The sequence below is a fragment of the Geotrypetes seraphini genome, chromosome 3, assembly GCF_902459505.1.
Source record: "Geotrypetes seraphini chromosome 3, aGeoSer1.1, whole genome shotgun sequence".
Lineage (NCBI taxonomy): Eukaryota > Metazoa > Chordata > Amphibia > Gymnophiona > Dermophiidae > Geotrypetes > Geotrypetes seraphini.
The window spans coordinates 243296620-244135515 of NC_047086.1; the positions used below are offsets into that span (position 1 = coordinate 243296620).

The window sequence follows — 838896 nt, forward strand, 5'->3', positions numbered from 1 at the left end:
AGTACATTATGGGGGAGTTTTGTAGGGCTCACCATAAATTAAGAACATAAGCATTGCCTCTGCCAAGTCAGACCATAGGTCCATCATGCCCAGCAGTCCGTTCCCGCGGTGGCCCCCCAGGTCAATGACCTGTAAGTGATCTATTACTCAAAGCATTTTATATTGTATAGTAACCCACTATTTGTACCCTTCAATCCCCTTTTCTTTCAGGAACTTGTCCAAGCCCATTTTGAAGCCCAAAATCGTACTCTGCTCTACCACCTCCTCTGGAAGTGCATTCCAGGTGTCCACCACCCTCTGAGTGAAGAAGAACTTCCTAGCATTTGTTCTGAATCTGTCTCCCTTCAATTTTTCCGAGTGCCCTCTAGTCTTTGTTGCCCCCACCAGTCTGAAGAATCTGTCCCTCTCTACCTTCTCTATACCCTTCATGATCTTGTAAGTTTCTATCATATCCCCTCTAAGTTTCCGCTTTTCCAGGGAAAAGAACCCCAGCTTCTCCAGTCTCTCAGCATACGAAAAGTTTTCCATGCCCTGTATCATTTTTGTTGCTCTCCTCTGGACCCTCTCAAGTATTGCATATCCTTCTTAAGGTACGGCGACCAGTATTGAACGCAGTACTCCAGATGCGGTCGCACCATCGCCCTATACAGCGGGAGGATAACTTCCTTGGTTCTGGTAGCGATACCTTTTTTGATAATGCCCAACATTCTGTTCGCCTTTTTTGAGGCCACCGCGCATTGTGCCAACTGTTTCAGGGTTTTATCCACCATAACTCCCAAGTCCTTTTCTAGGTTGCCTTCCCCCAATATCATCCCCCCAATCATGTAATTGTACATCGGGTTTCCTTTCCCTATGTGCATGACTTTACATTTCTCTACATTATAAGGCACCCTTTATGTAAAGTTCATAGCAGTGATCTCTAAGGTGTCCCACTGATCTGTTGGTGTGTCTGTGTAGCCAGTCCATTACAATGCTGGCCCCTCCCATGTCTAAATTGTCTGGATTTGAACTTTTTGAACTTGGATGTTTTTGTGGTCAAAAATGGTATCCCAAGGACATTTATCGGCCCCGACATTTGAACGTCTTGCGGAAAACGTCCAGTTGGACTTAGACATCCTATCGAAAATGCCCCGTCATCCCATCCCCTAGAGGACACCGCATAGACAAATCCAAGTCTGCTTACCTAGGCACCAAGAAATGTAAAACACTACCCCGTGTCTCATATTTTGTTTTCTGATGATGATAAAACTTCACCAGTTCACTTATATTTAGGTCTTTCTTTTATTCATTCCTATGTTTGGTTTCTTCAAACACTTTAGGACCACCATAGTAGTAACCTTAACCAGACCTCATTCATTTTCACTTAATTAAACCCCATGATTAAAATAATATGGAATTTAATGTCTTGCTTCCTAGCTCATGTGATTTTCCAACTGCCTAATTATTACATTCCGTTACTACAGATGCAAAGAATGTTTGGGTAAAAGCCATATTTTCTGCTGATGTTCATAGTATCAGGATTTATTAGCCAAAAAAAAAAACATTTTGATGCAGTCCTGGTTTGTAAAACATAATGTTTCACCAGTTATGAACCCAACATCTCTGTATAAATTAAACCATTCTTGGAAGTCACTGAGTTGTGTGAGAGATTTTTTTTTTTTTTTACATCAAAGATGTAACCTTAGTACTCTTGTAAGCACTTCTTGTGTTGGAACCAGTTGACCCTGATCCTTTTTCTTCAAGAGGGCAAATAATTCTGGAAATATGAATTGTACAATTGGAAACTGTCACAAATTACAAAAAGAAATTCAAGGCATGCAGGAGACAAAGTTACTACTACTGCTACAGTACTTATTATTTCTATAGCACTACTAGACGTACATAGCGCTGTACATTAAAACATTCAGGAGATTGTAAGCTCTACAAAGCAGGGACTATCTAATTAAACAGACAAATAGGACAAGTAGGGGGTCAAGGAGTTTTTCAGGCATGGGTGCTTTACAGGTGAGTGGAGTTAGGAGTTAAAAGCAACCTTGAAAAAGTGGGCTTTTAGTCTGGATTTGAATTCTGTCAGGGATAGAGCTTGACGTATTGTTCAGGCAGTCTGTTCCAGGCGTATCCTGCAGCAAGAGAGAAGGAACATAGTTTGGAGTTGGCAGTAGAGGAGAAGGGTACAAGTAAAAGAGACTTGCCTGATGAATGGAGTTCCCAGGAAGGAGGAGTATAGGAAGGGATAAGAGAAGAGAGGTATTGAGCAGCTGCAGAGTAAATGCACTTGTAAGTCAATAGGAGGAGTTTGAACTGTATGTGGAAATGGATAGGGAGCCAATGAAATGACTTGAGAAGAGAGATGATGTGAGTATAGTGACTCTGGTGGAATATAAGTTGTGCAGAAGAATTTTGAATGGATTGAAGGGGAGAGAGATGGTTACATGGATGACCTGTGAGTTGCAGTAGTCTAGGAAAGAAGTGATAAGGGTGTGGATAAGGGGTTTGGTAGTGTGCTCAGAGAGGAAGTGTCAGATTATGGTGATATTATAGAGAAAAAATGAGAGGTTTTGGGAGTCTGTTGGATTCTGGGCAGAGAAAGAGAGAGGAGTCAAAGATAACCCCGAGATTGTGAGCTGATGAGACAGGGAGGGTGAAAGTGTTATCCACTGAGATAGAGCATGGGGGGAGAGGAGAGGTAGGTTTTGGTGGAAGGATAAGTAGTTCAGTCTTGTCCATGTTCAGTTTTAAAGTGGCAGTGGAACATCCAGGCAGCAATGTTAGACAGGCAGGCTGAGACTCGGGCCTGAATTCCTGTAGAGATTTTCTGATGTAGAGAGGTACTGTAGATCTGGGAGTCAGCATAGAGGTGATATTGAAAAGCATGGGAGGAGATCAGAGCACCAAGGGAATGAGTATAGATTAAGAAAAGAAGAGGGCCTAGGTCAGATCCTTGGGATACCGTAAAAGATAGTGGGATAGCAGAGGAGAAAGATCCGCCACTGCACACACTAAAGTTGTGATGTGAGGGATAAGAAGAGAACCAAGAAAAAACAGAGCCCTGACATCCAAGTGAGGACAGCATATCAATGAGAAAGTGATGGTCTACAGCAATGTTCTTCAACCTTTTTACACCTATGGACCGGCGGAAATAAAATAATTATTTTGTGGACTGGCAAACTACTAAGACTGAAATTTTTATTTAAAAAAGTCTCTGCCCCATTCCCGCAAACCATCTGATCCCATCCGCACAAGCCTCAAATAGTTATGATTTAATATTGAACGTATTTTATTAAAGTATAAAAAGAAACAATATTCTGTATAATTGTCATTTTATAAATACAAATAATACAGAGCAAGGATCAATAAAACCCCTGTCTCCCCTTCACATATATCCCCTCTACTATCAAGAAAACTGAATAAGCCAAATTATTACAGAATGCTACACAGAAATATCATGCTAACAGAATACCGCAATTACACATGACAGGAATAGTGTTAGGGGAGTGCAACTAGGGCAACTGCCCTCTGGTCAGAGAGAGCCCTAAGCCAGCTGGAAGCTAAAGAACCACTGCCTGGGCTTTGCAGTCCCCAGTTATGTCTAACATCAGCTCTAGCAGGATACATATTTCAAATTTGATATATTCTAATCACAAAATAGAAATACAATAATTTTTTCTACCTTTTGTCGTCTCTGGTTTTTGCTTTCATCGTCTTTTCACTCTCTTCCTTCCAGTGTATGCCCTCTATCTGCCTTTATTTATTTATTTATTTCGATTTTTATCCCGTCCTCCCAGTATCTCAGAACGGTTTACAAGTAAACATTCACAATGGAGTGAATTGGACATACAAGATTATACAGTAGATTTAAATACTTGGACATACAAGACTGTGCAGCAGTTTAGATATAGGGACTATACAACAAATTAAGAACAGTAAGTTAAATATAAATTTAGTTTAGATACAAGTTATTTGAGTATAGGCTGAGTGGACTATACAGAAATTTAGGCAGAAGATTAGAATGGAGAAAGAAGGGTAGAGATGGGGTTTAAGGGGGTTAGGTGTAGACTGAGGGTGACCTTTAGTTGAAGAGGAGGATCTTTACCATTTTCCAGAATGTCATTAGTGAGTTCTGTAGTCTGAGTTGAGGGGGGAGTTGGTTCCAGAGTTGGGGAATGAAGTGGCTGTAGGAGCGTTTGTGGGCGGTTTCTGTGAGGAGGGACCTTTCGGAGGGAATGCATAGGCGTATCTCCGTTTCTGAGCGGAGGGTGCGGGTGGGGATGTAGATGGGTAGCTTGGATTTTATGTAGGAGGGGGTGGTGGCATAAATTATTTTGCGTGCTATTGCCAGGGCCTTGAATGCACAGCGTTGGCTAATTGGGAGCCAGTGTTCAGCACGGAGTGCTGGGGAGATGGGATCATGGTAGTTGAGGCTGTGTAGGAGGCGGATAGCTGCATTTTGGACCTGTTGGAGACGCTTGAGATCTTTTTTGGTTATTCCATTAAATAGGGAGTTGCAGTATTCCATTCTGGAGAGGACATATGCGTAGAGGAGTTGGGCTAGGTAAGGTGTGGAGATGTAGGGTTGATCCTTCTCAGTTGGCGGAGGTAGTAAAAGGAGGTAGAGACTACTTGGGATATCCAGGTGGATAGGAATAGGTGTCCGTCTAAGGTTACTCCTAGGCTGCGTACTTGATCTGTTGCCGTTAGTAGAGTGGAGTCCCATGATAGTGTTGGGCGTGTGTATTTGGTGTTTTTTTTCCTGATCCATAAGAGTTCGGTCTTAGAGGCGTTCCGTTGTAGTTTGTTGTTTGTCATCCAGGTTTTCATGTCAGAGAGGCAGTGTTGGAGGTTAGCAATTTGGGACGATCGGTTTACGCCTAGAGGGAGGAGCAGCTGGATGTCATCGGCATAGGAGTGGATTTTAAACTTCTGCGCTATATCAATGACAGGTCTGATGTAGAGGTTGAATAGGAACGGGGATAGAAGGGTGCTTTGGGGAACGCCATATTTGATAGGTTTGGGGTTAGATTTGTGCATCCCTAATAGGACAGTTTGGGTCCTTTGGTGGAGGAAGGAGGTGAACCATTGGAGGGCAGAGTCCTTGATTCCAAGGTCATAGAGTCTGGATATGAGGAGGTGGTGGTCGACCGTGTCAAAGGCAGCAATGAGATCAAGTAGGACTAGTAGGGCATCGCTGCCTTTGTCAAGTATTGACCAGCTGTCATCGATGATATCTAGGAGTACTGACTCTGTGCTGTGGCCTGTTCGGAAGCCGGATTGAGCAGGGGACAGGGCCGCTTGTTCTTCTATGAAAGGGTGTAGTCAGCGGAGCACAATTCATTCTAGGAGTTTGGAGACAAATGGGAGGTTGGAGACCGGGCGATAGTTGCCGGGTTCGTTAGGGTCAAGGGTGGGTTTTTTGAGAGTGGGTTTGATAATAGCTGATTTCCAGCTGAGGGGAACTGTCCCTGTGGAGAGGGAGGTGTTAATGATGGGGAGGATGGATTCTGCCATGGCGTCTTCTGTGGACAGCAGGACACTGGATGGGCAGGGATCGAGGATGGTGTTGGAGGGTTTGAGTTCTCTCAGGGTCTCGAGAACCTCGGCATGGGTGGCCATATCAAGTTGGGGGAGAGTGGTAGAGGATGGGGTATTTGGGTTAGGCTGAGGGTGTGCAGGACTGGGGTTGGTGTTGGTGTCAAGATTGTTGCGAATGGTTTGTACTTTGGACTGGAAGAAGTTCGAGAGAGTCTCACTATCAAGTTCTGTTTGGTTGTTGTGGCTTTTTCCTTGGGCACTGGTGAAGAGTTGGTTTGTGAGGGTGAATAGTTGTTTGGATCTAGCAGGGACTAATTGTAGGAGGCGAGAGTAGTAGGCTTCTTTCTATGCCTTCTTTCTATGCCTCTCTCCCCCTTCCATCCAGCCTGTGCCCATCCCTCCTTTTTACTTGAGTCATTCCAGCTTCACTGCTCTCTTCATTTTCTCTCCTACACCAGATCTAGCATCTCTTTGTCCCTCTCTCCTTATTTCTCTGCTGACCCCCTTCCCAGCATCAATCTCTCTCTACTTTCTAATTTCTCTGTCTCTCCCCTTTCCCTCATCTGATCTCTCCATTCCACCCTGATCCCTTTCCCTTCTCTAATTTCCCTGCCAGCTGTTTCTTTCCTTTTTTCCTCCTTCCCATCCAGCAGTACCCCTTTTCCCTTCCCTCTTCCCCCTATCCAACAGTAACTCTCTTCTCTTCCGTCCTCCCCTATCCAGCAGTACCTCTTCCCCCTTCCCTCTCCAGCAAATATTTCCTCTCTCTAGCCTAGCGGCAGCTCACTGTGTACTTTTAACTTTGCCACACAGCTACCACTAGCATTAGTTTAGCCATGGTTTCATCAGGCAGTCTCGGGGCCTTTGCTAGGCTGGCCTGCCTCGCATCATTGAAGCAATCTGGCCTAGCAAAGGCCCTGAGGCTGCCTCATGAAACTGCGTCTAAACTACTGCTAGTGGCAGCTGTGTGGCAAAATTAAAAGCACCGCTAAAGAATTGGCTAAAAGACCTGGGTCCTTGAATGGTAAGTCAGACAAAACAGGCTCTCAATGGGAGGAAACAAACTTAAGAATAATGGACATCAGTATGAGCCCTTCGTGGATAACGGAAACCTCTGGCTCAGGCAAAATCTCAGAGGTGACCAGCACCAGACATAAGTCTAAATGAGAATTGCCTCATACATCATGTAGTCCATGGTGAAATTAATCACCTGTGAAAAAAATCACACTCCCAATGAAAGTACCCGACTTAACATCAAGGACGAAGGGAAATAAAGGCATACAAAGAACATACACTCCCTAAAGACTGACCCAATACAATACTTAACAAAACAATACAAATGATGAGATATATCACAATAAAAAAGACCCCTGAAAAAAGGAAAAGGGGTCAATGAATTAATCAAATAACATATATAAATGGGTGCAATAACATAAGCATCTAGCTGAATAAATATTATTATTAGTTTTTATGGTTAAAGAGTTTTTTGAGATTCTCACTTGGACAGATTTTAACCCATTGTGCTATTATGTTTTGTTACAGACCACGATTTTGAGATTGAGCATTTCACTACAATACAGGTTTTCTGCAGCAGTAGCGAAATGTGTCAGAACCCAGAGTTAGAGTGAAATGAAATTTACTTTTCTATACTCACCCTCGTTACGCCACTGCCTGTAGTTCTCTTCTATGTACCTCTCCATCTCCCTCAGCTCCTGCTACTCTTGTCTCAAGAGATCAGACCCGTTCCCTGAGTGCTAGGAGCTCTTTTCACCGAGCACACACAAAAGACCTCTCACCAACTGGAAGATAATCAAAAAGTCTTTTCATTAAATGGTTCCATTTGCTAGCAAGGGGATATAACCCACTCATCTAGACTAGTCTGGCATGGATAATAAGGAGTTATATTAACATGAGAAATCATTATATATTTAAACATTCCCTTGTTATTATTTCCTTATTTTTAGTGTGAAGTGTATTTGCATAAGCACTAAGGGATTCTTTTATCAAGCTGCGGTAGGGGTTTAACGCGCGTAATACCGTGTGTTAAACTGCCTGCCGTGCTAGCCGCTAACGCCTGCATTGGGCAGGCGTTAGTTTTTTTAGCTGGTTGCGGGGGTTAGCGTGTTATGAAATGGCCGACACGCTAACCCCGCTTGATAAAAGGACCCCTAAATATACTCGTACATTGTATCCAGTTGAAATTATCCTAACCACAGACTGTCTCACTACTGGCTGATCATTTATATTTATATGCCAACTTTTCACTGCTTTCACATGATGTGTAAGAAATAAGCTTGAAATGTTCAGCAACTAACCTTGAAAGCATTCCCAAAATAAACATGATTCCTGGCTTTTATTTATTGAACTTTGCTAATAATGGCTCATTCACTTCTGTCTTAACAACATGCACATTCCAAAACAGCCATTGTACTTCTGCCAGTGGTAAAGCAAATTAAAATTATTAATGTTCTCTGCCTACTTTCCATTACTTTCCATGTGTACAGAGGTGGTTAAATTTGCCTCCTTCTAATATTTTGCATGTTATAGCCTGAAAGAATAACTCAACATCTGTAGGCAGCAAATATTTGTGCATCAAAGAATTTCTGGCACTTTGCACAATGAAGAACTTCAGGGATATCCCTGTTCTTGTAAGACATTGTATAGAGAGAGTGCTTAGAATATACAAAGGAAATATTGTGATTTGCTATTGAGATGAAAATACGAGTATAAAACTTCCTAGTGAGGAAGGGATAGGGGTTGCCAATTTATCTGCCACTTTGAAAAGAGGGTAATGGCTCACACATCATAGTACTTCCATTCTGTAGAGCTGGGCTGCCTGCACCAACCTGATCATGGACAAGTGAAAAACAGAACATAGTTTCCCTTTCCCCTCATCCTGAGCAGTGACCAGAGCTCGGGGCTGCGACTCCTTGGACTGTGGGTACCTAGGCCAAGCGCCTAGGGGTAGGAGAAGATGAACCAATGTGCTTGGAAGAAGTTGCTATTTAGAAAACCTGTGTGAAGAAGGTTAGAAGCAGGGTCAGAGTCCCTGGACATACAGGAGAAAGTCCTGAGGGCCAAAGAAGCCAAAAGAGAGAAGAAGAAAGGAACTTGTGTTTTGGAGAGAGAGAAAAAAATTGTTGTGCTTTTGCAGTCTGTTCCCTCCAGATCCCCAAGATGTCCAGTGGACAAATTCAGACTGTAATATGTATGCAAAATTGTTAGTGCTGCATTTAGAAACTGTAGTGCCCTCTGTTATTCATCCACACCAGGTTGGATTCCTTCAGGAGTGGCAGGGGACAGATAACGCTAGGGTTTTTTTTTTTGTTATGTAATGCAACTTGCCTGATAGAGGTAATCTCAGTTTCGCTGGATGCTGAGGAGGCTTTCGATGGAAAAGAGTAGGTGTACCTGTTCTGTGTGTTAAAGCAACTTGGTTTCCCAGTAGAGTTTATTTCCCTCTTGAGGATGCTGTACTTTTCATGTACTGCATGAATCTTTACAAATAACAGGTTCTTAGTGCCCTTTGAGATGTTCCAGGATACACAGAGGGGTGCCTCCCCTGGCGTCGATATCCCTGTTGTGTGCCATTTGGAGAAGAGCAGCTGTAAAATGGATTATAGTGAATGGTCAGGAGTTAAATTGTCTCACATGCAGATGATATTTTGTTATATCTTACTCAGCCACAGGAGTCTCTCCGTGTCATAAATCAGTGCTGTTTTTTGCAGGGTGTTGTATTAATTGAAATAAAACAGAAATTTTGTCCCTTAATGATTCACCCCCTCCCCATTCCAGTTGGAGTCATGAGCTCTTAAGTATTAAATGGGTCGTCTCTGAGTTAAAGTATTTAGGGAGGGATCTGGCAGAAATAACTCAAATTAATGTTAGATGGACCATTGTTCTGATCCAGTATGGCTATTCTTATGTTTTTATTGGGAGACTCTTGAGAAGATTAGAGTCAAGATTAGATGCAATGCTCTGTTGTGGATTAGGAATTAGTTATTGGGCAGAAAACAGAGTAGGGTTAAATGACCATTTTTTCTTCATGGAGGAGGGTGAATAGTAGAATGCCGCAGGGATCTGTAATGGGACAGGTGCTATTTAACATATTTATAAATGATCTGGAAATCAGAATGACAAGTGAGGTGATTAAATTTGCAGATGGCACTAAACTATTCATAGTTGTTAAAACCACATGCAGACTGTGAAAAATTGCAGGGAGACCTTATGAAATTGGAAGATTGGACATCCAAATACAGATGAAATTTAATGTGGACAAATGTAAAATGATGCAAATTGGGAAGAATAATCCAGTTGCTAGGGTCCACCTTAGGGGTTAGTACCCAAGAAAAAGATCTAGGTGTCATCGTAGACAGTACTTTGAAACCTTCCACTCAATGTGTGGCAGCGGTGGCCAAAAAAAGCAAATAGGATGGTAGGAATTATTAGGAAGGGGATGGTAAATAAGATGAAGAATATTATAATGCTCTATATTTCTCTGGTGCGACTTCACCTTGATTACTAAGTTCAATTTTGGTTACAATTTCTCAAAGATAAAGCAGAATTAGAAAAGGTTCAAAGAAGAATGGCCATGATATAGGCCAGTGGTCTTCCTTTTCAGCTGGGGCCATTTTGGGTCCAAAAGGACTGAAGGAGAGCCAACAAATATCTTCCTATCTTAGGACCATGACACCAAACAATGCTTTTCAACTTCCATCCCATCAAAACTCCTAACCTTGGTCACACATTCATAAAACAGATAAACCCTTTTTAAATACAATACCACAAATAAAACTTGAAGATGCCAGGCTCTGCATGTAATACAGCACCAGAGAAATACAAAGAGATGTCTTTATATGATTGGATAGGCTGGAGTGAGCTTAGATGGTAACTTTAGTTTATGGCCAAGAAATATCAAAGAAGAGACAAGTTAATTTCAGGTCCATTCAGGTCTGTATCTGCCGTCATTTACTATGTTACTATATATTATGCACTGTTCAAGAAGAAATGCAACAGATGTAAATTCTCAAATCTTCTATATTTCAAAACTAAATTGAAAATAAAATCTTGTTTCCTACCTTTGGTGTCTAGTGGTTTTATTTTTCTGATCATCTTGTTCGAAATCTCTGGTTGCACGTTCCTCTGTCTGTTTTCTTAACTCTGTTTCCAGGGCTTCCTTTTCATTTCCTGTTTCTTTTTACTTATTCATCACTTTCTGCCCTACATCTGGCACTGATTTTCACATTCACTTTCTTTCATTTTCTGCCTCCAGAGCAGATTTTCAGGGGGGGGGGGGCAAGTGGCTGAGGCAGGAGGGAGTAGGCATTCCTCCAACCAATCTTCATGGGGAGGTCCTGCTGGCTGAGGCAGAAGGGAGTGAGGATTCCTCCTGCCTATCTTCACAGGGGGTACGAGTGGTCAAGGCAGGAAGGAGTGGGCATCCCTTCTGCCTGCTGATTTTCTTTTTTAAAAGTTTTGGGGAAAGGGAGGGGGCCATCATCAGGGGATCCTGGCATGATTTTTTTTTAAATTGTTAACGGGAACAGGTATTGTAACAATTTTTTTTAATTGGTTAATTCATGTGGTAAATGTTACATCATTAAAAAACAAATAATTGTAATTGATAATTACAGTTACTCATGGATATCAATTTGGCGCTTAGCAATGCCTAAGTCCAGACACCCTCCAATGTCTAGCATCTACCTCGAGGTAATGAAGAACTCTCCTAACATCCAGAAATGCCAAGACTTTGTCCTTTTTCTTAGAACCCATGGTATGGAAAGTGGATAGCTGGATTTTCTGATTTATGTAGAAGGCTGAAACTACTTTTGGTAGAAAGGAAGATACCATGCATAGTGAGACCCCTGCCTCCGTAAACCTGAGGAAAGTCTCTCTGCATGACAAAGATACCAAGTTACATGCATGGGGCACATCACTGAGGTGATAGCTACCAGAAAAACTGTCTTAATGGTAAGATACATCAGTGATGCCTCTTGCAAAGGCTCATATGGGGCCTTGCTGAGAGAATACAAAACAATGTTAAGATTCCAAGGCGGGAATGGCATCACATAGGAGGATGCAGCTGCAATGATCCTTTCAAAAATCTTTCTATATTAGGATGTGAAGCCAAAGAAACTATTTTCATTCAAGCCTTAAAGCAAGAGAGGCCTGCCACCTGTACTTTGAGGGAACCAACAGGCAAGCCCTTTTCTAATTCATCCTGAAGAAATGTTAGGACCACTGACAGCAGAGCCTGAAAAGGCTCCACATTCTGCTTGGCACACCAGCACTGAAAAGTCTTCCAAGCCTTAGCATAGGCTGCAGCAGTCACCAGTTTCTTAGATCTTAGGAGGGTAGTCATTATCACCTCCAAGTAGCCCTTGCAAGCTAAGGCCATGCACTAAAGAGCCTTGTCATAAGCTCAAAGAATTCTGGATCCCTCAGGACAACTGGACCCTGTAATAGAAGAGTTGAATGAAGTGGCAGATTGAGACACTGGTCCTTCTGTGGATGGACCAGATCAGATCTGCATACCATGGCCAATGTGGCCAATATGAGGCAGCCAGAGTTACCAACCCCGGGTACGTCACTATTCTTTGAATGACCCAGTTTATCATAGGCCAGGGGGAAACATATACAACAGTCCCTTCTCTGGCCAAGGTTGTACTAGAGTGTCCATGCAGGTACTTCCGGGCTCAAATTTTCAGCTGAAGAAGTGAGAGATTTTATTGTTAGCTTCCAATGCCATCAGATCAAATGTCAGACATCCCCATTGATGCACAATGCTGTTGAAGGTCTTCTGGGAAAGAGACTGCGCCCAGGATCTAGGGTCTGCCAGCTGAGATAATCGGCCTGAACATTGTCCACTCCTACTATATGTGCTGCTGAGAGTGCTTGATGGTGCCCATTTGCGTGTGTTACAAAACGCAAAATATCTGCCCTGTTAAAAAAAAATTAATAAAAGACAGGCAGGCCTGTCTTAAAAATGTGCCCCCCACAAACATATGCACCTCCCCCCCAGGAGAAAAAAGCAGGAGGGATGCCAACTCCCTCCTGCCATCAGCGTTAAAAAGAAAAAGGAAAAATAAAAAAGCAGCGCAGCACAATTTTCCCCCCTCCCGACAGGCACGGCCCTCGCCCCCCTCCTGGCATGGCCCATCCCTGACATGGCTCACCCCCGACAAGGAACGGCCTGACCCGACACCAAAGTTGGGAGCAGGAGGGGTGCTTAGTCCCTCCTGTTCCTAGCCCCCCCCCCCCCCCCCCCGGCCCACCCCTGGTCGGCCCACCGACACCGGTACCTTTACAATTGTTGGGAGCAGAGGGGTGCCCGGACCCTTCTGCTCCTTGGAGGCTCATCTTCGGGAGCAGGAGGGGTGCCCAGACCCTCCTCCTGCTCCTACGCCGCTCAAAATCTTTGGGAATAGGAGGAAAGTCCTCCTGCTCCTGCTCTCCAGCCAGCCGCTGTCCCAATAGCAGCCTTAGGCCCTGCCCCAGTGCATCATCTGATGCATGGGGAGAGGCCTAAGGCATTGATTGGCTGAGGCGCCTCAGGCTCCTGACAATCGTTAACATACCCCGATCCCCGCCCATGCACACACCCTAACAATAGTGACAGGAGAAGCAGCCTCCTGCCACTGCTGTCAGGGCTCAGCCCAGCCCAGATCTTTCTTGCCTGCTGTCGGACTCTCTTGCTCTCTGCCGCCGTTCCCTGCAGTGCAAGCCCATGGAGGGACCAGGGCACCTCAGCCAATCAGGGACTTCCTTAGAGACGAGTCTAAGGAAGTCACTGATTGGCCATTGTTTTGGCCAATCAGGGACTTCCCTAGACTCCTTCCTATGGAAGTCCCTGATTGGTTGAGGTGCCCAGGCCCCTTCAAAGGGAGGTGCCTGAGGCGCCTCAGCCAATCAGTGCCAAAGATTTTGAGCGGCGTAGGAGCAGGAGGAGGGTCCGGGCACCCCTCCTGCTCCCGAAGATGAACCTCCAAGGAGCAGGAGGGACCGGGCATCCCTCTTGCTTCCAACAATTGTAAAGGTACCAGGGTGGGTGAGCCAGGCCTGACCGCCTGGGCCAACCAGGGGTGTGCTGGGAGTGGGAGGGCTAGCAGTAGGAAGGACTGAGCACCCCAACTGCTCCCAACTTTGGTGTCGGGACGGGCTGTTCCGTGTCAGGGGTGGGCCGTGCCAGGAGGGGGGGAGTGCCTTGCTGTGCTGCTGCTTCTTCTTTTTTTTTTAACGCTGATAGCAGGAGAGAGTTGGCATCCCTCCTGCTTTTTTCTCCGGGGGGGCCGCGGCAGAGCAGGGCAGGCAGGAGAGATCGGGGCCTGGGAGGGGTGTCGGGCAGATCTTTTTTGCCTGCTCCCGGACTCTCCTGTTCTCCGCAGTGTAGGCCTGCTTTAAAAAACCACGGGCTTGCACTGCAGGGAACGGCGGCAGAGAGCAAGAGAGTCCGACAGCAGGCAAGAAAGATCTGGGCTGGGCTGAGCCCTGACAGCAGTGGCAGGAGGCTGCTTCTCCTGTCACTACTGTTAGGGTGTGTGCATGGGCGGGGATCGGGGTATGTTAACGATCGTCCCCATTTGCATGTAGGCCTTTACTGAATTGGTCGGCCAGCATGCAAACGGAAACAGATCGCACACGGTTTGGTAATTTAGTGAATCCTGCCCTTAGTCAGTACTCTATAATCTTAGCACATATTGGGGAGGGTGGGTTAGGGGTGTGCTTAACACCTATTCACTAAGGGGCTTATAATCGAAATGGAAATACATCTAAAATCCCGCCTAAATTGGCACTTGGATGATCAAAAAGACAAGTCGTCCAAGTGCCGATAATTGAAACGGGTTTTAGACATATCTAAAAACAGCTTAGGCCTTTTTAGTGCTGCTGTATGCCCAGAGCTGAAAGGGGCGTTTTAGGAGGAGTAGTGAGGGTGGGTTTTGGGCGGGAGATGGGCTGACCTAGACTTAGTCATACTTCAAGTATAACTGAAAGTTTAATAAGACTGCCTAGACCAGGGGTGTCAAAGTCCCTCCTCGAGGGCCGCAATCCAGTTGGGTTTTCAGAATTTCCCCAATGAATATGCATGAGATCTATTTGCATGCACTGCTTTCATTGTATGCTAATAGATCTCATACATATTCATTGGGGAAATCTTGAAAACCCGAATGGATTGCGGCCCTCGAGGAGGGACTTTGACACCTCTAGCCTAGATGGAACTTGTATATTGTGACTTAAACAATGTAAAAACAAGTGCCCAGAAGGTATCCAAAGTGACCAGATCACCACTGCAGACACAAAGTAAAGACCCACACACACTGCCCCAGTGATCACTGACCTCACCACAACACCATAAAAATTGGAATAAAAACATACATACCTGCCTCCAGAACATCAGCACCTGGCACAGGAAAGCCTTGTAGAGCATTACAGAGGTGGCTTAAGTAGTTTGGGGGTGGGCTAGTGAACCAGAGAGAGGAGGACCCAGGCCCATAAGTCACTAACCACTGCATTCATGGTGAAACATATGCACCCCCTAAAACCTCTCAAATACTATTGTACTGCCATATAAGTGCCACCTGCACCCATAAGGGGTGGTAGACAGGTGGGTCTAATAGGTTTTTGGGGTGTTTTGGAGGGCTCACCATGACCTATAAGGAAGTTATGGTGAGATGTTTATGTGGTACCCTGTTTGTGAAGTTTGCAGCAGTGCCCTGTAAGGTGCCCCACTATTCTGTTGCTATGTTTGGGTGGCCAGTCCATGACTTTACTGGCCCCTCCTACGTCCAAAAGGTCTTATTCTAGGCATTTTTGACTTGGACAAATTTTTGGATGAGAATGGGGTATAAAGATAGACGACTTAGTGGTCTGGATGATTAAACAGCTGGATGTACAGGTAGACGTATTTTTTGAGAATGGACTTTAGACACTGCTGACTTTGGGCGACTAGTGACTTAGGCCCAAAACGGACTTAGACATATTATTTTATTATGCCCCTCCACAGTTACAGAATACTGTCAGTTATGTACCTAATTAACAATAATTAGGTACAAGCCTTATACCAGATACTGAGCTAGCATAAGTATGGACTTACACAAGTATTCTATAACGACAATTATGTGCATAATTGCCATTATAGAATTCACACCTAGTGCACTCACTTCAGGTCTCTAACTTTAAGCAATCTTTTGAGAATTACCCCCAAAATACTTTTATGGGCAAAATGAGTTTATAAAATTACTCCCACAAATTTGGACCCCCCTCCTCTCTCTTTTTTACACAGCCAGTATTTCTAGCTCAAATATTATACTACAGTACACAATATATCAACATAATGTTACGAGGGGCTGCTGAAAAGTTCTCAGCCCAACCAAGAAGAGAATGATGTGGTGCCATGAAACCTACAAGTTATTCCACACCTTTCTTGACACTTTTCATTTCAATGATACGAAATGAAATGAAAAGTGTGGAATAACTTGTAAGTTTCATGGCTCCACATCATTCTCTTCTTGGTTGGGCTGAGAACTTTTCAGCAGGCCCTCATATAAATTCTCAGTTGCTCCTTGTATTGATTTTCTGTTTTGACTAACACTAGCGAGGCCAAATGTATGTCCTTCTCACATACTATATTCTTGGCTTCTCTGCCCAAGATTTATAACTGTTAAATTTAGTAGAAGTGGCTCTGGCTGTGTATGTGCTGTCTCACTCAGAATTGTGAAGGTCTATTGCCATCTCCTGGAGAATCAGGGTAGCATTGTCTTAGTCAAAGAAAGTATTTGAGGGCTGATCTGACAATAATATACCTACCATACTTGCAGGTACAATAATTCACATACTATTTATTAATTTGGATTTCATTATCCGCTTTTTCATGAAGAGATTCACCCAAAGCGGTTTACAATATATTGAATAGTAATCAGGTACTCTTTTCTAGAGAAGGCAAAATGGTAAAACTAGAGAACCTAAATTTAGGTTGGATTCCTATAGAAATTTTGGGCATAGAGAGGTAGATTTATGAGTCATCAGCACAGAGGTGGTACTAGAAGCCATGGGAGGAGATTAGAGCATCAGCGGAGGAAGCATAGATGAAAAAAAGAAGAGGTCTCAGGACCGAGCCCTGAGGTACACCAACCGATAGAGGAATAGAAGTGGAGGATCCTCCGGAGCATACACTATAGGTGCAATGGGAAAGATAGGAAGAGAACCATGAAATAACAGCCCTAGAGTCCAAGCAAGGACAGCATATTGATGAGTAGGTGGTGATCTACAGTGTCAAACACCACAGATAAATAAAGGAGGATGAGGATGGAGTAGAAGCCTTTGGATTTGACCAGGAGCAGGTCATTGGAGACTTTAACGAGGGCAGTTTCCGTAGAATGGAGAAGACGAAAGCTCAATTGAAGGAGGTCAAGAATAGCTCGAGATAATAGAAAATCACAACACTTTTAAGGAGCTTGGATAGGAAGGGAAAGAGGGAGGGTGGGGCAGGTAGGGTCTGTCAGCCCAGCCTTAACTTGCTGGCCTTACCAATTTCAGCAAAGGCCTATAGAAGATCATATCATTCATATCTGACCTTAGGGCATGTCAGTGCAAATAGCCTTAGATTGCCCCAGAATGCCTAAATTCAGTGGCGTACCAAGGGGGGGGGGAGGGGTGAGGGGGGAGATCCGCCCCGGGTGCAGCCTTAAGGGGGTGCACAGCCAGCCCGGTCCCTATCGCACTCCCACCCTCCCAGCAAGAGCAGCAAACCTAACCTCCAGTAGCATCGGCTTCTTCACGGCTTTCTCCTCCCTCTGCCGCGTCACTGATGTCATCAGCAATGCTGCACCGGCAGAAGAAAGCCGCGAAGCAGCCGAGGCTACTGGAGGGTCGGAAAAGTTCACTTGGGGGGGGAAGAGATAGGAGGGTCAGCGGGGGTTTGGCTGGGAGGGGAGAGAAGTGGTCTGCCTCGGGTGCTCCAAGGCCTGGTGCCATTATCTTCTTCGGGCAGCAGCAGCGTTTACAATTTGTTGCTGTTGCCGGCTTCAGGCCTTCCTCTCTGCCGGGTCTTGCCTACTTCCTGTTTTCATGAAGACAGGACCCAATAGAGAGGAAGGCTTGAAGCCAGCAACAGCAGTGAATTGTGAATGCTGCTGCTGCCCGAAGAAGTTCAGGACACCAGGCCTTGGGTGACAGAAGGAGGAAAGGGAGCACAGGGGGAGAGAATTGGGGAGAGTGTTGCTCTACCCAACTGGAGGGAATGAAAGAAGATGCCAGGGCTTAAAGGTAAGAAGAGAAGCCAGGGCATGGAGGGAAGGAGGAAGGTATGCCAGATCAAGGGGAAAGGAAGGAGTAGATGTCTGAGCATGGAGGGGGAGGGATAGATGGAAGAAAAGGAAAGGAGAGAGATGCCGGGAATCAGGGAAGGGATGATGCCAGACTGTGAGGTAGGAAGGAAAGAAAGGAGAAGAGAGAGATGCCAGAGCATAGGGGAGGGGGTGGTGACAGAGAGAGAAAAACGGAGAGGTGACAGAGTTGAAATCAATCATGTACAAAGGACATAAGAGGCACGGGATAGTTTATAGAAGTAGCATAGAAAGAGCAAAGATGCCATATGGAAGAGAGAGAGAGAGGGTGCATACTGGATAGAAAGAGCACAGAGGGCAGTGAATGGAAGGGGCGAGATAAAGGGTGAACAGTAGATGGAAGGGGTAGAGAGAGGGAAACAGACACTGAATGGAAGTGTGGGGGAGAGGAAGGACAGCTGCTGAATAGAAGTGTGAGGGAAAGGGGGAGCAGATGCTGGAGGGAAGTGGGGAGGAGAAAGAAAAAAAGGGCACATACAGGATTGAGGGAAGAGGATAGAGTTAGTTACTGGAAGGAGTGAGGGAAAGAGGTGGCAAGCTATAGGTAGACACAGTGAAAGAGGGAAATTGAGGACTGAATAGTAAAAAAGAATTTAGACAAAGGCAGAAAATAAATTGAGAAGGAAGACCAGGGAAGAACAGGAGGAAGGGAGCGGAGAGAGAGATGCTAGAGCAGGGGGGAAGGAGAGGAGACAGATACCAGACCAATGGGTGAAAGGAGAGATGGAAGGGGGAGGCATACAGTTTCTGGAAGGGGCATAAAAGGAGAGAAGATGTCATATAGGGGCAGAGAGATGGCAGACAGTGGATGGAAGGAAGAGAGTAACAAGAAGATGAGGAAAGCAGAACCAGAGAAGACAAAGGTAGAACAAAAATTTTCTATTTATTTATTGCTTTAGGAGACATGTGTCACTGTTTCTGTGGTATTGCATTGTATGCAGAGTCCAGCTTCTTGCTGGTTCAATTTAACCTTTGTCTATGTATTTCTATTTTATCCCCCCTTTTACAAAACTGTGGAGCGTTTTTTAGCACCAGCCGTGGTGGTAACAGCTCTTATGCTCAGAATTCTATGAGCGTCAGAGCTGTTACCACCGTGGCTAAAATCCACACTACAGTTTTGTAAAAGGGGGAGGGGTAAGTTTGTGATTACTTATTCTATACTAGGCGAAGGTGTTTTCTGTGTTCTGTGTATTCGAAAGACATGGTTTTATGTTAGGATTGACTGCAGGATTGATCTGTATTAGTCTGGCTTGTTTAGTTTTATAATGGGTGTATTGCTGTTGTACTTCTCACTGCAGTATGTAAGATGCTGCCTTTTCCTAGGTACTCATATGTGACGTGTGGCTTGTTACTAAAAATCATGTTTTTCGTACAGATGGGGGGGGGGGTGCCAAAAAATGATGGGCTCCAGGTGTTACACATGCTAGGTATGTCAAAACAACACTTTCAAATGGGAGACTAAAGTGGTCATAAGATGTTATAATAATATAAATTTCTGCAGAAACAAATGGGAAACCAGTATTAGCTTCTAATTGCTCAAAAAGAAGGAAAAAACCTCAGAAAAAGGCCTCCCCACCACCACAATGGTGGATATACAAGTGGTTAGGCGATAACCTCATAGGTAAAACCTTCATTCAAAATTGAGCAGTTTAAGGTAAAAAACTGTGCTTCTCATATATATAATAGATAGAGGAAAAATCCACTTATCTGAGGCTGATCGGCACACCAACGAAGGCCAGCGTTTCACCGACAGGCTACATCAGGGTGTGACCCGACCGATCAGTCTTGTAAAGAGCGAATGTGAACGCTTCACAAAAAGTCCAAAAAATGGCTTTTTGAGCAATTAGAAGCTAATACTGGTTTCCCATTTGTTTCTGCAGAAATTTATATTATTATAACATCTTATGACCACTTTAGTCTCCCATTTGAAAGTGTTGTTTTGACATACATTGGTTTTCAATATATCTGAGTTGTAGTAGCTATTACACATGCTAGGTATGCCACTGCCTAAATTACATCAGTGCTTAAAGGAAACAAAGGACCTTGGTACAGCTAAGAGTTGCGAAGAGGTGTTAATGTCTGTGCTTAAGATATACAGTAAGCCCAGGTGCATGGTCTAACACAAATAGGTTAATCAGAAACCATTGTCAGTGATACTGGAAATTCTCCCTCTTTTCTTCTCCAGGTCTCTCACACCCCACTCACCTTATTCACCATTATTTCAAACAGTTTACAAATTATAAACAGAAAGATACTGGGACATACAATAGCTTCTATTTTTAGAATAAGACTCCAACCTATAAAAGCCTCCTCTCTGCAACACCCCCCTCTCTTCTCTGTCTGGAATATCACCCCCTCCCTTCTCTCTTTTTCCTCTGGACTCTGTAAGGCAGGTAAACTGTCTTTTCTCTCTCATTAATTATAATGCTTGATGTATCTTTATAAATCTTGCTTTTCTGTAATATTAAGCTTATTTCTGCACAATATATATATATTCTTTATGCAAGCACTCTTAGCTGTTTTTGTCAGTAATTTTACTGCCTACTGAATCTTCAATGAGGGTATCGAACCCGGGACCTGGCGGATTGTAAGGCCGCTTCAACATTACCCCTCCAAACCTTACATTTTGGGGGCTCGTCTCGGTTCCTCGTGAAGATTTTCATCTGGGTAATTAGATTTCAATTTTTTCTTGTATGCACTGTGCAATAGGTAGAATTATAGGCTGCATAGACAAGATGAGAGATGGTATTTTACACTCAAAAGTCCTTGTGTAGTTTTGATTGATCAAGTTTCCAGTTTCCAGTTTATTTAAAATTTCTTATACCGCCTAATCAAACCTTCTAGACAGTGTACAAAAAACACCAAAACAATGCGCCAATTAAAATACAATATGAACAAAGACAAACCAGGGGAAATGACAATTTATAAATACATTGACGAACCGGAACAAAAGGGAAGAAGGGTTGGAACTACAATTGATAGAAAAAAAGAGAACATTCAAGGGAAAGAACAAAGGGAGGGGGAACTGAAGGTAAAAACCTTTCCTGAATCTAAGTCGTCCTTAGAAGGACGGTTTAAGTTACAAAAGCATCAAGGAATAAAAATGTCTTTAACTTCGCCTTAAAATTGGCAAGAGTTTTTATTTCACGTAAGTGATTTGGGATACTGTTCCAAAGAGAGGGGGCACTAATGGAGAAAATTGTGGTCCTCATTGTACTGATATATTTCAGTGAGGGAATGGTAAGAAGGTTGTGAGCTGTAGATCTTAAAGTCCTAGTTTGATTGTATAGAATAAGTAAGTTGTTTATAAATTCTGGCTGGTTATTTGCTCTGGTTTTAAAAGTAAGTAAAATAATTTTGTAGGTGATCCTATGTTCTATTGGTAACCAATGAGCTTTCTGAATATAGACAGAGTGAGATAGGAATCGAAAGACCTTGGGAAACCCTTAGACTGGATGACACACTGGTGAAAAGTTCCAGTAATACTGTGGGTTTTATACTTGGTGAGATTTTACTTATCAATAGGCTTTATATTTTTGGTTTTATAGACAGAGTGAGATCGGAATCAAAAGACCTTGGGCAACCCTTAAATTGTGTTTTAGACTGGATGACACATTTGTGAAAAGTTCCAGTAAAACCTGTGTATTGTGGGTTTTATACTTGGTGAGATTTTACTTATCAATAGGCTTTATATTTTTGGTTTTATAGACAGAGTGAGATCGGAATCAAAAGACCTTGGGCAACCCTTAAATTGTGTTTTAGACTGGATGACACATTTGTGAAAAGTTCCAGTAAAACCTGTGTATTGTGGGTTTTATACTTGGTGAGATTTTACTATCAAAAAGCTTTATAGTTTTACCTGTACCAATTTGCATTTTATGATTTGCTATTATAGGCTTGCCAGAGTGTGTTGCATATAAGAAAATTTGGTTTAATATTTGAGCTGCTCTGAAGAATAGCATAGTCTGAAGTTAAAACAGTCACTCAATTAAGACACGCCACATCTGTACCAACTTTTAATTTTTTTTTTACTTTCTGCTTTTAATTCAATTTCTTGTCAGTCTCTGCCCTGGTGAAGGACCAGTGCAGACTGGGCTGGAACTGGCAGTTGGCATCTCTGTTCTTTTAGCAAATTTCTTATATTTTGTCCTGCTAAACTACTGCCTGTAAATTTCAGGTAGTAACCTTTGCATTTAAAGTGTGGGTATAAGTGTATTCTTTATGCTGGTGACTCTTGCCTAATACGCTTTATCTCATTTTTCTACCTATTACTAAAGTCTCCCTCCTTCATAAGTGGGACACGGACCTGTGGCTGGAGAATCAGGAGAAGAAAGAGAGGACAGGAATTGTCATGGGGGACTCCATCATCAGACAAGTCGACAGCCACATAGCGAGAGGAAGACTGGATCGGCTGGTGACCTGCCTACCAGGAGCCAAGGTAGAAGACATAGTGAGCCGCATTGACAGGATCATCAACAGTGTAGAAGAAGAAGATAAGGTGGTGGTGATCCATGTAGGGACGAACAATGTGAGCAACAGGAACTACAACAGGGAAGTACTGAAGGACCAGTTCCAGATGCTAGGAAGGAATCTAAAGACCAGCACGCAGAGGATAGCATTCTCAGAGATCCTGCCAGTACCCAGGGCTGACGAAAAGAGGCAGATGGAGCTGCAAGTGGATGCGGCTCTGGTGTGAGGAAGAAGGATTCCACTTCGTGCGCAACTGGACGATGTTCTGGGGGAAGAGCAAGCTATTCAGGAAGAACAGACTCCACCTCAGCAGAGACGGAACGAGGCTACTTGCAAGCAACATCTAGAGAGAAGTTGAGAAGTTTTTAAACTAGGAAGGGGAAAGCCGACAGTCGACCGAAAGAGAGAGTCGATGGTTCGGGAAACGGTATACCCAGAGGATACTGTGCAGGAAGACTCACCGGATCACAGGCAAGACAGATCGAAAGGGACACATGAGGGAAGGAAATGCAAGGAAGTAACAGGCCACAAACTCAAGTGTATGTACACGAGTGCAAGAAGCCTAAGGAATGAGACTGGTGAATTAGAAGCTATGGCACAAAAAGATAACATGGACATCATCAGCATCACGGAAACATGGTGGACTGAGGAAAACATCTGGGACACTGTGATACCTGGATACAAACTATACCGCAGAGACAGAGTGGCTCAAAAAGGTGGGGACATTGCTAAAGAGGGAATTGAATCTACTGGAGAGAAAACGCCACAACAGACGGATAAGTTAGAGTCTCTATGGGTCAAAATTCCAGGAACAAATGGACTGGAAATGAAGATCGGCATCTACTACCAACTCCCAAGGCAGTACGAAGAAATTGATGGAGAAATGACAGACGAGATTAAATGCAACTGCAAGGGAAGCAACGCAGTTATCATGGATGACTTCAACTATTCAGGGATAGACTGGAACCTAGGCACCTCCGGCTGTGCTAGTGAGACCATGTTCCTGGATGCTGTGGGTGATTGCTTCCTGGAACAACTTGTCAAGGATCAAATACAAGAGGAAATGCAATTCTGGACTTAATTCTAAATGGACTGTGAGGATCGGCACAAGGTGCAGAAGTAGAAGAGATGCTGGGAAAGAGCGATCACAACATGATCCGCTTCGACCTAAATGCAGGGGAGAAACATCAGTCCAGAACGATGGCCATGGCACTAAACTTCCGAAAAGGGAATTACGAAGGGATGAGACTCATGGTGGGGAAGAAGATTAAGAAGAGGATAAGCACTGTAAAAACGCTAGAGCAAGCTTGTTCCCTTTTTAAGGACACAGTCACCAAGGCACAAAATCTATATATACCGCGTATCAACAAGGGATCCAAGAGGAAAAAGAACAAGGAACTGGCGTGGCTCACTGTAGAGGTGAAGGAAGCGATCAGAGACAAGAAAACTTTGTTTAAGGAATGGAAAAGGTCAAGAATGGACAAAAACTAGAATAAGCACAAACATCATTAATGCAGGTGCCATAAGGCAGAAAAAGGGGCCAAAAGAGACTATGAGGAAAAAATAGCCAAGGAGGCGAAAAACTTCAAGCCGTTCTTTCGATATATTATGGAAAAATGACCCGCGAAAGAAGCGATGGGACCGTTGGATGACCATGGAATAAATGGAGTGCTAAAGGAGGACAAAGCAATCGCCGACAAACTGAACACATTTTTTGCATCTGTATTTACCGAAGAGGATATACACAGCATACCGGAATCCATCAGGCTATATTCTAATCACAAAATAGAAATAAAATTATTTTTTTCTACCTTTTGTTGTCTCTGTTTTCTGCTTTCATCTTTTTTTCACTTTCTTCCTTCCAGCGTCTGCCCTCTCTGTCTCTTCAATTCAGCATCTACCCCTTCCAGCCACTATTTGCCCCTCCCCCTTCCATATGATATCTGCCTTCTTTCTATGACCCTCTTCCCTTTCCATCCAGCCTGCACCCCTCTCTCCTTTTTACATGATTCATTCTGCTCTCTTCATTTTTATCGCTCCTACACCAGATCTAGCATCTTTGTCCCTCTCTCCTTATTTCTCTGCTGCTCTACTTTCTCATTCCTCTGTCTCTCCCCTTTCCCTCATCTGATCTCTCCATTCCACCCTAACCCCTTCCCCTCCTCTAATCTCCTTGCCAGCTGTTTCCTTCCTTTTTTCCTCCTCCCCTGTCCAGTAGTAACTCTATTCCCTTCCCCCCTCCCAGCAGCATCTCTTCTTCTCCCTCTCTCCCTCCAGATCAAGTAGAAGCTCTCCCTTTATTTTCCCTTGTCCAGCAGCTTCCCAGCCTCCAAGTGGCTTCCTCCCCTTCCCTCCACTCCCCTCCCGGCAGCTCTTAGTACTTGCATGCAGAAGCACAGCGATTCACTTAGGCATCCTTGGGTCCTTTGATGGGGGTGCGCCGCCTCTGAGGAAAGAGGAAGTTGCATCATCAGAGGAGGGCCGCGACTCAGTAAAAGCCCCAAGGCTTCCGAAGTGAATCGCTGTGCTGCTGCAGGCAAGTACTGAATCGGGCTCTCCTGATCTTGCTGGCTCTGCTGGAAAGGCAGGAAATTTCAGCGCGTCGATCTCACTGGCCCTGTGCGGACCGGCAGGAATTTTCTGCGGACCAGCACCAGTCCGCGGACCAGTGGTTGAAGAACACTGGTCTAGGCGGCAGAAGGTTTTGGCGTATTCATTATAGAGCTTGAAGTGTGCAATGTGGGCTTGAGTTTTGCAGTGGTTTGGGGTGGAGGGACAGATTGGTTAAGGTCAATAACAAGAAAAAAAAAAGTGTAAATGATACCTGGGGTGCAGTTGATCTAGGTGGATCAGGGATTATCTAGAGGGAGGAGTCTGCTGGTGGATTTGCTTGGTAAGGAAGGTGGATGTGATGGAGAGGTTACTTTGAATTAGCATTAATAAGGTCACCTAATGAAAGGTTGCATAGAAGGACTGAGGTTGAGATAAGCACTAAAGAATAACATGGGATGGTTTCCTGCAGTTATCCACAAGGACGGGGACGGTGACGAATTTTGTCACCATGTCATTTATGTTTGGAAGATGAGGGTTGGGAGGAGGGGCTCTGCAAGTGATGGGACAGCTCACAGATTATCATTAAAGCAGACTTAGGGCTCCTTTTACGAAGGTGCGCTAGCGGTTTTAGCGCACGCACAAAATTACTGCGCGCTAGCAAAATTATTACCGCCTGCTGAAAAGGAGGCGGTAGCAGCTAGCGCACGAGGCAATTTAGCGTGCACTAAGGCCCTAGCGCACCTTCGTAAAAGGAGCCCTTAGATTATTAGAGCGATCTTAAAACTTTCTTATTTGAAGACGCTTATAAATTATAATGTTGTAAGATAGATCCGCCATTATATATCATTGTATCTAACTGCACAAGTAGAGTTCTGCAAAACATAAAATTATCATATTGTGTTTACCTACCTTTTCTTTACTATAAAATTTTGTAGTTCAATTTATCTTAAATTTCTGTATACTGTATATGAAATTGTTTATTATTTGTATCACCGGATTTTAGATTGTAAGCTGACCAGAAGGATTAGCCATGGTGCAGGATATTAAGATTTTAATAAACTTGGAAACTTGGGGGTCCTTTATCAAGCTGCGGTAGGGATTTAACGCGTGTAATACCGCGCGTTAGACTGCTAGCTGCTAACGCCTGCATTGAGCAGGCATTAGTTTTCTAGCCGGCCGCGGGGGTTAGTGCGTGATGAAATGTCTGATGCGCTAACCCCGCTAGCGCAGCTTGATAAAAGGACCCCTTGGATCTTGTCAATATTATTCCAAACACATAGCTAATGTACGTAACTCTTCCGCCCTTTATGCTATTGTTTGCTCCCTCTCCTCACATACCAAGAAGAGGACTACTTCCTTGACCAGGCCATCAGCTCAGGACCTAGCAATTTACTTCAATGACAAAATCAAAGCTGTCCGAAGCACCTTTGAAAAAACCTCTAATTCCCTTGACCCCAGACTCCCCCAATACTGAAAATCATCTCCCTTTTAGCTCTCTGACAGAATTCCACTCACCTACACTAGACGATATCTACCAAACAGTACAGACCATGAACACATCAAACAACCCCTTTGAATCGATACATTCTCTAATTCTAAAAAACATTTTTCCATATTTAGACTATATATTCGAGATAATAACTAAAAGCCTTTCCACCAGAACCTTGCCTAGGCCTTGGAAATCAGCTAATGTATTCTTCAAACTCAAACTAGCTAACTCCTCAGAAAACCAATGCTCTTAACTATCGTCCTATAACAAACCTCCCCTTCGTATCCAAAATTACAGAAAAATTGGTATTCATCCAACTCCCTTCCTGGAAAAAACCAATGCCTACCACCCAAATCAATCCGGTTTCCGCACTCACTATTCCACAGAACTCTCCTTAATTGGTCTAACCACAGCTATCCACTATTTTAGGGATCATTGTAAGTCAGTCCTACTAATATCATTGGACCTTACTGCGACTTTTGACACTATCAATCACACTTTACTCCTCAAAAGACTTCAATCCACTGATATTTCTGGTACGGTACTAAACTGGTTCTCTTCATATTTTCAAGAACAAAATTATCAAGTAAGCTTTAATAACTCAGTATCCACTACTGTCTACTCCACCTTCTGTACCCCAAAGTTACCAAAGAAGTTCTTGAAATTAACTCCAAACTAAGCAAAATCAGCTCCTGGCTTAATCTTAATATCCTCACACTGAACAAACCAAAAACCAAAGGCATATTATTCCCAACATCAGATAAGGAAGACTTATATCTGCCAATCTGCATCGAATCCATACCCATTTAAATAGATACGAAAGTCAAACTTCTGGGGATCATCCTAGATAAAAATCTAACCTTCCACAAGCAAATTAATAATAATAATAATTTATTCTTGTATACCGCCATACTGGGAAAGTTCAAGGCAGTTCACAAAAAGTAGAGCTAAAACAGAAGTACTTTTACAAACTAAAACTTATACAATCAATAACCTCACAAGACCTGCCTTCCGTAAACATCCTTATTCATTCTTTAGTCATTTCACATATTGACTACTGTAATTCTTTGTATCAGGGCATAGCACAGAAAGAAATACATCGACTTGAAATTTAGCAAAACACAGCCATAAAACTTAGCAAAAAAATTTAACTATGATACCCCCCTTCTCTGTGATGCCCATTGGCCCGTGAATTCTCGCAGGAGCCATTCAGAAAGCCGCTTAGTGCTGACCGGGTTTGAAAATTCTCACACTTTTCTCGATTAAGATTGGGAGGGGTTCTGAGGCTTTTTCCTCTCATCTGGATTTTTACACATCTTTAGCGCTTGCACCGCTAGAGACAGTTGTAACGTTTTGCCATATGATAATGTGGTCAATACAGCTGTCGAAAGAGTGTACTATTTGATATAAGGGAGTTGTACTTTTAGAATGATAAGGAGAACAGGAGGTCAAATATTTATATAAGCAAGTACCTAATAAGGCCTCTCATACTCACAAAGGCCTGGATTCACTAACCTGTCCGATTGGGCCCGATCCGGGCAGGTCCGATGAATTCAGGAACGAAAAATATGCATATGGGGGCGATCGGAGGAACGCCCTCATCTGCCTGCATGGATCGCTTTATAGCGATCCCCGCACATGCGCAGACCATCTGTAGATGGTCTGCGCATGCCCGTCTGAGATGCGACTTTTTTTTTTTTTTTTGAGACAGTCCAGCCGGACAAGAGAACTATTAAATAAACCCCTCACCTTTCAGGCAAAACATCATGCAGCAACTCCATAAAGAGTACTCGGGGTGTGTTCACTATCCACAAGAGTGGGGCACAGTGCTAGGTACAGCTACTCCCTGGTCTTCTCCATTCAGCACACACAAAACAGTGGCATGGGGCCAGCACACAACTTTTTAATTAGTTTTTAGCCCTGCGAGCCTGTGGTTTTAACCCGCAGGTTAAAACCATGGGCTTGCTGGGCGGGGAAGGGCAGGAGAGCTTCGGGGAAGGGCAGGAGAACGGCGATGCAGCAGGAGAGATTCGGGGAAGATCGAGGCAGAGCAGGGCAGCATGAGGGCGAGCAGCAGGAGATAAGAAGGGCAGAGCAAGGCAGCATGAGGGGCAAGCAGGCAGGAGAAATTGCAGGGCAGAGAGCAGGGCTTCCAGTCAGAAAGACGTTTTCGACTGGTCCCTAGCAGTCGCTTCTTTAGGTGATCGGCCAGCCCAGTCGGATCGGAAATTTGGTGTTGTGAATCGCGTCGCTGTCCAATCTGCATGCATTTCACCTCATTTGCATGCATGGATTTGAAGCGGATCGCAGCAGAGGTAAGTGAATCAGGCCGGATGGAAATTTGATAGTAAAGGGGTCACAAACCGATCGATACACGATCGGTTTGCTTTGTGAATCTAGCCCAAAGATCTTCCAATAAAGAAGCTTCATGTAGCACAATGTTACGTATATGAGGCTGAGTAAGAAAGAGTTTAAGCTGAGTATGAGCATACACATCATGAGAATGAAGATGATAATCATCCTGCAAGGTGATAAAGGGGATAAATTTGTCATCATCAAAAAGATGGCCCCAAGTATCCAAGCCAACTGCAGACCACCAGACAAATACAGGACTATGCATCCCCAGGGGAAAAAGAGGATTAGAAGAAATAGGTGAGTGTCGTGAAAGAGTAGAAGTCGACAAAGAACAAAGAGAATCCCAGTAAGAAAAGGTATAGTATATAGGAGGAGGGAGATCAGGGGGAAAGCATTGAAATTTAGAAGGAAGCCAATGTTTAAACCGATGTTGGCCTACCAAATGTTGTTCCAAGTGAACCCACAATTTATGGACATCAGCCTTAAACCATTCAAAGGCTTCTCTAGCCTGCGCCACCTTATAATACCACAAAACATTGGGCACACAAAGCCCTCCTTTCTTTTTATCTTTATATAGAAAAGTGCCACACAAAACGAATGAAACGATCTTGCAAAGCAGACAAATAATCTTGTGATAATTTAAGAGGGAGCACCTGGAACAAGTAGAACATGACGCCAATTTTAAAAAAAGGGTTCCAGAGGTGATTCGGGAAATTATATACCAGTGAGCCTGATGTCAGTGTCAGGCAAAATGGTAGACTATTATAAAGAACAAAATGACAGAACATATACTTAAGCATGGAATAATGAGAGAAAGCCAACATGGATTTAGTTAAGGAATATCTTGCCTCATCAATCTACTGCATTTCTTTGAAGCGGTGAATGAACATGTGGATAAAGGTGAACTGGTTGATATTGTGTATTTGGATTTTCAAAAGGCATTTGACAAAGTACCACCTCATGAAAGACTTCTGAGGAAATTAGAAAGTCATGGGATAGGAGGTAATGTTCTATTATGGATTAAGAACTGGTTAAAAGACAGAAAACAGAGAGTAGGTTTAAATGGTCAATATTCTCAATGGAGAAGGGTAAATAGTGAGGTACCCCAGGGGGTCTGTGCTGGGATCGCTGCTTTTTAACATATTTATCAATGATTTAGAAATGGGAATAACTAGTGAGAAAATTAAATTTGCTGATGACACAAAGTTGTTAAATTACAAGAGGATTGTGAAAAATTGCAAAAGGACCTTATGATACTGGAAGACTGGGCGTCAAAATGGCAGGTGGACCTTTAATGTGAGCAAGTGCAAAGTGATGCATGTAGAAAAGAGGAACCCGCACTACAGCTACGTGATGCCGGGTTCTATGTTAGGAGTCACTGCCCAGGAAAAAGATCTAGGTGTCATTGTTGAGGATATATTTATATAAGCAAGTAATAAGGCCTCTCATACTCACAAAGGCCTGGATTCACTAACCTGTCCGATTGGGCCTGATCCGGGCAGGTCCGATGAATTCAGGAACGAAAAATATGCATATGGGGGCGATCGGAGGAACGCCCTCATCAGCTCAATGTGCAGTGGCGGCTAAGAAAGCAAAAAGAATGTTAGGAATTATCAGGAAAGGAACGGAAAACAAAGATAAAAATATTATAATGGCCTTGGATCGCTCTATGGTACAACCAGAACTTGAATACTGTGCGCAGTTTTGGTCGCCATATCCCAAAAAAGATATAGTGGAAATAGAAAAAGGTACAGAGAAGGGTGATGAAAATTATAAAAGGTTTGGGATGACTTCCCTATAAGGAAAGGCTAAAGCGGCTAGAAGAGATGGCTCAGGGTTGATATGAAAGAGGTTTATAAAATAATGAGTGCAATGGGTAGATATGAATTGCTTGTTCACTCTTTCCAAAAATACTAGGATTAGGGGGCATGCCATCTCTGAATTTACCTGGATATGTCTTCTTTTTAGAGGATATGTCCAGGTGTCCAGCTTTTCAAAACCCGGAAGTTTGTCTGAATTTTGAAAAGCTTCTCCTTTGGGACCGTGTCGGGAGGGCATCCGCGCATGCCTGGATGCAATGTGGTTACGTTGCACACACGACACTATTGCGTTGCATCCACGCATGTGCGGATGCCCTCCCTAGAACAGGTTGAGAGGCGGGGCTGTGGGGCATGATTAACGTGACTATTTATTTTTTTCATCAAAACGGGACATCTATTAATTGTCAGTCCCACCCCCAATCCTGCCCTCACCCTGCCCCAAATTCCGCCCACAATTTATTCTATTCATTTTTCATGTACACATAATATTTTATTAATTCATAATGGTAACCATAAAATTTTAAAAAACCACAAAGCACACTATACGCAGAGAAAATGTTAATTATCATTTATATCTGGGGGGTTTTCAAAGATGTCAAGGCACTTGACTTTAAAATATGCTATGTCATGGTCGCCCAGTGGTATAAAATATTAAGTGGATTTACTAAAAAGAAATTAAAAACTGGTTTAAGAGATATTTGGAGCATTGAGATTAAGCATGAAATTACTGCATTTTCAATGGCCACAAATTTGGTCTTGGAGGATGAAATGTACGGTGTCTGCATCTATGAGACAAACTTGGTTTTTTCTGTTACATAGAGCGTTATGGACTCCTGTTAGGTTGCAAAAATTAGATAGTTCTTTGTCTAATAGATGCTGGCATTGTCATCTAGAAGTAGGAACTTTAGATCATTTATTGTTTCATTGCCCATATATTATGAATTTTTGGAAATCAATTTGGGACCAAATTAATAATTTATTAGATAACCCAGTGGCATTATCTTATGATACTGATATTTGGTATGGAAATGAGAGCAAAAAGTCAGATTTCTGCTAACAATAAATTATTACTAATAATGACTGGGGTTGCCATTCAGCAAATTACATATAATTGGAAGGATTGGAAGAGATTAAATTATAACTTTTGGTGGAATTCTTTATGCCATATCTATAAAATGGAAAGATTTATTGCTTTACAAAGGGGATACTTTAAGAAATTTCAGGATGTGTGGAAACCATTAACAAAATATTGTAAGGATTAAGTAAAATTATTTCCCTTTTAATTATCAGTTCAGGATATAGGGAGGGGGGTATTTTTCTTATTACATATATTATATAATAATGGAAGATATGGATGGGAGGGATGGGAAAGGGGAAGGGATAAAATTTATATAATGTACCAATGATTGTTTATAAGTGATATATTTATTGTTACTGTGAATGAATATATTTTACACTTAATGTAATTTTGAAAATGAATAAAGAATATTAAAAAAAAAAAAGAAAAATAGACAAATATAGTGCAAAATATAGACAGCAGATATAAATTCTCAAAGCTGAGTCTTTGGTTGTGTTTTCTTCTAACTGCGCATCCTTTCTTTCATTTCTTTTTGCACTCAGGCCCAACAATTGTCCCTTTCTATTCCCTCCCTCTCTCTTTCCTTTGTTCTTAGTGCCCCCAGTGCCTCCTTCTCATGTCCTTAATGCCCCCAGTGCCTCTTTCCTGTCCTTAGTGCCCCTTCCCATGTCCTTAGTGCTCCCAGTGCCTCCTTCCTATGTCCTTAGTGCCCCTTCCCATGTCCTTAGTGCCCCCAATGCCTCCTTCCCATGTCCTTAGTGCCCCCAGTGCCTCCTTCCTATGTCGTTAGTGTCCCTTCCCATGTCCTTAGTGCCCCCAGTGCCTCCTTCCTATGTCGTTAGTGTCCCTTCCCATGTCCTTAGTGCCCCCAGTGCCTCCTTCCTATGTCTTTAGTGCCCCTCCCTTGCCAAAGCCAGCCTGTCTGCCTGCCTCCCCCTCACTGCCTTCCAGCCTTTGTCCCACTCCCTCCCCTGAAGCCAGCCAGCCTCCCTCTCTCCCTGCTGCACCGAATATGAGAAAGCTGAACTGCAGGACTCCTGCCTGTCTGTCTGCCTCCCTCCCTCCGAAGCCTACCCAATTCTTCTGCTCCCCTCCCCTCCCAATCCGTCGATGACGTCCGCTGCTACTTCCTGCCCTTGCTGCAACTGCAGGAAAGGCAAGTCCAGGCACCGGCCCAGAAGCCTTCTCCCTGACGTCAATTCTGATGTCGGAGAGGAAGTTCTGGGCCAGCCAGGCAGCGATTGGCTTGCTTCGGGCCTTCCTCGCTGCCGGGTCTGACTCCTGCCTACTTTCTGTTTCCGCGAAGGCAGGACCCGGCAACGAGGAAGGCCCGAAGCAAGTTGTAAGCTTCCCTCCATCGCTGACCTCTGCCGAAGGGAGAGAAGAGGAAGGGAAGGGAGAGGAGAGGAGAGGAAAGAGATGCCAAGACCATGGGAAAGAGGGAAAGGAAAGGAGCTACCAGACCATGGAGGGGGGAGAGATGTCAGGGTATATGGGGGGGAGGAGGAGGAGACAGATGCCAGACCAGGAGGAAGGAAGGAGAGAAAGGAAGAAGAGATGCCAGATAATGGAGTGGGAGGGGGAGATGGAAGGAGAGGAGAGAGATCGGAAGGAGATAGAGATGCCAGACCATGGGGTGGCGTGGGAAGGAAGGAAGGAAAGGAGAAGAGAGAGATGCCAGAGCATAGGGGAGGGGGTGGAGACAAAGACTGGAAGGCAGTGATGGGGACATAGGAAGGAGGAACCGAGGACACTAAGGATATAGGAAGGGGCACTAAGGACATAGGAAGGAGGCACTGGGGACACTAAGGACACAGGAAGGGGCACTAAGGACATAGGAAGGAGGCACTGAGGACATAGGAAGGAAGGAGGGAGGGAATAGAAAGGGACAATTGTTGGGTCTGAGTGCAGAAAGAAAGAAAGGATGCACAGTCAGAAGGAAATGCAACAAGAGACTCATGAAATCACCAGACAGCAAAGATAGGAAAAATGATTTTATTTTCAATTTAGTTATCAAAATGTGTCAGTTTTGAGAATTTATATCTGCTGTCTATATTTTGCACTATATTTATCTATTTTTCTATAGTTCCTGAGGTGACATTGCATATTTTAAAGTCATTTGCCTTGACATCTTTGAAACCCCCCAAATATAAATGATAATTAACATTTTCTCTGCGTATAGTGTGCTTTGTAGTTTTTTTTAATTTTAAGGTTACCATTATGAATTAATATGAAGATATTATGTGTACATGAAAAATGAATGGAAGAAATTGGGGGCGGGACTAGGGTGGGATGGGGCGGGGCTAGGGCGGGATTGGGGGCGGGACTGAGAATTAATAGATGTCCCCTTTTGATGAAAAAAATTAATGGTCACCTTAGGTATGGGTCCACATTTTAGAGAAAATCTGGTAACCCTAGCCATTAAGCTACTAAGTAGTAGATTTAAAATAAACCAGATAAAATATTTATTCAAAAGTGTTATTAAACTGGAATTCATTGCTAGAGAATGTGGTGAAATCAGTTAGCTTAGAGGGGTTTAAAAAAGGCTTGGATAATTTCATAAAAGAGAAGTCACATGGCCATTATTGATATGGCTTGGGGAAATCCACTGCCTATTCCTAGGATAAGCAGCATAAAATATGTTTTACATCTTGGGATCTAACTGGATTGGAACCCGGATTGGCCACTTTTGGAACAGGATACTTGGCTTGATATACTTTCGGCCTGTACCAGTATAGGCTAGCAGTTCTTATGTTAAGTTAGACATGCACAGTTCTATCAGGGATGCGTTTATATAGTATCTATCTATATACAGTACACTGCATATTTTTTTTTTCTCTAAATACAGTATTCCGAATTGAGATCTTGTTAGTAGGGGTGAGGAGGACGGAGCGTCCCCGACGCTGTTTTGGAAGGGACAACGGCACCTCGCCTTTTCATCCCCGCCCACTTCAAAGGTTCGTCCCCGCCCCGCAGACAGTGAGCTGCATCTCTAACCAACCGCTCGCGCCCGGCCTCCGCACTCCCTCCTGACGTCACTTCCTGGGAGAGCGGAGGCCGGCGTGTGCAGCAAGTTATAGGTAACATAGTAACATAGTAGATGACGGCAGATAAAGACCCGAATGGTCCATCTAGTCTGCCCAACCTAAAATGGTTTTACAAATAGTTACATATATAAAATATAGCATTTGAAGAGGTACAGGGAGGGGGAGGGGGAGGGGAAGTGCCCGTAGATCCCGCCTCCCTTCCAGGATAGTGTTTCTGCTATTTTATATAAACTCTTTCATTAGCAGATGGCGCTCTCTGCTTCTTCCCCCACGCAATGAGCGTAAACATGCCAGTAGGCTGGATCTTTTATAAGTGCGGCAGTAAGGCGACTCGGGGTTTTCTCGCGTTTTTTGGATAGACGCTGTCTGGACATCAAGAGCGGAAGACAGTACTGTAAGATGTTGTTTTTTTAAGAGATTAATTTCTTTTGCAAATGTTATTCTCCTAAATGTATCAGGCCATTCAGTAATACTGTACTGTTTTATAAATTTACCAGTGGAGTTGGCAAAAATGTACCTTATATCGGGGGGGGGGGGGGAGGAAGGGGGCGTCAAACTTAAGTATTCTGAGCTTGACATCTTGTAAGTTATGCACCCGATGTACAATATTTTAATACTGACAATATTCGGGTTTTGTATTCTTTCTCTGCGGTTCACGCCTTCGAGCGGATGCCGAGCACCGTGGATTACTTGTTCGAACCGTAGGGCAACTGTGCATGTAGTATGTTTATTTTGCGAATACTTAGTGTATGGCAATCTTTTTATTTTTATTTTTTCTGCGTCTCCCTTTGGTTTTCCCTTTTTTTTTAATGTTTATTCCGATATACTGTACACGATATTGTTTTGAGCGTGTTAGAATCTTTTATGACATACCTAACAGTATTTTTTTTTTTTTACTGTGAAGTATTTATATCCTAGTGTTGCACCTCGCGAAAGGAACAAATATCACTTGGCTGCCAAAAGCATTCAGTTGTTTCCTCTTTGTAGCATTTACATTGTTTTTAAATTAGTGTTCCCGTCTAGAGGTCTGCACAGGAATGGGGATTACGCGGAGATCCCCCCCCCCCAGGTCCACGGGACTCCCACGGGGGTGGGTGCTGGTTCTCCTTGGTTCCCACGGAAATGCCAGCCTACCTTTGTTCCAATGTTCCATCTAAGCTTCTTCAATCCCTCAGCGCACCAGCTGCTGATTGCCACTCATGGGAGCAGGGAAGGATTAATTCTTCGAGGGCCCCTAGGCACACAAGTACACTGGACCCCCTAGCTCTGCCCCACCCACATCCTGCCCCCATTTATTTACCTGTTTTATTATTTACTTCTTTATTTTCACTCATATTTATTTTTTTCTTTTATTATAAAATTCAAATAATAATAATAATTTTATTTCTTATATACCACTATACCCTAAGTTCGAAGCGGTTTACAGTGAAAGTCGTGTCTAGCGAGAGTACAGTGTTACCAGTAGGATACAGGATAATAAAAAGTGAGCAGGTACTGGGTGATTACAATAAGTAATAACAAGAAAGCAGTTACAGGATGTTTACAATAAGATACAGGGTAATGGGTGTTAACAATAAGGTACAAGATAATAACAAGAGAACAGTTGCAGGATGTTTTAAAAAAACAACAAAATGAGCAGGTACTGGATGTTTACAAAAGGTACAAGATTACAAGAGAACAGTTGAACAGTTACTAGAGATCAATGCTGTTTACAGCTGGATAAGTATAATGGGGAGCACGTGATGCAGTGAGGAGAGCGGACGCGTGCTCTGCAGCTCCTGGGCCCTCAAGCACATAATCTTTGTCTACTTATCCTTAATCGGTGATTTGCAGCTCTGCGGCTTTCCCCTCTTGTTGGTCAACTTATAGACCACTTTGTGTCCAAATCGGGGGGCAGTTGATCTAGCAGAACGGCAGCCAAACCTAAAGAAAAAGCGTGGCCGGCAAACGACACGATGGCGAGGTGGGACCGTCTTCCACGGCGGAGTTCACCGACAGTCAGTTGCGGCAGCTTACTTTGGCGGTGACATCGGCCCTGGCCCCGCAGATGGAAAAACTATCGAGCCAAAAGCTGCACTTGGAAACGGGGGACATGGTAACCCACACTACCGAGTTGGAGACGAGAGTCTCTGCAGCGGAGGACTCTACCCAGGCCCTGCATGACCATCTCGCACACCTGGAACAGCGCCTGGCGGCGAGCGAAGAGAAAACGGAGGATCTGGAAAATCGATCAAGGTGGGACAATCTTCGGTTTATAGGGATCCCAGAGATCTTGTCTGATCGCCAGTTGAGCACCATCTTTAAAGACTGGCTTGCCGCTGACTTTTCCTTGCCCGCTGGTTTGGGTTCCATCTGCTTGGAATGGATACATCGAGTGGGACGCTCAGAGGTGGATCGGCAGCGGCCCCGGGTCGTGGTGGCTAAATTGCACAATTATCTTCCTAAGGTGGAAATCGTTAACAATACCGGCTTCAGAGGGATGATCTTAAGTATGATGGTATACCAATCTGTATTTTTCAAGATTACTCCGTGGCCCTTCAGGCCCGGCGGCGGAAGTTATACAAAGATGCATACGAGTCATAGATTGGATACTTTTTCTCTCAACAATCTTAGGATCAAACAATTAAATTTAACCAGATCTGTTTATAGGTCACAATCTCTCCTAGTCACTTTTAGACCTAGTTTTATTTAAAATATTTTTTAATTACCCTCCTGATGTCGTTTCCCCTTAAATGTTTTTCTATTCCTTAAATAATTGTAGTTCACCCCCTCTTTCCTTATGTATCACTGTCTAGTATGTATATCAATTGTATGTTTATTGGTATAAATTGTTTTATCTTGTCCCCTAAAATTATTATTGTTATACGCATTGAAAATATTTGATATTGCGTTTACATCAAAATTTTAATAAACTTGAAACTTGAAGTTTCAACCTTTATGTGTGGCCAACACCTGCAGCAAACACACATACACGGAACTCCCTCTTCACGCATCCTGGAGCCGCCCCTCCCATGGTGCTCACCTGCTGCAGAGGCTCCCGCTTCCATCTCATAGACGAAGAACGCTTGTAAAGCTAGCGGGTAACAAGATCAGCACCTGCAAGCAGTGCTGAGCCCAACGCTTCCCTCTGACGCGAACTGCCCAGGCGGAAGCAGGAAGCTGCATCAGAGGGGAACTTTGGGCTGAGCACCGTTTGCAGGTGCTGGGGCTGATCTTGCTGTCGATGCCGTGGTGGGGCCCGATCTTGCTGTCATCGGGAGGGGGGCCCGATCGTCATCAGGGGGAGGGGGCCCGATCTTGCTGTCATCAGAGCAGGGGTGGGGAGGCCCGATCTTGCTGTCATCAGGGGGGGGAGGCCCGATCTTGCTGTCATCGGAGGGAGGGGAGGCCCGATCTTGCTGTCATGGCCATTAAAAAAAAAAAAATTGGAAAGGTGATGGTGAGTGGGCCCCCCCTCACAATTTTGGGCCCTAGGCACGTGCTTCTTAGGTCTATCCGTTAATCCCCTCAAGAATTTCGTTGGCTCAAGCCTGCCACCACTCACTGCAGCTGTGCAGAGGAGCATGGGAGAGGCTGGGCAGCATAACTGCAGCTCTAGAGTCAGACTACCCTACATTAAATTGCTTCAGCCCAGCAGGTACCAATGTTAAATATATAACTTTAATAAAATAAAAAACCGGGAGGGGGAGAGAATTGCTGCACTGGGCATCTTTCTGTTTATCAAATTCTGCATTAAATCTACTTCGTTAGGATAGCATTTTGTTGATATGCCAACCCCACTTGACTATTTGTCAGGAGAGGGAGGGAGAAGGGGTATTGGTTTTATGCCTATTCTGGCAGATGTCTGACTTTGTTTTGAATTTTCTGTAAAACTAAAATCAAAACTGTCAGAAGTAATTGCAGCTTTTTATAAGGGAAGGAGGGGACTCCTTGCGGGGTTGGTTGGGGATGGAAGATATTCTGGTAGGAATGGGTGGGAACGGGCAGGATTCTGGTGGGGGCAGATGGGGACGGACAGGATTCTGCGCAACTCTATTCCCATGATCAACTTGAGACTAGCCTTAAACAAGCTGTTTCAACTAGATGGAACAGCATCTATAAAATGCTAGTTTTAAAATTAAATATTAACACATCTTAGACCAGGCTTGTCCATCCTATGGCCCTGGGGCCAGAACCATGTGCTTTTCTTTTGGCCTTTGAAGCTTGGTAATTCATGTGGTGCTTATAACAAGATTCATATGAGCCAACTTTTGAAAATAATTGTGGGTGCTAAACTCATAAACTCGCAACAACTTCCCCCTCACCCAGCAAAGAAAAACAAAATACAGTACATCTGGTAGTGAATGACCAGCTGGTATCTAAACATCAAGAGTGGGCAAAGCAAAAGCCAGGGTCCTGCCACATTCTATTCCCCCTCATTCTCATTCTCTCTCTCTTTCAGCCCATCATCTACAACAGCACACTTTTTTCCTTCAATTTTTTTCACTTTTCTCTAATTTCTTTTTTTCTTCCTTGCCTGTCTTTTCCTCCCACCCTATTCCTTCCACTTTTTAAATTTGTTCTCCTTTTGTACAGGCATAATTTGGTGTTTTATATTTGGGAGCAAGAAGTTTTTAATAGCTCTCTTCCTGCTCCACTCCCTAAAACAGTGTATCTCAAACTGTGTGCTGAGGCACACTAGGTGCCTCCTGAGATTCCAAGTAGGCTCCTCAAGCATAGCTCAATATAATTTGGTGGCTCAGCGAGATTAATCTTTACAAAGGCATGTCTTGGTCTTTACTGGACTGACTCAAAGTCGCCAAACATCCCAGGCTGTCGGGTTGGGGGGCTCAGTGCCTTCAATCCTCAGCGCAAGGAGTCAGTACTCGTTCATTCTTCTGGACTGAAGCACGGTCAGGCTACCGTTTCAGGAGTTTCATACCATTCTTCCGGAATGACGATAAAGGTCTTTTAGGACAGTGTTATGACGGTGGTATTTCTCTACAGCCAAGAAAGTACATGATGTACTCAGTTGGCGAATAAAGTAATGGTTCTACTTCAGTGGGTGAAATCTCATCTTTCTCTGTCAGCGCATCATTTTACAGGACAGGAAAAGGGTTTAGATAGACTTTCTCACCACAAAATCTGAGCATGGACCATCTATTGTATGTTAAAACGTACAGCGCTGTGTACACCTTTCAGCGTTTTAGAAATAATAAATAGTTGTAGTAGTAGAATCTTCTACATCCTGGAAATTGGGAACTATTTGCTCAGGCGTTCCAGCTCTTTGTATAAAGGTGAGATCTCCTACAACTAGACCTCATGGCCTTGTCTCAAAATTCAAAGCTTCCTAGCTTCTTCAGCAGACGCAGGGAGTGGCAGTCAGAGGGGGTAGCAGCGTTGCTTCTTTCTCGCCTCTGGTTTCTCTTTTTAAGTGTTTTCCCCTGGCTGATGCTTGGATGGATTTGCCATCTCAAGCTCGCTTTCAGGGCACAGTAATTATAGAATCTCCGGCTTGGCTGCACCATCCTTGCTATGCGGATCTGATGAGTCTTTCGACGGCCAAACTGTTGAGATTCCTGGTATCTCCGGATTTACTCACCTAGGGTCCAATCAACATGGATATTCGTCCTACTTTGATATTACGACCTAGCTTTTGAAAAGTCATGGCTGACGTGTAAGAGTTATGCGAAGCAGGTTATTTCTTCTCTTCTCCAGGCGATACAGACGTCTTCACCTGTGGCTTATGCTTCCTTTTGGAGGCTTTTTCTTTCTTGGGTACTTCTCAACATTGGCACCCTTCCAGAGTAGAGAGCTGCACGGGAACGGGGACGACGGGAATCCCACGGGACCTGCGGGCATCCCGCAGGTTCCCCCTTCGGGTCGCGGGGATCCCGTGGGGACGCCCCCTAGGGTCGCGGGGATCCCGTGGGGACGCCCCCTAGGGTCGCGGGGATCCCGTGGGGACGCCTCCGAGGGTCGCGGGGTTCCTGCGGGGCTGGATGTACTCAGTCGCGCGGCTCTTCTGCTCCCTACCTGCCCTGCCTGCAGCACAGAGACGAACGGAAATCTTCCCGACGTCAGCACTGACGTCGGGAAGACTTCCGTTCGTCTCTGTGCTGCAGGCAGGGCAGGTAAGGAGAAGGAGAATAGCCTCGCGGCTCGAATGGCTACCAAGGGAGGGGTGCGGTCCGCCCCGGGTGAAGCACAGCCGGCCAGGTCCCCTTTTGTGGCACTTCCCCGACCGACCGACCGACAACAGCCCCGGTCCGACAAACCTCCCTGCCCTTAACCGCGAATCTAAATTACCTTCTTACAGCAGCTGTAAGAAGGTAATTTAGATTCGCGGTTAAGGGCAGGGAGGTTTGTCGGACCGGGGCTGTTGTCGGTCGGTCGGGGAAGCGCCACAAAAGTAAGAGGACTTGGCCAGCTGTGCTGCACCCGGGGCGGGAGAGAAGGAGGGGGGGGAAGGACACTGAAAGCACTTGTGGAAGACAGAGGGGGGAGAAGGACGCTGACAGGACATGGGGAAGACGGGGGGTGGGGGTGGAGAAGGACGCTGAAAGGCCATGGGGAAGACAGAGAGGGAGAAGGACCCTGAAAGGACATGGGGAAGACAGAGGTGGGGAGAAGGACGCTGACAGGACATGGGGAAGATGAGGGGAGAAAAGGATGCTGAAAAGAAATGGGGAAGAGAGAGTGGGAAGAAGACGCTGGCAGGGAAGAAGACAGAGATGCCAGACTATGGGGGAGCGGAGGGAAGAAGATGGGTGCCAGACCAATTTGGAAGGGGGGAGAAAGGGAGAGGCACAGTAACAGAGCAAATGGAAGACGCAGAAGGAAGAGAGACAGTGGATGGAAGGAATTGAATGAGAACATGAGGAAAGTTTCAAGTTTTAAGTTTATTAGGATTTTATATACCGCCTATCAAGGTTATCTAAGCGGTTTTTACAATCAGGTACTCAAGCATTTTCCCTATCTGTCCCGGTGGGCTCACAATCTATCTAACGTACCTGGGGCTATGGAGGATTAAGTGACTTGCCCAGGGTCACAAGGAGCAGCGCGGGGTTTGAACCCACAACCCCAGGGTGCTGAGGCTGTAGATCCAACCACTGCGCCACACACTCCTCACAGAAACCAGGCAACAAAGGTAGGAAAATAATTCTATTTCTTTTTTTTTTTTGCTTCAGGATAAAATAGTATATTAGTTGTGTTGCTAAAAATTTATAAACATTAGAGGCACTGGTAGAAACCCGTTTACAAAGTATGTATTCTTCCTAATTAATATTTCCAAATTAATAAAGTATTTTTGCTTATTTGTAAATGGGTTTCTACCAGAGCCTTTAATTCAGTAGCATAATTAAATGAAATAACTATTTCTGAAGTTTATAGGGACGGGTGGGGACGGGTGTGATTCCTCACGGGGACGGGTGGAATTTCTGTCCCCGCACAACTCTCTATTCCAGAGTTCTATGTTTTATATTCTTTCTTTTTTGGCACAAGCGTATTGCCAAGGGCTTAGCGTTCAGTTCCCTTCAGCTTCAAGTGGCAATCGTATCTCGCTCTTCGCTTACTTTTCAGCTTCATGTAGTTCAGTTCCTAAAAGGAGTACAGTATATTCGTACACCTCTTAAGAATCCTTATCCAGAGTACAGTCTTAAGGTACTTCTTTGCAGTTTACCGAAGGCTTCGTTTCAACCTTGTCTTTTGAGACTCTAAAAGGCTGTGATGTTGAAATTGGTGTTTCTTGTGGCCGTGGCTTCAGCTCGGCAGTTTTCTGAGTTGCAGGCCTTGTATGGCAGGGATTCTTATTTCTGATTTACAAATTCTGGGGTGTCAATTCGGACAGTACCAAAAAGGGATTGAGGGGTATAGATAGGTATAGACCATTGCTCAGGCAATGGGCCTGATGGGCCGCCGCGGGAGCGGACCGCTGGGCAGGATGGACCTATGGTCTGCCTCAGCGGAGGCAACTTCTTATGTTCTTATGTTCTCCTTAGGACTTATCAAGTCCTCAGAGGAGTCAAGTACCAACTCCGTAGATGAAATCGCCTCCCAGGGGGACAATGCAGCCTCTTCGGACATGCTGTCCGTCCGTGCTGAGCTGTCTCCCTGCAGCTTAGGGGGCGGAGCTCTAGTGTAGGGGCTCATCCTAGTATCCAGCCCAGAATAGGGATCAAAACCACATCTAAGAAGAACCTCAATTGGATATTACGGCTTTATTAGAAATCTCTGATAAAGAGCTGACTGAACCCGCAACCTTGTTAATAACTTGCATTTCTTCCGGACAAAAACTGGATTATAAAGTTATTCTTCAAAAATAGATTTAAAGAATTTCTTGAATTCAAAAATCAAATTTTTCTTGATATTCCTTACCTATTAGCAACAGCATCTACCAAATTCATTACTTGTCTCACGCTATGGTTGCAAACCACTCTCAAGGAAGGCCAATTCCCTCCGGAATGTATTCAAAATTAATTTTCCTATGAACTGTTTTCCTACCTTCTTCTACTCTATGTTTATAACCTAACTAATTTATTTTTCTCAAGTACTTTAGCAAGAATGTGAGCCTTTGGGACAGTCAGGGAACTCTAAGTACTCTCTCTTCATCTTAATTAATCTTACTTATTGCATTTCTTCTGTTTCTACTGTAAACCGCTTAGAACTTCACGGTACAGCGGTATATAAGAAATAAAATTATTATTATTATTATTATATTTCGAGAGAAACCCAGAAACGTAGATGCCAGCTTCTGTTTCTGAAGCTTGGAGTTACCTCAATTGGGAGGTGGGGGGGGGGGGGGGGGAGGATTCCTAAGGTTTCCATGTAAATGCATAGTCAGATATGAGTCCTATAAGTATGTGTTTTTTTTAACCCATCAACCTTACTAATTTTTTTGGCTTTAAGGCACCTTGAAAAGGAAGGAACAACAAAATTTGAAGAAGTATTTAGACCCCCTAAGCCTTCGATATTAGACACTTATTTTCTTAATTAGGCCCCCTTTTACTAAGGTGCGCTAGCTGTTTTAGTGCCATAGACTTATAATGGGTGCATTAGCGTTTAGCGTGCGCTAAAACGCGTAGCGCACCTTGTGTATTAAAAAGAGTCTTCAAAGACTTCAACTAATTCAGAACACTGCGTCCAAGTTGATCTTCGCAAAATGTAAATTTGACCATGTTTACCCAATTTTGTCCAAACTCCACTGGCTCCCAATAATCGCCAGGGTTTACTTTAAATCAGGGGTGTCCAACCTTTTGGCTTCCCTGGGCCGCATTGGCCGAAAAAAATGTTTCTGTGGCCGCACAAATGCACAAACGCTGCAGCAAGACAGAGGAGGGAGCCGGCAAGAGGGTAAACACCCAGGGGCAGCAGAGGAAAACACTGCATCACCCTCGACTGGGGCCGCACAAAATACTTCATGGGCCGCAGGTTGGACACCCCTGCTTTAAATATTCCTGTCTAGCTTTTAAAATCCTACACGGCATCCTCCCTCCCCTTATTCCTCTATCTTGGAACTCCCTGAATCCCAGCAACACCAGTCCCACCCAAAAACTTAAACTATCCTTCCCCTCACTAAAAGGCATCCTCCATGCGGGAAAATTGGGACAATCTCTCTTCTTCAGAATCTCAGGGCTTTGGAATAACCTTACTACCCCACTGCGGAATCAGGTCTCCTTCCAACTATTCCGCAAGCACCTGAAAACTAGTCTCTTCACAAAAACGTAATGCTCTCCTCCCTCCAAACTCAATGTGTTATACTTTCCTTTATTAAGCTCTTGTAAACCGTACCGAGTAGAGAATGACACGGGGAAAAAATCTGTCCCCGTCACCGGCCCACCATCCTCTGCACCGCCCCGTCACCGCCGTTCCCTTCACCGCCCCGTCACCGTCACCGCCATCCCTTTCACCGCCCCGTCACCGCCACTGCCATCCCATTCACCGCCCCGTCACCGTCCCCGCTGCATCCATATAAGCCTTAGTACTGTAATATTTAGCTTATTCCTTTCTTATAAATCAAAGTTCCTGCTGCTGAACTAGAGAAAGAGATGTTCAGCTGGCAGGGCTTTGTTTATAAATTTTTATCAACACAACTAATATACTATTTTATCCTAAAGCAAAAAATAAATAAATAAATATAATTTTTTTTTCTACCTTTGTTGTCTGGTTTCTGCTTTCCACATCTTCTCATTGAATTCCTTCCATCCACTGTGTGTCTTCTCTCTGCGTCTTCCATTTGCTGTTACTGTGCCTCTCCCTTAACCCCCCCCCCCAATTGGTCTAGCACCCATCTTCTTCCCTCCGCTCCCGCATAGTCTGGCATCTGTCTTCTTCCCACTCTGTCTTCCACATTTCCCTTGGGGGTCTGTTCCTCTCCACCCTCCTTCAATGTCTGTTCTATTCCTTTCCACCACCACCCTTCCCTCCCTCCTTTACCATCTGTTCCTTTCTACTACCCTTCAGCTCCTCTCGCGTGGCCTATCTACCTTCCTTCCTCTTATTTTCATGGCACGTTACAATGTAATTTGTGCAAGCTCGGTCCCTGTCCCATCCCCACAAACCATCTCGCTTCTGTGCTCCTATTTTCTCCATTTCTAATATCTCCCCTATGTATCTGTCATTGCCCCCCCTGTGTCCATATACCATCCCCATGGCATGTCCCCTTTATGTCTCTGTCCCTATGCCCCATGCACATAATTTCCCCTCTTTCTGTTACCTTCCTGTGTCCAGATTTCCCCTATCTTCCTCTTCCATACCAGTGTGTCTCTTCTTTTCAACCCCATCTAGCTTTTTTCCCTCTTTCTTCCCCCCCCCCCTGCTTCTAGCATCTGGCTCACCTGCCAGTCCTTCCCTTTCTTTCCTGCTGTGGGTTTTTCTTTCCGACTACATCCCCTTGGCCCAGAATCCTTTTCCCTTTCACTCCCTCCTTCCAATTTGAGCCGGGAACACTAACGATCGCACGGTCCCCGCAGCCACTACCTGCCTGCCCAATCGATCCTAGTGTTTAGCCAGCTCTCTCCCTTCTCCTCACCTTAGTTTATAGGTTTTCTTTTTCGGCGACCTGCACGCTTTCCCAAAGAGCCGCGCACGCGCGGCTGCTCAGTGTTCAATCTTCTGCTCTGCTGCAACTTCCTGTTTCCGGTTGCGTCAGAGCAGAAGATCGAAACTGAGCAGCAGTGGGTGCGCGGCTCTCTGATATCGTGTGGGTCGCCGAAAAAGAAAATCTACAAACTAAGGTGAGGAGAAGGGAGAGAGCTGGCTAAACACTAGAATCGATTGGGCAGGCGGGTGTGAGCTGCGGGGACCGCGCGATCCTTCATGCCTCACTGCGGGGGACAAGACCATTCACTGCCCCGCGGGCGGTGAATGGCCTTGTCCCCGTCGCCGCAGCGACTGCTAGTTTTCTTCCCCGTTTTCGGCGGGTGACCCGGGGCTAAAATGCGGTGGCCGCGGGTAAACCGCCACCGTGTCATTCTCTAGTACCGAGCTCTGTATTCATAGAGAGGATGCGGTATAAAAACTTAAGGTTTAGTTTAGTTTTGTAAAAGAGGGGGTTAGTTTTGGTTATTAATTATGTTTCACTCTGAATATGTCTTGGATCTAATTTTTGAGAACTTGAGTTTTGTTTAAATGATATAGTTTCTGGTTTTTGGTTTTATTATTATGTTTAAATCAAAACTTTTCTGTGCAAGATGATTAAAAGCTTAATAAAAATGTTTAAATTTATAAATAAAGAAAAAGAAAAGTCATATGAGACTGCTTATTTCTGGGATAAGCACTAGCAGCATAAAATCTGTTTTATTATTTTGGGAACTTGCCAGGTACTTGTGACCTGGATTAGCCACGGTTAGAAACAGGAAACTGGGCTTGATGGACTGTGGCGTAGTGGTTAGAGCTCCATACTCAGCACTCTGAGTTTGAGAGTTCAAACCCCGTGCTACTCCTTGTGATCCTGGGCAAGTCACTTAATCCTCCACATACATTAGATATATTGTGAACCCACCAGGACTGATGGGGAAAATTCTTGAAGTACCTGTATGTAAACCACTTTGAATGTGGTTGGAAAACTACAAAAAAGTGTTATAAAGGTCCCAATCCCTTTCTCTTCTGATATTTACTGTACAGAGCCTGGAAATGGTGTTTGGGGGCCTGAAGGACATTGTTTTGAGAGTTAACTGAGCTTAAACCATCTGGGGACATTTAAGGGGTGATTCTTTAACTGCCTGCATTTAGGCAACTGTTCTATAAAGGAATGTAGGCATCAACTTTCCTATGTAGAATGCTAGCCTAATAGGTGAAAATACATGCTTTAATTTAAGGACATAAGAACATAAGAACTGCCATCTCCGGATCAGACCTTCGGTCCATCAAGTCCGGCGATCCGCACACGCGGAGGCCCCGCCAGGTGTACACCTGGCGTAATTTATAGTCCACCATATCTTTATATGCCTCTCTTAAGGAGATATGCATCTAGTTTGCTCTTGAAGCCTAGGACGGTCAATTCCGCAATAATCTCCTCTGGGAGGGCATTCCAGGTGTCAACCACTCTCTGAGTGAAGCAGAACTTCCTGACATTAGTCCTGAACCTGTCCCCCCTTAGCTTCATTCCATGTCCTCTAGTCCGTGTCAAATTGGACAGTGTAAATAATCTTCTCTGCTCTATTTTGTCGATTCCTTTCAGTATTTTGAAGGTCTCGATCATATCCCCACGCATTCTCCTTTTCTCAAGGGAGAACAATCCTAGTGTTATAAGTCTATCCTCATATTCCAGTCTCTCCATACCCTTCACCAGTTTTGTTGCTCGTCTCTGCACCCTCTCCAGCAGTTTTATATCCTTCTTTAGGTAGGGAGACCAATGTTGGACGCAGTATTCCAAGTGTGGTCTGACCATTGCCCTATAAAGCGGCATTATAACTTTCTCCGATCTACTCGAGATTCCTTTCTTTATCATGCCCAACATTCTATTTGCCTTCTTTGCCGCTGCCGCGCATTGTGCCGACGGCTTCAGGGTCCTATCTATCAGTACACCCAGGTCCCTTTCTTGTTCACTCTTCCCCAGAGTTGCACCTGACATTGTATACTCGTATTCCTTATTTTTATTGCCTAAATGCATTACCTTGCATTTCTCCACATTGAACTTCATCTGCCATTTCTCCGCCCATGTTTCTAACCGACACAAGTCGCTCTGGAGTTTCTCTCTATCCTCCTGCGATCTGATTGCCCGGCATAGTTTTGTATCGTCTGCAAACTTGATGATCTCACTGGATGTTCCTTCCTCCAGGTCATTGATATAAATATTAAAAAGGATCGGCCCAAGTACCGAGCCCTGGGGTACACCACTAGTCACTTTCTCCCAGTCGGAGAACTTCCCATTTATGCCCACTCTCTGCTTTCGGTTTTCCAGCCATTTGCCTATCCATCTTTGTATATCTCCCTCTATGCCATGGCTTTGTAGTTTCCTGAGAAGTCTTTCGTGTGGAACTTTGTCGAACGCTTTCTGGAAGTCCAAGTATATTATGTCCACAGGCTTCCCACTATCAATTTGCTCGTTTACGGTCTCAAAAAATTGGAGTAAATTCGTCAAACATGATTTCCCTTTCCTGAATCCATGTTGACTGGGTTTCATCAAGTCGTGTGCGTCCAAGTGCCGGACTATGCTATCCTTGATCAGTGCTTCAACCATCTTGCCGGGGACCGACGTAAGACTCACAGGCCTATAGTTGCCCGGTTCCCCTCTCGATCCTTTTTTGAAAATTGGCGTGACGTTCGCTATCCTCCAGTCGTCCGGTATCTGTCCAGTTCTGATTGTCAGGTTTGCAAGTTTGTGCAATAACTCTCCGATTTCAACCTTCAATTCCTTTAAGACTCTCGGGTGAATTCCATCCGGTCCAGGGGATTTGTCACTTTTAAGTTTGTCGATCTGATAGTATATCTGGTCTAAGTCCACTTCAACTGTGGTGAGGCTGTCCTCTATTTCTCCTGGAAACACTTTCTCTGCTTCAGGTATTGTTGAGGTGTCTTCCTTCGTAAAGACAGACGCAAAGAAGGAATTTAGTTTGTCTGCGATTTGTTTATCTTCCTTGATGTACCCTTTTCTTCCCTGGTCGTCCAGGGGTCCCACTGCCTCTTTTGCAGGTTTTTTCCCTTTCACGTATCTAAAGAAGGGCTTGAAGTTTTTGGCCTCGTGGGCTATTTTTTCCTCATAATCCTGTTTGGCATCCCTCACCGCCTTGTGACATTTCTTCTGATCATCTTTATGTTTGTTCCAGGCTTCGATTGTCTTTATGCATTTCCATTTTTTGAAAGAGTCCTTCTTTTCTTTTATGGCTTCCTTCACCTGTATGGTAAGCCATGCCGGTTCTCTTTTGCTCTTTGTTCTCCGATCTTTGGAAATCCTCGGAATGTAGAGATCTTGTGCTTCTGTGATAGTATTTTTCAGTAGGGACCATGCCTGATCTACCGTTTCAAGTTTGTCCACCATCTTCTCTAGTCGTTTTTCTACCATGGCCCTCATGCGATCGTATTTACCCTTTTTAAAGTTTAAGGTGGTGGTTAAGGTTTTGGCATGTTTCCCTTTCCCGATGTCAAGTTTAAAGTTGATTACATTGTGATCACTCGTTCCCAGTGGAACCACGACTTCCACTTCTGTTATCGGTCCCGTGAGGCCATTTAGGACCAAGTCCAAGGTGGCGTTGCCTCTTGTCGGCTCTTTTACCATTTGTTCCAGGAAGCAATCCCCTAGCACCTCCAGGAACTTGGCCTCCTTGCCGCAGTTGGAGGTTGCTAGTTTCCAGTCTATCCCTGGGAAATTGAAGTCTCCCAATATAATTACATTGCCCGTCTTGCATTCTTGTTTGATTTCCTCCATCATTTCTGAGTCAGTTTCCTCCGCCTGTCCTGGGGGACGATAGTAAAGGCCAATTTTCGTATCTGCACCATATTGACCAGGAATTTTGATCCAGAGTGACTCAAGCTTCTCTTTCATTTCTGTTGTAACCATTTCAACAGAATCTATTCCCTCCTTAACATATAGAGCAATACCTCCACCTTTCTGCCCTACTCGATCTCTTCTATACAGTTTGTATCCCTGTAGTACTGTGTCCCATTTGTTTTCTTCATTCCACCATGTTTCTGTTATGCCAATGATATCCAATATGTCATGTCTCGCTATTGTCTCTAGTTCCCCCATTTTGTTACCTAGACTTCTAGCATTCGTATACATACATCTAAATTCCCTTTGTGTTACCTTTTTGGACCTTCTACTCTTGGCCGTCCCTATAGTTTCAAATACGGTATCCTTTACTGCTCCTGTGTTATCACCCTTGTTTGCTGTGTGGTCGTCCTCTCCTGTGTCTGAGTTGTCCCTTCCTGCTTTTTCTCCCTTATTGGCTGTGGGGTCGTCTTCTCTTGTGTAGGAGTAGTAGTCCTTGGCTTCTTCGTCGGGGCATCCTGCTATCCGTGCCATCGACCGGTGGTCGACTGTCGGCTTTCCCCTATCTTTCAGTTTAAAGCCTTCTCGATTGCCTTCTTCATGTTGCCTGCCAAAACTCGTGCTCCTTCCTTGTTGAGGTGTAGTCCGTCCCTTCTGTAGTACTTGCTTTTTCCCCAGAACGCCGTCCAGTTGCGCACGAAGTCGAAGCCTTCTTCTTCGCACCATCGTCTCATCCAGGCGTTGATTACTTGCAATTCCCCTTGTCTCTTTCCATCCGCTCTTGGTACTGGGAGGATCTCAGAGAAGGCCACCCTCACCTCCCTGATCTTCAGTTGTCTTCCGAGTGAGCGGAGCTGGCCCTTCAGCTCTTCCCTGTCATACTTCCGCCCGCTCACATCATTTGTTCCCACGTGGATAAGCACAGCGGTGTCCTCTCCCCCTGCGCCATCTATGATCCTGGAGATCCTGTTGGTCACATCCTTCACTCTTGCTCCAGGCAGACAGGTGACGACTCTGTCCTCTCTTCCTCCTGCGGTGTGGCTGTCCACATGTCGTATAATGGAGTCGCCTACGATGATCCCCATCTTCTTTATTCGGGAGTTCCTTGGGGGGCGTAGGTCCACGTCCTTGGAGTAGGGCCAGTCTTCTTCCTCCAATGATACTCTTGAAATTGTTTCCTGTTCTTTGGGTGGGGGGATGTCTTCCTGTGCTCTCACTATTCCTCCTGGTGTGCGGTTGTCTCCTACCTCGTCTTCGGTTTCTTCTGTGTTTGCATGGGTGTCTTCTCTCCTCACATGGGTTTCTTGAGTACAGTTTTCCAGCCCTGGGATCTCTACGTGGTGCTGATGAGCTTCCTCTATGAACATTTCTAGTTCCTTGACCTCGTCGTTTGGCCTGTACTCCACTAGAATCTTCTCCTGTGCTCGGATTCTGTCTTCGAGTTCCATCACTGTTCCTTCCAATAGTCTTACCTGACATTTCAAGCTATCCATCTCCATGCATCGATTGCAAATGTATGCCTGGATCCCCGAAGGGAGGTAGTCATACATATTGCAGCCGATACAGAAGACCGGAAAGCTCACCTTCTGACTTCCTTGGGCTTCCATTTCTTGCTTCCCTCGTGTGTGCTTGTGTTCCTTGCCTGCTGCTTCCTTATGTTGCTTGCCTTGCTGTGTCTTTTGTGTGTGCTGTCTCCGCTCTACCTCACCTTGATTGTATGTGTGGGTTTGTTCCCTTGGCGTCTGTCTCTTCCTTACCTTCTGTGTTTGTCGCTTCTTTACCGTTCAGTCCTCCTCGGTGTTCTTGATAGTAGATACTTGATAGTAGATACTCGTCCCTTGCAAGGCCCTTCGCAAAGGCGCTCTCGCTAAGGCGAGCGCCTTTACCGCTCGCCTTCGCCGCGCGCCGAACGGCTGGGCGCCGTTGGCTCCGCCCCCTTTCAAGGGGGAGTTCGGGCTCTGACCTCGCTGACGCTTGGGGGTGGGCGGAGCTAACTCTCGCCGCTGCCCCTGCTGTGGATCGCTTTTATTCCCTGCCTTTTGCCTCCTGTCTCTCTCCTAAGGTCTTCCTACCTCCTCTCTGCCTTCTGCCTGCTTTTCAGCCGGTGTTCAGGTCAGCCATCCATAGAACTGATATAAACGCTTGTGCCTGAAATGCCAGAGATGCTTATGTAAGCTACATGTGTCTTAAATCTTGCCCATACTCTGCCTACGTGTATGCCCATCTGTCAAAATGCACTATGTAAGGTATGTGTATTATTTTCAGAATAGGATCTAGGCAGAATTGCAGCATTTATGGCATAATCAGTATGTAAATGTTGGCTCCCCCTTTAAAGGGCTACCCCCTTAGTGCTTTGTGAAGCTTCTGATGCTTTCTTCAGAAGACTCAGAGGAAGATTCTCAAAACTTACCAATGGTCGCTAAACCTATTGCAGCCGGTTTAGCATGCATGTCTTTTAGTGGCCGATTATCAACACAGCGCACCGTGGTCTTTTCCAAGCTTTCTAGCAGTCTCCAACTCTGCCATGCTAATGTAGATCGAGGTCATTAATATTATAATGATAGTAAAATGGGCTCATCAATATTCAAAGGAACACACTGGGTGATTCTCTATCATCGCCGTGTGATTCCCCAAGCACGGTGCTGGCTTTTGGTGACCAAAAATCACCCTTCCTGTTGTGTTTCCATCTTAATGTTTCTCTTTCCCTTCAATTATTGTATTTCTCCTCCCTTTCCTATTATTTTGCTAGTCTGTCTTGGTTGCTGTCTATCTGCATATTGTGAACCCCTATTTACATTAATTTTGTAATTATGTATACGGCTTAGATATTTGATAAGTGGTATATCAAATTTTAAATAAACTTGAAACTTTACTACTCTATGGGTGCTGGTACTGTGGAATTTGCATCTGAGGCATGTGTTTCTGGCTGTGGCTCATGATAAAATTTGACATAAAAAATTTCAAAAGCCCATGAATTATAGGCATTTGTGAGCCACATATGTTTTGTGCTACAATAGTGGATGGCATCATGGATGGTGGTTCTTATCCTCACACTTTCCATGTTGTCCTGATGAGAAGATATGCGATGAGACCTGAAGATGATTATGGTGATTACAGCGTTGCTTTTCCCAGTATATGTGCACATTTAAGCCTCTTTTCATGGTGCATTCTGCACATGTGCCAATCGCTATCACCTTCGACTCATCACACATAAAATTAGTGACCCTTCGTAAAACTCCACAAACCTCATTTGCTTGTGCGGTTTTTTGAGAATGATTCGTCTTTTTGAAATCATTACAATAAAGGATGCGATAGTGGGCCGTCAGGTTTTCTGGCAATATTATAGAATCTTCCTCTTAGTGTGCTTCCATGACATTCCATAACTTCCAGCAGACAGAATCTAAACTGAGAAATGGCACACTGTAGCACAGATTTCTATGTCATTTTTTTTATTCTTTATTCATTTTTTAATCTTACAAGTGTACAAATAATAAAACATTTAAAATTAAATACATCACTTGAATTTCTTTCTAGTATAATATCAAATAAATAAATTTATTCCCTTCCCACCCACCCTTTCCTTTAGCATTCAATCAAAAATATACAAATACAGTCAAACCTCGGTTTGCGAGTAACACGGTTTGCGAGTGTTTTGCAAGACGAGCAAAACACTCCAGCAAACTTTGACTCGCAAACCGAGTATTGCTTCGGTAAACGAGCACTTACTCACGTGTCTATATTTCTTCTCTGTGTATGCAGCGGCGACACCAATAGAAACTGCAGGGCACAGAAGGCAAAGGCTGCTGCGGACAGGGCCTGGCACAGCTCCAGAGGCACCCAAACGGCACATGGGGGGGGGGGGGAAAGTGGAGAGCGCAGGGAAGAAGGGATGGAGGCAAGGCCGACCTGAACTGCTGCTGTCACCAGGAAATGAAGGGCTCGGTCAGAGCACGCTGCGGGTCCCCACATAGCCAGCCCCCCATCAGTGAGGGCTGTCGAGCTACCAGCTGTCTACGCGAGGCCACTATAACAATATGCGGAGACACCGGCACCACCTCAAACATTGCCTGAGTCTGAGAACGTCAGGGTGGTCGCGTGGATGCCTGTCCTCCTGTCAGCTGCGCAAGCGCCTATTCAGCCGCTTCCCACCCAACTGCGGGGCACTGGCAACCGAAAGAGAGCTCGGGGCTGCTGCCATTGCACCATAAACAGGACAATCCTGCACTTTCCTGAACTCAGGCGGGTTTTGGGTTGCTAAAAAAGCTGACAATATAGGACCCCGCTGGAGGACCTGTGGTTGTTAGAGGTGGAGACGCTGCAGCAGCTCGTTGGTGACGCTTCACGGAGGACTGCTAATTCCTGGAGTACAGGTGACAGTGATGCTGGCACTCCACCATGCCACACACAGTGGAGCTCCCGATGCTAGAGAAGCTAGAAGTGAAGGAAGTGAGTTGGGCGATGAGGGAGGTACAGTAGACGGTCTCGTTTGTTCCAGCTCCTTTTGGCTAACGAATTGGGTTTAATTTCCTCTGCAGCAACTTGTGACTCTGGGCAAAGTCACTTAACCCTCCCTCTTCTGCGTCTACTTACTATCCATACCAGTTTTTGAGATGTGGAACGAATTGTCCGAGTTTCAGTTATTTTCTATGAGGACATGTGCTTTGATATTCGAGTGCTTTGATATTCGAGTGCTTTGGATTACGAGCATACTTCTGGAACGAATTATGCTCGCAAACCAAGGTACCACTGTATAAATTTTCTTTACTATTGATTAAACCTATAGTAAAACTTTAATTCACCCTCCTCCCCCCATTTGCAAATATACTTTCAATAGAAAATGGTGTCTACTCATTACAGTAAGTCATCAATGGCTATGGCTATGTCTATGTCTATATCTATGTCTGAGTAGAGCAGAATGTGCTTTTTTCCCCCCCCAGTTCAAAATTACTAATGTGCTGCCTTTTCCCCTTTTGTCTTTCTTTTGGTACAGTACTTCTGGAAGTTCATTTTTTGACACAGAACCATGTCGTCATGACAAGATTTCGAAGAAGAGCATGCATCATATCACTGTTACTTGTTTTATTTGTTTGTTCCTTCATGATGGGTTTGAAGACCTTAAGGCCTGATGCGGCTGCATTTGGAAATCCCTTTGTGCTTGGTCTCTTACCAGAGTTTCACCAACGGAATGCTGTGCCAGAAAGCAAACATGATCCCCATAGCAGTGCTGGGGATGAAGGTGGTATAATGCAAAAGCCGTTACACAACATCCTTCGCAGTGATGCAAAGGCAACTATGGCAACTCAGGTTAAGCTGGAAGACTTGCCACCTCCTAATTACGATTTCCACGTGTTTTACTACAGTTGGTATGGTAATCCACAGTTTGATGGTAAATACATTCACTGGAACCACCCCCTGCTACAACATTGGAATGAAAAAATTGCTGACAGTTTTCCAAAGGGGAGACACACTCCTCCAGATGATATTGGATCCAGCTTTTATCCTGAACTGGGGGCTTACAGTTCCAGGGACCCTTCTACTATAGAAACCCACATGAAGCAAATGCGCTCAGCTTCCATTGGTAATGTTTCTAGATTTTTTTTTTTATGTCAGATGACCTTTTCTTATTTCTAGAACATTTGTAATATGTGGGCTGTTCTAGAAGCCTAGATAACCTCCCCAACTTGGGGTTGGTTTTATTTATCTATTTATTTTTTCCAACTTGTTCTACTTGTAATCTTCCTTCACAGTGTAATCAGAACAAATGGAGCACTGCTTTATTAGACAGTATCAATTTGCTGCAGTGTAATGAATTTTATGTACCAGAGGAATGGCCACACAACAATAAATTCCAAACATTCTAACTCTGTGTTAAGGAGACTATGCAGAAAGCTACCATGAGCCGAAGCATGTGGCTACTGCAGGATATACCACACATTTCTAGCCACATAATACAGAAAGGGGTTGAGTGCAGGAGTCATCTGAGTGCACGTAAGCACAAATTGCATTAAAATATATGCTAATGGGGCTGTTAAGTATTCCTCCTCAATGTACAGAAGGAAACGGTGGCTTTTAACATGTGCACAGTGCAAGAAATTTTTTCATCCAATTCAGGGCAGCATAGAAAGGTTAGTTCAGAAGATTTAGTGCCAGGTTTTGGAGTTTATATAGCAATTTTGTCATTATTGTAGTGGTTGTCCTGGTCTTGCCACATTTTTAGTAAGTGGAACTAACCTTTCAGTCATTGTGCTGTGGCTTCCTCAAAAAGGAAAGCTATTTCAGCAAACTGCAGACCTCAGCATACCCTAAAGAAAGCCACAACTGAAACGATGGTTCCACTTACTCAGAAATGACAAGACCTGGACAGCTACAACAATCATGGTACCAGCCATGGTAGCCTAAGAGAACGAACCAGTTTTGTCTTTTTTTCAATGACCAGAACAAATGCCTGCAACTTGAAAAGACAGGTAGGGAGGTAACTGTGCACCTATCCAAACAGAAATAAAAGTATGAGTACACAACTGCACCTATTTTTCTGAACACAAATATTAGCCTTGCATAAATTTGCTAGCACGTTTAATTCAGGCATGTACACAATGAGCCACCCTCACCGCAGAATCTTTGTGTGCCTGTGTCTAGTAGGTTTTCCCCAAGAAGGATACAAGCACTGTGAACTTGAAATCTAAAAATTAAAGACAGAAGAAAAAATATATACCGTATTTTTCGCTCCATAAGATACACTTTTTCCACCCCCAAAAGGGTGGAAAAGGAGGTGCGTCTTATGGAGCAAATACACCTCCTCCTCCGCCGCCGCCCCCCCCCCACCCAGTGTTCTGCTGCTGCTCGTCACACCACATCCCCCCCCCCCAAGCTGATGATGCTCACCGCCCTCTTAGCCACTGCAGGAAAGGAAGAGAAGAACCGGTGGCATGCAATCGGGCCCACAAATCTTGCCCCGCCAATTCCAACCCCTTCCATGCTCCCTCGGGCGCTGCTCCTTTAAAGCCGATGCTGCCACTGTAAATACTGTCGCGGTGCCTTAAGAGGCCGCAGTATCAGAAGAAAAAAAGGGGAAAGCTCCCTCTGATCTGTGACATCAGGCGCTCTGCGGCCAATGGGCAGAGAGCTGTGGCTTCCTCCAGCTCCCTTGGAAGTGCCTGCTTGTGCTCTGCTTCCTGACACTCAGATGGGCTCCTGAGCTGCAGCTCACCGGGCTGGGGAACTTTCACTGCACAAATTCAAGTTTGTAGACCCCCCCCCCCCCCCCAAGGACGGGCTCAGCCTGAAGTGAAGTCTTTGCACATGCATCGAAAAGGGCTAGAAGACCAGCTGCCAGTCCTCCGCCCCTGCCTCTTTCTCTTGCTAGGGATAGGATTTTGTAGTTGGAGGGTAGGCATTCTTGGATGATGATGTCATCATCAGAGAGTAGCCAAGTCTCTGTCAGTAGTATGAAATCGGGGTTGTTGTTGGTTAGCCAGTCATAGATTAGTAGGGATTTGTTCCTCATAGATCTTATATTCAGGTAGTAACCTCTGAGGGTGGAATAACCTGGTGGGACTTTGGTAGTGGGGGAGAAGGAGAACAGTTATTTAGCACTCGGTCTTTTTTGATGTAGGGTCTGGTAGGTCTGCGGGACGCTGTGAGAACTGGGATAACAGAAGGGTTGGGTTCTGAGTGGTCCTGGAAGACCCTCTGTTGCATTATTGGGGGTTTGGTCATGAAGTTGCGTGCTGAGGAGTAGTGGATGGGGATTGGGAGGAGGTAAGGCTGAGCAGTTGTCTTACTTTTTAAGCCGGTTAAGTAAAAAGCGAGCAGAAGAGTGATAAGGCTGTGATGCAGGAATGCCATTTTGGGATTGTGCAGTAGGAGAACAATTGTACAAGTATACAGAAGGAGGAAGGTTTACAATTATGCTGTGGAGTCGAGCAATAGGAGAACAATTATACAAGTATACAGAAGGAGGAAGGTTTACAATTATACTGTGGAGTCGAGCAATAGGAGAACAATTATACAAGTATACAGTAGGAGGAAGAAATACAATTGTGCTGAGGCCTAGTAAAGTAAGTTTACGAATAGGTATGGGCCAGCAATGCAAGTTACCTGCCTTGTATGAGGCCTTCTGGGAGTTTTGGAGTCGTTTTCTCAAGGCGTTTCATCAAGGTGGCTTCACAAAGCCGTTAGTGCTGTCGAGGTTTAAATGCTCCCCACAGGATCGGGGGAGGGGCGGAGCTGTGCTCCCACGCTCTGCAGGATCGGAGCTCCTGCAGTCTCAAGTTGCCTGCTGGTTTTGGTGCGGGGCAAAGCAGCTCCCATTGATGCTGTTGAGGTTTAAATGCTCCCCGCAGGATCGGGGGGAGGGGCGGAGCTGTGCTCCCATGCTCTGCAGGATCAGAGCTCCTGCCGTCTCAAGTTGCCCGCTGGTTTCGGTGCGGGGCTGTGACAGAAAAGATGACTTGCCGCCATGTGTTAATAATTTTAAGTGAGCGAGTAACTAGTAAATGTTTATCATTGGACCTCAATAATCTAGTTAAGGTATAGGGAATCAGTAATTTATGAATAAAAGCCGGAGATTTGAAAGTAAGCAGACTTAGTTTATACATTATACGGTGTGCGACTGGGAGCCAGTGCGCTTTGTTAAGAAGGGGTGTCACATGAACGAACTTGGATCCAATGACATAGGGGAGCAACAAAGAGCGATTGGATTTATTTTACAAAATATACACTTCTCCTTCCGTATTCGTGGTTTCAGTAATCGCGGTTTCGATTATTCACGGTTTTTAACTTGCTGGCTCCTCCCCCCAAATGACATTAGCTTGCATGGAGAAATTGCCGATTCCAAGCGTTTACAGAGAAAAATCGCTGATTCCCAGCACTTTTATCACTGTGTTTTGCCTCTCCTTCAAGAACAGGCTAGGTCTCCCACCATTTTATTCACGGTTTCACCTTATTCATGATAGTTTTTAACAGTGAATAACATATGAAAAAGTTATTTGTGGTTTATCTGTATTTGCAGCTCTGTTAATTCCCTATCACAGCGAATACGGAGGGAGAAGTGTATAATTCTTTATTTTAACTTGGTTTTCTTGTGGAAGGTTATATGAAGTTTTGTTTTGTTGTTTGATTGTTTTTGCTAGGAATGGAATTTGAATTCAGTCTTATTTTTTTCACGAAAGTGTTTTTGTGGAAGTTATGGTAGGTTTAACGAGAACCAGTGAAAAATGTGATAGTATTTGAAGGGGCAGAACTTCAATGTTTGTTTGTTTTTAACAAAATGGAGATGCCTGCTATAGCAGTGGCTGCGTGTGAAATTAGACAGGCAGCTGAGCTTTCAGTTAAAGTTGGGCAGTAATGCTACTGGTGCTGCTGGTCTCAAGAGCTGAACACAGAAGCTAATGGTTGCGAGGTAAGACTGTGAAAATTCTACCCGCTCAGTTCGGTGGCAGAAGCGCTAGCATTGGCGCTTTATCCTGGCAGCTTTTGGTTTCATCAGAGTGCAGGACTTGAGACCACCTCCATTTGACCTGACGCCACCTCCTGCTTGGCGTGTTGCCTTCAGGATTCTTTGTCCTTAAAATATGCTGTTTGTATAACTGCGGATATTAAATCTGATTTTTGGGCAGTGTCATCATTAATTAATTCTGATGATTCTTCTGCAGTTTTGTGGCAGGACGCTGGGCATTCTTTCCCATTGAGGGCTAAAGCCTTCTTCTCCCAGTAAACAAGCTATTTTACTGGCAATGGCCCATCCTCGTTCTAGTTTTAGCAACTTTTGGGATATCTTTGCCAAAACCAAACTTATTGCCATAGTAACAGAGACTAGCGTGAGTGCTGAGAATGGAGTACCCACCTTCCAAGGAGGTGACAGCTACTGGAAAAAGTGGCAAGCTCAGTTCTTGGTAACATCAGAGTCATTTGCACAGAGCCCTTTCGTGTGTGGGAGTTCTATCACTATCGCCATTGCAGAATGCAAGGCCAGGCTAAGCAAGCAGGGTCACAATGTGATGGTTATCGCTCAGAATATTGATGAACTACACAGGCGGGTGGGCTCCAAGAACTTGCTAGAGATCCATGGTAGCTTGTTCAAAACATGATGCACCAACTGTGGGAGTGTGGCTGAAAATTATAACAGTTCCATCTGTCCTGCTTTAGCAGGAAAGGGTGCTCCAGATCTTGAAGTAGAAGATGCTATAATCCCTGCTTCCTCGCTGTTGCTGTCAAAAGAACTGCATTGACCTCCTATTCTCATGTGTGGTTTGGAGAGACTCTGGATTTTAAAATCCTTACTGAAGTTGAGAAGGAACTTGATCTCTGCGACCTGTGCTTGGTGGTTGGAACCTCTTCAGTGGTTTATCCTGCTGCCATGTTTGCTCATCAAGTAGCTGCTGGAGGAGTGCCAGTGGCAGAATTCAATATAGAAACTATCCCTGCCTCCACCAGTTTAAGTTTTCACTTCCTGAGCCCCTGTGGCACAACCTTACCTCCAGTACTTGTCTGACACAAAAGGGAAATAATTTCTTGAAAGTCAGTGATTTTATTTTTATTCCATTGATTTTTATGGGGTTATGATTTGAGAGCCCTTCTTATTGGTTTATTGTTTTTTAAAGTTTCCATCTGGTTATATATTTAGTTAAATGATGCTGATAGTAAGTTGCTTATAGATGTTAAAAATTGTCTTGCTATTCAATTGAAGGACTATTATTCTCTATGAATTTACTATTGAATTTGGTTATATTCCTTGTAATATTAATAGAGAGTTGTGCTGGGAGGTTTGGGTTTTTCTTTATTAGAAGAACTAAATGTATTAATTTTTACTCTTGATTTTCTTTTGTTTTTATTTTTTCTATTGATTTTGTATTCTTATTTTTATCAAATTTTCATATTTTCTTATGATTCAAATATGGTTAAGATTTTGGGAGCCCTTATAGTGGTGTCATTGATTTGATGGGTTATTTAGTTAGGGCTCCTTTTACGAAGGTGTGCTAGAGGTTTTAGCGCGCGCTACACGTAGAGGCAGCGGTGGAGGTGTCCCTAATGGTAATTAAGTTTTTGGGGATGTGGAACGAATTGTTCAAGTTTACACTAACTCTTATGGGAAAAGTTGCTTTGATATACGAGTGTTTTGGTTTAAGAGCATGCTTCTGGAACGAATTATGCTCATAAACCAAGGTACCACTGTATTTGTCTTGTTTCTCTAGATTGAAATATTCATTGATAAGTTATAATGCATAATGTTTATCAAATACCTAGATGAATTAATAATTTATTTTTTTGAATTATGTTATATGGTAATTGTAAGTGGTTGGGGTTTCATATTTGATCTCATTAATATTTATTAGAACATGGAGGGCTAATTTGGGATGAATTATGGTGCTTGGGGGAAGACGGTAATTACCAGTATATATGCTTGCGTACAGACTTTTGTGTTATGTACAGGGAGGGGATAGGGGAGGGAATGGGGAATTTTTAGTTTAGGGTCCTGGACGTGTGTGGAAAGGAAATTAGATGTCCATTCTTTAATATCTTTTAATTAAATGAAATAGCTTTAAAATTGTATTCATTCAACCTTAATGGACTCAATCACCCCATCAAGAAGAAAAAGATTCTTAACTTTCTGAAATCCATGAAGAATAATTAACACCGTATGAAACATTTCAATCCTCTAAAGCAGTGTTCTTCAACCTTTTTATACCTATGGACCGGCGGAAATAAAATAATTATTTTATGGACTGGCAAACTGCTAGGACTGAAATTTTAAGACCCTATTTCCGCCCCGTCTCCACAAACCATCTGATCCCATCCACACAAGCTTCAGTTATGATTTTATATTGAATGTATTTTATTAAAGTATAAAAAGAAACAATATTATGTTCAATTGTCATTTTATAAATACAAATAATATAGAGCAAGGATCAACAAAACCCCTGTCTCCCCTCCCCTTCATATATATTCCCTCTACTATCAAGAAAACTGAATAAGCCAAGCAGCATCTCTCCTCCTCCCTCCAGGTTCAGTAGCAGCTATCCCTTTATTTTCCCTTGTCCAGCAGCTTCCCAGGCTCCTTTCCCTCTTCCCCTCCCAGCAGCATCTCTCCTTCTCCTTCCCTCTAGGTCCAGTAGCAGCTGTCCCTTTTTTCCCTTGCCCAGCAGCTTCCCAGCCTCCAACAATGGCTTTCTCCCCTCTCAGCAGCTCTCTGTACTTGCCAGCGCAGCGATTCACTAAGGCAGCCTTGGGTCCTTTGAAGGGTCGCGCCACCTCTGAAGAAAAAGGAAATTGCATCATCAGAATTAGTGAATTGCTGCACTGGCAAATACCAACAGCTGCTGGGAGAACAGGAAACCACTGTCAGAGGCTCCCCATGATCTTGCTGGCCCTGCATGGACTGGCAGGAAATTGCAGCTATTCTATCTCGTCGGCCCTATGCGGACCAGCAGGAATTTTCTGCAGACCGGCAGTTGAAGAACACTGCTCTACTCTGTAACTCCTCTGGACTTGTCCAGAAATCCTCTTCTGTAATTCTGGAATCCTCTTTTGTAATCCGCCTTGAACCGCAAGGTAATGGCGGAATAAAAATCACCAATGTAATGTAATGAAAAAGCAACAAGCAGACATTTACTTATACAAGAGACCCATTTATCAGCAATGGAGGCAGCCAAATTAGAAGGGGGTTGGATAAAACATTGTTTTTTTGCTCCAGCAATAGGGAAAAAGGCAGGTGTGGCAATCCTGATTAATAAAATTATTTCTGCTAAATTTGATAACTTTTGGGCTGATCCAATGGGTAGATGGCTCCATGTTAATATGACTTCAGGAAATTATACCCTGACACTTTTTAATATTTATGCACCTAATACAAATCAGATGTAATTCTTTTAAAAGCTCCAACAAACAATTTTGTCACTGGCTGTCTAATTTAATCGTAGCTGGAGACTTCAATGCTGTAATAGATCCAATAATTAAAATCATTAGGTCTCCCAACCTAAAGAAGGATATAAAACTGCTGGAGAGGGTGCAGAGACAAGCAACGAAGCTAATAAATGGTATGGAGAACTTGGAATATGAGGAACGACTTAAGAAACTGGGATTATTCTCCCTTGAAGAGGAGACTGCAAGGGGATATGATTGAGACTTTGAAAATACTGAAAGGAATCGACAAAATAGAGCAGGAAAAAAAAGTTATTTACATTGTCCAACGTGACACGGACAAGAGGACATGAAGCTAAGGCGGGACAAGTCCAGGACAAATGTCAGGAAGTTCTGCTTCACACAGCAAGTGGTGGATACCTGGAATGCTCTCCTGGAGGAGGTTATTACGGAATCCACCGTTCTAGGATTCAGAAGCAAATTAGATGCACATCTCCTTACGAGAGGCATAGAGGGATATGGGTGACTAAAACTACATCAGGTGTACACCTGACTGGGCCTCCGCAAGTGCAGATCACCGGACTTGATGGACCTTAGGTCTGATCCGGAGATGGCAGTTCTTATGTTCTTATGGATAATCTTATGCATACATGTGGATTAAAGGATATATAGCAGATTTTTCATTTTAATACTCAAGAATTTACGTTTTGTTCCCAAGTTCATAAATCATTTTCAAGAATTTATTATTTTTGTTTCAGATCATTTAATTCAACAGGTTATCATTTTGTCGGATCATGCTGGAATTTGGATAGAATATCGGTTCACTGAATAAGATTCTAATAGACCTGTTTGGAGGTTCAGAAATACACTGCAGACTCAAACTTTCTTGAGGAAATTCAAATAAAAATGAATGAGTATTTTTAATTCAATACCTCGGAGGAAATCTCTTTGGAAACTCTATGGGATGCTTTCAAGGCAACTGTAAGAAGGCAGATCATTTCATATTTGGCGCATGTTAGGAAATTACTTAGATTAGAGTTTTCCGATCTAGAACAAATTATTACTGCTTTAGAATCACAATTGACTTTAAAATGGGAACAAGATACTTTGAATGCCCTGTTGAAGGCTAAATATAAATATGAGATTTGCTCAAAATTGGCTACAAAAGATTTGTTTTGTCAGCAAGCAGTGTATTATGGAAACTCAAATAAAGTGGGAAGAGTATTGGCTAACTATCTTAAAGCTAAAAAGAGAAGAGAAAAGATTGTGGCCATTAAGGATGAAAAGGGCATGATTCATACCTACATAACAGATGCTTTAAATCAATTTCTGGAATATTCTTCTGAGCAATATTCAAATAAAGAGAATGAAGGAAGAGATTTTTTGAATTCAATTTAATGGGCCAAAAATTCCAGAGCATATAAAAGAAAAGCTTGAGGTGCCTATATCGTTTACAGAGCTCCAGTCAGCATTGAAGTCTGTCACAGCTGGTTTCCGCTCTGGGTAGTGATGGATTTACAGTGGAGTTTTTCAAATCTTTTCAAACTATATTGTTACCTAATCTTTTTAAATTATATCAATCACAACTGATGAAGAGTCAGATATCAAATACTATGACATGTGCTTACTATTGTTTTGCCAAAGCCAAACAGAGATCCCATGTTGGTTTCAAACTATAGGCCGATTTCTTTAATGTGGATGGAAAAATTCTGGCTAAACAATTGGCTCTGAGGTTGGCTAAGGCTCTCCCTTATATGATTGGAATGCAACAAACGGGTTTTGTTGCTCAAAAACATTTGGCAAATAACACTAGATTGGTACTTCATATGCTTAATTTGGCAAAAACTATAGATGATTCAGCCTTCTCGATATCCTTGGATGCAGAGAAGGCCTTTGATCGAGTAGAATGGACTTTTATGTGCCAAGCAATGGATTGGTTTGGAATAGATTGCGGATTTAGTCAAATGATTCAAACTTGTACAGTTCTCCCTCAGCTAGATTATATATTAATAATACATTCTCTGAACGTTTCGGATTAAAGAGGGGAGCTAGACAAGGATATCCCTTATCTCCTTTGCTTTTTGATGTTGTTTTGGAACCCTTGTTGGCGATTCAGCAGGCAAAGGCGATACAGGGAATTACATATGCAGATCGAGATTATAAAGTTTTGGCTTATGCAGATGATATATTGCTTCATTTGAAAAATCCTGAATTAACCATCCCGCATTTACTGGAATTGATTGATCGTTTTGGTAAATTTTCTGGTTTTAAGATAAATTAGATTAAATCAGTGGTTCTTCCATTGAATGTACATTGTGTAAAAGGTATATTTTATCCATTTCCATTCCTTTGGAAGGAAGAGGGAATAAAATACTTAAGTATAATGATTCAAAAGACATTGGAAAATACAATTACAGTAAATGAAAAATCCTTATTGTTGAAAGTCAAAGAAATGTGTGAGCATTGGAATCCATTACATCTTTCTTGGTGGGGGAGAGCCCAAACCATCAAAATGATGATTTTAACTGTAGTTTACTACCAAATGAGTATGTTACCGGTTTATTTTCAGAGTTCTTTTTATAAAAAATTATATGGGATTCTTACAAAATTTCTTTGGCTTGGTAAAACTGCTAGAATAGACTTAGTATCTTTGCAAAAATCTCAATCGGCGAGAGGGGTAAATTTTTCCAAATTTTTACAGATATCATCAAGCTTTTATTCTATGTCAGGGTATGTTTTGGATCCTTCCTGAACTCATGGATAATCTACCGGATTGGTTGATTCTGGAAAGTCATCTTATGGCCCCACTTCATCTCAGCAATATATTGAGGGCTTCTTTTACTAAGCTGCGCTAGCGGTTTTAGTGCGTGCTAGACGCTAATGCCTTTATAGAGCTGGCATTAGTTTTTCCGCCTAGCGCGGGGCTAAGCACATGCTAATCTGCAGCACATGCTAAAAACGCTACCGCAGCTTAATAAAAGGAGCCCTGAGTATCAAGCTTCCTAGAATATATAAGGACAATATTATTTTTAATTCCATTTGGACTGCATTAAGATATATAGATGCTTTAACTCCTGTTCCAATACAGCAATCTAAATGTCAATCCCTATGGTTAAACTCCAAGATACGAATCGGCGAGTCTAAAATTCTCTGGAAACAGTGGTTGCAGGCAGGCATACGTACTCTAGATGATGTCATTTTTTTGAATGGGAAAATGGTAGATTTATTACAGTTACAACAATCATTTGGTATATCAAAGTCTCAAGGTTATAAATGGTTACAGTTGAAGCAGACCGTTCAGAAAGGGTTCCCTGACTGGTGCAACTTAACAAATCAGTATAGTTTGCCGGGTCTATGTTTACAGACAGATTTTCAAGGACATCAGGCTGTCAAGTGGTATAAATTATTAATATCTGAATATTTGGATAAAATACTTAAAACAAGCTTAAAAGACATTTGGAGTAAAGCAACAAAGCAACATATTTCTGCTATGCAATGGCCATGGATTTGGACTTGGAGAATAAGATGTACAGCATTAGCATCTATGAGACAATCTTGGGGTGGGTTTTTTTTTTTTTTGTTGTTATATAGAATATTTTGGATCCCAGTTTGTTTACAAAAGTTGGATAATTCAAAGTCTAATAGACGCTGGCACTGTCAACTTGAAGTAGGGACACTGGACCATCTGCTATTTTATTGTCCATTGATACTCAATTTTTGGAAGTCAATGGGGGGCAAAGTTAATGTGGTATTAGGTGTCTCTATTCCATTGTCTTATGATGTGGTTTTATTTGGGACATTGTTGAAAATAGACTTATTATTATTATGACGGGGGTGGCCATGCAATTAATAACTAGGAATTGGAAAAATTGGGATAGGTTAAATTTTTCTTTTTGGTGGGAAACACTTTGTTTGTACTATAGATATGAAAGGATGATTGCAGAACAATCTGGAAATAGTAAGAGATTCAAAGAGATTTGGAGTCCATTAGAGACATTTGTCAAGCAGCAGAATGATTGAATCCTTAATTCCTGGATTTCCTTAGATTTCAACACACGTCCAGGTAGGGAGGGTGGGAAAGGGGGGGATGAGATGGATTAATGTGTTTGTTTGCAAGAATATAAGTGCTGTTTCTTGATATTGTTGACTATATACTTGTACTTTTTATAAGCTTTGAAAATCAATAAAGATTTTTAAAAAATTTTCTCGGCCGTTAAACAATTAACACATTAATGTGTTAATTCAACCCTAATTTTTACAAATTGTATCTATCCCTGATAGCTAACTTGTTTGTGCTCTTTTAGTAGAGTAGATATTAGGGCACCATTTCTGCCTGCCCATAAGAAAGCTGTATAATAGGAATATTTCTCTAGGATGATTCTCTTTATCTTACTAATCATCTGTCAGAAATCTGTAGACTCTTATCTCATAGTGCAGTGGTACTGACGCTAACCCAGAGTCCCCCACCTCAGCTGACATACACAATGTAAGCCAGTCTACTAACAAGTTAGAGGGGAAGATTTGAAAGAAAACTATGGTGTGGAGGGATGAAAAGTGCTGTATTGCCCTACAGTAATGGAATAAGTCAGTTCATGCTTGCTGATTTATGTGAAAATGATTTGATTTTGATGAATAAGGGAAAAACATATTTTGTTTGGTTTCTCTGTAGTGAACTTACTGCCTTATACCTCTGGAAATATTGAAGATCCTGATGGCACTGTGCAGAAGTCCAAAACACATGCTGATGGGACACACTTCCTAATTACAGATAGATACTAAACATATTTTTCAACAGAAGGGGACTTGCTTCCTTCTGATATTTCAGGGCAGTGTATCCCTCAACAGGATACTACTAAACCTCCCTTCAACAAAGAACCTCCAATACAAACTTGTTTTCCACTCCATGCTAACCTTCCTAGGAGTGAAAATCTGGAATGACCTCACTGAAACGACCAGAACGGAACCCAGGGAAAAAACTGAAAACCGTCCTCTTTGATACTTGAACTCTCAGATTTTCCTCTTCCCATATTCCTGCCTCCCTTCTTCCTTCCTCTCTCTTCTTTATGAAAGTCGCCTTGAGCCTGCATAGGTATGTGCGACTTAGAAATAGATTAGTTTAGATTAGTTGATTGTTCAGAGACTTTGCTTGCAAAGTATATTTTCTCTCAAAATTTATGAAAGTCATTTTACTGAAAGTAAAACTGCCTTTTGTTGTTGTTGTAGTTGTATACTATGTGGCTAGGATGAATGGAATCATTGTGTCTTGGTCTTTCAGGAGTTGTTGCTCTTTCTTGGTACCCACCTGGTATGGCAGATGAGAATGGAGAGCCGACTGATGACTTGGTGCCCATCATTTTGGATACAGCACACAAATACAGATTAAAGGTATTGTAACGTTCTCAGGGACATTTTAATAGAGGCTTGATGTTAGTTATTAGGTATGCATCAAAACACCCATACAAAGAATATGCCTCAGTTGGATTTCTGATAGTATCTAGCACAATGGATTGTCCACAATGATTTCACAGCCCAGCAGGGTTCACAAAGTAATGAATAATCTTCAAATGTATGGACCTTCAGACCACATCAGGGTACAAACCACTGACTGTTTTTCTCTTCGTCGGTCCAGCCTTTATTTATTAATTTTTTAATTTTTTGTTCATTTTATCCAAGTTTGTAACTTAATTTAATTAAAAAATTAATAAATAAAGGCTGTACCGACGAAGAGAAAAACAGTCAGTGGTGTGTACCCTGATGTGGTCTGAAGGTCCATACATTTGAAGATTATTCATTACTTTGTGAACCCTGCTGGGCTGTGAAATCATTATGGACAATCCATTGTGCTAGTTATTAGATATGTACATGGTATCCAGACCCCTACATAGTTTCAAAATACTTTGCAGTTGTTTAAACATTTAGTATGACCTTTGATAATGCATTTCCATATATACTTGACTATGAGTCTATTTAAATTTTAGGTAAACAAAAACCCTCTCAAAAACCTAGGGTCATTGTGATAGGGTGAAGTTCCTGTCATAAGCCAGCAGAGGGATCCTGAGCAGCAGAAGGAGAAGTTAATTTTCATAAAGACCTTGCAAAGGCACCTGGGAGTTGTCCATTCACCCTGAGTGAAGTAAGGTGCTGAAAAGGTCAGTTTCCTAGCCAGGAGCTGAGAAAAACAAGAGCTCCTTTGGGAGCCTGGGTGACCCTCAGAAGGAGGAATGGTGGCTTTGGCCTAACTCCTGGTAAGCCCTTAATACCCGTACTGACCAATGCTGACGGGGCTCGGTGCAGTAGAGGAGCTGACCAATGCTGAAAGAGGGCACAGTGCAGCAGAGAGGCCCTGTCCTGTATTAGCCTACCTGGGAGAGCTTGGAGTGACTGGAGAACACTCAGGTTTGACGACCAACAGAGGGCACAGTGAGAGAGCATTTGAGGGACTATGAGAGTCCTCAGAGAGAGAGAGAGAGATAGTGCCTGAGGGACCAGTGACCAGAGGGTCTGGTAGAGATACCAGTGGGGAAGATTGGTGGTGACCTGACAAGTAAACAGTTTTGTCCGGGAGAACCCAGAACTTGGACTTCCTTTTTACCATCAGGAACTCCAAATACTCACAAGCAGGAACACTAGGATCTTCGGAGAGGCATCAGGCTGCCATCTTACTTTCGCTCCGCCCCTGAGATTGTGTTATTTTCTTTTCTCATCTTATTTCCTTTATAGGCTTTTGGTAACTTCAAGGAGTAGAATGAATTTGAGTGGTTGTGTAGAAGGATTTTATCTTTTTGAAAATGTAAAATGTTAGGCAACATTCTACAATTCTAGAATGTTGCCCGAGTAAGACCTGGGATTCAGTGTGTCTCTCTCTTTATTTTTAAGTGTTTAGTTCTATTTAGTTTTATTTTTTGGTTTTTACTTTATTTTATGTTTTTCATCTACCTTATTCATAGTTTTACAGGGTTCTGTACTTTTTTCTTTTAATTTTTACTTGGGAGAGTCAGAAACCATCTTGGATAGGAGGAGTTTGACAGTTATAGAATCACAGCATAACGGTCTATTAACCTAAAGGCCTGGTCTTTGATCGTCTTCGTGGGATCACGCATCTGTCTGCCGGGGCCTGGTTGATGTGCTGCAGCCCACTGGCAACATCGGGTGATTGCTGCTTGATGGGGCACAGCAGCAGCATCTGCCTCTGTGCAGCCTCATGCTCCAGGTGCAGCCAGGAAAAAGGCAGCGAAGCCTGGGGGAGCGGTGGAAAAGTGCGCAAGGCATTGGGCTTTCAGAGGAGTGCAGTGGTGTGGCTCTGGTGGCAGCCGGCTACAAGGTAGAGAAGAATAGCAGCTGCCGGGGGCTAACCGTCAAGAGTCTGGTGGATGGAGGCAGCCTGCTGCAGACTAGAGACAGCGGAACTTCGGGCGCTTTCAAATTGATTGGGAAGCGGCAGGAGGATGAGGAGCCCTTCCAGGGGCAGGAAACCGGTGGCAAGGAAACCAAAAAAAGACCTTAGCAGCAGAGCTCTGGTTTCAGCTGAGCCATTGGTCATCGGATGCTGTTCCCCTGCAACTGGAGTCCATGTGGCTTGGGACCACCAGCAGTGGACTGGTAATATGTCTTGTCTTCTCTCATCCCTCCTCAGCCTCCGGTGTGCAGCAGACGGATGGGAACCTAGCTGAGAGCTGCCGGTGGAAGTTTACAAACATTGGGCAACCAATTTGGATGAGACTGAATGGGATTTGATTTGCTTTACTATACCTTTCTTTTGTGGGATGGCCTAATTTTGTTCTTTCTTTTGTTTGCTGCTTCTTAGTTGTACCTTGATGTAGTTTCTTTGTCTTTATCTACAGTACACTTCTTTTTTTTTTCTTCATCTCTCTTTATGAATCGATTTTTCTTAGATATTTAATGTAACTTGGAATATAAATAATAATAATAACAGTTTATATACCACAATACCGTGAAGTTCTATGCGGTTTATAAAAGATTAAGAGAAGGTACAAAATGATTGAACATAGGAGAAGAGAGTGAGAGAGGGTAAAAGGTCTAGAAAACCGATATTGAGGAGAGGGAAAAGTACAGGTCAGACCGCTGAGGTCTGTAATATGGTGTAGGTGGAATAACAAACGATATTAAACATAACATAAACATAGCACTATGAACAAATTCCATGCATTTGGTTCAAGAAAAAAACCCTGTATTAACAATATATCTTTATTATTTAATAATTTGTTTTCTCAGGTACTTTAGCTAGATTGTGAGCCTTCGAGACAGTTAGGGAATTTCCAAGTACCTAATTTTTATTTTTTTGTAACCCGTTCTGGGCTCTTGGGAGGACGGGCTATAAAAATGAAGAAATAAATAAACCCATAAGATCAATTAGCTTGACATCTTGAGAGTTCATTTTTCTAATTCTGCTTTCACTAGTTTCTCTTCTTTTTTGTGATAGTGGTGGGGTCTTTTCTCATACCTTCTTCCTCTACAGTCTATCTATCCAACTGTTCCAGTGACAGTCCTTTGGCCGTAAATCTTGGCTCTCTCTAAAAATCCAACTGTCATGAACAGTCTATCCACGAGGCCTTACTGTTATAAAGTGGCTGACGCTACAAGATCTGTGAATGCTGTTTGTACCTCTATCCCTGGCCCTAGGAAATAGAATCCTTGCTTGAGTGTCAAATACAGGTCCTGCATGACTCTTGTCTCTGGGCATTCTATTGCTTGGCATTTAATAGAATTTTTATTTTACAGATCACATTCCATATTGAGCCATACAAAAATCGAGATGAGCACAGTATGTACAACCATGTCAAATATATTATAGACAAGTAAGTTTTTTTTTGTGTGTATGTGATCAGTATAAGATTATTGCATACTCTACAGCTCTGTTTACAATACTTGTGGTCAGTGATGTAGCCACAGGTAGGCTCAGGCCTATACATCTACATATAGCTGGTGAGGATCCCTAAGCTCCAAGAACTAAAAACTCCCCAAAATTTCTTCTGCCATGTACCTTTTAGAGAGTCAATCCTCACCAGCAGTGTGACTGATACATGCTGCTCGCATTGGCCCCACAGCCTTCCTTCTGATGTACTTTACCTGTACAGAACAGGAAGTTGTTTCAGAAGGAATGCTGTGGGGCTGATGCAAGCAGCATGTATCAGTCACACTGCTCATCAAGATTGGCTCTCTGAAAATTACGCAGCGGCAGACTTGAGACACTGGAGTGCCAGAGAGAGGTAGATCACCTGGGCAAGAGAGGGAGAGTCTGCCCACTCAACTTGGGTCGAGGTCCACCTAGAATTGGATGTCTGGCTATGCCCCTGCTTGAAGTAGTGATACTATTGTACTGTGCATTTTGGGATGGAAGGGGAGAAAGATAATGGAGATTATAGATGTCAATGAAGATTATGGAGCCCTAATATTTCGTACCTTTAGTGAAATTTGTAAGCTGCTGTATAATAACCTGCTGAAAGGGACAACATCTTGGTTTGTGCAGTGGAAAAAAAAAGAGGAATTTTGAAAACCTACCTTTTGGGATCTTAATTGTACTCAGCTACTGTTGGAGCTTTAACATGAACAATTTTAATGACTTTTTGCAAGCTTTTGAGTAGGGATTTTCTTTGTAAGACACACATTGTGTTTAAGATTGATTTGAGATTGACTTAAAGAATTAGAAGAAATTCTGATGTATTGTCTGATTTGGCTTTGCTACATGTGGGGTTCCACAGGGTTTCCTAACCTTTTTAAAAAAAATTTTGTAGTAAAAGAGGGAGTAGCATTTAGACAAATTTGATGCTCTTGTCTCCTGCTCTTGTCTATGACTTCTTTTACCGCCATTACCGCAAGGTAATGGCGGAATAGAAATCCCTAATGTAATGTAATGTAATATTTCAGTCTGTTAAGTTGAATAGGTCTAAGACCAAAATGGTTTGGTTTGGTTTGGTACCTACAATGATCTGCCAGAAAAAGATCTTGTTTTTTGAAAATTATTCTAGGATCCTTGGTGTTCTCTTAGACTTGAAATTATCCTTTGAACTCCAAATTAATGCAATAGTTTAAAAAAAAAATTTTTGACTGAGACAATTAAGAGCAATATACTCAAGTTTTACATCCCCAAAGCTTATGAAGTATTGCCCAAACTGTTTTATTACTAAACCTAGGCTATTACAATTCACTAGTCTTTAAGCCCGTTACATTAACGGGTGCTAGAATAGATGTGTGTGTCTTTGTCTTTCTTTTTTTCTTTTTCTCTCCTTGGCTGCTTTCTGTCTTTCTGTCTCTCTCCCTCCCGCTGTCTGTCTTTCTTTCTTTCTGTCTCTCTCTTTCATCGGCTGTCCACCACCACCCCTTGTCTGCCCCCCCTGTCCAGCAGCAGCCATTCTCCTTTCGTTTTACCTTCCCCCCTGTCCAGCAGCACCCCTTCACTGCTCCCCCTGTCCAGCAGCAGCCCTTCTCCCTTCGTTTTACCTTCTCCCTGTCCAGCAGCACCTGTTCCCTGCTCCCCCTGTCCAGCAGTAGTCCTCCCTTCCTGTTACCTCCCTCCCTGACAATCAGCACCGGTTTCCTGCTCGCCCTGTTCAGCAGTAGGCCTCCCTTCCTGTTACATCCCCCCTGTCCAGCAGCACCTGTTCCCTGCTCCCCCTGTCCAGCAGTAGGCCTCCCTTCCTGTTACATCCCCCCCCTGTCCAGCAGCACCTGTTCCCTGCTCCCCCTGTCCAGCAGTAGGCCTCCCTTCTTGTTACCTCCCTCCCTGACAATCAGCACCGGTTCCCTGCTCCCCCTGTCCAGCAGTAGGCCTCCCTTCCTGTTACATCCCCCCCTGTCCAGCAGCAGCTGTTCCCTGCTCCCCCTGTCCAGCAGTAGGCCTCCTTCCTGTTACATCCCCCCCTGTCCAGCAGCACATCTTCCCTGCTCCCCCTGTCCAGCAGTAGGCCTCCCTTTCTGTTATACCCCCCCTGCCCAGCAGCACCTCTTCCCTGCTCCCCCTGTCCAGCAGTAGGGCTCCATTCCTGTTTCCTCCCTCCCTATCAAGCAGCACCTCTTCCCTGCTCCCCTTGTACTGTAGCATCCCTTACCTGATTCCTCTGTCCAACATCTGGCTGTTTAGAAGAAGAGCAGCAGAAGGCCTTACAGTACTCTCTGGCTGTGGATAGGTCTGCCGCTGCCTGGAGGAGCTGAAGAGCAGGGTGGCCCATGCTTAGAGGTTGCTCGGGTGTGTGGGAAGCTGTTTTGCCCGCTAGTGTGTGTGAGGAGCGGCAGGATCGCGAGCAATGCCGACGTTCTTTCGCCGACCATTTAGTTCTGTGCTGAAGGTATTTTTAAGTTTAAAGCTGCCACGATCCCCGCCTGCGTCAGGAAACTTCTCTGACGCAGGTGCGGTTCGTGAGAGGTGCCGCCACCGCGTCTATGAACTTAAAAATAACTTTGCTCAGAACATCCTTGGGGTTCCGCGAGTGTGGTGCCGTTTTTTCTCCCAAGCTAATAGAACCCTAAGCGCACATGCGCACTCCTGTCCGCCACGGACATACGGATCACGGAACACGCAGGTAGGAGTGCGCATGCGCGCGTAGGGTTATATTATAGTAGATTATATGGAGGGATTACCATAATGTTATCTAAGAAGCTGCAGTTTTTACAAAATACTGTGATGAAATTAATTTTCTAGTTCAAAAGATCTGATAGAGCTTCACCATTAATGGAAAAAAAACAACACCCTTCATTGGCTTCCTGTAAATTTGAGAATACAATTCAAGCCAGCTTGTTTAATTTTTAACTCCATTCATGGTTATAAATCCTTTCGTTTGGTTCATACGTTAAATTTATTACAGTTTTATTACAGTTCAGAAAGAGAAGCCTGAAATTTTAAATTATCAATCGGTAAAGCTGGTTCGTACTAAATCCATATTTTAAAATCTCTTTTTCTATATCAAGGAGTTAAAACATGGAATTCTCTTCCATTAAGAATTAGAGAAACTCAGATATACGTGTTTTGGAAGGCTTTAAAAATCTATTTGTTTGATAAGAATGAGCTATATAGAAACATAATGTCAGATAAAGGCCAAATGGCCCATCCAGTCTGTCCATATGTAGGTTCTCTTTGTTGTAATTCGCTTAGATTATGAATGGAGGTTAACAGAATATAAGAACGTAATTTTGTGGGTTTTTTTTTACTGTGTTACTTGTTTGCTTTTCTTAAAAGTACTAATAAAAATTTAAAATAGGAAATTTGACTTAACTGAAACATAGAAACATAGAAGATGACGGCAGAAAAGGGCTACAGCACATCAAGTCTGCCCACTCTGCTTACCCAATGACCCAATTTCCTTTTCTTGACCCTCATAGGGATCCCTCATGGGTATCCCATTTATTCTTAAAGTCTGGCACGCTGTCTGTCTCGATCACCTGCACTGGAAGCTTGTTCCAATGATCAACCACTCTCTCTGTGAATAAATACTTTCTGGTGTCGCCATGAAATTTTCCGCTCCTGAGTTTGAGCGGGTGCCCTCTTGTGGCCGAGGGTCCCTTGAAAAAGAAAATATCATCTTCCACTTCGACACGTCCCGTGAGGTACTTAAATATTTTGATCATGTCTCCCCTCTCCCTACGTTCCTCGAGAGTGTAGAGCTGCAATTTGTTCAGTCTCTCTTCGTATGAGAGACCCTTGAGCCCTGAGATCATCCTGGTGGCCTTCCGCTGAACCGATTCAATTCTGCGCACATCTTTACTGTAATGTGGCCTCCAGAATTGCACACAGTACTCCAGATAAGGTCTCACCATGGCCCTGTACAACGGCATTATGACTTCAGGCTTTCGGCTGACGAAACTTCTATTGATACAACCCAATATCTGCCTTGCCTTAGATGAAGCCTTCTCCACTTGATTGGCAGTTTTCATGTCTGCACTGATGATTACTCCTAAATCTCGTTCTGCTGAAGTCCTAGTTAAAGTTTCTCCGTTCAAGAAGTACGTCCTGCATGGATTTCCGCTTCCGAGGTGCATGACCTTACATTTCTTAGCATTGAAGCCTAGCTGCCAGGTTGAGGACCAACTTTCCAATGTAAGCAGGTCCTGCGCCATATAATTCTGTAAACTGCATTCACTTACTATATTACATAGTTTGGCGTCATCGGCGAATAGTGTTATTTTACCTTGAAGCCCTTGAGTCAGATCCCCTATGAATATGTTGAAAAGGAGTGGACCCAGGACCGAGCCCTGCGGCACTCCACTGGTCACCTCCGATGTTTTAGAGAGGGTACCATTAACCACCACCCTCTGAAGTCTGCCACTCAGCCAATCATTGACCCATGCAGTTAGTGTCTCTCCTAACCCCATCGATTCCATCTTGCTTAGCAGCCTGCGGTGTGGGACACTGTCAAAAGCTTTACTGAAGTCCAGGTACACGACGTCCAAAGACTCTCCCAAGTCCCAATTAACTCTTGTGGTGCATTGACAAATAGATGCATATTGAAGCAACAATATTAATCTATCATGTCATACTAGTCCTTTATAGACTTAACAGCAGCTTATATTCAGTATTCTGTCAGTCATTAGTGGTCCTGACAGCTGTGTTCTAGTCCCAGTGGATAGGAAGCTTAAGTTTGTGTTGTGTGCTTTCCAATGCACAAGTTCAAGCTCGTTGCAACTATTTCCAATTTTTCTTAGATTTTTACTTTGGTTTTAAAACCTTCCATGACTAACCTTGCATGACATATCTGGATGACCACTTTGTCTCAAGCTGGAGATGAAGTCATCTCCCTTCAGTATAACTCTTCAGTAGGGCTGACCTAGCCAGTCCTACTAGTTTTTATAGATATTTTAGATTATAAGATGTTGAGAAAAACTGGAAATGGCCTTGGTTTTGAGGCTTTTGTTTGTTGGAGCTGACTCGGATTGGGCTAGGTGACATTGTCCTTGCTCAAGGACTGCCACTTTAACAACTCGGCTGTGAATTGGGAAGTAGATTATAAGACTGGTGGTGGGTGGGTGGGGGAGAGGGAATCCTCAGATAGTTGCAGATGAAGGCTCATGTTGTTGGCCTCCCATCACCTTTTCTGATTGAACTGAAAACCCAAAGCAACGGGAGAAAACTGATAGGCACTAAACACAGTCCATTATGTGCAAACAAAGAAATCCTGTTTCTCCACTGCTGGACCTGCATTTTGGAATGCTCTGACAGGCACATTGAGATTTTGTGGAAATCTGCTACATTTTAGAAAACTGTTGAAAACTTATGTTTTTGCACAAGCATTTTCCTGCTAGCTGTGCCTTATTTTATATTGAATATTTAATCATTTATTAGAGTGAGGATGATATAATGTGTACATTTAGACCTCTGTCTCCTTTTGCTCTTGTCTGTGATGTGAATTTTAAGATTTTTCATGTGCTCAAAAGATTGTATATGTTAATTGTGAGCCAGTTTGGCTAAAAGCAGAATGCAAATGTTTTAAATAAATAAAAGTATATATATATATATATATAGCGCATCCTAGAGAATACTCTCTGAAAACATGAGTTTTCTTATAATTGCTAAGTTTGATGATGTGACAGATTTTATTTTTATGATATTGGGAATCCATGACCTATAACTAAATGCCATTTTCTTCTTTTGGCAAACAGATATGGAAGCCATCCAGCTTTCTTCAGATATAAGACAAGTACCGGTAGAACTCTTCCAATGTTCTATGTATATGACTCATACATAACAACCCCTGAAATATGGGCCAGTTTACTAACCACCTCTGGATTCCAAAGCATTCGCAATACCCCATATGATGGAATCTTCATTGGGCTGCTTGTAGAAGAAAAACATAAGCATGACATTCACAGAAGTGGATTTGATGGAATTTACACTTACTTTGCCACTAATGGATTCTCTTATGGGTCATCTCATCACAACTGGTCAGGCCTGAAGGATTTCTGCAACAGCAATAACCTCCTATTTATCCCAAGCGTGGGGCCAGGATATATCGACACCAGCATTCGACCTTGGAACAGCCAGAACACACGGAATCGAGTCAATGGGAAGTATTATGAGACTGCCCTAAGCACAGCACTTCTAGTAAGGCCTGACATTATTTCCATCACTTCATTTAACGAGTGGCATGAAGGAACCCAGATTGAAACTGCAGTTCCCAAAAGAAGTGAAGTAGTTTACCAGGATTACTTGCCTCACAAGCCAGACCTATACCTGGAGCTCACTCGGAAATGGGCTAAAAAATACAGTGAGGAAAAAAAACAGTGGCTAATGTGACTTAACCCAGTGAGAGCATGCCTACCTTTGTTTAATTTTCATAAGCCACAATTTTAAGATGCCTTGCTTTCAAAATAGTTTTCCTGTGTAATCTGAGCAGAAGAGACTTTTGAAACCGCAACCCTTAAAAAGGACTGAAATGTTGAGAAAACCACTTGTCATAGCTAAGAGTTCAGTCTTCTTTTCATGACATTTTTACCAGAGATAGATTAAGTCTTGTAAAAAAAAAAAAAATTCTATTAAGTATAGGATTGTAAGATTGTTTCTACCATTTTGGCCCCTTTTAGGGAGCAAAAGTTATAATATTTATATAAATACCACCTAACTAGTGTATAATAATGAAAGAATAGAGACATAAAACACATAACTTTAGCTAGTATACTCTTGGACCATCAGAGGTGAATTTCTCAGAAAATTTGTCAGTGAGAAATGTCCAAGAGTATATTAGTTAAAGTGCTTTTGGTTATGTGGTTTATGTCAATATGATTATCTTTGTCATATAACTTTATAACTTAGTCAAAAATTAAGTGCATTTAATAATGAAATAATATATATGGGTATCTTTGTGCTGTTGTGCACAAAGTGAAGTGGATCTTCACACTACTGCCGGCCCTGATGAAGTGTAAGGCGAAGCATCCTCTGGTCACATTTGCGTTGTGTACTGTGCTGCTCCCTTATCCCTGTGCATGCATTGTGTTATGCAATAAGCTGTGTAGGAGTTGTTTTGTTTTGTTTTTTCGAAACTTCACATTAAGTACAGCACCCATTTTCTGGATTGCCTTTAGTTTTGTGTTGCTGTCAGTTGGCAGACTGTTTCTTTTTTTTTTTTAAACTTTATTCATTTTTAAAACTCACAATAAGTGTAACAAAATTCAATCATTTTATACTTTAACATCACTTAATATATCATCAAATTCTAACTCCCTTATACCCAACAATTATTCATAAGCAAAAGAAATCATAAAATATTCCACCCCCCCACCCCACCCTGGACGTGTATGAACAAAAGGGAAAAAAATATTTATTCTATGCAGTAATTTCAATCTTTACAGCATCTTGTTAATGGCTCCCAAATAACCTGAAATTTCTTAAAATTTCCCTGCTGCATGGCAATTATCCTTTCCATTTTAAATATATGACACAGAGTTCCACCAAAAGCTATAATATAATATAATGACTTTGGTAGCAGGGGAAAAAAAACAAATGCAGAGCTGAGAGTGGGAGATAAAGGATGATCTATACCAGTGTTCTTCAACCACCGGTCCATGAACCGGTGCTGGTCCACAGAAATTTCTTGCCGGTCCACAGGGCCAGCATGTGCATCAGGCCCAAAACTGTGTTCTTCAACTGCCGGTCCGCGGTGCAATCGATGCGTTGTTAATAAGATTATATTGTGTGTATATATGAAAAATGAATGGGAAAAATAGTGTTACAATTAGGACTATGGGGGCAGGGTCTGGGGTGGAGATTGGGTAGAGATGGGCAGGGTCTGGCCCATGATTTAGCCCAGTGTTCTTCAACCACCAGTCTGCGGACCAATGCCGGTCCACAAAATAATTCTTTTATTTCTGCTGGTCCGTAGGTGTAAAAAGGTTGAAGAACACTGATCTATACTTTAGCACAGTTTATAGTCAAAACATAATAGCTCCTAATCGAACCCTGATAATACAGAGAAAAAGGATTATTTATCGTGTTTGAACACTTCATTTAGTAACTGGTGGCCTCTCCTGTTGCAGCAATAACTACAGCTCAATATTTTCTTGTACCTGTTGCTGAGTCTGTCGCATCACCCTTTGGAACTTTTGGCCTATTCTTCCATGCAGAACTGTTTCAGCATTTGAAGGCTTTCTTGCTTGAACATGTTCTTGCATGTCAGTAGAGTTTAGGTTGGGACTTTGTATATGGCCGTTTGGATGAGGAAGGGCTAGGATAGTGTAGATGGGCTGGAGTGAACTTTGACGGAGACTTCAGTAGTTGGAACCTAAGCACAGGACCGGGCAGAGCTTTGAATTCTTGCCCAGAAATAGCTAAGAAGAAGAAAAAAATTGAATCAGATTGGGCAGACTGGATGGACCATTCAGGTCTTTATCTGCCGTTATCTACTATGTTACTTTGACTTGGCCGTAGGGATGTATGTTTATTTGGGTTTCCTTTGTCATAGCGTCATAGCATGCATTATTACAAACACTGTCATTGAAAGAAAAAAAAATCCTAAATAAAATGAAAAACCCTGTAAATAAAGGAAGCTAAACAAATGAAATTTTTTTTTAGCTTGCAAACCCTACTAGCCAGTTCAAAACACCAAGGGACCTTTTTACAAAGCTGCAACAGAAAGTGGCTTTAGTCTGCCCTTACACATGTCTTTCCCACACGCTAAGGCCACTTTTTGCTGCAACAAGAAAATAGCCATTAAATTGGAAAATGAAAAATCAGCCATGTGCTAATGTTGCCAATAGCATGCTGCTATTAACAAAAATTTGCATGTGAGCCCTTACCGTCGCTTATTTTTTTTAGGCAATTAGGGAAAAATTCTATAACTTCCCATTTTACAAAGTCACGCTAGAGTTTTTAGCACCGGCCGCCATAGTACCAGCTCTGACGCTCATAGAGTTCCTATGAGCATCTGAGCTGTTACCGTGGTGGCTGATGCTAAAAACTCTAGCACGGCTTTGTAAAGGAAGGGGTTAATTAATAAATTTAACAAGCTCATAATTGGAAAAAATAAAAATTAATTGGGAGATAGATACCTATTTTGGTATTTTATATACTGCCTATCAAGGTTATCCAGGTTGGTTACAATCAGGTACACAAGCATTTTCCCAGTCAGGCCCAGGTACATTAGATAGATTGTCCCAGTGGGCGCAAAATCTTCTTAGGTGTGATTCTACAAAAGATAGGCACCTAACACCAAAGTAGATGTGTTTAGGGGTGGAGAAAGACTTAGGTGCCACTAAATGCAATTCTCTAATGCAGTGATTCCCAACCCTGTCCTGGAGGACCACCAGGCCAATCGGGTTTTCAGGCTAGCCCTAATGAATATGCATGAGAGAGATTTGCATATGATGGAAGTGATAGGCATGCAAATTTGCTTCATGCATATTCATTAGGGCTAGCCTGAAAACCCAATTGGCCTGGTGTTCCTCCAGGACAGGGTTGGGAACCACTGCTCTAATGGACATAGGTGCTTATAATGTAGGCTTTTAAAACCCTGGCCTATATGTGAGGCTACTCAGTTTTAGTTAGGAACAATTCTGTAATGGGTTCCTAAGTGTGATTGACATGGATTAGGTTTCCTAACTTTAGGTGCCTGTCTTTTTAGGCACGAGTTATAGCATCTGGACCTAACTGCTCATGCACTAATCAGTGCACAGCCGTGTCACTGCGCTGATTACTGGAGAAACACCCACTCTGCCCCCAGAGCTAAAAAAAATATTTTTAGTGTGTGGGTAGCACATGCACATTAGCAGCATACTGCTGGATGCCTCTGTGCACCCTGCAGTATGCCATTTTAAACTGCAGTAAGCACACGTAAGTACTAGATTTTCTTGAATTATTTTTAGGGTTGTTGCTTTGCTACATGATCGACATTCAGCTCTACTTCAGTTCATGAAGAGATGCTGTGACAGTATCTTCTAGAACTTTAAAGTAGAATTTATGTTTCTGTCTGGAGCCTATATTTATGAAGGCAATTCTATAAACATTTAAGCACCATATATGCTTGGCCACTGAGCCCATTCTACAAGAACACTTCATGCAAGCAAGCGTTTATATAGAATACTAGCATAAACCAGCATTGGCTTATGTCGATGTGCGTATTTAGCCTAATCTGTGTCTGGCGTAAATGAGTGTGCCTAAATTCAGCATGTGTGCATGTCGCCTAGTAAACGCTGACCCTGTCTGTGATACAACCATATCCTTCCTGTGAGCACTAAGCTATTTTAGCATGGAATTACTGAATAGTGGTTAGGGTTTGGCTGCCATTTACAAGCATTAGTGTATAATTACCCGCGTGAATGGCAGTATTCTATAAACTTAAGCATACAAATGGCCATTTAAATTCTTGGTTTTTACTTTGGAAAAGCAGTGAGAAGGTTGTTGTTGGTTTGTTGTTTTTTTTTGTCAAACTGTTGTGAGTGAAAAGTTCTGTTTTAACTATCAGTTCACTGACAATTGTTTATACCCTTTTTATTGCATACCAAAAGACCAATTTCATTTAAGAACTGGTAAAAACTTATAAATGATTGTTCATGAGGTTGACAAACATACGCAGCAATGTACTTTCAACATATAGAATATGTGTGTGTATCACCAGATTGTCAATGTTGCACTAATAAATATGCTGAAACAAAAGTAAAATGGGAAAATTTTAAAAAAACAAAAAAACCCAACAACAAAACACTTTTAAAGTCCCTCTAGTTACCAATTAATGTAGAAAGTAGACCATCAATCTTGCCAAAGCATAGTGCTCTGCAATAGAGAATGACATGGGTACGGGGATCTGTAGATAACTGTGGGACAGGGACAGAGCTTATGGATGCAAGGACAAACTTTGTCCCCATGCAATTCTCTAAAGGCTTAAGATAGCCTTGAACAGGCTGTTAAATGCAAGTATCAACATGTAAAAAAGCATAAGAATAGCCTTACTGAGTCAGACCAATGGTCCATCCAGCCCAGTATCTCATCTTCACGGAGGCCAGTCCAAGTCACAAGTACCTGGCAAAAACCCAGTTAACACATCTTTGACAAACTGATAACTGAATTTGATGATTAAAAAGAACTGCAGGAGCTGCTTTTGAATTTGAATTTACTATTTGCTAAATGTCATCATTTGTGTCTTGTCTGCTGATCAGACTCCTATCACCTGCAATGTCTTTCAGTTTACATCTTGCTGTTGCTGCAACAGATTCATCTGTTGTTGATAGCATCAAGGAGCATTTCCAACATTTAATAGATACCTAGTTTCCTGTTCAGCTACTGGCTCTCTTCTACACCCATGTCTGGAAGACAATCCAGTTATCTCCCCAGAAGATACAAAAACACAGGTAACCGAATCTTCGGAAAGGTTGTATCAAAATCTGATGAAAATGAAAGGTTCTAGTTGGGAATTAAAATAGCTGTACAAAATATTGTCCTCTTCTAAACTTTAATAACAAGATTTAAATATAAAAACATAAGTGTTTGAGGCTTGTGCGCATAAGGACAGAGCCTGTGGAAACAGGGACAAATTTTGTCCCTGTGACATTCTCTACAGTCTAATTTTCATGCCATCTGTGTTCAGTCAAAAAATGTTTCACTCATCCATTTCTATTACCCTTTGAATCTGCTTTTTTTCCCACTGGATAAAGAATGATTAAATTGATTAAACTGAGCAAAATTGAACTTTTCATGCATCCAGCAACTTGTAATCTAGGCTTCCCCAGCTTGTCCTAGGGATACCTGCAATGAGATAAATTTGTATACCATGGTGACCCTGGTGTGAGGATTTTTCATGCGTATTCATTGTGGATATACTGAAAACCTATTGGCTGCTCTAGTCCCCATAGACCCTAAGACATGGGCATCTATTTTATATACGGTACTAGCATTCATCAGTGGAAAACATTTCAGAGAAGAGAGTAATAGAACCTAAGTCCATTTCTCAATTTGAATTGTTCCAAGCATTTCACTTTGTTCTCCTAATATGCATGTTATTTTCCAAGTCTGAATATTTTAACTATGAACAGGCACTTTTCATAAAAAGTGCATTGATTTTTAAATAATGTGAGCTAAGATCAAGTGAAGAACTGGAGTTGTAAGTATACAGACAACCCCATAAAGGTACAATCCCTTGTCTATGCTGAAGAGTAGCAGGCTGCAATGGAGACAGCAGCAATGTCAAGAAACACTTTTTGACAAAAAGGGTGATGGATGCCTGGAACGCCCTCACACAGGAAGTTGTGGAAATGAAAACAGTGACAATTCAAGATTGCCTGGGATAAACACGGAGGAACACTATAGTTAATAGAAAAGGGAAGGATTGCTCACACCCATCTATTCTGAGGATTTATTTTGTGCCCAAGATCCACAAACACATGAATACTATCTGGTGCCCTGGTAAATTATTTCTGTGTAATTCTGTTTTAGAACCATTAGGTTTAATTCATTGTCTATTTTTTGCAGCCCTATGTGTGACAAGTAAAATCATTTATCCCAGGACAAGCAGGCGTATGGCGTATGACGTATGGGTGACGTCACCGACGGAGCCCCGGTACGGACACTTTTAACTAGAAAGTTCTAGTTGGCTGCACTGCGCATGCGCGAGTGCCTTCCCACCCGACGGAGGAGTGCGTGGTCCCCAGTTTCTTCGTTTCCGCGGAGCGAAGAAGACGCATGTGTTTTCAATGGCTGTTGAAAAATCTAATTTTTTGCCTTCCCGCTCGCAAAATTTTCTCCTTTTTTGTTCTTTTTCCCTTCGGATTTCTTTTCCGTTCAAAAAAAAAACAAAAAAACTTTGCTTTTCTTTTTTCTTTATTTTTCAGGCCGGCCCCAGCGGGGCCTGTTGCCACCATACAGGCCTCCGGTTTTGATTTTGCGGAGGCCGTGTTTCCCTTCATGCCCCCTCAGCCGGGCTTTAAGAAGTGCCAGCGGTGTGCACGCCCGATCTCTCTAACTGACCCGCACAATTGGTGCCTACAGTGCCTGGGTCCAGAGCATCGGGCTGACACCTGCACCCGCTGTGCTACTCTTAAAAAACGTACATTAAAAAATAGATAGATCCAACAGAATATCCTTTTCGGTACCGGATCTGCCATGGAATCGGCCGCGCCGCCGCCGGCACCGCAAAAGTCGTCACCGACTACTTCAACGATGCCTGATCCTTCCTCGGGGTCGCTAGCACCAGGTAAGCCGGCTAAGAAGCCTTCCACTTCCCTTGAGTGCCCTCCTGCCACAGCAGCGACGCCGGTCCTCCCGGCATCACGCCGACCCCGCAAACGCTCCGCCCCGATTTCGGTGAGTGCCTCGTCATCGGCCAGGGCATGGAGCGGCACCTATGGTACCAAAAAAGAAAAAAGCGGTACCGGTGCCTCCTCTGGACGACCGCATTGCGGCCATACTCCAAAGCCAATTGCAGGAGCAACTACAGCAGCAACTCCAACACCTGTTGCCAGCAATGTTGGCCCCACTCCTTCCGGTACCGGACCGGCCCGAGCCTCGCACCATACCACCGGTGTCGACCCCATCGGTACCGTTGAACACGTCCATGCCGGTGCTCGCAGCTGAACCACTTAATCCTCCTGTGCAACCACGCTCTGATACCGACCCTCCCCGACATCAAGACCGACACCGGTCTCCCCGAGACCGGGACCGGCACCGGTCTTCCTCCCCCGGTACCGTCTCGATGCGCTCTGGCAAATCTCTCTCTAAGACTCGCCACGCTGAGCCATCCACACCACCGTCCCGTCCTGCACACACCGACGTCAGGGACCCAGATTTATGGGAAGAATCCCCACCCGGTACCGATGATGAGGCTTCATCAACGGACGAGGAACCCTCGATGGTCGATACCGGTTCCAAACCTGAACAGTCCTCATTCACCAAATTTCTACGGGAGATGTCGGCGGCTCTTTCTATCCCATTGGAATCCGACTCTAAGAAGTCCCAGGCTTTTCTCGACGCCTTAGACTTCGAACAACCCCCCAAAGAATTTTTGAAGTTACCCGTCCACGACATCTTAAGGGAAACTTTTTACAAAAATTGGGAAAACCCTCTCACGGTACCGGGAGCCCCTCGCAAACTGGATAGTTTGTACAGGGTCATTCCTATCCCGGGGTTCGACAAACCTCAACTACCCCATGAATCTCTTCTAGTGGAGTTCACCTTAAAGAAAACCCAGGGCTCCAGTGTTTATGCCTCCACCCCCTCCTGGCAGAGAGGGCAAAACGATGGATAAATTTGGTAAGCGCCTTTATCAAAATTCAATGCTTGCCAACAGGGCTAATAATTACACCTTCCACTTCTTCTACATGAAGCATCTGGTGCAACAACTCTCCTCCTTACAAAAATACATTCCTGAACGTAAGGTTCCTGTTTTTCAACAACAAATTTCCAGTCTACTCCAACTCCGGAAATTCATGGTGCGCTCCATTTATGACTCATTTGAGTTGACCTCTCGAGCATCTGCCATGGCTGTTGCCATGAGGCGCCTGGCCTGGCTGAGAGTTTCTGACCTCGACATTAATCACCAAGACCGCCTGGCTAACGCATCTTGTCTTGGTGATGAACTCTTTGGGGAGTCCCTGGACTCAACCACCCAGAAACTATCGGCACACGAGACCAGGTGGGATACTCTGATAAAACCTAAGAAGAAGACTCCACCTGCTCGTCCCTACAGACAGCAGTCTTCCTACCAACTCAGGTTCTCGGCCAGACCTCTCAACCCGCCTCAACAACAGCCTCGCCGACCTCGTCACCAGCATCAAACTCAGGCTCGCTCACAGTCTCACCAACCTGCCAAGCCTCTCCCTCCGTCAAAACCATCTCAGCCCTTTTGACTCTTTTCTCCAGAGCATAGCCAGTCTCCCACCATCATTGCCTCTTCCTCAGCCGATCGGAGGACGTCTTCAACTCTTCCTCAGCCGTTGGGAGGTCATCACATCAGACCTGTGGGTCCTCAACATCATTCGCCACGGCTGCTCTCTCAACTTCCAGACTCTTCCACCAGACAATCCTCCCATAGAGTCTGTTTCTCACTCCTCCCAATCCCTTCTCCTCCTGAGGGAGGTCCAATCCCTCCTTCTTCTCAATGCCATTGAAGAGGTACCATCAGACCAAAGGGGTCGGGGATTCTACTCTCGCTACTTCCTGGTTCCCAAGAAGACAGGAGATATCCGTTCCATCCTCGATCTACGGGACCTCAACAAGTGTCTGGTCAAGGAAAGGTTCAGAATGCTCTCCCTTGCCACGCTTTACCCTCTTCTCTCTCAACACGACTGGCTATGTTCCCTAGACCTCAAAGAGGCCTACACTCACATTCCAATCCATCTGACTTCACGTCGCTACCTTCGATTTCAGGTACAGCACAGTCACTATCAGTACAAAGTGCTACCCTTTGGCCTCGCATCATCGCCCAGGGTGTTCACCAAGTGCCTTATAGTGGTAGCGGCCTTCCTCAGGTCTCACAACCTCCAGGTGTTCCCCTACTTGGACGATTGGTTGGTGAAAGCACCTACGTCTCCACTTGTGCTACAAGCCACTCATCACACCATCTCTTTCCTCCATCTCCTGGGGTTCGAGATCAACTACCCCAAGTCGCATCTGCTTCCCACACAGCGACTTCAGTTCATTGGAGCAGTTCTCGACACCACTCTGATGAAGGCGTTTCTCCCCTCCGACCGACAAAGGACCCTGCTCCACCTCTGTCGTCAGGTGCTCCTTCATCACTCCATTCCAGCCCGGCAGATGATGGTCCTCCTGGGCCACATGGCCTCGACGGTCCATGTGCTTCCTCTGGCGCGACTCCACCTCAGGACGCCTCAATGGACTCTTGCCAACCAATGGTCACAGACCACGGATCCTCTTTCTCATCCCATCTCTGTGACATCGTCTCTTCAGCAATCTCTTCAATGGTGGTTGAACTCCTTAAATCTTTCCAGGGGTCTACTCTTTCATCCACCCCCTCATTCCACGATTATAACCACAGATGCTTCCCCCTATGTGTGGGGAGCTCACCTGGGAGATCTTCGCACCCAGGGACTCTGGACCCCTCAGGAGCGTCAACATCACATCAATTTCCTGGAACTCAGAGCCATGTTCTATGCTCTCAAGGCCTTCCAGCACCTTCTCTACCCTCAGGTTCTTCTCCTGTGCACAGACAACCAAGTCGCCATGTACTACATAAACAAGCAAGGAGGCACCGGATCTCCCCTCTGTCAGGAGGCCATCCGCATCTGGACCTGGGCCATGGCCCACAGTCTCTTCCTCAAGGCTGTCTATATCCAGGGCGAACAGAACTCCCTGGCCGACAATCTCAGCCGCATCCTTCAACCTCACGAGTGGACTCTGGATCCTCCCACACTCCGCTCCATCTTTGCTCGCTGGGCACTCCTCAGGTGGACCTCTTTGCAGCTCCTCACAACCATCAGCTGCCCCAGTTCTGTTCCAGACTCTTCTCTCCTCATCATCTGGCCCCGGATGCATTCCTGCTCGACTGGACGGATCGGTTCCTCTATGCCTTTCCTCCACTGCCTCTGATGTTGCGGACGTTATTCAAACTCCGCAGGGACAGAGCCACCATGATTCTCATCGCTCCTCGGTGGCCTCGCCAACACTGGTTCTCCCTCCTGCTCCAGCTCAGCTCCAGGGAACCCATTCCTCTTCCTGTGTTTCCTACTCTACTTACCCAGCAGCATCAGTCTCTACTACATCCCAATCTGTCCTCGCTCCACCTGACAGCTTGGTTTCTCTCGGGCTGACCTCTCCAGAGAATCTGTCTCAGCCTGTCCGTCTCATTTTGGATGCCTCCAGGAAACCGGCCACCCTCCAATGTTACCATCAGAAGTGGACCAGGTTCTCCTCTTGGTGTCTACTGCATCACCACGATCCCATCTCATTGGCGGTGGAAACTGTACTGGACTATTTGCTCTCTCTATCCGATGCTGGCCTCAAGTCCACCTCAATCAGAGTCCACCTCAGTGCCATCACTGCGTTTCATGAGCCTATCCTCGGAAAACCGCTTACAGCTCATCCCCTGGTTTCCCGGTTCATGAGAGCCCTCTTCAATGTCAAACCATCTCTGAAGCCTCCTCCAGTCGTCTGGGACCTGAATGTGGTTTTATCAGCCCTCATGAAACCTCCGTTTGAGCCTCTTGCCACTACTTCACTCAAATTTCTGACATGGAAGGCGCTTTTCCTCATTGCCATCACCTCTGCCAGGAGGGTTAGTGAGCTGCATGCACTTTCACCTTTCACTGTTTTTCACCATGACAAGGTGGTTCTGCGTACCCATCCTAAATTCCTTCCCAAGGTGGTCTCGGACTTCCACCTCAACCAATCCATTGTGTTGCCTGTCTTTTTTCCTAAGCCCCATTCTCATCCTGGGGAACAGGCATTGCACACGCTGGACTGTAAGTGTGCCCTTGCATACTACCTTGACCGTACCAGGGCTCACCGCTCGTCCCCTCAGCTCTTTTTGTCCTTCGACCCTAACCGTCTAGGTTGCCTTGTCTCTAAATGGACGCTTTCCCACTGGCTTGCCGCCTGCATTGCGTTCTGTTATGCTCGGGCCGGTCTCTCACTGGAAGGTGCTGTCACGGCTCACAGGGTCAGAGCTATGGCTGCTTCTGTGGCTTTCTTCCGTTCCACGCCCATCGAGGAAATCTGCAAGGCTGCCACTTGGTCCTCAGTTCACACGTTCACTACTCACTACTGTCTGGATACCTTCTCCAGACGGGATGGACACTTCGGCCAATCTGTGTTACATAATTTATTTTCCTAATGGCCAACCATCCCTCCTCCCTCTCTGTTAGCTTAGAGGTCACCCATACGTTAAGAATATGCTGCCTGCTTGTCCTGGGATAAAGCACAGTTACTTACCGTAACAGGTGTTATTCAGGGACAGCAGGCAGATATTCTTACGTCCCACCCACCTCCCCGGGTTGGCTTCTTAGCTGGCTTATCTTAACTGGAGACCACGCACTCCTCCGTCGGGCGGGAAGGCACTCGCGCATGCGCGCTGCGGCCAACTAGAACTTTCTAGTTAAAAGTGTCTGTACCGGGGCTCCGTCGGTGACGTCACCCATATGTTAAGAATATCTGCCTGCTGTCCCTGGATAACACCTGTTACGGTAAGTAACTGTGCTATATGCAGGAAACAACACATTTTCTGTGGGAATTGGAAAATATACGATTAACACCTACAAGTGTATTTGTCTCTTTAGGTGCCATTTTATACACCCAAGGAACAGCATTAACAATGATAGTTAACACCCTAAACACCAGAGAACGTAGTGCAAAAGTAGCTTACTTCAGTCAGGCCTGTTGTCTTTTAAAAGGCTGGTACTGTTAGTAACAACTCCTGCCTTCCACTCCCTCCATTTTCTTATTTGACAGCATCACCCCTATCCCTAGTATCTCAAAACTACTGCTAAGTTGACTTTGAAGCTCTGTGCAGGGCAAGAGCAACCAGGTAACAACTCTTGCTCCCACTAGGAAGAGTGTGGCACACTGGTTAAAGCTACAGTCTCAGCACCCTGAGGTTGTGGGGTGGACAAGCCACTTAATCCCCTCATTGCCCCAGGTACATTAGATCAATTGTGAGTTTGCCGGGACAGACGGAAAAATGCTTGAGTACCTGAATAAATTCATGCAAAGCAGTCTGAGCTTCCTGGGAGAATGGTATAGAAAATTGAATGACTGAATAAAGGGCACCAGAGAAGACTCCTGATAGGTTCCAAGAGAATTGGGAGGTGGAGATTTCAAGTTAGGAGGCTGTCTGGGTCGGTGGGAGGTTCATGTGTCCTAGCACTGGTTCCTTTAATAAGTTCCCTGGGAGCATCAAGCCATAGGTGGGTGGGGTGGGTGAAGAGGCTACAAAATAAACCCTTTCGGCTGTTTTCCTCTGAGTTTCAAGAATTCTTTAGGCCACTGCCCCCTTCCTGACGACGCTTCGAGCGAAACTCGAGTCGAAGGGAGGCCTTTAGTTCTTCTGTTTGGAACACAGAGTTTATGGGTTTCACAGAACTTGAAACGGAATTATCTATCACGAAAGCAATTTGTAGCCAAACTTCTGCCCCCACACACTGCTGTTTTGACAGATAAGTCATTGTTTAAATTTCTTTTAAATTATAGTATATGATCATAGAAATAAAAATATTTGTATATCACGTATGAAGGGCAGGTAGAGGGACTCTCAGAGTGCGATGATGGTCCCTCTATACAACCATAGCTGGCATTTTATATGACACTGTATGGTTGGTGACTGAGCACTTATATTCATATTTATATAAATTATACACTTTTTACAAGTGTTTTCTATGTATTCATATAAGTTTTATATAAATTAGTCTTGTGGAGATTCGGTTTGACAGAGTACAAAATAAACCTGCCAGGACATTTGAAAAAAAAAATGCCTGATTAGGCAGGAAAATCGAATTGAATTGAAAAATCGATTCAATAGGCCAAATCGAATCAAAAAATTTTTCCCTGAATCGGGCAGCATTACTGAGAAGAAGTCAGAACAAAGTATCAGTGGCTTGCAAAGGGAGGGTGGTGCCTCGGTATAGCAGGGCTGCGCTTTTATTGGGTCTTCTGTCGTGACCCAGCTGAGGTCAAATCAGTGGTTGGGATTTGGAGAGCATGCAGCAATATATCCCTCCTGGAATTGAGGCTGTATGGGTGGCTTTCAGTTTGGCTGCTCAGGTGCAGGAAAGGTGGCCATGTTTTCTCTCTCTATCACTGTCCCTCACTTTAGAGTGAAACATACTGCAGTGGTCAGTGACATCCCATTGAATTCTTTGACTCTGCTTGCCTTTATCCTTGGGGTTCCCTTCCAGGACTGGCTCAAAGGAGCTCAACTTTGAGAAGGATGGTTCCCCTACCCAAAGAGGTGGCAGGTAAGTTCCTCTGGCTGAGGCTGAATTTATAGGGGCAGCCCTGGACTTTGCTTGATTTGTGGGCCAAAGGGGTTAAAAAAAAGTTAATTCTCCATTAATATCCCACTGTGTTCATGTCTCCCTGTTCAGGTTGCATTCCTGAAGGGGTAAGTGTATGAGAGCCCAGATGAGTTCCAGTTGTTGCTTTTGGTGCTCCATAACATTCTTATAAGAAGAAGGGGAGGGATATCCCAGCCCTGCGAGTTCTGTTCCTGTGCCTTCTGTCCCATTTCTGCTGTTTTCTATAGCCATTTTCTATATTTATGTACAGCCCGGATTTAACCTCAGGTTTTTCTCCTGTATTTTTCCTGTGAGTTTTTTTTTTCCTGTGGTTGGCTATCTGGAGCCGGCCTATGATAAATAGAAGTTGCTTACCTGTAACGGTAGTTCTCCTTGGACAGTTGGATCTTCCAGCCACACAAGTGGGGGGTGACGTCCCCTTGACGGAGCCGACCCGGCAGTCTAAAAGCTGCAAAGCTCAAGAGCTTTGCACATGTGCCAGCCCTCCCCCTACAGGGTCCCACCCCTTACCTATATAAGCCCACCCCCAACCGGCAAAATCCAGTTAGGTATAAAGCTGGCGGCAACAATAGGGGAGGCTGGGCGGGATTGTGTGGCTGTAAGATCCAACTGTCCAAGGAGAACTACCGTTACAGGTAAGCAACTTCTATTTCTCCCTGGACAGGGATCTTCCAGCCACACAAGTGGGTGCCTCCCGAGCTGAAGGTAACAGAATATAATCATGCTATTATAATAATAATAAAGATCTGTTACCTGAGATGGAGAGGAGGAGGGAGGTTGACGCCTCATATAGCCGCTTGCAGGACAGTAGAACCCAGTGATGCATCTGCGCCGGATTCCACATCAAGGCAGTAGTGTTTGGCAAAGGTATGAATCCTGGACCAGGTAGCCGCTCGACAGATCTCTTGGAGAGGAGCAAGGCGAAGGTTAGCCCAGGTGGTAGCCATAGCTCGGAGGTCATGAGCCGTGACATGCGGAGGGATCTCCAGAAGAGCAGGACTGGAGGTAGATGCGTAACAGTACGCAATGAGCTGTGTAATCCAAGAGGACAATGTCAGCTTCGTAACAGGTCTAGGAGAGGAAGATGGGCGTATGGAGAGGAACAACTGAGACGGGCGCTGCGGAGTCGCAGTTCTGTCCAAATAGATGCGGAGAGCTCTGGCACAGTCCAGCGTGTGGAGTCGTTCGGCCTCCGGCGAAGGGTGAGGTGGTGGATGAAAAGTAGGCAGCACAATGGATTGGTTCAAATGGAATGCTGATACCACTTTGGGCAGGAATTTAGGATGAGTCCTTAACAGTACTTTATCATGAAGAAATTGTGTATAAGGACTATAAAATACCAAGGCATGTAGCTCTCCAATGCGGCGAGCCGAGGTAATAGCAACGAGGAATAGAGTCTTCCAGGTAAGAAATTTGAGTGGTGTAACTGAGAGAGGTTCAAATGGTGGAGCCATGAGAGCCTGCAGCACAAGATTGAGATCCCAGACCGGTGTAGGAGGTCGTAGGGGAGGATGAAGACGAAGAAGTCCTTTGAAGAAGCGCTTGACCACTGGATGGCGTACCAGAGAGATCGCGTCTACGGGATCATGGTACACTGAGATGGCCACCAGATGTAGGCGAATGGAGTTGTAGGATAGTCCGCAGACCTGCAGAGAGGTAAGGTATCGGAGGACCTGAGCCAAGGTGGAGGTGCTGGGATGAACTCGACGGGTGGAGCACCAGCTCTGGAAACGTGTCCACTTGGCGGCGTAGGAGCGTTGAGTCGCAGGAGCTCTAGAGGCAAGAAGGATGTGTAGGACCTCCGGAGGGAAGGCCGCATCCCCAGTCAGCGTGGGAGCAGAAGCCAGGCTGTCAATCTGAGAGACTTCAGATTGGGATGTAGCAGCTGCCCCTCGTGTTGCGTGAGAAGATCCGGGAACTGCGGGAGAATCCAAGGAGCCTGAGACGCCTGGTTGAGGAGGACGGGGAACCAAGCTTGTCGTGGCCAATACGGTGTGATGAGGATCAGGGAGGCCTTCCTGGAACAAATGGTAAAAGAGCCGACAAGAGGCAACGCCACCTTGGACTTGGTCCTAAATGGCCTCACGGGACCGATAACAGAAGTGGAAGTCATGGTTCCACTGGGAACGAGTGATCACAATGTAATCAACTTTAAACTTAACATCGGAAAAGGGAAACATGCCAAAACCTTAACCACCACCTTAAACTTTAAAAAGGGTAAATACGATCGCATGAGAGCCATGGTAGAAAAACGACTCGAGAAGATGGTGGACAAACTTGAAACGGTAGATCAGGCATGGTCCCTACTGAAAAATACTATCACAGAAGCACAAGATCTCTACATTCCGAGGATTCCCAAAGATCGGAGAACAAAGAGCAAAAGAGAACCGGCATGGCTTACCATACAGGTGAAGGAAGCCATAAAAGAAAAGAAGGACTCTTTCAAAAAATGGAAATGCATAAAGACAACCGAAGCCTGGAACAAACATAAAGATGATCAGAAGAAATGTCACAAGGCGGTGAGGGATGCAAAACAGGAATATGAGGAAAAAATAGCCCAGGAGGCCAAAAACTTCAAGCCCTTCTTTAGATACGTGAAAGGGAAAAAACCTGCAAAAGAGGCAGTGGGACCCCTGGATGACCAGGGAAGAAAAGGGTACATCAAGGAAGATAAACAAATCGCAGACAAACTAAATTCCTTCTTTGCGTCCGTCTTTACGAAGGAGGACACCTCAACAATACCTGAAGCGGAGAAAGTGTTTGCAGGAGAAATAGAAGATAGCCTCACCACAGTTGAAGTGGACTTAGACCAGATATACTATCAGATCGACAAACTTAAAAGTGACAAATCCCCTGGACCGGATGGAATTCACCCGAGAGTCTTAAAGGAATTGAAGGTTGAAATCGGAGAGTTATTGCAAAAACTTGCAAACCTGACAATCAGAACTGGACAGATACCGGACGACTGGAGGATAGCGAACGTCACGCCAATTTTTAAAAAAGGATCGAGAGGGGAACCTGGCAACTATAGGCCTGTGAGTCTTACGTCTGTCCCCGGCAAGATGGTTGAAGCACTGATCAAAGATAGCACAGTCCGGCACTTGGACGCACACGACTTGATGAAACCCAGTCAACATGGATTCAGGAAAGGGAAATCATGTTTGACGAATTTACTCCAATTTTTTGAGACCGTGAACGAGCAAATTGATAGTGGGAAGCCGGTGGATATAATATACTTGGACTTCCAGAAAGCGTTCGACAAAGTTCCACACGAAAGACTTCTCAGGAAACTACAAAGCCATGGCATAGAGGGAGATATACAAAGATGGATAGGAAAATGGCTGGAAAACCGAAAGCAGAGAGTGGGCATAAATGGGAAGTTCTCCGACTGGGAGAAAGTGACTAGTGGTGTACCCCAGGGCTCGGTACTTGGGCCGATCCTTTTTAATGTTTATATCAATGACCTGGAGGAAGGAACATCCAGTGAGATCATCAAGTTTGCAGACGATACAAAATTGTGCCGGGCAATAAGATCACAGGAGGATAGAGAGGAACTCCAGAGCGACTTGTGTCGGTTAGAAACATGGGCAGAGAAATGGCAGATGAAGTTCAATGTGGAGAAATGCAAGGTAATGCATTTAGGCAATAAGAATAAGGAATACGAGTATACAATGTCAGGTGCAACTCTGGGGAAGAGTGAACAAGAAAAGGACCTGGGTGTACTGATAGATAGGACCCTGAAGCCGTCGGCACAATGCGCGGCAGCGGCAAAGAAGGCAAATAGAATGTTGGGCATGATAAAGAAAGGAATCTCGAGTAGATCGGAGAAAGTTATAATGCCGCTTTATAGGGCAATGGTCAGACCGCACTTGGAATACTGCGTTCAACATTGGTCTCCCTACCTAAAGAAGGATATAAAACTGCTGGAGAGGGTGCAGAGACGAGCAACAAAACTGGTAAAGGGTATGGAGAAACTGGAATACGAGGATAGACTTATAACACTAGGATTGTTCTCACTTGAGAAAAGGAGACTGCGTGGGGATATGATCGAGACCTTCAAAATACTGAAAGGAATCGACAAAATAGAGCAGAGAAGATTATTTACATTGTCCAATTTGACACGGACTAGAGGACATGAAATGAAGCTAAGGGGGGACAGATTCAGGACTAATGTCAGGAAGTTCTGCTTCACTCAGAGAGTGGTTGACACCTGGAATGCCCTCCCAGAGGAGATTATTGCGGAATCGACCGTCCTAGGCTTCAAGAGCAAACTAGATGCATATCTCCTTAAGAGAGGCATATAAAGATATGGTGGACTATAAATTACCAAATATATGTGGGAATTCAATCGTGTAAGTCAGACTATAAATTACGCCAGGTGTACACCTGGCAGGGCCTCCGCGTGTGCGGATCGCCGGACTTGATGGACCGAAGGTCTGATCCGGAGATGGCAGTTCTTATGTTCTTATGTTCTTATGTCTGCGATGGCCTTTTGAAGGACTTTTCCAATCAGAGGAATCGGAGGAAACGCATAGAGGAGATGCTGAGACCAGTGGAGGAGGAACGCGTCTTCTGCCAGACAGGTTGTTTCTCCGTACCTGGAGCAAAATCTGGGACATTTGGCGTTCGTCTGGGATGCAAATAGATCGACGTATGGAGTGCCCCATTTTGCAAAAATTTTTCGCGTAACTGTGTTCTGAAGTGACCATTCGTGAGGACAGAGTTGCCTGCTGAGTCTGTCTGCGAGCTGGTTGTCCGTGCCAGGAATGTAGACAGCTTGCAGGGTGGAGTGGAGCTGGAGAGCGAGGTTCCAAATGGAGACTGCTTCTCTGGACAGGTGAGCGGAGCCCATCCCCCCCTGTTTGTTCACATAGAACATGGCCACTTGGTTGTCGGTGCGGATTCGTATGACCTGACTGTGTAAGTGGCGCTGGAACACCTGTAGAGCGAGATGAATGGCATGCAGTTCCAGGAAGTTGATGCTGTATCGAGTCAATGCAGGGGACCAGGTGCCCTGCGTGGACCAAGTGAAGAGATGGGCGCCCCAGCCTTTCTTGGAGGCGTCCGTCGTGATCGTGACAGTAGGCTGCGGCGGATGAAACGGAATCCCGTGAGATTGGGGATCCACGTGAAACCACCATTGCAAGTCCTGAAGCACTTGGGACGTTAATTGTATTGGCGTGAAAAGAGGTTGAAGGAACTGGTTCCAATGTTTCTTGAGAAACCATTGGATCGGTCTCATCTTTAGGCGAGCAAACTGCAGCACTTGTACTGTGGCCGCCATGTGTCCTAGCAAGGTGAGAATGTCCCTGGCTGTGACCCAGAGCCCTGGGTACCAGGGGGACATCAGCTGCTGGATGACTTGTATTCGCAGTGACGGAAGGAAAACCATAGCTTGCTGAGTCTGAAACGTTGCCCCGATGAATTGCAGCGACTGAGATGGGAGGAGATGAGATTTTGGAAAATTGAGGAGAAATCCCAACTGTAGAAGGAGATTGATGGTTATTTTCAACGCCTGGCTTGTGAGGTAGGGCGTCATAGCTGAAATGAGCCAGTCGTCTAGGTAAGGGAAGATAGACAGGCCCTGTTTGCGTAGATGCGCTACGACTGTGATGACACATTTGGAAAATACCCTTGGGGATGACGATAGGCCAAAGGGGAGGACTGTGTATTGGTAGTGCCGGTTTTGAAACACAAACCGGAGGTACTGTCTGTGCGAGGGATGTATCGGAATATGGAGATACGCATCCTGAAGGTCTATGGACGTGAGCCAAGCATCTACTTGGAGCAGGGGAGCGATGGCGGAGATCGAGAGCATGCGGAACTTCTCCCTTAATATGAACTTGTTTAGGTTCCGTAGGTCTAGAATCGGGCGGACGCCACCCGACTTCTTCGGGATGAGGAAGTAACGGGAATAGAACCCCTGGCCCCACTGGTGTTCGGGGACTGGCTCTATTGCTCGAATGTCCAGCAACCGAGCCAACTCCTGTTGTAAAGGAAGCAGGTGAGATGGTTGAAGTGACTGGGATGAAGGGGGGCACCCAGGAGGAGTAGTCAGGAATCGCAGGCGGTATCCATGTTGAATAATGCGCAAGACCCATGTGTCCGTGGTAATAGTCTGCCAGGCTGGGAGAAAAAACTTTAACCGCCCTCCCACCGGAACAGCTGGAAGAGGAGGGTTGTCAAAAGGAGGGTTGGGGCTTCTGACCCGTCGGTTGAGCTTGTTTAGGAGAGCGACGGTCTCGTGGGGCTCTGTTGGAGTACTGGTGCCGAGAAGGCCGAAACTGCTTCTGCAGATATGGAGTAAACTGTTTGGCAGAAGAAAACGACTTCCTGGGATTGAACTGCCGTTGAGAGGGTAGTTGCTTTTTAAATGGCTGTTTTGAGTGATGCGCTGAATCTTCTTCCAGAGCATCCAGTGTGGTGCAATCTTCTTTAAGCCCTTCAATGAGATCCTTAACCTTGTCTCCGAACAAGCTGTCTCCGAGACAAGGAGCATCTGCCACCTTATCATGAATATCCACCCCCAGTTTAGAGCATTGTAACCATGCCAGTCTGCGGGTGGAAATACCTGTAGCCGCCCCCCGCATGGCGGTATCAAAGGCATCGTCCACTGCTCTGATAAGGTTCTTGGAACATTCCTCAAAGTTGGAGAGGACGGCATTGAAAGCATCCTGAGTGGGCACCGGTAAGGTCTCTACCAGTTTCCTCAAATCCTCCATGTTAGAATAAAGGTATTGAGTGTAGAAGAACTGATGTATCGCTATTCTCCCAGATAGCATGGAGTTTTGGTAAGCTCGTTTACCCATGGAGTCCATGATGCGCATCTCGCGGACCGGTGGAGTAGATGCAAAGTCTTTGGAGGATTTGGATTTCCGCAAGGCAGATCGGACCACCAGGGATTGGTGGGGGAGTTGAGTTTTGCCAAATCCCGCCACATCCTGAACCTTGTATTTATGTTCCAGACTGCGTTTCGTGATCCGGGACGAGTAGGGAGTGTTCCATATAGCTTTCTGGGAATCAGCCAGAGTAGCATGAAGGGGCAATGAGACTACTTCCTTTGGGATGTTAAGATACTTAAGTACCTGAAGTCTCTGTTCCCGGGGGTCCGGCTGGGCCGTGGTGGTCAATTGTAAAGAAGACGCCATCTTGGATAGGAAGCGTGGGTAGGAGGTGTCTTCCGGGGGTGATGCTCTGTCCCGTTCAGATGGAGTGTCGTCCTGAGTCAGAGAAGAGAGCAGGGGATCCGTCTGCAGACCAGGCGAGGGTGAGCGCGAGGAGGAAGCATAGTAAGATTCCAGCTCCGCTGCCATAGAAGAGGTAGTGGAGACAGAGTCGGAGAGTATGGCTTCCTGCTGGGTCCGAGGAGGTGAGGATGGAATCCGAGTGCCCAGTTCAAGAGGCTGTGCGGAGAGTAGTTGTTGTTGTTGAAAAAGTTGAAACTGTTGGAATAGTTGAAATAGGGCAGGTTGCATCAAAGTTTGAGACTGGTGAGAGAGCTGGGGCTGAGCCAGGACTGGAGCAGCAGCAGCAGTAGCAGGTATTGTAGTATGAGAGCCTGAAGAGGAGGAGGAGGAGGAACTGGAGGAAATAACATGTTTAGTTTTCCTCTTCATTTTCCTGGGTGGGCTGGCTGAAGCACATTGCCTATACCGGTCTGGGGAGGCAGAACGCAGGGCTGCAGGCTCATTATTAGAAGTAGCTCGGTGCCGATGTGTGGAAGCAGTCGGTGCCGAGGGCGGGACCGAGAGGGAGAATTCTGGTCGTGATTGGCCAGTGGGAGTAGGCACTGAGCCAATCGGTAGACCAGGAGCCAGAGAGCCAATCGGTAGCGTCCCTGCGTGTGACGTCATCGGCATCGACGAGACACACGCAGGAGACGCTGGTGCCTGAGCTGGTTGCCGAAGTACCAGCTTCGGCACCTTGTGAGGCAGTCCTTGCGGCTCCGATGCCCCTTGCTGACAGGCGGAGGGGAGAGCGGAGGCCGCATTCAGCAGGACAAATTCTTTAAGCTTGAGCGCTCGAATTTTCAGCGAGCGCTTGTTGAGTTGTGCGCAGAGCGCGCATGAAGAAGTCCGGTGGAGGGGACCCAAGCAGCGAATGCAGGAGACATGCGGGTCCGTTGCCGACATCTTGAGGTCGCACGTGGTGCATCTCTTAAAGCCAGGCTTGGCTTTTCCAGGCATGTTTGTAGACATAAAAGTAAATGAAATAAAAGTTGAAGCGATTGAAAACGGGATGACCCGTTAAGACTACCGAGTCGGATATCGCGGAAACTTTTAAAACTGGATTTTGCCGGTTGGGGGTGGGCTTATATAGGTAAGGGGTGGGACCCTGTAGGGGGAGGGCTGGCACATGTGCAAAGCTCTTGAGCTTTGCAGTTTTAGACTGCCGGGTCGGCTCCGTCAAGGGGACGTCACCCCCCACTTGTGTGGCTGGAAGATCCCTGTCCAGGGAGAATAAAAGTTCCCCTTATAGGAGCCGTTGCCCCTAGGGACGCGACTGTTTCTATGAACCTCAGGCCATTTGTGTACATTCAGCTTGGCTCATCCTGCTGCTTGGGATGGACAACTAAGACATTTTTTCAATTTTCTGGTATTGTTTTACTCTTGCCATGGTATTTTTGGATCAGTAATTTCTGTCAAAGAACTGTCACACAGTCTACTTTCTGCCCCCCCCCCCATGACAAATCTAAAATATATATTTTTATTTATTTAAATATAACAATTATAATACATACAGTATTCTAAAGCAATATGTGTCTACATCAAGGAAGAGAAAGAGGTCATTCTTAAACATACATAACCAACAAATAAAAGGAAAAAAAAAAAAAAGCCTGTATATCTCTATTTTAAGCTTTAGTTTGTACACCCGTTTCCTTATCAGGAATCTTTCCAACTGATCAAGTTCAAAAAAGGCATATGAAATATTTAAATAAGTGATCATACATTTAGCGGGACATTTTAATAAAAAAAGTTGCTCCCAATGATAATATTCGAGATTTGTATTGAAGAAATTGTTTCTGCCTAAACTGGGTAGCTCTACAAACGTCTGGAAACATTTGCAGTTTCTGCCCACAAAAAAGGAAATCTAATTTTTCAATCCCATACTTTTACAATTCTCTGAGGCAAAGGTAACCAAGAGGGTGGCACGATCTGAAATATCGTAACTTCTTTCAAGAAATAATGTTATAAGGTCACTAAGGCAATTCTCTCCCTTTTACCCAGCCAAATAAACTTAACATACTATTCAACTTTTTATAAAAAGACCCCTGAAAAAAAACTGGAATCATACCCATTTGATAACAAACAACAGGCAATATCATCATTTTAACAGTTTGGACTCGTCCCCACCAAGACAAATGCAACGGATTCCATTGTTCACATAACTCTGTTACTTTTTGTAATAAAGTCTTTTCATTTATTTTCATTGTCTCTTCAATTGTATTTTTTTATCCAAATTCCTAAATACTTTATTCCTTCCTTCCAAATAAAAGGAAAAGAATTGAATAAACCTTTTGTACAATGCACATTTAAAGGAAGAACTGATTTAGTCCAATTTATTTTATATCCTGAAATTTTTCCAAATTTTTCAATCAAATTAAGCAAGCATGGAACGGTTGTCTCAGGATTCCTCAAATGAAGCAATATATCATCAAAAGCCAATTATGGAGGGTGGGGTAAATTTTCCAAATTTTTATAGGTACCATCAATCCTATATTATGCGACAGGGTATGTATTGGGTCCTCCCAGAACTCATGGGAAAGCTACCGGATTGGTTATGGTTGGAATGGCAGCTCATGTTTCCCATTAGACTTCGTCATCTTCTCAGTATTAAAATGCCTAGAATAAGGAAAAATAATAGAATATTAATGGATACATGGACAACTTTATGATTTGTTAATAATTTAACACCTCTTCCAATTCAAAAATCTACTTATCAAAATATATGGCTAAACTCCAGGATCCAAATAGGCGGTTTTAAGATTGTCTGGAAGGATTGGATTAAAGCAGGTATACGAACAGGGCCGCCATCAGAAATTTCTAGGCCCCTTACTGAGCAATCCTATTGGGCCCCCCATGCACCCCTTCCCCCCCGACCACCCCCCTTCTTTCATGGGCCGAATACATACATACTTTTCTTTGTCGCCGCACTCTTTGACCAAAAGATTTGTAAGCCTGCAACCACATCAAGGTAGACTCTTTCAGCAGGGCCCTAACCTAACCTAAACTAAACTAATCTATACCTATCTATTCTAAACTAACATATGTCTAATACTGAACTAATAACAAACTAACAAACATCTGCATATTAAATAACTAATAAATAATAGTGCTAGTAGCTATAATTCACTTTTGAATGTAAAATCTCAGTTAAGGATTTCTTTTGACCTTTGTAGGCCAGAAGTAGATCACAATTGCACAATATTTTTTTGTAACAAGTATTAAATGTGTTTTTATAAATACTGTAAGCTTAATAAATATATCAGAAAAAACTACACATCTGAGCGCATATCTGAACATACACATCTGTATGATCCCATCCTCAGCTTGCCTATAGCTGCATCATGCATGTTAAAAATGTATGATATGTTGATATGTAATGTAATTTGTAATGTAATTTATTTCTTATATACCGCTACATCCGTTAGGTGCACCTTCCTTCCTTCCCATCCATCCTCCTCAGCCTGTCCTTATACATCCACAGCTGCATGTTAATGATGATGTATATGTTATGATGATAAATAAGTGCATATGAGCACATCATTAACATGCAGCTATGAATGAATATAAAAAAGAAACAATATTCTGTACAATTGTCAATTTATAAATCAGCGTCTTCTCCCCACTCTCTCTTCCCCATTTCCCTTCAGCGTCCTCAGCCCACTCTCTCTCCACTTTCTTTCAGCGCACGCACATAAAAACAAGCAAGTAATTTATATCATTTTCATTCTATTCATTCATAGAAATTAAAGTCTAAATAATGGCAGTCACATAACAAAAACATGATTTTACAAAAATAATTCCCTGCACAGTCAAGCCTGCAAGGATTACTAGATGTCTTTCAGCAGCTCCCCTCCCTCCCTCCCCCTTACCTTTTTGGCCAAGTCAAAATGATCTACCAACAATAAAATTTTAAAAACACAAAGCACGCTGTACGCAGAGAAAATGTTAATTATCATTTATATTCCGCGGGTTTTCAAAGAGGTCAAGGCAGATGACTTTATGCAATGTCACCTCAGTAACAACTATACAAAAATAGACAAATATTCCCTTTCCCTTTTTACTAAAACGCGATAGCGGTTTTTAGCGCAGGGAGCTGCGCTGAATGCCCCACGCTGCTCTCAATGCTCATAGGCTCCCTGCACTAAAAAACGCTATTGCCATAGTGCAAAATATAGACAGCATATATAAATTCTCAAAGCAGACACATTTTGATCACTAAATTGAAAATAAAATAATTTTTCCTACCTTTGGTAATTTCATCAGTCTCTGGTTGCACTTTATTCTTCTGACTGTGCATCCAATATTTCTTCCCTTCTTTCAGCCTCCTGTATGCTTTCTCTCCTCCAAACCTCATTCCCTCCCCAAACTTTTTCTTTGTTTCACCCTGCCCCTTCTTTCTTTTTCTCTCTCTCCATACCCCCTTTCTTTCTGTATGTCTGTTTTTCTCTTTCTCTCTCACCCTGCCCCCTTCTTTCTTTCTCTCTCCACATTCTCTTTCGTTCTGTATGTCTGTCTTTCTCTCTCTCTCCGTGTCCCATTTTTCTTTGTTTCACCCTGCCCCCTTTCTTTCTTTCTGGCTTCCTGTCCCCCCCTTTCTTTCTTTCTTTCTCCCTGCCCTCCCCTATGCCACCACCATTTGGAAAATGCTTCCACCACCACTGGGGAATAGGCTGCCACTGCCGCCATCGGGAACAGGCCAGCGCTGAGTTCGCCCTGCTTCTCTTCCCTGCGGGGCCGACCAACTCTTGCCACCCAACGTCAATTCTAACGGTGAGGACGTTCTAGGCCAGCTAGGCAGCGATTGGCTGGCCTAGAACGTCCTCTCCAACGTCAGAATTGACGTGAGTGGCGAGAGTTGGTCGGCCCCACAGGGAAAAGCAGGGAGAACTTGGTGCCGCCCTGTTCCCGATGGCGGCAGTGGCATTCAAGTGGCTAAAGAGCCGCAGTTTGCCGGCCTAGGGAGAACACTGGAGGGTGGCCAGCTGTGCACCCCCTTGGGACGTAAACCCGGTGCGGGCGGGGCAGACCGCCCCCCACCTTGGTATGCTACTATCTGTACCTCACTCCCTCCCTATGACCAAAAATTCTCCTTTCTTCTATTCCCCGTGTACACAACCATCTCTTTCCCTCCCTTCCTCTCTCCCAAGTCCATGCCTTCTGTGTCCAAAAACCCATTCCCTCCTCCACCTCAGCATCTCTTTCCCTCCCTTCTTCTCTCCCAAGTCCATGCCTTCTGTGTCCAAAAACTCATTCCATCCCCCACCTCAGCATCTCTTTCTCTCCCTTCCTCTCTTCCAAGTTCATGCCTTGTGTCCAAAACGCACTCCCTCCCCCCTTTTGTGTTCCGCTTTTGCCTCCCAGCCCATCTTTGCAACTTTCTCAGCAAAACGAAGCTCGAGCCGAGAGGCTTGTCTCCTGTTTCCTGCCTGCCCTGCCGCACACAAATAGCCGACCGGAAGTATTCTCCGACGTCAGCGCTGACGTCGGAGGGCAGGCTTTGCTTAAGCCCTCCCTCTGATGTCAGCGCTGACATCGGGGAACACTTGCGATCGGCTATATGTGAGCGGCAGGGCAGGTAGGAACAGAAGACGAGCCTCGCGGCTCGAGATGTATTTAATTCCGCGGGTCCCCCGTCCAGCTCTCTCCTGTGCACCTGGGGCGGACCGCCCCCCCCCCCTAGGTACGCCACTGGAACCGGCACCGGTCCGTGGACTGGCGGTTGAAGAACTGTGGCCTAGGACCCTGGGGGAGCCCGGGCCCCCTGTCAGCTCCGGGCCCTTGAATGCAGGACTGGTAGTACTGCCCTGATGGTGGCCCTGTATACGAACCTTAAATGAAGTGATATCTAATGGTAAACTGCTGGATTTTTCACAGTTGCAACTTAAATTTGGCCTTGATAGAAAACAAAGTTATAAGTGGCTATTCAGGCAGGGTTCCCTGAATGGAAATCTCTTAATAATCAATTTAGTTTAGATTTCTTATGCTTTCAGGCAGACTTCCTGGGTCACCAGGCCGCACAGTGGTATAAATTATTATCTGGCTATTTAAATAAGAAACCAAAAACTGGACTTAGAGATATTTGGAGTATTGAGATTAAGCATCAAATTAATGCATCTCAATTGACACATATTTGGTCTTGGAGGATGAGATGTACAATGTCTGTGTCTATGAGGCAAACATGGTTTTTCCTGTTGCATAGAGCACTCTGGACTCCTGTTCGTTTACAAAAATTGGATTGCTCTATGTCTAATAGATATTGGCATTGTCATCTCGAAGCTGGAACTTTAGATCATTTATTGTTTTATTGTCCATTCATTAAGGCTTTTTGGGAGTCTATTTGGGATCAAATAAATTGCCTGTTAGAGAATCATGTAGCATTGTCATATGACACAATTTTATTTGGCATGTCTATGAGAGCTAAATGTCAAATATCTGCTAATAATAACAAGCTTTTGATGATATTAACAGGAGTTGCCATCCAACAAATAACATATAATTGGAAGGACTGTAGAAGACTGAATTACTGTTTCTGGTGGAATTAAGTTTGTCATGTGTATAAAATGGAAAGAGCGTTGGCAGTTCAAAAAGGCTATTATAATAAATTTAAGGATGTGTGGGGACCATTATTAAATTATAGTAATGAATAAGTTACATTTTTCCCAATTTTAATACACATGTGGATTTGAGGTGGTGGGGGGTTTCTTGGTTTTCCATTAAGAATATATACATGAATGTCATAAGATATTATTTTCAGGTGGTATATATTAGTTATATATGAATTTGGGAGGGGGTGGGGGTTAAATCTTATTGGTGTATGATATTGAAGATTTTTCAAGTGATGTATTAGAATTGTTTGATATTTACTGTACACTTGATGTAAGTTATAAAATGAATAAAGAATTTACAAAAAAAAAGAAATAATGTTAAATTTTCCAATGGACCTTCCTCTGGTTAGATTCATCCTCCTGGTTAACCAATCCATTCATTGGGAGATAGAAACATCTGTTCAACATAATAGTTTCAGCATTGCCCAATTGTAGAACCTCTTTAAAATATTTTCTAAGTAGTATTTCAGGAGAGAGCAATGAGCATTTTGGAAAATTCAATATTCTCATATGATTTTCCATAATCTCACAATGTCTATGCAACCAAAGGCTGTCCTTGATTGCAGAGGTGCTAGTTTGTTGTAACGTACCCATCTGAGATTCTAATTTTTAACTACTTCCAACTGAATAATTTTTTCATCCGTTTTTTACAATTTAGACACTACTTGATCTGAAGAAAAAAAACACAAAGCTTTTGTACTGGACCCTGTAGTAAAGCTTCAGACTTTTTAACCACTGTCCATATATCTTTTAAAATTTTATTCTGAGGAATTTCCTCATTAGACAAGTTCCCACTAGGAAACTCAACTGGTTGAATTTTATTACACTCTTTTTTTGTTTCTTTGTTTATTGTAATTTTCAAAAAATTCTCTATACAGAATATAAGAATTAATTTTATTACACTCTAATGGGTTGTTGTACCAATAGGTCTGAAGCTGTGCTTTCTCCTAAAGGAAGATTACTATTAGGACAAGTCTCCTCTGGAGAAAAACAGGAAACGGGTGGACCCGGGGAAATTCTTTCCCCAGAACTTAATGAAGCACCCTATATATTTCCTGTGATAGGAAAGGAAGAAGTAGGCTTAGAAGCCAAAGCTAAGGGGTCCTTTTACAAAGCCGCGGTAGGGCCTTAACGCGTGGAATAGCGCACGCTAAATTGCCACACTCGCTAGCTGCTACCGCCTCCTTTTGAGCAGGCGGTAGATTTTCAGCTAGCGCACGCTATAGCACGTGCTAAGCCAGTGTGCGCGCTAAAACCGCTAGCACGGCTTTGTAAAAGGAGCCCTAAGTGTCTTTCAATAGGGCCTGGGAGGGTTGGAGTACTAGTTGATAATAATTTAGGCTTTACCTTACGCTTCCCCATACTCACAACCGGAACAAAAATTAGGCAGATTTCTCAAACCATTTTCTCTACTGCAACAGAACTCCAAGGACACGCCCTTTTGGCCAAACCCTGCAGCCGTACCACAGGAAGTGGCAAGTTCTTAACTCCGATGTAGCCCCGCCCCCTGAAATCAGCACGGGGAAGTCGGGAACAGTTGACAAGATGAAAAAAAGCTGCAAAGCCACCGGGTCTCTCCTCTCTCCTAGGCAGAAGTGCCTCCTACTCTCCAACAGCCACAGGAAGTGGCAAGTTCTTAACTCTGATGTAGCCCCGCCCCCTGAAATCAGCACAGGGAAGTCAGGAACAGCTGACAAGATGAAAAAAGCTGCAAAGCCACTGGGTCTCTCCTCTCTCCTAGGCAGAAGTGCCTCCTACTCTCCAACAGCCACAGGAAGTGGCAAGTTCTTAACTCCGATGTAGCCCCGCCCCCTGAAATCAGCACAGGGAAGTCGGGAACAGTTGACAAGATGAAAAAAAGCTGCAAAGCCACCGGGTCTCTCCTCTCTCCCAGGCAGAAGTGCCTCCTCACTCTCCCTAAATCTAAAATTTTTTTAGTGTGCATGTTTGCCACTTACTGCATAACCAAAATAAATCTCAGGGATATTACAATAAAATCAGCACTCACTGTAATATATCACAAAAATAATAGTGCCTCAAAAGGTATCAAATATAGATTTATATATATTGAAAATTTATACAAGCTCATGAAAAACATATAACTAATGATGAATGTGCTCAGTACCCCCACACACACCGGCCACTGAAAATGAAGACCAATGGAACAGAGAACCATCATAGCACCATTCAGTTCTCCGCTACCTAGATGTATAAAAATGCCTCTGCAATAGCAGGACCAGCAAACGAAGCTTAGTAACAATAGTTTATTGCAAGACCTGAGTGCATCATACAGAATGCCATGTTAAGCTGTTAGACACACATTAGTGCCAAAGGACCCCTTAGATTTTTCAATTTATACATAGAAATGGTATTGTTCCGGAATTTAAAAAAAAAAAAAAAAAGATTTATAACTGTCGAATTTAGATGTTTGAAATTCTACATTGTCTATGCAGCTGTGTATTTTTTTTCTGCCGTACTCCAAATCATGGACTGAGCCATGATGATTATATAGAGGCTATTCCATCCAAGCGTTTGGAGAGTATCCTGAAATGAAAATAGCTAGTCCAGATAGCAGGAGAAACTTACAAAGCCCTCTGGTTACAGCCACTTGAAAACTTCTGTATCACAGTAAAAAAGAAAAAAAAAAGTCTATTGCTTTTAAAATTTCCATAGGCAGGCACAGCGTCTGTAAGTGGGTGGGGACGAGGCGTTATATGGTACTTTGTTGATTTCCCCTACCATGCTTTTTAAATGTCTGGAAATCCAAATTTTGGGGTTTTTTTTTTGTTACATAGAGCAGTTTGGACCCCAGTTCGGTTACAGAAATTAGATAGTTCCAAGTCTAATAGATGCTGGCACTGTCATCTCGAACCTGGGACATTAGATAATTTATTATTTTATTGTCCCTTGATACTTCAATTTTGGAGATCCATTTGGGATCAGGTAAATAAAGTAATGGAAAATCCAGTGGCACTAACATATGACACTGTGCGATTTGGCACTATGATGAGAGATAAAAGCCAAATATCATCCCAAAATAATAAACTTCTATTTATTATGACAGGGGTTGCCATACAGCTTATTCTAAGGAATTGGAAAAACTGGGATAGGCTGAACTATTTCTTTTGGTGGGAGTCTCTGTGTCATGTTTTTAAGATGGAACGTAATATGGCCATACATCAGGGATATTATAAGAAGTTCCTGAAGATTTGGGAGCCATTGACAAAATTCTGCAAAGAGTGATTGCTGATTATGCCCTTTGGTCATACACGTCCAGGGTGGGAGGGTGGGTTGGAATGTATTTTTCAATTCTCAATTTGAGTGTAGTTCTTAGATATAATTATGGGGGGGAGGGATGATAATCTTTTTGTCATAGATTATAATTGTAATTGTATTTAAGTGCTTTTATAGAATTATATGATTGTATTTTATTTTGCACTTATGGCTTTAAAATGAATAAAGAAATTTAAAAAAAAATGTCTGGAAATCTAGTTTATTGTTTCATTGGGTTCTCGCTACAACTCGACTCTTGGCATGCTACGAAAAGGTAAAAATTCATAAAATAGACCCACAATAGCCTCAGGAAATGAAAGTATTTATTTATTTTTTTTCCATATGAACATTATAACCCACAATTATAGACACTGTTTTGCTAGATGAAATAGTATATAATTATCTTTAGACTTTTTTTTTTTAATACACAGGTCTCAGGTGAAAGCAAACTGTAAGGATGTTGTACTGATATATTACAGCTACTTACATTGTTTAAGAACAGCAAATGGCAAAAAAATAAGTTATTTAAATATTGATTTCATGTACAGAAAGTGCAACATTGTTAGTTGTTACATAATTTGCTTTCTCCCAGAATGTCAATGAAGGATCTAAGCACATCAACTATTATGGTGATGGGATGAATTGATGTTTCAATAAGTTGTTGTACCAAGGTGCAGTGGTGAGATGATGGACAATCAATTGAACATTTAGGATCAACTTTGAATTATATTTTGAAAATCTGCATCCATGCTGAAAGAGCACAGGCCCCAGCATTTGAAAATGAGCCACAGCTAGGATTGTTAAGCTATTTTCTGTGAAGAAGCAGGTGCTGGTGGTTGAAATCCACAGCATATCCACAACAGCGCAGTCCAAAGCGAGAGGATGGCATTCTCCTGATGCAGCTCTGGCCAAAACAGAGCTGCTGCTGAGAGAGATTTGCATGACTTTGGATTTTACTGTGTTGAATTTGCTATGGATTGAACGGTAAATATTGAGGATATACGCATTCTACTGTAGACTCCTGAGATTTTTGAAGGATTTCAAGGTCTTACTGGTCCCTTAAAGGTTTATTTAATAATAGAAATCTGTAAAGCACTGATTGCGACAGCTCTTTTCTGTAACACATTGTGTAAGTGGTATGATTACGAGCACTGTACCTCGCTTTTTTTTTTTTTTCCTTCGCTTTTTTACATTTCAGAACTGGAACGGCATATAGATAGGTGTTTTGGTTTTTTTAATGCATGCATTATGGACAAAAATTTAAGGCTTATGGCACGGAGAGCTTAAAAAGTGACACAACCCTGCAGTCAATTCCCATAGGCACCCCATCACCTTTCAGGGAGCTGTGCGCAGATTTCTATGGGAATCACTAACATCTTTAGGAACAAATAGAATATAATGTGGATATAGTGATCCTGAATGGACAGATGGCATGACTGCCTAAAGTCAATATTTCTCTAGAGGGAAGCCAGGATGAGGATGACTATTCTCTCTTCTTGAGGATAGTTGATATTCTACTAACAAAGGAATGCATACTGGCTTTTATTAGTAGCTTTCACCTCGAACAGAGGAGACCATAGTGTGTGAAGTTACTGTGTTGATTAAAAGAGGAATCCTTGTCCTTGTTGCTTTTAGCCTGTTGGAATTTTCCTGCAGGTACTTAAGCATTAGTATGTTTTAGTCTCTACATTAGCTGTTTTTAGAAAATAAGTCCTAATTGGATCGACCCCCCGAAGCCCCTCCTGAATGTCCCCGACACTCCCCGATTCGCTGGCAGCAGCACTTTCTCCCCCCACCCCTTCTTCCCATCCCGCACAGCAGAACCCCGCCGACCCTCCCACCGCGAGGCCGACATACCTCCATTCCAAACAGCACTGAACATGCTGCTTTGCAGCCTTCCCTGCTGGGGTCTTCCATGTGCCACCACATCACTGATGATATCAGTGACACGGCAGAGGGAAGGCCCCGGTGGGGAAGGCTGCAAAGCAGTCTGTTCAGTGCTGCCGTCGCTGCTGTTTGGAATGGAGGTATGTCGACCTCGCGGTGGGATGATCGTCAGAGGTTCTGCTGCATGGGGGTGATGGGAGGAAGAAATGGAAAGAAGCTGTGTGGGGGAATGGGTTGGCAGGGTCAGCGGGGTTCTGCTGCATGGGGGAATGGCTTCGTATTATCTCTTCCACAAAGATCTCAAAACTTTTTTATTTCAGAAATGGTATGACATCTGAAATTCAGTTTGTTTAAGGATGATCTGTAATTTGTATATTTGTTAACCATTTAAAACTATTTTATAGGGAAGCTGTGGCATACAACAGCAATGCTTAGCTTAGATTAGATCTAATGCAACATAATGATTGCTTTTAGGCTTCTGCTGCATGGAAGGGAGGGAGGGATAGAAAGATGCTGCACAAGGAGATGGGTGAGAGATGATCATTGTACACACACAAAAAATAAGACATCCCCCCCCAAAATAAGCCCTGGTGTGTTTTTTGAACTCAAAATTAATATAAGACAGTGTCTTATTTGGGGGGAAACACAGGTATGAGGAGCAGGGAGAGCACTGACTGGACAGCTGTACCTTATCAGTTGAATTAGCACCATTATGTAATTATCTTCTTTTAACCAATTTATAGGGTCTTTTGGCAACACATAATGATGTTGTCATTCTAACAAAGTTTCCTGAATCTGAAAAAAAGGAACCAGTAGACAGCAAAGAGCACCTGGAGGTGGGGGAGAGCCTCTGTAATGCCTCTCTGATGTCCTTCCCATGCCATAAAGGAGGCAGAGGAAGCACCTGCAAGTAAAAGTGCTGTTTGTTATGCCTCCTCAAGAGGGGAATGGAGGGTTGTGTTGTAACTGGTTGTAGTGGTTGGGATACCATAAGGGTGCAGCTAGGGTTACTTTATGGCTCCAGAAAAAGGAGGACGGATTGAGACATCTGGGTTTTCCTTCCATTGAAAGCAATGGAAGTAAGGACGGAGGACAGATTGAGAGATATGGGTTTTACTTCCATTGCTTTCAATAGAAGGAAAACCCAGATGTCTCAATCCGTCCTCCTTTTTCTGGAGCCATATGGTAACCCTAGGTGCAGCAGAGCAAAGGGGTGGTTGTACCCATTGCCCCCATCTCCTCTCCAAAGTATGGCTCTGCTTCCGAGTACCAGCACCTTTCTAAAAAGAAAGCAGTGGATTTTGATACTTTTTTCCCCATGCAGAGGTGACATACTTGGATCCATGGACAGTTGGCACTATGCTGGTCTGAGAGTGGCATGAAAGACCCGTCCCTCCAGTCTTGAGGTCACAAAATTTTCTGACTGCCTTTGTCACCCTCTGGTGGTTAAGAGGGTGACAAACAATACTTCCCATCACACAAGCATCCTCTTATGGTGGTTATTGTATTTCTTTACAACAATGTTCTCGGTAATCTTTTTTAAATGTTAGTTTTCCTGTAAGTGTTGAAAGCACATAACATGGTCCATTAATCTGCACAAACCTATCAGCCACTTCAATCTCTGAAGTTTACTTGTACCTAAGGAAGCGAGTTCCAAAATGACAAAAGGAAAGAAGTATGATGTATGAAAGGGATATTAAAAGCAGTCTCTAAAAAAATTATGTCTAAGGGCTTTTTATCGATGCTGGTCTCTGCAGTGGAGCAGAAAACTAAATATAAGCACACAATTCCAAAAACAATAGTATCATTTTTAACATAAAAAGGTTCCTATTTATTAATAAGTTTTGTAATTAAATGCTAAATTATAGCGTATCAAAAGATTGGTTAATTAGCTGTTTCAGGAGCAAGCAAGGTGAGGAATCCACCCAGCGGTCAGCTAAGACATGTTTCTTACCATCTAGAATCAGAAAATAATAGTAAATATTGAAAAACTAAGGCCAGTACTGGGCAGACTTTCATGGTCCGTGTCTGTATATGGCCGTTTGGTGGAGGATGGCTGGGAGGGTGTAGATGGACTGGAGTGAGCTTTGATGGAGACTTCAGTAGTTGGAACCTAAGAACAGTATCGGGCAGAGCTTTGGATTCTTGCCCAGAAATAGCAAAGGAGAAGAAGAAGAACAACAACAACAAAAAAAACCCAACAAATTTTTAGATTGAATCAGGTTGGGCAGACTAGATGGACCATTCGGGTCTTTATCTGCCATCATCTACTATGTTACTGTGGTCTTATTGTCCCTCTGCACACATTTTAAGTTTTAGTAAGCATTTAAATAGCAGTAAATGTCTCAGTGAGCCTACTGCCCCCTGATTTTTACTTGCTACAATATAGCTTAAATGCATAAGCAGTTGCAAAAGGGAGACTAAAAAGGTGTTTTTCATTCAAAACCCACCCAAAAAAAAGCAGAAAATGCAGGCCTCACTGTCTTTATTCTTTCAACCCATCCAGCTAGTTTGTGCCATGGGCATATCTTACAAGGCTTGTGCAATAGATAAGTCCCTCAACTGCAGAGAGCAAAAGTGGTATGGAACTAGCTTTACATCGCTCTTAAATTGTAGTGAAGTCCAATTACAACTCAGTTTACTTCATTAAACTTTGTCCAAGCTCTTCCTAACACTTATTCATGTACTCGTAAATACCTTTGCTCATCACAGGATGCTTGGAAATATGCACCATGTGAGCTGAGAACGACAAAACCTTTTGCTACCTTCATCTCCCTGTGCCATTGTCATGTTGGTCTTGTATACAATGAGCTGTTCGGCCCAGCACACTTGACCTTGAAATGTTTTCAAAGCTGTGGGGATTATCACCAGCTATAATAAAACAGTGATACCGGTCTTCACTTTCCAGCATACTCGTAAGTAATATAGTGAACTTGCAAGTACAACTGTGGAATCATTCTGTAATTAATGTTACTGTCTCAATTAGGGCTGAGTGAAGGAAGGTTTGGGGAGAAAGTAGTGACAATTTAACCAGCTATAACCTTCAGATATGATAGCATAAGAATGTAAGAATAGCCTTACTGGGTCAGACCAATGGTCCATCAAGCCCAGTAGCCCGTTCTCATGGGGCCAATACAGGTTCCTAGTACATGGCCAAAACCCAAGGAATAGCAACCTTCCATGCAACCAATCCAGGGCAAGCAGGGGTTTCCCCCTTGTCTTTTTCAATAACAGACTATGGACTTTTCCTCCAGGAAATTGTCCAAACTTTTCTTAAAATCAGCTACGCTATCCGCTCTTACTACAACCTCTGGCAACGCGTTCCAGAGCTTAATTATTCTTTGAGTGAAAAATATTTCCTCCTATTGGTTTTAAAAGTATTTCCCTGTAACTTCATCGTGTCCCCTAGTCTATGTCATTTTTGATGGAGTGAAAAATCGATCCACTTGTACCCGTTCTACTCCACTCAGGATTTTGTAGACTTCAACCATATCTCCCCTCAGCCGTCTCTTTTCCAAGCTGAAGAGTCCTAACCTTTTTAGTCTTTCCACATACGAGAGGAATTCCATCCCCTTTATCATCTCGGTTGCTCTCCTTTGAACCTTTTCTAGTGCCGCTATATCTTTCTTGAGATAAAGAGACCAGAACCGAATGCAATACTCCAGAAGAGGTCATACCATGGAGCAATAGAGGGGCATTATAACATTTTTAGTCTTGTTAACAATCCCTTTTTTAATAATTCATAGCATCCTGTTTGCTTTTTTTGTTCGCTGCCACATATTGGGTGAAAGGTTTCATCGTATTGTCTATGACAACACCCAGATCCTTTTCTTAAGCACTAACCTCCAAGGACCCACATCTCTTAGTGTTTCAGCTTAATTTCTGGGACAACAATCCCACCTGTTTTCTTCATACTCTAGAGTAGCAAATGCTAGCCCCTCCATCCAAGCTGTCTGCAGGGAAGTGGAAGGGAGGAGGTGAAGCCTGAAAGAGAGCAGGGAACCTCTCTTTTCCTATCCTGCATTCCCCTGACTCCACATTTCCACTTCCTTTTTGAGTATGAATTAAGCTCTGGTTTCGGCAGTAGCGCACTCTTTCCATAAAGAAGCTCTTACTGCAGTGCATACTGATGCTGTCTTTTAAAAGATTACCAAATCAGCACCTGTGAAGGCTGTGAATATCTTGGGGTTTTTATTTTTTTTTTCATCTTTTCTTTCGTGCCCATTTAACAGCTAGCTTAATCTTTGGCAAGGTATGCTTGTCTTTCTGGCTTGATGATATTTAATTTGCAAATTCAAGTTCAATTTATTTGATATACTGCAAATATTCTAAAAAAATAAAAAGTCTAAGAAATTGGTGGGGGGACACAAAACATGACTAGACAAGACGGAAAGAGAGAATGCAACACAAGATACAAGAGGCGAGAGGAGAAGGGAAAAATTACATAGCACAGAGAAAGAGGGGAAGGGGAAAATAAGTGTGGGACCAGAATAATAGACTGTCCAAACCAAATAGAATATGCAAAGACTAGGAAGGAGATGACCTATCAGTGTGTCCAGTTGAAAGGCCAATGAAAAATAAGCCTTTAATTGGGACTTGAAAGTATAAGAGGAGGGAGTTCCACAGAGCTGGGGCAGCAATAAGAGTCTCTAGCGATGTCCAGGAAGACTTGATGAAAAGAAGGTACTACTAAGAGACCTTGTAGCTGAACAAAGGTATCCGGTAGGGGCTTAGGGAATCAAAAAAGAAGCCAGAAATGAGGGAAGACCTGGTGACTGAATTTGATGAGACAAAACACTGTTCTTAAGCGGAATCCTATAAATGATTGGGAGAATATGCTTGGAAATAAGAAGGATCATAACATATTTCTTACAGTTGTATAATAATTTTATTGAGGTGTTTTGGACCAGTTACGAAAAAAATATATCACATAAATGAAAAAAAAGGAATAGGAATTAAAGCAACTGGATTCTTCTGTCTTGTGCTTAGCAGAAGTGGTGTCAGCTGAGGCTAGTGGGAGACACACCGGAGTCCAAGGCAGCCACTAAGGAGTGGAGACAGAGACTGTGTCTGAATTCAAAAGGGCCTGGGATCTCTCGGAGAGAGAAAGAGATAATGGTTCCTGTGGATGGGCAGACTAGATGGGCCATTTGGCCTTTATCTTCCATCATGTTTCTGTGTCAACGCAAGGCCAGATACCGTGAAGTGCCGCTATAGAGACAACATAAGCTTAACGGGGCTAGCTCACCTCTTACAAAAGACTAAGATGGCAGCTTTTAGAGAATGACAAAATTTGTCCCTGTCCCCACGGGATCTATCTCCATCCCCATCCCTGCAAGCTCTGCCCTCATCTGCACAAGCCTCAAACGCTTTAAAGTCATAACCTACGGGGACGGGATGGGCATAGAGATAGATCCCATGGGGGATGGGGACAAATTTGTGCCCATGTCATTGTCTAGGCCAGCTCAATTCAAAACAACAGATATCGACATCTCACAAAATCAAAGTACCATCAGTGTGTATTTTACCTGCAAAGGGGAGGGGGGCAGTTTTTAAATGAGTTATGGGAAATGCCTTCATGATACATATGCACACAAAGCAAAGTTTAATATTTTGAAAGTATGATGTCCAATTATATGTTTTACAGCATTGTTGTGGGAAGGGTGGGGTTGAACCAATTATGATTGTTAGTTTAATTATTAAAACCTGGGAGGGTGGGACTAGGAACCGTATAATTAATTGAAGGATGCTCATAGGGCTAAATGTTCATTTGGGGCACCTTGATATACTGTACTAGCCCTGTCACCTTGTGACACTGAAGCCTAGACTGTTTCTCTTACCTGAAACTGGCCTAGTGGTGGTCTGATGGTAAGGGAGGTTCAGGAAACAAAACTCCAAGCATAAGTGCCATTTTCAAAGTTTTGTTCTTGCTAACATTTGGCAAGGGCTATCTGGTATAAAGTCCCAGATAAAATTTGCTTTCTCGGGGGGAAGTTATCAGCATGGGCTACCATTAAAGATAAGTTATTTTACTTTTGGGTCTCATTGCATAGAATGGGACTTGTGTTAAAATGGGACATATGAGCAGTAAAATAATGTTAAGGGTAGCCCATGTTGATAACTAAACCCCTGATTGACTGCAATCAGTGTGCCATAGTTCAATGCAACATTGCAAGACTGCTGTGTTTTACAATAATGTATTTTTCTTCCAGGATTTTTTTTTCTATCTTTTCGTTTTTCATTATTACTGACCTGTACTTATGAAGTCAATGCAGACATGTGCGGCTCTGCTTCTTAGGTGCTGCAAACCAGCCCAGATTTCTGAATACTTGTAATACACAAATCAGTCTGTGCAGGCTATTTTGGTTAATTTTAGACTAAATGTATGCAGAGTCTTATGAACTGAATATTCTTTTGGAGAAAACAATATATTTCTGGTCACCAAGGACCAGAGTTGCCCACTCCTGGTTTGTGGCAGTGTGTAGGGTGAAAAAAACCTAGAAGATTGATTCAAAATAAAGAAAAACAAATTTACAAAAGTAAAAAGCAAAGATACATTTTTTTTTTTTTTACAAATTTCAAGAACAAAAACACATGCAAACCACAGTGAATTGGAAGTTGGCATGACATCCAGAGCTCATGGTTCAGTCATGTGCTGGAAAGCCTGAACGCACAGTGAGCAGAACCTATTACACCAAGAAACCTGCGAATGGCACCTGTGAGAGGAATGTTCTAGGTTGGTTACAAGTGTCCAGCAGTTCGATCCGAGACCTACAGGTATGACAGACGGACACTAGGAGATAACATATCACAAAAGCTTGGTTTAAGGCAAAAGAGCTGATTGCTACAATGCATCAAATTTTTTTTAATGAGATCTTACTCTTCAAAATGAGATTGCAAGCATAGTTTGGTTAGTAGTCCTGTAGCCACAGATGTGGTTCGTGCTATAACCCTAATTTCCAGTCTTTTTTTTTTTTTTTTGCCTAGCTACAGCCTGTGTGGCCCCTTAAATTTTACACCGAGCACAGAGAAGATGCATAAACGTCATTGATACTGGATTTTTGAATCCTTCTCCCAAGAAGCAGGCCTGCAAAACCAATGCTGTCCTTCACACTGACTTTTGGGATCTTTAAAAACTATAGTAATACTTTTGTGAGATCTGCATGGAATTCATGATCTCTATTTGCTGGCTAACCTTGTGTTTTCTCTCCTGCGAGTATAGGACTGGAGGAACTCTATGAGTTCCTTGTCGTGTGTGTGCGCTTGCCTCATGCTGGAATTTCTAGTGTATAATCTCTTTGTCTGCAGAAGGACAAAACAATTATGCACAGGGAAGCAGGATTCAAGAAGCGTCCACTGTCTGGCAGCCTAAACTGCTTCCGGGTTTAGGGTCTTAACAAGTCTTGCTGCAGCTAGCAAGATGTTTTGATGTCTCTCCTCCTGAATTCCAGCGTCCTGCAGGTGTGTTTGTGACAAAGAAGGCACTTGGCTTAGTGTGTTGATTCCAGCTTCTGCGAGAGGGCTGATGTACATGGGCAGTCCAATAGAAATGAGCCAATCAGAGACAGAGGTGATACAACCAGGGGATACGGGCTTTCTGCACATTTCAGTGAGTCCTCCGCTTGGAATCTAGATATGCAAACAGATGTTCAATGTCAGTAGCTACATCATATAGAACTCCCCCCCCCCCCAGGAAATGAAAACAAGGTCTAGGTTTTCTGTTCTCAGCAGAAATGGTTTTAAAAGATGGCCTAGTTTTCTTATACAATGTAAACAAAAGGGAGATTGAGGCGTGGAAAGTGAGGAGGAGTGAAACCTTAGTGGAGAAAGAGAGGGGGAGAATTAAACAGAAGAAAACCAAGAGGTAGAGATCAATGTCTGAGATAGATAGATGGGAGAGAAAGAAGTGTCAGATGGACTGGAGACTCTGGAAGGAGCATTAAGAGAAGACAGAGAACAATAGAAACCAGAGACTGAGACCAGCATGATTAGACATATGAAATTTCCAGACATCAAAGGTAATAAAAATTGTTTTCAATTTTGTTATTTGAATATGTTGATTTTTGGAATTTAAATCCAGTGTTGTAACTAATGCTGGGTTTTACTAAATGGCACTAGAGGTTTTTTTTTTTTATCATGGACCATTGTACTAAAAACCTCTAGCGCTGTTTAGTAAAAGGAGCCCTTAGGCCTCCTTTTTCAAAACGGCAATAGTGAGTGCCGCGCAGCAAATGCTCCAAAGCCCATTCAATCCCTATGAGCGTCGGAGTATTTACTGCGTCTGTCCATGCTATCAGGCTTTGTAAAAGAGGCCCTAAGTAAGTAAGTAAGGGGGAGTGTGTGGTGCAGTGGTTAAAGCACCCTGAGGTTGTGGGTTCAAACCCACGCTGCTCCTTGTGACCCTGGGCAAGTCACTTAATCCCTCCATTGCCCCAGGTACATTAGATAGATTGTGAGCCCGCCGGGACAGACAGGGAAAAATGCTTGAGTACCTGAATAAACTCATGTAAACCGTTCTGAGCTCCTGATGGGTGAGGCCCGACTTTAGAGGCGGTCGGAGCATACCGCGAGTGATTTCCTTCACTCGCCAGTGCTCCAGCTGCCCTCTCCTACCGGTCATTCGTGGTCAGAAAATACTGCGAATGACTGGGACTGCGAATCGCTGACCGCGAATGACCGGGGGAGCACTGTATTCTAAGTGTGTGATTGAGACCTAGTATTGTGTTAGCATTGCAATTCTAGGTAGAGATTTTACTAATCTGGCTTGTTTAGTTTTCCCAGTAGGTATATTGATGTTCTGATCTAGAGCATTGTTCAAAATGGTGGCACTGACCCCTAAAAACAGTCTTGCAATACTCCTGCTGAGGGTTCAAGCTGCCGTATAAGGATTTTTTTTCTTTTATACGGCAGCTTGCACCCCTCAGTGTTGCCATTTTGAGGGGTGCAGGCACCAGAGCAAGAACAACTGGGGATTGAGCCTGTCCCTGGGCCTTGTGAACTGAGTTGGGGGTTCTGATTGGCTGCAAGAGAGCTGATGTGAGGGAGCCCTGATGAGAGGGGGGGTACATGTCAATGCAGGGGAGAGGGTCTCTGATGTGAGAGGTGGGCGCCAAAGTAAAAGTTAGCTTAGGGTGTCACAGTCTCTTCAGTTGGCCCTGTTTAAAAGCTTCTTTTTTTTTTCTTTGATCTCACAAGGTTGGGTGGGATTTTATGTGATTTGCCAGAATCATATTTTCAAGCAGACGGCAGCAGTGAAACCCCTCCAAAATAGTGTTTGCAGCATTGTTTGATTTGTTTTGCTTAGGCTTCATGTTCGTTTTGGAAGCAATGTCATTAAGAGTGCACCCTACACAAATAATGTGCATTATCAGCAAATGAAAAAAAAAAAAAAATACCCCCAAAATGTGTGGTGTTCTGCTTGTTCATTTGTTAACAACATTCAATGACATGTGATATGTAAATGACATTTCCTGTGTCATTGCAAGTGCCAGCCCATTCCTAGGTGATAGTAGAGAAAAGCAGTCACATTTAGCAAGAGACTCACCGCCATGCGGTGCTGCTTCCGGAGCTGTTTCACCCGTATTTGGTCCAGATTTCCTGCCATTTCCTTTTCAGGCTGATTCAGGTCTTCAGCATATCTCTGAACTAAAGCTTCAGGAATTCCACAGCGCCCATGCTGTGCAAGTCCAGGAAAACAAAGAAAGAAAGGAAGGAAGAAAGATCAGTCATCTATTTGACATACCTAAGACACACAAATCCACTGGCATAAAAGAGTAGAGGGGTTGTCTGCTCCTGGAAATTTGCTGTCCATCCCTTTCCCCCTCAATTTTGTGAAAACTCATTTTTGAAGCTAAGCCTCATTATTTTTGAAATTAAACCAATATCCTCAAATTCTTTCTTTCACCCAAGTTTCAAACGAGGCACAGACCTCCCAACCTCTGTGAAAGAAAGGGGGAAAGGAGGCTTGAGGGAACTGTTCTGTTCTGGTTTTGATTTTTAAAGCTGTCATTGGGTACATTAGTTTCATATTGACCTGTGCACAGAGCATCAAGCAACACTACAGATCAGAAGACAAATATTGACATCAAGGCTTTTATTTAGGGTCCCTTTTACAAAGCCACAGTAGCAATTCTCCCAAATGGGCTTTGGTGGATTTGCCATGGGGGGAATTGCTGCCAGAGCTTTATAAAAGGGGTCCTTAGTTACAGTGCTTTGAAAAAACTTCTCACACCCATGTTATATGTTTTACATTCTGTTGTCTAAAAACTACCAATAGAAAATGCACCCCCCACCCTTTTACAAAACTGCAAAAATGGTTTTTAGTGCTGGCTGGTGCACCGAATGTGCTAAAAAAATGTTTTTGCAGTTTTGTAAAAAAAGGGAAGGGGTAAATGATTGCAGATAAAGATCTGCATTTATTTATTTTTATTAAAAAATTTATATACCACATACAATGATGCGGTTTACATATCACATACATTGTATCTTACCTTCCCTATGATTTCCATACATATAACATAGAAATAACTGGATAATTTCATTAACATCCCCCCCCATACACGATGTTAAACATACCAAGTCAAATCCAATTTCAACATCCAGGTCATCCAGTCTGCCCTACAATATAAAACTACTGAAGCATGCTAGAACAATCTGAAATATTTGAAAATTAACTAAGAACAAGGGGAAAAGCCTGCGAAACATGGCTCAAGGACATTTTATTCCAAATATTCTGTGCGTGGGTGTGCATACACAACTGGCTGCATCTGTGCTATTTGTGTGTGTCTCAAAACTTGGAAAGGCTGGGGCTGAGGCCTTTTTGAATGGAGAGGCACCCAAACATTTTGCTGATTTGAACATAAGATTTGCCGCTGCTGGGTCAGACCAGTGGTCCATCGTGCCCAGCAGTCCGCTCACGCAGCAGCCCTTAGGTCAAAGACCAGTGCCCTATTTGAGTCTAGCCTTACTTGCGTATGTTCTGTTCCAGTAGGAACTTATTCAACCTTGTCTTGAATCCCTGAAGGGTGCTTTCCCCTATAACAGCCTCCAGAAGAGCGTTCCAGATTTCTACCACTCTCTGGGTGAAGAAGAACTTCTTTATGTTTGTACGGAATCGTTTCCCTTCTAACTTTAGCGAGTGCCCTCTCGTTCTCTTCACCTTGGAGAGTCAATTCCTTTCAATATCTTGAATGTTTCGATCATGTCCCCTCTCAGTTTTCTCTTCTCAAGGGAGAAGAGGCCCTGTTTCTCTAGCCTTTCGTTGTACAGCAACTCCCACAGTCTCTTAACCATTTTTGTTTCTCTTCTCTGGACCCTTTCGAGTAGTACTATGTCCTTTTTCATGTACGGCGACCAGTGTTGGACGCAGTATTCCAGGTGGGGGGCGTACCAAGGCCCGGTATGATGGCATGATAATCTTTTCAGATCTGTTTGTGATCCCCTTCTTAATCATTCCTAGCATTCTGTTTGTCCTTTTCGCCGCCGCCAGGCATTGCATGGATGGTTTTATTGACTTGTCTGCAAATACTCCCAAGTCTCTTTCCTGGGGGCTCTCTCCGAGTATAGCACCGGACATCCTGTATTTGTGCATATGATTTTTGTTACCATGTGTGGTAGCATATCTATCACCAAAGTGACCAGAAACAAATAGCTACAAATGCAATAAACATTTTTTTATATAAATATTTTTTGTTGTTAATAAGATGCCCTCTGATTAAAAAAAAAACTCTTGAGTCATCAGTCCTGTTAACCTACGAAGCCATAATTTGTGGTACAATATTGCATATTTAGCCTTCTTTAGATAGATATAAAAGCCGGCTCTTCTTGATTATGACCGGAATAGACATCCAGATGATTACACGTAACTGGAAGAGTTACGACAGACTGAATTACACATTTTGGTGGGTAAATATTTGTTCCATGTATAAATATGAGAGAATGAATGCGGAGTGTTTGGGAGGGGAGCCACGCCCTGTTCTCACCTGGGCTTCTCTCTGGCTCCCCCGGTGGACACTTAGGCAATAGTCTTCCTCCCTATTCCTAGGAATAGGTTTAATCTATGTTTAAATCTATGTTCCTAGCTATGCTGTGTGGATGGTAGTGATTGTGCAGGGCTTCATCTGCCCCCCATTCTGGGTCGGTGGCATCCTCAAGTGGGAGCTGGCCTTGGCAATCCCCTTTTTGGGCTTCTTGCCATCCTTTCTTCCAGCTTTCATAGGGATCTTAGCAGACCCGGAGCCTGATTAATCACATTATCCTCCAATCAGAGACATCAAACGGAAAAAACTGTACATAGTAACATAGTAACATAGTAGATGACGGCAGATAAAGACCCGAATGGTCCATCCAGTCTGCCCAACCTGATTCAATTTAAATTTTTATTTATTTATTTTATTTTAATTTTTCTTCTTAGCTATTTCTGGGCAAGAATCCAAAGCTTTACCCGGTACTGTGCTTGGGTTCCAACTGCCGAAATCTCTGTTAAGACTTACTCCAGCCCATCTACACCCTCCCAGCCATTGAAGCCCTCCCCTGCCCATCCTCCACCAAACGGCCAGACACAGACCTTGCAAGTCTGCCCAGTAACTGGCCTAGTTCAATATTTAATATTATTTTCTGATTCTAAATCTTCTGTGTTCATCCCACGCTTCTTTGAACTCAGTCACAGTTTTACTCTCCACCACCTCTCTCGGGAGCGCATTCCAGGCATCCACTACCCTCTCCGTAAAGTAGAATTTCCTAACATTGCCCCTGAATCTATCACCCCTCAACCTCAAATTATGTCCTCTGGTTTTACCATTTTCCTTTCTCTGGAAAAGATTTTGCTCTACGTTAATACCCTTCAAGTATTTGAACGTCTGAATCATATCTCCCCTGTCTCTCCTTTCCTCTAGGGTATACATATTCAGGGCTTCCAGTCTCTCCTCATACGTCTTCTGGCGCAAGCCTCCTATCATTTTCGTCGCCCTCCTCTGGACCGCCTCAAGTCTTCTTACGTCTTTCGCCAGATACGGTCTCCAAAACTGAACACAATACTCCAAGTGGGGCCTCACCAATGACCTGTACAGGGGCATCAACACCTTCTTCCTTCTACTGATCATGCCTCTCTTTATACAGCCCAGCATCCTTCTGGCAGCAGCCACTGCCTTGTCACACTGTTTTTTCGCCTTTAGATCTTCGGACACTATCACCCCAAGGTCCCTCTCCCCGTCCGTGCATATCAGCTTCTCTCCTCCCAGCATATACGGTTCCTTCCTATTATTAATCCCCAAATGCATTACTCTGCATTTCTTTGCATTGAATTTTAGTTGCCAGGCATTAGACCATTCCTCTAACTTTTGCAGATCCTTTTTCATATTTTCCACTCCCTCTTCGGTGTCTACTCTGTTACAAATCTTGGTATCATCTGCAAAAAGGCACACTTTTCCTTCTAACCCTTCAGCAATGTCACTCACATACATATTGAACAGGATTGGCCCCAGCACCGAACCCTGAGGGACTCCACTAGTCATCTTTCCTTCCTTCGAGCGACTTCCATTACGATGGCCTTCTAGCCACACAGGCCGCAAAAGTAGACCACCAACTCTCCAATCTACTAATTGCAACCCCAGACTACAAAACTTTCAGAAAAGAAATAAAAACCCTGCTATTCAAGAAATCCATGAAGACTAACACCGTATGAAACATTTCAATCCTTTGAAGCAACCCGCTCTACTCTGTAACACCTCTGGACATGTCCAGAAATCCTCTTCTGTAATCCGCCTTGAACCACAAGGTAATGATGGAATAAAAATCACTAATGTAATGTAATGTCTACTATGATATTCAATAAAGTGTGGAGCCCATTGTAATGAATGTCAGGTATCTCCCTTTTTACAGATTCCTTACACATCCGGGGGGGGGGGGGGGGAGGGTGGGAGAAGGGGAAGGTATTTGGGATTGCTAAAGGTATTTATCTATAATCTAATATAATAAAATGCTAGGCCGCGCATGCGCACTCAAAAGTCGTGTTCCCTGATCTGTCGCGGAAACACGAGTGCGCATGCGTGCATTTTACGTCACCAATCTCTGTTCCTCCTGCACCATGGCACACCAGGCATGTCCGCCACCGGCCTTGAGCTCCTGGGGGCTGGCGGCGCGAGCCGCCCGGCCGGTGCTGAGGCCCCGCCTCCCGCTTCCGCCCTACACGGCGCTGCCAGACCCGGCCCTACAAAACGCTGAGGCCCCGTCTTCCACTTCCGCCCTACACGGCACCGCCAGACCCGGCCCTACAAAACGGCCCTACACTCAGATCCGCGAGCAGGGTTGCCATGGAAACAGAGGGGATCAGGAGCTAAACAGAGATTTAAAAAAACAAACAAACAGTGGACAAGGACAGAGACACCCAGACACTCACAGAAGGACAGGGGGCTAAAGAGACAGATTGAAAAAAATCACAAAACACAGAGGACAAGGAGAGAGAGACACACAGACACTCACAGAAGGACAGGGGGCTAAAGAGACAGATTGAAAAAAATAACAAAACACTAAGGAGAGAGAGAGACACAGGAAACAAATGACAAACAGACATACAGCAGCCAAGGAGACAGACAACAAAAAAAATACAGACATACTTACATACAGCGTCCAAGTAGACAGACAGAGAGACAGTGGGCAAGGAGACAGCAAAAAACAAAAATACAAACAGCCAAGGAGACAAATGGAAAAAAATAAAAAATACAATGCCCAAGGATAAATTCAGGAAAAACAAACAAACAGGCGTACAGTGGCCAAGGAGTTAGACTGCAAAAAAAACATACAGACATACAGCAGCCAATGAGACAGACAGACTGACAGCGACCAAGTAGACAATCAGCAAAAAAACAAAAACAAACAGTGACCAAGGAGATAGACAGACAGACAAATGTTAAGGAGATAGACAGCAAAAAAAAGAGACACAGCGGGCAAGGAGACAGAGAACAAAAAAATACAAACAACCAAACAACAGCCAAGGAGATAGATGGGGAAAAAAGGCACACATACAGTAGCCAATTAAAAAGACAGAGAGACAGTAAAAAAAATCCAACCATACAGTGGCCATGTCAACCGTGCCTCAGAGCGGCCTGCGAGGTTCGTTACAGCTGGTGGGCTGTTTTAAAGAAGAGGAGCCACATACTGGACAGGGGAGCAGGTAAGGAGTGCTGCTGGACAGGGGGAGCAGGGAAGAGGGTCAGGGGAAGAAAGTAAGGAGTGCTGCTGGGCAGGGGGAGCAGGGAAGAGGGTCAGGGGAGAAAAGAAGGAGTTCTGCTGGACAGGGAGAGCAGGGAAGAGGAACAGGAGAGCAGGGAATAGGAACAGGGGAGCAGGTAAGAAGTGCTGCTGGACAGGGGGAGCAGGGAAGAGTGACTGGGGAGCAGGGAAGAAGTGCTGCTGGACAGGGGGAGCAGGGAAGAGGGACAGGGGGAGCAGGTAAGGAGTGCTGCTGGACAGGGGGAACAGGCAAGGGGTGATGATTGACAGCCGAGGAAAGAGAGAGACAGAAAGCGGCCAAGGGGAGAGAGAGAGAAAGAAAGAAAGAAAGACACACACATCTATTCTAGCACCCATTAATTTAACGGGCTTAAAGACTAGTATTGCAATAATATATGCAATGTAATAGTTATGTGAGGAAGGGAGGGAGAAAAGGATTGGTAATGTATTAATTTTGTGTATTTTAAGTGCGTTATGTATAATGCTCATGTTTAATATAGTTGTATTGCACTGTCAAAATTTGAAAATCAATAATGAATTAAACAAAAACAAAACAAAACCCAACAACTCTGCATGCAGGCTAAGCATGCAGCCATATAAAGCTGCTTTAGAAGATTAAAGGAGTTTTCTCATATATTTTGGTATTAATGAGATGCCCTCAGATAAACTCACCTAAGCATGCAGCCATATAATGCTGCTTTAGAAGGTGAAAGGAGTGTTCTCATTCATAGGGCTGTTCTCGCTGCCATTTGTGATCTTTTTTATATAGGGCTCCTTTTATTAAGGTGCGCTAGAGGTTTTAGCGCAGTGCCGCATGAGCTAAATGCTAACGCCTCCATAGAGCTTGCGTTAGTATTTTTTGTTTAGCGCATGGTTTGCACGCGCTAATCTTTAGCGTGCGCTAAAAACGCTAGCGCACCTTAGTAAAAGGAGCCCATAGTGTTAGAAAACAAAAGTTCACCTGGAACAAGAAATAGTCTGGTGAATTTTTGTTTTCTAACACTATATAAAAAATGTCACAAACAGCTGCATGTTTAGGTGAGTTTATCTGAGGGCATCTCATTAATAACAAAATATATTTATATATATATATATATATATATATATATATATATATATATATATATAAAAGTTTATTGCAGTGTTTCTGGTCACTTTGGTGATTTGTACTTTTTTCCAGAAATATTTTTGGGGTTTTTGTACTTTGGTAACATATCTCGTCATTAGATGCCACTGCTATTTCATTTCACTTATTTAAATTTGGTATACTGCAGAATTCAGACAGGCAGGACAAAGCAATTCAGAATATTAATAAAAAAACAGATGAAAAAGAATTGAACTACTAGGAAAAACATAGAAAAATGAAAGGAGATAAAGACCATATGGCTTATATAGTCTGTCCCTTCCTCCCCCTTAGCAAATCAATGTACTTGTCCTGTCTCAACACCTCCACTAGGAGGCTTTTCCATGTATTCACCCTTTCCATGAAAAAGTATTTTCTGAGATTACTCTGAGTATATCCCCCATTCATCTTCATCCTATGCCCCCCATTCTAGAGTTTCCTTTCAACGGAAAGAGACTCACCTCATGTGTATTTATGCCATGTAGGTATTTAAACATCTCTTATCATATCTTCCCTCTCCTGCCTTTTCTCCAACGTATACATACTGAGAACTTACATTGAGGGGGGAGAATTTCATTTATTACTAGTCTATGTACCCAATTCATTTGATCACCAATTTTTTTCAAACTTTGGTACACCTGGCAATAAAGGATCTCTCTATCCCCTTGATACTGGTAGGTGATTTTAATCAAGTACTCAATCCTGAGATGGATAATTCTGATGCTCTGGCTAGATTTGACTTACGTCAGATTAAAGGGATCTCTTACTTATACAACTCTCTGGGCTGAATAGATCCATTGCACCTCCTGCACCTTGCAAATTGAGACTATACATACCAATTTAGAGCACATAGATTTTCCAGAATAGTATTTTTGTACACCGCCTTGAAAGTTTGATTAGGCGGTATAAGAAATTTTAAATAAACTTGAAACTTGGTTATATTTTACTTTCACAAACATAGTTTCCTCAGATGCAGGAGATGGCTATTGATCCCTTGGAAATGTTGGACCATTGTCCAATTTGGGTGGATATGGTGACTGGAGAGTCAACCTCACCAGGAAGAGTTTTGTTATTCCCAGCATATTTACTTGACAATGTAGATTTTGTGAACTACCTTCAGCAGAAATGGGAGGACTATGTTAGCTTTCATGAGCAACATTTTTTTCTGGGACATCGCTAAAACAGTTTTGTGTGATGAAATCCTCACATATGTGATTGCTCAGAAGAAAAGAGTGGTGCAGGGTATCATACATTTACAAAAGAAATGCATGGCCCTAAAAAGTCAGCATTTGCATAGTCAAAGTTGGTCCTCGAGGGCCGCAATCCAGTCGGGTTTTCAGGATTTCCCCAATGAATATGCATGAGATCTATTTGCATGCACTGCTTTCATTGTAAGCTAATAGATCTCATGCATATTCATTGGGGAAATCCTGAAAACCCAATTGGATTGCGGCCCTTGCAAACCTGACTTGGGTTGCGTCAGTTCTCGCGAGACTCACGAGAACTGAATGCAGCCATTCTGAAAGTGGGGCGGGCCCAGGCAGCAGTGCAGACACACACTCCTGCCGGCCCATACACCACTAGACTACCAGGCTTAAGGGGCGCTTAAAAAGGTACTGTGGGGCGGGGGTGTTTTAAAAGGAAGGGCATGCATGCGTGCGATGTTTTAAAAAGTAGTACTGGGGGGGGCGGGGGAGGAGGAAAAAATTGTTAGTCAGCTGGGACAGATCCCTCCTGTCTCAGCCTACCACTAGACCACCAGAAGTGAGGGGAGTGGTAGGTTACAGGTCAGGGAAGGAGGGATAGGGTGCAGAGCCTTGCAGGGAGGAGGGACAGGGTGCAGAGCCTGGCAAGGAGTGTGGGGTTGGGTGCAGAGCCTGGCAGGGAGTGAAGGAGGCTGGATGCACAATTTGGTTCAGAATTTTTTTTTCTTGTTTTCCTCCTCTAAATCTAGGGTGCGTCTTATGGTGAGGTGCATTTTATGGAGCGAAAAATACGGTAATCTGTTAATCTGTTAATAACATCCTTCCAAAAAAAGGATGGGTGACATACTTATATAATATTGTATAACTGGAGCTGTCATCATTTTCACAGGAGAGATATAAAGGGCACCATTTTTCAGTTTGTAAATAACCAATAAGGTATGTCTGTCATTTCTCATTATTATTATTTATTTTTATGGTACTTTTTCTGTATAATCTTTGTGTTACATGGTATTTTATAATGTTATATGTTTTAGGACTCCTGATGCAGGCGGTTTAGCTGAAACACAATCCGTGTTGAGTCCATGACTTGCCAGATGTTTTTATGTATGTACTTTATCTTTGGTTGCTATTAAAGTGTGATTTGAAGACCAGTCTCTCTCTGCTCTGTTTCATTGGACTTGCTACTTTTTGTGCAGAGGTGACTATTTCCATTGTTGGTATTAGTTAGCTAGAAATGCAGTTTTAAAATAAACTTCATAAGAATATCCCTGGCTTAGTCATGGAAGTAATGGCTTTCCTGCCTACCTTATCCGAGTAGGGCTCCTCTGTAAGATCAATCTCTTCAGATTGTAGCTTGTTTTCTATTAGCATTTCCTGATCCATCCCTCGGCCACCTGCAGGTTTCTTAGCTGAGACTGGGCCCAGTTTTACCATGTGCTGAGTGATGCCAGGAGCCTCGGGGTGTTCGGACAGCTGTGGGAGCTGCATGTTCTGCTCCTGCTCAGCAGATGGGCTACAGTCAGGAGCCAGGCGCCAGTTGCTGGGCATCAACAAGCTAGTTGTTTTGACTGGCAGGTGGGGTACTTCTGGATATGAAAGAGTGCCACTTGAAATCATAGGTGGGTGGTACAGGCCATTGGCAAGGCGAGGTCTGCTCTTTTTGGCAGGGACAGGTGGTGGCTGAGAAAATAGTTTTGGTTGCATTTTTGCTGATGCTGGACACCTCTGCTCTATGGCCTCAGAGACTGGTATCTTACTGGCACTCCTGGGTTCCCAGCTGCTATTGTCATGGCTTTCCACAGTTGTCCTGTTTGTGCTTTGTGTAACTGAAGCCTTACAGTTCTTGGTCAGATACAGGGTATTAGTCTTTGCCCCTGAACAGTCCAATTTCTGAACGTCAGTGGCAGCAGTCCTATTAGCCTCTTCTGTAGCACCAATGCTCACAGGGCTTTTAGTCTTGATCACATCCTGGCACAGGATGCACAGTTTCCTAGTGAGGTCCTGCCTTTCAGCATTGCATTCATTTTGGAGGTCATCTAAGGAATGGGACCGGGGCCAGCTCACAAGAGGCTGTTTGTCCAGTGTCTCACAGCTCCGGCAGACTGTCACTGGTAAGCTTTTGCGGTTCTTCTTCAAGCCTGGCATGGTAACAGACTTGAGGTAAACCTTTGGAAAGGGGTGCCTGGCTGACTTCTGCTTCTCTGCCTGCTGCAACACTTCCACGGACTGGGTCAGGGGCAGGGTTGGATAATTTGTCAGTTGATCTTGGCTGAAGCTGTGCTCTGTGGCTGATTTTTTAGGCAAGGAACAGGCCCTTGGAGTTTTGCCTAGAATAAAAGAAAAAAAATAAAAATACTGTATCCAAGTTGTAAATACAGTACATAGAATAGGATGCAGTATATTATCTGTAGTGGCTACATTCAATTTTGTGGCATAGAGGTTTGCAAACCTGTCCTGGGAGGGCATTGGCCACTCAGTTTTCAAGGTGGCCTTAATGAATATGCATGAGATAGATCTGTGTGTGATGTATTTCATGTATATTCATGATGGACATCCTGAAAACTGAATGACTGATGCCTTCTCGGGACAGGTTTGAGAACCACTTTTCTGGCTGTCTAAAAATATGGAAAAGTGTCTAACGCCAAATATTGTATATTTATACATCATTAAAAACAACCACTCAAGAATAATAGGACCTGAAAATACTAAATACCACTCTCCTAATCTGCAAAAAATATATGTATATGTAAATCTAAACTACTCCACTTGTGTAAGAAAGTAAACAAGCTAGAGATGTGCATTTAACTGAGTAAAAACACACTAAGTAAAAGCACACATTGTTTGAACCAAATGCATTGGAAATGGCATAGGAAAAAGCAGCCCACTATCACCCTCCAGAGATTGGGTTGGTGGATGAGGTTGTGGTTTCAAACCCACGCTGCTCCTTGTGACCCTGGGCAAGTCACTTAATCCCCCCCATTGTCCCAGGTACGTTAGATCGATTGTGAGCCCGCCGGGACAGAGAGGGAAAACTGCTTGAGTACCTGAATTAATTCATGTAAACCGTGCTGAGCTCCCCTGGGAGAACGGTATAGAAAACGGAATAAATAAATAATTAACGGGGTGAAAGAAACCTTATTGACAAGTGATCCCGTTAAACCATTTCAAACTCAGTTTCCTGTTCTATCCCTGCCTGTGCCCCATTCCTGCAGGCTCTGTCTTAACCGTACAAATCTCGAACTCTTATGATTTTAAATTGTTCAAGCAGTGGCGTAGTAAGGGTGAGCAATGCCCCCGCCCTCTTCCCCCATCCTCCCTGCCACATGCGCACCCTCTTCCCTTTCCCCATTCCTTTTTCACTTTTCCGGCCTGAGCAGCATGCCCACGGTGGTGTCGGCGAGCCCTTTGAGGTCGCGGTCCTAGGCCTGGGTCCCAGAAGTGATGTCAGAGACAGCGCCGATGCCGACGCGGGCAGCAACCTCACGCTGGGGAAGCAAAAAAAAGTACGGGGAAGGCAAGGGACATGGGCGCAGCATGGGCAGGAGTGGGGAGGGGGGGGGGGTCGGAGAGGAGGAGGAGTGCTGCGCCCTTAGGAAGACCGCACCCAGGGCAGACCGCCCCACCCCCCTACTATGCCACTGTGTTCAAGGCTTGTGCAGATGAGGACAGAGGTTGCAGGAATGAGGCAGGGTCAGAGACAGAACTCACAAGGGTAGGACAGGAAACTGAGTAGGAGATAATTTGACTTGCTCACCTACAATCTCTTTTGGACATTTGGGGCTAGACCTGTTTTAACAATGAATAAGTTTTTTTTTTAAGTTTTAATTTTAATTATTCTTAATGAATCGCCTATTTTAAATCACTAAGCGATGTACAAAGCCTTAATACATACAGATTGATACCTTAATACATACAAATTAAATATTAGTGACAATATAAAGTAAATTTTGTAAATAGTAAACATACTTATTTACATACGTATATTAAAATGTTAGTTAGGGTATAGAGACATACTTGAATTGTGAGGATAAATAGGAAAGAAATTACAATAATTGGATAGGAAAGGAAGAGTAATAACAAAGGAAAAAACAAGTAGGAAGGGGAAGTAAATTTATAGGAATTTAAGTGTCAAAAAGGTGCCCAAACTGAACAAATGACCACTGGAAGGATGAAGGCATGACACCATCCTATGGTCCCTGACCCCCCTCCCACCCCCAAAGATGTGAATGAAACAGTATATACCTGCCTGTATGATTGCTTCAGATGTATGTGTGGTGCTGTACATTAGAACATTCAAGAAATGGTCCCTGCTCAGAAGAAATTACAATCTACTTAACAGACAAAAAGGTGCAAATCATAAGCCTGTGCTAATGCTAAAATTGTAGCCCGATTTGTTAACCTCGAGGAAGCCGCTTGTTAGTGGCGAAACGGGTCCCCCTCGGACAGATACTGATTGGGGCTAATGCAGCATATTTCATGCAGCCTTACTGACACAAGTTGAAGCAGAAGATAAGTGATTTATTTTACAACTATAAATGCTGGGTGTGATTCTATACTTCACAATATGACGTTGATTTTTTTTTCTCATATTGAGATTTAGCTATATATCTTCAGCACTGACTTATTTGTATTGATACTAAGCGTAATGAGTAGCAATGCAATTGTCTATGACCACTAATATTGGTTGAGACTAAAAAATGTGCTCTGTGGTGCAATATGCACAAGCAGTTTGGTATTAGTTAAAAAAATTTTTGAAAAAAGATAAAAAGAAAAAAAATTTTTGATAATAAATTAAACATTTTTTTGAGTAGTAATAATTTATTGGATTTAATGAAAAAAGTCATTATAAATATGAAGGTTTTGGATCGATGAAAGATACCCATGCCACAATTCCTATATGGATAATATTACTATGATCCTTGGAGTAGCAATTCTGAGATTCTTTCCTTCATTTAGATACCTTATCTTTGTATGATTAACCTTGTGTGGATCTGGATTTGTTTTGGCTAACCTAAGAATTTTTCACCTATTCTATTTTCTATGTGCTGTACATTAGAACATTTAAGACACAGTCCCTGCTCAGAAGAGATTACAATCTACTTAACAGACAAAAAGGTGCAAATCATAAGCCTGCCCTAGTCCCGCCCAAACCACACCTCTGCCTCTTTGGATGCATTGCAGACAACCACCATAGAAATCCATCTAGAACATGGGATTCGAAAATAGCAAATTGGAAGGGTTTGGTGAGAAAAATGTCCACTTCCCCCTTAATGCCGCTCCTCTGCCCTTTTCCCTACCCTGCCTTTCCTGAAAAGAATATAGCCTGATATAACGATATTTCAGTCATTGTTCTCCTTTGATTTTGTTATCCTTGGCTTGTACCTTTTTATTTTGTAATTCAATAAAATAGATTTGAAGTTAAGTCTTTTATGAGACCTCATTTACCCACCCACCCCTTACAAAATCGCACAAAAGGTTTTTAGAACTGTGCTGAATGCTTTTTGCTGCTCCAACAGTCATAGAGTTCGTATGAGCGTCGGAGCAGCACAGAGCATACAGCACGCTGGCCAGCCGGCGCTAAAAACCTCTTGTGCGGTTTTTTAAAAGGGGGGGGTAGAGTATTGTGCACAATAAGACCACACCTTCAAAAAGATATCAACAGGATGGAGTCAGCCCAGAAGTCAGCTACTCAAATGGTCAGTGATCTTCGCTATAAAACATTTAGGGACAGACATAAAAATCTCAGTATGTAAACTTTGGAAGAAAGGTGGAGAGAGAAGATATGATGGAGACATTTTATTACCCATGGCATAAATGATCTGGAGATGAGTCCTTTCAACAGAAAGGAAGCTCTGAATAAGGTGGCATAGGATGAAGGTTAATGGAGACAGACTCAGGAATAACCTGAGGAAATACTTTTCTACGGAAAGGGTGGTTTATTTCATGGAACAGCATCCTGGTGGAGGTGATAGAGATGAAGATTCATCTGATTTAAAAATAAAATAAAAAAGCTTGGGGCAAGTACATAGCATCTCTAAGAGAGAGGAATAGCAGAAAAAATGGATGGGGTAGACTCTAGTAGATGCACATAACGGGCAGAGCTCTGGGTTTCTGGCCCAGAAATATCTAAGAAAAAGAACAATTTAAATTAAATCATTAAATTATAGAGAATGTATGTTTGGGGAGACCGGATGGACCATTTAGGTCTTTATCTGCTATCATTTACTATGTTACTATCTGTCTTCATTTTTCTCTGTTTCTTCGTCTATGTGCATATCTCAGAGGGAGAGAGGAAGACCGTTTAAGGTTAATAGCAAGTACGAGTAAAATGTCCTTTTGCAACATTGTTGGATTGTTAGTTTAATCAAATATTAACAATAAATGTGACTATGCTGCAACCAGATTATATTTGAGTCTACTTTTGCTTACAGGACTGGAGGCAACATGGATTCTTTGACTGGGTGACCAGAGAATTGGATAGAGGATGTTTGCTAGATGTGTTGTATTTAGATTTTAGCAAAGCCTTTGACAGTGTTCCACACAAACGTCTAATAAATAAACTGAATGCCCTCAGGATGGGTCCCAAAGTGACGGGCTAGGTCAAGAACTGGTTGAGTGGAAGACGATAGAGGGTAGTGATCAATGGAGATTGCTCTGAGGAAAGGGATGTTACCAGTGGTGTGCCTCAGGGTTCTATTCTTGGGCATGTTCTTTTTAACATTTTTATAAAAGATATTACTGAAGGGTTGTCGGGTAAGATTTGCCTCTTTGCAGATGATACCAAAATCTGCAATAGAGTAGACACGCTGGATGGTGTGAAGAACATGAAGAAAGACCTGGTGAAGCTTGACGAATGGTCTGAAATTTGGCAGCTAAAATTTAATGCTAAGAAATGCAAGGTCATGCATTTGGGCTGCAAAATACAGAGGGAATGGTACAGTTTAGGGGGTGAAGAACTTAGGTGCACGACAGAAAAGCGGGACTTGGGTGTGATTGTATGTCATGATCTTAAGGTGGCCAAACAGGTTGAAAAGGTGACGGCGAAAGCTAGAAGGATGCTAGGTTGCATAGGGAGAGGTATGGTCAGTAGGAAAAAGGAGGTATTTAGAATATTGTGTACTATTCTGGAGGCCACACCTTCAAAAAGATATCAGAGCAAGGCTACTAAAATGGTGTGTGGTCTTCATCATAAGGCATATGGGGACAGCCTTAAGATCTCAATCTGTATACTTTGGAGGAAAGGTGGGAGAGGGGAGATATGATAGAGATGTTTAAATACCTACATAAAGTTAATGCGCATGAGCCGACTCTCATTTAAAAGGAAACTCTGCAATGAGAGGGCATTGGATGAATTTAAGAGGTGATAGGCTCTGGAGTAATCAAAGGAAACACTTTTTTACAGAAAGGGTGGTAGATGTGTGGAACAGACTCCCAGAAGAGGTGGTGGAGACAGAGACTGTGTCTGAATTCAAGAGGGCCTGGGATAGGCACGTGGGATCTCTTGGAGAGACAAAGCGATAATGGTTACTGCGGATGGGTAGACTAGATGGGCCTTTTGGCCTTTAAACTAAACTAAACTAAACCTTAGATTTGTATACCGCACCATCTCCGTGTGCGCAGAGCTCGGCACGGTTTACAGAGGTTGGGAGGAAAGGAACTACAAAGGAAGGATATAGGGGAGGGACTGAGGAGATAGAGGGGGACAGGGTACTAGAGCACGGGAGGTGATTAGATTTTTGAAAAGAGCCAAGTTTTCAAGTGTTTGCGGAAGGATTGGAAGGAGCTAGAATTTCTGAGCGGGGATGAAAGGTTGTTCCAGAGTTCTGTGGTTCTAAAAGGGAGGGATGTTCCAAGTTTTCCTGCGCGGGATATACCTTTTATAGAAGGGAAAGATAGTTTCAGTTTTTGGGAGGATCTAGTCGAGAGCGGGTTTGAGGAATTCCAGAGGAGTGGGATAACAGGAGGAAGGATGCCATGTAGAATCTTGAAGGCTATGCAGGCACATTTATAGAGGACTCTGGAGTATACTGGGAGCCAGTGAAGCTTGGAGAGTAGTGGGGAAACGTGGTCGAACTTGCCTTTTGCGAAAATAAGCTTGGCCGCGGCATTCTGAATTAGCTGAAGTCTATGGAGGTTTTTCTTAGTTAGGCTTATATAGATGGAGTTGCAGTAGTCCAGTCTAGAGAGGATGGTGGATTGTACGAGGATGGCGAAATGAGAATGATGAAAGCAGGATCTTACTTTCCTCAACATATGGAGGCTAAAGAAGCATTTTTTTACCAGGGAGTTGAGGTGATCGTTGAAGGAGAGAGAGGAATCTAAGATGATGCCTAGGACTTTGCTTGAAAACTCAAGCTGAAGAGTGGGGCCGGAAGATAGAGGGATGGAGGTGGGTAAATGGTCTGAGATTGGGCCGAGCCAAAGTAGTTTGGTTTTGGACTCATTCAGTTTTGGTTTTGGCCTTTATCTGCCTTTTTCTATGTCAGTATGGAACAGTCTTCCTTTAGCAGTTAGGTCATATTCCTCGTATGAACTATTTTGTAAGTGTTTTAAATCTCTCTTCAGGTTGCTTCACTGGCTCCCTGTCGATCTCCACATACAGTTCAAACTCCTCTTACTGACATTCAAGTGTACTCAGTCCGCAGTTCCTCAGTATCTCTCCTTTCTTATTACTTCCTAGACTCCTCCCCCCCCCATCCCCTGGGAACTCCATTCTTCTGATAAATCCCTCCTGTCGATACCCTTCTCCTCTACTACCAACTCCCGTCTCTGTCCTTTTTACTACCTTGCTGCGCCACATGCCCGAACAACCTACCTAGCTCATTACGACAGGCTCTGTCTCTGTCGGTATTGAAAGCCCACTTATTTGAAGCTGCGTTTAAATCCTAACCCTACCAACATACCTGTGTGCCATCCTCTCAGTGGTCCCCTACCACCTCTTCAGCTCCCTCCAATTCCCTTCTTGAGCACTTGTTCTGACTCCCTTTTTTCCTGTGTCTATCATAGATTGTAAACTTTGAGCAGGGACCGTCTCTCACATGTCCAATGTACAGCATTGTGTGCACCTGGTAGTGCTATAGAAATAATAAATTGTTGTTGTGATGTTGTTTCAGAGATTTTTAATTTAATTTTATTGATTGAGTCACAACTGTTGTTTTCATTTAGATTTGCGGTTGTTATTTAGATTTGATTGTAGTAAACCATTTTGGCCCAGTTTCGGGGATAATAATGCTATATAAAAAGGATGGAATCGGTCCAGAGGAAGGCTACTACAATGGTTCTTGGTCTTTGTCATAAGGCGTATGGGGACAGACTCAAAGATCTCAATATGTTTACTTTGGAGGAAAGGCAGGAGAGGGGAGATATGATAGAGACGTTTAAATACCTACATGGCGTAAATGTGATTGAGTCGTGGTAGAAGCGTGGGATATGCACACGGGATCTCTTAGAGAGAGGAAGAGATAATGGTTACTGCAGGTGGACAGACTGGATGGGCCATTTGGTCTTTATCTGCCATCATGTTTCTGTGTAGGCGCAATTCACAACAAAAAAGGCACCAGAAATGTAGGCCCAGAAAACCCTGGCCTACATTTCCGGCACCTATCTTTCACAGAGGCACAATTCTGTATAGGGTGCTGACATGTAATTGACATGCCATCAGTGGCCAGTTTTTAAGTGACCGCCGGTATCAGCACCCTATAGAGAATCCAGGGTTCTGTGTTTTGCTGACTGCTACCAACGTTATCCCTAGCAATTCAATGCTGGGCCGTGTCTAGGCTTTTGTATTGAATTTCCGGGTTTCCAGAGCAGGCTACACCTTAGCCAATTAAGTATGATATTCAGCACTTAACTGGCTCCACATGAAGATAGAACTGACTTTTATGTGATTCTATTTATGTGGTGACTTTGGCCGGTGAAGTGCTGAATATTGACCCCCTAACTGGCCAAGTGTTGACTTCTCACCTGGAACGCTGCCAAAATAGCTGGTCCTAAGCAGTTAAGTGCTGCTGAAAATGACTAATTAGCCACGAACAGCTGTTTTAACTGTACAGAAGCCATTAAATCACTTGGAATATTGACCTCTAAGTATTTAATACACCTTTTAACGTAGTATTAACAGTGTGGTTTTGCACTGACAGCGCATTAAACACCCACCATGGAAATTCCAAATGGGGGATCACTGGATGGGTGAGGACTTCACTTTATAAGAAATACAGGTGTTGATATTGCATGTTAATAGAACACGCCAACTCCAGCAGTGTTACTACCTGCATTCCACATTAGTAACGTGGCTGTTAATCACAGTACTGATTACATACTGTCCTTAGCTACACAGTTGCTTCTCCAAATTGCTGGGAATGCCCCCACAGTTACCATACAGATTTTGGTCTTAACAGACCTTAATTGTGTTTGTTAATATACTTCAGATCAGTGTCTCAAACTTTTTTAGCTCTGGCACACTCTGGCAAATGTTTTTTGCGGCACATTATAATTGAAATTATAAAACTGCAAAACCAACGAAACGTTTAATTTGAGAGTTATTTATTTAAAGTATGGATAATGTGAAACTAAAGTAGATGAAATAGAGTTACTAATCAATGTGATGAATGTGCTTGTTTTTAAGTGCAAATGAACTCAAAATGCAGCTCGATAGTTGACAAGCAAACATGTATTTCATCAGCCACCATCTGCAGTTCTCTTTTTTTTTTCCCAATTTAATTTCTGTCAGAGCTGAAAATCCAAGTTTGCAAAAATAAGAAGATCCAAATGGCAACAAAGCCTTGATTGCCTTGGTGCTCAAGTACGGATAGCTACTGCATAATAAATAAAACTAAAATTACTTGCCGTTAGTTTTCAAAGACCAATCACATCAAAGAATGATGCTTGTCTTGGTGGTTGTATCCTTACGCACACAGACACTCATAACATTGACAGACTCTTGCGTACGCAATGTACATGCCATCTGTTCTAGTGTATACTTATGAATGGAATTTTTAAAAATAAAATAAAATTCTGGAATCTCTCGTGGCACACCCGGAATTCTCTTTGGGGCACACAGTTTGAGAGATGCTGCTTTAGATATTAAGCAGTGTATATTAGTAAATTGCAATCTTGATTGTAAATTAAACATTGTCCCACATTACATAGAAATAGACGGCAGATAAGGGCCACGGCCCATCAAGTCTGCCCACTCCAGTGATCCTCGCTATCTATCTTTGCGGATAGATCCCACATGTCTATCCCATCTGGCCTTAAAATCCGCCACACTGGTGGCCTCAATAACCCGAAGTGGAAGACTATTCCAGCCATCAACCACCCTTTCAGTGAAGAAGAACTTCCTAGTGTCACTGTGCAGTTTCCCACCCCTGATTTTCCACGAATGCCCCCTTGTTGCCGCGGGACCCTTGAAGAAGAAGATGTCTTCTTCCACCTTGATGCGGCCCGTGAGATATTTGAATGTCTCGATCATATCTCCCCTCTCTCGACGCTCCTCGAGTGAGTAGAGCTGCAAATTCCCCAACCGCTCCTCGTACAGGAGCTCCCTGAGTCCCGAGACCATCCTGGTGGCCATCCTCTGGACCGACTCCAGTCTCAGCACATCCTTGCGGTAATGCGGCCTCCAGAATTGCACACAGTACTCCAGGTGCGGTCTCACCATGGATCTATACAGTGGCATAATGACTTCAGGTTTACGGCTGATGAAACTCCTGCGTATGCAACCTATGATTTGCCTTGCTTTGGATGAAGCTTGCTCCACTTGGTTTGCCGACTTCATGTCTTCCCTGACAATCACTCCCAAGTCTCTTTCTGCTACAGTTCTTGTCAGGATCTCGCCATTTAGGGTGTAGATCTTGCATGGATTCTGGCTTCCCAGGTGCATGACTTTGCATTTTTTGGCATTGAAACTGAGTTGCCAGGACCTAGACCAGTGCTCCAGCAGAAGTAAGTCATGCACCATATCGTCTGTCATTGCCGATGATGCCAAACTGTGCAATGTAGTGAGCAAAAGCACAACAGACAAAAAAGCAAACAATGTTATTTTACCTCGAAGCCCTTCTGTCAGGTCTCTTATATAGATGTTGAACAAGATCGGGCCCAGGACGGAGCCCTGTGGCACTCCACTTATCACCTCCAACATCTCGGAGGGAGTGCCATTCACCATCACCCTCTGAAGCCTACCTCCAAGCCAGTTCCCAACCCATTTGGTTAAAGTGTCGCCCAAACCTAAAGAACTCATCTTGTTCAGCAACCTGCGGTGTGGCACGCTATCAAATGCTTTGCTGAAATCCAGGTAGACGATGTCCAGGGACTCACCAACATCCAGCTTCCTCGTCACCCAGTCAAAGAAGCCGATCAGGTTGGATTGGCACGATCTCCCCTTAGTAAATCCATGTTGGCGGGGATCCCGCAGATTCTCCTCGTCCATGATCCTATCCATTTGGTGTTTGATTAGGGTTTCCATTAGTTTGCTCACTATTGAAGTGAGACTCACTGGTCTGTAGTTTGCCATCTCCACCCTGGAGCCTTTCTTGTGTAGTGGAATGACGTTAGCCGTCTTCCAGTCCATCGGGACGTTACCTATACTAAGGGAGAGATTAAAGAGCGCGGATAGTGGTTCCGCCAAGACTTCTCCCAACTCCCTGAGTACCCTAGGGTGTAGGTTGTCAGGCCCCATTGCCTTGTTGACCTTGATTTTTGACAGCTCGCAGTAGACGCTGCTGGGTGTAAATTTGAAATTACTAAACAGGTCTACTGATTTAATCCTTGTATGTGGTTGAGGGCCGATTCCCGGCACCTCGCGGGTGAAGACTGAACAGAAGTATTCATTTAACAGTTGGGCCTTTTCCGAGTCCGTCTCCACATGGTCTCCGTCTGGTTTTCTGAGTCGTACTATCCCACCCGAGTTCTTTTTCCTGTCACTAATATACCTGAAGAAGGATTTATCTCCCTTCTGGATATTCTTTGCTAGAGACTCCTCCATGCGGAATTTGGCCTCTCTAACTGCCGCTTTGACGGCTCTTGATTTGGTCAGATAATCTACTCTGGAGTCCTGTGTCCCTGATTACAGCATTGCTTAATGACTTCTCTGCATTAACCTCCAAATTTATTATCCTGGGGTCAGATATTAAAAAGGGCATCCATATAGCAGCTGCCACTGTATGGATAGGGCCCCTATATGTGAATTTTCAGCAGTACTACACAGATAAAGACACTGATTCTTTCTGAGGGCCACCCTGACTCTGTTTGGATAGTGCTAGGGTAAAGCATGGACATTCTGCCTAACTCTACAGATAGCTGGTTATATTCAGTTACTATCCATATAATTGTGTGATTTAATTTAAAATAGCAAATAAGCTACCCTGAATTAAACTACTTCTCAGCAATCCATAGAGGTGATGGCAGTCAGCAGTCTTTACATATAATTGGAGTGGAAGAATAGCCTAATAGTTAGTACAGCATGCTGAGAACCTGAGCTCAACTCCTGCCGTGGCTCCCCGTGACCCTGGGTAAGTCGCATAACCCATCATTGCCACTAGAGACATAAAAACATAAGAATAGCCTTACTGCAGTGTATCTCAAACTGTGTGCTGCTGATTGACTACAGGACATGCTTCTTGCTGTGAGAGGCACATCCTGTAGGCCAGGGATCTCAAAGTCCCTTCTTGAGGGCCGCAATCCAGTCGGGTTTTCAGGATTTCCCCAATGAATATGCATTGAAAGCAGTGCATGCACATAGATCTCATGCATAGTCATTGGGGAAATCCTGAAAACCCGAATGGATTGCGGCCCTTAAGAAGGGACTTTGAGACCCCTGCTGTAGGCAATCTGCCAGCGCCAGTGCCTCTCCAGCCCTCTTCCCTGCTGGCACCCCCACTGACGTCTTGGGGCACATCTGAAGGGCCTTCACGCATGTTCAGATGTCGACATCATCACGGCGACGCCCATGCACATCTGTGTGCCTTGAGCTGCGGTCACTACCTTTAGTGTGCCACAGCTCAAGAAAGTTTGCAGGACACTGCCTTACTGGGTCAGACCAATGGTCCATCTGGCCCAGTAAAACATCTTCACAGTGGCCAATCCAGGTCACAAGTACCTGGCAAAAACCCAGATAGTAGCAACATTCCATGCTACTGATCCAATTCCGGAAAAACCTGAAACACGCCCAATTCCGGAAAAAAATGAAAACTCTTCTCTTTGACAATTAATTTTATAAGATCAACATGCGCTCCGGTTCTTTTGTTTAGTACGATTAGGTCTCTTCCTCCTCCTTTCTCCCCTCTTTCCTCCTTACTTCCCCTCTGCCCTATCTCCCCTTTTCCTTTTCAAGTCGCTTAGATCCTCTTTAGTTTTGTGCGACTCACAAATATTAGATTATGTCCAGGGCAAGCAATGGCTTTCCCCATTTCTGTCTCACTAGAAGACTATGGACTTTTCCTTCAAGAACTTGTCCAAACCTTTTTTAAAACCAGCTACATTAACCGCTCTTACTACATCCACTTGCAATGCGTTCCAGAAAAATATTTCCTCCTATTGGTTTTAGAAGTATTTCCCTGTAACTTCGAGTGTCCCCTGGACTTTGTAATTTTTGATGGAGTTAAAAAAAAAATCAATCCACTTGTACCTATTCAGAGAAAGTACCTGTAAACTGCTTTGGTTATACCACAGAATATCAGTGTATCAAATGAATGACCTTTATCAGTGCCACTGATATCTGGATAATAGTACCAGGGCTCAATGTCTGAAGGAATGGTCACCTTCTACCTGCTGCTCGCGCCAGCCTCGGCACCCTTCTAATGTCACATCCTGGTCCCGCAACGTGTAGGTATTTAAATGTCTCTATCAAATCTTCCCTCTCCCGCCTTTCCTCCAAAGTATACATATTGAGATCTTTAAGTCTATTCCCATAAGCCTTATGACGAAGACCACTCACCATTTTAGGAGCCTTCCTCTAGACCGACTCCATCCTTTTTATATCTTTTTAAAGATGTGGCCTCCAGAACTGTGCACAGAGGGGTCCTTTTACTAAGGCGCGCTGATTTAGCGCATACAAACGATTAGCACGTGCTAAATGCTAACACATCCATAGAATATAATGGGCACGTTAGCATTTAGTGCATGCTAATCATTTGCACGCGCTAAATCAGTTCACGCGCCTTAGTAAAAGGACCCCAATATTCTAAATGAAGTCTCACCAAAGTCTTATACAGGGGCATCAATACCTCCTTTTCCTACTGGTCATACCTCTCCCTAGCATAACTTCTAGTTTTCACCGTCACCTTATCAACCTGTTTGGTCATCTTCAGAAAGGAAATAAAAACTATACTCTTCAAGAAATCTCTTAATAAAGCTTAATACCACGATAAAGCTTAACCCCCCTCTTACCATCCCCTCCCTAACCCCAGATCCTACTTTTCCCTCTCTTGGAAACCTTCTCTGATCTAACATTGTAACCCTTCTTCCATAACTCTTTTTGTAATCCACTTTGAACTGAAAGGTAATGAACATAAGAACATAAGCAGTGCCTCCACCTGGTCAGACCATAGGTCCATCCTGCCCGGCAGTCTGCTCCCGCGGCGGCCCAAACAGGCCACGACCTGTCTGAATCACCAGAAGGGGCTCCCTTGCTACCTTGGTTTCCCATCGAAGTCCTAACCCTCCGGTCTTGCACATGCACGACCTGTTGGGTTTCTATACTTATTACCTGGTTAGCTTTCTATACTTGTGTTACATCCCAGCTCCTCCCTCAGTATCCCACGATCCCTTTATCCCTCAGGAATCCGTCCAATGGTGGAATAGAAATCTGTAATGTAATGTAATGTAATCTTAAGATCATCACATACTATCACACCCAAGTCCTGCTCCTCTTTCGCACCAGAAATTAGATGTGGTTAGGGGCGGATCATGTTATTCATGTAGGTGCCTGTTTTGGACTTAGATATTCTAACCTTGGCCTAAATGTGCCTAAGGCATTTATCAGCACCTTTCAATGCCTTAGCCCACTTTAGGCTCCACCAGGTGCAATTCTACAGTATAAAGTGCCTTAGGCGCATTTAGCAAGCTTGTCCTGTTGAATTGGATATTAAAGGCTCGTGTCAGTTATGAGTAAGCCTCAGCCCCCAAACTCCACCGCTGTGCTATCTCATAACTGCGGGAAGAATTACGTGGCACTTCATCGGCTGCCCATTTACGTTCTAGTCTTCAACAATAAATTACTAATATTTTATCTATTTTTTAATTTCTTTCTTTATATAAAAAGGTATGAAGTGTGTACTTAGCTTTATATCAGCCCATGCCTGGGAGTCTGACCCGACATGTTTCGCACCTACTAGGGCTGTATCAAGGGTCTCCCGAGGTCGCACGTGTCATCCGACTCTAGTTTGTATAAACTAGTTTGTATACAAACTAGAGTCGGATGGCACGCATGACCTTGGGAGACCTTGATACAGCCCTAGTCGGTGCGAAACATAGAAACATAGAAAGGTGACGGCAGAAAAGGGCTACAGCCCATCAAGTCTGCCTATTCTACTGACCCACCCCATTAAGTCTGAGTGCTGCTCGACCCATGTAGGGATCCCACGTGGATGTTCCATTTATTCTTAAAGTCGAGCACGCTTGTGGCCTTGATTACCTGCGTCGGAAGTTTGTTCCAGTGATCTACCAGTCTTTCTGTGAAGAAATACTTCCTGATGTCACCACTAAATTTCCCTCCCCTGAGTTTGAGCGGGTGCCCCCTTGTGACTGAGGGTCCCTTGGGAAGGAATATATCGTTTTCCACCTCGACATGACCTGTGACGTACTTAAAAGTCTCAATCATGTCACCCCTTTCCCTGCGCTCCTCTAGAGAGTACAGCTGCAATTTGCCCATGTCGGGTCAGACTCCCAGGCATTGGCTGATATAAAGCTAAGTACATCACCTTTTTATTTAAAGAAATTAAAAAAATAGATAAAATATTAGTAATTTATTGTTGGAGACTAGAAAGTAAATGGGCAGCCAATGATGAAGTGCCACGTAATTCTTCCCGCAGTTATGAGATAGCACAGCGGTGGAGTGGTGGGGCTGAGGCTTACTCATAACCGACACGAGTCTTTAATATCCAGTTCAACAGGACAAGCTTGTTATATGAAGGTTAGGACTAGAAATAGATATTAAGTAGACTGCCATAGAATTCGGAGGGTTAGGCGCATTTAGGCCAGAAATTAGGCGTGGTTAGGGGCGGATCATGGGTGTGCTATTCATGTAGGTGCCTGTTTTGGACTTAGGCGCTGATAAATGCCTTAGGTTAGAATATCTTTCAATGCCTAAACTCACTTTAGGCTTCACCAGGCGCGATTAAAGTGTATAAATTTTTAATAGAATTGCGTTTAGCAATGCACTCCTTGGCACCTAAGTTTTAGGCACCATTTATAGAACCAGAGCCTTACTGTCTATATCAGAACATGCTAGCTGAATGCCTACATGCACATTTCCCGCCCATGTCACACCCCCTTCTAAAAATGAGCAGGTGGAAAAGGGGAGATCACTGCACAAAACTCGAACGCTGTTTCCAGGAAGCGTTTTCTCGTACATTAAGAGCATGTTAGGGCTTAACACCTTTTAGTAAAAAGAATTGCCCCACTGCAAAACTGCTTGAATAAACTTAATACACTATTGTTTTGACACATCATATCAGTAAATAAGTGTTCTGTATTTGTTCCTGGTGTGTCACACTTTCATAATATGCTCTTGATTCAACGTTTAGGTATTAGATATTACTCTTTCCCATTTTATTTTTTTTTTACAAAATTTACTGACATCTGCTTTGTGTGATGATACATCTGGAGGGCCATTTTTGAACAGAAAGCCTAAGTCCGATTTGGACGTTTCCAGAAAAACATCCAAAGTTGAGGGCCAAAAGATTGCCATTTTTGAACTGGATGGCCACATTTTTTTTTGAAAATCATCTGTCCCATTTTCAACCACAAAAAACGTCCAAGCCAGAAACATCCAAATTGGCAACATTTAGATGTGGTGGGGGCCAGCATTGCATTGGACTGGCCACATAGGCATGCCAGAGCAGTGAGGCACTGCTGTGAACTTCATTAAAAGGGTGCCACATATACATCTCACCATAATCCCCTTATAATTTACCCAAAACTTCAATCTGGAGGGAAAATATCCCCTAAAACATCTTGTTTCGAATATTGGCACTTGGACGTTTTAGTGAGAAAAATGGCCGCATGCAGACTTACTCAGGTTTTTAGACATTTTGCAGGTGTTCAATATGTTGCTGTGTGGGAATTTGTTCAACTCCAATGTCATTATTTGCCACAATTTTATTTATTTATTCAATTTTCTATACCATTCTCCCAGGGGTGCTCAGTCGGAACGGTTGGCATGAATTTATTCAGGTACTCAAGTCTTTTTCCCAGTCTGTCCCGGTGGGCTCACAATCTATCTAATGTACCTGGGGCAATGGGAGGATTATGTGACTTGCTCAGGGTCACAAGGAACAGCGTGGGTTTGAAACCACAACCTCAGGGTGCTGAGGCTGTAGCTTTAGCCACTGCATCACCCTCTCCTCAGTGTGTGCTGTGAGCACCAGCGCTATGTGTTGTTCTATTCATGGCTTCAAAATTTGTAATTGATTACTGAATCATTTACCAATTGCTGTCACATCCATTTTCATCATGGACTTTCATCTTAGCCAAAATCAGTTCTTTATGATAGTTGCATGATGCTTTGCAGAGAGTTCTCTTTCGACAGTCTAACAATTTGTTGCCATATCATACGGGCACTATAAGGCCGATGTTCAGGCCACAGCTGGGCTGACTCCTATGTCCAGCACTGAGCCTGAATATTCAATGCCAGGTCGTTTCTGGTGACCGGCATTAAAGATGTGGTTTATTTTTGGCTGCTCTAATCTTAGCCAGCTATGTTGATATTCAGCACTGGTCAGCTAAAAATAGCAGCCAAAAATAGACCAGCTATTCACACGGCCCAATTTGACCGCTAAACTTAGCCGGTTAGTGCTTTTAATTTTGCAGATAGTGGGCTAAGACACACAACATAGTCAGCTCTCTGCTATCCACTAAGCGGGAAATTCTATAAAACAGTGGTTCCCAGCCCTGTCCTGGAGGACCACCAGCTAGGCGGCTTTTTGGAATAGCCCTAATGAATATGCATGAGAGAGATTTGCTATAAGGGAGGTGATAAGCATGCAAATCTGCCCCATGCATATTCAGTGCTATAAAAGGCACCTAATTAGCATATTGGCTTCAATTATGAGCTTTAATAAGCTCATAATTGAAAAAAAATAAAAATTAATTGGTTGATAGACACCTATGTTCTTAGGCTCAATTCTGCATAAGATAGATACCTAACTACAAAGTAAGCATGTTTAGGGGTGGAAAAGGACTTAAGCACCATTAGGTGCTACTTTTAATATTTTGGAGTGTAAACAGCATTTGTTTTTTTTTTATTTTTTGGGACACGGGACCTGGATGTTTTTTTTTCTGCAGGAGTCCAGAATTAATAGTATTTAGGTGCCTATAATGTAGGCTTTTAAAACCCTGGCCTACACTGTAAAATGCCTACGGGCTCCTTTTACTAAGGTGCGCTAGCGGTTTTAACGCTAACGCCTCCATAGAGCTTGCGTTGGTATTTTCCGTGTAGTGCGGGGTTAGCGCATGCCAAAAATGCTAGCGCACCTTAGTATAAGGAGTTTTAATTAGGCACGATTCTGTAATGGGCGCTTAAGTGTGATTGGAGAAAAGAAAAGAGACCTAGCCTCGGACTGCTATAAGAAGAACAAGAAGAAGAGGCACTGAAGACATCACAGCCAACTGATGGATACAAATCTTTTATTCAAAGTAAAATGACTAGGATCCAAGTTTCGGCGATAGCGTCGCCTTCCTCAGGAGACAATATCAATACATATAAGAATAAATAAATAATATCAATACATAAAAGAATAAATATGAATGAATACATGTTAAAAACAAACACTTTTGCATCTATTACAATATATATGTTTCCATAGAATAATAAACGGGAATAATAGGAACAAATGACCAATGTGGTACAATAGATAGACATCTGTTACAATCAATACGAAGTGATATATATTTGGTTTGCTAGCTTCACTCATAAAGTGCATTTCATATTGATTGTAACAGATGTATTATTTAGCTTGATATTGTTTCCTGAGGAAGGTGACTCTGTCGTCGAAACTTAGATCCTAGTCTGGACTTTGTTTTTACACATTTTAGTCATTTTACTTTGAATAAAAGATTTGTATCCATCAGTTGTCTGTGACATCTCCAGTGCCTCTTCGCTTAAGTGTGATTGGCATGAAATAGTTGTCTAACCTTAAGAGCCTATCTTTTAGGCACCCAATTACAGAATCTGTCCCTAAGTGCTAATATTTGGTGGCCATCTCATGCTGAATATTAGTCAGCTTAGCAAAATAGCACTGAATATCAGGTAGTTTATGTTTTTCATGATTATGGATTCATAGCTATGCATTTTATTTGAACACAAGTATTACAGTATATATGTTTTAGTGATAGCATTACAACAGTTGTGCATTTTCTTATTTATGGTTTAGTGAGCACCTTTGAAGCTGTGTATAGACAAGTGTCCTTTTTGTATTTTCATCATTTTTTTGTCATCATGCTTCTTCTCAGCGGCAGTTCGCTCATGCCATCTACACCTACACTAATGATCAGACATGGCAGCCAGTTAACAGCGGGGCAGGAACTTGGAAAGTTCGATCCTGCCCGCTGCACCTCCACCGACGATCATCAGTAGAGGTATGAGCCTGAGTCTAGGACAGGGAGGGCGGCAGAGTGAACGATGGCAAAGGCCTGCAAAAATTTTGGAAGGGGCGATGTATTGGCTCAAATATAAACTGGGATCCCCATTTTTGGGCCAATTTTTTGGCCCCAAAATCTCGGTTTATATTCAAGTACAGTGGTGCCTCGCATAACGGACGCCTCGCACAGCGACGTTGCGCATAACGAACTTTTTGTCTTGCTCCCTATAACGAACTTCGTTTCACACAACGAAGTCGCCCGAGGGGCCCGGGGGGGGGGGCGGAACTACTCTCGCCGCTTCCTAATGTGAGCCGGGAACAGCAGCACCCTCCTGTCTGAATGCAGTGTTCCATCATCTCCCTCCACCTTACCTTAGATGCCGAGTTTTCCGGCTTTCTTTTTCGGCCAGCCACACACTTTCAAAGAGCAGCACATGCGCGCATGCTCTGTTGTTCAATCTTCTCCTCTGACGCAACCGGAAACCGGAAGTTGCAGGAGAGGAGAACAGTGATCAACTCCAGCAGCTGCGCGTGCACAGCTTTTTGAAAGCGTGCGGCTGGGTGAAAAAGAAAGCTGGCAAACTCTGCATATAAGGTGAGGTGGAGGGAGGGAAATGTAGGGCTGCAGAACGAATTATTTTGTTTTACATGTATTCTTATGGGAAAACAGGGCTGCAGAACGAATTATTTTGTTTTACATGTATTCTTATGGGAAAACGCGTTTCACACAACGAACTTTTCGCATAACAAACTTGCTCCTGGAACGAATTAAGTTCGTTGTGTGAGGCACCACTGTATATACAGTATATTTGTCTATTTTTCTATAGTTACTAAGACGACATTGCATATTTTAAAGTTATCTGCCTTGAGATCTTTGAAACCCCCCCAAATATAAATGATAATTAACATTTTCTCTGCGTATAGTGTGCTTTGGGTTTGGTTTTTTTTTTAATTTTATGGTTACCATTATGAATTAATAAGATATTATGTGCACATGAAAAATGAATAGAAGAAATTGGGGGCGGGGCTAGGGCGGGATTGGGGGCAGGACTGACAATTAATAGATGTCCCGTTTTGATGAAAAAAATAAATGGTCACTTTAGGCATGCTCAACCAAGGAAACAGTTTTCATATTGCCTCTCCCTGCACAGTTAGTATCATGGGAAAAGGATATATTTATGAAAAATTCTCTTACTAATGTTCTTTTGTTTATCACATACTGACCCCTTGCAAAGTTTTCATAGCTTTTGGCTAGTTTCTGCTGTAAAACAGCCTTTAAATTTTGTCAACTGACATTTGTTTATTCCTGGGCCAGCCTTAGCACTTGTGGGGTCGTGTGCATGCCAGTTTGGTGTCCCCCCCCCTCCCAAGATTTGTCCCTTTACATGTTTAGTTGTCACTAGTAGAAGTAGCAGCAACAATTGACATACACTACCTGTGGCCTGCTCCAGTCTGCCCTCAACCTTTTCCACCTGTACGGAAACTGGAAATTGTATCAGAGGGGTGGCATGGATCAGAGGAAATGCTCCAGAACAGACCACAGGAAGCATATGTCGATTGCTGCCACTGTTGGTGATGTCTAGAGATGGAGAGAAACAAATTTTAAGGTAGGCGGGAGATTGGGGGGGGGGGGGTTATACGACAACTGGGGAGTGGGAAGCAGAGGGAGAGATGCTATTGGATGGAACAGCAGCGGATAACAAATCTAGGGGGAGGGAAATGCTCCTCTAGGCCCATGGCGGCCCCTAGGAGTGCAGGACCCTTTGCAGCCACGCCTGTCGCCCCTGCTTAAGGCTCGCGCTGCCTGTGGCTTCCGTTTGCTTGTTTTTATTGTGCCCCCACCACAGTTGTGAACAAATGTGAGTGGAGCAAGGAGCCAGAAGGTTATCAGTGAGCTGAGAACCAAGGGAGCTCGGTTCAAATCTTACTGTGGTAAATCACTTAACCCTCCATTGCCCTGGGTACAAACTTAAATTGAAAGCCCAGAAAAAATGTCTACTGTACTTGATTGTCACTTGCTTTGGAAAAAGGAGTGAATTAAATGCATAATAAATGCCAGCTGCACCACAGTGCTTCCTTAATTTTAAAAGCATCTGATGGTGCTGAGAGATTGTTGAAGAGCCTTTTGGTGGATAGCAACACCTGACACCAGACAGATATATTTCAGGAGACGGTACACACAGTTTTAGTGAGGCAAGCAGCGAAAGCATTAGCCATACTGCACACCAAGACATAGCGAAATGGGCTAGAAAGCGGAGAATCACACCACAGTGGAGACAAACATTTTTATTACAATGAAGAATGTTGTCAAACTGTAAACCTGTGACATGATTTAAATCAAATAATACATCCTGTACTACAACTAATTCCTTCGTCAATATAAAGGAAATCAAATACAACATGGATATTTACATAGCCCTATATTTACATATACTGTATTGTTTTCCAGTAACAAAATAAAAACAAAACCCTTCAATGTTTTTTCACCTTAGGGGCAGTTCTGCCACAGCATCTGCAAACTGAAATTAAATTACAAAAGGAACCAAATCCTTTTTTTGCACTTTTTTAGGAGATGTTTAGTAGTAGTGACATGTACACATTTTGCATTCTACAACCTGGAGCAAAAAAGCACTTAAGAGGTGTCTATTGTCACAGCAAAGCCCTCCCAATGGCATGTGACAATTTAGCTTCAGGGACAAGACTGGGGGCTAGATGCACAAAACATGGTCGTTAAGACCGTGTGAATCGCTGTTGGCTGACTCTGGAGCAGCAATTGATGCAACAACAAACCTCCATGCAAATTATTTGAACGGGGGTTCGTGGTAATCCCCGTCCGATCAGTCGCTCTGAGAGCGACTGACACATGTGCAAAGCCGGTTTGGGGAAGCCCTAACAGCTGTGTGTCAGGGGAAGCACCTCAGCTGTTTGGGGCTTTTTTTTTTAAATGGCACAGATGTTGCACAATACCTGACCTATTAAAAAAAATGCTGTGCATTCCCCCATTCCCACCGATGATAGCCCTCCCCAAAGAGCCGGCACTGGGAGAGCCCCCCTCCCCCTGTGGCAGCGAAAATCAGCAGAAAGGATGCCCACTCCCTCCTGCCATGGTGAGCGAGAGAAAATTGGCAGAAGGGATGCAAACTCCTTCCTGCCAACGAAGGCCCCCCTGGGCAAATGAAAAATAGCAAGAGGGATGCCCCCCCATACCAGGTGCCCCCCCGAATCATCCCCTACCCTACCACCTTCTCTCACCAAAAAAAGGCACAAAGGATGCCCATTCCCAAGGGGAGGGGCCTTAGGCATATGGGCCAATCAGGCCTTAGGCTCCTCCCTCTGTATCCTAGGATACAGAGGGAGGATCCTAAGGTCCTGATTTGTGAGAGGGGAGGTACCATAGGCATCTGAGCCAATCAGGGCATTAGGCCTCTCCTCGTGTATCACAGGATGCACCAGGGAGGGGAAGGCCCACAATTTTAGACTGGTGGGGCCTGGAGCAGGAGGGACCGAGCATCTCTCCTGCTCTCAACTTCTCACAAAGGTACGAGGGGAGGTTCAGGTGAGCATCCTGTAGCAGGAGGGAGTGGGCATCCCTCCTGCCTTTCTTTTTTTGGGGGAGGGAGGGTAGAGGTTGGTTTGGGGGGCATCCCGTCTGTCATTTTTCATTTGCACGGGGGGGGGGGGGTGTTTGCCATAGCAAGAAAGAGTCGGCACCCCTCCTGCCGATTTTCACTGGCATGGTGTAAGCTAAGTGCATTTTCTATATCAGCATTCAAATCACTTGAGGTTTAGAGGTCATTTTAACTATAAAACTGATATCTCAAAGATTTGAATCAAGTTAAATATAAAAGTTTACAAAAAGCTGAAAATAATATCAGAACTAATGAATGATAACTAAACCAATATATCTGTTAAACTTTCTTGACTAACTTGGTTTTCTGAAGTCTTTTCCCCTACAGAGCTACCCACTCGTTGGTTTATATACTCTTTTGCTTGCTTTGTTTGTTTTCTTCCCTTTTGTGTAGTTTTGCCAGTGGCCATTTTTGTTGATTTAGTAATTAATACCTCTGATCCACCCATGGCCACATCCCTTTGGAGGCTGCATGAGAGAGAAGTTAGGCGCTCAGGGCCATATTCTATATATGGTGCCCCTATAAATTTACACTTACTAGAACAGAGCTTAGTATGATTCTATAAGAGGTACACACACCTTTATAGAATCACACTAAGTGCCAGTGTGTGTCATAACTTTTAGGTGCACCCATTTAGGCCAAGGAAAACCAGGCCTAAATACCTGTGCATAACTTGTTCCTGCATCAGGCATATTTTATAACTGTGCACCTAAATTTTAGGAACTCCCATGATCTGCCCATTCTTCTCCCCCTGGCCACGACCCCTTTTCAGTCACACACTAAAACCGATGCACAGCACGTTATAGAATGTGCCTACTAAGGGCTAGATTCACTCACCTGCCCGATCGGGCCCAATTTTGGCAGGTCTGACAAATTTAAACAACTGCAACATGCAGATGGGGCCAATCGAAGGAATGCCCCCATCTGCCGGCAGGGATCATTCAATGCAGATCCCCGCGCAAGCGCTAGACCTCCGACCCGGAACTTTTTTTTTCTTTTTTTACATTTTTTTTAAAGCCTGTGGTTTTAACCCGCTTTAAAGCCTGCGGGTTAAAACCACAGGTTTACACCGTGGGGAAGGAGAATTGGGGCAGGCAAGCAATGAGGGCAACTTAGGGCAGTCAGGCGATCAGGGCAGCGTCAGGGAAGGCAGGCAGATGACCAGGGCAGCGTCGGCGCAGGCAGGCGATCAGGGCAGCTACAGTCGGGGCAGGCAGGCAGATCGGGGAAGCAGGTGATCTGGGCTGACAGGGTTGAGAACAGGGCGGCAGAAGGAAAGGGCTTCAGCGACTGGGCCTCAGCAGTCGCTTTTTGGGTTGGTTGGCCAGCACACTCGAATTGGCAAATTTGTTCAGTGAATCACGTCCCTGCCTACTTTGCATGCAGTTCCCCTCATTTGCATTTGCGGGTCGGAATCGGGTCGCAAAACAGGTTAGTGAATACTGCAGGAGGGAAATCGGGTTGCAAAGGGCTCGCAAACCGATCGGTACACGATCGATTTGCTTAGTGAATCTAGCCCTAAGTTGCATGCGTAACTTCTAATTCATACCAATTAGCATCAATTATGAGTGTTTGTTAATTATTGGTGTCAATTAGGCTTGTTAATTAAGTTTTGGGCGCAAATCAGCTATGCACACCAATCTGCACACACAACTTAAGGTGCTATACAGAATTTGGGGATCAATTTATAGAAAGGGATAACACCATTTATTGATATGTATCTCCAATTAAGTGACGATATAGTGCCAGTTAGCTAATTTTGAAACCCGCGTGACTGACCCTATTCTAATCTGGGCATGCATTCACACACCCAACTTTAGACGCCATTTATAGAATTTGGGGGACAATGACCAGTTTTGATTCTATTTCTGGATTTCTGTGAGAAAGAGTCTGCTTCTAGTTCTAGGACCACTGGATGTCACTTTCAACAGATGGAACAAACACCAAGCTGGGAGGTGGGAGGGGAGAACGATTATCTATTTAGCTGAGTAGAAATTTGCCTGCACAGTAATTTAAACAATTACTGAAATTGGGGGTTTGCTGATCAATATCTTTCATTTTAATTCTTTCTTTAAAACTTTTGTCTATGCACTTAAAAACCCCCCCAACAACCCTTCCTTTTAAAGAGCATTTTAAGTAAGGGAGCAAGTTTTAGACTGTCCATTTTACCAGGTATGTGTTACCTGTGCAAATTTTGCTTTGAAATGTGCAGAAAGCGTGAACCTTTGCTTTTTCTCCAGGCTTTTTTTTTCCCATAGAAAATAACATGCTCAAGAGTTAAAATGCGCAATCAACACGCGATACTGCACTCATTCTCAGAAACAGCTCACTTCTAACGCAGCTAAAGGGATACACAGAGTGGCACAACGCTCACACCTTTAACCGCAGCGAGAAAGGCCTAGTCATAGCCGATTTAAGCACATGTAAATGGCTCTGAAAATGGTCTCTTATACTGTTATTTGTGTGCATTTTACAAAATGGTTCCTTTCTTTATGCCCCACTTCCCCTTAGTGGTTCATCTACTGCATTTGTTAACATTGTGCTGGTGTGTGCGACACTTCTTGGGAGCTCAATCAGACCAAGTGTATTTTGGGCAAGTTTAGTCTTTTCTTTGTTATTACACAGGGTTATGATCAGTGGCGTTGTAAAGGGGGGGGAGGGTGATATGCCCCGGACACGGTGTTCTTTGGGGCGCCGACACCCCTCCTCTTCTCCGCCCCCCCCACTCCTCTCCCTGCTGCGTGCCGACACTCCCCTTCCCCGTATCTTTTTACGTTCGGTGCGAGCAGCGATGAACTTGGAAAGAAGTGACGTCTAGAGAGAGCTCCAAAGCTGACGCAGGCAGCAAGTTCCTCGCTGCTCACCATGAAGTTAAAAAGGTACGGGAAAGAGGCATGGGCGCACAGCACGGGTGAAGGGAAGGGGCAGGGAAGAGTGCGGGAGAGGGGCGCCACTGCCCCAGGCGCAGGTCACCCTTGCTATGCCAGTGGTTGTGAATGATTATGGCTTAGATGTCATACTCTCCCTGCTGGAAACACAACAGATGCACTGGTAAGAGTGCAAAGAGTGGCTAAGAAGGAAACAAAATGGGGTTCCTTTAAAGCTCCCCTCTACCTCCTTTTCTGTGAAGGAAAAGGAAGCATTTCAACAAAGAAAGAGAGATTTCAAATGGGGAAAAATAATCATTCTTTGGTTTCTCTGTGTGCTGAAATAGGATGCTGCGATATTTAAGAAATGCATTTTGCTCACATTCCTTTGCTTATCTTAAGACTGTGAAAGTTCTGGACGGCGCAAACAAATTTAAGACTAATAGACACTGTTTGCGGCTTGCGATCTGAGGAAGCCTCCCCCCACCCACCCATGCTCAAACCTTCTAGAATCCTTTACAAAAACAGTAGAACATGCCACAAGACATTTTCCGTAAACAAGATGGGCATGCTTTTTGTTCACCAATGGTTTTCCTTCAACTTAAAATTTTTTTTTTTTTACTAATTTGGTGGATAATTTAAAAAAAAAAAAAATCCCATACTTCCCTCAAAGTTTCCTAAAAGTAACGCATGAACTTAGGATCCTGTCTGCCTATTCCAGCTGTAAAAACACTGGAAAGAACCAAAGGTGCATGAGGCAATGGAAGAGAAGAGAGACGCATGCAAGCAAATTGTTACAAGAAAGCCAAGCGTGAAGAGGTTCCTTTTTTAGCGGGAGCGGGAAGGATGCAAGCTGACTGCAGAAAGCACAGCACGTGCATGTCAGAAGGCTTCCGCGCCATCATTACCATTCTCCAGGTTTTCAGTGCTTTCATAGCAGCCTGAATCACGTGGGGAGCATCCACTCAGACCCTGGCCATCAACAAGCAGTTTCTCTTGGGAACCTGAGTGATCGCTGTTACCTGGGCAAGGACAAAAGATAGAATGCAAAGGAGAAAAATGAGTTTGAGAAATGGAAAACAACCATTTTTCTCATGCCGCCAAAGAGGTTTTTTTTAAGTTCATAATTTTTATTGTAATTTCAAATTCAAATTACAAAAGAAAAACTCGAAAAACCTGCCAGGACACAAATTCAGTGAAATAGAAAATACTGCTCTCTACAATTTTAACAAATTATATATAATTTGTTAAAATTGTATATATAATTGTATATATATATTGTATATAATTTTATATATATATTGTATATAAAATTGTATATATAATTTTAAAAATATATTGGAGAGTTCAGTTTAAGGGCTCCATTTATCAAGCTGTGATAACGGTTTTAGTGCCAGCAAAAACAGACTAAAAATATCAAAGTCGAGTAAGAGACAATGGAACATCTTCCACAGCAGAGAGAATAGTCATCATCAGTTTTTATATACATAATGCAAAAATCATCTATCCAACTATTCCCCACTAACAGACCTGGGTCCAGAAGCAAAAGCAAAGCACGCCAGGACCCTGGACTCTTATGAGCCCTGGAGTAGTCCATCCATCATCCCTCCCCCCCCTCACTCTATCAGGAAAACTGTTATATCAGATATTTAATGTACAAAAAGAACACCCCCCACCCCCCTCCCCACCCAAAGAGCGCAGTCTCATAGCCAAATTCTGTTGAGTGCTTTTTCAGTTCGTTTTATACATTTGTTTAGTGCACATTTTGTATGCAAGTTATGTGTGTTAATACATAGGTGTCTGTGCTTACAATCAAGTTTCTGTGCACCAAAATTTGCAAGGTGTAATAGATTGTAGCTCTTTTCTTTCTTTTTTTTCAGTACTGTATACTATTGTAATCTACTTTGCTGTAGCCTTGTCCAAAGTTGAAAGGCAGTATATCAAAACACCAAGAGGGGCATAATCGAAAGGGACGTATAAGTCCGTTTACGTCCATCTCGCAAGTCGTCCAAAGTAAAAAACAGCTTAAGACACATTTTCGAAAAATACGTCCAACTTTTTTTTCGTTTTGAAAATCGTCTAATTATGCATCCTGCCGATCGTCCAAGCTGCTAAATCGTCTATCTTTATACCACATTTTCGTCCAACTTTTCATCCAAGTCAAAAATGCCTAGAACAAGCCCTGTTGGACGTGGGAAAGGTCTGCAAGGTGAAGGACTGAACACCCAGACATACCACCTAAATAGTGGGGTACCTTACAGGGCACTGCTGTGAACTTCACAAAAAGGGTGCCATGTCTTCTCCTCCCTACAGCTCCCTTATAGGTCACGGTGAGCCCCCTAAACCACCTCCAGAATCCCCTAGACCTACTTATCTACCACCCCAATAGCCCTTATGGCTGCAGGAGCCACTTATATGCCAGTACAAAAGGGTTTTGGGGGTGTATAGGAGAGTGCACATGTTTCAGTATCAATGCAGTGATTACAGGGGCTTATGGGCATGGGTCCTCCTCTCCATGAGTCCCTAACCCACCCCCAAGATGATTTAAGCTGCCTCTGTGCTGGACGACTAGGCTTTCCTATGCCAGGCGGCCAAGTGATGATGGTCTGGAGGCTGAATTTTAAAGGTGTGATTAATATTTTTATGGGGGAGGGGTCGGGGATCACTGGTGTAATGTGTGGGGGTCTGCTTTATGTGCTTGCAGTGCTTATCTGGTCACTTTAGGTGGGTTTTTGTGACAGACCATGTTTTACATGGTCTAAGTCACAACGTCCAAGTTCCGTCGATCGTGCGCTGTATAACTTTCGGTTATACATGCTGTATGACTAAGTCTAAGCTGGCCCATGTCCCGCCCAACTCCCACCCTCGACACTCCTCCCGAAATGCCCCGTTTAGCTTTGATCGTTCAGTGGCACTATGTAGGCCTAGGTCATTTAGAAATAAGGCCAAAACCCGTTTTTATTATCGGTACTTGGACATATTTGGGAAATGTTCGTCCAAGTGCCGACTCAGGCCGGTTTTTGGACATTTTTCGCTTTCGATTATGAGCCCCCAAGTAAACCAAACCCACAATTCAAAGCAATGTAAACAACATAAAACAGCTGCTGGCTGTTTAAATCACTTGTCCAAGACTAACCAGACATATTTAGTGGCACTTAACTAGAAAGTGCTATTGAAAATGCCCAGATAGCACTTAAGCTGGAACCGGCTACCTTGTGAACCTTCCAGCACTTAGCTGGTTAAGCGCTGATTTTCAACAGCTAAGTGGCTAGGATAACTGCATAAATTGGACCACATAAAACACAGTCCTATCATAGAAACATCCCACATGCCTACCCCACACTTTCTTGAATTCAGACATAGTGTTTGTCTCCACCACCTCTTCCGGGAGACTGTTCCATGCATTACCACCCTTTCTGTACAAACGCCGGGCCCACAGCCATCAACCCCCCCACGTCAATTCTGATGTTGAAGAGGAAGTTCCGGGCCAACCAATCTCTGCCTAGTTTGCCCGGAACTTCCTCTCCGATGTCAGAATTGACATTGGGGGGGAAGAGGGGAGGAGGCTGTGGGCCCGACACTTGTATGTGCCTGGCCTGGCATTGGGGAAGCAGGGAGAAATCGGTGGCAGTGGCTTGGGGGGGGGGGGCAGGGAGAGAGAAAGAAAGACAGACAGACAGAAAGAAACGGGGTGGCAGGAAGAAAGAAAAAGAAAGAAAGAGAGGGAGGGAGGGGAGAAATTTTGGGTTGGATAGTATTGCCTAATATTGAAGAGTACCAGTATGACTATTTATGTTTTGGGGTGGGGATTTGGCTATCTGTCATTGTGAAAATTCAATAAAACTTGTTAAAATAAAAATTTTTAAAAGAAAGGGGTGGGGCAGGGAGGGAGAAAGAAAGTGGGGGGGGGCAGAGAGAGAGAGAGAGAGAGAATGAAAGGGGAGGGGGCAGGGAGAAAGGAAGAAAAAGTTGGACTCATGGAGGGACAGAGAGCGATGTTGGTTGGGGAATGGAATGAGGTCTGGAGGAGAGGAAGCATGCAGGAGGCAGAAAGAAAGAAAGGCAGAAATAAATAATATTGGATTTATAGTCAGAAGAAGGAAGTGCTACCAGAGACTCATAAAATCACCAGACAGCAAAGGTAGGAAAAATGATTTTATTTTAAATTTAGTGATCAAAATTAATATCTGCTGTCTATATTTTGCACTATGGCCCCCTTTTACTAAACCGCGAAAGCAGTTTTTTAGCGCAGGGAGCCTATGAGCATCAGGAGCAGCATAGGGCATTCTGTGCTAAAAAAACGCTATCACAGTTTAGTAAAAGGGAAGGGGGTATATTTGTCTATTTTGTATAGTTGTTACTGAGGTGACATTGCATATTTTAAAGTCATCTGCCTTGACCTCTTTGAAAAAACCCCCGAATATAAATGATAATTAACTTTTTCTCTGCGTAGGGTTAAATCAGGGGTAGGGAACTCCGATCCTCGAGAGCCGTATTCCAGTCAGGTTTACAGGATTTCCACAATGAATATGCATGAGATCTATTTGCATGCACTGCTTTCAATGCATATTCATTGGGGAAATCCTGAAAACCCGACTGGAATACGGTTCTCGAGGACCGGAGTTCCTTACCCCTGGGTTAAATGGTCATTTTTCTCAATGGAGGAGAGTAAACAGTGGAGTGTCGTAGGGGTCTGTACTGGAACTGGTGCTATTTAACTTATTTATAAATGATCTGGAAATTGGAACGACGAGTGAGATGATTAAATTTGCAGATGACACTAAACTGTTGAAAGTTTTTAAAACACATGCGGATTGTGAAAAATTGCAGGAAATTGGAAGACTGGGCGTCCAAATGGCAGATGAAATTTAATGTGGACAAATGCAAAGTGATCTACATTGGGAAGAATAACCTGAATCACAGTTACCGGATGCTAGGGTCCACCTTGGGGATTGGTGCCCAAGAAAATGATCTGGGTGTCATCATAGATAATACGATGAAATTTTCCACCCAATGTGTAGCGGCAGCCAAAAAAGCAATAGGATGCTAGGAATTATTAAAAAAGGGATGGTTAACTTGTTATAATGCCCCTGTATCACTCCATGGTGCAACCTCATCTGGAGTATTGCATTCAATTCTGGTCTGCTTACCTCAATAAAGATAGAGTGGTGCTAGAAAAAGTTCAAAGAAGGGCGACCAAGATGGTAAAGGGGATGGAACTCCTCTCGTATGAGGAAAGACTAAAACGGTTAGGGCTTTTCAACTTGGAAAAGAGATGGCTAGGGGAGATATGATTGAAGCCTACAAAATCCTGAGTGGAATAGAACGGGTACAAGTGGATCAATTTTTCACTCTGTCAAAAATTACAAAGACTAGGGGACCCTCGATGAAGTTACAGGGAAATACTTTTAAAATCAATTGGAGGAAATTTTTTTTCACTCAGAGAATAGCTAAGCTCTGGAACGTATTGCCAGAGGATGTGGTAAGAGCAGATAGCATAGCTGGTTTTAAGAAAGGTTTGGACAAGTTCCTGGAGGAAAAGTCCATAGTCTGTTATTGAGAAAGACACGGGGGAAGCCACTGCTTGCCCTGTATCGGTAGCATGGAATATTGCTACACCTTGGTTTTGGCCAGGTACTAGTGACCTGGATTGGTCACCGTTAGAACGGGCTACTGGGCTTGATGGACCATTGATCTGACCCAGTAAGGCTATTCTTATGTACAGTGTGCTTTGTGTTTTTAAAAATTTTATTGTTGGTAGATTTTGACTTGGTCATTTTAAAAGTAGCCAAGAAAGTGTGGGCACCCCTGATCTGAAGAACACGCACCGTTTTAGTAGCTTTCCTCTGGACCGATTCCATCCTTTTTATATCTTTCTGAAGGTGCGGCCTCCAAAATTGTACACAATATTCTAAATGAGGTCTCACCAAAGTCTTATACAGGGGCATCAACACCTCCTTTCTCCTACTAGCCATACCTCTCCCTATGCACCCTAGTAACCTAGCTTTCACCGTCACCTTTTCAACCTGTTTGGCCACCTAAAGATTATCATATACAATCACACCCATGTATGTGCTGAACATTGGACTTAAACATCTATGTTTTTGCCACCTGTCTATACCCAAAAATTCAATACTGAAGCTCGGAGAAGACTCAACACTAAATTGATGGGAATAATGCTGGCAATGATCAGCAAAACTTTGAGCACCATCAGCTATCTACCCCCATCTACCCATTTTTTCCTCTTCATCTCCATCTTTCCCCACTCCCCTTCCAGTTGTGCAACACAAATACCTCTGGTGACCCTAGATACCTAGGGATAATATTCAATTAATTTCTTACTTTTGTCCTAGATTTCCCGTAGAGTTCAACTTAGCTTTTTGACACTTAGGCAACTTTGATCCTTGTGTAGACTTTTCAGTTTTTCTATGTGCATGCTTATCCACGCATTTCTAATTTCACAACTAGACTACTGCAACTCAGTATATGCAGGTATTACTAAGAAAGAAATCACTCTCTCACATTTACAAAACCAAGGAGGATTAAAAATCTACGGAGGTACTGCTGCTTAAAAAAAACAACCAAACTCTTTCACATTCACAAAATCAAGCAGGATTCAAAAAGCCAAGGTGGCAACTTTTCTCTTACTGTACGAGTAGTTCATGCAGTAAGAGAAAAGATGCCACCTTGGCTTGTGAAAGAGGTTTTCTGGTTGTTTGGTTTTAATAAAGAAGAGGTGCCTAATTAGATTTTTTCCCAATTCTTTATTCATTTTTCCATCTTTCATCAAGTATACAATTTTACATCAAATGAATCATACACATCACTTGAAATTCTTTCTATTATCCTCTAATTACATAGATTTTCCCTCTCCCCCACCCACCCTTTTCACAGATATTATAACTATATACCCCCCATAATTATAATTGTGCTTTCAATGTAAAAAGGTGTCTAATCATTGCAATAAGTTGTCAATGGCCCCCAAATCTTCTTAAAATTATTATAATTCCCTTTTTGAATAGCAATTTGGCCTAATTAGATTTTTAATCCTGCTTGGTTTTGTGAATGTGAGAGAGTGATTTGCCTCAAAAGAAAGAGGGGAGTGATTTCTTTCCCCCCCCCATATAGTAATTTTTCCCTGACGCAGCCTGAGGGTGAAACGTGGCCACATTGGGTTTGGTTTATCTAATAAATTGCAGTTTTCATCATATCATTGGTCTGCTCTGAGTTTCTGCCTGTGAGAATATTTGCCTCTTTGTGTTGTTCTACATAACTGACTGGGGACAGGTGGGGAGGGGGACCAGATTATGTCCCTGTGCACCCCTTATTACATTACATTACATTAGAGATTTCTATTCCGCCTGTGCCTTTCGGTTCTAAGCGGATTACAAAATTGGAAGAGAACTGGACATTTCCAGGAAGTTTACATATCAGGAATATAACAAGTTTACATATCAAAGTTTAAATAAGAGGTAAGGATAGCAATACATTCAAGTTAGGGAGATTATTACATAACGTTGAGGGAAGAAATATTGGTTACAGATGGAAGTTGCTTACATGGCGTTGAGGGATGTTGTAGGAGTGATGAATATGAAGGAGTAAGCGTGTGTGTGTAGGCAGAAGGTTAGAGTGATGGTAGCTGTTTTTTGAATAGAAGCGTTTTGATTTCTTTTCTGAAAACTTTGATGTCTGATGTTTTGGTCAGCAGTTTGGAGACTGTTGGGTCAATTTTCGCTGCCTGTGTCGCCAGAAGGTTGTCGTAAAGTTTCTTGCGTCTGGTACCATTGAGAGGAGGGTATGTGAGTAGGCTTTGAGTTTTCCTTGTTCTGTGTGTGAGGTTGTGATATAGGCGGTTGTTTAGGTAACTTGGTGCAGCTCCGTGGGTTACTTTGAATAGAAGACAGTAGAATTTGAATTGTGATCTTGCTTTTATCGGTAGCCAGTGAGAGTCTAAATATGCATTAGTGATGTGGTCGAATTTGCTAAGCGAGTAGATGAGTCTGAGGGCTGTGTTCTGAACGGTCTGTAGTTGTTTTATCATGTAGTTTGGGCATGATAGGTAGAGGCTGTTGCAGAAGTCTAAAATACTAAGTACCAGGGATTGGACAATGATTCTGTATTGATCTCTGTCAAAGAATTTTTTTATTTTTCTTAGGTTTCGCATGGTGTAGAAAGCTTTTTGGATGATTTTGTGAATTTGTGTCTGCATTGTGCAGCGTCTGTCTAGTTGTATTCCCAGGATTTTGAGGGTGCTCTGTATTGGGTACTTGATTGCGTTTACTTCCAGTTCTGTAAAGGATGGTAATTTTTCCTTCTCTAGTAATAGGAATTTTGTTTTATCCGCGTTTAGCTTCAGCTTATGGTTGGTCATCCAGTTTTCTACTGTTACCAGTGTTGTTTTCAGGCGTTCTGTGGAGCTGGGGTCTTGGATGTCGAAGGGAAGGAGGATGGTTATGTCGTCCGCATAACTGAATGAGGTTATATTTAGGGTATCTAGGGTTGTGCCTAAGGAAGCTATGAAGAGGTTGAATAGTATGGGCGATAGTGGAGATCCTTGTGATACTCCGCAGGGGTTAGACCATGAGTCTGATATAAGCTCTTTTGACTTAACTCTGTATGTTCTTGTTTTAAGGAAACCTTGAAACCAGTTATGAACTCTACCTGAAATTCCTATGGCGTCTAGTATCTGGAGTAGTATGGGGTGGTCTACTAGATCGAAAGCTGCTGAAAGATCGAGTTGGATGATTAGTAATTTGTTTCCTTTGCTGAGCTGTTGTCGGGCTATATCAAGTAAGAATACCAGTATTCTGCTGGCACTTGCTTAGGTGGTGCTGGACCAACCAAAGGCCTTCATTCACTTAAGCCACACATAAAGACGCAGATGCTGTGTCATTATGTTTGGATAACATATAATGACCCATGAAGTAATTCTGCTCTTTGTTCATGATTAATAAGATAACAGAATCCAGAACAAAGCAAATCCTTTCTCTCTTTTAGCATGCTGGACAGATAACCTAAACTTACTGTCGTATTCATGCAGCAGTTCCACAGCAGTGAGGAGAACAGCCCGGTGCTCGGGGTCTTGAATGTTCAGCTCATCGAGATCTTCCTCCTCCAGTAGCTTGAAGGTGTCCAGGTCTTCATAACCATTAAAGAGAAAAGTAGGCATGTGCTCCTGTAAAGAAATGCAGGACAACTGAGAGACTATGCAAAAATCTCACTCATTGTACCTCACAATCCTATTTGCAAAGAAAGCAATGCACATTTCACCATTTGCAATCATGCTCACGATTAGCAAGGGTCATTACAACCAGTGTTCTCTCTGAGCTGAGCGGGAGTCCTCCAATTGTATTGCTGCCAGTAGGGGGCGCTGATTCAATATTGTGTTTTCAATTGCTAGGGACAGGCAAATACACTGGAGTGCTGCATAGTCTGCCTGTCCATCGTTATTGAAAATGTGATGATGAAATAACTCCCCCAGCTGGCAGGACTGCAGTCAGAGGACTCCCACTCAACCTAGAAGGAACAGCGATTATAGCTCTCCCCAAAACCTGCAAAAGTCTCTTGGGGGACTCTATATAGCTCCATGGCTTACATTTTTCAGGTGGTTTCTGGGTTTATACAATTACTCTCACTTATGTAAACATAATTTTCCAGGTGATGACATCTAAATGAATAAATTACATAATGTCAACTTTCTGAACTATTATTGTTTGCTTAAAGCTGCCGCAGAATGTTTCAAGTTTTCTTTATTTTTGATATACCGTTTATCATACAAGTATCTAAATGGTTAACAATAAAATAGAAGATAAAAATGTAAAAACTTAAAATAAAAAGATGTCAAAGCTAAAAGGAGAGAAGCACTTATGCATTTACGTACATAATATGAAAGGGTAACAAGGGGAGAGGCCCTTATTAAATTACTCGCTTGCAAGTGATGCTCTGGCACTAATAAAGTTTGTTTACAGCGATAAACTGATGCAGTTCAACTTGTTCCCAGAATCAGTTTTCCCAGGCCTTCCTAATAATCAGCTGTGAGGCAGCTGTGTACAGTTTGAATGCCGACCCAGAAACTGATCCAATTGCTGACAGCAACCCAACCCAGGAGATCCAGTAAGCACTTTATGGAAGGGATAGAGAGAGAGAGAGAAAAGGGGATTCCTAATACACGATAATTCCCTTCACACCACTTTTAGATTTAGCAAGTTGTACAGAACGTCCATGGCAGGATTTACCAATAGGCCAAGTAGGCACGTGCCTAGAGCCCGAAATGGTTAGGGGGGCCCGATGAAGGAGGGCATCAACACTGTTTTTTCCAAACGGCGATGGTCTCCTCCAGCATCGATCGGCAATGCAGGCCCCACCCCGATCGGCAACGTGCCCCCCCCCCCCATCAACGGAAAGTAAGACAAGCAAGCAACGTAGGTAAGAAAGGCAACGGGAACTGTAATTGTGCAAGCAGTGCTGCTTGCCCAAAGCTTCCCTGACGCAGCTTCCTGTTTCCGCCTGGGCGCATGGTGGGGTGGGGCAGGGGACCCAGTGTACTTGTGTGCCTAGGGGCCCTCGACGAATTAATCCTGCCCTGAAAACGTCCCATTCTCATCGTCTGCTAAAGGACAGTGCTACAGAATTTGACCTATATGTAAAAAAACACAAAACAACAAGAACAAAAAAAAAAAAAAACCCCACCCCAACTGGGACAATGAAAGTCAGAAGGAAGCTTGGGTGTATATGGAGGAAAAAAAGAACTGATAATGCTTGTTATTTTGTCTTATCTCTCTGGTTTTATTGTATTATCAGAGGTTTTTTTTGCTTCTTTTCTAGAAACAGTTTTTGTAATCCACACTATGCCTTCTGACAAGTTGTGGAATGCAAGTCCCTCATATCGTATTGTACTGTATTCAGAGTACTATGTACAATTCTTTGGAGACTGCATCTCCAAAAAGATATAAAAGGGATGGGGTCAGTCAATCTGAAGGGCGGCTACTAAAATGGTCAGTGACCTTCATCATAAAATGCATGACGACATAATAAAAGATCTCAATAGGTATACTTTGGAAGAAAGATGGGAGAGGGGAGATATGATAGAGCACTTTTACTAAGCTGCCTTAACGTTTTTAGCGCACGCAGCATTTTAGCATGCGCTAAACCCGCGCTACGTGGCTAGAACTAAGGCCAGCTCAATGCTGGCGTTAGCGCGCAGGGCAATTTAGCGCGCGCTATTCCGCGTGTTAATAATGCTCTAACGCGGCTTAGTAAAAGGAGCCCTATATGTATCAGTTAAGGCAGGGGTGTCCAATGTCGGTCCTCGAGGGCCGCAGTCCAGTCGGATTTTCAGGATTTCCCCAATGAATATACATGAGGTCTATTTGCTTTCATTGTATGCTAATAGATCTCATGCATATTCATTGGGGAAATCCTGAAAACCCGACTGGATTGCGGCCCTCGAGGACCGACATTGGACACCCCTGAGTTAAGGTGAAGCCAGCAATTTCATCCACCCATACAAAAAAGGCTTGCGGTCAGCAGCAGACCAGCCTGCGTAACAATGCAAAGGCCAGACCGAAATTTTCATTAGAGAATCAGTGTGACTCATTCTATCATGTGACCCCCATTATTAATGAAAGCTCACTTGTTACCTATTAATCACAGAATTACATCCAAAATTCTCCTTCTAACCTTCATAAACAGATATTTTATTCCTTATACTCCTTCCAGATAAACTCAGATAAGCTTCACAACATCTCCTATGTATTCCATCTATAAATCATATCAACACAAAGCGCACATCTATATTTTAAGTAACATCACCCTCTCTATGGAATGCCACGCCTTTGCATTTAAGGGAGGCAAAGTCCTTGACTTGATTTAAATTAAAATTAAAAGATATTTTTATTTAAAGACGCCTTCAACAAATAAATCATCCTATTAAGGACGTCCTGTGAACAGTTCACATTTTTAACTTGATTTTTAACCCCTTACCTTTTGGGGTTGTTGTTTTTTTTTACCTTATTTGTAACTTTTCTCTTCTATAATGTAGTTCCTGCCCTTCACCTATTTTACCCGTTTGTATGTCTGAGTTGGGGTTTTTTTTTTTTTTTTAAATATCTTTATTAGCAATTGCAATGGGAACATACAACCAGAAAGGGGAAGCAGATAAAAGCAAGGCACAACAGCCAGGGAAATCAACAAGCGAAAGAACATGACACCAAATGAGACAGAGTACAAAAACCCCTCGATTGAATGCCCAACACAACTGACATTTTAAGTAATATGAGACCCCCAAGCAAACACAGTCAAAACCATAACACCCGGCCTCAAGTCACAACAAGCATTCACCAGACACCCACATGTGTGTTTGGTTGTTTTGGGGGTATGAATGCAGGTGTCCGAGTTTTAATAATAATAATAACTTTATTTTTACATACCGCCATACCACAACAGTTCTAAGCGGTTTACAAGGGAAGAGACTGTATACAGACAGAGACATTACAGAGAACTTTCGAAACTACATTGGCATGTTAAGTTTAGTCAGGTTTATCTGGAAGTGCTTTGGACGTTGTATATGTGTAAAACCAAAATTTTATTGTACACCACTTAGAAATATTGTATAGGCAGTTTAACAAATTTTTAAATAAACTTGGAGAGAGGAGGGAAGTAAGTGGGCACCCTTAAGCACATTCATTATTCCACTCTCCCCCATTCCGGTTTCACTGCCAGATTCCAGTCTCAGTCCCAGGATGCAGGATGGAAGAAGAAGATTCTCTAACCAAATGTTAAGATTGCTGGTGTTTATAAGCATTTACACGCAATCCACAGACGATAACTAATATGAGCAAACCTTCAAATGAATCCTTTCCAGAAGATCTTCAACAGATTTTGGCTTTGGGGGTCTTCCTTTCCTTCGTCTTCTTGAGGACCGTTTGGGTTTTTCTTCCACATCACTCAATACATCCACGTAGATAAATTTAAAAGTGCCAACTTTGTTATTTAACAAGCCCATCCAGGTGCCCATGGGGGGTTTGCTGATTATGTCAATTATGTCTCCTTTCTGCAAATCAAATAGTAAGAATTATTCACTACTGCGGCATCTTAAGATCACAAGTCAAGGTGCAAAAAACACACTCATACAGTGATAAGAAGTCAAAGGGATGACAGGCAAGATATTTAGGGCTCCTTTTACGAAGCCAGCTTTAGCGCACGCACCTTTTAAACGCGCGCTAACCCCCATGCTAGCCGAAAAACTACCGCCTGCTCAAGAGGAGGCGGTAGCGGCTAGTGCGGCCGGCAAATTAGCGCGCGCTATTACGTGCGTCACACCGCTAACGTGGCTTCGTAAAAGGAGCCCTTAATTTAATGTAATAACAAATTTGTAGCCTGCCTTTTAATATGACTGAATGTACAATATCAGTAGTCATAAGAACATAAGAACTGCCGCTGCTGGGTCAGACCAGTGGTCCATCATGACCAGCAGTCCGCTCACGCAGTGGCCCTCTGGTCAAAGACCAGCGCCCTAACCGAGACTAGCCCTAAAAGCGCATATTCTTGTTCAGCAGGAACTTGTCTAACTTAGTCTTGAATCCCTGGAGGGTGTTTTACCCTATGACAGACTCCAGAAGAGCGTTCCAGTTTTCTACCACTCTCTGGGTGAAGAAGAACTTCCTTACGTTTGTGCGGAATCTATCCCCTTTCAATTTTAGAGAGTGCCCTCTCGTTCTCCCTACCTTGGAAAGGGTGAACAACCTGTCCTTATCTACTAAGTCTATTCCCTTCAGTACCTTGAATGTTTCGATCATGTCCCCTCTCAATCTCCTCTGTTCGAGGGAGAAGAGGCCCAGTTTCTCTAATCTTTCACTGTACAGTCAAGTTCAAATTTCAAGTTTATTATGGGACTTGATAAATCGCTTAATCGGATATTCTAAGCGATTTACATTTAAAATTTACAATGTAAAATCAAAGAACAATAACAATGCAATACATTACAATACATACAATTTAAATAATGGCTAAAATACTCTAAATTTGAACATTGTTAAACAATGGGAAAGGAGGGATGAAATACAATTTTAAAGTAAAGAAGAAACATTGAGGGAAAATACAAAAGGGATATAGTTAAAACAGGTTTAACCAAATAAATATAATTCATGAAGTATAAAATTATGTAGAAAAGGCATCTTTAAAAAGGAAAGTAACTCCCCCAACCCCTTAACCATCTTAGTCGCTCTTCTCTGGACTCTTTCGAGTAGTCATAAATAACCAACTTCAAATTATTAAATATAAAATTCCAAAATTAAAAGTATAAAAACATAAAGAAAACATGCAATATAAAAAAGTTTCATGACTCAATAAATAATTAGGATTGGTATAAGCAGCAAAATCTAGCAGCCACGTGTTTTATAGAAAATACATTTAACACTCATCTTGGAAGAGTACTTACAGGAAATTGAAACAAGAACTGAGATAAGTAAAGCAGCATCCAAGACTAGGCGGCTCCTGACCAATTTACCGCCCTCCACTACAGAGAATGAAACAATTTATACCTAAATGGGCAACAGTAGGCTCTGGTAGATTGCGACTGGTCACACAGAAGCATCCGCCCTACCAAGCGATCCCATCTCATTTGACCCCCTCCTGAGGAAGAGTGCGAAACTCGAGTCGAGGGGCCATTTCACAGCACGACTTGCATCTCATTTGATTTTAATGCACTTCATTTTAACATTAGCATATTAGAGCACATTGTCTCAGTCTGCGGTTGCCCTAGGAGCTCTATGTAACAGACCGCTCTGGAATCTAAACATAGTAACATAGTAGATGACGGCAGATAAAGACCCGAATGGTCCATCCAGTCTGCCCAACCTGATTCAATTTAAATTTAATTTTTTTCTTCTTAGCTATTTCTGGGCAAGAATCCAAAGCTTTACCCTGTACTGTGCTTGGGTTCCAACTGCCAAAATCTCTGTTAAGACTTACTCCAGCCCATCTACACCCTCCCAGCCATTGAAGCCCTCCCCTGCCCATCCTCCACCAAACGGCCATACACAGACACAGACCGTGCAAGTCTGCCCAGTACTGGCCTTAGTTCAATATTTAATATTATTTTCTGATTCTAAATCTTCTGTGTTCATCCCACGCTTCTTTGAACTCAGTCACAGTTTTACTCTCCACCACCTCTCTCGGGAGCGCATTCCAGGCATCCACTACCCTCTCCGTAAAGTAGAATTTCCTAACATTGCCCCTGAATCTACCACCCTTCAACCTCAAATTATGTCCTCTGGTTTTACCATTTTCCTTTCTCTGGAAAAGATTTTGTTCTACGTTAATACCCTTCAAGTATTTGAACGTCTGAATCATATCTCCCCTGTCTCTCATTTCCTCTAGGGCACAGTTCTTCAACCGCCGGTCCGCGGACCGGTATCGGTCCGCAGGAAATTTTTGCCGGTCCGCGCAGGACCGGCAAGATTGACTCATTTGAACTTCCTGCCGGTCCGCGCAGGACCGGCAAGATCAGCATCGGAAGCGTGCGCTGGGCCGGAGAGATCTTGGGGAGCCTCCGACAGTGGCTTTCTCCCCTCTCTGCAGCTCTCCTTTACTTCCCAGTGCAGCGATTCACGAAGGCAGCCTCGGGGCTTTTGCTGAGTCGCGGCTGCCTCTGATGATGCAACTTCCTCTTTCCTCAGAGGCGGCGCGACCCAACAAAGGACCCGAGGCTGCCTTCGTGAATCGCTGCGCTGGAAGTAAGAAGAGCTGCTGGGAGGGGAGAAAACCACTATCAGAGTCTGGGAAGCTGCTGGGCAGGGGAAAAAAGGGCCAGCTGCTACTGGAAAGGGAGAAGGAGAGATGCTTCTGGGAGGGGAGGAGGGAAAGGAATCTGGGAAGCTGCTGGGCTAGGAAAAAAAATGGACAGCTGCTACTGGAGAGGGAGAAGGAGAGATGCATCTGGGAGGGGAGGAGGGAAAGGAATCTGGGAAGCTGCTGGGCCAGGAAAAAAAAGGACAGCTGCTACTGGAGAGGGAGAAGGAGAAGGAGAAGGAGAGATGCTTCTGGGAGGGGAGGAGGGAAAGGAATCTGGGAAGCTGCTGGGCTAGGAAAAAAAAGGGACAGCTGCTACTGGAGAGGGAGAAGGAGAGATGCATCTGGGAGGGGAGGAGGGAAAGGAATCTGGGAAGCTGCTGGGCCAGGAAAAAAAAGGACAGCTGCTACTGGAGAGGGAGAAGGAGAAGGAGAGATGCTTCTGGGAGGGGAGGAGGGAAAGGAATCTGGGAAGCTGCTGGGCAAGGAAAAAAAGGGACAGCTGCTACTGGAAAGGGAGAAGGAGAGATGCTTCTGGGAGGGGAGGAGGGAAAGGAATCTGGGAAGCTGCTGGGCCAGGAAAAAAAAGGACAGCTGCTACTGGAGAGGGAGAAGGAGAAGGAGAGATGCATCTGGGAGGGGAGGAGGGAAAGGGAAAGGAATCTGGGAAGCTGCTGGGCCAGGAAAAAAAAGGACAGCTGCTACTGGAGAGGGAGAAGAAGGAGAGATGCTTCTGGGAGGGGAGGAGGGAAAGGAATCTGGGAAGCTGCTGGGCAAGATAAAAAAGGGACAGCTGCTACTGGAGAGGGAGAAGGAGAAGGAGAGATGCATCTGGGAGGGGAGGAGGGAAAGGGAAAGGAATCTGGGAAGCTGCTGGGCCAGGAAAAAAAAGGGACAGCTGCTACTGGAGAGGGAGAAGGAGAGATGCATCTGGGAGGGGAGGAGGGAAAGGGAAAGGAATCTGGGAAGCTGCTGGGCCAGGAAAAAAAAGGACAGCTGCTACTGGAGAGGGAGAAGAAGGAGAGATGCTTCTGGGAGGGGAGGAGGGAAAGGAATCTGGGAAGCTGCTGGGCAAGATAAAAAAGGGACAGCTGCTACTGGACAGGGAGAAGAAGAAGGAGAGATGCTTCTGGGAGGGGAGGAGGGAAAGGAATCTCGGAAGCTGCTGGGCAAGGAAAAAAAGGGACTGCTGCTACTGGATAGGGAGAAGAAGGAGAGATGCTTCTGGGAGGGGAGGAGGGAAAGGAATCTGGGAAGCTGCTGGGCTAGGAAAAAAAGGGACAGCTGCTACTGGAGAGGGAGAAGGAGACGGAGAGATGCTTCTGGGAGGGGAGGAGGGAAAGGAATCTGGGAAGCTGCTGGGCAAGATAAAAAAAGGGACAGCTGCTACTGGAGAGGGAGAAGAAGGAGAGATGCTTCTGGGAGGGGAGGAGGGAAAGGAATCTGGGAAGCTGCTGGGCAAGGAAAAAAAGGTACAGCTGCTACTGGAGAGGGAGAAGGAGAGATGCTTCTGGGAGGGGAGGAGGGAAAGGAATCTGGGAAGCTGCTGGGCAAGGAAAAAAAAGGGACAGCTGCTACTGGAGAGGGAGACGGAGAGATGCTGCTGGGAGGGGAGGAAGGGAAGAGAGTTACTGCTGGACAGGAGGAGGAGGGAAGGGAGAATGAAAAAAGGAAGGAAACAGCTGGCAGAGAGATTAGAGGAGGGGAAGGGGAGACACAGGCATGAGAAAGTAGAGAGATTGATGATAGGAAGGGGTCAGCAGAAAAATAAGCAGAGGGACAACGATGATAGATCTGGTGTAGGAGAGATAAAAATGAAGAGAGCAGTGAAGCTGGAATGAATCATGTAAATAGGAGAGAGGGGCACAAGCTGGATGGAAAGGGGAGAGGGACATAGAAAGAAGACAGATACCATATGGAAGGGGGAGAGGACAGATAGTGGATGGAAGGGGCAGATGCTGGATTGAAGAGACAGAGAGGGCATACGCTGGAAGGAAGAGAGTGAAAAAAAGATTGAAAGCAGAAACCAGAGACGACAAAAGGTAGAAAAAAATAATTTTATTTCTATTTTGTGATTAGAATATATCAGATTTGAAATATATATCCTGCTAGAGCTGGTGTTAGACATAACTGGGGACTGCAAAACCCAGGCAGTGCTTCTTTAGCTTTCAGCTGGCTTAGGGCACTCTCTGACCAGGGGGCAGTTGCCCTAGTTGCACTCCCCTAAAACTATTCCTGTTATGTGTTACTTCAGTATTCTGTTAGCATGATATTTCTGTGTAGCATTCTGTAATAATTTGGCTTGTTCAGTTTTCTTGATAGTAGAGGGGATATATGTGAAGGGGAGGGGAGACAGGGGTTTTGTTGATCCTTGCTCTGAATTATTTGTATTTATAAAATGACAATTCTACAGAATATTGTTTCTCTTTATACTTTAATAAAATACATTCAATATAAAATCATAACTGAGGCTTGTGTGGATGGGATCAGATGATTTGTGGGGACCGAGCTCGCGGAGATGGGGCGGAAACGGGATTTTTAAATTTTAGTCCTAGTAGTTTGCCGGTCCACAAAATAATTATTTTTTTTCTGCCGGTCCACGGGTGTAAAAAGGTTGAAGAACACTGCTCTAGGGTATACATATTCAGGGCTTCCAGTCTCTCCTCATACGTCTTCTGGCGCAAGCCTCCTATCATTTTCGTCGCCCTCCTCTGGACCGCCTCAAGTCTTCTTACGTCTTTCGCCAAATACGGTCTCCAAAACTGAACACAATACTCCAAGTGGGGCCTTTATGATTTATTAATATCGCATAGAGGTTTACAGCGTTAGACAAGGGCAGTTGGGATTAAAGGCAGCGATGGTGCCACTGGCAACCTCAGTTTGGTGTGATCACTAAACAGCACGGCTGTAGGGTCCGAGCACTTTACTTAAATTATTTAAAATATTGCAAAAGCTGTGATAGATTGATATCCGCATAATAAAAAAGAACATATAGTAGAATCAAAACAGATAATGAGATCTAATATGTAAATTACCAGTTGAAATTCAAAATAACTTATGGAAAAAGTATCAGCAGTTGGCTGAACAAGTGCTTTTATTTAAATCTCCTTCCAAGTTAAATGGCTACATTTCTCTGTATGGATCAACATATGGCCAAAATTTATATATATAGGAGGGGTGTACATTTAACTAGATATTTTGGCTTCAGAATTAATAGAAAACCAAAAAAAACTCTGTGGAGTGACGATGTTCCTAAATGAACTTTATTTGAAAGTGTCAAAGTTCCAAAGGTACACTGAAATCATCCACATAAAAATAAATCATCCACATAAGAGCCTTAAAGGACCTAGTCCGCTAGGGATACAGGACCCAACACGGTCCGCGTTTCGACAAAAAGTCTTCTTCAGGGGTCCCTGGGGGTCCTATAAAGGTGAGTACGTGGGAAACAATTGTGTGGTGAGCCGGAAGTGAGACACTGCTTGCATTTCCATTTTTATGTGGATGATTTCAGTGTACCTTTGGAACTTTGACACTTTCAAATAAAGTCCATTTAGGAACATCGTCACTCCACAGAGTTTTTTTTTTGGTTTTCTCTGGATTTTCTTCTTTGTGGATATTTTGGGGTCAATTCCTTTTGTCTTTTTCAGAATTAATAGGCCTAAATATACCTAAAAAAATGAAAGGTGACTAAAGTTTCCAGAGGCAAAAAATGAGGTTTTACTAAATTCTGTTAGAGCAGGGGTGGGCAACCTCAGTCCTTAAGAGTTGCCATACTGGGAAAAATCGAAGGTCCATCAAGCCCAGTTTCCTGTTTCCAACAGTGTCACAAGTCACAAGTACTTGGCACAAGTATTTGGCAAGCACCAGGTCACAAGTACTTGACAAGATCCAAAGGAGTAAAACAGGATTTCCTCAATCAACATGCAAGAAGTCTATTCACATACAATGCAGACAGTGCATATTCATTGGAGAAATCCTAAAGACCCCACTGGGTTGCAGCCCTTGAGATCCAATAATCTGTAATATAACATTCCAAAGTCTATACCTTTATGTGAAAAAAATAAAACAGTTACAGAGTATGGACCCATGACATGAAAAACTGGCCATTCTCAACATTTTTGATCTGCTACTGCAGTCACATATACAGTATACAGATAAATTTGAAACAAATTTATGCTGATTTGCTGCTGCTGACTAGTTGAAAAAAAAAATAATACATTAAATCCATAACAAATAAATGGAAATATAAATCTGTATAATCAATCAGCTTTAAGTAATCCAGACATTTACATGTCACTCCTTCTCCCCTGTGTACCAGTTGCTAGAAGGAGAAACCTTGCCAACCCTTCTTGCAAGTAAGGCTGCTTTTGCAACACACGGGCTTCCAGCCAGGTCCACAGGATGCTAAACATCATCCCAGTCTCTGCAGGCAACAACAATAATTTATTATTTCTATAGCGCCACCAAGCGCACGCAGCGCTGACCCACTTAGAGGCTTAGCATGGCCTAGTAGAGAAAATCTACAAGCCCTTCTCAGAATGAAGAGGTATAAAATAAGGAATACCTTGAGTTTGAGGGAGTCGGAGTCATAGGGACTGGGCGTAAAATCAGTGTGCACCCTGGCTCTTCCACAGAATGGCCCTCGGTAGGGAGGCTCCTCGTCATCACCATCTTCCGACTTCACACTTTCCCTGTTGCTGGCAGAGGAATCAGTTGTGCTCACCGTTTGACCACCTGGGCTCGGAAGACAAGAGAAATTAGAGCTTGTTACCTACTGTATATACTCAGCAATCCCTCAAAACTGGCATGGCACAAATTACAGAAGGGACACTGCATTGCTTTGACATTTTAATTCACTGCACTATACCCAGTGACTCTTGGCTTCTGATCAAGCCCAAAAAGTCATTTTATTAGCAAACCAGCTCTGAAGGAGTCACAGTCAGGGCTACTTTTATTAATGAGCAAACGGGGAAACTGCTCTAAGCTGTGGCTCACTGGTTGAGCTGTTGCCTCTGCACCCAGAGGTTGTGAGATCAAATTCTGGTGCTGCTCTTTATGACCCTGGGCAAGTCACTTAATCCTCCAGTGCCCACCACGTTGAATGTCAATTTTGAAATGCCCCTTTCCAGAGGATGCATATGTAAAAGGGGCCCCGAGCATAGGGCCTCTCCAGTCCACCATCTTTCTTCCCTCCCTTCTTCTTTCACAATGCAGCTGCTTTCCAGGGACAAACAGCGGCGTAAAGGCAAGGAGCTGCAATCGGCTCCTCGGTATTTCTCCATTCTGATCTCTCCCTGCACCCCCCAGGATCTTCGTTCTTTGGGTCTCTCCTATTTTGACCCGTCTCCTCCACTGCCAACCCCAAGCTTTGTTCCTTTTATCTTGCTGCACCATATGCCTGAAATAGACCTCCTGCATTGGTAAATCAAGCTCCATCTCTGGCCGTATTCAAATCTAGACTAAAAGCTCATCTTTTTTAAGGCTGATTTTAACCTTTGACCCCTGTTCAGTTATTGCTTATCCCTGCGATCGGTAGCATGGAATCTTGCTACTTTCCGAGATTCTGCCAGGGACTTTGTGACCTGGATTGGTCACTGTTGGAATCAGGATACTGATTGATGGACCTTTGGTTTGTCCCAGTATGGCAGTGTATCGCAAACTGTGTGCCACGGCGAGATTCCAGGTGTGACTGCTTTCTTTCCCTCTCCAGTTCCACTGTGATCTATGCCCAGTACTGGCAGTCTGCATAGGGGTCTATGAATCGGGGAACATTCACAAGCCCTGCCCCCTCCTCCTGTGGGCTGGAAACCCATACCGAGGAACGTGGTCTTTGAGCGCACAGTGACACACAACCCTGCACTGGCAGCTGCTGCTGCTTCCTTCACGCTTTGAATAAGTGGGGGGTAATAGGAGGTGGTAAAGGAGGAGAGGGGAGGGTGGCTGAGGTCTCCTAGTTTGTTTTCATTGTGGTCCCCTGGATTTTTAAATGTTAAAATTTTTAAATGTTAAAACTGGATCAATTTCTGGAAGTCAATTTGGGGACAAATAAATATTATTCTTGAGTCATCAATCCCGTTAACCTACGAAGCCATAATTTGTGGTACAATATTGCATATTAAGCCTTCTTTAGATAGATATAAAAGCCGGCTCTTCTTGATTATGACCGGAATAGCCATCCAGATGATTACACGTAACTGGAAGAGTTACGACAGACTGAATTACACATTTTGATGGGCAAATATTTGTTCCAGGTATAAATATGAGAGAATGAATGCGGAGTGTTTGGGGTCTAGTATGATATTCAATAAGGTGTGGAGTCCATTGACTGCATATGTTGAATTGTAATGAATGTCAGGTATCTCCCTTTTTCCTTACACATCCAAGGGGGGTGGGGTGGGGGGAGGGGAAGGTATTTGGGTTTGCTAAAGGTATTAGAATTCAAAACTCCTGCCTTTATTTTTAGAGTCTTAATACCTTAACTACCTCTAGATCTCTCAGATCACAAGATCAACATCTATTAGCTATCCCCTCATTAAAAGTTATTAACACAAGGCGCAATTCAATCTTTTCTATAACAGCCCCTCAGTCCTGGAATGATCTACCACTCTACTTAAGACAAGAAAAAAACTTAGACAAATTTAAGACCAAACTTAAAAGTTTTCTATTTACAGATGCTTTTAATGCTTAAAATCTTCTGCAATGCCAATCTAATTTTCTTCGTTAATCGTCAGTGTCTCCCTTCCTAATGTACTTCCCTTGAATTATTGAATTTAACAATGAATGTAACCATTAAATAACTTCCCTTTTGTTTTATTATTATACGTAGAAATATCTCATCTAAATGTATTGATATCTGTTTAAATAAGTTTACTTTTCTTACCCAAATTATTGTATGTCTAAATGATATGTTACCTAAATTTTTGAACAATTTGTACATCGCCTAGAATTTTGAATAGACGATAAATCAAACTATTTAATAAACTTGGAAACTTGGATTTATCTATTATATTGCAATAATATATGCATGTGCAGTGTCATAGTTATGTGAGGAAGGGAGGGAGAAAAGGATTGGTAATGTATTAATTTTGTGTATTTTAAGTGCGTTATGTATAATGCTCATGTTTAATATATCTGTCAAAATTTGAAAATCAATAAAGAATTAAAAAAAAAAATTGGATCATCCTGGATAAAGGTTTAGATCAGTGTTTCTCAACTCGGTCCTGGAGAACCCCCTTGTTTTAGTTCATAAAATAGATGTTCATGCTGGACATAGCCAGCATTCGAATATCCATTTCTAATGTATTTTAAAACAGGCTGTATGTCAATAGATCTTGTTCTAAAATACATGAGAAATGGAGTCCCATATCTGACATACAGACTTGGCTGTCCATATTCTGAGCTGGATATCCTTTCTAAAATGCTGCTCCACAAGGAGCAACAGGGCAACATAAGTTAGGGGTGAAAATACAGAGAGGAAGGGGATGAGAGAGAGCAAAGGTATGTCAGAAATACTGCACACGCCAAATACGTCTACGATTGATTTTCCGAGTGACTTTGAATCGTCAGTTTCTTAATTATATGAGAAATTGTGATCGTGAGTTGCAAAGGCTCCCGAAGCAGGCCATAGAGGCCGAAACACGTGCCGTGTCGGGCCACCGCACAAGACTATGTTTTGTTGAATACAATTGCATCGTTCTCGAACCTCCACTGTTGTTTGTCGGTTCTGATAGTTGCTCACACTCACAACTGCTTTTATTCTGTTGATATACTTTAGATAAGTGCTTGATTTATGCCAATAAAAATATGTAAACATTTGTTTCCGTGCAAATAACATTTTTGGTGACAGGAGTGTGATAATTACAAAAGTCAGCCACTTAACATGAGCCCCCTTTTCCTTTCTGAAAAGTGCAGTATTTTTTTGGTGTTTAGAGCATGGCATGGTTGATTTAAAGATGCGTTCCAAGTCTGACTGTCCTTTTAAGGATTTTATAAACTTAATTTCAGCCCACCCTTTTGTATTTTGCCTGTATTTCTCTCTTTCCTTTATTTATATTGTAGTTCTAACTTTTCCATTCTTTACAGTATGTCCTTTTGTCTTATTTGTTCATTGTTTTAATTGATGATGGTTTTGTTACAGTTTGTCCCCTCCTTGATTTTATTGTATAACCACCTTGAAACTGTTGATAAGACGGTATAACAAATGTTAAATAAACTTGGGAACTAGGATGGCAGTTCTACATGACATATCACTTTAACTTGCATTCACAAAAGCGCTTCTTTCTGTAAGGATAAGGAACAAAGCCTGCTCCTCTATTGTGCTCCTTTAACACAGAGAAATCATGCCCAGGAAGTATGAGGCCACTCCCAGCTCTAGTCAGTTTGGAGCTGGAGGGCTTCAAACTACCACAAGCTTCCAAGGATAAGAACAGTGGATGCAACTGATGAATTTCACCACTGTCTTGCATCTGGAAATGTCAAAAGGTCCCATTTTATGCTCCTCATTACTATGTCGCTTTTAGTGCTTTTGAAGAATGTGCATCTTCCTTGCGGCAAGCGCTCAGCACACACTGAACTGCTATTATTAGGACAAGGGACAATGATGGCTTTCATATCACATAGCTTTTAAGAATCTGCATGCCTGCTGGCAGCATTGCAAATTCCAGGGACCTTAGTGATAGCAAAACATTTCCCCCTCCCTCCCCCACTGCCTCTCTGTCTTGCACTTTATTCCCTTCTCTTCATTTCATTGCTAACACAGCTTTGGGAAACATAGGCTGTCATTTTGATCTCAAATCAGACAAACATTTTGCAAATATTCCAGTAAGCCACAACTAAAATGTAAGCGCAGTGGTGCAACCACAGATGCTAGAAATCCAACGGATGAAAGGTGGTAGCGTATATGCAAAGTTCATTTGGAATTCGTTGCCAGAGAATGTGTTAAAAGCAGTTAGCTCAGCAGGGTTTAAAAAAGATTTAGACAAGTTCCTACAAGAAAAGTCTATAAGTCATTATTAAGATGGACTCGGGGAAATCCACTGCTTATTTCTAAGATAAGCAGCATAAAATCTGTTTACTCTGCTGGGATCTTGCCAGGAAACAGGATACTAGGCTTGATGGATCTTTAGTCTGACACACTGCTATGCCTGGATTTAGGTTGAGGCAACAGAGGCACATAGGATCTCTTAGGGAAAGGAAGAGATAGTGGATGCTTCAGATGGGCGGACTGGATGGGCCATTTGGCTTTTATCTGTCATCATGTTTCTATGTTTTAACTGCCAAGGAAGTCAAATTTTAAAGACAGCAAATACCTAGGCTAAATACCACCACTTTCTAGCAAGGTTGATGCAAAATTATTGGGAATTCTAGGCCAACCTCAGCCATAATTCATTTTCAGGTCCCTAGTCCATCAGTTTCTCTTCCAACAATTCTATGTAAACACACCCTTTTAAATATGAAACTTTGATTTGCCTGTAAAACTGTACGCTGATGGTTCTTTGTGTGGCTGTCAGCATTTATTGTTTTGCTCAGAATGCAATTGATTTTTACTGATTCCCCCACACACACAGAAGGAACTACCCTAGGCAATTATCTAGACCAGTGTCTCTCAAACATTTTTAGTTCTGGCACAAATGTTTTTCATGGCACATTATAAGTGAAATTATAAAATTGCAAAACCAACAAGAAATTAAATTTGAGAGTTATTTAAAGTTCTTTAAGCTATATATGCGTCATTGTAACAGTGTTGAAATTAAAGTAGATAGAATAGAATTACTAATTAATGCGATGAATATGCTTGCTTTTGAGTGCAAATTAACTCAAAATCCGGCTCGATAGTCAACAAGCAAACGTGCATTTCATCATCCACTATCTGCAGTCGTTGTCTTTATTTCAATTTAATTTCTGTGAGAGCTGAAAATCCAAGTTCGCAAAGATAAGAAGATCCAAACAGTAACAAAGCCTTGATTGCTTTGTTGCTCAAGTTAGGATAACTACAGCATAAAAAATAAAACTAAAATTATTTGCCATTAGTTTTCAAGGACCAATCACGTCAAAGAGTGATACTTGTCTGGGTGCACACAGACGCTCATAACATTGGACAGACTCTTGCATATGTAACGTACATGTCTTCTATTCTAGTGTATACTTATGAAGGGAATTTTTAAAAATAAAGTCAAACTCTGGAATCTCTTGTGGCACATCTGGAATCTCTTCAGGACACACAGTTTGAAAGACACTGATCTAGACTCACCTCAGCTTTCTCAAGGGTACATGCGAGCATTCCTATCTTAATTAAGGGCTGAAGGTATTGATACAGATTAGATAAAATATCTATATCAATGTGCTGATTTTCTTTCTTTCATTTTCTGCTCTTTATCCATCTTTGACATTAACTTTTAACATTTAACTGTTCTTCCATTTTTCTGCTTCCTCCTCAAATTTATCTACTTTTCTATTTCTCCCCTTCCCATCTATCTGTACACCATCTTCTCCCTCTTTCTTCTCCCCTATTCGCATCTATCTATAAACAACATTTTTTCCATTTTCTTCCTTTCCCCACTCCTCCCATCCCTATGCACCATCTCCTTCCTCGCTCTCCCCTTCTCCTTCCCCAACCCTAACATCTCTGTGCATCATGTCCTCTCTCTCTCTCTCCCCTTCCCCTCCATCCCTGTGTACCATCTCCTCCCTCTCTTTCCCTCTCCTATGGTCTGACACCTCTCTTCCCCCTTTCCCTCTCTTATGTTCTGGGATCTTTATCCTCTCCTTCCCATTGGAATCTCTCACCCCTCATTCCTTTCCCTTCTTCCCCCTTTGTGGTCTGGTATCTCTCTGTCTTTCCCTTATTTCCGTCCTTCTTTACCCTCATCTGACATCTCTCTTTTGTTCCCCCACCCCCTTCCCCATCCAGTGTTCTAAGAACATAAGAACATAAGAACTGCCGCTGCTGGGTCAGACCAGTGGTCCATCGTGCCCAGCAGTCCGCTCACGCATATGTTCTGATTTAGTACGAACCTGTCCAAATTTGTCTTGAATCCCTGGAGGGTGTTCTCCACTATGACAGACTCTGGAAGAGCATTCCAGTTTTCCACCACTCTAGGTGAAAAAGAGCTTCCTCTCCTCCCCTTCCCCTCCTCCCATGGTCTGGTATCTCTATCTGCTGCTTCCCTTTCTTCCCCTGGAAGTCTAAGGCACATTTCCTTCCCTTTCCTCCTCATTCCCGTGGTCCAGCATCTTTTTACCTCCCCCCCCCCCCGATCCTGTGCTTGCTCACCCGGCACTGCTGTAACCCTTCGGACATCGTCAGTGTCAGTGAACTAAACACACTGCCTTTTGGCGACCCAGAAGCTTTTTCTCTGCACAGAGAAAGTTTCTGGCTCGCCGAAGGCAGCATGTTTAGTTCACTGATGCTGATGACGGCTGAAGAGTTACAAAAGCACCAGGTAAGCAAGCATAGGATCCCGTGGGGTGGGGGGAAAGGGAGGAGGGACTCCAAATAGGTATGCGGTGGGGTGGCTGGAGAGGCAACAGGACTCCGGATAGGTGTGCATAGCGAGGAGGATGATTCTAAATGGGTTGAGCTGCTGTAGGTTCCCCGGACAAAAGTTCTTAAATTGAAAAGTCGTCCGGACTTCCGACAGAGTCCTCAAAGAGTGGACATGTCCGGGCAAATTCGGACATGTGGTAACCCTACCATTACACCAGCCCATGTCATTTCTTTTTGTTTCCAAAAAAAATCTCTAAAATCCAACTCAGAGGAACAAAGTAACCAAAGGTTTACAATAGCATGTTGTTTTTTTTTGCTGCCCACAACAGGAAGACACTGTCAGACATCAGCATAAATAAACCTTGCACCTCTTAACAGATGAACCACCAAACTGGGTCAGAACTAAAGTCCTTCAGGACTAGCACCCTGTCTCCAACAGTAACCAACAGCAGATGCTTAGAGGGTGGGTATAAACAATTGCCAGGATCATCCGTTTCCAGCAGTCACGGAACAGAATGCACGACCGACGAGGGAAGAAAAGGCCACCAAAGCAAGAGAGAGAGAGAGGCTGAACTTACTCATTGAACTCTGCCCGCTTAAGGAGCTCCTGAGACTTTCTACAGACCCTCCAGCTTTCAGTTTAGGTTTATCCAGAGGATCGCTGTCAGGCTGTGGGGACTGCGGGGAGCCCGGCATTCCATCAAGATTGGAGTCCTGGAAGACATTTCCAAAAATATCAGTCACGAGGGTGAACAAAACCTCACCACTACTTCCCAAATGCAACACACGTGGGAGTCTTTTGTCAGAATATCTCATTTCAATCTGTCTTCTCAGTATATTATTCACCAGACTTCACTAGCCAAGAATAGAAATGCAACCATGTTTTTCTTGGTTGTTTATCGGCAGGAGGCAATCATTTTGCCTTTTTAAGAGTTTGCAAGCTTCTTTAACACTTTCTCATCTTCCACAACATTCTGTTCTGGAAGTTTTGTAAGGGAGAAAACCAACGTGACTGAAAACATTACAACCTTGTTCAAAGTGAAGGGGAATATTGTAGGCTTGGAAATATTTGGCAGAGCTAAATATTTAGCAAAAGGAACAAACCCGATAGCAGCGGGCTGTGCTACTCAATAATTACCCAAACTACATGAAATTCAAGTTGGGGGAATTATTTGGCAGCACAGCCCACTCAAAAATACATGAGAAAATTTGCCATCAAGTGTTAAGTTGTCAAGTTTGCAAATCAAAAGTGATTATATGCTACACTTGAAAAGCATAACCCAGAGGCCCTGTCTATTTCATATCAGTTTCATATGTACATTTCTAGATCGACACCTCATTCGGAATCACACATAATGTTTTATCAGTTTCATTGGAATATGCATGGGTTTTGAGTGGTGGGTTCATTTTACCTGTGATTTCTGTGGCATTTTCTGGGATATTTTTTAATAGACAGAAGTGCATGTGTGTCTTTATAAAATAAACCCGTAGTACCGTGTTTCCCCGAAAATAAGACACTAGGTCTTATTTTCGGGTAGGTCTTATTTTTTTCATGTACAATGATCATCTCTCCCTTCCTCTCCTTCACCCCAATTCTTTCTATTTCCTTTCTCTCCCCCCAACATGTGAAGCATCTTTCCTCCTCTCTCACCCATCCCCTTGTGCAGTATCTTTCTATCCCTCCCTCCCATCCCTTGTTCAGCAGAACCCTTGAAGCTCCTATCCCTCCCTTCCTCCCATCCCCCATCCCCCCATGCAGCATCTTTCTATCCCTCCCACCCCCCACCCTGTCGCGCCCCCTCCGGAACTCTGACCCATCTCTCCCGCCCATCCGAACCCCGACTGCGAGACCGAAATACCTGGTAACAAGTAGCAGTGTCAGCAGCACAGGCTGCATCGTGGCCTTCTCATGCCCAGGCATTCCTCTGCTGCATCACTGATGATGTCATCAGCAACATGGCACACAGAACGCCCGGGCGTGAGAAGGCTGCAATGTGGCCTATGCTTCCGACACTGCCTTTTGTTCCCAGGAATTTTGGTCTTGCGGTTGGTGTTTGGATGGGAGGGAGAGATGCAAGCATCAGCGGGGGGCGGGGGTGAAGGGGGTATACGGTGTTGCCGGTGACTAGAGCTTATTTTTGGGGGTAGGGCTTATAAAACCTACCCCAAAAATCATGCTAGGGCTTATTTTCGGGGAAACATGGTAGTTCACTTGTTCTCCCAATCTATTATAAAATTATTCTCACTGAGAGCAATTTTATAAAGTGAGCCTTCTTTCCTTTATAGAATAGGCTCCAAATAGATGCACTTTATAGAAATACTCTCAATGAGAATAATGTTATAATAGGTTGTCCAGATTGGTGTAACCAGATCTCTACGAGCTTTTGTGAGAAAGATGAGCCATTATGCCAGCTCTCACACCTAGATTGATACGGCTCTCTACAGAATGGCCTGCCATAGTAGGCTTCTCCAATCCTTTTCTATTGTGAGCCACATTTTATATTTTGTAACATTCAGAGGGCTAAAACATTCATTGTAAAATTTTGCCGCATGAGTCTCTTTCCCCTTACCTGGCTTCAGCTGCGGAAGAAAGAGTGGGCTTCCTGCTTTCCCACTGAAACAAGGCTGTTTGAGTTGGTCTCAGAGTTTCAGGTTTACTGAGACTTGAACCAGAAGACTAGTCTGAACTTATGGCTCAAGCTTACAGAGTTGAGTCACAGCAGGGAAGTGGGAATCCCCCTATAAGCACCACAAGCATTGCAAAGCTTCTGAGGACCAGAAAATAACATTTGGTGGGCCAAAATCTGACCCACAAGCTATAGGCCAGTGGTCTCAAACTCACGGCCCAGGGGCCACATGCGTCCTGCCAGGTACTATTTTGAGGCCCTCAGTATGTTTATCATAATCACAAAAGTAAACTAAAACAGTTTCATGATCATATGTCTCTTTTGCTATAAATTACAATATTATTATTAAAGACTTAGCCAAAAGGAAAGACTTATAAACTATAAAGAGCTTTTCCTCATGCAAAATTGTCTTTTCTTTAATAAGACATTAACTATTTTTTTCTGAGGCTCTCCAAGTACCTACAAATCCAAAATGTGGCCCTGCAAAGGTTTTGAGTTTGAGACCACTGCTATAGGCTGAACAAGCCTACCCTATAGTGTACTCAGCATCTGGAATTTAATGAAAGAAATGAGCTTTCTAACAGTGTGATGTCACCACAAAGCAAGGGCAGGAAGAAAACAGTGCTTGTTCCCCCCCATACTGCCTCAATTAAATATGTTCAGGCTGGCGTGGGCAACAGGCAGGAGAAGTTGCTCGTGTTGGTGAAGATCTACAGGAGGTACGAGGTGGGGTGAGGGATGGATGGCACGAGCGTGGCATGGTGTGGTGGGGCGGAGAGGTGCCGGTGCCCTCACTGAGATGGCGCCTGGGGCAGTCCAGCACTCCCCTTTATTATGCCACTGAGGATAACTCTGTTGCATGATATAACGGGAGGCACATAGGAGATGTCATGTTCTACAGGCAGAATCCCTACAGCAAAGAAATGTACTGCTAAACACAAGAAATATGTACTGAGATGCTTACTGTATCACCTTCCTATGAAGGCAGATGCTTACAGGACTACTGATTGCTGGAAAAACTACAGGAATTAAAGCAGGGTTTACTTCTCATGAACTACCATTTGATTTACAGCAGGGGTGTCAAAGTCCCTTCTCGAGGGCTGCAATCCAGTCGGGTTTTCAGGATTTCCCCAATGAATATGCATGAGATCTATTAGCATACAATGAAAGCAGTGCATGCAAATAGATCTCATGCATATTAAACAAACCTTTTTTAAACCCTGCTAAGCTAACTGATTTTGCCACATTATCCGGCAACAAATTCCAGTACTTAAGACCATCAGCCCAGCATGGGGTAGCTGCTAAAATATCAAATAGAATATTAGAGGTTATTTGAAAAAGAATGAAGAGCACAGCTGAGAATATCATAATACTTCTGTAGAGGGTCTGTATGTTAAAAACTATGTGCGGTTCTGGTTGTTCCCTGTTAAAAAGAACAAAGTGGAACCAGAACAGCTCAATGACGAATAAAGAGGATGAAACACCACCATTATTAAGAAATGCTAAAAAGACTAGGGCTTCTTAGCCTGGAAAAGAGACGACAAATAGGATAATAAAATGTTTTATTGCGTATTGTGTTGACAGTGGCATGCAGCATACCATACCATATCCTGTATTGTTATTTAAATATTTTTGCTGCTGTAATTGTCTATTGTTTATGTTTGATTTATTCTTGATGTATACATCGCCTTGAGAGAATTCCTTCAAAGAGGCAGGAAATACATTTTAATTAAAATATGATTAAAGTTGAGAGGACTGGAAAAAATAAAAACATCCTATAAAAACAAGGTGGAACTATATGAAAGTAATAAGCAGCAGGCTGAAAACAAATCCTAGGATGTGTTTTCCACTCTGTGCATAATTAAACTATGGAATGTGTTGTTGAGAGGATGTGGATCAGGCACCTAAAATAATGGAGTTCAAAAGAGGTTTGAACAAGTTCCTGTAAGAAAAGTCCATGAAACTTGGAAGCCAGATGGACTATCTAGGGATGCACTAAAGTCAGCAATTGTCGCTAAACCTGTTTTCACAGCTTTAGCGACGATCGCTGTTACTGACCCGATGCACAAAACGGCCCACCGCGTGTTTTTCTCCTCGCCCATTTTCCGATCTGGCCATGCAAATATAAACCATGCCATCTGGCCATGCAAAATAAACAAGCGATTGATACACTAACATCACTTGGCTATTTTGCATGCTGAGGGAGGAGCCTAAATCCCTTGTTGGTCAAGCCAATTGGTCAAGCCAATCAGGGCTTTAGGCTTGACCAATCAGGGTCTTAGGCTCCTCTCTCAGTATACTGTATACAGAGGGATGTTACTAAAGCCTGATTGACTCAAATGCCTAAGGCCCCCACCCCTTGGGAGGGGCCTTAGGCGACTGAACCAATCAGGGCCTTTGGCCCCTCTCCATGAATCACATGATGCACTGGGGAGGGGAAGGTGCGTCATTTGGGACTGGCGGCCGAAGCAGGAGCCTCTGTGCGGGCTTCCTGCTTCCAATATTTTAAAAAGGTATGTTGGAGGTTTGTAGGGGAGGTTTGGGGTGGGCGTCCCGTGGCAAGAGGGATTGGGCATCCCTCCTGCCATTTTTTTTGGGGGGTTACAGGGGATGGCGGGGGACCTCTGGTGGAGGGAGAGAGTGGGCATCCCTCATGCTGCATTGCTGCCGTGGTGGGGTGAGGAGTCACATTGGCAGGAGGGAGTAGGTATGTCTTCTGCCATTTTCACTGCCGTGGGGACGTCACAGTGTCCTAACAGCAATGACAGGAAGCTGCTTCTCCTGTCACTGCTGTTAGAGCTCTGTGCATGTGTCAATCGCTCACTGAGCGATTGATCGATCGCGTTTGCATGCAAATGATTTGCACCTCCTTGCAAATCATTTCCATGCAAACTTGATAGTACATCAATTGCTGCTAGAGAATTGGCCAGCAGCGATTGAGTTGCTATCTTTAGCACATCTAGCCCCATGACTGTTTTTTGATTTACTGGGCACATGAGACCTGAACTGATTACTGTCAAGAGACACAATGTTGGGCCTGATGGGCCTTGGCCTGACTTTGCATGCGTTATAGCTTTAAAAAACACATACTTCAAGGGAGCAATCCTTCAGCAGGAATTCAGATTTACAATGTCAAAAATCCAACAGATTACAAGGGGTACTGGATGGCTGTGGCTACACAATTTCTGAGCAGGAGTGAAAAAACTTCCATATAAGGGCTTTGAACAGTGAGCTGAAGTCAGAGAAGGTCTTATAAAAATATTAACGTTTGTAAAAGTGAGCGCAGGGACACATCTTATCCTCATTGGGTCTGCTTACTACTAGCTCAGGCTTTCAGAAGCACATAAAAAGAGTGTATACATTTTGGTAAACAGATAATTTGCACATATCCATGGGAAGAATGAAAATGCTAAGGAGTATCTCTGCTGAAATAATTTTCTATGAATATATTTTTTTGGGGGGAGGGGGGGCAATGGAAAATACAGAAGTGTATTTTTTTTTTCTCCCTAGTATTTGATTTGAGGAATGGAGGAGTAGCTTAATGCTTAGAGTTGTAGGCTGGGAACTGGAAAACTCATGGTCAGTGGCATAGCAAGGGAGGTTGCGCCTGGTAGTGCCACGCCGTGCACCCCCCACTCTTCCCTGCCCCTTGATAACCCCCCACCTCCCGCTTACCTCTTGAAATGTTTACCAGCGTGAACAACTTCTTCCAGCCGCTACTCATGCCGGCCTCGGCGCCCTTCTGACATCACAAGGGAGCCAAGGCCGGCGTGAGCAGTAAGTGGAAGATTCTGCTTGCACCGGCCAATATTTAAAGAGGTATGCAGGGGGCGGAGAGGAGGAGAGGCACCGGTACCTCCCATGAAGATGGCGTCTGGGGCGGTCCACCCCTGCCCACCCTTCCTACACCACTGTTCTTTGGATAGGTCAATTAACCCTCCATGCCTTGGGAGAAGTCAATGACAAACCACTCATCGTGCCAAAAATCCATTGAGTCAATTCTGACATAAGAACATAAGAACATAAGACTTGCCTCTGTCGGGTCAGACCGGAGGTCCATCGTGCCCGGCAGTCCGCTCACGCGGCGGCCCCTCAGGTCCAGGACCTGATAGTGCTCCTACCCTAAAACTCACATATGCTTTTCGCTTTTGTCCTGTAGTGTAACCTTCTATCTATACCCTGTAATCCCCTTCTCTTTCAGGAAGTCATCCAGTCCCTTTTTGAAACCCAGTATTGTACTCTGTCCTATTACCTCCTTTGGAAGCGTGTTCCAGGTGTCCACCACCCTCTGAGTGAAGAAAAACTTCCTTGCATTCGTTTTGAATCTGTCCCCTCTCAGTTTTTCTGAGTGACCTCTTGTTTTTGTTGTCCCCGCTAGTCTGAAGAATCTGTCCCTATCCACCCTCTCTATGCCTTTCATGATTTTATATGTCTGTATCATGTCTCCTCTCAGTCTCCGCTTTTCCAGGGTAAAGAGCCCCAGTTTGTCCAACCTTTCGGCATATGAAAGGTTCTCCATTCCCTTTATCATCCTAGTTGCTCTCCTCTGGACCCTCTCAAGTATCGCCATGTCTTTCCTAAGGTACGGCGACCAGTATTGGACACAGTATTCCAGATGCGGTCGCACCATTGCTCGATACAATGGCAGGATGACCTCCTTCGTTCTGGTAGTGATACCTTTTTTGATAATGCCCAGCATTCTGTTCGCTTTCTTTGAGGCCGCTGCACATTGCGCCGCTGGCTTCATTGTTGTATCCACCAATACCCCCAGGTCTTTTTCTAGGGTGCCTTTCCCCATCTCCCTTCCTCCCATCGTATAGCTGTACATGGGGTTCCCTTTCCCGATGTGCAAGACCTTACATTTCTCCACATTGAAGCTCATCTGCCATCTTTTTGCCCACTCGCACAGTTTGTTCAGGTCGCTCTGTAGTTCTTTGCATTCCTCAACAGTTTTTCAACAGTTTCAACAGTTTCAACAGACTCAAGGGCTCATCTGGATTTGGTTTGAACACGGACTTTTGCCTCTGTTCACACTAGAATTTTCTAAAGAGATGCTTGGTATTAGAAAACAGAATTAAAGCAGAACTGTATAGCTATCTATTTATTCAACTTTGTATGTGCTATTAAGTATCAGCAAGCTTCTACACTCACATAACGAGTTGCTGGGGTCTCACTGTTGACTGGTTTGTGGCCACATTCCCTTTACTTCTCTGTTCTATTTTTGCAACGCTGCAGAAAGGACAGGGCTCTCTGATCTCTGACGGTCCCTTCTGCCTCCTCAAGTGGCACTGTAAATCTGCAAAGGACCTCTCACTGTCATTTACAGCAAGTCCTTCCTCAGCCTGATCCACGGTTCTCCTTGTACTCTGACACATTCTTAGAATATTACAGAATGCAGAAGAGCTATCCAAAGCAGTCCACAACGAGAAACTGCTGACTGGCGAGGAAATCACACGTATGTGTGGTCGGAAACCCATCTCCAAGAAACCTATCATTACCATTCTGCACAGACATCAGAAAATGGCTTTAGTGCATTTAAGACCACATCTCAAGTGATACAACAAGAACAGAGAATAAAAAAAACAAGAAGAAGAAAACCCCCTTCCGATCACTAGTGTAATGGGCCCTATATTCACCATTTCAGGTTTTACCTATGGTTTTAAGTCTGATCTTGCTTGCACTTTGTACATGGCTGAGACTCCAACTTGCCAGCCCATAGACAAAGATGCTATATGTGTGGTTTGATATGTCTGGGTTTGGGGCTTTTGGTCTAGTTGCAGACCTGGTGAATTTCATTACTTCAGAGGGCAGGCGACGACAGAAACAATGATCCTGCTGACCAATGGTTCTCAGTTCAGTCCTTGGGCCACACCCAACCATTCTGGATTTCAGGGTATCCAATGAATTAGCTTGGGATACAATGGAGACAGGGCACACATCTCTGTTTCAGGTATATTCACTAATGAGATTCTGAAATCTTGAATGGCTGGGTGTGTCCTCAGGATGGGGTCAAAGCCACTTTTGCAAAGGATCATAGGAAAAGAATCTTTTTCTATGTCATCCAGAGAGCAGGAATGGGGTTATTGGACAAAAGGGGGAAATCAGCATAGCAATGTCTTCCTTAAAATAACTTTAAAATCCCATTTCATGCCTTTGATGGGGCTTGTTGAACACATGGCTGAGGCTTTTTGCTATTTTATGCCCCAAGGCATTTATTACGATCTCTGAACGATAATAGGGTAGTCATTCCTCACATCTCGAAGGCACATCTTGCGTCAACTAGAGATTGTGCATTTTTTTTTTTTTTATTTAGTTCCGCGGTTATGGAATAACCTGCCCATAGTCTTAAGAAAAGAAGAATCCTACATAAATTTTAAAAGACGTTTAAAAGCACATTTTTTTTCAATTGGCTTTCCCAAATTAGAAAGGAGTTAGGGACTGTGATCTGTGTTTATATAATGGTTGATTTTGTAATGGAGAATTTTTAGCTGTCTGTATAAATTATGGTTCATTGAGATTTGAATATTTTACTGTTTTGTCATTAAAATGGTTTTTATGGAGATGTAGTTTGTTATAATATTTATGAAGAAAAAAATAATTTTTTTTAAAACTTTTGTTCTTAATCTTTCCTTTTCTATTTTTAATGGAGGTCTTTTCCTGATGAATGTGATTTATACATTGTAAACCGTTTGGATCCTTTTAGGTCGTTATGCGGTATATAAAGTTTTTAATAAACATAAACATGTAACCAATGTCCTTAAGAAAATGTGAAGAATGGATGCAGCTGACATCTCTAGAGTAGGGGGTTTTCAACCCTGTCGTTGGGATACATGTCGGGTTGACAACCCCTACTCAATGGTGTAGCCATGTGCCCCCTAATCCACTCTACTCCACTGTTTGAGTGCCTCCCCCTTTCCCACTGCTTGAACACCCCGCCCCCCCCCTCCCCCCACATATCTCATGAAATGTTTGCCAGTGTGAGCAGCATCATCCACCTGCTGCTTGTACCGGCCTTCTGATGTCACATCCTGGTCCCCAGAAAGGAGCTGAGGCTGGTGTAAGCAGCAAGTGGAATGTTTAAGAAGGAAGGTGGGGGTCAGAGAGTAGGAGAGGCACCAGCGCCCCCCTCCCCCATGAAGAGAAAAATATGGTGAAATGAGTACAGACAAAAATCATTATTAAACAAGGTGTTCCAATAACTAACACAGAGAGTTAGTAGAAGAGAAAACTCTCCCAAGGTGTTTAAAGCCTGCAGGTGCCATGCACCCACTGGTACAACCACTAGATGGTGCTATTTGTCAAAATAAATATTTGTGTTCTCTAGCTGTTTTAAAGTGATGATCAGCTGCTTGGTAGTTTGAAGGAAACTGTATGCACTTAAGAGGGATTTAAACCAAACTGCACAAAAGAGGTTTATTCAAACCAAAATGACTAGAGCCTGCCAAAAGGATCTTTCTTGAAAAAAGCATACTTACTGAAATTTGAAACTTGACAAACTCCTTGGTGATGGAATGAGAGAAATGGCAACAACCGCAAAGAAATAACAGTGTATTTGCAGAGTGTTATGCAAGGTCATCCTCAAGGGTACAAAATTCTGTCCCCCCAGCAGCTTGCGGTGCATGTTAGAGCACAGGGTACTTCAAGACTGCATAACAAGCGTTGCCTATACATATTGGAACGGCAAGTAAGTTCTTCATCCTGCAGTCTAAATCTTGAAGGGTGGTTTACCAACATTTTTAAACTATCAAACTATTAGTGTCAGCACTGTTCTTAGCATGGTCCAGCAAAACCCATCATAGCACCATCCTGTACTTTACCACAAGGTTCTAAACAACACAACAGGAATACAGCTAGAACCTGCAAGCTAACTACTCCATTTTCTCTCAAAGATCTCGTTTCTTGAAATATCTTCTGAATAAGGGCCATTTACAGTCTCAAACCTTCACACACAACGTTACATAACATAAAATCAATTTATAGATTGCATAACCATGAGGATCCATGCGGTTTACAAAAGATTAACCTAAGTCACAAATAAAACTCTGAAGAAATTAGTTACCCAGAAATGTAGAAAACAAATGTCTTCACATGCTTTCCAAGAATGACATGGATAGGAAGAATAGCTGCTTAAAATCTTTGTCCCAGAGGGCAACCTGGTAAGACAATGTTCGTTCGTGATATCTTTTAAACTTACATCCCTTTGCTGAAGGGTAAACGAAAAGAGCATGAGCTTTGCGGGAGATTTTTGGATTGAAGACTGTGAATACATCTAACACAGTGGTCTCAAACTCGTGGCCTGGGAACCACATGTGGCCCACCAGGTACTATTTTGAGGCCCTCGGTATGTTTATCATAATCACAAAAGTAAAATAAAACAGTTTCTTGACCATATGTCTCTTTAGCTATAAATTACAATATTATTATTAAGATTTAGCCAAAAGGAAAGATTTATAAACTAGAAAGAGTTTTACCTCATGCAAAATTGTCATTTCTTTAATAAGACATTAACTATTTTTTCTGAGGCCCTCCAAGTACCTACAAATCCAAAATGTGGCTCTGCAAAGGGTTTGAGTTTGAAACCACTGCTCTAACAGGTATGAGGGTGCCTGACCAGTTATAATTCTATAGTAAATGCAACCAAATTTGAAAATGATAGAGGCCTCCATGGATAGCCAACACCACCACCCCAGTTAGGAAGCACTGAGATTGGTCGAAAAGAATCCCCGATGGACATGCTGCGTTATGTTGAGAGAATCACCATCTTACCTGCTCAGACATAGAGCTGCTGTATTTCTTCGACATCCTTTTCTTCATGGTCTCTTTCACCGACTTCACCTTCTTGCCCAGGGATATGCGGGAAGTGGTGGGGGATTTGATGACTTCTTTATAAACCAGGTCTCCTTCTTTGCCCTGCAGAGTCAAACACAGGATTTAATGTGTTATGTAAACAACAATTTCCATACTGCCCGTATCAGAATATTTATTAATTTTAAAAAAATGTATAAACCGCTCTATCCTACAATTCTGCATACAGCACTGAAAAATGGCACCGAACAAATTGTACATTAAAGCCCTGATTCTACAAATGGTGTCTAGTGGCTAGGCACTGTTTGGCGCAGTTGTCAATCAAACCCTGGGCGCCATTTACAGAATTGCCGGTAGATGTTAAATCCTTAGGTGCATTGCTATTTAGGTCAGGGTTTTCTTGGCTTAAATGGGTGCATCTAAGGTAGGCTCCTACCAGTGCCTAACTCAATCCACACCCAAACTCTGTCCCTAACCACATCTACTTGCCATGTATTATTTATTTTAGGTATTTATATACTCCCTATCAAAGTTATCTAAGCAGAGAGATCTCTTAGAGAGAGAAAGAGATAACGGTTACTGTGGATGGGCAGACTGAATGGGCCATTGGCCTTTATCTGCCATCATGTTCCTATGTTTTAAGTTTACAATCAGGCACTCAAGCATTTTACCTGTCTGTCCTGGTGGACTCACAATCTATTTAACGTACCTGAGACAATAGAGGATTGAGTGATTTGCCCAGGGTCACAAGGAGCAGCATGAGCACTGGTAGGTGCCTTGGTATAGACGTTTACCTTTAAATGGTAGGTGCTTACCAAGTTAAGCATCTACCAGATAATTAACCTCCCCTTTTACAAAACCGCAAAAGCAGATTTTAGCACCGGCTGGCACGCTGAATGATGTGGGCTGCTCCGACGCTCATAAGAACTCTATGAGCGTTGGAGCAGTGCACAGCATTCAGCGTGCTGGCCGGTGCTAAAAACCACTTTTGCGGTTTTTGTAAAATGGGGAGGGTATTTATTTTTTAATAGCACTTTAAATTATCAGTGCCAATTAAAAAAATTTAAGTCAGGCACCTAAATCAGCTAGCGTTATTCTATAAATGGTGCTCCGAAATGGGTGTCGTTTATGGAACAGGCTTAGCAATGGGCTCCACGGCAAACTTTTAGGCTAGGGATTTATACCAACTGAAACCTAATGTAATTCCCTGTGCCTAACTTAGGCGCAGATAAAGCGTATCCCGTAACAATGGGTGCAAATTGTTGGAAGGCCCATGAATTGCCAATGGCCATACCCTCTTTTTGTATCCGCACAGTAGAATTTACATGCATCTCTTTATAGAATATACCGTATTTGCCGGCGTATAAGACGACTGGGCGTATAAGACGACCCCCCAACTTTTACAGTTAAAATATAGAGTTTGTTATATACTCGCCGTATAAGACTACCCCTTCTTCCGCACACCTTCTGCACAACAAATAAAACTTAAAAGAACATCAGAATTTATTTCAACAATTTTAATTAATTCACTAAAGCAATAGAATTCTTTTCCTACCTTTGTTGCCTGGTTTCTGCTTTCCTCATGTTCTCATTCAATTCCTTCCATCCACTATCTCTCTTCCTTCTGCATCTTCCATTTGCACTGTTACTGTGCCTCTCCCTTTCTTCCCCCTTCCAAATTGGTCTGGCACCCATCTTCTTCTCTCTGCTCCCCCCATAGTCTGGCATCTGTCTTCTTCCCTGCCAGCGTCTTCTCCCTACTCTCTCTTCCTCATTTCCTTTGTGTCCTTCTCCCCCCCCACCCTTCCCATGGCCTTTCAGCGTCCTTCTCCATTCCTTTGTATTCCCCCATGTGCTTTCAGCCTCCTTCTCCCTCCTCTGTCTTCAAGTGCTTTCAGAGTCCTTCCCCCCCCCTCCTGTCTTCACCATGGCCTTTCAGCGTCCTTCTCCCCCCCCCCTCCTTCTCTACCGCCCCGGTTGCAGCACAGCCGGCCAGGTTCCCTTACTTTTGTGGCACTTCCCCGACCGACCGACAACAGCCCCGGTCCGACAAACCTCCCTGCCCTTAACCGCGAATCTAAATTACCTTCTTACAGCAGCTGTAAGAAGGTAATTTAGATTCGCGGCTACAGGGCAGGGAGGATTGTCGGACCCGGGCTGTTATCGGTCGGTCGGGGAAGTGCCACAAAAGTAAGGGAACCTGGCCGGCTGTGCTGCAACCGGGGCGGGGAGGGGCGGGCCGCCCCTCTCCTTGGTAGCCACTCGAACCGCGAGGCTACTCTCCTTCTCCTTATCTGCCCTGCCTGCAGCACAGAGCCGAACGGAAGTCTTCCCGACGTCAGCACTGACGTCGGAGGGAGGGAGGGCTTTGTTTAAGCTTTGTTTAAGCCCTCCCTCCCCTCCGACGTCAGCGCTGACGTCGGGAAGACTTCCGTTCGGCTCAGTGCTGCAAGCAGAGAAGGTAGGGAGAAGAAGAGCCGCGTACATCCAGAAGACTGAGTACATCCAGCCCCGCAGGAGCCCCGCGACCCTCGGAGGCATCCCCATGGGATACCCGCGACCCTAGGGGGCGTCCCCACGGGATCCCCGCGACCCTAGGGGCGTCCCCGTGCAGCTCTCTAATGTAAAGTAAGGGCATGTAAACAGTACTCGGCGTATAAGACGACCCCCGACTTTGGGGAGGATTTTAAGGTACTGAAAAGTCGTCTTATACGCCAGCAAATACGGTACCTAAAAGATACATACATAAATTTTACTGCCCAACTCATACCCAACCCCCACCCCCCCCGAGGACTCGCTCTGCACATTCCCCATGAAATACAAAGCAATGACCACAGACCATTAGATCAATCATCATTAAATATTCTTATTCATTCGCTCGTTATTTCATGCTTGGATTACAGTAATGCACTATACAAAGGAATCACTAAGAAAGAAATAAAACGTCTTAAAATTATTCAAAACACTGCCATTAAAATTATTTCAAAAGCACGTAAATACAATCATGCCACTCCTCTTTTAATCAATGCTCACTGGCTTCCTATAGATCATCAAATTTCCTATAAAATAATGTTGTTAACTTACAAGACTAAAACTTCTGGCCAACTATCCATCCCCTATTTAAGATACATTAACACTATGCGCACTAGCATTTTTTCTGTCACTGCCCCTACCATCTGGAATTCAGCACCAAATTATATAAGAGAAATTACATCCTTTGATAAATTTAAAAGTAACTTGAAGGCTTTTCTTTTTAAAGATGCATATGGTGTATAATAGTCCTTTTAAGAATGGTAATGTAAATCTGTTTCTTGCCATCTTTTAATCATTTTAGCTTATTTTACATTATTCTAGACTTTTTATACTTTGTTCCCCTCCTTTTATTTTGATCCCTCTTCTCCTCTCTTTCTCTTTATACAAATTGTATTTCTGCCCTTCTCCATCTTGTATCGGTAAGTTACTGTTTGTCAGTGCGTTTGATTGTAGTATTGTTTGTAATTTGTTTTTAATGTACGTTCTTATTATACTTTGTTTTTATATTATGTAAAACCGCTTTGAATTTTTAATAAGGCGGTATATCAAAATTTTAAATAAACCTGAAACCTGATAAACCTAAAGAAAGTTTAGAACTCTGCTTCGTGCAACATGTGGCATAGAGTTCCAGAAAGGTTCATAAGTCTAAGGACAAGGATTTAATACCCTGCAAGCGCATAAATTATAATTATTGCTAACTAGTGCTGGTAATTGCTTGCTATTGTCCAATTATTAGCACAGATTGGCTTTTTTACTTTGTTGTGGCAACAAATTGGATGTACCCCCAAATTTGTACGCACAACTTAAAAGTGCTGCCTACAAACTACAACGTCTACATATAGTTGTTATTTGAGCCCTCTGCACCAGTTTTCAAATTTCTACATGTACTTTTATTTTGCAAATTGAATGTCCTTTCTCTGCTATCCAAATGGAAACATTTTTGATAAAGGAAAACAAAAAAAAGTATCAGAGACATTGGTTGCGAGTGTTTTTCTGTTTTACATGTTAGGTCTTAAATGATGCTTTTATTTTTATTTGCATTTCAGAAATATTTTCCCCTGATGAAGGCATGCTGAAACATGGCTGTGTAGGGTTGTAATGTTTGCTTTTACTGTTTTTGTTTTCCTTTGGATACTCCATTCTACCAGGCCTCTCCAGTTTGCAATATATATTTTTGATATTGAAGAAGCATGTATGTTGTTCTTGTTCCTGTCCTTGGAATACCTCCCCCAAATGTGGGTTATCAGTGTGCATAGAGCTCTATGCACAGACTTGCACAGGATGTCAAATATTTCCATGCATAATACATTATTTTAACAATGCAAATGGTTTTGATAATTGTCTTCCTAGTCTTTATCCAGTCAAATTCCCTAAATGCTCAACAGATGCTACCTCAGATTGGATGTGGCAGCCACTTTTACATTACATTACATTGGTGTCTTCTATCCCGCCTATATCTTCCATTTCTAGGCAGTTTACAACAAGAGTTGACCTGGGCATTTCCACGGAGAATACATGGTTAATAGATGTAGTATGTGTCGAGATCTGTGGAGGGTTGATCAGGTTTAGTTAGATCATTTGATAAATTTCTTGAATAGAAAGGTTTTAAGTTCTTTCCTGAATGTTTTGTAGTTGGGCGTTATAGTCAGCAGATTGGAGAGGTGGCGGTCTAGTTTCGCTGCTCCGGTGGGTGCGGGGGAGGTACCGATTTGCCTGCTAAACATAGCCATAAATGTTTCCAGTTACTGTGCGAAATAGCTGGTTCATTTTTTAACACTGACCATGAATATTCAGTGGAGATAGCCAGCTATTTTGTGCTGAACTTTTGCGTTTAGGTGCCAAAACGCTATTTAACCAGTCAGCGGCCATTTCTGACTGGTTAAATATCTTCGAATATTGGGGGGACAGTCCGGTCAAATAGCACATAGCAGGCTACTCACCGATATTCAGCGGGAAATAGGTGGCTATCTCTCATTGAATATCCAGGTCACCACCAATATTCAGTGGCTGGCTGGCTAAGCTCAGTGATCAGACAGACCCGCTTAAAAATCAAGTCTATCTTTAACCGCTGGGACTTAGCTGGGCAGTTGATAAATATTAGCTTAGCTGACTATGTTTCAGCTGGCCAAAAAAAACACCCTTATATTCAATGCCGGTCACTAGAAATGGCACCGGCACTGAGGGGAAATTCTACAAATGGTGCCAGGAGCCCTACCCATGCCTAAGTTAATTAAGAAACGCCATTTAAAATGACCAAAAATGTCATCCAAGATGGCAATCAAGGCAGAAGCGTGAAGCGCAGCTCCTTGCTTCACCGCCTGTATTATCTTACCAGCTTGTTCTTTGGGACGTGTTCTTCGTTTGGGGAAGATTTGCTGATTCTCCTTCGCTGTTCCGTGATAGGGAAAAGGAAGGGAACCTCACGACCGAGACCTCCGGTGGTTGGCAGCACCAAACCCATTATACAAATGAAGTTGGACGCTGGAATTGCGCATCAGACTCCAGGGACGACCCAGGCTTCGGGAGGAGTGCCAATTACATCGACAAACCTTAGCTCTAATCAGGCTTCTTTGCGCCCGATCCCAAGGCAGCCTCCTCTCCAACCTGAAGGTGATATTACGGCGGTGGAACCAGCAATTCAGCGGTCCTGTGAAGGTGGACAACTAATGAGCCCTAGAGGAGAGGCGGGAGGAATGCCTTTGGAGAGACAGTCCCCCACTAAAGACAGTGCAACATCGATGTCTTCCACTCCACAAGTTGGTGAGAATAGTTTGTCTTTACCGGTTCAATTTGGGGAGTTAATTAAACCTGCCCAAGTCAACTTAGACAACCTGTGGAAGGCAGTAGTGACCATGGACTTTAACCTTAAAAAGGCTTTAACTGTAGTTCGTACTGATTGTGCTACCATTAGTATTCAGGTCAATGCACATGGGATTATTTTAAAAGAACAGAGTGAGACTATTGTGAAACATCAAGAACAAATAAATCAAATAAAAACTTTGGAGACAGAGACTGTAAAAGAAAGATCTTATATACAGAAAAAATTGGAATATCTAGAAAATAAACAAAGAAGAAATAACTTAAGAATACTAAACTTCCCAAAGTCACCAGCAATTGCTCCATTAGCAATGATGCAGAAGTACTTAAAAGAAATTCTCTTAATTCCAGAAGAAAATTTACCTCCAATAATTAGGGCTCAGCATTTGTCGTTGAGTGGAAAAAAACTGCTTGTCTCTACTCCAGGACGAGAAACAGAACAACGGAAAAGTGATTTAAACCTGACTAATTTTTTGGAGGACTCACTTGAAATAAAATGGAAAGAACCATCCTTATTGTGACTTTTGCCCTAGAGTTTGATAGGGATTTATTCTTACAAACATACTTTAGGCACTTTAATGATAAGTTTCTTGGTTCCATTGTACATGTTTTTCTTGATCTCTCTAAAGATACACAAAAAAGGAGAAAGGAATTTCTAAGTTATAGACCCATAGTCTTGGCCCTTGGTACTCAGTTTCTTTTAAAAAATTTCCTGCAAAATGTTGTATTTCTTTAGAGGGAAATAATTTTTTATTTGAAACAATTAAGTGAATTTATTACAGCCAGATAAGGGGGTAGAGTCACTTTAGGTCCAATTGTACCAGCCACAGTTTAGCGAACCGGCTGTCTGGGTGGTTAACTATGTCCCTGATTCTGTCTAAATAGACTAAGTATTTGGTTTTCTTATTTTTTCTTTTCTCTGTTCTTGGATCTAATAACATTATGTGGACTAAATAATTAATTAATTTTTTGTTTGATGTTAAATCAACTACATTTATTTTGTTGGATTTTATTTTGCAAATTCTCTTCAAGTGTGTATACTTGTTGCATAAAGTAAAATTTGAATAAATAAAAAAATAAAATAAAATGACAATGACAATGAATATTAAAGTTAAAGCACCTATTGGCGCCTAAAACAGTGCCTAAATGATGCCTGCTTAGGTGCTTTAGTCTGCCTAATGCCACTGTGGGCGTGGCTAACACCGAAATTGATGTTACGCAGCCCAAAGTGCCTATGTAGGTGCGATTCACGACAAAGATGGGTGCCGGAAATCTAGGCCTCGAAAACCCTGGCCTACATTTCCAGCACCTATCTTTCCCGGAGGCACAATTCTATATATAGCACCGACGCGTGATTGATGTGTGATCAGCGACTGCTTTTTATGCGGCCACCAATATTGGCAACGTATAGAGAATCTGAGCCTGAATGTCCAGTTTTGCTGCAGTCTGCGGGAGATAGCCAGCTGTCTCCTGTGGTCTGAATATCAGCCCCTGGGTCTTTTTTACGCTACACAGGCCAAATCCCAGTTGAACATGTCCCTCCTTTGCTGAAGAATGCACACTGGTTGCTCATCCCGCTTCGGATTACTTATAAAATTGCTCTTCTTGTAGGGTTATGAAATGGTTAACTGTTGTTTAAAATATTGCTCTGGCCTACATAGCTGAAAACAGTGTACAATCTATTGACCTCATCTGCCTAAAATGTATGTCCCTACCTTATCACATTGTAAGCTAAATAGAAAAGAGTTTGAGCCATGATGTACCCTGCCCTTCTGTACATTTAACATTTAGAACTGTAAGAGTTAGATAAGTGACCTGCTAGTGTGAGCTTAGAACCAATGAGTGTTAAGAAAAGTATCACGTGAAAAGCTTTTTCTAGAATTCAGTTGTATAGCCAGAAAAATGAATAAATATCTCTGTAACTTCCTGGTTTCGGCACTTCTGAGCCAGCTTGGAGCTCAAGGGTCCAGCATGCATTCTGTAATAAGAACATAAGAACATAAGAAGTTGCCTCCACTGGGTCAGACCGAGGTCCATCTCGCCCAGCGGTCCGCTCCCGCGGCGGCCCATCAGGTCCGTGACCTGTGAAGTGGTTTCTGCCTATTTCTATAAACTACCTTTAGTTATATCTGTACCCCTCTATCTCCTTATCCTCCAGGAACCTATCCAAACCCTCCTTGAACCCCTGTACAGAGTTCTGGCCTATCACATTCTCTGGAAGCGCGTTCCATGTGTCCACCACCCTCTGGGTAAAAAAGAACTTCCTAGCATTTGTTTTAAACCTGTCCCCTTTCAGTTTCTCTGAGTGACCCCTAGTGCTTGTGGCTCCCCACAGTTTGAAAAATCTGTCCTTATTCACTTTCTTCACGCCTCTGACTTTGTGTGAACAAGTGACCTTTCATTCTAACTTTCAAAACTCTACAGACTAACGTCCCCGCATTCATAGATAGACTTCCAATTCCATACGATACCCCCAGAACTCTAAGATCCGCTTCACAACAATACTCTTAATATTCCGTCCCTAAAAATAAGCGGCTCCCGTCGGGCTTCTATCTTTTCAGTCACTGCTCCTTCAATTTGGAACTCTCTCCCTTTATACATCAGAACAGAACAAAACTTGGATAAATTGAAGAGTAGTTTAAAATGCTTTCTTTTAAAAGATGCCTACAACTGATTTATCCTTTTTTTAAATAATTTTTTAAAAATTATTATGCACTCCCTACCTTGTCATATCCTATTGTTTCTATCCGTTTATGTTCTCTTTTCTCACTAATTGTAGTTCTCCCCTTTTTTTCCTTTTGTTTTCTTGTCCTCTCCCCATTCAAGTTTGTCTGTCTCGTAAGGATTATCTTTATTATTTGGAGTCAGTCCCCTAATTAATATTTAAACAACTTTTATTGTACAATGCTTTGAATTTTTTGCTAAGCATTTAATCAAATTTTAATACTATGAACTATTTATTTAATTCGATTTCTATCCTATTGTCCCCAAAAAGCTCAGAATGGGTTACAGATTAGACCAGGGATCTCAAAGTCCCTCCTTGAGGGCCGCAATCCAGTCGGGTTTTCAGGATTTCCCCAATGAATATGCACTGAAAGCAGTGCCTGCACATAGATCTCATGCATATTCATTGGGGAAATCCTGAAAACCCAACTAGATTGCGGCCCTCAAAGAGGGACTAACAGGTTATAATTTGCAGTGGATTTGCCATAATTTCAGTACAAGTTTACATTATAAGTTATTATCCTAACTTGACACATACTAGGGGTCTAATACATAATACATAATGTATACCGTAGTTTACCAATTACAATTTACCATAGTTATCATTACAGTGCAAGTTTTCCAGGACAAGTTTTATAATAATTGACACACATAGATAGTTTACAGGTTGGATTTGCCATAGTTACAATGTAAGATTTTTCATTACAAGTTTTCCTTACGTCACACATCCTGGGTTCTGGTACCAATACTCATTTCTTTGTAATCCTTCGGTCAAGGACAGGGTGGGGGGGTTAGGTGAAGAGGCATGTTTTTACTGCTTTCCTAAAGTTGAGGAGTCCTTCATTTTAGTCAAAGGACACCACCGGAAATTTATTTATTCATTGGGTCTTATTAACCACCTTTATGAAGAGATTCACCTAAGGCAGTTTACAGCACAGTTCAACATGAAACTTACAATTTTGTTCACAGCATTACAATAGTAAAATAACCATATATAAACATAAATACAAGGCATGAGGTAAAACTGAAAATCAGCAAATTGAAATTTAATAATAGGACTACAAGGAAACACTTTCAAAAATATATTAACAGATAACAGAATTTCTGTAATGGCTGGGCTGTCACTTTAAATGCCATGTCTATCCTGCTTTTATGCTGTTTTCCTACTCCAGACCTTGGCAGGGAAGAGAGCTGAGCCCACTAGCAGTAGCAGGGCAGGGTTTATCTGGGGGTGAGGGGCAACAGGGTCACTTGGGTTTAACCTTACACAGATAAGGGACTTCCTTTGGAAAAAAACAATATTTGTTTGATATTATTTTAACTGAACATAAAATTAATTCCTCATCTGCTTCATTATCTTTTTTTTTTTTAGCTCCAGGACTTCTAATTTTCAATGGCCTGAGCCTTTTCAATTCTCTGAAAAGCCCTGTAGCAGGACAATTTACTCACTCACGGCTTTGTGGCTTCCAAGACTAAAGTGATGCTAATGCTGTTAGCCGAAAGCAGTCACTCCTTTGTTCCTCACAGGGGAGAAATGTGTCACTTTTCCAAGAACAACCATGGGTGTATAAGTGCCTTACCAATCTCCAATCCACCACATTCCTAGCACATTACAACCTATCTTTAGACACTTTCAACTTTCTCACTCTGCCTGATCGAACCCAAGCATGGAATAGCAACCTGAAACAGGCTTCCGACCAACTAGCTCCTCTACTTCCTGCTAGACAACTGAATACTATTGGATCTCAAAGACCATGGTTTACAAAGGAACTTCTTCTAAAGAGACAGGTATGCACGAAGATGGCTCTGTATACCAACTAGGCTTTGATTACTGGCCTTCAAGTTCATTGCCTCATCTTACAAAGAAAAAATCAGGAATGCAAAGAAATCCTATTATTCTCCCAAAATTGAGCAACCACCAAATACTGCCATCCTCTATAATACTTTAAAAAAACTTAACAATGTTTCACCGAGGGAGGTGGTGGAGAGGAAAATGGTGACAGAGTTCAAAAAAGCATGGGATGAACACAGAGGATCTCTAATCAGAAAATAATGGTCTGTGTCCCATATATGGCCATTCAGTTGAGAATGGGCTAGAGTGAGCTTTGACGGAGACTCCAGAAAATGGAACCTAAGCACAGTACCGGGCAGAGCTCTGGGTTTCTGGCCCAGAAATATCTAAGAAAAAGGACAAATTAAATTAAATCATTAATTTATAGAAAGTGTATGGTGGGGCAGACTGGATGGACCGTCATTTACTATGTTACTATAATCAGTCATCTGAAAACATGACATCCACTGCATCATACTTCGAGAGGAAAATTAAAGATCTGAGAACTAGAGAAAGACACGGGGACAAATTTTTCCCCATCCCTGCATGAACTCATTTTCCCGTCTTGGCGAGTTCTTTTCCTGTCTCTGCCCCATTCCTGCAAGCTCTGTCCTCATCTGCACAAGCCTCAAACAATTCAAAATCATAAGTGTTCGAGGCTCTTGCGGTTAAGGCTGAGCTTACAGGAATGGGGAAGGGACAGGAAAAGAACTCGCCAAGACGGGAAAATGAGTTCATGCAGGGATGGGGAAAATTTGTCCCTGTGTCATTCTCTGGTTCTCAGGTCTTTAATTTTCTTCTCGAAGCCCTGGATCAGTCTAAAAATGTTCTTATGCTATCTTTAGATCGCTCTGTAGCTTTTGATCTTATCAATCACACACTTCTCTTAGATTGTATACATCACATAGGCCTTAAAGATCTGGCAACTGACTGGTTCACTTCCTATCTCACAAATCATTTGTATACAGTTAAACTCCGCATTTTGTACCTTACAATCCAGATTCAGGAGTACCACAAGGCTCCATTTTGTCATCTCTCCTATTCAGGGCTGGCATTGGGGGGGGGGAGGGGGGTGCAAATAGGGCAGCTGCCCTTGGCATCAAGGCACTGGGGGGCCCCCATGGGCTGGCATATCCTCCCCCTTCTAAGCGTGCCGGTCTGACGTCGCCTTCACCTCCGCTTGCAACCATTTTTGTTGCAGGGGCATGCCAGCTGTGGCAGCAACTCTGAAATGCAGCCTCCCTTTGTGCTTTCCTTGTGCCGCAGTCTGTCAAGGCTGATAAAGGAAGTTGTGTCTTTGGGGGCAGACTGTGGTACAAGGAAAGCAGGGAGGCTGCAGGCTGCATTTCAGAGTCACTGCTGCAACTGGCATTCCCCTGCAACAAAAATGGACGCAAGCAGCTAGGTACTGCAGACACAAATAACCCCTCTGTGTGTAATCCCCCCTCTCCCCTATCAAGATTCTGTAGTTCTACCCTGTAGTCTCACGCTCATGTTTTGTCATATATTGTCACACATCTTTTACTGCTTTTATTAGAATGTAAGCTGCCTAGAAGGCACTTGTCCTTTGTATGGGGAAGTAAACCCTAATCAACTTGGAATCCTGGGATCAGCTCTCCCCACCATCAAGCAGCTAGAATTGAGAAAGGGGGCTCCTGCTTATCACACATGACATGTCCTATCAATATTTTCAATGGTTACACACTTATGCCTGATGCCATGAGGGATGGGCAAAGTTTTCTCCCTGCTGGCCAGAATAATGTCTCTATGTCATTAATACAGAAGGATCCCCTAACACACTACTGGGTGGAGAATAGTCCAAAAAGGAAGTGCCCCTTCAACAAAACAAAATTAGAACACTTGCAATTAACAACCATTAAACTGACGGGCAGAGCTCAGAACCAAAAGTGGTACAGAAATCACAAACAGGGACAAGCCCTTAAATGTACTTACATGGAGGAATAGAAGCACAGAGCTAAGGATATGTGACAACGGTTTGTGGAGAAGGGTTTTCCCGGAAGAGTCATCAAAAAAACATATAATAGGGCTCTATATGCCCTGCAAGATCATCTCTTACAAAGCACAAGTGCCACTGTGGAGCCTAGACTGGCGTGTACCCTCCCGTATTCCTATAAGGCCTTTGGCGATTAAGAGAATCATCAAAACCCACTGGCACATTTTACAATTCCATGAAGGGTTTGTTCAGTTTCCCATGTTCCAGGGGACGAAACTTGCACGAGCGTATCACTTCTTCCCAATTTTTACATTCTGATCAAAGTCAACAATCCATCCGTAGGGGACATAATCGATGTGGCTGGTGCAGTGTGTGCCCCCATGCCATTGAAACCCAGGAGATCACCCATTCACAACTGCAGAAAACCCACACTCTCAAGTATCATACAGATTATTGTTCCTAAAGTATCTAGACAACTGAGCCTCTCTTCTCTCTCCCCTCTATAGCGATTAACTTGTCCTTTTGATCACTCTCTCCTCAAAAATGGATTTCCTGTCCTATTAACCCTCTTTCTTCCTCCCCTCTTAAAGTCAATCAATTTGTACCTTTGCTTAATCTTTGTAAACCGCATAGAACTTCACGGTATTGCGGTATATAAGCTTTTATTATTATTATTATAGTACTTAGGGAGCTGTTTATATGATTACTTGCCCTTGTCAACTGTTTTACATGGATCATACAACCAGATCTACCTGGGTGCGGGTTATTGAACATCTCAGCAAAATCCGAAGGGGTGACATTGGAGCCCCTCTTATACAGCACTGGCAGGCACAGTCACACTCTTAGATGATCTCAAATTTGTGGTTTTAGAGGCCCCACGGTTGAAGAGAGGTGGGAACATGACAGCTGTCCTATGGAAGAAGGAGCAGTCATGGATATATCACTGGCAGACGCTAGCCTCGAATGGGCTGAACCGCGAGGTTGAGTGGTGGGCGTTCTTCCACAAATGAGTGACAGCTACATTGATAGATATTCCGGGGCATCAGCTGTGGGTGACGTCACTCGAAGAGAGACACGTAAGGTATCCACTAGCAGCACCTCAAGCTTGTGTTATACAGTGTTGTTTAACATTGTGAACGGCTCTTTCATCTTTTATCTGTTAGGAAGAAGTTTTTCTCCTGATTGAGCGAGAGTGGGTTCTCTGAGGAAGCCGTTCTGGCGAAACGCGTCAGAACCCGCTGCAGTGAGATAACTTTGGACACATTTTTTTACCAGCTTAAGCTAAGAAAATTTTTTTTTTAAGTCTCATGATTTTGGAAATGGACATTTGAGTAGTTGAGTTTTCTAAAAGGATAAATTATCTATATATTAAAAAAAAACCTATCAACTGACTAAAGAAGGAGCAATGATAGATTCCATGAAAGCACATTTAAGGGCTTGTCCCTGTTTGTGATTTCTGTATCACCTTTGGTTCTCAGCTTTGCCTGTCAGTTTAACGGTTCTAATTTTGTTTTGTTGAATTAATAGAGAATGACCAACCCCTGCCAGGGAGTGGGATGAATCCTCTCCCTCACAATACCAGCTTCCTTGGTGGAAAGGTAGTGAGGTCCCCTTACTTATTCCCTCCACCCAGGAGCAAGGGTGCCCCCCCAACCTGAATGTCTCTGCTTGTCTTCTAGTCTATAGGTGTCATTTCTAGATGGAAATAAGCTGCCACCAAAGGCTGGGACCCTGAAAGCCACCATGAGCTGTAATGTGGTCATGTATTCTATACATTGCGATAACATTTCTACAAGACACTTAAAAGATCAATGGTTTTGTTGTTTAACTTTGTTGTAAAGTGGTGCAGGCTTCTTTTAGTGGGGGGAGGGAAACCAATCCATAAATGTAAATAATAGATAAATAAATATTCTGCAGGGTTGAATCCAGTTAATCAGATAACTCACAAGGCAAACTTTGACCATCTATCTAAAGATATATCTGGCTAAGTTGTCACTGCTGAGTGTTAAACTGAAAAAGATAGCCAGACTTGTATTAAAACTAACCAGATGCACTTTCTTTTTGGCTCTCCATTTAAAACATAACCATACCCCTTAAAATGCCTCTCAATATTCCTCTGATTAACTTTTGGCTTGACATCGACTTGTCTTGCCAAAAATTTATTTCTTAGTAAGCCCCGTATTTTAAGGCCAATGATTTATTCTACTTTGAATATCAACCAAGAAAAGTCAGAAAATTAGGGGAAAAGCCCAAGCAAATTTTTATGCTATTCAAAAATACACAAGAAGCTCCAAAACCTGCTCCCAAAAATAATTCTCCATATAAAGAGTCATTCATTAAAGGCTAACACAAGCTAACACCCTTAACTGCAAGGCACATTTCATGCAGTCTAGGACAGCAAATAGATGAATACCAGTGGTACCTAGTTAACTATCAACAATACAATACCTAGGTATCTATTAGCTGAAGGGATGTCTGGTAAGATTTGCCTCTTTGCAGATTACCGTATATACTCAAATGTAAACCGGGATTTTTGGGCCAAAAAATTGGCACAAAAATGGGGGTCCCAGTTTATATTCGGGTCATTCCCCAGTGACCACCCGAAACCCTAATGGACTTCCTGCAGGCCTGCCTTAGGCTAGGACAGGAGGGATTCCTCCCGTCTCCTGCCCCGGCCAACACTAGTAATTACCACCCTCCCTTGCATACCTGTTCCCTGGTAAATCATTTGTAAAGGTAGCAGCCAGCGGTGCATCCGGGCCGGCATGCAGGAGTGAGCTTTTTGTGCTGCCGGCCAGCCCTGCACCGCTCCTTGATAGGCTGTCCCGAGTTCTCGCAGGATTTGTGGTTCTCGCAGCAGCCTATCAAGGAGTGGTGCAGGGCCAGCCAGTAGCACAAAAAAGCTTGCTCCTGCATGCCGGCATGGGTGCACTGCTGGCTGCTACCTTTACAAAGGATTTCAGCGCGGGATACACGCTGGACCACAAGGGAACAGGTACACGAGGGAGGGTGGTAATTATTAGTGTCGGCAAGGGCAGGAGACAGGAGGAATCCCACCTGTCCCGGCCTACCACTAGTTAAGGGGAAGGGTTAATCTGCTGGCTGGGTTAGAGGGCAGAGGGGAATACGGGACAATCAAGCCATTGTGACATCACTGATGAGGTTGGCTCTTTTTAGGGGGAAGAGGGTATAGGGAAGGAAGGTGGGACAATGTTCACAGCCTGGCAGGGAGGGGGGAGAGTATTCAGAGCCTGGCAGGGAAGGGAGCTTGATTCACAGCCTGGTAAGGAATGGGACTGAGTGCAGAACTTGGCAGGTAGGGGGGCTGAGTACAGAACCTTGCAGGGGAAGGCATGACGGAGAGGACACTGAGTGCAGATTCTGGCAAGGCATGGCACTTAAATATTAAGCCCCCTGCTTATACTCGAGTCAACCATTTTTCCTCCTTTTGGGGGGAAAAATAGGGGGTATCGACTTATATTTGGATCGACTTATATTCGAGTATATATGGTATGCCAAAATCTGCAATACAGTAGATATCCCTGATGGTATGGATGACATGAAGAAGAACCTAGTGAAGTTTGAGGAACGGTCTGAAATTTGGCAGCTAAGATTTAATGCTAAGAAATGCAAGGTCATACATTTGGGCTGCAAATCCCAAGGGAATGGTATAGTTTAGGAGGTGAAAGAGGAGCGGGACTTGGGTGTGATATTATGTGATGATCTTAAGGTGGCCAAACAAGTTGAAAAAGTGACGGTGAAAGCTAGAAGGATGCTTGGGTACTTAGGGAGATGTATGGCCAGTAGGAAAAAAGAGATATTGATGCCTCTGTGTAAGACTAGTGAGACCTCATTTAGAATATTGTGTACAGTTCTGGAGACCAAATTTTCAAAAAGAAATAATAAGGATGAAGTTGGCACATTGGAGTTGGTTGGGCTACTAAAATGGTGCGTGGTCTACTTCATAAGGCATAAGGGGACAGACTTCAAGATCTCAATATGTTTACTTTGGAGGAAAGGCGGGAAAGGGAAATATGATTGAGATGTTTAAATATCTATGTGACAAAAATACATATGAGGTGAGTTTCTTTTAACTGAAAGGAAACTCCAGAGTGAGAGGGCATGAGAAGAAGTTAAGAGGCTCAGGGGTAATCCAGGGAAATACTTTTTTTTTTTTTTTTTTTTACAAAAGGGTGGTAGATGTGTGAAATAGTCAGACTCCTGGTAGAAGTGGTGGAGACAAAGACCAAATCAATCATAAATCGGCACTTGGATGTCCTAATTCCCTGGATGTCTAAGTGCCAATTTTCGAAGCTGTTTTTCTGGATGTCTAGTGATGCGTTTTGCCTGCTGTGTGTCTAGAGTTCGAGGGGGCATGTTAGGAAAAATGTTATGGGCATGTTGTGGGGTGTGCTTTCGGTGTGCTTAACTTGGACGTCTTGCAGTGATTATTGAACCTTTCTCAGGACATCTTGGATGGAACAGATTTTTTGAGCTAGACCTGTTTTAGAAGCGTCTAAGTGCTACATAGGAACCCAAACTGACCTGATGACCACTGGATACATGAAGTCATGGTCCAACCACACTGGTCACTGATCCCTTCCCACCTCCCATAATATCTGTCTCTAGAACAGCAGCACTTGGTATGGGAAAACCTAATAGAGCAGCACACAGGTGTCTTAAGTAACCTGGTGGGTGGATTAGTGAACCATAGAGAGGAGGACCCAGGCCCAAAAGCCACTCTAAACACTACATTTATAGTGGAAAGTATGAGGCCACCAAAACCCTACTGTATTGGCATACAGATACCATTTGCAGCCATAAGGGCTATTGGGATGGTAGACAAGTAGGTATAGTAGGTTTTGGGGGAGTGTTGGGGGCTCACCATAAATTATAAGGGGGGTCATGGTGAGATGTACTTCTGGCACCCTTTGTGTGAAGTTCACAGCAGTGCTCTCTAAGGTGTTCCACTGCTCTGTTGACATGTCTTTGTAACCAGTCCATCACAATGATGGCCATTCCCTTGTCCAAATGGTCTGGATTTGGACGTTTTCAGCTTGGATGTTTCTGTGGTCGAAAATGGGATAGAAAGTAGGCATCCTAAGGGTTGGACATCCTGTCAGCCAAGATATCTAAGTTGTTGATTTTTAATAAAAATACTATAGATATGAAAGTGATTTGGAGTCCATTGGAGTCATTTGTTGAGTAACAGAATGATTGATTCATTAGCTCCTGGATTTAATTCGGTTTCCACACACATCTAGATAGGGAGGGAGGGAAAGGTAGGGGTAGGGTAATTTGTTTTAGTTATTTGCAAGAATGTAAGTTACTTGATATTTCTGAATGTTACTTGATATTTCTGAATGTATAATTGTTGCACTTTTATATGTTTAAAAAATCAATAAAGATTTATTAAAAACAAAAAAAAAAAAATGGGGGGAGGGGGACATCTAGCGGTTAGCCTTTTAAAATTGAACATTTCTGAGCCTCCGAATTTGGATGTCTAGCAAGAAACATCCAAATTGGATTTAGACGTCCTTTTTGAAAATGGCACCCTATGTCTGAATTCAAGAAAGTGTGGGCAGGCATGTGGGATCTCAGGGAGAGGAGGAGACAGTGGATACTGTAGATGGGCAGACTAGATGGGCCATTTGACCTTTATCTGCCACCATGTTTCTAAACAGCTGTACCCGGGTAACTATCTGAATAAGTTACGAGAGCAAAGAGCTGAATACTGTATTCGGATAAGCTAGGACAGCAAATAGCTGAATATCAAGTTTCTCAGATAACGTAGGACAGCAAACAACTAAATATCAGCGGTACCTGGATAACGCCTTGCAGTTGCCCTACACTCAGATATTCTGCATCGGTATCCATGTACCGCCTAGCACTGAATATCTAAATATAAAACTTTTAACAACATTGTCAGTGTTTTAAAGCGATGCTAACTAAGATGTTTAAATATCAGGTGTCTGATGATTACTTGCTCATTAAATGGGTACAACAGGCATAGTTTTGCCTGAGCATTTAAGAGGCATTCTCAGGGTAGGGATAGATTGTGGGGGGAAAAATAAATGTGCATAAAACACAGGCCCAAATTACTGTAAGCACTTTTCCCTTGGCAATAATCAAAGCCCAATTAGCTGCAGCAAACCCTATAGCTCAAAACTAGCAGTGGGATTTGCCTTTCCGTGGGCAGATTGATTATTTTTTGGGGGGGAAGGGGAGAGTTATCAACATGGGCTACCATTAAGACTTTTTATTTTACCACTAACTCATGCTATTTTAGCAACAGGTTCCATTTTATGCAATGAGAGCTGGAGACTAGTACCGTGTTTCCCTGAAAATAAGCCCTAGCATGATTTTCAGGATAGATCCTAATATAAGCCCTACCCCAAAAATAAGCCATAGTTTAGATCCATAACACTAGTGCTGCCAATCATCTTTCCCATCCTCTCTTCCACCCCACCTCCAAAAACAGTGGCAGGGGCCCGACTACCAGCACAGACAGCTGGAAGGCATGGCTCGGGTGAGGATGAGTGCAGTCTGTGGAGAGCCTGGCTGCAGACAAGGCCAAGTATCGTACGTGAAGAGCCAGAGACTGATAGTGATTGCCGCCGGCTCCAGCTCAACATCAGAAAGCAGTGGCGGCAGTAGCAGCGAGGGCTACTCGGGTAGCGTCAAAAAGAGCCACGGAAGCCCCCGACTCACTGGTCATTTGCTGGCGGGGAACAGAAAACGAGAGCACTGGCAGTGGGCGGCGGAGATCCCTCTGCGGACAGCGGGCTCTGGTGAGAATTCTGCTGTTGTGGCTGAGCATGTGGCCCTGCGTGGGTTCAACGGCAGCGTGGCCACGTCCTAGGGTGGCTTAGGCCTGCACGAGGAACTCAGCAAGCAGCTGGACATCAGTAATTGAGCACAAGGCTTCAGAGGTATATCATGCTCACGGAGGGAGGATTGGTAAGGTTTCCCTGCTACCACTACCTGTGTTCCCCCGAAAATAAGCCCTAGTGTGTTTTTTGGAGCACAAATTAATATAAGACCCTGTCTTATTTTCAGGGAAACATGGTTAACAGTAAAATAACCCATTTTAACAGGAGCCCCCATGTTGGTGACTTCCCCACTTTATTACAGAAAAAATAAATGTCTATAGAAATTGAAATCACTGCTATATGTACTAAAAGTGAGCCAAGTATATGGCAATCAAAACAACGTGACATCACTGATGAGATTGGCTCTTAGGCAATGGTGAAATGAGCCATTATGACATCACAAACTCAGCTCTGGTTACCAGAATCTGAAACTCTTTGCATTAAGAGGGGAAGTCACCGTTATGATGTGTTACCTTACTACTAACTCATGCAATTTTAGCACGGGCCCCATTTTATGCAATGAGACCTAGTTACTAATAATCCAGGTTAACAGTAAAATAGCCCATCTTAACGGTAACTCATTTTGATAAATTCACTCCTAAAGAAGCCTATTTAACACATACCAGCAGGTAGCCCTTAGGATTTATGTAGTCAATGACACATGGGCCATGAGCATTTAAAGCGGTTTACATAGGTTCCAGAAATACAACCCTGGATCCTGGACAAGAGAGGACACTTCCCTAATCAAAAAAAACCTAGCATAGACTGCACCATTATGGCCTAGACCAGACATGGGCAAACTACGGCCGGCGGCCCAGATCTGGCTCGTTTAGTTTTTTAATCCGGCCCGCAGCATCAGAGGCAGCCATAGTTTGCCCATGTCTGCAGCGTAAGGGACCGCTGAACAAAGCACCTACTGTAAACTTTTAGCCATCGTGCGGGCAGGGCCTAAGTTAGGGGGGAGCAAGCAGGGCAGCTGTGAACCGCCATGTCTTCCCCCTTCTATCTGCACCAGTCTGATGCTGTACTTACCTTCCGTCGCTGACAATCCATTTTGGCTGCAGGAAACTTTCAGTCGTGGCAGCCAATCTGAACAGCTGCCTATGGCTCCCTTCCCTGCTTTCCTTTGCCTTGGTCCTCCCAGGCGGAACCAGAAATTGCGTCATTGGGGATGGACTGCGGCAGAAGGAAAGAAGGGATGGAGCTGTAAGCAGCGCTTCAGATTGGCTGCCACGGCTGAAAGTTCCCTGCAGCAAAACTGGATTTTTCAGTGATGGAAGGTAAGAGCAATATCAGACCGACGTGGATAGAAAGAGGAAGACATACGGGTAAGGAAATCCCCATTACTAGCTGTAATTAAGTAGAAAGGGGGACTGGAGAGGGAGTTAAAAGAAGTGCCAGACTGAGTGTGGCAGTAGTTAAAGGGGAAGAGCTTATGGGACTGGAAACAGAGGAGGAGAAGGAGGGAGGAAGGAAGGGAGGAGGAGAGAGGGAGAGATGGTGAGCAGTGATATGAAAGGACAGAAGAGAAACAGAGAAGTTGGATGTGGGGTGGAGTGAAGGAAGGGGAAAGATACTTGAAGAGAGGACTGTTGGGAAGAGAAAGGGAGAGATTGTGAACCTGGGGGAGGGGGGAAGCTAGGGGGAGGCTAGTTGGGAAGAGAACGAGAGAGATGGTGGACTTTGGGGATGGAAAGAAGGGAGGGAGGGAGAAATGTTAGGTCTGAGGATGGAAGGGAGCGAGAGATCCAACCCATTGCTCAGCATTAAGGGGGAAGGGAAGAACACAACAATAGAAAAGAGAGGGAGCAAAATGTTGGACCATGGGGAAAGAGGAAGAGAGTTGAACCCATGGGAAAGGGGAAAAAAGTCAATATGTTGGAGACAGGCATAGTGAAGGAAATGGAGCTTGAATGCAAGAGAACCCATTGATGACAGATGCTGATGCTTGAGGGAGGAAGGTGAAACTGGTGAATGCGCGAAAAGAAAATTCACGAGGATTCAGCAAGTGGCAGCCGCGGGAGTGCTGCCCTCCCCCCCTTCCTGTTGCCCGGCCCCTCTGTCAAATTTAAGAACCTACTGTTGCCCACGAGTCAAAAAGTTTGCCCACCCCTGGCCCAGACAGACTTCGTTAACTTAAAATCACTGGCTTTCAACCCCCTCTACTCACCATAAGGTCGGAACTGCTGTTTCCAATGTGCAGAGAACGATTAGTTAAGTCAAATCCTCCAAAACTGCAGGTTCTCTGAAGGGAGAAAAGGAGGAGGGGAAGAAGAGAAGGACGGAGATATTAAAAGAAATCTAAAAGAAGTAATCATGTCCCCTCATATGGGCTACAGTGCAGGAAAGAAGAATGTATGTACACATGTGAGATGGGAACAGGAAAATGAAATGATGAGAAATGGGAAGTTCACGTCTCACCACAGTGATTCATGCTGGGAGAGGAATCTGAGCCAGATGGCCCGACACAGACGCTGTTCTTCACAGGGGCTCTAGCCCACACTGATCCTGAAAATGTGTTCAAGACCCTTTGTTTGGAGAAAATGGTACATTACCCTCTGCAGGCTGAATCCTAGAGCTTCCCAACAGCTTTTCCCCCTCTAACTGGTCAAACATGACACCAAAATCCATTGGAGAAAACCTTTCAAGGAGTGTAATGTTTCCGAGGGTCACCCTGCCAGTTGAATAATATTCATCCTGAGAAATTTTGCCATAGATTCAGGTACCCACTGCAGTCTCCTTAGTGATAGGAGACAGGCTTATTTAATTTTTTTAAACACTCACTGTTGCATATTAGCCCTACAGGGCGGGGTAGGGATTGACTCAATGCCTCTCTGTCCCGTCCAGTCACTAATATAGCTCTTCAGACTGTTCCAGATTACCAAATTGTCAGATTAGTCAGATGGGCAATGTCTTCGAAATGAGACATAGGGAAAAATGCTTTTATGAAGACAATAGCCACATCTCTAGGGTAAAAAGTTGAGCATGCTGCATGGTCTGACAAATCCTGTTTCTAAAGCTTACTTTTCATTTTAAAGATAAAAAGTAGCTAAACTGGGTCATGTCTGGATACTAGCATTGAATTTCTGGATTTGCAATGCTGGTTAACGCATAGAACCATTTTTAAAAAATCAAAGATGGGATTGTACAGCTTTCCTATTCTCAATTGGTTACCAGTTCTCCAACTAACCCAGGATCTGCTTCTAGAACTCATCCAAAGCTGAACAGTTAAACCATCCTCCATCTGCTGGAGACAGATAAATACTGAGTATTCTGTTGCCTCATGGTTCCCTAACAGGGTGAATCACACAGTTAAGTGCAATATTCAGCACATAACCAGCTACGGGCTACGGTATAAAGACAGGATTGACATTCATGCGGTTAACCTGGCCAGTCAAATGTTGGGCCCTGACCCTGATACACTCCCAAAAGAGCTGGTTTTCAGCTTGGTGCTAACCGGTTATTTCCAGTGGCATTAACTGAGGTTTTTGAGGTCTACATTTCTGGCACCTGCGTTTGACGTGAATCATGTCTATGGCAGCACCTAAGGTCGTTACCGGCATTAGCCACGCCTATTTCAACCTTAGGCTTCCTTAGGCATTGCCATAAACACGATCTATGTGCCGGGGTTGTAGGGACCTACACTTTTGGTTTTAAATAATTTTAAGGTGCTTTTTAAACAGCTCTGCTGCTTAAATTAAGCACCATTTATAGAATATGGGCCTACAGGCATGAATAGGTAGAACTACCAATCCAAGATGATGGATCCCAAATGTTGGATGGTATCAGACCTGTCAAGTTTCACTTGTTCACTGGTCTTTTCCCGTCCTCCCACTGATGATCTTCCACTGAGCTGCCTCTCCAGCAGGAAAGGCCTTCATAAAATATCATCTTCTGCTGCCATTAATCCCGCAGCAGCAGGAGATAACCTTTTATGAAAGTCTTTTCTATTGCTGCAGCTCAGGGAGGTATCTCCTTTTGCTTCTGGCCAACTGACTGTGGCAGGGGCAGAGAAATGTGTGGGGGCAAAGCAATGGGCTGAGTGGAGCAATGGATGAGGCAGAGTGATCGGTGGGGACGAGATAGGCTAGAGACTGACCCTGAATCTCTTGCTGAGTTGATTGGCCCCCTTGGCAGCTCTATGGTATATGTTGAGTTGCCATTCATCAGTAGCTGGAGAAAAGAAATCCAATATTTGTATATAAAAATAATTTAGAACAGTGTTCTTCAACCGCTGGTCTGTGGACTGGTGCCGGTCCACAGAAATTTTCTGCCGGTCCACAGGGTTGGCACGTCCATCGGGCAGAAGACAGTGTTCTTCAGCTGCGGTCCACGATGCGATCAACACGGCGTCTTCGGGCACGCTCCCTGAGTGCTGCAGTGCACAAAGCTGTGGGAAAAGGCTCCTACACACGTCCTGCGTCTGAACCAGAAGCCTTCTCTCTGACGTCGCAACATCAGAGGGAAGGCTTCCAGATGAGGCGTGGGACGTCTGCGAGGAGCCGCTGCTCACAGCTTTGTGCAGTGCAGCACTCAGGGAGCCGGCCTGAAGATGCCGCATTGATTGGACCATGGACCTGCCCGAAGATAACACCGGGGAGCAGGCCAGAAGGCAAGGCACAGCATGGAGGGAGAGAAACAACAGCGATAGGGGAAATGCTTTTATTTTTTTATTTAGTGATTGATTTACATCTGCTGTCTGTTCAGGAAGAAATGCATTTGTTTCTTTTCCTCTGGGGTACTGGTTGCAGAGTCTTGCATCTTAGGGTTTTTTGTAAATATTAGTACTTTTAGTTTTTGGTCCTGCATTTGCATGGGGCTTTCCGTTTTCTGGTAAGAATGAATGTTGAAAAGCATACAGTGTGCTTTGTGTATTTTAATTTTGTGGTTAACAATTATGGGGGTTGTTAATACAATTATATTGTATGTATATATGAAAAATGAATGGAAAAAATGATGTTACAATTATGGGGGTGGGGTGATGTTACTATTATGGGGGTGGGGTCTGGGGCGGAGATAGGGTGGAGATGGGCACGACTTAGCCCAGTGTTCTTCATCTGCTGGTCCGTGGACAGGTACCGGTCCACAAAATAATTTTTTTATTTCCACCAGTCCATAGGTTGAAGAACACTGATTTAGAATACTCATAAATGTCTAGGTTTCCCTATATAATAAGGGACTGTGGTATAACACTGAGAACTGCAGAACTCCAACTTGGCCCTATGATAGTTATTGTCCATTCTAGCAGTTCCAACTCTCCAGTAGCTATCGACCAACCAGAAGGGTGCAGATTCCTAACTAGTTATGTGTAATCTAATCTAATCCAATCTAATCTAGTCTTCAATTTATATATCGGGTCATCTCCCAATGGAGCTCGACTCGGTTCACATGTAATTAAGACTAGAGTACACAAGAAGAAGAGCATGAGATAAGTAAGAGTTGTAGTATTATCATTTCGTTGATACTGTAAGAACATAAGAATTGCCGCTGCTGGGTCAGACCAGTGGTTCATTGTGCCCAGCAGTCCGCTCACGCAGCAGCCCTCTGGTCAAAGACCAGCACCCTGAGACCAGCCCTACTGGTGTACATTCCGGTTCAGCAGGAACTTGTCGAACTTGGTCTTGAATCCCTGGAGGGTGTTTTCCCCTATGACTGACTCCGGAAGAGCGTTCCAGTTTTCTACCACTCTCTGGGTGAAGAAGAACTTCCTTACGTTCGTAAGGAATCTATCCCCTTTCAATTTTAGAGAGTGCCCTCTCGTTCTCCCTACCTTGGAGAGAGTGAACAACCTGTCCTTTTCTACCAAGTCTATTCCCTTCAGTACCTTGAATGTTTCAATTATGTCCCCTCTCAATCTCCTCTGTTCGAGGGAGAAGAGGCCGAGTTTCTCTAATCTTTCGCTGTACGGCAACTACTCCAGCCCCGTAACCATCTTATTCGCTCTTCTCTGGACCCTTTCAAGTAGTACCGTGTCCTTCTTCATGTATGGCAACCAGTGCTGGACGCAGTACTCCAGGTGAGGGCACACCATGGCCCGGTACAGCGGCATGATAACCTTCTCCGATCTGTTCGTGATCCCCTTCTTTATCATTCTTAGCATTCGTTTCACCCTTTTCGCCGCCGCTGCCGCACATTGAGCAGACGGCTTCATCGACTTGTCGATCAGAACTCCCAAGTCTCTTTCCTGGGAGGTGTCTCCAAGTACCGCCCCGGACATCCTGTATTCGTGCATGAGATTTTTGTTACCGACATGCATCACTTTACATTTATCCATGTTGAACCTCATCTGCCATGTTGATGCTCATTCCTCGAGCCTGATTATGTCATGTTGAAGATCTTCGCAATCCCCCTGCGTCTTCACTACTCTGAACAACTTCATATCGTCCACAAATTTAATCAGCTCACTTGTCGTACCAATGTCCAGATCATTTATAAATATGTTGAAGAGCCCGGGTCCAAGCACCGAGACCTGCGGCACCCCACTGGTGATGCTCTTCCAGTCCGAGTATTTATCCATTTACTCCCACGCTCTGTTTCCTATTCTCCAGCCAGTTTTTAATCCATGTGAGTATTTCACCTTCGATTCCATGGCTCACAATTTTACGAAGTAGTTAAGCTGTTTAAATATTGTGTGAACAGCAGGGTTTTCAGGGCTTTACAAAATAGTTGTAGCTGGCCTATCAATCCAATAGAGTCAGGAAGTCCATTCCAAATCTCTATCATCTTGAAGACAAGAGATTGACTAAGCTTCCCAACAGATTTAATTCCCTTATAGGTGGGGAAAGATAACTAAATATCTGTGTATTCCTTGAATGACAAGATCTAAAGGTATTACAATATAAGGGAACTAAAGGATCAAATATTCCATAGAGAAGCTTGAAGATTATGCATGCACATTTAAATTACATCCTAAAGCGGACTGGGAGCCAGTGAAACTTTCTCAACAGAGGAGAAATAATAATAATAACAATCCATTCTGTCCCTCAAATTAGAACAGCTACTGTGCCCACTAACAATAAAAACAAACTAAACACATAACAAATGTGTGAAAAATTGAGGGCAACTAGTATGAAATAGCAGAGGAATTTTTTTTTCACTCAGAGAATAGTTAAAGTCTGGAACGTGTTTCCAGAGGATGTGGTAAGAGCGGATAGCGTAGCTGGTTTTAAGAAAAGTTTGGACAAGTTTCTGGAGGAAAAGTCCATAGTCTGTTATTGAGAAAGACTGCTTGCCCTGTATTGGTAGCATGGAATATAGCTGAACTGCTTCAACTAATAGCCAATCTGTCGATCAAATCAGGAAGGATTCCGGAAGACGAATGTTACGCCGGAAAGTGGCAAATGTTACTCCGATCTTCAAGAAAGGTTCAAAGGGAGATCCGGGAAATTACAGATCGGTGAGTCTGACCTCGGTATCTGTGAGTCTGACCTCGGTACCTGTGAGTCTGACCTGGATTGGCCACTGTGAGAACGGGCTACTGGGCTTGATGGACCATTGGTCTGACCCAATAAGGCTATTCTTATGTTCTTATGGCGCTCTTTTACTAAAATACGGAAGAGGTTTCTACCATGACCCAGGTTGCTAAGTGCTCTGACCCTCATAGAAATTCTATGAGTGTTGGAGCATTTAGCACTCCGGACCACAGTACAAACCTCTACTGTGGCTTAGTAAAAAGAGGCGGGGGGTGGGGGTAATGCAAATAAGCCCAGTAAAAAAATTTCATATAAAATTTTGCAAACAGAAATTTCTCAAAAAGAAAAAATGCTCATCTAGTTTCTTTTTATAAAATGAAATTAGACCCGCAAACCTAATTTGTCACTTGGTTTTATTACACATTAATGACTAATGAGCTGCTTTGCATGAATGTGCATTGAAGCTGCTCATAAGGGATCCTATTACTAAGCTGCACTAAAAAACAGCCTTACAGCATCCTTGTGCAGGTCTTTCCCACATGCTAGGCCCACATTTAGCACAGTCAGAAATGGTCGATTTTCCATTTTCAAAATGAATGACTATGTGCTTGTGTTGCCATTAATGTGCGACCATTAACAAAAATTATCCCCCTCTTTTATGAAGACACATTAGACTTTTTTATCGCTGGTCATGGTGGTATTAGCTCTGATGTTCACAGAATTCCTATGAGTGTTGGATTTAATACCGCCACGGCAGGTGATAAAAAAGCCTAATGCGGCTTCGTAAAAGTGGGGTAAGTGCGTGAGCACTTACCAACACCTGTTTTGTAGGTATAAGGGCTTACATACTAACCCTACACTAATTAGTCACACACACTAAGGGCTGGATTTAATAAATGGCGCCATCATCCACCTAAAAAAAATGGTCGCTGATCAAGTGCCAATCATACAACAACACCGTTTCTAGAATCACAGTTTTGTGAAAGGTAGACACCAGAAATGTAGGCCAGGGTTTTAAAGGCCTACATTTCCAGTGCCTACCTTTCAAGTGAATCTAATCTAATCTAATCGTCCATTTGTAAGTCGCACAAACCTATACAAGCTCAAGGCGACAGATCAAAGAGGAAGAGGAAAAAGGAGTATGGAAGGAGGCTCGGACAAGCAAGGGGAGGAGCCTAGGAGGAGGGGGGTGATATACAGAAGCTGAAACAGTTAGTTGCCAAAGAGGTGAGTCTTCAGGTTTTTCCTAAATGTGGTATAGTTTGTCTTCTTCCCGATCACGATAATGGAGACACTTTACGATGTCTAACGCCACTTCTGGTGATAGCCACACCTATAGTGATGTTAGGCATCATAAAGCACCTCCGTAACCATAACGTTTCCACTTAAGTCAGGCGCCGGTAGGGCGCCCACTGGCACATAACTTTAGGTGCTGTTTACAGAATATGGGCCTTACTGATTAATGCAAAAATGCCTATTCTATGCCCGCAGACAAGCTCCCTCTGTGAAAATTACAGTCAGATGCCTCAGCATGCCCCATGGTAAGCCGCTGTTTTAGAGGAATCGTGTGCCTTACAGGCTTCATTTGGTTTGTTAGGTTCTCTGGGTAGTCGCATCATATTCCGGACCCCTGAAGAAGGAGTGTTTTCCGAAACACGGACCGTGTTGGGTCCTGTGGACTCACACCTGAAAACCATTTTTTTAAATATATTTTTGAAAGCTACATTTAATGTTTCTTAATAAAGATTAGTTTTACAATTTGTATATCATATCTGCAGTTTTCCCCCCCCTTTGTTTAAGCTCTTTTAAGCTGCAGTTTATTAAAAGGACCCCCCTAAATATTAATTACAATTTTGCACACAAACTTGTGTATGAAATTTTATTACGTGGAAACACAGAAAGCTTTGCAGATTGTGCTTCTGTCTGCTAAAAAACAAATTTAGGTTTATTTTATTACATTTTATATTCTACCTTGTATAGACATTGCTCCCAACTTCCTTAGGAAAAAAAACTTTCTAAACAAAACAATCCGCCTGATATTCAGCGGTTCATAGCCAGCCGGGAACGGCTTTCCAGCCAGCTAAGTACTGCTAAGCCAGATAACCACCAATATTCAGCAGCAAATAGCCAGCTATTTCCCGCAGATTATCCTGCTTAGCCGGTGATGACAATGCCTGTCACCACCATTATTCAGCAGCTTGACGGCTAAGGTGAGTGGCCAGACAGACCTGCCTAAAAAACAGGTTTATCTTTGACCACTAGCCCCTCTTCCACAAAGCCGCGCCAGCGGATGTCGCTCGGCCACAGCCCCGAAGCCCATAGAGATTTATCGGCTTGGCCAGTTAAGTCTGTGGTGCCAAAACTTAATCTGGAAATTCAATGCTGGCGGCAGGATATGACCCCATCACTGAATATACGGTATTGGTGCCAAACCGTAGGAGGTAACTGGGCCGCATCCCATGGTCTGAATATCGGGCTGAATCTCTTTAGCAGAGAGCTCTTCACAATCTTTTGCTTCTGTTATGAAAACCAAAAATAATCTGTAGGATTTCACATCCTTTTCAATGCCTCTTAATTTTGAGTACAGCAAACTTGTAAGACTACTTTTCCAAAGCATTCCTATCATTTATGGGAAATATTGTTCAAATCTAGAATTTAGGACCTCTTATTTAACTTCTGATTGGCAATTCTCCTGTACCTACATATATGATCCTACATCCTCTTTCTTATTTTCCTGTCCTGTACCTGTTGACACAGAGAATGGGCTATTCAATGGAACGGTCATGCAGTCAAAATAAACAACACTGGAGAAATTATCATCATGCATGCTTTGGTCACCACAATTAAAAAAAAAAAAAAGAAAATACTTCTCAAAAAAGTGAACTAAATGGTAAGGTGAGGTGAGGCAGAATGACCACTTCCACTGAATGTACAGGCATTGCGATTTCCCAGAGGTTGCAACAGGCAAGTGATACCACTACGTTCCAGACACATACCGGTACTCTTTCCAAGGTCAGGAGAACGGCAGCTTTCTACAGTCTGAAACGGGGGAATGTTGTGTAATGTAACAAAAATGAACCAGCAAATGGAAACTGGAAGCCTGGAAAAGAGGGCACTGCGGCCCTCCCCTTGTTGTTAATTGTATCATGTAACAGATACTTGTTTGTGTGTTTCCTGAGAGGGTCTAACAGTGCGGCTCACTCAGAGCTTATAGAAAGTGAAATCCTCTTATCCTTCTGTAGTTGCTGTTCTGATAAGAACACACAAGCTGAAAGGGCACTTCTTGTTCATCACTTTGCGTATCAATCACAGAAGAGGGAAAGAAGGTTATCTTTAGAAGAAAATGTGTGTCTTCCTGACTGATGGTGATTGCTAGACAATTCTGGAGAGCAGAAAAAGAGCAGGCTGTAAAGGACAGGTGAGCCCTTCATTAAGAAGAAAAAATGGTTGATTATTATTATTTGTATATAAATTGTATTGCACTTTTTGTTGGTATTAAAAACTAAATAAAGTTAAGAAAAAAAAAATGTTTCTCTACCAGACTCTGTCTTTGGAACATGAATGAAACAAGATTCCAGAGTCTTAGTCATGTTTGAATTAACTCAAATGACTAATTTACATGTTTTAAGTAATATGGAGAGGTCACATGGCTATAGCAATGAATCATGAGGCAGGAGAGCTGCCTGGAATCTTTAAGCTCAGAATCTGCCCTGCCTCTGACTCGGCCTAAATGAAGGTCTCTCACTTCCTGGGGTTTAGTGGTCTAGCTTAGCTTGCAAACGGAGGCAAAAGGACTAGGAGATTTTTCAGGGGCGATAATGGTAGAAAACTAGAAGATTCCACCACTAAAGAAAAATGCAAATAAGTGTCCCCTTTATCTCGATGGATCTCAGTTTATTTTGCTGTTTTTGAATAATAATAATTAGAATAGCAATTTTCTTTCATGTTTTTTGGCAATTTTGAATCAGAAGCAGCAGTCAGACTATCGCTGCAGTGAATGTGAGGCATTTAACTACATGCATACACTCTCCGCATTGGCAGCCGTGTGCATTTATCTGAAATCTTGGATTTGGGACTGCACAGTGATCTGGTTTGGCGAAAAGGCTCCATATAAACCTAGTTGATGATTATAATTGAGTTATGGTGAGCCTATACTCCTACACCTTTAAAAAGCATGTTAAGTACTCTTGAAAAAAATAACTGTGGCATTCTTCAGACTGAAATTTTGAAAACCATACTTTATAGAAACAGATGTCTCCTAACATTACATAACTTATGGAGTCACATGTGTCTGTATTCTGGTATTTGAATATTTCAATATGATCCCTAATCACCACAGGAACTTAGTTAAAACATAGTTTTAGGGGTTGAAAACCTGCAGCGAAAAAAATGTTTTAAAATGTGTTCTGAATTAATCAGTGTTGAAAGCAATAGCTATCAAGAAAAATTAAATAATACCAGTTTTCTTTACAAAGGGGAACAAACACTTATTTCTCCTACCCACTTTTATACATAACTGAATATTTAACATCTTTTCGCAAGCAGGTTTGAGAGGAACATCAAGGCATAAGAACGTTAAAGTCTTTAATGTGAGGCTGGAATGAAGTAATAACCCTTGATTGCAACCTCATGGGAAATGAAAGGCCGCTTTCTGGAAGGCTCTGTGACTCACAGACTTTTGGTGAATTCTTAAAAGGACCCTTTTAGTGCAGCGGTCCACTGTGGCAGCCCACTTCCTCTCGGCCTGCTCATCCTCCTCCAGCAGGCACTGCCTCAGGTCCTGTCTCTCAGCCTTGGTTAGGGTCCTGTCAGTGACCGGGCGCACCAGCTGCGACAGGTTAAGGTGACTGTAAAGGCTGCGCTCCACAACATAGGTGATGTTGAAGTCACTGATGGATGTGCGACCTCGCAGCCTTCTGTTGGGGAAGCCGCAACCTCCTCCCTTGGCTTTCTGTGGAAACGGTTGCTGGTCACTGGTCGTGGGATGCCCTCCTTTCCTTTGAGGGCGCTGCCAAAGAAAAGCTCTGGAACAGGAGTAGTTAGAATCTATTTTTTTCAATCTCATCTGCTTACGGACACTCTGGATCTCTTCCAAGGAGACCAGGAGATGGTGATGCTTCTGCCTGTTGCTGCCATAAAAACAAATACGCTCCATACTTACCCCATGGCTTAGTGAGCTGAGGCCTTTCTTCATCTCCCCATCGGTCAAAGAGCGAGAAACTTTCTGCGTCTTCTCCTCTTCTGGGCTGGAGAAAAATAAGCCCATCTTCTTGGGAGGCTTGATAAGGCCCCGGTTCTCAGATTTGCTGAAAGTCTTAATCAACTTCCTGTTGGCATTCCAGGTGTCCAGGCTGGTGGAAGAAGGCGAAGTGGTGAGCGAGTCTAAATCCTCTTCTGGCTGTTTCTCAGAAGAATCATCCAAAGAGAAAGTCTTCTTGTGAACTCCAGAGTAAAGCGCAGATTTGTCGTCCACTATTGGTGAGCTTTCAGCAACGTGCTCATCTACCCCTGCATGGGGAAAAAAAAACATACGTCAGCTGTCTTATAATACATTTCTTTGCACACCAATACGTCCTCCTATTGAACTGTAACCTTAAGTTACCTTTTCATTATATCTCTAAAACAGGCAGCAACAGCAGCAACAATCTCATACAATGACAAAGGAAGAATCATCCTATCTGATACGTACGCTTAATTCTGCTCTGCTGGTCAATTTTCTTTTTTACGGTAACTAAACAGAGGATTTCAATATCAATTATGTGTCACTTTAGGATAAAAACCTATATTGAGAAATCATGCACTGTAACTGTCAAATTTATCCTGTAAACTGCATATTATGTATATTGGTATTAGATCCCTAATATGTGTCAAATTAGGTTAAATCCAGCGCAAATTGTAACCTGTTAACTGTATAGTATGTATGTTTAACCTATAACCCATTCTGAGCTCTTTGGGGGGAAAAAGGGATGGAAAACAATTTAAATAAACAAATAAATAAATTCTAGGGGGTCCTTTGATTAAGGTATGATACAGTTTTGCACTTAGGCCCAGATTCTACATATGGCGCCTGAAGTTTGGTGCCTGGATCGGCGCACCTGGCCAATCTAGATGCCTAACTGAATTACTCTACAGAAAACCACACTGGCTGCCGATGGAGGCAAGGGGTTATCTTCAAGTTTGCCTGCCTCTGCTTCAAAACCATAACCGGTTTATCCCCTATCTACCTCTCGCATCACTTTGAATTCCCAGGCACCACTTGCATACGTAATGCCTATCTGTTCGCCTTCCCTTCCCCGAAAGGCTGTATCTACAAGAGATTCCTTGATAGAACACTGTCATTTCAAGCAGGCAAATGGAATAAATGTCTAACCACCCTCATTTCCAACTCACCCTTCTACCAATCCTTCAGGAAATCTATTAAAACCTATCTCGACAAATTCCTCTGACTCCTTCCTGCCTTGTAACTCTCCTGAAACACTTCTGGACAGACCTAGCTACTCCCGGCTTACCAATGTAACTAGAAATTTTTCTCTGTAACTTCGCTGCCTTTGTACAGTCTCTTCGCTCTGAACTGCTCGTGGAATTGCGGTATACAAAAATAAAGTTATTATTAATTGGCACTGTTAATTGAAAAGCGCAATTAAAAAGTAATTAAAAAACAATTTTAGAAAAGTAATTAGCTGGTAGGTGCCTACCACCTTGTAGGAGTCTAGATTTTGGGCATGGTTTGACTTAGGCCATACTCATTTAGGCAGGAAAACCCTGGCATAAATGGGAGTGCACTTAAGGTTTCGATACCTTCTGGCGCCTAAGACTGTTAAGACACCACTAGGTATGATTCAATAACAGCGCCTAGAGCAGGGGTGTCCAACCTGCGGCCCGAGGGCCGCATGCGGCCCCGTGAAGTATTTTGTACTGCCCCCGGGTGTTTACTGTCTTGCCAGCTCCCTCCTCTGTCTTGCTGCAGCGTTTGCACGTTTGGGCAGCCCCAGAAACATTTTTTACAGCCAATGCGGCCCAGGGAAGCCAAAAGGTTGGACATCCCTGGCCTAGAGGATGACCGACAATTGCACTCAACTGCGTTACAAGTTAGGTACTGTTTATAGATCGGGGCCTTACTGCACAACACTAATTATTGGGGAGGGGGGGCATACCCAGCATCTATCCATTACAGTTACTGCACAGAAAATCTCCTGACCACATGGTTTGTGTATTACCAGCATGGAGACACTTACCAATATGTGCATCCATGCTATTTGCACTAGTGAAAGTGTGTAGAAATGACTGTGTGCTAAGTCCATGCCTAGTACCTGCCTATTTCTCACCTCATAACAGGCTATGCTGGTGGTTGCCGAAACTGTCCTAGGTGAGCCCTAAGTCAGTCAGGTTTTCAGGATATCCACAATAAATATTCAGGAGAGAGATTTTCATGCACCTCCCGCAGTCATAATGAATATTCATGAGAGAGATTTGCATGCGGTGACAGAGATGCATGTAAATCTCTCTCTGACCGTTGGGGGTTCTCCTAGTACAGGTCTGGGAACCACTGGGCTAAGCAGTTAGCATGTCTTTTTTTTAATCTTTATTAATTTTCAAAACTAATACAAAGTGCTAGAATTTATACAAACATTAATAATCAAAATATGCACTTATATTCAATCAATAACAATGCAGAAGAAAAATATCCCTGTCAACACATTTAATCAAAGAATAAACCAAAGAGATGTCCCCCACCCCCCACCCTGTCCTGGATGTGTACAGAAATAAACAAAAATTAAAAACAAAAGACAGCTATAATGAACTAATAAAAGATGTCAACGGGCCCCAAACCAATTTAAATAAATTACTATGCCCCAACATATCAGCATTCATCTTCTCATATCTATAGCATAAACAAAAAACTCACCCACCAAAAAGGGAAATTAAGGCGATCGCAATTTTTCCAATTGCGAGTTACCATTTGCATGGCTATCCCTGTCATAATTAGGAAAAGTCAGCTTTTATAACAATCCATGGGGTGCTCAATATGCATTAATGTTCCACATATAACTACCTCATATGTCAATGGAATTGTTGATTCCAGTATGAGATTAATCTGTCTCCATATTGACTTCCAAAAGTTGAGTATCAAAGGACAATAGAACAACAGATGGTCCAGTGTCCCAAGTGACAGTGCCAGCATCTATTAGATTTAGAACTGTCTAACTTGTGTAACCTAGCAGGGGTCCAAAACGATCTAAGTAATAAGAAAAAACAGGTTTGTCTCATAGATGCTGACGCTGTACATCTCATTCTAAAAGTCCAAATTTGCATCGAGACGCAGAAATATACTGCTTTATCTCAATGCTCTAAATGTCTCTAAGACTATTTTTTGGTTTTTATTTAAGAATTCAGAAATTAATTTATACCACTGGGCGGCCTGATGTCCTAAAAAATCAGTCTGGAAACATAGGACCTGCAAGCTATAATGAGTTTTTACGTTTCGTCAATCAGGGAACCTACTCTGATTGGCCTGCTTCAACTGCAACCACTTATAATTTTGAGACTTTAAAATACTGAATGATTGTTGGCAGTTGTGAAAAATCAAGCAATTTCCCATTAGAAATAACATCATCTAATGTACGAATGCCTGCCTGCATCCAATGCTTCCATAAGATCTCAGACCCGCCTATTTCAATCTTGAAGTATAGCCATAAGGATTGATAAGTAGATTTCTCTATTGGAATATCTGTTAATTTATTAATACATTTTAAGGTTTTCCAAGTATCAGATAAAATACTATTGTCCTTAACATATCTGGGTAACTTGATACTCAACATATGAAACAATCGTAATGGGGACATAATTTGCTACTCTAAGTACAGCCAATCTGGAAGATTTTCCATAAGCTCAGGGAGGATCCAATACATACCCTGACGCATTATATAGGCTTAATGGTACCTATAAAAATTTGGGAAATTTACCCCACCTGCCGCAATTGGTTTTTGTAAAGATACTAAAGCAATTCAAGCTGCTTTACCCAGCCAAATAAATTTGGTAAGTATACTATTTATTTTTTTGTAAAAAGACCCCTGAAAAAACACTGGCAACATACCCATTTGGTAGCAAACCACAGGCAAAATCATCATCTTAACCATTTGAATTCTCCCCCACCAAGACAGATATAAAGAGTTCCATTGCTCACACATTTCTGTAACCTTCAGCAATAAAGATCTTTCATTTACTTTCATCGTCTCTTCCAGCATTTTATGAATCCAAATACCTAAATATTTTATACCCTCTTCCTTCCAAAGAAAGAGGAATGAATCAAATAATCCTTTTGGACAATGTACATTTAGCGGAAGAACCTCTGATTTACTCCAATTTATTTTATACCCTGAAAATTTCCCAAATCTATCAATCAAATCTAGTAAATGTGGAATGGTAGTTTCAGGATTCTTCAAATAAAGCAAAATATCATCTGCATATGCAGAGACTTTATATTCCCGACCTGCATAAGGAATACCCTGAATCTCCTTTGCCTGCTGAATAGCCAATAACAAGGGTTCCAGTACAATGTCAAAAAGCAAAGGAGATAATGGACACCCTTGTCTAACTCCCCTCTCTAGACAGAAGCGTTCCAAAAAAGTATTATTAATATTTAATCTGGCAGAAGGGGAACTATACAAGGTTTGAATCATTTGTATGAATCCGGATCCAATACCAAACCAATCCATTGCTTGATACATGAAGGTCCATTCCACACGATCAAAGGCCTTCTCTGCATCCAAGGATATAGAGAGGGCAGGATCTTCCATGGATTTTGTTAAATTTAACATGTGGAAAACCAGTCTGGTGATGTTTGAAGAATGTCTATGAGCAAAGAACTCCGTTTGGTGCATACCAATATTAAAAGGGAGAGCCTTGGCCATTAAGTTAGAATGAGTCTTAGAGCGCACTGTCATGTTAGCGTAGTAATAGTGGGCTAATTTATGTGCTGTTTGGTTCTCTTTAGTAAAAGGGCCTCTAAGTTGTCTAAAAAAAGTACCCCAGTCATAGGCTGGAATTGTGTCTTGTGTCACAGCTAATTTTGCCAATTGGGAAGAGTTATTAAAAAAGTGATATACCGGCAGTCCCCAGGTTAAGAATGTCCGACTTATGTCAGACTTGTACTTACGAATCGGGGTTCTGCCTCTCACTTCCTGTGCCAAAGTGCTCCCTCTTCCTCCCTTCCTGTCCCAACGCGACCCTTCTCCCTTCCGTGTCCCAATGCGCCCCTCATAGTCCTTCCCTCTGTTCTACGTTCCTACATGCAGAACACGGCTGACCTGGAAACCTTCCCTTTGATGTCTGAGGGAAGGGTGGGTATCCACTCTTCCTCCAACTACAACAAAATCTCTGGTAGTCCAGTGACCCCCTTCCATTTCCCTTCCTATGTTCCTGCCCCTGATAACTTTCTGCATCAGTCTTTGTCTCTGGTATCTAGTGGCATCTCCTTCCCCCCCCCCCCCCCATCACAACATTATAAATAAAGTCCCTGGTGTCTAGCGGCATCTCCCCAACTCGTTGCCATATACCTTGAAAAGTTAGATGCAATGCCTAGAGTACTTATTCCTGCCTCTGCATTACCCTTATTTGGCAGACTGATCCCATATAGTATGTCCGAGGATGCACTGCACAGGATCAGGTGCTGTTATTTTTCAAGATGGCAGCATGGAGGCATGAGTGAGTGGGCTTCACTTCTACCTCTTCCAGGTACACAGTTGGGAAGTCTGGAGGGCTAGAGGGGTCAAGGGGGAGTGGGGTTTGTGCCACTAGACCCCCCCCCCAGGGATTTTACAGGATTTAAATGTTGGTGTGAGGTGAGGGTTGAGTCTTGGTGAGGAAAGAGACATTAGACATCAGGCATTTTATTTTTTTTTATTGGGGATGGGGGGATCAGGGGGAAGGATACTGCTAAACACCAGAAACAAAGGGCCAATGCAGAATGCTGTCAGGAGCAGGGGTTGGGTTGGGTCAGGGTGCATTAACATCTCCTTAACTAACCCCTTCTATGCTGCCTCAGTCCAGGTGGCATATTTGTCATGTTAACTCACCTGGTAGACATTAGCACACACGGCCGATAAACTTCTCTTCATTGCTGTAGACTACATCTGATATCTCCCTTACTGCAGTATTTTAATATTTTGTCTGTTGATGTCTGCCATGAGAGTTATCTTCAACACTAAAACCCTTTCTATATCATTTGTCCAGTATTGAGTACACAGACTGCTCATTAACCGCATACTTCTGCCCACGGTAGATTTCTGTATTGGCCCCTGATTGCGACTAGATCTGTGGCTCTCTTTGACACTTTCTTATTTTACAGCAATGTACCAAGGGTTGTGTGAGTGGCTTTGAGGGGTGCAGGACTTGTCCCCAGTCTAGCCACTTTCGTTGCTGGTGGTGAAGCAGGCAGGGTGCGTCAGGGGGTGCCAGTGGATGAATGCACAGAGCATTTATGGGTCCTGCAATTCTTATAGATATAAACCCTGCTTTCGGCATACCATCTTACCTGCTGATCAATTAAAAACAAATACTAAACATTCAAAGCCAATTAAAATAGTTGGTGGTTGCAAGAAATAATTAAGCCAAAAACATGGCTTTTAAAATACATTCATCAGATCACAACCATATTCCAGCTTTCAACATATAGAACAAAGAGTGGAAGTGTCAAAAGTAAATCCAGAGCTGTTTGGCAAAATTAGTTATGGTACCAGAATACATGTGCTGACTGAAATCACATGACCCACACACTGTACTTGGAGGGCAAGACTGGATTCTAGTAGTTCAAATCTCTAAAAAGCAGCACAGTGTCATAACATCTGTCTGATGTGGACAGAAAGCCTTTCCTCTGTCAAACCTGTTTTCAATGGTGCAATTAATTGATGCCAATTTTAATCAATAATGTAAATCAAACACACAGGGACCATTCATCAAACCTCCACTGGGCCCTTTTCCCACTATTGTTTGCAAGTCACAAGAATATTTGAAGTTTCTCCGAGGCCTGATCTATTAAGCATTTTCCATTTGTTCTGTGTCAGAAGGAATTCCTTGCCTAACTCAGGTTCATAGAGGCCAGGATTGCATGGTAGAATCACAGGCAGGAATTCTCCTTTACCTAACTGACAAATAATAAAATGATTCAAATCGCAGCACAAGAAAAATAAATAATGGACTCAAACAAATGTGAGGGGAAAAAAGATCTCAGTGTCATGCCACATATAAAGAGTTATTGTGAATATTTCCATGTCGGTGGTCTAAAAAAAGTCCTCATTAAAAATATATATATACTGCATATACTCAAATATAAACCTAGGTTTTGGTAAAAAAAATGGCTCAAAAATGGGGGTTTTGGTTTATAATCGAGTCTTTTCCCTCTCAGACCCACTGCAGGCCTCCCTGGGCCATCCTTAAGCCCTGCTGGTCAAGTGGTGAGCCAGGGCAAGCACGATCAAGTTTCAAGTTTATATTTGGGCGGTTTACAATATTAAAAATGAGAAAGGTCTAATATAATTTTTGATTTAGGTGGGGTAAAATAAAAGAAGGGTAAACCTAAAACTATGACAAATTAGGACTGATAGAAAACAAGAAGTTTTGGTGAATAGGGAAGTTTTTAATTACAATGATAAATAAAAATAAAAGGAAGGGTAGGGGGAAGGGGATTAACAAGAGGGAAACAGGGATGTCGCTACTTAAAAGCTTCCCCCACCCCCACAATTATTGGTAGGCATCTTTAAAGAGAAATGTTTTGAGATTTGTTTTAAATTTACTTAAGGAATTTTCATTGTGAAGATAAAATGGTATTGCATTCCAAAGCGAGGGAGCAACTACTGAGAAAATGGAATTTCTAGTATCCTCCTATGCTCCTGCCCCATGCAGTCTCACTACTCAAAAGGGCTGATGCAAGTTCTCCTAGTGGTTATTATGTTTATTTACTGCCTTTTCGTGAATTCACCCAAAGCGTTTACAATACAATACATTGAATAGGAATCAGGTACTCTTCAGTATTTTCCCTAGCTGTCCTGGCAGGCTCACAATGTATCTGTGGTACTTGGGGATTAAGTGGCTTGCCTAGTCACAGGGAGCAAGGTGGGATTGAACTCACAACCTCAGGGTGCTGAGGCAGCAGCTCTTACCATAGGCCACTCACACCCACAGTAACCTTGCAAGACTGACTTGAGTTTGGTTTATATTTGAGTCAACCTTTTTTTTCGCTCTTTTTTTTTTTTTTTAGGGGGGTGGTGGAGGGGGAAGGTTAAATCGGTTTATATTCATATGGGTTTACATTTGAGTAAATACAGTATTGGCCCCAGTATTCAGCCCATGGGAGGCAGCCTGGCTATCTCCTGCGGGCAGCAGCGATCCTGGATATCCAATGCTGGAGCCATATCTGGATAATGGCATTGGATTTCTGGGGTAAAGTTTGATACTGCGGATTTAGATGGCCAAGCTGATATTCAGCGGCTGGCTGGCTAAAGACAGGCAGGTCTATCTAGTCACATGGCTTGCCATTGGGCTGATGAATATTGGTGGTGACTGGCTATGTTTCCCAACATAGCTGGTCACTGAACTATCCATCGACTCACACATTCACCAGCTATTTCCCGCTGAATATCAGCACATAGCTGGCTTGTATGTGCTATTTAGCCAGCCAGGAGCCATTGCAAATAGCGCTGAATATTGGCCAGATTGAACAACGAAAACATGCATCTTAGGAGAGCAGATGCTGATAAAATTTGTGGCAAAGATTAAACATTATCTACTGTATATGATGGCCACCCTGAAGCAGCTGAAATCGGAGAAACACTGGCCATTGTCAGTGATGGACATATGGTGATACGCTGAAGAAATTTGAAGTTGTATCTATAAAGAATGGCTAAGATATTTTTTTCCTTTTATTATGAGTATGTGTAAAGGAGTTGTTAAGCTAAAGATCTCCACACCAATAGCAACAGGACCAATAGACAAACAAATGGTTCCTATGGGATTAAAGGGAGCACCTGGAATGTAGGTACCCTCTCCTATACAAATCTCAAGATCTCCAGAAAAAACTCCATCCCCTCCTCCAGTTCTTCTGGAGGTAGGGAATTCCTACGAGGTTTCCCAGTCTACTCAGATTGTTTAGAGATTCATCCACAGATTATTTCTTTGATGAAAATTCCATCTGTATCTTTTGATCTAGGAACTCAATTAGAATCCCTGGTTGTGGAGACGACAAAGTAATCTCCTTGGTAGTCCTTACAACCAGGGATTCTAACTGAGTTCCTAGATCAAATGATACAGAAGGAATTTTCATCAAAGAAACAATCAAAAAAAGGAGACTTCTATAGGAGAGAGTACCTGTGTTCCAGCTGCTCCTTTCACTCCCACAGGAACCAAGGCCCTGATTTTATAAATGGCTCCTCCCAGTAGGCACCTAGATCGCTGCCCCATGCTTGATTATTTTTTAATTGGCTTAATTGTCACGGTAATTGAAAGTGCCTTTAAAAAACTATTTTAAAAAAATAATTATTGGATGGGTGCCTAACTCAGTAGGTGCCATGTAGACATCTACACTGAGGCACTTACCAGTACTTACCCGTGGAGTCTGAGCATGAATTGCGTTAGGCACCGGTAAATTAGGCTATAAAAACACTGGCCTAATATTATGACGCCTACCAGAGCCTGAGTTAGACCCCACTAGGTGCGCTTATACAAACTGTGCCTAAATTTGATTGACATACGGTAGGCACCTTTTTTCTAGGCGCCTACCGATTTGGGCCCCATTTATAGAATCATGCCACATATATTTGTACATCGATCCTGTTGCTTTTGGTGTGGAGATCTTGGCTTAATAAAAGGAAAAAAAAACAATCTTAGCCATTCTTTATACATGCAACTTCAAACTTCTTCGGCGTATCACCACATGCCCATCACTGCTAATGTCCGCTTTCAGCCTCTTCAGGGTGGCCATCATATGTAGTAGATAATGTTCTATCTTTGCCATTAAATTTATGGCAGTTAAATTTACATATGGAGGGGATGCTTAAGTCTGTGATTTCTCAAACATTAACCTTCTCCAAATAAGTGGGAGAAAAATTTGAACATGTTGATTCTAAGTTTCGTTGGATAAACATGTTTCAGGATTGGAGGCATAGGTTGATACCTTGTGGTCTACTTCCATCTCTACTATGAGCGATTCACAAGTTATTCACATTAAGTTGGACATTATATAAAATCCTTGCAGGTTTAGCAATCTTTGTTTATTAAATTTTCCTTCTATTTATTTGCAACAAGTAGCTCCTAAAATTCTTTTTAGGAAATAACTCAGGGAAATATTAGGGTTATCAAATTATGAAACTATTCTGTTAAAGAACTGTTATTTACTGTTTTGTTTCCTGATCTATCGCAAGTGATACAGTAAAGAAGAAAGGATTTTTTGGCACATAGGCCTAGAGTCCTAACGTTGGGTGCATCCTTCATATTAAAATTTTATGCAAAATGCTGTGTATCACTTGGGGGGGGGGGGATTTTTTTCTTTTTTTAACAAAATCAATTGTTGGACTTTATTGTGGCTAAAGAAGGGGGAGAAGTAATGATAGGAACGATAGTTTCACCCACAACTTAAAACGAACCAGCTGCTTACTTTGTACTTCCAATGCTGTCCTCTTAGCTATTTAATTTTTTCTTTGAATAATATTTCTTTTCTTAGGTCCTAAATATTGTGGACTAAATAATTGATAATATTTCTAACAGTTAGTAAATTGTATCAATGTATATTTGTGTGGGAGATTATATCTTGAATTCAAGTATTGTATACTTGTCTTTAGTTTGTAAACTTATAAATAAAAATAATAAATAAAAAAAAAGAATTGTTATTTACTGTCTACAAGAAAGCTCTAGGACAGGGGTGCCCAATAGGTCGATCGTGATCAACCGGTAGATTGCCAAGGCAAAGCGAGTCGATCATGGAGCCCATCCCGGGCTCCGTGATAGACTCACTTTGCCTTGGCGATCTACCGGGCCGATCAGCCTTCCTCTCCCCGATGTCAATTCTGCTGTCACAGAGTAAGTTTGGGCCAGCCAATCGCTGCCTGGCTGGGCCGGAACTTCCTCTTCGACGGCAGAATTGATGTCGGGGAGAAGAATGCTGGTTGGCCCGACACAGGGAAGCAGGGAGAGCTTGGGGCGGAGGTGGCTTTGACAGGGCCGCCATCAGGGCAGTACTACCAGTCCTGCATTCAGGGGCCCGGAGTTGACAGCGGACCAGGGCTCCCCCAGGGTCGCAAGCATAGTCTCCTCTCCTTCTCCTTACCTGCCCTGCCGCAGCACACAGCCGACCGGAAGTCTTCCCGATGTCAGGAAATGGGGAAGAGAGAGTGGGGAGAAGACACTGGCAGGGAAGAAGACAGAGATGCCAGACTATGGGGGGAGCGGAGGGAAGAAGATGGGTGCCAGACCAATTTGGGAGGGGGGAGAAAGGGAGAGGCACAGTAACAGAGCAAATGGAAGACACTGAAAAAAGAGAGACAGTGGATGGAAGGAATTAAATGAGAACATGAGGAAAGCAGAAACCAGGCAACAAAGGTAGGAAAAATTTTTTTTTTTTTTTGCTTCAGGATAAAGTAGTATATTAGTTGTGCTGATAAAAATTTATAAACATTAGAGGCTCTGGTAAAAACCTGTTTACAAAGTATGTATTCTTCCCAATTAATATTTCCAAATTAATAAAGTCTTTTTGCTTATTTTTAAATGGGTTTCTACCAGAGCCTTTAATTCAGTAGCATAATTAAATGAAATAACTATACACCACAACAATAGCTCTTATGCCTGCAGATGGTATTTTACTGTAGGTACAGTAGGTTTTGGAGGGCTCACCATACCATAGAAACAAGTTAAAGTGACATTTGTACCTGGAACTTTTAATGTGAAATTCACTTCAGTAGCCCTTAAGAGTGCTCTCTCTAATGTCTGTGTTTACATCTGAGCTGTTTGGACTGAGAACTTTTCAGCACCTCCTCGTAATACAGGCTAGAATGTATTGGGTTTTTAAAAACATCTTTGGGTGGTGGGAGGGGTCAGTGACCACTGGGGGAGTAAGGGAGGGGGGTCATGCCTTAATCCCTCCAGTGGTCATCTGGTCAGTTTGGGCCCCTTTTAAGCATTTAGGACGCTGTTAAAATGGTTCATAGTCAGTCGCGTACGAGTCACCAGCGTGCCGACAATGGAGGACAGACAATTCAGTGCAAGACACCAGCGCGCCGCGGGAAAACTTAGTTTTAAAGAGCTCCGAAGCGGGGTGTGAGTGGGGAACCCTCTCCACTTTACTGCATAGTGTTCGCATTGCTGTTGGGGGGGGGGGGGTTGGGGGTTGGAACCCTCCATTAAAGAGAAAACGGAACTTTTTCTGATTTGGGGGGGAGTTCCATTTTCTCCCCCCGAACGGCAATGTGAATAGTATGCATTAAAGTGGGGGGTTCCCCCCCACACCCCTCATCGGAGCTCTTTAAAACTAAGTTTTCCCATGGCGCGCTGGTGTGTTGCACCGAATTGTCAGCGCTCGATTGTCGGCGCGCTGGTGTCTGGTGCGCGATTGTCCCATCACCGTTAAAACAGGTCTAGCTCTAAATGTCTATAAAAAGCCCAGGATCTTTTGTTAAAAGTTTGATTATGCCTGACGGGCTAAGTCCTAAACCCACCCCAAACCCACCTCTAACACGCCCCCTTAAGATTTGAATGCACTGGAGAAAAAACAACCAGAAAGACATCTAGAAATCTATTTTGAGAATGTCTACTTGGATGTTTTGACTAGTAAGATGGCCAAGTGCAGGTTTACGCTGCCTTATGGACATCTATTTTTTTTTTAAAATGAGCCTACTAGAGTGTTAGCCCTTGTTGCAACGTTTCTTTGTCTAAAATATTCCTGTAAATGTCTCACAACTTACATAAGAACATAAGAAATGCCTCCACTGGGTCAGACCAGAGGTCCATCGTGCCCAGCAGTCCGCCCATGTAAACCGCCTAGAAGTCGCAAGATTGCTGGCGGTATATAAGAATAAAGTTATTATTATTATTATTATTATTATGAGGTGGCCCAATAGGTCTAGGACCTGTGCAGTAGCCCTCTATCTATACCCCTCTATCCCTTTTTCCAGTAGGAAATTGTCCAATCCTTTCTTGAACCCCTGCACCGTACTCTGCCCTATTACGCCCTCTGGAAGCGCATTCCAGATGTCCACAACACGCTGGGTAAAGAAAAACTTCCTAGCATTCGTTTTGAATCTGTCCCCTTTCAGCTTTTCCGAATGCCCTCTTGTTCTTTTATGTTCTGAAAGTTTGAAGAATCTGTCCCTCTCTACTCTCTCTCTGCCCTTCATGATCTTGTAGGTTTCTATCATGTCCCCTCTAAGTCTCCGCTTTTCCAGGGAGAAGAGCCCCAGTCTCTCCAGTCTTTCAGTGTATGAAAGGTTTTTCATGCCTTTAATCATTCGTGTTGCTCTCCTCTGAACCCTCTCAACTTATCCATGGGAGGAGTTTTATTTTTGGGATTCTTTGCCATTAGAAGATTTTCTTAAAGGTCATAAGAAATTAGCAGCTTAAAATTTGAAGTTAATGTTTTTGTAATACCAAACAATTGTTAGAAGATTTTCTTTATTCCTTTTTCTTAATGTGTGATTTTAGGCCCTCTTTTACTAAGCCGCGATAGAGGTTTTTACCACAGCCCAGGCCGCTAAATGCTCCAATGCTGCTCCGATGCTCATAGGAATTCTATGAGTGTCAGAGCATTTAACGCTCCAGGCCGCAGTAAAAACCTCTATCACAACTTAGTAAAAAGGGGGGGGAGGGGTAGTTAATCTCTCTCCCTTGATGTGGGCTCATAGGTTGTTTAGGTATGTTTATTACCTTCGTACAATTTCTTCTATTTCTTTTTTTTAATAAAATCTTTATTCATTTTCAAACTTACAATAAGTGTGACAACAAGTTAAAACATTTTAACATTAAATATATCACTTAATATTCAGCAATAATACAAATCGCATAACCTTATCTCCTTCCCTTCCCACCCTTTCATAACAAATATTTAATATCCTATACACTAAAATTCCCCCCCTCCCTGAATATTGAACTTATAAATTTAAGGGAAAAATGGCATCTATTCATTACAATATTTTGTTAACGGCTCCCACACATCTTGAAATTTCCTTAAATTTCTTCTATTTCTTTGGAATGTACAACCTAGTTAATTCTAACTGTTGAAAATTTACTGACAAATTCTGAAATTAATACAAAAACAATAAAAGAATGGCTAAGATAAATATATTGAGCAAGCAAAAACCTTATTTATAACATAAGGGTGTTAAGGCCACTGGTATGATAATAGTCATAATAACAAACTCTTTATATGTGATGCTGAGGTCTTCTTCCCCCCTCATATTTATTTATGAGATAATGGGGTCTTTGCATTAAACCACATTAAGGGCCCTTTTTACAAAGCAGTGATTCCCCACAGCAAATACACCGAAGCCTATTCACGGGAGAATTGCTACCATGGATTTGTAAAAGGGGCCTTAAATTCGTAACGTGTACTTTACCACATGATAACTGCTAGCACACAACCACATCAATGGGTGTGTCATTGGCAGAGAATGGGCGTGAAAGGCATCTGCGATTAGCACGCTGCAAATAATATGTGCTAATTGACACTTTTTCAGTTAGTGCAGAGCCACTTACTGCCTCTGCGATAACTCAAAGCACAGCACCGCATGGCACTTGCAACTTTAACATGGCCCCTATAACAGGAACATGTCCAATAGTTGTCCCATTAAATTTGCAGCTTCCTTACAGTAAAGTCAGCACGCTGAGTGCTCTGCTCTGACGCTCATCGGAGCTTTATGACCATCGGAGCAGCGCAAAATATTCAGCATGCCAGCCGGTGCTAAAAACCTCTTTCACGCTTTTGTAAAAAGGGGGTATATGATGAACATAAGGTGATCTTTGAACCTCTAGTTACCTTCCATGCTGGGCTTTTTCATTTCTTCCACCCGAATCAGTTTCTTTCGGACCCTGCGAGTGGAGTTCACCAGCTTGTGCAGCCTCTTGAACTTCACCGACTCCTCTGTTTCATCATCTGATTGTTCTCTCGACTATGGAACAAAAAAAAATAAACAAAACATCATGAGATTAATTACAAATTAAGTTCTGACGTGATGCCAGCTCTATCGTCACGTGCTTGCTGATCATCTCTGTCCCTTTAGACTTGGTTTTCCCGACAATAATTCCCATGTCCCATAATTTTAGAGAGCAACGCACCATTTTTTTTCTCCTGGTTCTGTAGCTCCTTGAGATCCTGAAGCCCCTTTAGTATATCTGCCTCTTCTGCTCCATCCCTTGTCCTCTTTTGTTATGTTAATGATATGGGGCTGCTCCAGTAGGGCCTTTCATAGTGACTGATCATCCTGGCCTATCAGTAACTTATTGTTTGGAACTGATCATCATAGTTGTTTCTCAAACTTCCCCCCCCTTAACTCCTCCCTGCCAGGACAAGTGTTTTCCCCTCCCTCCATCCCCCAAACCAATTACCAAATTCCAATAAACAAACCTTCTTGGATGGGGAAAGAAACGTCCCTCCTTTTCTGTCCCGTTTAAAGCTCCCTTGGCAGAGTGACACTATCCCACCCCCACCCCAACTTTCAGGCTGCCTTATGAAGACATCTCATGCAATGCTGTTAAAAGTGGGGCACAGCATTCCTGGCTGAGCCGCCTGGGAGAAGGGGGAGAACGCTAACCTTCCCTGCAGCCTAAACAGCACATATTCCCCAACATCCGGCTCTCTTTCCCTTTTTTCTGGTTGTTACAAATTTCACTTTGCATGACTGAGAGCGCGCGGCTCCAGCTGTGTTCCCTCCCGAGCCAAATTTTACTGACACACAGATGCATTCCCCAGCAGTACTGACACTGGCTGAGACAATCATTTCCTTGTGAGGGAATTCATTCCAAAGCCGGCTCTCATGTTCAGCATGCTGCTTCCTCTGTTCTGTCTACTCAGGATGAAGAAAAAGTATACAAAATACAGCCCTATACAGTTCTCACGCTGAATAGGGGATAATTCGATGAAGTGGGTGCTAACATTTACATGTCTGCTACATGCATAATTTAGAATAATGAAAACCAAATATTCCTCAAGCGAAGCCAACAATTCAATAGTTTTTAAAAGGATGTGTGTTAAATAGGCTTATGGGACATTTGATTTTCTTGCAGATACAGTATTTCCTTTCACGCTTACTTGAATTTATTTCCCCTATTTTTCTATGACTGAGATAAAATAACGGCATGTACTATATGGACCCGATTTTAAAAATCGCCCCCATAGTTAGGCAGTAGGTGCCCTACTGTCGCCTAACTTAATTGAGTTTAATTGGTTTAATCGGAGCACTAATTGGCTGTGCCAATTAAAAAACAATTTAAACAATTAATAAAAAAGACCCCAGGCCTAAGAGTGCCTCCAAAATGGCCACCATTATCTCACCTACAGAGACACCTTACGGCACCCAACACCACTGTAGGTGTGGTTAACGCTGGAAGTTTTGTTAGGTGTCATAAAGCACCTCCATAGGTGCAATTCTCGTGAAAGGTCGGTGCCAGAAATGTAGGCCTTTAAAACCCTGGCCTACATTTCCAGCACCTACCTTTCAATTTCTGTAAACGGTACCCTTGCATAATTGACACACAATTAGTGACTGTTTTTAGGTTCAAACAATTTTAGGATGCAAACAACAACACAGACAATGCCAGGGCACCCCAAGGGTGCACAGTACAAACAATGATGCATGATATACAATAAAATAACAAGCAGGAGTCAGTGATTACTAGGGGAGTGTGAGGAGGGGGCCATGCTTATATTTCTCCAGTGGCCATCTGGCCAATTTGGGCACCTTTCTAGCACTTATTCGTTGTTAAAATAGGTCTAGCCCTAAACATCCAAACTGTACCCTGGACGTATTCTAAAATGTTCGATTATGGCAGAAAAACATCCAGGTCATAAGCCTGCCCTAGTCCTGCTCAAACCACGACTCTAACTCATCCCCTTGAGATATAGATGAACTGCAGATGAGTACTATAGTAATCCGTCTAGAAAATAGGTTTCCAAAATAGCGCATTGGAACGATTTGGTGAGAAGAACGTCCGTCGGCCACTTTTTGGAGATTCTTCTTTTTCGTAAATGAGCCCCACAGTGCCCTCATCTGCACAAGACGAGAACAGAGCTTGCAGGGATGAGGTAGGGACAGAACTCACAGGAATGGGATGGGGTTGGAGATAGATCCCGCGGGACGGGGACAAATTTGTACCCGTGTCATTCTCTATGATTTCTAACTACGCCCCCTATTATACAATTACCTCCTTATAAAGGTACAGTATACAGCAGAAAGTGGCAGTAAATGGCAGAACAATGTTGTCAAAATGAAAAAGTGACGTTGAAAGTCTACTAACTTACAACTTCCTAGAAACATTATCAAGCAGAGAAAACAACATTCAAATCAAAAAAATTATTGTCTCCTCCATTCAAGTTGTGGTACACACCAACAGAAAACATGTGCTATACTTCTTTTATGATTCGCGGCCTATCAAGAATAAACTGAACCTGATCCTGCTACAAGTCCTTGTGGAGCCATTCAGAAGGCTACAGGTTCCTGTTGTGACTCCCAATAGGCTCCAGGATTGGTTAAACGGCAGCTGGAAACAAGGAACCCAGACATAATCCCTGAAAGAGCCTGACAGAGGAACTTGAAAGTGTAAAATTATTGTTTTTGTTTGGGGGTCTTTGGCAATATATTTTAAACTTATACATCATCAAGAAGCTTTCCTGGTTGGCCTCATTGTTTGCCTATGTGAAACCAAAATGCTTCTTTGAGTCCAGAATCACAGATTCATAGTGTCTTGTGTCTTCTGCAATTACAAAAGACATAATGAGGAGAGGAGACAGAGGAGAGAAACAGCAGGGGAGAGAAGGCAGTAGAGAGCAAGGGACAAGCGGTGAGAGTTAGTTCTCTCCATCCCCCAACGTCATCCACCAGAGCTCCCCCTAAAAAGGGGAAGGGCCAACGGCAATCGGGTAGAGGCTTGTGTACATCCAAAGGTGCTGAAGGAACTTAAGGAAGTTCTGGTGGCTCCGCTGACTGATCTTTACAATACTTCTCTACAGTCGGGAATGGTACCTTTAATTTAGCTAGCTCCTCACGAACATAACCCCTGAAAATCAATCGAGATCTACCACTCCACCATCCCTAATTGCATTTGTCTTCTGTGGTCCCGCTCCCGGATCTTCAGCCATGAACACAGAACAGAAATATTCAGCCTTTTCTTAATCAGCTTCTAAATATTCCTTCCCTTCACTTTTGAGTCTCACAATGCCACTTTTGTACTTCTTCCTATTACTGTTTTACCATGTCAGCTATTTTTTTTCTTCCATTTGTATCTTTGCTTTCCTGACTTCTCGACTAGTCTTTCTTTTTTCCAGATATTTTTGCCTGCCTTCCTCTTTCTGCAATCTTTTATGGTTTATGAAAGCTAACCTCTTATTACTTACCTTCTCAGCCACCACTTTTGAGAACCAAAGCAGCCATCTTTTCCTCTTTCTTTCTTGCCTCACAAAAAGATTTGTTGCCTTTACAATACCTCCTTTCAGTTTTGCCCATTATATTTCTACTCCTTCCAGATGTTCCCATCCAGACAACAATTCCTTGACATAATTACCCATCTAAACAAAGTTAGTTTTTTAAAAGTTTAGAACCTTTACTTTTGAATGAGCCCTCTCTATACTCATCTTAATATTAAACCGTACAATTCAGTGATCACTGGATGCCAAATGATCACCCACTGTAACATCAGAAACACTTTCCCCATTTGTAAGCACTAAATTCAGTATGACCCCTTCCCACATAGGTTCCATTACCAACTGCTGGAACATTTCTCCTTGTAGAGAATCCAGGATCTCCCTACTTCTAGAAAACCCTGCAATAGGGATTCCCCAATCAACATCCGGCATATTAAAATCACTTATTAGTAAAACTTTCTCTTTTTGTAAGATATATTCTGAATGTCTACTATTAAATTTCTGTCCACTTCTTCCATCTGTGAAGGAGGCCTGTATATCAAACCAATGTAAATATAGGTACCATATAATTTACAAAACTTTAGGGGCGTGCAGAGAGAAATGTTTGGTTTCATTATTTTTTACAATTTGGATTTGCTTTATTTTGTTTGAAAATAGTGAGCATCATTTCACAGTAGTGTGTGCTCATTTATTTGGTACACAGTACATAAAACATTCTATTATTTAACTAGACAAACAGAAAATTAAAAAAGATAGCTCAGGAGGAATAAACTACAGGATGCAGAGAGGGCCAATAATAAAGAACAATTCCCAAGTTCTACTGCTGGTCCACATCATCCCTGGTCAGTTTACATTCTTGCCTGGTGGCAGGATATAACGTATTTTGCTGTTATAACAGCTGGATTTTTTGTTTTTCCTCCAGTATTTTACAAAGTTTTTCCTACTCATTCTTTTGCAGGAAGTTTTGATTTTTCTCCATTAGCTTTAGGAAATGTGCATCGCTGGAATCTTTCCATCCAATATTCAAAGCAATTTAACTGGGCAGAAGAAGCCAGGTACTGTTGATACTCAGGTATGGACCAGTGCTGAATATCTAGGTTTATGAAAGTAAATGGCAGCCAACATATTAAAAAGTTCTGACATGACCACTGCAGATTCAATAGTGACCAATATGATTTTAAATCCCATAGGGAAAGAAAAATATCCACAGTCCCTGAATATAACTCATCTTGTACTACTAGAAAGGTCTGCACTAGATCCAATTAAATTAAATTCATAATTAAAAGCTTGCCTGGTGACCTACCAGGAAGCAAGGACAGACACAAGAGGAAAAAAATTCCTACCCCTAAACAGAAGTAACCTGCACAGATTTCACTCAGGGCTAGATGCTAAAAAAAATGTTTAAAAAACGACAGGCTGCTATCGCAGCCGTTATAGTAGCGATTTTAAAAAAACTAGTTATTCTCCAAAAAACGCTCATGAATATGAGGTTGGCGGAGAGTAGCGAAGATTGACTAAATTTGAATGTGCCCATCCCTGGTGATAGCGATGGGCACATGCGCAGAATAAACTAAAAACAAGCCCCCCTCCACCCAATAACAACCGTGGGAGAGATGCCTACTCTCTCCCACCACCAACCAACATATCCCCCCGGCAGAGAGAGAGATGCCCAATCTCTCCCACCACCAACCAACACACCCTCCAATCCTCCCTCAACAGTGGGAGAGATGCCCACACTGTCCCGCCACCATGCAACACCCCCTCCCTTGCCTCTGATGATCCCCACCCTCTCCCCTTACCTTACTTTAAATGGCTGGCTGGAGGGATGCCTATTCCCTCCAGTCAGTTGGCTCAGCTCTTCAAAATGGTGGGCCTTCCCCTCCCTGGTGCATCCTGGGATGCACTGGGGGCAGGGCCTGAGGCTCTGATTGGCCCGGGTTGCTTAAGGCCCCCTCCTAAGGCTCTGATTAGCCTAGATGTCTAAGGCCCCACCCATAGGAAGGGCCTTAAACAACCTAGGCCAATCAGAGCCTCAGGATGCACTGGGGATGGGAAGGCCCACCATTCTGAATAGCCATTTCAGCTGACTGGAGGGAATAGGCATCTCTCCGGCCAGCCATCTAAAGTAAGGTAAGTGAGGAGAGGGCGGGGTTCATCGGAAGCACGGAGGGGCTGTTGCGTGGCAGCGGGAGAGCATGCGCATCTCTCTCGCTGCTGAGGGGGGTTGGGGGGTATTGGTTGGTGATGGGAGAGATTGGGCATCTCTCCCGCTGCCAAGGGGGGTTGTGGGTGTTGGTTAGCGGCAAGAGAGATTGGGTATCTCTCCTGCTGCCGGGGGTGGGGGTGGGGTTGTGGTGTTTGCGGAGAGAGTGGGCATCTCTCTTGCTGCCTGGGGGGAGGGGTGTTGTTTGCGGTGGGAGAGAGTGGGCATCACTGCATCTCTCCCGCTGCTGAGGGGAGCTATAATACATGTTAACAAGAAGTGTGCTTTTACCACTCTCACTAAAAAATAACTACAATTTATGAGAATCATGTATTGTAATTTTAATTTTTTTTTTCATTAGCCACAGTAAAAACACATGCCACAAGATACACTTTTAACTGTTGTGACACTGTACCGGCACCCCAGGGTCCAGTCGCTGATTTTTGTCGCCAAAAACCAACACTGCTCTTGAAGAATGGCTTAATGATGTTTAATAATCCACCGGCGTGCTCGTTTCAATATTCAAGAGCCTATTTGCATGGCAGTGTCGGAGACTCCTAGAAAGCTCGCTACAGACTGCGATAAGCTGTTTTGATAATGCAGGCAAACTAAAACTTGTGGAACCAGTTTAGCAACCGCATTAAAGGCAACCTTAAGTTTTGAGAATCTGGCCCTCGGTGACTGGGAAAGGCGGTGAATTGAATCTGGGCCCAGTATGCCAGGAAGCAATTCAGGCCAGGTAGGACTTTGAAAAGGTTGTTTCTAGCAAAGAGCCCCCCCAAAATAGTATGACTGGGAAGTTTCTCTTCTCAAAGATTTATCTGCCCTTAGAGGCTCACGAAACTGCCTAAGGGGCAACTAAAATTGTCAAATCCCACAGTGGCCACCATCTGGACTGGGTGCACACCCTGCAGAATGAGGGGTTTTTCCCCTCCCATTTTGTTTTGAACAATTCAGCATGGCCAGTACTTCTTCCATGGCATATACATTTATCTCATTGTGGATACAACAAAAGATAAAAGAAGACCCAAAAATCCACAGAAGAATCAATTCAACAACAAAATAAAAACAAAAACCTGTGGATGCTGATGTTCTGAAAATGATTTATTATACGTCCTTTCACTTTCACAATAAAACCATAACAACATAAAAATACATGACAATTTATTGAAATTGGAATTTGTCTTTTATTATGTATATTATATTATAATAGTTGATGCATTATTATTCTATTTTTTTTCTTTATTTATCAATTTTAAACATTATCATTTATACAAATAATAATTCAAGGAGCGAAGAAATAAATAAAAAAAATAACACAATTTTACAGATATTAAGACTTAGTCTTACATTACTATAAATCTCCTCTAATCCACATTACGGGAGGATATCCCTGAACTTGACATAAGAAATAAAATAACATATAATCAAAATCTTAAACTAAGATCCAATTTACAGTGCAAAATTCTACTAAACTCCAATCATAATTAATTCAAGTGGGAACTACTTATTAGTTTCATGAAGCTGTAAAAACTGTTTCAACTGCATAGAATCCCAAAATACATAATCACATTCCTTAAATTTCACAGTTGATGCATTATTGATGTGCTTTGATGTTGTATTTGCTGTATTTGATGATATTTGCATCAATAAAAATTGTTTGAATCTAAAAATACATATGACAAAGTCCAGCTGGACCCTACATGGTCCGTGTATGGGCAAACAAGCCTTCCTCAGGGGTCCAATTGATGTCAAATGCATAAAAAGAGAAATGGACTTGTCTATAAGCATGTGATAGGAACTGACTGGAGACAAGCACAAGTTATGGCGATTTTTTGTGCCATTTGTGCTTGTCTTCAGTCAGTTCCTATTACATGCTTAAAGACAAGTCCATTTCTCTATTTGTGCATTTGACATCAATTGGACCCCAGAGGAAGGCGTGCTCGCCCATACACAGACCATGTAGGATCCAGTTGGACTTTGTCATATGTATTTTTATGTTGTTATGATTTTATTGTGAAAGGACGAATAAATCATTTTCAGAACATCAGCATCCACGGTTTTTTTTTTTTTTTTTTCTCATTGTGGATATCCAGAAAACCCAATGGGACTTGGTGTGTTTTAAGAACTGGGTTGAGAAGGCCTGGTTTTTGCAACTGTCTGCTTAATGTTTAAACCTGATAATTTATAGCCTTATAAATATCATTACATGCTACCTTGTACAGACAATTAATAGTAATGCTGATTGTGTTTTAATAGTGTCTATTCTCTGGTGAATTCTGGTGAATATCACAGGGCAAACTGTCTACTTTGATATAAGCCATTTACAGTTTAGTTGGCACAAGTCCCAGATCCCTGATTCTAGGGTCTGGAGGACTTAGCCCACAAAACAATCTCCAGAAGCCTAAAGGTATAGAGGGCCTGACTCCTGCAGGGTAGATAGGGCAGGGCCCTAGTTACACAACATATGTGTTGAGTTTTTTTTTTCCAGGGTTTCTCATTACCTCATTGACCACAGAGGAGTAGAATGAGTTTGTGTGACTGACTCCAAAACTTGATGATTCTTTCTGCATGACGAGTAAGAAGTGTCCTAATTCTGCTTTGCGTTCATAGAAATATCCCCAGTAATGGATTGCAGATATGGTAACATAGTAACATAGTAGATGACGGCAGATAAAGACCCGAATGGTCCATCCAGTCTGCCCAACCTGATTCAATTTAAAATTTTATTTATTTTTTTTTTTTCTTCTTAGCTATTTCTGGGCGAGAATCCAAAGCTTTACCCGGTACTGTGCTTGGGTTCCAACTGCCGAAATCTCTGTTAAGACTTACTCCAGCCCATCTACACCCTCCCAGCCATTGAAGCCCTCCCCTGCCCATCCTCCACCAAACGGCCATACACAGACACAGACCGTGCAAGTCTGCCCAGTAACTGGCCTAGTTCAATATTTAATATTATTTTCTGATTCTAAATCTTCTGTGTTCATCCCACGCTTCTTTGAACTCAGTCACAGTTTTACTCTCCACCACCTCTCTCGGGAGCGCATTCCAGGCATCCACCACCCTCTCCGTAAAGTAGAGGGTATTAGTATTAGTAGTCAAACGACACTCTATTATTTAAGAGCATTGAGAGACCAGATTATGAAGTTTTGTGCTAAGAAAGATTCTGCAATGGGAATGACTTTATGGAAAACATTATGAGGGCCCCTGAATTTTGATTCAGACAGTATAATGCATGAGTTGTTCTGCTACCATTATAGGTGTGCCCATGTCAGGGTCTATATTTATTTATTCAATTTTCTATACTGTTCTCCCAGGGGAGCTCAGAACAGTTTACATGAATTTATTCGGGTACTCAAGCATTTTTCCTTGTCTGTCCCAGCAGGCTCACTATCTATCTAAGGTACCTGGGCAAGTCTGACAAAGATGGCAAAACAAAGTTTACAAAGCATGGTAAAAATATAATATGACAAAACATGGCATGGTGAGACATAGCATGGTGAGCGTAATTCAACAAAACATAGCACAGTATACATAGTACAGTGTTCCCCCGCAAATTCGCAGTTCGCAGATTCACTAATTTGCAGTATTTTCCGACCGCCTCTTCCTGTACTAAAGTCGGGCTACACCAATCACGAGCTGTGCTCTAGCTGCCCTCTCTTGCCTCTAGACAGGCGAAAAACCGTATTTGCGGTTTTTCGTAATTCGTGGGGGTTCCTAGAACGAATCCCCCCGCAAATATCGGGGGAGGTACTGTATTACAAAGTATGGATAACACAGTATGACATGCCTAGCAAAAATGTTCATGGAGAAGGCCAGCTCAATCACACAGGCCTGCAGTAATGAAAAAAGGAGTAAAGGCACAAACTTTGCCTTCCATACTGGCTATATTGATGTGCTGTAACGCTGTTGGTTTGGGTTGGAAACTGAGACCAGCGTGCTTTTCTGGAATGTGCACCATTCTTTTCCTGAGAAATTATTGTTTCTGGAAAAGGCTTGCCATCACTGAAGTCACAGCATCCACCTGTTCTTGCAGAACATCAGGTGATTTGGGATCTTTCATACATACAGTATGCTAGCTTTTAGTTTCATCAATCATCAAGTAAATTCATGCCACACTCGCTTGTGTTTAATTATATTTCATATCACTTCATGCTTATAGAGAATTCATGCTTATAAAGATTTCATAGATATCTATTTTATCAAAGTACACCATTATCTCTGTATATCTATACATGGAGATAATGGTGCACTTTCTTAAATGGGGAATGATCCTTGAAACAGTATATTATGCGAAATGCTGAATTCACGTCGGAGCCCCATTCGGTGTATCCACTTAAGATGAGATAAGTTTTTTCACTAAAATCAATTTAACTTGTATATTTATTTAAATTATATGCAAGAATTGAAACAAAAATAGGTTCTATTGGCCGATGAGGAGGCGGGCTATTGACAGGCTCGAGTGTTACATGAAATAGGCCATAGAAAGCTTGATGAAATATTTCTACAGTGATTCAGAGGAAGAGGAAGCATTATTTGATAAAATAGATATCTATGAAATCTTTATATGCATGAATTCTCTATAAGCATGAAGTGATATGAAATATAATTAAACATGAATTTACTTGATGATTGATGGACTATAGCCTTCACTCATAAATTATATTACATTAAAGCCACTCATTTCTTCAAGCTTTTAGTTTCAAGCATACAGGGACCCATTTCATAAGTAGTACATCAGCTGCTAATCTAGAAATTAACACATGTTAACAGTTAAGTTAGTGCTGCGCCTTTGCTAATTTCCTTGTTGACAACTAATATGGAACAGGGCAGAGACTGGATGGAGAGAGGGTGGGGAATGGGCAGAAACTGTGCCATATGAGTAACACAGAGGATGTTACAATGCATGAATTGTTAATGCAGTGCAGTTCACATCACCAAAAAAGGTGCATTTACCATAATATGTAGTAAGGAAACTGTCTCTGCATTGACAGTATGGGAAGATGCTGGGAACATCCCCAATACTTCATGCAGAGACAGGGCAATTACTGTTCAAGGTTTCAAGGTTTTATTAAAATTTGATTTAATCACTTATCTAATTTCTAAGCAATTTTACAATATCTAATATAATAAAACCCTAAGCACGCATGCGCACTGTTACCTGCGTGGTTCCGTTTTCCATGAGCTGTAGGGTCCCGCCGGCAAGAGTGCGCATGCACGCTTCTACTCCCTCCCTCCCTCACAGTAAGTTCGCCGCCGTCGTCACCCCCTCCCCCCTGTGCACACGAACCCCCATTGACCCTCCCACCACGGGACGCACAAACCTCCCGGCTCCAGCAGCGGCTGCATCACACTAAAGACGCTGCTTCACAGCCTTCCCATTCTCTGATTTCCTCTGCCGGCATCTCTGATGACGTCATCAGAGACACGGCTGAAGAAATCAGAGCATGGGAAGGCTGCGAAGCAGCATCTTTAGTGTGATGCGGCTGCTGCTGGAGCCGGGAGGTTTGACGGTCGTCTCGCGGTGGGAGGGTCAGTGGGGTCGGCTGCACGGCGGCAATAGTGGCAGGGGGGGAGAGGGTTCTACTGCACAGGGGGATGGCTGGCAGGCAGGTTGGCTTCGGAGGGTGCGGGAGGGACAAAATATGTAAGGCAGTGAGGGGGAGCAGGGAAGAGGTGCTGCTGGACCGGGGGAGCAGAGAAGAGGTGCTGTTGGCAGGGGTGGTGGGAGAGTTCTACTGCACAGGGGGTTGGCAGGCAGGCAGGCTGGCTTCGGAGGGTGTGGGAGGGACAAAGTATGGAAGGCAGTGAGGGGGATCAGGGAAGAGGTGCTGATGGACCGGAGAGCAGGGAAGAGGGACCAGGGGAGCAGGGAAGAGGTGCTGCTGGCGGGGGGGAGGGGAGAGTTCTACTGCACAGGGGGATGGCAGGCAGTCAGGCAAGCTGGCTTCGGAAGGTGGGGATGGGACAAAGTCTGGAAGGCAATGAGGGGGAGCAGGGAAGAGGTGCTGCTGGACCGGCGGAGCAAGGAAGAGGGACAGGGGAGCAGGGAAGAGGGGCAGGGGGAGTATGGAAGAGGTGCTGCTGGACAGGGGGAGCAGGGAAGAGGGACCTGGGGAGCAGGGAAGAGGTGCTGCTAGACCGGGGGAGCAGGGAAGAGGGACAGGGGGAGTACGGAAGAGGTGCTGCTGCACAGAGAAGTGGGTTGGGGGAGGGAAATGCTGCTGCTGCTGCACAGGAAAATGGAGAGGGAGGGTATGCTTCTGCTTCTATTGCACAGGGAAGTGGAGTGGGGAGGGAAATGTTTCTGGTGAGAAATGGGGGCTGGGGCTGAAAGGGAAAAGATGGGAGAAGGGGTCTGGGGGGGTATAAATGGGTTTGGAGCTGAGCTGGAGCTGAAAATAGGGGACATGTGAGGGAAGGAGGCTTTACTAGCACCCGTTAATGTAATGGGCTTAAACACTAGTATAATAATTTAAAAAAAGAGCATGAACATAATAAAAATGCCATTAACAATACCATTAATACTTACAAAAAGAAAACAATTACAAAGAAACATCAACTAAAAATTGGCATATTAAAAACGGATAAATGAGATAGACAGACGGGAGACAAGAGAAATTAGGGTTAGAAATACAATTTGGATAGGAACGAAAGACAAATAAGATAAAAAAACCAAAAGGAAAAGGCTCGTTGTTGCTTAATTCCTTAAGGGAGTTAAAAAGGATACTGTAAAATTTAAATCAAATGTTAAAAGCTTCTTTAAATAAATGACTCTTGAGTAGGCTTTTGAAATGTTATAGATTAGCTCTTCTCTAACAAGAGCTGGTAGGGTATTCCAAAGTTGAGGAGCTACGACTGAGAAAATGTCATGCCTTTTGGTTCCTATTATATAAAGGGAGGGGACCGTCAGAAATTTACAATTAGATGATCTAAGACTGCGGGGTGGGTCATATGGGATAAGATATTTATCAATAAATTGGGGCAGTTTAGAATGCATTGTTTTAAATGTTATGAGAGAGATTTTGTAAGAAATTCTTTGATTAATTGTCAGCCAATGGGCATTTTGAAGTAGAGGGGTAACATGGTCATATTTTCTAGATTTTGTTATTAATTTTATTGCGGCATTTTGAATTATTTGTAAACGTTTTAATTCTTTCTGAGGTACTCCTGTAAATAAGCTATTACAGTAATCTAATTTCAAAATGATTAATGAATGTACTAGAATGTTAATGGATTTTGGTTCTAAGAATTTAGAGATTGAGTGAATCAGTCGCAGCTTGAAAAAACATGATTTAATTACAGAACTTATATGGTTATGGAAGGTTAGTTTTTTTTATCAAATACAACCCGTAAGATTTTAATAGAGTCAACATGGTCCAGGGGGGAGGTATGGAGAAGAATTGTTCAAGTTTGCTACATAGTCAGAGATAATTGGTAGTGAGGTGAATGCTCTCAAAATATACAAAATAGAGAGGTCAAAATCGATAACAAAAGTGTAACAGGAACCAAGACTTCTCAATATATGAAAGTCAAAAATGGATCTTAAATATAGGTATTAAGAAGTGAGGTAATACAATTTTCACATACACTCAGAATTGTGTAATCCGACCAAGAGCCTTGGCTCCTATAGCCGAACCCACCGTCCCATCACTGTGTATGACTTTAATGCAAAATAATAGTAAATAAGGCAACGTGCTCTTTGAATGCTAGATTTGTTCTCAATGGCAATAAGAGGAAAAACCACTCCACTTAGCTTTAAGGTGTGTTAGCAGGTCCCGACATGGGCCATGTTTCGAGGGTCTGTTTCAAGGAACCCAAAGGAGATGTGCAAAACTTCAAATGCCAGAGAAATAGTTGTTGAGTGATTCGGACAAAACACTTGTGTTCATAGGTTGAAAAGTCTCTTTGCAGGGGGGGGGGGCGACACGAGCAGGGGGGTCGAGGGTGCCGGATCGTGGGGGGGAGGGGGGCGCTTGTAATTCGAGGCATGCTCGGTTTCCGAGGCGCCGATTTTGCGAATGTTTTGCTCGTCTTGCAAAACACTCGCAAAACGGTGCACTCGTAAACCGAGGTACCACTGTAATTTATTTATTGAATCTTAAAGTAATTTATTGAGAATGTATTGGATTAAATGGAAAAAGAAATGCTGGGGCTGATGATGAAGAACCGTGCAATTCTTCCCGCTTGAAATTCTTACTATACGGTGGAGTGGTGGGTCTAAGGCCGGTATAATAAATTATACACTATTCAGCACAAAATTGAAGAGTGAATGTGAAGGGAAAGTGCTGAATTTATTTTGGTTTAAACATCAAGAGTTGGTGGCTATAAGAGGAATGTTACAGAGGCAAGGGGAAGGGGAAGTGACGCGCACACATGGCAGTGGGAGGGCAGGGAAGGCGCAGGGGGCAGAGAGGAGGATGGATGCCTGCGCCCTCACCAAGATGGTGCCCAGGGCTGCCCCCCCCAACCTTCCCCCCTTACTATGCCACTGATGGCATATCAATATAGGCGAGACCAATGAAAGTCACCTGCAGCATTCCTACTCTGTGACCTAGAATGCAATGCACTCTGTGCTGTCAGCACTCTGTTTTTAATTCAGTTTTTGGGATGTTTTCATGCATACTTCACTTTGTGCTATAATTGAATAGGACCCCGGAAGAAGGTTATTTATAACCAAAACACGGACCGTGTCGGGTCCACACCACAACCTATTACTGTGTGTTTTTTTTGTCCGCATCGCCTTTATTTGTGAAGACTTTTATTGAACACTTGTTCATCAAGACCATCGTTTCCATAGTTTTGTTGATGCATATCAACATAGGTGTCGATATTCAGGCAGGAGAGGCTGGATGGATTGGGAGCCAATGATCAGCAGCTCTTAACCTAAGAGGACCACGACGTATCTGCTCTTACCTAGATGTCCGGATTTCCCTGAACATGTCCTCCTTTTCGAGTACATGTCCGGGGTGGGGTGGTGTGTGTGTGTGTGTGTGTGGGACGGCTTTTCAAAACACGGCACCTTGTCTGGGTTTTGAAAAGCTTTCATGGTAGCAGTGATGCCGGGACAGCATGTGCGGACGCAACGTGGCGACGACACACGCTTGCATGCAACGTCATTGTGTCACACCAGCGCAACAAGCAATCAGGTTGAGGGGATGGGTCTGGAAACGAGACTGGGGATGGAATGGGACGTGACTCGGGTGGAACAGGGTGGGCAGCCCTGATTTGACCACTACAGCCAGTGCCAGAGCAAACTAGGGGGTAGTCAAGTGGACTTGCCTTCTCTAATACAATTACCTGTAGGGTAGGACACAGCAGAGGGAAGACCAGAGGCTGCCTGTTTCCACACTGCTGCTGCTGGCCCCCCACCCTAATCCACCCCTGAGCTCTAGGTAGGCTCCCCTCAGGCCTACTTGGTCCATGGGGATCACTGGTGTGCAGGAGTGAAGGACACTCCTTGTGGATTTCCCTAGAAAATGGCTACAGCGACTCTTGTGGCAACTCGTGGTACTATACAAAGTACTGTGAACTGCTGTAACAGATCGTGGCAACCAATTACAAAAGCCAGCCACAAGAAGCAGGAGCAAGTGGTCTTTGCTCCTGCCCCCAATAAACCACCAGGGGCAACAGAAACTGTCTTATGGGGTAACGCAATCATAATGTGTGTAGCCCATCAAATAAGCAGCAACATTCAGATTTCTTTAACGAGGGTTTGCTTCTACAAGAGCCGTAACTCAAAGAGGATGACACAACTACCCTTTTGATCTGAGTGTAGCGGGCCTCAAATATATTTGGCACAGATTCCGGTGGCTATCCCCATCGCATTTAGCCCCCAATATTCAGTGCCGATCCCCAGACATGGTCTGACATTGAATATCAATGGCTAATCCCTTGTTTAAAAGCAGAGTGAAAACCCACTTTTTTGATATAGCTTTCAATCCTTAACCCTACTCCTCTGCCCTCCAACCCAGCCAGCCGATTAACCGTTCCCCTTAACTGTATCCATGACATCCTGTTTGTCTGTCATGCCTGTTTAGATTGTAAGCTCTTTCGAGCAGGGACTGTTTTCTTACTCTTTGCGACTCTGTACAGCGCTGCATGTATCTGGTAGCGCTATAGAAATAGTACTTGTAGTAATCTAGCCAGCATTAATCAGCGTTTAAAAATTCATTTATTTATTTAAAACATTTATAATCTGCTTTTCTCCAAAGCAACTCACAGTTTAATGTACATAGTTTTAGATTCACACACAGAACCACATACAAGCAGATGAAAATTAGGGATCAGAATTACTAATAAAACATTATAACAGTCTTAGAAGAGGTAAACATCATTATAGAGAAGCATCATGTTCAGAGAGGCAAAGTGCTAACCAAGGAAGGCCTGAGCAAAAAGATAGGTTTAGAGCAATTTTCTAAATTGCAGCAAATTTCTACAAAACCTCAAAGTGACAGTCAAGGCATTCCATTGTTCACAGCTAGATGAATATCATCCAGCTTGATTCTTTTTTTCATCCTGTGGTAATCAGATCACCTCAGTTACTCTGAATGGATATAATTGGGCTCTATTTACTTCTTATGGGCCTTAAGACAATTTTTAAAAATGAAACAAATCTGGGTTTGCTATGCCAAAAGGTGTTAGGACATGCAAACCAAACACTTTGGCTACTTTTTCTTAATTACTTTTAGAATATTTTCTTTTAGGTTACAGGGAAATTGACTTAGGAAATCCTGGACACATAACTCCGCCCTGTTCTATTCCGCCCCTAGCCCTGCCCTCACAAAGCCTCCTCTCTTCTTTCAGATGAGCTCCAGCCATGTCTGGAGGGCCTGGAGCAGATGGGTGTGTGACGTCATCTTGGCATGCTCAGAGGCCCTCCAGATGCGACTGGAGCTTATCGGGGCTTTCCCAAACTGGGACAAATGCCAGGTTTTGGAAAGTCTGTCCGGGAACCCAGACAGTCTTCTAAAAAGAGGACATGTCCGGGTTTTCCCGGATCTCTGGTAACCCTACTTAGGAGTAACAACAGGATATATCATATTTTTCGCTCCATAAGATGCACTTTTTTCCACTCAAAAGTGGGTGGAAATCTCGGTGCGTCTTATGGAGCAAAGGTACAGTTTTGAAACCCCTACCGCATATTATAAAATTTTATTTTTATAGCGCAATACACCATGAAGTTTGATGCGGTTAATAGGAGTTAAGTAGAAGATCGTACATGAGCAGTGAGAATATAAGTACAAGTAACATAGAAATACAAATAATAAAGGATCATGGCAAGGTCAGAGTTGAATACAATAGTGGTACAATAGTGGTAAGGTTTCAAACTCCGAGATTCAAACTCTGTTCATTTCTTGAGTTCTTCTTGTATTACCTTACAAAAAGAATTCAAGAAATGAACAGAATTTGAATCTCGGTACAGATAAAGATACGGAGACCCAAAAAGGTGGGAGTAGTGAGCAGGGCTGGTGGTAAGAGCAGAATAAGTCTATACCCAGAGCTTTTTTCTTCATCTTGAGGCACGTGAGAGACAAGCAAAGAGGGCACAGGGTTTGCTTCCACAAGAGCCATAACGTTAAAAGTATGACACAACTATTTTTTTGATCCGAGTGTAGGGGAGCTCAAATATATTGGGGGCTGAGGGATGTTTCTGAGGTCAACACACAACCAATGGCACGCGGCTGACAAATTGATTTTTGGTAAAAATAAATACGATCATGTTATTCCATTGTTGAGGGCACTGCATTGGCTCCCGATGTATTGGAGAGTTCAGTTTAAATGTGCCAATGTTATATTTAAAAGTTTATATGGGATTTTCCCCCCATTATTTTCACTTTCTTTCAACTCTCATCGACCCCTTTCCACTAGGGGTATACATAAATTCAATGCGCTTCCAGAGGAGGTGGTAGAGCAGAGTACGACTTTGGGGTTCAAAAATGGATTGGACAAGTTCCTGAAGAAAAAGGGGATCCAGGGGTACAATTAGAGGGTTACTATACAGTACAAAAGGCTGTAGAGTAAAAGAGTAGTAGAGTAATGGATCACTGCAGGTCATTGACCTGGGGGGCCTCCGCGGGAGTGGACTGCCGGGCATGATGGACCTATGGTCTGACTCGGCAGAGGTGATGCTTATGTGCTTATATATATGTGCTTCTATTAGAGGGATTCAAACTTTAGGTAGGTTCTCACATTCTACGGCTTTTACTATCGTGAAAATCTGGAATGATCTCCCTTCAGATATTAGAAGTCTTTCTTTATTGACATGCTTTAAAAAAACTCTGAAAACGTATCTGTTTAAGAAATTTTTAATTGATAACTGAGGAGGGCTCCTTTTACGAAGCCGCGTTAGTGGTTTAACACACGTAATAGCACGTGCTAATGTTCCGGCCGCGCTAGCAGCTACCGCCTCCTCTTGAGCAGGCAGTAGTTTTTTCAGCTGGCGCGGGGGGGTCAGCGCGTGCTAAAAATGTGCGTGCGACAAAGCCGCTAACGCGGCTTCGTAAAAGGAGCCCTGAATGTTGGCATTAGTTGAATTTATCATGCTCTATTACTGTTTTTAAATGTTTCCTTGAGTTAACTTTGGTTAACCAGTTCGAGTCCCTCAGGGGAATGACCCACTATATAAGACTAAGGATTGGATTGGATGTATTTAAGATCTGTGGCCAAAATGTAGTGCAGTTTTCTCACCACACACACAGATTAAAAAGGTCCCCCCCCACCCCCATGGCAAGCTTCAAAAGTTAAAAAAACAAAACAACAAAATCCAAATAGCACAAAAGGTTCCACAAAGGAAATGAAGAAGCAAAACAACAAAAGATTGTGGAGCAGATCGGATGTTTTTGTTGTTTTGAGGCTTCAAAAGTAAGAAATGAGTAATATTTTACTTATTTATTTATTTCAGTATTTATATACCACTTATAATATGTAGGCATAATAGAGTCAAAGGCAAAAAAGTTAACTGGGAGACTTTTCTTAAATACAGTATAACAAAATGCTCCGGTAATGTAAAAGTATATACCAGACAGAAACAATAATACCATGTTTCCCCGAAAATAAGACCTACCCCGAAAATAAGACCTAGTAGGATTTTCGGGGTAGATCTTATTATCAGCCCTACCCCCAAAATAAGCCCTAGTCCTGGGATTCGCCGGCAGTTTCCCTTCCCTACCTCCCATCCCTTGTGCAGCAGAACCCTTGAGAGAGTACCGCCCCCCCCCGAGCACCCGCATCTGCCACGCAGCCGAATCTCCATCCTTCCCTCCCTTCCATTGGAACCCTGCCGTGAGGCCAACTTTCCTCCCTAAGCAGCGTCGGGCCGGCAGCACTCTAAACAGGCTGCTTTGGCCTTGTCCGCCCAGACATGGGCAGACAAGGCCGGAACAGTCTGTTTAGAATGCTGCGGGGCCAACACTGCTTAGGGAGGTAAGTAGGGCTCACGGAGGGGTTCCGATGGGAGGGAAGGAAGGATGGGGATTCGGCTGTGTGGTGGATGCGGGTGCTGGGTGGGGGGTGGAGCTCACTCCAGTGTTCTGCTGCACAAGGGATAGGAGAGAGGGAAGGGAAGCTGGACAAGTGTCCTGCTGCATGAGGGATGGGAGGGAGGGGAGGAAAGATACTGCACATGTGGGGGAGAGAAAGGAAAGAGGAAGAATTGGGGTGAAGGAGAGGAAGGGAGAGATGATCATGTACATACCCCGAAAATAAGACCTAGTGCCTTTTTTGGGCCTAAAATTAATATAAGACACTGTCTTATTTTCGGGGAAACACGAAACACTAGTTCTTAAGAACATAGTGAAAGAAACAACAAAGGAAACAAAAAGTCTCAATGGACTGGTAACTCTTGTTCTCCTCTGGAGTCTTTCCCTGACCCTGTCCCATTCCTGCAAGCTCTGCCTTCATTTGCACAAGACTCAAACACTTTAAAATCATAAGTATTTGAGGCTTCTGCGGTTAAGGCAGAGCTTGCAGGAATGGGACAGGGATAGAGAGATCCTGTGGGGATAGGGGAAATTTGTCCCTGTGTCATTCTGTACGTTCTCTACCTCAAACTCATGCATCTTTCTGGATGTGGTAAGTGGTTAGCATAGCTGGGTTTAAAAAAGGTTTGGACAAGTTCCTGGAGAAGAAGTCCATAGCCTGCTATTGAGACAAACATGGGGGAAGTCACTGCTTGCCCTGGGATTGGTAGCATGGAATGTTGCTGATATTTGGGTTTCTGCCAGGAATTTGTGACCTTGATCGGTCACTATTGGAAGCAGGATACTGGATAAAGGGTATGGAAAACCTCTCATATACTGACAGATTGAAAAAACTGGGGCTGTTCTCCCTGGAGAAGCGAAGACCTAGGGGAGACATGATAGAAACCTTCAAGATCCTGAAGGGCATAGAAAAAGTGGACAGGGACAGATTTTTCAAATTATGGGGAACCACAAGTACAAGGGGGCACTCGGAGAAATTAAAAGGGGACAGGTTTAGAACAAACGCTAGGAAGTTCTTTTTCACCCAGAGGGTGGTGGATGCATGGAACGCGCTTCCGGAGGCTGTGATAGACAGGAGCACATTACAGAGCTTCAAAGAAGGATTGGATAGGTTCCTAGAGGACAAAGGGATGGAGGGTTAAGAACATAAGAACATAAGAACTGCCTTCTCCGGATCAGACCTTCGGTCCATCAAGTCCGGCGATCCGCACACGCGGAGGCCCTGCCAGGTGTACACCTGGTGTAATTTATAGTCCACCATATCTTTATATGCCTCTCTTAAGGAGATATGCATCTAGTTTGCTCTTGAAGCCTAGGACGGTCGATTCCGCAATAATCTCTTCTGGGAGGGCATTCCAGGTGTCAACCACTCTCTGAGTGAAGCAGAACTTCCTGACATTAGTCCTGAACCTGTCCCCCCTTAGCTTCATTACATGTCCTCTAGTCCGTGTCAAATTGGACAATGTAAATAATCTTCTCTGCTCTATTTTGTCGATTCCTTTCAGTATTTTGAAAGTCTCGATCATATCCCCACGCAGTCTCCTTTTCGCAAGGGAGAACAATCCTAGTGTTATAAGTCTGTCCTCGTATTCCAGTTTCTCCATACCCTTCACCAGTTTTGTTGCTCGTCTCTGCACCCTCTCCAGCAGTTTTATATCCTTCTTTAGGTAGGGAGACCAATGTTACAGATAGGAGCAGAGGTAGGTTATAGGGATAGGAGTAAGAGGTAAGTTATAGAAATAGGCAGGGACCACTGCTCAGGCAATAGGCCTGACGGGCCGCCGTGGGAGCGGACCGCTGGGCGAGATGGACCTCTGGTCTGCCTCAGCGGAGGCAACTTCTTATGTTCTTCTTATGGAGTAGATGGACCATTGATCTGACCAGTAGAGCTATTTATATGTTCTTAGGTTTCTCCTTGAGATTAGTCAGTAGCTCGTTAAAGCAGTCTTACTGGCATGGAGATGTCTCTAAGAAATGTTGCTACTTTTTGGGGTTTTGTCAGGTAATTGTGACCTGGATTGGTCACTGTGAGGACCGGCTACTGGGTTAGATGGACCATTGGTCTGACCCAGTAAGGCTATTCTTATGTTCTTACTTCCATTGCTTTCAATGGAAGTAAAATCCGGATATCTCAATATTTCCTCTTTTTTTCTGGAGTCATATGGTAACCCTATCCCTTTCCTTTTCTTCCTTTGTCTTCCTTCTCAATTTATTTTCTGTATCTGTCTAGATTAAATTCTTTCTTACTATCCAGTCCTCAATTTCTCTCTTTTCACTGTGTCTACCTACAGCTTATGGAACAAAACACTGGAACCAGGCCCTGGACTCCAGGAGTTAAAATATCACAGTTTATTGGTGTTCAAAACAAATCAATATCATAATAAAATAAAAATCCGACAGATGCCAACAGTATAAAAACATCAAAACATCAAAATTATACTGTGTTTGAGGTGAACAGAACCTACACAATCCATGTTTCAGCAAAGAATTGCCTTCCTCAGGGTCCTTAACATAGTGGGCTAATGTTCAGACAGATGGTAGTATGCTGTAACAGGCCTACAGGCATCAGACTGTACAACTGTTAGTCGGATCCTCTGTTAGCAGGGTTTGTGCAGGAATGAATACCTACAGCTTGCCACCTCTTTCCCTCATCCCTCCAGTATTTCACTAACTCCATCCTCTTCCCCCATCCAGCATGTGCCCTTTTTTATATATCCCCTCCTTCCATTATGTGCCTTCTTTCTCTACCCCTTCCATCCAGCATCTTCTACTCTCTCTGTCCTCTCCAGCGTCTGCATCCTCTTTACACTTTCATTCAGTGTCTGCTCCTTTCTCTCTCTCCTCCCCACTTCCATCCAGCATGTGCTCCCTTCTCTCTCTCCCATCCCCACTTCTGTCCAGCATCTGCACCCCTCTCCCCATTAAATTCCAATGTCTTCCCCCTTCTCTAGTCATACACCCCACCTCCATCAGCATCTGCCCCCTCTCTCCCTTCAACCCAATTCCATCCAGTAGCCTTCTCCCTTCTGTCCCTTTCTCCCTGCACCCAAATTCCATCTGTTTCTGCCCCTTCTCTCTCTCCCTCCACCACCCTGCCATACCAGTATCCTTCTGCCTTCTCTCTCCTTCCACCCCAGTGCCATCCAGTATCCTGCACCCTCACCTCCCTAACTGCTGCTATATGCTTCTCGAACCAGCAGCAGTGGCTTTAAACTTAAAAGCAGCCATTGCATGATCTTGCTGCATCTCCCCGTGGCTGCTGGCTCTGCTCCGGAACAAGAAAGTGATGATGAAGGGGGTGGGCCAGCAGCCGCGGGGACGTGCAGGAAGGTCACGTGATGGCTAAATTTATATTGACACTGTTGCTAGTTCGAGAAAGCAGCAGCAGCAGAGTAGGGCGGAAACCTCTATCCCAATATTTGGATTTATATCTACGATTACAAGTATTTAAAATATCATCATATTTGTGGAATTCCATTAACTTAACTTTTTTGAATTCTATCCTGATCTCACCAGATGTCATGATAATTATGGTTCATGGTACCTCAGCGGGCCACCACATACTCAAATACTCTCATAGTACGTGGCTTTATGCTCACCCTCCTCATTGGAACCAATATATTTTTTAGTTTTATACTTATTTGCAATTTTATAAGTGTGTAATTCACTACTGAGGATACTTAGCTTTAAGCTGTTGGCTTGTTTAGCAAGACGCTGTGCATGGGAGTTTTTACGACAACACCAACATGTTTCGCCCGTGTATATTAGTGGGCTTTCTCAAGGCTCCAACTCCCGTTCATAAACATTCTGCCTCCAAAGCGCCAAAGCGCAAAGCCAAAGCGCATTGGAGGCAGAATGTTTATGAACGGGAGTTGGAGCCTTGAGAAAGCCCACTAATATACACGGGCGAAACATGTTGGTGTTGTCGTAAAAACTCCCATGCACAGCGTCTTGCTAAACAAGCCAACAGCTTAAAGCTAAGTATCCTCAGTAGTGAATTACACACTTATAAAATTGCAAATAAGTATAAAACTAAAAAATATATTGGTTCCAATGAGGAGGGTGAGCATAAAGCCACGTACTATGAGAGTATTTGAGTATGTGGTGGCCCGCTGAGGTACCATGAACTATTAACGAATATAAAACTGAATGAAGGTAATTAATGCAGTGAGATAATTTCTCCCTGCTGAAGTATATATATATTAGCTTTACTTTTCATTCAAATTGATTTGAATACAGTGCCGAAGTCTACATTTTATGATAATTATGGTTACACTGGATGTCAATGTGTTGTAAACAAATATACCACAAGATCAAGTACTAAATGTAATTATCAGTTTTACTACTTGGGATCTAGCTAGGTACTTGGGATCTGGGTTGGCTATTGTTGGAAATAGGATACTGGGCTTGATGGACCTTTGGTCCATCCCAGTATGGCAATTCTTATGTTCTTATCAGTTGCAAAAAAAATAGTGTCAGGTGAGAAATTACAGCTTTTATGGTACATAAATTGGCTGGGTTTGTGATACAAAAAAGGAATTTTATTTCAGAATATATGTTTTCTACAGATCAAGGAAGTGGCTATGAGCGTGACAGTAGCCCTGTCATTTGTCTATCAATATATATGGAAAAATATGAGAAAGAATATATTTATCCGTCATTATATATGCTTTATATTCTTTTTTGGAAGCAATTCCTTGATGATGTTATTCTGTTGTGGAGTGCGACTTGATCTAAATTGAATTTTTGATTTAAGTAAACCGATGTGATCCAAATGTAGAATTTACATCGCATATAGGAGGATCAGAAATTCAACTTCTGGATATTAAAATAACTTTGGATCAACGTTTGCTTCAAACAACAATACAGAGAAAGGAAACAAATCAAAATGCCTTGCTCCACTATAGAAGTTACAATCCTAAACGTCTAAGACAGGGATGTCAAAGTCCCTCCTCGAGGGCCGTAATCCAGTCGGGTTTTCAGGATTTCCCCAATGAATATGCATTGAAAGCAGTGCATGCACATAGATCTCATGCATAGTAATTGGGGAAATCCTGAAAACCCGACTGGATTCCGGCCCTCGAGGACCGACTTTGACACCTGTGGTCTAAGAGATAGCATCCCAGTAGCACAATTTTTATGTTTAAGGTGACTATGTTCATCAATACAGGAATATAAAAATCAAGCTCAGGTTATGATGGACAGATCTATACAGAGGGGTTACCCATACTCCATAGTGAAGTGGGTATATAAAAGTATATTTTACGTTAATAGGAAGTGGTTGATGAATTCCAAGCAAAATTTGAGTAATATGTCATTGGTCTGTGTACTCCCATACTCAAAGAAAGCTATAAAAATAAGAACATAAGATTAGCCTTACTGGGTAGTTTTCTTTTGAATATGCTGTGACTGGGTCTGTATTGAACTGTACTGTTTCTCTTAGCCTATGTCATATTGGTATCTTGTTTGAACTGGGTTACTTTGGAGGTATTGGTTATGTTCAAGGGCCATAAGGGTTCCAGTCTCTGTACTTGTTGAATATGGGACTTCTTGGGTCACCTCCGGGGTTGTTCTAGAGTGGGGTGTTAAGAGAGTGGGGCAAATGGGGGGGAGGGGATGGAAGGAGTGGGGGAATATGCTACATATAAAACTTTGATGACTGGAATCTTCTTTGTTACTTTTAGACTGGATTGGATGTAGTTATGTATACTGCCTTTGATTTCTTGGTGTTTGGTGTTCCTTTGTCATTAATAAAAAACGGTTTGAACATATAAAATCTGAGCCGAATACCCTAGTGGTTAATACTCCAGGCTGACAACCCAAAGCCCAGTTCAAATTCTGATGACTCCTTGTGATCTTGAGCAAGTTACTTAACCCTTCATTGCTTCAAGCACAAACTTAGGGCCTCGTTTACAAAGCCACAGTAGCAATTCCCAGCATGGCAAATGAAGTGCAGCCTATTCACTTCCTATGGGCTGTGTCACATTTTGCCGTGCTGGGACTCACTACTGCAGCCCTTAGATTTTAAACCCTCTGGAGACAGAGAAATATCTACCATTCTTGAATGTTACTACTGAAAAAGGTGTGAGCTAAAGCCAAACAAATAAATAAAATGCAACACTCTAGATTTTGAGCAAAAAGTATGCTTTGACCTAATAACTACAACACTACTGAAGACTAAATCCTACTTCCTGAATATTACTACATGCAGTGACAAGAAAAGAGAACACCACTGTTCTGACCACATTATGTAGGTCATTTTATAATGTCTTCTCTGTACTTACACTTATAAATGCATAGGGGTGTACCGTATTTGCCGGCGTATAAGACGACTTTTTAGTACCTTAAAATCCTCCCCAAAGTCGGGGGTCGTCTTATACGCCGGGTACAGTTTACATGCCCTTACTTGCGGGGCTGGATGTACTCAGTCGCGCGGCTCTTCTTCTCCCTACCTTCTCTGCTTGCAGCACAGAGCCGAACGGAAGTCTTCCCGACGTCAGCGCTGACGTCGGAGGGGAGGGAGGGCTTAAACAAAGCTTAAACAAAGCCCTCCCTCCCTCCGACGTCAGCGCTGACGTCGGGAAGACTTCCGTTCGGCTCTGCTGCAGGCATGGCAGGTAAGGAGAGAGAGAGTACCAAGAGAGAGGGGCGGCCGCCCCGCCCCGGTTGCAGCACAGCCGGCCAGGTCCCCTTACTTTTGTGGCACTTCCCCGACCGACCGATAACAGCCCGGGTCCGACAATCCTCCCTGCCCTGTAGCCGCGAATCTAAATTACCTTCTTACAGCAGCTGTAAGAAGGTAATTTAGATTCGCGGTTAAGGGCAGGGAAGTTTGTCGGACCCGGGCTGTTGTCGGTCGGTCGGGGAAGTGCCACAAAAGTAAGGGGACCTGGCTGGCTGTGCTGCACCCGGGGCGGTAGAGAAGGGGGGGGGGGAAGGACTCTGAAAGCACTTGAAGACAGAGGAGGGAGAAGAACGCTGAAAGCACATGGGGGAATACAAAGGGGTGGAGAAGGAAGAAGGGGTCGTCTTATACGGCGAGTATAACACAAAACTCTATTTTTTAACTAAAAGTTGGGGGGTCGTCTTATACGCCCAGTCGTCCTATACGCCGGCAAATACGGTAAATATTGATTTTACAGTGATGCTATTTATGGATGGGCCAAAACAACATAATAATATTTCCCATTCTACAATGGCAATAAACGTATATCTTTAAACAAAAAGAGGCTATTAATTCCAAAGAAGCATCTTCCAAAAAATGGAAAAAAGAATCCAAATGAAGTAAATAGAATGTATCGTAACCATTAGCTAGTTAGATGCAAAACATCTAACTAGCTAAAAGAAGCTCATCACAGAGGCAAAATATCATACTAAAACCTATTTCAGGTATATTAGAAGCAGAAAGCCTGTGAAGTAGTTAGTTAGACCATTAGATCATTAAGGAGTGAAAAGGATACTCAGAGAAGACAAGGCCATAGTGGAGAAACTACATGAATTCTTTGCTTTAGTCTTAACAGAATTGTATTGAAAAAGTGTCAATATGGAGAAAATGAAACTAATTTCAGTGAATCTGGAAGATGAAACTGGCAAAATCGATAAGATAAAGAATGGTAAATCACCTGGACCGGATGGTAAATAAAAATTAAATAGCAAATCTACTATGAGTAATCTGTAACCTCTCCATAAAATCATCTGAGGTACCTAAAGATTTGAAAGTGGTCAAAGTAAAACCAATTTTTTTAGAGTTCCAGTGGTGATATGGGAAATTACAGACCAACGAGCCTGTCATTCGTGTCATGGAAAATGGTAGAGACTATTATAAAGAACAAAATTACTGAAGACATAAAAACATGGTTTAATGGGACAGTCACCATGGATTATCCAAAGAAGTCTTGCCTCACCAATCTGAAACACACATAATTTGGAGGTGTGAATAAAAATGTGGATAAAAGATAACCAGTTGATATATATAGCATACAAGGTATCTAGATTTTCTGAAAGTTTTGGCAAAGTTCCTCATGAGAGACTCCTGAGGAAATTAAGAACCCTTGGAATAGGAGGCAATATTCTGTTGGGCATTGAGAATAGGCTAAAACATAAAGAACAGAGAGTAGGGTTAAATTCTTTAAATTGAGGAGGTTAAACACTGAGTGATCTGGAAATGGGAATGATGTGTGAGATAATCAATTTTGCAGAAAACAGAATTATTCAAAGTTGTTAAATCACATTTGGATTGGGCATTTGGAAGACTGGGCATCCAAATGGCAGATTACATTTAACGTAGACAAGTGCATAATGATGTACATAAGGAAGAACATCCTAAATGATATGATGTAAGGTTCCATGTTAGAATTCACCACCCAGGTAAAGGATTTAGATGCCAATATGGACAAAGCTGAAATCTTCTGCTTTGTGTACCCCAGGGGTCAGAAAAGCAAACAGAATGTTAGGAATGATTGGGAAAGGAACAGAGAACAAAACAAAGAATATCGTAATAGCTCTGTGTTCCATGATGTATTGTGTGTAGTTCTGATGCTGGATCTCAAAAAAGAGATGAGAGAATTGGAAAAGGCAAAGCGAAGATTGACCATAATGATAAAGGGATAAACTAGGGCTCTTCAGCTTGGAGAAGAGACGGCAGAGGGGAGATGTAATAGAGGTCTACACAATGGCATGCAGTGAGGATTTTCAGGGGATTCAGTGAAACCCTAGCTCTACAGTCCTGCTTTTTATTTTATTGTTTACTTTTTGCTTGATGCAGTTTGATTTGTTGAGTAGGCAGCCTGCTCAACCAGTCAAACTGCATCAAACAAAAAGTAAACAAAAAAAAAGCAGGGCTTTTGGGCTGGGGATTCTTCAAACACTCCCCCCCCCCGAAGGCCCCGACAGCCTGGGCTTTTAGGGGGTGGGGCAAATCCCCCGATTGCCCAGACTTCATGCCACTGGGTCTATAATAGTGCTGCCCGATTCAGGAAAAAAAAATTCGATTCAATTCAGCCTATTGAATCGATTTTTCGATTCGATTTGATTTTCCTGCCCAATTAGGTGTTTTTTTCCAAACATCCTGGTGGGTTTATTTTATAGCCTCTTCACCCCCTTTGCCCTCTCCTACCCACAGTGGCACTATGGTGTAAACAAAATAAACAAACAAAAAAGACTTTTCCTCTCTCTCTTAAATCCTAGCTCACTTGCAGTCTAACACCAGCTCTGGCAGGATACACATTTCAAAACTGACATATTGTAATCACAAAACAGAAAATAAAACTATTTTTTCTACCTTTTGTTGTCTGGTCATTATTCAAATCATGTTGGTCCCAGGCTCTGGTTGTCTTCTGATAACTCACTTGCCAGGGTCTCTTGCCTATTTGTCGTTTTCTTCTTTTTCCATGTTAACCATCCATCTTCCATCTCTGTCCTCCCCTTTTGTTTCCCTTCCCTTCCCCGCAGCTGCAGTGATGGACCCCCACCATCCCCAGATCCACCATCTCTCCTTTTCTTAACTACCCTTTCATCTAGCATCTCTCCCTCCTTCCCCACCACCCAGGGTTCACCATCTCTCCCATTCTCTTTCCAACTACCCTCCTATCTAGTATCTCTATCCCCCTTCTACACCATCTCTTGTGTCCAACTTCTCTCCCTCCCTCCGTGTTCGTCTACATCAGGGCCCCCTCCCCCGAAGGCCTGCACCCCCCAAAGGCCTGTTCCCCCCTAAAGGCCTGTCCCTCCTGAAGGCCTGTACCACCCCTTGAAGGCCTGCACCCCCATGAAGATCTTCTCCCCCCTGAAGGCCTAGCCTGTCCCCTCCTGAAGGCCTGCACCCCCTGAAGACCTGGCCTGTCCCCCCGAAGGCCTACCCCCCCCGAAGGCCTGGCCTGGCCCCTCTGAAGGCCTGGCCTGTCCCCCCCTCCCCAAAGTCCTGTGTCCCTCCCGAAGGCCTCCCACTCTTACCTTTTCTTAATTACAGCAGTGGAGCAGCCTGCAGAGAGGATCACTGATGCTTTAGCGATCCTTGCAGGCTGCTGTCGTTTTCAGGAGCACGTTCACTCTGCCGCAGTCCCACCCCTCTTCTGATGTCATGGGCAGGATCGCAGCAGGTTGAACGTGCTCCTCAGGATAACGGCAGCCTGCAAGGATCGCTAAAGCACTGGCGATCCTCTCTGCAGGCTGATCCGCTGCTATAATTAAGAGAAGGTAAGAGCGGGAGGCCAGGGGGGAAGCTGGAGGACACCAGCACTTCCCGACTGACCCTCCCCCCTTGCCCCCTAAAGCAGGAGCAGCAGCAGCAGTGGACAGCCAGCAAAAGGCAGTGCTGCTACTCCCACTTTAGGAGAATGAAGGCACGGGGAGGAGGGTTGGGCCCCGATTCGTTAAGGCCCATTTTTTGGAAATACAAATCAATTCGAATTGATTCACCCGAAATGAATCGGTGAATTGATTCGAATCGAAAATCAGGTAGCACTAATCTATAATATCTTGAGTGGCGTGAAATGGGTTAATATAAATGGGTTTATTTACTCTTTCAAAAATTATAAAGACTATGGGACATGTTATGAAGGTGGATAGTAATACATTTTTAATTGCTTTTATGAGTATTACACTCCCAACAATATTTACAAGTAAAATAGAAATAATTCTCAAAAAGGAAATAACTTAACAAAATTTACACATCTTAAAACATCAAGCCCACATCATGGGAGAAGAAAAGAACAACAAAACATAGAAATAAATAAAAAATATGAAATGCAAGAAAATTCCAAAAGAAACTTTCAAATATTTGAGACTTAACTACTTAATGAACTCCTTGGGATCTTGCCAGGTACTTGTGACCTGGGTTAGCCACTACTGGAAATAGGATACTGGGCTCGATGGACCTTTGGTCTTTCCCAGTATGACAATTCTTATGTTTCTATGTTCTTACTAGCTCCATATATTTTATGATCTGCCCAAAATTTCTCCACGTGACAAATTATAGAAAATATATCTGGATTTATAAATAAAAACCCCAAAACTGGTCTTCGGGACATTTGGAGAATTGAGATCAAGCATCAAATTACGGTGTCTCAATGGCCACGAATTTGGTCTTGGAGGATGAGATGTGCAATGTCTGCATCTATGAGACAAACTTGTTTTTTTTCTGTTACATAGAGCATTTTGGACCCCTGTTCATTTACATAAATTAGATAGCTCTAAGTCTGATAGATGCAATCTCGAAGCTGGGACTTTAGATCATCTATTATTCTACTGTCCATTTATTTTGGATTTTTGGAAATCAATATGGGGCCAAATAAATAATTTATTGGAAAATCCGGTGGCCCTATCATATGATACTGTTTTATTTGGCATGTCAATGAGGGCAAAGAGTCAAATATCCTCAAAAAATAAGCTCTTGCTAATTATGACTGGAATCGCCATTCAACAAATTACTTTTAATTGGAAGAATTGGAGTAGATTAAACTTTAATTTCTGGTGGAATTCTTTATGTCATATATATAAGATGGAATGAATATTAGCCATACAGAAAGGACATTTTAATAAATTCAAAGATGTTTGGGGACCATTAACAGATTATTGTAATGAGTAAGTAACACGTTTCCCTTATTTACATAATTGTAATTGAGAGGGTGGGGATGGGGGGGTTCTGATCTTATATTAAGTGCTTGGATTAGTAGAAAAGAATATATTATAAGATATACATGTTTACATATAATATGGTAAGGGTGGGGGGGGGGGGATAAATTTCATTAACTTAAGATGATTGTAATAGAAATTCAAGTGATGTTTATAAGTTTGTAAGTTTAAATGATATTTCTATCTACACTTGTTGTAAAAATGAATAAAGAATTAAAAAAAAAAAGAAAATGTACTGAGTGCTATGATAAGTTACTAAGCACTTACATGGAAATTTCAGAAAGAAGGAAGCTCACTTGGCCAAGACATGAGCCTTCAATGCCAGGAAGGCCTTTCAAGATAACACATGTTTAAGTTCTGAAACTTGTTGGTAGATATGTAAAAACAGTCTGTGCAGTTGTGTTATAAGTACTACGGATAAATTTGTGAAGGTAATCTATAAACTGCCACCAAAGGAGACCTGGGGAAAGCCACTGCTTGTTTCTGAGGGTAAGCAGTATGAAATGTTGCTACTTTTTGGGATTCTGTCTAGTACTCATGACCTTTGGTCAGAAACAGTATGGCACTTCTTATGTTCTCCGGTTCTTATGCTTAATCCTGGTAGCTTGCCTTTGACTTACATGGTCTCCTTAAATCCGAAGTAGGCCTCCATATGGTAGTCCTGGATTCTTGACTGCACTGGGGATAAGGTGTCTAACAAGGTAGAAATGTGAATGCTGCCAACAATTATTTCACCCTGAGACTCTGGTGCAGCCCCACTTACATAAGCACAGTCCCATACCTTCTCCCTATCAGGATTCAGCTGGACTGCCTGCCAGACAGTTCACAGGCTCAGTTCAAAATAAAAACAATGCCACCAGTCCCAGTCCAAATAATCCAGGCTGGGTTTTCCTTTAAACAAAACACACAGCATTTCATTCTCTATCAAAGCCTTTCTTCTGTTGACTATAATTTATAGAGAGTAAAGAATAGTTAGTCTACCAGTCTGAACAGCTCAGCTGACCAAAGTAGTCTCCACCAGATTTTCTTATTTCTCACACAATGAGCAGAGCAAACAACTTTATAGACCTAGAAGCAGTGGAAAAATGGATGACAGAACATAAACTGAAGCTCAACCCAGATAAAACTAAATTTCTACTGCTTGAAAAGGACAAAACCCCTTCTATAACTGAGCTAGAAATAAAAACCACCAAATATCCCCTACAACCCACTCTCAAACTCCTTGGAGTAACAGTAGACAGAGGTTGCACTCTTCAGGTGCAAATCAACAAAATCACACAAAAAGCTTTCTTCACCATGCGCAACCTTCGCAAAATCAGAAAATTCTTTGAAAAAGAACAATTCAGACTCATAGTTCAATACCTAGTCCTAAGTTTATTGGATTACTGCAATATTCTCTACCTTTCTTGTCCTACCTACCTAATAAAACAACTACAGACCGTGCAGAACACTGCCCTCAGAATGATCTATTCCCTTGGAAAATTTGACCACATCACCAACGCCTTCCTAGACTCACACTGGCTTCCAATACAAGCCCGCATCCAATTCAAACTATACTGTATTTTATTCACAACCTTAAACGGAACGGCACCCACCCACCTAAACAACCGTCTAAACAGGAACCTCTCAACCAGACAGAGGAGAACCCAATCCCCTTTCTCCTTCCCCCTTTTAAAGGAACTAAACGCAAAAAGATGTATGACAACTTACTTGCAACACATGCAGCTAAATTGGACCCCTCCATCACCAACCTACTGACAGCATCAACTGACCTCAAGGCTTTCCGCAAAGAAATCAAGACCCTACTATTCAAGAAATTCACCCAAACGTCCTAATCCCTTCCTTTTCCCCTCTCTCCCTCTCTTAGAATCTACTCATCAAAATTGCTTTAGACCTTACGCCTTAATTGTAATTTGTATTTCTCTTCCTGGAAATGTCCAGTTATCGTTCTGATGTAATCCGCTTAGAACTGAAAGGTACAGGCGGAATATAAGCCAGTTATGTAATGTAATGTAATGAATTCCTGCTCCCCAGAAACAGTGGCTTCCTTTGGCCTATCAGTCTTTACGCTTTCCTCCTCAGGATACTGGCAAAGTCCTCCACACTAGATGGGCAAAATCTTTCCCTCTTTGGGCTGCAGGTTCTGAATTGTCTTCCATGAGAATAAACCTCCTCTGCTGCAAAGATCAGTCTGCTCTCAGGTAAGGTTACCAGATTTTTAGCTACCAAATCTGTCACAACTGGGTAGAATCAGGTGGAACAGGGTGGAATAAAGATGGTGGGGTGGGGCAGGGCAGAACGTTTCCATGGCAATTTTTCAGCATAAAAAAATTATAATTTTCATCTTTCTCCCCTTTCAATCCAGTCATCATCTTTTTCTCTCCCTCCTTCCAGTCCAGCTATCTTCACTTCTCTCTCTCCTCTGTCCTTCCAATAAGGCATCTGTATCCCTCTCTCTCTTATCCCCCTTCCAGACCAGCCATCTTCGCTTCCAAACCCAATCCAAAACTTGCCCTCTCTCAATTTCCAGATCCAGTCCACCCTTTCACCTCTTCCCCCTCCCTTCTGGCCTTACATCTAATTCTCTTTTCTCCCTCAACCCCCATCCCCCCTGTCCTTCAATCCTCCTGGCTCCTTCCCTCTGGTGCAGTATTAGGAATTACAGTGCAGTACTGGCTCTTTTCAACCACATTGTGCATCTCTGCCATGTCCCAACCCTCTGACATACTGTATACAGTGGAACCTTGGTTTACGAGCATAATTCGTTCCAGAAGCATGCTCGTAAACCAATTTACTCATATATCAAAGTGAGTTTCCCCATAGGATGTAAGGGAAACTCGCTTGATTCGTTCCACCTCCTCCCCCCTTCCCGTGGCCACCGGCGCTGCTCTACCTTACTCCCCCCTGAGGCCACCGGCGCTGCTCCACACACACACACCCTGCTCGCATCGCTCCCCGCCACGATCTGGCATCCCCCCCACTCACCCACCCACCCAAACACATTCTCCTATCTGGCACTGGCCCAGCACCAACGCACAGGACATGCCGGTGCCCGAAGAACTTCTCTCTTCCTAGTGCTGGGCCTTGAGCATCTGCGCATGCTCGCTTGATTCGTTCCACCTCCTCCCCCCTTCCCGTGGCCACCGGCGCTACTCTACCTTACTCCCCCCTGAGGCCACCAGCGCTGCTCCACACACACACACCCGGCTCGCATCGCCCCCCGCCACGATCTGGCATCCCCCACTCACCCACCCACCAAAACACATTCTCTTACCCTTATCTGGCACCGGCACCAACGCATAGGACATGCCGGTGCCCGAAGATCTTCTCTCTTCCTTGTGCTGGGCCTTGAGCAAGGAAGAGAGAAGATCTTCGGGCACCGGCGTGTCCTGTGCATTGGTGCTGGTGCTAGATAGGGGTAAGAGAATGTGTTTGGTTGGGTGAGTGAGTGGGGGATGCCAGATCGTGGCGGGGGCAATGTGAGCGGGGTGTGTGTGTGTGTAGAGCAGCGCCGGTGGCCTTGGGGGGGAGGGGAGTAAGGTAGAGCAGCGTTGGTGGAACGAATCAAGCGAGCACGCGCAGATGCTCAAGGCCCAACACAAGGAAGAGGGAAGATCTTCGGGCACTGGCACTGGCATGTCCTGTGCATTGGTGCTGGTGCCGGTGCCAGATAGGGGTCAGAGAATGTGTTTGGGTGGGTAAGTGGGGGGTGACAGATTGTGGTGGTGGTGGGGGGGTGACGCGTGCGGGGGGGGGGGGAATGCCGGATCGCCGGGGGGAAGGCGCTCGTAAATCGAGTCAAGCTCGGTTTCCGAGGCGCAGATTTTGCAAATGTTTTGCTCGTCTTGCAAAACACTCGCAAACCGCGGCACTCGTAAACCGAGGTTTGACTGTATTCCTGTTGCATTGGGGGCAGGATGCAGCAGAGATGCACAGCGTGGTTGAGAAGAGCCTCTGCATTGTTGCACTGTACTTCCTAATGCTGACCCTGCAGGGAAGAAGCATTGTGTGCTGCGGCTTCTCCAAAGTGTTTTCTCACGGAAGTGACTATCATTTTTGGTCATTTAACTGATGCAGGCACTTTAGCCGAAACATGGTCCGCGTTGAGTCCATGACTAGACTGTTTCATGTATGATTCTGATTGGTTGCTATTAAAGTGATTTGAAGACCAGGCCTCTCTCTGCTCTGTTTCTTGGACTGTGCTGTGATTTCTGCAGAGGTCAGCATAATTGCTCCATCTTCTATCACTCATACAAAGCCTGGGCACAAAGAGTATTTAGCTGACATATAGGCCTCTGTGCAGGTGTAAATACTGTCATATAGAGAGTGTGAGGTAGATGCACATTTTCCTTTGGTACTAGGAAATATACTTATACTTCTCAGGCCCACCCAAATCATGACCCTTTGAAAAATATGTTTATATATGCAAATGCCACCCAAGTCTTCTATAAAACCTCCCAAGGCTAGCAATATACAAAATCAAATTATGAGCTAAGCAAAACACTAAAACAGTACATATTGTTATACATTTTAAAACAACCAGTTTTAAGTAGAGGCTCTAATTTCTAATCTCAGTGACGGCAAAAAACCCACCTGATTTTGGACACTTCTGGCTACAAGGGTCATACCAATTTAAGTTTAAATATGAGTGGGTGCTTAATTTTCATCTATGCTCCTGAAGCTACTTCCATCAGTAAGCCCCCAGATAGCTCAGCTTTTTTAATTATTTTGGCTAATCTATATAGTAATTCTGTGGTGGAGGTTAAAGTGTTTAATTTCTGGTTTCCGTGGCAACATGACATCAGCTTGCAGACAGCTGGCTCCATACTTTGAAACCATAACAAATGGACCAAGCCAACGCACAAAATTATCCTTGCTTTAAAGGGAGAGTACGCCATTCAGCTGCCAGTGGGAAAGAGCAAGGCCTGTGGGGCCTCTGGTATTCTCGCTAGGGTGGAGTCTCCTTCTCAATTTCTCTTGGAAGACATGTATAACCTTGCACATCTGCAATGCTCTCATAGCAAGAGGCTTAGCCAGTTCTGGAGAACGCTCTGTTAGACAACCATATGATGGACTACAGGGAGCAAGGGGAATGTAAAGAATAGCATCTGTGAACACCGAGGCTTCCACATGATGACTGTCAACATTTGCTATCGATAACTGACTGCACAACAATGACGACCTCAGTTACCGCTTTCTAATTAAGGTCCTAACCACAACTGCATGAAAGAGTCGCAGATCACTTTTACCCAAAGCAAAAGCCATTAAAAACACCGGTTGGATTTTTTTTTTTTTTCTTCCTTTTTCCCCGTATTAACCACTTTTCTGTACAAGCACATAGTACTTAGTTATTTTCTGTTTGTAATCATAACTATAATTGGTAATAAAATGCAAAGACAACGGCTGGGCTCATACAGATAGATGACTATGCACAGAGCTTTAGAAACACTGTGTCTATCTGCTGTGTTGGAAAGAGAAAACAGTTGGACAGAAGCAAGACTGAGGAGGTAACGAAAGGAAATATTTCTTCAGCAGGACGACAGTGGTTTTTTCACAGAACAATCTCCCTTGCAGAAGTGATGGAAGCAAAAATCAGTATCAGAATTCAAGAAGGAATGGGACAAACACAGAAAACAACTCGTTTGCAGGAAAGTGAATGCATAGTGAGACCAAACAGGGTCAACAGTAGAGCCACATGGGGCGAAGATAGGTAGATCCAATGGGCCTTGTGGTCTTTATCAACTGTCATATTCTACGTTTCCGCTTAAAAATACTGTCTTGGCTTCACTTTGGTATGAAAACTATGGCTCTGTAATAACATACAGTGAGTTTTAGAGCACTATAAATCATACCAACATTCTTTGTAAAAACAGACTCAATGAACTCGTATCCTCTAAATCTGGCTAAATATAACTAAATAGTCTCACGACCCAATCCAAACAAAAGTAATCCTCCTCTAATAAATATACACTGGATCCAGAAGCGGAACATGTGTAAGGCATAAACGGCTGGTGGGAAAAAAAAAATAAAAGCTTCTCCTTTAGTTAAGAAAAGACTTTCCTGAAAAAAATTCCAAAGTGACATTTATTGATAAGTCCACAAAGAAGTCCCACATTACAATGCACAAAAATTATTCAGAGCAGAGAAACTGAGAATAAGAAGGTAAAAAAAAAAATTCTTCTTTTATCAGTATAATCAATAATACTTGCTTTTAGGGCTTTTTTTTTTTTTTTTTTTTTTAAAGAAAAGCTTTCCCATAAGCTTCAACAGTGACAGTGCCAAATGTGTCCTTACTTTAGTTTTTTTATACTTTTTATAAAAACTAGCAAAAGAGTTAACTCATTTCCTTTCACTCCTTCCTTTCCCTACATGTACACACATATAAAAACATACATATGTTTAGTTACAAGGGGATAAGGACAATTAATTCAAGAAAAAAAAATCCTTCTTCAAAGCTTAGACGTGGCTGCGGATTCAGAGCCCAGAAAAATTGAAGGAGCTAAACCCAGCAGTAGCCAAGACTATTTTTGTTCTTTCTACACGCATGAACATCATATGCAGACCTATTACATCGTGGCACATTCAAGCACTTACCAGCTTCGGCATTTAAGCAGGCCCCCTGCACAATTCCAAATGATCCCTCCGAGCACTTAGCACTTGCTCTGATTTCAACCCTTGTAGCCCTCAGAATTTGAGACCAGGCACTTTACAAGTTACTACCATTTGACTGCAATCGTATGCATGCAGCTTCTCCTTTCCTGAGTTGCATTATGAAACGGAAGAATTTGGCTCCAGCGCAGCTTGTTCATATGCGAAGCAATAAAAAAAAAAAAAAAAAAAAAGGAAGCAGAAGAAAGGATGATACTGGACTTAATTAGCCACTTTCTGCTCAGTGACTGAATCCCCAGTTCCTTGCTGAGCTGCATAATTTGCCAGAAAGGCATAAGTCATCAGCTTTAAGCAAATCTTCTATTCACCACAAGGAAAAATGGGAGTGTTGTATGTGGTAAACAATCCCAGTTTTCACTGACGAAGGCTAAGTGACCCTGTGCTGGCCTTCAGTTCCTTAATTGCTGTCTGTGGAATTTCAGTGAAAGCAAGAAAAAAGTTTAAAAAAAGAGAGAAAGGGATGAGGCCTGAACCCACATTTCTGTTGGGAGTTTGAGAGTACAAGGGAAAAGAAGGAAAAATCACAAAACTTTGTTCACAATTTTTGTTTTGCTTTCCTATGTAAAAAATCGTGCATCTTCCTATATAAATGTAGCCTTAACAATTGAAATCATACTTGTTAGAAGTTGATCAATTTTTCTAATTGCAAGACAACACACTGAAGATAAGAACAAAGTGACCACCGCTGTCTGGGCCAGGCCGGACATCAATGAGCTCACAATTAGGATACTAAAAAGTGATCCCAAAACCACACAGGGACACACGATATGTGAAATTAAAAATGATCAAATGCTTTGAAAGCGACACAAAGGGACCGACGGAGACATAGGGCTCCTTTTACTAAGAAGCGCTAGCATTTTTAGTGCATGCTAAAGATTAGCTTGCACTAACCACGCGCTAAAAGAAAAATACTAATGCAAGCTCTATGGAGGCGTTAGCGTTTAGCGCGTGCGGTATTGTAGCGCACGCAAAGCGTGCACTAAAACCACTAGCGCACCTTAGTAAAAGGGGCCCATAGTTTCCTCATTCATCAACGGACAGCCTTTTGATAGCCATAAATTCTGTTTGTGTCCTTCAAAATTCTCACCCCTCTCCAAACACTTAAATTTAATCTTATGTGGGTCCCAGCTGAATATCGCTGGCACCCACATAAACTCTGGCTCCTTCTCAGCACTGTACCTGAGAGCCCTCTTTTTTTTGGGGGGGAGGGGGGTAGTCAGACCAATATTCAGCGGCACTGCCCGTAGTAAAATAGTAGATGACGGAAGATATAGACCTGCACAGTCTATCCAGTCTGTCCAATAAGATAAACTCGTAGCATATTCTTGATCTTGATTTGTCCTTGTTATTTTCTGGAAAAAGACTGCAGAAGTCTACCCAGGACTGGCCTTGTTCCCCAGCTACTGAAGTTGCCATCAAAGCCCCACTCCAGTCCACCCAGATCTGTCCGGTTCATAGTTAAAACCGCACGAGACAACTACGCGCAGACAAAGCCGGGCCGACAATCGCGTGCAGGGCATCAGTGCGCCGGATTTAAACTCAAATTGAAAGCGCTCTGAGGGGGGTTGTGGGTGGGGAACCATCGCACTTAACTTAGTAGTGTTGGTGCTGCCGTGGGGGGGGGGTGTTGTGGGGGGGAGGAACCCCCCCATTATAAAGGAAACAGGCTTTTCCCCTATTTTTTAGGGAAAAAGTTCAGTTTCCTCTGTAATGTGGGGGGTACCCCCCACACCCCCCCTCGAAGCACCCTCGGAGCACTTTCAAACTGAGTTTAAATCTTGCTCGCTGAAGTCCTGCGCGTGATTGTCTCGCGTGGTTTTGATGCGTCACCGATCTATCCAGCCATGATCAGGGCACAAACTGTAGAAGTCTGCTTGGCACCGGTTTTATTTTCCAATTACTGGCATGATCATCTAAGCACCACTAAGTTTGTTTGGTTCCATTCTCTTTCCATTCAGTATTTTTTGTGTTTATCCCACACATATTAAAATTCAGCTACCGTTTTCATCTCCCCCACCTTCCACAGGAGGGCATTCCAAGCAGTGGCGTAGTAAGCTGGGGGTGGGGCACCATCTTGGTAGGGTCGCTGGCACCTCTCCGCCTCCCCACGCCATGCTTATGTCCTCCCGGTACCTCTTTAAATCTTCTCCAGTGTAAGCAGCTTCTCAGGTCTGCTGCTCGTGCCAGCCTGGCTCCCCTCTGAAATCACTTGCGGAGCCAGGAAGTGACATCAGAGGGAAAGCCAACACCAGCGCGAGCAGCAGGCAGGAGAAGCTGTTTGCAGTGCAGAAGATTTAAAGATATACCGGGGGCAAGAGGTACCCCCCCCAAAGCAACCTCAATTTATGTCCTCTAGCTCTACCCCCTTCCCTTCCTTGGAAAAGGTTTGTTTGTATATTAATACCTTTCAAATATTGGAATATCTGTTATCATATCATCCCTTAGTTTTAAATTCTAACCTTTATTTTGGGGAGGTTTTCTCCTACATCTTAGTTGGAATTGTGGCTAAAGTCTGGTCCCAAGAGCCTTCACTGACAACCACCTGGGGTGCTTCCCCTCTGCTTTCCATCATTTGTCCCTTCCCAATAGACCAGTGGTCTCAAACTCAAATGCTTTGCAGGGCCACTTTTTGGATTTGTAGGTACTCGGAGGGCCTCAGAAAAATAGTTAAATGTCTTATTAAAGAAATGACAATTTTGCATGAGGTAAAACTCTTTATAGTTTATAAATCTTTTCTTTTGGTTAAGTCTTAATAATAATATTGTAATTTATAACTAAAGAGACATATGATCAAGAAACTGTTTTATTTTACTTTTGTGATTATGATAAACATACCGAAGGCCTCAAAATAGTACCTGGAGGGCCGCATGTGGCCCACGGGCCATGAGTTTGAGACCACTGCAATAGACCTAGTCATCTCACGGCTGGGACAGTCCTTAGCAGGAGCCAGTAGGTCGTACCTGAACTCATTCTGAATCCTTACAATCACAGGCCCTCACCTTTAAGTATTAAGCAAGACTCCGCCCTGCTGGGGGGGGGGGGGCTATGAACTTTTTCAGCCATCTCCAACTTCAAACAGATGCAACTACTGCTGTCCAACCATAAAGCCAGCACAGCTGCCAAGTGACTCATTTGCAAGATGGGAGGGCTCTGGATCATTCCTGGCTTTCAAACTCAAGAAACCAGTAGAGCGCGGTATTTGTAGTCCCCGAGCTTTCTCATTTGAAATCAGCACAGTAGGCTGCCCCAAATCACTGGAATGCAAGTTCAAAAACCTGGAATAAACAGGTCTACTTTCCCCATGCTGGTTCAGTTTTCCAGACATTTTTCAAATTTTTGATGTTACAGTTATTTCCCTTCCAACAGTCATTATACAATGAGGGAAGTTCACTTCAATATCCCACAATTGAAACCATCAAAAACTATTGAAGAATATAAGAGTTATCCTACCAGTTAACTATAAGTTTGTAGCCTTTCATGAAAAACAGAAATGTGTCTGTAGCAAAACAGTTTTGTGACCTATATACTACGTATTTGTCTCATAGTGTTCCAGATTTCTTATCTGTTTCTGCAAAATCTTAAACAGAAAATGATACACAGTTATCAAAGGCATGCAGACAGAATGATCCTATTGCTTAAAGATGGTAACATTGTAAGCAGAGACAAAAACAACACAGAGGTGTAACTAGTTTCGTAACTGGTCTTCGAGAAAACATTTTGTTTGTAAATCCAGTCCTATGGTGTGCAAAAACCATTGATAAACTTGCCCAAGTAGGGTTATCATATTTCTTCTTTAAAAAATCAAGAGGACACCTGGCCCCACCCCATTCTACCCCATTCCATCCCATCCCTGCCCTATTCTACCCCCAAACAAACCTTGCGTCTCCTTCCCTTAGCTTTGGGCTGTGTCTGGATGTTGACACGATGCATGCATGCATGTGGTGACATCATGTCGACGCCTGCACTTTCACAGACACCCTCCAGACACGGTCCCAAGCTCAGGATCTTCCAAAACCTAGACAAACTGCCAGGTTTTGGAAATTCCTCCAGGCACCCGAACAGTACTCTTCTAGCACCTCTTCAAAATTAAGATTAACTGAGCTTAAGTAGTTTTGCTTCTAAGACAATGATACTAACCCAAGCCTTAAGTGTTGAAAAATGAACTGGTTTCTGAAAGCCTTACCCCCTATTCCCGACCCTTTATCTATGACTAAAAGGTTCCCCCTGCCATTTAGATCCCCCATCCTCTGACTCCCTACTAAAGTTTATAGGTTATAAGTAATCTAAGAAAGTACTTTTGTATGGAAAAGGTAGTAGATGTGTGGCATAGGATGAAGTTAAGAGGTGATAAGCTCAGGAGTAATCTAAGGAAATACTTTTTTACAGAAAGGGTGATAGATGCGTGGAACAGTCTCCAGGTAGAGGTGGTGGAGACAAAGACTGTGTCTGAATTCATGTCTGGAACAGGCATGTGGGATATCTTAGGGAGAGGAGGAGATAGTGGATGCTGCAGATTGGATGAGCCACTTGATCTTTATCTGCCATCATGTTCCTATGTTTCTCCTTAATCATTTCTGGGTCCCTGGAAAGAGAGGAGGAAGGAGGAAAAACAGAAGCAACCTAGGGTGCTCCTGGCCCACAGGCACCATTGGTGAAAATGGTGTGACCTACCCCCTAGTTACTTTTCCATTTTTTGACTATGAGGCTCATTTTCAAAAGAGAAAAATTTCTAAAAAGTGGCATAATATGTTAGATGGACGTTTTATCACCAAATTGTCTAAATCGCTATTTCCAAAAGCTATTTTTAGATGGATTTCTATGCTGTCCTCCATAGTTCATCTAAATATTAAGGAGCATGATAGAGGCATGTTTTGGGTAGGACCAGGACAGGCTTATGACTTGAACATTTTTCTACCATAATCAAACGTTTTAGAAAATGTGCAGGGCACAATTTGAAATTTTGGGGGCTAAACCTATTTTTTAAAATGAATAAATGCCAAAAGATGCCAAACTATCAGATGACCACTGGAGGGATGGAAGCTTGAACCCCCCCCCCCCCCACTATCCAGGGATCACTAACCCACTCCCACCCCAAAAAGATGTGATGAAACAGTGTATTCCTGCCTATATGACACCTTCAGATGTTACGGTCAGTTTTATGAGAGCAGCAAACAGGTCTATGGAGTAGCCTGGTGGGCAGTGCAGTGAACTCCAGAGAAGGGGACCTAGGCCATGTGTGGTGGAGAGTGTGAGGCCACCAAAAGTTACCCAAAACCTACTATGCCATAGGCATTGGCCATGGCCTCTTCCAAAATTGTCAGTGCTGAATGTTGCCCGCTCTCCCTCCTGTCTCCCAGTGTTATGATTTTAAATCTTCGAGCAGCTGATGTGCAGCGTCAAACAGCAGGCCTGCCCCAAAACCCTTCATTCTACTCCCTGGGGAAGGCTTGCTCATGGACACTGCACATCTACAAAAGTTTAAAACTATGGAGGAGATGGGTGGGGACTCAGGAGATGCTGAGAGGTCGTGCGCTAGGGTGGCTCCTGGGCCCCCTCCAAGCAAAGCAGCGTTCCACTACCTATGTACCGTACCACAATATAGGGTGACACCTGCAGGCATAGGAGCTATTGGGGTGGTATACAGTTGGGTACAGTAGATTTGGGGTAGGTTTTGGAGGGCTCACCATACACCATAAGGGTGTTAAGGTGAGATGTGTACCTGCGTATTTTTATGAATGGAAATTTTTGGGTGAGTGGCATGTGATTTCTAGTATCTGGCACTGATGGTCTGGCAGAGTTTCTAATGCCACAGTGACCCATGGTGTTAGAGCAATGAGATTAGATGGAAAGGGGAACAGGAAGGGAATTGGGAAAGGAGAATGAAGGGGAAAAGAAAAGAAGCAAAGAAATACATAAACAGCCCAAAAATAATCTGAAAAAGTAAGCCCTGTCCCATCTACATCCACATGAATAGAAAATTAGGAGAGGCAATAAGAGAATAAACTATAACCTTCCATGCCCCCCCAAGAAAAGAGTAAACTATAAGGAACAAATATCTTCCGTGGCTCCTAAAAATTTTGACTGGTGTGCAAACTTTCTAAATTAATTTTTCCCATCCCTGGGAATTATGCTACAGTGCAGATACTGTATATCATACAGGGATGAGCCTCCACAGCAACAGTCATCAGACCATGGCAACACCTCCTCCCTCTCGCTCTCTTTCTCTCTTGTCATTTGACAGTTGACTTGCTGAATTCATTTTGATGTGTGATATAATGCAGTAATGAACCTGGACCTTTCCTCCTGCTCCTCTGGAATTTTTTTAACAGGGCCAAGGCACCAGGAGTTTTCATTCACAACTATCAAGGCCTTTTTTCACTCTTTCTCCCCTTTGTACCAAACCCAGCAAATCACAATGACAGTGTTCAGCCAGGGGAGAAACAGGAGAAGAACAAAGCTTTCCGCAGAAAACAGAAGCAATAAAAAAGCAGAGATGGCCAGAGGGATAGTGATGTCACTGGAGCTATACTCTGGTTATAAATTTTATTGTTCACCTAGCAAGTGTTTGTCAGTGGTCCTTGTTTTTCTATGTGATTAAACACAATAGAGAACAATATTCAAAGCTGCTGACCAGTTAAAAAGCTTGGTTGGGGCTAGCCGCTAATTTTCAGTGGAATTTAACTGACTACGTATCACTGAAATTCGCAGCTATTGCCATGTTCTATATATGGTACCCAAAACTTCAGTGCTGACTAGAATGACGCATAGCACAATTCTATAAAATGTATGCGTACCTTATAGAATCGTACTAAGGGCTCCTTTTACAAAGCCATGCTAGCGGTTTAACGCGCATAATAGCGCGTGCTAAACCACCAGCCACGCTAGCCATTACTGCCTCTTGAGCAGGCTATAGTTTTTCGGCCAGCGCGGGGATTAGCGTGTGATGAAAAGTCACGTGGCTTTGTAAAAGGAGCCCTAAGTGCCAATGCATGCTTTTAGGCCCACGGAAAACCAGGCCTAAATACCTATGCCTAACTTGTATATGCACCAGACATATTCTATAACACTGCGCATAAATTTTAAGAATGACCATAATCCGCCAATGCTCCTCCCCTAGCTATGCCCCCATTTCAGACTTGTGCACAGCACTTTAGAGAATGCACCTATGGTGCAGTGGTTAAAGCTACAGCCTTAGCACCCTGAGGATGGGGGTTCAAACCCACGCTGCTCCTTGTGACCCTGGGCAAGTCACTTAAGGGCAAATTCTATAAGAAGTGCCTATATAGGCACCTATATAGGCACTGTTCAGCGCAATTCAAGTAAAATTGGGTGTTGTTTAGTGAATCACGCTGAGCGGGACCTATTTGAGCATCTATTTTGGAGGCGCCCATTAAATAGGCCAGCTCTAGGTACACTTAACAGTTAGGCGCCTAGCTGAGCGCTTAAGAGCAGTGAATCTGTAAGAAGGCGCCTAACACATAGCCACGCCCACACCTAACATGCATAGCGCCTATTTTTTTGAAGGCTGCCTAAATTTTTAGAGGCGCCTTGTTACAGAATTGCGTTTTTCTTGCTAGGCGCCTATGTTTCAATCAGTGCTGATTAAAAAGCTTAATTGGGCTTGTTATTCAATTTAGATAGGCGCCTATCTAGATGGGCGCCTCCAAAATAGGTGCCTAACTTTAGGCGCTGGTTACAGAATTTGGGCCTTAATCCCCCCCATTTCCCCAGGTTCATTAAATAGATTGCAAGCCTGCCTGGACAGACAGGGAAAAATGCTTGAGTATCTGAATAAATTCATATAAACCGTTCTGAGCTCCCGTGGGAGAACGGTATAGAAAGTGGAATAAAATAAATAAATGTGCATGTAACTTCTAATCAGTGCCAATCTGCATCAATTATGAGGCATTAATTGCCAATTACTGATGCCAATTAGGCTTGTTAAACAATTAAGTTTGCATGCACAACTTAAGGCGCCATATACAGAATTTGGTGGATTAATGTCTAAACTCAAAGCTGGCTATCTTGGGGGTCTTCTAGGAGCAGAATCAACACTTGGCACTTAAGTGCTGATATGAATAATAACAGTTTATATACTGCAGGACCGTGAAGTTCTTTGCGGTTTACAATGATTAAAAGATGCTACAGATTGAGTAGAATTAACAAAGTTAAGAGCTAGTGATAAACAGCTCTAGAGATCAGTTATTGTGGACTAAGGTTGTACAGGTCAGTTACCTAAATACTTCAGGAACAGATATGTTTTTAGGTGTTTCCTAAATTCCCCATAAGTAGTAGGCATAAGCAGTTGTTCCAGGTCTTTACCCCATTAAGCTGCCTGATGTGAGAGAAGGTGTTGATGATGTCTTTTATGTCTACATCCTCTAACCAGTGGAGAAACAAAATTCAAGTGTGAGCTTCTCTTATGTCTGTTGGTTGTGAAAGAGAAAAGGTCAGTTATATATTTAGGGGCTAAACCGAATAGTACCTTAAAGCAGTGGTTCCCAACCCTGTTTTGGAGGACCACCAGGCCAATCGGGTTTTCAGGCTAACCCTAATGAATATGCATGGAGCAGATTTGCATGCCTGTCACTTCCATTATATGCAAATCTCTCTCATGCATATTCATTAGGGCTAGCCTGAAAACCCGATTGGCCTGGTGGTCCTCCAGGACAGGGTTGGGAACCACTGCCTTAAAGCAAAAACATCCAAACTTGAACCTCACACGTGCCTCCATTGGCAGCCAATGCAGAAGATCGAATTTCTTCAACCCAAAAATTAGCCTGACCGCCGCATTTTGTACCAGTTGTAATCGCCGCATATTCTTCTGGGAAATTTCCAAATAGGTGATATTACAGTAATCAAGTTGACTCAGTATAAGGGACTGTACAGGAATTCTAAATGATATTCAGCCCTTAAGGAGCCAGGTTTAGCGCATAAATGAGACCGCATAAAAGTCTGTCCTAATTTTAGGCACTAACTCATGGCTGCTTAAATGCTGAATATCGACTTACGTATAAATTTTTTTTTTTAAAGGGGGGGGGGGGGATCTACAACATTTATATTCCTACTAGTGTTTAAGCCCGTTACATTAATGGGTGCTAGAATAGATGTGTAGACTTAGGCATTTCTTTATTTCTTTCTGTATGTCTTTCTTTTCTCTCCCTGTCTGCTTTCTTTCTGCTTGTCTGTCTTTCTTTCTGTCTTTCTCCTTGGCCACTGTCTGTCTATCTTTCTTTCTTTCTGTCTCTCTCCTTGGCTGCTGTCTGTCTGTCTTTCTTTCTTTCTCTCTTCTTGGCTGCTATCTGTCTGTCTTTCTTTCTTTCTGTCTGTCTCCTTGGCCGCTGTCTGTCTGTCTTTCTTTCTGCCTCTCTCCTTGGCCGCTGTCTGTCTTTCTTTCTTCCTGTCTCTCTCCCTGGCCACTGTCTTTCTGTGTGTCTGTGTATGTATTTCTTTATTTATGTCTTTCTTTGTTTCTGTCTCTCTCCCCTTAATAACGTATCATATTGCCCTCCTTCTTCCCCATCTCATATTACAAAAACACTTTATTATACCACTCGGTCACTCTGGTGCTACTTGAGTGCTCTGATGCTGGTAAGCAACGCTGTTGCCTGCGGGGCCCCTTAAGTTTTAGCGGCTTTCCTCACCATGTTGTACACTTTGAGGATCATGGGCTGGTTGGCCATCCTCCTTCCCCATGGCTTCTTTGCCCGTGGCTCCTTGGTTCAGTGCACGGTCCTCCTCATCAGTGGAGGTGCTACTCGAGTGCCCGGATGCTGATTAGCAGCGCTGTTGCCTGCGGGGCCCCTAAAGTTTTAGCGGCTTTCCTCACACCTTCTTTTCCCGTGGTCCTCCTCATTGGCGGATACCTTTAGTGTTAGACAGAGTGAGGGCGGGAGGGGGGAGTCACCGCCGTGGTGTTCGTCACTTCAAACTCCGTGCCTCCAAATGCGCAGTAGAAGCAGCCAGAAAACCGCTGCACGCAAAACGCCACAGGCTCCTTCTACTGCACACGCAGAGACATGGAGCTACGGATCACGGAGTTTGAAGTGCACATGTGCGCTAAGGGTTTTATTATGATAGATACACACCAACAGTGAAAACATTATGACCCCCAATTGTCTTGCTATCAATGTTATTCAATAAATAATATTAAATAAACATTCTTTACGGAGGAAAATTGACATCAGTGAAGGGGACAGACCGCAGTACTAATCATTCAGCAGTGTTACTGACCCACATCCAATTTCAATCATAGGTCAAAAAAACCTCTGACGTCTTTTAATATATTATAAACTGCACAGTGAAACCAGCATTTATCTTATATATATAGAGAGAGATATAAGATAAGTGCTGGTTTCACTGTGCAGTTTATAATATATTAAAAGACGGCAGAGTTTTTTAAACCTATGATTGGAATTGGATGAGGGTCAGTAACACCACTGAATGATTAGTACTGTAGTCTGTCCCCTTCATTGAGGTCATTTTTCCTCCGTAAAGAATATTTATTAAATAATATTTATTGAACAACATTGACAAGACAATTGGGATCATAACGTTTCCACTGTTGATGTGTATCGACTTAAGTAGGCAGCTTAAAAATAACTGGATATTCAAAGCCAAAGCCCACACAGGTCCTGCCTTTGAATATTGGGGAATAACTTTATCAGCAGTGAACAAAACGTTCCCTGCCACCAGCTGAATATCAAACTCAATGTGCTCACAAGCCTTAGCCTCTCATATACATCAGTTGATCCAACAAAATACTGCAAAAACATTCAAAATGGCTTTGAGAAAGAAAATCTTCACAAACACTCCTTCATAGTCTGCCTAAACAAAGCCAAGCATTCAGGAGTCACAGAGCCCAGCCCTCTCTGGAGCTTGAACAGTGCAAAGATTGGGGTTCCCTAACGGCCCCTCAGAACTGTAAACTTTGTCTTCACAGCAGCCTCAGTCATAGCTACCCAGAGAAAGAAAAAAAAAAAAATAATCAGATTTGGGAGGCAAATTCATGTCTTCCAGGTGACAGCATCCAGCCCTGCTGCTGAGCTAAAAGGGCACTTTTTGTTTGTTTATTAGTTATATGAGCTGGGATCTGGAGTTATGAACCTTCATTTGCAGTTACTTGGGGATTTTTCCCCTGTTTTACATATATCTATTCTGCAACCAACATACCCAGTTTGCTCACTGTAGTGGCAGTCCTGATCCAGGCACCACACACGGACTCCTTCTGGAATGCAGCCATCATGTCTCACCTCCTGAAGCATTCCAAGCCTAGCAGACCTGACACCTACAGAATGGCAGTACCCAGCAGCTGCCACCTCAACCACTAGTGGGATAGCTTAACAGATGAGCCAGTGGCTGGGGATACACCGCATAAAGGGTACCAAATGCCCTGCCACTGATGTCACACTTCAGGAGTCTCTGCATCTTCCCCACAGCTCAGTGCCTCCTCCCACATCAAGCATTTCTCTCTTTCCTTCCCCTCTACAGGAAAAGACATATTAAGGTTCATTGGCAAGGGGGAGGGGTGTTGGCAAAAGGGGCAGATGCTGGACTAAGGGTGGGAAAAGTAGATTGAGAGAGGGGGAAATATGGTCTAGGGTTATAATCTTTGTGAAGATAAAGGACACCAAAAATAAAGAAGATTGTTACCTTTGCTATCATAATCTACACGGTTAGTCCAATAAAAAAGTTATTATTTTTTTGCCTTTATGATTTGATTTGATTTGATTTCTATATTTTATCTTTGCTAAAGAAATATTTAATTGTGGCAAATGTATAAATGGCTTTTAGTTAATGAATACAATCAAACAGTGACTGACATACAGTACAGCGGTAGACAATAATCTACTTTTCAAAAACTTCTGGATTTGAGTTTGACTGTCATTCTTATCAGAAGAGTAGATATCCCTCAGCAACTTTGGCTAGCCTCTGCGATACGTGTGAAAGTCTTTGCATGACATATGCTTAAAGTTAGGGTTACCATATGGCTCCAGAGGATGGATTGAGACATCTGAAAGCAATGGACATAAGGAGGACAAATAAAGACATCTGGGTTTTACTTCTGTTGGAAGAAATGAAAGTAAAACCCGGATGTCTCAAATCATCCTCTTTTTTCTGAAGCCATATGGTAATCCTACTTAAAGTTGTGTGGACAAACAAGATTCCTTGGACAGAAACAACCAACAGAGAAATAGAGAAGAGATCAACAATGCCTTTCTCTCTCTTTAGCACCCCCATGTGTCCAGACTGACTAATACGCCAGAGATGGTTTCTCTCATTATGTGAGTAGATGTGTTGGCCATAGGCACATACAAGAAAAAGAAAATATTTGCTTATACATTAAAAATCTGGAGGACATATTTGAATAAAAAAGGAGGACATGTCCTTTTAAAAGAGAATGGATGGTAACCTTAAATATACCAGATCCCCGGAGGGGGGTGGGGGGAGGGGGAGGGAGAGGACAGATCGATGCTGGACATTGAGAAGGAGGGGAATGAGATGCTGGACAATGTGAGGGGTCATTGTGGCTATTTCATCGTGGCCGTTTCAGCATGATGAACTAGCCACGATGAATCCAATTCAGTTTTTGTGGGGGGACAATGCCCCCTCCCCCCCCAAATTAGATCTCCATGCATCGGTTTTGGAGCAGTAGGCTGGGAAGCAGGCGGAAGTGGCTCTGGGGGGGAGAAGTTGCTGCTGGAACTTTCAGCTGCCCATTGCATGGCTGGGGCCCGAAGCCTAGCCTCCCCGTAATGGGATGATTCATTGCGACTGTTTTATTGCAGCTGTGCTGAATTGTCCCATTCTGCAATGTGAGGGAGGGAAGGAGATAGAGCCAATGCTGGTGGGGAGGGGGTGGCAATACCAAAGTGGGAGTACTAGAGCAAACAGCTGACTCAGAGTGCCACAACCCCTTGATCCAGCATCGGCCATCATTGAACTCTGGCACATCTGGTAGGTTAAACCTTCCCACCACATCCTCCTCATCACTGAACTGTCCACTATAACACACAAAGGACGCATGGCAAAAGTGATAGATGCAGAAAACATACTGCAGTTATTAGGTCAGATGTTGGAAAATGTTAATTTCTATTTTATTATCCATGGTCACAATTTCAAGGCAGACACTAACCAACAGCAGTTCATAATAAGAAACAGAAATTTTTGTGCAATTTTTTTTTTCTGCAGAGGATTCATTGGCACTTAAGTGCTTTCTTCTCTCGCCCACTTGCCATCATGAAAGAAGGGCTGAGCCCAGGTCTCCAAGGCCCAGGAATGAGGTAGTGTCAGCTCAGTACAAGTGCTGGCACACTGAGGAAGTGTTTCCATGAAAATTTGACCGCCCTAGTGTATCATCACTTGTAGCCCCAGGGGTTCTCCCCAGTTAAGATATGAGATCAGAACTTCCATGACTGCTTACTCTGTTTTTTTTTTCAAGTTTGAACATCCAGAGATGAAATGCAAAAAGTTGTAAAAACCACACAAATTTGAGGATGCAATAAATTTGTTCTGCAATGTACAGAATTCTGCTTTTGTGAAGAGTTCCAAAGGTAATGAGAAGCACATGCGCTTTTGTGACAGAAATTTACACAAAAGCACTGCTACAAAATAGTTAAAATGGAAAGTTTAGCCCTGGATCACTCTGACATTAGATGAGCACAAGCCCTCTTTTCCACTGAAAAGTAAGGGGCAAATTTATAAAGCCTTTTGTTTGTGTAAAGCCAGTTCTACATATAGAAAATGACTCTTATACAGATGCATGTGGGTTTACGAACATAAAATTTTGCACACCAAAAAATTGCAATTAATTTTTAAATGGACTATACATAAGCATATGATGTGTGTGTATTAATATGCCATTGGCATTCAGCTGACCATTCTCTTAATGACCTTAAATTTTGTGTAATTAGGAATTTTGAATTTAACAGACAGGGTGATATCTCTCATACTCTTCTTTATCACGAACAACGTTTAATTTATACATGGAACACAGTAATTTCTAATGGTCTTAACAAAGAAATAGAATGGACCACTAGATAATTGTCATGTATTATTTTTCAATTATATATAACAATATATTATCAAGACATCACTTATCATGTGATCCTTTGACGGTCTTTATATACGTTGATACGTTTAGATGTCATACGTCATACGTTGATTCGATTTTTCTGTTAAAATCTTCTGTCGGCGTGATCTCTCCATTGTGAGGTCCGAAGGTAATTTATTCTTTAGTTTAGAAGTTACATTTTTTGAAAATTTTTTTGATTTTTGAGAACTGTTATATTTCTTGCTTTGTTTATTTTTTATTTTTAGTTATTTCCTCCTGATGACGCAAATTAAAGTGAAACACGATCGATGTTGAGGAAATGTTGGATTGTTTTCACGTTAAGGAGTTCTAGCTACATGTTGAATCTGATAAGCTTTTAACGGTGAATTTGGGGACTCACTCATTTTATGTCATCAATTCTAAACCAACTATATAAGAAGTACTTCATTGCACGACTCCCAGTACCGATGAGCAGATCTCAAGGACACTTTTGATCATCTTGAGACGACATATTTGACAGTGAAGATTGTTATGTTTTCCATCAATTATATTCAGCTAAGTATTCATCTATATATCTTCACCACTACAAATTTGCTTAAATAACTTAAATTTAACTAAATGTTTAGGGTTGGTAGGTAGGTGAGTGCAATGATGCAATGTTAAATACATCTTCATTCTATTAACCTGTTGGTTTTGAATAAGATATTACACTGAGCACTCTATAATTATTTTTAATATTATAATATATACTTTAAACAATTCAATTCACTTTATTTATTTGTTATATTAATATACATTTCCATGTATAGACGCATGCACATTTTCAACTTTTTGGAGAAGCTGTAAATTTGTGAGGGAGGATTTATGGGCTACATGAGCTGATTGTGGGACTCAATTTATAAAGATATGTGGAGGAGCATTTTCAATATGAAGTCTAAATCCAAGCTTAGATGTTTCGCGGAACATGCACAAAAATCCAGTAGCTAATATGACCATTTTCAAAACAGGAACACATTCATCTTTTTGTTTCAAAAATGGCCATTTCTCAGATGTATCTGTGCACAATGCATCTATCTTTTTGAAACATTAAAAAAAAAAAAAATAATAATCCAAAAGAAAATCGCACAAAACAAGCCATTGGGATGTAGGAAAGGCCAGCACTTTTAGTAGACTTGGCACACAGACATCCCAGCAGAGCAGTGGGGTACCCTAGGAGGCATACATACTATTGCACATTTATTTGCCTAACTACTTCTACTGTGTATGTTTACTTGTAGACCGTTCTGAGCTACTGGGAGAACGGGATATAAATCTAAATAAATAAATAAAATAAATAAATAAATAAATAAATGTTCTGCCAAGGCACTATTCTATAAAAACATGCTCCTCTTGGAGTGGCCTAGTGGTTAGAGATGCCTAAAGTCTCGTCAGCCTAAAGTTGTGAGTTCAATTCCAGCCTGCTCTCTGTGACTCTAGGCAAGTCACTTAACCCTCCACTGCCCCAGGTATCACAGTTAGATTATGAGCCTGCCAGGACAGATAAGGAAAAGAGTATTTGGGGCATGCAGTCATGGTGAGCATGGACCAAATATGGAAGTGCAAGGACATTTCAGTCACCATCAAACAAAGACTGATCACTGCCATTGTGTTCCCAATCGTGACATATGGCTGTGAGACATGGACACTGGTGAAAGCAGATAGAAGAAAAATCAACACCTTTGAGCTGTGGTGCTGGAGAAGACTTCTACAAATCTCATGGACAGCTAGGATCACCAACAAAGATGTGCTTGTGAGCTACTTTTAAAATGACCATGTCAAAATGATCTACCAACAATAAAATTTTTAAAAAACCACAAAGCACACTGTACTCATAGAAAATGTTAATTATCATTCCTATTCCGGGATTTTTTCAGAGGTCAAAGCAGTAACAACCATATAAAAATAGACAAATATACCCCTCCCTTTTTACTAAACCACGATAGCAGTTTTTAGCGCAGGGAGCTGCGCTGAATGCCCAGCGCTGCTCTCGAAGCTCATAGGCTCCCTGCGCTAAAAACCACTATTGCGGTTTAGTAAAAGGGAACCATAGTGTAAAATATAGACAGCAGATATAAATTCAGACACATTTTGATCACTAAATTTAAAATAAAATCATTTTTCCTACCTTTGTTGTCTGGTGATTTCATGAGTCTCTGGTTGCACTTTCTTCTTCTGACTGTGCATCCAATCTTTCTTCCCTTCTTTCAGCCTGTATGCTTCCTCTCCTCCACACCTCATTCCCTCCCCCAACTTTTTCTTCCTCTCTCCCTGCCTCCCTTCCTTTTTTTCTCTCTTCATGCCCCCTTTCTTTTTTTCTTCTATCCTTCTGTCTCCCTGCCTGCCCTCTTTCTTTCTTTCTCCCTGCCCTCCCCCAAGCCACTGCCGCTGCCATCGGGGAACAGGCACCCAAGCCGCCGCTGCCGCCACCGCCCCAGGCTCTCCCTGCTTCCCTGCGTCGGGCCGACCAGCATTCCTCTCCCCGACGTCAATTCTGCCGTCGGAGAGGAAGTCCGGCCCAGCCAGGCAGTGATTGGCTGGCCAGAACTTCCTCTTCGACAGCAGAATTGACTTCGGGGAGAGGAAGGCTGATCGGCCTGGTAGATTGCCAAGACAAAGTGAGTCTATCATGGAGCCTGGGATGGGATCCGTGATTGACTCACTTTACCTTGGCGATCTACTGGTCAATCACGACTGACCTATTGGGCACCCCTGTTCTTGATCATATACGGTAAACCCAGAGCTGTCTACCAGATAGAAACTGACCTATTTTGGACATGATGATGGTGACTTCACTAGAAAAGGAGGTTCTACTTGGAATGATCAGTGGTAAAAGGAAGCAGGGGAGACCAAAGGTCCATTGGTTGGATACCATCAAGAATGACACGGGAATGAACATCATAGTAACATAGTAGATGACGGCAGATAAAGACCCGAATGGTCCATCCAGTCTGCCCAACCTGATTCAATTTAAATTTTTTTTCTTCTTAGCTATTTCTGGGCAAGAATCCAAAGCTTTACCCAGTACTGTGCTTGGGTTCCAACTGCTGAAATCTCTGTTAAGACTTACTCAAGCCCATCTACACCCTCCCAGCCATTGAAGCCCTCCCCAGCCCATCCTCCACCAAACGGCCATACACAGACACAGACCATGCAAGTCTGCCCAGTACTGGCCTAGTTCAATATTTAATATTATTTTCTGATTCTAAATCTTCTGTGTTCATCCCACGCTTCTTTGAACTCAGTCACAGTTTTACTCTCCACCACCTCTCTCGGGAGCGCATTCCAGGCATCCAATACCCTCTCTGTAAAGTAGAATTTCCTAACATTGCCCCTGAATCTATCACCCCTCAACCTCAAATTATGTCCTCTGGTTTTACCATTTTCTTTTCTCTGGAAAAGATTTTGTTCTACATTAATACCCTTCAAGTATTTGAACGTCTGAATCATATCTCCCCTGTCTCTCCTTTCCTCTAGGGTATACATATTCAGGGCTTCCAGTCTCTCCTCATACGTCTTCTGGCGCAAGCCTCCTATCATTTTTGTCGCCCTCCTCTGGACCGCCTCAAGTCTTCTTACGTCTTTCGCCAGATACGGTCTCCAAAACTGAACACAATACTCCAAGTGGGGCCTTACCAATGACCTGTACAGGGGCATCAACACCTTCTTCCTTCTACTGACTACGCCTCTCTTTACACAGCCCAGCATCCTTCTGGCAGCAGCCACTGCCTTGTCACACTGTTTTTTCGCCTTTAGATCTTTGGACACTATAACCCCAAGGTCCTTCTCCCTGTCCGTGCATATCAGCTTCTCTCCTCCCAGCATATACGGTTCCTTCCTATTATTAATCCCCAAATGCATTACTCTGCATTTCTTTGCATTGAATTTTAGTTGCCAGACATTAGACCATTCCTCTAACTTTTGCAGATCCTTTTTCATATTTTCCACTCCCTCTTCGGTGTCTACTCTGTTACAAATCTTGGTATCATCTGCAAAAAGGCACACTTTTCCTTATAACCCTTCAGCAATGTCACCCACAAACATATTGAACAGGATTGGCCCCAGCACCGAACCCTGAGGGACTCCACTAGTCACCTTTCCTTCCTTCGAGCGACTTCCATTAACCACCACCCTATGGCATCTGTCCGACAGCCAGTTTCTGACCCAGTTCACCACTTTGGGTCCTAACTTCAGCCCTTCAAGTTTGTTCAACAGCCTCCTATGAGGAACTGTATCAAAGGCTTTGCTGAAATCCAAGTAAATTACATCTAGCATATGTCCTCGATCCAGCTCTCTGGTCACCCAATCAAAAAATTCAATCAGATTCGTTTGGCACGATTTACCTTTTGTAAAGCCATGTTGCCTCGGATCCTGTAACCCATTAGATTCAAGGAAGTACACTATCCTTTCTTTCAGAAACACTTCCATTATTTTTCCAACAACTGAAGTGAGGCTCACCAGCCTGTAGTTTCCTGCTTCATCCCTGTGACCACTTTTATGAATAGGGACCACATCCGCTCTCCTCCAATCCCCAGGAATCACTCCCGTCTCCAGAGATTTGTTGAACTAGTCTTTAATAGGACTCGCCAGAACCTCTCTGAGCTCCCTTAGTATCCTGGATGGATCCCGTCTGGTCCCATCGCTTTGTCCACCTTCAGTTTTTCAAGTTGCTCATAAACACCCTCCTCTGTGAACGGAGCAGAATCTACTCCATTTTCTCGTGTAACTTTGCCAGATAATCTCGGTCCTTCTCCAGGATTTTCTTCTTTGAACACAGAGCAGAAATATTTGTTTAGCACATTTGCTTTCTCCTCATCACTTTCCACATATTGGTTCCCAGCATCTTTTAGCCTAGCAATTCCATTTTTTATCTTCCTCCTTTCACTAATATATCTGAAAAAAATTTTATCTCCCTTTTTTATATTTTTAGCCATTTGTTCTTCCGCCTGTGCCTTCGCCAAACGTATCTCTCTCTTGGCTTCTTTCAGTTTCACCCTGGAGTCCTTTCTGCTCTCCTCTTCTTGGGTTTTTTTATATTTCATGAACACCAACTCTTTCGCCTTTATTTTCTCAGCCACTAGGTTAGAGAACCATATCGGCTTCCTTTTTCTCTTGTTTTTATTGATTTTCTTCACATAAAGGTCCGTAGCCATTTTTATCGCTGCTTTCAGCTTAGACCACTGTGTTTCCACTTCTCTTATGTCCTCCCATCCTAATAGCTCTTTCTTCAGGTACTTTCCCATTGCATTAAAGTTCATACGTTTGAAATCTAGGACTTTAAGTATCGTGCGGCCGCTCTCCACTTTAGCCGTTATATCAAACCAAACCGTTTGATGATCGCTATTTCCCAGGTGAGCACCCACTCGAACATTAGAGATACTCTCTCCATTTGTGAGGACCAGATCCAATATCGCTTTTTCCCTTGTGGGTTCCGTCACCATTTTCTGAGCAGAGCCTCTTGAAAGGCATCCACTATCTCCCTACTTCTTTCCGATTCCACAGACGGAACATTCCAGTCCGCATCCGGCAGGTTGAAATCTCCCAACAGCAGAACCTCCTCTTTCCTTCCAAACTTTTGGATATCCACAATCAGATCCTTATCAATTTGCTGCGATTGAGTCGGAGGTCTGTAGACTACACCCACGTAGATAGAAGTTTCATCTTCTCTTTTCAGAGCAATCCATATCGCTTCTTCCTCTCCCCAGGTCGCATTTCGGTCGCTTGGATATTGATCTTTACATAGAGAGATACTCCTCCACCTTTATGACCATCTCTGTCCTTCCTAAAAAGATTATATCCCGGTATGTTTGCATTCCATCCATATGATTCACTGAACCATGTCTCTGTGATAGCGACAATATCTAGATCTGTCTCTAACATCAGGGCTTGCAGATCATGAACTTTGTTGCTTAGACTGTAAGCATTTGTGGTCATCGCTTTCCAGCTATTTTTCAGCGATAATCTCCTTTTTCGTATGGATTTTTGTGTCGTTTCACTTTCCGTTGCAATACTAAGAAATGAGTTGCTGATATTGCTTATGTTGCAGTCTTTACTACTATCACATCTTTTCTTTTGCCGTGGAAAACAGGGAAGCATGGCGAGGATTGGCCTACGGAGTATTCAATAGAATGGATGGATAGTAGTAGTAGTAGTCAATGTATTGTAAACCTCTTTGAGTGAATCTCTTCATGAAAACACAGTTAATAAATCCCAATAAACTAACTCAATAAATAAGGCAGAGGCAGGATGGGGCAAGGGCGGAACTCCTACTTACATTTACCTCCGGAACTTAGGAATGAACATTTAAACCAGCTCCATGTCTGAGGTACCTACTTGTGTGTAAATACTAAGGGGCCAATATTCAGTAGCTCTATTTAGCCAGCCAAGAACAGCTCCCAGCTGGTTAAATAGCACATAGCCGGCTATTCACCAATATTCAGTGGGAGATGGCTGGACAACTCTGGCTGAATATCCCTTTCAGCTGACTGGCTGGTGACAGGCTATATTGTACAACATAGCCAGTCACCGTCAATATTCAGTTGCTGATCAGCTAAGTTCAGTGGCCCACCTAAAAAGCAGGCCTATCTTTGGCCGCTATGACTTATCCAACCATGTCTTGGCCAGCCAAATATAAACCAAAATTCAATGTCGGTTACCAGATATGATGCCGGTAATGAATTTCCATTTGGCCACAGATCATAGGAGATTGTTGGCTTTCTCCTATGTGTGTAGAATAACAGGTACCTTGTTATGGACTTGCCCATGAGGCTAGTACTGCTGTGATCTATTCTGGACTTTATCAATACATGGAATATAAATATATAAGAAATGAAAATATAAAATCTATAGAGGAAGCTTTATTTTTACGATACTCCACAACTGGAGTCTTTTTCGTTAGAGAGAATAACGGTGATGAAAATTAGGTACAGTAGTTTGGATCATAAATGTTGATAACATTGTCCTGATTTCTTATTTTTATTTGTTCCTAATAAATGTCTTCTCTCACTGTATCCAGGACAGACAAGGAATAAATTCATGTAAACTGTTCTGAGTTTCCCTGGGAGAATGGTATAGAAGATTGAATAAATAAATAATGTGGACTGGTATATTTCTTGCTTTCTCTTTGTATTTTGCAAAAAAGAAGCAGTTAAAACAAGAAAAACATCTATAGGAGAAATATGAAGTCAGTGAAAGTCATCATTTCTTTTAATGCCAGCATCTATCTGGATACTGCCAGTGAATATCATGATCTGGAGCAGTTGCTGAAAGTTATCTTGTTAACTTAGAGCAGGGGTAGGGAACTCTGGTCCTCGAGAGCCTAGTCCAGTCGGGTTTTCAGGGTTTCCCCAATGAATATGCACAAGGTCTATTTGCATGCACTGCTTTCAATGCCTATTCTTTGGGGAAATCCTGAAAACCTGACTGGAATACGGCTCTCGAGGACCGGAGTTCCCTAACCCTGACTTAGAGCAAGCAGCCTTTTTGAATACCAGCAGTGCCCAGATAACTCTTGGCTCCACCCCAACTCCACCTTCAGACTGCAGCAATCTGACAGATATGCAGTAGCGCTATCTGGTTATGTGCCGCTGAACATCCTGGCGGGACCTAGTCAGTGTTGGTTAATTGGGGGAAGAGCCTCTCCAACCTGGTTAACTAGAGCTAAATATTGCCCTTTCTATTGAAAAGCAGAGATGCTGAAAAAGGATTTGACCTGACATGATAGGTAACATCTCTTTTGTGTACTAACAAGATTTAGGCTAACTGATAAAATAGTAAGCAGCCTTAAATTACTAGATAACTTCCCAAGACCCTAATACATGGTATGTAATGGAAGAATTTGAACTGTCCACAGGGATGCTTGAAGGTTCTCTGTTGAAAGTTGCTCTTATTTATTTTAGCTATGAACATTTAGGGGGTCACTTACTACTGATTAGCTCATGCTGTCTGTTGTCCGGCTCACTGGAATATTTTCAGGAGGTAATTTTAGAAGGGTCAGGCACAACGTAAAAAATTACAAATAATCCTACAATTGTAAGTGGTGATTTTAGAATACCATCATAAATATGTGCATGACTAACGCATAATGTGGTGTGGTTTGGTTACTCCTTCAACATTATGATCATATCTCTCCACTTTTCCAAAAATATCACTGGCTTCTAAAAGAACAGCGTATGATATTCAAATTATTAACTTTAACCTTTAAACCAGTGTATCGCAAACTTACCACCTCTATTCTTTATTACATTGACCACAGGAAATCAGTCTTACTAATTTCTCTAGATCTTACAGTAGCCTTCGACATAGTACACCATAACCTTCTCTTAAACAGACTTCAATCAATAGGCATTACTGGTAGTGCTCTAAATTGGTTTGCCTCTTTTTTTCATGACCGGGAATTCAGAGTACGTTTCAGTTACTCCACTTCCTCTAACACCTCTCAACAGTATGGCTCCCTCAAGGCTCCATACTATCGCCTCTTTTATTCAACGTCTTTCTATCCCCCCCCCCTTCTTACGTTAGCTCAATCAATCGGATTCACCTGCTTTGCCTATGCTGATGACATCCAACTACTTCAACCCCTCAATCCCGATAACAAAGCTGAAATCTTAGAAATCAGCTTTAAACTGATTAAAATCAACTCAAACATCATTTGTCTAATAGATCCCATCAAAATAGATTCCATTACAATTCAATCAGACTCTAAAGCAGTGGTTCCCAAACCTGTCCTGGGGATCCCCAGCCAGTCAGGTTTTCAAGATATCCCTAATGAATATGCATGAAAGAGATTTGCATATAATGGAAGTGACAGGTATGCAAATCTCTCTCATGCATATTCATTAGGGATATCTTGAAAACCTGACTGGCTGGGGGTCCCCCAGGACAGGTTTGGGAACCACTGCTCTAAAGTGAAAATACTTGGAGTCATTTTGGACCAAAATCTTTCTTATCACCAACAAATCAGCTCGGTAGTTAGTAAATGCTTCAATAAACTAAGGGCACGCACAAGATTAGCGCACGCTAGCTGAAAAATTACCGCCTGCTTAAAAGGAAGTAGTAGCGGCTCGCGCGCGGGGCAATTTAGCATGCGCTATTCCATGCATTAAGGCCCTAACGCACCTTTGTAAAAGAAGCCCTAAAACTTATTCGATCTCTTTCTTCATTACTGGATCCTTCTTCCCTAAATATCCTTATCCATTCCCTTATAATCTTAAACATTGATTACTGTAATACTCTTTATCAAGGTATAACCCAAAAAGAGATCCACAAACTACAAATTCTACAAAATACTGCTGTTAAACTTAAATACCACGCTAAAAGATTTGACCATGTCACCCCGCTCCTACGTGACGCACACTGGCTCCCTATCCCTCATCGCATCACATACAAAATTCTACTATTCACTTGCAAAATCAAGCACCACCATATCCCCGCCTTCATTGATAAATATTTAATCCCTTATGCCTCTAGCCGTACTCTCTGTTCAAACTATCAAGATCTTCTTGTTATTCCATCCATTCGAGAAAACTTCTATAATCCGTAATTCCATTTTCTCAGTCATAGAAACATAGAAAGATGACGGCAGATAAGGGCTATAGCCCATCAAGTCTGCCCACTCTATTGACCCACCACTTTAAGTCTACTGACCCCCTTAATCATACAGCCACTCTACTGACCAGCTCCTTCAAGTCTATACCCTAGCGACCCTATTCCTTGACTTGAACCTTGCAGGGAACCCACATAGGTATCCCATTTATTCTTAAAGTCTGGGATGCTGCTGGCCTCTCTTTGGAATACCTTGCCCCTGCATATGAAACAAGAGTCCTCTCTCCCTATATTTCAGCCCAAACTCAAAACGTTTCTCTTCAATGATGCCTATGACACTTAATCTAGGACTTTGTTTGCTTTCCCTGGAATAATTCTTTCTCCGGGCTTTTAAATCCAAACGCCTCTTTAGAAGCGAACCAACCCCTCTTGTTCTACCCTCTTCCTCGCTTTTATATTTTTTTATCTCAATGTATTTTTTTTGCAACCTCTTGTACTTACCTTCCCCGTGATGTTAGAGACCAACTCCGCCCCCAACAGCCCTTGCTGAGCCTTTCTTCAAATCTGAAAAACTGCCATCTTTCCTGCTCAGCCCTTCTTCGACTCCAGCCACCGCAAGGGAAGGAGTTGGCCGTCGTGGGAGACCAACTCCGCCCCCAACAGCCCTTGCTGAGCCGTTCTTCAAATCTGAAAAACTGCCATCTTTCCTGCTCAGCCCTTCTTCGGCTCCAGCCACCGCAAGGGAAGGAGTTGGCCGGCGTGGGAGACCAACTCCGCCCCCAACAACCCTTGCTGAGCCGTTTCTTCAAATCTGAAAAACTACCATCTTTCCTGCTCAGCCCTTCTTCGGCTCCAGCCACCGCAAGGGAAGGAGTTGGCCGTCGTGGGAGACCAACTCCGCCCCCAACAGCCCTTGCTGAGCCATTCTTCAAATCTGAAAAACTGCCATCTTTCCTGCTCAGCCCTTCTTCGGCTCCAGCCACCGCAAGGGAAAGAGTTGGCCGTCGTGGGAGACCAACTCCGCCCCAACAGCCCTTGCTGAGCCGTTCTTCAAACCTGTAAAACTGCTATCTTTCCTGCTCAGCCCTTCTTCGGCTCCAGCCACCGCAAGGGAAAGAATTGGCCGATGTAGGAGACCAACTCCGCCCCCTACAGCCCCTGCTGAACAGTCCGCTACCTCCACTCTGCCTGCCTGGCTTAAGTCTCCCATGTTCAAATTCCATCGTGATCTGTACAGTTTACTTGATTGCATTATAAAGGCTCTTACCCAATTAGCCAACGCTAAGCCCCTCCGCTGGAATTTGTCCAGTTACTAGTCTCTGCCCATTGCTAAGGCCCTTTTCTGACCAAAAAACAAAACAAAACCATGAAGCCACCCCTTTGGGTCCTTATACTCCTGCTCTGCTCATCTCTCAACACCTCCCTCTGCCTGAACCCTCCCTCTCCCAACCTGCTCGACTCCTCAAATAGTCACAATTCTGGCCCTGGCACCAGAATCCCCACCCTGACGCACCCCAGGAATCACCCCACCAGAAAAAACCCCCACAAAGTCAATCCCACCTCTCTAAAGCCTGTCCCCCATGCTAACCTCCCCTGCCATGCCTCTAACTCTCTCATCCCTGTCCCGACCCTTTACTGCAACGCCAGATCCGCATGCAATAAAATTCAAATTCTGAAGGACCTCCTTGAGGACCTCGATCCTGGATTCCTGTGCATCACAGAATCATGGATCTCAAAAGACGACCTCTTCACACAAAACAAACTCTGCACCCATGGCTACCAAGGCCTCTTTTCACCAAGAATCAACCGCAAAGGAGGTGGCCTGGCACTCCTCTACAAATCCTTCTTTGATGTCCAGCTCCTCGAGAGAGGCACCCACGCTTCATTAGAATATATGCTAGCCTCAATCAATGATGAGCTCCGTCCTCACCCACTGGGCATCCTGTTACTATACCGTCCACCTATCCCTTGGTCCAATTCCTCTAACCTTGTCTTCGAGACCATAACTAATGCCTTTCTCAAATTCCAAAGATTACTAATCATCGGAGACGTTAATCTCCACCTTGACGACTCCACCAGCAAGGACACGATAGAATTCAATGACTTCCTCATCTCCCTAGGTTTCTCCCCCCCCCCCCCACATCCGCTCCTACCCATGAAAAAGGGCACACCCTAGACCTCATCCAGTTCCTCGACCTCACCGCTTATAACACGTCTGCCGAAGACACCTGTTGGGAACACATCCCGTGGTCAGACCATCTCCTAGGGGCCTTCTGCCTCCCCATCTTCATGTCTCATCTCGGATCCCCACCCCGATCCCCCAATTCTATTACCTTCCGGAAAAAAATTTTGAGCGATCTGTTCTGGACCAAATTCCTCAACCTCCTCCCCTCCATTCCCAAGCTTGCAGACTCTGAAAACAATTGGCACAACTGGATCGCCCTTTCCAAGTCCACCTACCACTCCCTCGCCCCCCAAACCACTAAATCCATCACCTATCCCCATAAAGCCCCTTGGTACCTTCCACTCTATAGAGACCTGAAACAAAAATGTCGAGCCTTAGAGCGAAAATGGAAAAAATCCAAATCCTCATCTGACAGACAGGCCTGGAGAATCAATATCAAACTCTACAACTCAATATTAAAAAAAGCAAGGAAGAACTTCTATGGAGACAAGATCTCCAAATCCAAAAACCAGAATGGCACATTGTTCAACATTTGGCGCTCCCTAACCACTAAAAATGACTCCACCCTTCTTCCCTCATCTCCTTCAGCCGAGGTCCTAGCAAAATTCTTCAATGATAAGATCTCTACCTTAAGGTGCTCCTTCCCGCCCGCAATCTCCTACAATTCTCTGGTGCCCCCCGAACCCAACCCCACCCTAGCTGCTCTCAACCCCATCCCTGCCGACAGATCCTGGACTGCCTTCGAGCTCATATCTGATTCTCAGACCCTTAAACTCTGCCTCAAGTTAAAATCATGCAACTGCATCCTGGACCCATTTCCCTCCTACCTATTTGAGAAAATCCCTGCACAGGCCATCACATCTCTTACCAAACTCATAAATTCTGCCCTATTATCAGGCCTATTCTCCACTGAAATGGGACACATTACATTGACCCCTTTACTGAAAAAAGCTGACCTAGACCCCTCCATACCATCCAACTACCGTCCAATAGCAAATATCCCTCTCCTCACCAAACTGCTCGAGTCTATCATATCTACCCAGCTCTCTTCCTACTTAGAAAGATTCTCCATCCTCTTACCTTACCAATATGGCTTCAGACCCAACTTCTGCACTGAATCCCTATTGGCCTCTCTAATCTCTAAGGTTCAGCAACTGCATTCTCGTAACAAGTTTGCTGTCCTTCTACAATTCGACCTCTCCGCAGCTTTTGACGTTGTCCACCACGACATTCTAATTTTCCAACTCTCCGAGATAAGCATTAGCTCCATAGTTCTTGATTGGTTCTCCAAAATTCTTGCGCTCCCGCTCTTACATGGTTAACATGAGCGGCACCTCATCCTCCCCCTGGACCCCGACTTGTGGTGTCCCACAAGGCTCACCCCTCTCCCCAATCCTCTTTAACATTTACATGTCCTCCCTGAAACTACTCCAACTATCCCCCCTTGAAACTCTTTACACTTACGCTGATGACATCCTCGTCCTCCTTGAGACCGACTTGAACCTCACTAACCTCTCCACGAACATATCCTCATGCATAAAGAACCTCCAATCCTGGGCATTCACAATGCATATGAAACTAAACGAGCCCAAAACAAAACTCCTTTGGCTCGGCCCAAAATTAGACCATCTACCTTCCTCCATCCCATTGTCCACCGGCCCCCCATTACAGCTCGAGTTCTCAAGCAAAGTTCTGGGTGTCACCTTAGACTCTTCTCTATCCTTCAACGAACATCTCCAAACCCTGGTGAAGAAATGCTTCTTCAGCCTTCACATGCTAAGGAAAGTCAGACCCTATTTTCACCAAAAACACTTCGCAGTCCTAGTACAATCCATCATCCTCTCCAGATTGGATTATTGCAATTCTATCTACCTCAGCCTAACCAAGAAAAGCCTCCACAGACTTCAGCGGATTCAGAACGCCGCAGCTAAGCTTGTTTTCGCGAAAAGCAAATTTGATCACGTCTCACCACTCCTGTCTAAGCTCCATTGGCTCCCAGTAATCCCCAGGATCCACTTCAAATGTGCGTGTCTGGCCTACAAGATCCTACATGGCATCCTTCCTGCCGTTATCCCTCTATCCTGGAACTCCCCAACCCCTACTTCCTCCAGATCCTCCCAAATTTTTAAACTATCCTTCCCTTCCATAAAAGGTATTTCCCATGTAGGCAAACTTGGGTCATCCCTCCCCTTTAGAATCACTGAGATCTGGAATAACCTCACCTCCCCTCTCCGAACCTCAAGCTCCCTCCAACTCTTCCACAAACACCTAAAAACCTGGCTATTCTCAAAACTGTAACACTTCCCCCCTCTTAGGCCTCTCACCTTCCCCCTTTACACCTAACTCTTTAATCTCTCCACTGTAGTTCCTCTCTCATCTTTCTTCCTGTAAACCGTGCCGAGCTCCGCATTCGTGGAGATGGTGCGGTATATAAACCCAAGGTTTAGTTTAGTTTAGTTTAGAAACATAGAAACATAGAAAGATGACGGCAGAAAAGGGCTACAGCCCACCAAGTCTGCCCACTCTACTGACCCACCCCATTAAGTCTGAGTTCTAATGACCCAGCTCCTTAACTCGACCCTCGCAGGGATCCCACTGGATGTCCCATTTATTCTTAAAGTCGAGCACGCTGGTGGCCCTGATCACCTGCTCCGGAAGTTTGTTCCAGTGATCCACCACCCTTCTGAAGAAATACTTCCTGGTGTCACCACTAAATTTCCCTCCTCTGAGTTTGAGCGGGTGCCCCCTTGTGACCGAGGGTCCCTTGGGAAAGAATATGTCATTTTCCACCTCGACATGACCTGTGACGTACTTAAATGTCTCTATCATGTCACCTCTTTCCCTGCGCTCTTCTAGAGTATAGAGCTGCAATTTACCCAGTCTTTCTTCGTATGAGAGACCCTTGAGTCCGGAGACCATCCTAGTGGCCATCCGCTGGACCGACTCAGCTCGAAGCACATCTTTACGGTAATGTGGCCTCCAGAATTGCACACAGTATTCCAGATGAGGTCTCACCATGGTTCTGTAAAGTGGCATTATGACTTCAGGTTTGCGGCTAACGAAGCTTCTATTGATACATCCCATCATTTGCCTTGCCTTGGATGAGGCCTTCTCTACTTGTTTGGCAGCCTTCATGTCTGCACTGATGATTACTCCCAAGTCCCGTTCTTCTGAAGTCCTAGCTAGTGTTTCTCCATTCAAGGTGTATGTTCTGCATGGATTTCTGCTGCCGAGATGGATGACCTTACACTTCTTAGCATTGAAGCCCAGCTGCCATGTCGAGGACCAGTTTTCCAACGTGATCAGATCCTGCGTCATACTATCCTTGAGATTGCTTTCGCTTACTGTATTACACAGTTTGGCATCGTCGGCAAACAGTGCTACTTTACCCTGAAGCCCTCGGGTCAAGTCCCTTATGAATATGTTGAAAAGGGATGGTCCCAGGACTGAGCCCTGCGGCACTCCGCTGGTCACCTCCGAAGTCTCAGAGAGGGTGCCGTTGACCATCACCCTCTGAAGTCTTCCACTCTGCCAATCATTGACCCATGCAGTTAGTTTCTCACCTAACCCCATCGATTTCATCTTGTTTAATAGTCTACGGTGTGGGACACTGTCAAAAGCTTTACTGAAATCCAAGTACACTATGTCCAGAGACTCTCCCGAGTCTAGCTTTCCTGTCACCCAATCAAAGAAGCTGATAAGATTGGATTGGCATGACCTGCCCCTAGTGAATCCATGTTGACAGGGATCCCTTAGATTCCCCTCATCCAATATCGTGTCTAATTTACCTTTAAGTAGAGTTTCCATGAGTTTACACACTATTGATGTGAGACTCACCGGTCTGTAATTCGCAGCTTCTGCTCTGCAACCCTTTTTGTGCTGAGGAACGACGTTAGCTGTTTTCCAGTCCAGTCTTAAGTTATGTCATCCCACCTTCACTTAATTGGGTGATGGGTTTTTCTTCCCCCCCTTTTTTTAACATTTGCTTTTAACTATATTTTATTAATTGTAAACCGCCTAGATATTATTTTGTGATAAACCGTCTAGATATTATTTTGTGATAGACGGTATATCAAGATATTTATAAACTTGTAAACTAAACTGTGTACCGTTAGATGCTGGCAAGAAAGAGAGGCGCTGGCTAACTGCTTATAGGACACGCCTCTCCTCCTCACCAGCGCCTCTGCTCCTCTCCCCCACCGGCAAAGGGACAGGTTCAGGGTCTGGCCCGAGGGCCTCTGCACATGTGCGGCCGTGGTAATGACATCATGCAAGCGTGTGATATCTTCATGTTGACGTCCGCACATTTCCGGGTGCTTTCCAGCCGCGGCACTGGGTTTAGTGTGCCCTGGTGCCGAAAATTATGCGGGACACTGCTTTAAAGCATTACGTGTAGGTCTTCCTCTCTGTCTTTCTTCTCTTACAGTACCATATACACCAACACTGCTACTAAGATGATTATTATCTTGTTCTCCCAAACCCAAGAATGGCCTGTCTAGAGTCAACTAGACATTCAGCATTTTTCTTCGTGGCTCCATCATTCTGGAATTTACTGCAGAATAGAACTTGATTTCAAGAAATTCAAACCCAATTTAAAAAAATGAGATCACTTTTGAATATCACTGGATTTATCCCTCTGCCCTCCCTGCCTTCCCTCTTTCCCCTCATGAAAATTGTTAAGATTTATTTTAAGTGTGCATGTTTCTTTCCTACTGAAATTATTGCAGTTCTTTTCTTATTTTTAAGATATGTTTTAGTGTTGTAAACCACTTTGACTTACCAGTTATAGAAAGCAGTATAATAAGAATAAAGACGAAGAAGATTTCAGAATGGCAACACAAATTCTGGAAAATTTTCCCATGTATCCTCTTATTCTATACCAGGGCCCCTAAAGTTACTTGCCACTTGTGTGCTCATGTGATAAACTACTGGCAAATATGAACATATAAAGCACACATGTGTGTTTAAGTAAAAGCTGAGTGCTCAGCAGAATTCGCATGTGCAGCTGCCTCAGCGCACAAATGTGAGGGGACGTACACGTGGGCAGAACATAGGCAGGACATAGGCATATCTTCCACTTATGTGTATAACTTAGAAAATACGGAAGTTGCATGTGTAAGAGCTCATTTAGGGGAACCCATTTATACCTGCCAATAAACTTGGCCTAAATGTATTCACACCGATGATAATTTATGCTAATATCCAGAATGGAATCTGTGCGCCCAGATGCTGATATAGAATTAGCACTCAGAATGAAGCATCAAGGCACCTCAGTTCAGTTCTAGAATGGTCCCCTTACGATCCCATATAATTATGGGCTAATTTCTCATTTGAGCCTGAGCATGGGAGGGCAGCATGAAGGAAGTAACTGTGTTTAAAACCACTTCAGAAATGAAAAGATTGATGTTAAGGGGGCTGGCTCCTTAACTGACCTCTTTTGGATATACAGTTTTGCTCATCTGGGCCTTCATGACATCAGGCGGTGGGGATGGTGGGAGGAAGACTGGGATTGCAGAAGGTGGAGAGGGGGAGGAAATGAGTAAGCCTGGAAGATAACTGGGCAGTGGCCAATATTCAGACTGGTGCACGATTAGCTTGGTGGCTAAGGTTAGGACAGCCTATTTGTTGTCCTACATCAAGCTGCTTACTTAACTGGCTAGTGGTCTGAATATCACTGCTAACGGGTTAAGTACAGCCTCCAAATAGGCTCCACAAAAGTACTGCCCTCAGACCGCCCAGGACTACTCAGATAGTGCAGGGGCATATTTAGTGGCACTGTTTGGTTACATGCTACTGAATATCAGCAGTTAGAACATAAAAACATAAGAATAGCCTTACTGGGTCAAACTAATGGTCCATCTAGCCCAACGGTCTCAAACTCAAACCCTTTGCAGGGCCTCATTTTGGATTTGTAGGTACTCGGAGGGCTGCAGAAAAAAATAGTTAATGTCTTATTAAAGAAATGACAACTTTGCATGAGGTAAAACTCATGCAAAGTAACTTTTTTTTCTGCGGCCCTCTAAGTACCTACAAATCCAAAATGTGGATTATCTGAAATTATCAGAAGCAATTAAGGAAAGATTTATAAACTATAGTTTAAAAATCTTTCCTTAATTGCTTCTGATAATTTCAGCTATACACACCTGAAAGCAGTGCAACATGCAGAAAGTGAAACTGTCAAAGTATCGACTGCAAGAGACAAGATTTTGGACCAACTATTTTGAGGCTCTCAAGGGAATATCATAGCACTTCTCTACTGCATCATGAAATCTCTTTTGAGCAGGAGGCATCATAAGATTTAGTGTGTCATGCAAATTGATCAACTTTCCTGCTTGATTATGGTATTAAATATTACAACACACTAGCCCAAAGAAACCAACCCAACCCCCAATTTTCCAGCACATGAGCTGTAACGTGAAACACGAGCCATACCCGCAAACACAAAAGTAAGGACAGATATGTTCTCTACTCTGCTTTTCTTGCAGCTTCTGCTGTAAACCAATACCAATGCAATGTAGTATTTTTAGGCATATCTTCTTCTGCTATGCATACATTACAAGTCACTCAGAATTCTATCATTTGTGAATTGTTTGGAATCAAGAAGCAGGATCATGTTAGCATGTTAGGAAATTCTTCTTCACGGAGAGGATGGTAGATGCCTGGAATGCCCTCCCGAGGGAAGTGGTGGAGAGGAAAACGGTGATGGAATTTAAAAAAGCGTGGGATAAAAATAGAGGATCTCTAATTAGAAAATGAAGGATGTAAATTAAAGAACTAAGGCTGGTACTGGACAGACCTGCATGGTCTGTGTTCCATATATGGTGATTCGGTGTAGGATGGCTAGGGTGGGCATATGGAACATGATCTTTAAGGGAGTAAACTCAGGGGGGGGGGGATACTTGGAATGGGCAGACTTGGTGGGCTATAGCCCTTTTCTGCCGCTTTTTTCTATATTTCTATGTTTCTATGAAGATGTTACTGGCCAGACTTTACAGTAGATATCCTACAAACAACTTGATGGTTGGAAAGGCTGGAATGAGCTTGGATGGCAACTTCAGCATTTGGAACCTAGGACAATACCTGACTTTATAGTCTATGGCCCAGAAATATCAAAGAAGAGACAAGTTAATCTAATCATGTATTTTGTTAATGGGTATAAATTATGGGCAGACTGGTTGGACCTTCAGGTCTTTATCTGCCATAATTTACTATGTTTCTTCATATTATGTCATGCTATATTGGCTGAAGATGGGAGTACAGAATTCAGTATAAGCAGTTGTTATTGGTCTATTTGAGCATGCATCAATTGACACCCAAATATTTACAGGACTGTGTTTTATCTTATGTACCTTCTCATGCATTATGTTCAGCAGGGCACTCTGACCTGATTATTCCAACTCGAAAAAAGTTGCACTTGGAAGAAATTAGAACTAGGGTCTTCTCCTTTGTGGGCCCCACTGAATGGAACAAACTCCCAGTCTATATTAGACAACAGAAGGACTAGTGTAATTTTAAGAAATTGTTGAAACGTCACTTAGGGGCCTTTTACTAAGGCAAGCTAGTGCGTCTTAGCGCATGCTAAAAATTAGCATACATCCATTATTTCCAAGGATGCATTAGCACATGTTAGCATTTAGCGCGCTAAGACGCACTAGCGCCCTTAGTAAAAGGACCCCTTATTTTGTAAGATGAAATATGGTTATTGACACTGCTTTGTATTAGAAGAATGAAATATTTTTATATGTTGTTTTGTATATTTATTGCGTATGTAAAGTTGTAATCCATCTTGTTAAAGGCAAGTTTCAAGTTTATTAGGTTTTTATATACCGCCTATCAAGGTTATCTAAGCGGCTTTTTACACTCAGCTACTCAAGCATTTTCCCTATCTATCCCGGTGGGCTCACAATCTATTTAACGTACCTGGGGCTATGGAGGACTGAGTGACTTGCCCAGAGTCACAAGGAGCAGCATGGGGTTTGAACCCACAACCCCAGGGTGCTGAGGCTATAGCTCCAACCACTGCGCCACACACTCCTATAAATAATAAACTATAAACCATATATTTGCCGTATACCAATTGGGGGGGGGGGGTTCTTTTCATTTTTCACGGAAAAAAATTGCAGATTGCTAAGATAAAAAGTTACGTCTAGCTACAAAAGACTAGGCAGTAACAATTCATTTGGATTCTAGAAATGTGCTTGCTTTTAAGCTCTAGTTATGCTGTTGCTTTAATAATTAAAGTAAAGCCTATCACTTCTCTGATTCCAAATGGACATAGTTGTTCTTTTTGAGACTTACATAGTCTACAGAAAATAAGATAAAAATGCACTAAACTGTGCAACAACACCTTGGTAGAGGTCAATCTTTTCAGAGTGATAACATTGTGACCGAGGTGGAGATTTCCAATCATCTCTAAAGAAAGAAAGGGACTTACGTTACAGTTAGATGACCCGTCAAATGATGGAGAGGGGCTATCAGTCCAATCTGTAGTGTCTGGGGCACCCGATGGCCTGTGCTGGGCTTCATATTCCTTGAGCTATGATTAAAAGAGCATTGGACAAACTTAGCGCAGGAAGGATACCAAATCAAACTATATATCATGACCAATCAGTTTGCTTCATCTTGGAATATTTCTGTGAAATAGTCTCAGGCTCGAGTTACTGAATTTCATATGCAAAGAGGCATTATGGGAAATACAAATAGAATGTTACAAAAAAAAGATCATTGCTCATTTTAAGGTTCTGAAGAAATAGAAATATAGAAACATGATGGCAGATAAAGCCCAAATGGCCCATCCACAGTAACTATTATCTTTTCCTCTCTCTAGATCCCACTTGCCTATCCCAGACTTTCTTGAATTCAGACACAGTCTCTGTCTCTACCACCTCTTCCGGGAGACTGTTCCATGCATCTACCACCCTTTCTGTATAAAAGTATTTCCTTAGATCACTCCTGAGCTTATCACCTCTTAACTTCATCCTATGCCCTCTCATTCCAGAGCTTCCTTTCAAATGAAAGAGACTCGACTCATGCGCATTTCCCACATTCTGCTCTGCCTTTGCCCCATTTCCTAGCCTCTCCAACTCCAACGTCCTTGGGGCCCAGCCACCCTGCAGATGTTACCTGACCCCAATTTTTGCCCTTTCATTAACATCTTCACTAACATTTCTAAGCCTCACAATTTATTGCTCCTCTTCCCGCCTTCTTTCCAAGGTCTTCCAGCCTCTGCTGATGCCCTTGAGTCCCATCCATCCAGCACCCTCCCCCCCAACTGTCTCAATCCCATTGTGGCAACTCCACTTTCTTGTAACCCCTCCAAACAGTGACACCTCCATTGCCTCTCTCACCTATGATACTTAATACTTCCAACTTCAGCCATGTCCCCCATCCTAGTGATGCTACTGTTCTTCCCTCAACAATTTATTTATTCCTGTATATTATTCTCCCATCATACCATTACGAAGAGGGGAAAGAAATAAAGTATGAATTTTTATTGCCTTAGACCCACAGTCAAATCAGCTGGCAATGAAATAAATGGGATTACATCTTCCCTAAACTCTAAAATTCTTTACTATGAAAAGATAAATCTTACCATACTTTTTAACCATATTAGCCATGGGGAAGAAATGATGTAACAATCCCTCAACTGACATATATTATAATTGGACAGACAGCAAAATGATGAAATCAGCTCTCAGCCTCATAAACGCCTTCACTGGAGGTAGAGGGAGTTGAATAAAGTTTCATGAAAACACATAGTTTGCTCCATAACTGTTTATAATTGTAAAAATGACTCCAGGAGGTCCTTATGCAGTTCCTAGGGAGAAAAAGGGCCTGCCTCTTCTTTATTATAATTGAAACATCCCCTTTAACATGCTGTTTTTTTCTTTTAAAACTCAGTAATTAGATTAAAAAAAAAATCAATGAAAGAAAATACTGTATAATAAAGTAAGAAATGAAACAGAAAGCACTGGCAACATGAGCTCAACATGCAATCAAAACATTACTTGATCATATCTACAATAAATTTGTTGGGTATCCATTGTTACTACTAAAAAAAAAAGTAAATAAAACATTTAAACTACAAAATTCTGAAAAATTTACAATCCTCTAGGGAAAAAGAGTTCAAGTAATTTTTGTTTGGTCCTCTAGGGGGCAACAATTTACAGCTAAACATAACTGTGTCTTTCAACCATGCCTGCATGTACAAGACTTGTCTACTAACAAATATATGATACTTTACTCATACAAAACTGCCATCCCCAGCCCTTCAGAGGAGATTTCTTCTTCAGAATAGAAGAAAAGGCAATCCCTGAGAGAGTGAAGTCAAGCCAGCCCTCTGCAGAACAAAAACATTTTGCTCATGCATTCCTGGGGTAAGGATTCTCAGCAGAAAGCTGAAGGATTCTGACATTTCCCAGACAAGTGGGCATTGCACACTCTTCCTTAAAAGACCACCAATGCTCCCTCCTCAACTCATCAACAATAATAACATTTTATGAATCATAAATGTAAGAGAGAGAGAGAACTGTTACAAAGTCAAAATAAAACTCCCTTCATTTCAGCTAAAAAGGAATTCAGATATGCCCAATCCACTAGTTCGGATTGACCATTTGAGAGCGGAAGAAGTGTTTTCAAAGGTTTATTTGAACTGTCATGTAACTCTATTTCCTTTTAGTTTTGGAAACGATAGTGGTCTAAGGACTGAACTGTTATTCTTTCTTTGTTTTTTTCCCTTGAGATCATTGTTTGATTACTATTGTTATCACATAAATATTATGGTATGTAATAATGGAAATATTTGAAAAATTAAATAAATAAAAAAATTAAATTCACTTTTGAAACTCCTTCTTCAAGTTTCAAGTTTATTAAAAATTTGTTGTACACGCAATGTCAAGTATTTCAATGCGTATGACAATATTAAAAGTAGGGGACAAACTACATGACAATTTGTTACAAAAAAATATATATATATATATAAATTTACTTACTGGTACAAAAGGAAATGGGGATGAACGACAATTTTTAAAGAAAAAGAAGAAACATTTAAGGAAAACACATCCGGAAGGTGACAAAGAATAAAGATAAGAAAATGGAATAAAATAGAGGGGACAGAAAGAAAAGTTTGGGACCTATACATGACATGGGGGTCTAATTGAAATTGAATATTAAAATATAACATTTTAATTGTAAACAAATTATCCTATCTGTGTCTCAACTGCGTCTTTATACAGAAAACTTTTAGAAAACTTTAAAATTTTTCTAATGAGGGTTAATCACGCAAATAATTTGGTAGGTTATTCCAGAGCTGGGGGGCTATAACTGAAAAAAATAGTAGATCTCCTAGTACCCATTACTTTTAAAGAAGGGATCATCATTAGATGCTGTTCTGTTGATCTAAGTGTCCTAAATGGGGTATCAAAAGACGGTCCAAAAATATCAGTACGTTAGATTGTCGGATTTTAAAAGTTAACAGCGCAATTTTATAAGTGATTCTGTGCGAGACTGGTAGCCAGTGTGCCTTTTATAAAAGTGGTGTTGCATAGTCATATTTTTTTGAATTAGTAATAATTTTTATTGCTGTGTTTTGTATAATTTGTAGCCTTCTCATTTCTTTCTGTGTTATACCATGGCATGTTTAATAATAAATTAGCCCCTCCCCTTTTTTTTTTTTTACTAAAGCTGCGGTAGATGTTTCTACTGCAGCCCAGAGAACTAAATGTTTCGATGCTGTTCCGAAGCTGATAGAAATTTTATGAATGTCGGAGCAGTATCAGAGCATTTAGCACTCTGGGCTGTGTTAGAAACGTCTATTACAACTTAGTAAAAGAGGGGGTAAGTTTGTACACTAATCTCCCCCTTTAACAAAACTGCACAAGAGTTTTAAGCGCCAGCCGTATCACTGAATAAATGAGCGTTAGAGCAGCATCAAAACACCAGCTGGTGATAAAAACCTCTTGCGTGGTTTTGTTAAAAAAAAAAAAAAAAAAAAGGGGTGGGGCTAAGAGTAGAGTATCAACTACAACTCGTTTGATGACCCCTACATCCACACATCCAAGTAGACTAACGCAGCAACCAATATTGAAACAAGATTAAAATCAGAGTGTCTCAAGAGTACAAAGGAGATTTATGCTCAGCCTGGGTAAGCTAGTCTGATTCATAATGACAAGATACTCAAGACAGATGTTCAGCAAAAGATACAAACCATCAGTTTTCTCGTTTGATCTTTTCTTGTAACTGCATAGTCACTGAAAGTTAACAGAGAAGTGAACAAACTCATCTGCCCTTTGTGACACTGCATGAATGGAAGCAAACACAGAGAGAAACTTCCTACCCTGGCAAGTGCCTCTTCTATCGTTATCATCTTCTCCTTGACCATCATCATCAGCTGGATCCGCTCCTCATCGCTCATTGTGATCTCGCTGGCCACGTAGCCAACATCCTCCCCTATTCAGGAGGAGAGAAAGTACACAAGTCACTTTCCTGCCTTAGTTAACCAAACACTTATATGTTTCCAATTTGTTGAGGCAAGTCAGCAGAACGCAGCTGGGAGAAATATGAGGCAGGGAATCAAACCAAAATAATGAAATAGGAAAGACAATTTCCCATGAAACATAGGTCTTAATTCAGCATTATCTTTCAGAGCCTGATAATATGCTCTTTTAATTTGCAGCAATCGGCAGTTTGGGAGTAATGATATGTTTTGGAACTGAAATACTGTTATTACTATGAATGGAATTCAACATCGATGCCAGAAACTTAAAACACAAAATTGTGACAATCTCCTCTGTTAGCAATGAAGAAGCTTCTTACACGTAAACATTTCAGGCCCTCTCTCATATTCTTTTACTCGGTTTGTATATGTGCATATATGTGTGTCTAAGGTTAGGTAATTCAGTGCTTCAGGGAGAAACTATTTTTGAATGTGTGATCTCACAAATATCCAGAAAAATAAGGCAACAATCTGTCGTTCTTCCTGTATTCCCTCCCGTACAATAACAGTCAGTGCTATCGGTATCCCCTAACGGTGTCAGGTCAAAAACGCGCTGGGACAAAGGCGTGAGCAGACAACTGAGCGCAGCGCGACGGCGCGCACCGAAGAAAAAGACTGTTTTTAGGGGCTACGACGGGGGGTGTGGGGGGGGGAACCCCCCCCACTTTACTTAATACAGATTGCGCCGCGTTGTGGGGGGTTTGGGGGTTGTAAACCCCCACATTTTACTGAAAACTTAACTTTTTCCCTGTTTTTAGGGAAAAAGTTACGTTTTCACTAAAATATGGGGGGTTACAACCCCACAAAACCCCCCACAACGCCACCACGATATGTATTAAGTAAAGTGGGGGGGGCTCCCCAACAAAAACCCCCGTCGCAGCCCCTAAAAACAGTCTTTTTCTTCGGCGCGTGCCTCCGTCTTGCGCTCAGTTGTCGGCGCGTGCCTTTGTCTTCCGCGTTACTGTCTATGAACCTCCCCTAACAAACTAAACACCACTCAGTGTTCATACAGAGTAGACCCATAGAACATGTGCCGAGCAAGATCAGTTCTGTAGCCAGGCCCAAACTGCTGATATGACAGCAAATGATGAGCAAAGAAAGATTGTGATTTTGGTGTGGTGTACTTTGCTTGAATCCAAATCCTTTCCACTGATTTGGTGTAGTGATATGCGCACGTGTTCGGCCCACTACTACCAAACAGAAGTATCCTAGAAGAGAAACTGGAGGTGATAAAGGAAGAAGAGGATTAGAAAATGGATTTAAAGGAGTTGCGCTGGACCCAGGTATGATAGGGAGATCACCTCAACTACTGAGGATTCCCCTACTTACAGAGCTTAACCAACCACAAAAAGGACATTGGGTCTCAGGGATAAAATAAATTCCAGGGACCACACATTCAAAGCCTATAGGAGTTCAGCTTACTGGATTGACTATACCTAAACCTGAATAATATGGCTTACACTACTTATATTGTGCCAGTAAACACATGCTAGGACCACAGTTTCAGTCTTCAGCTGTAATTCATTGTTTCATCCTAAAGCCAGCTAATTGTACACCTGGGTCTTAGATACAACTCTCCCCCCTCAGCAGAGGATTCGCACACAGGGACTGAGTGTACCAATGGAGATCTAAGGAGATATTATTTGCAAATTTGGGGGCCCCCTGTCTTGACAAGCTTAGTTGAGTCTACAAGGAGGTCACACAAGGGAAGTCTTAAGTCTTTTGCCCATTGAGTGTTAATGGGGGGAAAAAAATCTTGATGAATCAAGACCAAGTCCCCATTAAAACAAACAGTAAATATTGGTTTCGTCTGCTGCTTCCTCTCACTCCTTGAGACCCCCAAATGACCTAAGGCAAAAAAGTATAAATCTACTATAATAAAACGCTAAGCGCGCTTGCGCACTCTTACCTGCATGATCCGTGATCCCTGATCCGTAGGTCCGTGGCTGGCAAGAGTGCGCATGGGCGCATAGCTGTGCCAGTGGCCGACAGAGATAATGAAAAGTGCTGGACTCCCTGCTCTCCACCTCCTCAAGCCAAGAAATACGGCCCTATCGGCCGAAGTTTATTTTTAAATTAAAAGCTGCCGTGGCGGCTCCACTCACAAGCCGCACCTGCATCGGAGAAAGCTTCCGACGCAGGTGGGGATCAGAAGAGGAGCCGCCATGGCACCTTTAAACTTAAAAATAAACTCCAACAAGAAAATAACGGAGCAGGCCAGACTGCGGGAAGGGAAAGGGGGGCCGACAAGGCAATAATGGAGCAGGCCAGACCGTGGGAAGAGAAAGGGGGGGCCGACAAGGGAATAATGGAGCAGGCCAGACTGTGGGAAGAGAAGGGGGGTGGGTGGGAGAAAATGCTACTGCACAGGGACCTGGAGGGGAAGGAAAAAGACCGCTGCTGCTGCTGCACAGAGAAGTGGAGGGGGAGGGAAATACTGCTGCTGTTGCTGCACAGGGAAGTGAGGTGGGGGGAGGGAAATGCTGTTGCACAGGGAAATGGAGGGGGAGGGAATGCTGTTGCGCCTGCTGCACAGGGAAGTAGGGGGGAGGAAAATGCTGCTGCTGCTGCACAGGGAAGTGGGGTGGGGAAAGAAATGCTGCTGCACAGGGAAATGGAGGGGGAGGGAATGCTGCTGCGACTGCTGCACAGGGAAGTGGGGTGGGAGGAGGGAAATGCTGCTGCACAGGGAAATGGAGGGGGAGGGAATGCTGCTGCTGCACAGGGAAGTGGGGTGGGGGAAATGCTACTGCACAGGGAAATGGAGGGGGAGGGAATGCTGCATGGGGGCAGGGAGAGAGACAGATAGAAAGAAAGACAGCGGGAGGGAGGGAGAAAGAAAGGAATAAAGACACAGGGGCAGGGAGAGGGACAGAAAGACAGACAGAGAAAAGGGGCCATGGAGAGAGAAAGACAGTGGGAGGAAGAGAGACAGAAAGAAAGAAAGAAAGAAAGAGAGACATATATTCTAGCACCCGTTAATGTATCGGGCTAAAAGACTAGTTAAGAAATAAAGGGACTAGATATTCAATATTGTATGAGGTCCTGTCATATCCTATTAAGTAATGCCATGCTTTTTGACTAATATCATGCTCTCCTATGCATTGTCCCACCATGTCATAACCTAAAATGTACTGTCATGCTCTATAATACTATATATACCCTGGTTATGTTTTATTATGTATGTTAACTTGTAACCCATTCTGAGCTCTTATGGGAGAACGGGATATAAAGCCAAATAAATAAAAGCACTGATCCACAGGGTAACAGCTGGTATGGGCCAGATTCAGTAAAGACGCATACCAAAGCGTTTAACATTTCCCCTTTCTAACAGCACAGCAGTATACAAAACCAACCGCTTCTAAGAAACGACCCCCCCCCCCCCTTCCTGGTGTTTTTTTTTCCTCCCCCTCTTCCCCTCATTTATTTTTAACGATTGTAATTACAAACTTTCCTTCCCCCTTCTCCCTCAAACTCGCGTACGTAATTGTATTTGTCTATTTAATGTCCACTTTTCTTTTCTTTATCCCCATTCTTAAATTTTTAATATTTTTAGCTATGTAAACAGGCCAGATACATGATGATAGTTGGTATATTAAAACGTAAATAAACTTGGAAAATTGGGGGCTGGGAAAAATCGGCATCAAGTACTATTCTATAAAGGATATTCTGGGCTGAGTGCCTTTTATAGATTAGCACTTAGCATGGATTCTGATGCCCAGCTTTAGGCACAAGCACTCGTACACCTGCTGAAACCTGGTGTAAATTCTAGTGCGCAAGTTGGGCATGCAACCCTGGTATTCTATAAAGTTTTGAAACGCCTCTGACCCACCCATGCCTCTCCCATGGCCATGCCCCCTTTCGGGTTCCTACAAGACACTTTGGGGAAAATTCTATACAGGACTCCAGTCTCAGTCGCTGCCTAAGAAGTGGCTGAGAATCGCAGACTAGCGTCCTATACAGAATCGCGTCTATAACTCTGCCTAGCCGCCCTGATTTTCTAACTGGCGTACATGTCACAGGTGCCAGTTAGAAAATCACATTACTATTAGCTGATTGCGGCAAGGGAATCCCTGTGTCGCGATCAGCTGAGCGGCTGCAGCAGGGAAACTCCCCCCCTCACGAAGTCCCCCAGCAGGTTCCCCCACTCCCTCCCACTGAAACCCCTGAATTCCCTGAGAATTCTCAAACCCAAAGCCCCTGTCTCAGTCCAGCATCTCTCCTGAGACAGGGGCTTTGGGTTTGAGAGAAAGATAAACTAAACGGAGGAGGAGGGTGTCATGTGTGAGTTGTTGAGTGTCTGCCTCTCACAACACTAGGAGATGTTGATACCCCAGTCCTGCTTCGACCTCATGAGTCCCTATGCTAGTGTTGGCCGGGAGCCGGGACTTGAAAACAACATCCAGAGCCTGTGCCAATCAAACTTACAAATGAAGATTTTTTGACTGTATCCACAGAATTCTTCTTCTGCGAATTTGATTGTTTAAGAAATGGGGGACTCATTGTTCATATATGAAAGATACATGAAACAATCTTAGAGACCCCTGAGGCAGGCTTTTGGCCAAAACACTGGCAGGATTGGGTTTCTACAAATAAAGAATATTTTAGTCCCAGTTCTGTAGGCCTGTGTACTGTTTGTATGACTTAGCAGCTAAATACCGTCATGATCTATAGAACTAAGAGAAGTCACCATTATCTGGAGAGTAACACTGAATATACATAAAACAGTGTGTTCTTGTTAGCCACGTGTTCTGCATTCACAGATTTGCTTATTTGCACAAAATAAAGAGTAACCCATTTTCCCTATTCATGGACAATTTTATTTATTCAGTCATGCACAGTGTGTTCTCAAGAGGATGAAAATATTCATACAGCTGCGAGTATTATTGTACCAAAAGACTCTTAAGAAATAAATAAATACAAAATATAATAAACGAGCTGTTCTTTACAAGAAAGGTAAAGAAAATGATGGATTTATGGTATTAGGCAGCAAAAGTACACAGTAAACAGGGTCACACAGGAATCTAACCCCTCTTTTCCCCCCAGAATCAATGGTTCCGTGTTCACATTTTCGGTATTCACGGGGTTTTCTAGGAATCTAACCCCAGCAAATAGCGAGAACGCACTGTAGATTAAATGCTGCAGCCGTCATTTATACAAAGGCTGATTAAAATATTCGACTACTGACCCCAAAAGTCGTATTTAAAACATTACAATCAATCAGCAGTAGCAAGTGCTGTTCAGCGCATTAATCTTATTGTAGCATGCATGCCATCGCCAGACTTGAGGGTCGGACATTGTGCTTAGTTTCTATTTGAATAGATCAGAACTTGTATATGCACGAGACCTAGAAGGAAGAAGGATGCATTCCATAGTTTACTGTGAATCAGATACTGTCTGGCATAAAGACAAGAGTTTCCAGTGCTTTCCAAAATTTGCTTGCTACTCTTGGAACCAAGATGGGACTAACTGTTAGCACAAGGCAGGGCAAGCAGCCCGTAAGAAGGGAGGAGGAGGGTTATGATGAACATTTGCATGGATAATGTCATTCACATTGACATTATCTGTAAGTGTTCTCACACAGTTCTGGGGCAAGGAGATAGGGTGAAGGTAAAGGCTGCAGCTGCTCTCACCAGTCCTTCTCCTTTTGACTAGCTGGAGCTGGTTGTCCTGCTTTCACTCTGCTCCCCTTCTAGATGGCTCATCTGCTCACCCGGGATTCTCAAGGTAATTTGGATGTACTTGTTCTGTCGCTTTAATTTCAGTAGCTGATGATCCCAAATGGTAAGATTCATTAAGGGCAATGCTATTACAGGATGCCTGGTAGAAGCCTATTCTATGAGGGTCAATTGAAAGGTTTCCAGCCTGACCAAGAAAGAGCAAGAGTAGCATCGCAATTCTATAGCAGTCCACCAGATGGCATTAACAAACGATTATGGCTAGATTTTTAAGTCAGTCTGATGGCTAGTTTTGTCGTGTTAGCCTTTTAAAGTGAACAACTGCCCACTTTATAAAAAATGGACAAAAATGAGTACTGTATAGCGCTGTGATAAAATTCCTTCATTTCAAGGGAAAATTGCCTGCTGAAATTAAATCTGAGTTAGAAGCAGTATATGGTTACATGTTTCCTTCATTTTCAATGGTGAATGCGTGGGCTGCTGAGTTTAAATGGGGCTGGAAAAGTATTGTTGATAAACGCTCTGGACGTCCAAAAACAGCAACAACCAACAAAATTTATGATGCTCATTGAATTGTGATGGAAGATCACCAACTGACCCTAAATGAGAGAGCAAAGAACATAAGAATTGCCGCTGCTGGGTCAGACCAGTGGTCCATAGTGCCCAGCAGTCCACTCATGCGGCGGCCCTCTGGTCAAAGACCAGTGCCCTAACTGAGACTAGCCCTACCTGCGTATGTTCTGGTTCAACAAGAAAGCACAGTTACTTACCGTAACAGGTGTTATCCAGGGACAGCAGACATATATTCTCACATGTGGGTGACGTCATCTACGGAGCCCCGATGCGGAAGCATTTTCAAGCAAACTTGATTGAAGATTTAAGTTTGCTCTGCTGCTCCACGCATGCGTGCCTTCCTGCTCCACTAGGGGGCGCATCCCCTCGTGGTCTCCAGTTCACTTAACTAGCAAAGAAGCCAACCTCGGGGAGGTGGGCGGGTTGTGAGAATATATGCCTGCTGTCCCTGGATAACACCTGTTACGGTAAGTAACTGTGCTTTATCCCAGGACAAGCAGGCATGATATTCTCACATGTGGGTGACCTCCAAGCTAACTGAAGAGGGATGGAGGGAAGTTGGCAATTTAAGCAAATAGATTTCGCAAAACCGATTGGCCGAACCGGCCATCGCTCCTGGAAAGTGAGTCCAGACAGTAATGGGAGGTGAAAGTATGAACCGAAGACCACGTGGCAGCCTTGCAGATTTCCTCAATAAATGTGGACCTGAGGAACGCTACGGAGGCTGCCATCGCTCGGACCTTGTGTCCCGTTACTCGACCATGCAGTGCGAGACCAGCCTGAGCGTAGCAGAAGGAGATGCAATCGGCCAACCAGTTGGACAAGGTGCGCTTGGAGACTGGGTGACCTAACCGGTTTGGGTCGAAGGACAAAAACAATTGTGGGACTTTCCGGTGTGGTTGAGTGCGTTGGAGGTAGAAGGCCAACGCTCTCTTACAGTCAAGAGTGTGGAGCGCCACCTCTCCGGGATGAGAGTGGGGCTTGGGAAAAAACACAGGTAAGACAATGGACTGATTGAGATGAAAATCAGACACTACTTTGGGCATGAACTTTGGATGAGTGCGGAGTACCACCTTGTCGTGATGGAATACCGTGAAGGGTGGGTCCGCCACTAGAGCTTGTAGCTCACTAACCCGCCGAGCGGAAGTGAGCGCAAGCAGGAAAATCACCTTCCAAGTGAGGAATTTTGGATGGCATTTGTCTAGGGGCTCAAAGGGAGGTTTCATTAGTTGAGCCAGAACCACGTTAAGGTCCCAAACCACCGGAGGAGGTTTGAGAGGAGGGTGGACATTCAGAAGACCCTTCATGAAGCGAGAGACTAGGGGGTGGAGCGAGAGGGCTTTCCCTTCCAGGGGCTGATGGAAGGCTGCAATCGCACTGAGGTGTACTAGAATGGAGTTGGTCTTTAGGCCGGAGTGAGATAATTGAAGTAAATAGTCAAGGACCAGGGGGACGGGGACCGACACCGGGTCCTGGCTGTGAGAGGAGCACCAGGCTGAGAATCTAGTCCACTTTTGGGAGTAGCAGGTTCTCGTTGAGGTCTTTCTAGAGGCCTCCAATATCTCCTTGACTGATTGAGACACGGGGAGAGAAGTCAGGGGGAAAGAAACCAAGCATTCAGATGAAGAGATTGAAGATTGGGATGTAACAGCGAACCTTGACCCTGTGATAGTAGAGAGGGAAACCGAGGCAGAGGCAGTGGATCTCTGACACTGAGTTGAAGTAGAAGGGAAAACCAAGGCTGGCGTGGCCAGCGAGGAGCAATCAGGATCAGGGTGGCTTGTACTGTATTCAGGTGGACGAGTGTCCGCAGGATCAGAGGAAACGGCGGGAACGCGTACAGGAACCTTCCCTCCCAGCCGAGGAGGAAGGCGTCGGCCTCGAGCCGTTCCGGGGAGTATATCCGGGAGCAGAAGAGAGGCAGTTTGTGATTGTGGGGGGATGCGAACAGATCTATTTGAGGCGTCCCTCACTGTTTGAACACCTGTCGTAGGGTTTGAGAGTGCAGTGACCACTCGTGTGGCTGGAGGAGGCGGCTGAGTCTGTCCGCCAGACAGTTTTGTTCTCCTTGTATGTACACCGCTCGAAGGAAGGTGTTGTTGGAGATTGCCCATTTCCAGAGGCGCAGGGCTTCCCGACAGAGGGACCAAGACCCTGTTCCTCCTTATTTGTTTACATAGTACATTGCTACCTGGTTGTCGGTTCGGATGAGGACCACCCGGTCGTGGAGCAGATGTTGAAAAGCTACAGCTGCGAGATAGATTGCCCGGAGCTCTAGCACGTTGATGTGACAGCGGCGGTCTTCCGCTGACCACATCCCCTGTGTGCGTAGGCCGTCCAGGTGGGCTCCCCAAGCGTACTCTGACGAGTCCGTGGTGAGTACCTTGCTGTGATGAAGGGCGAGGAAGAGTAAACCTTTGGAAAGATTTGAAGAGTCGGCCCACCAGCGGAGCGATCTTTGCAAGGAAGGAGTCACTGTCACGGGATGGTCGATCGGGTCCCGGTCTTGACGCCATTGAGAGGCCAGGGTCCATTGAGGTATTCTCAGATGGAGGCAGGCGAAGGGTGTGACATGGACGGTGGAGGCCATGTGGCCTAGGAGAGTCATCATCTGTCGAGCTGATACCGAGGTCAGTAGAGAGATCCTTCGACTCAGACTTACTAACGCCTCTAGGCGCAGAGGGGGGAGGAAGGAACGGAGGCGAACCGTATCCAGCGTGGCCCCGATGAACTGTAGGGACTGGGAGGGGCGTAGTTGGGATTTTGGGAAGTTTATTTCGAACCTCAGACTTTGTAGGTAGGTAATAGTCTGTTGGGTCGCTGAGATAACCGCTTCCCTGGACGGGGCTTTGATCAGCCAGTCGTCCAGTTAGGGGAATACCTGGAGGCCCTGGGAGCGTAAGGTTGCTGCGACCACCACGAGGCACTTGGTGAAGACCCGAGGTGATGATGCTAGGCCGAAGGGGAGGACTCGGTATTGTAGGTGCCAGTCCCCTACCTGAAAACGCAAGAACTTGCGGTGGGCGGGGTGTACTGGGACATGTGTGTACGCCTCCTTCAGATCGAGGGAGCAGAGCCAGTCGCCCTCGTCGATCAGGGGGTAGAGGGTCGGTAGGGAAAGCATCCAAAATTTTTCCCGTACTAGAAATTTGTTGAGGCGTCTCAAGTCTAGTATTGGGCGTAGGTCTCCCGTTTTTTTCGGTACCAGGAAGTAACGGGAGTAGAAGCCCTTCCCCCGTTGGTCGGGGGGAACCTGCTCCACTGCCCTGAGGCGAAGCAGGTCTCGAGCCTCGGAGAGGAGTAGGGGTAGCTGCGTCCGGTTGGGAGGGCAATTCCTTGGGGGGTTGTCTGGAGGAATGGCCCGAAAGTTGAGATAGTATCCTGATGAGATCACGCCAAGGACCCATGCGTCCGACGTGACTTGTTCCCAGCGAGGGTAAAAGGCTTTGAGGCGACCTCCGATGGGAAGGAGGCCTGGGACTATGGCGGAGGGGGCCCGGCCCTTCTGCGGATCCCGTCAAAAGGACGGGGGTGGTTTGGAAGTCGTAGGCGGTTGGGACTTGGGCATGGCCCGGTGGTGGGCTTGCAGACGCCTGGGTGGAGGCCGCAAGAAGGGAGGGGTGGATTTTTGTGGGTAGCGGCGTGGAGGGGCCCTGAACGGCCAGGGTGCGGGCGGTTTAGGTTTTTGCCGGACGAGGGAGGCAAACGAGCGTTCGTGTTCGGAGAGGCGTTTTGTGGCCGCCTCGATCGTGTCATCGAACAGTTCTTTTCCCACGCAGGGTAGGTTAGCCAACCGGTCCTGTAAGTTGGGGTCCATGTCGACCAGGCGCAGCCAAGCTAGTCGGCGCATGGCGATAGCAAAGGCTGCCTCTCTGGAGGAGAGTTCGAAGCCATCGTAGGCCGCGTGGAATAGATGGAGGCGCAGGTTGGAGAGGGACTCTAAAAGCAGGCCAAACGCTCCTTGGCGGGAGGCCGGTAGGTCAGTCTCAAAGGCTCTCAATAGTCCAATGAGGTGTTTGAGGTAGGATGTGAAGGTGAAAGTGTAGCTTTGTACCCTAGAGGCCATCATGGCATTTTGATATAGTCTCCTGCCGAACTTGTCTAGGGTTCGGCCTTCTCGGCCTGGGGGAACCGCGGCTGAGACTCGGGACGGGTGGGCCTTTTTCAAGGAGGATTCTACTAGCAGCGACTGGTGGGAGAGCTGTGGTTGTTCGAATCCTGGGTAGGGTACTGTGCGGTACTTGGCCTCCATTTTGGAGGGTACGGCTGTGACCATGTAGGGGGTCTCCAGGTTCCTGAAGAAGGCCTGTTGGAGTACCGGGTTAGGCAGTAAGCGGAGGGACTCTCTGGGCAGTGATGGCATATCCAGCTCTGCTAGGTATTCCTTAGAGTATCTGGAGTCGGACTGGAGGTCTAAGTCTAAAGCGTGGCCCATGTCCTGGACAAAGCGAGTGAAGGATGGGCGAGATGTTCCCGAGGCCCCGTGCGGGGTCGGTGAACGAGACCTCCGTCGGGTGGAGAAGGATGGGGAGGCTTCCCTCGAGTATCGAGGTTCCTGCTCCGATCCACGCTCCGAGACCGGGGAAGTACTGTGAAAGTGTTCCGGGGTCGTAGATCTCCGACGTCTCGAGGAGCCCCTCGGAGACGATGTCGGGGTTTGAGGTACCGATCGATGTCGAATCGGTGACCTCGACCCGGATTCCCTCGGTGACAACCTGCAACCTCGGGTCGGGGTCCCGGTCCGAGGGGGAGTTCGGAGGATGCGCGGGTTGGAGAGTGATAGCTCAGTCACCCTTAGCGGTCCCGTACGAGGTGTAGGTGAACGGCCTCGTAGAGTGGGGGAACCCCGGGCCTTCTTGGAGGTACGGCGGTTCGAGGTTTCTGTCGTTTTAGCACTACGTTTTGCACCGCGGCGGTCTGTGGAGGGAGAGCGCCTCGGGTGCCTTGGTGAGGAGTCCGAGGAGGATGGAATGCGGTGAAGCTTGCGCGCTTTTCTTCGAGGTGGCTCGACGCGAGGCTCAGGCTGGTCTGGCACCTGCGGGGTCGAGGTCGAGGCCGGTTGCAAATGGGCCATTGCAGCAGACAGCTCCGACGAGATCATCGCTCGGAGTAGGTCCCGGAAAACGGGCACGGACAGCATCGAGGGCATGTCCACTGCCTCTGTGCACTCCACCGGGGGCGACCTCGTATCAGAGTATTCCCATGTGGTGGAGGCACGGCCCGAAGGCTTGGAGGACTTCGCCGGGGCTGTACGCATGGGACTTCCGCCATGCGTCGCCGGCGTCCCCGAGGCTGGTTTCTTTGCTGGTACAGAACCTGAAGAGGGAAGAGGGGACTTACCCGGAGCCGAGGTCTTCTGTTGTCCCGAGGACTTCGGGTTCGAGTCTCGGGGCGATGCCGAGGTATTCGGGGCCGAGGTCAAGGCCGGGGCCGAGGCCGGGGCCGACCTCGAGGCCGAGGTAGAGGGTTGGTCCGGGGTAAAAAGATCCGCCATGCAGGCTTTCCTTCGACGGAGGGCCCGGTTCTGGAAAGTAGCGCACTGGGGGCAGGAGTCGGTTGGATGAGTGGCCCCCAGGCAGAGGATGCACCGGCGATGTGGGTCTGTGATGGAAAGAAGCCGCTCGCACCGGGTGCACTTTTTAAAGCCGGTCAAAGGCCGGGACATAGAATCGAAACTGGCCGCGGCTTGAATAGCCACGCGGCCACGGGGACCCGGAAGCCTCCGGGTCGGTGAAAAACGAAGCAGGAACAGTTGAAACAAGAAAAAACTCGCGCATAGCGACTAAATCGAGAAAAACAAGAAAAAATCGCGGTGCTAGAAGGCAGTTGGGGCAGAGCCTGAAAAAACACGACTTCTAGGCTCAGCAGAAAATTTTGAACTGGAGACCACGAGGGGATGCGCCCCCTAGTGGAGCAGGAAGGCATGCATGCGTGGAGCAGCAGAGCAAACTTAAATCTTCAATCAAGTTTGCTTGAAAATGCTTCCGCATCGGGGCTCTGTAGATGACGTCACCCACATGTGAGAATATCATGCCTGCTTGTCCTGGGATAACTTGTCTAACTTTGTCTTGAATTCCTGGAAGGTGTTTTCCCTTATGACAGACTCCAGAAGAGCGCTTCAGTTTTCTACCACTCTCTGGGTGAAGAAGAACTTCCTTATGTTCGTACGGAATCTATCCCCTTTCAATTTTAGAGAGTGCCCTCTCATTCTCCTTACCTTATCTACTAAGTCTATTCCCTTCAGTACCTTGAATGTTTTGATCATGTCCCCTCTCAATCTCCTCTGTTCGAGGGAGAAAAGGCCCATTTTATCTAATCTTTCACTGTACGGCTGCTGGTATTTCATCAAAACATATACACACCATCCTACATGACTATTTAGGCATGAAGAAGTTGAGTGCGTGATGGGTGCCATGTCGACCAAAACCGAGTTTGATTGGACATTTTGAAGACATGTCTTGGGTGTTTTAAATGCAATGAGAACAACTTTTTGTGGCGTTTTGTGACTGTGGATGAGACTTGGGTTGATCTCATACTTCTGAGACAAAACACAATCCAAACAATGGACTACAGATGAACTGACTCTGACAAAAGCAAAAACGGCTCTGTCAGCTGGGAAGGTGATGGCGACTCACGACTGTCTTTTGGGATCTCCATGAGATAATTTTTATTGACTATCTGGAAAAGGGAAAAACTATTAATGGTGAATAATATGCTGACTTATTACAACGTTTAAACACCAAAATCAAGATGAAATGTCCTCATTTGGCCAAGAAGAATATTCTCTTCCACCAAGATAATGCACGGTTCACACATCAACAATCACAATGGTGAAATTTCATGAATTGTTCTAATTAATTCCCTATCCATCGTACTTCCCAGATTTGGCCCCATGGAACTTCTTTCTGTTTCTGAACCTGAAAAAATGGCTGTCTAAGGAGAAATTTTATTTGGATTCTCTGGTCATAGATACTGTAAATAGCTATTTTTTCAGTTTAGATGTTTTGTATTTTACTGAAGGCATGAAAGGTCTGGAAAAACGTAGAAGCAAATGTATTGAGTTAAAAGGAGACTATGTTGAAAATAAATTTCATTTCCCCCCCAAAAAATGTTATTTTCTTGCTTAGGCTATAAACATTTCAATTGACTCTCATATAAAGGAGTGTAAGTGCCTACTTTTCTTTTTAGAATATCAGCCTAACCAGGCTTATATGTGCCTATAATTTAAACACAGGCACTTACATAGACCTGGCGTAATTGTGGATGTTTATACGCCAAAGATACATATGTGATTTAAAGTGTTCTATAAGGTATGTATGCAAATATGTGCCCCATCTAAGCTCCACCCATGAGTATGGCCCCTTCCAATATAGATGAGTATCTACACAATAGCGCTTAGGTGCAAATGACATAAGAGTGAGTATATGCACAGATACATGCATATATTCTAGTATGCCAAATATTTACATGTGTAATGTGTGATAATATTAGCACCTATTTTATAGAAGTGCTCCTTTAATGCCCAGGACCAGAAATCCTGGTCCTTCTTCTTCATACCTAAGCAATAATTTCCTCTCCTAAATAATTTCAAAAGTTTGTAAGGTAGCCCCATTTGTAAATAATTCTGGTTCATTCTCCTAGAGTTGATTTTGTAGTTGGCTTTACCTGTTGACTTTGTTTGCTGGTCTCTTAGCTTTTCATGCCTCTCTGCGCCCAACTCTCAACTGTCGTTTGGGTGAGGCTTTTGGCCCTCCCTCCTTCCAGAGCCAAGTCCTTCACAGCCTGCTCTGCCTCTTCTATTTTTACCCCTCTGAAACTTTACTGAGAGCTCGATGGAGGTTTGTTTTATATAACCTGTTCCACTGATTCCTCTAGTTTGCAGGTGGGGAATGTAGGGCCTGTTATTACAGTATGTTTAAAGGGAAAAATTGATTTATTATTTCAGAATGCAAACAATCCATTGATATATTTGATCCTAATGACCTAAATTCTGTAACCTAATTTCTTCATTTCATGTAAACAGTACAATACCTTTTGACGTCTGTCTCATTATTCCTCTTTGGTTTTTTCGGAAATTTTGCCAAAAATATTTATTTTTCTTTTTCCAGTCTGTTTTCCCTGAGAACAAACAAATCCAGTCAGAGGAAAGAATCACAAGCAGATCAGTAACAGTCTTACTCAGCAGTCAAAAGTTTTCTTTCATTATTTCAGTTTGCTTCTGCCCTGACTTTTAACCTTTATTTTCAAAGTGACAAGATGAACAGATTTTTAAGGCCTTATTAGCTAGTGTCTGGTTATTTTTGATGGATGAATGTATTCTATTTTATCATTACAAAAAAAATGTGCATCTTGAAAGTGTGTATGAAGAAATTTGATTTTCAGCTGGATAAGTGCTAAATTGTTGATCTAGTTGACAAATTTCTTACATGGTTTTCCCATATAAGATTGCTGTACATGATGGTTTGGCAGTTGGAAAGTTCCACTGTGAGGGAACTCTTTTACTCTATATTTTATTAGAGTGATCACATGAGGAAATGTTTAAGAATGTGGAGGGTGAAGGTGTTTCACATGATAACTGTATGGGATAGAAAATAAGGAGGTTATGGGCATATAGGTCCTGATTCCAGCCTAGTTCAGCAGCGCCTAACTGGTTTAATTGGTGTGGTAACCCACCATGCCTATAAAAGCTCATTAAAAAATGATTATGATTTCTGCGCAGAACCTGGCAAGGCACCTACCCTCACCTACCTGAAAAGTGGGCATGGTTAGGGGAGGAGAATAGGCATGGCGTGGTCGGTAGACGTCTGTGTTAGATGCTGGCAAATTAGACAAGAAAAACCCTAGCCTAATATACCAGCATCTGACATTATTGTTAATTGTTTATTGGAAGCTACTAATCACTGGAAAGTCAATTTAGAGCAGTTTGCATGAGCTTCAGTAAAGGTGTTACAATATATGAGCTACATATATGTATAACTTACATATTTATTATTTATTCATTTCTAAAATTTCTAGACCACCTATCTCTAAGCGGTTAACAGTAAAACATTCACAATAGTTCAAGACAGGATACATAAAAACATTTTCAGTTACAGTACAATCACATATTAGCATAACCCCTCAAAAACCAGAGAAGCAATATATTACCAATCTGCACTAAATTAAATCATCATGATCGCAATTCAAGATATCCTGGCCAACTTTACAACACAGATTCAGAAAAAGGCCTCAACATATATTTCGGTCTTTACCATTTTCCTGAACTTTAACCGGTCAGAACAAGTCCTCATGCACATAGATTATAATTATAGTTTCTGTATTATCATATACTCCTCTTTCTTTGTATTATTTGTGATTCACCCTTTCATATACCAAGTGGGGAGTAGCCTCCTGTTTCCTACATGTTGTTAGCCCCCTAAATGGCACCCTCTCTGAGACATCGGAAGTGACTAGTGGAGTGCCGCAGGGCTCAGTCCTGGGACCATCCCTTTTCAACATATTCATAAGGGACTTGACCCGAGGACTACAGGGTAAAGTAGCACTGTTTGCCGACGACGCCAAACTGTGTAATATAGTAGGTGAAAGCAATCTCAAAGATAGTATGATGCAGGATCTGATCACATTGGAAAACTGGTCCTCAACATGGCAGCTGGGCTTCAACGCTAAGAAGTGTAAGGTCATGCATCTCGGTAGCAGAAATCCATGCAGAACATACACCTTGAATGGAGAAATACTAGCTAAGACTTCAGAAGAACGGGACTTGGGAGTGATCATCAGCGCAGACATGAAGGCTGCCAAACAAGTAGAGAAGGCCTCATCCAAGGCAAGACAAATGATGGGATGTATCAATAGAAGCTTCGTCAGCCGCAAACCTGAAGTCATAATGCCACTCTACAGAACCATGGTGAGACCTCATCTGGAATACTGTGTGCAATTCTGGAAACCACATTACCGGAAAGATGTGCTTCGAGCTGAGTCGGTCCAGCGGATGGCCACTAGGATGGTCGCTGGACTCAAGGGTCTCTCATACGAAGAAAGACTGGGCAAGCTGCAGCTCTATACCCTAGAGGAGCGCAGGGAAAGGGGTAACATGATCGAGACATTCAAGTTCGTCACAGGTCGTGTAGAGGTGGAAAACGATATATTCTTTCCCAAGGGACCCTCGGTCACAAGGGGGCACCCGCTCAAACTCAGAGGAGGGAAATTTAGTGGTGACATCAGGAAGTATTTCTTCACAGAAAGGGTGATAGATCACTGGAACAAACTTCCGGTGCAGGTGATCAAGGCCACCAGTGTGCTCGACTTTAAGAATAAATGGGACATCCACGTGGGATCCCTGCGACGGTCGAGTTAAGGAACTAAGTCATTAGCACTCAGACTTAATAGGGTGGGTAAATGGAGTGGGCAGACTTGATGGGCTGTGGCCCTTTTCTGCCGTCATCTTTCTATGTTTCTATGTTAAATGTTTTTTCATTTGCTAAAGCGTTCTGTGGAGTATTGGCTTAATTCCTTTATTGAGCTTTCTGGTGTCCTTTTCTAGTTTTAAATCCTACTGGCACCTAAGTTGAGTTAAGTGCTGCTAGGTATGATTCTATAAATGACTCTTAGATTGACAACCATGCCAAATGGTGCTTAAGAGATAAGTATCTCTATGCGGCGTTTATAGAATAAGGTCCATAGTGCACAGAAACCTAGGCCCTGATTCTATAAACAGTACCTAGTGGCTAGGCGACACTCGGTGCGATTGTCAATCAACTGCTAGGTGCTGTTTACAGAATCACACCTAGTGGGGCCTAATTTGAGTTAGGCGCTAATAGGCATCATAATGTTAGGTGCCAGCATATTAGGCCAGGGTTTTCTTGGCCTAATTTACTGGTACCTAACAGAGATGCCTACTGGCGCCTAATGCTTTCCACGCTTAAACTCAGTCCCTAACCATGCCTACTTTTAGTGAAAGTGCCTTGGTGTAGGCGCCTTGCCGATTTCCATGTGGAACTTAAGAATGTTGGTATAGAAGGGCTGAGATTGAGATAGATACTAAAAAATGACATGGGTTATCCATGGGGTGGGGTGAAATTCTGTCCCCATGTCAATCTCTGCGCCATTAAAACCCAATTAGAAAAACATTTAAAAAAATGAATTAGCCAGTAGGCGCCAACACTTCAAGGTAAGGCATCTAAACCATGGCTTACCAGTAAGTAATATTAATAATAATAATAATAATCAGTTTATATACTACAAGGCCGTAAAGTTCTATGCGGTTTACAATAATTAAAAAATACAATAAAAAGGTGAATAGAACTAAAAAGTTAAAAGCCAATAACTAAGAACACTAAAATTATCTGAATATTGCATGGTAAGATTTTAACGAATCAGCTGCCTAAATATTTCAAAAACAGATATGTTTTTAGATGTCTCCTAAATTCCCCATAAGTATCAGAAAGCAAAAGCAATTGTTCTAAATTCTTGCCCCATAACGCTGTCTGATATGAAAAAAGATGTTGATGATGTTGTTTAAGTTTACATCCTTTAACAGGCGGTAAAACAAAATTCAGGGGCAGATTTGGGGCATAGTTTCACTTAGGCACCAGTTAGGGGCCTACCTTAGGCATCCTCATTTAGGCCAAGAAAACCCTGACCTAAATGACGGTGTGCCTAAGGTTATAATGCCTACCAGTATCTAAGAATGTTTAAGTGCCACTGGACACGATTCTATAAATGGCGCCTAGCGGATGATTGACACCTGCGCTCAACGGTGCCTAGGAGCTAGATGTCAAATATAGAATCAGGGCCTTTCTGCATACCATGTTCTGAGTTGGAAAATAGGCACACCGTTACTAATGCAAAGAATGCATTTTCTAATTGTTTTTTTAATGGCACTTTTAATTACCACATCTTCTGTCACTGCACTTAGCCATGTAGTAAAGCAGTTTCTGTGTGCTAACTTCATGAGATTTATTTATTTATTCACATTTGATATACCACCAAATGGTCCAATTAGGCTTCATAGCAGTTTATAATTAAAAATAAATATTAAAAAAACAAGCATCTCCCAACATCCTTATTCACTCACTAGTCATCTCCTGTCTGGACTATGGCAACATTTTTTTTACAGTAGAAAGCAAACCTAAATACTGCTAATAGCCAGCAATACACATCAGTGTTATTAGCCCAACAGATTTGAAGGGCTACGGCCTCAGAATCGGAGCCTATGCACAGCAGTGCCAATCACAAACTGAGGATAATCTGCGTAGTGAAATTGCTCCTGCTCCAATCATTGCCAACACACAAAAATTTTTTAGAAAGTTTTTCAAAAGCATTTAAATGAAGCTATAGATACAACCCCTACAGGGTTACATTGTGTAAGTGCAAGCTAGGATATGAAAAACTTAGACCAGAAAAGCGACTTAGCTTTGTAGCTGACTTGTCTTTACAGGGAAATACAGTCACCGGTGTTTGTTTGCCGATGCGGCCAGCGTTTCGCGGGAATTTTATAATAAAGACCATCCGCTGTGTCAGGGCTACCAGGACATTCAAAAATCAAGGCTCAATTACTGCACTCGGTCACAGAATTTCAGATCTAAACTCACCAGATAAGCACTGCAAACACATAAAACAGACCTCCTACACACTACCCCAGTGATCACCGACCCCCCCCACCCCACTAAAATTCAGCCTCCAGACCATCATCACCTGGCAGCTTGGCATAGGAAAGCCTAGTCGTCCAGCACAGAGGCAGCTTAAGTCATCTAGGGGTGGGTTAGGGACCCATAGAGAGGAGGACCCATGCCCATAAGCCCCTGTAATCACTGCATTGATACATAACATGTGCACTGCCCTATACACCAACTAAACCCTTTTTACTGGCATACAAGTGGCTCCTGCAGCCATAAGGGCTATTGGGGTGATAGATAAGTGGGTCTAGGGGATTCTGGAGGTGGTTTGGGGGGCTCACCATAACCTATAAGGGAGTTGTAAGGAGGAGAAGCCATGGCACCCTTTTTGTGAAGTTCACAGCAGTGCCCTGTAAGGTACCCCACTATTTAGGTACCATGTCTGGGTGTTCAGTCTATCACTTTGCAGACCCCTCCCACATCCAACAGGGCTTGTTCTAGGCAATTTGGACTTGAACAAAAAGTTGGACGAAAATGTGGTATAAAGATGGACGATTTAGCGGCTTGGACGATCAGATCAGCGGGATGTATAATTAGACGATTTTCGAAACGAAAAAAAAGTTGGACGTATTTTTCCAAAATATGTCTTAAGCTGTTTTTTACTTTGGACGACTTGCGAAATGGATGTAAACGGACTTAGACATCCCTTTCGATTATGCCCCTCCACGTGTCCTAACCATGATTCACCCAGACTCCGCCTATTGGTATTCTTACGTGTACAATATGTGCAAAGCAAGATGCACGGATTATTACCGAATAGTCCTTAGCTGGATTTTTGGTATTTATACACTTAAATGCAATTATTCTAATTAAATGTGGCCATAATCAGCATGTAATTGTTAATAAGTACTTTATAAAATTGCCCATTAAGGACCTAATTCTATATGTGGCACCCCCCCCCAATAAAAGCATTACTTGCTTAGCAAGTTATGAGTGTAAATTCTAATTAGTGCCAATTATTCTAATTTATTCTAAATTGTGCCAAGAATTGCTTGTTAAGTGGCAATTATTAGTGCTGATTGGCTTCTTAACCCATTAACTTGCACACACAAACTGGCAATGCGCATGGGTTTTTGCGCACAACTTTAGTCGCCATATATAGAATCCGGGGGATAAGTGCACCCGTGCACCCATCTCTCACCTCTTCAATCTGTTCAAAATTCTGCTGCACGACTCATATTCTGTGAGAGCCGCTATTCTCACATTACCCCTCTCCTCAAGTCGCTTCATTGGCTCCTCATCCATTTCCGAATACAGCTTAAACTCCTCTTGCTGACTTACAAGTGCATTGACTCTGAAGCCCCTCAATATCTCTCTTCACTTATCTCCCCCTATGCTCCTCCCTGTGATCTCTGTTCATCAGGCAAGCCCCTCTTATCTGTACCCTTCTCTTCCACTGCCAACTCCAGACTCTGTCCCTTCTTTCTTTTGGCACCGTATGCCTGAAACAGGCAGCCTGAATCAATACGTCATGCTCCATCCCTAGCAGTATTCAAATCCAAGCTAAATGCCCACTTTTTTGAAACCGCTTTCAACTCTTAACTCCCACTCACTGCTGTCAGATACCTATACCCACTGTATCATTCCTCTACCATAATCTCCCCAACCCTGAAATGTCCTGTCTAAATTAGATTGTAAGCTCTTCTGAGCAGGGACTATTGTATGTTACAATGACTAGCACTGCGTACGCCTTTCAGCGCTATAGAAATAATAAATAGTAGAAGTAGTAAGTGGGTTAATTCTTAAACTGCACACCCAATGTAGATATTCAGGGTCAGATTCTGTAAACAATGCCATTCCATGTGATTGTCAACCAATCGCTAGGCGCCGCTTGTAGAATCAGACCTAGTAGCACCTAAGTGGACTTAGGGCGTTGCTAGCCACTCTTGAGGTAGGCACCGGCACATTAGGTCAGGTTTTACCGGGCCTAATTTACTGGCACCTATCTTGCACACACAGCGACACCTAAGTTTACCACGTCTATTCCCCACATCCTCCTACTTTCAAGGTAGGCATCGTTGGGCGTCAGAGGGTGCCTTGACTTAGGCGTCGCTAGGCACTGCTCCAAGTTTCACACAGAACTCTTAATTAGTTAATTTTTTAAAACTATATGTCAATTAAAACCTAGGCCTTCATAGTGCCGCTCAACGTCCAAAGCTAAACGGGGCGTTTCGGGAGGCGTGTCGAGGGTAGGTGTTGGGCGGGACGTTGGCCGGTTTAGACTTAGTCGTACAGCATGTATAATCCAAAGTTTAACAACAGAGCCTTGACGGAACTTGGACGTTGTGACTTAGACCATATAAAACATGATCTAAATCACAAAAACCCACCTAAACTCACCAGATAAGCACAGAAAACACATAAGAGACTCCCACACACTACCCCAGTGATCACCAACCCCCCCCCCCATAAAACTTTTATTTCAGCCTCCAGACCATTATCACCTGGCCACCTTGCATAGGAAAGCCTAGTCGTCCAGCCCAGAGGCAGGTTAAGTCATCTAGGGGTGGGTTAGGGACTCATGGAGAGGAGGACCCATGCCCATAAGTCCCTGTAATCACTGCATTGAAACTTAAACATGTGCAGTCCCCTATACACCCCCAAAACCCTTTTGTACTGGCATATAAGTGGCTCCTGCAGCCATAAGGGCTATTGGGGTGGTAGATAAGTGGGTCTAGGGGATTCTGGAGGTGGTTTGGGGGCTCACCATAACCTATAAGGGAGTTGTAGGGAGGAGAAGCCATGGCACCCTTTTTGTGAAGTTCACAGCAGTGCCCTGTAAGGTACCCCACTATATAATAATAATAATTTTATTTTTATATACCGCCAAAGCCATAGTAGTTCGAGGCGGTTTACAACAAGAAGAGCTGGACAGTCAGCGAAGGAAAATAACAATGGAGGTTTTGGATACAGTGAAGAAGAAAAAAATAACAGTGAGGATTTTGGTTACATAAAGTCACAATGTGGGGAAACAAGAAGATGTGAAAAGGAGTGCAGTAGAGGTTTAAGGGTTCTTGGCTACAAATCGGTTGAACAGGTTTGTTTTAATTAGTTTTCTGAAGTTAAGGTAAGATGAGGAGAGTTTTTTTTGATGACGTTGCCTAGCCAGTTGTTTTGTTGACTTGCTTGGAAGGCTAGCGTTCTGTTTAGGAATCTTTTGTATTGGCAGGTTTTTATTGAAGGGTGGCTGAACAAAAGTATTCTACGTGTGGGTCTGGTGGAACAATCGAATTTAAAATGGGAGACTAGGTACAGCGGGGCCATGCCAAGGACAGATTTGAAACAAAGGCAGGCAAATTTGAATAGCACTCTTGCCATGTCTGGCTGTTCAATCCATCACTTTGCAGACCCCTCCCACGTCCAACAGGGCTTGTTCTAGGCATTTTTGACTTGGACAAAAAGTTGGACGAAAATGTGTTTTAAAGATGGACGATTTAGTGACTTGGACGATCAGATCGGCAGGACGTATAGTTAGACCATTTTCGAAATAAAAAAAAAATTCGGGATGTATTTTTCGAAAATGTGTCCTAGGCTGTTTTTTACTTTGGACAACTTGCGACTTAGACGAAAACGGATTTAGACGTCCCTTTTGATTATGCCCCTCCATGCTTTCTGAAGACGCTTTTTCAGTGCAACCGTCATTTTAAGGATGTTCTCTTTTAACCAAATAGTAGAATTTTCTTCTGACCAGCCTTTATGTTCAAGAAAATAAAACCTGCAGTGTCTACCCTACCTTTTGTTTTTTCCATTTTTGTTCTTTTCTTTTGAAATTATTGTAGTTCTTCCCCCTCCTTTTTGTGCCAGTACATTCGTCTGTTTTAAAGTTTAGTTTTGCTGTTGTTGTTGCTGTTTTTGTTTTTTGTTTTTAAACTTTGATGTTATTTTAATATTTGATGCCATTTTATTATTCTGTCTTAATTGTTTTTACCCCACTCAAATGTATTATGAATGTTAGCCGCTATGAAAAGGTGGGATAACAAAATTTAATAAACTTGAAACAAATGCGTTTTATGTACTTGTTGAGAGAAACAACTCGATAAACAAATGGGGCTTAGTGATAGTTTGAAGTTCGTGAGGGAAGATTGGGTTCTGTTGTGTAGTAGAAGCTCATTCCAAAGTTTTGGTCCTATATAATGAAAAGCAGATACAGTATAATCTCGTTATAACAGACTTCAAGGGACCTGGAAAAACAATCCTTTATATCCAGAGTCCATTATATCCAAAGCTGCAATTTTTTAAAACTTCATTTAGGTCAACTTGAAACAACGTTCAATCAATGAACAACAGTCACTTCACAACCATATCAGCAACATCAAGAACAAAACTCAGCAAAACATTGATATGGCACGAAATGATTGCAAAACCAGAACACTAAAGGCTCCTTTTACAAAGGCGTGCTAGGGCCTTAACGCGCGGAATAGCCCGCACTAAATTGCTGCGCGCTAGCCGCTACCACCTCCTTTTGAGCAGGCGGTAGATTTTCAGCTAGCGCGCACCATAGCGCGCGCTAATCCAGTGCGTGTGCTAAAACCGCTAGCGCACCTTTGTAAAAGGAGCCCTAAAAGATGTTCTAAAGCATTATATTGTACTGTACTGGAAAGAAAAATACTCTGTCTTTTTCTTTTGGGTTGCATTTTGATACTATATCACCGGCATGCCACGCGCCTTGTAGGCGGAGCCTGCATGTCCGTTATAGCCAAAGAAAACTACAGCTAAAAGCGGCTCTGGGGACCAAATTAGTTGTCCGTTATATCCGAAAGTCCATTATATGCGAGTCCGCTATATGCAATGATTCTCTGTATATTTATAATGGCGCACGGCGGGACCAGCGGACCTCGTCCGCTATAGGCGAGGTTTCATTATAAGCGAGTCCGTTATAACGAGATTATACTGTAGTTGGGAAGAGGAGAGACAAAGCTCCCAAAGTGTATGTGGGGGGGAGGGGGGTGGGGGCAAACTGCAGTCGGAAGAATTAAGTTAAGCGAGGTGGTACATATGGAATGATTAACTTGATCATGCTGGGAATACCTCTAACAATTAGCACACAGGCTTTGCATTTTCTGCATTGTAACTACAAAACTTTAGCAGAATTTGGTAGAAGGACCCCCTTAGTTATAACTTCCTCAACCATCAAAAATATATCAATTAATCAAATTTCAATTATCCACATGTCTTCAAATTACCATAACAGAAAATAAATAACGTATCACCTTTGACATTATCAAACTACAAAACATACAGAGTAAACTATATAGCATATGAAAATGACAAAACAAAAATAATCCAGAGAGAAATTAGATTTTGTCATAGACTAATATTTCCTAGGGCAAAACAAAAGAATATATAAATATATTAAAGCTGTTTCTCTATTACATTTTGTTGCTTGAGGTTCCTTTATTGTTTTTTCTTTTGATCTATTGTTAACCCCACGTCATAAGATTTTGCTTTCTGGGTGGCCAGTTCAAACTGCAGCTGGGTTCCAGCTGATAGATTAAGTTTTGGGGATATATCATAATCAATGGAAGCGACATAAAAGAATTCAGCGGGTTATTTCATCTTCAGATACATTTAGTGTTCTTATGACTTTGTGCAGAAATGTCTGGGCTTACTTCATTTTGGCTTCTACAGTGTGAGAACTAGAAAAGTTAGACTTATAAGGGAACCCCTAGATTTTGTCCTCTAACCCTACTATGGCCCAGAGTATGAAATGCTTCGATGCTCATAAAATTCCAGACACAAATCTTTAGCCAAATGCTTGCTATACTTTTCAGGGTGCAGCTATATATCTTGGCTTTGATTTAAGCAGCTTGTTACATAAGAATATAATAGCCATACTAGGTCAGACCAATGATATATCTAGCCTAGTATCCTGCTCCCAGCAATGGCCATTTACAAAAGAGAAAAACATCAGAAAGTGGCATAAAGGGGTAGATGGATAACTTGAACATTTTGGCGACAGCGTGGGCAGAAGACCTCCAGTGTGCACTTACGGGCCATCAGCTACAAAGGGTATTGAAACGTATTCAAATGGTATCTCCTAATATCACCCACTGGGAAATGCAATTGAAAATTGTTCTGAGACTCTATATCCCACCAGAACGAGCTGCCCGAATGGGGATTACGCCGTCTCATTTATGCCCGAAATGTGATCATGCTCATGCTTCCTTGGGTCACATGCTTTGGGCCTGTCCTAAAATTATCCAGTTTTGGAGTCACCTGGGACACTATGTTACGCAGCTTTGGGGGAGGCGCTGGCTTCCACAACCAAGAGCATTATTTGGGTATTACAACATAGCCACGCCTAAACCCAAGGGAATGTCCGCATTTATAACCAGAGTACTCTTGCTGGGGAAGAAAGCCATTCTCACCAACTGGCTGTCTACTACTCCCCTGACTTATGCTCAATGGAGATCCCTGATGATAATCCATGCAACGCTAGAGCGGAGATTGGTGGGAGATCTGGATCGTGGACCGGGTCGTAGATTTCGCCAGACCTGGGAATGTTTCTGGCAGGATCTCACTCCACATGCACGTAGCAGACTCTTGAATATTTAGGAAGATCTCGGACTCTCAGTTTCATTATGGCACTGGACTCCGGGGGTGGAGAGGGTTGGGTGGGGAGGATGGTTGCATTGTTCTTTAGTGTAATAAGTTACCGATTGTACTTTTTGTTTTCTATTGGAACAATAAAAATCATTTGAACATAAATGATTTGATAAAAGGAAAAAAAAAAAAAAGGGGTAGATGGATGCTTTTCTTGCCAAACTCATCCAATTTGCTATTTTTGAAACCTATTTTCTAGATGGATATCTATGCTGCTGAGCAGTAGTTTATCTAAATCTCAAGGTGGCGTGTTAGAGGCATGGTGTGGGCAGGACTAGGGCAGGCTTATGACTTGAATGACTCAGTATTGACTTCAGTTTTTAATCCACGTGTTTTTATATCGGGACTTTTAGAGACCCCTGAGGAGGACAGTATTGTCGAAACACGGACCGTGTTGGGTCCACAGTTCCCAACGGTTTGGGTCCTAGATATATTTTATGTGAATTATGAATTTGTATATTTCTTAATAAAGTCTGCATCCTGAACATCACCATCTCCACAGAGTTTTTGTCTTCGCTGGATTCATATTTTCTGTGGGATTAAGGGTCAACCTTTTGCTTGTTTTGAACCTTTTTCTGCCATAATCAAACATTTTAGAAAACGTCCAGTGCACAGTTTGGATGTTTGGAGATAGACCTGCCTTAACTCCACAAATTTCAGGGGAGTACTGTGCATTGAATAGTAATCAGGTTCCCTTAGGTATTTTCCCTATCTGTCCTGGCAGGCTCACCATCTAACCGTGATACCTGGGGCAATGGAGTGATTTGTCCAGTCACAAGGAACAGGTGAGACTGAACTCACAACCTCTGTGTGCTGAGGCAGTGACTCAAACCACTAGGCCATCTATCCACTCCATACATGGCTCCTACCAGGGCTGCAGGGATATTTTTACTCTGTGTATTCTGCAGCCTGCCTACCTGAACCCAGTCCTCAGCACTGCCCATTTTCCCTATGATGTGTGTTTGGGGGAGGTAGGTAGATTTTCAGAGAGGGATTTTCTGCAGGTAACTCATGGAAATTCCTTTAGTAATTGCACCTTCATGTGTTTGGGATGAGTCTCAGCAAAATAAGCCTTTCAGAACTTTTGTCGGTCATGCTGCGTGGTTAAAAAATTATTTCCCATCTCCTTCCCCTCACACACAAAAAAACAGGACCACATCCATGGGTTTGTGTCATTACTAAGAACGGTCTAGATCAGTGGTCTCAAACTTGCGGCCCGCCAGGTACTATTTTGAGGCCCTCGGTATGTTTATCATAATCACAAAAGTAAAATAAAACAGTTTCTTGATCATATGTCTCTTTAACTATAAATTACAATATTATTCTTAAGACTTAGCTAAAAGGAAAGATTTATAAACTATAAAGAGTTTTAAAATTACCTCATGCAAAATTGTCATTTCTTTAATAAGACATTAACTATTTTTTCTGAGGCCTTCCAAGTACCTACAAATCTAAAATGTGGCCCTGCAAAGGTTTGGGTTTGAGACCACTGGTCTAGACACACGGTGATATTGATATCTTTCAGAGATATAAAAATAGATGCACAATCACTTTATTAATTTAGTGAAGAAATGAAAATGGGGAAAGTATGTGGAGCATGGCTCATGGAATCCCTTTCTGTGTGCATTTATATGTATATGTTACTATGTATTGATGTACTCTCTGTTTTTGTACTTTCTCTGAAATGTAACAGTTCTCTTGATGTGAATTGCCCAGAACTATTGGTTGGGTGGTATACAAAAAACAAAATTATTATTATTATTATATGTATGTGGCAAAAGCAGCTAGAATGAAGCATAGCTTTGGAAAGAATAAACAAAATAAAACCAAGTGTGATAATACAATACACTATTAGATGTCATTTACAGTTTAACCACATGGTGTCACTGTCCTACAGCAACAAGTACATTAGTTGGCAGTACATTAAGACAGGTATATGATTCAGTAGGTTTCACAGTAAAAACCCCAAGAAAGCAAATGAAACACCTATCTGAATCACTAGAAAGCAAGTTCATTCGAGTTGCATTGTGGTCATACTGATGGGACATGTGGTAGGGAAAGTTTGAGGAGCATCCTCATGGAATTATTTCCATTCATGTGTACGTGTATTTGTGATGTTGTGTGTCTTAAGAACATAAGAATAGCCTTTCTGGGTCAGACCAATGGTCCATCAAGCTCAGTAGCCCATTCTCATGATGGCCAATCCAGGTCACTAGTACCCGGCCAAAACCCAAAGGGTAGCAACATTCCTTGCTACCGATCCAGGGCAAGCAGAGGCTTCCCCCATGTCTTAATAACAGACTATGGACTTTTCCTCCAGGAATTTGTCCAAACCTTTCTTAAAACCAGCTATGTTATCTGCTTGTACCACAACCTCTGGCAATGCGTTCCAGAACTTAACTATTCTCTGTGTGAAAAAAATATTTCCTCCTATTGGCTTTAAAAGTATTTCCCTGCAATTTCGTCGAGTGTCCCCTAGTTTTTGACAGAATGAAAAATCGATCCACCTGTACCCGTTCTACTCCACTCCGGATTTTGTAGACTTCAATCATATCCTGAGAACAAGTGGACTGATATTTTGCTCCATCAAAAATTACAAAGACTAGAAGTTACAGGGAAATATTCTTAAAACCAATAGGAGAAAATATTTTTTCACTCAGAGAATAGTTAAGTTCTGGAACATATTGCTAGAAGATGTGGTAAGAGCGGTTGACATAGTGGGTTTAAAAAAAAACATTTGGATAAATTCCTATAGGAAAAGTTCATAGTCTGCTATTGAGACAGACACGGTGGAAGCCACTGCTTGCCTTGGTTTGGTAGAATGGAAGGTTGCTACTATTTGGAATTTTGCCAGGTACTTGTGACCTGGATTGTTCACCATGAGGTTGGGATACTGGTCTGGATGGGTCATTGGTCTAACCCAGTATAGCTATTCTTATGTTCTTATATTAGGGAGTGCTAGGGAGGTAAAATTCCTAAATGTAATAAATCACTGCTTCGTGAAACAACAAGAAAGGGATCTATTTTAGATTTAGTCCTTAGTGGAATGCAGGGCATACTACAATAGGTAATGGTGTTGGGTCTGCTGGAGAACTGTGATCATAACATGATCAAATTTGAGCTTATATCTGGAGTGAGGCCACAAAAGAAATCTACTGTAGCAGCATTTAATTTTTGGAAGAGTGACTGATAAAACGAGGAGAATGGTTAAAAAAAATTAAAAGGATCAACAGCAAAGGTTATGACTATAAATCAGGGATGGACATTTTTAAAAAAATACCATCTTGGAAGCCCAGATCAGATATATTCCATGTATTTACAAAGGTGAAAAGAAGAGCAAATGACAGCTGGCATAATTAAAAGGTGAAGTGAAAATTAGAGCCAAAAGAACATCTTTTAAAGATTGAAAAAAGGATTCAAATAAAGAAAATAAGAAGCAACATAAGCACTGGCAAGTTAGATGCAAAGCATGAAGGCTAAAAGAGAATATGAAGAAAAACTTGCCAAAGAGTCAAAAACTCATAGTAACAACTTTTCAGCTAGATCAGAAGCAGAAAACCTGTAAAAGAATCGTTGGATCAACAAGGAACAAAAAGGGTACTCAGGGAGGATACAGCCATAGTGGAGAAACTGAATGAATTCTTTGCTTTGGTCTTTACAGAAGAAGATGTAAGAAATAGAGAATGACACGAGGAAAAAATTTGTCTCAGTCACTGCCCCGTCCCCGCGACCACTGTCCCTGTCACTGCCCTGTCCCTGCCCCATCCCCATCCCTGCAACCACTATCCCCGCCTCCATTGTCCCCGTCCCCACAACTACTATCCTCACAGCATCCATACATCTGAAAACCTGGCTTTTCTCAAAAACCTAACTCTCCCTCCTCTCCCGACATTCTAGCCCGCTAACACTCTTCCTTCTCCGATCTTCACCCAACCCTTCCTTGGAGTTCCTTTCTCATTATAATTCCTGTAAACCGTGCCGAACTCCACAAATGTGGAGATGGTGCGGTATATAAACCCAAGATTTAGTTTAATTTAGTTTACTAACCTCAGTACTGCAATATTTAGCTTATTACTTCTTTATAAATCAAAGTTTTGGCTGCTGAACTAGAGAAAGAGATGTTCAGTTGGCAGGGCTTTGTTTATAAATTTTTATCAACACAACTAATATACTACTTTATCCTAAAGCAAAAAAGGAAATAAATAAATAGAATTTTCTTTTTCTATCTTTATTGCCTGACGAACTTGCTGCACTTCTTTGAGGGAGTAAACAGGTGGATAGACAAGGGCGGCCCGGTCGACATTGTATATTTGGATTTTCAGAAGGCGTTCGACAAAGTTCCACATGAACGACTACTTTGGAAAATTGCATGCCATGGAATTGAGGGTGAAATACTCACATGGATTAAAAACTAGTTGGAGCATAGGAAACAGAGAGTGGGGGTAAATGGACAATTCTCAGACTGGAAGAGCGTCACCAGCAGGGTGCCGCAGGGCTCGGTGCTTGGACCTGTGCTCTTCAACATCTTTATAAAAGATCTGGACATTGGAATGACGAGTGAGGTGATTAAATTTGCAGACAATATAAAGTTATACAGAGTAGTGAAGACACAGGGGGATTGTGAAGAACTGCAGAGTGACATAATCAAGCTCGAGAAATGGGCATCGACATGGCAGATGAGGTTCAATGTGGATAAGTGCAAAGTGATGGATGTCCAGGGCGGTACTTAGAGAGACCTCCCAGGAAAGGGACTTGGGAGTTCTGATCGACAAGTCCATAAAGCCATCTGCATAATGTGCTGTGGCAGCAAAAAGGGCAAACAGAATGCTAGGAATGATCAAGAAGGGGATCATGAACAGATCAGCGAAGGTTATCATGCCGCTGTACCGGGCCATGGTACTGCTGTACCGGACCATGGTACTGCGTCCAGCACTGGTCGCCATACATGAAGAACACGGTACTACTTGAAAGGGTCCAGAGAAGAGCAACTAAAATGGTTAAGGGGATGGAGGAGTTGCCGTACACTGAGAGATTGGAGAAGCTGGGCCTCTTCTCCCTTGAAAAGAGGAGACTGCGAGGGGACATGATCGAAACATTCAAAATACTGAAGGGAATAGACTTAGTAGAGAAAGACAGACTGTTCACCCTCTCCAAGATAGGAGAACAAAAGGACACTCTCTAAAGTTGAAAGGGGATAGATTCCGTACAAACATAAGGAAATTCTTCTTCACCCAGAGAGTGGTAGAAAACTGGAAAGCTCTTCCAGAGTCTGTTATAGGGGAAAACACCCTCCAGGGTTTCAAGACAAAGTTAGACAAGTTCATGCTAAACTGGTGAGACTGGATTCATTTGGAGCACTGTTCTTGACCTTGGGGCCACCGCATGAGTGGACTGCTGGGCAGGATGGACCACTGGTCTGACCCAGCAGTGGCAATTCTTATGTTCTTATGGTTTCTGCTTTCCTCATCTTTTCATTCAATTCCTTCCATCCACTGTCTGTCTTCTCTCAGCGCCTTCCATTTGCTCTGTTACTGTGTCTCTCCCTTCATTCCCCCCCCAATTGGTCTGGCACCCATCTTCTTCCTTCCGCTGCCCCCATAGTCTGGCATCTCTGTCTTCTTCCCTTCCAGCATCTTCTAATCACTCTCTGTACCCTATTTCTCTTCAGCGTCTTCTTCCTACTCTCTGTTCCCCATTTCCCTTCAACGTCTTTTCCCCACTCTGCCTTCCCCATTTTTTCCCTTCAGTGTCTTCTTCCACTCTGCCTTCCCCATTTTTTCCCTTCAGCATCTTCTCTCCACTCTGCCTTCCCCATTTTTTCCCTTCAGCATCTTCTCCCCACTCTGCCTTCCCCATTTTTTCCCTTCAGCATCTTATCCCCACCACCACCCTTCCCTCTCACCACCTCACCGCCCTTCAGTATCACTCGCTTGGCCCAAGAATCTTCCTCCTTCCCCCTTGTGTCAAGAGGAGAAGCTTCTGCCCAAACACACGCGACTGCAGGTAGCTCGGCCGGCTTCAGCAAGTTACTTTACTAATGTGCCGCAAAGGTAAGGGGGAGGGAGATAGATTCGGTAGGTAGGAAGGAGGGAGGGGGCCGCGTGCGTGATCGGTGACCATGTGCATTCCCTCTCTTAACTGCGGGGACAAGGCCATTCACTGCTCCACGGAGTGGTGGATGGCCTTGTCCCCGTGCCCGTAGTGAGCACTTTCCCCCCACCACCACTGTTTCGGCGGGTAACAGCCACCACGTCATTCTCTAGTAAGAAATTTACCTGAATCAGAAATGTTTTTCAAGGGTGACAATGTGGCGAACTGAAAGAAATCTCAGTGAATCTGGAAGATGTATTGAGCCAAAACACCAAGTTAAAGAGTGATAAATCACCTGGACTGGACGACATACATCCCAGGGTACTGTAAGAACTCAAACATGAAATTGCTGTTAGTGATTTGTAACCTGTTACTAAAATTGTCTCTAGTACCTGAAGATTGGAGGGTGGCCAATGTTATGCCAATTTTTAAAAAGGGCTCCAGGGACAATCTGGGAAATTACATACCACTAAACCTGTCTTCAGTGCCAGGCAAAATAGTGGAAACTATTATAAAATGTAAAATTATGGAACACATAGACAAATATAGTTTAATGGGACAGAGTCAGCATGGGTTCATCAAGGGAAGTCTCGCCTTACCAATTTGCTTCATTTATTTGAAGGTGTGAATAAACATGTGGATAAAGGTGAGCTGGTTGATTTAGTGTATTTAAATATTCAGAAAGCTTTTGACCTAGTTCTGCATGAAAGACTCCTAAAAAATTAAAAAGTCAGGGGATAGGAGACAATGTTTTGCTGTGGATTAGGAATTGGTTATTGAACAGAAAACAGAGGGTAGAGTTAAATGTCCATTTTTCTCGATGGAGGAGGGTAAATAGTGGAATGTCACAGGATCTAGAGTAAGGCCAGTATTGTTTAACATATTTATAAATGATCTGGAAATTGGAACAAGCGAGGTAATTCAATTAGCAGATGACACAAAACTATTCAAAGTTGTTAAAACACATGAGGACTGTGAAAAATCGCAGAAAGACCTTAATAAATTGGACTGGGTGTACAAATGGCAGATGAAATTTAATGTGGACAAATGCAAAGTAATGCACATTGGGAAGAATAATCCAAATCATAGTGTCCTTATGCTAGGGTCCACCTTAGGAGTCAACACCCAAGAAAAAGATCTGGGTGTCATTGTAGACTCTACGCTAAGATCTTCGGCTCAGTGTGTGGCTGCAGCAAAAAAAAAGCAAACAGGATGCTAGGAATTATTAGGAAAGGGATGGCAAATAAGACCAAGAATATTATAGTGCCTCTGTACATGGTGCGACCTCACCTTAAGTATTGTGCATAATTTTGGTTGCAGTATCTAAAAAAGATATAGCAGAATTAGAAAAGGTTCAAAGAAGAGCAACCAAAATGATGAGGGGAGGGGGGGTGATGGACCTCCTCTCATATGAGGAAAGACTAAAGAGGTTAGGACTTTCAGCTTAGATAAGAGATGGCTGAAGAGGGATATGATTCAGATCTACAAAATCCTGAAAGGTGTAGAATGGGCAAGAGCGAATCGATTTTTCACCCTTTCAAAAAGCACAAAAGCCAGGGGACACTCAATGAAACGAAACAAATGGGAGTAAATATTTTTTCACTGGAACTTGTTGCCAGAGGATGTGATAACAGCGGTTAGAATAGTTGAGTTTTAAGAAAGGTTCGGACAAGTTCCTGGAGGAAAAGTCCATAGTCTGCTATTGAGACATGCATGGGTAGCGTGGAATGTTGCTACTATTTAAGTTTTTGTCAGGTATTTGTAACCTGGATTGACCATTGTTGGAAACAGGAAACTGGACTAGATGGACCAATGGTCTGACCTAGTATGGCCATTCTTATGTTCTTACGCATTCACCAGCGGCTGGTAAATATATCATTCTACTTGAGTTTATCCGCTAAGTCCCTTCCCTTACCTTGTTTAAAAGCAGACTGAAAACTCACCTTTCTGGTATAGCCTTTAACCCATAACCCTACTCCCCACTGCCCACCAACCTAGCCAGCAGATTAACCATTCCCTTGTTTGTCTGTTTAGATTGTAAGCTCGTTTGAGCAAGGACTGTCTTCTTTGTGACTCTGTACAGAACTGCGTACGTCTGGTAGCGCTATAGAAATAATTAATAGTAACAGTAGGTGTATATGTATATGTTTAGACAGGCAAAAAAAATGTGTCTAACCATCTCAATACTGCTTGAATAATAAAGTATTGCTGCTGATATATAGCGATGCTAATGTATGCATTCATTTAAAGCTGCTGCTGCTGCCATTTACATTAAAAATGGTGACTGCTGAAGATTATCTCTCATAATTCCTAATTATATGCAATACAAAAATCTTTCAAAACACTGGAAGTGAACAATACTGACCTACAGAGCCTTCTTCTGAGCTTGATTTATGGAGAGAGAGTCTGAAACACAAAAGAAAGGATTATTGCGTTAACAGTACCACAAGGGAAGTGTCTTGTTACAAGTACACTATAAAACTTCAAAAGCATCAACACTTCTCTGTTCCTCGTGATCCCTGCTGACAGATAAAGGGTTTTCTCTAATACGAAGCAGGATCCTTTTCGATACTGTGCCTCTTTAACCTCCCATAACCTGAATGTTTGTCTCAAGGAACTAAAACAGGGTTCTTATGATCAGAAACATTAATGAATGAAAAGAAGAATCCAGCATATGTTTGAAGTAGGGTTGCCATTTTTATTACACTTTTAATTGCACTTAAAGGTATGTCATTTCTTTATTTTTCCCCTCCACTGCAGCTCCTTGTGACTCTGGGCAACTCACTTAACCCTCCATTGCCCAGAGTAATAAGAAGCTGCAGTGTGGGGGGGAGGGGGATGGGAATGACTATATATTTTAATCAAAATGCAATCCTAAAAGAATTACAGAATAAAAAGTAAAGCTAAGAACACAAAATGCAAAATTTTTTTTTTTTAAAAAATCTAAAACAGAAAATTAAGCCCAGTAAGAAGCAAAGAAAAAAATGGCAGTGTCGCTTTGAGGTGAAAAAACAAACAAACTAGAATTATGGCTGGCAGTAGTACATAAGGATCAAGAGATTTTTATGTCACTGTTCAAAGATCCTCAGTAGTTATTGGTCTGCTGGGGTAGAATTCCAAAAATGCACTATTGCATTACTGCATGTTAACATGCATTAAAATGCTATTTACCACAGGGCTCATTTATGCAATTTTTTAAATTTATTTAAAAATGTATTACCCGCAACATCCTACAATTCTGAACCGGGTACAATAAAACATACACAGTAAAATCATGACATAAAACAAACACAATAAAATACAGCACTGAAATAAATAATATTCAAATAAATACTTAAATAGTCTTAACAAGTTTCCTAAACTGCAACACATTAGTATCATTCTTTACCTTAACAGGTAAGGGTTTCCACAAGGATGTACACTGCACTGTCATCCTCCTCCGATGAACACTTCAAAGCCTCACTACTTTAACTGACAGAACTTCAAGAAGCAAAGCAACCATTTAAGTGTTAGCAGCTTTAAACAGAATTTGAATGGATGGAAAGGATTTTCTGCCTCAGAACAGCTCCAAATGGATCCAGACTTGAAATCTTCAGACTGCCAGCCAGCAAGACACTGACTATGACCTCCGTCCCCATGGATCCTCATCCACGAGGTCAGGGGTGGGAAAGGCAGCCCATGCCTTGAAACCCGGGTGGGTTTCACTCCAGATGCATACAGCCTGCGCTTGAAACCCGTGACAAGGTCACTGGCAAGTAGACTACCAGGGGAAGGGACCCCGAGTCTAGATATGGTGGCTCACAGCAGGCTGGCTCCACAGATCCACCAGATTTCTCTGTGAAGCAGCAGTCTGGCACCCTAGGACTGCGTCCTTTCCTCCAACAAGGGACCACTGGAAAGAGGTCTCAAGGCACTGAAGTCACCGAGAAAACTATTTTTAAGTGAAAAAGAAGCAGAGCAACTGCAAAAGACTTCTGCATGGATTACTTGCAGAAATGGTAACTGGATATATTTGCTAGCTCTCAGGCTAAGGGGGTGGAGCACGTGCTTATAAAAATTTGTGGATTTCTGCAACTCCCACATTGCGGGTTGGGATTGAACACCTAGCATATGGAATCCAGAAGGGACATAACAGAAAGGATGTTGCAACTTCTAGTAAACTAGGCCCTCTTTTACTTCGCCATGGTAGAGGTTTCTACTGCGGCTCGTGGCACTAAATGCTTAGACACTGCTCCAATGCTCATAGGAATTCTATGAGTGTCGGAGCAGTGTCGAAGCATTTAGTGCCACGGGCCACGGTAGAAACTTCTACCACGGCTTAGTACAGGGGGGGGGGGGTTAATATAATAGTCTTAATACTATTATATCTCAATATAAGTTGTTGTAATAACATGCAAAAGCCCATTACTGGAGTTCCAAACAATTAAAAGGAGAAAATAAGAAGGAATAACTAAAGAAAACTTTCCTAACAGGAAAGCATTTTTAAAAAATGTCCAAAAATCAGGGAAAGAGTCCAAAAATTAGCTGATAATGAACCAAAAAATTTTCCCATGCAGGGATATCTTCAAAAGCTAAATAACACAAAAAAGAGAAGAAAATGGAGTGAAATCATATAAGCACGAAGGGCAGAAGTCACCAGGGCTAGAATCTAAAAGCCAAAATGTGAAATTATTCTTGGTTTCTAGGCATATTCTAAGAAGTAAATGCAATGTGGAAGACTCCCTTTGCTTTGGTATTTGCGATGTTCTTAAACAAACTGTATTTATTTCGGGATTCTAACTTTTCTAAAGTACACAGTTAGACTGGTGCTAATTTGCAGGTATGAAACAGCAGAAAATAGCCGCTCTCCCAAATTTAGGAAAACAAGCAATCTGCTACTGACAAGGAAGTATCACCAAAGCTCTGAAGCAGTGGAAAAGTCAGGCACTGAGAAACTAAGCTACCTCAAGTCTTGTACTCTCTGGCTGAGCCAGGAATGGGGGGTGCTGCAGAACAGTGTTCAAAGCCCTAAAGGCTAGGGTTACTAGATGTCTGGATTTCCCCGGACATGTCCTCTGATAACCCTACTAAAGGCAAAAGTCTTCAATGCAAGGCCCATAAACCAATGGCAGCCCACGGAGACCTTTCGGGTGTCTCATGCTGCACTCTGGAGTTTCATCCCCCATCCCCATCCCCTAGAATGCTAGGAACGATTAAGAAGGGGATCACAACAGATCTGAAAAGGTTATCATGCCGTTATACCGGGCCATGGTATGCACCACCTGGAATACTGCGTCCAACACTGGTCACCGTACATGAAAAAGGACATACTACTACTCGAAAGGGTCCAGAGAAGAGCGACAAAAATGGTTAAGGGGCTGGGGGAGTTGCCCTATAATGAGAGGCTAGAGAAACTGAGCCTCTTCTCCCTTGAAAAGAGAACACTGAGAGGGGATATGATCGAAACATTCAAGATATTGAAGGGAATTGACTTAGTAGAGACAGAGAAATTGTTCACCCTCTTCAAGGTGAAGAGAACGAGAGGGAACTCGCTAAAGTTAGAAGGGAAAAGATTCCGTACAAACGTAAGGAAGTTCTTTTTCACCCAGAGAGTGGTGGAGGTCTGGAACGCTCTCCCGGAGGCTGTTATAAGGGAAAGCACCCTTCAGGGATTCAAGCCAAGGTTGGATAAGTTCCTACTGGAACAGAACATACACAAGTAAGGCTAGATTCAAATAGGGCACTGGTCTTTGACCTAAGGGCCACCGTGTGAGCGGACTGCTGGGCACGATGGACCACTTGTCTGACCCAGCAGCGGCAAATCTTATGTTCTTATGTTATAACAGGGCAGAATCAACACAGACTGGTCATGCGTTCATGGATCACCTTTGTCTTTTTCCCTTCTTTTGTAAGAAATTTTATCACTGAACAATGCTCCAAATCTAGCAGTTTCTTACTTGATTCACACGAGGACTCTCCTGACATCCTGTCTCTTAGAATGTTAGACTCACACTGAGCCACAACTGAGTAAGCTTGAGACATGTCATAACATGCACAGACTTGTTTCAACATGCTTGCTACTTTCTTTCATACTCAGGTAGAGAAATTATTTAACACCTCTCATATTACTCTTAGAACCCTTTTCTTCCTTGTCTTTCTCCTAGTCCCTTTCTGAAGGCTATTTAAATCTACATGCCTATTACAGACTGAAAGAGTAGTAGTTGGTCTCTATGAGTTTTAATGCTACTCATAATAAACACTACAGCCAGTAGCATAGTAAGGGAGGGTGAGAGCTGACTTGGCAGGGAAACCAGCATCTCTCCTACCCCCTCAACATGGGAGGGGGTCTTTTAAATGCATCCTCCTTCCCACCCACCTCTTGTAGCTGTCACTGGCAGCGAGTAGGGTCTCCCCCCTACTGCTTGTGCCGGCCTCAGCCTTTTCTCTGATGTCACTTGCTGTTTGTGGGACCAGGAAGTGATGTAAGAGGGCAGGCTCAGCTGGCGCAAGCATGGGTAGGAGAATCTGCTTGCTGTCAGTGACAAATACAAGAGGTACAGTAGTAGTGAGAAGTGTAACTCTTACTTTTTTTTCTTAAACTTATATATAAAAGGTATAAATAGTTTCTCTGAAGCAATTATCTCAGGTTTGAATATTCAAGTTAAAGTAAACCTATAGTCTAGAACAGTGGTTCTTAACCTTGTTGGAGGTACTGAACCCCACCAGTTTCATATGCGTGTTCACCGAACCCGTCTTTATTGGAAAAATAAAATATGATTTTTACAAATTCAAAACATAGGTATACAGTGAGGGAAAAAAATAATATCAATTTTGAAAACAAAAAAGTTCTCCTATATTTCGAATAATAATAACATAATAATGAAATTTATTGCAAATCAGTGTGACTTCTGCTGTTGCCTCTCAGAGTCCAGTTCAGAAATGCGCGGCTTTACCTGGCAAGTGCCACTCTCATGTCATTTTCGCAACAAAGTCTGTTCCTTTTCTTCATTTTTATGTCCAGCATCCTTGAAAAGGATTGCTCGCAAAGATATGTTGTAACAAACGGTATGAAAATTTCCAGAGCTTTCTTAGCAATAACAGGGTACGTTACCAATTGTTGACACCAAAACGTTGAGAGCGTTGTTGTTCTGAAGAGCTGCTGTTGAACCTGGCTCTGCTGAATTTCAATGATTTCATCGAGGTATTCATCATTGACATCTGTTGTCTCAACACTAAACGTGAACGGCTGTCTCACCCATGCTGGATATGACTCTCTTGTAGGGAAGTATCCGTCAAGAGACTTTGCAAGCTCATCTAAGTGCGTGGCAATAGTTTGCTTCAGTTCCGCGGGTACAGAAATGTCTCCGATTCCAGATACATCTTCGATCTTACTTACACAGTTGTCTAGCAGGGGAAAGTTTGCGAAGTTATCGTTTTCTGTTCGTCGTTTCCATAATGGTAGCTTTTTTTGAAAAGCTTTCAGGTTTTCTTCCGCTTAGATGATGTTGACTCCACCACCCTGCATCTGCTTATTGAGATGATTGAGAGCTGCAAAGATATCAGCCATGTACGCTAAAAATGAGAATGAAAGCACAGTTACTTACCGTAATAGGTGTTATCCAGGGACAGCAGGCATATATTCTCACATGTGGGTGCTTTATCCCAGGACAAGCAGGCATGATATTCTCACATGTGGGTGACGTCATCTACGGAGCCCCGATGCGGAAGCATTTTCAAGCAAACTTGATTGAAGATTTAAGTTTGCTCTGCTGCTCCACGCATGCGTGCCTTCCTGCTCCACTAGGGGGTGCATCCCCTCGTGGTCTCCAGTTCACTTAACTAGCCAAGAAGCCAACCTCGGGGAGGTGGGCGGGTTGTGAGAATATATGCCTGCTGTCCCTGGATAACACCTGTTACGGTAAGTAACTGTGCTTTATCCCAGGACAAGCAGGCATGATATTCTCACTAGTGGGTGACCTCCAAGCTAACTGAAAAGGGATGGAGGGAAGTTGGCAATTTAAGCAAATAGATTTCGCAGTACCGATTGGCCGAACCGGCCATCGCTTCTGGACAGTGAGTCCAGACAGTAGTGGGAGGTGAAGGTATGAACCGAAGACCAAGTGGCAGCCTTGCAGATTTCCTCAATGGGTGTGGACCTGAGGAACGCTACGGAGGCTGCCATCGCTCGGACTTTGTGTCCCGTTACTCGACCATGCAGCGCGAGACCAGTCTGAGCGTAGCAGAAGGAGATGCAATCGGCCAACCAGTTGGACAAGGTGCGTTTGGAAACTGGGTGACCTAACCGGTTTGGGTCGAAGGACAAAAACAGTTGTGGGACTTTCCGGTGTGATTGAGTGCGTTGGAGGTAAAAGGCCAACGCTCTCTTGCAGTCAAGAGTGTGGAGCGCCACTTCTCCGGGGTGAGAGTGGGGCTTGGGGAAAAACACAGGTAAGACAATGGACTGATTGAGATGGAAATCAGACACTACTTTAGGTAAGAACTTTGGGTGGGTGCGGAGTACCACCTTGTCGTGGTGGAATACCGTGAAGGGTGGGTCCGCTACCAGAGCTTGTAGCTCACTAACCCGCCGGGCGGACGTGAGCGCGAGTAGGAAAATTACCTTCCAAGTGAGGAATTTTGGATGGCATTTGTCTAGGGGCTCGAATGGAGGTTTCATTAGTTGAGCCAGAACCACGTTAAGGTCCCAAACCACCGGGGGAGGTTTGAGAGGGGGGTGGACGTTCAGCAGACCCTTCATGAAGCGAGAGACTAAGGGATGGAGCGAGAGGGCTTTCCCTTCCAGGGGCTGATGAAAGGCCGTGATTGCACTGAGGTGTACTCGAATGGAGTTGGTTTTTAGGCCGGAGTGAGATAATTGAAGTAAATAGTCAAGGAGCAAATGGACGGGGGCCGACACCGGGTCCTGGCTGTGGGAGGCGCACCAGGTTGAGAATCTGGTCCACTTTTGGGAGTAGCAGGTTCTCGTCGAGGTTTTTCTAGAGGCCTCCAATATCTCCTTGACTGATTGAGACACGGGTAGAGCAGTCAGGGGGAGAGAAACCAAGCATTCAGATGAAGAGATTGAAGATTGGGATGTAACAGTGAACCCTGACCCTGTGATAGTAGAGAGGGAAACAGAGGCAGAGGCAGTGGATCTCTGGCACTGAGTTGAAGTAGAAGGGAAAACCACGGCTGGCGTGGCCAGCGAGGGGCGATCAGGATCAGGGTGGCTTGTATTGTTTTCAGGTGGACAAGCGTCTGCAGTATTAGAGGGAACGGCGGGAACGCGTACAGGAACCTTCCCTCCCAGTCGAGGAGGAAGGCGTCGGCCTCGAGCCGGTCCGGGGAGTGTATCCAGGAGCAGAAGAGAGGCAGCTTGTGGTTGTGGGGGGATGCGAACAGGTCTATTTGAGGCGTCCCCCACTGTTCGAACACCCATCGTAGGGTCTGAGAGTGTAGTGACCACTCGTGTGGCTGGAGGATGCGGCTGAGTCTGTCCGCCAGACAGTTTTGTTCTCCTTGTATGTACACCGCTCGAAGGAAGGTGTTGTTGGAGATTGCCCATTTCCAGAGGCGCAGGGCTTCCCGACAAAGGGACCAAGACCCTGTCCCCCCTGTTTGTTTACATAGTACATCGCTACCTGGTTGTCGGTTCGGATGAGAACCACTCGGTCGTGGAGCAGATGTTGGAAGGCTACAGCTGCGAGATAGATGGCCCGAAGCTCTAGCACGTTGATGTGGCAGCGACGGTCTTGTGCTGACCACATCCCTTGGGTGCGTAGGCCGTCCAGATGGGCTCCCCAAGCGTACTCCGACGAGTCTGTGGTGAGTACCTTGCTGTGGGGTGGGGTGAGGAAGAGCAAACCTTTGGAAAGATTTGAAGAGTCGGCCCACCAGCGGAGCGATTGTTGCAATGAAGGAGTCACTGTCACGGGACGGTCGATCGGGTCCCGGTCTTGACGCCATTGAGAGGCCAGGGTCCATTGAGGGATTCTCAGATGGAGGCGGGCGAAGGGTGTGACATGGACGGTGGAGGCCATGTGGCCCAGGAGAGTCATCATCTGTCGAGCTGATACCGAGGTCAGCCGGGAGATCCTTCGGCTCAGACTTACTAACGCCTCTCGGCGCGGAGGGGGGAGGAAGGGACGGAGGCGAACCGTGTCCAGCGTGGCCCCGATGAACTGTAGGGACTGCGAGGGGCGTAGTTGGGATTTTGGGAAGTTTATTTCGAACCCCAGACTTTGTAGGTAGGTAATAGTCTGTTGGGTCGCTGAGATAACCTCTTCCCTGGACGGGGCTTTGATTAGCCAGTCGTCCAGGTAGGGGAATACCTGGAGGCCCTGGGAACGTAAGGTTGCTGCGACCACCACGAGGCACTTGGTGAAGACTCGAGGTGATGATGCTAGGCCGAAGGGGAGGACTCTGTATTGTAGGTGCCAGTCCCCTACCTGGAAGCGCAAGAACTTGCGGTGAGCGGGGTGCACTGGGACATGTGTGTACGCCTCCTTGAGATCGAGGGAGCAGAGCCAGTCGCCCTCGTCGATCAGGGGATAAAGTGTCGGTAGGGAGAGCATCCGAAATTTTTCCCGTACCAGAAATTTGTTGAGGCGTCTCAAGTCTAGTATTGGGCGTAGGTCTCCCATTTTTTTCGGTACCAGGAAGTAACGGGAGTAGAAGCCCTTCCCCCGTTGGTCAGGGGGAACCTCCTCCACTGCTCTCAGGCGAAGCAGGTCTCGAGCTTCGGAGAGGAGTAGGGGTAGCTGAGTCCGGTTGGGAGGACAATTCCTTGGGGGGTTGTCCGGAGGAATGGCCCGAAAGTTGAGAGAGTATCCTGATGAGATCACGCCAAGGACCCATGCGTCCGACGTGAATTGTTCCCAGCGAGGTTAAAAGGCTTTGAGCCGACCCCCGATGGGAAGGAGGCCTGGGACTATGGCGGAGGGGGCCCGCCCCCTTCCGCGTATCCCATCAAAAGGACGGGGATGGTTTGGTAGTCGCAGGCGGTTGGGACTTGGGCATGGCCCGGTGGTGGGCTTGCGGACGCCTGGGTGGGGGCCGCGAGAAGGCAGGGGTGGATTTTTGTGGGTAGCGGCGCGGAGGGGCCCTATACGGCCTGGATGCGGGCGGTTTTGGCTTTTGTCGGATAAGGGAGGCAAACGAGCGTTCATGTTCGGAGAGGCGTTTTGTAGCTGCCTCGATAGTGTCATCGAACAGTTCTTTTCCCACGCAGGGGAGGTTAGCCAACCGGTCCTGTAAGTTGGGGTCCATGTCGACCAGGCGCAGCCAAGCTAGTCGGCGCATGGCGATAGCAAAGGCTGCCTCTCTGGAGGAGAGTTCGAAGCCATCGTAGGCCGCGTGGAATAGATGAAGGCGCAGGTTGGAGAGGGACTCCAAAAGCAGGCCGAACGTTCCTTGCCGGGAGGCCGGTAGGTCAGTCTCAAAGGCTTTTTGTCAATAGTCCAATGAGGTGTTTGAGGTAGGATGTGAAGGTGAAAGTGTAGCTTTGCACCCTAGAGGCGTTTTGATATAGTCTCCTGCCGAATTTGTCCAGGGTTCGGCCTTCTCGGCCTGGGGGGACCGCTGCTGAGACCCTGGATGGGTGAGCCTTTTTCAAGGAGGATTCTACTAGCAGCGATTGGTGGGAGAGCTGTGGTTGTTCGAATCCCGGGTAAGGTACTGTGCGGTACTTGGCCTCCATTTTGGAGGGTACGGCTGTGACCATGTAGGGGGTCTCCAGGTTCCTGAAGAAGGCCTGTTGGAGTACCGGGTTAGGTGGTAAGCGAAGGGACTCTCTGGGCAGTGATGGCATATCCAGCTCCGCCAGGTACTCCTTGGAGTATCTGGAGTCGGACTGGAGGTCTAAGTCCAAGGCGTGGCCCATGTCTTGGACAAAGCGAGTGAAGGATGGCCGGGATGTTCCCGGGGCCCCGTGCGGGGTTGGTGAACGAGACCTTCGTCGGGTGGAGAAGGATGGGGAGGCTTCCCTCGAGTATCGAGGTTCCTGCTCCGATCCATGCTCCGAGGCCGGGGAAGCACTGTGAAAGTGTTCCGGTGTTGTGGATCTTCGGCGTCTCGAGGAGCCCCTCGGAGACGATGCCGGGGTTCGGGGTACCGATCGATGTCGAATCGGTGACCTCGATCCGGACTCCCTCGGGGAAAACCTGCGACCTCGGGTCGGGGTCCCGGCCCGAGGGGGGGTTCGGAGGATGCGCGGGTTGGAGAGTGATAACTCAGCCACCCTTAGAGGTCCCGTACGCGGTGTGGGAGAACGGCCTCGTAGAGTTGGTGAACCTCGGGCCTTCTTGGAGGTACGGCGGTTCGAGGTTTCTGTCGTTTTAGCCCGACGTTTTGCCCCTCGGCGGTCTGCGGAGGGAGAGCGTCTCGGGTGCCTCGGCGAGGAGTCCGAGGAGGATGGGATGCGGCGGGGATTGCGCACCTTTCCTCGAGGTTGTTCGATGCGAGGCTCAGGCTGGTCTGGCACAATCGGGGTCGAGGTCAAAGCCGATTGAAACTGGGCCATTGCAGCGGACAGCTCCAACGTGATCATCGCTCGGAGTAGGTCCTGGAAGACGGGCACGGACAGCATCGAAGGCATGTCCACTGCCTCGGTGCACTCAACCGGGGGCGACCTCGTATCAGAGTATTCCCGTGTGGGGTCACGTGATGCGCACGAAGTAAACGGACGTGCGTTGCTGGGCTCCGCGAACCGAACACCAAAACCCTGATAAATATCCGAATTGGCAGCTGCGGGGGGTGCGCTGGACTGGCAGGCACGGAGCGTCGGGACCGGGAGGTTCGGCGGTGTGTTTTTCCGTGCGGAAGAAGCCCCGGAATGCCCATAAAAACAGCAAAAACCCCGAAGAGCAAAAACAGCACGCTGGAGCCAAAAATGGCGTCGGCTCCCGCCTCGCCGCCGCTGGAGCTGGGCGACTGGGCTATAGAGATCTCTCGCCTGGTGACCACTGCCCTGGAGGACCGCCTAAATAAACTGCAATCGGCGGTGGATGGGATCAATGAAAAATTTGAGACCCAGGCTCAGCGGCTCACAGAGGTGGAGAACCGTGTTTCAGCTGGGGAGGATGAGGCCCTTCAGACACAGCGGCGGGTGGATAGCCTGCAATCACAGGTGGCTGCCCTCACGGAAAAACTTGAGGACACGGAGAACCGCCAGAGAAGAAATAACCTGAGGGTTGTGGGGCTTCCGGAGCTGCAGGGTGCGGATGCACTGTACCTGTTTTTCCATTCCTGGCTGCCAGAACATCTTGGCTTAGAGACCTCGGCCATGTCTTTTGTGTGTGAAAGAGCACACAGGCTGGGAGCCACTTCAGGAGCTAACTCGAAGCCCAGAGCGGCTATTGCCCGGTATGTGAACTGGAAGGAGAAGGAACAAATCTTGAAGGCGTATCGTTTGGCTGGTGGTCTGCAGTATGAGGGACAGCGGTTGCTCCTCTTTAATGACTATTCTGCGGGTGTGTCCTCTCGGCGGAGGGAAATGGCGCCCATCTGTACCACCCTGCATCGCAAGGGGGTACGTTTTGCTCTGGTATACCCTGCAAGCTTGCGGATCTGGAGAGAAGGCAAGGTGCATACTCTGCTGACCAAGGGGGAGGCGCAGCGCTTCTTGGATTCCATCAACGCCGCTGACCCATCTGGAGAGGGCGGAGGAGTCCCGGGCAGCTGAAGATCTGACGGGGTGGCCTGTTCAGTGCTGGCAAGAGTCCCCTGTTGGTCCCGACGGTCCTCATCTGGGACTGCATGATCTTCTGATTTGATGCCGTTTGGTTCTGTTCTGTCCTGTGTATCTTTGACCTGGACCTTTCTGGAGATTGCGAGGGGGCTTGTGGTGGCTCCGCAGAGGAGGACGCGGCTGGCCCCTGCCTTTACCGTGGCAGGTGCGGCTGGTGTGCAGGGCCACCCTGTTGGGGAATTGGATGCCTTGTCACCGTCCGGAGACTGTTTCTGTCCGGAGCTGGTGATTATGTTCTTGTTTTCTGTTAACAGGGTATATTGCTCTAGAAGCTGTCATTTCTAGCTAGTACTGGTTCGTGGGTTGCCCAGCTCACTGACCCCTATTCTTAGATTTCCCTTATGGGATTTTGTTTTCCTGTACTGGTTTTGTTGGGTCTGTGGGGGATTTGGGGAGAGTCCTGGGGGCAAATTCTTTGGGATTGGGGAGGGGGGTGGGGGTGTGTGCTTGTTGGGATGTTTGGTAGTGGTTTGTGGGATGTTTGGAGGGCTGAATGGCAGTGTGGTTCGGGGCGGGTTAGGGGTGTGTGTGTGGGACTGCCACCTTTCTATACTATCTTGGGGCCCGCGGCTTCCGGACGGGGCCGGAAGCACGTGGGGGCGGTTGTTTTCATGCCCTACTGGCAGCGAGGGGAGGGTCTTAGCTGGGAGGGCCCTCTCCTCTTGACACTACTATTAGTATTTCCTGTCTTGTTCTTTAGGTTTCTATTTGATAATGGTTAACCTTCGCATTTCCACATATAATGTAGATGGTATCCATTCTCCTGTAAAGAGAAAAAAGCTGCTGAATTGGTTCAAGAAAAATCACATAGATATTGCTTACCTGCAGGAGACCCACCTATCGGGGGTTGAGCATGCCAAGTTGCGTCGGGAGTGGGTGGGGGAGGTATGCTCCTCTTCTTTTAATTCCAGACAGCGGGGGGTTGCGATTTTGTTTCACAAACAATTACCTATACATATCCATAAAACCCTGCAGGATAAGGAGGGGCGATATGTAATAGTTCTGGGGGAATTGTGGGGCCAGAAATGGATGTTTTGTAATCTCTATGCCCCTAATGTGTATAGTCACCGATTTTTTTCTGGGCTTTTGGCCCATATAGCTCAGTACTCCGATTATCAACTTCTGGTGGGAGGGGACTTTAATATCACGGCTGATCCCTCCATGGACTGTAGGCCGGCAAGGGTGTGTTCGGGGGACCATGGAGCCAAGGGGGTAAATTTTCTGATGGACCAGTTGCATTTAATGGATCTGTGGCGGACTTTACATCCTACTGAGCTTACATATACTTTTTACTCGCACCCTCATGATGTTTATGCCCGTCTGGACTACTTTCTGGCGTCGCCCTCGCTGCTCCCGCAGGTAGACCATGTCTCTATTGAGGAGGTTCCCTTATCGGACCATTCCCCGCTAATATTGTCGGTCAGGCTTACGAATGATACTCCGCGCAGGGGGTGGCGGTTTCCAAGCTATCTGTATAAAGATCTGGAGTTTCATAGATATCTCCGGGAACAATGGCAGGAGTATTGTCACCATAACGATTCCCCGGATGTTGATCCGGTGACATTTTGGGAGGCATCTAAGGTTGTCCTCCGGGGATATATTATTGCTTATGTATCTAGGGCACGGCGGCGCCAGGAGGCTGATCTTTTGCGGCTATCTGGAGAACTGCAGGCTTTGAGACGGCGCCATGTCGCTTCGCTTTCCGTGGAGGACAAAAGCCGGCTGGGGGAGGTCCGATCACAGTTGGAGGTCCTTCTGACGCAGCGGGCCAATAGGGATATCTATTTCCAACGTTATCGTTTGCATAGATGGGGGGGGAAGGCCGGACGGCTTCTGGCCAATTTGGTGCGCCCTCCTCGCAAACAACAGGTCATCCTGTCTATTAATGATGGTGCGGGTCGCCTTTATACCGGGGCGGATGACATTCAGTCTCAGTTTGTGCAATTCTATGAGACTCTATACTCCCACCGCGACTCTTCCGAACCCGACCGCACGGACTTTTTCCGGGGTCTGGTTTTGCCTCAGGTGACTGCTGCCCAACTTGACCTTCTGAATGCTCCGGTCACGGCGGCGGAGATCCAGCTGGGTATCAAAGCATTGAAACTCACGAAAGCGCCAGGCCCAGATGGGTTTGGGCCCGAATACTATAAGATCATGGCTGATTTGATTCCTTCAGCTCTGGGGGATGCGTTTAATGAGTTGCATGCAGGAAAGGGTCTAAGACCGCGCAATATGGCCCATGTGGTCTTGTTACCCAAACCAGGGAAGGATCTTGCCCAAGTGGGGTCATACCGCCCGATCTCGCTGCTTAATCAAGACGTAAAGTTGTTGGCGGCGATATTGGCCCGCCGCCTGAATGCTGTTCTCCCTTTGTTGATTCATGAAGACCAGGTGGGCTTCGTTCCGGGCCGGTACGCCTCCATGAATCTGTTTCGGGCGTTAATGGCCTTGCATTCGAGAAGAGGGACGGGGAGTAAATCGGCTATCGTGGGGTTAGACATGGAAAAGGCCTTTGACAGCATTTCATGGCATTTTTTATTCTGGGTTTTGCAGCAATACGGCCTGGTTGGCCGTTTTCCCGAATGGATTCGTAGTCTGTACCTTCGACCGCAGGCGCGCTTGATGGTGAACGGGGGTCTTACTGCTCCTTTTCTTTTGGGCAGGGGTACCCGGCAAGGCTGTCCTCTTTCCCCCCTTCTCTTTGTGTTAGCCCTAGAACCCTTGGCGGTAAAGCTGCGTACAGATCCTTCCATTCGGGGAATTCGGATAGGAGATAGGGAGAGTAGGATTAACCTTTTCGCGGACGACATCCTCCTCTATCTCGATAATCCCACAGAGGATCTGGAGAGGGCACTTGGGGTGGTTCGCACTTATGGAAATTTTTCTGGGCTGAGGGTTAATTGTGCCAAGTCTGAGCTGTTGCCCTTGGATTCTACTCACAAGGAGCCATGGCACTCCGCTCTTTCTATACCGCCAGTAGATGGGCCGTTGCGTTACCTAGGTGTGTATCTGACACCCGATTTATCCCTCTTGTACCAGCATAACATTCGTCGCCCCCTCGAGCAAATCGCGGCCCAGTGTGATCGCTGGAGGGAGTTGCCGTTGGGATTGTGGGGGAGAGTGGCTCTCACAAAAATGGTTCTCCTGCCAAAGATCCTGTACCCTATTCAGACTATCCCTGTGTGGCTCGCCGCCCGGGATGTACGGGCTTTTCGGTCTACCATTTCTTCCTTTATTTGGAGACGCAAAAGGGCACGCATTAGCTATGCTAAATTGATGCTGGACCGATCTCAGGGGGGCTTGAATCTTCCAGACGTCAGACATTATAACGTAGCAGCGTTGCTTCGCTTCATTCATGAGGGATGGACTGGACAGTACAAATATGCTTCTGGGGAATGGCTATCCTCCTGGTGCGCGCCGCATTCTTTCCTGGCCCTTCTCCATGTGGCGCCTTCCGCAGTTCCCGGGGGTTCCTCGACCATGAATTTTCTTCAGCCACTTAGGATGGCGTGGAGGTGGTGGAGGCGCCATCAACAGAAAACGCCTGCTGCTTCGGCACTACTGCCTCTGTGTGGTAACCTTGCTTTTGCTCCGGGGATGGGACCTTCTCGACTTCGGGTGTGGGAGCAGAGGGGGTGTAGGACCTTGAGGGATGTGTGGGATGGGGGTAGTGGGGATGCATTCCCTTCCTTTGCCCAGATTCAGCGGCGCTGGGATGTGCCCGGGAATCATTTCTGGGTGTATCTTCAGATCCGCCACTACTACACTACGCTGGCTCGGAAATGGGGGGATGCTTGGCTCTGTGGTCCTCTGGATGCACTCTTCTTCTTGCTTCCTGCAGCCCAGAATAAACTCTCTACTTGGGGACGTCTGCTACGGGCGAACCTGTCTGAGGAGGTCCTTGATGGAGTGGCTTCTGTGTGGAGGAGGGAGCTGGGGATTCTGGGAGATCGGAGCGAGTTTCTTGCTCTGTTTGGCCATCTCAGACTGTTGGGGGGCTCATCCGATCTCCAGGAAATGCAGTTTAAGATATTGCACAGGGCATATATTTCTAGGCACCGCGGGGCTCTTATGGGCCTCTGGGAGGGGGCTGTATGTATCAGGTGCAACCGCTCGGCTGGAACCTTGGTTCATCATTTTTTAGAGTGCCCATCCACTGATTTGTGGTCGAAGGTACTCCCTTTTTTGGAGCAGATTGTGCACCGTCCCATTCCACGTGACTATGGCATGCTCTTATTGGGAGATCAGAGAGTGTTGGAGGAGGCTGGTTTCTCGTTTCCTCAGCGGAAATTCCTTTATATAGCCATCCTCTTGGTGAAAAAACTCCTTTTGCAGTTTTGGGTGTCTGAGCAGGTGGCTTCCTTTACTCATTGGCTACATCGGCTTGCTCTGGTGGCCCACTTTGAAATTCATCGTTCTTCCAAGGGGGGGGGGATTGAGCTTCGATGCTATGTGGGGTTCTGGAAGGCGGCCTTGTTGCTCTGTCCTGGAGATTCGGTGGCGCCGCTGGTTACCCAGTCCTAGGGCCACTATTCCTTCTGTCTTCTTTTCTTTTCTTTTCTTTTTTTCTCTTTCTCTCCTCGTTCTTTTCTTTTTTCTCTCTTCCTTCTTGTCTGGGGCTTTGGTGTAGACCGCCTTGAAAGGTGTGTGCTGGTGTGTATGGGAGGGGTGTATGTGGTGTGGTTGTTGTGGATAGTATGGTACGTATGGTGTTAGTGCATATGTGGTATGATTGGGGGGGTTGAGTTTGTTTTCTCTTTTCATAAAAAATTTTCGCAGATGGCGACTGGAGGGTGCAGAGCTTGTCCGGCTCGATTTTCTTATCTGTGCTTGCAGCCTCGGTTTACAGTTTGAGTTGTATTTTCTCTATTTGGACTGTGTGTCCTAGTACTGTTGGATTTCTGTACTTTCTGTGTTGCATCTGTTAATAAACATTATTTCAAAAAAAAAAAAAAGAGTATTCCCGTGTGGTGGAGGCACGGCCCGAAGGCTTGGAGGGCTTAGCCGGGGCTGTAAGCATGGGGCTTCCGCCATGCGTCGTCGTTGTCCCCGAGGCTGGCTTCTTCGATGTTACGGAACCTGAAGAGGGAAGAGGGGACTTACCCAGGGCCGAGGCTTTCTGTTGTCCCGAGGACTTCGGGGTCGAGTCTCGAGGCGATGCCGAGGTATCCGGGGCCGAGGTCAAGGCCGGGGCCGAGGCCGGGGCCGACCTCGAGGCCGAGGTGGAGAGTTGGTCCGGGGTGAAGAGGTCCGCCATGCGGGCTTTTCTTCGACGGAGGGCCCGGTTCTGGAAAATAGCGCACTGGGGGCAGGAGTCGGTTGGATGAGCCGCCCCCAGGCAGAGAATGCACCGTCGATGCGGATCTGTGAGGGAAAGAAGCCGCTCACACCGGGTGCACTTTTTAAAGCCGGTCAAAGGCTGGGACATTAAATTGAAAGTATTGACAATTAAATTGAAAGGGTTGACAAAAATGAAGCAGGAATTAAGTTAAAAGGTAAGGAATTCGCGCACAGCGACTTAATCGTGAAAAAACAAGAAAAAATCGCGGTGCTAGAAGGCAGTTGGGGCAGAGCCTGAAAAACACGACTTCTAGGCTCAGCGGAAAATTTTGAACTGGAGACCATGAGGGGATGCGCCCCCTAGTGGAGCAGGAAGGCACGCATGCGTGGAGCAGCAGAGCAAACTTAAATCTTCAATCAAGTTTGCTTGAAAATGCTTCCGCATCGGGGCTCCGTAGATGACGTCACCCACATGTGAGAATATCATGCCTGCTTGTCCTGGGATAACTCAGAATTTTTGAAGCAATCTGCATGACAATGTTGCTGCTCTTGCAAAAACAGAGCTAATTCCACACGCATGGCAAAAACACGATTCAGCACTTCTCCCCGGGATAACCTCCGAACGTTAGAATGGTACAGTAGTACCTCGAATTCAGATCCCATTTCTTTACACAGCTCCTTGAAGATGCGGTGCTTCAGAGCATTATTCCGCACATAGTTCATGCATTCCACAACAATTTTTAAAACTTCTGCGTTTTGGAGGCAAGGTTTTTGTTGCCAACGCATGCCTTTGCAGAATGCAATGCGTAACAATGATGTGTGGTGCATCGGCATTCACTAGTGCACCAAAACCGGACTTTCTTCCAAGCATGGCTGGAGCTCCGTCCGAACAAACTGCAGAAACCATATCCCACGAAAGATTGTTGTTTTTGAAGAAGTCATCCACAAATTTCTTCACATCAGTTGCCTTAGTTGTTGTTGTAAGAGGCTTACAAAATAAAAAATCTTCCTTTATCACGTCGTCTTTCACATAGCGCACGAATACTGCAAGCTGGCTTAGATTGGAAACGTCTGTGGTCTCGTCGAGTTGAAGGCTGAATTTTGCCGGGCTTGAAATCAGATCTGCAACTACTTGAGCCAAGATGTCTTTGCTCATGTCCTCTATTCTGTTGCTGATGATGTCATTTGAAAGAGGAATTTCAGATAACTGAATTTCAGCCGCTTTTCCCAGCATGATATTCGCCATCTTCAACACAGCTGGTTTTATGAGTGTTTCACCAATGGTGTGGTTTGCCCTGCTTTGTGATCAGGTAAGCAACTTCATACGATGCTGTGAGGATCGGTTTGTTGATGGGTCTAAAGCCGAGAACAGGCAGAGTAGCCTTTTCATCGAATCTTGCTCTCTTCACCTTGAATTCAGCGAGCGTTGTGTTCTTGTATTTTCCATCTCCATGCAGCTTAAGGAAGTGTTCCCTTAGTTTTGCAGGAGCTAGACTAGAATTACTCAACTTGGCATTGCAAATCATGCAATTAGGACGCTGACTCCCATCACGTTCCGTTATACATGTGAATCCATATTGTACATATTCGTCTGACCACTGTCGTATTTTGCTCGACATAGTTAGTAAGGGATTAAAATATTAAGATAGGTATCACACGACGTACCATCACAACAGTTACAATTCGACTACTGTGCGCATCAAATCCCCTGCAACACAGATAGGCCAAGCGATGTTGCGTGATCACCTGCAGCCAATTATGGACAAGCAGGGCGTATCATCACGAATCATAAGCGCTTCGGTCACGTTCAATCATCTATCAGTTAAATCACAAATTTTGATCAGGAATTGATTGATGTATATAAGGCGTTAGTTACAGATTGATAGATCAAGAAACCGAGTACATGATCAGTCTTGATCAAAATCACTGAATAACTGATAGATGATTGAACGTGACCGAAGCGCTATATGAGTCGGAGGTGTGTTTTGACCTCCGCCGAACCCGCGAGACTGACTCACCGAACCCCTGGGGTTCGGTCAAACCCAGGTTAAGAACCACTGGTCTAGAACATATGTAACTATGTGGTCAGTTTTATTGACTTTGAGAAGTATGCTGAGAATATGCACAAAAAGTGTCAGCAAGCCTCCTAGCTCTGTTAGTCCCAGACTTGCTCTCAAATCTTTCCAAAAAATATATCTGTACAACCTGCTGATGTTGATGTGGGAATACAGGATTACATAAGGTTTAGGGGAAATAAGAGAGAGATACTGGATTGGTGGACATTAGGAGTGGCCGAGGAATGCTATAAATGACCTATTTGACAAAGGTGTGAGGGGAAAAAGAAGAAATAAAGGTTACCGTATTTTTCGCTCCATAAGACACACTTTTTTCCACCCCCAAAAAGGGGTGGAAACAAGGGTGCGTCTTATGGAGCGAATACCCAACCCCAACCCTCCCCCATTACCTTTTTTTCATTCTGGCGCCCTCCCTCGCTAGACACGGCTGCCTGCCTGGTCCCTGCAAACAGTGATGGCTGACGCAGCTCGAATCCTCTTTTCCCTTGCAACAGAGAGGCGCACAGGACTGTCCGAAGCGGTGCAGGACCAGGCAGGCAGCCTTGTGCACCGCTCTGTTGCAAGGGAAAAAAAGAGGACTCAAGCCATGTCAGCTGTCACTGCTTACGGGAACCAGCAGAGAATAGTCAGGCAGCCGCGTCCAGCGAGGGAGGGTGCCAGAATGGAAAAAAAGGTAAGGGGGGGGGGGAGCCAGGGCCTGCCCTGCCAAATTAAAAATATGGAGGGAGCTGGGAAAGGCAGGGCCTGCCTACCTGCGGGGAGGCCTGGAGTGGTGAGGCCTGCCTGCCTGGGAGGGGGGAGGCTTGCTTGCTTGCTTGCCTGGTGGGGGGCTGCCATGTAGGGGGGAGGCCTGCCTGCCTGGGGGGGTTGCCTGGGAGGGTGAGGCCTGCCTGCCGGGAGGGGCTGGGGGATGCCTGGGAGGGTGAGGCCTGCCTGCCTGGGGGGGTTGCCTGGGAGAGGGATGCCTGCCTGCCTGGGGGGGGGGGGGATGCCTGGGAGGGTGAGGCCTGCCTGCCCTGTCCCAGCCTACCACTAGACCACCAGAGGGGAGACAGGGTACAGAGCCTGGCAGGGAGAGGGGACAGGGTGCAGAGCTTGGCAAGGAATGTGGGGTTGGGTGCAGAGCTTGGAAGGGAGAATTTGGTTCAGAATGTTTTTTTCTTGTTTTCCTCCTCTAAATCTAGGGTGTGTCTTATGGTCAGCTGCGTCTTATGGAGCGAAAAATACGGTAACTTCATTATTGAAAGAATAATATCCAGCATGTGAAAATACGTACAAAACAAGACACAGGTGAAAACAGAAAGTACATCTTCCCTCAGGAATGGGAAACGTCATCTTTTCTGGTGGACAAGCCTAGGCCGAGAGATCAAAGGTCAATCTATCCTCCCTCCCCAAAACCACATGGCTAATGTGCTGGCCAGAATTTATTTGGAGGGTGAAAATAAGAAGGTTTTGAAAGACTACAGATCCCAAAGGTTTTGACATGAAAAAAAAAGTTCAACAGTATGAAAGTGCTGTCATAGTTACTGGATATACTTGAATATAAACAGAGATTTTTGAGCCAACAAAATGGCCCAAAAATGAGGATCTCGGTTTATATTCGAGCCACCACCCGACCCTCGGTGCTACTGTCCGCTCTTCAATCTCTGATGACCACCACCAGTACTGTAGTCACACACCTACCCCCACCGAAGAACACCAGTACCACTATCCTACCACCCCCAAAATGACCTGCGCTGTTGCCCTCCATGCGCATCCCCACCAGTGCTGTAGTCACATGGAGCTGCTATCTTGCCACACCTAAGATGACCCATGTCATTGCCCTCCATAAGCACCCCCCCCCCCACAAGCTGACATTGTGCTTACCCATCAGCTGTTAATTAAAAAAAGTTTCCACTGCCAATGTTAGGTGTTGATCTGGTGCAAGGCCTTGAGCATCTGCGCATGCTCAAGGCCTACCAGCTCCCACCCTCCTCCGAGAATCTTCGAGCATCCTGGAGGGGTTGGGAACCATCAGGCTTTGAGCATGCGCAGATGCTCAAGGCCCCGCATCAACAAAGAGCAATGGCAGTAACAGCTTTTTTCTTCTAGAGCTGAGGGCAAGTGCAATGTCAGCTAAGGGGGTGCACATGGAGGGCAACGGCATGGGCCATATTAGGAGTGGCAGGATAGCGGTGGCGGTGTTCTTCAAGGAGGAAGGACATGTGACTACAGCAGTGGTGGAGGCGCGCATGGAGGGCAATGGCGCGGGTCATTTACTTAAAGTTCCCTCTCTCAATGTTATCAATATGCGCCGACAATACATCTTCTCTGTAACGGCTCCACAACTGTGGAATTCTCTTCCTATTCACCTAAGGGAAGAACGCATGTTAGACCGATTCAAGAGTAAGATGAAATGCTTTCTTTTTATGCTAGTACTCTTGTCTTGAATCATTCCTTAGGGTCTGCCCTGCGACTTTCTTTCTTTTAATGTCTCCCTCCTTATTGTCCATTCCCTTTTTGTCTTATTTTCTTTAAAATATTGTAAGGTTAGACTCAAATAGGGCACTGGTCTTTGACCTAAAGGCCGCCGCGTGAGCTGACTGCTGGGCATGATGAACCACTGGTCTCACCCAGCAGTGGCAATTCTTATGTTCTCTTTCCTCACTATGCGTAAATCTTGTCTGTGGTTTTATGTGGCATGTTTATCCCCCTGAAAGTTGCATGGATTTTAGTTATGTACATCGCTTTGAAGTTTGATTAAGCGATCCATCAAATCTCAAATAAACTTGGAAACTTGGATATTGTTTCATAGGAAGACAGGTTTGTTTGTCTTGACTGATTTGGGGGGCACCTCCTACTCATTCCTTATAAAATAGTGAAATAATACCAAGATCAAGTAATAATGTCTGAAAGTAGATGAAAAGTACATGTATAAAAAATGACTGGACTTTCTTGGACAAAAAAAAAAAAGTATATTAGTTGTTCAACATTATATTAGTCCAACATTGGTCTCCCAACCTAAAGAAGGATATAAAACTGCTGGAGAGGGTGCAGAGACGAGCAACGAAGCTGATAAGAGGTATGGAGAGCTTGGAATATGAGGAACGACTCAAGAAACTGGGACTGTTCTCCCTTGAGAAGAGGAGGCTGCGAGGGGACATAATCGAGACGTTCAAAATGCTGAAAGGCATCGATAAAATAGAGCAGGAAAATAAATTATTTACATTGTCCACGGACAAGAGGACATGGTTTGAAACTAAGGGGGGACAAGTCCAGGACAAATGCCAGGAAGTTCTGCTTTACGCAGCGAGTGGTGGACGCCTGGAATGCTCTCCCAAAGGAGGTTTTTAAGGAATCCACTGTGCTGGGATTCAAAGGCAAATTAGATGCACATCTCCTTACGAGAGGCATAGAGGGATATGGGTGACTAAAACTACATCAGGTGTATACCTGACTGGGCCTCCGCGTGTGCGGATCGCCGGACTAGATGGACCATGGGTCTGATCCAGAGATGGCAGTTCTTATGTTCTTATGTTCAAACCTATATTTTAAATTGGACCAACACCCAGGTTCTTCCTCCCATCCTCTACCATCTTCAGTACAATAAATCTTGCTATACCTGTGGCTCCTCTGACCATATATACTCAAATACCAACTGAGATTTTGAGGGTCTCGGTTTATATTTGAGTCAACCCTTCCCCCCCTCCAGAGATTCAAGACAAAGTTAGTCAAGCTCCTTTGACCTAAAGGCTGCCGCGTGAGCGGACTGCTGGGCATGATGGACCACTGGTCTGACCCAGCAGCGGAAATTCTTATGTTCTTATGTTTATAGTCGAGCATATACGGTAAATACTGAGGAAGTCAAACATGCTGTTGATCTGTGAGATACTACTTTAACTTTTCCGTTATAGACAACTTAGCAGGCAGTGTGAGTGTGAAACTAATAAACTTATCCAGGGTATTAGAAGCAAACTGAACACCCAAAGAAAACTGCTGTTTGGTGGGAAGTGCTCCAGACCTGGCAGTTAAAGTGTGTCTGCTGGCTTCTTTTTGCTCTCACTTCTTCTCCTTCTTTCAAGCCCTACTTCATTGCGAAAGACTACAGATGTGTTAGAGCTCAAGAAATTCTTTTAATCACACTCCGTTTGCCTCCAACTTTTCACAGTGATGTACATGGCAGACTGAGGGATGACGAGCAGAGCAGGCGCCTTTCTCCGTATACACAAAGGTCCTTTCCAGAATTCAACAGAATACAACTCAAACATGGCAAAACAAAATCCCAAACCATCTGCATCTCTGGGTTGTTTTTAAAGGCCAATAAAGCCACACATACCACTGGCATGATGAACAGGTCTTGCCTACTCTATGGAAATGTACTTCAGCAATGTGAAGAAAATTTGTCTTCAGCAAACAAACAGCACCCCAGAGATTTTACTAGCTGATACACTCACTCATCTGTATGAAGTAGGCATGCCATACTTTGAGGCGCTATTACTAATTGTGTTATGCAGATAACATGGATTTGACTGTGGTACAGACTACTGTGTTAAAAACTGCAGCAAGTGGTAAAAATGTCATGTTGGCTGTTTAATGTGGGCATGTGACGGACATGGATGAGTGGAGGTGATGCCAGCTATGACAGTCAATACGTGGTTTGGCATTGCGCACTAGCTGTCATGACTACAAATAGCACAGCTGAACTATCTGCCACCTTGTAACTACAGCTATGATATAGGCAAAACTAACACATCGACCAGGGTCCTTAGCTTCAAGAACGCCAACTTTGAGGGTATGGGGGATTTCATCCATCAAGCACTACAAAACCGAGCAGGAACAGATAACGTAGAGGAATTGTGGTCGACTCTGAAAACTACCATTCAGGAGGCGACCAATCGCTATATAAAATCAGTGAGTAAACGGCGCAGGAACAATAAGCCACAATGGTTCTCAGCGGAGATCTCGGACCTCATAAAAGAGAAGAAAAAAGCGTTCATCTCCTACAAACATACAGTATCTCAGGACTCTAGAGAAGTCTATTTGACTAGGGCAAGAGCTGTCAAAACAGCAGTTAGAGAGGCCAAATTCCGAATGGAGGAAACTTTAGCAAAGAACATCAAGAAGGGCGATAAATCCTTCTTCAGGTATATTAGCGACAGAAACCGCAGCACAAGCGGGATAGTACGCCTTAGGAAACCAGACGGGAACTTTGTAGAAGCAGACTCGGAAAAAGCTGAATTGTTAAACGAATACTTCTGTTCGGTCTTCACCCTCGAGGCGCCGGGTTCCGGCCCTCAGCTACAGAAAAAGGATGGCTCAGTGGACCCGTTTAGTAATTTCAAGTTTACAACAAGCAGTGTCTACTGTGAGCTGACTAAACTCAAGGTTAACAAAGCAATGGGGCCAGACAACCTACACCCCAAGGTGCTCAGGGAGTTAGGGGACGTCCTGGCGGAACCACTATCCGCTCTCTTCAATCTCTCCTTTAGTACAGGTAGAGTCCCGTTGGACTGGAAACCGGCTAACGTCATTCCACTCCACAAAAAAGGTTGCAGAACAGAGGCTGAGAACTACAGACCAGTGAGTCTCACATCTATAGTGAGCAAACTAATGGAAACCCTAATCAAACACCAATTAGATAAGATCCTGGATGAGGAGAATCTACGGGATCCCCGTCAACATGGATTTGCCAAGGGGAAATCCTGCCAATCCAACTTGATCAGCTTCTTTGACTGGGTGACGGGGAAGCTTGATATTGGAGAGTCCTTGGACATTGTATACTTGGATTTCAGCAAAGCATTTGATAGTGTCCCACACCGCAGGTTGTTGTGCAAAATGAGTTCTATGGGATTAGGTGACACTTTTACAAAATGGGTTGGAGGACTGGCTTGGTGGTAGGCTTCAGAGGGTGGTGGTGAACGGCACCCCCTCCGTAATGACGGCAGTGATCAGCGGAGTGCCACAGGGCTCGGTCTTAGGCCCGATCCTTTTCAATATCTTTATAAGGGACCTGGCTGAGGGGCTTCGTGGTAAAATAACATTATTCGCCGATGACGCCAAACTGTGTAATATAACAAGCAAGAGCACAACGGACAATATGAAACACGACCTACTCCTATTGGAGCAATGGTCAAAGACCTGGCAACTGAGTTTTAATGCCAAGAAATGCAAAGTCATGCACCTTGGCAGTCAAAATCCATGCAAGACTTACACCCTAAATGGCGAGATCCTAGCAAGGACGGTTGCAGAATGGGACCTAGGGGTGATCATCAGTGAAGACATGAAGACTGCCAATCAAGTGGAGCGGGCTTCATCTAAGGCTAGGCACATCATAGGATGTATACGTAGGAGTTTCGTCAGCCATAAGCCTGAAGTCATTATGCCGTTGTATAGATCTATGGTGAGGCCCCATCTGGAATATTGCGTGCAATTCTGGAGGCCTCATTATCGCAAGGATGTACTGAGGCTTGAGTCGGTCCAGCGAATGGCCACCCGGATGGTCTCCGGACTCAAGGATCTCCAGTACGAGGAACGGCTGGACAAATTACGGCTATACTCACTCGAGGAACGCAGAGAGAGGGGAGACATGATCGAGACTTTCAAATACCTCACGGGCCGTATCGAGGTAGAAGAAGATATCTTCTTCTTCAGGGGTCCGACGGCAACAAGAGGACATCCATGGAAAATCAGGGGGGGGGAAATTGCATGGCGACACCAGGAAATACTTTTTCACCGAAAGAGTGGTTGATCGCTGGAATAGACTTTCACTTCAGGTGATCGAGGCAAGCAGCGTGCCTGATTTTAAGAAGAAATGGGATCATCACGTGGGATCTCTGCACAGAGTTAAATAGGGGAGGGTTATTAGTGTGGGCAGACTAGATGGGCCGCGGCCCTTATCTGCCGTCTTTTTCTATGTTTCTATGTTTCTAGGCAGTTCAGTAGTGCAACAAGCTGTCACTGGAGGTGAGGTGGCACTCCCCCAAAATACCCCCATCAGATCCTGATATCCCCAATGCAAAAGCCAACTCCTCAATCAAACCTCCTCATAAGGAAGGAAGACCCCCTAGTGATAGTACCATGAAAATACTGCCAAGTGTCATTGGTGCCATTTTGGATTCAGGTACCATCCCAAGTGGCAGGACCACGGCCACCTGGGACTGCTACCTCATCGATGTAGGTTCCTGGATAAGGCCCGGGGACATCTAAGGATGGGAGAAGGGAGGGCTCAGGAAAGAAGGTTTTATTTGATGAAATGGGGCTTTGTGTTGGGGTGGAATTGTTGGATTGGGGGTGTTGGCTTATATATCAGAGGTGTTAAGGGTCTGATCAGGGAGTTTGAGTTGTGCATTGGAGGTACCGGGGTCTGATCAGGGGAAATCAAATCATGGGAAATGATGCATGGTGTGAGGGAGGGATATGCTGCTGCAGTGCTTCTTACTTATCAACAGTGGACCTTCACTGTGTTACATTCAGTGTGTTACATGCAGACAGCATGGGTGCTCCTGCACTATCTAACCGCAGGAAACCATCCCGTGTCATTCTTTAGTGTCTATCTCAACCTCAGTCCTTCTCCACCAGCATTCTTCAATGCAAGACTTGAAGGTCAGTGGCTGTGTCCAATCATACTCTGATTCTTATGTGAGCCAAATATAGGATAATGAACCCATTGTGACATCACTGATAAGGTTGGCTCACAGGCATTGGTGGAATGAACTGTTATGACATCACAATATCTGCTGTGGATACCAGAGACTGTCATTTTGTAGTGTCTATCTCAACCTCAGTCCTTCTACACCAGCATTCTTCAGTGCAATGCTAGAGGATCAGAGGTTGTGCCCATTCATACTCTGATTCTTCCCTCTCTCCTTAAAGAATGACATGGAGATGGTTTCCCATGGTTATCCATGGGGACGGGAACAGTGATGAATTTTGTCACTGTGCTATTCTCTACTTTCTATCGTGCTGCCACAATGTACATTAAACATGTAAGTGATGATCTCTACTCGATAGAGCTTACAATCTAATCAAAAAAGACAAATTGGACAAATAGAGGTTAAGGATTTTTTCAAAGAAGGAACGATAAAGCAGATATACTTTGGAGGAAAGGCAGGAAAGGGGCGATATGACAGATGTTTAAACACTTATATGGTTGTTACGTGGCTTGCGGGATTATTTGTCACTGAATAATTTTAGGACTGTTATTACGATGATTCTCACACTGGTGTTTGATTATTGCAATGCATTATATCTGGGATTACAGAAATATGTAGTAAAGGGCCTCCAACTGGTTCAAAGTGCTGTGGCAAATACGATTGTGCGGGCATCCAGATCTGAACATATCATACCTGTTCTGAGAGAGTTACACTGGTTGCCTATCAGTGCTTGTGTTGAATTTAAAGTTCTCTGCATTATTTTTAAGCTGTTGAAAGATGATTGTCCTGTTTTGCGCTCATTACTTCATTTCTACCAGCCATCTCACACATTGCGATCCATGGATAAGTTGTGCTTAGCAGTGCCACCACTCAGCGCGGTGAGGTTGTCGGGAAACCGTAAAGCGATGTTGATGGTGCAGGGATTACTTTGTTGGAATGCGCTGCCGGTGGCAATGCGACAAGCCAATTTCGCAAGATGCTAAAAACCTTAACTGTTTGAGTGCACTTACGTGACATGAAATTGAGCACTGAATTCTATTTCTGTTAAATGGTGTATCATGTTATTTTAGGCTCGTATGTTTGTCAGGTTTATGTAAGATTGGTTTTTTTTAGAAGCTTATTTTTAATTGATTGTTTTATGATATTTTTTTGTTGGTTTAGGCTTCCCTGTATTTATTTTAAATTGTGTTTTGTATGATAGTATGTATGCCGCTTGCTACCCACAGAGAATAGTCAGATATAAATTTTTTAAATAAAAAAATAAATAAAATGAGGTGAGTCTCTCTCTGCCCTATGTGGTAGATGCAGGCAGATGCAAGCAGGGTTGTGGAGTCGGAGTTGGAGTCAGAGACAATTTTGGTACGTGGCGTCAGAGTCGTGAGTACCAGAAACTAAAGAGTCGGAGACGAAGGATTTATCTACTGATTCCACAGCCCTAATTTCAAAATATATAGATAAAACCAGGGCTGAAGAGTCAGAGTTGGAGTCAATTTTGGGTACCTGGAGTCGGAGTTGAAGGATTTATCTACCGATTCCACAGCCCTGGATGCAAGTCATGCCCTCAGCCTTTACCACTCAAACTCTGCACTTACCGCATGTTACTTGCGGTAAACCTGTGGTAAGTGCATAACTTAACCACGCTCTAGAAAAAGGGCTTCTTTATTCACCAAGAAATAGTGTTCACTTTCACAGCCCCAAACAGATCAATAGGAAAGCACCCACACACCACTCTCGCAGGTTGCTCACGTTTTCTGGAAGGCTCAGACATCTAATTAACGTGACAGCAGACTGTTGCTATAACAGTTTCAAGAAGGTAATTTATCTAAGGAGGAAAGCTGACACTGAGAGGATAGTGAGACTTTAGTATTCTTATCAAATCTGCATAAACCCTGAAGGAAACGCAAAGGATACAAGGGCCCTGACCTCCCTGGCATCAATGTGTGTGAAAGAGAGATGGACGGCAAAAGGGCTTTCATTCAATTATCTCCTCATTAGGTTTCCATAGAGATGCCTCTTTAAAACAGATCAAAACTCTTTTTTCTCTCCATTGCATGCACAGTGAGCTGTTTCTCTACAGCAGGTGCGTGCTCGGTGATCATCAATTTGGTTCTACTCGTGCAATCCGAGCACGGAGCGAGGGATGTGCAGAACTCGAGCGGGTCAAGGCTTTTATGTTTTAAAACAGGATCAAAATAAAATCCAGCAACAGGAAAAAAAAAAAAAAAGAGAAACCTGACCAACTGCAAGAAACCCATATTTTAGTTCATTTTTATCAAAGCACAAGTTTCTCTTATAACAAATATAGGAAGCAAAGCATTAAAAAAAGACAAAGAAAGGCATCTGAACAAGTTAGTGATTATTCGGAAATCATTCTTAACATCTCTACGCAGATTGCTGATGAGGGGGAAGGAAACAAAGCACTATAGCCCAGCTGTCTTGTTACACACTGGGTCCTCTCATGACTGTGTGCACTGTCCTTCTTGCTGTAAGAGATGAAGGGAGTTTCCAGAGCTGCTAGGCCCAAGCAGGCCGCTGGTCTTAGGGAGATCATGAAATGATTTCACTGATACACTGCTGAGCAAAGTCATGACAGTTTTCCTGTGGCCAATGACTTCTTTGCAATAACAAGGCTTTTCTTCCTTTACCTCAGACTAAACCAGGGGTCTCAAAGTCCCTCCTTGAGGGCCGCAATCCAGTAGGGTTTTCAGGATTTCCCTAATGAGATCTCTGTGCATGCACTGCTTTCAATGCATATTCATTGGGGAAATCCTGAAAACCCGATTGGATTGTTTTCCTCGAGGCCTTCTGCAGTGTCACTTACAAAGACTTTTTTTATTTACTTATATTCGGTTCCTTCTTTTTCATATGTTGTAAACGACTTCAATCAATTTGGTTACATGCCGCCAGTAAAAACCCTTTTCTTTAGCGTGGACTCCATTTACTACTAACTTGTCGTCTCCCACACACAGGGGTTACCAGACGTCCGGATTTTCCCGGACATGTCCAGGGGTTTGGACGGCTTTTCAAAACCCGGCACTTTGTCCAGGTTTTGAAAAGCTTCCTGTCAAAATCGCGTTGGGAAGGGGGCATCCGTGCATATGCGGATACAACGAGGTGATGTCACGCGCACGTGCACGTGACATCATCGCATGCTGTCTGGGGAAGGAGCTGGGGGGGCAGAATGGGGCGTGACACAGGCGGAATGGGGCGGGCCAGTGGGTGTGGCCATGGGTCCGGATTTTCCTTTGGAAAAATCTAGCAACCTTACCCATACATCCAGTTCCTAACCTGTCATTTTAGGACCCATACTGAGGGTGCTCAGTTTATTTATGTCACCTATATGGAACTGTGCCACAGACTTTGCTGAATTCTAAGTACTCCATGTCTAGTGCTCCCCCTTGATCCAATTCTCTGGTCATGCAGTCAAAAAAAATTAATTATACTTGTCTGACAAGACCTATCTCTAGTGAAACAATGCTACCATGGTTCCTACAATCCATTGGATTTCAGATAACCTTGGTGTGTTTCCATTCATTTACTCCCTAGAGAGGTCAGCCTAACAGAACTATAGTTCTCCTTACTTCTCCTGTTGTAGAGTCCTGTGGCATCATTCCTGACTCTAGAGAAACACTGAAAATGTCAGACAGCCATTCTTTCAATACCCTCTGATATATCCCATCTGGCCCCACTGTGTTGTCTACTTTTAAGTTACCTAGCAACTCATGAACACAGTGTTCTGAAAGTCACTCAAGGTCTACCTTGCTTTCATCCTATCTGTCTTTGTTTTCTGCGGTCCTGCTCCCATCCCTTCATCTGTAAACATAGAACAGAAATATCTGTTAAGTAATTCCGCATTGCCCTCATCAGCTTCTACATATTTCTTCCCTTCACTTTTGAGTCTCAGAATGTCACTTTTGCATTTTTTTTTTCCAATCACAATTATATCTAAAAATGTCTTGTCCTCCCCCTCCTCCCCCATTTCACCATATTGACAATTTTTTATTCCATTTGCATCTCTGCTTTCCTGACTAGTTTACCAGCTTCTCTTAGGTTTCCTGACATTGTTGCTTGACTTCCTCCTTCTTTTATAGTTTATTAAGGGTAGCCCCTTTCTCCTTAACTTTTTAACTACTTCCTTTGGAAACCAAAGTGGCCTTCTTACTTTTATTTACTTTACTTATGAAAAGTTTGTTACCCTTAAAATAGCTCCTTTCAACTTTTGGCCACTGTTTCCTACTTCTTCCAGATGTTCCCATCCAGCTAATAACTCCTTGTGGTACTGTATATACTTGAATATAAACCTAGATTTTGGGGCCAAAAAAATGGCCCAAAAATAGGGGTCTCAGTTTATATTTGAGTCTTACTACTACTAGTTATAATTTCTATAGCACTGCTAGACATATACAGCACTGTACATTAAACATCTATTATTTATTCTATTAAATATATTGTGCTGTAATGATAATGTTTTATGTAAATGCATCATCTATTGTGCACAATTGAAGTTTTTAAAAATGAATAAAGAATTTAACCCCCCCCCAAAAAAAAAACAAGCATCTAAGAGACAATCCCTGCTCAATACAGCTTGCAATTTAATTAAAATAGACAAACAGGACAAATAAGGGTTAGGGAATTTCTCAAAGAGGGAACGATAAAACAGACAAGGACCTATCACAGGCCTCTCCCTGAGCCTACTTTAAGCTCTGCTGTCCCAGTGGCGAGCCAGGGCATAAGCGATCCTCCTCTGCTCCTGCCCCGTGCAGTCTCACTACTCAAAATGACTGATGTGAGTTCCCACAGTAACCTTGTGAGACTGCCGCAAGTTTGGTTTATATTCGAGTCAACTTTTTTTTCCTCTTATATGAGGAAAAATTACCTCAGTTTATAGTCAGTAATTCCCTATCTTGACATAGTTAAATTTTTTTGAAGTCTAGAAACCTTCCTTTTGAAAGAATTCTCTCTCCTCATCTGTCTTAATATTGAACCACACTATCTGATGATCACCGGATGCTAGATAATCAATATAACATCAGAAACACTCTCCCCATTCGTAAGCATTAAGTCCAGTATGGCCCCATCCCATGTGGGTTCCATTACCAACTGCTGGAACAGTTCTCTCTGAAGAATCCAGGATCTCCCTACTTCTAGATGATACCACAAAAAGGATGCCTCAGTCAACATATAGCATATCAAAATTATCTATTAATAGCACTTCCCCTTTCATAGCTATTTTGTAAATGTCTTCAATTAAATCCACTTATGTCTGTGGAGAAGGCCTATATATCACACTAATGAAAACAGATTTTCCCCGTCTCTCTTTCCAGATTGAGCCATATTGCTTCCTCCTCCTTATGCAATAAAGCCTGCAATTCTGTAAGAATCCAGTCAGTACTGCAGCCTTTATGTATGGTAGCTTTAGAACATAATGATACAAAAGTAATAATGTATCAATAAAATAAGAGAAATATAGCAGAATAAACGCAGCCTTATTTATGTATTTACTGACATAGGCTTTACCTCATTCCTATGAGAATGATTAACCAAGAGGCTACAATTCAAAATCCAAAACTGGAGCAAGTTCCTCAGTGCATTAGATTGGCACCACTGTTCCCTCTAAGGCAGTGGTCTCAAACTTGCAGCCCGGGGGCCACATGTGGCCCGCCAGGTAGTATTATGAGGCCCTTGGTATGTTACCATTGTTCTGGAATGTTGCCCGCCTCACTGCTATAACCTCATGCAAGCACTTTCCTACGTCTGTTCGCAATTGTGAGGTGGCGTGAAAAGGACAATCGCGTACAGAAGCAGGAAAGCGCTTGGGTGAGGTTACAGCACTGAGGCGGGCAACGTTCCAGAACTTAAGGTAAATTGGAGGCAGTGCAGCTTGTGCATGTGTACGTAAGGCGACCAAAGGCCACTTATCATACTCATTCATATCTTTAATCGGAAAAAAGATGAAGCACCACTGGATCACCACAGGCACTCTTTTCAGCCAAAACAGGGAGAAAAGGAAAAGCAAAAGTTCATTAGTCAATGACACTGCCTTTCCTGGATAGCCAACAGATGACGCAGAATCAAGTGGCAATGAACAGTAGCTTTAGGTGACAATGATGCTGATGGTAATGTGATGATACTGGGGTGGTGGAGACAGCCCTGAGGAGGCAGCTGTTTGTGCTGCTTTTTTTGACCAATTCAGAAAGCTACCACAGGCGGAAGCACACATATAATGAGCATTTTACGATATAAAAAGGTTGTTCACTGCAGATGTTAACTCACATGGTAGATATGAGCATATACTATATTAAAATAAATGGTAATGAGTACAATAGGTATTCCTCTGCAATGCACAGAAGTAAACAGGGGATTTTAACACATGTGCAACATGAGAAAATAATCACCAGGATCCAGAACAGCATAGAGGAGTTGGTCGAGAGGACATAGCGCCAGTTTGGGGAGGGGGGGGGGATTTAGATGCCTCGTTATTCTTTTGTGTACAACCAGACCAAAAATGCCTACAACTTGACATAGCTGAAGATAACAGCACTGTGCATGTGTCTGAAAAAGAAACAAAAGTGCTAGGACACATCTACCCATGAAATGGAAAGTAGTTCTGCGCATAGATATCAGCCTTTTTATTTTATTTTTTTTACTAAACTTTATTAATTTTTCAAGCCAACAAAAAAAGTACAGAAGAATATATATACAATCATTAATCCACCACAGTAAGCACTTATAATCTGTCAATAATAACACATAAAGAATAAAACCCCCTCCCTTCCCTTCCATAACCTGTAGATATAGAACATAACAAAGCAAAGATATACCCCCCTCCCAACCTCCCACCCTATCCTGGATGTGTGTGTAAGTCCACAAAAAACTAAAGATAAAAGACAATTATAACGAAGTAATAAAAGACGTCAATGAGCCGCAAATCAAATTAAATAATGTGCTATGCCCCAACATGTCAGCATTCATTTTCTCATACCTGTAGCAGAGGCATAAATTTGCCCACCAAAAAGGAAAATTAGGCCATCCCAATTTTTCCAATTATGGGTAACCATTTGCATGGCTATTCCGGTCATAATAAGGAAAAGCCGACATTTATATCTATCCAATGAGGGTTTAAGATGCAATACCATCCTGCCGGCGGAGGAGGGCTGCAGTCCGGCCATCGGATCAACGGTCGGCTCGGGGGCCCATTCAAGCTGGACTTAAGTTTTGACTGTTTTGATTTTATTTTCAATTCTTTTTAGTTTATGATATATTTTTTAATCTCACTTATTGTTATACCACTTATTTTGTTTTATTTTATCATTCAAATTTCACTTAAATTTCCCCAGAATTCTATTGCTTCAACGGTTCTCCCTCTGCATCTATTCTTATCTCCCCTCTTTTTTCAACCTTTCAAAGTCCTTTAGATCATTGTAGTCTTATTAGAATGTTTATTTTCTTATTTTTCTCATCTATTCTCTATTTTATTTCTTCATTACTCTACTAATTGTCATTTTTCCAGGTACTTTAGTTAGATTGTGAGCCTTCGGGACAGTAAGGGAATTTCTAAGTACCTATTTTACTTATAATTTTAACGCACCCTATTGTCTATTTTTCTGTAAACCGCTTAGAATCCTAACGGAGTTTAGCGGTATATAAGAAATAAATTACATTACATTACATTACATATGACTACCTCATATGTCAATGGACTTGATGATTCCAGTATGGTATTAATCTGTCCCCATATTGACTTCCAAAAGTTGAGTATCAAAGGACAATAGAACAACAGATGATCAATAAATATCAGCCTTGGCAAAAATTTTGGGCTCCTTTTATCAAGGCGCGCCAAGGGGGTTAGCGCGTCAGACATTTCATCACGCGCTAACCCCCGCGGCAGCCTAAAATCCTAACGCCTCGTCAATGGAGGCGTTAGGTACTAGTGCGGCAGGTGGTTTAACGCGCGGTATTCCACGTGTTAAACCGCTACAGCGCCCTTGTAAAAGGACCCCTTTATGTACAAGGAAGTTTTGTGAGGCTAATATTTATGTGCGGAACTACAGTCCAGTTTATGCGCAGATGAGTGCTGGCACTTAGCCTGTCCTCCCAAAGGAGCTTAGAATTTGTTACAAATCAGGCACACAAGAATTTTCCCTCTGTCCCAGCGGGCTCACAGTCTTTCTAATTCTGGCCTCCTTATCTCAAGAAAGATATAGTGGCACTAGAAAAGGTTCAAAGAAGAGCGACCAAGATGATAAAGGCGATGGAACTACTCTCGTATGAGGAAAGACTAAAACGGTTAGGGCTCTTCAGCTTGGAAAAGAGATGGCTGAGGGGAGATAAGATTGAAGTCTACAAAATCCTGAGTGGAGTAGAATGGGTACAAGTGAATCGATTTTCCACTCCGCCAAAAATTACAAAGTCTAGGGGACGCTCGATGAAGTTACAGGGAAATTCTTTAAAAACCCAATAGGAGGAAATATTTTTTTACTCGGAGAATAGTTAAGCGCTGGAATGCATTGCCAGAGGTTGTGGTAAGGATGGATAACGTAGCTGGTTTTAAGAAAGGTTTGGACAAGTTCCTGGAGGAAAAGTCCATAATTTGTTATTACGAAAGACATGGGGGAAGCCACTGCTTGCCCTGGATCGGTAGCATGGAATATTGCTACTCCTTGGGTTTTGGCCAGGTACTAGTGACCTGGACTGGCCACAGTGAGAGCGGGCTACTGGGCTTGATGGAACATTGGTCTGACCCAGTAAGACTATTCTTATCTAACATACCTGAGGCAGTAAAGGATTAAGTGACTTGCCCAGGGTCACAAGGAGCAGTGTAGGTTTGAACCCACAACCTCAGGGAGTTGAGGTTGTAGTTCTAACCACTACGCCACACTCTCCTCCTTACTGGAGAACCTTTGTGCGTGTGTGTGTCCAGCAGGCTTTCCCCAATTAGTTCACAAGTTTTGCATGTTTAGAATTTCCATCTCAGCTTACAGCATCACTGTGGAATATTTTCTCATTAATTTCACAGTAGAATCTGGGTGCTCAGCCATCAGCACGCAGCTCTACCACATGGCTTTCTGCATCAGCCCCTTTGTGAAGAAGCTAAAACACCTTACTGAGTCTATTCCAATTTCCTTAACAGATGATACACCTTGATCTTAACCGGCACATCTTCAATTCTTCTTATATTGCTTTTCTTTCTGTGGCCACATTTTTAGGGTGAGGTTGGGCAGTAGGAAGCTTAAGAAGGGGGTTGTTTCATCAAAATGCATTCAATAGACAAAGAACAAACAACCAGATCCTTCATAAAATGAAGCTAGCTGTGTAAAGACTGAAAACAAGGATACAGAGTGTCTTTGTCAAAGGCAGCATCTCCACTCTACTAAAAACAGGATGAGAGGCAGGATATAGGAATCAAAGGTCAAAAGGACTGAAATCAGTTGGCATTTCCCGGCACTAAGCATAATAGGATAAGTTGTTTAGTTCTCAGCTCCGAAAACTGAGATCTACAGTGTCTTGTAAAAGTCTTCATGCCCTTGTAAAGTTTTCATATTCTGCTGTCTTAGCATCTACAATTCAAAATGCATTAAAGTAGAAGCTGATTTCACTGATCTATACAACATATTCCAACCCTTTCAAAAACAATTACAGAAATGGTCTCAATCAGTTTTGCTCGTCGGACAGCAAGTATTAATGCTCTTTGTCAACAGACACACTACTGCATGATTCTGGGTAGCTATTTGGAAACATCTGAAAACAGGAATCAGGCCGAACGGTAATCTTTCCTTGGTTGTCAAGATGAAGATTTCTCACGGTAGGAGAATTCTTGGACTCCACAAAGGGGGTTTCTCAGGAAAATAGCAAGAGAACCCACAAGGGGTCCAAAGTACAGCATAAAACTCAGTTGCTGCAGGTGGTGGATTGCTAGGCATCTCTGAAGGGGTGAAAATCTTCTCCTGAAAGCCTTGTGAGTCTTCTTCATGCAGTGTCGTCTTCATGCAGAGTCATCTTCATGCAGTGACCCCGTTGCATGACATCTATTCAGAATCTCAGCAAAGCGACTCTACAGTTGAAGTATGGTTGGAAAGAAAATGAATATGTACTGGCCTAGGATAAAAAGTTGCCCACCTGTAGCTTATGCATTAGGATAGCAATTGTGCAGATACTTCAGATGAAGATAACAGCTCTGCTGCATCTCTATGCCTGTTTTATTTCTTATTTTTTAATTGAAAAATGTATTTTCTATTGTTTTAAGTGGTATTTCATGCTGTACCCCACTCTGATATTAATTCCCCCCTTTTACAAAGCCATGCTGCGGTAATTGCTCCGATGTCCATAGGGAATTAATGGACATTAGCGTGGCAGCTGTTAGTGCGGCTTTGTAAACGAAGCCCTATATGAAGGATGGTATGTCAAATTTTATAAACTATTAAAGGCCATGGTGGACTTGTTCATGGACCTACTGCAGCAGGAGATAAGATACAGAAGTTCAAGAAAAAAGCCTTTTCTCCAGTGGCTCTCAACAGAAAAAGAGGAGATAATGTACATGGGGGAAAGTGTGGTGCAGTAGTTAAAGCTACAGACTCAGCAGCCTGAGGTTATGGGTTCAAACTCACACTGCTCCTTGTGATCCTGGGCAAGTCACTTAATCCCCCCATTGCCCCAGGTACATTAGATTAGATTCTGAGCCCACCAGGGCAGACAGGGGAAAATGCTTGAGTACCTAAATAAATTCATATAAACTATTCTTAGCTCCCCTGGGAGAATGGTTAGAAAACCTTGAGAGGGTTTCGAAGGCTGGGACGGTTAAGATGGGCTGGAGTGAGCTTTGATGGAGACTCCAGTAGATGGAACCTAAGCACACTACTGGGCGGGGCTCTGGGTTTCTGGCCCAGGAATATCTAAGAAAAAGGACCGTTTAAACTAAATTTATGGAGCATGTATGGTTGGGCAGACTGGACGGACCACTTGGGTTTTTATCTGCCGTCATTTACTTTGGGCTAGATTCACTAAGCTCACCGATTGTGTCCCGACCAGTTTGCAACCCCGACCCAATTCACTAACCTTCTGCCCGATCCGATCCACACATTCAAATGAGGGGAAATGACATGCAAAGTAGGAAGGCAACGATTCACTAAACCAACGAAGTAACACCGATTGGGCTGGCCGATCCAAAAAGAAGCAACTGCTGAGGACCAGTCGCTCACGTCCTTGCCGACTGTCCTGCTCTCTGCCACCCTTAAATCCCAGCCCTGAAATAAAACATTTTGAACACATCTCCCTTGTGCGAAAAGCGCAAGAAGGCAAGCTCTGCCGACTCTCCTGCTCTCTGGCGACTCTCATGTTCTCTGCCACCGTGTCCCTGCCGACTCTCCTGCTCTCTGCCACATGAGGTGATTAAATTTGTGGACAATACAACGTTATTCAGAGTAGTGAAAACACAGGAGGATTGTGAAGACCTGCAACGTGACATAAACACGCTCAAGGAATGGGCTGTGACATGGCAAATGAAGTTTAACGTGGATAAGTGCAAGGTGATGCATGTCGGTAACAAAAATCTTATATACAAATACAGGATATCCGGTGTAGTACTTGGAGAGACCCCCCAGGAACAAGACTTGGGAGTACTGATCGACAAGTCAATGAAGCCATCAGCGCAATGCATGGCAGCGGTGAAATGGGTGAACAGAATGCTAGGAATGATTAAGAAGGGGATCACAAACAGATCAGAGAAGGTTATCATGCTGCTGTACCAGGCCATGGTACGCCCCCACCTGGAATACTGCATCCAGCACTGGTAGCTGTACATGAAGAAGGACATTGTACTACTCGAAAGAGTCCAGAGCAGAGCAACTAAAATGGTTAAGGGGCTGGAGAAGTTGCCATACAGGGAGAGATTAGAGAAACTGGGCCTCTTCTCCCGTGAAAAGAGGAGACTGAGAGGGGACATGATCGAAACATACAAGATAATGAAGGGAATAGACTTAGTAGATAAAGATAGGTTGTTCACCCTCTCCAAGGTAAAGAGAACTTGAGGGCACTCTCTAAAGTTAAAAAGGGATAGATTCTACAGAAATGTAAGGAAGTTCTTCTTCACCCAGAGAGTGGTAGAAATCTGAAATGCTATTCCGGAGGCTGTTATAGGGGAAAACACCCTCCAAGGATTCAAGACAAATTTAGACAAGTTCCTGCTAAACCAGAACGTAAGCAGGTAATGCTAGACTCAGTTAGGGCACTGGTCTTTGACCTAAGGGCCGCCGTATGAGCGGACTGCTGGGCACGATGGACCACTGGTCTGACCTAGCAGCGGCAATTCTTATGTTCTTATATTCTTCCCTGCAGTGCGAACCCGTGGTTTTAACCCGCGGGTTAAAAGCATGATCTGTTCAAGTGTGTTCTGTTCCAGTAGAGCCCCCCCTCCTGTTTTGACCTTGCTTGTGTGGTGAGCCAGTGCAAGCGTAGACCGCATCTACCGGCAAAGAATATGGTCTGCGCATTCATCGCTCTGCAGCGATACATGGGGGTCGCTGTGGGGCATGCCTCCGATCGTATTAATTTGCATGAAGAGGCATAGTGAATAGGTCGCCCAGGAATACTCGGCTACGGATCGCCCAACAAAGGTGAGCTTAGTGAATCTAGGCCTATGTTACTATGTAAAACGAATTAACTAACTAAATATGTTACACCCTAGAGTCAAAATTCAAAGCGACTTAATCAAGCAGGAGAACCTCCTGCCTATTAGATCACTTGTGGCTGCCTATCTGCTGATATCCATTGGCACTTAATTGGACAGTCAAGAAAGACAATGAAGGTGACCCGAGACGCCCAGTTCCTTTATTTATATTTATTGAGACTGGACAATGTATGTGTTTCGGCCAGATGGCTTGCTTCAGGAGTCTGAATGATATTCTTGATAATAAAAAAAACTTGAAAGAAAAACCCACAGGCACAGCAAAACTTGGAAAAAAAATCCCACAGGTATCCTCAATCTAGGGCTTCCCAGTGTAGAAGCAGATAGAGAGAATCACAGACACAGCAAGCAGACACACACACAAGAACATTGTTGAAAAGGCAATATCAATAGATGATTTTATGCAATATCCATTATAAGAATATCATTTGATTTTATGCAATATCCATTATAAGAATATCATTCAGGCTCCTGTCCTTGTCTAAAATTTGTACTTCCATGATTTTAATTTCATTTTATGCATGCTGCTTAGAAATCTGATAAGCGAGATAACACATTTTAATAAGCTTGACTAGAGGAGTGTGTGGTGCAGTGCTTAGAGCCACAGCCTCAGCACCCTGAGATTGTGGGTTCAAATCCCATGCTGTTCCCTGTGACTCTGGGCAAATCACTTAATCCCCCAATTGCCACAGGTACATTAGATAGAGTGTGAGCCCACTAGGACTGACAGGGAAAAATGTGTAAGTACCTGAATGTGAACCACTTAGACTATAACACCGCCGTCCGCCTAATCTATGGCCTCAAAAAGTCAGACCATATCAGCCCTTACTACAGAAAACTCCACTGGTTGCCAATAGAAGCGAGAGTCATCTTCAAATTCGCCTGCCTCTGCTTCAAAACCTTAACTGGCTTGTCCCCGATATATCTCTCTCACCACTTTGCGTTCCCAGGCACCAATCGCACGCGCAATGCCTATCTGTTTACCTACCCATCCCCAAAGGGATGCACCTACAAAAAATTCCTTAATAGAACTCTCACATTCCAAGCTGGCAGATGGACAGATTGCCTGTCCACCCTCATCTCATCTGCCCCATCTTACTCATCCTTCAGGAAATCTCTCAAATCTTACCTCTATGATAAATTTCTCGAACCCCTCCCCTCCAAATAATCAAACTCTACTACCTCTCCTACCCCTCGATCTCTCCTTTCCTCCCCCTCAATCCAATTCTTCTACCCTTCTTACTTACCCCTCCCCTCTCGGCACCATGCCGTAATTGATACTGGTTGCATTTTTCTTGTCATTCACCACTCTGTATCCTCGCTATATATGTAACTATCTTTGCATAGTAAACCGCTTCAGCTGCATTATACAGTCTCTTGCATTGTATCTTGCTCTAAGTCTCTCGCACTGTATTTTCACTGTATAAATATCTTTGCTGTATATGTACAGTCTCTTGCATTGTAAATCTGCATTGTATTTTCGCTGTATAAACACCTATGCTGAATATGTACAGTTCCCTGCATTGTAAACTGCTCTCAACTGCATAGTACATTCCCTTACATTGTATCTTCGCTGTATATGTACAGTCTCTTGCATTGTAAACCGCTCTGAACTGTTTGTGGTATTGCGGTATACAAAAATAAAGTTATTATTGTTATTATTATAACTGGTATACAAATACATGTAATAAGAACATAAGAATAGCCTTATTGGATCAGACCTTTGGTCCTTCTAGCCCAGTATCCTGTCTTCACAGAGGCCAATCTAAGTCACAAGTAACTGGCAAAAACCCAAATAGTAGCAACATTCCATGCTACCATCTCAACAGAAGACTATGGACTTTTCCCTCAAGAACTTGTCCGAACCTTTTTTAAAACCAGCTACATTAACCACTCTTACCACATCCTCTGGCAACGCATTCCAGAGCTTAACTATTCTCAGTGAAAATATATCTCCTCCTATTGGTTTTAAAAGTATTACTCTAACTTCACCACCCGTTCTACACCATTCAGGATTTTGTAGACTTCGATCAAATCTCCCCTCAGCCATCTCTTTTCCAAGCTGAAGAGCCCTAACCTCTTTAGTCTTTCCTCATATGAGAAGAGTTCCATCTCCTTTATCATCTTGGTTGCTCTCCTTTGAACCTTTTCTAGTGTTACTATATCTTTTTTGAGATAAGGAGACCAGAAATGAATACAATACTCAAGGTGAGGTTGTATCATTAAACAATACCGAGGCATTATAACATTCCTAATCTTGTTTACCATCCCTCTTATAATAATTCCTAGCATCCTGTTTGCATTCTTGGGAGGAAGGAAGGGGGCACTAACTTGGGACATAGGAAGGTAGGGAGAGAATAGAAAGGGACAATTGTTGGGCCTGAGAGTGTAAGTGAGAGGGAAAGAGATGGTGCACATGGGGAAAGGAAGAGGAGTGAGTGCATAGGGAAGAGAAGGATGAGAGGGAGAAATGTTGGCTATGGTGGTGGAGAGGGAACAGAGGATAGATTGAAGGGGATGCAAGGGGGAGGAATGTTGGGCATAGTGATGGAGGGAGAGATGTGGCATGGTGTTGGAGAGGGGTGATAGAAGGAGAAATGGGCAGTGGTGAAAATTGATCTAGGGGATGAGAGAGGAAGAAAAGTTAGACTCATGGAGGGGAATGGAATGAGGTCTGGAGGAGAGGAAGCATGCAGGAGGCAGAAAGAAAGAAAGATTGGATGCATAGTCAGAAGGAAGCATAACCAGAGAGTCATGAAATCACTAGACAACAAAGGTAGTGATCAAAATGTATCAGTTTTGAGAATTTATATCTGATGTCTATATTTTGCACTATATTTGTCTATTTGTCTATTTTCTATAGTTGTTACTGAGGTGACATTGCATATTTTAAAGTCCTCTGCCTTGACATCTTTGAAAACCCCCCCAATATAAATGATAATTAACATTTTCTCTGCGTACAGTATGCTTTGTGGGTTTTAAAAAAAATTTTATGGTTACTATTATGTATTATTAAGATTATATTGTGTTTATATGAAAAATGGGTGGAAGAAATTGCATTACAATTGGACTATTGCGACATTGTATACTTAGGATCGCATAAAAAAATCATAAAAAGACTAAGAATGATCCATAGCACCTGATCTTTGGCCTGAAAAAATCCGATCACATATCCCCGTACTACAGAAAATTACATTGGTTGCCGATTGAGGCCAGAATCATCTTTAAATTTGGTTGCCTTTGCTACAAGACACTATTCGGCACCTCACCCACCTACCTTCTTGAACCACTTCGTCCTATAGGACAAACCACAAACCGCAAAACGTTGATATTCTCATTCCCAACTCCCAAGAGATGCCACTACAAAAGATTCCTTGACAGAACACTGTCCTTCCAAGCTGGCATCTGGAACAATACCCTTAGCAACCTCCTCTTGAACTCCATCACTTACCAAGCTCTCAGAGGAGCACCGAAACCCCACTAATTCGACAAGTTCATCTGACCCTTTCCAAAAGCCCTCAGCCCCTCTCTTCCTGATTCACTCCCCTCCCCCCTCTACTTCCTCTCCCTTCTCCCCTCCCTCCTCCCCCTATCCCTCAACTTATATTGTAACTATCAACTTCTGTACACTGTCTTGAACAGAAAAGGTCCATTATCTACTTTGTACTTTCCACTATTGTATACCATCTAGAACTGAAAAGGTATGATGGGATATAAATAAAGCTTTATTATTATTATTATGGGGTGAAGTCAGGAACAGAGTTTGGGCGGGTCAGGGGTGGAGTTTGGGCGGGGGTACTCAGTTGGTATTTGTTAGGCTTAGGGGGGTTCTTGGCTTGAAAAGTTTGAGAAACACTGCCTTAGGCCACCCCTCCATAGGTGGGGCCTAGGGGATCTGGCCAATCGGAATTCTAGGCCACTCCCAGTGCATCCCAGAATGAACTGGGAGATTGGCCTAACATTCCTGTTGGCCCAGGTGCCTAAGGCCCCACCTGTAAGAGAGACCTTAAGCGCCTGTGTCAATCAGGCCCTTAGATCCCTCCCCATGCATCCCAAGATGCACCGAGAAGGAGCCGGATGCAGGCAGGAGCCATCTGGCCAGCCAACTAAACCAGATTAGAGGGTTCCGGATGGGATTGAGGGGTTCTGGTGGGGTTCAGGTGGGGTTAAGGGGGTCCTGGTGGGGGTAGGGGTGGGGGCAAACTTTCAGGGGGTGGTGGCAGGAGGGACTGGGCATCTCTTCTGCAAGCGATCATTCGGGGGAGTTGCGGTGGCTTCGAGCAGGAGGGACTGGACATCCCTCCTACCGCGATCGTTACAGGGGCAGGGGGACGGGTTGCCTGGGCCACTGAGCTGATCGTGGTAGGAAATGTCCACGTTGGACTTAGATTTTTTTTCAAACATGCCCCTCTATATGTTCCTGGACTTCATGCTATTATGTGCACATTTTAGATTGCAATTCACCTTAGGATGTCTGGTAAGATGAAAAATCAAGTAATGTAAAGTACTTATTTGTCTTGTCTGTCGTTTGTTGCAGATACCATAAAGAAACGGTAGATAGCAGCAGTGAGTACAATGTGTGGCTGTTAGTAGATATGATCCCAGCAAATGAAAGCTATTTTGGTAAAGAATGCTAGAAGACCAGAAGAAAGGGTTCCATAAAGATCAATTTTATTTAAATAAGCTATTTAGCATTAATGTATGAGCTCTAAAGGTAATTAGTTTTAGATAAATACAATTCTAGATCTCTTGCTATAAAAAAAATCACCAAATGTGATTGAAAAATACCAAAACAATACACAAATGTTTTCTAAATATATAAAAATATTATATAATGGTAGAAACATTTATATAAAACCCATAAAACTTTAAACTCCATTATTATAAAAATCATAAAAGCTAAAAAATTGTTCTGAACTTCTTTGATTTTTAATGCTCCTATCAATCAGTGTTCTTTTTAAAACTACTATTAAAATGGTTCTTTTTAATGTTACTATTCTTATTCCTTTTATGTTGGGTGGTTTAAATGTATGCTTTTTATCCTGTAGTGCTGGAGAGGTCCATATGAGAACTGATTAATGGATTGATATGTACTTTCCCCCTCCCCCCCCCCCGCCAGGTCCTGTCAGATGAAAGGAATAATTTGGCCTCTCCAACTTGCAGAGTTATAGTGTGATTATAGAGGTATTAGATTATTCTGGAAGTATGATTTTTCTAATACAGGAATAATTGATCTTAGAGTATTTACACTCGGGGTGGGTGGGAGGATGGGAGGATTTATTAAACTGTTTAGGATAAGATTATTGGGGAACTCTATGTTGTAGTGTTTTATGGTATAATTATTGAATGGTTGGGTGGGAGAAAATGAGTGCTTAAGTATAATTGTAAGTTGAAGGTGCTTATGTTGATGTATTATATGTTATATTTTCATATACTATTAAAGTATGAAAATCAATAAAGATTTTTAAAAAAAGAAAGGATGGAGTGTAATTTGTTTTGTTATACTTATGAGGACTAGAGTAATTTGAAATTTATTTTGGTATATATTTCTGCCTACGGGTTAGAATCCATGATCCTAAGATCTAACATAATCGGCCTCTTTTACAAAGCCGCACTAGCAGCTGTGCTGCGCTAACGGCCCGGAAGCCCATAGAGATTTAAAGTGCTTTGGGGATTTTGCCGCACGGCAGTCGCTAGCGCCGCTTTGTAAAACAGGCCGAATGTCTTTTCCTGCCTCTCTGGAAATCATGAGTGTTGTTCATATTTTGAGAACATCAAGTCAAATATCCTGTTTCTAACAGTGGCCTGTTCAGGTCATATCTATTACATCTGATAAGATCAAAAAAGAAAAGATTCTATACTTGCTAGTAAATAACAGTATATTAACTTTTTCTAGGAATTTATCCAAACTTTTTTAAACCCAACCCACTTGGGACCTGGTTTGGCCATTGTTGGGAACAGGGTACTGGCCTTGATGGGCCTTCGGTCTGTCCCAGTATCGCAATTCTTATGTTCTAGCTGCTTTTATCACATTCTCTTACAACAAATTCCAGAGATTTGTATATTTAGTAAAAAAAAATATATATTCACTTGTTTTAAATGCACCACTTAGTAACTTTATAGATTGTCCCCTAGTCTTTGTATTTTTAAAAAAGTTAACAACCAAATCACGTTTACCTGTTCCACTCCATTCAAGATTTCAGAGATCTCTCTCTGATCTCCTCTAATGTCTCTCTCTGTTCAAAGCTGAAGAACCCTATCCTCTTTAACCTTTGGTCATAGGGGAGCAGTTCCATCCTCTTTACTATTTTGGTACCCTTCATTGACTCGTATATTTAATAAGGAAAAAGCAGAGGAAGATGAGAAGATAAGATGTCACAAAAAAGTTGGATAAACAAAGCTGTATGCCAAAAAATCAAAGCAGATACTAGAAAACATAACTGGTATTATTTATGTCGATCCATCCTCCTTTAGGCCTATGCACTTTACTGCGGGCTAGAGATTCTTGTTGGCAGTGAGAATACTGTCAGGAAGGTTTATCACACATAGGGTTACCATATGGCTCCAGAAAAAGGAAGACAGATTGAGACATCCGGGTTTTACTTCTACTGGAATCAACAGAAGTAAAGAGGACAGATAGAGGCATCTGGGTTTTACTTCCATTGGAAGCAATGGAAGTAAAACCCGGATGTCTCAATCAGTCCTCCTTTTTCTGGAGTCATATAGATTCAGGGTTTGGATGGTTTGAAGTTTGAGAAGAAGCCATATGCATGTGATTGAAAAAAAAAAAAAATTCATGCGTGCGCAGAGGCTTCAATGCAAAGCATTATCTGAATCATGAAAAACTATATTAAAAAATGTTCTACAGAGCTGGAAAAATGTACCGGTAAATAATGATTAAGGAAAAGAATGATAACTAGACTCCAAACTACTTTTAACATTCTTCTCATAGCATTCTTCTATTAGCCATTCCCAGCCAGTACTAAAAAAAAAAAAAATCAGATTAATCAATTTGCGTACTATGTTGTGCAATGTCTTTTCAAGAAGCCTTTTAACTTTGTCCAAAATGCGATTGAGCTCTGGTGCCATTACCTATGCTTTTCAAAAGGTTCAGAAAAACAACTGGGAAACTAATTTCAGGTACGTACAGTGTTCGACCTCTGCCTGCCTCCACATGCTGTCCAGTGCGCAACACATATTAACAGCATCGCTTTTTGAATGCCATTGGGCATCAGGTGGTAGAGGCTGAGACAAGGAAGAAAATTATGGTGCCCGCTTCATTTTCCACAAGGTATGTACATTAAAAAAGCTCTCTTCATGGTTAACAGTGCTATATTGTACTGCAACACAGCCAAAAAGTTTCAGATGCTCTAAAAAGGCACTTTGAGGGCTAGGCTGAATTACCCTCTTAACTGGAACAGGCATACAAGTAAACAAAGTGGAAAAAGGCGCCATTCTGAAGCAAGCACTTCACTGGAGCTAGAAATATTCCCAGAGCTACCTTGGATTACTGGCATTGCTTTTCTTTAAATAGCACTTAGACTACACAACATTACAAAGATAGATAATAACTATAATTTTCTCCTCCTCATTTGTGCAAAAAAAAATAGTGCAGTATCTTGAAACAAGGGGACAGGGTTTCACAACCGGAAGATCCTATCAGATCACTCAGGGTCAGCGTGAAGGGGGAGGGGGGAAACAAGGCAACAACTGCCCTGGGCTCTACAGCTTCAGGGGTCCTGTAATCCAGGCAACTCTCCCCTTTCTCAGTCCATTACCCTCCCTCCCTTGCACCTTTGAAACTTCTTTCAAAATTTAAAACTTTCCTTTTTCAGAGGGCCCCCCCCCCCCCCAAAGCAGTAGCCGTTCTTACAAGCTGCCAGCCTTGGCCCCAAAGCTTTCCCTCTGCCACAATCCGCCCAGGCATAAACAGGAAGTTGCAGCAGAGGGGGCAGATCGCAGCAGAGAGGAAGCTTCGGAGCTGCTGCTGGCAGCTTGCAAGAATGACTGCCGAATCTAGGCCTTTTCAAAAAGGAAAATTTTGCTTTTTGAAAGATCAGAAGGTGAGAGGAAAGGCGGGAGATGGACCACAAAGGGATGGGGGTGAGGAGGGATGAGAGACAAAGGGAAACGCAGGATCAGAGGTGGGGGGAGGGACTAGAAAGCAATGTTACTTACCGTAACAGTTGTTATCCAGGGACAGCAGGCAGCTATTCTCACTAGTGGGTGATGTCATCAGACAGAGCCCCGGTACGGACGTCTCACAAGCACGTGTTGCTTGTAGAAACTTAAAGTTTCTAGATGCCCGCACCGCGCATGCGCCGGTGCCTTCCTACCCGGAGATCCGGGCGTGTCTCCTCAGTTCAGGTAGCTAGCCTGAGAAGCCAACCCAGGGGAGGTGGGTGGGACGTGAGAATAGCTGCCTGCTGTCCCTGGATAACAACTGTTACGGTAAGTAACATTGCTTTATCCCAGGACAAGCAGGCAGGTATTCTCACTAGTGGGTGACCTCCAAGCTAACCTCAGTGGGATGGAGGGGGAGTTGGCGACTTAAGAGAATAAATTTTTCAATACTGTTTGGCCAAACTGTCCATCCCGTCTGGAGAGGGTATCCAGACAATAATGTGAGGTGAATGTGTGAACCGAGGACCAGGTGGCAGCCTTGCAAATTTCCTCGATTGGTGTTGATCTGAGGAATGCTACTGAGGTTGCCATTGCTCTGACCTTATGGGCTGTGACCTTAGAAGGAAGTGATAATCCAGCCTGGGCATAGCAGAAAGAGATACAAGCCGCCATCCAATTAGAGATGGTGCGCTTTAATACGGGTCTTCCCAACTTGTTAGGATCGAAGGAGACAAAAAGTTGAGGAGTGGTTCTGTGTGGCTTGGTGCGATCCAGGTAGAAAGACAAGGCACGTTTACAGTCTAGAGTGTGAAGGGCCGATTCTCCGTGGTGAGAATGAGGCTTAGGGAAGAATACTGGAAGTACAATGGATTGGTTGAGATGAAATTCGGAGACCACCTTAGGCAGGAATTTCGGGTGAGTGCGGAGGACCACCTTGTCATGGTGGAATACTGTGAATGGTGGGTCCGCCATCAATGCCTGGAGTTCGCTGACTCTGCGAGCGGACGTAAGGGCTACAAGGAAAAGCACTTTCCAGGTGAGATACTTCAGAGGGGCCCTGTTGAGTGGTTCAAACGGGGGCTTCATGAGGTGGGAAAGGACTACATTGAGGTCCCAAACTACTGGTGGTGGTTTGAGAGGAGGGTTAACATGGAAGAGTCCTTTCATAAATCTGGCGACCACCGGATGGGCCGAGAGGGGTTTCCCTTGTAGAGGCTGGTGGAACGCCGCAATAGCGCTCAGGTGGACTCGTATGGATGTGGACTTGAGCCCAGATTGAGATAGGTGTAGGAGATAGTCCAGCACGGAGGATAAGGAAGCTCGCTGAGGTTCCTTTGACTTAGAAACACACCATGAGGAGAATCTGGTCCATTTCTGGGAGTAGCATTGTCGAGTGGCGGGCTTCCTGGAAGCTTCCAAGACCTCCCTCACTTCTTGTGAGAATTGGTGAGGGGTTACGTTGAGAGGAACCAAGCTGTCAGGTGGAGAGACTGCAGGTTGGGATGAAGTAGTGATCCTTGATGTTGAGTAAGTAGTGAAGGAAACACTGGAAGTGGTACTGGTTCCCTGCTGCTGAGTTGAAGTAGGAGGGAGAACCAAGGTTGTCTGGGCCACCGAGGAGCTATTAGAATCATGGTGGCCCGTTCGAGTTTCAGCTTGACCAGAGTCTTCTGGATCAGCGGAAATGGTGGGAACGCATATAGAAATCGTTTCCCCCAGTTCAGTAGAAAGGCATCTGCCTCGAGGCGATGAGGAGTGTAGATCCTGGAGCAAAACTGAGGCAGTTTGGCGTTGTGGGGAGCCGCAAAGAGGTCTATCTGAGGCGTCCCCCATTGCGTGAAGATTTGGTGAAGGGGGTTGGAATGGAGAGTCCATTCGTGCGGTTGTAGCAGACGGCTTAGTTTGTCTGCTAAGACGTTGTTCTCCCCCTGGATGTATACTGCTCTGAGTAGGGCGTTGTGGCGTACCGCCCAGTCCCAGACTCGTAGAGCTTCCTGGCAAAGGAGGGCCGAGCCCGTGCCTCCTTGCTTGTTGATATAATACATGGCGGCCTGATTGTCTGTGCGAATGAGGATTACCATGTCGTGGAGTCGGTGTTGGAAAGCTTGGAGCGCATTGAAGATGGCTCTGAGTTCCAATAGATTGATTTGGTGTAGTCTTTCCGCACTGGTCCAGAATCCTTGGGTGCGGAGACCCTCCAGGTGGGCCCCCCATGCGTAATTCGACGAATCGGTTGTGAGAACTTTCTGATGGGGGGGAGAGTGCATCAGCAAACCTCTGGATAGATTCGAAGAGGTCGTCCACCAAAGTAGAGACTGCCGAAGAGCAGGTGTGACTACGATGCGTTTGGACAGTGGATCGGATGTCTGATTCCACTGTGATGCCAGGGTCCACTGGGGGATCCTGAGGTGGAGTCTGGCAAAGGGTGTCACGTGTACTGTGGAGGCCATATGGCCCAGGAGCACCATCAGTTGTCTCGCCGGTAGGGTTTGGCGAGTAGCCACCGACTGGCAGAGATGAAGAAGAGACTCCATGCGTTGCCGGGGCAGGAATGCTCGGAGTTGGGTGGTGTCCAGGACCGCTCCGATGAAGGGGAGGGACTGGGTGGGTTGTAGATGAGACTTGGAGAAGTTGATCTCGAAGCCCAAATTCTGGAGGAAGTAGGTTGTAGCCAAGGCCGCCGAAGTGACCTCTGGGGCTGACGGGGCCTTGATGAGCCAGTCGTCGAGGTATGGAAACACCTGTAGACCCCTGTCCCGGAGTGCTGCGGCCACTACCACCAGGCACTTTGTGAAGACTCTGGGGGACGAAGATAGGCCGAATGGTAGCACTCGATACTGTAGGTGCAGATTTCCCACCCGAAATCTGAGGAACTTTCGGGAGGCCGGGTGAATGGGGATGTGAGTGTAGGCCTCCTTGAGATCCAGGGAGCATAACCAGTCGTTCTGCTCGAGGAGGGGGTATAGAGAAGCCAAAGTCAACATGCGAAACGTCTCTTTGACCAGGAACTTGTTGAGGGCCCGAAGGTCTAAAATGGGTCGCAGGTCGCCCGTTTTCTTCGGGACGAGGAAGTACCGGGAGCAGTGGCGTACCTAGGGGGGGGGCGGGGGGGGCGGGCCGCCCCGGGTACCAGCCCTAAGGGGGTGTTCCCGGCCTTGCCGTTCAGTCCCCCGCCACCCCCGAAGGACCGCTCGCCCCCCTGGCCTCCCCGCACCACCTATGAACAGCCGCAGCAGGATCGCGAAGTCAGCGTCAGCATCCCTGCGCTGCTTCCTACGACGCGATCCCGCCCCTCCTCTGACGTCAGAGGAGGGGCGGGACCGTGGCGCAGGAAGCAGCAGGGATCGCTGACGCTGACTTCGCGATCCTGCTGCGGCTGTTCATAGGTGGTGCGGGGAGGCCAGGGGGGCGAGCGGTCCTTCGGGGGTGGCGGGGGACTGAACGGCAAGGCCGGGAACACCCCCTTAGGGCTGGTACCCGACGCTGACTTCGCGATCCTGCTGCGGCTGTTCATAGGTGGTGCGGGGAGGCCAGGGGGGCGAGCGGTCCTTCGGGGTGGGTCGGGGCATCAGGCCTTCAGGGTGGGGCGGGCGGGCAGGCAAGCAGGCTTTCAAGGGGGAGGGGGTGACAGGCAGGCAGGCAGGCCTTCAAGGGGGGACAGGCCTTCGGGGGGGGGGGTGCAGACATTCAAGGGGTGCAGGCCTTCAAGGGGGGCAGGCAGGCCTTCAGGGGGGTGCAGACCTTTGGGGGGGGGGTGTAGGCCTTTGGGGGGGTGCAGACCTTCAAGGGGGTGCAGGCCTTCAAGGGGGGAAAGGCAGGCAGGCCTTCAAGGGGGGGGACAGGCCTACAAGGGGGGGGGGCAGGCCTACAAGGGGGGGGGCAGGCCTTCAAGGGGGGGTGCAGGCCTTCAAGGGGGGGTGCAGGCCTTCAAGGGGGGTGCAGGCCTTCAAGGGGGGAAAGGCAGGCAGGCCTTCAAGGGGGGGACAGGCCTACAAGGGGGGGGGGGGACAGGCCTTCAAGGGGGGCAGGCAGGCCTTCGGGGGGGGGGGGTAGGCCTTTGGGGGGGGGCAGACCTTCAAGGGGGTGCAGGCCTTCAAGGGGGGAAAGGCAGGCAGGCCTTCAAGGGGGGGACAGGCCTACAAGGGGGGGGACAGGCCTACAAGGGGGGGACAGGCCTACAAGGGGGGGGACAGGCCTTCAAGGGGGGGTGCAGGCCTTCAAGGGGGGTGCAGGCCTTCAAGGGGGGTGCAGGCCTTCAAGGGGGGAAAGGCAGGCAGGCCTTCAAGGGGGGGACAGGCCTACAAGGGGGGGGGGACAGGCCTACAAGGGGGGGGACAGGCCTACAAGGGGGGGGACAGGCCTTCAAGGGGGGGTGCAGGCCTTCAAGGGGGGGTGCAGGCCTTCAAGGGGGGTGCAGGCCTTCAAGGGGGAGACAGGCCTTCAAGGGGGGGAAAGGCAGGCAGGCCTTAAAGGGGGGACAGGCCTACAAGGGGGTGGGACAGGCCTTCAAGGGGGGGACAGGCCTTCGGGGGGGTGCAGACCTTCAAGGGAGTGCAGGCCTTCGGGGGGGGGGGGTGCAGTCCTTCAGGGGTGGGGTTTAGGCCTTCAGAGGGGGACAGACCTTCGGGTGGGAGGTAAAGTCCTTCGGGGGGTGCAGGTCTTCAGGGGTGGGGTGTAGCCCTTCGGAGGGGGGACAGACCTTCGGGGGAGGGGGGTCCTGGTGTAAAAGTACACAGAGGGAGAGAGGGAAGGGGGGGTTCAAAGATACATGCATATGCCAGACTTTGGGGGTTAGAAATAATGGGTCTAAAAACAGAGGAGTGGGAGAGAGATGGTGCATAATGGGATTTAGGGAGGGAAGGAACAGAAAGGGAGAGAACTTGGAAACAGGGGATGGTGTGGAGGGGGGATAGAGATACTGGATAGGAGGATAGTTGGGAACAGAAAGGGAGAGATGGTGGATCCTGGGGTGGTGGGGAGTTGAGAAAAGGTGAATCTGTGGATGGAGACAAAAAAAAGGAAAGATGCCAGATCTCCGGGAGAGGGAAGGGAAACGGAAGGGGAGAACAGAGATGGCAGACGGATGGTTAGCACGGAGAAAGGAGACCCTGGCAAGCAAGACAACAAGAGCCTGGGACCAACAAGATTTGAATATTGATCAGAGAACAAAAGGTAGAAAAAATAATTTTATTTTCTGTTTTGTGATTACAATATGTTAGATTTGAAAAGTGTACATGAGACAGCTTGAAATGGGAACTTTTCTATTTTTGTGAATGGCAAGGCTGAGTTCAGTTAAAATATATGCTTTATAAGAAAATATAATAATGTGTTTTATAAAGTTTATAAGCATTGCTGGCATACTCGGTGAGGTGTTCCTAGTGTTGGTGGTGGTGGTAGCATGTCAGTGTGTTGAGAGGAAGAGGTAGTCTGGGAAATTCTGCTGAGCAAACTCTGGGCCCATTTCCACCCCCAGTTAGTCCACTCCACTCAACTGGTTCACACACTGAGTGGGTCTTTGGGTGTTATTTCTGGGTAGTTGTTTTAGAATCTCTTCCAGTGGTTTGTCAGTATCTCCTTCTGGTCCAAGGAAGGAAACTTTGTCAACCTTAGCATTGACCTTCAGAATATGTTTGTAACAGCGCTGCTTGTGTGGCATTAGGCTATGTAGTGATCGAAAGAAAAAAACAGACCTTTGCACATTTTTGCACTATATGGTGGGTGTATGAGGAGATTCATTTCCTGCACAGTTAAGTCCATTTTTTCTACTGAATAATAGTATAGGTACAATGAAAGTAAATAGCAAAAATGTTTGAGTAGATAATTAAGGAAATCTTTTTCATATTGCTTGCTTATGGACTGGGAAAAAAGACTGTTCAAGCAAATGTCTCCAGAACTGCTTTAATGGAAAAATTTGATTTTTTTTTTTTTAAGTACTTTGTGAAATTTATTGTTGTTGTGAAATTTATTGTTATACTTTGTTTAAACTTAAAAAGCGGTGTCATTAACAGTGAATCTAATCGAAAAATCGATTCAACAGGGTGAATCGGATCGAATGAAATATTTTTCTCTGAATCGGGCAGCACTATTGGCTACCATGAGAATGGGCTACTGGGCATGATGGACCATTGGTGTGACCCAGTTAGGCTATTCTTATGTTATGTTCTCATCTGTAGGGGCCTTTGTTTTCACTTCTTATTTTAATGTATTTTTTTCCTGGGAACTTATCAGTGTTTTTTTATAATGGGAACAAAAATGGAAGAGAATTAATGTGTGTGGAATGGGGGGGGTAACTAATTTCTTCAGCTAAATAATTCAATCCACTTCAAACAGACATAGGAGAACTCACGCACCATTCACACACCCTCCAACCAAAAACGTCAAAAGAAAAAAACTGTTCGACAACCTCCTAGCCATTCGAGCTGCAACACTTGACCCCCAACTCTACAACCTATTGACCTCGACCACAAACTACAAAACCTTAAAAAAAGAAATAAAAACCCTTCTATTAAAAAAACACATAAAACCAAACTAACATAATCAGAACTGTCCCAAGCATCACCTGCAACTACTCCATATGTACTTCTGATGTCATGACAATTCAGACATAATTTATGTTATGTTATGTTTGGAATAATGGTTACATAAATGAGGTTCAATAAAAGAAAATTTTCTGTGGGAGCATTTGTTGGAACTTCTGTTATCCTGATTTCTTCTATCTGTGGGCTTTCTTTAGCTAACCTACTTATCTGGGGCTTTCCACTTCTGCAGCTGCCCTTTTCACGGTCCACTTTGCGCTTGCACTCTCTGGGGAGGTGGGGTTGGGTCTGGGCTTGGTGGGGTAGGTGTGTCTGGTAGTTTTGTCTGGGTGGTGGCTGGGTGTTTCTTGGGTGCTTGTTGTGCGGATTGGTGTGTCTGGTGAGCGGTCTGGGTGTTGTTGCTTGTGGGGGTTTTTTTCATTATAAAATATGGCTGAGGGTCTAGTCCGGCTTATTATTCTTGTGGGTTCTGGGGTGGGATTTGTTTGCTTGCCCCAAGTTTTGGCCTTTTGTTGTGTATTGCTATGCCTCTCATTGGCAATTTTCTCTTGGGAGAGGCTTGTTCATGCTTGTTGTTGCTGTTACTCTCATTCTGTGTTCTTTTTGATAATGTATAAGTTTCTGTACAGACCATGGTTGCTTGTCTGGACCTTTTGCCATTCTCAATAAAAATACTTTGGAAAAAAAAAAAAAAAAAAAAAGAAAATTTTCACTGCCTGTTTCTATTCTGACCATTTATTCCATTTCATGGTTATTGCAAAAAAAAAAAAAAAAATTTTACATGAGGGGGGGGGGGGGTGTCAAAAAATGATGGGCCCCGGGTGCCACATACCCTAGGTACGCCACTGACCGGGAGTAAAACCCTCGGTTCAATTGGTCTGACGGGACCGGCTCGACAGCCCGAAGCTGAAGTAAGGTTTGGACTTCCTGAAGAAGAAGGGCGGTCTGCGTCGAGCTTGAAGGATACTCTCTTGGAGGGTGGTCCGGGGGGACCCGGTGGAATTGAAGAGAGTATCCTTCTCTTATGATGGAGAGGACCCATAGGTCCGTGGTTATGGCCTCCCATCGGTGGTAAAAAAGATGGAGGCGGCCCCCTATGGGAGAGGCCGAGGTTATGCTCCCGGGAGGGGCGTCAAAAGGGCTGGGGAGCCTTAGGTACAGCCGGTGGCTGAAGTTTTTGCTGAGACTTCTGGGGAGGTTGTCTCTTCGCAGGCTGTCTCGCAGCAGGCGTTTGTCTGGGCATGTAACGCCGCTGGTAAATCAGGGGTGGCCTGGAAGGTCGAGACTGTTGAGGTTTGGGTTTGGGCCGTAGGATGGATTGAAAGGATTTTTCATGATCCGACAGCTTCTTGGTAACAGTTTCGATAGACTCATCGAACAGGTCAGCTCCCGCACATGGTACGTTGGCGAGTCTGTCCTGTAGGTTGGGATCCATATCGATAGTACGGAGCCATGCCAGGCGACGCATAGCTACCGCGCTTGCGGCGGCGCGTGCCGAGAGTTCGAATGCATCGAAGGAGGATTGCATCAGCTGGAGGCGTAATTGGGAGAGGGAGGCTACCACTTCCTCGAACTCGAATCGAGCTTGGTTGTCTATGAACGGAGTGAACTTGCGGAGCACCGGCAAGAAGAACTCCAGATAGGAAGAGAAAAAGAAGTTGTAGTTTAGCACCCGTGACGCCATCATGGAGTTTTGGTAGAATTTTCTACCAAATTTGTCCATCGTTCTCCCTTCTCGGCCCGGCGGTACAGAGGCGTAGACCTGGGAGGGATGAGAGCGTTTAAGGGAGGACTCGACCAGTAGGGATTGGTGGGAGAGTTGAGGGCCCTCGAACCCTTTATGGTGTACGATGCGGTATCGAGCATCGAGTTTGCTGGGGATCGCCGGTATGGAATACGGCGTTTCGAAGCACTGCATGAAGGTCTGGTCCAGTAATTTATGCAAGGGGAGCCGAAGCGACTCCGTTGGAGGGTTAGGTAAATGCATGGTGTCCAGATACTCTTTGGAGTATCTGGAGCCCGTGTCAAGGGTCACATCCAGATCATCCGCCATTTGTCGGAGGAATGATGAGAAGGACAATTGTTCCGCCAGCGTCGGTCTGTGGGACGGGCTGGAGGAGGATGAGGCCTCCAGGTCCGTGGACATCGGGGAGTGACAAGGAGAATCGGGTACCGGTGTCTCCTCGTACTCCGGGCCCCTCGGAGGGGACACCTCTGATGAGGAGTATCCCCTACGTTGCAGTTTTTTCTGCGGTGACACCTCCGAATGGCGTGAGGAGTGCCAGGATGAGTGTCTCGATCGGTGCCCGTCTCGGTGGCGGGACGGGGATCGGGATCGTCTGTGCATCGCATGGTCTCCCGAGGCCCCCAAGTGGATAGGGCTGGAAGCGGTGGATCGTAACTGGTTTTGCGATGCGGGTTCTTGCGATGCTACCCAAGTCTGGTAAGGAGTACGGAAGAACTCTTCCTGACTATGCCCAGGGCTTCGAGTATCGATCAGAGGTCTGGTCCCATGTTGGCGCGGAGGCGTAATGGGTTCTAATGGCGGCATATCGGTAAGCGAGGCTTGCCGCGTGGGCATCGCCGCCCTCCCCCGTTCGTCCTCGTCGGTTGTCGAGGTCGAACGGTGTGGGGGAGGGGGAGGGGGCGGACCGCCCCTTTGGATCGGTACCGGGAGGTCACCCTGTATGGCAGCGATGAGCCCGGGTCCGATGGTCTGCATGAGCTCAACGAATTGAGCTTCCAGCACGGACCGTAGCGAAGCCGATAAGGAGGGATCCGCACCGAAAGGGGGTCCTCCTGCACGGACATCGCGCTCCTTCGAGGCCGAGTGCTTCTGCTTAGTAGCTTTCGGCACTTTGATGACCATTGGTGGCACTGTGGAAGGAAGAGGTACCTGAACCGAGGAGACCGGGGCAGGCACCGACGTCGAGCTCGTGGATGGTGTCGGGGCGAGCGATGCCGGTTTCACCACGCTCGATGCAGGAGGGGTCGATGCCGGTTTAGCCCGAACCGGGGAGGTATCGGATGAAGTGGAGGCTGAGGGATCCTTAGCTGCGTCCATCTTGAACATCGATTCCCACAATAGGCAACGCCGCTTGAATGAGCGTGCCGTAAGGGTAGAGCAAGGCCTGCACGATTTCGGAATGTGGTCAGGGCCCAAACACTGCAAACAGCGCCAGTGAGGGTCCGTGAGTGAAATCGCGCGTTGGCACTTGCTGCACTTTTTAAACCCGGTGATTGGCCGGGACATAGGCCGGAAAATCTCTGCCGCGAGGTCGAAGCCAGTGGGCCTGAGCCACGTGGCCGGCCCGTTCGACCCGCCGGAGGAAATAATCTTCTTTTTTTTTTTTTTTTTTTACCGAAAAGAAAAGAACTGTTAACTGTAATTAAAAGAAAGCGAAAACGCGGACAAGGAAGGCAAATTTAACTGAATTCAGCTAGCGCATGATGAAGTTGAACTTCTCAGCTCCGCGGAAAAGAAAAAACTGAGGAGACACGCCCGGATCTCCGGGTAGGAAGGCACCGGCGCATGCGCGGTGCGGGCATCTAGAAACTTTAAGTTTCTACAAGCAACACGTGCTTGTGAGACGTCCGTACCGGGGCTCTGTCTGATGACATCACCCACTAGTGAGACTACCTGCCTGCTTGTCCTGGGATAAAAAAGAATTATGTAAGAGAGAGGAGAGAGATGTTGGACAATGGAATGGAGAAGTGGAAGAGATTCTGGACCCAGAAGAGGTAGGCAAGCAGGCCTGAGAAGGGGAAGATAATGGATGAAAGGCCAGTTGGGAAGAGCAAAAAATACATTGGAGCATGGGATGAGAGGGAGGGAGAGAAGGAGAAATATTAGACCTGGGAGAAGGGGTTGGAGAGATTCTGGATCATGGGGCCAGAGGAGAGAAGGAAACAGAGCAGGAGCAATGTTGGACCATGAGGTGAGGGGGGGGGGGGAAGGGAAGAGAGAGGCGGTGAGATGATGAACTGTGGGGGGGAGAGACAGGAGGGAAAACAGATGGGACAGAGAGATGGTGGAGGAAAAAGGACAGGGAGATGTCAGGCCATGAGGAAGAAGAAAGGAACAGGAGATGCTAGGTTATAAGAATGGAGGGAGGGGATATACTCGAAATTGTGGAATCATGAGGAGAGATCAAGGGGGGTGGCAATGAGATGAATGAGAGGAGGATAATGAATACAATGGTAGAAATATGGTAATGAGCAGTAGATGAAAGATAGAAGGGAATAGTAATTGAAACAAAGAACTTAAAATTTTTGTAGGATTTTTCACCCTCCAAAATGTCAAACTCAGAAAGGGATGTGTTAGAGGTGTGCATTGGGAGAAATTTGGATGGGTTGTGAGCCAGGTTAGACTCGAATGTTTTGCAGCGATAATCAAACTTTTTGTTGGACTTCCTAGATGGAACTTAGACGTTCTGAGCTAGACTTGTTTTAGAAGTGGCTAAGTGCCAAAATGGTACCCAAACTGACTACTGGAGGGATTAAGTAATGACCCTGCACACTCTCCCAGTGGTCACTACCCCCTCCTACTAGTGCTGCTCGATTTCTGATTCGAATCGATTCGAATCAAATCGGCCTGGCCGATTCACTGACCAACCCTCCTAAAGCAGGAGGCGGAGCCGTAGAAGTCCTGCAATTCCTGCAACTGCCGGGTTCCATGCCGCCTATTCCTTAGCATACACAAGCTGATTTCTTACTTATAGGCAAATGCCCCGTGCATTATAGTTTTATTTTGTGGTTTTCCTGTCCCTTCCCCCGTTTAGATCCCTGTTTGTTTTGTCTATGCTACCTCCCTATTTTTCATTTTTGCTCCATTTTTCTTTATTTATTTTTCTTGCTTGGTCATCACTATTTCCTTTTCAATATTTGACGTTTCCCTGCCTACCCAAGTTCCTCTTTCAATTTTTGCGCCTTTCGTGTCTTTTCCCATACACCACGGTCAAGTAAACACTCACTCCTTTTGCTTTTAAGCTCTAATGTCTCTCGCGCCATTTTTTTCTTTCACTTAAGTTGCGTTTTGGATGCTACAGCTTGACTACCCAGGGTAAGGTTCACCTATTGTTTTTCATCTCTTTATTTTTACTTCTTTACTTTTAGTATTATGATATGGTGTGCTTTCGTGGGTGAGATTCTAATTTCCTTCTTCTTGGTTATAGCGGTTCCAACTCTCAGCGTTCTATATTTTAAGGTACTGCGGTCAGATTTATGGCCTGCTTTTTACTCTCTGTGGAACTTCTTCCCACAGGTTCATTTCGGTTTCTAGTTCTGGCTCTGCATGGTTGTTCCAGTGGTCACCCTCTTGTGTTTTATGCTCCTCCTGTATTCTATTTTTCTTACTAGATATGTGAAGTCTGCTTTTTACCAGTTTCCTTCATTCCATTAAGCATGGCTCCTTTCTGGTTTAATATGGTTCACTTATTGTTATAAGCATGGCTCTTTTTAGTATCTGGTACTCCTCCATTACACTTTTTACACAAGCTGTTTTAATGTTTTATGATCTCCTTCCTTTTTTATTCATGTTTGACTCAAGTGCTTTTCACCTTATGACATTAGCCCTGTACGTTCTACTATATCTCCTTGGCTATGCTCCCCTTTTTAGATCATTACATGATTTCTAAATCTGGTTTATCAAGGTATATACTTTATGATTTCTAAGCTGGTTTTTCAACGTGCATGCTGCATGTTTCCATTTTCCATATATGTTGCATATCTCACAAGTGTTCTCATCTTGATGACATCAGCCTCCTAAGTTTTACTATAATTTTAATATAGTTTGTATAGTTATGTTTTTTTAGCTAGGTTGTTGATACTAAAGAACTGACAGCACATGAGATTTAGTTTAAGTATAGTTAATGCCCGTGTTTTTATGCATACCTGATAAGAATGAAAGGATGCTAATGTCCGTTGGTACTATCTATCAGAAGACAACCAGAGCCTGAGACCAACATGATTTGAGTAATGACCAGACAATAAAAGGTAGAAAAAACAATTTTATTTTCTATTTTGTGATTACAATATGTCAGATTTGAAATGTGTATCCTGCCAGAGCTGGTGTTAGACCTCGAACGTGAACTAGGATTTAACAGAGAGAGGAAAAGTCCTTTTTGTTTTTTTATTTTGTTTACACCACAGCGCCAGTGTGGTTAGGAGAAGGCAAAGGGGGTGAAGAGGCTATAAAATAAACCCACCAGGATGTTTGAAGAAAAAATCCCACTCAATTGGGCAGCAAAATTGAATCAAAAAATCGATTCAATAGGCTGAATCGAATTGAATCAAAATTTCTTTCCCTGAATCGGGCAGTACTACCTCCTACCCCCTCAGAATATGAATAAAACAGCATATACCTGTCTCTAGAACAGCAGCCTCTGGTATGGGAAAGGTTAGTAGAGCATCACACAGGTGTCTTAAATAGCTTGGTGGGGCGGCTAATGAGCCATAGAGAGGAGACCCAGGCTCATAAGACATTCTAACCACTACATTTATGGTGGAAAGTGTGAGGCCAAAGAAACATCCAAGTTGAAATTGAACGTTGGACATTTTCATGTCTGCACACCAAAATGGAAAAGAGGTAGAGTGGCCTAATAATCATAGAAACATGATGGCAGATAAAGGCCAAATGGCCCATCCAGTCTGCCCATCTGCAGTAACCATTATCTCTTCCTTTCTCTAAGAGATCCCACGTGCCTATCCCAGGCTTCCTTGAATTTAGACACAGTCTGTCTCCACCACCTCTTCCAGGAGACTGTTCCACGCATCTACCACCCTTTCTGTGAAAAAGTATTTTTTTAGATTACTCCTGAGCCTATGCCATCATTCCAGAGCTTCCTTTCAAATGAAAGAGACTCGACTCATGACTCAGGGCTACAAATTCAGAAGTTTGGGGAAGTGATCACAATATGAATTTGACAGAATCACCTTTACTTAACCCAAGCTAGGAATGGCTGAATGAAGACCTTGAAAAAGCAATGTACCAAAAGGTAAGATGATAATATTGATGTAGAAACTGCAAGGAATGGCATCCCAAGCAGGGCTTGGTCAAATGCAGAAAATGACTCTCATGACACGGTGGCGGTTTACCTGCGGCCACCGGGTTTAGCCGCGGGTAACCCGCCAAAACGGGGAACGAAAACTAGCAGTCGCTGCGGCGACGGGGACAAGGCCATTCACCGCCCCGTGGAGCGGTGAATGGTCTTGTCCCCGCAGTGAGGCATGAAGGATCGCGCGGTCCCCGCAGCCCACAATCGCCTGCCCAATCGATCCTAGTGATTAGCCAGCTCTCTCCCTTCTCCTCACCTTAGTTTGTAGGTTTTCTTTTTCGGCGACTCGCACACTATCAAAGAGCCGTGCACCCGCTGCTGCTCAGTTTCGATCTTCTGCTCTGACGCAACCGGAAACAGGAAGTTGCAGCAGAGCAGAAGATTGAACACTGAGCAGCCGCGCATGCGCGGCTCTTTGGGAAAGCGTGCAGGTTGCCAAAAAAGAAAGCCTGCAAACTAAGGTGAGGAGAAGGGAGAGAGCTGGCTAAACACTAGGATCGATTGGGCAGGCGGGTGGGGGCTGCGAGGACCGTGCGATCGCCCATGTTCCCGGCTCAAACTGGAAGGAGGGAGTGAAAGGGAAAAGGATTCTGGGCAAAGGGGATGAAGATGGAAAGAAAAACCCACAGCAGGAAAGAAAGGGAAGGACAAGCAGGTGAGCCAGATGCTAGAAGCAGGGGGGGAGGAAGAAAGAGGGAAAAAAGCTAGATGGGGTTGAAAAGAAGAGACACACTGGTATGGAAGAGGAAGATAGGGGAAATCTGGACACAGGAAGGTAACAGAAAGAGGGGAAATTATGTGCATGGGGCATAGGGACAGAGACATAAAGGGGACATGCCATGGGGATGGTATATAGACACAGGGGGGGGGGGCAATGGCAGATACATAGGGGAGATATTAGAAATGTGGAAAATAGGAGCACAGAAGCGAGATGGTTTGTGGGGATGGGACAGGGACCGAGCTCGCAGGCTCCAGTGGCTTGCACAAATTACATTGTAATGTGCCATGAAAATAAGAGGGAGAAAGGTAGACAGATAGGCCACGTGAGAGGAGCTGAAGGGTGGTAGAAAGGAACAGATGGTAAAGGAGGGAGGGAAGGGTGGTGGTGGAAAGGAATAGGACAGACATTGAAGGAGGGTGGAGAGGAACAGATCCTGAAGGGAAATGTGGAAGACAGAATGGGAAGAAGACAGATGCCAGACTATGGGGGAGCGGAGGGAAGAAGATGGGTGCTAGACCAATTGGGGGGGGTGAAGGGAGAGGCACAGTAACAGCAAATGGAAGACGCAGAGAGAAGACACACAGTGGATGGAAGGAATTGAATGAGAAGATGTGGAAAGCAGAAACCAGACAACAAAGGTAGAAAAAAAATTCTATTTATTTATTTTTTGCTTTAGGATAAAGTAGTATATTAGTTGTGTTGATAAAAATTTATAAGCAAAGCACTGCCAGCTGAACATCTCTTTCTCTAGTTCAGCAGCAGGAACTTTGATTTATAAGAAAGGAATAAGCTAAATATTACAGTACTAAGGCTTATATGGATGCAGCGGGGACGGTGATGGGGCGGTGAATGGGATGGCAGTGGCGGTGACTGGGCGGTGAAAGGGATGGCGGTGACGGTGACGGGGCGGTGAAGGGAACGGCGGTGACGAGGCGGTGCAGAGGATGGTGGGCCGGGGACAGGGCGGTGATGGGGACAGATTTTTCCCCGTGTCATTCTCTAGTTCAAGTCCAACTGGGATATGTGTGTGTGTGGTTCTGATATATATTATTTGAACAGGCTGAAGAATATACACTGACTCCTCCACCTTGAAGTTAGGCCCACACAATCAGCAGAAGCAGAATAGGGAAATGAGAACTGGAAATTGTGTTGACATCTACACTGCCTGCTACACTCTTGTTTTAATCTTGAGCCACCTCTGATATTTGCTGCCTCCTGCATCTCTAAGTTTTCTATTCTGTATACAATAATGGAATGATTTCATTTTCCCATAATTCATTACTAGACCTCAGACATGTCACAAAGAACCCCTTGCTCCACACCCTGGTTTTCCCCCCTCCAAATGACAAAATACAACAATAAAAATTTACAGGGCTCTTTAGCCTGGTTGAATGATTCATCTGGATTCAGATACAATAAAATCTCTTTCATTTTAAAGAGCTGCTTTCTCTGGGGGAGCTTCTTGGAATAACAAAATAAAAACAAACTTACTTTCTCTCTGTCTCCGGGGTAGACACGGTGCTGCATAAGCCAAGGGATTCCTAAAAAAAGAGAATATTTTGTGGATGTGAGTACCAGGAGAACAGAGTTTTGTTTCAGACTTTGTGCACAATGTCAACAAAACCAGCAACTACGTAAATAACAAGCATAATCTGTCAGTGTGCTTACTTCAATCTGGGACCGCAGCTGGAGTGACGTGGGGCTGGCATCAGATTTTTCCTAAAACAGAACAGATGCAAAGCTAAGTAAGAGGCACTCAAACATGGTACATGCCAGCAACCAAATGCTTTGCTAGATTTATCAAGGCAGAAAGTCTACAGATACCAAACGTGCTGTGTACATGTGAGAAAACACATTTACATCTCTTCAACAAGCTGACAGCATGGTATTTACCCAATCAGAAGGAACATGTTTCAGACTTGGATGACACAAATCAATAATCATCTACAGTGACCAAGTTGGTAGAATTCAGGGTCAATGGTGTTCTAATCACCTTCATTCAGGAGTTGTAGCACACTGAGGGCAATTCTATAACTGGGTGACTATAGTGTAGACAGTCGGAGAGCACTTGGTAAGAGCTTGGAGGGGCATAATCGAAAGGGACGTCTAAGTCCGTTTACGTCCATCTCGCAAGTCGTCCAAAGTTAAAAAGAGCCTAAGACACATTTTCAAAAGATACGCCCAACTTTTTTTTACTTTCGAAAATCGTCTAATTATACGTCCTGCCGATCTGATCGTCCAAGCCACTAAATCGTCCATCTTTATACCACATTTCCGTCCAACTTTCTGCCCAAGTGCAAAATGCCTAGAACAAGCCCTGTTGGACATGGGAGGGGTCTGCAAAGTGATGGACTGCACACCCAGACATGCCACCTAAATAGTGGGGTACCTTACAGGGCACTGCTGTGAACTTCACAAAAAGGGTGCCATGGCTTCTCCTCCCTACAACTCCCTTATAGGTTATGGTGAGCCCCCAAACCACCTCCAGAATCCCCTAGACCCACTTATCTACCACCCCAATATCCCTTATGGCTGCAGGAGCCACTTATATGCCAGTACAAAAGGGTTTTGGGGGTGCCATTCTCTTCCACTTCTCCATTCCATTATCCATCATCTCTCTCTCCCCTCTCTTTCATAATTCCTTTTTCTAGTCCCTCCCCCACCTCTGATCCTGCGTTTCCCTTTGTCTCTCATCCCTCCTCACCCCACCCCTGTAAGGTACCCCACTATTTAGGTACCATGTCTGGGTGTTCAGTCTATCACTTTGCAGACCCCTCCCACATCCAACAGGGCTTGTTCTAGGCATTTTGGACTTGAACGAAAAGTTGGGCGAAAATGTGGTATAAAGATGGACGATTTAGCAGCTTGGACGATCAGATCAGCAGGATGTATAATTAGACGATTTTCGAAACGAAAAAAAAGTTGGACGTATTTTTCCAAAATGTGTCTTAAGCTGTTTTTTACTTTGGACGACTTGCAAAATGGATGTAAACGGACTTAGACATCCCTTTCGATTATGCCCCTCCACGTGTCCTAACCATGATTCACCCAGACTCCGCTTATTGGTATTCTTACGTGTACAATATGTGCAAAGCAAGATGCACGGATTATTACCGAATAGTCCTTAGCTGGATTTTTGGTATTTATACACTTAAATGCAATTATTCTAATTAAATGTGGCCATAATCAGCACGTAATTGTTAATAAGTACCTTACAAAATTGCCCATTAAGGACCTAATTCTATATGTGGCACCCCCGCAAAAAAAAAAAAATCAGCATCAGAAAAAAACACATATTTAGCACTATTCTATAAATTGCAACTCAAGTTAGGTGTGTTTTATAAAATACACGCAGTGCCCATTCCCATGACTAAAATTTGAGTGTGGCTATTTACACTGACTAAAACTGGATATAAATGCCAGCACGGATGTATAGGCGCAGCTTGGGCATATGGTGCAGAAGTTATAGGAACACCCACGATCTGCCCATGCCCCTGCCCTGGCCATGCCCCCTTTTGAGATTTGCCCAGTAGAATTTATGTGCATTATTTGCTTAGCAAGTTATGAGTGTAAATTCTAATTAGTGCCAATTATTCTAATTTATTCTAAATTGTGCCAAGAATTGCTTGTAAAGTGGCAATTATTAGTGCTGATTGACTTCTTAACCAATTAACTTGCACACACAAACTAGCAATGCGCACGGGTTTTTGCGCACAACTTTAGTTGCCATGTATAGAATCTGGGGGATAAGTGCACCCGCACACCCATCTCTCACCACTTCAATCTGTTCAAAATTCTGCTGCACGACTCATATTCTGTGAGAGCTGCTATTCTCACATTACCCCTCTCCTCATGTCGCTTCATTGGCTCCTCATCCATTTCCGAATACAAGTGCATTGACTCTGAAGCCCCTCAATATCTCTGTTCACTTATCTCCCCCTATGCTCCTCCCTGTGATCTCTGTTCATCAGGCAAGCACCTCTTATCTGTACCATTCTCTTCCACTGCCAACTCCAGACTCTGTCCCTTCTTTCTTGTGGCACCGTATGCCTGAAACAGGCAGTCTGAATCAATACGTCATGCTCCATCCCTAGCAGTATTCAAATCCAAGCTAAATGCCCACTTTTTTGAAACCGCTTTCAACTCTTAACTCCCACTCACTGCTGTCAGATACCTATACCCACTGTATCATTCCTCTCCCATAATCTCCCCAACCCTGAAATGTCCTGTCTAAATTAGATTGTAAGCTCTTCTGAGCAGGGACTATTGTATGTTACAATGACTAGCACTGCGTACGCCTTTCAGCGCTATAGAAATAATAAATAGTAGAAGTAGTAAGTGGGTTAATTCTTAAACTGCACACCCAAAGTAGATATTCAGGGTCAGATTCTGTAAACAATGCCATTCCATGTGATTGTCAACCAATCGCTAGGCGCCGCTTGTAGAATCACACCTAGTAGCACCTAAGTGGACTTAGGGCGTTGCTAGCCACTCTTGAGGTAGGCACCGGCACATTAGGTCAGGTTTAAACCGGGCCTAATTTACTGGCACTTATCTTGCACACACAGCGACACCTAAGTTTACCATGTCTATTCCCCATCCTCCTACTTTCAAGGTAGGCATCGTTGGGCGTCGGAGGGTGCCTTGACTTAGGCGGCGCTAGGCACTGCTCCAAGTTTCACACACAACTCTTAATTAGTTAATTTTTTAAACTATATGTCAATTAACTTCAATGGTGTGGTGAATTACTACTACTACTATTTATCATTTCTATGGTGCTGAAAGGTGTACGCAGTATATTTAACATTCAATAGACGGTCCCTGCTCAGAAAAGCGTACAATCTAATTTGGACAGACAGACAAGACATCTCAAGTTTGGGGAGATTCTGGTAAAGGAAATGAAACAATGGGTATAGATATCTGACAGCAGTGAGTAGGAGTTAAGAGTTGATCCACGATCTATGCCATTTAAGCTAATTAACAATATACCAGTAGTATAGTATAGTATAGTATAGTGTCCTATGTGCAAGCACTTATGTCGGTATCATTTTATGCAGTCGGACCTTTTCTGCCCCCATGTAAATGGGCATATTTACATTTGTTTGTAGTTCTAGCCCTAGCATGTATGTCAAGCTAGCAGTAACTTCCTACTAGAGCTTGTAATCTATCTTCTCAAAGCTTAAACTTTGCCTATGACCCATTTTCTTGTGTGGGGTTGCCAGGTTCAGGCTTCAGACCAAGACAGATTCTCTAATTCTATTGGTCAATCCCCAGCCTCCTAGCCTTATGGGTATTCTTTGCACCCCTTCCTACAGATCACAATTCTCCATCTTGGCCTTGAAGAGCAAGCAGTCTACAACCACTATACCTCTCTACTCTCTGGAAAACGTATCTTCCTTTTATCTGATGCCTAACATCCTTCTCTTACTTAGTAGCATAGCGAGAGTGAGAGGCACCAGGAACGGTGGCACCCCTTCCTGTCCTCTTACCTGCCCCCACTCTTTCTCCACCCCCCCCCCCCCCCGCTATGTGCATGCACCCCTTCTCTATCTCGTACCTCTTAACTTCTCTGGTGCGAGTAGCATCACCAACTTGCTGCCCACTGCAGTAGTGGCTCTCTCTCTGACGTCACTTCCTAGGCGCGGGACCTGGAAGTGACATCAGAGGGAGAGCCAACGCTGGCACAAGAAGCAGGTTGGAGTTGCTGCTCATGCAGGCGAAGAGATAGCATGCAGCAGGGGAAGAAGTGGGAAGAGGCAGGGGGACAGAGAGGAGGAAGGGTGCGGCGCCCTCACCAAGACTGCTGTCATTAAATCCCAGCACCCATCCAGGCACAAAGACAGACATATTTCTCTCAATGACATTCAACATTCATCTGTGCAATAATTCAGAATTCCATCTCTCCACTCAACAGTCTAATCAATATTCAAAACTATTTAACTGCCCAGAAATGGCCAGTGACCAGTTAAATCGCTTGTTCGGGGCTAGCTGCTAATATTCAGCATTACTTTCAGTAAAAGCAGGCTATTTTGGGGGCGGAGTCAGCACTTGGCTGGTTAAGTGCCAATAAGCTACCTGGGTGACTATAAGAAAATCTTCAAAAAACTAAGAGTGGTTCAAAACACTGCTGTCCGATTGATTTTCGGTCTGAAAAAATGGGAGCATGTTACTCCTTATTACCAAAAATTGCACTGGCTACCGATTGAGGCTAGAGTTTTATTCAAATTCACATGTATTTGCTTTGAATCAATCTTTGGTATGTCCCCAGGTTACTTTGTTTCCCATTTCTCTTTAAATCACGCCAATAAGTCCACACGTAGAGTCCAGTTATTCACATATCCTACTGTCAAATCGTGTTGTTTGAAGAGATTTCTGAGAGAATGCTCTCTTTCCAGGCAGCCAAAATGAACGCCTGGTTTGGCAAAATCATGCCAGGAGTCTCATCCTATTATTTTTTTAGAAAACTATTAAAGACACAACTATTTGACAAATTTGTAACCCATGCTTCTTAATGCTTTTTAAATACAACATGTATTGTGTACATTCTAGAAATTGATGTATCTTTTTGAACTGTATATTCGCTAAATGTTCAGCCTTATCTGCTGTGAACCACCTAGAATCATTCATGGTCTGGCGGTATATAAGAATAAATTATTATTATTATTAACATAAGAACATAAGAAGTTGCCTCCACTGGGTCAGACCAGAGGTCCATCCCGCCCAGCGGTCCGCTCCCGTGGCGGCCCATCAGGTCTGTGACCTGTGAAGTGGTTTCTGACCACTTCTATAACCTACCTCTAGTTTTATCTGTACCCGTCAATCCCCTTATCCTCCAGGAACCTATCCAAACCTTCCTTGAACCCCTGTAAAGTGCTCTGGCCTATCACACCCTCCGGAAGCGCGTTCCATGTGTCCACCACCCTCTGGGTAAAAAAGAACTTCCTAGCATTAGTTCTAAACCACATGAATGGGACCACATTAAATATCCATCCTATCTATAAGTAGAAACCAGTTATGTATTAGTAGGCGCCACATTAACCAAATATTCAATGCCAAAGCCTGGACATGGCCCAGGATTGACTATCCTTCTAGTTGGATATTTACCCTCACTTTGAAATCTGTCATGGGTATGGTGTATGTTCAGGATTTAGCACAGAAACTGTACTAGCTTCATTGACTGGTCATGTTCATAGCTTATTTAGCTTAGGGGCTAGTGCACTGATTCTCCAGCTGGAGTTGAGTATTATTAAATTGCCTGGATTCAATTGGAATTTCGGTACAGAAATGGTTCCAAGGCTTTTTGAAGAATAGGTCATACCAAGTAGTCAGTGCTGGTAAATACTCTTCTTCGTGGGTCTTACAGGATTCACCACTTTCACCTACCTTATTTAATGTTTTATCTAGCATCACTGGATAATTTATTAAACAGCCTACAGGTAAAATTCTATATTTATGCCGATGATATAACAATACTTATTCCCTTAACATCTTTTACGACTGAAGTAAAAAATCAGATATCGTTTATCCAGGTACAAATAGAACAATGGACTAATACATTCAAATTGAAGCTCAATCTAGAAAAAACAAAGTTCTTCCTTGCTAATCCCAATGATAAAATCACTGAAAAGATACTTCATTTAAATGGTCAAAATTATTCTATAGCTACCACGATAAGAATATTATCATTTAATGTGCATACCAATCTTTTGGTTAAAAAATGTTTTTCAATTCTATGGAAGCTACGTACCATCAAAAAATACTTTGACTCAACATCTTTTAGGATTCTGGTTCAGTCATCAATCTTGTCTAAACTGGACTACTGTAATATTGTTTATCTAGGTTCTTATAAAAAGACCCTTAGTAGACAGTTTACCTGATTTTGGGCCTTAAAAACATGATCACATAAGCCTTATTACCTAAAGCTTCATTGGTTACCATTTGAGGCTAAAATTCTGTTCAAATTTGGTAGCATCTGTTTTAAAGTCTTATTTGGATTGTTTCCAACCTACCTCTCTTCTCATTTTGAATTCTATAATTCTAAAATGCATACACGAAGATCATGGAAAAAAAGTTATTTACAATGTCCAATGTGACATGGACAAGAGGACATGGACTGAAGCTGAGGGGGGACAAGTCCAGGACAAATATCAGGAAGTTCTGCTTCACCCAGCGGGTGGTGGACACCTGGAATGCCCTCCCAGAGGAGGTTGTTGCGGAATCCACCATTCTAGGATTTAAAAGCAAACTAGATGCACATCTCCTTACGAAAGGCATAGAGGGATATGGGTGACTAAAATTACACCAGGGTACACCTGGCTGGGCCTCCACGTGTGCAGATCGCCGGACTTGATGGACCTAAGGTCTGATCCGGTGATGGCAGTTCTTATGTTCTTATGATGATTTTCGTTTCCTTCAGCGAAAGCATGCTGTAATAAGAGATTTTTGGAGAAAACTCTGGCATTTCAGGCTGGTACAATGAATTCTTATGGGAATGCTCTTATCCCTCAAACTCAATCTTATTACTTATTTTGAAAACTTTTTAAAACTTATTTGTTTGAAAAATTTATGACTTAACTGTATTTTTTTTTTAAATATTCTATGATATATCTGAGCATGATTCTTACTTATTGTACTCTCACTTTTCTACATATTTGGAACCGCCTTTGAGATAAATTAATTTTGATTCTGATTTTGAATTAATTGTAATCTATTTTTCTCAGAAACCATTTGATGAATACTGTAAAGCACAGTTACTTACCGTAACAGGTGTTATCCAGGGACAGCAGGCAGATATTCTTGACTGATGGGTGACGGCACCGACGGAGCCCCGGTACGGACAATTTTAGAGTGATTGCACTCTAAGAACTTGGAAAGTTCTGGTAGGCCGCACCGCGCACGCGCGAGTGCCTTCCCGCCCGACAGAGGCGCGCGGTCCCCAGTTATGATAAGCCAGCTAAGAAGCTAACCCGGGGAGGTGGGAGGGATGCAAGAATATCTGCCTGCTGTCCCTGGATAACACCTGTTACGGTAAGTAACTGTGCTTTATCCCAGGACAAGCAGGCAGCATATTCTTGACTGATGGGTGACCTCCAAGCTAACAAAAAGAGGGATGGAGGGAAGGTTGGCCATTAGGAAAACAAATTTTGCAAAACAGATTGGCCGAAGTGTCCATCCCGTCTGGAAAAAACATCCAGACAATAATGAGATGTAAAAGTATGAACTGAGGACCAAGTAGCAGCCTTGCAGATTTCCTCAATAGGAGTAGAATGGAGGAAAGCTACAGATGCTGCCATGGCTCGGACTCTATGGGCAGTGACAGAACCTTCCAGTGTCAGTCCGGTCTGAGCATAACAGAAAGAAATACACGCTGCTAGCCAATTAGACAACGTACGCTTAGAAACAGGACGTCCCAATTTATTTGGATCAAATGACAGGAAGAGCTGGGGAGCTGATCTGTGGGGCTTAGTACACTCTAAATAGTAAGCTAGAGCCCTTTTACAGTCCAAAGTATGTAGAGCCTGTTCTCCAGAATGCGAGTGAGGTTTCGGAAAGAAGACAGGCAGAACAATGGATTGGTTGAGATGAAAATCAGAGACAACCTTAGGGAGAAACTTTGGATGTGTACGCAGAACCACCTTGTCATGATGAAAGATTGTAAAAGGTGGATCCGCAACTAGTGCATGTAGCTCACTGACCCTCCTGGCAGAGGTAAGAGCAATAAGGAAAAGTACCTTCCAAGTGAGGAACTTGAAAGAAGCAGTAGCTAAGGGTTCAAATGGAGGCTTCATCAAAGCGGATAGAACTACATTGAGATCCCAGATAACAGGAGGGGCTTTAAGAGGTGGTTTCACATTAAAAAGACCCCGCATAAACCTGGACACCAAGGGATGAGCTGAGAGGAGTCTTCCATGGACTGGCTCATGAAAAGCCGCAATAGCACTGAGGTGGACTCTGATTGAAGTGGATTTGAGACCAGAGTCGGACAACGAAAGAAGATAGTCCAACAAGGTCTCCACTGCAAGGGAAGTGGGATCATGGTGATGAAGAAGACACCAGGAAGAAAAACGTGTCCACTTTTGATGGTAACATTGTAGAGTGGCCGGCTTTCTGGAGGCATTCAGAATTGAACGAACAGGCTGAGATAAAAGGGGATCACTCGAAGTCAGCCCGAGAGATACCAAGCTGTCAGGTGCAGAGACTGGAGGTTGGGATGCAGAAGGGTTTCCTGATGCTGTGTAAGCAGAGAAGGATACAGTGGCAGAAGAAAAGGTTCTCTGGAACTGAGTTGAAGTAGAAGGGAGAACCAATGTTGCCTGGGCCACCTCGGAGCTATCAGAATCATGGTGGCTCGTTCCCTCTTGAGCTTGAATAAGGTCCTCAACATGAGAGGGAGAGGAGGGAAAGCATACAGGAACAGATTTGACCAATCTAGGAGAAACGCATCCGCTGCCAGACGGTGAGGCGAGTAGAGTCTGGAGCAGAAAAGGGGCAGCTGGTGATTGTGAGGAGCTGCAAAGAGGTCTATCTGAGGAGTGCCCCATTGAGCGAAGATGGACTGAAGAGTTGCAGGATCGAGTGTCCACTCGTGAGGTTGGAGAATTCTGCTGAGTTTGTCTGCTAAAGAATTCTCTTCTCCCTGAATGTAAATCGCTTTCAGGAATAGATGATGATTTATGGCCCAAGTCCAGATTTTCTGGGCTTCCTGGCACAAGAGGCGAGAACCCGTTCCGCCCTGTTTGTTGATGTAGTACATCGCCACCTGATTGTCTGTGCACAGGAGCAGAACTTGAGGGAAGAGAAGATGTTGGAAAGCCTTGAGGGCATAAAACATTGCTCTGAGTTCCAGGAAATTGATGTGGTGCTTCTTTTCCTGGGCTGTCCACAGACCTTGAGTTTGGAACTCGTTCAAATGAGCTCCCCAAGCATACGGGGAGGCATCGGTTGTGATGACTAGTTGATGAGGAGGTAGATGGAATAGAAGACCTCTGGATAGATTTGAGGATACCAACCACCATTGTAGAGACTGACGAAGAGATGATGTCACAGATATGTGACGTGAGCAAGGATCCGTTGCTTGGGACCACTGGGTAGCAAGGGTCCATTGAGGTGTGCGCAGGTGAAGACGTGCCAGAGGAGTGACATGCACTGTTGAAGCCATGTGTCCCAATAGTATCATCATTTGTTTGGCAGAGATGGAACTTTGAGGAAGAACCTGTTGACACAAAACCTGAAGAGTGTGGAGCCGGTTGGACGGCAGGAATGCTCTCATGAGGATCGTGTCCAGCACTGCTCCAATGAATTGAAGTCTCTGAGTGGGGATGAGATGAGATTTGGGAAAATTGACCTCGAACCCCAGAGTCTGTAAGAACAAGATGGTTTGATTGGTGGCCAGTAGCACTGTTTGAGGAGAGTTGGCCTTTATCAACCAATCGTCCAGGTAAGGAAAAACTTGTAGATGGTGTGAACGAAGGAAAGCAGCTACCACAATCAGACATTTGGTGAACACTCTTGGAGATGAAGCAAGTCCGAAGGGGAGAACTTTGTATTGGTAATGACAGTGATTGATCATGAAGCGGAGATACTGTCTGGAGGCTAGATGGATGGGAATATGAGTGTAAGCCTCCTTGAGGTCGAGGGAGCATAGCCATTCGCCCTGATTGAGAAGAGGATAAAGAGTTGCTAAAGAAAGCATCTTGAATTTTTCCTTGACCAAGCATTTGTTGAGATCTCGAAGATCTAAGATGGGCCTGAGATCTCCTGTTTTCTTTGGAACTAGAAAGTAACGGGAGTAAAATCCCTGACCTTTCTGGTCTAGAGGAACTTCTTCTATAGCGTTTAGAAGAAGAAGAGATTGAACCTCTTGTATCAGGAGAGAGGATTGATGAGTGTTCAAAGCAGACTCTTTTGGTAGACTTTGAGCGGGATAAGTCTGGAAGTTGAGAGAGTAGCCGTGGCGGATGATGTTTAGGACCCATTGGTCGGATGTAATGATCTCCCACCGACTGAGAAAATGGGTCAGGCGCCCTCCTATAGGTTGGGGAAGATGGGTAGATGGTATGATATTGGCTATGCTCAGGAGAAACACGTCAAAAGGGTTGAGTAGACTTTTGAGGTGGGGGAGGTTTCTGTTGCTGCTGCGTCTGCCTTTGAGGTTGACGTTGTTGTTGCTGTCGTTGCCTTCTAGGCTGTTGAGTAGCCTGAGGCAAAGGACGAGCAGCATAGCGGCGTTGGTAGGCCGATTGTTGTCGGAAAGGCCTAGCAGGTGGAGTCTTCTTTTTGTTCTTTAGGAGAGTATCCCAACGTGTCTCATGCGCTGATAGCTTCTGTGTGGTGGAATCCATGGAATCACCAAACAGCTCATCCCCTAAGCAAGGTGTATTTGCTAAACGGTCTTGGTGGTTTACTTCCAGCTCTGAGACCCTGAGCCATGCCAACCTGCGCATAGCCACTGACATAGCCGTGGCTCTAGAAGTCAATTCAAAGGTGTCATAAATTGATCTTACTAGAAACTTTCTCAACTGGAGAAGAGAGGAGGTACAAGTGTGAAAAGCGGATTTTTTGCGATCAGGCAGATATTTCTCAAAGGTAGAAACTGTTTGGATTAAATGTTTCAAATAAAATGAGAAGTGAAACGCATAATTTCCTGATCTGTTTGCAAGCATGGCATTTTGATATAGCCGCTTGCCAAATTTGTCCATTGATTTCCCTTCTCTGCCAGGAGGGACTGAGGCATACACATTAGCTCCCGCTGATTTCTTTAAAGTGGACTCCACCAAAAGAGACTCATGCGGGAGTTGGGGTTTATCAAACCCAGGTATAGGTATCACCCTGTATAAGGAGTCCAGTTTTCTAGGGGCTCCAGGGACAGTCAGGGGAGTTTCAAGGTTTTTATAAAACGTTTCTCTCAATATATCATGGAGAGGAAGTTTAAGAAATTCCCTTGGAGGCTGGTCAAAATCCAATGCATCAAGAAATGCCTTAGATTTCTTTGACTCAGCCTCCAAGGGAATAGACAAGGATTCACACATTTCCTTTAGAAAAGAAGGAAAAGATGCGGAATCTGGATGAGAAGAGGGATTGGTAACAAGGTGTTCCTCCTCATCAGAAGAGCATTCACCTTCGGAAAGAAAGGGCTCTTCCGAATCACCCCACAAATCAGGATCCCTAACCTGAGAGCCATGGTGTCGAGACTCTGGTGTGGAAGGTTCCTGGTGTCGGGTTTTATGTGTGGACTTGCCCGACCTCATGGATACGGTACCAGGCGATGTAACCTGTTGTGCTGGTACCGAGGTTTGAACCGCCTGGTGGTGAGATTTTGGCTCTGGAGCTAAAACCGGCATCGAGGTCGATGAGGTGGTAAGACCCGGTACCGATAAAGTGGATGCCGATAAAAGAGGGCGTTCCACTATCGGCACCGGTGGCTCCGACCGTACCGGAACTGGAAGGTTCTGGGGCAAAAAGGCAGGTAGTAGCTGTTGGAGTTGTTCTCTCAGCTGTACCTGCAGAACGGCGGCAATGCGCTCGTCCAGTGAAGGCACCGGTACCGCCTTTTTCTTCTGCGGTACCTTGGGTGCCGCTCGACACTCCGATGAAGAACCCGATGTCGAGGGGCTAACTTCAATCGGAGCGGAGCGCTTCCGTGGGCGCCTCGAGGTCGGCAGGATTGGACTCACTGCAGTAGAGACCGGAGGACGCTCCAGCGGGGAAGGCTTCTTAGCCGGCTTACCTGCTGGTTGCGACGCCGGCGCGGTATCGCGCGGTGTCGATGAAGTCGGTGCCGATTGAGATGCAGTTGATGTCGGTGCCGGTACATTGGAATCGGACATCTCGGCACCGAATAGCAACTGCTGTTGGATTTGGCGGTTCTTAAGTGTTCGTTTTTTCAAAGTTGCACAGCGGGTGCAAGTGGACGCTTGATGGTCGGGACCAAGACACTGCAGACACCAGTTATGTGGGTCTGTCAGTGAGATTGGCCTAGCGCACCGCTGGCACTTTTTAAACCCGGGCTGAGGGGGCATGAAAGTAAAGACAGCCTCTGCCAAATCGAAAGCCGAGGCTTCGATTGTGGCAACAGGCCCCGCCGGGGCGAAACGAAAAAAGAAAGAAAAAAACAACTAAGTTTTTTTTTTTTTTTTTAAAAAAGGAAAATAATAAAGAAATAAAGAAACCTTTATTAAAACAAAGGTTTACGCGAGCGGGAAGATCGAAAAAATATTTCTTCAACAGCCGTTGAGGAAACGCGTCTTCTTAGCTCCGCGGAAACTAAGAAACTGGGGACCGCGCGCCTCTGTCGGGCGGGAAGGCACTCGCGCGTGCGCGGTGCGGCCTACCAGAACTTTCCAAGTTCTTAGAGTGCAATCACTCTAAAATTGTCCGTACCGGGGCTCCGTCGGTGCCGTCACCCATCAGTCAAGAATATGCTGCCTGCTTGTCCTGGGATAATTTGCTTTTTGTCCAGCTTTTTCTTATTGTAAACCGCCTCAAGCTGAAGGTTTGGCGGTATATAAAAATAAATTATCATTATTATTATTATCTGGAAATGCAATCTATGTGTGTACTTTTCTTCCCCAATTGTATTGCAGTCTTTAGATCCCAAAAAAGGCACACCCTGTGGAACACTGAAGAAAGGAGGGCAATCTTCAGAGAGCTGGTTAACAAGAGTGAAAAAGGCTTCTGACCTACATAAATCAGTGAAAGAACTAACAACTGAAGATTCTAATTCATTCCCACACGCGATCTCTATGGACAGGTCCACCAATAAAACCTCCAAAGTTAATGCAAAGATGAAATGAGGCACAGGATCCAGAGAAACAGGAAATGGGCAGAGCTGAAGGAGATAGGAAACACTAAGAGCTAGATTCACTAAGCCCACCGATCAAGTCCCAACCACTTAGTGACCCCTTTGCGACACGATTTTCCTCTGACCCAATTCACTAACCTCTGTCCCGATCATCCTCCGATCCGCAGATGCAACTAAAGGGGGAATGGCATTCAAATGTAGGCAGGCAGTGATTCACAAAAAAAAATGAGGGACACTGACCAGGTTGACCGATCAAAAAACAAGCGACTGCTGAGGACCAGTTGCTCATGTCCTTTCCGACTGTCCTGCCTTCTGCTGACCTGTTCTCTGCCCTGCTCCTCTGCCATGATCTCTGGCTCTCTGCCCCGGTCTCCTACCCTTCCCTGCAGTGCAAGCCCATGGTTTTAATCCGCAGGTTTAAACCATGGGCTCGAAAGTGAAGTTAAAAGAAAAAAAAAAATAAAAAATTGCTGTTTTTGTAAGCATACACAGGCAAAGAAGATGGTCTGTACATGCTTCAGGTTCGCTCACTAGTGATCCATGTGGTCGGAGGGGGGGGGCGTTCCTCCAGTCACCCCCATTTAAATACTGACCCGTTCTGGATCAGTTGGCCTGCCACAGATCGAGCCTAGTGAATCTAGCCCTCAGTCCTGAAGGTCTGAATACCTATCTAAAGTGGCATCAAAGACACATTATTATACTGATCATTTTGCCAAAAAAGGTGTTAAGGTGTAACAATTTTTATTGATTTACAATACAATACAAACTAGTAATACAATAAGTTTGAATGCAACCTGCCACTCCCCTCCCCCCCCCCCCCGACACCTCAACCCAATAACAAACTATCATAGAACTTAGAGGACTTGGACTCTGATAGCCCTCAAAGAAGATCATCACCTAACCCCACCCCAACCATCCCATTTGAAACGAAGATAGAAATCAACAGCCATTATGAGTATTAAAAAAAAGAGAAGAAGAGATCGACTCGCACCCCCTTCCCCCTTCCACAATGCAGCAATTAGGTTATAATGACTTTAATATGGCACAAAAGGTGTTAAATAGTGGAATCTTTAAAATATAATAAAATATTCAACTGAAAAAACACCAGCACAATGTGAAAAACATAATCCTCAGTGCAAAGCCATAGAGGGGAATTTTCGATAGAATGTCTAAGTCCGACTTTGGACATTTCCCACAAGATGTCAAAAAGCTGGGGCCGGGAAACATCCATTTTTGAAACTGCTAGATGTCTAAATTGGTTTTGAAATGACCTATTTGAACATCTTGGCCGTCAGGATGTTCAACCTTAGGACACTTAACTTTGTTCGCCATTTTTGACCACAAAAATGTCCAAGTTCAAAACGTGCAAATCCAGACCATTTGGATGTGGGAGTGGCCAACACTGTAAAAGACTGGTCACACAGTCATGCCAACAGAGCAGTGGGGCACCTTAGAGGGCACTACGGTGAACATCACATAAAGGATGCCAGAAGTCCATCTCACCATAACCCCCTTATAATTTATGGTGAGCCAATGATTACATAAAGTTTCATTTTTCTTACAATTTGCTATTATTTTTGCTTAATGGAGCAAATTTCTTAGTATTATAGCTGTGCTTTTATGCTTTCACACTCAGCAATAACACATTGATAAAAATATATTTTATGTCAAATCTGTTTTATTGAAAAAGAACAATAAATCAGTACAGAAATAACACTAGAGTCTCCAATATGTTTATTATAACAAGAGGGGTCAGATCCCTTAGAACCCCACTAATACAGTGTTACAACCACAAATGAATAGGAAAACATTCTCTGTCATCAAATACTGATCAAAAGACATTTTATGTAAAATATTTAGCAGTATCTTATTACATGAACCTTCAATATCTGCACTTTATTGTGAAAATAACAGAAATTTAACATATTTTGCTAATAACTAAATATGTACACTTTGGTGCAGACATCTACCAATGGCATTCCAAACACTCAAGCATTCAAAGTCTTCTTGAGATAGTCAGGATAAAGCCTCCGATGCTGTTCAACTCCTTGCAATACCTCACAATGCCTTGTTGCAAGAAGTTGAACAGCATCGCTTTGCAGGATTTAGATATATTAGTGATAAGAAGTGCAAAAGTGGCATTGTGAGACTCAAAGGTGAAGAGGAGAAATATGTAGAAGCTGATAAAGATAAGGCTGAATTGCTTAACAAATATTTCTGTTCTGTGTTCACAGCTGAAGTGCCGGGAGCAGGACCCCCAAAAGACAAACACAAATAGGGCTGGAGGCATGGTGGACCTTGATCGATTTTCAGAGGATGAACTAGCTAAACTAAAGGTGGACAAAGCGATGGGGCTGGATAGTGTATATCCAAGAGTACAGAAGGAACTTAAGAAGTTCCCTGTAGCTCCGCTGGCTGATCTTTTCAATGCTTCTCTAGAGTCGGGAGTGGTACTGGAGGACTGGAGAAGGGTGGATGTGGTCCTTGTCCATAAAAGTGGAAGTAAGGAAGAATTAGGGAACCACAGGCCAGTAAGAGTGACTTCTATAGTGAAAAAATTAATGGAAACGCTTTTAAAACAGAGAAGTGACAGGACCCAAAGCAACATGGATTCACTAGAGGCAGGTCTTGACAGATATGATAGAGATGTTTAAATACCTATGTGGTGTAAATGCTTATGAGTTGTGTCTCTTTCATTTGAAAGAAAGCTCTGGAATGAGAGGACATAGGATGAAGTTAAGAGGTGATAGGCTCAAGAGTAATCTAAGGAAATAGTTTTTTACAGAAAGGGTGGTAGATGCATAGAATAGAGGTGGTAGAGACAAAGACTGTAGGAATTCAAGAAAGAGTGGGACAGGCACGTGGGATCTCTCAGAGAGATAAGGAGATAGTGGATACTGCGATGGGTAGACTGGATGGGCCATTTGGCCTTTATCTGCCATCATGTTTCTATGTTTGAAGCCTATCCCACTTTATCTAAAACTCTAAGTAGTTTACAAGTTCAAGATTTCAAGATTTTATTAATACTTGATGAATCGCTTATTCAGTATACTAAGCGATGTACAACTTCATAAAAACGGGGATGTGTGGACAAACAAATAACTTAAGAGTTCAAACTCCAGGACAGACATGACTGGTGACGGATAAAGGGAAAAAGTTACAATTCCTAGTTAGAGAGAAGAAACAAAAATGGGGGAAAAACAAAAGGGAAGGTAAAAAACTAAACCAGAAAGTATTGGTTTAGAATTAAATGTTGAATGTATCTTTAAAAAGATGAGTCTTAAGTAATTTTTTTAAAAAATTGAGATCTTTTTCTTCTCTAATGTGTTGGGGGAGTGAATTCCACAATTGAGGGGCCATAACGGAGAAAATATCGGGTCTTCTGGTGCCTATAAAGTTACACATAGGAGACCATATTTCAGGAAAAAATGGTGAGGAGATTGTGGTTGGAAAAACAGCGATATGATGTCCTGTACTTGGGTCTCCCTCTCAAAAACTGGTCCCCCTTGCAGCTGTGCTGTTCTGTTCTCCAGCACTCCCTACACAGGTCCTGTAGTCCTATGCTCGGGCAAAAGTCACTAACAATGTCCAGGTGTTCCACAGGCCAAGATTTCACTTCAAACTCAGATAAAGTTAGAGTTGCCAGATTTTCCTTTTGGAAACTCCGGACCCCCTAGCCCCGCCCCAAGGCCCACCTAATTACACCCCCCCGCCCCCCCCCATTGCCTGCTCATGTCGGGTAGGGATGAAGTCTGCGCATGTGCGGATGCTACGTGATGATGTCACACGCACGCATCGTGTGACGGCTGCTCAAGCGGACAAAGTGCCAGATTTGGAAAAGCTGCAGAAATCCGGACATCTGGTAACCCTAGATAAAGTACTCTAGTGATCTTAAACTAAACAAATGCGGAAATTCTTCATGTTAAAGAGCTCAGGGGATGATGCTGAAAGCAACCCCAGGTTTAGCAGCAGGGTTACCGACGGTTGAACGCTGGTTCTAAGGATCAAGCAAAGCAGAGAGGACTTGTGCATGGGTGTTAACTCCTATGGCAAACACAGTCATAAGTTATATCAAAATGTATGCCGATGAGCTACTTTAAGGTATTCCGTGCTATGCTTCTTTTCTCAGTAGAGACACCAGAGCGCTTGAGCAAAACCTTTGTGAACTGATACAAGTTCCTTACTGTCTCCTGAGGAAGGCGACGTAGTCGCCAAAACTTGGATCCTCGTCGGGACCAAATTTACATTGTATGTCAAGAACTTGTTTTTGCATATTGGACATATTATTAATAAAACATATGTGATTGAAGGTTGGCTTAGACTTCTCCTGTGCCTCTTCTTTTGCTGCTCTATGCAGAGAGTATGCTGTCTACTTTTAATGCGTGAACAACATGAGAAATTTACAATGAGGGTCCAGGGTAGCACAAAGTTTTGCAGAAAAGATTTCTTGACAGTTTCACATTTAAGTGTCGATTTTGTCTTGTTATGCAAGCAGAAGGAAGCCCGTACAAAATTGTGAGCCATGGAATCGAGGGTGAAATACTCATGTGGTTTAAAAACTGGTTGTTCACCCTCTCCAAGGTAGAGAGAATGAGAGAGCACTCTCTAATGTTAAAAAGGGGATAGATTCTGTACAAATGTAAGGAAGTTCTTCTTCACCCAGAGAGTGGTGGAAAACTGGAATGCTCTTCCGGAGGCTGTTATAGGAGAAAACACCCTCCAGGGATTCAAGACAAAGTTAGACAAGTTCCTGCTGAACCAGAATGTACGCAGGTAAGGCTAGTCTCAGTTAGGGCACTGGTCTTTGACCTAAGGGCCGCCGCGTGAATGGACTGCTGGACACGATTGACCACTGGTCTGACCCAGCAGCGGCAATTCTTATGTTCTTAACTTGTGTGTGTGTGTCTGAACAAAACTTAAAGTGAAAGCATATATCAGTGCCTGTTCTTCTTTTCCGAAATAAAATATGAGCCTCTCAAAAATTTCAAGGGAAGATAATTTTGAAAGGTTCATATTTAGCCCCTGAAGAACACTCGGATTTGGTTCAGACATGTGGACAAGAAGCCACTTTTACCACGAAACCTTGTGTGCATGTATGTGGCATACCCTCTTCCCCCTATTTTTTGCTGCAGATTTGCCACACATAAAATTTATATATGACTAACTTGTTGCATTCCATGCTATTGCACTCATGGTAAAAGCCACATGATCAAACATCCACGCATTGCTCTACCGCAAGGTTTTCTGCCTCTCCCTCTCAGAAAGAGACACAGCGAGGCTCACAGGTCAAACAGTAAGATAACACCAGCGCCTCCACTGTGAACGCAGCAGAGATTAGAATTAAACATCTCTAAAATAGTGCAGTACAGACTGATGAGGCTCAGAAGCAGAACTCAGCGCAGCTCTTGCTCTCTGCTCCCAGTTTCTGGCAGAAAAATTCTTTAAAATGTTTGCTGTTTTCTGCAACTCTTTCTCCCAAACTCTGAATGGGCTTTCCAGATGCAGCTGAACAGGAACCCAAAAGGAAACATCTTTGTTCCTCTCTGGGTTGGCAGGGAGGTGAATAAGGAAACTCTACCCTTTCAGGGAATTAACCCTTTCGTGACAGCTGCCCTCTTTCAGCCATAATCCCATACAACAAAAGCTTCAACATGTCCCATCTCTAACTGCTCACAGCTTTTGGTCTCTCTTCAATATCAAAATAATAAAGTGTTGCCTTGCCATGCAGAATAGCAAAGTGCGTACAAGGTTACTCACTGTTAGTGGTACTGAGGCTCTGCAAACTGTACTGGGATCCTTATTTGCACACTGTAAATAAATCTCAACACAAAGCTGCAGAATACATATATCCAGGAGCTAGAATCCTCTTTCTAAGAGAAACTCCCCAACACTGTACGTCTCAACCTAATATGTCTTTTGAAAGAGGAGATTTTTTTTTTTTTTTTAAATCTCAGTATCCAGATGTATCCTGGATCACACACTCTCAGCCCTGACCTGGCGTCTTCTGTGTGCCCTGCTTTCCTTTCCACTCTATCTGTGTGCTTGGAAATAGCCACTAAAACTGTCACCTTCCAGTCATTTTGTTAAGACATCAAGCCCCTTTCACATCACCATTGTAATGTCATCTATGAATCACTTCTGCATTCAGCACAGGCAATGGTGACTTTGGCCTTGACTTCTGATTTTCGCCTGACCTGAGGAAGGAAATGTAACTTCTGAAAGCTAGCAAGAAATAAATTAGTCTGGTCCCATAGAGATATATAGTATAGTTTATTATTGGCCTTTACTTCCATGCATTCTAATGAATTAATGTGGCTCCTACAGCAGTTTAGGAAGGTCACTTCACTCTCTGTTGCTCAGGTACTTTTTAAATTGTAAACCTAACTGGGCAAGTACAGAACTAGTGCAACAGTTGTGTGTGCCCTAGGCAGTACATAGTGGGGTGGGGGGGGGGGGGAGAACTGCCCTGGGTGCCGTCTTGGTGGGGGGTGCTGGCATGTCCCCATGCCAAGCTAATGCCCTCCCTTCCCTGCTTCCCATCTTGTACCACTTTAAATCTTCACCAGTATGAGCAACTACTCTGGCCTGGCTCCCTCTGAAATCACTTCCGAGTTGCAGGGCCAGGAAGTGATGTCATATAGAAAGCCAACGCCGGCGCAAGCAGCAGGCTGGAGAAGCTGCTTGCGCTGGTGAAGATTTAAAGAGGTACGGGTGTGGGAAGAGAGGGCGTGAGTGTGGTGTGGGAGGGGGGCAGAGAAGGAGCAGGGGCAAAGAGGAAGGTGCAGGGGGATGCCACTACCCCAGGCACCTCCTACCCTCGCTACGCCACTTGCTCTAGGCAAACCTTCAGCCTTATTACTCCTCTCCCCAGTTAACTTTCAGACCCCAAGACTGCAGCAACCCCAAGATTTTGATCATGTTCATGACACAAACATCCGTACAAATGCAGGTTGAAGTATGTGCTAATCTTCCCTAATGGTTGGACCGACCCTAGGTAGGTAAATAAGTTATACACCTGAAAGGAAAATGTGCCTTGAGCTTAGATTTGCAAAAGACAAGTAATATATTTATGGGCTGATATTGCACCCTTGGCAGTCAGCTTTTATAGAAGCTCTGACCTTAATGGGCAGACTTTGATCCAGATATTCAATGAGAGGCCTAGTCTTGGCACTGGCATTGAATATGCAGGCCACAGGTAGCTGCCAGAAGTTATTCCAGTACTAACTGATCATAAGAACATAAGAATAGCCTTACTGGGTCAGCCCAATTGTCCATCAAGCCCAGTAGCTCGTTCTCATGAAGCCAATCCAGGTCCCTAGTACCTGGCCAAAACTCAAGGAGTAGCAAAATTCCATACTACCGATCCAGGGCATGCAGTGGCTTCTTCCATGTCTGTCTCAATTATAGATTATGGACTTTCCTTCCAGGAAATTGTCTAAATCTTTCTTAAAACTAGCTACGCTATCCGCTCTTATCACAACCTCTGGCAATGCGTTCCAGAGCTTAACTATTCTCTGAGTGAAAAAATATTTCCTCCTATTGGTTTTAAAAGTATTTCCCTGTAACTTCATCAAGTATCCCCTAGTCTTTGTAATTTTTGACAGAGTGAAAAATCGATCCACTTGTACCTGTTCTACTCCACTCTGGATTTTGTAGATTTTAATCATATCTCCCCTCAGCCGTCTCTTTTCCAAGCTGAAGAGCCCTAATTGTTTTAGTCTTTCCTCATAAGAGAGGAGTTCCATCTCCTTTATCATCTTGGTTGCACTTTGAACTTTTTCTAGTGCCGCTATACCTTCCTTGAGATAAGACCAGAATTGAACACAATACTCCAGATGAGGTCGCACCATGGAGCAATACAGGGGCATTATAAGATGGTGACGGGACTAAATCGCGCGAAACAACTGAACGCAGACAACTGAGCGCAAGGTTGACGGCGCGCTGAAGAAAAGCACTATTTTAAAGGGCTCCGACGGGGGTGTATGGGGGGAACCCCCCCACTTTACTTAACAGACATTGCGCTGGCATTGTGGGGGGTTTGGGGGGTTGTAACCCCCCACATTATACTTAAAACTGAACTTTTTCCCTAAAAAACAGGCAAAAAGTTCGGTTTCAAGTATAATGAGGGGGGTTACAACCCCCCAAACCCCCACAACGCCAGTGCAATGTCTGTTAAGTAAAATAGGGGGGTTCCCCACCAACACCCCCTGTCGGAACCCTTTAAAATAGTGCTTTTCTTCGGTGCGCCATCAACCTTGCGCTCAGTTGTCTGCGCTCAGTTGTCGGCACGCCGTTGTCTCGCGCGATTTTGTCTATGAACCTTTTAAGATTCTTAGTCTTGCTAACCATCCCTTTTTAAATAATTCCTAGATATTTTTGTGCTCATCATAGCTCTGAAACCATACTTCTAGTCTTGTTTTATTAGTTTAGACAGGAAGGGAGGAGGGGTTTGGTGAAATGATTGAAAATACTTTCTTCTGTCTCTGCTTTGACATATTCATCCATTTAAACTTTTAAAGTAAGATTATGTACATTCGACTCAAGAATTTCATCATAATTGGACTATTGTACTGTTTTATCCTTAGGCTTCCAGGAACTGCAGTGTGATGACTTCAGTTAGTCCTGTTTTCTGCTCACTTAAATTCAGGGAAACATTTTTATAAGCACATTTCATCAGTGGTTCAGGAATTACCCTGACTACCCTAACAAAGATGGCAACATTTAAAGTGTTTTCAGTTCTTTTTATGACCATAAATCAGCCACTTCCACAGTACATGACAGATTTGTTAGAAAGTTAAGAGGCCAAACTGGACAAAGTGTTCAGTGAGATGTAATTGTATGCAACATCCTATTTTAAAAGGTTTGAAATTACAGAGGATGTGAAGAACGACCTTTTCACAAGCCTAAGAATGTACGAGGGTTCTTCAAAAAGTTTCCGCACGTTCATATTTTTGTTGGAAATGGTTGCGGCGGGAGAAGTGGTAAGAGGGCCTGTTGGAGAATGTCATGTGACTAGTCAGTCAGACAAAACAAGTTGATTATGTGGAAAAGTGATGCAATTTGCTTTTGAGATATTTAATAAATAGTGTTTAAAAAAATATAAAAGGATGAAAAGTTTTTGAAGATCTCTCATAGACTTCAGCCATGCTGACAAAGGATTACCTCTGCTTTAGAAAATACATTAAGGCCAACTTATTTCTTTTTAAAGCCATTTAATATACAGTAGGTTAACAAGTCTTGGAAATTGACTCCTTTGAAAGGACAAAACGCTGAAAGCTATTGTTACACAAGAATAAGAATACTGTATAAGAATAACCTTACTAAGTCCTACCCCTCTACTAATATCTCCCCAATGACCCTATCAAGTAACCAACCCTAAACTACTTCTTCCCTACTAGTAATCCTCAGTTCTCCTCCCTTCCTCAATTTCTCCCCTTTGCATCTACTATTTAACGTCCCCTAAACTGCAATTTCCCCTGCATCTACTGTGTAAGTGTCCCCTAAATTGTAACTTCCTGGAAATGTCCAGGTGTCTTATTCTGTAATCCGCTTAGAACTGCAAGGTACAGGAGGAATAGAAGTCACTAATGTAATGTAATGTAATGTAAGTCAGACCAATGGTCCATCTAACCCATGCTACCAATCCAGGGCAAGAACTGGCTTCCCCATGTCTGTCTCAATTATAGATTATGGACTTTCCCTCCAGGAAATTGTCCAAACCTTTCTTAAAACCAGCTACATTAACCACTCACACAATACCTTTGGCAATGTGTTCCAGAGCTTAACTATTCTCAGAGTGAAAAATATTTCCTCCTATTGGTTTTAAAAGTATTTCCCTGTAACTTCAGCGAGTATCTCTCTGTCTTTATAATTTTTGATGGAGTAAAAATTGATCTTCAATCATATCTCCCCTCAGCTGTCTCTTTTCCAAGCTGAAGAGCCCTAACCTTTTTAGTCTTTTGTCATATGAGAGGAGTTCCAATACCTTTATCATCATGTAGTTACAGATGTTTCTTTAATTTCTGTTTTATGTGCTAGGTATTTGTGAACTGATGTTGGGTGTTTTTTTTTTCTTTGTGTACCTCACAGGTGCTTCTCTTAGAGCACATCACTTAACTTGACAGGCAGTAGTTAAATGCAAATAAATGAATAAATGTATTTTAACACTTATGGCAATATATTGTCACAGTCTATGAATCATTTTACATATGAAAGCCCATCCTAGAGAGGGGAATTGAGACATCCAGGCTGAGATATGCAAAATTTCACCTGAACTTTACAGAGACTCTGCTAAATGCAGAGCCTCTTATAAAATATGCTTGATGATGTCCAAAACAGTATGTGTCATCACATCCACCAAGCAAATCTTTTAAAAAGCTGCACATGAGGAAAAGGAACATTCTGCTCTTCCTCAACTTAGCATGGGAGCAGCTTTATAAAATCACTGCTCCTGCATCAATACCCCTCCCTTCCTCCCCTCCCCACGAGCAGCATGAATCCATCCACCTCGCAACACCCTGCTGACATCGATACTCTCTCCTCAACGCTGGATTGGTTCCCTTCACCAATATCAGACATTAACTGCCTCTTTTACAATGCCGCACGGCAACAGCCCCGAAGCCCTTTAAATCTCTATGGGCTTCGGGGCCATTAGCGCAGGGCAGCCGCTAGCGCGGCTTTGTAAAAAGAGGCCATAAGACTCACCAACTACACAAGCTAAAATCAAGGGGTCCCCCCCTTCCCTCCCCACACCGACATGAATAAGCCCTGATTGGCTCCCTTCAACATCAAGACCCCACATAATATAATCCCTTGACATCAAGATCCTCCTTGGGCCCTCCAGCAGAGCATCCACTATCTTGAATAGTGTTCACTGTGTGAGGTGAAGGAGTAGTGTCGGCCATATTCACTGTGTGTGTATATCTGAGTGACTGACTGTACTAACTACTGCTATAAAAAAAAAATCATATGAATGAGTCCTGCTTGCCAATGTAGCAGTGTAATATGGGGATTTATAATGTCAGAAAAATTTTTCTGTGCTCAAAAAGAAAAGTGAGACTTGGATGTGATCATTTCTGACGATCTTAAGGTGGCCAAACAAACAGAAAGGATGTCCAAAGCTAGAAGGGTATTTGGGTGCGTAGGGAAAGGAATGGCCAGCAGTAAAAAGGAAGCGATAGTGCCTCTGTATAAGTCTCTGGTGAGGCCACATTTAGAGTACTATGTGCAAATCTGGAGACCGCAGAGTCGGTCCAGAGGGCAGCTACTAAAATGGTCAGTGGTCTTCATCATAAAGCACATAGAGACAGATTCATAGACCTCAATCGGTATATTTTTTGAGAAAAAAAAATAGGAGAGGAGATATGATTGAGACATTTAATTATCTTTGTGCGACGTCAGCACAGATGGACTCATTTGGCTATAGATAGGGCTCAGTATTTGGAAATACAGGTGGCTCTCAACAAGTCGCTACATAAGCATGCCAGCAAATCATTGGCTTATTACAGATACCAGTTATATCGTTATGGACAGAAGGGAGGTAAATTGATGGCTCGTTTGGTTACAACAGAAAGGGGGCCGAGGACGATTGTAACATTGCGGAATAAGAGAGGGCAGCAGGAAAATACAGATTTCATGCCGGAGACTTTACAATGGGCATTTGAGCGATTTTTCAGCTTTATTATCAGCAGTTATATGCAGCCCCAGAAGAAGGGGGTTTGCGTGGATCGTTGTATCTTCAACATATTGCACACCCGTGGGTGAATTCGATGCAACGAGCGAAATTAGAGACCTTGGTGATCCCAGAGGAGGTGTAAGAGGTGATAGTGCAGAGTCCCCTGTTAAAGGCCCCTGGGGAGGATGGGTTTCGTAATGAATTTTATAAGATCTTAGGGGAGGGGATAGTGCAGCCTCTTGCTCAAGCATTTAATGTCATAATCCAGGTGGAGGCCATACTGGAGACTTTGAGTATTGCGCTTATTTTGGTTCTCCCTAAACCTGGACGTGACCTGACTGTGCCAGAGGCTTATCGACCTATATCATTGTTAAATGCAGAGGTTAAATTGTTGGCCAAAATAATGGCGAATCGGTTAGCTCAGGTGCTGCCAAGGCTTTTGCATGAGGCACAAGTCGGTTTGTACAGGGTAGGTTGATTACCTGGAACATGCGTAAACTATTGTTATCACTGGAATTGAGGGCTAGTCAGAAGTTGCGTTCTTTATTAGTCAGCTTTGACCCTGAAAAGGCCTTCGACCGGGTGCAGTGGGACTTTATGTTTGAGACCTTAACTACTTATGGAATTGGGGGCCATTTCTTATCTGCCTTACGAGCCTTGAATGCTTTACCTCAGGCCCGAATATTGGTTAATGGACTGGAGTCTGCATGTTTTCCTATCTCCCATGGGATACAGCAGGGCTGTCCATTATTGCTGCTATTGTTTGCCTTGACGTTAGACCCGCTCATTCGAGATGTCTATGCGATGCCAGCGATAGTGGGTTTTCAAGTGGGGAGTCATCAGTTCAAAATAGTGGCTTATGCCGATGATTTATTAGTACATATTTTGGAGCTGGAGCAATCTATGCCAGCATTATTGGAAATGTTTAAAGAATACGGAGATTATGCCGGTTTGCGGCTCAATTTGGCTAAATCTGAAGTGTTGGCTTCTTCGGTGGATTTGCAGAAAGGGTAGGGAGCCTCATTTTCCTTTACGATAGGCAAAGGGATTGTTTCAATATCTTGGGGTACAAATTGCGATGGATGTATCTACTTTATACAACTTGAATGTGCCTTGGATGTTATAGGACACTAGACATTGGCTGGATAGTTGGCAATCATTCCCCTTAACGTTATTGGGGAGGATTCAGTTGATACGGATGATGCTATTGCCTAAATAGCTGTATCTTTTCCAGACCCTCCCTTTGCGATTACTTCGGAGAGATATTAATACGGTGAATGGATTGTTCTCTGGGTTTTCTTGGGTGTACAAGAGGTCTAAATTGCAGATTGCTTATCTACAGGGCGGTTGGGGGTCTGGGGGTTTGGGCATGCCCAACTTGCAACAGTACAACTATGCTTGCTTGCTTTGACACTTAGGGGACTGGCAGTTGGGGTCGACTAAGTTTATCCCGGTGTGGATGAAGAGAGACTATTATGTCCCAGCTCATCTGTTTTCGTTGTTGCATTTACCACGAAGGTTGCTCCCAGTTAGGTTTCATAAGAGTTTGTTGGTGAGATCTATGGTGGACGCATTGAAATGGTTGGTGAGAAATTTGGATGGGGACCTGTATATCACTGACCAGATACTGCTACATTGGCACCCCCCCCTCCTTTCCACCGAGGAATGATAATGTGGCTTTTGCTCATTTGGAACAGAAGGGGGTCTGGCAGTTGGAGCATGTTTTGACACAGGAGGAACCTGGTAGCTTATCCAGATTCTAATGCCTAGTGCACTTTTCTTTTACATTGCTGATGTGTGGATTTGGTACAGGATGGAATCATGCCCTGTCTTCTTTGTTGAGGTTCTGAGGATCATCAGAAACCAGATTCCTGGCCTTTTATGTTTAGGGTGGGCTTGCTGGTACATCATGGCTCTATCATTTGGGGACGCAACTGGTCGGGGGGGAGGGGAAGTGTTGGGAGGGGGCTGTTGGGGGATTATTCTTGGTACTGAAGTTGATTGTATCTTTGCTTATTGTGGCAATAAAAATGTTTGAACACTAAACTCCCTGGTGGTCCAGCGGTGAACTGGGGCAGGAGCGATCTTCATATGCTCCTGAAAACCTGACTGGACAGGACAGGGTTGGGGACCACTGTGCTATAGACCTAATTTCCCAGCACCTACCTCGAAAGTCTAGTGACACCTAAGTCAACCACATTTATTCTCCGTTCTTAACCACACCTACTTTTTAGGTAGGTATCAAAGGGCACCTCAAGCATCACTAGGCCCCTTGACTTAGGTATCTCTAGGTGCTATGAGGTATTCCACGCGCAACCCAAATTAACAATTAAAATAATTGGGGTTTTTTTTTTCTTTTTTAATGGCATGGTCAATTATCATGCCATTAAATCCATTAAAAAAACAATTAACTTAGGCAGAGATTTAAGTCAGATGTCACTAGGTGTCCTCAATATTGGCACCTGATGGCGCCTCTTAGAGAATTTCCCCCCAAATACATAGGGTACGAGTATGAACGAATGTGTGTGTGTGTGAAAGAGGAAATCAAACTGTGAATATAAAGCAGACTCAGGATAGGATAAAGCTAATATCAGTGAGAACCATAATTCCCAGGAGCAAAAGGATTCTGACCCTTTAAACATTCCTTACAAAACTGGGAAAACTAGGTTTTAAAAAAACACCTTTTGTGGTGGGGAGGGGGTGTTATGTTATCAACAGAGGGGAAAACCCCCCATCTGTTGCAGATAGATGTACAACGAATGAATGTCCCAAGTCCAGGAGCTTTGTAAACAAAAACTGTACACTGGCTTGTCATGGGTCACTGGCAAATGATTAACTCAGCTTGGCAAGACCTGCCACCTAGGTGAGTGTTTGCTGGGTGTTAAGATGATGAGCAAATGCAAACCCACACCTCAAAATCTAGTTGAGTTGCCACCAAAAATGTAGACTCAAAACATTAGGAAGCCTAAATTTGAATAGTTCTCTACATAGGCTACAGTCATCTAGTGAACCTTGGTCACCGCAAGCAGTCCCACACAAAAATCCATATTGGCATATCGTGTGGCCAGATTTGGTGGCCAAGGTTGCATAGCCAACTTTAGATTTTAATGTTATTTTTGTATCTGTGGGTGTGGTGAGTTTTACTGAGCATATTATTGATGATAAAGGTGAATGCAAAAGACAAGTAAGTGATGAGAAATGGGAGTTAAGTGCATGATCAGCCTGGAAGAAATTCTCCGATTTCAGTATTGCTTCTTTGGATTTACTGCGTGAGAAGTGAATATATTCTTTCTGGACTTATTTTCGAGGTTGACTGGACACTGCTAGGATTATTACACAATAGCATTTATTGACTGCAGTAAAAAGGCAACATTTTGGGGGTGTATGAAACTCCTCCTGTGACCCTTCCCACGCTAAAGTACACGTACATTTTCATGGCAGGCAGTTCAATGCCCTAAGGAGGCCCAATGTAGAGCTGCCAAGTTACCCAGCTCCAAGACAAAGGCCTTCTGGCAAGTCCTGGTTTTGAATTTGCATCCCAAAAGCAGTGTGGAATTTATGGTCCCCGATTCTATCTACTGAAATCAGTGCTGCAGGTCCCATAATGCACCAGGATAGGGTTGTCTGAAATTCAGGACTGGCTTAACATCTCCCTCTTGGAACTGGTTAATGTGGAAGTTGGGTAAATAGGACATTTGAAAATATGCTCACAGAACACGACAAATCATTGTTCATTTTCAGGGGAAAGGAAAGATGAAGAGCAAAGAAAGAAGTCTGTAGAAAAAAATGCTGCCATTGCACCCCTGTGGCTGCACCTATGCAGTCCCATCTTGCCTTTGGGGCTTGTGAGATGCCACACAAGTTGCTTATTATTAGGGTGGGAACTGTGAGGAATGAGGAACCTTCTTGTGTTTCGTATTACTAGTCTGATAATCACAGCAACTTTTTCTATCTTTCAAGCACCTTATCCCTGCCTCCAAATTATCTCATCAGGCACACCAAAAAAAAAAAGGTATTGCCAAATGTTTTATCAGACAGTTTAGTCATCAAATCAACTGCCTGATTTACAGCCCCACTTTTCAACTTTCCATTCATTTCTATTTTGCTTCCTATTTTTTTTTTTTCCTTACAGGACTATAAATGCACTTTCTCTGCCACTTTCTCTGCCACAATTCTGTAAACGGCATCTAAGTGTGATTGACGTGTGGCTGACACTATTTTTCTAGGTGCCATTTATAGAATTAGCTCCTAAAGAGCTCACTTTCAAAATAAAAAAATGTCCCAAAAAAACCAGCGTAAAGTGGCACTTGGATGTTTTTCTAGCCAAAATGTTCAAGTCACCATTTTCGAAACCGACTCGCTAGACGTTTTACTAGGCTTTCTGTCCGCAGTTCATCTAAATCTCAAGGGGGGCGTGTTGGAGGCGTTTTATGAGCAGGATTTGGGTAGGCTTAGCACTTGGATGTTTTGCAGCGATAATCAAACTTTTTACTAAATGTCCAGGGCACAATTTGAATGTTTGGGGCTAGACCATTTTTAAAAACAAACAAGGGTCTAAAAGGTGCCCAAACTGACCTAATGATCACTGGAAGGATGAAGGCATGGATCCCACGCTCCCCCAGTGGCCACTGACCCCCTTCCACCCCCAAAGATCTCGATGAAACAGTACATATATGTCTCTATGACAGCTGCAGATAGCATGGCCAGTCCTAGTACAACAGCAAGCAGGTGTCTGGAGGAACCTTGTGGGTAGTGCACTGGACTCCAGAGAAGGGGACCCAGGCCCATGTCCCACCCTATCTAGTACACTTGTGGGGGAAATGGTGAGCCCATCAAAACTCACCAAAAATGTACTGTATCTACATATAGGTGACACCTGCAGCCTTAAGGGTTATTGGGGTGGTAAACAGGTGGGTCCAGTAGATTTGGGGGATATTTTGGAGGGCACAGACTTTTATGTGAGCTCATTTACGCACTACACTTGGTCACTTAAGGGTTGAATATCAGCCTTTAAGAAGCCAAGTGCTGACACTGCCCTTTGAACGACCCCTAACATAGCAGGCTTTGATTTAGGTGCTAACCGCGATATTCAGCAGCACGAAACTGGTTTAAGTTCCGCTGAATATTAGCGGTTAGCCCCAATCAAGTGATTTAACCAATCAGCGGCTAGTTAAATCACTTTGAATATTGGTCCTGTTGTTTTTATTTGAAGCTAGAGTCAGAGTCAGTACATTTTTTCTGACTCCAACTGGTGAGGAGTGTTTGGTGTAGTGGTTAGAGCTACAGCTTCAGCACCCTGAGGTTGTGGGTTCAAAGAAACACCACACTGCTCCCTGTGACCCTGGGCAAGCCACTTAATCTTCCACTGCCCAAGGTACATTAGATAGATTGTGAGCCTACTGGAACAGATAACGAAAGTGCTTGACGTACCTGTACGTAAGCCACTTTGAGTGTGGTTGTAAAACTACAAAAAGGTAGTATAGAAGTCCCAATCCCTTTCCCCTCTATGATGTGGACTCCACAGCCGGCTATTAGAGCCTATTTTATTTAGAAAAGTATAACATACACCCTTTTCTGTATAGCATCAAAAATAATAAAACCCTAAGCGCGCATGCCGGCGTGTTTTCTGTTCCCTGGCCGAATTCTATTATAGAGCACGGCGGCAGGGAACACTCCGGAGCTTACCCCCCTGCCCTCACTCACCAACCGCTGCCGACGCCTTCAAAGGAGACTGGTGAGGATCGCAGCCAGCTGTAGCAAACATCGCAGGTCGCACAGCACCTCGGTAGCACGTTTCCTCTGACATATATGATCGCGTCAGAGGGAACGTGCTATGGAGATGCAGAGTGGCCTGTGAGGTTCGCAAAAGCCGGCTGCGATCCTCACCCGGCTGCAAACAACCATGCTGGACCGGGGGAGCAGGGAAGAGGGACCTGGGGAGCAGGGAAGAGGTGCTTCTGGATCAGGGGAGAAGGGAAGAGGTGCTGCTGGACCAGGGGAAGAAAGGAAGAGGGACAGGGGGAGTAAAATCTGGGGGAGCAGGTAAGGGGTGCTGCTGGACTGGGAGAGCAGGGAAGAGGGACAGGGGGAGCAGAGAAGAGGTGCTGCTGGACCAGGGGAGCAGGGAAGTGGGACCGGGGGAGCATGGAAGAGGTGCTGCTGGACAGTGGGAGCAGGGAAGAGGTGCTGCTGGACCGGGGGAGCAGGGAAGAGGAACAGTTGGAGCAGGGAAGAGGTGCTGCTGGACCGGGGAGCAGGGAAGAGGTGCTGCTGGACTGGGGGAGCAAGGAAGAGGGACAGGGGGAGCAGAACCTGGGGGAGCAGGTAAGGGGTGCTGCTGGACTGGGGGAGCAGGGAAGAGGGACAGGGGGAGCAGAGAAGAGGTGCTGCTGGACCAGGGGAGCAGGGAAGTGGGACCGGGGGAGCAGGTAATAGGTGCTGCTGGACCGGGGGAGTAGGAAAGAGGGACAGTGGGAGCAGGGAAGAGGTGCTGCTGGACCGGGGGAGCAGGGAAGAGGGACAGGGGAGCAGGGAAGAGGTGCTGCTGGACTGGGGGAGCAAGGAAGAGGGACAGTGGGAGTAGGGAAGAGGTGCTTCTGGACCGGGGGAGCAGGGAAGAGGGACAGTGGCAGCAGGGAAGAGGTGCTGCTGGACCGGGGGAGCAGGGAAGAGGTGCTGCTGGACTGGGGGAACAAGGAAGAGGGACAGGGGAGCAAGGAATAGGTGCTGCTGGATAGGGGGAGCAGGAAAGAGGGACAGGGGGAGCAGAGAATAGGTGCTGCTGGACAGGGGGAGCATGGAAAAGGAACAGGGGGAGCAGAACCTGGGGGAGCAGGTAAGGGGTGCTGCTGGAACAGAGGAGCAGGGAAGAGGGACAGTGGGAGCATGGAAGAGGTGCTGCTGCACAGGGAAGTGGGGTGGGGAGGATAATGCTGCTGGTAAGAAAAGGGGGCTGGGGCTGAAAGGGAAAATATGGGAGAAGAGGACTGGGGGGGGGGGTAAAAATGGGTTTGGAGCTGGAGCTGAAAATAGGGGACATGTGAGGGAAGAAGGCTTTACTAGCACCCGTAATGTAACGGGCTTAAACATTAGTACTAGTAAAACCAAGTAAACACACAAATCTGTGTTTATTCACAAACACTTATGCCAGTCACAGAGTCAATGGAAATGCTTGTGCCTAGATTGGGGGCAATAAGTGTAAATTATAGTATTATAGCCATGCCATGCGTACAGCAATTTAAGTAAGCTCCAGCAAAAACTGTTGTATTCTTACAAAAATAGTGATTGGTGTCATTTATGCAATGGAATAGAGGAGTAGCCAAATGCTTACCTGAGAACCTGGTAAACTGGGTTCAATTCCCACTGTAGCTTCCTGTGACTTAGGGCAAGTCACTTAACCCTCCATTGCTCCAGGAACAAAATAAGTACCTGTATATAATCAGTGGCGTACCAAGTATGTGTGTGTATGGGGGGGAGGGGTCTGTCTGCCCCTGGTACAGATCAAAACAGGGTGCTCCCAGGGTTGGGGTCGGTGTCAAGGTCTGGGAACTTTACTGCTCTGCTGGTGTCGGGCCTTTTTCCCTGCCGGGTCCTGCCTTTGGAGAAGCAGGAAGTAGGCGGGACCTGGCAGAGATGAAGGCCTGATGCCGGCAGAGCAGAATGTTAAGGCTGCCATTAATGAGAGAAATGACATACCTCTGGGCCTGCCTCCTAAAGCAGTAGCAGCGGTAGACAGCCATTGGAGGCAGCTCTGAACAGGCTTCTTGTGACCCGCCCCACAAGGATCTTCCATCTGCCGCATCACTTATGATGTCACTGATGATGCGGCAGAGAGAAGCCCTGGTGGAGCAGGCCACTAACGGCTGGCCACCACTGCTGCTGCTGTGGGAGGCCCAAAGGTATGTCGAATCTCATGGACGTTCGGGTCAGGAGGTGCTGCACAAGGGGATGGGAGGGAGGGAGGGATGGAAAACTGATACACAGGGGGATAGAAGGGAGGGATGTAAAGCTGCTGTACAGGGGGATAGGAGGAAGGGATGGAAAGTTGCTGCACATGAGGGGAGAGAGAAGAATTATTGAACATGGGCTGAAGAGGAGGAAGAGAGATGCAACAAAGAGGTAGAAAGGGGTGAGAGGGAGAAATCCTGCATATGGTAGAAGGGAGGGAGATATGCATGGAGAAGAGAAGGAGAAATGTTGGATATAAAGTGGAGGGCAGGGAGAAAGAAATGTTGCACATGATATTGGAGGGGAAGAAGGGAGAGATGCTTCATGGAGGGGAATAGAGAGATTTGACCCAGGGCACAAGGCAAGGAGAGAGAGAAAGAAAGAGAGAGAGAGAGAAGAGAGATGGTAGACAGTGGGAAAGAAATGTTGGATAATGCAGTGGAAGGGAAGGTACAGAGATGGAAGATGGATGGTGAGCACAGAGAAAGAAGAAAACATCAAACGGAGAGGAGACTATGGTGAGCAAGTTAACAGAAGACAAACAGAAACCAGAGCCTGGGACCAACATGATTTGAATAATAAAATGACCAGACAATAAAAGGCAGAAAAAAATAATTGTATTTTCTGTTTTGTGGTTAAAAGATGTCAGATTTGAAATGTGTATCCTGCCGGAGTTGGTGTTAGACAGCAAGCATGAGCTAGGACCTAAAAGAGAGAGAAAAGGTCTTTTCTTGTTTACACCACAGTGTGGGCATGGGTTGGAAAGGTTGTAACCCTATGCAATGTTATATTGTAACTGTGAATGTTAAACTGTAACCCGTTCTGAGCTCTCTGGGGAGGATGAGATATAAAACTAAAATTACAAAAAATATTTTTTAGGGGGGGGGGACGGGTGTTAAAAAATGATCGGCCCTAGGTATGTCACTGAATACAGTATAATATGTAAACTGCTTTCAGTGTAACCACAGAAAGGCAGTACATCAAATCACATCCCATTTATCTACATTCTTGCTACCTTAATCTATGGAATCCAACAGTCTAGTCTTACCGTCGCCCAAACAGGCTCTACTTATTATTTTCTGGCCCCTTTACTTTGGAATGCTTTGCCTTCTACTCTCTGCTCTTAACTTAGCATTGCTATTGAAAACTCACTTCTTTAGATTAGCTTTCAATATCCCTGATGGCCCAGGCATGTAACTTCCTCAAATCAGTAGGATTGAGTAGGATCTGTGGGGGCAGACAGATTTAAGGGGGGGGGGGTCCTGTTTGGAAATAAATATGTTTAATTTTCTTGCGTTTCTAGGTTTGCTTATGCCCTAATACTAAGCCATCTCGATTATTGTAACATTGCCTATCTGGCAACCTCCCAGAAGAACATGCAGAGACTACAACTGGTACAAAATGCGGCAGTCAGGTTGATCTTTGGGTTGAAGAAGTCTGAACACATTACCCCTGCCTACCAACTCCTACACTGGCTGCCAATGGAGGCACGTGTGAAGTTCAAGCTGGGATGTCTCTGCTTCAAGGTACTATCCGGTCTAATTTAAGAAACACCATCAACATCTTCTATCGTATCAAGCAGCCTTATGAGGCAAAGACCTGGAAAAACTAATTATACACGCGAATAACTATGGCGAATTTAGGAAACACCTAAAAACATACCTGTTCTTGAAGTACCTAGGTAACGAATCTGGAGAATCGCTCCCATCACAATCTCTCCCTTAAATCTGATCCCTAAACTGTTAGCCACTAATCTCTAACTATGTATGTTCCACTCAATTTGTAGCATCTTTTTAATCATTGTAAACCGCATAGAACTTCACGGTCCTGCGGTATATAAACTGTTATTATCATTATTATTATTATTGTTTTGAATGATTCTGAATGAATGAATGATATTTTTCTCTGTCCTTTTTCATTTAAATTTAAGTATTTATATACCACTTTATAGCCTAAAGGGCTCATAATAATTTAAAAAAAATGTCCAAAAAGGTTCCTAAATCAGTACTTGGACGATCAAAAAGCCAGATCGTCCAAGTACCGATAATCAAAGCTGGTTTTAGACGTATCTAAAACCAGCTTAGGCTTTTCCCCTGCCTCTAAATGCCTAGAGCGAAAAGAGGCATTTTTAGAGGAGGGGAAAGGGCGGAAGATAGGCCGACCTAGACTTAGTTGTATAGAAAGTATAATCAAAACCTTAAACAGGTTACCTAGTTGGAACTTATACGTTATGACTTAAGAGTCAAAACAGGTATAAATTCCGAAAAGGGGACGCTGAGCTGATCGCGGCTGCCGCAATCAGCTCAGCGGCCCAGCAACCTGCCCACCCCTCACCTCAACGATCACGGCAGGAGAGACGCAGCTCCTGATTGATGAGGCCCGACTTTAGCGCAGGAAGAGGCGGTCGGAGCATAGTGCGAGTGATTTCCTTCACTCGCCAGTGCTCCGGCTGCTTTCTCCTGCCTCTCTGGTCCAGTCATTTGCAGTCGGGAAATGCTGCGAATGACTGGGAACGCGAATCACCGACCATGAATGACCAGGGGAGCACTTTATCTATATTTAGGCAACACATAAACATGCATCAATCTTTAGAATACTGGTATACTGTATATGTGTGCATTAGGGATGAGCACCTCCCAAAAATGTGTTTGAGGGGAGATTCCCATTGTCAAATGAAGTGTGCACTAGTTGCACATACCTTCAGATTCTATATATGATGCTCAAATATGAATGCGTAAAATTTTGCATGATCCTGTTAATGAGCCGTTAATAATCAATTCTTAAGGTTAATTGGCTCTATCTTGGATCTGTGTTCAATTCTTCTCATGCACAACCCAAAAGGAGTTGTGGCTTAAGGGCATTCCAGAGAATTACACGCAGTGCTATAGAATGTGGGGGCTGCGGGCTCAAGTTGCGCACTAGAATTTTCACCAGGTTGCAGTTGGTATAAGTCCTACCTTCCTTTATAGCAGTGTGCTGCAAATGTTTTAAAGCCGTGGCACACCAAACGCAGGGCTGTGACTGGAGGGCATCCGGAAATGTGTGGAAATCGAGGCGACATCATCACGTTGATGTCTGTGCATACGTGGATGCCCTCCAGCCACAGCCCTGAGTCTCCTATTACTGCTGGTGGGGGCGGAGTGCTGGAGGAGAGGTCGCAGAGGAGGTGGGGTGCCAGTGCCAGCTGAATGCCTAGTCAGCCGGCACTAGTGCCTGTTCTTCTCACCAGCATCTCGCGGCACACAGTTTGCGATACACTGCTTTATAGAATAGGTAGCAATCAGATTCGCACAGGTGCGCAGTTATAGAATGAACCCTACACGTCCAGATTCAGTAAATGGTATCCAGAGTTAGGAGCTCACCCTTTGCAGAATACTAGCTTAGCGCATTGGGTGCTGAATTTATGCCTGTTGAAACCTGCTGTTGCTGTAACACCAGCACCCAACTTACCTGCAGATATAGCACAGTTACTTACCGTAACAGGTGTTATCCAGGGACAGCAGGCATATATTCTCACATGTGGGTGACGTCATCTACGGAGCCCCGGCGCGGACAGCTTTTCAAGCAAACTTGCTAGAAGTTTCAAGTTTGCACACTGCACCACGCATGTGCGTGCCTTCTGCCCACTAGAGGGCGCATCCCACCTCGTGGTCCTCAGTTCCATAACTAGCTTAGAAGCCATCCCCGGGGAGGTGGGCGGGTTGTGAGAATATATGCCTGCTGTCCCTGGATAACACCTGTTACGGTAAGTAACTGTGCTTTATCCCAGGACAAGCAGGCATGATATTCTCACATGTGGGTGACCTCCAAGCCAAACCAAAAAGGGCAGGTGGGAGGATGGCAATTTTAAGAAAACAGATTTTGTAAAACTGACTGGCCAAACCGGCCGTCACTCCTGGACAGAGTGTCCAGACAGTAGTGAGAGGTGAATGTATGAACCGAAGACCAAGTGGCAGCCTTACATATGTCTTCCATCGGGGTGGAACGGAGGAAGGCTATCGAAGCTGCCATTGCTCGGACCTTGTGCCCCGTGACTCGACCCGGGGGAGGAAGGCCAGCCTGAGTATAGCAAAGGGAGATGCACGCCGCCAACCAGTTAGACAGAGTGCGCTTGGAAACTGGGTGCCCTAATCGATTGGGATCGAAGGACAAGAATAATTGCGGGACCTTCCGATGGGACTTGGTGCGTTGAAGGTAAAATGCCAACGCCCTCTTACAGTCAAGCGTGTGAAGCGCCGTCTCGCCAGGATGGGAGTGGGGCTTAGGGAAGAACACAGGAAGGACAATGGACTGATTGAGGTGGAAATCAGAAACAACCTTCGGGACAAACTTAGGATGGGTGTGGAGGACCACCTTGTCATGATGGAATACGGTGAAGGGTGGGTCCGCAACCAAGGCTTGTAGTTCCCCAATCCGCCTAGCGGAGGTGAGGGCAATCAGAAACACCACCTTCCAAGTCAGAAATTTCAAGAGGGACTTGTTGAGTGGCTCAAAGGGTGGTTTCATCAGTTGAGCTAAAACCACATTCAAATTCCATACGACTGGGGGAGGTTTGAGCGGGGGACAAACCCTGAGTAATCCTTTCATGAAGCGTGTCACCAAGGGATGGAGAGACAGAGGGCGTCCATCCAGGTGTTGGTGGAAGGCGGAAATCGCACTAAGATGGACACGCACCGAAGTGGTTTTCAGGCCAGAGCGCGACAAATGGAATAAGTAGTCCAGAACCGAGGGTACCGGGGCCGATACCGGGTCCAGGAGGAAAGAAGAGCACCAGGTGGAAAACCTGGTCCATTTCTGCGAATAGCAAAGCCTCGTCGAGATCTTGCGGGAGGCTTCCAGCACTTCCCTCACTGATTGAGACAGGTCCGGAGGGGTCAGGGAACAAGAAACCAAGCTGTCAGGTGCAATGACTGCAGATTGGGATGTAACATGGATCCTTGATTCTGAGATAGCAGAGAAGGACCGACAGGCAGAAGAAGGGGTTCCCTGGCGCTGAGTTGGAGCAGTAGGGAGAACCAGTTCTGACGCGGCCACCGAGGAGCTATGAGAATCATCGTGGCCGTGGACGATCTGAGGTGTACCAACGTTCGCATGATCAGAGGGAAAGGAGGGAATGCATAGAGGAACTTCCCGTCCCAATCGAGAAGGAAGGCATCCGCCTCCAGACGATCCCGCGAGTACATCCGAGAACAATATAGTGGTAGTTTGTGTGCCTCCGGAGAGGCGAACAGATCTACCTGTGGCGTTCCCCAGCGAGCGAAGACCTCGTGCAGAACTGCTGAGTGTAGAGTCCACTCGTGGGGTTGCAGGAGTCGACTGAGTTTGTCCGCCAGACAATTCAGTTCCCCCTGGATGTAGACCGCCCGGAGGAAGATGTTCCGGGAGGCCGCCCACTCCCAGAGGCGAAGGGCCTCGGAGCAGAGGGGCCACGACCCCGTTCCCCCCTGTTTGTTCACATAGTACATTGCTACTTGGTTGTCCGTGCGGACGAGGACCACCTGGTCCTGTACTACGTGAACGAAGGCTCGAAGTGCTAGGAAGATGGCCCGAAGCTCTAGCACGTTGATGTGACAGCGACGGTCCTCCGCCGACCACAGGCCCTGTGTGCGAAGACCGTCGAGGTGGGCTCCCCACGCGTAGTCCGAGGAGTCCGTGGTCAGAACCTTGCGAAATGGGGGAGTGCGAAACATTAGTCCCGTGGACAGATTTGAAGAGTCTGTCCACCAACTTAGCGATTTCCGCAAAAGCGGAGTCACCGAAATGAGGCGCGACTCCGGATCGCACTCCTGGCGCCATTGTGATGCGAGTGTATACTGAGGGATCCTCAGATGCAGCCTCGCAAATGGCGTGACGTGTACCGTCGAGGCCATATGGCCGAGCAGCATCATCATGCGCTTGGCCGACACCCTTGGTAGTTGAGAGACCTGGCGGCTCATCCGTACCAAGACTTCCAACCGTTGGGTCGGAAGGTAGGAGCGCAGGCGCACCGTGTCCAGCACCGCACCTATGAATTGAAGAGACTGAGCCGGCCTCAACTGAGACTTTGGAAAGTTTATCTCGAATCCGAGGGTTTGCAGGAAGGCAATAGACTGTCGGGTCGCTGAGATCACCTCCTCCCTGGTCGGGGCTTTGATGAGCCAGTCGTCCAGGTAAGGGAACACGTGGAGCCCGCGAGACCTCAGGGCTGCCGCCACTACTACCATGCACTTCGTGAATACTCGTGGGGACGCGGCCAGGCCGAAGGGCAGGACTCTGTACTGGAGGTGTAGGTCTCCCACCTGGAATCGTAAGAATTTTCGGCAGGTGGGGTGCACCGGGACATGGGTATATGCTTCCTTCAAGTCGAGGGAGCACATCCAGTCCCCTTCCTCCAAGAGAGGATACAAGACCGGGAGAGATAGCATTCGAAATTTCTCCCTGGCCAGGCATTTGTTGAGCTTCCTGAGGTCGAGTATGGGGCGCATGTCCCCGGTCTTTTTTGGGACCAAAAAGTAACGGGAGTAAAATCCCGTCCCCCACTGGTCCTTGGGGACCGGCTCGACCGCCCGAAGCTTCAGGAGAGCTTTGGCTTCGGTCAGAAGGGTCGGTAGTTGCGACCGGTTGCACCAGGCTAAACTTGGGGGACTGTCCGGTGGTGAGGACACAAAATTGAGCGAGTAGCCTTCGGAGACGATCCGGAGCACCCAAGCGTCTGAGGTAATCGCGGTCCATGCCTTCCGGAAGGACCGAAGACGCCCCCCGATAGGAAGGGGTTCTGGTGAAGGTGCGGAGGGGAACCCGCCCCGTCCGCTCAGCCCGTCAAAAGGAAGGCGCGGGCTTAGAAGGGCCCTGCGCCGGGGCTTGGGTTTGTCCCCCTCTGCCTCGTTGAGACGAACGTCTCGGAGGCGGTCTTGAGAAGGACGGGGTCGACTTCTGGGGGGTACCGGCGCGGCGGAGGCCGGAAAGGTTTCTGTGGCGGGGGCCTAGGTTTGGGGCGGACCAGGGATGCTAAAGAGCGTTCCTGTTCCGACAACCGTTTGGTCGCCGCCTCCAAAGACTCGTCAAATAACTCGGACCCCACACAGGGCAGGTCTGCAAGACGTTCCTGCAGGTTTGGGTCCATGTCGAGGGTGCGAAGCCAGGCCAAGCGGCGCATGGCCACTGCGAGGGCCGACACCCTCGAAACCAGCTCAAAGGTGTCGTACACTGAATGGAAAAGGTACAACCGCAATTGAGACAGGTTGGACATAAACTTATCGAATCCTGCTCTTTTGGAGTCCGGTAACGAGTTCCGATATTGAGGAAGGTCCTTCACCATCCCACGCAAGTAGGAGGAAAAGGTGAAGGAGTAATTTAGAACTCTGGTGGCCATCAGAGTGTTTGAATAGAGGCGACGGCCAAACTTGTCCAGGGTCCGCCCCTCCCTGCCGGGTGGAACCGCCGCAGAAACCCGTGAGGGCTGTGATTTTTTAAGGGCAGATTCCACCAGGAGGGACTGGTGGGAGAGCTGCGCCTTATCAAACCCTTTCGGGGGAATCGTCCTATACTTTGATTCCATTTTTGACGGGACAGACGTGCCTGTAAGAGGGCTCGACAAGTTCTTCAGCCAGGTCTGCAGGAGGACACTGTTGAGAGGGAGTCTAGGTACCTCTCTAGGGGGAGTGGGAAGGTCCTGTTCCTCTAGAAATTCCTTGGAATATTTGGAACCTACCATCAGGTCAATCCCCAGGGCTTGGGCCATGTCCTGGACAAAAGATGAGAAGGAGGACGGCCTAGCCTGGGGGGACGGGGTTCTCGACCGTCCCACCGAGGAGCGGGGGGAGGCCTCATGGGAATACTGAGGATTCCTAACCGATCCTGAATCCCAGGATCCTCTCTCCACGGCCCTCGAGGGGGAGGGTGAAATCATCCTCCTAGGGGAGTCCCTGGGGGAGGATCCCGGGGTCCGTGGGGTCCTCTCCCGTTTCCTCGGCGAGGCGGCGCGGGAAGACTTTCCCCGAGGTGAGCGGAGGAGCCTCGGATTATCGAGGCGCAACTCCGACACCTGCAGCGCCTCGCCCCCGAACGACGAGGAACGATCGCGCCGAGGCGAGCCCCGGGGTCGCTTAGGCTTCCTCGATCGGCGCCTCGTCCGAGGTCGCCTCGAGGGCGAGGCGTCCGGGGAAGATCCCGAAGCCGAGGAGGAAAGTCGGCGCACTCTGCGGAACTTTTCTTTTGGGCGGACACTGCGCTCAGGAGGCTCCCCCGAGGTCGAGGTCCGGGGCGGGGCCGAGACCGAGGTGGACGGGGGCCGCAATACCCGAGACCGAGGTCGCCGAGGCCGGGGCTCCCGGGGTCGAGGGAGCCGAGACCGGGGCCTCCGAGGCCGAGGGCGCCCCGGCCGAGGTCGACGTCGCCGGGCCCGCAGCACGCTGCAGCACTTCCAGGGCTCCCGACAGCTCCGATGAGATCAAGGCTCGAAGGAGATCCTGGAAGGCCGGAATCCCCACGAAGGTGGGGAGTTCCGAGTCCGGGGCACACTCCCTGGAGGGCGACCTCGGTCTCGAGTATTCCCTCGGGGTGTGCGGAGTCGAGGTCCGATGCGGGGCCGGGGTCGACCCACCCGCTTTGGCCTGACTCGAGGATGGCTTCTTTGCTGAAGGGGATGGAACAGAGGACTTACCCGAAGCTGGCTTCGATGACGACGGCTTCGAAGATGAGGGCCGAGGCGACGCCGAGGCCCCCGAGGACGCCGAGGCCGAGGTCAAGGCCGGGGCCGAAGCCGGGGCCGACGTCGAGGCCCTGGGCGGCGCGTCGACGGCGAACAATTCCGCCATTCTGGCCTTACGGCGACGGAGGGCCCTGTTCTGGAAGGTAGCACAGCGATCACACGAGGCTGTTGGATGTTCGGGCCCAAGACAGACAATGCACCACCGGTGAGGGTCGGTGATGGAGAGTAGTCTCTCACACCGGCTGCATTTCTTGAATCCCGTAACAGGACGGGACATCGACGAGAAAAAGAAGAAGGCCGGGAACGACCGACGTTCCCCGGCTCAGGCTTCCGGGAGCCCCCGGAGCCCAACGAAAAACAATTATTATTTTTTTTTTTTTTTTTTTTTGTAAGACGGACGAAAAATAAAGCAGCACCGCGATTAATCCGATCAATAAACAAACTAAACGCGGCAGCTAGAAGGCAAAAACACTGGAGCTCAGATCCACAGGGCTTTCTTGCTCCGCGGAAAAATTTGAACTGAGGACCACGAGGTGGGATGCGCCCTCTAGTGGGCAGAAGGCACGCACATGCGTGGTGCAGTGTGCAAACTTGAAACTTCTAGCAAGTTTGCTTGAAAAGCTGTCCGCGCCGGGGCTCCGTAGATGACGTCACCCACATGTGAGAATATCATGCCTGCTTGTCCTGGGATAAGACATTATTCCAAGAACATAAAAACAGCCATGCTGGGACAGACCAATGGTCCATCTAGCCCAGTTCCCTGTATCCGACAGTGGACAATTCAGGTCACAGTACCTGTAACATTGTGCCTAACATCTGGTAAAACCCTTGACCTGTCCATGCTTTTTGAGTTATGCACAATGAAATTTAGGTAAGACATGCTACTCGTGGAAGGTAAAGATCAGAAGTACAGGGGAAAGAGTATATCGGGAGGGGGAATGCATGGCATGGGAAAGGGTATGCCGTACAGTGAGAGATTAGAGAAACTGGGACTCTTCTCCCTTGAAAAGAGGAGACTGAGAGGGGACATGATCGAAATATTCAAGATATTGAAGGGAATTGCCTTAGTAGAGAAAGACAGGTTGTTCACCCTTTCCAAGGTAGAGAGAACGATAGGGCACTCTCTAAAGTTAAAAAGGGATAGATTCCGTACAAACGTAAGGAAGTTCTTCTTCACCCAGAGAGTGGTAGAAAACTGGAACGCTCTGCCGGAGGCTGTTAGAGGGGAAAACACCCTCCAGGGATTCAAGACAAAGTTAGACAAGTTCCTGCTGAACCAGAACGTACGCAGATAAGGCTAGTTTCAGTGAAGGCTCTGGTCCTTTACCTAAGGGCCTCCATGGGAGTGGACTGCTAGGCCCGATAGACCACTGGTCTGATCCAGCAGTGGCAATTCTTATGTTCTTATGTTCACTGTGTTGTGATGCCAGGGGGATACATGGCAGAGTGATGCTGAGCACCTGCGCCCCAGGTGCAAACTTTCTTCGCTTTGCCACTGGGCATCCTTGAATTAAATTACACCTTCCCGGCCTACCTCTAAATCATTCAAGCCAAGACTTCTGAACACAGGGATTACAGCTTTCAGAAGTGTGTGAAAGGAAGGCAGTCCTTTGCTGAGGAGAACAAGCAAGCGCACCACAGCTGCAGCCAGGCTTCCCCTGCAGGGCATGTTCTTGGTTTAAAAAAAAAGGTTCAGAGAAGCTAATCTGCCTGGAATGTGCCAAGTTTCTGTCTAGTGCTGACAAATCCACTGTGGGGAGCTCTTTGGCTGAGGTAGCTGTACGCAGTATACAGGTACAGTGTGCTGAAGTCTTTATTTTGAGTCTGCCTGTCAAATGGATTGACTAGTTGTGACGTTTTGTGCTCAGTTCAGTAATTAATAGGCTGGCTGAAACGTTCTCTTTCATCATGTAGAGAAGCGTAGAGAGAGTCCTTTGAGCTTATTTAGTGGGGGCAGGGGGCGAGGAAGGGGGAAGAAAAGCCAAGGATCCGTTGTGCCTAACTCACTCCTCTTTCAATCAAGCTCAGAATGCCAGGGCCAAACCTCAAAGCACTTTAGCTCTCCCTGAGAGAGTCAGTCAAACTGATATGCTTCAGTGCAAGTATACGGTATATAGCTCTAACATAAACTAGTGTCTGCCCCCCTGCCCTACAAATTTATCCCCTCTCCAAGACAATGCAAGTAGTGCTTGTTTTAGTAATTCCATGAGAAGTAATCTACGTGTCCCCTGCCTCCCATTATTCTGATCTGTCTTTCCAGACAAAATGTCCAAATTCAATCCTGGTTGCCAGTAATTCATAGAATCCCCATTTAAATTGTTAAGATCAGGGGATAAAGCCCAATTAATAGTTCCCTCTTTAAAAGTGATCTACTCCAGGAGAGACATGATTTTTTCTGTTTCGGCCCCCCCCCTCCCCATATCTGGAACTTACTTCCAATTAACCTAAGAGAGGAAAAATTACTGAATAGATTTAAAAGCCTTCTAAAGGGCTGGCTTTTTAGAGATGCTTTTCAATAAACCGAGCTCCACGACCATGGAGAGGGTGCGATATACAAACCTAAGGTTTAGTTTAGTTTAGTTTAGATCATACTTGAGGGCAGGATGTGGAGGTTCACTGAAATAGGTGGAATCTGTTCTTTGAAATATGTGGGTACTTGTTTCCCATCCTGTGTATATTAAACCTATACCCGATTTTATTTACTGTTTTATTTTTTTTAATATTGTATTATATATTGCCCTTTTCCCTAATATATTAATCTCTAGTAGTATTTTATGTGACGTATGTGGATTTTATTATTTTATTCGATTTGTTATTTGTTGTAAATCGCATCGAAATATGATTTTGCGATCAAATCAAAGAATGTATTAAACTTGAAACTTTAGGAGGCGGATCAGGTTCAAGTGTTGTGTTCCCCCCAGGGGACCTAGACTAGGAGAGGCTCTCACCTCTCTCTGGAAATAATCGGCACTGCAGATAAGTATAGGCTGGAGCTGGCATTTCACTGGGCAAACTTAGAGAAGAGGGAACCGCAAGTCTCTACTTAAGGCAGCTAGAAATACCATGTATGCAGAAGACAACTTTAAAAGTTATTTCTATACATAAGGTAGTGTTCAGTGCAAGGAAGCACCCATTTATAAAATTATGCATGTAATGCCTGAGATGAGCCATTTAATAGAGCCATTCCTGTGAGTGAGGTTTAATAAAATGCACAAACATGTACAATGATGCAGGTTAAATTTATTATATTAAATGATTGAGTGCAATTAATAATACCACCTTAAAAACAAATCAAGGGACCTGAAACGGTCTGTGTTTCGTAGGAGTTCACACACAGATTGCTTTTCAGTGTTTGCTTTTGCACAGGCTACAGTTTTTTTGTTTGCGGTTTCATTTGATCCCCTATCGACCTGGGACCCCTGATGAAGGCGTGTTAACTGAAACACGGACCATGTCGGGTCCCTTGGTTTGTTTTTAAGGTGGTATTATTAACCGCACTCAATCATTTGATATAATAAATTTAGCCTGCATCATTGTACGTTTCTGCAGTTTTCCTTGTTTTTGTTTCGCATCCTTTACTGCAAACCTTGTTGATTCTCCCCTTTTGTTTGTTCTGAATAAAATGCACACCAGTGCAATTCAATTCTGTTCCCTCTAAGCTAAGCGGGAGTCCTCCAACTGATTTGCTGCAAGCAGGGGGTGCTGCTACAATATTGTGTTTTCAATTACGAAGGACAGATGGTTTCCCTGGAGTTCTGCAGAGGTTGCCAGTCCCTCACTATTGAAAATATGATAGTGAAACAGCGTCCCCCACTGGCAGTACTATAGGTAGATGACTCCTTCTCAGGTTAGAGGGAACCCTGGTAAAACTCTTATGGTGAGTTTGTGCCTAGAAACAGTTTTGTACACAATACAACCTTTTTGCCACAGTGGCACTCTGCATACCTCTGCCAAGATGATGATCAAGAACAGTAAGAGCTGAGTTGGGAAGGGGGTAACAGAGGAGGAGTGGAAGTGTGGGGTGTGGTACTCAGACAGGAGTGGAAGGCTGGTTAGAACCAGCCTATAAACCAAGGAACCCAGGGGCTTATGCCACTAACACTCCTTGTGACCCACTCCACATCCAAGAATCAAATTTGGGGACAGGGAAATAGGTATACCTAAATGTAACTCATCTTGTACTGCGAAATATGAATAATAATTCAGCTTCTCAATAACTGATAACAGATCTGGCTACAATTGGAGGTTTGTTTTCAATGACCATGCTGGGCACAGTGCTACAGACTGGGGTGGGCACTCCATTCCTCAGGTTTTCTGGATAATCCTAATGAATATGTATGGATACATTTTGCATACATCTTCTCCAATTATGTTCATATGGCTCACACTGTTCCCTCTAAGCAGAATGAAAGTCCTCCACTTACAATCCTGCCGGGGGTGGGAGTGAGGATGCTTTTCCACTATCACATTTTCAATAGTGAGGAACAGGGAACCTGCCTGTCCCTACCAATTGAAAACACAATATTGAGGCAACACCCCCTACTGGTAGCAAATCAAGTGGAGGACTCCAGCTCAGCTTAGAACAGGGGTGTCAAAGTCCCTCCTCGAGGGCCACAATCCAGTCGGGTTTTCAGGATTTCCTCCATGAATATGCATGAGATCTATTTGCATGCAATGCTTTCATTGTATGCTAACAGATCTCATGCATATTCATTGGGGAAATCCTGAAAACCCGACTGGATTGCAGCCCTCGAGGAGGGACTTTGACAACCCTGGCTTAGAAGGAACAGTGAGTTGGCTCATCCAGAAATCTGACTAGCTGATAGCCCTCAAGTACCAAAGCACCTACTCCTGTCATAATCCATGGCCACCATCAGTTCTATTTTTATTTCAATGTGGGTCACACCTTTCTACACAAAAATTCTATACCCAACACATTACAGCAAAATACATAAACTAAACTTCTGAAGGCATACTCAACCATCAGACTATCAAGCCAAGTGTAAGTGGCACTGCCACTTATGCATTCAAGTGCCCTATGCACAATTCTGTAAAGGAGCACCTATGTAACTGCAAGGGGGCATACACATGGGTGGGGACATGAGCAAGTCTTCTACTTAGATGTATACCTTATATAAACATAGAAACATGATGGCAGATAAAGGCCAAATGGCCCATCTAGTCTGCCCATCCACAATAATCATTATCTCTTTCTCTCTCTGAGAGATCCCATGTGCCTATCCCAGGCTCTTTTGAATTCAGACACAGTCTCTGTCTCCACCACCTCTTCCGGCAGACTTTTCCATGCATCTACCACCCTTTCTGTAAAAAAATATTTCCTTAGATTACTCTGGAGCCTATCACCTCTTAACTTCATCCTATGCCCTCTCATTGCAGAGTTTAGGCCAGGGGTGTCAAAGTCCCTCCTCGAGGGCCACAATTTATTTATTTAAATGAAGTATACAGATTGAGATCTTTAAGTCTGTCCTAGAGAGCTGCACGGAAACGGGGACGACGGGAATCCCGCAGGACCCGCGGGCATCCCGCGGGTTCCCCCTTTGGGTCACGGGGATCCCGTGGGGACGCCCCCTAGGGTCGCGGGGATCCCGTGGGGACGCCTCCGAGGGTCACGGGGTTCCTGCAGGGCTGGATGTACTAAGTCGCGCGGCTTTTCTCCCTACCTGCTCTGCTTGCAGCACAGAGCCGAACGGAAGTCTTCCCGACATCAGCGCTGACGTCGGGAAGACTTCCGTTCGGCTCTGTGCTGCAGGCAGGGTAGGTAAGGAGGAGTAGCCTCGTGGCTCGAGTGGCTACCAAGGGAGGAGGGCGGTCCGCCCCGGGTGTAGCACAGCCGGCCAGGCCCCCTTACTTTTATGGCGCTTCCCCGACCGACCGACAACAGCCCTGATCCGACAAACCTCCCTGCCCTTAACCGCGAATCTAAAACGGGGGTGGGGGGGGGAGAAGGACGCTGAAAGCACATGGGGAAGACAAAGGGGTGGAGAAGGACGCTGAAAGGACATGGGGAAGACAAAGGGGTGGAGAAGGACGCTGAAAGGACATGGGGAAGACGGGGGGGGGTGGTGGAGAAGGACGCTGAAAGGCCATGGGGAAGACAGAGAGGGAGACGGACGCTGAAAGGACATGGGGAAGACAGAGGGGGGAGAAGGACACTGAAAGGACATGGGGAAGACAGAGGGGGGAGAAGGACACTGAATGAAAGGACATGGGGAAGACAGAGGGGGGAGAAGGACGCTGACAGGACATGGGGAAGATGGGGGGGAGAAGGATGCTGAAAGGAAATGGGGAAGAGAGAGTGGGGAGAAGACGCTGGCAGGGAAGAAGACAGAGATGCCAGACTATGGGGGGAGCTGAGGGAAGAAGATGGGTGCCAGACCAATTTGGAAGGGGGGAGAAAGGCACAGTAACAGAGCAAATGGAAGATGCAGAAGGAAGAGAGACAGTGGATGGAAGGAACTGAATGAGAACATGAGGAAAGCAGAAACCAGGCAACAAAGGTAGGAAAAGAATTCTATTTCTTTTTATTTTTATTTGCTTCAGGATAAAGTAGTATATTAGTTGTGTTGATAAAAATTTATAAACAAAAGAGGCTCTGGTAGAAACCCGTTTACAAAGTATGTATTCTTCCCAATTAATATTTCCAAATTAATAAAGTATTTTTGCTTATTTGTAAATGGGTTTCTACCAGAGCCTTTAATTCAGTAGCATAATTAAATGAAATAACTATTTCTGAAGTTTATAGGGATGGGCGGGGACGGAGGGGATTCCTCGCGGGGACGGGTGGGGACGGAGGGATTCCTCACAGGGACGGGTGGGGACGGGTGGGATTCCTCACGGGGACGGGTGGGGACGGGTGAGACTTTGGTGGGGACGGGTGGGGACAGGTGGGATTTCTGTCCCCGCGCAACTCTCTAGTCTGTCCCCCATACGCCTTATGATGAAGACCACATACCATTTTAGTAGTCTTCCTCTGGACCAACTCCATCCTTTTTATATCTTTTTGAATATCTTTCTGAAGGTGCGGCCTCCAGAATTGTACACAATATTCTAAATGAGGTCTCACCAAAGTCTTATACAGGGGCATCAATACTAGCCATACCTCTCCTTATGCAACCTAGAATCCTTCTAGCTTTCGCCGTCACCTTTTCAACCTGTTTGGCCACCTTAAGATCATCACATACAATCACACCCAAGTCCCGCTCTTCTGTCGTGCACATAAGCTCTTCCTTAATCTGTACCGTTCCCTCGAGTTTTTGTAGGCCAAATGCACGACCTTGCATTTCTTAGCATTAAATTTTAGCTGCTATAAATTGCGGACTCCGAGTCCGCATGGCCACTTAGGTGCCAATATTAAGAACTTATGATTGCAATATACTGGATATCATATTCTTTTTAGGTATATATCACCCTACATTAAGAAATTAGGATGGTAATATTTCTGTTTGATTATTATTTGCTTATATACTTTTGTGATGTTATGTTAATCAGGTTTTCTATTCCACTTCAACCTATTCATTTCAAGGTCAGATTACATTACAAGAGATTGGTTCACTTACGCAGGAAGTTACAATGGACAGTTTGACAAGGACATTTAATAGAATTGCTGGTACAGGTAGATCAGTACAACTATTAATACAATTAGGTTACAGTTATAAATACATGGTTACAAGTACAAGTAGGTCATCATAGATTTGTTTTCATCTATGGTTCTAGATATTTGTGACTCCTGATGCAGACAATTATGTTGAAACACAGCATTGTGTTGAGTCTTTTATTTCAGCATTGCATATTCGTCTTTTTATTTTGAACATGTGGCCCATTTTTGACCCTTCATTGGCTCTTCCTTTCTTGTTTTTATGTCAAAAAGCTTTAGCTATTATTTATTTTTTTACTTTTTTACACATCTTTGGTGATTCGTCCTTGTTTTTAACATGTGCCTTTCAGTCCACCTACAGTATGCAACCCTTTCCCATCATTTGGGATTACTAATTGTCAGAACCATATTTGAAAATTATTTTTGAGAGTTCATACCTTCTGTGTATTATCTAATCACAGTGGTATGGACCCCTGAAGCAGCCAATTTGTGCCAAAACATGGCCCTTGTCGGGTCACTGAATAAAGTGAACTTATCCCAATTTGCGAGGCCCTTGGCGCTTTTCCATACCTAAATGAGGCACATTGATTCACTTACATCAGTATTCCATAATAGAATCTAAATGCCAAGCTGCAGTTACAGCGTTCAGGGGCTGATTCTATAAATGGCGCCTAAATCGGCCTGCGCCTAAAAAAAAAGGCGCCAACCGCATGTCAATCACATTTAGGCGCCATTTAGAGAATTGAAGCTAGATGTGCCTATGTAAAAACTTAGGCACCTGAAATGTAGGCTAAGGTTTTTAAGACCTACATTTCAGGTGCCTCAGAGATTTGCGCTTAGCAGCGCCTAACTCACATTCTGCCCATAGAAACGCCCATTTAGGCATTCGGCACTGCTAATCATATCAAGATAGGTGCCTATCTTTTATAGAATCAGGTAGGCACCTATTGCCCAATTAAAATTTCTTTATACCAATTATTGAGGCTATTAAGGATATTTTGCCAAGTAAGTAAGGCATCTAACTTTAGGTTCCCAATCAGTCCCTCAGTGCAAGGCATCAAGGCACCTAAGAATTGTCTCCCTACATGCCACTAGGGACCACTTGCACTAGGACCCTAATATTCTGGCACCAGGGGTAGGCAATTCTGGTTCATGAGTGCCACAAGACAGTCTAGATATCCACTCTGAATAGGCATGAATGCACTTCCATGCACTGCCTTCACTATATGGAAATATAGCTCGCAGTTTAAATCTCTTGTCCAGCATGTTTGGGGGCATGCTGATGAGATGGCAGCAGTAGCCTAGAGTTGGTTTGGCTCAATTTCTACTATGGTGAAGAAGAATGATAAAGTAGGGCTTTTCCCTCTGAATCCAACACTCACTTGAGTAATAGATCACTACAGGTCATTGCGGGAGCGGACTGCTGGGCATGATGGACCTATGGTCTGACTCGGCAGAGGCAATGCTTATGTGCTTATATGTGCTTATGTACCCCTCTGCTCTGACTTCAGGTCTGATGGATTCCTTTGTGCATTGAGAAGGACCAAAGCCCATTAAAGTCAGGGAGACACTAGTTGCCCAGACGCCATTGCTAGATAGATTGGCATGAAGCTTCAGCTCTGACATCTCTTTGTCCCCCAATCTGAGGACACCACCACTGCAGCCATTCCTGGGAAGCCCGGGAATCTTCTTGATGGAGGGTCAGTGGAGAAGGCTGTTGCCTTTGGTGGATTGGGGAGAAGCTCCACACAGAGTGCAGCAGTGCCACCCAATCCAAACTTTCCAGCACCTTTTGTAAGACTTCCAAGAGTGGGATCTGCCAGCACAATCACGCATAAGATTCTAACAATAGTCTGCCATCATGTGTACATCCCATCTTCCTTGGTATCTAGCTTCCTTGTTTTTATGTTTGTGTCCATCAGTAGGGATTAGGCACCATCGTGCTGGTGATCGCGTGGCATCTCTCCTGCTGGGGAAGATTCAGGGGGGTCACGGAGGATCACGGCAGGAGAAATTAGACATCTTTCCTGCCAGGGATTATTCGGGGATGGGTTCGCAGGGGATCACGGCAGGAGAGATTGGGTATCTCTTCTACTGGGGAAGATTCTGGGAGGTTGCGGGGGATTGTGGCAGGAGAGATTGGGCATCTCTCCTGCTGGGGAAGATTCAGGGGGGTCACGGAGGATCACGGCAGGAGAAATTAGACATCTTTCCTGCCAGGGATTATTCGGGGATGGGTTCGCGGGGGATCACGGCAGGAGAGATTGGGTATCTCTTCTACTGGGGAAGATTCTGGGAGGTTGCGGGGGATTGTGGCAGGAGAGATTGGGCATCTCTCCTGCTGCGATTGTTGGGGGGGGGGCAGTTTCCATAATTCTGTAATCGGCGTTGTTTATGAAAGATATCGGTTAGAGAATCCTGCTTTTAGGCAAAGGACTGGCCCCTCTTTCACCTAAAAGGTCTTCTTTTGGGTGTCTGGGACTTGGGTGATTTTTTGGTTGGGAATGTGTTGTAAGGATACACGTAGTGGCAGTCTGGGCGATTAAACCGCTGAACGTAGAGGTAGGCTATTCTTTAAAAAAAAAAAAAATAAAAACCCCAAAAACCAACAACCTCATTTTGGACATTTTTTTTTAGAATGAACATTTCCCTGCTGCCTACTTTCTGCGCCTAGGTACTTAGGCCAAAAGGGGACTTAGACGTTTCTTTTGATTATGCCCTTCCATGTATTCAATACATGAACTGTCTTTATTCAATGTCTTTTCAAATTGTTTCATCAAGCCTAGATTTATATGTAGTGGTGGCAGTATGATTCTATCTCATGCTACCAAAGGTTCATTGATTACATTTTATCCTCCATCCACCATATATTCCCTCGGAAGCCAAGCTTTTGTTGCTCACTCTTCACATTTGGCTCTTTTAAATAGCAATAAAAAATTAATAAATTCAACCATATATAAGAAACTAGAGCTGATGCGGTCTATCCAATGCAATTTTCTGAATCAGTGCCCCAAATAACCCCAGAAACAGGTAAAAAAAAAACCAAGGCACTAAGAAAATTTTTTGTTGTTGTTGGCCTGTGTAATGTAACACTGGTCCTTCTTGTTACAGCCAATGTTTTGTGTTGTTTGGTGCTCAATGATTTTGTTTGAGTGGAGAGTGGCTGTTACATGATATAAAATTGAAATCCATTAAGTATATAGTATTTTTAAGAGGATGGACACTACGGTAGTTCTTCAGTTAGAACAGCCCTGAATGTTCCTCAGAATGAACTGTTAATAGGCTCCTATGCTGCTTAATTGCTTTTGCTTATATTATTGACTTTAATTATATTTCCTTCAATTTTCTTTTGGCTCGTCTCTCCACGGTGTCAGGGTCTAGGAAGTGGGAATGTAGTAATTTTCTATTTTGATACTGGTAGCTCTTTAATGCTTGAATGTTCCATTTTTCTATATTTCTGTACAAGTGAAACATTCCTTAGATTATAATTAAAATTGCAGTAAAAATAAAAGGAAATACAGCTCACGCCTATTCAAAGTAGATATTCTAAAAATTAGGCAGATAAGCTGATCATAGGGCATCTTCATTATCAGGTTCTGCCTGCTGCGGTGACGGAAAAAAAGATAGAAGGTAGGGTTTAACATTTCAATTTAAAATGTTATTTTAAGAAATATATAAATATGACACTATACTCTGAAGAGGGATATTTCTATTTTACCAACTTTAATGTAAGTCATCTAGGCTGCCTTGTTCCTTTGAAGCCACAGCACTAGACACCTCTCTGAAATAATTGAATTGGCAGTTAAGCAAACCCTGGAAAGCTCTCTTGTTCCTTCAGACTTTTGCTTCATTCTTGAAGAGATGGGCATATTCCAAATCTCTTTGAAGGCTCCTCTTACTCTCATGCCCACCATTCTGAATCTAATTAAACCAGAGCACAGTTAGGCAGACTTTCAGCAGACTTACAAATAGGAATTGTGGAGAGAAATGAAAAAAAATAAAATAAAAATAAACCAATGTGAACACCTGAAGAGGGAGAATGGACAGCAGGGAAAGATATTTTATTTAAACATAAAAAATGTGCCCCCTTTATTTTCTATAAGACAGTCTTTTCATTATATGCAATTTCATTAATCTTTCAACATACAATTTCAGCAGTTTTTAGGATTTTCAGAAAGGTGCGGTATTCTTCAATAGCTTTTTTCGAAGATCTGCTAGATCATCATTCAATCCTTCTTGCACATTTTTTATAACTAATTTTTCAACTGTTTTTTACTATTTTTATATAAATATTTTCACTTTTAAAATATTTAAAGTTTTTAAAGCTAAATCACTTATCTTTTCAACTTCACCGGCTGGGGACTTCAGTCGACATGTTTCGCCGTACTGGCTTTTTCAAGGTTGTCCCCAAGACAGAGAATACATACATAATGCTATTGCAGTAAAAATGCTTTAAGTCTTCCTATAGCATACACATTATTACTATAGCCATTATAACCTCGAATGTTCACATAATGAAAATTTAAAGTCCCTAGCCGACGAAGTTGAAGATGTTTTCAAAAGTTAAAAAAGATAAGTGATTCAGCTTTAAAAACTTTAAATATTTTAAAAGTGAAAAAATATATATATATAAAGTTAAAAAAAGTTGAAAAATGAATTATAAAAAATGCACAAGCAGAAGGATTGAATGACGATCTATCAGATCTTTTAAAAAAAAACTATTGAAGAATATGGCACCTTTCTGAAAATCCTAAAAACTGCTGAAATTGTATCTTGAAAGATTAATGAAATTGCATATAATGAGAAGACTATCTTATTGATATTTATTGCAACTTAAATGTGTGGATGCCGAGGTCTGCGACTCTTTATTTTCTAAACACATATAAATATATAGTAATAAGGGAAACGTGTTAAGCGAGAAACAAGAGACCATTAGACTAAAGGCAGAAGTCAGAGCCAAGGGGCAGATAAGTCAATATAGTGCCAATACTATACAACAGTGGTCTCAAACTCAAACCATTTGTAGGGCCACATTTTAGATTTGTAGGTACTTGGAGGACCTCAGAAAAAAATAGTTAATGTCTTATTAAAGAAATGACAATTTTGCATGAGGTAAAACTCTTTATAGTTTATAAATCTTTCCTTTTGGCTAAGTCTTAATAATAATATTGTAATTTATAGATAAGGAGACATATGATCAAGAAACTGTTTTATTTTACTTTTGTAATTATGATAAACATACTGAGGGCCTCAAAATAGTACCTGGCGGGGCACATGTTGTCCCCGCACCACGAGTTTGAGACCACTGCTATACACCATACTGTAAATATAAACATTTAAAGCAAGCTGGAACCTTGGCTGTTCTAATATTGGATAATAAGTACTCCACAAACAACCTTGACTAGATTATATGTTCAGAGGGTTTCACTTCAAAGAATACAGTACTGTGCTACAGCATGGTCAAAGCCCTCCAGTTTGCTGATATTTATTGTATTAATCATTTGTTTTGTTGTTCTGTATTACTTAAAATTGAAAAAAGAAAGAACCACAGAAAAAATAATATATGTTAGCTAGGCTCTCACCCCTTTAACCACTCCTGCCAACATTTCATTTTATTATTTTTTTCCATATCTTTATCATTTTAAAAATTTTCCCCTCCTCCCTGATTGGTGCCATCCACCCCAGCTTCCACCCCCCTCCCCAGATCCCAGGCAGTCCAGTCAGTCTTTCTCACCATCCACTAGCACCGGTTTCAAAAGACAGGAATGTTCTCTCAATTGTTCCAAACACAATGATGCACTTTTCAAAATGGCGTCCGCCAACCTGAGTTTTGTGGTATTGTGATTTATGCACAAATGGTGCCGATTTGAAAAGCTACACTAGTGGAGCAAGAGCAACCTGGGATCACTCCTGCATTGTCAAGACCCACAACCATGGATGGGGTAAAGGGACAAGGAAAGTGAAGGGGCAGGGGAAGAGTGGTTTTTCTTGGCAGGAAAGTCCCCGGGGTTAGTTACACCTAATTTTTTTAAAAACTAAACAATCACACATTTGAAGAAAAAAGTCTTCATTTTGTTTGGAAAACAAGATGGAGCAAAACAGGGACTGTGGTTGCAATATCCTATTTCGTTTCAAATAAATCCACATCCCTGCTGTGCTACACATGTTATGGTTAATCTTTTTCTATTTGTGGATTTCAAATATTTATGTAGCCCTTTTACAGTATAACCAGGTACTCCATTATATATTAGGGGTCCTGAATGATAATATCACTATTTGCCTTTAAGTCCTTGCCAGTCAGCTTGAGAAACCCTATGCATATTGTGCAAAACTACTAAAGGCCCCCCTCCCTTAGACATCTGTAAGACTTCTGTGACAGTAGAGAGAACATTAGATTTGCTCCCAACCTATATGGAAAATTCCAGTTTTCAAGCCTACTTCTAAGCTGAGCCAGTTCAGCCCACCCTAGGCAGATAAGGCAGTACAACCACAGAGATCTCATTTCATCAAAAATCCTGATTGTGTTTCCTGAAGAGCCATGAGTTGCTTGAACTGAGTGAACGGTAGACAACAGATGACTAGGATATGCAGAAAATTAAAGGAATAAAACTTATTGGTTCAGAGAGACAGGGACCCCAGTCAATACTGAAGGAGTCTGGGACTGGTTTTCCTGAGTCTTGAACTAAGTTTTCTCCTTAATAAAATGCTGAATTATGTTTAAATGCAGACCTGACTTATCTCATGTTCTAGCCTGCTACACTGGGTGTTCTAGCTTGTGCGTTTTATCTTCTTATGGTGATCTCAGCATACACAGTATTGTATTCCACCCTCCTTGACATGTAGCAGAGTTTAGGACCAATGATTGTTAAGAAAAGTAACACGTGAGAAGTTTTTTAGCCAGAAAATGTATAAATATCACTCTTACTTCCTGGTTTCGGGACTTCTAAAGCTGCCAGCTTGGGGGCTCAGGAGTCCGCATATGATGAATAAAACATCTGTGCTTTCTTCAAGTCTCTAAGTTTTGTGGCTGACCACAGTAACCTTTCAATACTACTGAATTATCCTTAAATGTACTGCGAATATGAATGCAGAAATAATATTGAAAGTGTAATATTTGGGGCATACAATCACTGTGCCAGAGTTTTAATGGAAGAATATGTACTCTGAAATGACTGTTGGGCAGACTAGATGAACCACGCAGGTTTTACTATAAGCTGGATTCTATAAACGGCACTGTTGTCGTCGGCTGCCTATAAACGGATGCCAATCGCATGCCAACCATACAACCATGCTGTTTCTAGAATCGTGACTTCGTGAAAGGTGGGCACTAGAAATGGAGGCCAGGAGTTTAAAGGCCTGCATTTTCAGCATCTACGATGTTTCACATGAATTGCAGTTATGGAGGTGCTTTATGACGCCTACAGTGGCATTAGGCATCATTAAGCACCTCCATAGCCACGATGCAGGCACCATTTTCTAAGTGCCGATAGGCATCTAAATAAAAAACAAAACAATAATTTTAATTGTTTTTAAATGGCTTTATCAGTGGCGTATCTAGCATATGTGACACCTGGGGCCCATCATTTTTTGACACCCCCCATCTATATGAAAAATATGATTTTTAGTAACAATCCACATATCGCACAACAAGAGTGTACCTAGGAAAAGGCAGCATCTTAAACACTGCAGTTAACACCAACACATACATTGTAAAATTAAACAAGCCAGATCACGCACAGTCAATTGATCCTGCAGTCAATGCCAACTGAAAACTATGTTCTTTTTATACACACAGAACAGAGATACACCCTTGCCCAATATGGAATAATCACAAACTAAAAATAGAAATATGTAGACAAAAGTTAAACTGAACCGCCAAGAAACCAGACTCTGCATACAATGCAACACCACAACACCACAAAAACAGTAGCATATGTCTTCTAATACTGTGCAAAATATAAAGACAGTAGATGTAAATTTGAAAAAACTGATACATAACAATTACCACTTTACAAATTAACAAATAAAAATAAAACAAATAATGAGAAATAAGAAAATACCATTTTATTGGACTAATCCCTGTAAGCTCGGTCCCCATCCCCGCAACCAAATGATTCCATCCACACAAACCTTGAATTGTATTATATTGAACTTATTATATTAAAGTATAAAAATAAACAATATTCTGTACAATTATCAATTTATAAATCAGCGTCTTCTCCCCACTCTCTCTTCCCCATTTCCCTTCAGCGTCCTCAGCCCTCTCTCTCCACTTTCCTTCAGTGCACGCACATAAAAACAAAGCAAGTAATTTTATATCATTTTCATTCTATTCATTCATAGAAATTAAAGTCTAAATAATGCCAGTCACATTAAAAAACATGATTTTACAAAAATAATTCCCTGCACAGTCAAGCCTGCAAGGATTACTAGATGTCTTTCAGCAGCTCCCCTCCCTCCCTCCCCCTTAACTTCGTGGCCAAGTCAAAATGATATACCAACAATAAAATTTTAAAACACAAAGCACACTGTACGCAGATAAAATGTTAATTATCATTTATATTCTGCGGGTTTTCAAAGAAGTCAAGGCAGATGACTTTATGCAATGTCACCTCAGTAACAACTACAAAAATAGACAAATATACCCCCTCCCTTTTTATTAAACCGTGATAGTGGTTTTTGGTGCAGGGAGCTGCGATGAATGATCCACACTGCTCTCGACGCTCATAGACTCCCTGCGCTAAAAACTGCTATTGCGGTTTAGTAAAAGGGGGCCATAGTGCAAAATATAGACAGCATATATAAATTCTCAAAATGGACACATTTTTATCACTAAATTGAAAATAAAATCATTTTTCCTACCTTTGGTAATTTCATCAGTCTCTGGTTGCACTTTATTCTTCTGATTGTGCATCCAATATTTATTCCCTTCTTTCAGCCTCCTGTATGTTTCCTCTCCTCCAGACCTCATTTCCTCCCCCAACGTTTTCTTTGTTTCATCCTGCCCCCTTCTTTCTTTCTCTCTTTATGCCCCCTTTCTGTATGTCTGTCTTTCTCTCTCTCTGTGTCCCATTTCTTTCTTTCTTTCACCCTGCCCCCTTCTTTCTTTCTCTCTCCATGCCCCCTTTCTTTCTCTATGTCTGTCTTTCTATCTCTCTGTGCCCCATTTTTTTCTTTCTTTCTTTGTTTCACCCTGCCCCCTTTCTTTCTTTCTTTCTTTCATTCTCCCTGCCCTTCCCCATGCTACCGCCATTGGGCAACATGCTGCTGCCACCGTTGCCGGGGAAAGGCTGCCACTGCAGCCATCGGGAACAGGCCGGCACCAAGTTCTCCCTCCCTGCTTTTCTTCCCCGCGGGGCTGACCAACTCTCGCCGCCCGACGTCAATTCTAACGTCGGAGAGGACGTTCCAGGCCAGCCAGGCAGCGAGTGGCTGTCCCAGAACGTCCTCTCCGATATCAGAATTGATGTCGGGTGGCAAGAGTTGGTCGGCCCTGGGAAGAAAAGCAGGGAGATCTCGGCGCTGGCTCCCAATGGCGGAGTGGCAGCCTAGTTCCCGGTGGATGGCCAGTTGTGCACCCCCTTGGGGCATGCACCTGGGGCAGCCTCCCCCCCGCCCCCCCTATTGGTACATCACTGGGCTTTATCCACCTAAGTTAGGTGCTGGCCCAACTTAAAGCGCCATTTAGAGAATATAAACCTATGTTGTAATGATATGTTATCACCTGTGGACTGAATCCTGTAACTACTTTTATCTTTGTAAATCAACAATTAGAAGCACATCTAGCACACCCCTCCCCCGATCCAGCAGGGGAGAACACTTCAAAAGAAGCGGTGCCAACGGCTCACCGAGACCAGCAGCAGTATCGGGAGCCCCTCTCCAGCAGGGCACCTGATCACAGTTACACCCCTCCCCCGATCTAGCAGGGGGAACACTTCAAAAGAAGCGGTGCCAACGGATTGGACAATTTCCTGCTGAAAAAGGGAATAGAAGGGTATAAATAGAGGATTACTACATAGGTTCTGGACCTGTTGGGCCGCTGCGTGAGCGGACTGCAGGGCATGATGAACCTCAGGTCTGACCCAGCAGAGGCATTGCTTATGTTCTTATGTTCTTACCAGCAGCAGTATCGGGAGCCCCTCTCCAGCAGGGCACCTGATCACAGTTACACCCCTTCCCCGATCCAGCAGGGGAGAATACTTTAAATATATATTTTTTATTTCTCTTGATACTTATTTTTTATCTCTATTTTTATTTATTTTACTTATTTATTTTAATTCTATCTTTAATTTATTTATTCATTACTTGGTGAAATATTCATTTCTATCTCTATATCTATCTCTGTCTTTATATTTTATCTTTATTTTTCATAAATTGTCTCTTCAGGTACTTTAGTTAGATTGTGAGCCTTTGGGACAGTTAGGGAATTTCCAAGTACCTATCTTATTTATTTTTATTTATTGTATCTTTTAATGCATTCATTTTTGTAAACCGCTTAAAAACCTCACGGTTATTAGCAGTATATAAGAATTAAATTAAATTAAATTAAGTTAAATTGTCGGCAGAAATATATACTTCAGGAACAACTTAAATATTTCTGGTCGGTGTTCTAAAATAGAGTTACCTAAGTTGTTTGTTGTTGGTTTTTTTTTACTTTTTATTTATTGAAACTTTGATATAACAAACAAAATACACTTGCAAGAGAATTAGGAAATTGAAACCTAAAGACACAATGACTATACAGGTAGATATGTATGTAAGGAAATAAAACAAATTATTTAGACAATAAATTAGATCCACGAACAAGGAAATATAACAAATACATAAGGTATATATAAATCTCAATTAGACGGATTAGAATGCATGATATCTCCCCCAGAAAGCCGGTTCGTTATACTGTGGACATAGCCGTTAAACTAATAGTTATCCCTCCCCCTTCTCTAGCTACAATAAATTCTAGCAATTGCTTAGGTTCATAAAATAAGAAATTCTTCCCTTGCAAAGACACACAGCATTTAACAGGAAATTTTAAGGCAAACGACGCCCCTAGGGCAACCACTCTGGGGCGATATAATAGGAAATCCTTCCTTTTCTTCTGCGTTTCTTTGAAAATATCAGGAAAAATTCTTACTGTTGAGCCAAGGATAGAGTCCTTCATGTGCGAAAAACTAAATCCCCATCAAACTCCAAGGCAAATGTCACTATAAGGGTAATTCTCTCTGTTATTACATCCAGGGAACTTTCTAGAAAGTTTGTCAGGTCTAATTTACGCTCTCGTATCTCCGGTTCTCCTGTTGGAGTAGAAGCTGTTTGTTTCTGAGTACCCATAGAGATACTCTGGGCTCTTGTTATTGGTGGCAATCCTTCTTCTGGAATTAACAGATTCTCCTTCGGATATTTCCTCACCATTTTCAAAGGTGAAATCACCAGAGATTTAGGAAAATTTAGCAATCTCAGATTATTCCTTCTCTGTTTATTCTCCATGTATTCTAACTTTTTCTGGAAAACAGCCCTTTCTTTTATAATCTCAGTCTCTAAATGATTATATTTGAGAGATTTATTCTTCGTGTTGTTTAATAATTACAGAATGTTCTTTCAGAGTTACTCCTTGTGCATTAACCTGGGAGCTAGTAGCAGCACAGTCAGAACGCACCATATTAACAGCTTTTCTAAGGTTGGAGTCCATAGTGAATATGGCCTTCCACAGGTCGTCCATACTGACTTTATCACAGCTCTGATTTTCTTCGTGATGGGCAAAAGGAAGGGCGCTACGTGGCCAGGACCTCCGGTGGCCGCAAGCCCCAAGCCGATGAAGCACTGGATGGACACTGGATTGACGCGCCAGCCAACGAAGGCTCCACAGACTTCAGGAGGAACGCTGAGTTATTCGGCAGACCTTAGTGTTGATCGGGCTTCTTTGAGCCCGATCCAGAAGCAGGTACCTTCCCAACCTGGGAGCGGGAATTCTGCATCGGAGGAGGTAGACCAGTTGTCCGAGGGAAGTGAGCAGCTACTAAGCCCCGGAGAGAAGGAGGGAGCAGGAGAGAAGGGAGGACAAGCTCCCACCACGTCAGGACCAATAGCGCCTGCTGCAGGAATGGATGAGGTACTGCCTGCTCCGTTTGAACAGTTTGGGGATATTACTAAGCCTGATAAAGTCAGTATGGACGACCTGTGGAAGGCCATAACCACTATGGAGTTACCTAAGTTTTTGACAGAGAAAATCAGGCATTCACCTTGTTCCATGTGTCTCCCATGCCCCAACCCAAGTCTCTTGCCACACCTACTACTAAATTCTTCCCCTACCTTGCCCCTCTACAACCAAGGTCTCCTTTTACAAAGGTGCGCTAGGGCCTTAACGCGCGCAAAAGCACGCGTTAAATTCCCAAGCTACTAACGCCTCCTTTTTAGGAGGCGGTAGATTTTCGGCTATAGCGCGCGGTAATTTTGTGCGTGCGCTAAAAACCCTAGCATACCTTCGTAAAAGGAGCCCCAAGTGTCTGCACTAGTTTCCATCTCAGAGGAAAAAAGTGGAATTCAGATAAACAGCTTTTTATTGATTTATAAAACATGTACCACAGCAGAAACACATTGCTATACCTTGACAGACTAGCAGAATACTTACTGCATCTTGGAGACACGCTCAAAAATAGATTCTTAACAAGTATGAAACAAGGGACCACAGATAAATAATACAGATAGGGATGACTCGTACTAAACCGGAAACCTCAAGAAGCCAATATTAGCAATAGAAATAGAAACTGAAATGCGAGATATCAGAGATGTGCACTTCTAAAAGCTGACATATTCCAAATTAATAAATTCAAATTGAAATACGTTTTTTCTGCCCTAGGACAGGAAGACAACGTCAGAGGGAATAAGACTGGCAGCAGCTCATCTACAGAGTTCACCCCGTGATAGCTTTCACTTGTTTTGATGCAACGCTGCTAGTCTGGAGAAGAGGCAGCAGTGGCAAAAGGGAGGTGGGGTAAGTCCTGGTTGACCTGCTGTGCAACTCGCTAAAAACCAGATGTGCAATCGCACACCATAGCGGGAACCTTACTCGTGACACACCTAGTCAATCAGGTTTTCAGGTTCCCCACACTGAATATGCATGGGAGAGATCTCAATATTGAGAAATTGTTACTTGCTGGTTACCGGACACTATCCACAACCAAAGATAGATACAGATATTTTTGGAATAAAAATTCCATTAGAACAGTTATACTTTTTGGTGCGAATCTCTGTGTTACACTTTTATAATGGAATGTACGATGGCCATACAACAGGGACATTATAAGAAGTTTATGGATGTCTGGGAGCCATTGGCAAAATTCTATAAGGAGTGATTGTTGATTTTCCCCTTTGATAATGCACGTCCAGGGTGGGTGGGAGCAGGGTGAGGAGATACTTTTAATTTGAATGCAATTATTGGATATGTAGCTGTTAAAGTGTAAAATGACTGTATAACATGTTGCACTTATTTTTTGGCTTTAAAATGAATAAAGATATATATTGTCACAGGGTAGGCCCTGCGACTGAGCAGGGTAGTGAAAGGACGCCTAGGGCTAGGCAAGGGAAAATACTTTCCCAAAGAGATAAAACACTACTCACACCAACACCTCAGCCCAGAACTATACTCAGACAAGGAAGTACCTATTTGTTTTTGCCTGAGTTAAAGAAGGGAGAACAATGAGTAAGTGGAACTAAAAGTACTCAGGATATTGTTCCTAGGGGGAGGATGCACCACCCATCTTCTAACCTTCATGGGGGACACAATTCCAGGCAACACCAGGAACATTCTAGTCCTCAATTTAGCCAGGAACAAGCCACACCTGTTGCTCATTATCCTGAGGATTATAGGGACCAGCAGCAGGGCTCAGAAAGGAAGCTGCCACTGAACCAACCCACACTGTATTAGAGGAGAACGCATGGAGACAGGAGACCAGTTCCAAGGGCACGCAGCAATATACCTCAGCCTAACACCCAGGTCAGATCTAACTGTATAGAAGCTGAAATGTTAGATGAATGCATGAGAGAAGCTTCAGACAGTGAAGACTTTTTAGACCAGGACGAAGCCATGGACTTTAAAGAAGGAAATAGTGATTCTGACCAGTGGGCTATAAGAAACCAATGGGGTTTAAGGAAGTTGGGCTGAGACTGGTTGTGCTAGGTAATGGGCTGGCTGTCTCTCTGACCTTAAGCCAAAAGAAAGATTACTGGAAACCTTAGCGGCTTCTGTGGGTTCCTTGACAATTAGCATTGCCCCCAGCCTTGACAGTCTCTTTGGAGACCTTTTCCTTTTGAAGTTTTGCTATAGAGTAGATTGTGGGTCCCAGTTGGGAAGGACCACAGCCAACGGTCTGCCCTGAGCTCTGCATCCAGAGTTCAGAGGCGGGTCCAGTCTAAAGCTGCCAGAAGTGATTGCCAACAGAGACTATATCCAACTAATAGAGAATATTTTGAAAGTAGTTTGACTCTATGGACTATTGCCTTGATATAATGAAGAGTCATTTTGGACTATTATTGAGAAACACAAGTTTATTTTTCTTTTGGAACTGTGAAGGCAATTGAGGGTTGTAAAAGCTGAAGTTCCTATTAGAATAAGAACTTTGTTTTTGGAAGCAAAACTGGGTGTTTTTACTTGATCCACCAACTCCAATTAGTACTGATAAATCTGCTTGGTCAGCACCGTGTGCTCTGGGCTCTTTCGGCCACCCCAGCTTGGGTGCGGCCCGGCCGGGTAATACACGGTGGCAAACTATATATATATATATATATGTGTGTGTATGTATATATACAGTTTTAAATTCCTTGGAGTTTGGTTGACTATCAACTAAATTTTGAAAGTCAGGTTTCAGCAATAAGAGGGTATTTTCAGGAAAAACATTTGCATACTCTTATTCATGTTTTAGTAATTTCTAAATTAGACTACTGTAACACTGTATAGATGGGTCTTTCAAAGAGAAATCTTAAAAGATTGCAAATTATTGAAAATACCGCTATAAAATTGTTGGGTTATAAAAAGAAATTTGATAAGTTACACCGCTTTATCCGCAATTTTATTGGCTACTTTTTTCTTTTTTACCGAATTTACTTCAAAGCTCTAATTCTTACATATAGAGCTTTCTATTCTCAGTAACCTAACTATTTACACTGACAATTCCTGACACAACAGGAAGAACTTTGAGATCTATTCAGGACAATAGACTAGTACTGCCATCAGCAAATAGGGCAAAGTGGAAATCTACAAGAAACAAAGCTTTTTATTTCATTGCTCCATATTTATGGAATTGTATATCACGTCATCTGAGGCTGTAAGAAAAAAATAAAACTATGCTTTTAAAACTATGCTAAAGACGTTTCCTTCCGTGAGGCTTTTGGAAAAGATTCTAGTTCACCTGAATTAATTCACATATTTTAACGGGATTTGGGTCTTCAGTTAGTATCCTGTGATTTGACATTGGTACAGGGGGAAGGGAAGTTGAGGGCTTTGCAAATGCTTATCAACTCTGCTGCAAGATTAATCACAGGGGTTCCAAGGAGTACCAATCTGTGATGAAGAAACTACACTGGTTACCTATGCAACAAAGAGTGCGGTTTAAGATTGTTCTGATTATACATCAGACTTTGTATCATGCTTCCCCAAAGATATTACAAGAATTCTTTGAGATCTATAAACCGAGAAGAGAGCCTAGAGATGTAAATGGGTTGAAATTAACTTTGGAGGGTAGAATGTTGACTATGCATGCTCGGATTGGAGCATCAATGATATCTGTGCCTGGCCTACAACTATGGAATGCCTTGCCTGGTATCCTGCGGTTTTGTGTGGGGAGGATGAATTTTAAGAAAATGCTGAAAACTCAAATTATTTGCCAATGGCTTCTTATGCTAAGGCATATTTCAATTGATAACTGCCTTTTAGAACTCTTGACAGCAATGTATGATTTAAAGTTTGATTGTATTTCTGAATTGATTGAATTTGTGCTCTATTCCTGTTTATAGCAGGGACGATTAATGATGTTTAGACGTGTCTATATTATATGTGGTAATTGCAGGGAAACAAGATTTATGTATGTGATATGGAAACAACCGGGCAGTCATTGCTCCAGAGCTAGGAAGGAGAACCCAAATTCCTCATTGGTTAACCTTCAATAATCTATCATAGGCATCCCCACTGTGCCAACTATAATGGTAAGGTGATTAAATATTAATCTAACAAAGTGCAAGCCACACTTATCTGTTGCGTCATGGCAGACAGGCTTGATAATGGGGTACAGGCACTAGTGAAAACTTCCTCTCCAAACAGTGATGACTGCCCGGTAGCTTCTGAGGCAAATTCCCCTGCATATGTGCTTCAACTGTATGCTTTAGGTATAAAATAGTTAAGCCTTGAGCTTTAGCTTCAGCGTTTGAACTGGAGGATATAAGTGTTGTGTTTGTGGATTTTTGCTCTGGTTCCTCTTTATTTTTCTTTTTGTGATATGGAAACCGCTTATTTGTATGCGGTATATAAATTTTTTAATAAATAAATTAATATATTTTGGAATGAATGTGCTCTTCATGTTTGGTTTAGAGTGGTATAGGTCTGTCCTATTTTAAGATGGAGTTCTTTTCCTTATGTTGCATATTTGTAAATCACTTAAACCTATCGTAAGAACAAGCGGTATAGCAAGTTTTTAATAAAACATAACATAGGGGGGGTTTTGGGAAGGTGGGTTTGGGGTTTGGGAGGGGGGGTTTGGGTGTTATTGAAAACTGTTGAGCTTGTCTGCTTAATGATTGTCATCCTATTGCTGTTTTTGTATGCTCAATAAAATACATTTGACTATAAAGCATAACATACAGTGGAAGTGCATACAAATATCTTATGCATATTCATTGTGGATATCCTGAACAGGAGTCTGGCTGTGTCCTGTGGACTGGGTTGAGAACCCTTGTTGTAGAGCAATGGTTCTCAAACCTGTCCTAGGGCCCACCACTCTGTCGGGTTTTCAGGATATCTCTAATTAATATGCATCATACAAATTTGCATATTCCTGATGGATATCCTGAAAACCTGACTGGCTGGTCCACAGGACAGGTTGTTTTCACAGGAACAGTTGTTTTCTGATATACGAGTCCCTGCAGACTGACAGATAGGTCCTTAGCTAAAGGATCACTTTTATCACCCAGTGAATCATTTTATTTTTTTTTTTCATTCTATCAAAAATGAAAAAGACTAGGGGACACTTGAAGTTACAGGGAAATACTTTTAAAACCAATAGGAGGAAATATTTTTTCATTCAAAGAATAGTTAAGTTCTGGAACTTGTTGCCAGAGAATGTGGTAACGGTGGTTAATATAGCTGGGATTAAAAAAGGTTTGGACAAATTCCTGGAGGTAAAGTCCACAGTCTGCTATTGAAACAGACATGGGGGAAGTCAGTGCTTGCCCTGGGATTGGTAGAATGGAATGTTGCCACTGTTTGGGTTTCTACCAGGTGCTTGTGACCTGGATTGGCTACTGTGGGCAGACTGGATGGACCATGCAGGTGTTTATCTGCCATTATTTACTCTGGACTAGAAGGACCATTGGGCTGACCCAGTATGGCTATTCTTATGTTCAGAGAACATTTATTCTAAATGCACAGCCACTAGACTTGCTCCCCCCCAAAAAAAAACAAACCCCCCCCCCCCAAATTCATGAGTTGTGATCTGCAGCTCCTTTCATTTTATGGCAGGTTCTGTGATTTCATTACAAGTTGTCAGTAGAACAGAAATGGCTAAATATCATAAAAATGATTAAGGGCTGGAATGTGCTTGTGATGACCTAAGGAGGGAGGGGGGAATGAGCCTGTCCAAACACACTCTAAACCTCAGCTCTCAATGAAAAATTCCACGCATGCAACTGGACCACAGCTCCACCCAGTTCTGTGGCTCACTGGTGCAAAAACATTGAAGATATTTGAGAAGTTGACAGTACTTGAATTTCACTGGGCAAGCCAAGCTGCTGCAGTCTTTACAATACAATACAACTTCTTATATTCCGGAATTTTCAACATGGAATCATTGTGAAATGGTTGGTTATGAATATGTGTAAGCTGAATGTGCTTTTATTGTATTATATGATACATTTTATGTATTGCACTATTGAAGTTTGAAAAATCAATAAAGAATTTTTTTTTAAAAACCAAACCATGAAATCATTGCTGCTTACAGCAAGATGATTAAGAACCTTTGGAGATCCATTTGGGATCAAGTTAATAAATTATTGGAAAATCTAATGGCATTGACGTACGATATCATGCTATTTGGCACGTTAATAAGAGCCAAAAGCCAAATATCTTCCCATAATAATAAATTTTGCTGTATTATGACAGGGGTTGCCATTCAACTTATTTTGAGGAATTGGAAAAACTGGGATCGGGTAAATTATACTTTCTGGTGGGAATCTCTATGCCACATTTTTTAAACGGAGCGTATGAAAGCCATACAACAGGGACATAAAAAATTTATGGATGTTTGGGAGCCATTGACAGAATTCTGTAAGGAGTGGTTGTTGATTTTGCCCTTTGATCATACCCGTCCAGGGTGGATGGGCGGGGAGATACTTTTAATTAGAGTGCAATTGTTGGATATGTATAAAGGGGGGGATGATATGTTTTTGTCATAAATATAATTTGATAAAAGTTAAGGGGCTCATAATCATAAAAGACCATCTAAAAAGTGGCCTAAATTGGTACTTGGGACGATCAAAAAGCCTGATTGTCCAAGTACCCATAATCAAAGCTGGATTTAGACGTATCTAAAACTAGCTTAGGCTTTTCCCCTGCCTCTAAAAGCACAGAGAGAAAAGAGGTGTTTTTAGAGGAGGGGAAAGGGCGGGGGGTGGGCCGACCTACACCTAGGCGTGCACAGGTATAACCAAAACCTTAGAAAGGTTGCCTAGTCGAAACTTATACGTTTTGACTTAGACCAAGGCAAAACAGGTATAAGTGCCGAAAGGGGCCGCTAAGCTGATCATGGCTGCTGCGATCAGCTCAGCGGCCCCAGCAACCTGCCTATCCCCTACAGCAATGATCACGGCAGGAGAGATGGCTCATCTCCCCTGCCGTGATCCCCCCCATCCCCGACAATGATCACCGCAGGAGGGAGCCCAAGCCCTCCTGCCCCGGATCCTTTCAGGGAGTTCGGGGGTGAACTCCCCAAAAGGATCAGGGCAGGAGGGAGCCCAAGCCCTCCTGACCGGGCACTCCCGAACTCCCCGAAAGGATCAGGGCAGGAGGGAGCCCAAGCCCTCCTACCCCGGGCACTCCTGAATTCCCCGAAAGGACCAGGGCAGGAGGGAGCCCAAGCGCTCCTGCCCCGGGCACCCTTGAACTCCCCGACAGGATCGGGCAGGAGGGAGCCTAAGCCCTCCTGCCCTCGATGCAAGGGCCCCCCCGAATCCCAATCACCCCCCACTGACCCGCGACCCCCCTGCTGACCCCCCAACCCCACCCCCCTCCCCGTACCTTCAATAACGTTGGTTGGACGGTCGGGTGCAAAGCCCGTCCGTCCGACAGGCCAGCCACCCATTGAATGGCTGGCCTTAGGACCTGATTGGCCCAGGCGGCTGAAATCCTGCCCACAGGTGGGGCCTGAGACGCCCTTGCGTCAAGGGCAGGAGGGCTTGGGCTCCCTCTTGCCCCGATGTCGTGGGGGGGGGTGGATTCTGTAACCGGTGTTGTTTTTTGATAGACACTGGTTACAGAATCCAGCTTTTAGGCGAAGGACTGGCTCTTCCTTCGCCTAAAAGCTCTTGTTTTGGACGTTTGGGGCTTAGGCTTTTTTTAGGTTGATTATATGATATAAGTTTAGATGTAGTGGTGGTCTGGGCGTTTAAACAGCTGAACGTAGAGGCAGGCCATTATAAAAAAAAAAAACCTCCTTTTGGACGTTTATAATGGACATTTTCCCTGCTTCTACTTTCAACATTTAAGACCTTAGACCAAAAGGGGACTTGGACGTTAGTAGTATAATGGGTACACCTCATGTCAAACTGATTGACAGGTGAGATAAGATAAGGATCGACCAATCAGCGTTTACTTCCGGGTTAAGCCCCGCCCATTGTCCCGCCTTAGTCTCCGCCCATGGCCCCGCCCCCACCCATGGCCACGCCCTAGTCTCCGCCCATGGCCCCGCCCCTCCCATAGGAATGAATGGTGGTAGCCCCGCCCATGGCCACACCCCCACCCATGGCCCCACCCCACCCTTCACCTAAGCCCCGCCCCTCCCATAGGAATGAATGGTGGTAGCCCCGCCCATGGCCACACCCCCGCCCATGGCCCCACCCTCAAGCCCCGCCCCCACCCATGTCCCCACCCCTCAAGCCATGCCCCCACCCATGACCCCGCCCCCTCAAGCCCCACCCCCGGAAATGCACTTTTGATGACATCACCGGAAATGGGGGCGTGTTTAACCCCGAAAATACGCTTTCTGATGACATCACCGGAAATGGGAGTGACTGCCCCCTACCGGAAATGCGCTTTTCTGATGACATAGGCGGAAATTGGGTAAATGACGCGGCGGAAATGCGCTTTTCTGAACACGTAGGCGGAAGTAGGGTAAATGACGCGGCGGAAATGCGCTTTTCTGAACACGTAGGCGGAAGTAGGGAAACAGACTCGGTCAAAACACCCACCCAGAAAAGAAGCGTTTTTAGTTAAAAGACAGGGTTTAAGAGCTCACAGATAGAGCAGAGCACAAAACAAAAGGCATTCACAAAATCTTTCCTGCTTTTTAAAACAGAGTAGGGGCAGAAACAAACGAGAAAAAAAAAAAAAAAAAGTTGCATTTGCTTTTAACACCCTTTTCAGTAGGAATTCTGAGCTAATGGTTAATGGGTCAGCTCCCCTATTGTCATGGTAACAGCTGATAAGACCCTTGCAACACCCCTCCCCCTGATAAAACCAAGGGGAGAGATGCGGAAGTGTGTTTAAACATGTCTGAACTTGTCCCGGCCCCTACTGTTGTCTTAACAATCTGAAAAAAAAAAAACACAAGGCAAAAGTCTTTATTGAAGCAAATTTATTTATTTTTTTTTTTTATTTATATATATTTATTGAATTTTTTCAATATAATCAAGCGTAACTTGTACAGAAAGGAAATTCAGCAAAAGAATTAATAATTAAACATAATACTTCAATCAAACATCAAATATAAGCTAAATCTCTACTCAAGTCCACAAATAGGATCCAAGGTGGATGGTGGGCAAGTAATACAGAGATAAATTAAATTAAGTAAATTATTACTAGTAGACTGAAAATACACCTTTCCTTAATCTAAGCACTCATGTTCCACCTTTCTCCAAACTTGAAGTTGATAGAAAGGTTGTCAGTTGAGATGGCTCAAAGAAGACAAATTTATGTGAACGATAATTAATTACACATTTACATGGATGTCGCAAGTAAAACGTAGCCCCTAGAGCCATAACACCAGGTTTCCTTAGCAAAAATTCACGTCTCCTCCGCTGGGTCTCCTTGGCCAAATCTGGGAACATCTGTATTTTACAACCTAGAAATTCTTTTTGTTTATTCTTAAAGAAAAGTCTCAGCAACCAGTTTTTATCTGGCGCGAGCGCTACTGTTATGAGTAAAGTTGCTGGTTCCGCCAATTCTTTATCCGATGTTTCCAGAATATTAGATAAATTCATAGAGTCCTGTCCCGTTTTCTGTTGTTGTTGTTGCAATTTCTTATTTGGAAGGTAATAAACTTTTGTAAATGGTGGTAATGTTTCTTCAGAAAGCTCCAATATTTCAATCATATAACGCTTAAGCATTTCTCTAGGGGCTATCATAGGCACCTTAGGAAAATTAATCAGCCTAAGATTGTTATTTCGGGAAAAATTTTCCATTACCTCCATTTTCCTTCTTAAGTCAGTATTATCTTTAATTAATGTCTCAATAGTTTGTTTAGAAACCTTTATATCTTGAAATACATTCTGTATTGAGGTCTTAGAGTCCTCAATTTCTCTTTTCAATTCTTTAATTTCAGTCTCATGTTTGTTAAATTTATTTTCAAATTGTTGTAACTGTGGACTTATAGACTTTGCCAAGTTAGCCACTAAATCCCACAAAGAGTCTAATGTTACCTCCTGGGGCTTCTCTATTTGAAGATAGTGTAATTTAGGTTGATTTAGCTCACCCACTGGCAAACTGTCTCTTCCAACGTCCTGTTTGGTTCCTGCTTCCCCCTCCGCTTCCTCCTCAGTCTCCGCAATCGGGCTTCCCTGCAGCAGCAAGGACCCCGGCAACACAGTTCCCCTTTTGATCTCCTGAGCCTCCGGGAGGAGGAAAACTCCAACTTCCGGGAGTGCCTCCGCTCGCGGCGAACTGGTGGACTGAGGGCGTGGGGGAGGTGCTCTCACGTCGGGGCTTAGAGATGTTTCTGGCCCCATGGAGAACGACGCAGACTCGCCGCCACTGCGCGCCTCCTGCAGGGAACTCCCCGACGGTATTGTTGGCGTTTGCTGCATTCTCCGGACAAGCTCTTCAATGTTGCCGAAGACAGCCGTTCGAGAGCGCTGTGAGGCTCCACCAGCGCTCCTTCCTCTCCTCTTCGGCATAGCTAAACAAGGTAAAATTTTACCAAAAAATAAAATAAAATAAGTAAGCCGAGCTTGGGGAGAGTGTGCTCAGACCTACTAGTATTCGGCCATCTTGGATCGCACAGTTGAAGCAAATTTATTATGATCCACATGCGGCAGGAAGCTATGGAGGCATTAACCCTCTACTTCAAGCGGCTAAAAAGAGTGATATAACAGTTCGGAGAAAAGATGTGGTGGATTGGGTCACCGGTCAAAACGCATACAATTTACACAGACCGGCTAGAATCCATTTTAAAAGAAATAAAACAACAGACAGTGGCAAAGTGACTTAGTCAACATGTCAGCCTTTGCCCCCCTTATAACAACGGTTACAAATACATCTTAACGGTAATAGATAACCTGTCAAAATATGCACGGGTCGTTTCTTTAAAAACAAAAACCGGTCGTGAAGTTACCGAAGCCTTTGAAACAATATTTAATTTAGGGCGTACATCTGAAAAACTTCAAGCAGACAAGGGTAAAGATTTTTGTGACCCATAATGATGTTAAAGCAGCTGTAGTGGAAAGATTTAACAGGACTTTAAAATCCATAATACCTTTACTTACCAAGACGTCCTACAGGCTATGGTGTACATCCGTATGGGCACGCGTTTCCGGTTGCCGCGCGGCGGCACACGTACGGCACAAAGGAAACATAAGTTTAACCCCCACCCTGACAGGTAACACCCCCGGAAATACGCTTTCTGGTGACATCACAGGAAAAGGGAGTGCCTGCCCCGACAGGAAATGCGCTTTTCTGATGACATAGGCGGAAATTGGGTAAATGGAGCGACGGATATGCGCTTTTCTGAACACGTAGGCGGAAACAGACTTAGTCAAAACCCCCCCCCCACCCGGAAATGAAGTGGGGTTTAAGAGCTCACAGATAGAGCAGAGCAGAAAACAAAAGGCATTCACAAAATATTTCCTGCTTTTTAAAACAGAGTAGGGGCCGGGACAAGTTCAGACATGTTTAAACACACTTCCGCATCTCTCCCCTTGGTTTTATCAGGGGGAGGGGTGTTGCAAGGGTCTTATCAGCTGTTACCATGACAATAGGGGAGCTGACCCATTAACCATTAGCTCAGAATTCCTACTGAAAAGGGTGTTAAAAGCAAATGCAACTTTTTTTTTTTTTTTTTTCTCGTTTGTTTCTGCCCCTACTCTGTTTTAAAAAGCAGGAAAGATTTTGTGAATGCCTTTTGTTTTGTGCTCTGCTCTATCTGTGAGCTCTTAAACCCTGTCTTTTAACTAAAAACTGTTAAAATAAAGACGCTTCTTTTCTGGGTGGGTGTTTTGACCGAGTCTGTTTCCCTACTTCCGCCTACGTGTTCAGAAAAGCGCATTTCCGCCGCGTCATTTACCCTACTTCCGCCTACGTGTTCAGAAAAGCGCATTTCCGCCGCGTCATTTACCCAATTTCCGCCTATGTCATCAGAAAAGCGCATTTCCGGTAGGGGGCAGTCACTCCCATTTCCGGTGATGTCATCAGAAAGCGTATTTTCGGGGTTAAACACGCCCCCATTTCCGGTGATGTCATCAAAAGTGCATTTCCGGGGGTGGGGCTTGAGGGGGCGGGGTCATGGGTGGGGGTGTGGCTTGAGGGGTGGGGACATGGGTGGGGGCGGGGCTTGAGGGTGGGGCCATGGGCGGGGGTGTGGCCATGGGCGGGGCTACCACCATTCATTCCTATGGGAGGGGCGGGGCTTAGGTGAAGGGTGGGGTGGGGCCATGGGTGGGGGGTGTGGCCATGGGCGGGGCTACCACCATTCATTCCTATGGGAGGGGCGGGGCCATGGGCGGAGACTAGGGCGTGGCCATGGGTGGGGGCGGGGCCATGGGCGGAGACATGGGCGGGACAATGGGCGGGGCTTAACCCGGAAGTAACCGCTGATTGGTCGATCCTTATCTTATCTCACCTGTCAATCAGTTTGACATGAGGTGTACCCATTATACTACTGACGTTTTTTTTATTATGCCCTTCCACGTGTTAAAGTGTAAAATGTCTGTAAAATATGTTGCACTTATTTTTGGCTTTAAAATGAATAAAGATATTTAAGAACATAAGAATAGCCTTACTGGGTCAGACCACTGCTTCATCAAGCCCAGTGGCCAATCCAGGTCACTAGTACCTGGCCAAAACCCAAAGAGTAACAACATTCCATGCTACCAATCCAGGGCAAGCAGAGGCTTCCCCATGTCTTAATAACAGACTATGGACTTTTCCTCCAGGAATTTGTCCAAACCTTTCTTAAACCCAGCTATGCTATCTACTTTTACCACACCCTCTGGTAACGTATTACAGAGCTTAACTATTCTCTGAGTGAAAAAATATTTTCTCCTATTGATTTTAAAGTATTTCCTTGTAACTTTGAGTGTTCCCTAGTGTTTGTAATGTTTGACAGAGTGAAAAATCGATCCACTTGTACCCATTCTACTCCACTCAGGATTATGTAGACTTCAATCATATCTCCCTTCAGCCATCTCTTTTCCAAACCTTTTTAGTCTTTCCTCATACGAGAGGAGTTCCATCCCCTTTATCCTCTTGGTCTCTTCCTTGAACCTTTTCTAGTGCCGCTATATCTTTCTTGAGATAAGGAGACCAGAACTGAAAGCAATACTCCAGGTGAGGTCGCACCATGGAGCGATACAGAGGCATTATAATATCTTTAGTCTTTTTTAATAATTCCTTTTTTGCTTTTCTTGTTTGCTTTTTTGGGCTACTGCCACATATTGGGCAGAAGGTTTCATCATTGTCTACAATGACATCCAGAACCCTTTCTTGGGCGCTAACCCCCAAGGTGGACCCTAGCATCTAGTAACTGATTTGGATTATTCTTCCCAATATGCATCACTTTGCATTTGTGGTACAGTGTTGAGATTAATAATGCCAGATAAGTTTAAGGGATAGCAGTCTGAGATGAAAAGGGCTGGAATGGGATACAGTCTACTGGTAGAGATATGTTTTTAGTTTTTTTTCTGAACAGGCAATGTGTAGGAAGGCATCGCAGGTAGGCTGGTAGATTGCTCCAGATATGTGGTCCTAGAAACTCATAGGTGGAGTTGAATACCTTTCCACATAAAATCACACTACCAAGATCAAAAATAGCTATCTGCAGTCCTTATTGCACTGGGGCACTTCATCTTTTTTTTTTTTTTTATAAAATCTTTATTAATTTTCAAACTTACAATAAGTGCGACAACAGGTTAAAACATTTTAACATTAAATATATCACTTAATATTCAGCAATAATACAAATCAAAACCTTATCTCCCTCCCTTCCCACCCTTTCATAACAAATATTTAATATCCTATATAGTAGATGATATCCTAAAATTCCCCCCTCCCTGAATATTGAACTTATAAATTTAAGGGAAAAATGGCATCTATTCATTTTTGTTAACAGCTCCCACACATCTTGAAATTTCCTTAAATACCTCTGCTGTGTAGCTATTACTCTTTCCATTTTATATATATGACACAATGAGTTCCACCAAAAATTATAATTCAGTCTATTCCAGTTCTTCCATTTACATGTAATTTGTTGTATGGCAACCCCTGTCATAAGCAAAAGCTTATTACTGTTTGAAGATATCTGACTCTTTGCCCTCATTGACATGCCAAATAATATAGTATTGTAGGTCAATGCCACTGGATTTTCTAAAACAATTAATTTGGCCCCAAATTGATTTCCAAAAAGCCATAATAAATGGACAATAAAATAATAAATGATCTAAAGTCCCTGCTTCGAGATGATGGGGCACTTCATTTAAAGATGATGTTTTTCAATCAGCGTCATGGACCATACTGGCATAAGTGGCAGACTACACATGAGACAATCAGTAATGAATGGCAATAATTCCACTGCCTTCTATTCAAAGCTATAAACGGAGACAGCCCTCCCTACTGGAACAATCGACTAACTCAATCCACATCAACCAGACACAGGAGAACCCACACAATATTCACCTACCCGCCAACCAAAAATGTCAAACGAAGAAAAATGTAAGACAGCCTGCTGGCCACCAGAGCAGCGAAACTGGACCGACAACTCACCAATCTGCTGACGTCGACCACAGACTACAAAACCTTCAAAAAAGAAACAAAAACCCTACTCTTCAAAAAATACATAAAACCAATATAACACAACCGAACATGCTCCGAACTCCTCCTGCAATACCAACTACTCCTTAGCAAATTAGAAAATGTTCAAACTATTCCCTAAGTACCGTATTTTCACGCAGATAACGCGCACCCGTGTATAACGCGCACAAGGGTATAGCGCGCAGAAACCACGATTTTATGTATAAAAACTTTTGTATACCGCGCTCACGGGTATCACGCACATGCAGCCCGACTGTCCTTTCGCCCGCCCCGACTCTCCTCTGGCCACCCTGACTCTCCTTTCGCCCTCCCCGACTCCCCCGGAGTTTTCTCAGCAGAATTTCCCAAACCACCTCTTCCTCTCAACACATTGACACGCTAGTGGGTTTATTTTATAGCTTTTTCACTCCCTTCGGTCTGCCTGTCCCCCTTGAAGTCCTGTCCCCCCTTGAAGGTCTGCCTGTCCCCCTTGAAGGTCTGTCCCCATCCTGAAAGCCTGATGCCCCCCCCCGATACATCCACCCCCCCCGGCAGGACCACTCGCACCCCCACCCCGAAGGACCGCCGACTCCCCGACAATATCGGTCCAGAAGGGAGCCCAAACCCTCCTGGCCACGGCGACCCCCTACCCCCACCCCGCACTACATTACGGGCAGGAGGGATCCCAGGCCCTCCTGCCCTCGACGCAAACCCCCCTCCCTCCAACGACCGCCCCCCCCAAGAACCTCCGACCGCCCCCCCAGCCGACCCGCGCCCCCCCCAGCCGACCCCCACGACACCCCCACCCCCCTTCCCCGTACCTTTGGTAGTTGGCCGGACAGACGGGAGCCAAACCCGCCTGTCCGGCAGGCAGCCAACGACGGAATGAGGCCGGATTGGCCCATCCGTCCCAAAGCTCCGCCTACTGGTGGGGCCTAAGGCGCGTGGGCCAATCAAAATAGGCCCTGGAGCCTTAGGTCCCACCTGGGGGCGCGGCCTGAGGCACATGGGCCCAACCCAACACTTGTTAGCACTTCAGTATCTGACTCACCTACTTCCCCTCTACCTAAATACTCACTTCCCTTCAGTTCACTCTCTGCTTTTAGTCTACCCACACTAGATGAACTGCAGGCCATAACTCAGAGCTTGAATCCAAGGAATAGCTCTTTAGAAAATTTGCCCTCTACCATTCTTAAAAATCACTTTTAGCATCTTTGGTCCATTCCTACTTGACATGATCATCAAAAGCCTCTCTACCGGCTATATACCATCATCTTGGAAATCTGCTCCTGTATTCCCAAAGCTTAAACAAATACATATCCAAAAAACAAATCAATAAGTATCATCCTTTCGCTAGCTTACCTTTCCTAGCAAAAATAATCGAAAAACTGGTCTTCAATCAACTGTCCAACTTCACTGAAAAAACTAATGCTCTACATCCCTACCAAACAGGCTTTCAGAAAAATTACTCTACTGAACTCTCGCTCATCGGACTAACTACTTCAATTCATTATTTTAAAGATCACCGTAAATTCTCTGTTCTAATTTTTTTAGATTTCACTTCCACTTTGACACATTTGATCATTCCATACTTCTCACACGACTAGAATCTATCAATATTTCTGATACAGTTTTGCAATGGTTCTCTTCTTACTTTCAGGTTCGAAACTAAAGTCAGTTTCAATGACTATCTCCCCCACTATTTACCAAAACTACGGAGTCCCTCAAGGCTCTATTCTTTCTCCCCTTCTTTTTAATATTTCTGGCACCACTACTCTGGCTCAATTTATAGGTTTCACCATATTTACATATGCCGATGATATCAAGTTTCAAGTTTATTTAAGTCTTGATATACCGCTCTTACGTGCAATGCGGTTTACAATTTATACAAAGTATTAAAAAAAAAAATGTTAGAAAATATAAAATCATGGAGAACAATTTTGCAAGAACAGTACAGACAAAACGAGATACATTGCTTAAAATAAAAGAAAGGGGAGGTGAAATACAATATCCAACTACTTCACCCCTTAAATCCTACATCCACTGATGAAATAACTGAAATTAATCAAAAACTCAAAATCAGCCTTTGGCTTCAGCATAACAAACTTTCACTGAACATTCTAAACTACTAGTGTCCTTTTTCGCCCTCTCCAGATGAACATCTATGTCTACCCATCTGTATCGACTCCTCTTCAATTCAAACGGATAGTAAAGTTAAACTTCTCGGAGTCATTCTAGACAAGGACCTCACCTTTCATCAACAAGTTAGTGCAGTTATACAGAAACATTTTCATAAGCTTAGGCTCATCCGTTCTATTTCTTTTTTTCTTGATCCCTTTAATATTCTAATTCACTCCCTAGTAATTTCAAATATAGATTACTGTAATGCCCTTTATCAAGATATAACCCAGAAAGAAATCCGTCGTCTACAACTATTGCAAAACACTGCTGTTAACTTAATCTATCATGCAAAAAAATTTGACCATGTCACTCCTCTCCTCCGCAAAGCACATTGGCTACATATTACTCATCGTCTCTCCTATAAAATACTTCTCACTTTTAAAACAAAAAACTCTAACCAACCGGCGTTCATAGATAAACTCTTGATCCCTTATTCATCATCCAGGACCCTCTGATCAAATAATCAAAATACCATCAATATGGGAACTATTTTACAATACTACTCGCAAATCCATCTTTTCAGTTTGTGGAATGCCCTCATTAAGACATTCGATTGGAGAACTCCCTGAAAAATTAAAAACCAAACTTAAAACCTTCCTCTTTAAAGATGCCTTTATTCTTTAGTACTAGATTCAGCCTCTTAACTCCTTCATTCATGTGAAGCTTCTACCTTCTGATACTACTTTTGAAATGATTCCCCTCCTAATGTTTTTACCATCCTCCCATTTACCATCCTTTTTTATTAATTTTACTTCGATGTATTTAAAACAAACTTTCCCTCTCCTACTTTCCTTCCGTCTCATGTACGGTAATCCGAATTTGTCTAGTATCTTTAATATTTGATAAAATATTGCTTTTATTTACATATTTTAATAGTCCCTTACAATCTTTTTATATTGTACACCATCTAGACATTCTTTTTGATAGACAGTATATCAAAAAGAAAAACTTGAACCCTATATTTTTGCTTTATCTTGGCTCAATGAAAAATATTTAATCAAATATTCATATCCTGGCTTTATTAATTCAAGATTTGGACATTCATGTAATATGGATGTCTAAATACCAATTTACAGACATCCAAAACAAGACTAGAGCTTCTAAAATCAGCACTGTGGCATCTTTTTGAACTGGGGACTAACAGGCTCATATTCAGACCGCAGGAGATCGCTGGCAATTTCCCAAAGTCTGCAGTGATACTAGAAATTCAATGCCGGTACCATATCCATAGCAGGAAAAATATGTCAAAATGGGGCCTGAATCTTTGTAAAACCAGACTGGATGAAATAAAGAAAACTGCAAGTAAATTTAGACAATGGAGAATAAAATTATATAAACCATTTTTAAACAGCTGGAAAGACACAGAGAAGCATGTGACCGGCTACATAAAATACTGCTTGAAAAAATTGTTTTTCTTACTTTTTTTGTTAGTTTTTGAAATCAAGATATGGCAACTTGATTCATAAAAAGGATACTCAACATGTACATTCCATAATAAGTTATAATAACATTATATTAACACAGATTAATACCCATACACATCAATGTGGCAACATGCATATTTTACAAATAATGCTCTCAGCAAGGAATGGAATGAACAAAGCTAAAGAATCTAAAAATACACTCAAATTCAACATTAATCAGGCTTTTAGGGTTTATTTATCAAGCATGCTTCACATTAAAAACTTACATAAACGGGCTCCTATTTAATTTGGAAATCTTACTTATCTCCATCAAAGGAAACTTAAGTACCTGTTGCAGATGCATGTTATCACCCAAAAAGTGCTGAAATGTAGAGTCTACTTCAGATATTTCTCATATGTCGGCTCAAGCAGATAAAGATGACGCCACAGAGGAAGGGAAAGGTGATGAGTGCTTAGTGCAATGGTATGTATCAGAGTCCTAGGAGGGACCTTTTGATAAGTTTTACCGAGATAGAGTAGAGGTGACCACAAATTTGAAATAGAAACGAGCAGTATAAAAATCAAAATGAGAGGAGCCAGACTCTACAGGCAAACCAAAATAGAAATGCATTTCCTCCAAACTGCAGAAGACAAAGAGGAGATTCTTATTCTGAGAGCAAATGAAAGACTTCTCACTGAAAAAGTGGAGGAATTCTTTGAAACAAAGGTAGAAGATATTATTAATAATAACTATTCTTTTATACCGCCATAAAGAGCTGGACAATCAGTGAAATACAATACAGTAAAAAATAAAAATATTTGTAAAGTAGAATTTCAAAAATAAAACTCATTAAGTAATAAACTTATTGAACTGCAGCAAAATAGGCTATGATCTACCATGAGGCCACATATTGCTAAAACCACTGTAAAACTGCTTGAGTACCTGAATAAATGCATGTTAACCGTTCTGAGCTCCCCTGGGAAAACGGTATAGAAAATTGAATAAATAAAAAATTGGGTTACTTTTCTCCTTGTGCTCATTTTGTAAGAGGGCAGTTTTCAAAGTGATTTGAAGTGGGGGGTGAGGGAACATTTCATTCATTCACAATCAATAAATTGTGGTAAAATTCATAATTTAACTGTTATCACAACCCAATTTCTTGCTCAACTTACACAGTAAACTGAACTTAGCATTTCTGCAGCTACCAATACCACTATCAGACGTTGGGGCCCATAGTCAAACCTGCTACCTTTTAGGTGCCAAGGGTACACAAAATGTGCCAACGCTTTATGACCAAGACACTTCATCACCAAGACAATTTATCACTGACACGCTTCATCACCGAACCCCATTTTGAGGATAATATTTAATGAACACTTCATCACTGTCACAATTCATCACCTTTGTATGGGCCCCAAAGTGATGGACTGGGTCAGGAACTGGTTAAGTGGAAGGTGACAGTCACTGGAGATCAATCTGAGGAAAGGGATGTAGTGGTGTGCCTCAGTGTTCAATTCTTGGGCTTGTTCTTTTTAACATTTTTGTAAGTGATATTGCTGAAGAGTTGTTAGTAAGATTTACCTCTTTGCCGATGATACCAAAATCTGCAGCAGAGTAGACACCCCTGAGTCTATCCCAAGCTCCGTGATAGACTCGCATTGCCTTTGCATTCTGCCTGCTTCCTGAAACATAAGCACCGGCCCAACCAGCCTTCCCCCCCCACAACATCAATTCTGAGGTCAGAGAAGAAGTTCTGGGCCAGCCAACTTCTTCTCCGACATCAGAATTGACGTTGGGGGTGGGGGGGGGGTGAGGGAGGGAAGGCACTTCTGGCTAGGGGGAGGGCAGGGAGACAGAAAGAAGGGGGGGCAGGGAGCGACATCAGAATTGACATTGGGGGGAGGGAGGGAAGGCACTTCTGGCTTGGGGGAGGGCAGGAAGAAAGAAAGATGGGGGAAGGCAGGGGGACAGAAAGAAAGAAAGGACAGACAGAAAGGGAGGGAGGGAGAAAAAGGGGATGGAGGCAGGGAGAGAGGAAGAAAAGGTTGGCGGAGGGAATGTGGTCTGGAAGCATACAGGAAGCTGAAAGAAGGGAAGAAATATTGGATGCACAGTCAGAAGAAAAAAGTGCAACCAGAGACTCATGAAATCACCAAACAAAGGTGGGAAAAATGATTTTATTTTCAATTTAGTGATCAAATAGTATACATTTTTGAGAATTTATATCTGCTGTCTATTTTGCACTATGGTCCCCTTTTACTAAACCGCAATAGCGTTTTTTTAGCGCAGGGAGTCTGAGCGTTGAGAGCAGCGTGGGGCATTCAGCACAGCTCCCTGCACTAATAAACGCTATCACGGGTTAGTAAAAAGGGAGGGGGTATATTTGTCTATTTTTGTATAGGTGTTACTGAGGTGACACTGCAAATTTTAAAGTCATCTGCCTTGACCTCGTTGAAAAAAACCCAGGAATATAAATGATTCACATTTTCTCTGCGTACTGTATACTTTGTAGTTTTTTGTGTTTTTTTTTATCATTTTGACTTGGTCATTTTAAAAGTAGCTCGCAAGCCCAAAAAGTGTGGGCATCCCTGATCTAGGCCATAGAGTGAGGACACATGGTAACATAAAGGAAAACAACTGCATTGAGCACATATATGAAACTTTAGAGTAGAGGTATGAATCATCAGAACTCAAACACCTTCTTTTAACAAATCTTAAATGTGTGCTGATCCATACTTTTTCAACTAAGATGGTTTGAACTGTGAACAAGCAGCTTCTAGGCTGAATAAAACAGATTACAACCATAAACAAATGGCAGGCAGGTTAAAAGACACGGAATCTAAATGATCTGATTCCCACAGTCTCTCCAAATCCATGTTTTGAACTTCTGTATTTACGCCTGGAAAACAGATCAAGCCACTTAAATACTGCTGGTGGATTCCCAGAGTGCTGTGTTGTTTTTGGAGCCAAACCTCCACGCTTTATGTAACATCTCCAATTTCTCCAGTTCAGCAAAAAACCTCTCCAAGGGATGAAGGGAACTTTTCTAATCTCTAGCGACTGCAATTTAGGGCTGCTGGTCAGATTGGATTGGCGAAAGGCCCCAGTCAACTCTCAAATGGTGGTTATTGCAGCACTGTTATGAAGCAATGGTGTAATAAAGGGGGAGGGGCTGGGGCTTGGACCACACTGTTTTGGTAGGGGGCGGTTGGCACCCATCCTCCTCTCTGTCCTCCGATCCTTCCCACTCCTCCCGCTGTGTGCGTGTCTGAACTCCCCCCTTCCCCAACTGTACCTCTATCTCTTCACTGGTGCGAGCAGCAACTCCAACCTGCTGTTCGCCCCAGCATCGGCTCTCCCTCTGACGTCACTTCCAAAGTAGGCAACAAGTTGGTGATGCTGTTTGGGCCAGGAAGTTATAAGAGGGACGGGATAGGGAAGGGATGCTTGCGACCATGTGGCAGGGGGAGTGAGGGTAGAGAAGAGAGCAGGAGAGAGGCGCAACCGCTCCAGGCACCTCTCACACGCACTACGCCACTGTTATGAACTATGATTAATTTACGTCTTAAATAGCATTGGTGGGCTTTCTCTGACCAGTGACCCTTTGGTAGACTGTTGGCCATACTCCCGTTTGAATTGTGCATTATTGGATTTAAGTGTCCGGTGTGGGTAGGCAACATGTGCACAAATCCAAACTAGCGCCAATATTCAATAATTGATTGTAAATGCCAACTAATTCATAGTTAATGGCTCATTAATTTAGTTGTGTGCATCTTGGACCCGCGACAAAAGCTTGGCACCATATATAGAATCCGAGGGCTTATGGATGTCTCTCCGTATGCTTCCTCTGGTCAGGCTCCTTTTATAACAGCGCATGGCTTCATCCTTCTTTCAGTGGAGAAGTAGCCTAACGGTCTGCACGGTAAGCAATGATCCTGAGGAACTGGGTTCAATTCCCACAGCAGCTCCTTGTGACTGGGGAAGTCACTTAACCCTCTCTTGCCTCAAGTACAAAAACACTTTAGATTATGAGCCCACTAGGGACTGAAAAAGTACCTGCCTATAGTATTATAAATCCTTTCTGTCTTAAGTCCATTATTCTAATTTTGTATTTTATCTGTATCCCATGTATTAGCTCACCTTGTTGTGAACCGCCTAGAACTTTTTCGGTATGGCGGTATGTAAGAATAAAATTATTATTATTCTTATAGTATATATAAACCACTTTGATCATACCCACAGAACGTCCATGACCCTTTACCTGCATATAGGGCTAGATTCTACAAATGGTGCCTAACCAAAGTCTCCAAATTTATTTAGGTTTTCATATACCACTCATTACATGACTAAGCGGTACAGAACCACATATAACTCTTAGGTGCCGGTCCACGCGGTTGTCAACCAACCACTAGGCATCCTTTATAGCAGGGGTGTCAAAGTCCCTCCTCGAGGGCAGCAATCCAGTCGAGTTTTCAGGATTTCCCCAATGAATATGCATGAGATCTATTTGCATGCACTGTTTCTATTGTATACTAATAGATCTCATGCATATTCATTGGGGAAATCCTGAAAACCCGACTGGATTGTGGCCCTCGAGGAGGGACTTTTACACCCCTGCTTTATATAATCATGCCTAGTGGCACCTAGACATCCCTTGGTGTCGCTAGACATTCGAGAGGTAGGTGCTGGTGAATTAGGCCAGGTAAAACCTGGCCAAATATACCTGCACCTATCTCGCATGCCTACTGGCGCGTAAGTCTACCACTCTATTTTTCAGGTAGGTGCCGGAGGGTGTCTTGACTTAGATGTCCGTAGGTGCCGCACAGATATCTGCATATAAGCATTGGAGCATTTAGCGCCTCAGGTCGCAGTAGAAGCCTCCTACCGCAGCTTAGTAAAAGAGTATTTGAATAAGAAACCAAAAACTAGTCTTAAAGACATTTGGAGCATTGAGATAAAGCAACAGATTTCTGCATTTCAATGGCCACGAATTTGGTCTTGGAGGATGAGATGTGCAGTGTCAGCATCTATGAGACAAACCTGTTTGTTTTTTTTTGTTGCACAGACTACGATGGGAGCTCAAAGCAGCCATTTAGGGAGCTCAAAGCAGCCATTTCCTGTGAGCAATCTGCACGGGGCAGGAGTGTGGGAAGATCGCTCCTGCCCCGAAAACCCGCTAGACCACAAGGTAAGGCTTAAGGGGGGCTTACAGGGCTTAAAATAGCCAGGGGGAAGCAGGGGTTAGGGGAAGAACCGGCCCGAATATTTGCGGTTTTTTAATATTTGCGGGCTGGCTCTGCCCCTAACCCCTGTGGCTACGGAGGGAGAAGTGTATACTTATCCCTTGCAAAGTCAGTGGTCTCCAACCTTTTTCATGTAAAGGGCTGAAGTGTGAATACAAAGGGCCACCACAAGATTTCAAGCTTACACATACTACTAATTTGGTAAACCACCTTGACCTGCTTAAACATAAAAAGGGTATTAAACATTAATAATTAATACTAATATTGTAGTTCCTTCCTATTTCTCCTACTGTAAACCGTGTCGAGCTCTACGAACGTGGAGATGATGCGGTATACAAACCTAAGGATTAGATTAGATATATTTTAAAAAACTCATTTTATTTTGGCTTGTCAACAGTAGCAAAGGTTTGCATGCTGATCTTTATAGAATAGCCCTTAGCAGGATGCACATGCAAATCCAAACAGTTGACTGTCTGTTAGTGCCCAGTTATCGGCAATAGTGGACTCGTGAACAGATTTAGTTGAACACACGTTATCAGAAGTGTGTGCAATTTTGCATGCATAAATGTGCATGTTATTTATAGGAGAGTGTGGTGCAGTGGTTTGGGCTACAGCCTCAGCACCCTGAGGTTGTTGGATTCAAACCTCGCGCTGCTTCCTGTGACTCTGGGCAAGTCACTTAATCCTCCATAGCCCTAGGTACATTAGATCAGTGGTCTCCAACCCTGTCCTGGAGGGCCACCAGGCCAATCAGGTTTTCAGGCTAGCTCTAATGCTTATGCATGTGAGCGATTTGCATATAATGGAAGTGACAGGCATGCAAATCTGCTCCATTCATATTCATTGGGGCTAGCCTGAAAACCCGACTGGCCTGGTGGTCCTCCAGGACAGGGTTGGGGACCACTGCATTAGATAACTGTGAGCCTACCAGGACAGAGAGGGAAAATGCTTGAAGTGCCTGCATATAAACCACTTTGAATGTGGTTGTTTAACTACAAAAAAACTATGTAAATCCCTATTCCTTATTCCTACGTAGACCAGGCATCATGTAACTATGATTTGGATTATTCTTCCCAATGGGTACATTTTGCATTTGCCCACAATAGATTGCCTTCCAAGGTCCTTTTGCAATTTCTCAGTCTGCATGGGATTTAACAGCTTGGAATAGTTTTCCCTCATCTGCAAATTGCACCACCTCACTCATCATTCTTATTAACAGAATATTTATAAATATGTTGTAAAGTACCAGCCCTCATACAGATCCTTTTGACACTCTACTATTCACCTTCCTCTATTGAGAGGATTTGGCTATTTAACCCTATTCTATCTTTTAACCAGTTCCAAATTCACAAAAGAACATGGCCTCCTATTCCAAGGCTTTTTAACTTTCTCAGGAGTCTCTCTAGCAGGACTTTGTGAAAAGCTTTCTGAAAACGTGAGTGGAGTTTATGGCCACGTTCCATAGCTGATGGTAGGGCACTATTGCATATGTATGTAAATGGCTGCCAAAAAAAAGTAAACTTCTGTGAAAAGTTAAAACTCAAAAAATGAAATTGTGGATGTATTTGCAACTTGTAACGTATCATTCAAATCAGCTATAGCACCTGAGGATCAGAGGACAGATAAAGTACTGCCAGTTATAAGGTGCTCTAGGGGTGATCCATGAAACTAGAGATTGGTGAACCTGATGCTGATGCCAGACAGAATAGCAGAAGCTATTCCAAAAGATAAAATTACTGACCATATGAATAAATATGGGTTAATGGGGCAAAGCCAACGTAAGTTTAGCAAGGGGAGGCCTTGCTAAACCCATTTGTTAGATTTATTTTGAAGGCGTTAATAAATATCAGTCCAAATGAAAAAAAGTTTGATTTATTGATATTAATAACCTGACGTTTTGCCCACAGGCTGTGTCAGGGGTAAAAACTGCAGGGGAAAGAGATGAAACAAACCCCTGCTAATCAACACTTCTAATCCCCAAGGCAAATCAGTGCTTCTTCCTTCAGACAGGTAGCACTTGTTCAAAGGCAGTGAAAAACAACCAAGCACAGCAGATTATTGATATCAATAAATCAGACTGCTTTCATTCAGATCAATCTGCTTCTTGGCTTCGTATTCAGTTTGTAGCAGGTCTTTGCTTCTATTTTGTGCACAGGAATGGCTCATGGCCAGCTAAATAGCACTTAGCTGGCTAATTGCTGATATTCAGCAGGAGATAGCCGGCTATGTCCTACTGAATATCCCAGTCACTGGCAACGTCATGCAACATATCCAGTTAGTTTCAGTATTCATTGGTTGACCAGCTAAATCTAACAGCCAAATAGACCTGCCTAAAAAGCAGGACTTAATGTGGTTACTATGACTTAGCCAGTCGGCCAATGAAGGCTGCCTCTCATGGAGGGCCATATTGAAGAGTGCATCTAAGTCCGATTTGGATGTCTTGAGAAGTGCATCCAAAAATCAGGAAGCAAAAAGGTCCATTTTTTTGAAATCATCAGATGTCTATCTCTTGTTTTCCAAAATGACCTATTTAGACATTTTGGCCCTTAGGATGTCTAAACTTTTTTTGGCCATTTTCAAACACAAAAACATCTAAAACCAAGCCATTTGGACATAGGTAGGGCCACCATTTATACTACACTGGCCACACAGACATACCAGTAGAACAGTGGGGCACTTTAGAAGGCACTGCTATGAAACTTCACATAAAGTGTGCTAGGTACACATCTCACCAGAACCCCTTTGCACTATATGGTAAACTCTCAAACTCAACTCTCAAACTCCCCCAAAACCTACTGTACCCATCTGACTACAACCCTGATGAGCTATATCTGCAGGTGTCAACCTATATGGCAGTACAGTAGGATTTTGGTGGGTTTTGATGGGCTCAAACTTTCCACCATAAATGTAGTGGTCAGAGTAGGATATGGGCCTGGTTACCCTCTCTACAGTTCACTATACCCCCCACCAGGCTACTCCAGATATCTGCTTACTGCTTTTACTAGGATTTCCCATACCAGGTGCTGCTATTATAGAGACAGATATGTACTGTTTTTTTCAGATCTTTGGGAATGGGAGGAGGTCAGTGTCCACGGAGGGAGTGTGGGGGTCATGACTTAATCCCGCCAGTGGTCATCTGGTCAGTTCAGGTACCTTGTTGGGCACACTTTTAAAACAGGTCTAGCTCTGGATGTCTAAATTGTATCCTGTACATCTTGGAAGTGTTTATCGCCATAGGACATCCAAAGTGCTAAGCATGCCCAAATCCCGCCCATAACATGCCTCCAACATACCTCTTAGAACTTTGGATGCACTGTGGACAAAAAGTCTAGGAAGACATCTAGGAAGCCGGCACTTGGACATTTTGGTGATTTATTTGATAAATTTGTAAACTGATGTTTTAATTTTGATTGGTAAATGTATATTTTAGTGGATTTTAATGTACTTTTAGTAAATTGTATTTTATTCATTGATTGTATAATTTTTATTGTGTGTGAATCGCCTAGAACTATGTGGTAGGGCAGTATATAAAAACAAAATTATTATTATGTCCAAGTGCTATTTAATCAGTGCTTCTTCCTTCAGACAGGTAGCACTTGTTCAAAGGCAGTGAAAAGCAACCAAGCACGGCAGATTATCATTTTGGAACGTCTTTCTTTTTTGAAAATGAGTCCCATAGTTTGAAAATCAGTCCCAGTATCTTTCCCAGAAAGTTTCCTAGATGGGGAGGCCAAGGAGGTGCCTCTTTTTGGCCTATTTTAGAAAGACAACGGATATCTAGAAATCTTTATAAAATTATCCCATACCAAGGCTAACATGAAGCCATGGAGAGTAGCATGGCTTGGGAGCAGGTGTAAATGTTTGTAGGTAAAGTATGCTTGCAGATGCCTAATTTTATAAAGTAGAGGAGTAAATTCCCAACTCTACCTGTGCTCTATTCAAAACTCATTCCTGAACACATCTGTACTAGTATAACAAACAAATACATATGTACTCGTGACCATACATAATTTTAAGGTAGGGCAATTGTATAAGCAGCATTTTACACAACTATATTGTCATATGTGCAAAAATACCTACATAAAATTACTGGATTTTCATAAAGTACCTGGATTTTCAGAAGAAATTTGAAATAATTTCTCATGAGATAATCCTATGAAAAGCAAAAAGTCATTAACACATGAGAAAATACCCTATTGTGGATTGGAAACCAAGAGAGAAACAAGCGAGGAGGTCTAAATGGTCAATTTTCTCAATGGATAAAGATAAATAGTTGACTGCTGGGACTGGTGCTTTTTACATTTTTGAATAATCTGGAACAGGAAGTAGAGTTGTGCGGGGACAGAAATCCCACCCGTCCCCGCCAGGATCCTCTCCGTCCCCACCCAATCCCGCAAGGAATTACCTCCATCCCCACCTGTCACCATAAAAAGCAGCAATTACTTCTGACAGGATCATCAATTCCACAGTTTCTTTTGTGTTTGCACTGCTATTTTCCTTGTGGAATCTCTTTGGTGGAACCCTTTTGTTTTCTGTTCAGGTAATTAACTTATAAACCCCTTCTTTTACTAAGGCTGACGTGTCCATTATATTATGGGCGAACCCTGCTTCCAAAACCTTCCATCCCCGTGGGAGTCCCGTTGGCCAGAGGGAGGTCCCCGTGGGAGTCCTGTGGGTTAGGGGGGATTCCCGTGAATCCCGTTCCCGTGCAGGAAGCAATAAGTGAGATAATAAATTTGAGGATTACACAAAATCATTCAGATCTCTCTCTCAAACAGAATATTAGCAATTAGAAAGGAATGGACAATGAAAGGGAAAAATTCTGTATTGATGATCTATGGTGCCATTCTAGTCATCCCATCTCAGAAAAGTTACAGCAGAACTAGAGAAAGTATAGAGAAGAGCTTCTAAAATAAGAAATGGGATGGCCTGTGCAAGAAGAAATGCTGAACAATTAGGGTTCTTCAGCTTGAAGAGGTATCTAATAGGAAATACAATGGAAGTCTATAAAATTATTAGTGAGTAGAATGACTAAATAAGGAGAATTTGGTTTTTAATATTAGGAGATAATCCACAAATCTAGTAGGCAGCTCATTAAATTAAATCAGAGAGAATTTTTTTCCACTCAGTGCACAATTGAGCTATAAAATTTGTTCTTGCAGGATGTGGTCAAGGCAGTTAGCATAGCTAAGTCTAAAAAGGCTTTAGACAAGCTCCCGAAAGCTAAATGTATAAATATTATTCGACTTGTGGACAAGAGTTAGTCACCACTTATCCCGAGAGTGTGCAACAAGGAATGACCTATTCTTTGGGATCCTCCCAAGTATTTGTGGCTTGGACTGACTGGGTGCTGGGCTAGATGAACTTTTGGTCTGACCCAATATGGTACATTTTCTTTTTTTATATATTTATTGTCACAGGGAAGCCCCTTTGAGCACCAGCAGTCACCCAGAAGCGCACACTGATGATAGAATAATAGCTGTGCCAACACTTCCCTGATAGTAATAAGCCTGAGCCTAAGCTTGGACTCCTAAGAAAGGAACCTATCCAGCCAGATGCCTATTTATCTTTTTCTAGGCAGGTGCCTAATAAGCCAAAGCCAGTGCAGGAAGACTCCTTTATGACAGTAAAAGGTAAACCTGCAGTCAGGTTTAAATAGGTTCTCAATTCTAAGGAAGCTTCAACCAATCAGGGAGCAGCTCACACCTGAGCCTAGCCTTAATTACCATAGCGGAGAGCAGGGTTGGAACAAGCAGGTGAAATAGAAGCCAGGGACCAAACCACACTTGCTTTGGGAACAGAATCCAGCGGGGGAATTGGAAGCAGGACAGCTTCCAGATAGAGGCTTCAAAGAACCCTGAACTGGAAAATCAGGAAGACAGTATATCTCTGTGCTCTGATATGTAATGCAAATGAATGATGAAGAGCCTATGGACTGTAATGAGAGCTATTTAGAAGATATTCCTATGGACAGTATGATGGAAGCTTAAAAGTGTTAAAGGTTTGGAAGTTTACTTCCTGAAGACAAAGCAATAGGTGTTAAAGTTATATTCCTGGTAACAAGTATTAAAGTTGCTAACCAAGCCCTAAAGCACTAGCTGTGGGATAAAGCTCTCACTAATGAGTAAAAGGACTTGATTCTTACTGCATGCTAAGTTTGTGAAATTGCAAGGCAGAAGGCATATCTTTTGCTAAGCCGTGAGAAGAATGCAAATGTGACATAACCTGCCTAAACAGAAGTGTAGTAATAGTAAACCTTTCTTGTGATAACTAGCAGTGCTCGATAGTGCTATCAGGTTTGATCCTATGACCTGGGAAAATAAAAGTCCATGAACTGTGGAAGGATGTTAGCTTAAGCTGTGAAGATTCCAGAATGGCAAAAGGCTAAGAAAGGGTTTGCTTGCCATTCTCTCAGGAGATTACTGGTCTGGACTAACTGAGATGATGCCAGAACCAAAGTGTGGTTCAACGAGAAAAGAAAGTGGCTGCGTAGAAGAAAAGATTTGTATTTTGTGGAAATAAGAAAGCATTGAATCAGTGCAGTGAACTGAAGGTGTTTTGAGCATTAGGACTCAAGTAGCTGAGAAGGTCCAGTTTTTGTGTTTTGAAATATTGCAGAGCAAGAATTTGCTCAAATAAAAACACTTGTTTAAGAGAGTTTTTAAACTATACAGTACCATACTCTTGTCACTTCCAAATATCCACTTGGTTTGGCCGTATGCCCTGTCACAATATATATATTTATTTATATTAGTGCCAAGATACTCAGACATGGGAACAATGATAAACATATCAACTTACATTTTATTATCTTATGCTGGCTTTTACAAAGCTGCGGTAGAGATTTCTACCACGGGCCAGCGTGGTAAATGCTCTGCCGCTCATAAAAGTCCTATGAGTATCAGAGCATTTACCTCGACAGCCTGTGGTAGAAACTTCTACAGTGGCTTTGGGAAAGGAGCTCTTAATAAACTGTCAGCACTACACAACTGTTCAGTACAGCACATTATACAGAGAAAGAGTAGATCCTTATTTACCGAAACATGCAAATGGTATCCAAGAAAATGTGGCAAAATGATCCAGAAACAAGTTCCAATTGTACTGGCTGCCAGCAGCAAGGCCAGTCGTAAGCAGAGCAACCAGGATGCCTGCACAGAGCCCTACACATAACTAGGTCAGCTTTGCAAATGGAAGGTGGCAATGAGCTCCAGAGCTTAACTAATCTGAGTGAAAAAATATTTCCTCCTATTTGTTTAAAAAGTATTTCCATGTAATTTCATTGGCGGCCTCCTGTACTTTGTACTTTTTGAAAGAGTGGAAAATTGATTCACTTTTACCTGTTCTACACCACTCAGGATTTTGTGGACCTCAATCCTAACCCTGCATCCTCAGCCAGCTCTTTTCCAAGCTGATGAGCCCTCACCTCTTTAGCCTTTCTACCTACGAGAGGAGTTCCATCCCCTTTATCATTTGGTTGCTCTTCTTTTGAACCTTTTCTGATTCCACTATTAGGGGCATAATCAAAACTTTAAAATATCCAAAATTGTGCCTAAGATGGCACTTGGGACATCCTAATCGCTGGGATGTTCAAGTGCCGATTTCTCTGGATCAACATTCATATATATTTTTTGAGCCCTCTCAATTACAATTTTTTCTAGAAGGAAAGGGAATAACAACTTCCAATATCTCTGAAGGGAATGTAGGATTACCCATAAAGTAAAGTAAGAAGAAGATGTAAATCTACAATTATGGATCTTGATATTATTTCTTTATAATATCTCTCACAAATGTGAATTGTTTCTCCTCAAGAATGTGGACTGATTTAGAGTGAATTTTGTTTAAATATGAAATGGATATTATCCAGGTATATTATTTCCTTTAAAAATTTGTTGAAGTTCTCTCTTTATTTCTTATACAAGTTATGTATATGTACCTATATATATAAAATGATAAATAAATTTTAAAAAAAGTGCCAATTTCTCAAAGCCATGTTTCTGGACATCTAGCAGTACTTCTTAGCCGCTGTGCATCCAGAGTTTAAAAGGGCATGTTAGGAGGCGTGCAATGGTCAGGCTTAGGGGCGGCTTAAACTTGGACTTTATGCAGTGATAATTGAAGCTTTCACAGGATGTCCTAGATGGAACTTAGACGTTTTTACTTAGACCTGTTTTAGAAGCATCTAAGTGCTACAAAGGTCCACAAACTGACCAGATTCCCCCTGTACTCACTATCCCCCTCCTACCCCACAAATGTCTGAGAAAAAAAAAAAAAGCCCAGTGCATACTTAACAGCACAATATCTTTAAAATGCTGTTCAAGATTGAATTATTCCACAGAAGAGAGTAGAACTGTTCCAGTTAGGGATACAGAAGTTTTCTACCAACACTTTGAAAAATCAGAATTATTTGGGGTGGGGGCGGAGGGGGGCATCAAGCAGCGTTAGTGTTTTAAGTCACGATAAATGACCTTTATCACAAACAGCTCTAATGCTGCAGGGCTCAAAATAGCATGGCAATATTTAAGTCACCGCTCATTGCTAAGTAATGAGATGCAAAACATGCAAATGCATGTTTTGAATCTCATTACTATGCAAATTGCCCAATGCGACTTGCAGTGATATACCACAGGTTGCGTTAGGGCCTAAAACCGATGGTAAAATAACCTCAACTCTCCTTCTCCTGTCTCTCTTTCTAAAGAGCTTTTAAAAGTTGGCAAAGAGTGTGGCACTTGGAAGAGGCCATCAAATTAAGAGGGTAAATAATTTGACCTTAAGAACTGGTTTAGTCAAAGGGTACAGACTCCAGATTGGGTAGTATTGTGCATAACAGACTTTGCTCCTAGTATATCTTGGAAATGATTTCAGCCTCTCAGATTTACAGCTTGTACACAACTTAATGCTTGCATTGTGCTAAAGAAAGCTTCCTATTGGAATTCACAAGATGAAATAAGCACAAGTGACATATCAAGTTGCACTTACTCCTAGAATACTCTCAAGAAAGCCACTGCACGCTGCTCTTTGTTCATTCAGGCTGAAGTACAGCTATAATGAGTGGAGACATCAGGAAGCATGAGCAGGAAAGATCCCTGCCCTCTGGTTAGTAAATTCCTGTGTAATGGAGCTAAAATGAATGCTACCTAAAATTAGCCAGTACCACTGGGCATCAGTTCAGGCTGCTCTAAGATTCATATACCCGGGCCTTTGTAAGTAGGAGGCAGCTTTGAAATATGTATCCTGTTAGAGCTGGAGTTAGACATAACTGGGGACTGCAAAGCCCAGGCTGTGTTGCTTTAGCTTCCAGCTGGCTTAGGCCTCTCTCTGACTGGGGGTAGTTGTCCTAGTTGCACTCCGCTAACACTATTCCCGTCATATGTGATTGTAGTATTCTGTTCGCATGATTTTTCTGTGTAGCATTCTGTAATAATTTGGCTTATTCCGTTTTCTCAATAATGGAGGGGATATTAGTGAGGGGGAGGGGAGACAGGGGTTTTGTTGATCTTTGCTCTGTTATTATTTGTGTTTATAAAATGACAATTGTACAGACTATTGTTTCTTTTTATGCTTTAATAAAATAAGTTCAATATCAAATCATAACTATTCAAGGCTTGTCCAGATGGAATCGGACGGTTTGCGGGGATGGGGACTGAGCTCGTGGGGATGGGGCAGAGACGAGGTACTCATGTATTTTCCCCTATCTGTCCCAGTGGACTCACACTCTACCTAATATACCCGGGGCAATGGGGGATTAAGTGACTTGCCCAGGTTCACAAGGAGATGCGTGGGATTTGAACCCACAACCTCAGGGTGCTGTGCCAAACACTTATACGAATTATATCAGTTGTTTGGAAAACAATTCAATGAAGATGGATTGGATTAGACATGGATGATGTTCATATGGAGGTTTATTTTTCCCTAACCTAAGGGGACTATGCTTTTTCTTTTGCACTGTATAAACCAAGGGTGACCAATCTTTATACACAGAGGGTCGCACGAAGGTTAGTACTACCCTTAGTTGGCCACAACATTACATAATATTAGAATTAGAAATGCAGAAAGCTCCATGAACCTTCTGTAATAAATAAATAAGTAAAAAATTAACTACAAACAATGGAAACAAACTGTGACAGTGGCTATTCTGGAAATATTTGTGAAATATAGTATTTAAAATCTACAAAAATCTGTTTGACGTTTTCTATATATACTTCTCATACTCTTTTGGGCTGCATAAAATTCAATGGTAGGCCACATTCAGCCCATGGGTACAGATTGCCTGCCCCTGGTATAAACTATTGTTTGATATTACCTAACAAAGATATTAGAAAAAAAAAACCCCACACACAAATATAAAATGACACTCCATAAAACCAACTCTCACTTTCTCAGCTTATACGGTTTCCCCAATACATATTACTCCAAATTTCTTTCCCAATCCTAGTCACTCTTGACTCCCAGCATCCTCTCCCCACAGTCAGCTACTACCATCCTATCCCTCAATCCTCACAGTTTGTTAATGCTTCCTCAGTTATCCCAGTGCTGGTACTGCTGTTGTGGCTTTTGCAGGATCATGTGGGCTCCTAGTGAGCTTGAGCCACATGGAATCCAGACCCCTTTACCGTTCACACTGTCTTGTGAAAACAGAATGGGAGTTCATCTGTTTTGTAACTCAAAACTCACCAAGAGCCATAATTCTGAAGAAAGAGAGCTATGGTTCTACAGGCAGTGCCAACAGCTATTATCCAGTTGAGTTGGAGGGGGGGGGGAAGTGAATTTTGAGGGAAGAGAATCAGGGAGCCACACCTAGGCTCAAGGTAGACTATCAATGGCCCCTGGGACTTGCACTAAAGGACATAGACCTATATGATTTATTGTTACTCTCTACATTGTCTGCCCTTTGCTTTTCTAGTGAATGCATAGTTGACTGTATTTTCCAATGTAATTATCATGTATAATGCTCTGTAACTTCTGTGAGTTGTTTGTTGAAATCTCTATGATCTATTGATTTTATACTGTACTAGACTTTAAGCCCGTTACATTAACAGGTGCTAGAATAGATGTGTGTGTCTGTCTTTCTTTCTTTCTGTCTCTCTCTTTCCTCTGCCGTCTTCCACCACCCCTTGCCTGCTCCCCCTGTCCAGCAATAGCCCTTTTCCCTTCCTTTTACCTCCCCCTTGTCTAGCAGCACCCCTTTCACTGCTTCCCCTGTCCAGCAGCAGCCATTCTCCCTCTTGTTTTACCTCTCCCCTGTCCAGAAGCAGCCCTTCTTCCTTCGTTTTACCTCCCCCCCCATACAGCAGCACCCCTTCCCTGCTTCCCCTGTCCAGCAGCACCTCTTCTCTGCTCCCCCTGTCCAGCAGCAGCCCTTCTTCCCTGCTCTCCCTTGTCCAGCAGCAGCCCTTCTTCCTTCGTTTTATCTTCCCCCCCTGTCCAGCAGCACCCCTTCCCTGCTCCCCCTGTCCAGCAGCACCCCTTCTCCCTTCCTTTTACCTTCCCCTTGTCCAGCAGAACCTCTTATTTGATCCTCCTGTCCAGCAGTAGGCCTTCTCCTTTCCATGCTCCCCCCGTCCAGCAGCCACTAGCCTGGGCAGCCTCAGGGCTTTTGCTAGGCCAGCCCACCTCACATTATCGAAGTGGACCAGCCTAGCAAATGCCCCACGGCTGCTGCGTTTGCTAGTCCGGGGGTGAGAAGAGGCGTCCCGGCAGCGGCAGCGCAGGAGTCAAACCGCCAACGCTGCTCAAGCCATCCCATGCCCCACAAGCCATCACAAGCCGCCCCATGCCCCACAAGCCATCACAAGCTGCCCCATGCGCCTCCAATCAAATTTGGCACAGAGGTACACATCACGGCGGCAGGGTTCACAACCTCCTAAGTGCGCATGCGTGCTTAGGGTTTTATTATAGAGGATATAATAATTACAAGTGCTTAGCTTGCAGGAAAATGCAGTCCTAGCATGTCCTACCATGTTATGATTTTAAAGTGGCCAAACAGGTTGAAAAGATGACAGAGAAAGCCAGAAAGATGCTTGGGTGCATAAGGAGAGGAATGGCTAGTAGGAAAAAAGGAGATATTGATGTCCCTAAGACTCTAGTGAGACCTTATTTAGAATATTATTTACAATGCTGGAGGCTGCACCTTCAAAAAGATATAAAAAGATGGAGTCGGTCCAGAGGAAGGCTACTAAAATGGTCAGTGGTCTTTGTAATAAGGCGTATGGGGACAGACTTAAAGATCTCAATCTGTATACTTTGGAGGAAAGGCGGGAGAGGGGAGATATGATAGCGATGTTTAAATACCTACGTGGCATAAATACGCATGAGGTGAGTCTTTTTTGATTGAAAGGAAACTAGAGAGTGAGAGGGCAGAGGATGAAGTTAAGTGGTGATAGGCTCAGGAGTAATCTAAGGAAATACTTTTTTTACAGAAATGGTGGTAGATGCATGGAACAGTCTCCTGGTGGAGACAAAGACTGTGTCTGAATTCAAGAAAATGTGGGACAGGCACATGGGATCTCTTGGGGGAAAGGAGGAGATAGTTGATGCTGCGGATGGGCAGACAATGGGTCATTTAGACTTTATCTAACATTATGGGCTCCTTTTACAAAGGCGTGTTAGGGCCTTAACGCGCGGAATAGCGCACGCTACAATGCCTTGCGTGCTAGTGCACCTTCGTAAAAGAAACCCTATGCTTCTAGTATGGCAGAAGGATGCTTATGCTGGTTTAAAAGTAAGAAATCATAGTTATAGAATGAATGTGCAGTTCTATAGCAAGTTATTGAAGCTTTTAGAATTTGTTATATGCTCTTATTTTCAATCCACTAATACTTCCCCATATCCAACCATTTCATTTCACCCAATGGTCTTTCCAGGCATTCAGGTCTCAAAATGAATAAGGGTTGGAAGAGAAGTATCTTTTGGGAATGCCACTCTTTGGGTCAGTAGATGACTGGTTACCATACAGTAGTCAGGCCCTCTTCCATGGGCCTTAAGAAAGGCCCAGAAAACATCCCAAAATGTTGCTAATTTACAATACCTTTTACTAAAAAAATACAAAAACAAAAAAAACCCAGCTTAGAAATCGCTACTGAGTCAAATTGTTGGGGTTCCATCAGCAGCAAATTTAGCAAAATTTATTGTGGATCCTGCTGACCCTTACCATGTCAAGATCCTGGGAAACCCTGCGCTTGCGAAGCTCCTCCATCCTCTCACACACGTCAGTGAAGCAAGTGTTGTAGTAGTCTGCGTACTGCTGAGCAAGGTCATCAATATTCCCAAGTGAACCATCCTGAAAATCAAGGAGAAGAACAGTAGTTAGTACAGCTACAGAGGAATCGTAAGAAAGGCAACTTCAGTAACACGGCCTCCCTTGTCCACAATCCTGTCCTCACTGGGCCACCATCCTTCATATGAGGCTGAAGGAAAAGTGAAAAAACAAAGGGGTATTATTCACCTATGTAAATTATTTAGCCTAATTCCATTTGGCCAAAACTAAGAAGAACATATCATTGACTAAATGATTTTGCATGGTTTATCACTTTTTACTGAAAGAGCTCTTGCCAAGTTTTGATTGTATGCGCCAAAGATCTGGCTTTAAAACCTATTTTGCAAACAGGCAGAAATACAATGAGACATTTTCCCAAACTGATTCTTGAAGCAACAGCTTTACATTTTACACAGTTTCTACTCAAGAAGGAACACATCACGAGACTTTATTAAAAAGCTATAAAATGGCCCCAGATAGGAATGTTAAAAAGTTGCAAGTGTACATCTAGGTGAAGTGGCAAAATTGTTTTCACTTGTCCTGTACCAAGACAGTGAAACAATCATCCTCTAAAAACAAGGTCAGAATAACAGACCCAGCAAAATACATTCAGAAACAATCTGAACTATGTCTCAACTTGTTTCTAAAAACAAAGATAGTGAAGGAGGTGGAGCTCTTCTTGTTGAAGCACAGCACCAATTGTGGCTGAAATCTCAAAGGTCCTTTTGTCCTTTGATAGACAATCTGGATTTGCAAAAAGCAAGAAAGCCCATTTTACACAGAACATTGCGACTGGCATTTAGACATCCAGGTCAGAGTGGTGCTCAATTCCAAAAGGCTCTGCTGAACTATAAAAATACACATGTGGGAAGTGCACGTGTATTAGCTGACATGCATGACAGAAGCAGCCATTTTGCAGATATACAATATACAGTGAATTCTCTTTATCTGCATGTTCTGTACACACAGATTCACTTATTCACACAAAGCAAAAAAAAAAATACAGTACAGTATAACCCATTTTCGCTATTCATGGGCCTTTTTGCTTATTTATGGTTATGAACAGTGGGCTTGATTCTGTATAGGACGCCAGTCTCGGTGGCTGAGAATCACGTGTCAATCACGCACTGGCATCCGATACAGAATCACATCTACGTTAAGGAAGAGACGCCTTACTCCCCAATTCTCTAACCAGCATCCATGTCAACTAGCATCAGTTAGAGAATTGCACCTGCCTGATCACAAAGACAGGTGGCTCAGCTACCTATCTTTGCCAAAGGATCCCTTGCCATCAGCTGAAATCCCCAATCAGCGGAGCAGCTTCGGGGAGTCTTGCCAGCTCAGCTAATTGGGGGAAATTCTCCTTCCACAATAAGCTCAGCTGGCTGCAGCAGGCAGAGGACCCAACCACAAAATTGGCAGGAGGAATGCCCACTCCCTCCTGCCATTGAGCCCCCTCGACACCCCACCCTGACACCTGTAGAGTAAATCCAGCAAAAGGGATGCCCACTCCCTCCTGTCAGCAGGCCTTCCCCTTCTCAGTGCATTCTGGGATGCACTGAGAGGGGCCTAAGATTCCGATTGGCCCATATACCAAAGGAGTGGGGGGTGTCAGGATGGGTTATTGAGGGTTCAGGGTGAGGTGTTGGGGGCCTGGCAGCAGGAGGGAGTGGGGTAAGGTGTTGGGATGTGTCAGGCAGAAAAGAATGGGCACCCCTCCTGCCGATCTCAGATGTTGGGAGTGTCAGGCAGGAAGGAGTGGGCATCCCCCCTGCCGATCTCAGGGGTGGGTGTTGGGGGGTTCTCTGCCCGCCGCAGCCAGCTGAGCTGATCGCAGCAGGGGAAATCCCCCCCCGATCAGCTCAGCTGGCAAGACTCCCCGAAGTCCTGGTTTCGGGGAGTCCTGTCAGCTCAGTTTATTGGGGATTCCTGTGCCGCAATCAGCTCAGCCAGCTGTGGCATCTACTTTTATGATTGGGAAATGTAGGCCAGCATTTTGCAGGCCTACATTTCAGGCATCTGTTATGGGTCCTGCTTTGGGCACACGTAAGTGTCCCTAAGAGTCTCCATAGACCTGTAACAGACGCCTACAATATAGGCGTCCTTCCTCACCCAAGTGGTTTTTTTTTTAGAAAATGTGCATCCCAATTGGCTGCCTAATGGCGATACAATAACCGCTGGCTAAAATCGGGACACATGGATAGATAATCAGACCCAGTGTGTTCCCATGAGGATGGAAATATTAATAAAGCTGTGCATGAGAATTATTACAACAAAAGATTGTTTTTACAAAAAAAAAAAAAGGTATAAAATACATTTATAAAATGCAGAATATAAGCAAGCTTGTTCTTTACTTGAAGGGTACACTAAATGATGAATGTATGGTGTTAGGAAGCAAAAGTGTACAGTAATAGAGTCACACAGGAACCTAACCCCCTTTTTCCCACTGGATCAATGGTTCTGTATTTGCATTTTTGGTATTCACCTAATCCCAGTGAATAGCAAGAACACACTGTATGTTGAATAAGAAGCAGTACAACCCGGCGGTTTCGACGTGCAAGTGTCAGCATTTCCCTATGCAAGCAGTGATTTTGCAACTTTCACATGTAGCTGCCTTATTTTATAAACCCAGCTGTGTAAATGCAGCCAGTTAATTGAGGCTGCAATTTTTATTTTTCTTCATTTTGGAGGCAGAAATAAATAATGCAGAATTGTGTAGATTGACTCTCTTAATCTTGGCCTCAGCAAGTATAAAAGCCTCAGCTGGTATAAAAGCTGGTGGGGAATTATTTTTTTTCACATAAACGTAGATGCCCTTTGTAGTATTGGGAATATAAGTGCCCAAGGTCCTTTAAACTACATCCCAACCATTCCCCCTTGCAATCTCCATCTGCTCTGAATGTAAATAGCAGCTTTCTGAATCTTCCATTTATAGGTGTAAATGCCGCTATTTATAAGTGGAGAGGCTTTTAAAAAGCACAGTTACTTACCGTAACAGGTGTTATCCAGGGACAGCAGGCAGATATTCTTGACTGATGGGTGACGGCACCGACGGAGCCCCGGTACGGACAATTTTAGAGTGATTGCACTCTAAGAACTTTAGAAAGTTCTAGCTCGGCCGCACCGCGCACGCGCGAGTGCCTTCCCGCCCGACAGAGGCGCGCGGTCCCTCAGTTAGTATAAGCCAGCTAAGAAGCCAACCCGGGGAGGTGGGTGGGACGCAAGAATATCTGCCTGCTGTCCCTGGATAACACCTGTTACGGTAAGTAACTGTGCTTTATCCCAGGACAAGCAGGCAGCATATTCTTGACTGATGGGTGACCTCCAAGCTAACAAAAAGAGGGATGGAGGGAAGGTTGGCCATTAGGAAAACAAATTTTGCAAAACAGATTGGCCGAAGTGTCCATCCCGTCTGGAAAAAGCATCCAGACAATAATGAGATGTAAAAGTGTGAACTGAGGACCAAGTAGCAGCCTTGCAGATTTCCTCAATAGAAGTGGAGCGGAGGAAAGCTACAGATGCTGCCATTGCTCTGACTCTATGAGCCGTGACAGAACCTTCCAGTGTCAGTCCGGTCTGAGCATAACAGAATGAAATGCACGCTGCCAGCCAATTAGACAACGTACGTTTAGAAACGGGACGTCCCAATTTATTTGGATCAAAGGACAGAAAAAGTTGAGGAACTGATCTGTGGGGTTTCGTACGCTCTAGATAGTAAGCCAGAGCCCTTTTACAATCCAAAGTGTGTAGAGCTTGTTCTCCAGAATGAGAATGAGGTTTTGGAAAGAAAACAGGGAGAACAATGGATTGGTTGAGATGGAATTCAGATACAACCTTAGGGAGAAACTTTGGATGTGTACGCAGAACCACCTTGTCATGGTGAAAAACCGTAAAGGGAGGATCTGCGACCAGTGCATGAAGCTCACTGACCCTCCTGGCAGAGGTAAGGGCAATAAGGAAAAGCACCTTCCAAGTAAGAAACTTGAAAGGAGAGGTAGCCAAGGGTTCAAATGGAGGCTTCATTAAAGCAGAAAGAACCACATTGAGATCCCAGATAACAGGAGGGGCTTTAAGAGGTGGTTTCACGTTGAAAAGCCCACGCATGAACCTGGACACCAGGGGATGAGCTGAGAGAAGTTTTCCATGGACTGGCTCATGAAAAGCTGAAATGGCACTGAGGTGGACTCTGATGGACGAAGACTTAAGGCCAGAGTCAGACAAAGAGAGCAAATAGTCCAACAACGTCTCCACTGCCAGGGAAGTGGGATCAAGATGATGAAGAAGACACCAGGAGGAAAATCTCGTCCACTTCTGATGGTAACATTGCAGAGTGGTTGGTTTCCTGGAGGCATCCAGAATGGAACGAACAGGCTGAGATAAGAGAGTATCATGAGATGTCAGCCCGAGAGATACCAAGCTGTCAGGTGTAGAGACTGGAGGTTGGGATGAAGGAGGGTTTCCTGCTGTTGCGTAAGCAGAGAAGGAAACAGAGGAAGAAGAAAAGGTTCCCTGGAACTGAGTTGAAGTAGAAGGGAGAACCAATGTTGCCTGGGCCACCTCGGAGCAATCAGAATCATGGTGGCTCGTTCCCTCTTGAGCTTGAATAAGGTTCTCAACATTAGAGGCAGAGGAGGGAAGGCGTACAGGAACAGATTCGACCAGTCGAGGAGAAAAGCATCCGCTGTCAGACGGTGAGGAGAGTAAAGTCTGGAGCAGAAGAGGGGCAGCTGGTGATTGTGAGGAGCTGCAAAGAGGTCTATCTGAGGAGTGCCCCATTGAGTGAAGATAGACTGCAGAGTTATAGGATCGAGTGTCCACTCGTGAGGCTGGAGAATTCTGCTGAGTTTGTCCGCTAAAGAATTCTGTGTTCCCTGAATGTAGATAGCTTTCAGGAAGAGATGGTGATCTATGGCCCAATTCCAGATCTTTTGGGCTTCTTGGCATAGAAGGCGAGAGCCTGTCCCACCCTGTTTGTTGATGTAGTACATCGCAACTTGATTGTCTGTGCACAACAAGAGGACCTGAGGAAAGAGAAGATGTTGGAAAGCCTTGAGGGCATAAAACATCGCTCTGAGTTCCAGGAAATTGATTTGATGCTTCTTTTCCTGGGCTGTCCAAAGACCTTGAGTCTGGAACTCGTTCAAGTGAGCTCCCCATGCATAAAGAGAGGCGTCGGTGGTGATAACCAGGTGATGAGGGGGCTGATGGAACAGAAGACCTCTGGATAGATTTGAGGATACCAACCACCATTGAAGAGACTGACGAAGAGATGATGTCACAGATATGTGTCGTGAGCAAGGATCCGTCGCTTGGGACCACTGAGTAGCAAGGGTCCATTGAGGAGTGCGTAGGTGAAGACGTGCGAGGGGCGTGACATGAACTGTAGACGCCATGTGCCCCAAGAGTACCATCATTTGCCTGGCTGAGATGGAAGGCAGTGAAAGTACCTGTTGACATAGAGACTGAAGGGTCTGAAGACGATTGGATGGTAGGAAAGCTTTCATGAGGAGTGTGTCCAGGATCGCTCCAATGAATTGAAGTCTCTGAGTAGGGATGAGATGAGATTTGGGTAGATTGATCTCGAACCCCAGAATTTGTAGAAACAAGATGGTTTGGTTGGTGGCCAGAAGAACTGCTTGAGCGGATGTGGCCTTGATTAACCAGTCGTCCAGGTAAGGGAAGACCTGGAAGTGATGAGAGCGTAGAAATGCCGCTACCACAATGAGACACTTGGTGAAGACCCTTGGAGAGGAGGCAAGGCCGAAGGGCAGCACCTTGTATTGGTAATGAGAATGATTGATCATGAAGCGTAGGTACTGTCTGGAAGCCAGATTTACTGGTATGTGAGTGTACGCTTCTTTGAGATCGAGGGAACATAGCCAGTCGCCTTGATTGAGAAGAGGATAAAGAGTGGCCAGAGAAAGCATCTTGAACTTTTCTTTGACCAAATATTTGTTGAGATCGCGGAGATCTAGAATGGGTCTGAGATCTCCTGTTTTTTTGGGGACTAAAAAATATCGGGAGTAGAACCCCTGCCCCTGCTGGTCTAGGGGAACTTCTTCTATGGCATTTAGAAGAAGGAGGGATTGAACCTCTTGGAGAAGAAGGGTTAATTGAGGACTGGAAGCAGACTCTTTTGGTTGACTTGGAGGAGGTAGTGACTGAAAGTTGAGAGAGTAGCCGTGGCGGATGATGTTGAGGACCCACTGGTCTGACGTGATAAGTTCCCAACGGCTTATGAAATAAGTAAGGCGTCCTCCTATAGGTTGTGGAAGTTGGGTAGAAGGAACAAAACTGGCTATGTTCTGGAGAATTAAGTCAAAAGGGTTGTGTAGACTTTTGCACTGGTGCAGGTTTTACCTGTTGTTGTTGCTGAGGCTGTCTAGCAGCCGGCCTTTGTTGTCTCTGGCGTCGTTGCTGGGGAGCAGCTTGAGGCAGAGGACGAGCCACAAATCTACGCTGGTAGGAGGATTGTGGACGAAAAGGTCTGGTTGTTGGCGGCTTCTTAGACTTAAGAAGTGTATCCCATCTAGTCTCATGAGCCGATAACTTTTGAGTGGTGGAGTCCATGGAATCTCCAAACAACTCATCCCCTAGGCAAGGTGCATTGGCTAGCCGATCCTGATGGTTAACATCGAGTTCAGAAACCCTAAGCCAGGCCAGCCGTCTCATTGCCACTGAGATGGCTGTAGCCCTAGAGGTCAGCTCGAAGGTGTCATAAATGGATCTAACCATGAATTTCCGGAGCTGGAAAAGCGAAGAACAAGTTTGGTGAAAAACCGACTTTTTCCGATCAGGGAGATATTTCTCAAAAGCAGAGATATTCTGAATAAGCTGCTTTAAGTAGAAGGAGAAATGGAATGCATAATTCCCTGATCGATTCGCCAACATTGCATTTTGGTATAGTCGTTTCCCAAACTTGTCCATAGACTTTCCCTCTCTGCCAGGAGGGACAGAAGCATACACACTAGCCCCCTTGGACTTTTTGAGGGTGGATTCGACCAAAAGGGACTCATGATGTAACTGGGGTTTATCAAACCCAGGGATAGGAAGGACTCTGTATAGAGAGTCTAATTTTCGGGGAGCCCCAGGAATGGTGAGGGGAGATTCCAAATTTTTATAGAACGTCTCTCTCAAGATATCATGGAGAGGTAACTTAAGGTATTCCTTTGGAGGCTGATCAAAATCCAGAGCATCAAGAAAAGCTTTGGATTTCTGTGACTCAGCCTCCAAAGGAATAGAGAGAGAGTCACACATTTCCTTTAAAAAGGAAGAAAAAGAAGATACTTCTGGTTTAGAGGAGGGCCCCAAGGCAGAGGTGTCCTCTTCACCAGAAGAACATTCTCCCTCAGAAAGGAGAGGGTCTTCTGAGTCGCCCCACAAGTCAGGGTCTTGAACTTGGAAGCTCCGGTCCCGAGAATCCGGCGTGGAAGACTGTAAGTGATGGGATTTTCTATGAGATTTCCCTGACCTGCCTGACTCGGTACCGGGGGATGTGACTGTATGCACCGGTGCCGAAGTCTGAACAGCTTGATGGTGGGATCTCGGCTCCGGTGCAAGAATCGGCATGGAGACAGAGGAAACAGACTGTACCGGTACCGACGAAGTGGAAGTTGACAAAGTAGGACGATCCACTGTCGGTACCGGCGGCTCAGACCGGACTGGTACCGGAAGACTCGGTACCAGGAGTGAAGGCAGAATGTGCTCTAACTGTTCTTTAAGTTGTAATTTTAGAACAGCAGCAATACGGTCTTCGAGAGAAGGCACCGGTACCGCCTTTTTCTTTTGCGGTACCTGCGGTGCCGCTCTACGCTCCGAGGATGAGGAACCCGATGTAGAGGGGCTCACCTCTATTGGAGCGGAGCGCTTCCGTGAGCGCCTCGAGGTCTGCAGGATTGGGCTCGCTGCTATTGAGACCGGAGGACGCTCCAACGGGGAAGGCTTCTTAGCCGGCTTACCTGGAGGAGCCGACACCGACGCGGTATCGCGTGGTGTCGACGATGTGGGTGCCGACTGAGCCGGAGTCGAAGTCGGTGCCGGAGTGGTATCGGACATCTCGGTGCCGAAAAGAAGTTTTTGTTGAATCTCTCTATTTTTAAGAGTTCTTTTCTTTAGAGTCGCACAGCGGGTGCAGGTAGACGATTGATGGTCCGGGCCAAGGCACTGTAGACACCAATTATGTGGGTCAGACAGTGAAATTGGCCGTGCACACCGCTGGCACTTTTTAAACCCGGGTTGAGGGGGCATGAATGTGAAGACGGCTTCAGCCAAATCGAAGGCCGAGGCTTCGATAGTGGCAGTAGGCCCCGCCGGGGCGAAACCGAAAAAAGAAAGAAAACTAAATCAGTTTTTTTTTTTTTTTTTTTTTTAAGAAAGAAAGTAAAATAAAATGAAGGAAATAAACCTTCTAAAGACGTTTACGCGAGCGGGAAGGCGAAAAATGGAAAAAGTTTTCAACAGCCGTTGAAACGTGCGACTTCTTAGCTCCGCGGAAACTAAGAAACTGAGGGACCGCGCGCCTCTGTCGGGCGGGAAGGCACTCGCGCGTGCGCGGTGCGGCCGAGCTAGAACTTTCTAAAGTTCTTAGAGTGCAATCACTCTAAAATTGTCCGTACCGGGGCTCCGTCGGTGCCGTCACCCATCAGTCAAGAATATGCTGCCTGCTTGTCCTGGGATAATGACTCTTATGGTGTGGGGACCAGGAGGAAAAAAGTAAGAGAGACAGAAAATCAGATTTATTGTGGGGTGAACCAAAGAGATTCACCCTGGTAATTTGGGTTTTTTTCTGTGGAGATGACCTTCTGCAAACTGTCACAGGTAACAGGATGCATGCCAACAGCATGTCTACCTTTCTCTGTGGGGAAAAAGGGTGAAACTGGAAGCAAGGCCGGGACAGGTCAGAGAAAGTAAGCATGGGGACTTGGCTTTGAAATCCCTGAGCCTGCTTTCTGCCACTTTCTTTTGCCTACTTTGCACCTGTACAGTGTATAGGGTAAAGACTCTTTCCTGGCAGCACCCACCCACTATTTTCAAAGGGAAACCACAGGGAGTTGACCTCTGTAAAGCAGCTTGCAAGCCCAGGGATACAAGGTTCCCACAGCACTGAATCACCGGATGGGAGGTCGAAGATTACAGAAAAAAAAATTCTTATGTCCTCAATTTTTAATACACTAATACAAGCTGGAATCTTCAAGATATTCATTTGCTTCTCCTTGAGTTTGTTAAATCCACTTTTGGTCATATTCTTAGCTTTCTTTACTTCATTGCGAGTATTTTATATATCCATATATGGCTGGATACCATCAAGAATGACCCAGGAATGAACATCAAGCCATTGAAAGAAGCCGTGGAAAACAAGGAAGCATTGTGAGGAAGCCCTACAGAGTATCCAAGAGTTGGACACAACTGAATGGATAGCAGTAGTTTATATATCTAAACTCATATACATATTCCCCTTATACTTTCACATTGTTGTGGGAAAGAAAGACGAATTTGATTTAATATCGCCTATTCAGAGTGTTTACAGTCTGCTGTAGATTCAGTAAATGGCACTGAAAAATGATGTCCCCCCCCAAAAAAAAAAAAAATCCACAAGGAATGTTATTCTATAAATAACACTCTGGGTTGAGCAAGTGTAGACGAAGGGCTCTGGGTTGAGCAAGTGTAGACGAAGGTCACAATACGTCTAAGGACCAAAGAGCCAAAAGCACAACAGGCTGTCCAAATATGGAGCAATTAAGCAGAACTTTATTGTTGGACCCGACACGGGCCATGTTTTGGCGCAAACCGCCTGCATCAGGGATCAAACGGTGTGAAAACATGCATATATACAAGAGACAGTTCCACCATTAGAAATCGACTTTTTTCTTGAAGTCGGTACCGCTGGAGTTGTGCGCCATTTATAAAATAGTGCTTGGAGCCAATTTCTGCACCAAAGTTGAGGTGTCAGGATTTACACCAACTGAAACCTGGTAAAAATCCTGGCGCACAAGTTAGACAAGTTCCTGTTGAACCAGAACGTACGCAGGTAGGGCTAGTCTCAGTTAGGGCGCTGGTCTTTGACCAGAACGCCGCCAAGTGAGCGGACTGCTGGGCACGATGAGCCACTGGTCAGACCCAATAGCGGCAATTTTTATGTTCTTATGTGTGGATCCCCAGTATTCAGTAATGCTGCGTGCATCTTTAGTGAATGCCTCTGACCCGACCACACCCCCTTTTGACTTGTGTGCTGATTTGCACATGGATCTTTATAAAATAGCATCGTACTATTACTACTATTTATCACTTACATAGTGCTGAAAGGCATATGCAGCGCTGTGCATTGTAACATTTAAGAAATGGTCCCTGCTCAGAAGAGATTACAATCTAACTTGGACAGACAGACATGACATATAGGGTTAAGGATGCAGAAGCCAAGGCAAGAGGAGTTAGGAGTTGAGGATGCAGAAGCCAAGGCAAGAGGAGTTAGGAATTGAAAGCAGTCTTCAAGAGGTAGGCTTTTAACTTGGACTTGAACACTGCCAGAGACAGAGCCCACCATAGGGATTTGGGCAGTTTGTTCCAAGTATATGATGCAGCAAGATAGAAGGGACAGAGTCTGGAGTTGGCAGAGGAGGAGAAGGGCACAGATAGGAGGGACCCATCAGCTGAGCGGAGCTTGCGGGGAGGGGGAACAAAATAATTCTAATGACTTTTCCTTCATCTTCAAAAACACTAGATGAAATTGTTGACTGGTTATCTTTGAACAGATTAAAAATTAATTCACAGAAATCATCAACTATGATCTTCTCTTCAACTAAATGCATACCGAACCTTCCAAGTTTTAGTTTGAAAGGAACTCCTCTGCTGTACTCGTCATCAAATAAGATCCTAGGTGTCACGTTTGATACCTCATTTACATATATCTAGTGTAGTTTCCTCTTCCTTCTTAAAGCTTCAACAGCTTTGTTCTCTCGGATCAAGGCGCAACTCATTACGGATTCTCTTACACTCTTTGGTTATTTCCAGGCTGGATTACTGTAATTCTTTATTAATTGGACTCCTTCAGTACCAACTTCGTTATCTTCAGCTTGTACAAAATACAGCACTCCAGCTCCTCTATTGTTGTTCAAAATATGATCATATTACTCCTTTACTGAAATCCGAACACATGCTTCTGATTAATTAATTACAAAATACCATTCAAATATAACATCCTTACTTTTCAGATCCAGTCTTCTGGGCTCCCCCTATTCTGGTCTAATTATTCAATCCCTTATTTACCCAAAAGGTATTTTTGCTCTTTCCATCAACACCTGCTGTCTTTGCCTTCTTTCATAGAAACATGATGGCAGATAAAGGCCAAATGGCCCCTCTGCAGTAACCATTTTCTCTTTCTCTCTCCGAGAGATCCCATGTGCCTATCCCTGGACCTTTTGAATTCAGACACAGTCTCTATCTCCACTACCTCTTCCGGAAGACTGTTCCATGCATCTACCACCCTTTCTGTGAAAAAGTATTGCCTTAGATTATTCCGGAGCCTATCACCTTTAAACTTCATCCTATGCCCTCTTATTGCAGTTTCCTTTCAAATGAAAGAGACTCGATTCATACACATTTACATTACCTAGGTATTTAAATCTCTCTATCATTTCACACAGATATTTCTGGATATTAACTAGGATTCTAGCTTTTCAGTTATGACTCCTACACTTTGGAACTCTCTACCATTATACGTAAGATCAGAAAAATCTCTCAAGTCCTTCAAATCACAATTAAAAGCCTACTGATTTAAAATGCCATTTGACACAAGTTCCTTATAGTTTCTCTTTTTTATTTTTACTTCAACTGACATTTACGTTACTTCTTCTGTTCCTTTTCTTTTTTTTCTCTCTCTCATCACTTCAGCTTTTGTTATTTTCCTGCTTGTTCTTTTCCCGATTATATTGTAAACCCTTCCGCCCTTGTCCGCCTATTTGTGTCCAGTTTGTTAACTAGTCTTGATCTCCCTACCTTGTCTGTCCTTATCAATTTTTTACTTTTGCCCATTGTTTTTATTCTTGTAAACTGCTTCAGCTTAACTTTTTTTGTTGTTGTTAAAAATTGCAGTATATCAAATAAAATAATTGTATAACTGTAAGTGAAGAGAGATAAAGAGCAGCAGCTGAGTGAATGCATCTGTAGATCAGCAAGAGAAGTTTGAACTGTATTTAGAAACGGATGGAAAGTCAATGAAGATGCACATGAAAAAAAAACCCAAAATCTGTCAAATTAATGCCAGTAATTGGTTGTTAGCATCCAATTATTGGCTCTAATTGTCTCACTGGCCAATTTAGATGCAAGTGCATCTCAGCATAGTGCATAAATATGCACATGTAAATTTGCATACTAGTTATAGAATCCAAGGGTCTACATTCAGATTGATAAACACTGAAATAATGACTCATTGGGGTCAACACTGGCCCTAGCCAGTTTCCTCATATTCAAAATGAAGAGATAGGATAAAAAATATCCCATCCGGAATTACAGAAACTTTGTACTGAAAAGAGGGAGTCTAAAGATTTGGTTTACCTATCGAATTAATTATGTAAGAATATATAGGGGCAGATATTCAATATACAAAATAATGCAAAGTGCACTTACACATGCAAAGTTCACATAAGTGCACAGGCTTCATTATAGAACTATTTTGTGTGCATTGTGGCAGTGCTGCTGACTGATGAAGACGTGCAGCTCCATTCCCAATTAAGAGTCAAGGTAATCCCCTTTTGAAGGTGCTTTAAAAGCTTCCTCTTTTTTTATAGTTGGGTCTTTATCTGTTACAGTATGCACAGTTAACCCTTTAATTGGCAGCTGGTGAAACAGCTGGACATAGCGGAAAAACACCGAATCAGAATCCACTCTTTCGCAGACAACTTACAACTCTATTTCCCCCTAGGCCAACACCAAGACACACAAATCAATAATCTCCAGACTTGCTTAACTGAAATAAAGACCTGGATGAGCAAGAAACATCGTTATTCACATTGTCAAACGTGACTCGGACAAGAGGTCATGGACTGAAACTAAGGGGCAACAGGCCCAGAACAAATGTCAGGAAGTTCTTTTTCACACAGCGAGTGGTGGACGCTTAGAATGCTCTCCCAGAGGAGGTTGTGACGGAGACCACCATTCTAGGATTCAAGGGCAAATTGGATGCACACCTTCTTGCAAATCACATTGAGGATACGGGTAAACAAGGTCTTCATCAGGGAACACCTAGCTTAGCCTCTGCGTGTGCGGGTCGCCAGACTAGATGGACCTAAGGTCTGATCCGGTGAAGGCATTTCTAATCTAATCTAATCTAAACCTTAGGTTTGTATACCACATCATCTCTACATTCGTAAAGCTCGACACGGTTAACAAGAGTTAGGGTAGAAAGGAACTCCAGTGGAGGGAAGAGGCAAAATGAAGAGAAAATTTAGAGGACTAGAATAACCAGAGAGGGAGGAGGAGTTACATTTTTGAGAATAACCAGGTTTTCAGATGTTTACGGAAGAGTTGGAGGGAGCTCAGATTCCTAAGAGGGGAGGTAAGGTTGTTCCAGAGCTGAGTGATTCTGAAAGGAAGGGAAGAAACTAGTTTTCCTACAAGTGAAACACCTTTTAGAGAGGGAAAGGAAAGTTTCAGGTTTTGGGTGGATCTGGCAGAATTGGGGTTAGAGGAGTTTCAAGAAAGAGGAATGAAGGGAGGGAGAATACCGTGTAGGATCTTGAAAGTGAGGCAGGCACATTTGAAGTGGACTCTGGAGATAATCGGAAGCCAGTGGAGCTTGGATAAAAGCGGTGAGACGTGGTCAAATTTGCTTTTTGCGAAGATAAGCTTAGCAGCAGTATTCTGAATCCGCTGGAGTCTTTGAAGGTTTTTCTTTGTTAGGCTAAGGTAGATAGAGTTGCAGTAGTCCAGTCTGGAAAGGATGGTGGATTGGACAAGGACGGCAAAGTGTTTTTGGTGGAAACAGGATCTCACTTTTCTCAGCATGTGAAGGCTGAAGAAACATTTTTTTACTAGGGAGTTGAGGTGGTCGTTGAAGGAAAGTGTAGAGTCAATGATGACGCCCAGAACTTTACTAGAATATTCAAGATGCATAGTGGGGCCACTCGCTGTGTGCTTTGACCGTCTCTTCCTGCACTAAATTCGGGCCTTACCAATCAGGAGCTGCGTGTCAAAACAGCTTCTGATTGGTAAGGCCCGACTTAGTGCAGGAAGAGGCGGTCAAAGCACACACCGAGTGATTTCCTGCACTTGCCGGCACTCTGGCTGCTCTCTCCTGCCTCTCCAGCTGTCCTCTCCTTGTCGGCGGTTCGCGGTCAGAAAATACCGCGAATGACCGGGATCGCGAACCGCCGACCGCGAACGACCGGGGGAACACTGTATTTCATCCTGGGAGCAGAGGGACCTGTTTGGCACGTAGAGAGAAAACTTGGTTGTCATGTAGCCTGGCACCATGTTGTGTAAGGATTTGAACGCTAGCAGCGGGCCCTTGAAGAAACAACCACACGATTGGAAAACATGCTTTTAAAAATTATTTAGGCATACATTAAGTCATAATGAAAGCAATGTCCAAAAGCCACTTACTCAGGTAAACGAACTTTTTGAAAATTGCCTACTATGCTTGCAGTAAAGTTTGAGTTTGCGTGGCTGTCAGGATCTGTTGTTTTGCTTTGACTGTTGTTTTTTGTCAGGTACTATATACCTGACTGGCCTCTCTGGCCTTTGTCAAGAACTCCTACATAGCAAGTGCCTCCCTGAAGGAATTCAAAGCACTTGAAACATCGACAAAGAAGGGCAGAAGGTGCTCTTCTCATGATGAATGCCGAGGCCTGAGCCAAGGAGAGAAAAAATATTCAACAGCTATTCTCCCCTTCTGAAAGGCTAAAAAGTTTTGTTTTATATCAGTACATGCCACTAGAGCCATTTGTTTGACATCTCTCACTAAAAAGCTAAATTGCCTTGAGATTGAAAGGTACTGTAGGGGTAGGCAACTACCCTAATAAATCCAAAAGGTCCTGCCATCAGGCAGGGAAGAACACACATATATCTCTTCCAACACATCATTATTAGAGCGCTGGTGGTGAGGAAAAAATCACTCAATATGAAGAAATACTTTAAAATCTTGCATAGTAGTCAAAGTCTAATAAATCAATTGAATAGGGCTGACTTAACTATTAGGCAACACTAAGCAGTTGCCTAGGGTGGCAGCTTCTGAGGGACAGCAATACATACTGATAGCCATACAAACTCAAAGAAAACCACTCAATGTGAAGAAAAAGCTTTAAAATCTTGTATAGTAGCCTGTGCCTAATAACTCATTTGAACAGAGTTGGCTTAACTATTAGGCAAGATAAAGCAAATGCCTAGGGTGGCAGTTTCTGAGGGGCAGCAATACATATTGGCAACCACACAAATTCAAAGAACTATCAGAGCATTCTTTGACCTGCAGGAAGCAAAAATCTGGAGCCCACTTCCCATAAAAACTCATACAACCTCCAGTTATATCCAATTCCCCCCTCAAAAAAACCCCTGAAAGCATGGTTCTTCCAAGAAACTATATATAAGAACTTAATCTAACCCAGTGACAGTGGCGTACCAAGGGAGGCGGTCCACCCCGGGTGCACGCCCCAAGGGGGTGCACAGCTGGCCATCCACCGGGGAATAGGCTGCCGCCGGGGAAAGGCTACCACTGTCACCATCGGGAACAAGCTGGCGCTGAGCTCTCCCTCCCTGCTTTTCTTTCCCGTGGGGCCAACAAACTCTCGCCCCCCGATGTCAATTCTGACGTGGCGAGGACATTCTGGGCCATCCAATTGCTGCCTGGCTGCCCCAGAACGTCCTGTCCAATGTTAAAATTGACGTTGGGTGGCGAGAATTGGTCGGCCCCGCAGGGAAGAAAAGCAGGGAGGGAGAAATCGGCGCCGGCCTATTCCTGATGGCAGCAGTGGCAGTCTTTCCCCGGCAGTCGTGGCAGCAGCATGTTTCCCAATGGTGGTGGCATGGGGGAGGGCAGGGAGCCAGAAAGAAAGAAAGGGGACAGGGTGAAACAAAGAAAGAAAGAAAAAAATGGGGCACGGAGAGAGAGAGAAAGACAGACATACAGAAAGAAAGGGGGAAGAGTGAAAGAAAGAAAGAGAGAAATGGGGCACAGAGAGAGAGAGAAAGACAGACATACAGAAAGAAAGGGGGCATGGAGAGAGAAAGAAAAAAGGGGGCAGGATGAAACAAAGAAAAAGTTGGGGGAGGGAATGAGGTCTGGAGGAGAGGAAGCATACAGGAGGCTGAAAGAAGGGAAGAAATATTGGATATACAGTCAGAAGAATAGATGAAATTACCAGAGACTGGTGAAATTACCAAAGGTAGGAAAAATGATTTTATTTTCAATTTAGTGATCAAAATGTGTCCATTTTGAGAATTTATATATGCTGTCTATATTTTGCACTATGGCCCCCTTTTACTAAACCGCAATAGCGTTTTTTAGCACAGGGAGCCTATGAACATCGAGAGCAGTGTGGGGCATTCAGCGCAGCTCTCTGCACTAAAAAACGCTATCGTGGTTTAGTAAAAAGGGAGGGGGTATATTTGTCTATTTTTGTATAGTTGTTACTGAGGTGACATTGCATAAAGTCATCTGCCTTGACCTCTTTGAAAACCCGTGGAATATAAATGATAATTAACATTTTCTCTGCGTATAGTGTGCTTTGTGTTTTTAAAATTTTATTGTTGGTATATCATTTTGACTTGGCCACGAAGGTAAGGGGGAGGGAGGGAGGGGAGCTGCTGAAAGTCATCTAGTAATCCTTGCAGGCTTGATTGTGCAGGGAATTATTTTTGTAAAATCATGTTTTGTTATGTGACTGGCATTATTTAGACTTTAATTTCTATGAATGAATAGAATGAAAATGATATAAAATTACTTGATATAGGTCTGGATCCCCCATCTCTATAGTCCACTGACCAATAGACTACTTCAGGAACCTGACTGCTGCTCTAATAGGACTGAACATAACATCTGAAGCTGTCATACAGGTCGGTACATACTGTTTCATTCACATCTTTGCGGGGTGAGAGGAAGTCAGTGACCACTGGAGGGAGCTTGATGGTGTCATGCCTTCATCCCTCCAGTGGCCAGTTTGGTCATCTCCTTGGCACTTGTTCATTATCGAAACAGGCCTAGTTTCAAACGTCCAAATTGTCTTCTGGTTATTTTCTACAATGTTCCATTATTACAGAAAAATGTTCTGTTCATAAACCCAGCCTAGTCCTACACAAACCACTCCGACAACACACCTCCTTGAGATTTAAATGTACTGCACATGGAAGCACAGAAAACCATCTACAAAATGGGTTTCGAAAATAGTGATTTGGAAGGTTTGGCAAAAAAAAAAAAAAATGCCCCTTTATGCCATTTTTTGGATGTTTTTCTCTTGAAAATGAGCCCCATAGTATGTCTTGTTTGTTACCAATTAATTTGTAAGTATGTTGATATGATTATTATGTATGTAATTGCTATACAAAAGAGGAAGGAGAGGTCCAACCTTATCTGCAGAAAAAACCAACCAGGAACAAACAAAAACCAACTGCAGATGTGTACAAGATGCTGGCAGAATTTATTGTGACAAATATAAATTTATAAAAACCTTTTTCCCAAACAAGGGACCCGACACGGTCCGTGTTTCGGACAAACCTTCGTCAGGGGTCCTATTGAGTACAAATGCAATACAAAAGTTTATTAATTAAATTATAAAAACAATATAAAATATCATATATATGGACAGAAGGATGTTGTTGTGTCATGCTAGAGAAACAAGTGTGCGCAAAGCATGCAATCACAAAACTGCATGCATGAAGATAAGTGAAAAACAAACATTTGTGATAGAAAACACAGATATCTTCACAAAAACAAACAAAACACATAGATGGCATAGGAAAGACATGTACAGATGGAACAAAAAAATTATCCAAAGAGCTAAGAAAGAAAGGAGATAAGATACGTACCAATATGCAAAAAGGTTTGAAAAATATGCCACAAAAAATATGGAATAAAAAATCATAAACCTAAAATAAAGGCACAATGTTGTATGAAACAAAATAAACAATGACAAATATATGAAATATTGTTTGTCAAAAATTGGTAAAAGCAAAATGTACATAAACATCACATAGATACTGCATTAATAGATACACCGTGACCATTGATGTTAATCATAAAAAAATAAATATAAAAGGTATGCATACAATTTGCTTAGAAAAGATAAAATTCTTGAAGACTACAGTGCAAATAAATGCTTAAATAAAAAATGGACCATAAAACAACCACAATATGAAAAATGAATCTGATAGTAAAAAAATTGCATAGCATGAAAATCAAGCTAACGTAACTTATGAGAAAACCTTAAAAAGCAATGCACTGTGAATAGGCTCTACCTTTAAAGTCATATTATTTGTAAACTAAATGTTCAGAACGTTTGTTGAAGCTTATTTTATGATACAGATATGGGCCATATAAACCGCATCAACCTGAACTCTAAAAACAAGCATAATTGTGCAACTTATAAATTGGAAAAGAAGGGGATGTAACCCAACCGATTACAGCTCAGAGGTACATAAAAAACGGTGTGAAAGTATGAAAGTCATAACGAGGAGTGCAGAGAGTAAAAACGTCAGACTAGACCATGGAAAGAAAAACACTGCTGGCCAAATTAAAAAACGTCATGAGGAGGCATCTAGACAATCACAATTAACATCAATGTATCTATTAATGCAGTATCTATGTGATGTTTATGTACATTTTGCTTTTACCAATTTTTGACAAACAATATTTTATATATTTGTCATTGTTTATTTTGTTTCATACAACATTGTGCCTTTATTTTAGGTTTATGATTTTTTATTCCATATTTTTTGTGGCATATTTTTCAAACCTTTTTGCATATTGGTACGTATGTAATGTAATTTCTTTCTTAGCTCTTTGGATAATTTTTTTGTTCCATCTGTACATGTCTTTCCTATGCCATCTATGTGTTTTGTTTGTTTTTGTGAAGATATCTGTGTTTTCTATCACAAATGTTTGTTTTTCACTTATCTTCATGCATGCAGTTTTGTGATTGCATGCTTTGCGCACACTTGTTTCTCTAGCATGACACAACAACATCCTTCTGTCCATATATATGATATTTTATATTGTTTTTATAATTTAATTAATAAACTTTTGTATTGCATTTGTACTCAATAGAACCCCTGACGAAGGTTTGTCCGAAACACGGACCGTGTTGGGAAAAAGGTTTTTATAAATTTATATTTGTCACAATAAATTCTGCCTGCATCTTGTACACATCTGCAGTTGGTTTTTGTTTGTTCCTGTAATTGCTATACTTCATCTTGGTTCAGGTGGATTATAAAATAAATTAATAAACCATGCCCATTACATACACATTCTTTTAAATATTAACCTTTACTTTGTATGACATCCACTTATATGTTTTACAGGATTGTTGCGGGTTGGGTGGTACTGAGATGATCATAGTTGTTGAGTTTAATTAGCAAAACGAGGCTGGGGGGGAGGTGGAGGGGTATAAGGCTGAAGGTTTGCCTAGGGGACCTCATACTCCTGCTCGAGTCATAAATTAGAATTACATATATCTCCCAACTATCTTCCATTTCCTTACTTACTGAGCATGAGTCAAATGGACTATGAGAAGCTACAAAAAAATGTTATCTGGAGGAAACAGAGACTATTTTCCATTAAGCTTCTCTTCAGTATTAAATTTATGAATGTCCTTTCTCCTGAGTTTCGAGGCCTCCAGCTTTAACTCCCTGACATTTTTCATTTTGCCCTTGCTGAAAAGAGCTTTTTCACAAATGATGCTTCTCTGCCCTGTAACAAAATTCAGCCTCTAAATCACCGACCAGGTCTGGCAGGGCAACAGCTCACAACAGTTCCTGTTAAATTGCATTCACAGAATGATGACTGGGAAGTCAGAATGGTGACAGGTGGTATGAAAGACAGGAGTAAGGCTGCACCCCCTTCCTTTAGTATACGCTGAGGTGTGAAGAGCTTTCTTAGCTGAATGCCATTTCTAGCATGTCACCTGCTGTGCAACTAGATAATTCCGTAAGAATAATCATATCCCGTTTGATCAGGGTTTCTCAACCCAGTCAGGTTCTCCAAGACATCTACAATAAGCATGAGATAGATTTACATAGAATGGATGCAGTGCATGCAAATTTATTTCAAGCATCCTGCCTCACTGATGTTACTTCTTGTGGCCAAGATGTGACAGTAGCAAGGCCCTGACAGCACAAGCTGGAAGTTGTTTACCTTACTGCCTCTGTCAGCTGCCTGCTGGGTTTTTGAAGTCCCCAGAGGGAGGAGGGGGGTTAGAGAGATGTTGGGCTCTGCTGGGAGGAGGGGAGAGCAGAGGAAGAAAGGGATACTAGACCTGCTAGGGGAGAGGCAAGAGGGGTAAAGATGATGGGTCCTGTGTGATGCTGGGATTGAGACGGAGGTAAGAGAGCAAGATCTGAGAAAGAAAAGGTGAGAGATGTTGCTGGACTGAAGATGGTGACTGGATAGAATGGAGAGAGGTGCTCTAGAACCTAGGGTAATAATAATAACAGTTTATATACCGCAAGGCCGTAAAGTTCTATGCGGTTTACAATAGTTAAAAATTCAACAAATTGAATAAAACTAAAAAGATAAAAGCTAATAACTAAAAAACTCTACAAAGATCTGATTACTGCATGATAAAATGCTACAAATCAGCTAAGTACTTCAAAACAGATATGTTTTTAGATGTCTCCTAAATTCCCCATAAATATCAGTAAGCAGAAGCAATTGTTCTAGATCTTTGCCCCATAATGCTGCCTGATATGAAAAAAGATAATGATGATGTTTTTTTAAGTTTATATCTTCTAACCAGCGGAAAAACAAAATTCAGGTGTGAGCTTCTCTTATGTCTGTTAGTTGCAAAAGAGAAAAGCTCAGTTATATTTAGGAGCTAAACCAAATAAAACCTTAAAACAAAAACAACCAAACTTAAACTTCACACGCGCCTCCATTGGCAACCAGTACAGCATTCAATAAGAAGGAGTTACATGATCGTATTTCTTCAACCTGAAAATTAACCTGACCGCTGCATTTTGCACCATTTACAATCTTTGCATATTCTTCTGAGAAACTGCTAAGTAGGCAATATTGCAGTAATCAAGTTGACTTAATATAAGAGATTGTACCAAAATTCTAAATGATGAAACATCAAAATACACTCTAATGGACCAAAGCTTCCAAAGAATAAAGAAACCCTTTCTAACCAAAGAGTCCACCTGGTCCTTCATAGTTAAACCCTGGTCCAGTATTATACCCAGAACCTTCATAGTAAATTGAATATGATAGCTAAGTTTATTGATACATACTGATGTTTTTAGTATCAAACGGGTGAGGTGAAGCTACAAAAAAATTTCATTTTTTCTGAATTAAGCTTTAGTCTAAATTCAGTCATCCATAAGGGACGGGAAGGAAGAGAGAGAGAGAGAGATACAGGAACCTGAAGGAAACACACTGAATCAGTGGAAGGAAGGGGAGAGAAAGGGAGTGATGCTGGTTAGAGGGGGAAAGAGAGAAGCAGCAAGTTGGATAAGCCGAGAGGCAGGAAACAGAGAAAAGATGCTGGACACAGGGGAGGGATAGGGACATGAGGGCAGGTGCTGAACATAAGAAGGGATAGGGATAGGATGGATAATGGATGTTGAGAGAGAAGAAATAACAAAACAATGGGAGACCCTGGAAAGAGTTGAGAATAAACTAAGAAAAGCAAACAAGAGAAACAACAAAGGAAGAAAAAAAGTATTTTTTCTTAAAGTATTAAATGTAATACGTCAGCTTTAGGAAATGTGCATCTCTGATATCTTGCATTTCAGTTTCTATTACTATGACAGAAGGTCTGGAATGTGTATGCTTTTTGCAGAGTTGTCTACTGGAGCTTTGAAGGGATTGCCCCAACTACAATCCCCCTCCCCTGGTTTCCCACTATCCTTGGGGAGATATGGTGTTATGGGGAAGGGGGCAATCTTTAATTTTTCTGCTCAGGGCCTTTCAGTCATAGCTAAGTCACTGCCCTCACCCCAGCATATCCCTGTCACAGCTCTTTCCTTCCCCACTCCTCAGTCTGACATCTCCCTTTTCCCCCTCCCCTACAATGCAACATCTCGCGCAGCATCTCTCCTCTCCCCTTTCTTCACTACAGTTCAGCATCTCCCCACACACTCCCTTTCACCTTCTAAAGTGCAGCATCTCACCTCTCCAATGCAGCAGGAGATGTGATCACACAAATCTCTGCATCTCCCTGTTGTGAGTTGTGCTCCTTCCTCAGGTTGCGGCAGCATGTGGTACTTATTCTGATTTCTGAAATAAAAGAATATTAAACGCAACCTGATGCTGCAACCTGAGGAGTGGGCAGCGATCACAACATATTAAGAGAGACTGTTGGGGTTTGTGTGGCTGTGTCTCCTGCTGCTGCACTTCCTGCCCCTACCACCTTCTCAGAGCTACTGCCCTGCTTGGGCCAGCCTTGTGACATACCTCCTGGGTCCTTGCAACATACCAGTGTGTTGGGACACCCTGGCTATCACAATGGTTTTTTTCTTTCTTTTTTTGGGGGGGACCTAGGGTAACGTAGGGTAAAGTGACTTCCCCAGGATCACAAGGAGCCACAAGAGGAATCAAATACAGTTCCCCACTTCTCTACTCCACAGTCTTGCAACTCCCCTCCATCCAGTGGTCCAGCCATCTCTCCCTCTCTTTTCCTTCCCTTCCTCCCACTGTGCAACATCTCTCCCTTCTTCCTTCCTGCTCTGGGCTCAACAACTCTCCCTCTCTATTCCCTCCCATCTTCCCATTATGCAGCATCTCTCCCTCCATCTACAGTCAAGCATCCTTCCCCCTTCCTCCCCTACCACCACCCTCAATTTGGTATCTCTCCCTGTCTTGCAAACCCTCCCCCACCTTAAAACTTGTTTTGAACTTCTAGAAGTCAATGGCAGCAATTCACACATGCTGTTTGCAGCAGATCCCAAAGCTTGCCCTCTGATGCAACTTCCTGTTTCTTGTGAGACAGGACATGTCAGACGGCAGGCTCTGGGGCTGACTGAAGGCAGTGTTTATGAATTGCTGTCACTGTAGGATCTAAAAGAAAGAGATGCCTGACCATGAAAGAGAAGGCAAGTTCCTGAACCCTTGAATGCATGTGAAGAGGGGTGCTTGGCATGTGAGCCTGTAAAGGCACGTGTCATATGTGAGACTTGGTATCTCGGAATTAAACAACAAAGCTGAAGAAATTAATAGAAAGAGAAAAGCTTGTTAGACACCAAAAACAGTATGACATCTTAACAGGGTCACAAAGTTAAATCAATTATTGTCAGAGAGCAGTGTGCCAAATTTAGAGAAGCATCACACTGTTTGTCTTTGGAGCTACTTAGAACAGGTTTAGGCAGGTGTATGTCTGGAACGCTACAGGTGAAGTGGATTCTGCCTGGAGGCAGGGAGCAGCCTAGAGGACCTCAGACCCACCTTGCCTATTTTTCTGTAATTCTTTGTATGAGTGTGCTGCCTGACAGACTCCACGGGATGTCAGAAGTTTATTCATGCATGCAGCACACAAATCAAACCCCTCAAATCTCAAAAAAAGAGAAACCGAAAGAGAAGAAAAACTATGTCACTACCATGAACTCTCAGGGAGCACTCACATAAAAAAACAACAGAACAATAGACTAAGAAATAAATAATACAGAAAGTAATCCACTACTGATTGAGCGCTAATATGGAACATACTAGTGAACCTTGTATTCCTCTACCCACTATGTTTCTTTTTTTTCAAGTTTCAAGTTTATTAATATTTTGATATACCGACCATTACAAGTATCTGGTCGGTTTACAATAATAAAAAAATAAAAATAAAAAAATAATAAAGAAAGTTATATCTAGAAAAGGGAGAAAATAAAAAATCTAAATGAAAATAGGGGGGGGTGAGGTCAAAACAAAGACTTGATTACGAAAGGTATGGAGCAAAAGGGAAGAAAAGGGAGGGGAATTGTTATGTCTTGAGAGTACTTTTACTGTGTTTGTATTTCACCGCTGCTAATAAAGTTCAATTTAAAAAAAAAACCAAAATCAAACACATTTTAGCTGTTCAGAGTCAGTCAGTTATGTTGACGCATTCCTGGAAGAGAAAAGCCAGATTAGTGACAGTTTCTCAGCACTTTGTCTACAGTTTTGCACCGGACAATTCTCTCTTGCCACAGTGGCTGCCTAAGTTAGCTTTGTTTTGAATTTGAACACAGGAACCAGATTTTCCTGTACATTTGTTTCATTTCCACTTTGGCTTTCGTTTCTTCAAATACATATTTCTCTGGACCCCCTGAGGAAGATGTTCTAATCGAAACACGGGCCAGGTTGGGTTCTTACCTCCTAAAGTATATGTGGATTTTAGCTGTTGTATGCAACTACACATCATTTTATTCACTGAATAAAACGCCTGCATCACGTACATCCTTTCCGTAGTTCCCTTTTGTGTTTGTTTTCTCAGGCTTTCTACTACTGCTTTCTTGAAAGAAGCAAAGGATACACTGTAGTACTGAGTACTCGCTTTTTCACGGACCACTAAAACTGACCCATGGCCCCCACGTATTAATGAAAAAGCCTAGATGCTCACATAGAGTTACCTTCATGGAGGAAGAAGTGTCTTCAGCCAATCCCTGCTTACTGTAGGTTAAAATCCACTACAGTGGGGGCGCACTCAGACATCCCACAGTAGTTTTGAGATCAGCAGATGCTTCCCATAGTGTTTAAGGGTAAAGAGTAGGATTGTCCAGTGCTAACTGATTAGCACAGCTACATGACTGATTAGCATGTGGAGCCCTTTCCAAGACTTCCACACTAATGGCTATATGCCATCTAGAAAACTGCTTGGAAAACAAACAGGAGAAACCAACTTCACACCAGTGAAGAGCAAGAAACAACAACGAATGTGACCAACTGGTGCTCAGTCCCTTTTATTGTGTAATGACTTGACGCTATCATGTTTCTGCCCAAGAAGGAACTGCCTCAGGAGTCTAAGATAAAACATGTATTGAAATAATACAATCATACTAGCATCCGCCATAATATGAAAATAGAAAAACAAATAAAAATACACAATAATATATATCATAAATAACTTGTGTATTTCAAAATATGTAAACATATAGAAACATTTAATCTAATCTAATGCTTGGTTTTGTATACCGAGACTTCAATCCAGGAAAGCTCGACTCGGTTTACAATAAATTAAAAATTAGGCTAATAAGGATAATAGAGAAAGGTATCGAGGAAGATTAACTCCCAAAGTGCTTATTGAACAAAATGATTTTCAAAGACTTACAAAAAAAGGGAAGGGAACCAGAACTTCTTAGAAAAAGTGGAAGATTATTCCAAAGTTGGGTAAACCTGAAAGATAGAGATTGACCAAAAGTCTTGGTTCTTTTGATACTTTTACTCGAAGGACAAGATAGCTTGAGTTGTTGGTCACCCCTTGCAAAAGAGAATCCATAGAGATTCCAAGATAAAGGAACTAGGGGAGTAAAAATACCGAAGAGGATTTTAAAAGTGACACAGGCACATTTAAACTGGACTCTAAAGTACACAGGGAGCCAATGAAGGTTGTAAAGCAATGGTGTCACATGATCAAACTTACACTTCCCAAAAATCAATCTAGCAGCAGTATTCTGGACCAGCTGTAGTCTAGAAAGGCAGGCTTTTGTGATACTGAGATACAGGACATTTCAATAATCAAGGTGAGATAAGATAATCGACTGAACTAAGATGGAGAAGTGGTGTTGATGAAAGAGATGTCTGACTTTCCTCAGCATACGTAAATTGAAAAAACATTTCTTAATCACAGAGTTGATTTGATCCTTGAAAGAAAGCGAGGAGTCAAAAAGGACTCCCAGGATCTTGGCAGAAAACTCGATTTGTAAAGAGGATCCAGAAGCCAGTGCCACAGAGCTAGGAAGACAATCCAATTTTGGGCCTAGCCACAAAGCAATGTTACTTACCGTAACAGTTGTTATCCAGGGACAGCAGGCAGCTATTCTCACTAGTGGGTGATGTCATCAGACAGAGCCCCGGTACGGACGTCTCACAAGCACGTGTTGCTTGTAGAAACTTAAAGTTTCTAGATGCCCGCACCGCGCATGCGCCGGTGCCTTCCTACCCGGAGATCCGGGCGTGTCTCCTCAGTTCAGGTAGCTAGCCTGAGAAGCCAACCCAGGGGAGGTGGGTGGGACGTGAGAATAGCTGCCTGCTGTCCCTGGATAACAACTGTTACGGTAAGTAACATTGCTTTATCCCAGGACAAGCAGGCAGGTATTCTCACTAGTGGGTGACCTCCAAGCTAACCTCAGTGGGATGGAGGGGGAGTTGGCGACTTAAGAGAATAAATTTTTCAATACTGTTTGGCCAAACTGTCCATCCCGTCTGGAGAGGGTATCCAGACAATAATGTGAGGTGAATGTGTGAACCGAGGACCAGGTGGCAGCCTTGCAAATTTCCTCGATTGGTGTTGATCTGAGGAATGCTACTGAGGCTGCCATTGCTCTGACCTTATGGGCTGTGACCTTACAAGGAAGTGATAATCCAGCCTGGGCATAGCAGAAAGAGATACAAGCCGCCATCCAATTAGAGATGGTGCGCTTTGATATGGGTCTTCCCAGCTTATTAGGATCGAAGGAGACAAAAAGTTGAGGAGTGGATCTGTGTGGCTTGGTGCGATCCAGGTAGAAAGCCAAGGCACGTTTGCAGTCTAGAGTGTGAAGGGCTGATTCTCCGTGGTGAGAATGAGGCTTAGGGAAGAATACTGGAAGTACAATGGATTGGTTGAGATGAAATTCGGAGACCACCTTAGGCAGGAATTTCGGGTGAGTGCGGAGGACTACCTTGTCATGGTGGAATACTGTGAATGGTGGGTCCGCCATCAATGCCTGGAGTTCGCTGACTCTGCGAGCGGACGTAAGGGCTACAAGGAAAAGCACTTTCCAGGTGAGATACTTCAGAGGGGCCCTGTTGAGTGGTTCAAACGGGGGCTTCATGAGGTGGGAAAGGACTACATTGAGGTCCCAAACCACTGGGGGTGGTTTGAGAGGAGGGTTAACATGGAAGAGTCCTTTCATAAATCTGGCGACCACCGGATGGGCCGAGAGGGGTTTCCCTTGTAGAGGCTGGTGGAACGCCGCAATAGCGCTCAGGTGGACTCGTATGGATGTGGACTTGAGCCCAGATTGAGATAGGTGTAGGAGATAGTCCAGCACGGAGGATAAGGAAGCTCGCTGAGGTTCCTTTGACTTAGAAACACACCATGAGGAGAATCTGGTCCATTTCTGGGAGTAGCATTGTCGAGTGGCGGGCTTCCTGGAAGCTTCCAAGACCTCCCTCACTTCTTGTGAGAATTGGTGAGGGGTTACGTTGAGAGGAACCAAGCTGTCAGGTGGAGAGACTGCAGGTTGGGATGAAGTAGTGATCCTTGATGTTGAGTAAGTAGTGAAGGAAACACTGGAAGTGGTACTGGTTCCCTGCTGCTGAGTTGGAGTAGGAGGGAGAACCAAGGTTGTCTGGGCCACCGAGGAGCTATTAGAATCATGGTGGCCCGTTCGAGTTTCAGCTTGACCAGAGTCTTCTGGATCAGCGGGAATGGTGGGAACGCATATAGAAATCGTTTCCCCCAGTTCAGTAGAAAAGCATCTGCCTCGAGGCGATGAGGAGTGTAAATCCTGGAGCAAAACTGAGGCAGTTTGGCGTTGTGGGGAGCCGCAAAGAGGTCTATCTGAGGCGTCCCCCATTGCGTGAAGATTTGGTGAAGGGGGCTGGAATGGAGAGTCCATTCGTGCGGTTGTAGCAGACGGCTTAGTTTGTCTGCTAAGACGTTGTTCTCCCCCTGGATGTATACTGCTCTGAGTAGGGTGTTGTGGCGCACCGCCCAGTCCCAGACTCGTAGAGCTTCCTGGCAAAGGAGGGCCGAGCCCGTGCCTCCTTGCTTGTTGATATAATACATGGCGGCCTGATTGTCTGTGCGAATGAGGATTACCATGTCGTGGAGTAGGTGTTGGAAAGCTTGGAGCGCATTGAAGATGGCTCTGAGTTCCAGTAGATTGATTTGGTGTAGTCTCTCCGCATTGGTCCAGAATCCTTGGGTGCGGAGACCCTCCAGATGGGCCCCCCATGCGTAATTCGACGAATCGGTCGTGAGGACTTTCTGATGGGGGGGAGAGTGCATCAGCAAACCTCTGGATAGATTCGAAGAGGTCATCCACCAAAGTAGAGACTGCCGAAGAGCAGGTGTGACTAAGATGCGTTTGGATAGTGGATCGGATGTCTGATTCCACTGTGATGCCAGGGTCCACTGGGGGATCCTGAGGTGGAGTCTGGCAAAGGGTGTCACATGTACTGTGGAGGCCATATGGCCCAGGAGCACCATCAGTTGTCTCGCCGGTAGGGTTTGGCGAGTCGACACCGACTGGCAGAGATGAAGAAGAGACTCCATGCGTTGCCGAGGTAGGAATGCTCGGAGTCGGGTGGTGTCCAGGACCGCTCCGATGAAGGGGAGGGACTGGGTGGGTTGTAGATGAGACTTGGAGAAGTTGATCTCGAAGCCCAAATTCTGGAGGAAGTAGGTTGTAGCCACGGCCGCCGAAGTGACCTCTGGGGCTGACGGGGCCTTGATGAGCCAGTCGTCGAGGTATGGGAATACCTGTAGACCCCTGTCCCGGAGTGCTGCGGCCACTACCACCAGGCACTTTGTGAAGACTCTGGGGGACGAAGATAGGCCGAATGGTAGCACTCGATACTGTAGGTGCGGATTTCCCACCCGAAATCTGAGGAACTTTCGGGAGGCCGGGTGAATGGGGATGTGAGTGTAGGCCTCCTTGAGATCCAGGGAGCATAACCAGTCGTTCTGCTCGAGGAGGGGGTATAGAGAAGCCAAAGTCAGCATGCGAAACTTCTCTTTGACCAGGAACTTGTTGAGGGCCCGAAGGTCTAAAATGGGTCGCAGGTCGCCCGTTTTCTTCGGGACGAGGAAGTACCGGGAGTAAAACCCTCGGTTCAATTGGTCTGACGGGACCGGCTCGACAGCCCGAAGCTGGAGTAAGGTTTGGACTTCCTGAAGAAGAAGGGCGGTCTGCGTCGAGCTTGAAGGATACTCTCTTGGGGGATGGTCCGGGGGGACCCGGTGGAATTGAAGAGAGTATCCTTCTCTTATGATGGTGAGGACCCATAGGTCCGTAGTTATGGCCTCCCATCGATGGTAGAAAAGATGGAGGCGGCCCCCTATGGGAGAGGCCGAGGTTATGCTCCCGGGGGGGGCGTCAAAAGGGCTGGGGGGCCTTAGGTAAGGCCGGTGGCTGAGGTTTTTGCTGAGACTTCTGGGGAGGTTGTCTCTTCGCAGGCTGCCTCGCAGCAGGCGTTTGTCTGGGCATGTAACGCCGCTGGTAAATCAGGGGTGGCCTGGAAGGTCGAGACTGTTGAGGTTTGGGTTTGGGCCGCAGGATGGATTGAAAGGATTTTTCATGATCCGACAGCTTCTTGGTAACAGTTTCGATAGATTCATCGAACAGGTCAGCTCCAGCACATGGTACGTTGGCGAGTCTGTCCTGAAGGTTGGGATCCATATCGATGGTACGGAGCCATGCCAGGCGACGCATCGCTACCGCGCTTGCGGCGGCGCGTGCCGAGAGTTCGAATGCATCGAAGGAGGATTGCATCAGCTGGAGGCGTAATTGGGAGAGAGAGGCTACCACTTCCTCGAACTCGAATCGAGCTTGGTTGTCTATGAACGGAGTGAACTTGCGGAGCACCGGGAAGAAGAACTCCAAATAGGAAGAGAAAAAGAAGTTGTAGTTTAGCACCCGTGACGCCATCATGGAGTTTTGGTAGAATTTTCTACCAAATTTGTCCATCGTTCTCCCCTCTCGGCCCGGCGGTACAGAGGCGTAGACCTGGGAGGGATGAGAGCGTTTTAGGGAGGACTCGACCAGCAGGGATTGGTGGGAGAGTTGGGGGCCCTCGAACCCTTTATGGTGCACGATGCGGTATCGAGCATCGAGTTTGCTGGGAATCGCCGGTATGGAGTACGGTGTTTCGAAACACTGCATGAAGGTCTGATCCAGCAATTTATGCAGGGGGAGCCGAAGCGACTCCGTTGGGGGGTTAGGTAAATGCATGGTGTCCAGATACTCTTTGGAGTATCGGGAGCCCGTGTCAAGGGTCACATCCAGATCATCCGCCATTTGTCGGAGGAATGATGAGAAGGACAATTGTTCCGCCAGCGTCGGTCTGTGGGACGGGCTGGCGGAGGAGGAGGCCTCCAGGTCCGTGGACATCGGGGAGTGACAAGGAGAATCGGGCACCGGTGTCTCCTCGTACTCTGGGCCCCTCGGAGGGGACGCCTCTGATGAGGAGTATCCCCTACGTTGCAGTTTTTTCTGCGGTGACACCTCCGAATAGCGTGAGGGGTGCCAGGATGAGTGTCTCGATCGGTGCCCGTCTCGGTGGCGGGACGGGGATCGGGATCGTCTGTGCATCGCATGGTCTCCCGAGGTCCCCAAGTGGATAGGGCTGGAAGCAGTGGATCGCCACTGGGTTTGCGATGCGGGTTCCTGCGATGCTACCCAAGTCTGGTAAGGAGTACGGAGGAACTCTTCCTGACTATGCCCAGGGCTTCGAGTATCGATCGAAGGTCTGGTCCCATGTTGGCGCGGAGGCGTAATGGGTTCTAATGGCGGCATGTCGGTAAGCGAGGCTTGCCGCGTGGGTATCGCCGCCCTCCCCCGTTCGTCCTCGTCGGTTGTCGAGGTCGAACGGTGTGGGGGAGGGGGAGGGGGCGGACCGCCCCTTTGGACCGGTACCGGGAGGTCACCCTGTATGGCAGCGATGAGCCCGGGTCCGATGGTCTGCATGAGCTCAACGAATTGAGCTTCCAGCACGGACCGTAGCGAAGCCGATAGGGAGGGATCCGCACCGAAAGGGGGTCCTCCTGCACGGGCATTGCGCTCCTTCGAGGTCGAGTGCTTCTGCTTAGTAGCTTTCGGCACTTTGATGACCATTGGTGGCACTGTGGAAGGAAGAGGTACCTGAACCGAGGAGACCGGGGCAGGCACCGACGTCGAGCTCGTGGATGGTGTCGGGGCGAGCGATGCCGGTTTCACCGCACTCGATGCAGGAGGAGTCGATGCCGGTTTCGCCCGCACCGGGGAGGTATCAGATGAAGTGGAGGCTGAGGGATCCTTAGCTGCGTCCATCTTGAACATCGATTCCCACAATAGGCAACGCCGCTTGAAAGAGCGTGCCGTAAGGGTAGAGCAAGGCCCGCACGATTTCGGGATGTGGTCAGGGCCCAAACACTGCAAACAGCGCCAGTGAGGGTCCGTGAGTGAAATCGCGCGTTGGCACTTGCTGCACTTTTTAAAACCGGTGATTGGCCGGGACATAGGCCGGAAAATCTCTGCCGCGAGGTCGAAGCCCGTGGGCCTGAGCCACGTGGCCGGCCCGTTCGACCCGCCGGAGGAAATAATCTTCTCCTTTTTTTTTTTTTTTTTTGAAAAAGAAAAAGAACTGTTAAAGTAATTAAAAGAAACGAAAACGAAAACGCGGACAAGGAAGGCAAATTTAACTGAATTCAGCTAGCGCATGAAGAAGTTGAACTTCTCAGCTCCGCGGAAAAGAAAGAACTGAGGAGACACGCCCGGATCTCCGGGTAGGAAGGCACCGGCGCATGCGCGGTGCGGGCATCTAGAAACTTTAAGTTTCTACAAGCAACACGTGCTTGTGAGACGTCCGTACCGGGGCTCTGTCTGATGACATCACCCACTAGTGAGAATACCTGCCTGCTTGTCCTGGGATAATAACTCATTCAGTTTCATCCGAAAAGACTGGGCCCACATTTGAAGCTTAGAGATACAAAGATTTACTTTAGATACTAAATCAGTAGTATCCTGATCGATCTCTATCAGTATAAAGATGTCATCCGCATAAGCGAGTAAGGTTTCACAAGTAGACAGTTTGAAAATATTAAGGGAAGTCATATAGAAGTTAAATAATATTGGTGAAAGCGGAGAACCCTGAGGAACTCTACAAGAAGATTGCCAGGAAGCAGATGTATTACCTTCAAAATTCACTAAGTAAGAGCGATACAGAAGAAATTTGGAGAACCAGTCCTGACGGAGACCTATATTTAAAAGCTATAATTTTAATAAAACATTTTATATTAAACATTTTTATTTATGTTTTTCTATTTTCATATTATGGAGGATGCTGGTATGATTGTATCTTTCCAATACATATTTTATCTTAGACTACTGAGGCAGGTCCTTCTTGGGCTGAAACATGATCGTGTCGCGTCAAACACAATAAAAGGGATTGAGCACCAATTGGTCCCCTTCGTCATTGTTTCTTGCCCATCTAGAAAATTAACACATGGCCAGTAATTGTAGAAATTGATAATGCGGCCATTTTAGAGCTGAGTAAAAGTGGCCTCAGTGTGCAGGAAACCTTTCTATTAATAACACAGGCCACTTTTTTAGCACATCTTAGTAAAAAGGCCCCCACAATCAGTATTTGAAAACACTCAGTCCACGTCTTGCATTTGACGAAGGCAGTGGTTCTCAACCTTCCTTCTGATGCATCACACCTGGTAGACAATGTTCATGTATGTGGCACACTGAATACTAAAATCCACATCTGGATAAAAAATCTAAATATTTAATCGTTGACATTAAGTTTAGTGTGAATTTGCCCGCTGTTCAATCCCACATAAAAATAAATACTGTATGCAACTCATCATTTTCAGATTTCTGACTTGCCATACAAAACCAATACATATTCAAATTCTGGTGTCACCTCAGCAATAGCAACATAAAATCCATCCACTGCTAGATACTGAAACAACACAAACCTTGCAAACATACCACTCAGAAACTATGTAGTAAACAGAACCTATGGACAGCAGACCTACAACATTTTCACTTGGGACCGGGGGGGGAGGGGGGGCAGCAGTTATCATTGGGATTTTCAGATCAGTTACAGGGATTTCAAGATCCTGAGTCTCTCAGCTTGCAGGCAAAGATGGCTGATAAAAAAAAAGTACAAGCTTGCTGTCTATAACAAATTATTTCTGCTACACCTCCTACCACTGGATTAAAGTGAGGCATTTAAGTTTGTGGTTTCTATATAGGGAACTTCTGGCAGTCTAGCTTGTTCTCTTTTCCCAACAAGTGGTGTGTTCTAAGAATCAGTGTAATATTTGTAATGTTACCCTCTTCACAAACCCTGTGGCCATTTGTAGGGGGTGTGGCTATTGTAGGGGCAGATACCTGGGTGGTCAACCCACTCCTTAAGGATAGTCATGCAAGAAGGTGCCAGCACTATTTCTGCTAGAAAAAAGGAACTGTTTATTTTATGCCATCATGCAGTCATTAAATTATAGCCTGTAGCCATAAATTAAAAGGTGCTATTCTGCAGGGATAGCTTTTCTTCTGACCTAACTGCTCATAAAATACGTATCTGGCTTCCAAATATCTTCTATACAGGGTGGTACCACGCTTAAGTTTACAATGAACAAAGAAAATGATGAGGTACTGAAAGAACTCACACATGAAATTGCTGATCTGTTGAAACCTGTTGCTAAAATTGTCTGTAGTACCTGAAGGTTAGAGGATGGCCAATGTTACACCAATTTTTGAAAAAAGGTTCCAGAGGAGATCCGGGGAATTAAAGACGGGTGAGTCTGACCTTAGTGACGGGCAAAATAGTGGAAACAATTATAAAAAAATAAAATTATGGAACATGTAGACCAACATGAATTAATGAGACAGAGTCAGCATGGGTTCAGCTGAGAAAGGTCTTGCCTCACCAATTTGCTCGACTTCTTTGAAGGTGTGAATAAACATGTGGATAAAGGCAAGCCTGTTGATATAATGTATCTAGATTTCCAGAAGGTTTTTGACAAAGTTCCTCATGAGAGGCTCCTGTTCAATTGTGGATTAAGAATTGGTTATCGTACAGAAAAGAAAGGGTAAGGTTAAATGGCCATTTTTCTTAATGGAGGAGGGTAAAGAGTGGTATGCCGCAGGGATCTGTACTGGGACCAGTGCTATTTAACTTATTTATAAATGATCTGGAAATTGGAACTATGAGTGAGGTGATTACATTTGCAGATGACACTAAACTGTTCAAAGTTGTTAAAACGCATGCAGACTGTGAAAAACTGCAGAAAAACCTTAGGAAACTGGAAGACTGGGTGTCCAAATGGCAAATACAATTTAATGTGGACAAATGAAAAGTGATGCACATTGGAAAGAATAATCCAAATTATAGTTATCGGATGCTAGGGTACACCTAATGGGTCAGTGGTCAAGAAAAAGATCTGGGTGTCAAGATAATACGTTGAAACCTTCCGCCCAATGTACGGTGGCGGCATCCAAAAAAGCTAGGAATTTATTAGAAAAAGGATGGTAAACAAGGCTAAGAATGTTATAATGCCTTAGTCTGTCTCACTCAATGGTGTGCCGTCACCTTGAGTATTGCATTCAGTTCTGGTGTCCTTATCGCAAAATAGATATAGCAGCACTAAAAAGGTTCACAGAAAAGTGACCAAGATGATAAAGGGGATGGAGCTCCTCTCATATGAGGTTAGGGCTCTTCAGCTTGGAAAAGAGATGGCTGACGGGAGATATGATTGAAGTCTACAAAATCCTGAGTAGAGTAGATCGGGTACAAGTGACTAGGGGATACTCGAAGTTACAGGGAAATACTTTTAAAACCAATAGGAGGAAATATTTTTTCACTCAGAGAATAGTTAAGCTCTGGGACGCGTTGCCAGAGGATGTGGTAAGAACGGTTAACGTAGCTAGTTTAAAAAAGATTTGAACAAGTTATTAGAGGAAAAATCCATAGTCTGCTGTTGAGACAGACATGGGGGAAAGCCACTTCTTGCCCTGGATCGATGGCATGGAATGCTGCTACTATTTGGGTTTTTGCCCGGTACTTGTGACTTGGATTGGCCTCTGTGAAGACAGGATACTAGGCTAGATGGATCACTGGCCTGACCCAGTAAGGCTATTCTTATGTTCTTATGAGTACTGCTTCTACATGGGCTATTTTCTACTGTTTCTAAGCTGTTGGGTTATTTGTTGTTGTTTTTTTACATTTCTTGCCAGATAATGGTCCCCTCATTGAAAATAATAGGAACTAGACGCCATGACATCTTCTCAGTTATGGCTCCTCTTATCTGGAATACCCTCCCCCTATATATCAGAAACATCAAAGATCTTAACTTATTTAAAACTAATCTAAAAACATATCTTTTCAAATCTTCATTTAACCTTTAGAACAACTTTTCCGCGTACAGCTAAACAATTAATATTTCCTCACACATTTTCCCCAACCTAATCGTTTGGTCCTACCCATATCATACCCCTTTCTTCCCTTGAGGAAACAACAATTTGTAACTTTTATTCCCTAATGTCCTTTCCTAATGTTTCTTAGTTCGTCTGTATTGTCAATCTGTCATAGCCCTTTGAAAATTGTTAATGTAAAATAACTTGTTTTACTGTTTTATACTATTATTCTTTTTATTATGTAATTCGCTTAGATTTAATAGGCGAACCATCAAATTTTATTAAACTTGAAACTTGAAACTTGATGAGAACTCCAAAAATGAGTCTCAAATACCAATACCGTCATGCTTTATTCTGATAACTTTCTATCCACCTGCTCCTGGAGATCAGCAGTCAATGTAGATGCCATGTCTGTGCCCACTCTCTATTCCTGTTTCAAGAATACCACTGGCATTTAAAGTGACAGTGTCGCAGCAAACACACAGAATGGACTGGAAATGTCTTCTACTCCCCTCCTATTCTTTCAGTTTTATTTCTATTTCCCAAAAATATTTTGGCCTCCTCCTCCTCATTCTTGGGTTAGCCATTGAAAACTCAGTTTCCATGGATGTGGTAAAAAAAAAAGTCTGGGAATACTGGATAAATGAACTGGCAGATATATACATAAGGATGCATTCCAGGTAATCATACTGTCAGTCAGATTCAGCAGAGGACTGTAACAAAAACTTGCATTTTTGTACCAAATGTAGAGACAGACTGGAGAAAGTGGTCTGTACACAAGTCCCTAGAGGCCAGTTTTTAAAAAGGGCTCATAGAGTGCTCCAAGAGTGATCCAGGAAACTACAAACCCATGAATCTGGTATCTATTCTGTGCAAAATGGCTGAAGCTACCATATATACTCAAATATAAACCGGGGGGAAAGGGAGGGGAAGGGGTATGAATATTCAAGTGAGGTGCCTTACCTTACCCTGCCCTGCCAGGCTCTGCACTTTGTTTCCCCCTGCCTTGCTGCTCTGCCAGTCTTTGCACCCGGACCCACTCTCTCCCTACCAGGTTCTGTACCCTTTCCCCCCTCCATCCCGATGCCTGCCCTGAGACCCTCCTGCCTCCTGTCCCAGCCCAATTCTAATTATTTTTATATCATTCCTGCCTCCCCCCCGTATCTTAAGTATTTCTGGTGGTCCAGTGGTGGCGAGAACTTGTGGCAGCCAATTAGCTAGCAGTTCTGTATGGGCTGAACTGAGGGAAGGTTGCTCCTGCTGCAATTCACTGCTAGACCACCAGGGATACTTAAGGAACAGGGGGGAGGCAGGAGAGAGATAAAAATAATTAGAATCGGGCTTGGACAGGAGGCAGAAGGGATCCCTCCTGTCCTGGCCACTGCTAGACCACCAGGAATACTTAAGGTACACGGGGGAGGCAGGAGGGAGATAAAAATAATTAAAATCGGGCTAGGATAGGAGACGGTAAAGATCCCTTCTGTCCTGGCCACCGCTGGGCCACCAGGTCTCATGGCAGGCACAGCAGAGGCCTGTAAATAGGTTCAGAAAGGGGGCGGATCAATGCTAAACTGAATATAAGCCGAGACCCCGAGTTGCAAGCCATTTTTTTTTTTTTCAACCTTTGCTCCTTTTTGTGGAATTACTTAGGCACCCTCATTTAGGCCATGAAGATTCTGGCAGTGCCCCTAAGGTTTTGATGCTCACCAGTGTCTAAGAATGCTTAGGCATTACTAGTCATGATTCTATAAATGACACTTAGCAGATAAATGACAATCATGATGAACAGTACCTAAGAGCTATGTGCCAATAAAATCATGGCCCAAGTGCTCTTTGTTCTAAGGGGAAGGCCATGGACAGGGAATGGGAACAGAAGCATTATCCAGGCAGCATACTGCATTTATCACATGGTAATGGCTTACTATGCAGTCAACATGTGACCACTTTCTGCCCCCTAAATAGACAGCACTAAGCCCTTCCATCTTAACTGCCAGCAAGTACCACGTGCTAATGAGAACATTAACATTGGACCTAAACAGGAAAGTGCTGGTTACATCACCGCTGGGTGCCAACTGTGGCAATTGCAAATTTTGCCACGGTTTAGTAAATGAGACCCATAGTTAATTTGTTCATTTTAGTTCCCATGAAACTTAGGTCTGTTTGCATTACTCCACTCATTAAAGGCAGGCTTCGGAAAACAAATATTTAGTTCTTAAGCGATTTTGCATAGTTTTTGCAAAAGGTTTCAAATGCAAATTACACCCTGGAAAATTAAAAGTAATGTGTGCAACATCTGTAAGTGCAATTACATGCACTATTTCACATTTTTCTATGCATATATACAAAAAAATTTAGAGATGCTTAACAACCGAGCGGTAATAAACAAAAAGATACATGGTCAGAAAGATGTTTGGATTCCCAGGCAGCTGCCTTTTTAATGGCTGTTTCAAGGAGAAGCCAAGATGAAATCATACCACCATGTCCGAGATTCACTTTGGGAGGACACAATATACATGGCACATTAAAATTATCCATGCTGTAAATCCCTTGAAAATCACATTTTATACTGTACTTCATAGCACATGGGAAAAATGGTCCCCACTATTGTGATTCAGAATTGAAATACTTTTTTTTACTCTTCCTAATCTGCACAGTGAACTCCAAGGGGCACATAGGTTATCCAAGACCATTGACATAAGCTTTTTTATTTATTTAATTAGTTTTATATCCTGTGACATACAGACAATTAATAAAGTTCAGGAAATAAAATCCTTCATCAAAAAAAAAGAAGTTCAAGAACAAGAGGTCATAAAATTAGGTAGTAGTGAGGAGAAAATATTTCTCTACTGAAATGATCATGGATGCCCAGACTAATATACCGATGAAAACAAAAACTGTGGATACAGATGTTCTGGAGATAATTTATTAAACACTGGCATATAAAACCATGAAAATTCAATTAAAAAAGTACAATGATAAAAAATACTGTGATAAAAATCCAACCGGACCCTACACAGTCCGTATTTCAGCGAACACGCCTTCCTCAGGGGTCCAATGGTTTGCAAACTCACATACAAAGAATTGGACTGAAAACAGTCTATTGTCTTTAAACATGTGAGCAAAGAACACCACAGACAAACTGAAGTTTTTGTTTCATCGGTGGATTGTTTTCACTGTGGATCATTGGGTCTCCCCATTTTTCTTTGTTGTGCTGCCCAGACTAATCTAACAGTAGAAGTAGAGGCACCCACAACCATGACACAGTTTAAGCTTGCAAGAAAAAGACATTGGGCCAACCAGAGTGGTGCCGACCTGACAGGATCCCAAGAAGAGATGGTGCATCAGCAAAGGGAGACCATGGGAATGAATATAAATGTAGAACTTCATAGCAGAAAAAGACCATGTGGTCGATCCAGTTTGACATCTAATGCCAATGCTAATGGTGTCTTATATACCACTATGTCGCCTACTGGATTCAAAGCGGTTTACAAAAGAATTACAAAGATTTACAATGGATGAGTAAGAACAAAAGACTTAAAATTCTAGATATTAATGCTAAGCATCATGGTTGAAGAGTAGCCCATTTCTCAAAGAAGTGGATTTTTAGCAATTTGCGAAATAAGCAGTAAGTAGGTATAGTTCTAATTTCCGATGGAAGATCATTCCAAATTTTGGATCCCAGGTATTAAAAGGTGTGTTCATTATCTCTTTTTTATATTTTACTACCTACTAACCTTAATATGTTAAACATCTATCTTCACGATCCTCAGCAGGGCCACCAGGCACTCAAATATTTTTCAAAGTGCTTGGCTTTAAGCTCCAAATTGTCATCGGATCATCCCCTTAAATTTGCATTTTTCTTTAACTTATTAAAATAAATATGTACTAAAAGTACTTAGCTTAGTGTTACTTCCACTATTCTAAAAGTCTAGTTTCTAATAATAGCACTTGCATAGAGGTTTGAAAGATTTGCTATGAGTGAACTCTTTTTATATTTGACATATTTAAATGTAGGATAAATCAAGACCTTGCTCCTATTACGTCTCATGGAGCCTGTGTTGTAAAGTACATGAGAGCTTTCACTTAGGGATTCTTTTACTAAGGTGCGCTAGCATTTTTAGCGCACGCAGGAAATTACCGTGTGCTACACCGCGCGCTACGCTTTTAGAACTAACTCCAGCTCAATGCTGGCGTTAAGGTCTAGCACGCGTTATTCCGCACCTTAGTAAAAGGAGCCCTTAATGAAGATGATTTTGGCCAGCCAGTGCCTTGAAAATAATACAAGCAAATTTGAATTTGGTCCTGTAGAGTACTGGTAACCAGTGCAGCTCATGCAGTGTAGGGGTTATTCTTTCAATTCTTTTTAGCCCACTATTCAGTCTGACTGCCGTATTTTGCAAAAGCTTCTTTGTGATGTCCTCATATACCCCCCCCTTTTTACAAAACCACGAAAGAGGTTTTTAGCGCCAACCAGCGCACTGAATGCTCTGCGCTGTTCCGATGCTCATACTTAGTAAGTTACAGAAGTTAATTAGAGGCAACAACATAGCTTGAGTTACGATGCAGAAACCAGTGTGGTCTAAGACCTTTTAATACTTCGTAACTGGTGTAACCTGTGGAATACCTTCCTAACAAGGAAATTTACATGATTCCTCATAGCTAGACCCAAGTCTAGAATGACACCTAATATTTTGGAATTATTTTCAATTTGGAGAATTTCACCAATAGAATAGTTTGAAACATTTGCAAGGAATGACTTCGAAATTGCCGAACCAGATGAGTTTAGTTTTTTGTTTATTTGAGGAAATTATCTGTAACCCATGTGTCAACCACAGTGGATTTTGATAAAGATTCAAGCGTTTTGGAGTATGAGTCCAGAGCTGGGCATAGCAGAAATATGTTGACAGCATACAACAATACATATAGGCCTAAAGAAGTTAGGTAGTCTTGTAATTATCTATGTTGAATAATGGAAGAAAGAGGGGTGAGCCCTGTGGAACACCACACTCTGGTTGCCAAAAATCAGAGAATTTATCCTTCTTCTGAACATCTAGTGATTTTGCCAGTTCATAAATGGTTGCTTCTCCACCTCTGACTTTAGATGCCTTGTCCAAAGTCAGACTTAGGGCCTCTTCGATCAAACTACGCTAGCAGTTTGTAGCATAGGGAAGCCACATGAATGGCCTGCGCTGCTCCCGATGCTCATAGATTTCCTGGGAGCGTCGGGAGCAGCGCAGGCCATTCCGCGCTGCTCTCTGTGCTTAAAAACTGCTAGCACAGTTTGATAGAAGACACCCTTAGACATCCTATTGAAAATGCCCTCCACATCTTTTTTGGAGATGTGGTGACCAGAACTGCACACAGTATTCAAAGTGTGGCCGCAGCATAGGGTGACACAGCATGCTGGGGAAGCAGAAGTGCCATAATTGTGCTCTGCCTATTGCCTCCCCTGATTGGCTGCGACACAGTAAGTGGGGCAGGAGCACTACAGTGTGTGTTTCTGGCTCAGGACAACCATGGATCTTCTGTTTTGGTTTTTATTATTGTTGCATTGTATTATCTTTCTGTATGCAAACAGATATATCTATCTATAAAATAACAAATAAAGAAAAAATATCTTTGTGATATATCTATCTCCCTATATGCATCTATAATAATAAAATGCTAAGCGCGCATGCGCACTCTTACCGCATGCTTCCCTGGTCCCTGATCTGTCGAGCTATAGCAGGTAAGAGTGTGCATGCGCGCTTACCACGCATCTTACACTTCATGGACTCCCATAGATAACTTTGAACTTCTCCTTGGCCAGCTCTCGCTGCAGACTCCGCAAGCTGCCCTTGCATCGCTCCAGCTCCACTTCCATGTCCCGCACGGAGAGCAGCTGCATCGCAGGAGCCTCCTCGCCCGGGAACTCCACTCGTCAGTGCTGGGCCAACTCCTCCGAGTCCCACATGCCGCTCCGCACCAGGCAACTGCAGATGGGGATCCCTCCGCCTGCACCGGCTGCTCCGATACCCGCCAAAAACTTTTTTCTCTCTCTTTTAGTTATTCGGTGCTGGCTCGTCCGCTTTCGAGCACGCTGTCGGCGCCTGCAGGCCGCGGAGGCTGTCGGTGCCTGCATGCCGCGGTGGCTTGAGGCGGATGTCGGTGGAGGGCAGACAAAAATGAACAGAGGTAAGGGTTGCTGCTGGACAGGGAAAGAGGTGCTGATGGACAGGGGGGGCAGAAAAAGGAAGGGAGGCCTACTGCTGGACGGAGGAGCAGGAAAGAGGTGCTGCTGGCCAGGGGGGAGGTAAAACAAAGGGAGAAGGGCTGCTGCTGGATAAAGGGAGCAGTGAAGGGGTGGTGGTGGACAAAAGGGAGGTAAAAGGAAGGGAGACTAGACAGGGTGAGCAGGCAAGGGGTGGTGGTGGACAGCCAAGGAAAAAGAAAGAAAGAAACAAAAAATAGGCTAAGGAGAGAGAGAGAGAGAAAGAAATAAAGACAGACACATACACACATATTCTAGCACCCGTTAATGTAACGGGCTATAAGACTAGTTTATCTATAAAATAACAAATAAAGAGAAAGTTGAAAAATAAAATTTTTAGTTGGCAACTAAACTCACCTGAGAGAACTGGGCCCATCAGTTTCTGGGAGTGTCTATCTTACTCCCCACCCCCCTTTTTACAAAACTGTAATGCGGTTTTTAGTGCCGGCCGCAGTGGTAACAGCGCCAACGCTCATAGAATTCCTATGAGCATCGGAGCTATTACTGCCACGGCCGGCACTAAATACTGCGCTACAGTTTTGTAAAAGGCGAGGGGGGGGTTTAATTTTCAAAACTGATAAAATAAAATGTTTAAATACTCTTCTCATCCCTGCCTGAGAATGCCGCTGCTGAAATCCTATCAATGGTGTATTCCACTCATGCGGAATGAATGAATGAAAAAATGCTGTAAAATAAATATTTCACACACGAAAGATGACTGTGGTTAGTTGCCCATAGAACATCATTTTACAGTGACAATATTTCATATTTTATTGCCGTTTTTTTGCTGCTGAATTGTACAATGCATTATTTAGATTGCATATGCATGAGCTTCGTTTACAGCTAGAAAGACAATCAAATGGTGCTCCATGCTACCAAAATTACACTGACTCTTAATTTAATCTGAAAAGTAATAACAGGTATCGAAACATAAATGAGAATTAAATTGCTCAGTAGGGTTACATTAGCATGTTTGCTATGCACTGTTAATAGCATCTAATCTTAAACAGAACTCCAAGGGCTGATTAAACAGTGGCGTGCGTAGTAAGGGGTGGGGGGGGGAATCTGCCCTGGGTGCCATCTACATGGGGGTGCCAGTACCCGGCCTCCTTTCCGCCCCCCCCGCACTCCTTCCTCACCCTCTGACTACCGCGTGCGCATGCTTGCCACTTCCCTTCCCCTGTACCTTGTTAACGTTCACAGCATGAGCAGCAATCCCAATCTGCTGCTTGCGCTTGCGTCGGCACTTCCTCTGATGTCACTACCTGGACCTGCCCCCTAGGAAGTGACATAGGAGGAAGAGTCGACACTAGCATAAACAGCAGGTCGGGGTTGCTGTTCACGCCGCGAACGTTAATGAGATGCAGAGAAAGGGAAGGAAGTACGCATGGCAGAAAGGGCGGGGAAAGAGCGGATGGATATGGGGGCAGAGAAGAGGGCGGGGGAGGGGCACCTCTCACCCTCGCTACGCCACTGGATGTAAAATACCATTCACCCCTACCCCCAACTCTACGACAACTTTATATGTCAGAAGACTTTATATGTCAATGGATTTCAAATGGGAATTCTAATTGTCCCAATCAGGAAACATGTCCTTTCTAAAAAAATTTTTGGGTTTGGATGGTAGGGAACAGGATGGAAAGGAAGAGACATGAGAGGTTCTTAGCAGGAACAAATTTTTTCTCGTCCCCGCAGGAACTCAATATCCCCGTCCCATCCCCGCGAGATTTGTCGCTGTCCCTGCCCCAAGTTCAAGTTCAAGTTTATTGATTTTGATATACCAACCATCAAATTAATATCTAGCTGGTTTACAATAAGATTACAGGATAGAAAAGAAAAAAAATAACAAAAAGGTATATAAGCTCTATATTCCTATAAGCTCTATTCCTATAAGCTCTGCCTTAACCACACAAGCCTCGAACACTTATGATTTAAAAGTGTTTGAGGCTTGTGCAGATGAGGACAGAGCTTTCAGGAATGAGGCAGGCACAGGAAAAGAACTCACGGGGATGGGACGGGAAAGCACAGTTACTTACCGTAACAGGTGTTATCCAGGGACAGCAGGCATATATTCTCACATGTGGGTGACGTCATCTACGGAGCCCCGGCGCGGACAGCTTTTCAAGCAAACTTGCTAGAAGTTTCAAGTTTGCACACTGCACCACGCATGTGCGTGCCTTCTGCCCACTAGAGGGCGCATCCCACCTCGTGGTCCTCAGTTCCATAACTAGCTTAGAAGCCATCCCCGGGGAGGTGGGCGGGTTGTGAGAATATATGCCTGCTGTCCCTGGATAACACCTGTTACGGTAAGTAACTGTGCTTTATCCCAGGACAAGCAGGCATGATATTCTCACATGTGGGTGACCTCCAAGCCAAACCAAAAAGGGCAGGTGGGAGGATGGCAATTTTAAGAAAACAGATTTTGTAAAACTGACTGGCCAAACCGGCCGTCACTCCTGGACAGAGTGTCCAGACAGTAGTGAGAGGTGAATGTATGAACCGAAGACCAAGTGGCAGCCTTACATATGTCTTCCATCGGGGTGGAACGGAGGAAGGCTATCGAAGCTGCCATTGCTCGGACCTTGTGCCCCGTGACTCGACCCGGGGGAGGAAGGCCAGCCTGAGTATAGCAAAGGGAGATGCACGCCGCCAACCAGTTAGACAGAGTGCGCTTGGAAACTGGGTGCCCTAATCGATTGGGATCGAAGGACAAGAATAATTGCGGGACCTTCCGATGGGACTTGGTGCGTTGAAGGTAAAATGCCAACGCCCTCTTACAGTCAAGCGTGTGAAGCGCCGTCTCGCCAGGATGGGAGTGGGGCTTAGGGAAGAACACAGGAAGGACAATGGACTGATTGAGGTGGAAATCAGAAACAACCTTCGGGACAAACTTAGGATGGGTGCGGAGGACCACCTTGTCATGATGGAATACGGTGAAGGGTGGGTCCGCAACCAAGGCTTGTAGTTCCCCAATCCGCCTAGCGGAGGTGAGGGCAATCAGAAACACCACCTTCCAAGTCAGAAATTTCAAGAGGGACTTGTTGAGTGGCTCAAAGGGTGGTTTCATCAGTTGAGTTAAAACCACATTCAAATTCCATACGACTGGGGGAGGTTTGAGCGGGGGACAAACCCTGAGTAATCCTTTCATGAAGCGTGTCACCAAGGGATGGAGAGACAGAGGGCGTCCATCCAGGTGTTGGTGGAAGGCGGAAATCGCACTAAGATGGACACGCACCGAAGTGGTTTTCAGGCCAGAGCGCGACAAATGGAATAAGTAGTCCAGAACCGAGGGTACCGGGGCCGATACCGGGTCCAGGAGGAAAGAAGAGCACCAGGTGGAAAACCTGGTCCATTTCTGCGAATAGCAAAGCCTCGTCGAGATCTTGCGGGAGGCTTCCAGCACTTCCCTCACTGATTGAGACAGGTCCGGAGGGGTCAGGGAACAAGAAACCAAGCTGTCAGGTGCAATGACTGCAGATTGGGATGTAACATGGATCCTTGATTCTGAGATAGCAGAGAAGGACCGACAGGCAGAAGAAGGGGTTCCCTGGCGCTGAGTTGGAGCAGTAGGGAGAACCAGTTCTGACGCGGCCACCGAGGAGCTATGAGAATCATCGTGGCCGTGGACGATCTGAGGTGTACCAACGTTCGCATGATCAGAGGGAAAGGAGGGAATGCATAGAGGAACTTCCCGTCCCAATCGAGAAGGAAGGCATCCGCCTCCAGACGATCCCGCGAGTACATCCGAGAACAATATAGTGGTAGTTTGTGTGCCTCCGGAGAGGCGAACAGATCTACCTGTGGCGTTCCCCAGCGAGCGAAGACCTCGTGCAGAACTGCTGAGTGTAGAGTCCACTCGTGGGGTTGCAGGAGTCGACTGAGTTTGTCCGCCAGACAATTCAGTTCCCCCTGGATGTAGACCGCCCGGAGGAAGATGTTCCGGGAGGCCGCCCACTCCCAGAGGCGAAGGGCCTCGGAGCAGAGGGGCCACGACCCCGTTCCCCCCTGTTTGTTCACATAGTACATTGCTACTTGGTTGTCCGTGCGGACGAGGACCACCTGGTCCTGTACTACGTGAACGAAGGCTCGAAGTGCTAGGAAGATGGCCCGAAGCTCTAGCACGTTGATGTGACAGCGACGGTCCTCCGCCGACCACAGGCCCTGTGTGCGAAGACCGTCGAGGTGGGCTCCCCACGCGTAGTCCGAGGAGTCCGTGGTCAGAACCTTGCGAAATGGGGGAGTGCGAAACATTAGTCCCGTGGACAGATTTGAAGAGTCTGTCCACCAACTTAGCGATTTCCGCAAAAGCGGAGTCACCGAAATGAGGCGCGACTCCGGATCGCACTCCTGGCGCCATTGTGATGCGAGTGTATACTGAGGGATCCTCAGATGCAGCCTCGCAAATGGCGTGACGTGTACCGTCGAGGCCATATGGCCGAGCAGCATCATCATGCGCTTGGCCGACACCCTTGGTAGTTGAGAGACCTGGCGGCTCATCCGTACCAAGACTTCCAACCGTTGGGTCGGAAGGTAGGAGCGCAGGCGCACCGTGTCCAGCACCGCACCTATGAATTGAAGAGACTGAGCCGGCCTCAACTGAGACTTTGGAAAGTTTATCTCGAATCCGAGGGTTTGCAGGAAGGCAATAGACTGTCGGGTCGCTGAGATAACCTCCTCCCTGGTCGGGGCTTTGATGAGCCAGTCGTCCAGGTAAGGGAACACGTGGAGCCCGCGAGACCTCAGGGCTGCCGCCACTACTACCATGCACTTCGTGAATACTCGTGGGGACGCGGCCAGGCCGAAGGGCAGGACTCTGTACTGGAGGTGTAGGTCTCCCACCTGGAATCGTAAGAATTTTCGGCAGGTGGGGTGCACCGGGACATGGGTATATGCTTCCTTCAAGTCGAGGGAGCACATCCAGTCCCCTTCCTCCAAGAGAGGATACAAGACCGGGAGAGATAGCATTCGAAATTTCTCCCTGGCCAGGCATTTGTTGAGCTTCCTGAGGTCGAGTATGGGGCGCATGTCCCCGGTCTTTTTTGGGACCAAAAAGTAACGGGAGTAAAATCCCGTCCCCCACTGGTCCTTGGGGACCGGCTCGACCGCCCGAAGCTTCAGGAGAGCTTTGGCTTCGGTCAGAAGGGTCGGTAGTTGCGACCGGTTGCACCAGGCTAAACTTGGGGGACTGTCCGGTGGTGAGGACACAAAATTGAGCGAGTAGCCTTCGGAGACGATCCGGAGCACCCAAGCGTCTGAGGTAATCGCGGTCCATGCCTTCCGGAAGGACCGAAGACGCCCCCCGATAGGAAGGGGTTCTGGTGAAGGTGCGGAGGGGAACCCGCCCCGTCCGCTCAGCCCGTCAAAAGGAAGGCGCGGGCTTAGAAGGGCCCTGCGCCGGGGCTTGGGTTTGTCCCCCTCTGCCTCGTTGAGACGAACGTCTCGGAGGCGGTCTTGAGAAGGACGGGGTCGACTTCTGGGGGTACCGGCGCGGCGGAGGCCGGAAAGGTTTCTGTGGCGGGGGCCTAGGTTTGGGGCGGACCAGGGATGCTAAAGAGCGTTCCTGTTCCGACAACCGTTTGGTCGCCGCCTCCAAAGACTCGTCAAATAACTCGGACCCCACACAGGGCAGGTCTGCAAGACGTTCCTGCAGGTTTGGGTCCATGTCGAGGGTGCGAAGCCAGGCCAAGCGGCGCATGGCCACTGCGAGGGCCGACACCCTCGAAACCAGCTCAAAGGTGTCGTACACTGAATGGAAAAGGTACAACCGCAATTGAGACAGGTTGGACATAAACTTATCGAATCCTGCTCTTTTGGAGTCCGGTAACGAGTTCCGATATTGAGGAAGGTCCTTCACCATCCCACGCAAGTAGGAGGAAAAGGTGAAGGAGTAATTTAGAACTCTGGTGGCCATCAGAGTGTTTGAATAGAGGCGACGGCCAAACTTGTCCAGGGTCCGCCCCTCCCTGCCGGGTGGAACCGCCGCAGAAACCCGTGAGGGCTGTGATTTTTTAAGGGCAGATTCCACCAGGAGGGACTGGTGGGAGAGCTGCGCCTTATCAAACCCTTTCGGGGGAATCGTCCTATACTTTGATTCCATTTTTGACGGGACAGACGTGCCTGTAAGAGGGCTCGACAAGTTCTTCAGCCAGGTCTGCAGGAGGACACTGTTGAGAGGGAGTCTAGGTACCTCTCTAGGGGGAGTGGGAAGGTCCTGTTCCTCTAGAAATTCCTTGGAATATTTGGAACCTACCATCAGGTCAATCCCCAGGGCTTGGGCCATGTCCTGGACAAAAGATGAGAAGGAGGACGGCCTAGCCTGGGGGGACGGGGTTCTCGACCGTCCCACCGAGGAGCGGGGGGAGGCCTCATGGGAATACTGAGGATTCCTAACCGATCCTGAATCCCAGGATCCTCTCTCCACGGCCCTCGAGGGGGAGGGTGAAATCATCCTCCTAGGGGAGTCCCTGGGGGAGGATCCCGGGGTCCGTGGGGTCCTCTCCCGTTTCCTCGGCGAGGCGGCGCGGGAAGACTTTCCCCGAGGTGAGCGGAGGAGCCTCGGATTATCGAGGCGCAACTCCGACACCTGCAGCGCCTCGCCCCCCGAACGACGAGGAACGATCGCGCCGAGGCGAGCCCCGGGGTCGCTTAGGCTTCCTCGATCGGCGCCTCGTTCGAGGTCGCCTCGAGGGCGAGGCGTCCGGGGAAGATCCCGAAGCCGAGGAGGAAAGTCGGCGCACTCTGCGGAACTTTTCTTTTGGGCGGACACTGCGCTCAGGAGGCTCCCCCGAGGTCGAGGTCCGGGGCGGGGCCGAGACCGAGGTGGACGGGGCCGCAATACCCGAGACCGAGGTCGCCGAGGCCGGGGCTCCCGAGGTCGAGGGAGCCGAGACCGGGGCCTCCGAGGCCGAGGGCGCCCCGGCCGAGGTCGACGTCGCCGGGCCCGCAGCACGCTGCAGCACTTCCAGGGCTCCCGACAGCTCCGATGAGATCAAGGCTCGAAGGAGATCCTGGAAGGCCGGAATCCCCACGAAGGTGGGGAGTTCCGAGTCCGGGGCACACTCCCTGGAGGGCGACCTCGGTCTCGAGTATTCCCTCGGGGTGTGCGGAGTCGAGGTCCGATGCGGGGCCGGGGTCGACCCACCCGCTTTGGCCTGACTCGAGGATGGCTTCTTTGCTGAAGGGGATGGAACAGAGGACTTACCCGAAGCTGGCTTCGATGACGACGGCTTCGAAGATGAGGGCCGAGGCGACGCCGAGGCCCCCGAGGACGCCGAGGCCGAGGTCAAGGCCGGGGCCGAAGCCGGGGCCGACGTCGAGGCCTTGGGCGGCGCGTCGACGGCGAACAATTCCGCCATTCTGGCCTTACGGCGACGGAGGGCCCTGTTCTGGAAGGTAGCACAGCGATCACACGAGGCTGTTGGATGTTCGGGCCCAAGACAGACAATGCACCACCGGTGAGGGTCGGTGATGGAGAGTAGTCTCTCACACCGGCTGCATTTCTTGAATCCCGTAACAGGACGGGACATCGACGAGAAAAAGAAGAAGGCCGGGAACGACCGACGTTCCCCGGCTCAGGCTTCCGGGAGCCCCCGGAGCCCAACGAAAAACAATTATTATTTTTTTTTTTTTTTTTTTTTTTGTAAGACGGACGAAAAATAAAGCAGCACCGCGATTAATCCGATCAATAAACAAACTAAACGCGGCAGCTAGAAGGCAAAAACACTGGAGCTCAGATCCACAGGGCTTTCTTGCTCCGCGGAAAAATTTGAACTGAGGACCACGAGGTGGGATGCGCCCTCTAGTGGGCAGAAGGCACGCACATGCGTGGTGCAGTGTGCAAACTTGAAACTTCTAGCAAGTTTGCTTGAAAAGCTGTCCGCGCCGGGGCTCCGTAGATGACGTCACCCACATGTGAGAATATCATGCCTGCTTGTCCTGGGATAAAATGAGTTCCTGCAGGGATGGGGAAAAATTTGTCCCTGTGTCATTTTCTAGTCCTTAGTGAGCTATGGGGAAGGATTAACTCTGCTGTGGAGGAAAGGCAGCAAGGTAATGGGAAGGGCAAAAGAGCCTACTTTTCCAAATTATTCACAATAGAAACACCTCCTCTTCCCACTCTATGAACATAAAAATATCTTACCCTAACATTTGGGATATTCAGGAAAAAAAAATTCTTGCCTCACTGTCAGCTCATTTTAAAGATTTTTTTCTAGATTTCTGGAAATTTGGAGGTTCATGCCAAAATTGAATTTTATGCACTCTAGAACTTTTTAACATGTGGACAATTAACTCCCCCCCCCCCCTTTTTACAAAATCGCGATAGTGGTATTTAGCGCAGGCCGGTGCACTGAATGCTCTGCGCTGCTTCTGACACTCATAGAGCTCCTATGAGCATTGGATACAGCGCAGAGCATTCAGCATGCTGGCCTGCGCTACAAAACACTATCGTGGCTTTGTAAAAAGGGGAGTATGCATTAGGTCACAGATTAATGCCTGCTTAATTAATGCTTCTTTACTACAGTGACTTGACTCAGGTCCAAGGAAGAGGAAATCTGCCCTAAAGCATATTACCTCACTATTTATATGTAACTACCTGAAACCTGCTCAGATAGACCGACTCCTGATGCAGGTGTCACTGGTGAAACAAAGCCATATCAAGCCAGTTTAATAGTTTCCAAGTTTATTAAAATTCCGATGAAACGCAAATCAAAATTTCTAAGCATTTTACAATTTATAATTAAAAAGGGGGAGACAATAAACGAATAAATACTCACAAAACAATACAAATAAATACTCACAAAACAATACATAACCAACTAGAAACGATAGCAAAATGGAAGAACTACAAACTAAAAGTAAAGAATACAAAGAAGGTAAGCCACAATGGGGAAGCTAGGGAGCAAAGATTAAAGAATGACTCTGGCTGTAAACCAAATCTATTTAACAGTCAAATGCATCTTGGAAAAGGTAGCTCTTCTGATACATCTGGCACGCCTTTCATTACACCTCGCTCCTTTTCCCTTTTGGCTATATTACCTGTGAGGTTTGACTACTTCTCTTTTCATCTATAGAACGCTAAGGGCTAGATTCACAAAGCAAACCGATCGTGTATCGATCGGTTTGCGACCCCGGCCCAATTCACTTACCTGCCTTCCGACCATCCTCCGATCCGCGCATGCAAATGAGGGCAACGGCATGCAAAGTAGGCAGAGATGCGATTCACTAAAGAAAACCCGACAACATCGACTGGGCTGGCTGAGCAAAAAAAAAGCGACGGCTGAGGACCAGTCGCTGAAGTCCTTTCCGGATGCCCTGCCTTCTGCCGCCCTGCTCTCTGCCCTGTCAGCCCCTTTCCTTCAACCCCGAACACGCTGCCTGCCTCCCTTCCCCGCACTACAAGCCCATGGTTTTAACCCGCAGGCTTAAGTGAGTTAAAACCACGAGCTCCATTAAAACGATCGCCTTTAAAAAAAAAAAAATCTATGCCAGCCCTGAGGTCCAGCACATGCGCAGACCATCTACAGATGGTTTGCGCATTCGCGGGGATCGCTATCGAACGATCTGGGAAGGCAGATGAGAGCGTTCCTCCGATCGCCCCCATCTGCATATTGGGGCTTCGTGAATTCATCGGACCTGCCCGGATCGGGCCCAATCGGGCAGGTTCGTGAATTTAGCCCTAAGGCACCAGGGGGGGGGAGTGTCACTTCAAGCAACACAATTTTTAATTAGTTTTGGCGTGAATTTCATTTCCTGGAACTTCTGTAAGGAAAACAATTCACTTAAAAAACTACAATCTTGAATGCATATGTTGTGTTATTGAAATCTGGCCTGGCTGTATTGTTTGGAATTGGAAACAAAGGCGCTCTTTTACTAAAAAAGTATTAAGAAACGGGCTTAGCATGTTTTAATGCAGGATTTTCCCATGCACTAAGCCCATTTCTAATGTGGTCCAAAAATAGGCCTTTTTTTTGTCTTGCAGCACCCTGTGCTAATTTTTCCATTAGTGCATGAAACTTGCAAACTATTCAATAAATTCATTAAATACATTCAGGTTTAAGTGGCGCTAAGTGTTTCCATATTAACTCTACTAACTTCCACATTAGTGCTTTCTAATGCAAACGTGCTAGTTAGATAACGCCTCCATGCCATTTCTTCACCAATGACATGTCGCTTCCTGAAACATAGCAAATAAAAAGGTGCGTTTTATTAAGCTGTGCTAAAAAGTAGCCTGCCATAGCAGTAGCGCAAGGCTTTCCTGTGTGCTGAGGCCACTTTTAGCACAGCTAAAATGGCTGCATTTCCTATTTCCACCATTAATGGTCATGCGCTAATTTCCCAATTAGCACATGGCCATTAGCATGGGAGCCCTTAGCAACACCTATTTCCTAGACGGTAAGTGCTCCTGTGCTAACCACACAATAATCAGTTAGCATGCAGCAATGCAGCTGTGATAATCAATCAGCACTGGGCACGCTTAACTCTCTGTCCCCAAACACGCCCCAGCAGTACAAAAATTTTTTTCTAATTTTTAGCGTGTGGGTAGCATGCACCAAACACAAAACTACTGCAGAATGCCTGCTTACAATAGCTTCTTAAAAGGGCCCCATCATCAATAACATGCAATTTTATTTATTTAAGTTTTTATAGACCACTTATTGCCCACGTGGTTTACATTCGGGTACTCAAGTATTTCTCCCTATCTGTGCCGGTGGGCTCACAATCTAAAATACCATACACTGACAGACAAATTGTTGCAAAATGCTTTAACGTGTGTTATTACTTAACGCGGTTTAGCAAAAAGGCCTCAAAATAAAATAAAACATTATGAAATTAGTAACCTAATTCTTGCCCCTTTTTTAGGCAAAAGTTCTACAGTGCTTTTACATTTTTAAAAAAAATAAATCACTTCTTACTTCTCTCCAAAACAGTCCTCCCTTAAAAGCATGCATAAAATGGTGCGTAGTCTTCGTCATAAGACGTATGGGGACAGACTTAAAAAGCTCAATATGTATACTTTGGAGGAAAAGCGGGAGAGGGGAGATATGATAGAGACGTTTAAAAACCTATGTGATGTAAATGCGTATAAGTCGACTCTCTTTCATTTGAAAGGAAGCTCTGGAATGAGAGGGCATAGGATGAAGTTAAGATGTGATAGACTTCGGAGTTATCTGAGGAAATACTTTTTTTTTTTTTTTTTAAGATCTTTATTAATTTTCAAAACTACTACAAAGTGCCAGGAATTATTAATTTTCAAAACTACTACAAAGTGCCAGGAATTATACAGACATTAATAATCAATGTAAGCACTTAAATTCCTTCAATAATAATGCAGAAGAAAAATATCCCTCCCTTCCAACAATTTAATCAAGAAATAAACCAAAAAGATATCCCCCCACCCTGGATATGTATAAAGAAAATGTACGAGGAAATACTTTTTTTTTACAGAAAGGGTGGTAAATGCATGGAACAGTCTGCCAGAAGAGGTGGTGGAGACAGAGACTGGCTGAATTCAAGAAAGCCTGGGATAGGCACTTGGGATCTCTTAGAGGAGGAGATAATGGTTACTGCAAATGGGCAGGCTGGATTTGGCCTTTATCTGCTATCATGTTTCTATATTGAAAATCTTTGTGGCTAGAGGGATGTCCTTTCCAAGAGATTTCTTCAGCGTCATTAATGATTGCCGTCAGTGGCTGGGGAGATGGCATGGGAAATGGAAGGTACCTCAGTAGCAGCAGACAACCTTTGCTAGTTCCCCCAGGACTGAATGTGACATCTCTGCAGTGTGCCTCAGAGTGAAGAGTTCAACACTACCATAATAACCATGGGGTCAGCCCTCTATGGCGCTTTTTGCAAACCAGTTTTACTAGCAGTTATTACACTTCCTCAGGTTATAAGAAATGAAATGACTGCTACAAGAATGAGCATGTACACTAACTTTCAGGTTTGTACGTTTTTTTTAGGGGGAGGGGCCTAATTTGATCCTAGATCTTCAGACAATTTGGTTCTTCCTTCAGCCCTGTATAGAAAATGTAAGCTTTTTTTTTTTTATCACAAAAATCCGATTTTTTTAAAATTTAAATTGGATTTCTTTTACATAAAATGCTTTTCTGAGGAAAAATCTAAAGATAGGCCCTCTTTAACTAATCCGCAGTAGAGGTTTCTAACACGGCCCAAAGCGCTAAATGCTCTGATGTTGCTCCAACACTCATAGGAATTCTATGAGCACTGGAACATTTAGCGCTATGGGCTGTGGTAGAAAACTCTATTTAACCCCCTCTTTTACAAAGCAGCGCTAGTGTTTTTTAGCGCCAGCTTTAGCGGTAACAGCTCAGACGCTCATAAGAATTCAATGAGCATTAGAGCTGTTACCGCCGCAGCCAGCACTAATAACACCTAGTGCGGCTTTGTAAAGGAGGGGATAAGATACATAACAGTCCAAAAGTTATTCATTATGAAATGAGGATTCGTTTTCAATGATGTGGCATGTTTTGCAGATACACATCGCTTTCCAACTTATCTTAAAGTAGATCACATTATTTATGGTCTTGTGTCCACTTCATTTCAAATCCCTGTTGATTTTCACCTTCAATTTTGTTCACTTTTCTATTTTTGGTTCACCATCATTTATTTGTATGTTTTAGCACATTGGTTATTTTGATCTTTTATCCATTAGGACCCATGATGAAGGCGTGTTGACCAAAACACGGACTGTGTCGGGTCCCCTGGTTTGTCAAAAGGTGATGGCACTAACTGCAACAAATATCTGAGATAACATGCTTCTTCACAGCAAAAATGTTATAAAATATACAGAGTTGAGACAAAGACCTTAGCCCCATTGTTCCTTTGCAAACTGATGTATACACAATCAACCCCTTACCTCTTAAGTGCTAAGTTTATATAGCTGCACAAGGCACCATGGCTAGATAAAAGGGGGGGTCTAAGTATGAGATGGAAGGGGCAGCAGTAAAAATTAACGAGAAAGCTTTTGAGAAGAAATACTTCACAAGTCTTGGGATCTTTGGGCCAAATTCTATAAATGGCGTCCTGATTGTAGGAGGCAGTAGGCATCCTACTGCTGTCTAACCACGCACATTTTCTAAAAAAAACCAACTGAGGTGGGCCGCCTACACTGTAGGTGTCTGTCGCGGGTGCAGGGAGGGGCCTAGAGACGCTTAAGCTCACCCAAGGCTGGGCGTGGGCATGGTTTTGCCTAGAAGTGGCCTTAGGTGAGCTTAAGATCCTTAGGCATCTCCCTAGGGCCACTATATGCATCTGAAATATAGGCCTTTGGAAAAAATAAACAAAAACAGTTCTAAAATAGGTGGGAGAAGGCACCTCTTTGGTCGAAGTACTTGGTGCCTTCAATGTTTGGAGCCCTAAGCAGTTGCCAAGGTTTAATTTCTGGACTGGCCGTTATTCTGGCAAAGTAGGGATTTCTCCCCTATTATTTTAAAATGGACTCTCCCTTCCTCCATTCCTAGTCTGGTCATTGCCACAAGAGTCCTGATGGCAGGGGCCATACACCAATGGACTCTAAATCCAGCCATCAAATGTTCTCCTTAGCAACGACCACTTCCCCAATATCTACTCTGGGGGCTATAAGTGCCTGCCCTCTGCAATACTGTGAAATTTTGTCTTAGATGCATGGTCCAGTGAATCCAAAGAAGCATCACAAAATTCACACAGGAGTCACGGTATGGATTCTGGATACCTTTTGCGAGATCCTCATGGTCAAAAATGACTCATCGGACCCTGTGTTCCTACAGTTTCCTGCTGTTCAGTGCTTTAAATAGAAAGGGAAATGACTGGAGCTGCCTGGGGCAGGCTTCAACGTTTCCTTATACAAGTTTGTTTGTTTTTTTTTTTAAAGGCTTTCCTGTAATGACTTAAAACAAAATACTACATGCCATTATGTGAGTGTAAGTGTGACCAAATGCAAGTACATGCACTCACATGTATCTCAGCCCTTCCCTCTCAGCAGTGCTTCCTCAGGAAATCCTTACTGCTACAAAAAATTGGCCATTATCAGGCTGAAAAGATGTCAACTGCATTTTGCTTTGACGTCAGACTGCGGCCTTTATTTATTTAATTACTGGGATGTATTAACCACATTTATGAAGAGATTCACCCAAGGCGGTGTACATAAGAACAGCCTTACTGGGTCAGACCAATGATCCATCTAGCCCGGTGTCAGGTCAAAAGCGCGCCGGGACAAAGGCGCGCCCAGACAATTGAGCGCAGCGCGGAGGTGCGCACCGCTCAAAATTACTGCTTTTAAGGCTCCAACGGGGGGGGCGTGGGGGGGAACCACCCCCCTTTACGTAATAGACATCTTTTTCCCTGTTTTTAGGGAAAAAATTAAGTTTACAGTAAAATGTGGAGGGTTACAACCCCCCAAACCCCCCATAACGCCGGCGCGTTATCTATTAAGTAAAGTGGGGGGGGGTTCCCCAACAAAACCCCCCGTCGGAGCCCCTAAAAACTGTAATTTTCTTTGGCGCGCGCCTCCGTCTTGCGCTCAGTTGTCGGCGCGCGCCTTTGTCTTTCGCGCCGTTGTCTATGAACCATCTAGCCCAATAGCCCGTCCTCACGGTGGCCAATCCAGGTCATTAGTAGGTACAGTTTAACGTAAAACTTACAGTTTTGTTAACAGCATAACAATACAGGTTCACCACCAATTTTCCGGCAATGGATGGTCCGGCACCTCCTTTAGTCCAGCGGCAAGCAGCATCTGCAACTGGCTGCTCCCACCAGCCTCGGCTCTCCCACCGATGTGACTTCCTGATCCCACGACCCAGAAGTGACTTTAGAGGAACAGCAGAGGTCGGTGCGAGTAGCCGGTTGTAGAAGCTGCTCACTGCCAGGGAAGATTTATAGAGGGAGGGGGCAGGTGGAGAGGAGGAGAGCTGCCAGGGTTAAAGTGTATTCTCTCAGGGTTTCCGCAGCTGGCATCGAGCCTGTTGCAGGTTTCCGGGTATCACAGCGAGACCTGGAAACCTGCTACAAGCAGGGTTAGTGTGTATTCTAAAGGTGACCACTGTTGGTTCGACAAAACGGTTAATCCAGCAAGAGTCTGGAAAGGTGTGGGGGGGGGGGGGAGAAAATTTGTGGTGTACCTGTAGTAAAAGACCAAGTATAAACCTAAAAACAGTAAGGAACCCTTTTTAAAAACTGTGGTAGCGAGTCTCAAATGGCAAATGTGACAGAGCCTAGTCAATTCCTATGGGCTGCATTGCATTTGCCACGCCAGGACTTGCTACCGTGGCTTTGTAAAAAGGGGCCTTAAATGAGGTAAACTTGGATTCAGCACATTTAAACCTAATAATAGGACTACCATGGAACAGTGGCAAAATTATACACATTTAATAACACTGCAGAACAGGCCACAGACCATATTAAAATTCAATTCTGCTCTGGTGAAAAGTGATCAGTTTTCCAACCAGAGTTTTGTATTCCTGGTAAGCAACCCTTAAACACGACATGCTACAAAATCTGAGCAAACATTTAAATAACAGTGAGATGATGTTATGCTAATATTTTTTTGGGTATCACTGTAATGAAAAAATAAATCTCAATTTCAACTGCTGTTTGCTGAATGCATCTCATTTTTTCTAATGCTACATGTAACACACATTTGCATGCCTTAGATCAGTGGTCTCAAACTCGCGGCCTAGGGGCCATATGCGGCCTGCCAGGCAGTGTTCCCGCTAAGCTGCGTTGGCCTGCGCTCACGCACAAAATATTACATCGCAGCGCAAAGTTTCTCTTCACAGCGCACACACGCGTCGGTAAGGTAAGGGGACGCATTGGGGGGATTGCACTTCCCCACAATTGCCATGCTTCGGTTCCTCTTCTTCCTTCCTTCCTCCCCCCCCCCCCCCCCCCGCGGGACCCTGCGGCACCATCAACTCTTACTCCCTCTAATGTCGGCCCTGCAGCTCCAGACTTCCTCGCACCTTCTCCCCTCCCCCTTTGGATCGCTATTATGTTAAATGTTATAGCCGCGGAGCTGTATCCATCAGTGGAGATGTCTAACCTCGGCCTGCCCCGGAACTCTTACTGCAACAGTGACTTCCTGTTCCTGCCTAGACGGGCGGCTGCTGCAGTAAGAGTTCCGGGGCAGGCCGAGGTTAGACATCTCCACTGATGGATACAGCTCCGCGGCTATAACATTTAAAATAATAGCGATCCAAAGGGGGAGGGGAGAAGGTGCGAGGAAGTCTGGAGCTGCAGGGCCGACATTAGAGGGAGTAAGAGTTGATGGTGCCGCAGGGTCCCGCGGGGGGGGGGGAGGAAGGAAGGAAGAAGAGGAACCGAAGCATGGCAATTGTGGGGAAGTGCAGAGCTGCAGGGAAGAGTGTTGCGGTACCCAGCTGGAGGGAGAAGGAAGATGAGGGAGGGAATTAAAGGAGATGCCAGGGCTTGGAGCGTAGGAGGAAGGTATGCCAGTCTAAGGGAAAAGGAAGGGGGAGATGTGAGAGCATGGAGGGGGAGCGAAAGATGGAAGAAAAGGAAAGGAGAGAGATGCCAGAGAATCAGGGAAGGGGAGATACCAGACTATGAGGAGAGGTGTGGGAGAGGGAAGGCGAGGAGAGAGATGCCAGACCAATGGGGTGAAAGGAGAGATGGAAGGGGGAGGCATACAGTTTCTGGAAGGGGCATAGAAGGAGAGAAGATGCCATATAGGGGAAGAGAGACGGCAGACAGTGGATGGAAGGAAGAGAGTTACAAGAAGATGAGGAAAGGAGAAACCACAGAAGACAAAGGTAGAAAAAAATTTCTATTTATTTATTGCTTTAGGAGACATGTGTCACTGTTTCTGTGAAGCATTGTATGCAGAGTCCAGCTTCTTGCTGGTTCAATTTAACCTTTGTCTATGTATTTTTATTTTATCCCCCCTTTTACAAAACTGTGAAGCGTTTTTAGCACCAGCCTTGGTGGTAGCAGCTCTGATGCTCAGAATTTTATGAGCATCAGAGCTGTTACCTCCGTAGCTAAAATCCACACTACAGTTTTGTAAAAGAGGGAGGGGTTAGTTTGTGATTACATATTCCTTACTAGGCGAAGGTGTTTTCTGTGTTCTGTGTGTTCGAAAGACATGGTTTTCTGTTAGGATTGACGGTGTAGGATTGATCTGTGCTGGTCTGGCTTGTTTAGTTTTACAATGGGTGTATTGATGTACTGCTCACTGCAATATGTAAGATGCTGCCTTTTCCTAGGTACTCATGTGTGACGTGTGGTTTGTTACTAAAAATCATGTTTTTCTTACAGATGGGGGGGGGTGCCAAAAAATGATGGGCCCCGGATGTTACATATGCTAGGTACGCCACTGTATGTAAAGATACCAGAAAGCTGGCGTAGCAAAAACTTCTAAGTTTTGAGTATTTAACCCTCCCACAATCTCACGGGCACTCGTTTCAAGTTTATTGAGATTTTGATTTAAACGCAATATCAAATATTTTCAATGCGTATAACAAAAATAAATTTGGGGAAATAAATAAAACCATTTGAACCAGTGTTCCCGCTAAGCTGCGCTGGCGTGCGCTGGCGCACAAAATATTACATCGCAGCGCACACGTTTCTCGTCACAGCGCACGATCGGAAGAGGCGTACGGCAGATGGCAGGGCGGCGAGAGGAGAATCGGGCGAGTTGGCTCATAACTTGCTGGCGCCCGATATTTTTGGCTCACGGTGAAAAAAGTTTGCTCACAACACCCGCCCGCTTAGAGGGAACACTGCTGCCAGGTACTATTTTGAGGCCCTCGGTATGTTTATCATAATCACAAAAGTAAAATAAAACAGTTTCTTGATCATATATCTCTTTAGCTATAAATTGCAATATTATTATTAAGACTTAGCCAAAAGAAAAGATTTATAAACTATAAAGAGTTTTACCTCATGCAAAATTGTTATTTCTTTAATAAGACATTAGCTATTTTTTCTGACGCCCTCCAAGTACCTACAAATCCAAAATGTAGCCCTGCAAAGGGTTTGAGTTTGAGACCACTGCCTTAGATAGATGAAGCTAACAGATGTCTCTCGGCCACACGGCTCCTGAATTAATCTTCTTGTCTGTGCTTTAAAGATGGAGAATGCTATTTAATAGTAGCAAAAATACACCCTAAAAATTAACCTTCAGATATTCTGCCTCTGGCAGTCAGCATATTTTAAACACCGAGATCCAGATACGAGCTGGTACTTAATATCCAGGTAGAGGTTGGCTAGTGCTAATTATTCATTACTCAGACTGAAACTCAAGAGGGTAACAGGGTAAAGTTAGGACAATTTTTTTTTCTATCTTAACAAGTTAACTCCCATTTCTGCCTCTGCAATCTCCAATATACAAAGTGTCAACCTGACCACTGCATATAACAAAACTAAAGCCTAAGCAAACCATTGACAGTGGAGTATTTAAAGACATATAGGAGGTGATATACAGCATAAATCTTATTTACATATATCAGGAATAGTAAACACTCAAGGCATGTCCATTTCACAATAGTTATGTACACTTCCCCCTCCGTATTCGCAGGGGTTTGGGGCAGAGCTGGCCTGCGAATATTAAAAAACTGTGAATAATATTGGGGCCAGCTCTGCCCCTAACCACCACTTCCCCTGGCTATTTTAAGCCCTGAAAGCCCCCCCTTAAGCCTTACCTGGTGGTCTAGCGGGTTTTCAGGCAAGAACAATCTTCCCACACTCCTGCCCCGTACAGATCGCTCACAGGAAATGGCTGCCTTGAGCTCCCATAGTCTCTCTAGCCATTTCCTGTGAGCGATCTGCCCCGAAAACCCGCTAGACCACCAGGTAAGGCTTAAGGGGGGACTTTCAGGGCTTAAAATAGCCTGAAAAATGAAAATGCATTTTTGGGTTTAAAACCACAAATAAGTGAATCCGTAGATACGGAATTCGCAAAAATGCAGGGAAAAGTGTGCAGGCAGCCATATCTTCCTAAACTTAGCATACTGCTCCAAAGACTTTGCTAATGCCGTCTCGTTTCACACCATGAGATATACTGTGCTGTACCTAAACTGAAAATGTATTAAATATTCTCCTTGCTCCCAATATTTTTAAAGCAAGAACAATGAAAATATCCTACAGTTTCCTTTTTGCTCATTCAACTCCTTTGACAGTTTAATGTAAAACTCACAGTTTTGTTAACAGCACAACAATACAGGTTCACCACCAATTTTCCGGCAACAGATGGTCCGGCACCTCCTTTAGTGCAGCGGCAAGCAGCATCTGCAACTGGCTGCTCCCACCAGCCTCAGCTCTCCCCCTGATGTAACTTGCTGGACCCACGACCCAGAAGTGACATGAGAGGGACAGCAGAGGTTGGTGCTAGTAGTACTTGGTGCCTTCAACATTTGGAGATCTAAAGATCTAAAATATATTTAGGATTGAGGGTACATAAATCTCCCAAACCTACAAAATATTGAAAACTGAAGCCAAATTTCAGTTATTTGAGAACAGTAATAAAACATGCCGTATATACTCGAATATAAGATGATCCGAATATAAGTCAAGGCCTTTTTTGGCCTTCCCTATGTACATTTTTGAATCCCTGGTGGTACAGCGGTGTACCGGGCAGGTGCAAGTTTTCTGAGCTCCTGCCCCGCGCTGAGCCCCTCTCTGAATGGCTGGCTGGGCTCGCTAAAAAGTTAAATGGAATTTTTTTTTTAAAAAGTTAGACAGTTCAAAATCTAATAGATGCTGGCGCTGTCATCTTGAAATAAGGACACTGGATCATTTGTTGTTCTTTTATCCTTTGATACTCAACTTCTTGAAATCAATATGGTGATAAATCAATTTGATTCTGGAGTCTTCGATTCCGTTGTCTTATGAAGTGGTGATCTGTGGTACATTGTTGTCACCTAAACCTCCACTGGATAGATATAAAAGTAGACTATTTGCCATAATACTGGGATAACCATGCAAATGGTTACTAAAAAGTGGAAAAATTGGGATAGACTTAATTTCTCCTTTTGGTGGGGTTTTTTATGTTTATGTTACAAATATGAGAAAATGAATTCAGAAATTATGTGTAATAATAAGCTATTTAAATTAACGTGGGTCCATTGACAAATTTTGTTAACACTGATTAGCTGGATTATCCCCTTATTTCCTATTTGATTTACACATCCAGGGAGAGTGGGGGTATTATATTTTCTTGTATTCATTGACCAAATGAAAGTGCTGTTCATGATTTTTACTATATGTATCCACTTCGTTTTTGTTCTTGAATTAGGGTGGGAGGGGGTGGAAAATGTTTTGTAATATTTCTTTGATAGATTGTAAGTGTGTCTTGAAGTCAATTGAATGTATATTTTAATGCACTGTTTTTGAATGGAAAATTAATAAAGAGTTAAAAAAAAAAAGTTGCTGCTAGTCGAAGCATTAACAGATCATCTATAGATGGTCTGCATATGCGTGAGGATCGGTTGGGGGCATGATTCCGATCGCCCTCATTTGCATGAGGGCGATTCGTGAATCAGCCCCCCGGACTCAGACTGGATTGCTCACGGATCGGATCTGATCCGTGCCCTTAGTGAATCTGGGCCTTAGTCTCTTTTAATTTGTTTTACCCATAGAACTGCATTTAAAAAGTTCCCCATCTGTTTAGCTGAAGGAAATAAGCATTTCATGTTCAGTGCCTGCTTAAAATAAAAACCAGTATACACGTGATTCTGCCAAATGGGATTATTATTGGCTAGACAGTTAAGCTAATTAAGAAAAGGTGCTAGAGAGAGAGAAGGATTTGGGGGGTGGATTTTTCATCTTTAGTGGGCTGTTCGTTATGTTCTTATGTTTTCTTTTGGTTTTTTGGCATCCACCAGAAGAGAGACTTCTGAGACATTTTAAAGGTGGTATGATTTGAAGCTAAAAAGCAAATAGAAGTTACAAAAAACACATGAACCCTGGGGACTTGGATTTTCTCACAAGGAGTCTCCCCTAGGCATAACAATCAATTCAGTTTCCTCTCAGACTGAGCACATGGTCTTTTTAAATATGGCTTAACAGAGCAAAATATCCAAAAAGAGGTGGGATCGGTCAAAGATAGAACCCAGAAGAGAAACTGTCTTTACCAGAACATCGCCACAAGAATAAAAATGTCAAAGCTTTAAAGAGCTTCGATTAACAACAAGGGAAACCATAGGCTGGTTGAGGACAATCGCTTTCTCGGCTGCACTGTTCTCATATACTTGAAACAAATGATTCCCTGAAATCCCCCATTCCCTCTGGTTTCACAGCAGAAGGAAATAACATATCGGGCAAGCACAAGGCATTTCACCAAGGGGAAGTATCTCATTTAGGGTGGGGACCTTTGCAAATTCCTGTTCGATTCTGTTTCCTCACATTCTTTGTGTGTGGGGTTTTTTTTTTTAAAGCAGCCTAGTTTCTCTATAGGTCAGCAGGAACCTTTTGGACTCTCAGATGGGACATTCCAGCCAAGCTGCAAACTTATTAATGCCAAAGAGGCTTAGATTACTGGCTTGTTGCAGTTCAAAAGCCCTGAGGCATAAATTCACAACTAATCTAAATTGACTCTGAACAAGGCACTCTGGGCTTATTTACTCACATTTGGGAAATTATGGGCAAGATTCATGAACCTGCCCGATCGGGCCCAATCTGGGCAGGTCCGATGAATTTCCTAAACTCAAATTTGCAGATGGGGGGCGATCGGAGGAACGCCCCCATCTGGCTGGCATGAATCGCAGGTCTGCGTATGCGTCTAGACCCGACTTTTTTTTTTTTTAACTTTCACATGCGCCAACTCTCCTGCTCTCCCCTTCCAAGCCCTGCTCTTGCCGCCTTCCTTGTAGTGCGAGCCTGCAGGTTTAAAGCGGGGCTGCACTGTGGCGTGCAGCCCTGCTTTAAACCCGCGGGCTCGCACTGCAGGGAAGGCGGCAGAGCCAGGGGGAGCAGAGAGGGCATGTCAGGCAGGCGTTCGGGGCAGGCAGATCAGGGCTGCAGGAGATCGGGGCTGACAGGGCAGAGAACAGGGCTTCAATAGAGCAGGAGAGTCGGAAAGACGTTTTCAACTGCTCCCCAGCAGTTGATTCTTCAGTTGATCGGCCAGCCCAGTCAGATGTGAAATTTTGTGTTGTGAATCGTGTCCCTGCCTACTTTACATGTGTTTCCCCTCATTTGCATGCACGGATTGGAAGCGGATCACAGGAGAGGTAAGTGAATCAGGCCAGAGGGAAATTTGGTTGTACAGGGGTCACAAACATTACACGATCAGTTTGCTTTGTGAATCTAGGCCTAACTACCGTATTTTTTTTTTGCTACATAAAACGCACCCTAGTTTTAGAGGAGGAAAACAAGAAAAACACATTCTGAACCAAAAACTCCCTGCCAGACTCTGCACCCAACCCCTCACTCCTTGCCAAATTCTCCACCCTATCCCCCTCCCTGCCAGGCTCTGTACCCTGTCCCCCCTCTGGTGGTCTAGTGGCAGGCAAGTAGGAACAGGGGACAGGACAGGCAGGCCTCCTCCCCCCCCCCCCCCAGCAGGCAGGCTCCCTCCTCTCTCCCTATTTTTAATTCAGCAGGCAGGCACCACCCACCCCTCATCACCTTATTTTACCCTGTTACCTTATTTTAATTCTGGCCCTCCCTCACTGGATGCGGCTGCCTCTCTAGCGGCAGAGCGGCACACAAGGCTGCCTGCCAGGTCAGCTGACTCCTCTTCTCTAGCAGCAGAGCGGTGCACAAGGCTGCCTGCCTGGTCCCGCGAGAACTTAATTCTCACGGGAAGTGGTGTGGGACCAGGCAGGCAGCCTTGTGCGCTGCTCTACTGCTAGAGAAGAAGAGGCAGCCATGTCAGCCAACCAGGCAGGCAGCTTTGTGCGCCAGTGAGGGAGGGCGCCAGAATTAAAATAAGGTAACTGGGGGGGGGGGAGAGGAAGGGATTGGTTATTTGCTCCATAAGACACACCCTTATTTCCATCCACTTTTTTGTGGGGGGAAAAGTGTGTCTTATGGAGCGAAAAATACGGTATATTCATAAAACATGCAATGCAATGGCACATAAAAAATATTCAGTCTGCTCATCCATAGCATCCACTATCTCCTCTTCTCCCTGAGAACTCCCACATGCCTGTCCCACAGTTTCTTGAATTCAGACACAGTCTTTGTCTCCTCTCCATCACATCTACTGTGACTTCCATGCCTCTACCACCCTTTTTGCAAAAAAATATTTCCTTAGATTACTCCTGAGCCTATAAACTCTTAACGTCATACTATGCTCTCTCATTCTGGAGTTTTCCTTCATTTGAAAAAAGGCTCATCCCCTGCACATTAATGCTAAGGAGATAGTTAAACATCTCAATCATATCTCCTCTTTCCCACCTTTCTTCCAGAGTGTACATATTAAGGTCTAAAGGTCTATCCCCATATACTTTATGACATGGACCACTGGCCAATTTTGCAGCCGCCCTCTGGACCAACTTCATTCTATTTACATATATCTTTCTAAAGATGTGGCCTCCAGAATTGCATACAGTATTCCAGAGACCTATATAATGGAATTATCACTTCTTCTTCCCTACTAGCCATTCCTTTCACTATGCACCCGAGTATCTTTCTGGTTTTGGATCTTCACCTTTTCCACCTGTTTTACTTAACCTAAGATCATCAGATATGATCACCTCCTAAGTCCCACTCCTCTTTCATACACAGAAGTGCACTTTAAAGGTAGTAATTAGAAACAAAACAAAAGCAAGGAAAAGAAGATAATATATCAGATACTACATTAGTTACCCTGTATGTACCACTAACAGGTCTACCTCATAAACATTTCACAACTCGCTTTGTGGGTAAGAGCCAAGATATTTTGACCAATTTCAAGCTCTTGATCTGACAAGGAATCATACCAAATTTAACCCTCCCCCCTTTTTTAGGAAGCCACATTAGGGGTTTTTATCGCTGGTCATGGTGGTAAAAGCTCCGACGCTTCATATAAGAAGGGGGGGAGGGGTATTGAGAAAAACAGGCAAAAAATAACCCAATGTCAGTCAACAATGATTACCTTCTCAACTTTTTTTTTTTTAAATTCAAAAAGTTTTATTTATTTTCAAGCATAAAGTAAACACCAAGTATTGATCATGTCACAACAGAGCAATCATGTATCCTTTCTGCTTTGCCAACGTTCAACATGGTCGATGTTCTCAACTTTGACAAGGGTCCTGGAGACTCTTGAAAGAAAATATTAAGTTCCATGGGAAACCCTTAGTCCTCTGTAGATATCCTTCTTCCCTTTTTGATTTAAGAAAACAAACCCTGATCTCTCTCTCTCTCTCTTCTTACTTGACAAGAAACTCTAGTCTAGTATTTATTTTATTTTAAAAAAATGTATTCTGCTTACACTTAAGCAAACATATCAAATAGTTCCCAATAGTAAACAATTCAACAATATTTAACAAACTGTTAGCTATGGTTGTCTTACTTTAACAAGATACATAATTCATCACGCCCATTACAAACTGTTAGCTGCTAAAACCTCAATTCAATCATAAAAGCATTTCACTAAAAACCCTAAAAGGGACTCATAAAAGGGCTTTGAGAAATAAGTGGGGTCTTCAGCAATTCTTTATAATGACATCTTATTGCTACACATCCTCAGAGAACCTGGCAAGACATTCCGTATCTGAGGACCGGCTATAAAAATAGTCACAGACCATGTTTTTATGTGGCATGTCCCGCTTACTGATTCTATGGATAATCTCATTGCTGTCTGTGGCCATAAGATTCGGGTTGGAATATATTTCTTCAAAATTTATCTATTACAGGGGCTTGATAACTCCAAAAGTAGAAAAAGACAACGTTACTAATGTTAGTGGCCATTATTATGCACTAATGGGCTGATTCTATAAACAGCGCCTAAATTGGCCGGCACCTAGAAAAATGGTGCCAGTTGCATATCGATCGCACTTAAGCGCTGTTTACAGAATCGTGGCTAGCGGCGCCTGTGTAAAAACGTAGGTACCTAAAATGGAGACCAGGGTTTTAAAGGCTTACATTTCAGGCACCCAAGGCCCTCCTTTACGAAGATACGCTAACCGATGAGCGCAACGCTAATCAATTTAGGGCACGTTAAATGCTAACGTGTGCGTGTTAGTCTATGGGCGTGTTAGCATTTAGCGCACCTCAATAAAAGAGGGGGTACATTTTTAGGGAATTTATTTTATTTAAAGAATTTCTATTCCGCCTATCAACTAGGCAGATTACAAAGTAAATATACATAAAATAAATAATTGCGTTTAGTTTGTTTAGTTTTATATACCATCCTCCCTAAAGAGCTCAGAACGGGTTACATATTAATTGTCATAGCATTACAATACATTGTCACCCAAGAATGCTCTTAGATCAATACATATGGAGGCATCTTATCTTACATGGTGGTATGACTATATATAAATGGAGATACAATATTATCTTACATGGTGATAAGTGGTGCCTATGCCATGCTCCGCCCATAGAAACGCCTACTTAGGCGTTAGATACCGCTAAGTGCCATGCCATGGTGATAAGTGGTGCCTATGCCATGCTCCACCCATAGAAACGCCTACTTACGCGTTAGATACTGCTAAGTGCCATGCCATGGTGATAAGTGGTGCCTATGCCATGCTCCACCCATAGAAACGCCTACTTACGCATTAGATACCGCTAAGTGCCATGCCATGGTGATAAGTGGTGCCTATGCCATGCTCCGCCCATAGAAACGCCTACTTAGGTGTTAGATAACGCTAAGCGACATGCCATGGTGATAAGTGGTGCCTATGCCATGCTCCGCCCATAGAAACGCCTACTTAGGCGTTAGACACCACTAAGCGCCATGCCAATAAGTGGTGCCTATGCCATGCTCTGCCCATAAACGCCTACTTAGGTGTTAGATACCGCTAAGTGCCATGCCATGGTGATAAGTGGTGCCTATGCCATGCTCCACCCATAGAAATGCCTACTTACGCGTTAGATACCGCTAAGTGCCATGCCATGGTGATAAGTGGTGCCTATGCCATGCTCCACCCATAGAAACGCCTACTTACGCATTAGATACCGCTAAGTGCAATGCCATGGTGATAAGTGGTGCCTATGCCATGCTCCGCCCATAGAAACGCCTACTTAGGTGTTAGATAACGCTAAGCGACATGCCATGGTGATAAGTGGTGCCTATGCCATGCTCCGCCCATAGAAACGCCTACTTAGGCGTTAGACACCACTAAGCGCCATGCCAATAAGTGGTGCCTATGCCATGCTCTGCCCATAAACGCCTACTTAGGTGTTAGATACCGCTAAGTGCCATGCCATGGTGATAAGTGGTGCCTATGCCATGCTCCACCCATAGAAATGCCTACTTACGCGTTAGATACCGCTAAGTGCCATGCCATGGTGATAAGTGGTGCCTATGCCATGCTCCACCCATAGAAACGCCTACTTAGGTGTTAGATACCGCTAAGCGACATGCCATGGTGATAAGTGGTGCCTATGCCATGCTCCACCCATAGAAATGCCTACTTACGCGTTAGATACCGCTAAGTGCCATGCCATGGTGATAAGTGGTGCCTATGCCATGCTCCACCCATAGAAACGCCTACTTAGGTGTTAGATACCGCTAAGCGACATGCCATGGTGATAAGTGGTGCCTATGCCATGCTCTGCCCATAAACGCCTACTTAGGTGTTAGATACCGCTAAGTGCCATGCCATGGTGATAAGTGGTGCCTATGCCATGCTCCACCCATAGAAACGCCTACTTAGGCGTTAGATACCGCTAAGCACCATGGCAGCATTAGCTCTGAAGCTCATAGTATTCCTACGAGCGTCGGAGCTAATATTACCACAGCCGGCAATAGAAAAGGCTAACACGGCTTCGTAAAGGGGGGGAGGTAAGTTAGGCACCTAAGCGTCGCCTAACTTCAGGCACCCTTTATAGAATCTGGCCCTCAATTCTACACATCTTTATTTTATACCTATGGACCATGTGGCACTTAAATAGGCTAATGTTGGTTAGCATATGTTAAGCTTTAGTAAAAAGGCCCCTTAGATCGCAAGCTCTCCAAGAATACGAAATACCTAGTGCACCTGAATAACTCACCTTGAGCAACATTCAAATAAAAATACCAGGCTACATAAGCAAAATCTGGGCTTGTGCTGTGCCCAAATATTTTGGGTATTATCTTATTTTCCTTGCTTTTGTTTTGTTTCCAAGTATTACCTTTAAAATGGACTAATATGGCAACCACTGTACTTTATACAAATGTATTGGGGAAAACCTAACGAGTCAGGTTTTCTGACAGCCATAATAAATATGCATGACAGAGATTTGAAAACAGTGGGACACTGGTGTATGTGAATGAAATGTAGTGAATATGCCCGAGCCATATGCCTGATATCATATAAACCAGACTAATTAGATGTGCTTCCTAGACAGGGTTGGCAGCCACTGAATCAGCACACACTGCTGATCTAATTCAGACACTATAATTAACTTGCCGTTTACAGATCATTTTTATCATATAATCAGCTCAACAAATTCCTGTAATTTAAACCAGTGTTTGCCAAGATGTTAACCCCAAGCAACTTGCATGTGGTTCACAGGCTAAACCCCACTGCGGTCACCCCCCAGCTCGGCATAAGCCATGGTGTGAAAACCATGTAAGCAAAAAAAACTATGATTTGGTGTTTAAAAAAAATGTGGCCTGTTAATCCATCCAAGATCCCCCGCAGGCAGAGTGAAATGGATCTTGAGTGCTGATCAAATTGAATTTGTCATTTCCTCTTTTCTCCCAGGCTCTTATCAAACATAGTAAATGATGGCAGATCTGCCTGGTCCAGTCACATTCATCTAATCAAGAGCTCTATTAATGATACAATAGAACTCCGCAACATCACAACAAGTATTTAAGGATCTGAATGATATTTATGAGAAGATTTATGTCACTCTGTTTGTTTTTATATGTTGTATATATTAGAGAGCTGCATAAAAATAGAAACTGTGGGATTCCTGCAGGGATGGAAGAAATTGCAATGGGATTCCTGCGATAGTGTAGTCAAAAACTCTGATGACTCCAGAATGAGGCTTAGAAGGTACAGTGAGAGCCAGTTGGTGTGCCAGAATGAGGCTTGGCATGCCCAGAGAGGCAGCTGGGAACACCAGACTGAGGCTTGAAAAACTTTGTTGGCTGAATAGTGAATACTATCCCAAAAAATACCATCCAAAAAAACCACTGGAGGCTGTTTGGGTTGGGAGGAATTAGAGGGCTATGAGCAAGTAAATAATAGTGTCTACTCCTAAGGGTACAGGTGGGGATGGAGGAGATAAATAGTGGGGATCTTAGCGGGTGTGGATGAGGATGGGCTGGATTCCACTGGGGACTGACAGGAGTTGATGAAATGTCTGCTCTCGTGCAACTCTCTAGTAGATGTATATTTTGATCTCCACCAAGAACTGTAAGACAATGTAGGTTATAAATTTTTAAACAAATAAAAACCATGGCAGTCTCTTGTAAACATCACATTACTTAGAGTTTGGCCAGTTTATTTTACAGCGAGTTCAGTAATTTTATTAGGGTTTTGTTTTGGGGTTTTTTGCTCAAAAAATAGGGTCCCAATTGAGTACAGAGTAAAATTTAAAATACTGACACTAACATATAAGGTTTTCCATGAAGGCAGACCATGGTATCTATTATTTCTTATACACCAGCACATACCCTGCAATCCCTCTCATCCTCCCAAGTCCTTCAAGGGCAAAATTGGTATCAACAAGAAATCCAGCTTTGTATTTTTGGCTCTTGGCTTATAGAATTCCTTTTCCACTTTCTGTTCATTGCTAAAGACATATTTCTTTGAATTCGATTTCTCCAATGGTTAGTTTATTCAAGTGAATCTGTATCAGCGGGAGGGCCAGCTTTGAGCACAGTGGTCCACAATTGAGTCTCAATGATAGTCTATTTTATTTTATTGACTGGAAGTTACTGTTTTAGGCCCAGATTCTATAATTGGCAATTGAAGTTAGGCGCCTAGATTGATGCACCTAGCCAATCTAGGGGTCTTAACTTAATTTTCATAATTAACTCAGTCGGCATTGTTAATTGAAAAAGCCATTAAAAAACAAATTTAAAAATGATCTGGCAGGTGCCTAACTCGGTAAGCGCCTATCTCTTTGAGGTAGGTGTCTTCCAGAAAATAGGTGTGGTTAGGGGCGGATTCTGGGTGGAATTTGGGCGTGGTTTCACTTAGGTGCTCTCATTTAGTCCAATAAAACCCTGGCCTAAATGGGAGTGTGCTGCAAGATGTAATTTTATAAACAATGGTGTCTATGAGTTAGGTGCCATTTATAGAACCAGTGTCTTATCATAATAAGGAGATTTATTTTATTTTATTTTTATTCAGAATTTTTAATTTTGTTAACTGTTGTGTTTTGACAATAAAGATGAAGACATAAATAAATGATAAAAGTATGGGAGTTCCTCAAAAAGATTAAAGTCAGTAAAACAAAAGACATAGATAAAGAACATAAGAGGATAAGAGTTGCCCTACTGTGTCAGACTGATGGTTCATCTGGCCCAATAATATTCTGTTTCCAACAGTGGTCAGCCCATCTCACAAGTACCTGGCAAAATCCCCAAAAGTAGCAAGATTCTATGTTACTGACCTCAGGCATAAGAAGTGGCTTTCTTCAGGTTTAACTTAAAAATAGTTTATGGACTTTTCCTCCAGGGATCTGTCCACTTTTATAAACTCAGCTATGTTAACTGCTATCAAAAACAAATCCCCTTGACTATTTTCAAAGCAAACTAGAAAAAGGAGAAATTAGGTCATACCTGCTAAATTTTCTTTCCATTAGTCCTTCACACTTTTCCAGACCAGTGGGTTAGTTATGTCCATCGACCAGCAGGTGGATATAGAAATCACAAAGAGCTGCCCTATATAGGTTCTAGCGAACAACAGCTCCTCTAGTATTTGAGATCAACAAGCAGAAGGAACCAAGAGAAGCCGATCCCGGCCTGTGCTGCCTCTGCCACTCAACAAACCGCCCAAATGGAAATCACTGCAAAAGTGCCAAGGTCCACCGAGAAATAAGCCTTACCACTTCCACTTCTTGCTTGAGCGCCAACATAATATTGTTTGCTTTTTTAAAGAATCTATGTAGCTCAGAACATGCTCAGCGTACCCCTGAGCCCTGAGTGACAGCTGAAGGGCCTCTGGAATAGTGTGAAGGACAAATTGAAAGAAAATTAGCAGGTAAGACCTAATTTCTCCTTCCATAGTGTCCTTCCCACTATTCCAGACCAGTGGGATCTTCCAGATGTTGTACATGAGGGAGGGACCTTGGAGCTGTGGCCCACAATAGTTCTGCTCCTAAGCGAGCATCTGAACGTGTCCTTATATCCACTCTATAATGCCTGAACAAAGGAATGGATAGAAACTCAAATGACCACTTTGCAAATCTCAGGGCACAACAAAGCAAATTCAGCCTACAAGGACGCCACGCACCTCATGGAGAGGGCCTGCAACAGGGTGGGAGCCTATTTCCTGGCCAGCAAATAAGCAGAAGAGATTGCTTCTTTCAACCATCTCACAACAGTAGGCTTTGACGTGGAGGAGCCATGTTTCAGAACGCTACAAATAACAAATAGCAAATCCAAACTTCAGAAGTCATTAATGACCTCTAAATACCTGATAAGGATTTGGCACACATCCAAGAGACACAAACTGTCGAACTGGTCCCCGCAATCTTCCCTCTGATGGGAGGGAAAATCGACTGATTAAGGTGGAATGCCGACACTATCTTAGGAAGAAAGGTGGGCACTGCCTGCAGACACACTATGGCCTTTGTGAAGCACAAAAGTGGGTCCTGGCATGAGAGCACTTGGATTTTGGAAATCCTTCTGGTGGAAACAATTGCCACCAAGAATACCATCTTTAGTGTGAGATCCTTGATGGTAGACCTCCACAACAGCTCGAACTGAGGACCTTGCAACATGAGGGAAATCAAATTGAGGCTCCACTCCAGACAGGTAGGGCAGAGAGGTGGCTGAAGCCGCCCAACCCCTCTCAAAAACCTAACTACACCTGGGTGCACCACTATGGAGGAATTCTGTACCTGACTTCAAAAACATGCCAGTGCTGCTACCTGTACTTTCAGGGAACCCAACGCCAGCCCTTTATTCTTACCATTTTGGAGAAACCCCAAAATGTGAAACATCAGAGTTGAGAAGGGCAATAATGCCAGCTCCATTCACCATGCTGAAAAGGTATGCCATACCCTGGTGGAGGCAGCTGAAGTAGAACGTTAAGTAGAATGTTTCCAGGCATGTAATAGTCACAACTAATGAGTCCAAATAGTCTTTCCACCACAACCTGGACCTCTCAAGGGCCAGGCCATAAGACCAAAGGGGGGGGGGCACTGTACCCTGCTGTGGCATCCCCAACTGGGAGGCAGGGTCAATGGAGACCCATCCAGGAGATTAATCAGATCCACATACCAAAGCCTGCGAGGCCAACCCAGAGCAACTAGAATGACCTGTTTGGCGTGTGATGCTACTCAAAGGACTCGGCCCACCACTGGCCACAGAGGGAACATGTAGAGGAGAACCCCTGCTGCCCAAGGCATCAGGAGGGCATCCAGGCCCAGATTGTTTAGCTCCCACTAGTGTCTAAAGAAACTGGGAATTTTGGCATTGCACCCAGTTGCCATCAAATCGATCTGAGGTTGACCCCATTGACGCTAATAAGCTGATAAGCCTCCTCCATTCACCTGAGTCCATATAATTGCGGCTGCATAAGTCTGCCTGCACATTCAAGTCTCCAGCAATGTGGACTGCTGACAGGAGAGCAGGTTTTCCAACGCCCAGGAAATCAGTATTGCTGCTTCCTTTGCCAGACACTGACTGCGAGTTTCTTTGCTGTGGCATTGTCCAAAAACACCTGAACCAGGGACGGCTGCAGAAACTGGACAAACTCCTTCAGAGCCAAGCACATCGCTCTGAACTCTAACACGTTAATGGACCACTGCTTCTCCGACAGAGACCAAACTCCCTGGGCTATATGTGACAAATAGTGAGCCCCACAACCACTGAGACTGGCATCTATCATCACTACCTCCCAGTGTTGGACAGGAAAAGGAACTCCTCTGGATAAATTGTTCAGGGACAGCCACCACTTCATGCTTCTCCTGGCATCGGAGGTCCATCGAAGGTGAATATTGTAGTCCTGAGACGCAAGAGACTAATGGCTGAGAAGAAATCTTACCGCACTCCCTCTATCTGATCTCTTCCTCTCCACCAGCTTTCAGTCCTCTTCTGCCTTGACGCTAGTTTAACGCTCTATAGGTTGTAGCAGAGGACATTCCAGCCATAAAACTAGGGGCAAGGCAGCAGAGGACCGAAGGCTGGTGAAGAGGAAGAGATCAGATAGAGAGAGAGCGGTAAGAGGCAGAGGCTGGCACCGCCAAGCTTGCCCTGCAGGCCTACAAGGGTGATGCTCATTTGGCAGCCAGTTGCCCAACCAAACCAAGAGCGGCCTAATGCAGACCCAGAGCTTCCAGCTATGACTATCCACCTGCTTGGAGATAGTAAAATATTGGAGGAGCTGTTGTTGGATAGAACCTATATAGGCCAGATCTTCTTTGTGATTTCTATCTCCACCTGCTAGTCGATGGACATAACTAGCCCACTGGTCTGGAATAGTGGGCAGGATGGAATAAGCATTTACACAAGGAAAATGTCATCACTGAAAATTACCGAGTGAAAGAAAAGCAATGTTACTTACCGTAACAGTTGTTATCCAGGGACAGCAGGCAGCTATTCTCACTAGTGGGTGATGTCATCCGACAGAGCCCCGATACGGACATCTTGCAAGCATGTCTTGCTTGAAGAAACTCAGAAGTTTCGAGATGCCCGCACCGCGCATGCGCCAGTGCCTTCCCGCCCGATGCTCCGGGCATGTCTCCTCAGTTCAGGTAGCTAGCAGAGAAGCCAACCCAGGGGAGGTGGGTGGGAAGTGAGAATAGCTGCCTGCTGTCCCTGGATAACAACTGTTACGGTAAGTAACATTGCTTTATCCCAGGACAAGCAGGCAGGTATTCTCACTAGTGGGTGACCTCCAAGCTAACCTCAATGGGATGGAGGGAGAGTTGGCAACTTAGGAGAACAAATTTTGTAACACAGTTTGGCCAAACTGTCCATCCCGTCTGGAGAAAGTATCCAGACAATAATGAGAGGTGAATGTATGAACCGACACCAAGTGGCAGCCTTACAAATCTCCTTAATCGGTGTCGATCTGAGGAAGGCTACAGAGGCTGCCATTGCTCTGACCCTATGTGCTGTGACCTTACAGGGAAGGGGTAATCCAGCCTGGGCATAGCAGAAAGAGATACAAGCCGCCATCCAGTTGGAGATGGTGCGCTTCGATACAGGTCGTCCCAACTTGTTTGGATCAAAGGAGACGAAAAATTGAGGAGCAGTTCTGTGTGGTTTGGTGCGATCCAAGTAGAAAGCCAAAGCACGTTTACAGTCCAGAGTGTGAAGAGCTGATTCTCCAGGAAGAGAATGAGGCTTTGGAAAGAACACTGGAAGCACAATGGATTGGTTGAGGTGAAATTCAGAGACCACTTTAGGCAGGAATTTCGGGTGAGTGCGGAGGACCACTTTGTCACGATGGAATACTGTGAAAGGTGGGTCCGCCACCAAGGCCTGAAGCTCACTGACCCTGCGAACAGATGTGAGGGCCACCAGAAAAACCACTTTCCAAGTGAGAAACTTTAATGGAGCCTTGCTCAGAGGCTCAAAGGGAGGTTTCATAAGCTGAGAAAGGACAACATTCAGATCCCAAACCACTGGAGGCGGTTTGAGAGGAGGATTGACATGAAAAAGTCCTTTCATAAATCTGGAAACCACAGGATGAGAAGAGAGAGGTTTCCCTTGTAGAGGCTGATGGAAAGCCGCAATAGCACTCAGGTGGACTCGTATAGATGTCGACTTGACACCAGACTGAGACAGACGTGAAAGACCATTCGGGTCTTTATCTGCCGTCATCTACTATGTTACTATGTTACTATGTATGTAGTCCAAAACAGAGGATAGGGAGGCTCGCTGAGGCTCCTTAGAATTGGAAATACACCATGAAGAAAATCTAGTCCATTTTTGGGAGTAGCATTGACGAGTAGTAGGCTTCCTGGAAGCCTCCAAGACATCCTTCACCGCCTGGGAAAACTGGTGAGGGGTTACGTTGAGAGGAACCAAGCTGTCAGGTGGAGAGACTGCAGGTTGGGATGAAGCAGTGAACCTTGATGTTGAGTAAGCAGTGAAGGAAACACTGGAAGAAGGACCGGCTCCCTGCTGCTGAGTTGAAGTAGAAGGGAGAACCAAGGTTGTCTGGGCCACCGAGGAGCAATCAGAATCATGGTGGCATGATCCGATCTCAACTTGACCAGAGTCTTTTGAATGAGAGGAAATGGGGGGAACGCATACAGGAAGCGATTCCCCCAATCCAGTAGAAAGGCATCTGCCTCGAGACGATGAGGAGTGTAGATCCTGGAGCAAAAAAGAGGCAGTTTGAAGTTGTGGGGAGCCGCAAAGAGGTCTATCTGAGGCGTTCCCCACTGAGCAAAGATCTGATGAAGGGGCATGGAATGGAGGGTCCATTCGTGAGGCTGGAGAAGCCGACTCAGCTTGTCCGCCAAGACATTGTCCTTCCCCTGAATGTAGACAGCTTTGAGGAAGGTGTTGTGGCGAACCGCCCAATCCCAGACTCTGAGAGCCTCCTGGCAGAGGGAGGCCGAGCCCGTGCCCCCTTGCTTGTTGACATAATACATGGCGACCTGATTGTCGGTGCGAATGAGGACCACCATGTCGTGAAGCAGATGTTGAAAAGCTTGAAGAGCATTGAAGATGGCTCTGAGCTCCAGAAGATTGATTTGATGGAGTCGATCCGCACAGGTCCAGAATCCCTGAGTGCGAAGCCCATCCAGATGCGCTCCCCAGGCATAGGTCGAAGAACCTTCTGGTGGGGAGGAGAATGAAACAGCAAACCTCTGGATAGATTCGAAGAGGTCATCCACCAGAGCAGAGACTGCCGAAGAGCAGGAGTGACTGTGATGTGCCGAGTCAACGGATCCGACACCTGAGTCCACTGAGATGCCAGGGTCCACTGAGGAATTCTGAGGTGGAGTCTGGCCAACGGCGTCACATGAACCGTAGAGGCCATGTGGCCCAGGAGGACCATCATGTGTCTCGCCGAGATGGTCTGGCGAGAAGATACAGACTGGCAGAGATGAAGAAAAGCATCCATGCGCTGAGAAGGAAGGAATGCTCTGAGACGAATGGTATCCAGGACAGCCCCGATGAAGGGCAGCGACTGGGTCGGCCGCAGATGAGACTTGGGAAAGTTGATCTCGAATCCCAAACTCTGCAGGAACAGAATCGTGGACAGGGTCGCCGAGAGGACCCCCGAGGCCGAAGGAGCCTTGATCAGCCAGTCGTCGGGGAATACCTGAAGACCCTGGTTCCTGAGTGCTGCAGCCACCACCACCAGACACTTCGTGAAGACTGGGAGACAAAGACAGGCCGAATGGAAGCACTCGGTACTGCAGATGGAGATGTCCCACCCGAAATCTGAGGAACTTGCGAGAGGCCGGATGAATAGGGATATGAGTGTAGGCCTCCTTGAGATCCAGAGAGCATAACCAGTTGTTCTGCTCGAGGAGGGGGTAGAGAGAAGCAAGCGTCAGCATGCGAAACCTCTCTTTGACAAGGAATTTGTTGAGGACCCTGAGGTCCAAAATGGGTCGCAGGTCGCCCGTCTTCTTCGGGACAAGGAAGTACCGGGAGTAAAACCCCTGGTCCAGTTGGTCCGTTGGAACCGGCTCCACGGCACGAAGCCGGAGCAAAGCCTGAGCTTCCTGAAGAAGAAGGGCGGTCTGAGTCAAGTTGGAAGGATACTCTCTTGGAGGGTGGTCCGGAGGGACTCGATGGAAATGAAGAGAGTATCCCTCCCTGATGATAGTAAGGACACAGAGGTCGGTTGTTATGGTCTCCCAGCGATGATAAAAATGATGGAGACGCCCTCCGATGGGAAAACCAGGGGGAGGCAGAACGAAGTTGGTTATGCCCTCGACGAGACAGTCAAAATGGCTGCGTGGTCTTAGGGACAGCAGGCGACTGCGACTTAGGCTGACCCTTCTGGGGAGGCTGTCGCTTCGCTGGTTGCCTCGCAGGAGGAGTTTGCCTCGGCTGATAACGCCTCTGATAAATCAACGGTGGACGAGAAGGTCGAGACTGCTGAGGCTTAGGCTTCGGCCGAAGAATAGATTGGAAGGACTTTTCGTGGTCAGACAATTTCTTCGTGACAGTCTCGATGGATTCGTCAAAAAGATCCGCCCCAGCACACGGGACGTTCGCCAGGCGGTCCTGAAGATTCGGGTCCATATCAATGGTCCGCAACCAGGCCAACTGGCGCATCGCCACCGAGCAAGCCGCCGCTCGGGCTGAGAGCTCGAACGCATCATAGGCAGATTGCATCAACTGAAGCCGGAGTTGAGAAAACGAAGCAACCACTTCCTCAAACTCAAACCTAGCCTGGGACTCGATGTATGGAGTGAACTTTCGAAGCACAGGCATAAAAAATTCCAAGTAGGTTGCAAAGTGGAAGTTATAATTCAGGACTCTAGACGCCATCATCGAATTCTGATAGATGTGTCGCCCAAACTTATCCATGGTTCTGCCCTCGCGTCCCGGAGGCACGGAAGCATAGACCTGGCCAGGATGAGACCGCTTGAGCGAGGATTCGACCAGGAGGGACTGGTGCGAAAGCTGAGGACCTTCAAAGCCTTTATGATGCACCGTGCGGTACCGCGAATCCAATTTGCCAGGGACCGCAGGGATAGAGTAAGGAGACTCAAAGCAGCGCATGAAGGTCTGGTCGAGGAGCTTGTGCAGGGGAAGCCGCAAGGACTCCGCCGGAGGCCGAGGCAAGTGCATGGTATCGAGATACTCTTTGGAATATCGAGACCCCGCATCTAGAGTAATGTCCAAGTCATCCGCTATCTGCCTGAGAAACGATGAAAAGGACAGTTGGTCCGCCATCGCCGGACCGCGAGACGGACTAGAAGAAGACGAAGCTTCAGGCTCCAAAGAGGCCTGTGAGCAACAGGACGAGTAGAAAACCTCGGGGTCCTCGAACTCCGGGCCCGGAGGAGGAGACCCAGTCGAAGCAGCATACCCCAACCGAGCAACTTCTTCTGAGGCGAGACGGTTGAGTGTCGAGAGGAATGCTTTGAAGAATGCCCGATGCCCCTCTCGATGCCTGGAAGGGGATCGAGTCCTTCTGTGAGAGACTGGGTCAAACGCTTCCAAGGAGCAGATCGGACTCAATGCCGTCGATCGCAAAGGTGGAAGAGTCGGTGCTTCTCTGGACGTCGCCCAGGCTTGATAGGGAGTTCGAAAGAACTCGTCCTGCTTCCTGCTATGCCCCAGACTGGATGGCCCCGAAGGTGGACGCCACACTGAATCATGGGGCGGAGTAATCAGTTCCAAGGGAGGCAGGTCACTAAATGAGGGTTTTCTCGAGGGAATGGGCTCCAAAGGAGGCATATCACTAAGAGAAGCCCTCCTCGAGGGAATCTGTTCCAAAGGAGGCACAGCACTATCGGAGGACCTCCTCGAGGACCCGGACACCACTCGCCGCTCCTCCTCGCCGAGCAACGAGGTCGTGCGGCGAGGAGGAGGAGGAGGGGGCAGTCCGCCCCTCGAAGCCGAAGCAGGGAGGTAACCCTGGATGGTGGCAATCAGTCGAGGCCCCATGGTTTGCATGAGTTCAACGAACTGAGCCTCCAGAATGGACCGCAGCGAAGCCGATATGGAGGGATCCGCACCAAAAGGGGGCCCTTCCGCACAGTCTCCGCGCTCCTTCGGTGTAGTGTGCTTCTGCTTGCCAGCTTTCGGCACCTTGAGCACCACCGGTGGAACTGTAGGGGTCGATACCTGCTCCGAGGAGACGGAGGAAGGCACCGGCACCGAAGCCTGGGCCGAAACCGGGGTGAACGATGCCGGTTTCAGGAGGCCTGAAGCAGCTGGGGAGGCAGCGGGCTTCGCTGAAGGAGTCGAAGCCCCCGTCGATGTCGATGTCGAAGCTGCAGGAACTGACGAAGCTTCCATCTTGAACATGGACTCCCAAAGCAGACAGCGGCGCTTAAACGCTCTCGCCGTCAGAGTGGAGCAAGGCCGGCACGATTTCGGAAAGTGATCCGGTCCCAGACACTGTAAGCAGCGTTGATGAGGGTCTGTGAGCGAAATCGCGCGCTGGCACTTGCTACACTTTTTGAAACCGGTAATCGGCCGGGACATAGGCCGGAAAAGCTCCGCCGCAAGGTCGAAGGCGCGGGGCCTCAGCCACGCGGCCGACCCGGAGTCGGAAGGAAAAATTTATTATTTTTTTTTTTTTGAAAAAAGAAATCAAAGAAAGAAATAAATGCACAGGAGAGCCCAAAAGAACTCAACCCGCGGCAAAAAAAAGGCAAAAAAGATATTCAATGGGCGCAAATTGAAGATAGACTTCTCAGCTCCGCGGAAGAAAAAGAACTGAGGAGACACGCCCGGAGCATCGGGTGGGAAGGCACTGGCGCATGCACGGTGCGGGCATCTCGAAACTTCTGAGTTTCTTCAAGCAAGACATGCTTGCAAGATGTCCGTATCGGGGCTCTGTCGGATGACATCACCCACTAGTGAGAATACCTGCCTGCTTGTCCTGGGATAATGCACGTTTCCACTTCACACAAGCTTCATCTTTAAATTATGGGTTATTGAATTTGAACGAGGAACAGACCCCAGAGCTTCAGCAAGGTACATCCTGCCAGAGCTCACCACATGCATAAAGCTCCACACATACTTTAAGCCAGTGCCTCTCAACCCAGTCCTTGAGGTACACCTAGTCCCATTAGGTTTTCAGGATATCCACAATCAATATGCTTGACTAAAATTTACACCAATGAAAACCTGGCATAAACATCTGATCCTAAATTGTGTGTGGGTCAGGCGTAGTCTATAACAGTGCACCTTCGCCCACAAATCGGCTATGCCCCTCTCCTGACCACGCCCCCTTTTGAGTACGGTACTAGGGACCTGAACTAGCCACCGTAAGAATGGGCTAATAGGCTTGATGGACCATTGGTCTGACCCAGTAAAGAAATTCTTATGTTCTTATGCCATTTTATTTATTTATTTAAAAATGTATACACCGCCTAAAACCTAGGCGGTTTTCAAATAAAGCATGCATAAGATAATAAAAATAAACAATGCATATAGTACATATACTGTACAGTATTAACAGCTGCCTTAAATCCTGCACTTCTGTTCAAACTAACACCACATTCACATGAATGCACTAACAAATAGCCGTGTTTTTAATAATTTTTTAAAAAACTGGCTCGTTCTGCACTTAAACGTAATTGACCTGTCAAAGCATTCCCGAAGCCTAAACCCTGCTATTGAAAACAGAGGCGCTGGAGTCTGCATAGAACATGCTTAGGAACCTGTGTGTGTAAATTCTCATTAGTGCCAATAATTCTTGTTACTTGGCAATTATCAGTGTTTATTGGCTTAACTAATTAAGTTGAACAACACAAATCGGAATAAGCGCAGATTTGCGCATGCAACTTTTGCCGCAGTATACAAAATCTGGGGGTTAGTGCTCAGGCCAGTCCCACAGCAAAACACACCGAGCCCAGATTTTACCACTGTTTAATAAAAGAACTCCTTAGATCAGTGTATCGAAAACTGTGTTCCGCGACAAGATTCTGGGTGTGCTGCAAGATGTCGGCGAGGAGCTGGCACTGGCTGACTGCTTACAGGACATGCCTCTCACGGCAAGAGGCATGACTTGTAGGCAGTTAGCCAGCGCCAGCACCTCTCCTCCTCCGCACATCTGGAAGGCCTCCGCGCATGCACGGGCGTCAATGTGATGACATCACACATGTGCATGACGTCTTCATGTTGATGTCCACGCATTTCCAGGTGCCTTCCAGCCAAGGCCCCAAGTTTAGTGTGCCGTGGCTTTAAAAAGTTTGCAGGACACTGCCTTAGATCGTGAGCCATCCGGAGACAGGGAAATACCAACTACTGTGCCTGAACATTATTTATCTGGAGCTACTACTGAAAAAAGATTCAAGCTTAATCCAAATAAATTGTTTCTGTTTATTAGTCACTTGATGTCCCGCTAATGCAACAGGTCCTAGCGGTTTACAATAATAAATTAGGTTAAAAATAGAAAAGGAACGTTAAAAATAGAAAAGGAACATAATTAAAAGAAAAGGTTTTATTTATTTAAAATTATTTGTTGCCCGCCTATCTACAAATCTAGGCGGAGGAACAATGTAAACATACAAAATCAGCAAATAACAAACATCATAATGAAATAACAATATGCATTAAAAAAAAAAAAAAAAATATATATATATATATATCATAAAACATCATAAAGCATCCGACCATCTTTACACAATCATAAAATACATCCTCAAAAAGACAGTTCAAAGCTGGTACCAACCATAGCTTTACACTAAAAGATAGAATCTCTCATACACCTACACAGCTAGTGCCAAAAGCACATACAAATAATACAATTTTTACCTCTTTTCTAAATTGACAAAGCATGATCAATTGACGCATAGAAACTGATAGGGCATTCCACAAAACAGTGCAATAAAATATACCCTAAAAATAAAATATACTGCAAAAATGAAAGGCTAAGTTAAACTAAAATATGACAATACATGTGAAACTCACACAGGCGTCTCAACGTGGCTTTTGCTTTTTGGAGCTCTGGCAGCAAAGGAAGTGTATCATTTCTTACAGCGCAAATCACTTACAGGGAAAAAGGGAGGCGGATTGGATCAACAGGCCTTGGGACGGCACTGCTAGCGAGTGACCTCCAAACAGCAACTTGTTTTCTTTTTAGTAATATTTCTTTCACTTTGAGTCTTATTGCAAGGTCTCATTTTTTTCTCCTGACTTCACATCTTTAATCTTTCACACTGTCTGACGGGGTAGGGGAAGTAAAGAGGAAGTATGTGCTTTGGATTTGCCATTCTCTAACTTTTCTAATTCTGTGCAAAAGCTGTAACTACCCCCACCCCTTTTTTTTTTTTTTAACCAAGCTGTGGTAAAGGTTCTACCAAAGCCCAGAGCGCCAAATGCTTCGATGCTCATAAAATTCCTTTGGGTGTCAAGAGTATTTAGCACTCCAGGCCACGACAAAAACCTCTACTGTGGTTTAGTAAAAGGGGGGAAAGATCTGTGATGCTTGTACGAGGCTCTCATAAGGGTCAACACAGTACACATGGAGGCATTTTTAAAAATGTCAAATATTAATGTCCCCTCAATTACATAAAAATCACTGGGGTTGATATTCAAAGTGATTTAATTGGGTAGGAGAAGCTCCTGGACAGTTACATCACCAGTGCCAGGCTATCTGCTGATATGACACTTAACCACTAAAGCAGGGGTCTCAAAGTCCCTCCTTGAGGGCCACAATCCAGTCGTGTTTTCAGAATTTCCCCAATTAATATGCATGAGATCTATGTGCATGCACTGCTTTCAATGCATATTCATTGGGGAAATCCTGAAAACCCGACTGGATTGCGGCCCTCAAGGAGGGACTTTGAGATCCCTGACAATTTTATTTATTCAATTTTCTATACTACTCTCCCAGGGGAGCTCAGAACAGTTTACATGAATTTATTCATGTACTCAAGCATTTTTCTCTGTCTGTCCCGCCGGGCTCACAATCTATCTAATATACTTGGGGCAATGGGGGGGAGGGGGAATTAAGTGACTTGACTAGGGTCACAAGGAACAGCATGGGTTTGAACCCTACAACCTCAGGGTGTTGAGGCTGAAGCTTTAACCACTGCGCCACACTTGTGGGCAGACTAGGCACAGAATCAGCACTTGTATGGTTACGTGCCAACACTCAGCACTTAACCAACTAAGTTAACTATACAAATCAGATTGCATAAAAAGCACAGTTACTTACCGTAACAGGTGTTATCCAGGGACAGCAGGCAGATATTCTTAACGCATGGGTGACGTCACCGACGGAGCCCCGGTATGGACACTTTTAACTAGAAAGTTCTAGTTGGCCGCACCGCGCATGCGCGAGTGCCTTCCCGCCCGACGGAGGAGTGCGTGGTCCCCAGTTAAGATAAGCCAGCTAAGAAGCCAACCCGGGGAGGTGGGTGGGACGTAAGAATATCTGCCTGCTGTCCCTGGATAACACCTGTTATGGTAAGTAACTGTGCTTTATCCCAGGACAAGCAGGCAGCATATTCTTAACGTATGGGTGACCTCTAAGAGAACAGAGAGGGAAGGAGGGATGATTGGCCATTAGGAAAATAAATTATGTAACACAGATTGGCCGAAGTGTCCATCCCGTCTGGAGAAGTGTGCTTTATCCTAGGACAAGCAGGCAGCATATTTTTAACGTATGGGTGACCTCTAAGCGAACAGAGAGGGAAGGAGGGATGGTTGGCCATTAGGAAAATAAATTATGTAACACAGATTGGCCGAAGTGTCCATCCCGTCTGGAGAAGGTATCCAGACAGTAGTGAGTAGTGAACGTGTGAACTGAGGACCAAGTGGCAGCCATGCAGATTTCCTCGATGGGCGTGGAACGGAGGAAAGCCACAGAAGCAGCCATAGCTCTGACCCTGTGGGCCGTGACAGCACGTTCCAGTGAGAGACCGGCCCGAGAATAACAGAACGCAATGCAGGCAGCAAGCCAGTTGGAAAGCGTCCGTTTAGAGACAGGACGACCTAGACGGTTAGGGTCGAAGGTCAAAAAGAGCTGAGGGGACGAGCGATGAGCCCTGGTACGGTCAAGGTAGTGTGCAACGCCTGTTCCCCAGGATGAGAATGGGGCTTAGGGAAAAAGACAGGCAACACAATGGACTGGTTGAGGTGGAAGTCCGAGACCACCTTGGGAAGGAATTTAGGATGGGTACGCAGAACCACCTTGTCATGGTGAAAAATAGTGAAAGGTGGGTCGGCAACCAGTGCATGCAGCTCACTAACTCTTCTGGCAGAGGTGATGGCAATGAGGAAAAACACCTTCCACGTAAGAAATTTGAGCGAATTTGTGGCAAGAGGCTCAAAAGGAGGTTTCATGAGGGCGGATAAAACCACATTCAGGTCCCAGACGACTGGAAGAGACTTCAGAGGTGGTTTGACATTGAAGAGGCCCCTCATGAACCGGGAAACCAGGGGATGAGCCATGAGAGGTTTTCCGAGAATAGGCTCATGAAACTCAGTGATGGCACTGAGGTGGACTCTGATTGAGGTAGACTTGAGGCCAGCGTCGGACAGAGAGAGCAAATAGTCTAGTACAGTTTCCACCGCCAATGAGGTGGGATCGTGGTGATGTAGTAGACACCAAGAGGAGAACCGGGTCCACTTCTGATGGTAACATTGGAGGATGGCCGGTTTCCTGGAAGCATTCAAAATACGACGGACAGGCTGAAACAGATTGTCTGGAGAGGTCAGCCCGAGAGAAACCAAGCTGTCAGGTGGAGCGAGGACAGATTGGGATGCAGTAGAGACTGATGCTGCTGTGTAAGTAGAGTAGGAAACACCGGAAGAGGAATGGGCTCTCTGGAGCTGAGCTGGAGCAGGAGGGAGAACCAGTGTTGGCGAGGCCACCGAGGGGCGATGAGAATCATGGTGGCTCTGTCCCTGCGGAGTTTGAATAACGTCCGCAACATCAGAGGCAGTGGAGGAAAGGCATAGAGGAACCGATCCGTCCAGTTGAGCAGGAATGCATCCGGGGCCAGACGATGAGGAGAGAAGAGTCTGGAACAGAAATGGGGCGGCTGATGGTTGTGAGGAGCTGCAAAGAGGTCCACCTGAGGAGTGCCCCACCGAGTGAAGATGGAGCGGAGTGTGGGAGGATCCAGAGTCCACTCGTGAGGTTGAAGGATGCGGCTGAGATTGTCGGCCAGGGAGTTCTGTTCGCCCTGGATATAGACAGCCTTGAGGAAGAGACTGTGGGCCGTAGCCCAGGTCCAGATGCGGATGGCCTCCTGAGAGAGGAGGGGAGATCCGGTACCGCCTTGCTTGTTTATGTAGTACATGGCGACTTGGATGTCTGTGCACAGGAGAAGAACCTGAGGGTAGAGAAGGTGCTGGAAGGCCTTGAGAGCATAGAACATGGCCCCGAGTTCCAGGAAATTGATGTGATGTTGACGCTCCTGAGGGGTCCAGAGTCCCTGGGTGCGAAGATCTCCCAGGTGAGCTCCCCATGCATAGGGGGAGGCATCTGTGGTTATGATCATGGAGTGAGGGGGTAGATGAAAGAGTAGACCCCTGGAAAGATTGGAGGAGTTCAACCACCATTGAAGAGATTGCTGAAGAGACGATGTCACAGAGATGGGATGAGAGAGAGGATCCGTGGTCTGTGACCATTGGTTGGCTAGAGTCCACTGAGCTGTCCTGAGGTGGAGTCGCGCCAGAGGAAGCACATGGACCGTCGAGGCCATATGGCCCAGGAGGACCATCATCTGCCGAGCTGGAATGGAGTGATGAAGGAGCACCTGACGGCAGAGGTGGAGCAGGGTCCGTTGGCGGTCGGAGGGGAAAAACGCCCTCATCAGAGTGGTGTCGAGAACGGCTCCAATGAACTGAAGTCGCTGTGTGGGAAGCAGATGCGACTTGGGGTAGTTGATCTCGAACCCCAGGAGATGGAGGAAGGAGATGGTGTGCTGAGTGGCTTGTAGCACAAGTGGAGACGTAGGTGCTTTCACCAACCAATCGTCCAAGTAGGGGAACACCTGGAGGTTGTGAGACCTGAGAAATGCCGCCACCACAATAAGGCACTTGGTGAACACCCTGGGCGATGATGCGAGGCCAAAGGGTAGCACTTTGTACTGATAGTGGCGGTGCTGTATCTGAAATCGGAGGTAGCGACGTGAAGTCAGATTGATTGGAATGTGAGTGTAGGCCTCTTTGAGGTCTAGGGAACATAGCCAGTCGTGTTGAGAGAGAAGAGGGTAAAGCGTGGCAAGGGAGAGCATTCTGAACTTTTCCTTGACCAGACACTTGTTGAGGTCCCGGAGATCGAGGATGGGACGGAGGTCTCCTGTCTTCTTGGGAACCAGGAAGTAGCGGGAGTAGAATCACTGACCCCTTTGGTCTGAGGGTACCTCTTCGATGGCGTTGAGAAGAAGGAGGGAGTGGACCTCCCTCAGGAGGAGGGAGGATTGGGAGGAGTGGAAAGCGGACTCTTTGGGAGGACTGTCTGGTGGAAGAGTCTGAAAGTTGAGAGAGTAGCCGTGGCGAATGATGTTGAGGACCCACTGGTCTGATGTGATGACCTCCCAACGGCTGAGGAACAGTTGGAGGCATCCTCCGATAGGCTGAGGAAGAGGCAATGATGGTGGGAGACTGGCCATGCCCTGGAGAAAAGAGTCAAAAGGGTTGAGATGGTTTTGACGGAGGGAGAGGCTTGGCAGGTTGGTGATACTGGGAGCGAGCCTGAGTTTGATGCTGGTGACGAGGTCGGCGAGGTTGCTGTTGTGGTGGGTTGAGAGGTCTGGCCGAGAACCTGCGCTGGTAGGAAGACTGCTGTCTGTAGGGGCGAGCAGGCGGAGTCTTCTTTTTAGGTTTCACCAGAGTATCCCACCTGGTCTCGTGTGCCGAGAGTTTCTGGGTTGTTGAGTCCAGGGACTCCCCGAAGAGTTCATCACCAAAACAAGGTGCGTTAGCCAGGCGGTCTTGATGGTTGATGTCGAGGTCAGAAACCCTCAGCCAGGCCAGACGTCGCATGGCAACAGCCATGGCAGATGCTCGAGAGGTCAGCTCAAACGAGTCATAAATGGAGCGTACCATGAATTTCCGGAGTTGGAGCAGACTGGAAATTTGCTGTTGGAAGAGGGGGACCTTACTTTCAGGGATGTATTTTTGTAAGGAGGAGAGTTGTTGCACCAGATGCTACATGTAGAAGGAGAAGTGAAAGGTGTAATTATTTGCCCTGTTGGCCAGCATCGCATTCTGGAAAAGGCGTTTGCCAAACTTATCCATAGTTTTCCCCTCTCTACCAGGAGGGGTGGAGGCATAGACACTGGAGCCCTGAGTTTTCTTTAAGGTGGACTCCACCAGGAGAGATTCATGGGGCAATTGAGGTTTGTCAAACCCTGGGATCAGAATGACCCGGTACAAGCTATCCAGTTTGCGAGGGGCCCCGGGGACAGTGAGGGGGTTCTCCCAGTTTTTGTAAAAAGTTTCCCGTAGGATGTCGTGGACGGGTAACTTAAGGAATTCCTTGGGAGGTTGTTCAAAGTCTAGGGCATCGAGAAAAGCCTGGGACTTTTTAGAGTCGGACTCTAAGGGAATGGAAAGAGTCGTCATCTCCCTGAGGAATTTTGTGAAAGAGGACTGTTCGGGTTTTGAACCGGTATCAGCCACCGAGGGTTCCTCGTCTGTCGACGAAGCGTCTTTCTCGGTACCGGGCGGGGATTCTTCCCATAAGTCCGGGTCCCTGATGTCAGGGTGCGCACGGCGGGATGTCGGTGTGGAGGGCTCGGCATGGCGGGTCTTGGAGAGAGACTTGCCGGAGCGTACCGAGGCGGTACCGGGAGAGGAAGACCGGTGCCGTTCCGGGTGCCGGGAAGGGTCGGTATCAGAGCAGGCCTGCACCGTAGGTTGGGAACGGTGTGGTTCAGCCGAGAGCACTGGCATGGAAGTGTTAAGCGGTACCGAGGGGGTCGACACCGATGGGATCGGGCGAGGCTCGGACCGGTCCGGTACCGGAAGGTGTGGGGCCAACATCGCCGGCAACAGGTGCTGGAGTTGCTGCTGCAGCTGCTCTTGCAATTGGGCTTGGAGTATGCCCGCGATGCGGTCATCCAGGGGAGGCACCGGTACCGCTTTTTTCTTCTTCGGTACCATAGGTGCCGCTCCACGCTCCGGAGATGAGGAGGCCGATAACGAGGCACTCACCAATATCAGAGCGGAGCGTTTGCGGGGTCAGCGCGGTGCCGGGAGGACCGGAGTCGCAGCCGTGGCAGGAGGGCGCTCAAGGGAAGTGGAAGGCTTCTTCGCCGGCTTACCTGGGGCCAGCGACCCTGAAGAAGGATCCGATGGCGTCGAAGTAGTCGGTGCCGACTTTTGAGGTGCCGTCGACGTGCGGCAGGTTCCATGGCAGATCCGGTACCGAAAAGAATATTTTGCTGGATCTGCCTATTTTTCAATGTGCGCTTTTTAAGAGTAGCACAGCGGGTGCAGGTGTCAGCCCGATGATCCGGACCCAAGCACTGCAGGCACCAATTGTGCGGGTCGGTGAGAGAGATCGGGCGTGCACACCGCTGGCACTTCTTAAAGCCCGGCTGAGGGGGCATGAAGGGAAACACGGCCTCCGCAAAATCGAAGACGGAGGCCTGTATGGTGGCAACAGGCCCCGCCGGGGCCGGCCTGAAAAAATAAAGAAAACTCGACGAGTTTTTTTTTTTTAAATAAAAAGAGAAGTAACCCGAAGGGAAAATAGAGAAAAAAAACAAAAAATTACGCGAGCGGGAAGGCAGAAACTGATTTTTCAACGGCCGTTGAAAACACATGCGTCTTCCTCACATGCGTCTCCGCGGAAACGAAGAAACTGGGGACCACGCACTCCTCCGTCGGGCGGGAAGGCACTCGCGCATGCGCGGTGCGGCCAACTAGAACTTTCTAGTTAAAAGTGTCCGTACCGGGGCTCCGTCGGTGACGTCACCCATGCGTTAAGAATATGCTGCCTGCTTGTCCTGGGATAACATATCCCTATCTTTGTCCAGTTTAATTTAGACAGTTATCTGCTGAATATCACATGTAACTGCGTAAGGGATAGTCAGCTGCACGCTTGGGTGGGATAGTATGTGATAATCTTAAGGTGGTGCCATACAGGTTGAAAAGATGAAGGCAAAAGCTAGGATGCTATACTATGTACAATTCTGGAGACCGCACTTTCAAAAAGATATAAACAAGATGAAGTCAGTCCAAAGTAAGGCTACTAAAATGGTTGGCGCTCTTTACTATAAGGCATATGGGGACAGATATTAAGATCTCAATATGTATACTTTGCAGGAAAGGCAAGGGAGGTGAGATATGATAGAGACATTTTAATACCTATATAGTATAAAGGCACGTGAGGTGGAATGAAGAGGACAGATTCAGAAATAAGGGGGACAGACTCAGAAAGTGTCTCTGAATTCAAGAAAGCTTGGGATAAGTCCATTGGGTCTCTAAGGAGGGAGAGGACTGAATAGTAGATGGCATGGTTAGCCCCTAAATATATAATTGACCTTTTCTCTCTCTCAACCAACAGACATAAGAGAAGCTCACACTTGAATTTTGTTTTTCCACCAGTTAGAGGATGTAAACAGCAGCATCTTTTCTCACATCAGGCAGCATTATGGGGTAAAGACTTGGAACAACTGCTTATGCCTACTACTTATGGTGAATTGAGGAAACACCTAAAAACATATCTGTTCCTGAAGTATTTAGGTAACTGACCTGTACAATCTTAGTCCACAATAACTGATCTCTAGAGCTGTTAATCTCTAGCTCTTAACTTTGTTAATTGTAATCAATTTGTAGCATCTTTTAATCATTGTAAACCGCATAGAACTTCACGGACCTGCGGTATATACATAAGAACATAAGAAATGCCTTCACCGAATCAGACCCTTGGTTCATCCAGTCCGGTGACCCGCACACGCGGAGGCCCAACTAGGTGCTTCCTAATGAAGACCCAGGTGTTCCCAGATGAGACCTTGTTTACCTGTATCCCTCAATGTGATTTGCAAGGAGGTATGCATCCAACTTGCCCTTGAATCCTATAATGGAGGTCTCCGTCACAACTTCCTCCGTCACAACTTCCTCCTCCATTATTATGGTCTTTATCTGCCTTTATTTATCTCTGTTTCTACAAAACAGATATTCAAGTTTCAAGTTTTATTTAAAATTTGATTCAAATGCTTATTAATATTTCTAAGCAATGTACATCAGTATGGTATTTGATTTTTTTTTCCTCACAAATGTTATAGTCTTTGGCTTTGAATGTCAGTGTCCAGAAATGGACCACCACAGAATATCTGGGCATAATGCCTGTAATGGCCAAAAAGCACTGCTAGCCAGTAGCTAAACGTTTACCCACTTGAATATAATATTCTTAAATATAAGTTAAAATAAATACCAGAGATGCGAAGAATGGTGTGGTATAGTGGTTAGATCTACATCCTCAGCACCCTGAGGTTGTGGGTTTAAATCCCATGTTGCTCCTTGTGACTCTGGGCAAGTCACTTAATCCTCCACTGCCCCAGGTACTATAGATTGACTATGAGCCTGCCAGGACAGTACCTGATTTGTAACCTGTTTGAGCTCCTCTGGAAGGATGGGCTAAAAAATAAAATAAGTGCCATAGTAAAAAAAAATAAGACTGAAGGCCAAAAAATGTAATTGTTCAGAAGGTACGGCATGTCATGGGCATAAATCTAGAAAGATTTGAGATAGCATTACCTTATAAATTAAAAAAGAAGCATGAGAAACTTGCTTTTCTTTGATGCCTCTAAAAAGAGATGGGCAGAGTGGAGAAATGAGACAATTTTCAATGGAATTTGCCCAGTGGCTAGAATTAAGTGCATACATTTCACAGTACAGACACTTTTAACTGCTGGGGGAAGGGGGAGGTTGAGGGGGTGCAAATCACATAAGATTTCTTCTTACAGGTTAGGCCACTTGGTTTTTCTTCTGTTAGGCCTGCCTCTCATGAAAGCAGTGGCCAAGATCAATGCACTGGCACTGAGCCTCTGGTGAATTACCGAAGGGGCTCAAAGAGTGTGAGAGACTTCAAAAGGGTTCAGTGTTGGCCTTTGTAAAGGCTCAGGCTGACCAAGTGAACTGCAGCCTCTGATATTGCTGTTATGACGAAATCAAATGCATGAACAACTCGGAATTGAGAGGATTTTGGTGGAAGCGACTTGAAAAAAGGAAGAGAGTTTTCTTGAGATATGGCCATATTTCAACATAAATCATGACCATTGTATTGTGCGTTTTGTCCTTCTGCAAGGGTAAAGGGTGGAAGATATAACAGGGATGATAATGACTTTGCCTAAGATATTAATTATTCTGATCATCCTAACAGCCATGTGAAATAAATGTCCTTTTGTATGTGCTTTGAAGTTATATTGTCCTCCGAGGAAAGAATTCTTTGATGGGGTGTCTTATTTCTGTCTGCAGGGAAAGGTTATAGAGCAGCTCATCTCTGAGGTTTCCTTCACTCTAAAAGCCACCCTGCTGGGACACTTTGTGGTGGTGAACAGGACACTTAACTTTCTGTTGCCACATGATATGACGTGATGTAACGTTTATAGAGCATCTATGAATTTCTGATTCTACAGTATGGAATGCTGTTCCAAAAGATATGCGAGATATCTTTTGGAACAGCATTTTTGGGACTCTTATTTGATTTTTTTTTTTTTTTTATAAATGTTATAGGCTGTGGCTTTTAGAGCAGGCGTACTAATAAACCAGTAATTTTTAATAATGTGTTTATTATGTGCTGCTTATTGAATGTGAATTGTAGATTATTGAGTAATTCCATGTCAACTGGCCCAGCTTCAAGGAGGGTCCCCACAAAACATCTTCTGTGGAAACATAAAAGTGATCCAAATAAAGGGTCCCTAACTCTGGTCCTAGTTGACATCCTGTCCCAAATCTTTGGTTATCCTATCCTGAAAAAAATTAATCAATTTCTGAGATGATTGAGTGGGGAGCTCTGGAGCACTTGACATGGAATGATTCTATGTATAATTTGATGTCATAAGTCATGTAAACTTATTTTGTACCTTTGGCAGAGAAGGGTTAAGTGACTTGCCCAGAATTGCAAGGAGCTGTGGTGGCAATTGAATGCAGTTCCTCTGGTTCTCAGGCCACTGCACTAACTTCCATTCCAGTTATCTTAGTCTTGGGTGCTAATTATCTTGAGTCAAGTTTGATAACCAGTTAATATAACATGTTTGTAGTTTAGTGAATTTGTTTCTTCTAATTACAATTCTAGTTGACAGTGGCTGACTTAGAAAGGCTAATTAATGCTTTAGTTGTGAGTAGGGGGATGGCACTTATGCCACTTTTTCTGTGTGGTTTACATGGGGCAGGGTCTGCCATGCTATGTTTGTATATATAATACAATGTCTGATATGCTATGCTTGTCATGTTATATATTACCAGGCTTTATTATGTATGTAAACTTGTAACCCGTTCTGAGCTCTCCTGGAAGGATGGGATATCAAACCAAACAAACAGGTACAGTTTGCTGGGAAAGATCTAGGGGGGGATTCTGGATGGTGGCAATTGAAGCTGAGCGTTGTTTCACTAGTACAAACACATTAGGCCTTCAAACTCACATTCCCTCATCTCCACCTCCACATATCTGGTGTAACAGGAAGATTCCTTCTAGAGAATGACACGGTGACAAAATTCATCACCGTTCCCATCCCCGCGGGAAATAATCCCATGTCATTTTTTAGTGTCTATTTCAACCTCAGTCCTTCTACATCAGCATTCTTCAAAGCAAAGCTTGAGGGTCAGTGGCTGTGCCTATTCATACTCTGATTCTTCCCTCTCTCCTTAAAGAATAACATGAAGATGGTTTCCCGCGGTTATCCGCGGGGACAGGAACGGTGATGAGTTTTGTCACCATGTCATTCTCTAATTCCTTCCCCTCTTGGATTCCTGCAGCTTAAACAAGGAGCACAAGACACTAAACACTGCCCTATAAAAATATGTTAAGAATGAAAAAGAAAGCAACCTTCACTCTGCCATGCTTTATTCTTGTTATATCAGCAGGACTTCTGATTTATTTAACCCCTCCACAAATAAACAAACATTACCCTTTATAACTGGCCTCCCAATCTCCAAACTTAGGTTTTCAATAGCGTCTTGAATTTAAGAAAGCTATTTCTTTGGGTTAGCTTATGGTATTCCATCTAGCCCTGGAAAATAATATTATCCAAACAGTTACTGGATAGAATAAGCTTGGCCTGTGGGTATAGACAATTCCTAGGGTGGGGGGCTGTTTTAGAAAAAATATTGTCTAATGTTATGTGTCTATAAGTCTGTTCTGTCTCGTATCAAATGATCTTTGGATGAGTGGCATCTATTTCTGTCCTATCAAAAATTGGCATTCCTTTCCTGTATAATTTTTTATGTCATTTTGATTTTATTGTAAACTGGCTTGATCTGTATGCAGTAATGGCAGGTTATCAAATTTTAAAGAAACATTAACATAACCTTAAACATTCCTTGAGTAGCCAGTATCATCCCAGTGACTGTCATTTTTATTTTAAACACAGAGGTAGATGCTTTAAATGGGGGTTATATATGCTAAAAAAGAATGATCCTTAAAACCTGGCTGTCCTTAGGGTCACTGAAAGGATAGGGGCAAGCAGGACAACCAACCCTGGGTGTATAGGAGTGGAGAGAACAAGAAATACAGGAAACGTTCGCCGGAACTGACAAATGAAGACTCCGAAAATGGTCTAATAATTTGCTTGTTTTCATTACTTTTGTGTCAGTTCATTATTATCCCTATATATCATCAACAATGACACCTAGATCCTTTTCCTGGGCAGCGACTTCTAACCTGAAACCCTGCATCACATAGGTATAATTTGGGTTCCTCTTCCCTACATGCATCACTTTGCACTTTGCACATATTAAATGTCATTTGCCAATTGGATGCCCACTCTCATAATGTCCTCTTGCAATTTTTCACAGTCCTGTGGTGATTTAATAACTTTGAGCAACTGTGTGTCATCTGCAAATTTAATCACCTCATTTGTTAATCCCGTTTCCAGATCATTTATAAATATGATAAAAAGCATTACAGCCCCCTGGGCAACCCCACTATTTACCCTTCTCCATTGAGAATATTAGCCATGTAATTCCACTCACTGTTTTCTATCTTTTGACCAGTTCTTAATCCACAATAGTAGAATACCTCCTATCACTCAGCTTTCTAATTTCCTCAGGAGTCATTCAAGAGGTACTTTGTCAAATGCCTTTTGAAAATCCAGACACAATATCGACTAGCTCACCTTTATTCACCCCCTTCAAAGAAATGTAGTAGACTGGTGAAGCAATATTTCCCTTGACTAAATCCATGTCGACTTTGTCTCATTAATCCATGCTTTTGTGTGCGCTCTGTAAGTTTATTCTTTATAAGTATCCACCCAGGATTTAAAAGGAGTTCAGTCTGCTTCTCAGTGCAAATATTTTACCCTCACGAAGTGGTGGTGTTCTTAGAATAGGGTTACAGCAAGGATCACAACCAACATTTGTTGTTTTCTATTTAAAAAATTATGCAGATCGTCTTTTGTAGTTAGGGACAAACAGACCAGCATCTGCCACCATCCCCAAGGGATCAATATTGAACCAATGTAACAACCACATTCATTCATTCATTTATTGGGATTTATTAACCACCTTTATGAAGATATTCACCCGGAGCGGTAATCAGCAGCTATAATTTAATAGAAATTTAATGCTAGGCTATATCTGGGTTTTTAATGGAAGAGAATCTGCCCATTAAGGTAAAAAAAAAAAGTTCTAAAATGGGAAAGACTTTAATTCTTGATATAATCTTCGTGTATGTGTCTTACAAGTGCATTCACTCTGCAGCTCTGCAATCTCTCTCACTGACTGCACTTGTAAGTCACACACACGAAGATTATATCAAAAACATGATCCAGACAGGTATTAACTTCACAAAGGTGGTTAATAAATCCCAATAAATACTCTATACTCCTTGGGAACTCCACTCATAGGATAAATATCTCTTATCTGTACCCTTCTCCTCTACTGCCAAGTCCTTTCTCTCTTGCTGCACCTTAGACTGGAACAGACTGCCTGAATCTATACGTCAAGCTCCGTATCTGGTAATATTCAAATCTAGGCTAAGAGACCACTTTTTTGAGATTGCTTTTAACTCATAACTCCCACTCGTTTGTAAAGCACCCATGCCCGTTTTCATCATTCCCTCTCTGAGAAACTCCCTAACCCCCTACCTGTTCTGTTTTTCTGCTTCATTAGATTGTAAGCTCTACTGAGCAGGGTCTGTCTCTTGAATGTTTAATGTACAATGTTGTGTACGTCTAATAGCACTACAGAAATGGTAAGCTGTAGTAGTATCTGTAGCTTCAACACTGAGGGCTCCTTTTACAAAGGTGCGCTAGCGTTTTTAACGCACATACCGTATTAGCGCGCTTTAGAGCGTGCTAGCCGAAAATCTACCACCTGCTCAAAAGGAGGTGGCAGCGGCTAGCGCGCGGGGCAATTTAGCATGCACTATTCCGCGCATTAAGGCCCTAGCGTGCCTTTGTAAAAGGAGCCCTGAATTTCCCAGTATGCGGAGCTGGCTAAAGCATAGCCAGTTAAGTGCGGTATTCGGCACTTAACCAGCTATGGGGCACTGCATAAAGATAGGACCGACTTGTATGTGGTCCCTTTTAAGTGGTGACATTAGCTAGTATCAGCACTTAACTAGCCAAGTTAATTCCACCCCTGGAACACCACCAAAATAGCTGGTTTCAAGATAGGTGCTAACCGGGCATTTTCAGTAGCTCTAACTAGAGGTCTGCACGGGAACGGGGATTGCGGGAATCGCCCCTAACCCACGGGACTCCCACGGGGATGGAAGGCTTTGGAAGCAGGGTTCGTCCATATAATATAATGGACACGTCAGCCTTAATAAAAGAGAGGGTTTATAAGTTAATTACCTGAACAGAAAACAAAAAAAGGGTTCCACCAAAGAGATTCCACAAGGAAAACAGCAGCGCAAACACAAAAGAAACTGTGGAATTGATGATCCTCTCAGAAATAATTGCTGCTTTTTATGGGGATGGGCGGGGATGGAGGTAATTCCTTGCGGGGATGGGTGGGGACGGAGAGGATCCTGGTGGGGACGGAGAGGATTCTGGCGGGGACGGGCGGGGATGGGTGGGATTTCTGTCCCCACACAACTCTCTAGCTCTAACCCCAGGGGTGTCAAACTCAATCACATTAAGGGGCCGAAATCCAAAACACAGGCTAAGCCGCAGGCCAGACCCCGCCCAATCTCCGCTCCAGACCCTGCCCCCATAATAATACCAATTATAACACCATTTTTTCCCATTCATTTTTCATATATACACACACACACAATATAATCTCATTAACACATAATGGTAATGCTTAACCACAAAATTAAACTACACAAAACACACTGTATACTTCTCAACATTCATTCCCACCAGAACACAGATAACCCCTATGCAAATACGGGACCAAAAACTAAAAGTACTAATATATTTTTTAAAAACACCCTAAGATTCAAGATTCTGCTTACAGTACAACCCCCAGAGAAAAAAAAAAAAAAAATGCATTTCTTCCTGAGCAGTGCAAAACATAGGCAGCAGATTAAAATGCTCAAAATTGACACAATTCAAACCCTAACTTGAAAATAAAATCATTCCCCCTACCTTTGTCGTCTCCCTCCCTCCATGCTGTGCCTCCCTCCGGCGGGTGTCTAACCTTCTGGCCAGCTCCAACCTGGCCAATTTAATGGGGCCCAAGGTCTGTGGCCGGCTCTCTCCTCCTCACAGCCATAGTGTACACGGAGCCGCGTGCAGCAGCTCCTCGTGTGTCCTGCACCTGAACTGGAAGCCTTCTCTCTGACGTTGCAACGTCGGAGGGAATGCTTCTGGATGAAGTGTGGGATGCGGGAGGAGCCGCTGCAAGCAGCTCCGGGCACACCAGGGCTGTGAGGAGGAAAGGGAGCCAGCCACAAGGTAACACTGGGGGCATTGGACCACGGGCCACATAAAACGACCAGACGGGCTGTATTTGGCCCGCAGGCTTTCAGTTTGACACCTGCTGCTGAAAATGACAAGTTAAATGGCCAGGAGCTGTTTCTGGCAGGTTAAATCACTTTAAACATCAACCCAGAGGTAAAATTGGAAATGACAAATTGAAAACTAGCAATAAGACTAACATGAATCAGCATCAGAAATACACACAAACTCTGTAGAACAATCTAACAGAAATATGATAAATGCCAGTACAATAAAAATGATGCCATAATAAACAGCATAAAAGAACATTCAAATAACACAGATATAACACAGTGCCAGCATGATACCAATGAAACAGGCAAGAGAGGGAGCAAGTGCCTTCTTAGAAATACCTCCACCTCTCTTTCCTCAGAATTAGTTTCTCTTGTGGGCGGTTAGCATAGCTGAGCAGCGGCAGGTATCTTGGCATGGGGGAGAGTGGGAAGTGGGAATTTCTCCTGCTGCGGGCAAGTGTCCTGGCAGTGCGACCCGAAGTGTCCCGATTCAGCGACTGACCCTCCCCCCTCGCCCCCTAAAGCAGGATCGGCAGCGCTGCCTCTTGCTGGCCGGCCGCTGCCACTCTTGCTTTAGAGGGCGAGTGGGGAGTGTCAGTGCTTCTGTCTGGCTTCCCCCCCTGGCCTCCCGGCATCAGTTTACCTCATTTCAGCAGCCTGGATAAGATCACTAGTGCTAGCGATCTTTGCAAGCTGCCATCGGGTCTTCTGAGCTGCCTTCTCTCTGCCGCGGTCCTGCCCCCTCCTCTGATGTCAGAGGAGGGGGCGGGACAGCGGCATAAATGCTCTGGAGTCCCACCTTATTTGACTTCTGTCATAGGAACACCGCTTTACTTCATCCTATATCCTCTCATTCCAGTGCCTCCTTTCAAATGAAAGAAACTCACCTCAAGCATATTTATGCCACGTAGGTATTTAAATGTATCTGTGATATTAAGCTGTCTATAAATGTTTTAAATAAATCTCCCATCTACCTGCATTTCAACCAAAGTATTGAGATCTTATCTTCAAGTCTGACCCTTATGACGAAGATCACTGACCATTTTAGTAGCCGTCCTCTGGACCAACTTCATCCTGTTTATACTGTATCTTTTTGAAGGTGCAGTCTCCAGAATTATACACAATATTCTAAATGAGGTCTTATCAGTCGTACACAGTGGCATCAATACCTCTTTTCTCCTATTGGCCATACATTTCCTATGCACCCTAGCATCCTCCTAGTTTTCGCTATCGCCTTTTCACCTGTTCGGCCACCTTAAGATCATCATATACTATCACACCCAAGTCCCATTCCTCTTTTGAGCACAAAAGTTCTTCACCCCCTAAAACTGTACTGTTCCCTCGGGTTTTTGCAGCCGAAATGCATGACTTTACATTTCTTAGCATTAAATCTTATTTGCTAAATTTCAGACCATTCTTCAAGCTTCGCTAGGTCCTTCCTCACGTTATTCACACCATCAGGGGTGTTTACTCTATTGCAAATTTTAGTATCAACCGCAAAGAGGCAAATCTTACCTATCAGCCCTTCAGCAATATCACTTACAATATCACTTACAGTTTGAAACGGTGACGGCGAAAGCTAGAAGGATGCTACGGTGCATAGGAAGAGATATGGCCAGTAGGAAAAAGGAGGTATTGATGCCCCTGTATAAGACTGGTATGGTGAGACCTCCTTTAGAATATTGTGTACAATTCTGGGGACCACACCTTCAAAAAGATATAAAAAGGATTGAATCGGTCAAGAGGAAGGCTACTAAAATGGTGCGTGGTTTTCATCATAAGGCGTATGGAGATAGACTTAAAGATCTCAATATGTATACTTTAGAGGAAAGACGGGAGAGAGGAGATATGATAGAGACGTTTAAATACCTACTTGTAAATGCGCATGAATCAAGTCTCTTTCATTTGAAAGGAAGCTCTGGAATGAGAAGGCATAAGATGAAGTTAAGAGGTGATAGGCTCAGGAGTAATCTAAGGAAATACTTTTTTTACAGAAAGGGTGGTAGATGCGTGGAACAGATTCCTCGAAGAGGTGGTGGCTGAATTCTATAAGGCGCGGGATTTATTAGAGAGAGGAAGAGATAATGGTTACTGCGGATAAGCAGTCTAAATGGGCCATTTGGCCTTTTCTGCCATCATGTTTCTATGCAGGGAACTCGGTTCAATTCCTACCACAGCTCCGTTATGACCCAGGGCAAGTCACCTAACTCTCCATTGCCCTAGGTACAATGTCTACTGCTTTGGTTGTACGACAAAGCACAGTTACTTACCGTAACAGGTGTTATCCAGGGACAGCAGGCATATATTCTCACACATGGGTGACGTCATCTACGGAGCCCCAGCGCGGACAGCTTTTCAAGCAAACTTGCTAGAAGTTTCAAGTTTGCACACTGCACCACGCATGTGCTAGCCTTCTTGCCCACTAGAGGGCGCATCTCCACCTCGTGGTCCTCAGTTCTATATCAAGCAAAGAAAAGCCATCCCCGGGGAGGTGGGCGGGTTGTGAGAATATATGCCTGCTGTCCCTGGATAACACCTGTTACGGTAAGTAACTGTGCTTTATCCCAGGACAAGCAGGCATGATATTCTCACATATGGGTGACCTCCAAGCCAACCAGAAAGAGGGTAGGTGGGAGGATGGCAATTTAGGAAAACAGGTTACGTAACACCGACTGGCCAAACCGGCCGTCACTCCTGGACAAGGAGTCCAGACAGTAGTGGGAGGTGAACGTATGAACCGAAGACCAGGTGGCAGCTTTACATATGTCCTCCATAGGAGTAGAACGGAGGAACGCAACCGAAGCTGCCATCGCCCGGACCTTATGCCCCGTGACTCGACCCGAGAGCGGGAGACCAGCCTGAGCGTAGCAAAAAGAGATACAAGCAGCTAACCAGTTGGACAAGGTACGCTTGGAAACGGGATGTCCTACCCGATTAGGATCAAAGGACAAAAACAATTGAGGAACCTTCCGATGAGACTTAGTACGTTGGAGATAAAAAGCCAACGCCCTCTTACAGTCAAGCGTGTGAAGCGCCGCCTCACCAGGATGAGAATGGGGCTTCGGGAAAAATACCGGAAGAACAATGGACTGATTGAGGTGGAAATCAGACACCACCTTAGGCAAAAATTTGGGATGGGTGCGAAGAACCACCTTGTTGTGATGAAACACAGTGAAAGGAGGATCCGCAACCAAAGCCTGTAGCTCGCTAATCCGACGAGCGGACGTGAGCGCAATCAAAAAGACTACTTTCCAAGTAAGAAACTTAAGAAGAGATTTGTCGATAGGCTCAAAAGGTGGTTTCATCAGTTGAGCCAAGACCACATTAAGATCCCACACCACAGGAGGAGGCTTGAGAGGAGGATGAACATTCACAAGACCCCTCATGAAACGAGAAACCAGAGGATGCAGAGAGAGGGAACGACCCTCGAGATGTTGATGGAATGCAGCAATGGCACTAAGATGCACTCGAATGGAAGTCGTCTTCAGACCAGAATTCGACAGATGCAACAGATATTCCAGGACCGAAGACACAGGCACCGAACTCGGGTCCAGGTGGTTCGAGGAGCACCAGGATGAAAATCTGGTCCACTTCTGGGAATAACAAAGCCTAGTCGAGATCTTCCGAGAGGCCTCCAAGATTTCCCGTACTGACTGAGAAACAGGAACCGAAGTCAAGGGGAAAGGAACCAAGCCGTCAGATGTAAAGACTGAAGATTGGGATGTAACAGTGAACCCCGACTCTGAGACAGCAGAGAGGGAAAGACAGGCAGAAGCAGAGGCTCCCTGACACTGAGTTGAAGAAGCAGGGAGAACCAGTGCTGTCTTGGCCAACGAGGCGCAATGAGAATCATAGTAGCTTTGGTCGATTTTAGATGAACCAGGGTTCTCAAAATCAGAGGAAAAGGAGGGAACGCATAAAGGAACCTCCCCTCCCAATCGAGAAGAAATGCATCGGCCTCGAGACGGTCCCGGGAGTACATCCGAGAACAGTAGAGGGGCAGTTTGCGAGTCTCGGGTGAAGCAAACAGATCCACCTGAGGAGTCCCCCAGCGGTCGAAGACTTCGCGTAGAACTCGGGAGTTCAGGGACCACTCGTGCGGCTGGAGAAGACGACTGAGTTTGTCTGCCAGACAATTCAGCTCCCCCTGAATGTAAACCGCCCGCAAGAAGATGTTCTGAGAGACGGCCCATGTCCAAAGGCGCAGGGCTTCCTGGCACAGAGGCCAAGAGCCCGTCCCCCCTTGTTTGTTGACGTAATACATGGCCACCTGGTTGTCTGTCCGAACGAGAACCACTTGATCGCGCAGGAGGTGACCGAAGGCCCGAGCCGCCAGATAAATGGCACGAAGCTCCAACACGTTGATGTGACACCGACGATCCGCAGCCGACCATAGGCCCTGCGTTCGCAGACCGTCTAGATGAGCCCCCCACGCATACTCCGAAGAGTCCGTCGTCAGGACCTTGCGATGCGGAGGGACGCGAAAGAGTAAACCCCCGGACAGATTGGTAGAGTTGGTCCACCAACGGAGCGAGCGTCTGAAAGATGGAGTCACAGTCAAGCGTCGAGATACTGGGTCTCGGTCCTGACGCCATTGCGAGGCCAAGGTCCCCTGAGGTATCCTCAGATGCAACCGGGCAAATGGGGTCACTTGGACCGTCGATGCCATGTGCTCCAAAAGCACCATCATACGTTGAGCCGACACTACCTGCAGTTGCGAAACCTGCCGGCCCAAGCGGAGCAGTGCCTCCAGACGTGGAGAAGGGAGGAAGGCACGGAGGAGAACAGTGTCCAGCACGGCTCCTATAAACTGGAGGGATTGAGTCGGGCGCAAGTGAGACTTGGGAAAGTTCACCTCGAACCCTAGACCCTGAAGAAGCGTGATAGTCTGTTGGGTCGCTGAAATAACTCCTTCCCTTGTCGGGGCTTTGATCAGCCAATCGTCCAGATAGGGAAAGACCTGCAACCCCCGGGAGCGCAGAGCAGCCGCGACCACCACCATACATTTCGTGAACACCCGAGGGGACGAAGCCAGACCGAAGGGTAGTACACGGTACTGCAGGTGCAACTCCCCGACCTGAAATCTTAAAAACTTCCGAAAGTCGGGATGCACCGGAACATGGGTGTACGCTTCCTTCAAATCTAGGGAGCACATCCAGTCCCCCTCGTCCAATAGAGGATACAGAATCGGAAGCGACAACATACGGAACTTCTCCCTGACCAGGAACTTGTTGAGCTTCCGGAGGTCCAAAATGGGGCGCAAGTCCCCGGTCTTCTTTGGGACCAAAAAGTAACGGGAATAAAATCCCCGGCCCTGCTGATCGAGAGGCACCAATTCTACCGCCCGGAGGCTCAACAAGGCCCTGGCTTCTTCTATGAGAAGGGCCAGCTGGCTCCGATTGGACGGGCACGCCCCGGGAGGCATGTCTGTAGGCTGCCTGAAGAAGTTTAACGAATAGCCCTCTGAGACGGTCCGGAGCACCCATGCGTCTGACGTAATCCCTGACCAAGCCCTGGCAAAAGTCGTGAGCCGACCCCCGATGGGGAGGGGGTTGGGTGACCTCGCGGCGGGGGCCAGCCCCCAGCCGCTCATCCCGTCAAAAGGACGGCGGTGGCTTGGATGCTCCCTGCGCAGCGGGCTTGGAGGACCCCCCCCCTACCCTGTTGGGTTGGACGTCGGGGTGGAGGTCTTGAAAAGGCCGGTGTCGATTTTTGGGGATACCGCCTAGGAGGCTGTCTAAATGGCCTCTGAGGCGACGGCTTAGGCTTCGGGCGAACCAGAGACGCCAAAGAGCGCTCTTGGTCAGAAAGCCGCTTGGTAGCCGCCTCTAAGGAGTCGTCGAATAACTCTGACCCGACGCAGGGTAGATTGGCCAATCGCTCCTGCAGGTTGGGGTCCATCTCGAGGGTCCGCAGCCACGCCAACCGGCGCATGGCTACCGCACAAGCCGAAACCCTCGAGGCAAGCTCAAATGCGTCGTATACCGCATGAAACAGATAGAAACGTAATTGGGACAGGTTCGACACAAAAGTGGCAAACCTATCCCTGTGCGAATCCGGGATCACCCCCTGAAAGTCCGGCAGATCCTTCACCATTGATCTGAGGTAGGAAGAATAGGCGAAAGCATAGTTGAGGACCCTCGTGGCCATCTGAGAATTAGCATATAGACGACAGCCGAATTTATCGAGGGTCCGACCCTCTCTCCCAGGGGGGACCGCCGCAGAGACCCTAGAAGGTTGCGAACGCTTAAGAGCCGACTCCACCAGGAGTGACTGATGGGAGAGCTGTCCCTTGTCAAACCCCTTAGGGGGAAGTGTCCGGTATTTGGATTCCATCTTGGTGGGCACTACCGTAACTGTAAGAGGGGTCTCAAGGTTCCGCAGCAAGGTCTGAAGGAGGACCTTGTTCAACGGCAGGCGGGGGGATTCCCGTTGAGGGGCAGGAGAATCCTGTTCCTCCAAAAATTCTTTGGTATAGTGTGACCCCGCCAACAGGTCCACCCCCAGAGCCTTCGCCATGTCATGGACAAATTTTGAAAAAGAAGATGTCCGTGCGGGCGGAGAGGGTGACCGAGACTTCTCAACGGAGCCGAAAGGAGAGGCCTGGCGAGAATACTCGATCCCCACACCGGATCCCGAACCCCACGAGGCACGATCCCTTGACCTCGAAGGGGTTGGGGACACAGCCCGCCGAAGGGACCCCCTGGGGGAACCCCCCGGAGTACGGGGTACGGAGGCTCGTCCCTTCCGCCCCGGCGAGGAGGCACGGGAACTCTCCCGGATCGGGGACCTCAAGAGATCGGGGTTGTCGAGGCGGAGTTCCTCGACGCGCAAAACCCCGCCCTCGGGCGTCGTCGAGCGATGGCTCCTCCGAGGCGAGGCCCGAGACCGCTTGGCCTTTTTTAGGCGGTGCTTCGCCCGAGGCTTGCTCGAGGGCGACGAACCCCGGGAAGACCTCGGGGACGAGGACGAGGAGATCCGGCGTACCCGGCGCTGCTTGTCTCGGGACCGCACACTGACCTCAGGCTGTCTCACCGAGGTCGGATCCGAGGGAAGCGTCGAGGTCGAGGCCGAGGGAGCTTCGGCCGCTGAGAGGCCGGTGCCCGAGGCCGAGGTCGCCAACTGCGGGGCCGCGGAGACCGAAGGCGTCGAGGCCGAAGCCTGCTGCAGGGTCTCAATGGCCCCGGAGAGCTCCGAGGAAATTAAAGCTCGAAGCAATTCCTGGAATGCCGGGATCGTGAGACCCGGAGGCAAAACCTGGGGTTGCTCCGCAGAGGGCGACCTCGGTCTCGAGTATTCCCTCGGGGCTAACCCTTTAGATACCTTGGACTGGGCAGAGGTCGACGGTCCCGCCGACGAAGAGCCCGAGGATGGCTTCCTGGTCGATGAAACTGAGGAAGGAAGCGGAGACTTACCCGGGGCTTGCTTCTGCGAGGCAACCGGCTTCGAGGTAGCCGAGGGGTCCGACGCCGAGGTCGAGGCCGAGGTCGAGGCCGGGGCCGAAGCCGAGGCCGAGCTCGAGGCCTTCCCCGTCGGGGTCTCGACGGCAAAAAGATCCGCCATACGGGCCTTGCGACGAGTAAGGGCCCGTTTCTGGAAGGTGGCACACTTAGGGCACGATGCTGTCGGGTGATGGGGCCCCAAGCACCTTAGGCAGCACCTGTGAGGGTCAGTGATCGACAAAAGCCTATCACACCTACCACACTACTTAAATCCCGTTACGGGCCGGGACATGGGCCCAAAACAAGGCCGGGAACAAGCGAGGTTCCTCGGCCACGGCTACCGGGAGCCCCCGGAGCGAACGGATGAATAAAATTTTTTTTTTTTTTTTTTTGAAAAAAAGAAGAAAACAAAGAAAGAAAATACAGATAACGCAGCGACCGCGTCGAAATTCCGCACACAGCCGCGGCGACAGAAGGCAAAAACGAGCACAATTATCCACAGGGCTTCTGGCTCCGCGGATGAAATTGAACTGAGGACCACGAGGTGGAGATGCGCCCTCTAGTGGGCAAGAAGGCTAGCACATGCGTGGTGCAGTGTGCAAACTTGAAACTTCTAGCAAGTTTGCTTGAAAAGCTGTCCGCGCTGGGGCTCCGTAGATGACGTCACCCATGTGTGAGAATATCATGCCTGCTTGTCCTGGGATAATAAGGCATATATCATGCCCATGACCCCTTTACTTTATATTTCCATGTAAAAGTGCAGTCCCTTGCTCATGCATGCTGTCCTGTCTAGATTTGAGAATGCAGCTTGGCTGGATTTTGTGGTGTGTGGCAGGCCCTCTAAAGGGTGAATCTGAGGCCTCATGCACTCTGGGAGCCCACTGCCTTCACATAATCCATGTATGCGCTATTCCCAGAAGATCTAATAATGCTATCATTGGAGCTGGCCTTTGCAAAACCTGGCACACAAGTTGTGATTTTTGTTGCTCCTCTAACAAAAACAAATCACGTGTATACTTGTTTTCTTGGCTCCAGTACTGCATTCTTCATCTGCTCATTCACAAGTGTCCTTTCTTAACCAGCATTCATTTGCTTGGGTTTTCAGGATATAACTGGGTTAAAATAATTACAAATACATTCTTTGTAATTATTTTTGGGATGAAGTGAAGAGGTGATAGGCTCAGGAGTAAACTAAGGAAATACTTTTTTACAGAAAGATTGCTAGATGTGTGCAATAATCTCCCGATAGAGGTGGCCCTGATGCTCTAAAAGGTCTCCATGGCAGTAAAACTCATTAAAGCAGAAACTCTCCTCCTAATGTTCAAAAGGGTTCCCCTTTGGACCCCAAATCTCTTTCATTTTGTTATAGTGGCCCAATTGTTCCGAGTGCATTTATAAACTTGGCATAAGGTTTCCCACCAAAAGATATAATTTAGTCTTTCCCAATTTTTCCAGTTTTTTGTAATTAGCTGCATAGCCAATCCTGTCATAATCAAAAGTAATCTATTCTTACTTGCATTAATTGGATTCTTGGGTTTTAACAGAGTCCCAAATTGATCTCTAGTATAAGCCTTTGATTTCCGAATGAATTTTACACACACATCGAAGAGGGGGGAAGGGGGGGGTGATATGTAATTATATTATTATTTGGTAGATATAAGTTCTAATTATTGTATCATTTGTTCATAAGTTCTATTGCACTTTATGTTTGTTTTTGATACCAATAAAGCTTTTTTTTAAAAAAAAAAATCAAACAAAAGGGTTCCCCTTTGCTACTATCGATCCTCACTGTATGGGTCAGACCAGTGGTCCATCATGCCCAGAAGTCCGCTCATGCGGCAGCCCTTTGGTCAAAGACCAGCGTCCTAACTGAGACTAGCCCTACCTGCATACGTTCGGGTTCAGCAGTAACTTGTCTAACTTTGTCTTGAATCCCTGGAGGGTGTTTTCCCCTATGACAGACTCCGGAAGAGCGTTCCAGTTTTCTACCACTCTCTGGGTGAAGAAGAACTTCCTTATGTTCGTACAGAATCTATCCCCTTTCAATTTTAGAGAGTGCCCTCTCATTTTCCTACCTTTGAGAGAGTGAACAACCTGTCCTTATCTACTAAGTCTATTCCCTTCAGTATCTCAAATGTTTCGATCATGTCCCCTCTCAATCTCCTCTGTTTGAGGGAGAAGAGGCCCAGTTTCTCTAATCTTTCGCTGTACGGCACCTCCTCCAGCCCCTTAACCACCTTGGCCACTCTTCTCTGGACCATTTCGAGTAGTACCGCGTCCTTCTTCATGTATGGTGACCAGTGCTTGGCGCAGTACTCCAGGTGAGGGCGCACCATGGCCTGGTACAGCGGCATGATAACCTTCTCATATCTGTTCATGATCCCCTTATCATTCCTAGCATTCTGTTCGCCCTTTTCGCACAGTGCACGGACAGCTTCATCAACTTGTCGATCATAACTTCCAAGTCTCTTTCCTGGGAGGTCTCTCCAAGTGCTTGAGATTTTTGTTACTTACATGCATCACTTTACACTTATCCATGTTGAACCTCATCTGCCATGATGATGCCCATTCCTCGAGTCTGATTATGTCACGTTGCAGATCTTCGTAATCCCCCTGCGTCTTCACTACTATGAATAACTTCGTATCGTCCGCAAATTTAATCACCTCACTCGTCGTACCAATGTCCAGATCATTTATAAAGATGTTGAAGAGCACGGGTCAAAGCACTGAGCCCTGCGGCACCCCACTGGTGACGCTCTTCTAGTTCGAGTATTGTCCATTTACCCCCACTCTCTATTTCCTATGCTCGAACCAGTTTTTAATCCATGTATTTCACCCTTGATTCCATGGCTTGCAATTTTCCGAAGTAATCGTTCATGTGGAACCTTGTCAAACGCCTTTTGAAAATCCAGATATACAATGTCGACCGGGTCGCCCTTGTCTATCTATCTGTTTACTCACTCAAAGAAGTGCAGCAAGTTCGTCACACACGATCTGCTTTTGCTGAAATTGTGCTGACTGGTCCTCATCAGCCCGTGTCCGTCAACGTGATCAATGATGCGGTCCATCCAGTCTGCCCATTAGTTATTCTCATTAGAAATACATGTTTCTTCTTCGTCCAGAAAATTGTCCAAACCTTTTTTTAAAACCAGCTACACTATCCACTCCAGAGTTTCACTATTCTCTGAGTGAAAACATATTTCCCCCTATTGGTCTTAAAAGTATTTCCCTGTAACTTCGAGTGTCCCCTAGTTTCTGTAATTTTTGATGGACTGAAAAAATCGATCCATTTGTACCCATTCTACTCTACTCCCTAGCACAATCACTCCCTCTTTGCTTCTCTTTCACCAGGTCTGTGCAGAGAGGCTGAGGTTGATTTTCAAAGCTATTTCCAAGGATAAACTAATGCATTAACTCACACCAAACATGTACTTTTGCCCGTTGCAGTGGGAGATCCTCCGAAGGGCAGGCTTCAGAACCAATTTTCAGAAGTATGCAAGTATTTTTATACTCTGAATATTATTCCAGCTGGGCTAACTTAGGTGGATATTTTTCAGAGGGAAAGAAGATGCAGACTTTCACACAGAAAATCCAGCATGGTCTACAGAATGAAAATACACAAGTATTTTTATTCATTATAAAATTACTCCTTTGTGCTTGAAGATAGCAACAAACATAGGGGTCCTTTTACTAAGCTGTGGGAAGAATTGACCTTAGTACACCCTTTCATGGGTCTTTCCAGCATGCTAAGGCAATGTTCAATGGCCATAAAAATACTTTGAGCTCCTTTTACTAAGGGACACTAATGGATTTAACCAATGCTAATGATTAGTATACGCTAAGGCCCAGATTCTCTAAACAGCACAGATTTTTTAGGTGCCGGTAAGTGCCCAAGCTCAGTAAAAAATGTTGTTCAAACAGTGTTTTTAACTGAGTTTCAAGGTACCTACCAGTACCTAAAAAATAATCAGCACCAGAATTGTGCCTCCTTAGGCCACCTAAAGCCACTGTGGGCATGGCTAATGCCAAAAGTGGCATTAGACATTCTAAAATGCCTACATTGGTGTGATTCACGATAAAGATAGTTGCCAGAAATGTAAGCCTGGAAAACCCTGGCCTACATTTCCAGCGCCTATCTTTCCTGGAGGCACGATTCTTTAAATGGTGCCATTGCATGATTGACATGCAATTGGCGACCACTTTTTAGGTGGTTGCCGATATTGGCACCATACAGAGAATCCAGGCCTAAATGCTAAGAAGCCCGTTTTATTCCTATGGATCTCTTAGTGTTTGCAGAGTGGAGGAGTGGTTCAGTGCTTAGAGCTGCTGTGGGTTCAATCTCTGCACTGCTCCTTGTGACCCTCCATTGACCCTCCATTGACTCAGGTATCATAGCTAGATTGTGAGCCCAACAAGACAGACAGGGGAAATAGTATAAAACATTGTATGCTAACCTGAACTTTTCCAAGATAGGGCAGTATATCAAATACCAATAAACATAAGCTAGAGCAGTGGTTCCCAACCCTGTCCTGGAGGAACACCAGGCCAATTGGGTTTTCAGGCTAGCCCTAATGAATATGCATGAAGCAAATTTGCATGCCTATCACTTCCATCATATGCAAATCTCTCTCATGCATATTCATTAGGGCTAGCCTGAAAACCCGATTGGCCTGGTGTTCCTCCAGGACAGGGTTGGGAATCACTGAGCTAGAGGATCAGCAACGTCCGCGTGCTGTAATTGCTAAAAATCACAACTACGCCCACAAAGCAGCACTACTGAAGATATATAAAGCAAAGAAAGACTCGCTCTGCTTTGAGGGCGCCACTGTACGCATATTTCAAGATTACTCGGTGGCACTATTGGAAAATTGGCGCCGGTTTACTCTGGTCTGCGCTGAACTGTACAACCGAAGACACTTTATGCTGCTCTATCCTGCTGCCCTCAAGGTTTTCACATCAAATGGCTGCCGCTAATTTGACTCTTTTGACGAGACTAAAAACTCTCTCGCCAGTCTGCCGAGGGGAGTCTTCATGATTAGTGCGCCTTTATTTTCTGCACTTGTTGCTCAAGTTCTGCGCATTTAATGCTCTCTAGAGCATGGTGACCTGAGTGCGTGGTTTATGAACTTGTATATTCTGCTCATTACTGCTTCAGATCCCTAACGGTCTTTATTTATATTTAATATGCATGGACATAAAAGTAGATCTATTTCTGGCTACCCAGGGTCTGTATAACAAATATTAGACCATTTCCAGCACTTTTGCCCTCTTGTTTGTCTCTGTGGACATTTGTCGTGAGGGCTTATGTGAATTCAGGCACTTTGGGTAGCAATTTTAATGATTGCAGTTTGCGCTAGTTTACGCACTCTTCTGGACTATGCAAATTATCTGCGCATCTAGGTTACAACGCAGAATGAGTATTACCTAGACCCACTTACTTGTAGGAAAACAGTCTATTCCCTTACAGAACTACTTATCAGGTCCAAATATGTGACTGGAGGTGTTTATGCCTTAAAGGAAATTGCATACTGTTGGATGCTGGGGTCTTTTGAAAATTTGCGTCAACTGGGTAATTTGGGGAGTTGGTTACTCAGGCGTCCTAAACCTCACATTTGAGGCTGGGCGTACTCGATCTGGTGGGATATGGGTGAATTTGAAGGGAGGGATGGGGGGAGGAGAGATCTATGGGATTTCTATATATATACTCTTATTGTACTGTTTATTTGGAATCCATTGAGAGTTGAAATTGCCAGAGGCTTTGTTGGGATTGTGGGAGGGGGAGGGGTAGAGATTTGGGAATGTATTTCTGCACTTTTTTACAGTCTGATACAGGACTTCCTGTTGGAAAAAAAAATACCAACAAACATAATCATTAATGCACCTTAGTAAAAAAAAAAGGAGCTCTTTATTTCCTACTAATTTCATTTCTGGCCATTCGTTAATGCTACCATCAGTGCACGGCTATTTAAAAAAAAAAAAAAAATTACTCTGTGAGCACTTAGGCCGGATTTTCTAAGCGGCACTGATTTTTTAGTCACCAGAAGGCGTACACCAGAAGGCACCCAACGGATTCAGTAAAAAAAAAAATACCATTGAAAAAATGTTTTTAACTGAGTTTCAAGGCGCCTAAAAAAATCAATGCCAGAATCACGCCTCTGTAGGCGCTTTAAACCGCCTAATGCCACAGTGGGAGTAGCTAATGGCAGAAGTGGATTTAGGCGGCCTAAAGTGCCTATGGAGGCACAATACATATCATAGGCATGCGCCGGAAATGTATACCATCCGGCCCCGTCGCTTTAGCTACATTTATTTTAGGTAGCTCCTCACGAACACAACCCTCTGAAAATCAATCAGGGTCTATTACTCCTCCATCCCTATTCACGTTTGTCTTCTGTGGTCCTGCTCCCGGCGCTTCAGCCGTGAACACAGAACAGAAATATTGGTTAAGCAATTCGGCCTTTTCTTTATCAGCTTCTACATATTCCTCCCCTTCACCTTTGAATCTCACAATGCCACTTTTGCACTTCTTCCTATCACTAGTAGAAGGGCCACAAAATCCATGGGAGGGGGAGGAGTCAATGCTATTGAGTGACATCTAGTGGCTGGTTTCAAGGTCCATGAATGATGGGTTCTGGAAGGCACCCTCATGCATGATCCCTCAGCTTAGGACTGTCACTAGTGAAGGAGGATTTTAATCTAAAGTAAAAAAAATCCCTGGATGGGTGCTGTGTGCACAGAAAGACCAGCAAACAAAAAAAGCATTTACAAACTGGGATGGCTTTTTACTGTACCAACTTAACCTTGACCAGTTTCTCAAGATGGCATTCCCTTCCTCAAGACCAGAAAGAAAATATGCAAATTAGAGCAAAAGATAGCATTGTCTAAACATGCCGTATAAAAGACTCAGATTACACAAGACTTCAAGTTCCAGGCCATTCAAGCTGGCTTTCGTGACAACCAAAATACTTCATTTTATGGAAGCCTCTGGCTACAAATTAGTAAATTTCCACACACAGGGCATAAGGGTTTGTTGCTCACCCATAAAGTGACTGTTTAACATAATTTATCAATACACTTAAAAGCCTGCAATATCTAAATTGATACCTGGTTGCTAACCAAAGTCCACATCTGTATAATGACTGAGCAGCTCAAGTTGAAAATGTCTAGTTTCCTGCAGGATGTCAGAAGGGAGGCAGGATCAGGATGGGGGCTGCAGAACAAAAACTGGATTTCACATTAATGATGGATATGACTTTTGGCTGGTAATGATGTCCACCAGCCCCTTCCCCTTCTTCCCATGGCCAGCAGGAAATGCTACATAGTAAGATCGTCTTTCACCAGGTTTAACACTTACACAAACACGGCACTCCTTCCAGGAAAAGCCCCACCTCGAAACAGAAATCAATGCCTTTCTTACAAGACAAAAATATAAGGCAGCAGAACAGAAGCAAAAAGAAACCAGCTCCATCAGGCAGCAAGAGACAGGCTTGCCTTTAAATTTTCCCTGTTACTTTATCTCCTCATCTCCCTGATACCGACCACATTATTTTTCCCTGACCCAGAAATGATTTAGAAAGCAATTTCAGCAATATCTGTATCAAAAGTGCTCTTTAAAAACACAATTACATTGCCAAAGAACCAGGGCAAGACATGAAAGCAATACCCTAATAGAAACTGAATACAGGGCTCTGAGAGGCACAATCCTACCCCATGGTAGCTGAACTGGGAAAGGCTTACAGGTCACACTATAGGCTGAAAGGAAGACAACTGAGGAGAATGTAGTTCAACTCGAGTTATCCTGTTCCTAAAAGCACCTTCATCAAAACAAAATCAGCAAATGTTTAAAGCAATGATATAACTTTAGTGATCCAAGGTAGGTTGTCAAGCATTTTTTTACACTAGAACTCGTTACATGATTTGTTATTTTAATAAAGGCCTGCATTCCTGCAAAATTATCTTAAAAAAAAAAAAATCATGGTAAAACACACAGCAGTCCTGTGTGTACAATACGTGATTTATCAAGTAAAGATAAATAAATCTTGGGTTCAGTACAATTTTTTTACCCCCTCCTTTAAAAGGCCACGCTGGTGTTTTTAGCGCTAGCAGCAGCGGTAACAGCTCAGACGCTCTTAGGAATTCTATGAGCGTCAAAGCTGTTACCGCAGTGGCTGGCGTTAAAAACACTAGCGCAGCTTTGTAAAGGAGGGGTACTGAGTAGACTCCAATACTGCTTCATTTTATTGTAACTACTGCTGCCAAGATTACGGGGGTGGGAGGGGGTGTGATCATAGATACCACATTTTGCGGACAGCAGACCCTCAACTTTCTCTATTGTGGGAGCTCAGTTATGGAATGCCCTTCCTGGTCATAGTCATTTCTGTGCCGTTGTGTTACGTTTTTAAAAAAAATCATTGAAGACAGAACTTGCTTTAATATTAGTCTGTTATAATTTTCTATATGAAGAGTTGCTTTATTTGTTTGATGATTTGTTTTAGTAACATAGTCAATGATGGCAGATAAAGACCTGAACGGTCCATCCAGTCTGCCCATTAGTTATTCTCATTAGAAATACATGATAAGTTAACTTGTCTCTCTTCTTTGATATTTCTGGGCCATAGACTAAAAAGTCCACCTGGTATTGTCCTAGGTTCCAACTGCTGAAGTTGCCATCCAAGCTCACTCCAGCCTATCCAACCATCCCGTTGTTTGCAGGATATCTACCGTAAAGTCTGGTCAGTAACGTCCTCATGTTCCAAGTTAGTGGAGCTCCCACTGATGCCCTCCCCAGCCCATCCCACCTCAATCACCACATATGGGACACAAACCGTACAAGTTTGTTCAATACCGGCCTTAGTTCTTTCATTGATATCATTGTTATGTTTGTTAAGTGGGTTGTTCCTAATTATGTATGGTTATTGTAAACCACCTTAGTTGTAGGTGGTCTATAATTTTTTTAAGTAAATAAATTAGACAAATGCCTACATTACACCAAGGAAAACAATAATAGCTAAATAAGCTTCTGCAGGGTTTTTGTTTGTTTTTCATCAGTTTAAGAAGAAAAGAGAGCTCCTACTTGGTAGGCATTAAGAACATAAGAATTGCCGCTGCTGGGTCAGACTAGTGGCCCATCGCGCCCAGCAGTCTGCTCCCACGGCGGCCCCCAGGCCATAGACCAATGCCCCAACCGAGACCAGCCCCACCCGCGCACGCTCTAACTCAGCAGGAAATTGCCCAACCTTGTCCTGAATCCCTGGAGGGTGTTCTCCCCCACGACAGCCTCCGGAAGAGTGCTCCAGCCCTCCACCACTCTCCGGGTGAAAAAGAACCTCCCCACATCCGCGCGGAATCCTTCCCCCTTCAACCTTAGAGAGTGCCCTCTCATTCTCCCCACCCCGGAGAGGGCGAACAACCCGCCTCCATCCACCAAGCCCACTCCCCCTCACCGTCCCGAACGCCTCAACCATGTCCCCTCTCAGTCTCCTCCCCTCAAGGGAGAAGAGGCCCAGCCTCTCCAATCTCCCATTGCACGACAACTCCTCCAGCCCCCCAACCACTTCAGTCGCTCCCCTCCGGACCCCCTCAAGCAGAACCGCTCTGACAGGGGCTTTTGCTTTCTGCTGGTCTGGCTATATGGGAGCGCATATTTATCTGATTGCTGCGTACTTCTATTACCAGTTCTTTGGTGGAAAATGGATATAAAATGCTATACCAGTAGTACCTCACTCCATTGCATAGATGATGTAAGTAACATGCATGTTAGGGTTGTATATTATTAATCCATATTCAGGAGCCATTTTACTAAGCCGTGCTAGTAAACGAGTTTAGCGCATTCCAATGTGGGACCTCCACGTGCACTGAGCCCAGCCATAATATAGAAACATGCCTACTTGTTGAGTTTCTAGCCATGCACCAAAGCTAGCATTAGCACACAGCCATTTAAAAATAAATTAATGTAGGAGTAGGGTTACCATATGGCTCCAGAAAGAGGAGGACAGATTGAGGCATCCAGGTTTTAACTTCCGCTGAAAGCAATGGAACTTAGAGACATCTGGGCTTTACTTCCATTGAAAGCAATGGAAATAAAACCGGGTGTCTCAATCCATCCTCCGTCTTCTGGAGTCATATTGTAACCCTACTTAGGAGCACTTACTGCCTTCTGCTTAGGAGGAGCTAAGCGCTTTTGCATTATGGATGTGCAAAGCAGTTAGTGCACTAGTGATGGAAGCGTATACTAGCTGAACAGTGATTCCACGTCCATTCTCTATTAGAGAGTAACGCAGGGACACTGCAGGCAAGCAGACTTCTTAAGCACATCCCCTCGGTCTTAATTTTCTTCGCCACATCAAGGCACATTATATGGAACCAATCTAAGGGTAAAGGCTGAGCTTTTGTTTCAGTGGGGGTAATGTTCTCCACTTGTACTGTATTTCTGGTGATTCGCTGCAACATATATTTTTAAATCATAATTGAATTTTGTAAATCTTAACAGCAGAGAGTGACACAGTAGCGGGATGAGCAATTGCTTTGTTAACAGGACTTTCTTAACGAGCCCCACTCGCCTGCCTATTGCCACTGCCTGGTTTTCTGGCTGTCCTGCCTCCCTTCCCCCCCCCCCAAGCCTCAGTGGGTCTTCCCCAGGCCTACCTTAATGGGCCCTGGTGGTCTAGTGGCCACTCTTTCCTGCCCATTGCTGCTGCTTCTTCAAACTGGCTTAGACTTCCTACAGAAGTCTTGGCAGCCATTTTGAAAAAGCAGCGGCACCAAATAGAACAGTAGTAGCAGGCAGGAAAGAATGGGGTTCTTTTCTGCCCTCATAGAATCCACTAGAACACTAAGGATCATTAAGGTAGGCCCGCAGAAGGCCCTCTGAGGCCTGGAGTCAGGATTGCACAGCCAGTCAGCCTTTTATCCCCATAACCATGAGATTACGTTGATATTGGCCCCCGTTCCTGTGGCACTACTGCAGAACGTTACCACAGCTTGCAGGTAATTTAAAAAAAATCTTCTCCATTATCATGGAAATTACCATGGTAACCACGGTATTACCAGTGCCTTGCTTCTGTTATAACACTTTTCTGTGCTAGGTACCAGGTATAGAATTCTCTAGTAAAAATTTGCAACTACTGTGGAGTACTTTGCTTACAGTTAGCACAGAACCACTTAACGCCTCCTACTTAAGAGGTGGTAAGTGGTTCCATGCTAATTATCAAAATATTGATCAGCACATGGTATTTGCAACTGACTAACTGCAAATCACCTCCCATACCCCTTCTCTAACCATGACACCCATCCCCTAACACAGAAAGCATTTAACTCCACAGTACCTTCAAAAATACTGCAAAACTCCTTAACACAGTTGTGTGCTAGCAGCCACTGCATGGTAAACCATGTGTTAACCCCCAGACTCTAAGTAAAGTAACCAAATTTGTTTGCCAGTCTCAGATCTGTGAGCAAACTAATTAGATACCAAGCAGTTAATTATTGATGTTGTTTGGCTCTAATTACAATTTGCACGCTGTTCTGCCTAAATTGTCTAGCATGCAACTGAAAAGGGAGAGTGGCCATGGGAGGTGGAATGGGCAGGTCAGGGGCATTCCAAAAATCTAGGCGTAGTGTTATAGAATAGGGCCATTTGTGTGCCCAACTGTCATCAGCTGGGCACAAGGATTTATACCAAGTTTCAGCAGGCAAACGTTCTTGTATAGTAAGGGGGTAGGGGGACGGTCCACCCCAGGCACCATTTTGGCAGGGGCGCCAGCCCCTCTCCTCTCCGCCCACCCATCTCTTCAAAACTTTGCCAGCAATGAGCAGCATCTCCTACCTGCTGCTCTTGCCAGCCTCAGCTCTCCTTCTGGTGTCACTTCCTGGACCAGGAAGTGATGTCAGAAGGAGGGCTGAGACTGGCACGAGCAGCAGGTAGGAGATGCTGCTTGCTGTCGGCGAAGATTTGAAGTGGGGGGGGGGGGATCATGGCTAGAAGAATGTGGGAAATGTGTGATGCAGCGATGCTGGGCACGACTCCAAACACCTCCTTTCCTCGCTACACCACTGTCCTTGCACCCATGTTAAGCACTAGAATGAGTACTCATTGCTTTTCTATAAAGAATGCCTGGTGCAGATGGCCCTTTATAGAGTATTAATTTAGTACATATTTTTCCAGCACCTATCTTTGAGCTGCATTTACTGAATCCAGCCCTAAGTGCTTAACATGGTTTAGTAAAATGACCCCTGAGTAAGGTTAAGTACCTGAAAGTTCTATAAGCAGATAGCAGACAACAGCTATGGTTGAAATGGGCTAGTTTTAAGCTTGTGCCAATTCAATCCCCTTCTGCATTTGTTAACAAGTTCCAATATATGCCCGTTGAGTTTTCCATAGGGAATGGAAACGTTTTAAGCATTTTAAAAGCTTTGTATAGAGAGCTGTCTTTTCACTAACTATTGTTCCCACAAACGCCCGAAAAGAAAAAAAAAATAATAATTTGGCCACTTTATTTCCAACCTAGAAATCCTAGTGCACATGTTATACCTCTGCCGACAGACTGCTGGTGCACACAGCAGGCGAAGAGTTATGCAATGCTAAATATTATCCTCTTTCCATGAATGTGCTCCGGGTCAGCCACCTGATGAGTGCAAAGCGCTCACTCCTAAGGAAGTGTCTTTCTTTGATTCATTTTTTTTGCTAACATCAACCCAGTCTGGGCACAATCCAACAAAATTCCAAGACAAAACTACGCAACAGTGTTAGTTCTGCACCAAGGAAGGAGGAATGAAATACTGTAGCACGATCATTAGCAAACAAATATGATTTGACAAGTACAAAAGTGAAACACTTGATTTCAGCAGCTCTGCACTAGCCCGCATGTACTGATCTGTAATGAACTGCGCAAATGCTTCAAAAACCTGTACTTATCAAGACTGGATTTTAAATGTATCCATGTCCAGACTCTATGCGGGCGCTCTTAGACCTGTTATCATCCCTCCCCTGTCACCAGCCCTGCATAACTCACCAGCATTCCCATCACATCTTTCCAGAGTCTGGAGAAGGCTTCAGACATGAGGCTGTCTGCCTGGGGTTCGGGATCAGGACAGGCTGCTCCATCCTCCTCCATGACTGGCTGCTCCTGTGCCTCAGGGAGGGCACCCAACAACTGACAACTTTCTGTCAAAGGCTTGACACCCTCCTCTACCACCACCGACCACCAGCAGTAAACACTCTCCCCGGGTCCTCCTGAAGAGCTTCACCATGCCTTGCCACCGACTTCAATCACTGCTCCCTGCCAAAAGGACACTCGCAGGGTAATTCAGGGCAAAAACAGTATTTTGCAAGTGAGCTGCCAGGTTCTGCAAAGTCATTCCTGATCTCCCACCCCCCCCTCCCCTTTCCACGCCACCCCCAACTCCCCCCCCCGTGCGTGCTAGATCCACAACTGTGGAGCTGACATTCCTTGTAAAACTTTTCTGCTGGAACAGAGGCAACAGTACCACTGAAGGCAAGTCTGTTCCAAGTCTCCCCCGTGGGGCATTTGTAATCCTCTGAGCCCCAATGCAGGATATTTAAAAACCTTCTAGCAAAGAGCAAGCCACAGTAAAATGAAAACTCTTCCTGGAAAGGTGTATTTTAAGGCCATTGCCGTGAGACAGGCGCTTGCAGTTCTATTAAATCTGCATGTAAGGCATCAGAAACCCCTTCCTTTGGAAATGAGCTCTTCCAACTTCACATGACTGCTCACTCTGTCTCTCTCCCTCAGTCTCCAGCAAAAGAAAGCTTTTAGCAACAAAAGGTACTGTGATGTCAGTGAGGCTCTTCGCATGGAAATGAGTTACAGGCAGGAGAACAAACTAGCCCTTGAAAGAGCAGCCTACCCAGTCACCAGCAGCAAGTCCTGGCTTGGAACAAGTCCCAAATCTCGGATGATTCCGCTGAAAAAAGCAAAACGAAAAAACCTGCAGTAGGCAGCTAATGCTGCCCTGCAATAAAACTGTGCAAGGATGTGAGACAGATCCCATGGCCCCCACCCCTTTCCTCCAGCGTGACTTTACCTAAATGCTCACAGCTCCGCCTCTAGCATGTAAAGAACTTCTTAAGTCAGGAACTTTGGTTATCTGTCCTCTATTCCTTTTCACCCTACCCAAGCATAATACTGTACTTGGAAAGCAGAAACAAGCAACTGGCTGAAACTCTTATTATCAATAATGGCTTTGATACAAATATTTGCAAAGTTAAATGTGGTTGTGGCGTGCTTCACTGCAAGTGAACCAAATAATATAGGGGGAAACAGAGCCGTATAAATCAATGTAGAACAAAAAAAAATAAAAGAACAAAATGCACTCTTAATATGCTTTGCAGGTTATCACAGTCATCCAGTCAAAAAACCAAAAATAACAAAGAAAATAAGCACAAAAAAGCGGAGAAAAACAGACCTCATACACAGACAGCTGGGACAATACAGTACCCTAAGACGTCTGTATCATCACTGGTCTGAAAAAAAAAACTTCACACATAAATACAGTGGTACCTCGGTTTACGAGTGCACCGGTTTGTGAGTGTTTTGCAAGACGAGCAAAACATTCGCAAAATTGGTGCCTCGCAAACCGAGCTTGTCTCGATGTACGAGCACTTCCCCCAGCGATCCGGCACCCCCCCCCACGCCGCGATCTGGCACCCTCCCCCCACGCCCGAACACTTGGCTTACCCTCCATCCGGCACCCGGCACTGGCACCAACGCACAGGACATGCCAGTGCCCGAAGATCCGCAGTCCTTTGTGCTGGGCCTTGAGCATCTGCGCATACTCAAGGCCTTCAAGTTCCCGCTCTTTCCGAGATTCTCGAATCAAGCGAGTTTCCCTTACTTTCTATGGGGAAACTCGCTTTGATATACGAGCAATTTGGTTTACGAGCATGGTTCTGGAACAAATTATGCTCGTAAACCAAGGTTCCACTGTATCTCAAGTCTCTCATACATTCAGTGGACTTTTATTTTCAAATTTCTCTTTCTAGACAAGATGATAATTACGATTCCACTGCATAAGACACTATGGGCCTCTTCTATCAAACAGCACTAACAGTTTTTAGCACAGAGAACTCTATGAGTGTCGGAAGCAGCGCGGGAAATTCAATGTGGCTCACCGTGCTAAAAACTGCTAGCGCTGTTTGATAGAAGAGGCCCAATGTCAATGGCTACAGTTGGGTAAAATGATTATGAAATATAATATTCAAAACACTTTTTCAAAAACTAGAGCGTGAACAGAACTTATCTGAAGATAAGAATTTATGGAATTTGTTTAGAGGGTGTTTAACAGGGCAAGTGTGCTTGAGGAAAAGTTTCTGCATAGGCGGTTGGTGACTCAGATGTTTGGGGAGGCTAAAGTGGACTGAGGTTGGGCTATGGTGTGGTGGTCCAAGTTAAATCCTGGGGTGGAAGCTTCTGTCTTTCTCCCCCTATTCATCCAGCATCACCTGTCTTCCCCCCCCCACCACCACCACCACCACCACACACACACAGTCCTCTCAAGAAAGGAATGAAAATGTTATAATGTCTTTGTATCGTTCTATGGTACAGCTACACCTCAAATACTGTGTGCAATTCTGGTCACCATATCTCAAAAAAGATATATAGTGGAATTAGAAAAGGTACAGAGAAGGGTGACAAAAATGATAAAAGGGATAGGACAATTTCCCTATGAAAAAAGGTTAAAATGGCTAGAGTGCTTCAGTTTGGAGAAGAAACGGCTCAGGGTGATATAACAGAGGCCTATAAAATACTGAGTGGAGTGGGAATGGTAGATGTGAATCGCTTGTTTACTCTTTTAAAAAACTAGGACTTGGGGGCACGCGATGATGCTACTAAGTAGTAACCAGAGAAAATATTTCTTCACACAACATGTAATTAAACTGTGGAATTTGTTGCTGGAGAATGCAGTGAAATCAGTTAGCTTAGCAGTGTTTAAAAAAAGGCTTGGATAATTTCTTGAATGAAAGGTCTTTAGCCATTATTGAGATGGTATGGGGAAATCCATTGCTTATTCCTAGGATAAGCAGCATAAAATAGGATTTTACTACTTGGGATCTAGTTAGGTACTTGGGACCTGGGTTGGCCATTGTTGGAAATAGGATACTGGGCTCGATGGATCTTTGGTCTGTCCCAATATGACAATTCTTATGTTATGTTTCAAAATGGCCCCAAAAAGTCAATCTGCCAAAAGCATCCAAACTGCAAATTTCAAAAGTCAGAATTTGGCCATTTTACACTTCAGTTTGTCCAAGGAGCAAGGGGGCATGTTGGATATGTGTTTTGGTCAGGGCTAAGGAGGGTCCAAAATTAGGACATCTTTCAGTAATACTAGAATGGGAATAAACATCCAAGTCTAAAAAGAAGGATGTTTTTATCTAGACCTATTTCAATCACGTCCACAGTACAAAAAGGTTTCCTGAATGACCCCTCCTTTGTTTCCCAGTGGTTACTGAAACTCCTCCCACATGCCCTAAGAATTGAAAGTGACAGTGGACACCCGGCTCAATGAGAGCTTCAGGTATTATGGCAATTTTAATATAGCAGTAATTAAGTGTAAGGAATAGCCTAGTGGTCAGTGTATTAATTTATTCAATTTTCTATACCATTCTCCCCAGGGAACTCAGAATAATTTACATGAATTTATTCAGGTACTCAAGCATTTCCCTGTCTGTCCTGGAGGGCTCATAATCTATCTAATGTACCTGGGGCAATGGGGGGATTAAGTGACTTGCCCAGGGTCACAAGGAGCAGCATGGGTTTGAACCCACAACCCCAGGGTACTGAGGTTGTAGCTTTAACCACTGCGCCACACAAGCATACCTCCCCCCCCTTTAACTCTTATTTGTGTATAAATATGTGAACCCTTCCAGCACACAGGGATACCTACTGTATCTGAATTTATAAGACACTTGCACGCAAGATAGCTATTGTAGTGGTATGCCTTTAGGTACAGTTGTTTTTTAATTTGTTCCTGGAGAGCTCCCAATAGAATACAACAGAATTAAGATGGGATTTGTACCTCGGTCCCACTGTTTAAAGTCCAAAACACTACCTACTAGGCTGCCCCTCTGTTCTGCAGGGACAAATGTGTAGCCATTTTTGTACAAATGATATCAGATGGATGCTTTTGTGCCTACTTTTTGGCATTCATATTTCGGATGTTTCATTTTGAAAAATGGCCTCTTCATTGTGGACATTTTCAGCGCAAGAATGCCCTTCTCAAGTATTTTCAAACAGGAAATCCCATTGTTCCTGTTCGAAATGGCTGCAAGATGGACTTTTTTTATAAAATGTTATGACCAGGATGACCCAATTCTGGTTTGGATATTCTTTCGAAAATGCCCTTTCATGTGCCTTTATGCAACAGGCTGATAATAGGCGCATTCTCCACCTCCAAACATGGGTGGAGAATTACCCTCTTATCCCCTAATTCAGCAGACTACTTAAGTCAAGAGAATGACACGGTGACAGAATTTGTCCCAGTCTTCATCCCCTCAGATAACCGTGGGAAGAATCAGAGCATGAATGGGCTCAGCCACTGACCCTCAAGCCTTGTATTGAGGAATGCTGGTGTAGAAGGACTGAGACTTAAATATACTAAAAAATGACCATCTCTGGTATCCACAGCAGAAATTGTGATGTCATAACGCTTCACTCCACCAATGCCTACGAGCCAACCTCATCAGTGATGTCACAATGGGTTCATTATCCTATACTTTACTCACATAAGAATCATAATATGATTGAGCACAGCCACTGATCGATCCTCAAGCCTTCCATTGAAGAACGCTGGTGCTCGTAAAAGAGGGGGTTAATTAGTTGGATCTTCAGAAACTTGTGCAATAAGCACTCATCTCATCTCAATTTAGAGAAACTGCAACCAAATCGTTATTGATCCATTTAATTCACTTAATTCTCCTGTTTTATATTTTGTATTTTATATTTCCAGTATCAACTTGCTTTAAAACTTGCATTTATCAACTTTATAACAAACTCAAGTACTTATCTTTCATTAAAGTTACTGCCGGCTGGGGACTCTTACCGTCATGTTTCACCATTAGGCTGTTTCACGGCTATCCCCAATTTACACCTTGTTCTTCCTTCAAACCTGTCCGTTACTTTGTGTAAAATGTATGTGCATACTTTTCTCTCTGAGGATTTTACTGGATTTTCAAGGGCAAAAATATGCTCATAGTTCTACTTTGAAAATCACCCCAAGCAAACTATGAGTTTACACTTAACACCCGCTCTCTGGGGTGCACAATTGTTCTGGGTTAAACTCTGTATCAGGAAACACCTCCACAATCAATGAGAAAACATATTGAACATATAGGGCCTGTTTTAGTACATTTATGCTGAGAAATAAGTGCAAGAAAAAAATCATCACTCAGTGCTTTTATATAACCTAAAAGACATTTCCACACTCAACTTTGGGCAGGGGGGGGGTGGTTTACATCGGCTGAAGCAGGGCTGTGAAGTCGGTAGATAAATGTTCCGGTTCCGACTCCGACTCCTCGACTCCGACTCCACAGCACTGGTTAATTTTCAGATCGTTAAAATGGAATGTCAAGTTGAGAGAAATGAGCATTTTCGACACCACCTTCTTTTTGCTTTTAATCAAGGTTCTAAGGCCGCAGAAGCTGCTCGCAACATTTGTGCTGTGTATATAGTGGGTGCTATAGCTGAAAGAATCGCTCGTGATTGGTATGCCAAGTTCAAAAATGGAGTCGGTAGATAAATGTTCTGACTCCGACTCCTCAGTTTTTTGTACTTCAGACTCCGACTCCAGGTACCCGAAATTTCCTCCGACTCCGACTCCTCGATTCCGACTCCACAGCCCTGGGCTGAAGCCTGGTAAATCCTAGTGCACAAGTTGGGCACGATTACCGGAATTCTTTAACATTCTGCATACCTTTTGAGAATGCACCTGACCCACCCATGCCCTCCACCATGGCCATGGGGGGAGGGGGAGGGGGGTCAGGATTGCGCTTTCCTGATTTTCATGTCAGTGCTCAGGCACTGACAGATGATCCTACTGACAGCTCAAAGCTGTATAAATATCTTAAACTACTGACAGCTCAGAGATGTCGGTAGTTTAGACAGGGATTTCGTGCACTAATAAGATTGTAAGAACATATGAATTGCCATACTGGAAGAGACCGAAGATCCATTTCAGCCCAATATCCTGTTTCCAACAGTGGCCAATGCAAGTCCCAAGTACTTAGCTAGATCCCAAGTAGTAAAACCGATTTTATGCTGCTTATCCTAAGAATAAATAGTGGATTTCCCTAAGCCATCTCAATAATGGCCTTTGGACTTCTCTTTTAGGAAATTATCCAAGCATTTTTTAAACCCCGCTAAGCTAACTGATTTCACCACATTCTCCAGCAACGAATCCCAGAGTTTAATTACACGTTGTGTGAAGAAATATTTTCTCTGGTTTGTTGTAAATCTACTACTTAGATTCCCTTTTGTTCATACACGTCCAGGGTGGGGTGGGGGAGGGGACTATTTTATGATTTCTTTTGATTATGATTAATTGTTGGGTATAAGGGAGGGGGGATATTTGATGAGAGCAATAATTTGACAATATAATAAGTAATGTTAAAGTATAAAATGATTGTATTTTGTGTTATACTTATTGTAAGTTTTAAAAATGAATAAAGATTTAAAAAAAAACCAAAAACAACAAAAACCAACCCAAAAAACCCCCTCAACATGCTCAGAGACCTTACAGACAAAGCCCGGAGGTCTGAAAACAAAGAGGCTTTGCAGGGGCGGGGCTAGAGGCAGAATGGGGCGGGACTAGGGGCAGAACATGGCGAGGCCATGTGTCCAGGTTTCTCCGGACAAAAATCTGGTAACTCTACACCTATCTTGAAGTGATAGGTGCCTACTGGCTAATTCATTTTTTTTAATTGTTTTATTTTTTAAGGCACTTTCAATTATCAGTGTGGATTAAACCAATTTTTATAATTTAAATGCCTAGATCGGTACGCCTAGTGATCTAGGTGCCTAACTTTAAAAATAATTTTATTTTTTATATACTGCCTAACCAGGAATGGTTCTAGGCGGTTCACAACAAATAAAAACTGATCATACAGCGAAGAGTACAATTTTAAATGGAAATACATCAGATAATAAAACATAAGACATGCATATAATTTTTTTAAAAAATGACAAAATACAATTAGGATACAAATTTATCAAATAATTGGGTCTTCAATAATGTTCTAAAATCAAGATAGGAGGAAGTTTCTAGCATCATTTTTCCAATCCATCCATTCAATTTAGCAGCCTGAAAAGAGAGAGTTCTCTCAAGAAATCTTTTATAACAACATAATTTAACAGAAAGAAATGTAAACAAACAAATTATGTGTGGACTTATTTGAGTGGTTCAAAGAAAAATGGGAAAGAAGGTAGCCAGGTGACTTTAGGCATCTTTTATAGAATCAGGACCAGAGTGCTTGCCGTTTGCTCCCCCACCTATAATATTTAAATTTAAGTACATTTTCTGTTTTGAAGTGTGGAGGCTGGGGAATCATATTCTCTGTAATGTCCCAGGGCATACCCTACTTATATTATTGTGTCTTTTAAGCATCTGATTTTCTTTGGGGCATTTTTTGTAGTACACTCTGGGAGAATGACACATGCACAAACCGTTGCAACTGTGTGTGCCATCAGCAAAAAAAGCATGCTCACTTTGCACAGTGTGTGCACGGTCAGTGTTTGTGTAAGTGACTTGCTGAACACCAAGGGATCCTTTTACTAAGCTGCGATAGCGTTTTTTTGGCGCGCGCAGTATTTTAGCGCGCGCTAAACCCGCGCTATGCGGCTAGAACTAAAGCCAGCTCAATGCTGGCGTTAGCACCTGGCGCGCGGGGCAATTCTGCGCACGCTAAAACCGCTATCGCAGCTTAGTAAAAGGAGCCCTAAAATTCACAGCTGAACAAAACCCACCTAAATATTTCATTGTCTGTTTAGAATGAATTTGCCTATCCCATGTCAATCTCTTGTGAACCAACAAAACAAATACCTGTATATGTTGAAATTCTGGCGTCACCTCAGTTAACAGCAGCACCAAATCCCTCCACTGCAAGAGACTGTGAAGTAACATAAAAACCTGCAAATAAGCTACTCAGAAACTATCGGCCTCTTTTACAAAGCCGCACTAGCGGCTACGCTGCGCTAACGGCCCCGAAGCCCAGAGAGATTTAAAGGGCTTCGGGGCTGTTGCCGTGCGGCAGCCGCTAGCATAGTTTTGTAAAAGAGGCCGTAAACAGTAAAAAAGAGCAAATCTGCAACATTTTCAGTTGGGGCTGGAGGAAGCAGTTAGCGTTCGGGGTAGTGGGGAACATAAGAACTGCCATCTCTGGATCAGACCTTCGGTCCATCAAGTCTAGCGATCCGCACACGCGGAGGCCGAGCCAGGTGAACACCTGGCGTAATTTTAGTCACCCATATCCCTCTATGCCTCTCGTGAGGAGATGTGCATCTAGTTTGCTTTTAAATCCCAGAACGGTGGATTCCGCAATAACTTCCTCTGGGAGAGCATTCCAGGTGTCCACCACTCGTTGCGTGAAGCAGAACTTCCTGATATTTGTCCTGGACTTGTCCCCCCTTAGCTTCAGTCCATGTCCTCTTGTCCGTGTCACATTGAACATTGTAAATAATTTTTTTTTTTCTGCTCTATTTTGTCAATTCCTTTCAGTATTTTGAAAGTCTTGATCATAATAATAATAATAATTTAATAATAATTTATTGTTTATATACCGCCAAAGCCAAAGTAGTTCGAGGCGGTTTACAATAAAAAAGAGCTGGACATACAGCGAAAAAACAATGGAGTCTTTGAGTACATGAATATTTATACAGAGTATGGTAGCATTCTAGATGCGGGTTTAAAGTAAAAGTAATTCGAGGCGATTTACAACAGGAAGAGCAGGTCATACAGTGAGGGAATAAGCAGTGAAGACTTTAGGAATTCTTGGTCAATAGGAAGTATATCGAGGCGATTTACAATAAGAGGGATAGGTCATACAGTGAGGGATAAGCAGTGAAGACATTAGGAATTCTTGGTCACAAATAGGTTGAACAGGTTGGTTTTAACAAGTTTTCTGAAGTTGAGGTAGGATGAGGAGTGCATGATCATATCCCCTCGCAGTCTCCTTTTCTCAAGGGAGAACAATCCCAGTCTCCTAAGTCATTTCTCGTATTCCAAGTTCTACATACCTTTTACCAGCTTCGTTGCTCATCTCTGCACCCTCTCCAGCAGTTTTATATCCTTCTTTAGTTTGGAAGACCAATGTTTGACACAGTATTCCAAGTGTGGTCTGACCATTGCCCTATAAACCGGCATTATAACTTTCTCCGATCTACTCGTGATTCCTTTCTTTATCATGCCTAACATTCTATTTGCTTTCTTTGCTGCTGCCGCGCATTGTGCCGACGGTTTCAGGGTCCTATCTATCAGTACACCCAGGTCCTTGTCTTGTTCGCTCTTACCCAAAGTTGCACCTAACATTCTATACTCGTGTTCCTTGTTCTTTCTGCCTAAATGCATCACTTTGCACTTTTCCACGTTAAACTTCATTTGCCATTTCTCCGCCCATTTCTCTAACTGACACAAGAAGACGACATTGGGACTAGTTATGGGGATTTCAAGAACCTGACTCTCAAGATTGCTGGTCTTCCCAGCTTGCAGGCACCTACCATCCAATTCATTTTAATTTTTTTGCCAATTATGAGCTGCTAATTGCTTGTTATTGGTGCCGACTAAGCTTATTAAATAATTGAGTTGGGCACCTAGATTGGCTAGGTATGCCATTTATAGAACCTGGGCCTTACTGCAAAATGTATTAAAGCGTTTTGCAGTAAGCTCTCCTTTTCCGCTCTTTATTTTTCTTTTTAATTATTTTTTGAGGGGGAAAAATGTCATGGGTGGCGAATGGGCATAGAAACATTATCAAGCTAGTGTGTTCATATTACCGTACACTAACTGCATAACATGTGAGCAGTTATTTAGTGCTTAAATGCAGCCATGTTAATTTTTTCCAGGTTGTGTGCTAAAAACATTAGCACACATCCTGCAAATAAAAAACAAGAAAAAGACTGATTTTATTGCTACATTAAATATCAGCTTAGCACACAAGAAAGTCCCGTGTTAAAATAACCCGAGTCTCTTTTTTAATACAGTAAAAAGGCCCCCAAGTAACCTATAGCATAATCCACCCCCCCCTATATATTCAAAAACACGGCAAGGGCAGTGGGGAATGGGATAAGAACATAAGATTTGTCGTTGCTGGGTCAGACCAGTGGTCCATCGTGCCCATCAGTCCACTCACGCAGCAGTCCTTAGGTCAAAGACCAGTGCCCTATTTGAATCTAGCCTTACCTGCGTATGTTCTGTTCCAGTAGGAATTTACCCTTTCGAGTAGTACTATGTCCTTTTTCATGTACGGTGACCAGTGTTGGACGCAGTATTCCAGGTGGGGGCGTACCATGGCCCGGTATAACGGCATGATAACCTTTTCAGATCTGTTTGTGATCCCCTTCTTATTCATTCCTAGCATTCTGTTTGCACTTTTCGCTGCTGCCACACATTGCGCGGACGGCTCCATTGACTTGTTTACAAGTACTCCCAAGTCTCTTTCCTGGGGGCTCTCTCCGAGTATAGCACCGGACATCCTATATTCGAGCACATAATTTTTGTTACCGACATGCATCACCTTGCACTTATCCACTTTAAACCTCATTTGCCATTTTGCGGCCCATTCCTCGAGTGTATTTATGTCTCGTTGTTAGTCTTCGCAATCCTTCTGTGTCTTCACTACTCTGAATAACTTTGTATTGTCCGCAAATTTAATCACCTCACTCGTCGTGCCAATTTCTAGGTCATTTATAAATGTATTGAAGAGCACAGGCCCGAGCACAGAACCCTGCGGCACTCCACTCATGACGCTTTTCCAGTCCAAGTATTGTCCATTTAACCTCACTCTCTGTTTCCTAGCCGCCAACCAGTTTTTGATCCAAATGAGTATTTCACCCTCGATTCCGTGGCTCGCAATTTTTCAAAGTAGACGTTTATGCGGGACCTTGCCTTATAATCTCATTTCCCCACCTCCACCCCTCCACACACACACAAGTAACTTTCAAACCCATAGCCTGAAGCTTCCTGAAGATTTTGATAATATAGACAGATTTTGATAATTAAACTGAACAATCATGATCTTCACAAAAACATCCCATAAAAATGCAGGTTAAAAGTATGTGCTGATGGTTCTTTGAGTTTCTGGGTAAGGGCGGGATATAAATAAAAAAACCAAACCAAGACCTTTTGCTTTGTGTTGACTGCACCTGGTTTTAACTCCCCCCAATAAACTGCAGCCCTAGGCAACTTCCTGGACTTGCCTAAATATTAGGCCAGTCCTGCATGCATTGCACAGTAATGGCCCCTTTTATCAAGCTGTGCTAGAGGCTTTTAGCACGGGCTGGCATGGTAAATGCTCCAATGCTCACTGAATTTCTATGAGCATCGGAGCACTTCCCTCGCAGGTCTACGCTAAAAACCTCTAGTGCAGCTTCATAAGAGGGGTTAAGTTTATGTTTATTTGCTTTGATATACCATATCTTAACAAATATCTGTTAGGCTGCTCTTCCACAGTGACACGGGAGAAAAAAAGCTGAAGACTCATGTTGGAAGGAGAAAAAGAAAAAGGGACAAATGGTCCAGAGCTGACCGATCAGTAAAATACTGTGTTGAAATTAGAAAGAAACAAAAGAAACTTGTACCTGTCAGCTCACAGTCTGTCACATCCACATCTGAACTGGCAATTTCAGGTTCCTAGAATGTTGTATAACAAAAAAAAAACCCAGCAACCACTATTCTGTGATACTGAACCCTAAAATTCCATGGATCACAACAAAGAAAGCTAAATCCATAACTCCCTGACAATTCAACCCGACACGGAAAACATGATCTCATCTGCTCCGCAAATGTTATAGAAAGTGTGGCACCTGTTTGTTGAAGAAAAAAAAAAAAAAAAGGCAAAAATCTTGCCACAGCTCTGGGCATTTCAAGAAAACAAAGGACCACTTGTATTATTTGCTTTCCACAGCTATAGGACTTTGGCAAAAGAAGGGAAGGGGGAGGGCGAAAGAGCCTCATTTAGGCTCTCCATCCCCCGTGATGGCTGCCACATGCGTGGACTTAGAAAAACAATCTCCACAGCCTGCCAGTATGAAAATTCCTCATTCGCCCCTGATGTGTGAACAGTCAGCTGTCCAGGCTCCATTGTCCCACACTTGCTGCCCATCAATCTCACAGTGGGATGAGGACCTAAAAGTTCCTGGAATTCGGAGAACAATTTCATGTCCAATCCAAAATCAGAACAAGGCTGGCAGAGTTGCCACCTATCAGCAAGGAGGAAGACCAGACTCTGAAGCAGCATTTTCTTTTTTTTTTTTTTTTTTTAACTTTCTTTAGTTTTTAATGCCAACAAAAAGTGCAATACAATTTATATACAAATAATGATAGTCAACCAAGTACTTCATCAATCAGTATCTATACAAAAGATAAAAATTCCCTCCCCCCATCATTATTTTCAAAATATAACATTAAGGGCTCCTTTTACGAAGGTGCGCTAGCGTTTTTAGCGCACACACCGGATTAGCGCGTGCTATAGCGCGCACTAACCGAAAAACTACCGCCTGCTCAAGAGGAGGCGGTAGCAGCTAGCGCACGCTATTCCGCGCGTTAAGGCTCCTAACACGCCTTCGTAAAAGGAGCCCTAAAGCATTTTGCGGTCATTTGTCTGAGAGTGAGTGTTAAAATCGTGCACTTTTTTTTTTTTTTTGTAATTTTTTCAGAAGCATGGAAGCATTAACCAACCAGCATGCTTATATTAGTGCGCAATAACTGGTTAATGGTAGGTTAATGTGGGAGCACTTAGGACCCAATTCTATATATGCCGCTGTGGCAGAGTATCCTAGTAGGCTGGCCTGGCTTACTAGGAGCAGTTAAGCACACATAAGCAAACTTTTTTCATATGAACAAAATTGTTCTTTTATTGTTTAATTGGTTTTTTGACTTTTTACTTGTGTCTTAATAACATCTGTTGTCTAAAATTGTTGTTTTAAAATTGTTCTAATATTGTCTGTTACCTCATAAGCTGTTTTTAAATTTGTTCATCGCTTAGAATGTTTTATATAGGCGATTCATCAAATAATAAACTTGAACTTGAACTTTTTCTGTTACATAGAGCATTATAGACCCCTGTTCGGTTACAAAAATTGGATAGTTCTAAGTCTAATAAATGTTGGCACTGTCATCTCGAAGCAGGAACTTTAGACCATTTACTATTCTATTGTCCATTTATTATGAAATTTTGGAAATCAATTTGGGACCAAATGAATTGTTTATTAGACATCCCAGTGGCATTATCATATGATACTGTGCTGTTTGGGATGAGAATGAGAGCAAGAGTTCTACAAATAATAACAAATTATTACTTATAATGTCTGGGGTTGCCATTCAACAAATTACATATAACTGGAAAAATTGGAGTAGATTAAATTATAATTTCTGGTGGAATTCCTTATGTCATGTTTATAAAATGGAGAGATTTATTGCAATACAGCGTGGTTTTTTCAGGAAATTTTAGGATGCGTGGGAACCATTTACAAAGTATTGTACCGATTAGATGACATTTTATTTTTTTTTTCCTTTAAATTTACAAGCTTGATTGTGAGGGGGGGAGGGGAGGGTAAATTTATTGTGACATATTGTATAAGGTATTGATTATGATAAGAAAGGGTGGGAGATAAGAGCATATTATTTGTACCATTGATGATTATTAAGTGTTATATTTATTGTTAATTTGTTTGGATATATTGTTACACTTATTGTAAATTTGAAAATGAATAAAGAATTTAAAAATATAAATAAATTGTTTAATCATATAGAACAGAAATATATATAGCTGTGGCTTACCTCAGCCAGGCAGCTACCACTCCAACACAGTTCACTTCAGTCAATGTCCATAGGCAGCATTCAGTTTCCCAGGGCTTCTGCCTTAGCCCACGTCTAGGAAAACTGGGAGTTCCTCTCTCCCTTTAGAGAGCTCTTCCCTTGAGACCTCTCCTCTCTGATTCAGTTCTGGGTATAAGTGCTTCTCCCTGTCTGAGTCCCGCCCCCTCTGACTCAGCAGTGACCTCTAAAGCGCACGGCACTCTGGGACCTGTAGTCTTTTCTCAATTGTCCAAAGCCATCTGCTACTCAGTAGTACAACTGTATCCTTAAAGAGGGAAAACCCCTGAATCTGTCACAGCCGCCTAAAAAAATCAACATCAACTAGTGAAGCGATGAGTCTATAGCCACATTTTGGTATTGGCTATTCATATGTTAGACATTGTAGTCTGTATTTTAAAAAGGCTCTACTATCAACAGATCTTGTTCTAAGTAACACAATCACTAAAGGCAATGTAATGACTTGAATGTCTCTATTCCCAGATGGACATACTTTCTAAAATACTAGTACAGTACAGACTCGATTATCTGACATAAGAACCAGGGCTGTGGAGTCGGAGTCGAGGAGTCGGAGTAAATTTCGGGTACCTGGAGTCGGAGTCCGAGTCAGAAGTACAAAAAACTGAGGAGTCGGAGTCAGAACATTTATCTACCGACTCCATTTTTGAACTTGGCATACCAATCACGAGCGATTCTTTCAGCTATAGCACCCACTATAAACACAGCACAAATGTTGCGAGCAGCTTCTGCGGCCTTAGAACCTTGATTAAAAGCAAAAAGAAGGTGGTGTCGAAAATGCTCATTTCTCTCAACTTGACATTCCATTTTAACGATCTGAAAATTAACCAGTGCTGTGGAGTCGGAGTTGGAGTCGAGGAGTCGGAGTCGGAGGAAATTTCGGGTACCTGGAGTTAGAGTCGGAGTCTGAAGTACAAAAAACTGAGGAGTCGGAGTCAGAGTCGGAACATTTATCTACCGACTCCACAGCCCTGATAAGAACATGAGAATTGCCGCTGTGGGTCAGACCAGTGGTCCATCGTGCCCAGCAGTCCGCTCACGCGGCGGCCCTTTGGTCAAAGACCAGTGCTCTAAATGAGCCCAGCCTCACCTGTGTACATTCCAGTTTAGCAGGAACTTGTCCAACTTTGTCTTGAATCCCTGGAGGATGTTTTCCCCTATAACAAACTCAGGAACAGCGTTCCAGTTTTCTACCACTCTCTGGGTGAAGAAGAACTTCCTTACGTTTGTACGGAATCTATCCACTTTCAACTTTAGAGAGTGCCCTCGCGTTCTCTCTACCTTGGAGAGGGTGAACAACCTGTCTTTATCTGCTAAGTCTATTCCCTTTGTTAATCCGACCATCTGGCATATTCAAAGGACCCTCCAGTAACGCTATTGAATTGCTGTTAAGGAGTAGGGTCTCTTCCTATTTCCCAACTTCACATGCTGCAAGAAAGCCATGTTTGATCTGAGACCGTGCTTCTCTGCAAAGGAACCATGCTTTCCACTTGATATTCCTTCATGCACCCTTCTTCGCCTTGAATAAGCGCGTAGCTTCTCTTCCTGTTTTCCAGTACCATATGCGCAGTAATTTTTAGACCTGGGACCCCACTATACAGTGAAGAAACCATTAAAGATGTTTTGAGCTGAGACCTTTCTTTTATATCATGGCAGCAATTTTTAGACCTTACACGCTGCTTCTCTGAAAAGGCAGCACTGTTTGGCCAGAGAGCCTGCTTTTCCTTCCAGGGGACCATTTTTGGCCCGAGACTGTGCAGCATGGTAAAATTTTAGTGGACAATGAGTTTTATACTATCTCAAATTTCAGAAAAAAACTGAAGACTCTTCTTTTTGAGGCAATATACTCCAGTGACAATCAATAGCTTGTTCTAAAAAAATTGTATCATGAATTCTCCTTTTACCACCCAACTAGAAGTCTTTCTCCCTTTTACCCTCCTCCTTCTTCTACCTCCACTCCCATCCCCCTTTCTTCTATCTTCACTTGAATTGTACGTCGCCTAGAACCTGCTTAGGCATAGAATGACTCACAAATTGTAGATTACATCAGTTTTGTATGTTGTGACCGGGCGTGACCAAGCTGGGCTCAGCAAATGGCCTTACCCAGTGCACACAAAACCTCAGCCAAGCCGTTACGTGAGGTTCTATTGGTAGCTTGGTATTGGAATAATAAAAAAACAGGTCCAGTGACAGAGGTGCAATTTCCTGGTATAATTTATTGATCAAAATCAAAAACAAACTGTCAAACAGGCTTCTTCAGGTTTGTATCACCTGGGATATCATTGCAACATTAAAAACACAAACAAGTGTCAATTCCAAGCCCAACTGCAAAGTTTTCTTCAAACAAAAATTTCAGCCTTCTTTTTTTTTTGTGTGTGTAAATCTTTATTCATTTTTATACGTACAATAAGTGTGATAATAATGTGGCTTCTATCTCACCAACCTCTGCCTGGGTTGGTAGCCAGGAGGCAGACTGTGGCTTCCTGATTCTCTGGGCTAGCAATCTGTGGCTTGCAACCTGCTGACTGACTGACTGGCTTGCTGGGTCAGGAGCAGGTGTGTACTCTGAGGCTGGCCCTCCAACTGCTTCTGGAGCTGGCTCCCCCCACTTTGAGAAAACTACTCCCTTTTCTTTCACTGCAGGAAGCTGATTAGTCCTCCCTGCAGGTGTGTTAGGGTAGCCTGCCCGGCCAGAGCCCTTCTCACCTGGCCTAAACCAATTTGAGCCTGATTGGGAGTGGCTTGTATTCCAGCCCTGCTCTTTCCTTTCCCTGGCTCTATGCCTGCTGGGAGATGTAGTCTCCCCATCTGTTTTCCTATATGGCTTAGGTAAAGTTAATTCAACCAACGAATAGAGGACAAGTGATAACAAGGGTTCTTGCTATTCTATACCGCTCTCAGAAACCTGTGATATTCAGGACACTTAAGTATCCAGACATAACTGGTACAGGTGCAAAGTATCTTTCATCGAGCCGGTATTTTCATGTGCAAAACTACAAATGTGCAAAAAGCTATAATAAAGTGCTACGTGAAATAAATACTATTAAAAAATTTGCACTTAGCTTTTATATGTACTTGATTTGTAGTGGATCATTGTAGTAAACAAAAATTGGCTAAACGCCCTACGGGACCCGTTTCGCCACAGTCAAGGGCTTCATCGGGGGTCTTGTATTTATGAATGTGCAACTTTGTTTGAGCTGACACGTAAAAAATGGCGCTGGCTCAAACGTGTCAGCTCAAACAAAGTTGCACATTCATAAATACAAGACCCCCGATGAAGCCCTTGACTGTGGCGAAACGGGTCCCGTAGGGCGTTTAGCCAATTTTTGTTTACTACAATGATCCACTACAAATCAAGTACATATAAAAGCTAAGTGCAAATTTTTTAATAGTATTTATTTCACGTAGCACTTTATTATAGCTTTTTGCACATTTGTAGTTTTGCACATGAAAATACCGGCTCGATGAAAGATACTTTGCACCTGTACCAGTTATGTCTGGATACTTAAGTGTCCTGAATATCACAGGTTTCTGAGAGCGGTATAGAATAGCAAGAACCCTTGTTATCACTTGTCCTCTATTCGTTGGTTGAATTATTCTGATTCGTTCAAGAGGACCTAGTCCATTGTTTGTGGTTAGGTAAAGTTAAACCAGATCTGCCTGCTCTAGGCAGGGCTTTAGGTTTCACTGCTGGAAAGCTTGGCTTGTAAGTATTCCTAGGAGCTTCTTTGGGACTCTCCTTATCAGGCTTAGGAATACTTCCAAGGGTTTTAACCTCATTTCCCTTTTCTGGCAAGGCTTCCTCACGGGGGCAGCCCTGTGACAATGTACACCTGTTCCTGTTCCTCTTTGTTCATTTACAATCATAGCACTTTCATTATTCTTACTCTCATTCTTAGATCTGGTTTTGTCTGTGAACTTGGAGTGTGGAGAGTTTTCAGTTTCAGCTCTGCTGTCTTGACGTCGTCTTCACATTGTTGTTGACTGTAGAAGACACAGCAGTGCGCTTGAGAAATGGTGCTCCAATGGTGTAACATAGTAACATAGTAGATGACGGCAGATAAAGACCTGAATGGTCCATCCAGTCTGCCCAACCTGATTCAATTTAAATTTTTTTTAAAAAATTTTTCTTCTTAGCTATTTCTGGGCAAGAATCCAAAGCTTTACCCGGTAATGTGCTTGGGTTCCAACTGCCAAAATCTCTGTTAAGACTTACTCCAGCCCATCTACACCCTCCCAGCCATTGAAGCCCTCCCCTGCCCATCCTCCACCAAACGGCCATATACAGACACAGACCGTGCAAGTCTGCTCTGTACCTGTTGTAGGGGGAAACTCAAGTGTGGCGGAACATGCAGTGGATGCTGCAGATTAGGTTCCCCTTCTCAGTTCTGTCATTTTGGGCCCACATTGCCTCTGTACAATTGCTGTTTTGTACAGTATTGTGAAATACACTGCTCTGTATCTGTGCTCAAATTGCCTGCTGCACAAGAAGCACAATCATGCTCTTTGCCAGTGTCTCGCAAACTATCCGGCCGATGGCACACTAAATCCAGTGCCCCGGCCGGAAGGCGCCCAGAAGTGCACGGATGTCAAGGCGCATGCGTAACGTCATCACGTTGACGGCCACACATGCTCAGAGGCCATCCGGCTGCGACCCGCCAGTGGAGGGACCCAGGAGGTGTGGAGAGAGGAGGCGAGATGCCGGCCAGGAAGAGACTCGTCTGCGCCGGCTGACTTCCTACAGGACATGCCTCTTGCCGCGAGAGGCATGTCCTGTATGCAGGCAGCCGACATGGACGACTCTCCTCCTCACCAGTGTGTCGCACCAGAAATCTCAGGAGCCACACAGTTTGCGATACACTGCTCTATACAATTGTTTCATGTTTTGTTTGTTGCTGATTAATGGTAATAATATTTTAAATATAGATACCAAATCCCTGTCCTTTATGCATAAAGCATATTTTCTATGCATTTTTTAAGGGGTCATCATTGTCTTTTCACTTAGGTCCTGTGTACGTCAGATAATTGAGACCATACTGTACATTTTGTGGCGTTGACATTACTGCTGACAGGGGCAGGCCTAAAGGTTAGCACATAAAGCTCACACATACACATGTATTTTATAAAATATTATTTTGACCTACCACATATACCCCCTTCCCCCCCCTGTTTTACAAAACCATAGTACGGTTTATAGCAATGGTAATGTGCTAACAGCTCTGACGCTCATAGAATTTCTATGAGCGTCAGAGCTGTTACCGCTGCAACAGGCGCTAAAAACCATGCTACAGTTTTGTAAAAGAGGGGGGAATAAATTACAACTCCACCTATGCTTAATGTGACCATTTATTTTTTTCCCTCAAAACGAGACAGCTACTAATTTTCAGTCCCGCCCCCCAATCTCGCTCTAGCCCCGCTCCAATCCCACCCAAACTCCACCCCTGACCTGTCCAAACTCTGCCCCTGACTCCACCCCTAAAATAATAATACTAATTGTAATGCAATTTCTTCCATCCATTTTTCATATACATACAATATAATCTTATTAATGCATAATGGTAACCACAAAATTAAAAAAATATACAGCACATTGTACGCAGAGAAAATGTTAATTATCACTTATATTTTGTTTTTTTCAAAGATGTCAAGACAGATGACTTTAAAATATGCAATGTACCTCAGTAACAACTACAGAAAAGCGGGAAAAAATAGTGCAAAATATAGACAGCACATATACATTCTCAAACTGCCACATTTTAATAACTAAATTGAAAATAAAATCATTTTTCCTACCTTTGTTGTCTAGTGATTTCATGAGTCTCTGGTTGCACTTCCTTCCAATTGTGCATCCATCCGTCTTTCTTTCTCTCTCTCTCTACCCCCCCTTTTCTTTCTTTATCCCCTCCTCAAACATAACACACATAACATGGCAGCTGCCGCACAGGAATGCCTGACTTGCTCTTTGCCCTTTTTCTCTGGCTTTCCTGGTTGTGTGACATCACCAAAGCGTCACAGAAAATTCCCCTACAGATTGTAGGATAGACAGAGAGGGGGTGGAGCCATCAAGCTATGGCGGGAAATAGTGGCTTAAAGATCTGCTATGGACAGGGACTGGCCCTGGCCCTCTTTGGCACTGGCAGTACAAGTGCTCAGAAGCGAGCAGAAGCGCTCCAGGAACCGGCATTGTGGACCATCCTAGACAATTGCAGCTGGCAGAGGACAGAAGTGCAAAAAGGAGCTTGTATGATGTTCACTTCCCAAGCCGCCGCTGCCTCTGCCGCAGCAACAGGCCAGGTGCGTGCAGCGACTGCACAAGCCCCCCCCCCCCCAGCAATTGGCTGGCCCAGAACTTCCTCTCCAATATCAGAATTAACATCGGGGGTGGGTGGGAGGGGAAGGCTTGTGCAATTGCTGCTACACGAATTTGATCTGTTGCTAAGTTGGCGAAGCAGGGAGAAGCGTTATCTTTAGATCAGTTATACAACTTGTGGTCCAGGTGAATTACTGCAATGACCCTAGTGCAAAATAGAAAAGTTCCAGTTCAAAAAAATTACAATTTGAGCGTCTCACGTCCTGCTCACCACTTTCTCACTGATCTTATTGAATGTGAGCTCAGCTAAAGACCAGCGATCTGAAAGAAGCTCTAATGGGGGGGGGGAAAGAGGGGGAGCAAAGGGTGAGATTTAGTGTGTGTCTGCAGGTTGTACTCCCATACATAATGTTCAAATATCTTATTGGAGGCTGACCCTATTCGCTGTCATTTGTGGGCAATTGCAGCCCTCCCAGGGAAAAGTGCAGGCCGACTTCATGATCCAGGTGCAATGTGCAAGACTTGGGTCCCAGGCCACGTTGTCCATCGCTGCCAGCAGAGTGGAGCAGGCAGGTTTGCAAGAGCAGAGCCAGTACCGGGAAGCGGGGATTCGTCTGACCGTCTGTCCCTCCTGTTCTCCCCTCCGCCCTCCTCTCCTCCCTTCCCCTCCCAGCAGCTCTCAGTACCGTTAGTGCAGCGATTCTATTAGGCAGCCTTGGGTCCTTTGATGGGTCGCGCCCGCCTCTGAGAAAAGAGGAAGTTGCATCATCAGAGGCGGGCCGCAACGCAGCAAAAGCCCCAAGGCTGCCTAATTGAATTGCTGCGCTGACGCTACTAGCACTGCTGCAGGCATGTTCCTCGGGCCCCCCTGATCTCCAGGACATTTTTGTGGACCGGCGGTTGAAGAACACTGCTTTAGATCCCCTGTCCTGTCGTCCCCACACACAGCTTCAGGACGCTCTTTCTGAAAATGGGACATTTCGGCGTCCCGAAGCTGTGCGTGGGGACGACGGGACAGGGGATCTAAAAACGGGATGGTCTCGTTCAAAATGGGACGTATTGTCACATTATCTATGCTACATCCAAACTCTTCCCCTTATCAGGCCTACACACCGGCTTGCACCACTTATATGTTTGGGTGTGACTTAATTTATGTGTTCAAATATATTTTATTGAGCTTAATAGAAAAACCAGAAATAGACACACAAGGCAGCAAAACAAGCTCAAGGTAAATGAAATATTTTACAACATCCAACTACCCACCCCACCCCCGTTCCTCCTTCCAAATACAAGCCCTAGGACAAACTGTAATACAATATAAAAGGGGCAAAGGCATATATAAATGGAAGACAGCAATATAAAAGAGCCTTAACAATTAAGCAAGCGGCCACGTGCCACAGGTGTCAGGCACCTGTGGCACATAGCCGCTTGTTTAATTGTTAAGGCTCTTTTATATTGCTGTCTTCCATTTGTGACTTAATTTATAAGAGGCCTGTTAAATAGTGTTTTCAAGGGGTTTTGTAACTATTTTTATTTAAACTCTTAAGATTTTATCCAGACATTTGTTACATAGCTGCCGCATTTGCACAAAAATACTTACATATAAGCACATTTTTCTTTTCTAATTACATCCACAAAGCTTACATTTATTTTCAGGTTTCTAATTTGTGCAGATATTGTAATGTGTAAAGTCCCACTTGTCCCCTTGTAAAATCGAAAATAAAATATTTAAGGAAGCAGAAGTGTGTGTATGGGTTTGCGTGTGTGTGTGTGTGTGTGTATTTTCTCTTTCTTTCCTACCTCCTTTCCCTAGAGGAGGTTTCAGTGTTTGTTTATTGGTCCTGTTTTTACCCATATAGAAGGTTTCTAAAATTACCCTAAGTGAATTAAGTTTCACACTCCCGGAATTGCCATGCAAACAATGCACATGCTTTCACTTCCTGAATTTCTTTACGATAAACATTTTTGTCTGCTTTTTCTGTATAGATGTGGTAATGCAATCTACATGATAATGTCCTTCCCCAACCTAAACACATCCTTATGAATGACTCCACCTAATGTACGTAAATGTGATTTCAGACAGCCCTTTCACCCTAGAAAATCATCCTAAACACAAGCTGCTCCTCCAACCTTTGTTTATGGATAAGCATTTGTTAGGACACATCCAGTTTGGACACTAACCTGCCCAATCGTGACCGATCAGTGTCCGATCCGGGCAGGTCCGATGGATTCTTCAACCTGTAATATTCACATGGGGGTGATCGCAGGAACGCCCCCATCCGCCGCCACAGATTGCTAGTGTGCGATCCTGACGCATGCGGAGATCAGATTCAAAGTTTGTATTGTATTGTTTATTTTGTAATTGCTAATGAATGTATTTTAATTTGTTCATCGCTTTGAAATCTGACTAAGCAATCAATCAAGAGATATTAAAATCTACTTTCCCTGTAGATGGTCTGCGCATGCGTTTTGTGTTCGTTTTAGATAGGGATTTTTTTTTTTTTTTTTTTTTGCAAGCCCATAGTTTTAACCTGCTTTAAGCCTATGGGTTAAAACCATGGGCTTGCACTGCGGGGAAGGGCAGGAGAGTCGAAGCTGAGAGCAGGAGATCAGGGCAGAGAAGCAGAGCAGAGAGCAGGGCAGCAGGCAGGAGAATCGGGGCAGAGAGCAGGGTTTTAGCACAAGCGACTGGTCCTCACCAGTCACTTGTTTATTGATCGGCCAGCCAGTCGGAAAGTGTAGTGAATCGCATCCTTCCTGCTTTGCATGTCGATTCCCTTAATTTGCATATGCGGATCGGAGGATGATCGGGACACAGGTTAGTGAATTGGGTCGGAGAGAAATCAGGTCACAAAGGGCTCACAAACCGATCGGTACACAATCGGTTTGCTTAGTGAATCTAGCCCAAAGAGATTTTAGTGTATACAAATCAATTGTGTATATCTATCAATTAACATACATACAATCAATTTGTGCACGTAAAACATTTCTAGTGAACATTAAAATCAAATGTGTAAAATAAACTTTAAAAAAAAAATCCAAAAATCTTGGAAAATTTGGTAGAAGGCAAAAAGAAACTAACCAGCTGATATTCAAAACAATTTAACTGGCTGGAAATAGCTGCTGACCAGTTAAACAACTTGTTCATGGCTGGTCATTTTCAGCACACTTATTTTATTTTATTTTATATTTAAAAATGTATTACTCACAAACATCCAACAATTCTAAGCGAGTTACAATAACGAGTTAGCACCAAATTCAAAAGTGGCTGAGTTGTGGGCATTCCAGGGGTAGAGTCAGGTTATATATAAAGGTGACCATTTATTTTTTTCATCAAAAGGGGACATCTATTAATTGTTAGTCCCACCCCCAATCCTGCCCTAACCCCACCCCCAATCCCACACTAGCCCCGCCCTCAATTTTTTCCATTCATTTTTCATGTACACATAATATCTTATTAATTCATAATGGTAACCATAAAATTCAAAAAAACAACAAAGCACACTATACGCATAGAAAATGTTAATTATCATTTATATCTGGGGGTTTCAAAAATATCAAAGCAGATGACTTTAAAATATGCAATGTCCCCTCAGTAACTAAAAAAAAATAGACAAATATAATGCAAAATATAGGCAGCAGAGATAAATTCTCAAAACTGACACATTTTGATCACTCAATTGAAAATAAAATCATTTTTCCTACCTTTGCTGTCTGGTGATTTCATGAGTCTCTGGTTGTGTTTCCTTCTGACTGTGCATCCTTTCTTTCGTTTCTTTCTGCACTCAGGCCCAACAATTGTCCCTTTCTATTCCCCCCATATCTTAGGGCTCCCAGTGCCTTCTTCCCATGTCCTTAGTGCCCTAAGTGCCCCTTCCTATGTCCTTAGGGCCCCCAGTGCCTCATTCCCATGTCCTTAGTGCCCCCTGTGCCTCCTTCCTATGTCCTTAGGGCCCCCAGTGCCTCCTTCCTTAGTGCCCCAGTACCTCCTTCCTTAGTGCCCCCAGTGCCTCCTTCCCATGTCCTTAGTGTCCTCAGTGCCCCCTTCCTATGTCCTTAGGGCCCCCAGTGCCTCATTCCCATGTCCTTAGTGCCCCCAATGCTTCCTTCCTATGTCCTTAGGGCCCCCAATGCCTCATTCCCATGTCCTTAGGGCCCCCAGTGCCTCCTTCCTTAGTGCCCCAGTACCTCCTTCCTTAGTGCCCCCAGTGCCTCCTTCCCATGTCCTTAGTGTCCTCAGTGCCTCCTTCCTATGTCCTTAGGGCCCCCAGTGCCTCATTCCCATGTCCTTAGTGCCCCCAATGCTTCCTTCCTATGTCCTTAGGGCCCCCAATGCCTCATTCCCATGTCCTTAGTGCCCCCAGTGCCTCCTTCCTATGTTCTTAGGGCCCCCAGTGTCTCATTCCCATGTCCTTAGTGCCCCAGTGTCTCCTTCCCATGTCCCCCTCACTACCTTCCAGACTTTGTCCCACCCCCACCCCCGAAGCCAGCCAGCCTGCCTATCTCCTTCCCTCTGCCGTGCAAAATTAAAAAGCCTCCCTCCAGTGCCTGATTTAATCCCCCTGCCCCCCATCCACCGCCCCCACTGCTGTTGCTCTCCTTGTTATCTCCCTGCTGCTGCTGCTGGCAATCACCGCCCAGAAGCCTTCTTCCCGACGTCAATTCTGACATCGGAGAGGATGTTCTGGGGCAGCCAATCGCTGCCTGGCTGGCCCGGAACGTTCTCTCCGATGTCAGAACTGACGTCGGGAAGAAGGCTTCTGGGCGGCGATTACCAGCACCAGCAGCAGCAGGGAGGTAAGAAGGAGAACAGCGCCGCCGGCTGACGGGGGGGGGGGGTGTTAAATTGGGCGCCCATTTTCCCAGCTGCATGTCCAAGCCCTGACTCCTCCTCCCGCCCTAGCTATGAGTAGCAGAAGGAGCTGAGAGCGACGCCTTCTTTTCTCTTGTCCCTCAATCAGAGCTAGAGGGCGGACCCTTCTATGACTCTCCCTGCCCCAGGAACCGTTCTGACCAATCAGCACTGAAAGGGATTGAAGACCGTTCGTCACTCAGCCCTCATCTCTGCCCTTCTCTCCCTCCCTCCAGCACTGCAAGAGGCCAGAAAAAGAGGCTTTTTTTGTGCGCAGGGAGGTACAGAAAGCAATTGCCTGTCCTGTTGATCCCGCACACACCGAAATGTCCCTGAAAACGGGACATTTTGGCGTCCCGAAGCTGTGTGTGGGGACAACGGGACAGGTGATCCAAAAACGGGACAATCCCGTTCAAAACGGGACGTATGGTCACTTTAGTTATGTACCACTTAAATTGGGCCATATCAATAGCTTAACTTTAAGCAGTTTGGTTTATGCAGTTAAGGGATGAATATTGATTTAGTAGGCTATGTGCTAACCAGCTCACAGAAACCCGGATATTCAATGCTAAAGTCAGGGCAAGGTCCGACATTGAATATCTGGGAACAAGGCTGACAGTGGGCAACACAATGCTCATCGTTACCAGCTGAATATCAGGGAGCAATTTATTTTGTTGACCATATACATCTTCAAAGAGGCAACAGAGATAGCAAGAAATCCCAATAACCTCAATGGAGATAAAAGGCTTTCCATAAACAAAGAATGGCAACTACTCATCCAAAATAAATTTAGTGCAAAAAGGACTGGGGCTGAGGACAAATGCTGCCACCTTCCCTCTCAAAGTTTCCAGCCTCTTTCCTGCCAGAAGTTAAAATAGTGACCAATGGACTTTCCCGCCAAAATTCAAATTTGTGATCAACAAACTTTCCTGCTTCTATCACCTCAAGACTAAGCCAATCAGGTTTGAGGATAAAAACACAAGAATTGCCATGCTGGGACAGACTAAAAGTCCATCAAGCCCAGTATCCTGTTTCCAACAGTAGCCAGCCCAAGTGGCAAGTGCCTAGCTAGATCCCAAGTAATAAAACAGATTTTATGCTGCTTATCCTTATGCTGCTTATCCTAAGCCATCTCAATAATGATCCACTATATATATATATATCCACTATATATATATATATATCCACTATATATATATATCTATCTAACGACAAACTACAAATCTCACAGCACACCCTTACTACTTACTCGGACAGCTATAACAATCATGACGCCAGCCAAAGAAGCCTAAGAGAACTCTACACTTCTCCCTCTGTATTTGCGGTTTCAGCATTTACGGCTTCGATTATTCACGGTTTTTAGCTTGCTGGCTCCTCCCCCTCCCCCCCCCCAATCACGGCAGTTTGCATAGAGAAATCGCCGATTCCAAGCATTTACAGAGAAAATTGCCGATTCCCAGCACTGTCTTCACCGTGTTTTGCCTCTTCTTCAGGAACAGGCCAGGTCTCCCACCATGTTATTCGCGGTTTCACCATATTCAAGCTGGTTTTTAATAGAAAACAGCGAATAACATATGAAAAAGTTATTTGCGGTTTTTCTGTATTTGTGGATCTGTTAATCCCCTATCACAGAGGGAGAAGTTTAAGTTTAAGTTTAAAGTTTAAGTTTAAGTTTAAGTTTTAATTTATTTGATGTATCGCTTATTACAAGCTAAGCGATTAACAAAATATAACAAACATTGTTAAAATTATATATTATTAAACATTAAAGGGGTAAAATTAACAATATATTAATACTACTTTAACAGAAAGGGAATTAGACACACAAAACATAAAGTTCCTTTATAGACAAAACATCTGAGCTTGTGGAGTTCTTAAATGCATGTGTGTTCAATGCATTTCCACCCAATATCACTCAAAGTGGAGAAAGAAAATGCATGGTACTTATAGTTTCAACAAATTGTTTTGCTAAGTTATGACTTCTGAGCAGAAATGTTTGGTTCTGTATTCAAGAGAGTTGGCTTTTCCCTTAAACGATGCTTGTTCCTTTATCTATCACTGTCCTTGCCATTCCTCCTCTCACATATCTTCATTCTAGGACCCTCAGTTTGTAGCAATTGCCTTCACATATAACTTTACCTCCAGCTGAAGGCAACTGGTCTCAGCTGTCACACAAAATGCACACCACTCAGGTTGCTTCTTGGTTATTTTTCACAATCACCACCACACTGTCTCTCCCTTTCTTCACTGCAGCTGCCATTGCTTCCTCTCCTCTATTCCTGCTGCTATCGCCCCAGCTCCCACCCCTCCGTGTACAATAGTAGCCATTACATTAATATTTATGAATTGCTAATATACCCCGATAGGTGTTCACAGCAATTTCTAAATTGAGAAGAGACTGGCTATATCAAGCTTTAGACTTATATCCAGGAATTACAATCTTATATTGTCTTATTTTGTATGTTAATACACTTCCTCCTCCGGGGGAAGCGGGGGTTAGAGGCAGAGCCAGCCCGCGAATATTAAAAAACCGTGAATAATATTCTGCCCCTAACCCCTGCTTCCCCTGGCTATTTTAAGCCTTACCTGGTGGTCTAGCGGGTTTTCAGGCAGGAGCGATCTTCCCACGCTACTGCCCCGTGCAGATCGCTCACAGGAAATGGCTGCCTTGAGCTCCCGTAGTCTCTCGACCCATTTCCTGTGAGCTATCTGCATGGGGCAGAAGCGTGGAAAGATCGCTCCTGCCCCGAAAACCCGCTAGACCACCAGGTAAGGCTTAAGGAATGGCTCACAGGGCTTAAAATAGCCTGAAAAATGAAAATGCATTTTTTTTTGTTTAAAACCGCAAATAAGCGAATCTGTAGATACGGAATTCGCGAATACGGAGGGGGAAGTGTATGTAACTTGCCCTGGATAAGGATGGGGAGAAATAAACAAACAAACATTAAACATTAAAACATAGAAACATCCAAAATCTGATCATCTATTATAGTATATGAGATATCTTACAAACATATAAGTCTTCAGACCTTTACAAAAACTCTCATAAGAGGGGAGAGTTTTTAATTTGACAAAATATGTTTATGTTTATTAAGATTTTGACATACTGCTCTATCATTTTACTGACCTAAGCGGATTACAATGTAACAGTTAAATAGTGAAAGGAACTCCATTGAATGATAGGAAAGAAAAATCATTGGCTTCCAAGTATTATTTAAATTTGGTTGTATTTTTTTATAAGGCCTTGTATAGACCAGCGGTCTCAAACACGCGGCCCACGGGCCACATGCGGGCCCCCCAGAGACTATTTTGCGGCCCACAATCTGTCCTTGACTAAAGCAGGGGTCTCCAATCTACTTCCCTTCCAACTGCCCTCCCCCAAGCCACTGCAATTGGGGAACAGGCCAGCGCCCGAGGTCTTACTTCTCTCTGCCCTCCCCCAAGCCACTACCATTGGGGAACAAGCCGCACCAAGGTCTTAACTCTCCCTGTTTATCTTCCCCAGCTCAGAGCCGACCAATTCTCGCCACTCGACATCAATTCTAACGTCGGGGAGGAAGTTCTGGGCCAGCCAATCGCTGCCTGGCTGGCCCGGAAGTCCCAGCGAGAATTGGTCGGCCCCACACTGGGGAAGATAAGCAGGGAGAGTTAAGACGTCGGCGCGGCCTGTTCCCCGATGGTAGTGGCTTGGGGAAGGGCAGGGAGAAGTAAATAAAGAAAGGGGGGACAGGGAGACAGAAAGAAAGAAGGGAGTTGGGACACAGACAGAAAGGGGCATGGAGAGAGAAAGACAGAAAGAAAGGGGGCACGGAGAGAGAGAGAAAGAAAGAAGGGGGCAGGGTGAAAGAAATAAAAACTTGGGGGAGGGAAGGAGACAGATGCCAGACCAGAGGAAAGGAAGGAAGGAAGGAGGGAGAGAAAGGAAAGAAAGAGATGTCAGACCATGGAAATAGGGACAGAAGAAGAGAGAGACAGAAGGGAAGGGAAGACATGGAAACGTTGATTTTGAAAAGAAAGCAGAAAATTTGAATATTAAGTTAATGCCAAAGATGGATGCAAGGCAGAAAGTGAAGATGGAGAGAAAACCAGTCAAAGGACAAGAAGACCCTGGAAACATAGTTAAATGCACAGAAAAATAAAGTCACCAGACAACAAAGGTAGGGAAAATGATTTTATTTTCAATATAGTGATTGAAATGTGTCAGTTTTGAGAAAGGAAAGATATTAAACTTTAAATGTGAGGGCTGCAGAAAAAATAGGGTACTTGGAGGGCCGCAGAAAAAATAGTTAATGACAATTTTGCATAAAGTAAAACTCTTTATAGTTTATAAATCTTTCCTTTAACTGTTAAAGGAAAGATTTATAAACTATAGAGTTTTACCTCATGCAAAGTTGTCATTTCTTTAATAAGACATTAACTATTTTTTTCTGCGGCCCTCCAAGTACTACAAATCCAAAATGTGGCCCCACTAAGGGTTCGAGTTTGAGACCACTGGTATAGACTAATGCCGAAATATTTAACTGATTAGTTTTTATTTGCTTTACAAGATCGTTCTTATTGAATTAGACCATACGTGTATCAGGAGAGTAATAGAAAACACAGGCCCTTTTTTAATAAGCTGTAGTAGATAGAGGTGTCTACCGTAGCTCGGAGTGCTAAATGCTCTGATGCTGCTCCGATGTTCATAGGAATTCTACGAGCTTCCGATCAGTGTCAGAGCATTTAGCACTCCGGATCACGGTAGGAATCTCTAACGCGACTTAGTAAAGGGGGGGGGAGGCATAGGAATTTTCCTGTAAAATTGGTTTTTGGATGTTCATTTTTTGCTGTCTGTAAACATTTACTGAAAAAGATGCAGCATCACCATTACTCTTTCCCCAATAGTCCAGATTCTTGGGCGGACAGGATCGCTATTTTAAAGTGACAGATTTTAAGGTGGTCTGGATTTCTGACATCTGGAATTTTTTGGACTTGTACTGCACTTTCATATGCATACTTAGCACAAATTTGAAACATGAGATCAGCAAGACCACTCCTCAGGTCCTGAACATTTTATCCCCAAAGATTAAAGAGATCTTTTAAACCAAACATGATGAAAATCATGTATTAAAACATCTTGTGTAAGCCCAGAGCAGTAACCTCGCCAAGATCTCCAGAAAAGACTTCTTTGTAGGTATATTGCTCACTAATCATAAAATTCTATATAACAGTGCCACAGTGTGTGATAAATTCTCAGTGGTTTCTTTCTCTAATTAAAGATTTTTTAAACTAGGACTTTCTTACACAGGTCTCATGTGCTCACTGTTGCCCTGTTCTCCAAAGTTTGTCTTGGGGGAAAGGATCATAAACGTGCTCTCTTCTATTGCCAAAGAAATTAAACACGATCAGAGGGACCTTCTAAGGCAGGGGTGTCAAAGTCCCTCCTCGAGGGCCGCAATCCAGTTGGGTTTTCAGGATTTCCTCAATGAATATTCATGAGATCTATTAGCATATAATGAAAGCAGCGCATGCAAATAGATCTCATGCATAGTCATTGGGAAAATCCTGAAAACCTGACTGGATTGCGGCCCTCGAGGAGGAACTTTGATACCCCTGTTCTAAGGGAATCCAGATCCTGCTGCCACCTGGTCACCAGGAAAGGGAAATCAACACCCATGTTGCATGGACTCTTCTGGCTCCCAGAGTCAGTCTGAGGTACCAGCCTGTGTCTGATTTTTATGAGGTGTGGAAATGAAGGAAGCTGATGTCATGGGTCACTCTAGATTTCCTATCAGTGGAAAATTCCTAATGACTATGTGAACTTTTGATCTCCTGCTCTGCTGCATGGAATCTGTAGGTCCAAAGCCTGGGTGAGGGGCCTAGACTTTGATGGAGAATTGTTCTCATTTCACGCTCTGGCTGTTGAGCCTTCTCTCTTGTTGCAAATGTTTTAATCTGAAAGAGTGTAGTGTTCTATTTCTATTCTATTTTTACACTTGTATTCAGCCTTTTCCCTCGGAAAGGGGACCTAAAGTTGTTTACATTGAAAAATATACAATATATCAATATAATGTTCAATTAAAAAAGGTATTTTTCCTCCTATTTGTTTTATAATGTGTGCCTTGTTGAGGTACCTATGATATGTTCGTATGCTCTCACAAAAGGCTTCCAGCATGACCATCCTTTTTCAAGGGGGGGGGGGGGGACCACAATTCAGTATTAAGGTAATTTATTTATGTAAAATGGATATGGCAAGATTAAACCATATGAAGGGCCGCTGAAAAGTTATCGGCCCAACTAAGAAGAGAATGATGCAGACCCATGAAACTTACAAGTTATTCCACACACTTTTCTTGACGCTTTTCAGTGAAATGAAAAGGGGCAAGAAAAGTGTGGAATAACTTGTAAGTTTCATGGCTCTGCATCATTCTCTTCTTGGTTGGGCCGAGAACTTTTCAGTGGCCCCTTGTTCACAATGCCAATGACTACAGTATTACAGTATTTAACAAGAAAATCAATGAACTCTATTTGGGACAATGCAGAAACCTTGCATCAGAGCCATGCACTGTTACTTAATGTAAGGTTTCCTAAGACTGATAACAAACAGGGCAGGATTAATTTGTCGAGGGCCCCTAGGCACACAAGTATACTGGGCCCCCTGCCCCGCCTCACCTCACCATGCACCCAGTGAGGAAACAGGAAGCTGCGTCAGAGGGAAGCTTTGGGCAAGCAGCACCGCTTGCACAATTACAGTTCCCGTTGCCTTTCTTACCTGCGTTGCTTGCTTGTCTTACTTTCCGTCGTTGGGGGGGGCCGCGTTGCCGATTGGGGTGGGGCCCGCATTGCCGGTCAGGGGGGCCCGCGTTGCCGATCGATGCTGGAAGGGCCCATCGTCGTTTGGAAAAAACAATGTTGATGCCCTCCTTCATCGGGCCCTCCTGACCATTTCGGGCCCTAGGCACGTGCCTGCTTGGCCTATTGGTTAATCCTGCCCTGATAACAAAGGGCTCCTTTTACGAAGGTGCGCTAGTGGTTTTAGCATGCGCTTAGTGCGGGCTACAATGCCGCACGCGCTAGACGCTAATGCCTCCATAGAGCTGGCGTTAGTATTTTCCATGTAGTGCAGGGTTAACGTGCGGGGCATTGTAAAAACTTTTTTGTTCCAGGATGCTTTTGAATAACAACTGCCCTTCTAAGGACAAATTAGGTCTGTGTTTTTTTTCCCTCCCTATCGTTCTTCCCTTTTATGTCCTTTTTAGCAAATATTGTAGTTTTTGCCCTTCTCCTTACGTCTAGTGTACTAAAAAGAACGATACTATTCATGAAAAGATTCTCATCAAAACTCATCCTGTAAAAATGGAAACCAAAATAAAACTATTAGGGGTTACCCTAGATAAGGATCTTACCTTTCATGACCAGATTAGTACAGTTGTAAAAATTGTTTTTACAAACTAAGGCTTATACACTCTCTATCATCTATCCTCGATACTGCAGCTATCACAACTCTAATTCATTCACTTGTCATCTCTCACCTTGATTATTGTAACTCTCTTTACAATGGACTCCCTCAAAAAGAACTATGGCGACTCCAACTCATACAAAATACAGCCATAAAACTTATTTACATATTAGGAAAATTTGACCATGTTACACCTCTCCTGAAAGAAGCTCATTGGCTACCTATAACCCACCGTATCACATATAAAACAATTATGCAAGTCTTCAAAATCAGATTTTCCCGCCAACCTTCTTTTCTAGATAAACTTCTAATTCCCTACTGCTCATCACGGACCCTTAGATCAGCCAATCAAAACCTGCTATCTGTCCCCACAATCAAAGATTTCTTCTATACGAGAAAGACTAACTTTTCTGTAATCGCTCCTACCCTATGGAACGCATTGCCATCCCATATTCGCCACGAGATATCAATTGATAAATTTAAGGCTAAATTAAAAACTTTCTTATTCCAAGACGCGTTTTCCTGCTCCCAAATATAATCTATTCTTCAAAACTTCAACCGCTTTTAGGAAGCGATCCCATTCCTTATGTTTCATCCTTCCCTTTTCCATTTCCATTTTTTTTTTTTTTTTTTTAACAATGTAATTTTTTTTCCCTTCCATTTCTTTATTCCCTGCCATCACTTTCCAGTATGTCTAGTAAAAGTCTAAATGTTCACAATCCCCTTTTCTTTTTAATTATCTTATATATTGTATTAATTTTATCTATTATCTTATTTTAACTTGTAAACCGGCTAGATACTTGTTGATAGTCGGTATAGTTTAATAAACTTGAAACTTGTTAGTCAAGAAGTTCGTTGCACAAACATTCCCTAGTATTGTCCAGCTCTGTTAATTTTAACTTGGTTTTAATGTACCTCAGGTCTGACCCAGCAGAGGCACGGCTTATGTTCTTATGTTTTATATGTATTATTAGTATTGTACACCGCCTAGAAGCCTGATTAGGCGGTATAAGAGATTTTTAATAAACTTGAAACTTCAAGGACCAATCACGTCAAAGAATGATGCTTGTCTGGGTGGTAGTATCCTTACGCACACAGACGCTCATAACATTGACAGATTCTTGTGTACATTACATACACGTCATCTGTTCTAGTGTATACTTATGCAGGCAATTTTTTAAAATAAAGTAAAATTCTGTAATCTCTTGTGGTACACCCGGAATCTCTTCAGGACACACCACTGTGCTGTTGCACACAGTCTGAGAGACACTGAGGGCTCCTTTTACTAAGCTGCGATAGCATTTTTAGCACACTCAGAATTTTAGCGCGCGCTAAACCCACGTTATGTGGCTAGAACTAACGCCAGCTCAATGCTGGCGTTAGCGTCTAGTGCACACGGCAATTTAGCGTGCGCTAAGCGCGCTAAAACCACTAGCACAGCTTTTTTTTTTTTAAATAAAATTCTTTATTCATTTTAAAACTTACAATAAGTATGACAGTAAATTGAAACATTTTAACATCAAATATAACACTTAATAATCATCAATGATTTCAATCTTATAACATTATTTCCCTCCCTTCCCATCCTTTCTTTACAAATATAAAATGTAAATATCATATGATAAAATTTCTTTTTTCCCCTTTCATTCCTATATATTAGATGCTATATTGAAAAATTACCTCTCCCACCTCCCCAAATATTGAACTTATTAATTTGAGGGGAAAATGGTATCTATTCATTACAATATTTTGTTAACGGCTCCCACACATCTTGAAACTTGCTGTGTAGCTATTGCTCTTTCCATTTTATATATATGGCACAACGAGTTCCACCCAAAATTATAATTCAATCTATTCCAGTTCCTCCAATTACTTGTAATTTGTTGTATGGCAACCCCTGTCATTATAAGCAAAAGCTTGTTGTTATTCAAAGATATCTGACTCTTTGCCCTCATTGGCATGCCAAATGATATAGTATCATAGGTCAATGCCACCAGGTTTTCTAATAAACTATTAATTTGGTCCCAAATTGATTTCCGAAAAGCCATAATAAATGGACAATAGAACAATAAATGGCCTAAAGTCCCTGGTTCAAGTTGACAATGCCAGCATCTATTAGATTTAGAGCTATCCAACTTTTGTAACCGAACAGGGGCCCAGAATGCTCTATGTAACAGAAAAAAACAAGTTTGTCTCATAGATGCAGACACTGTACATCTCATTCTCCAAGTCCAAATTCGTGGCCATTGAGACGCAGAACTTTGATGCTTAATCTCAATACTCCAAATGTCCCTAAGGCCAGTTTTTGGTTTCTTTTTTATAAATCCAGCTATCAATTTATACCATGGAGCAGCCTGGTGTCCCAGGAAGTCCACCTGAAAGCATAAGAATTCTAAACTATATTGATTATTAAGATTTTTCCATTCAGGGAACCCCACCTGAATGGCCTGCTTCAGTTACTAGCACAGCTTTGTAAAAGGAGCCCTGAGTTAAAGAGTGCACAATGCACTCTCCTATGTGTTTTCAAAACAACCTCAACGCATGCTAACCTTTAACACAAAGAACCGCCCCCCTCCCAAAAGCTGAGAAAAGTGAAATATGATTACAATGCAAACAAAGTTAATGGAAAGTATAAAGGTTACATTCTATTTGACTACAGGAAATTTATTCACCAGTATCCAATCATCCACAATGTTCGACTCCTTATCCTCTTTAAACTGTGCATTCTTTTTTTTTTTTTGCATTTGTAGAATCACTAACAATCATAGGTGTCAGAACAGGGGGGGGAAGGCACAGGGGCCGTGCCCCCCCCCAAAAAAATTTGACAATGGCTCTGCTCCCCCTCCTTCCTTCTTTTAGCCACTCTAATTTTAAATTTTCAGCATGTGCCATGTTATTCTTTTCTTCCTTCCCCTCCCACTCCAGCGGGACCCTAAGGCATGACATCTCTCTTCACCTCCCAACTCCTGTACACCTCCTCCTCGCTCACTGTTATTTTAAATCTTCAGGCAGCCACATGGTCAACGAGTTCAGCCTTCTGCCTGACCCAGAACTCTTCATTCAGCAGCAGCCTACCTAGGCAGGAACAGGAAGTCGCTGCTGAATGAAGACTTCCTGGGCAGGCCGACGGCAGAAGGCTGAACTCGTTGATGCTGCAGCTGCCTGAAGATTTAAAATAACAGCAACCGGGGAGGAGGTGTGGGGGAGTCGGGAGCTGAAGAGACATGTCGTGCCGCAGGGTCCCACTGGGGGAGTGGAGAAGAACATACGTTACATGCCATGGGCTGGGGGTAGAGGGTTTGGAAAATAGGGAGGAGAGATGCTGCACGGGCTAGGGAGGAAGCAGGGAAGGACAGATGTTGCATAGGCTAGGAAGAACAGATGTGGCATAGACTGGGAAGGGATTGGGAATTACAGATGCTGCATGGACTGGGGGTTGGAAAGGACAGATGCTGCATGGATAGGGTGCTGAGAAGAGAGGGAAAGAGAGATGCTGACAGTGGGGGAGGAAAGAGAAAAAGATCATTGTTGGACATAGGTGCATGGAGTGGGAGGGAAAGAGAGATGGTATACATGGGGAAAGCAAGATGGAGGGAGAATTGTTGGACATGATAGTGATGGAGAGGAGGGAAGGAGAAATGTTACACTGGGAGGGAGGAGAGATAATTCAAAAAAGGGAGAGATGTCGGATTCTGGAAAAGGGTGATGGAAGGATAGAGAGAGTTGTCAGACCACTGGAAGGGGAAGGAGAAAGAGAGGCCAGACTAGGGAATGGAAGGTGGGGAGAGAGAGAGATGCCAAACTTCAGGAGAGAAGGAAGAGAGAGAGAGAGAGAGAGAGAGATAAGCTAGACTGCAGGAAGGAGGGAAGAGGAGAGAGACCATGGAAAGAGGGAGGGAAGAAGAGAGATGCTGGACCATGGGAGAGAAGAGAGATGTCAGACCATAGGAGGGAGGAAGGGGGAAGACAGAGATGTTAGACCATTAAAGAGAGAGGAGATGTGCACAGGGATGGAGGGGAAGGGGAGAGGGAGGGAGGAGATGGTGCACAGTAGGAGAGATAGAATAAATGCTTTTTTTGATAGATGGGAATAGGGGTGAAGAAAGAGATAGAAGATGATATACATGAATAGATGGGAAGGGAAGGCATAGAAATGCAGATTTTGAGAAGAAAGCAGAAAAATGGAAGAAAATTGAATGTTAAAAGTTAATGCCAAAGATGGATGTAGGGCAGAAAGTGAAGAAGGAGAGAAAACCAGCAAATGGATAAGAAGGCCCTGGAAACATAGCACACAGACAGAAGGAAGTGCAACTAGAGACTGGGAAAAGATGATAGAAAAATAAAATCACTGGACAACAAAGGTAGAGACTATGATTTTATTTTTAATTTAGTGATTGAAATGTGTCAATTTTGAGAATTTATATCTGCTGTTTATATCTTGCATTGTTCAGAAAGAAATTACCGTAATTGTTTTCTATTTCTCTGATGCTATAATGCATGTAGAGCAGGGGTGTCAAAGTCCCTCCTCGAGGGCCGCAATCCAGTCGGGTTTTCAGGATTTCCTATGAATATGCATGAAATCTATTAGCATACAATGAAAGCAGTGCATGCAAATAGATCTCATGCATATTCATTGGGGAAACCCTGAAAACCTGACTGGATTGCAGCCCTCGAGGAAGGACTTTGACATCCCTGATGCAGGGTCTGGCATCTTAGGGTTTCATTTGTGTATATTAGTTCTTTTACCTCCCTTTCACAAAACTGCAGCGCAATTTTTAGCACCGGCCGTGGCGGTAACAACTCCCTCGCTTATATGAGCATCGGAGCTTTACTGCCACGGCCAAAGCTAGAAACTGTACTACAGTTTTGTTAAAGGGGGTGAGTTAGTTTGTGGTCCTGTGTTTTCATAGTAGAAACATGATGGCAGATAAAGGCCAAATGGCCCATCTAGTCTGCCCATCCGCAGTAACCATTATCTCTTTCTCTCACCGAGAGATCCCACGTGCCTATCCCAGGCCCTTTTGAATTCAGACACAGTCTGTTTCCACCACCTCTTCCAGGAGACTGTTCCACATATCTACCACCCTTTCTGTAAAAAAGTATTTCCTTTAGATCAGTGTTCTTCAACCTTTTGACACCTATGGACTGGTGGAAATAAAATAATTACTTTATGGACCAGCACTGGTCCGTTGACCGGCATTTGAAGAACATTGGGACTGCCCCAGACCCCGCCCCCATAATAGTACTAATTGTAACACCATTTTTTCCATTCATTTTTCATATATACACACACAAACAATTTAATCGTATTAACAACACATAATGGTTAACCACAAAATTAAAATACACAAAGCACACGGTATGCTTTTCAACATTCATTCCTACCAGAAAACAGATAACCCCATGCAAATGCAGGACCAAAAACTAAAAGTACTAATATTTACAAAAAACCCTAAGATGCAAGATTCTGCAAGCAGTACAACCCCAGAGGAAAAGAAACAAATGCATTTCTTCCTGAATAGACAGCAGATGTAAATCAATCACTAAACAAAAAAAATAAAAGCATTCACCCTATCATTGTTGTCTCTCTCCCTTCATACTGTGCCTTGCCTTCTGGCTTGCCCCCCGGTGTTATCTTTGGGCCGGTCCACGGTGTGATCAATGTGGCGTCTTCGGGCCGGCTCCCTGGGTGCTGCAGTGCACAAAGCAGTGGGAAGCGGTTCCTCGCGCGTGTCCTGTGCCTCATCTGGAAGCCTTCCCTCTAATGTTGCAACGTCAGAAAGAAGGCTTCCAGATGAGGCGCAGGACGCTTGTAGGAGCCTTTTCCCATGGCTTTGTGCACTGCAGAACTCAGGGAGCCAGCCCGAAGACACCGTGGACTGGCGACTGAAGAACACTGTCTTCTGTCCGATGGACATGCCAGCCCTGAAGGCCAGCAGAAAACTTCTGCAGACTGACACCAGTTCACGAACCAGCGGTTGAAGAACACTGCTTTAGAATACTTCAGAGCCTATCACCTCTTAATTTCAACCTTTGCCTTCTCATTGCAGAGTATCCTTTCAAATTAAAGAGATTCAACTCATGCGCATTTACATTACATAGGTATTTAAACATCTTTATCATATCTCCCCTCTCCCGCCTTTCCTCCAAAGTATACAGATTGAGATCTTTAATAATAACTTTAATAATAACAATAACTTTATTTTTCTATACCGCCACAATCTTGCGACTTCTAGGCGGTTCACAAAGAAGAAGAGCTGTACAATCAGCGAATTACAGTAGATGAATACAAGGTGGTTGAAAGGAAAATTATACATAGGTTGAATTATAAGAAATTAACTATTTTACATCTTACAATTGAAAATAGTCAGACACCAGCGAATATAATATAATTATGAAGAGGGAATTTTAGCAGACAGGGAATGTGGATACCTAGTGTGAGGAAGAAATTCAGGATAAGGTGTAGAAGTTATGTTCGCGGGAGAGTGTCAGGCTAGGACAAGAATTTCTTAAACAAAGTGGTCTTTAGTTCTTTCCGGAAGATGCTGTAGGTTTTATGATGAATACCACATACCATTTTAGTAGCCTTCCTCTGGACCAACTCCATACTTTTTATACCTTCTTGAAGGTGCAGCCTCCAGAATTGTACACAATATTTTAAATGAGGTCTCATCAAAGTCTTATACAGGGGGCATCAATACTTCCTTTTTCCTACTAGCCATACCTCTCCCTATGCAACCTAGCATCCTTCTAGCTTTCAACGTCACCTTTTAAACCTGTTTGGCCATCTTAAGATCATCACATACAATCACACCCAAGTCTCGCTCTTCTGTCATGCACATAAGCTCTTCACTCCCTAATCTGTACTGGTTTTGCAGCCCAAATGCATGACCTTGCATTTCTTAGCATTAAATTTCAGCTGCCAAATTTCAGACCATTTTTCAAGCTTCATATAGTGGTTATCTGTGTTATGCATGTGTGACCAAGGCCAGGTGTTCTGGTAGGAAAGAATGTTGAGAAGCATACAGTGTACCGTATTTTCACGTAGATAACGCGCACCCGAGTAAAACGCGCACACGGGTATAGCACGCAAAAAACACAAATTTATGTACAGAAATTTTTATATACCGCGCACACCCGTATACCACGCATGCTGCCCGACTCTCCTTTCGCCCGCCCCGACTCTCCTCTGGCCACCCCGACTCTCCTTTTGCCCGCCCCGACTCTCCTCTCCCCCTTGAAGTCCTGTCCCCACCCTGAAAGCCTGATGCCCCCCACCCGACGTCTGATTCACCCCCCCCCACAGGACCGCTCGCACCCCCACCTCGAAGGACCGCTCGCACGCACCCGCACCCCCACTCCGAAGGACCGCTCGCACGCACTCCCACCCGCACCCGCACCCCCACCCTGAAGGACCGCTCGCACCCCCACAGCCTCCCGACCCCCCCATCATGTAGAACACAGGTGTCAAAGTCGGTCCTCGAGGGCCAGAATCCAGTCGGGTTTTCAGGATTTCCCCAATGAATCTGCATGAGATCTATTTGCATGCACTGCTTCAATGAATATTCATTGGGGAAATCCAGAAAACCCGACTGGATTCCGGCCCTCGAGGAGGGACTTTGACACCCCTGATGTAGAAGCTCCTACCGGTGTCCTGCTGCTTCCTCTTGGCGGTCCCGACTCCCCGACACTATCGGGGCAAGAGGGAGCTCAAGCCCTCTTACCCCAACCAACCGCGGCACCCCCGACACGATCGGGGCAAGAGGGAGCGCAAGCCCTCTTGCCCCATCCAACCGCGGCACCCCCGACACGATTGGGGCAAGAGGGAGCTCAAGCCCTCTTACCCCAACCAACCGCGGCACCCCCGACACGATCGGGGCAAGAGGGAGCGCAAGCCCTCTTGCCCCATCCAACCGCGGCACCCCCGACACGATCGGGGCAAGAGGGAGCTCAAGCCCTCTTGCCCCCCCGACTCCCCGACACGATCGGGGCAAAAGGGAGCCCAAGCCCTCTTGCCCCACCTACTCCCCAACTCCCCGACAATATCGGGCCAGGAGGGAGCCCAAGTCCTCCTGGCCCTGGCGACCCCCCCCCCCTAGTTGTTCGGGCCAGGAGGGAGCCCAAACCCTCCTGGCCACGGTGACCCCCTACCCCCACCCTGCACTACATTATGGACAGGAGGGATCCCAGGCCCTCCTGCCCTCGACGCAAACCCCCTCCCCCCAACGACCGCCCCCCCAAGAACCTCCGACCGCCCCCCCAGCCGACCCGCGACCCCCCCTGGCCAACCCCCATGACACCCCCACCCCCCTTCCCCGTACCTTAGTGTAGTTGGCCGGACAGACGGGAGCCAAACCCGCCTGTCCGGCAGGCAGCCAACGACGGAATGAGGCCGGATTGGCCCATCCGTCCCAAAGCTCCGCCTACTGGTGGGATCTAAGGCGCCTGGGCCAATCAGAATAGGACCGGGAGCCTCCCTCCTGGGGGCGGGGCCTTTGGCACATGGTCGGGTTGGGCCCATGTGCCTCAGGCCCCGCCCCCAGGAGGGACCTAAGGCTCCCGGGCCTATTCTGATTGGCCCAGGCGCCTTAGGCCCCACCAGTAGGCGGAGCTTTGGGACGGATGGGCCAATCCGTCCTCATTCCGTCGTTGGCTGCCTGCTGGACAGGCGAGTTTGGCTCCCGTCTGTCCGGCCAACTATACAAAGGTACGGGGAAGGGGGGTGGGGGTGTCGTGGGGGTCAGCCAGGGGGGTCGCAGGTCGGCTGGGGGGGCGGTCGGAAGTTCTTGGGGGGGGCAGTCGTTGGGGGAGGGGGTTTGCGTCGAGGGCAGGAGGGCCTGGGATCCCTCCTTCCCGTAATGTAGTGTTGGGTAGGGGTAGGGGGTTGCCGTGGCCAGGAGGGTTTGGGCTCCCTCCTGGCCCGATATTGTCGGGGAGTTGGAGAGTCGGCGGGGCAAGAGGGCTTGGGCTCCCTTTTGCCCCGATCGTGTCGGGGAGTCGGGGGACAAGAGTTTAAGTTTAAGTTTATTAGGATTTTATATACCGCCTATCAAGGTTATCTAAGCGGTTTTACAATCAGGTACTCAAGCATTTTCCCTATCTGTCCCGGCGGGCTCACAATCTCTCTAACGTACCTGGGGCTCTGGAGGATTAAGTGACTTGCCCAGGGTCACAAGGAGCAGCGTGGGGTTTGAACCCACAACCCCAGGGTGCTGAGGCTGTAGCTTCAACCACCGCGCCACACACTCCTCAAGAGGGCTTGAGCTCCCTCTTGCCCCGATCGTGTCGGGGGTGCCGCGGTTGGCTGGGGCAAGAGGGCTTGAGCTCCCTCTTGCCCCGATCGTGTCGGGTGTCGGGACCGCCAAGAGGAAGCAGCAGGACACCGGTAGGAGCTTCTACATGATGGGGGGGTCGGGAGGCTGTGGGGTGCGAGCGGTCCTTCGAGGTGGGGGTGCGGGTGCGTGCGAGTGGTCCTTCTGGGTGGGGGTGCGAGCGGTCCTGCGGGGGGGGGTGAATCGGACGTCGGGGGGGGCACTATGTAAAAAAAATTTTGTACAACGCGCTCACGCGTATAACGTGCAAGGGTATGCGCGGTACGTAAAAACCACGTATAACGTGCGCGTTATATGTGAGAAAATACGGTAGTTTAATTTTGTGGTTAACCATTATGTGCGAGTCACGAGAAATGACTGCAGCCAAACAGGGAGTGGTGCCGGATCAGGAAGGAATGCGAACAACACATGCCAGCCTTCTGCGCCACTCTGCCCGGCCCCGAACCGAAGAAGAGCCGTCCGGTGAGGGAGACAGGCAGGAGTGCCGAAAGGGGACTTAAAAAAAAGGTACTGGGGGGTGCCTGGGCTGCCTACGAGGGGGTATTCACTCCATAAGATACACCCTTTTTGGAAAAAGTGTGTCTTACAGAGCGAAAAATATGGTATATGAAAAATGAATGAAAATAATAGCATTACAATTAGTGCTATTAATATGGAGATGGGATCTAGGGTGGAGCATGGGTGGGGTCTGGGGTGGAGCTTCTGGGTCCCCCCAAACAAAAGTGTTCCACTGCCTATGACTAACAAAAGGGGCATTGTGAAGAATCAAATTTTACTTAATAGTTTAGATGGGGGGTTTTCACTACTTGCCTTTTCAAACCTGGATCATGGCATCCAGGTACACTAAATATTTCCCTTCCCCAGAGGGCTTACAGTGTACCTGAAGCAACAGAAGCTGAAATTAGGGAAAGGGGATAGGATCTGACAAACTGCCTTTCTGTGGTTACTATCATAAGAATAGCCTTACTGGGTGAGACCAATGGTCCATCAAGCCCACTAGCCCGTTCTCAAGTTGGCCAGTCCAGGTCACTAGTACCTGGCCAAAACCCAAGGTGTAGCAATATTCCATGCTTCCCCCATGTCTTTCTCAATAACAGACTATGGACTTTTCCTCCAGGAACTTGCCCAAACCTTTCTTAAAACCAGCTACGCTATCCGCTCTTACCATATCCTCTGGCAACACGTTCCAGAGCTTAACTATTCTCTGAGTGAAAAAAAATTGCCTCCTATTGGTTTTAAGAGTATTTCCCTGTAACTTCATTGAGTGTCCTCTAGTCTGTAATTTTTGACAGAGTGAAAAATCGATCCACTTGTACCCGTTCTACTCCACTCAACTGATGTTGGGGAGCAAATCCCACTTCTGTCACTGATACAAATCAGTGGCATAGCGAGAGGGGGGTGGAGAGGGCAGACCATCCTGGGCGCAGACTTGGTGGGAGCACTGGCATCTCTGCCCACACACATCTTCAAAATCTTCAGCGGCAGCAAACAGCAATTCCTAACTGCTGCTGGCACTGGTCTGAGCTCTCCATCTGACGTTACTTCCTGGTCACAGGCAATGCTCCCTCTAAGGATTGGCCAGGTGGATGCAAAATTTTTCTCATGTGAGTGAAAGGTTCTACAAAACATTTTTCGTGTAAGCAACAAGTTCTAAAAACCAACAATTTTCCAGATTTGCAAATATTTTTGTGAGTGACCATGTAAAATCTGTGAGCGACGTTCTTAGAATATGAGCAATGGTCAGCTTAGAGGAAAAATAGGTCACAAGACCAGGAAGTGACATCAGAGGGAGAGCCAAGGCCAACATGAGCAGCAGCTAGGCGATGCTTCTTGCTGCTTCTTAATGCTGCCGAAGATTTTGAAAAGGTATGTAAGGCAAGGGGAGGATGAAGGTGCACGATGGAGGAGAGTGCGGAAGGCACATGACACGGTAATGACAGGTGCCTCCTTCCCTCAGTATGCCACTGCCGATACTTTTTGCGCCATAGTGCTTCAATGGCAAGAGTGGAATTTGAACCCTGGCGTCTCTGGGTCTTAGCCCACTGCTCTAACCATTGTGATGCTGCTCTTACACTCATTTGATAACGACAGCAATGTCCAGGCCAGAAATTCTGGAGGTGGATCCCAAATCCCATTGGCAGATTGTGCTTTCTTCAGCTTTGGTCAGATTTGGGGCTCTCTTGTGGCTTTGGATCTGACAATGCCCCAGATGTGAGAAAGAGGGTGACACATGGCAGCCAGGATATGAACTGCTGCTGGACTAACTAGTGGTGTTTGCTTTTTAGGCAGCTCTTATAGCAGCACATCAGCTGAAAGGATCTTCCTACTCTTCCAGGTCTGGGTTGTTTCCATTCAACAGGGCTTTTCCCCTTCTAGAGTCTCAGTAGGATGCTGGCCTTGGACAGGGCTTCCACCTCTTAAAAAAGACAAAATTACAATGTAGGAATCCATGCCTCAGCAAACACAAACACCCACCAATTACCATTGAATTAAGGACATGTGGATTCAAGCTGTGTGAACCAAGGCAAAATTCAGAATGTTGGCCCAGTCATGGCTTCACTTCCTATTAGATTTGAGCTAAATACTGTTTTGAAAGGAATTTCTCCTCATGCTTGCCTAGGGCACTCTTTTGAAAATAGCATCTTTAATTATGTCGCTTAAAACACTGGGTAAAGATTTGCATTTTTGGCCCTGAAAATCTACAGTAACAATTCTGACACTGGTGAAAAACTAATATAACAGACAGTTAAGAAATCAGAACTGAATTTGGTCATCTGTGTACTGATAGGGGGAATGCATGCTTCAAATATTTAATATACAAGTTCAAAAGCATACAGAAAGTTAAAAAACAGCAGCAATGTGGCATGAATATTCTTCTATCACTGGTTTAAATATGACAGATTAAAGTAGCTAATAAATTGGAAAATGTTGACTCAAATTTGAAGATTATGGAAAAACGTATTACAACAACAGAATCTCATGTAGTTACATTGCAGGCAGTATTTTCATCAGCTGTTAAAGATTTCCATATTACCCATATGAAATTTGAGAAAATGGAAAATATTTTAAGGGCAAAAAACCTACGATTTGTCAATTTCCCAAAAACTCACTTACTATCTCCAGAAATTTTAATCCAGAAATATTTTAAGGAAGTATTGGGGCTGGCCGACGCAGAGAAATTGCCCATAACAAATTTATATTATATCCCACAGAAAAAGAAAATTCCTGCAGATTTGGGCGTAGATCAGTTGGAACAGATAGAGTTTGATTTAACTGGTTTCCTGGAAGACTCACAGGATATAATCCAAACTAGATCTACCCTATTGATAACATGTGCAAGAGAGATAGATAAATCTTTAATTATGAAAGCTTATTTTCAGAATAAGCTTCTTAAATTTTGTGGAGATAATGTACTGATTTTTCCAGATGTGGCCCCAGCTACACAATTGAGAAGAAAAGCTTTTTTAGCTTTGAAATCAAGGGTGTTGGCGTTGGGAGCAACATTTTATTTAAAGTTTCCATGTAAATGTTTAGTTAAATTTAAAGAAAATGAGTATGTATTTTGGGATTCTATTCAATTGGAACAATTTTTACAACTTCATGAAACTAGTAAGGCCGCCATCTGATTTAATAAGTAGTTTGGAGTTTAGATTTATGATGCACCATAAATCATGATTATGTTCAAAAGTATTGGTTAGTTATATCAGGATATATTCTCCCGTAAAGTGGACTAGAGAAGATAGTGAACTATATTTGAAATGTCTTAATTTTATTTGTAAATTTTCCTTTCTTTATTATTATCTGTAAAAATGATAATGATGAAAACTTGATAAATTAAAAAAAAAATAAATGACAGATTAAATTAGAAGGAAGTTTTGTAAACAGATGCTGCGATTGGATTAATCTTCCAAACAGATCTAGATACAGAATGAGGAATCTGCCTTTGGAAAGCAAAAAAACCCCAAAACAAACCCAAAAGCAATGAAAGCGATACTAACGTTTTTGTTAGACCAGAGGATGAACACTGTAATGATACTCTTAAATTACTGTCACTCTGATGTACAAACCCATAGCCAAGTGGCGATTTTAAATGCACCCTACACTGCCTATTCTCTTTTCTGCTTGCTAGAACAGATGCTGTAAATAGCCACTTTCCACAAAACAACCCCAGGAGGGAAATTAGTATCTTAAAAATGCCAAAGCATAAAACAATATAATAGTTTTTAATTTTTATTTATGTGCAATTTCTGTTTCACTAAGTCTGACAAATTGTCCAAAGCGGATGAGGAAGAAACAGCAAATAAAAATTCATAAACAGATGACATAACATAAAATTAATAACTCACAATCACTTGTAAGCATTGAGAATTGTACTCTGCTAATGGTACTCTAAACTTGTTTGCTTTAGCCTACATCTGATTCCTCTGTGTAATGGAACATTTATTGTTTTGTTTTTTTTATAATTTCTGTTCTGTGTAGCTCCTCGTGATATGCATTGGTTCTTAACATTGTAAATCGCCTTGATCTTTTTTAGGTATAGAGCGATCCAGATATCCTAGATTAGATTAGATTTTTATCAAGCTCTGCAGCAGCGCCCTCAGCTGCGGTGTGTAAAGCCCAGTGGTGTGCCACACATAGCTAGTCTTATTTAAACATAGTAACATAGTAAATGACAGCAGATGAAGACCGAATGGTCTATCCAAGGGTCCCAAATGGTCGATCGCGAATGACCAGTAGATAGCAAAGGCAACGTGAGTCGATCGCGTTGCCTTTGTGATCTTTTTCTCCCTGCTGCTTCCACAAGCCAGGCCTGGCACGTAGTACAAGCGCTGGACTCACAAGATTTCACCTCCGACATCAATTCTGACGTTGGAGAGGAAGTTCTGGGCCAGCCAATCGCTGCCTGGTTGGCCTGGAACTTCCTCCCCAATGTTAGAATGGAAGTCGGAGGTGAAGTCTTGTGGGCCCGGCGCTTGTACGCACCAGGCCTGGCTCGGGGAAGCAGCAGGGAGAAATTGCATTGGTGGCTTGGGGATGGGGGTAGGGAAAGAATCGGGGAAGTGGAGAAATCGGCACGATGGCTTGGGTGGGGGGAAGAGGAAAGAGAAAGAAAGACAGGCAGGCAGGGGGAGAGAGAAAGAAAGGCAGAAAGAAAGAAATATTGGCTTTACAGAAGAAGGAAGTGCAACCAGAGACTCATGATATCACCAGACAAAAAGGTAGGAAAATTATTTTATTTTCAATTTAGTGATCAACATGTGTCCGTTTTGAGAATTTATATCTGCTATCTATATTTTTCACTATGGCCCCCTTTTACTAAACCGTAATAGCAGTTTTTAGCGCAGGGAGCCTATGAGCATCGAGAGCAGTGCAGGGCATTCAGCGCAGCTTCCTGCGCTAAAACCGCTATCGCAGTTTAGTAAAAGGGGAGGGGGTATATTTGTCTATTTTTGTATAGTTGTTACTGAGCTGACATTGCATATTCTAAAGTCATCTGCCTTGACCTCTGAAAAAACCCCGAATACAAAAGATAATTAACATTTTCTCTGCATACAGTGTGCTTTGTTTTTTAAAATTTTATTGTTGGTAGATCATTTTGACTTGGTCATTTTAAAAGTAGCTCGCGAGCCAAAAAAAGTGTGGGCACCCCTGGTCTATCCAATCTGTCCAACCGTACATGCTCTATAATTGAATAATTTAATTTAAATGGTCCTTTTTCTTAGCTATATCTGGGCCAGAAACCCCGAGCTCTGCCTGGTAGTTGGCTTAGGTTTTATCTACTGGTGTCTCCATCAAAGCTCACTCCAGCCCATCTAAACCATCCCCCCAGCCATCAAAGCTGTCCCCAGCTGAATGGCCATATATGGGACATAGACCGTGCCCAGTTCCTTCAATATATACCTATTTTTTTCTGGTTAGAGATCCTCTGTGTTCATCCCATGCTTGTTTAAACTCTGTCACCGTTTTCCTCTCCACCACCTCCCTCGGGATCACATTCCAGGCATCAACCACCCTGTCCATAAAGAATTTCCTAACATTACTCTTGAGTCTACCACTCATCAACCTCAAATTATGCCCTCTGGTTTTACCATTTTCTTTTCTCTGGAAAAGATTTTGGTCTACGTTGATACTTTTCAAGTATTTGAATGTCTGAAACATATCTCCCTGTCCCTCCTTTCCTAGTCTAGGGCAGTGCTTTTCAACCGCTGTTCCGCGGCACACTAGTGTGCCGCGAGATGTTGCCTGGTGTGCCGTACGGTCAGGGCCGCCATCAGGGCAATACCACCAGTCCTGCATTCAGGGGCCCGGAGCTGACAGGGGGACCGGGCTCCCCCAGGGTCCTAGGCCACAGTCTAGGGAGAGGGGCGGTCCGCCCCACGTGGACAGGAGAGAGCTGGACGGGGGACCCGCGGAGTTCAATACATCTCGAGCCGCGAGGCTCGTCTTCTGTTCCTGCCTGCCCTGCAGCTAACATATAGCCGATCGCAAGCGTTCCCCGATGTCAGCGCTGACGTCGGAGGGAGGGCTTAAGCAAAGCCTGCGCTGACGTCAGCGCTGACGTCGGAGAATACTTCCGTTCGGCTATTTGTGCGCGGCAGGGCAGGCAGGAAGCAGAAGACAAGCCTCGCGGCTTGAGTTTCGTTTTGCTGAGAAAGTTGCAAAGATGGGCTGGGAGGCAAACACGGAACACAAAAGGGGGAGGGAGTGCGTTTTGGACACAAGGCATGAACTTGGGAGAGAGGAAGGGAGGGAAAGAGATGCTGAGGTGGGGAGGGAATGGGTTTTTGGACACAGAAGGCATGGACTTGGGAGAGAGGAAGGGAGGGAAAGAGATGCTGAGGTGGGGGAGGGAATGCGTTTTTGGACACAGAAGAAATGGACTTGGGAGAGAGGAAGGGAGGGAAAGAGATGCTGAGGTGGGGGAGGGAATGCGTTTTTGGACACAGAAGAAATGGACTTGGGAGAGAGGAAGGGAGGGAAAGAGATGCTGAGGTGGGGGAGGGAATGAGTGTTTGGACACAGAAGGCATGGACTTTGGAGAGAGGAAGGGAGGGAAAGAGATGGTTGTGTACACGGGGAATAGAAGAAAGGAGAATTTTTGGTCATAGGGAGGGAGTGAGGTACAGATAGTGGCATACCAGGGGGGGGTGGTCTGCCCCACCCCGGGTTTACGTCCCAAGGGGGTGCACAGCTGGCCACCCTCCAGTGTTGTCCCTAGGCTGGCAAACTGCGGCTCTTTAGCCACTTGAGTGCCACCGCCGCCATCGGGAACAGGCCGGCGCCAAGTTCTCCCTGCTTTTCCCTGTGGGGCCGGCCAACTCTCGCCACTCGCGTCAATTCTGACGTCGGAGAGGACGTTCTGGGCCAGCCAATCGCTGCCTGGCTGGCCTAGAACGTCCTCTCCGACGTTAGAATTGACGACGGGTGGCGAGAGTTGGTCGGCCCCGCGGGGAAGAGAAACAGGGAGAACTTGGCGCCGGCCTGTTCCCGATGGCGGCGGTGGCACTCAAGTGAATTACTTTATATATAGTCAATATAGGCACAGAGTTAAATTTTTTAACATTTTCTAATGGTGGGGTGCCTCGTGATTTTTTTCATGAAACAAGTGTGCCTTTGCCCAAAAAAGGTTGAAAAACACTGGTCTAGGGTATACATATTCAGGGCTTCCAGTCTCTCCTCATACATCTTTTGGTGCAAACCTCCTACCATTCGTCACCTTTCTTTGGACCACTTCACGTCTTCTTATGTCCTTTGTCAGATACGGTCTCCAAAATTGAAAACAATTTTGCAAGTGGGGCCTCACTAACGACCTGTACAGGGACATCAGCACCTTCTTTCTTCTACTGGTTACGCCTCCTACTGGTTACGCCTCTCTCTATACAGCCTAGCATCCTTCTGGCAATAGCCACCGCCTTGTCACATTGTTTCTTTGCCTTTAGATCTTCGGACACTATCATCCCAAGGTCCCTCTCTCCAACTGTGCACATCAGCCTCTCACCTCCCAGTACATACGGCTTCTTCCGATTTCTAATTCCCAAATGCATCACTCTGCACTTCTTTGCATTGAATTTTAGTTGCCAGATATTAGACCATTCCTCTAACTTTTGCAGATCCTTTTTCATGTTTTCCACTCCCTCCTTGGTGTTACAAATCTTGGTATCATCCACAAAAAGGCAAACCTTTCCTTCTAACCCTTCAGCAATGTCACTCACAAACAGGACAGGATCAGTCCCAGCACCGATCCTTGAGAGATTCCACTACTCACCTTTCCTTCCTCCGAGCGAATTCCATTAACCACCACCCTCTGTCCGTCAACCAGTTTCTAATCCAGTTTACTATTTTGGGACCTAACTTCAGCCCATAAAGTTTGTTCAAGAGCCTCCTATGAGGAACTCTAATTAAATTACATCTAGCATATGCCATTGATCAGATTTTCTGGTTACCAGACCAAAAATTTCAATCAGATTTGCTTTTCTGTTAAAGCCAGTTCTGTCATGATATTGAAAAAGCACATCAAATTGCAGAATTTAGAAATGCGTTTATGCCAGTGTGAAAATGAACTACATTAGGAGACAAGAGAAGCCAGGATTACCTAGCTTCGAGGGGGCGTTGCAACCAGCTTCCTAAATTCTGAGTGTTATTGTGCCACTGTATTCATAGCTGAAAAGAGTGTTATCTTATTTCATTAAGTACCAATTTGCAGAAACAAAAATCTATGTTTTGACATTGTTTCACATCATTGATTGAAAAACCAAAACAAAAGAGGCTGTAGAAAGAGATGTTCCTGATGTGGGCTTATTTATTTAAAGTTTTGTTGCATCCAAAATTCAGTCAATAACAATCCACATAAGATTTAAAAAGAGAGGGCTCAACACGGTCCGTGATTCGGCAAAAGTGCCTTCCTCAGGGGTCCTACAATTAAGGGCTCCTTTTACTAAGCTGCGGTAGCGTTTTTAGTGTGCGCTGCAGATTAGCGCGTGCTAACCCCCACGCTACGCGGGGAAACTAACGCCAGCTCAAGGGAGGCGTTAGCGCTTAGTGCGCACGGCAATTTAGCGCTAAAACCGCTATCGTGGCTTCGTAAAAGGAGCCCTAAACCTTCCGGTCCTGTCCTGATGATCGATCGTTCCCTGCCCGACCCTATTTACTAAACTTCTGCCCGATCAATCTTCTACCCGATCCGATCCGCCCATGCAAATGAGGGCAAATGGCATGCAAAAGTAGGAAGCAATTGATTCACTAAGCAGAAGAAGAAACACTGATTGGGTTTGCCGATCTGAAAAAAGCGAATGCTGAGGACCAGTCACTTACTATCCTTGCCGACTCTCCCGCCCTGTTCCGCCTTGAAATATCAGTATCGAGGTTACAACCCTATATAAAACAACCATCAAAATAAAAAATAAAACTGTAAATTAATTTTACATATGCGTAAAAATTCCCTTTTTATGTATTCTGTAAAAAGCGCATTGCGAGCCCGTGGTTTTAACCTGTGGTTTTAACCCACAGGTTTAAAGCATGTTCTGTTCAATAATCTGGCTTCACTGAGTCGGTCACAAATCATTCCGTTTTAAAAATGTCCAACTCGTAGGGCCAGCAAAAGTAAACTGCAGCCACCTCTCCCCCTTTCTTTTGAGATTGCTTGTGCCGTGCGGGTGGCGCATTCGGCATCTGCCAATGGTGTGCGGGAATAAATCCCACCCACTAACTACGTAGTAAAGGGCGAAGAGCAAGCGCATGAGAAAATTGCATCAATAACCAACAAGGATACTCTGCGCATGCCTTTCGATCGCTGTAGGGCCGCGCGTCCGATCAGATCATTTGCATGTAGAATCTGTTGTGAATCGGGGAAGAACTTGGCAGAACTTGGCCAAGAATCGCCCAACAACAATCCAGATCGGTAAGTTTAGTGAATCTAGGCCAAGGGTAGGGAACTCTGGTCCTCGAGAGCCGTATTCCAGTCAGGTTTTCAGGATTTCCCCAATGAATATGCAGGAGATCTATTTGCATGCACTGCTCTCAATGCATATTCATTGAGGAAATCCTGAAAACCCGACTGGAATATGGCTCTCGAGGACCGGAGTTCCCTACCCCTGATCTAGGCCATAATGCCACAAGTTGCGTGCACTAATTTGTGCACAGCCAATTTGCGCACACAACTGTTGTGACAAGACCAGTCGGTACCAATAACTGGAAATTAACACTATAAGCACTAATTAGAAGTTACGTGCCCGACTTGGTATGCGTATTCTATAAAGTGCTGTGTGTCAGTTGCAGGGCATGAATCTCATAAGGGGGTTGGGTCAGGGGAGGAGCATGGACAGATCATGGGCGTTCCTAAAAGTTAGGTGCAGTTATAGAATACACCCAGGGATCTCAAATCCCTCCTTGAGGGCCGCAATCCAGTCGGGTTTTCAAGATTTCCCCAATGAATATGCATTGAAAGCAGTGCATGCACATAGATCTCATGCATATTCATTGGGGAAACCCGACAGGATTGCGGCCCTCAAGGAGGGACTTTGAGACCCCTGGAGGTATTTAGGCCTAGTTTTTCTTAGACTAAATAGGTGTGCCTAAATGTTATGCTGTGTACAGTTGTTAAATGGGATTCTATATATGGCATGTGCCTCTTATAGAATCATGCTAAATGCTGTTATGATCGGTGTCAATTTTTTATGGCCCTAACATCCATATTCTACAAACAGCGCCCTAGTTAGGCAAGACTAGGCACCCTATTTACAGCTGTTTAGCGATGCCTAAGTTCAGGATCCATGCTAAACTTAATTTTGGGGGGGGCTTAATCGGCATGGTAATTGACCATGCCGGTGTTCAGCCAATAAAAAATAGAAACATAGAAACATAGAAAACATAGAAAGATGACGGCAGAAAAGGGCTATAGCCCATCAAGTATGCCCACTCTACTGACCCACCCCATTAAGTCTGAGTGCCTTGACTAGACCTTTGTAGGGATCCCACGTAGATGTCCCATTTATTCTTAAAGTAAAGCACGCTGGTGGCCTTGGCCACCTGCACTGGAAGCTTGTTCCAGTGATCCACCACTCTTTCCGTGAAGAAATACTTCCTGGTGTCACCCTTAAATTTCCCTCCTCTGAGTTTGAGCGGATGCCCTCTTGTGGCCGAGGGTCCCTTGAGAAGGAAGATGTCATCTTCCACCTCGACACGACCTGTGATGTATTTAAATGTCTCAGTCATGTCCCCCTTCTCCCTGCGTTCTTCTAGAGTATAGAGCTGCAATTTGTTCAGTCTCTCTTCGTACGAGAGACCCTTGAGCCCCGAGATCTTCCTAGTGGCCATCCGCTGAATCGACTCGACTCTAAGCACGTCTTTGCGGTAATGTGGCCTCCAGAATTGTACACAGTACTCCAGATGAGGTCTTACCATGGTTCTGTACAGTGGCATTATGACTTCAGGTTTCCTGCTAACGAAACTTCTATTGATACATCCCATCATTTGTCTTGCCTTGGATGATGCTTTCTCTACCTGTTTGGCAGCCTTCATGTCTGCACTGATGATAACTCCCAAGTCTCGTTCTACTGAAGTCCTAGCTAATGTTTCTCCATTTAAGGTGTAAGTTTTGCACGGATTTCTGCTACCGAGGTGCATGACCTTACATTTCTTAGCGTTGAAGCCCAGCTGCCATGTCGAGGAACAGCTTTCCAACGTATGCAGGTCCTGCGTCATACAATCCTGCAAATTACTTTCCCTTACTGTATTACATATTTTGGTGTCATCAGCGAATAATGTTACTTTACCCTGAAGCCCTCGGGTCAAGTCCCTTATGAATATGCTAAAAAGGAGTGGACCCAGGACTGAGCCCTGTGGCACTCCGCTGGTCACCTCCGATGTCTCAGAGAAGGTGCCGTTGACCACCACTCTCTGAAGTCTACCACTCAGCCAATCATTGACCCATTCAGTGTGACTCTCTGCGCCAAAAATGCTAGCTCAGTTTGATAGAAGAGGCCCTTACTGCTGTTAAGTGCTTGTTAGTGCTCAATTATTGGCGTGGATTGGCTTGATAAACAATTAAGTTGTGCGTGCAATTTGGGGGCATGTCCAAATTTGCATGTACAACTTTAGCTGCCAGAGTTCCTATGAGCGTCAGGAGCAGCGCAGACCTTCAGCGTGGCTCTCTATGCTAAAAACCGCTAGCGCAGTTTGATAGAAGAGGCCCTAAATTTATTATTTATTTTAAAAATTTTCTATTCTGCTTATAGACTAAGCTGATTACAATATTCACATATGTAACTTGAAGTGACATACATACTGAAAAATATACAAATTCTAAGGGCTCCTTTTACAAAGGTGCGCTAGGGGCTTAACGTGCGGAAGAGCGCGCGCTAAATTGCCGCACGTGCTAGCCGCTACCGCCTCCTTTTGAGCAGGCGGTAGATTTTCAGTAGCACGTGCGATAAAAACGCTAGCGCACCTTTGTAAAAGGAGCCCTAAATCTCTAAACAAATTTTTTTTAAAAAAAAATACACGAAACCCTCATTTCAGGATTTAGTACTTACAGACATCTCCTTAGTTTTTAAAGGATTTAGGGCCTCTTTTACAAAGCCGCGCTAGCGGCTGCCCTGCGCAAATGGTCCTGAAGCCCATAGAGATTTAAAGGGCTTTGGGGCTGTTGCCGTGTGGCTTCGTAAAAGAGGCCGTTAAAGTCAGAACATAATCTTAATGAACCATTCATGGCATTCCATAACCTTGGACCTGCTACAGAAATTGCTGCCATCCAGGTTTTTTGTTTTTTTTTAAATAGTGGACATCATGGGTATGTATATTCAAGGGACAATTTCCTGCTGGAAAAGGGGATAGAGGGGTATAGATAGAGGATTACTGCACAGGTCCTGGACCTTTTGGGCCGCCGCGTGAGCGGACTGCTGGGCGCGATGTTCTTATATTCTTATGACAACAGAATTTACACACACACCTGTGCATTCTATTAAATGGGCACATAAGTTCTAATGCAAAGGGGGCGTGGCCACAGTAAGGGCGTAGGCGGTTTGTGGGCAGTCCTAAAAATTAAGTCACACTGTTACAAAATATGCCTGATCTGATCCATGCAGAATTTAGGTGTGGACATTTACACCAGGTTATTTTGGGGGTGTAACTAGTAGAGCCTAAATTTTAGTGGTGGGGTTGGCCACTACGCATATTCTATAAACGGTCTTATTTTAAATACGTTTTTTAAATTCTGTCATTTTTATTTTTTTTTTCAGGAACCAGAAATAGAATTTTGCCCAATGTGTCTTTTAATCCTTCTGGTCCTAGCAGTTTGTATTCCCCCATCCCTGCATTCACTTAAGCTCCCTGTTTGCTACATTTTACAGAAACACAAGATTTCAGCACAAAAGGCACAGCATGATCAAAAGAAAAGAAAAGGGGCCGAATAATGCATAAATCCGGAGTACGAAAAAAAAAAAATTGCAGATACTACACATAAATGAATAAATATTGGGCACATGGCACCCTCTGTATAAAGAGGTTTAGCATAAACTTTGGAGGTACCAATACAGCCCCAACCATGCAATCATCAAGAGACTCGATGTGTTTCACCAAAACCCCCCCTACATCACCTAAAACCTCCTCAACTGATGGATTATATTTTTTTTTTTAAATCACTGGAGAAAATAAGTATCGACTTGTGGAATGCAAACGGCACAAAGGCAGACTGTGAGAAGGGACTTACCATGCGACAGGAATCCATAGCGATTCCTTGTGCACTCTGGAGCAGAGTCTCTCGGGTGTGTGCACACCAAGTTCCAGGGCCTCTGCTTTCACATTCCTGAGCATCAGGGCCTGAATCCTGCATGTCTCATGCCTGGAGTACAAAAAGAAGTTTGCACGCCTCCCAAACGGGCTTCCTCCTTGCCGTCTTCCTTGCTATACACAAAGGCGAAAGTCACCCCTCATCTGGCCTTTCCTGTCACAGCCACTTCTCTCCCCCCCACCCCCGCCCCTTTCGACACTCCCAACTGCAGTTTGCTGAAAACCACAAATTAGCAGATTGTGAAGAGATGCGCGACACCCACCATCCAGCACAGCACCATTATCATCACCCACCAAAAGCCTCGGCTCAAAAGGTCTCACACCTCCCCTCCCCCTCCCCCCCCCAAAATCAAGCCTGATAACGTACACAACTGAGGTGCTACCTCTCTTTCTAATCTCACCTGCATCAGAAACCCAGAGATACCATTCAAAGCACTTCCACAGCTGATGTTACCGATTACTTTTTTTTTTTGTGGCTCATTAATACATGTTTTAAGACCACTCAGATATTCTGTAGAGGTTGAGGTTAATGCCAACATTTTAACCTTGTTATTTAATTCAAAACAACCGACAGCAGGCCAGAGAAGTTAATTCCAAGTGTCCCACCCAAAGCCCTTCAAGTAAATAACTCTGGAGTCCTGCACAAGCCAGACAATGGGCTAGATTCACTAACCAAAGCGATCTGTACCGATCGGTTTGCGAGCCCTTTGCGACCCGATTTCCCTCCGACCCGATTCACTAACCTGTGTACCGATCCAATCCCGATCCGTGCATGCAAATGAGAGGAAACGGCATGCAAAGCAGAAAGGATGCGATTCACTAAACTTTCTTCTGACACACCGACTGGCCCGGCCGATCAAAAAATAAGCGACTGGTGAGGCCCGATTCTCCTGCTCTGGCCGCCATGCTCTCTGCCCCGATCTCCTGCGCTGGCCACCCTGCTCTCTGCCCCGATCTCCTGCATTGGCCAACCTGCTCTTGCCCCGAATTTCTTCTGCCACCCCCAACTCTCCTGCCCTTCTCCGCACTGCAAGCCCATGGTTTTAACCCATGGGTTTAAAGCGGGTTAAAACCACAGGCTTGCGAAAAAGTTTAAAAAAAGAAGATTTTTTTTTGCTGCTTTGCCGGGCACGAAGGGCCAGCGCATACGCAGACCATCTACAGTCAAGGAAGATGGTCTGCGCATGCTCAAGGATCGCTCTCTAGGGATCCGTGTGGTTGGTGGTTGTCCCCATTTGCATGCAGGCCTTTGGTGAATTCATCAGCCTGCGTGCAATAGAGCACGGAGAGGCAAGTTAGTGAATCTACCCCAATGTGAAAGTTGTAATGAGATTTATTCCAGCATTCAGGGGACTGATGGGAAGATTCTCTAAAATCCGATGGGCTGCTACCGTGGCTGTTATTGTAACAATTCCAAAAAGACAAGTCATTCTTAAAAAAAAAACTCCACACCGGCCCTTACCTCTTAAATACGTTAGGTGTCCTGCAGCGTTTTTTTCGTCATTTTTTCTCGTCATTTTGACACATTTTTGCTTCAAGATTTTGGTTCAAGAAGGCAATAGTATTAATATTTGTATTGCAGTTTGCCTTATCCCTTCTTTACCATGGACCCCCTGAGGAAGGAGTGTTGTCCGAAACACGGACCGTGTTGGGTCCCTAGGTTGGTAATAAGGTTGTAATATCACTGCAATTCCTTTTTAATAAATATTGCCTGCATCTCGTACATCGTCTGCAGTTCCCTTTTGCTTTTGGCTTCGCTTCTTGTTATACTGCAGATCCTGTTCTGTTGGATTCTTTGTTGTATTTAAAAAAAAAAAAAACCTCCACACATGCAAATGAGGTTCGTGGAGTTTTGCGAAAGGTCGTTAAATTTACACGTGATGAGTCGCTGGTGATAGTGATCGGCATGTGCGCAGAATAAAACACAAAAAGAAGCTTAAATGTGCGGCATGTGCTGGGAAAAGCAACGCTGTCATCACAATCATCTTCAGGTCTCATCGCGTATCGTCTCATCAGGACAATATGGAAAGCGCCAGGATAAGAACTACCATCCATAATGCCATCTGCTATTGTAGCACAAAACACACACGGCTCACAAACGCCTATAATTCACTGACTTTTGAATTTTGTAACTTTTTCCAGTAAAATTTTATCATGAGCCACAGCCAGAAACACATGAGACATGCCTATAATACACACACTCAAGAAGCATGCTTTTGTTCCCCCTCCCTCCCAAAACCCTACTTAATCCATGTGAATCTTGTTATATTTTTGTTTTAATGTCAAATTATATAATGAGCCACAGCCAGAAACACATGCCTGAGGTGCGATTTTTACAATACCGGCACATCCGGAGCAGTCGGTGATTTTTAGTTGCCAGAAGCCAGCATTACATTACATTACATTACATTAATGACTTCTATTCCGCCTGTACCTTGCAGTTCTAAGCGGATTACAACAAAAAGATAACTGGACATTTCCAGGAATAGGAATACAATTAACGACGTAGGGCCTAATACATCTAAACGATAGCTGGACGTTTTCAGGAAGAGGAATACAGTTAAAGGCGTTAGGTCTAAATCACATTTTGAAGGGAGGATCCTAAGAAGGGGAGAGAGGGGAGAAGAGTGGGGTTAGGAAATTAGGATGTATTTCTTGAATAGTATGGTTTTGATTTCTTTTCGAAAAGCTTTGAGGTCAGTTGAAGCTGTCAGTAGGTTGGTGATGGAGGGGTCCAATTTAGCTGCATGTGTTGCTAGTAGGTTGTCGTACATCTTTTTGCGCTTAGTTCCTTTATAAGGGGGGTAGGAGAAAGGGGACTGGGTTCTCCTTTGTCTGGAATAGAGGTTCCTATTTAGGCGGTTGTTTAAGTGGGAGGGTGCCGTTCCGTTTAATGTTTTGAATATTATGCAATATAGCTTAAATTGGATGCGGGCTTGTATTGGAAGCCAGTGTGAATCTAGGAAGGCGTTGGTGATGTGGTCAAATTTTCGAAGGGAATAGATCAGCACCATGCTAAACTGGCTGGAACAGGTTAAGCAACCATCATTGACAGCACGGTAAGTTTTGAGAATCTTCCTCTTAAGTGGCTAACGCAGAAAGCCACAAGGTAGAGCTGTGCATGATGGCTGAGTGTGGTTAAAAGGTGAAATGAAAGAGTCTATTAGAGACAAAAAAAAAACCCAAAACATCCTTTAAAGAATGGAAAAAGGATCCGAAAGAAGAAAATAAGAAAAGACGCAAGCACTGGCAAGTTAGATGCAAAGCGCTGATAAAGAAAGCTAAGAAAGAATATGAAGAGAAACTTGCCAAAGAGGCAAAAACTCATAACAATTTTACATAAGAACATAAGCAATGCCTCTGCAGGGTCAGACCTGAGGTCCATCATGCCCAGCAGTCCGCTCACGCGGCGGCCCAACAAGTCCAGGACCTGTGCAGTAATCCTCTATCTATACCCCTCTATCCCCTTTTCCAGCAGGAAATTGTCCAATCCTTTCTTGAACCACAGTACTGTACGCCCTCTGGTACATCAGAAGCAGAAAACCTGTGAGGGAATCTGTGGGGCCTTTGGATGATCAAGGAGCACAAGGGGCCCTCAGGGATGATAAGGCCATAGCGGAGAGACTGAATGAATTCTTTGCATCGGTCTTTATGGAAGAAGATGTAAAAGATCTACCTGAACCGGAAATGGTTTTCAAAGGTGATGATGCAGAGGAACTGAAAGAAATCTCAGTGAACCTGGAAGATGTACTAAGCCAAATCGAAAAGTTAAAAAGTGATAAAATCACCTGGACCGAATGGTATACATCCCAGCGTACTAAAACAATTCAAACATAAAATTGCTGGCCCGCTGTTAGTGATCTGTAACCTGTCGCTAAAATCATCTGTAGTACCTGAAGATCGGAGGGTGGCCAATGTTATGCCAATTTTTAAAAAAGTTTCCAGGGGAGATCCAGGAAATTACAGACTTCAGTGCCAGGCAAAATGGAGGAAACAATTATAAAAAATAAAATTGTGGAACACGTAGACAAACATGATTTAATGAGACAGTCAGCACGGGTTCAGCCGAGGGAAATCTTGCTTCACCGATTTGCTTGACTTCTTTGCAGGTGTGAATAAACTTATGGATAAAGGTGAGCCAGGTGATGTAGTGTATCTAGATTTTCAGAACGCTTTTGACAAAGTTCCTCACGAGAGTCTCCTGAGAAAATTAAAGAGTTACGGGATAGGTGGCAAAATTCAGTTGTGGAAAAGATCTGGGTGTCATTGTAGACAATACGATGAAACTTTCCACCCAGTGTGCAGCGGTGGCTAAAAAAGCAAATAAGATGCTAGGATTATTTAAAAAGGGATTGTTAACAAGACTAAGAATGTTATAATGCCTCTGTATCGCTCCGTGGTGCGACCTCACCTGGAATATTGTGTTCAGTTCTGATCTCCTTATCTCAAGGAACATATAGCGACACTAGAAAAGGTTCAAAGAAGAGCAACCGAGATGATAAAAGGGAATGGAACTCCTCTACTATGTGGAAAGACTACAAAGTTGGGGCTCTTCAACTTGGAAAAGAGATGGCTGAGGGTAAGGGCTGAGGGGAGATATGATTGAAGTCTACAAAATCCGGAGTGGAGTAGAACGGGTACAAGTGGACCTATTTTTCAGTCCGTCAAAAATGACAAAGACTAGAGGACACTCGATGATGAAGTTACAGGGAAATACTTTTTTTTAGTAGAAACTTTTTTATTCACCAACATGAAAGATATACACAAAATAGAGAGAACACAATTATTTTCTCAGTACAATGCCTCAGTACAGAATCATGGTAACACCCAACTAGAAATCCCAGATAACAGCGAGAGTCCAGGCCTGAACTCCGATAGCCTGGAGCCCTCCAAATCCAAACTAGAAACAACCCCCCAACCGCTCCATCCCAACACCTCCCCCCCCCAAAAGGGAAATACTTTTAAAACCAATGGAAGGAAATATTTTTTCACTCAGAGAATAATTAAGCTCTGGAACGCATTGCCAGAGGTTGTAGTAAGAGCAGATAGCGTAGCTGGTTTTAAGAAGGTTTGGTCAATTTCCTGAAGGAAAAGTCTGTTATTGTCAGTCTGTTAGAGTCCGTCTGTTATTGAGACGGACATGAAGGAAGCAACTGCTTGCCCTGGATCCGTAGTATGGAATATTGCTACTCTCTGGATTTTTGCCAGGTACTAGTGACCTGGATTGGCCACCGTGAGGACGGGCTACCGGGCCATTGGTTTGACCCAGTAAGATTATTCTTATGTTCTTATGTGAGATTAATGAGAAAATATTCCAGGGCCATGTGAGCCCACCGGGACAGATGGGGAAAAATGCTTGAGTACCTGAATAATTTGTAATCTGCATAGAATTGTAGGATATGTGAAATATCATATAATCATATAATTCCTATGAGTGTTGGAGCAGTATCGGAGCATTTAGCGCCCTGGGCCATGGTAGAAACCTCTGCCGAGGCTTAGTAAAAGAAGGACTATGTTATTTAAATGTTCTGATTTGTGCTTATTAGATGCTTCATAAGTATTATGTCTCCCTTTCAGTACATATTTGAACTTCAGTGCTGTTAATAAGTATATGTTTGAAACTGTTTCATGGCAGTCTTATTAATAAGTTTTAATTTACAGATTTTGACTTTATTTAAAACATTTATAGCCCGCAGCATCCTACAATTCTGCACAGGTTACATAAAAACATACGTAATACAATTATAACAAACAATGATTACAAAATCTATTTTAAAAAAGGCTTCTATAAAATTCTCTTTCAGCTAACACTGTCTGTAACATTTTTTCATTCAAAAGTACAATAAGTTTAAAAAAAAAAAACCAAAAAACCGCTTGATATCAATGAAGAGAAAATATATTCTCTCTCAAACACTGTCTTTACACTTTTTCTAAATTGTAACACATAAGCAGCCTGCTTGATTTCAATAGGTAACAAATTCCATAACAGTACTCCCTGCACTGACACCATAGACTGGCAAATCCTCGTTAATCTCACCAGTTGTACGGCTGGAACTTCAAGACTGATCTGATTGTCAGAACGCAGAGCACGCAGCGGCTGATAAAGATGAAATAATGAGCTCAAAACAACTGGAGCAGAGATTTTATATTTGCTAAAAGGGAGACGTTATACTTATGAAGCATCTAATAAGCATCTTTCAATACTTTATGAATTAAGCACAGTATCTTAAACTCAGTACACTTCCCCCTCCCTATTCGCGGTTTCGATGTCCGCGGTTTCGATTATCCGTGTTTTTTTCCCCCAGGCCCCCCACCCTCAGAATCGCTCGTTGGCATAGAAAAAAATGGTCCCGGGACTTGGAGGGATGCGATCAGAGGCGGCGGGGGGGAGGGGGGGGCGATCGGAGGTGGAGGGAGGCGATCAGAGGCAGTAGGGGGGGGCAATCAGAGGCAGTGGGGAGGTGATCGGAGGCGGCGGGGGGCGATCGGAGGTTGGAGGGGGGGGATCAGAGCATGGACCTTACCTGGTGGTCTAGCAGTGACGTGGAGCAGGAGCGATCTTCCTACACTCCTGCCCCATGCAGAACTGTGCTGTGAGTTCCTGTGGTCTCACGAGACTACAATAGGGAGTTCCTGTTGTAGTCTCGTAAGACCACGGGAACTCAGCAGCACGGCTCTGCACGGGGCAGGAGTGTAGGAAGATCGCTCCTGCCCCGCGTCACCACTAGACCACCAGGTAAGGTCCGGGGGTGGGTCAGAACCGGCCAAAAGTTATTAGTGATTTTTCCCTATTCGCAGGCCAGGTCTTCCCCTAACCCCTGTGAAGAGGGAGGGAGAAGTGTACGCAAACAATGGGGCGATCAATGCAAACTCCGCAAAATAGGAGTTATGTGCTCACATTTAGACGCTCGTACAGTGATTCATGTGGCAGCATTTTGTGCGATCTGTAAAGCACAATTCACGTATTTAGGTAAACCAAGATATAATGTGTTACAATAATCAAACACTGGAGTGAAAATTAACACATTGTAAGATAATCTCTCAATCTTGCCCCCCTCTTTTACAAAGGTGTGCTATGCTTTTTAACGCGTGCTAAACACGCACTACACGCTAAAGCGTGCATGTTATCCTATGGATGCATTAGCGGTTAGCATGCGTGACACGCGTGCTAAAACGCTTAGCGCGCCTTTGTAACAGAGGGCCTCAGTAACATCTGAAACTGAAAAAAACTTGAGATACCACCAACGTGTAGCTTAAACAACATAGTGGAGTCCAACAAGACACCCAGATACGAGTACCATGTGCCCCTGGCTAATTTTCATTTATTTATTCAATTTGCTATACTGTTCTCCCAAGGGAGCTCAGAATGGTTTACATGAATTTATTCAGATGCTTAAGCATTTTAACTTCTGTGCTGAACCCTTAGGTGCATTATGCGCCCAGTAATATGTACATACGCTTCAAGGTAGCAGAATGCTATAAAGAATAACAAAATCAATAATAATATGAATCTGATAGGTTACCCATTAAGTACTATAAGTACCTACAAACGAATCCAATGGGCTCCAAATTTGCTTAAATTTCCGGAAATCACTCTTTTGCTCCGCCATTATTCTATCACATCTATAGTATAGATACACAATGTCTCCCACTAGAATGCGAAGTTTAGACGATCCCAATTCTTCCAATTTCTTTTTTTTTATATATATCTTTATTCATTTTAAAGCCACAAGTAAGTGCAAAATGTAATACAATCATATTACACTATAAAAGCAAAATTACAATTACAATTGTAATCTATGACAAATAGATATATCACCCCCCATAATTATATTCAAAAAGTACACTCAGATTAAGAAATTAAAAAATATGTTCCAACCCACCCTGGACCAAAGGGCAAAATCACCAATCACTCTTTGCAAAATTTTGTCAATGGCTCTCAAATCTTCAGAAACTTCTTATAATGTCCCTGTTGTATAGCCGGCAACCCCTGTCATAATAAAGAGAAGTTTATTATTGTGAGATGATATTTGGCTTTTAGCTCTCATCATAGTGCCAAATAACATAGGGCTCCTTTAATCAAGGCGCGCTACGGGGGTTAGCGCGTCGGACATTTCATGACGCGCTAACCCCTGCGGCAAGCCAAAATACTAACACCTCGTCAATGGAGGCGTTAGCGACTAGCGAGGCAGTCGGTTTAACACGCGATATTCTGCGCGTTAAACCCCTACCGCGCCTTGATATGTTAGTGCCACTGGATTTTCCATTTCTTTGTTTACCTGATCCCAAATGGATCTCCAAAATTAAAGTATCAAGGGACAATAATATAATAAATGATCCAATGTCCCAGGTTCAAGATGGCAGTGCCAGTATCTATTAGACTTGGAACTATCTAATTTCTGTAGTCTAACCAGAGTCCAACACGCTCTATGTAACAAGAAAAACCACGTTTGTCTCATAGATGCAGACACCGTACATCTCATTCTCCAAGTCCAGCTTCGTGGCCATTGAGACACAGTAATTTGATGCTTTATCTCAATGCTCCAAATGTCACGAAGACCTGTTTTTGGTTTCTTATTCAAAAATCCAGATATTAATATATACCACTAATTCTTCCAATTTCTTGTAATTAACTGTAATCCAACATCTGACATTACAAGAAGGAGTCTTTCCTTGTGGTCATCAAGTGAACTCTTAGGCATTATAGAAGTACCAAATAAGACAGTCCCATACGACAATGGAAAAGGAACTTCCAAAATTGAAGTAATTTTGCTCCAGGTGGGAGGGAGGGTGGTTAGGGGTGATAGGACTGTTTCATGAATATTGAGAAGTTTGAAAGTGTTGGTTGATGATTTTTGTTGAGATATGTTTTACTTTCTATGAGATGTATCTAAAACCAATAAACAGTTAAAAAAAACAAATTAACTTTGCAGAATTTTGGAAAAAAAAAAAAAAAAAGGTAGCTTACAGTGGTTTTCTTTCATCGGCCTCAACAGAAGGAAGTAAAGCCAAATTTAAAAAATACTATCGGAATAATGTACTGTGTTGGTCTAAGAGCAACTGTATTATGCCTGAAAAAAAACTAGGAATTTGCCTCTTTCTTAACGCTTGTTCTCCCTCTGTTGGTCTTTTTTCTTCACCTATTTCTATATTTTGTTTCTTTACATTTAAAAAATAGTGAGAGATTAGAGAACCTTGAAAAGAGGAGAGAAATGGGGACATGATCGAAACATTCAAGATAATGAAGGGAATAGACTTAGGGCTCCTTTTACTAAGGCACGCAAGCGTTTTTAGCGCACGCAGGAAATTACCACGCGCTACACTGTGTGCTACGCTTCTAGAACTAACGCCAGCTCAATGCTGGCATTAAGGTCTAGCGCACGCAGCAATCCCGCACGTTAAAGCTCTAGCGCACCTTAGTAAAAGGAGCCCTTAGTAGATAAACAAACCTAAAGGCCTAGAATGGTGCATTCTCAGCAGAAGCCCTTCCTGCGTCCTTCCTTCTCCCCCGATTCAGTAGGGGATAACGGTGAGCACAAGGAGACGCCGGGGCCGCACCAAAACCAGCGACAGGCAGCAGAATCAGCAGCAGGGACTTAAGAGCACAGCTCCACCCCTCTTCCGATCCAGCAGGGGATAACGGTGAGCACAAGGAGACGCCGGGGCCGCACCAAAACCAGCGACAGGCAGCAGAATCAGCAGCAGGGACTTAAGAGCACAGCTCTACCCCTCTTCCGATCCAGCAGGGGATAACGGTGAGCACAAGGAGACGCCGGGGCCGCACCAAAACCAGCGACAGGCAGCAGAATCAGCAGCAGGGACTTAAGAGCACAGCTCCACCCCTCTTCCGATCCAGCAGGGGATAACGGTGAGCACAAGGAGACACCGGGGCCGCACCGAAACCAGCGACAGGCAGCAGAATCAGCAGCAGGGACTTAAGAGCACAGCTCCACCCCTCTTCCGATCCAGCAGGGGATAACGGTGAGCACAAGGAGACGCCGGGGCCGCACCAAAACCAGCAACAGGCAGCAGAATCAGCAGCAGGGACTTAAGAGCACAGCTCCACCCCTCTTCCGATCCAGCAGGGGATAACGGTGAGCACAAGGAGACGCCGGGGCCGCACCAAAACCAGCGACAGGCAGCAGAATCAGCAGCAGGGACTTAAGAGCACAGCTCCACCCCTCTTCCGATCCAGCAGGGGATAACGGTGAGCACAAGGAGACGCCGGGGCCGCACCGAAACCAGCGGCTGGCAGCAGAAGCAGCGGCGGGGACTTAAGAGCACAGAACCTCACGGTATAGCGGTGTATAAGAAATCAAATCAAATCAAATAAGGTTGTTCACTCTCTCCAAGGTAGAGAGAACGAGAGGGCACTCTCTAAAGTTAAAAGGGGATAGATTCCGTACAAACGTAAGGAAGTTCTTCTTCACCCAGAGAGTGGTAGAAAACTGGAACGCTCTTCCGGAGGCTGTTATAGGGGAAAACACCCTCCAGGGGTTCAAGACAAAGTTAGATAAGTTCCTGCTGAACCAGAACGTACACAGGTAAGGCTAGTCTCAATTAGGGCACTGGTCTTTGATCTAAGGGCCGCCGCGGGAGCGGACTGCTGGGCACGATGGACCACTAGTCTGACCCAGCAGCGGCAATTCTTATGCGCTATCTATGAAGACCAGACAGTTTGAAAGACTCACATACTCTCATTGGTCCTTAATGCCATACCATATTTTACACAAGTGCTCTTTCATTCTATAACTTGGCACCTAAATTTAATGGGGGGATCTAATCTAATACAAGATTTCTGAATCGCTCTAATACCATTTAGGTCAAGGTGATATACAATAGCGTAGTAAGGGAGGGGTGAGGGGGTTGGTCTGTCCTGGGTATCATCTTCCTCAGGGCACCGGCAACCCTCCCTCTTTATATCCCCCTTCCCCCACACGCGCTCCCCTTCCCTTTTTAACTTTGGTGCAAGCAGCCACCTACTTATTGCCTGCGTCGGTTTCAGCGCTCTCTCTGCCTAGGAAGTGGCGTCAGAGATAGCAACAAAGCTGACCTGAGCACTAAGTTGATGGCGGCTGGTGTCGAAGTTAAAAAGATACGGGGAAGGGGAGCATGCGGTGGGGGGGGGAGGGCAGGGAGGGGCACCATCGCCCCAGGCGCCACTTACCCTCACTACCCCTCTGGTGATATACATTTGAAAAAGTCATAATAACTCTATGGGAAAATAGAATTCCTTGGATAAAAAGATGTCCTTACAATTCTGCAGTCCACCCGAGTGGAAACAGGAAGTTGCTTCGAAAGGGGGAGGATTGCAGCAAAAGAACAGTACAGAGGAGGCCACAGCAGCGCTGGAGAATTGAAGAACAGTGGCTTAGGCACTTTTGTCCTTCACTACCCGCTCTCCCTGCCCCAGACTGCCATTGCACTTACAGTTCTGGGACTCAGGAAGCCGACGCTCTGTGCCGGTGAAGGTCCTTGAGCGTCACTGCACGCGCTCAAGGCCTGCTGGCTCCCGCCCTCTCACTACCAGATCCGCCCACATACTCAAACTATCTTTCCCCTCGTTAAAAGGCGTCATGTATGCAGGGAAATTAGGGAAATCCCTTTTTTTCAAATTCACTGAGATTTGGAATAACCTCCCTGCCCTGCAGGCTCATTCCAATTATTCCGAAAGCATCTGAAAACCTGGCTTTTCTCCAAAACATAAAGCTGTCTATTTAAAATGTAAAGCTAACTATCCTCTTCTTAACCTCTAATTTCTTATTATGTCCTTCCCTCATTTATTGAATTACCTGTAAACCGTGCCGAGCTCTATCTTTATGGAGATGATGTGGTATACAAACTTAAGGTTTAGTTTAGTTTAAATTAGGCTATTACTAAGCATGATTCTATAAGTGGCACCTAACAGTTAATTGACAATTACACTGATTGGTGCCTACATATTAGGTTCTGTTTATAGAATCAGGCCCTTAGGCACCTATCGCGGGCTTAGGGAGGCACATAGGGCCTAAAGTCACTTCCAAGCGAAACCACGCCTATGCCTAGCCTTAGATGAAGTTAGGCGACCCTACGTGCTTCCCTAGGCTCACGGAAGCGCCTACAATGTAGGCAGCCTGCCCAGGATGATTTTTTTTTTAAACATGCATCCCGATTGATGGTTAGACTGTAGTAGGCCACCTTAAATCGTGACGCCGTTTATAGAATTTGCCCCTAAGTGCCCTTCTATTTGGCGCTGATTTTTGGTCGCTATATATAGAATCAGGCCCTAACTGGCTAACATCAGCAGTGAAGATTTTGTGAGGGGTTTTTCCCTTAAAATAACAGTTATTGTTTATCAGTTTGATAGTAAAATCCTTCCAATTGAGATGGAGTGTCCTCTGAGAAGTGACCAATTATGGTTTAAGTTTGAGTTGGTTTCATCTTGCCAGGTAGAAAAATTATTTTTAAGGATTAACAATACTCCTGGAGTAACATAGAAACATAGTAGAAGACGGCAGATAAAGACCCAAATGGTCCATCCAGTCTGCCCAACCTGATTCAATTTAAATTTTTTAAATTTTTTCTTCTTAGCTATTTCTGGGCAAGAATCCAAAGCTCTACCCGGTACTGTGCTTGGGTTCCAACTGTCGAAATCTACGTTAAAACCTACTCCAACCCATCAACACCCTCCCAGCCATTGAAGCCCTCCCCAGCCCATCCTCCACCATATACAGACACAGACCGTGCAAGTCTGGCCAGTTCAATTTTTAATATTATTTCTTCATCCATTAGTTGTGAGAGCATTGCGAGAAGTAGGTATCACTGTAGCTAATTTGGCCATCAATACGTCATTGACCCCCCCTCTCCTCCCTTTTAAAAGAAAAAAAAAAAGATGTGCAGGAAAAGCCCCAAAGTCCTTTAAATCCCTATGGGCTTCAGGGCAGTTACCATAGTGACCCGCGTTATCAAGCTTTGTAAAAAAAAGGGGTGAGTGAGGGAGTTATACCTGAGATTTTCAAAATCGCTAGTGTGTGACCTATTTTGAAAAATCCATCATTAGAAGAGTAATTGATCAATATAAGCTTATTTCATCCTTACCTTTTCTGAGCAAATTATTGAAAAAAGTAGCGTATGATCAATTATTGGATTTTCTGAATCATAATGATAGATTGGATAATAATCAGTTTGGTAACCATAATACCGAGACTTTGGGCTCCTTTTACAAAGGTGCATCAGGGCCTTGACACGCGGAATAGCGCGCGCTAAATTGTAGCGCGCGCTAGACCTTAATGCCAGCATTGAGCTGGCGTTAGTTCTAGAAGTGTAGCGCGGGTTTAGTGTGCGCTAAAATCCTGCGTGCGCTAAAAAGGCTAGCGCACCTTAGTAAAAGGAGCCCTTTGTTACTTTCTCTATTGGATGTAGCAATATCAGGGTTTGATAAAGAGATTTTTATTGGAAGCACCAGAAGTAACAGCTGCTTTTGATATAATTAATAAACAGATTTTACTTAATTGGTTGAAAGCAATTGGACTTAGGCTTACTTGAATGGTTCACTTCATTCTTGTCGGAGGAAATGTTTTGTGAATCAAAATGGAAAGAGATCCACAACTGTTGATTGTGGTTTTGGAGTTCCGCAAGGCTCCTGTCTCTCACCGGTATTATTCAATATTTCTATGTTGCCATTATGTAAATTGTTAGGCTGTTTAGGATTCCAATTCAGACTTTATGCTGATCATATTCAGTTCTTGATTAATATAGCAGAACAGTCGATGATGCCTTTGATTTACAATCTATTGGGCAATGGATGTCTGGAAACCATTTGAAATGAAATATAAAAAAGAATTATGGTTCTAACAGGTAATCCATCAATGGATATTCCATCTAATTTTGTGATAGACAGAAAATCCATTTCTGTGGTAGATCGGATAAGCAGTCTGAGGGCGATATTAGATATCGATGAGCAATTGCTGACAACACCTTTAAATCCATTACTGTTATAGATATATGTATGATGATCTTATTGGTTCACGGTATAACAGTTTGTCTATATTTTTATGTGTGTTATCTTGGAAACCGCTGAGATTCCTGGTGGTATAAAAAATTTTTAAATAAATAAATGACAAATCATGTATTTAGATCATCAGTCAGGACTTTTCAAAACTTAGAAAGATAAGAAGATTAAAAGAATATTTATCAGAAGGTAATTATAGAACATTAGTTCAGAGCATAATTATGCCAAGTTTTGATTAATGTAACAGATTGTTGTTTGGGATGCCTAAGAATCTGGTGAAAACACTTCAGTTGGCCCAAACTTCTGTGGTCTGAAATAGTGCTGCCCGATTCACAATTTGAATCGATTCACTGATTCTAATCAGGCGAATCGATTCAGTTTTAAGAAAAATCAGCTTCCCGATTCGATAGCCGACCCTTCCCCCGTGCCTTCCTAAAGCAGAAGCAGCAGTGCTGCCTCTTGATGGCTGTCCGCTGCCGCTCCTGCTTGAGGGGGGAGGGTCATTCGGAAAGGCCTGAATGTTTCCCCAGCTTCCTCACTCTTACCAGCTTAAGCTAATACAGCAGCCTTCAGGATCGCTGGTGCTATAGCGATCCCTGCCGTCGTCCTCAGCAGCACGTTCTTTCTGCTACAGTCCCACCCCTCATCTGACGTCAGAGTCAGGATCGCAGCAGAGGAAACGTGCTGCTGAGGATGACGGCAGCTTCAGGGATCGCTGTAGCACCAGCGATCCATCAGGCTGCCATATTAGCTTAAGGTAAATGCAGGGAAGCTGGGGGGAGCAGGCCTTTGCAGCGGGGGCAGGCTTTGGCGGTGGGGGGGGGGCAGGCCTTGGCAGCGGGAGGGCAGGCCTTCACAGGGGGAGTAGGCCTTCGCGGCGGGGAGGCAGGCCTGTGCAGAAGGAGGAGGAGGAAGAGTGCCTTTGCGGCAGGAGTCAGGCCTGTGCAGAGGGAGGAGGAGGAAGGAGAGAGGGGAGGGGAGATGCCAGACCTGGGGTGAAGGGAAGAGAGAGACCAAACCAAAAAGAGGGGGAGGAAAGCAGAGGAGAGGTGCTGGACTAATTGAGAGAGAGAGAGAGAAATGCAAGACCACAAGGGGAAGGATACAAGAGGGTCAGATACTGCTCCAAAGTAGGTGGGCAGGGTGCAGGATGGCAGGAAAGATAGTAGAAGAAAGCCTGTATCTGGGGAAGGGGATACAGGAGGTAAGGAAGAGAGAACAAAGAAGCTGGATATGGGGAGAGATAAGATGCTGGGCATGGGGGGAGCATAGGAACAGGGACACAAGGGGGACAGTACTGGAGAGGAGAATAGGGACAGGGACACAGAAGAGAGATGCTGGATGAAAAGATAGTTGAGAAAAGGAGAGATGGTAGATCTGTGGATGGTGGGGTCCATTGCTGCAGCTGCAGAGGGATGGAGATGAACAAAAGGAAAGATGCCAGACCTCCGGGGGAGGAAAGGGAAACACAAGGGGAGAACAGAGATGGAAGATGGATAGTTAGCACAGAGAAAGAAGAAAGGAGAGCCTGATCAGAGGATAACCAGACCAACATGATTTGAAAACTGACCAGACAACAAAAGGTAGGAAAAATAATTTTATTTTTTGTTTTGTGATTACAATATGTCAGATTTGAAATGTGTATCCTTCCAGAGCTGGTGTTAGACCGCGATCGTGAGCTAGGATTTAACAGAGAGAGGAAAAGTATTTTTTGTTTGTTTATTTTGTTTACACCACAGGACCAGTGTGGGTAGGAAAGGGCAAAGTGGATGAAGAGGCTATAAAATAAACCCACCAGGATGTTTGGAAAAAAACCCACCTAATTGTGCAGGAAAATCGAATCAAAAAATTGATTCAATAGGCTGAATCGAATCGAAATTTTTTTCCTGAATCGGGCAGCACTAGTCTGAACTATGGTAGGATGATCAAGAACTATGCATTTAACAGTGGTTTTAAAAAGTTTACATTAGTTACCCATTGAAATGTAGATTATTAGTTTTTAAGATTTTAAAAGCATATGTCTCTGTAATAATCGCTTCCAGCATTGAGTACTGAGATCAAGAACTGCAGCATTTTTAGAAGTGCTTGCCTCTTGTTAGATTAGAAGAATATCGTAACTCAATTTTTTATGTTTCTGGTCCCAAATTGTGCAATGCAGTGGGGAGTAATTTAAGAACTTTATTAAATATGGAACATTTTAAAAAGGTCCTGAAAACTCATATTTCAACGGGCATATGGAATAAATTAAAATCTCTTGGGAGGAAGTAAACTATGGTACAATTGATGATGAAGTATGAACTGTTTTTACTGTCTAATGCTTTTATGTCTGTTTTTTGGGTTTTATTTTGGATATTAAATATTAGATAGCATTGATAATAAATGATGGAAATAAAATAAACCAAAGTTGGACCACTTACTGCCCTTAAATAGGAGGTGTTAAGTGCTTTCGTATTAACTGGAAGTAAACAGTATTAATCTCATTTCTGGAAACTCCCCTTCTTGATGCAGCATTTGTTTTTGACTTCCCACATATTAATATTCTGCATTAAAGCCTGTTAAGCCCAAAACTTAACACATTTTAATAGAAGGATTTGAGGAGGGTTCATAGGCCAGTTTTATACACAATATACATTACATTTCTATTATTATTGAGTTATAATATCATAATAGAAATTATACAACTTACCATAATGCAGAATCAGTGGGAGCCCTGAGCTTGTTTTTCTGCAACTAAACGATCCCATCTGGGGATGATGGAAGACAGTGACACGCATGCAGAAGAAGCCTGATGACCCTGCCAACCCATTCCCTGCTCACCTTTCCATCTCTCCTTCCCATCCCCCACATGCAGCAGAACCCTGATGACCCCGCTAACCCATCCCCCTGATGCCCCCAAGAGCTCCTCAAATGGGGCTTTCTGGAAGGAATGAAACAGTCTGCTTAATGTTGTTGTAAAAAACCCTTAACTTGGAGGTAGGGGAAAATGTCTCCAGAAGACAGCTGGAATTGCTCCCTAACCTCAGCAAACTCCCAAATTCTATCCCCCTCTAAAAATTGCCCCAAATAGTATAAACCTAGTCTGCTCCACCTGCGAAAAAGACCTCATTCCTACCCGGCTGGAAATCCGGGAAGTGCATCAGAGGTAAAAAAGAAACGTGCTGCTGAATCCCAATGACCCTGCCAATCTATCCCCCTGCGCACCCTTCCATCTCTCTCTCCCATCCCCCACGTGCAGCAGAACCCCGAAGACCCTCTGATCGCGAGGCCCCGACCGACCTCCGTTCCGAACAGCAGTGGAAACCCTGAACAGACTGCTTTGCTGCCTTCCCCGCCAGGGCCTTCCCTCTTCCGCCTCGTCGCTAATGATGTCATCAGTGATGCGGTGGCAGAGGGAAGGCCCCGGGGAAGGCAGCGAAGCAGCCTCTTCAGTTCTGCCACCGCTGCTGCTTTTAAGAACGGAGGTAGGCAGTCGGTGGGGTTCTGCTGAGGGATGGAGGATCTCTCGCTACCCGGCTGTCCGCGGCCTGCTAGTGGGCCATGTTTTATAGGATTGTTCGGGCGCCTGGGGGATTTCCAAAACCCGGCAGTTTGTCTGGGTTTTGGAAATCCTGAACTCAGAGGCCGCATCCGGAAGCCTTTGTGCATGCGTGGCTGTCACAGTCCTGACATCATACACACGTGCACCCGCGTGACATAATTGCGTCAACATCCGCACATGTGCGAAGGCTTCCAAATGCAGCCTTTGAGCTCAGGGAGGTTTGTGTGGGGAAGGGGCTAGGAAGGAACAGGGCGGGGCCAGGCATCCTCTTTTTTTTCAAAGAGAAAATCTGGCAACCCTACTTTCAAGAGAAAATATTTCTGGAAAAGCTTATATTTTACGGCACAGAAGAATTGTGGTGATGTTGTGCTTCACTTTCTAGATTGATTAAGCATGCACAAAAGAGCCTTTCCCCCCTCCCCCACAATCAGCTCCTCTCCACTAGCCACATTTAATCTCCTTCTCTAGACTGGAGCTTGAAGATAGCACACTGGATTTACATCCCTTCCCTGTCAATATTTTCCAGAAAAAAAATACCTTATGTTTATAAAGTTATTTATTTTTTAATAAAATGAAAAAAAAACCCAACTTCAACGAATTGCATTAGTATGGTTCAATAGTAGCCTAATGGTTAGAACAGGCTAAGAATAAGGGAAGTCAGGCTTTAGATCACAGTTCTTCAACCGCCGGTCTGCGGACCGGTGTCGGTCCGCAGAAAATTTCTGCCGGTCCGCGCAGGGCCGGCGAGATCAAGTCGGCAGTTAAATTTCCTGCCGACTGCGGTTCCTCCTGACTGCGGTTCCTGCTGATTAATGTTCCTCCCAGCCTCAGGCGATCAAGATAGGCTGCCAATGTCGGGGCCTTCCCTTTGTGAGTCTCGCCTGTTCGGAAACAGGAAGTTGAAACAAAATAGGCGGGACTCAGAGAATGAAGGTCCCGACGTCGGCAACGTGTCTTGATCGCCACCCCTGCCGAGTTGCTGAAGAGGGCCGCGGGGAAGTTGCGATTAGACCGGAGAGAGCTGCAGATTCAGGTGCAGGTGGAGGGAGATGGTCAGCATGTACGAACAAGATCCTGTGGAGCCTTCACAGTGGCTGTCTCCCCTCCCACCAGCTCTCCAATTTGCCAGGGCAGTGATTTACTGGCAACTTCCTGCAGGCAAGTACCGAGAGCTGCTGGAAGGGGAGGAAGCCACTGTAGGAGGCTGGGAAGGTCTGGAAAAGGGAGAGCTGTTACTGGACTTGAAGGGAGTTAGAAGGAGAGATGCTGCTGGGAGGGGAGGAAGGAAAGGGATGGGAAGAGAGTTAATGTTGGATAGAGGGAGGAGGGAAGAGAGAAGAAGGAGAGATGCTGCTAGGAGGGAGGAGGGAAAGGGATTTGAAGAGAGTTAATGTTGGATAGAGGGAGGAGGGAAGGTAGAAGAAAAAAAAGGAAGGAGGGTAGGGAGAAATAAAAAAGGAAGGAAACAGCTGGCAGGGAGATTACAGGAGGGGAAGGGGGTCAGGGTGGAATGGAGAGATCAGATGAGAGAAAGGGGAGAGAGAGGAATGAGAAAGGGGGTCATCAGAGAAATGAGAGAGGGATAAAGATGCTAGATCTGGTGTAGGAGAGATAAAAATGAAGAAGGCAGTGAAGCTGGAATGAATGATGTAAAAAGGAGAGAGGAGGATGGACAAGGAAGAGGGGCATAGAAAGAAGTCAGATACATATGGAAGGGGGAGAGGGCAGACATTGGATGGAACGGGCAGATGCTGGAAGGAAAAGAGTGAAAAGAAGATGAAAGCAGAAACCAGAGACAACAAAAGGTAGAAAAAAATAATTTTATTTCTATTTTGGCATTAGAATATATCAGGTTTGAATTATATATCCTGCTAGAGACATAACTGGGGACTGCAGTATTCTGTTAGCATGATATTTCTATGTAGCATTCTATAATAACTTGGCTTGTTCAGTTTTCTTGATAGTAGAGGGGATATATGTAAAGGGGAGGGGAGACAGGGGTTTTGTTGGTCCGTGCTCTGTATATTTGTATTTATAAAATCACAATTGTTCAGAATATTATTTCTTTTTATACTTTAATAAAATACGTTCAATATAAAATCATAATTGCGGCTTGTGCAGATGGGATCAGATGGTTTGCGGGGACCGAGCTCGCGGAGATGGGGCGTAAACGGGGTTTTTAAATTTTAGTCCTAGTAGTTTGCCGGTCCACAAAATAATTCTTTTATTTCTGCCGGTCCACGGGTGTAAAAAGGTTGAAGAACACTGCTTTAGATCACAGTTATATCCCTGGTGAACTCAAGCAAGCCATTTCACTTCCAGTGCCTCAGGTACAGAGGTCTTTTTACCAAGCTGAGGTAAAAAAATGGGCTTTAGCTTATTCTTACACAGGTCTGCCCACACACTAAGGATATTTTTTTACCATAGCTCTAAAATCCTTGATTTTTTTATTTTTCCCCCTTTATAGCTAAGCACTAATGTTGCCATTAGTGCATAGCCATTTTTTTAAATTACCACAGGAGCACTTTGAGGCTGGTTCTGCAAGTGGCGCCTGACGCTGCAGGTGCCTAGAAAAGTGGCGTCTGCCACGTGTCAGTCACAGACAGGCTTCGCTTACAGAATCGTGGCTAGCAAGGCATCTAAGCACCAGAAATGTAGACCTACATTTCCGGCTCCCAGGGTCCTTGTAGAATCAACTAGCAGTGGCGTAGCGAGGGTGAGTGGCGCTCGGGGCGGTGGCACCTCTTCCTGCTCTCTTCTCCATCCCGCTCCTTCCCGCTCCCCCCTGCGCGCACCACTTCCCTTCCCCCGTACCTCTTTAATTTTCCCCGCGCGAGCAGCATCACAAACTTGCTGCCCGCATTGGAGTCAGCTCTCCCTTTGACATCACTTCCCAGGCGCGGGACCCGGAAGTGATGTCAGAAAGACAGCCGACATGGATTGCAGGCAGCAAGTTTGTGATGCTGCTCACGCTGGGACAATTAAAGAGGTACATGGAAAGGGAAGGGGCACGCACGCATGGCAGGAGGTGTCGGGAAGGAGTGGGGCAGGGGTGGAGAGGAGGGTGGGAGCTGGTGGCCCCTACCAAGACGGTGCCCACTAACTAACCCCTTACTACGCCACTGGCGCCTAGTGATACCGAAGTCCGGTACTGCCCCTACACATGCCCACTTCTGAGCCTCAGCGTCACTAGGTGCCGCTAGGTGCCATGGACTCAGGCCCCTGTCTCAGAGGGCACCTAAATTTTTAAAAATCCATATTTAATTGATCATTTGTCGCAACACTAAAAACTAGGGTTACCAGATTCTACTTATGCAAAATCTGGACCCATAAACCCACCCATAGGTCCACCCAGTTCCATCCATCCTGCCCTGTTACGCCCACACCACGCCCCAGCCTCGCCCCAAGCCCCGCTCCCCTCAGCCTGCTCATCTCAGTCAGAAGGGTGTCCACGCATGTGTTGGGTTTTGAAAGGCCATCCAGATGCCTAGACATACCCTTTAAAAAGAGGATATGTCCAGATAAATCCAGACTTCTAGTAACCTTACTTAAAACCAATTAAAACACTTCTTAGGCGCCTAGTGGTGCCTACCTAGGTGGCTTTTTTGGAGAAATCTGGCCCTTATTGCCTATTTTGTAGGTTGTAAGTGCTCCTGCACTATCTGTATGCTAACTAATTGCCCCATGGTAATGTAGATGCATTAACTGGTTAGTGCAGCAATGCCCACTCTCCAACTCTGACATGTCTCCTCAAAAAAAAAAAAAAAAAAAAATTAGCACAAGGTTAACATGAGCACATTCAAAAAGTAAAAACATTACATGATTATGTAGTAGTTCCTTTTTTGCTGCGTTAAGCATATATTAGCACCTAATGCAGTTTGAGTAAAAGGACCCATAGATTGTAAGGCCTCCAAGGATAGGTAAATACCTAATACTGTACACCTGAAAGTAATTTGCCTTGAGCTTTTCCCAATAATAAATAGTTGACAAGTGCATTTTTTTCTGTGTTGAAAGTGCTGCCAGGAAACTGAGCACGCCTGTAGCTTAAATTGAATGCACAGCCTTTTCTCTGTGAGGGTACTGGCAAATTTTCAACAGGAAAGCCTGCATGTAGTTCCACTTTGAAAGTTACCTCAGGGAATGTATGCACATGTATTTACACATTTGGTCCCACAGGCACACATTTCCTGACTAAATTTATGCGCTTACATGCATATTTTATAAAGTTCACTTGTAAACACTAACCCCTGTCCAAACCTGCCTTAGGGAATGCCTTCAGTCAGGCAAATTTCTACATGCACACACTGTGTATGTGGACAATTAAACCCATGAAAATGTTTTCTCTTTTTGTCTTCTTAAAGTACTTTAAAAGGTTATATTTAATTTAGCGGGTGGTTGCCTCTCTGTTAATTAACAGATCTACCCAGGGCAAACAGTTTTGGCTCATTTGGGTTTTTACACTAGTTTTCAGATATTTCCTCAGGGTTGTTTTTTTTTTTCATACATTTGGGCCATCCAAATAGAGGTGACTAAAAAATATGTAATAATAATAATTATATCTAGAAATAAGAATAATTTACCCAGAAATAGAGGAGGTAAGGGTCTATTGCAATTAAAGCAAATTGTAAAAAAATAAAAACAGTATGTTATGGAAGTTTGTAAAGAACAACTCCTGAAGACAACAAGAACTAAAATGGAGTGCAAGAAAGAAGAAATCCAAAGCCAGGTCAATGCTTGGAAAACCAAACCGCTCCTACTTATAATCATTTCTATAGTGCTTCTATATGAACACAACACTGTACACATCATACGGAGGTACTTTTTTCTCTTCCTAGAGGCCTCACAGTCTGTTTTTCTACGTGAGGCAGTAGAGGGTTAAATGGCTTGCCCAAGGTCACAAGGACCTGCAGTAGGAATTGAACTCCGTTCCCCAGTATCTCAAAACAGGTGCACAAAGTTCTGTCAACCCAGTAAAAAAGACTGAGTTGGGAACAATTTTGATTTGCTGAGCTATTCTCAGCACATATAGCATGCAAATCATATACATGCTATTTGTGCTGAGTAATCCAGTGATAGGTGGGAGGAACTATGCCTGGTGTCGGCACACAAGTGCTGAGCAGTAGGCACAGCTCTTGTTTATTGAAAGTTCCTATACCGCTGCTAATGACTGGGGGAGTCAATTCAGAATGGCTTATATGAGCTTTGTAATGGTGTTACAATACATGAGCTTCTGTAAAGATGTTACAATACAGAGTTTGCATTTCCTGGGATGGTTTCAATACAGACATTATTAAACCATAATCAATACTTGTGCTTTTGTAAAGGTATTACAATACAGAGAGCGTTTTCTGAGTTGGTTCTCAATACAGCCCTCTTAAGACATAATCAATCCTCTAATATATAATCAATTAATCTGCTTATATATACCTACTTATTCATATTTAGTATCATGTACTGTGTTCATACTACTACTATTTCAATTCACACGTGGAGGGGCATAATAAAAAAAACGTCTAAGTCCCCTTTTGGCCTAAGCCCCTAAACACTGAAAGTAGCAGCAGAGAAAATGTCCATTCTCAAAAAAAAACATCCAAAATGAGGTGTTTTTTTTTAGAATGGCCTACCTCTATGTTCAGCAGTTTAATCGCCCAGACCACCACTACTACATCTAAACTTAAAACACATTATCAACCAAAAAATTGTCCATGTCCCAAACGCCCAAAACAAGACCTTTTAGGCAAAGGAGGGGCCAGTCCGCCCAAACCCGGCTGGCCGGAAGGCCTGCCATCCTCCGAATGGTGGGCCTAGGGCCTGTTTAGGCCAGGCACCTAAGGCCCTGCCCATAGGAGGGGCCTTAGGCGCCTGGGCAAACCAGAATTGGCCCAGTTGCCTTAGGCCCCTCCTGTGGGCAGGGCCTTAGTCACATGGGATGGGTTGGCCCATATGTCTAAGGCAGATTGTGTTTGACGAACTTGCTGCACTTCTTTGAAGGAGTAAACAGACAAGGGCGACCCGGTTGACATTGTATATCTGGATTTTCAGAAGGCGTTTGACAAGGTTCCGCATGAACGACTACTTTGGAAAATTGTGAGCCACGGAATCGAGGGTGAAATACTCGGATGGATTAGAAACTGGCTGGAGCATAGGAAACAGAGAATGGGGGTAAATGGACAATACTCGGACTGGAAGAGTGGGGTGCCGAAGGGCTCGGTGCTTGGACCCATGCTCTTCAACATCTTTATAAACGATCTAGCCATTGGTACAACGAGTGAGGTGATTAAATTTGTGGACGATACGAAGTTATTCAGAGTAGTGAAGATAGGGGGATTGCGAAGATCTGCAACGTGACATAATCAGACTCGAGGAATGGGCATCAACATGGCAGATGAGGTTCAACGTGGATAAGTGTAAAGTGATGCATGTAGGTAACAAAAATCTCATGCATGAATACAGGATGTCCGGGGCGGTACTTGGAGAGAAGTACCAAGAAAGAGACTTGGGAGTTATGATCGACAAGTCGATGAAGCCATCTACACAATGTGCGGCAGCGGCGAAAAGGGCGAACAGAATGCTAGGAATGATAAAGAAGAGGATCACAAACAGATCTGAGAAGGTTATCATGCTGCTGTACCATGGTGCGCCCTCACCTGGAGTACTACGTCCAGCACTGGTCGCTGTACATGAAGAAGGACACGGTACTACTCGAAACAATCCAGAGAAGAGCAACTAAGATGATTAAGAGGCTGGAGGAGTTGCCGTACAGTGAAAACATCCTCCAGGGATTCAAGACAAAGTTAGATAAGTTCCTGCTGAACCGGAACGTACTCAGGTAGAGCTAGTCTCAGGACGCTGGTCTTTGACCAGAGGGCTGCCGCGTGAGTGGACTGCTGGGCACGATGGACCACTGGTCTGACCCAGCAGCGGCAATTCTTATGTTCTTACTTATACATGTTTTGACTTGGTCTACGTCAAAACATATAAGTTCCGACTGGGCAACCTTGTTATATTTCTGGTTATACTTGCTGTATGATTAAGTCTAAGTCGGCCCACCTCCCGCCCTTTCCCCTCCTCTAAAAACACCTCTTTTCGCTCTAGAAGTTCTTAGGCAGGGCAAAGACCTAAGCTGGTTTTAGATACGTCTAAAACCAGCTTTGATTATCGGTACTTGGACAATCTGTCTTTTTGATCGTCCAAGTACCGATTTAGGCCACTTTTTGAACCTTTTTTTTTTATTATGAGCCCCTTAGTGTCTGTATTGTGATCTATGTTCATCTTGAAGTACTTTCCTGATAAATCTGGTTATCTGTGCTATCTTATCCCTGTCCCTACTGTGTTTATCCTATAGATGCTCCTAGTGTGGACTAGTCAACTATCTCCTGTTTGCTGCATTATTGGTTATAGAATTCTGTGAAGAGGCTGGTCTTCATCCTTTTCTGAGCATTAGGCACAGCTCTTGTGCGTACACCCAGTACAGTTCCTGATCACCGGAGCTCTCGGTCAAGTTTTTATTTTGGACCCAATATGGATGCAGTTGTTGTGTGTATTTTGTGTGTGAGTCCCACACAAACAGCTGAGTTCTGACCACAGGTGTGGGACATACCTGTACACTCACACAAAACCTGCATAAACTGCCACCAGCAGCTGCAGACCTGCTGGAAAATTTTGCCTGGTAAGAGGTGGGTGTTCCTTATAAGCTCCTTGTAATGCATTTGCTTAGGGTTCTCAGTGGCTGCTACCTTGATTGATAAAAGGCCCCCTACCCTCCCCAAAGTAGAGCTGCCTTGCAAATAAGACTGGCTACAACCAATCTTACTTCCACGGCATGCTTTTTAGCATCAGGGTCTCCTTTTGATGTACTAACCACTAATATTTGCATGGTACTGAAGGAATCACCATATAAGCTTAGGAACTGGCCCTCCAAATACCATAACACACTAAAAGAGGCACTTGCACATCACACCTTCAAGTGCTAAAATAAACATACACCCACTTATTGGCAAAGCTGGTTGCAGCTTTATTCCCTATTACACTCTTAACAGTGGCGTAGAAAGGGGGGTGGTTCACCACGAGCACTGTCTTCAGCACCTAAACTCCTCTGCGCCCCCTACGCTCCTTTCCACTTCTCTCCCCGCCACAAGCGTGCTGCCTTCACCCCCCCATACCTCTAACTCTTTCCTGGCAACAACTCCAACCTGCTGCTCACACCAGCATTGGCTCTCCCTCTAATGCAGGGGGTGTCAAAATCCATCCTCGAGGGCCGCAATCCAGTCGGGTTTTCAGGATTTCCCCAAGGAATATGCATGAGATCTATTAGCATACAATGAAAGCAGTGCATGCACATAGATCTCATGCATATTCATTGGGGAAATCCTGAAAACCCGACTGGATTGCGGCCCTCAAGGAAGGACTTTGACACCCCTACTCTAATGTCACTTCCAGGTCCCGCACCTAGGAAGTGATGTCAGAGGAAGAACCAACACCGATGCGGGAAAGGAAGGAGTGCGTGTGGACAGTAGTGGGGTGGAAAAGGAGTGTGTGTGTGGGGGGGATCGCTGCCACCTCTCACCTAGAGAGCTGCATGGGAACGGGGACGACGGGAATCCCTTGGGGACGCCCCCTAGGGTCACGGGGATCCCGTGGGGACGCCCCCTAGGGTCGCGGGATTCCTGCAGGGTTGTATGCACTCGAGCTGCGAGGCTTGGCTTCTGTTCCCTACCTGTCCTGCCGCAGCACACAGCCGACCGGAAGTCTTCCACAATGTCAGCGATGACGTCGGAGGGAGGGCTTAAGCAAAGCCCTCCCTCCCTCCAACGTCAGTGCTGACATCGGGAAGACTTCCGGTCGGCTGTGTGCTGTGGCAGGGCAGGTAGGTAAAATTCAAGGCAGTGGCATATCAAGGGGGGGGGAGGTCCGCCCCGGGGCCGCATTAGGGGGGGTGCAGAGCCGGCCAGATCCCCTTACCTTCGTGGTGCTTTCTCCCGACTGACCGACAACAGGCCCGGTCCGACAAACCTCCCTGCCCTGTAGCCGCAAATCTAAATTACCTTCTTACAGCAGCTGGATTCAGGGCAGGGAGGTTTGTCGGACCGGGCCTGTTCTGTTGTCGGTCGGGCGGGGAAGTGCCACGAAGGTAAGGGGCAGGGAGGGAGAAAGGGAGGAAAGGTGGAGTGGAGAAGAAAAGACGCTTAAGAGAAATGGGTAAAACTGAGGGGGGAGAAGGATACTGAAAGGACATGGGGAAGATGGGGGGAGAAGGACGCTGAAAGAACATGGGGAAGACAGAGGGGGGAGAAGGATGCTGAAAGGACATGGGGAAGATGGGGGGGGAGAAGGATGCTGAAAGGACATGGGGAAGACAGAGGGGGAGAAGGATACTGAAAGCACATGGGGAAGACAGAGGGAGGAGAAGGACGCTGACAGGACATGGGGAAGATGGAGGGAGAAGGACGCTGAAAGGAAATGGGGAAGAGAGTGGGGCGAAGACGCTGGCAGGGAAGAAGACAGAGATGCCAGACTATGGGGGGGAGTGGAGGGAAGAAGATGGGTGCCAGACCAATTTGGAAGGGGGGAGAAAAGGAGAGGCACAGTAACAGAGCAAATGGAAGACACAGAGAGAAGAGAGATAGTGGATGGAAGGAATTGAATGAGAACATGAAGAAAGCAGAAACCAGGCAACAAAGGTAGGAAAAAATTTTATTTCTTTTTTTGTTTCAGGATAAAGTAGTAGATTAGTTGTGTTGATAAAAATTTATAAACATTAGAGGCTCTGGTAGAAACCCGTTTACAAAGTATGTATTCTTCCCAATTAATATTTCCAAATTAATAAAGTCTCTTTGCTTATTTGTAAATGGGTTTCTACCAGAGCCTTTAATTCAGTAGCATAATTAAATGAAATAACTATTTCTGAAGTTTATAGGGACGGGCGGGGACGGAGGGGATTCCTCACGGGGACGGGTGGGGATGGAGGGATTCCTCACGGGGACGGGTGAGATTCCTCATGGGGACAGGTAGGGACGGGTGGGATTTCTGTCCCCGCGCAACTCTCTACTCTCACCTTCACTATGCCACTGACTCTTAAGTTCCTATTCTATAAATGGCGCCTAGAACATAGGCTCTTAGGAACATGGCACATCTTCAAACTTAAGTTAGGCGCTATTTATAAAATCGCACCTAATGGTGCCTAAGGTGCCAATAGAAACATAGAACATAGAACATAGAAAGATGACGGCAGAAAAGGGCTAAAGCCCATCAAGTCTACCCACCCTACTGTCCCACCCCATTAAGTCAGAGTGCTGCTCGACCCACGTAGAGATCCCACGTGGATGTCCCATTTATTCTTAAAGTCGAGCACGCTAGTGGCCTTGATCACTTGCACCGGTAGTTTGTTCCAGTGATCCACCACCCTTTCTGTAAAGAAATACTTCCTGGTGTCACCACCAAATCTCCCTCCTCTGAGTTTGAGCGGGTGCCCCCTTGTGACCGAAGGTCCCTTAGGAAAGAATATGTCGTTTTCCACCTCGACACGACCTGTGACGTACTTAAATGTCTCAATCATGTCACCCCTCTCCCTGCGCTCCTCTAAAGAGTAGAGCTGCAACTTGCCCAGTCTTTCCTCGTATGAGAGACCCTTGAGTCCGGAGACCATCCTAGTGGCCATTCGCTGGACTGACTCAGCTCGAAGTACATCTTTACGATAATGTGGCCTCCAGAATTGCACACAGTACTCCAGATGAGGTCTCACCATGGTTCTGTACAGTGGCATTATGACTTCAGGTTTACGGCTGACGAAGCTTCTATTGATACATCCCATCATCCGCCTTGCCTTGAATGAGGCCTTCTCTACTTGTTTGGCAGCCTTCATGTCTGCACTGATGATTACTCCCAAGTCCCGTTCTTCTGAGGTCGTAGCTAGTGTTTCTCCATTCAAGGTGTATGTTCTGCATGGATTTCTGCTGCCGAGATGCATCACCTTACACTTCTTTGCGTTGAAGCCCAGCTGCCATGTTGAAGACCAGTTTTCCAACTTGATCAGATCCTGCGCCATACCATCCGTGAGATCGCTTTCACCTACTATATTACACAGTTTGGCGTCATCGGCAAACAGCGCTACTTTACTCTGAAGCCCTCGGGTCAAGTCCCTTATGAATATGTTAAAAAGGGATGGTCCCAGGACTGAGCCCTGTGGCACTCCGCTAGTCACCTCCGATGTCTTAGAGAGGGTGCCATTGACCACCACCCTCTGAAGTCTTCCACTCAGCCAATCATTGACCCATGCCATTAGTTTCTCACCTAACCCCATCGATTTCATCTTGTTTAATAGTCCACGGTGTGGGACACTATCAAACGCTTTACTGAAATCCAAGTACACTATGTCCAGAGACTCTCCCGAGTCTAGCTTTCCTGTCACCCAGTGAAAGAAGCTGATAAGATTGGATTGGCATGACCTGCCCCTAGTGAATCCATGTTGACAGGGATCCCTCAGATTCCCCTCATCCAATATCGTGTCTAATTTCCCTTTAAGTAGAGTTTTCATGAGTTTACACACTATTGATGTGAGACTTACTGGTCTGTAATTTGCAGCCTCCGCTCTGGCGTCCAAAGCTTAGGCGCAGCTATTTATGCCAAGGTTTTCATGACCTAAATACTGACACTTAAGTCCAAAACAGGCACCTACATGAAAAACACGACCATGATTCACAACTATCCACGCCTAGCTGAAAGTGGTAGGCACCTACTGATCTAGGCATCTACCAACCAATTAATTTTAAATTAAGCCAATTATGAGGTGCTAATTGCTTTGTAGCAGCACTGATTAAAACTTTTTAAAATAATTAACCCTCATTTTATAAAGCTGTGCTAGCGGCTGCTGCTGCTGTAATTGCTCCGATGTCCATAGGGAATTAATGGACGTCGGAGTGTTTGCCGCAGCTTTGTAAAAGAAGTCTTAAGTTAGGCGCCTAGATCAGCACTCTGATTTATAGAAACTGGGCCTTACTGACCACTTGTAAATGTAATTAGAAACCATGATAACATCACCAGTACAGTTCAGTTAGTCAGTAGTAGAGAATGACACGGTGGCGGTTTACCCGCAGCCACCGCATTTTAGCTGCGGGTCACCCGCCGAAACGGGGAACGAAAACTAGCAGTCGCTGCGGCGACGGGGACAAGACCATTCACCACCCGTGGGGCGGTGAATGGTTTTGTCCCCGCAGTGAGACATGAAGGATCGCGTGGTCCCCGCAGCACACACCCGCCTGCCCAATCGATCCTAGTGTTTAGCCAGCTCTCTCCCTTCTCCTCACCTTAGTTTGTAGGTTTTCTTTTTCGGCGACCCGCACGCTATCAGAGAGCCGCGCACCCGCTGCTGCTCAGTTTCGATCTTCTGCTCTGATGCAACCGGAAACAGGAAGTTGCAGCAGAGCAGAAAATTGAACACTGAGCAGCTGCGCGTGCGCGGCTCTTTGGGAAAGCGTGCATGTCGCCGAAAAACAAAACCTACAAACTAAGGTGAGGAGAAGGGAGAGAGCTGGCTAAACAGTAGGATCCATTGGGCAGGCGAGTGGTAGCTGCGGGGACCGTGCGATCGCTCGTGTTCCCGGCTCAAAGGAGAGAGTGAAAGGGAAAAGGATTCTGGGCCAAGGGGATGAAGACGGAAAGAAAAACCCACAGCAGGAAAGAAAGGGAAGGACTGGCAGGTGAGCCAGATGCTAGAAGCAAGGGGGGGGAGGGGAAGAAAGAGGGAAAAAAGCTAGATGGGGTTGAAAAGAAGAGACACACTGGTATGGAAGAGGAAGATAGGGGAAATCTGGACACAGGAAGGTAACAGAAAGAGGGGAAATTATGTGCATGGGGCATAGGGACAGTGACATAAAGGGGACATGCCATGGGAATGGTATATGGACCCAGGGGGGGGGGGGCAATGGCAGATACATAGGGGAGATATTAGAAATGGGGAAAATAGCACAGAAGCGAGATGGTTTGTGGGGATGGGACAGGGACCGAGCTTGCAGGCTCCAGTGGCTTGCACAAATTACATTGTAATGTGCCATGAAAATAAGAGGGAGGAAGGTAGATAGATAGTCCACGCGAGAGGAGCTGAAGGGTAGTAGAAAGGAACAGATGATAAAGGAGGGAGGGAAGGGTGGTGGTGGAAAGGAATAGGACAGACATTGAAGGAGGGTGGAGAGGAACAGACCCCGAAGGGAAATGTGGAAGGCAGAGTGGGAAGAAGACAGATGCCAGACTATGGGGGAGCGGAGGGAAGAAGATGGGTGCTAGACCAATTGGAGGGGGGGTGAAGGGAGAGGCACAGTAACAGCAAGTGGAAGACGCAGAGAGAAGACACACAGTGGATGGAAGGAATTGAATGAGAAGATGTGGAAAGCAGAAATCAGACAACAAAGGTAGAAAAAAAAATTATATTTATTTATTTATTTTTTGCTTTAGGATAAAATAGTATACTAGTTGTGTTGATAAAAATTTATAAACAAAGCCCTGCCAGCTGAACATCTCTTTCTCTAGTTCAGCAGCAGGAACTTTGATTTATAAGAAAGGAATAAGCTAAATATTACAGTACTAAGGCTTATATGGATGCAGCGGGGACAGTGACGGGTCGGTGAATGGGATGGCAGTGGCGGTGACGGGGCGGTGAAAGGGATGGCGGTGACGGTGACAGGGCGGTGAAGGGAACGGCGGTGACGGGGCGGTGCAGAGGATGGTGGGCCGGTGACGGGGCGGTGACGGGGTCAGATTTTTTCCCCGTGTCATTCTCTAGTCAGTAGCAAGTTAACATTAATTAACATTCACAGAATAGTTATAAAGACTAGGGAGCACTCAATGAAGTTACAGAGAAATACTTTTAAATCCAATAGGAGGAAATATTTTTTCACTCAGGGAATAGTTAAGCTGTGGAATGTGTAGACAGAGGATGTGGTAACAACAGTTAACGTAGTTGGGCTTACAAAATGGTTTGGACAAGTTCCTGGAGGAAAAGTCCATAGTCTGCTATTGAAACAGACATGGGGTAAGCCAATGCTTGCCTTGGGATCGGTAGCATGGAATATTGCTACTATTTGGGGTTTTGCCTGGTACTTGTGACCTGGATTGGGCTAGATGGACAATTGGTCTGACCTAGTATGGCTAGTTTTATGTTCTTATTTCCCCAATATAAGGGTCTGCGTTTTCACAAGACCCTTCATGTCACCCTTTACATGCTCCCTCCCTTCTTAACCTCTTAACCCCTTCTTATCCTTCCTCACCTTCACACTTAACTGCCTGATAGTAGTGGTGACAATTCTGCTTGTCACCACTCGTCATTCAAGCTGTTGACTGATGAGGCTGTATACAGAACTCCAATAAAACCTGAATGCTGGACAAGAAGATATCTACCCCAATGTCAAACAAACGAACCCCATTCCCCCTATACAACCTTGGACAATCAACTGTAATTAAATCATGTGACAAAATCAGACCGCTCAACATACTACTAAAAATGGAACACTTGAGTTCACCCATCTACACGGTTTTTCAATGGCTTTTAACATGCTTTGCATTCCTCCCAACCTGGCACAGAATAATCACACCAAATTATCTGAGCTGCCATGAAGAAGCAATTCACCACCAAGAAAGTCTGGTTCATTTGTGGAAAAGGAAAGCAGAGGACCAGAGCCTGAGTGAGATCTGTAGACTTCACTAAAGATAAGATGCTTTGATGATATTCAGATTAGAGAATGACACGGTGAAAAAATTGGTCCCCGTCACCGCCCCGTCCCCGTCTCACCATCCCCGTCACCGCCCCGTCCCCGTCTCACCATCCCCGTCACCGCCCCGTCCCCGTCTCACCATCCTCTTCACCGCCCCGTCACCGCCACTGCCACCCCATTCACCGCCCCGTCACCGCCACTGCAATCCCATTCACTTTTCTTTATTTACGGCGGTCCTTCAGGGTGGGGGTGCGAGTGGTCCTGCCGGGGGGGGATGTATCGGACGTCGGGGAGTCGGCCGGGCAAGAGGGCTTGGGCTCCCTCTTGCTCCGATCGCGGGTGCGGGTGGGAGCGCGTGCGAGCGGTCGTTCGGGGTGGGGGTGCGAGCGGTCCTGCTGGGGGGGTGAATCGGGCGTCGGGCGGTAAATAGCGGTTCCTAGAAGGGGGTACATTGGCCCGCGGGGACAAACCTGTTCACCGTTTCCGCGGTCGGTGAATGGCCTTGTCCCCATCACCGCAGCGACTGCTAGTTTTCTTCCCCGTTTTCGGCGGTGACCCGCGGCTTAAATGCGGTGGCCGCGGGTAAACCGTCACCGTGTCATTCTCTAATTCAGATCTCTGTTACAACTACTACTAAAACTTAACAGGCCCAATAATCAAAAAGATTTAAATAGCCAGAAGAGACTTCTGGACATTTAAATTACTGGTCTGGAGCTAACCAGGCATTTTCTGTAGAATTTAACCAGATAGTGCCTCTGAAAATATCCAGTTAGCACCCAAGTGGAAAATTTATACTTTGGGAGCATTCCAAGCATTTAACCAGTTAAAAATAACTGCATAAACAGGACTAAATAAATGGTAGTCCTATCTTTTTGCAGTTCTTTACAGTCATTTCAGTGCTGAATTTTGCATGAATGACTATATTTTGGCAGGCTTAATATATCTGGTAATTCAATACCAGAACCTTGACATGGCCTGGGATTGAATTATTGGGTATAATGCATTGGCGGGAAGCAGTAGTAGAGAGAAAGCTTCCAGGTCGCTGGAGGCAGCCCATTAACTTCACTCACACTGCCTATGGCCAATGAGTTAGAGCAGTACCGCTGGGAGAACAGTGAACAAGCACCAGATTCTGCGGTGGGGGATAGGGAGGGCAAGATATGATGGACTGCGGGGATGGGGAAGAAAGGGAAGGAAAGATGCCAGACCTCCAGGGGAAGAAAGGGAAGGGGCAGATAGAGATTCTGGACCATGGGAGGGTGAGGAAGGAAAGGAGAGAGATGTCAAGACCACTGGATGGGGAAAGGGAGGGGGGTGAAGAAGAGAGAAATGTCAGACCAGGGAAAGGAAAGAGGAGGGAGAGGTTCCAGACTAAGTCAGGGGGAGGGGAAGGGAAAGAGAGAGAGATGCCAGATCAAAAAGGGGGAGAAGGGAAAGGAAGGAGGGGAGAAAGATGCCAGATTGTGGGAAAGGGGATAAAGATCCCAGACCACAGGAGGGGGAAAGAGGAATGACAGATGTCAGACCATAGGAGAGGGAACGAGAGGGAGGAGATGGTGCACAAGGATGGAGGGGAAGGGGAGAGATAGGGAGGGTATGGTTTACAGGGATGGGATGGGTAGGGAAAGAGAAGGGGAGAGTGAGGAAGGAGATGTTGCATAGGGATGGGAGGAGTGGGAAAGGGAAGAAAACGTAAGAAATGCGGTTTATGGATAGATGGGAATAGGGGAGAAGAAAGAGGGAGGAGATGGTAAACATGGATGGTAGGGAAGGGCAGACAGAAGGAAGAGATAGTGCACAAGGATAGAGGGGAGGGGAAGACATGGAAAAGTAGATAGATTTGAGGAAGAAGCAGAAAATGGAAGAAATTTGAAAACAGTTGAAAAAAAGGTAATGCCAAAGATGGATGTAGGGCAGAAAGTGAAGGAGAGAGGAACAGCAAATGGATAAGGCGGCCCTGGAAACAGGGTTTAGAGCACAGACAGAAGGAAGTGCAACAAGAGACTAGGAAAAGATGAGTAGAAAAACAAAATCACCAGACAACAAAGGTAGGAAAACTGATCTTATTTTCAATTTAGTAATTGAAATGTGTTAGTTTTCAGAATTTGTAAATTTATTAGGAGGAACTAAAGTACAAAAATACACACAAATAAATATAAACTCTAGTGGACTGAGTATAATGCCTAAATGTTTCCTTTAAGGAGGAAAAATGGCCTCAGAAGCTGCGGGAAACAACACTGTCCCAGAGCTGTGTAGGAGAGAGCTGTCAATAGTACAAGCTCCCTACAGACTTCTATCACGGGCGCAATTAGAAAGCTGATCCTGAACGGAACACTATTCAAATAAACACTTTTCTATTAAGTTAACAGTTAGTGCAATTGCAATACACATTTGAAATCTGTAAGAGGGGTTTTTTTTTCCTTGGTCCGTGATACAAGTGTGTAGGGAGCTTGTGCTATTGACAGCTCTCTCCTACACTTAGGCAAATGGTGGGTGTGTTTTGCATGCGGGTGCCTACAGTGTGGACTTAGACATGGTATTTAGGCCAAGTAAACCCTGGCACAAATAGGACGCACCTACGATTCAGTCATCTAAGATTGACAGGTGATATGTGTCACATTCCTCAGCATCTGTGGCTTAGGCACCATTTATAAAATCAGGGCCTGAGGTTCTATGGCTGACATAAGTGTTTGCATATCAGCGCATACAAGTATATCTACCCAGTTACACTAGTTCTACGTAGGTGTCCAGTTACAGAATTACATCCATTGTGCCATAGCCAAATCTGGATTTTTGTACCGTCATACGGACTGGGACAGTTCTGAGGGGTCAGAAAATGCTGCAGCCTATCTAGTAGTATGACATAAGAGGGGTCAATAGTATAGCCCTTCACCAACTTCTATAAACAGGATATTTGCAATTTTTTCCAGCCCTCAGAAGTGCCACCAAACGTTCAACAATTCTCATAACATTTGGCTTTATGCACCCACTCGTCACCGGGTCGTTTTTATAAAGTTATGTGCATAGTATATAAATAATTTTAAATATTTTAGTTATAAGAGCACTACTTAGCTTGGGCAGTGGGTCTGGAGGGATAGAAACGCCGACATGTTTCACCCATCAGGGTTTCCTCAAGGCAATAATCCCTCATATGACCTATTTCCACGACGCAGCCACCCAAAAATCAGATCTAAAGATCTAAAGCCTATCTAAGTCACAAACTATCAGCTGCCTCACAAGATTGGGACAGACAGATGTCCTGCTGAGGAAAGCACAGTAGTATTAACCTTATCACCTCCTCCACAACTTTCACTGCTTGGCAGAGGCTGCAGCACCAGGCCCAGGCCTAGACATTCTCATGGCTCCTACCCAGAACTATGCCCAACCTTCTGGCACAGAAGCGCAAACAGGGCTTAGAGACAGCAAAAACATGAGATCCTTCACTGCCTATAGTGCCCCGTACAGGCTGCTTATGACTAACCAAAGGAAACCACAAGAGCTGCCTGGCCAAAAACAAACAACCCTCCTGCCTCCCCCAGATAATCCATAATTTACATATTATCACAACATTGTGAAGAATTAGATTATTTTTAGATGGAAAGTAAAGCAGGTTAATTTGAGCTCTTCTCTTTGACCCATTTTCCCAGCAGCTTTTGTCGCTGGAACAAGCCATCTTCCTGCTTTCTGCCGCCCTAAAGCAACATTTTTTTGGAAAAGAAAGCCTTGGGCGATTAAGAATGTAATGAGGTGATTTATATCTGTTTACATCTCCAGAACACTCAACTATTTTTTGGCACTAATCATTAATAGGTTACTGTCCAAGAAGAGCAATCAGGGATTGATTATCTTGCTCGGCAAGTAACCAGGACTCCTGGCTATCTCTCCTGCTGCGATAGTGATAGCGATCCCCCGAACTGCCGCCAACCGACGCATTTCGGGGGAAGGATCACGGCAGGGGAGATGAGGCATCTCTCCTGCCGTGTTCATTGTGGTGGGCAGGTTGCCAGGGCTGCTGAGCTGATTGCGGCAGCCGCGATTAGCTCAGCGGCCCCTTTTTCAGCATTTATACCTGTTTTGATTTGGTCAAAACGTGTAAGTGCCGACTAGGCAACCTGTTTAAACTTTTGGTTATACCTGCTGTACGACTATGTCTAGGTTTTCCTCTAAAAACGCCTCTTTTTGCTCTATGTCAACATCAGAGGGAAATCTTCCAGATGAGGTTCGGGACGCACGTGAGGAGTCGCTGCCCACAGCTTTGTGCAATGCAACTCAGGGAGCCGGCCCGAAGACGCTGCATTGATCGCACCGTGGACCTGCCCGAAGATAACACCAGGGGGCAGACCAGAAGGCAAGGCACAGCATGGAGGGAGAGAGACAACAATGGTAGGAGGGGGAGAATGCTTTTATTTTTTTGTTTAGTGATTGATTTACATCTGCTGTCTGTTCAGGAAGAAATACATTTGTTTCTTTTCCTCTGGTGTTGTACTGCTTGCAGAATCTTGCATCTTAGGGTTTTTTGTAAATATTAGTACTTTTAGTTTTTGGTCCTGCATTTGCATGGGGTTATCTGTTTTCTGGTAGGAATGAATGTTGAAAAGCATACAGTGTGCTTTGTGTATTTTAATTTAGTGGTTAACCATTATGTGTTGTTAATACGATTAAATTGTGTATGTGTATATATGAAAAATGGTGTTACAATTAGTACTATTATGGGGGCGGGGTCTGGGGCAGTCCCAGTGTTCTTCAACTGCCGGTCCGCGGACCGGTGCCGGTCCACAAAATAATTATTTTATTTTCGCCGGTCCATAGGTGTCAAAAGGCCGAAGAACACTGAGTTAAACAATGTTGTCTCCATCAAGGCCTGGCTATACATTAGTTCAGCGAGTTTTCTACATCATAGGACAAATAGCATATGGAAAAAAACTGGAAACTCACTAGACTAAGGGCTCCTTTTATGAAGGTGCGCTAAGCGTTTTAGCGCATGTACTGGATTAGCGCGCGCCATAGCATGCGCTATCCGAAAATCTACCGCCTGCTCATAAGGAGGTGGTAGCAGCCCTAGCGCGGCTTTGTGAAAGGAGCCCCGAGTGTATAGTCGTCGATGGAGAGACTATGTTGTTTAACTTGCTTTTTTACGACACTTTTCAAACCACCCTCGTATTCACGTGCTTGTGACTGCAGCTCTGACAGTGCCAAAGAGTCTTAAAGCAGGCATAGGGAGAGTAAGGACATTCTGCTATTTCAGACAATCATCTTGGCTGCACTTAACATACAACTTTTTAAAACAAAAACAGACACCTAGTGGAGATGTGGCTTATTACTGTATTTTGAGATCTCCGCTGCATCACCAGCACGAAGGTTTCGCAAACTCTTTTAGCATTCCTAGTCTCTCATTTCCTGCCAGTGACATTCTCCATGACTGCTGTCTGGAAAATAGCAGCTGCAGAGGAAGGCTTATGGTGCCAAGCCTACACTCCCTTCTCAGTAGACCAGTGTGTCCGAGCCAAAAAGCAAAGCACTGAAAAATCACATCCCTTTCACCCCCTTTGCTAAAGAAAAATCTACAAAAAAGCGAGGCATTTACATGGGATGCAGGACACCAGCTTAGGACCAAATTATGCAAAATATATTCAGCAGCAGAATCATTCAGTCAAGAGAGGGAGAGTTTGCACAATGAGCCCCTCAGAATTAATCCAGTTCCCTTAAAAAGACACACACTGTATAGGGATGAATACAGTTCCCTACAGGAGACCTTGATTACAGTCTTATCTGGCATTCTAGTACCTTCTTACCCATTGAGCTCTGGTCGGTGAAAGAGCTTGGAAGAGTTTGTTTGCAGACAAAACCTTATTCCCATTAACATAGCTCAGCTAACCTGCTGGCCGAACAAGACTTATCTCTCCTTGAAACCCTGAGATATCAGCTTATTAAAAACAAATAAGCCCACAAAAGACAGGTCAGGGCAAACAAACAATGAAGAAGGGAGGGAGCATGACTGATAGAGAGGAGAAATGTCGAGAGACAAGGGTTCCCCACTGAAAGAGGCATGCATTCATTAAATGATCTTTCCAAATCAATTGGTCAAGGGGAAGGACGTGAACAGATTTGCTTGTTCTGTTTACTGGCATCTCACATATATAAATTACAGGTACAAAGTTTCTAGAAGCATTGCCACTTACTCTTACTGTAGCATTCTGTAAATAAACAACATTATTCGAGATAATAATAAATGAAGAAAACCTTTCAAGAGCATTACCCATCTTTCACTCACAAAAGTGAGCCGCCCCCTTTTCCCATCAAAGCAAAAGGCAAAACAGTGACACAGAAGACTGTCATTTTAGACCACCTTATGCTAGGTGTTATATTGTCTGATTTTAAAAATGGCAGCTGTGTTTTGGGAACAAATGAGGAGGTGCAAGCCTCACAGGTATGCCTTTTGACTTTACTGATCCTGATAGCCACTGCCTGAGCAATTGGTTTTGAATTTTTTCACGCGAGTTAATTATATCAGGTTTGTTTGTAACTCCATCTCATTAGAAATGTTGAAAGACTCCTGATGCAGGCATTGTTGCCGAAACACGGAGGTGTCGAGACCTCTCAACACATTGAATTAATACTTGATTCTTCTCAACATATTTAGGGAGACTTTTAAAATAAATCTCATGGATCACTTGAATCCTGTGTTTTTGTGCCTCATTGTCCTGTGCAGCCATATTGTTGCAGAATTGGCTACAGATGCACAGTGGTCTACTTTTAAAGGGTGAGGTTAGCCTTCTGAACAGGTACAAAAATTGATTGGACTAAATGAGTCTTCTTTCAATCTAATGACAACAAAGGGAATAAGCACCACAGAAACAGAAATCAGCAGGTGAAGTTAGCCATAAGAAGTGGAAAGCCACTGGTTGGAACGTACTCAACTTTATTGAAGGATCCACAACAGATCAAGTTTTGGCTAGCAGCCTGCCTCAGAGGCCTAGAAAACATTTAAAAAAAACAACTTAAAAACCAAACTCAAATATGTATGGATGAGGAGTATATACATAAAAAGAACATAAAAAAATTAAAAATATAACTGATAATAAACAAAAAATCAAAAACTTATGACAAACCAACATGTATACTGAGACATTAAAACAGAAAAAAGTCCAAAAAACAGCATAACACTTCCACGTTTTAATCACCAAAACATCCAAATGCTAATTTTCAAAACTGACTTTTTAGAAATTTTGCAGATCATTTTCCCTCTAGTATATGTAAACCATTAAGGGGACATGTTATAGGCATATTTTGGGAGCTTTAGGGCGGCCTTAGGACTTAGATTTCTTGAAAGGATAATGAAACATTTTTTAAGACATCCAGGGCATCATTTAGACATTGGGAGTTAGATCTGGTTGGGTTGGTTTTTTTTTTTAAATTAATCTGTATTCATTTTTAAAGCTCACAATAAGTGTAACATATAATACAATCATTTATACTTTAATAACACTTAATATATCATCAAATTCTAACTTGCATCAAATAACTCCCTTCCTTTATATCCAACAGTTATTCATAAGCAAAAGAAATCATAAAATGTTCCCATCTCCCCACCCCACCCTGAACGTGTATGAACCAAAGGGAAAAAATAATATTTATTTTATACATTAATTTCAATCTTTACAGTATCTTGTTAATGGCTCCCAAATAACCTGAAATTTTTAAAAATGTCCCTGCTACATAGCAATTATCCTGTTGGACCTGTTTTAAAAGTGCATAAGGGCCAAAAAAAGGCCAGGATTCACTAAAGTCCCGAAATCTATCCTATTCGTGTCCTATCCGTTTCCGAGTCATTGTAGCCGATCGATTCGGTGCAGCTTGTCCATGCAAATGATCCAATCGTAAGCACGCCATTAGCGCTGAAACTTCGATCAACACGCGTTCGCACTGTATCCTGGTTGGTTTTGAAGCGCATAATGCACGCGCTAGCTATTTAGGAGGAGTGTGTGGCGCAGTGGTTGGATCTACAGCCTCAGCACCCTGAGGTTGTGGGTTCAAACCCCGCGCTGCTCCTTGTGACCCTGGGCAAGTCACTTAGTCTTCCATAACCCCAGGTACGTTAGATAGATTGTGAGCCCACCGGGACAGATAGGGAAAATGCTTGAGTACCTGATTGTAAAAACCGCTTAGATAACCTTGATAGGCGGTATATAAAATCCTAATAAACTTGAAACTTGATTTAGGAATTCACCGCATAGAAATGGGGCACGGTTTAATCGCGGACGTTATTAGCGGGCTCCGAATGCGCCTATCGCAAAGCATTGTTGTCGGCGAACTTGGATTCCAAAAGAAGCATATACTGTAGCCGATGAATGCAGTCCACTTCTCTCAGGAAAAGTACTGTTAAGTTGCTAGAAGGCACAACAGTTAACAGCTATTGAATGCGCTAGGATCAGGCGCTGTTATATACAGCCTACGAATCCCAGGAGGCTGTGCGGCTCTATCTGCCGTGAAGCACGTAGCAACCACTAGCAACACCCTGACATCACATGCACGCGACAATCCAGCTGGAAGGAAGGGGGGAGGGATAGCTGGCCCATAAAAGTTTTATTTGATTTTTGTTTTTTTTTTGTTATTTGGAATTGATATTTGAAATGTACAATGCACAAGGAGAGCACGGGGTTAATCCGCGATTTTCTCACAATGCGCATTACAAATCCGAGATTCACTCCTGTGCTCACTATGCGCATTCCAAAAAAAGAAAAAAAATTATTTCTAACGCTTATGTACATGAAGGTTTACATATAGTTAAAAGTTTTGATATATTTATGATTTTTGGAGGGGTAGATATATATTTTTGATGGGGTTCTTAACATGCACGGGTCAGTTGCTAGGCAGAAATACCCAGAGAGGATGTAAACGACTGGTCCTCAGCTGTCGTAACTTTTTGGAACGGAAAGGCCAGTCGGTTTGGACGAAACGGTTTCATGAATTGATGCGTTAAGAAATTTACATGCATTTTTACTCATTTGCATGCGCTGACCACATAGGTTGCGGATGAGGTCTGGAAGGTGTTTCGTGAATCAAGCCAGAGTCGGAAATTGAGCGCAAACCGAGTGGTACACGATTGGTTTGCTTAGTGAATCTAGCCCAAAGTAACCAAACTTACGAGATGGCCACTAGATGCATGAAGACATGACATCCCTCACACTTCCACAGAGGTCACTGACCCCTGTCCACCCCCCAAAGATTTGAAAAAAAACAGTACATACCAGCCTCTATGACAGCTGCAGATATTATGGGAAATCCTAGTAGAGCAGCATGCAGGTGTTTGGAGGAGCCTGGTAAAGAGGGTAAACCATAGAGGGGGGCGATCCAAACCAATATCCCACCTTACCCAGTACATTTATGGTGGAAAGTGTGAGCCCACCAAAACCCACCCAAAACCTACTGCACTGCAAATAGGTGACACCTGCAACCATAATGGCTATTGGGGTGCTAGACATATACAGTGGAACCTTGGTTTGCGAGCATAATTCATTCCAGAAGCATGCTTGTAAACCAAAGTGCTCGTATATCAAAGTGAGTTTCCCTATAGGAAGTAAGGTAAACTCGCTTGATTTGTTCCCCCCCCCAACCACTGGCACTGCTTGCTTCCACCCAAACCCCCCCCCCCGCGAACCGGCATCATCTGTGAATGCCCCCCCAATAACTGGCATTGGCCCCCCCCACCCGCAAATGCCCTCCCCCCCGAGAACCGGCATCAGCCCCCCCTCCCCAAACACTCCCCCGATAACCGGCATCGGTCCCCCCACCCGTGAACACCCTCCCCCCGAGAACCGGCATCGGTCCTCCCCATCCGTGAACGCCCTCTCCCCAAGAACCGGCATCGCCCGCCTGCCCAAACTAGCACCGGCATGCAGCGGCAACCCACAGGATGTGCCGGTGCCTGAAGATTCTGCCTCTTGCCACTGGGCTGGGCCTTGAGTGACAAGAGGCAGGATCTGCAGACACTGGCACGTCCTGTAGGTTGGTGCTGCGTGCCAGTGTCAGACCGGGTTAGGGGTTTGGGTTTGGGCGGGCGGGCGGGCGATGCTGGTTCTCCGGAGGGAGGGGGGCGTTCACAGGCGGGGTGGGCGATGCCGGTTCAGGGGGGGGGGCTCGCAAATCGAGTCAATGCTCAGTTTGTGAGGCACGATTTGCTTGAGTGTTTTGCTTGTCTTGCAAAACACTCGCAAACCACATTACTTGCAAACCGAGGTTTTGGGGGAGTTTTGGAGGGCTTACCATACACTATAAGGGGGTTTGGTGAAATATATACCTGTCCCCCTTTATGTGAAATTCACAGCAGTGTCTCCTAAGGTGTCTCACTGCTCAGTTGGCATGTCTGTGTGGCAGTCCATTAAAATGCTGGCTCCTCTCACATCCAAGTGGGCTTGTTTTAGACATTTTGATTTTCAAAATTGGTAAAAAAAGATAGACATCCTAAGGGCCAGAACATCTAGATAAGTCATGTTTTTAAATAAAAAGATAGATGTCTTGTGGTTTCAAAAATGGTCATTTCTCAACCCGACTTTAGGACGTCCAAAGTCAGACTTTGGTCCAAAGACGGACTTTGGTGCCCCCCCCCTCCAATGTATTTAAAAACAGTAAAAAAAAAAAAAAAAGAGTAAATAATACACTTAGGAGTCCTTTTACTAAGGCATGCTAACAGATTCAGCTTATGCTAATCAATTAGGGTCCCTTTTACAAAGCTTTGGTACCATGTCCTATGTGGAATATGCAACAAAGCCCATTCAATTCCTATGGGCTGCATCACACTAGTGGCCCTTAATGTGCTTTAAATATAAGCAATGAAGCCCATAGGTATAAAATGGACTGTATGCCATTTAACATGCCCTAATCACTAACTTGTGCTAAATCTGTTAGCATATCTTAGTAAAAGGACTCATTAAAATACCAAATTCTAATCATAGTGCATCTTAATTCATGTTTAATGGTAATTCAAACAATGGGAAAAGACTTGCACAACAAATTATCTTCAATCCATAGTTTAGTTTGTCTGAGATTTGATATACTGCTTAGCTAATAACATCTCAGCCCAAATTCGACAATCAGAAAAAATTGAAAAGAACTCCAAAACATACAGGGAAGAAAAACAAGCACACAAGCATTCGTAGCAATATATCACACAATAAAAAGACAAAAATCAACCCTGCCTATCCCCCCTCAAGAAAACAAATACCTTTTATTTAAAAAATTCTAAAGAAAGCTATTTAAAGCGCATATGTGATATAACTCGCTTTAATATTTGGATTTAAGATACAAGTAATTCTAGTCTGCTTTCACACAGAAGGTTAAGTAAAAGTGCTAATGAAATGTAAATTTTCGTGAATTTGAGTGTTTTTTTTAATTAACATCATTTAATTTTTATTATTAAATCTTTATTGATTTTCAATTTAAATTCAAGCATAACACTTGTACAGAAAGCAATAGTCGTAATAACATAAAATTAATTATACGTCCAATAAAGAAAACATTATTTAACTATTTATGCTCAAGTCCTCATTCTAGATCCAAGTTATAGAAATAGCGAAAATATAAAAGAAAACAAGAAAAAATAAAATGTATAGCAAGATGCTAAAAGCTATAGCACTGAAAATGAGATCTCATAATTATAATATAGGGTTCAAGATATTCCTCCATCCAGACGAGACATTGCCGCAAAAGTTGTCAATTGAGATGGTTCAAAGAATACATACTTGACAGAGCGGTAACACACTATACATTTACATGGATGTCTCAAATAAAAGGTAGCCCCCAAAGATGTAACCCCAGATTTCAGAAGAAGAAATTCACGGCGATGCTTCTGTGTCTCCCTTGTAAGATCGGGAAACATCTGTACTTTACAACCAAGAAAAACTTTTTGTCTATTTTTAAAGTAAAGTCTTAATAACCATGTTTTATGTAGCGGAAGCGCCACAGTTATAATCAGAGTTGCTGGTAATAATAAAAACAAACAAACAAACAAAAAACCCATCATTGAATGATAGTGGGTTGTTATACAAAGTCAACATTATGGTAGGCATTTCATTAGGCTTTCTAACCATTGGCACATTAGACAGACAGGGAAAAATGCTTGAGCAGATGAATAAACTCATGTAAACCGTTCTGAGCTCTCCTGTGAGAACAGTATAGAAAATTGAATGAATAAATAAATAAAATCCCTTAAGTAAAAGCCAACTTAAGATCAAAAAGATCCTAGCTTAATAGTATCAGGGATAGAGACTACACATCTCAAGTGCCCGTGGCCAGTTACCAGAACTAATCTTAAGTTACTTGGCCTACATAAGGACTATCATTGATTAGAGTCTTTCCCCACTATATGAGCATTTTTTTGCATTGATTATATTGCTATTAAACCAACTTGTTGTTCTTTAATATGCAATAATGCTGTATAATACTTAGCTCGGGTACTGTATATTGCCCAGCTTTCCCCCAACGGAAGATCTCCGTTTCGCTCTCGTGTAATACTGAGAGCTTCTTCGGGACAGCATTGGGCTCCTTTTACGAAGCCGCGGTAGCGGCTTTAACGCGCGCGCCTTTTAATCACGCGCTAGCCGAAAAACTACCGCCTGCTCAAGAGGAGGCGGTAGCGGCTAGCGCGGCCGGCAGTTTAGCGTGCGCTATTACGCGCATTAAACCGCTACCGCGGCTTCGTAAAAGGAGCCCATTATGGTAGGCATTTCATTAGGCTTTCTAACCGTTAATGAGTTCTGTTCAGCTGTAAAATGAACAGCATTGCTTAGGGCAGAGGATACATACGGATATGAAGCCTGAACGCTGCTGAGAGCAGTAGTCGCATACCTCAAAGAAGGCGGAACAAGTGACAAAGTGGCCATTTTCAGTATAGCCTCACAACGGTATCACAAGCTATGACTTATCATCCACGTCGTTCATTAATCTGCTTAATGCCTACGCGGCTCACAATAAATATACTGGTACATTGGGCTCCTTTTACTAAGGTGCGCTAGCGTTTTTAGCGCACGCACAAGATTAGCATGCGCTATGGTGCGCGCTAACTGAAAAATTACTGCCTGCATAAAAGGAGGCGTTAGCGGCTAGCATGCACGGCATTTTAGCGCGAGCTAAAAAATGCTAGCGCGCCTTTGTAAAAAGAGCCCGTAGTATCAAAAGACATAACATATCTTTTGGCCACCAGCGGGAGTCGGCGAACCAGCGCGGTCCTGAGGAGAGGACAGCGTGGGAGCTCTGCTCCGCCTCTCTCCCTGGCCGCGAGGAAACAGTTAAAACCAGCTTCAACTTTTTGCGGGCCCTCTTTTGGCCACCAGTGGGAGTTGGCGAACCAGCGCGGTCCTGAGGAGAGGACAGCGTGGGAGCTCTGCTCCGCCCCTCTCCCTGGCCGCGAGGAAACAGTTAAAACCAGCTTCAACTTTTTGCGGGCCCTCTTTTGGCCACCAGCGGGAGTCGGCGAACCAGCGCGGTCCCGAGGAGAGGACAGCGTGGGAGCTCTGCTCCGCCCCTCTCCCTGGCCGCGAGGAAACAGTTAAAACCAGCTTCAACTTTTTGCGGGTCCTCTTTTGGCCACCAGCGGAGTCGACGAACCAGCGCTGTCCCGAGGAGAGGACAGCGTGGGAGCTCTGCTCCGCCCCTCTCCCTGGCCGCGAGGAAACAGTTTAAAAGCTTGAAGCCCCAACAGCGCATGGCCGTTCGGCGCACCGACGAAAGCGCGCGACTAAGGCGCATGCGCCTTAGCACGCGCCTTTGTGAAGCACCTGCGAGAGGCACCCGCATAGGGGCCTCCGACACCAGCACCCAGAGCCACCCAAGACAAACCAAAACCCAACCGCCCGCAGTGACGACCCAAGACTTTACTGCATGATACTTTATTATTCTGTAATCTACCACTTTCTACGGTCTGATACTAAATAGATAACTTATTGTAAGGTAAGATATCATACTGCTTTATTTGACTATAATTTACCACTTCCTACCGTAGGTTACTGTACTATTCTGTAATTTACCACTTTCTACTGTCATATACTATACAGATAACTTACTGTAAGGTAAGACATTATTGCTCTATTTGATTGTAACGTTCTACTAGCCTGCGAAGTCTGCCCCCACCCAACTATCCCACAACTCTTGGCATTAAGCCAGACCAACCGAGCAAAAAGCCAAGAGAAACACCGCTCCAAACAGTCATGGTGCCACAACCACCGATATATAGCCCACAACGCCCCCCAGACAAACTCCCAAGACACAACCACCGCAGCCCCAGTTCCACACCATGGCACGTCCAAGCTCACACCAATGCACAGCACTACTCTTACTCTACCTGCTCACCTCTAGATACTGCAATGCAGACCACTCTAACACAGCTCCCATCCCCATACACATCACCCTTCACCGACCAGTTAAACCTAAACCCCCTATTTACACGCTCCACACCACACAAGACCACCCAATCTCCCATCCTCCCCCAACCCACACTCACCCCCACAAACCAACCAAGCCTCGCCCCAACAAAACAAGATCACTAAAAAAACTCACCTACTCCCACGTTTCACCAATCGACCACACCAACCACCAGCTCCTAAACGGCGCCTACCTAAATATCAGATCAATGTGAAACAAATCGATACTAATCAGAGATTGGCTGACGGAAACCAACCCCGACTTTGTCCTTCTCACGGAAACCTGGTTGCAATCAGAGAAAGATATCATTATTAAAGATTGCCTACCTCCAGGATTCAAGATTCTCTCTCTAGCTAGAACATGGGGAAGAGGAGGAGGACTAGCTATAATCTACCAAGACCAGCTAAACTGTACCACGCTCAACACAACCTCCTCACCAAATGCAGAAATTCTAACCATCTCCCTAACCTCAAAATCATTACCCGCCTCTCTTACTATCACGCTATTTTACATCCCTCCAAAAAAATGGTCCCTAACCAAAGAGGACTTCGCGGAATCCCTACTAACTAACTCTTTAACAAGCCCTTACAATCTACTATGCGGGGACATTAACATCCATCTTGAGCAAACGGACCAACCAGAAATCGCAGACTTTTGGTCTCTGCTTACCCAACTAGGCTTTACCAAACAACCACCTATCAAAATCCACCAAAAAGGTCACCAACTAGACCTAGTAACTTTCTCTTCCGAGGAACAGGCCCCCCCCACATTTTACTGGAAACAAGACAGTTGGTCAGACTCTCTCTGGTCAGATCACCATCTATGCACCTTCTCAATAGGATGCCAACTTAAACCCCCCAAAAACAGCAAAACTAGAACCATAAAAACACACACTACCAGAGGAAAGATTGACCCAGTGGAATTCTGGTCCCGCTTTGAAACAAACACCAAGCAAACCGAAGAAATGGAAAACCTCATGACCTCCTGGATTGAGAACAGTACTAACATACTAAACGAAATTGCCCCCATCAAGACTCGCAGAACAAGAACTACAAATCACAAAGGCTGGTTTGACTCAGATCTGCTGCTAGTAAAGAAAGAACTCAGAAAAGCAGAAAGAGCATGGCAGAAATCAGGAACCCAAGAACCTGGAGACATAAACTAAAAGATTACAAAAACCTCATTAACGAAAAAAGAAAAAATTTTTACTCCCACAAAATAGGTAACACTAAGACCAACAGCAATAACCTATTTAAATTGGTTAATGACCTTTACAACATCGATTCCTTCACAAATATACATGAAGAAGCCACTCTCACTGCCAACTCCCTTGCAGACTTCTTCAACAACAAGATCCAAAGACTAAGATCAACTTTACCTACCAGGACCAATTCCCTCGAACAGTTCCCCATCCTCCCAGACTCTAATACACCTAACTCAGACCCGGGCATAATTAAACCAGACCCAGGAGCCAGAACAAACCTGAGCTGGAAACAACTCTCAACAATTGACTGGAAAACCTTTAATACCTACTATAATAAATACAACCACTCCTTCTGCAAATTGGACACATGCCCACCAAACATCATGAAAGCAGCCCCGAGCCGCTTCAAAGCAAACATGATGGCATGGGTTAACTCCCTATTATCCGCAGGAATCTTCCCACCATAGCAAGGTCACATCATGATTACCCCCATTCTAAAAAACGCAAAAGAATCACCAAACTCCCCATCCAACTACAGACCGATCGCAAGCATCCCCATATTCACCAAAATAGCAGAAGGGGTAGTAAAGGCAGAACTCTCCACATACCTAGAAAAATTTAACATCCTAAGCGACTATCAATCTGGATTCCGCTCGGAACACAGCACTGAAACCATCTTAGCCACCCTTCTTGACCATCTCCACACGCTCTTTAGTCAGGGCTTTAGTGCATTGATTATACAACTAGACCTAAGCAGTGCCTTCGACCTGGTCAACCACACCATTCTCCTTGAATGTCTGTCACACATTGGTATTTCTGATCAGGTCCTCAACTGGTTTCAGGGGTTCCTAAAAAATAGATCCTACAAAGTACACCAGAACAACACTTTCTCATACAGCTGGGAAAACACTTGTGGGGTTCCGCAGGGCTCCCCTCTATCCCCCACCCTGTTCAATATCTACCTAGCCTCCCTAGGTAACCTACTACACACCCTCAAGCTCAAATTTTTCATCTATGCAGATGATATCACTTTAGTCATCCCTTTTACCAGCTTCTCACCCGAAACACTCGATCACATTACAAATATCCTCAACCAGATTGAGCTCTGGATGCTAGCATTCAGGCTGAAACTAAATTCCGAAAAAAGAAAATTTTTTCTGGCCTCTCCCAACGACAAAATCAAGGACACCACAATCCAACTGAAAGGAAGACCTTTCCCCCTTGAAAACACCGTAAAAATCCTGGGTGTTACGCTGGACAGACACTTATCCTTAGAAACTCACACCGACCTCAGCGTCAGGAAATGCTTCGCGGTACTCTGGAAACTCCGCACCATAAAAAAATACTTCAATGACTCCTCATTCCGCCTTCTAGTGCAATCTGCCATTCTCAGCATTCTAGACTACTGTAATATTATTTACCTGAACTCCACGAAGAAAACTACCAGGAGACTAAAAGTGATCCAAAACACCGCCGTTCGCCTCATCTTTGGCCTAAAGAAATGGGAACATATCACCCCTTTCTACCACCAACTTCACTGGCTGCCTTTCGAATCCAGAGTGCTCTTCAAATTCGCATGCTTCTGCTATAAATCGGTTAATGGCCTCTCGCCAAGATACATCAATCCCCTCTTTAACCTTTACTGCTCCAACAAGAAATCCCGCAGAATTCAACTGTTCGCCTACCCCTCGCTAAAGCTCTGCCATCTTAAAAGATTCCTAGACAAAACATTTGCCTTCCAAGCAGCCAAGATGAACCCATGGATCGCCCAAATGATTCTAGAGGTTCCCACTTACCTCGACTTCAGAAAAACACTCAAAACTTATCTATTCAACAAACAAGCCCCGTAACGCCTCCTCTCCGGAAATACCTGGCCACACGCTCGACCCTATCCCCCCACTTTATTGATCGCTGTCTTCCAGCTCCCCTACCCTCCTCCTTCTTCATCAGCCAAGTTCGGCTAAAGTTGTTGTAAATCCAATAAATGGTGGTAAATCGGCCAGTTCGGCCCTGCCCCCCCCCCTATTGATCGCTTTCCTCCTTCTCTCCTTCCCACTTTTGCTTCTTCAGCCATGTTCTGCTGAAGGTGTTGTAAATCCAATACATTGTTTGTAAATCGGCATGTCAATGCGGATCCTAATGTAATTGTTGTGAACCGCCTAGAACTCAATGGGCATGGCGGTATATAAGAATAAAATTATTATTATTATTATTATCTTCCAATAATATAAAACAATGTAAAAACAAACAAAAGTTAAAAAGGAAGAATTCCACCTCACAGAGTAAATATGACCTTCTTACATCAATAGAAGGCTTGAACAAAGAAATGTGTTTAGCAATTTTCTGAACTTCAACACATGTCCAGAAAAAAAACATAAAACTCCTGATATTTCATTCTATAAGACTGGGCCTGCAGTAGAAAAACAAGACTTCATTGTGTTCACATATCTCACGTCCTCCCTTTTACGCACCACCAATAGTAAACATTTTTCAGACCTCAATGATCTAGTCGGCCTATACAGTTTCAAACACCTTAACAAATAATCAGGTAAATTCCCTGCTGAACAAATTTCAGAATTTTAAATTGTATACGGAAGCAAATCGGCATTAACGAAGCTTCTTCAAAATAGAAGAAATGTGTTCATAACAGGATGTACCCATCAAGATCCTAGCTGCTGACTTCTGAGCAGTCTGCAATGCTTTTATACGGACCGAAGGAGGCATGCCCAAGTAAATAGCATTACAATAATCAAGCTTCGACAAAACCATTGTTTGTAGAACTTTGTCTGAAATCCCAACGAGATAAGTTGAGATAGCTTTCGCATCACAAAATACACAAGCTGCACAATTCTCGCTACTTGTGATTTCAATGTTAATTTTGCATCAAGGATAACACCTAACACCTTAATCTCCTCACTGATCACTGATCACAATCAGGTGCTCATGCAATTGAACCTCTCGAGGCCACAAATGTTCGTTCTGCCCCCCCTTCCCCTCATTATTTCTGTTTTGGCAATATTCATTGTAAATCCACTACCATACATCCAATCATTGATCTTATCCATATAACCATTTAACTCAAGGGTCAATTTCCCCCCCTCCCCCCATTCCTGAATCTTGAAAATAAATTGAACATCATCAGCATATATTCTATAAGAGATACCCATCTCATCCACCAATTTTCCTAAAGGAGAAAGATATACGCTGAACAGAGTGGTGTATAACGCTGATCCCTGTGGGACACCTTGTGCTAGCAGAACTTCAGACGAAACTTTACCAATGCTTCGCAGTTCACTTACACGTTTGTCCACAGATGGGATGCAGCGACTGAGGTATGCAGTATGCTGATACTAGAGCCATGGCCATTTCAGCGGCAGGCATGAAGTTTTAAAATAATCTAGTTGGACAATTACGGATGATCAATAATGTACAGAGATTTAAAAAAAAATCTCTTGAAAACATCTTTATTTCTACAAGCTTTTTTAAGTGGGTGAGGAGTAGTGCTGCCTGATTCAGGGAAAATTTTTTCAATTTGATTCGATTTGCTTTTCCTGCCCAATTGGACATTTCTTTTTCAAATTTTGTAGCCTTTTCACCATCACCATCCCTTTTCCTTCTCCAACCTCATGTCGATGCTGTGGTATAAACAAAACAAACAAAAAAATCTTTTCCTCTCTCTGCTAGGTCCTAGCTCACATTCACTAACACCAGCTCTGGCAAGAAACACATTTCAAATCTAACATATTGTAATCACAAAATAGAAAATAAAATTATTTTTTCTAACTTCCACTACCAAACCCAACATTTGTCTCTTTCCTGCTGTCTACCATCTCTCTCTCTCTCTATCTGCCTTGTGGCCTGGGACAAACCTCTCTATTCCCCTCCATGCAGCATCTTTCTTCCATTATGATTTCTTTCTCTCTCCCCATGCACCATCTCTCCCTGCTCTCCAACCAATGTCCAACATTTCTCTCTCTCTCATCTCCATGCAAGTCTCCCTCCCTCCACCATATGAAGCTTTGCGGTTCCCAGTTAGGTCTATGTTATGTTAGCTGGGTGTTTCTAAGATAGAAAGAATGGAAGTAATGTAGCTGCACTGGCAGCTGAAGAAGATCTGAAACGCGTTGGTGGGGTGTAGTGTAACAGCGACATGAACTAAGCTAAGCTAAGTTGCTTAATTTGGATATGGTTATGGACTGTTAATGAAATAGAGAATAACAATGAAAAATAATGAATAATACAAAAAATGAATAAATGGAAATGAAATAATGCTCAGGAAGATATTTTACTCTATTTAATTAAATTATTGATTGAAGGTTAGACTACCAGTGAGAAATATAAGAACAAAGGAGATATAAAAGATAAAAAATAATTAAAAAAAAAATTAATAAAAACACTTTTGAGTGAGCCGTTGAAGAGTGATCCCACACAGCACTGCATCAGGCTGGTGGTAACCTGAGACTCCCCATGTGTAGTTTAAATAAAAAATTTCTTTACTAAAAGTGGCATGATATAGATAAATAAGATATATTTAGAAAAATAATACCAGCTCTAGCAGGATACATATTTCAAATCTGAAATATTCTAATCACAAATATAAAATAATTTTTTTTTCTACCTTTTGTTGTCTGGTAATTTTATTCTTCAAATCACATTGGTCTCAGGCTTTGGTTTTGGGTTCCTTCTGTCTTCATCGTGGCATGGCTGCCTCCTGAAGGTAAAATAGGCCCAAGAGGAGATGCCAAGTCTGACACGGGCGCAATTTTTTTATCTCAGGAGCAAGACTTTTCACAACTTCCAGGGGCGGTGAAAGGTCTTGTCCCCATTCCTGCAATAAACCAGTTGCACATGTCCCCATTACAGCAGATTTACTGTGGTGACCACAGTTTACCGCGGTAAACGGTCCCCGTGTCATTCTCTACTAGGAATTTAAAGCAGTCTCAAAAAGGTGGGCTTTTGGCCTGGATTTGAATAGTTGTAGGGACTGAGCTTGATTTACTGACTCAAGCAGTCTGTTCCAGGCATATGGTGCAGCAAGATAGAAGGAATGAAGTAGGAGTTGGCAGTAGAGGAGAAGGGTAGAGGTAAGACTTACAGATGAATGGAGTTCCCGGGAAGGAGTATGAGAAATAAGAGAAGAGAGATACTGAGGAGCTGCAGAGTGAATGAACTTGTAGGTCAATAGGAGGTTTGAACTGTGTGTAGAAATGGATAGGGAGCCAATGAAGTGACTTGAGGAGAGGGGTGACTGGCAGAATATAAGTCATGCGGCAGAATAATCCACACTTAGTGCACGCAAAAAGTAACTCACCAAAAAAACACTTTAACATGTTTTGTGGTGTTTTCACACAAGCTAAGCGAGTATTAGGGCTTAATGCTCTTAGTAAGCATACCCCTTAAATTGCATTGTGTAAAGTAACACATTAAGGCACCATAACACGTGATTTTACCATACAAGGTGTTACTAGGCAAAATCATGCATTGTTCCCTTATGCTAGTAACTCTCTGTCCCCTCAAAAGATTGTGATGGATGTATATTAAAGCCACTGTCTGGAAGATGTAATTACCTGATTTACAATGCAAGTCAAGGTTTAATTTTCTTTGGGAGCCAGTGGCTCCATAACCTTTGTGCGGCCTGATGATTGATTTTGGGACACAGCAGAGATATCCAAAGGCTTAACAAAGATTTCTGTCACCTCAGGGAAGAACCCTTGCATAAACTGTATGCAAAGTGAGAATGTTTTCTGGGTCACTTGGGGGGGGGGAGGGGAGGGAGCTGCAGGGAGATTTAGAAACATAACTGCTGGCAAAGAAACCCACAGTTACCAATAATATGGTCTTCTTGGGGCAAATGAGTGGTGTGGGGGAGGGGAAGGAATGAGGCCACTAAGGGGTTCTTTTACCGAGCTGCAGCAAAACCTGGCCTTAATGTGCCCTTATGCAGGGTTTTACCATGTGCTAAGGTCATTTTTGCTACAGCAATAAAATGAATAATTTTCCATTTTTCATATTAATGGTCATGTATTAATGTTGTGATTAGCATGTGGACATTAATAAAAATTACTTACTGACACCAAGGGCTCCTTTTACTAAGCTGAATTGCCACGTGCGCTAGTCCCTAAGGCCAGCATTGAGCTGGCGTTAGTTTTAGCCGGGTAGCGCGGGTTTAGCGCGTGCTAAAATACCGCACATGCTAAAAATGCTATCGCACCTTAGTAAAAGGAGCCCCTAGTTTGTACAGATGCTAACAGATTACCGTGGGAATGCCCACTTTCCATTCCCCGACATGCTCCTCCAACAAAATCTTTTTTAGTGCACAGTTTGTGTGTACCAATTTGGATCTTACCATAGGATGCTTGAGTGTGTCCCATCTTAAGCCTTTTAAAGCTGTGGTAAGCGTGCGTTACTTTTTATCTTAGCTTAGTAAAATGACCCCAGTGTTAAATTTTCTTTTGGATAACACTGGTATCCTTCAATCTTAGATTCTACAAATGAATAAAGTAGAGTTGCCAGGTTGCATTAATTTGAAAGTTCCCTCACTGTTATACGTTCTGAACCCTTTGTCTCACTCATGACAGCCTCAGTGGTGCTGCTCCTGATCACTAATTCCACGTTAGGCAAGACTAAGATGAGAAAAACCAATGGCCTAACCCAGGGGTGCCCACTCTTTTTTGGCTTGCGAGCTACTTTTAAAATGACCAAGTCAAAATGATCTACCAACAATAAAATTTTAAAAAACACAAAGCACACTGTACGCAGAGAAAATGTTAATTATCATTTGTATTCGGGGTTTTTTTCAGAGGTCAAGGCAGATGACTTTAAAATATGCAATGTCACCTCGGTAACAACTATACAAAAATAGACAAATATACCCCTTCCCCTTTTACTAAACTGCGATAGCGGTTTTTAGCGCAGGACGCTGCGCTGAATGCCCTGTGCTGCTCTCGATGCTCATAGGCTCCCTGCGCTAAAAACGCTATTGCGGTTTAATAAAAGGGGGCTATAGTGCAAAATATAGACAGCAGATATAAATTCTTAAAACGGACACATTTTGATCACTAAAATGAAAAAAAATCATTTTTCCTACTTTTTTGCTGGTGATTTCATGAGTCTCTGGTTGAACTTCTTTCTTCTGTAAAATCAATATTTCTTTCTTTCTGCTTTTCTTTCTCTCTCCTCCTGCCCCTCCCCCCCCCAAGCCACCGTGCCGATTTCTCCACTTCCCCGATTCTTTCCCTACCCCCATCCCCAAGTCATCAATGTGATTTCTCCCTGCTGCTTCCCCGAACCAGGCCTGGTGCGTACAAGCGCCGGGCCCACAAGACTTCACTTCCAACATCAATTCTAACATCGGGGAGGAAGTTCCAGGCCAGCCAGGCAGCGATTGGCTGGCCCAGAACTTCCTCTCTGATGTCAGAATTGACGTCGGAGGTGAAGTTTTGTAAGTCCTGCGCTTGTACGTGCCAGGCCTGGCTTGAGAAGCAGCAGGGAGAAAAAGATCGCAAAGGCAATGCGATCGACTCATGTTGCCTTTGCGTTCTACTGGTCGATCACAATCGACCATTTGGGTACCCTGGCCTAACCAGTAGGAAGAAATCTGAGCCCCCTTTCATGTGTACTTTGTAATTCCTTTAAAAATTGCCTCCTTTGCCTCCTCTATACCTTTGGGCTCATTTTCAAAAAAGAAAGATGTCCAAAACATGGCATAAACTGGCACTTGTAGTTTTTAATCACCAAAACGTCCAGTTTTCAAAACCAACTTCCTGGATGACTTGCAAGGTTTTTTGTCTGCAGTGCATCTGAAGTTCAAGGGGGTGGGGGTGTTGGAGGAATGTCATTGGCAGGAGTTGGGCATGCTTAGCGCTTGGATGTCTTGCGGTGATAAAATATTTCCCAATATGTCCAGGATGAGATTTAGACATTCAGAGCTAGACCCGTTTTCAAAGTACCTAAGTGCTAAAAACTGAATAGATGACCACTGGAGGGATTAAGGCATGAACCCCTCTCACTTCTCCTGTGGTCACTGACCCCTTCCTACTCCCAAATATGTGAAAGAAACAGTACATATCTGACTCTAGAACAGCGGCACCTGGTATGGGAAATTCTAGTACATGGATAATGAGAAAAATGTTTGGTGATTATAGGAGTGGGGTTTAAATTCTTGAATTTAAATTTCTTGCAATATATTTTTGTTGTTTTGTTCCCATTGATGTGGACTATGATTATTTAGTATTTCATTTGTGTGAAATATGTATACAATATAAAAGCAAATAAAAAAAACCCAATTATATAGTCAGAAATCAAAGGTTTCAGAGGATTCTATCGGGGACTATTTAGGGGGGGGGGGGTGTTTGTTTCTGCCATCAGTGCCATCTTTACATGATCAATTGGAAGCTGATATTAATGTTTAGGAAATTTGCACTACCATTAAACGTTTGCCTACAGGTAAAGCACCTGGATTGGACAGGTTCTCTTCCGGCTTTTAAAAGATTTTTGCCCTGCAATTGATCTCTGATGGTGTGGGTAATTAATGGGGTACATCGGGGGGAGGGACTCCTTGATTCCATGAAAATGATGGGTATAACTATTCTCTGTATACCAGGCAGGGATAGCGCACTATGTGGATCATATCACCTGATTTGCCTCCTAAATTTAGATATTAAGATTTTAGCTAAACATTTATCTGAACGACTGGAATTGCTCCCTATGGTCATACATGCCGGTCATATGGTGTTTAAAAAATACCAAAGCGGATCTTTTCTAACTGTAGCCAACCCTCAAAGCAGATCATATGGTGTCTGTCAGTGGAAGGCAAGGGGGCATGCAAAGTGAACAGAGTTATATATTCCATTTGGGCAACTCAGATAGGTGGGACTCATGCTTTGCTCTTGGGCATTGACGTGAGACAACCTGTGAGAGTCAACTGGGCATTTACGATAGTGATGCTGTGAAAGGTGGAGGTGGGTGACACTTTTATACACTGGATATATACAACCCTTAAAGCCTCTATTAAATGAATGGAGACTATTCTGAGGTTTTTGTGTCAGAACAGGGGACACATCAGGGATGCCCTCTTTCACCATTGCTTTTTGCCCTAATGATGGAGCCTCTAGCACAATGTATCTGTAATAACCCTGACATTAAGGGATTGATGGGGTAGAGGGAATTATGGGCTAGAATAGATTCACTAAGGCCACGGATCCGATCTGATCTGTGGCCGGGGGGGGGCTGATTCACGAAGCACCCTCATGCAAATGAGGGCGATCATAATCACATCCCCCACCGACTGCATGGATCGTTCTCCAGCGTTCCTGACGCATGCTCAGACCATCTCCTTTGCCTGTAGATACTCTGCGCATGCTCACTGTGCTTGAAACCTTTTTTTTTTTTTTGTTATCAAGCTGGAAACTTTTGTGAGCCCATGGTTTTAACCCGCAGGTTGAAAGTGGGGCTGCACCGCGGGTTAAAACCATGGAGTCGGGGCAGAGAGCAGAGAAGCAGAATTGGGGCAGAGTGCAGGAGAAGCAGGAGATTGGGGCAGAGAAGCATAATTGGGGCAGAGTGCAGGAGAAGCAGGAGATCAGGGCAAAAAGCAGAGAAGAGAAATTGGGGCAGAGTGCAGGAGAAGCAGGAGATCGGGGCAGAAAGCAGAGAAGCAGAATTGGGGCAGAGTGCAGGAGATCAGGGCAGAGAGCAGAAAAACAGAATTGGGGCAGAGTGCAGGAGAAGCAGGAGATCGGGGCAGAGAGCAGGAGATCAGGGCAGAGAGCAGAGAAGCAGAATAGGGGCAGAGTGCAGGAGAAGCAGGAGATCGGGGCAGAGAGCAGAGAAGCAGAATTGGGGCAGAGTGCAGGAGAAGCAGATCGGGACAGAGAGCAGAGAAGCAGAATTGGGGCAAAGTGCAGGAGAAGCAGGAGATCGGGACAGAGCCCAGAGAAGCAGAATTGGGGCAGGAGAAGCAGGAGATAGGGGCAGAAAGCAGAATTGGGGCAGAGTGCAGGAGATCAGGGCAGAGAGCAGAGAAACAGAATTGGGGCAGAGTGCGGGAGAAGCAGGAGATTGGGGCAGAGAGCAGGAGATCGGAGCAGAGAGCAGAGAAGCAGAATTGGGGCAGAGTGCAGGAGAAGCAGGAGATCGTGGCAGAGAGCAGAGAAGCAGAATTGGGGCAGAGTGCAGGAGATCGGGGCAGAGAGCAAGGTTTTGCTCAAGCCTCACCAGTCGCTTGTTTTTGGATCGTCCTTCCTACTTTCCATGCCGTTTCTCCTCATTTGCATGCGCGGATCAGATCGGAGGATGATTGGCCATGAGGTTAGTGAATCGGGTCGACAGAAAATTGGGTCACAAAATGGTCGGGACACAATTGGTGTCCTTAGTGATTCTAGCCCTATAAGATTTCACTATTTGCTGACGACGTGCTTCTTACAGTGATATAGCCACTTACCTCCATCCCTAATGTGACTGAGAGAGGGTTCTTTTCATATCCATGTAATAGTGTTTGTAACAAGGATGAGATGCTTAAGGGGGAATTCATCAAGGGGTGATATTGCGTTAGTACATGTTAACGATTAGCATATGCTAAACTCTAAAGACTCCCGTAGGAATATAATGGGTGGCTTTAGCATTTAGGGCAGGGGTGGGCAATTCTGATCCTCGAGAGCCACAGGCAGACCAGGTTTTCAGGATATCCAAAATAAATATGCATGAGATAGATTTGCATCTCAAGGAGGCAGTGCATGCAAATCCATCTCATGCATATTCATTGTGGATATCCTGAAAACCTGACCTGCCTGTGGCTCTCAAGGACCGGAATCGCCTACCCCTAGGGCATCCTAACACGGTAGTACCTTTTGATAAAAAAACATAAGAATTGCCGCTGCTGGGTCAGACCAGTGGTCCATCGTGCCCAGCAGTCCACTCCCATGGCGGCCCTTAGGTCACAGACCAGTGCCCTAATTGAGTCTAGCCTTACCTGCATACGTTCTGGTTCAGCAGAAACTTGTTGAATTTTGTCTTGAATCCCTGGAGGGTGTTTTCTCCTATAAGAGCGTTCCAGATTTCTACCGCTCTCTGGGTGAAGAAGAACTTCCTTACGTTTGTACGGAATCTATCCCCTTTTAACTTTAGAGAGTGCCCTCTCGTTCTCCCTACCTTGGAGAGGCTGAATAACCTATCTTTATCTACTATGTCTATTCCCTTCATTATCTTGAATGTTTCGATCATGTCCACTCTCAGTCTCCTCTTTTCAAGGGAGAAGAGGCCCAGTTTCTCTAATTTCTTTCTGTACAGCAACTCCTCCAGCCCCTTAACTATTTTAGTCGCTTTTCTCTGGACCCTTTCAAGTAGTATTGTATCCTTCTTCATGTACGGCGACCAGTGCTGGATGCAGTATTCCAAGGCCCGGTATAACGGCATGATAACCTTTTCAGATCTGTTCGTGATCCCCTTCTTAATCATTCCTAGCATTCTGTTTGCCCTTTTTGCTGCTGCCGCACACTACGCGGACAGCTAAATTGACTTGTCAACCAGTATTCCCAAGTCTCTTTCCTGGGGGGTCTCTCCGAGTACTGCATCGGACATCCTGTATTCGTGTATAAGATTTTTGTTATCGACATGCATCACCTTATACTTATCCACATTAAACCTCATTTGCCATGTCGCGGCCCATTCCTCAAGCGTGTTTATATCACGTTGCAGGTCTTCGCAATCCTTCCATGTCTTCACTACTCTGAATAACTTTGTATCATCTGCAAATTTAATTACCTCGCTTGTCGTACCAATTTCCAGGTCATTTATAACTATGTTGAAGAGCACATGCCCAAGCACCGAACCCTGCGGCACTCCATTCGTGATGCTTTTCCAGTCAGAGTATTGTCCATTTACCCCCACTCTCTGTTTCCTATCCGCCAACCAGTTTTTAATCCACGTGAGTATATCACCCTCGATTCCATGGCTTGCAATTTTTCAAAGTAGTTGTTCATGCGGGACCTTGTTGAACGCCTTCTGAAAATTCAGATATACAATGTCGACTGGGTCACACTTGTCTATCTGCCTGTTTACTCCCTCGAAGAAGTGCAGTAAGTTCGTCAAGCAAGATCTTCTTTTGCTGAAGCCATGCTGGCTAGTCCTCATAAGATTATGTCCGTCAAGGTGATCAATAATGCGGTCCTTTATCAGTGCCTCTATTATCTTTCCCGGTACCGAGGTCAGACTCAGTGATTGTATTGATATATACTTTATTATGATCTTTTTTATGATAATTTACATATATCTCCTGTTTGGTAATATACTCAGTAAAAACTGTTAATACAAATCAAACACACACATATTAGACTAATTTCTATATATGGTGGCAAATATATCAGTGTGGAATAAAAACACGCTTAGCGCTATTCTATAAACCATACCTAAAGTTAGGTGCATCTTATAGAATACATGTAGTGGCCAGCCCCATGACTAAAATTTAGGGACAACCATTTATGCTAACTTAAACCTGGTGTAAATGCCCGCGTCCTAAATTCTGCATAATTTTTAGAAATGCCCATGACCTACCTATACCCCTCCATTTTTTCTCCCCGTGGGTGGTGTATCCCGCTGGGACTGACGTATTTTCTTAGCTTCGGCTCCATTTAATCTCCTCCTGAGGAAGCCTGTTTGGGTGAAACTTGGGTCTAAGTAGAGGAGCAGCCAAGCTATTTGCACTTTATGAGCACGAGTCACTTTCAACTCAAGTCACTTAGAAGCTGGACCGCTTAGAAGCCACATTCTTCCGCACTACTAGCCTCATCAAGATACAGCAGCTAATATACTAGTAGTGTGTTCTGCTATTCTAGAAACATCCAGCACAAGATTGTACATCTGGTGGGATGGAAAGGTGGCATGAAGGTCTCATATTTGTTCTCTCAGCGGTTTCAACTGTGCAGGAGACAAAGGGCACTGAGCACTTTTCAGCATTAGAAGAATAATTTAATAGAGTGTGGAGCCCATTGACTGTATTTGTTATATCGTAATAATTGTCATGTATTTCTTTCTTTCTTTATGTTGTTGGTTTTCCTTACACATCGAGGGGATGGTGGGGGGAGAGAAATGTATTTTGATTATTAAAATTACTTATTATAATATTGTAAACAGATAATTGTCTTCTTGTATTAATAATCAGGAGGAGGGGGAGAAAATGTGTATTTAATAGTGCGTTTTATGAAATATTTTTGTTCAAGTAATTGCACTGTCAAAGTTAAAAAATCAATAAAGATTTATTAAAAAAAAAAGAATTTATTGAATTTTCTATTTTAAAAACTAATTACGTATTGAAATAATATGTTGGCACAGTGATTAATAAAAAAATAATACCTATACCCCTCCCGTAGCCACATCCACTTTTGAGATCCGCGCATTACACGGACCACTTTATAAAATATGTTTAGAAAGGTGTGCGCGTAAATTCCAATTAGTGGCCAATCAGCACCAAATAGCTTGTTAAACAATTCAGCTGCACATGAAATTTGGCTGTGCAGGCACATTTCCACAAACAAGTTTAGCCGCCACACGTAGAATCCAAGGGATTACGGAGAGAACAGATGACCCCACAATCTGCAATTTTCTGTGGTCAGTTTTAATTAATGTGCTAATTATGGATATGCTATTGTGCTCCGCTTAGAATAGTAAGATAATGCAAAATATAAATATTTTAATAAAGAAATACACATGCAGATAATAATTAACCATTTGTGCATCTTTCCTATATCTCTGGAAGTTAAGCAAGCTCCAGGAGCCCTTTGAAGGCAGCTCTGAGCTTGCCCCCTCCCTGCTGGAAAAAGCCTTATTCCTGTATCGCCACAGCCGGACTCCCTAAGCTCTATGGAAGCTGTTTGAGTTGAGTGCTCTGAAATGAATGTTATAAACCTTCATGTACTGTACGTGCCCTGCAGCACAGTAAGCAATTCAGCAGGTTTATGGGACAATAAAATGACCAGCTTCAGTGTGACAGATCTTTCAGCACTGTTAACTTCAGTTTACAAGGTATCGACTTAGCTGTTCCAGTCCCATATCAGGGTCCCCTTCTTTTATTTATTTAGTTATTCAGCTTTCTATACCAGTGTTTCTCAACTCGGTCCTGGAGTACCCCCTTGACAATCAAGTTTTCAAGATATCCACAATGGATATGCATGAAAGAAATTTGCATATAATGGAGGCAATGTATGCAAATCAAGTTTATGCAAATTCAGTGTGGATATCCTGAAAATCTGACTGGCAAGGCAGTACTCCAGGACCGAGTTCAGAAATCCTGATCTATACCAGTGGTTCCCAACCAGGCCAGTCGGGTTTTGGGGATAGCCCTAATGAATATGCATGAGAGAGATTTACATATAATGGAGAACGCCGCAGCTAAGCTTGTTTTTGCGAAAAGCAAATTTGATCACGTCTCACCACTCCTGTCTAAGCTCCATTGGCTCCCAGTAATCCCCAGGATCCACTTCAAATGTGCGTGGCTGGCCTACAAGATCCTACATGGCATCCTTCCTGCCGTTATCCCTCTATCCTGGAACTCCCCAACCCCTACTTCCTCCAGATCCTCCCAAATTTTTAAACTATCCTTCCCTTCCATAAAAGGTATTTCCCATGTAGGCAAACTTGGGTCATCCCTCCCCTTTAGAATCACTGAGATCTGGAATAACCTCACCTCCCCTCTCCGAACCTCAAGCTCCCTCCAACTCTTCCGCAAACACCTAAAAACCTGGCTATTCTCAAAACTGTAACACTTCCCCCCTCTTAGGCCTCTCACCTTCCCCCTTTACACCTAACTCTTTAATCTCTCCACTGTAGTTCCTCTCTCATCTTTCTTCCTGTAAACCGTGCCGAGCTCCGCATTCGTGGAGATGGTGCGGTATATAAACCCAAGGTTTAGTTTAATTTAGTTTAGTTTAATGGAGAAGTCAGGCATGCAAATCTTCCCCATGCATATTCATGAAGGCTATCCCGAAAACCCAAATGGCCTGGTGGTCTTCTAGGACCGGGTTGGGAACCACTGTTCTATACCATTCTCACAATGGAGCTCAGAATGATTTACATTAATTTATTCAGGTACTCAAGCATTTTCCCCTAAGGGCCTCTTTTACAAAGACGCACCAGCGGCCACCCTGCGCTAACGGCCCCGAAGCCCATAGAGATTTAAAGGGCTTCGGGGCTGTTGCCGCGTGGCTTTGTAAAAGAGGCAGTAAGTTTTTGGGGGAATCTGATGGTTTTTTCAATTTAAAAATAACACTGCTGCAGGAGGAAATCTGTTCTGGATCTATGGCAATCTTCAGAGTTGGATTTTACCAATTCAGTGAATCAATTCCAGCTGTGGACAGATTTTGCCACAGCAAATCCATTTACCTGTCAATGTCAAGGAAAATCTGTGAATATATTCACAGGCTGAATTTTATTTTTTACACTTCTTACTGCCAGAAACCGACAGGCAGAAACTGGGAGGGGGGGGGGGGAGGGGGAAGGGGGTGGTGGTTAAAGAGAGGATTTCTTTTGATTTCCAGTTTAAAATCAACTAGTTTTGATTTCTTTTGGAAGTGTAAACTTGCAAACTTGTCAGCATAACCGGTGTGCAGATCTGTGCAAACCCAAAAGCGAATGCACACATTGGCGCCTGTTTTCTACACTTAAATATACGCCTTTCGAGTGGAAACAAATGGAAAAAATGGATAGAGGATTACTATACAGGTCCTGGACCTGATGGGCCGCCGCGTGAGCGGACTGCTGGACATGATGGACCCAGCAGAGGCACTGCTTATGTTCTTATGAAAAGCTTATATTTAAAGGCGCAGAAGAATGGCGCCAAAGTGTGCTTCACTTCATGGTTTGCCTGTCGCATGCGCACAAGAGCTGCGCTTATTGAGAAATTATTGTGCACATGCACAAAACTCATTCTTCCCCTTTACTTTCAGTCTCACCACATGCAAGTAATTTGAATGCCATTAGCTTTGAGCATTGGAGGACTATTTTTCTGTGTTGTTCCTGCAGTATAGAGTGGGTGCTGTCTGCTTTAGCACCAGATTTTCGAGCATCGGGGCCTCAAAGAATGGATCAGCTTCATCAGTTTGGTCCTGTCAGTGGAATTACTTCTTCCTGGTTTAGGGCTAGATGCACTAAACTCTCTGCCTAACGATTGTTACTAAGCTGGTTTGACTAGTTTAGTGACTGCGTGGTTTTCCCTATAGTCATAGATTCTCCGATTTTGGCATGCAAATGAGTTCATTAATATTAAAACCAGCCATCCAATCAATGGCCTAATGCTGCATGCCAGAATCAGATCAGTATTACCGAACTGAAAAAAACGACAGGCCTACCTGTCGGTAACTGTATTACTACTAGGTCTGCCTGTTTTTTTTTTTCCATTTTATTTTCTATGGAACCAAAAATAGAGGCAGAAGGGATGCCTACTCCCTTCCTGCTGCAGCAAACCCCATTCCCGCCCCCCCCCACCCCGCACCAGGCGAACTGCCCTCTGTACGTTAATAAAAATCAGCAGGAGGGATGCCCACTCCTTTCTGTCACCAGATGCCCCCCTGACTCCCAACCACCCCCAAACTTCCCCGTACCTCAAATCTGGATGGCATCAGGAGTGATGCCCAGACCCTCCTGCTCATAGGCCCACCACTCCAAAATGGCAGGCCTTCCTCTTCTAGGTGCGTCTTGGGAGGGGCCTTTGGTTTTTGAGCCAATCAGGGCCTTTGGCCCTTCCCTTGCATCCCTCCTGCTGTCATTCAGATTTGAGGTACAGGGGAGGTTCAGGGGGCTGGGGAACATCTGGTGGTAGAAGGGAGTGGGCATCCCTCCTGCTGATTTTTGTTAAAGTGGGGACGGGTATGTAGGGGTCAGTTCAGGTGGGTCCTGGTGGGGGTGGGTCTGTTCAGCAGGTGGTTGGTAGTGGCAGGATGGAGTGGGCATCCCTACTGCTGATTTTTTATTGGTGCGGGGGGGGGGGTGTTATAGCGGCAGGAGGGAGTGGGCATCCTTCCTGCCTCTATTTTGGTAAAGGGAGTCATCAGGGGGGACCATCATTGGGAAGGGGCGGCTCACCATTTTTTTTAAGGGCAGAATTGTAAAAAAAAAAAAAAGAAAAAAAAAACACCCCTTACCAGCTGAGTGGCAGGAGGCTGCTTTGGGGCTTCCCCTGCAGCTCAGTTGTTCGGGCTTCCCCTAACCATCTATGTGCATGTGTCAAAGTCACTCTTACAGCGACCGATTGGATAGATTATGGCGAACCTCCGCACAAATCATTTTCATGCAAACTTGTTGGAACATCAGTTGCTATTTCATAATCGGTCAAAAAATCAGCCCACAGCGACCGTGTTTTGTGCATCTAGCCCTTCACCAGATATAAGTGTAAACCTTGCTTTGGACTGTTCAGCAAACACATTCAATTTCAGTACAAAATAATGGTCAGTAGCACCTTACACAACAAAACATAAGGGAAATTTAATTAAGCACATTTTAACAGCTTAACACTTTCAGTGAGACAACTGCTGTCTTTAGAGTTAAGCGACTCCTTAAAGTCTGCCCAGATATGCACCTATTAACACCTTTGGAGGGGGAAGAGAGCCTGAGATGGGCTCCAAATGGTGATATTCACACTCTTAGACCAAAATGTAGTCCTTGGCAAAGAAATTGCTGAAAACACTCTATCTTGAAGTACGGTGTGACTAATCTTAGATAATGTGAAACTCTTTCATCAATGGAGAAACTCTTCTTTCCATAGAAGAAAGACTTCTTGTGCCTTTTTTAAAAGATGAGTTCCCATGTATTAAAGAAGCTTTATGATGCAATTGGTAGGTCACTTGCCTACCACACAGGGTTACCAGATGTCCAGGAAAATCCAGATTTATCAACTTTTTAGAGGACTATCTGGGTGCCTGTCCAGGTTTTGGAAAGCCTGACTTGGGACCGCGGTCTGGGGGGGACTCGGAGCATGTGCAGCCTCAAACTCAGGGAAGACGACAAAGGTTTGTGTGTGAGCTTGACTGGGGGCAGAATGGGATGGGGCTTGGGCAAGATGGGTGGGGCCAGTGGTAGAAAAGGGCGGGGCCACATGTCCTTTTCTACTTTAAAAATCTGGTAACCCTACTACTACATCCACAACCTGAGGGGCTGGTGCTCAGAACCTAACACCAGCATTACTATAGAGATGACTATCGAAGGTTTAGCACTAGTGTTAATCTACACAAAATCCTCAGAGGGCTTTAGCACAGGAAACATGTGCACCAGAGATGGCAGCAAATTGTGTTTAAATGTAGTCAAACTGATGTTAATTAGATCATTTATTATGTCCTTCCAATTTTCAGAGAAAAGCACACAAACAAACCCTGCTCTTAAGACTGGAAACCTACTGTCAGCTCAAAGCTGCTGTTTAGGGTGGTGCTGCCCGATTCAGGGAAATATTTTTCGATTCGATTTGGCCTATTGAATTGATTTTTCAATTTGATTCACTTTTCCCGCCTAATAGGTCATTTATTTTTTTTTTTCAAACGTCCTGGCAGGTTTATTTTGTATCCGCTTCACCCAGTTCCCTTTGCCTTCTCCAGCCTCATGGCGGTGCTGTAGTGTAAATGAAATAAGCAAAAAAGATTTTTCTTCTCTCTGTTAGATTTTAGCTCACATTCGCTGTCCAACACCAGTTTTGGCAGGATACACATTTCAAATGTGACATATTGTAATCATAAAATATAAAATAAAATTATTTTTTTCTACCTTTTGTTGTCTGATCATTTTATTATTCAAATCTTGTTGGTCCTAGGCTCTGGTTTCTGTTTGTCTTCTGTTAACTCGCTCACCAGGGTCTCCTGCCCATTTGACATTTTTTTCTTTCAACATGCTCACCATCCAATTTCCATCTCTGTACTGTCCCTTCCACTGCCATATCCAACATTTCTATTTTATTCCCACCGTCTACCATCTCTCTCTCCTTGTCTTGTGCCCTGGTTCAAACCTCTCTGTTCCCCTTCATGCAGCATCTCTCCTCCCCTCCATTATTATGTGCACCATTTCTTTCTTCCCATGCACCTGCTTTCCCTGCCCTCTACCCTATGTCCAACATTTCTCCCTCTCTCTTCTCCATGCATGTATCCCTACCCTCAACCATATGCAGGATATCTCCCTCTTACCTTTTTCTTTTTTTTTTTTTTTGAAAATATTTTTATTGAAGGATCAATGCATACGAGAAGATACAAAGTGTGACCAAACGAGAAAAACATAAAGTACAAAATTCAAGGGTTCATGTAAAGAACAGACAAAATAAACAAATCCCCAACCTATCATCTCCCATGCAGATCCAATTTTTGAGTGAAACCCTCCCCCCAACCCCTCCCCCCCATACACCCCTGATCTCTAACCATCATTAAAAGGAACTCCAATAATCCAAATAAGTCCTAGATTTCCAGCTCGCAACCCCCCGGCGGTGTTGCCTCTCCCATCCAGCCATCTTACCTCTTTCTACCTCTGTTGCATCTCTCCCTTCTTCTCCACCAATTCTTCCTCTCTCCTCTTCCCCCTGTGCAGCTGCTTTTCATCCTTCCCTCCCATCCCCCTGTGCAGCAGCTTTCCTCTTTCCTGTCCCCCTGTGCAGCAGCTTTTCATCCCTCCTTCCCATCCCCCTATTCAGCAGCTTTCCATCCCTCCCATTCCTCTGTGCAGCATCTCCCAACCAACCCCCCCACCCCCCTTCAGGCCTTGTAATGTAGAAACAGTGGTGACGGTGACCAGCTTTGCAAAGGCAGTGTGGTGAACAGGCTTCTTGCGGCCTGCCGTTCTGCCCCGTCATCAGTGACGTGGTAAAGGGAAGGCCCCATTGGGGCTAGCCAGGAGAAGCCTGTTCATCATGCTACATCTGCCAAGCCAGTCACCGCCAGGGCTGCTGCTACTTAAGAGGCTCAGAGATATGTCTGGAGTCAGGATTCACTGAATGGGTGAGTCTGAAATTTTTAAAAAGTGAATCGATTTGAATCGGCAAATCAGGCAAAACTAGTTGGGGGGGTTTGAAAAGAGGGTTTCTTTTGATTTTTGGTTTAAAATCTGTTGTTTCTGATTTCTTTTGGAAGTGGAAGAAAGCCAATGTAAGCTTGTCAGTGCAGGTGCTGAGAGAAAGAAATGTGTACGAGTCTGAGCCAATCCAAAAGTGAAAGCACACATTGGCACCTGTTTTCTGTGCTTAAATGTAAGTCTTTCAAGTGAAAAAAAAATTGAAAAGCTTATATTTAAATGCACAGTATAGCGCCAATGTGTGGTTCACATTTGGTTTTGCCTGGCACGTGTGCATAAGAGCAAGGGGGATTGTGTTTTGCAACTCTTCTGCACATGTGCGAAACATATTCCCCCTTGCTTTTGCTTTTACAGCACACATATAATTTGAATACCATTTCCTTTAAGCACTGGCAAGCTAGTTTTCTGTGCTATTCCAGCAGTATAGGATGGGCGCTTTTGGCTTTTGTGCAGGCGTTCTGAGTATCAGCCCCTGAGTTTAAAATCCATATTAGCTAGGATTTTTGTCAGGTAGTCAGCCTCTGGCCAACTCAGCCATCTATTCACTTCCAGTCACTAAGGGACCCTTTTACTAAGCTGTATTCATGTAATACAGGAAAAACAGCCTGACGTGGTAAAGCGTTCATTTTATTATTTGCATGCTAATCATGCGGTATTAATTTTTTTAATGATTTTTGGAGGGGGACATGTCAGAGACAGAGAATGGGTATGGACAGTGGCGTAGCTAGGGTGAAAGGCACCCCTCCCACGCCCTCTTCTCCACCCCCACCCGCTCCTTCCCTGCCCTCTCCTGTTGCGCACCCTTTCTCTTCCCCCGTGCCTCTTTTCTTCCTCTGATGTCACTTCCTAGGTGCAGATCCAGGAAGTGACATCAGATGAAGAGCTGACGCTGGCACGAGCAGCAGGTTGGGGTTGCTACTCGTGCCGCAAACATTACAGAGGTACAAGGGAAGGGAATGGTCAGGTGCCCAGGGTGGTCTGCCCCACCCCCACTATGCCACTGGGTGTGGAAGCGCTGTTCAGCTGGCATGTTGACATTATACTGTATTTAAACAAACCTCTTCTAGAGATGTAGAGAAGGTAGTGCTAGAAGACACAAATGCACGTAGGTAGACTTAGGTGAACATTTTTCGCAAAGAAGGTAGTGGACAACTGAAACACCCTTACAAGAGATATGGTAGAGTCAAAAACCGTGAGTGAGGCCTAAATATAAAGAGGAAGGAAACGCAACCTGGCTGTTGAGGTGTGGTGCTAGGTAAGAGTAGTAGGAACTAAGAGCGACACCAGGCAGACTTCTCTAGACTGTCTCCTGCAAATGGCAAAAGACAGATGGAGTATGGCAACTCTAGTGGTGTAGATCACTTTGTTGTCACATGCTGTGAGGCTCAGGAGGAAGTGGAAGACATCTTGACTTATAACGACATATTATCCCCATCATGTTTGGCAGCCTATATGGTTGGCATGGATGACTGGGGTCTGTGCAGTGGCATGCGCAGCTCTGGCCACCGTGTTGGGCAGATTGGATAGACCATGTGGGTCTTTATCTGCCATTGTTTACTGTGTTACTGTGTTAGCGCATGCTAAACAAATAATGCCAACTTTCGATGGGATCCCCTAGGAGGCTATAAAGGCTCCCACATTAATTTTTTCAGTGGCTGTGTATTAATGCTACAAAAATCCAAAAATAAAGAACCTTTTTGATATTAAGTCTCATTACATATTTTGTTGCAGCTTTAAGAGTAAATTTTGAACCAGTGATGATGTTCAGGTAGCCCAGTAGGAACACCAAGAAAGTTTGGGTGTTTGAGGTTCAATACTCTTAAGAATTTGTTTTTGATAATGCTACTTGACATCTTGACTCAGGGTTGCGTTTCTGTGTATTAATGCTAACATTAGTGCCTAGTCAGAAAATGAAATAATTGAAAAAGTTTAAATTTATGGTGGTGCTAGAAAGGGGCTTAGCATTTATTTATAGACAACTTATAGCCTACGTAGTTTATATTCAGGTATTCAAGTATTTCTCCCTATCTGTCCCTGGCAAGATCCCAAGTAAAACAGATTTTATGCTGCTTATCCTACAAATAAGCAGTGGATTTTCCCAAGCCTATCTTAAAAGCTTGTGGAATTTTAGGAAATTAGCCAAACCTTTTTTAAACCCTGCTAAGCTAACTGCTTTCACCACATTTTCTGGCAACAAATTCCAGGGTTTAATCACATGTTGAGTGAAGAAATATTTTCTCCAGTTTGTTTTAAATTTACTACTTAGTAGTATCATTGCATGCCCCCTAGTTCTATTATTTTTGGAAAAAGTAAACAAACCATTCACTTCTACCCATTCCACTCCACTCAGTATTTTATAGCCCACTATCATATCTTCCTTCAGCCATATCTTCTGTAAGCTAAGGGGACTATCCTCTTTAAGGGGCCCCTCTTTAGCCTCTCCTCATAGGGAAGTCCTTCCATCCCCTTTATCAGTTTGCCTACACCTTTTCTGTTTGTACTACCAGCTAATAGAGGAACCATTGCCTTTTGGAGTTTTTCATATAGGCACCCTGCTATGAAATCAACCCCATGATGCAAGGTAATGATGTCTATAACAATATTGTAAATGAATGACGAGGACTTCACACATGGAGCAGGGGCTAGTTGAGAGGTAAAGGGGTTTATTTTGAAAGGACTTAGAAACACAAAGTACCACTGAAAATGAGCCCCATATTGAACAAGACTAAGGGCTAGATGCAATAAAGTGTCCAATCATCTAACGATTGTTCTTAAACCGGTTTGTGCTATTAGTCCTGGTTTTCACTCATTTCTTGAAAATTTATGCTGACCTCTTCAATCTTCAAATGCCATCTTAACAAAAAGAATGATTTTTAATAATTTTTACATTTTTTAAATAATTTACTTCTGCTCTAATTTCCTTGGGTATTGTGTTCCAAGCTTTTGGTGCTAACTAAAAAAATGTCCTTTCTCTAGTCTACCCTCTCCCCCTTCCATCTAGCATGTGCCCCTTCTCTCCTTTATACAAGATTCATTTCAGTTTCACCCCTTTCCATTTTTCTCTCGCCAGTCTCCACCCCCTCTCCCCATGCTCTGGCATCTCTCTCTTCTCATTTCCTTCCTTCCTTCTACCCCTTCCCAGATGGGTACCCCCTTCTATCTCTATCACCTCACCACTGAAAACATGCCTCCATTTATTGGTAGCAGCAGCCTTCATAACTGCTCTGGCCTGGCGGGCCTTCCTATCTGCAGGTCCTGCCTACTTCCTGCTTCTGTGAAGGCAGGATCTGGCAGAGAGAAAGGCCCAATGCTGGAAGAGCAACAAGTTGTGAAGGCTGCCACAAGGGTAAGAAGTTCCCAGACCATGACACCGGCCCTAGGAGCAGCCCCTTATGGACTGGACCTGGGTAGGACCGCCCCCCCCCCTCCCCGTCCGTCCTCTTTGTACGCCACTGGTTTTGACAAATTTGATGAACCACTGAAACTGAGGATGGAGGACAAAACACTGATATTGAGGTTGAGGGATGAACCACTAGTACTTATGCTGGGAGATGAACCACTAAAACTGAGGTTGGGGGATGAATTGCTGTGACTCAGGCTGGAGTAGTCGTACTGGGGTACAAACCATGGGTGCTGAGGCTGGGGAACTATCCACTAGTACTAAGGCTGAGGAAGAAACCAATAGGACTAACGGCTGGTGGACAAACATTACCACTAAGGCAACCTGTGGGGTGGGGAGTGAACCACTGAGGCTGAGGGATGAACCACTTAGGCTGGCTGGGCTGTTCACAATCTGCTGGCTGAAAACCCAAAGCTATAGGAGAAGAGAGAAAAAAAGAGGTTGCTGGATAGAGGGTATGGCCAAAAAAAAAGATGAAAGAAATCTTACTCTGGGCTGGGGCTGGGGCTGGATCTGATTTGGGATGGGAAAAGCATGGAGGGCCAGAAAAATATTTGCTTTAAGGTCCATATCTGGCCCATGAACCTTAGGGCTCCTTTTACAAAGCCATGCTAGGGCCTTAACACATGGAATAGCGCACGCTAAATTGCCCCGCACGCTAGCCGCTACCGCCGTCTTTTGAGCAGGTGGTAGATTCCTGGCTAGCGCGCGCTATAGCGTGCGCTAATCCGGTGCGTGCGTTAAAACCGCTAGCACGGCTTTGTAAAAGGAGCCCTTAGTTTGGAGATTCTTGAAGTACTGTAAGTGATATCAGATTTGAAACAAATGTAATAAAAATGTTTCTTTTAGGTAATGCACAAATAAACTGGGGAATTTGTTGTGAGAGAAAAGGGTCAAGTCTAGTAATTTAGCCAAGTTTAAAAAAAAAAAAAAGGTTTTTATTTATTTATTTGAATTTCTATTTTATCTGTCTATGCTGCCATTTTCATAAACATTTCACAACTATGCATTTATGCTAATAATATAATGAACAAGGAATGCGTTTCTGGAGAAGAGATCCTTTAACAACCATTAGCCAAGTAGACAAGAATTGTAACAGGGGCTATATCTCACTATTGTGGACCTGCTGGGAACTTGCAAGAGACCTTAAGTAGCTAGGGTCAAAGACAGGATGCTGGGCTTGATGGAGCACGTCTTCTGTACTCTCTGAGGAAGGAGGGAGAGGATGACAGCAGGCACTGTTGCAGAGCAAGGGTGACCTCTGCTGGCACAAGTTCCACACTGAGGAAGATTTCCCATCAGCAAAGGGGGAGGGGGGGGGGGCTATGTCAACTCTGACTGCAATTGCTTGTTATCATTCCTTTAAGCCAGTGGTCTCAAACTCGCGGCCCGCCAGGTACTATTTTGAGGCCCTCGATATGTTTATCATAATCACAAAAGTAAAATAAAACAGTTTCTTGATCATATGTCTCTTTAGCTATAAATTACAATATTATTATTAAGACTTAGCCAAAACGAAAGATTTATAAACTATAAAGAGTTTTACCTCATGAAAAATTGTCATTTCTTTAATAAATATATAGTATTATAATCACAGCTCTGATCTTGTTAATAATAATAACATTACTTTCTTTAATTTATTTTAAATATTGTTGTGAAGTGCTCAGACCAAGTAACCCAAAATATAGTGTAGTCACTACAATGAGGTTAGCAAGGGGACCATCATCGCCTTCACCTGTCCCCTGCCCTCCCTAGATGTTCAAGAACTTAATCAGATCAACTTGAAGTACTTATCTGAGTAGGGAGGTAGTTGATTTCGTTAATTCTCATTGATGACTGTTTGCAACAGGAAGCAGTGAACCTAGTAGAATCTCAGTTGCTGAAATTGAATTTTTCAAACTCCAAGAGATGTCTATTGAAACAAATGGCTGAAATGGTCATTTTCAATAATTATTTCAAATTTGAAACTGAGATATACCTCCAAACTAAGGGAGCAGCCATGGGGGCCACAGTTGCTCCCACATTGGCATGCTTATATATGACTCAGTATGAGGAATCACACGTTTACAACTCACCTCATTTCCAATCTGTGTCCTGTTGGAAGCGATTCATCGATGACATATTTTTTGTGTGGAGTGGTGGGGAAGATGCTTTAAAAAGTTTCTTGGAGGAGCTTAATCAAAAGGATGCTAACATAGCATTCACGTATAAATCAGACAAGGACCAAATATCTTTTTTAGATATAAAGATCTTTAAACAAAATCAACATATCTCCACCACTCTCCACAAAACAATGTCAGACCGTAATACTTTATTACAATACCAGAGCTTCCACCCACGAGCACTAAGAAACAGTATTCCTTCCGGGCAATTTCTCCGTATACGGAGAATTTGCTCGGAGGAATCTGATTTTGATAAAGAAGCTAATGAAATGTATATTAAATTTACACAGAGAGGATATCCTGGGAAGATCGTTAGAAGGGCATGGAAAAGAGCCAAAAATTGCCACCGTCCCTGGTTAATGTTAAAAGATCAAAACAAACAAATAGATCAGGACATTGTTTGCGTTATGCCATACACCAATAATAGTAACGCCATAAAACATATTATTTTAAAACATTGGGCAATACTACAGTATTATCCATCACTACAAAATTTGCCCAAATTTGCTTTTTCACAAGCATCGAACTTGGGCGAACAGTTAAAACATAATTTGCACAACCAGAGGTCAGTGTCAAAGCCTTCTCATAAACCCTGCGGTAAGTGCAGGGTCTGCCATTATATACTGGAAGCCACTTTTGTGGAAATACCGTTCTCAGGGGGACGTCACTTCTTTTTGAATACAGGGACCAACTGCGATTCCAGGGGGGTGATTTACTATATACAGTGCCCATGTAAAAAAATATACATTGGGCAAACGATCCGAAAGATCAAAACTCGGATCATAGAACATTTAAGTAACATCAGGACAAATCGAATCTCCGCCCCCCTGGTTTCCCATTGGCTGGAGCAGTCACACTCATTAGAAGATTTAAAATATACGGTATTGATCCAAACACATAATAATGAAGGGGATGTATCTAAAGCCTTAATACAAAAAGAGCAACGCTTCATATATAATTGGCAGACCCTGGCACCAAAGGGTTTAAACTTAGATATAGACTGGCTAGCAGTTTAGAAAAATTGCCCTCTTTTTTTCAGTGAATTCAATTGCATTTAGCGTTTACTTCCGGTTGTCGGTTCGAAAGCAATTTCCGGCCAGCCCCCTTTAAAACTTACACGCCGAGTAGACAGAGTCAGTTGGCCCGTTCATCTTGAGTGAACCTGATCTCAGTGAGCCTTTACCAGGTAACATACGAATTTAAGGGGTTTTTTAAGATCATGATTAAGTTACTACACTGGTATCTATCTAATAGTACTCAGAACTTATAGTTACAAATTAATTCAATTTGATTCTGTTTCAAGAAGTTTGATATTTGTACTTGGTTTGATTTTTCCTCAGTGTCCCTCCCTGATGAAGAGGTGAAACTCGAGTCGGGGGGGACGGGATTAGAAGAATGAATGAACACTTTTAGGATTTTATTGGAGCACATGAACTTTATTAGCAAACAGTCATCAATGAGAATTAACGAAATCAACTACCTCCCTACTCAGGTAAGTACTTCAAGTTGATCTGATTAAGTTCTTGAACATCTAGGGAGGGCAGGGGACAGGTGAAGGCGATGATGGTCCCCTTGTTAACCTCATTGTAGTGACTTCACTATATTTTGGGTTACTTGGTCTGAGCACTTCACAACAATATTTAAAATAAATTAAAGAAAGTAATGTTATTATTATTAACAAGATCAGAGCTGTGATTATAATACTATATAGTAATTTTTGCCACAGAATACAAAGTTTCTATCTCCCTATTAAGTAAGACATTTCTTTAATAAGACATTAACTATTTTTTCTGAGGCCCTCCAAGTACCTACAAATCCAAAATGTGGCCCTGCAAAGGGTTTCAGTTGAGACCACTGCTAAAAGCCAAAAAATCAGCCTAAGAAAGGAAGAGGTGAAGGCAATAAAAAGACCAATGGAAACCACACAGGTGGCTAAATACAATATAATTGCAGTATTGTGTGACAGAAGTGAAGATGAACTTGGTACCAGGAGGGAGCATGATGGAAATAAAGGTATAATAAACTGATATGGTAGCCACCTGTTTTTCCAGAGTACTGGGAAGGAGGCGCCGAGTCGGAGAGTGAGTGAGGTAGTGAGTGAATGGAAGTGAAGGCAGGGCATGTGTGGACCTGCACAGGCAGCAGAATAAGTAGTTGGCGAGGAGGGAGAGAGGAATGTGAGCTGTATCTCAGGGAGCATTGTTTGGGAGTCTGATCATAGGCATTGGAAAGGGGGAGGCCACAGGAACCATGGCCTCCCCCAAAATTTTCAATTGCTGGTTTTAGGCCTTCTGCCCACCCCTCGCCCAATGTTATGCTTTAAATCTTTGGGCAGTCACCGCACAGCATCAAACAGCAGGCCTGCCCTGAAACCCTTCATTCTACTTCCGGGTGCAGGCCTGCTCATGGATGCTTTGTGGCGGCTACTGAAGATTTAAAACTAAAGTCCCAGGAGGAGGTGGGTGGAGGACTCGGGAGCTGCTGGGCAAAGTTCCTGGGGCCCCCTAAACAAAGCAGTGTTCTGCTGCCTATGAATCTGATACTGTTTAGGCGAAAGAGGTGGGGTGTCTGGGGTCTGTGGGAGTGTGCCTTTGAATACAGGAGAAAGCACTGTGGACATGTGCATATATTAAGTGAAAATGAAGTGTGGGTAAGAGCAAGTTTTACATCCTTGGGGCAGGATTCACTAAAGTCCCAAAATCTATCCTATTCGTGTCCTATCCATTTCCGAGTCATTGTAGCCGATCGATTCAGTAAAGCTTGTCCATGCAAATGATCCAATCGTAAACACGGCACTATTAGCGCTGAAACATCGATCGACGCACGTGCGCACTGTATCCTTGTTGGTTTTTAAGCTCATAACGCATGTGCTAGCTCTTTAGGACTTCACTGCGTAGAAATGAGGCGTGGTTTAATCGCGGACGTCATTAGCGGGCTCTAAATGTGCCTACCGCAAAGCATTGTTGTAAAAAAGGCTGTTCAGTTGCTAGAAGGCACAACAGTTAACAGCTGTTGAATGCGCTGGGATCAGGCGCTGTTATATGCAGCCTACAAATCCCAGGAGGCTGTGCGGCTCTATCTGCCGTGAAGCACGTAGCAACCACTAGCGACACCATGGTGTCACATGCACGCGACAATCCAGCTGGAAGGAAGGGGGAAGGGATAGCTGGCCCATAAAATTTTTATTTTATTTTGGATTTTTTTTGTTATTTGGCATTGATATTTGAAATGAACAATGCGCAAGGAGAGCACGGGGTTAATCCGTGATTTTCTCGTAATGCGCATTACAAATCTGAGATTCACTCTCGCTATGCACATTCAAAAAAAAGAAATAAAAATTATTTCTAACGCTTACGTACATGAAGGTTTACATATATTTATATATGTATACATATATCACCCTTCTGGTGATTAAGGCAGGTCATGACCTGTTGGGCCGCCGCGGGGGCGGACTGCTGGGCGGGATGGACCTCTGGTCTGACTCGGCAGAGGCACTGCTTATGTTCTTATGTTCTTATGTACATAAGCGTTAGAAATAATTTTTATTTCTTTTTTTGAATGTGCATAGCGAGAGTGAATCTCAGATTTGTAATGCGCATTGCGAGAAAATCACGGATTAAATAATCATGGATTAAATAAAGTTTTGATATATTTAGGATTTTTGGAGAGGTAGATATATATTTTTGATGGGGTTCTTAACATGCATGCTTCAATTGCTAGGCAGAAATAGCCGGCGAGGATGTAAACGACTGGCTCTCAGCAGTCATAACTTTTTGAAACGGAAAGGCCAGTTGGTTTGGACGAAATGGTTTCATGAATCGACATGTTAAGAAATTTACATGCCTTTTTACTCATTTGTATGTGCAGATCGGATAGGGTGCGGATGAGGTCTGGAAGAAGGTTAGTGAATCGAGCTGAAGTCAGAAAGTGAGCAGAAACCGAGCGGTACATGATCGGTTTGCTTAGTGAATCTAGCCCTTGGAGGGGAGAGGGGTTGTTACTACTGAAATTATAAATGTATGGAGTGATGAGTGCAAATCAGGGCAGGATGCACAAAGCTCCATCACCATGGCAAAAAAAAAAAAAAAATACTGTGGTGGGAGTGATTTTTTTTTTTTTCTCCCCTTGTGATGCTCAGCAGAATAGCTGGTAAAAGGGGGAGGAACTGCTAGGCACAGCTCCTCCCTGCAGCGCTTTTCTCTCCCTCTTCCCAGCTGATGGTGGCTCCAGCTGCGGTCAGCCGGCAGAGGGGAGAGCGGCAGCGGCAACTATCGGGCTTCCATTGCCAGCTCCTGCTTCAGAGCCGGCAAGGAAGTCCCCGATCAGCTGTTTGATTTTTTTTTTTTTTTAAATTTTAAATGGGTGCTGTTGTGCAAACGCCTCAGTCCTCCTCCTCCCCCATCTGCTCTTTTCCAACCCACTCCCTCCTGCTTCTCCCTATGTCTCTCAACTGGCCAATTTTCATCTGCTGGGGGATGGGTTGTAGTAATCTTAGCTGGTTCCACCATGATTCAGCACTCTGCACTGATCTTCAACCAGTGGAGTGATCTCTTTTCAAGTGCTGAAAAGTGGGACTCTCCACCGGTTTCTCCATTTGCACCCTTCTGCAGACTTGGTTTCTGCCACCAAGGATATTGGGGACTGCGCTGGCACTGCCTCCGTTCAGTCACAGGCAGTCCCCCGTTGTTGTTTGTATAAGTGCATTTGCAAAGGGTAAAGATACACATGGAGGGGTTCAAAGGCAATCTACCACCTGAGGTAGATGATGAGATGTTAGCCCTTCCAAGAAAATTGGGAGTCTCCCTAAGAAGTGCAGTCAGGGAATGGGACTCTCCTTAGAGTTTTAGTATAGGGCAGGGATGTCAAAATCCCTCCTTGGGGGCCACAATCCAGTCGGGTTTTTGGGATTTCCCCAATGACTATGCATGAGATCTATTAGCATACAATGAAAAGCAGTGCATGCAAATAGATCTTATGCATATTCATTGGGGAAATCCTGAAAACTTGACTGGATTGTGTCCCTCAAGGAGGGACTTTGACACCCCTGGTATAGGGGCTGGGGAGGGGAGAGTTCCTCATAGCTCCAGTCTGGGACTAGGGTGGGAGGTGGGAGAAGCATTGGGAAACGTGTGAGAAATCAGAGCTAATGTAATAAGCTGCACTATGCGTTAGCACAGTAGATTAATTTTGATTTCCTGTGCTAACCTGTCCTGGTACTATAAGCGTTTCAGCATATGAAAACCCAAAGTAAAATCACCCAAGAAAAAAAAATCTAGGTGTTCTCCATGGACAAGCAGTCTCAGTCAGCCACACATTGGTGACGTCATCTGACGAGCCCAAAATTCGAATTTGCGCTCCCAGAGCTCAGAGGGAGGCTTTTGGAGCCTCCCCCTGGGCGTGGGTTAGCCCCCCCTTGCATGTCCCCCTGCAGGAGCCCCTTGACTCAGATTACTTTATCCGCCCAGCCCAACGGTCGGATACGACTGCTCTCCAAAGAAAACCTTAAAGAAAAGAAAAGAAAACTAAAACCTAAAACCTAAAGACTAAAACCTAAAGACTAAAACCTAAAGAACTAAAACCTAAAAACTAAAACCTAAAGACTAAAACCTAAAGAACTAAAACCTAAAGACTAAAACCTAAAGAAACTCAGCATGACAGAACCCTCAAAAGTGCCAAAGTTTCAGCAGGAGAAGGTCTGTATCCGGTGCCTAGGAGAGGCATACCTCATGGCCGCCTGCCCATCCCGATGTCCCCAAGGGCCAGGAAGCACCGCCTGCATGCCCTGAAGGACTTCATGGCTGAGGAGCAGCCCAAGAAGGAAGCAAAGAAAGTGGCGGCAAACAGATGCCGGGAACTGATAGAAAATAAGACTAAGGGCTCCTTTTACTAAGCTGCGTTAGGGCTTTAACGCGCGGAACAGCGTGCATTACATTGCCGCACGTGCTAGACCTTAACGCCAGCATTGAGCTGGCGTTAGTTTTTCCGGGTAGTGCACGGTAATTTCCTGCGTGCGCTACAAACGCTAGCGCACCTTAGTAAAAGGAGCCCTAAGAATATTATTAAACCTCAGTACTGCTCCATGGTGCAACTTCGATTTGAGTACTGTGTATAATTCTGGTCACTTTAGCTCAAAAAATATATATTGGAATTAGAAAACCTTCAAAGAAGGGCGGCCAAAATGATAAAGGGGATAGAACTCCTCTCATATGAGGAAGGACTAAAGAAGATAGGGCTCTTCAGTTTGGAAAAGAGACAGCCGGGGAGGGGGTCTACAAAATCCTGAGTAGTGTAGAATGGGTAAAAGTGAATCAATTGTTTATTCTTTTAAAAAGTAATAAGACTAGGGAACACTCAATGAAGTTAAATGGTAATACTTTTAAATCAAGAGGAAATTTTTTTTCACTCAACAAATAGTTAAGCTCAGAGGCATAGCCACTGATGGGCCAGATTAGGCCCGGGCCTACCCAGCAGCTCTGCACCCTTAACAATGCAGACAAGAAGGGAGCAAGCTGGGCTTTGTCCTGAATCTCCTTTCCTCCCTTCACAATTCTTCCGCAATACACACAAACTAGAGGAAAGGATCAGCCATAAAGTGCAAAACAAAACCAAGAAGCAGATCAATCCAAGATGAAGAGGGCAGATTTATTAATGACAAACACCCACGTTTCACCCACACGCTGCATCAGGAGTAAAATCTGTAGGGAAAAATCTAAACACAACCCCTGCTAGTCAGCACTTCCAATCCACAAAGTAAATCAGTGTGTCGTCCTTCAAACTGGCAGCATTTTTTGCCTTTCTGTGGTACTAATACGTGGCTTATTACATTGAGCCCTGAGAGGGGTTCATAGTTTGCCTGTTTACTTGGGGGGGACGGGGGACAAAAGATAAAGAGATCATATTGGCAGTGGAGGAAGGGGAACCAATCCAGCTTTAGTGCCTATAGCATTTGGGAGACACCTCCTCCACATGCCTACCCCGCATGGCAGTGATTCTCTAACATTGCTCGTGGATTCCTTGGTGCCGTTCCCCTGCTGCGGTCTGCTCAAGCGGAAACAGAAAATAGCATCAGAGGTGGCGGACTTTAGCAGGGGAACAGTGTTGAGGAATCTACAAACAGTGTTAGAGAATCGCTGCTATGCCAGTCACCCCTTTGCATTTTAAAAGGTGAGGGGGCCTTTGGAACGGTTTGTTGAGAAGGGAAGGACATCCCAGGCCATGGGCCCCCTGGAGCTGTGGGGACCAGGGCAGTTGCCCTGTTCCTCCCCCCCCCCCCCATCACCACCAGCCCTGTCCCCTCTTGGGGTGCCATTTCTGCCCCCAAATCTTTGCTGCTTGAGGCAATTGTCTGACAAACCTAAAGATAGAAAGAGATACACTCTCAATAACAAGTACTCTTGCTTGAATGAAAAATGTCCAATTAGAGAGAGAACCCAGGAGAAAGATGGACTTGAACATGTAATTGCTGAAAAAAAGACGACAAAACAACATCAGAGCAGAAATAGAGAAAAAGCACTGCAGCCAAGGCTGGGACTTCAAATTTACCAATTTTTGCTTCCCTTCTAATTTTCTCAGAATATCATGCAAAGCAACAAATAAATGTCACTTTAATTAAGCAATGAGATGTGATGCCACAGACACAGAGCAGTCAGCTAATTTCTGTTTGAGCTTAAGGTGAGGAGTAGCACACCTTGCCTCTGGGGTCATTTGCTTTGAAATACCTTCCCAGTCCTTTTTGGGGGGAATTAGAAACTCTGACAGGTGAATTTTTCCTTAGAATGTAAGAAGAAAATACATTTTCTGAAAATCTGAGTTATGTACCCTAAGAAGGAAGAAAGATATCCATGGAATACAAAAGCGCAGTTTCCCAAGATTAGTTTCTTTAATTTCATGCCAAATATTTGTATACTTTGTATTTATATACAGTATTTACATATATATATATATATATAAATACTGTATGTATATATATATATGTAATGTAATTTATACACAAAGTATAAATATATATATACTAGTTGTTTAGCCCGTTACATTAACGGGTGCTAGCAGCCCTTCTCCCTTATTTTTACCTCCTCCCTGTCCAGCAACACCTCTCCCCCTTTCCCTGCTCCCCCCCATATAGCAGTAGCCCTTCTCCTTTTATCTCCCCCTGTCCAGCAGTAGCTCTTCTCCTTTATATCCTGCTCCCCCTCTGTCCAGCAGTAGCCCCAGGAAAAGAGTGAGGATCACAGGACCAAAGCTTTTACTGACATCCAAGTAGGGGAAATCCACTCTCCCCACCTCCTTGCTCCTGCTGCACTTCCTCCTTGGCTATACACACGCGCGCGCACACACTTACATACAGCTCTCCGGCTCCTCGCGCCCCTCCTCCACATTCCACTTCTTCGGCGGGGGCCAACGTTTTCTTTATTTTGTTTTCTTTTCACGTGTTCCTCCTTCATGGAAAAACAGCACTACCGGCCAACTTAGTCCCTTGCCGCCCCCTTCCCGCGCCGCACAACCACCTTTCTTTCCCTCCCTCCATCAGGTGCAGTGAATCCACCAATGTTAAAAGGAGCCACGTCGAAATCGGAGGCCTGCCACTGCCGTAGCACTTTCCCCTCTGCCTTGGCAGAGAGGAACGTGTTACGGTGGCGGCAGGGCTCCAATTTCAAAGCAGCTCCTTTTAACATAGGCGGAGTTGAACTGACCTGATGGAGGAAGGAAGGAACGGTGGGGCAAATTTCGGCAACAGCAGGAATTGTTTGGCGGGCCAAGCACCGTGAAACTTTTTTTCTTTAGGCAGCCCCGGGGGGGGGGGGGGAGGGGGTTGAATCGTCGATGTGCAGGCCGCTGAGACGGGAGTGAGCAGTTCGGCTTCCCCTATCTGGGGAAACCGGGGAAACCGCCGTGCCGAACTGAGCTGCGCGTGGGGCCGTAGTAAGCGCGGGGCATGCTGCAGTCTTGGCGGCCACGGACATACGGATCATGGAAGCACGCTGATAAGACTGCGCATGCGCCGCCTACGGTTTTATTATATAGATGAATTGGCAATCATAATTACACCATTGTGACATAGGAAATTACATTACTACACAGCAAACCTCAAAAACCGAGGAAATTAAATAATTATACTTTTCAACCACAATATATGATCCAAGATTACAACAAAAAATTAATAAAGGAATTATTTGGAGGCTGCATCTGGCCAAGGATATAAAAAGACTTGAAGTAGTCCAGAGGAAAGTAACAAAAATGATAGGGGTGTCTGCACCACAAGAAGTACGAGGAGGACTTCAATATGTATTGTATACTTGGAAATAGAGAATGACACAGTGACAAAATTCATCACTGTTCCCGTCCCCGCGGATAACTGCGGGAAATAATCCCATGTCATTTTCTAGTGTCTTATTTCAACCTCAGTCCTTCTACACCAGCGGGTCAGTGGTTGTGGCCATTCATACTCTTATTCTTCCCTCTATCCTTAAAGAATGACATGAAGATGGTTTCCCGCAGTTATCCGCGGGGACAGGAACGGTGATGAATTTTATCACCGTGTCATTCTCTACTTGGAAACTTGGAGAGGAGGGACAGGAATGATATGACACACATTTAAATATTTAAAAGGTATTAATTTAGGACCAAATCTTTTCCAGAGAAGAGAAATTGGTAAAACTAGAGGACATAATTTCAGGTTGAGGGGTGGTAGACTTTTGGGAAAGGGTATATCTAGGGGCAGAGAACAGGCGTTCCTGAACTAATCAGCTACATTACTGCACACTATGAGGGGATGCTAAAAAGTTCTCAGCCCAGCCAAGAAGAGAATGACGTGGATATGGTTCAATCAATGATCTGAAACAATGTCAATACATAGCAAATTGACCCTTAACGAAACAAGATACTCTTTAGAGCTACAGTGGCAAAATCATGCTCAGAATATAATCCCCCCCCTTTTTTTTTTTTTTTTTTTTACAAAACTGCACAAGAGGTTTTTAGCGCTAACCGGCGGACTGAATGCTCTGCTCTGACAGTCATAGTTCCAATGAGCGTCAGAGCAGCTCAGGGCACTCAGCATGCTGGCTGTCGCTAAAAATCTCATGCAGTTTTGTAAAAAGGGGGTTAGGAAGCTGGTCGTTTGGGCTAAGAACTTTTCAGCACCCCCTCATAACTGGCTAGTGCAGGAATAGCATGTGAGTCCTTACCAGGGCCGAATTAATAGGTAGGCCTAGTAGGCATGTGCCTAGGGCCCGAAATAGTCAGGGAGGCCCGCTGAAGGGTGACTTACCATGCCAATTTTTTTTTTCAGATGGCTACAGCCCCCCCCAAGCATTGCTGACGACGACAACACCGCCCTCCCCACCCCCTTCGATGTTCGGCAACACAGCCTCACCCCTGCATCAATGGCAATGCAGCCGGCTCTGCTCCAAGAAGGTCCCACGATGAATGCATCTGCCAGCCATCCCCCTCCGACATCACTTACTTCTTCCAGCAGACGCAGTCATTGCAGGATCTTCTTGGAGCAGAGCCAGTCACGTTGCCGTTGATGCCGGGGGGAGACCATGTTGCTGTCTGTTGATGCCAGGGGGGGCCTGTTGCAGTTGCTTTGTGTGTGTGGAGGGGTGTTGCCGTGTGGGAAGGGTGGTGGAGGGCAAGAAAGGGGGCAGATGCTAATGGAACTGGTGTGCAGGGAAAGGGGGAAGACATAAGGGGGAAGGATACTGGATGGAATTGGGTTGGAGGGAAAGAAAGGGGGCTGATGCTGATGGAAGTGGGAGGAAGGGAGAGAAGAGAGTGAAATGTCAGACCATGGGGGTGTGGGAGAGGGAAGGGAAGAAGAGGAGAGGAGAGAGATGCCAAACCACTGGAGGAGGGAATGGAAGAAGATGGATGCCAGACCAATGGGGGTGAAGGGAAAGATGGAAGGGGGAAGCAAACAGTTTCTGGAAGTGGCATAGAAGGACAGAAGATGAAAGGAAGAGAGTGACAAGAAGATGAGGAGAGAAGAAACCAGAGAAGACAAAGGTAAAAAAAAATTTTCTATTTATTTATTTTTTTGCTTTAGGGGACTTGCATTACTGTTTCTGTGATGTTGTATGCAGAGTCCAGTTTCTTGGTGGTTCAATTTAACCTTTGTCTACGTATTTCTATTTTATCCCCCCCTTTTATAAAACTGTAGAGCATTTTTTAGCGCCGGCCGTGGCGGTAACAGCTCTGATGCTCAGAATTCTATGAGCATCTGAGCTGTTACCACCATGGCTGAAAACCATACTACAGTTTTGTAAAAGGGGGAGAGGTTAGTTTGTGATTCCATACTAGGCGAAGGTGTTTTCTGTGTTCTGTTTGTATGAAAGACATGTTTTTTTTGTTAGCGTTGACTAGCCTTGTTTGGCGAAATGCATCAGGCATGGCTCTTGGGATCACCTTGAATAAACCTGATTTGAATCTCCTTATTTTCTGCCGATCTTCTTTGGTTTCATGTTGGATTCTTTGGTGGACTGCTTGCCTTGTTGTTTCGTTGTAAGTTAACATACATGGAGTGGAACGTACTAGAGGAGTTACAGATTTGGTTGTTGTAGAATGAGGCAGTTGAGAGGCTTGTAAACTTGGGGGTCCTTTTATCAAGCTGTGGTAGGGGTTTAATGCGTTTAATACTGCGTGTTAAACCGCCTACCATGTTAGCCACTAACGCCAGCATTGTGTAGGCGTTAGTTTTTTTAGCCGGCCGCGGAGGTTAGCGCATGATGAAATGTCCAACGCACTAACCCCGCTAGCGTGGCTTGATAAAATGACCCCTTGGTTATTAATATAGACTTATATTTCGGATAGTATTACTGCTTTACAATATATTTGAACACTTTTATATATGCATGGAAAGGGTTGAGAGTTAAAGTTCTGGGTAAGTAGGTGGGAAGGGAAGGAAGAGGGATTTGTTCAGAGATGTTTGGGGGTTGAATAGAAGAAAAACTGCACTGGTTTGCTAATCTTTGTTTTGAATTTTTTTAAAAAAGAAGAAATACAAGTGGAAATTAAGAAGTAAATAAGAAAACAGATAAATGGGGGTGGGGCATGGGCGGAGCAGGGCCAGGGGGGCCCAGTGTACTCGTGTGCCTAGGGGCCCTTGAAGAATTAATCCTGCCCTGGTCCATTTATATTAATATTTTGGAAATCCATATGGGGACAAATTAATCTAGTTTTAGATTCAAATATTCCATTAACATATGAGGCTATAATTTGTGGAACAATTTTACATGTTAAACCCACTTTAGATAAGTATAAAAGTCGTCTATTTTTAATTCTTACAGGTATAGCCATTCAATTGATTACAAGTAATTGGAAGAATCATGATAGAATAAATTATACTTTCTGGTGGGTGAATGTGTGTACTATATACAAATATGAACGAATTAATGCAGAGTCTAGGGGACTTAGTGGAATATTCAACAAAATTTGGTGCCCATTGACTACATTTGTACAAATATAATACTGTATTTTGTCTTACTTTTTTCTTGGTTTATTTATCTTTACACATCTAGGGAAGGGGGGGGGTTGGGGGGTTGGGAGGAAATATTGATAATGATATTTTAGGTAACTTGGTTTTATATTATATTATTTACTTTGTTCTTATGTTATTACTATATGCAAAATAATGTAATTATTGAATGATAGTTCTGTTATCTATATAGATATTAGTGTTATGACTGAATGCAATAATATACAGTTCTTTTATTTATATAACACTGTTCTTGTTTAAAAATCAATAAAAAATTATAAAAAAAAAGAAAAAAAGAAAAAGGCCATTTTTACAGCTTTGTAAAAATGGCTTTACTGCATGTGAAAAACCTGTGCAAGGTTGCACTAAGGCCACTTTTTACCACAGCTTAGTAAAAGGATCCCCGAATACCTTTTTTTAATAATTCCATTTGTGTAATTAAAACAAACAAATTCAAGAAAGGAAGATAACGCCTGGATATTTCACCAGCAAAACTAAAAATTAATTACAATCAGTGCCGGTGATAGTTGAAATACTTCAAATCATACCCAAGTGTATAATGAAGTGTGACGTATCCACCTCTATCTCTAAAATGTGGGTTTTAAAAAAAAGAGACAGTGTTTACTTTCAGATGCTCAGATTACAGGGGAATGTGACTGCAAAGGTGCAACCTAACAACGTCAGGGACTTTTACAAAGCCGCTGTAAAACCACTGAAGCCCATTCAGTTCTTATGGACTTCGGTACATTTACCATGGCAGCATTGCTACTGTATTGATTTTTGACAATTAATTAGTCTTGTAAACTGGTGTGAAACACAGATTGATACGGTATACAAAAAAAAAAAATCTATATTATAAGATGGCTGTCTCATGATTGCAATGTGGGACTGAGGGGTGTACCTGCACTATCTTTCCTCATTTTGACCTGCACAAACATGCTTATTTTAGGTGGCGACAGAGATGGGAAATGAAAGTTGAAGCTTGGAAATGCCCCTTGAGCGGTCATCTTCCACGTGGTCACTATTTTAATGAAAACTGCTAATATCGCCTCGATCAAAATGGTAGCCTTGGGCCGACTTGCCAAGCTGTGTACAGGTGCTCTCAGCCAAAAATATCATAAAGGCTATTACTCTATCAGCAAGGCACAGATGTGCAGGCTGCCTGATCAAGGCAGTATTACAGCCGAGTGTCTAGGTCTTTTGGCAGGCCCTGTGTCAGTAAGTCGAAATGCTGTTCTAGTTCAGTGAACCTGAGCAGTGCCTCCTGCTTCCCTGCAGCCCGACCATTTATAAAGCTGCAACTTCAGACACAAAGAAAAAGTGCTGCACTTCAACGGCTTACAGATTTTAAAAAATGTATGTTTTTACAGACAATAGGCACAGGGCAGACTTATCCATCAGGCACAGTGCCTAGGGCCCACAAAAATATTTTAATTTTTTAATGTAACAGAAAGAATAAAAATGAAGTAGAAATTATTTATTTTCATGCCTTGCCTTTTGGCCTTGAAAATAAACACAATCTCCCCGATATTCAGCAAGACTTAGCCAGCTGGAAAAGGCTCCTAGCCAGCTAAGTCCCGTTTGGCTGGCTATCCACCAATATTCAGCGGCTATCTCCCACTGAATATCTGACTTGTTCACTAGCCCGGTGACCACCTATGTCATGTGACACAGCTGCCCACCACTGATTTTCATTGGCTGGTCAGCTAAGGCACATGACCAGATATACCTGTCTAAAAGCAGGTCTATCTTTGGCCATAAGTCTTAGCCGGCCAGCCAATGAAAATTAGCTTTACCTCATGCAGTTTCTTTATCAGGCCCAATAAATACAATATCTACTATAATAAAACGCTAAGCACGCATACACACTCTTACCGCATGTTCCCTGATCCGTATGTCCATGGCAGGCAAGAGTGCGTATGCGCACTTAAAATGACCCCACGCTCACGGCAGCAGAACCCAAAGTGAATCGCGGATCCAAACAGCCCTGGCAGCTGAACTAAATAGCGGCCCGGGAAGAGAAGCGCTGACAAAAAAAACTCCAGCCGCTTTTACGGCTCCCCACTCACTCCGTAAGTAATTTCTTTGCAGTCTGACCCTCCCATCCCTTCCCGACGTCTGACTGGCTAACTTAGTCCTTTGCCACCCCCCCTTCCCTTCCCGTGGTCCCAACTCCAAACCTGCCGACTCCAGCAGCGTCCGCAACACTCTACACACGCTGCTTCGGGGCCTTCTACTGCCCTGATTTGCTCTGCCGCATCTCTGATGATGTCATCAGGGACGTGCCAGAGTAAATCTGGGCAGTAGAAGGCCCCGAAGCAGCGTGTGTAGAGTGCTGCAGACGCTTCTGGAATTGGCAGGTTTATCAGGATCGCGGGAAGGGGGGGGGGCAGTAAGTGAGCCGGCCAGACCGTGGGAAGGGAAAGGGGGGTAGGGGAAATGCTGCTGCTGCACAGGGAAGTAGTATGGGGGAGGGAAATGGAAGGGGAGGGAATGCTGCTGCTGTGGCTGCTGCACAGGGAAGGGGAGGATCGAAATGCTGCCGCTGCATGGGGAAGTAGGGTGGGGGAAATGCTGCTGCACAGGGAAATGGAGGGGGAGGAAATGCTGCTGTGGCTGCTGCACAGGGAAGTGGGGGGAGAGAAATGCTGTTGCATAGGAGGCAGGGAGAGAGACAGAAAGAAAGACAGACAGCGGGAGGAAGGGAGACAGAAAGAAAAGAAGAAAGACAGCGGGAGGGACAGACATATATTCTAGCACCCATTAATGTTACGGGCTAAAATACTAGTACTTAAATAATAACATAAGAATAGCCGTACTGGGTCAGACCAATGGTCTAGCTAATCCAGTGTCCTATTTCCAACTGTGGCCAATCCAGAAACCCAAGTAGTAGCAACATTTCACACTATGGGGATCCCAGGGCAAGCAGTGGTTTCCCCTTTGTCTGTCTCAATAGCAGACTATGGAGTTTTCCTCCAGGAACTTGTCAAAATTTTAAAAAACCCAGATATGCTAACCGCTATTGCCACATCCTCTAGCAACGAGTTCCAAAGATTAACTATTCTTTGAGTGAAAAAATATTTCCTCCTATTTGTTTTCAAAGTATTTCCGACACCTAACTCAAATGCCTAGTGACGCCTAAATCAACCAAGCCAATTCTCCGCCGCTAGCCATGCCTACTTTTTGGGTAGGGATTGTTAAGCGTTAGAAGAAACCTCCACTTAGGCATTGCTAGGTGCCGCATGGAATTCCATGCCTAATTTTAATTTTCTAAATTAATTATTCAATTACATCCACTGGCGCAGTCAACTGCCAAGCCATTTAAGCTAATTGATTTAATTTAAGTTGGGCATGGATTTTAGTTAGGTGTCGCTAGGTGGCCTCAATTAGGGTATCTAGAGGTGCCTTACTAAGACGCCATTTATAGAATCAGGTCCTCGGTGTTTACGTAAATGTTGGCCACTGCAAGGTGACTTAGACCCAAATATTCAAAGCTGGGATATATCCAGCTACTGACATTCAATATTTAGGTCCTTGGCGGCTGCCAGAAGTTATCCATTTATCTCAGGCAGATAACAAGGCAGGTTCAAAGGGCTGTTTATTGGTGGGGGAGGGGGGGAACGTGGGGAGAGTGTGGCACTGTGGTCAGTTACAGCCTCAGCACCCTGAGGTTGTGAGCTCAAATCCAGTGTTCCATGTTACCCTGGGCAAGTCACTCAATCCGCCTAGGCACATTAGATAGATTGCGAGATTGACAGACAGGGAAACATGCTTAAGTACCTGAATAAATTAATGTAAACCATCTTGAGCTCCCCCGGGAGAGCAGTATAGAAAATTGAATAAATCAGCATCTCTCAAACAGACTCGATGGGGGATAGCGAAAGTAAACGAGGACAGCCTTGAAACAGCCTGAGCGGCGAAACATGTCGGCAGCAGTCCCCAGCCAACAGAGCTTCAGTGAAAAGATATGTGCTTAAAACTTTTGAAAAGTAAACCTTTTAGAGATTATTTAAGGATTAAATTATTAAAGTTACAAAAGTTATAAAAATAGATGGATAAAAAAGAATAAATCAAGGCTAGATGACGATTTGTGCAGTTTTCTAAACAATGTGTGAAAGACTACTGCACTAAATTCCGAGGATCCAAAAAAACTGATATTTATATTGTATTGAGCAGGTATAGATCACACACTACTGTGGAGCTGATTCATAATAACAGTGTGACTATTACGATAATTAGCCATATACGCATAAACATTCCTCTCCTAGAAATAACATAAGAAACCATTTATAACATACAGTGGCACAAATAGGAGGGGCAGTCCACCCCGGGTACAGTCCATAAGTGGCTGCTCCCAGGGCCGGCATTATGGTCCAGGAACTTCTTCTACTTCCAGCAGTGGTTGCCTTCACAACTCACTGCTCTGTCTGCGTCAGGACTTCCTTTCTGCTAGGTTCGGCCTTTGTGGAAGCAGGAAGTAGGCGAGACCTGATGCCGGGCCAAAGCAGCAAGTTGTGAAGGCTACCACTGCTAACAATGGAAGGCAAGTTTTCGGTGATGGGGTGACAGAGAGAGGTGGGTATCCATGAATTATTATTAAAAAATATTTTTTTTATATTGAGAAGGGGAGGGGGGTATTAATAAATGATCGGTCCCGAGTGTCAAATATACTTGGTATGCCACTGGTAACATACATAAATCACTTAAAACCAAGACATAAAGTAAAAACCATTACTAGCATCACATCCATACCACATCATATCATCCGTTATCAGTATCCACACATCACTCTCAAACACACAGGAGCCATTTTTACTGAGGTATGTTAAGTATGAGGCTTAATGAATTACAACTCAGAATTTTAACACATGGCAAGTCCATAACTAATGCTGCATCAAGACAGGATATTCCCAGTATTTCCACATTTAGCCCATTAATTTATGGGACAATTGTGCAGTTCAGGACCTGGCATTGAATATCTTGGAATAATGCAGGTGGTGGACAGCAAAATACTCACCATTGCTGGATGAATATTGTGGATGTGTTATTTAATTTCATCCAGATAGAGAAGTTTTGTTTTGGTTTATTGATTTGATATACTGCTTTTTATTATACAAACCAAAGCTGAAATAGCCAATAGAGCCAAAGACAAGAGACAATGAAAAGGACCACAATGGACAGGATGAAGAACAACGTGAAAAACACGGTAGAAGGTTTCATACAGTTGCATGAGAAAGGAGGCTGGAGGCCTAGAAATACGAACCTCTTTTAATGATAATTAAAGTTCCATCATTTCAGCATGATGGGAGAGTTCTGTTTTCCAGGGAGTGGAAAACACAAAGGTTTGTTAGACTGGGCAGCCATCTAGAATGCATGCATCATTACACATTAAACTAGACAGAACTTAATTAGCTGAAGACACTGATCCAATTTATTTCACGCTCCCTTGTCTCAATTAGTCTAGTTGTAATGGCCTGTTCCATCCTGCTGTAAAGATTGACATTTTAGAAACCATGCGGGCAAGAACCTATTTGGAGCTGGCCAGTAAAAAAAAAAGTTGATGAGGACTGCCATGAATGTGTCAAGCATTTCTAAGCATGGCTGGAAGCATGTCTTGTAGAATATAAGCATTGCTTTGCATAGACTATCTCTACTTTAGAAATAAGCAGTGGATTTTATGAAGTCCATCTTAATAATGCCTTAAGGCTTTTTCTTTTAGGACATTGTCCAAACCATTTTTCTTCCATTAGTGGCAAAGAAGGCTGTAGTCCAGGGGTGTCCAACCTGTGGCCCAAGGGCCGCATGCGGCCCAGTGAAGTATTTTGTGCGGCCCTGGTCGAGGGCGATGCAGTGTTTTCTCTACTGCCCCTGGGTGTTTACCGTCTTGCCAGCTCCCTCCTCTGTCTTGCTGCAGCGTTTGTGCAGCCCCAGAAACATTTTTTTCAGCCAATGCGGCCCAGGGAAGCCAAAAGGTTGGACACCCCTGCTGTAGTCCTTTTAGCCTGATCCAAGAAAAAGGATCCAGAAGTAATCTGTTATCTCAGATAAATTAAAAGGGTGCTTGTTCAGCGTGACAAAACAGAGGGGAAAGTTAACATAATGCCTGGGTGCATAGAAAGACAAATAAATAATGAACCTTTATGGAGCACTACTGAACATCAATGATACCACACAGGAGATACATCTTTTCAGAGATTTTGAAGTGAACTTTTTCATATTGTTTATACAATGGCTGAGCCAATCGGTTCTTCATCTCCACAGCCCTTCCAGCTATTTCAGACTGAAGTTATGTACTTAAAAAACTGCTGAAAGACAAAAGTAGCTGTGAATACTTTGTACTAGCTTATTCTGCAGGTACTATTTGCAACATAATCTGAAGTGCGTGCATCAGCCATTCGACTTCATCCTTCTCCCAGAGACAGGCAGCATGGGAGAGCTGGAGTGGGCAGCAAGGCTTTGGCATGCTCCCAAATAAAACTGAGGAAAGGTAGCAGGTAGCATAGATAGCAGGAGAGTTTGGCTGCAGTCCTTATCCAAAACCTTTAATAGACTGGATGGGCCATTTGACTTTTACCTGCCTTCTTGTTTCTAGGTCAAACTTGCCCAGCTGCCAGATGGGAGATATCCTTTAATGCACAAGGAAGAGTAATGTCCAGAGCTATAATGATATAGGCAGAGGTGGACCAAATGATCCTTTTCTGTTGATATTTACTATATTACTATCTATCTATGAGGAAGTAGAAGATGCCAAGTCTTTTCACAACAATCTAACGTCTTGTAGAAGAGGAAGGTCAAGTCTAGACACTGAGAAATGAAGCTGAACTGTTGCAGGACATTGCCATTATCCCAGGGTGGAACAGATTGAGCACAGCCGTGAGGCTGTGTAAGCGATGAAACTGAATGTGAATGACAGCTGGTGTCAGTAAAAGATATTTGGATTCAGATAGTAAACAGTAATTCACCATTTGATCGACTAACCATCTGGATAGACCAGAGCTCAGCAAAGACAAACTTCAGGGTCATCAAAAATAGACCTATTTGATTTTTCCACTCAAGCAAAGTTGGCAATTGATTTCTCAGAGTTTCACAACCCAAAATACTAAAATGCATCCAACACCTTTTGGCAAGAAAATAGATTACAAGAAGGCACTGATAAAGAATACAGTCCTAGGTTTTGGGACAACGGGTTATATTACAATACATAGTTTAACAGTACATAGGGAATCTAGATGGGATTTGGGCCATCCTGGTTGGGTATGCTCAATTTCCCATGTGTTTTCCAAATGCTCACTGGATTCAAAGACAGTGATAAGGTGATGTCTGGTTTAAGATGTGGACAACACATGTAAATGTTGGTATTGTAGTCATTTATGTAAATAAGTGGCAATGTATGCGCATAAATAACCTCTAATAAAATACTGACCAGAGTAAATGCGCATGTGTTGTTTCCATAAACACGTGATCAGGGTATAGACAGAGCCTGGGCAGCGTGAGCAAGTAGGCATATGGATTATAGAATACTATAAGGCTAATTTTCAAAACAAGAAAACCATCCAAAAAGTGGCCTAAAGGGGCAGATGGATGGTTTTCTCATCAAACTCTTCCAATTTGTTATTTTTGAAACCCGTTTTATAGTATAGACCAGGGAGTCAGCAACCATTTTTTAGCGAAGAGCCAATTTATCCTAAAAATTTGACCTGAGATTTACAAAGAACCACATTAGGTACAGAAGGGAGTTTGAGATACTCCAGGCCTCTCATAGTAACATAGCAACATAGTAACATAGTAGATGACGGCAGATAAAGACCCGAATGGTCCATCCAGTCTGCCCAACTTGATTCAATTTAAAATTTTTATTTTTTATTTTTTCTTCTTAGCTATTTCTGGGCAAGAATCCAAAGCTTTACCCGGTACTGTGCTTGGGTTCCAACTGTCGAAATCTCTGTTAAGACTTACTCCAGCCCATCTACACCCTCCCAGCCTGTGAAGCTCTCCCTGCCCATCCTCCACCAAACGGCCATACACAGACACAGACCGTGCAAGTCTGCCCAGTAACTGGCCTAGTTCAATATTTAATATTATTTTCTAATTCTAAATCTTCTGTGTTCATCCCACGCTTCTTTGAACTCAGTCACAGTTTTACTCTCCACCACCTCTCTCGGGAGCGCATTCCAGGCATCCACTACCCTCTCCGTAAAGTAGAATTTCCTAACATTGCCCCTGAATCTACCACCCCTCAACCTCAAATTATGTCCTCTGGTTTTACCGTTTTCCTTTCTCTGGAAAAGATTTTGTTCTACGTTAATACCCTTCAAGTATTTGAACGTCTGAATCATATCTCCCCTGTCTCTCTTTTCCTCTAAGGTATACATATTCAGGGCTTCCAGTCTCTCCTCATACGTCTTCTGGCGCAAGCCTCCTATCATTTTCGTCGCCCTCCTCTGGACCGCTTCAAGTCTTCTTACGTCTTTCGCCAGATACTGTCTCCAAAACTGAACACAATACTCCAAGTGGGGCCTCACCAATGACCTGTACAGGAGCATCAACACCTTCTTCCTTCTACTGACTACGCCTCTCTTTATACAGCCCAGCATCCTTCTGGCAGCAGCCACTGCCTTGTCACACTGTTTTTTCGCCTTTAAATCTTCGGACACTATAACCCCAAGGTCCCTCTCCCTGTCCGTGCATATCAGCTTCTCTCCTCCCAGCATATATGGTTCCTTCCTATTATTAATCCCCAAATGCATTACTCTGCATTTCTTTGCATTGAATTTTAGTTGCCAGGCATTAGACCATTCCTCTAACTTTTGCAGATCCTTTTTCATCTTTTCCACTCCCTCTTCGGTGTCTACTCTGTTACAAATCTTGGTATCATCTGCAAAAAGGCACACTTTTCCTTCTAACCCTTCAGCAATGTCACTCACAAACATATTGAACAGGATTGGCCCCAGCACCGAACCCTGAGGGATTCCACTAGTCACCTTTCCTTCATAAGAACATAAGAAATGCCTCTGCTGGGTCAGACCCGAGGTCCATCATGCCCAGCAGTCCGCTCACGCGGCGGCCCAACAGGTCCAGGACCTGTGCAGTAATCTTCTATCTATACCCCTCTATCCCCATTTCCAGTAGGAATTTGTCCAATCCTTTCTTGAACCCCAGTACTGTACTCTGCCCTATTGTGTCCTCTGGAAGCGCATTCCAGGTGTCCACCACATGTTGGGTAAAGAAGAACTTCCTAGCATTTGTTTTGAATCTGTCTCCTATCAACTTTTCCGAATGCCCTCTTGTTCTTTTATTATTAGAAAGTTTGAAGAATCTGTCCCTCTTTACTCTCTCTATGCCCTTCATTATCTTGTAAGTCTCTATCATATCTCCTCTAAGTCTCCTCTTCTCCAGGGAAAAGAGACCCAGCTTCTCCAATCTCTCAGAATATGACAGGTTTTCCATACCTTTTATCAGACGTGTTGCTCTCCTCTGAACCCTCTCGACTAACGCCATATCCTTCTTAAGATACGGCGACCAATATTGTACGCAGTACTCCAAATGCGGGCGCTCCATCGCCCGATACAACGGCAGGATAACTTCTTTCGCTCTGGCTGTAATACCCTTTTTGATTATACCAAGCATTCTATTCGCTCTCTTAGCGGCTGCTGCACACTGTGCAGACGGCTTCATTGTCATGTCCACCATTACCCCCAAGTCCCTTTCCTGGGTACTCTTATTCAATAACATCCCTCCCATTGTATAGTTGTACCTCGAGTTTCTGCTCCCCACATGTAATACTTTACATTTCTCAATGTTGAACTTCATCTGCCATTTCGCCGCCCATTCTTCTAATTTGTTCAAGCGAGCGACTTCCATTAACCACCACCCTCTGGCGTCTGTCCGACAGCCAGTTTCTGACCCAGTTCACCTCCCCAAGATCTAGCTTCTCTCCCCTCTTTCTTCCCTCCAATCCTTGCAGGTCTCCCCTCTTTCCTCCTTCCCCTGCCCCTGCCTGTCCCCCCCTCCAATCCACATTCAAGGTTCTCTTCCCTCCCTAGGCCCCAACCTTTTAACCTCCCTCCCATTCCCCACAATCACACCCCCAGGCCTTCATGAGGAACCTGGTGGCTCAATGGGGTCTTTGTGCAGGAGCGCGGCCCTTTCGCTCCTCCCTCCACGCGGCTGCCTTCTAAAATGGCTGCCGCTACCTTTCACAGCTGCTCGCAACATTTCCTGTAGTACCATGGCAGCCATTTTAGAAGGCAGCTGCGAGGAGGCAGGAGCAAGAGAGCCGCGCGCCTGCCATGAAGATCCACCAATGGACCACCAGGGGGAGGGGCAGAATCATGGGGTTGGGAGGGAGATTAAAAGGTCAGGGCCTGGAGAGCCACAGCTACATGGCATGTGGCTTGCGAGCCGCAGGTTGCTGACCACTGTTCTAGATGGATATTCATGCTGTTCATCTGTAGTTTGTCTAAATCTCAAGGGGGAGTGTTAGAGACAGGATTAAGGCGGTTTTATGACTTGAACATTTTTCTAAATTTAAATTAAGGCACTCACTTTATTCAAATAAGTAAAGAAAGAGGCACTAATATAACATATACTCAAATATATATAGTATATAATCTATATATATTCACACCTCATTCAAATCTTCATTTTAGACTTTTTTTTCACCCGATCCTCAGCAAGGCCACCAGCACACTCAATGTTCACTCATAATGGGCGGCTTTATGCCTCAAATCGTCACAGGATCATTCTAATCTTTTTTGGTTTTATGTTTTTTTATTATGTGTGACTTGAACATTTTTCTGCCATAATTGAATACTTTAGAATATGTCCATGGCATAATCTGGACATTTGGAGCTAGACCTGTTTTAACTATGAATAAGTGCCTAAACTGACCAGATGTCTACACTCCCCCAGTGGTCACTGAGCCACCTCTCACACCCCAAAGATGTATATGAAACAGTATATGCTTGTCTGTATGCTGGTTTCAGACGTTATAGGCAGCCGTAGTGGAGCTGCAGAGTAACCAGGCAGTCAATGCAGTGGATTGCAGAGAAGGGGACCCAGGCCCATATCCTACTCTGACTAGTACACTTGTGGTGGAAGGTGTGAGCCCACCAAAACCCAACCAAAACCTACTGTACCATCATATAGGTGACACTTGCAAGCGTAGAGGCTATCGGTGTGGTGTGCAGTTGGGTACAGTAAGTATTTGGTGGGATTTGGAGGGCTCTCCATACAATATGAGAGGGTTATGGTGAGGTGCTTTTCTGGGATGTCTGTGAGGCCAGTCTACTAAAAATGCTTGCCCTTCCTATATCCCAATGGTTTATCTTGTGTGTTTTTCTTTTCTTTTTTTTTTTTTGGGGGGGGTGGGGAGGGAAATGGTTCAAAAAGATAAACACATGAAAAATGGCCATTTTTGAAAAAACAAGATAGACATTTTGCTGTGATGAAAATGGTCATGTTCGCTGCTGGATTTTTCTGTGTCTTCTGCAAAACGTCCAAACTCAGATTTGGATGTCATATCGAAAATGCTTAGCCACATAATATGAGCACGTGCACAGTATACAGCAATGCATGTGGGAAAGAGGAACCTGAACTATAGCTATACTGTATATGATGCAAAGTTTCATTTTAGGAGTCACTGCCCAGGAGAAGAATCTAAGGGCTCCTTTTACTAAGGTGCGTTGGCGTTTTTAGTGTGCGCTGCATTGCCGCGTATGCTAACCCTGCGCTACGCGCCAAGAACTAACGCCAGCTCAATGCTAGCATTAATATCTAGCACACGTGCTAAAACCGCTGGTGCAGCTTAGTAAAAGGAGCCCTAAGTGTCATCGTTGATGATACGTTGAAACCCTCTGCTCATTGTGCAGCAGTGGCTAAGCAAGCAAGGAATTATTAGGAAAAGAATGGAAAACAACAATGAGAATATTATAATGCCTTTGTATTGTTCCCTGGTACATTTGTACCTCAAATACTGTGTGCAGTTCTGGTCACCAGAACTTTTGATATGATGTCTAAATCCAAGTTTAGATATTTTGCAGAAAATGACCAAAAAATCCAATACGGAAAATGACCATTTTCAAACCAGAAAAACGTCTATCTTTTATTTTGAAAATTGCCATTTCCTAGATATGTTTGTCCTCAGTGCATCTGTCTTTTTGAACCATTTTTTTAAAAAAAAAATCCTGTGCAAATGAAAACCATACAAAAAATCACCTCTGGGAAGGGCCAGCCAGCATTGTTAGCAGACTGGCCACACAGACATCCCAAAAGAGCAGTGAGGCACATTAGAGGGCACTGCAATGAATTTTACATAAAAGTTCCCAGGTACACATTTCACCATAACCTCCTTACATTATATAACCTCCTTACATTGTATGATGAGCCCTTCAAAACTCAACCACAACCTACTGTACCCAATGTATACCTCCCAAGCAATCTTGACGCCTGCAGGTGTCCCCTATATGTCAGTACAGTAGGTTTTGGTGTGCTCACACTTTCCACTGCGAGTGAACTAGTTAGAGTGGGATATGGGCCTGGGCTCCTTCTCTGCAATCCACTTCCCATCCACCAGGCTACTCCAGAGACCTGCTTGCTGCTTTAAGAGAACTGACTATAACATCTGAAGTTGTCATACAGGCACTGTTTCATTCACATCTTTGGGGGTCAGTGACCAGGGAAGTAAGGGGAGGCCATGCCTTCATGCCTCCAGTAGTCATCTGGTCAGTTTGGCCACCTTTTAGGCACTTATTCATTACTGAAACAGGTCTAGCCTCAAACCTCCAAGGTTTGCCTTGGATGTTTTCTGTAAAGTTCCATTATTGCAGAAAAATGTACAAATCGTAAATCTGCCCTAATCACATCCAAAACACGCTCCCAACATGCCCTCTTGAGATTTAGACGTGCTGCAAACATAGAACATAGAAAGCCATCTAAAAAATTTGTTTCAAAAATGGCAATTTGGACATTCTAGCAAACAAAACATCTAAATGTAACTTTACGTCATTTTGTGGACATTTTTCTCTTAAAAAAAGAGCCTCATAGTGGAATTGGAAAAGGTACAGAGAAGGGTAATGGAAATAATAAAAGGGATAATATAACTTCTCTACGAGGAAAGGCTAAAGAGGATAGGGCTCTTCAGGTTGGAGAATAGATGGCTAAGGGGAGATATGATAGAGATCAATAAAATACTGAGTGGAATGGGTAGACATTAATCTCTTGTTTACTCTTTCCAAAAACTACTACTCTTTCCAAAAGCTACTAAGTAGTAAATTTAGAACAAATCAGAGAAAATATTTCTTCATGCAATGTGTAATTGCAAGTAACTCTGAAATTATTTGGACAAATTTCCTAAGAGAAAAGGCTATAAGGCATTATTAAGAAGGACTTCAAAAAAATCCACTGTTTATTTCTAGGATAAGCAGCATAAAATCTGTTTTACTGTTTTGGGAACTTGCCAAGTACTTGTGACCTGGATTGGCTACTGTTAGAAAGAGTATACTGGGCTTGATGGATCTTTTGGTCTGTACCAGTATGGCAATGCTTATGTTCTTATATGATATCATTTTCATGTGTCTTTACAAAATGGAGGTATAGTCAATTACCCCAGCTATAGGGCTGATGTAAGTGATCACACCTTCCGTGGCCGTATTCTATTTACGGCTTGCGGTGGCTTGAGGTGCGTGTGCCAGCTTGCTCCGTCTGTCGGCGTGTGCAGGGATTTGAGCGGTGGTGGCGGTTTCACTCCTGATAGCTGGCACCTAGAGGAACAGCTGGAGGGTGTCATGTGGCTGCTGTGAGGTGTCCCATGCTAGCTGGTAAAGGGGTATCCCATGCTGCTGGAAGAGGTATTGCTGGACACAGGGGAGGTACAAGGAAGGGAGAAGGCCTACTGCTGGACAGGGGGATCATGTAAGGGGTACTGCTGGACAGGGGGGAAGGTCAAAGTTAAGGATGAGGCCTACTGCTGGACAGGGGGGAGCAGGGAAGAGGTGCTGCTAGACGGGGGGAAGTAAAAGGAAGGGAGAAGCCTACTGCTGGACAGGGGGAACAGGGAATGGATGCTGCTGGACATGGGGGAGGTACAAGGAAGGGAGAAGGCCTACTGCTGGACAGGGGGATCAGGTAAGGGGTACTGCTGGACAGGGGGGAAGGTCAAAGTTAAGGATGAGGCCTACTGCTGGACAGGGGGGAGCAGGGAAGAGGTGCTGCTAGACAGGGGGTAGGGAAAAGGAAGGGAGAAGGCCTACTGCTGGACAGGGGGAGCAGGGAAGAGGTGCTGCTGGACAGGGGGGAAGTAAAAGGAAGGGAGAAGCCTACTGCTGGACAGGGGGAACAGGGAAGGGATGCTGCTGGACATGGGGGAGGTACAAGGAAGGGAGAAGGCCTACTGCTGGACAGGGGGAGCAGGGAAGGGATGCTGCTATTGTCATGGGGGAGGTACAAGGAAGGGAGAAGGGCTACTTCTGGACAGGGGGAGCAGGCAAGGGGTGGTGGTGGACAGCCAAGGAAAGAGAGAGAGACAGAAAGAAAGAAAGACAGTCAGAAAGCAGCCAAGGAGAAAGAGAAAAAGAAAGAAAGACAGACAGACACACCCGTTAATGTAACGAGCTCAAAGACTAGTTTCTTTATAAAAGAAGTATGAAATACTGTAGGTGTTTTTTACCATCTTAAGCACCCAGTTATAAAATAACCTGATTTACAGGCTGAGAATCACTGATATGGCAGAGAGAGAGAGAGAGAGAGAGAGACCTTGAAACATGGAGCAACACACTGAGATAATGCATATCGGAGATTTGAGCAATAAACAACATATGCTAGATATGTCTCTATAAAGCTCGGCAGGGTTGACAGAAGATTGGAAAATGAGTTCTGTTTTCATTGCAAGTAAATTACAGAGTTCGATTCATTTTCCTTTATTAGAGCTGAAGGACTGCTGTTAGGGCCACTGTGGCTTAGAGTAGTAGCATGCAGCCTCAAGGAAGCAAGCTTTGTGCCACAAAACAGCAGTAGGAGTGAGGCGGACAGCCAAAAGCAGAAGAAGCCCTGTTAAATTCAAAGGGCTGTACTAAAGCCACTGTTTCAGCTACACGGGGCTTTTTGGAATGCAGACTCCAGAGCCAGGTCTGTGTGGTGGGGAAGTTAAACCGATGGAGGACAGACTTCTACAGTTTGTGTCCCGTATATGGCAATACATATCGGTAGCTGTGTTGCCCAGTTCGTCAATTCAAATCAATTTGTTTTCCCCAAAATTCAGACTCACTGATTCAGTAAAGAACCCTCCCCTCTCCCCCTCCCCCCCCCCGGTGAGACCTGACATTTCTCTGGGTAGTGGTGTGGTAAGGAGGAGGGGTGGGGTGGTCCGCCCTTGCCGCCATCTTGGTAAGGGCACTGGTAGGATAACATTATCCTCTCCTCCCCCCCATCGTGCACATGCACCTTCACTTTCTCCCCATTGAACATTTATCTCTTCACTGCCGTGAGCAGCAGCTCTAACCTGCTGCTCGCGCCATTGTCGCCATTGTCGCCGCTCCCTCTGATGTTACTTCTGGGTCCTGTGCCTAGAAAGTGACATCAGAGGGAGAGCTGACGTCAATGCAGGCAGTGAGTTGGTGATGCTGCCCGCTCTGGGGAAGTTAAAAGAGGTTCAGAATAGGGAAGGAGTGCAACGCGTGGCAGGGGGATGGGGTAGAAAAGAAGGAGCAGCACAACCACCCCGGGTGCCTCTCACCCTCACTATGCACTGCCTCCAGGCCTCCTAAACCAGCAGTAGCAGCAGCATTGGCTGACCAGCGGAGGCAGCGCTCTGAACAGGCTGCTCATGGTCTGCTCCGCCGGGGGGGGGGGGGGGGAGTCTTCCCTCTGCTGCGTCACTGAATGTGTGGGCTTTGTAACACCCAGGGTGGGTGGAACTTCCTGCATTCTGCAGAGCACTGCAAGGCCTGCTTTCGCTCTACCCACTGTCAGCACCATTAACGAGGCCTCTGACTGCGGGAAGATGCCGGAGGGAGACACTGCCCAGGTGCCTTTGATGATGTTGGAGCATATTCTTTGGGAGTGGAAAGACCTAGAAGAATGTCAGAAGGAGCTTTACAAGGATATGATGGAGAACTATGAAACCTTGATTTCCCTGGATGTTGGACCCATGACTGAAAAAGTGAAACACCATCTGAAATACAATGAGAAACTAGAACCTAATGAACCATTGCTAGTAACGGTCCTGGAGAACACCTCCCAATGCTCTGACATGGGCCAAGGCTGCCAAAGCCAGCACATTCTGAGCAGGCCACAGACGAATGGGACTGCAGCCCAACTAGAGAAACCCTACTTCTATGAAGGGAGCTTCAATCCAGCGGCAAACAGTTGGCATCCTTTAAGCAGTGTACCTGAGGGATCCCCATTCTCACCCACACTGTTCAATCTACTTATGCAATCCCTGGGAGTTCTCTTAAAATAAGCTGGAGTGAAGCACTTTACCTATGCTGATGACATCATAGTCATCCTGCCAGTTAACTCGCATATAGCAGATACCCTCCCCAGTGGTATAGTAAGGGAGGGACAGACCACCCTGGGTGCACCTCTCTGCCTCCCCAAGCCACATTTGTGCCCTCCCTTCCCCACCCCCCATACCTCTTTAAAATCTTTGCCAGTGCAAGCAACTACTCTAGCCTGCTGCTCACACCGGCCTGGTTTCCTCTGAAATCACTTCCGGGTCATGGGCCCAGGAAGTGACATCAGAGGAAAAGACAATGCCAGCGTGTGTAGCAGGCCAGAGAAGCTGCTCTTTCTGGCGAAGATTTAAAGAGGATGTGAGTGTGGTGTGGGGGCAAAGAGCGGGGGATGGGCAGAGAGGAGAATGCAGGGGGCAAAAAGGAGGGCACAGGAGGGTGCCACCACCTTGAGGCATCATACTCTTGCTGCACCACTGACCCTCCCTACCATCAAGACCTGCTTTGTGATAATTGAAAACTGGATTTCCACTCATCACCTCAAACTTAACAAAAACAAAACAAAGTTCTTATGGATAGGCTCTCTAAACAACCCAAGATACTCATCAACCATCACTCTAGATTGAACAATTTCCCATTACACCTACACTCATGGATCCTGAGGGACGAAGTACATAACTCATTATCAATGCACCAGCATGCACAAAATATAATTAAACAATCTTTCCCGACTATAAAAAACTAAGATCCATAAGATAATATTTTGACATGGAGCCATTTTGGATTTTGGTACAATCCCTGATCTTGTTGAGGCTAGACTACTGCAACATCACATTTGCAATCTGTTCCAAATCTCTTATAACCCAACTACAGCTGGTTCAAAATTCTGCAATCAGACTGATCTTCAGACTCGGAAAATTTGAACATTTACAACCTTACTATAGAACTCTACATTGGCTGACTTTTACATCCAGAATAAAATTCAAACTAGGCATCACAGTCTTCAAAATCTTTCATGGCAATGCTCCAATCAGACTTAGCAAGGTTCCCCTAAATGCTGTACCAGAAACACCCTTCAATTAAAATTTCCAGTGTATAAAAATCTGTGATCAACTATTCACCTAACTCTGTCCATTCAATATCAACTTGCTAGCCTATGGAACCAACTCCCACTGAACTTATGCTTGTGCAATCTCTACCTGTTAAAATCTTTCCTGTTTCAAGAAACCAAACTGACCACGAACTAATTCATACTTTATTTAAGCAATGTTCTGTATTATGTTAGTATAACTCTAAGTGCTGTAATTCCTAGGTCAACTAACCTATTAATTTCTGTAATCCGTCTTAGAACTAAATAGGTAAAGGTGGAATAGAAGTGTTTGTATAATAATAATAAATAATAAACCCATGTATGTTTGGGGAGGTGGCCAATCCCCAGAAAGCACAGTCCACCCCTGATAACATTTATTATCCGTCCACCCCTGATAACATTATCCATAACACACCATTGACTTCTATCTATGTCACCTACCGTAATTTGGTGTTCCCCAACCCTGTCCTGGAGGACCACCAGGCCAATTAGGTTTTCTGGATAGCCCTAATGAATATGCATGGAGCAGATCTGCATGCCAGTCACTTCCATTACATGCAAATCTCTCTCATGCATATTCATTAGGGCTAGCCTGGAAACCCGATTGGTCTGGTGTTCCTCCAGGACAGGGTTGGGAACCACTGATCTAATTCATGCGGTTACAATGTTTCTGCCTGAAAGAGCTCAGAATTTCAGCAAAGGGAAGGTGAGGGACCAGCTCAAGGTCACACATTGAGGAATGGAGAGGAACCGATAACCAGGACTTCAAGTTTGCAGTGTTGTGATTTAAACAGTACACTACGACTGCCGGCTTATCGTAGATTTGTGGAAAATACATTAAAGAAGCTAACAAATAAGTACTGCTATACCCCCTAGGCCAGTGCAATGCACACTGTGTGCCGCCCGAGATTCCTGGTGTGCCGTGAGATGCTGGGGAGGAGGAGAAGCACAGGTGCGGCTGACTGCCTAGAAGATGTGCCTCTTGTGGCGAGAGGCTTATCCTGTAGGCGCCGGCGCCTCTCCTTCTCTCTGCCCATCTTCCCTTCCAGCACCCCCCCTCCCATCCCACTAGCAGCGCAGGGCCCCCATGTAGAGGGACTTTGCACATGCGTGGACTTCAGCATGATGTCATTGCGTCGAAGTCTGCACACTTGTGGATGCCTTAAGCTGCGGGCGGCGTGTTCCCTCTAAGCTGAGCAGGAGTCCTCCACCCACAGTCTCACCAATAGAGGGTGCTGTTTTACTGTCACATTGTTCAATTGTGAGGGACAGGCAAGTTCTGCAGGACTCCAGGGAACATACCTGTCCTTAGCGACTGAAAATATTCCACCCCCTAGTGGTAGCAATGCAGCTGGAGGACACCTGCTCAGCTTAGAGGGAACAGTGCCGCCTGCGGCCACCATGTTTAGTGCGCTGCGGCTTTGCAAAGTTTGCAAGACACTGCCCTAGGCCCACAGGATAAGCAAAAAAAAACTAAGACAGATTTTCCATTTACCCTGCAAGATTTTCAATGATCCCAACTTCCCTTAGATATACTGTTGATTCCCTATGCACTTGCTTGCCCACTTAGATCAGCCAATCAATCACTACTTTCCATTCCATCTTTACAGATAATTAATACAAAACACCCCAACATCTTTTCAGTTACAGCACCCCAAACATGGAAAGCATTGCCAACCTATATTAGAGAATAAAAAAAATAGAGGATCGGTTCACAATCAAACTAAAATGCTTCTTATTCAAAGATGCCTTCAACTTACCTTAACTAATAGGTTTGCTAACTTTTCTTTCAGATTTTCTTTTTCCATTCCCCGTCCATATTGTTTTCTCCTTAAGTGTCTTCCTGTCCTATCATAAAATGTATTCCTTCCCCCTTTCCCCTCGGATCATGTACATTGTGAGTTTTGTATGTAGCTTGTTAAAACTCTTTTATGCTTTGTACATCGCTTAGAAATTGGATAGGCGATTTATCAAATTTTAATAAAAACTGGAAACTTAAATAAAAACAACTTGAAAACTTTGGTGACACCAATATCCTGAATACAAATATGGTCTTAGAAACTTCAGATCACTTCCATGATCAATCCATAATGAGCCCCACACCCCCCAACCTAATCTTCAGCTACCCAATCCATTACAGCATTTTTCTTAAAGTCCTGCCTATGGACTTAAATCCACCCACAAACCTAGACCCGTCGTGTACATTTCCGGTAATGACAATACTATGTGCAAGGAACATTCTTATAAAATACGAGAGCCTATAAATTAAGTAGAAAATTTGAAAGTGGGTTTTTTTTTTAGATGAATGCATGGCTAATAAGAATACATGCATACATTAAAACTAAGCTTTATATCACTGCAAGGTGACACAATGTCAGGCATGATTACAGCCATAAAGCTGTTGGAATGAGGGAATGCTGTGATTTGAGCTGATGTATATGCAAATCTGTGTTGGCACCATGCCAGGGTAAACAGATGTGAAGACTGAATATTGTGTGGAATGACGGAGAGGTGACAAAGGGAAGACAGCCAACATATAAAAAATATTGTCCCTCAGGGGTTTTGTTCTGCATTTTAACATGTGGGGATTCAGTATTTCTTCTCTTGTTATTTTTAAAAGAACATAAGCAGTGCCTCTGCTGGGTCAGACCAGAGGTCCATCATGCCCAGCAGTCCACCCACGCGGCAGCCCATCAGGTCCAGGACCCGCATAGTAATCCTTTATCTGTACCCTTCAATCCCTTTTTCTTTCAGGAAATCATCCAATCCCTTCTTGGAACCCAGTAGCGTACTTTGTTGTATCACGCCCTCTGGAGGGGCATTCCAGATGTCCACCACCCTTTGAGCGAAGAAGAACTTCCTAGCATTGGTTCTGAATCTGTCCCCTCTTAATTTTTCCGAATGCCCTCTCGTTCTTGTAGTTTTTTTAAGAACATAAGAAGTTGCCTCCGCTGAGGCAGACCAGAGGTCCATCTCACCCAGCGGTCCGCTCCCGCGGCGGCCCATCAGGCCCACTGCCTGGACAGTGGTCTCTGACTAATTTTATAAATTACCTCTAATCTTACCCCTATAACCTTACCTCTACTCCTATCTGTACCCCTCAATCCCTTTGTCCTCCAGGTACCTGTCCAGATCTTCTTTGAAGCCCTGTAGCGTGCTTCTGCTTATCACATCCTCCGGTAGCGCGTTCCATGTATCCACCACCCTCTGGGTAAAAAAGAACTTCCTGTCCCTCTCTACTTTCTCCATGCCCTTCATCATCTTGTAAGTCTCTATCATGTCCCCTCTAAGCCTTCGCTTCTCCAGGGAGAAGAGGCCCAGTTTCTCCAATCTTTCAGCATATGAAAGGTTTTCCATACCCTTTATCAGTCGCATCGCTGGCTCTGTGGCTAACTCCACATCCACTGTAGTTTCTCTGTGTAAGATGAACAGCATTTTAGCAGAGAATTGTAGACAGAATAACTTACAGTACCTGATATTATCAGCCCTGAGAGGAGATGAATAAAAAGGGTACAACTTTTCCAGGGCCCTAATGCTCAAGGGAGTTTCAAAATTTACAAGATGTCAAAACTAACAAGTTGATATGCTTCCATCACTGGCAGCTGGCTGTGGCAGTTTAAAAAATATCCAGATATTGAGCGCCACATTTCTGCCCCTATAAAATTTAAGAATTTGATCTTAGTGTTCAAGGACTGTCATCCTTTTTTTTTTTTCCAATTATCTTTATTAATAATTGCAAAGGAACAAACAACCCGGAGCAGAACAAGCAGAAAACAGAGCATTCAAAAGTAGAACGGATAATAATGACAACAAAGGCCCACAGTACAAAAAACCCCATGGATGATTGCCCTTCACAATTGGCATTTTGAAATAGCAAACCCCGCCAAGCAGACACTCCCAAACCGCACACCCACGCCACAAGCCACAACAAGCACTCCGCACTCACACCTCTAAACAGCCATACACCCAAATGTGCACTCCCGCACCCCCAGAAATGGCGCTACCCAGAAAGAAACATACAACAAAAACACAAAAGGAAAGAGATCAACAGCCCTCAAGGGGAGGATTCCATGTCCGCTGCCTCCTGATGCCTCAGATTGCATCAACTCCCTCTTCACGCCATACATTTCCTCCTGTATTTTCCTCTTCTCACATACTGTGCTTCTTTACCTCTCTTCCACCTCTTCCTTGCGTTTGGCCATCTCACAGGACTCTGTTTTTTTTTGCTACATCAGCTCTAAGCTCTGAAAATTCTCTTCCACCAAACCTCAAGCAAGAATCTTCCTACTCCAGATTCAAAACACTGGTCAAAACACCTTTGACAATCCACTTTAGCCTTGCTTGCCCTCTTCTCTGTCTGTCTGGTCACCCCTGATGCAGGCATACTCTGTGCGCTGAAACACAGTACTGTGTCAGGTTTTGTACATCTGATTTAGACATCAACTTTATGTCATTCTGCTGGCTTTGCTTGATCATTGGAAAGTCCCTTGTCCCATCCCATTTCTATTGTTCTGCTTTGTTCTTGTGGGTTTGCCCCTTGCTGGACTTTGTGTGCTTCCTTTATTGCGGTATAGCAACACTCTGTAAATCAATAAACAGCAGTTGGCTCTGAGTATCCATTTATGGCTGTCACAGGGCCGGCTCAACCATTGGACCAGGCAAAATTCCTAGCCTCTGAGTTTACTGCCAGTGTACGTCAATACAGTAGCATATTGGTATCTCTAGCTGTTTATCCTCTTTCTAAGAATCATCTTCAATTCCAATAGCATTTCTTGAACTCTCTCCACCACCGTTGGAAGGCTCTTCCATGTATCACTTTATGTGAAGAAATACTCCAGTGCGTACCTCAATGACAGATTCATCATTATCCCATTTTCTAGAACCTTTTTTCAATGGAAAAATATTTGACTTTTGTGCTATTCTTAGACCTTTGAGCTATTTAATATCTCTATCATATCTTTTCTCTTTGCCAAGATACAGTATACATTTAGGCCTGGATTCTGTAACGAGCACCATTGTTGGCAGCCGATCACGTGTCAATCCTGCGATGGTACTGGGTATAGAATTGCTCCTCCGGCAAAGGCAGGCGCCAGAAATGTAGGCCACGGGTTTTCAGGCCTAAATTTCTGGCTCCTACATTTGATGTGAATCGTGCCTCCGTAGGTGCTTCAGGCTGCCTATCTCCACTTCTGGCATTAGCCATGCCTACAGTGGCATTAGCCGGCCTAAAGCACCTATGGAGGCTCAATTCTGGTTTCAATTTTATAGGCACCGGTAGGCACCTTGAAACTCAGTTGAAAACATCATTTAAATGGTGTATTTACTGAGCTTGGGCAAAATACTTTGCTCGGGCCTCCCACACGCCCGTCTCTCGCCTCTTCAATCCGTTCAAAATGCTGCTGCACGACTCATATTCCGTGAGAGATGCTATTCTCACATTACCCCTCTCCTCAAGTCGCTTCATTGGCTCTCCGTCCATTTCCGAATACAGTTTAAACTCCTCTTGCTGACTTACAAGTGCATTTGCTCTGAAGCTCCCCGATATTTCTCCTCGCTTATCTCCCCTTATGCTCCCCCTTCTCTTCCACTGCCAACTCCAGACTCCGTCCCTTCTTTCTTACGGCACCGTATTCCTGGAACAGGCTTCCTGAATCAATACGTTGTGCTCCATCCCAAGCTAAAGGCCCACTTTTAAAAAACTGCTTTCAATTCTTAACTCCAACTCACTGCTGTCAGATACCTATACCCACTATAATCTCCCCAACCCTGAAATGTCCTGTCTAAATTAGATTGTAAGCTCTTCTGAGCAGGGACTGTCTATTGTGTGTTACAATGAACAGCGCTGCGTACACCTTTCAGCACTATAGAAATAATAAATGGTGACGGGATAATCGCGCGCCAGACACCAGTGCGCCGACAATCGAGCGCTGACAATTTGGCGCAAGAAAGAAGCGCGCCACGGGAAAACTTAGTTTTAAAGAGCTCCAACAGGGGTAGGGGTGAACCCACCACTTTACTGCATAGTGTTCGTGCTGCTGTTGGGGCAGGTGTGGGGGGGGGCAACCCCCCAAATTATAGAGAAAATGGAATTTTTCCTGAAAAAACCCCAACCCCAAACCCCCCAACAGCAGTGTGAACACTATACAGTAAAGTGTGTGTGTGGGGGAGGGTTCCCCACTCACACCCCGCTTTGGAGCTCTTTAAAACTAAGTTTCCCCATGGCGCGCTTCTTTCTTGCGCTGAATTGTCAGCGCTCGATTGTCGGCGCACTGGTATCTCGCGCACAACTGACTATGAACCAAATAAATAGTAGTAGTACTTAATCTATATCTATTTATCCAGGTAGGAGAGGCTCCTACCCAGTTAAATTGCACTGACTGGGCAGTTAACGGGATATTAGTTCTGACATCATGGCATTCTCCAGGTGAAGGACAAGTGGCCCAGCGGGCTGCCGCGTGAGTGCACTGCTGGGCACGATGGACCTCAGGTCTGACCCAGCGGAGGAATTGCTTATGTTCTTAATTAACCTCGTGCTCACATTTATGTGTGCATTATAGACATAAATATTTAGACTATCAACATTTCTGAGCATAAGTGGACACTTACATGCATACATAAATGCTGGCATTGCACTTAAGTGTTATTCTGCAAATACCCCCCTTAACTTACACATAGTGGTGTGGTAAGGTTGTATGGACCGCCCCGGGCACTGTCATCACAGGGCACTGGTGCCTCTCCTCCCCCCCCCCCCCCCACATACATCTTTAAATGTTTGCCAGCTCGAGCAGCATCTTCAACGTGCCGCTCGAACCGGCGTCGGCTCCCTTCTGACATCATGTCCTGGTCACGGGACCAGGACATGACATCAGAAGAGAGCCGACGCCGGCTTGAGCAGCAGGTAGAAATGCTGCTCATGCCGGTGAACATTTCAAGAGGTACATGGTGGCACCCAAGCAGTGGAGAAGAGTGGGAGGGGCGCTCAAGCAGTGGAAGGGGTGCATGGCGCAGTAATGTCAGCCGCCACTGCCCTGGGCACCAACTTCCCTCGCTATGCCACTGCTTACACAGTGCATATTTGCAAAAGGGGGCATACACTGGGAAGAAGCATGCATGCGACATAGGCAGGACTCCCACTTGCACATGTAGCTTACAGATATTGTAAGTTACCCGAGTCCCTGCCGCACTTACATTGGTCTGCGGCCGGTTTAAGTTGAAACCCTCAGCTAAGCTGCAGCAGTAGTTAAGAGGCTAAGAAAGCAAACAGAATGTTAGGAATTATCAGGAAAGGAATGGAAAACAAACATGAAAATGTTATAATGTCCTTGTATCGCTCTATGGTGCGGCTGAAACTTGAATACTGTGTGCAACTCTGGCCGCTGTATCTCAAAAAAGATATAGTGGAATTAGAAAAGGTACAGAGAAGGGCAACGAAAATGATTAAAGGTTTGGGATGACTTCCCTATGAGGAATGGCTGAAATGGCTAGGGCTCTTCAGCTTGAAGAAGAGACGGCTCAGGAGTGATATGATAGAAGTCTATAAGATACTGAGTGGAGTGAAAAGGGTAGATGTGAAATGCTTATTTACTCTTTCCAAAAATACTAGGACTAGGGGGGCACGTGATGAAGGGGGCCACCGCGGGAGCGGACTGCTGGGCGTGATGGACCTATGGTCTGACTCAGCAGAGGCAATGCTTATGTGCTTAAGTAGTAGATTTAAAATTTAAAACAAATCAGAGAAAATATTTCTTCACACCACATGTAACTAAACTCTGGAATTCGTTGCCGGAGAATGTAGTGAAATCAGTTAGCATAGCAGGGTTTAAAAAAGGCTTGGATACTTTCCTAAAAGAAAAGGGCATAGGTCATTATTGAGATGGCTTGGGGAAATCTACTGCTTATTCCTAGGATAAGCAGCATAAAATCTGTTTTACTACTAGGGATCTAGCTAGGTACTTGGGATCTGGGTTGGTCACTGTGGGAAACAGGATACTGGGCTTGATGGACCTTCGGTCTGTCCCAGTATGGCAATTTCTTATGTATGTTCTTATGAAAGCTGGTTTTGCCAGCATGCTACACTAGGTTCCATCATAGAACAGTCTCCTACCACCACCCTTGGGACATCTAATTGGAGACACCCAGTAATGGGGAGGTCTGAGAGCAGAATTGGGGTGGATCAGGAAGTTATTCAGTGAGTTCTGATATTCAATGCTACTGCCAGATAACCGTGCAAGTAAGACTGCATAAAATGTATTTACTTATTCAGTTTTCTCAAGGGCATTCTCAAGGGCAGTTCTCCCAAGGGCATTCAGAATGGTTTACATGAATTTATTCAGGTACTCAAGCATTTTCCCCTGTCTGTCCTGGCAGGCTCACAATCTATCTAATGTACCTGGGGCAATGGGGGGATTAAGTGACTTGCCCAGGGTCACAAGGAGAAACATGGGTTTGAACCTCACAATCTCAGGGTGCTGAGGCTGTAGTTTTAATCACTCTGCCACTCAGAGTCGTAACTATGCCCAGTTCATTATTCGAGTACTGACCCTGAATATCAGCTGTACCTAGAAAACTACTGGTGGCCTGCAAAGTCCCAGACATTCCAAACCAGCATTTGGCTTAAGCTTGCCACTGGCTGAATAAGCCCATTAGGGCTCTAAAAACCAGAGGGAATGGTACAGTTTAGGGAGTAAAGAACTTTTTGACTACCAAAGAGAACCAGGACTAGGATGTGATTGTATGTGATGATCTTAAGGTGGCCAAACAGGTTGAAAAGGTGATGGCGAAAGCTAGAAGGATGCTAGGGTGCATAGGGAGAGGTATGGCCAGTAGGACAAAGGTGGTATTGATACCCCTGTATAAGACTGTGGTGAGACCTCGTTTAGAATAATGTGTACAATTCTGGAGGCCACACCTTCAAAAAGATATCAAAAGGATGGAGTCGGTCCAGAGGAAGGCTACTAAAATGGTCAGTGGTCTTTATTATAAAGCGTATGGGGACAGACTTAATATTTCAGTATGCATACTTTGGAAGAAAGGCGGGAGAGGGAAGATACAATAGAAATGTTTAAATACAGCAACTATACAAATTAAGCATATGTATGAAAACAAACTAAGTAACAACATCACCGTCCTAGACAATAGTCAAAGACACTACCAGCTGTTAGAACTTTCATATGTATGACATTTTTTTTACCGTAACCAATAAAAATTACTGAACTAAAAAGAAATATTTAAATACATAAATGACATAAATGCACTTAATTGAAAGGAAGCTCTGGAAAGAGGGGAGCATGGGATGAAGGAGAAAGGAGACAGACTCAGAAGTAATCTGAGGAAATACTTTTTAACAGAAAAGATGGTGAATTTGTGTAATGGCCTGGCAGAAGTGGTAGTGATAAAGGCTGTTTTGAATTTTAAAAAAAACAACTTGGGACAAATACATAGGATCAATAAGAGAGAGGAAGGGATAGTAGATGGCATAGATGGACAGACTAAATAGGCCTATGTCTGCCTTCATTATTCAGTTTCTGCGCTAAGTAGCTCAGATTTATTTTGCTTTCATCTTTAACATGCATCATTTTTTGCTGATTGCAGTATAATGAAACGTGTCTTTACTCGGAAAAGTGAATTGAAATCAGCAGTTGAGAAAACGGTTCTCAGCTGACTCACAGCTGCAATGTAAACAAGTAAAGAGTTATTTTTAGGCTTTGTATAACATGCAAGAAGAAACAGTGAGTGACTGCATGAATAATAACTACTGCATGCTTTTTAAATTATGATGATTTGTAGAAAACAGTCTAATGGGAAAAGCTCAAAGCAATTTATTGAACTGTAAGTTGCAATAAAATCAAGATCCAGGGACAAGAAAAATAAATATGAGTGAAAGTAAAAACATAACCTAAAACTTTATTTATGAACTGCAGATACCTCACAGGTCTATGTGATTTACAAAAGATAAAACCAGCACATTCAATTTACAATCAATTAAAACCATACCATAATCATTTTCTGAATTTACTTAATAAATAAGATTTCATTAATCTTCTACAATACATGTAAAAGAATGAGAGTGAAATTAACAGTCGGATTATAGATTCCCATTTGGCCACTTGGTAGAAAAGTAGATTGGTTACACCCTCGTATCTTTACACTTGTATAAAACAAAATAACTACAGTAATACTTTGCAAAGATTGTTTTGGTAAAGCAAATGAAAGATGAGCATAAGTAGAGAATGGGGAAAAATTTGTCCCCGTCCCTGCGAGCTCATCCCCGTCACCGTCCCGTCCCTGCGAGCTCAGTCCCTGTCACCGCCCCGTCCCCGCGAGCTTGGTCCCCGTCACTGCCCCGTCCCCACAAACCATCTGATCCCATCCACACAAGCCTCAAATAGTTTTACACTGAACTTATTTTATTAAAGTATAAAAAGAAACAATATTCTGTACAATTGTCATTTTATAAATCAAAGTTCTGGCTGCTGAACTAGAGAAAGAAATGTTCAGCTGGCAGGGCTTTGTTTATAAATGTTTATCAACACAACTAATATACTACTTTATCCTAAAGCAAAAAAAAGAAAAGAAATAGAAATTTTTTTTCTACCTTTGTCATCTCGTTTCTGCTTTCCCCATCTCTTCCATATGCTCTGTTACTGTGCCTCTCCCTTCCATCTCTCCCTCCCCACCCCTCCATTGGTCTGACACACATCTTCTTCTGTCTGCTCTCCCATAGTCTGGCATCTCTCTCTTGCCCATTTCCCTTCAGCGTCTTCTCTCCACTTCTCATCTCCATTTCCCTTCAGCGTCTTCTCCCCACTCTCCACCCCATTTCCCTTCAGTGTCTTCTCTCCACTTCTCATCCCCATTTCCGTTCAGCGTCTTCTACCCACTCTCTCTTCCCCATTTCCCTTCAGCATCTGTTCCTCTCACCCCCCTCTCTAAACTTCCTTTCAGCATGTCTGGTCCAGCAGCCTCCTTCCCTCCTGATCACCCTGAATCTTAACAACATCCATTAAAATAAAAAACATCTTGGTGTTAGTACCTGACATGCTCTAAAACGAAAGCTCTTTCCTCTCCCTTAGACAGAGTGTAGCAGCTCACTACTGAACACTCCCTCCCTTCTTATGTTTCCCTTACCTTATTGCAGCGATCCTCCGGCTCCTCCTCATCTTCCTGCTGCCTGAGCTGGCCCCCATCAAGTCACATGCGGCCGCCGAAACCTCTCCCCCAACAACTGGAAACACTGAACACTCCCTCCCTTCCCCTCACCTTACAGCGGTGACCCTCTGCTCCTCCTTGTCTCCCAGCTGTCCGAGCTGGCCCCCATTAAGTCGCGCAGAAACCTCTCCCCCGACGCAACCAGAAACAGGAAGTAGCGTCAGAGGAAAAGTTTCAGCAGCCACATGTGACCAGACGAAAGCTGGATCGGGCAGCTGGGAGACAGGAAAAAAACCAGAAAATTGCCACAGCAAGGTGAGGGGAAGGAAGGGAGGGAGGAAGGAAGATGCCCAATTGGTGACAGTGCAAGTTCCCTCCAATAACTGCAGAAACAAGGCCATTCACCGCTCCACAGTGACTTTTTCTCACACCATTTCGGCGGGTTACCCGCGGCTACCCGCAGCTAGCTGCGGGTAATGGCCACCGTGTCAATATCTACATATAAGTAAAAAGGAACTAAACCAAACATGATCTTATAACACATCCCAATTTAAATAATACTCTAGCCTGTATTGGGAGCCAATCTAATTTCTGGTGAAAAACAGAAAGATGATCAAATTTCTTCAGATTAAATATCAAACGCACTGTGAAATTTTGGATAATTTGTAACATTTGGAAATTTTTATAGGAACCTGCTAAGTATATTATATGGCAATAATCTAAAATACTTAATAAAAGAGATTGCACCAATGGTTGAAACAGATAAGGTTTGAAATAAGAATGAATGGACCTTAACTTCCATAGCGTTACAAATTCTTTTTGGCCTTCACATTCCAATACAACTTAAAATGTTGGGAGTCTGGTTAGACTCTACACTGACAATGAAGGATCAGGTTCTGGCAGAGATCAAATCTGCTTTCTTTCAGATGTGGGTGCTTAGCAGATTAAAAACTATGCTATCACACCATTATTTTGGCATAGTAGTTCAAACAGTGATCCTCAAGAAAATGGATTGCTGCAGTCCATTATATCTGGGGATAGCGTCTTCCAGATGTAGACCTTTGCAGGTTATTAAAAATGCAGCCGCATGGTTAATATGTGGAGGGAGCAGATTTGAACACATAACACCATTATTGAAATGGCTCCATTGGTTACCAGTAAAATATTGAGTTATTAATAAAGTCCTTGTCTTGATATTTAAGGTAGTTCATTGTAAGATCCCATGGTATTTGACATAGGTGTTAAAAGTATACCACCATCAAGATCTTTGAGGTCAGAAGGGATGCTACAGTTAGTTAGTGAAGAGCTTATGACTGTACTGTACATTATGAGAAAATCAGGACTTCCATTATCTCAGTGGCAGGAGTATTGTTATGGAAAAATTTGACAGGACCCCTTCAATTACTATGTGACCTACAGAAATTTAAGAAGGTTTTGGAAACAAGTAGAGGCTTTTTTAAAATGATTTTTTGAAGAACTTTTATGAATGTAAATTATGTTTCATGTTCTATTGTCATTTGATAGTTATGTATGTACTTTTGTGAACTGCTTAGGTGTAAGCGGGCTAAAATAATTTTTAATTAATTAAATAAATAGCTACAGAATCGACTTGTGATTTCATTGAAAAATTCCTATCTAATTGGACTTCTAACATTTTTATTTTCAGAATAATAATGCAATTAATCCCATTTAATTGTAACCTTTTTTTCAGCTGTCTTATTAGAAGTCAAGAAAACTCTAGTATTTTGCTTTATTTAATTTTAACCTAAAACTAGCTATCCAATCATGTATCAACAGTAAAACCTCATATCCAAGAAAGTTCTAATTGGAAATTTGAGGAAACAGGAAATATCAAGGTAATATTGTCTGCATAAATATACCCCCTCTTCTATTAAACTGCGCTAGCAGTTTGTAGTGCAGAGAGCCATGTTGAATGGCCCACGCTGCTCCCAAAGCTCATAGGAACTCTATGAGCGTCAGGAGCAGCGCAGGCCATTCAGCACGGCTCTCTGTGCTACAAACTGCTAGAGAAGTTTAATAGAAGAGGCCTATGGTGTAAGACTTGTAATTCAGTTAATTCCTTAATGTACATAAGAATAGCCTTATTGGGTCAGATCAGTGGTCCATCTAATCCAGTAGCCAATCCAGGTCACTAGTACCTGGCAAAACCCAAAGAAGCAAGCAGATTTTAAAGAGGGAAGGGAAAAGGGGAGATCCCTGAGGAACTCTAATCTAATCTAGTCTTCAATTTATATACCGGGTCATCTCCCAATGGAGCTCAACTTGGTTCACATGTAATTAAGACTTGTGTACATAAGAAAGAGAGCATAAAAGAAAAAAAAGCTGGTTTATCATCAATTCTTTGATACTATAGTTAAGCCATTTAAATTTTGTGTAAACAGCAGAGTTTTCAGGGCTTTACAAAATTGTTGTAGCTGGCCTATCAGTCTAATGGAGTCAGGAAGTCCATTCCACATCTCCACCATCTTGAAGGCAAAAGATTGACTAAGCTTTCCTATAGATTTAGTACTCTTTTTTTTTCTGTAATTTTGTTCTTCTCTTTCTTTTTCTTTTTTTATAATTCTTTATTCATTTTCATAAATTACAATAAGTGTTAATATTTTCATACACAGTAACAATAAATACATCACTTATACACAATCATTGGTATATTACATAGATTCTTATCCCTCTCCCTCTCCCATCCCTCCCAACCATATACTCCATTATTGAATAATACTCTTAAAAGAAGGAAAAGATAGTTTATATCTCTGTGTATTCTTCAAACGGCAAGATCTGAAGGGGTTCCAATTTAAGAGAACTAAAGGATCAAATATTCCATAAAGAAGCTTTAAAGATAATGCATGAACATTTAAATTGAATCCTGAAGCGGACTGGAAGCTAGTGAAGCTTTCTCAACAAAGGAGAAACATTATTGTACTTTCACCTCCCAGTCCCAAGTATAAGCTTAGCTGCCGTATCAGCTGAAGTCGTTTTAGAATGCCCTGCTTAATGCCTAAATAGACTGAATTACAATAGTCTAGCTGGGCAAACACTGTAGATTGTATAAGTACTGAAAAATGTTCTTGATGGAACAGTGATCTAACTTTCCTCAACATACGTAGACTAAAAAAACACTTTTTTGTCAAATAATTTATCTGTTCGTGAAATGAAAGTGATGAATCAAGGATAATACCCATAGAGGAAAAATCTATGTGCAATAAGATACTTGTATTTAGTATAACAGAAGTACCGTATTTGCCGGCGTATAGGACGACTGGGCGTATAAGACGACCCCCCAACTTTTAGTTAAAAAATAGAGTTTTGTGTTATACTCGCCGTATAAGACGACCCCTTCTTCCTTCTCCACCCCTTTGTATTCCCCCATGTGCTTTCAGCGTTCTTCTCCCTCCTCTGTCTTCAAGTGCTTTCAGAGTCCTTCCCCCCCCCCCCTCTGTCTTCACCATGGCATTTCAGCGTCCTTCTCCCCCCCCCTCCTTCTCTACCGCCCCGGGTGCAGCACAGCCAGCCAGGTCCCCTTACTTTTGTGGCACTTCCCCTACCGACCGACAACAGCCCGGGTCCGACAAACTTCCCTGCCCTTAACCGCGAATCTAAATTACCTTCTTACAGCTGCTGTAAGAAGGTAATTTAGATTCGCGGCTACAGGGCAGGGAGGATTGTCGGACCCGGGCTGTTATCGGTCGGTCGGGGAAGTGCCACAAAAGTAAGGGGACCTGGCCGGCTGTGCTGCAACCGGGGCGGGGCGGCCGCCCCTCTCTCTTGGTACCGCGAGGCTACTCTCCTCCTTACCTGCCATGCCTGCAGCACAGAGCCGAACGGAAGTCTTCCCGACGTTAGCGCTGACGTCAGAGGGAGGGAGGGCTTTGTTTAAGCTTTGTTTAAGCCCTCCCTCCCCTCCGACGTCAGCGCTGACGTCGGGAAGACTTCCGTTCGGCTCTGTGCTGCAAGCAGAGAAGGTAGGGAGAAGAAGAGCCGCGCGACTGAGTACATCCAGCCCCGCAAGTAAGGGCATGTAAACTGTACCCGGCGTATAAGACGACCCCCGACTTTGGGGAGGATTTTAAGGTACTAAAAAGTCGTCTTATACACCGGCAAATACGGTAGGAAGTTTTCCCAATCTTGGTCTAACCTAAAGCAATTTGGTTTTAGCAGTGTTCAATTTCATTTGGATGGACAATGCCTACATTTGGAGTTTAGAAATACAGCAATTTATACTAGAAGCCAAATTGCTGAGATCAGAGTCGACTTCCAATAAGATAAAAATATCATCTGCTTAAGTGAATATAGTCTCTGCTCTGCTGTGTTTTTCAGAGAAGTCATATATACATTGAACAAGATCGGTGACAAAGGCGGTCCCTGTGGCACCCCACAGCCAGATCTCCACAAAGAGGAAGTCTCATCCTCCAATGTACTTCATAAGATCGCAATGATAAAAATTTACTGAACCAGTTCAGGACTACTTGGGTTAGGCCTATGTCTAATAGCATAAGAATCAAGATAGCATCAGGTTTATTTAAGGTGCTCCCAAAAACCATGCCTGATGCATTTTGCCAAACAAGGCTGGTCAATGCTATCAGAAAACCATGTCTTTCATACACACAGGAGACAGAACCACCCTCACCCAGTATGGAATAAGTAATCACAAACTAACCCCCCCCCTTTTTTTTTTTTTTATAGAAGAGGATTTTAGCGCTGGCAGGGTGAATGTTCTGCGCTGTTCTGACGATCATAGGAATTCTATGACCATCAGAGCAGTGCAGCGCATTCAGCATGCTGGCTTGTGCTACAAACTGAAGGAACGGTACAGTTAGGGGGTGAAGAAACAGTGGTGCATATCCCCCAATACTGAACAAAATATAAAGATAGCAGATGTAAATTTGAAAAAAGAGATATAACAAATCACTTTACAAATTAACAAATAAAAATAAAAAAATGGAAAATAAGATAATACCATTTTATTGGACTAATACATTTTTTAATTAGCTTTCAGAAGTCAAACACTCTTTCTTTAAATCAGTAAAGTATACTGCTGTTACAGTATCCTATCCTGACCTGAAGAAGGAGAATTTGGTCTCTGAAAGTTAGTCAAAAATGTATTAGAATTAGTCCAATAAAAGGATCACCGTATTTCCATTTTCTATTTCTAAACATTTATCAACACATCTACAATACTACTTTATCCTAAAGCAAAAAAATAGAATTTTTTCTACCTTTGTCATGTGGTTTCTGCTTTCCTCATCTTCTTGTCATTCTCTTTCTTCCATCTACTGTCTGCCCCTTCCAGAAACTATCTGTCTCCCCCTGCCATCTCTCCTCCTGCCCCCTCCCCCTTTTGGTCTGGCATCCATCATCTTCCCTCTGTTCCCTCATGGTCTGGCATCTCTCTCCTTCCATCTCTCCTTCCCTCCCCCTGTGGTTTCTTTTTTTAATTTTTTAAATTAATATTTAGAAATTATAACCAAGAACATGCTTGTTTAGGAAATACAGAAAGAATTACGCAAACAGGAAATTCACAAAAATAAGGTAATATATAAATCTTTCTTAGATCTCAATCAAATTGGGAATCAGAAAATCCAAGTGAAATTAAAGAGGAGATTATTCTATCTTAGAAAGCAAATATTAAGGCATGACTTAACAGTTATCCCATAATTAAAATTTAACTGTTTGCTAACATTAAGCATTTCCAGCAACCAATTTCTTCATATCAATAAATGCCTTAAGTTGTTCCGGGGAGAAGAACACATATTTTATCCCCAAATATTTTATCATAGATTTACAAGGATAGGAGAGCAGAAATGAAGCACCCAAGGAAACCACTTCAGGTCTCATGGCAAGAAATAATTTCCTTCGCTCTTGAGTTTGTCTGGTGACATCTGGAAATATCCAGACTTTTTTTTACCACAAAATGGTACCAGAGAATTTCTAAAGAACATTCTGAAGACAGCATTAACGTTCTGTTCAAATACAAAAGATACCAATAAAGTCGCTCTTTCAGTATTTTCAGTAATAGTGGATTCCAATAAGTCCGTAACATTTAAAGGGGTATTAACTAGACTTGTTTGTAAATTCACTGGTTCAGGTCCCATTTCTTTTTTTACTGGCAGATAGTAAATATGATTTACTGGCGGAATGTTTTCAGAGGAAAAACTTAAAATTTCAGTCAAATATTTTTCCAGTAATTCAATGGGAGTCATCACCAGAGATTTAGGAAAGTTCCAAATTCTTGTGTTTAATCTACGATTATAAATTTCTATTTGTTCAATCTTCCTATTAAGAGCGATTCTTTCCTTTACCATCCTGGATGTTAAATCTTCAAGTTTGTCGGTCTTGTAAGAGACCTTTTTCAGTTCAAAAGAAAATTCTACATTTGTCCCATCCAATTTCCTTCCCAGAGTTTCAACTGTACTCACTAATGCTGAAACTTCATTTGAAGTCTTTGATATTGTAGTGTTCAGTGTCTGAGAGCTTCCCAGGGTGATTGCCACTGGTTTCACTAGCTGGGGAGTAGTTTGCACTACTCTTCCCAGATCTCCATGCTCCTCTCCAAATCTCACAGCAGTTGCCCCTTGGATTGGGGTTTCCCCAGTCGAGTGCTCCTCACCGGGAACCACCAGCTGTGCCGTGGCAGGAGCCGGAGGCAGCGGGGGAACAGAACCCAGAGGGGAGAGTGAAATGTCCAAGTCCAACTCTTCAGCAGCTCCTCCTGGTGAAGAGACAGCAGACTGCGCTCTGGGCACTTGTGAGGATGAAGTGAAGACAAAACTTTGCATACATCGCTGAGCAGGTAGGGAAGTGCTTGCCGCCAAGGGTTCAGACTGCACATTCACCTTTCTCTTTGTGTCAGGCATTTCTTTTTAGGGAACAAAGGATGCTCTGGTCTCTAGCTCATGAGCGCTCCACTATGCTGCCGCCATCTTGGATTCCCAATTCTTTCCCCCCCCCCCGTGGTGTTTAGCATCTCTCTCTTCTCATTTCCTCCACTCAGATCTGATATCTCTGTCTCCTACCCTGTTCTCTGGCATCTCTCTCTCCTATTGCTTCCTTTTCCTTTTCTTTTCTGGTTTTCTTTCTCTATTTTCTGCTTCCATCTAAATTAAATTCTTTCTTATTATTCAGTCCTCAGTTTCCCTATTTTCACTGTGTCTACCCATAGCATGCCACCCCTTTCATTCACCCCTCCACTATCTCACTAACTCTATTTTCTTCCCCCCATCCAGCATATGTCCTTTTTCTTTATCCCCTCCTTCCATCCAGTATGTGTTCTTTCTCCACTTCCATTCAGCATTTACTCTCTCCTCTCAACTGACATCCATCTGCCCTCTTCTCTCTCCCCTTTATCCTCATTTCCATCATCTGTCCCTTCTCTCAATCTCTCCCTTTCCCCATTTCCATCATCATCTGCCCCTTCTCTCTCTCCCTTCTCCCCACTTCCATCATCTGCCCCTTCTCTCAATATCTCCCCACTTCCATCATCTGTCCCCTCCTCTCAATCTCTCCCTTCTCCCCACTTTCATTATCATTTGCCCCTTCTCTAAATCTCTCCCTCAACCCCAGGCCCATCTCCCTCCCTTCCCCTCACCTTTCTTTCCGATTTTGGCAACAAGTAAGATTGGCAAAGGCACCCCCCTGTGATGGCACTTCAGATCGGCAACGGCCCCCCCCCTCCCGGTGATGACACTCAAGATTGGCAACGGGCTCCCCTGGCATCAATAGCACTTCATATCAGCAACGCGATGCTCAGTCCAAAGCTTCCCTCTGACACGAACTGCCCAGGCGGAAACAGGAAGCTGTGTCAGAGGGGAAGCTTTGGATTGAGCACCACGTTGCCGATCTGAAGTGCTGTTGATGTTGAGGGGGTATTGCTGATCTTGAGTGTCGTCGTGGGGGGGGGGGGGCTGTTGCTGATCTTAAGTGCTGCCAGTCACCATTTGAAAAAAAAGGCTCTCTGAATGCCCTCCTTCAGCGGGCTCCCGTAACAATTTTGGGCCCTAGGCATGTGCCTATCCTTTAATCCGGCCCTGGCTATATCCAAGCTCGCAGAAAACTGTTAAACCAGCAGAGGACATTACCTGATAGACCCAATGAATCCAGACAATGCAGTAAAATATCGTGATAAACTACACGGTCGAGTCATACTATAATTTCTGACATCAGGGATGCACAGCCAATGAACGAATGCACATGTTGTATGCACACTCCGTGGGTATATAAGGTGGGATGCCAGCAAGTTTTCAGTAAAGTAACTATGACTGTCATGAGGAAAAAGCACAATTTATCAGACACTGAAAAAGGCGTGATCATTGGCTACAGGGCCAAGGGCAGCAGCATTTCAGAAACAGCAGAGTTTGTGAACTGTTTGTGGGCTACTGTGGTTAAAGTGTACTGTGAGTGACAAGTATTAGTAGTAATGGATGAATGGAACCTTTTCAACGACCCGATGTGGTAACTCTGAGGAATCGATGCGAGAGGTAAACGTTGGCTGCACAGATTGGTGGGGGCTGATTGACATGCTACATTGGAGCAACTTACCATCCAAATGAACCAGGGTGTTTCTGGATATGTGTCCAAAATGACTATGCAGTAAACCCTGTTGCGAATGAGGCTCTGGAGTAAACGGCTGGTAATGGCACTCATGCTCACGAAGGTTCATCGCAAATAACGACTGCAATTTGAACAGGAGTACTGATATTAGACTTGCACTGACTGGCAGATGGTTGCCTTCTCCGATGAGTAGTTTTGAGTTGGCGTGTCAGGCATGAAACCGCTGAGGACAAATACCCAGTAACCACTGTTGGACATACACAAGTTGGTGGCAGCAACATTATGGTCTGGTGAATGTTTCTTGGTATGGTCTGGGTCCCTTGATATCTCTGGAAGGCACTCTCAACTGATATGGATATCTCTCCATCCTTGCTGATCAAGTACACCAGTACATGTTGACAGTCTTCCCTATGGACACTGGTATCTTTCAACAGAACAATACGACATGTCATACTGCCAGAATTGTTTACGAGTGGTTTGCAGTCCACAACCAAGACTTCCAGCTACTTCCATGGCCTCCGAATTCCCTGGACCTTAACCCAATAAAGCACATTTGGGACCACCTCGATCAACAGGTTCGATGACTGGACCAAACACCACGCACTCGTCAGCAACAGTCAGACACACTATGGTCTGCATGGCTCCAGATACCTCTAGCAACCACCCAGCATCTTATTGAGTCAATCCCACAGCATCTGGCTGCCGTCCATTCTGCCAGAGGTGGTTATTCTGGATATTTGCAGAGTCATAATAATGTGACTTGATCGTGTAAATAAAAGGCACAATTCAAATCTAATTGTACAATCAAGATATTTCATCTTGAAGATAAAAAACGAAATACGTGATTTATTAAAGAAACAAGTATAGTTTTTGTACTGTGGAATGATCTGAAACCAGATTGAAAATTAGATAGTATTGTAAAATGATCTAAATAGTCTGATAATTGAATATTGACTAGCCCTTCTAGCAGTTTACAAAACAAAGGGATTAAAGTTATTGGCCGGTATTTTGAAACTTCACTAATAGATTCTTTGGCATCTTTAGCAATAGGAATGACAATTATTTGACTTAATTCCATTGGGAAAATATCCTGATCTAGGAGCAGTACAATCCATTCATAGAGCTCTACTAAAAAAAACTTTGAAGAAGCTTTGCTCGTGATAGTCAGACTGCAGCTATCTAAAGGGCAAGAAGACTGTGAGAACTTCTTATATAATCGTATGAAAGAAGACCAATCTGGTTTGTTAAACGTGTTCCAAGACAAGTCCGCTAAACATGAATCATCCTGTCTATTAATTAAGTTCAAAAACCAAAAACCTAGTGTTTGCCAAAAAAATATCAAAGAAACAAAACAATTGGCAAAAGACTTTTTCAATTCCTACTCTCAGAACAGGCACCTGTGTCTATATTCATTAACAAATGTTAATAATAATGCTAAGACCTCAGTACTGGGGGAACTGCGATAATTATTCCACAGTCTTACCCTGGGCTAATGACTCATAGGTAACAAGCACCAGACTACTGCCTAAATGAGTCCGCCCCATACATCATTAAGTCTTATTGAATTTTATTTGCTTTATATTAAACAATATAAATGAGCCTGTGAAAAAAAAACATCATCTTTTTTATACTATTTTGCACACAGTTTTCTTTTGAGTGAGAAGGAATTAAAATGACTAATTACTAATCCACAGACTGCTCTGTTATTAACTTCATAAAAAATATAAATCGTAAAACTAGTATCTCGCAATCATAAATGTGAAGACACATTTATATCATTTAATACTAAAGCAAATAAAATTCAATAAGACTTAATGATGTATGGGGCGGACTCATTTAGGCAGTAGTCTGGTGCTTGTTACCTATGAGTCATTAGCCCAGGGTAAGACTGTGGAATAATTATCGCAGTTCCCCCAGTACTGAGGTCTTAGCATTATTATTAACATTTGTTAATGAATATAGACACAGGTGCCTGTTCTGAGAGTAGGAATTGAAAAAGTCTTTTGCCAATTGTTTTATGAATTAAGTTGCTAGAATAGCATAAATGAGGATTATAAGAGTCCTGACCCATAGCGTTCCACAAGGATCTGAAAAGTTGCTTATTTTGCTCACTATCTATCTCAGCCCACTAGCAAAACTGCTTTAATTGATGAATATTCAGTTCTGTATCTACATGGACAATATTATTAGAATATTGTGCTACAAATGATCCCAAATAAATACAAAAACTCTGAAATTCTGAGTCTACTGGAGAAAGAGAGGGGTACAAAAAGTATTTTCATGGATGGGTCAGATTTTCTTTATTTCCTTGCAAAGGTATTTATGTAAATAAGGGTAATATTGGGATAAAAAAGCATTTTGCCAGCCTGCTCTCCAAAGACTTTTCAATAATCCACTAAGTACTCTGAAAGTCACAGAGAATAGCAGGCTTTCTCATTTGCTTTCCTTATCAAATTAAAATTTCCCCTGGGTCTTCCTTTATAGCTATCAAAGGAGCCATAAAACAGTTCAGACTGTACAGCAAATAACCTCTAATGCATAATCAGTTACATGAGAAGAAGCTTCTTTGCATATTTGCTAGGAATTTAGATTCTGAGACTGGGGCAGTACATGTTTATCAAAACAAAACTATTTTTAAAATGTGGTAAAAACCAGCCTATATTATTCCAAACAGATGTTGTATTTGTGCCATTCTGTGCTCTGGTCTGCATATGAATTTCTTCTTTCAAAATGCTGAACCTCGATTCTTCATATTCTGCTCCACATAACACCCTTATCTCATTTATATTATACTATACAATACAACCAATTCTATTGTCCTGTATATTAAGAACATAAAAGTTCTCTTACTGGGTCAGATCATAAGTTCATTTAGCTCAGTATTCAGTTTCCAACAGTGGCCAGTTCCAAAAAATAGCAAGATTCCATGTTAATGACCTCAGGGATAAACAGTGGCTTTCTTTAGGTCTACCTTAAAAATGGTTTATGGACTTTTCCTCCAAGAATTTGTCCACACCTTTTTTTAAACCCAGCTATATTAATTGCTTTTACTACTTGCTCAGACAATGAGTCCTATAGCTTAACTCATAGGTAGCGGGGGATGGGGGAGCGGGGGAAGCTTTTGGGGGTGGGGAAGCTCTGCCCATGACCCAAACCCCATAATAATAATGGTACTAATTGTAATACCATTTTTCCAATCATTATTCATGTGGAACACAGATAACCCCTATGCAAATACAGGACCACAAATTAAAAGTACACAATGGAAATCTTAAGATGTCAGACTCTACATGCAGTACAATACCAGAGAAATAGAAAGAAAATAAATTTCTTCCTCAACAGTGCAAAATATAGACAGCAGATATAAATTCTCAAACTGACACATTTCAATCACTAAATTGAAAATAAAATCATAGCGGTATATCAAATAAAATAAATATAATACAATACAATATTCCCTACCTTTGTTGTCTGGTGATTTTATTTTTCTAATCATCTTTTCGCAGTATATAGTTGCACTTCCTTCAGTCTGTGCTCTTAACTGTGTGGAAATTTCCAGGGCCTTCTTATCCATTAGCTGGTTTTCTCTCCTTCTTCACTTTCTGCCCTACATCCATATTTGGCATTAACTTTTAACATTCAACTGTCTTCCATTTTCTGCTTTCTTCTCAAAATCCATCTACTTTTCCATGTCTTCCCTTCCCTTCCCTTATATCCATGTGTATATCTCCTCCCTCTTTCTTCTTCCCTATTCCCATCTATCCATAAGATAGATGGGAATAGGGAAGAAGAAAGAGGGAGGAGATATACACATGGATACATGGGAAGGGAAGGGAAGACATGGAAAAGTCCTCCCTCACTCTCCCCTTCCCCTCCATCCCTGTACACCATCTCGTTCCTCTCTCTCTCCTTCTCCCATGTTCTGACATCTCTGTCTTCCCCCTTCTCACCTCCTATGGTCTGACATCTTTCTCCTCTCCTTCCCACAGCTTGGCATCTCTTCTCCCATGGTCTGGCATCACTCTCCTTCTTTACCCCTTCCCATGGTCTAACATCCCTCTCCTTCTCTTCCCCCCTTTCCGTGGTCTGGTACCTGTCTCTTCTCCTTCCCACAGTCTGGCATCTCTCTCATCTCCTTCCTGCAGTCTGGTATATTTCTCTTCCCTCCTTCCCTTCCATTCCTTGGTCTGATATCTCTCTCTCCCTCTTTCCATCACACTTCTCCGGTATCTGACATCTCTCCCTTCCTTGAATCATCTCTCCTTCCTCCCTGTGTAACATTTCTCACTTCCTTCCTCCTTTGTTCCCCCTGCAGTCCAACATCCCTCCTCCCTTTCTCCTTTCTGGTCCCCCTCCCAATCCAACAATTCTCCCTCCTTTCCCTCCACCAGTCCAACATTACTTTCTCTCTGCCTCCTGCATGCTTCCTCGCCTCTGGTCCTCATTCTCTCCTTAAACCAACATCTCTCCCTCTCCCTCCATGAGTCTAACCTTTCATTCTCTGCCCTCTCCCCCTTTCCCTGTGACATTTCTCCTTCCTTTCTTTCTACCCTCCCCATCCATCTCTCCCTCTCTCTCTATGAGTCCAACACTTTCTGCCTACTGCATACTTTCTTTCTTTCTCTCTCCTCACCACCTTCCCTCGAATGTTTCATTTCTCCCTCCCTCACAACCCCCCTTCCATCTCCCTCCCTCACAACCCCCCGTCCATCTCGTCCTCTCTGTCTCCTTGCATGCTCTCTCTGCCCCAGCTCTTCTCTACCCCCGCTCCATGATCTAACTTCATTTGCTGCCCAAAGGACATTGCCGGCGGAAGCCAATCACATATGCTACCCTGCCACCAGCACTAGTGTCTCTTCTCTACTAGAGAGTTGCACAGGGACAGAAATCAAATCCATCCCTGCTGGAATCAAATCCATCTCCCCAAGTAATCTTTTCTGTCCCCACCCATCCCCATAAACTTCGGAAGTAGTTATTTCATTTAATTATGCTACTGAATTAGAGGCTCTGGTAGAGACCCATTTACAAATAATCAGACACTTTATTAATTTGGAAATATTATTTGGGAAGAATGCATACTTTGTAAATGGGTTTCTGCCAGAACTTCTAATGTAAATATAAAATACTAAAGCTGAGGACTTTCAAGCTATGTCAGCTGAAGATTTCCTCTGAAGGTAGCTAAAAATTATTTTTTTACCAAACTTACTAGGCAGCAACAGCATCAGTAAGCCACAGATGCTGGTACCTCAGTGGTTCAAGGATGCTGCCAGTGACTGCTATGCTTTGTAAAAGGGAGCTTTGGCTACCTTTGGAGGTCCTCAATTGGTGGTGCTTGGGGATCCCCACCAGCTACAGCAAGGGTCAGCATGTACTTCAGCATTGAAGAAATAAAATCAGAAATGCATTTCCTTTTCTATTGAACAGAATACAAAGACATCTACTATATACATTTCCCAAAGCTAATGTATGTCAATTATCAATTCCTATTTTCTTCTATGGAGATTTATTTTTCCATCAAGTCAGTTCCAGTTTCTCTTTGCTCTCCTGCCTTCTGCATTTCTTCCTTTCTCTCCTCCACCCCCATCTGCAACATATCTCCCTCTCTATTTCTTTCTCTCATTCCCTCCCTTACTGCAAAGGGAGTGGGAAAGGAGAGAGAGAAAAGGGGATCCAGGGCACATTTCTCCCACCCCCTCTACTGCTAAATCCAACATTTTTCCCTCTCATATCCCTGGCTTCTAATCTGTACAGCATCTCTTGTCCCTCCCCACCACCCCCCCATGCTCATTTCTCCTTCTATTAACCTTCTCCAACACCATGTTACATCTATTCCTCGCTTCCCTCTACCATCATGTTCAACATTCCTTCCTCTTGCATCCTTTTCAATCTGCCCCACCCTTCCCTCTCCACAACATTCAATATTTCTCCCTCCCTCCTCTCCACTACTATCATGTCTAATAATTCTCCCTATTTCTTCCTTTCCCCAAATATACCATCTCTCTTTCCCTCCCACTCCTTGCACCTATGTCCAACAATTCTCCTTTTCTCTTCCCTCCCCCACGGCAGCATCTCTCTTTCCCTCCCTTTCCATCACCCCACCCATGCATCTCTCTTTTCCTGCTTTCCTAAACCCACAGCCCATGCAACATCTGTCCTTCCCTGCCTTCACCCTCCCCCCAACCCCAGCCATGCAGTTTATGTTCTTCCCCCCCCCAGTGGTATCCCATATGGCACAACCTTTCTCTCCAGCTCCTGACTCCCCCACCTACCTCCTCCCCGGCCACCGTAATTTTAAATCTCCAGGCTGCTGTCAGCGACAATGAGATGAGCCTGCTGCCATCAGCCTGCCTCATTCTTCAGCAACTTCTTTATCCCATGAAGATGAGCCACTGCAGAATGAAGGGTTCCGGGGCGGGCCAATGGCAGCAGGCTCACCTCGTTGCTGCTGCCAGCTGCCTGAAGATTAAAAATTACAACGGCCAGGGAGGATGTAGGTGGGGGAGTCAGGAGAGCCACAACTGACTCTTCTGACCTCTGACCTCTAAATTTGGGGAGACCATAGCCCCTGTGGTCCCACCCCGTTACGATGCCTATGGCTTTAACTCCATATATTGAGTGAAAAAAATATTTTAAATGTGCTGCTATATAAATTCATGGAGTGTCCCCTAGTCTTTGTACTTTTTGAAATACTAAATAATCAATTCATAGTTTCCCATGGTATATGGGATGCTGTAGAAAACTGGATTTTAACACTGTCCTTGATTCCCTTCTTTTCTGTATGCTAGTCAGTGAACATACCACAGTAAATAACCAGGGAGCCGATATTCAAAAAGCACATATCCAATTAGCTGGCAAGCAGGATATTCTGTGACACTAACCAGATAGTGCCACTAATTACTATTTATTATTTCTATAGCGCTGAAAGGCATATGCAGTGATGTATATTTTGGTCTGGATTCTGTAACTGGTGCTGTCAGCAGCCGCCTTAAAAGCGACAGCTGATCATGTGTTAATCATGTGATGGCAAAGGGTTTTCCAGGGCTACATTTCCTGCACTTACCTTTGATGTGAATCATGCCTTCGTAGACACTTTAGGTGTTCTAATACCACTTCCACTATGGAGGTGTGATTCCAGTGCTGATTTTTTTAGGTGCTGGTAGGCGCCTTGAAATTCAGTTTAAAACATTGTTTAAATGGCATTTTTTAAAACTGAGTTTGGGCACCTACTGGCACCTAATAATTTGGCACTGTTTAGAGAATCCAGGCCTTCCTGTGTACTATTACCACAGTAGCAAGACAGTGTATACTACTGTATTTCTTGTGATAACTGCATATGTTCTGCCCCCACATTAATGAGAGAATATTGACTGTATTTGGATATATAAACAGAATGTGTTATTGGTTTACACTTTTGTATCTGCTAGTCTAATTACAGTTTAGTTGAATAAGCTGGAGTACAGTATTACCCAGCACAGAGAAAGTCTATACACTCCCAGCTTGCCCTGATCACAGGAGGTGCTAGTTGACGTGCGGATTCTGTGAGAGAGGAAATCTTTAAGATCATCTGAACTATAAGTTTGTTTATTTCCTTTTGATGATGTCACCATAAGTGCCATCATGACACCTCCCCCAAACCCCACCCTTTTAGTGATATCACAGGAAGTGATATACTGCCAAATAGACCATATCTCTTTTCCAAGATGGCAGTATCCATAGTGGTAGTGCCCATGATGTCACTTCCAGTTTTCAACATATGCCACCATCTTGGATAGTGATGCCACTTCCGGTTTTCATCACTTACCACTGTCTTGGATCAATGACATCATGGGAAGTGAAGTTCATATCCAGACACTATCCCCTAGAGCCTCATCTATATTTGTTTTGTTGATACCTCAATGGCCACAATTTTCATAAGCAATTTGAGAGATGTGTCTTAAAACACTTTTTTTTAGTCTCAAAACACTTTCTAAATTCTGACAGCTAAGTAGTTTTACAAAATTCACTTAGCAAAGAATCTCCCAATTTAAGAGTTAAGAACATAAGAACATAAGAAGTTGCCTCCGCTGAGGCAGACCAGAGGTCCATCTCGCCCAGCGGTCCGCTCCCGCGGCGGCCCATCAGGCCCATTGCCTGAGCAATGGTCCCAGACTATCCCTATAACCTACCGCTACTCTTATCTGTACCCCTCAATTCCTTTATCCTCTAGGAACCTATCCAAACCTTCTTTGAAGCCTTGTAACGTGCTACGGCCTATCACAGCCTCCGGAAGCGCGTTCCATGTGTCCACCACTCTCTGGGTGAAAAAGAACTTTCTGGCATTTGTTTTAAACCTGTCTCCTTTTAATTTTTCCGAGTGCCCCCTTGTACTTGTGGTTCCCCATAATCTGAAAAATCTGTCCCTGTCTACTTTTTCTATACCCTTCAGGATCTTGAAGGTTTCTATCATGTCTCCTCTAAGTCTCCGCTTTTCCAGGGAGAACAGCCCCAGCTTTTTCAGTCTGTCAGTATATGAGAGGTTTTCCATACCTCTTATCAGTTTAGTTGCTCTTCTCTGGACTCCCTCAAGTACCGCCATGTCCTTTTTGAGGTACGGCGACCAATATTGGACACAGTACTCCAGATGCGGTCGCACCATTGCACGAAACAGTGGCAGGATGACCTCCTTCGTCCTGGTCGTGATACCCTTCTTAATGATACCCAACATTTTGTTTGCTTTTCTTGAGGCTGTGGCGCACTGTGCCGACGCCTTCAAAGACGTGTCCACCATCACTCCCAGGTCTCTTTCAAGGTTACTTACCCCTAGCAGTGATCCTCCCATTTTGTAGCTGAACATCGGGTTCTTTTTCCCTACATGCATGACCTTGCATTTCCCTACATTAAAGTTCATTTGCCATTTTTTGGCCCATTCTTCTAGCGTCGTTAGATCCCTTTGCAGATCTTCGCAGTCTTCCATGGTATCAACCCTGCGGTAGAGTTTGGTGTCATCCGCAAATTTAATAACTTCGCAATTTGTTCCTGCCTCCAGGTCATTAATAAATATATTGAACAGGAGCGGTCCCAGCACCGACCCCTGCGGAACTCCGCTCGTGACCCCATGCCAGTCCGAGTAATGGCCCTTCACTCCAACCCTCTGTTTCCTGTCCGCCAGCCAGTTTTTGATCCATCGGTGGACCTCCCCTTGCACTCCGTGTCTCCACAGCTTTTTAAGCAGTCTTTCGTGCGGTACCTTGTCAAAGGCTTTTTGAAAGTCAAGGTAAATGATGTCAATGGATTCCCCTTTATCCACCTGTCTGTTTACCCCCTCAAAGAAGTACAATAAGTTTGTGAGGCATGACCTACCCTTGCAGAAGCCGTGCTGGCTCGACTTTAGCTGTCCATTGTTTTCTATGTGTTCACAGATACTGTCCTTAATCAGTGCTTCCATCATTTTTCCCGGGACCGAGGTCAAGCTCACCGGCCTGTAGTTCCCCGGGTCCCCCCTTGAACCCTTCTTGAAGATGGGTGTGACATTCGCAATTTTCCAATCCTCCGGGATCTCTCCAGTTTTTAAGGATAGGTTACATATTTGGCGAAGTGGCTCTGCTATTACGTTCCTTAGTTCCTTGAGTACCCTTGGGTGAATGCCGTCCGGACCTGGCAATTTGTCGCTCTTTAGTCTGTCTATCTGCCTGAGGACATCCTCTTGGCTTACCTCTAGTTGGACCAGCTTTTCATCCTGATCCCCATTTACAATGTCCTCCGGTTCCGGAATATTGGATGTGTCCTCCCTCGTGAAGACTGACGTGAAGAACTTATTTAACCTGTCTGCTATCTCTTTTTCCTCTTTTACCACTCCTTTTTTGTCTCCATCATCCAATGGCCCCACTTCTTCCCTTGCCGGTTGCTTCCCCTTCACATATCTGAAGAACGATTTGAAGTTTGTTGTTTCCCCCGCCAGTCTCTCCTCATATTCCCTTTTAGCTTTTTTAACCACACGGTGACACTCCCTTTGGTGTTCTTTGTGTTCCATTTGGTTGTCCATTGTTTGGTCCTTTTTCCATTTTTTGAACGATGCTTTCTTGTCACTTATCGCCTTTTTTACTGCAGTTGTTATCCACGCTGGGTTTTTTGTTCGGTTTTTTTTGCACCCCTTCCTGAATCTGGGGATGTACAGGTTCTGTGCCTCTTGCACCGTGCCCTTGAGTAGGGACCAGGCTTTTTCTACAGACTCCATCTTCCTTTCGCTACCGTTGAGTTTCTTTCCCACCAATTTCCTCATGCCATCATAATTCCCTTTTTTGAAGTTGAGTGCTGTCGCTGTGGATCTTTTCACCTTTGATGGTCCAATTTCCAGCTTGCACTGGAAGCTGCAAGTGAAAAAGCCTGGTCTCAGTTTCACATAATCATACCATGTGATAGTTTGGACAGTTTTTGGATCTGAGGCTCTATATAGATCTATATATATAGATATATATAGATATATATATATAGATCTATAGATCTATATATAGATCTATAGATCTATATAGGTATATAGGTATATAGATCTATAGTAAAATAGCCACAACTTCAGGAAGCTCATGATTAAGAGAAACAACAGAATTTTAAATTTGACACACAAAAAATAAACCGATCTGAATATAAACTGAGGTGACCTCTCACCCCTCCCCCCTAAAAAAAGAGGGAAAAAGGACGATTCAGATATAAACCAATATTATAAATTTAGGCGATCTTGGTGAGAATGTCTACAAAACTAGACATCCTTGCTAGTTTTAACACAGTAGCTGCCAATTCCAATTAAACAGGTACTGTAATGCAAAAATGTAAAGGAGCAGATCGAAACTGTTTGGTCAAAAATAAAGAATGTAGATATTTTGCTTAAAGCTTCAACAGTGATCTTTAGCAAATTTGAATGTTAGAATTTTCATATATAAGAGTTCTGAATACTGAAAATTTATACAAACCAGTTCTTCCTTGATAAAAGGACAGCTTAAGTTATTTACTACTAAGAAAATTTGACAAGTTTCTGTCATCTCATAACAAATCAACACAATATATTTACTTAAGGAGGAAAAGACCTCAGTGGATTAATACGTCTCTTTTTTTATTATAGAGAAAATAAACAAGCAGAATAACAATACAACAGCTCATCTTCAGTGTTCCATACAAACAAGTCAACCCCCTTTACTCCTCCCCATCTTGCTTTTAGTCCTTCTGCTGATTTTTATTATAATACAGACAAGAACTATATTGTATAATGCAATAAACAATCAATTAATCTACAGAATTGCAAAATTAGATCTCACTATCCCCTCCCTCTATTCCCTTTCCCTCCCCTTAGACCCCCCTACTTTCTATACAATATGAAAATATCCTTTGAACTCGATTCCCATGGGGACCCCCCTTTAAAACAGGGCAGAAAATCCACTTTGGAGAAGCTACTGTAATTTGCTTAGAAATATTTGATAAGCATGTGTATCAAATTTTAAATAAAACTTGAAACATGTTCCGTGTAACAAGTGACTACTGCAGGGATCACAGTTTAAGCATTTTGATATTAAAGTATCTTAAAAAGCATTCACAAGGAGACATCCATATGCATTAGGACCTGCATGATGACAGGCTTGGAATCCATACCTTTTAGGGGTGGAAACATGGCCTGAATCAACTAACCCTGGGTACTATAGAATTGAAAGACAACCTGAACCACTTTCCAGCTGCTATCAAATTAGTTTTCTGTCATGATCTGTGCGAATGACTGACTGCCTTAAAGTGTTGGTCTAACATTTGTTTTTTAATCAGTTTCTCACCTTATATCTTTGTTTTACTGAAAAGGTTATAAGTTGGAACTCCCTGGTGGAACTGATATTTTGGTACCAGCAAAGTTGTATATAACATGCAGCTATCTTTATGGCATTAGCTTTATTCAAAATTTGAGATTACCCTGCAATTGTTCAGTCAAACTACCGTAGTACGCATATACTGGTTTGACTGAATCCCTACCCCCGGAACGGCATTGCACTTACCACACTGAACATGGTATCAGTGTTCTCTGTGAAGGGCCGGTGTGGGGCCTTGAGCATCTGTGTATGCTCAAGGCCTGTTGGATTCCGCCGACTGCGAGATTCTTGGAGATTCTCAGAGCTGGAGTTATCCAATAGGCCTTGAACATGCACTGATGTTCAAGGTTCCACACCGATCCTACAAAGAGGATCACTGGTAGCTTGCTCAGTGTGGGTAAGAGCAATGCTGGTTGGGTGGTTGAGGGGGGGGGGAGTAGGAGGATGTCCAGGTGTCTGACAGCAGTGCCAGTAATTTTGGATAGAAGGGAGAGAGGACAGCAGCATTAGCACCCAAGAAAAGGATCTGGGTGTTGTCGTAGACAATGTGAGGTGGCAGCCAAAAAAGCAAATAGGATGCTAGGAATTATTAAAAAAGGGATGGTTAACAAGACTAAGAATGTTATAATGCCCCTGTATCGCTACATGGTGCAACCTCATCTGGAGTACTGTGTTCAATTCTGGTCTCTTTATCTAAATAAAGATACAGTAGCACTAGAAAAGGTTACCAAGATGGTAAAGGGGATGGAACTCTTCTCGTATGAGGAAAGACCAAAACGGTTAGGGCTCTTCAGCTTGGAAAAGAGATCTGAGGGGAGACAGAACAGCTATAAGTGGATCGATATTTCACTCTGTCAAAAATCTGAAAGACTAGGGGACACGCGAAGTTACAGAGAAATACTTTTAAACCAATTGGAGGAATTTTTTTTTTATCATGCAGAGAATAGTTAAGCTCTGGAACGTGTTGCCAAAGGATGCGGTAAGAGCAGATAGCGTAGCTGGCTTTAAGAAAGTTTTGGAAAAGTCCATAGTCTGTTGTTGAGAAAGACACGGGGGAAGCCACTGCTTGCCTTGTATCGGTAGCATGGAATAACGCTACACCTTGGGTTTTGGCCAGGTGCTAGTGACCTGGATTGGCCACCGTGAGAACGGGCAACTGGGCTTGATGGATCATTGGTCTGACCCAGTAAGGCTATTCTTATGTTCTTATGCCGATGCTCAGAGGGAGAGGGGAAGGACGACAGCAGTGCACCAATGGTCATTGGGGAAGAGGAGGGATAGCAGCATGACGGTCAACAGGGGGAACTCAAATATAAACTGAGATTCCCATTTTTGGGCACCAAAATCTTGGTTTATATTTGCGTATATATGGTACTTGAATTTGATATTATGGGCTCCAATCAATTTCCCAACAGAATTCTCATTGCAGAATTTATACCTGCTGGTGCCAATACCTGCCCCCTCCAGGGTCTCCCCTTGGTGGCTGGCTCCCTTATGTTCTCCTTCCCTCCTCACTGACAGAAGAAAAGAAGCAAGGGATAGTGGAAACTGAGGGCTACTCTTCAGTGAGACCCTGTTAAATCCCAAGGGAGCCAGCAGTATTGTCCAGTTACTGCCCACCAATCTTGCCAGCAGATTAACCATTCCCCTTAACTCAGGGGTAGGGAACTCCGGTCTTCGAGAGCCGTATTCCAGTCGGGTTTTCAGGATTTCCCCAATGAATATGCATTGAAAGCAGTGCATGCAAATAGATCTCATGCATATTCATTGGGGAACTCCTGAAAACCCGACTGGAATATGGCTCTCGAGGACCGGAGTTCCCTACCCCTGCCTTAACTGTATCCACAAATTATTTATGGTCTGGATATTGACTCAATCTTTGCAATATTATGTTGTTTTTCAAGACGCCTCAGCCCCACCACTCCACCGCAGAAAGTTATATTCAAATCGCGGGAAGCTTCTGGTGGAACTTCATCATTGGCTGTCAAATCATTGGCTTGTCAAATCAAAGACAGCTAATGATGAAGTTCCACCAGAAGCTTCCCGCGATTTGAATATAACTTTCTGCGGTGGAGTGGTGGGGCTGAGGCGTCTTGAAAAACAACATAATATTGCAAAGATTGAGTCAATATCCAGACCATAAATAATTTGTGAGTTATTGTCTATCGATGTTGGCTGGATGAATTTATTTGTTAAGGCCAATAATAATAGAGGCTTTAACTGTATCCACGGCATCCTGTTTGTCTGTCTTGTCTGTTTAGATTGTAAGCTCTTGTGACTCTGTACAGTGCTGTGTACGTCTGGTAGCGCTAAAGAAATAATTAATAGTAGTAGTAGTTATTAGCGCAGGGAGCCGCGCTGAATGTTCCGAGCTGCTTCCAACGCTCATAGAGTTCCTATAAGAGTTGGGAGCAGCATGGAGCATTCAGTGTGGTTCCCTGCACTAATAGCTGCTATAGCGGTTTAGTAAAAGGGGGAGGGGTAAATTTGTTAGTGCACCTCAGTACAAGAATTTCTTAGGATTGCCAATTGATTGTCCAATAAAAAAGTGAAAGGTGCTATGACCAGTGCTTTTGTAAAAGGGCCACTTAGGGTTCCTTTTACTAAGGTGCGCTAGCGTTTTTAGCACATGCACAAAATTACCGCAGGCTACACCCCGCGGTATGCTTCTAGAATAACGCCAGCTCATTATGGGTGGGGCCTTAGGCACATGGGCCAACCAGAATCTTAGGCCCTATGGGTGGAGCCTTGGGTACCTGGGCTAATCAGGCCCCTCCCCGGTGCATCTCAATGCACTGGGAAGGGGCAGGCCCACCATTCAGAAGACGGGCCTGCCAGCCAGAGAGAGGACCCGTCCGTCCATATCCCAATGCTAGAGGGGGGGTTCTGGGAGGGTTCGGGATGTTCGGGTGGGAGTGGTGGTGGAGGGGGTTCCAGGGAGTGGGTGCACAGTCTGGCAGGGGTTCGGGGGGGGGGGGTTATTGTATCCAGCAGGAGGGATTGGGCACCCTCCTGCCCGTGATGGGGTGGGGGATTGTGTCTGGCAGGAGGGACTGGGTGTTGCGTGGAGGGGGTTGTGTACTTTTAGGCGAAGGGCTTGCCCTTCCTTCACCTAAAAGGTCTTGAGGAACAGCATGATATCAACAAGTGGACGGTTCACATAGTCACATGAAACAATTTAGGTGTGCAGTGTTATGAAATAGCGTGCAGGAAGAGATGTGTGCGGGTGGGGGTAGGCACTCCGACATAGACCTATGTTTTGCCCAGAGGGCTTTATCAAGGAAATCCCCTTAAATTCCTTGATAAAACCCTCTGGGCGAAACATAGGTCTATGTCGGAGTGCCTACCCCCACCCGCGTAGAAAAAGATGAGTATCTATGTATGATATCTAATTTAAAATATTGAAAGCATTGAAAATATTTGAAAGGTTGAGACCAATGACGAATATTGGTGCCTTAATTCTGTATGTGTAAAAAGTTTATATACATACGGGTGGTACCGCTGAGGCCTATATAGACAAATGATTCCTATGCTATTATTTTTTGAGTTTGATGAAAACGGGTCTTATAAAAGTAACGAAGATAGAGCTGTGTCTTGAGTTTATGCTGAGCACAAGCACACAAGGATTCTCAGTAAGTGCCCAAAAGTGTCAAGCTCCTATTCTTCAGTGCCTAATGAGCCTTTCAAAAATGATGTGCACCTGAAATTTTAGAGAGATTCATATGTAAGCACAGATGAACAAGCACTGATATGTGCTTTCTTTTTCAGTTTTGTTTGGACACACAAATGTTTGTCATTCACTACATGTTTTAAACACTTGCACAGGCTTCCTTTGGCCTGTATAACAAGACAAGAAATCTCCTCTGCAAAACTTTCTACACTACCATGTGGTAAATTTCTCATGATGTGCATGCATCAAAAGTGGGCGGCATAGTATAGAATTAGCTCATTAGAAAACATGTTAATATATCTTGTGCCTGTCTTCTCTGCATTGCTTGGCACGTAGAAATGGTATTGAACCGTTGGTAACCCTGCGGTTAAGCTCATAGTTTTTTTTCTTCACTGGTCCAACAGTCATAGTCTCGAGGCCCTTAAATGTAACAGCATTTCATACCTGCAGGTCAGATTATTCTGAGCCTGGAATCAGGCCTCCCAAATCACCAGTATAAGGGATTTTGCTGTGCCAACGCATCCTTAGATATTTCCAAATCAACTTTTGCTTCAACCACTTAAAATCACTTAAACCACTGATCACTTAAAATAAAAAAGGGTGAAAGACTAAATATGTAGAAATTTTTACTTACTGGCCTCAGCGCAGCCTCATCCTATGTTGAGAAAAGCAGTGTTTGGACCTGTCGAGCAGGTCACACTCAGTGCGCCTTTCATTCTGTGCAGAACGCTTACTAATGTTATGCTTGACTACGGTATTTCTACTCCTGCTTTCTCGGCAGGTCTAATCTTGTGCAAATGTGTACAGGGGAGTGCCTGGTATTTTCTTACGTGGGTGGGGCCATTTTTAATTTTCAGCCTAGTAGCAAGCACACCTGTAATGAGATTGTGCAATTTGTCACCTAGCATCAGACATTTGATAGCTGTTATTACTGTTCAAAATTTACAAACACTTGATTTGTGTGTGTGTTGGGGGGGGGGGGGGGAGTTATATAACATTCAAGGAAAAACTGACGACTACTACCACAAGATTTTGATTTTCCAGATGAACTTTTATACTTAAAGGTGGAAAGTCCGAGATTGTGTAAACTTTGCAAGCACCAGAATTTACACCAGTTTTAAAGAAGAAAACATTTCCTTTGTACTTTTTCCAGAGGTAAAAATAAACTTTGGAAATACAAAAAATATGCAATTCCTCCCCAGCCCCATGCACAGGAAAGCCCTATTTCTCTACAAAAAAATTATGCACGTGACAAGCAATTTTATAAAACGATGCCTATGTCAAGATAGCAAAAAAATAATGCATGGTTTATGCTTATTTTATAAAGATCTCCTCTAAATGCAGTACTATATTGATGCAAAAGGAAAAGTAACAAAGCCAGAAACACATGCTGAAAGATTGGTATAATGCAGTAAATATTATGGAGGATCATCTATTGATGGCATTTATTTTCTCTGCAGGAACTCGTCTCTGATGCAGTGTCATGAAACATGGTACTGTGTCAAACGACATCACTCTGTATGACTTTCAAGCTGAGATATCACAAGCTGATTTCTGCTTCTCAGTTAAGGAGCATTGATTTTCAGTCTTTTTTTTTTTTTTGTCAAATATCTTTATTGATAGCCACGATTGAATACAAACAGTAAATACATTTACAAAAACAGAAATAGAAAGTATCCTTAACTGGCAATGGATTCATTAACAGTGATATAGCCCAATAATAATTTTAAAAAAATCAACATTGAATATTGAAGCTATGAACCCCTTTGTCAGGTACCATAAATCCTTGGCTATAACACTTTTTCTATAAAAAATAAGAACAAAAAAACTGCTATCAACATTCCTTTTTCCCCAACTTCCCCACATTAGTTTCTATCAGAGCTACTGCTCTCATATTTAATATTTTTGGAAAGAAAACAGATCTATGAAGAATTTTTTTTTTTTTGTATAAGGAATGTGTGAAACTTACTCAGCTTTATTTTGTAGTATCTGATGGACCATAAAAAATTATAGCGTAAGGGTATATTGGCCCAAATTCACTAACCCTCTAAACCATGTGCGATCCGTTTCCATTTGCATGCTGGCCGATGAATTCACTAAAGACCTGCATACAAATGGGGACGATCGTTAACACACCCCCTAGCAACGGCCAGGATCAGTAGAGAGCGATCCCTGCTCATGCGCACACCCTGACAGTAGTGACAGGAGAAGCAGTTTCCTGTCACTGCTGTCAGGGCTCAGCCCTGATCTCTCCTGCCTGCCCTGCTCTGCCAAGATCTCTCTTGCCTGCTCCCAAACTCTCCTGCTTTCTGCCGCCGTTCCCTGCAGTGCAAGCCCATGATTTTAAAGTGGGCCTGCACTGCGGGGAACGGCGGCAGAGAGCAGGAGAGTCCAGCGAGTAGGGAAGAGAAATTGGGGCAGAGCAGGGCAGGCAGGAGAGCCTACACTAGCTCCACCCACCGGCCCGACACACTGGCCCTGCCCGACACCACCCCAAGCCCCGATCTCTCCTGTCTGCCTTGCTCTGTCCGATCACTCCTTCACCCTCCCTCGGCACGGCATGGCCCTCGCTCCCCTCCTGGCACAGCCCTCCCGGCACAGCCCACCTACCCCGGCACCAAAAAGTTGGGAGCTCCTAGGCCTCCCATCCCCGGCGCACCCCTGGTCGGCCCAGGCGGTCGGGCCTGGCCCACCCACCCAGTACTTTTAAAATAGTTGGGAGCAGGAGGGGTGCCTGGTCCCTCCTGCTCCTTGCGATAAGACTTCCTCCATCTTCGGGAGCAGGAGGGGTGCCCGGACCCTCCTGCTGCTGCTCCCCGGGCCGCCGCTGAGGGGCCTAAGGCACTGATTGGCTGAAGCGCCTCAGTTTATTTATTAGATAACTGTGTGGAACACTGTCAAAGGCTTTGCTAAAATCTAAATACACCACATCTAGTGCACTCCCTCTATCTAATTCTCTGGTCACCCAGTCAAAGAAATTGATCAGATTTGTCTGACAAGACCTACCTCTAGTGAATCCATGTTGCTTCTGATCCTGTAATCCACAGGATGCCAGAAACTTCACCATCCTCTGTTTTAAAAGCGTTTCCATTAATTTGCTTACCACAGAAGTCAGACTTATCGGTCTGTAATTCCTTACTTCTTCCATATTTCCATTTTTGTGGAGAGGGACCACATCCGCTCTTCTCCAGTCCTCCGATACCACTCCCGACTCGAGACTCAATGAAAAGGTCAGTCAGTGGAGCTTTCCCTAAGGCTTCCCTAAGTTCCTTCAGCACCCTCAGAACTTCCCTAAGTTCCTTCAGCACCCTCGGATGTACACCATCTGGCCCCATCGTGTTTTTTTTAATATAAGGCACTATCTGTGATGTTTTTGATTGATAATCCACTAAGGGTGTAATCTCTTTTGCATCTTACAAATAAGATCTGTGATAGGTTGATGTTACATAATTGATTGATTTTTATTAGTATACGGGACTATCAAAGCATAAGAAAAAAAGTTAAAAAGATAAGAAGATTGTTAGTTTGTGTACACAATTAAGTGAAACTGAAGATTTTTTAAGGATCAACGAATGAAACCCCTATCCACAAGAAAGTCTATAAAGATTATAATGATCTTTGGCATGGATTTCTGAGATCCTTTTTCCTTCGTTTAAGCACGTTTTGAAACACTATGAACCATTTTTGAATATCTGGGATTTGCTCTGGTTTATATACATTTTCGCTTATTTTGAGTTAATTTGAATGGTTTCTGCAGCATACTTCTCACGCCAGCATTGGATTTCCCTATGACATCACTTCCTTGCCCCGTGACCTGGAAGTGATTCAGGGGGAACCAAGTTGGCGTGAGCAGCAGGCAGGAGAAGTTGCTCACGCTAGCGAAGATCTACAGGAATATGGGGGTGGGGAGGAGAGATGGCACGAATGTGGTGTGGTGGGGCGGAGAGGTGCTAGCGCCCCCACCGACATGGCGCCTGAGGCGGTGTGATCCCCCCTCCCCACCTCACACCCTTACTATGACACTGTAAACAGGTACTTTTCTCTGTCCCTAGTGAACTCATAATCTTTGTCTTGTATCTGGTGCAAAGGAGGGTTAAGTGACTTGCCTAGGGTCACAAGGAACCAATGCAGAAATTGAAACTGGTTCCCCAGGTTCTCAGCTCACTGCTTTACTCATATTTGCCATCTTTATACTGTAACCATAACTCCTGTTCCCCTCGGGATTATGAATGCTATCTCTGGAGTATCCCTAAAACCTGGTCACCCTGGAGAGAGGACCACTGGACTCATGTGTCGAACCAGGGGCATGGCTGTTCTTCATCCCCTCACCTGAGGGCTTCCTTGCTGCCATCTTTAGCCCTGCACTGCAGGAGCTATTTTTCACAGTTCAAGGTCTAAAACCATTCTATATAAGTGAAAGCTGTATTAAATCTTCATACAAATGTTTCTGCGCATGAATTTCTGGTACTGCTCTGGAATGAGGGGCACTGATATGAACAAAATCAATTGCTATACTTAGGTTCTGCCATCTTTTTCCAAAATTAAAAATATTCTCCTGGCATACTTCTGGAAATAAATAATTCTGGAGGCATGTTGATTTCTAGAGATTGTGAAATATTCTTTATGTGATTTGCACTAACAAGCTGTTCATTATTCTGACAGAAATATCCTATAGGGTCACATTTGCCATGTTTTAATTAAGTCAGAGCAGCAGCTTCCATTACAAACCCCATTTTTCAAAGGGTTATAAGTAAGGAACACTGAAAGGACTATAAACTGCTGTCTTTATTGCAATTTATTTTTTTCTAAATGGTTTCAATGAGGTTGGAAAAGCCTCTTGTATTCCATGTCTAATGGAAAGCAATCCCAAGGTGGAGGAGATGTGGGAAAAAGCACATACCTTAATATAGCTTCAATAATGAATTGATCTCCTACGCACGTTCCTGAGATCTTTAAACCTACACGAGTTCAAAACAGCACACAATCAGGGTGTTACACCAAGCTGCAGGTCTTAGAGTAAGTTCGGTCTAAGTTGAACGGGAGTCCTCCAACTGCATTGCTGCCAGTAGTGGGCGGTGCTTCCACATTGTGTTTTCAATCACAAGGGACAAGCAGGGTCACTGAAATCCTTAAGTGCATGCCTATTCCTCACTATTGAAAATGCGATAGTGAAACAGCACTGACAGATTGAGGGATTCGGAGGGTACCTGGGTGGGGTGTCAGGGGTGTCGGGGTGGGGTGTTGGGCTTTCTCATTTTTTATAATTTTAAAATAATTTTTCATAATTATATTGTAAGCTGCTTAGATACTTTGTGATTGGTGGGATATCAAATTTTAATAAAATTTGGAAACCTGGGGGTGTTGGGGGTGGCAGGCAGGAGGGAGTAGGTATCTCTTCTGCCGATTGGTAGTGGGGGCTTAGCTGATCGTGGCAGGAGAATTCCCCCCCCCCCCCCCCCCGAATCAGTTGAGCTGGCAGGACTCCCAGAAGCCACAGCTTCAGGGAATCCTGCTGGCTCAGCTGATCAGGATAAATTCCCCTGCCACGATCAGCTTATGGCAACTGTGAGCTAGCTTTAGGATCCCGCAGCATAGATAGGTGGCTGAAATGTAGACCAGGGCTTTCTGGGCTTACATTTCAGCCAGCTATCTGGGCATGAATCGTGACTAGGTAGCCACTTTAGTCTACCTAACTCCACTTTCAGCATTAGCCACGCTTACTTTGGCATTCTGCGGTCTAAAGCAGCTACCTAGTCATGATTCCAGTATCTTTTATTCAGGCATCAGTAGACGTTTAAACCTTTCTGGGGTTTTTTCTGTTTTTAACTGTGTTTTTCAATTAAAAGGCACCAGCAGGGTGCCTACCGATGCCTAAGTTTAGGCGCTGGTTTTAGAATTTCCCCCTATGTTTTAAAAATATTAGTTCCTCAGACAATAGAGAGTTAAAGGACTGTGAGGGGTTCTATAGGACACTACCACTTCCCCTGCTGGATACTCCCTCACAATGTCAGAGCAACCTAAACATAGAGAGCTCCTCCTTAGCAGGAAGTGACACAGAAAGGAGGAGTCAGGGCCAGAACTAGTTTAAGGAGGCCCAGAGGGAGGAGGAGGAAGAAGTGGCAAAAAATGTAGAAGACAGAAAGTGAGGTGAATCGGAAAACTCCACAAGCACAAGCACATTCACTCATCCGGGTTGGATCGTCAGATGGCAGAATAAGCTCAATCTGTAAATCCTTTCTTGAAATAATCAACAACTTTGTGAATATTTTATTTATCCTTTATTGCAGAATGATTTACTTGCCCCACCATTTGTATGCCCGACGGGACCCGTTTCGCCAAAACAGGCTTTTTCAAGGGTTCTAAGGGAGCACTTATTGCGGCTTCCTCTTACTTAGTGGGCTGGAGAACTGCTCCCCATTGGAACCCTTGAAAAAGCCTATTTTGGCGAAACGGGTCCCGTCGGACATACAAATGGTGGGGCAAGTAAATCATTCTGCAATAAAGGATAAGTAAAATATTCACAAAGTTGTTGATTATTTCAAGAAAGGATTTACAGATTGAGCTTATTCTGCCATTTGACGATCCAACCATTTACAGAATCTGTGTTCTAGTGCCTTCCTAATAGGAATGCTCCCACGATAATTTTTTGCTGATACTGTGTAATAATGGGAATATTAGTGCATAGCCTGCGAAAAAAAACCTAAAAAAAATGCTGCACTACAAAGTCACAGATAAAAAGGAGTTAAGCCTAGATTTTTACTGTGCTTTGGTACAAGGGCACTAAGAGGTCTGGTCATATGGAACGAGTAATATACATAAAAGAAACATGATAAAAAGATGGAAAATCTAAAGAAAATAAGTTGCTAATTAACGCTAGGTTTTACTAAACGGCGTCAGAGGTTTGTAGCGCAGGCTGGTGAGGTAAATGCTTCAACACTCATAGGAATTTTATGAGTGTTGGCGCATTTATCTTGCTGGCCAGTGCTAAAAACCTCTAGCGCTGTATAGTAAAAGGAGCCCTATGAAATCATAAAAATCAGAATGGAAAGGAAATGTAGGAAAAGGTTAAATGAATACAAAAAGCTAAATAAATGAAATAAAAGAATAATGAAACAGAAAGGAAGACAATATAAATAGATTAATGACTAGGTTAAGTAAACGGAGAAGGAACAATAAGCCACAGTGGTTTATTGCGGAGATCTCAGACCTGATCAAGGAGAAGAAAAAAGCATTCATCTCTTACAAACAATCAGGGAAGCAGGACTCTAGAGCAGACTACCTGACCAAATCAAAAGCCGTCAAAACAGCAGTCAGGGAGGCTAAATTCCTCATGGAGGAGTCTCTGGCAAAGAACATCCAGAAGGGAGATAAATCCTTCTTCAGGTATATCAGTGATAGAAGAAAAAACTCAGGCGGGATTGTACGTCTTAAGAAACCAGACGGAGACTATGTGGAAAAGGATTCGGAAAAAGCCCAACTATTAAATGAATACTTCTGCTCAGTCTTCACCCGAGAAGCGCCAGGGCTTGGCCCTCAGCTACAGACAAGGGTTGGCTCAGTTGACCCGTTTAGTAACTTTGAGTTTACGCCCAGTAGTGTCTACGGTGAGCTGTCAAAGCTCAAGGTTAACAAAGCAATGGGGCCGGACAACCTGCACCCCAGGGTGCTTAGGGAGCTGAGTGATGTCTTGGCGGAGCCACTGTCCGCGCTCTTCAATCTCTCCCTTAGTACAGGCAGCGTCCCGTTGGACTGGAGGATGGCTAATGTCATTCCACTCCACAAGAAAGGCTCAAAGATGGAGACAGCAAACTACAGACCAGTGAGTCTAACATCGATAGTGAGCAAACTAATGGAAAATCTAATCAAACACCAATTAGATAAGATCCTGGATGAGGAGAATCTACGGGATCCCCGACAACATGGATTTACTAAGGGGAGATCCTGCCAATCCAACCTGATCGGCTTCTTTGACTGGGTGACAGGGAAGCTGGATATTGGGGAGTCCCTCGTGTACCTGGACTTTAGCAAAGCATTCGATAGCGTACCACACCGCAGGTTACTGAGCAAGATGAGTTCTATAGGATTAGGTAACACATTGACGAAATGGGTTGGGAGCTGGCTTGGAGGTAGGCTCCAAAGGGTGGTGGTGAACGGCACCCCCTCCGAAATGACGGAGGTGATTAGTGGAGTACCACAGGGCTCAGTCTTGGGCCCAATCCTATTCAACATCTTTATAAAAGACTTGGCAGAAGGGCTTCGAGGTAAAATAACATTATTCGCAGATGACGCCAAACTGAGTAATGTAGTGGGCAAATGCACAACAGACGAAGATTCAGTGCCCGACAACATGATGCACGACCTACTCCTACTGGAGCGATGGTCTAGGACATGGCAACTCAACTTCAATGCCAAAAAATGCAAAGTTATGCACCTGGGCAGCCAGAATCCATGCAAGTCTTATACCCTTAATGGCGAGATCCTAGCAAAAACGGTAGCAGAACGAGACTTGGGGGTAATCGTCAGTGAGGACATGAAGTCTGCCAATCAAGTGGAGCAGGCTTCGTCCAAGGCAAGACAAATCATGGGCTGCATACGAAGGGGTTTCGTCAGTCGTAAGGCGGAAGTCATTATGCCATTGTATAGATCCATGGTGAGGCCCCACCGGGAATACTGTGTGCAATTCTGGAGGCCGCATTATCGCAAGGATGTGCTGAGACTGGAGTCGGTGCAAAGAATGGCCACCCGGATGGTCTCGGGACTCAAGGATCTACCATATGAAAAACGGCTTGACAAATTACAGCTATACTCACTCGAGGAGCGCAGGGAGAGGGGGGACATGATCGAGACGTTCAAGTATCTTACGGGCCGTATCGAGGCGGAGGAAGATATCTTCTTTTTCAGAGGTCCCATGACAACAAGAGGGCATCCGTTGAAAATCAGGGGCGGGAAACTACGAGGTGATACCAGGAAATTCTTTTTCACTGAAAGAATGGTTGATCGCTGGAATAGTCTTCCACTACAGGTGATTGAGGCCAGCAGCGTGCCTGATTTTAAGGCCAAATGGGATCGGCACATGGGATCTATTCACAGGGCAAAGGTAGGGGAGGGACATTAAGGTGGGCAGACTAGATGGGCCGTGGGCCCTTATCTGCCGTCTATTTCTATGTTTCTATGTTTCTATGTATCACCCTGATGCAGCTAAAACAGCAAAAGGCCTGGAAGGAGGTGGGGGGGGGGGAAATATGATATTGTGTGTGGGGGACAGAAAGTGAGTTGAAGGTGTGGGGGAGGGAGGAGAAGAGAAAGGATAGTGCCCAAGAAAATGATCTGGGTGTCATCGTAGACAATATGATGAAACCTTCCACCCAATGTATGGCGGCAGCTAGAAAAGCAAACAGGATGCTAGAAATTATTTAAAAATGGTTAACACGATTGGTTAACAAGACTAAGAATCTTTATAATGCCCCTGTATCGCTCCATGGTGTGACCTCATGTGGAGTATTGCGTTCAGTTCTGGTCTCCTTATCTCAAGAAAGATATAGTGGCGCTAGAAAAGGTTCAAAGAAGAGCGACCAAGATGGTAAAAGGGATGGAACTCCTCTCGTATAAGGAAAAACTAAAATGGTTAGGGCTCTTCAGCTTCAAAAAGAGACAGCTGAGGGGAGATATGATTGAAATCTACAAAATCCTGAGTGGAGTAGAACGGGTACAAGTGGACTGATTTTTCACTCCGTCAAAAATTACAAAGACTAGGGGACACTCGATGAAGTTACATGGAAATACTTTTAAAACCAATTGGAGGCAATTTTTTTTCACTCAGAGAATAGTTAAGCTCTGGAACATGTTGCCAGGGGATGTGGTATGAGTGGATAGCGTGGCTGGTTTTAAGAAAAGTTTGGACAAGTTCCTGGAGGAAAAGCCCATAGTCTGTTATTGAAAAAGACACGGGGGAAGCCACTGCTTGCCCTGTATCAGTAGCATGGAATATTGCTACACCTTGGGTTTTGGCCAGGTACTAGTGACCTGGATTGGCCACCGTGAGAACGGGCGACTGGGCTTGATGGATCATTGGTCTGATCCAGTAAGGCTGTTCTTATGTAATCAATGCCTGAAGGAAGAGGAGAATTTTCCCCCTCCCTTGATTTGAGCTTCCAACCCCTTAACCTCCCTAGGGTTGCCATATGGCCCCAGAAAAAGGAGGATGGATTGAGACATCCGGGTTTTACTTCCATTGAAAGCAATGGAAGTAAGGAGGACAGATTGAGATATCTGGGTTTTATGTCCATGGAAGTAAAACCTGGATGTCTCAATCCGCCTTCCTTTTTTTGGAGCCATATGGTAACCCTACCCCTCCCCACCCCTGGATAAAGCAAGCAATTGGCATTGAATGGCAGGTTCAACACTAGCCAGCTTACTGGGCAGACTGATAGACCATGCTGATTTTATCTGCCATCATTTACTTATGTTATATGGTAGAACAGCATCAAGAAACCAGTGGAGCCGGTACTGGAGAATTGTTAATTAACCCTTCTGTGTTAAGCAGGTTCACACACCAGACTATCTACAGACAAAACATTGCTTCCTAAAGCAACCATTGGGAGGGACCTTGATGGGAGGGACAAGTAGTTCACTAGAGAGTGACAGGATTTGGGCAACCTGTCATTATTTCTTCAGGTGTCTTTGTATGTACATGCCTATTTTCCCCACTGCAGAAAAACATGGCAGGCCGGTTCAGGTGAACTTGCTTGTGCAGAGTTTGAAAATCTCACAGAAACTTAGTTCAGAAAACTGGGACCTGTAGACATATAGAACTAAGCAAAAAGAAATTTATCAGTCTCCTCATTAACATAGAAAAACGACGGCAGATAAAGCCAAATGGCCCATTCAGTCTGCCCATCTGTGGCATCCACTGTCTCCTCCTCTCCCTAAGAGATCCTATGTGCCTGTCCCATGCTTTCTTGAATTCAGACATGGTCTTTGCTTCCACCACCTCTGCTGAGAGTCTACTGAGAGTATCTACTACACTTTCTGTAAAAAAAAAATGTATTTCCTTAGATCACTTCTCATCACCTCTTAACTTCATCCTATGCCCTCTCTTTCCGGAGTTTTCCTTCATTTGGAAAAGACTCACCTTCTGTAAATTAATGCCAAGGAGATATTTAAACATCTCTACCATATCCCCCCTCTCCCATCTTTCTTCCACAGTCAGTGGCGCACTGAGGGTCAGAGGTATTCGGGGCAGTGGCCCTCCACCCCCATCCGCTCCTTCCCTGCCCCCTCCTGCCATGCGCGCATGGCTTTTCCCTTCCCCCCATATCTCATTTATGTTCCTGGTGTGAGCAGCAACCCCAGCCTGCTGCTCACGCCAACGTTGGCTCTTCGTCTGACATCACTTCCTAGGCATGGGTCCAGGAAGTGACATCAGAGGAAGAGCCAATATTGGCACGAGCTGCAGGTTGGGGTTGCTGCTTGCGCCGGGAATGTTAAGGAGGGAAGGTGCGGATATACTGTATACGTGGTAGTGGGGGGGTTGGGGAAGGAGTAAGGGAAAAGAGAGGAGGACTGGCGCCAGTGCCCCCACCAAGATGGCCCCTGACACATGTTACTACCCCACTGTCCAGAGTGTACCTATTATGGTCTCTAAGTCTGCCCTCAAATGCTTTATGACAAAGAGCACTAACCAATTTTGCAGCAGCCCTGTGGACAAACTCCATCCTATTTATATCTTTTTTTAAGGCGTGGTCTCCAGAATTAGTTTGCACACAGTAGGCTGGTAAATGTAGCTAGCCACAAATTCTCCCATCAAAATGAACATTAAAAAAGGGAATAATATTACATTACATTACATTAGAGATTTCTATTCCGCCATTACCTTGCGGTTCAAGGCGGATTACAAAAGATATAAAATGGGGGTTACAAAAGATGTAAAGAACGGGGGTTACAATGGAAGTTACAATGGGGGTTACAATGGAATATACCCAGATGATCAGGCAAAAAGATATAGGTTGGATGTGAATGCAATTATTTGACCAAAAATATACTATTATCAATTTTGTGAACTTTCAAAATAGGAATTGTTTTCAGAGTGGGCAAATGCTGAGCATTTCCCCAGCTATTCATCGTTCCTGCTTATTCTCCCTCCCCTGAGACATTTTGCAGGAACCACTCTACCCAAGAAATAAAGAGGAGCCAACATTTAGCTAAGGAATAAATGACTTGGAAAACTATTAAATCAACACAAAAAAAGGCGATTTCTCAAACGTCTGCTTGAAATCCTTTTCAGCAAATGCAGGTTGTTGGGTTTTTCCCCACTGGGAATTTACAGCACCAATTGAGAGCTGATAATAGTGAAAGTAACTCGTCCCTGTAAAAGCGAAGGCGGCAAATGGATGTTAAAAAAAGACAAATTGCTTCTATCCTCCAAAGAAGAAACTTGCAGTGTAATGATTGAAATTACAGGTATGATTAGGTCAACAATGACATTATGAAGTCTGATGTATTTGCTGTGAATTCTCCTGGGGAGAAGGGAGTGGGGAGTTTTAAACACGCAGATATGCCAGCAAATTCATATCCAAGGGCTGAATGTTAGCTTAGCAGTGGTTTTCCCTAAGGAAATACTTTTTAATATGTGTGAATAATTTGTGAACGAAAAGCTTGGTTCTCATGACAGTAAAGATTCTTTTTAAAAAAGCCAAAAAAGCCATTAAAGAAAAAGCAGGAGGGAAAAATGATTTACTTGTGCTGGGAGGAGTGGGCAGGCAGGCTTAACAATGTAGGTGATTACATAATGGAGCACCCTCTGGGAGACAGCAAAAGGCAGTGGGCAAAGCAAAACAATATAGATCCTGATAGTTACCACATTCAAAGAACCATTCAGATGTGCCTTTTTTACCTGCAAGCAGGATGGGGAATTTTCAAATAGCCCATTTGCCAGGAAATATGAGGTATACAAAGAGCCGCAGAAAAGTTCTCAGCCCAACCAACAAATTTGGGGCTGTTTCCATCGAGGGCTGTACACTAAAGCAGGGGTGTCCAACCCGCGGCCCCGCTAGGTATTTCGTGTGGCCCCACTCAAGGGCGATGCGCTTTTCGTGCAACCCCACTCGAGGGCGATGCGGTGTTATCCTCTGCCGCCCCTGGGTGTTTACTTTCTGGCCGGCTCCCTCCTCTGTCTTGCTGCAGTGTTTTTCTGTTCAAAGCTGCGGGAAGCGGCTCCTATACGCCTCCCGTGGCTGACCCAGAAGCATTCCTTATGATGTTACAACGTCAGAGAGAAGGCATCCAGATCAGCCCCTGGAGGTCCGTAGGAACCGCTACCTGCAGCTTTGAGCAGAAAAATGACTGTAGCAGTGAGGAAGGAGCCAGCCTGAAGTTAAACATTGGAGGGAGGGAGAAGGGAGTGTTGGGACTTGAGAGGGAGGGAGCACACTTAGGACAAATGATGGAAGGAAGGAGGGAGGGGCATGAACATAGGACACAGAATGAAGGGAAAGAGGGAGGGGAGCATGAGCCATAGGGAGTGAGGGAAAGAGATGCTGAGGTGAGGGAGGGAATAGAAAAGGGAGAATTGGGTGTCTTGAGAAAGGGAAATAGATGGTGCATATGGGGAGATGAAGAAAGAGGAGAACTGTTGGGCGGAGGGAGGGCGAAAGAGAATTATTGGACATTGTGGTGGGAGAGGAGTGAGGTAGAGGTGCATGGGCGCGGAGAGTAGGGCTGAGGAAGCCTCCTGGACTGTTTTGGTTTTTTTTAAGTACAGAGGGGGAGGGTATTAAAAGACGTGGCAGATTGGGTGTGGGGGGAGAGCTTATGGGGCCAGAAGCAGAGGATAGAGAGAGAGAGAGAGAGAGAGATGGTGGGTAATGGAGAGAAGTTGGATCTGGGGTAGTATGGAGGAAGAGGGAAAGAGATACTTGAAGGGAGAACTGTTGAGAAGAGAAAGGGAGAAATGGTGGACCTGGGAGAGGGAGGCAGGCAGGGGGAAAGATGGGGTGGGGCAGTTGGGAAGAGAAAGGGAGAGTTGGATCTGGGGATGGGAGGGAGGGAGAAATGTTAGGCCTGTGGATGAAAGGCAGAGAGATGCAGCATCTCTCTTTTTTCCCTCCATTTCATTGTTCAGCATGAAGGGAGGAGGGAATAAGAAAAATAGAAAAGAGAGGGAGCAAAATGTTGGACCATGGGGAAAGATGAGGAGAGATAGACTCATGGGGGGGAGGGACAGGGTACAGAGTCTGGCAGGGAGAATTTGGTTCAGAATGGTTTTTTTTCTTGTATTCCTCCTCTAAATCTAGGGTGCCGTCTTATGTTATAAGCAACTAGTTGATTTCATGTTAACTACTGTATATTTTTATCAATTGTATATTTCTACTGATTTGTATATTTTGATTATTTATCTTAAAATTAATAAAATATATATATTTTTAAAAGCAGCATAACAAAGTGACTGGCCCTGGTAAAAGGTTTTTAATCTAATGTTTTACTTGTTATAAATAAAGTCTGCTTGCATCGTGTACAAAGTCTGCAGTTTTTTGTTTTGCTTGCTCTGGCCCTGTAATATGAAATACCAGAGTACATACCTTAAAAATAGCCCAAGCTTCTGTTGGAAGCCTGTGTAATTTGATCTGTTGGAAGCCTGTGTAATTTGATTAATAATGGTGTCCCCATGACCCAAAGGGGGAACCTATGGGATCCCCGTGGGATTCCTGTCATCCCTGTGCAGCTCTCTAGTACAGAGGCAGACAATGATTCCTCTGTGCAAATCACTGGTGAGAATACATTTGGAGTACTTTATTGAGGGCACATTCCATCAAGAAAATAGACAATAAAGGCAGTCCAGGGAAAGGCTAAGAAAAAAAGCTCAGAACTTAATCTAAAGGCCATTACTGAGATGGCTTGGGTAAATCCACTGCTTATTCTTAGGATAAGCAGCAAAAAATCTGCTACCGGTAAGTACTTAGGACTTGGATTGGCCACTGTTCGAAACAGAATACTGGGATTGATGGACCTTTGGTCTGTCCCAGTATGGCAGTTCTTATATTCTTAACCTGCACCATAGACATATAAGTAGAAACAAAGATCTACG

General features: G+C 44.2%; 2 protein-coding genes, 2 long non-coding RNA genes and 1 pseudogene across 8 annotated transcripts; 3 read left to right on the plus strand and 2 right to left on the minus strand.

Annotated features, from left to right (window-relative positions):
• Positions 1 to 2008: 2008 nt before the first annotated feature.
• LOC117357315 lies at positions 2009 to 30265 on the minus strand. Its single transcript, XR_004538782.1, has 3 exons — positions 30213 to 30265; positions 7184 to 7328; positions 2009 to 2120 (listed from the first exon to the last, which is right to left on the minus strand). It is a non-coding gene; the product is annotated as an uncharacterized LOC117357315 (long non-coding RNA).
• A 4409-nt stretch (positions 30266 to 34674) lies between these two features.
• On the plus strand, positions 34675 to 78464 carry LOC117357860 (glycoprotein endo-alpha-1,2-mannosidase-like). Of its 2 annotated transcripts, none has more exons than XM_033939050.1 (5): positions 34675 to 34715; positions 54581 to 55168; positions 67724 to 67833; positions 71188 to 71264; positions 77056 to 78464. In XM_033939050.1, exons 2-5 carry the CDS (start codon positions 54622 to 54624, stop codon positions 77687 to 77689), a joined length of 1368 nt encoding a protein of 455 aa, XP_033794941.1. In that variant the 5' UTR covers positions 34675 to 34715; positions 54581 to 54621; the 3' UTR covers positions 77690 to 78464. The 2 variants fall into 2 exon arrangements, with proteins under 2 accessions (XP_033794941.1, XP_033794940.1); XM_033939049.1 differs by lacking the exon at positions 34675 to 34715 and adding an exon at positions 34944 to 35076.
• LOC117357861 lies at positions 59229 to 60106 on the plus strand (annotated as a pseudogene).
• A 38374-nt stretch (positions 78465 to 116838) lies between the features above and the next one.
• On the minus strand, positions 116839 to 629748 carry SASH1 (SAM and SH3 domain containing 1). 4 transcript variants are annotated; one of them, XM_033936577.1, is made up of 20 exons: positions 629406 to 629748; positions 511268 to 511396; positions 413544 to 413594; positions 413367 to 413416; positions 350414 to 350454; positions 330713 to 330799; positions 316272 to 316384; positions 312372 to 312473; positions 240537 to 240669; positions 225687 to 226033; positions 215284 to 215358; positions 193844 to 193987; positions 183029 to 183164; positions 175530 to 175699; positions 168018 to 168227; positions 164201 to 164351; positions 156085 to 156198; positions 129191 to 130212; positions 119874 to 120005; positions 116839 to 117958 (listed from the first exon to the last, which is right to left on the minus strand). In XM_033936577.1, the coding sequence occupies exons 1-20, from the start codon at positions 629505 to 629507 to the stop codon at positions 117698 to 117700; spliced, it is 3570 nt and encodes a 1189-aa protein (XP_033792468.1). In that variant the 5' UTR covers positions 629508 to 629748; the 3' UTR covers positions 116839 to 117697. The 4 variants fall into 4 exon arrangements, with proteins under 4 accessions (XP_033792468.1, XP_033792471.1, XP_033792469.1 ...); XM_033936580.1 differs by lacking the exon at positions 629406 to 629748 and adding an exon at positions 380519 to 380573 and having other exon boundaries at positions 511268 to 511359; XM_033936578.1 differs by lacking the exon at positions 215284 to 215358.
• Positions 528308 to 566073, plus strand: LOC117356834. The gene is made up of 3 exons (XR_004538721.1): positions 528308 to 528412; positions 552612 to 552976; positions 565726 to 566073. It is a non-coding gene; the product is annotated as an uncharacterized LOC117356834 (long non-coding RNA).
• Positions 629749 to 838896: the final 209148 nt, after the last annotated feature.

Excerpts from the sequence above, each read along its gene's own strand:
- LOC117357860 (XM_033939050.1), top strand. The coding sequence starts at position 54,622 with ATGACAAGATTTCGAAGAAGAGCATGCATCATATCACTGTTACTTGTT. Across the intron at positions 55,169-67,723 it reads AATGCGCTCAGCTTCCATTG|GAGTTGTTGCTCTTTCTTGG; the intron begins GTAATGTTTCTA and ends TTGGTCTTTCAG. Across the intron at positions 67,834-71,187 it reads CACACAAATACAGATTAAAG|ATCACATTCCATATTGAGCC; the intron begins GTATTGTAACGT and ends TTTATTTTACAG.
- SASH1 (XM_033936577.1), bottom strand. The coding sequence starts at position 629,507 with ATGGAGGAGGATGGAGCAGCCTGTCCTGATCCCGAACCCCAGGCAGAC. Across the intron at positions 312,474-316,271 it reads TAGAAGAGGCACTTGCCAGG|CTCAAGGAATATGAAGCCCA; the intron begins GTAGGAAGTTTC and ends TTTTAATCATAG. Across the intron at positions 156,199-164,200 it reads ACTGCTGCATGAATACGACA|GTAACAGCGATCACTCAGGT; the intron begins GTAAGTTTAGGT and ends GTCCTTGCCCAG.